The 1,153,433-nt window shown below is 38.5% G+C and overlaps 4 protein-coding genes and 1 pseudogene across 4 annotated transcripts; 1 reads left to right on the forward strand and 4 right to left on the reverse strand.

Annotated features, from left to right (window-relative positions):
* Positions 1-643,556: 643,556 nt before the first annotated feature.
* Positions 643,557-644,781, reverse strand: LOC145119702 (dehydration-responsive element-binding protein 3 pseudogene; annotated as a pseudogene).
* Positions 644,782-728,551: 83,770 nt separating this feature from the next.
* Positions 728,552-730,770, reverse strand: LOC145121495 (protein FAR-RED IMPAIRED RESPONSE 1-like). Its single transcript, XM_079057232.1, has 6 exons — positions 730,518-730,770; positions 730,010-730,206; positions 729,368-729,755; positions 729,186-729,250; positions 728,766-728,890; positions 728,552-728,711 (listed from the first exon to the last, which is right to left on the reverse strand). The coding sequence occupies exons 1-6, from the start codon at positions 730,768-730,770 to the stop codon at positions 728,552-728,554; spliced, it is 1,188 nt and encodes a 395-aa protein (XP_078913358.1).
* A 202,717-nt stretch (positions 730,771-933,487) lies between these two features.
* LOC145121497 (uncharacterized) lies at positions 933,488-934,312 on the reverse strand. Its single transcript, XM_079057233.1, has one exon. The coding sequence runs from the start codon at positions 934,310-934,312 to the stop codon at positions 933,488-933,490; it is 825 nt and encodes a 274-aa protein (XP_078913359.1).
* Positions 934,313-978,969: 44,657 nt separating this feature from the next.
* LOC145119976 (putative glycosyltransferase At5g03795) lies at positions 978,970-982,700 on the reverse strand. The gene is made up of 5 exons (XM_079055760.1): positions 982,599-982,700; positions 981,176-981,703; positions 980,960-981,090; positions 979,857-980,211; positions 978,970-979,759 (listed from the first exon to the last, which is right to left on the reverse strand). Exons 2-5 carry the CDS (start codon positions 981,674-981,676, stop codon positions 979,091-979,093), a joined length of 1,656 nt encoding a protein of 551 aa, XP_078911886.1. The 5' UTR covers positions 981,677-981,703; positions 982,599-982,700; the 3' UTR covers positions 978,970-979,090.
* A 106,058-nt stretch (positions 982,701-1,088,758) lies between these two features.
* LOC145118745 (carotenoid 9,10(9',10')-cleavage dioxygenase 1-like) lies at positions 1,088,759-1,091,772 on the forward strand. The gene is made up of 12 exons (XM_079054428.1): positions 1,088,759-1,088,907; positions 1,088,986-1,089,126; positions 1,089,232-1,089,334; positions 1,089,416-1,089,675; positions 1,089,768-1,089,947; positions 1,090,042-1,090,120; positions 1,090,185-1,090,266; positions 1,090,350-1,090,412; positions 1,090,496-1,090,634; positions 1,090,720-1,091,100; positions 1,091,182-1,091,337; positions 1,091,440-1,091,772. Exons 1-12 carry the CDS (start codon positions 1,088,812-1,088,814, stop codon positions 1,091,548-1,091,550), a joined length of 1,791 nt encoding a protein of 596 aa, XP_078910554.1. The 5' UTR covers positions 1,088,759-1,088,811; the 3' UTR covers positions 1,091,551-1,091,772.
* The last annotated feature ends 61,661 nt before the right edge of the window (positions 1,091,773-1,153,433 follow it).

A 1,153,433-nucleotide genomic window follows, 5' to 3' on the forward strand; every position in this document is an offset into this window, starting at 1 on the left:
CGCATCCGCTCATCAATCAGATCAGTGCCATCACCTGAGCCCGAATCAGATCCTCCTCCATGAGTGCTCATCACCATACTGAAAACAACCATATAATAATAACATAGCCAAGAATCCTCATCCGCAGGCTTCCTAGATTCTCCGTGGCTCCCCTCGATTCGAGTATGCATTTTGTGCTTTCATTAGTACGGGCCCAATACTACCTTCCACACTCTCCATACTTTCCTCAAGTGTTCTCCCGAATCCTCCAAGTTACCTTCTCAAATCGGTACTCCAAGTACTTGCTAATCAACACAACCAAACCCACTAAGGCACTTCCTAGGCTCTCCTAGGTTCCAACCTCACATTGCCATCAGCTGCTAAAGAACTCCCACTAATATCAGCTAACTACTTCATGAATATAATCACATGCCACAAAGCATATATATTCCTTCGAGTAACAGACTCAACCCCACAACAGTTAGACTCAAACGAGAGTTGCACAATAGATTTAAATCCATCACTCTAAGGTTATTTAACCTGTGTAACATGTGACTTGACATACTCACTTAATAGTTAACTCACATCACTAAGAGTTCCACAAAGCACAAAGCAAGTAGCATTCGTGCAGTGACACTTCAAACCACAAAACAAACAAAGGACATCAGAAGCTCACTTATTACTATCCATGCTAGGAACCACCACTTTCACTGTCGGTTTCCTTATGTATGCAAAATATACGCAATATAGGATGAAATAGACTGTCGAATAAAAGAATCTACCCTAGGACCACAACCAAATGAGGAATAGGAAGTAAGGCCAAATCAGTCGTTCTAGGCCTATATGATCCTAATCGCATACAATTTTTAAAACATAAAATTAGCGACTACTGATACCAATAAATTTTCCCAATCTAGCCTAGCATACAATGCTTCCTAGGCTATAAGGCATCATATAGCAGGCCAATCTATCATGCAATTCCTGAAAGTATCCCTAGCCTCATCCTAACATGTCAACATGTATGGGTATTCTAGGAATCACTTACTTGACCTCGACCGATTGCATGCATCACACCCTCTTTTTTTTCTTTACAAAAGTCTTTTTAAAAATTTGTTTTCTTTTAAGATATTACCAGTTCCTCGGTTTGAGTTCAGTCACACCCGAGAGTGTGCCCAAATCCCTCAAATCAAGGCTCTGAAACAAACTTGTAACATCCCAAAAATTATAAGGAAAAAAATTTCATTTTTAATTCAACCAGAAACACCAATTATCCTTTTTCCAATCATTCAAAAGTATTTCAGAATAAAAACAGTAATCAGAGTACAATCCCAAAATTATCTAGTTGCGGAAACATGGGTGGATGGACAACGATCAAGTCAGGCCCTTCCCATTCGAACTAGATGTACCTGAAACCATAACTATAAGACTGTAAGCGCAAAGCCTAATGAGTTCCCCAAAATACCACATACCATTGGGCCTAGCCCTCACATTGGGCCCATCCCACCATAATAGGCCTAACCATTATACAATGGGCGCAACCCAACATATAAATGTAAGAGTCACAGAGACAGCTAGCATCCTACATAACATACATTAGGCCTAGCCCTTCCTGATACATGGGCCCTACCCAACATACAAATGGGCCTAGCCCGTCATACACTGGGCCTAACCCAACATACCATGAAAGAGTCACAAAGACAACTAGCATAATAGATCCTAGTGGGCCGACAATGCTGCCTTCGACCCACGGGTACAGTGAGGAGACTCACCTTACAGTCAGACGAAATAACTGCTACCACATGCTGCTCCAAATACCAAATCCACCGACTACCTTTACAATAAATAATGACCAAAACTTAGACAACAACTCAACATACCCAAAATACCCTTAGGTCAACTTAGTCAAAATCCTGGTCAAGTCGAAAGTCAAAAAGTCAAAAGGTCAAAATTCATCCGAGTTGAATGAGCTGATTATATCCAGCGTAATCAGCTTATATGCTTGGCGTACTCAAGATCCATAGTCATGCCTCTCATCGCGTATGAACGGCGTACGCTAATGTACGCCCAACGTACGCTGGCTAACTTTACTTCTTCTTTTTAAGAACTTATTCCATTAAGTCTTTCTGACCAAAGGCTGATCTAGTCCCATACATCTTAAGTCATAAAGTTTCCAACTTTATGAATTTGCATGGCTAGGAAGTGCTCAATACCAAAACCCTAACTTCTTAACTCATTAATACATCCTAGAACATGCATGGAGGAAAACTAAAGAACAAGATTACATTTTTATGGTTCCTAATAGATTCATAATGGATAAAGTTTCTAACATTATCCATTAGAATGGTGCAAACAACCAAGATCTAGTCCTTAAGTCTCGAAGGGATCAAAAGAGCATATTTTTCAACTTAATCCATTTTGTCGAAGACTCAAACCTTTAGATCGGAATCAATATGATGTTTAGATGGATAAAGTTTCCAACTTTATCCATAAAAAGGTCAAAAACTTTAAAGACCTGTCAAATGCATCATCAAGATTCAAACTTTATACCTCTAGAAGAAAGATCAAGGTGAACAAAGTCTGGATCTACAAGCTCCAATGCAACCAACACTTCTCTAATGAGCTCTTTCTTCTCTAAGATGCACCAAGAACACTCAAAAAGCACTTAAAAACACTTTCTTTTTTCTCACAAGACTCAAACTTGTTGGATAAGGTGTCTAACTCCATAATTATTTCTGGTATGTACTTGACCCGACCCGGCATGGTCCATTTGGGTTGCATGGCATCATGCATTTGGATAGACTAAATGAGAGAAATAACACTTGTGGTTTATTAATATATTATAAGTTCTAATATATTAATAGTATTATTTAATTAGTATTGATCAAGAATTAATCTAGAATTACTTAAGTGATCAAATGGTGACTAATTAAATATATGGGTTGATTATGTAAATCATCCATAACTTGTATAGTGGGCTAAAAGGCTCCATGGATTATCAAGTTTGGTTAAATCCATTGGATGCTCCATGGAGGCTCCATGGGAGTTACAAACCTATGGGTCATGGAAATGAAGAGTCATGTCACATTAGGGTTTACATGGTGTAACCCTAGATGTGACACACTATATAAGCAACATGTTCTCCACCAAAATCGGCTACACATAGTTACAAGAGGGCTAGGCCGATTTTTGCAAGTGTTACACTTCTCTCAAGTCTACTCCAAAAGCATTTGGTGTTGTGTGAAGCATTTGAGGCATCACACTTGGGGTGCTAGGCTCTCAAGGTTTCAAGGAATCGTAACAGCTACAAGGTATGTATTTCTAGCTATCTTTTATATTATAAAGTTCCCATGTATGCTAGATAGGTTTATGAACCTTGGAAAAGTATTTTGCATGTATTTTAGACAAACATAGATCCAAGGTTTTCTAGGGTTGCATGTACACTTAGGAGTGTTAGAATTGCTCAAAACCCTTCAGTGGTATCAGAGCGTAGGCTTGTTTGTTAAATACTTGATGCAAACTTGTTTTTCAAAAGCAAAAAACTGTCCAGACAAGAAAACTCGACGAGTTCTGGCCATAAACTCGCCGAGTTTATGAGTTATTGCATGAACTCGACGAGTTCCTTGATGAACTCGACGAGTTTGTCATCCAGTGAGCAGTTTTTGGAGCTTTGCTGCTGGAAATGGACTAGAAACATTACCTAAACTGTTTTGGTGTTGTAAAACTTGTTTTAGATGGTGTAATGGTTGTTCTAATCCATTTACAATGGCTAATATCAAATTTTCATGATTATATGTGTTCATATGTTCTTGAAACTTTGATATGAATATTCATGTTCTTATGAGTTTTGATAGATCATAGGAATTACTTGTTTAAATGTTTAATTCATGATCATTATGTGTTTTAATGGAGTCCATAACTTGTCCTCAAGTTATGGAAAACCAAAGGTCACACTTTAATAAAAGCCATTAAAAGAACACATAAGTTACAAAAAATAAAGAGTCTTCATTTTAATAACTCATAAGTTATGAATTGAAGAGTTTTGTTAAGTTACAAAACTTGCCCTCAAGTTTTGGAACCAGTAAAGTCATGATTAAAACTTTAGTTCCAACCCTTATAATTTTAAAAGTTAAAATTCAACCCTTATACTTTATAATATTATAAGTTTAATAATATATATATATATATATATATATATATATATATATATATATATATATATATATATATATATATATATATATATATATATATATATATATATATATATATATAAGATTAAGTCGTTTTACCGTTAGTAGGCCTCATTCACGAAGCCGGTCTATAAGGGGGGTATAAGGTTGTTGCCTATAAAATGGCAGCTTAATGGGTGTCCACTCTCACCCACCGCTTCCTTGACTGGTGGAGGGTCGTTAGCCGAACGGGTAGGAAAATGACTTAAAATTCTCATTAAAAATATAATGATTATTATAAACTAACTAAATGTTTTATAAATTCCCAATCTTAGTTACTTTAGGAAAAATGTGAATAAGGTGCTAATCCATGAAATTACACTTTGCATTTTGTTTAAGTCGTTGGTGGAGCGTGTGTGGTTTACCGACACACTAACTTGGACTTAACAAGGTAGGCAAAGGGTGACTGAAGGTTTTTTCATAAGGTCGGTGTAGCGGTGTGGTTTACCGGCACATCGATTAAGTGAAAAAACATTAAGGGTACCAAGTAATTTGCATGGTTACTTTACACCTTGTTTTGTGATCCTCGGTATCCCAGTCACAAAACATGAAGGGCACACTCGAGATTGAAACATGCCATTGAAAAAGTTCAATGAATCTCAAAAGAATCTAGGAATTTCTGAAAAACCAAATAAAACCTAATAATTTATATTTCGTTTTCATGGTGGAAATTGGTGAATCGCCATTCACCTACCTTTCAAATATGTTATAGCTTGGATTACGGCATCCCTCTTCTAAGTTATATTATATTGTGATTGGATCCTAGCCTTAATATTACATTTGGGTGTTTTATTAAGGACTTTCTTTATATCTAAACTAAACTTGTTTTCTTCTTTTCAGATATCTTCCAACAATGCTGCTCCTGGCTCAAACCCTAATGGCTCTTTCTCTCTCATGAACCTTTGTGGGAGAGTCATCTTTGATGGATACAACTTTACTGACTGGATCAGAAACATCAGGATGGTCACTCGATACGAGAACAAGGAATATGTTCTCGACAAGGAGCTTAAGGTACCTGAGCCAACTGCTACTCCTGAGGAGTTTGCTGAATATGAGGCACATGAAAGAGATGCTACCAAAGTGGCATGCATCATGATGGCCACTATGACAGCCGAGCTCCAAAAGTCCTATGAGGACTACTATCCTTTTGAGATGCACCAGGATTTGATAGACCGCTACCATCAGAGTGCTCGTCAAGAGCGATATGAAATCATCTCCTCTATGATCACAACCCGAATGAAAGATGGTGAACCCATCACAAGCCACATGTAGAAAATGCAAAGGTATGTGGACCGATTGATGAAGTTGAATGTGAACTTCCCTGAGGAGTTATCAATAGATATTATTTTGCACTCCTTACCTTCGTGTTATGATCAATTCCGCATGACATACCACATGAACAAGGAGGAAGTTACACTTAGCAAACTTCAAGGACTACTAAAGACCGCAGAATCAGGTCTTAAAGGTAAGTCGGTTGTGACCACTCCCACTACTACTCCAAACTCAGCACTTGTCCATGCAATCTGGAAAGGTAGAGGGAAGAAGAGGAAGAACCCTTCGAAGGGTACCAAGGGTAAGACTCTTGATGGCTCCTCTTCTAGCGGAACCAAGAAAGGTTTCGTTACACCTTCTTCTGATCCCAAAGAGGCTGAATGCTTCTATTGCCACGAAAAGGCGCACTGGAAGCGGAACAGCCCAAAGTACCAGCAAGATTTGAAGGATGGGAAAGTGAAACCCAACCATGCAGGTATTTACACTATCTTATCTAATAACTCACCTTATTCTAACTCTTGGGTCCTTGATACCAGCTGCGGTATTCATATTTGTTCTGATATGAAGGGACTAAGAAGAAGTGAGAATGTGGAGCATGGAAAGATAAACTTGATCATGGGGAATAGGAAAGTTTCACCTGTTACCAAGATTGGAGTTTATACTTTGTTGCTAAGTAGTGGGTTTACTTTAGATTTGAATAAATGTTGTTATTCACCAGAAATGGCCAGAAATGTTATTTCCTTTCATGCTTTGTACAAACAAGGTTTTACCTTTTCCTTTGATAATGAAATTGGTGGAATAAATTCTTTCTTTAATAATGTGTTTTATTTTAAAGCATTACCTTGTGATGGTGTGTATGAAGTTGTGTATGTTGTAGATAATTTAGGAAATAATGTATTGTGTATTGATTCTACTAATGATAATAACTTAGATAAAGCATCATTATGGCATTATCGTCTTGGATATGTAAGCAAGAAACGTATAGGCCAACTCCAAAAGGATGGAGTTTTGGAATCATTTGATCTAAATTCAGATGATAGTTGTGAATCATGCTTACTTCGAAAAATGACAAAGTCACCCTTCACAGGTTCCTGTACTAGGGGTGAAGGTTTGTTGGATCTAGTGCACACGGATGTGTGTGGACCCTTCAAAACTGCCACAAGGGATGCTAATCGTTATTATGTGACTTTTACAGATGATTATAGTAGATATGGATATGTCTACTTAATCAAGCATAAGTCAGAGACTTTTGAAAGGTTTAAAGAGTTTAAACAGGAAGTCGAGAATCAATTGGGCAGGAACATTAAGATGCTTCGATCCGATCGTGGTGGTGAGTATCTTAGTACTGAGTTCCTCGACTATCTAAGGGAATGTGGGGTTGTCTGACAATTGACACCTCTCAGGACACCACAGTTGAATGGTATAGCTGAGAGGCGTAATCGAACCCTGTTGGACATGGTTCGTTCCATGATGAGTCGAGCTACGCTACCAATCTCATTTTGGGGGTATGCCTTAGAGACTGCCGCCCATATCCTTAATCTGGTCCCTACAAAGAAGGTTGCCAAAACACCTCACGAGATGTAGACTGGAAAAGTTCCTAGTCTAGCCCACATCAAGATTTGGGGTTGCGAGGCTTTCGTGAGATGCAAGACTCACGACAAGCTCGAACGTCGAAGTGAGAGGTGTATTTTCATCGGCTACCCACAAAAATACTTTGGTTACCTCTTCTACAGACCTAGTGAGAATGTGGTCTTTATAGCAAGGAGGGCTGTCTTTCGAGAGAGAGAGTTCATAAGCCAAGGAAACAGTGGGAGGCAAATTGACCTTGAAGAAATTCAAGAGTCAAGTGGTGAAGGAACCTCAAACCCTAGCAATCAAATTGAGGAGGAAAGTCCTGTTGATCCAATTATACCTCCAATTGTACCTCTGAGGCGTTCCACAAGGGTTAGGAATGTAACTGAGCATTACTATGGTTTCCATATTACTGCGGAAGGTGAGACACTTATCAGTGATGGGACATTGGTAAGTCTGGATGAACCTAACTGTTATGTGGAAGCCATGGCAGGCCCCGAGTCTACCAAATGGAAAGAGGCAATGGAAAGCGAGATACAGTCCATGTATGACAATGAGGTCTGGGATTTGGTTGATAATGTACCAGGTCGTAAGACAGTTGGGTGCAAGTGGATCTTCAAGAAGAAGACCGACATGGATGGTAATGTACACACTTATAAGGCACGACTGGTTGCAAAGGGCTTTTCTCAAACTCCAGGAGTTGATTATGATGAGACCTTTTCACCAGTAGCCAAGATTAAGTCTATTAGGGTATTATTAGCCATTGCTGCATTTCATGACTGTGAAATATGGCAAATAGATGTCAAAACCGTTTTCCTTAATGGAAAGTTGGCTGAAGATGTTTACATGAATCAGCCAGAGGGTTTTGTCAGCGCAGAGTACCCTAATAGAGTGTGTAAGCTTGAGAAGTCCATCTATGGATTAAAGCAAGCACCTTGCAGATGGAATTTTTGCTTTGATGAGAAAGTCAAAAAGTTTGGCTTTTAAAGGAGTGAAGATGAATCTTGTGTATATGTCAAGGCTAGTGGGAGTATAGTTAGCTTTTTGGTACTGTATGTGGATGACATACTACTCATAGGAAATAACATCCCAACCTTGCAGGAAGTTAAGTCCTGGCTTGGGAAGTGTTTCGCTATGAAGGACCTTGGAGAAGCTGCCTACTTTCTAGGGATAAGGATTATGAGAGACCGGAGTAAAAAACTAATTGGGCTTAGTTAGAGTACATACTTGGAGAAGGTGCTGAAGAGATTCAGCATGCAAGATTCCAAGAAAGGAGAGTTACCCATCCAGAGTAACACTAGACTGAGTAAGACTCGGAGCCCGAGTACCGAGGTTGAGATAGCAGAAATGAGTCGAGTGCCTTATGCTTCTGCAGTAGGCTCGATCATGTATGCTATGACCTGCACTCGTCATGATGTAGCCTTTGCTTTGAGCATGGTTAGCAGGTATCAGGGGAACCCTGGTAAGGCTTACTGGACAGCGGTAAAGAATATTCTCAAGTACCTACGGAGGACTAAGGACTGGGTCCTTACCCTTGGTGGGAGTGATGACTTGAGAGTTATAGGGTATAGTGATGCTAGCTTCCAGACTGATAGGGATAATTTCCGCTCTTAGGCGGGCTGGGTCTTTACCTTAAATGGAGGAGCAATCTCTTGGAAAAGTTCCAAGCAGGAGACAGTGGCTGATTCAATTTGTGAATCAGAGTATATAGCGGCAAGCGAGGCAGCAAAGGAGGCTATATGGCTAAAGAACTTCATTGGAGACCTTGGAGTTGTACCAGCTATAGCGAAACCCATAGAGATTTTCTGTGATAGTGAAAGTGCAGTTGCCTTAGCAAAGGAACCAAGCGATCACGGGAGATCCAGACACATTGATAGAAAATACCACTTCATCAGACATCGTATAGAAGAAGGACTCCTCGTGGCAAAGAAGATATCATCGGATGAGAACCCAACAGATCCCCTCACGAAGGGACTGGGTAGGGTTAAGCATCTCCAACATGCAAGGAGCATAGGGGTGAAGGATGATATTAGTTTTAGTAGTTAGATAATTTTGAAATTTGTAAAGTGTAATTGACATTTGATGATGAATAAAAGTTGTGTTTATTTATGAGTAAAGTGTTGCTATCCCTTGTCAATCGTTTACTATTATTTCTTTTTCATGTTTTGACTTCCCGAATATGTATGTTGTGTGTTTACATATTATTCAAATTATCCACAGTCAGTCATATGTTGGAAGTAGATATGAAGTAAGACTGTCATGAGTTGGTTGTAGAGGTCTAAGATGTTGGACATGGCCTGAACACTCATGAGTGTTCATAAGTTCTGAGTATTGGATTCAACCCACGCTCGATGGTATCACTTCATGGAATTTATCTCGAGTGATCGTGAGATGGTAATATCATATAAGTCTTCAAACCTAGAGATATGACTTGTTGACTATGAGTTAGTTATGCATTGATCGTGCGAAAACGCATTGGTAACTTGATGTTATAAAACGTGCGTTTGTGTGTGATTTAACAAGTAGTAGAACAAGCATATGAGTCGAAGTTTATCTGTTCCTTCTTGGATTAGAAGCAATATCTGGGCTCCTCGATGATTTTGTTTTGACCCATGTACCGGGCCCGGTCAGAACTAAGTTGATGTGTTCAATTAAGTTCTATGTCAAACAAATCGGAAATCGGGAAACAAACTGCTGGACAAAAAGTAAGACACTGTTCCATGTATTTGTCCAACTGATATCTAGAACAGAGGATTATATGATCACTTATCTGAAATGGCGTACCATCATCTTCTCAGCTCCGAGAAACCTTGAAAAGAGCTACGATTGCCGATCGGTTCCTGAAGTCATACTTGCAGTTATAGTTATTAGACTTATCCAAGTGGGAGACTGTTGGATAAGGTGTCTAAGTCTATAACTATTTCTGGTATGTACTTGACCCGACCCGGCATGGTTCATTTGGGTTGCATGGCATCATGCATTTGGATAGACTAAATGAGAGAAATAACACTTGTGGTTTATTAATATATTATAAGTTCTAATATATTAATAGTATTATTTAATTAGTATTGATCAAGAATTAATCTAGAATTAATTAAGTGATCAAATGGTGACTAATTAAATATATGGGTTGATTATGTAAATCATCCATAACTTGTATAGTGGGCTAAAAGACTCCATGGATTATCAAGTTGGGTTAAACCCATTGGATGCTCCGTGGAGGCTCCATGGGAGTTACAAACCCATGGGTCATGGAAATGAAGAGTCATGTCACATTAGGGTTTACATGGTGTAACCCTAGATGTGACACACTATATAAGCAACATGTTCTCCACCAAAATCGGCTACACATAGTTACAAGAGGGCTGGGCCGATTTTTGCAAGTGTTACACTTCTCTCAAGTCTACTCCAAAAGAATTTGGTGTTGTGTGAAGCATTTGAGGCATCACACTTGGGGTGCTAGGCTCTCAAGGTTTCAAGGAATCATAACAACTACAAGGTATGTATTTCTAACTATCTTTTATATTATAAAGTTCCCATGTATGCTAGATAGGTTTATGAACCTTGGAAAAGTATTTTGCATGTATTTTAGACAAACATAGATCCAAGGTTTTCTAGGGTTGCATGTACACTTAGGAGTGTTAGAATTGCTCAAAACCCTTCAGTGGTATCAGAGCCTAGGCTTGTTTGTTAAATACTAGATGCAAACTTGTTTTTCAAAAGCGAAAAACTGTCCAGACAAGAAAACTCGACGAGTTCTGGCCAAAAACTCGCCGAGTTTATGAGTTATTGCATGAACTCGACGAGTTCCTTGATGAACACGACGCGTTTGTCATCCAGTGAGCAGTTTTTGGAGCTTTGCTGCTGGAAATGGACTAGAAACATTACCTAAACTGTTTTGGTGTTGTAAAACTTGTTTTAGATGGTGTAATGGTTGTTCTAATCCATTTACAATGGCTAATATCAATTTTTCATGATTATATGTGTTCATATGTTCTTGAAACTTTGATATGAATATTCATGTTCTTATGAGTTTTGATAGATCATAGGAATTACTTGTTTAAATGTTTAATTCATGATCATTATGTGTTTTAATGGAGTCCATAACTTGTCCTCAAGTTATGGAAAACCAAAGGTCACACTTTAATAAAAGCCATTAAAAGAACACATAAGTTACAAAAAATAAAGAGTCTTCATTTTAATAACTCATAAGTTATGAATTGAAGAGTTTTGTTAAGTTACAAAACTTGCCCTCAAGTTTTGGAACCAGTAAAGTCATGATTAAAACTTTAGTTCCAACCCTTATAATTTTAAAAGTTAAAATTCAACCCTTATACTTTATAATATTATAAGTTTAATAATATATATATATATATATATATATATATATATATATATATACATATATATATATATATATATATATATATATATATATATATATATATATATATATATATATATATATATATATATATATGTATAAGATTAAGTCGTTTTACCGTTACTAGGCCTCATTCACGAAGCCGGTCTATAAGGGGGGTATAAGGTTGTTGCCTATAAAATGGCAGCTTAATGGGTGTCAACTCTCACCCACCGCTTCCTTGACTGGTGGAGGGTCGTTAGCCGAACGGGTAGGACAATGACTTAAAATTCTCATTAAAAGTATAATGATTATTATAAACTAACTAAATGTTTTATAAATTCCCAATCTTAGTTACTTTAGGAAAAATGTGAATAAGGTGCTAATCCATGAAATTACACTTTGCATTTTGTTTAAGTCGTTGGTGGAGCGTGTGTGGTTTACCGGCACACTACCTTGGACTTAACAAGGTAGGCAAAGGGTGACTTAAGGTTTTTTCATAAGGTCGGTGGAGCGCGTGTGGTTTACCGGCACATCGATTAAGTGAAAAAACATTAAGGGTACCAAGTAATTTGCATGGTTACTTTACACCTTGTTTTGTGATCCTCGGTATCCCAGTCACAAAACATGAAGGGCACACTCGAGATTGAAACATGCCATTGAAAAAGTTCAATGAATCTCAAAAGAATCTAGGAATTTCTGAAAAACCAAATAAAACCTAATAATTTATATTTCGTTTTCATGGTGGAAAGTGGTGAATCGCCATTCACCTACCTTTCAAATATGTTATAGCTTGGATTACGACATCCCTCTTCTAAGTTATAATATATTGTGATTGGATCCTAGCCTTAATATTACATTTGGGTGTTTTATTAAGGACTTTCTCTATATCTAAACTAAACTTGTTTTCTTCTTTTCAGATATCTTCCAACAATGCTGCTCCTGGCTCAAACCCTACTGGCTCCTTCTCTTTCATGAACCTTTGTGGGAGAGTCATCTTTGATGGATCCAACTTTACTGACTGGATCAGAAACATCAGGATGGTCACTCGATACGAGAACAAGGAATATGTTCTCGACAAGGAGCTTAAGGTACCTGAGCCAACTGCTACTCCTGAGGAGTTTCCTGAATATGAGGCACATGAAAGAGATGCTACCAAAGTGGCATGCATCATGATGGCCACTATGACAGTCGAGCTCATCACAAGCCACATGTAGAAAATGCAAAGGTATGTGGACCGATTGATGAAGTTGAATGTGAACTTCCCTGAGGAGTTATCAATAGATATTATTTTGCAGTCCTTACCTTCGTGTTATGATCAATTCCGCATGACATACCACATGAACAAGGAGGAAGTTACACTTAGCAAACTTCAAGGACTACTAAAGACCGCAGAATCAGGTCTTAAAGGTAAGTCGGTTGTGACCACTCCTACTACTACTCCAAACTCAGCACTTGTCCTGGCAATCTGGAAAGGTAGAGGGAAGAAGAGGAAGAACCCTTCGAAGGGTACCAAGGGTAAGACTCTTGATGGCTCCTCTTCTAGCGGAACCAAGAAAGGTTTCGTTACACCTTCTTCTGATCCCAAAGAGGCTGAATGCTTCTATTGCCATGAAAAGGCGCACTGGAAGCGGAACTGCCCAAAGTACCAGCAAGATTTGAAGGATGGGAAAGTGAAACCCAACCATACAGGTATTTACACTATCTTATCTAATAACTCACCTTATTCTAACTCTTGGGTCCTTGATACCAGGTGCGGTATTCATATTTGTTCTGATATGCAGGGACTAAGAAGAAGTGAGAATGTGGAGCATGGAAAGATAAACTTGATCATGGGGAATAGGAAAGTTTCACCTGTTACCAAGATTGGAGTTTATACTTTGTTGCTAAGTAGTGGGTTTACTTTAGATTTTAATAAATGTTGTTATTCACCAGAAATGGCCAGAAATGTTATTTCCTTTCATGCTTTGTACAAACAAGGTTTTACCTTTTCCTTTGATAATGAAATTGGTGGAATAAATGCTTTCTTTAATAATCTGTTTTATTTTAAAGCATTACCTTGTGATGGTGTGTATGAAGTTGTGTATGTTGTAGATAATTTAGGAAATAATGTATTGTGTATTGATTCTACTAATGATAATAACTTAGATAAAGCATCATTATGACATTGTCGTCTTGGACATGTAAGCAAGAAACGTATAGGCCAACTCCAAAAGGATGGAGTTTTGGAATCATTTGATCTAAAGTCAGATGATAGTTGTGAATCATGCTTACTTTGAAAAATGACAAAGTCACCCTTCGCAGGTTCCTGTACTAGGGGTGAAGGTTTGTTGGATCTAGTGCACACGGATGTGTGTGGACCCTTCAAAACTGCCACAAGGGATGCTAATCGTTATTATGTGACTTTTACAGATGATTATAGTAGATATGGATATGTCTACTTAATCAAGCATAAGTCAGAGACTTTTGAAAGGTTTAAAGAGTTTAAACAGGAAGTCGAGAATCAATTGGGTAGGAACATTAAGATGCTTCGATCCGATCGTGGTGGTGAGTATCTTAGTACTGAGTTCCTCGACTATCTAAGGGAATGTGGGGTTATCTGACAATTGACACCTCTCAGGACACCACAGTTGAATGGTATAGCTGAGAGGCGTAATCGAACCCTGTTGGACATGGTTCGTTCCATGATGAGTCGAGCTACGCTACCAATCTCATTTTGGGGGTATGCCTTAGAGACTGCCGCCCATATCCTTAATCTGGTCCCTACAAAGAAGGTTGCCAAAACACCTCACGAGATGTGGACTGGAAAAGTTCCTAGTCTAGCCCACATCAAGATTTGGGGTTGCGAGGCTTTCGTGAGATGCAAGACTCACGACAAGCTCGAACGTCGAAGTGAGAGGTGTATTTTCATCGGCTACCCACAAAAATACTTTGGTTACCTCTTCTACAGACCTAGTGAGAATGTGGTCTTTGTAGCAAGGAGGGCTGTCTTTCGAGAGAGAGAGTTCATAAGCCAAGGAAACAGTGGGAGGCAAATTGACCTTGAAGAAATTCAAGAGTCAAGTGGTGAAGGAACCTCAAACCCTAGCAATCAAATTGAGGAGGAAAGTCCTGTTGATCCAATTATACCTCCAATTGTACCCCTGAGGCGTTCCACAAGGGTTAGGAATGTACCTGAGCATTACTATGGTTTCCATATTACTGCGGAAGGTGAGACACTTATCAGTGATGGGACATTGGTAAGTCTGGATGAACCTAACTGTTATGTGGAAGCCATGGCAGGCCCCGAGTCTGCCAAATGGAAAGAGGCAATGGAAAGCGAGATACAGTCCATGTATGACAATCAGGTCTGGGACTTGGTTGACAATGTACCAGGTCGTAAGACAGTTGGGTGCAAGTGGATCTTCAAGAAGAAGACCGACATGGATGGTAATGTACACACTTATAAGGCACGACTGGTTGCAAAGGGATTTTCTCAAACTCCAGGAGTTGATTATGATGAGACCTTTTCACCAGTAGCCAAGATTAAGTCTATTAGGGTATTATTAGCCATTGCTGCATTTCATGACTGTGAAATATGGCAAATAGATGTCAAAACCGTTTTCCTTAATGGAAAGTTGGCTGAAGATGTTTACATGAATCAGCCAGAGGGTTTTGTCAGCGCAGAGTACCCTAATAGAGTGTGTAAGCTTGAGAAGTCCATCTATGGATTAAAGCAAGCACCTCACAGATGGAATTTTTGCTTTGATGAGAAAGTCAAAAAGTTTGGCTTTTAAAGGAGTGAAGATGAATCTTGTGTATATGTCAAGGCTAGTGGGAGTATAGTTAGCTTTTTGGTACTGTATGTGGATGACATACTACTCATAGGAAATGACATCCCAACCTTGCAGGAAGTTAAGTCCTGGCTTGGGAAGTGTTTCGCTATGAAGGACCTTGGAGAAGCTGCCTACTTTCTAGGGATAAGGATTCTGAGAGACCGGAGTAAAAAACTAATTGGGCTTAGTTAGAGTACATACTTGGAGAAGGTGCTGAAGAGATTCAACATGCAAGATTCCAAGAAAGGAGAGTTACCCATCCAGAGTAACACTAGACTGAGTAAGACTCAGAGCCCGAGTACCGAGGTTGAGATAGCAGAAATGAGTCGAGTGCCTTATGCTTTAGCAGTAGGCTCGATCATGTATGCTATGACCTGCACTCGTCATGATGTAGCCTTTGCTTTGAGCATGGTTAGCAGGTATCAGGGGAACCCTGGTAAGGCTCACTGGACAGCAGTAAAGAATATTCTCAAGTACCTACGGAGGACTAAGGACTGGGTCGTTACCCTTGGTGGGAGTGATGACTTGAGAGTTGTAGGGTATAGTGATGCTAGCTTCCAGACTGATAGGGATAATTTCCGCTCTCAGGCGGGCTGGGTCTTTACCTTAAATGGAGGAGCAATCTCTTGGAAAAGTTCCAAGCAGGAGACAGTGGCTGATTCAACTTGTGAACCAGAGTATATAGCGGCAAGCGAGGCAGCAAAGGAGGCTATATGGCTAAAGAACTTCATTGGAGACCTTGGAGTTGTACCAGCTATAGCGAAGCCCATAGAGATTTTCTGTGATAGTGAAAGTGCCGTTGCCTTAGCAAAGGAACCAAGCGATCACGGGAGATCCAGACACATTGACAGAAAATACCACTTCATCAGACATCGTATAGAAGAAGGACTCCTCGTGGCAAAGAGGGTATCATCGGATGAGAACCCGACAGATCCCCTCACGAAGGGACTGGGTAGGGTTAAGCATCTCCAACATGCAAGGAGCATAGGGGTGAAGGATGATATTAGTTTTAGTAGTTAGATAATTTTGAAATTTGTAAAGTGTAATTGACATTTGATGATGAATAAAAGTTGTGTTTATTTATTAGTAAAGTGTTGCTATCCCTTGTCAATCGTTTACTATTATTTCTTTTTCATGTTTTGACTTCCTGAATATGTATGTTGTGTGTTTACATATTATTCAAATTATCCACAGTCATTCATATGTTGGAAGTAGATATGAAGTAAGACTATCATGAGTTGGTTGTAGAGGTCTAAGATGTTGGACATGGCCTCAACACTCATGAGTGTTCATAATTTCTGAGTATTGGATTTAACCCACGCTCGATGGTATCACTTCATGGAATTTATCTCGAGTGATCGTGAGATGGTAATATCATATAAGTCTTCAAACCTAGAGATATGACTTGTTGACTATGAGTTAGTTATGCATTGATCGTGCGAAAACGCATTGGTAACTCGATGTTATAAAACGTGCGTTTGTGTGTGATTTAACAAGTAGTAGAACAAGCATATGAGTCGAAGTTTATCTGTTCCTTCTTGGATTAGAAGCAATATCTGGGCCCCTCGATGATTTTGTTTTGACCCTTGTACCGGGCCCGGTCAGAACTAAGTTGATGTGTTCAATTAAGTTCTATGTCAAACAAATCGGAAATCGGGAAACAAACTGCTGGACAAAAAGTAAGACACTGTTCCATGTATTTGTCCGACTGATATCTAGAATAGAGGATTATATGATCACTTATCTGAAATGGCGTACCATCATCTTCTCAGCTCCGAGAAACCTTGAAAAGAGCTACGATTGCCGATCGGTTCCTGAAGTCATACTTGCAGTTATAGTTATTAGACTTATCCAAGTGGGAGACTGTTGGATAAGGTGTCTAAGTCTATAACTATTTCTGGTATGTACTTGACCCGACCCGGCATGGTCCATTTGGGTTGCATGGCATCATGCATTTGGATCGACTAAATGAGAGAAATAACACTTGTGGTTTATTAATATATTATAAGTTCTAATATATTAATAGTATTATTTAATTAGTATTGATCAAGAATTAATCTAGAATTAATTAAGTGATCAAATGGTGACTAATTAAATATATGGGTTGATTATGTAAATCATCCATAACTTGTATAGTGGGCTAAAAGGCTCCATGGATTATCAAGTTGGGTTAAACCCATTGGATGCTCCATGGAGGCTCCATGGGAGTTACAAACCCATGGGTCATGGAAATGAAGAGTCATGTCACATTAGGTTTTACATGGTGTAACCCTAGATGTGACACACTATATAAGCAACATGTTCTCCACCAAAATCAGCTACACATAGTTACAAGAGGGCTGGGCCGATTTTTGTAAGTGTTACACTTCTCTCAAGTCTACTCCAAAAGCATTTGGTGTTGTGTGAAGCATTTGAGGCATCACACTTGGGGTGCTAGGCTCTCAAGGTTTCAAGGAATCATAACAACTACAAGGTATGTATTTCTAGCTATCTTTTATATTATAAAGTTCCCATGTATGCTAGATAGGTTTATGAACCTTGGAAAAGTATTTTGCATGTATTTTAGACAAACATAGATCCAAGGTTTTCTAGGGTTGCATGTACACTTAGGAGTGTTAGAATTGCTCAAAACTATGGTTAGGGTTTCAAGGGAGGGCGTCGGAGAGGTGGAGGCTGAGAATGGGATGGGTTTGGGGAAGTTAAGGAGCTTAAATAGGGCTCAAACTACAAAAATAGGGTTTGGGCACTGATCGCGTATTCCCAACATACTCCTGGTACAACCAACATACCCAAGGATACCCTAGTACACCCAACGTACTTCCACGTACGCCCAATGTACCAGGCTTAACCCAAAACCGTCCTCACTTCAAACTGTGATTACTTTTTCGTTTAAACTCCGATTTCGACGATATTTATATCCACGGAAAGGAATTGAGGAGCTCTACAACCATATCTTATTACTTTTAACTTAAAACGCATCGAACTAAAATCCTTAATTCATAAAAGAAGTATGAAACACCACTTTTCCCATTATACCCTTGGGCTCCAAAGCACAAATCGAACTCTTAGATCACATAATCCACATTACCCACTTACAAATGGGTCTAAATATCTCTTTACCCAAAGCCCAAAGCCTAATGATACTTGATCTTCGGGTCACGACCCAAAATCATAACACGACTCAAACAGGGTGTTACATATCTTTAGCCATTGGTAAGCCACAACTGTGTTTTCTTTCAAAACTAGTCGCCGAGGTCAGTTGGCTATGACACTTGAAACTTGCTCACCTCAACTTTTGGTATATCAAGAACCTGGTTACTAGAGAAATGGTGTGAGGATTTCCTATCCTCAAATTTGAAAATGACACTTTATGCCCTACTTGTGAGTGTGGAAAGCAAACAAAGGGAATTCATCCGTTGATACTTTATTCATCCATCGCCGAACCCTTGGAGTTATTACACATCAATCTCCGTGATCCATCAATTGTTGCAAGCATACATCATAAGAAGTACATCTTGGTCGTAGTCGATGATTACACTTATTTTACATGGGTGTTTTTCTTGTGACTTAAATTAGAGACACCACAAACATTGATTTACTTCATCAAGGAAATTGAGTTACATATGAAGCTTCCCATTCAAAATATTTGAAGTGACAATTGAACAAAATTTACAATTTGGTTGCTTAATGACTTCCTATTGTTAAAGGGGATCAATCATAACTTTTGGGCACCATACATACCGTAGCAGAATGGCATGGTAGAAAGAAGGAACGTATCTTTTGTAGAAGCTGCCAGATTAATGCTCAAATTTCCAAAATTTGCCTCTCTACTTTTGGGCAAAAGCAGTTGCAAATTGTAAGTCAAATGCTCATTTCTTTCATATTTTTGGTTGCAGGTGTTTTGTCGTCAACAACGAGGAGCACTTGAGCAAATTTGCACCCAAATCAGACGAAGGAATTTTTTTGGGATACACTACAAATAAAGTGGCATACAAAGTTCTGATCTGAAGAACAAGAATTATACAATATAGCTTTGACGTAAAATTTGATGATTTCTATGTCCGGAAGAACGCTCCTCTCAATGAAACAAAAATTTTCATGGAGAATGACATTCCAATCTAGTCCGGACCTCTCAACCTCATTGAAGTCAAATATGATACTCTTTCTGATCCTCCAGAGACTGGAAGAATATCCGAAATCTTAGTCTCTCCTTCTACGCAATTACAACATACCGAAGACTTTGGTCCTACAGTGTATGAAGACTCTTCGCATATGACTTCCACCTCACCGGTTGAGGGGGAAAGCAATCCCTCCAATACTGAATTAATCACAACCATTGAGGTTCCAGTCGTAGACAAAACAATTCCAGTTGTCAATAAGAATCGATCAAGGAACTCTGAAGAATACGAAGAATCAGAAGAAGATGTTCAAGATATAGAAACCGATGAAGTTCTTGAAGTTCCCGAAATTCTCAATGCTTTACCCCAGGGGTAACCATTAACTTCGCAGGGGGAACCTTCACCTTCCGCATAATTAATTCTAGACTTATCAACAGGATGTTCTCAATTCCAGGGGGAACAAGTTCAAGATGTTTAAAGAGAAATGTCTCCCAAAGTTGAAGATATTCCATCCAATACAACTGTTAAAAATCATCAATCACGTCTACACATTTGGACAAAAGATCATCAGCCTAGCCAAATAATAGGAAGTCCTTCTGTAGGTATTCAAACTCGTTATTTTGATTATTCTTAGATTCCATTTTATGCATATTTTAGGGTAGTTTTCATTAGCATTTAGGATCATATTTTGCACATTTGCATGTCATTAATTTAAATAATGTTCAGCTCATGACTTTCGTTAGAATTCCCGTACTGCTCATGTTTTTATGTCAATTTCAGATAGCTCAAGTGGAGCAGTGCTTTGGGAGCAGTTGGATGCAGGTTTGGATATTGAAATGGAGCTTGAAACTTATGTAGGATTATGAGGAATGCTTGGAAGATGTTTTCATCAAGAAACATTCGATTGAATTGATCACACGAAGATAGATTCTACGATCTGAAGCTCAAGGATGTTGCTGGCAGCTTTGACCCTCTGTCAGTATTTTGACCATATCTCATGAAGCGTAACTCTGATTGACGAGATTCAAAAAGTTCTGAAAACTAGACGAAATTTCAGACGTATTAGGCAAAAATGCGATCACAAATGAAGCCTTTATGCGATAGCAACTTTGCTGGTAACTTGTCTTCGAGGTTTTTTAGTGCCAAAAATTCATCTGGGAGTAAAAACTGAAAACATGCGATCGCAAGCTATGAACATGCGATCCAAACTTAGGCTTATGTGATCGTAACTTTTCCAAAAAATCCCAAAATAGCATCTTACTTTATTAAAAAGGTCTGTGACGTGTTTTCTTGAAAACCTGCGATCGCAGCCTTAATATATGCAATCGCATGTTATCAGTTTCTTGTTTCGAAAGCTTCCACCTTGAATATAAATACAACCCTCATAATCAGTTGTAAGGGTTGGACGATTTCAGATGAAGAAAACCACTTCAAAAGGCGATTTATGATATCTTCCAGTTAGTTTTGATGATCTGAAGACTGTGAATCATGTCACATGCTTAGTTTATAAGATTTATCAGTAAATGTTTCCTTTATCTAGTTTGATTTTGTTTTTGGCCATGTCTGGCTAAACTTTAATTTTCAGTTCTGCATAGACTAGTACTTTTCATGTGGTTAGTTTTCATATCTGATTTTCGTTTTTAGTTTCTATCTAGATTTTTCAGTTTTGTTCTTAATGAATGTTTGGCTTTAAATTATTGTTAGTCTGATCACCTAGCTAGTGTTTTATCATTGCAGTTAATCAGTTAATAGAATCAATAATTGTTCTTGTAAACCGGTAAAAGTAACAAGTATCATATTGGTTCTGTTTTGAGATTTAACTCTGATATAAACTATAAAATTCATATCTTTACGCTTCCGAGCTTGTGAGAAGTATTGGGTATTGCTGGGAATTTTACACATAACTTAATGCAATTTTTCTGATTTAATTAAGAGCTTGTTTAATTGTATAGTAAAAAGTTAGGGTTAATTGAAGAGCTTGTTTTGATTAACTAATTTAGGTACACCTTTAGTTTTTGATCCAGAAATCGAGTGAATTGCTAGGAAACTGAAGAAAGAAGCAGCAAGAAAGAATCGATCAGCTGGTATCTTTGGTTCTTCATCTTCTGTACCTCCAGAAACCATCACCCGAAAAGTTACTCCCTTATGGAACGAACTAGATCCATTTTTTCCGAAACTACCCCCATCTTCTCCTCAAAACATCCCTTATAAAACATATTCCCCATCCTCTTCCATTAAATCCAAATCTACAAACTCTTCCGAAACCCAATCTAAACCCGAAATAAAAATCATTTTGACCGAAAACGGAGACGATGTTGAAAAGACTCTTTGCGAGTGGGCAACACCTGAGGTTACCCATCAACATCTATGTATCACTTTTCCTAAAGCTCAAAACCTTGAGCTGAAATCTGGTTTAATCCATCTTTTGCCCCTGTTTCGAGGACTTGAGAACGAAGATCCTCACAAATTTCTCAAGGAATTCCATGTCGTTTGTACTGGTATGAAGCCTCATGCAGTTATTGAAGACCAGATCATAATAAGGGCATTCCACTTTTCGGTTCAAGATGCAGCAAGATGGAACGAGCTCTCCAAACTTTTTCTGGAGAAATATTTTCCCGAGGCGAAAGTGTCAAATTTGCTCATAGAAATTCTCGGTATAAAGCAAGGGAATATTGAAGCTCTCCACACTTATTAGGAGCGGTTTAAGAAGCTGTAGGTTCGATGCCCACAACATGGCATTAGCGATTACCAGTTATACTAATGTTTCTGCGAAGGCTTAGTACCCATGGAAATGAGACTTATAAATGCATCAAGCAGAGGGTCACTTTCAGACATGAGACCAACGAAGATCCGGACATTAATCGAGAAGCTGGCCAATGAATCAAAATACTCAGCAACTGAAGAAGAGTGGTATCCGGGCCAGCCAATAGGGGTCAAAGAAATAAGTAATGCCCACCTGTAATCTCATATTTTAGAATGACTAAGGCTGTCCTTCTGGTGAAAAAAGAAAAAGGTATCGAGTTAAAAGTTAAAGCTTGCGGGATCTGCTGCAAAACTGGGCACCCAACTGAAATGTGCCCAATATTGCAAGAGGATACAGTTGCAGTCAAAGCTGTCGAGGGTTACCAATAGAATTTTCAAAATAATTATCAGCATAAACAACAATTTCAACCTCCACCTGGATTTTAGCAGCAGTAAATTTTCAGCAGCCGGGTTTTCAGCAAAATTTTTAGAATCAGCAGAATTTTCAACACCAGAATTTTCAGTAGTCTTCGCAGCAACATTTTGGCAGCTCTAGCATGTCTTTGGAGGATATTGTTAAATGTCTGGCCACCAACACTCATGCGTTCCAGAACGAAACCAAAGCCAATATCAAAAATCTGGAACAACAGGTGTCTCAACTTGCCACTTCTGTGGGTCTACTGGAATCTAAAGGAAAGTTACCGGGACACACTAAAAACAATCCAAAGCACAATGTGAGTGCTATTTCCTTGAGAAGTGGGAAAGAATATGGAAGCGCAACCTTATCTGAACCAGAAGATAAAGCTGAAGAAGAATTTCAAGAAGTTCTGGTAGAAGAAAGAGATGTGGAAGAGACAGAAAAATGAGCTGAAGCTGAAGAGTATGAAGAAGTGTTGGTTGTAGAAGACGTTGAAGAATATAAAGAAAAAGAAATTCCAAGACTACCCAAGCCAATTTTGAAGGAGTACAAGCCACTACCGCCCTTCCCATCACGACTGAGAAGCACGAAACACAAGCACGAAGACGAGGAAATCATGGACACTTTTCGTAAGGTGGAGGTAAATATCCCACTTCTTGATGTTATAAAACACATTCCTCGTTATGCTAAGTTTTTAAAAGAATTATGTGTTTCAAAGAAAAAATTGAAATCTAATGAAACAATTAAAGCTGGTAAAAACATTTATGCTATTTTGCAAAAATGTTTGCCTCCAAAGTGCAAGGATCTGGGGATTTTCTCAGTTCCTTGTAAATTAGGGACACTTAATTTTTCAAAAGCCATGCTTGACTTAGCGACACCAGTCAATGTCCTCCTGTTTTCTATTTTTGAAAAATTAAAATTGGGATCTTTGCAAAAGACCGGGTCCATCATCCAGTTGGCGGATCATTCAACTATACACCCAAAAGGTGTACTTGAGGATGTTCTTGTCCAAGTGGGTGAGCTTATTTTTCCAGCTGATTTCTATATATATTGGACATGGGGAATGTTGATGTGTCTGAAAAATACTCGATTATTTTAGGAAGGCCTTTTATGAAAAATACTCGATTATTTTTTCTGCATATTAAAAAATTCTGAAAAGCAAAAGAAAAAAATCAATTTAAAAAAAAATATATGAGATGAGGATATTCTTTACATTCGAGAATATTTGTTTACATCGAGACATACATACATTTACATTTGATAACTCCACGAAAATGGAAAATGAAAGTCCAAAGCAACTGGGTTGTTATTGGAAGTGTAGAATCAACTGTCATAACTAGGGGACCCAAACACAGTAATCTGAGACCCCAACTTTAGATAATAAAAAAATGGCATACTGAAACGTTTTTGTGGACGGTAATAACAGTTTTGGGATGATTTGCTTTTGAATGTTTAAAAAGAGCCTTTATTAACAACTCTGGACCCACATAACACAGACCTATTTGTTGGCAAACGTTATCCTCGCGGTAAAAAAGAGCCCTTATATCAGATCCACACAGCCAAAAAGGAGGAAAGGGTACAACCGTCATATCCAGTACCCAAATCAAAATTTCAAGCACTTAATCGAAGAAATCTCAAGAAATTCAAATGTTGATTGAATAACTCAAGCCAAAAACAAAGATACAAATTCAAGTTCAAGCAAATTAGAAGCCATATCAAAGTTAAATCTAGCGAATGAAGAACTGTGTGATATGATATTGGGGGATCTCGAAAAATTGAAAGCATATGAGCTGGGTTCTACGGGTGTGGCCCCCTGCTTCAGCGAAAGCTGATTTGCCGTGACGGGTTCTTAAGGATGCGTCGATTCTGGTTCTTGACTATCTAGTCTTAAAGACATTAGATCTTGGATAGTGTTATTTTCTCTCACAAAATTAATTAAGCTGTAAAGTTTAAATAAAACTATGGTTGGACTATTGGGTATACAGTTTCGTGGTCGTGTAGGTAGTTGTGATTGGAACTCCTTCGATGTAAAGCCTGATCGTAAAAAAAACAAGAAAAAAAATATAAAAAATATATATAGAAAAAAAGAGTGAAGTATTTTAGTATAATTTTTTATTTTCTTTTTATTTTATACTAAATTCTTTTTATGTCATCTACATCTTTCCATTTGTTTATGATGTTTTATCTTTTTCTTACTTGAGGGAAAGTAAGGTTTAAGCTTGGGAAAATTTGTTAGGTGCCATTTTATGCATCTTTTAGGGTAGTTTTCATTAGCATTTAGGATCATATATTGTAAATTTGCATGTCATTTATTTAAATAATATTTAGCTCATGTCTTTCGTTAGAATTCATGTATTGCTCATGTTTTAATGTCAATTTCAGATAGTTCGAGAGGAGCAGTGCTTTGGGAGCAGTTGGATGCACGTTTGGAGCTTAAAGTGGAGCTTGGAACTTATAAGGAATGCTTCGAAGATGTTTTTTTCAAGAAACATTCGATCGAATTATTCACACGAATATTTATCTGTAAAAGTTTCTTTTATCTAGTTTGATTTTGTTTTTGGCCATGTCTAGCTAAACTTTAATTTTGAGTTATGCATAGACTATCTACATTTTTCACTTTTGCTCTTAATGAATGTTTGGTTTTAATTCTTGTTAGTCTGATCACCTAGCTAGGGTTTTATCATTCCAGTTGAATAGTTAATAGAATTCGTAATTGTTCTTGTCAACTGGTAAAAGTAACAAGTATCAGATTGGTTCCATTTGGGGATTTAACGCTAATATAAACTGTAAAAATCATATCTTTACGTTTCCGAGCTTGTGAAAAGTATTGAGTATTGCTGGGAATTTTACATTGAACTTAATGCAATTTTTCTGATTTAATTAAGATCTTGTTTAATTGAATAGTAAAAAGTTAGGGTTCATTGAAGAGCTTGTTTTGATTAAATAGTTTAGGTAAAAGAGGTTATACTAGAGCTTGTTAGTTTTTCTCAGTACCAACTTAGATAGAACGCATCTCAAATAATCAGACCTGAACTGATTTCACGATGAGGAAAGTCGCAGCAGAACTAAAACCGTTTTTATTATTGATTTTTGTTTAATTTAATATCACTGCAATTTTAGTTTTTAGTTAAATTTAAAATCCCCCTTTTTATATTTTCTGTTTCATGACTAGAACGTGCCTGATGGAAAAACGCATTGACTGTTAGGCTGTGTCCCTGAGGATTCGACTCTGCTTCCCTATGCTATATTTTTAGTGCAACCAGCAGTGATAATTTATTTGGTTAGTACGCGTGCGACAGCGTGTTAACAAATTGGCGTCGTTTCCGGGGACACGGTGCTTTCTAATAGTTATTTGCCAAGAATTTTTCATTCAGGTACACCTTTAGTTTTTGATCCAGAAATGACTTCAGTCTACAAAACTTTACAGATTAAGATCATGAGGGATACATATTAGACCGTAAGAGCACTTCTGGGGGATTCCAATTCCTCGATGGAAGATTGGTGAGTTGGTCATCAAGAAAACAAAACTGCGTTTCACTCTCCAATGTAGAGGTTGAATACATTGTCACAACCAGCTGTTGCTCACAGGTCTTATCGATGAAAACTCAACTGATAGATTAATGCTATCGAATGCTACACATACCTATTTATTTTGATTCAGAAAGTGCCATTGCTATTTCACATAACCCAATTTAGCACTCCAAGACGAAACACATCGAACTATAGTATCACTTCATCAAGGATCATATCCTAAAAGGTAACATTGAACTTATCTTTGTTCCTACCCATGAAGAAATAGCCAAAGTTTTCACCCAAGCACTTGATTCCACCAAACTTCATGGATTTTTAGAAATGTTACGATTGATGAATCCTGACGCTCATTTTTTTCTTGAAAGGATGAATGGTGAGGACCTCAAAGTCTTCGCGTCTAAGAAATAGATATTCTCCACTCATCTTGTTACCTTAATATCTTTGAAGGTCATTTATTTGTCCATGTTTTAAAGTTTATCCTCTTAGTTTAACTATTGAACACAGATTCCATAAATGACTCCTCATTGAATTCTGTTCACCAAAGATTATTTATGATCTACGTACTCTCCGGGTCATTTTATTTTTATTATGTCTAACGTTGTGGTCAAGTTACTCTGCAATGTCAAGTTATAACACATACTTAATCCTCCGTCATACCGCAGTTCTTCCTTCAAGAACACGAAGTCACTTTTTATGTTGGCATTAAACAACGTTTCAAAGGGTGTGCTATTTAATGAATTGGATCAATCAAAGGTATTTTCAAAAGGAATGTTTTTAAATCATTTCATAAAATATGTTTTTGACCTTGCAGTTCCTTTTCAAAAATTGTTATTGTTTTCTTAAATAAACAAAGGAGATTTGTCTTATTCACAAAAATACCTTTTAAACCTAATTTCATATGATAATGAACATATCAAACTGTCAGCCTGTTTTAGCCCCATTACCCATAAAGCTGAAATCCACATTTACCTAATATACCACATTTACCCAATACATAATCACAATCATTAAATGCGCCCATAACTGCATTTAATGACTATCATTTCAAGCAAAACATTTTTATTTAAAGAAAATTCAAACGGAAATTTCAAAAAATTTAACAGCTATAAAAGTTATTTTCTCCATTTTAATTTTTGTTTCAAATCCGGAGGTATAAATACCCCCAATTTCATCCAAGAAAGCTTTACACTTTCTGAACCCTAATCGATGATCTTCTTCTTCTTCTTTTATCTGCTCAAACCTTCTTCTTCAAGTTCTTCAAAAACCTTTTATTTCATCAATGGGCAAACTCAGGTGCTTCTAAGAAACAATCCAAACCCGCCGGCTCATCCTCAACTATCAAAAACACAGAGCCATCGATCGCTGCTAGCAATTACAGATCAATCTTTCAAGATCATGATCACTATGATCAACTGATCAAACTCATCATTTGTTTCATGCCTCAACACCCTCTATTCAAGGCATTTGATTCAGTTGAAGATGTTGTTCCACTTTCAGCTCTTTATAAAGCGATAATTTCTACATTTAGACCAATTGAAGATCCAGAGAAACTTTGTTTCAAGCTCATCGGTGATTCAACTTCCATTTTCACAAAATCAAAGTTTCTTGAAGCTATCAACCTTCGAATTCTTTCCTCAACTGTGTTCAAAATCTCCTGAAATGAAGAAGCCTTCAACGCTCTGTACAAAGTGGGATACCAAGCAAAGCTAAAGGGCTTTGTTGATTTCAAGAAGTGCAAACTCCTGGATGTCTGGAAATTTATTTGCCATTACATCATTCATTGCCTTTCTAGACGAATTGGTGGAACTGATGCCACAGGTAAACAACTTTTGGACATCTTATGGAGCATCTTTACAAGCAAACCAGTCGACTACTACACCGTTATATGGAACTACTTCATCACCTATATTGGACGAGACACACCAAGATAAGGTCTCACTTAAGTCACATTCACAAGGTTATGTTCTTTCTGCATGAAGGAACTTCACCCACAAGCTCAAGTCAGTATGAATGCAGACTCCAACTAATTTATCTGCAGAGAACTCGAAATGTATACTATATTCGGTCCCATTAGACAACTCACCTTACATATGTTGACTAAGATTAGACTGACTGACTATACGGTCGTTGACCACATGGAGGCCACAAATGATGTACCCCCATATCATTCTAACCCATCCATCCACATACTACAGCCCGCAAACATCCAAGGGAAAGGTCAAGTCCAAATGAAAAACATTTGTCAAAATAATTACTAAGGCTACCGAAGACTCTAAGAAACCTAAAACTTGTACCACAAATCCAGTTCATACCGAGAAGCCCATTCACACCAAAGAGCCAATTCCTACTCCAGACCCCCAACCAACTTTAGACCCTTCACAAGCCCAAATTCCCATCATTTGTGAAGAACCTGTCAACATTTATACCAAAGAAGCTGAACAGTCCAATTATGAAGACTTGTTAAGAAAAAGGAAATTGAAGCTTCCCACCCCTCCTAGCCAAAAGCGAATTAAGGCTGATAGTAGAGTCTCTTAAAAGTCTCCATTAGCCATTGGGTTAAAAATTTGAGTCACCCGAAAGAACTCCATCCATCCACTTTCTTACAAAAAGTGTAACAGTTTCAGATCAACAACATTGAGATATTGCCCAATCAGGATTCCAAGTGAATTCTGATGTTGTTAAAACTCCTAGGATCTCCAAGAGAAAGCACTTACACGTTTTCACCCCCGAGGAGACGAACTCCACTCTTCTTTCAATTACATAAACACTTCAAACACAAACTGCACCGCATGGTCATTTTTCAGAGACCCTTCCCAAAACAGATGCGAGGCCAAACTTGGTTTTAGACTAAGGAGACCGAGGAAGTCTTGGAAATCCTTCGCCGCCGACATTTTGACCAAGCGACATAGGCACACGGAGCACCATCATGCGAGGATCCGTGACTGGTTTTGATGTTACTATTTCAGATGACAGTTGGGAAAACTATCAGCCTAGAACAAAATCAAGGAAGAAGAAGTTTGAAGCCTTCAAAAGAGCTCTTCGTGCAAGAAAAGCACAACAAACTCAGCAACAACAACAAAAAGACTTAGCAAATCAACTTGTTACAGTTTATTGGGCGAACTTTATTCAAGGTGTAAAGAAAGATTACGATCTGAAGAAAAACCATCATTTGGTGGAGGAAATGGATGAAACGATGAAAAGGGAAAGAGAAACAGGAGGAAACCAAGAAGGTGGTTTAAGGCAAATTCTTACTCCAACTAATGTAGGAGATTCCAGCAACGGTGGCACTGAAGTGCAGCTCAGATCAGAAACAATGTTCCGGTTTCACGCTCACTTTGAAGAAGATGTCAAACAGAAGAAGAACGATGATGTTTTATCCATGTTCCTTGAAGATGATGAATCAAGTGGATCCCAACACTCTACCTCCAAGCTAAAACAGTTGTATCAAGAAAGGAGTTTCTGGAACTCAAGGGAATAATTGATCAAATCTTTACTGCAGTCACAAATGCTCCAGCACCGCTGACTCCTAGCTCAGTCACACTGCAAACCTTACAAGAAAGGATTGAAGCAATAGAAACAAGAGTGAGGTTTATAGGTGAAAGAGTTCTTCTACACATCGAAATGGGCATTCGACAACTTGATAACCGAAGTCAACCAGATCCAAAGGAATTCTTGAGGAGAGCTGAAGAATGGATTAAGGATGTCCATGAACTAAAAGAAGAACTGGACAAGGTAACCGAAAAACAGGAAGCAAAGACCAAGTTTCTGATAAATGAGACCCAAAACTCTTATGAAGGTGGCCACTTCGAACTCCAATCCACTATCATAGGTCTACACAAAGCGGTCATGAAAAAGGAAACACTTGATGAAATCAATCAAGTCTCCATGGATATTAAAACTCATCTGATCAACCCAGGCCTCATGACCTCAAATTATTTAGGCTTGCAGATGATGAGTAGATTCCACTGTACCCACCAACTGCTAAAGGAGATTAAAGCTTTGTTTGAGGAGAAGGGGAGCCCTTCTTCCTCAAAAGGGGGAAATGATCAAGCAATTCAAGTTGATGAAAGTACAAGCTCCTCTTGGGCATCAGACATACCAAAATCCCCTCTTGTTTCAAACAAAATTCCAACTCCTCCTCCGTCTCCAAATCAAAATACTCCACCGCAATATCTTCCAAAAAAAAAAAAACTCCAATTCAAACTCTACCGAAGACTACATCTATCAACAAAGAAGAACTGGAGCCTTCTATTTCATCGGAAAAAACAAATGACACTCTAGTGACTAAACAGAAAAAGGCTAAATGGAGAGCAGCAAAAATGGTAGAGTACATCTACCGAACTCAAGGTTTTGATATCCGGATGGATGAAACCTTAGTAAACTTATGCGTGAATGCTACCTGAAGACTCTTAGACACAGACTATGTCCCTCACCTGACGTATGTTGAACCATCATCTGATGGCTTTTGGGACATTCCTTTGTCTCCACATGCCAAGTATTTTACAGTCTTTGAGCCATTCGATCTTCACATCCCTGATGAGAAAAGAGTCCCCATGGATTTTGAGAGACTATATGATTTTCATCACAAGAATGGAAAGACAATCGAGGCGATCTGGTCAAATGATGCTCCTGATTTAGTCATAACTTTCAAGTCTTGATTATTCAAGAATGAAACTTTCTATGACTACACTCTCTCTCAATAAAAAAAAGAATACTACCGCACTCAAGCAGACTTCGTATACATGAACCCTAAAGAAATTCTCCCCATCGCAAGGGTGTTCAAGAACAAGATCGGAAAGCATGACAATATGAAGACGACATATGCTAGAGCCTATGTCTTTCTCAAAGCTCAAGTATGCGATTTTGCGCAGATTGATGTTGAAACTTACCCTCTCCTTGCTGAAAAGAAGAATTTTGCACCATTTGATCATGCTATATTATTACCGAAGGAATTTAGGATTGAGCATCGATACTTCAAGTTTTCCCGATCTTGGAACCTTCTTCAAGCTCCCCAAATAAATCAAGAAACACTTCCTTCTGACAACTGCATTTTATCGGTGATCCAAGTATCAACATGAAGACACCATTGCCTATGTTGAGAAATCCAAGTTCAGCACCAAAGAAGTGAAATTTGAAATCACTCAAAGAATGAAGTGGATTGTTGAAGTTAGAAGGTTTTGGTGGATCATCATTAAGTATCTCAAACTTAATTGATGAAAAGGATAGTTGAGAGGTCACTTAGGGGGAAATTGTTGTTACATGAAAGTGACCCTCGGTGGCTATGTAGAATAAATAGAAGCGATGATCTCATTTGAGTTACGAAGAGTTGAAAATGGGATGTATTAGCAAAGAGTTGAGTTTCTAAGGGCTTGAATATAGAGGTGGATATCGAAGACGGAACATGCGAAGAGTTTAATGTTATTTGTCTTTTGTATACCGCAATGCCAGTAAAGTAATGATCACCTTTATAACGTTGTGTGCTGAGTTCATATTGTCAGTCCAAGCATGGGAAGCATGGATGTTTTAATAAAGATTTCTTTTGAGATATTATATTTAGAGACTTGTACTATTTCCTTCTGTAAATAGACAGTCTTGTAATCATTGAAATATGTCTCTGATTTCCTTCTTCATTGTATTTGTTCCAAGTGAAATAAAAATCTCGTTATCACTTTATATATTGTGTTCATATTTTGTTGTTCATCACTCAATGACTTGTGTTTGACTGCAAACCTTGTTATGATTCAACAAGTATCCGTTCAACTTGTTTATATTTACTGATGTATTTCGTTGTTATATTTCCGGCTTAAATTCCGCAATATATTATTGTCGAGCTTTATAAAGATGCATGAGATTAACTTATTATTCAACATCACAATATCTTTATCGAAAAGTTCTTCTCTCAAAACACTATCCCAGTGCTCCCCATGACACTCTGTCAGACCTCACCCAAACAAATAGGAGTCCGACACTTCCTCCTATATAGGAGCTAAAAGGGAGGCATGCCGATACTGGCATGGTAGTTGTTGTTGTAAGAAATCTCAGCCAACGGAAGGTAGGAGTCTCAGCTCCCACCAAAATCAATGATGCATTCTCTCAAAATATCCTCGAGCATCTGAATAGTCTGTTCGCTCTGCCCATCCGACTGCAGATGGTAAGTGATACTGAAATGTAATCGGGTACCAAGCTGCTCATGAAACCTCTTCCAAAATCTCGAAGGGAAACACACATCCCGGTCCGACACAATGGAAGTCGGCACCTCATTGCGAGCCACTAGCTCTCGGATATAGGTCTCGACCAATTTCTCAGCAGAAGAGCTCTCAGTTAAGGCTAAGAAGTAAGCACTCTTCATCAAACGATAAACTATCACCTAGATATCAAAAAAAACATTCGCAGTCTTTGACAATTTTGTAATGAAATCCACCATGATCTGCTCCCACTTCCACAGTGGAACCTCCAAGGGCTACAACTTTCCGTGAGGGCCATGATTTTCACCCTTGACCTTATGGGAGGTCTGTTGGGTTTTGAGCACTGTAACACTCCTATTGTGCACATGCAACCCTAAATGCTTTGGATCTATATGTTTCTCTATTACACGTGCATATTTTCAATTTTTCCAAAGCATTGTCCTAACTAGCATACAAATTTCCAAATGAATGAAACATCTAGATAGATGACATACTTTTTGAAGGACTTGTAGTTCTTGACCTTTGAAATCTTGAGCACCTCAAGTGTGATGCCTCTAATGGTTCACAAACACCAATATGCAAAAGGATGACTTAAGAGAATAAGCTACTTATCTCAAAGAGAAGGTGTAACCGATTTTGGCTCATGGAGGGTTCTATTTATCGTGTTGCACATGCTAGGGTTATACTTTGTAAACCCTAATGCTCCATGACTCTCCACATTCTTATGCTCCATGGGCTTAACCTCCATGGACTATCCATGGATTAACTTATTGGTTTAGCCCATCTATATAATCATTGATCATTAGCCCAGACTACAAGATTCATTGATTTAAATAATCAATCCCCATATATTTAATTAGTATCTTTTGACCACAAAATTAATTCCAAATTAATTATTGATCAATACTAATTAAATAATCTCATATTAATATATTATACTTGTAATATATTAATAAACCAAAAATAACCTTATTCTCAAAATCCATCCTATCAAATTGCACTGGTGAAGGCAACCCAAAAGGACCATGCTACAATCGGGTCACGTACATACCAGTTATAGTTATGGGTGTAACATCCATATTTTTAGAGGCATTATGGTGTAGGTTAATCTTGTGATTAAAGGAGAGACTCGACGAGTTGAGGGTCCAACTCGTCGAGTCGAGTCAGGTTTCTCCCGTGGATTTAATGAGTGGACTCGACGAGGCCGAGGAGAGGGACTCGCCGAGTAGGCGCTGATTAGAGAAACCCTAATTTTCGGGGTTTGGGACCTATTTGAAGGCACTTATAGCCTCACTTGCGGCCACCCTTTCCCTGGAAGCAAACCCTAAAGGTCATTTGAGCTAGAAAGCGAGAGAGAAGATATCTTGGGATTTTTAGTGCATCATTTGAGAAGAAGAGAAGGAGATCAAGCAAGGATCAAGAGGGGGAAAATTGGATCTAGTGATAGATCGTCCAGAGCTTCTGAGGAAGGTAAAAGTCTGCACCTTTCTCATTATTTTAGTTAGATCTCATGTGTTTGGAGTTCTAGGGCTTTTACTACCTTTGGTTTGGGACCTTGAGTAAAATGGATTAGCTAGAAGCCTAGTCCTCAGATCTGGACCTTGTGAGGTCCCTACAGTCCAAAGGTCCCAACTTTATTCATCCAAATGAGGGTTGTTGTGCTTAACACCTTAATAAGGGCTTGTTTTGGCATTTTGAGGCATTTATGACATGTATGAACGTAAAGGTCGAGACTTTATGTGTCTATGGTGTATTAAAGGGCTAGATCTAGGGTTTGGAATGAGAGATCTGACTTTAGATGTCTGAATGAGGAATCAGACCGAGGGGACTCGTCGAGTCCATGAGTTGACTCGACGAGTCAGTGAGGGTTTGTCCCGATGAGCTTGAGCATGCGATAGCTCGACGAGTTTGGGGTCAACTCGACGAGCTGAGTTGGACTGTCACGAGATTTCTGAGGAAAGTAAGAGGACTCGACGAGTCGCAAGGGTGCACTCGGCGAGTCGGGTCAGACATGGACTGTTGACTCGAGTTTGACTTCTGTTGACTCTGGGGTTTGGTCAACATGAGTAATCGAGACCATGGAGGGGTAAAATGGTCTTTTACCCAATTCAAGAGTTAGAGAAAGAAGAATAGCCCTCATTTATTGGGGTCGTGTGAAGAGTATTGATTAGAGATATTCATCTTTTGTGCTAGGCGGAGGCTAGTTCGAGTTTCGGGTGCGAGGGTATTTACTTGCTGCTTGTCAGGTGAGTCTTCTCACTATACATTACCTAGAGTGGTATTTATGTGTAGACCGAAGGGTCTTGTATGCTATGTTTATATATGAGATTATGTGCATTGTGTTATATGTATGCTATGTGTTGAACAGACCGGGTCGGAGGGCCCAACAATATAGACCGGGCCGGAGGGCCCAACGATATAGACCGGACCGAAGGGTCCAAAGACACAGACTTGACCAAAGGGTCCGATGAGCTATGATTGGGCCAGAGGGTCCAACGAGCTACGCGACTGGAGGGTCCCGCTGAGACACATCGACCGGAGGGTCGTACTGTAGCCTCGAGTGGCGTATGTGTTGTATGTGGTATTTTGGGGAACTCACTAAGCTTCGTGCTTACCGTGTTATGTGTTATATGTTTCAGGTTTTTCTCAGGAATCGCGGGAAGGCACCGGTTTGATTGTACACACCAGAGAAAGAGTTATGCTTTGAGGATCCTGGATTTTTAATGGAGTTGTGTTTTGTAATTTGAATAAACGAGATTTCCATACAATATGTTATGAAAAGTATGCGATTTTAAAATGAAAAATCAGTTTGAAAAATTACGGTGTTACAAGTTGGTATCAGAGCCTTGGTTTGGGGGATTCGGATGCGCCTTCCGGTAAATCTGGACTCAAACTGAGGATTTGAGAAAAAATTTCAAAGAAATGATTTTTCTAAAGCAAACAAGAGTTTCTAAGAGAAAACGAGAAGGAGCAGTGTGTACAATCAGCCAGAGCCCGAACGGTGATTTCCTAAAATACCCTTATTTTGTGTTATGAGATATTCTATGAGATATTATGCATGCTAGATATAGGCTAGGTATTTCATATTTTAGGACTAGAGTGGCCTGATTTGTGATGCCTTAGCCTAGGAGTTGCGGTTATATGTGATATGCTTTCGAGTATGTGCTGAGTAAGAGTATCCAGAGGGAATCCTTTTAAGAGAGGGATTCAGTAGAAGAGTAATCTAGGAGAGATACCTGGATGAGCATTCGTGGAATCCTCTGATAGGGTAGTCATAGGCCCACGTGGGGTGAAGTTGCTTGAGTTCGGTGATATCCTACGAGTATGAGGAGGGCAAGTAGGATAATAGCCTGGAGAGGTGTTATGAGGTTATTCGATGCCCGAATGCTGCTTGCTTCGTGCTTTGTGGAACTCTCGATGATGGGACTTAGCTACCAAGTGAATATGACGATATTCAGGAGGTAGGTGGCTGGCATCATTAGGAGTTCTTCAGCAGCTGATGGCGGAGAGGTGTGAGAACCTAGGAAGAGCCTAGGAAAGGGTGACCCTAGTCAGATGAGTACACTGACAGAGTTGGATAATCCTCAGAGGAGCGAACACGCATGACGGGGTTGGTGATTGAGAAGGTCGAGCAGCTACTTAGGGACTCGGGGATGGTCTGTGTGGAAAGTATGGGTAGATGTGGCAGGTAGTATGGGCCCGTACTACTGAAAGGAGAGGACCCATACTCGATACAGAGAACATTTCGGAGGTTTGAAGTAGCAGATCGAGAGGTGATTCCATGGTTCGAGTATCATGATTTGTAGCAGATCGAGAGGTGATTTCATGGTTCGTGTACCATGATTTGTAGCAGATCGAGAGGTGATTCCACGGTTCGAGTACCATGATTTGTAGCAGATCGAGAGGTAATGTCGTGGTTCGAGTACCATGATTCGTAGCGGATTGAGAAGAGATAACATGGTTCGGGTACCATGATTCATAGCAGATCGAGAGGTGGCCACATGGTTCGAGTATCATGACCCGTGGCAGTTAGTGTTATTGGTTCTACCAGTTATTCCGTGGTGAGTGGTTAGACCGAAGTAAGATGTGAAAGAGTATGGGGCAAGAGGGCCATGATGAACGAGTTTTAGTGTAGCATCCATTAAAAGGGAAATCGAGTTAGCCCCGAGGGATTATTGGTGAGATGCTAATTGGAGTCGCAAGACTCAGGAATGAGTAGAGATGGCGGTTATGGAGGATTGCGGCATGAATTGAGCAACCAACCGATGGTGAAGATGTCATTTTCTGTGACCTGAACGGTGCTATTTCTGTTTCCTGTGGAAGACGTAAGAGGTGTTGAAATTTTGGCTTCTGAGTTTGGGGGTGAGCCCTGTGGGATTGCATTGATGATGATCTTCAATCAGAGTATCTGGCAGTAGGTCTGCCGCGAGGTAATGATATAGCTTGAGCAGGGAGTTAGCGGGAATTGAGATGGTCAAGGACCAGGATACACCCTATGTGAGTATAATAGGGCATGTGTTAGCCGCAGCGCCGGACAATCAAGAGGAGTGTATCAGGGCGGTAACTCTTATTGTCTATGATGAGTATCGAGTGTGGTAACGATGAATCCACTCTTATTACAACCCACGTGATGGAACGTTGGTTGAAGAGTCGAGGATGAGGAATATGTTAGTTCGTTATTTTCAGAGTGAGAGTCAGGGTTACGAATGGACAGTTTAGATGTCCGGTAGTGGGATGGTGCGAGATTCTGAATGACTAGAGGTAGTCATGATGAGAAGTTTTTGAGAATTTCATCGGAGATTCGGAGTATTTGGAATTGCTTGACCTCCATCAGGGAGATCATCGAGCATTATGTATCACCTTCAAAGAGTAGGTGCGATGTTATTGGTAAAAATAGTCTGTGGGTTAGATTGTTGGCGAACCAATTGGTGATGGTTCGAGCCCTAAGTGGGGGAGAACCGGGTACTTTTGAGGAGATCAGAGAATTGTTCAAGAGCAGTTAGAGAACTGGATAGAGAGGCTTGCGGTGCGAATTCTTGAGACCAGGGTTATTGTTGGTCAAGGAGAGGTGCAGATCGAGATAGTGCATGTGGTACGTGTTTGAGAAAGGGTGAGTGTCTCCACGGCAAATGGCCGTTGGCCGGAGACCTTGTGGTGGTTAGGAATCCTTCAAGGTTAAAATGGTGAATTCGAGGTGGTTGGCTTGCGAGGTTAGTTCGGTGGTTGAGAATTTCTGGTTCAGAGTATGGGCTATTATATGCAGTATACGAAGGGAAGAAGTTGATTGGGCAACCAACTTCAGGGTCGTTATGAGTATTCTTGCATTAGTTTTGAGCATTAGAGGAGGAAGTTTCGGATTGTCATCTTCGTGTTCTGAGTCGTTGGCAATTTCTCCGTGTTTTAATTTGGAAGATGGAGTATTTCGGGGTTACAAGTGACACAAGGGAAAGATCGGTTGCAAGATTTCGAGGAAGCAATGCGATATCTGAGTATGATGCCATGAGTATGAGAGCAGTGGTGGAGTCAAGACACTGCGAGGTGTTGTGATGGTATTACGGGGTATCCGAGTTTAATGTCCTAAATCTCGGATTATTTTGAGCTTTGAGTTTGAGAGGACGAGTGGTGAATCAAGTGTCTATGGTTCCGGTGGGGGCACTTCAGCTAATTGACATCAAATGGATTTACTTGAGAAGGTGAATTGCATCGAGCAAAAGAGGTTTTGTCGCGACGGTGATTGTCCGAAGTAGTGATGCTTAGCTTGGATGGGTGTGTGTGTACCTATCTATGCTGGGCCGAAGAGCATGAGTTAATGATCGCAGTGTGGTGTCAACCTGAGGATGAGATTGTGAAGTGGTAAGAGTAAATGAGGTAAGACTGCAGGGAGCTGCAGTTTCAATGAGTCAGTGCAGAGAGGTTGTGGTGATGCTATGGGGAGCCGTAGTACTCACTATTCAGTGAGGGGTGTGGTAATGCTACGGGGAGCCGTAGTACTCACTATTCAGCGAGAGGTTGTGGTGATGCTACAGGGAGCCGTAGTACTCACTATTCAGTGAGGGGTGTGGTGATGCTACAGGGAGCCGTAGTACTCACTATTCAGCGAGAGGTTGTGGTGATGCTACGGGGAGCCGTAGTACTCACTATTCAGTGAGGGGTGTGGTGATGCTACGGGGAGCCGTAGTACTCACTATTCAGCGAGAGGTTGTGGTGATGCTACGGGGAGCCGTAGTGCTCACTATTCAGTGAGGGGTGTGGTGATGCTACGGGGAGCCGTAGTACTCACTATTCAGTGAGAGGTCGTTGTGATACTACGTGGAGCTGTAGTACCCACTAGTCAGCGAGAGAATGTTGTGATGAAGTGCTCTCTGATCAGAGCTTGACGCAGAAGAGTTTTAGGCTTGGGTAGCCCTAATATTTGACTTGTGGAAGCCTGGGGTCGAGCCAGGGGCGAGACTGTGGTCTTCATGTTTAATGGAAGTCGTGATATTCCGAATAGAGTAGTGGTTTTCGTGGCCAAGGGAAGTGAATCAGTGAGGTACGCATGGGTTGCGGGTCATGAGTCATGAGTTGAGTGGTTCATTGGGACGAGTGGTTCCAATTCTGGATCGGACCAGACTCTCAATATTAAGTTTGACTCTAGTGGTGCATTGAGTAGGCGAAATGAGACTCCGGATTCTGAGATGGGTTCCATTTCGAGGAATATTGTTTGTCATCAGATGTTTTGGACCGTAGTGGGTCAGTTCGTTGGTGCGGGAGGTTCCGCGAGGCGCTCGTATCTAGGGAGTAGTGTTCGATGGGGGTCGAGGGTGAAACAATTTTGTAGGATTATGGAATCGGTTGGGGTAAAGAGAACTTCGTGACTTGGTGTCATTGGGCCGAGATAGTTGTTATGAGAAGGAAGTCAATAAGACATTTCGGGATATGTTATGGGTGACCTTTGGAGGTTCAACTGTGGAGTTAGAAGTTGACCTAGTGCTCAGTATTAAAAAGGGGTATGAGGAACGAAGCTGCAACTTGTGATTGTGATGTCTGAGGACACTTCTGAGCGAGCCTGGTTATTCTCTTCTGTCTGAAGGGCAGGGTGTTGAGGATTCTTTGTTCGGATGGGTTCTGATAGCAGTTTAGTGTATGATCCCTGGTGGGGTGTGGACCCTTCCGTTTCTTGGGGCGTGATTTGGATCATTTGCATGTTGATATGAGTGAGCGGTAACCGATTGTTGGATTTGGTCTTGTGAGAACCAGAGGATCAGTGAGTTATCAGGGTTTTATATTTGAGGAGCCAATATCATGGTGATCGCTTGAGTAGGCGGTCTGGCGGCGGGTCTGGCCACTAGAGCTTCCGCATAGTGGGGAGGAGTATATTAGCGACGGAAGAGTTGGTTCAGTTCTGGTCTTGGGAGTTTTGTGTGGTTTCAGGTGTCCATAGAGGGAGATATCGGGGTAGTATGAGATCCTTTCGGTGGTACCTTTTGGATTGATGATTTCATTATGTGAGTGGTTAAGGAGTGATTTTGAGGGCGAAATCTAATTGAAGTGGGGGAGAATTGTATCCGGATATTTAGAGGCATTATGGTGTAGGTTAATATTGTGATTAAAGGAGAGACTCGACGAGTTGAGGGTCCAACTCGTCGAGTCGAGTCGGGTTTCTCGCGTGGATTTAATGAGTGGACTCGACGAGTCCGAGGAGAGGGACTCGCCGAGTAGGCGCTGATTAGAGAAACCCTAATTTCCAGGGTTTGGGACCTATTTAAAGGCACTTATAGCCTCACTTGCGGCCACCCTTTCCCTGGAAGCAAACCCTAAAGGTCATTTTGAGCTAGAAAGTGAGAGAGAAGCTTTCTTGGGATTTTTAGTGCATCATTTGAGAAGAAGATAAGGAGATCAAGCAAGGATCAAGAGGGGGAAAGTTGGATCCAGTGATAGATCGTCCAGAGCTTCTGAGGAAGGTAAAAGTCTGCACTTTTCTCATTATTTTGGTTAGATCTCATGTGTTTGGAGTTCTAGGGCTTTTACCACCTTTGGTTTGGGACCTTGAGTAAAATGGATTAGCTAGAAGCCTAGTCCTCAGATCTGGACCTTGTGAGGTCCCTAGAGTCCAATGGTCCCAACTTTATTCATCCAAATGAGGGTTGTTGTGCTTAACACCTTAAGAAGGGCTTGTTTTGGCATTTTGAGGCATTTATGCCATGTATGAACGTAAAGGTCGAGACTTTATGTGTCTCTGGTGTATTAAAGGGCTAGATCTAGGGTTTGGAATGAGACATCTGACTTTGGACGTCTGAATGAGGAATCAGACTGAGGGGACTCGTCCAGTCCATGAGTTGACTCGACGAGTCAGTGAGGGTTTGTCCCGATGAGCTTGAGCATGCGATAGCTCGACGAGTTGGCGGTCAACTCGATGAGCTGAGCTGGACTGTCACGAGATTTCTAAGGAAAGTAAGTGGACTCGACGAGTCGCAAGGGTGCACTCGGCGAGTCGGGTCAGACATGGACTGTTGACTCGAGTTTGACTTCTGTTGACTCTGGGGTTTGGTCAACATGAGTAATGGAGACCATGGAGGGATAAAATGGTCTTTTACCCAATTCAAGAGTTAGAGAAAGAAGAACAACCCTCATTTATTGGGGTCGTGTGAAGAGTATTGATTAGAGATATTCATCTATTGTGCTAGGCGGAGGCTAGTTCGAGTTTCGGGTGCGAGGGTATTTACTTGCTGCTTGTCAGGTGAGTCTTCTCACTATATATTACCTAGAGTGGTATTTATGTGTAGACCGGAGGGTCTTCTATGCTATGTGTATATATGAGATTATGTGTATTGTGTTATATGTATGCTATGTGTTGAATAGACCGGGCCGGAGGGCCCAACGATATAGACCGGGCCGGAGGGCCCAACGATATAGACCGGACCGAAGGGTCCAACGACACAGATTGGACCGAAGGGTCCGACGAGCTATGACCGGGCCAGAGGGTCCAACGAGCTACGGGACTGGAGGGTCCAGCTGAGACACATCGACCAGAGGGTCGTAATGTAGCCTCGAGTGGTGTATGTGTTGTATGTGGTATTTTGGGGAACTCACTAAGCTTCGTGCTTACCGTGTTATGTGTTATGTATTTCAGGTTGTTCTCAGGAATCCGGGGAAGGCACCGGTTTGATTGTACACACCAGAGAAAGAGTTATGTTTTGAGGATCCTGGATTTTTAATGGAGTTGTGTTTTGTAATTTGAATAAACAAGATTTCCATACAATATGTTATGAAAAGTATGCGATTTTAAAATGAAAAATCTGTTTGAAAAATTACGGTGTTACAATGGGTTTAGACACCAAATCCAACAGTCTCCCACTTAGATAAGTCTAATAACTATTACTGCTAATGCACTTCAGGATCTGACTTAGCAATCGTAAGCTTTCAAAAGCCGCTGTCGAACTCTGACCTAGTCAGTGATGCGTCCTTCAGATAAGTGATCATATAATGCTCTATTCTCAAGATATTTATGCGGACAAATACATGGAACATAGTCATACTTGTTTTACTGTAATTTGTTTCCCGATTTCTGATTCGTCTGACATAGAACATAACTGAACACATCAATTTAGTTCTAACCGGGCCCAACACATAGTCAAAACAAAATCATAGAGGGGCCCAAGATATCGCTTTTAATCCTCTTAGGATAAAATGAACAGATAAACTTTGACATTATATGCTTGTGCTAACTACTCATCAAATCACGCACAACGACACGTTTATAACATCAAGTTACTGATGCGTTTTCATGCCTTCAATGCACAACCAACTCGTAGTTAACAACTCATATATCTTGGTTTGAAGATTATATGATATTATCATCTCACAATCACTCATGATAAATTCCATGAAGTGATTCAGGTGAGCGCGGGTTGAATCCAATACTCAAATCTTATTTCAGGAGCACTCATGAATGGTGTAGCAAACTTTTGCTATGTCTAACTCCTTAGACAATCTACAAGCAAACTCATGACAGTCTTCTTTCATACTTACTTCCAACGTATGATCGACTGTGGATGGTTTGAGCAGTTTTAATTATTCTGGAAGTCAAAACATGCAAAATGAAACAATAGTAAATAATTGGCACAAGACAGTAACTTTACTTATAAATAACACTCCTTTTATTTAGTCATCAAATTTCAATTACAATTTAGCTATTACAAGTTTTGATTTATCTAATTTCTAAAACTTAGATCGTCCTTTAGCCCAATGCCCCTCGCATGCTGCAAGTGCTTAACCCTAATCAGTCCCTTTGTAAGAGGATCTGTTGGGTTGTCCTCTGACGATATCCCCTTTACCACGAGGTGTCCTTCTTCTACTTGATGTCTTATGAAGTGGTATTTTCTGTCGATATGCTTGGATCATCCATGATCTCCCGATTCCTTGGTTAAGGCACGCCCCTTCATTATCACAGAAAATCTCCATAGGCTCCTTTATGGATGGAATAACTCCAAGGTCTCCGATGAAGTTTTTCAACCATATCGCATCCTTCGATGCTTCGCTTGCTGCTATGTACTCTGATTTGCATGTTAAATCAGCTATAGTCTCCTGCTTGGAACTTTTCCATGTCACTGCTCCCCTATTCAGAGTAAACACCCAGCCCGACTGAGAGCGGAAATTATCTCTATCGGTCTGAAAATTGGCGTCGCTATACCCTGTGATTCTCAAGTCATCAATCCCACCGAGGGTAAGGACCCAGTCCTTAGTCCTCCGTAGGTACTTAAAAAACTTCTTAACTGCAGTCCAATAAGCTTTACCAGGATTCCCTTGATATCTGCTGACCATGCTCAAAGCATAGATGATCGAACCAATTGCAGAAGCATATGGTATATGACTCATTTCTGCTATCTCAGCCTGTGTACTCGGACTCTGAGTCTTACTCAGTTTAGCATTGCCTTGGATAGGTAAGTCACCTTTCTTGGAGTTCTCCATGCTGAAACGTTTCAACACCTTGTCCAAGTATGTACTTTGACTAAGTCCTATTAGTCTTTTACTCATGTTTCTCAATATCCTTATCCATAGGATATAGGCAGCTTCTCCGAGGTCCTTCATAGCAAAACACTTCCCAAGCCAGGACTTAACCTTCTGCAAGGTTGGGATGTCATTTCCTATTAGCAGGATGTCATCTACATACAATACCTGAAAGATCACTATACTCCCACTAGGTTTGACATATACACAGGACTCTTCCTCGCTTCTCGAAAATCCAAACTCTTTGACTTTCTCATCAAAACAAAGATTCCATCTGCGAGATGCTTGTTTCAATCCATAAATGGATTTCTCAAGCTTACACACTCTATTCGGGTACTTTGTATTGACAAAACCCTCTGGCTGACTCATGTAAACATCTTCAGCCAACTTTCCATTAAGGAAAGTGGTTTTGACATCCATTTCCCATATTTCATAATCATGAAATCCAGTTATGGCCAACATAACCCTTATAGATTTAATCTTCGCTACTGGTGAGAAGATTTCATCATAGTCAACTCCCAGAGTTTGAGTAAAGCCCTTCACAACCAGTCGCGCTTTATATGTGTGTACTTTCCCATCCATGTCGGTCTTCTTCTTGAAGATCTATTTGTGTCCGACTGTCTTACAACCTGGTACATTGTCAACCAAGTTCTAAACTTGATTGTCATTCATGGATTGAATCTCACAGTCCATAGCCTCTTTCCATTTTGCAGACTCGGGGCCTGCCATGGCTTCCTTGTAGTTGTTAGGTTCATCCAAATTTACCAGTGTGCTATCACTGATAAATGTATCACTTTTAGTAGTAATATGGAAACCATAAAAATCAGGTGTATTTCTAACTCTACTGGAACGCCTCAGAGGTAAGGACTCGTCAATTGGATCAACTGGAGTTTCCTCCTCAGGTTGATTTCTAGTGTTTAAGGTTCCTTCACCGCTTGACTCTTGAAGCTCTTCAAGGTCAATTTTCCTCCCACTGTTTCCTTGGCCTATGAGTTCTCTCTCACAAAAGTCTCCTCTCCTCGTAACGAAGACAACATTGTCACTCGGTCTATAGAAGAGATATCCAAAGGATTTCTGTAGGTAGCCAATGAAATACATCGCTCACTCCGAGGTTCGAGCTTGTCGTGAGTTTCTTTTCTCACAAAACCCTCGCAACCCCAAACTTTGATGTTGTATAATGTGGGAACTTTCCCTGTCCACATCTCGTCAGCTGTTTTGGAAACCTTTTTGGTAGGGACTAGATTAAGGATATGGGTGGCAATCTCTAAGGCATACCCCCAAAATGAGATAGGTAACGAAGCTGGACTCATCATGGAACGAACCATGTCTAGCAAGGTTCTATTACGCCTCTCAGCCACACCATTAAGCTGTGGTGTCCTAGGTGGCGTCAGATGTGAAACAATTCCACATTCCTTAAGATAATCTAGGAACTCGATACTAAGATACTCTCCTCCTCGATCGGATCGCAACATTTTTATCTTCCTGCCCAATTGATTCTCCACGTCTTGCTTAAACTCTTTAAACTTTTGAAAGTCACATAGAAGTGGTGAGCATCCCTTGTGGCGGTTCTGAATGGTCCACACACATCAGTGTGTATGAGATCCAACAGACCTTTACCCATTTCACAAGTACCAGTGAAGGGTGACTCGGTCATCTTTCCAAGTAAAAAAGAATCGCAAGTGGCATCCGACTTTAAGTCGAATGACTCCAAAACTCCATCCTTTTGGAGTTGGGCTATGCGCTTCTTGTTGACATGTCCAAGACGACAATGGCACAAGCATGCAATATCCAAATCAATGGAAGAATCAATATTTAACACATTATTTCCTAAGTTATCGACAACCATCACAGTTTCATATATATATATATATATATATATATATATATATATATATATATAACATTGCAAGGTAATGCTTCAAAATAAAATACACCATTACAATAAGCATAAATACCACCATTTTCATTATTAAAGGAAAAGGTAAAACCTTGTTTATACAAACTGTGAAAGGAAATAAGATTTCTCGCCATATCGGCCGAATAACAACAATTATTCAAATCTAAATTTAAACCATTACTAAGCAATAAAGAATAAAATCCAATCTTGGTCACAGACGACACTTTCCTATTTCCCATGATTAAGTTTATCTTCTCGTGCTTCGCATCCCTACTTCTTTTTAGTCCCTGCAAATCAGAACAAATGTAAATACCACAACCTATATCAAGGACCCAAGAATTAGCATGTGATGAGTTATTAGATTAAATAATGTAAATACCTGCAAAGGAGGGTTTGATCTTCCCATCCTTTATGTCCTACAAGTAATTGGGGCAGCTTCGTTTCCAGTGCCTTTTTTCATGACAGTGCAAGTACTCAGCTTCCTTCGGATTGGAAGAGGGATTAGTAGAACCAGATTTGGTCCCACTTGAAGAGGATCCATCAAGAGACTTTCCCTTGCGGCTCTTGTATGGAGCCTTCCTCTTCTTTTCCTTCCCATGTCCAATTTCCAGAACAGGGGCAGAAGTAGTAGTAGTAGAAGTAGACACAACCGACTTGCCTTTCAGGTTGCTTTCTGTAGTCCTAAGAAGGCCTTGAAGCTTGCTAAGAGTGACCACCTCCTTGTTCATATGATAAGTCATACGAAACTGATCATAACAAGAAGGTAAAGAGTGTAGAATAATATCTTAGGCCAACTCTTCATCAAAATTGACATTCAATTTAAGCAAGCGTTCCACGAATCTCTGCATTTTCTGCAATTGAGCTGTGATGGGTTCACCATCCTTCATTTTGGTTGTGATCGTGGAGGAAATGATCTCCTACCTCTCCTGCCGAGCAATTTGATGGTATCTTTCTATCAAATCTTGATACATTTCAAAAGGATAGTAGTGCTCATAGGACTTCTGCAGCTTACCAGTCATGGTAGAAATCATTAGACACGACATCTTTGTCGCATCCCTCTCATGAGTAGTGTGTTCATCGATTTGTTCGGGAGTAGCAGTGGTGACATCAATCTCTTTGAGCTCTTTATCTAGGACATATTCTTTGTCCTTACAGCGAATAGCCATTCTGATGTTTTGAATTCAGTCATTGAAGTTCAAGCCATCGAAAATGACCCTCCCACATAGCTTCATGAGGGAGAAAGAGCCTGAAGGGATTCGGTTGGAAGCATTGTTTGGGATAGACATCTTTTAGAAGAAGAACAATATTTAGATTGGATGATTATCCTTAATATTACACCCAATATGAAATATTAAGGTTAGGACCCAACACAATATTCTACAATTGCGATGAGGGATGTTGTAATCCAATTGTAAAATATTTGAAGGTAGGTAAATGACGATTTACCAATTTCCACCATGAAAAACGAAATAGATTATTAAGTTTTAATTGGTTTGAAATTCCTAGATCTTTGAGATTCATTGAACTTTTTCAATGGCATGTTTAAATCTCGATTGTGCCCTTCAAGTTTGTGACTGGGATGCCGAGGATCACAAACAAGGTGTCAATAACCATGCAAATTAGCTTGGTACACCCAATGTTACAATTCACCTAATCAATGTGCCGGTTAACCACACACGCTCCATTAATCTATGATTAACATTAAGTTTCCCTTTGCCACACGTTGTCAGTCCCAAATTAGTGTGCCGGTTAACCACACACGCTCCACTAACGACTTAACAAGGAGCAAAGTGTAATTTCATGGATTAGCACCATTTCACATTTTTCCTAAAGTAACTAAGATTGGGAATTTTAATAAAAGTTTAGTTACTTTATTTTTTAATCATTATACTCTTAATGAGGGAGAATTAATGTCCTATCCTACCCGTTCGGCTAACGACCCTCCACCAGTCAAGGAAGCGGTGAGTGAGAGTGGACACCCATTAAACTACCATTTTATAGGCAGTAACCTTATACCCCCCTTATTGACCGACTTCGTGAATGAGGCCTACTAACGGTAAGACCGACTTGTCTTATACATATATATATATATATATATATATATATATATATATATATATATATATTAATAAACTTATAATATTATAAAGTATAAGGGTTGAGTTTTTAATTTTAAAACTCTAGGGTTTGGAATTCAAGTTTCATTAGTGTGACTTTACAAATTCAAAAACTTGAAGGCAATTTTGAAACTTGTCAAAACTCTTCACATTCATAACTTATGAGTTTAATTGGATTTTAATGTATGAGACCTTTCATTTTCCATAACTTGAGGACAAGTTATAGAGGCCATTAAAATTCATTTAGATCATTTTTCTAACAACTAAATTATCACATAATCTATGATCTAACTAAACTCATAATCAAGATAATTTCTAGTTAACAATTTGAAAGCAAGTTTGTTTATCATATAAAAACAACAATTGTTTTAAAACTTTGACAATTATCTTGTGGTTCGATGAGTACAAGGACTACCATATAATAAAAAACATTTCCAATGATCCAAAACAGTTTGTGGTAGTATTCCTAATCCAAACCAGGCCAAGAACCTCAAAATTCTGCAAACAGTGCTTTCAACTCGTCGAGTACATGAACTAGACTCGGCGAGTTGCTTTGTTACTGAGTGGACTCGTCGGGTCTGTTCATGTACTCAACGAGTTCACCAGTCAGGGGCCATAATTTTGACTTTTTCAGCTTTGAAAAACTAGTAAGCATCAAATATAATAGAAAACAATCCTAGGCTCTGATACCACTGTTGAGTTTTAAGCACAATAACACTTTTATGATGCACATGCAACCCTAAATGCTTTGGATCTTTGTTTTCTCTATTACACATGCATATTTTCAATGTTTCCAAAGCATTGTCCTAACTAGCATACAAATTGCCAAATGAATGAAACATCTAGATAGATGACATACCTTTTGAAGGACTTGTAGCTCTTGACCTTTGAAAGATTGAGCACCTCAAGTGTGATGCCTCTAATGGTTCACAAACACCAATATGCAAAAGAATGACTTAAGAGAATAAGCTACTTATCTCAAAGAGAAGGTGTAACCGATTTTGGGTCATGGAGGGTTCTATTTATAGTTTTGCACATGCTAGGGTTACACTTTGTAAGCCCTAATGCTCCATGACTTTCCACATTCTTATGCTCCATGGGTTTAACCTCCATGGACTATCCATGGATTAACTTATTGGTTTATCCCATCTAAATAATCATAGACCATTAGCCCACACTACAAGAATCATTGATTTACATAATCAATCCCCATATGTTTAATTAGTCTCTTTTGACCACAAAATTAATTCCAAATTAATTCTTTATCAATACTAATTAAATAATCTCATATTAATATATTATACTTGTAATATATTAATAAACCATAAATAACCTTATCCTCAAAATCCATCCTATCAAATTGTATTGGTGAAGGCAACCCAAAATGACCATGCTACAATCGGGTCAAGTACATACCAGTTATAGTTATGGGCGTAGACACCAAATCCAACAAGGTCAAGCACTACTCCACAAACCATGCTATATCCCACTTGATACATGGCCACCAATAACTATGTTTCAGGTTAGGATAAATCTTTTTAGCCCCTAGATGAATGGAAAATCTGGATTTGTGGACCTCATCCATCAACACTTATTGAGCCCCACCAGTATACGGTACCCAACCCCGACTATGCAGAGTCAATAACCCCTTGATGTCGTTATCAAAGGCTAAAACCTAACCAACTACATGCTCACTCTTCCGATTCTCCTCCTTGATGGTTATGACAACCCAAAATTTCTATCTTGTACAGTCATTTAATTCAATCAAAGTCAGACTAGTTTCTGCTATCTTTTAGCACTGTTATAGGTCTGTTTGAGAGTTTTTGAGCCTAGTGTATGTATGAATGGATGCTAGGATGAGTTAGCATGAGATCGGGAGGTTAAATTCGAAACAGAAAAACACTCACAAGGTGTTCGCGGCCGCAAACTAGGTTCACGACCGTGAACCAACTCCTATATATATTGGAATGACCTCATTTTCTTCTCATTTCTCCTCCTCCCAACCATGAACACATCCCTTCTCTCTTAAAAAGTCTCAACCGTGAACACTCTAATGCCTTAAAAACGTAAGTGTTTCACCCTTAATCTTGTCATACTTAAAGGACTACTAGATCCTAGCCTTGATATGTCAAGTTTCATCATCATCTTCATGATTTTGATGGGATAACGTCCGTGAACCCTTCATAAGGGCCGTGAACCCTTCATAGATTCATAGGGCCGTGAACACCTCATGAGGCTGTGAACTCTATACGGCCGCAAACCTATCCATGGGTGGCCGTGAACCCCTTCCAAGCTTCCATTTGTGAGCTTAACACTTCATTTAGGGTGTTTCCTACAATCTTAGGTGGTTCCTATACTAGTTAAAAGTTGTAACCACTAATTGAATACACATATATGTGAATATATCCTTAGAGGATCCAACTGTGCTTCAGAACTTCAGTTGTGAACTCAAGCATCCTATATCTATCTTACCTTCCAGTTCACTCACAATCAGGTGAGTTCATACCCCCATATTTTCGTAGATTTCACTGTTTTAAGGGGGGAGGGGGATACAAGTCTAACACAAAGATTTTGTGTTATAAACAAATGGTTTCAAATATCTTATCAAAATGGATTTCAGTTATCATCAAATCAAATAGTTTTCAATGATTGTATTTAAATGACATCAAGTCACCAAAAAGAATTTCAAAATATTAAACTTCTTTTAAATGTTTTTATAAACTTATATTTCTCCCAGAAATCATATTTGTATATATATATATATATATATATATATATATATATATATATATATATATATATATATATATAAGATTTAAAAGACTTAGGACTGATAACCCACTTTGGTTCCTTTTCCTTGTTTGGATGTGGGATTATAAGTATCAGTTATTTGTCTGAGTATCATTTAAATTTTACTTATATATATATATATATATATATATATATATATATATATATATTTGTATATGTATACAAGTATAAAAGTTAGTTCATTAAGTTCAATTATCCTTTGTATCATGTTGAGCAAGGGGTTGCATTCATGAATACTCGGTATCAATTCAGAAATTACAAATAAATTATAATAGGTATAATTTATGAATCACAGAACATTAACTCACAATTCAAGTATACTAAAGTACATTGTTTTACAAGAACAAAGGTTTGATTCAAAACTAATCAAGAGTATACACCATTCATATACATGTTAAGAATACTACTTCAAGAACATACTGCCAATCATTTATTTCAGAATGATTGGATATTCATAATCAATATACATGTCACGTTTATATGGTTTTTATGAGTCATTTGATACAGATTGTTTAATTTATTTAAACAATATAGTTAAAGTCCTGACGTTATAACCAGAATCTTCAGCCGGGGATCGAAACAATGTGTGTATAGATCTATATTGGGATTGACAACCCCGCACTCAGACTGCTAGCTACAGTCAGACATACACGCCTACGAGTGACAGTTGTTATCAACAGTTTTCAACGCATTCGTAGCGTTGGGTCAGGCCATCTAGTCAGTATGGTTATAATAACTCATTAAAAAGATATTCAAAATACGTTAATGTATAACTAATAAAACATAAGTACATTTTCAAAGTACTAGTTTTACAAGATACAATTTACAGTATTACATTACAGATTACAATAACAGTTGGTGGAACCAGGCACACTCACAGTTACAAGTTTTACAAAAGGAATACTAATACATAACATTGGTTTACAAACAAAACGGTTTTTATATGATTAAAACTACTTTTCATATACAACAGAAAATATAGGATTTTCTGGAACAGTTTACATATTTAAGAAACAGAAAACATTCTTTCAAACATAAACACTTATGCACTCACTCAACTTTATGTTGATACTCTCTTTTCAAATTACTTGTATTCTCAGGGAACCAATAGACAGGTACTCCCCGAGCTTTTGAGAAGATGGAGCTATTTGAGTCTTGTCTTCTTCTTTTGTATAACTATTTGGTTTCAGTATACAATGATGAAACATATGTAAATACTTATACTTTTTAAATACAGTGGTTGTTTGTACTCTGATTACTATATTGCATGTGTTGTGATACTACAAATGAAGTCATCTACCCCCGGACGTTTCCGCCGTCTGGTTGGGGGGTGTGACAATGGCCTTCTACTGTGCATCTCTAATCATCTCCAAGACTAGAGTCATCATATACATCCTCAAAAACACATCCCGAATTGGGGCATCGACTGCCCTCCAGCTCAAGGCGTCGGCCACCATATTGGCCTTACCCGGGTGATACAAAATCTTGCAATCATAATCTTTTACGACATCAAGCCACCTTCTCGGTCTCATGTTCAGATTAGGCTAATCCATAAGGTATCACAGACTCCTATGCTTTGTGTAGATAGTACACTGAACTCCGTAAATATTCTGGTGCAAAATCTTGAGGGCGAAAATCACTGCCCCCAAATCAAGATCATGTGCGGGATACTTCTCCTCATAAGGCTTCAGATGCCTTGAAGTGTATGTAATCACATTCCCTCTCTGCACAAACACAACACCCAATCCTGAAATGGATGCATAACAATAGACCACAAAATCCTCAACTCCCTCAGGGAGGGGAAGTTCCGGCGGCTCACAAATTCTCTGTCGAGGAATCTCAAACGATGCCTGCTCCTCAGGCCCGCATCTAAACAAAATATAATTCCTCGTCAAATTAGTGGGAGGAAGTGCAATATTGGAGAAGTCACGAATAAATATCCAGTAATATCTGGCCAAACTGAGGAAACTCTGAATCTCATATGGAGAATTTGGAACCTCCCATCACATAAGCGTCTCTATCTTAGCTGGGTCAACAAAGATACCGTCCTGATTCATGAGGTGCCCCTCCATCCTTTGATCCCCAAGAATCTCATATAGATTCTCCTCATGTTGCTCCCTTGTCTTTGAATAGACCATGATAATATCTATGAAGACAATTATTGAGCGGTCCAACATAGGCCTACACACCCAGTTCATGAAATCCATGATTGTTGTTGGTGCATTGGTGAGCCCACAAGTCATAACCATGAACTCGTAATTCCTATAACGAGTTCAGAAGACCATCTTCTGAATATCCTCCTCTCGCACCCTCATTTGATGGTAACAACACCTCAGATCGGTCTTGGAAAACCAAGATGCCCCCTGCAACTGATTAAAAAGATCATCATACCTTGGAAACAAATAACGGTTCTTCACCATCAGCTTGTTCAATTCCTAATAGTCAATACACATCCAGTGCGAAACATCCTTTTTCTTGACAAAAAGGATCGGTGCTCTCCACTTCAAACTTTTCGACCGAATAGACTCCTTTCTTAATAGAACCTGAAGATGAGAGGATAACTCCTACATCTCGGGTGGCACAATGCGATATGGTGACTTGGCAATTAGCACCACACCAGGGATCAGATTGATACAGAACTCCACCTGCCTCACGAGAGGCACGCCGACAACTCATCCGGAAAAACATCAAGAAAATCACACACAATAGGAACATCAAAGATAGAAACCAGTCTCTTCTCGTGAAACTGAGTATCCAGCATATATGGCAGATAACCTATGCACCCATGTTGTAGACACTATCTCGCCCTGGCGGCAGAGTAGAAGCCCTATCAAATCTTAGTACCTTTGTCGTAGATGGTAAGCACTCCCCCACTTGGGTCTTAAACCGTCAACAACTACCACTCATAGTCAATCAGAGCCCCAAACCGGTTTAACCAAGCCATACCCACAATAATAAGTGCTTATCCCATCAAAATAGGAATATATTCGATTAGATATCCAACACCAAAATTCTCCAGTACATAATCCTAATAAATGACAGTAATGGAGACTATACGCTCATCAGCTACAGATATCCTCAATGGCCTACTCAAGGCCTCACGATAAAAAGATGATGACACATAAAAATGACTCGCACCCGAGTCAAACAACACTAAAGCAGGTATAAAATCCATAAAAAAAGTACCTAACATGAGCAATATCATAAGGAAACATAAATCAAATTGAAAGAAATAATAAAAAAACACATAACAACCACAACATCTGATGCTTCTCTGGCCTCCTCTGCAGTCAGCTGGAATGCTCTCCCTCAAGCTCTTAGAGCCTCAACCTTCCCCTGATGGCCATCACTAATAAGCACGGTAGTGGGAGCAGGATTCTGAACCATCCTCGATTCAAGTTGAGGACACTCGGACCTCATTTGACTTGTCTGGGTTTTATTGAAGCGAACCCGAAACCCCTTGAGGCAATCCTTCGTCATACACCCCTCATTGCCACACATGTAGAAAATAGTCCCTGATCGACAGGGTACCTCTTGACCCATGCCTCACTTGCTGCAAGTGCGGCCCTTCGGGCCTCTAGCTCTCTAATCAGCGGGCTTCAACCGCTTAGTAGTTGGGTGCGACTGTACTGGCCTCCTATCTCTCTCCTGAGTCTCTAACTGGATCTATTTCCTCCTGGAATTGGTCTGTAGCTAAGCTAATGTCCGATACGAAGTGTTCGCCACAAACTCACGGATATCCTTCCTAAGGATAGTCAGATAGCGGCTCACACATGCCTTCTCTAATGACATATCTTCTAGGATAAGTAGGGCCCTCTCATGGAAGATCCTTGTGATCTTAATCACCGTCTCTGTATTCTGTTTGAGAGACATAAACTCTTGGGCCAAACGCTCCCTCTCAACCAATGGAACAAACTCATCTCTAAACAACTCAGTAAATATCTCCTAAGTCACTGCGGAATACTCCGCTGGAGGATAATGAACCGTATCAAACTTCCACTAATCTTTCACTCCCAACCGAAGTAGGTTCAGTGCAAAGCAAACCTTTAGATTATCCATACAGGAGCAATTGTACAAGCAACCCACAACATCTGAAATGCACCTCATCGCAAAAATCAGATCCTTGGTCTCGTCTAATTGTGGCGGCTTTATGTTTTTGAACTCTTGGTACCACAACGAATCACCCCTCGTGGTTCCGCATCAGCAACGACGGTGGTGGGTGAGGCAGCAACAACCTTGGTGACGTTGACAGACCACTCATCGAATGTATTGATAAGCAAGGTCTTAATAGACCCGGACATCTCTGGTATGGCCTCTCTGATCATTACAGACACGTTGTCGGCAATGATCCTAAGGACCTCATCATCATTGGCACTTGGCCTCTCGGGGTCGCTGGAGCCTGAACCTCAGGTAACCAACATACTGAAACACACAAAAAAATGATTAGAACCAGGCTAAAGCGCAAACAAAAACACTTACAGATTACTGCAAGTAACTTAGTACCTCTAGATTCCTTCCTGAGTCGCATATGGATCTGGTGTTTTCAGTAGTACGGGCCGAATACTACCTTCCACACCAATCCGTATTTTCCTCAAGTCGTTCTCTTAATACCCTAAGTCACAAGAACTCTATTCCTCAAGGTATCTATACACTCAACCTGAAAGTTCGTCAGAACCACTACTAAGCGTCTAGGCACTCATCCTAGACTACTCCCGAACACCGCTCCGCCTTGCAAAGATCATCGTTATCCTCACCATTTACTTCGTGTATGCCAACAGTACACAAAACAGGACTCGATAGACACTTACATAAATGATTCTATGTCAAGTCCACAACCATACGAGGAATATTAAGGAAGGATAAATTAGGCATTCTAAGGCTATAAAATCTTATCCATGTACAAGTATGCAACATACACCAAGGAAATAGCAAAGATAGGTTCAATCTTATAAAAGCAACCTCCTAGGCTAAAGGTATCACAAATTAAGCAACCTTAAGACACATTTCCCGAGGAATCCTTATCCTATCAATTAGAATGCAGTTCTATTAACTCATAAGATAACATCTCAACACAACACATAAAATAAGCAGAGACATTTTGGGAAAACCACCGGCCTAGCTCTGGTTGATTATACACATTGCTTCATCCAGCTTTTCTCCTTTAAAATTCTTTGTTTCTTTTTGAAATTTTTTTTATAAAAGCTCTAAGATCCTTCGTTTGAGTTTGGAATCCCACAAGTGTTCTTCCAAATCTCTCAAACCAGGGCTCTGATACCAATTTATAACATCCAAATTTTCAAACCAATTTTTTTCATTTTTACTTAACTAAAACATTTTTTACAAAAACCCTTCTAAAGAAAATCTCAAGTATCAAATATAGATCATCATAAAATATCAGAGTGTCCAAAAATATTCGGAGTCAAAAACTGCAGGCGAATATGTACAATCAAGCCTTTGCCTTCCCGAGATCCTCAGAAGTACCTAAAACACATTTAATCAACAACAATAAGCATGAAGCTTCGTGATTTCTCCAAAGTATAACATACAACACAACACAAATAAAAAAATTATGGGTTATCATCAACGCTGGAGACTACCCGAAGTCTCAATGGCCAAACTGCATGCCCTGTGGATTTTCAGGAATCCTAAAGACTACCCGAAGTCTAAGCACACACAATAACACATATCATAATAGTATCAATTAGACCTAGCTAGTAAACAAATATATTCTACCATACATGTAAGTATAGTGAGGAGACTTACCTCGCACAAATTACTAATGGAACTCACACCCGAACTACTAGAACTAAACTCCACCTAATAACTACACCATTAACCCAAATTAATAATTAAGGAAAATTTCCATACTCCATTAGTCCCAATCCAAGTCTAACCCACATCTAGGGCAAAATACCAGTTTTCCCTTCTAAGACCAAACCGCTAACAAGTTCCCCTAATGGAAAAATTAGATAAAAGTCAAAGAAAGTCAAAGGTCAACATTTGTCCCTACCTGTGTCATAGTAAACTCTACGTTGTGGGTAGAGCACACGGCTAGAAGGAAATGGGCTTGCAACTAGCTACACTAGGCGTAGCAAAAATTACGCTCACCGTACGCGATCTCAACTCAAAATTCAACTTTTAAGGTCTTAATCAATAAGACAGTTTACCCCAACCTCAAATTTGACTCTAAAAGATATCTGAATCCATAAAGTCTCTAACTTTTTGCATTTGCATGGCTAAAGAGAGCTTAATCCCAAAACCCTAACTTCTAACGTCACCAAAAGCTACATAACTCATCCATGGATGAAAGGAAAGGACCAAGCTTTCATTTTTATGACTCTATCCACCCTAAAACGTGTGAAAGGAAAACTTAAATGCTCTGGAGTATTCCATACTCTCAAATATCAAGGTTTTGGGACAAAACTAACATAAATCTAAGCTTAAACAAGATCTAGCAAAATAAGCTCCAAGGTATGAACTTTATACCTTCATTAACTGAACAATGAGATGTAGATTATGGATATAAAATCTTGAATGAAACACTACTTCTTGAATGATCTTCATGCACTATCAAGAACACTCAAAAAATCTCTCAAAATGTTCAAATCTCAGTAACAAAGGCTAGGGTTTCAATTTTAGGGTTTAGAGGAAGGGAGGCTGGTCATAAGAATGTCCAAGGTGTAATAAGATGTTTAAATAGGGGACACAACCCTAAATAATTAGGGTTTAAGGGTAGCACGAGTATGCCCGACGTACTCACGTCTATGCGTAGCGTACACCACCTACAGTGCGACTCCTCTACTGACCTAAGCCCGACGTACAAGCCTTCTACGCTCAGTGTAAGGGCATAATTTGCAATTAAATAATATATTAAGGGTTGAAAATGAAAATTCCTGACAACGAGTATTAGATTATAGATAGGTCATAACTCTTAAATTTACACTCAATCTATACAATCAATACGTAACATCCTCCTCTGGAATGTATCACAATATTGTCCACTTTAGGTTCCCGACAAGAAAACTTCCCAGGAGGTGACCCATCCTCTCCAATGCTCTAGTCCAGGCACCCTTAACATCAAAGTTCTAATGGGATTTTCTATCCTCGCGGCTTTAAAACATATGATATTTAAGGTATCTACGCTGCTTATAATTAATGCTTAGTTTTTCTTCCCAACCGATGTGGTATGAGGTGTATGTAGCCACCCACCTTCACCCCTTTCATAGGATTCGAAGTCCTTATTGAACACATCGACCTGTGTAACATTAAAAAGGGTGAGAATACCTTCCCAGTCAAAACACATCTTAAATCCAAAAGGGCAGCAGATCCCATAAGAGCTTTGTACTTAAGTGTGCTCAAGATAGAATAGTACTGGGATGGGTGGCCCCATGGGAAGTCCTTGGGTCTAGTGGCCTAAAATCATAAAATGTTGTGATACGTTCCAGAGGGGGATGTTACACAATCAATATATATATATATATATATATATATATATATATATATATATATATATATATATATATATACAATATATTGGTCTTTTTTGTAACGACCCGAACGTTTTCCATTTAATTAACAAGGGATTATTAGAGTTTACTAAAAATTGTGAAATTCTATAAAAGTTTAAACACTTTACTTCCCATGTTACACTCGGGTTTATAACAATATCGTAAACATAATTTAAATCAACAAAGAATAAATAAACAAATAGAAGTGCTCGTAATCTACGTCTTTGTACTGTTATCTTCTCACGTACCAGGGACACAACCTAAATCTAGAAAACATGAAGCATATCTACTTGATTAGACCACTCGTCTGGTGAGTTACATTATATTTGTTTTGGTATTCTCATAGAATCTTCTACTGTCACACCCCCAAACCAGACGACAGAAACGTCCGGGGGTGGAGGACTTCATTTGTAGTATCACAACACATGCATTACAGCAATCAAAGTACAAACAACCATTGTATTTAAAAAGTATAAATATTTACATTTGTTTCAGCATTGTATACTGAAACTAAATAGTTGTACAAAAGAAGAAGACAAGACATAAAAGCTCCATGTTCTCAAAAGCTCGGGGTGTACCTGCCTACCGGTTCCCTAAGAATACAAGTAATTTGAAAAGAGAGTATCAAAATAAAGTTGAGTGAGTGCATAAGTATTTATGTTTTGAAAGAATGTCTTCTGTTTTCTTGAATATGTAAACTGTTTCCAGAAAATCCTATATTTTCTGTTGTATATGAAAAGTAATTGTATTTACATAAAACTGTTCTATTTGTAAATGAATGTTTTGTATTTGTAATCCTTTTGTAAACTTCTATCTGAGAGTGTTTCTGATTTCACCAACTGTTTATGTAAACCATAATGTTTTACTGTAAACTGTATTTTGTAAACTAGTACTTTGAAATAGTACATAAGTTTTGTTAATTATACACTAACGTATTGTTAATATATTTTAATGAGTTATTATAACCATACTGACTAGATGGCCTGACCCAGCGCTATGAGTTCACTTAAAACATGTTGATAACAATTTGTCACTCACAGGCGTGTATGCCTGACTGTAGCAAGCAGTCCGAGTGCGGGGTTGTCAATCCCAATATAGATCTATACACACATTGTTTCGATCCCCGGTTGAAGGTTCTGGTTATAATGTCAGCACTTTACTATATTGCTTAAATGAATTAAACAACCTGTACTACTTGACTCATAAAAGCATATAAACGTTACTTGTATAATAATAATGAAAACCAAATCATTCTAAAATAAACGATTGATAGTATGTTCTTCAATTAGTACTCCTAATATGTATCTGAAAGAATGTATATCCTTGAATAGTTTTGAATCAATCTTTGTTCTTGTAAAACAATGTAATCTAGTATAATTGAATCGTGAAATAATGTTCTTTGAATCATAAATTATACCTATTATAATTTATATGTACTTTCTGATTTGATAAGGAGTATTCATGAATGTAACCCTTTGCTCAACATGTTACAAAGGGTAACTGAAACTAAATGAACAAACTTTTATACTTGTATACATATACAAATATATATAAGTAAAATTTAAATGACACTCGAACAAACAACTGTTACTTGTAATCCCACATCCAAACAAGGAAAAGGAACTAAAGTGGGTTATTAGTCCTAAATCTTTTAAATCTTATTTATATAAATATATGTATACTAGTATGATTTTTGGGGAAAAATATAAGTTTATAAAACATTTAAAAGAAGTTTGATATTTTGAAATTCATTTTGGTGACTTGATGTCATTTTGAAAAAATCATTGAAAACCATTTGATTTAATGATAAGTGAAATTCATTTTGATAAAATATTTGAAATCACTTGTTTATAACACAAAAAATTTGTGTTAGACTTGTATTCCCCCCCCCCCCTTAAACCAGTAAAAACTATGAAAATGTGGGGGTATGAACTCACCTGTTTTAAGTTATTCAAATGTAAGTTCGGTGTAGGATGCTAGGTGTCAAGTGAAGTCTTGAACACAACGGATCCTATTAGCATATAATGATAGATATATGGATATAATTAGTGTATATAACAACTAATTATGATAGGAAACAACTTTAAGGACTAGGAAACACTTGAATTTAAGTGTGTGATTGTTCTAAAGGGGTTTACCGCCACACAATGTGTTCACGACCATGGAGTTTATGGCCAATGATGTTCACGGCCTAAGAAGATCTTGAGTTTACGGCCAAGGGAGATGTTCATGGCCGTAAACTCTTATGTTCTTGGGAAATGGTTGTTTTCAAGGTTGTAAGTTAAGAGCCTCTATAGGATAACTATTATATGGAAGATTACTTACGTTTTAAAGCTTGAGAAGGGTGTTAACGGTCTAAAGATGTTGGAGACTTTTATGGTCCGTACCTATTATGACGTCAAAACTTTTGATAGAGACCGGCATAAGGTCTATTGGGAATGAAAAGCTATTCAAGGTAAGAGTACATCCTATGTATATATCATTGGTGTATTCGGATTTCCCATTAGCCATTTCGACTATGAATGTTTCTTTTAATGGTTGGGAGTTTTGATTTAGCATGTGTTTGAAATTATGGCTCACAAAGCTCTTCTCAGCACCACAATCAAATAGAATGAATGCATAAGTGTTGTTGAGAAGGAACGTACCCGTGACTACAGCTGGGTTTGCCACTGCTTCATCGTGACCCAATGCTAAAATTCTCCCAACTCCACCGGTATTTCCAGCCTTAGGACAATCTTTCTTAAAATGTCCCACTTCACCACAATTGTAGAACTCTTGACCTACTCCTGCAGCAGATATTTGATTAAGTGGTTGGGGTGGTGCTCTACATAATCGGGCAGTATGCCCTTTTCTGTTGCAGTTACGACACCTCATTTCCCTGCAATTTCCATTATGGTGAAAATTGCACCTGTTGCACTTCGGGAGATTACCAGCATAAGGCTTAGGTGGTACTGGGTTAACAGGAACAGCAATGGGTACAGTAGCAGCATTAACTGTGAGTAGCTGTTGTTTCTTTGAGGAATCCTGTGTAAACTTGCCCTTCCTCTTGTTCCGACCCTTCTTCTTGATTTTGTTGTTGTCATTGGTGTTGTTGTTGTTTCCCTTCGGTTGTTCTGGTAAAGCAACCACTGAGTTTTGACGGGCTCCATGGTCGATAAGAGATTGTCCCAGCTCTTTGGCACTGTGGAAAGTAACAGGCCTCGAAGCTAAAACACTTGACTGAATTTGGGGCGACAGTCCCCAAATATATCTCTCAATCTTCTTGCTCTCCAGAGCAAGCATATCCGGTCAAAGAATTGCCAGATCACAGAATCTACTAGTATAGGTTGATATATCAGAACCAACCATTGTGAGACCCCAGAGTTCCTCCTCAATTTTCTGAACTTCTCCTCTCGGACAGTATTCCCTCATAAGCATGGCTTTGAAGTTCTCCCAGCTTATTGAATTAGCCACCACTAGAGTAAGTGACTTAACATGGCCATTCCACCACGTTAAAGCTCTTTCTGAAAAGGTACAAGCAGCGAACTTGACCTTGCTGCCTTCAGGACAGGAGCAGATTTCGAAAATTGCTTCTGTCTTTTCTATCCATTGCCTTAATGCCATAACTCCACCAGTTCCATTAAAGGTTCTGGGTTTGGCATTGGAAAAATCTTTATAAGTGCACTCTCGCGAGTGCCCATGACTCTCGTCATGGTTAGAAGGATTTGCACCAGCTCCTGACCCACTAGCTGCAGGAGTATTAATATGAGACATGGCAGCAGCTACAGCCGCCGTGACCGCCGCTTGGAACATAGTGGGGCAAACTGAGGAGGTGGTGGCGGAGGTGGCACCGGTGCTTCATCAACAATGTTACGTCTTGGATTCTTACGAGGAGGCATCTTTTTCTATAAAAGTCAAAAGAGTGAATATGAATTTTGATATCTCTGAACTAAAACATACAGTTCAACACGAATCTTGTGATGAATTGGAAATAGAAGTCTACGACAAGTACTACTTGTAACAGAATTGATATGAAATTGAATTGTTATTTTTCAAAGACTAAGAAATGCATGTCAATTGATTTGGCATATTGATCACATAAAGTTTGGAAAAATTGACCTTAAACAGGTCTACAATATACCAAATTCTGGAAAAACATCGACATCATAAAGGCCTTCCAAAAATAAAATTTTCGTGGTCTTACTGAACAACATGAAAGATTAACGCTATAACTTATCCGTATACTTAACTATAACCAAAAGAGTGAATAGGAAACGAGTAGAGCATCTTCTACTGACGACGGGTATTTCTTGAATGAAACCTCAATTTAGCTAGTGTTATTTAAGTGAGAATAGGGATAAGGGATATTGAATATAGTTAGTAACGATTGATTAAGGATATAAATTTTTACAAAAGAGACCTACAGTTAACAAGTAATGTATTATGTATGACTTGTTCTAGGTATTTCTATAACTATAAAGTGTATACTAATTATATATAACTTGGGTATAACCAACCTTCGATTAAATGACCCAACTCTAAATCCACAACCAAACAAGGAACAAGAAATGAAGCTAAATCACATATTCTAAGTCTATATAACTTTAATTATATATAATTGTAATATACCCTTAATATTTATAGTTCTACCCTTAATTGTTCTATTGTTTTCACGTGTTTGTTACTAGTATATGGTGCCTAAATACTCCTATAGTATTTTAATCTTTATGTTCTGTTCTAGTTTTCTTCTAAATATGTATATTTGGTAAGTTTTAGACATGCCACAACATCACTATCACTCCCAAACACATGTTGGTCATATCGCAAATCAATATAGTTGATCAGGCTATATTAATCCCAGATATGATTACATAACTGCCCAGGTTTGACTATAATCTTCAACATCCAAATACGTTTAAGTTTTTATAATTGTGATATTGTACTTGTAAGTATGAGTGTTAGTATACCTTTTGTAAAAATACTTAAATTTTTAAAAGTATACTTGTAGTCAGAGCTCTTAGCCCCAAATGTATTTATAGTTTGTATATCTGTTATGGATAGATATACTGAGTTCACTATAAACAGTGCTCTGATACCAATCTGTCACACCCCCAAACCAGACGGCGGAAACGTCCGGGGGTGGAGGACTTCATTTGTAGTATCACAACACATGCATTATAGTAATCAAAGTACAAACAACCATTGTATTTAAAAAGTATAAATATTTACATTTGTTTCAACATTGTATACTGAAACTAAATAGTTGTACAAAAGAAGAAGACAAGACATAAAAGCTCCATCTTCTCAAAAGCTCGGGGTGTACCTGTCTACTGGTTCCCTGAGAATACAAGTAATTTGAAAAGAGAGTATCAACATAAAGTTGAGTAAGTGCATAAGTATTTATGTTTTGAAAGAATGTCTTCTGTTTTCTTGAATATGTAAACTATTTCCAGAAAATCCTATATTTTCTGTTGTATTTGAAAAGTAATTGTATTTGCATAAAACTGTTCTATTTGTAAATGAATGTTTTGTATTTGTAATCCTTTTGTAAACTTCTATCTGAGAGTGTTTCTGATTTCACCAACTGTTTATGTAAACCGTAATGTTTTACTGTAAACTGTATTTTATAAACTAGTACTTTGAAATAGTGCATAAGTTTAGTTGATTATACACTAACGTATTGTTAATATCTTTTAACGAGTTATTATAACCATACTGAGTAGATGGCCTGAACCAGCACTATGAGTGCACTGAAAACATGTTGATAACAATTTGTCACTCATAGGCGTGTATGCCTGACTGTAGCTAGCAGTCCGAGTGCGGGGTTGTCAATCCCAACATGTTACAAAGGATAACTGAAACTAAATGAACAAACCTTTATACTTGTATACGTATACAACTATATATATGTAAAATTTAAATGACACTCAAACAAACAACTGTTACTTGTAATCCAACATCCAAACAAGGAAAAGGAACTAAAGTGGGTTATTAGTCCTAAATCTTTTAAATCTTATTTATATAAATATATGTATACTAGTATGATTTTTGGGGAAAAATATAAGTTTATAAAAAATTTAAAAGAAGTTTGATATTTTGAAATTCATTTTGGTGACTTGATGTCATTTTGAAACAATCATTGAAAACCATTTGATTTAATGATAACTGAAATTGATTTTGATAAAATATTTGAAACCACTTGTTTATAACACAAAAACTTTGTGTTAGACTTGTATTCCCCCCCCCCCTTAAAATAGTAAAAACTATCAAAATGTGGGGGTATGAACTCACCTGTTGTAAGTTATTCAAATGTTAGTTCGGTGTAGGATGTTAGGTGTCAAGTAAAGTCTTGAACACAACGGATCCTATGAGCATATAATGATAGATATATGGATATAATTAGTGTATATAACAACTAATTATGATAGGAAACCACTTTAAGGAGTTGGAAACACTTGAATTTAAGTGTTACAATCACATGTGATTGTTCTAAAGGGGTTTACGGCCACACAATATGTTCACGACCATGGAGTTTACGGCCAACGATGTTCACGGCCTAAGAAGATCTTGAGTTTACGGCCAAGGTAGATGTTCATGGCCGTAAACTCTTATGTTCTTGGGAAATGGTTGTTCTCAAGGTTGTAAGTTAAGAGCCTCTATAGGATAACTATTATATGGAAGATTACTTACGTTTTGAAGCTTGAAAAGGGTGTTCACGGTCTAAAGAACTAGTGTGTTCTTCGTGTTCTTGAAGATCTAACCCAAAAGAGATGAATTCAAGGATGAAATCAAGGGGTTTTACTAGATCAAGAAGGATATCAACTTAGAAATGGATGAATCACTTACAAGTTTGGTGAGAATTAGAAGTGTTCTTGATGATAGTTGAGAGAATTTGAGAGTTCTTGACCGGAAGATATGAGAAATGAAGGAAAATGAAGAAAATATTTATATATATGCGAGGGTTTACGGCCGAGGAGTTTGTGGTACGAAGTCGGTTAGCAGTTTACGGCCGAAGCCCTGTTTACGGCCTGTGAGGAGTTTACGGTCCGAAGAGTTTACGGCCGTAAACTCTTTGCGGTATGAAGCGAAGGGATAATTGCGAAGTTTTTCGGATTTTCAAGCCTTTTCTTTCCAAATTCAACTTTGGATATTTTAAGGATTTTAGCAAATAAAAGTTATTATCATAACCTTAATAAAAATCCAAATAATAAAAAGTACTTTAGTTGACCTTTGTTTGACTTTTGTTTGACTAGAGTTGACTTTATAAATAGTAAATAACGGGATGTTACATCTACCTCTTTTTATCTTTCCATACTCTAACCGACTTCTCTTTTTGTAATGTCCCAATATACAAGGTCAAAATTTCATTTTTAAATCAACCAAATCGTTCATTCATTACTTCCAAAATATAGTGAGGGTATCGAAATGTGTTTTAAAATAACATCAAAGTAATAACAAAATCATAAGTGCAAAATCTATAGTGGATGTGATGCAATCATCTTGGGCCCTTCCCTTTGGAACGAGAAGTACTTGAAACATTTAAATGTAAATTTGTAAGCACCAAACTTAGTAAGTTCCTCAAAAAACCACATTGATGGGTTTCGAGCCTATCAGATATCAACAATTAGGTAGCGGAAACAACAAAAATACAAGATCTAACTCAACTAATCTATGCAAGTTTGATATGACACACAAAGTAGAAAAATATATCTTGGATTTCATTATAGGTTTATTCTTTTGGCGTGCCATTTGAATGGACTAAAGAACCCACATAGAGTTCCTCTTCTGTAATTGCACTCAACAAGCAAAACACCAGCAGATCTGAACCACCTTCGAACTTCAACCACAAAGATGTTCAAGAAACTTAAATTTGTGTCTTTCCATGTTTTAGAAATTAAATGTCCACGTCGTGGAAACTAGGTTTCCTACAATTCAAGGTATTTGAGTGTTCCGGGATTTTCTGGCTGAAAGGTATATTTCACACATGAATGAAATTAAGATCTGGAGCCCTCTATTTATAGGGAGGTGCTTTTAAAACCTAGAGATAGTTGGAAAAAGTAATCATAATTATATATGGAATGCAAATAATTTTGGAATATTCCATATTCCTTTATTTAGTATTAATTAATTAACATAATACGTCCCTCGAATAAATATATTTTCAGATATGCTTTATTTTGTTCTTGTGTGTAACATAAAAGGACATTGTCAGGTCTTTTATGACTGTGAGTACTAATCTACGGAAACTCCCACTTGCACTTAGGCATCAACAATTGACCGATATATACTTATTAGAGACAATACTAAGTGGCAGTCAAATACAACTACTATACTTATATCAACTCTGATATAAACAATCCTAAGACTAATAACTTCAAATTCATTTAATCTTCATTATAAGGGTGCAAAGTTCTCATTAGATGTGGCTTACCCTCTTTGGATGTGTAATGGGTTTAGCCTTTCCTATAAATAGGAAGTGAGTGGCTCCTATTTTATGTAAGAACCTTTTGTGAGATTAGTGTAGTGAGATAATTACTACATAACCCACTATGTAATAGCTTACTAGATTAATGAGACCTTAAACCAAATTATTTACTCTTTGTGTTCTTCGTGGTTGATTGAATAACTTAATCTTTACATTTCTACAATAATCATCATAAACCGGTCACTACAATTGGTATCAGAGCGGGTGTTCTTGAAGTGTGCTTGAAGTTTTCAAGAAATTTATCCATGATGACAACATAATTTGGTGAATCACAAATTGTTGTAATTTCTTCATTTTTAGATTATTTTTAGTCCGAGAAATCAAATTGTTCTTTGATCTTGATTCAAATTCGATTTTCCATCTCTAGAATTCATGTGACTTTCTCTTTTTCTCTCTAAAAATTCATATGGAAATCACTTTCTCACTCTATAATTTTGATCAATTTTTCTTTCTATATCCAGAGATTTCATTCAAAATCATTTTCTCTCTCTAGAAAAATCCAAGTTCTTGTGATCTTTTTTGTTTTTGATTCAAAATGGAAAAAGAATCTTGTGAAAGATGATTTGTATTTCTTGGTGATGATTCATATCCATATAGTTTTGAAGGTCTTATCAATAATTTCACAACCGGGTATTTTATACAAAATTCACTCATTTCTCGTGGAAAAAGAGATCAATGTGGAAAGATGGTTGATTATCCTCTTTATCATGATAATCATAAAGTGTTGCTTAATCATTGGGGGATAACTTATCATGAGAGAAAAAGGAAGAAGAAAGAAGATGAAATCATTAAAGTAATTTGTCTTGATGAATGAAAATATGCTTTTAATGTTCTTGCACTTTGCCCGGATGTTCATGATGTTCAATATAAGGGAATTCAATGTGATTCTCATGAAGTTGTGAAAGTTTTTTGTTCAATTGGAGTTCAAACCGATGATTTTTTGTATTCTTGTTGTTGAGTATTCAAGTGTTGCATCATTAGGGCCTTTATTTAGTCTTTTCGTGTATCCGGATTGGGCCTGTCTACCCGTGTTTAATGATTAGGATTTAGCTATTTAAGGTGCATGCATGCATCGTGTATTTACTAATGGTGTCATTGTAACCCTACACACCTCTATAGTAGCAATTCTTTATCGAGCTCTTCTGAGGCTGTGATTTATAATGATTCGACACATTCTTGATTCATATTATGTTTATTGATTGCTTTTACTTTTTTGAATATAATCGATCATTAGAGTTTTTAACTCATCAATTGGTATCAGAGCAGGAGATTGTGTAATCTATACGCATCTCTTCTGTTGAAAGAGTTTTTAGGGTTTCGCTATTATAGGATCTGGTTCAGCCGTCATCGTTGTGATCAACGCTGTTCTTTGATCTATATACTGCCCAAAAACCATTTAGTTTACACATCTGATTCATACAAGTTTTGTCAATCTCTAAACATGACAGACGATTCTCATGTTAACTCAAAAAATCTTTGAAGCAACATTGGATCTACAACCATAATTCCCATTCTTTTTCCTAACGATTATGAAGTATGGGCGTTGTATTTCAAAGACTACGTCCTTGGGCTTGAAGATAATGGCTATTTGATTTGGGAAGCCATTACTGTTCAGACGGTTACTCATACAGGAACAAGAAGAGAAATTAAAACTCAAAGCGACTACAAACAGCTTCTTCTTGATGTTAAAAATGTATCAAAAGACGAGAAAGACAGGCTGATAAGAAATGTCAAAGAAATGAGGATCATCAGGTTTGCCTTGCCTCCATACACTTTTCGTTTGGTTAGTTCATACGACACAACGAAAGCCATTTGGGATAGGCTTAAGGAACTGTACTCAGCTGATGCTGATCTCGAGCATTATACTCAGACTCTTTTTCTTTCTGATTTTGGAGCATTTATTCAAAATTCTGAAGAAAGTTTGAATCAAAATTTCAATCGCTACAATCATCTTCTTAGTAGTATGATGAAGCAGCAGGTTGGACATGAATTAATCGAGCAAAAAGTCACGTTCATGAACTGGGCTGAGATCCGAATGGAAGGCTGTTGTGTCTACTATAAAAGCACATGAGCAGTTCAAGAACTACACGTTGGCAAAGCTGGTTGGAATATTGAAGTCACGTGATGGTTCGTAGTCTGATCTCTCCGATTGTGATCTTTCCAAGGAAGAATATGCATTCATGGTGTCTAATCCAAGGAATTTTGCAAATAAGAACTTTGGTCGAAACAAGAATCGGAACTAGCAGGCCAGTTATAGCTCTGAAAAGGTGAAGGAGGAGAGTGCGAACAACTCTCATAAATAAGATTCGAAGAAGGATAAGAAGCTTATAGGGGACTCTGGCTATGATTGTAACTACTGTCATGGAAAAAACCATCTAGCCAAGGAGTGCATGCTGAGAAGATTGAATGAGAAGAAGGAACGAGAGGATGATGAAGCTTATTATCTCTAAAAGTTGGAGGGGATCAAAAAGAAGAAGAACGATGATAACACCATGCCTTCTTTGATTGTGCAGGAAAACGAAGTTGAGGACGAGTTTGGCAGAGTCAAGGTCTGGTTGACTGACTCTGAATATGAAAAGGTTCGCAAACCTACTCATGGACGGAGTTTCGTAGCGAAGGATGAAGGTTCGCAGCTCAATGGATGGTGGTTGATAGTTACAAGAGAAGTGTCAGAGATAAGAGGCTATGCTACTGATGGAGGACGTGGAGTCGATAGTTGTTTCGCAGCGAAACCAGTTCCTGAGCAAATAAGTGAGTGCAAGCAGCTGATCAACAAGGTAAATTCCATTCTCGAATCTTTGAATATACATGTGTCTAGATATGAAACTAAATTGAGCGATCTAAAATACATATTTTCAAGTTTCAGTGATAGTTTAAAACAAACTCCTTAACAAATTCTAACTTAACCGATCAACTCGGCAGGGTTTCGTCAAAAAAGTGAAGAGAGATGCATGTGGATTGAAAAGTTGGAGTCAGATTTGTCTAAGTCTAGGGATGAGTCTATTTACTTGCAGAGAGATAATTTAGATATTTTAAAACAGCGTAATATTTTTTGTTTGATTGTAAAAAGACTTTATTTTAATATTACTCTGTTGTATCTAAATTGTGAAATTGAAAAGAAAATTCACAAGATGATTCTGCCCTTGGTTGAGTTGAAAGAGGACGAAATCGGAAAAAAAGAATCTTTCATGAAGTCCAAAGATCACAAAAACATGCTCAAACATCTTTTGGATGAAAAAGACAAAGAACAAATAAAATCCGAAACTGTACAGAAATTTGACTCACTAAGCACCAACTTAAATTCAGAAAATAAAGTTAATGTTGAAAATGTTTCTGAAATTGACGATGAAAGTGATATGAGTGAAATCTCTATGGAGGATGAGGTTGATTGCTCTGAGTTTGTTAAAAACGAACCTTCAACTGCGAAAGTCCTAATTTCCGAAAATTCAGTTGAGTTTGCACGTGTTTCTGAAAACAAATCCAAAATTTTAAAAGCTAAAGCAATTGTTTTCCCAAAAGTTCAAACTGTTCCTAACCAAGTTTCCACAACTAAAGGACTGAACAAAAATCAAACAGTTGAATTAATGTCCATGGTCGAGGATGATAACAAAGATGGCTGTGATGAGTTTTTATGGTCTTCTCCAATCGACAATGTAGAAGAAACCAAAGGTCTATCTGAAATGACCTCGTGGAAAACGATGGGCCGATACATAGCAGAACCCCTAAACAAAGTCAATTCAAGCTACGAAAAGGGAAGTCCAAGTGGAAATAAGAACGTTTGAAGTGATACATCGTCAGTTCAGACCGAAATCCCTACTAGAAAGCCAAAACCTAGGGCGAGTGTTCACAAATCCTCTGAGGAGTTCGTAGCTCAAAACGCCGAAGGAATTCTAGATACAACAAGAATCTCAGGGAAAGAAAGCAGTTCTGGCAATCCAAGAATCCCAACTTTGTTCATAGAGAAAAGTTCAATCCAAATGCGAAAGTCTCTTCACCTATGAAACCTAAGATTTTTCAACAAAATCATCTCCCACAAGTCTCAAATCAAAAGGGTTTTCAAAAATCATCCTTTCTAAAACATGCGAAACCTGAGCACAAATCCAATTCTCACTTCTCTCCTAATGTGAATGTTTGGCATTCAGTCAAGACTTCGCGTGATGACAAAGGCAAAGGAAAGTTAGTCTCGGAACCTAAGGTTTCTCTCAAAACGTCCGAAGCTAATCCTAATATAGTTGAAAAGGATTGTTAAACAACAAATCCAAAATAAACAAAAGATTCTATCCTCCAAGGATATGAACTTCAAAGATAATAGGATTACTGTTTTTCAAATCAAAAAGAAAGATAAAACAGCCTTAATAAAACGAAGTTATCTGGTTGATCCTGCTATTTAATTTCATATAAAAAACTCACGAGGGACCAAACGACTTTGCGTTCCTAAATATGCTTAACTTTCACAGGTGATACGTGATGAGCAGTTTGACTCCGAATGGTACATTGGCAGTGGCTACTCGTGTCACATGACAGGGAGGAAGGAAGAACTGCGAGAGTTTAGAGCACTAAAAGATGGAGGAAGGGTGAAATTTGGCAACAATTCCCTCGGTGAAATGAAAGGTTATAGGATGATAACCAATGGTGAGTTTTCAGTTTGCAAATTAGCATACGTGGAAGGACTACAACACAACCTCATTAGTGTTTCGCAGTTGGTGGTGGGGACAGGACTAAAAGTTTCATTTGAGGACGAAGGATCAGAGATAATCGAAAATAAGTCCAAAACAGTGCTCCTGAAATCGAAACGTAAAGGCAAAATGTATCCGCTGAATCTGCATCCCATCCAAGGGAAGCCTGCAATCTGCTTGCTTTCGAAAGCTTCATCTGATGACAGTGGGTTGTGGCACAGGCGGCTCTCACATCTCAATTTTAAAGATATCAACAAGATTGTTCTTGGTGATCATGTGTGAGGCTTATCATTCCTGAAATTTGACAAAGAGCATCTCTATGCATCCTGCGAAATGGGAAAACAAATCAGGAAAAATCATCCATCGATCGTCAACACGAAAGTCATAGAACCGCTTGAACTGTTGCATATAGACCTTTGTGGTCCTTCTGCAATTGAAAGCATTGGTGGTAATAGATATATTCTTGTTATTGTAGATGATTTTTCCAGATTCACTTGGGTGCATTTTCTTAAGCAGAAATCAGAAGCAACTCCTATGCACAAAGACTTCATACAACAGATAGAGCTACAACTGCGAAAGCTGGTTTGTAATATTCGCAGTGACAATGGTCTAGAATTCAAAAACCAAGTGTTTGATGAATTCCTGACTACGAAAGGAGTGACTCACAACTTTTCAGCTCCTTATACTCCTAAACAAAACGGAGTCATTAAAAGACGAAACTGCTCGTTATGTGAAACTGCGAGAACCATGTTGTCATTCGCAAATATGCCACTTTACTTCTGGGCGGATGCGATAGGAACTGCTTGCTTTACCCCAAACTGTTCCTTACTAAATAAGCAATTTTCTGTCACCCCATACTAAATTATAAATAATCGTAAACCTAATGTCAAGTTTTCCATGTTTTTGGTTCCAGATGCTTTATCTTCAATTCAAAGGAACAAATGAACAAATTCAATGTGAAGGATGATGAAGGTATCTTCCTCGAGTATTCTCTAACTTCTAAAGCATATAAGGTTCTCAACCTATTATGTTACGTTCGACGATAATTACATGAAGAAGTTTCAGAAGATTGAAAGTCCAACACATGAGATCTTTCCAAAACCGAATCCTTCCACCATCCCATTCTCCAATCTTTATGAGGAGTTCCTGAATCTATTCGATTAGCCAGAAAAGGTAATCTCCTCTGAGTCCAAAGCAGCAAAAAACAAGGAAGATGAATTGAAGAAAATAATTGACGATGTTGCGAAAGAAATGGAACATGAACACACAATTACGAAAGATCCTGAAGTTCCAATTCAATCAACAGATGCGAATGCTCCATCGCAGGGGAGGGTTATACCTCAACCTCCTCATTTGATACACCTATTCAAGGGGAGAACGGGCCTCCTGAAGTCAGCTTAGAGCCACCTTTCCACAGGGAGAATCCAAATTCAGAAGATGATATTCATACATCATTCGAGGGGGAGAATTATAATACGATTGATGATTCTGATGTACAATCAGAGTTTGAAGAAGTAAATGCATAATTGGATCCAACATATGATCCAAATTACCCTCGATTGGTTAAATGGACAATAGATCATCCAAAAACTCAAGTCATAGGAGAATCGTCTTCAGGTGTTCTTACGAGAGCTCAACAAAAGGCGAAGTGAACTGCACTATTCTCTAAAGTAGAATTTTGCATGTTCAATTCGTTTATCTCCAAAATTGAACCCAAAAACGTTCAGATTTCTGTTGATCATTCTGATTGGTTGCAAGCTATGCAGGAGGAGCTCAATGAATTCGAACGAAACAAGGTCTGGAGACTCATTCCCACTCCAAAGGATGCATCTGTTGTTGGTCTTAAATAGGTTTTTTGCAACAAGATGGATAAAGAGGGTAATGTGATAAGAAATAACGCGCGACTCGTAGTAAAGGGATATTGTCAGGAAGAAGGCATCAACTACGAAGAAACCTTCGCACCCGTCACAAGGTTAGAATCTTTTCGCATCTTCCTGGCATACGCAGCACACAAGAACTTTGAAGTTTATCAGATGGACGTCAAGTGTGCATTCCTAAATGGGGAACTCGAAGAAACAGTGTATGTGGAATAACCACCATGCTTCATAAATGAAAAGTATCCGAACCATTGTTATATTCTGGACAAGGCAGTTTACGGTCTAAAGCAAGCTCCAAAATCCTGGTACGAAACTCTAACTCGTTTTCTAAAACAGGCTAAATTTAAACAAGGATCTGTCGACCCAACCTTCTTTCACAAGAAAGATGGTGACCATTTGATGATCGTCCAAATTTATGTTGATGACATCATCTTCGAATCAACGAACCCCAGCTTAACAGCTGAATTTCAAAAGTTGATTGAAACTAAATTTGAGAGGAGCTCCATGGGTCCGATTAACTTTTTTCTTGGTTTGAATATAAGACAGAGTCAGGAAGGTATCTTTATAAATCAGGAAGCTTATACAAAGACCTTACTCTCGAAGTTTGGAATGGTGGGAGATTCTAAAGTGAAGGTTCCAATGGCATTTAGAGTGAAACTAACACCATCTCTGGATAAACCTGCAGCTGATATGACTCTTTATCGTCAGATGATAGGGTCATTAATGTATCTAACTGCTAGTCGTCCACATATCATGTTTTATGTTTGATATTGTGCTGGATTTCAAGATAATCCTCACGAACCTCACATGACAGATGTTAAGAACATCTTCAGATATCTCAATCGAACATCCTCATTAGGAATATGGTACCCCTCTAGTTCAGGTTTCTTTGTGCAAGCGTTTTTGGATATTGATCTTGGAGGTTGCGGTCTGGATAGAAAAAGTACAACGGGAGGACATCAATTTCTTGATGGAAAACTCGTAACATGGCAATCTAAAAAGCAAACTTGCGTCTGCCTATCGACTGCTGAAGCAGAGTACATAGCTGCCGCCTCTTGTACTTCACAAGTTATTTGGATTCAAAGTCAACTTCGTGATTATGGCATCAACATGAAACGAATCCCCTTATATTGCGATTCTGAAAGCGCTATCCGCATTTATCACAACCCATTGTAACATTCAAAGATGAAACACATCGCACAGAGGTATCACTTCATCAAAGATCATGTGGAAGATGGAAATGTCGAGATACACTTCGTCAGATCCGATGATCGGTTAGCCGACATCTTCACGAAAGCCTCACCTGAACAATCATTCAATCACATTCTTCAAGGCTAGGAATGATAGAGGCTGAGTCCATTACGAAACCACCTCCGCAGTCATAAGTTTTTTAAAAGCCTGCGAATTGGTGCGAACGCTCGCAGTGACTCACAGTCATCTTTTGTCCTGCGAATCGGTATGAACGCTCGCAGTGACTCGCAACCAACTTTTCACACTGCGAATTGGTGCGAATGTTCGCAGTGACTCACAGTCTACTGTTCATTCGTGGTTTGGAATTCTCTTGTATCCTTTTGTACATTTTCTCTATTTTTTTTATTTCTTTCTGTTTTTCAATTTCTTTTTTAGAAAAACAAAAATCGAAAAATATTTTATTACTTTATGTTTTTAATTTCTTTCTCAAAAAAACGAAAATCCAAAAATATTTTATTTCTTTCTGTTTTTAATTTCTTTTTCAGAAAATCAAAATTACAAAAATATTTTTTCTTTCTTTTCATCTTTTATATAAAAAGTATTAGCAAATTGAGGAGGGTTCGCAGTACACATCTTGGTGATCTCAATTGCGAATGATGGGGCAGGTATACATTTTGAAACTTTGCACTAGTTAAGTGTCCCTAGAAGCATGATGCTTCATGTCGACCAAAGACTTAAAGACTTTCTACGTTGAAGCCTTAATGATTCGATAACACCAATCGTTTCTTCCCAATATGGCTGTTTATTCACATAATTCAAGAGCTACCTGACTGTAACAACGTAAATTTCCAAACAAAATTTTCATTTTAAAAATCACATAATTCTCATAAACATAGTTCACAAATCTCCAAAATGACAATTTTTCAAAAAAACATGCTCATAAAAATTGTTTAAGCTCAATCCAGTATTCTTAAAACATAACTCCGCCTCGTGTGTACAATCAAACTGGTGCCTTCCCGTGATCCTGAGAAGTACCTGAAACACATAACACATAACACGGCAAACACGAAGCTTATTGAGTTCCTCAAAATACCACATACATGTCATTAGCCTCTCATTGCTATATCTCAATAAGACCCTCTGGTCGATGTGTCTCAGTGGAACCCTCCAGTCCCAAAACTCGGGTGGACCCTCCGGTCCTAACTCAGAAAAGCTCAGCAGAGTACACAACATAAATAACAAACACATAATTTACAATATCACAATACACAATATAAGCATACAAGACCCTCCGATCACACATAGTTACCACTCAAGGTAAGTATAGTGAGAATCTCACCTCGTAAGCAAGCAAGTAAACCTCGTACACGAATCACCGATGTAGCCTCCGCCTAACACATATGATAATTATCTCTAATTAACACTCCAATCACAACTCTAAATAAACCAAAGGCTATTATCTCTCTCTAGCCCTTGGAATGGGTAAAAGACCATTCTACCCCTCGATGGTCTCAATAATCCATGTCTCGACCAAAGCCTAAAGTCAACTGAAGACAACACTCGAGTCAACAATCCATGTTGACCCAACTCATCGAGTGCATCTATGTGACTCGTCGAGTCCCCTTGTTCCTTCAGAAAAGTCGTGAAAACCCAACTTAACTCGTCGAGTTGTCTCATTAACTCGCCAAGTTACTCATGTCCAGACTCGTCGGGGAAAACCCTAGCTGACTCGTTGAGTTGGCTCATCAACTCGGCGAGTCCCTTAAGTCTCTTTTCTCATTCAGACGGTTTAAGGCAGATTCATAACCCCAAACTCTAGATCTAGCCTCCCAAGGCTGATATACCACGTAAAGCTGCAAGATTTATGTCCATGCATGACACTGAGGGCTTGAAATGCCAAAAAGAACTTCCATTTAGGGTCTTAATCAAGAAAGCTCTTCTATTAGCTGGATAAAGCTGGGACCTTTGGACTCTAGGGACCTCACAAGGTCCAGATCTGAAGTCTCAATCTCTTGGTAAGCTCAACACACTCAAATCCTCAAGGAAAGATGGAATAAGCCCTAAAACTCCATAAAAAGAGATCTAATCAAACTAATGAGCAAGGTGGAGACTTTTTACCTTAAACAGAAGCTCTAGACGAAATAAAACCAGATCCGACTGTCTCCTCTCGATCCCCGCTTTGATACTCTTCTCTTCTCTTCCAAAAGTGTTCTAAAATGCCCAAAGATTAGCTCTCTCTCTCTCTCTCTCTCTTAGAATAATATGGACGATTAGGGTTTCACACAGGGGAGTAAAGTGGATGGTGAGGCGGAAATGAGGGCTTAAGGTCCTTTAAATATGACCCAACCCCGGAGAATTAGGGTTTCCTCTCACAGTGCCAACTCACCGAGTTGGTCTTTCCGACTCGTCGAGTTGGTCATAAAACCCGCGTGCTCAATCCGCCTCTACTCGACGAGTTGGTCATCCCACTCGTCGAGTTGCTCACACAACTCACAAATAAATATATAAATAATAGACATGGGAGTCGGGATATTACAATTCCCCCCTTCCCCACTAGAATTAGACTTCGCCCTCGAAGTCATGCTCCGGAAGCAACTATGGGTACTGCTCGCGCATCTCGGACTCTGGCTCCCAAGTCCACTCGGATCCCCTGTGTTGCTCCCACTACACCTTAACCAGTCGCACCTCCTTGTTCCTCTAGGTCTTAACTTTTCTATCCAAAATTGCTATCAGTCCCTCGATGTAATTCAGGCTAGCATCTACCTGAATGTCCTTTAAGGGTACCACCGCCGTCACATCGGCTAGACACTTCCTCAACTGAGACACGTGGAAGGTGTTATGAATCTGGCTCAACTCTGCAGGCATCTCCAACCGATAAGCTACCTTCCCCACTCTGGAAGTCACTCTGAAAGGACCAATATATCTAGGACCCAACTTTTCCCCCTTTCAAAATCGGATCACCCCCTTCTACAGGTATACCGTCAGGAGGACAAAATCTCCCACCTGGAACTCGAGTTCGGATCGTCGCCGGTCTGCGTAACTATTCTGGCGACTCTGAGCTGTCAGTAACCTCTATCTGACCTGTTGAATCTGCTCAGTCATCTTGAGGACTATCTAAGTGCTACCCATCACTCTTTATACTTGCTCTCCCCAACAGATGGGAGTCCGACACCTCCTCCCATATAAGAGCTCAAAGGGAGGCATACCAATACTGGAATGATGGTTGTTGTTATAAGAAAACTCAGCCAAGGGAAAATAGGTGTCCTAACTTCCTCCGAAGTCCATAACACATGATCGCTCACTCTGCCCGTCAGTCCGTGGGTGGTATTTGGTACTGAAGTGAAATCGGGTACCAAACTCCTCATGAAACCTCTTCCAGAACCTCGAAGTAAAACGCACATCTCGATCTGACACTATCGAAGTTGGAACCCCATGCCGAGCCACCACCTCTCTCACATAAATCTTGGCCAATCTCTCTGCAGAGGAGCTCTCACTGATAGCAAGGAAGTGAGCACTCTTCGTCAACTAGTCCACAATCACCCATATCGCGTCGACACCTCGCGCGGTTCTCGGTAATTTGGTGATAAAATCGATGGAAATCTGTTCCCACTTCCACTGGGGAATCTCTAGAGGTTGTAACGGGCCATGTGGATGCCGGTGCTCAGCCTTAAACCGGCGACAAGTCAATCACCTCTCAACTACCCATGCCACATCCCTCTTCATACAGGGCCACCAGTAATCTCTCTTCAGATCCAAATACGTCTTAGTGGCTCCTAGATGGATCGAGAATCTCAATCTATGTGCCTCCTCCATCAGTATGCGTGAGCTCCACCTGTATAGGGCACCCAAATCTGTCCACGGAAAGTCATAAGCCCCCGACTATCCGTCTCAAACTCGGAAACATGTCCGACCACTCGCTCCCTCTTGAGGTTCTCTGGCCTCACAGCCTCCACCTGAGCCTCTCGGATGGTATCTAGGACTAGAGTAATCACCGTCATCCTCATACACAAGTCTTGAATCGGATCACTCTTTGCTCTACGGCTCAAGGAATCGGCTACCACATTAGCCTTACCTGGGTGATATAAGATCTCACATTCGTAGTCTTTCACTACATCCAACCACCTCCTCTGTCTTATATTCAGGTTGGGATGATCGATGAGGAACTTCAGGCTCTTATGGTTCGTGTATATGCTGCACCGGACTCCATACAGATAGTGGCGCCAGATCTTAAGGGCGAACACCACCGCCCCCAGCTCCAAATCGTGGGTGGGATACCTCGTCTCATGAGGCTTCATCTGCCTCGATGCATATGCTAACATATGCCCCCTCTGCATCAACACCGCACCTAACCCTGATATAGATGCATCACAATATACTACAAAGTCCTCCACTCCCTTGGGAAGGGCTAACACTGGAGCTTCGCACAATCTCTGGCGAAGAGTTTCGAATGAGGCCTTCTGCTCGGGACCCCAGGAAAAATTAACACCCTTCCGGGTCAATCTCGTAAGAGGAACAACAATCTTGGAGAAATCTCTGATAAATCTCCGATAGTAGCCGGCTAAACCCATATTACTCCTGATCTCGGACGGGGAACTCGGCACCTCCCATCTCATAACTGCCTCAATATTGGCCGGGTCGACCAATATCCCATTCTGATTAACGAGATGACCCAGGAACTGAACCTCAGTAGCGGATAACAGTTCTTGACCGCCAGCTTGTTCAACTCCCAGTAATCGATGCACATCCGGTGTGAACCATCATTTTTCTTAACAAAAAGGATAGGTGCTCCCTATGGCGAGCTACTCGGTCTGATGAAACCCTTCCCCAGCAGCTCCTGGAGCTGAGAGGATAACTCCTGCATCTTTGGTGGCGCAAGGAGATAAGGTGCCTTGGAAATAGGCACCGCACCCAGAACCAAATCAATCCGGAACTCCACGTGCCTCTCGAGAGGCACACCCGACAACTCCTCGGGAAAAACATCCGGAAACTCGCACACTACCGGAACCTCGGACATAGAACTCGGCCTCTCTGTAGCAACCTGCGTATCCATCACGTATGCCAAGAAGCCCATACAAACCTGATGTAGACTCTGTCTCGCCCTGGCAGCAGAGTAGAAGGTTGATCCAGATCTGGTACCCTCGCCATACACCATAAGCACTCCCCCACTAGGATCTCGTATGGTCACCATCTGACGCTGACAGTCGATCATAGCTCCAAACCGACTCAACCAATCCATGCCTACTATGACACAGACATCACCCATCGCGATCGGTACCAGGTCTATCGGGAACTCAACACTAAAAAGCTCTAGTACACATCCTTGGAATACATCAGTAGCGAAAACCGCATGCTCGTCGGCTATTGAAACCCTTAGAGGTTGACTCAACGCCTCACGTCGGATACTGATGTGACGACTGAAAGCTAAAGGCACGAAGGATCGACTCGCACCCGAGTCAAATAACACCAAAGAAGGTACAAAACTCACAAGAAAAGTACCTATATACAGCACAAAATAAGCACAACAAATCTCAAAATAATATAAATAAGGAAATACGTACCAGCCACGACATCAGCTGTTGCATGGACCTCCTCCGCTGTCAGCTGAAAAGCTCTCCCACGAGCCCTCCGAGCCTCGACCTGCTCCGGCCGACTATCAGTAGCACGTAAAGCAGCATCAGGGGAACCCTGGGCTGATCCCTAAATGAGCTGAGGGCACTCGGCCTTCCGATTGCCGGTCTGGTTGCAGTGAAAGAAAACTATAAACCCCTTGGGGAAATCCTTTGCCATGTGGCCCTATTTGCCACATTTGTAGCAAATACCTGCCCGACATGATCCCTTGTGACTCTTGCCGCACTTTCCACAAGTGCGGCCCTTCTGGCCCCCAACTCTCGCATCAGCGGACTTTGCCTGCTTCGTCGCCGGCTGCGACTGCATCGGTCTCCTGTCTCTACCTCGGGACTCCTCCTCCTCTCTGGTCTGCAACTCAAGCTCTATCTCCCTCCTCCTGGCATTGGTCTGAAGCTCAGCCAGTGTCCGGTATGATGAGTTTGCCACGAACTCCCGTATATCCCTCCTCAGTATACTCAGATAACGACTCACACATGCCTGCTCAGTAGACATGTGCTCAGGGCAAAACAACGTCCTCTCATGGAACATCCTAGAAATATCAGTCACTGTTTCTTTCTTCTGCTTGAGAGACAGAAACTCCTGGTCCAACCATTCTCTCTCCACCTAGGGAACATACTCATCTCAGAACATCTATGTGATCTTCTCTCACGTCACTGCAGCATGGTCAGCAGGAGTAAGACTGGTTGTCACAAACTTCCACCAGTCCTTCGCTCCCAAGCGAAGCTGGTTCAGCGCACACCGAACTCTCACGTGCTCGGGGCATGAAGACGTGTAAAACCACCCCTCGATGCCGGAGATCCATCTCATAGCAGCAATCGGATCCTGTGTCCCATCAAACTCTGGTGGCTTCGTGTTGCTGAACTCCCGGAACAACAACGAGTCACCTCCGTGTGGCCTAGCAGCGGCTACGACTGCGGCAGCACCAGCCTCAGTAACAGCAGCATAACGCTCATCAAATGTCTCAATCAGAGTGGTCTTAATAGACCCAAACATCTCCGGTATCGCCTCTCGAATAGTTGCGGCCACCTCCTCATGAATGATCTGGCAGATCTCCTCGTCACTCGCACTACCGCCCTCGGGGTTGTGGCGCGTACCCACCATGATGTCTCTGAAACATAACTCAAAAATCATCAGAGACCCGCTCGAGCATACTCACACTTGGTTCCACCCCCCCCCCCCCCCTCGTACACGCTCCTTAGTACCCTAAGGATTCTTACATGGGTTGCATACAAATATGGTGTTTTCAGTAGTACGGGCCCAATACTACCTTCCACACCAACCTATAGTCACCCCAAGTCCTCTTCCTAGGATCCCAATTCACACGTACTCTATCTCTCACAAAAAACAGACTAGTCTCTTAGTGGACCCCTCATATGCTCATCTAGGTACCTCTCCTTGATTATCCCCCGACTCATAACTCTTTCTAAGTGATTCATCCTAGATACTTCTACTCAACATATACTCAAGGAAAATAACAGATAGCAGCAATTCCTAGGTTTAGGCATCACAAATTAGGTAACTCTAGCCCTAAAATATGAAATACCTAGCATATCCTCTAGCATGCATCCCTAATATCTCATGAATATTGTAACATACACGTTTTGAAATCGTGTTATGTAATTTGAAAAGTTAATAATATTATGAAATATTATGTGAAATTGAGTGTTGAGTTCTAACAGATAGTTTTTACTATAAATAAAGTAAAACTATGTTTAGAATCACTCATAAAATAATGGAAGTCTTATAAGATTCCAATTAAAAGCCAAATAGTGAAATTTAGCGAAAATATAAAATTTGAAATTAGTAAATTTTTATTATTTAAAGTTGTAAAGAATCTCGTTGGAAACATTTAGGAGAAAACCTCATCGAAATCCGAGTTATAACGAAGAAGTTATGACCAGTCGAAGATCCGCGACAAAAACCGACACGGCGCCGAATGACGTAAAAAGTGAGTTTTTGATAAACTACTTTTTAGCCTTAGTGATCTAAATGAAAATCGTAGTATTCGTTAAACCGAGAATTTTGATAAAAAGAACGCCAAAATCTGACTTCGTATGAGGAAGTTATCATTTTTCTAAGTTTCAGCTTAGGAGTAGACAGCTAAAAACTCGAACTTTAGATTGAGTGATTTTTAGCCGACACAACCTAAACGAGAATCAAAGGTCTCGTCATTAGTAGTACAACGATAAAAAGTCTGACGAAAACGGACGTCGAATGAAGAAGTTATGAATTTTTAACGGATTACCAGTCCCGGTCTGTTAAAAATAATAATATTAAAATAAAGTCTAAATTTTCCAACGAAGTCTAAACGAAAGTTGTAGATCATAATTTTCCCTACGCGTGCATATAAAGAACTTCAAAAACGGAGCCCGTATGAGAAAGTTATAGATTTTACAAGATTGGGCACAATTTTCAAGAAATTTTGCATGAATAGTGCCAGCCACGTCATCCTTCGCACGCAGCCTCCACTTGGCATCTTCTGATTGGACCACAACCTCGCGTGGCACCCGCTGATTGGTCCGAAGTCGTCACCCTCTTTCCCCATTGGACCGAAGTTCGGTCCACTTAGAAGCTTCCAGCTGTCCGAACCGAAGCCTCGCTGGCCCCTCGCATGTGAGACACCTGGAGACCCTCGCGTCCGAGACCTCGCTGGCACCGCCTCTTCTCGGCCGACCTTCCGACCTCACCCCTATAAATAGGAGACCTGCGAGATCTCCCGCGTAGAATTCCAAAATTGTCATTTTTCATCCATTTTTCATCTTTTTTATTATTTTGACTTCCCCCGAAACCCCGGTATTATTTTTAAAGCCCGAAATACGTTCCGAAGTTCCCGAGAAGCCCAAAAAATTTATCTTTTCGGTTTGAAGCTCTACCTTCGCAAGGCCCGGTTTTTCAATAAATCTTCCGGTTTTCAACGAATAAAGTTATATTTAGAGCCGAAATGTTGCACAACTTATTATTTTGACCCCCGGTTATTTCAAGGTGAGTTTAATATATAGGAACAATTGAATGTTATGTGTTATATGTGCTATGCGCTTTTCCATGTTATCATCTCGTGTTATTATTTCTGCTATTTTTATAGCAAGGTTGTACCTCTGACCACGAAGTATATGACATAGGCATCACTTGGGTATTGGTATGAACCGTTGACCATGAAGTGTATGGCATAGGCATCACTTTGGCTTCGGCAGTATTCTAAGATAAGGCTGAACGCCTGAATATTCTGCCAAAATGATATTCCTGAGTATTTTCCGTGTTATTTTTATTCGTTATTTTTAATAGCAAAAGAAATACCTTTGACCATGTGATCAGTGAACGGACTTAGATTCATATTGGTACTGGTATGTGGCCTCTGGCCATGTAGAACATGTCTCCGTAAGAGAATGATTTCTATTCTATGGTATTGGCAAAAGGTTAGACAGGCCTATAAGCCTGAAATCTACCAAAAAGTTAATCCGAAGTTGTATGTCTTCTGTGCCATTTGGGCCAAAGCTTTATTCATTGTATATCAAGTATGGAAATTGTTACGTCTCATAGATTGATATGGAAACCTTTTCGCATTATGCCTTTGTTGTTCCTTGTATCTATTATTGAACTCACTAAGCGTCACCGCTTACCCTCTCCATGTTTAACAAATTTGCAGGGAATAAGTAATCAGTATAGTCATATATTGTTGGAAGGTTTAGAATAGTTGTAATATTACTTTTGTATTTCGGTTTATGTTTGTATAAATTTACAATATCCTGGGTAGTTATGTAAAATATTAAAACATAGTCGGATTGTATCCAAACTTTTGTATTCACTTTATTTATGTAAAATATTATTTTATAAATATGCATGTAGCATGTTTTGGAGTAACTATATTTTCAAGTATGAAAGTTTAGAAAGGTGTTCTTTCAATCATGGTATCAGAGCGGTGGTTTAAGTGAACTAAATTCCATGGATTGGTATTTAGACTTAAACCGTCAGAAGTTCAATATATGAACGGGTTCATTAAGAGTATATGGATACAAACCATAGGAAATACTTAAGTGGGGTATTGGGTAGTGATAAACCCTAGTATTCTAAGATATTAAGTTACTTCAAAATTTTTAGAGAATTAGTTTAAGTGAACTAGGAATTTTGAGAATTTCTAGACTTAAACATGAATTGTTAAGTAACGATGATACGATATGTATCTAGTATACTTTAGGTTGAATACCTAATGGTGACAAGCACTAGAATATTAAGAGGAGATATGCCTTATATTTTACTAAGTGATAAATGATAAGTAAATATAGCATGCTTTAGGTTTCATACCTATATTGCTATTATTTGAGAAAGTTTAAGGTCTGTTGCCGACCTTGGTTTAGAAAATTTTATGTTCAGAATTCTAAGAATTTCCGTAATAGAATTTACATGAAACTTTTCAAAGTGATAGAGAGACTTATGATAGTTGATATCGATAAGTTTATAAATAAACGATCACATGATATCGTAGAATAATAAATATAAAATGTTATCGTAAATAATGTATTAATACCAATAGAGTGGTATTATACATTTAAAGTATGTTTGATATATAATAACATCTTTGGAAGAAAGATGTGCGTTTGAAACACGTTTGGGTGAGATAAATGTGTTGGTACAAATTCATGAAGTTGTTCCATCGCTGTTCCGATTGAAGCAGTGATTGTTTATAGAGTCGGAAGATCCGAAGCTGGTGATAAATACTTCGACAGTATCGAAATTTATGTGGTACAAGATTTAGAAGAATTAAATGACGATCTAAGGAAAGGCTAATGAAGTTTTCAGACTCAATAGGCCAAGGCTTTGTGATGTAGTATGTACTTCAAGTAGTAACATTATACAGGATGCTCAGACTTAGTATTTAATAATACTAAGTGATGATTCACTTCTATCACATCCTTATGAAAGTCGCATTGTGTGTTAAGCCGACTTTAACATACATGATTAGGATGGTGAATTAAGTCATTTAGTAATAAAAGGTTAAGTAACTTACTTGTTTAAGTAAGGTGGAATGCTTAGTTGAAGAAACAATACACCCATAGTATTGTATGAGAAGAAATGTTGTAGTTAGGAATGGTAGAGAACCAAGTTGAAGCTAGTAGAGCTTGTTGAGATGCAGCTATAATGTAGACTTCTTAGGATAGACTCCTATGAAGTAGACTTAGACTTACTCATATACAAGAATAACGATGTCATGGAAGGATAATGAAATGAACAAATGTCCATGGTGAATTACATAAGTTAAAAGATGATGCAAGTAGTTGGAAACCATTTGTCTCTATACTGATAGAGTAAATTTTGGGTGTAGTATGTCTTGCAGAGTAGACACTACCCGAGAAAGAATTTATATGAAGAATTAGAAGTAAAATTCTATCGACCTATGAAAAAGTATTAGAATATGCTAGATCGAGCATATGCGTGAGAAGAAACTTAGAAGGCGAGTATAAGTAATCCAAGATATGTTTGATAGAAACGCGAAAACCTTAGTTGAGTCTAGGAGAAATTTGAACACATTCATGTGTGATAAGTTGTTTTGTGATTTTGACGGGTGACTTGGAAAACTGCGAGACAATACTTCGGACGAGTATGAGTAGGTGTGAATGGTAGTAGAGGCCTATAATACTGGAAGCACAGGACTCACGCTTGGATCAGGGAAAGTCACAAGGTTACCAAGAAGCTAGTAAATGATTCCGTTTTATTCATGTGTGTCGTTACCTTCGTTTCGGTAATGACTAAGAAGATAATTATCGTTCAAATCTTAATGTCATAAAGAGTGGAGTCCGCTTAATATAAATTTACAAAGATAAAGTTGATTGGTTTAGAAAGCCATGTATTGAGTAATGACGAAACTTCAGTCAAGAAGGAGATGGTCGAGACGGTCGATAGAAATATAACGATCTTCATTAAAGAATTGAGCAACCATTAACTAGAGATGTTACATGTTTTGAAGGCGATGAAGAATTTAGTTATTCATGGAAGGATTACAGTATGAAATCCGTGATTTAGTAATCAATCGAAATATTCTATCATTTGACAAAATTGTTGTGTATGTCCGAAAACACGAATTAGAGATACATGGTGCTATTCTTTCTGTTCTGAAGCATCCACGTGTTGATCAAACTCTTTTTTGTTTTCTCTATTCCGTCAGCTCGATTTATTCGATCTAATTCTAATACAAGAGTTTGGTTCGTTATGTGTCTTGTGCGATATAAAGTCAAAGGTCATTAGAATAAGACCATTCGAGTTGTTGTTATAGCAAAAGTAAAGGCCTTATCTTGGGTTTAGTCCATAAACCAATAAGGAGCAGGAGTCTGCACTGAGAATTGAGTTTTAACTCAAAGATTAGGATCGAAGGCCCAATAGAGAATGATGAGCGGGTGCAGGTTTGAGCACCGCTAATAATTAACAAATTTGAAGAGTTTGACAATCGTTTGGCAAACCAAAAGTTAAAAATCGTACATTTTAGATTACCACAGAGGAAGTAAGTTAGGACTCAAATGTTGTGACTAGTAATTTTCTCGTAAACTTTAGATCTGCTCACATCTTATTTGATTGTGATGCCTCAGATTCTTTCGTGCCTTATAAATTCGCACATTCTTTTCAAATTGCTTGTTACGCAATTGTCCTATCATTTCATATAGATAACATAGGAAATATATCATTACTTGCTGATAAAGTCTATAGAAATAGTGTCATAGGAATTGAAAGTTAGAATCTTTCTGCTAACCTAATTCCTATCTTCTTTCCTAACTTTGAGATTATTCTCGACATGAATGGATTGTCAAAGAACTACGCAGAAACTCTTGTGCTACGAAGAGATGATATGCACCCCTATCGAAAGGAAGGATTCTATTTATGTCTACGGTGAAAATAATAAATTTGTTTCCTAAAAACTCGTAAATTTATATCGAAGGGATATTCTACTTATCCGGCTTATACAGTTAATATCTTGAAAGAGGAGAAGAAAACTGTGAATGATTGCATTTGGATAATTATCGACCGACTAATTAAGAGTGCATATTTTCTCACCATACGTACAACGGTTCTAATGGAGAAATACGCACAAGTTTACTTAGACGAAATTGTGGCGAGACATGGTGTGCCACTAAAGATTATTTCCGATCGTGATACTCGCTTCACTTCTCACTTTTGGGCGAGTATGAAAAGTGAATTGGGATCTCGAGTTGCTCCCAACACAGCTTATCATCCCCAGACAGATGGTTAGACGGAGAGAACAATCCAAACAGTGGAAGATATGCTTCGTGCATGTGTCTTAGAGTTCGGTAGTAGCTGTGAACACCATAATGTTGGCATAATGTAGGACAAAAAATCCTTGGTGGTCCTGAAATGATTCAAGACACCATTGATAAGATTCAAATTATACTTAGGGAAAATAAGAATGAGATAAGAGCGAAATATCCTCATTTGTCTAAATCGTTGTGATTTCGGGGACGAAATCCTCAAAAGGAGGAGGTATTTGTAACATACATGTTTTGAAATCGTGTTATGTAATTTGAAAAGTTAATAATATTATGAAATATTATGTGAAATTGAGTGTTGAGTTCTAACAGATAGTTTTTACTAGAAATAAAGTAAAACTATGTTCAGAATTACTCATAAAATATTGGAAGTCTTATGAGATTCCAATTAAAAGCCAAATAGTGAAATTTAGCGAAAATATATCAGTAGACAGCTAGGAGTAGACAACTATTCTCTCTGACTCCGTATGAGAAAGTTATGATTTTTCTAAGTTTCAGCTTAGCAGTAGACAGCTAAAAACTCGAATTTTAGATCGAGTGATTTTTAGCCGACACAACCTAAATGAGAATCGAAGGTCTCGTCATTAGTAGTACAACGGTAAAAAGTCTGACGAAAACGGACGTCGGATGAAGATGTTATGAATTTTTAACGGATTTACCAGTCCCGGTCTGTTAAAAATAATAATATTAAAATAAAGTCAAAATTTTCCGACGAAGTCTAAACGAAAGTTGTGGAGCATAATTTTCCCTATGCGTGCATGTAAAGAACGTCAAAAACGGAGCCCGTATGAGAAAGTTATGGATTTAACAAGATTGGGCACAATTTTCGAGAAATTCCGCATGAATTGTGCCAGCCACGTCATCCTTCGCAAGCAGCCTCCACGTGGCGTATTCTGATTGGACCGCAGCCTCGAGTGGCACCCGCTGATTGGTCAGAATTCGTCACCCACTTTCCCCATTGGACCGAAGTTCGGTCCAATTAGAAGCTTCCAGCTGTCCGAACCGAAGCCTCGCTGGCCCCTCGCATGCGAGACACCTGGAGACCCTCGCAGCCTGCCACCTGCTGCCTTCGCATGTGCGACGCGTGTCGCGTCCGAGCCCTCGCTGGCACCACCTCTTCTCGGCCGACATTCGGACCTCACCCCTATAAATAGGAGACCTGCGAGCTCTCCCGGGTAGAATTCCAAAATTGTCATTTTTCACCCATTTTTCATCTTTTTTATTATTTTGACTTCCCCCGAAGCCCCGGTATCATTTTTAAAGCCCGAAATACGTTCCGAAGTTCCCGAGAAGCCTGAAAAATTTATCTTTTCGGTTTGAAGCTCTACCTTCGCAAGGCCCGGTTTTTCAATAAATCTCCCGGTTTTCAACGAATAAAGTTATATTTAGAGCCGAAATGCTGCACAAATTATTATTTTGACCCGCGGTTATTTCAAGGTGAGTTTAATATATAGGAACAATTGCATGTTATGTGTTATATGTGCTATGTGCTTTTCCATGTTATCATCTCGTGTTATTATTTCTGCTATTTTTATAGCAAGGTTGTACCTCTGACCACGAAGTGTATGACATACGCATCACTTGGGTATTGGTATGAACCGTTGACCATGAAGTGTATGACATAGGCATCACTTTGGCTTCGGCAGTATTCTAAGATAAGGCTGAAAGCTTGAATATTCTAGCAAAATGATATTCCTGAGTATTTTCTGTGTTATTTTTATTCGTTATTTTTAATAGCAAAAGAAATACCTTTGACCTTGTGATCAGTGAAAGGACTTAGATTCATATTGGTACTGGTATGTAGCCTCTGGCCATGTAGAACATGTCTCCGTAAGAGAATGATTTCTATTCTATGGTATTGGCAAAAGGTTAGACAGGGCTATAAGCCTGAAATCAACCAAAAAGTTCATCCGAAGTTGTATGTCTTATGTGCCATTTGGGCCAAAGCTTTATTGATTGTATATCAAGTATGGAAATTGGTACATCTCATAGATTGATATGGAAAGCTTTTCGCATTATGCCTTTGTTGTTCCTTGTTTCTCTTTGCTTCTGCCATATTGAAGTATATATATGGCATAACGTTATATTGTATCTATTATTGAACTCACTAAGCGTCAGCGCTTACCCTCTCCATGTTTAACAAATTTGCAGGGAATAAGTAATCAGTATAGTCATACACTGTTGGAAGGTTTAGAATAGTTGTAATATTACTTTTGTATTTCGGTTTATGTTTGTATAAATTTACAATATCCTGGGTAGTTATGTAAAATATTAAAACATAGCCGGTTTGTATCCAAACTTTTGTATTCACTTTATTAATGTAAAATATTATTTTATAAATATGCATGTAGCATGTTATGGAGTAACTATATTTTCAAGTATGAAAGTTTAGAAAGGGGTTCTTTCAAATATCTCATAATACAAATAAGTAAGGGTATTTTGGGAAATCACCGTTCGGGCTCTGGCTGATTGTACACACTACTCTAACTCGTTTTTTCTATTTAAACTGTTACTCGTTTTTAGAAAAATCATTTGTTTTGAAATTTTTTCTCAAATCCTCAGTTTGAGTCCAGACACACCCGAAGGTATATCTGAATCCCTCAAACCAAGGCTCTGATACCAACTTGTAACACCGTAAATTTCCAAACAAAATTTTCATTTTAAAAATAACATAATTCTCATAAAAATAGTTCATAAATCTCCAAAATGACAATTTTTTAAAAACACATGTTCATAAAAATTGTTTAAACATAATCCAGGATCCTCAAAACATAACTCCGCCTCGTGTGTACATTCAAGCCGAAGCCTTCCCATGATCCTGAGAACTACCTGAAACATGTAACACATAACACGGTAAGCATGAAGCTTATTGAGTTCCCCAAAATACCACACACATCTCATTAGCCTCTCATGGCTATATCTCAACAAGACCCTCTGGTCGATGTGTCTCAGTGGAATCCTTCGGTCCCATAACTCGGGTGGACCCTCCGGTCATAACTCTGTAAAGCTCAGCATAATACACAACATAAATCACAAAGACATACTGCAGGATATCACAATACACAATATAAGCATACAAGACCCTCCGGTCACACATAGTTACCACTCAAGGTAAGTATAGTGAGAAGGTTCACCTCGTAAGCAAGCAAGTAAACCTTGTACACGAATCACCAATCTAGCCTCCGCCTAACACATATGATAATTATCTCTAATTAACACTCCAATCACAACTCTAAATAAACCAAAGGCTATTCTCTATCTAGTTGTTGGAATGGGTAAAAGACCATTCTACCCCTCGATGGTCTCAATAATCCCTGTCTTGACCAAAGCCTAAAGTCAACTGAAGTCAACACTCGATTCAACAATCCATGTTGACCGGACTCGTCGAGTGCATCTATGTGACTCGTTGTCACACCCCGGCCGTCGGCGGAAACACCGGGCGATATAACGTCATTTCTTGTATCATAGTTATCAACTTCCTGAAAACACATGCATTTAAAAATACGTCAACATAAAGTTGGTGAGTCCACAGGTTTTGACTCCATATAAAAATAATACATTTTCCAATTTCAAAAGTATAGTTTTGAAAGTATCATTTTGACTCTCCAACGTTTAGCATATATATCCTAGGTATAAAAGTTTACTTACCCAATAAGTAGTTTACCTATAAGTCTCATATACTATGTATAAGTGTTTGTAATTCCATACAAACGAAAGTTGCTACGTATAAATCTTATTTCAGTTCTATACGAGTAAAACCGCTAAGTATAAATCTTATTTCAATTCTATACGAGTAAAATCGCTACGTATAAATCTATTTCAATTCTATACGAGTAAAACCGCTACGTATAAATCTATTTCAATTCTATACGGGTAAGTAGGATAGCTATAGTGGTCTACTTAATATACAAGTAATATACCTACTAGACTCTTATACTTAGAGTATAAGTCTTTTGGGGAACTTATACTTAACATTCATACTTGTATATTGACAAAGTATAATGCTTCTAAAGTTGTGCTACCATGAGTCAGTAGCTGCGACTGTATGACTTAGTCTTATACCTCTTATTATTATTACAAGAATCACACATTGCGGTAGTACAAGGATTACACCTTGCGGTAGTACAAGGATCACACCTTGCGGTAGTACAACAGCTATAATTAGAATTAAAACCAGGTTTTATCTTGACATAAAACCAATAACAACAACATATAGCATACTTGGTTTTATCTTGACATAAAACCAATAATAACAACATACTTATCAATTAACATATAGAACTTCCGAGTATAACTCTGGAACTATATCGCACACAACATATATATAGAATCCTAAGTATAACTCAAAATCTACATTAGTATACTACTATAACCATAACATACTAACAACTTTACGATAGTTATATAATTTCATATACGAAATAACTATATCCCGGTTATTATAACTATCTATGTTGATACTAATATACTATCATATAGACATAATAATAACGTATATATAATATTTAGCATGCGTTTTCCCCCGAAAATATTAGAAAGTGGGGCCGTGAAACTCACCTTAGTAGCGTGATTATAGAATCAAAAGGGTCAGAGGCTCGTCGTTGTCAGGCTCGAGAAGGGAAAACGGCCTTTGGAAACGAGAGAGAATGAAAGGAGAAGGTGTAAGGATTGAATGAGCTTTGATCGCTATTTATAGGGTGTTCTGGGGCCATTCACGTCGTGAACATGATAGGTTCACGTCGTGAACGTCCATGAGTCATCCCATAGCCTTAACGCGTGTTTTCTTGCTCCGATTAGTGTCTGTTGACTCCTCACGTCGTGAATTTTTGATGCTCACATCGTGAGTTCAGTCAAATTAGGGTTTCTGACAGCTGCATCTTCGGAAGGCCATAACTTTTGCATATGAACTCCGTTTTCGGCGTTCTTTATATGCACGCGTAGGTAATTCCGAGTACTACGACTTTCTTTTAGACTCCAATAGCTAATTATAAGTCTATTTTAAATCCCTATTGTTATAAGGCATTATGGCGTTATAATTTATCATAACTTCTTCACGTGAAGTCAGATTTAGATGTTCTCTATATTTTTCGAATCGTATGGACGTATACTTTGAGTTGTATCATGAAAGTTCATACTTTAACATGAATTACATAGTAAGTTTATCACATTACTAGTTTAACAAAATCACATTACATGATTGGCATAATCACATGTGATTGTTATTGACCTAATTTTGACGGGTGTTACATTCTCCCCCCGTAAGAATAATTTCGTCCCGAAATTTATCTTATAGATGGGGTTTTGTTAAATAGTTGGGGGTATTTTTGTTTCATCTGATCTTCGTATTCCCAAGTAAATTCAGGTCCTCGTAAAGAGTTCCATTGAACTTTCACTATGGGAATACGACTTTGTTTTAATCATTTGGTGTATCGATCCATGATTTCGACAGGTTCTTCAAAAAAGTTGAGCTTGGTATTGACTTGTATCTCGTCGAGAGGTACAACAAGAGTGTCATCGAATAGACATCTTTTGAGATTTGACACGTGAAAAACATCGTGTACATTGCTTAGCTCTTGAGGTAACTTGATTTGGTATGCGACAAAACCAATTCTTGCTATAATTTCAAAAGGTCCTAGATATCATGGGTTTAGTTTGCCTCGTTTCCTGAATCGAATTACGACTTTCCAAGGAGATACCTTTAACATTACTCTATATCAAACATGGAATTCCAAAGGCTTACGTCTTACGTCAACATAGCTCTTCTGACGATCACGTGCTGCCTTTAATCAATCCTTAATTTGCACAATCTTTTGAGTTTGTCTCGTGGATTATTTCTGGCTCGGCACATAAGGTATCACCTATATGTTCTCTGGCCAATTGTGTGTCTCCAACTTCTCAGTGCAAAAACTACAGCTCCCAATTCAAGGTCATGGGTAGTGTAATTATTCTCATGCACCTTAAGTTGTCGTGATGCGTAGGCGATAACTTTTCCTCTTTGCATCAACACATATCCCAATCCTTGATTTGATGCGTCGCAGTATACGACGAAATCTTCCGTCCCATCTGGAAGGGATAGGATTGGTGCACTACACAACATTTGCTTTAGTTTATGAAAAGCAGCTTCTTGTTTCACTTCCCAGTTGAATTCATATCCTAATGGTTTAGTGTTTTAAACGGCTTGGCTATTTTGGAGAATTTCTCTATGAATCTTCGGTAATAGCCAGCAAGTCCTAAGAATTGACGCACTTCTGTTGGCGTCTTTGGTGCTTCCCAATTCTTAATTGCTTCAATCTTGGAGGGTTCAACATGAATCCATTTGTTACTAACTACATGTAAAAATTTGTACTTCTCTAATCCAAAATTCACATTCGGAGAATTTGGCGTACAACTTTTCTTTTCTTAGAAGTTCCAAGATTATTTGTAAGTGTTGACCGTGTTCTTCCTTGGTTCGTGAATATATCAATATATCATCGATAAACACTATCACAAATTTATCCAAGTACGGTTTGCAAACACTATTCATGAGGTCCATGAACATTGTTGGAGCGTTGGTCAATCCAAAGGCTTAGCTAGGAACTTAGATTGACCATACCGAGTCCTAAATGTTGTTTTCAGAACATCGTCTTCTTGTACTCCGAGTTGATGGTATCCTGATCTGAGATCTATCTCTAATCTTCTAGAATCTTCAGGTGTTTTAGTCTATCAGACACCGTATCCAAGTTTAGTTGTGCATCGGTCTGACCAAAATTAAACATAGGTGATCAGTCTACGTTTAGTTGTGGTTCGTACCATGTACAATAAAACTCGACTAAGTAGTTTGACCTAAAACCTTGCGTTGAATTCTTATCGAGGGTTTGGGTTTTCTATATTTTTGGGTTATATACATGTGTTCTCATCGCGGAATTGAGTTCATACATAACTCTATATCTTTGTGTTTGTTGTATTCACGAGTATTATTAATTATTGTTTGTTACTTCAGGTCTAGCTGATAGGGCACCGGCCAGTCAGGACAGTCGGTGGGCAGGATCATTTTAGCATATAGCCGTTCTGAAATCCAGCAACCCAAATCGACATGTCTATCCTTGTCACCGCTCCCGTAAGTAGTCCTTCAGTAGTATAATTTAATAATACTTTTTATTTGTAAGTTAAGGGATATACCTAAACCTAACAGAATAAGCCCTAAACTATAGTCGTGCTTTCCAAAGAAAGTACTAATTCACTATAGTTAATAGCTCTGATACCAATCTGTCACACCCCGGCCGTCGGCGGAAACACCGGGCGATGTAATGTCATTTCTTGTATCATAGTTATCAACTTCCTGAAAACACATGCATTTAAAAATACGTCAACATAAAGTTGGTGAGTCTACAGGTTTTGACTCCATATAAAAATAATACATTTTCCAAGTTCAAAAGTATAGTTTTTGAAAGTATCATTTTGACTCTCCAACGTTTAGCATATATATCCTAGGTATAAAAGTTTACTTACCAAACAAGTAGTTTACCTATAAGTCTCATATACTATGTATAAGTGTTTGTAATTCCATACAAACGAAAGTTGCTACGTATAAATCTTATTTCAATTCTATACGAGTAAAACCGCTACGTATAAATCTTATTTCAATTCTATACGAGTAAAATCGCTACGTATAAATCAATTTCAATTCTATACGAGTAAAACCGCTACATATAAATCTATTTCAATTCTATACGAGTAAGTAGGATAGCTGTAGTGGTCTACATAATATACAAGTAATATACCTACTAGACTCTTATACTTAGAGTATAAGTCTTTTGGGGAACTTATACTTAACATTCATACTTGTATATCGACAAAGTATAATGCTTCTAAAGTTGTGCTACCATGAGTAACTAGCTGCGACTGTATGACTTAGTCTTATACCTCTTATTATTATTACAAGAATCACACATTGCGGTAGTATAAGGATTACATCTTGCGGTAGTACAAGGATTACACCTTGCGGTAGTACAAGGATCACACCTTGCGGTAGTACAACAGCTATAATTAAAATTAAAACCAGGTTTTATCTTGACATAAAACCAATAACAACAACATATAGCATACTTGGTTTTATCTTGACATAAAACCAATAATAACAACATACTTATCAATTAACATATAGAACTTCCGAGTATAACTCTGGAACTATATCACACACAACATATATATAGAATCCTAAGTATAACTCAAAATCTACATTAGTATACTACTATAACAATAACATACTAACAACTTTACGATAGTTATATAATTTCATATAAGAAATAACTATATCCCGATTATTATAACTATCTACGTTGATACTAATATACTATCATATAGATATAATAATAACGTATATATAATATTTAGCATGCGTTTTCCCCCGAAAATATTAGAAAGTGGGGCCGTGAAACTCACCTTAGTAGCGTGATTATAGAATCTAAAGGGTCAGAGGCTCGTCGTTGTCAGGCTCGAGAAGGGAAAACGGCCTTCGGAAACGAGAGAGAATGAAAGGAGAAGGTGTAAGGATTGAATGAGCTTTGATTGCTATTTATAGGGTGTTCTGGGGCCATTCACGTCGTGAACATGAGAGGTTCACGTCGTGAACTTCCATGAGTCATCCCATAGCCTTAACACGTGTTTTCTAGCTCCGATTAGTGTCTGTTGACTCCTCACGTCTTGAATTTTTGATGCTCACGTCGTGAGTTCAGTCAAATTAGGGTTTCTGACAGCTGCATCTTCGGAAGGCCATAACTTTTGCATGCGAACTCCGTTTTCGGCGTTCTTTATATGCACGCGTAGGTAATTCCAAGTACTACGACTTTCTTTTAGACTCCAATAGCTAATTCTAAGTATATTTTAAATCCCTATTGTTATAAGGCATTATAGCGTTAGAATTTATCATAACTTCTTCACGCGAAGTCAGATTTAGATGTTCTCTATATTTTTTGAATCGTATGGACGTATACTTTGAGTTGTATCATGAAAGTTCATACTTTAACATGAATTACATAGTAAGTTTATCACATTACTAGTTTAACAAAATCACATTACATGATTGGAATAATCACATGTGATTGTTATTGACCTAATTTTGACGGGTGTTACACTCGTCGAGTCCCCTTGTTCCTTCAGAAAAGTCGTGAAAACCCAACTTAACTCATCGAGTTGTCTCATCAACTCGTCAAGTTACTCATGATCAAACTCGTCGGGGAAAACCCTAGCCGACTCGTCGAGTTGGCTCATCATCTCGGCGAGTCCCTTAAGTCTCTTTTCTCATTCAGACATTTTAATGCAGATTCATAACCCCAAACTCTAGATATAGCCTCCCAAGGCTGATATAGCACGTAAAGCTGCAAGATTTACATCCATGCATGGCACTTAGGGCTTGAAATGCCAAAACAACTTCCATTTAGGGTCTTAATCATGAAAGCTCTTGAATTAGCTAGATAAAGCTGGGACCTTTGGACTCTAGGGACCTCATGAGGTCCAGATCTGATGTCTCAATCTCTTGGTAAGCTCAACACACTCAAAGCCTCAAGGAAAGATGGAATAAGCCCTAAAACTCCATAAAATGAGATCTAATCAAACTAATGAGCAAGGTGGAGACTTTTTACCTTCAACAGAAGCTCTAGACAAAATAACACCATATCCAACAGTCTTTCTCGATCCCTGCTTTGATACTCTTCTCTTCTCTTCCAAAAGTGTACTAAAATGCCCAAAGATTATCTCTCTCTCTCTCTCTTGGAACAATATAGACGATTAGGGTTTCACACAGGGGAGTAAAGTGGCTGGTGAGGCGGAAACGAGGGCTTAAGGTCCTTGAAATAGGACCCAACCCCGGAGAATTAAGGTTTCCTCTCACAGCGCCAACTCAACGAGTTGGTCTCTTCGAATCGTCGAGTTGGTCATAAAACCCGAGTGGTTAATATACCTCTACTCGACGAGTTGGTCATCCCACTCGTCAAGTTGCTCACACAACTCATAAATAAATATATAAATATTATATCTGGGAGTCGGGAGTTTGCACTGACTCCTCTCACATCGAGTAAAGTGTTAACTGCTTGGTCACTTTCGCAGGGCAGAGGTACATTCTTTCTTTGGAACCACCTCATACCATTTTTCCATCAACTTTCGCATTCAGAAATATAACCCTTGAGACTCTCAGAAGTTACCACTGGGGTTTATGGTTATAACTAATTCTTTCATTATGATCTTAAATTCGCTATCACCACGAATTGAATGAAACCCAAAATCCAACACATATATACGAATTGACGGTGAACAATAAACATGTTCTAGATATTTCACCTTGGAATTAATGAATGTCCACTTTTGTGGTCTGTACCATGAAATCTCTTTTTCTTTTTGTATGATCTTAATGAGATGTTCTAGACCTAAGACGTTTCTTCCCATTAGATCTAGTTTTTATTTTTCTTGAGATTTCAATACGTATCCTAGTCACTCACAATAATTCCAAAGCTTACTTGTTTTTATGGCTACATCGGTCAGACAAGTACTTCATGAAACTTTCAGAATTATATCAATTTTCGCTATTTCTTAACAAACAATTGATCGTAATTCAACGGGAAACCACACAGACACTTTAGAGTCTCTCTTGACTCCAAAGGAACTGATCGTTGCCCGTGATCTACTGCTTTATGTCTCAATAAGACATCACTAATATCCCACAAAAGTTTTGATTTATTTCTATATCTTTTGCACACTCTCGCACGAAGACCCTTTTTATTTTCCAAAGTCTGGTTCGTGGTACTTACTTTTATTTTCAGTGCATTACTGAATCAACTGCGAAAGTTCATAACTGATTCAAATAAGATTGGGAGCGATAATTTGAAACGACGTTGATTTGACGCCGCCTGGCATATGTCACAACTGTCAGTCATTCCTTTTTAGGCCCCTTTTCAGTAACCGGTACAACAAATCGACGGTTTTCTCTCCGTATAAAAGGATTTCGACGCCTCATTAATCAATTACTACTCTCAAAAAGGAAAACAAATCCTCCGGCGATTTTAACCACTACTGTTCATTGTCTTCTTCATCAAAGCTTCAACGACAGCTTCTTCAGAGACTCCTTCAGAAAATGTGGCCGAGTCTTCACTCCTCAACCTGAAAGCCAATCAGAACATGATCCTTGATCTTGACCCAGCAAAATACGACGTATTTCTCCAGCCAATCGTCGAGTGTCTGAAGTACTCTTCACTCGTCATCGCACGTACTAATACTGAACTGGTTCCTCTGGTGCATCTCTCTAGGGCTTACTCCGCTGCTGGTTATTCAAAAGGGGAAGAACTGGTCTCATTCGAGATCCACAACCACAAAACCCACATAGCCAAGTCGAGGTTCTACACTCTCCTACGGCTTCCTCAGGGTTCCAAATGGGCTACAAGGAAACGTTATATGCAGTTTCCAAGTTCAAAAAGCCCAACTTGCCGCCGATGTGGAATTGATTATTCACGTTGCTCTTCAAGAGTTTCTCTGAACATGTTACTGGCTCAGACTGTGCGAGCAAATTTTTCATGACTATAATGTACGACATCTATTCCGGCATCAACTTGGACTACGGGTCTATTCTCTGGGCTTAGTTTATACAAAGCACACTCTCAACGAATCGACACATTGAAATCTCATGTGCTCGCTTCTGGTCGATTGTTTTTCAAAGGGCGATTAACAAGTTCAATATTCCCTATTTGGAAGGTTGGTGTTTGGCTGCGATCCCAACTTTCCACACAAAGAAAATCATTATTCCCGATAACTCCAAGTTCAACTTTATCAGTTCTATTCCTGAAGCAATGCTTCGTGATGTTCCGGCTGCGAGCGAGGTACTGCAAGCCTATCGCACTCAGCCCCTCTTAGGCTTTCACCCTATTTCTGCAGAATTTCAAAAAGTCCTTGACGAAGCAGAACAACCGAAGAAATGGGAAAAGCAAAAGGGTGCGAAAGCTGATAATTCTGAAACTGTTCAGTCACCAAAGAAGGTTTGTATACGAAAGTCTAATGAAGGAGCCTCCGAACCCCTTCAAGTTCCTAAGAAGAAGAAGATCAAGAAAGTGTCTCGCAAACCAAGAGGTCCAACACCGAGTGACCATGCAGATTTGGATTCAGACACGATTTCAGAGATTCGCATTCACGAGGAGATTCACAAAGAAGACGAGGCAGACACTTCCACTCAACCGAAGGTTTCGCAAGCTATCTCTACGAATCCTGAGGTAACTCTTGAAATCCCAACCTCTGTTCCTATAATAGATGACTTCTTTGAATATTTCTCTATTCCTTCTCCTACATCCAAAGTGTCAACCCCAATCACCATCGCCCCTTACCCACCAGTATCTGTGGGGGTTTCACAAATCCAAACCCCTATTTTCATTGATTCCACCGCCACCACTTCTACCTCCACTGTCAATACTCCAGTAACTGTCAATGCATCTGATGCAGGGCAGGTGATTCAAGATTAACGCTTGGTCATACAACTCCACCAGTCTCTCCTTTCCGCCAGGATGATCCAGATACAATATATGGTGATGATGGCGATGAAGACTTCACATGATTCACTTACAGTCTATTCAACATTAGGAATGAAAGTGATGACGAAGCTCCTGTCACAGGAGGGCAACTCACAGCGAAAAATGAGAAACCAGAATCGTTGCTCCAAGCCTCTAAAGCATCATCCAGTGATGATTATTCATAAGCAACAGTGAATTCCCTCATCGAGACCCTTACAAAAGAACACTCCGCTAATTTGGAGAAAACAAACAAAGCAGTCGATGCTTCTGCTTCAGTGTGCAACAACACGACCGAAAAATTCGATAAACTAATTACAGATGCTCGCCTGTTCATGGAGTCGTTTTAGAGTTCATCCGAGTCCAACACCGAGAATGTAAATGAAGTTATTTCTAGCCTTGGATCCACTCTTCGTTCTGAAAGGACAAAGGTTGAAACAGTTAGCACGGGTATCCATTCTGATCACTCGGAGTTCCAAACCACCATTTCAACTAAACTTCAATAGCTTCAAGATGCCTTGGCGTCTGACAATAGTCTTAAGGATCAGCTCGCAGAGAAAACAACTAACGAGAAAGTTCTCGCTATCAAGCTTGAGAATGCTGAAAGACAAACCACTGATCTTCTGTCAGAAAAGGCTGTTATCAAGAGCGGTGTTGTGGATGCGAACGGCTTGCTCTATGACATCATTGAGACTCGTGACTCAATGATCGCGATCTCTGTCAATAAGCATTTATCTAAAATATTAAGGTCGGTGTTCACAATGCTAAATCAGATTCAGGGTGTTTCAAAGTCAAGCAATATTCTGAAACAAGGGGGAGAAACTGTGAAGCTGATTCAGAAGGAAAACCCCAAGCCCAAATATGACAAAGAACCGAAGGGTAATGTAGCTTCGATTTCTAAAGGCAAAAAGAAGTTGTTCAATGTAGAACCAATTGTTGACAACAGTGAAGATGAAGAGCTCGATGAACACGATCTGAAAAGAAGAAATGAACGTGAAGCTCCTTTGGATGAGCATCAAATGATAATTCATGAGGCTGAGGAAAACGAAAAAGTCGAACGCGAAGCTCAACCCATGCTGGAAAGCCGAAAGCACTTGTTTCCTGTATGGACCTTGAAGCGAATCCTAAGTGAAGCTGTTGATATGACGAGTCAGTATTGGTTGGAACCGGTTATGTCATTCGATCTTCAGAATACACAAGATTCGCAGCTAGACCTTCCAATCACTCCAAAAGCCTTCAGGTTTCGTAGCTTTGTGAAAGTTGCGAATGTCCTAGAAATAGACAGCGGCGCAGACCACTTATTTTTCTTGTTCTATCTCAAGCATATGAAGCCTCAATACGAGACGTGGAATGCGAACAAGATTACTGCAGTGAAGGTCACTGGTCCACTTGAAACCGATAGCTTCCCAAATGCGAATTTTAAGGTTGCGAGAGGTTCATCCAGTCAGGTCTACGAGTTTACCCTCGTTGATCTGTTATGCCTTAACTCTTATGACTGGATCATGATTTAAAACTTGTTACTGAGAGATGGACAGAAATATGATCCTGTTGTTGCTCACCTCAAGCAAATGATTGTTTCATACATTCATGAGGTTGGGCATATGGATGTTGAGATTGTTGCAGTGTTTGCGAAAGAAGCCAAGTGTACTCCCCAAAGAAGTTCCTGATGGTTTTGATAAAATGAAACTAGGGAAAATTCAAAACGAAGGTTGGTGTGTGGCATTCCAGTTGAAGGAACGATCAGATGCAAACTTTCACAAGACTTGTTTCTTTCTCTGTGATAAACACTTATTCACCACTTCGTGCTTAGAATACATCTTGGACTTCGTCAATAGACACAAGGCTAACAGCAAAGACGACAAAAAGTTCTTTTCGGATATGATTCTATGGTATATCGAAGTTCGCAAGGTTCTGCTGGGGGTAATTTCGAAATTGTTTGAAGTGCAGAAGCGAACTCAACAGTGAAGGACTCTCGCCTCAATCGACACAAAGGGGGAGATTGTTGAGTATTCAAGTGTTGCGTCTTTTGGGCCTTTATTTACTCTTTTATTGTATCCGGGTTGGACCTATCCATCCATATTTAATGATTAGGGTTTAGCTATTTAAGGTGCATACATGCATCGTGTATTTACTAATGGTGTCATTGTAGGCCCTACACACCTCTACAGTAGCAGTTCTTTATCGAGCGCTTCTGAGGATGTGATTTATAATCATTCTGTAACACCGTAAATTTTCAGACAAATTTTTCATTTTTAAAACACATAATTCTCAATATCACATTCCAAAGACCACAAGTGTCAAATTGTCAAAACACAAATTGATAAAATCCAAGATCCACAAAACATAAACTTCATCTCAAGTATGTGTACAATCAAGCTGGCGCCTTCCCGTGATCCTGAGAAGTACCTGAAACACATATCACATAACACGGTAAGCACGAAGCTTAGTGACTTCCCCAAAATACCACACATAATTCAGTAGCCTCTCATGGCTATATCTCAAATACGACCCTCCGGTCAATGTGTCTCAGTATAACCCTCCGGTCCTAACTCAGTATAGCTCAGAATAATGCACAACATAAATCACAAAGACATAATGTAGGATATCACAATACTCAATATAAGAAAACAAGACCCTCCGGTCACACATAGTTACCACTCAAGGTAAGTATAGTGAGAAGACTCACCTAGTAAGCAAGCAAATGAATCTCGTACATGAAACACCGATCTAGCCTCCGCCTAACACATACGATATTTATCTCTAATTAAGACTTAAATCACAACTCTAAATAAACCAAGCTATTTTCTCTCTTTAGTCTCTTAGAATGGATAAAAGACCATTTTACCCCTCCATGGTCTCCCTATTCTCTGTCTTGACCAACCCTAAAGTCAACAAAAGTCAACACTCGAGTCAACAGTCCATGTTGACTCGACTCGTCGAGTGTACCTATGTGACTCACCAAGTCCTCTTGTTTCCCAGAAGTGTCATGAAAGTCCCCCTTAGCTCGTGGAGTTGTCTCATCAACTCGCCGAGTCACACGTGTCCAGACTCGTCGGGGAAAACGCTAGCCGACTCGTCGAGTTGGCTCATCCACTCGGGGAGTCCCTTAAGTCTCCATTTTCATTCAGACGTTTTAAGGCAGATTCATAACCTCAAACTCTAGATCTAACCTCCCAAGGATAATATATCACGTAAAGCTGCAAGCTTTACGTCCGTGCATGACACTTAGGGCTTGAAATGCCAAGACAACTTCCATTTAGGGTCTTAATCATGAAAGCTCTCTTATTAGCTGGATAAAGCTGGGTCCTTTGTGAAGGGTTTTGAGCACTACAACATTCCTATGGTGTACATGCAAACCCTAAAGCTTTGGATCTAGTTTGTCTAATGAACATGCAATAATCATCCAAAGCCATAAACCCTAGATCTAGCATGTGATAATCAATATAAACATACGAATAGGGTTTAGATCTTCCCTTTGATTGTTATGTTGTAATAACAATCTATTCCTTCTTGTAATTGGCTTCTAAAAGCTTAGAGTCACAAATGTCACTCCTCTAATGGCTCACAAACACCAAGAGCAAGAGGATGAAAAAGGTGAAGAGGAGAGGCACTCAAAAACGTCTAGAAACCCTAAGGAATCAGTTAGCCACGTTTTTGGTGCCCTAGGGTTGCTTAAATAGTGAGGCTATTAGGGTTATCTAACAAGGAAACCCTAATTTGACTGCTTAGGCCCTTCGCAACCCATGGACTCCTCCTTTAGAGGCCTTGGACGATTTCTAATGGGTTTCCCCATAGAATTCGTCCACTCCTCTAATAAGGAGTCCAATAGCCCAATATTCAACTATCACACAATTAACAGTTCTAGTCCCCTCAGTTTAATTAATATCTTTTAGCCACAAAATTAATTCTTAATTAATTATTGACTCCTTTAATATATTATTCATAAAATATATTAATAAATCATAATTAATCCTCTCTCTCCATAATTCATCCTATCAAGTTGCTTTGGTGAAGGCAACCTAAAAGGACCATGCACCATCGGGCCAAATACATACCAAAATAGTTATGGACATAGACACTAATCCAACAGTCTCCCACTTGGATAAGTCTAATAACTATTCAGCGTATGACTTCAGATCCTGATCAGCAATTGTAGCTTTCAAAAGCCGCTGTCAACTCTGATCTTATCAGAAACGCGTCCTTTAGACAAGGGATCATATATTCCTCCATTCTAGATATCGTATAGACATGAGACATGGATTGAAATCATTCTCTAAGTCTATGTGTTGTTTCCCGATTTCCGATTTACGACGACTGACTATTTGAACAAATCAAATCAGTCCTGGCCCAGCCGAGCACTTTCCTTTGTCATCACTAAATCATCGAGGGGCCCACAGATATCACTTTTATCCCACTTTGGGTAAAAGGAACGGATAAAGTTCGATTCAATGCTCGCTTGTACTCACTCACCGAATCACACACAGCAATACGTTTTATAACACCAAGTTACTGGTGCGTTTACATATTATCAATGTGTAACCGACTCGCAAGATACAACTCACACATCTCGGTTTCAAGAATATAAGATATTATCGTCTTACCAATCACTCGTGATAAAATCCATGAAGCGATCCAAGTGAGCGTGGGTTTAATCCAATGCTCAAATCATATTCGTAAGAACTCATGAACGTTGTAGCAAACTTTTGCTATGTCTAATACACTTTAGACAATCTACACACCAATTCATGACAATCTTCTTTCATACTTACTCCCAAAGTATGAGCGACTGTGGAACGTTCAAATAAATCGATTATTCTCAAATAACTCAATTATTTAGAAAGTCAAAACATGCATATTGAAACACAAGAATAATACTAATCTTATATGGCCCCAAACTTTTGAGTATAAATAAAACACTTTTATTTAATCACCATATTGATTACTCATTATTTGTTGTTTCGGGTAATCAACTTCTTACATGAATTATAACGACAATTGTCCCATGCTCTTAGCATGCACACTATGTTTACTTATGGTCCTTACTCTGTGAAATAGTATAATTGAACAACATTTTCAATCACACTCATTTTACAATTCCCAATCCTTACCACAAGTGTAAGAATACCAAATTCTTGCCACTTATAGAATATGTTAGATTCTAACACTTTATGCAACAATCCTTTCGTAATGTCATGGCACAAAAGTCACCAAGACTCGGCCAATGAAATTACAAAAAGCTCTATTGGAGATTGTTACAAGACAATTCCATAGACATGAAGTCTCGCATTCAAAGTACATTCCTTTGAACATCCTTCTTGCATAAAAGTTTTTCTAATCTGGACATAAACTCTTAAGGTCCAACTCCCAATAAGGAAACATTTCCATATTTCCCATATGACAACTCATTATTAATAGAATCATTTCTAATAATAATAATGTCGATATGGTCCTTCCATTACTATACTTCCAACTGTTCACAAGCGACCAATCCATGGCGAACCTTATATTATCCTTGACAGTTGTTTAAGTAATTCAGTCAAATTCGATTCTAGTCCTCTTTCCCTCTTAATGCCCTAGGCATTCGGAAAATTTTAGAACGGTCGAATATTACAATGACATGATACTTTACCAGTCTTTTGCTATATAGAATTCTCTTATGTTGAATCCTTTCAACATAACATCCATATATCTTTTTGACTAAATTTGAGTAAAATTTCTCGATCTAAACCTTTAGATTTGAAACGAAGTATAACATTCTCTCCCTTACTTATAGCAAAACAACTTTTCAACCTATGCAACTTTGGAAAGTGAAACTTTTGTTTTCTATAATTAATATTGCTAACTTGCAATAATAATCATGCTCCCACTAACATGATCATTATATCTATACTAGCATAACATTTATGCTCCCACTAGCTTCGACACATATTCAGAAACCAACTAAACTTCTAGAAAACAATACTTATTGACTTCCAAAGTTCATTGTTTCTAATACGATATGCTTTGATAAGCTTTTATCTAAGCATCTCAAACTCATACACCTTAATTTAGACAGCTCACATGTGTGTCTAAACAATTCCAGAACTTATAGCAATAAGTCTCGATTGTTCAAACTAATTTCCAAATCTCACAATTCGAACTATGAAAAGGGATGCCGTAATCATAATCGAATTTGAGAATGCATTTTACATAATCGCTATATCCTTAAAATCTCTCTTAGTGAAAGCGTTTCCTCACAATCATTTTCATGAAGGAGAGAAAGCTTATGACACTTAGATTTTACGGTGCATGTGTTCCTATCCATGCAAATTTGTCATAAGCATAATCATAAGATAATGTTTGTGACAAATTCAACCTCTTATGAACAGAACTTGTTCATTCTTAATTTCTTGCCATCAAGGGTCCCACCATTGCTTCCAAGTTATTTAGCAACTCACCTATGCCAGTCAATGTACTTTCATTGATCAAGGTGTTTGCCCTTATGCATTCAATTGGGAACTCGTAGAACTCATACGCATAATCACTCAACTGGATTGGCACAGAAAAAATTTGTCAACACAATAGATTACAATCCCCAAGTCCTGTGCCAGTGTTTAAGAGGTTTACTTCTTGATTTGTTCTTGAAACTTTCCAAGATCTTTAGACTCCCACTGACCTCTTGACATATAAGATTCTCTTATCAAGAGTCATTTCTTGACAAAACAAATATTCAAGAGTCAGTCTGTGTCTTTATCAAGACAAACTGTAACATCCCAAAAATACCAGCTAAAAATTTCATTTTTAAATTAGGTTAATTCATAAAAACATCGTTACAAAACATTCATAATATTAATTTATGTCTGAGAACCGGTAACATCATAGTAAAATATTCAGAGTACATCCCAGAAAATCCATAGTGCGGAAAACATGAGAGTGTGTGATATGCCGCTACCGCGCCGGCTCCTTTCCCCTAGCTGAAGAGGAACCTGAAAACAAAACTATAAAACGTAAGCATGAAGCTTAGCGAGTTCCCCCATAATGCCACATACCATGCAATCATATAATGAACAGCTAAGAGATACGGGCCTCGCCCACACCCATAGAGATACGGGCCTCACCCACACTCTACTAGCTAGAAGATACGGGCCTCGCCCACACTCTACTTTCTGAGAGATACGGGCCTCGCCCACACTCTACTTTCTGAGAGGTACGGGCCTCGCCCACGCTCTGCTATCCATGGAGATACGAGCCTCGCCCACACTCCGCTACTAAACCATAACATACAAGTATCACACAGACAACAAGTATAAGCAATTCTATCATACTGGCATATATCACAATCAAACTCAGCTATGAGATACGGGCTCCGCCCACACTCCGATACTAACATATCGTCTATACGGGCCGGCCTTGGTGCCTTAGACCCGTCCCTACTGGAAGGAAACTCACCTCGAGAGTAGCTGCCGAAAACCTGCTCAGACTATGCCTGGCTGCCGCACCGGTAATCCCTCCGGCTATAAATCCATAAACATGGATTAGGTACTCATAAATACCCCTAAGGTCAAATGACTGGTCAAAGTCAACTCCTTGGTCAAAGCCAACCTTCTGATTGACAGGACTCGCCGAGTCCATATGGCGACTCGCCGAGTCCTTCTATGTCTAGCCCGACTCTGACTCATCGGGTCCCTGTTCCCACTCACTGAGTCAGCCTGACTCGCTAGACGGGGACAACTAACAAACCCGCGACTGGACTCGCCGAGTCCAAGGGGGTTACTCGCCGAGTCCGACGAACAGATCTCACAAATCGCTCCAATCTTCCATCAGAACATCAACCTTGGAGATTTGGAGATTATGGGACTATAGCTACACGTTAAATTGCTAATTCCACGTGTGACTACGGAGGGTTGGACCTCCTACACTTAAACCCTTCTTATCCTAGTGACTGATCATATGACTCGCCGAGTTGGAAGAACAACTCGTCGAGTTCAAGGCTATATTCAAGGGACTCGCCGAGTTTGAAGAACGACTCGCCGAGTACCAGGCAATCTTCATAGGACTCGCCGAGTTGTTTATCCAACTCGCCGAGTCTAAGGCCATCTTCATGGAACTCGCCAAGTGCACTTTGGCACTCGCCGAGTACCCTTCGATTCTTCACCCATTCTGGCCAAAACTGAGACATGCAATGGTTCCAAACCATAAATCTAAGCTCTTAGGGCATAAACACATGGAGTTTGGGAGGTTTAAGGTCTTGAAATCCACATATAAGGGACAAAAAGAGAATCTATTATACTAAAGATTAAGAAGGAGCTTTCTTACCTGGTTAGGAGCTTCTCCCAAGGTAGATTTCGGATCTACCACACTTCCTTGCACCCTCCAACTTCCTCCTTCTTCTCTTAAGCTTCAAACTTCCTTCACCAAGCCAAAATCACTCTCAAGGATCAAAATGGGCTAGGGTTTCGCTCTCCAGTTCTTCTGGAAGAGAATGGGACGAAATGGGTGTTTTAGAATGGGTAAAATAGGGTGCAATGTCTGAAAATAGAGTTTCATCCAGACAGGTGGACTCGCCGAGTCCATGCATCAACTCGTCGAGTTCACCGCTCAAATCCCGTGTCCACCCTGCTGCTACTCGGCGAGTCGGGACGCAGACTCACCGAGTTCGTGGCAAAATTAAGATAAAAACTTAAATAAAAACATACCATGAACCCGGTGTTACAAATCTCCCCCACTTATTTTAGACTTCGTCCTCGAAGTCTGCCGCTCCCTTCCGGAACAGCTCCGGATAATGCTCCATCATCTCATCCGCGGGCTCCCAAGTCCATTCCGAGCCCTTCCGATGCTGCCATTGCACCTTCACCAGCTCCACCCTTTTGTTCCTCAGTTCCTTCGACTTCCGGTCTAGGATAGCCACAGGCCGCGCGATATAATTCAGGCTGTCATCAACCTGGATGTCCTCCAAAGGTACCACTGCTGAATCGTCCACCATGTACTTCCGTAGCTGGGAGACGTGGAAAGTGCTGTGGATCTGACTGAGTTCGGCTGGCAGGTCCAGCTGATATGCCACCTTGCCCACCCGGGCTGCAACCCTAAATGGTCCAATATACCTGGGACCCAACTTGCCCCGTTTCCTGAATCGGATGACGCCCTTCCACGGTGACACTTTCAGGAGAACCATATCCCCGACCTGGAACTCCAGGTCTGATCGGCGCCTATCGGCATAACTCTTCTGCCGACTCTGAGCAGTCTGAAGCCTGCTCCGGACCTGCTGAATCTTCTCTGTCGTCTTGAGCACTACTTCGGTGCTCCCCATGACTCTCTGTCCAACCTCCCCCCAACATATCGGGGTCCTGCACTTCCTCCCGTACAACATCTCGAAGGGAGGATAGTCAATACTCGCGTGATAGCTGTTATTGTATGAAAACTCGGCTAAAGGAAGATAGGTATCCCAGCTACCACCGAAGTCTAAAACACATGCCCGCAGCATGTCCTCCAGAGTCTGGAGGGTCCGCTCGCTCTGGCCATCCGTCTGTGGGTGAAAGGCTGTACTAAAATGCCGACGAGTACCCAGCTCGTCATGAAACTTCTTCCAGAACCTGGAAGTGAACCGCACATCCCTATCCGAAATCAGTGAAACTTGCACCCCGTGCCGTGCCACCACCTCTCTGATGTAGATATCGGCCAATTTCTCGGCCGAGATGCTCTCCTGAATCGGGATAAAGTGGGCGCTCTTGGTCAATCGATCGACGATGACCCATATCGAATCCACTCCCCGCGCGGTCCTGGGAAGCTTGGTGATGAAATCCATCGTGATGTCTTCCCATTTCCACAGCGGGATATCCAACGGCTGCATCTTGCCGTGTGGTCTCTGGTGTTCGGCCTTGACCTTCCTCCAGGTCAGGCACCGCTCAACGTACCATGCTATATCCCTCTTCATACAGGGCCACCAATAGTCCAGACGAAGATCACTATACATCTTCGTTGCCCCTGGATGAATGGAGAATCGGGATTTGTGCGCCTCCTCCATCAGAACCTGGCGCACGCCTCCGAGGTATGGAACCCACACCCTGCGGTGTAATGTCAATAATCCCCTGCTGTCATGGTCGAAGTAGGAAACCTGTCCCACAATCCGCTCACTCTTCCGATGTTCCTCCTTTATAGCCTCCTGCTGAGCCTCCCGGATTTGCTCCAAAAGCGGAGTCACCACTGTCATCCGCATGCAAATATCCCTGATCGGCGCCGCCTTGCGGCTAAGCGCATCGGCCACCACGTTGGCCTTCCCCGGGTGATAAAGGATTTCACAATCATAATCCTTTACCACATCAAGCCACCGACGCTGCCTCATATTCAGATTTGGCTGGTCCATGAGGTACCTCAAACTCTTGTGGTCCGTGTAAATCGTACAGCGAACCCCATAGAGGTAATGACGCCAAGTCTTGAGGGCGAACACAACAGCCCCCAACTCCAAATCATGCGTCGACGCGTAGGTGTTGACATGCCCTCTTTGCATCAATACCGCGCCCAAACCTGAGATGGACGCATCGCAGTATACAACAAAATCCCCCATACCCTCTGGCAAGGCTAAGATTGGCGCCTCGCACAATCTCTGTCTCAGTGTCTCGAATGCTGCCTGCTGCTCAGGCCCCCAACGAAAGACCACAGCCTTCCTCGTTAACCTGGTCAGGGGTAATGCTATCTTGGAGAAATCCTGAATGAATCTCCGATAGTAGCCAGCTAATCCTAGGAAACTCCCAATCTCAGATGGAGACTTCATAACCTCCCATCTCATCACGGCCTCCACCTTGGCCGGATCCACCGAAATCCCGTTCTGGTTGACAAGGTGCCCAAGAAACTGCACCTCGCACAACCAGAACTCACACTTGGAGAACTTAGCATACAAGTTCTCCTTTCTCAAGGTCTCCAAAACCTCCCGCAAATGCTCATCATGCCGCTCTCACGTCTTGGAGTAAACCAAGATATCATCAACAAATACTATTACCGACCGGTCTAACATCGGTCTACACACGCGGTTCATGAGGTCCATGAACGTGGCAGGAGCATTGGTGAGCCCGAAAGGCATCACCAGGAACTCATAGTGGCCATAACGTGTCCGAAATGTCGTCTTCTGCACATCCTCCTCTCTGACCCTCACCTGGTGATACCCCGAACGCAAGTCTATCTTGGAGAACCAAGATGCTCCCTGAAGCTGGTCAAAGAGGTCGTCAATCCTCGGGAGTGGGTAGCGGTTCTTCACCGTTACCTTATTCAGCTCCCTATAATTGATACACATCCGATGCGACCCGTCCTTCTTCTTCACAAACAGAATCGAGGCTCCCCAGGGTGAACTGCTCGGTCTAATGAAACCCTTGTCTAACAGCTCCTGAAGCTGTGTAGACAACTCCTGCATCTCAGGAAGAGCCAACCGATACGGTGCCTTGGCTATCGGAGCCGCACCAGGGACTAGGTCGATCCTGAACTCCACCTGTCGCTCTGGAGGTATCCCAGGCAGCTCCTCGGGGAATACATCCGCGAACTCTCGTACTACGGGCACATCGCCCACCGTCGCCTTACCCGCCTCCCGGGTGTCCATGACATATGCGACATATCCTGCACAACCCTGCTGAAGGTAACGCCTTGCCCTCGCTGCCGAACAGAAGGCTGGCCCTTGCTGTGATCTCTCACCCTGAATTACTAACTCTCCCCCACTTGGGGCTCTGACTCGTACTAACTGTTGCGTGCAATCTATCACTGCCCCATTGGGACTCAGCCAATCCATACCAATAATGACCTTGTTTCCCCGCAATGGAATGGGAACTAGGTCAACCAAATACCCCTCTTCGAACAACCTCAATACACAATCTCGGAAGACCTCTGATGCTCGCACCGACTGGTCGTCCGCAATCTCGACCTCTAAAGGGCAATCCAACATGCTCGAGGACTCAGGAAACTTCTTGCTAAGTGCAAGAGAAACAAAGGATCGGGTAGCCCCCGAATCAAACAACACCTGGACTGGAATACCGTTCACATGGAACGATCCTAAACGTATATACACAGAGCACATATCAATATCATAAATCTCATATAAATAGGTCAGAAGAGAAAGAATCATACCCGTCACCACATCGGGTGCGACGCGTGCCTCCTCGGCTGTCAGCTGAAATGCCAGGCTCCTCACCACCGGAGCCTCTGCCTTGCCCTGCCGGCCATCTGTGATCCGCAGGGTCGCTGGAGCTGGCGCCTGTACTGGCGCTGCTGCTGTCAACTGGGGGCAATTGGCCCTCTTGTGGCCCCTCTGGTTGCAGTGGAAACACAGCAACTCAGATGTCTGAATAACCGGAGCAGGGGCAGTACAATCCCTGCTGAAGTGTCCCGTCTTGCCGCACCTGTAGCAGCCTGTCGATCCTAATCTACACGCTCCCTCGTGCGACCTGCCGCACTTCCTGCAGCGGCCCGGTCCTGAATGGCTTTTCGGCCTACCATCTGATCCCTTGGGCTTCTTTCCCGAAACCCCTATCGTCTGTCCCTCCTCTGCCTTCCTCTTCCGAATGTGCTCCAGATCTATCTCCCTCTCCCTCGCCCTAGCAATCATAGAATCTAGGGTAGGGCAAGCTGAAAAACTGACATGCTCCCGAATGTCGGCTCGCAACATGTCATGGTAGCGGGTCCTCCTCATATCCTCATCACCTGCATACTGGGGCACCAGTAACGCCCTCTCCCGGAACTTGGCGGTGATCTCCGCCACAGTCTCCGTCGTCTGTCTCATATCCAAAAACTCTCTAGCTAACTGCTGGAGTTCCACTGCAGGTGCGAACTCCGCTCTGAACCGGGTCACAAAGTCCGGCCACGTCATAGCCTCAATAGCCGATACTCCCAATAAGTCACTAACAGACTCCCACCAATCCCTAGCTCGGTCTCTCAAACATCCTGCTGCATACCTCACCTTCGACCCCTCGGGGCAGAAGCTGGTCAGCTGCGCAGACTCAATGTCTGCGATCCATCGTTTGGCCACAATGGGGTCCTTCGCCCCATGGAAATCCGTCGCACCGCTGCTCCTGAAGTCCTTGAAGGACAGTGTGCGAGATCTTGACTAGCTAGCCGCCATATCACTCCTGAACGCCCTGAGGCGATCCTCCATCAACTCAACAATACCCTCCTTGATCGACCCGAAGATGAGGGGAGTCAACTCAAGGATGCCCCTGGTAATCTCTGACGCGATGAACTCACGTAGACCCTCATCTATTGGTTCGGACCCTGAATCCGAACCCGATCCCGATCCTGAGCCTCCCGCTCCCTGTCGTATGGTCACCATACTGAAAAACATAGCATAACCACCATCAAACGATATTCCACTAACGAGGCTCACATACATACCACTAGTCCCCGGTCTCGCCTCGGCCCTTTTTGAATCGAGTACGGATCCTCCGCTTTCAGTAGTACGGGCCCATACTACCTTCCACGTCTATCCGTACTTTCCTCAAGAATTGCCTCAACTCAACCAAGTCCTTTCTACTAATACTGCGGTTCTCGTGCTACTCTCGCCCTAGGCTGACCCTAAGTAATCGCCATCCCACTCTCTGCCATCAGCTGCACAAGAAGTCCCTGCTTTCTTTCCCTAACTAGCTCGCGAATACTATTACATATTACTCAGACTAGATAATTATTCGAATGAGAGGTCCTACCCTACAACGGTTGGACTCAAACAAGAGCTGCGAAATAGGGCTAGACCCAACCTTCTGAAATTATTTAATCCTTGCAATATGTAACTTAGCATATTCGTTCACTAGTTAGTGAAAGACGACTAGAACTCCTAATAGCACAAAGCAAGCAGCATTCGGGTATTGAGTACACATAATCAAGTATATACTACTCTGGCTATCATACTGACTGATCTGTACTAGCATGCAATTCTCAAAAGCCGAAACACATAAAGCAGGCACATAAGGCATCATTCCTAGATCCTTAGTCCTATTCTAGCATGCTGTTCTACTGAAACTGAACTGATAATCATAACGTAAACTTGTATGGGTACTTTGGGGAAAACTTACTTGAGCTCGGCCGGTTGCGCACATCACACACCTTTTTCTTTTTAGAAATCCCTTTTACTTAGTCTTTAGAAAATCATTTCTTTATAAAAATCTTTTAATCCTTCGATTTGAGTCCAGACACCCCCGAAGGTGTGTCCGAATCCCTCAAACCAGGGCTCTGATACCAACTTGTAACATCCCAAAAATACCAGCTAAAAATTTCATTTTTAAATTAGGTTAATTCATAAAAACATCGTTACAAAACATTCATAATATTAATTTATGTCTGAGAACCGGTAACATCATAGTAAAATATTCAGAGTACATCCCAGAAAATCCATAGTGCGGAAAACATGAGAGTGTGTGATATGCCGCTACCGCGCCGGCTCCTTTCCCCTAGCTGAAGAGGTACCTGAAAACAAAACTATAAAACGTAAGCACGAAGCTTAGCGAGTTCCCCCATAATGCCACATACCATGCAATCATATAATGAACAGCTAAGAGATACGGGCCTCGCCCACACCCATAGAGATACGGGCCTCGCCCACACTCTACTAGCTAGGAGATACGGGCCTCGCCCACACTCTACTTTCTGAGAGATACGGGCCTCGCCCACACTCTACTTTCTGAGAGGTACGGGCCTCGCCCACGCTCTGCTATCCATGGAGATACAGGCCTCGCCCACACTCCGCTACTAAACAATAACATACAAGTATCACACAGACAACAAGTATAAGCAATTCTATCATACTGGCATATATCACAATCAAACTCAGCTATGAGATGCGGGCTCCCCCCACACTCCGATACTAACATATCGTCTATTCGGGCCGGCCTTGGTGCCTTAGACCCGTCCCTACTGGAAGGAAACTCACCTCGAGAGTAGCTGCCGAAAACCTGCTCAGACTACACCTAGCTGCCGTACTGGTAATCCCTCCGGCTATAAATCCATAAACATGGATTAGGTACTCATAAATACCCCTAAGGTCAAATGACTGGTCAAAGTCAACTCCTTGGTCAAAGTCAACCTTCTGATTGACAGGACTCGCCGAGTCCATATGGCGACTCGCCGAGTCCTTCTATGTCTAGCCCGACTCTGACTCATCGGGTCCCTGTTCCCACTCACTGAGTCAGCCTGACTCGCTAGACGGGGACAACTAACAAACCCGCGACTGGACTCGCCGAGTCCAAGGGGGTTACTCGCCGAGTCCGACGAACAGATCTCACAAATCGCTCCAATCTTCCATCAGAACATCAACCTTGGAGATTTGGAGATTCTGGGACTATAGCTACACGTTAAATTGCTAATTCCACGTGCGACTACGGAGGGTTGGACCTCCTACACTTAAACCCTTCTTATCCTAGTGACTGATCATATGACTCGCCGAGTTGGAAGAACAACTCGTCGAGTTCAAGGCTATATTCATGGGACTCGCCGAGTTTGAAGAACGACTCGCCGAGTACCAGGCAATCTTCATAGGACTCGCCGAGTTGTTTATCCAACTCGCCGAGTCTAAGGCCATCTTCATGGAACTCGCCGAGTGCGCTTTGGCACTCGCCGAGTACCCTTCGACTCTTCACCCATTCTGGCCAAAACTGAGACATGCAATGGTTCCAAACCATAAATCTAAGCTCCTAGGGCATAAACACACGGAGTTTGGGAGGTTTAAGGTCTTGAATCCACATGTAAGGGACAAAAAGAGAATCTATTATACTAAAGATTAAGAAGGAGCTTTCTTACCTGGTTAGGAGCTTCTCCCAGGGTAGATTTCGGATCTACCACACTTCCTTGCACCCTCCAACTTCCTCCTTCTTCTCTTAAGCTTCAAATTTCCTTCACCAAGCCAAAATCACTCTCAAGGATCAAAATGGGCTAGGGTTTCGCTCTCCAGTTCTTCTGGAAGAGAATGGGACGAAATGGGTGTTTTAGAATGAGTAAAATAGGGTGCAATGTCTGAAAATAGAGTTTCATCCAGACAGGTGGACTCGCCGAGTCCATGCATCGACTCGCCGAGTTCACCGCTCAAATCCCGTGTCCACCCTGCTGCTACTCGGCGAGTCAGGACGCAGACTCGCCGAGTTCGTGGCAAAATTAAGATAAAAACTTAAATAAAAACATACAATTTGGTATTAGTTGGTCTTTGTCTTATTCATGACATCACAACTTACCAAAATGTGCAAGTGTAAGAACATTCCTACTTAAGATTATCTCACAATTGTATGTAGAATTCCCCATAGAATTCGTCCACTCCTCTAATAAGGAGTCTAATAGCCTAATATTCAACTATCACACAATTGACAGCTCTAGTCCCTTAAGTTTAATTAATCTCTTTTAGCCACAAAATTAATTCTTAATTAATTATTGACTCCTTTAATATATTATTCATATAATATATTAATAAATCATAATTAATCCTCTCTCTCCATAATTCATCCTATCAAGTTGCTTTGGTAAAGGCAACCCAAAAGGACCATGCACCATCGGGTCAAGTACATAACAAAATAGTTATGGACTTAGATACTAATCCAACACTTTGGACTCTAGGGACCTCAAATGGTCCAGATCTGAAGTCTCAATCACTTGGTACACTCAAAGCCTCAAGGAAGATGGAATAAGCCCAAAACTCCATAAAAATGAGATCTAATCAAACTAGTGAGCAAGGTAGAGACTTTTTACCTTCAACAGAAGCCCTAGATGAAATAACACCAGATCCCACAGCCTCTTCTCGTTGCTTGCTTGATACTCTTCTCTTCTTCTTCACAAAGTGTACCAAAATGCCCAAAGATTAGCTCTCTTTCGTTCTTAGCTCACTAGAAACGATTAGGGTTTCACACAGGGGAGTAGGGTGGTTGGTAAGGCGGAAATGAGGGATTAAGGTCCTTTAAATAGGACCCAACCCTAGAGATTTAGGGTTTCCTCACACAGCGCCAACTCGGCGAGTCGGTTCTGTGGCTCGTCGAGTTGGTCATTAAACCCACGTGGCCAATCCGACTCTACTCGACGAGTTGCGCATACAACTCGTCGAGTCACTCAATCAACACCAAATATATATATATATATATATATATATATATATATATATATATATATATATATATATTATACATGGGAGTCGGGATGTTACAATTCTCCCCCACTAGAATCAGACTTCGCCCTCGAAGTCATGCTCCGGAAACAACTTTGGGTATTGCTCGCGCATCTCGGACTCCGACTCCCAAGTCCACTCGGATCCCCTGAGGTGCTCCCACTGCACCTTAACCAGTCACACCTCCTTGTTCCTTAGGGTCTTAACTTTTCTATCCAAAATTGCTATCGTTCTCTCAATGTAATTTAGGCTAGCATCTACCTGAATGTCCTCTAAGGGTACCACTGCCGTCACATCGGCTACACACTTCCTCAACTGGGACACGTGGAAGGTGTTATGAATCTGGCTCAACTCTGCAGGTAGCTCCAGCCGATAAGCAACCTTCCCCACTCTGGCAGTCACTCTGAGAGGACCGATATATCTGGGACCCAACTTTCCACGCTTCCTGAATCAGATCACCCTTTTCCACAGGAATACCTTCAAGAGGACAAAATCTCCAACCGGGAACTCCATCTCGGATCGTTACCGATCCGCGTAACACTTCTGGCGACTCTAGGCTGTCAGTAACCTCTGTCTGACCTGCTGAATCTACTTAGTCCTCTTCAGCACTATCTCAATGCTACCCATCACTATCTTTCGTAACTCTCCCCAATAAATGGGAGTCCGACACCTCCTCCCATACAAGAGCTCAAAGGGAGACGTACCAATATTGGAATGATGGTTGTTGTTATAAGAAAACTCAGCTAAGGGCAAATATGTATCCCAACTTCCTCCGAAGTCCATAACACATGCACGCAGCATGTCCTCAAGCGTCTGAATCGTCCGCTCACTCTGCCTGTCAGTCTGTGGGTGGTATGCGGTACTGAAGTGCAATCGGGTACCCAACTCATCATGAAACTTCTTCTAGAACCTGGAAGTAAAATGCACATCCCGATTTGACACTATCGATGTCGGCACTCCATGCTGTGCCACCACCTCTCTCACATAAATCTCGGCCAATTTCTCTGTAGAAGAGCTCTCACTGATAGCAAGAAAGTGAGCACTCTTCGTCAACCGATCCATAATCACCCATATCGCATCGACACCTCGCGCGATTCTCGGTAACTTGGTGATAAAATCCATAGAAATCTATTCCCACCTCCACTGGGGAACCTCCAAAGGCTGCAACAAACCATGAGGTTGATGGTGCTCTGCCTTGAACTGACGAGATGTCAAGCATCTCTCGACTACCCATGCCACATCTCTCTTCATATAGGGCCACCAATAATCCCTCTTCCAGTCTAAAGACATCTTGGTGGCTCCCGAATGGATTTAGAATCTCGATCTATGTGCCTCCTCCATCAGTATGCGTCGAGCTCCACCTGTATAGGGCACCCAAATCTGCCCACGGAAAGTCATAAGCCCCCCGACTATCCGTCTCAAACTCAGAAACCTGACCGATCACTCGCTCTTTCTTGAGGTTCTCTGCCCTCACAACCTCTACCTGAGCCTCTCAGATGGTATCTAGGACTGGAGTCATCACCGTCATCCTCATACACACCTCTTGGATTGGAGCACTCTCCGCTCTATGGCTCAAGGCATCGACTACCACATTAGCCTTGCCCGGGTGATATAATATCTTGCAGTCGTAGTCTTTCACTACATCCAGCCACCTCCTCTGTCTCATATTCAGGTTGGGCTAATCCATGAGGTACTTCAGACTCTTATGGTCTGTGTATATGGTGCACCAGACTCCGTACAGTTCGTATCGCCAGATCTTGAGGGCGAACACCTCCGCCCCCAACTCCAAATCATGGGTGGGATACCTCATCTCATGAGGCTTCAACTGCCTTGATGCATAGCCTATCACATGCCCTCTCTGCATCAACACCGCACCCAACCCTGATATAGATGCATCACAGTAGACTACAAAGTCCTCCACCCGTTCGGGAAGGGCTAACACTGTAGCTTCGCACAATCTCTGGCAAAGAGTCTTGAATGACGCCTACTGTTCGGGCCCCCAGGAAAAAGTAACACCCTTCCGGGTCAATCTGGTAAGAGGAACAACAATCTTGGAGAAATCTATGATAAATCTACAATAGTAGCCGGCCAATCCCAGAAAACTCCTGATCTTAGACGGGGATCACGGCACCTCCCATCTCATAACTGCCGCAATCTTGGCCGGGTCGATTAATATCCCATTCTGATTAACGAGATGTCCCATGAACTAGACCTCTCGTAACTAGAAATCGCACATGGAGAATTTGGCATAAAGCCTCTCAGCCCTCAATACTCCAAGAATCTCTCAAATATGCTCTTCGTGCTGCTCTTTGGACCTCAAGTACACCAGAATATCGTCGATGAACACGATCACCGATCGATCCAACATGGGCCTTCACACCCGGTTCATGAGATCCATCAACGCTGCAGGTGCGTTGGTGAGCCCGAAAGTCATCACCACAAACTCATAATGCTCATAACGAGTTCTAAAGACCGTCTTCTGGATATCCTCCTCGCAAACCCTCATCTGATGATATCCAGATCTCAAATCAATCTTGGAAAACCAAGATGCTCCCTGCAGCTGATCGAATAAATCGTCGATCCTCGGAAGTGGATAATGGTTCTTGACCGTCAGCTTGTTCAACTCCTGGTAATCAATGCACATCCGGTGTGAACCATCCTTTTTCTTAACAAAAAGGATAGGTGCTCCCCACTGCGATCTACTCGGTCTCATGAAACCCTTCCCTAGCAGCTCCTGGAGCTGTGAGGATAACTCCTGGATCTCTGGTGGCGTAAGGCAATAAGGTGCCTTGGCAATAGGCGCCGCACCCGGAACCAAATCAATCCCAAACTCCACCTGCCTCTCAGGAGGCACACTCGGCAACTCCTCGGGAAAAACATCCGGAAACTCTCACAATATCGAAACCTCGAGGATAGAACTCAGCCTCTCTATAGCAACCCGCGTATCCATCACGTACGCCAAAAAGCCCACACAACCCTGCTGTAAACTTTGTCTCGCTCTGGCAGAAGAGCAGAAAGCTTATATAGAACTGGTACCCTCGCCATACACCGTAAGCACTCCCCCACTAGGGTCTCGTATGGTCACCATCTGACGCTCATAGTCGATCACAGCTCAAAACCGACTCATACAATCCATGCCCACTATTACACATACATCACCCCTCGCGATCGGTACCAGGTCTATCAGGAACTCAACACCAAAAATCACCAATATACATCCTCGGAATACATCTGTAGCGAAAACAGCATGCTCGTCGGCTATATAAACCCTCAGAGGTCGACTCAACGCCTCACGTCGGATACTGTTATGATGACTAAATGCTAAAGACATGAAGGACCGACTCGCACCCGAGTCAAATAACACCAAAGCAGGTACATAACTCACAAGAAAAGTACCTATATACAACACATAATAAGCACAACATATCTGAAATAATATAAATAAGGAAATACATACCAGCCACGACATCAGGTGCTACGTGGACCTCCTCCGATGTCAGCTAAAAATCTCTCCTACGAGCCCTTGGAACCTCGGCCTTCATCGGCCGACTATCAGTAGTACGCAAAGCAGCAGGTGCGGAACCTTGAGCTGATCCTTGAATGAGCTGAGGGCACTTGGCCTTCCGATAGCCAGTCTGGTTGCAGTGAATGCAAACTACAAACCCATTGGGGAAATCCTTCGCCATGTGCCCCTCCTTGCCACATTTGTAGCAAATCCGTGCCCGACATGATCCCTCGTGACTCTCGCCGCACTTACCACAAGTGTAGCCCTTCTGGCCCCCAGCTCTCGTATCAACGGGCTTAGCCCGCTTCGTCGTCGGATGCGACTGCACTGGTCTTCGGTCCCTTCCCTGGGACTCTCCCTCCTCCCTAGCCTGCACGTCAAGCTTAATCTCCCTCTGCCTGGCATTGGTCTGAAGCTCAGCTAAAGTCCGGTATGACGAGTTCGCCACGAACTCCCGTATATCCCTCCTCAAAATGCTCAGATATCAGCTCACACGTGCCTGATCAGTAGACACGTGCTGAGGGTAAAACAGCGCCCTCTCATGGAACATCCTCGAAATATCGGTCACAGTCTCTTTCTTCTGCTTGAGAGACAGAAACTCCTGGGCTAACCGTTCCCTCTCCACCTAAGGAACATACTCGTCTCGGAGCAACTGTGTGAATCTCTCCCATGTCACTGCAGCATGATCTATAGGACTAAAGCTGGCTGTCACAAACTTCCACCAGTCCTTCGCTCCCAAGCGAAGCTGGTTCAGCGCAAACCGAACTCTCAAATGCTCGAGGCATGAACATGTGTAAAAACATCCCTCCATGTCGGAGATCCATCTCATAGAAGCAATCGGATCTTGTGTCCCATCAAACTCTGGTGGCTTCGTGTTGTTGAACTCCCGAAACAACAACGAGTCACCTCCCTGTGGCGTAGCAGCGGCAACAGCTGCGGTGGCTGCAACAACAGCGGCCTCAGTAACAGCGACATACCGCTCATCAAAGTTCTCGATCAGGGTGGTCTTAATAGACCCAAACATCTCCGGTGTTGCCTCTTGAATAGCTGTGGCCACCTCCTCATGAATCATCCTGAGAATTTCCTCGTCACCGACACTACTGCTCTCAGGGTTGTGGCGTGTACCCACCATGATGTCTCAGAAACACAACAAAAAAACCATCAGAGACTCGCTCGAGCATACTCACACTCGATTTCTCGCTCCTACATGCCCCTTAGTATCCTAAGGATTCTTACTTGGGCTGCGTACAGATCCAGTGTTTTCAGTAGTACGGGCCCAATACTAGCTTCCACACCAACCTGTAGCCATCCCAAGTCCTCCTCCTAGGATCCCAATTCATAGTACTCTATCTCTCACGAATAACAGACAACTCTCTCGGTAAACCCCTCATATGCTCATCTAGCTACCTCTCCTAGATTATCCCTCGACTCAGAACTCCTTCTAAGTGATTCCTGCTAGATACTCCTACTCAACACATACTTAAGGCACATAACAGATAGCAACAACTCCTAGGCTAAGGCATCACAAATCATGCAACACTAGCCCTAAATATGAAATACCTAGCCAATCCTCTAGCATGCATACCTAACATCTCATAAACTTCTCATAACACAAATAAGTAAGGGTATTTTGGGAAATCACCGTTCGAGCTCAGGCTGATTGTACACACTGCTGCACTCGTTTTTCTCATAAACTCTTTCTCATTTTCGAAAAATCATTTCTTTTGAAATATTTTCTCAAATCCTCAGTTTGAGTCCAGACACACCCAAAGGTACATCCGAATCCCTCAAACCAAGGCTCTGATACCAACTTGTAACATCGTAAATTTTCAGACAAGTTTTTAATTTTTAAAACACATAATTCTCAATATCACATTCCAAAGACCACAAGTGTCAAATTGTCAAAACACAAATTTCATAAATCGTTTGATAAAATCCAGGATCCACAAAACATAAAATCCATCTCAAGTGTATGTACAGTCAAGCCGGCGACTTCCCTTGATCCTGAGAGGTACCTGAAACACATATCACATAACACGGTAAACACAAAGCTTTCTGAGTTCCCAAAATACCACACATAACTCAGTATCCTCTCATGGCTAAATCTAAAATACGACCCTCCAGTCATTGTGTCTCAGTGGAACCCTCCGGTCCTAACTCAGTATAGCTCAGAATAATACACAGCATAAATCATAAAGACATAATGCAGGATATCACAATACTCAATATAGGCATACAAGACCTTCCGGTCACACATAGTTAGCACTCAAGGTAAGTATAGTGAGAAGACTCACCTCGTAAGCAAGCAAATGGATCTCGCACACGAAACACCGATCTAGCCTCCGCCTAACACATACGATAATTATCTCTAATTAACACTTAAATCACAACTCTAAATAAACCAAGCTATTTTCTCTCTTTAATCTCTTGGAATGGATAAAAGACCATTTTATCCCTCCATGGTCTCCCTATTCTCTGTCTTGACCAACCCTAAAGTCAACAGAAGTCAACACTCGAGTCAACAGTCTATGTTGACCGGACTCGTCGAGTCCCCTCGTTCCCCAAAAGTATCGCGAAAGTCCACCGTAGCTCGTCGAGTTGTCTCATCAACTCGCCGAATCACACGTGCAAGACTCTTCAGGGAAAACCCTAGCTGACTGGTCGAGTTGGCTCATCCACTCGGCGAGTCCCTTAAGTTTCCATTTTCATTCAGACATTTTAAGGCAGATTCATAACCCCAAACTCTATATCTAACCTCCCAAGGCTAATATATCACGTAAAGCTGCAAGCTTTACGTCAATGCATGTCACTTAGGGCTTTAAATGCCAAGACAACTTCTATTTAGGGTCTTAATCATGAAAGATCTCCTATTAGCTAGATAAAGCTCGGACCTTTGGACTCTAGGGGCCTCACATGGTCCAGATCTGAAGTCTCAATCACTTGGTACACTCAAAGCCTCAAGGAAGATGGAATAAGCCCAAAACTCGATAAAAAATGAGATCTAATCAAACTAGTGAGCAAGGTAGAGACTTTTTGCCTTCAACTGAAGCCCTAGATGAAATAACACCAGATCCCACAGCCTCTTCTCATTCCTTGCTCGATACTCTTCTCTTCATCTTCACAAAGTGCACCAAAATGCCCAAAGATTAGTTCTCTTTCTCTCTTAGCTCACTAAAAACAATGAGGGTTTCACACAGGGGAGTAGGGTGGCTGGTGAGGCGGAGTTGAGGGCTTAAGGTCCTTTAAATAGGACCCAACCCTAGAGATTTAGGGTTTCCTCACACAACGCCAACTCGTCGAGTCACTCAATCAACCCCAAAAATAAATATATAAATATTATACTTGGGAGTCGGGATGTTACACATTCGACACATTCTTGATTCATATTTTGTTTATTGATTTCTTTTACTTGTTTGAATCTAATCGATCATTAAAGTTTTTAACTCATCACTTGTGATTCATTTGAAGGAATGGTGCCTTATAGAAAGACTTCAATCCAAGATGTTGAAATGTATCAAACTCCAAAAGATTTGATACAAAGATGCAAAGTTGAAGTTGTAAAGAATGATGTTGTTTTTGAATTAAAATCTTCAAGATCCAAAAATATGAAGAAGAAGAACAAAAACAAGAAAATTTGGGTTTCTAAACAAAATTCTTCAAATGTCATTTTGAAGCCAAAATCAATGAAGAAAATTTGGGTTCCAAAGCAAAAATCATCAAATTTTGCTATGGAATCAAATTCCAAACCCAAAATTGTTGAAGATTCTCAAATTTGTTATGAAGATGAAGTTAGTGTTGGATTTGTTGGATTTTGGTATAATACAACATCCTATGGTGCACATACAACCCTAAATACCTTAGATCTATGTTTTCACTAATTATACATGAAAATGGTTTCCAAGGCATTAAACCTATAACTAGCATGCATTTGACATAAACCATATAATATACTAGTTAGGGAAACATACCTTTTATGTGGCTTGAAGTCTTGATGTATTTGGCCTTAAGAGCTTAGCACCAATAGTATGAAATGCCTCAAATGGAATCACAACACACCTAGGACAAAGGTGGCTCTTGAGAGAGAATTCCATGCACCAAAACACCTCCATATTTCTCTAAGAAAAGAAGTGGTGATTTTGGCTATGGAGTAACCTATTTATATGTAGGATTCCAAGGGTCATGGGTATAACCCATAATCCATACCCATGGGTTTTATGATCCATGGTTCATGTGGCCCAACTCTTTATGTATCCATACATAAACTTGGTCCAACATGGATCATAAGCCCAATACATATAAATATAACTAATTATCATAATTAGTCCCCATAGATTTAATTAGTCTCTTTTGATCACTAAATTAATTCCAAATTAATTCTTGATCGATACTAATTAAAACATATGATTTCATATTAATATATTATAACTTATAATATATTAATAAACCATAAATAACCTTCTCTCAAAAGTCCATCCTAACAAATTGTCCTGATGATATGCAACCCAAATGGACCATGCTACTCTCGGGTCAAGTACATACCAATAATAGTTATGGGCTTAGACGTCTAATCCAAGAGTCTCCCACTTGGATAAGTCTAAAACTATTATTGCAAGTACGACTTCATAACCCGACTAGCAATCGTAGGTCTTAAAGCCGCTGTCGAACTCTGAACAAATCAATGACGCGTCCATTAGATAAGGGATCATATATTCCTCCATTCTAGATATCATATGGACTGAGACATGGATTATAATCATTCTCTCTGTCCATTTGTTGTTTCCCGATTTCCGATTTATGACGACCGACTAATTAAGCAAATCAAATCAGTCTAGGCTTGGCCAAGCACTTAGGGTGTCATCACTAAATCATCGAGGGGCCCACAGATATCGCTTTTATCCCTTTAAGGGTAAAAGGAATGGATAAACTTCGACTCATATGGCTTGTTCTACTACTTGTTGAATCATACACAAAGACACGTTTTACAACATCGAGTTACCAATGCATTTTCGTGCAATCAATGTATAACCAACTCAAAGTAACAACTCATATCTCTAGGTTTGAAGAATATAAGATATTATCGTCTCATGATTCACTCGTGATAAAATCCATGAAGTGATTCAAATTAGCGTGGGTTGAATCCAATACTCAGAACTTACGAGCACTCATGAATGTTGCAGCAACTCTTGCTATGTCCACTACCTTGGACATCTACAAACCCGATTCATGACAGTCTTGCCTTAATACCTACTTCCAACATATTATCGACTGTGGATGGTTTGAATAACTTAGTAATTCGAGAAGAACGACATAGTTATTATGGAAGTCAAAACATGCAAAGTGACACACAATAATAATCGAATCCAATATGGTCTCAAAACTTATGAATATAAATAAAACACCTTTTATTTATCACCATTTGATTACACATTATTAATTGTATACCGTTTCAAATTATCAACTTTATACTTGAATTAAAACACTAGTTGTCCCATGCTCCAAGCATGTACATTATGTTTTCTAAACACTAGTCATGCCATACACCAAGTATGCATACTATTTTTGTGCAAACATTAGTTATGCCATACACCAAGTATACACACTAAGTTTATTTATGATATTTACTTTGTGAAATACATCGATTGAACATAACTCCAATGATTCTCATTTCACAGTCCCAAAACCTTATCGTAAATGTAAGAATTCCAAATTCCTACCATTTACTTAAATCTGTTAGATTTTAAACTTATATGCACTGATCCTCTTGTAATGATTATGCACAAAGTCACAAAGACTTGTCAACAGACATTATAGAGTATTCCAATGAAGATCAACTCCATGGAAACATCCTTCTTGCATTAAGTTTTCTAATCTTACACAGATTGAATAATTTCCAACTTTGAAACACTTTCATATTCCATTTTGACTATCACTTCTGAATAAGAGTTGCCTCCTTACAAAATAAGTCAATATGGTCCTTCCAAAATTAACATTATACTTCCAACTGTCCTTGAGCAACCAATCTTTGGTAAACCTTAGATTGTCCTCGAAAATTGCTTAATAATTTTAGTCATATCCAATTCTAGAATTTTCACTTCTTAATGCCCTAAGCATTTAGAAAATTTAGAAAGGATGAATATTATAGCACACGCAATCGATCCTATATCCGAAGCATATGGGACACGATTCATGATGTCTCACATAAAGACATGATACTAAACCACTCTTTTGCTACAATATTTCTATTTCTATTTGCCAAGTTCTCATAATTCAGATTATGAAAAGGGATGCTGTAATCATAATCGAATTTTAGAACGCAAATAATGGACTCATATATAGAATTTCCTTATGTTGAGCCATTCCAACACAAATTTCATATATGTATCCTTTGTTAAGATTTATGGAGTCTTGAACAAATTGACAAGTTCCTAAAAGTTCAAGGGCCATAAATGAAACTTGGAAATATTAAACAATTGAATATGAAATGGACGATGCAATTATGGAGCAAACCTTTTGAATTCATTTGTTGGACTGTCAAAGTTTTGGACGGCAAATAATTGGACAGTGGAAAAAATTGTCAAACACATGCATGAGAATTATTTTTTCAAACTATGCGGCAATCTTGTGCATATTGCGGCTCACAAATATACCTATATATATGCATGTATGTTTTGCATATTTTGTGTGCAAAAACTTGAGAGAACATCAAGTGTAGAGTGTCAAGCCAATTGTAATCTTGTGAGTTTTAATAAAATTCTCTAGTTGCAGCCCGTGGATGTAGGATTTACACCGAATCCGAACCACGTAAAATCCTTGTGTTCTTTATTGCTTTATTTTCTCGTTTCGTTTGTGAGTGTGTGATAGTGTTTCCGCTGCGTGTACCCTGTCTCAATTCCTAACAATTGGTATCAGAGACTAGTTAGCGAGGTTTTGGAGGGTACGATCGTTTTTTCTGTCACACACGAGTGTACCTAATTTTTTTTTGTTTGCCGTAATGGTTGAAGACAACGTTATAATCGAAAGGTTCAATGGTTCTGATTTTAGCTGGTGGAAAATGCAATTAGAAGCATTGCTATGTCAGAAAGACTTGGACGTGGTATTCGGAGACAAACCGGAGAAAATGGAAAAAGCTGCTGAAGATGCGTGGAACTCAAAGGACAAGAAAGCCAAGGCGGTTATTACATTGTCGTTGACGAAGAGCGTTGCTTTCAACATCATGAATGAAACCACGGCGCATGGTATGATGGAGGCTCTGTCAAATATGTATGAGAAACCATCGGCGGCTAACAAGGTGTTCTTGATGAAGGAGCTGTTCACTACAAGGATGAATGAGGAAGGCTCAGTTACGGTTCACATTAACAATCTAAATTCAATTCTGTCCAGATTATCATCTGTGGGAATTAAATTTGATAATGAGACTCAAGCTTCGCTGCTACTAGCTTTTCTACCTGATAGCTGGTCCGGAACAGTTACTGATGTTACAAGTTCCATGGGGACCAGTGGTATGACTTTTGAAGGGGTTAGAGATTTGGTTCTAGGCGAGGATATCAGACGCAAGAATCAAGGTGGATCTTCCTCTTCTAATTTATTAAATGTCGGAAGAGGTAGAGGGAATAGCAGGAATAGTGGGAGCAGTGGGAGTCGGGGAAAAAGTTCTTCTAGAACTTTGAAGAATGTGAAATGTTGGAACTGTCAACAAGTGGGACATGTTAAGAGTCAATGTCCAAAGAAAGAATTGAACATTGTTGATGCTGAGAATTTTTCTGGGGATGATGCATTGTTACTCAGTATGGAAAGTTCTGTGGACTCTTGGGTCATGGATTCAGGGGCTTCGTTTCACGCCAAGGACAACGGGGAAATGATGGTGAATCTAAAAGAAGGAGATTTTGGGAAGGTACGATTGGCAAATGACGAGATGCTTCAAGTAACGGGCATGGGAGATGTTGATCTAGTTACTTCATTAGGAACTACATGGAGCCTAAAGAATGTCAGGGTTATTCCGGAGCTGAAGAAAAAATTGATTTTTGTTGGTCAGCTCGATAAACAAGGACTGGAAGTAAGGTTTGGTGGTGGTAAATGGATGGTGGTCAATGGTAATTCGGTGATTGCTCAAGGTTTGAAGCGTGGGTCATTGTATATGGTTGAGGTACCTGCTGAGGGAAGTATGACCATCCCGATTAAGCAAAACAAAATCTGGTTCGCTAAATCTACTGCTAAGAGAGTTCATTTTGCAAACATGAATTCTGGAGCCAAGGGGATGTTAGCTGAACATGTCGGAAATTCTAAACCATTCAGGGGATTCTATGACAGTGGGAGCACGGGGTGTGTCCCGGGTACAGTTACAAAGAGCCGTTGGGTTTTGAAGACTAAGACTGGAAAATTCTCTCTTGTTGGAAGTTTGCAAAGTTTGGAGAGTGTTAGTGGTCCTCGGTGTATCTCTGGATCTGGTGGAGTGTCCAAACCGGTTGAGACAGAGGATGAGTCGGTGGTGGGATTAGCCACGACTGAGTTGGAGCTAGTGGGAGCTTCAACTGGCCCTTCTAGTACTTGAAGATGAGGGGCGGCTGCAATTAGAGAAATCAGACTAAGTTTTAGCTTGTTCTTTGAAACTGGAAGCTTGAAGGACTTGGTTGTTTTTTAAGATTACTGGAGTAATTGAGAGTTGAATGGCGGAGAAAGACTAATTTGTTCAAGTCTCCAAGTGGGAGATTGTTAAGATTTATGGAGTCTTGAACAAATTGACAAGTTCCTAAAAGTTCAAGGGCCATAAATGAAACTTGGAAATATTAAACAATTGAATATGAAATGGACGATGCAATTATGGAGCACACCTTTTGAATTCATTTGTTGGACTGTCAAAGTTTTGGACGGCAAATAATTGGACAGTGGAAAAAATTGTCAAACACATGCATGAGAATTATTTTTTCAAACTATGCGGCAATCTTGTGCATATTGCGGCTCACAAATATACCTATATATATATGCATGTATGTTTTGCATATTTTGTGTGCAAAAACTTGAGAGAACATCAAGTGTAGAGTGTCAAGCAAATTGTAATCTTGTGAGTTTTAATAAAATTCTCTAGTTGCATCCCGTGGACGTAGGATTTACACCGAATCCGAACCACGTAAAATCCTTGTGTTCTTTATTGCTTTATTTTCTCGTTTCATTTGTGAGTGTGTGATAGTGTTTCCGCTGCGTGTACCCTGTCTCAATTCCTAACATCCTTGACTAAAGATGATTAAAACCTCAATCTAAGCTTTTAGAATTGAAATGAAGTATAAATTCCTCTCCCTTAATTATAGCAAAACAACTTTTCAACCCCTGCAACTCCACGAATTGAAACTTTTGTTTTCTATAATTAACATTGCTAACTTGCAATAATAAACTTAATAATCATGCTCCCACTAACATGATGATTATTAGCATAACACTTATGCTCCCACTAGCTTTGACATGTATCCAGAAATCAGTTGTACTTCTAGAAATCAATACTTTATTGACTTTCTTACCAAAGTTTAGATTTCTAATACGAGATGCTTTGATAGAACTTTATCAAAATCATACACTTTTCCTTAGATAGCTCACATGTGTGTCTAACTAATTTAAGAACTATGAAAAGGGATGCCGTAATCATAGTCTCAATTGTTTAGACCTTTTCCATTTCTCACAAGTCCATGTTAGTGTGCCGGTTAACCACACACGCTCCACTAACGACTTTGAGAATGAAAATATCACAATTGTTGTCTACTTAAAATCTACTTAGTGAAAGTATTTCCTCACCGTCATTTTCATAAATCGGAGAGAAACCTTATGACACTTAGATTTTATGGTGTATGAGTTCTATCCATGTGAATTTGTCAAAACCATAATCACAAGACAAGGTTAATGACAAATCCAAACTCAAATGGACTAAACTTGTGCAATCTTAAATTCTTGCCACCTGGCAGTACAAGGGCCTGCCATTGCTTCCAAGTTGTTATGCAACCAATTGAGAACTTTCAGAACTCATATGCAAAGCCAACTTTAACTGGAATAGGCACATAAATGTCAACACGATAGGTTATAAACCTCAAGTCGTGTGCTAGTGATGAACTTCAGGTTTTTATCCTTGATTAGCTCTTGAGACTTTCAAGACCTATAGGACTCCCACTGTCCTCTTGACATATAAGACTCTCTTGTCAAATATTCAAGAGATAGTTCGGATTCTTTATCAAGACAAACATTTCATACAATTAGCCTTAGTTGGTCTCTATTTTATCCAAAACATCACAACCTACCAATTTCAAATATACAAGAGTAGAACATAATCTACTCTTACATTTGACTAGTGTTATAAACCTCCTTTAAGGCGTGTCACTCAAGTTACAATCTTGGAGTATGACTCTAAGACTTGTTTTGGAACGAAGTATGACTCATCTCCTTGATTTAACCACTTCAACAATTCAAGACTCCTCTTCTTAGCCATTAGAATGCACTAAGATGACCTTAGAGGACTAATTGTGATATAGTTTCTTAATCATTAAGATGATCACAAAACATGATACTAAAGTACTCTCCCATCTTTTCAGATTTGATAAACTTTTATCTTTCTGCCTAATTTGATTCTTCTCATTCGTTCTGACATACATTGAATCTTTTCCAATGTTTCAAAATTATATTTAAACTTGTAAGTATAACCATATTTACTAAGCTTTAGTAAATCATGACAAATAGTCTTATCGATCTTTTGTGGTGGACTTGACCAGTGCACAAGAATGTGTACTCGATCATTTAGTCCTTTCCTTGTTCACATAAGGAATTAGTCTTAATTTTTCCAAAGCTAAAAGTTCTCATTCATCATACTATACAACTTGCATGATTCCGAGTTTCGGTCTAATTTGAAACTTGGGTGATGAGAATCTTTCCTTATTTGGCAAATTTAGACACTACCACAAATGAAAGAATCAAATCCATTTTCCAATATTGCTCTTAATGGAATCATATAAGCAACAATTTTTCACAAATGCCATTGTAAGGATACTTAAAATAAATAAAAATAAAACCTTTTTCTTTTATTTTAAAACTTTGTGGAAAAACTTCTTATCCTTACAATCCATATGAAAACCTTGTTGTTATATATTCCTAAGCAATATATATCATAACTCTTTAAGTAACAGCCCAAAATTTTGATCACCGAACCATGCGACCGAAATCCATCTTCGCGATCAGAATCAGCATATACTTCCTTTAAGCTTCCTCTCCTTTCTTTAACTCTTAAGACATCAATATGTGACCCAGTCACATCATGTAATAACAATCTCCAAGTAGGAACTTAATAGAGTTACACAATCGACTTTACCTGAAGTAGTGTCAAACTTTTGACTTTACCAGATCTTTCAGGTAAATCTGGCACCTTCGCAGCCAATGCCCCTTCTTTTGGCAAAAGAAATATATGGACTCTTTGGAAATGGCACATGAGACTATCTCAGACTTATCCTTTCTCTTTACCATTAGGTCAAATGACTTGACCATGGTCGATCCCTTTCCATTGGGAAGAGAAAGCTTTTCTGGACTTCTAATGTTACCATTGTCAATGTTCATGGAAGTTTGGAAAGTTGATCTTCCAATCAAATTTTGCTTTACCAGTGCCCCAAATCATTGCTAATTTAGCATCATCAAGAAAATAGGTAAGATCATTAAGGGTCATGTCTTGATCTGTCATCAGGGTGTGACTAAAGAACCAAGTCAACAGCCAGCTACCTCGAGACTTCGACACCCGACTCTCCCGGCTTGCCAATAGGGATTGAGTGACCTTGAACTTTTCAAGTATTTAAACTTGTGGGATAGGGAGAATAATTGTAGGAGGTGGAGGAAGTGAAGCATGATTTCCAGTCCCATTAATGCACAACAAAGGGATTAATCTTTCACCTTGATTGCCATGTGGGATATCATCTTCAATAGGAAAGCTTGTTCCTAAAGATTTGGAAAGACCATAGTTGTCTGAACTAGACAACTATAATAGGAGAAATTCAAATTTAGTTGATTTAAAGTCCTTAATATAACACCCAATATGAAATATTAAGGCTAGGATCCAACAACCTATTTATAACCGGAAGAGGGATGCCGTAATCCAAGCTATAAAATAATTGAAGGTAGGTAAATGACGATTTACCAATTTCCACCATGAAAACGAAATATAATTAAGTTTTAATTGGATTTGAAACTCCTAGATCTTTTGAGATACATTGAACTTTCAATGGCATGTTTGATTCTCGATTGTGCCCTCTCAAGTTTGTGACTGGGATGCCGAGGATCACAAACAAGGTGTGAATAACCATGCAAATTGACTTTGTACCCTCAACTTTATCACCTAATTGATGTGTCGGTTAACCACACACGCTCCACCAATCTATGATAAACTTAAGTTGCCCTTCGCCACACATTGTCAGTCCCATGTTAGTGTGCTGGTTAACCACACACACTCCACTAACGACTTAACAAAGGTGCAAAGTGTAATTTCATGGGTTAGCACCATTTCACATTTTCCTAAGTAACTAAGATTGGGAATTTATAAGTGTTTAGTTACTTAGTATTTATCATTATACTTTTAATGAAGGGAGAATTATAGTCCTTATCCTACCCGTTCGGCTAACGACCCTCCACCAGTCAAGGAAGCGGTGGGTGAGAGTGGACACCCATTAAACTGCCATTTTATAGGCAGTAACCTTATACCCCCCTTATAGACCGGCTTTGTGAATGAGGCCTACTAATGGTAAGATTGACTTTATCTTATACATATCTATATAATTAAAATTATAATAATAGTATAAGGGTTGAATTTTAAACTTTTAAAATTCTAAGGTCTAGTTTGGAATTAAAGTATACATGGGGGGTAACATTACAAATTCCAAAACTAGAGGACAAGTTTTGAAACCTTTCAAAACTCTTGGATTTTTCATAACTTATGAGTTTAATTAAGGTTTAATGAAAAAAAAATTCAAGTTCCATAACTTGAGGAAAAGTTATGGAAGACATTAAATCATTTAATGATGACATTAAAAATAGTGACTCTTCTATTTTCATAACCTATGAGACTTAATGACACTTTAAAAAGAAAAACTCTTCACTTTCCATAACTTGAGGAAGTTTCAAAACTCTTAAGATCATAACTTTAAAAAAAAACTTTTGAGTTCCAAAATTTTATGACAAAATTTGTAACTCCTTAAAACCATTTAGATCAAACTTTTAAAACAAATAAAATAATCATATCATTCTATCTTTTAATAAATTGACTTAATTCAACTCTTGTAGTAAAGTGACTCAAATTTTATAAATAATTAGTTTTTCATAAAATCAAGTAATTATCATAAAATTTGACAAACTTCATGTTTTTTTTCTTTTTTTTCCTTCAACTTGAAAAAAAAAATTCATTTGCATCAAATATAATAGAAAACAACCCATGGCTCTGATACCACTGTTGGATTTTGGTATAATACAACATCCTATGGTGCACATACAACCCTAAATACCTTGGATCTATGTTTTCACTAATTATACATGCAAATGGTTTCCAAGGCATTAAACCTATAACTAGCATGCATTTGACATAAACCATATAATATACTAGTTAGGGAAACATACCTTTTATGTGGCTTGAAGTCTTGATGTATTTGGCGTTAAGAGCTTAGCACCAATAGTATGAAATGCCTCAAATGGAATCACAACACACCTAGGACAAAGGTGGCTCTTGAGAGAGAATTCCATGCACCAAAACACCTCCATATTTCTCTAAGAAAAGAAGTGGTGATTTTGGCTATGGAGTAACCTATTTATATGTAGGATTCCAAGGGTCATGGGTATAACCCATAATCCATACCCATGGGTTTTATGATCCATGGTTCATGTGGCCCAACTCTTTATGTATCCATACATAAACTTGGTCCAACATGGATCATAAGCCCAACACATATAAATATAACTAATTATCATAATTAGTCCCCATAGATTTAATTAGTCTCTTTTGATCACTAAATTAATTCCAAATTAATTCTTGATCGATACTAATTAAAACATATGATTTCATATTAATATATTATAACTTATAATATATTAATAAACCATAAATAACCTTCTCTCAAAAGTCCATCCTAACAAATTGTCCTGATGATATGCAACCCAAATGGACCATGCTACTCTCGGGTCAAGTACATACCAATAATAGTTATGGTCTTAGACATCTAATCCAACAGGATTAGTGTCAAAGCCCGTAACTATATTTGGTAAGTACTTGACCCGGTTGTGCATGGTCCTTTTGGGTTGCCTTCACCATAGCAACTTGACAGGTGAGTTATGAAGAAACAGAAGGATATTATTATATTAATATATTATGAGAATAATATAATAAAGGAATAATACTATTATTTGACTAATATTAGTCATAGATTAATTAAGAATTAATTAGGTGACTAAAAGAGGTTAATTGAATGAAGGGGGTTAAACTGTCAAATGTGTGATAGTTGAGTTTTGGGATATGGATCCTTATGGATTATAGGGTGGCCGAAATTAAGGAGTATGCGCTCCTTGAATTCGTCCAAGCCTTAATCTAGAAGGATCTTTGGATTACTTAGGGATTAAGTCAGTCAATTAGGGTTAAGGATGTAACCCTAGAAGCTCACAGTATAAATAGACCCCTAGGGTTGGAGAAATCGGCCACCTTGCTTCCTTGGGAACCCTAGAGCCGATTTCTACACCTCTCTCCTCTCTCCAAATCAACCTATTGCTAGTTGGTGTTTGTAAGCCATTAGAGGAGTGACAATTGTGACTCTAAGCTCCAAGAACAAGAAGATTCAAGCAAGCAATCAAAGGTATTCATCTAGATCTGATTTCATATGTCAAGTTTCCATTGTATTCACTAGATCTAGAATTGTAAGTCTTGGATACATTGCATGTTCAATTAGAGAAACCTAGATCCAATCATTAAGGTTTGCATGTGCACATAGGAATGTTCTTATCGCTCAAACCCATCGGTGGTATCAGAGCCAGGTTGATTTCTACTGAATTGATGCATTGTTTGATTGTTCTTGCCATGAAAAATTGTTTTTTTCTTCCCCTGACTGACAGACTCGGCGATTCCCATTGTGGACTTGACGAGTATCATGAACTCGACGAGTCCATAATAGGACTCGGCGAGTCGGAGCGTCTGTCAGAGTGATTTTCGGGATTTCTTGCCGTTTTGCTTAAGGATACTTGCCTAAATCGTTTTGGGTCCATAAAATCCGAATTTTATCATATGTTTGACTATATCCTTGACAAAACAAAAGATAGTTACCATTTGTTTAAATAATAATTTCCTTATTTGATAATAATTGATTATTTGACTTAATTGGAGAATTGTCTTGCAAGTAATATTGACTAGGACAAATTAAGATAATTATTAAATTAATTAGTTGATTTATATTATTTGCTAATTGATCCTTTATGTTTTGATAAGTTCAAAACTTGCCCTCAAGTTTTGAAATTTAAGTTTTGTGATTAAAAAGTTTTAATTGAACTAATTAAATTTCAAACCTTAGAATTTTACAAGTTTTAAAATTCAACCTTATACTTATAATATTATAAGATTAATATATATATATATATATATATATATATATATATATATAACTTAAATGCTAGTCTTACCGTTAGTAGGCCTCATTCACGAAGCCTATCTATAAGGGGGGTATAAGGTTATGGCCTATAAAATGGTTGTTTAATGGGTGTCCATTCTCACCCACCGCTTCCTTGATTGGTGGAGGGTCGTTAGCCGAATGGGAAGGATTGGGTAAACCTTTCCTCATTAAAAGTATAATGAATCTATATAAAGTAACTAAATGTTTTTTACAAAATTCTTAATCTTAGTTACTTTAGGAAAAAGTGAATTTGATGCAATTCCATGAAATTACACTTTGTAACCTTGCTAAGACATTAATGGAGCGCGTGTGGTTAACTGGAACATTAATTGGGTTCTGAGCAAAGGTGGCAAAGGGTGACTCATTGTTTTTCATAGTTCAATGGAGCGTTTGTAGCTAACCGGCACATCGAATAGGTGATTGTAACAATAAGGGCACCATGTACATTTGCATGGTTGTTCACACCCACTTTGTGATCCTCGGCATCCTTGTCACAAACTAGAGGGGCATATCGAGATTTAAACATGCCATTGAAAGGTTCAATGAATCTCAAAGTTCTAGGAGTTTTCAATACATTTTAAAACCTAAATTCTTTTTCATGGTGGAGAATTAGTGAATCGACATTCACTTGCCTTCAAATTATTTACTTATTAGATTATGACATCCCTCTTCTAATTTGTGAATAATGTTGTTGGTTCCTAGCCCTAATTTTTCATTTGGGTGATTAATTTGGGAAATTCATTTCTAATCAACTTTGTTCTTTTTCCTTTTCAGATGTCGAACGCAAACAACAACGCTTCTGGTTCAAACTCCTCTGGTTCATTCTCACTCATGAACTTGTGTGGGAAAGTGATCTTCGATGGGACCAATTTCAGTAATTGGATCCGGAACATTCGCATGATCACTCGCTACGAGGACAAAGTGATCTTCGATGGGACCAATTTCAGTAATTGCTTCCTTGACATCGAAACTGCCACCGCCGATGAGATCGAGGCCTACGAGGCCCACGAGCGTGATGCCACGAAAGTCCATTGCATCATGCTTGCGACTATGACTGCTGAACTCCAAAAGTCCTGTGAGGACAAGTACCCCTATGAGATGCATGAGGATCTGCTGGAACGCTATCACCAGAGCGCTAGGCAAGAGAGGTATGAGATCATCACTTCGATGATCACTACCAAAATGGGTAATGGAGAGTCCCTTACCGCCCATATGCAAAAGATGCAGAGATATGTTGATCGCCTGCTGAAGTTGAATGTGAACTTCGATGAAGAGCTAGCAATTGACATCATCCTTCACTCATTGCCTTCCTGTTATAGCCAGTTCCGCATGACCTACCATATGAATAAGGAAGAGGTCTCTTTGAGCAAGCTTCAGGGCCTGTTGAGGACTGTTGAGAGCAACCTCAAGGATAAATCTGTTGCATCACCTCCAACTCCAGCTGCTGCTCCTGTCTTGGCAACAGGGCAAGGGAAGGGTAAGAAGAGGAAGGCCTCCTCAAGGGGCCACCACAAGGGAAAGTCCCATGATGGCACATCTTCTAGTGGAACCAAAGTTGGTTCTGCTAAACCCAACTCAAACCCTAAAGAGGCAGAGTGCCACTACTGCCACAAGATAGGGCATTGGAAGAGAAGCTGCCTAAAATATCTGCAGGCCATCCAGGATGGAAAGATCAAGCCATCTTTCGCAGGTATTTACATAATTAAATCTAATAGTTTATCACATGCTACTTCTTGGGTTCTCGATACAGGATGTGGTTTTCACATATGTTCTGATTTGTAGGGACTAAAAAGAAATAGGGGTGTGGAGCGTGGAAGGATGAATCTGATCATGGGAAACAGAAGATCGTCACCTGTGACCAAGGTTGGAGTTTATTTCGTAGTGCTTAGTAATGGTTTAGATTTAAATTTGAATAATTGTTGCTATTCGCCAGATATGGCTAGAAACATCATTTCATTTCATGGTTTATATAAACAAGGTTTTAGATATTCATTTGATAATGAAAAAGGGTTCTATTTATGCTTATTTTAATAATGTTTTATATTTTGAAGCATTGCCTTGTAATGGAATATATGAAACTGTGATGGTTGTAGACAACTTAGGAAATGATGTGTTGTGTATGGATTCTTCCAATAGTATGGATACAGCATGCTTGTGGCATTGTCGTCTTGGACATGTAAACAAGAAACGCATAGCCCAACTCCAAAAGGATGGAGTGTTGGAGTCATTCGACCTTAGGGACGATGACGTGTGTGAGTCTTGTTTACTTGGAAAGATGACCAAGTCACCCTTTATTGGCACTTGTGTGAGGGGTGAGGGTTTATTGGACCTCATACATACAGATGTATGTGGACCCTTTAGATCCACCACAAGGGACGCGAATCGCTTCTATGTGACTTTCACAGACGATTATAGCAGATATGGGTATATCTACTTAATCAAGCACAAGTCACAAACCTTTGAAAAGTTCAAAGAGTTTAAACAAGAAGTGGAGAATCAGTTGGGAAGGAAAATCAAGATGCTTCGATCTGATCGAGGTGGAGAGTACCTAAGTCTTGAATTCCACGACTACCTCAAGGAATGTGGAATAGTTTCAACATTGACGCCACCAAGGACACCACAATTGAATGGTGCAGCTGAGAGGCGTAATCGAACCTTGCTAGACATGGTTCGTTCCATGATGAGTCGTGCTTCACTACCTATCTCATTGTGGGGGTATGCCTTAGAGAGTACCGCCCATATCCTTAACTTAGTCCCTACAAAGAAGGTTGCCAAAACACCTCACGAGATGTGGACAGGGAAAGCTCCCTCGTTGGCAGATATCAAGGTTTGGGGTTGCGAGGTCGTTGTAAGACGAGAGACTCATGACAAGCTCGAACCTCGTAGTGAGCGATCTATTTTCATCGGCTACCCAAAGAAATCCTTTAGATATCTCTTCTACAGACCGAGTGACAATGTAGTCTTCGTTGCGAGGAGAGGGGTTTTCCTAGAGCGATAACTCATAAGCCAAGGAGAAAGTGGGAGGCAAATTGATCTTGAAGAGCTTCAAGAGTCGAGCGATGAAGGAACCTCTAACACTGGCGCTCAACCTGAGGAGGAAACTCCGGTTGAACCGATTGACGAGTCCTTACCTCTTAGACGTTCCGAAAGGGTTAGTGTTCCACCCCAGTTTTATGGTTTTCATAATACTATGGAAGGGGATACGTTCATTAGTGATAGTACATTATTGAATATGGACGAACCTAACAGCTATAAGGAAGCCATGGAAGGCCCAGAGTCTGCAAAATGGAAAGAGGCTATGGACAGCGAGATTCAGTCCATGTATGACAACCAAGTTTGGAATTTGGTTCACAATGTACCAGGTCGTAAGACAGTCGGGTGCAAGTGGATCTTCAAGAAGAAGACTGATGTGGATGGAAACGTGCACACTTACAAGGCGCGATTGGTTGCGAAGGGTCTCACTCAAACTCCTGGAGTTGACTACGACGAAACCTTCTCACCAGTTCCGAAGATAAAGTCTATCAGGGTGATGTTGGCCATTGCTGCATTTCATGACTATGAAATATGGCAGATGGATGTCAAAACCGCTTTCCTTAATGGGAAGTTGGATGAGGATGTTTACATGGATCAGCCAGAGGGTTTTGTCAATGCGAAGCATCCCAACAGAGTGTGTAAGCTTAAGAAGTCCATTTATGGACTTAAGCAAGCGTCTCGCAGATGGAATCTTTGTTTTGATGAGAAGGTCAAAGAGTTTGGTTTTCTGCGAAGCGAAGATGAATCGTGTGTATATGTCAAAGCCATTGGGAGTGTAGTAAGTTTTCTCGTATTGTATGCCGACGACATACTACTCATACGAAACGACATCCCGACACTGCAGGAGGTTAAGTCCTGGCTCGGGAAGTGCTTCGCTATGGAGGACCTCGGAGAGGCTTCCTATATTTTGGGAATAAGGATAGTGAGAGACAGAAGTAAGAAACTAATAGGACTTAGTCAGAATACTTATTTGGACAAGGTACTAAAACGTTTTAGTATGGAGAAAGGGGAGTTACCAATCTAGAGTAATGCCAAGTTGAGTAAGACTCAAAGTCCGAGTACCGAAGTCGAGATAGCAGAAATTAGCCAAGTACCATACGCTTCCGCAGTCGGCTCGATCATGTACGCTATGACTTGTACTCGCCCTGGTGTTGCCTTCTCTTTGAGCATGGTCAACAGATATCAAGGGAACCCTGGCAGAGTGCATTGGATCGCAGTCAAGAACATTCTTAAGTACCTTCGGAGGACCAAGGAATGATTTCTTGTCCTCGGTGGGAGTGATGACTTAAAGGTGCGAGGGTACAGTGATGCCAGCTTTCAGACCGATATGGACAACTATCGTTTGCAGTCGGGCTGGGTCTTTACCCTCAATGGAGGAGCAGTAACTTGGAAGAGTTCCAAGCGGGAAACCGTAGCTGATTCAACGTGCGAATCAGAGTACATTGCAGCAAGCGAAGTGTCATAGGAGGCAATATGGTTGAAGAACTTCATTGGAGACCTTGGAGTTGTGCCAGCCATAAAGGAAGCTATGGAGATTTTCTGTGATAATGAAGGAGTGGTTGCCTTGACCAAGGAACCAAGAGATCACGGTAGATCTCGACATATCGACAGAAAATATCACTTTATTCGACATCGGGTGGAAGAAGGACTCCTCGTAGTGAAGAGGGTATCGTCAGAAGATAACCCAGCAGATCCGCTTACGAAGGGACTGGGCAGGGTTAAACACTTGCATCACGCTAGGAGAATTGGGCTGAAGGACGATATTAGTTTAGATTAGATAGTTTAGAAACGTGTAATAGATAAAGTTGTTATTAATATTCGATGATTAAATAAAGGAGTATTATTTATTAGTAATGTTACTGTCTTATGTTAATCTTTTACCTATTGTTTCATTTTTTGCATGTTTTGACTTCCTGAATAATTGAGTTATTCGATAATAATCGAATTATTTGAACGGTCCACAGTCGTTCATATGTTGGAAGTAGATATGAATGAAGACTGTCATGAATTGGTGTGTAGATTGTCTAAAGTGTATTAGACATAGCAAAACTTTGATGTGACGTTCATGAGTGCTTATGAACTTGATTTGAGCATTGGAATAAACCCACACTTGCTGGAATCACTTCATAGAATTTATCACGAGTGATCTCAAGATGGTAATATCATATGGTCTTAAAACCAAGATATATGGTTTATTGTTTGTTAATTGGTTGTGCATTGATAATGCGTAAACGCATCAGTAATTTGATGTTATAAAACGCATTGTTGTGTATGATTTGATTAGTGGATAGTAAATGCATATAAGTCGAATTTTATCTGTTCCTTTTATCCTAAGAGGGTAAAAGCGATATCAGAGCCCCTCGATGATTTGATTTGACTTATGTGTTGGGCCCGGTCAGGACTGAATTGATGTGTTCAATTAAGTTCTATGTCAAATGAATCTGAGATCGAGAAAGCAATTGCTGGACAATAAGTATGACAATATTCCATGTAATTGTCCGCACGATATCTAGAACATAGGATTATACGATCCCTTATCTGAAGGACAGGTTATTGATAAGATCAGAGTTTGACAGCGTCCTTGAGAGCTACGATTGCTAATCGGATTGTGCTTGCATTTATAGTTACTAGACTTATCCAAGTGGTAGACTGTTGGATTAGTGTCTAAGCCCGTAACTATATTTGGTAAGTACTTGACCCGGTTGTGCATGGTCCTTTTGGGTTGCCTTCACCATAGCAACTTGACAGGGTGATTTATGAAGAGAGAGAAGGATATTATTATATTAATATATTATGAGAATAATATATTAAAGGAATAATACTATTATTTGATTAGTATTAGTCATAGATTAATTAAGAATTAATTAGGCGACTAAAAGAGGTTAATTGAATAAAGGGGGTTAAACTGTCAAATGTGTGATAGTTGAGTTTTGGGCTATGGATCCTTATGGACTATAGGGTGGCCGAAATTAAGGGGTATGGGCTCCTTGAATTCGTCCAAGCCTTAATCTAGAAGGATCTTTGGATTACTTAGGGATTAAGTTATTCAATTAGGGTTAAGGATGTAACCCTAGAAGCTCACAGTATAAATAGACCCCTAGGGTGGGAGAAATCGGCCACCTTGCTTCCTTGGGAACCCTAGAGCCGATTTCTACACCTCTCTCCTCTCTCCAAATCAACCTATTGCTAGTTGGTGTTTGTAAACCATTAGAGGAGTGACAATTGTGACTCTAAGCTCCAAGAACAAGAAGATTCAAGCAAGCAATCAAAGGTATTCATCTAGATCTGATTTCATATGTCAAGTTTCCATTGTATTCACTAGATCTAGAATTGTAAGTCTTGGATACATTGCATGTTCAATTAGAGAAACCTAGATCCAAGCATTAGGGTTTGCATGTGCACATAGGAAAGTTCTTATGGCTCAAACCCATCAGTTAGATCTTGGAGAAATGAGAAGAACTACCATGGATGGTACAATGTGCATCATGGATGGAACAATGTGCAATTTGGAGATTTCTTAGTTCCAACAAAGGAACCCAAATCTTCCATGTTAAATTCGTGCATTGCAAATGGGAAAAGAATTTTCAAGGAGGTTTTTCAAATTATGAAGCTCAAATGGATTCCAAAAAGGTCTTGTTTATACCATGGTGTTTGAAGATCCGATGATGAAAAATCCAAAATCCTATTCAATCGATCCGTTACTATTCTTTTTCTCCAAATCAAACCAAATGTTTACGGTTTCTCCAAATTTGAGCCCAAACAATTTGTTTGCACACTGTACATCAATCAATTCTTCCCAATCCATACAATTTCTTCCATTAATGTTCATTACATAATTCATCAGCCCAAAATTCATTCCTATTGATTTTTCGCTGGATTTGATCTACCCTGTTCATGAAGAATTGTTGAATATTTGTTTTTACTGGAATCGAAGGAGAAATTGAATTGGTTCACAAGTTGTTGATGAATAGTTAACACTGATTGTGAGAAAATATGTGATGACGAATTCAAATATAAAACAAATTATAATCAGAAGAATGGAAGATTTCAAAAGTCAGAATTTGACTTTTGATTGGGTCTATCAATGATCGAAGTCGGTATGTTCATTGAAAATTGAAAAGTCAAACTTCGATCTTGATTATCTGAAAACGAATAAGTTGATTCAAATTTGATTTGGATGTGGAATCGTAAGTTCAAATGTGAATGATCAAGTAAAATTCGAAATTCAAGACCTTGGAATCGAATGTTTTTGATTTGTATATCGATTTTGACTGGGAGAACTTGGAAATGAAAGTCAAAGTTTTTGGAGTCGAATGAATGTTTGTAAAAATCTGGAATCAAATGTTGAGATTCATGGAATCGAACGTGACTTTAATTCGATTTCGATTAACTGTTTGCTTGAAAGTTTAAACATGTTTTGAAATTTGAGAATTAGAAATCAATTGAGAATGAGACGATTTTCGCTATTTCAGTAATTGGGAAGAAGAATGATAGGAATCGAATACTATGAATCAAAAGAGATTTTGATCTTGATTTCGATTTGGGTTCGCTTGGGTGGAACGTCCATACTCGAACGCCACACAGTTTGAATCGAATACTGCAGGCGTCGAAAGCATATGGAGTCGATTTCAACTGGTACCTGTGATCATTTGGAGTCGAGAGTGGGATTTCAATGTTGATTGATTGCTAATCGAAAGATTGTTTGAAATCAAAAGCCCCATCGTCCAAACCCACATAGTCGACATCTCGATTTTGTGGAAAATACGATTTCAACTATTATGGAATAGCTTGGAGTCGAAAGCCACAATGCTTATATGTTGAAATCGAACATGGGTTTACTCGAGCGAGTTTTTGAATGAATAGTCAAAAGTCCCTTGCTTGGAGTCGAAATCTATTTTAACTAGTGTTGGTGGTTGATTCAAGTAGAGCATCCCGATTTCGACTGATGATGTAGTGATCATTCGCATCTGGGGACAATTAGGGAAGAACACTCCATATTTCGCATCTGTCCTTATAGGTTCAACATTTTAACAGTTTATTCCCAATTTCGATGTGGGGGTAATTTTTTGTGAAGTGTGAAGATTTTTCAAATTCAGTCCCTGAAGCTTTTGCGAAATGACACTTTATACCTAATTTCATATTTGGGGTAAAGTTTCACATTAAAAGCTGTTTTTTCGCAACGTGTCCCTATATTATTTGCGAAAATGATAGTTTTTACCCAGTTTTCAAATTTCTTGCAACTCTCACCCAAAAGTCAAAATCTTCACAACTTTTGAAGATTTTTTCCTCGACTTTTCGTGATTGTTCTTCGTGCAAGATTTTCGTGGTTTCATTTTTGTCACACGTCGAGGGGAGTTTTGTATGGTGTATTCCTCGAGTTTTTCTGATACCCTTGTGGGTTTTATAACCATTTAGTTATTTAAAAAAGAGGGAGATTCTTGAAATGGGAAATCGAGGCTTCTTGGATATTGTTTTTCAAAGCGGATTTGAAGACCGATGTTACTTCGAGGGGGACTTGGGTTATGATCCCTCTTTCGATGTGTAATGGGTTTAGTCTTTCCTATAAATAGGAAGTGAGTAGCTTGATGGGTTGTGAGCACTACAACATTCATATGGTGTTTATGCAACCCTAATGCTTTGGATCTAAGTTTTTCTCAAGTTATACATGCAATTGTAATTTATCCAAAGCATGAACCCTAACTAGCATACAATTTTCGAGATTTATAAGATAAACATAGTTAGAAGAATACCTTTTTTCGTGTAGCTTGTAGATTTTGACCTTCAAGAGCTTAGTGCCTCAATTGTTGCACCTCTAGTGAGTTACAAACACCAAGTAGCAATTGGAAGAATATGATAGAGGTTAGGAGGTGTTAGGTCATAATTATGTGGTTTGGGCTAGGCAATTATCTATGTATAGGTCATGTTAAGGTTTGGTCATGTGTTTGGTGTTTGCAGTCAGTTTGTTCATGGTTGTTTGGTGTTCACGGCCGTGAACGTGAACATGTTCACGGCCATGAACCCTGTTTGCGGTTGGTCTGTCACTATATATAGGAGTCTGACAGAGTGTTATCATTGACGTTGTTGAGCGAGTTCACGGTGCTGTGTGTGTGTGCTCAAGGTGTACCTGACATTTTATGCAATAAACATGTGCATTGCTTGACTAATACTTTTCTCTACTCCATTCTTGGTTGTTTGATTGATTACTTGTTTGATCACTGGTTTGGATCCTTGGATTTGTGTCACACCCCCAAACCTGAACGGCGGAAAAGTTCGGGGGCGGAGGACGTCATGTTCAGTATCATAACAAATGAATAGTAATGAAAGTACACACGACCATCATATACATAATTGAAAAGTTTACATGATTGTAGTATTACATGTTTGCAAAAGTCAATTACAATATGATATCCAAAAGATTAAACTAACGCCTGAGCGTAAGTCTTCAAAAGCAGTTGCTAACCTGGTTTAGCGATTTCCTGAGAATACAAGTTATTTCAAACAAAAAGTGTCAACATTTAAGTTGGTGAGTTCATAAGTAGTTTTTTGATAAAATGTATGCCATTCGAAAGTTCGTGTATGTTTTCCAGAAAATCCGATATTTTCTTAATAAAGTAGGTTGTGAATCATTGTTGTATAAAGTGAATGTTTGAACCAGGAAAATCCTATATTTTACTAAATGAGATGCAATCTTAAATGACCAAGACTGTAACCTGTAAGCAAATATTCCATGCTTAGAAATGAAGATGTATACTTTTATTATTAAGTAAAACTAGTTGTGGAAGTGTTTATCCTGAATTCTGAACATGCTAATAATACCCAATAATATAGTTATTACCCCCCGAGCATGATTGAGTTATGTATTACTACGTGCATGAGTCATTGTTTCCGCGTGTTGTGAGTTCCTCATAACCATACTAGACGCAGTACCTAATGTTGACATTTGTCACCCCGGGGACTGTAGCTAACAGTCAGGGTGCGGAGTCGTCAGCCCCATATAGATCTATACACACTTGTCACGCTCTCCCTCCAAGAGACTCTGGTTATAGGTGGGGACTTTCGTTTGGTACAAACAAAGCCATATGACATCACATGATTGCTAACAACGATGTTCACGAGTAATATGATGAAAAATCTTTTGACAACTCGAGATAACAATTAAGTCACATATGCAAAAGTGTGTATGTTTATGTCCAAAATGATTACCCTTTCTACAGTGTTAACAAAGGCATAATAACAAATTGTGATTTGTCGAATACACGAATGTTATAGTTGAAAATGGTTACCCTTGATATGATGTAGTATGCAAACGTATAAATAAAACATATTTCTATTTATAAAACATATTGTATCCCAAGAGGGTAAAGTTGTGTTGTGAGGTGTTTTGCATGATAACAACTTCATATGATAGTTAAAATAACAGTACAAAAAGTATAGCAAAAGATTGGTGTTTCACACGATTTTAACTGTGTGTTTACTTGTATTCCCCCCCCCCCCCTAAAAGTGTTTCAAAAGCATTTAAAAAGCATTTAAAGTGTGGTTGTAGGGGTATGAACTCACTTGATAAGAGGTGAATCGGGCAGCGTTTCGTTTCTAAGAGTGATCTTTCTTGACGTATCCTCGGGTTTCGGGCGAAAAATCGGGCTTCACGCGGGCAGAGCTTCGGCTCGGGAATTTTACTTCTCGGGATCTTTGGGGCTTCGGGACTCGCTTCGGGTCTCGGGAATGATACCGGGGCTTCGGGGTATAACTTGCATGCAAAACGATGCAAAAATGAGAGGGGAAGGAAGAAATTAGCAATAAAACCCGACAACCCTCGACTTCTATTTATAGGGTGTTGAAAGAGGGATTACGCTGGGCATAATTTTGGAGTACGCTGGGCGTACTCGTTACGCTGGGCGTACTTCGGTTACGCTGGGCGTACGCGACGTCAGCGCTTACGTATGGCACTCGAGTTTTGGTCAGGTCGGTTGTAACCCGAGGCAGTTCATGCATCAGGGTACGCTGGGTGTACCCCATTACGCTTCACGTAACCCGATTAATCAAACTTCTAAATGGCGTAACTTTCACATACGAGCTTCGTTTTCGACGTTCTTTATATCCACGCGTAGGTGAGAGTTTACTCTACAACGTTCGTTTAGACTCCGTCAGCTAGTTTCACTTTATTTTTAATAATAGACTTTTAACAGGTCGAGACTGGAAAAGTCCGTTAAAAATCCATAACTTCTTCATCCGACGTCCGTTTTCGTCTGTCTTTTTACCGTTGTATTACTATTGTCGAGACCTTCGATTCTTGTTTAGGTTGTGTTGGCTAAAAATCGCTCGATCTCTATTTCGAGTTTTTAGCCGTCTACCGGTATATCCGAAACTTCGAAAAATTATAACTTCCTCATACGAAGTCAAATTTGGGCTTTCTTTTTATGTATGTTCACGGTTTAATGATATCTACGACTTTCATTTAGATACCTAAGGCTAGAAAGTATTTTATCGGAATTTCGTATTTTACGCTTAATAGTGTTTTACCGGTATTGCCGCGGATCTTCGATCGGTCATAACTTCTTCGTTATAACTCGGATTTTAGTGTTCTTTATATTTTTGGAAACCTCGTTATGATATCTACCACTTGGTACATCCCAATTATGGTTTTATAAAAGTTAATTTTGACCTAGATTTTGCTGGTGTTACATTATCCCCCCGTTAGAGAGAATTTCGTCCCGAAATTCGCATTTTGACTGGGACTTCAATTGAAGAAAGATGTGTGTACTTCTGTTCCATTTTAATTTTCTTGTTCTCTAGTGTGCCTAGACCTAGCGTGTGTGTTCTTGTGGTCCTTCATTACTCCGTGTATTGCTTCGATCGGTAGAGGTCGTGTGGATTTGGGTTTGTTTGACTATGTTCATCTAAATGTTAGCATTGTTCACTCGTAATACAGGTCGGATTTGTGTTGAACTTCATGGTTGAATTCATACCTGGTCCGTCTATCATCGCCTTGTGTATACCATTCACATACACATTTTGTAGTGATAGGTTAACCGTAATCATTCCTAGCCTCCGTGTTTGAACTTAACTCGTCGTACGTGTGCTATTCCTAACTAGTCTGTCGGTAACACTTCGGGAAGGTTGCAAAGGATATAGTACTCCTCACATGAGTGCTACTAGATTTTGAACTAGGAACGGTTTGGGAGTTGTGTCGGGTTTGTCGCTACAAGTCGATGGAGTTTTGTTAGCCAGCGGTGAAAGTGAAGGGTCTTTTCATAGCACATGCAATTGGCATGGAGAAGACTAAGCCAATCCATTTCTAGTAGCTATTTGGGAACTTCTTATCGTAATAATTGTGAAGTCGATCAAGACAAGTGTTCGTTAGTGGGATAGTGCATTCTACATATGTGTTTTCAGTGCTTTTAGTTTATCTTTGTTATTACAACTATGAAGGTTTTGCTTAATGATTGGGGTGTTTGTTTGAGTAGATTTTTAAATTTGTGACTCACGGAACTCCTCTCCGCTCCTATTATCAAATGGAATGCATGTAAATGAGTTATCGAGGAGAAATGTACCCGGAATAACCGTGGGGTCTGCTATAGCCTCCTCTTGGCCCATTGCGAATACTCGGCCTCCTCCACCAGCATTCCTATTGTTTGCCTTCGGGCAGTCCCTTCGGAAGTGCCCCGCTGCTCCACACTCATAATAAGTACGGTCTACTCCCATATTTGCGGCTGGAGCGGCTGGTTGGGTTGGTTCCCTGCATTAGCGGACGGTGTGTCCCTTACTATTGCACCTAGTGCAATGCATTTCACGGCAGGGTCCGTGATGATGAAAGTTGCATCGGTTGCACTTAGGCTGGTTGCCGTCGTACGGCCTTGTGGGTGTGGGGGTGGTAGGGACAGTAACAGCGTGAGCTGTCACTAACTGTTGCCTCTTGGGGTTCTCCTGCATGGTTTTCCCCTTTCTCTTATTCCAGGGTTTCCTTCGGTCCTCTACATCCTTCGGTGGCTCCGAAACAGCGGTAACAGTACCCTGTTTAACACTGTGATCAATCAATCGTTGAGCCAAGCGCTTCGCTCTGTCAAACGTGATTGGGTTAGAGGCCAGGACATGCCCCTGGATCTGAGGTGATAATCCCCAAATGTACCTCTCCACCTTCTTTGATTCCGGGTTTACCATACCTGGGCACAAGGCTGACAAATCACTGAATCTGGTCGTGTAAGCGACTAGGTCCGATCCGGTCATCCTTAGGTTCCATAGCTCATGCTCTAACTTTTGGATTTCGCCCCTCGGGTAGTATTCTTCCAGCATCAAGATTTTGAGATCTTCCCAGCTCATGGCATTAGCAACTGGGAGAGATAGGGCTTTCACATGGCCCTTCCACCAGGTGAGGGGTCGATTAGAGAAAGTGCAAGCGGCGAACTTGACTTTGCTGGTCTCCGGGCATGCACAGATCTCGAAGACCGATTCGGTCTTCTCGAACCATTGCATAAGTGCAATGACTCCTCCGACCCCGTTGAAATTCTTTGGCTTCGTATTAAAAAATTCCTTGTATGTGCATTCCCTGATATGACCATGGCCAGTGCCATGATTAAAGTGGTTGGTACTGCTTCCAGTTCCACCAGCTCCGTTAGTGTTTATTTGCGTAAGAGCAGCTGCTACTACTGCAGTGATAGCAGCCTATACCATGACGGGATCATATTGTGAGGGTGGTGGCGGTGGCGTAGGTGTTGCGTTGTTGACGCGGCGCGCAGATCTACGAGGCGGCATTGCTGCCAAAGAAATAACAATGAAGACAATAAGTCTTTAATGATTGAATGGTTCGGGTAGTAGGGATCCCCTGGTAGATGGAATCCGGCCATTGCGTCTGTACGAGAATAGGGAGATAAGGATTGTCTAGAACTAAGGCACATAAGGTTGAACATCAAAGTTAAACTATCGTATGCATAAAATACTCCTATAGTATTCTAAATGTTATGTTTGATTCTAAAGTTTATAAGTTTGGTAAGTTTTAGACTTGTTGTCCACTGTAGCTATCCCCTGGCATACACAGTTCGGCTCTCGGACAAATATAGTTGATCAGGCTATATTCATCCCAGTCCCGATTACATATCCCAAGGCATACCTGTATTGTACAACTCATCTATAATACTTCTATATTGTTTTCATTATGATACTGACCCTGTTATATAATGTATGCATGTATACTTTATAAAAATTTCATCTTAAAAGTATAACTCTCACTCAGAGTGTTTTTGCCCAGTTGTGTTTATAGTTTGTATATCAAAAATATGGTTTTGATATACTTAGTTCACTATAAACAATGCTCTGATACCAATCTGTCACACCCCCAAACCTGAACGACGGAAACGTTCGGGGGCGGAGGACGTCATGTTCAGTATCATAACAAATGAATAGTAAAGAAAGTACGCACGACCATCATATACATAATTGAAAAGTTTACATGATTGTAGTATTACATGTTTGCAAAAGTCAATTACAATATGATATCCAAAAGATTAAACTAACGCCTGAGCGTAAGTCTTCAAAAGCAGTTGGTAACCTGGTTTAGCGATTTCCTGAGAATACAAGTTATTTCAAAGAAAAAGTGTCAACATTTAAGTTGGTGAGTTCATAAGTAGTGTTTTGATAAAATGTATGCCATTAGAAAGTTCGTGTATGTTTTCCAGAAAATCCGATATTTTCTTAATAAAGTGGGTTGTGAATCATTGTTGTATAAAGTGAATGTTTGAATCAGGAAAATCCTATATTTTCCTAAATGAGATGCAGTCTTAAATGACCAAGACTGTAACCTGTAAGCAAATATTTCATGCTTAGAAATGAAGATGTATAGTTTTATTATTAAGTAAAACTAGTTGTGGAAGTGTTTATCCTGAATTCTGAACATGCTAATAATACCCTATAATATAGTTATTACACCCGAGCATGATTGAGTTATGTATTACTACGTGCATGAGTCATTGTTTCCGCGTGTTGTGAGTTCCTCGTAACCATACTAGACGCAGTACCTATTGTTGACATTTGTCACCCCGGGGACTGTAGCTAACAGTCAGGGTGCGGAGTCGTCAGCCCCGTATAGATCTATACACACTTGTCACGCTCTCCCTCCATGAGACTCTGGTTATAGGTAGGGACTTTCGTTTGGTACACACAAAGCCATATGACATCACATGATTGCTAACAACGATGTTCACGAGTAATATGATGAAAAATCTTTTGAGAACTCGATATAATAATTAAGTCACATATGCAAAAGTGTGTATGTTTATGTCCAAAATGATTACCCTTTATACAGTGTTAACAAAGGCATAATAACAAATTGTGATTTGTCGAATACACGAATGTTATAGTTGAAAATGGTTACCCTTGATATGATGTAGTATGCAAACGTATAAATAAATATATTTCTATTTATAAAACATATTGTATCCAAAGAGGGTAAAGTTGTGTTGTGAGGTGTTTTGCATGATAACAACTTCATATGATAGTTAAAATAACAGTACGAAAAGTACAACAAAAGATTGGTGTTTCACACGATTTTAACTGTGTGTTTACTTGTATTCCCCCCCCCCCTTAAAAGTGTTTCAAAAGCATTTAAAAAGCATTTAAAGTGTGGTTGTAGGGGTATGAACTCACTTGATAAGAGGTGAATCGGGCAGCGTTTCGTTTCTAAGAGTGACCTTTCTTGACGTATCCTCGGGTTTCAGGCAAAAAACCGGGCTTCACGCGGGCAGAGCTTCGGCTCGGGAATTTTACTTCTCGGGATCTTTGAGGCTTCAGGACTCTCTTCGGGTCTCATGAATGATACTGGGGCTTCGGGGTATAACTTGCATGCAAAACGATGCAAAAATGAGAGGGGAAGGAAGAAATGAGCAATAAAACCCGACAACCCTCGACTTCTATTTATAGGGTGCTGAAAGTGGGATTACGCTGGGCGTACTCGTTACGCTGGGCGTACTTCGGTTACGCTGGGCGTACGCGACGTCAGCGCTTACGTATGGCACTCGAGTGTTGGTCAGGTCGGTTGTAACCCGAGGCGGTTCATGCATCCGGGTACGCTGGGCGTACCCCATTACGCTTGGCGTAACCCGATTAATCAAACTTCTAAATGGCATAACTTTCGCATACGATCTTCGTTTTCGACGTTCTTTATATCCACACGTAGGTGAGACTGTACTCTACAACTTTCGTTTAGACTCCGCCAGCTAGTTTGGCTTTATTTTTAATAATAGACTTTTAACAGGTCAAGACTTGAAAATTCCGTTAAAAATACATAACTTCTTCATCCGACGTCCGTTTTCGTTTGTCTTTTTACCGTTGTATTACTATTGTCGAGACCTTCGATTCTCGTTTAGGTTGTGTTGGCTAAAAATCGCTCGATCTCTATTTCGAGTTTTTAGCCGTGTACCGCTATATCCGAAAATTCGAAAAATTATAACTTCCTCATACGAAGTCAGATTTGGGCGTTTTTTTATGTATGTTCATGGTTTAATGATATCTACGACTTTCATTTAGCTACCTAAGGCTAGAAAGTATTTTATCGGAATTTCGTATTTTACGCTTAACAGTGTTTTACCGGTATTGTCGCGGATCTTCGATCGGTTATAACTTCTTCGTTATAACTCGGATTTTAGTGTTCTCTATATTTTTGGAAACCTCGTTATGATATCTACCACTTGGTACGTCCCAATTATGGTTTTATAAAAGTTAAATTTTGACCAGGATTTTGCTGGTGTTACAATTTGGGACTTTACAATTGGTATCAGAGCAAATCTGGTGTCAAGCTTGTCAAGGAGTGTTTACGGCTAGAAGTTTTTCATCATTTTCGTAGTTGATTCGTGGTTGGTTGTTGGATATCTGTTTTTGATCAAGATTGAAGGCTATTAGGATCGAATTATGCTTGAAAACCGATGATTTTAGTGTTCACGGCTTCAACCTGTTGAAGTGTGTACGACCGTGATCTAGTATACGGCTGTGAACCATTCAAAGTTATTGACCATGAACTGAATCTTTGGCCGTGATCCATCCTTTGACCGTGAAACCTTCATCCTTTGACCATGAAACATTCATTGACCGAGAATCATCTTCAAGTGTACGACCATGATCTGTCTAACCGTGATTATTGTGTACGGTCGTGAACCCCCTTATTGGTCATTTGAACATTTTCTGTTTTAGTACTTTACCTTGTTAGTTTGTTTGTTTAATCAATTAAAAAAAATGGATTCACAAATCTCAACAGTTCATCAAGAATTGGACTCGATCATGGGAACCACTACTCGAATTCCTCGCTTACTGTCCGCTGAAGGTTTCCCAGAATGGAAATATCGAATGGAAAAGTACATCAAGATGCGTGACTTCAAAATCTGGCGTAGCATCTTGAGAGGACCAATTCGAATCACCACTACACTAGAGAATGGAACAGTCGTTGATAAGGCATTTGAGAACTACATTGTTCAAGACTTTGAGAAGATTGAAGAGAAAGAGAAAGCACTGGCTACACTCAAAATGGCTTTATCCCTAGAGATTCCACAGGGTTTCAGAGAATACACTTCAGCAAAAGCTTTGTGGGAAGCATTGATTGAAGTATACGAAGGAAATGAAGACATGAAGCAGAGTCGTCAGGATATGCTAAGACAAAAGTTCAATATGTTCAACTACATTCTTGGAGAAACCCTGGAAGCTCAACTTCAACGATTCATCACACTGACCACTGAAATAAGTTCGACTGGGATCTCAGTGCGAAGATCTGAAATCAACAAGAAGCTGTTGAATTCTCTCCCAAAGGCATGGGATATTAATGTTGTTTTCATCAAGAAAACAAAAGATCTTAACTGACTTAGTCTGGCTGAAACCATGGCCATCATCAAAGCAAATGATCTTGATGACAAACAGAGGGAGATCAATCATGTGAACTCGTACTCAACTGCAAATCTCAGGATTTCTACAATCAATGCTTTTTCATCCTTTACCACTCCTCAAAGTCAAGCTTTTTCTATTCCACAACCACAAAGTCAAATGTTTGCTGCTCCACAATCATCACCTTATGTTGCTCCATCATCAATGTCATATTCACAAGCTGCATCCTCTTCTAAAGCTCCTGCTCCAGTATCTGCTCCAAAATAGGTTGAAGAGAATATGGCTCGTACATCTGGATTGGTAAACTGCTACAACGCTTTTGTTGCTGGAGAGTTGCCCCCTCAGCTCTCTTTTGCTGACCTGGATCAAATACACCCAGAAGATGTCGAGGAGATGGACATCACATGGCAAATTGCCATGGATGTGTTCAGGGCCAAACAATTTGCAAATAAAACAAGCAAGAACAACTAGGGAATGAACACGGAAAAGAAAGTCCGTTTCAACAAGGGCAAACTAAGATGCCTCAACTGCCATGAACCTGGTCACTTATCAGAGAATGCCTAAAGCCAGACCGGAGTGAAAACAGTGAAAGAACCATAGTGCCCGTAGGATGCAGCCGGGGAGCTACCACCAACAATCAGACAACGAATCTTGCAGTGGTGGCTCAGTCGTTTGACTGGGAAGATCAGATTCAGGCCCTAAACATCTTAGGACCTGAAAATGCTCACCTTGTCCAGATCAATTATGTCTCAGAGGAGCAAGCTGAGGTGGACCCGGAGGAAGAAATGATGGAATTACAAATTGCTTTCATGGTACAGACTACCCCAGAGCCAGAGAAAAAGGAGGTCAGTCAAAATTCTTGCTCTCAAACTTGTGTTGATACTATCAAATTCTTGCGTGATCAAATTGAATTAATTAAAATAGAGAACGAGGATTTATGTATGAGGGATATAACCTTAGGAAAGGCCAGAGACCATTAAAAGAACAATTAGAGGCCAAGACTAGGGATTTTAGGAAGTTGCAGGAAGATTACAACAACAGGTGTGATAATTATAATTTCATTAAGAAACAACTTGCTGTTGTAACTGAAGAACTTGACACATTAAAAATCCATTTTGAAAATGCTGATTTTAATTTCAAGAAATACGATGTGTCAAGTGAAAAAGTTGCAAGCATAATTGAAAAACAAATGAAGTGGAAGGACCAAAAACAAGTTGGTATAGGATATAAGTGTGTCCCTCTTCCATTTAATCACACGTATATTGTTACTCCTTTAACTCAGGAAGAGATTGATAGAGAACCATTTATGGTGTATGGAAAACCTACTGTACCAGTGATTGAAAGTAGTACTAGGGAAATAGATACTAACGTTTCTACTCCCTGTGCAGATTTGTCAGTAAGTCAGGGAAATCAAGAGGATGGAAAGATTGAGTCTGAAAATAATTCTGTGTCAAAATTTGGTGTTCCTATTTTGAACAATGTTGATTCTGTGTCTGTCGTTAAAACTAATATTTTGATTTGTGATTTGGTGTCTAAGTCTAATGTTTCTTATAAATGTGATGTTCCCTTTGTTAAAACTGATGAATCTTACTCTTGCACATCCACTCCATCTACACGTGTCACACAACCTGACTCATGCACTTGCACGTGTGGGAAAGTTAGAAGAGTCAATAAGAGCACAAAAACCAAAAAAAGGCGGTACTAGTTTTCATGATAAAAAGCAAATATGTTTTAACTGTGGAACTGCCAGCCACATTGCTCGCAATTGTCCTAATAGGGCATTTGTACATTTTCCTACACCAAGAAGAGAAAATGAGTCTCGAGGAAGGACTCTAATGAGAAAGTCCTCGAGATCTCGTCTTCGAGATGATGATTGGAATGTTTATAAGGACAAGAAAAGGGTTGATCTTAAAAAGAATAAACAGGTTTTTGATCAAAAAGGCATCGGTGTTTTAACAAGATCGAATGCGGCTAAGCCAAGATCGATTTTGTCAAAGGCAGCGTCTGGATCTTCGACTAATCCTAGCCGAAAATTTAAACGCTCAAAACAAAAGAAAAACATTTCAAAATCACCTGTAAATATTTCAAAACCTAATTACCAGTGGGTGCCCAAATCTTCAATTGGCCAATCATCCTCAACTTCTGAGTGTGCATCTGATAGTAAATAAAATTCAAAAAATCAAAAAGAAAAATCTGTGAATGTCAAGGGTAAACCCAGTGTTGTAATGACCTGGGTCCCAAAATCTCATTAATCCTGCGCATTGTGCAGGAACAGCTGCGGAGAAATGTCGTCAGTCACTGGTATGTCGACATCGGTTGTTCCAGGCATACGACCGAAGACATATCTTAATTGCACGACATTCAAAAATTTAATGGGGGATATGTCTCCTTCGCGGGAGGATATGGAGGAAAGATCACGCAGAGAGGAACCGTTACCAATGGAGTGCTGAGCTTTGCGAAGGTCAACTGCGCGCCCGACTTGAAGCATAGTTTGTTGAGCATCTCTCAAATCTGTGATAAGGGCTACTCCACTCACTTTACTGATAAAGAATGTCTGATTTTGAAGCCGGACATTGTCATACCTGAAGAATGGATCTTAGTAAAGTCAAAAGGAAACGGGAACGCTTACATCATAGACATGAATCATAATCTTCTGGAACAAGTCACTTGCCTCTTCTCCAAAGTCTCCGAGCACAATGCCATTCTATGGCACCGTCGGCTCGGACATGCTAACGCAAAGAACCTGAACTGAATTGCAAAGAACGAGATCGTACGTGGACTCCCAGTCAAAGACTTCATTACATTTGAAAAATGTGTGGCATGCGCACAAGGAAAACATCACCGGAAGCCACACCTGCGAAAACAAATCAACTCGATCAGCAAAGTTCTCCAATTGTTGCACATGGACTTGTTTGGTACGGTCAACATCCTCAGCATCAGCAAAAGTTCATACTGTTTGGTTGTGATAGACGATTTCTCGCGATTCACGTGGGTTTTCTTCTTGTCCAACAAGTCTGGGTTCGCTGACCTAATCAAGAAGTTTGTGGTGATGATTGAGAACCAAACCAACGAGAAGGTGAAGGCGCTCGAAACTGATAATGGGACGGAATTCAAGAATATCGTTCTAGATCACTTTTGTGCTAAAAAAGGGATCGTGCGTCAATATAGTGCTGCTCACACACTGCAACAAAATGGTGTTGCTGAACGGCGGAACCGAACGTTAAAAGACGCTGCAAGGACAATGCTTTGTGACTCCAAACTTCCGGTCTTCTTTTGGGCCGAGGCGATCAACACGGCCTGCTATGTTCAGAACCGGGTCTTAATTAACAAATCTCAGATGAAAAACCCATATGAAATTCTATCCGGTCACAAGCCATCAGTTGCTCATTTCCGTATCTTTGGATGCCCTTGCACCCTCCTTCATTTATATTCCAACCCGAAGTTTAGCTCGAAGGCCGATGGCTGCTACTTTGTGGGATACGCCGCACGCACCACATACAGGGTCTACAACAAGAAAACAAAGCAAATTGTGGAATCCTATGACGTGCGCTGGCTGGAGGAGAACGAGACTGATGCCCGAGTCGGTCCTGACTGGTTATTCGATTACGCTTCTCTATTTAAATCATTTGATGTGTTTTCGAATGTTGTGTCAAGTGCTTCCTCAGGTTCGAAGGTTATTCTTGAAGATGAAGAGGAGGATGTTGTCTACAGACCACATGTGGTTCCTTCTATGACTCCTATGGTGGATACAACTATTCCAAGTTCTCACTCAGATTCTCCGAGTCAACAAATCAATCAAGATGCTGATGCCACTCCGCTCACTCCTGCAGAAAGAGAGTTCATGACCAAAGATACTTCCGCTGCAACTCAAACTTTCATGGAACTTCTTTTTCATGAACCGATAGAGAACGAGTATGTGGCAAGATCCTCTGATGGTCCCTGATCGTCTGGGGTGGATCATTCAGCAAATGATGGATTAGTCAATTTTCACAACCTCCCTGTCTCGCTTGATGATATCAGCCATGAGATCCCCACAAGACTACAACAAGATCATCCGATCGAGAATGCCATTAGGCCACTAAGAGATAGTGTCTAAACGAGAAGTCAGAGCGGAGACGTCAACACATGTCTCTACTCCTGCTTTATCTTTCAGATCGAGCCGAAAAATGTCCAAATGGCATTGAATGAACCCAGCTGGGTTGATGCAATGCATGTGGAGTTACATCATTTCGAGAAACTTGGGGTTTGGCAGTTGGTTAAGCTGCCAAAGGGCAAGAAGTCTCTTGACACATGTTGGGTCTTTCGGAACAAGCAAGATGATTCAGGGGTTATTGTGCGCAACAAGGCAAGATTGGTCGTCCGTGGATTCCGGCAGATAGAGGGTCTAGACTACACTGAGGTTTATGCTCCGGTTGCTCACTTGGAGGCTATTCGCATTTTCCTTGTGTATGCTTCCTACATGAACTTCACGGTTTACCAGATGGATGTCAAGACCACCTTCTTGAATGGCGCGGTCAAGGAAGAAATCTATGTTGATCAACCACTTGGGTTTGTCGACTGCAAGTTTCCGAATCACGTCTACAAGCTGGACAAGGATCTTTACAAGTTACATCAAGCTCCTAGAGCCTGGTATGCAACCCTTACAGAGCACTTGCTCGCGCACGGTTATACTCGGGGAACGATTGATCAAACCCTGTTCATAAAGCATGTTGATGCCAATCTCATTTTGGTGCAAATCTATGTCGACGACATCATATTCGGGTCGACGTGTCCAAAGCTTTGCAAGGAATTCGAGACTGTGATGAAGAAGCGGTTCGAGATGAGTTCCTTGGGAAAGATGACGATGTTTTTGGGTTTGCAAGTACGTCAAAGTTCAACCGGGTCTTTGGTACCCGAAAAATATCTCCCATTTATTTGCAGTTAAAAGAATTTTTCGGTATCTTAAAGGTAGCCCAAAATTGGGTCTTTGGTACCCGAAAGATACTGATTTTGATTTATATTCTTTCGCTGACAGCAATTATGGAGGTTCTGAACTTGACAGTAAATCAACATCTGGGGGCTGTCAATTTGTTGGTGACCGGCTGGTGTCCATGCAGTGTAAGAAACAACAAATGGTGTCTACCTCAACGGCGGAGGCGGAATATGTTGCTGCTTCTGCTTGTTATTCTCAAGTCATATGGATTCAACATCAATTAATGGACTACGGTTTGAATTTTCTACAAACTCCCATTTTTTGTGATAATGATGTTGCAATTCAAATTGCTAAAAATCCTGTCCCGCACTCAAAAACCAAGCACATCGACATCAAAATGCATTTTATCAGAGATTGTTTTGAGCGTTCGCTCATTCGGTTGGAACAGATCCACACTAATAACAATGTGGCGGATTTGTTCACAAAACCGTTTAACAAAGCTCGTTTCGATGTGCTTGTGGGATTTTTGAAAATGATCCATTTTGAAGACTGATTTTTGTTTTAGGATAGTTTAAATTTGCGCATTTAAACTCCATTATCTCATATGCACAAATTTAGGGGGAGAAATAAAAACAAAACATAAATAAGAAAATTTAAAAATATAAAAATATAAAAATTAGAAAATCCAAAAATAGCTGCTCTGTAGGTAATGTGATGGGAAGTGATATCAATATGTGATAACAAGCAATTTGAATCTGTGTAAGGTACCAAAGTTGAATTGTCTAGGCTCTGTGTTCAATGCGCTGGTAGGCACGAAAGGTTTAATTGGACTTGACTAGGCATATATGAACTTAAGAAATCTAGAGACTTGACAAATCTTGACATAGATAGATCTGTTTAGCCTGACAACACGACGCTTGGATAGATTGAGCATGGAGATATACACGGGAATCTGCGGATTACAATAAATAATCTGTATCTAGAACCGTGATTTAACTTTTCCTCGATGTGTGGACTATGTCCTTAATTCCGGTATTGACGTGGCGACTGGGGAATTTCCAATAAATTATGTATGTAGAAGGTTGTTTTCTTGCTATCTTTCTGTCAGTCATATGTTGCCTCCTCTGTGTGATCGAAAGATCCGACCTGGACTGTAACATGTGCAATTATATCTCTCTGCATCTCTTCTCTATGCAATTCTTTCTGTCTGTTAGCCATATGTTTTCTCCTCTGCGTGATTGAAATACATCCGACCTGGTACACATCATATGCACCATTCTACTTCTCAATCCCTCTAAATCTAGTCAGTCATATGTTTCACCCTCTGTGTGATTGGAAGAGATCCGACCTTGGTGTAAAACATACGCATTCTAAATTTGACTTCTCCCATAATAATTGTCTGCTCATCTAAAGTGAGGAGTATTTTGGAAGTCCCTGGTTATTGGGGTATATCAGGAAGCGGGAAACATGTTCTAGTACATCTAAAATTGAACAATTAATAGGTTGTTTGTAGATCTCGCTGCTCAATTTAGGTGGACAACAATATCCTTGGTCGTCGTCAGATGAATGGTCCTTAGGAATTTTATCTAGTAACATAGGGTCACAATGTCTTGTCACTTGTAGTATGTCCTAAATTTGTCACAATCTTTCGTGTTTAAATGGACCACAATACCGGCGATTAACCAGATCTATTCATGAAGGAGGAGGTACCGATAAACGGATTGAGACTGTCTAATAACTTTGATCAAAATATCACAAAAATATTATTAGCATTGGTAAAAGATAAATTAGTGTTAATTCATTTAAATTTCAATTTTATTTTTATTTTTATTTTTTATTTTTTATTTTGCTAAAAATAAAAAAATTAAAAATATAGTTTAGTTTAAATTTTTAGATTTTATTATTATTCTTTTAATTTTATTTTATTTAATTTTATTTTTTTAAGTCTTCAAAATGTATTATTTTTATTAAAAATGGAATGTATTGGGCTTGGATTTGAAGCTGCTTGAGTTTGCAGCCCATGGATATTGGACCGGGTAGGGTCCATATATATATACAAGGGTTGACAACCATTTACCCTTCTTACCCTCATTTTGTATTTGCGGCCGTGAACCCCCAATCCATGTTCTCTCACTCTCATTTCTCGATCTGTCATCTTTTAGTGTTTTTCTATTGAAATTGTTTGTTGATTCGCGTAGGTATGCTCATGGCGAACTCTATCATCCTAAAATGATCATATATCGATCGTGTTTTGAGGGATTATTGAACTGAATTCGATTATCGGCATCTGTGGACCGTTCACGACCTTTGAATGGTTCACGACCATTAACGTATTCACGCTCGTGAACCCGTTCACAGCCGTAAACCCCAGTTTTGCCTTAAACTCATTTTTTCCCTCAAAATTAATTCCATTTAAAGCCAAATAAATCATTTAATGGGAAAACCAAACTTGCAATTTGGTTAAATTATGTGTTTTCTCACTTGGCTTGAAATTTGCTGACATCCACAACTTGGCTATTTTCTTGGTTGATCCACCTGCAGCCCACACTGAATTGAAGTCCATGGTTCGTAGATTGAGGAAATGTTGCCTAGCTTCTACTCTTACAACCAGTCTTGTTATCTACCAAAGCCTGATCAAGGAATTTTGGAGCAAAGCTGTAGTGCGAAGAGATGAAGATGGTGTTGTCTCCCTAGAAGCAATTGTTAAAGGAAAGAAGATTACAGTGACAGAGCAGATCATCCGTGAAGTACTGCAAATTGATGACAAAAGGGAGTTTCCATCAGTCATTGACCTGGATCAGACTGAAGCGATTATCGAATAGATGGGCTACGCAGGGGTGTTTCCTCCAACTGTCAAGAAGCTTATGCCCCCTTACTGGAGGTTCTTAGCTCATGTGTTCGTGAGCTGGATTTTTGTCGAAGAGCAGGAGCTGATGAAATCTCCTCACTCAACACGGGTGCAATCGCAGCTCCTACCACGGGTCTAGATTTCAACTTCTCCAAGTACATACTGAACGAAATGGTGGGGAACGTTGAAGGGAAGAAAAGATACAAGTTTCTCATGTACCCAAGATTTCTGCAATTGATCTTCAATAGCAAGCACCCGGAGATCGAAAGAAGAGGAGAAACACTCGATGTCAAATCTCTTGGCTCCAACACTTTCGGCCTCATAAAACAGAATCGAAAGGGAAAATTCATGTTTGAGGGAAAGTACCCGTTGGTGAAGTTCGGAAATTTTGCTAAAGTTAGTGATGCATCAGCGACTGAAAGCTCCTCAGGTCATATGGAAACAGAAATGATGTTATTACTGCTTCAGAGCATGAAGAAGAAAGAGTTCCTCCTATTGCAATCGTGGCAGAGGAACATGATCAAATGACGAATGTGGAGGTGCAAAGTGACTACAATGAGGGTAAACATGCAGGTGATGATGATGATGAGGGATTTGATAATGATGATGCGATTTTTGGTGGTCACTTTTCGGGTTTTAGTAAAGACTTCAATTTTGAGATCAAGCATAGCGATTACTGCCCAACAAATGAAGACCTCGACTCCTTCTTCGACAATATCGATGATGTTGCACAACATGCAACAGATATAGGGGGAGTTGAACACGTTCAAAAGGCGACGCCTCCTACTTCAGAACAGATGGCCGGTGCTACAATTGATACGGATGCAGCATCAAGGATTCCTCCCCTTCATGTTACCATTCCAACTTCTATGCCATCTGCGAGTGATCCTCTAATGACTCAAACCTCCGAGCCTCCGTTGAAAAGGAGACGACATGATCTGAGGCCGGGAGTGCTTACTAGTGATCAGGCCCCGCCAACACAGCCTGCAACCACAGCGGCTACACCAATCATTCCAGCCCAAGTTGTTTTTCAAACAGGTCCAAATGTTGTTCGATCTTTATTTGAAGTCGGGAGCTCTTCAGCTCCTGGCGGTTCTCCCCTGCAAGGCCTGCGCATGACGGTTCCTCTGTGAGGCTGGCCAGGTTCTTGTCAGAACAAGACTCAGACCTTCCTGCTCACGGAAAATGTATATCTATTGGGGAAGGCAGTTCAGGGGGAGCGGACCCATCGGCTCCAGAGCTAAGGGAGGAGATCACTATCCTTAAACAGAAGATCATTGAAAAAGACCTTCAGATTTGGAATCTTGATATTCGAGTTTCCAAGCTCGAAGCAGAAAACTTTTAGAAGACTGATCAGATCTCCAACCTCCAGCTAGAAAACTCTCAGAAGGCTAAACAGATCTCCGACCTCCAACTTAATCTTGGTGCCCTATCAGCAGGCTACTTTCACATAAAAAAACTAGCTTATTGCAGAATTCGGTGATAAGCTCAAGTCCACAGTTGAAGAGCCTAACGCAACTAAAGATTCTCCCAGCGCCCATGTCCAGCCTAACATTGTGGATCCACCACCCGTCAGAGCCACAAGGATTATCGATCGATTTGAAAAGGAACCTGCCCAAGAAAATCCATGAATCACCATCAGGCAAGCTAAAAGAAAGGTTACAACTCAGAAGAAAGAGGGATTGCTCTTCATGAAGAATTTTGATGAGAACCGTCATGGAGACCAGCCCCAACTTACAGTAACCGATCTTGAGAAACGGAGGTTCGGCGACAAATTTGGTAATCGATCGGGAATCAAAATGTGGGGATTTCACGATGAATTAAATATGTGGGTGGTGAAAAGGAAGATTGGCAGCCCGAAATATTACAAGGATACTCATGACTTTTGTTCTTGGATGAAAGTCGATCTCATGGAACTATCCGAAGCTCCGTTCCACAATCCTTGTCACGAACCTAAGGCCTTTAGTTTCAAACGGTTTCTGGAATGGCAGGTCCAGGAAAAGTTTGATGGAATGAAAACTACAGAATCACTTATTACAAGACTCTCGGATGTGCTCGATCCTCAAACTAACGAACCAATGAAGATTGTGTTGTGGCCTCCTACTAAACAATTGAAAGAAATTCCTATTCCCCAGCACTTTCATGAAGGATACCTAGACTCTATGGAATTTTGGGCTTTCGATGAGGCCACATTCACAGCAGCGATCAAACTTCTAGATAGCGTTCCTCGTCTAGTTGAAGCGATAGATCTTCTGCGGTTCAGGGAGCGAGATATACACACCTTGGCTAGTCATCAAATATACTGCAAATCGGAGCTTCTAGAGCCGGCGGCCAAATAATTCACAAGTATGGTTGCGACAATCATTAAAAATAGGTTATGGCTGGGGGCTATGGGAAAAACGGGTATGATGCTGATCAAGAAGACCTGAATACATGCTAGTCCCAAACCAAGGGGGATATTTTTAGGTCATAATTATGTGGTTTGGGCTAGGCAATTATCTATGTATAGGTCATGTTAGGGTTTGGTCATATGTTTGGTGTTTGCAGTCAGTTTGTTCATGGTTGTTTGGTGTTCACGGCCGTGAACGATGTTTGCGGTTGGTCTGTCACTATATACAGGAGTCTGTCAGAGTGTTTTCAGTGATGTTGTTGAGCGAGTTCACGGTGCTATGTGTGTGTGCTCAAGGTGTACCTGACGTTTTATGCAATAAACGTGTGCATTGCTTGACTAATCCTTTTCTCTACTCCATTCTTGTTTGTTTGTTTGATTACTTGTTTGATCACTGGTTTGGATCCTTAGATTTGGGACTTTACAAGAGGCTCTAAAAATCGGCTAGGGTTTCCTCTAAGGATCAAGTGGCTTATTTCAGGGATGCAAGGAGTTCCTTATATAGATGAGCTCCTAAGGTTTCAGGTAAAACCCTAATCTGATTGCTTAAGCCTTAAGCAGTCCAGTAGATCCTTCCAGAAGGCCTCCTTGGACGAAATCTATGTGGGCTACACATAGAATTTCGTCCACCCCTTCCTTGGGATCCACAAGCCCAACTTGCAACTATTATATAATTGCAATATCAGTCCCCGTAATTTAATCAGTCTCTTTTGATCACCAAATTAATTCCAAATTAAATACTGGTCAATACTAATTAAATAATATGATTTCTCAACTAATATATTATTCTTATAATATATTAATAAATCACAATTAACCTCTTTCTACATAATTCATCCTATCAAATTGCTATGGTGAAGGCAACCCAAAATGACCATGCTACTATCGGGTCAAGTACATACCAATTATAGTTATGGGATTAGACACCTAATCCAGTTGATTCTATACTTCTTGCTTAAACTCTTTGAACTTTTCAAAGTTTTCCGACTTGTGCTTGATCAAGTAGATATACCCATATGTGCTATAATCGTCGGTGAACGTAACATAGAAGCGGTTAGCATCGCTTGTGGTGGATCTGAAGGGACCACACACATCGGTGTGTATGAGATCCAACAATCCCTCACCTCTTTCACAAGTACCAGTGAAAGATGTTTTAGTCATCTTTCCAAGCAAGCAAGATTCACACGTGTCATCCGACCTTAAGTCAAATGACTCCAACATGCCATCCTTTTGGAGTTTGGCTATGTGCTTCTTGTTGACATGTCCAAGACGACAATGCCACAAGCATGTCATGTCTAAACCATTAGACGAATCGATATGCAATGCATTATTCCCTAAGTTGTCTACAACCATCACAGTTTCATATACATCATTACAAGGCAATGCTTCAAAATATAAAGTACGATTATAGAAAGCATTTATTGAACTAATTTCATTATTAAACGAAAATCTAAAACCTTGTTTATACAAACCATGAAAAGAAATAACATTCATCGTCATTTCTGACGAGTAGAAACAATTATTCAACTCTAAACCTAACCCACTACTAAGAACTAAATAATAAATCCCGATCTTGGTGACAGGCGACGATTTCCTATTCCCCATTATCAGGTTCATCTTCCCATGCTCCACGATTCTTAGCCCCTGCAAAATATTTGAAGGTAGGTAAATGACGATTTACCAATTTCCACCATGAAAAACGAAATGAACACTTAGGTTTTAAATGAAATGAAATTCCTAGATTCTTTTGAGATTCATTGAACTTTTCAATGGCATGTTTAATCTCGATTATGCCCTTCAAGTTTGTAACTGAGATACCGAGGATCACAAACAAGGTGTGAATAACCAAACAAGTTAGCTTGGTACTCTCGAGTCATTTACCACCTAATCAATGTGCTAGTTAACCACACACACTCCATTGATCTATGATAATTCTTGAGCTACCCTTCGCCGCCCTTGTTAGTCCAAGTTAGTGTGCCGATTAACCACACACGCTCCACTAACGAATTGGCAAGGTGCAAAGTGCAATTTCATGGAATAGCATCATTTTCACATTTTTCCTAAAGTAACTAAGATTGGGAATCTACAAAAACATTTAGTTACTTTATAACTTTCATTATACTTATTAATGATGAATTAATGTCCTATCCGACCCGTTCGGCTAACGACCCTCCACTAGTCAAGCGTGCAGTGGGTAAGAGTAGATACCCAATGGCGGTCATTTACAGGCTGCTTCCTTAAACACCCCTTATAGACCAGCTTGGTGAATGATGCCTACTAACGGTAAGACCGAGTCATCTTATACATATATATAAGTATTAATCTTTTAATATTATAATAGTATAAGGGTTGTATTTTAAAATGTTAAAGCACTAGGGTTTTTAGAATTTAATATTTTAAAATTAAAACCTTTTTAATAAAATTTTAAATTCCAAAACTTGAGGGCAAGTTTTGAAACTTTTCAAAAATTCAAGATCAATTTTAAAATAATTATATAATTTTATCTTTATCTAAATTTGACCTAATCCAATTTTATATGGTAAGATAAGTGCAAATCAAATTTTACAAATAATTAATTTACCACATAATCTAGTAATTATCTTGAAATTTGACCATTATCTGTTAATTAGATGAGGATATTCATTATCATATCAGAAAAATCGATTTTAATCAGTTAAAACAACATATGGTAATTATCCATATCTAATTTAGGCTTAAAATCCGAAAATTGTGCAGCCAGACGAGTCAACTCGTCGAGTCAGGCTTTGGACTCGTCGAGTCTCACAATGGACTCGTTGAGTTCATATGCCAGAGTCCATATTTCGATTGTTTTTGGCTTTAAACAATTAACCATGGCATCAAATATAAAAGAAAAACACCCTAAGCTCTGATACCACTGATGGGTTTTGAGCACTACATCATTCCTATGGTGCACATGCAACCCTAATGCTTTGGATCTAAGTTTTTCTCAAGTTATGCATGCAATTATAATTTATCCAAAGCATGAACCCTAACTAGCATTCAATTTTCGAGATTTATAAGATAAACATAGTTAGAATAATACTTTTTTTCTTGGAGCTTGTAGATCTTGACCTTCAAGAGCTTAGTGCCTCAATCGTTGCACCTCTAGTGAGTCACAAACACCAAGTAGCAATTGGAAGAATATGAGAGAGGTTAGGAGGCTCTAAAAATAGGCTAGGGTTTCCTATAAGGATCAAGTGGCCGATTACATGGATCCAAGGGGTTCCTTATATAGCTGAGTTGCTAGGGTTTCAGGTAAAACCCTAATCTGATTGCTTAAGCCTTAAGCAGTCCAGTAGATCCTTCAAAAAGGCCTCCTTGGACGAAATCTATGTGGGCTACACATAGAATTTCGTCCACCCCTTCCTTGGGATCCACAAGCCCAACTTGCAACTACATATAATTTCAATATCAGTCCCCGTAATTTAATCAGTCTCTTTTGATCACCAAATTAATTTCTGATCAATACTAATTAAATAATATGATTTCTCAACTAATATATTATTCTTCTAAAATATTAATAAATCATAATTAACCTCTTTCTCCATAATTCATCCTATCAAATTGCTATGGTGAAGGCAACCCAAAAGGACCATGCTACAATCGGGTCAAGTACATACCAATTATAGTTATGGGCTTAGACACCTAATCCAACATGGTTCCCATTTTATGTAAGAAACTTTTGTGAGATAAGTCTAGTGAGAGAATTATTACATAATCCACTTTGTAATAGCGTACTAGATTAATGAGAGCTTATACTGAATTATTTACTATTTGTGTTCTTTGTGGTTCATTGATTCACTTAATCTTTACATTTCCACATTCGACATCATAATCGGATCACTACATTCATGATATCTTATTATGGACTAGAGACATGGATCTAGGGTCAATCTAATGGTTCACAATTATATTTCTCGATACTGAGTTGTGGTGACTTTCATACTGACTGTGAAAACTAAGAAACTCAGTCTCCGCTTGGCCAAGCATTTGTTGTTAACACCAAATCAACGAGGGCCCTAGAGATATCTACTTCTCCATTTCTGGAAGAGGATCAAATAAACTTTGACTACATAGGCTACTGTTATTCCTCATGCAATATCTAGTCAAACCATGTATAGGTGGCAATTACGAACAATGTTGGGGGAAAACCAGGACACAACAGATTGTAGAACAAGACCTCATGTATTTCCATTTAGAAGAATAAGAAACAAAACCATCCTAATATACTTATGACAAGATCCATGATGTAATCTTTAAGTGTGGTTACTCCAATACTCAAAATCTCCATTTTCATGTACTCATCAGTATTGGTCACATGACTTTGCAATGTTCACCCCTATGAACAGTCTACCAATACTATGACAATATTAATTCACTACTATCTCCTAATAGTATGACTAACTATGGAAGTTTGAATAAAATATTATCCATGATGTGGTTCGAAACATGCAAAGGCGATAACACAGATAATATGAACAAACATACCAAATTATTATCAATAATCACCAAAACAAAATATATAATATGTTCCAAATCATCAAACTAAAAATTGTGAAATTAAAACAAATCACTAGACAATCTAATCCCAACAAAACTAATATGAGCATCTTGCTTGATTTGTGACAGTGGTTTAGTGAGCGGATCAGCGGGATTATGTTCTGATGGTACTCTACTAACAATGATGTCTCTAGCTTCATATAGATTTATGGTGTAATGAAACTTTCTCTGGATATGGCTTGTGCGCTTGTGATATCGAGGTTCATTACCTAAAGAAAATGCTACCTGTTTATCATAGAAGATCTCAACTCGTTCGCTTATGCTAGGAACAATACCCAAATCATTAATGAACTTCTTGACCGACACTACTTCTTTAGTTTCTTCATTCGCTGCAATATACTCTAACTTTGTAATCGAGTCAGCTATAGTCTCCTACTCAGAACTTCTCTAAGGCACTGCTCCTCCATTCAACATGAACACAAAACCAGACTGTGATCTAAGATTACCTATGTCAGTTACGAAACTTGCATCCATATATCCTTTAATTCTTAGCTTGTCTTTACCACCATAAGCCAATAACATATCTTTTGTCCTCCTAAGATACTTCAGAATGTTCTTGAATATGATCCAATGCCTTTCGCTTGCATTGGATTGAAAATGAATTGTCATACTAATGGCGTATGAGACGTCTAGCCTTGTACATATCATGGCGAACATGATTGATCTTATAGCTAAGGCATATGTCCAAGTTCTTCAGTAGTAATGGGACATTGGGTTTTACTCAAAATCGTCCCACGTTGCATAGGTCCAAATTCCTTCTTAGATTCTTACGTCTTTAATTTCTTCAAGATTTTATCCAAGTATGTATTTTGGCAAAGTCCTATTAGTCTCCTAAATCTATCCCTATAGATCTTAATACGAAGTACGTAAGAAGCTTCTCCAATGCCCTTCATTGAAAAACTTTTCCCAATCCATGCTTTTACCATATTCAGTGTTGGGATGTCATTTCCGATTAGAAGAATGTCAATGACAAATAAGACAAGTATAACCACTACCCTCCCATAAGATCTAACATACATACGTTGTTAATCTTCATTTCTTAAGAAACCAAGTTCTTTGATCTTCTCATAAAAATAGATGTTCCGCCTGCGAGATGCTTGTTTGAGTCCATAAATTGACTTTTAAAGCTTACATACTATATTAGGAGACTTGGATTGTATAAAACCTTATAGTTGAGCCATGTAAACATCCTTCATTAGTTTCCCATTAAGAAAAGTAGTATTTACATCCATTTGCTATATTTCAGAGTCATGAAAGAAAACTATGGCAAGTAGTATCCTAACCGACTTAGTCATAGCTACTGGTGAGAAAGTTTCCTCATAATTAACTCCTTGAGTATGAGTATAACCTTCTGCGACTAGTCGATCTTTGTAAGTTTGTACATTCCCATCCATGACAATATTCTTCTTGAAGACCCATGTACACCCAATCATTTTAAGACCAGGTGTAGGATCAACCAAGTTCCATACTTGGTTATCTTACATAGAATGAATTTTGTTTTTCATCGCCTCTTTCCATTTTGCAACCTATGAGCTTTCCATGGATTCCTTATAGTTGTATGACGCATCATCTACTAACAGGTTGACATCCTCTTGAGTAATTTGGTATCCATAGAGGTCTAGTGGACGATGTTCTCTATTAGATCTATGAGGTGGCGGTACAAGTATATAAGATTCCTCAATTGGTTGTTGAACCTCTTGTTGGGGTCTATTGTCAACTTCAGGTTCTTCATTGGTTGTTTCTTGAATCTCATCAAGATCAACTAGTATCCCACTAGTTTCTTGAGATGTCAACTCTCTGTCTCAAGAAATACTTCCTAATGGGCAACAAAAATCTTGTTTTCAGTAGGCTTGTAAAAAAGTATTCAAAAAAATCTCTGGGATAACCAATGAAGTAATAAATTTCTGATATGGGTTCAAGTTTTTCGAGGGCTTCTCGATGAAAGAAAGGCTCACAACCCCAAACCTTGATTCATGAAAGGGAGGGAAGAGACCATTTCCACAATACAAATGGTGTTTTTTCAACCTTCTTAACTGGTACAAGGTTTTTAATATTAGAGGAAGTTTCAAGAGTGTAACCCCATAAACTTATTAGAAGTGTAGCTCGAGTCATCATAGAATGAACCATGTCTAACAAGGTTTTATTTCTTCTCTCAAAAGAAACCATTGTGTTGTGGTGTTCTTGATGAAGCTAATTGTTAGACTATCCCAAAATTTCTAAGATGATTGTAGAGTTTATCGCTAAGATACTCTACAGCCCAATCAGAACGAAGTATCTTGATATTCTTGCCCAGTTGGTTATCTACTTCTCTCTGGAATTTCTTGAATACATCAAATGCCTCAGACTTATGTTTAATCAGATAAACATATCTAAATCTACTAAAATCAACAGTAAATTTGACAAATCTTTCATTATGTCTAGTGATGTGTCTGAATGGATCATACACATCGGAATGGATGTTGTCCAACAGATCTGTCGCTCTCTCAAAGTTTCCTGAGAAAACTATTGGAGTAGGTGTCTAAGCCCATAATTAAAATTGATATACACTTGAGTTGATAGTAGCACAATCCTTTTGGGTTGCCCTCAAACCTAGCAATTGTTCATGATGATTTTATAGAGAGAGAGAGAGAGAGAGAGAGATTAATTTATTACTTAAATAATAAATTAAATAAATAGTTTATTAATTTTATATGAAAATAATATATTAATTAGAAATCATGTTGTTTAATTAATAATTAAACAAAAATTAATTGGAATTAACTTTGGGATTAATTGGATTAATTAAAAGTACATGGATTGTTTGGTTAGTTATTGATAGTTGAGAAACGAAGGCTTTAGAACCTCATGGAATGAGGTGGACAAAAATATCTAGGGAAAGCCTAAGAGATATCGTCCAAGGCCCTTGGAAAAGGGGATTGGTCTGCTTGGTCACCAAGCAAAGGAATCTAGGGCTTATCCCTTAAACCCTAGCTTTGGCACAAAGTTTCCTCAACTATATAAGGAACCCTTTGGTCCCATATTTCGGTCACTCCTTCTCTTCCTAAGGCTTGGATGAAATATTGCCTCCCATTCCCTCTCTCTTATATTATCCTCTTGCTAAATTGGGTGAGTCCATTAGAGGAACGACACTTGTGGTGCTTGCTTCCAAGAGATCAATAAAGGAGAATTCTAGTTGTTTGCTATAACAATTAAAAGTTATATAATCCTAAAACCCTCTCATGAAAATTTCAAAAATTTCCTATGGTTTCTAGGGTTATTTTTGATGTTCTTAGTTATAGGTTCAATAGAGAAAAAAAAGATCCTATTTAGGTTAGATGCAAACTTAAGGGTTTTTATTTTTTGTTTGTTTACCTAAATCCCATCGGTGGTGTAACATCCCAAAATTCATGACCAACAATTTCATTTTTAGTTAAGTAATTTATAAAAACGATATTATGAAAACATCGACAATGTCATTCCATATCATAACTAAAACCAATATGTCAAATATCAAAAACATGTCATACAAAAGTAATATCATAGTACAACTCCTAAAGATCTCATGTGGGAAAAAACCATAGTGTGATGCGCTACGATCTGGGTGATGGCCTCCCCTTCGGTCTATTTCAATAGGATACTGTCGAGCATATATGGGTGTTGGCCTCCCCTTCGGTCTATTTCAACCGGATACTGGGTCTATCTCACCCCTACCGCTACCACATAATAACATAGCAAATAAGCACATAAATCATAACAGATAGTGGCATACCAGACAATTATAACAAAGACAATCATCTCTACTATAAACAACTACTAGTGGGCCGACATTGGTGCCTTCGATCCACTAATACAGGGAAGGTAACTCACCTCAACTGTCCATGCCGAAATCATACTCTTCGGATGGCTCGGGGCTACTCTCCCTAAGGCATAATAAATCCCTTAGTCAGTTATCGGGTCCAAGTATGACTCCCTTATGGCCCAACTTCTAATTCATGTCCGAATACAAGGTCCCCTAGTCGTTGCCTTAATGGGAATTTTTCTCTCAAGGCCCAACTCATAATCAAATTAATGCCCAAATCATTCCTTTAAGCTGTAAGGCCCAATAAGGCCCAATACCATAAATCCCAATCCTAGGCCCAGAGGCCTTACTCCAAAGTGGGTCATCAGGCCCAACAAATTCAGGCCCAAAAAAACACCTTTGTCCACTCTGCATGCGTACGTGCGGCGTATGTGACAACCCCAAAATCACGGCCAGAAAACACCGATTTCATTTATGCTTTTAAATAAATATAGAGTAATCCTTTGATTAAAAGAGTCGCGGAATTTGTTCCCAAAACAAAATATGATAAGAATTTATCAAAGCATTTCATAAAGAAATGTATTTTCATTATATAACAAAACCTTGGGATATTATGTTCCGATACAGACCAAAAGCATAAACAATACAAAATAGACCTTACAACAGTTACATATAACTACTGGTCTATAATCCAAAAATATCTTGACAATGTCATCCAACTTATGCTCTCGTGCCACCACTGTAATACAAAGAAAAACTGAGTGTGTCAGGCTTGGGAGCCTGGTGAGCATATAGGGTTTTCAACCCACAATAAATAATTATATTTAATTTCACCAACTAACAATAACCCGATTACCCATTCCCGTTATCCTCACTTTACGTCCCTATGACAACGACTATTACAAGGGACCTAATCTAGGATGTTCATCAGGACGGACATTACTGCAAAGGGGTTTCCTTGACAATAGATGCCCTAAAGGCAACCATGAGGGGGATAGAGTACACCGGTGAACACATCGTTCACAACACCTACAGGTTATGAACCTGCTAGCGTTCCACTGGACTGTCTAGAAAGAGTCTATGGTCGTTATCCATACTCTGCTAGATGACTAGATCAACAACAACATCGAGGCCTCTCATCATTTTATTTTATCACACACCAACTGTCTACCCATGTTCTACCCAACATATTAGTAAATAAAATATATACATTTATATAGAGCTTAAAACCTGTGTAAAACATCCATTCAACAACTAGTTCAAATAAACAAATAATATATAAACACATACCACGTATTTTATAAAGAATACTTCATATCTATGTGTTAGAAGAAAACGAATATACACTCACTTGATAAGACGATGATCGGACAACACCTCGTCTCTTAAAACAATCGTTTCCAATAAAACCGGGATGTTTTCTTGAAAACCGGGCTTCTCGCGGGCAGAGTTTCGGCTCGGAAACTTTACTTCTCGGGATCTTCGGGGCTTCGGGACTTGCTTCGGGTCTCGAGAATGATACCGGGGCTTCGGGGGTATTTCTTGCATGCAAAACGAGGAAATATGGGAGAGAGAGAAGGATTTTGAGCAAAAAAGATCGGCAACCTCGGCCTTCTATTTATAGTAGCGAGACCTCGGACTACACTGAGCGTACTTCGGATAAGGTGCCAGGTGGCGAAGTCTCGGTGGTGGAACGTGGACTCTTCTCGACCGAGCAATGCAGCAGTACATTGCGCGCAACTTCCTCGTACGCAAGGCGTACTTCGGTATCGACATGTGTGCGGGGCGTACACCTAGTACGCTGGGCGTACCCTTTGGATCAGATCAGGTGAGTCACGGATTCGGATATTATCCGAATAAATAATTAAATTTATATATTTTAATTATTTAAAAACTTCAGAAAATCATATCTTCCTCATACGAGCTCCGTTTTCGATGTTCTTTATATCCACGCGTAGGTGAGACTAAGATCTACAACTTTCAATTAGACTCCGTCGGCTAATTTTTATTCTTATTATATTATTTTTAGTAAGCCGAGACAGGAAAACTCCGTTATAAAATCATAACTTCTTCATCTGACGTCCGTTTTCGTCTATCTTTTCACCGTTGGACTACTATCGACGAGATCTTCGATTCTCATTTAGATTGTTTCGGCGAATTATCACTCGATCTCAATTTCGAGATTTGGGTTGCATACTGCTAAGTCGAAACTTCGAAAAATCATAACTTCCTCATACGAGGTCAGATTTAGACATTCTTTTTGTGCACGCTCTCGGTTTAACGTATTCTACGACTTTCGCTTAGATCACTAAGGCTAAATATCGCTCTATCTTAAATTCGTATTTTACGTCATAAAGTGTCGTGTCGGTTCTGTCGCGAAACTTCGACAGGTCATAACTTCTTCGTTATAACTCGGATTTCAGCATTCTTTATATATTCGGAAACCTTGCCATGACCACTACAACTTCATGTATCGATATCAAGTTTATCTAACATTTTATTTTTAACGCTTAAATTATCCTCAATTCAATTAAGTCACAACAATTAGGCATAAATCACATAATACTCAAATAATACATTCTTATTATTTCAAAATGAGTTACAAAGGTTAACCTAGACTATTACATCAACATCAATGCATAGCCCAGAAAGACGGGCGTTACAATTCTCTCCAGCTTAGAATGATTCCGTCCCCGGAATCACACATCAACAAACAAATGCGGATAGTGACTCATCATGTCAATCTCCGTTTCCCAGGTGAGATTTGGCCCATTCGTATGTTTCCAACGGACAAGCACCAATTCGACCATCTTGCGTCGTAATTTCTTAGTCTTTCGGTCAACGATTGCCTCTGGTTCTTCAATTAACCTTTTGTTCTCATCAATTCTTAACTCAGAAATTGGAATTATATCGGGAACTTCTCCCGTGAACTTCCTCAAATAACACACATGGAAAGTGTTATGAATTCAATTCAGTTCTTCGGGTAATTCGAGCTTGTAAGCTTGGTTCCCAATCCTCTGAAGAACTTTAAACGGTCCAATAAATTTTGGACTTAACTTTCCCCTTTTACCAAATCTTATAAGTCCCTTCCACGGTGAGACTTTAATCAAAACCGAATCTCCAACTTCAAAAGTCATCGGTCATCTTTTCTTGTCAGCATAGCTCTTTTGACGATCTTGAGCTGCTAACATTCTCTCCTTAATTATTTTCAACTTTTCAGTAGTTTGATGGACTATCTCCGGTCCCATAAACTGCTTTTCCCCAGCCTCAAGCCAACAAGGCAGTGTACGACACTTATGACCGTACAAAGCTTGATAAGGTGCCATCTTTATGCTCGAGCGGAAACTATTATTGTAGGAAAATTCTAGCAAAGGTAAATGTTCATCCCAGTTACCTTGGAATTCCAGGGTACATGCTCTCAGCATATCTTCAAGCGTTTGTATCGTTCGTTCGCTCTGACCATCAGTCCGTGGATGGTAAGCTGTACTTAAACACAACTTGGTACCCAATTCCTCTTGTAGACTTTTCCAAAACCTTGAGGTGAAACGGCTGTCCCGATCTGATACAATCGTTAACGAAACACCGTGAAGCCTCACAATTTCCTTCACGTAAGAATTCGCAAGCTTATCCATAGACCATTTCTCATTGGCTGCTATGAAGTGCGCACTCTTAGTGAAGCGATCAACGACCACCCAAATCATGTCGTGACCATTCTTTGTTCTGGGCAGTTTAGTGACAAAATCCATAGTGATGTCTTCCCACTTACCCATAGGTACAGGTAAAGGTTCTAAACTCCCATATGGTTTCTGATGTTGTGCCTTGACCCTCGCACAGGTCACACACTCCGCCACATACTTCGCAATGTCAAGCTTCATCGTCGGCCACCAGTAATAGGGTTTAAGTCCCTATACATTTTAGTGCTACCGAGATGAATTGAGTACATGGTTTTGTGAGCTTCTTCCATCAGAAGATCTCTTATTCCTCCTGACTTAGGTACCCAAGTACGATCTTGGAATACCTTCAGTCCGTGATTGTTTGTACCGAACACTAACGTTTTACCCAAACGTTCTTCCTTTTGATCATTCTTCTCAGAAGCTTCTTCTTGAGCTTTCTTTATACTCTCCACGATTGTCGAGACAACTTCTATTCTCAACGCTCTTGGCCTTTTTCTTTCAATATTAACTTTCCGACTGAGAGCATCAGCAACAACATTGGCTTTATCGGGGTGGTAAAGTATCTCACAGTCGTAGTCCTTATGTAATTTTAGTCAGCGTCTTTGCCTCATATTCAATTCTTTCTAATTAAAGAGATATTGGAGACTCTTATGATCAGTGAACAGTTTGCACTTCGAGCCATAGAGGTAATGCCTCCATATCTTTAGAGCAAATACTACCGCTGCCAACTCCAAATCATGAGTGGGGTAGTTCTTTTCATGCTCTTTCAGTTGTCGAGACGCATATGTTATCACATTTTCTCTTTGGGTCAAAACACAACCCAACCCAACACCAGACGCATCGCTATAGACAACGAAGTCTTCAACTCCATCGGGTAGAGAAAGAATCGGTGCTTCACATAGCCTCTTCTTTAGCAACTCGAATGCTTCTTTGTGCTTATCACTCTAAGCATAAGTAGCTCCTTTGTGAGTCAAAGCTGTTAAGGGAGTAGCGATCGAAGAAAAGCCTTGGATAAACCTTCGGTAATATCCTGCTAATCCCAGAAAGCTTCGGATCTGCGTGGGACTTTTCGGTTGTTCCCACTTCAATACAGCTTCAATCTTTGATGGATCAACCATTATCCGTTCTTGGTTGACCACGTGACCCAAGAATTGGACTTCTCGAATCCAAAAATCACATTTGGAGAACTTTGCATATAGCTTCTCCTTCTTCAAGACTTTTAACACTTCTCGCAAGTGTTGGCCATGCTCCTCTTGGCTTTTCGAGTAAATCAGAATGTTATCTATGAACACTATCACAGATTTATCAAGGAACATATTACAAACCCTGTTCATTAAATCCATGAATGCTGCTGGAGCATTGGTTAGGCCAAACGACATAACCAAAAAGTCGTAGTGTCCATATCGTGTTCTGAATGCAGTCTTCTCGATATCTTGCTCTCTCACCTTCATCTGATGATATCCTGACCTTAGGTCGATCTTTGAAAAATAACTTGAACCTTGTAGTTGATCGAACAGGTCATCAATCCTTGGTAATGGATATCTATTCTTTATCGTTGCCTTATTCAGCTCTCTGTAATCAATGCACATTCTTATACTCCCGTCTTTCTTTTTCACGAATAACACCGGAGTTCCCCAGGGTGATGAACTAGGTATTATGAAACCTTTGTCCAATAACTCCTGAAGTTGCATCATCAGTTCCTTCATCTCCGTTGGTGCTAATCGGTAAGGTGCTTTTGCTATTGGCATCGTTCCTGGTGACAAGTCAATAGGGAATTCTACTTGTCGATCAGGCGGTAATCCAGGAAGATCTTTGGGAAATACTTCCAGATACTCACACACGACAGGAATGCTCTGCATCTCCTTTTTCTCCTTCTTTGCGTCAATCACGAATGCCAAATATGATGTACATCCTTTGGCCAAACACTTTCTGGCTTTCATTAGAGAAATGATTCCAGAATTTACCCTGCGTTTGTCCCCATACACCATAAATGACTCCTTCCCTGGCGGGTTTACTTTTACTATCTTCTTCCGGCACAATATTTCGGCATCATTGGCGCTAAGCCAATCCATTCCCAGCACGATGTCGAAACCATTTAGCTCAATAGGCAATAATTCTTCGTGGAACTTATTCCCATTCAAGTCAATTAATATGTTTTTCATACAATGGCTAACAGGTACAAACTTGCCACTAGCAACTTCGACTAATAAAGCATTATCTAGTCTATCGACAGGCAAAGCTAGTTTTCTACCAAATTCATGCTAAATAAAGGAGTGGTTGGCTCCAGAATCAAATAAAATTTGGACAGGCAATTCGTTTACGAGAAAGGTACCTGAAGCGACATCAGCTTCTTCTTTAGCAGCTTCCAGTGTCATCTGAAAGGCTCTTGCCTTCGGCTTTGGTGGAATGTTGGGTCTTGCTGCCTCCTTCTTTTTAGGACAATCCCTCGAGATGTGCCCCTCCTCACCACACCCATATCAGACTTTATTGGTGAGGGTGCATTCGTTGACATAGTGCCCTGGCTTTCCACATTTGAAGCATGTGACTTCCCCGTCACATTTACCATGATGCTTCTTCTTGTATTTGTCGCACCACTTCGCTTCGCCTCCTCCTCCTCTCGAACTAGACTTCGAGAATTTATTTTTCTTGTTGGACCCTGAAGGCCCATCAAACTTCCTCTTCTCACCAACCTCTGATCTCTCAAGAACCTTTTCCCTGATCTGAGTCTCAACATTCTTAGCAGCCCAGATGGTGGCTTTAAATGTGGTTGCTTGCTTAACATTGGACCATAGTCCGCTGGTAGTCCGAGGGCAAACTTGTTGACCTTAGAGAGTTCAGTTGGAACTAAATATGGTATAAGCTTCATCTTTTCTGTGAAACTAGCAGCGTATTCAGTAACGCTCAATTTTCCCTTCTTCAAATTCTGAAACTCATTATTGATTTCCAGAAGGTCCTGCTCGGGGCAGTATTGCAATTTGAGTTGCACCACAAAGTCTTCCCAAGACATTTTGCTCGCTTCTCCCTTGGGCATAGAGTTAGCTAATAGCTTCCACCAACTCAACATGCCAGATATTAACAAAGGGATTGCAAGAGCGGTCTTCTGCCTGTTGCTGCATTCGCAACTTTCAAACATTGTCTCCATTTCGGAGATCCAGTCCATAACTTGCACCGGTGGCGGGCTTCCAGATAGACATGGTGGCTTGGATGCCATGAAATCCTTGTAGTTACACCCACGCCCATCATTTCCTCCATCCTGGTTGACTCGCTTAACAATCGGTGGGCTGGCTTGACCAACAGTCCCACTGAAGTTTCCTCCTTCCGACTGCCCTTCACTTAATTCGGGCTGAACAATCGGCATCGAAGGTCCTCACGATTCTGTTGAAGCAGACGTCTAGTCTCCTCCATCTGACGATCCAACATCGTCTGAATCATCAATTGTACACCATCCATTGTTATTGGATCGGGAGCTGCTGCTATAACAGGTATTTGTTCAATCACTGGTGGTTGAGGCCGTTGATTCCTGTTTTCGTCTGCGTTTCCAACGCCACTTCTTGTTCTTGCTATCGTTGATCTATACACCGAACAAGGTGAATGTAGATCCTCAATCACGATAGATAATCAAATCATCCTTATCACTCTGAAACGTTTACATGCTTGTTCTAATACCATCATCATACGCTTAGAATCCTAAACACATAAGGTCTCCAGATCCGGTTGGCAACAAACCATAGATCCGAACAAATAATATCATATATGGCAAACATATAACATTTAGCACATAAAAGCATTTTAGGGAACTTTCCTAAAATAAACTAGTGCTCGTGTCTTAAATATAACAGACACTCATCTCACAATCTTCACTTAGCAGTTTAAGTTTAAGTCTAGAAATCCTACAAATTCCTAGTTCGCTTAAACTAATGCTATGATACAAACTGTGACATCCCCAAAATCACGGCCAGAAAAGACCGGTTTCATTTATGCTTTTAAATAAAATCAGAGTAATCTTTTGATTAAAAGAGTTGCGAAATTTGTTCCCAAAACAAAATATGACAAGACTTTATCAAAGCATTTCATAAAGAAATGTATTTTCATTATATAAGAAAACCTCCGGATGTCATGTTCCGATACAGACCAAAAGCATAAACAATACAAAATAGACCTTACAACAGTTACATATAACTACTGGTCTATAATCCAAAAATATATTGACAATGTCATCCAACTTATGCTCTCGTGCCACTACCTGTAATACAAAGAAAAACTGAGTTGGTCAGGCTTAGGAGCCTGGTGAGCATATAGGGTTTTCGACCCACAATAAATAATTATATTTAATTTCACCAACTAACAATAACCCGATTACCCATTCACGTTATCCTCACTTTACGTCCCTATGACAACGACTATTACAAGGGACCTAATCTAGGATGTTCATCAGGACGGACATTACTGCAAAGGGGTTTCCTTGAAAATAGATGTCCTAAAGGTAGCCATGAGGGGGATAGAGTACACCGGTGAACACATCGTTCACAACACCTACAAGTTATGAACCTGCTAGCGTTCCACTAGACTATCTAGAAAGAGTCTGTGGTCGTCATCCATACTCCGCTAGATGACTAGATCAACAACAACATCGAGGCCTCTCATCATTTTATTTTATCACACACCAACTGTCTACCCATGTTCTACCCAACATATTAGTAGATAAAATATATACATTTATATACAACTTAAAACCTGTACAAAACATCCATTCAACAACTAGTTCAAATAAACAAATAATATATAAACACATAGCACGTATTTTATAAAGAATACTTCATATCTATGCGTTAGAAGAAAACGAATATACACTCACTTGATAAGACGATGATCGGACAACACTCGTCTCCTAAAACAATCGTTTCCGATAAAACCGGGATGTTTTCTTGAAAACCGGGCTTCTCGCGGGCACAGTTTCGGCTCGGAAACTTTACTTCTCGGGATCTTCGGGGCTTCGGGACTTGCTTCGGGGCTCGGGAATGATATCGGGGCTTCAGGGGTATTTCTTGCATGCAAAACGAGGAAATATGGGAGAGAGAGAAGGATTTTGAGCAAAAAAGATCGGCAGCCTTGGCCTTCTATTTATAGCAGCGAGACCTCGGACTACGCTAGGCGTACCGAGGCCCTACGATGGGCGTACTTCAGATAAGGTTCCAGGTGGCGAAGTCTCGGTGGTGGAACGTGGACTCTTCTGGACCGAGCAATGCAGCAGTACGCTGCGCGTCACTTCCTCGTATGCAGGGTGTACTTTGGTGTCGACATGGACGCGGGCCGTACACCTAGTACGATGGGCGTATTGTGACAACCGTCAAATTCAAGTCAAAGTCAAAGTCAAAGTCAACAAGTCAAACCGGTCAAACTTAACTAGTACTTGTATGTTAAAAGTTATTCTATGTATAAAAATGTGCATCTTTATGTCAAAAATTCAAGTGTCTCGAAGAATCTATGTGTTAACAATGTAAAAACCTTAAAAAGGGAGTTAAACGCATCAAAACACGACTAAGGACCCTTTCGGGGACTTAAAACGATCATTAACGAAGCATAAAGGGGTTCGCGAACCTTGCATTTGCGAGATTATGCGATAATAATGGCTAAGGTTAAATCTCTCCCAAATCTCTCCAAGCATGTGAAATCTCTCCCAAATCTTTCCAAGTATGAGAAATCTCTCCCAAATCTCTCCAAGCATGTGAAATCTCTCCCAAATCTCCCTAAATATGTGAAATCTCTCCAAGCATGTGAAATCTCTCCAAGTATGAGAAATCTCTCCCAAATCTCTCCAAGCATGTGAAATCTCTCCCAAATCTCTCTAAGTATGTGCAATCTCTTCAAGTATGTGAAATCCCTCCCAAATCTCTCCAAGTATGCGAAATCTCTCCCAAATCTCTCCAAGTATGTGAAATCTCTCCTAAATCTCTCTAAGAATGTGAAATCTCCCCAAGTATGTGAAATCTCTCCCAAATCTCTCCAAGTATGTGAAATCTCTCCCAAATATCTCCAACTATGTGAAATCTCTCCAAGTATGTGAAATCTCTCCCAAATCTCTCCAAGTATGTGAAATCTCTCCCAAAATCTCTCTCAAACGTTTTATAGTCATCCGGGTCATCCCGACCCTTAACTTGGTCAAAAATCACGCAAAACGGAAAGATTTCTCAAAAAACAGTTATATAGGACCGAAACCCCTCTTAGGAAGCGAAACGCCTGTTAGGAACCGAAACTCCTCTTAGGAACCGAAACCCCTCTTAGGAGCCGAACCTCTTATGAGCCGAAAGTGTCAGAACCAAAAGTGTCAGAAGCCTCTCGGACCGAAACCTCAGCAGACCGAAGCTCAGCAGCGAGGACCGAACTTCGGCTCCCATGTGAGACCCTCGCACCCCCCCCCCCCCCACTTCGGACCTTCGGTCTTCCCTCCTACTCTCGGTTCGCTCTCGGTTCTCACACTCCTAAGAGCCGAACCTCGCAGGTTCGGTCCCTATTGTCCGGTTTTCGACTACTTTCGCCTCCTAAGCCCGTTTTTTACGTTTTTGACGGGATTTTTTCACCAAATTCATATTTTTATCATTTTTAACCCCCACAACTATTATTTTAATTATTTTTCAAGGATTTATTAATTAGAAATCATTATTTTACAATAAGAAGAGTATTCTACACCACAAGTAGGTCAAGTGTGCCCACTTGCCTCCTATGTTTCACTTTCTCATTGGTCCAACCTTATCCACATCACACAAACCAAGGCAAACATCCCTTCACCCTAGCCACTTGCTCCAGCAACCCTCCATATAAGGAAATGCCTGGGATTCCCTTGATCTTTTACTTCACCATCAAAATTATACACTTCTTAAACCATCAAGACGGCCTCTTTTCTCTCAACTTTCAGCCACACTTTTGATGTGTTCTTGAGTCATTTATTCACTTATTGGTAAGTATTTCCTTCTAACTCAAGTGTTATTACATGTTTTCATAACACTCTTGGATTAACGACTCATATCTTCACACCAAAAATCGTTCTTAGGATCATCCAAAACTTCGTGTGTTCATCATGTGATCTAGACTTGAAACTCATCATCTTCAACCTTCCACTCTACAAGAAATCACTCAAGGTGAGTTCATACCCCTACATTTTCTAGTTTTCTTCAGTTTTCAGGGGGGGAATACAAGTTAAAACACCAAAACATATTCAAAACTCAACTTGACAGCTTACAACAGAAAATTTGTGACCTTATTCATGAACTGTTTTACCCAACTTAAACTTAATATCTTTCAAAACTGTTTAATATGCAAGTAGTTCAGGTTTATAGCTTTAAAATGACTACTTTCACATCTCCATATGATTTTGCTACAATTTATGGTAATTTTTACAAAACTGCCTATCATTTCATAAACGAATTCGGACCAGTCTGTGATGATGAACACTTTCACATAAGTTAGAGATTTCTAAAAATCATAATAAACATTATGAATAAACTAAACACATTTTCTAAACTCTCAGAGTTTACGGAGTTAGTTTTCGACTCCGTATGATTTTTTTATGATAATTTCAAAACAGTGCAGAAAGGATAAAAACTAGTTGCATAGTTTACCTTATTAATAACACTTTGTTGTATGTTGAGCAAAGTGCATAACAATAAGTTTCTCAATTTTTGGATGCATTCTTGTTAGTTTATCATCATAAAACAGAAATTAGTCATTCATGTTAAGGTTTTTCCTCCATTCATTTCGAACACATATAATAAACTACATTAAGTATAGTTTATGAATTTTCGATAAAAGCATACTACATGGAAAAGGTTTTACTCTCAAAACAAATGGGTTTTTCATATACTACTTGATAAACTATAATAGTAATAGTTTATGGATTTATATCAGAAATGTATTTTCATAAAAAGGTGATTTCACTTCCTCCACGGAAGAGGTTTTATACTCAAAACTATATGTAAACTAGTTAACGTAAGTTGTGAGACATTCTCCTTCGGGGTACTCTTAAGTACCACATAAAATCCTGAATTAGTTATAACCAGAGTCTCTTGTAGGGAGAGCGTGATAATTGTGTATAGATCTATATTGGGATTGACAACCCACACCCATGCTGCTTGCATAAGTCCGATCGGTCGATCGGGGGTGACAAGTGTCATTTCGATTCCGATGCCTGAAGAACGTCGTAAGCAGGTTATTCTGTCGTAGTATGGTTATAGCGACTCATATAGGGAGTTAATAATCTTTCTAGTTTACAGGAAAAATTCTACATTGAAAAGGGGTTTTACTTCTAAATTAAACGAGTTTATGCCGATTTAAACTTGACTGAATTACTCTAAGTATGGAAAAATACTTGTATATTCTCGGTCTTGACGCTTAAGGCTACATGACTTTTTATAAGGAAAATATTGGATTTTCTTTGGAAACACATTCCCATTATGAACATTATAAGCACAAAACACACACATATTCTCTGTCTTAAGAATTAGGACTACATGACTTTTATAAGGAAAATATTGGATTTCTTTGGAAACATATTTCTATCAAAACTACATTTTATCTAGAATTGTTAGACTTCAGCTATAATTGCTAAGTGTATATGCTAGAGTTATATAAGAATCTAGTCGCAATCGACCTAGAATTGGTGGGCCCGCCTTACTTCCTGTTCCTTGTTTGGTTGTGGACCTAGGGCAGATCCATTATATTCGACCGTTTATTTAACTTAAATTTTATATAACTTATATACACTGGGTGATTATAGAAGGAATCTACAGGTCTTTCTACGGTACATTATTGCATAGCATAGGAGAGTTCATTTCGCGTTTAATAAAGAATATATTGAATTTTATGAAATCATACTCTATAGCTTTTTACAAGGAAAACGGCTTCTTTCTCAAATAAAACTCTTATGAACTCACCAACTTAATTGTTGACGCTTTTTCAAACTACTTGTATTCTCAGAAATTCAGTGAAACAGGAAATCAACCGCTTTTGAGGATGGGACGTTAAATCGTCAAACATTTCATTTTTGTCATCATAAGTGTAATTGATTGGAAACATGTAAACACATACTATTGTATATCTTTTTCAATTATATTTATGATGGTTGTATTTATTTTGGGAACTATTATACTCGTTGTTGTGATAATATAGATGAAGTCCTCCACCCCCGGACGTTTCCGCCATCCTTGGTTTGGGGGTGTGATAGATTAGTATCAGAGCATTGTTTATAGTGAACTAAGTATATCGAACCACATAAGATATACAAACTATAAATGCATTGGGACTTAAGTCTCTGATTTAAACATTTTCAAATAACTATAATTTTAGAAATAAATAGTTTCCTGTTAAAAGTATAAGTACATACATGCATACCGGCTTAGTGCCACGTCTAAGGAAAACACAAAAGTTAAAAATAGAAGAGTTGTGCAATGTGAATATGCCCTGGGATATGCAACCAATTCTAGGAGGAATATAGCCTGATCAACTATATTCGTCTGAGAAGTGACTAGTATGTGCCGGGGGATAGTCATAGTGGACAACGAGTCTATCAACTTACCAACACCCATACCAGAAAATCGTTAACAACCAAACATAACATTTAAAATACTATAGCAGTATTTTGTGGTAGTATAACTTATGTGAAAACTAAACTGATTCTTGGTAGTAGGTCTACAATCACTAAACGGATACGCTAAAGTTATATATAACCTAGATATGTAACTGGTATGCACCATGTCATCATAAAAGTAACTAAAGAGGATCAAACCCCTATAAGTATTTCTAGGAATATAATTATTATATGCCTCTTACCTCACCCCTATTCTCGCACGGACATCATGGCAAGATTTTACTTACCGGGAGACCCCTACTTTCCGAACCCGGAAAATTAGTGGGTGATGAGGAAAAGAGTCGAAGAAGGAGCCAGAGGTCGACAACTCTCCTTACATAGCCAGGGCTCTCGCGAAACGCCTCGACTACATCGAACATGTGCCCCGTTGGGCAGCATTGATCAAGGGATGGAGTCGCCATCAGCAATAGCAATCGCCATTTGGGGACGAATTGTCGAGAGTAAAGTTCATTTTACTCACAAGACCTTGTAGATTAGGCCTATGAGTATGCGTTGGTGTTACTCCCCTCCATGTGTACGCCCGACCCCGTGAGTTAGTGACTACACTTGTAATATCCCAAAAATACCAGCTAAAAATTTCATTTTTAAATTAGGTTAATACATAAAACATCGTTACTAAACATTCATAATATTAATTCATGTCTGAAAACCAGTAACATCATAGTAAAATATTCAGAGTACATCCCAGAAAATCCATAGTGCGGAAACAAGGGTGTGTGTGATATGCCGCTACCGCGCCGGCTCCCTTCCCCTAGCTGAAGAGGTACCTGAAAACAAAACTATAAAACGTAAGCACGAAGCTTAGTGAGTTCCCCCAACGAACCTCATACCATACAATCACATATCATACATGTCTGCCGGGAATTTCTGGGTGCCCGACCTTCCCCTTCGGTCCTGTCGACCGGATACTGCCTAGCATATCTGGGTGCTGGCCTACCCCTTCGGTCCTGTCGACCGGATCGGGGACTGTTTCACCCCCCCTACTACTGCTACCACATAATAACATATCACATAACCCATACATCATAATCTGCTAGCACATAAAGCATATCAGGTAGCAACAAACCTAGATGATTATCACACAGACAATCATCTATCATACGACTCCTACTAGTGGGCCGGCATTATGGCCTTAGACCCACTTCTACTGGAAGGTAACTCACCTCGATGGTAGCTGCTGAAAACCCGCTCAACCTACGCCTGGCTGCCGCACCGGTAACCCTCCGGCTATAAATCTGTAATCATGGATTAGGTACTCATAAATACCCCTTAGGTCAAATGACTGGTCAAAGTCAACTTCTTGGTCAAAGTCAACTCTCTGATTGACTGGACTCACCGAGTCCATATAGCGACTCGCCGAGTCCTTCTACGTCTAGCCCGACTCTGACTCATCGGGTCCCTGTTCCCACTCACTGAGTCAGCCTGACTCGCTAAACGGGGACAACTAACGAACCCGCGACTGGACTCGGCGAGTCCAAGGGGGGAACTCGCCGAGTTCGACGAACAGATCTCACAAATCGCTCCAATCTTCCATCAGAACATCAACCTTGGAGATTTGGAGATTCTAGGACTATAGCTACACGTTAAATTGCTAATTCCACATGCGACTACGAAGGGTTGGACCTCCTACACTTAAACCCTTCTTATCCTAGTGACAGTTCATATGACTCGCCGAGTTTGAAGAACAACTCGCCGAGTTCAAGGCTATATTCAAGGGACTCGCCGAGTTTGAAGAACGACCCGCCGAGTACCAGGCAATCTTCATAGGACTCGCTGAGTTGTTCATCCAACTCGTCGGGTCTAAGGACATCTTCATGGAACTCGCCGAGTGCACTTTGGCACTCGCCGAGTTCCCTTCGACTCTTCACCCAATCTGGCCAAATCTGAGACATGCATTTGATCCAACTCATGGGTCTCAGTTCCTAGGGTCTGGTTATCACATATACACACGAAATCTGGGGATTTTAAGGCTTGAAGATCAACCATTGGGGACAAAAAGGAACCTAAGAGCTAATGAGCAAAGTGAGGGTTTTATTACCTGATTTGATGCCTTCCCCAGAGTAGATTTCGGGTCTACCTTCACTTCTGGAACACTCCAACTTCCTCCTTCTTCTTCTAAGCTCCAAACCTTCTTTGGAAGATCAAAATCACTCAAGAACACTAAAGGAGCTGGGGTTGTTCTCTACTGCTCTCTGGGAGGAAAATGGGACGAAATGGGTGTTTTAGAATGGGTAAAATAGGTTGCAAAGTCTGAAAATAGAGTTTCATCCAGACAGGTGGACTCACCGAGTCCATATGTCGACTCGCCGAGTTCCCAGCTTAAATCCCGTGTCCACCTCGCTGCTACTCGGCGAGTCGGGATGCAGACTCGCCGAGTTCATGGCAAAGATTTAAGAAAATACTTAAATAAAATCGTACCAGGAATCGGGTGTTACAAATCTTTCCCACTTATTTTAGACTTCGTCCTCGAAGTCTGCTGCTCCCTCCCGGAACAGCTTCGGATAATGCTCCACCATCTCATCCGCGGGCTCCTAAGTCCATTACGAGCCCTTCCGGTGCTGCCACTGCACCTTCACCAGCTCCACCCTCTTGTTCCTCAGTTCCTTCGACTTCCGGTCTAGGATAGCCACAGGCCACTCGATATAATTCAGGCTGTCATCAACCTGGATGTCCTCCAAAGGTACCACCGCTAAGTCGTCCACCAGGAACTTCCGCAGCTGGGAGACGTGGAAAGTGCTGTGGATCTGACTGAGTTCGGCTGGCAGATCCAGCCGGTATGCCACCTTGCCCACTCGGGCTGCAACCCTAAACGGTCCAATATACCTGGGACCCAACTTGCCCCGCTTCCTGAATCGGATGACGCCCTTCCAAGGCGACACTTTCAGGAGAACCATATCCCCAACCTGGAACTCCAAGTCTGATCGGCGCTTATCGGCATAACTCTTCTGCCGACTCTAAGTAGTCTGAAGCCTGCTCCGGACCTGCTGAATCTTCTCTGTCGTCTTGAGCACTACTTCGGTGCTCCCCATGACTCTTTGTCCAACCTCGCCCCAACATATCGGGGTCCTGCACTTCCTCCCGTACAACATCTCGAAGGGAGGACAGTCAATACTCGTGTGATAGCTGTTATTGTATGAAAACTCGGCTAAAGGAAGATAGGTATCCCAGCTACCACCGAAGTCTAAAACACATGCCCGCAGCATGTCCTCCAGGGTCTGGACGGTCCGCTCGCTCTGGTCATCCGTCTGCGGGTGAAAGGCTGTACTAAAATGCAGACGAGTACCCATCTCGTCATGAAACTTCTTCCAGAACCTGGAAGTGAACCGCACATCCCTATCCGAAATCACTGAAACTGGCACCCATGCCATGCCACTACCTCTTTGATGTAGATATCGGCCAATTTCTCGGCCGAGATGCTCTCCTGAATCGGGATAAAGTGGGCGCTCTTGGTCAACCGATCGACGATGACCCATATCGAATCAACTCCCCGCGCGGTCCTGGGAAGCTTGGTGATGAAATCCATCGTGATGTCTTCCCATTTCCACAGCGGGATTTCCAACGGTTGCATCTTGCCGTGCGGTCTCTGGTGTTCGGCCTTGACCTTCATGCAGGTCAGGCACCGCTCAACGTACCATGCTACATCCCGCTTCATGCAGGGCCACCAATAGTCCAGACGAAGATCCCTATACATCTTCGTTGCCCCTGGATGAATGGAAAATCGGGATTTGTGCGCCTCCTCCATCAGAACCTGGCGCACGCCTCCAAGGTATGGAACCCACACCCTGCGGTGTAATGTTAATAATCCCCTGCTGTCATGGTCGAAGGAGGAAACCTGTCCCACAATCCAATCACTCTTCCGATGTTCCTCCCTTATAGCCTCCTGCTGAGCCTCCTGGATCCGCTCCAGAAGTGGAGTCACCACCGTCATCCTCGAACAGATATCCCTGTTCGGTGCTGCCTTGCGGCTAAGCGCATCGGCCACGACATTAGCCTTCCCTGGGTGGTAGAGGATCTCACATTCGTAATCCTTTACCACATCAAGCCACCGACGTTGCCTCATATTCAGATTTGGCTGGTCCATGAGGTACCTCAAACTCTTGTGGTCCGTGTAAATCGTACAGCGAACCCCATAGAGGTAATGACGCCAAATCTTGAGGGCGAACACAATGGCCCCCAACTCCAAATCATGCGTCGGGTAGTTCGCCTCGTGAGGCTTCAGCTGCCTCGACGCGTAAGCGATGACATGCCCTCTCTGCATCAATACTGCGCCCAAACCCGAGGTGGACGCATCGCAGTATACAACAAAATCCTCCATGCCCTCTGGCAAGGCTAAGATTGGCGCCTCGCACAATCTCTGTCTCAGTGTCTCGAATGCTGCCTGCTGCTTAGGCCCCCAACGAAAGACCATGGCCTTCCTCGTTAACCTGGTCAGGGGTAATGCTATCTTGGAGAAATCCTGGATGAATCTCCGATAGTAGCCAACCAATCCCAGGAAACTCCGAATCTCATATGGAGATTTCGGAACCTCCCATCTCCTCATGGCCTCCACCTTGGCCGGATCCACCGAAATCCCGTTCTGGTTGACAAGGTGCCCAAGAAACTGCACCTCGCGCAACCATAACTCACACTTGGAGAACTTGGCATACAAGTTCTCCCTCCTCAAGGTCTCTAGAACCTCTCGCAAATGCTCCTCATGCTGCTCTCGCGTCTTGGAGTAAACCAAGATATCATCAATAAATACTATCACCGACCGGTCTAACATCGGTCTACACACGCGATTCATGAGGTCCATGAACGCGGTGAGCCCGAAAGGCATCACCACGAACTCATAGTGGCCATAACGTGTCCGAAATGCCGTCTTCTGCACATCCTCCGCTCTGACCCTCACCTGGTGATACCCTGAACGCAAATCTATCTTGGAGAACCAAGATGCTCCCAGAAGCTGGTCAAAGAGGTCGTCAATCCTCGGGAGTGGGTAGCGGTTCTTCACCGTTACCTTATTCAGCTCCCTATAATCGATACACATCCGATGCGACCCGTCCTTCTTCTTCACAAACAGAATCGGGGCTCCCCAGGGTGAACTGCTCGGTCGAATGAAACCCCTGTCTAACAGCTCCTGAAGCTGTGTAGACAACTCCTACATCTCAGGAGGAGCCAACCGATACGGTGCCTTGGCTATCGGAGTCGTACCAGGGACTAGGTCGATCCTGAACTCCACCTGTCGCTCCGGAGGTATCCCAGGCAGCTCCTCGGGGAATACATCCGCGAACTCTCGTACTACAGGCACATCGCCCACCGTCGCCTTACCCGCCTCCCGGGTGTCCATGACATATGCGACATATCCTGCGCAACCCTGATGAAGGTAACGCCTTGCCCTCGCTGCCGAACAGAAGGCTGGCCCTCGCTGTGATCTCTCACCCTGAATGACTAACTCTCCCCCACTTGGGGCTCTGACTCGTACTAACTGCTGCGCGCAATCTATCATTGCCCCATTGGGACTCAGCCAATCCATACCAATAATGACCTTGTTTCCTCGCAATGGAATGGGAACTAGGTCAACCAAATACCGCTCTTCGAACAACCTCAATACACAATCTCGGAAGACCTCTGATGCTCGCACCGACCGGTCGTCCGCAATCTCGACCTCTAAAGGGCAATCCAACATGCCCGAGGACTCAGGAAACATCTTGCTAAGTGCAAGAGAAACAAAGGATCGGGTAGCCCCCGAATCAAACAACACCTGGACTGGAATACCATTCACATGGAACGATCCTAAACGTATATACACAGAGCACATATCAATATCATAAATCTCATATAAATAGGTCAGAGGGAAAGAATCATACCCGTCACCACATCGGGTGCAGCGCGTGCCTCCTCGGCTGTCAGCTGAAATGCCCGGCTCCTCACCACCGGAGCCTCTGCCTTGCCCTGCCGGCGATCCGTAATCCGCAGGGTCGTTGGAGCTGGCGCCCGTACTGGCGCTGCTGCTGTCAACTGAGGGCAATTGGCCCTCTTGTGGCCCCTCTGGTTGTAGTGGAAACACAACAACTCGGACGTCTGAAATACCGAAGTAGGAGCAGTACAATCCCTGCTAAAGTGCCCCGTCTTGCCGCACTTGTAGCAGCCTGACGATCCTAACCTGCATGGTCCTTCATGCGACTTGCCGCATTTCCTGCAGCGGCTAAGACTCGGTGGGCCTCTTGGGCCCGGATCTGATCCCTTGGGCTTCTTCCCCGAAGCCCCAGTCATCTGTCCCTCCTCAGCCTTTCTCTTCAGAATGTGACCCAGATCAATCTCCCTCTCCCTTGCCCTGGCAATTATGGACTCCAGGGTAGGGCAAGCTGAAAAACTGACATGCTCCCGGATGTCGGCTCGGAGCATGTCGTGGTAGCGGGTCCTCCTCATGTCCTCATTACCCGCGTACTGAGGTACCAGTAATGCCCTCTCCCGGAACTTGGCGGTGATCTCCGCCACTGTCTCTGTCGTCTGCCTCATATCCAAGAACTCCCGTGCCAACTGCTGGAGCTCCACCGCGGGCGCAAACTCTGTCCTGAATCGTGTCACAAAGTCCGACCATGTCATAGCCTCAATGGCCGCGGCTCCTAAAGAGTCACAAACCGACTCCCACCACTCTCTAGCTCTGTCACGTAGACACCCTGCTGCAAATCGTACCTTCGACCCCTCGGGGCAGAAGCTGATCAGCTGTGCAGACTTCAAGGTCTGCAATCCATCGTCTGACAGCAATGGGGTCCTTCGCCCCATGGAAATCTGGTGCACCACTGCCCCTGAAGTCCTTAAAGGACAGTGTGCGTGGTCCTGACTGGCTAGCCGCCATATCACTCCTGAACGCCCTGAGACGATCCTCCATCAACTCTACAATACCTTCCTTGATCGACCCGAAGATGATGGGATTCGACTCAAGGATGCCCCTGGTAATCTCTGACGCGATGAACTCGCGTAGACCCTCATCAACTGGTTCGGACCCTGAACCCGAACCCGATCCTGATCCTGAGCCTCCCGCTCCCTGTAGTGTGGTCACCATACTGCAAAACATAGCTTAACCACCATCAAACTATATTCCACTAACGAGGCTCACATACATATCACAAGTCCCCGGTCTCGTCTCGGCCCTTTTTTAATCGAGTACGGATCCTCCGCTTTCAGTAGTACGGGCCCATACTACCTTCCACGTCTATCCGTACTTTCCTCAAGAATTGCCTCAACTCAACCAAGTCCTTTATACTAATACTACGGTTCTCGTGCTACTCTCGCCCTAGGTTTGCCCTAAGTAATCGCCATCCAACTCTCTGCCATCAGCTGCACAAGAAGTCCCTGCTTTCTTTCCCTAACTAGCTCGCGAATACTATTACATATTACTCAGACTAGATAATTCTTCGAATGAGAGGTCCTACCCTACAACGGTTGGACTCAAACAAGAGCTGCGAAGCAGGGCTAGACCCAACCTTCTGAAATTATTTAGTCCTTGAAATATGTAACGTAACATATTCATTTACTAGTTAGTGAGAGACAGCTAGAACTCCTAAAAGCACATAGCAAGTAGCATTCGTGCATTGAGTACACATAATCAAGTATATACTATTCTGGCTATCATACTGACTGATCTGTACTAGAATGCAATTCTCATAAAGCTGGAACACATAAAGCAGGCACATAAGGCATCATTCCTAGAGCCTTAGTCCTATTCTAGCATGCTGTTCTACTGAAACTGGAACTGATAATCATAACAATAACTTGTATGGGTACTTTGGGGAAAACTTACTTGAGCTCGGCCAGTCGCGCACATCACACACCTTGTTCTTTCTTTCTCGAAACTCTTTTACTTAGTCTTTAGAAAAATCATTTCTTTATAAAAAAAATCTTTTAATCCCCTCGATTTGAGTCCAGACACCCCCGAAGGTGTGTCCGAATCCCTCAAACCAGGGCTCTGATACCAACATGTAACATCCCAAAAATACCAGCTAAAAATTTCATTTTTAAATTAGGTTAATACATAAAACATCGTTACTAAACATTCATAATATTAATTCATGTCTGAAAACGAGTAATATCATAGTAAAATATTCAGAGTACATCCCAAAAAATCCATAGTGCGGAAACAAGGGTGTGTGTGATATGCCACTACCGCGCCGGCTCCCTTCCCCTAGCTGAAGAGGTACCTGAAAACAAAACTATAAAATGTAAGCACGAAGCTTAGTGAGTTCCCCCAACGAACCTCATACCATACAATCACATAGCATACATGTCTGCCGGGCATTTCTGGGTGCCCGCCTTCCCCTTCGGTCCTGTCGACCGGATACTGCCTAGCATATCTGGGTGCTGGCCTACCCCTTCGGTCCTGTCGACCGGATGGGGGACTGTTTCACCCCTACTACTCCTACCACATAATAACATATCACATAACCCATACATCATAATCTGCTAGCACATAAAGTATATCAGGTAGCGACAAACCTAGATGATTATCACACAGACAGTCATCTATCATACGACTCCTACTAGTGGGCCGGCATTGTGCCCTGAGACCCACTTCTACTGGAAGGTAACTCACCTCGAGGGTAGCTGCTGAAAACCCGCTCAACCTACGCCTGGCTGCCGCACCGGTAACCCTCCGGCTATAAATCTGTAATCATGGATTAGGTACTCATAAATACCCCTTAGGTCAAATGACTGGTCAAAGTCAACTTCTTGGTCAAAGTCAACTCTCTGATTGACTGGACTCACCGAGTCCATATAGCGACTCGCCGAGTCCTTCTACGTCTAGCCCGACTCGGACTCATCGGGTCCCTGTTCCCACTCACTGAGTCAGCCTGACTCGCTAAACGGGGACAACTAACAAACCCGCGACTGGACTCGCCGAGTCCAAGGGGGGAACTCGCCGAGTCCGACGAACAGATCTCACAAATCGCTCCAATCTTCCATCAAAACATCAACCTTAGAGATTTGGAGATTCTGGGACTATAGCTACACGTTAAATTGCTAATTCCACGTGCGACTACGAAGGGTTGGACCTCCTACACTTAAACCCTTCTTATCCTAGTGACAGTTCATATGACTCGCCGAGTTTGAAAAACAACTCGCCGAGTTCAAGGCTATATTTAAGGGACTCGCCGAGTTTGAAGAACGACTCGCCGAGTACCAGGAAATCTTCATAGGACTCGCTGAGTTGTTCATCCAACTCATCGAGTCTAAGGCCATCTTCATGGAACTCGCCGAGTGCACTTTGGCACTCGCCGAGTTCCCTTCGACTCTTCACCCAATCTGGCCAAATCTGAGACATGCAACTGATCCAACTCATGGGTCTCAGTTCCTAGGGTCTGGTTATCACATATACACACGAAATCTGGGGGTTTTAAGGCTTGAAGATCAACCATTGGGGAAAAAAAGGAACCTAAGAGCTAATGAGCAAAGTGAGGGTTTTATTACCTAATTTGATGCCTTCCCCAGAGTAGATTTCGGGTCTACCTTCACTTCTGGAACACTCCAACTTTCTCCTTCTTCTTCTAAGCTCCAAACCTTCTTTGGAAGATCAAAATCACTCAAGAACACTAAAGGAGCTAGGGTTGTTCTCTACTGCTCTCTGGGAGGAAAATGGGACGAAATGGGTGTTTTAGAATGGGTAAAATAGGGTGCAAAGTCTGAAAATAGAGTTTCATCCAGACAGGTGGACTCGCCGAGTCCATATGTCGACTCGCCGAGTTCCCAGCTTAAATCCCGTGTCCACCTCGCTGCTACTTGGCGAGTCGGGCGCAGACTCGCCGAGTTCATGGCAAAGATTTAAGAAAATACTTAAATAAAATCGTACCAGGAATCGGGTGTTACAACACTAGTCGAGAGATTTGTTTGCGGTCCAAACTTTTCCTTGCAATAATGTGGTGTAGACCTGCATCAGGCTCAAAACCTTTCTCTAAAAACTAAATATACTAGAATCATACAAATGAAAGGGGCATGCGTATTATTTCATTAGGAACATTACTACTAAGAATTCATAAGTTTATTAAATATAGACTCTCATTATGAATTGTTTTCAAAAGACACCAAAAACATTGGAACACGATACACTCAGAACTAAGATAAACTGAGTGAGATAACTCCTGGCGTATAAACCCTTATTCAATACTCATTATCATCTCTTCTTTTTAAACCTCATGGTTGATAGGTGCCTTTCCATAGACCTATAGGGTGCGATTATACCAGCACTAATGCACCGGATCCCATCAGAACTCCTCAACTAAGTGTGTTAGGATAAACCTAATCCTAGGATGGGAAAAACTTAACGCCCGTACAAAACCTACATCTACCCACTACCATAAACTCCGTCTCCGGAACGTTAGCAGAAACATCAAGAATAGCTCAGTAAAGTGCGAAGTTTATATATATGTCTATAAATGATAAGAGTATAATTAGAATCATCCCCACTCACGAAATCGTTTCTCCTCATGCAACAGAGTTATGTCTTCACAAGAAGGTAATCAGCCAACAAGCAAGGCAGCAATCCTGCAGATAGACTCTGCTACTTTCCAAGATGCGGTCACGGCAGCCGTGACAGCCGTCATGGCGCAACTCAACACTAACAACGCCAGCAGAGTTGAAGGTGGTGTTGGCAATTCTAATAGCAGTAACAGTCAAGAACACCAGCGGGTGTCTACCCACGAAGACGCCTCAGACCACAAGCCCAAGAGCAAGAAGCGAAAGTTTTGGAACAAAAAGGAGCGCAACCTATCTCAAAAACGTGCTAAAAGACAACAATCCGTGGCTGCCCCTGTAATTACAACATCAGTCCCGACTCATGCCTCGACACTAGCCACAACGTCTGTCACTCAAGCACCGGTCAGACAATATATGGGAACACTTCCAAAGTGTAACAAGTGTGACTACCATCATAATGGAGTTTGCCGGGCGTTTCACTATAAAAACTGTAACAAGAACGTGTTGGGTTTTGAGCATTCTAACACTCCTAAGTGTACATGCAACCCTAAATACCTTGGATCTATGTTTTCTCTATTATACATGCAAATATGATTATCCAAGGTATTATCCTAACTAGCATACCAAAACATTGATACTAGGATAATAAAATAGATAGAATACATACCTTGTTGTTGTTGCTTGACTCCATGAGGCTTGAGAGCCTAGTGCCCCAAGTGTGACACCTCAAATGGTTCACACAACATCATGAACTCTTAGAATAACCATGAGAAGAAGACATACATGTTCAAATTGGCTAGCCCTCAAAATATGTATCACTAGTGCCAATTTCTTGCACTAAAGGGGTTCTTATATAGTGTGGCTATTAGGGTTACACCATGTAACTCATGACTTTACCCATTCCTTATGCTCCATGGGTTTTAACCTCCATGGAGTATCCATGGATCACCACATGGGTTAAACCCAACATAAAGGAATCTTGGATCATAAGCCCACATATATAAGAATGAATGATTTACACAATCAATCCCCATCTATTTAATTAGTCTCTTTTTGATCACTAAATTAAGTCCAAATTAATTCTTGATCAATACTAATTAAATAACATGATTTCATATTAATATATTAGAACTTATAATATATTAATATGTCACAAAATGTCTTTTCCTCATAAACGGTCTATCCAAATGTTCCGATGCCATGCAACCCAAATGGACCATGCCGAGTCGGGTCAAGTCAATACCAATTATAGTTATGGACTTAGACACTAATCCAATAGTCTCCCACCTGGATAAGTCTAAAACTATTATTGCGTATGACTTCAGGAACCAACTGGCAATCGTAGCTCTCAAAAGCCGCTGTCGAACTCTGACCTTGTAGATGAACTCTGACCTTTGTCAATGACTTGTCCATTAGATAAGGGATCATATATTCCTCCATGCTAGATATCATATGGACTGAAACATGGATTATAATCATTCTCTCTATCCATTTGTTGTTTCCCGATTTCCGATTTATGATGATTGACTAATTGAACAAATCAAAAAATCAGTCCAGGCCCGGCCGAGCACTTACATTTGTCATCACCAAATCATTGAGGGGCCCACAGATATCGCTTTTATCCCGAAGGTAAAAGGAATGGATAAACTTCGACTCATATGGCTTGTTCTACTACTTGTTGAATCATACACAAAGGCACGTTTTATAACACCGAGTTACCGAATGCGTTTTCGTGCAATCAATGTACAACCAACTCATAGTAACAACTCATATCTCTAGGTTTGAAGAATATAAGATATTATCGTCTCTTGATCACTCGTGATAAAATCCATGAAGTGATTCCAATGAGCGCGGGTTGAATCCAATACTCAGAACTTATGAGCACTCATGAGTGTTGTAGCTTCTTGTCCAACATCATAGACCTCTACAAGCCAACCCATGACAGTCTTGATTCATATCTACTTCCAACATATGACCGACTGTGGATAGTTTGAATAACTTAGTCAATCCGGAAGAACGACCTAGTTATTCTGGAAGTCAAAACATGCAAAATGAAACACAATAATAATAGAATCTAATATGGTATCAAAACCTATGAACATAAATAAAACACCTTTTATTTATCACCATATGATTACACATTATTCATTGTATACTGTTTCAGCTATCAACTTTATTCTTGAATTTAAAACAATAGTTGTCCCATGCTCCAAGCATGTACACTATGTTTTCTAAACACTAATCATGCCATACACCAAGTATGCATACTATGTTTGTCTATGATCTTCACTTTGTGAATTAGAGCAATTGAACATAACTCCAATGATCCTCTTTCACAGTCCCAAATCTTTACTGCAAATGCAAGAATTCCAAATTCATGCCATTTACTGAAATCTGTTAGATTCTAAACTTATATGCATTGATCCTCCTGTAATGATTATGCACAGAGTCAGAAAGACTTGACAACAACCATTACAGAGCATTCCAAGGAGATTAACTCCTTGGAAACATCCTTCTTGCATTAAGTTTCCTAATCTTACACAGATTGAATAATTTCCAACTTTGAAACATTTCCATATTCCATTTTGACTATCACTTCTGAACAAGAGTTGCCTCCTTACAGATTATGTCAATATGGTCCTTCCAGAATTATCACTATACTTCCAACTGTCCTTGAGCAACCAATCTTTGGTAAACCTTAGATTGTCCTCGACAATTGCTTAATCCTTTTAGTCATATCCAGTTCTAGACCTTTTCCCTTCTTAATGCCCCAGGCATTTGGAAAATTTTAGAAAGGATAAATATAGCACATGTAATCGATCCTATATCCGAAGCATATGGGACACGAGTCATGATGTCTCACATAAAGACTAAACCAGTCTTTTGCTATAACATTTCCATTTCTATTTGCCAAGTTCTCATAATTCAGATTATGAAAAGGGATGCCGTAATCATAATCGAATTTTAGAACGCAAATAATGGACCCATATATAGGATTTCCTTATGTTGAGCCATTCCAACATGAAATTCATATATATATCCTTGACTAAATACGATTAAAATCTCAATCTAAGCTTTTAGAATTGAAATGAAGTATAATTTCCTCTCCCTTAATTATAGCAAAACAACTTTTTCAACCCCTGCAGCCTCACGAATTGAAACTTTTGTTTTCTATAATTAACATTGCTAACTTGCAACCTTTATCATAATTATCATGCTCCCACTAACATGATGATTATTAGCATAACACTTATGCTCCCACTAGCTTTGACATGTAATCAGAAATCAGCTGGACTTCTAGAAATCAATACTTTATTGACTTTCTTACCAAAGTTCAGATTTCTGATACTAGATTGCTTTGATAAAACTTTATCAATATCATACACCTTATCTTAGATAGCTCACAGGTGTGTCTAAACAATTTTAAGAACTATGAAAATGGATGCCGTAATCATAGTCTCGATTGTTTAGACCTTTACCGCTTCTCACAAGTCCATGTTAGTGTGCTGGTTAACCACACACGCTCCACTAACGACTTTGAGAATGGAAATATCACAATTGCTATCTAGCTAAAATCTACTTAGTGAAAGTGTTTCCTCACCATCATTTTCATGAATCGGAGAGAAACCTTATGACACTTAGATTTAATGGTGTATGTATTCTTATCCATGTGAATTTGTCAAACCACAATCACAAGACTAGGATAATGACAAATCCAAACTCATATGGATTGAACTCAATCTTAATTTCTTGCCATGTGGCAGCTCAAGGGCCTGCCATTGCTTCCAAGTTGCTGTGCAACCAATTGAGAACTCTAAGAACTCAAATGCAAAGCCAACTATAATTGGAATGGACACAGAAATAGTCAACACGATAGGTTATAAACCTCAAGTCGTGTGCTAGTGAAGAACTTTAGGTTTTACTCTTGATTAGTTCTTGAGACTTTCAAGACCTTTTAAGACTCCCACTGTCCTCTTGACATATAAGACTTTCTTGTCAGATATTCAAGAGATAGTGTGGATTCTAATCAAGACAAACACTTCACACAATTGGCCTTAGTTGGTCTTTGTTTTATCCAAAAACATCACAACTTACCAATTTCAAATGTACAAGAGTAGAAAACTTTTACTCTTACATTTGACAAGTGTTTTAAACCTTCTTTAAGACATGTCACTCAAGTTACAATCTTAGAGTATAACTCTAAGAATTGTTTTTGGAACGAAGTATAAATCATCTTCTTGATTTAACCACTTCAACAATTCATAGCTCCTCTTCTTAGCTACCAGAATGCACTTAGAGGATGAATTGAGATAAGGTCTCTTATTCATTAAGATGATTATCTAACATGATACTAAAGTACTCTCCCATCTTTTCATATTTGAGAAACTTTTATCTTTCTGCCTAAGTTGATTCTTTTTATTCGCTCTGCCATACATTGAAACCTTTTCCAATGTCTCAGAATTACACTTAAGCTTGTAAGTATAACCATATTTACTGAATTTTAGTAAATAATGACGAATAGTCTTAACAATTATTTGTGGTGGGCTTGATCAGTGCACAAGAGTGTACTCGATCCTTTACTTGACTCACACATCCATGTGAACAAGTACTTAGTCTTAATTTTTCCAATGCTTGAAAGTTCTTATTCATCATGCTATACAACTTGCATGATTCCAAGTTTCTATCCAGCTAAAACTTAGGTGATGAGAATCTTTCCTTATTTGGTAAATTTAGACACTACCACAAATGAAAGAATCAAATTCATATTTCCACTCTTGCTCTTAATGGAATCTTATGAGCAACAATTTTTTTCCTCAAATGCCATTGTAAGGATATTTTAAAATAAATAAATAAAATCATCATTTTTCCTTTTATTTTAAAAAAACTTTGCGGAAAAACTATCCTTACAATGCAAAAGCACATGAAAACTTTGTTGTTATCTAATCCTATGTAATATCTCATAACTCCTAAGATGTAGCTTAAGAATCCGATCTTCAAACTATGCGATAGAAATCCATCTACGCGATCAGATTCAGCATAATCTTTCTTTAAATTTCTTCACTTTTTTCTTTGATTCTTAAAACATCAACATGTGACCCAGTCACATCATGTATCAAGAATCTCAGAATAGAAACTTAGCAGAGTTAGATAGTGGACTTTACCCGAAGTAGAGTCAAACTTATTGACTTTAACATCCTTAGGTAAATTTGGCAGCTTCGCAACCAATGCCCCTTTCTTTGGCAATAGACCCTTGATAATGGGACTATCTCAGACTTAGCCGTTCTCTTTACCATTTGGTCAACTGAGTTGACTATGGCCGATCCCTTTCCATTGGGAAGAGAGAGCTTTACTGGATATCCAATGTCATCATTGTCAATGTCCATAAAGTTTTAGGAAGTTGATCTTAGCAAATAGATAAGATCATTAAGGGTCTTGGCATAGTCTGTTTCATTGGAGTCCCAAAGAAACTCACTATGTGACTTAGAAAGTGATTGATCATCAGCTTCCTCTAGACTTTGACACCCAACTCTCCCGGCTTGTCAATATGTGACTACATCTCCAAGATGTGATCACACATAGACCTTTGCTTGCCAATAGGGCTTGAGTGACCTTAAACTTTTCAGGAACTTGTGGGTTAGGGAGAATAATTGGAGGAGGTGAAAGAAGTATGATTTCCATGGGACATCATCTTCATTTAGGAAAGCTTGTTTCAAGAGATTTGGGAAGATCATAGATGTCTGAACTTAGACATCTTTTGGGAGATATTCAAGTTAGTTGATTTAGAGTCCTTAATATAACACCCAATATGAAATATTAAGGCTAGGACCCAATAACCTATTTATAACTGGAAGAGGGATGCCGTAATCCAAGTTATAAAATAGTTAAAGGTAGGTAAATGACGATTTACCAATTTCCACCATAGAAAAACGAAATATAATTAAGTTTTAATTGGATTTGAAACTCCTAGATCTTTTGAGATACATTGAACTTTCAATGGCATGTTTGAATCTCGATTGTGCCCTCTCAAGTTTGTGATTGGGATGCCGAGGATCACAAACAAGGTGTGAATAACCATACAAATTGAATTGGTACCCTCAACAATATTACTTAATCGATGTGCCGGTTAACCACACACGCTCCACGGATCTATAATAAAGTCAAGTTACCCTTTGCCACTCTTACTAGTCCATGTTAGTGTGTCGGTTAACCACACACGCTCCACTAACGACTTGGTAAGGTACAAAGTGTAATTTTATGGGCTAGCACCAATTTCACATTTTCCTAAGTAACTAATATTGGGAATTTATAAGCGTTTAGTTACTCAGTATTTATCATTAATACTTTTAATGAAGGGAGAATTATAGTCCTTGTCCTACCCGTTCGGCTAACGACCCTCCACCAGTCAAGGAAGCGGTGGGTGAGAGTGGACACCCATTAAACTGCCATTTTATAGGCAGTAACCTTATACCCCCCTTATAGACCGGCTTCGTGAATGAGGCCTACTAACGGTAAGATTGACTTTTCTTATACATATCTATATAATTAAAATTATAATAATAGTATAAGGGTTGAATTTTAACTTTTAAAATTCTAAGGGCTAACTTGGAATTAAAGTATTCATAAGTGAAAACATTTCTAATTCCAAAACTTGAGGGCAAGTTTTGAAACTATTCAAAACTAATTAATTCCATAACTTATGTGTTTAAATTAGTTTTAATTAAAAAACTCTTCAAGTTCCATAACTTGAGGACAAGTTATGGAAGACTTTAAACTAATAAAAGAATGTAACTTTTCTTTATTTTGTAACTTATGGAATTAATTAAGGTTCACATTTTATTACTTAATGAAGTGACTCTTGAACCTCCATAACTTGAGGACAAGACTCTTCATTTTTGTAACCATTGCCAACTTTTATGAGTTTTATGAAACTTAGATGTGACTTTTCATATAACTTGAGGACAAGTTACAAAAACACATTTTAGAATCAAATCTTAGATTAAAATGGATTGAAAACACATAATCAATTAACTTTTCTATTAATCTAAGCAACTCATAAGAACAAGATAATTCAAATCAAACTTTTTCATGTAATTAGCCTAATCACTAAACTAATACAAAACATGAATCTATTGACAATTATCTTTAAAATTGGATTCGTATGAACATTACCACATCAAAAACAAGTTTATAAGTTCAAAAACAGCTTATGGTAATGTTCCTAGTCCATTTCTAGCCAAAAAACTCGAAAATATGCTGTCTGGGGCTCCTACTCGTCGAGTGTATCAACCTACTCGCCGAGTAGGATGATTTTCTTCATGGACTCGGTGAGTTCATCAGTGGACTCGACGAGTCCAGTGCCCAGAATGCCCGAAATTCGACTTTTTCAGCATTTTTCAGCAATTTGCATCAATTATAATTGAAAACAAGCCTAGGCTCTGATGCCACTGTTGGGTTTTGAGCATTCTAACACTCCTAAGTGTACATGCATCCCTAAATACCTTGGATCTATGTTTTCTCTATTATACATGCAAATATGATTATCCAAGGTATTATCCTAACTAGCATACCAAAACATTGATACTAGGATAATAAAATAGATAGAATACATACCTTGTTGTTGTTGCTTGACTCCATGAGGCTTGAGAGCCTAGTGCCCCAAGTGTGACACCTCAAATGGTTCACACAACATCATGAACTCTTGGAATAACCATGAGAAGAAGACATACATGTTCAAATTGGCTAGCCCTCAAAATATGTATCACTAGTGCCAATTTCTTGAACTAAAGGGGTTCTTATATAGTGTGGCTATTAGGGTTACACCATGTAACTCATGACTTTACCCATTCCTTATGCTCCATGGGTTTTAACCTCCATGGAGTATCCATGGATCACCACATGGGTTAAACCCAACATAAAGGAATCTTGGATCATAAGCCTACATATAAGAATGAATGATTTACACAATCAATCCCCATCTATTTAATTAGTCTCTTTGTGATCACTAAATTAAGTCCAAATTAATTCTTGATCAATACTAATTAAATAACATGATTTCATATTAATATATTAGAACTTATAATATATTAATATGTCACAAAATGTCTTTTCCTCATAAACGGTCTATCCAAATGTTCCGATGCCATGCAACCCAAATGGACCATGCCGAGTCGGGTCAAGTACATACCAATTATAGTTATGGACTTAGACACTAATCCAACAGAACGGACATATTGCCCGTTTCTGCAGGACCTATACCCAACACATCGCTTCAATCACCAACATCAGTGTAAGTCCAGTATGCTACCTATGCGGTGAAACGGGACACTTCAAGAGGGACTGTCCAACTGAGAGGAATGACGGAGGAGCTGGAGGAGTGTGACAACCAAACCAGCAGGATCAACACGGAACCTTATTAGGACTTTTGTAATGTTTTCAACAACAAAAAAACGTTTAAGTACCATATGTTTGTAATGAAATTGGTATGTTGCTAAAATTACCGTATATCAAAAAGTAGTTAAAAATACTCTCTCGTTCAATCAAATCAAAGACACTTACATATGATCTTAGGATCATTACCAGTAAGCTGGGATAACTTGGTATATACATCAAGTTTAATTATAATAAAAATACTAAAGACTTAAAGCGAATAATTCCGTCTTAACTCCTATTCCATGTCTAGTAGTGAGATTAGGGTAGAGCCACCCACTCGACGGGTTCATCAATACCAATTTACATGTGACTTACATATACCGATCGATCATAGAATGATCGGTCGGGGATCATGATATAAGGAATCACTATTAGTATTCGGAACATACTTACTACCAGTGCTAGCTGTTGTGGTATGAATCATTTGCAGTAACAATAACACCGATCGAAATGGAGCACACTAACAAGAATCACATGATACTCCATCTCCCTAATGAATAATTCGTACGAATACAACCTAACACATGTGTTACTAAAAAGATCCGTTGTCATCATTCGATGTCGATTGGTATAGTCCTCACTTTCCCGATTACACGGCTACGAAAAGACCCTTCACCTAACCTCGAAACCCTCGTCTCCTATAAACGCAAATCCGATACGGATCTCCAGGCCATCTCTCGCTGTGAAACCTCAAAACACTCATCAGAGGAGTATTACACTTTCCGCACCTTTTCAAATTATTCCTAGTAAACCCTTCGAGAATATCACACATATAACAGGACAAGAGCAAGCACAGAAGCTTGAGATGAATACAGTTAGTCTATCACTACGAAGTGTATACGCGAGGATAATATATAATTAAGATTCTATGGACATTGGATGTGTGTTTCCGCCCTATTTCCTGTTCCTTGTCTGGTTGTGGACTTGGGGCGGAGTCACCCATCCAACTGTCTTACAATTCCTAATTACATACGACCTCTATACGCAAGTTAAAGATAGAGGGACCAGGTACGAGTCCTACCATGAACTTCGGGACAAGGCTACCCAGGAGTGCGAATGAACGTCCTACCATCCGATTAAGTCTAGTGTCGAAAACCGAACCCATATGCTCCCTACCGACCTAATCAAATGAGAAACACTAAAGCAGACCTTATGCAGCACTCCGAGGGGAAGTATTACTTACGACTTAGTATAAATTCGAGAAAGGCTGAAAGCATCTCGAAGCCGACAAAAGAACTACACAGATAAGCGACACAAACCCTCGGAATTGCGGGTTGGTGACCGAGTTCTACCGAAGGCCTCACCATTCAAAAGAATGATATGTTTCGGTAAACAAGGGAAACTAAATCCAAGGTACAGAGGACCATTCGAAATCCTTGCTAGGATTGGCTCAGTAGCATACAAACTCCGACTGCCCCAAGAACCTAATAATGTACATCCAACCATCTATGCGTCAAATTTAAAGAAAGGTATGTCCGACGAGACTCTTATGATACCTCCCGACGAAACCAAAGACGCATCCCTGTTGGGAAGATCTGTTGGATCATGAAACAAGGACCCGAGTTCACTTGAGAACGCGAAGGCCAAATAAAGCAAAAATACCCTCATATATTCCCCAACCCTTGATGTCCCACTCAAATACAAATTTCGGGACGAAATTCCTTCTAACGGGGGGATAATGTGACAACCGTCAAATTCAAGTCAAAGTTAAAGTCAAAGTCAACAAGTCAAACCGGTCAAACTTAACTAGTACTTGTATGTTAAAAGTTATTCTATGTATAAAAATGTGCATCTTTATGTCAAAAATTCAAGTGTCTCGAAGAATCTATCTGTTAACAGTGTAAAAACCTTAAAAAGGGAGTTAAACGCATCAAAACACGACTAAGGACCCTTTCGGGGACTTAAAACGATCATTAACGAAGCATAAAGGGGTTCGCGAACCTTGCATTTGCGAGATTATGCGATAATAATGGCTAAGGTTAAATCTCTCCCAAATCTCTCCAAGCATGTGAAATCTCTCCCAAATCTCTCCAAGTATGAGAAATCTCTCCCAAATCTCTCCAAGCATGTGAAATCTCTCACAAATCTCTCTAAGTATGTGAAATCTCTCCAAGTATGTGAAATCTCTCCAAGTATGAGAAATCTCTCCCAAATCTCTCCATGCATGTGAAATCTCTCCCAAATCTCTCTAAGTATGTGAAATCTCTTCAAGTATGTGAAATCCCTCCCAAATCTCTCCAAGTATGTGAAATCTCTCCCAAATCTCTCCAAGTATGTGAAATCTCTCCCAAATCTCTCTAATTATGTGAAATCTCTCCAAGTATGTGAAATCTCTCCCAAATCTCTCCAAGTATGTGAAATCTCTCCAAGTATGTGAAATCTCTCCCAAAATCTCTCTCAAACTTTTTATAGTCATCCGGGTCATCCCGATCCTTAACTTGGTCAAAAATCACGCAAAACGGAAAGATTTCTCGAAAAACAGCTATATAGGACCGAAACCCCTCTTAGGAACCGAAACCCCTCTTAGGAACCGAAACTCCTCTTAGGAACCGAAACCCCTTTTAGGAGCCGAACCTCTTATGAGCCGAAAGTGTCAGAACCGAAAGTGTAAGAAGCCTCTCGGACCGAAACCTCAGCAGACCGAAGCTCAGCAGCGAGGACCGAACTTCGGCTCCCATGCGAGACCCTCGCACCCCCCACTTCAGACCTTCGGTCTTCTCTCCTACTCTCGGTTCCCTCTCGGTTCTCACACTCCTAAGAGCCGAACCTCGCAGGTTCGGTCCCTATTGTTCGGTTTTCGACTAGTTTCGCCTCCTAAGCCCGTTTTTGACGTTTTTGACGGGATTTTTTCACCAAATTCATATTTTTATCATTTTTAACCCCCAGAACTATTATTTTAATTATTTTTCAAGGATTTATTAATTATAAATCATTATTTTACAATAAGAAGAGTATTCTACACCACAAGTGGGTCAAGTGTGCCCACTTGTCTCCTATGTGCCACTTTCTCGTTGGTCCAACTTTATCCACATCACACAAACCAAGGCAAACATCCCTTCACCCTAGCCACTTGCTCCAGCAACCCTCCATATAAGGAAATGCCTGGGATTCCCTTGATCTTTTACTTCACCATCAAAATTATACACTTCTTAAACCATCAAGACAGCCTCTTTTCTCTCAACTTTCAGCCACACTTTTGATGTGTTCTTCAGTCATTTATTTACTTATTGGTAAGTATTTCCTTCTAACTCAAGTGTTATTACATGTTTTCATAACACTCTTGGATTAACGACTCATATCTTCACACCAAAAATCGTTCTTAGGATCATCCAAAACATCGTGTGTTCATCAGGTGATCTAGACTTGAAACTCATCATCTTCAACCTTCCACTCTACAAGAAATCACTCAAGGTGAGTTCATACCCCTACATTTTCTAGTTTTCTTCAGCTTTCAGGGGGGGAATACAAGTTAAAACACCAAAACATATTCAAAACTCAACTTGACAGCTTACAATAGAAAAGTTGTGACCTGTTCATAAACTGTTTTACCCAACTTACACTTAATATCTTTCAAAACTGTTTAATATGCAAGTAGTTCAGCTTTATACCTTTAAAATGACTACTTTCACATCTCCATATGATTTTGCTACAATTTATGGTGATTTGTACAAAACTGCCTATCATTTCAGAAACGAATTCGGACCAGTCTGTGATTATGAACACTTTCACATAAGTTAGAGACTTATAAAAATCATAATAAAAATTATGAATAAACTAGACACATTTTCTAAACTCTCAGAGTTTACGGAGTTAGTTTTCGACTCCGTATGATTTTTTTTATGATAATTTCAAAACAGTGCAGAAAGGATAAAAACTAGTTGCATAGTTTACCTTATTAATAACACTTTGTTGTATGTTGAGCAAAGTGCATAACAATAAGTTTCTCAATTTTTGGATGCATTCTTGTTAGTTTATCATCATAAAACAGAAATTAGTCATTCATGTTAAGGTTTTTCCTCCATTCATTTCGAACACATATAATAAACTACATTAAGTATAGTTATTGAATTTTCGATAAAAGCATACTACATGGAAAATGTTTTACTCTCAAAACAAATGGGTTTTTCATATACTACTTGATAAACTATAATAGTAATAGTTTATGGATTTATATCACAAATGTATTTTCATAAAAGGTGATTTCACTTCCTCCACGGAAGAGGTTTTATACTCAAAACTATATGTAAACTAGTTAACGTAAGTTGTGAGACATTCTCCTTCGGGGTACTCTTAAGTACCACATAAAATCCTGAATTAGTTATAACCAGAGTCTCTTGTAGGGAGAGCGTGATAATTATGTATAGATCTATATTGGGATTGACAACCCACACCCATGCTGCTTGCATAAGTCCGATCGGCCGATCGGGGGTGACAAGTGTCATTTCGATTCCGACGCCTGAAGAACGTCGTAAGCAGGTTATTCTGTCGTACTATGGTTATAGCGACTCACATAGGGAGTTAACAATCTTTCTAGTTTACAGGAAAAATTCTACTTTGAAAAGGGGTTTTACTTCTAAATTAAACGAGTTTATGCCAATTTAAACTTGCATGAATTACTCTAAGTATGGAAAAATACTTGTATATTCTCGGTCTTGACGCTTAAGGCTACATGACTTTATATAAGGAAAATATTGGATTTTCTTTGGAAACACATTCCCATTATGAACATTATAAGCACAAAACACACACATATTCTCTGTCTTAAGAATTAGGACTACATGACTTTTATAAGGAAAATATTGGATTTCTTTGGAAACATATTTCTATCAAAACTACATTTCATCTAGAATTGTTAGACTTCAGCTATAATTGCTAAGTGTATATGCTAGAGTTATATAAGAATCTAGTCGCAATCGACCTAGAATTGGTGGGCCCGCTTTACTTCCTGTTCCTTGTTTGGTTGTGGACCTAGGGCAGATCCATTATATTCGACCGTTTATTTAACTTAAATTTTATATAACTTATATACACTGGGTGATTATAGAAGGAATCTACAGGTCTTTCTAGGGTACATTATTGCATAGCATAGGAGAGTTCATTTCGCGTTTAATAAAGAAAATATTGAATTTTATGAAATCATACTCTATCGCTTTTTACAAGGAAAACGGCTTCTTTCTCAAATAAAACTCTTATGAACTCACCAACTTAATTTTTGACGCTTTTTCAAACTACTTGTATTCTCAGGAATTCAGTGAAACAGGAAATCAACCGATTTTGAGGATGAGATGTTAAATCGTCAAACATTTCATTTTTGTCATCATAAGTGTAATTGATTGGAAACATGTAAACACATACTATTGTATAACTTTTTCAATTATATTTATGATGGTTGTATTTACTTTGGGCACTATTATACTCGTTGTTGTGATACTGTACATGAAGTCCTCCACCCCCGGACGTTTCCGCCATCCCTGGTTTGGGGGTGTGACACGTACCCTTCGGATCAGATCAGGTGAGTCACGGATTCGGATATTATCCGAATAAATAATTAAATTTATATATTTTAATTACTTAAAAACTTCAGAAAATCATATCTTCCTCATACGAGCTCCGTTTTCGACGTTCTTTATATCCATGCATAGGTGAGACTAAGATCTACAACTTTCGTTTAGACTCCGTCGGCTACTTTTTACTTTATTTTTATTATATTATTTTTAGTAGGCCGGGACAGGAAAACTGCGTTATAAAATCATAACTTCTTCATATGACGTCCGTTTTCGTATGTCTTTTCACCGTTGGACCACTATCGACGAGATCTTCGAAAAATCATAACTTCCTCATACGAGGTCAGATTTAGACGTTCTTTTTATGCACGCTCTCGGTTTAACGTATTCTACGACTTTCGTTTAGATCACTAAGGCTAAATATCGCTCTATCTTAAATTCGTATTTTACGTCATACAGTGTCGTGCCGGTTCTGTCGCGAAACTTCGACAGGTCATAACTTCTTCGTTATAACTCAGATTTTGGCATTCTTTATATATTCAGACCCCTTGCCACGACCACTACAACTTCATGTATCGATATCGGGTTTATCTAACATTTTATTTTTAACGCTTAAATTATTCTTAATTCAATTATGTCACAACAATTAGGCATAAATCACATAATACTCAAATAATACATTCTTATTATTTCAAAATGAGTTACAAAGGTTAACCTAGACTATTACATCAACATTAATGCCTATCCCAGAAACATGGGCGTTACAACGTACCAGGCATGTACTCCCAGCGTACGCTGGCCTTGACAAGCTTCGGCGTACAGGTCAGTCTCCTTAGAAACGTCCTTGTGACTTAATCCATTAATTCCTAACATCCAAAACATAGACCCAGGCCCTTTAAGACGTCCTAATCCATTAAGTTACAATCTTCATGTCTTTGCATGCATGGATGGGGGTTAAGACATGGTTTAAGTCCTTAAATGCACTCTGTGGCCATCTAACAATTGCATGGTTGTGGCTTAACCACCAAGGCCCGATTTTTATGGTTCTAAATGCTTCCAAGAGCTCTAAAGGACAGCTCTTATGGACTTGAACTACCATAACACAAGAAATCTCAACTATGGAGTCAAAATGCCACATAAAGCACCCCAAAACTATAACTAAAGCATGCAATGGTCAAGTTTGAAGCTTGATACCTCAAATGAGTCAGAAAAGATGCTAAACTTCTTGATCTATAAGTCCCTTTCACGTTCTTTCTCCTTCTTCTAACTTCTTCTTCTTCAAAACCACCAAAAATCACCCAAAAGTGCACCAAATTAGCTCACAAAGCATGCAAGAGGTTTAGGGTTCGATTTCTACTCTTTAGGGACAGTGGAGGCTGAGGGAATGAGGTTTGGGACGGAGGTAATGTCTTTATATATGGTGAAAACCCTAAAATTTAGGGTTTGCATCTGGACAGGTTACGCCCAATGTACGCTTGGGTACGCCCAGCGTACACAAGGTTTCCCCGGCTTCGCGCCTGAAACATGTACTCCGCGCGTACACTGTGTACGCCCAGCGTACCATTTTCCTAAAAATCACAATATAAAATACTTAATTAAATCGAAGGGAAATACCTGGAGACCCGGGCATTACATATCTTCCTCACTTGAATTAGACTTCGTCTTCGAAGTCTGCTGCTGCTGCTGGAAATAGCTCGGGGTAATGCTCCCTCATCTCGTCCTATGGCTCCCACGTCCATTCGGAGCCCTTAGGGTGCTGCCACTGCACCTTCACTAGCTCCACTTTCTTGTTTCTTAGAGCCTTCGTCTTCTTGTCTAGAATGGCTAAAGGCCTCTCGACGTAGTTCAGGCGGTCATCCACCTAAATGTCCTCCAAAGGAACCAACGCGGAATAATCGGCTATGCACTTTTTGTAGTGGCGAAACATGAAAATTGTTGTGGATCTACCTAAGCTCCTCCGGAAGATCCAGCCGATACGCTACCTTGCTCACCTGGGCTATAACCCTGAAAGTTCCGATATACCTGGGGGCCAGCTTGCCCCGCTTTCTGAAGCGGATGACACCTTTCCAAGCTGACACCTTCAGAAGGATCATATCCCCAACCTGAAACTCCAAGTCTGATCGACGTCTGTCGGCGTAGCTCTTCTGCCGACTCTGAGCCGTCTGGAGCCTACTCCGGATCTGCTGGATCATAACTGTCGTCTTGAGTACCACTTCGGTACTCCCCATGACCTTCTGACCGACCTCACCCCAACATATCGGGGTTCTGCACTTCCTCCCATAAAGCATCTCAAATGGAGGTCGGTCAATACTGGCGTGGTAACTATTATTATAAGAAAACTCTAACAATGGAAGGTAGGTATCCCAGCTACCACCAAAGTCTAAAACGAATGCCCGCAGCATATCCTCCAAGGTCTGGATGGTCCGCTTGCTCTGACCATCTATCTGCAGGTGGAAAGTCGTGCTGAAGTGCAGACGAGTACCCAACTCGTCATGAAATTTCCTCCAGAATCTGGAAGTAAATCGTACAACCCTGCCAGAAATCATAGAAATCGGCACCCCATGCTGAGCTACCACCTCCCTGATGTAGATGTCTGCCAGCTTCTCGGCCGAAATACTCTCCTGAATCGGTATGAAATGGGCACTCTTGGTCAATCGAACCATGATGACCCATATCGCGTCAACTCCGCGCGCCGTCCGAGGTAACTTCATAATGAAGTCCATAGTGATTTCCTCCCACTTCCACACTGGAACATCCAACGGCTGCATTTTTTTGTGCAGTCTCTGGTGCTCTCCATTGACTTTCTTGCAAGTCAAGCATCTCTCAACGTACCAGGCTACATCCTGCTTCATGCAGGGCCACCAATATTCAGGACGAAGATCCCTATACATCTTCGTCTCCCCGGGATGGATAGAAAATCTGGATTTGTGCACCTCCTCCATCAGAACCTGGCACACACCACCCAGATACAGAAGATAGACCCTCCGATGCAGGGTCTATAACCGATGACTATCATAATCAAAGGAAGCCACCTGACCCACAATGCACTCACTTTTCCGTTGCTCTTCCTTCATAGCATCTACCTGTGCTTCTTGGATCTACTCCAGTAATGGAGTAATCACTGTTATCCTCAGACAGATGTCTCTGATCGGGGCCGCGAATACCTTACGGCTAAGTGCATTGGCCACAACATTGGCCTTTCCTGGGTGGTAGAGGATCTCACAATCGTAATCCTTCACCACGTCCAACCACTGTCGCTATCTCATGTTCAGATTTGGTTGGTCGATCAAGTACCTCAGGCTCTTCTGATCCGTGTAAATAGTGCAACGGACCCCATAGAGGTAGTGTCGCCATATCTTGAGGGCAAAATCAACTGCCCCCAACTCCAGGTCGTGCATCAGGTAATTCGCCTCGTGAGGCTTCAACTGCCTTGAGGCGTAAGCGATGATGCGTCATCTCTGCATCAACACTACACTTAAGCCCGTGATAGACGCGTCTCAATACACTACGAAATCCTCAACTACCTCTGCCAGGGTCAATATCGGTGCCTCGCACAACTTCTGCCTCAAAGTCTTGAAAGCTGCCTGCTGCTCAAGCCCCCAGCAGAATATCACCGACTTCTTGGTCAGTCGGGTCGGTGAAACAGCAATCTTGGAGAAATCCTGGATGAATCTCAGATAGTAGCCTGCCAGACCAAGAGACCTCAGAACATCCCATCTCATCACAACCTCCACCTTGGCCGGATCGACCAGTATACCGTTCGAGTTGACAAGGTGCCCCAGAAACTGCACCTCGTGCAACCAAAACTTGCACTTGGAGAACTTTGTGAAAATTCTCTCCCTCCTCAACGTCCCCAGCACCTTCCTCAAGCGGTCCTCGTTCTGCTCCTGAGTCTTTCAATAAAACAATATAACATCGATAAAGACTATCACAGACCGATCCAGCATCGGTCTGCATATGCGGTTTATGAGATCCATGAACGCGGCAGGAGCATTGGTGAGCCCAAACGGCATCACCAGAAACTCGTAATGATCATATCGAGTCTGAAAGGCTGTCTTCTGCACATCTTCGTCCCTGACTCTCATCTGGTATGCTCCCTGAAGCTGGTCAAAGAGATTGTCGATCCTCGGGAGTGGGTAACGGTTCATCACCATTACTTTATTCAACTCCCGGTAGTCTATACACATCCAGTGAGATCTGTCCTTCTTCTTCACAAATAGAATCAGGGCTCCCCAGGGTGAACTGCTCGGTCTAATGAATCCCTTGTCTAACAGCTCCTGCAGCTGTGTAGACAACTCCTGCATCTCGGGAGGAGCCAACCGATACGGTACCATGGCTATCGGAGCTGCACCCGGAGCTAGGTCAATCCTGGACTCTACCTGTCTCTCCGGAGGTAACCCAGGAAAATCCTCCGGAAATACATCCGGATATTCCCGCACCACCGGCACATCATCCACGGTCGCCTTACCCTTCTCCCGGGTATCCATAACGAAAGCGACAAAACCTGTGCATCCCTGATGAAGGTAGCGTTTGGCTCTCGCTGCAGAGTACATTACCGGTCCACGCTGCGGTCTCTCACCCTGAATGACCATCTCTCCCTCACTTGGGGTCCTAACCCGAACCAACTGCTGCTCACAGTCGATCGCCGCCCCATTGGGGCACCACCAATTCGTACCTACAATTACCTTGTTCCTACGCAAAGGAATGGGAACCAAATCTACGAGACAACGCTCGCCATACATCCTCAGAAAACAATCCCTATAAACCTCTGAAGCCCGTACATGTCGATCGTCCGTAATCTCGACCTCTAAAGGATAGTCCAACATGCTCGTAGACTCAGCAAATTTCTTGTTGAGTGTAATAGATACAAACGATTGGGTAGCCCCCGAGTCGAATAATACCAACACTAGGATTTCGTTTACATGGAACGATCCTAAAACAAAATACATGGAACATAAATATCAAAACTTACATATAATAAAAGTGAGGGAGAAGAAACATACCCGTCACCACATCTGGTGCGATACGCGCCTCCTCGGCCATCAGTTGGAAGGCTCAGCTCCTGACCACAGGTGCATCTGACTTGACCTGACGGCCATCTGTGATCTGCAGGGTCGCTGGAGTTGGCGCCACCACTGGCGCTCCGATACAAATCTCGGATACTTGGCCTTTTTATGGCCTCGCTGATTGCAGTGAAAACAAAGCAGGTCTGTTGTCTGAATAGTGGGGATAGGGACAGTACAATCCTTGCTAAAGTGCCCAGTCTTGCCGCACCTATAGTAGCCCGATCCCCCTATCCTGCAACCTCCCTCATTCGTCTTGTCGCATTTTGCACAGCAGCCCCGACCCTGCTGGCCCTTCGACCTCGAGTCGAATCCCTTGGGTTTCTTCACCGAAACCCCAGTTTTCTAGCTACAATAGGGTCATTCACCCCGTAGAAGTCTGGTGCCCCGCATCCCCTGTAATCCTTGAAGGAAAGCGTACGAGTCCCAGACTGGCCAGGTTCCATGTCACTCCTGGATGCCCTAAGGAGAGCCTCCATCATCTCACTGATACCCTCCTTGATCGACCCGAAAATCACTAGAGTCGCCTCAAGGATACCTCTCGTAATCTCGGATGCAATAAAATCGTGCAATCCATCATCAATCGGTTTGGAAACTATACCCAAACCAGACCCAGATCCTGAGCCGCCTGCTCCATGGCGCGTCACCACCATTCTAAAGCAAACCATACAATTGTCAGGATCATACCTCATTATTGAGAGATTTCACACTCCGCCACTCCTAGTTCCCCACAACCCTCCAAGAGTCAAGTACATATCCTCTTTTTCCAGTAGTACGGGCCCATACTACCTTCCTCATCTATCCATACTTTCCTCCTGGGTTGCCTTGGGTCACCAAAGTCGTTTCCAATTCATACACACAATTCACATTTAGATAACTCATGTCACTAATCAAATCCTAGGCTTACCCTAGGGTAATCTCTGTCCCACTCTCTTCCATCAGTTGCATAAGAATTCCCAGCTACCTCTCCCTAACTAGATTGCAGATACCATTACATATCACTAAGACCAAATAATTCTTCGAATGAGAGGTCTCTCCCTACAACGGTTAGACTCAAACGAGAGCTGCGAAATAGGGCTGAACCTAACCTTCTGAAATTATTTAGTCCTCATAATATGTAACTTAGCGTATTCGTTTTCTAGTTAGTTAAAGATAACTATAACTCCTAAAAGCATAAAGCAAGCAACATTCGAGCATTGAGTAACCAAAACCAAGCATATCCTAATCAGGCCATCATATCACTGACTAATCAGTACTAGCATGCAGTTCAATAAGCAGATATAGCAGGCATACAAGGCATCCTTCCTAGATCCCTAGCCCTATCTAGCACGAAATTCTCATACACATACAGTAGGCATACAAGGCATCCTTCCTAGATCCTTAGCCCTAATCTAGCATGCAATTCTCATAATCATAACATATATCATAACAAACATGTATGGTATCTTGGGGAAACTTACTTGAGCTCGGCCGATTGCACGCATCAAACTCCATGTTCTTTATCAAAAACCCTTATATTTAACTTTAGAATTTTTTTTCGGTAAAAACCTCTCAAACCCTCTATTTAAATCCACACACCCCCGAAAGTGTGTTCGAATACCTCAAACCAAGGCTCTGATACCAACTTGTAACATCCCAAAATTCATGACCAAAAATTTCATTTTTAATTAAGTAATTTATAAAAACGATATTCTGAAAACATCGACAATGTCATCCCATATCATAACCAAAGCCAATATGTCAAATATCCAAAACATTTCATAGAAAAGAAATATCATAGTACAACTCCCAAAGATCTCATGTGCGGAAAAACCATAGTGTGATGCGCTACGATCATGTCAGTTCCTTTCCTTTCAAAGAAGAAGTACCTGAAACCAAAACTGAAAACCGTAAGCACGAAGCTTAGTGAGTTCCCCCAGCATACCACATACCATACAACAAATACACTGCCAAGCATATCTGGGTGCTGGCCTCCCCTGCGGTCTGTTTCAACCGGATACTGTCGAGCATATCTGGGTGCTGGCCTCCCCTTCGGTCTATTTCAACCGGATATTGTCGAGCATATCTGGGTGTTGGCCTCCCCTTCGGTCTATTTCAACCGGATACTAGGTCTATCTCACCCTACCACTACCACATAATAACATAGCAAATAAGCACATAAATCATAACAGATAGTGGCATACCAGACAATTATCACAAAGACAATCATCACTACTATAAACAACTACTAGTGGGTTGGCATTGGTGCCTTCGACCCACTCATACAGGGAAGGTAAATCAGCTCAACTGTATATGCCGAAATCGTACTCTTCGGATGGCTCGGGGCTCCTATCCTTATGGCATAATAAATCCCCTAGTCACTTATTGGGTCCAAGTATGACTCCCTTATGGCCCAATTTCTAATTCATGTCCAAATGCAAGGTCCCCTAGTCCTTGCCCTAATGGGCCATTTTTTCCCAAGGCCCAACTCATAATCAAATTAAGGCCCAAATAATTCCTTTAAGCTGGAAGGCCCAATAAGGCCCAACAAGGCCTACTACCATAAATCCCAGTCCTAGGCCTAGACGCCTTACTCCACAGTGGGTCATGAGGCCCAACAAATTCAGACCCAAACTCCTAAGGCCCAAAAAACACCTTTGTCCACTCTGCATGCGTATGAGCGACGTACCAGGCACGTACGCGCAGCGTACGCTGGCCTTGACCAACTTCGGGGAGGTTGACCGAGTAGGCGCAGCGTACTAGGGTTACGCCCGACATACTCGTCAGTCTCCTTAGAAACTTCCTTATGACTTAATCCATTAAGTCCTAACGTCCAAAACATAGATCCAGGCCCTTTAAGACGTCATAATCCATAAAGTTACAAACTTTATGTCTCTACATGCATGGATGGGGGTTAATACATTGTTTAAGTCCATAAATGCACTTTGGGGCCATATAACACTTGCATGGTTCTGGCTTAACCACCAAGGCCTGATTTTTATGGTTCTAAATGCTTCCAAGAGCTCAAAAGGGCAGCTCTTATGGACTGGAACTACCAGAACACAAGAAATCTCAACTATGGAGTCAAAATGCCACATGTAGCACCCCAAAACTATAACTAAGAATGCAATGGTCAAGTTTGAAGCTTGATACCTCAAATGAGTCAGAAAATATACTAAACTTATGGATCTATAAGCCCCTTTCATGTTCTTGCTCCATCTTCTAACTTCTTCTTCTTTAAAACCACCAAAAATCACCCAAAAGTGCACCAAATTAGCTCACAAAGCATGAAAGAGGTTTAGGGTTCGATTTTTATTCTTTAGGGACAGTGGAGGCTGAGGGAATGAGGTTTGGGGCGGAGTTAATGTAATGCCCGTGTTTCTAGGCTAGGCACTAATATTGACGTGATAGTCTAGGTTAACCTTTGTGACTCATTTTGAAGAAATGAAAAAAGAATTATGTGAATATTATGTGTTTTATGTGTTTTATGCTTAATTAGTAGGAGTTAATTAATTAAGAATGAAAATGAGCGTCGAAAATAAATAATAGATAAAGCCGATATTTATTAAGAAAGTTGTAGTGGTCGTGACAAGGATTACAGATATATAAAGAATGTCGAAATCCGAGTTATAACGAAGAAGTTATGACGTGTCGAAGTTTCGCGACAAACCGACACGGTGCCGAATGTCATAAAAAGTGACTTTTTGATAAACTACTTTTTAGCCTTAGTGATCTAAACGAAACTTGTAGTGTTCGTTAAATCGAGAGTAGGTATAAAAAGAACGCCCAAATCTGACTTCGTATGAGGAAGTTAAGATTTTTCGAAGTTTCAGCTTAGCAGTAGACATCTAAAAACTCGAATTTTAGATCGAGTGATTTTTAGCCGACACGACCTAAACGAGAATCGAAGGTCTCGTAAATAGTAGCACAACGGTAAAAAGTCTGACGAAAACGGGCGTCGGATGAAGAAATTATGAATTTTTAACGGATTTCCTGTCCCAGTCTGTTAAAAATAATAATATAAAAATTAAATTCAAAATTAGCCGACGAAATCTAAATGAAAGTTGTAGAGCGTAATTTTACCTACGCGGGCATATAAAGAACGTCAAAAACGGAGCTCGTATGCGAAAGTTATGGATTTTAGAAGATTTGGCGCGAAAATCGAGAAAAATCCCCAAAACCGATGAATTTCGCACACGTGGACTTCGGCCACGTGTCCTCGCCTCGCATCCGACACGTGTCCGAAATTGGCTGAGTCATCCGAAGCCGTGAAAGCATTTGAGGAGTGACGCGTGTGCAACCGAGAGTCCGACGCGTGCTAGGTGACTCCTCCATCCGAAGCCGCCTTGTCTCGCACTGACGCGTGTCGCACCAGCTGTCCGAACCTCGCAGGAGCCACGAACCCCCCCCCCCCACCTCGGACCAGACCACGGTCCAATCAGCGATCAGCACCGAGGCCCTCGCATGCGTAGACCACGTGACTCCTTCTCGCATCTGCTGCCGCGTGGCTTCTCTCCTGGCCGTCCGATCAGCAGCTCGCAGCCTATAAATAGGAGGGTGCGAACCCTCATGGCTAGAATTTAAAAATTGGCAATTTTGGCCCCTTTTTCAATATTTTGGCTATTTTCACGTCCCCTGAAGCCTCGATATCGATTATAACCCCCGCAATACGCCCCGAAGTGCCCGAAGAACCGAAAAATTTATCTTTATGGTTTTGAAGCCCGACCCTTCGCAGAGCCCGGTTTCTCAATAAAACTCCCAGTTTTATTAGAAACGATCGTTTTAGGAAACGAATTGCTGCTCGATTTTCATTAAATCAGGTGAGTGTGTAGTTACTTTCACCTTACACATAGATATGAAGTATTTTATATAAAATACGTGCTGTGTGAATATTTATTGTTTGTTTATTTGACTTGGATGTTGAAGGAATGATTTATACATGTTTTTAAATAATTTAAACTGTATATGTATTTTTATCTACAAAAATGTTGGGTAAAACATGGGTAGATGAAATAGTGGGTGTGTGATGAAAGGTGAGCTGGATAAATGAGATGATCTGTGATATAGATCATAAGTTGAGGGTGAGTGGTGAAATATGAGAAAAGCCCTTACCCAAACGGTGACCCCCGTCATTCAGCAGAGTAGGGATGACAACCATGGACTATTCTAGACGGTCTGTGGAACACTAGCAGGCTTGCAACCTGTAGGTGTGTGAACTATACGTTCATCAGGCGTACTCTAAAAACCCATTGACATGTATGACAGGGGCGAATACTGTCAATAATACTGTCAATAAATAAGAGCTATGAATTTAGCCCCTGTTGTATAAACCCTGGCGATGGTGTGACCTTGTGCCTATTCCTTAGGATGAATCCTTAGGAGTGAGTGATAGTTGAATCTTAGGGTAAATCCTTAACAAATAAATAAGATAATGGGGTTGGGGTAATTTGGTTGATTGATTGATGTTTAAGTATAATAAATTTATTTATTGTGGGTTGAAAAGCCTATATGCTCACCAGGCTTCCAAGTCTGACCCACTCAGCTTTTTATATTACAGGTAGTGGACCCCGAGCATAGTCGGATGATGATGATGAGTGATTTTTGGATTATAGGCCAGTAGTTATAAATAACTGTTGTAAGGCTTATAATGTCTTGTTTATGCTTTTGATATGTATCGGAACATGACATCTCGAGGTTTTGATATAAAAGGAAATTATATATTTCTTAAAGAAAGGTTTTGACAAACTTTTATCATGTTTTGTTTTGGGGACCAATTCCGCAACATCTTTTAAAAAGATTTCTCTGATTTTATTTTAAAAAGCATAAATTAAATCGGACTTTTCTGGCCGAGAAATTAGGGGATGTCACAGTTAGTATCAGATCATTAGTTTAAGCGAACTAAGAAATTGTAGGATTTCTAGACTTAAACTTAGAATGCTAAGTGATGATTGTGAGATGAGTGTCTACCATATTTTAGACACGAGCACTAGTTTATTTTAGGAAATATGCCTAAAATGCTTTTACGTGCTAAATGCTATATCTTTGCCATATATGCCATTATTTGTTCGGATCTATGGTCTGTTGCCGACCGGATCTGGAAACCTTATGTGTGTAGGATTCTAAACGTATGACTACGATATTAGAACTAACATATAAATGTTTCGGAGTAATAACGAAGATTTAACGTCTACGAAAATAAAGATCTAAAATCACCTACGATTGGTGTATAGATCGAAATGACGAGTACGCAAAGTGAATTCGGAAACGATAATCCGCAGCCTGAGCCAATCACGATGACTGGGGTGCAGGCAATGGTGCGTACGATGTTGGATCAACAGATGAAAGAAACAAAACGTTTACTTCAACAAAGTAAGGATGAACTTAGTGTGCCAGTATGTCAGGCATCTGTTCTTGAGGCAACTATCTGGGTTGCTAAGTCTATTGAAGAAATGATCAATGACAGGACCGCCAACGAGGTTGAAGTTGGCAAGAAGAGGAAATTTGAGGGGTTTTCAAGGCCCAACAAGAGCAACATATTCTAAAAGTCTGGCAGAAGAGGAGGTAAAGGAAAATGGTGCGGGAAGTGTAAAAATAAACACACTGGGAATTGTGGCGGGAAGGTGAAGTGCCTTAGGTGTGGAGAAATTGGGCATTACGCCAATGAGTGTACGATTCCCAAGGGGGTGTGTTACGGATGTAAAGAAGAAGGCCATATTTCTAAGAACTGTCCGAAGAAAAATGAAGTAACAAGGCCAAGTGCACCGCCAACGCCAAGGGAATTTCAGAATATCCTTGACGAAGCAAATAACAACGCTAGGAAGTAGAAGTAAAAACTTGATACCCGAAGATCAAGTTATAAAGTAGTAATGTGAATAGTAACAAGTGGTTTAGCCTATTAGAGGCATAGGATAGGGTAAACTTTAACCTTTGTGTAATCGTTTCAAGGAAATAATATAAACCCTGGTTTTGTCATCTGATGAATTGAATGACTATGTGAAATTCTTGTATGGTGATTTGGAGAACTGCGAGATAATACTTGGGACGAGTATGAGTAGGTGTGAATGGTAGTAGAGGCCTATACTACCGGAAGCACATGACTCGTACTTGGATCAGGGAAAGTCACAAGGTTACCAAGGAGCTATTATTTGATTCCGTCTTGTTCTAGTCTGTCGTTACCATCATTTCGGTAATAACTAAGAAGATGATTGTTATTCCGACCTGAGAGGTCATATCGAATCGAGTCCGACAAAGATGAGTTTATTATGTGGTTCAGAGAACCAAGTTTGATGTAGCATTTGACTTAAGCCAGAAGATTGAAGTGATAGATGATCAAAGCGATCAATAGAAGTGTCACACTCATTATTAAAGAAGTTGGTAATTAGAAATGATACATGTTGAACTGTGATTGTATCACATTAGAACATGAAGGAAGGTATGGTTTGTTCCGAAAATTTTCCCTAGGAGATCTGAGTCTAATTAGTGCATTATACAATGAGAGATCATTAGAACATGACCCATCGGTCTGTTACAATAAATGAAGGAAAGTACTTATTCTAAGAAGAAGAAGGAGTCCTCAATAAGGATTTATTTTGTAGCTTGAAGCTTACGATCGAAAGTCCTACGAAGATCTGAAGCTTTTTAGGATTAGCTGGATATTACCGAAGGTTTATCCAAGGCTTTTCTTCGATCGCGACTCCATTGACAACTTTGACCCACAAAGGATTTGTATATACTTGGAATGAGAAGCATAGGAAGCTTTGAGAAGTTAAAGAAGAAGTTGTGTGAAGCACCGATTCTTTCGTTACCTGAAGGAGTTGATGACTTCACAATTTATAGTGATGCCTACGGAGTTGGGTTAGGTTGTGTTCTGACCCAAAGGGATAAAGTGATAGCGTATGCATCGAGGCAATTGAAAGAGAATGAAAAGAACTAACCCACTCATGATCTGGAGTTGGCAGCGGTAGTATTCGCGTTAAAGATATGGAGAAGGAATTGAACATGAGGCAACGGCGTTGGCTAGAGTTACTCAAGGACTACGACTGTGAGATACTTTACCACCCTGGTAAAGCAAATGTTGTTGCTAATGCTCTTAGTCGGAAGGTAAATCTTGAAAAGAAAAGGCCAAGAGCGTGAGAATTAAAGTTGTCTTGACAATTATGGAAAATATAAAGAAAGCTCAAGAGGAAGCTTTAGAGAGAAATTACCGAAAGGAAGAACATTTGGGCAAAATGTTGGTGTTTGATACAAACGGTCAAGGACTGAAGGTATTCGAAGATAGGATTTGGGTACCTAAGGCGGGAGGAGTAAGAGATCTTCTGATGGAAGAAGCTCACAAAGCCATGTACTCGATTCATCCCGGCAGTACGAAAGTGTATAGGGATCTAAAACCCTATTACTGGTGGCCGACGATGAAGCTCGATGTTGCTAAGTATGTGGCCGAGTGTGTAACTTGTGCTAGGGTTAAGGCACAACATCAGAAACCATATAGGAGTTTACAACCTTTGCCTATACCCATGGGCAAATGGGAAGTCATCACTATGGATTTTGTGACTAAACTGCCCAGAACAAGGAACGGTCACGACATGATTTAGGTGGTCGTTGATCGCTTCACTAAGAGTGCGCATTTCATAGCAGCCAACGAGAAATGGTCTATGGATAAACTTGAGAATTCTTACGTGAAGGAAATTGTGAGGCTTCACGGTGTTCCGTTAACGATTGTATCCGATCGTGACAGCCGTTTTACCTCAAGGTGTTGGAGGAGACTGTAAGAGGAATTGGGTACCAAGTTGTGTTTGAATACAGCTTACCATCCGCAAACCGATGGTCAGAGCGAATAAACGATTCAAACGTTAAAGGATATGCTGAGAGCATGTACCCTGGAATTCCAAGGTAACTGGGATGAACATTTACCTTTAGTAGAATTTTCCTATAATAATAGTTTCCACTCGAACATCTAGATGGCACCTTATCACGCTTTGTACGGAGAAAAGTGTCGAGCGCCGTCATGTTGGCAGGAAGCTGAGGAAAAGCAGTTTATGGGACTTGAAATAGTCCATCAGACTGCTGAAAAGTTGGAAGTCATTAGGGAAAGGATGTTAGCTGCTCAAAAGAGCTATGCTGACAAGAAAAGATAACCGATATCATTCGAAGTTGGAGATTCGGTTTTACTTAAAGTCTCGTCGTGGAAGGGACTTATAAGGTTTGGTAGAAGGGGAAAGTTGAGTCCATGGTTTATTGGAACATTTAAAAGTTCTTCAGAGGATCGGGAATCAAGCTTACAAGCTAGAATTACCAGAAGAACTAGAGCATATTCATAATACCTTTTATGTGTGTTATTTGAGAAAGTTCACGGGAAGTGTGCCCGACAGAATTCCCATTTCTGAATTAAGGTTGGATGAGAGCAAGAGGTTAATTGGAGAACCTGAGGCAATCGTTGACCGTAAGACTAAGAAATTGTAACGTAAGATGGTCGATTTAGTGCTTGTGCGTTGGAAACATACGAATGGGCCAAATCTAACTTGGGAAACGGAGAGTGACATGGTGAGTCGCTACCCGTGGTTGTTTGTCGATGTGTGATTCCGGGGACGGAATCATCCTAAGGGGGAGAGAATTGTAATGCCCGTGTTTCTAGGCTAGGCATTAATATTTACGTGATAGTCTAGGTTAACCTTTGTGACTCATTTTGAAGAAATGAAAAGGAATTATGTGAATATTATGTGTTTTATGCTTAATTACTAGGAGTTAATTAATTAAGAATAAAAATGAGCATCAAAAATAAATATTAGATAAAGCCGATATCTATTAAGAAAGTTGTAGTGGTCGTGACAAGGATTACAGATATATAAAGAATGCCGAAATCCGAGTTATAACGAAAAAGTTATGACCTGTCGAAGTTTCGCGACAAACCGGCACGGTGCCGAATGTTGTAAAAAGTGAGTTTTTGATAAACTATTTTTTAGCCTTAGTCATCTAAACGAAACTTGTAGTGTTCGTTAAACCGAGAGTAGGTATAAAAAGAACGCCCAAATTTGTAGTGTTCGTTAAACCGAAGCGTGCCAGGTGACTCCTCCATCCGAAGCCGCCTTGTCTCGCACTGACGCATGTCGTACCAGCTGTCCGAACCTCGCAGGAGCCACGAACCCCCCACCTCGGACCAGACCGCGGTCCAATCAGCGATCAGCACCGAGGCCCTCCCATGGGTAGACCACGTGACTCCTTCTCGCATCTGCTGCCGCGTGGCTTCTCTCCTGGCCGTCCGATCAGCAGCTCGCAGCCTATAAATAGGAGGGTGCGAACCCTCCCGGCTAGAATTTAAGAATTGGCAATTTTGGCACCTTTTTCAATATATTGGCTATTTTCACGTCCCCCGAAGCGCTGGTATCGATTATAACCCCCGGAATACGCCCCGAAGTGCCTGAAGACCCGAAAAATTTATCTTTTCGGTTTTGAAGCCCGACCCATCACAGAGTCCGGTTTCTCAATAAAACTCCCGGTTTTATTAGAAACGATCGTTTTAGGAAACGAATTGCTGCCCGATTTTCATTAAATCAGGTGAGTGTGTAGTTACTTTCACCTTACACATAGATATGAAGTATTTTATATAAAATACGTGCTGTGTGAATATTTATTGTTTGTTTATTTGAGTTGGATGTTGAAGCAATGATTTATACATGTTTTTAAATAATTTAAACTGTATATGTATTTTTATCTACAAAAATGTTGCGTAAAACACGGGTAGATGAAAAAGTGGGTGTGTGATGAAAGGTGAGCTGGATAAATGAGATGATCAGTGATATAGATCATAAGTTGAGGGTGAGTGGTGAAAGGATATCATAAGTTGAGGGTGAGTGGTGAAATATGAGAAAAGCCCTTACCCAAATGGTGACCCCCGTCATTCAGCAGAGTAGGGATGACAACCATGGACTATTCTAGACGGTCTGTGGAACACTAGGAGGCTTGCAACCTGTAGGTGTGTGAACTATACGTTCATCAGACGTACTCTAAAAACCCATTGACATGTATGACAGGGGCGAATACTGTCAATAATACTGTCAATAAATAAGAGCTATGAATTTAGCCCCTGTTGTATAAAACCTGGCGATGGTGTGACCTTGTGCCTATTCCTTAGGATGGATCCTTAGGAGTGAGTGATAGTTCAATCTTAGGGTAAATCCTTAAGAAATAAATAAGATAATGGGGTTGGGGTAATTTGGTTGATTGATTGATGTTTAAGTATAATAAATTTATTTATTGTGGGTTGAAAACCCTATATGCTCACCAGGCTTCTAAGCCTGACCCACTCAGCTTTTTATATTACAGGTAGTGGACCCCGAGCATAGTCGGATGATGATGATGAGTGATTTTTGGATTATATGCCAGTAGTTATAAATAACTGTTGTAAGGCTTATAATGTCTTGTTTATGCTTTTGATCTGTATCGGAACATGACATCCCGAGATTTTGATATAAAACGAAATTATATATTTCTTAAAGAAAGGTTTTAACAAACTTTTATCATGTTTTGTTTTGGGGACTAATTCCGCAACATCTTTTAAAAAGATTTCTATGATTTTATTTTAAAAAGCATAAATTAAATCGGTCTTTTCTGGCCGAGAAATTAGGGGATGTCACAGTTAATGTCTTTATATATGGTGCATGTTACACCCCCAAACCAGAACGGCGGAAACGTTCGGGGGCGGAGGACGTCATGTAAGTATCAGAACACATGCATTATAGTAATCAAAGTACAACCAACCATTGCATTAATAAGTATAAGTTTTACATAAGTGTTTAAACATTACATATTCAAACATCAAAATAGATATGGTAAAAGACAAAAGACGCAGCACGTTACTAGGTTGTCTTCTCAAAAGCTCCGGGAGTGTACCTATCTACCGGATTCCTGAGAATACAAGTTATTTTGAAAGAGTAGATCACCATTTAATCTGGTGAGTTCATAAGTATTTTAGTTATATAAACTATACTCTAAGTTATTAGAAAAGTTCACCGGTTTCTCCAGAAAATCCTATATTAGTTTATACTAGTTATAAATAACCTAATATCGAACTGACAGTTAAATGTGTGAATCTGCCCTAAGCCCACAGCCAAAAAAGGAACAGGAAGTAAGGCGGAAGTCACACATTCCACTGTCAGTCGGATATTAATTATGTATAACTCTGGTGTATAAACAAAGGAATTATGGAATTGAACATTTAAGGTCCTTTATGTTATACTAGTTTTAAGAAAATGACCGATGACGTTCCAGAAAATCCTATATTTTCTACTTTACAACTGATAAGTAGTCTTAATTCCATAAAACCGTTCCATTAAGTAGTTTTAAATCCCCATAAAACCGTTATGATAAGTAGTTTTGAATCCTCATAAAACCGTTCCGACAAGTGGTTTTAATTCCATAAAACTGTTCCATTAAGTAGTTTTCAATCCCCATAAAACTATTCTGATAAATAGTTTTAAATCTCCATAAAACCGTTCCGTTTTGATTATGGAAAGTGATTACTACAGTAGTATTTCTTAAAAAGAATAAAGTACTGGTGAATAACTACTTTGACAACCCGAAATTCCTAGCTTGTATAAACGTTCAAATCTATCAAAGTTAAACTCGTGTTACTATCTTTTAGCACTGTTTAGAGTCTGTTTGAGCATTCTGAACCTAGTTCATCAAAGAAATCAGTGTTTGGATTTGTCAGGTAAAGTTCCAAACCATCTAGCAAACCGTAAACCACCTCAAAAGGAGTTTACGGTTAGGACCCTTGAGTTTACGGTCAGGGTGACCTTAAACTCCCTCCTTTATATATATTTTATGATCATTTTGATAATTTCTTCCCTTCAAACTCAACAACTTCCAAATCCTCTCAAGTATCATCAAGTTCATCATCCTATATCACCAAAATCGTAAGTGTTCTTCCTTTGAATTATTGATACATCTCTTAATCTAGTATCATCTCATGATTTCATCCATGGAAATCATCTTTTCTTATATCTTCAAGAAACACCAAGAACACCAAGAACACATACTAGTGTTCTTGGACCTTAATCACCATTTCAAGCCTCTATATCATAAGTACTCCCTCCTTAGCTTGTTATCAAGTTGAAACACCTGATTAGAGCCTTGAAAACATCATTTTTAGCCAAGAACAAGGTGTTTATGGTCTAAGAGTATCTCCTTAGATCGTAAACTCTAATGAAAGGTGCATTAGAGACCCTAAATTCTTCCAAAGGCTAAGCATGGTCCCTAGAATCTGATGCCTTTGAATGAAGCCCTTGAAAACCATCATTTGTACAAGATTTGCTAAGTTTACGGTTGAATCTCCTTAGACCGTAAACTCCATGACCGTAAGGTCATTGAACCGTAAACCCTATGACCGTAAGGTAATTTAGACCGCAAACTCAATGGACCGTAAACCCATTGAACCGTAAACACATAGGACCGTGAACCACTTTGACCGTAAACTCTTATGGTCATGCCACTTGGACCGTAAACTCCTATGTGAGGCCATACTTCCCTTATATGCAACCCTATGTGGTGTAACACTTAATTACAAGTGTTTCCTAGTCCCTAAGGTCGTTCCATTTCATGATTAGTGGTTATAAACACTAGTTATATACCTACATTATATGCTTATTAGGATCCGTGTGTGTGTGTGTGCTTAAGGCTTCACTTGACACTTGGCATCTTTACCGATCTTACAGTCGCATCACTCACTACAGGTGAGTTCATACCCCTTAATCTACCTTTTAAATGATTTTAAATGCTTTTATGGGGGGGGGGGAATACAAGTAGAAAACATATAGTTATATAATCAATCACATGTGATTTATAACTATGTTTCAAACAAAGGATTTCTTATACTTTAACTGTGTTTCAAACAAAGGACTTCAAAAGCATGTCTATATATGTATAGTTATATAAGTAATGTTTAAAGGACTTAGGACTGATAACTCGCTTTATTTCCTTTTCCTTGTTTGGATGTGGCCTTAGAATATCGGTTATTTGTCCGAAGCTCGTCTAAATATTAGTTATAAATTATGTATACATATGTAGATATAAAAGTACTATCAATCCGTTCAGCACCTTTGAGTAGCAAAGGCATACCTTCATTTATTCAAACTACAGAAATTACTAGTAAACTATAATAGGTATAGTTTAGAAGAATACTATCATATCCAAATACTATAATGAGAAACAATACTTACTAAAAAGAGAAACAGATTGTGACAACCGTCAAATTCAAGTCAAAGTCAACAAGTCAAGGTCAACAAGTCAAACCGGTCAAAACTTAACTAGTACTTGTATGTTAAAAGTTATTCTATGAAAACGTACATTTGTATGTCAAGAATTCGAGTGTCTCGATAAATCTATGTGTTTATCAATGTGAAACCCTAAGAAGGGAGTTAAACGCATCAAAACACGACTATGAACCCTTTTGGGGACTTAAAATAATCATAAACGAAGTATAACGGGGTCCACGGACCTTGCATTGCAAGATTATTCGATAAAAATGGCTAAAAGTGAATCTCTCTCAAATCTCTCCCAATCTCTCCCAAATCTCTCCCAAATCTCTCTCAACTTTTTATAGTCAACCGGGTCATCCCGACCCTTAACTTGGCCAAAAATCACTCAAAACGAGAAGTTATATTGAAAAATGGCTAATTAGGGCCGAAACCCTCTTAGGAACCGAACCCTTTTAGAGGGAACTTCTCAGGGCCGAACCTCTCTTATGGACCGAAGCTGTCAGAGGCGAAGTTGTCAGAAGCAAAGCCACCCCTCGGACCGAACCCTGCGAACTGAACCTCCACCTTCGGGCCTGAGCCTTCACCTTCGGTCCCTCTTCCGTGTTCGCCAGCGAGACTGCTCGGACCGAGCCCTCCTCTCGGTTCTAATGCATCAAGCGAACCTACCTTTGGTTCTAAGCTCCTAAGACCGAACCTCCGGCCCTGACTTCGCAGATTCGCAACTTTTACCCGGTTTTCGACCACAACTTCGTTTTAAGCCCGTTTTTCATGATTTTAACATGGGATTTTCACCAAAATCCATATTTTACAATTTAAAAACCCCAGAACTCTTATTTTAATTGTTTTTCAAGTATTTATTAATTAAAATGGCTTAGATTACCAAGTGGGTCAAGTGTGTCCACTTGCCCTTCCATGTATCATCCTCTCATTTGCCACCTTATCCACATCACACAAACCAAGGCAAACATCCTATCAATCTTGCAAATTGCTCCAGCAACTCCTCTATATAAAGAAATCCCTGGAGGATTTCTTGATTCACTTTGATCATTCCCACACTTTTACACCTTTCTTACCACACAAAGAAGCTTATTTTCTCTCAACTTCCAGCCACTTTTGGAAGTGTTCTTGAGCTATTACTTCACTTTTTGGTAAGTATTTCCTCTAAACTCAAGTGTTATTCCATGTTTTCATAACATCCTTGAATCATCTACACACATTCTAACGCCAAAGAATCGTTCTTAGGATCATCCAAGCTTTTACGTGTTCATCAAGTGTTCTTGACTTGATACTCCTCGTTTTCGACCTTCCACTCTTCCAAGAATCACTCAAGCTGAGTTCATACCCCTACATTTTCATGTTTTCTTCAGTTTTCAGGGGGGGGGAATACAAGTTAAAATACCAAACACTTAACTAAATTCAAACAACAGCTTTCATCAGAAAAGTTGAGTCTTATTCACAGACTATTTTGACTGTCTTGAACTTAATATCTTTCAAAACTGTTTAATATGAAAATAGTTCAGGTTCATACCTTTAAAATGACTACTTGCACATCTCTATACGATTTTTCTATGATTTATGGTGATTTTTACAAAACTACCTATCATTTCAGAAACGAATTCGGACCAGTATGTGAATATGAACATTTTAACACAAGTTAAAGACTTCTAAAAATCATAATAAAATTTTTGAATAAACTAGACAAATTTTATGAACTCTCAGAATTTACGGATTCAGTTTTCGACTTCGTATGATTTTTGTATGATTTTTCTAAAAACAGTGCAAAAAGCTTAAAAACTAGTTAACAGCTTATAACTTTCATAACACTTTGTATTATGTTGAGCAAAGTGTATAAAAATAAGTTCTAAATATTGAGTGTGTTTTCTTGTTAGTTTATCATCATAAACTGAAATTTAGTCATTCATGATAAGATTCTTCATTCATTTAGAACACATATAAAAAGCTATAGTAAGCATAGTTTATGGATTCATAGTACTAATGTATTTTCATAAAAGAAGTTCTTTTACATTACAAACGTTTGGATAAACTATAATAGGTATAGTTTATGTATCATTTACATTTCAAACTTATTTACCAAAGGTTTTCAGTTCAGTTCACGTAAATCTGTTAATGAATAAATTTGTGAGACATTCCCTTCGTGTTACCTTCATGGTAACAAAATCAAAAGTCCTGTAAATTGTAACCAGAGTCTCTTGTAGGGAGAGCGTGATAGTTGTGTATAGATCTATATTGGGTCTGACAACCCCGCACCTAAGCTGCTTGCAACAGCTAGACCGGCAGGTCTGTGGTGACAAATGTCATTTCGTTTCCGACGCCTGAAGAACGTCGTATTACAAAGCCGTCTGGGTCTTAGCATGGTTACGATAACTCACATGTGGTATTAACAAATCTTAAGATTTACGGGTTTTACTTTTAAGTTAGCGAGTTATGTCGATTTAACTCACAGGAATTACTTTAAGTATGGAAAAACACTTGTTTTCGGTCCTAGGATTTAGGACCACCTAACTTTAAAAAGGGTTTTATGCCGATTTAAAATTCTTTTTATCTTTAAGTATGGAAAATACTTGTTTGTTTTCGGTCCTAAGATTTAGGACCACCTAACTTTAAAAAGGGTTTTATGCCAATTTAAAATCGCTTTTATATCTTTAAGTATGGAAAATACTTGTTTATTTTCGGTACTGGGATTTAGGACCACCCAACTTTAAAAAGGGTTTTATGCCGATTTAAAATCGCTGTTATATCTTTAAGTATGGAAAAATACTTGTTTTCGGTCCTAAGATTTAGGACCACCTAACTTTAAAAAAGGTTTTATGCCGATTTAAAATCGCTTTTATATCTTTAAGTATGGAAAATACTTGTTTATTTTCGGTACTGGGATTTAGGACTACCTAACTTTTATAAGGAAAATATAGGATTTTCTTTGGAACATATTTCTATTAAAACTACATAAAGCTAGAATTGTTAGACTTCAGCGACAATTGTTAAGTGTATATGATAGAGTTATATAAGAATCTAGTCATAATCGACTTAGAATTGGTGGGCCCGCCTCACCTCCTGTTCCTTGTTTGGTTGTGGACCTAGGGCAGACCCATTATATTCAACGGTTTATTCAACTTAAATTTTATATAACTTATATACACTGGGCGATTATAGAAGGAATCTATGGGTACCTCTAGGGTTCGTTATCGCATAACATAGAAGCATTCATTTCACTTAATAAAGAAAATATTGAATTTTCTGGAAACATACTTTGTCGCCTTTACAAGGAAAACGGTTTCTTTCTCAAACAAAACTCTTATGAACTCACCAACTTAATTGTTGACGCTTTTTCAAACTACTTGTATTCTCAGGAATTCACTGAAACGGGAAATCAACCACTTTTGAGGATGGGACGTTAAATCATCAAACATTTCATTTTTGTCATCATAAGTGTAATTGATTTGAAACATGTAAACACATACTATTGTATAACTTTTTCAATTATATTTATGATGGTTGTATTTACTTTGGGCACTATTATACTCGTTGTTGTGATACTATACATGAAGTCCTCCACCCCCGGACTTTTCCGCCATCCTTGGTTTGGGGGTGTGACAGATTGGTATCAGAGCATTGTTTATAGTGAACTAAGTATATCGAACCACATAAGATATACAAACTATAAATGCATTGGGACTAAAGTCTCTGATTAAACATTTTTAAATAACTATACTTTTAGAAATAAATAGTTTCTTGTTAAAAGTATAAGTACATACATGCATACCGGTTTAGTGCCACGTCTAAGGAAAACACAAAAGTTAAAAATAGAAGAGTTGTGCAATGTGAATATGCCCTGGGATATGCAATCAAGTCTGGGAGGAATATAGCCTGATCAACTATATTCGTCCGAGAAGTAACTAGTATGTGTCGGGGGATAGTCATAGTGGACAACGAGTCTATCAACATACCAACACCCATACCAAAAAAAAAATCGTTAACAACTAAACATAACATTTAAAATACTATAGGAGTATTTTGTGGTAGTATAACCTATGTGAAAACTAAACTGATTCTTGGTAGTAGGTCTACAATCACTAAACGGATACGCTAAAGTTATATATAACCTAGATATATAACTGGTATGCACCATGTCATCATAAAAGTAACTAAAGAGGATCAAACCCCTATAAGTATTTCTAGGAATATAATTATTATATGCCTCTTACCTCACCCCTTTTCTCGCACGGACACCGTGACAATATCTTACTTACCGGAAGACCCCTACTTTCCGAACCCGGAAAGTTAGTGGATGATGAGGAAAATTGTCGAAGATGGAGCCAGAGGTCGACAACTCTCCTTACATAGCCGGGACTCTCACGAACCGCCTTGACTACATCGAACCTGTGCCCCATTGGGCAGCATTGATCAAGGGATGGAGTCGCCATCAGCAACAGCAATCGCCATTTGGGGACGAATTGTCGTGAGCAGAGTTCATTTTACTCACAAGACCTGGTAGATTAGGCCTATGAGTATGCGTTGGTGTTACTCCCCTCCATGTGTAGGCCCGACCCCGCGAGTTAGTGATTACACTAGTCGAGAGATTTATTTGCGGTCCAAACTTTTCCTTGCAATAATGTGGTGTGGACCTGCATCGGGCTCAAAACCTTTCTCTAAAAGCTAAATATACTAGAATCATACAAATGAAAGGGGCATGCGTATTATTTTCATTGGGAGCAATACTACTAAGAACTCATAAGTTTATTATATATAGACTCTCATTATGAATTGTTTTCAAAAGACACCAAAAACATTGGAACTCGATACACTCAGAACTACGATAAACTGAGTGAGATAACTCCTGACGTATAAACCCTTATTCAATACTCATTATCATTTCTTCTTTTTAAACCTCATGGTTGAAAGGTGCCTTTCCATAAGACCTATAGGGTGCGATCATACCAGCACTAATGCACCGGATCCCATCAGAACTCCTCAACTAAGTGTGTTCGGACAAACCTAATCCTAGGATGGGAAAAACTTAACTCCTGTACAAAACCTACTTCTACCCACTACCATAAACTCCGTCTCCGGAACGTTAGCAGAAACATCATGAATAGCTCAGTAAAGTGCGAAATTTATATATGTGTATATAAATGATAAGGGTATAATTAGAATCATCCCCACTCACGAAATCGTTTCTCCCCATGCAGCAGAGTTATGTCTTCACAAAGATGTAACCAGCCAACAAACGGTGCAACAATCCTGCAGATAGACTCTGCTACTTTTCAAGCTGCGGTCACGGCATCCGTGACAGCCGTCATGGCGCAACTCAATACTAACAACGCCAGCAGAGTTGAAGGCGGTGTTGACAATTCTAACCGCAGTAACAGTCAAGAACACCAGCGGGTGCCTACCCACGAGGACGCCTCAGACCACAAACCTAAGAGCAAGAAACGAAAATTTTGCGACAAAAAGGAGTGCGACCTATATCAAAAACGCGCTAAAGGACAACAATCCGTGGCTGCCCCAGTAATTACAACATCAGTCCCGACTCGTGCCTCAACACTAGCCACAAGGTCTGTCACCCAAACACTGGCCAGGCCATATAAGGGATCACTCCCAAGGTGTAATAAGTGTGGCTACCATCACCATGGGGTTTGCCGGGTGATGCACTGTAAAAACTGCAACAAGGACGGACATACTGCCCGCTTCTGCAGGAAACAGACCCAGCACATCGCTTCAATCACCAACATCAGTGTAAGTCCAGTATGCTACCTATACGGTGGAACGGGACACCTCAAGAGAGACTGTCCAACTAAGAGGAATCACGGGAGAAAAGGATGAACGTGACAAACAAACCAGCAGGAGCAACAAGGAACCTTTTTAGGACTTTTGTAATGTTTCTAATGACAAAAACGTTTAAGTACCATATGTTTGTAATGAATTTGGTATGTTTGCTAAAATTACCATATATCAAAAAGTAGTTAAAATACTCTCTCGTCCAATCAAATCAACGAAACTTATATATGATCTTAGGATCATTACCAGTGAGCTGCGATAACTTGGTATATACATCAAGGTTAATCATAATCAAAATACTACAAACTTAAAGCAAATAATTCCGTCCTGACTCCTATTCCATGTCTAGTAGTGAGATTAGGGTAGAGCCACCCCCTCGACGGGTTCATCAATACCAATTTACATACGACATACATATACCGATCGATCATGGAATGATCGGTCGGGGATCATGATATAAGGAATCACTACTAAATTTCAGAACACACTTGCTACCAGTGCTAGCTGTTGTTATATGAATCATTTGCAGTAACAATAACACCGATCAAAACAGAGCACAATAACAAGAATCACATGATACTCTATCTCCCTAACAAATGATTCGTACGAATACAACTTAACACATGTGTTACTAAAACGGATCTGTTGTAGTCATTCGATGTCGATTGGTATAGTCCTCACTTTCCCGATTAAACGGCTACGAAAAGACCCTTCGCCTAACCCACTGAATATCGAAAACCTTCATCTCTCAAAAGCGCAAATCCGACACGGACCTACGGGTCATCTCTCGCTACGAAACCCCAAAACACTCACCGTAGGAGTATTATACCTTCCGCACCTTCTTATTCCTAGTAAACCCTTCGAGAATAGCACACGTATAACAGGACAAGATCAAGCACAGAAGCTTGGGACGAATACGGTTAGTCTATCACTACTAAGTATATACGCAAGGATAATATATAATTAAGATTCTATGGACATTGGATGTGTGTTTCCGCCCTACTTCCTGTTCCTTGTCTGGTTGTGGACTTGGGGCGGAGTCACCCATCCAACTGTCTTACCAATCCTAATTACATACGACCTATATGCGCAAGTTAACGATAGATGGACCAGGTACGAGTCCTACCATGAACTTCGGGACAAGGCTATCCAGGAGTGTGAATGAACGTTCTACCATCCAAATAAGTCTAGTCTCGTAAACCGAACCCATATGCTCCCTACCGACCTAATCAAACGAGAAACACTAAAGCAGACCCTATGCAGCGCTCCGAGGGGAAGTTATTACTTACGACTTGGTATATATTCGAGAAAGACTGAGAGCATCTCGAAGCCGACAAAAGAACTACACAGATAAGGGACGCAAACCCTCGGAATTGTAGGTTGGTGACCGAGTTCTACTGAAGGCCTCACCATCGAGAGGAATGATATGTTTCGGTAAACATGGGAAACTAAACCCAAGGTATATCGGGCCATTCGAAATCCTTGATAGGATTGGCTCAGTAGTATACAAACTCCGACTGCCCCAAGAACCTAATAATGTACATCCAACCATCCCCGCGTCAAATTTAAAGAAATGTATGTTCGACGAGACCCTTGTGATACCTCCTGGCGAAATCAAAGAATCAACCCTGTTGTGAAGGTCTGTTGGATCGTAAAACAAGGACCCTAGTTCACCTGGGAACGCGAAGACCAAATGAAACAAAAGTACCCACATCTATTCCCCAACCCTTGAAGTCCCACTCAAAATGCAAATTTCGGGACGAAATTCCTTCTAACGGGGGGATAATGTGACAACCGTCAAATTCAAGTCAAAGTCAACAAGTCAAGGTCAACAAGTCAAACCGGTCAAAACTTAACTAGTACTTGTATGTTAAAAGTTATTCTATGAAAACGTACATTTGTATGTCAAGAATTCGAGTGTCTCGATAAATCTATGTGTTTATCAATGTGAAACCCTAAGAAGGGAGTTAAACGCATCAAAACACGACTATGAACCCTTTTGGGGACTTAAAATAATCATAAACGAAGTATAACGGGGTCCGCGGACCTTGCATTGCAAGATTATTCGATAAAAATGGCTAAAAGTGAATCTCTCTCAAATCTCTCCCAATCTCTCCCAAATCTCTCCCAAATCTCTATCAAAATCTCTCTCAACTTTTTATAGTCAACCGGGTCATCCCGACCCTTAACTTGGCCAAAAATCACTCAAAACGAGAAGTTATATTGAAAAACGGCTAATTAGGGCCGAAACCCTCTTAGGAACCGAACCCTCTTAGTGGGAACCTCTCAGGGCCGAACCTCTCTTATGGACCGAAGCTGTCAGAGGCGAAGTTGTCAGAAGCGAAGCCACCCCTCGGACCGAAACCTGCGAACTGAACCTCCACCTTCGGGCCTGATCCTTCACCTTCGGTCCCTCTTCCGTGTTCGCCTGCGAGACTGCTCGGACCGAGCCCTCCTCTCGGTTCTAATGCATCAAGCGAACCTACCTTCGGTTCTAAGCTCCTAAGACCGAACCTCCGGCCCTGACTTCGCAGATTCGCAACTTTTACCCGGTTTTCGACCACGACTTCGTTTTAAGCCCGTTTTTCATGATTTTAACGTGGGATTTTCACCAAAATCCATATTTTACAATTTAAAAACCCCAGAACTCTTATTTTAATTGTTTTTCAAGTATTTATTAATTAAAATGGCTTAGATTACCAAGTGGGTCAAGTGTGTCCACTTGCCCTTCCATGTGTCATCCTCTCATTTGCCACCTTATCCACATCACACAAACCAAGGCAAACATCCTATCAATCTTGCAAATTGCTCCAGCAACTCCTCTATATAAAGAAATCCCTAGAGGATTTCTTGATTCACTTTGATCATTCCCACACTTTTACACCTTTCTTACCACACAAAGAAGCTTACTTTCTCTCAACTTCCAGCCACTTTTGGAAGTGTTCTTGAGCTATTACTTCACTTTTTGGTAAGTATTTCCTCTAAACTCAAGTGTTATTCCATGTTTTCATAACATCCTTGAATCATCTACACACATTCTAACGCCAAAGAATCGTTCTTAGGATCATCCAAGCTTTTACGTGTTCATCAAGTGTTCTTGACTTGATACTCCTCGTTTTCGACCTTCCACTCTTCCAAGAATCACTCAAGCTGAGTTCATACCCCTACATTTTCATGTTTTCTTCAGTTTTCAGGGGGGGGGGAATGCAAGATAAAATACCAAACACTTAACTAAATTCAAACAACAGCTTTCATCAAAAAAGTTGAGTCTTATTCACGGACTATTTTGACTGTCTTGAACTTAATATCTTTCAAAATTGTTTAATATGAAAATAGTTCAGGTTCATACCTTTAAAATGACTACTTGCACATCTCTATACGATTTTTCTACGATTTATGGTGATTTTTACAAAACTACCTATCATTTCAGAAACGAATTCGGACCAGTCTGTGAATATGAACATTTTAACACAAGTTAAAGACTTCTAAAATTTATGAATAAACTAGACAAATTTTATGAACTCTCAGAATTTACGGATTCAGTTTTCGATTTCGTATTATTTTTCTATGACTTTTCTAAAAAGAGTGCAAAAAGCTTAAAAACTAGTTAACAGCTTATAACTTTCATAACACTTTGTATTATGTTGAGCAAAGTGTATAAAAATAAGTTCTAAATATTGAATGTGTTTTCTTGTTAGTTTATCATCATAAACTGAAATTTAGTCATTCATGATAAGATTCTTCATTCATTTAGAACACATATAAAAAGCTATAGTAAGCATAGTTTATGGATTCATAGTACTAATGTATTTTCATAAAAGAAGTTCTTTTACATTACAAACGTTTGGATAAACTATAATAGGTATAGTTTATGTATCATTTACATTTCAAACTTATTTACCAAAGGTTTTCAGTTCAGTTCACGTAAATCTGTTAATGAATAAATTTGTGAGACATTCCCTTCGTGTTACCTTCATGGTAACAAAATCAAAAGTCCTGTAAATTGTAACCAGAGTCTCTTGTAGGGAGAGCGTGATAGTTGTGTATAGATCTATATTGGGTCTGACAACCCCGCACCTAAGCTGCTTGCAACAGCTAGACCGGCAGGTCTGTGGTGACAAATGTCATTTCGTTTCCGACGCCTGAAGAACGTCGTATTACAAGGCCGTCTGGGTCTTAGCATGGTTACGATAACTCACATGTGGTAATCTTAAGATTTACGGGTTTTACTTTTAAGTTAGCGAGTTATGTCGATTTAACTCACATGAATTACTTTAAGTATGGAAGAACACTTGTTTTCGGTCCTAGGATTTAGGACCACCTAACTTTAAAAAGGGTTTTATGCCGATTTAAAATTCTTTTTATCTTTAAGTATGAAAAATACTTGTTTGTTTTCGGTCCTAAGATTTAGGACCACCTAACTTTAAAAAGGGTTTTATGCCAATTTAAAATCGCTTTTATATCTTTAAGTATGGAAAATACTTGTTTATTTTCGGTACTGGGATTTAGGACCACGCAACTTTAAAAAGGGTTTTATGCCGATTTAAAATCGCTGTTATATCTTTAAGTATGGAAAAATACTTGTTTTCGGTCCTAAGATTTAGGACCACCTAACTTTAAAAAAGGTTTTATGCCGATTTAAAATCGCTTTTATATCTTTAAGTATGGAAAATACTTGTTTATTTTCGGTACTGGGATTTAGGACTACCTAACTTTTATAAGGAAAATATAGGATTTTCTTTGGAACATATTTCTATTAAAACTACATAAAGCTAGAATTGTTAGACTTCAGCTACAATTGTTAAGTGTATATGATAGAGTTATATAAGAATCTAGTCATAATCGACTTAGAATTGGTGGGCCCGTCTCACCTCCTGTTCCTTGTTTGGTTGTGGACCTAGGGCAGACCCATTATATTCAACGGTTTATTCTACTTAAATTTTATATAACTTATATACACTGGGCGATTATAGAAGGAATCTATGGGTACCTCTAGGGTTCGTTATCGCATAACATAGAAGCATTCATTTCACTTAATAAAGAAAATATTGAATTTTATGGAAACATACTTTGTCGCCTTTACAAGGAAAACGGTTTCTTTCTCAAACAAAACTCTTATGAACTCACCAACTTAATTGTTGACGCTTTTTCAAACTACTTGTATTCTCAGGAATTCACTGAAACAGGAAATCAACCACTTTTGAGGATGGGACGTTAAATCATCAAACATTTCATTTTTGTCATCATAAGTGTAATTGATTTGAAACATGTAAACACATACTATTGTATAACTTTTTCAATTATATTTATGATGGTTGTATTTACTTTGGGCACTATTATACTCGTTGTTGTGATACTATACATGAAGTCCTCCACCCCCGGACTTTTCCGCCATCCTTGGTTTGGGGGTGTGACACAGATATAGAATACTATAACAAGAAATAATACATACTATACACTATACAATAGAACATATTATGAAGAAAAATTAAGGAAACTTACACCATACTATACATAAGAATATACTATACAAACAGTAGAATACGATAACTAGAATGTGACATACTATTTACGGATACAACAAGATAGTGTTGTATCATATTGTAACCAGACTCTCCTGGAGGGAGAGTGGGCATCGTGTGTATAGATCTATATGGGACAGACACTCCGACACCCCAACTGCTAGCTACAGTCCCAGCCGATAAGGCCAAGGGGTGACAAAATGTCACCTCACTATATTATGACACCGGAAGGTCATCAATTATTCAGTCGTCGATCTGCATGGTTACAAACGAGTTCACATTTAAACCTTTAATTAACCGACTAAGGATTAAAGGAAAAAGACTCCCCGAGGGGTATTGTACATTTAATACTACCTGGAGTCTGTATTTTTGCACTTTATAGCCAGTAGTGTCACTGCTGAGGTAAAACATTATTTTCCCTATTGCATTTACTTTGTGATCTTCTCACATATTCATTAATGTATAAACTATATTTAGTTAATGATAGTCATACTTGGGAAAATACACTCTTTTACAAGAAACAAACATACAGAACATTTTGATGCCTTGGTAGAAGGCTACTTTTAGTAGAAAATATTGGAGTTTCTAGGAGATACAATTATTTACTGCAAACATTTACATTGAACAATTACAAACATTTTCTTCAAACTTACAAGCATTTTCATACAAACAATGACACTAAATACTTATGAACTCACCAGCTTTAATGCTGACAAACTCTTCCAAAATCACTTGTAATCTCAGGTCATCGGTAGACAGGTACAGTCGACCAGGTTTTGAGAAGACGGAGCGTGTTCCAGACTCGTCTTTTATTTTGATTACTTGTTTTTGGTATCTTATTACTATGAAAGAACACACTTGTATTAAATTATACTATTAATGCAATGGATGATGTTGTTGCTTGTTTACTACTTTGCATTGTTATGATACTGTACATGACGTCCTCCACCCTAAAACGTTTCCGCCGTTCCGGTTTTGGGGTGTGAGAGATTGGTATCAGAGCATTGTTTATAGTGAATCGAGTATATCAACACGTAAAAGATATACAAACTATAAATACATAGGGATTAAAATACTCTGACCAAGAGTTTATACTTTTAAGTATTAAGGTACTTAACTAAAAGTATACATAATTACATACCTACATACTTACTACAGAACAGTGTCATACTAGAACATAACAAAAGTATTACGATTGTTGAACAACACAATTAGGCTTAGACACATATAGACAAATATGGGGGAGATATAGCCTGATCAACTATATTTTCTAAGGAGTGACTAGCATGTGCCTAAGAATGGTTGTGGTGTTGCAACAAGTCTAAAAACTTACCAACACTACTACAACGAGAACATTAGAACAGAACATAAACCTAAAATACCATAGGAGTATTTTGTGTTACTATAATTACTTATTTGAGAACTAAAAAGGTCTTTACTAGTAGGTCAATAGTTGCAAAGTGGATACGCTAATATTATATGTGACTAAGGTGTTATAGACTTAGAATCTGTGATCTTTGCCTTACTTCCTGTTCCTTGTTTGGTTGTGGATTTGGAGTTAGGGTCACTTATTCGAAGGTCTATCGTGTCTTGGTTACATATGACTGGTATGCACTACGCAAATGTTGCAGTAACTAGTAAAGATCATCTGATAATTATCTTAATTAATACGTCTATTTATTTTTCCTTTTAACCCCCCTCTTCTCGCTTAGATAACATGGTTGGATTCCATCTCCCCAGCGACCCTTACTTTCCTGGCCAAGGGAATGAAGGATGGCTAAATGCAGAACCAGAAGCAGAACCTGAACTCCCCTTAGATGATGAGATGGCAGAAGACCTTCTAGAGGATCTTGACCCCGATCCAGAAGTGGAGAATCCACCCCCAGAGGCTCCAATCCCAAATCCTAACCCTCGTCCGGCTTTTCAAGGCCCGACGCCTCCGTGGGTGGAAAGCTTAGAAACGTGGAGCCAAGAGCAGAATCAGCCCATACCATTCAATGGAGACCAAAGCTTTTATGAGCTGAGCGAAGGAGGCTCAGCAGACAGGATCTTGCCAGTCCTTGTCCGCAGAGTTGCCCGAAACGAAATTCAGGGCAGGACAACTCTCAATCGAATCACGGAAGTTAATGCCAATGCGAGAATGCATACCATCCGCACCATTCATCTTGAAGATGCTCGTGAGAGGTCTAAGAGAGACCACGAGGCCCTGTAGCAATAGCTTGCTGAGACTCAAGCCGAAGTCATAGAACTCCGAGTACGCCAAAGGGTATACGAAAGACACCTACTTGATATGGAGCATCAGCTGGCCAAACTAAGGGTTCATCCGAGGGATACCCGTCACTAGTAGGAGCTGCTCTACCTTTCTTTCTTTTGGCTTAAGGAATAGTCTTCCTATCTATGCTCTAAGTATCACTTTCCTATGTAACTACCCCTGTACTGTAAGTACTTTTCGTAGGCCTTTGTTCTGTCAAAACTTTCTACTTAGGATATGATGTAAGACCAACTCCAAGGTCAATTTTCCCGAACTTATTACATCTTAAATATCAATGATATTGACAGTCGGCTAATCCCTGTGACAATCCTTGTTCAAATATTTTCACTCTACTATCGTTAGAATTCTATCTAAATCTCACTCTCGTAAAATTTTTGATCTATGGTAATTTAACTCGTGGATCACTTCCAATTCTTTTTCGAAAGTTGGATCATGTTACCCACCAACCAATGATAGGCTAGTTGGGACGACAACCGTCTTGTGACCATTCTAGGAATTTACTTTCACCCTTTACCAGTACTACATCATAGGGATGTAGGTCAAAACATCGAGAACAGTTTAACAAAACGAAAAACTTACATTTGCATGAATTATTAGAATACATCTAGGTTCAACCATAATCGCTCACGAACCCATTTTCTTATCGTATAACAGAATCATGTCGTCATCCAAAAATAGTCAGCCAAACTATGAAACCCTGATCCTTCATATAGACGCCGCTACCCTCCAAGCTATGGTAACAGCTGCCGTGACGGTTGTCCTAGCACAACTCAACGCTGGTAATGCAAACAAAGGTGGAGACGGTGTTGACAATTCGAATCGTTGTAACAATCCAGGAAATCATCAAATGATAACAACGACAAACACCCAAAGCCACAAATCTGAGTATAGGAAACGAAAGCGTCAAGCCCAAAAGGAGTGCAAAAAATCTCAAAGACTTGCCATGCAACAGCAACAAGTGGCGACCCCTGCCCCTTCAGCACCGATCAAACGATATGAGGGAACACTCCCGAAGTGTCACACGTGTAACTTTCATCATAACGGAGTTTGCCGTGAATTGCAATGCAGCGATTGCAACAGAATGGGGCACACTGCTAGTGTTTGTAGAACGCCGACACGAACCACCTCCCAAATCACTGGCACCAGAGTCAGCCAGCCTTGCTATGGTTGTGGTGAGAACGGACACTATAAAAGGAATTGTCCAAAAAGGAGGAACAACGAAAACGCTCGTGTTCACATAACTCCGACACTGCACATCACTCCCACCACCAACACTGATACAAGCCAGATATGTCATATATGTGGTGAGATAGGACATCTCAAGGAGGATTGTCCGATAAGAAAGAACTCTGGCGCAGACGGGAAGATACTAAGGATCACCGCCGCAGGAGAGACTACTTCGGACCCACGTTGAAATACTGGTACGTTCCGTAGCGATAAAGTTAGACTTATAAAGTGTTAAAAACTAGTGCAACCTGAGTCATATCATTCTGCGAGATCCCATCAGTTCCAGGGACTCTCATGCTGCTTGTACTTGCTTTTGCAGTATACCTTATTCGCAACAGCATTATCATAGTTGAAGCTAAAGTACCGAAACTCTTTCATAGGTTGCACCGTTGTGTTTTTGTAACACCTTTCTGAACTAGTCTAACGCCAGTTATTCCGAGTAGTCAGACATTATCATATAACTTGAGTTAATTCGATCCTCACGGTCCCAGTTTCATGCGAAGACATCTTTTTCCCGTAATCGCCTTTCTAGCGAAACCGTCATTTCAGAACTCCGAAGTACTCATGCGTAGTGTGCCTTATGTTTCGTATCCTTCCCAAAGTAACCTCAGCAAACCTCCCCGGAATACCACTCGTACAGTACGTCAAGTTCAATCCGAAGACCCATACGGTTAATCTATCGCTGAGGAATGTATACGCAAGAGTGGTACATAATCAAGGTTCTACAAGCTTAGAATTGATGATTCCGCTTTAACTTCTTTTCCTTGTTTGGATGTGAGCTTAGGGAAGAATCATTTATTCGACTGCCTTTTCAATCTTAATTATATGACTCGTATACGCGAGGCTACGATTGATGAACCAAGTATGAGTTATAATATGAACTTCAGGACGGAGACTACTCAAGACTACGAGTGATCGTGATGCCACACGAATAAACTTAGAAGCCAAACAAATGCTCTTTCCGCCGATCAGGACAAGAGATGCAGACGGAACAGAAGTACCTATCCTTTTCCTTAAATCATGAGTAATCATACTTTCTTTTAGATCTTCATGACATCTAATGCACCACAAGGTTGTGACGTCATAATCGATATGAATTGGTTGAGTCTACATCGAGCCGACATGATATACTTTGAGAAAGAAATTCGTATTAACCTCCCTAACAACGAAACTATAGTTATCTACGGCGACAATCAAGAACGGACCTTCGTATCCTCTCGAGTATTCAAGCCCATAAATACTTGTGGAAGGAATGTCGCTCATTCCTTGCTCATGTTGTCGATATGAGCCAAGAGATGAAGGACAAAAGGGACATTCCAGTAGTACACGATTTTCCCGACGTCTTTCCAGAAGGACTACCATGATTACCTCCGCAACGTCAACTCGAGTTCAGAATCGACTTAGTTCAAGGGGCTACCCCCCGTAGCCAAATCACCCTATAATCTAGCACCTGCAGAGATGCAAGAACTGTCCGGTCAACTTAACGAACTGCTCAGCAAGGGCTTTATTAGACCACGCTTCTCACCCTAGGGAGCTCCGGTCTAGTTCGTCAAGAAGAATGACGGATCGTTTCGTAGGAGCATCGACTGTAGGGAGCTCAACAAGCTCATCGTTAAGAATCGTTACCCTCTGCCTAGAAGAGATGATTTGTTCGACCAACTTCAAGGGGCGAAATACTTTTCGAAGATAGATCTGAGATCCAGGTATTACCAGTTACGAGTGTTAGAGGAGGATGTCCCGAAGACAGCCTTCAAAACTCGTTATGGACACTACAAGTTTGTAGTGATGCCATTCGGATTGACCAATGCGCCCGCAGTATTCATGGACTTAATGAATAGGGTATGTCGCCCTTACTTGGATCAGTTCGTCTTCGTCTTCATAGATGACATACTTATCTACTCTCGTAGCAAGGAAGAGCATAGTAAGCATCTATGACAGATCTTGGAAACATTACGATCAGAGAAGCTCTACGCGAAGTTCTCTAAATGCGAGTTTTAGATCCAAAGGGTCGGAATTTTGGGTCACGTTGTTAGTGAAGAGGGAATTCATGTGGACCCCTCCAAAACCAAAGCCATTAAGAACTGGTCAGCACCGAAGACGCCTACAGAAATTCGTCAATTTCTAGGCCTCACTGGCTACTACCGTAGTTTCATTTAGAACTTCTCTAGCATCGCAAAACCGCTCACTACGCTGACCCAGAAAGGAATGGCCTTTGACTGGGAAGAGAAACAAGAGAAGGAAACCTTTCAAATTCCAGGTGGGAGACCGCGTCCTTTTGAAAGCCTCACCCTGGAAGGGCTTGATACGCTTCGGAAAGAGTAGGAAGCCCAATCCAAGATATGAAGGGCCTTTCGAGATTCTCGCTAGAATCGGCCCTGTAGCTTACAAACTCAACCTACCTCATGAACTAAGTAATGTAGATTCTACTTTCCACGTCTCGAACTTGAAAAAGTGCCTATCCGACGAGACTCTTGTAATCCCACTCGACGAGATCGAGATCAACGAGAGCCTCAACTTCGTGGAAGAACCTGTAGAGATCATGGACCGAGAGGCCAAGCAAACGAAGCAAAGCCGTATCCCGATAGTGAAGTTTCGCTGGAACGCCAAGCGAGGACCTGAATTCACTTGGGAACGCGAGGATCAAATGAAACTGAAATATCCTCGTCTTTTCGCTTAGCTATTTGTAAATTAAGTGCTTAAACTCTAATTTAGGGACGAAATTCTCTCTAACGGGGGGATGATGTGACAACCCGAAATTCCTAGCTTGTATAAACATTCAAATCTATCAAAGTTAAACTCGTGTTGCTATCTTTTAGCACTGTTTAGAGTCTGTTTGAGCATTCTGAACCTAGTTCATCAAAGAAATCAGTGTTTGGATTTGTCAGGTAAAGTTCCAAACCATCTAGCAAACCGTAAACCTCCTCAAAAGGAGTTTACGGTCAGGACCCTTGATTTTATGGCCAGGGTGACCGTAAACTTCCTCCTTTATATATATTTTATGATCATTTTGATCATTTCTTCCCTTTCAAACTCAAGTACTTCCAAATCCTCTCAAGTATCATCAAGTTCATCATCCTAGATCACCAAAATCGTAAGTGTACTTCCTTTGAATTATTGATACATCTCTTAATCTAGTATCATCTCATGATTTCATCCATAGAAATCATCTTTTCTTAGATCTTCAAGAAACACCAAGAACACCAAGAACACACACTAGTGTTCTTGGACCTTAATTACCATTTCAAGCCTCTATATCGTAAGTACTCCCTCCTTAGCTTGTTATCTAGTTGAAACACCTAATTAGAGCCTTGAAAACATCATTTTTAGCCAAGAACAAGGTGTTTACGGTCTAAGAGTATATCCTTAGACTGTAAACTCTAATGAAAGGTGCATTAGATACCCTAAACCCTTCCAAAGGCTAAGCATGGTCCCTAGAATCCGATGCCTTTTAATGAAGCCCTTGAAAACCATCATTTATGCAAGATTTGATGAGTTTACGGTTGAATCTCCTTAGACCGTAAACTCCATGACGGTAAGGTCATTGCACCATAAACCCTATGACCATAAGGTCATTTAGACCGCAAACTCAATGGACCGTAAACCTATTGAACTGTAAACACATAGGACCATGAACCACTTTGACCGTAAACTCTTATCGTCATGCCACTTGGACCGTAAACTCCTATGTGAGGCCATACTTCCCTTATATGCAACCCTATGTGGTGTAACACTTCATTACAAGTGTTTCCTAGCCCCTAAGGTCGTTCCATTTCATGATTAGTGGTTATAAACACTAATTATATACCTACATTATATGCTTATTAGGATCCGTGTGTGTGTGCTCAAGTCTTCACTTGACACTTGGCATCTTTACCGATCTTACAGTCGCATCACTCACTATAGGTGAGTTCATACCCCTTAATCTACCTTTTAAATGATTTTAAATGCTTTTATGGGGGGAATACAAGTAGAAAACATATAGTTATATAATCAATCACATGTGATTTATAACTGTGTTTCAAACAAAGGATTTCTTATACTTTAACTGTGTTTCAAACAAAGGACTTTTTATACTTTAAATTGTCTTGTCAATCAAACTGCTTTTAAATCGTTTTATAAACTGACATCAAGTCATCAATATTTATTAATTAAACTCTTCAAATGTTTTACAAAACTTCTTTTTAAACTTATATTGTCAAAAGCATGTCTATATATGTATAGTTATATAAGTAATGTTTAAAGGACTTAGGACTGATAGCTCGCTTTATTTCCTTTTCCTTGTTTGGATGTGGCCTTAGAGTATCGGTTATTTGTCCTAAGGTCGTCTAAATATTAGTTATATATTATGTATACATATGTAGATATAAAAGTACTATCAATCCGTTCAGCACCTTTGAGTAGCAAAGGCATACCTTCATTTATTCAAACTACATAAATTACTAGTAAACTATCATAGGTATAGTTTAGAAGAATACTATCATATACAAATACTATAACGAGAAACAATACTTACTAAAAAGAGAAAGAGATAGAGAATACTATAACGAGAAACAATACATACTATACATTATACAATAGAACATACTATGAAGAAAAATTAAGGAAACTTACACCATACTATACATAAGAATATACTATACAAACAGTAGAATACGATAACTAGAATGTGACATACTATTTACTGATACAACAAGACAGTGTTGTATCATATTGTAACCAGAGTCTCCTGGAGGGAGAGTGGGTATCGTGTGTATAGATCTATATGGGACACACACTTCCACACCCCGACTGCTAGCTACAGTCCCAGCCGATAAGGCCAAGGGGTGACAAAATGTCACCTCACTATATTATGACACCGGAAGGTCACCAGTTATTCAGTCGTCGATCAGCATGGTTACAAATGAGTTCACATTTAAACGTTTAATTAACCGACTAAGGATTAAAGGCAAAAGACTCCCCGAGGGGTATTGTACATTTAATACTACCTAGAGTCTGTATTTTAGCACTTTATAGCCAGTAGTGTCACTGCTGAGGTAAAACATTCTTTTCCTTATTGCATTTACTTTGTGATATTCTCACATATTTATTAATGTATAAACTATATTTAGTTAATGATAGTCATACTTGGGAAAATACACACTTTTACAAGAAACAAACATACAAAACATTTTTATGCCTTGGTAGAAGGCTACTTTTAGTAGAAAATATTGGATTTTCTAGGAGATACAATTATTTACTGCAAACATTTACATTGAACAATTACAAACATTTTTTTCAAACTTACAAACATTTTCATACAAACAATGGCACTAAATACTTATGAACTCACCAGCTTTAATGCTGATAAACTCTTTCAAAATAACTTGTAATCTCAGGTCATCAGTAGACAGGTACAGTCAACCAGGTTTTGAGAACACGGAGCGTGTTCCAGACTCGTCTTTTATTTTGATTACTTGTTTTTGGTATCTTATCACTATGAAAGAACACACTTGTATTAAATTATACTATTAATGCAATGGATGATGTTGTTGCTTGTTTACTACTTTGCATTGTTATGATACTGTACATGACGTCCTTCACCCCAGAATGTTTCCGCCGTTCCGGTTTTGGGGTGTGACAACTACCCAAATAATAACCTGGTTAGTTAGGGTTAAAATGTGATAAAGTTGTAACCATGCTGGACTAGAATGAACACGACGACCTACTGGTGTTGAAACTGAATATGTGACATTTGTCACCCCATGGCTTGTCTGCCCGACTGTAGCTAGCAGTCGGGATGTGGGATTGTCGGTCCCGTATAGATCTATACACACAATGCCCACTCTCCCTCCAGGAGACTATGGTTACAAGAATGTAACATAGCAAGTATTGCTATGTCCTGAATACGTACCGTCACATTTTAGTTTGAGTAAAGATCGAATTGTATCCTTTTCTTGACAAAGTAGTTTAGACCTCGTATACTTATCTAGAAAATAGATTTCTCGTTTGTTTCATAAATTATACCTATTATAATTTATATGTTCTATCTGATTAGCATGATCTATCCTGAAAGTACCCCTTTGCTCAACATGATACAAAGTTAATGATACTGACTGAAGTAACCTTTAATATTCCCATATGTATAATACATATAATTAAGAAGGAAACGGCCTTCGGACATATAATCCCACCTTAAGCCCACATTAAAACAAGGAAAAAGAAATAACGCAACTCATTAGTCATAATCCTTTTAAGTCTTAATTATATACTTATAGATATATGAACATGCTTTTGACAATTATAAGTTTAAAAAGTTATAAACACATTAAAAAGAGTTTATCGGTATTTTAAAAAGAGTCTATGTGATTTTGAAAAGAGTATACATGACTTTAAGTCATCATGGAACCATTTCGTAATCTTTTATTGTAAAAACAATAATTAAAAGCATAAGAAAATCGTTTGTGTGATTGATATCACATGTACTTACTAAGACAATTAGATTATGTTCAACTTGTATTCACCCCCTAAAAAGCATTTAAAATCATTTAAAAGGTAGATTATAGGGGTATGAACTCACCTGATAAAGTGGTGTTTCGGGCAACGTTTCGTTTCTATAATTGATTTTTCTTTATGAAACCTCGAGTTTTTGATGAAAAACCGGGCTCTACGAGGGCAGAGTTTCGACTGGAAAAGATTATTTTCTCGATGACTTCGGGGCGTCGGGGCTTGCTTTAGGTTATAAGGGTGTTACCGGGGCTTCGGGGTGGTTTAGAGTGGCTAGAAAGGTGTTTAGAATGAAAAGAGAATCCAAGAATGTAAACCAAACCCGGAGACCTCGCACTCCTTTTATACTTGGCTGAACCCTCGCACTACGCTGGGCGTACTTCGGTACGCGGGGCGTACCTCGGTACGTTGGGCGTACCTTCGTACACTGCGCGTAGTAAGAGATGTGGCCTATGTTCGTAATCCGAGCTCCGTACGTGTCCGATACGTGTATGCATGCGACGGAGGGGCGACGTGGACGATCCGAGGCCTTGTATCCGAGTACGCGGGCGTACTCTTGTACGCGGGGCGTACTTGTATTTTCCAAACTTCAAAAATTCATATCTTTTGCATATGAGCTCCGTTGTTGAGGTTCATTATATCCACGCGTAGGTGAGATCATGCTCTACAACTTTCGTTTAGGCTGTCGGCTAATTTTGAATTTATTTTTAAAGTTATATTTTTAACAGGCCGGGACAGGAAAAATTTGTTAAAAATTCATAACTTCTTCATCCGACGTCCGTATTTGTCTGTCTTTTTACCATTGGATTTCTTTTGATAAGATCTCCGATTCTCTTTTAGGTTGTTTTAGCCAAAAGTTGCTCGATCTAAATTTCGAGTTTCGAGTTGTGTACTGCTATGCCGATTCTTAGAAAAAATCATAACTTCCTCATACGAAGTCGGATTTGGAGGTTATTTTTATGTAAACTCTCGGTTTAATGTATTCTATGAGTTTCATTTTGATTTTTAAGGCTAAAAATCATTTGATTGTAAACTCACTTTTTTACGTCGCACAGCGTTGAGCCGGTTCTGTCGCGGATCTTCGATTGGTCATAACTTCTTCGTTATAACTCGGATTTCGCAGTTCTTTATATTTTTGGAAACCTTGTGAGATATACTACAAGTTAGATAAGGTTATTTATTCTAAATAATCCTTTATCAAAAATTCATGTTTGACGTGAAATAATGGGTTGTTACATTATCCCCCCGTTAGAGGGAATTTCGTCCCGAAATTATTTCTAAAGTGGTACTCATGGACTAAGGAAAAGATGTGGATATTTTTGATTCATTTGATCCTCCCAGTCCCAAGTGAATTTAGGTCCCCCGCTTTGCAATTCAGCGAACCTTCACTATCAGGATACGACTTTGCTTGGTTCTTTTGATTTCCCTATCCATTATTTCTACTGGTTCTTCTACAAAGTGTAGACTTTTATTTAACTTGATTTCATCGAGTGGGATAACAAGTGTTTTATCGGATAGACACTTCTTTAGATTAGATACATGGAAGGTGGGATGAATGTTATTAAGTTCTTGTGGTAGTTTGAGTTTATAAGCAACTGGACCGATTCTAGAAAGAATCTCGAATGGTACTATGTACCTTGGATTTAGTATTCCACGCTTTCTAAAGCGTATCTTGTGCTTCCGGGGTGAGACCTTCATATGACAAGGTCATTAACCTGGAATTTCAAGGGTTTTCTCTTATCGAAGGCGTAGCTTTTCTGATTAACTCTGGAAGCTTTATGTCGCTTCGTGATTTGTATTCTATTTTCGGTAGTTTCTCGGATGAATTCCGGACCAGTGAAGGTGCCGTCTGGAAATCGAACATCCAGCTAATTGCGCGTCACCTAATTTAGTCCAGCGCAGAGGGGGATGTACTTGTGACCAGAGAAGGTTTCGAATGGAGCAACTTTAAATGCTAACATGATAAAGGACTCGACTAATTGGTAAATGGGTATCCCATGCTATACCAAAGTCGATCACATATTTCTCAGTACGACTTCTAATGCTTGAACCATTCTCTTATTCTGTCTGTCGTTTTAAGGATGGTAGGCTATGCTCATGACTAGCCTAGTTTCCTCAGACTTTTGAAGTGATTCCCTGAACTGGGAGATGATTCTATTATCTCAACGGAGATACCAGATACTGGAACACCCTGTAGTATGACTAATCTCTCTAACACACGTTCTAGTTATCTTCTCTATTTGCCTGTTTCTTCAAAATTGTATGGAGTGCACGGACTTGGATAATCTGTCGACAATCACCCAAAATGGCATCAAGTCCACCTGTTGCCTTGGTAACTTGATTATAAAGCCCATTGTAATCCGCTACCACTTCCACTCAGGTATCTCCGGTTGTTGTAGTAAGCCTGCGGGCTTTTGCTTTGAAGTTCTCGATAAGACTCATACTTGGCTCATCCATCATCACCTCATGTATACGAGTCATATATAATTTAGATCGACAAAACGTTCGATTGGGTGGCTCTGCCCCAAGTCCACAACCAGACAAGGAACAGGAAATAGGGCGGAATCACACATCATAAATCTTGTTGAGTCTAAATTATATGCCACTCTTGCATATACATTTAGCAGCGATAGATTAGTCTAATGAGTTCTTAGTCTCTATTCTCGAACTTGACTTACGGCACAAGTGGTATTCCTATGAGGTCTATTGGGTATTCTACGGGTGGTTACTGACTTCTGAGACTTCTTTGGTGCGTTTCGCTTCAAGTTTTCTATCTACTGGGTAGGCTAGAAGGTGTGGTACCCCTCGCATGGGTACTTCTGAAGTTTTGAAGTGAGAGATGATATACGAGTTTGCGTTATGGATTGCAAGAATTTCATCTGAGAGTTGATTAAGAAAAATGTTCTTTTACACAGCATAAGAATTTTGCATGGTAAGGACCAAGCCAAACCATGTCAGATGAGGATGTCAGAACTTCTCGACGAACTTGATATTAAGTCATTCTGGAAGAGATGATTACTAGGATGATGAACAATCCTAAGTACATAATTTTTCAGCGCCTTCAGTTTTATTTTGTTATATTGCTACGAACCCCTTTTTGATTTGAACATGGCGAGTACTAATAATACGAGGGTTCTGGGAATTTGAAATTATGAACTTTCATGAAATGATCCCTGCTAGGTCTCTCTATAACCGCTTGGTGTACACAAGTCATGTATAATTAAGATTGGTAAGACAGTTGACTGAGCAACCCTGCCCTAAAACCACAACCAAACAAGGAACAGGAAATGAGGCGGGATCACTCATTCTAAGTCTACAAATCTTAATTATAAATGACCCTAATGTATACACTAAGCCATCATATCTTACCTGTTAGGGTTTCGAGTTTTATATGAGTGCTGTGATTTGATTCGAGCGAGAGAGTAATTATAATTATAATTAATTATTGGGGTTTAGAAGCATACCAAAATATAGTAGGGTTCTTTGATGCCTCCCCATGCATTGGGGTCAAACTCCTTCTGCTCCCCTGTTACACTTTTCTATTGGACAGTCCCTCTTGAAGTGTCCTATTTCGCCACATAAATGGCATATTGGACTGATTCCAACATTGGTAGTTGAAGTGATGAAATCAACCCGAGTCCTACAGATGCGGGCAGTGTGCCCCTTCATGTTGCATCTATTGCAATGCAGCTCTCGGCAAACTCCATAATGATGGTATTTACACTTGCTGCACTGTGGAAGGTTTCCTAAGTACGGCGTGGTCGGTGCTGGAATAACAGGTCTGATAGGGGGTATTGACTGCCCCAGTTCATTGCCCTCTACTAGGTTCTTGAGTTGAACAACTCCCTTTCTCGTTCTCGAACTTTCATTTCAGGATATTAGGTTTGAGGTTCGGAGTGTCCTTACAAGTAGGCACTCGTTGCTGAAATTGGTTATCACCACGATCGAGATTGCTGATAACATTTTCGCTAACATTTGCGTTATTAGCATTAAGATGGGCCATGACAGCTGTTACGGCTGCTGTGACTACAGCTTGAAACGTAGCCGCATCTATCTGAAGGATTGGTGTTTTGCCGGTGGGTTGGTTACGTTTCTTCGCAGGCATGATTCTGTTATAAGATGAGAACACGAGCTCGTGAGCAACAATGGTTGGCTCTAGATGTATTCTAATCATTTATATGAATATAAATTTTTCGTTTCGTTATACTGATCTCAAAGGTTCGACCTACATCCTTATGATGCAGTCCTAGTAAAGAGCAGGAGTAAGTTTCTAGAATGGTTATCAGACGAGTGTCATCCGAACTGAGTTATCTTTGGTTGGTGGATATCATGTTCCAACTTTCTAAAAGATCTTAAAGTAATTCATAATAGAGTCTACATAAAATAGACTTACGAATATGAGAAGTAATCACTCTCGATTGAGATTTCATGATCCGATTTATTGTTATTAGCCGTGACAGGAAAAGATGATAAGCTCAAAACCTAATGTGAGTAATGTAAATACTAACTCACTAGGTTGAATCGATTTACTAGTTATTAAAGTGACGAAAAGACACTCAAACACTTCGCATGTAACACGCATGGTTTTCCTCTGTTCTCAGTTCTATTCTGGGTGGTAATGATTTGTTCTCTCTGGGTATCTATATGGTATCCTTGTCCTTCGTAGGTATATTGAATTTCTATGCCGTCTTACTTCCGATTTTGACACTGATCCCCATTACTTCGTAATGAAGAGTTTGAATTCCGGAAGTTCATGCGAACATCTCATTGGTGTCCTTAATAGGGTAAGGGCACTAAATGATTTCTATAGTTTCTTTACTTCTCATCTGTTTCTTTCTCGGAATTCTCTTAATGTAACTCTGTTTGATCCTCCTTGACTCTTCTATTGATTGCTGGAGTGACTACATCTATCTAAGGGGTTTATACGAGAATGGGAATGTCTAAAGAATCTATGAGAAAAAATAAATTTTTACGAAGGTGATCCTTTCCAATCATTCTATAATCACATAGTGTGTACTGATTATATATAATCCAGATCAAATAGACCTTTGAATAAGTAATCCTACTCTAAAACCACATCCAAACAAGGAAAAGAGAGTAGAGTGAAAATCACATATTCTAAGTCTATAAAATCTCGACTATATATATTCTCTTAGTAATTATAGACTTACCAGAAAAGATCTTTTAAAATTTCCCAAAAGTTTATTTATGGTATCTAAAATACTTCCATAGTATTTTAATTACATGCTTGATTCTTGAACTTCTAGATATAAGAAGTTAAGAAATTTTCAGTTTGGTCATTATAGCATCCTAAAATACTCCTATAGTATTTTAACCTTTATGTTTGGTTCTAGAATTCTTCTGGTACCTAGGTAATTTTAAACTTGTTGCAACACTACAATCACTCCCAAACACATGTTGGTCATATCTCAAATGAATATAGTTGATCAGGCTATATTGATCCCAAATATGATTACATAGCTGTCCAGGTTTAACTCTAATGTCCAACATCCAAATACTTTTGTTTTGTTCTTCTTGTGATACTCGTTATAGTGTATATATATATATATATATATATATATATATATATATATATATATATATATATATATATATATATATTCTGCATGTACTTATACTTTTATAAAATATTGTTATATTTTAAAGTATAATTCTTGGTCAGAGTGTTTTTATGCCAATGTGTTTATAGTTGTATATCTTTTATGACTGATATACTGAGTTCACTATAAACAATGCTCTGATGCCAATCTGTCACACCCCCAAACCAGAATGGAGGAAACGTTCGGGGGCGGAGGACGTCATGTAAGTATCACAGCACATGCATTATAGTAATCAAAGTACAACCAACCATTGCATTAATAAGTATAATTTTTACAGAAGTGTTTAAACATTACATATTCAAACATCAAAGTAGATATGGTAAAAGACAAAAGACGCAACACGGTACTAGGCTGTCTTCTCAAAAGCTCCAGGAGTGTACCTGTCTACTGGATTCCTGAGAATACAAGTTATTTTGAAAGAGTAGATCAGCATTTAAGCTGGTGAGTTCATAAGTATTTTAGTTATATAAAGTATACTCTAAGTTCTTGGAAAAGTTCACCGGTTCCTCCAGAAAATCCTATATTTTCTGATGTGATAATATGATGACCATAATAGTTCCTTCTGCAATTACTTAGTTTATACTAGTTATAAATAGCCTAATATCGAACTGACAGTTAAATGTGTGAATCTGCCCTAAGCCCACAACCAAACAAGGAACAGGAAGTAAGGCGGAAGTCACACATTCCACTGCCAGTCGAATATTAATTATGTATAACTCTGGTGTGTATAAACTAAGGAATTATGGAATTGAACATTTAAGGTCCTTTATGTTATACTAGTTTTAAGAAAATGACTGATGACGTTCCAGAAAATTTTATATTTTCTGCTTTACATCTGATAAGTAGTTTTAATTCCATAAAACCGTTCCATTAAGTAGTTTTAAATCCCCATAAAACCGTTCTGATAAGTAGTTGTAAATCCCCATAAAACCATTCCGACAAGTAGTTTTAATTCCATAAAACCGTTCCATTAAGTAGTTTTAAATCCCCATAAAACCTTTCTGATAAGTAGTTTTAAATCTCCATAAAACCGTTCCGTTTTGATTATGGAAAGTGATTACTACAGTAGTATTTCTTAAAAAGAATAAACTACTGGTGAATAACTACCCTAATATTAACCTGGTTAATTAGGGTTAAAATGTGATAAAGTTGTAACCATGCTGGACTAGAATGAACACGACGACCTACTGGTGTCGAAACTGAATATGTGCCATTTGTCACCCCATGGCTTGTCAGCGGGACTGTAGCTAGCAGTCGGGATGTAGGATTGTCAGTCCCGTATAGATGTATACACACAATGCCCGCTCTCCCTTCAGGAGACTCTGGTTACAAGAATGTAACATAGCAGGTATTGCTATGTCCTGAATACGTACCATCACATTTTAGTTTGAGTAAAGATCGAATTGTATCCTTTTCTTGACAAAGTAGTTTAGACCTCGTATACTTATCTAGAAAATAGATTTCTCGTTTGTTTCATAAATTATACCTATTATAATTTATACGTTCTATCTGATTAGTATGATCTATCCTGAAAGTACCCCTTTGCTCAGCATGATACAAAGGTAATGATACCGACTGAAGTAACCTTTTATATTCCCATATGTATAATATATATAATTAAGAAGGAAACGGCCTTCGGACAAATAATCCCACCTTAAGCCCACATCCAAACAAGGAAAAAGAAATAAGGCAACTCATAAGTCCTAAGCCTTTTAAGTCTTAAGTATATACTTATAGATATATGAACATGCTTTTGACAATTTTAAGTTTAAAAAGTTATAAACACATTTAAAAGAGTTTATCGGTATTTTAAAAAGAGTCTATGTGATTTTGAAAAGAGTATACATGACTTTAAGTCATCATGGAAGCATTTGGTAATCTTTTATTGTAAAAACAATAGTTAAAAGCATAAGGAAATCGTTTATGTGATTGATATCACATGTATTTACTAACACAATTAGATTGTATTCAACTTGTATTCCCCCCTAAAAAGCATTTAAAGTCATTTAAAAGGTAGATTATAGGGTATGAACTCAATTGGTAAAGTGGTGATTCGGGCAACGTTTTGTTTATATAATTGATTTTTCTTGATGAAACTGCGAGTTTTTGATGAAAAACCAGGCTCTACGCGGGCAGAGTTTCGACTGGAAAAGATTATTTTGTCGATGACTTCTGGGCGTCGGGGCTTGCATCAGGTGATAGGGGTGTTACCGGGGCTTCGGGGTGGTTTAGAGTGGCTAGAAAGGTGTTTAGAATGAAAGGAGAATCCAAGAATGTAAACCAAACCTAGAGACCTCGCACTCCTTTTATACTTGGCTGAACCCTTGCACTACGTTGGGCGTACTTCGATACGCTGGGTGTACCTTCGTACACTGTGCATAATAAGAGACGTGGCCTATGTTCGTAATCCAAGCTTCTTACATGTACGGTAGGTGTATGCATGCGACGGAGGGACCACATGGACGATCTGAGGCATTGTATCCGAGTACGCGGGGCGTACTCTTGTACGCGGGGCGTACTTGTATTTTCCAGACATCAAAACTTCATATCTTTTGCATATGAGCTCCGTTTTTTACGTTCTTTAAATCCACGCTTAGGTGAGATCGATATCTACAACTTTCATTTAGACTCCGTCGGCTAATTTTGACTTTATTTTTAAAGTTATATTTTTAACAGGCCGGGATAGGAAAAGTTTGTTAAAAATTCATAACTTCTTCATCCGACGTCCGTTTTCGTCTGTCTTTTTACTGTTGGATTTCTTTTAATTAGATCTCCGATTATCATTTAGGTTGTCTTTTCCAAAAGTTGCTCGATCTAAATTTTGAGTTTCAGACTGTGTACTTCTATGCCGATTCTTAGAAAAATCATAACTTCCTCATACGAAGTCAGATTTGGACATTCTTTTTATGTAAACTCTCGATTTAATGTATTCTACGACTTTCATTTTGATTGTTAAGGCAAAATATCATTTGATTGTAAACTCGCTTTTTACGTCGCATAGCGTTGTGTCGGTTCTGTCGCGGATCTTCGATTGGTCATAACTTCTTCGTTATAACTCGGATTTCGGAGTTCTTTATATTTTTGGAAACATTGTGACATATACTACAAGTTAGATAAGATTATTTATTCTAAATAATCCTTTATAAAAAAATCATGTTTGATGTGAAATAATGGGTTGTTACATTATCCCCCCGTTAGAGGGAATTTCGTCCCGAAATTATTTCTAAAGTGGTACTCATGGACTAGGGAAAAGATGTGGATATTTTTGATTCATTTGATCCTCCCGGTCCCAAGTGAATTTAGGTCCCCGCTTTGCAATTCAGCGAACCTTCACTATCGGGATACGACTTTGCTTGGCTCTTTTGATTTCCCTATCCATTATTTCTACTGGTTCTTCTACAAAGTGTAGACTTTTATTTAACTTGATTTCATCGAGTGGGATAACAAGTGTTTTATCGGATAGACACTTCTTTAGATTAGATACATGGAAGGTGGGATGAATGTTATTAAGTTCTTGTGGTAGTTTGAGTTTATAAGCAACTGGGCCGATTCTAGCAAGAATCTCGAATGGTCCTATGTACCTTGGATTTAGTATTCCACGCTTTCTGAAGCGTATCTTGCGCTTTCGGGGTGAGACCTTCATATGACAAGGTTTGCAACTGGACAGGTTACGCCCAATGTACCTTGGATTCGTTTGGTCATAACTTCTTCGTTATAACTCGGATTTCGGCGTTCTTTATATTTTTGGAAACTTTGTGACATATACTAGAACTTTGATAAGATTATTTATTCTAAATAATCATTTATCAAAAAGTCATGTTTGACGTGATATAATGGGTTGTTACAGTGCAAACCCTAAAATTTAGGGTTTGCAACTCGACAGGTTACGCCCAGTGTACGCTTGGGTACGCCCAGCATATGCAAGGTTCCCCCCGCTTCGCGCCTCAAACATGTACGCTGCGCGTACACTGTGTACGCCCTGCGTACGATTTTCCTAAAAATCACAATATAAAATACTTCAGTAAATCGAAGGGAAATATCTGGAGACCCGTGTATTACAAGTGCTATCAGATCGTTTGGTTTGTTTTCTATTGAATAACTACAATAGAAGAATAGATCGATTAGGGTTTATAGAAATTAAACCCTAAAAGACCATAATTTCGACTAGGGCTAGGGTTTTAGAAACCCTAGCCTCTACGCCTTGGATTTCAAAATTTAGGTCTACGGTTTTGAATCCCTAGCCTTCCTCCCCAAGTTTTTCAAAATATGGTAGGTTATTAGGGTTTCCGTACGTTGATAATTGTTAGTTTAATTTTTTTAAACGAGATAAAAATAAAATTGGATAAATCCTATACCCTAATTTTTGAAAATAAGAGGGTAAGGGTAAAGATTAAATTATTTGATTACTTTAATTAGATAATCCTTAAATGATTTAATTTATTTAATTGTTAATAGTTAAATCATTATTAATTTATTTTAAATTTATATAATTGAATATTAATTATGAAAAGGTATTGCCTCCACTCCATCTAGTGCTCCTATCCTAGCCATTTAACAAGGAAAGGGGAAGAAGAGGAAAGGTCCTCCTAAACAAAAATGGAAGGGAAAGTCTCATGCAGGGTCATCCATTAGCGGCCCAAAAAGAAAGTCCAGTTCTGATCATCCACCCTCTTCTGATCCCAAAGAGGCTATCTGCTTTTACTACAACAACAAGGGGCATTGGAGAAGAAGTTGCCCAAAGTATCTGCAAAATATTAAAGATAGAAAGGTGAAGCCAACTTTTGCATGTATATTAACTATTTCATCTAATAACTCATCATCTTCTCATTCTTGGGTCCTTAATACATGATGTGGATTTCACATTTGTTCTGATTTGCAAGGGATAAAAAGAAGTAAGGAGGTGTGTCACACCCCAAAACCGGAACGGCGGAAACATTCGGGGGGCGGAGGACGTCATGTACAGTATCATAACAATGCACAATAGTAAAACAAGCAACAACATCATCCATTGCATTAATAATATAATTTAATACAAGTGTTTTATGTGTAAAGTTGTAAGACACCAAAAATATGTAAACAAAATAAAGACGAGTCTTGAATATGCTCCGTCTTCTCAAAACCTGGTCCAGTGTACCAGTCTACTGGTGACCTGAGAATACAAGTTATTTTGAAAGAGTAGATCAACATTTAAGCTGGTGAGTTCATAAGTATTTTTGTGTCAATTGTTTCTATTAGTTTTGATGAATATGTTTGTATATGTAGTAAAACGGTTTGTATCTTTCCAGAAAATCCTATATTTTCTACTAAAATGGAATGTAGTCTTCTACCAAGACTCAACTGTTTTGTATGTTTGTTCTTTTGTAAAATGTATGTTTTCCCAAGTTTATAACTCCCTTTACTAGAAAATAGTTCGCATTACTCGATGTGAGAATTTCACTATATGAATGTAATGGGAAAAATGACGATGTACAGTAGTATTGTATAAAATAACTACTAAAGTACTAACTACCTTAAAACCAATAAGTTAAATTAAGGTAAAATGTGATGACATTATAACAATGCTTGATTGACTAGTATAAAACACGACGATCAAAAGACGTTGAAATGGTATGACATTTGTCACCCGTAGACCTGCAGGTCCCACTGTAGCTAGCAGCAAGGTGTAGGATGGTCAATCCCGTATAGATCTATACACAAACTCACGCTCTCCTCCCAGGAGACTCTGGTTTCAAAACGTGACACAACAAGTATATTGCTATGCCATGAAGTAGTGGATCACATTGTTGTTATCTTGTTTTTGTTATAGAATATATGATCTTTTATGTTCCTGTTATAGTATGTATGTTCGTTTTTGTTCTAGTTATAGTATGTATGTTCCTTTATGTTCTAGTTATAGTATGTATGTTCCTTCCTGTTTTAGTTATAGTAAGTATGTTCCTTCCTGTTCTAGTTATAGTAAGTATGAACTGACTCATGTATGAAATGACTCATCTATGAACTGACTCATGTAAGTTTCACTGATCTAGAAGTAGTAAGTAGTTATCCTCAAAACTATACTTATTATAGTTTACTAGTATGATTGTTTGACTGTTACTGATTTGTAGAAAAGACTCAATTACTAACCATAAGCAACTAACTTAAGTATGTACCTTTAAAATGGGTTTAATATTCATAAATGTATTTAACAAGTATAACTATGATTTAACTAACATTCGGACTAGTGATCCTACCCCAAGCCCACAACCAAACAAGGAACAGGAGTCAAGGTATCTAGCAATAGTCCTAATTCTGTTAAAGAATACTTATACGTAAATACATAGACGAATATGATTTGATATAAAAGAAGTTTATAAAAGATTTGAAAGAGTTTTAACAAGTTTTGAGTATAAGAAATCCTTTTGGATGTTGTTTTCACATGTAAATGGTTAACACAATTTCATTGTGTTCTACTTGTATCCCCCCCTAAAAGCATTTAAAAAGCATTTAAAAAGCATTTAAAAGTGTATTTGTAGGGGTATGAACTCACTTGTAGTGAAGGATTCGAATGAAAGATCGATATAGGATTCTAAGTATGCCAAGTGAAGTCCCGAGCACAAATGGATCCTATTTAGCATATAACAACACATATATGTATGGAATTATTGCCTATAACAACTAATAAGTATAGGAAACAACCATAGAAACTAGGAAACACTTTCAATGAAGTGTTAGAATCACAAATGAATGGTTGAAAGGTGTTCACGGCCAAACAAGAGGTGTTCACGGCCTTTGGAGGGTTCACGGCCAAGAACACTTGAAGTGTTCACGGCCAAACTTATGAGTGTTCATGGCCTTGAAATGGTTCACGGCCTAAGAACACATGATGTGTTCACGTCCTAAGCTTGATCCTATGAAGGGTTTGCGGCCAAAGATGGAGGGTTTACGGTCCTATCTTGCATCTATGAAGGGTTCACGGACCTATGCAGGGTTCACGGCCGTGAACTCTTGAAGATCTTTGCAAGGAAGTGCTGTAACAAGGTTGGAATCAAGTGTTTTCAAAGGGACAACAAAAGATGGATGAGATACTTACGTTTTTTAGGCCTTTAGAAATGATCACGGTTGAAGATAGTTGAGAGAGAAGAGAGATGTTCATGGCTGGAGTTGAATAAGTGAAGAAAAATGAGCCAAAACTCATATATATGGCATGAGTTCACGGCCAAGGAAGGGTTCACGGCCGTGAACCTAGTTGAGGCCGTGAACTCCTTTTGATGGTGTTTCCGGCTCGATTGGAATTCAAAGATCTCAAGCTAAGACTTCCTAACACACAATCCTTGAGTGTACTAGGCTTAGAAACAAGTCTGACTTTTGATTGAAATGATTTACTTTATAAGATAAAAATTTCGGGTTGTCACATCATCCCCACATTAAAGGGAATTTCGTCCCGAAATTAGAGTTTAAGCAAATACATATAGATTAAGCGAAAAGATGAGGATATTTCAGTTTCATTTGATCCTCCCACTCCCAAGTGAATTCAGGTCCCCGCTTTGCATTCCAGCGAACCTTCACTATTGGGATACGACTTTCTTCGTTTGCTTAACCTCTCGGTCCATGATTTCTACTGGTTCTTCCATGAAGTTGAGGCTCTCATTGATCTCGATTTCATCGAGTGGGATAACAAGAGTCTCATCGGATAGGCACTTTTTCAGGTTCGAAACGTGGAAGGTAGGGTGTACGTTACTAAGTTCTTGGGGTAGTTTGAGTTTGTAAGCTACAGGGCCGATCCTAGCGACAATCTCAAAAGGCCCGATGTACCTTGGATTTAGCTTCCCGCGCTTTTTGAAGCGTATCAAGCCCTTCCAGGGTGAGACCTTCAATAGAACACGATCACCAACCTAGAATTCCAAAGGTTTCCGTCTCTTGTCCGCGTAGCTTTTTCGTCGGTCTCTAGAGGGTTTCAATCGTTCACGAATCTGAACAATCTTCTCTATCATTTCCTGAATGATTTCCGGACCCGTGAGAGTGTTGTCAGGAACTCGTCCTTTAGCTAACTGCATGTCACCCACCTCAGTCCAGCACATAGGGGATCTGCACTTCCGGCCATAGAGGGCTTCAAATGGAGCTGCCTTTATGCTTGTGTGATAACTGTTATTGTAGGAGAACTTGACAATGGGTAAATGAGTATCCCATTCCTTTCCAAAGTCAATCACACAGGCTCGCAACATATCTTCAAGAGTTTGAATAGTCCTCTCAATTTGTCCGTCGGTTTGTGGATGGTAGGCTGTACTCATGTCCAGCCTAGTTCCCAGGGAACTTTGTAGCGACTGCCAGAATCTTGAAGTGAATCTACTATCTCTATCAGAGATAATAGATATGGGAACACCATGCAGTCGTACAATCTCCCTAATGTAAGTTCTCGTTAGCTTTTCCATTTTGTCAGTTTCTTTGATAGGTAGGAAGTGTGCGGACTTGGTTAACGTGTCTATGATCACCAAAATGGTATCGAGACCACCCGTTGTCTTGGGTAATTTGGTTATGAAGTCCATTGTGATCCGATCCCACTTCCACTCAGGTATTTCCGGTTGTTGAAGTAAACCTGAGGGTTTCTGGTATTCGACCTTAACCTTGGCGCAAGTAAGACACTTACTCACAAAGGTAGCAATCTCTGCTTTCATGTTAGGCCACCAGTATAACATTTTGAGATCCAGATACATCTTATCTGAACCTGGGTGAAGGGAATATAGAGTATTATGCGCTCGGTCATGACCACATCTCTAAAACTACTGAGCTTCGGTGTCCAGATCTGATCCATGAGGTACAAGGCTCCGTCACCCTTGACTTCTAAGTTCTTATCCCTCCCTCTAAGGGATTCACCCACCACATTTTCAGGCTTCAAGGCTTCCTACTGAACCTCCTTAATCTGTGTGCACAGATGTGAATGGATCGTCATAGTCAATGCCTTGACTCTAGGACCTGAATATTCTTTCCGACTTAAGGCGTCAGCTACTACGTTGGCCTTACCGGGATGATAACGAATTTCGCATTTGTAGTCATTGAGTAGATCGACCCACCGTCGTTGCCTCATGTTGAGCTCCTTCTGGTCGAATATATGTTGAAGGCTTTTGTGGTCTGTAAAGATAGTGCTTTTCGTACCATACAAGTAGTGTCTCCAGATCTTCATAGCAAATACCACTGCTCCTAACTCAAGATCATGTGTGGTGTGGTTGACTTCGTGCGTCTTAAGCTGTCTTGAGGCATAGGCGATGACCTTTCCTCGTTGCATAAGAACACAACCAAGCCCTTGGTTGGATGCATCGTAGTAAACCAGGAAGTCTTCTATCCCTTCTGGGAGGGATAATATCGGTGCGCTGCATAAGGCTCGCTTCAGTGTTTGGAACGCCTTCACCTGTTTCTCTTCCCAGTAAAAGGTCACACCTTTCTGGGTCAATGTAGTAAGCGGTTTTGTGATCCTAGAGAAGTTCTGAATAAACCTGCGATAGTAGCCAACGAGGCCTAGGAATTGACGAATTTCTATAGGCGTCTTTGGAGCTGACCAATTCTCAATGGCCTTTATTTTGGAAGGGTCCATGTGAATTCCCTCTTCGCTAACCACGTGACCCAAGAATTCGACTCTTCGAATCCAAAATTTGCACTTAGAGAACTTTGCATAAAGCTTCTCTTCTCATAGGGTTTCTAAGATCTGTCGTAAGTGTTGACTATGTTCCTCCTTACTACGAAAGTAGATAAGTATGTCGTCGATGAATACAATAACGAAATTGATCTAAGTAAGGACGGCACACCCGGTTCATTAAGTCCATGAACACTCCAGGCGTATTGGTTAATCCGAAAGGCATCACTACAAACTCGTAGTGACCATAACGAGTTCGGAAGGATGTTGTAAGTCCCTAATCTGCTTGTGTATCAATCAGATCCGTTTGATGGTGCAGAATCCCAATCAAACGGATGATGTCAGATCAAATAGAAGAGAAGGAGAAGAAGAATAATATGAATCTTGTATAGTATTGATTAGAATGAAGTTCCCTTACAAGATTCACACACACTAACACACACTCTCTTCTCTCTATTCCGTACACTCCTACTCTGTTCATCAATCTATTCCTCACACCCCTCACCCCTATATATACTCGACTGGGCCGCAAACTGGGTTTTCGGCCGTAAATGGGTTTACGGTCGTAAACACCCATTGGGCCGTAAACAGGGTTTACGGTCGTAAACCTGTTTACGGCCGTAAACACTACCTGACCGTAAACACATATATGACCGTAAACACTGAGCTGTTTACGGTCCTAGACATAAAAATACATATTCCTAGAAAAGCAAAGTATAAACCATATTTTTGACCAAACAATCTCCCGCTTGGTTTATAGCTTTCTTTTCTTAATTGACCCAACAAGCTCCCCCTAAAAAGTAGTTGGCTCTTCTTGTTAATCTTCATTGGGAGCTTTGCCTTCAGCTTTAATCTTCGATATCTTCATGACTTCAAGATGAACGTATGAATCTTCAATGAATGACTTCATCTTGAACAGTTGGGCTTTTCTTCAAGATTTGACACTGAACGCACATTGGGTGAGGAGGCTTCTTGTACTGATTCTTGAAAGATAGCACTTTCAGCTTGAGAATCTTCAGAGAGAATATCAGAGCGAACTAATCTTTTGGATCACTTCAGCAGGTTCAAGATAGCAGCAGACTGATTGAGGAGGCTTCAATGCAATCCGTCACATAATCTTCAATTTCAGCTTCACCTTGCTTCTGGGGTTGAAAGATTGAATGTCGAAAGAATAATCTTCATTTCTTGCTCCTTCGAATGAGAATTCTTCGATGATCACGGATGAAGCCTTGGCTCAGAAATCTTCGACACAAACTTCCATGAGTTTCATCTTCACCTGAATTCACTTTTCAAGACAAAACAAAACTAAAAGAAAACTTAGCACACAGATTAAAACAGAAACAAAAATATTTTTGGATTTTTCATATTTTCTGAAAAAGAAATAAAATAAAAATAACACTATTTTTTTTTTTTGATTTTTAATTTTCTGATTTTTGTTTGGTTTTTAAAATTTTTAACTCTCCCCTAATATTTAAATTAGAAGAAACTATGAAAAAATTTAACAAAAATAAAATGATATCTAACTTTAAGAGTGATTTGGGATCAAAGTTTTTAGACAGCCTTTATCTGTTTATCAGTACCTCTCTCTTCATGAATAGATCTGGTCAATCGTCGGTAATGTGGTCCACTTAAACACGAGAGATTGTGACAAAATTAGGACATACTATAAGTGACAAGACAATGTGATCCTAAGTTCCTAGATAATATTCCTAAAGGACCATTCAGCTGACGACGACCAAAGATATTGTTGTCCACCTAAATTGAGCAGCGAGATCTACAGACAACCTAGTGATTGTTTAATTTTAAATGTACTAGAACATGTTTCCCGCTTCCTGACATACCCCAATAATCAGGAACTTCCAAAGTTCTCCTTACTTTAGGTGAGCAGACAATTATTATGAGATAAGTCAGATTTAGAGTGCATATGCTATACACCCAGGTCGGATCTCTTCCAATCTCGCAGAGGGTGAAACATATGACTAACCAGATTTAGAGGGATTGAGAAGTAGAATGGTGCATATGCTGTGTACCAGGTCGGATGGTTAATCACGCAAAAGAGACAACATATGACTAACATATAGAAAGAATTGCATAGATAGAAGATGTATAGAGATAGAGTTGCATATGTTACAGTCCAGGTCGGATGTATTTCAATCACACAGAGGAGGCAACATATGACTAACAGATAGAAAGAAAGAAAATAATCTTCTACAGACCTAATTTATCGGAATTCCCCAGTCACCCCATCAATACCGGAATTAAGGACAAAGTCCGTACATCGAGGAAGAGTTAAACCACGGTTCTAGATACAGATTATTTTAGTGTGACCGGTGGATTATCATGTACATCTCCCTGCTCAACCTATCTGAGCGTCGTATTGTCAGGCTAAATGGATCTATCTAGGTCAAGATTTTTCAAGTCTCTAGATTCCTTAAGTTCATTAATGCCTAGTCAAGTCCATTTTAATCTTTCATGCCTACCAGCGCATCGAACACAGAGCCTAGACAATTCAGATTCAGTCCCTTACACAGATTCAGATTGTCTGTTATCACATGATTATATCACTTCCCAAAACATCTCCCTCAAGCACATTTCATTAACACCATATTTTTGGATTTTCTGATTTTCTAATGTTTTTGGATTTTTTTTAAAATTTTAAAATTTTTGTTTTTTTTTTTATTTCTCCCCCTAAATTTGTGCATAGGAGAGAAACGAAACTAAATGCGCAAATTTAAACTATCCTAAAACAAAAAATTAGTCTTTAAAGCGAATCAGCTTAAGAAAAACTCAGGAGTATAGAGAAGAAAACTCGAACCGTAAGTCACCGATTGAATTTGCATCCAGAAGGTCTGAGAACAGCACGCGTAATCTCATAACAGATCCGAAAATTCTTCATGTCATTAAGCATTAACCCCATTTGTGATCCCTTCTTTTCTTCCTTTCCCGCAAAGGACACATACTCTCAAACAAAGGTCTGAATGTTGTACAGTTGAGAGATGTCCCCTATCATGTGCCTGGAACAGCCACTAACAACAAACCGAAGTCTGATGATATGCCTCCATAGCTGCTCCGACACAGAGCGGGATCAGTTGGTCTTTGGAACCCAGTCCATTTTGAAACTGGGTCGGCCTTTGTCATTAACGCACGGTACTCTCTCCCATGACATATCCTGTTTATCACAAACAGAAGATGAAGAAATATTAGAATCGTTAGAAGATTTGGGAGAGTGAGCCTTTGGAACCCATTTGTAGTTGGGTTTAACCCATTTCTTTTTCGATCTGATGGGTGGCTCAGTACTTGCTTTTGATCTTGATGTCGGCCGTTGAGATGACTTTGACCTAACCGGTCTTTGTTTCACTGGAGCATCTCTTGGATTGGGCTTCTTGGCCGACATTCCCTTCTTGCCATTGGGATTCGGATTCTTGGCCCTGTGGGTTTGATTCTTGGCCTTCTGCGCGTTCCAGTCACCATTGTCTGAACATGACCTTGAGGGATTTCTTTTGGAGTATCTCCCTCTTGGCGCGTTCTTCCACCCTTGTGCATAGTATGGAACGTGTGCGCGATTAGGACAATTTCTGGCAATGTGTCCAGGTGTTCCACAGTGAAAACATGTCTTTTTCTTCACTGTGAAGTTGTTTCTTCCTGCCCCTGGTGGCGTATCCTTGCCTTGTCTCTTATTTTTCCCACATGCACACTTGCAACAAGCCGTCGGTTGTTTCACTTGATTTGGTGGCCTGTATTTCTCAAGAGCAGGTTGATCAGAAGCAGCTGAATTCGAAGCAACAGATTCAGAGTTCAAGGAGATGTTGGTTTGTTCAATGGTGTTCTCCTTGTTCTCATCCTCTGCTACTTTACCTGCACATGAAGTAGATGTGCTAGAAACAGGAACATCAGTATTTTCAAACAAATAATCAAATATGTCAAAAAAAATTTAACTCAACATGATTCGATGCAGAAGCATCACAAGATGTATCATCAATTTTAACATCAGAAACAATAGAGTTTTCATTCGAAACAGAAACATCAGGTTCAGACTCAGTTTTGTTATCATAAACAGATCCTTCAACTTCGTGCTTTGACTGATCTAAGGATTGCTCTGCAGGGGAAGTAGAAGGGTTAGAACTTTCAACATTAATAAATCCTCCTGAAACAAAACCAGATGGCTTGCCATAAACCATGAATGGTTCGTTGGCAATCTCCTCTTTAGACAAGGGTTGATACTGATATGTATGATTAAAAGGAGGAGGTACATTATCGTATCCTAAACCCTTTTGTTGGTTTCGTTTGAACTGCAGGCAATGGTCAATCATGTTGGCAACTACCTCACTTGATCCATCAAATTTTCTAAAATCAAAATTTGCAGTTTCAAATTGTCTCTTTAATGTATCAAGCTCAGTAAATAACTAATCATTTTGTCTCTTAATATAATCATAAAGTTCACATTTTTCACTGTATTCTGTCTGAATTCTCTTAAAGTCCTTTATTTTTATCTCTAACTGGGCCTTTAGGGGTTTCTGTCCTTTCCTGAGTTGATATCCTTCATATCTCAGGTCCTCAACTTCTCTTCTTAATAAATCAATTTGTTCCCGAAGAAACTTAATCGTAGTTTTACAAGATGGATTACATGAAACTTCATTGACCGGAACGTTTGAAGAACTCATATTTTTTTTATTTAAATATGCCCTTTGACTAAAAACTCAAAAGTCAACCTCAAAAGTCAAATTTAAAAAGTCAAACTCAAAATTCAAACTTGAAAAGTCAAACTTGAAAGTCAAACCGAAAAGCTAAATTTGAAAATTTAAAAGTTAAACGAGAAAGTCAAAGTTTAAAGTCAAAGGTCAAGTTTTAAAAGTCAAAGTCAAAATTTTAAATAAAAAGTCAAAAATTAAAGTAAAAAATTAAACACTAAAATTTTTGGTTGAAATTGGAATTTAAAATGAAAAGAAATTGAATTTTGGGCTGAATTTGTCAAAATTGCGAAACTTGGATCGAAGAAAGACGCCTTTTGAATTAGATTTTGAAGGAATGAAGCAAGTGGTTGGTTTGTTCAACTGGTAAGGCGCCTTGTGTTGATGAACTAGAGGTCGCAGGTTCGATCCCCGGCACCCTCAAATCCGTTTCCCCTTTTTTAATATGCGAAGGAAGATGCTGCTGCGAACTTCGGATCCTATGCGAGGCTGAGAAGCGATGTGAGGATGCTTGGATGCGAGGACGAGGCCGTCAACGTTGCTGATCCGTAAACTCCGAGGCCTCGGACCGTAAACCATTTCCGGCCGTAAACTCCGGAGCCGTAAACTCGGACCGCAAACTCGGACCGTAAACTCCGGACCATAAACCTCGGACCGTAAACTCCGAACCGTAAACCTTGGAAACCCTAGCTGCTGACCGTAAACGCCGCCACCCCCTCGCTGGTTACGACCAAAAACATCGTTTTTTCGACTTTGAAGCTCCAAAACTCGATCAAAAACCTTTTTTTATCAAAAACACGAAGAACAACCCCCCCCCCCCCTAATTTTCAGAGATCTATCCAAAAACTCAGAAATTTTTCAAAAATAAGATCAAATATGCTCGAGATCTGACAAAATTGACTGATACAGTCCTAGCTCTGATACCAATTATGAGTCCCTAATCTACTTGTGTATAGATCAGATCCGTTTGATGGTGCGGAATCCCAATCAAACGGATGATGTCAGATCAAATATGCTCCAGATCTGACAAAAATGACTGATACAATCCAAGCTCTGATACCAATTGTATGTCCCTAATCTGCTTGTGTATCAATCAGATCCGTTTGATGGTGCGGAATCCCAATCAAACGGATGATCTCATATCAAATAGAAGAGAAGGAGAAGAAGAATAATATCAATCTTGTATAGTATTGATTAGAATGAAGTTCCCTTACAAGATTCACACACACTAACACACACTCTCTTCTCTCTATTCCGTACACTCCTTCTCTGTTCATCAATCTATTCCTCACACCCCTCACCCCTATATATACTCGACTGGGCCGCAAACTGGGTTTACGGCCATAAATGGGTTTACAGTCGTAAACACCCATTGGGCCGTAAACAGGGTTTACGGTCGTAAACCTGTTTACGGCCATAAACACTACCTGGCTGTAAACCTGACCGTAAACACATATATGACCATAAACACTGAGTTGTTTATGGTCCTAGACATAAAAATACATTTTCCTAGAAAAGCAAAGTATAAATCATATTTTTCAACCCAACAACTGTTTTGGGAACATCCTCCTCTAAAACTCGTAACTGGTGATACCCGGATCTCAGGTCAATCTTGGAAAAGTAGTTTGCCCCTTGAAGTTGGTCGAACAAGTCGTCTATACGTGGTAGAGGGTATCGGTTCTTAATGGTCAGTTTGTTTAATTCTCGGTAGTCGATGCACATACAGAACGATCCGTCTTTCTTCTTTACGAACAAGACCGGTGCTCCCCATGGTGAGAAGCTTGGTCTAATAAATCCTTTGCTGAGCAGTTTGTTCAATTGACCGGATAGTTCCTACATCTCCGCTGGTGCTAGTCGATAAGGCGATTTGGCTACTGGGGTAGCTCCTGGAACTAAGTCGATTCTGAACTCGATTTGACGTTGTGGAGGTAATCCTGGTAGTTCTTCGGGAAAGATGTCGGGAAAGTCACGTACTTCTGAGATGTTCTTTATGTCTTTCGCCTCTTTGCTTACATCAACCACATGAGCAAGGATCGCATGACATTCCTTTCGTAAGTACTTCTGGGCTTGTATACTATATATGATTCTAAGGTTCGTGTCTGGTTTGTCGCCATAGATAACTAGGGTTTCGTTAGACAGTAGATTAAAACGAACGGCTTTCTCAAAACACATGATGTCAGCACGATGAAGACTCAACCAATCCATGCCGATAATGACGTCAAAATTTTTAATTGAGACAGACATGAGGTCGATTGGAAATGAATGGCTATCTAGATATAGGGTACATCCTATGTATATATAGCTAGTGCTCTCAGTCTTTCCGTTAGCCATTTCTACAGTGAATGTTGCTTTTAGTGCATGTGGTTGTTGTTTAAGTAAGTGTGCAAATTTTTGGTTCACGAAACTTCTATCCGCTCCACTATCGAATAGTATGCATGCATAAGAGTTATCAAGGAGAAACGTACCAGTGACCACTGTAGGGTCTGCTACCGCTTCTTCATGGCTTATCGCCAAAACCCTTGCCACTCCGCCAGCATTACCTGCTTTCGGGCAGTTCTTCTTGTAGTGACCAACCACACCACACCCGTAGCAAACCTGGCCCACTCAAACGCCAAGGACCTGGGTGATTGGCCTAGCCGGAGCTTTGCAGAAACGGGTAGTGTACCCCTTCATGTTGCAGTTTGTACACTGCATTTCCCGGCAGGGTCCGTTATGGTGGAAGCTGCACTTGTTGCACTTTGGCAAGCTCCCAGCATACTGTTTCGTCGGCACAGTGGTAGCAGGTGCTGTCGCGGCATGAACAGCCACGATCTGCTGCTTCTTGGCAGAGTTCTGTGCCGTGTTCCTCTTCTTCTTGTCCCAAAACTTCTGCTTGTTGTCGGCTGTTTTGGCTGGTTCTGGGACAGCGAGGGTTCTTGTTGGTGTCCGGACTCCATGATCGATGAGTCGATGTGCCAATCGCTTGGTACTGTCAAAGGTAGTGGGGTTTGAAGCTAACACATTCCCCTGAAATGGAGGCACCAGCCCCCAATTATACCTTTCGACCTTCTTTTCCTCAATAGGGACCATTCCTGAACATAGAGCCACCAGATCGTTGAACCTGGTAGTGTAGGCTACTATATCGGAGCTCTTCATGGTTAGGCTCCAGAGTTCCTGATCAAGTTTCTGAACTTCACCCCTCGGGAAGTACTCCTCAATCATTAGCTCCTTCTGAGCTTCCCAACCCCTCACGTTAGCCACTATTAGAGTAAGTGACTTGACATGGCTATTCCACCATGTGAGGGCTCTGTCCGAGAAGGTGCAGGCAGCAAATTTTACTTTGCTTCCTTCCGGGCAGGAGCAGATCTCAAATATCGACTCAGTTTTCTCGAACGATTGCGATAGAGCAATGATTCCTCCAATCCCGTTAAAGGTTTTGGGCTTGCAGTTGGTGAAGTCCTTGTACGAACACTCCCTAAGGTTCCCTTGACTACCACCCTGAGTAGAATTAACAGTCGTTCCACCCCCGCTAGTACCACTAGCGCCGAATTGAGCTAAGGCTGTCGTAACAGTCGTAGCCACTGCAGCTTGGAGTGCTACAGGATCAAATTGAGGAGGAGGTGGTGGTTGAGTTGGAGTTATCGGGGTAGTGCGTCTTGTTGATCTACGGGGAGGCATCTTTCAACTGAAAGTTTAGAAAGATGAAGATAATAGTAAGAGTTCAATAGTGAGAATAATGAGAGTGTTCCATGATCTAACACACCATAGACCAACATGAATTGTTTGAGTGGTTCCAATAAAGAGTTACCACAAGAAAGATGAAAGTATTTGAATACAGATTTTTCCCAAAAGGATTGGATGCTTGTTAATATGATTGGCATTATAGATGTATAAGTTCGGGAAAATTGACCTTGTAGTAGGTCTTACATCATACAAGAGATGAGAAAATTTTGACAGCACAAAGACCTAACAAACTGAAAGTTCAAGGTCTTAACATAAATAGGAAATTTATACTAGAGTCTATACATAGACCTAATTTATATCCAAAAGAGAGAGTAGAGTAGACTCTACTCACGGGGAGGGTTGTTCTGGTTAGTACTTGATTCAGCCCTGGATTCAGCCAGTTGTTGTTCCGTTTCCCATACACGCCTTTGCAGTGCCACCTGGTTCTGACGAAGATCCCTAGTCTCAGATCGACAGGCGTTCAGTTTCACCTATAGGGCGTCAGTGCAAGACCTTTCAAAGTTCTGGTCATTGGTCAGATGACGAAGACGAACTGTGTTCACTCTGGAGTTAGCACGGATCTCCATGACTTGGTCGAAGTTTGCTCTTCCCTGTTTAACATTGCGAGCTACACGTCGCACCACGACAGGAAGGACTCTGTCTGCTGAGCCTCCCTCATTCAGATTGTAGAAGCTTCGATCGCCATTGTAGGGAGGTGGTTGTCCCTGCTTGTGGCTCCACCTTCCCAAGTTCACCGCCCACAGAGGTGTCGGGCCTTGAAAAGTCGGACGTGGGTTAGGATTCTGAGAAACTTGGGTTGGATGATAGACCTCGAGCTCTGAGTCTGAGTCTTCCTGGACTTCCTCTTCATTCTCTTCATTGGAACCTTCCTCGAGGTCTTCTAGTGCTGGGACCACCGGGTTCTCTTCTTCAGGTTCTGCTTCAAGCCATCCACCGTGCCCTTGATCGGGAATGTACGGGTCGCCAGGGAGATGGAATCCAGCCATGTTATCTAAGCGAGAAAAGGGATGTAAGAAACATATTATAGACGTACTACTTAAGATAATTGTAGGATGATCCTTACCAGTTACTTCAATATTTGCGTAGTGCATACCAGTCATATGTAACCAACATAGAATAGACCTTCGAATAAGTCACCCTACTCTAAGTCCACAACCAAACAAGGAACAAGAAGTAAAGCAAAGATCACAGATTCTAAGTCTATGACACCTTAGTCACATATAACCTTAGCGTATCCACTTAGCAACTATTGACCTACTAGTAAAGACCTTTTAGTTCTCACATAAGTAATTATAGTATCACAAAGTACTCCTATAGTATTTTAAGTTTATGTTATGTTCTAAAGTTTTCATTGTAGTAGAGTTGGTAAGTTTTTAGACTTGTTGCAACACCACAACCATTCCTAGGCACATGTTAACCACTTCTCGGAAAGATATAGTTGACCAGGCTATATCATTCCCAGACCTGATTATATGTCCCCAAGTCTACTTGTGTTGTCCAACAACCACAATACTTTTGTTCTGTTCTAGTATGACACTGATTTTAGTATGAATGCATGTAGGCATACTTTTAGTAAAATATTTTATTATTTAAAAAGTATAAACTCTTGGTCAGATTGTTTTAATCCCGATGTGTTTATAGTTGAATATCTTTTATGGGTTGATATACTCAATTCACTATAAACAAAGCTCTGATATCAATCTGTCACACCCCCAAACCGGAACGGCGGAAACGTTCGGGGCGGAGGTCGTCATGTACAGTATCATAACAATGCACAATAGTAAAACAAGCAACAACATCATCCATTGCATTAATAATATAGTTTAATACAAGTGTGTTCTGTGTAAAGTTGTAAGACACCATAAATATGTAAAAAAAATAAAGACGAGTCTTGAATATGCTCCGTCTTCTCAAAACCTGGTCCAGCGTACCTGTCTACTGGTGACCTGAGAATACAAGTTATTTTGAAAGAGTATATCAACATTTAAGCTAGTGAGTTCATAAGTATTTTTGTGTCAATTGTTTGTATTAGTTTTGATGAATATGTTTGTATATGTAGAAAATCCTATATTTTCTACTAAAATGGAATGTAGTATTCTACCAAGACTCAACTGTTTTGTATGTTTGTTCTTTTGTAAAATGTATGTTTTTCCAAGTTTATAACTACCTTTACTAGAAAATAGTTTGCATTACTCGATGTAAAATTTCACAATATGAATATAATGGGAAAAATGAAGATGTACAGTAGTATTGTATAAAATAAATACTAAAGTACTAACTACCTTAAAACCAATAACTTAAATTAAGGTAAAATGTGATGAGATTATAACAATGCTTGATTGACTAGTATAAAACACGACGATCAAAAGACGTCGAAATGGTATGACATTTGTCATCCGTAGACCTGCAGGTCCCATTGTAGCTAGCAACAAGGTGTAGGACGGTCAATACCGTATAGATCTATACACAAACTCATGCTCTACTCCCAGGAGACTCTGGTTATAAAACGTGACACAACAAGTATATTGCTATGCCATGAAGTAGTGGATCACATTATTGTTATCTTGTTTTTGTTATAGAATATATGATCTTTTTTGTTCATGTTATAGTATGTATGTTCCTTTCTGTTCTAGTTATAGTATGTATGTTCCTTCCTGTTCTAGTTATAGTAAGTATGTTCCTTCCTGTTCTAGTTATAGTAAGTATGAACGGACTCATGTAAGTTTCACTGATCTAGAAATAGTAAGTAGTAATCCTCTAAACTATATACCTATTATAGTTTACTTGTATGATTGTTTGACTGTTACTGATTTGTAGAAAAGACTCAATTACTAACCATAAGCAACTAACTTAAGTATGTACCTTTAAAATGGGTTTAACATTCATATATGTATTTAATAAGTATAACTATGATTTAACTGACATTTGGACTAGTGATCCTACCCCAAGTCCACAACCAAACAAGGAACAGGAGTCAAGGTATCTAGCAATAGTCCTAAGTCCGTTAAAGCATACTTATACGTAAATACATAGACGAATATGATTTGATATAAAAGAAGTTTATAAAAGATTTAAAAGATTTTTAACAAGTTTTGAGATAAGAATTCTTTTTGGATGTTGTTTTCACATGTAAATGGTTAAGACAATTTCATTGTGTTCTACTTGTATTCCCCCCCCCCCCCTCCCCCATAAAAGCATTTAAAAAGCATTTAAAAGTGTATTTGCACGGGTATGAACTCACCTGTAGTGAGTGATTCGAATGAAAGATCGATATAGGATGCTAAGTATGCCAAGTGAAGTCCCGAGCACAAATGGATCCTATTTAGCATATAACAACACATATATGTATGGAATTAGGGCCTATAACAACTAATAAGTATAGGAAACAACCATAGGAACTAGGAAACACTTTCAATGAAGTGTTAGAATCACAAATAAATGGTTGAAAGGTTTTCACGGCCAAACAAGAGGTGTTCACGGCCTTTGGAGGGTTCACGGCCAAGAACACTTGAAGTGTTCACGGCCAAACTTATGAGTGTTCACGGCCTTGAAATAGTTCACGGCACAAAAAAAACAAGATGTGTTCACAGGCCAAGCTTGATCCTATGAAGGGTTTGCGGCAAAAGATGGAGGTTTCACGGTCCTATCTTGCATCTATGAAGGGTTCACGGCCCTATGAAGGGTTCACGGCCGTGAACTCTTGAAGATCTTTGCAAGGAAGTGTTGTACCAAGGTTGGAATCAAGTGTTTTCAAAGGGACAACAAAAGATGGATGAGATACTTACATTTTTTAGGCCTTTAGAAATGATCACGGTTGAAGATAGTTGAGAGAGAAGAGAGATGTTCACGGCTGGAGTTGAAGAAGTGAAGAAAAATGAGCCAAAACTCATATATATGGCATGAGTTCACGGCCAAGGAAGGGTTCACGGCCGTGAACCTAGTTGAGGTCGTGAACTCCTTTTGATGGTGTTTCCGGCTCGATTGTAACTCAAAGATCTCAAGCTAACACTTCCTAACACACAATCCTTGAGTGTACTAGGCTTAGAACTCATAAAATGACCCTTAACAAGGCTAAAAGGTAACAGAAACAAGTCTGACTTTTGATTGAATTGATTGACTTTAGAAGATAGAAATTTCGGGTTGTCACAAGGTGGAGCATGGTAGAATTAACCTTATCATGGGGAATAGGCGATCCTCTCATGTTACCAAGATTAGAGTTTATAGTCTAGTGCTTAGTAATGGTGTTAGTTTTGATTTAATAAATTGTAGCTACTTGTTAGAAATGACAAGAAATATTATCTCTTTTCATCCATTGTTAAGATAAGGGTTTACATATTCATTTAATGATTTGAATGGTTCTATTTCTACTTATAAAAATGGTATTTTTCTTTTGGTTCTATTTCTACTTGGACACATTGACAAGAAACGCATCGCCCAACTCCAAAAGGATGGAGTGTTGGAATCATTTGACCTAAGGTCTGATGATGCATGCAAATCTTTTCTTTTGGTTAAGATGACAAAATCACCTTTCACTGGATCTTGTGAAAGAGGTGAAGGTTTGTTAGACCTCATACACACAGATGTTTGTGGGCCCTTCAGATGCACCACAAGGGTTGCAAATCGATTTTATGTGACATTTATAGATGATTATTGTAGATGTGAATATATTTACTTAATCAAACATAAATTATAAACCTTTGAAAAGTTCAAAGAGTTTAAACATGAAGTCGAGAATTAGTTAGGCAGGAAGATAAAGATGCTTCGACCAGATAGAGGCGGAGAGAATCTTAGTATCGAGTTCTAAAACTACCTCAAGGAATGTGGAATAGTTTCACAATTGACCCCTCCTAGGACACCACAACTTAATAGAGTGGCTGAGAGGCACAGCCGAACCTCATTGGACATGGTTCATTCCATGATGAGTCGAGTTTCTCTTCCAATTTCATTACGGGGGTATGCCTTAGAGACTGCCGCTCATATTCTTAATCTTGTCCCAACTAAGAAGGTTGCCAAAATACCTCACGGGACGTGGATAGGTAAAGTTCCCTCGTTAGCACATATCGAGGTTTGGGGTTATGAAGCTTTCGTTAGACGAGAGACTCGCGAAAAGCTTGAACCTCAGAGTGAGAGATGTATTTTCATCGGCTACCCATATAAGTCCTTTGGTTATCTGTTTTACAGACCTAGTGTGAACGTGGTTTTTGTAGCACGAAGAGGAGTCTTTCGTGATAGAGAGCTCATATGCAAAGAGGACAGTTGGAGCACCATTGACCTTAAAGAAATTCAAGAGTCAACCGATGAAGGAAGCTCTGAAGACGCTAGGGGTCAACCAGAGGAAGAGATTCATGTTGAACCAGTTGACAATTCATTACCTCTTCGTCGCTCTAGTAGAGTTAGCATGCCACCTGAGTTCTATGGTTTCCATATAACTACAAATGGTGATATGTTTATCAGTAGTAGTACACTGGTAAATGGTGATGAACCTACTTACTACAAGGAAGCAATGGGAGGCCCTGAGGCGGCCAAATAGAAAGAGGAAATGGACAGCGAGATCAAGTCCATGTATGAAATCAAGTTTGGAATTTGGTTGATGAACAACCTGCTTGGAAGACAGTTGGTTGCAAATGGATCTTTAAGAAGATGACCGACGTGGATGGTAATGTGCACACTTTCAAAGCATGACTGATTGCAAAGGGTTTTACTCAAAGCATGACTGATTGCAAAGGGTTTTACTCAAAGCTGTCTTTCATGACTATGAAATTTGGCAGATGGATGTCAAAACCGCTTTCCTTAATAGGAAGTTGGTTGAGGATGTTTATATGAGTCAGCCAGAGGATTTTGTTGATGCAAAGTTTCCTAATAGAGTGTGTAATCTTGAGAAATCAATCTATGGATTGAAACAAGCATCTCACAGATGGAATCTTTGCTTCGATAGTGGGGGTATAGTAACCTTCCTAGTATTGTATGTTGATGACATGCTTATTATAGGAAACGACATTCCAATTTGCAAGAGGTTAAGTCTTGGCTTGGAGTGTGTTTCGCTATGAAGTACCTAGGTGAGGCTGCATATATTATGAGGATAAGAATTCTAAGAGATAGGAGTAAAAGACTAATTGGACTTAGTCAAAGTACATATATGGAAAAGGTGCTAAAACGTTTTAGTATGGAAAAAATCCAAGAAAGGAGAACTGCTCCTCCAAGAGTAATACCAAACTGAGTAAGACTCAGATTCCGAGTTCCAATGCAGGGATAGCAAAAATAAGTAGGATTCCATACACTTTCGCCGTAGGATCTATCATGTATGTTATGACATGTACTCGCCCTGACGTGTCCTTTACTTTTAGCATGGTCAGTCGTTATCAGGGAAATGTAGGTAAAGCTCATTGGATATTTGTTAAGAATATTCTCAAGTATATGTGAAGGACTACGCACTGTGTCCTAGTACATGGTGGCAGTGATACATTGAGAGTAACTGGGTATAGTGACGCCAACTTTCAAACAGATAGAGACAACTTTCGTTCTCAATCTGGCTGGGTTATTACTTTAAATAGAGGAGTAGTTACTTGGAAAAGTTCCAAGCAAGGGACAGTGGTTGGTTCTACCTGTGAATCAGAGTACATAGCGGCAAGTGAAGCATCGAAGGAAGCAATTTTTTTGTGGAACTTCATCGGAGATCTTGGAGTTGTTCCAACCATTAAGGAGTCAATGCGACTTTGCTATGATAATGAAGGGGCGGTTGCCTTGACAAAGGAACCAAAAGATCATTGAAGATAAAGACATATCGACATAAAGTACAATTTTATCAGACATAAAGTAGAAAAAGGTCACCTCATTGTGAAGAGAATATCATCTGAAGGGAATACTGCAGATCCACATACAAAAGGGCTAAGTAGGGCTAAACACATAAATGGAGATTTAAGTATTGGATTAACCCACACTCATAGAATTACTTCATGAAATTAGTCACGAGTAATTTTGAGACGATAATATCTTATAATCTTAAAACGGAGATATATGAGTTGTAGTTTACAAGTCGATTGTTCATTGATAATACGTAAACGCATCAATAACTTGATGCTATAAAATGTATTGTCATGCATGATTTGATGAGCAAATGGTGCTAGCATATAAGTCAAAGTTTTTTCGCTCCATTTTCCCTAACGGGAAAAAGCGATATCTTTGGGCCCCTCGGTGATTTGGTGTTGACTTATAGTACTAAGCCCGACCTTGACTAAATTGATGTGTTCAATTAGAAGTTCTATGTCATTACAAATCAGTCATCGGGAAACAAAGTCTTCGAAAATGAGATTGATTATATTCCATGTCTCATGTTCGAATGATATCTTGCAGAACAGAGGATTATATGATCACTTATCTTAGGACACGTAACTTCCTGGGTCAAAGTTCGACAACGGCTTTTGGAAGCTACAATTTGATGATTGTTTCAGAAGTTATACTGGAAATTATTGTTATAGACATATCTAAGTAGGAGACTGTTGGATTAGGTATCTAAGCTCATAACTAAAATTGGTATATACATGAATTGATAGTAGCAAAGTCCTTTTGGGTTGGCCTCAAACCTAGCAATGAGACATAATGATTTTAGAGAGAGAGAGAGAGAGAGAGAGAGAGAGATTAATTTATTATGTGAATATAAATTAAATAAATGCTTTATTAATGTGTTTTGAAAATAATATATTAATTAAAAAATCATATTATCTAATTAATAATTAATCAGATATTAATTGAAATTAATTTTGGGATTAATTGGATTAAATAATAGTACATGAACTGTTTGGTTAAGTATTAATAGTTGAGAAAGAAAGGCTTTCGTACCTCGTGGAACGAGGTGGACGAATGTCTCTAGGACAAGCCTAAGAGATTTCGCCTAAGTCCCTTGAATAAGGAGATTGAGCTGCTTGGTCACCAAACAAAAGAATCTAAGGCGTATCCCTTAAACCCTAGCTTTGGCACCAAGTTTCCTCAACTATATAAGGAACCCTTTACTCTCATATTTCGGCCACTCCTTCTCTTCCTAAGGCTTGGACGAAATCTTGGCTCCCCTCTCCTCTCTCTTATATTATCCTCTTGCTAGTTTGGATGTGATTCCATTACAGTGGAAGTTGGCATTTAAAATGCCACTAACGTGTCCACTGATGTCGTCGACTCCACCAGTGAAATCTGAAGTCTGTCAGTAATCCGTCGTAATGAGTAGACACATGCCTTTTTATGTCGAAATTTTGTGAGTAATGGAAATTTGGACAAATTACTAACTAAAATCACTGTCGAAAAAAGAACTTTTTAATTTTGTTAGTATACCTAGATTTCCATCCAAATGAAAATTTTATAAAAAATGGCAATCATGAGGTCGTTGATTGCAGTTTTAAACATTGATAGTTCACCTTAATGACATGTGGTTCGAGATGTTGAAACCGAGTGTCATTAGCTAAACCTCGTCAGATTATATCGTCATCATATAAAAGTGAACATAGTAACTATCACTAGCATAACACTATAATCCATAGGTGCGAACCCGTGAACTGTAGGGTAGCCATCATTAACGTTGACCCATCGATAGTTAAGATAGGAGCTTAAAAATCCGCTTAGTATCAAAAGCCATTTAGGACCACGAAATTGGCCATTGTGACGTTGATCAGCTATTCATCACGTCAATGATCAAACAAAATAATGCTAGTGTGCATTTTGCAACACATCCATATTAAACAAAATTGAAGTTCCCCTTAGTCTCATGTAATTTCTAATTTCCTAAAATGGTTGTCCTCATGATTACACTCTAGTGGTTGACATACAAAATTCCATATATAGTTTTTAACCATGAAACAAGCAAAATATTATTATTGTTTATTGATTGACCTCTCATATATGCCTTATGTCTGTTTGATGTAGGTGTTCATATGGTGCACTTTACCATTTTTAAAATAGTTAATAAAAAATGAAACAATAATTATCCTTTTGTTAATTTGAAATTTTTAAGTTTTTTTTATTAATTCTTTCATTCATTTGTCATTTTCGTGTTTAGGATAAACGGGTTAGATTTTATGTCATTATCATTCTGTTTTTAATATAAAATGATTCTAACCGTACCACATCATCCATAAAAAAAAAATTGAATTTCTTATGTTGATCATATGTCCCTCGTAGATAGATGGTTCACATTTTAAGCTAAACTTACCTTTCATCTATATACGGTGTTGATCAAGACATAAGGTTTACATAAATTTCGAAAGTAGGAACTAATTTAGTATTTATTCATCTATTTTTTTTACAGTGAAAGTGACGTGTTTTAGATAATTAATAACAATCACATGTTTCTACTAATAATACACCTAAGTTAGTAACACTACAAAAGAAATAGCTTTGATAATTAATAACAATTATATGTTTCGGTGAAAGTGATGTGTTTTTCGATAACTAATGTATTCCATCGCCTATATGATTATAGGGTCGGGTTACATATAGAACCATTTTAATAATGAAACCAAGAAATTAATAATGAAAATTGAAAATTATAATAATTAACGACCAAATAAATGGTTGTAGATTTGTACATCGTACGCATATACTCCAAATTGTAATAAAAAATTATATTTTATGTTTAAATTTTTTAGGTCATGTTTTTTATATAAAAAAAGCGAATATATCATTGTTCATGATTTTCCGTCATTTTTCGATGGAGATTCATATTGATATAAAAAAGACAACATCTTATTTGTAATAAAAGTTTATTTTTTATATATTAATATCGATTTCTATGGAAAAAATGATGAAAAATCATGATCAATGGTTTATTCGGCTTTTTTTTTCTATAAAAAGTATAACCTAATAAAATTAAGCTAAAAAAAAGTGAGTTTTGATCTAATGTGGTTTATTAATGTTCATTATAAAAATGTATACCTTTTCTTTTGATCATTTTAAATTTCTACCTTCATTAGCTAGGCTAGGTATAAGGAACGTGAGTCCTAGGTTGGTTTACTGATTTTTTAATTAATAAAGGTTTTCTATTGAACTTTGTTTATCATTATATAACATGTGGAATATTTCCTATTAGCTTTTCTGCATAATATTTGATTTTATTTTTTCTTGTTTACGTTTCATTCAAAAATAAGAACATGCCATTGCTATTATGTTTGACTCTAAATAAGTCTTTCCCCAAAAAACAAAAAAGAGTATAATGTACTTTTAACAATTTTTTGTAAATAATGACTCGTTCACAACATAAATATAACTTTTATGGTCCAATAACTTTTTTTTGAATGCGACAATTCCTACATTTAACTACTACTTGCAGTTCAATAGCCTCGTGTATCATTGAATACATTGACCCATCATCTTCGTCTTCTCGACTATATTATCTTCTGAAAGAACCATTCAACAACCACCACTGCCATGTATTTAAGGGCAGTGTCCTTTGAATAATGGGCATATTTAGGAGGATAAAGTTGAAGACCCTTACCAGATTGGTTTTGTCCGTAATAATAATGGCGGATTTCATTGGCTCTTGTATCTTTCATACCTTCCAACCATGTACCATCAAATCATACGTAACTTTCTCCTTAGGTATATCAAGGTCTTGTCATTGATTGCAGAATTTATGTCCGGAGGCCACATGAAAAAACAAGTCATTAGTATTGTTTTGGGTAAAAATTATGACTAGAATCATGATTTGAAATATCATGTTAGCCAACATGCTGATCAACATCTTGATCAAGATTCTGGAATCATTTACCCTCAAGTTTGTTCTTTATTTGTTTATTAGTTACAGGTCTTCGAGACCCAGTCAAGTCGGAATCAATGTGCAAAACGTGGAGAAAAACTAAGTCTCCAAGATTTTCGGGAATGGATCAACATTTTAATCCTTTGGATCTTCGACATAAAACTTGAGGACGTGATAAACTCACATGCCTTAGAACTTATATTAAATCTAAAATAAAGGTTACAAGTGCTAGCTGATCTTGGAAAGAATGTGTTTGTGCTCAAGTGTCGAAAGTCTTAGAGAAGAAGTGATTATGTAAGTTTGTCGTGTAAGTGTGTCGATCAGCTAGTCTTTTATACATAACAATAATAACTAATATTCTGAAAATCTTGGGATTGTCCTTGATCTTTGATTGGCCCGACTTTCTCGAGGGTCTTCAACGTTCTTTAATTGTTGACCATGTACTATTGACTTGGTCTAATTTTTTTCCGTTAACTATTAAGTTCCTGCATAAGATTTCGTAAGAGAAACAATGGTAGTCCTAGAGAATGAGTAAATTCAGGATCTTGGGCTTGCCCGGGATGTTAGTTCAAGTTTAAGATATAAGAATAGTAAGTTGAAAATTCAACCCATAACAAAAATCATAAGGTTTTCTATTTGAAATCACACACCATATTTATAGAGGGTAATGATGATGAATCTCGGAAAGGAAAACACAAAAACGACGACGATTTAGCCATTGTGATGAGAACTGTGTCTTATCAGTGTCCCACCGACCCCCTTTTTGAATTTTGAATTTCATTTAAAATCTGAATTCAACTTAAAACTCAGATTTTAAGGGGCTTAATCGGAACTAAGGTAGTCGTTAAAACCACCTTTGAGTTTGACACAAAAGAATCGGGCGAGGAGTTGTCATCATACATAAATTCTTCATCAACATCACTATCGATGGATGCCCAAAATGAGTTAGCAGTATCGTTAGTTTTGTCGGAGTCATATCCGCTTGTCTTAGGAATAATTTCCTCAATAACACAATTGTTTGCAGGACCAGAGTTTGGAAGATAAACTCCAGGAACCCTGTGTTTTGTGCAATTTCTAAAGATTGCTTCCGGTCCAAGGATATTGGAGGCGGATGTTGTGTGGAATCAGGACATGTAATAGTGATTGGTTTGAGCTTAGGAATCAATGATTGATATACTTCTGAAGCCTCTAGATAGGACGACAATGGTGAGACATGAGTTGTAACGTCCCATTTTCACAACTAAACATTTTCATTTTAATTAAGTAAATCTTCCCAATTATAAATCTGTTACGGAGAAAACCGTTTGTTCCAAATACATTTATAAAAATCAAGGTATTATTAAAGCACGAAATCTTCATTGTTGTTGTTGAATGTGTACAATCACACATTCGCCTTCCCATGATAATCGATGATACCTGAAACAATAAACAACTGGGTAAGCATTAAGCTTAGTGAGTTTCCCCCAAAATACCACATACGAAAAACATACAAGCATGCATAACGGCTGCTTTTTGGGCCTTCGGCCTGACTAGACCGCCTCGCAGCCTTCAGTCTATCCGAGTCAGAATACCAAGATTTGTTAGCCTACCGTCTCAACCCAACCGCTCCTCCCGAGCCTCTGTGCCTTCGGTTTACAGCCGGCCCGCACCGGGTATCTTGGCCTACAACACAAAGCAGGATCGCCTCAACCCACCACTATCATATGTCGACATATAAACAATCAAGGATCAAGTAGGCACATAATACATGCAAACATCAATCATACAGCTCACTACCACCTACTAGTCCTCTCACAACATAAAGTCATGCTACCAGCTAACCTCCATGAAATGTGTAACCATAAGTAACCAGAGGTGAGATAGCCAACCGAACATATAATCCCACTCTAGAGCTACAACCAAATAAGGAACAGGGAATAAAGCCTAGCTCAAGAGTTATCACGGTATCCTACATGACCACAGACAGTCCCTAGGGAATTCCACCAGATGATAACAAACAAGTACATATAACATACAGTTCCACGGATCACTACCACATAGCGGCATACTAAATATCAACAATCCAAAGAATGCATGACCGTATATACTCAGAGGTGAGATAGACACCCAGACAGGTGATCCTACTCTAGAACCTCAACCAAACAAGGAACATGTAAAAGAGCCTAGATCAAGACTCCTCAGTCTATCCTATATGACTATATACAGTACCTAAGGAAACCTCTACTAACAGATAACCAAAACTAGTGGGCCGACATTGGTTCCTTCGAACCACGGGTACAGTGAGGCGACACTCACCTGAAATGAAGGAACCCGAGAGCACTATGATACGCTCCCTGCTACACTTCTTACTCCCGCAGATCCACTAACATCAGAACCATATAAAATCTTAATCACCAATAAAAACTCTCAAGTTTGACCTAAAGACAAACTTGGTCAAAAATCAACGGTCAACGGAGTCAACAAAAGTCAAAGTCCAAAGCTGGTTGAGTACACCCTGCGTACTCAACTTACGCCCCACGTACATTGGATGGCTTAGTACGCCCATTGTACTCGAGTTGGTTCCATCCTTTGCATTAGGCACTTAATCCCTTAAGGACCTTTCACCCAAACTCAGATCTAGCCTCAAAACATTGTCTTAAGTCTTAAAGTTTCCACCTTTATAACTTTCCATGGCCAGGGAAGGTCCATAAGCTAAAAAACTAACTTATTAATTCATTAAGACATCAGAACTCTTGCATGGAAGGGATAGAAGGACCAGGATCATATTTTTATGTTTCCTAATAGCTCCATAATGGAAAAAGTTTTCAACTTTATCCATTAGAATGGTCCCAACAAACAAGATCTAGTGTTCAAGGGTCAAAGGCAACAAAGTGCATCTTTTTCAGCTTAATCCATTAAGTCCAAGTCTCCAACCTTCAGATATGAATCAATATGATGTTTAGATAGATAAAGTTTCCAACGTAATCCATAAGGAGGTCAAAAACTTTCAAGATCTAAATTTTATGCACTTAAATTGACCAAAAGCTCATAAGACCCAAAAGAAACTAGATCTAACAATTTCATTATCAGGATTCAAACTTTATACCTCCAGAAGAAAGATGAAGGTGAACAAGGTCTGTATCTACAAGATCCAATGCAACCAACGCTTCTTCAATGAGTTCCTTCTTCTCCAAGGTGCACCAAGAACACTCCAAAGCACTTAAAACACCTTCTTTTTTCTCTCAAGGCTCAAACTAGGCTTAGGGTTTCAAGAGAGGGTGTTGGAGAGGCGGAGGTTGAGAATGGAGTGGGTTTCGGGAAGTTAAGGAGCTTAAATAGTGCTCAAACCAAGAAAATAGGGTTTGGGCATTGATCGTGTATGCCCAACCTACTCCTGGTATGCCGAATGTACTAGGGATGCCATAGTACGCCCAACGTACTCCCCGTTCGCCCAGTGTATGTGGCTATCCCAAAAATCGACAAAACTTCAAACGGTCGTAACTTCTTCATTCCAACGTCATTTTCAACATTCTTTATATCCACAAAATGGTGTTGAAGAGCTTTAAAATATTATATAAATATATATGGCTAAAAACTTCTCGAACAAAAATCTATATTTCATGCAAGAACCTGGCCTATGACTTTTCCCTTTTTACCCATCGGCCCAAAACACAATTCAAGGGTTAGATCTCTCAACCATCATTACCTCCTTCCACAAAGTCTAATATTTACCTCCTTAAGGCCCAAAGCTTTTACATAATCGACTTCCAGCCCACGGCCCTGAAATAAGAAATTATGGGAAACAGGATGTTACAATTCTCTCCCCCCCTTGAATTAGATTTCGTCCTCGAAATCAGCTCTCGCTTCCACTTCATGACGCAAGCCCTCACATCAACCAAAATAACCGAAAACTTGTAGATTTGATTGGCTCATAACCTCCTTGGCCAAACGCCATCATGTTAATCTCGCACATAAGTGCACCATCGCTATGAGAACGAACTCGTCACATACTAAACTAGGCCATGCTCCTACATGGCTCTGACAACCTTGTTTAGTTATCTACTGGAAACTCTCAATCTTAACCTTGATCCACTAACTGACAACGACACTCGGGCCTACCCCCGGTCCACTAAACAACAACAACACTCGGGCCTACCCCCGATCCACTAACCCACAACGACACTCGGGCCAAAAAAAATTAACTGATCCTTCCAGGTGTTCGGGCAGTGAATTAGACCTCCAATCCCCAATAAAAAAGAACAGACAAGGAAGCCCTCATCACATCCCTCAACTTAGGCTCTTAGCATCCTAGAGTCTAAAGCACAAGCACACCCTACATATGATGTCACAACTAAAACTAATACGGATTCAAGGAAAATCCAACAACTAATGATGATCTTGACGCGAAACTGAAAGATTCAGCAGTTGCGCGAAAGTCTTGAACTTGGAGAAATCTGACTGAGAGCCGAACCTTGGCACAACATCTTTCTGCTACGAGGTTCCACTCTCCCCCACTTGAAATATACTAGAATTTGACAACTTCACAGTCTTTTGGTTCCCTACTACTTGATCCCAACCATTGATATCCACGTACACATGAGAGTCTAAACCCTCACAACATTCACAAATTCCATCACGTATACAATCGAGATAAATACCAATACCACAGAAATTGTTAAATAGAAGAACTGCTAAATAAATTCTCGTTCTCCGGGACTCCGACCGTCCCAAGATGACCGTCGGGTAGCTGCCAAGCTAAGGGTGAGGGATCTAACACCTCACCGAAAAGGAGCAAAGGACAACGAGTTTTAATGTGGCCTTCCTGTGCACAATGGAAACAAACTCGCGCACTTCGCCTACAATCTCTACCAAATGGCCCTCATCGCCACACCTATGACATACAAATTTCTGCACCTCCCTTAAACTGATCCCGAACTCCGTCCGGTGGAATTGAACCGCTTTACTGTTGGATGGGACTGAACCGGATCCTGAAGCTGTTCCCATGCCCGGGTATTTATCTCAATCTCCCGCCTCCTCGCGACATCCTGAAGCTCAATGAGGTTACCGTATCGCTGGGCAGACACAAACTGCCAAATATCCTTCTTGAGCATACTCAAGTACCGAGTCATATGAGCGTGATCAGAGACAGCAAACTCAGAGAAGAAGAGAGCCCTCTCCGAAAAAATCTTTGTGATCTTCGTCACCGTCTTAGTAGTCTGCCTCAAATCCAAATACTCCTCAACCAACCTCTCCTTCTCCACCAAAGGAACATACCTTGCACAGAACATCTCCGAGAACTTCTCCCAGGTGACAACATCTCTCTGCTCAGAAGTGTAAGAAGTAGTCACCAATCTCCAACAATCCTTCACCCCCAACCTGAGAAGGTTTAGAGCGCACTTGACCTTCAGTTCAGCAGGGCAGGAGCATGTGAAGAAACAACCCTCCACATCAGGCAAACATATCATCACTACAATCGGGTCCCCAACCCCATTAAACTCTAGGGGTTTCGTAATGTCGAAGTACCGGTACTGGAAAGATCTCTCCCCTTGAATCCCTGCCGCAGAAACCGCCGCGGTGGATGCAACAAAAGCAGCATCCGAAAGAGCAACGTACCAATCATCAAAAAGCTCAATCATGGCGACCTTGATAGACCCAAACATCTTCGACATAGACCTCCAAATAGCAGCAGCCACCTTAGTGGCGGTAATCTCCCGAATATAATCACCAATCAACCCTGGCCTATCCTATCCACTCGCTCTAGACTCGAAACCAGATCCTCTCGTAAACACCATACCGAAAATAAATCAGAATATATCATAATGCTACATTACACATTGTCACAATCACGAGACTAGACTCGATTCCTCCGGGTTTGTGACTTCCTTGCTACGCATACAGGTCATATGCTTTCAGTAGTATGGCCCATACTACCTTCCACACCTACTCATATTTGTCTCAAGGTTCAACACACCCGCCCAACACAAATACCACAACTAGGATACACATACATCCTATCCTCAATCTCTCGTGAGTGGCTAAACACTCTGCATCTGGCCGACTACTCATACATATACTCATCCTTGAAACTTCCACCAACCCTGTAGCACTCATGTATGCTAATCATACAAAACATCGATCCTATAGACAATTGAATACTTGATTCTATCCCAAGCCCTAAATATTTGTATTCGATCGGATACACTTCAAGTATGAATAAGAAAGATAAAGTTAATCTAAGAAAAATAATCAACAGAAAGTAAATAACACAGAAGTTCTCCAAATTGTTCCTTTCACCAAGAAAAGAGGTTTTGTCTTCACTAAGAAGACGGGTTTGTAACATAGATGACTGACACAAAGCCACGATCACTTCATTAGGGTTTTCCCTAATGTTGTATATAAACTAATCTATGCATGTATATGCCTTGATTGAATGGATTGCATCTAATCTATACTAAAGATCAGATCCTTATCACCAAGATTACAGATCTAATATCTATTATATATTTATCTTTAAAAACAGCCTAATATAAAAAAGATTACAATTGGATAACTACACTAAGTGCTGATGATGTTGAACTTGAGACACTGGTGATGTCGACTTGTAGAAGCTGAAGTTGATAGATCAGTGTGTCATGTATTTAACTCGTCAGATCATAGGGTGTGACCTTATAATCTCCCCTATCTGATGATGTCAAAACTAAACTTCTTATTTATAAACAAAATGGTTCTTACTTGTGTCCCCTTGAGAATAATAATGAAATCTTGATTCTTGTAGTTTTAACAAATGCTCCCCCTGAGAAGGTGAATGACTCATCAAACATTTATGAAAGCTTGAGCTGAGCTGATAACGTTTAAAACATCTTGACTCGACTCCCCTTTAGAATGTGCTTTTCTGTAGTTCTAGTGTAACGACCCAATTCTCAAAAGAAAATTTTCATTTTTAAATAGTCAAAAACAATTCCAATAAACCATAAAATCTTGAGTACATTTGTTTTCAAATTCATAACATCCACAATATTATTCCAAACATCAGAGTGTCCCATAAAACCGCCTGAGAGAGAGTGCATGTCGCATCATCAAGCCTTTCCCTTGCCCTTAGGCTCAGATGTACCTGAAACAAATCCACAAACTGTAAGCTAATGCTTGGTGAGTTTCCCGGAGCAAACCCCACACAATCCACATAATCACATAATCATATTATCTATAAAAGCTACATAAACCACATAAGCCATGCATACAAACATATAAGGACGATGTGGGCTCCTCTCAAGTTCTTACTCCAGGATGTCATGGGCTCCCCCACATGGTCTTACAAGGAAGTGCCATGGGCTCCCCCATGGTCTTTAGCTGAAAAGCCATGGGCTCCCCCACATGGTCTTACATCCAGGTGCCATGGGCTCCTCTAATGGTCTTTACTTGAAAAGCCATGGGCTCCCCCACATGGTCTTACATCCAGGTGTCATGGGCTCCCCCTATGGTCTTCCCTGCAAGTATCACATAAATAACTAGCATACTATTTAGCATATAGATAACTATCATACCACATATCTCTACATTAACTAGTGTACCACATATCACAAAATGGGCCGGCCTTGGTGCCTTAGACCCATTGGTATGGTGAGGAGACTCACCTCTCGAGAATGCTGAACTGACAAGATAAGATCCAGTAAGTCCCAACGCACAGCTCCAACTCAACTGCCTATAAGCATCATGTGATTAACTTGTCACAATCCCGAAATACCATAAATACCCTCAAAGTCAACCCTGGTCAAAGTCAAGGTCAACAGTCCATCCTGACCCCAACTCGTCGAGTTCCTTCAGAGTCCATACAACCAAAATACCGAGTCAACTCGCCGAGTCACCTAAGTAACTCGTCAATTTCCTTAATGTCCAAGGGCCGAAAACTCTAAACCGGAACTCTCTTGACCGAAACCTCTTAATCAGTTCACCGAAATCACTCTGGATCCCGAAAACAGGAAAACCCTACCCGACTCATCGAGTTGGCTAAGAAACTCGTTGATTTCCCTCAGTCCTTTTTGTGTTCAGTCTTTTCTAATGAAATCCAAGGCTCAAAATTACAGATCCAACCTATTATGGCGTAGTTACCATGTAAAGTTGCTTACTTTACGTGCATGCAAGGCCTCACAAGGCTAAAACACTAAAACTAAGGTTCTTACAAGGTTTTAGTGCATGGAAAGGGCCTAATATGGATAAAGTGGGCAACTTTATGTCATTAAAGACCTGGAGGTGTCCACATCTGGAACTATGACCTTATGACAAGTCCAAATCCGAGTATGACACCCTTTTTGCACCAAAAGTGAACATATTCTTCCATAAGACGAGATCTACGCAAATAGAGATCAAGGTAGCAACTTTTTACCTCTAAATGGATGCTAACAACAAGTAGATGCCGGACCCAAAGCCTTCTCCTCACTTCAATCTCTTCAACCTTCAAGTTTCCTTCCAAAAAGCACAAGATTCACTCTCCAAGGGTCACACACACACTCAAGAAAGCACCAAAATGCGGCCAGGGTTTCTCTCTGGATCGTAAGAATGATGAAAGAGGCTACAAATGAGCCATAAGTTCTTTAAATAGGCTACAAACCCCTGAAAATTAGGGTTTTCCTTAACAACGCCTACTCGTTGAGTCGGGGCCTTCTGACTCGTCGCATAGGTTCTAAATCCCGCGTCCTCATAAATGATCTCTACTGGACGAGTTGGAGCTCCCCAACTCGTCGAGCCCCGGCATAAAGCCCTAAGACTTAGAAAATTAAATGATACCTGGAACAAGTGTTACATCTAGTAGCCAGATTTCTTCAGCGATATTTTCAGCTTTACTAAGATTCTCTCCCCCTTTTTGACATCAGCAGCTAACTTTGAGCATAATAGAATTTAAACTTGTAGTCTAGTAAGATTGTGACGTCTCCTGATAGCGTGGGCTGAAACTACCATTCACTGACATAGTATTGCGAAATCTCATCAGTGTAAGGTGTCATACGCTGAATCATAAATCTCTTTTGTTAGATGAAAAATGGCAAGAGTGGATAGGTGCGTGTAATATATCACGGAAAATGATATACCCATCGACACAGATTTGTCAAGCTCTCATCAACGTATGGTACATTACATTGAATCATAAAACTTTAATAAAGAATATAAGGGAAAGAATGGATTGGTACGTGTGATAGCCTACGGTACATTGACTAACCAGTGGCATAGACTTTTGAACTTTTATCAGTGTGTGGTTTTACACAGTGAATCATCAAGCTCTATTAAGAAGATAAAGGAGAGAGTGGATTGTTTCAGTCACACTGAGGTGAAATCAGCGTGAATCATTAACAATTCAACTCATCAACAAGGAGTGGTTTAAAATTCCGTATCATAGAGTAAGTTGCAATCTAGAATAAAAATTCCCTGTTAATTTATAAAGGTACCATGTCATACCTCAAGCTAGGAGGTTAGGGACATGAACAACCCTTTGTCATTAAGGACATGGCAAGTATCTCTTATACGGATGACTATGCAATCAGGGTAAGCCATTTGGTTTTGCTCAATGTTTTAGAAGAACATGGGAATTGATGCATACGGCAAGCATGCTTCCAGGGACAAGGTCGGGTAAAGATGATCAAATTAAAAATAAACACCCTAGCCTTTTTATCAATTTTTTTACTTCGACCTGACGATCTCACTTTGAGAATTTAGACATTCTTAAACAATCAGCGTGAGAGGGGGACTTAATGTTCTCAGCAGATGGTCTCGTTGATGAGAAACATAAAGTGATTTTGTCACATACAACAACATGCTTCTAGGGACGATGAGGGGTCAAGAGTTGCATACTAGGCTCAGAATTGCCACCTCCAGATTCCTTTTAATAAAAAAAGAATAAACAATATAAGAATACAAACAAGAGAATTAGTCAAACAAGAAAATGGAGAAAAATATAGAAAAATGTGCAGCTTTTTTAGAAAGGTGATGAAGACTTGATCCATCAACTCATTGGAATTGAATGGTAATTAATGCACTTCCATTTTATAAGATATCTACCCTTTATTTTTTAGCTATAAAAGAAAGCACAGGCAAAGATTAACTCATCAATGAACATCTAGATATGCGGCTACTTATCATTGAAGTGTTTCGAATGCCTTCCAAGGTTCATGTTTAGCAAGGGCAAGAGAAGAGCAAGAAGAAATCTTTGTAATCTATGAGTTAACTTACTCGAATCCATAAAATCGCTGTGTCCTCAAAATCAACACGAAGTCATTTATGGTTTTATCAGATTATAATTCAGTAGATGAAACTAAGACTTACTGCTTTGATGGTTGCTCTTTGCATCCATAACAGTGAGTTTAGGATAAAGAGGGTACCCTCAAGAGAAAAAGTGCACGATGCCACTCTTTTTCTCAGTACCAAGAGCATTGAGATCCTTCAAGACAGCTTCAGTCGCTAAAAATAAGATGCAGATAAATCTTAGATAGGTTTGAATGACAATACATGTAAATTCTAGATGTTAGATTTTGTATTCATAATAAAACAAGTGCTTGTTTGTTTTTTGAGTTTTTCATAAGACTAAAAACAGTTAAGTAGCGATTAAACCATAGAAAGCATGCCAAGATCTGAAATTAATTTGTTCAAACTCTTTTCATCCAATGCCTCGGTGAAGATGTCAACTAGCTAATCCGTGGATGGAATATAGAACAATTCCACTATTCCCTTTTGAACTATGTCCCTGATAAAATGATGACGAATATCGATGTGCTTGGTCTTGGAATGCTGCACTGGATTTTGAATCATCTGAATGGCACTGGTGTTGTCACAACAAATGTGTGTCTTCAAGAAGTTCAGATCATAATCCAAGAGCTAATTTTGAATCCATAGAATCTGAGCGCAATACCTTCCATCAGCAAAGTATTCTACCTCAGCGGTAGTACACGTAACGCCCGTAGATTCAGGCCTGTCAATTTAGAGACAATAAGCGTCAAAATTACTTTTTGATAGAAGATTATTTAGAATAAATAATCTTAACCAAGTTATAGTATATGTCACAAGGGTTCCGTATATATAAAGAACGCTGAAATAAAAGTTATAACGAAGAAGTTATGACCTGTTGAAGTTTTACGACAAAACCGACACGACACTGGGAATTGTAAAAAGTGAGTTTGAGATAAAATACTTTTTATCCTTAGTGATCTAAATGAAATTCGTAGCATATGTTAAATCGAGAGCGTGCATATAGAGAACGTCCAAATCTGACTTCGTTTGAGGAAGTTAAGATTTTTCAAAGATTTGGCATAGCAGTATACAACTCAGAAATCGAATTTTAGATCGATTGACTTATAGCCAAAATGATCTAAATGAGAATTGAAGATCTCATTAATAGGATTTCAATGATAAAAAGACAGTCGAAAACGGAGTCCGTATGTAGAAGTTATGAATTTTACACGGTCGTTAACATTGTAATCTTCTCAGACTGTTAAGTTTAAAATCGGTCAAGAAGTAGCCAATGGGGTCAAAATCAAAATTTGTAGATATTGTCAATACCTATGCTTGGATATAAAGAACGTCAAAAAAGGAGCTCATATGTGAAAGTTATGAATTTTTTAAAATTTGTTGTTTTACTTGCGTCCGATGCCACGTGTCAGCACCAGGCTTCGCCTTGGTGCCTACGCAAGGCTCACAATGTGAGAGCCATGTCTCACGACATGAGAGGCCCCTGAACAACCTATGAGCCTAAATTTACTCCATTCTTCACACCTTTCAACTTCTTTCTCTCTGAATACCCCCAAAACCTCTCTTCCATTCCCTAGTACTTCCTAAGTGCTAGAGGCGAGTGTCGGAGTGCCAAAAGGCTCCAAGAAGAAGTGCTTTTGGCTCGGAAGTTCTGTCCCTGCAGAGCCCGACTCCTATCTAAACCCCCTTGTAAGTAATTTATGTTTACCCTACTTTAAGTATAGCTTATGTTTAAGTTCAATATTGTTATTTTGAACCTATAAACAATATATGTATTATAAAATATAATATACAAAGTGTTATTATAATATCTTTTAACTACTCGAGGTAAGGGGAATCTGGTTTGAAGGGCCGCATAGGGTTGTTGGATTTCAAAAGTGCTTAAATGCCAAAATGGTCCTGCCCTCTGGTGTTTCATGTCTGGCCCCTCTCTGTACATAGTAGTTGAAAAGTATTGTTTAACACGTATAAAACAATGTAGCTTTTAGAACTTGAGTTAATGATAAATCTAGACTAATAATTAGTAACAATAAAAGACTAAAATCTAGTAATAATGACACTAGGTTTCGTCGAAGGAAAATAAAATTGTTAGAAGCGAAGCGCTGCACGAGTTTGGAGTCTTCACTTTAATAAGTGAGTGCATAGTTACTTTCATCTTACACATAGATATGAAGTATTTAATATAAATTATGTCCTATGTGTGCTTATTATCTGTGTTCCTGATATCTATGTTAGATGAACGATTTATACATGTTTTACGTGATTTAAACTGTATATATATGTATTTTTATACCTATAAATATGATGGGTAAAGATTGGTAGATTAAAGATGAGATGAGATGAGAGATAAAGATGAGATGAACGATGAGAGATGAAAGATGATATAGATGATGATAGGTGAAAGATGATGAGAAGCGATGGCCTAGTCATCTTGCAGAGTATAGATGACAACCATGGACTATTCTAGACAGTCCAGTGGAGCACTAGAAGGCTCACAACATGTAGGTGTTGTGAACGATCTGTTCACCAGATGTACTTTAAAAACCCATTGACATGTATTGTGCGTGGACTCCCTAAAATAATATTGTCAATAAAAGAGATAAACCCTGGAAACTATGGATTTAGTGCCCTATAGATAAACATTGGCAGCTATGGACTTAGTGTCTAACAAATAACCTCGGCAGCTATGGAATTAATGTCTGATATACAAACCCTGGCAACGATGGACTTCGTACCTATTCCTTAGGACAATCCTTAGGAGTAAATATTGAGGAATATATGATTCTTAGGGTAAATCCTTAAGAAATAAAGAAGATAATGGGGATAGGTAATTGGGTCAATTTTTTGATGATGAAACATAATAACTATATTATTGCGGGTTGAAAACCCTAATTACTCACCAGGTTTCCCAACCTGACCCACTCAGTTTATTTGTATCACAGGTGTCGATACGAAGATACATTACACTGAGAGATTAAAGAAGATGTAAATCACTAGTGTAAATAAATGTAAGGTTTGTGTATGCTTTTCTTTATGTATTGACGATGACATCCCAATGTTTTAATATAAACAAAATACATTTCTTCGGAAATGCTTTGATAATATACTTATCATGTTTTCTGAGAACAAATTCCGCAGCATATTTCTTTAAAATGGATACTCTGATTTTTAAATAAGCATAAATAAAAATTTTAAAATAACCGTGAATTTGGGGTTGTCACAGTTGGTATCATAGAATTAGTTTAAGCAAACTAGGAATTTTAGGAAATTTCTAGACTTAAACTTAGAATGCTAAGCGATGATCGTGAGGAGTGTGTCTATTGTATTTTAGGTAGTACACCTGAATTGACACAAGAACTATCTTACTTTAGGATTAGATGCCTAAATTGCTTTTATGTGCTAAATGATTTATGTTATAGCCTTATATGATTTATGATGCTATTATTTGATCGGATCCATGGTCTATTGCAACCGGATCTGAAAATTTTATGTGTTCAGAATTCTGAACGTTTAATTACGATATTAGAACTGGCATGTAACTTTTCATAGTAATAAGGAGGATTACACGTCTAAACCTTCTCTATATATATTCTCGATACGCTGAACGCATGCTTCCGTGAACATAACGTCGTGGTGAAGAATCGTAGTGAATTGAGTAAACGGAGGAAACAAGGAGGCTTACGATGGTGAATGACACTTATCGGAAGATATCGTAAGAGGGGTATCTTGTCTTTAGAATGTGTGTAATAAATAATATGTCTAGTACGGGAGAAGTACACTTTCGATTAGCCGAAAGAAAAAACTGTTGGTATAATCCATGAAGTTATCCCATCGTCTGGCATTTCAACCACCAATCGAGTTGAAGCAGAATTGATGATTGAAGATACGCACGGAAGAAGTCCTACTAGAGTCTAGGGAAAATTTTATGATTATTTCGACACATTCGTATGTGTTAAGTTGTTTTGTGAATTTATGGAAATAAGAACTTGGGGACTGCGATGCAATACTTGGGACGAGTGTGAGTAGGTGTGAAAGGTAGTAGGGGCATATACTACTGGAAGCACATGACTCGCACTTGGATCAGGGAAAGTCAAAAGGTTACCAAGGCATTAGTAATTGATTCTGTTTTGTTCATGCCTATCGTTACCATCATTTCGGTAAGGACTATGAAGATGATTGTTTTCCCGACCCTAGTGCTCATATCAAATCGAGTCCGACTAAGATGAGTGTGTTACGTGGTTTAGAGAACGAAGTTCGATGTAGTATCCAACTTAAGCCAGAAGATTGAAGGGAAAGATAATCGAAGCGATCAGTAGAAGTATATCCATCGTTGTTAAAGTAAGAAGCTTGTAGATAGAAGTGCTATATGCTAGAATGTGACTATATCGCATAAAAACATGAAGGAATGTATATTCCATTATGGAATTCGACTCTTAAAGACCTGAGTCTAAGTATTGCATCATACGATGAGAGGTCATTAGAACATGAACCATCAACTTGTTACAATAATCAAAGTAAAGTTAGTTTACGAAGGAGCAGGAGTCTCCAATAAGGATCGAGATTGAGACTTGAAGGTGACGATTGAAAGTCCAAGATGAGATAAAGAGCGGGTGCAAGATCGAGCATCGCCTGCAGGCAAAAAGTCCAAGAGTTAGATACTCATTTTAAGGAAAATAAGAGTTACGGTTATTACCTAGTATGAAATTTAACGTATGGAGTCATTATACAAGCCCTGTTTCGTTAATGATTCTGGGACGTAATCATGTCAAGGGGGAGATAATTGTAATGTCCATAGATTTGGGCCAATCAATTTAGAGATAATAAGCATCAAAAATGACTTTTTAATAGAAGATTATTTAGAAAAAATAATCTTAACCAAGTTATAGTATACGTCACAAGGGTTCCATATATATAAAGAACGCTGAAATACGAGTTATAACGAAGAAGTTATGACATGTCGAAGTTTTACGGCAAAACTAGCACGACACTGAGAATCGTAAAAAGTAAGTTTGCGATAAAATATTTTTTATCCTGAGCGATCTAAACGAAAGTCGCAGTATACGTTAAACCGAGAGTGTGCATATGGAGAACGTCCAAATCTGACTTTGTTTGAGGAAGTTATGATTTTTCTAAGATTTGGCATAGTAGTATACAGCTCAGAAATCGAATTTTCGATCGATCGATTTATAGCCAAAATGATGTAAATAGGAATTGAAGATCTCGTTAATAGGAGTTCAACGATAAAAAGACAGTCGAAAATGGAGTCCGTATGAAGAAGTTATGAATTTTACACGGTCGTTAACAATGTAATCTTCTCAGATTGTTAAATTTAAAATCGGTCATCAATTAGCCAATGGGGTCAAAATGACAGTTGTAGATCTTGTCAATACCTGCACGTTGATATAAAAAACGTCAAAAACGAAGCTCGTATGAGAAAGTTATGAATTTTTTAAAATTTGTTGTTTTACCTGTGTCCGGTGCCTCATGTCAGCACCAGGCTTCACCTTAGTGCCTACGCAAGGCTCAAGATGTGAGAGCCATGTCTCACGACGTGAGAGGCCCCGTGGATAGCCTATAAATAGAGCCGAAATTCACTCCATTCTTCAGACCATTCAACTTCTTTCTCTCCCAATACCTCCAAACCTCTCTTCCATTCCCTAATACTTCCTAAGTGCTAGAGGTGACTCCCGGAGTGCCAGAAAGCTCCGAGAAGAAGAGCTTTTGGCTTGGAAGTTCTGCCCCTGCAGAGCCCGGCTCCTAGCTAAACCCCCTTGTAAGTGAGTTATGTTTACCCGACTTTAAGTATAGCTTATGTTTAAGTTCAATATCGTTATTATGAACCTATAAACAATATATGTATTATAAAATATAATATACAAAGTGTTATTATAATATCTTTTAACTACTCGCGGTATGGGGAATCTGGTTTGAATGGCCGCATAGGGTTGTTCAATATCAGAAGTGCTTAAATGCCAAAATGGTCCTGCCCTCTGGTGTTTCAAGTTTGACCCCTATCTGTACATAGTAGCTGAAAATTATTATTTAACACTTATAAAAAAATATAGCTCGTAGACCTTGAGTTAATGATAAATATAGACTAATAATTAAACGCAATAAAAGACTAAATCTAGTAATAATGATACTAGGTTTCGTCGAAGGAAAATAAATTTTTTAGAAGCGAAGCACTGCCCGAGTTTGGAGTCATCACTTTAACAAGTGAGTGCATAGTTACTTTCGTCTTACACATAGATATGAAGTATTTAATATAAATTACATGTTATGTGTGCTTATTATATGTGTTCCTTATATCTATTCTAGATGAACGATTTATACATGTTTTACGTGATTTAAAATGTATATATGTATTTTTATACCTTTAAATATGATGGGTAAAGATGGGTAGATTAAACATCAGATGAGATGAGAGATGAAAGATGAGATGAATGATAAGAGATGAAAGATGATATAGATGATGAGAGGTGAAATATGATGAGAAGCGATGACTCAAGCGATGGCCCAGTCATCTCGCAGAGTATAGATGACAACCATGGACTATTCTAGACAGTCCGGTGGATCACTAGCAGGCTCGCAATTTGTAGGTGTTGTGAACGATGTGTTCACCAGATGTATTCTAAAAACCCATTGACATGTATTGTTGGTGGATTCACTAAAATAATATTGTCAATAAAAGTGATAAACCCTGGCAGCTATGGATTTAGTGCCCTATAGATGAACATTGGCAGCTATGGACTTAGTGCCAAACAAATAACCTCGACAGGTATGGACTTAGTGCCTGTTATAGAAACCCTAGCAACGATGGAATTCGTGCCTATTCCTTAGGACAATCCTTAGGAATAAATATTAAGGAATAGATGATTCTTAGGGTAGATCTTTAAGAAATAAAGAAGATAATGGGGATGGGTAATTGGGTTAATTGTTTGATGATGAAACATAATAACTATATTATTGTGGGTTAAAAACTCTATGTACTATAACAATCGGTTATTTCGGGTCAATAAAAGTCAAAGAAAGTCAAACAAAAGTCAATTGTGCCAACAAAAGTCAATAGTTACAAATTAAAATCATCAAAATTCACATTACTTTTGAGGATTTCAGTTTTAAGAATCAAAATCACTTCCTAGGCCGAAATCTCTTAGGCCGAGAACACCACCTAGATCGAAATCTCCTTGGCCGAGAACACCCCATGATCGAGAACATCCCTTGACCGAAGACACTTTAAAACTGAAGACTTGATTCTCGGTTGGAACCTTAGACCGAAATCAAGGTGATTTCGGTGAAGATAGGCCGAAATCACCAAACCTTATCCAGTGGCACTTTTTCCTAGATCATAATTTACACATTTCAAGGCAAACATCACATCACTTTTACTCCCATATATTTATATTTGGCTGAAAACCTTCCTCACAATTCATAATTCTCATTTTACACTTCAAAAACCCTCCCTATTTCCTCTCAAAAACGAGTGCAGTATCTTCAATTCTTCATACATCTTCAAGAACATCATCAAACTTTCATACAAGTTTCCTAGAACATCTTCAAACAATTCCCAGGAAACCAAATCCTTCAAGTTGATTCTTAGGAATATTGTAAGTATCCTTACATAAACTCGTGTTATACAACACTTTAATTGTTAGTTTATCTAATTTACACATGTTATTATGTGTTTAAAACAAATTAGGATACGACTATATTCACATGTTATAACTTGAAGAACATCGCCACACACTTCGTTATCCAGCCAAGAACACACTTGAGGTGAGTTCATACCCATATAGTTTTCACGATTTTCCTATGTGTTAGGGGGGGGGGGGGGAACAAGTAAAACACAAGAAAACTTGTGTTTATATACAAACCATTACATTTGTATTTTCACAAAATACATATATACATATAGGTATAAATTTGATTACAATAAAACTTTAAGCCTTTTGTAATATGTTCAGCAAAAAGGGTATAATTATATAAACATACATATATAATTAATTCATTACATTTTATTATCATGGTAGATTGATAATAGCATACACAAGATTCATTATTTCAACGAAACATTTTTATAAACTATAATAGGTATACTTTATTTAGCATTCACACTATTTTACCCGTTTTGGGACATTAAAATAATTATTTAAAAGTATAATTATTTTTACGCTTTGTAAACACTATGAAAGGGTAATACATACAATTAAAAGAAAAAGGGATTTCATTACACTATACGTAAACTGGTTAATACAAAGTCATGTATAGATCTATACGAGACTGACAACCCCGCACCTAAACTGTTAGCTACAGTTAGACCGACAGGTCTAGGGTGACAATTGTCGTACCATTCCGACGCCTGAAGAACGTCGTAACAGGCCACTAGTCGCTAGCATGGTTATAATAACTCACATGGGGTATTAATTAATACATTTGGTTTCCGGGGTTAACTTACATTCAACGAGTTTTATTTAATAATAAAACTACACTATACTATTTACAGTACAACTGGTAGTCACATGAACATGCATTCAAAAGGTTGTACATAGATACAATTACAGTACATTATTTTCCAGTACAGTACATCTTACATTTCTGGAAACATGCATTCAAATGGTTTGATATATGAATAAAACTACATATTACTACTTTAAGTATGGAAAATACTAGTACATTTCGGTCTTGGAACATTTATGACTACAACTCATTTCTAAAGAAAATATTGGATTTCCTGGGAGAACACACTATCATTTTCAAGTAACAAAGACATATCTTTCTCATACAAAATGCTTATGAAGTCACCAACTTAAATGTTTACACTTTTTCAAAACCACTTGTATTCTCAGGGAATCAACAGACAGGTACCCACGCAAGTTTTGTGAAGACGGAGCGTAGCATTGTTACATCGTATGTTTTTGTCATATATTTTTGGAGTCAAACAAACAATGATTCGAACTCAATGTAAATATTAAATTATCAATATGATGGTTGTAATTATTTGATCTCTGTTATTCAATTGTTATGATATTGTACATGACGTCATCCACCCCCGGACGTTTTCGCCATTTTACTCGGTTCGGGGGTGTGACAGATTGGTATCAGGGCATTGTTTATGGTGAACTAAGTATATCAAGCCATGTATGATATACAACTATAAATACAACAGGGCTAAAACGCTCTGAATAAAAGTATACTTTTAAAATATAAGTATTTTTATAAAATTATATGTACCTACATGCATACAAGAACAGTGTCGTAATAAGAACTATATAAAAGTATTTGGATAAGTTGGACGCTGCGGTTAAGCCTAGATAGTTATGTAATCATATCTAGAATAAATATAGCCTAATCAACTATATTTATACGTGATATGACCAACATGTGTTTAGGAATGACCGTGGTGAATTACGAGTCTAAAACTTACCAATACCCCATACAAGGAAACTCTAGAACCAAACATAAAGTTTAAAATACTATAGGAGTATTTTATGATACTATAAGACTACACAATTAGGACAATTATTATGTCTTTCATACCATTAATCTTATAAAGTCGACATGAACATGCCTATAGTTAATATATTCTAATTCGAAAACATCTTTAAACCTTATGGCAGAAAGATGCCACCACGTAAATCTATCATGCGTGTCAATAACACGACACCAACTCCACCACCGCCACCATCCCCATAAATGGACACTGCCGTGTTCTAAGCTGCTGTAACAACCGTTGTGGTAGCCGACATGGCGCAAATCAACACAAATAGTGCCAGTGGTTCGGGAGGCGGTACTAATAACACTAACCAGGGAGATAGCCAGGGACACCCAAGGGAATGTTCCTATAAAGACTTCACCAATGGCAAACCAATGTCTTTCGATGGCACCCGAAATTTCATTTCTCTAACAAGGCGGTTTGAGAAAACGGAGTCGGTGTTGGAAATCTGTACATGACCAGAGTCTAGAAAGGTCAAATTCACAGCCTGCACATTCATGCATAAAGCCCTCTCCTGTTGGAACGGCTATGTCAAATCGTTGACTCTCCCAGTGGCCAACGCCATGAGTTGGGAAGACTTGGAAATTTTGATGCTAGCGGAATACTGTCCGAGGGGTGAAGTACAAAAACTAGAGCAAGAGCTCTGGATTCTTACAATGAAGGACTCTGACACTGCAGCCTACACTGCCAGATTTAGTGATCTTGTAGTATTATATCCCGGAATGGTCACCCCAGAGAGTAAAAGGGTGGAGCGATACATCTGGGGACTATCCCCCCAGATTCAAGGAAATGTGATATCAGCAAACCCATCCACTTTTGAAAGTGCCAAGCGCCTGGCACAAACACTTATGGATCATGGAGTCTGTCAGGGCTTTATGTTGGAACTCCAGCATCCGCCAAACAATATGTTGGAACTCTTCTAAATTGCAACAAGTGCAACATTCATCATTATGGAGCCTGTCGAGAGATGCACTGCAATAATTGCAACTAGAAGGGGCACACTGCCCGTTTCTGTAAGGCACCGGCACATTGAACCACCCAAGCCGCTAATGTCGGAGTGAGACAGGCTTGCTACGGATGTGGTGAAACAGGGCATTTCAAGAGGGATTGCCAAAAAGCGAGGAATGTTGGAGGTGTGGGAAGAGTTTTAATGATGGGGCACGAGGAGGCCGTGAATGATCCTACCGTGGTTACCGGTACGTTCCTCCTCAATAACTCATATGCATGCATACTTTTCGATAGTGGTGCGGAGAAAAGTTTTATGAGCCATAACTTTAATCACTTACATAAACAAAATCCCCAATCACTAAAAGACACATTCACTGTAGAAATGGCAAATGGAAAGCAGAGAGCACTAACGATATATACGTAGGATGTACCCTCACTCTAAACAACTATTCTTTCCAAATCGACCTAATGTCGGTCACAATAAAAAGTTTCGACGTCATCATTGGCAGGGATTGGTTAAGTCCTCACCATGCCGATATCATGTGTTATGAAAAAACCGTTCGCCATAATCTGCCAAGTAGCGAAACCCTCGTCATTTATGGCGACAAACCCGGCACGAACCTTCAAATCATCTCTTGTGTCAAGGCTCAAAAGTATTTACACAAGGAATACTACGCCTTCTTAACTCACGTGGTGGATAAGAAACAAGAGGTAAAAGACATCAAAGATATCCCCGAAGTCGGTAACTTCCCCGACATATTTCCCAAAGATCTCCTAGGAGTACCACCCGAACGCCAAGTCGAGTTCAGAATCGACTTGATTCCCGGAGCTACCCCCGTAGCCAAATCTCCATACCGTTTAGCACCAGAAAAAATGCAGGAATTGTCTAGCCAACTGAACGAACTACTAAGCAAAGGACTCATCAGACTAAACTTCTCACCTTGGGGAGCACCGGTCTTGTTCGTGAAGAATAAGGATGGATCGTTCCGCATGTGCATAGACTACCGGGAACTAAATAAACTCAGTATCAAAAATCGATACTCTTTACCTCGAATCGACGATCTATTCGATCAGCTACAAGGATCAAGTTCCTTCTCAAAGATCGATTTAAGATTCGGGTACCATCAACTGCGAGTCCAAGAGGAAGATATTCCCAAGACCGCATTCAAAACTCGTTACGGTCACTACAAATTCGTTGTAATTCCTTTCGGACTAACAAATATACCTGCGGTGTCCATGGACCTGATAAACCGTGTATGTCGACCTTACTTAGACAAATTTGTGATAGTATTCATCGATGACATACTAGTCTACTCACGAAGTAAGGAAGAACACAGTCAGCACCTACGAAAAGTCTTGGAAACATTAAGGGCGGAGAAATTGTATGCGAAGTTCTCGAAATGCAAATTCTGGATTCAAAAGGTGGATTTCCTAGGTCACGTGGTCAGCGAGGAAGGAATACATGTAGATCCCTCAAAAATCAAGGCAATCGAAAACTGGGCGACCCCAAGAACACCGACTGAAATTCGTCAATTCTTAGGCCTCGTTTGCTACTACAGGAGGTTCATACAAAACTTCTCCAGGATCGCAAAGCCAATCACCACCTTGACTCAGAAGGGTATAATCTTCAACTGGGAGGAGAAACAAGAAACTGTGTTCCAAACACTAAAGCAAGCCCTATGCAGCGCCCCAATCTTGTCCCCCCCAGAAGGGAAGGAAGATTATGTGGTTTACTACGATGCATCCAAGAAAGGACTAGGTTGTGTACTTATGAAATGAGGAAAAGTTATTTCCTATGCCTCGAGACAACTTAAGAATCACGAAGTCAACTATACTACACACGACCTTGAACTGGGAGTAGTAGTATTTGCTCTGAAGATCTGGAGGCATTAGCTTTATGGTACGAAGTGCACAATCTTCACGGATCATAAGAGTCTCCGGCACATCTTCGATCAAAAGGAACTCAACATGAGGCAGCAACGATGGGTAGAACTCCTAAATGATTACGAATGAGAGATTCGCTATCATCCAGGCAAGGCCAATGTAGTAGCAGATGCCCTTAGTCGAAAAGAGTACTCGCGTCGCCGAGTAAAGTCATTAACCATGACCATCCATTCACATCTGTCCATGCAGATCAAAGAGGCTCATCTGGAAGCCTTAAAACCCGAGAATGTGGAAGGTGAAGCCTTAAGAGGAATGGATAAAAATCCGGAAGTTAAGGATGACAGAGCTCGTTACCTCATGGATCGAATCTGGACACCGAAGTTCGGTGGGTATAGAGACGTTGTCATGAACGAAGCTCACAAGACCAGATACTCCGTTCATCCCGGTCCATAAAAGATGCACCTGGCCCTCAAGAAACTTTATTGGTGGTCAAACATGAAGGCAGAAATTGATACCTATGTGGGCAAGTGCCTGACTTGCGCAAAGGTCAAGGTAGAATACCAGAAGCCTTCGGTTTTACTGCAACAACCAGATATAACCGAATGGAAGTGGGAGCGGATAACCATGGATTTCATAACCAAGTTGCCCAAGACAATGGGTGGTCTTGACACCATTTGGGTAATCGTTGACAGGTTGACCAAATCCGCGCACTTCCTACCAATAAAAGAGACCCACAAGATGGATAAGCTAGTCAGGACGTACATTAAAGAAATCGTACGATTGCATGGTGTGTCAATATCCATTATCTCTGACAGAGATAGTAGATTTACCTCACGGTCTTGGCAATCACTACAAAAGTCCTTAGGAACCAAACTCGACATGAGTACAATGTACCATCCCCAGACTAACGGGCAAAGCAAGAGAACCATTCAGATGCTGGAAGATATGTTGAGAGCTTGTGTGATAGACTTTTGTAAAGCTTGGGATACCCATTTACCACTCGTCAAACTTTCATACAATAACAGCTATCACACTAGCATCAAGGTCGCACCATTGGAATTCCTCTACGGACGAAAGTGCAGATCACCTCTGTGATGGGCTGAAGTGGGTTACACACAACTAGCAACGAAGCAAGTTCTTGTCAACACTATCACCGACCCTGAGATCATAAGGGAGACAACAGAGAAAATCGTCCAAATTCGGGAAATACTAAAAGCATCTAGGGACCGCCAAAACAGTTATGCGGATAAACAACGAAAGCCCTTGGAGTTCCAGGTTGGTGACTGCGTTCTGTTAAAGGTCTAACCCTGGAAAGGAATGATACGTTTCAGAAAATGTGGGAAACCAAATCCAAGGTACATCGGGCCATTCGAGATCCTTGCGAGGATTGGCCCGGTGGCTTACAAACTTCAACTACCGCAGGAACTCAGTAACATACACCCCACTTTCCACGTATCCAATCTAAAGAAGTGTTTGTCCGACGAGACTCTTGTAATCCCACTCGATGAAATCGAGATAAACGAGAGTCTACACTTCGTAGAGGAACCTGTACAAATCATGGACAAGGAGATCAAAAGAACGAAACAAAGTCATATACTAATAGTGAAGCTCCGCTGGAACGCCAAGCGAGGACCCGAATTCACTTGGGAACGAGAAGACCAAATGAAACAAAAATACCAACATCTTTTCCCTAGTTCATGAGTACCCACTTTAGAAGTAATTTCAGGACGAAATTCCCTCTAACGGGGGGATAATGTAACAAACGGTTATCTCGGGTCAATAAAAGTCAAAGAAAGTCAAACAAAAGTCAATTGTGCCAACAAAAGTCAATAGTTAAATATTAAAATCATGAAAATTCACATCTCTTGACACAGTGAAGACCAATATTTTGTCTAGCCATAAGATACATGTTTCTTCCAGAACTCAGATCATCTTCATCTCCAGATGACCAATATCCTTCCACATCTCTTGACACAGTGATGACAAATGTGTTTTCACTTGCAACTATTTCTTGGGCTCAACGGGCATAGTATGCAAAGTCCTTGATCTTTGGTTTCTGTATGGCTTCATCCATACAATCCTTGGAATAGTGATTTCCATGACCACACTTGTGAAAAACGACCTTCGGTTTGTCTGACTTCGGATTCTCGCGGGATTCCGAGTAGTGATTTGGTGTCAAAATGTTTGGCTTGTATGTAGGTGGGTTCTCTGAGAGTTTAGGAAATGGTTGGGGATTACTTTGATGAGGAACTTGGAAACGGTTGTGGTATGTTTTATGAGTGGGGTTCCATGGTCACGTGTATTTCATGGATAGTAAGGCAAACTCTTGTTGAAAGCGAAGTTCAGAGTCCATCGCTTCAGGGTCGAGGTCTCCCTCAAACTGATAGTTGGAATTAGCATGAACAGGTAAAGTTGGTGGAGAGGGTTGAACAGTTGGAATCAGAGGGATAACAGCTTTGAAAGGGTCCAAAACAGAGGGGTTCGAGACTTGAGAATCAAAATAACTAACAAGAGTTAGAGGACCTCCTGAGAGTTCTCTCAATGTTTGAGCAACATTTGATTCATGTCCTTGAAGCTCATCAACAACTAGTAAAACTTCAGCTTCTTCAGAGATCCATTACTCTGAAGACATGATTTCACATTTGCCCATACTTTACCAAGACTATTGATGAACTTGAGAATGTATTCTAGATGAGTTCGGAAAATCCCATGAGCTGTCATGTTGTTAACGACGATTCTCTATCTGTTGGAAGCCGAGGCAACTGATTCATCGCAAGTTGTGGTGAAGTTATCGAACTCGTTGACAACCGAGGTTAGATGCTTATCCTTCATGTTTTCTGATCCCTCGAATAGGTCTTGGAGAGTGTCCCAAATCTCTTAAGCAGATTTGCACAACTTAATGTGCTCAAAGAGAGAAGGAGGAACACCAAACACCATCTTGAAAAATTCAACTTGAATATCATGCAGTTTCTCTATGTCGGTAGCAGTGAGAGGTGCATGACGTTGTTCATCTTGGCCCAAAAGAGTTGCAGCAACATCTCTTACGGTTTGTCTAACAGGAACATGTGGACCTTCTTTCAGAGATCTCTATATTTCTTCACTTTTTTCCTTACCAAGTAAGAACCTTTCCATTCTGACTTTCCAGTGATCATACTCTTCAACAACCAACAGTGGGGCACAAGAAGGGCAACCCATGTTTTTTGTTATTTTCATTGAATACATTTGTTGAGAATTAGGAGCAGCCATTGAAGTTCTGATATCAGAGTAGAAGTGGTATATAGAATAACTTTTATCCCGAACACATCAATGACTAAAATACCAAGGTAATTTCAAATGAACTATAATATGTTTTTATGGATTCAAAGGACAACCACTCAAGCTCTGATACCAATTATGAGAACAAATAATTAATGTGCAAAGACAAGGTTTGAAAAATCAAACCTTGAGTTAATCTTTAAGATCAACTTCTGCTCTTAATGTATGGTTCCAGTCGAATCTGGTAATACCAGTTAAGACTTGAAGGAGATATTCAACAAAGTGTTCATGTAATAAATGAAGAAGACTTAGAGTATAATCAATGCAAAGCTATTTGAAGAACAAGAAGAATGTTATGAAAGAACTTTGACTTGAAGGAAAAGTGAAAGTGAAGTAAAGAGAATAATTTCTATCTTTGGAGTAATACGTGAGTTGTTCACACCTATTTAATGAAGAAATAATCACTCATTTTATAGTGCAAGGAGGATCATAGTAAAAACTAAGATACATTCCTAGGACTAGATAATAATCATTCTTTGACAAACTGATATCTAAAAGATACACAAAAGTAAGTCCTATGAAATGCTACATCAATAATAAGACAAAATACATTAAAAGCTTGAACAGACTGTTAATCTCGGAATAGCCCTTCATCTCGGAACAATCTTCATCTCGGAACTTCAACTAATCTCGGACGGAGTTGACATCAGAACTTGATTACTTGTGATTGTTAGAGGTTTACTTTTCATGATCCAACAGGTTCTTGCATAATGTTGTGATAAACATCCTCATCAGTTTGAACAAGAATTGGATACTCATTTTGAACAGGAATCAGAGTCATAGTTGGAACATAAGTATTCTCTTGAGTATTGACATCCTATGGCTTTCCTATATCTTCAAGCATCATGTATCATCGTTCCGATTATCACTAATCGTAACTTCATCGTCCGCATCAACAACATACACTTGCCTCTTCTTTCACTTTGGTTGTCTGTTAGAAGGTTTCTCCGAAACACCTTCCATAATAGCTTTCAATTTTCATTTCCCTCCAATAAGTTTTGGAGCAACCGTAGACTCCTAAGTAGCTTGTATTCACTGAGACATAGATATCGGACCAGGTTTGGAATTTTCTTGTAAATCGAAACAACTTCATTTTATATTAGAACGTCCTTGAGCATCACCTTTCGAATCTCTCTAGTCTGATGGAAATATTTTGCATTAAAATAAGAAAAAGTAGTAGTAATCAACACAACAAAACTGGCTATCTGATCATCAGAAATCGTAGGAACATTGATGTGATCATAAGCATTCTTTACCATGATCGACCAAAATCTTGCACACAAAATGTCAATATTCTTCATTGAAGAAGAAATACTTTCAGGAAATTGTACCCATAGAATTAGACCATAGTCAATCTTCTCTCCAGAATACAATGCATAAAGCAAAGTATGAAACAACTTGTTCGTGTTATACGAACAAGTAATCTTTTCAGAAACATAATAACATAAAATCGTAAATAGGGACTTACAAACCGGTGGTAATAATGACATTTTTAACTTAGAGAGCATGATCAAATCCTCCTTATATCCCATTTGATGATAATGTTTTATACTCAAAACAGAATTAACCAACTCTAGATTAGAAAATTATCCATTAAAACGTAACCCTAATAACTTGGAAAACGTTGATTTATATATATGCATTTTGTGTCCTTGACCTCAAAAATCATAACATCGAGCATAACATTGTGATTTGTAGAAGTGAAAGCAAGAATAATATCAGATAAAGGAACCTATAAATAGGACGTTATGGAATTCTATAGGATTGAATGCTTTAAGCACACAATCATCGGTTGAAAAACAATGAGATACTCTGATTCATTAACATCCACAATCAAATTCTGATTAGCTTTAACTACCAAATGTGTTGAAGATGCATATTCATCCATAAAAGAGATATGATCTGAAGATGACTCCATTAGAGATTCAGACAAACACATCGTTGATTAACAAAAAAGGAGAGAATTATTTAAGCTATATCACTTAAATTGTCTGAAAGCGTAAAGAACATTAAAGTGGTTTGAATGGAGTATTTATAGGTAAGAGAAACCCAAGCGTCGATTTTGAATTTTGAAATGACTGGTAATCTGAGAACGATGAACCGCCAAGGAATCTAATCCCACATCAGTCTTAAGTTCCACGACCATCATCATGTATTTGAGGTCCAATAAAAAGATGCCAGCTCATAAGTCTTGTAACGGACAAATAAGTTTCACTATGAATGAGTTATCGCACTGAAACGATTTTGATTCACCATGACCTACTTCGATCCACTCCAATCCATTCCAATCGATCACAACCATTCATAATGAAAGAAACATGCCATTTCAATTTCCAACAATTTCGTAACAACTGATCCACCCTTCAATATTATTAAAATTTAAATAATATCCATTGGAATTACGATTAGTGTTGCGACATCTTCTGATAGAACAATGTTAAAGAAGAGTTCCATCTAATCACTAGAAAAATAACTAGAATCATTACATTGACTATGAAGAATTTTGGCATAAGTTGGTTTTACTCATAACCTCGAGGATGCTAGTGCAAATGCATTCCAAAGAATAAGAGAGAATTAAATTAATTTTTTTCGGAAATCTTGTGATAACAAAATTTGTTTGATATGAAAGCATTTTGATCCCGAGCAAAGATTCTCTTCCTTCATAACCAAGAGAGAGTAAGAAGTCCTTGTATGGTTTCCCGTTGAATTAAAGTCGTCAACTTGTTAAGAAGTTATGAAGGTCTTCCTTTCATCAGGCGAAATGGATAGGATTGTTTCCAATCATATTTGCAACTCAAAATAAGTGTAGTGATATGAAAGAAAACACTTGATTGATTAGTATAATAAAATTTGGGTAATTATTGGTTGGTGATTGATATTTAAGTGACAAGTAAGAAATGAATGTCCAGATGGAAATCTCACAATTTGAAAAAGAAAACCTAAACATATTTAGGTAGAAATTGTCTGGAATCAACAAATTTCATTAATTTTTCGCAATAATATTAATTATGAGATTTTGAGCTTTGGGAAGTTTCATCAATTCATGAGTTAAAATCTGCAACAATAAATTGTTCACCATCATCAATTCCTTAAAATGCATTGTTTGGTGGCCTCACTCATATCATCGTGATAATGATGATAAGATCATAAACACATATTTTTGGCACACCTCAATTGTACTTGGTATTTAATATAATTATGTCCTGGGATATGTGTCATGGTGTGTGCATAGTGTAAGAAATATGAGATAAGAAGATGAAAAAATGATTTTCTCACAATCTCACGGTGACAACAAGATTGATCATAAAAACAATTTTCAAATAACCATACGACCAAGTTGGTATAGTCTCGAAATGTCAAAGGTTAATCAAAAATCATGTTTTGTTTTGAAAGGAGCCCTATGTTTAGGTTTGTGTATACCCAAAACGTCATCGGTTTCTAAGATTAGTTAAAGAATCGTAGTACATCTACTATAAAAGAAGGACTAAACGGACATCTCTAAACTCCAAAATGAGTCAAGAAAGGTAGCTTAGTGACTTTTGGTAATATACCCTATTATGAAGATATCCTTCGAACAAGAAATTTCATTATGGCTTCATAACCAAAGAATCAATGAGGCTTAGGACAACATGTTGCAACATGCTTCTAGGGACATCTAACTATTCAAATTTTAAAAGAAAAATAGATGGTCCCTATGAATTCCAACGTGCCATGCACTAATATCAAGTGTTCAAAAATGTTAATCTTCACAAAAAAAAATACAAAATATTTTTGGAATTTTTGAAAAATTTTATAAAGAGAAAAATACAACGTGTTTTTGAATTCTTGAAAATTTTTAGAAAAGAGAAAATATTTTTGGATTTTTGAAAATTTTGATAAAAGAAATATTTCTATATTTTTTGAAAATATTTATAAAAGAAAAAAAGATTTTTGGATTTTAGAAAATTTTTATAAAAGAAAAAAAATAGACTACAACTCGTTGCGATCGATCACTTTCAGTCGTAGTTGAACAATATAAGAGATAACTACGAACAAAGAATATTTTGAAAGATATACTATGCTTAAGAATCATATTAAAGTGACATTTATAATTAACATGTGATCCTAAGGATCACACTAACAACAACTTGATACAACAGATTATTTATTAGAAATTCATTTTAATAAATATTCAACAAACTCTTATAATGAATTGGAAATTTTTTATTTCATGGAAATAATAATTTTCATTAGAAAGTAACAATACAAAATTCATATGGTACGAATTATCAAGTCATGCACAACATTTTGGACTTGATAAATTTTTTTGTCTTTTACCAAAAAGTTAAAGTTTATATTTTAGAAACTTGGTTTGTAAAATATAAATCTCTTGACATCTTTTTAGATCTTATTTTCAAAAACAAAAGAAGACAAAAGAAGGCATGGACTTTTGATTCGTTTAATCAAAAGAATGGCTAGCCTTAAAGGCTTGGGACACAAAATTGCTTTGGGGACATAAGTACTTAAATGGTTAAGGACTTATGGACTTCGTTATTACTTTAAATCTAGAAACAAAGGTTTCATTTGTTAGACTTTTGGAGAATCCAAAGTCGTAAATTGCATGTCTCATGCATTCTCTCTCAGTTTTGGTTCATCTTTTGAAAATTAACTCTCTTGAATTTCATATTGGTTATGAACTTCAAGCTTAAGAGTTAAGAGTTTATGGACTAGCATCTACATCAAGTTGGATTCATGTTGGTGTCTCAAAGGATCCATATTCTCCATCAACTTCCAAGCCTCCCAAGAGGACCTAAAGAACGTCAAAGGTTGTTGAACTCTTCCTCTTCTTTGGTGCTTGTTTTCTTTCCAAACTTTGCAAGAAGATCCATGGTTGGTTATAAAAATGTTTTATGTTATTCAAAGTCAAAGTCTTCCATTGCTAAATCTTTTGTTTTCTGAAACTAATTTTTGAATAAAAACCCAACAATTGGTATCAAGAGCCACTTTGCAAGTTTGGTTAGATTTTATGATTTTTGGAAATCTTAGTTTTTAGAAATATGGATAACTTGTTTTTGTAAGAAAATGAGTTCATTAAAATTTTCTAAGACAACTTTATAATTGTTATTTTTTATGTGACAAAAGTTTAGATCTTATTTTCAAAAAGAAAAGAAGACAAAAGATGGCATGGGCCTTTGATTAGTTTAATCAAAAGAATGGCTCGCCTTAAAGGCATGGCAGACAAAATTGCTTCGGGGCCATAAGTCCTTAAATGGTTAAGGACTTATGGACTTTGTTCTTACTTTAAAGCTAGAAACAAAGTTTTCATTTGTTAGACTTTTGGAGAATCCAAAGCCGTAAATTGCATTTCTCATGCATTCTCTCTCACTTTTGGTTCATCTTTTGAAGATTAACTCTCTTGCTTATTCTCTCTTGAGATTCATATTGGTTATGCACTTCAAGCTTAATAGTTAAGAATTTACAGACTAGCATCTACATCAAGTTGGATTCATATTGGTGTCTCAAAGGTTCCACATTCTCCATCAACTTCCAAGCCTCCCAAGAGGAGTTAAAGAACTTAAAAGGTTGTTGAACTCTTCTTCTTTTTTGGTACCTGTTTTCTTTACAAACATTTGAAGAAGATCCATGGTTGGTTATAAAAATGTTTTATGTTATTCAAAATCAAAATATTCTATTGCTAAATCTGTTGTTTTCTGAAACTAATTTTTAAATAAAAACCCAACAATTGGTATCAAGAGCCACTTTGCAAGTTTGCTTATATTTTATGATTTTTGGAAATCTTAGTTTCTAGAAAATATGGATAACTTGTTTTTGTAAGAAAATGAGTTTATACAAAATTTCTATGACAACTTTGTAATTGTTATTTTTTATGTGACAAAAGTTTAGCTCTTATTTTCAAAAACAAAAGAAGACAGAAGATGGCATGGGCTTTTGATTAGTTTAATCAAAAGAATGGCTCGCCTTTGAGGCATGGGAGACAAAATTGCGTTGGGGACATAAGTGCTTAAATTTTTAAGGACTTATGGACTTTGTTCTAACTTTAAAGCTTGAAATAGAGGTTTCATTGGTTAGACTTTTGGAGAATCCAAAGCCGTAAATTGCATGTCTCATTCATTCTCTTTCAGTTTTGGTTCATCATTTGAGGATTAACTCTCTTGCTTATTCTCTCTTGAAGTACATATTGGTTATGAACTTCAAGCTTAAGGGTTAAGAGTTTATAGACTATCATCTACATCAAGTTGGATTCATGTTGGTGTCACAAAGGTTCCACATTCTCCATCAACTTCAAAGCCTCCCAAGAGGACCCAAAGAACTTCAAAGGTTGTTGAACTCTTCTTCTTCTTTAGTGCTTGTTTTCTTTCCAAACTTTGCGATAAGATCCATGGTTGGTTATAAAAATGTATTATGTTATTCAAAATCAAAGTCTTCCATTGCTAAATCTTTTGTTTTCTACAACTAATTTTTGAATAAAAACCCAATAATTGATATCAAGAGCCACTTTGCTGGTTAGATTTTATGATTTTTGGAAATATTAGTTTTTAGAAAATATGGATGACTTGTTTTTGTAAGAAAATGAGTTCATACAAATTTTCTATTTCAACTTTATAATTTTTATTTTGTGTGTGACAAAAGTTTCATGCATATTTTGTTATTTAAAGTGGTCTTAGTAAAACAAAGGTTGTTTTCACTACTACCAAAATACCCTTTAATGACACGCACTGCATGTCGTAAAAGCCACACATGACACGAAAATGCGTGTCAAGGAAGGCCCTATGATAAAGGGAGACGACACAGTTGGGTATTATTGTGTTGCGTCATGGGCTTGTTTTGTATATCCAGATTGGGCCTGTCCATCCGTGATTATCTAGTAGGTTAGACTATAAATAGTGCATGCATGTATGCATTAGATACGATCTTGATTATCATTATTATTGTTTTGTAACCCTAAACACCTCTACAGTCGAAGTTCTTAATCGAGCTCTTTTGAGGTGTTAAAGTTTTAATCATACGACATCTTTAAAGCTAATATTGTGTTCATAATTACGTCCTTAATTATTTGCCTGCATAGAATCTATCGATCCTACTAGAACTTTGTTCTAACAGTTGGTATCAGAGCAAGAGATTGTGTGATCAATACACATTCCTTCTGTGTTAAGAATTCTTTAGGGTTTCCGCTTTTATCGAATATAAAGAAGCCGTCTTCTTCCTGTCGACGGTAACTCTTGTTTCTGATAAAACCCTAATCTCAAGTTTACAGGTCTGATTCTAGCGGCTCACCATGTCTCGCAAAGATTCTCAAACAAATCCCGTCAACATCTTTAACAGCATTGGATCCACTACCAGGATTCCCATTCTTTACACTCAAGACTATGAAGTATGGGCGCATCACTTTGAAGATTATGTGGTCGGATCTGAAGATAATGGTTATCTTATCTGGGAAGCCATCACGCTTGGACCGTTTGTTCATTCTGGAACGAACACGACTGTTCAGACCCAAAAAGAATATAACAAGCTGGTGGCGGACGTAGACAAGATGCCACAGGATGAGAAGGACAAGTTGTTGTGTAATGTGAAGGCCATGAGAATGATGAGATTCGCCTTGCAATCTGACACTTTTCGGTTAGTTGGTTCATGCACGATGGCCAAAGAAATCTGGGATAGGTTGAAAGAACTTCACTCAACCGATGAAGATCTAGAACACTCTATTCAAACCTTGCTGCTCTCAGAATTTGGAGTTTTTGAACAGAAACTAGAAGAGAAACTGATACAAACCTTCGATCGCTTCAATCATCTCCTAAGTAAGATGATCAAACATGGAATAGAAAGGAAGTTGATCGAACAAAAGGTAACATTCATGAATGGTTTGAGACCAGAATGGATGGTTGTGGTTTCAACAGTGAAAGCACATGAGCAGTTTAAATCTTACTCACTAGCAAAACTAGTGGGAATACTTAAGTCCCATGAGAGTGTGGTAACCAAAGAGGCAAAGGTAGTTTCGGGTATGGGATCATTGTCCCTTGTCTCAAAAGGAAAAAGTATTGCAGAAGAAGAAGAGGAGTCGGATATGTCTGAGTGTGACCTTGCAAGCGAAGAATATGCTATGATGGTCACCAATCCAAAGAAGTTTGCACGAAGAAAATTTCCTATCAATAAGAACCGAAACTGGCAGGGAAGTTACAGCCCTGAGAAGGTGAAAGATGAAGCGAAGAATACTTCTAAAAAGGATGAAGACAAGAAGGAGAGCAAGCTTGCAGGAGACTCTGGATTCGACTGCAATTACTCTCATGGCAAAAACCACTTTGCCAAAGATTGCATGCTGAGGAAGATGGCTGAAAAAAGAGATGGTGAAGACGATGAGGCGTACTACATGCGAATGTTGGAAGAAATTAAGAAAAAGAAGGAATCTAACAGTTCTATGAATGCCTTGATTGTGCAGGAAAATGCAGATGAAGATGAATTCGGTGGAGTTGAAGTCTGGTCAACCGATTCTGAGGATGAAGAGGTGAGAAAGCCCACTCATGGAAGAGCTTATGTGGCAAAGGATGCAGGTTCTGCTGGACGATGTTTGATGGTCACAGCTGGTGGATCAACCGAAAGTACAAGAGAGGAGCCGAACCTAACTAAGGACAAATGCTTTGCAGCCAAGCCCGTGAGCGAGAAGATCAACGACTGTGATCGGCTGATCAAAAAGTTACAATTCATCCTTGAATCACTTAAAGTTACAGTAACAGATTATGAAGAAGAATTAAAAGAATTAAAATTTAAGTCTTCTAACTTAAGTGGTAGTCTCATGCAAACTCGCTTAGCGAATTCTAACCTAACTGACCAACTTAGCAGGGTGTCTTCAAAAAGTGAGGAGAGAAGGATGTGGATTGAGCTGAAGGAGACGGAGTTAAATAGGGCTAGGGATGAAAGTATTTATTTGCAACGAGACAATTTAAAATTTTTGAAACAAAGGAATGTTTTTTGTTTAATTGCTAAGCGCTTATATACTAATATTGCTCAATTGCATTTAAGTTGTGAAATAGGGAAAAAGATTCATAAGATGATTTTACCCTTCCTTGAATTTAAGAAGGATGAGGTCATCGCTGAATGTGAATCAATTATGTCCTCAGAAGAAACATCCATTGCTTATAAAATCAGACTGGACAAAATAGAAACCTTCATCGACTCTAAGGAACATAAATGTATGCTCAAAAATCTTAAAGATGAAAATGATAGGTTAAAAATTAAGTCCGAAACCATTCAATCATTTGACTCGTCTAACGCCAAATTAATTTCAGAACATAAAATGAACATAGAAAATTCGTCTGAATTTGATGAGGAAAGTGAGATGAGCGAAATCTCAGTTGAAGACGAGGTTGATTGCTCTGAGTTTATGAAGAGCGAAACCGAGAATGAGAAACCCCTCATTTCTGAAAATTTGGTTGAATACGCTCGCTTGTCAAAGGACAAGCCACAGAAACTCAAAGAGAAAGCAATGGTTTATCATAAGGTTCAAACTGTGCCGAATCAGGTATATGCTGTTACAGGGGTCACTGCAAAACAAACAGCAGAATTGAAAATCTTGGTTGACAAAGACAATGCTGAAGGGTGCGACGATTATTTCTGGTCATCCCCTATTGATAACGGAGAAGAAACCATCGGCCTATCTGAGCAAACCTCCTGGAGGGTAAAAGGAAGATATGTTGCTGAACCTATCAACAAACCCTTGAGTTTCGACAAACCAAGCACAAATGGAACAAAAGAGATCCCTGAAGAACCTATCAACAAACCCTCGAGTCTCGACAAACCAAGCACAAGTGGAACAAAAGAGATCCCTGAAGAACCAAAGAGAACACCGATTGTTCCTACTAAGACAACCGAAACTCAAAAGGAATAGCTAAAGGCTAGCTTCAATATCCACAAATCTCAGAAGGAGTTAGCTGAACAGAAACGCCAAAGAAATCAAAGATACATGAAAAGTCTGAATGAGCGAAAACGTTATTGGCAATCTCAAAACCCCAACTACGTTCCTTCCAAGAGAGAGCCAATTGCCAAAGAAAAGGAAAATAAAATTTCAGTCCAAATTCCTACTATTCCAAAACTCAAAACCGAATGTCTACTTTCGGTTCCAAAACTGGCGTGCAGAACCAAACGTCTAGTTTCGATCCATACGTCAAGGCTAACAACCGAACGTCTACTTTCGGTCCCAAGTCTAGTTTCGGTCCTTCTAACTCCCAAAGAAAATCGAATTCAGTAAAGGACGTCAAAGGAAAGGGAAAGCTTGATTCTGATTCTAATTTCAATACTAAGAAAAAGTCAGCTAACCCTAGGATTCAAAAGAAAACACCAAAACCATCTAACAACACACCATCGAATACACCAAAATTTAAACAAAATGAAACTAAAATCAAGGTGTACACCATCAAAAGAAAAGATCAATCAACTCTAATAGAAGAACTTATTTGGTTGATATTTCTACTGCAATTCCTTTTTCTGTGAAAGACTCACCGGGACCCAAGAAACTTTGGGTTCCTAAATCTGCTTGAATTTGCAGGTGATTAGTGATGAGCAGTTCGATGATGAATGGTATATAGACAGTGGTTGCTCGCGTCACATGACAGGAAGGAAGGAAGAGCTGAGGGAGTTTCGGTCCCTAAAGGATGGTGGATGTGTGAAGTATGGTAATAACTCGTATGGCACAATCAAAGGATATGGTATGATAACCAATGGAGACTTCTCAATTTGAAAAGTAGCATATGTGGAAGGATTGCAACATCACCTCATCAGTGTATCATAATTAGTTGTGGGAATAGGTTTGAAGGTTTCATTTGATGATAAGGGCTCACAAATAATTGAGAAGCAATCTAAAAAGGTTCTGTTGAAGTCTGAACGCAAGGAAGAGATGTATCCTTTGAATCTCAACCCAATTCAAGGAAAACCAGCAATATGCCTGCTATCAAAGGCGAACGCTGATGAAAGCTGGCTGTGGCATCGACGCCTATCGCACCTGAACTTCAAAGACATTAATAAGTTGGTGCTTGGTGATCACGTTCGAGGCCTTCGCCTTCTCAAGTTTGATAAGGAACATCTGTGTGCAGCGTGTGAGATGGGCAAACAAAGCAGAAAGAGCCATCCTATACGAATCAATATATAGATTATTGAAGCTCTTGAACTTCTGCACATTGACTTATGTGGACCTTCAGCTATCGAAAGCTTCGGTGGTAGTAAGTTCATTCTTGTCATAGTAGATGATTTTTCACGCTTCACCTGGGTTTTCTTTCTTAAAAAGAAATCAGACGCAACTCCCAAGTTGAAGACGTTCATCAAGCAAGTGGAAGTGCAGCTGCGAAAGCTGGTGAGAAACATTAGAAGCGACAATGGGCTGGAATTCAAGAATAAAGATTTTGAGGATTTTCTGGCTGACAAGGGGATATCTCACAACTTTTCGGCCCCTTATACACCACAACAGAATGGGATTGTTGAAAGACGAAACCGTTCTTTATATGAGGCAGCCAGAACCATGCTAAGTTTCGCTTCTCTACCGCTATACTTATGGGCTGATGCAGTTGCAACAGCGTGCTACACTCATAACCGATCCTTGCTCAACAAAAGATTCTCAATCACTCCATATGATATTCTGAACAATCGAAAGCCTAACGTCAAATTTTTCCACGTGTTCGGTTCAAGGTGTTTCATCTTTAATTCAAAAGAGAACCGAAACAAGTTTGACGTCAAAGCAGATGAGGGAATTTTTCTTGGTTATTCACTCACTTCAAAGGCATATAGAGTTTTAAACAAACGCTCCAAACGAATTGAAGAAACATATTATGTAACCTTTGACGATAATTACATGAAGAAAGTTCAAAGGAGCGAAAGTACCTTAGGGGAAATATTTCTTGAATCAGGACAAGTCTCGGTTCCTATATCCAATTTGTTTGAAGAGTACATTCGACTATTTGATGAACCAGAGAAAGCTACACACTCAGAGGCGAAAGCAGCAGACAACAAAATCGACAATCTCAAAAAGATCATAGATGAAGCTGCCAACGAAATGGAAAGTGAACCTTCTAAACCGACAGGTGGTCAACCCTCCAGTGACCCTTCCAACAACAGCTCAATGTTCCAGGGGGAGATTTCATCAGCACCAAAGACAACCGATATGTCTTTAGAGGGGGAGAATCCAATTCCATCCCCAACTCATAAAAGTCCAGGCGAGGGGGAGCATCCAACTCCAAACCCACCCAATAATAGTCCAATCGAGGGGGAGAATCCGAATCCCACAAAGGAGGAACACTCTGAACCTGACAAGGGTTACACTTCGCCATTTGAGGGGGAGAAAGAGAATACAACTGACGAAGGTGATCAATCAGAACTTGAAGAAGAAGTAAACTCAGAGTTGGATCCAGCTTATGACCCTAATTACCCTCCTCTAACGAAATGGACTTAGGACCATCCAAAAGCACAAATAATTGGTGAATCATCTGAGAAAGTTCTAACATGTTCTCAATTGAAAGCTAAACAAACTGCATTATTCTCTAAGGTTGAATTATGTATGTTTAATTCGTTTATATCCAAAGTCGAACTGAAGACGATTAATGCTGCACTTGATCATTCTGATTGGGTACAAGCAATGCAAGATGAACTCCATAAGTTCGAACGAAATCGAGTTTGGAGGCTCATTCCCACACCAAAGGATGCTTCAGTGGTCGGCTTAAAATGGGTCTTCAGGAATAAATTGGACAAAGATGGGAACGTGGAAGTACATTTCGTTCGGTCCTCTGATCAACTGGCTGACATATTCACTAAAGCCTTACCTGAAGCAAGCTTCAATAAAATTTTACAAGGCTTCGGAATGATGGAAGCAGAGTCGGTACCGAATCCTCAAATCTCTCTCTAAAAATTAGACAAGCGAAATAGAGCGAACGCTCGGTCTATTTCGGTTCCGGATTTTTCGGGAACCGAAATGAACCGAACGCTCGGTCTATTTCGGCTCCATAATTTTCGGGAACCGAAATGAACCGAACGCTCGGTCTATTTCGGCTCCAGAATTTTAAGGAACCGAAATGAACCGAACGCTCGGCTTATTTCTCTTCATTCTTTTATGATTTGGTTTTGGTTGTACATTTTGTTTATTCTTTTAAGTCTATTTTCTAACTCTATTTTTTATTTTTATTTTATTTTATAGTGTTTTGTGCCACTTTCTTTTTGTTTGTCTTTCTGTTTTTTATTATTTTTCAGAAAACTTCAAAAATACAAAAATATTTTCTTTTTCTGTTTTTATTATTTTTCCGAAAATCTCAAAACTCCAAAAATATTTTTCTCAATTTTTTTTTAATTATTTTTTGGTTTGTTTTTTTTGTTTGTGTGGTGTGTTTGTTTGCTTGTTTTTCTAATTAGGTCCCAAGTATATCAGTACAACAGAATTTGGAGCTAAGGCATGTATGATTCTTTCCATCTGAACTAGTTAAGAGTCCCTAGAAGCATGCTGCTGCATGTCGACCGAAGCCTCTACGACTAAGAGCAAGGCCTTCATGATTCGATCTATACCTATCGTTTCTTCCCAATCAGGCTGTTAACATACACTCAAGTCAAGAGATACCTTCCTCTTCTCACAAGAGTTAAGAGTTTTCTGCATTGTCACATTTATATAGCAGAGGTACTTTCGGTTCTTTAACCACCCTCCTTACATTCTCCATCAACTTTCGGTTCACCACTGTAACCCTTGAGACTCTCGGTCTTTACCACTGAGGTTAATGGTTGCATAAAATCTATGTTTGTGATCTTAGATACGTATACCACGTGCTGAGTGAAACCCACAATCGAAGACCTATAATGAATTGACGGTGAATCATTATATTCAAGATCTTTCTTGTTACCTAATGAAATCTCATTTTATTTTTGAGTGGTCTTTTATGAAATTGTCTCACACCAAGGCAATTCTTCCCAAAAAGATCCAGTTTGTTTTTGTTTTTGAGATTTCTATCACATCTTTAGTCACAGCAAATTACATCCAACCTACTTGTTCAACATACCACATTGGTCTCACAAGTACTTCTTCCAACATTCGGTCTTATGTTAAGAATCGACGTTCGGTTGAAGATAAGCTACCCTTAGCCTATTAATTAAACGAAGCCTTTCGGTGTTTCTTTGCAAACACTCGATCGTATTTTCTCGGGAAACCACGCAAGCACTTCAAGTCTCTCTTGACCTTGAAGGAAGCGATTCTTGCCCGGAATCATCTGCTTTATGTCTTCTAATAGACATCACTCACATCCTATACACATTTTGCTTTATTTCTTTATCTTTTGTCACACCATTGCACGAAAATTCTTTTTGATTTTCCAATATTCTGGTTGCTGTTGGTTCGTTTACATTTTGGAGCAACAGGGGTTATCCTAATTTTTGGAGCAAAGCTGAATTTCAAACGACGAATTGAGGATAAGCTTTTGGGCGCGTGAATTTGAATGTTTCCTAAACCCACGCGTGATGACGTATACCTGGGAGAAACCACCCTGTCACATCGCGTTTTTTCAGGCGACGTTTCAGTGACCTCATTATCATGATCATTATCATGACGATTCTTTCTCTCTCCTGGCAACGGTATATAAAGGGTTTCTAATTACATCTGTCTCTTTTACCTGCAACAAACTCTCTCTCTATATACACGACGATTTACAACTGTTCATCTTCTTCCTTAACTCAACAATGGCAACTTCTTCCTCTGCTCAAGATCAGACTGCTTCGTCCTCATTGCTCTCGATCAAGCCAAACCAGAACATGATCATTCATCTCAACCCTTTTCTGTACGATTCATACATGTTATAAGTGGTTGAATGCTTGAAGTATTCTCCTCTAGTCCTAGCCCTAACACAGGTGGAATCCGTCTCAATGTCACTCCTATCGCAAGTCTACACTACCGCTTCATATGATAAGAACGAGGAGAGGATCTACTTCCAAATCTTCTCTCACAAGGCGTCGATTTCAAAAGGGAGATTTTGTTCACTGTTACAACTTGTTGTGGATTCGTCTGTGATCTCACCGGACTTCATCACCACTACTCAAATATTCTCGATGGTCTACGAGATGGGCTACACTGATGTTCTTACCACTGTCACGAAGGTTAAGAAATCGTGTTTGCCGCCCCAATGAAATGGATTGCTTACTATTCTCATCAAGAGTTTCGCGGAAAGGAGTGCTGGGTCTGATGGTACCAGCAAGGGTTTTCTGACCATTCTATATGGTCTTTACAATGGGATAAATCTCGACTATGGGTCGATTATCTGGTCATAGGTGGTGCAAAGCCTCAACACTTCAACGAGGCACTCTGAAATTTCGTGTGGTCGCTTCTGGAATCTCATCACACGTAGGGCAATTGATTCTTTACAGATCTCGATCATGAAGGATGCCCTAGCCTCGTCTGTGGCTACGTTTCACACAAGGAAAATTATCATTTCTGATCCTACAAATTTCCCTCACAATGGCTCCATACCTGAGACGATGTACAGGTGTGTCTCAGCCGAAAGTAAGGTGATGGCTGATTATCGCAAGCTTCCTCCCAAGGAACCGAGAGTACTATCTCCTGAACAGCAAGATGCTTTGGATGTTGTGGAGAAGCCTGCAAACCGAGGTAAAAGGGCTACTACCAAGAAAGGGAAAACCGAGGATGATTCGTCTAAGCCTGCCAAGACTAGGAAGCAAAAGTCTGAAAAAGGGGATTCTTCTAAGCCAAAGAAGATTAAGAAGATGGCAAAGAAACCCAAGAGTCCTTCTCCTTCCAGTTCAGACAATGATGAGGAGAATGAAGAAGAGGAAATTCAACATCATGAATCACCGAGAGGTAACACACCTCCTCGATCACCTACTCCAACCGAACATCTTCATGACAATATTCCAACACCACCTCCATCACCGAAACTGACTGTTCCAATTTCGGTTGCTCCTATTCCCCCACCTACCACATCTCCAACAACAACTTCTATTCCACCACCCCCACCACCAGTTAGTACCATTCCTATTTCTACAACTCCTTTACCACCTCTTATCATTTCCCAATCCACTTACACCACTATCCCAGAACCGACAGTAAACGTCAACGTATCTAATGCGGGGGCGAATACTGAAACAGAACCTCCTGTTACTTATAAACCACTTTCACCCTCAACTTCAACCGATTTTGGTGCAACTCGCGGTGGTGCTAATGATGAGTTTGATTCGACCTACTACAGTCCCTATCGGCTTCCTACAGATGATGATGATGAAGCTTCAGTCACGCGACAATAACTGCAGAGCATTGATGAGAAACTTGATAAATTGCTTGATGCCAACAAGTCATACAATGATGTTGTGCTCAAAGCTTTTATGGACACTGCTCTTGAGCAATATACTGGGGCTATTGACAAATCAACAAAGGTTGTTTACGCTTCTACTTCTTCTTGTAGGAAGGCCACTACTGACGTTGTATAAATTGTTCACAGTACTCAGATCTTTCTTGACTCACTCAAAGGGCATGCTGATTCCAATGCAGCCAAAGTGAATGCTTCAGTGGATTCCTTATCCAAGTCACTCCAGGAGGAGAAAACTAAGTTTGAGGTTGTTCGTTCTTCAATGCAAGCAGAGAACACTTCACTTATCAGCTCTGTGAATTCTCGGCTTGAATCTCTCCAAGCTGATTTAGCGAAGGAGAGTGCCTTAAAGGAAGATCTTGCCCGCAAAGCCTCAACAATTGAAGTTCAGAAGGCGCAGTTGGCTCAGGATGAAAAGGAAATCTCATTATTGAAGACTGAGCATGCAGTATTCAAAAGCTGTGCTGGGGATGTCAAGGATATGCTTACCAACCTTCTTGGTGCTCATGATCCTATCCTTACTCTCACTATCCGGAATCATCTGACTTCAAAACTTCTTCCTGCCCTTGCAATGTTACATGAAATGAAGGGTGTTTCGGAGAGTTTCGTACCTCCAAAACAAGGGGGAGAAGGTGCTCAACCGAAGGAAACTGGGCAAACTGAGACCGAAACTTCTCAACCGAAAGTCACAGTTAAAACCGAACCGAAGGGTAATGAAGCTTCGGGTTCCGGGAACAAAGAAAAGAAGAAGGGGATTGATGATGAAAGTGATGAAGAAGAAGAAGAGACTATTGCTGAGGGCCTAAAACGAAAGAAGAGGGACAGAGAGTTGGATGAAACCTTAAGGGTTGCGAGGGAGGCTGAAGAAAGGGAAAGGAGGAACAAGGAAGAACAAGATGCCTTAAACTGCAAGAAGGCCTTGTTTCCTCTCTGGACAAAAGAGACACTGATCAATGAGGAAATAGAGTTTCCAAGCGTCTACTGGCTGGAACCTGTCGCTTCTTTTGATTGTGATAATTCAAAGGATTCACAGTTCGATATGCCGATAACACGAAAGGCATTCACATTTCATTGTTTTGATTCGACTGTTGAAGTTCCTTTCCCTCATCCGAAAGTTGATCGTGAACTAATTGATTTTTATTTGAAGTTCGGTCAGCCTCAGTACTTGACGTGGAGTACACAGAAGATTGTTACTGTCAAGGTACTAAAACCATCGCCTGCCGGGAAATTCATAAATGTTAGTTTCAAAATCACCCGAGGATCAGCAAACTCGGTGTCGGTTATTTCCCTGGCAGACCTTCCAAATTTGAATCCTCATGATTGGATCCTGTTGTTTAACATTCTTCTCACCAATCCAAAAGAATATGAGCCAATCCTGGATCATTTGAAGAGGATGTTGGCCTCTTACATCCATGAGGTTGCTGCTATGGATCAGGAGATAGCGAAAGTGATGAATAAGAAACCGACTGTAAAGCCAACAACGAAACCAGGAGATGTGAATAAAATGAGGATGGGCCAAATTGACTCTACACATCTAACTGTAATGTTCACAAGAGGCGAAACCAATCGTTTTCTGTTCGCTCTTGTTGATAAACATTTGTTCTCAACAGTCTGCTTAGAGCACATTATCAATATCATCCATCGGTGCAAGCAGAACTCTGAGGCAGATAAGAAGAACTTCATTGACATGCTTCGGTGGTACATTACTTTTCATCATCATCTATTGGCCATTATACCGAAGGTGTTCAAGACCATCAATAAGTCTTCTATAGCTCAACCGAACTGAGCTTTCGGCTCCATTGACGCAAAGGGGGAGATTGTTGGGTATTATTGTGTTGCGTCATGGGCTTGTTTTGTATATGCGGATTGGGTCTGTCCATCCGTGATTATCTAGTAGGGTTAGACTATAAATAGTGCATGCATGTATGCATTAGATACGATATTGATTATCATTATTATTTCTTTGTAACCCTAAACACCTCTACAGTCGAAGTTCTTAATCGAGCTCTTCTGAGGTGTTAAAGTTTTAATCATACGACATCTTTAAAGCTAATATTATGTTCATAATTACGTCCTTAATTGTTTACCTGCATAGAATCTATCGATCCTACTAGAACTTTGTTCTAACATACACTCTTTTCTGTGTCGTAAACTTATGATGCGTATTTACGACACACATTTCGTGTCAAGGAAGGCCCTTTCATAAAGGAAGATGACACACATTTTTGTGTTGTAACCTTGCGATGCGTATTTGTGGCACGCAATGTGTATCATTAAATCCACTGTTATAAATGAATGCGACGCGCATTTGCATGTCATAAAATTCAGCCGCCAAATAATGATACGCATTTACGATATACATTTACAACGTGCAATTACGTATAATACAGAAAAACAAGTATAATACCAAACGTTCAATTTCACCTAAATGTGAAACAAGTTATTAAAACATTGTATGTATACTTCATGTCAAAGAGGATGCTCCCTAACATTTCTCATGTACAATTAACAAAAACATTGTACACCACATGTCAAAAGACGATGTTACCTAAGATTTCACTGTTATATTTTTTTGGATACAAAATATCACAGATAAATGAAGCCTCTTACAAAAATCGACCATTCTTCACATCTTTCATCTATGTAACGAACTTTGCTACCCCCGACCTAAGAAAAAAAATTTATATAATGTTTTAGTTATAAAAAAAATGATCATATCTTTAACAGTGAGTAGAATGATATATTCAAAAAATAAACATAAAATGTAAATTCTCCTTTCCTGTTAGGTCATTGTACTTTCAAATAAATGAAAGTACATTGTTATTTACTGCATAAAACCTACTATATAAGAGTAGGATGTTATATTCAATAAATAAACATAAAATGTAAATTATCCTTTATTATTTGAGCATTGTACTTTCAAATAAATGAAAGTATGTTGCTATTTCATACATATAACCTAATATTTCAATTATAATTGTGAGAGTAGGATGATATACTCAAAAAATAACCATAAAACGATCCTTTTTTCAATTCCTTTCCTATTCAATTAAAGTAGTGAAAGTAGAATGTTATACTTACATTGTCATTGACCAACTATTCAATTCCTTCCTCAACTATCTCCTTCATGAACTTTAACATGTAGTAGCCATATTCAATAGCTCTGGGCTAAACTAGACACTACACAATTACATATAAATGATCATTTCAACATTTTTGAAAGTAATAAATTCTGAACTTTTCATTCAGAGAATGAAAAAACTACCAATACAACAGATAAAGTCTGGTCCGTTCCAGCCAAACATGCCCAAACTGATCAGGATAGAACATGATTTTTATGTGCATCACTGAACATTATGGGTTGCTAATGGACCCCCTCGGTGCACTTTTTTCCTGATAAAATCTATTAAATACTTTGAAAGTTTTCTAGTATGGATTCATTGTAAGGTTAAATTTTGAAATCTGCTAAATGCTTTGTGTTATCCAATCTTTATTAATGTGAGGAAAAGGAGAAACATAATGAAATATGTATTATTAGGTCAGAGCATCAAATAACTAGGTGTGTCAACCAACTTAGTATGTGTCTAATTGCATTTTTGACCTTCACAATAAACTCCTCTTCAAGTGGAATTGGTAGTAAAGCTTTTCCTTGTAAAATTGTTTCCATCATAAATTGAATGTTTTCATCTATTACATAAAGGTAAAAAGTAATTAAGATCCAATTTTCTAAAAAAATAAAAATATATAAAGTAGTAAATTGGTAAATTAAATCTCAATAATCTTTATGTTTATACATGTTAGCAACCTGAACAAATCCACATTGCTTGCCTACATGTATCTTAGGCATTATGTTAATACATTTTTAGCTATATTTTTGTTAAATGTATAGATATTTGATACTTATTGAGTTAAATTGTATATTGCAACCAAAAAGGAAGCTCTTGAAGAAAAAGGATTGAAACTGACAAAATCTGGAACCTGGAAGGACTAGAGATGAAGCTGAGAGCTTAAAAGAAGAGAAAATCATGCAAAAAACAAATCCTACAACGTGACTTTAAAAGTACCATTATGTGGCATCAAGAAATATTTCGATGATATACGAAAAATAGAAGCTCACGATGTGTGCTATTACTCTTCACATCGTGAGAAACATCTTCCAAAAGATTAGTACATGCGGAAGCAAGTTTCCTTGTTGAATAAGGATATATACTGAACTCAAGTCATGATACCCTATTGTGGTGATTTTAAAAACTATAAACATTGATAGATATATCGACTTTATGGGGGATTAGAGAGTTATTCTAGAGTTCTAAGTCGATTTTTGGGACTGAAAACAGCAGAAAACAACCCTTGAAAGGAGAAGACGATTGGAGTATTAGAGAATTGAAGATTGTAGCAAGAATTCTCATCACACATTTAGTTTGTATTAGATTGATCATGTCTAGTCTACATTCTTATGTGTTTATGTGTAGTAGCTAAATCATTAAGCTTTCATTTAGTGTAGATAAACCCTAATACTATGTGTTAGTTTCTTGTTTTGCATGGAATTTATGAAGTTGGCTTAGTTTGTGTTTGATTTATCATTACCTAGCATGTTAAATTTCTAATCTTTATTGCTTTGATTCAATTTAAGTGTAGTTGAATGACCATTTTGATTGCATGAACTTGATTACCTAATAGTTTATGATCATTAAACTGCAAGAGCTAGGATTGGCGAAATCTTAGACTAGAGAATAAAGGTAATAACTTTATCTGTGTTGAAGAACATAATTTGATCTTAATTGTGTTTGGTTATTTTTCTTGATCATAAATAGTAATCTTAGATATATCTCACATAGCCCAATTATCTTTAATAACTAATTATGTGTTTACTTATGTATGATCATTACATAGTAGTTCATGAATTTGTGAAAACATTAAGAGATAGGATGAAGACTGCTAATAATATTTATATTGGTAACCAACTGAATTAATCCATGTTTAGAAACTATCCATAGGAAAAAGTGGGATTCGAAGATAAATAGAAGTGTCTTCGTAATCTTGATAACAATCCTTTTAGTTAAGTTGTTTGCTAGCTTTTATTAGTCAAATTAATTTGAACGTGCAAAATCAGATAATACCCCCTTTTTAGTTGTTGTTCTTAGATTAATTTTTAGTAGTTATTTTATAGCTAAATTCTGTTCCCTTTGTTCGACACCCAACTTAATTTACTATACTATAAACAGACTAGGTATACTGCCTATAAGTGCATTATTGGATAAGTTAGTTAGGTTTATAAATTTAAAACTGATAATATATATAAGGGATGGTTTACTTGAGATTCTAAAAAAATAGAGATCTTGAGATTCAATATCAACCAAATATTTCTCATTTGTAGCTTTAATGCTCCAGCATACCGACATCAACGTGGTATTCCTAATCATAAATGATTATATGTGAGAGATGTATAATCATATACAATTAAACATGTTTTTACATATATGCCTAATCATAAATGATTATAAATATATGTCTATTCACAGATTGGGTAATCATATATGATTATGGTGATTGGTGGTAGAAGAGGTGGTGGTGGCAGAGGTGGTGGAGACGGTTGTGGTGGTGGGGAAGGTGGCGAGGGGGGGGGGAGGAACGGACAATGCTAAAAAAACTTTTATGATTATAACTCTGCCGCCACACCGGTGTGCAGGATCGCTATAACAGTAAATGAAAAATATGTGACCGATGTTGAATCTCAAGATCTCCATTCGCACACACACACACACATACACACACACACACACACACACACACACATATATATATATATATATATATAGGTAAAGTTTAATAGAGAACAATTATTAATCAAGGAACCGATGAAGCAATCTAAAACGTCGAATTTAAAGCGATCAACGGTAAAATGGTTGTATACTTTTACAATAGACGAACATGCACCAGACCATAACAAAATCCACTTCATTTTTTCTGTTTAATTTTTTTAGGCCATGTTTTTTTATCGAAAAAAACGAATATACCGTTGTTCATGATTTTTCGTCCTCTTTCCATAGAGATCCATATTGATATACAAAAAAATGATTTTTTTTAAAAAAAAATTCACTTCATTTCTTTGTTTTTGGAAAAGTTAAGGTCTTTTTTTATCGAAAAAATTTAAGAAATATATCAAATTTCATATTTTTTGGTACATTTTTAAACGTATATTCATATTGATATAAAAAAAACATAAATAAATAAATAAATAAATGAATAACGAAATATCAGTACATATTCACAATGTGAATAATAGTAAGTCAAATTCACATTATGAATATTAAAACTAAAATATTTACAGTTTAGACTCACAAGGTTAATCTAAACTAATCGAGTTTTTTTTTTAAATTTTTTAATTGATAATGATGTTTATTAATAGAGGACAAAAAAATGAGATTTTTGGTATAATTAATTTTTTGGATAAAAATAAACTTAAATATTGAAACAAAACAACAAAACAAAGTGAGTTTTTTTTTCGAAAAAAAAATTTGTTTTTTATATATCGACATACATCATTATGAAAAGAGGACGAAAAATCGTGAACAACGATATACTCAGTTTTTTTTCGATAAAAAATGTTGCTTAAAAAAGAATTTAAACAACAAAAAAAGAGGTGGGTTTTATTATATAATCTGATGTATGTGCGTCCAATATACAATTATACATCCATTCCTTTGACCGTTGATCGCTTTAAATTTCAACGTTCAGGATTGTTTCATTGGTTCATCGTTAATGATGGTTCTCTATTGAAATAACCATTTATATATATATATATATATATATATATATATATATATATATATATATATATATATATATATATATATATATATATATATATATATATACAGAGAGAGAGAGAGAGAGAGAGAGAGAGAAAGAGAGAGAGAGCCAAGTTCTTTTGAGAACCAAAAGATTTAGGAGAACTTGCGAACTCATAATGAGCTCATCATTTTTCAACACCAAAAACACTAATCTTCTCCAAATGGTGCGTCTAAGCCATATCTAGGCTCAAAAAAACAAAGATTTGAAGAATGTTTTTTTTTTGGTTTTTTTTTGTATGACTGTTGATGAGCACAATCAGCAGTTGTACGGACTGCTGATGAGCATAATCAACAGTCATATGGACTGCAGATGAGCACAATCAGCAGTCATATGGACTATTGATTTCTCATCAACATTCCATATGGCTGCTAATTGTGTTCATCAGCAGTCCATATGACTGCTGATAAGCTGATAAGCACAATCAACAGTCATATGGACTGCTGATTATTCATCAACAGTCCTTATGACTGCTGATTGTGCTCATCAACAGTCCATATGACTGCTGATTGTGCTCATCAGCAGTCCATACAGCTACTAACTGTACATACATGGATGCCATGGGAACCCCCACATGGTCTTAGCTAACCAAAGAAAATATCATACAAGCTAAACATGCAAACATACTAGGATGCCACGGAAACATTTCAAGGACTTATACCAAATGCCATGGGAACCCCCTCATGGTCTTAATCTACTGCTAGGGGAACCCCCCGGGGTCTTCAAGGAAAATGTCATATCAACATAACACATAATCAATCTAACAATCCACATATCATATAATGGTCCGGCATTGGTGCCTTAGACCTATTGGTATGGTGAGGAGACTCACCTCTCAAGAAATGCTTAACTGATAAGGTAAGTCCCAACTCGCAGCTCCAACTCAACTGCCTATAATCACAATGTGACTAACTTTGTCAAAATCCCAAAATACCAAAAATACCCTCAAAGTCAAACTTGGTCAACCCTGGTCAAAGTCAAAGTCAACAGTCAAGGTCAACAGTCCATGTTGACCCAACTCGCCGAGTGCATCTAGCAACTCGTCGAGTTCCTTTAGTGTTCAGAAAACCAGGAAAACCGTAGCCAACTCGCCAAGTTATCTCATCAACTCTCCGAGTTCGCTTAGTATCCAGAAAGCAGGAAAACTCGATCCAACTCGTCGAGTTGACAGGGAAACTCGTCGATTTTTCCCTGCCTTAACATATTGAGCCCTTCCAGTTGAATCTAAAGCCGCAAACTACAGATCCAGTCCCTTAGGGCTGAAATACCACGTAAAGTTGCTAACTTTACGTGCATTCAAGGCCTCAAGATGTTAAAACACTAAAACTAAGTTTAATATAAGGCTTAGGGCACGGAGGAGGGCCAAGACTAGATAAAGTGGGCAACTTTAAGTCCATGGAGGCCTAGAGGTGTCCAGATCTGAAATCCTTTTCTCATGACAAGTTCAAATCCGACAATGACTCCATTATGCACCAAAAGTGACCATATACTTTCATAAGTGGAGATATAAGCAATAAAAGGTCAAGGTATCAACTTTATACCTCAAGATGGTTGCCAAAACAGAGTAGATGTCAGATCTAGTGCTTCTCCCTTTACTCCAACCTCTTCAAGCTCCAAGTTCCTTCACAATCACTTCAAAATCACTCTCTAAGACTCACACACACACTCAAGGAGGTATAAGGCTCGAACTAGGGTTTCTATGGACTGTAAGGACGATGTCGGAGGCCACAAATGAGCCATAAGTTCTTTATATAGGGTGCAAAACCCGAAAAATTAGGGTTTTCATTTCCAGCATCTACTCGTCGAGTTTGGGGCCTTCCAACTCGTCGAGTGGACCCTTCATCCAACGTCCATAATGATCCCTACTCGACGAGTTGGAGCTCCCCAACGCGTCGAGTCCCAGTCCAAAACCCTAAATGTTAGAGAAATAAGTTTTACCTGAAACAAGCGTTACAAATCTCCCCCACTTGAAGTAGTCTTCGTCCTCGAAGTCTGTGATGCAAACAAATCCGAGTAGTGGTCTCGCATCTCATCTTTCAGCTCCCATGTCCATTCGGAGCCTCTTCGGTGCTGCCATTGCACCATCACCAACTTCACTTCCTTGGTACGAAGGACCTTAGTCTTCTTATCCAGAACCACAACGAGCCTCTCAAGGTAGTTCAGGCTCTCATCCACCTGAATGTCATCAAGAGAAATAACAGCAGCCTCGTCTGTGACACACTTCCGAAGCTGAGACACATGGAAGGTGTTGTGTATCTGGCTAAGCTCGTCCGGCAGATCCAAACAATAAGCCACCTTGCCCAATCGGGTAGAAATCCTGAACGGGCCAATATATCGGGGTCCTAACTTGCCCCTCTTCCGAAACTTGATGACTCATTTCCATGACGACACTTTCAGCAAAACAAAGTTCCCCACCTGAAACTCGAGATCCGATCGGCGCCGGTCAGCATAGATTTTCTGACGGCTCTGCATGACTTGCAGCCTGTCGCGTACCTTCTGAATCAACTTGGTAGTCTTGAGCACCACCTCGGTGCGGCCCATGAATCGATGCCCTACCTCAGCCAAGCAAATCGGAGTTCTACACCTCCAACCATAAAACATCTCAAACGGTGGTCGGTCTATACTAGCATGATAACTATTGTTATATGAAAACTCTGCTAGTGGGAGGTATGTATCCCAACTCCCTCCGAAGTCCAATACGCATTCCCGCTTCACATCCTCGAGCATCTGAATCGTCCGCTCTCTCTGGCCGTCTATCTGGGGGTGGTATGCAGTGCTAAAGTGCAACTGTGTGCACAGTTCCTCATGGAACTTCTTCCAGAATCTGGAGGTGATTCGAACATCACGGTCCGAGACCACCGATACTAGCACTCCGTGCCTGACCACCACCTCTCGTACATAGATATCTGCCAATTTCTCAGCGGAAACACTCTCGGGGATCGGAATAAAATGGGCACTCTTCGTCAATCTATCCACGATGACCCAAACGGAGTCCACACCCCTCGCCGTCCTCGGTAACTTCGTGATGAAGTCCATGGTGATATCTTCCCATTTCCACATAGGAATGGGTAACGACTGAACCTTACCGTGAGGCCTCTGATGTTCAGCCTTGACCTTCCTGCAGGTCAAGCACCGCTCCATGAACCATGCAATCTTCCGCTTCATGCAGGGCCACCAGTAACTCAACCTCAGATCCCTATACATCTTTGTGGCCCCAGGTGAATAGAGAACTTGGAGTTGTGTGCCTCCACCAAGATCTTCTATCTCAATCCACTGTAACGGTACCTACACCCCGCCACACTGTGTCAGAAGACCTCTACTATCCCGAACAAACAAGGGAATCTGACCTTGAATCCGCTCTATCTTCCAGTTCTCTTTCTTCAAACCCTCCACCTGGGCCTCGCTGATAATATCCAACAATGGAGAAATCAGTGTCATCATTAAACAAACGTCCCTAATCGGAGCAGTAGCCGCCTTGCGGCTCAAAGCATCGGCCACCACATTGGCCTTCCCTGGGTGGTACAAGATTTCGCAATCATAATCCTTCAGTACATCCAACCACCTCCTCTTTCGCATGTTCAGGTTCTGCTGATCCATCAAATACTTCAAACTTTTATGATCAGTAAAGATGGTGAACCGAACTCCGTACAAGTAATGCCTCAAAAATTTGAGGGCAAATACCACTGCCGCCAATTTTAGGCCGTGAGTGGGGTAGTTCTCCTCATGAGGCTTCATCTGCTTCGAGGCGCACATGCCCCCTCTGCATTAAAACAACGCCTAACCCTGTGATAGACGCATCACAATACACCACCAAGTCCTTTAACCCATCAGGTAGTACTAAAATCGAGGCCTCACATAACCTCTAGCTCAAGGTCTCGAAAGTTAACTACTGGTCCGGGCCCCACCGAAAAGTCACATTCTTCTTGGTATAGCTGGTCAAAGGCACCGCAATATTGGAGAAATCCTGAATGAATCTTTGATAGTACCCCGCTAGAGCCATGAAGCTACGAATCTCAGACGCATTCTTTGTTACTTCCCACCACATCACTGCCTCAATCTTGGCTGGATCAGCCAAAATACCCTCTTGGTTGATGATCTGCCCTAAAAAACTGCACCTCTCGTAACCAAAAATCACATTTTGAGAACTAGGCATAAAGCCTTTCCGTCCTCAGTGTCTCCAATACCTCCCTTAGATGTTGCCATGCTGCTCCTTGGTCTTAGAATAGACCAAAATATCGTCGGTAAACACGATCACAAACCGATCCAATATCGGTCTACACACCATGTTCATGAGATCCATCAACGCTGCTGGGCCATTGGTGAGCCCGAATGGCATCACCAGAAACTCGTAGTGCCCATACCGAGTCCTGAAACCTGTCTTCGGTATATCCTCATCCCTAATCCTCATCTGATGGTACCCCGACCGAAGATCAATCTTGAAAAACCAAGATGCACCCTGCAGCTGATCGAACAAATCATCGATCCTCGGGAGCGGATAACGGTTTTTCACCGTTAACTTGTTCAGATCGCGATAATCAATACACATCCTGTGTGACCTGTCCTTCTTCTTCACGAACAGGATCGGTGCTCTCCATGGTGAACTGCTCGGACGAATAAACCATCAGTATTGCAGCTCCTGATGCTACGTAGACAGCTCCTGCATCTCGGATGAAGCTAGCCGGTACGGTGCCTTAGCTATCGGAGTGGCACCCGACACCAAATCAATGCGAAACTCTACTTGCCTCTCCGGAGGCAACCTAGGAAATTCCTCGGGAAAGACATCCCTGAAATCCTGTTAAATCAGTACACTGCCCAAATCTGTCGGGGTCTCAACCCTCGTATCCGAGATGTATGCCAAAAATCCCGAACAACCCTGATGGAGAAGTCTCCTAGCCCTCGCAGCTGAATAGAGGATTGGCCCATGCGAGGCCCTCTCCCCATAAATAACTAGTTTTCCCCCACTTGGGGTTCGAACTCTCACCAACTGGCGCTCGCAATCTATCATGGCCCCATTGGCCCCCAACCAGTCCATGCCGATGATTACCTTTAGCCCTCGCAATGGTATAGGAACCAAATCAACACGGAACCTCTCCCCAAACACATTCAAGACACAGTCCCGATATACCCTCGCAGCACTCACGGTGCGGTAATCCGCAATATGAACCTCAAGCGGGGAATCCAAAGTTCCTGAAGCATCCCGGAACTTCTTTCTAAGCGCAAGAGATACAAACGATCGGGTAGCTCCCGAATCGAACAGAACATGAGCCGACATACCATTGACCATAAAGTTCCCTATACAGGAGCAGATATATATATATATATATATATATATATATATATATATATATATATATATATATATATACATATATATATATATAGATATATAAGCAATACAAATCAATATCAAGCAGGAAAAATAAAATACGTACCAACCACGACGTCTGGCGCTGCCCAAGCCTCCTCGGTAGTCAATTGAAATGCGCGACTCTTCACCGTAGGAGTATCCGCCTTAGCAGGGCGGCCATTAGTGATCCTCATTTTGGCGGGCGCATGCGCCACCACCGCTCCTCCTCCACCCTGCAACCTCGGGCAATCAGCCTTTTTATGGCCAGTCTGGTTGCAGTGGAAACAAATCAAGCCCTTCTTGGGGCAATCCTTGCTCACGTGGCTCGGCTGACCACACATATAACAGACCGGGCCCGACACCCGGCAAACCCCACCATGCGATCTCCCACATTTGGCACACCAGCCACGGCCCTGCTGGCCCCTACTGGAAGAATCAGAGGTCTTAGGATTTTTAGCCTGACCTACAGCTGTATGAACCTGCTCTGGCTTCCGCTTAGTGCGAAGCTCCAACTCCATCTCCTGCTCGTAGGCCTTCTCCACCCTTTCATTCAGGGTTTTGCACCCCTTAAAGCTCACGAACTCACGGATATCATCCCTCAGCATGGAATGATACCTCGTCCTCTTCATGTCCTCATCCGCAACATATTATGGGATCAACAGTGCTCACTCCCGAAACGTGGCGGTGATCTCCACCACAGTCTTGGTGGTCTGCTGGAGCTCCTGGAACTCCTTCACTAACCGTTGCACCTCAAAAAAATGGTGCAAACTCCATATCAAAGTGCCTGACAAACTCTTCCCACGACATCTCAGCCACACCGGCTAATCCCACCTGGCTAGTCACCTCCTCCCACCAGTCCTTGGCTCGGTCCCTCAACAGACATGAGGCAAACCCCACTTTTTCCGCCTCGGGGCAAAAGCGCGTATGTTGGGCATTCTCCATGTCTGCCACCCATCGTTGACTAGCTATGGGTTCCATGAAGCCAAGAACTCAGGCGCTCCTCACGCCTTGAACTCCTGGAACGAGGGAGTTCGGGCCCCGACCTGGCCCGCAGCAATCTCGGCTCGAAAAGACCTGATCCGATCCTCCATGACTTCATCATCCCTTCCTTGATTGTCCCAAAAATCATTGGGTTAGAGTCAAGGATGCCCCTCGTAACCTGGGCTACAGTAAGCTCGTGCAGCCTCTCATCAATGGGATCGGTACCGTCGGCCGACCCGGATCCGGATCCTGATCCCCTACTCCATGACGTGTCACCACCATCCTGATCTGAAATACCATATGACAGAATGATCAAGATATCTGTAACATCCCAAAATTTAAGACCAAAAATTTCATTTTTAATTAAGTTATTCTAAAACCAACAATATAAAAACATTCATAACAACATCCCATGTCAAAACCCAAGTGTCAATAATCAAAACATGTTATCGTAAAACAATATCAGAGTGTAATCTCAAAGATCTCATGTGCGGAAAATCATAGTGTGATGCGCTGCGATCGAGCCGACTCCTTTCCTTTGAAAACTAAGTACCTGAAACCAAAACTGTAAACCGTAAGCACGAAGCTTTGTGAGTTCCCCCAACATACCACATACCATACAACATATACATTGACAAGCATATCTAGGTGCTGGCCTCCACTTCGGTCTGTTTCAACCAGATAACTACCTAGCATATCTGGGTGCTGGCCTCTCCTTCGGTCTGTTTCCACCAGATAACTGCCTAGCATATATGGGTGTTGGCCTCCCCTTCGGTATGTTTCAAGCAGATAAATGCCTAGCATATCTGGGTGCTGGCCTCCTCTTCGGTCTGTTTCAACTGGATAACGGGGATTATTTCACCCCTACCACTACCACATAATAACATAGCATAACATACAGGAATATACTGTCAGGCATATCTGGGTGCCCGACCTACCCCTTCGGTCTCTATCAACCGGATACTGGGTCTATTTCACCCTTACCACTACCACATAATAACATAACACTTGTAACACCCAGAATCAGAAAGACCAAGAAAGGAGAGGAAACCCTAAGTCAAAGGGGGGTCAACTCGTCGAGTCCATGGATGAACACGACGAGTCGGAGCGGGTTCCGTGTCAAAGATTAAGTGACCGACTCGGCGAGTCTGTTCTGGGTTTGGAAACCCTAATTCCGGGACTTGGTGCCCTATTTGAGCATCTTATTCTCTTCCCTAGGGTTCATTTACAGCCTCTCTCATCCAGAACCCAAAACCCTAGCCACCCAACTCCATTTCTTGAGCATTGTGAAGATAAAGGTTGTTTTGTGGTACATTTCTTGGAGGATTGGAGGCAAGGAACGAGGAGGAGAGTTTAGATCCAGCATCTACTTCAGTTTGACAGTTAATAGAAGGTAACAAGTTGTTACCTTGAGCATTCATTTGATAGATCTCTTCATCTTGAGTTTCATGGCCTTTTCTAGCACATTTGTGGCTAGTGCTTGCATGAGGCACAATCCGAAGTTTGCAACTTTGGATTTGGACTCCTCAAGGTCCCTAATGCATTAAAGTCTCAAGCTTTTAAGACTTGAAGCCCTCCTCCATAGTAAAACCCTTCCTTGTAGCTTAGTTTTGGTCCCTGGGAACTATTCACACGTAAAGGTTGCAACTTTACGTGGAAAGCATGCTCTAGGAGGTTAGATCTACCTTTGGGAGAAGCTGTTTGACTTAGAAATCGTCTGAATAGAATGGGACATAGAGGGACTCGGCGAGTCAGTCTGCCTTCTTCCCCTAAAACCCTTCCGTTAAAGGGTATGAGTTGAGTTGGTATGGGACTCAGTCAGTATGGGTCCATGGCGGGCATGAAGATCATAGTACTCGACGAGTTCGAGGAGGAACTCATCGAGTCCAAGACAATCTCCTTAGTTATGAAGATGAACTCGACGAGTTGCTCATACAACTCGGCGAGTCATGGTCAAGACATTCATACGATGATGATGAACTCTGATGAGAGAAAAACTTAGACACACTTGAACAAATGTTAGAACAAGCGGATTGCAGAATATTTAATCTCAAAGGATCTAAAAGCTCAACAATAATATTAATAAGTTAGAGTTAGATAGTTAGAGAATTAGTTGCGGAAAGTAAAGAAATAGAAATGACAACAATTATTATATCAAGTATACACATAAGTTGATTCATAACAAGGAATGCATTCAAACCGAGTTAATAAGGAAGATCAAACTTAGTGATTTAGTCACGAAAGACTTGCTCAGGAGAGAGGTTATAATCAGTAGTATTCTAGCAAGATTTAAGAGTAAGAAGTGGTGCGTAGTAAGATAGAGAGATAGAAAAGATAACTTCAGAGAAGTGTATTCAGAATAGATCGATGCGTAAGTTATTCGTATTGAATACAAGAGAATGAGCTCTATTTATAGAGACTCATGAAGTACACTAGATTACATCTCTAAGAGTAGCCATGCAAGGCATACTGGACAACAGAGAGTATTATAATAAAGACAAGTAAAGTAATCTAGTTAAGTGACTGCGGTAGGTAGACTCCGGACGCAGTTGCTGATGAAGGAGCTTGACTGCGGGTGCTGGATGGCTGCGGTAGCTGAAGAGGTTGCGGTAGCTAAAGTTCAAGAGGGTCACTTTTTATGATTCAACAATTTCCCCCTAAGTGACCTCTTTAACTTTTGTTCAGCTATCAAGTTTGAGAAACTTGATCAGGATCCACCAAAACTTCCTGATGTTTTCCAGCCAAGTGATTCTCCTTAAGATCTCGAACTTGACTTCTGCGGTAGTGTGCTTTGATCTTTCAACTGCGGTCCGACAGATGTTAGGTTGCTTCTTGGTGAGGCGATGCATGGCAGTCATAGGAATGAAATATTTGACATTATCGATCTTCCTTTTGAAAATGACTCCAAGCTCAGGAAAGTTGGTTGCGCCTAAGGATCTTTCTTGATAGCCTTCGGTAGGCATTGGTGCATGGTCCAGTGGTGGCATATCAAATTTCTTGGAAATGATGGGGTAGATGTCTGCGTCGATCTTGGCAAAATCACAGACCGTTTCCTTCAAAAAGGTGTTAGCCCTTTCAAGCGCAATCTTCATTTTCTGGTGCTTCTCTGACTTGTTCTGGAATACCTTGGAAATGAGAAAGATTTCTTCCGGATTCATACAAGGGAAGTCTGCTTGGGTGCGGACATAGTCATGTTCCCTTCTAGTGAGGGTATACTGGATGTAGTCAGCCTTCATGAACTTCCGAATCTTGTAGTTCTTGACTGCGGATGGTCTATCGTTAGACCATACTTTCTCAATGGAAGAGGCATGCTTAGCATGAAAAAGACTAAGTCTCTCAAATTCCATTGGCAGTCTTTTGTGATCTGGAAGGCTGCGGTCGAATTGCTCAAATACTGTGAAGTATTTGGCATTTGGAGATATTGGGACATCCCAGTAGCCATCAGTAGGGGGTTCAGCATAGGTGAGGTGGGGTCTGTAATCTTCGTCTAGCAGTCTGCAGTGAGGATTGATCCAAGAGTTTATCAAGGATTCTTCCATCATAGTATCAAAACCGCATTCTCTCCATATGAGCTCTGCAAGTTTGGCTGCCTTCCAATCTTGTTTCCTTTGGGTTGTGGTAGGAGAGTCATTTGAGCTTGGAGAGGACATTTGCTCAGCCAGGTTTTTGAAGTGGGAGGAGTCTCTGGTTTCTCCGGAGTGACCTTCTCTTGCGGTGGAGTTTTATGAGGTGGAGTATGGTGAGATGGTTGCGGTGAGGGTTGTGGTGTAGGAATTTTTTCTGTGATGATGGGGGGGCTCTGATGTTGTGAGATGGAATGATTGGAGTGATGGACTTCATCTTCACTTCGATGGACTTCGTCTTCACTTCCCCCTCTTGAGGAACGCAACGGAGGAGCTTCCTCAAGCCATTTTCTAAGGCCATCAACCTTGGCAAAAACTTCTTCAAATTGAGCTTTAAGGGCATCGGCCAACTGTTGATTATTGGGAATGGTGGGGTTGAAGAGCAGGCGATGAATTTCCTTGGTGAGCTGAAGAATCTCGGGACCATGGAAGTTAGAGGACAGGGATCGTTGCGGTCTATTGATCGTGGCTTGAAGAACTGAGATAGTGGACTCATACGCAGTGTGAGTCTCAGCTATCAGTTTTTGAGACTGTGTGGCTTGATCCGCAATGGCTACTTGGAGATCCTTTTTGATTGCGGTCACCTTAGAGATGAGGCGTTCCACAGCAGCCATGAAGTCCTTGTGATCTACTTTGCGGTTGTTGTCAAGGGACCGGAACCCCATTTCAACTTTGAGAGAAATTCTCTCAGCAGCCAAGCGCTCACGTGTTTCCAGGCGTTCTATACGTTCGATCAGTGACTGTGGTCCGGGAGTGTCTTCTGGTTGCGGTTGGGTTGGCTTGACCGCATCTAATATTTGATCGACTTTGGCTTGTAAGCTCAGAAATTCTTTCCTGGTGACAACATTCTTCTTTTTTTTTTCTTCTCTTTGGGTTTGGAAGTTGAATGGTGAGAACCACTAGATTCCTCTTCATCGAACATCATGAGGTCATCATCAGAAGGACTGGGCTTATTTACCTCCTGAATGTCTTCATCATCAAGACCGAAGGTGGGAGCAGAACTGACTTCTATTGCGGTTCCTTCGTCTTCTGATTCATGAACTGTTGGAGTTGGAATTGGATTTGGAGTTGGAGTTACTCTGGAGGTACCTGTACCTTCACCTGTTGCTTGGGCTTTAAGAATTGTTTCAGCCATCTCGGTCATCCAGTCTTGAACCTTTTGAATGGTGGCTACGGTATTGGCATTGTTGATTGCATCTGCCCAATACTTTGCCACTGACTGGATTTCTTGCTCCTTCTGTTGTTGTTGCTTGATCTGTTGCTCCTTGCGGGCTTGGAATGCCCTTCTAAAAGCGGCATATTTCTTTATTTCTGACTCGGTTACCAGAGTGTAGCGTAACCATGAGTCGTTTGATTCATCTCCGTCAAATCCTTGGAAACGCACCGCAGTGTCCTTCGGGTCCACGGATCCTTGCACATTTGTGCTCACCGTGCCTAAACCACCTGCTGCGGATGTAAGCAGAGTAGGATTTCCTGAGCTTCCTTGGTCTCCTTGACCTGTGGTCAAGTTTGGCCTCGGCTCAGTTCTGACATGGGCGGAAGAACTGCCCTGCGATTGGGAAGGTGTTTGAAGTGTTTGGGAGACGTTCAAAAGGATGGAGCGCAACTCCTCAGGTGAAAAGAAATGCAGTCGGGAAGCCTTGGAGACCTTAGGGCGAGTACCAGTGTCATCCTCGTGGGAGTGAACTGGGGGGGAGTCTCCACGATGTGGTGAATCAGACTCACTTTCTGAGTCTGATTGGAAAATGATAGTGGTGTTGAATGGGTCTGCGGCCACCCCAAGGACTACTGGAGCCTTTTGAGAGGCTTCAGTATCGGTCCGGTCACGCATTTGGCCAGAGGTATCGGTTTTTCTTTTCTTAAGGATAGCAATTGGTTGCCCATCCTCATCAGAATCACTATCAGGTGTGGTTGCGGTTGGTTTGATTTTACGTTTCTTGGTGGTTGCAGTTCGTTTGGGAGCATCCTTCTTGGGTGTTCTTTGTTTCTTCTTGGTGGCCAATTGCTTTCTTCTTTGAGAAAGATTGGAAAGATTAGTGGCAGAAGGGACTGCGGTACTTTCATGGTTAATGGTTGCGCATGGGTCTTGAAGAGGCGGGGTAGGAGGGTGTGGGGCAATACCTTCCGTAGCCTCAATGTGATCTGAGACATCAGCAGTCTCAAGACCAAGTGTGGAAAGAATGTGGGTAGGGAGTCTTCGAATTGATCCAAAAACAGTTTGATCAGAAGAAGGATTGTACCTTTTGAGATCCTTGGTGACAAAGAAATCGATGTCACTGCCCATGTCGATTCCTGCATCTGCATGAAGGTCTGAAATGCAGAGTGACCAGAACCTTACAAAGGTGAGCTCGGTTGGGTTCTCCCTTGGGTTCTCCTTGGGAATGTATTGAAGAAAGTCGTCCCATAAGATCTGCTCGTAGTTTACATCGTGTCCTGTGAATATACTCCATACCAACTCTAGAAGCTTCAGTCCCATATTGTCTGTGCCTCCGGTTCTACCGGATAGACTACGGATGATGAAATGACAAACAAATTGCCAGACCGCAGGCAGTTGGTTTTTCTTGAATTCCCCAATTCCCCTTATCTTTTTCTGATAACCCATTTGGTAAAGGGCTGAAGTAACGTCCGCCATGGATGGGGAGAAGATCTTGATGGAGGGATGAACAAGAAGGTTAATGGCAGAAAGAAATTTTTCTTTGGATAGAATGACCAAAGAATCATCAATCAGGTTAAGGTGAACTTCTTGAGGGTTTTGGATTGGGCGATAAGCTGAGAATGCACATTTGAAAAGGGTTTAGATTTGGACAACATCTGTGAAAGCATCAAAGGGGCCAAACAGGGGATGATTCTTCAGAAACTTACTCATCAGCTTGATAGGAGCATTATAGGATGGATGATCTTCGAACACTGCTCTGAAGTTGCTTGAAGCAATCGTGGGAGAGTCTGAACCAGTAGGGTTCACTAATCCTGAAGCCTTGGATTGTTTCTTGGATGCATCGGATTTCACCATAGTAGGATCTTGAGAGAAAGAGTAGAAAAACAGAGTTCTTGAAGGATTTGAGAGGGAAAGTTCAATTTTCAGAAAGCGTAAAGTGATTTTGGGAAGAAGACAGGTTTATAAAGGGATGAAATTTTTACCCTAGGTAAAAAAAAGAATAAGGTAAAACGTCGTTTGGAGGGAATCTTTTGAATCGGAGATTAAATCTTAGCCACATAAAATCAAACGGTTTAAAAAAGATTTTAGAGATTTGCCAAAAGAGGGTTTGCATTTAATGAAAAGTCAGAAGGACATCATCACGTCAGGTGATCGTGGGGTGAGGGGAAAGGAAGTTGTAACGGATGGGACGTTCTGGGTAAGCGGAAAAGACAAATTAAGGATGTGATTATGGAAAAACGTTCTTTTTGTCATCATACCTAAAAATAGGTCTGACACAAGGCTTATTCAGAAAGAGAATGAGACAGTTTCTCAAGGGAATGTTTTTTGTTATTTAATGTTTTATTTAATGAAGGATCATTAAATAGCACACAAAAGATTCAAGGATTGATGAAACAGTTGAGAAATTATCAACGTGATTGCGGAGGAAAACTTCATTGCAGATGACCAGGTGTCATTGCGGATGACCAGATGTCATTGCGGATGGGTAGATTTATGACTGCAGTAGAAGAGACTGAGAAGAGCACTTGTACAAAAGTTAGAATAACAAACAATAAGGACCCATGAAAAATAAGTATGATATATGGTTGCGGTACCTAGACTGCGGTACCAAAACCATCTATTGTAAGTAACTTTCAGTTAGAACCGCAACGGAGACCAAGGATGGTCTGCGGTATCTAACAATTCAAAAAGAATTGTGGGTCTGGATTCATCATTCCTAACATTTGCGGGAAGGTGTTAAGCTTTGTCGAGTCGAGCGCTTTTGTGAATACATCAGCAATCTCATCATGAGAATGGACAAAGATGAGTTCAATGTTACCTTTCAAGATGTGGTCTTTGATGAAGTGATACCGTAGTTCAATATGCTTAGTCTTGGAGTGCTTAATTGGATTCTGAGAAATAGCAATAGCACTTTCAGAGTCACAATAGATCGGTATCCGCAGCATTCTATATCCATAGTCCAATAGTTGAGTTTTCATCCAAAGGACTTGAGAACAACAGCTGGCTGCGGCCACATACTCAGCTTCTGCGGTAGACAGAGATACACAACTTTGTTTCCTTGAAGACCAGCTGACGAGTCTTTCACCCAGAAATTGACATCCACCTGAAGTGCTTTTTCTATCTAGTTTGCATCCGGCATGATCCGCATCTGTGAATGCTTGAAGGCTGAAATCGTTGCCTGCGGGGTATCATAAACCAAGAGACTTGCTTCCTTTCAGATACCGTAGTATCTGTTTGGCTGCGGTCATATGTGACACTTTTGGGTCAGCCTGATACCTTGCACATACACAGTTGCAAAGACAATGTCTGGCCTGCTTGCGGTGAGGTACATTAAAGAGCCTATGATACCTCTATAAGTCTTGTGATCCACAGATTCGCCTGAGGGATCAGCAGAGATCTTATAACGAAGGCCATGGGGACCTTAGCCGAAGAACAGTTGTCCATAGAATATTTCTTTAACAGTTCAGTGGTGTATTTCTCTTGATGAATGAATATCCCTTGCGCAACTTGTTTCACTTGAAGTCCTAAAAAGAAGTTAATCTCTCTATTCATGCTCATTTTGAACTTGTTGGTCATGAGCTTGGAAAATTCGTCCACCATTCCTTGATCAGTCGATCCAAAGATGATATCATCCACATATATTTGTACAAGCATAAGGTGATTACCATTTGCTTTTCTAAATAACGTGGGGTGAATCACTCCTCTCTTGTACCCGGATGAGACAAGGAATTCAGAAAGTGTCTCATACCATGCTCGTGGGGCTTGCTTCAGACCGTAGACTGCTTTTTCAAGCTTGTAGCAGTGGTCTGGGAATTCAACATTTTCAAAACCTGGAGGTTGCTGAAGATAAACCTCTTCTTTTAATTCCCCATTGAGAAAAGCACTCTTAACGTCCATTTGGTGTACGTTCACGTTCTTGTGAGCTGCGTATGCTAGAAAGATCCGGATAGCTTCCATGCGTGCTACCGGAGCATACGTTTCATCGTAGTCAATGCCTTCAAGTTGACTATACCATTTTGCAACTAGCCTTGCCTTGTTTCTGACTACCGCACTAGATTCATCCAGCTTGTTTTTGAACACCCATCTAGTGCCAACAATAGAGTGACCACGTGGCTTCGGAACGAGCTGCCAAACTTTGTTTCTTTGAAATTCTTCTAGCTCTTCTTGCATTGCAGCTATCCAGTCAGGTTCAAGCAATGCTTCTTTGATCGTTCTCGGCTCTACCGAGGACATAAATGTTGCGTAGTGGCAATGATCAGATAGGTCCTTGGAAGATCGAGTCTGGATACCTGCGGATGGGTTGCCAATGATTTGACCTGGTGGGTGGTCCTTCGTGCATACGTGTAGACGGGGCTGCAGATGATCAGCAGCTGCGGTAGAGGGAATATCTTGAATATCAGGAGAGTCTGCGGTTGGAGATGGCAGTTCCCCCTGGACTTGAGAACATCCTGCTGAGTCATCTTGGTTTGTTGACACGAGAATGGAGTTTTCTTGAACAGTTGGGAGATGTTCCCCCTGGATTGGTGATGGGAGTTCCTCTGGAACCTGAGAAGGTTCCCCCCGGACTGCGGATGGAAGAGTGATAATCCTTGGATCGGTTCTCGTGTCAATGTTCTCTATGAGTTCATCATCCGAATCCGAAGATACGTTTGATGGTAATGATTCTCTCCGGATAGGAACTTGAGCAGCATCAAGTACTGGAACCTCGACGGTTGTTGCTAGATCCGGAGTAGAGCTTTCCCCCTCAACCAGAGAGGTGGAAGTATTGAGAGATGCTACTTCAGATAGAGTTGGTCCAGAAACATCAGTGTGTTGTTGTTGAGTTGCGGGTGACACAAGAACTTGGGATAGTTTTTCCGTTTCAACAGGATCGAAAAGATCATCATAATTGACTTCAACTAGATTTAAAGGACCTGAAGAGGCAGGAATATCGCTTTCCATGATTGCGGTGGTTTCAGTTGATGGAGGGGCGGTGCGGATATGAGAATCATCAAATTTCACATCGAAGCTTTCAATGATCAGCCTTGTACGTCTGATGAGCACTCGATAAGCAACCTTGTTAGTGGAATAACCAAGGAAGATGCCTTCATCAGACTTCGGTGCAAACTTGTTAAGCAGATCTCGGTTGTTGATCATGAAACATCTACACCCAAAGATATGAAAGAAGCGAACATTTGGCTTGTGGTTGTTAAGGCCTTCATATGGTGTTTTATTGAGGCGTTTGCACACAATACTTCGGTTTTGGAAAAAGCATGCGGTTGCTACAGCTTCAGCCTAGAAGTAGAGAGGAAGGTGTGCGAAGTTGAGCATGGATCTGGCTGCTTCTACTAGTGTGTGGTTCCTTCTCTCTACTACTCCATTTTGTTGTGGTGTGTAGGGAGCTGAGAAGTTGTGAGAGATGCCCTTGGACACCAAGAAACTGTTGAGAAGATGATTAGTGAAATCGGTTCCATTATCACTGCGGATCCTTCTTACTGGAAGCTTGATCTGAAGTTCGATCTCTTTGATGAAGTTGATGAAAATCTGTGGTGTTTCTAACTTGAGTCTGAGGAAGAAGACCCATGTGAAGCGTGTAAAGTCATCTAGTATAACCAGTATGTACTTCTTGTGATGGAGACTGGCTACGGTTGATGGACCGCAGAGATCAATGTGCAATAGCTCCAGTGGTTCAGAAATTAAAGAATCCATTACCAGAGGGTGACTTGCTTTGGACTGTTTACCACATTCACAAGCCGGAGAGAGAGTATCGTTGCTGAATTTGAGAATAGGGAGACCTCTGACTAGTTCTCCTGTGACCAAGTTGTTGATGTACCTGAAGTTGAGATGAGCTAGCTTGCGGTGCCATAGCCAGCTGACTTCGGATACGGCTTTGGATAGGAAGCACAACTGCGGTCGACCAATGATCAGAGAGACATCCAAAGGATAGATGGTACATTCGGATCGGGATTTGATCAGACACGTTTTCCTATCACTTGTCATTACGTAGCAAAATTGATCATCAAATTCAACTCGATGTCCTGCTTTACATAGTTGGCCAACACTGATGAGATTGTGTTTAAGGCTTTCTACATAAGCAACCTTCTGAATAGAAAAGTTCCCCGTAATGAGAACACCGTAACCTCGGATGATTCCATTCGCATTGTTGCCGAATGTAACATTTCCACCATTGCATATTGGCCTGAAATCCCGAAGGTATTCTAACCTTCCGGTCATGTGCAAGGAGCAGGCACTGTCAATTAACCATTCTTCTTCTTGTTCCTCTTTGCACAAAGCCTGAGAATTACACGGTTAGTTTAGGCATCCAAACTAGTTTGGAGCCTGGGCCAATTGGTGAATTTTTGAAAGATGCATGGACCGGGGTTGCAGGGACGGGTCTCTTGTCAACTTTTATTCCTAGACCTGGGTGTTTGAGCAGATTTGAAGTGTTGTATTTTGAAAAAGTACGAGGTTTCTGATTCTGACTAGATTTGTCATAGGATAAATCCTTTTGACAACTACACTGACATTTACAAAAAGAGATTTTGTCATTTGATCTGACACTATGCTTGGTCAGTAGTCTATAGGATGAATTGGACTTGTTACCGGTCCGAGGTTGGTGATCCCTGACATGTAAGTTGTTGGATTTTGAAACAATTTGTTTTTGAAAAGGTTTAGCACGTGCAAATCTTTGAGTCGTTTTTGGTGGATTTGGTAGGATACCTTTCCATTTGTTGAAATTTTGACGTGACTTTAAAAGTGTTGGAATGGGTAAAATACCTTTCCATTTAGCATCATTTGAGGAATAGACCTGAAAACCATTGTTTCGAAAAGACTGAACACCCTTTTGGGTTGTGTCAGAAGAAGTAGGAATGACTTTTGAAGCTGGACTTTCCTTTTTGTTTGTTTTCTTGATGGGAGAGTTTTTTGAAAAGTAGTGTGAGAAAACAAATTTTTCTGGACTCTTGGACTTTGGAAATCTGACATGTTTCTTATTTTTTGAAAAAGTTTGTCTATTTGTGCCTCGAGATCTAATTTTCTCTTTGAAAGCTTTTTTAGCTAAGGATTTTGGTGAACCGCAATCATTGTTGTTCAACTGCGGTTTCCTGGAATTTCTAGAATGATTTTGAAAACGTGGGCTTGAGTCATCCGGACTTGAAGATTTTGGGGTTTGTGAGCATTGACCCACTTCAAAGTTCTCTATAGGTAATTCATGATGAATCGCCTGAAGGGTCACAGTTACTTTTACTGAGGAATGCGGTAGTGAAGATTTGACTACTGCAGAGTAAGTCTTAGTTGGGACTTCAGTGGGAAGTTTGTGGGACTTTTGACTACAGTGTGAGATACTGCGGTCTGAGGACAGAGATGGAAAGTCTTTCGAGACTTCGGGGCCCTCAATGACAATTTCTTCATCAACGACGGATGAGGTTTGAGAATTTGGGTAAATAGTGCCACAGATAGGAATTTGATCACATGTGTGACCCGAAACCTCAGGCACAATTTCCTCAATGACATAATTATTGCTTAGACTATGTAGTTTACCGAAGTGAGTTTTGATGTCTTCGGGAAAGGTCTTGTCATTGACTGGGAAATGAAATTCTCGGTCTGGAGGGACATACAGTCTGTCTTTATTGAACCGGGGTGAGGAATCCATTGCGGTAGGATATCCATTCGACCAACCCCAATTGTATGTATTGTCCACGGTTCCATTGTTTACCAAATTTTCAATAGCTTCACTTTCATTAAACAATTTTTCAATTAAGAGATTTAAGCGTACAATTTCACTCTGAGCTAAATCTCTCTGGTTCAAAGCTATCTCTAATTGGGTTTCACTCAACATTCTTGCATCTTTTTCTAACTCTAGGTCCTTTTCTAACATAGCCATTTTGAGTCTTTTGTTATCAAGTCGTCCTCTCACGTGGAACATCTCTTGGGACGCAATGTTCTTCTCATCTAAGGCTTTGTTATAGTCTGTAAGGACGGCAGCACAAGAGTCATTAAGATCATCTATGTAGGGCTGACAGTCATGCATGCTATAGTTTAGAGTTTGGATCATAAGTTTTTCCTGTTCGACGATGCTTAGAGTTCCATCCTTTGGCATGTAGCAGTAGTTCTTTTCCAGCTTTGTAGACCCATCATCATCCACAGTTGCCAGCATGCAGATTTTCCCTTTTCCTTTGATACTGCTGATGGCTTCATCTTCGTCTCCGGATGACCAAACTTGATGGTCTCTTTTGACATGGGCTACGTATGCCCTTGCCTTTTTCTTATTTTCCAACTCTTGAGCCATTCTAAGGTAGAATGCTCTGTCTTTTTCTACATTGGCCTTACAATCTCTTGCAAAGTTATTCTCTTTGTTGCATTTGTGACAAATTACAACATCAGTTTTGTCTTCTGAGGGAGTACCGGAGTCAGTGGTTTGAGGAGACTGCAGTACCTCCTTTGGTTGATTATTTTGAGATTGCGGTGGTGGATGAGAACTTTTGGAATATCGAGGATGGTTATTCTGGGAACCGAAGTTACAGTTGAATGGAGGTTTGTTGAACTGTTGATTCTTGCGGAAGGAAGAAGGTGGTAGACGGTTGAACTGTTGGCTAACCAGAGGAATAGCCTTCTGAAATTCTTCTTCATCTTCATACTCTGAGTCAGCTTCGTATGACTGCGGTGGAGTGTCATACGAGGGAGAGTAGAGTGACTGCGGTGGGGCTTGTGCTATGAGAGCAAGTGGTCCTCCGAAGTCAGCACAGTCTTTGAGTACGGTGGATTCTTGCGCTTACAACTCTCCATAGATCTTGTAGAGTGACAAAGTGTGAATCTTTCTATCGCCCTGGACTATCATCTTAGCCGTAGTCCAATGTCTTCCCAAACCATTAAGAAACTGAAGATTTGTTTCATGGTTACTGCGGATGGTGCCCGCATTGGATAACTTGGTGACTATCAGGTTGAACCTTTTGAAGGAATCTTCCAAGCTTTCGCCAGTATGAGCTTTGAAGTTGTTGAACTCATTGAGTGTGGTAGTAAGCTTCTTGTCTTGTGCTTGTTCTGAGCCTTCGTACAAATTCTTGAGAACTTCCCAGATCTCTTTTGCTTATTTGCAATTTATGATAATATCGAAGTTGTCAGGAGCAACTCCACAACAGATTTCATAAAAAGCAACATCATCATTTTCCATTTTATCGAGATCATCCTTGGTGGGACAGTTCATGACTAGTTGACCTCCTCCAAGTCTGGTTGTAGCGCCGTCAGTTTGGACTGGTGTAAGAACTGGGACATGCGGTCCTTCTTCTACGGATCGCCATACATCTCTACCAAGTCTCCTTAAGTATCTTTCCATTCTTTGTGACCAGTGATGATATTCATTTGCTACCAGTATTGGGGCTCGGTTAGAACCACCAACACTGTTGGAAACATTCTGAGATAACGATTGTGCCATTTTTGAAGTTTTTTTTAAGAAATGAGCTTCAGTGGTATAGAAGGCCCTTTGAAAATCAGAGTTCCGTTTTCAAAAAGCAACCACTATGGCTCTGATACCAATTGATGAGAGAAAAACTTAGACACACTTGAACAAACGTTAGAACAAGCGGATTACAGAATAGTTAATCTCAAAGGATCTAAAAGCTCAAAAATAATATTAATAAGTTAGAGTTAGATAGTTAGAGAATTAGTTGCGGAAAGTAAAGAAATAGAAATGACAACAATTATTATATCAAGTATACACATAAGTTGATTCATAACAAGGAATGCATTCAAGCCGAGTTAATAAGGAAAATCAAACTTAGTGATTAAGTCACGAAAGACTTGCTCAGGAGAGAGGTTATAATCAGTAGTATTCTAGCAAGATTTAAGAGTAAGAAGTGGTGCGTAGTAAGATAGAGAGATAGAAAAGATAACTTCAGAGAAATGTATTCAGAATAGATAGATGCGTAAGTTATCCGTATTGAATACAAGAGAATGAGCTCTATTTATAGAGACTCACGAAGTACACTATATTACATCTCTAAGAGTAGCCATGGAAGGCATACTGGACAATAGAGAGTATTATAATAAAGACAAGTAAAGTAATCTAGTTAAGTGACTGCGGTAGGTAGACTCCGGATGCGGTTGCTGATGAAGGAGCTTGACTGCGGGTGCTGGATGGCTGCGGTAGCTGAAGAGGTTGCGGTAGCTGAAGTTCAAGAGGGTTACTTTTTATGATTCAACAAACTCGACGATTTCAAGGATGAACTCGGCGAGTCGGTTGAAGATGGTCCCGAAGTGTTAGATGAAGGAGAACTCGTCGAGTTCTCGCTAGACTCGACGAGCAAAGTCGGGGTTGTTTGGGACTTGAGGAACATGGACTCGGCGAGTTGGCAGGAAAACTCGACGAGTCGAGTCAACTGGAAGGTGACTTTGACCAGGACTTTGACCTTGAGAAGGACTTTGACCAGAGTTGAATTAGTTGACTTCTTAAGGACAGATAGGCTAAGAGTTACTATTATTGGTATTGGTAGCTCGGGGAGCTAGAGGAGCAGCAGTTCAGAGAGTTGTTGGATAGCAGCTAGAGGGTTATCAACAGTTTCTGCAGTACGAGGTGAGTCTCCTCACTATGTGCATGGGTTTACGGCCACAATGCCGGCCCATTATGTTACGTTTATGTATAGTAGGAAGACCCGTGGGTTAGCCCTAGGCATTGTATGCTAGTATGTTATTCCGGACCAAGGTCCGATGCCAGGCGGGTGCCTGAGGAAGGTTTATGTGTTTGTTATTCCGGATCAAGATCTGATGCCGGGATAAGCCCGAGGAAAGTTGCATGTTAGATTATACTCGTTTTCTGTGTGATACTTGTATGTGCCTGGTAGGGAGGTGAGTGTGGGCGAGGTCACGTATCTTACCATCAGTAGAGTATGGACGGGGTTTCGTATCTCATTAGTAGCAGAGCAGGGTCGAGGCCCGAGTTAGGGAAAGAGTGAGTGTGGGCTGGGGCCGGTATCTCATTATCAAAAGGAGTGTGGACGGGGTTCCATGACTCATCATTAGTAGTCAGGGGCGGGGCCCAAGACAGGCGAGGCCTTAGATCAGTAATGCAGTAGAGTACTATAGCTTGTGTGTTATGCGATATGTTATATGTTTGTGTAGTGACATAAGAACATGGTTTGGCATGCGGAATTAAAGTTTGCACAATGAACATGGTGATTTGGGTGTTGAAGAGATGTATTGATTGTATATGGTGTTACACAAAAAGGATCTAGATCTAGACTACATAAATAACACACACTTGCACACTCACGTTTACATCTCTCAAGCACACCTCTACAAGTGGTATGAACCCACTATTTTATAGAGGTGTTTACATGTCTCTCTCTCACTCTCACTAACACATGGGTCTAGAGGCTAATGCACCACATGCAAGTGGGTCTACAAGAGTCAAACCATTACAACGTCATACATGAAGAACTTTGCACCCCAACATTCTTCCCCTCAAAGTTAGCAATGGATGACCCACTTCAAATCTTCCAAAATCGAGCAACTACGCGGTTCGAGCCTCAAAGGTAACACATGTCGAAACGAACTTCAATCTTCAACTCTTCCATGATTCTTCAATTTGGGCTCTAGGATGTGAAACCATACAAACCGAGCATCAACGAATGATCACGAGCTTCTCAAACTCCAAATTGATCACCAAAAGTTGAGCATAAAGCACACCCCAAAAATCTTCAATAAAACCAAACCCATTTCGAATACATCATTTCCGAACTTCCAATTGCATCATCTCGTAAGCTTCAAAAATTCAAGATCACGTCGGTCGTCAAATCCGCGTAATATGAAAAATTCAAGTTCGAATTTCCATATAAATTTCTCCCCCTTTTTATAATCACAACTGGATTATAAAACCTTCAAGGAAAGAGAACATGCTCTATTTGGAATTTTTCGTGTGGCATAAACTTTGTGCTTCAATCCGGAAAATCCAAAAAATATTGAATTTTTAGCTTTGTTCACGGACCGCCTTTAACAAAAGTTCTCAAAAATAGGTAGAAATTGTCAATTTCAAAATTCTGCAGTGACCCGGTGCGCCTAAAACAGCAAAATATGCAAAAACTCTCCCCCTTTTTCAAAGCTGGGTAGAAAGCATCAATTTGCACAAACTGCAGGGGCCTGAAATGCATTTTCTTCAATTTTCAGCAAAAACAGTCCTTTTTCGAAAATGGGTATGAACCGCCAAACATTCGAAGCCTCAGGGACTATTTTTGAAAATTCTGCCATTTGTGTTGCAAACATACGAAGAGTTGTCCCAAACATTCGAAAATTCAGGAAATTTTCGAATTTGGGTGAAAAGTGTCAAACATTCGAAACTTCAATTGATTGTGGAGTTTGCCAAATATTCGAAAGTTCAGGGGCTGAATTCGAAAATTCTTTATTTTCATTCCAAAACATGAAACACGAAACTTTGCCTTCGTACGAAACTTGGAAAAAGTGTTAACCAATCGAAAGTTTAGGGGCCATTTTCGTAACATTTTCCATTTTTCTTCAAAACATACGAAACATGTACCATCTTTCGAATGTTTATAAACGGTGTTAAACATTCGAAAGTTTAAGGACCATATGCGAAACTTTTTCTTCTTTCCCAATTTCGTATCCCAGGCAGTTCCCTTCCCTTCGTACGAAATCACCTTTATCATTTTAACGAAAATTTTCACAGGTTTCCCTTCGTACGAAACTTCATCCAAACACACGGAATTTCATCCCTTCCTACGAAATTTTTCCCACACACGAATTCGAAGGCATTCGAAGCCTCTTAATGAACAGTAACCTCTTAATCATCCAACCTCTGAATCGAATTTACTCACTTCATACATTCAACCCAAAATCAATTTTTTGTTCTTACAGTTCATCGTTTTTTTTCGTTCCTTGACATCAACCGGCTAGACTTCGTTCATCAATTCAACCAAAAACACGAGTTTGATATATCGACTCCAAATCGAATTCGATTTCAATTTATCTCGATCACAAACCAACGAACCCAGACCCAAACTTTAGCAAACATTCGCTTTTTCATCACAAATCGTTCTTCCCTGTAGATGCGAACGAACACACATACAACATACAGACACGAAATCGACTCCAACTCATTCAATCATTCATTCATAATCAAAGGTTCGTTTGTCCCCAAACCAAACCCATATCAACCATCAACATTCGAAATCAAAAACCATTACTTAACCCATCGTCTGTCGATTTTTCATGAATTCAGATTCCAAAAAATTTCGTTCTTAAATCAAAACCAGTCGACACCAATCATCCATCCAAACCATTCAAACCTTAGACTCATCAAACGACTTCCAATTCTTCGCTTTTCAATTTAACCATTCGATCGTTGCCCTTTAACAACCCGTCGGACTTTCGCCTTTCAGTCAAGATCGACTCCAATCTAAATCGATCCCTGTATTCAAACCAAACACCCAATCGATCCTCAATACTCGACTCCAAACATTCAATCTTTCGTCCCAATTCCAAAATCGTTGTCATCAACAACAAATTGCAACCCTTCGAATCTTTTAGTAACTCAACCCAACTGTTCGTCAATTCTTCCAAATCGACTCAGTAAACCATCAATCGATCATCAATACAACATTGACATCAACGATTTCTAAATCAAAACTCAACATCTCAGTCAATTCCAAAATCAATCAGCAATTCGATTTTAGTATTCAAATCCCGATTTGTAATTTTAATGCAGCGATCTTTGAAATCGGATGACAATCCTTAACCTTTAACCTCGATTGTACACCTTGATTCCAGAATTAAAACCCAAACTTGCTTCAAATTGTGACAAAAATTTGCCAAACCGAGAATCGTTCTTCAAAAATCACCAATTGTAGTGACATAAGAACATGGTTTGGCATGCGGAATTAAAGTTTGCACAATGAACATGGTGATTTGGGTGTTCAAGAGATGTATTGATTGTATATGGTGTTACACAAAAAGGATCTAGATCTAGACTACATAAATAACAGACACTTACACACTCACTTTTACATCTCTCAAGCACACCTCTACAAGTGGTATGAACCCACTATTTATAGAGGTGTTTACATGTCTCTCTCTCACTCTCACTAACACATGGGTCTAAAGGCTAATGCACCACATGCAAGTGGGTCTACAAGAGTCAAACCATTACAAAGTCATACATGAAGAACTTTGCACCCCAACAGTTTGTATATATTTAGTGGGCGAGGCCATGAGACAGGCGAGGCCTAAGTGAGACAGATCTATATACCGAGCGGGGCTCGATGCCAGGCGAGGCCTGACGTCGGGCGGGGCCCGATGCCGGAGCGAGTCCGATGCCGGGCTAGTCCTGATGCAGCAGGGGCGAGGCCCAGTATGTGATTATGAGTATGGTATGTGGTAGGTTGGGGAACTCTCTAAGCTTCGTGCTTACGGTTTTTAGTTTTGGTTTCAGGTACTTCCGGTAGCGGAGGGAAGAGCTCGGGATGATCGCATGGCACACTCCAAGAAGTTTAGCCTGGGATGTTTACTCTGATTAAATGTACTAGTGATTTGGGATAATGACTCATGATTTTGGATGAATGATTTTATAATTATGGTTTAATTAATGATTTAAAAATGAAATTTTTGGTCATGATTTTTGGGATGTTACAAGTTGGTATCAGAGCCTTGGTTTGAGGGATTCGGGCACGCTTTCGGGTGTGTCTGAACTCAAACTGATGGAATGGTATAAGGTTTTCAAAAGGAAATCATTTTCGAAAAGAATTTTTGAAAAAGAAACTTAAAAAGAGAAAAGAGTTTTGAAAAAGAGAAAAGGGTGTGGTGCATGCAATCAGCCGAGCTCAAGTATGTTCTCCCAAATTACCCATACGAGTTTATGTTATGATATGAGTATTATTACTGCATGCTAGATTAGGACTAAGGATCTAGGAGGATGCCTTATGTGCCTGTTATATGTGTATGAGCCTTATGAATTGCATGCTAGTATAGATTCCTGATTAGAGGATAGAACAGCTTGATTGTGTTATGTCGTTATCTTTCCCAATGCCCGAATGCTACTTGCTTTGTGCTATTAGGAGTTTTAGTTATCTCTAATTAACTAGTAAACAAATATGTTAAGTTACATATCGCAAGGACTAAATAGTTTCAGAAGGTTAGGTCTAGCCCTATTTCGCAGCTCTTGTCTGAGTCTAACCGTTGTAGGGTAGGACCTCTCATTTGAAGAATTATCTAGTCTAAGCAATATGTAATGGTATTCGCGAGTTAGTTAAGAGGAGATAACAGGGACTTCTTATGCAGCTAATGGCAGATAGTGAGTTGGAGGTTACCCTAGGGCAATCCTAGGATGAGAGTAGTGCTGGGAGTAGTGTTAGTAGCGGCGAAAGGGACTTGGTGTAGTCGAGGCAATTCTTGAGGAAAGTACGGATAGATGTGGAAGGTAGTAGGGGCCTATACTACTGAAAGCAGAGGATCTGTACTCGATTCAATAAGGGCTGAGACGAAACCAGGGAACTTGTAAGTGTGAGTGTGATCCCTCGGTAAAGATGTGTATGTTAATGATGGTTATGATATGTTGCAGAATGGTGACACTGCGGGGTAGACCAGTTGGCGGATTAGGCGCCGGAGAGGGATCAGGCTCGGGTTCAGGGACCGAGCAGCTCGAGAAGCGGATGAGGGAGTTTGTATCAGCCGAGGTTACGCGCAGCATTCTAGATCAGACTCCTGTGATCTTTGGCACGGTCAAGGAGGGCATACTGGAGATATTGGACGAGAGGCTATGAGCCTTCCGTGCAGAGATGTTGGCCATGATGGGAGCGCGTACTTTGACATTCCGAGAGTTTAGAGCTTGTGGCGCACCAAATTACCATGGGGCTAGGGACCCTATCGCTAGCAGTAGGTGGTTGGCCGATGTTGCCAACGCCTTTCATACGAATCGATGTCCTGAGGGGGACAAGGTCCGTCCTGCCTCCTGTCTTCTGAAGGACAAAGCACGGGATTTGTGGGAGGAGGTGGGACACGCCATTGGAGATGATGTCACGTTGGACGCGATGACATGGACTGATTTCTCGGCTAGATTCAGGGCCGAGTTTGCACCGATGATCGAGGTGCAGCAGCTAGAACGAGAGTTTTAGGATTTGAAGCAGACGACTGAGATTGTGGCGGAGATCACTGCCAAGTTCAGAGAGAGAGCCCTTCTCGTGCCGCAGTATGTGGCGGACGAGGAGATGAAGAAAGCTCAGTATCACGAGATGCTGAGATATGACATCACGCAGTTTGTGAGCAGGTCCAGCTGCAAGACACTGGAGGACATGATTGCTCGTGCCAGGGAGAGAGAGATTGATTTGGAGTTAGAGAGGAAGAGGAAACCAGATGAGATACAGGTAGCCTCAGGTTCAGGAAAGAGAACCAAGGGGTCAGACTCGAGATCGAGGGATTTCCAGAGCCGCAGCCGATGCGGGAAGTGTGGCAGGACACACGAGGGTGCGTGCAAGAGTGGCAGTGGTGGGGATTCAGGTTGCTTCAAGTGCGGCCGGACTGGCCATTTCAGTAGGGATTGTACAGCTACCACCACTCACGGATCAGACCTGATATGCTTTCATTGTAGTCAGAGGGGCCAGAAGAAGGCCCAGTGTCCGAGTTTACTTTCAGCAGGACAGGTGATAGCACCTGCCCCTGCGACATTGAGGATCACCGACGGTCGGCAGGGCCAGGCAGAGGCGCCTACGGCACGGAGTAGGGCATACTAGTTAGTTTCAGATGACATGCGAGCAACCCCGGATATGCCAGGTGTGTATTCTTTAGCTGCTTGATAGTTTTATTTATGATGTATTTGCTATGGTATTGCATCGATATTAGTGCTTGTACTTGGGATTCTGTTTCCTGGTTATGAGTTAGTTATATGCCATCTACATACCTTGGGTTTAGAGTAGTAGTCCGTAGTTGTACCCCTTTTTAAGCAGGTTACTCAGGATGCGGTCGCTGTAGCAAGCGTGAAATTGGGACTCTAGAAGTATTTCGCCAGCTTTCAAGGACGGTGGCGTCATGGTATTGGTTAGCTTTGGAGCACTGGCAGCGGTAAACCTCAGTTTTTTTTGCAGAACGATTATGGAATGGTAAGAAGGATTGGGAATCCTTCCCAGACAGAAAACTGCAAGGAGCTAGTTGAGTCAAAGTGGGGGAGAGCCCTCTAAGTATTCAGGATCAGAAGTAAGTAAGGAGTTGGAATGAGTTCACAACTCTTTTGAGTGGGGTAATAGTCCGAGTAGCTGTTCGGATGAGAAACGCGTGAGTTGGGAGTTTGGGAAACTTCCCAGTGCTGAGTGCGTGTAATAGCGATCAGTAGATGATTGGTTTGGGAAACCAGGTTGAAGACTTTCTCGGTAGGACGTGATTTTAGCCAAGATATAAGACTACGGGACAGCCGTAGCATTCACCAGCAGGTAGTCAGTACGGAAAGTGTAGTGAGGCTACGGGGTGACCGTAGTGATCACGTTAGTTGATAGCTGGTTTTAGAAACCAGGTTAGAGGATCGCCAGCAGGACTTGAGTGAGTCAAGGTACAGATTGAGTGTATGCCAGGCATGGGATGCTTTCGGATTAGTAGTCAGTGTAGAGACAACATGCGGAGTGTGGTAAGACTGCGGGATAGCCATAACATTTGTTAGTAGCCAGTTAGAGGAGTGTCGGCGAGGGCCCGTATCTCCTAGTTGGCGGAGTGTGGGCGAGGCCCGTATCTCCTAGTTAGTATGGTCAGGATCAGGTTGACATAGTTCGTTGAGATTTAGTGTGGAGGCAGGCCTGAATAGCCCTAGATAGGTGAGACCTGAGGGAGGGGCCACTCCAAGAGCCAGTTTGGTGAGACCCGTGGGTGAGGCCTATATATTAGTAGCAGCACATGTAAAAATAAAGAGAGAGACCGCTCTAGAGCTAGTTTGGGTGAGACCCGTGGGCGAGGCCCGTGAGATTTTAGCAGCACAGGTGGAACCTGGAAGAGACTTTAGAGTCAAAATAAGGGATCGAGGATCCCAGGAATTAGAGAGCTAGAGTGGCAAGGTAGACAGATCAGTTTTAGTTAGTCGAAGTTTTCTTCGAAAGTCGCTGAGAGCGACCGAGAGATGGAGTTTGAGTTCATAAATCGGTAGGAGTCCGGTGGTCAAGATGAGGGTAGATTAGTTGGGACCGGGGTGGTCTTGGTTCGTCTGGAGAGCGGATCAGAGAAATCAGAATCTTCGGACAAGGACAGCAATAAGGGGACCCGTGAATAGAGGTAGTTAGTTGACTGAGAGGTGCTAGGCCACTAACAGCAGGATTAAATAATCTCAGAGTGAGTGATTTGACTCTGTTGCGCAGCTCTTGTCTGAGTCTAACCATTGCAGGGATGAGTCTATTACTCGAAGGATTATCTGATCCATTCGCTGGGATGGGCGCTCAGTACTCAAGTATACCAGTAAGGAGTATTTAGTGTGTATCGACAGTAATGACCAGCACTGGGACTGGCTGGAGTGATGAATACCGTGAATGTTATGTCCTTCACGGTGATAGAAGAAGTGATTAGTTATGGAACGTTGCCTTGGGAAGGCCAGAAAACGCACAAGGAAAAAGGGGGGTTAACCTCTTGGATGTCCAACATAAGTATTAGAGGAGTACCGGAAGGATTGTCAGTTGAGTAAGTTGCATTCTCAGGATTGACGGGATTAGAACGCACTCGAGGGTATTATCTGCAAGGACTAGTTTAGCCGTAATGACAAGGAGGAAGGTCAATGGAAGTGGTCAGCAGGAGTTAGATTCATCATGCAGGAAGGTTGAAAGCAGATTGCAGGACAGTTGGCGTGGCGGACTTCGAGGACGAAGTCTAGTTTAAGTGGGGGAGAGTTGTAACACCCAGAATCAGAAAGAACAAGAAAGGAGAGGAAACCCTAAGTCAAAAGGGGGTCAACTCGTCGAGTCTATGGATGAACTCGACGAGTCGGAGCGAGTTCCGCGTCAAAGATTAAGTGACTGACTCGGCGAGTCGGCGAGTCTGGTCTGGGTTTGGAAATCCTAATTATGGGACTTGGTGCCCAATTTAAGCATCTTATTCTCTTCCCTAGGGTTGATTTACAGCCTGTCTCGTACAGAACCCACACCCCTAGCCACCCAACTCCATTTCTTGAGCATTGTGAAGATAAAGGTTGTTTTGTGGTACATTTCTTGGAGGATTGGAGGCAAGGAACGAGGATGAGAGTTTAGATCTAGCATCTACTTCAGTTTGACAGTTAATAGAAGGTAACAAGTTGTTACCTTGAGCATTCATTTGATAGATCTCTTCATCTTGAGTTTCATGGCCTTTTCTAGCACATTTGTGGCTAGTGCTTGCATGAGGCACGATCCGAAGTTTGCAACTTCGGATATGGACTCCCCAAGGTCCGTAATGCATTAAAGTCTCAAGCTTTTAAGACTTGAAGCCCTCCTCCATAGTAAAACCCTTCCTTGTAGCTTAGTTTTGGCCCTTGGGAACTATTCACACGTAAAGGTTGCAACTTTACGTGGAAAGCATGCTCTAGGAGGTTAGATCTACCTTTAGGAGAAGCTGTTTGACATAGAAATCGTCTGAATAGAATGGGACATAGAGGGACTCGACGAGTCACTTATGGGACTCGGCGAGTCAGTCTGCCTTCTTGCCCTAAAACCCTTCTGTTAAAGGGAATGAGTTGAGTTGGTATGGGACTAAGTCAGTCTGGGTCCATGGCGGGCATGAAGATCATAGTACTCGACGAGTTCGAGGAGGAACTCCGCGAGTCCAAGACAATCTCCTTAGTTATGAAGATGAACTCGACGAGTTGTTCATACAACTCGGCGAGTCATGGTCTAGACATTCATACGATGATGATGAACTCGACGAGTTCAAGGATGAACTCGGCGAGTCGGCTGAAGATGGTCCCGAAGTGTTAGATAAAGGAGAACTCGTCGAGTTCTCGCTAGACTCGACGAGCGGAGTCGGGGTTGTTTGGGACTTGAGGAACATGAACTCGGCGAGTTGGCAGGACAACTCGACGAGTCGAGTCAACTGCAAGGTTGACTTTGACCAGGACTTTGACCTTGAGAAGGACTTTCACCAGAGTTGACTTAGTTGACTTCTTAAGGACAGATAGGCTAAGTGTTACTATTATTGGTATTGGTAGCTCGGGGAGCTAGAGGAGCAGCAGTTCGGAGAGTTGATGGATAGCAGCCAGAGGGTTATCAACAGTTTCAGCAATACGAGGTGAGTCTCCTCACTGTGTGCATGGGTCTATGCCCACAATGCCTGCCCATTATGTTACGTTTATGTATAGTAGGAAGACCCGGGGGTTAGCCCTAGGCATTGTATGCTAGTATGTTATTCTGGACCAAGGTCCGATGTCGGGCGGGTGCCTGAGGAAGGTTTATGTGTTTGTTATTCCGGATCAAGATCCGATGTCGGGATAAGCCAGAGGAAAGTTGCATGTTAGATTATACTCGTTGTCTGTGTGATACTTGTATGTGCCCGGTAGGGAGGTGAGTGTGGGCGAGGTCCCATATCTTACCATCAACAGAGTATGGACGGGGTTCCGTATCTCATTAGTACCAGAGCAGAGGCGAGGCCCGAGTTAAGGAAAGAGTGAGTGTGGGCTGCGGCCCGTATCTCATTATCAGTAGGAGTGTGGATGGGGTTCCATGACTCATCAGTAGTAGTCAGGGGCGGGGCCCAAGACAGGCGAGGCCTTAGATCAGTAATGAAGTAGAGTACTATAGCTTATGTGTTTTGCGATATGTTATATGTTTGTATATGTTTAGCGGGCGAGGCCCCGAGACAGGCGAGGCCTAAGTGAGACAGATCTATATACCGAGCGGGGCTTGATGCCAGGCGAGGCCTGATGCCGGGCGGGGCCCGATGCCGGAGCGAGTCCGATGTCGAGCTAGTCCTGATGCAGCAAGGGCGAGGCCCAGTATGTGATTATGAGTATGGTATGTGGTAGGTTGGGGAACTCACTAAGCTTCGTGCTTACGGTTTTCAGTTTTGGTTTCAGGTACTTCCGGTAGCGGAGGGAAGAGCTCGGGATGATCACATGGCACACACCAAGAAGTTTAGCCTGGGATGTTTACTCTGATTAAATGAACTAGTGATTTAGGATAATGACTCATGATTTTTGATGAATGATTTTATAATTATGGTTTAATTAATGATTTAAAAATGAAATTTTTTGTCATGATTTTTGGGATGTTACAACACTTAAGCACATAAATCACAACAGATAGTGGCACACCAAACAATTATCACAAAGACAATCATCTCTACTATAAACTCCTACTAGTGGGTCGGCATTGGTGCCTTAGACCCACTTCTACTGGAAGGTAACTCACCTCATACTGCTGAAGTCCCGCAGACAAAACTCTAGCTGCTGGATGACAGATTCCCGAACTATCAATCATAAAAATAACACCCAATCAGTAATTGGGTTCCAACATATATCTATAAGTCCATGCTTGGGGTAAAAGGCTACTTTACCCCCATCTTAGCTTGATTCAAGCTCAAGGCCTAATCCAAGGCCCAAAATTCAAACTATGAATCAAAACCCAACATATGGCCCAATTTTCCAAATTGGGCCCAAACCTCTACATGGTCTTACCCTAATGCCCAACCATTTAGTCCAGTCCAAACATTTGGCATTCCAATGGTCCAACCTCTCATAATCCTCAAGGCCCAGTTATGTCCTATCTATGGCCTAAATTTCCAAATTGGGCCCAAACTCTCACATGGGCCTTACCCTAAAGCCCATCCATATATTCTTAGACCATATGATTGTTCTTGGATGGCCCATCAATAGCCCAATCACCAAAGCCCAATAGAAAAGCCCAACTCAAAGCCCAATTAAAATTAGGGTTTTCACATAAAATAACGATTACAGTTAAGTGTTTCTTACTTAACCCATTAAAGACTTAATCGATTAAGTCCATCAATCTACTAGGTTAATCATGTAGTGTGGTCGGGCTTAATACATAATCCCAATCCAGTCATCCAAATTGCGGTTCCCGACACTCCAAAACCCATATATCCATAATTAGGGTTTTCTAAACCCTAATTAGGGTTTCCAACCCAATCATAACATAATTAGGCCCAAAATTTAAGTCTTTAGATCAATTAGAGTTTCATTAGGCCCACCAGGGTTTCATAAGTCGGGCACCACCCACTACCACCTCGGGTAGTGGTGGTCAACGGCGGCTCACGGCGGCGGCCACCACCTCATGCTGGTGGTTATGGTTCTAGTCTAATTATGTCCAAGCATCCAAAAGCAAGCTAATTACAAGCAAAAGAACACTGCCACCCAACACAGCGGCTGGTGGAGGTAGGAGGTGGCAGCCACCACCTCACGGTGGTGGTTATGAGTTTTCTTTGATTATTCTGTCACCGATTACAACATACAACACCAAATCCCAAATAAACACACACACACACACACTAAGATAAACACACACACATAGCTACCCTTGTGGTGGCCGGCGGTGGTACATGATGGCAGCCACCACCTCACGGTGGTGGTGGTGGCCTTTTCTCGGTTTTCTGGCCAAAGGAAACCACATAAAACACACACACACACATACACACACGTTTCTGATTTGCACAAAGGATCTATCCACCCACCTGGTGGCGCATGGCGCCGACAGTAGCACAAAACGGCGGAAACAGTGGCGCTCATGGTAGCAGTGGGACACCCGGAGCAGTAACTCGAGTAACAGCCGGCGGAGCAGCAGCGCTACAGCCACCGGTAACGGCGACTGGTGGCTTGTTTCTTCTTCATTCACGACGTCCCATCATCGGCCTTCGTCCTCAGCCTCAACAACAGCGGCGACAATGGTGCTTCGGCAGTGATGGTGGCGCTCTGATGGAGAAGTAGCGGGTGGTGGATGGGGCCTCACATGGCAGTGACTGAAGAAGGAGAAGGAAAAGAATGGCGGAAGTCCAATGGTATTGTCATCGGCTGGGAATGGCAGCTGCAGTGGCGCCATTGGCCGAAGATAGCGGCGGTAAAACTCGACTGGTGGTTCCCGGTTGTTGTGATGGTGCTTCAATGGCAGAATAGCGGGTGGCGGATGAGAGCTTCACGTAGCGGCCGCTAGCTGATCGGAATGGATGGCGGCGTCGGTGGGAGACATAAGGGTGGAGGTGGCGGCTGAAGTAAGGTTCCTACGGTTAGGGTTTACTGGGGTGACGGGTTTATATAACCCGATCCCCACATAACTTTATCCCATGATGACAACTATGGTTCCTCCTGTTGGGTTTTGAGCATCCTAACACTCCTATGGTGTACATGCAACCCTAGAAACCTTGGATATATGTTTTACTATGAATGCATGAAAATTTGTTTTTCCAAGGTTCATAACCTATCTAGCATGGCATGGGAACTTTAAACATAAAAGCTAGAAGAATTACATACCTTTCAATAGTGAGTTGATTCCTTGGAGTTTGAGAGCCAAGCACCAATAATGTGGATGCCTCAAATGGAAATCACAAATCACCACAAACTTTGGAAAAACTATGAGAGTGTATGTTTGCTTGTAGAAATCGGCCACCTTCTTTCACACACACAAGTAGTGTCATTTCGAGCATCATAAGCTCCTTTATATAGTGTGGGGAATTAGGGTTACATCCATGTAAACCCTAATACCCATGACTCTTCCTTTCCAAGGATCCATGGGTTAAAAGCTCCATGGACTATCCATGGACTCCCATGCATGCCAAGCCCATTCCAAATGAGTATTAGCCCACACTTATATAAATACAAGAGCCCATATTTAATTAGTCACCTTTTTTATCACCAAATTAATTCTAAATTAATTTATGATCAAATATTAATTAAATAATATGATTTATATTAATATGTTATAACTTATAATATATTAACAAATCATAAACATACAATTCCCAAAGGTTTAACCATACAAATAGTTCGGGTGAAGTGCAACCCAAATGGACCATGTCGGGTCGGGTCAAGTATATACCAAATAAAGTTATGGACTTAGACACCTTATCCAACAGTCTCCCACTTGGATAAGTCTAATAACTATATTTGCCTATATTACTTCAGGAACCAACCGACAATCGTAGCTCTTAAAACTCTGTTGAACTATGAAGCGCCATTTTAGATAAGTGATCATATAATCCTATGTTCTCAAGATATCAGCCGGACAAATACATGGAACAACGTCATACTTATTGTCTAGCTGTTTGTTTCCCGATTTGTTTGACATAGAACTAAATTGAACACATCAATTAGGTTCTGACTAGGCCCGGTACATAGGTCAAAACAAAATCATCGAGGGGCCCAGATATCGCTTCTGATCCTCCAAGGACTAGAAGGAACAGATAAACTTCGAATCATATACTTGTTCTACTACTTGTTGAAATATACACAAAGGCACGTTTTATAACATCAAGTTACTGATGCGTTTTCGTGCAATCAATGCACAACCAACTCATAGGCAACAACCCATATCTCTAGGTTTGAAGACTTATATGATATTACCGTCTCACGATCACTCGAGATAAATTCCATGAAGTGATGCAAGTGAGCGTGGGTTTATTCCAATACTCATAACTTATTAGCACTCATGAATGTTGTAGCAACCATTGCTACGCCTAAACACCTTTAGTCATCTACAAGCCCAATTCATGACAGTCTTAATTCATACCTACTTCCGACGTATGACCGACTGTGGAAGTTTGAATAAAGTAATTTATTCTGGAAGTCAAAACATGCAAAGCTGATAGTAAATAATTGACAAAAGACAGTAACACTTTACTCATAAATAAACACACCTTTTATTCATCATCAAATATCGATTACATTTTACAAGTTTCAGAAAAATCTATCCAATCTGTAAAACTAATATCATCCTTCAGCCCGATGCGCCTCGCATGCTGTAAATGTCTAACCCTCGTCAGTCCCTTCGTGAGGGGATCTGCAGGATTCTCTTCTGATGATACCCTCTTTGCCACGAGGAGTCCTTCTTCTATCTTATGTCTTATGAAGTGATATTTTCTGTCAATGTGTCTTGATCTACCATGATCACTCGGTTCCTTAGCTAAGGCAACCGCACTATTGCTGTCACAGAAAATCTCCATAGGCTCCTTAATAGCTGGTACAACTCCAAGGTGTCCGATGAAGTTCTTCAGCCATATCGCCTACTTTTCCCCTTCACTCTGATTCACAGGTCGAATCAGCTACCGTCTCCTGCTTGGAACTCTTCCAAGTGATTGCTCCTCCATTTAGGGTAAAGACCCAGCCCAACTGAGAGCAGAAGTTATCCCTATCAGTCTGAAAGCTAGCATCACTATACCCTACTACTCTCAATTCATCACTCCCACCAAGGGTAAGGATCCAATCCTTAGTCCTCCGTAGGTACTCGAGAATATTCTTTACCGCAGTCCAGTTAGCCTTGCCAGGCTTCCCCTGATATCTTGTGACCATGCTCAAAGCGAAGGCCACATCAGGGCGGGTACAAGTCATAGCATACATGACCGAACCAACAGCGGAAGCATATGCTAATCGACTCATCTCAGCTATCTCAGCCTCTGTACTCGGGCTCTGAGCCTTGCTCAGTTTGGCATTGCTTTGGATCGGTAATTCTCTTTTCTTGGAATTTTGCATGTTGAACCTTTTCAACACCTTGTCCAAGTAGGTACTCTGACTAATTCCAACTAGTCTTTTACTCCTGTCTCTTAATATCCTTATCCCTAGGATATAGGCAGCAAAACACTTCCCAAGCCAGTACTTCACCTCCTACAAGGTTGGGATGTCATTTCCTATGAGAAGTATGTCATCCACATACAGCACCAAGAAGCTAACTATACTCCCACTAGCTCTGACATATATACAGGACTCATCTTCACTTCTCGAAAAACCAAACTCTTTGACTTTCTCATCGAAACAAAGATTCCATCTGCGAGGTGCTTGTTTCAATCCATAGATTGATTTATCAAGCTTACACACTCTATTCGGGTACTCTGTACTCACAAAACCCTCTGGCTGATTCATGTAAACATCCTCAGCCAACTTTCCATTAAGGAAAGCGGTTTTGACATCCATTTTCCATATTTCATAGTCATGAAATGCAGCAATGGCTAACATAACCCTAATAGACTTAATCTTCGCTACTGGTGAAAAGGTCTCATCATAATCAACTCCCGGAGTTTGAGAAAAGCCCTTTGTAACCAATCGCGCCTTATAAGTGTCTACATTACCATCCATGCCGGTCTACTTCTTGAAGATCCATTTGCACCCGACTGTCTTACGACCTGGTGCATTGTCAACCAAGTTCCAAACTTGATTGTCATACATGGACTGTATCTCGCTGTCTATAGCCTCTTTCCATTTAGCAGCCTTAGGGCCTGCCATGGCTTCCGTGTAGCTGTTAGGTTCATCCAGATTTACCAGTGTTCTATCACTGATAAGTGTATCACCTTCTGCAGTAATATTGAAACCATAGTAATGCTCAGGTGCATTCCTAACTCTCGTGGAACGCCTCAGAGGTACAGACTCGTCAGTCGGATCATCTGGAGTTTCCTCCTTAAGTTGATTGCTAGAGTTTGAGATTCCTTCACCACTTGACTCTTGAATTTCTTCAAGGTCAATTTGCCTCCCACTATTTCCTTGGCTTATGAACTCTCTCTCGCGAAAGACTCCTCTCCTTGCTACAAAGACCACATTATCACTGGGTCTGTAGAAGAGATAACCAAAGGATCTTTGTGGGTAGCCGATGAAAATACACCTCTCACTTCGAGGTTCGAGCTTATCGTGAGTCTCGCGCCTCACAAAATCCTCGCAACCCCAAATCTTGATCTGGTCCAAATTGGGAACTTTCCCAGTCCACATCTCATGAGGTGTTTTGGCAACCTTCTTTGTAGGGACTAGATTAAGGATATGGGCGGCAGTCTCTAAGGCATACCCCAAAAAGAGATTGGTAGCGAAGCTCGACTCATCATGGAACGAACCATGTCCAACAAGGTCCGATTACGCCTCTCAGCCACACCATTCAGCTGTGGTGTCTTGGGAGGTGTCAATTGTGAGACAATCCCACACTCTTTAAGATAGTCGAAGAACTCTGTACTAAGATACTCACCACCTCGATCGGATCGAAGCATCTTAATGTTCCTGCCCAACTGATTTTCTACTTCCTGTTTAAACTCTTTAAACCTTTCAAGAGTCTCTGACTTATGATTGATTAAGTAGACATAACCATATCTACTATAATCATCAGTAAAAGTCAGATAATAGCGATTAGCATCCCTTGTGGCGGTTTTGAAGGGTCCACATACATCAGTATGTATAAGGTCCAACAAACCCTCACCCCTTTCACACGTACCAGTGAAGGGTGATTTTGTCATTTTCCCAAGCAAACAAGATTCACAACTATCATCTGACTTTAGGTCAAATGACTCCAAGACTCCATCCTTTTGGAGTTGGCCTATGCGTTTCTTGCTTACATGTCCAAGACGACAATGCCACAATGATGCTTTATTTAAGCTAGTAGAGGAATCAATACACAACACATTATTTCCTAGGTTATGTACAACCGACAAAGTTTCATACACACCATCACAATGTAATGCTTTAAAATAAAGAACATTATTAAAGAAAGAATCAATACCACCAACTTCATTTTCAAAAGAAAAGGTAAACCCTTGTTTTACAAACCATGAAAGGAAATAATATTCATCACCATTTCAGACGAGTAAACACATTTATTCAAATCTAACTTTAACCCACTACTTAGCAACAAAGTATAAACTCCAATATTGGTAACATGTGAAACCTTCCTATTCCCCATGATAAAGTTTATCTTCCCGTGCTCCACATCCTCACTTCTTCTTAGGCCCTGCAAATCAGTACATATGTGAATACCACAACCTGTATCAAGGACCCAAGAGTTAGAATATGTTGAGTTATTAGACAATATAGTGTAAATACCTGCATGGGATGGTTTCACTTTCCCATCCTTGACATCCTGCAAGTACTTTGGGTAGTTTCGCTTCTAGTGACCCTTATTCTGGCAATAAAAGCAATAAGCATCCTTAGGGATGGCAGAAGGAGTAGCAGAACCACCTCTGGTTCTACTTGATGAGGAGCCATCAAGAGACTTTCCCTTGGTACCCTTCGAACGAGTCTTCCTCTTCTTCCCTTTGCCTTGCCCGATAGCCAAAACAGGGGTAAATGTAGGAGTAGGACTAGTAACAACTGACTTACCTTTAAGACCACTTTCGACGGTCTTCAGAAGTCCCTGAAGCTTGCTGAGTGTAACTTCCTCCTTGCTCATGTGGTATGTCATGCGGAATTGATCATAACACGAGGGTAGGGAGTGCAAAATGATGTTAATTGCCAACTCCTCAGGGAAGTTCACATTCAATTTCAGCAAACGGTCCACATACCTTTGCATTTTCTGCATGTGGCCCGTGATGGGTTCACCATCCTTCATCCGGGTTGTTATCATGTAGGAGATTATTTCATACCGCTCTTGACGAGCACTCTAATGGTACCTTTCCATCAAGTCCTGGTGCAGCTCAAAAGGGTAATAGTCCTCATAGGACTTTTGGAGCTCGGCTGTCATCGTGGCCATCATGATGCATGCCACTTTGGTGGCATCTCTCTCATGTGTCCTGTATTCAGCGACCTCCTCAGGAGTAGCAGTAGTCTCATCAAGTTCCTTAAGCTCCTTGTCGAGGACATATTCCTTGTCCTCGTAACGAGTGACCATCCTGATGTTCCGGATCCAATCCATAAAGTTGGAACCATCGAAGATGACTCTCCCACAAAGGTTCATGAGAGAGAAGGAGCTGGTAGGGTTAGAACCCGAAGCATTGTTGGAAGACATCTGAAAAAAAGAAAGACAAGTTTAGATTAGATATAAAAAGTCCTTAATAAGACACCCAAATGTAATATTAAGGCTAGGACCCAACACAATATATTATAACTTAGAAGAGGGATGTCGTAATCTAAGCTATAACATATTTGAAGGTAGGTGAATGACGATTCACCAATTTCCACCATGAAAACGAAATATATTATTAGGTTTTTAATTAGTTTTTTTGAAATTCCTAGATTCTTTTAAGATTCATTGAACTTTTCAATGGCATGTTTCAATCTCGATTGTGTCCTTCAAGTTTTGTGACTGGGATGCCGAGGATCACAAAACAAGGGGTGAATAACCATGCAAATTCACTTGGTACCCTTAATATTATCACCTAATCAATGTGCCAGTTAACCACACGCGCTCCACCGATCTATGATAAACATTAAGTCACCCTTTGTTATCCTTACTAGTCCAAGTTAGTGTGCCGGTTAACCACACACACTCCACCAACGACTTGGTAAGGTACAAAGTGTGAATTTCATGGGTTAGCACCATTTTCACATTTTCCTAAAGTAACTAAGATTGGGAATTTATAAAACATTTAGTTACTTTATAACAATCATTATACTTTTAGTGAGAGATAAACTCATTGTCCTACCCATTCGGCTAACGACCCTCCACCAGTCAAGGAAGCGGTGGGTGAGAGTGGACACCCATTAAGTTGTCATTTTATAGGCAACAACCTTATACCCCCCTTATAGAACGGCTTCGTGAATGAGGCCTACTAACGGTAAAACGACTTGATCTTATACATATATATATATATATATATATATATATATATATATATATATATATATATATATATATATATACATATATATATATATATATATATATATATATATATATATATTAACCATTAATCTTATAATAGTATAAGGGTTGAATTTTAACTTTTAAAATCCTAAGGGTTGGAATTAAAGTATTTTAATGTGTGTGTGACTTTAGAAATTCCAAAACTTGAGGGCAAGTTTTGAAACTATTCAAAACTTTTCATTTCATAACTTATGAGTTAATGGTTCATAAAAGTGAAGACTCTTCATTTTTATGTAACTTATGTGTTTTAAATGTACATTAAAGAAAGTGACCTTTGGAAATCCATAACTTGAGAACAAATTATGGATTCCATTAAAACACATAATTGATCAAGAATTAATCATTAAACAATTTAGCATGTAATTCCTATGACCTAACAATAACTCATAAGAACATGAATATCATATCAAAACTTCAAGAATCATATGAACACATATAAAACATGGAAATTTGATATTAGCCATTGAAAATGGATTAGCATAACCATTACACCATCTAAAACAAGTTTTAAAACACCAAAACAGTTTAGGGTAATGTTTCTAGTCCATTTCCAGCAGAAAAAGTCGAAAAACTGCAGTCAAAGCCTCCTACTCGTCGATTTCAGGAACCTACTCGACGAGTAGGATGAATTTTCACTTGGACTCATCGAGTCCCCCCATTGACTAGGCAAGTCCACTATCCAGACAGCTCGGTTTTTCGACTTTTTAACAGTTTGCATCAAGTATTCAAGAAAACAATCCTAGGCTCTGATACCACTGTTGGGTTTTGAGAATCCTAACACTCCTATGGTGTACATGCAACCCTAGAAACCTTGGATCTATGTTTTACTATGAATACATGCAAATTTGTTTTTCCAAGGTTCATAACCTATCTAGCATGGCATGGGGAACTTTAAACATAAAACCTAGAAGAATTACATATCTTTCAATAGTGAGTTGATTCCTTGGAGTTTGAGAGCCAAGCACCAATAATGTGGATGCCTCAAATGGAAATCACAAATCACCACAAACTTTGGAAAAATTATGAGAGTGTATGTTTGCTTGTAGAAATCGGCCACCTTCTTTCACTCACACAAGTAGTGCCATTTCAAGCATCATAAGCTCCTTTATATAGTGTGGGGAATTAGGGTTACATCCATGTAAACCCTAATACCCATGACTCTTCCTTTCCAATGATCCATGGGTTAAAAGCTCCATGGACTATCCATGGACTCCCATGCATGCCAAGCCCATTCCAAATGAGTATTAGCCCACACTTATATAAATACAAGAGCCCATATTTAATGAGTCACCTTTTTTATCACCAAATTAATTCTAAATTAATTTATGATCAAATACTAATTAAATAATATGATTTCATATTAATATATTATAACTTATAATATATTAACAAATCATAAACATACAATTCCCAAAGGTTTAACCATACAAATAGTTCGGGTGAAGTGCAACCCAAATGGACCATGTCGGGCCGGGTCAAGTATATACCAAATAAAGTTATGGACTTAGATACCTTATCCAACACCTCCCTCCTGAAATAGTTTCGAAACAACTCCCATATTTACCCATTATACCCCTGCTCCTATAATTCTTTTCATAATAAGTCCAACAGTTACCAAACAGCCCCTTAGCCTCCAAAATTTCTTCAAATTAAGTCCCAATAATTTACCAAGTAGTCCTTGCCTTCATAAATATTTACAAAACCAATCCGAAACCTACACTTTTAACCCCCGACTTCTGAAATTGTGACAGTTACCTCCTCGAGACCAACACCTTGCTATATAATTATTGATTTTAGGGCTACTATTCATTCATTAACGTGTTTATTTATTTATTTAATAAACGGGGTGTTACAATATCTAAAAAGGGGATCATCCCACACCGGTTCTCCTTAGAGCTTCTATATCTAACATTAGTTCGGGTACAGGTCATGTGCTTTCAGTAGTACGGGCCCAATATTACCTTCCACACCTACCTGTACCTTCCCTAAATCTCTACCTGATAACTCTAATTCGTCCCAAAACAAAACATATCTCATGGGCTACTGCATAACTCAAATCCTAGGCTATCCTAAGATTTTCTCAATCACATCAAACCAGAACTCAAATCAATCATAACAGGTTTCCCTATGCATGCAAATTATACACAGAACAGGATCAAACAGACTTTTGAGTAACAGACTCTACCATAGGACCACAACCAGACAAGGAGCATGAAATAAGGCCAAATCAATCTTTCTAAGGCTATAAGATCCTAACCGTATACAATTTTTAAAGCATACACATAGCAAAATCCATTCGACTATCATAATCCAAATATCAGTATAACATGGCTAACATATTGGGGAACCACCTACTTAAGCTTGGCCGATTACATTCATTTCACTCTCCCTCTTTCGTTCTTAAGAAGTTTTATCTTTGATTTTTGAAAACAATTTTACCATTTCCTTAGTTTGAGTCCTGACAGACCCGAGAGTGTGCACGAATCCCTCAAACCAACGCTCTGATACCAACTTGTAACGAACAAAATTTTCAAATAAATTTTTCATTTTTAAATCACCAAAACATTCCCATAAAATATGAAATCTTAGTAACAATTGTTTTCAAAATCCATAACATCAAACATTTTATTCAAAATATCAGAGTGTCCCCAAATAGAATTTCGGAGAGTGCATGTCGCGCCATCAAGCCTTGCCCTTGTCCTTAGGCTCGGAAGTACCTGAAACAATCAACAAACTGTAAGCTAATGCTTAGTGAGTTCCCCAGAGCATACCCTACACAATCCATATAATCATATAATCCAAATTAGCTATAACACCTACATAAACTACATAGGTCATACATACAAACATATAAGGATGCCATGGAAACCCTGCAAGGTCTTATACCGAGTGCCAGTGGAACGCTGACGTGGTCTTAACTACCTACCATGGGAACCCACACATGGTCTTCACTAACTGCCATGGGTACCCCCACATGGTCTTTACTAACTGCCACTGGAACCCCCACATGGTCTTAGCTACCTGCCATAGGAACCCCCACATGGTCTTAGCTAACCAAAGAAAATATCATACAAGCTAAACATGCAAACATACTAGGATACCATGGAAACCCTCCAAGGACTTATACCAAATGCCATGGGAACGTCCTCATGGTCTTTATCTACTGCCACGGGAACCCCCCAGGGTCTTCCAGGTAAATGTCATATCTGATGGGTTTTTGAGCATTCTGACACTTCCTAAGTGTACATGCAACCCTAATAACCTTGAATCTATGTTTTCTCTATATACATGCAAATTTCTTTTCAAGGTTGTTTCCTTACTAGCATGGCATGGGGATTACATAGAACATAAAACTAGTAGAAATACATACCTTGTTGTTACTTGGATTCCTTCAAGACTTTGTGAGCCTAGCACCCCAAATGTTGTGCCTCAAATGCTTCACACAACACCACAAGACTTGGAATAACTTGAGAGAATACTTCTAGCACTCAAAATCGGTTATGCCCTCTCTAGTAACACTAGGTCACAATTTTGCTAGCCATAGGGTTCCTTTTATAGTGTTGTCAAAATTAGGCTTTACACATGAATGCCCTTAATTGTCATGACTCTTGATTTCTCATGACCCATGGGTTTATAACTCCCATGGACTATCCATGGAGCTCCATATGGTTATAACCAAACCCATAAACCATGGATCATTAATCCACCATAAAAGAATTGATGATGTCATAATCAACCCTATATATTTAATTAGTCTCACTTTGATCACCAAATTAATACTAGATTAATACTTGATCAATACTAATTAAATAATACTATTATTAATATATTAGAACTTATAATATATTAATAATCATAAGTGCCTTATTCTCTCATTTAGTCTATCCAAGTATTACAATGCCATGCAACCCAAATGGACCATGCCGGGTCGGGTCAAGTACATACCAAATAAAGTTATGGACTTAGATACTATATCCAACAGTCTCCCACTTGGATAAGTCTAATAACTATATTTGCAAATATGACTTCAAAACCTGACTAGCAATCGTAGCTCTTTCAAAGTCTCTCGGAACTGAGATGATGATGATACGCCATTTAAGATAAGTGATCATATAATCCTCTGTTCTCATGATATCAGCCGGACAAACACATGGAACATGGTCTTACTTATTGTCCAGCATTTGTTTCTCGATCTCTGATTTGTTTCGACATAGAACTAAATTGAACACATCAATTAGGTTCTGACCGGGCCCGGTACATAGGTCAAAACCAAATCATCGAGGGGCCCAGATATCGCTTCTATTTCTTGAAGGAACAGATAAACTTCGACTTATATGCTTGTACTAACTACTTGTTGAATTATTCACAAAGGCACGTTTTATGACATCGAGTTACCAATGCGTTTTCGTGCAATCAATGAATAACCAACTCATAGTCAACAACTCATATCTCTAGGTTTGAAGATTTATATGATATTACCGTCTCACGATCACTCGAGATAAATTCCATGAAGTGATGCAAGTGAGCGTGGGTTGGATCCAGTACTCAGCCCTTATGAGTACTCATGAATGTTGTAGCAACCATTGCATTGTCCAAAGCACTTTTAGACAAATCATACAAGCCAAATTCATGACAGTCTTAAATCAATACTTACTTCCAAAGTTTGACTGACTGTGGATGGTTTGAATAATAACATAATTATTCTGGAAGTAAAAACATGCAAAATTGAAACATAGTAAACAATCAACACAAGATAGTAACACCTTACTCATAAATAAATAACAACTTTTATTTATCATCAAATGTCAATTACATTTTACAAGTTTCAGGAATCTAATTATTGAAACTAATATTATCCTTCAGCCCAATGTGCCGCGCATGCTGTAAATGCTTAACCCTGCTCAGTCCCTTCGGGAGGGGATCTGCCGGGTTCTCATCTGATGATACCCTCTTAGCCACGAGGAGTCCTTCTTCTATTCGATGTCTGATGAAATGGTATTTTCTGTCAATGTGCCTAGATCTCCCGTGATCTCTCGGTTCCTTAGCCAAAGCAACCGCACTTTCGCTGTCACAGAAAATTTCCATTGGCTCCTTTATAGCAGGTACAACTCCAAGGTCACCGATGAAGTTCTTTAGCCATATCGCCTCCTTAGCTGCTTCACTTGCTGCTATGTACTCTGATTCACACGTAGAATCAGCTACTGTCTCCTGCTTGGAACTTTTCCAAGTAATTGCCCCTCCATTTAGGATAAAGACCCAGCCTGACTGAGAGCGGAAATTATCCCTATCAGTCTGGAAGCTAGCATCGCTATATCCTTCCACTCTCAAGTCATCACTGCCTCCGAGGGTAAGGACTCAATCCTTAGTCCTCCGCAGATACTTGAGAATGTTATTTACCGTTGTCCAGTGTGCCTTGCCAGGGTTCCCTTGATATCTACTGACCATGCTCAAAGCAAAGGCCACATCAGGGCGAGTACAAGTCATAGCATACATGATCGATCCCACAGCGGAAGCATATGGTATATGACTCATCTCAGCTATCTCAGCCTCTGTACTCGGACTCTGAGTCTTACTCAGCTATGCATTACTCTGGATTGGTAATTCTCCTTTCTTGGAATCTTGCATACTGAACCTCTTCAGCACCTTATCCAAGTAAGTACTTTGACTAAGTCCAATTAGTCTCTTACTCCTATCTCTCAATATCCTTATCCCTAGGATATAGGCAGCTTCCCCAAGGTCCTTCATAGCGAAACACTTCCCAAGCCAGGACTTAACCTCCTGCAAGGTTGGGATGTCGTTTCCTATGAGAAGTATGTCATCCACATACAACACCAAGAAGCTAACTATGCTCCCACTAGCCCTGACATACACACAAGACTCATCCTCACTCCTAGAAAAGCCAAACTCTTTGACTTTCTCATCAAAGCAAAGATTCCATCTGCGAGATGCTTGTTTCAATCCATAAATGGATTTATCAAGCTTACACACTCTATTAGGGTATCTTGTATCGACAAAACCCTCTGGTTGAGCCATGTAAACATCCTCAGCCAACTTTCCATTAAGGAAAGCGGTTTTGACATCCATTTGCCATATTTCATAATCATGAAATGTAGCTATGGCTAACAATACTCTAATAGACTTAATCTTAGCTACTGGTGAGAAGGTCTCATCATAGTCAACTCCCAGAGTTTGAGTAAAGCCCTTCGCAACCAGTCGCGCTTTGTAAGTATGTACCTTCCCATCCATGTCGGTCTTCTTCTTGAAGATCCATTTGCACCCAACTGTCTTACGACCTGGTACATTGTCAACCAAGTTCCAAACTTGATTGTCATACATGGACTGAATCTCGTTGTCCATAGCCTCCTTCCATTTAGCAGACTCAGGGCCTGCCATGGCTTCCCTGTAAATATTAGGTTCATCCAAATCTATTAGTGTACTATCACTAATAAATGTATCACCTTCAGTGGTGATGTGATAACCATAATAAAAATCAGGTGTGTTCCTCACCCTAGTGGAACGTCTTGGAGGTACAGACTCATCTATCGGATCAACAGGAGTTTCCTCCTCAGGTTGGTCGATAGCATTTGAGGTTCCTTCACCACTTGACTCTTGAAGCTCTTCAAGGTCAATTTGCCTCCTACTGTCCCCTTGGCTTATGAATTCTCTCTCACGAAAGACTCCTTTTCTTGCTACAAAGACCACATTATCACTGGGTCTGTAGAAGAGGTAACCAAAGGATCTCTGTGGGTAGCCGATGAAAATACGCCTCTCACTTCGAGGTTCAAGCTTATCATGAGTCTCACGCCTCTCGAAAGCTCCACAACCCCAAATCTTGATGTGGTCCAAATTGGGAACTTTCCCAGTCCACATCTCGTGAGGTGTTTTGGCAACCTTTTTAGTAGGGACTAGATTAAGGATATGGGCGGCAGTCTCTAAGGCATACCCCCAGAAAGAGATTTGTAACGAAGCTCGACTCATCATGGAACGAACCATATCCAGCAAGGTTCGATTGCGCCTCTCAGCTACACCATTCAACTGTGGTGTTCTGGGAGGTGTCAATTTTTAGACAATCCCACATTCCTTAAGATAGTCAAGGAACTCAATGCTAAGATACTCTCCTCCCCGATCGGATCGGAGCATCTTGATGTTCCTGCCCAATTGATTCTCCACTTCCTGCTTAAACTCTTTGAACTTTTCAAAGGTTTCTGACTTTTGCTTGATTAAGTAAATACATCCATATCTACTGTAATCATCAGTAAAAGTCACATAATAGCGATTAGCATCCCTTGTGGCAACTCTGAAGGGCCCACACACATCCGTGTGTACAAGGTCCAACAAACCTTCACCCCTATCACAAGTACCTGTGAAGGGTGACTTTGTCATTTTTCCATGTAAACAAGACTCGCAACTATCATCTGACTTGAGGTCAAATGATTCCAAGACTCCAGCCTTTTGGAGTTGGCCTATGCGCTTCTTGTTAACATGTCCAAGACGACAATGCCACAAGGATGCTTTATCCAAGCTATCTGAAGAATCAATATACAACACATTATTTCCTAGATTGTCTACAACATTCACGGCTTCATATACACCATCACAAGGTAATGCTTTAAAGTAAAATACATCATTGTAATAAACATTAATAGCACCATTTTTATTATCAAATGAAAATGAAAAACCTTGTTTGTACAAGCCATGAAAAGAAATAATGTTTCTCGCCATTTCGGGCGAGTAACAACACTTATTCAAATCTAACATTAACCCATTATTAAGCAATAAAGAATAAACTCCTATCTTGGTAACAGGTGATGCTTTCCTGTTGCCCATGACTAAGTTTATCTTCCCGTGCTCCACTTGCTCACTTCTTCTTAGTGCCTGCAAATCAGTACAGATGTGAATACCACAACCTGTATCAAGCACCCAAGAATTAGCATTAGATGAGTTATTAGACAATATTGTGTAAATACCTGCATGGGTGGGTTTAACCTTCCCATCCTTTACATCTTCCAGATATTTAGGGCAGCTTCGCTTGAAGTGTCCCTTATCCTGGCAATAGAAGCACTGTGCTTCCTTTGGGTTTGAAGAAGGAGTAATGGGACCTTTCTTTGTCCCACTTGAAGAGGAACCATCAAGAGTCTTACCCTTGGTACCCTTCGAAGGGTTTTTCCTCTTCTTACCCTTTCCCTGCCAATAGCCAGAACAGGGGTTGTTGAAGGAGTAGAAGTAGCAACCGCTTTACCCTTAAGGCCATTTTCAGCTGTCCTTAAGAGTCCTTGAAGTTTGCTAAGTGTGACTTCCTCCTTGTTCATATGATAAGTCATACGAAACTGATCATAACTTGGGGGTAAGGAATGGAGAATGATGTCAATCGCCATTTCCTCAAGAAAGTCAACATTTAGCTTCAGCAACCGGTCAACGAACCTTTGCATCTTCTGCAAGTGACCGGTGATGGGTTCACCATCCTTCATCCTTGCGGTTATCATGGAGGAGATGATTTCATACCTCTCCTGACGCGCGCTCTGATGGTACCTTTCCATCAGATCCAGGTGCATCTCATAGGGGTAGAAATCTTTATAGGATTTTTGAAGTTCAGGAGTCATGATGGCCATCATGATGCATGCCACTTTAGTAGCATCCTTTTCATGTGCAACAAACTCCGCAAACTCTTCAGGAGTAGCAGTGGCTTCATTCACAACCTTAAGCTCCCTATCGAGGACATATTCTTTGTCCTCATAGCGGGTAATCATTCTGATGTTTCTGATCCACTCATTGAAATTGGATCCATCAAAGACGACCTTACCACACAAGTTCGTAAGGGAAAAGGAGCCTGTTGGGTTTGAGCCAGAAACATTGTTGGAAGACATCTGAAAGGAAAGAAAGACAAGTTTCATTAGATTAGGAATCCTTAATAATTCACCCAAATGAAATATTAAGGCTAGGATCCAACAAACTATTTATAGTTGGAAGAGGGATGCCGTAATCCATACTATAAAATATTTGAAGGTAGGTAAATGACGATTTACCAATTTCCACCATAAGAACGAAATATTTTATTATTAGGTTTTATTGGTTTTGAAACTCCTAGATCTTTTGAGATACATTGAACTTTTCAATGGCATGTTTGAATCTCGATTGTGCCCTCTCAAGTTTGTGACTGGGATGCCGAGGATCACAAACAAGGTGTGAATAACATACAAATTGACTTGGTACCCTCAACAATATTACCTAATCGATGTGCCGGTTAGCCACACACGCTCCACCGATCTATAATAAAGTCAAGTTACCCTTTGCCACTCTTACTAGTCCATGTTAGTGTGCCGGTTAACCACACACGCTCCACTAACGACTTGGTAAGGTACAAAGTGTAATTTTATGGGCTAGCACCAATTTCTCATTTTCCTAAAGTAACTAAGATTGGGAATTTATAATGTATAGTTACTTTATAATTCATTATACTTTTAACGAGTATTTAAAGTCGTATCCTACCCGTTCGGCTAACGACCCTCCACCGATCAAGGAAGCGGTGGGTGAGAGTGGACACCCATTAAGTCACCATTTTATAGGCAACAACCTTATACCCCCCTTATAGACCGGCTTCGTGAATGAGGCCTACTAACGGTAAGAATGACATATTTTTATACATATCTATATAATAAAATTATAATAATAGTATAAGTGTTGATTTTTAAACTTTTTAAAAAACTAAGGTTTAATTTGGAATTAAAGTATTAAAGTGTAAGACTTTTCAAATTCCAAAACTTGAGGGCAAGATTTGAAACTATTCCAAGTCTCTTCAATTTGTAACTTATGAGTTTTAATGGTTCATAAAAATGAAGACTCTTCATTTTATGAAACCTCTTTAGTTCTTTAATCATAGTTAAAAGAAGTGACTTTTGGTTATCCATAACTTGAGGACAAGTTATGGACACCATCATAGCCATTAAGATCATGAATTAAACATACATGGAGGTTACATATAATTCCTATGATCTTCTAAAAACTCATAAGAACACAAATTCATGTCAAGCAATTTCAAGAAAATCATATAAACATATACAATACTTGAAAATTGATAAAAGTCATGTAAAATGGGTTAACATAATCATTATCATTTTGAAAAACAGATTTTACAAGTCCAAAACAGATTGGGATAATGATCTTAATCCATTTTTAGTAACAAAACTCGAAAAAACTGCCCAGCACGCTCCTACTCGCCGAGTGCATTATTCTACTCGTCGAGTAGGATGAATTTGTTCATGGACTCGGCGAGTCCTCCCCATGGACTCGGCGAGTCCAGTCGTCAGAGTGCAGAATTTTCGATTTTTAAGCAGTTTTGCAACAAGTATACAGAAAACAAACCTGTCTTTGATACCACTGATGGGTTTTTGAGCATTCTAACACTTCCTAAGTGTACATGCAACCCTAATAACCTTGAATCTATGTTTTCTCTATATACACGCAAATTTCTTTTCAAGGTTGTTTCCTTACTAGCATGGCATGGGGATTACATAGAACATAAAACTAGTAGAAATACATACCTTGTTGTTGCTTGGATTCCTTCAAGACTTTGTGAGCCTAGCACCCCAAATGTTGTGCCTCAAATGCTTAACACAACACCACAAGACTTGGAATAACTTGAGAGAATACTTCTAGCACTCAAAATCGGTTATGCCCTCTCTAGTAACACTAGGTCACAATTTTGCTAGCCATAGGGTTCCTTTTATAGTGTTGTCATAATTAGGGTTTACACATGAATGCCCTTAATTGTCATGACTCTTGATTTCTCATGACCCATGGGTTTGTAACTCCCATGGACTATCCATGGAGCTCCATATGGTTATAACCAAACCCATAAACCATGGATCATTAATCCACCATAAAAGAATTGATGATTGTCATAATCAATCCTATATATTTAATTAGTCTCACTTTGATCACCAAATTAATACTAGATTAATACTTGATCAATACTAAATAAATAATACTATTATTAATATATTAGAACTTATAATATATTAATAATCATAAGTGCCTTATTCTCTCATCTAGTCTATCCAAGTATTGCAATGCCATGCAACCGAAATGGACCATGCCGGGTCGGGTCAAGTACATACCAAATAAAGTTATGGACTTAGACACTATATCCAACAATATCAACATAACACATAATCAATCTAACAATCCACATATCATATAATGGGCCGGCCTTGGTGCCTTAGACCCATTGGTATGGTGAGGAGACTCACCTCTCAAGAAATGTTGAACTGATAAGGTAAGTCCCAACTCGCAGCTCCAACTCAATTACCTACAATCACCATCTGACTAACTTTGTCAAAATCCCGAAATACCAAAAATACCCTCAAAGTCAAACTTGGTCAACATTAGTCAAAGTCAAAGTCAACAGTCAAGGTCAACAGTCCATGTTGACCCAACACGCCGAGTGCATCTAGCAACTGTTGGATTAATGTCTAAGTCCAAAACTATAATTGGTAAGACTTGACCCGATCCGGCATGGTCCATTTGGGTTGCACTTCACCGGCACAATTTATATGGATAGTCTTTTGAGAATAGTATATTTATGATTTATATTAATATATTATAAGTTCTAATATATTAGTATGGAATCATATTATTTAATTAGTATTGATCAAGAATTAATTTAGAATTAATTAAGTGATCAAAAAGAACTAATTAAATATGGACTCTTATATATATGGAATGGGCCAAGTTCATTTAGGTTGGGCTAAGCTTTCATGGATGGTCCATGGAGCTTTTAACCCATGGATCCTATGTAAATGAAAGGTCATGGGTATTAGGGTTTACATGGATGTAACCCTAATCCTCCATAATATATAAAGGGGTCCTTGGCTCACAAAATTGGAACAAGTGTGTGAAAATAAGAGTGGGCCGATTTTAGTGTGCATACATATTCTCTCAAGTTCTTCCAAGGTGTTTTGGTGATTTGTGATTCCATTTGAGGCTTCCACACTATTGGGGCTAAGATCTTAAAGATTGAAGACATCAAGCTACATCAAACGGTATGTCATCTAACTAGAACTTTGTAGTATAGGTGCTTTATAATATGCTAGTTAGGATGAAACCTTGGAATAGTTAATATTTGCATGTATAATAGAGAAAACATAGATCCAAGGTTTATAGGGTTGCATGTACACCATAGGAGTGTTAGAATGCTTAAAATCTAATAGCAACTCGTCGAGTCCTTTCAGTGTTCAGAAAACCGAGAAAAACCCTAACCAACTTGCCGATTTATCTTATCAGCTCGACGAGTTCGCTCAGTATCTAGAAAGCGGGAAAACCAGATCCAACTCGTCAAGTTGCAAGGGCAACTCGTCGAGTTCTCCCTGTCTTAACGTATTCAACCCTTCCAGTTGAATCTAAAGCCCCTAACTACAGATCCAGTTCCTTAGGACTGAAATACCACGTAAAGTTGCTAACTTTACGTGCATGCAAGGCCTCAAGACGTTAAAACACTAAAACTAAGTTTAATAAAAGGTTTAGGGCATGGAGGAGGGCCAAGACTAGATAAAGTGGACAACTTTATGTCCATGGAGGCGTAGAGGTGTCCAGATCTAAAATCCTATTCTCATGACAAGTTCAAATCCGAGAATGACTCCATTATGCACCAAAAGTAACCATATACTTTCATAAGAGGAGATCTAAGCAATAAAAGGTCAAGGTATCAACTTTATAGCTCAATATGATTGCCAAAACAAAGTAGATAACGGATCTACTGCTTCTCCATTTACTCCAACCTATTCAAGCTCCAAGTTCCTTCATAATCACTTCAAAATTTCTCTCCAAGGCTCTCACACACACTCAAGGAGGTATAAGGCTCGAACTAGGGTTTCTCTGGACTGCAAGGACGATGAGGGAGGCCACAAATGAGCCATAGTTTTTCATAGAGGGTGCAAAACCCGAAAAATTAGGGTTTTCCTTTCCAGCATCTACTTGTCGAGTTGGGGCCTTCCAACTTGTCGAGTAGACCCTTCATCCCGTGTGACATCCCCTAATTTCTCAGCCAGAAAAGACCGATTTAATTTATGCTTTTTAAAATAAAATCAGAGAAATCCTTTTAAAAGATGTTGCAGAATTGGTCCCCAATACAAAACGTGATAAAAGTTTGTCAAAACCTTTCTTTAAGAAATATATAATTTCATTTCATATCAAAACCTCGGTATGTCATGTTCCGATACAGATCAAAAGCATAAACAAGACATTATAATCCTTTCAACAGTTATTTACAAGTACTGGCCTATAATCCAAAAATCTCTCATCATCCTCCGACTATGCTCGGGGTCCACTACCTGTAACATAAAAAGCTGAGTGGGTTAGGCTTGGGAGCCTGGTGAGCATATAGGGTTTTCAACCCACAATAATAATAAACTTATTAAACTCACCAATCAACAATAAACCTGATTACTCATTCCCGTTATCCTCACTTTACGTCCCTAAACACTTATCACAAGGGACCTAGCCTAAAGAATATCATCGGGATGGACACTACTGCTAAGGGGACTCCTAAGCCATACATGTCCTAAAGGAAACCATGAGTGGGATGGAGTACAGCAAATGAACACCCAAGTTCATTAACACCAACAAGTTGCGGGCCTGCCAGCGTTCCACCGGACTGTCTAGAAAAGTCTGTGGTCGTCATCCAAACTCCGCTAGATGACCAGATCACAATCACATCGAGGCCTCTCATCATTTAATTTCATCACACATCAACTATCTACCCATGTTTTACCCAACATATTTGTAGATAAAAATACAGATATACAGTTTAAAACTTGTATAAAACATCTATTCAACAGTCACCTCAATTAAACAATTAATATAATTACACATAGCACGTATAGAAAATACTTCATATCTAGGTGTAAGATGAAAGTGACTATACATTCACTTGATTTACTGAAAATCGGGCAGCAATTCGTTTCCTAAAACGTTCGTTTCTAATAAAACCGGGAGTTTTAATGAGAAACCGGGCTCTGCAAGGGTCGGGCTTTGAAACCGAAAAGATAAATTTTCTGGGCTTCTCGGGCACTTCGGGGCGTATTCCGGGTGTTATAATGGATACCGGGGCTTTGGGGGATGTTAAAATGAAGGAAATATTGAAAAAGGGGTAAAAATTGACAAATTTCCAAAAGTACCCAGGAAGGCTCGCAAGCCTTCTATTTATAGGCGAGGTCCGAAGTCGGCTTAGAAGGAGGAGTCAGCAGCGAGGACACACGTCAGCAGCAGAGCGAAGGCGCGCAGGTGGCTCGCACTTGGGTTGCGAATGCGAGGGTCTCGGTGGCAGCTTCTTAGTGGATCGGAGTCTAGGTTCAAGGCTTCGGACGTGGCACTCCATGCGAGGATCGGACACGCGATAAAGGAGTACGCGTCGCATTCTTATTGGACCTCTTCGCATGGCTTCTCCGGTTCGGACATGCTTCTGATGACACAGCAATTTCGGACACGTGGCACGATTTGAGCGAGGGTGACGTGGCCGAAGTCCACGTATGCGAATTTTCTCGGTTTTGACATTTTTTCTCGATTTTCGCGCCAAAACTTCTACAATCCATAACTTTCGCATACGAGCTCCGTTTTTGACGTTCTTTATATGCACGCGTAGGTAAAATTACGCTCTACAACTTTTGTTTAGACTTTGTCGGCTAATTTTGAATTTAATTTTTATATTATTATTTTTAACAGACCGGGACAGGAAATCCGTTAAAAAATCATAACTTCTTCATCCGACGTCCGTTTTCGTCTGTCTTTTTACCGTTGTGCTACTATTGACGAGACCTTTGATTCTTGTTTAGGTCGCGTCGGCTAAAAATCACTCGATCTAAAATTCGAGTTTTTAGTTGTCTACTACTAAGCTGAAACTTCGAAAAATTATAACTTCTTCATACGAAGTCAGATTTGGGCGTTCTTTTTATACCTACTCTCGGTTTAACGATGTCACACCCCCAGCCATCGGCGGAAACACCGGGTAGTGTAACGTTATTCTTCGTATCACAGTTATATAACATACATTGAACAGTAATAAAGAAAATACATACCTTTATTGATAACTGAAAGTTACATAACTGTTTTTCTAGAACCTATTACATATTATCCGACTATGGCATACTTCTTAAAGAACAGAAAGGTAATAGTACAACTTTTTCTGTTCGAATACATACCAGCTTTTCAAGTTCCTGAAAACACATGCATTTTAAAATACGTCAACATAAAGTTGGTGAGTCCACAGGTTTTGACTCCATAAAATAATACATTTTCCACATTCAAAAGTATAGTTTTTGAAAGTATCATTTTGACTCTCCATCATTTAGTATGTATATTAGGTATAATAGTTTACTTATCAATTAAGTGTTATACCTAAACATTCCTTAATCCTAAGGTATAAGTAGGGGAAACTTATACTTAACATTACTACTTGTATACGACAAAGTATAATGTTTCTAACAATTTGCTACCATGAGCCTGTAACCGCTGCTATGACATAATACCTCTGATAGAACACACTCATGATTTACCATGAGAAACAAACACACTCATGGTTTACCATGAGAAACAACATCGTACGCTTCATCGACGTCGGAACAATAACAATTAATAGGATAGTTCATCACTTGCTTTTGGTTGACTGTAGCTAACAGTCACAAGTGGGGTGGTCAACCCGTATACTAATTATACACGACTTCCTCGCTCACACGGGATTAACGGTTACAGTTCAGAGGATTTTCACTAAGATCCCCAATCTTAGTTGATGAATACAATTACTCATGTAGACTTTGACGGCTTCCTATAGCTCTCACAACAAAAGCACCTTTATGTCTAAAACCCTAAGTTACTAGACTATGCTTTTAAACATTACTCCTAACTTCATAATATTTAGGCAGTATAACAGCTATATCTTGAAGTAAAACCAGGTTTTATCTTGACCTAAAACCAATAATAACAACATATAACGTTCCTAGTTTTATCTTGACATAAAACTATCAATAGCAATACCAAGTTTTATCTTATCATAAAACTAACAATAATAACGTATAACATATCCACTTTTATCTTGCCATAAAACTATTAATAGCAACATACTTTATAACTTAACATATAGATCTTCCGAATATAACTTCGGAACTATATCGCACACAACATATATATAGAATCTTAAATATAACTCAAGATCTACATTAGTAAATGAACATACTAATAAGTTGATAATAGTTGTATATATTCAAAATATTATATTTAGAACAACTATACCCCGACTATTATAACTATATACTGTCATATAGACATAATAATAACATATATATATATATAATATCTAGCATGCGTTTTCCCCCGAAATATTAGAAAGTGGGGCCGTGAAACTCACCCTAGTAGCATGATTTTATGTTATCTAAGCAAAAACGGTCAGCGCATGAGGTCGTCGGGACTCGGGATGCAAAATGGCCTCCAAAAACGAGATAGAGAGAAGAGTTTAGGTGTAAGAAGTGTTAAGGTCGAATTTGCTATTTATAGGCTGATTTTTGGCCATTCACGACGTGAACCAAGTATGTTCACATCGTGAGCTCGATCCTGCTCACTTCGTAGACCCGCCATTTGGTCCCTAGCTTCGGATGGTGTCCCTTTGACTCCTCACGACGTGAATCAATCCTTGCTCACGTCGTGAGTTTGGATCTTATCCCCTCGCAGCCTCGTCACACCTTCTAGATCCAAAATGTGGCGGTTTGACTCCTCACCTCGTGAACTTTTATGTTCACCTCGTGAGTTTAGTCAAATTAGGGTTTCTGACAGCGATATCTTCGGAAGGCCATAACTTTTGCATACGAACTCCGTTTTTGACGTTCTTTATATCCACGCGTAGGTATTTACGAGTACTACAACTCTCTTTTAGATTTAAATAGTTAATTATAAGTCTATTTTAAATTCCTCTTATTATAGAGATTTATAGTGTTCGGTTTATATTAACTTCTTCATGCGAAGTCAGATTCAAACATTCTTTATATTTTTTGGATCGTATGGATGTATAATTTGAGTTGTATTATAAAGAAGATTCATATTTGTATTAGAATTTATCATGAACTACATAACACTTTTACCACATTACTAGGTTAACATAATCACATTACATGATTGGCATAATCACATGTGATTGTCTATTGACCTATTTTGACTAGTGTTACATTCTCCCCCCGTTAGAATAATTTCGTCCCGAAATTTATCTTATGGATGGGGGTTCGTTATACAGTTGGGGGTATTTTTCTTTCATCTGATCTTCACGTTCCCAAGTAAATTCAGGTCCTCGCAAAGAGTTCCATCGAACTTTCACTATGGGAATACGACTTTGCTTTAATCGTTTGACTTCTCGATCCATAATCTCAACAGGTTCTTCTACAAAGTTGAGTTTCGTATCGACTTGTATCTCTTTGAGAGGTATAACAAGAGTGTCATCAGAAAGACATCTTTTGAGATTTGATACGTGAAAAACATCGTGCACATTACTTAGCTGTTGAGGCAACTTAAGTTGGTATGCGACGGAACCAATTCTTGCCAGAATTTCAAAAGGTCCTATATATCGTGGGTTTAGTTTGCCTCGTTTCCCGAATCGAATTACACCTTTCCAAGGAGAGACTTTCAACATTACTTTATCTCCAACTTGGAATTCTAAAGGCTTACGCCTTACGTCAGCATAGCTCTTTTGACGATCACGTGCAGCCTTTAATCGATCCTTAATTTGCACGATCTTTTCAGTTGTCTCGTGGATTATTTCTGGTCCAGTACGTAAGGTATCGCCTGTACGTTCTCTGGCCGATGCGTATCTCCAACTTCTGCCCAACACACTGGGGAACGACATTTTCGTCCATAAAGAGCCTCAAATGGTGCAGCCTTGATGCTGGTGTGATGACTATTATTGTAGGAAAACTCAATTAACGGTAAATGAGTATCCCACGCATTTCCAAAGTCTATTACACAGGCTTGGAGCATATCTTCTAAAGTCTGAATGGTTCTCTCACTCTGACCATCAGTCTGTGGACGGTAAGCTGTACTCATGTCTAGACGTGTTCCTAAGGATTTTTGTAGAGATTGCCAAAATCGTGAAGTGAATCTACTATCTCGGCCAGAAATAATAGAATTTGGAACTCCATGCAATCTGACAATTTCCTTAAGATAAACTCTAGTCAGCTTCTCCATCTTGTCGTTCTCCTTAATTGGTAAGAAATGGGCGGACTTAGTCAACCTATCGACTATCACCCAAATAGTGTCGGACCCACTAGGAGTTTTAGGTAACTTAGTGATGAAGTCCATTGATATATGCTCCCATTTCCATTCAGGTATTTCCAGTTGTTGAAGTAAACCTGAAGGCTTTTGATGTTCTGCCTTTACTTTAGAACAAGTCAAACATTTACTCACATAAGTAGCAATTTCAGCCTTCATGTTTGGCCACCAATAATGTACTTTTAAATCTAAGTACATTTTGTCAAAACCTGGATGCACGGAATATCTGGACTTGTGGGCTTCTTCTAAGACCAAGTCCCTGACTCCACCGAACCTAGGCGTCCAAACTCGGTTCATAAAGTATTGTATTCCATCATCTTTTCGTATAAGTTGCTTTTCCATTCCTAATGTTTTCTTCTTTTAGAGCCTCAAGCTGAGCTTCTCTAATTTGTGTGGTAAAGTTAGAATAGATAGTTATAGTTAATGCTCGTATTCGTCGGGGTTTAGTATATTCTTTCCGGCTCAAGGCATCTGCTACCACGTTTGCCTTTCCGGGATGATAACGAATCTCACATTCGTAATCATTCAACAATTCAACCCATCTTCTTTGTCTCATATTAAGATCTTTTTGGTCGAAGATGTGTTGGAGACTCTTGTGGTCGGTAAAAATAGTACACTTAGTACCGTATAAGTAATGTCTCCAAATTTTTAGTGCAAAAATTACAGCTCCCAATTCAAGATCATGGGTAGTGTAATTATTCTCATGCATCTTAAGTTGTCATGATGCATAGGCAATAACTTTTCCTCTTTGCATCAACACACATCCCAATCCTTGATTTGACGGGTCGCAGTATACAACGAAATCTTCTGTTCCATCTGGAAGGGATAGGATTGGTGCACTACACAACATTTGCTTCAGTTTCTGAAAAGCAACTTCTTGTTTGTCTTCCCAGTTGAACTTTGTATTCTTCTGGGTTAGTGCTGTAAGTGGCTTGGCTATTTTGGAGAAATTCTCTATGAATCTACGGTAATAGCCAGCAAGTCCTAGGAATTGACGCACCTCTGTTGGCGTCTTTGGTGTTTCCCAATTCCTGATTGCTTCAACTTTGGATGGGTCAACATGAATTCCTTCGTTGCTAACTACATGACCTAAAAATTGTACTTCTCTAATCCAAAACTCACATTTGGAGAATTTAGCGTACAACGTTTCTTTTCTTAGTAGTTCCAAGATTATTTGCAGGTGTTGACCATGTTCTTCCTTGGTTCGTGAATATATCAATATATCATCGATAAATACGATCACGAATTTATCCAAGTATGGTTTGCAAACACGATTCATGAGATCCATAAACACTGTTGGGGCATTGGTTAATCCAAAAGACATAACTAAGAACTCATAATGACCATAACGTGTTCTAAATGTTGTTTTTGGAATGTCGTCTTCTTGTACTCTGAGTTGATGGTATCCTGATCTAAGATCTATCTTTGAGTAGTAGCTGGATCCTTGCAGTTGATCGAATAAATCATCAATTCTCGGAAGTGGATAACGATTCTTGATCGTTAGCTTGTTTAGCTCCCGATAATCAATACACATTCGAAAGGATCCGTCCTTCTTCTTGACAAACAAGATTGGTGCTCCCCAAGGTGAAAAACTTGGCCGGATAAAGCCTTTGTCAAGAAGTTCTTGTAGTTGTCTAGACAATTCTTGCATTTCAAATGGAGCCAACCGATAAGGAGATTTCGCTACTGGTGTTGCTCCTGGAATTAAATCGATTCGAAACTCAACTTGTCGGACGGGAGGTATTCCAGGTAGATCTTCAGGAAACACGTCAGGGAAATCACACACTTGAGGTATGCCCTTGATTTCTTTTGTGTTTCTCTTCCTATCTACAATGTGGGCTAAGAATGCGCTACATTTCTTATGTAGATATTTCTGGGTCTTAGTACAAGAGATGACTTTGAGGTTCTTCCCAGATTTATCACCATAGATAATCAGGGCTTCGCCGTTTGGTAAGGGTAGTCATGTGAAGATTACCAATCCATGCCAATTATGACATCAAAACTACCGATAGGCATTGGCATGAGGTTGACGTGAAAAAGGTAGTTATTAAGAGTTAACATACAGTTTTGTAGGATTTCATGTGTTTTCTCAGTTTGACCGTTAGCGATTTCTACTTCATAGATTTCTTTTAATCTGCTAGACTCATGACTTAACAATTTTCTAAATGTCGGAGTTATAAAACTTTGATCTGCTCCATAGTCGAAGAGTATAGTAGCATATAAATTATCTATAAGAAACATACCAGATACGACCGAAGGGTCCTGGATAGCCTCTCTGCTTCCGATCACAAACACCCTGCCACATCCTATGCCTCCTTGACTCCTTAACTTTATACATTCTATCTTGATATGTCCAACCTCCCCACACTCGTAGCATCTTCTTTCTTCACCACGGCCTGTCCCATTATTGGTTTGTTGTTCAACTGTTGCAAGTGTTGTGCTCCTGCAGTAACTAGCAGTATGCCTCTTTTTCTTGCACTTCATGCAGACAAAACAGTCACCTGGATGATGACGGTTGCACTGATTGCACCATGAAGATTTTGGTTGTGTAGGTACTGCTGTTGTGGCTGCATAATTAGTTACCACTTCTTGTCTTTTCTCAGATGACTGTTTGGGATTCTTCCTACTAAACTTGTGCTTGTTTGTTCTAGATTTGGGAGACTCAGCCTTTGAGACCACTTCTATTCCTTGGATCTCTGTGAGGGTTAGCTGATGAGCTATCCTCTTGGTGCTGTCATAAGTCGTAGGCTTTGATGCGATCACCATGCCTTTAATTTGCGATTCTAAACCCCAGATATATCGCTCAATCTTTTTATATTCAGGGGTTACAAGTGTTGGACACATTACAGCAAGATCATTAAATCTAGCGGTATAAGCTTTTATCTCTGAACCCTTCATGGTTAGGGTCCACAGTTCTTGTTCCAGTTTATGTATCTCCTCCCTAGGACAATACTCCTATACTAGCATCATTTTTAGCTCCTCCCATTTCATGGAATTTGCAGTATCAATTCCCATGGTATTCACATGGTTGTTCCACCAGGTGAGTGTTGCATCAGCGAAAGTACATGCTGCAAATCATACTTTACAATCATCTGGACAGAAGCATATTTGAAAGACGGACTCTGTCTTTTCTATCCACCTCGTCAAATTAACTACCCCTTCATTTCCATGAAAGCTTTTTGGCCTGCAATTCATAAAATCTTTGTAGGTACATGTTCTAGTGGTCCCTACATGGCCTTCATTTCTAACTCCATCTCTTGTGACATTAGAGAGAGCCGCAGCAATTCTTTGAGCTATGATTTCTTCAAGTTGTACTATACTTATTGAGGGGTTTATTTCTGGTGGTGGTTGCGGTTGTTGTTGTTGTGGTGCTGGTGGTCGGTTAGGGGTTAGCCGATTACTCCTTCTAGGCATTTTATTTTAGTTCCTATTATAAATAATAAGAATTTTATGAGTTTTCTTAATCATTTAATACACGAGTACTAAATAGTCCAGTTATTATTCACAGTGTAAAACGTAATAGACAACACAATGATTACTGTAACATATGCTTCATATTATTACCGGTGGTTACATCAGTTTATTTAGGTTATAAGAGACACGTTTCTATAAACATTGCAAAATTTGCAAGGTTTTCTATATCCTTGCTATAAACTTTCCTCTTTTCGCCTTAGCTAGTCTGATTTTCTCTATTTACATAACCACTAGTTGGAGCTTATCTACCAGAAACCTAAGTGATGACCCATCACGTCAGTGACATTACCCATTTGCTCTTCAAGTGCTTGAGTTCTCTGCTCAAGACTTCCCGTGCGTTCTTCATTTCTTGAAGTTTGATTGTTGAGCTCTAACTCTGCAATCCTGGCATCGTGAGTAATCATGTCATTATAAGAAAATTTTATACGATGATGGACATCCATCACCAATTCCTGATCTCGTGTCCTTTGTCCTTCTAGCCTTCGCACTCTTCCAGAGAGATGAGTAGCCCTCCCTTCGACAATTTCCATTTTGTCTTCAATTTTGACACTTTTCTCAAACAATTGGGATAAAGTGTTATCTTCAGAAGAATGTGGGAGATGTGGTCGAGATGATTGACCAGTCTCATACATCTTGGCAGCTCTTTCTTCCACCACCCACCTATCAACGGTTTGTTCAATCCGTGCAGGTTCATCTTGAACTCTATGACTTCCTGAAGATGTCGCCTTATGACTCTTCTTAATCTTTGGCCATATCGGTATGGATTTACGTGTCGTGCGTTTCATTTTTACTCCTCCTGGAACTTTACGGTAAAGAGTGTCCAGTGGTGGTAAAGATGATGCCACCGATTCTGTCTCATCCATGGATTCGCTTTCTTCCATTGGTTCACTCTCTTCCCATTCGTTGGAGGGTAAAGGTGCTCCATCGTCAGAAGGGATTGGATGAAAGGTGGTTGGATTTATAGGGTAGTAAGGATCGCCTACCATCATGGGGAATGAAATTTCCTCTTCTTCATCCGTATCCTCGATGATTATCCATTCTCGTGAATGTGCCATGTCGAATTCCTATACGTTTTGGATCATCAAGAGTTTTAGTCTATCAAATATTACTCCCAAATTAAATAGTTCATATGATCTGATCATAATAAAATGTAGTTGCGCACCTACACCTAGTTGTGATAAGATATATGCACATATAAACTTTAGTTGGAATATTTGATCTAAATCCTTGAGATCAAAAACATTCCGGGTATTAAGGCGTATTCTCATCGCGGGTCTGAGTCTTTACATATGACTCTATATTCTTATTTATTGTATTCATGATTTAGTTATTGTTTGTTACTTCAGGTCTATCTGATAAGGCTCCGGCCAGTCAGGACAGTCGAAAGGGCAGGATCATTTTAGCATATAGCCGTTCTGAAATCCAGCAACCCAAATCGACATGTCTATCCTTGTCACCGCTCCCGTAAGTAGTCCTTCAGTAGAATAATTAATAATACTTTTTATTTACAGGTTAAGGGATATACCTAAACCTAATAGAGTAAGCCCTAAACTATAGACGTGATTTCCTAAGAATGTACTAGTTCACTATAGTTAATAGCTCTGATACCAATTTCTGTCACACCCCCAGCCATCGGCGGAAACACCGGGTAGTGTAACTTTATTCTTCGTATCACAGTTATATAACATACATTGAACAGTACTAAAGAAAATACATAGCTTTATTGATAACTGAAAGTTACATAACTGCTTTTCTAGAACCTATTACATATTATCCAACTATGGCATACTTCTTAATGAACAGAAAGGTAATAGTAAAACTTCTTCTGTTCGAATACATACCAGCTTTTCAAGTTCCTGAAAACACATGCATTTTAAAATACGTCAACATAAAGTTGGTGAGTCCACAGGTTTTGACTCCATAAAATAATACATTTTCCACATTCAAAAGTATAGTTTTTGAAAGTATCATTTTGACTCTCCATCATTTAGTATGTATATTAGGTATAATAGTTTACTTATCAATTAAGTGTTATACCTAAACATTCCTTAATCCTAAGGTATAAGTAGGGGAAACTTATACTTAACATTACTACGTGTATACGACAAAGTATAATGTTTCTAACAATTTGCTACCATGAGCCTATAACCGCTGCTATGACATAATACCTCTGATAGAACACACTCATGATTTACCATGAGAAACAAACACACTCATGATTTACCATGAGAAACAACACCGTACGCTTCATCGACGCCGGAACAATAACAATTAATAGGATAGTTCATCACTTGCTTTTGGTTGACTGTAGTTAACAGTCACAAGTGGGGTGGTCAACCTGTATACTAATTATACACGACTTCCTCGCTCACACGGGATTAACGGTTACAGTTCAGAGGATTTTCACTAAGATCCCCAATCTTAGTTGATGAATACAATTACTCATGTAGACATTGACGGCTTCCTATAGCTTTAACAACAAAAGCATCTTTATGTCTAAAACCCTAAGTTACTATACTATGCTTTTAAACATTACTCCTAACTTCATAATATTTAGGCAGTATAACAGCTATATCTTGAAGTAAAACCAGGTTTTATCTTGACCTAAAACCAATAATAACAACATATAACGTTCCTAGTTTTATCTTGACATAAAACTATCAATAGCAATACCAAGTTTTATCTTATCATAAAACTAACAATAATAACGTATAACATATCCACTTTTATCTTGCCATAAAACTATTAATAGCAACATACTTTATAACTTAACATATAGATCTTCCGAATATAACTTCAGAACTATATCACACACAACATACATATAGAATCTTAAATATAACTCAAGATCTACATTAGTAAATTAACATACTGATAAGTTGATAATAGTTGTATATATTCAAAATATTATATTTAGAACAACTATACCCCGGCTATTATAACTATATATTGTCATATAGACATAATAATAACATATATATAATATCTAGCATGCGTTTTCCCCCGAAATATTAGAAAGTGGGGCCGTGAAACTCACCCTAGTAGCATGATTTTATGTTATCTAAGCAAAAACGGTCAGTGCACGAGGTCGTCGGGACTCGGGATGCAAAATGGCCTCCAAAAACGAGATATAGAGAAGAGTTTAGGTGTAAGAAGTGTTAACGTCGAATTTGTTATTCATAGGCTGATTTTTGGCCATTCACGACGTGAACCAAGCATGTTCACGTCGTGAGCTCGATCCTGCTCACTTCGTAGACCCGCCATTTGGTCCCTAGCTTCGGATGGTGTCCCTTTGACTCCTCACGACGTGAATCAATCCTTGCTCACGTCGTGAGTTTGGATCTTATCCCCTCGCAGCCTCGTCACACCTTCTAGATCCGAAATGTGGAAGTTTGACTCCTCACCTCGTGAACTTTTATGTTCACCTCGTGAGTTTAGTCAAATTAGGGTTTCTGACAGCGATATCTTCGGAAGGCCATAACTTTTGCATACGAACTCCGTTTTTGACGTTCTTTATATCCATGCGTAGGTATTTACGAGTACTCAACTCTCTTTTAGACTTAAATAGCTAATTCTAAGTATATTTTAAATTCCTCTTATTATAGAGATTTATAGTGTTCGGTTTATAATAACTTCTTCATGCGAAGTCAGATTCAAACATTCTCTATATTTTTTGGATCGTATGGATGTATACTTTGAGTTGTATTATAAAGAAGATTCATATTTGTATTAGAATTTATCATGAACTACATAACACTCTTACCACGTTACTAGGTTAACATAATCACATTACATGATTAGCATAATCACATGTGATTGTCTATTGACCTATTTTGACTAGTGTTACAAACGAACACTACAACTTTCGTTTAGATCACTAAGGCTAAAAAGTAGTTTATCAAAAACTTACTTGTTACGACATTCGGCACCATGCCGGTTTTGTCGCGAAACTTCGACAGGTCATAACTTCTTCGTTATAACTCGGATTTTGGTATTCTTTATATATCCGTAATCCTTGTCACGACCACTACAACTTTCTTAATAGATATCGGCTTTATCTAATATTTATTTTTGACGCTCATTTTTATTCTTAATTAATTAAACCCTAATAATTAAGCATAAAACACATAATTCACATAATATTCACATAATTCCTTTTCATTTCTTCAAAAGGAGTTACAAAGGTTAACCTAGACTATAACGTCAATGTTAATGCCTAGCCTAGAAACACGGACATTACAATTCTCTCCCCCTTAGGATGATTCTGTCCCCGGAATCACACATCAGCAAACAAATGAGGGTAGCGACTCATCATGTCACTCTCCGTTTCCCAGGTGAGATTTGGCCCATTCGTATGTTTCCAACGCACAAGCACTAAATCGACCATCTTGCGTCGCAACTTCTTAGTCTTACGGTCAACGATTGCCTCAGGTTCTTCAATCAACCTCTTGTTTTCATCCAACCTTAATTCAGAAATGGGAATTATGTCGGGCACATCTCCCGTAAACTTTCTCAAATAACACACATGAAAGGTATTATGAATACCCTCCAGTTCTTCCGGTAATTCTAGCTTGTAAGCTTGATTCCCGATCCTCTGAAGAACTTTAAATGGTCCAATAAACCTTGGACTCAATTTTCCCCTTTTACCAAATCTTATAAGTCCCTTCCACGACGAGACTTTAAGCAAAACCGAATCTCCAACTTCGAAGGATATCGGTTGTCTTTTCTTGTCAGCATAACTCTTTTGTCGATCTTGAGTTGCTAACATCCTTTCTCTAATCACTCTCAACTTTTCATCAGTCTGATGGACTATTTCAAGTCCCATAAACTGCTTTTCCCCAGCTTCCAGCCAACATGACGGCGTTCGATACTTTTCTCCATACAAAGCGTGATAAGGTGCCATCTTGATGCTTGAGTGGAAACTATTATTATAGGAAAATTCTACTAGAGGTAAGTGTTCATCCCAGTTACCTTGGAATTCTAGGGTACATGCTCTCAACATATCCTCCAATCTTTGAATTGTTCGTTCGCTCTGACCATCAGTTTGCGGATGGTAAGCTGTACTCAAACACAAATTGGTACCCAATTCCTCTTGTAGAGTTCTCCAAAACCTTGAGGTAAAACGACTGTCACGATCGGATACAATCGTTAACGGAACACCGTGAAGCCTCATAATTTCCTTCATGTAAGAATTCGCAAGTTTATCTATAGATCATTTCTCTTTGGCTGCTATGAAATGCGCACTCTTAGTGAAGCGATCAACGACCACCCAAATCATGTCGTGACCGTTCCTTGTTCTGGGCAGTTTAGTCACAAGATCCATAGTAATATCTTCCCATTTACCCATGAGTACAGGTAAAGGTTCTAAACTCTCATACGGTTTCTGATGTTGTGCCTTAACCCTAACACAAGTTACACACTCGGCCACATACTTAGCAACATCGAGCTTCATCGTCGGCCACCAGTAATAGGGTTTTAGATCCATATACATTTTCGTACTGCCGGGATGAATCGAGTACATGGTCTTGTGAGCTTCTTCCATCATAACATCTCTTACTCCTCCCGTCTTAGGTACCCAAATCCTATCTTGGAATACCTTCAATCCTTGACCGTTTGTATCAAACACCAATGTTTTGCCTAAACGTTCCTCCTTTCGGTCATTTTTCTCTAAAGCTTCATCCTGAGCTTTCTTTATACTTTCCACAATTGTAGAGACAACTTCAATTGTCAACGCTCTTGGCCTTTTCTTTTCAAGATTCACCTTCCGACTGAGAGCATCAGCAACAACATTTGCTTTACCAGGGTGGTAAAGTATCTCACAGTCGTAGTCCTTGAGTAACTCTAGCCAGCGCCGTTGCCTCATGTTCAATTCCTTCTGATTAAAGAGATATTGAAGACTCTTATAATCAGTGAAAAGTATACATTTAGTACCATAAAGATAGTGCCTTCATATCTTTAAGGCGAATACTACCGCTGCCAACTCTAGATCATGAGTGGGGTAGTTCTTTTCATGCTCTTTCAATTGCCTCGATGCATAAGCTATCACTTTATCCCTTTGGGTCAGAACACAACCTAACCCAACTCCAGAGGCATCACTATAAACTGCGAAGTCATCAACTCCTTCACGTAACGAAAGAATCGATGCTTCACACAATCTCTTCTTTAACTTCTCAAAGGCTTCCTTATGCTTCTCATTCCAAGTATAAGTAGCTCCTTTGTGGGTCAAATCTGTTAATGGAGTAGCAATCGAAGAAAAGCCTTGGATAAATCTTCGGTAATATCCAGCTAATCCTAAAAAGCTTCGAATCTCCGTAGGACTTTTTGGTTGTTCCCACTTCATCACAGCTTCAATCTTTGTTGGGTCAACCATTATTCCTTCTTAGTTAACCACATGACCTAAAAATTGGACTTCTTGAATCCAAAATTCACATTTGGAGAACTTTGCATACAACTTCTCCTTTTGCAGAACTTCTAGCACTTCACGCAGATGCTTTTCATGCTCCTGCTTGCTTTTCGAATAAATCAAGATATCGTCAATGAATACTACCACGGATTTATCAAGGTATGGTTTACAAACCCTGTTCATCAAATCCATGAAAGATTTTGGGGCATTGGTTAGTCCGAACGACATAACCAAAAATTCATAGTGTCCATATCTTGTTCTAAACGCAGTCTTTTCGATATCCTGCTCTCTCACCTTTAGTTGATGGTATCCTGACCTAAGATCGATCTTCGAGAAATAGCTCGAACCTTGGAAATGGTCAAACAGGTCATCGATCCTTGGCAACGGGTACTTGTTCTTTATTGTTGCTTTATTCAACTCTCTGTAATCGATGCACATTCTCATGCTCCCGTCTTTCTTCTTTATAAATAACACAGGGGCTCCCAAGGGCGATGAACTAGGTCGAATGAAACCTTTGTCCAATAACTCCTGAAGTTGTGTCATAAGTTCTTTCATCACTGTTGGTTCTAATCGATACGGTGCTTTTGCTATCGGCGTCGTTCCTGGTAACAAGTCGATACGAAATTCTACTTGTCGATCAGGGGGCAATCCGGGAAGATCTTCGGGAAAGACTTCCGGATAATCACACACCACCGGAATATTCTGCACCTCCTTCTTTTCCTTCTTAGCATCGATCACGAACGCTAGGTATGATTTACATCCCTTGGACAAATACTTTCTGGCTTTCATTAGGGAAATGATTCCAGAGTTTACTCTGCGTTTGTCTCCATACACCATAAACGACTCTCTCCCTGTCGGGTTTACTTTTACTATCTTCTTCCTACACAATATTTCAGCATCATTGGCGCTAAGCCAATCCATTCCTAAACCTATGTCTAAACCATTTAACTCGATAGGTAATAATTCCTCGTGGAACTTATTCCCATCCAAGTCAATGAGGATGTTTTTCATACGATGGCTAACAGGTACAAACTTGCCACTAGCAATCTCGACTATTATAGAATTAACTAGTCTATCTGCATGCAAAGCTAGTTTTCTACCAAATTCATGCGATATAGAGGAGTAATTGGCTCCAGAATCAAACAAAATTTGGGCAGGAAATTCGTTTACGAGAAAGGTACCTGAAGCGACATCGGTTTCTTCTTTCGCAGCTTCAAGTGTCATTTGAAAGGCTCTCGCCTTCGGCTTTGGTGGAAGATTGGGCTTTGCTGCATCCTTCCTCTTCGGACAGTCTTTCAAAATATGCCCTTCTTCATGGCACCCAAAACATACCCTCTGGTTGGACGGACACGCGTTGGCAAAATGCCCAGTCTTTCCACATTTGTAGCAAGTCACCCCCTCACTACATTTCCAAGAGTGCTTTTTCTTGCACTTCTCACACCATTTCACTTCGCCTCCTCCTCCTCCTCCAAACTTCTTAGACTTTGAAAATTTGCTTTTCTTGTTGGAACCTGAAGTTCCTTCAAACTTTCTCTTTTCGCCAACTTCTGCCCTCTCCAGACCCTTCTCTCTGATCTGAGTCTCAACATTCTTAGCAGCCCAGATGGCGGCTTTCAAAGTGGTTGCTTTCTTAACCATTGGACCAAAGTCCGCTGGTAATCCGAGGGCAAACTTGTTGACCTTAGAGAGTTCGGTTGGAACTAGATGAGGAACAAGCTTCATCTTTTCCGTAAAACTAGCAGCGTATTCAGTAACGCTCATCTTTCCCTTCTTCAAATTCTAGAACTCATTGTTGATCTCCAGAAGATCCTGCTCAGAGTAGTATTGCAATTTCAGTTATACCACAAAGTCTTCCTAAGACATCTTGCTAGCTTCACCCTTGGGCATCGAATCAGCTAGTAACTTCCACCAGCTCAATACACCAGATTTTAACAGAGGAATTGCAAGTGCGGTATTTTGTTTGTTGCTGCACTCACAACTTTCAAACATCGTCTCCATTTCGGAGATCCAATTCATGACTTCCACCGGTGTCGGACTCCCAGATAGACATGGTGGTTTAGATGCCATGAAATCTTTGTATTTGCATACGCGTCCATCAACTCCTCCATCCTGGTTGTTTTGTCTAACTATCGGTGGGTTGGCTTGACCAAGAGTCCCAATGTAGTTCCCTCCTACTGATTGCCCTTCATTCAATTCGGGCTGTTCAACAGGTATCGTAGTTTCTTCCCTATTCTGTTGTAGTAATCGCCTGGTCTCCTCCATTTGGCGATCTAACATCATCTGCATCATTGCTTGTACCCCAGCCATCGTCATTGGCTCATGTGCAGCTCGTACAACAGGTACTTGCTCAACTACTTGGGGTTGAGGTTGTTGATTCCTATTTCTGTTTGCATTTGCAACTCCACTGCGAGTTCTTGCCATTATAATCTATATACCGAATAAGGCGAATTTAGGTCTTTATCCTCGATAGGTATTTAAATTCCCTTATCATTCCGAAACGTTTACATGTTAGATCTAATATCGTAATCGTACGCTTAGAATCCTACACACATAAGGTTTCCAGATCCGGTCGGAAACAGACCATAGAACCGAACAAATAATGGCATATATGGCAAACATATAACATTTAGCACATAAAAGCATTTTAGGCACCTTTCCTAAAATAAACTAGTGCTCGTGTCTAAAATATGGTAGACATTCATCTCACAATCATCACTTAGCATTCTAAGTTTAAGTCTAGAAATCCTACAAATTTCTTAGTTCGCTTAAACTAATGCTCTGATACCAACTGTGACATCCCCTAATTTCTCAGCCAGAAAAGACCGATTTAATTTATGCTTTTTAAAATAAAATCAGAGAAATCCTTTTAAAATATGTTGCGGAATTGGTCCCCAATACAAAACATGATAAAAGTTTGTCAAAACCTTTCTTTAAGAAATATATAATTTCATTTCATATCAAAACCTCGGGATGTCATGTTCCGATACAGATCAAAAGCATAAACAAGACATTATAAGCCTTTCAACAGTTATTTACAACTACTGGCCTATAATCCGAAAATCTCTCATCATCCTCCGACTATGCTCGGGGTCCACTACCTGTAACATAAAAAGCTGAGTGGTTCAGGCTTGGGAGCCTGGTGAGGATATAAGGTTTTCAACCCACAATAATAATAAACTTATTAAGTTCACCAATCAACAATAACCCTGCTTACCCATTCCCGTTATCCTCACTTTACGTCCCTAAACAGTTATCACAAGGGACCTAGCCTAAAGAATATCATCGGGATGGACACTATTGCTAAGGGGACTCCTCAGCCATACATGTCCTAAAGGCAACCATGAGGGGGATGGAGTACAACAAATGAACACCCAAGTTCATTAACACCTACAGGTTGCGGGCCTGACAGCGATCCACTGGACTGTCTAGAAAAGTCTGTGGTCGTCATCCAAACTCCGCTAGATGACTGGATCACAATCACATCGAGGCCTCTCATCATTTTATTTCATCACACATCAACTATCTACCCATGTTTTACCCAACATATTTGTAGATAAAAATACATATACAGTTTAAAACTTGTATGAAACATCTATTCCACAGTCACCTCAATTAAACAATTAATATAATTACACATAGCACGTATTTTATAGAAAATACTTCATATCTAGGTGTAAGATGAAGGTGACTATGCACTCACTTGATTTACTGAAAATCGGGCAGCAATTCGTTTCCTAAAACGTTTGTTTCTAATAAAACCGGGAGTTTTACTGAGAAACCGGGTTCTGCAAAGGTCGGTCTTTGAAACCGAAAAGATAAATTTTTCGGGCTTCTCGGGCACTTCGGGGCGTATTCCGGGTGTTATAATTGATACCGGGGCTTTGGGGGATGTTAAAATGAAGGAAATATTGAAAAAGGGGTAAAAATTGACAAATTTCCAAAAGTACCCGGGAAGGCTCGCAAGCCTTCTATTTATAGGCGAGGTCCGAAGTCGGATTAGAAGGAGGAGTCAGCAGCGAGGACACGTGACAGAAGCAGGGCGAAGGCGCGCAGGTGGCTTGCACGTGGGTTGCGCATGCGAGGGTCTCGGTGGCAGCTTCTTAGTGGACCGGAGTCTAGGTTCGAGGCTTCGGACGTGGCACTCCATGCGAGGATCAGACACGCGATAAAGGAGTACGTGTCGCATTCTTATTGGACCTCTTCGCATGGCTTCTCTGGTTCGGACACGCTTCTGATGAGACAGCAATTTCAGACACGTGGCACGATTTGAGCGAGGGTGACGTGGCCGAAGTCCACGTATGCGAATTTTCTCGGTTTTGACATTTTTTTCTCGATTTTCGCGCCAAAACTTCTAAAATCCATAACTTTCACATACGAGCTCCGTTTTTGACGTTCTTTATATGCACGCGTAGGTAAATTTACGCTCTAGAACTTTCGTTTAGACTTCGTCGGCTAACTATGAATTTAATTTTTATATTATTATTTTTAACTGACCGGGACAGAAAATCTGTTAAAAATTCATAACTTCTTCATCCGACGTCCGTTTTCGTCTGTCTTTTTACCGTTGTGCTACTATTGACGAGACCTTCGATTCTCGTTTAGGTCGCGTCGGCTAAAAATCACTCGATCTAAAATTCGAGTGTTTAGCTGTCTACTGCTAAGCTGAAACTTCGAAAAATCGTAACTTCCTCATACGAAATCAGATTTGGGCGTTCTTTTTATACCTACTATCGGTTTAACGAACACTACGACTTTCGTTTAGATCACTAAGGCTAAAAAGTAGTTTATCAAAAACTCATTTTTTACGACATTCGGCACCGTGTTGGTTTTGTCGCGAAACTTCGACAGGTCATAACTTCTTCGTTATAACTCGGATTTTGGTATTCTTTATATATCCGTAATCTTTCTCACGACCACTACAAGTTTCTTAATAGATATCGGCTTTATCTAATATTTATTTTTGACGCTCATTTTTATTCTTAATTAATTAAACCCTAATAATTAAGCATAAAACACATAATTCACATAATATTCATATAATTCATTTTCATTTGTTCAAAAGGAGTTACAAAGGTTAACCTAGACTATAACGTCAATATTAATGTCTAGTCTAGAAACACGGGTATTACATCCCGCGTCCATAATGATCCCTACTCGACGAGTTGGAGCTCCCCAATGCGTCGAGTCCCAGTCCAAAACCCTAAATGTTAGAGAAATAAATGATACATAAAACAAGCATTACATATATATATATATATATATATATATATATATATATATATATATATATATATATATATATATATATAGGGAAATCTCTAGAAAAGTTCTAATATTTTACCTGAACTCAAGAAAAAGTCCCAAACTAAAATTTGTTTACGAAAAAGTCTCAATTACTGGTAAAAACGACGATTTAACCCTTTTTTTACAGGTTTCATTACTTACCCGTTTCCATTAAAGTCTTATTATTTTCAAATAATTTACGAATAAGTCCCAAACTAAAATTAAGTAATGATTTAGCCTTTTCTCCTTGTAAGATACATATTACTGGTTTCATTGCTGACCGGGATGCATAGTCATTAAATGAGCTGATGATAGGGATATGTTGGGTTATATAATGTTATGTTACCATAAAACTTGATATCCTATATATTTTTTTGAAATATAAAATGCATCCAACGAATATTGCAACAATTACATAAACTAGCAACAAATTCGTCATTTTTATGTTTATAAGAAATTTCAAATTGTCTATCTAATCTTATGTAACTTAGTATATCTATCTCATCACCTCATTTCCGTCATTTTTCTGAAAAACTCACATTTTACCGATGTCATTGCTGGACTTGGATACATAATCATAGACAAACTGATTAGATGGATAGCAAATTTAACGGTATATGTAGCATTATATAACCCATTGTATCGATCTTATCAGCTACTTTAATGACTAGACGTCCAGATCAACAATGAACCCGGTAAAATGTATGTTAAATGGAGAAAAGGGACAAATCATTTCTTAATTTTTTTTGGACTGGTTCGTAAATTATGGTAATATAATGGGACTTTAATGAAACCGAGTAAGTAATGAAACCGGTAAACTGAGAAAAATGGGTCATATCGTCATTTTTACCGCTAATTGAGACTTTTCAAAAACAAATTTTTATTTGGGACTTTTTCGTATATTAGGGTAAAATATTAAGACTTTTCTGGAGATTTCCCATACACACACACACATACACACACATATATATATATATATATATATATATATATATATATATATATATATATAGAGAGAGAGAGAGAGAGAGAGAGAGAGTCAGATTTTTTGAGAACCAAAAGTTTGTGAGAACTTGCGAACTCATAAGCAGTTCATCAGTTTTCAACATCAAAAACACTAATCTTCTCCAAATGGTGTGTCTAAGCTATATCTAGGCTCAAAAAAAGATTTGACGAATGTTTTTTTTTTATGACTAGTGATGAGCACAATTAACAGTCATATGGACTGCTGATGAGCACAATTAGCAGTCATAGGGACTACTGATTGCTCATCAGCAATCCATATGGCTGCTGATTGCACATTTGCAGTCCATATGACTGTTGATTGTGCTCATCAGCAGTCCGTACAACTGCTGATTGTGCATACATGCAAAATTCGAAAATATATAAAAAAAATTGTCAAATATTTCTTTTTTGAGCCTGGATATGGCTTAGACGCACCATTTGGATAATATCGATGTTTTTGGTGTTGAAAAATGATGAATTGATTATGAATTCGCAAATTCACATTTTTTTTTAGTTTTACAATAACTTATATATATATATATATATATATATATATATATATATATATATATATATATATATATATCGTTTGTACGTTTCCACGTAACAAAGCCATTTCATAATTGAAAGTATCCTTTGGTAAAGCAATTCCATAAAAATGATATTTATATTTCCGGTTGGTACATAAACAACTTACTTTTATCTAACAACCAACTAACCTTACTAAGAATATAGGTCAAACTACTAAAAATCACTAATCCATCGAAAAACCACTTAATTTTAACCATCTTAAAAAACCCTGACCCATAGTCCTAATGCCTAATCTCACCATACAATAAGTATCACAAATAAGCACTCAACTCGACAACAAGACAATCTCCAACTTGACAACCTCATTCTCTAAATTCTTGCACGAAGCCTGCAACATGTTGCTATTTTTCAATACTTCATGTATGCGTGGGCAGTTTTAGGGTGGATCCATGATAGCACCGGCAATTTCTAACTTTTTCGCACGTAGTGAAAAAAATTTCAAAAATTTTAATTTTTCTACTATCGTGCAATCTCTGACTTTCCCATGACAACGCCATTGGCGAGTCCATGTAGTAACAAGGTGGGTCATTTGACCCACCAAAGTTTTAAATATTGGTTACAACAAATATATAAAAATCATATGTGAAGTAGCTTAATTTTTTTTAGTGACCTACTATAAATTGTTTGGTTTAAATATGTAATATAAATCTCGAATTAGAAGCTTATATTTTGTATTTCATTAGCCCGAACTTGAATTCATTTACTTAATTTTTTTAGTGACCTACTATAAATTGTTTGGTTTAAATATGTATTATAAATCTGGATTTAAAAGCTTATATTTTGCATTTCATTAGCCTAAGGTGGAATTCATTTAGTTCAGTACATTTAAAATTAGATAAAAAAGGAAAAGAAATAAAAAAAATTGTTGCTTACTCCAATCTCATCGGGTACAATTATAAGAATTTTAAATCTTTTTTTTTTCTTATATGACCTGATGCGATCCGAACCCTCAGCTAGTATTTTTTTTCCTTCTCTTTTTTTTTTTTCATTTTATATCGGTTTCATTTAAATAGTGAATAATGTGATTATACGTTCTAAACTCGCCACTGGACACCTCTACTGTGAAATCCTGCATCCGCCCTTGCATATATGATGTCATTGAAGCTTACACATATGGGAGGATCAACCCATCCCATAAACCAGAAATAGAATCCTTGAGAAAGAGAGAGAACCAAAGATATTATATCAAGATACCATCATGGAAAATCATCGTTGGATTGTATTAAGTATTAACTATGAAAGAGAAAGAAGAAACAATTTCGGACCGGACGTTGGGAAAGAACGTTTGTGGAAGGGTTATATTTATTAGTAGAAAAATCGCAAAAAGACGTTTATGGGCTCGTGTGTAACGCACGCGAGGGGTTTAACAGCCATAGAGTAATAGTTCTTAACACTAGAGCCTATGCCATAATAAAACTACTCAAGAACACCAAACCCATAACTTTCTAAAGGTTTAGATTATATATAATGTTACCATGTTCTTGTACGACATCAATATTTTTTATCAAAGATTTCAACACTCCTGTTATCAAAGATTTTTACTTTCTATCGGAACATGAGGTTATTCGCCTAAGTTTGGTTATAAACTAAAAGGACTAGCTCTTAAAAAAGTACTTTAAAATGAAGTGCTTTAGAATAAAATGATATACATATTTTCTGTATTAGAAAATCCTAAGACATTTAATATAAACAATTTCTATTTACTGAGTGTGACTTGCGCAAGCAAATATTCCATGCCTTTTTCTCCTATAGAGACAAAGGAATCAAATCTTTTTTATGTTTTAAAACAAAGTTTAAATATTGTTTTCACCAAAAGACATATAGGCATATATTATTATTGGTGTTAGCTTAATAATTCAAGATTATTATATAGATGATAAACGTCACAAAATTTCCCCAATTGGACATTCGACTGAATTCAATTAGGATTTGACGGCGTTTTTAATTAAACTTTTGAATACTTGTTTTAATTTCTTCCAACTTTGATTTCCCCAAAGTACAGGCATGTCTCAGTATCACACAAACTGTATCTTAAAATCCTAAATATGTTTATATTAGTATTAGACAATAATGGCATTGGTTCCATAAATTACTTTTGGTGCAAAATTGCTATAATTTTGTGTCATTTCAATTTAATAATAAATTAGGGGTACTATTAAACATATTTGTCGTATGACTTCTATAAAATATTTATAAGATGATTATATATATCATTCATTGCTAGTTATACCGTTTAATACGAATTCTCTAATACCATTTTTTTTGTTTTTGCTTTGTTTTGTTCTTTTGTCTTTTATGTTTTCGTCTTTTGTGATCTTTTATTATTATTATTATTATTATTATTATTATTATTATTATTATTATTATTATTAACAGCTTATAATTATTATTGTTATTACTTTTATTATTCAAAAGATATTTATATAAAAAATGAAATACATAATATCATTAAAACATAAAGTTATATTTATTAATAACTATTTGAGAAAAGTAATGTCCCACATAATAAGTCAATATTTAGTTCTCACAAAATACCAACCCAAGTAATACAATAAAATGACGTAGTGGTTAAAATAATATTCATAAATCAGTGAACATTTTTCGTTGTGCGTTAACAATTCGTTGTATTAGCATGTTTGAATTTTATGCCAAACATGCAACTATGACAAAAAGAAACAACGATTGCTCCTAAACCATAATTTTCATCTCAACACATATATTCTATGGGAGTGATGTATAGATGAAATTCATTTGAAATCTCATGCACAGGTCGATTTGAATTATATAATAGTTGTTATAGTTTGAAGTATGAGTTATATAAAGCTTTCTGAAAAAGTTGTCAATAGACTCAAGCGATATCGGTCGGCCTGATTTTGAGTAAATTGAAATTTTATACATACAAGGTCAACAAAAACTAGGATATTATCTGTGAAGATATACTTTCATTACTATTTTACATAGATAGCTCCTAAATTTGTAAATATTTTAAACAAATTGTAAATGTGTAAGTACCAATACTTTCAAAACAACCATAGAAATAAAAAAACCGGTATAATGATCATTTTACAAACATTTGATCAACATAAATTGACAGAGTTAATTTTAAAGACCACAAATGAAACTCTTTAAAATTACACAAACAAGCAAGTCAAAATATAAAAAGTTAGATAAACTATAGATAGATGTAAACAATATTGACCAAAACTGTAATCTATTATTATTATTATAATATTAATAAACTATAGATAAATTATTATTATTATTATTATTATTATAATAATAATAATTATTATTATTATTAAACTTATTATTATTATTATTATTATTATTATTATTATTATTATTATTATTATAGTAATAATAATCTAAAAATAATAATAATATCTTAATAATAAAACAAACAATAAAAGACAAACTAATCATAAAATAATAATAATAATAATAATAATAATTATTATTATTATTATTATTATTATTATTAATGATTATAATAATAATAATGTAAAAATAATAATAACATCTTAATAATAAAATAGACAATAACAGACAAACTAAAAAAAGTTCAAATAAAAAGTTGAAATAAACAATAACGCTGCATACCAAATATTTTTTTAAGAAATTTTATATAACTGAATCAAAATTGATTTAATTTAGATTATGTATACAGTTGGATCCAGACCCCTAAAAATGCCCTAAGCCATAAAGTTGTAAACTTTATGCTTTTGCATGCAAAGATGAGGTCCAAAACATGAATAAGTCCATAAGCACACTTTAATGGTTCTTAACACTTGCATGGTTGTGGCTTAACCATCGAGATCCGATTTTATGACTCAAGGCACCTCCAAGAGTCCAAAAGGACAACTTAAATGATCTGAAAATAGATCATGTTGTAGGCTCCCATTTTATCGATTGGATCGGTGCGGAAGATATTACCAAGAAGATAATCATGTATGAACATGATGAATAATATATGTGAGTAAAACTGTAATAGATAAATAGAGAGATATAAAATATTACAAGAACACTCATGGGTTGGGAGAGATAACTCTCCTATGGTGGGAGAGATCCCACCACACTCTCTCTAATCTACAAAGTCTACATAGTGCACTCTTACTAATAAAATGACCATCAACTCCACTTTATATACTAGTGGAGGGAATATGCTTTTCATAAAAGGGAATATTCTAACCTAATAAACACTCAACATTGTAGAGCATTTTCATGCTCCAACAGAAAAGAGGATCTGGTCTACAGTCTCTTGGCCTTCCTCTTTAATTGACGTTCTTCGAAGGGGAATCATAATGGCTAAGGCAAAATCCTTTATGACTGCTCAAGCCTTCTGAGTCACTCCTTCAATGTTACCTCCAATTTCGGATCCTAAAATTGCTCCAATAGATGAGGGTTCCCCACTCCGGATTCCTGATGACATTCCGGAAGAACCTCTTCCGACGCCCACTCCGGAATTTGTTATTGATGAGAACATGGCGCATGTCATCTCTGCCCTAACGAAAGACAAAGGCAAGAAACCAATCACAGCCGAACATCAAGCCTTCCACTTCGGACCTCCACCAAAGCAAAAACTTGGATGGTCTCAGGAGGAAATTAACAAAGCTTTAGAGGACAGCATCCAGATCCAAGCGCTTAAAGACAATCCTGATCCGATGTGTGGCATTTCTCCTCTCTACCGTGAAGGTATTCTTAAGGATGTCGATTTAGTACCCGTTATGTACTATGACATTCCTTCCGATGATTCCGAACAGCTTGATCTTCCTCTCTCTCCCTTCAGCAAATTTTACATCAAATTTTCTCCTCTCCATCCCAATGACAATCCGGAGGTCACCATCCGGACAGAGCGAGAAAGGTTAAAAACTTTCTATGCCAAGAATGCACTTCCCCTAAAAGAAGTATGGACGAGGAAGAAGATTACAGAGATTTATGGGTACCGAAGGAAGATCCTCACGAAATTTGAAGTTAAGTGTCCATTGTTCCGATATCACATCATCCTGAACAAACCAGCTTACCGCACCATCACCGATGCTAACTTCCCGACAATGAATCCGAATGATATTCTCACTTTAGCTGCTCACTTTCGAGGACTCCAAAAAGATGATATCAACATGGGTGCTTACCATGCTGCTCTGAGCTTCCTCAAAGATTATGTCGCGGAATTTTGTCGATGCGACTATGAGTTGGCTCATCTATTCGGAACTGAAGATTTTGTTGCCAAGATTGAATATGTGCTTCCGGAAGCTGAACTACTAGCTGAAGGTCCTATTGATGATCCGGTTCTAGGGTTCGTGTACAAGACGAAAAAGACAAACAAAAAGGACTTTTTCCGAATCGTTGACAAACACCTAGTTCCAACAAAAGCTCTTCAGAAATTCATTAGTCATGTGTCTAGGTCTGAAGCTCCAGAACAAGTGAAAGCAAAGTTTGTGAGTCAGCTGACCTGGTACATCGAAGTCCGAGAATGGTTGTTCCGAGCCTACACATTCATCAAGGAAGAAGCGATCTAAGCTAACTTGATTGCTAGGTTCACTTATGGGGAGATTGTTGGAACCTGAAAGTGAACCTCTAGCAATTCTAAATCCTTTTGTCAATTCCGAAGTCAGCTGTAGTTCCGAAGTGAAGTCTGCTCCGGAATCTATTAGTGTTCGGACCCGATGTTAAGTTAGTGATATGAAGAAAGAAAGTGAAGGCATTCCGGAATGAACCTTGTGTCCGAAATGTTTGCTGTTCCGGAATCCGTATTTGGTCTTTATGCATTAAATGTATTTGTCTTTTGTTTGATTTAATTAGTCATAGGACTTAGCTTTATTTGTCAACACGGATGTTCAGAGTGTCAGATGTAACTCTTTTATCCAGTCCTATGTTTGTAATCGGTTAGTACCATGTTTCATGTACTCCTATTTATAAGAGCATTCAATGTTAAATCAATAGATGGATTTCTTCAAACTTTTTAGCAATATCTCATTTACTTCACTCTCTCTTCAACATTCCCTTTGTTCTTCATTTATTAACTTTACTTTGATCTTTATTCTCATTCTTCATTTATGGCTTGAACATTTGTTGAATACATTAACTCAGACTTGACTGGTCTATCCAGACTTGACTGGAATATTCATTAGTAAGCAGACATTGATCTTAAAGTGTTATCTCAAGGTTTGAGTTTTCAAACCTTGTCCGTGCGCATCAGATCAATTTTTTCTCTCACATGCTTCAATAATCCAAAGTATAGGACCAAAAGATGATATTTTTTACCCTTAAGCTAGATCTAAGCATGCAATAAACAAGGTGTAAGCTTTATACCTGCAATAGGTCAGAAATGGTGACAAACTTTTGGATCTTCAATCCCTTCCCACGTCCTTGCTTCTAACCAAACTTCCTTCTTCTTCCAAGGCTCTAAAGAACACCAAAAATCACTCAAGAAGCTCACAAATGCGCTTAGGGTGGCTTAGACTTCAAAATTGCACTGAGAGGGACTATAGAGGCTGAAAGGGTAAAGGCCACAATGGACTTAATGACCTTAAATAGGGTGCAAACCCTAAAAATTTGGGTTTTCCCCTGGTACGCCTACGCCCAACGTATGCATGGGTAAGCCCAGCGTACACATGGGTTCACCCGAAGGCGCGCATGCATCGAGTATGTCGTGCATACTTTATGTATGCCCAGCGTACTCGCCAAGAATTAAACCTGGAGACTCGGGTGCTATAAATCTCCCCCACTTGAATCAGACTTCGTCCTCGAAGTCCACTGCTGGAAATAACTAGGGGTAATGCTCCCTTATCTCGCCCTCCGGCTCCAATGTCCACTCGGAACCCTTGCGATGTTGCCACTGAACCTTAACTAGCTCAACAACCTTGTTCCTAAAGGTTCTTGTCTTCCTGTTGAGAATCGCTATATGTCTCTCAATGTACTTCAGGCAGTCATCCACCTGAATGTCTTCCAACGGAACCACTACGGAATCATCAGTCAAGCACTTCTGCAGCTGCGAGACATAAAAATTACTGTGAATCCGACTCAGCTCCTCCGTAAGATCCAGTCAAATGATACTTTTTGCAAGGTGACACCTTCAAGAGAACCATATCCCCAACCTGAAAACTCCAAATCTGATCGCCGCTTGTCAGCAAAACTTTTCTGTCGGCATTGAGCTGTCTGAAGTCTGCTGCAAACTTGCTGAATCAACTCGGTGGTCTTGAGTACCACCTCGGTACTCCCTATAACTCGCTAAATGACCTCGCCCCAACATATCGGGGTCCTGTACTTCCTCCCTTAAAGCATCTCAAAAGGAGGTCGATCAATGCTGGTGTGGTAGCTATTATTATATGAGAATTCCGCCAACGGAAGATACATATCCCAGCTACCACCGAAATCCATAACGCACGCCCGCAACATATCTTCCAATGTCTGGATGGTCCGATCGCTCTGACCATCCGTATGTGGATGGAAGGTTGTACTGAAATGGAAAAGAGTACCCAAATCATCATGGAACCTCTTCCAAAACCTGGAAGTAAATCTGACATCCCTGTCTGAAACCACAGAAATCGGTACCCCATGCCGTACCACAACCTCCCTGATGTATATCTCAGCCAACTTACTCTCCTGGATCGGGATAAATGTTGGGTTTTAAGAACTATAACACTCCTATGGTGCACATGCAATCCTAGATGCTTTGGATCTATGTTTTCTCCAATTATACATGAAATTTCAATTTCCCAAAGCATACATCCTAACTAGCATACAATAGAGGATATACAATATAAAACTCATAGTTAGATGAATACCTCTTGATGTAGTTGTAGTTCTTGGCCTTAGAAAGCTTTAGCACCTCAAGTGTGATGCCTCTAATGTGTCACAAACAACAAATGCAAGAGGAGGCTTGAGAGAATAGGCTAGTTAGCTCAAAAGCGATTATCACTCTCCTAGAATGAATGGGTGTTAGGTGTCATGTTATGCATCTTATAGGGTAGTTTTTATCATCATTTTAGCATCATATTTTGTACATTTTCATGTCATTTAGATAAATAATGTTCAGCTCATGTCTTTCGTTAGAATTCTCGTACTGCTCATGTTTTTATGTCAATTTTAGATAGTTCGAGTGGAGTAGTGCTTTGGGAGCAGTTGGATGCGTGTTTGGAGCTTAAAATGGAGCTTGGGACTTATGGAGTATGTTGAGGAATGTTTGGAAGATGCTTTGGTCAAGAAACATTCGATCGAATTGATCACACGAAGAAAGAACCTACAATCTAAAGATAAAGGATGTTACTGGCAGCTTTGACCCCCTGTCAGTATTTTGACCATATTTCGAGAACCGTAACTCCGATTGACGCGATTCAACATGATCTGAAAAGTAGACGAAATTTCGGACGTCATAGATACAACCTGTGATTGCAGGTTGTCTCCTTGCGATCGCACGTGACCCTTTTTGGAGGTGTTTCTTCTCCGATTTCAACGATTTCTGAAGATCTGAAGACCGTGGATCATCTCCTACGTTTAATTTAGTAAGATTTAGTAGTTTAATGTTTCTTGTTATTGTTTTAGATTAGATTTTAGCCATGTCCGGCTAAACCCTAGTTTTCAGTTCTGCAAAGACAATTACTTTTCATGTGATTGATCATTAGATCTGGTTCTTGATTTGTGTTTCTATCTAGATTCTTCAGTTTTGTTCTTAATGAATGTTTGATTTGAATTCTTGTTAGTCTGATCACCTAGCTAGGGTTTTATCATTCCAGTTAATCAGTTAATATAATCCGTAATTGTTCTAATTAATTAGTAATAAGTAACAAGTAATAAATCGGTTCCGTGTTTGGGATTTGACTTTATTATAAACTGTAAAAATCATACCTTTACGCTTCCGAGATTGTGAGAAGTATTGGGTATTGCTGGGAATTTTACAAAGAACTTAATGCAACTTTTTTTATCTTAATTAAGAGCTTGTTTGATTACACAGTAAAACGTTAGGGTTAACTGAAGAGCTTGTTTTGGTTAACTAAATAAGGTAAAAGAGAAATTACTAGAGCTTATTAGTTTTTCTCAGTACCAGCTTAGATAGAACGCATCTCAAATAATCAGATCTGGATCAGTTGCATGATTAGGAAAGTCACAGCAGAGCTGAAACCATTTTTATTATTGATTTTTGTTTCCTTTATTATCACTGCATTTCTAATTATTAGTTTTAATCAAAAAACCCCCCCTTTTATATTCTGTTTCTTGACTAGATGTGCCTGATGCAAAAAAGGCATTGACTTTTAGGCTGTGTCCCTGAAGATTCGACCCTGCTTCCCTATGCTATATTTTTAGTGCAACAAACAGTGATAAATTAATTTGTTTAATACGTGCGCGACAACGTGTTAACAATGGGCAACTGATTTTGGCTCTAGGGGATTGCTTTTATAGTGTTACAAAGGCTAGGGTTTCATCCATGCAAACCCTAATGCACCATGACCCTTCATATTACTTAGGCTCCATGGGTTAAACCTCCATGGACTTTCATATTGGTTTAGCCCATCCTAATTAACCATGGATCATTGGCCCACACTATAAGAATCATTAATTTACTTAATCAGTCCCCGTATATTTAATTAGTCTCTTTTGACCACTAAATTAATTCTTGATCAATACTAATTAAATAATATGATTTCTCAATTAATATATTATACTTATAATATATTAATAAATCACAAATAACCTTATTCTCAAAAGTCCATCCTATCAAATTGCACTGGTGAAGGCAACCCAAAAGGACCATGATACAATCGAGTCAAGTACATCCTAGTTATAGTTATGGGCTTAGACACCTAATCCAACAGTCTCCCACTTGGATAAGTCTAATAACTATAATTGCCAATGCAACTTCAGAATCCGATTAGCAATCGTATCTTTCCAAAGCCGCTGTCGAACTCTGACCTAGTCAGTGACGCGTCCTTTAGATAAGGGATCATATATTCCTCCATTCTAGATATCGTATCAACTGAGACATGGATTATAATCATTCTCTCTGGTCATGTGTTGTTTCCCGATTTCCGATTTATGACGACCGACTAATTGAACAAATCAAATCAGTCTAGGCTTAGCCAAGCGCTTAGGGTTGTCATCACTAAATCATCGAGAGGCCCACAAATATCGCTTTTATCCCACATTGGGTAAAAGGAATGGATAAATTTTGACTCAAATGCTTGCTTGTATTTACTCATCAAATCACACACAACAATATGGTTTATAACACCAAGTTACTGGTGCGTTTACATATGTCAATGTGCAACCGACTTGTAAACTACAACTCACATGTCTTGGTTTCAAGAATATAAGATATTATCATCTCACAATCACTCGTGATAAAATCCATGAAGTGGTTCAGATGAGCGTGGGTTTAATATAATACTCAAATCTTATTACATGAGTACTCATGAACACTGCAGCAAACTTGTGCTATGTCTAAATACCTTTAGACAATCTACAGACCCATTCATGACAGTCTATCTTCAATGCCTACTTCCAAAGATGATCGATTGTGGATGGTTTGAATAACCTAGTTATTCGGGAAGTCAAAACATGCAAAGTGAAACACAAGAATAATCGAATCCAATATGGTCTCAAAACTTTTGAATATAAATAAAACACCTTTTATTTAATCACCATATTGATTACACATTATTCATTGTATAATGTTTCGATTTATCAACTTAATACTTGAATTAAAACAATAGTTATCCCATGCTCCAAGCATGCTCACTATGTTTATCTATGGTCCTTACTTTGCGAAATAGATAAATTGTAAACATTTCCAATGACGCTCATCGTAAATTATTGCCATTTGCTAAAATCTGCTAGATTCTAAACTTATATGCAATGATCCTTTTGTAATGACTATGTACACAAAAGACTTTTCCAATTACAAAACTTTCCATTGGAGATTGTTACAAGACAATTCCATAGATACGAAGTCTCATATTTAAAGCACATTCCTTTGAACATCCTTCTTGCATAAAAGGTTTCTAACTTACTCATAGATTTTTGATATCCAACTCCCATTATGGAAACTTTTCCATAATTGTCATACGACTATCCATTCTTACTAGAATCCTATCTATTAAAAATCATATCAATATGGTCCATTCATTACTATACTTCCAATTGTCCATAAGCAACCAATCTTTGGCGAACCTTGGATTGTTCTTAGGAATTGTTTAACAACTTTAGTCATATCCGGTTCTAGTCCTTTTTTCCATCTTAATGCCCTAGGCATTTGGAAAATTAGAACATGTGAATATTATAGCATATGCAATCGATCCTATATCCGAAGCATATGGGACACGATTCATAATGTCTTACATACAGACCTGATACTTTACCAGTCTCTTGCTATAACATTTCCATATATAGAATTTCCTTATGTCGAATCTTTTCAACATAACATTCATATATGTCCTTGACTAAATTTGATTAAAATCTCAATCTAAACTTTTAGAATTGGAATGAAGTACAAGTTCCTCTCCCTTAATTATAGCAAAACAACTTTTCAAACCCTGCCACTTTGCGAATTGAAACCTTTGTTTTCTATAATTAACATTGCTAACTCGCAACACGTACCATAATAATTATGCTCCCACTAGCATAATAATTATTATCTTACTAACATAACACTTATGCTCCCACTAGCTATGACATGTATCCAGAAATGAGCTGGACTTCTAAAAATCAATACTTATTGACATTCTTACCAAAGTTCAGATTTCTAACACGAGATGCTTTGATAAGTCTTTATCTAAGATCATACACCCTTTATTAGAAAGCTCATATGTGTGTCTAAACTATTCAGAACTTACAGCAATAAGTTCCGAATGTTCAAACTATTTTCCATTTCTCACAATTCGAACTATGAAGAGGGATTCCATAATCATAATCGAATTTGAGAATGCAAATATCACAAATGCTATTTGCTTAAAATCTACTTAGTGAAAGCGTTTCCTCACAATCATTTTCATGAATTGGAGAGAAACCTTATGACACTTAGATTTTATGATGTATGTGCTCCTATCCATATGAATTTGTCATAATCATAATCACAAGACAAGATTAGTGACAAAACCAAACTCATATGGACTGAACTTGTTCAATCTTAATTTCTTGCCACCTGGCAGCTCAACGACCTACCATGTCTTCCAAGTTGTTCACCAGATCACCCTTACTGATCAATGAACTTTCACTGATCAAGGTGCTTTGCCCTATGCAAACAATTGAGAACTCATAGAACTCACATGCATAGTCAACTTTAACTGGAATGAGCACAAAAACAAGAATAAGTCAACACGATAGGTTACAAACCTTAAGTCGTGCGCTAGTGATTAACAATGGGTTTACTCTTGATTAGTTCTTGAAAATTTTCAAGATCTTTAAGACTCCCACTGACCTCTTGACATATAAGTTTCTTATCAAGACAAATACTTCTGACAATCGGTCTTAGTTGATCTTTGTATTATCCAAAACATCACAGCTTACCAATTTCAAATGTACAAGAGTAGAAAACATTTTACTCTACATTTGATAAGTGTTATAAAACCTTCTTAAGATTGTGTCACTTAAGTTACAATGTTGGAGTAGACTCTAAGACTTGATTTTGGAATGTAGTATGATTCACCTTTTGATTTGACCATTTCAACAATTCCCGATTCATCTTCTTAGCCATACAAGTGCACTTAGAGGATCAATTGTGATATGGTTCCACAATCACTAAGATGATCAAAAAACACGATACTCAAGTACTCTCCCTCTTCCTCTTCTGTCTATTTGATTCTTCTTATTCGTTCTGCTATACATTGAAACTTTTTCAATGATTCAGAATTACACTTAATCTTGTAAGTATAACCATATTTACTAAACTTTTAGTAAATCATAACGACTAGTCTTATCGCTATTTGTGGTGGACCTAGCCAGTGCACAACCAAGTGTACCCGATCCCGTAGTCCTTCACTTGACTCACATATACATGTGAATAAGGAATTAGTCTTAATTTCCCAATGACGAAGGTTCTCAATCATCATACAATACAAGTTGCATGATTCCAAGTTTCTATTCAATTGAAACTTGGGTGATGAGAATATTTCCTTATTTGGTAAATTATGACACTACCACAAACGAAAGAATCAAATCCATATTGCTAAAATTAGAAACATTCAAACATCAATTTTCACAAATGCCATTGCAAAGAAATATAAATAAGATAAAATAAAAATTTTACTCTATATTTATAAAATGCGGAAAACTTGTCCTTACAATGCAAATACAACTAAGAACTATGTTACTACATATTTCTAAACAATTTATCATAACTCCTAAGTGGCAGCTCAAAATTATGATCATTGAACCATGCGACCAAAATCCACTTCTTCATGATCAGACTCAGCATGCTATTTCCTGATGGGTTTTTAAGCATTCTAACACTTCCTAAGTGTACATGCAACCCTAATAACCTTGAATCTATGTTTTCTCTATATACATGCAAATTTCTTTTTCAAGGTTATTTCCTAACTAGCATGGCATGGGGATTACATAAAACATAAAAACTAGTAGAAATACATACCTTGTTGTTGCTTGGATTCCTTCAAGACTTTGTGAGCCTAGCACCCCAAATGTTGTGCCTCAAATGCTTCACACAACACCACAAGACTTGGAATAACTTGAGAGAATACTTCTAGCACTCAAAATCGGTTATGCCCTCTCTAGTAACACTAGGTCACAATTTTGCTAGCCATAGGGTTCCTTTTATAGTGTTGTCACAATTAGGGTTTACACATGAATGCCCTTAATTGTCATGACTCTTGATTTCTCATGACCCATGGGTTTGTAACTCCCATGGACTATCCATGGAGCTCCATATGGTTATAACCAAACCCATAAACCATGGATCATTAATCCACCATAAAAGAATTGATGATTGTCATAATCAACCCTATATATTAAATTAGTCTCACTTTGATCACCAAATTAATACTAGATTAATACTTGATCAATACTAATTAAATAATACTATTATTAATATATTAGAACTTATAATATATTAATAATCATAAGTGCCTTATTCTCTCATTTAGTCTATCCAAGTATTACAATGCCATGCAACCCAAATGGACCATGCCGGGTCGGGTCAAGTACATACCAAATAAAGTTATGGACTTAGATACTATATCCAATAGTCTCCCACTTGGATAAGTCTAATAACTATATTTGCAAATATGACTTCAAAATCTGACTAGCAATCGTAGCTCTTTCAAAGTCTCTCGGAACTGAGATGATGATGATACGCCATTTAAGATAAGTGATCATATAATCCTCTGTTCTCATGATATCAGCCGGACAAACACATGGAACATGGTCTTACTTATTGTCCAGCATTTGTTTCTCGATCTTTGATTTGTTTCGACATAGAACTAAATTGAACACATCAATTAGGTTCTGACCGGGCCCGGTACATAGGTCAAAACCAAATCATCGAGGGGCCCAGATATCGCTTCTATTTCTTGAAGGAACAGATAAACTTCGACTGATATGCTTGTACTAACTACTTGTTGAATTATTCACAAAGGCACGTTTTATGACATCGAGTTACCAATGCGTTTTCGTGCAATCAATGAATAACCAACTCATAGTCAACAACTCATATCTCTAGGTTTGAAGATTTATATGATATTACCGTCTCACGATCACTCGAGATAAATTCCATGAAGTGATGCAAGTGAGCGTGGGTTGGATCCAATACTCAGCCCTTATGAGTACTCATGAATGTTGTAGCAACCATTGCATTGTCCAAAGCACTTTTAGACAAATCATACAAGCCAAATTCATGACAGTCTTAAATCAATACTTACTTCCAAAGTTTGACTGACTGTGGATGGTTTGAATAATAACATAATTATTCTGAAAGTAAAAACATGCAAAATTGAAACATAGTAAACAATCAACACAAGATAGTAACACCTTACTCATAAATAAATAACAACTTTTATTTATCATCAAATGTCAAATACATTTTACAAGTTTCAGGAATCTAATTATTGAAACTAATATTATCCTTCAGCCCAATGTGCCGCGCATGCTGTAAATGCTTAACCCTGCTCAGTCCCTTCGGGAGGGGATTTGCCGGGTTCTCATCTGATGATACCCTCTTAGCCACGAGGAGTCCTTCTTCTATTCGATGTCTGATGAAATGGTATTTTCTGTCAATGTGCCTAGATCTCCCGTGATCTCTCGGTTCCTTAGCCAAAGCAACCGCACTTTCGCTGTCACAGAAAATTTCCATTGGCTCCTTTATAGCAGGTACAACTCCAAGGTCACCGATGAAGTTCTTTAGCCATATCGCCTCCTTAGCTGCTTCACTTGCTGCTATGTACTCTGATTCACAAGTAGAATCAGCTACTGTCTCCTGCTTGAAACTTTTCCAAGTAATTGCCCCTCCATTTAGGATAAAGACCCAGCCTGACTGAGAGCGGAAATTATCCCTATCAGTCTGGAAGCTAGCATCGCTATATCCTTCCACTCTCAAGTCATCACTGCCTCCGAGGGTAAGGACTCAATCCTTAGTCCTCCGCAGATACTTGAGAATGTTATTTACCGTTGTCCAGTGTGCCTTGCCAGGGTTCCCTTGATATCTACTGACCATGCTCAAAGCAAAGGCCACATCAGGGCGAGTACAAGTCATAGCATACATGATCGAGCCCACAGCGGAAGCATATGGTATATGACTCATCTCAGCTATCTCAGCCTCTGTACTCGGACTCTGAGTCTTACTCAGCTATGCATTACTCTGGATTGGTAATTCTCCTTTCTTGGAATCTTGCATACTGAACCTCTTCAGCACCTTATCCAAGTAAGTACTTTGACTAAGTCCAATTAGTCTCTTACTCCTATCTCTCAATATCCTTATCCCTAGGATATAGGCAGCTTCCCCAAGGTCCTTCATAGCGAAACACTTCCCAAGCCAGGACTTAACCTCCTGCAAGGTTGGGATGTCGTTTCCTATGAGAAGTATGTCATCCACATACAACACCAAGAAGCTAACTATGCTCCCACTAGCCCTGACATACACACAAGACTCATCCTCACTCCTAGAAAAGCCAAACTCTTTGACTTTCTCATCAAAGCAAAGATTCCATCTGCGAGATGCTTGTTTCAATCCATAAATGGATTTATCAAGCTTACACACTCTATTAGGGTATCTTGTATCGACCAAACCCTCTGGTTGAGCCATGTAAACATCCTCAGCCAACTTTCCATTAAGGAAAGCGGTTTTGACATCCATTTGCCATATTTCATAATCATGAAATGTAGCTATGGCTAACAATACTCTAATAGACTTAATCTTAGCTACTGGTGAGAAGGTCTCATCATAGTCAACTCCCAGAGTTTGAGTAAAGCCCTTCGCAACCAGTCGCGCTTTGTAAGTATGTACCTTCCCATCCATGTCAGTCTTCTTCTTGAAGATCCATTTGCACCCAACTGTCTTACGACCTGGTACATTGTCAACCAAGTTCCAAACTTGATTGTCATACATGGACTGAATCTCGCTGTCCATAGCCTCCTTCCATTTAGCAGACTCAGGGCCTGCCATGGCTTCCCTGTAGTTATTAGGTTCATCCAAATCTATTAGTGTACTATCACTAATAAATGTATCACCTTCAGTGGTGATGTGATAACCATAATAAAAATCAGGTGTGTTCCTCACCCTAGTGGAACGTCTTGGAGGTACAGACTCATCTATCGGATCAACATGAGTGTCCTCCTCAGGTTGGTCGATAGCATTTGAGGTTCCTTCACCACTTGACTCTTGAAGCTCTTCAAGGTCAATTTGCCTCCCACTGTCCCCTTGGCTTATGAATTCTCTCTCACGAAAGACTCCTCTTCTTGCTACAAAGACCACATTATCACTGGGTCTGTAGAAGAGGTAACCAAAGGATCTCTGTGGGTAGCCGATGAAAATACACCTCTCACTTCGAGGTTCAAGCTTATCATGAGTCTCACGCCTCACGAAAGCTTCACAACCCCAAATCTTGATGTGGTCCAAATTGGGAACTTTCCCAGTCCACATCTCGTGAGGTGTTTTGGCAACCTTTTTAGTAGGGACTAAATTAAGGATATGGGCGGCAGTCTCTAAGGCATACCCCCAGAAAGAGATTGGTAACGAAGCTCGAATCATCATGGAACGAACCATATCCAACAAGGTTCGATTGCGCCTCTCAGCTACACCATTCAACTGTGGTGTTCTGGGAGGTGTCAATTGTGAGACAATCCCACATTCCTTAAGATAGTCAAGGAACTCAATGCTAAGATACTCTCCTCCCCGACCGGATCGGAGCATCTTGATGTTCCTGCCTAATTGATTCTCCACTTCCTGCTTAAACTCTTTGAACTTTTCAAAGGTTTCTGACTTATGCTTGATTAAGTAAATATATCCATATCTACTGTAATCATCAGTAAAAGTCACATAATAGCGATTAGCATCCCTTGTAGCAACTCTGAAGGGCCCACACACATCCGTGTGTCCAAGGTCCAACAAACCTTCACCCCTATCACAAGTACCTGTGAAGGGTCACTTTGTCATTTTTCCAAGCAAACAAGACTCGCAACTATCATCTGACTTGAGGTCAAATGATTCCAAGACTCCAGCCTTTTGGAGTTGGCCTATGCGCTTCTTGTTAACATGTCCACGACGACAATGCCACAAGGATGCTTTATCCAAGCTATCTGAAGAATCAATATACAACACATTATTTCCTAGATTGTCTACAACATTCACAGCTTCATATACACCATCACAAGGCAATGCTTTAAAGTAAAATACATCATTGTAATAAACATTAATAGCACCATTTTTATTATCAAATGAAAATGAAAAACCTTGTTTGTACAAGCCATGAAAAGAAATAATATTTCTCGCCATTTCGGGCGAGTAACAACACTTATTCAAATCTAACATTAACCCATTATTAAGCAATAAAGAATAAACTCCTATCTTGGTAACAGGTGATGCTTTCCTGTTGCCCATGACTAAGTTTATCTTCCTGTGCTCCACTTGCTCACTTCTTCTTAGTGCCTGCAAATCAGTACAAATGTGAATACCACAACCTGTATCAAGCACCCAAGAATTAGCATTAGATGAGTTATTAGACAATATTGTGTAAATACCTACATGGGTGGGTTTAACCTTCCCATCCTTTACATCTTGCAGATATTTAGGGCAGCTTCGCTTGAAGTGTCCCTTATCCTGGCAATAGAAGCACTGTGCTTCCTTTGGGTTTGAAGAAGGAGTAATGGGACCTTTCTTTGTCCCACTTGAAGAGGAACCATCAAGAGTCTTACCCTTGGTACCCTTCGAAGGGCTTTTCCTCTTCTTACCCTTTCCCTGCCTAATAGCCAGAACAGGGGCTATTGAAGGAGTAGAAGTAGCAACCGCTTTACCCTTAAGGCCATTTTCAGCTGTCCTTAAGAGTCCTTGAAGTTTGCTAAGTGTGACTTCCTCCTTGTTCATATGATAAGTCATACGAAACTGATCATAACTTGGAGGTAAGGAATGGAGAATGATGTCAATCGTCATTTCCTCAAGAAAGTCAACATTTAGCTTCAGCAACCGGTCAACGAACCTTTGCATCTTCTGCAAGTGACCGGTGATGGGTTCACCATCCTTCATCCTTGCGGTTATCATGGAGGAGATGATTTCATACCTCTCCTGACGCGTGCTCTGATGGTACCTTTCCATCAGATCCAGGTGCATCTCATAGGGGTAGAAATCTTCATAGGATTTTTGAAGTTCAGGAGTCATGGTGGCCGTCATGATGCATGCTACTTTAGTAGCATCCTTTTCATGTGCAACAAACTCCGCAAACTCTTCAGGAGTAGCAGTGGCTTCACTCACAACCTTAAGCTCCCTATCGAGGACATATTCTTTGTCCTCATAGCGGGTAATCATTCTGATGTTTCTGATCCACTCATTGAAATTGGATCCATCAAAGATGACCTTACCAGACAAGTTCATAAGGGAAAAGGAGCCTGTTGGGTTTGAGCCAGAAACATTGTTGGAAGACATCTGAAAGGAAAGAAAGACAAGTTTCATTAGATTAGGAATCCTTAATAATTCACCCAAATGAAATATTAAGGCTAGGATCCAACAAACTATTTATAGTTGGAAGAGGGATGCCGTAATCCATACTATAAAATATTTGAAGGTAGGTAAATGACGATTTACCAATTTCCACCATAAGAACGAAATATTTTATTATTAGGTTTTATTGGTTTTGAAACTCCTAGATCTTTTGAGATACATTGAACTTTTCAATGGCATGTTTGAATCTCGATTGTGCCCTCTCAAGTTTGTGACTGGGATGCCGAGGATCACAAACAAGGTGTGAATAACCATACAAATTGACTTGGTACCCTCAACAATATTACCTAATCGATGTGACGGTTAACCACACACGCTCCACCGATCTATAATAAAGTCAAGTTACCCTTTGCGACTCTTACTAGTCCATGTTAGTGTGCCGGTTAACCACACACGCTCCAGTAACGACTTGGTAAGGTACAAAGTGTAATTTTATGGGCTAGCACCAATTTCATATTTTCCTAAAGTAACTAAGATTGGGAATTTGTAATGGATAGTTACTTTATAATTCATTATACTTTTAACGAGTATTTAAAGTCGTATCCTACCCGTTCGGCTAACGACCCTCCACCGATCAAGGAAGCGGTGGGTGAGAGTGGACACCCATTAAGTCACCATTTTATAGGCAACAACCTTATACCCCCCTTATAGACCGGCTTCGTGAATGAGGCCTACTAACGGTAAGAATGACATATTCTTATACATATCTATATAATAAAATTATAATAATAGTATAAGTGTTGATTTTTAAACTTTTTAAAAATCTAAGGTTTAATTTGGAATTAAAGTATTAAAGTGCAAGACTTTTCAAATTCCAAAACTTGAGGGCAAGATTTGAAACTATTCCAAGTCTCTTCAATTTGTAACTTATGAGTTTTAATGGTTCATAAAAATGAAGACTCTTCATTTTATGAAACCTCTTTAGTTCTTTAATCACAATTTAAAGAAGTGACTTTTGGTTATCCATAACTTGAGGACAAGTTATGGACACCATCATTGCCATTAAGATCATGAATTAAACACACATGGAGGTTACACATAATTCCTATGATCTTCTAAACTCATATGAACACAAATTCATGTCAAGCAATTTCAAGAAAATCATATAAACATATACAATAGTTGAAAATTGATAAAAGTCATGTAAAATGGGTTAACATAATCATTATCATTTTGAAAAACAGATTTTACAAGTCCAAAACAGATTGGGATAATGATCTTAATCCATTTCCAACAACAAAACTCGAAAAAACTGCCCAGCACGCTCCTACTCGCCGAGTGCATTATTCTACTCGTTGAGTAGGATGAATTTGTTCATGGACTCGGCGAGTCCTCCCCATGGACTCGGCGAGTCCAGTCGTCAGAGTGCAGAATTTTCGATTTTTAAGCTGTTTTGCATCAAGTATACAGAAAACAATCCTAGGCTCTGATACCACTGATGGGTTTTTAAGCATTCTAACACTTCCTAAGTGTACATGCAACCCTAATAACCTTGAATCTATGTTTTCTCTATATACATGCAAATTTCTTTTTCAAGGTTATTTCCTAACTAGCATGGCATGGGGATTACATAAAACATAAAAACTAGTAGAAATACATACCTTGTTGTTGCTTGGATTCCTTCAAGACTTTGTGAGCCTAGCACCCCAAATGTTGTGCCTCAAATGCTTCACACAACACCACAAGACTTGGAATAACTTGAGAGAATAGTTCTAGCACTCAAAATCGGTTATGCCCTCTCTAGTAACACTAGGTCACAATTTTGCTAGCCATAGGGTTCCTTTTATAGTGTTGTCACAATTAGGGTTTACACATGAATGCCCTTAATTGTCATGACTCTTGATTTCTCATGACCCATGGGTTTGTAACTCCCATGGACTATCCATGGAGCTCCATATGGTTATAACCAAACCCATAAACCATGGATCATTAATCCACCATAAAAGAATTGATGATTGTCATAATCAACCCTATATATTTAATTAGTCTCACTTTGATCACCAAATTAATACTAGATTAATACTTGATCAATACTAATTAAATAATACTATTATTAATATATTAGAACTTATAATATATTAATAATCATAAGTGCCTTATTCTCTCATTTAGTCTATCCAAGTATTACAATGCCATGCAACCCAAATGGACCATGCCGGGTCGGGTCAAGTACATACCAAATAAAGTTATGGACTTAGACACTATATCCAACATTTCCTTCTTTCTCTTTGATTCTGAAGTAGAACCATACAATTTAATTTTACCATCTCTTAGATCTCTCAGGTAGTCAGGGCAGCTTCGCTTCCAATGTCCCTTTCTTGGCAATACAAACAAACAGTGTGACACCCAAATTTTTTTTGCAAAAATTTTAAACTTTAAAACTCATCTTAAATTAAATCAAACAACTGAAAAAGTCATAACACAATCCATCAAACTTAACAATCATATAAAATAAGTGCGGAAGAAATAACAATAATAAGGTCCCAACAAAAATAACTAGTAGCGATGTCCCGGTGCTCCATGTCAAGCCTTAGCCTCTTTAATCTTGGACACCTGAAAAGTTATAAGGGAAACTGTAAGCACAGAGCTTAGTGAATTCAAACATAGAGATTGTACTAACATTCATATTTACTAACCCTAATCCATTTTCCAATTATAATTATATAATAAGGGCAAAGAATGAATCAATGCCTATAATACAAGAAGGACTTGTAGGTTTGAACCGCACCGGGAAGATCCCGTATCATTTGGCCCTAATCACCGCACCTCACGATGAGTATTACGTTGGTGATATTACCTACCCACCGCACCGGTAAATCTGTATCCTTTGGTGGTGTCCCCATATCCATAATTAGTTACATACAGTGCACATGTACGAATTAAAACAATGGTTATATAGCATGTCTTTATAATAAATTCAAATAATCACACACGAGCTAACTAGCAAACGCAAACGTCAATACAACGGTGTGAGAGAACTCACCTTGAGTGAGTAGTAAGGATAGCTAACAATCAAATAATGCTACCAAGCTTGAGCAAACTTCAAGACCTCACCTAAGAAGGACTAAATGTTAGAAAGGAGAAGTAATGAAGCTATGAGTTGAGAAAAGAGTAATCACAGCAAGGTCTCTAAAATAGACCTGCTGTTCAAAACGGATTTACTCCAAAATCTAAAACAGAAACATAGCTTTAACTAAATTTTATAAGAAACTATGATTGTTCAGGATTCCAGAACTATAAAGAACTCATTCTAACTCCAAAATATGAATTAAATATGAATTTTACAAAAAGGTATATCACTTCTGTCTCCAACAAGACAGTCAAGTGATGTTGGCCAATTCTACCCAACTTGTGAGTAGAATTCGTCCAAACCAAAATTCAGAGAAGTAAAGGACATACAAATGAAAGTCTCAGGGTTGGAATTGAATGGAAAGAATCTCCCAAACTCCGGATATAAAATTCACATTGTGGACAATCACAGCACTAGCAAAAGCTGGTGACTGCCCACTGATCTGGAGTGTGGATCCATTCTAACCAATTTATAATTGGAAATAACACCCCATCTGCTCCAGATCTTAAATTCATAATATCAGGAACATATAGAGACTTGGAATCACTCTGGATCCTTTTCCAAGCCTTAGAAATGATGAAAACACAATGACATATCAGAACAGACCCGGATCAGACCCTACAGCAAAGATGCCATTCTTGCCCATAGATAAAGTTCTTATCAGTGAGGTTGGCCTGCTTAAGAAAGTTAACCAACTCAATTTGTGAACTTTGGGCACTGGCTTGGGGTCCGTTTGAGTTCTAGAGCTCAGGATATGAGTTTTACAAAATGACTACAGATCTGATGGAAAACAGAATCGTAGCCACCCGTGATTCCTTTTTGGCTTATCCATCCTTCTCCCTTTGAAACACATTTTAAGATGTGTTCATCATACCAATTTAGTCCCCATGATCATGGTGGTACTAAAAAGGGTTAGGTATCATTAGGATTTCATTTTGCCACAAGAATGTAATAATAATCAACATGAAAATGAACATAAAGCACATAAAATCACCACTCTCCCCTTTAGGGTTTCCTTCATCTTTTGCAACATGTAATCCCCTAGATCCATTATCCACCATATATGGGGTGAAGATAGGATCTTGAGATGATGTATAACATACAATTCTTTGCAAATAACAAAAGAGATACAAATCAAATAATGAGTAGAAGTGAAGATGAAATCATAAAACTAGAACAAGGTTATGAATCAAGTTGTAAGAAATGATAAGGAGGTTCATACCAATATGAATCAAGGCTGGAAATGAACGACATTTAAGCTCCAAACAACATCCCCTTGGCTGCTCTTGATCCCAAAGAGAGAGAGAAGGACGGTTGTGAGGGAGAGAGAGAGAGTAGGGTTTAGAGTGTTTTTCTTGTGTGTGTTCCAAATGACTCAATTAACACATTAAGTACTGTTTACTTGATGGACTTTGCAAATAGGCCCATAGCCCATTGACTTCAATAAAAGGAGTTTACAAGATGATCAAAAGAGTCCAATAACATAAGAAATCAGACCTTGGTTAAATAAATTAACCCAAGGTTACAAGAATAATTAAATTAAAATAACTAAACGTACCGAGAAAAACCGGGGCGTTACAAACAGACTCCTTTGGAATGGTACACGGGACAATCATAGAAATAGCCTTACTCTATGATTCTTTCCCATTGGGAAGAGAAGACTCTTCTGGACTTCCAATGTTGCCATTGTCAATGTCCATGGAAGTTTGGGAAGCAGATCTTCCAATCAAATTTGCATTACCAGTGCGCCAAATCATTTCTGATTCAGCAGTAATTAGCAAATAGGTAAGATCAATAAGGGTCATGTTGCGGTCTGTTACATAGTAGTCTTTAACAAACTGACTATATGACTCGGGAAGTGTCTGAAGAACCAAGTCAACAGCAAATTTCCTTGACACAATGATTCCTAACATTCCCAGCCTATCAATGTGTGACTTCATCTCGAATACATGTGCACACACAAACCTTCCATCTTGGTGTTTGCTTGCCAATTGGGCTTGAGTGACCTTGAACTTTTTAAGTCTTTGAACTTCTGGGTTAGGGAGAATTATTGGAGGAGGTGGAGGAAGTGAAGTTCCACTACAACACGAAGAAGGGATTAATCTTTCACCATGATTGTCTTGTGGAATATCATCTTCATGAGGAAAGCTTTTTCCAAAAGATTCGGGAAGACCATCGTTGTCAGAACTAGACATCTATAAGGGAGAAACTCAAGTTAGTTGATTTAAGTCCTTAATATAACACCCAAATGAAATATTAAGGCTAGGACCCAACACAATATTTTACAAATCGGAAGAGGGATGCCGTAATCCAATTGCAAAATATTGAAGGTAGGTAAATGATGATTTACCAATTTCCACCATGAAAAACGAAAATGAACTTTAGGTTTTAAATGAATTGAAATTCCTAGATTCTTTTAGAGTCATTGAACTTTTCAATGGCATGTTTAAATCTCGATTATGCCCTTCAAGTTTGTGACTGGGATGCCGAGGATCACAAACAAGGTGTGAATAACCATATAAATTAGCTTGGTACACTTAATGTTACAATCACCTAATCAATGTGCCGGTTAACCACACACACTCTATTGATCCATGATTAACATCGAGCTACCCATTGCCATCCTTCATTAGTCCCATATTAGTGTGCCGGTTAACCACACACGCTCCACTAACGACTAATAAGGTGTAATGTACAATTTTGTAACACCATAAATTTCAAACAATTTTTTTCATTTTAAAATCACTTGAATCTCTTCAAAACATTTCACAAAATCCTCAATTGTCAAATTATCAAAAACACATATTCATAATTGTTTGAATAAAATCTAGGATCCTCAAAACATAACTCTATCTCGTGTGTACAATCAAGCCGACGCCTTCCCGCGATCCTGAGAAGTACCTGAAACACATATCACATAACACGGTAAGCACGAAGCTTAGTGAGTTCCCCAAAATACCACACATAACTCATTAGCCTCTCATGGATATATCTCAAATAAGACCCTCCGGTCAATGTGTCTAAGTGGAACCCTCCGGTCCCACAACTCGGGAGGACCCTCCGGTCCTAACTCAGTAAGCTCAGAAAAATACACATCATAAATCACAAAGACATGATGCAGGATATCACAATACTCAATAGATGTGACAACCCGAAACTTTGTCCGTTTTCGATTACGCGAGTTTCGTTAATAAAATTTCGAATTTGTTAACTTTTCCGTCAAACTTTTTGGTTTAGAAAATAATCTAGTTATATTTAATTAAATTATTTACGAGTCGGAACCAAAAATCGCGCGGAAACCCAAAAATCTCAAAAAATCAACATTTCCGGTCTAGGTGAAGATTACGACCGTAAACAAGTTTACGACCCTAAACTCGTTTACGACCGTAAACCTGTTTACGGTCAGTGAAGAGTGGACCCCCACAACACCCCTATAAATACGATGCCTCCACCTTCATTAGAACATTTCTGGACAAAAAGTCTCTCCTTCTCTCTCTAAGAATCTTAACTGTAAACACTCAAAACGCCTTCAAGCTTCGGAAAACATCGAGAAACCACGTTTGGAGTCACTTGGGAACGCTTGGAAACGATTATCTCTTCGAAATCAGCAAGCAGAACCATTTTTCTTGAGTTTACGGTCCACCTTCAAGAACCGTAAACCCTGTTCTTGAGTTTACGATCCGAACCTTCAGAAACCGTAAACTCTGTTCTTGAGTTTACGGTCCAAACTTCAGAAACCGTAAACTCTGTTCTTGAGTTTACGGTCCAAGCCTTCAAGAACCGTAAACTCCTCTTCGACCGTAAACACCTTTTAAGTGGTGTTTTTGGCTGAAAACTCATCTTCTTCGATTCGATCAAGTCCCGGTAACATTCCTCAACCGAATTCAAGTGTACCTCTAACACGTTATCTAACGAAATCGCTAATTTAGATAAATATACGTATTTATTTGATAATAGGATTTCGTTAAGTGCCGTGCAACAACTCGAGGATCTTCATTTTCAGTCAACGATTTCACGCAACAACTGTGAGTTCATACCCCTACATTTTCCTTTTTTTTAATGTTTTCAGGGGGGGAATACAAGCTAAACATAAATGTTTTCAAAACTTATGCAAATCTCATACTTTAACCCTTTTGTACTGTGTTGAGCATAAGGGACGTTTTCACAAAAATTTGCATAGTTTTTCGGACACGCTATTCACTATTCATGCAAACTATAATCGGTATATTCATGCAAACTATCACTATTCATGCAAACTATAATCACTATTCATGCAAACTATAGTTTGGGATTTTCTAAACATCACGAGTACAGAAACTTTCACTATTAAACATATGCACGAAGACATAATTAGTTTACAGTTACATCACCACTTTATCATGGTTTTTCATAACTGTAATTATCATTATATACGGTATACATACGGATTTTCACTACGGTAGAACGCTACTACACTACATGTAAACTAGATTGTACGATACTGTGAGGGGCTACTTCACTACTGTACCCTTAGGTGTACAGGGATAAATCCTACCACTGTATAACCAGAGTCTCCTGGAGGGAGAGCGTGAGATTTGTGAATAGATCTATTCAGGACTGACAATCCCACATCTGGACTGTTAGCTACAGTTAGGCGGGCACGCCTGAGATGTACAAATGTCCTTTAACTCGACGCCTGAAGAACGTTGAAAAGGTCTCTAGTCATATCAAGCATGGTTATACGACTCACAATATGTATAAATCACCTTTAGTTTACAACTTAACACTCTTCAACAGTTCTATTTTTACTAAATAGAACTGATACACACTACGTAATCTGGCTAAGGCCAGGGTTTTTCAAACAGAACCGATTATGCAATGGTTTCATATATAAAATACTTTTACTTCATGATTAGTTTTAGCTAGTCACGTGAGGTAGTATTCTCTCATATCACTACAGTTTTCAGTAACGAACATTCATGGTTTTATACGAAATCGATAACGCTACCCTTTTCACTAAATAAAATATCGGATTTTCTTGGAAACATACATATATTCATGGTTTATTACAGAACTGATAACACTACGTTTTCACTAAGGAAAATATCGGATTTTCTTGAAACTATTCAAATATTTTCCGAACTCATCAACGATTTTCACTACAAACCACCACTTATGAACTCACCAGCTTTATGCTGATACTCTTTTAAACTGCTTGTATTCTCAGGAAATCAGTAGACAGGTACCTGTTGGGTTTTTGAAGAGTTGAAGCAATAAGAGTTTAATGTTTATATTCATACAAGTTATATGATGTAATTCAAACAGGTTTCAGAACTGATGTAAACATTTTTATTTTAGTATGCACTGTACTGGTTGTGTTGCTATGATTGCTATTATTCATTGGTTGTGATGCTACACATGACGTCCTCCGCCCCGGAACGTTTCCGCCATCGGTTTCGGGGTGTGACAGATTGGTATCAGAGCCCTTGTTTATAGCGAACTAGTATACCGAACCTTACGTGGTATACAACTATAAACACTAAGGGGCCTAAGTGCTCTACACTAAAAGTATACCTTCAAAATATAAGTATTTTTATAAAAAGTATACGAGCATGCATACATAACAAAATTTGTGTCACTAGTAGAAAAGAACAAAAGTATTTGGATGCTGGAACGTTGCGGTTAAACCTGGGCAGTTATGTAATCATGTCTAGGGTGAATATAGTCTGATCAACTATATTCAGTCGAGACATGACCAACATGTGTTTGGGAATGACTGTGGTGTTACAGCAGGCCTAAAACTTACCAAAATCATCTCACATAAAATACTATAGGAGTATTTTCGCTAGAAACAAACTCGGTATATAGATTCACTCTAAGTGTTGCTACCTCTCCTTCCTTAAGCGATAACTTACTTGTATTAGTAACCTTTCTGCGTTTATCGCTCGATAGAATACTTTCATTATCAGGATGAGATATATTTTGTTTTTTTATCTCGAGGACTTACCATCCTCTTCTTCCTGATTGTTTCTAGAACAAGATGCCTCGTCGACCAAGACCCATCAGAAGAAACGAAAACACTCCGCCACCACCACCACCCCCACAGTTCGACCCCGTCATGTTTCAGGCAGCAGTTACAGCCGCCGTGACTGCAGCAATGGCACAAGTGAATGCTGGTGGGGTTGGAGGTGGAACCGACCCACAGAGACAAGAGGGAAGTCATGGACATCAAAAGGAGTGTTCCTACAAGGACTTCATGACTGCAAAACCCAAGTCCTTCGACGGAAATAGAGGTGTCATCGCCCTGAATCGATTGTTCGAGAAGATCGAAAACATCTTCGAAATTTGCATTTGTTCTGAGGAAAACAAGGTGAAGTTCGCCGCCTGTACCTTCACCGACAGAGCCTTGACCTGGTGGAATGGTCGGGTCAAAACCCTAACCCTGCCAGTGGCTAATGTCATGGGTTGGGAGAGACTGAAGGAGCTCATGCTCACGGAGTACTGCCCAAGGGGCGAAGTGCAAAAGTTGGAGCACGAACTCTGGAACTTGAAGATGAAGTGTTCTGACATCGCTGCCTACACCGCGAGATTTTGTGATCTGGCTCTCCTCTGTCCGGGAATGGTCACCCCGGAGAGCAAGAAAATCGAGAGGTACATCTGGGGACTGACACAACCAACAAAAGGAAATGTCTTGGCTGCGAGGCCGACCACATTTGAAAGCGCCAAGGATCTGGCACGGACTCTGATCGATCATGGAATCGATCTGGATGAAGTGGCAGCTGTCGCCGAGCCCTAAAAGGAAAGCGGTGGGAAGAAGAAGAAGTTTGGTAACAAACGAAAGGGTCAGTCTTCGCAGGAGCCCTCCAAGAAACAACAAATAGTGGCAGTTCATGCTGTTACTACTCCTGCTGCTGCTCCCACTACTGTTCCAACCACCCAATCCCCTACCGGTGGTTATGCTGGAAAAGTACCTCTATGCAACAAATGTAACTTCCACCATCACGGACTCTGCCGTGAGTTGAGTTGCAACAGCTGTGGAAAGAAAGGACACACAGCTCGATACTGCAAGACACCAGCTCAACCAACCAACCAGGCTCCGGGAGCGGGCGCTGGTCAAACTTGTTATGGATGTGGAGAGGCTGGGCACTTCAGGAGAAACTTCCCCAAGGAAACAACTGGTGGCAATGCAGGGAGAGTTCTAGTGATGGGCCAGGAGGAAGCAGTTGCTGATCCTACCGTTGTTACGGGTACGTTCCTCCTTGACAACTCTTATGCATGCATTCTCTTCGATTTTGGTGCGGAGAGGAGTTTTGTTAGTCATACATTCAAACATCTAATCAAATGTAAATCCCAACCTCTAACCGAAACATTTACCGTCGAAATGGCTAACGGAAAGAAGGAGAGCACTAACGACATATTCATAGGCTGTACTCTTACCCTAGACAATTATTCTTTTCCTATCAATCTTATGCCTGTGTCCATCAAGAGTTTCGACGTCATTATCGGCATGGACTGGCTAAGCTCCAATCGTGCTGATATTCTTTGCTTCTAGAAGGCTATCCGTCTCAATCTTCCCTCTGGCGAAACTCTCATGATTTACGGAGATAAGCCTAGCTCGAACCTCCGTATCATTTCATGCATCAAAGCTCGGAAGTATCTGCGAAAGGAGTGCCATGCATTTCTAGCTCACGTTTTAGACGTGACGCAAGGAGTTAGAGACCTCGAGAGCATCCCCGAAGTCTGTAACGTTCCTGATGTTTTTACCGAAGATCTTCCAGGAATCCCTCCCGAGCGCCAAGTCGAGTTTCGTATCGACTTGATCCCCGGAGCTACTCCTGTAGCTAAGTCCCCTTACCGTTTAGCACCAGCGGCAATGCAAGAATTATCCAGCCAGCTCAATGAGCTGATCAGTAAGGGATTCATAAGGTCGAGTTCCTCACCCTGGGGAGCTCCGATCTTATTCGTGAAAAAGAAAGATGGATCCTTTCGGATGTGCATTGACTACCGAGAGCTGAATAAGCTAACCATCAAGAACCGATATCCCTTACCCAGAATCGACGATCTCTTCGACCAACTTCAGGGAGCCAGTTATTTCTCAAAGATAGATCTAAGATCAGGGTACCATCAGTTGCGAGTTCATGAGAATGATGTGCCCAAAATAGCATTCCGAACTCGCTATGGACACTACGAGTTTGTAGTAATGCCCTTTGGTCTAACCAACGCATCGGCAGTATTCATGGACCTGATGAATCGGGTGTGCCGCCCTTTCTTAGACAAGTTCGTGATTGTGTTCATTGACGATATACTTGTCTATTCGCGGAGTGAGAATGATCATAAACAGCACTTAAGGCAGGTGTTGGAAACATTAAGGGAAGAAAAGCTATACGCGAAATTCTCGAAGTGCGAATTTTGGATCAGAAAGGTAAATTTCCTTGGACACGTGATTAGCAAGGAAGGAATACACGTGGACCCTTCCAAGATCAAGGCGATTGAGAACTGGTCTGCACCGAAGACACCCACAGAAATCCGGCAATTCTTGGGTCTCGCGGGCTATTATCGCAGGTTCATCCAGATCTTCTCCAGAATCGGTAAGCCCTTAACTACCCTGACGCAAAAAGGGGTAACATTTAGTTGGGGAGTCAAGCAAGACACTGCGTTTCAAACATTGAAGCAGGCCCTATGCAGCGCACCTATCTTGTCCCTGCCCGAAGGGACAGAAGACTTCGTTGTCTTCTGTGATGCATCCAATCAGGGCCTAGGGTGTGTGCTCATGCAGAGAGGAAAGGTCATCGCCTATGCCTCGAGGCAGTTGAAAACACACGAAGTCAATTACACAACTCACGATTTAGAGTTGGGAGCAGTGGTCTTTGCGTTAAAGATCTGGAGACATTATCTCTATGGAACCAAGTGCACTATCTTCACCGACCATAAGCGCTTGCAACATATTTTCGATCAAAAGGAGTTAAACATGAGACAACGACGATGGGTAGAGTTACTCAGTGACTACGAATGCGAAATTCGCTATCATCCCGGAAAGGCCAATGTGGTAGCAGATGCCCTCAGTCGAAAGGAGTATTCAGGACGTAAGGTGAAGGAACTAACAATGACCATCCATTCCCATTTAACCATGCAAATCAGAGAGGCTCAGCTGGAAGCCTTAAAACCCGAGAACGTGGCAAATGAGTCACTGCGAGGAATGGACAAGAACTTGGAGGTCAAAGGAGACGGAGTTAACTATTTCATGAACCGGATCTGGACCCTAAAGTTCGGCGGGTACAGAGAGGTTGTTATGAATGAGGCTCACAAGACGAAATACTCCATTCATCCAGGTTCGGACAAGATGTACCTGGATCTCAAACAACTTTATTGGTGGCCAAACATGAAAGCGAAAATTGCTACCTTCGTGGGCAAGTGTCTGACTTGCGCCAAGGTGAAGGTCGAATATCAGAAGCCCTCAGGTCTACTTCAGCAGCCGGAAATACCTGAGTGGAAGTGGGAAAGGATAACCATGGATTTTTATCACCAAGTTACCCAGATCTCCGAGTGGGCACGATGCCATCTGGGTAATTGTCGATTGATTAACGAAGTCCGTCCACTTCCTGCCAATCAAAGAAAACTTCAAGATGGAGAAACTCACACGGATATACATTCAAGAGATAGTTCGCCTTCATGGTGTACCTGTATCCATTATCTCCGATTGAGATAGCAGGTTTACATCGAGGTTCTGGCAGTCACTACAGAAGGCTCTTGGAACTAAATTGGACATGAGCACGGCTTATCATCCGCAGACTGATGGACAGAGTGAGAGGACCATTCAGACACTGGAAGACATGTTGAGAACCTGCGTCATCGATTTCGGCGCATCATGGGACACTCATCTTTCTTTGGTTGAATTTTCCTACAACAACAGCTACCATACCAGCATCAAGGCTGCGCCGTTTGAAGCCCTCTATGGCCGTAAGTGCAGATCCCCTCTGTGCTGGGCTGAGGTGGGTGACACACAGCTAGCCAGGGGTCAAGCCCCCAACAGTACTCTCACTGGTCCTGAGATCATCCGAGAAACAACTGAGAAAATTATACAAATCCGAGAACGACTGAAAGCCTCACGAGATAGACAAAAAAGCTACGCCGATAAGAGACGAAATCCCTTGGAGTTCCAGGTTGGTGACCGCGTCCTTCTAAAGGTCTCACCCTGGAAAGGCATGACACGTTTTGGGAAAGGTGGAAAGCTAAACCCAAGGTACATTGGACCGTTCGAAATCCTTGCTAGGATCGGTCCCGTGCCATACAAACTTCAGTTACCCCGAGAGCTCAGCAACATCCATCCTGTCTTCCACGTGTCGAACCTAAAGAAGTGTCTGTCCGATGAGACACTTGTGATGCCTCTCGAGGAGATTGAAATCAACGAGAACCTCAACTTCGTGGAAGAACCTGTCGAAATAATGGATCGGGAAGTCAAACGAACGAAACAAAGTCGCATCCCGATAGTGAAGGTTCGATGGAATGCCAAGCGGGGACCTGAATTCACTTGGGAGCGCGAAGATCAGATGAAACAGAAATATCCGCATCTCTTTCGTAATCCATGATTTGTATCCAATGTTCGAATTTCGGGACAAAATTCCCTCTAACGGGGGGATGATGTGACAACCCGAAACTTTGTCCGTTTCCGATTACGCGAGTTTCGTTAATAAAATTTCGAATTTGTTAACTTTTCCGTCAAACTTTTTACTTTAGAAAATAATCTAGTTATATTTAATTAAATTATTTACGAGTCGGAACCAAAAATTGCGCGGAAATCCAAAAATCTCGAAAAATCAACTTTTCCGGTCTAAGTGAAGATTACGACCGTAAACTCGTTTACGACCGTAAACCTGTTTACGGTCAGTGAAGAGTGGACCCCCACAACACCCCTATAAATATGATGCCTCCACCTTCATTAGAACATTTCTGGCCAAAAACTCTCTCCTTCTCTATCTAAGAATCTTAACCGTAAACACTCAAAACACCTTCAAGCTTCGGAAAACATCGAGAAACCACGTTTGGAGTCACTTGGGAACGCCTGGAAACGATTATCTCTTCGAAATCAGCAAGCAGAACCATTTTTCTTGAGTTTACGATCCACCTACAAGAACCGTAAACCCTGTTCTTGAGTTTACGGTCCGAACCTTCAGAAACCGTAAACTCTGTTCTTGAGTTTACGGTCCAAACTTCAGAAACCGTAAACTCTGTTCTTGAGTTTACGGTCCAAGCCTTCAAGAACCGTAAACTCCTCTTCGACCGTAAACACCTTTGAAGTGGTGTTTTTGGCTGAAAACTCATCTTCTTCGATTCGATCAAGTCCCGGTAACATTCCTCAACCGAATTCAAGTGTACCTCTAACACGTTATCTAACGAAATCGCTAATTTAGATACATATACGTATTTATTTGATAATAGGATTTCGTTAAGTGTCGTGCAACAACTCGAGGATCTTTATTTTTAGTCAACGATTTCACGCAACAACTGTGAGTTCATACCCCTACATTTTCCGTATTTTTAATGTTTTCAGGGGGGAATACAAGCTAAACATAAATGTTTTCAAAACTTATGCAAATCTCATACTTTAACCCTTTTGTACTGTGTTGAGCATAAGGGACGTTTTCACAAAAATTTGCATAGTTTTTCGGACACGCTATTCACTATTCATGCAAACTATAATCGGTATAGTTTGGGATTTTCTAAACATCACGAGTACATAAAATTTCACTATTAAACATATGCACGAAGACAGAATTAGTTTACAGTTACATCACCACTTTATCATGGTTTTTCATAACTGTAATTATCATTATATACGGTATACATACGGATTTTCACTACGGTAGAACGCTACTACACTACATGTAAACTAGATTGTACGATACTGTGAGGCGCTACTTCACTACTGTACCCTTAGGTGTACAGGGATAAATCCTACCACTGTATAACCAGAGTCTCCTGGAGGGAGAGCGTGAGATTTGTGAATAGATCTATTCAGGACTGACAATCCCACATCTGGACTGTTAGCTACAGTTAGGCGGGCACGCCTGAGATGTACAAATGTCCTTTAACTCGACGCCTGAAGAACGTTGAAAAGGTCTCTAGTCATATCAAGCATGGTTATACGACTCACAATATGTATAAATCACCTTTAGTTTACAACTTAACACTCTTCAACAGTTCTATTTTTACTAAATAGAACTGATACACACTACGTAATCTGGCTAAGGCCAGGGTTTTTCAAACAGAACCGATTATGCAATGGTTTCATATATAAAATACTTTTACTTCATGATTAGTTTTAGCTAGTCACGTGAGGTAGTATTCTCTCATATCACTACAGTTTTCAGTAACGAACATTCATGGTTTTATACGAAATCGATAACGCTACCCTTTTCACTAAATAAAATATCGGATTTTCTTGGAAACATACATATATTCATGGTTTATTACAGAACTGATAACACTACGTTTTCACTAAGGAAAATATCGGATTTTCTTGAAACTATTCAAATATTTTCCGAACTCATCAACGATTTTCACTACAAACCACCACTTATGAACTCACCAGCTTTATGCTGATACTCTTTTAAACTGCTTGTATTCTCAGGAAATCAGTAGACAGGTACCTGCTGGGTTTTTGAAGAGTTGAAGCAATAAGAGTTTAATGTTTATATTCATACAAGTTATATGATGTAATTCAAACAGGTTTCAGAACTGATGTAAACATTTTTATTTTAGTATGCACTGTACTGGTTGTGTTGCTATGATTGCTATTATTCATTGGTTGTGATGCTACACATGACGTCCTCCGCCCCGGAACGTTTCCGCCATCGGTTTCGGGGTGTGACATTATAAGCACACAAGACCCTCCGGTCACACAAAATTACCAATCAAGGTAAGTATAGTGAGAAGACTCACCTTGTAAGCAAACAAATAAACCTCGTACACGAATCACCGATCTAGCCTCCGCCTAACACAATGATAATTATCTCTAACTAGCACTTCGATCACCACTCTAAATAAACCAAGCTATTTTCTCTCTCTAACTCTTGGGATGGGTAAAAGACCATTTTACCCCTCCATGGTCCCCATAATCCCTGTCTTGGCCAAACCCTAAAGTCAACAGAAGTCAACACTCGAGTCAACAGCCCATGTTAACCCGACTCGCCGAGTATAGCTCATAAACTCGTCGTGTCTCCTAGAACTCAGTACATCGTGAAAACCCGAGTCAACTCGCCGAGTTCATGCAATTTCCAGAAGACCAGGAAACCCTACCTACTCGTCGAGTTGTCCCATCAACTTGTCGACTCCACTCTGAATCCACCGACGGGTAAAACCCTTTCAACTCGTCGAGTTGTCTCGTCAACTCGCCGAGTCTGCAACGCGTCCAAACCATCGGGGTAAACCCTAACCGACTCGTCGAGTTGTCTCATCAACTCGTAGAGTTGTCTCATCAACTCGTCGAGTCCATTAAGTCTATTTTCTCATTCAGACGTTTTTGGACAGAAATAAGGTCTCATACTCTGGATGTAGGCTCCTAAGGTTGAATCATCACGTAAAGCTGCAAGCTTTACGTTCATGCATGGCATATAGGGCTCAAAATGCCAAAACAAGCTCCATAAAGGTCTTTATGCTTGAAGACTTGCCCAAAGCTTGATAAAGCTCGAATCTTTGGGCTTATAGGGACTCATATAGCTCAGATCCGTAGTCTCAACTCTCATGACCAGCTCAACAACTCCAAACCAAAACATAGATGGGATAAAGCGCTAAAACTATCTAGAAAGAGATCTAACGACATGAATGATCAAGGAGATAGCTTTTTACCTCCAATTGACAGCTAGCACCGAAAGAACACTGGATCCAAAGTTTCTTCTCATTCTAAACCTTCTTGCTCTTCAATCCTCTTCTAAAAATGCACTTGAACACAAGATCTTTGGCCTTTCTCTCTCTCATAGCGACTACAGCTCGTCTAGGGTTTCCCTCCGTGTGTCTAAATGGTTAGGGAGGAGGAAATGAGGGCTTAAGGGTCTTTAAATAGAGTGCAAGCCCTAAAATTAGGGTTTTCTCAATACAGACTCAAGTCGTCGAGTCCAGCCGTTCGACTCGACGAGTAGGCTTCATAATTCGCATGGCCAGCTCACCCCCTACACGACGAGTCCGGACCAACCAACTCGTCAAGTTGGTCCTCCAAAGTGCATTTTAACTCTTAAGTTTCTCATCCAGGATTCGGGGTGTTACAATTCTCCCCCACTTGAATTAGATTTCTCCCTCGAAATCGCTACTTGACAACACATAGACCAAACCCAATATCTCGAGAAGCACCACCAAAAATCTCGTATCATACGACAATCTCCCTTCCCGGACACCCGAACCTAATCAGGAACTCCCAATCCCGAAACTGGACGGACCCCTCTACCACTGCATACCAGTTCTGACTCTCCAGAACCTGGAAACCCTATTGGTCTGTCTCCCTGCTAGACCGCCCATGCAAGATATCATCCTGTTACTCGCTCATCGAATATCAGACCCCGATAACACACTGCCAACTCTGATTTTCTTGTTGCGACTGTTGGAAACAAGTCGTTGACCAATAATTGGCTACCGATCACTCATGTCAGATATACCAATCAATCCAGATCATAGCTCAAAAGGAACGGAAGGGTCACAACTCACCAGGGACCCACCACCTGCACTGCCCTCAGAACCCTTCTCAAGAATGAACCTCAATACTCTGTCCTCAGACACAATAAAATGATCATGCCCCTCGGAACTATCCTCTGACATCTATACTCATAAGCCTCGGCTTCCTCTCAAATACCCCCTCCAACACTGAGCACAAGGTCAGATCCCGACCTAACAGTGGAACCCCCAAAGGTTACCCTTTGCACACCAAAAAAAGATCGACTTTACAGACTTCCTTCCCAAAATATCTATCTCCGCCCATCATCTAAAACACCAGTCACGAAGTTCGCTTTACCTCGAGCAAATATTACAATCCCATCTGAAGTCGCTTCACCTCCAAACTCTATCGTCTACCACTCGCTAGTTCCATGTGTCTCGTGGTCCTTCCCAAACCAACGAACTGACCCACTCAGGTCTATGACATCAGATGGAACCCATTACCTTTCAAAATGAAACTCATCCGAAAATCCAAAATCTCATCCCGCCTACTCATTACACAAACAGAGCCAGACTCAAGCTCGGGAGTCTGATTCAAAAGAAGAATTGGGACCACTTATCTCCAATCTGATACTCAACTCACGCCCCGCGATCCACAAATCTATGCGTACACCACTTCTCCAATCGGGATGTAACGATTCGACGGAGACCCTAGTCTCGCCCCTGATTCGGCCTCAAGTTTCCCAAAGGCCCAATTGGTAAGGCTACCCAAGCCTAAGAGCTCCTCTGTGTCATGCTCTGACTAGTGAAAACTACGGCTCCTCGTAGTTACAACATTCTTCGTTATTGACTAATGAGTGCTACGGCTCCCCGTAGTCTTACGACACTCTCTCACTGACTCATGAATGGTACGGCTCCCCGCAGGCTTACGACACTCTCTCACTGACTCGTGAAAGCTACGGCTCCCTGCAGTTTCATAATACTCTCTGACTCACCGTGGGCTCACCCCACGGTTTTTCCCTGACAGTCCCAAGTGATTACACTCACTCGGATCCACCCGCTCTCTCATCACCCCACCGAGTTCACAAACTCATGCTTCGTGGTCCAATCATAGATAGGAACACACACCCACCCAGACTAAGCATCACTACTCCTGACGACAATTGTCACAACCAAACACTTTCTCTCCCTAAAATTCACATTCTTGGATAATCCCGTTCGATGAAAATTAGCTGAAGGGCTCCCACTGGAGCAATAGACAATCGGTACTCCACTTGCCATCTCACAAACTCAAGTCTCAAAATAATCCAAAAATTTAGGGCGTCATACGCAGATACCTCGGTACACCATCACAGAACCTCACGATATCTTGCCTTAACCACTGATCTTCCATTCACGGCATCATACTCGGATACCGCAATACACCCTCTCAGGATCTCACAGTGCCTTGCCTCGACCACTGATCTTCCTATCGCACAACTCATAACCTCGAAATACTCCAACTCACAATTTGAAACACGGAGGAATTGTCAATGACTAAAAACACGTTGACGACAATCCGAAACCCCATCCTCCACTGCTCAAAACCCATGCGATAATGCTCATATCGACTCTGGAGTTGGTTGCCAAATCAACAGCTGCCCTTCCCGGAGCGCATATAACAACCCATACATCAAACTAGAAGTCCTCAACAGTCGAAACTGGACCTCAACGAACCAACCGTCTTGAACTCGACCACTACAAACTCGAAGAGTTCCTAACCACAATAAGGTCCTTGACCAATGGCTACTCGCTGTGGATACACTCATCCTTTCCTGAGCACGTACAACATGCATCATCTCACTCTACACCTTGCCTCATCCACCAATAACCGAAGTCTCATTTTTCCGTACCGCAGATCTCCATAACCAATTCTCTAACCGCACTTGAACAGATTGCTGATCATCTCAATAGAATACCCAGTTCTACCCCACTCAGGGTTCGAACCATCACCAATTGGCATACCGACAGTCTACTCCATAGACTGTTTCAGCAGGTACATCACACTTGACTCTGGAACGTACAACGTACCACTCGATGATCTTCCCGATAGAGACGAAGCAACTCCAAATATCCCGAATCTCAGAAGAAATTCTCAGGATCCTCGCAATGTGGCTGCCTCTAGTTATCCGACAATCTCATACCGACACACCGCTAGATATCCCAGCTGTCCCGAATTAGTCACGACTCTCAATCTAAAATTAATTCACTATCACACACCTCGTCTTCGATCCTCATCCAACATTTCACTGCGTAGATCATTATAGAAGCAAGAGACCTCACTCTCACAGTCGATACACAACGTAGACAATGAGGGCCGCCGCCCCGGCATACTCTGCTTGATCACCTGGAATTACTGCTAAAAAGTATGCCTTACTCAAATAAGGCATCTCCTTGTCCTCATCCATCTCAGTCCCCACTGATGATTCTCTCACGGTATAAGAAATACCTCGCAGCAAACATACCACAATTACTGTGGTGAAAATATCACAACTATATGCTACCCCTCGGGGTTACCTCCAAACTCTAGAATCGGAAGCTCGTTATCTCGTTCGCTTCACACGAGAAGCGAAAATAGTGTAATTCTCATCACAGGATGTGTCATCTCAACCATCGGTCGATCACTTAACCCAGACCGCGATCCTCCTCAGCGTATCACCTCCACTTTTCCTCAAGTCTTACGACTCCAACTGGCAGCCCACCTGTGAAATCCTCAGGATCTAACTCAATTACCTCACAAGGTACACTCTATCGAAGCTCAACCGACATGGCCCTCTGGCCCCACAGTTTACCATATCTATTCTCAGTCTGAACACCCTTCGTCGGATAACTGGTAAAGATGGAAATACACTCTGCTACGAATCATGGTACCCGAACCATGTTATCTCCCCGTAACTTGCTATTTAGAACCTCTGGAATTCTCCCTGTTTTGAGTATGGGTCCACTACTTTCAGTAGTACGGGCCCATAATACCTGCCACATCTACCCATACTTTCCACACGGATCATCCCAGATTTTCTAAATAGCTGCTCACCCTTCTCGATCACCAATCGCGTTACACATGTTCGCTGTCCAGCAAATACTCTTCTCTGTCAGCATACTCATCTGACTAAAGTCACTCCCTAGGCCCTTCTTAGGTTCTCACACTTCTCTACCATCAGTTGCTAGAGAACTCTGTTTAGACATAGCAAAAGTTGTTGCAACATTCATGGGTTCTCCAGGAATGAGATTCGATTATTGGATTAAACCCACGCTCATTTGAATCACTTCATGGATTTTATCACGAGGGATCATGAGACGATAATATCTTATATTCTTCAAACAGAGACGTGTGAGTTGTAGTTGCGCGTCGGTTGCACATTGACATATGTAAACGCAACCAGTAACTTGGTTGTTATAAAACATATCGTTGTGTGTAATTTGATGAGTAAGTACAAGCGAACATTTGGGTCGAAGTTTATCCATTCCTTTTACCCTTGGAGGGATAAAAGTGATATATGTGGTCCCCTCGATGATTTAGTGATGTCACCCCTAAGTGCTTGGCCAAGCCTGGACTGATTTGATTTGTTCAATTAGTCAGTCGTCATAAATCGGAAATCGGGAAACAACAAATGGATAGAGAGAATGATTATAATCCATGTCTCAGTCCATATGATATCTAGAATGGAGGAATATATGATCCCTTATCTAATGGACACGTCATTTGACTAGGTCAGAGTTCGGCAGCGGCTTTAAGAGCTACGATTGCTAGTCGGGATCTTGGAGTCATACTTGAATAATAGTTTTAGACTTATCCAAGTGGGAGACTGTTGGATGAGATGTCTAAGCCCATAACTATTATTGGTATGCACTCGACCTGAGAGTAGCATGGTCCATTTGGGTTGCACTTCACCGAAACAATTTATATGGATAATCTTTTCAGAATAGTATATTTATGATTTATTATTATATTATAACTTATAATATATTAATATGAAATCATATTATCTAATTAGTATTGATCAAGAATTAATTTGGTGATCAAAAGAGACTAATTAAATATGGACTCTTATATATATAGAATGGGTTAATGTTCATTTAGGATGGGCTAAGCTTGCATGGATAGTCCATGGGGTTTTTAACCCATGGATCCTATGTAAATGAAAGGTCATGGGTATTAGGGTTTACATGGATGTAACCCTAATCCACCATACTATATAAAGAGGTCTTTGGCACATGAAATGGAACTAGTGTGTGAGTGAACAAGAGTGGGCCGATTTCTAGTGTGCTTACTATTCTCTCAAGTTTTCCAAGTTGTTTTGGTGATTTGTGATTCCACTTGAGGCATCCACATTATTGGTGCTAGGCTCTTGAAGATCCAAGGAATCAACCACAAGAAAAAGGTATGTCATCCTACTAAGTTTTATATTACAAGTACCCCATCGTATGCTAGTTAGGATGAGAACCTTGGAAAAATCATATTTGCATGTATAAGAGAGAAAACATAGATCCAAGGTCTAGGGTTGCATGTACACCATATGAGTGTTAGAATGCTCAAAACCCATCAGTGGTATCAGAGCCTAGGCTTGTTTTCATTATACTTGATGCAAAATGCTTGAAAAAGTCGAAAAACTATTCACTGTTCAGTGGACTCGCCGAGTCCATGGGGAGACTCGACGAGTCCAAGTGTAAACTAATCCTACTCGTCGAGTAGGTTCTTGCACTCGGCGAGTAGGAGGCCCTGTGTGTAGATTTTCGAGTTTTGCTGCTGGAAATGGACTAGAATCATTACCCTAAACTGTTTTGCACTTATAAAACCTGTTTTTGGTGTGGTAATGATTATGCTAATCCATTTTCAATGGTTATTATCAAATTCTCAAGTTTTATATATGTTTATATGATTCTTGAAATTGTTGATATGAATGTTCATACTTATGAGTTTAAGTAGATCATATGAATTATTTGCAAATTGTTTTTTTTAGTGTAATTATTGATCTAAATGCCAATTAATGGACTCCATAACTTGTCCTCAAGTTATGGAATTCCAAAAGTCTTTTCTTTAAAACCATTAAAACTCATAAGTTATAGAAATGAAAAGTTTTTGAATAGTTTCAAAACGCCCTCAAGTTTTGGAATTTGTAAAGTCTCACACACACTTTAATTCCAAACCCTAGAGTTTTAAAAGTTAGAACTCAACCCTTATACTTTATAGTATTATAAGTTAATAATATATATATATATATATATATATATATATATATATATATATAAGAACAAGTCATTCTTACCATTAGTAGGCCTCATTCACGAAGCTGGTCTATAAGGGGGTATAAGGTTGTTGCCTATAAAATGGAAGCTTAATGGTTGTCCACTCTCACCCACCACTTCCTTGACTGGTGGAGGGTCGTTAGCCGAACGGGTAGGACAAGGACTATAATTCTCATTATAAGTATAATGATAAATATAAAGTAACTAAACCTTTTATAACTTCCCAATCTTAGTTACTTTAGGAAAATGTGAAATTGGTGCTAACCCATGAAATTACACTTTGTACCTTACCAAGTCATTTGTGGAGCGTGTGTGGGTAACCGACACAATAACATGGACTAGTAAGAGTGAAATAAGGATGACTTAATGTTTATGATAGATCGGTGGAGCGTGTGTGGGTAACCGGCACATCGATTAGGTGTTAAAATTAAGGGTACCAAGTTAATTTGCATGCTTATTCACACCTTGTTTGTGATCCTCGGTATCCCAGTCACAAACTTGAGAGGGCACAATCGAGATTTAAACATGCCATTGAAAATTTCAATGAATCTCAAAAGATCTAGGAGTTTCAATCCAATTAAAACCTAATTCCTATTTCGTTTTTCATGGTGGAAATTGGTGAATCATCACTCGCCTACCTTCAAATATTTTATAGCTTGGGTTACAGCATCCCTCTTCCAAGTTATAAAATATTGTGATGGGTCCTAGCCTTAATATTTCATATTGGGTGTTCTATTAAGGACTTAAATCAACTAACTTGAATTTATCCCATTGTAGATGTTTGGTTTAGACAACTATGATCTTCCCAAATCCCTTGGAACAAGCTTTCCTAATGAAGATGATGTCCCACGATTGGATCATGGAAATCATACTTCTCTTCCTCCACCTCCTCCAATTATTCTCCCTGACCCACAAGCTTAAGGACTTGAGAAATTCAAGGTCACTCAAGCCCTACTTTCAATGAAACGTGAAGATGGAAGGTCTGTGTGCTCTCACGTCTTGAAGATGAAGTCACATGTCGACAGGCTGAGAGTGTTGGGTGTCGAAGTCTCAAGGAAGTTGGCTGTTGACTGGGTTCTTCAATCACTTCCTGAGTCGTATAGTGACTTCAATAAGGACTACTATGTGACAGACCACGACATGACCCTTATTGATCTTACTTATTTGCTTGTTGCTGCTGAATCATAAATGTTTTGGCGCATTGGAAAAGTAAATTTGGGTGGAAGATCTACTTCTCAAACTTCCATGGACATTGACAATGGTAACATTGGAAGTCCGGAAAAGTTTTCTCTTCCCAATGGAAATGGATTGGCCATGGTCAACCCGGTTGACCAAATGGTAGAGAGAAAGGCTAAGTCTGTGATAGTCCCGTGTATCATTACCAAAGAGTCTGTATGTTTTTACTGTCAAGAGAAGGGACATTGGAAGCGAAGCTGCCCTGACTACCTGAAAGATCTGAAAGAAAGTAGAGACAAAATGTTTGACTCTGCTTCAGGTAAGTATACTATATAACTCTTTTAAGTTTCTAATTGTTGATTCTTAATACATGATGTGATTAGGTTGCATTTTGATGTTTTGTAGGGATCAAGCAAAAGGAAGGAAGCTTAAAAGAAGAATATGTTGAATATGATCGCGAAGATGGATTTCAATCGCATGGTTCGAAGATCGGATTTTTTAGCTACTACTTAGGAGTTATGATAGATTGCTAGGAAATGTGTAATAGCATAGTTTTCACTTGTAAGTGCATTGTAAGGAAAAGGTTTTCCACATTTTATAAATAAATAAAATTTTGTTTTGTTTTATTTTATATCTCCTTGCAATGACATTTATGAAATAATGATGTTTGTATGTTTCTAGCAATATTGGAAATATGAATTTGATTCTTTCAGTTGTGGTAGTGTCTAAATATACAAAATAAGGAAATATTCTCATCACCCAAGTTTCAATTGGACTGGAACTTGGAATCATGCAAGTTGTATTGTATGATGAATGAGAATCTTCATCTTTGCAAAATTAAGACTAATTTCTTGTTCACATGTATATGTGAGTCAAGTGAAGGACTAAGGGATCGAGTACACATACTTGTGCACTAGTCAAGTCCACCACAAAGATCGATAAGACTATTAGTCATGATTTACTAAAGTTTAGTAAATATGGTTATACTTACAAGTTTAAATATAATTCTGAAACATTGGAAAAGTTTCAATGTATGGCAGAACGAATGAAAAGAATCAAATTAGGCAGAAAGATAAAAGTTTCTCAAATCTGAAAAGATGGGAGAGTACTTTAGTATCATATTTTATGATCATCTTAATGATTAAGAAACCATATCACAATTGATCCTCTAAGGACATCTTAGTGCATCCCTATGGCTAAGAAGAGGAATCATGAATTGTTGAAATGGTTAAATCAAGAAGATGAGTCATACTTCATTCCAAAACAATTCTTAGAGTCGTACTCCAAGATTGTAACTTGAGTGACATATCTTAAAGAAGTTTTATAACACTTGTCAAATGTAGAGTAAAATGTTTTCTACTTATGTACACTTGAAATTGGTAAGTTGTGATGTTTTGGATAAAACAAAGACCAACTAAGGCCAATTGTGTGAAGTGTTTGTCTTGATAAGAATCCGCACTATCTCTTGAATATTTGTTTGTCAAGGAATGGTTCTTGTCAAGAGAGTCTTATATGTCAAGAGGACAGTGGGAGTCTTAAAAATCCTGAAAGAGTTTCAAGAACTAATCAAGAATAAAACCTGTAGTTTATCACTAGCACACAACTTGAGGTTTATAACCTATCGTGCTGACATAATTCTTGTTTCTATGCCCATTCCGGTTAAATTTGACTATGCATGTGAGTTCTATGAGTTCTCGGTTGCTTGCATAACAACTTTGAAGACATGGTAGGTCCTTATGCTGCCAGCTGGCAAGAAATTAAGATTGAACAAGTTCGGTCCATATGAGTTTGAATTTGTCACTAACCATGTGTTGTGATTATGGTTTTGAAAAATTCACATGGATAGGAACACATACACCTTAAAATCTAAGTGTCATTAAGTTTCTCTCCGATTCATGAAAATGATGGTGAGGAAACGCTTTCACTAAATAGATTTTAAGTAGATAGCAATTGTGATATTTTCATTCTCAAAGTCGTTAGTGGAGCGTGTGTGGTTAACCGGCACACTAACACGGACTTGTGAGAAATGGCAAAGGTCTAAACAATTGAGACTATGATTACGACATCCCTTTTCATAGTTCTATAATTGTTTAGACACACATGTGAGCTATCTAAGAAAAGGTGTATGATTTTGATAAAGTCTTATCAAAGCATCTCATATCAGAAATCTGAACTTTGGTAAGAAAGTCAATAAAGTATTGATTTCTAGAAGTCCAACTGATTTTTGGATACATGTCAAAGATAGTGGGAGCATAAGTGTTATGATAATAGTTATCATGTTAGTGGGAGCATGATTATTATGTTTAGTGTTGCAAGTTAGCAATGTTAATTATAGAAAACAAAAGGGTTTCAATTCGTGAAGTTGCGGGGGTTGAAAAGTTGTTTGCTATAATTAAGGGAGAGGAAATTATACTTCATTCCAATTCTAAAAGCTTAGATTGTGATCCAATTCTAAAAGCTTAGATTATGAGTTTTTAATCAAATTTAGTCATAATTACATTATTTGCGTTCTAAAATTCGATTATGATTGTGACATTCCTTTTCATAATCTGAATTATGAGAACATGACAAATAGAAATAGAAATATTATAGCAAAAGACTGGTCTAGTATCATGTATTTATGTAAGACATCATGAATCGTGTCCCATATACTTCAGATATAGGATCGATTACATGTTCTATAATATTCATCTGTTCTAAATTTTTCCAAATGCCTAGGGCATTAAGGGGGGAAAAAGTACTTCAACTGGATATGACTAAAATGATTAAGCAATTGTCGAGGACAATCTGAGGTTTTCTAAAGATTGGTTGCTCATGGACAATTGGAAGTATAAGTGTTAATTTTGGAAGGACCATATTGACATATTCTGGAAGGAGGCAACTCTTGTTCAGAAGTGATAGTCAAAATGGGAATGTGGAAATGTTTCCATAGGTGGAAGGTATTCATTAAGTCTGTGTAAGTTTAGAAAACTTAATGCAAGAAGGATGTTCAAATGAATGTACTTTGAATTTTGAGACTTCGTTTCCATGGAATTGCTCTCCATTGGAAGACTTTGTAAATGTCTGTTGCCAAGTCTTTGTGACTTTTGTGCATAGTCATTACAAGAGAATTAATGCATATAAGTTTAGAATCTAACAAATTTCAGTAAATGGCAAAGAATCTTGTATTCTTACATTTGCGGTAAGGATTTGGGATTGTGAAATGAGCATCATTGGAATCATGTTCAATTAGTCTATTTCACAAAGTAAGGATCATAGACAAACATAGTGTGCATACTTGGAGTATGCCATAACTATTGTTTGGACAAACATAGTGTGCATGCTTGGAGCATGGCATGACTATTGTTTCAGTTCAAGTATTAAGTTGATTATTTGAAACATTATGCAATGAATAATATGTAATCAATATGGTGATTAAATAAAAGGTGTTTTATTTATATTCATAAGTTCTGAGACCATATTGGATTCGATTGTTCTTGTGTTTCAATTTGCATGTTTTGACTTCCCGAATAACTAGGTTGTTCAAACTCTCCACAGTCAATCATATTTTGGAAGTAGGTATGAATCAAGATTGTCATGAATTGGGCTTGTAGATGTCTAAAGTGTTTAGACATAGCAAAAGTTGCTGCAACATTCATGAGTGCTCCTGGAATGAGATTCGAGTATTGGATTAAACCCACACTCATTTGAATCACTTCATGCATTTTATCATGAGTGATCATGAGACGATAATATCTTATATTCTTCAAACGGAGACGTGTGAGTTGTAGTTGCGCGTCGGTTGCACATTGACATATGTAAACGCAACCAGTAACTTGGTTGTTATAAAACATATCGTTTGTGTAATTTGATGAGTAAGTACAAGCGAACATTTGGGTCGAAGTTTATCCGTTCCTTTTACCCTTGGAGGGATAAAAGCGATATATGTGGGCCCCTCGATGATTTAGTGATGACACCCCTAAGTGCTTGGCCAAGCCTGGACTGATTTGATTTGTTCAATTAGTCAGTCGTCATAAATCGGAAATTGGGAAACAACAAATGGACAGAGAGAATGATTATAATCCATTTCTCAGTCCATATGATATCTAGAATGGAGGAATATATGATTCCTTATCTAATGGACACGTCATTTGACTAGGTCAGAGTTCGGCAGCGGCTTTAAGAGCTACAATTGCTAGTTGAGATCTTGGAGTCATACTTGAATAATAGTTTTAGACTTATCCAAGTGGGAGAGTGTTGGATTAGATGTCTAAGCCCACAACTATTATTTGTATGTACTCGACCCGAGAGTAGCATGGTCCATTTGGGTTGCACTTCACCGAAACAATTTGTATGGATAATATTTTGAGAATATTATATTTATGATTTTATATTATAAGTTATATTATATTAATATGAAATCATATTATTTAATTAGTATTGATCAAGAATTAATTTGGAATTAATTTGGTGATCAAAAGAGACTAATTAAATATGGACTCTTATATATATATATATATATATATATATATATATATATATATATATATATATATATATATATATATATATATATATAGAATGGGCCAATGTTCATTTAGGATGGGCTAAGCTTGCATGTATAGTCCATGGGGTTTTTAACCCATGGATCCTATGGAAATGAAAGTTCATGGGTATTAGGGATTACATGGATGTAACCCTAATCCACCATACTATATAAAGAGGTCTTTGGCACATGAAATGGCACTAGTGTGTGAGTGAACAAGAGTTGGCCGATTTCTAGTGTGCTTACTATTCTCTCAAGTTTTCCTAGTTGTTTTGGTGATTTGTGATTCCACTTGAGGCATCCACATTATGGGTGCTAGGCTCTTGAAGCTCCAAGGAATCTACCACAAGAAAAAGGTATGTCATCCTACTAAGGTTTATATTACAAGTACCCCATGGTATGCTAGTTAGGATGAGAACCTTGGAAAAATCATATTTGCATGTACACCGTATGAGTGTTAGAATGCTCAAAACCCAATAAACTCCTCATGATGCCAGCCATCTACATCCTGAATATCGTCATATTCACTTAGTAGCTGTCTCCCATCATCAAGAGTTCCACAAAGTACAAAGAAGACAACATTCGGGGATTGAATCACCTCCACCAACACATAAAACCACTCTAGAATACAACTCCACTCGCTCTATCCGCAGCTCTAAAAGGCACCACTGAACTCAAGCAAACCTACCTCTCGTGGGTATCTAACTACTCTCTCAGTAGATTCCTCAAATGCACGTCTAGGTATCTCTCCTAGATTACTCCTCTACTCAAAGCTCTCTCTAAAAGATTCTTGCTAGTTACTCTTACTTAGCACATACACAGAGCAAATAGAAGATAATATCAGTCGATAGCATTCCCTAGGCTAAGGCAACTCTAGACCTAAATATGAAATATCTAGCCTATCCTCTAGCATGCATCTCTAACATCTCATAGATATCTCGTAACACAAATAAGTAAGTGTATTTTGGGAAATCACCGTTCGGGCTCTGGCTGATTGTACACACTACTCCAACTCGTTTTCTCTTTAAACTCTTACTCCTTTTTAAAAAAATCATTACTTTTTGAAAATTTTTCTCAAATCCTCGGTTTGAGTCCAGCCATAGTCGAGAGTACATCCGAATCCCTCAAACCAAGGCTCTGATACTAACTTGTAACACCGTAAATTTCAAACAATTTTTTTCATTTTAAAATCACATGAATCTCTTCAACACATTTCACAAAATCCTCAATTGTCAAATTATCAAAAACACATATTCATAATTTTTTGAATAAAATCCAGGATCCTCAAAACATAACTCTATCTCGTGTGTACAATCAAGTCGGGGCCTTCCCGCGATCCTGAGAAGTACCTAAAACAAATATCACATAACTGGTAAGCACGAAGCTTAGTGAGTTCCCCAAAATACCACACATAACTCATTAGCCTCTCATGACTATATCTCAAATAAGACACTCCGGTCAATGTGTCTCAGTGGAACCCTCCGGTCCCACAACTCGGGTGGACCCTCCGGTCCTAACTCAGTAAGCTCAGAATAATACACAACATAAATCACAAAGACATAATGCAGGATATCACAATACTCAATATAAGCACACAAGACCCTCCGGTCACACAAAATTACCACTCAAGGTAAGTATAGTGAGAAGACTCACCTCGTAAGCAAGCAAATAAACCTTGTACACGAATCACCGATCTAGCCTCCGCCTAACACAATGATAATTATCTCTAACTAGCACTTCGATCACAACTCTAAATAAACCAAGCTATTTTCTCTCTCTAACTCTTGGGATGAGTAAAAGACCATTTTACCCCTCCATGGTCCCCATAATCCCTGTCTTGACCAAACCCTAAAGTCAACATAAGTCAACACTTGAGTCAACAACCCATGTTGACCCGACTCGCCGAGTATAGCTCATAAACTCGTCGTGTGTCCCAAAACTCAGTACATCGTGAAAACCTAAGTCAACTCGCCGAGTTTCTCGCCAATTCGTCGAGTTCATGCAGTGTCCAGAAGACTAGGAAACCCTACCTACTCGTCGAGTTGTCCGATCAACTCGTCGAGTCCACTCTGAATCCATCGACGGGTAAAACCCATAAGCAACATACAAGCGATATATGTGTGTACTTTTGGTTTTACTAGGAAAGTCAAAACTAGATTGTTCTTTATCCATAATTCCTAAGTAGCTAGTTACTATAATGAACAGTTGAGGAAGAAAAAGTCAAGCACTATTCTAATGATGAGCCAAAAGAAGAGATAGAGCCCATCACTGAGGGGCAGGCGTCACTACCACCAACGTCAGACATATCATTTCGACTCTTTCTAGGTGGTATCCATATGAAACACTCTCCAAGAAAGAGTATACCACTTTGCATTTTAAAGGAAATACTCAATCACTAGCATCCCCAGTAGCCCCAGAGGCCACGTGTCACACCCCAAAACCGGAACGGCGGAAACGTTCGGGGGTGGAGGACGTCATGTTTAGTATCACAAGTCATGCATCATAGTAATCAAAGTAATAAACAACCATTTCATTAGAAAGAAAGTGTTTACAAAGTATGTGGTTCACATAACATAGACTACAAAGTAAATAACAAAAAGACATGAAGCTATTATGCTCCATCTTTTGAATCCCAGAGCGCGTACCTGTCTACTGGTCTCTTGAGAATATAAGTTATTTTGAAAGAGTAGATCAGCATTTAAGCTGGTGAGTTCATAAGATTTTAGTGATGTAAGAAGTTGTAAGAAAGTTGTAGTAAGTTGTAAGTTCTTTTAGAAAAGTTCGTCTGTTCCTCCAGAAAATAATTTCCTGCTTTGATGATAGATAAGTAAAAATGACTCTACAATCCTTTCTATGAGTACTAAATGGATACAAGTTATATAAAACCCAGAGTAAAGAAACAATCGATTGTGTGTATCTGCCCTAAGCCCACAACCAAACATGGAACAGGAAATGAGGTGGAAGGCACACAACCCATTGGTTGTTAGATCATCGTTGTATATAACCCCGACGTATTCACTTGGTACTCACGGAGTTAACTGTAATAGTTCCTTTATATTTGATGAAAAGACTCTTTAAGAAAAACATTATTTCTTTTAGTAAAAATGGTAACCACAATGGTTCCTTCTATAATCACTTAGTTTATACTAGCTATATATAATCTAATATCGAACATATAGTTAATTGTGTGAATCTGCCCTAAGCCCACAACCAAACAAGGAACAGGAAATGAGGCGGAAAGCACACATTCAACTACCTATCGAGTATTAATTATATATAACCCTGATGTATAAACTAAGGTATTATAGAATTAACCACCTAAGGTCCTTTAAGTTATACTGGTTTAATAAAATGGATTAAACCCTTTACTAGTTAAGTTTCTAGTTTTGAATACCAGATGTTCTATTTGCAAAGTGTGTTTTGTACTAGACAACTGTGCATTGAATTAGTGTCCTATGACTTGACCCATACCTGGTACCCCTTATGATTACTTGGGGTATACGGAATATATACATAGCTGAGATCGAATAAATAGTAGGTTGGGTGAATCTGCTCTAAGCCCACAACCAAACAAGGAACAGGAAATGAAGCGGAAAGCACACATCCTACTACCTGTCGGATCCGATTAATATATATCCCTGATGTATAAACTAAGGAATCATAAAGTTAGAATTATAGGCCCCTCTTTACTGAATGTACTAGACTCGACTGTTCTGTTTGTAGTTTGAAAAAGATGTATCTTTTCCCTAGTTTATAACTATATTAACTCAAAAATAGTTTGCATTAAGTTTCAAGTGGAACTGTCACAATATGAAAGTAATGGGAAAATGCAAGTACACAGTTGTCTTTTGAATTGACATCCTGACATACTGATTTCCTTAAAACATGTTTGTTTTATTAAGGTCATAATATGATGGATAGTACCCATACTATACGCTTTCCCTGTAAGAGATTCTGGGGACCAAACGCGACTTCCGCAAACAAATTGCTAGGCCGTGTAAATTCACATTAACGTTATATGATCATGTATACCCAATTTACTATCACCTTTTGTTTAGAACAATGAGTTAGTGATTATTGGTATAATTAGATCCTGTATTGTTTCGCCTGCTATAGCATTAGTATGTTCGTTCTGTTATAGTATCTTAGTATGTTCTTTTTGTTATCGCGTATTGTATCTTCCTCCCTATTTCTCTTTATAGTATGTTCTAGCATCTAGTATGAACTGAACCCCTAAACTATACCTACTATAGTTTACTAGCATGTTTACTTGAACTGCTATTGAAAAGACTCATTTATCTACTAAGTTATGATTGTACTTTAAAAACGGAGTTTTATAAACTATAAAGTAACATGACTTAAAAAGAGTTTTTTAAATGTTTTGATCACTTATAAAAGACATAAGTAATATTTTGAAAGATGTTTATAACAAACATTAACACAATTATCATTGTGTTCAACTTGTATTCCCCCCCTTAAAAGCATTTAAAACAGTTTAAAAGATTCATTATAGGGGTATGAACTCACCTTATGTGGGTGATTCAAACGAATATGCGCGTAAGGATGAGAAGTTCCACGAATGAAGTCCCGAGACACAAAAGAGTCCTGAATGACATATAATGGCATATATTGGCATGAATATAGTGTTTAGAAGCAACCACATGCAAAGAAACACCTTTAGGGACTAGGAAACACTTGGACCAAGTGTTATAATCACATGTGATTCATCTAAGGGATATTTATGGCCATAAATTGGTGTTTACGGCCATGGTTTTACGGCCATGGAGTTTACGGACGTAAACTCATGGTAAAATGTGCACAAAAGGGTGATTGAATGATAGGGAAGCTTGTGGGACTATGGATCAACAGGAGGATAAGCAAAACCAACCTTTTAGAAGGTTATAAGGTGTTTACGGCCAAGATGGATGAGTTTACGGCCAAGAAAGGAGTTTACGGCCATAAACTCATGAACATTATGCACAAGATGGTGTTTTAAAGTCCTGTCTATCATCCATTAGGGGTTCAAGGTCTAATGCTTGGATATGAGAAGGGTTTGCGGCCAACTTGTGACCAAAACATCGGTTTACGGCCAAGGGAGATTCCATGGCCGTAAACTCTTGATGTTTATGCTAAGGTGGTTGTTTGAAGACTTTGATCTAGTGTTTAACTTGTCTAACTAGATGATAGATGGAATACTCACACTTTTGAGGGCCTTTGAGGAGTTTTCGGCCACCAAGAGCAAGTGTGTGTTCTTGGTGAAAGTTGATGATCTTGAAGATCTACTCAAAAGGCGATTTTCACGGATGGAATCAAAGGGTGATTCATGATTAAGAAGAATAACAACAACTAGATGGAAGAATCACTTACGTTTTTGAAGATCGGGGGTGAAGAACTTGATGATATTTGAGAGAGAATGGAAGTTTCTTGAGTTGAAAGTGTAAGAATGAAAGAAAAATGAAGGAAATGAGACTTAAGGGGGAGTTTACGGCCAACCTTGAGTTTACGGCCATAAACTCATGTGTTATGGCTGTGAACTCCTTTTGGTGGTGTTTAAGGCTTGAATGTTGTATAGTGATTCTAGCAGGTACTTCCTATTACTCATTCCTTGGATGTACTAGGCTTAAAACTCAATAGAATGACCCTTAACAAGTCTAGAAGGCAATGAACTTAAGTCTGACTTTTGATTGATTGGCTTGACTTTACAAGGCAAAAATTTTCCGGGTTGTCACATCATCCCCCGTTAGATGGAATTGTTGGGTTATGAGCATTCTAACACTCCTAAGTGTACATGCAACCCTAAATACCTTGGATCTATGTTTTCTCTATTATACATACAATTATGAACATCCAAGGTATTATCCTAATCTAGCATACAAAATAATAAATATAACAAGATAGAATACATACCTCTTTGATGTAGAATGTCTTCATGAAGCTTGAGTGCCTAGTGCCCCAAGTGTGACACCTCAAATGGTTCACACAACACCAAATACACTTGGAATAACTTGAGAGAAACTTGAACACTCCTTGAAATCGTCTAGCCCTCACACTCACACATTAGTGCTCGATTTCTTGAGCCATGGGATTCTTTTATATGGTGGCTATTAGGGTTACACCATGTAACTCATAACTTTACCCATTCCTTATGCTCCATGGATTTTAACCTCCATGGAGTATGCATGGGTCACCCCATGGACTTAGTCCAACATAAGGAATCTTGGATCACAAGCCCACATATATAAGAATGAATGATTTACACAATCAACCCATATATTTAATTAGTCTCCTTTTGATCACTTAATTAATTCCAAATTAATTCTTGATCAATACTAATTAAATAACCTTATTAATATATATTAGAACTTATAATATATTAACCAACCTTAAGTGTTATTTCTCTCATTATAGTCTATCCAAATGCATGATGCCATGCAACCCAAATGGACCATGCCGGGTCGGGTCAACTCTTACCAATTATAGTTATGGACTTAGACATTAATCCAACAGTCTCCCACTTGGATAAGTCTAAAACTATTATTGCGTATGACTTCAGGAACCGATCAGCAATCGTAGCTCTCAAAAGCTTCTGTCGAACTCTTACCTTTGTCGATGAACTCCGACCTTTGCCAATGACTTGTCCATTAGATAAGGGATCATATATTCCTCCATTCTAGATATCATATGGACTGAGACATGGATTATCAATCATTCTCTCTGTCCATTTGTTGTTTCCCGATTTCCGATTCATGATGACTGACTGATTGAACAAATCAAATCAGTCCTGGCTTGGCCAAGCACTAACATGTATCATCTTTAAATCATCGAGGGGCCCACAGATATCGCTTTTATCCCGAAGGTAAAAGGAATGGATAAACTTCGACTCATATGGCTTGATCTACTACTTGTTGAATCATACACAAAGGCACGTTTTATAACATCGAGTTACCAATGCGTTTTCGTGCAATCAATGTATAACCAACTCATAGTAACAACTCATATCTCTAGGTTTGAAGAATATAAGATATTATCATCTCATGATCACTCGTGATAAAATCCATGAAGTGATTCAAATGAGCGCGGGTTGAATCCAATACTCAGATATTATGAGCACTCATGAGTGTTGTAGCACCACTTTGTCCACCAACTTGGACCTCTACAAACCAACCCATGAAAGTCTTGATTCATATCTACTTCCAACATGTGACCGACTATGGATGGTTTGAATAACTTAATCATTCAGGAAGAGCAACTTAGTTATTCTGGAAGTCAAAACATGCAAAGTGAAACACAAGACTAAATGAATCAAATATGGTATCAAACCCTATGAATATAAATAAACACTTTTATTTATCACCATACTGATTACTCATTATTCATTGTTTCGGTTTTATCAACATTATACTTGAACTTAAAACAATAGTTGTCCCATGCTCCAAGCATGTACACTATGTTTTCTAAACACTAGTCATGCCATACACCAAGTATGCATACTATGTTTGTCTATGATCTTTACTTTGTAAAATAGATCAATTGAACATCACTCCAATGATCCTCTTTTCACAGTCCCAAATCCTTACTGCAAATGCAAGAATTCCAAATTCATGCCATTTACTGAAATCTGTTAGATTCTAAACTTATATGCATTGATCCTCTTAATAATTATGCACAAAGTCAGAAAGACTTGACAACAATCATTACTGAGCATTCCAAAGGAGATCAACTCCTTGGAAACATCCTTCTTTCATTAAGTTTCCTAATCTTACACAGATTGAATAATTTCTAACTTTGAAACATTTCCATATTCCATTTTGACTATCACTTCTGAAAAGAGTTGCCTCCTTACAGATTATGTCAATATGGTCCTTCCAGAATTAACATTATACTTCCAAGTGTCCTTGAGCAACCAATCTTTGGTAAACCTTAGATTGTCCTCGACAATTGCTTAATCATTTTACTCATATCCAATTCTAGACCTTTTCCCTTCATAATGCCCCAGGCATTTGAAAAATTTTAGAAGGGATGAATATAGCACATGTAATCGATCCTATATCCGAAGCATATGGGAAACGATTCATGATGTCTCACATAAAGACTAAACCAGTCTTTTGCTATAATATTTCCATTTCAATTTGCCAAGTTCTCAAAATTCAGATTATGAAAAGGGATGCCGTAATCATAATCGAATTTTAGAACGCAAATAATGGACCCATATATAGAATTTCCATATGTTGAGCCATTCCAACATGAAATTCATATATATATCCTTGATTAAATACGATTAAAATCTCAATCTAAGCTTTTAGAATTGAAATGAAGTATAATTTCCTCACCCTTAATTATAGCAAAACAACTTTTTCAACCCCTGCAACCTCACGAATTGAAACTTTTGTTTTCTATAATTAACATTGCTAACTTGCAACCTTTGTCATAATTATCATGCTCCCACTAACATGATGATTATTAGCATAACACTTATGCTCCCACTAGCTTTGACATGTACTCAGAAATCAGCTGACTTTCTTACCAAAGTTCAGATTTCTGATACTAGATTGTTTTGATAAAACTTTATCAAAATCATACACCTCTCTTAGATAGCTCACATGTGTGTATAAACAATTTTAGAACTATGAAAAGGGATGCCGTAATCATAGTCTCAATTGTTTAGACCTTTGCCACTTCTCACAAGTCCATGTTAGTGTGCCGGTAAACCACACACGCTCCACTAACGACTTTGATAATGCAAATATCACAATTGCTATCTAGCTAAAATCTACTTAGTGAAAGTGTTTCCTCACCATCATTTTCATGAATCGGAGAGAAACCTTATGACCCTTAGATTTTATGGTGTATGTGTTCTTATCCATGTGAATCGTCAAAACCATAGTCACAAGACAAGGATAATGACAAATCCAAACTCATATGGACTGAACTTATGTAATCTTAACTTCTTGCCACCTGGCAGTACATGGCCTGCCATTGCTTCCAAGTTGTTATGCAACCAATTGAGAACTTTCAGAACTCCTATGCAAAGCCAACTTTAACTGGAATGGGCACAGAATATGTCAACACGATAGGTTATAAACCTCAAGTCGTGTGCTAGTGAAGGACTTTAGGTTTTATTCTTGATTAAGTCTTGAAACTTTCAAGTGCTTTAAGACTCCCACTGTCCTCTTGACATATAAGACTCCCTTGGTCAAATATTCAAGAGATAGTGCGGATTCTTTATCAAGACTAACACTTTACACAATTGGCCTAAGTTGGTCTCTGTTTTATCCAAAACATCACAACTTACCAATTTCAAATGTACAAGAGTAGATAACCTTTTACTCTTACATTTGACTAGTGTTAACAAACTCTCTTTAAGATATGTCACTCAAGTTACAATCTTGGAGTATGACTCTAAGAATTGTTTTGGAACGAAGTACGACTCATCTTTTTGATTTAACCATTTCAACAATTCATGACTCCTCTTCTTAGTCATAAGAATGCACTAAGATGAATTTAGAGGACCAATTGTGATATGGTATCTTAATCATTAAGATGATCATAAAAATGATACTAAAGTACTCTCCCATCTTTTCAGATTTGAGAAACTTTTATCTTTCTGCCATACTTTGATTCTTCTTATTCGTTCTGTCTCACATTGAAACTTCTCCAATTCTACAGACTTATACTTAAACTTATAAGTATAACCATATTTACTGAACTTAAGTAAATCATGACGAATAGTCTTCTTGATCTTTTGTGGTGGACTTGACCAGTGCACAAGAATGTGTACTCGATCCCTTAGTCCTTTCCTTATTCACATAAGGAATTAGTCTTAATTTTCCAAGCTGAAAGTTCTCATTCATCATACTATACAACTTGCATGATTCCAAGTTTCGGTCCAATTGAACCTTGGGTGCTGAGAATCTTTCCTTATTTGGTAATATTAGACACTACCACAACCGAAAGAATCAAATCCATTTTTCCAATATTGGTATCAATGGAATCTTATAAGCAACAAATTTTCACAAATGCCATTGTAAGGATACTTAAAATAAATAAAATCAAAACCTTTTTCTTTTATTTTAAAACTTTACGGAAAAACTTATCCTTACAATCCATATGAAAACCTTGTTGTTATCTATTCCTAAGCAATATAAATATCATAACTCTTAACTAATAGCCCAAAATTCTGATCACCGAACCATGTGATTGAAATCCATCTTCGCGATCAGAATCAGCATGTACTTAATAGAGTTAGACACTGGACTTTACCTGAAGTAGAGCCAAACTTATTGACTTTACCATCCTTATGTAAATTTGGCAGCTTCGTAACCAATGCCCCTTCCTTTGGCAATAGTTACCTATGGACCCTTGATAATGGGACTATCTCAGACTTCGCCTCTCTCTTTACCATTGGGTCAACCGAGTTGACTATGGCCGATCCCTTTCCATTGGGAAGAGAGAGCTTTACTGGATATCCAATGTCATCATTGTCAATGTCCATAGCGTTTTAGGAAGTTGATCTTAGCAAATAGATAAGATCATTAAGGGTATTGTCTTAGTCTGTTTCATAGGATTCCCAAAAGAACTCACTATGTGACTTAGAAAGTAGTTGAGCCACCAACTTTCTCAAGACTTTGATACCCAACTCTCCCGGCTTGTCAATATGTGACTACATCTCCAAGATGTGATCACACCTAGACCTTGCCTTGCCAATAGGGCTTGAGTGACCTTAAACTTTTTAGGAACTTGTGGGTTAGGGAGAATAATTGGAGGAGGTGAAAGAAGTATGATATCCATGGGACATCATCTTCATTTAGGAAAGCTTGTTTCAAGAGATTTGGGAAGATCATAAATGTCTAGACCAGACATCTTTTTGGGAGATATTCAAGATAGTTGATTTAAAGTCCTTAAGATGACACCCAATATGAAATATTAAGGCTAGGACCCAACAAACTATTTTATAACTTAGAAGAGGGATGCCGTAATCCAAGCTATAAAATATTTGAAGGTAGGTGAATGACGATTCACCAATTTCCACCATGAAAAACGAAATAATTTATTAGGTTTTAATTGGATTTGAAAGTACTAGATCTTTGAGATTCATTGAATTGTTCAAAGGCATGTTTCAATCTCGAGTGTGCCCTTCAGGTTTTGTGACTGGGATGCCGAGGATCACAAAACAAGGTGTGAATAACCATGTAAATATACTTGGTACCCTTAATATTTACCCCTTAATCAGTGTGCCGGTTAACCACACACGCTCCACCGATACTATGATAAATATTAAGTTACCCTTTGCCTACCTTGTTAAGTCCAGGTTAGTGTGCCGGTTAACCACACACGCTCTACTAACGACTTAATCAAAGTGCAAAGTGTAATTTCATGGGTTAGCACCAAATTCACATTTTCCTAAGTAACTAAGATTGGGTATTAATAAGAGTTTAGTTACTTAGTATTTATCATTAATACTTTTAATGAAAGGAGAATTATAGTCTTTGTCCTACCCGTTCGGCTAACGACCCTCCACCAGTCAAGGAAGCGGTGGGTGAAAGTGGACACCCATTAAACTGCCATTTTATAGGCAGTAACCTTATACCCCCCTTATAGACCGGCTTCGTGAATGAGGCCTAGTAACGGTAAGACTGACTTTACTCTTATACATATATATAGATATTACTAACTTTATAATATTATAAAGTATAAGGGTTGAATTTTAACTTTTAAAATTCTAAGGGCTAACTTGGAATTAAAGTATTCATAAGTGAAAACTTTTCAAATTCCAAAACTTGAGGGCAAGTTTTGAAACTATTCAAAACTAATTAATTCCATAACTTATGAGTATAAAGTAGTTTTAATTAAAAAAAAAAACTCTTCAAGTTCCATAACTTGAGGACAAATTATGGAAGACTTTAAACTAATTAATAAAAAAAAATAACTTTTTTTATTGTAACTTATGGAACTAATTAAGGTTACACTTTTTTTTTAATTTAATGAAGAGACTCTTGAACCTCCATAACTTGAAGACAAGTTATGGAGTCATAAAACCATTTAATTAAAACTAGACTCTTCATTTTGTAACCTTTGCCAACTTTTATGAGTTTTATGATTCTTAAATGTAACTTTTCATATAACTTGAGGACAAGTTACAAAAACACACTTTGGAATCAACTCTTAGATTAAAATGGATTGAAAACAACTATTTCACACAACTTTTCTATTAATCTAATAACCTCATAAGAACAAGATAATTCAAATCATCAATCTTCAAGAAATTAGCATGAACATACAAACTAATACAAATCTTGAAATTATGACAATTATCTTAGAAATTGGATTAGCATGAACATTACCACATCAAAAACAAGTTTACAAAAACATCTTAGGGTAATGTTCCTAGTCCAATTCCAGCCAAAACAATCGAATATATGCATCCAACTCGATTTTTCAGCTACTTTTGCAAGTATAACAAGAAAACAAACCAGTCTCTGATACCACTGTTGGGTTATGAGCATTCTAACACTCCTAAGTGTACATGCAACCCTAAATACCTTGGATCTATGTTTTCTCTATTATACATACAATTATGAACATCCAAGGTATTATCCTAATCTAGCATACAAAATAATAAATATTACAAGATAGAATACATACCTCTTTGATGTAGAATGTCTTCATGAAGCTTGAGTGCCTAGTGCCCCAAGTGTGACACCTCAAATGGTTCACACAACACCAAATACACTTGGAATAACTTGAGAGAAACTTGAACACTCCTTGAAATCGTCTAGCCCTCACACTCACACATTAGTCACGATTTCTTGAGCCATGGGATTCTTTTATATGGTGGCTATTAGGGTTACACCATGTAACTCATAACTTTACCCATTCCTTATGCTCCATGGATTTTAACTTCCATGGAGTATCCATGGGTCACCCCATGGACTTAGTCCAACATAAGGAATCTTGGATCACAAGCCCACATATATAAGAATGAATGATTTACACAATCAACCCATATATTTAATTAGTCTCCTTTTGATCACTTAATTAATTCCAAATTAATTCTTGATCAATACTAATTAAATAACCTTATTAATATATATTAGAACTTATAATATATTAACCAACCTTAAGTGTTATTTCTCTCATTATAGTCTATCCAAATGCATGATGCCATGCAACCCAAATGGACCATGTCGGGTCGGGTCAAGTCTTACCAATTATAGTTATGGACTTAGACATTAATCCAACAGGAATTTCGTCCCGAAATTAGCTTTCATAGCAGTACTACTGTTGTTGTGCTCCTCTGATTGGGGGAATACTCACTCGTAGACCTGGAAACTTTGCCCTAATGTCCACGATAGGATTCATACTTGGTCCATCTATCATTACCTCGTGTATACAAGTCGTATATAATTAAGATTAGTTAGACAGTCGGATGTGCGACTCCGCCGTAGGTCCACAACCAAACAAGGAACAGGAGATAGGGCGGAAGCACACATACTAAATCTGCGTAATCATAATCATATACCACCCTCGCGTATACACTGAATAGTGATAGGTGGGCTGTATTCGTCCTTAGCCTATGTGCTCAAACTTGGTCTGCTGGACGAGTGGTATTTCATGACGGTCTGCTGAACATACGACGAAAAGGCTTCGGAAGGCAAAGTACTCTTCGCACGAGTACTTCGGGGTTTAGAATACGAGAGACAAAACTGAGGTCTAGGTCGGACTGTCGTTACGAATGATGAAGGTTTCGTGAATTTAACGGTCAAAGCGATATAAACATATCAACTTAGTATGGTGAGGACCACGCCAACTCATGACGAATGATAGCAACGGACTCTTTACTGAACAAAGTTTGGCCGATTTGAAAGAAACGTCTGTTATACGATGATGTACCCCTAGTGTGTTCGACAATGTACTCTTTGTATACTTTCTAGTGCTTTCGATTTTCTCCTTGAAGTTAACACTTCTACGTATCGTACCGCGATGAGCGAGTACATACAATGAAAGTGCTTTGATAACTAGTGTCATACTTAATACTATGATCCTCCTTGGTACCACTATGATTGCCAGACATATACAAGTGATGAATAATTAAGATGAATAAGACGGTCGACTAAGTAATTCTGCCCCAAATCCACAACCAAACAAGGAACAGGAATTAAGGCGGAATCACTCACTCTAAGTCCGCAAAATCTTAGCTATGCACAACCCTGATGTACATACTCAGCCATCATAGCTTCTCTGAATGGATCTTTTAGTTCTCTTGAATACTGTGACTTGTTTCAATAAGTTAGTTATTATAATTACTTTTAAATTTTTTCCCCAAGTTTTAATCTTATATAAATATAAATTAATTTTTAAAGAAATTCTTAGATCGAAGAAGTACCGCTGCTCGCTGACGAATCCGGGGTTGATTCTCCTGCGGTGATCATCAGAATTCGTCCATCCGCTCCTGAGTTCTTTGTTATCGGGCAGTCTCTCTGGTAGTGTCCAGTCTCACCACAGCCATAGCATGCTTGGTTTTCTTCAGCTCCGGGGACTTGGGAGATCGGTTGAGCCGGTGCCCTGCAGAAACGGACTGTGTGTCCCTTTCTGTGGCAGTTCAGACGTTGCATTTTCCGGCATACTCCGGTGTGGTGATAGTTGCACTTTCCACACTTCGGGAGGGTTCCAGCATACCGACTGGCAGGTGCTGGAGTAGCAGGTGTTGTGGCGGCGTACATAGTGATCTTTTGTTGCTCTTTCAGGGGTTCCTGTGTTGTTCGCTTCTTCTTCCTCTTGTTCCCTGACTTTCGTTTATAGTCCTCTCCCTTTGATGGCTCGGGAACGGGGACTTCCACGCCATGGCGGACTCCATGGTCAATGAGTCGCTGGGCCAGGCGTTTGGCACTATCGAATGTGGCTGGGTTAGAAGACAGCACATCTCCTTGGATCGGGGCAGTTAGACCCCAGATGTATCTTTCTATCTTCTTGCCCTCCGGGATAACCATCCCGGGGCATAGAGCTGCTAGGTCGTTGAACCTGTCAGTGTAGGTCACTATGTATGAACCGACCATAGTGTGCTCCCACAGTTCTTGTTCTACTTTTTGAACTTCGCCCAACGGGCAGTATTCTTTCAGCATTAACTCCTTTAAGTTTTCCCAACCTATTGAGTTAGCCACTGATAGGGTTAGTGACTTAACATGGCTGTTCCACCATGTCAGGGCTCTGTCGGAGAAGGTGCAGGCATCAAACTTCACTTTGCTCCCTTCTGGGCACGAACAGATTTCGAAGACCGAATCTGTTTTCTCGAACCATCGCATCAGAGCGATGACTCCCCCATTTCCATTAAAGGAGTTTGGTTTGCAGTTCAGGAAATCCTTGTACGAACACTCCCTTGAGTGTTCGTGAGAATCTCCGGGGTTGGATAAGTGGGTACCGCTACCAGATCCGAAGGTACCACCTTCGCCGAAGTGAGCTAGAGCAGTCGCTACTGCGGAGGATATCGCTGCTTGGAGGTCAGCAGAATCGAACTGTGGCATTGGAGTTGGAGTTATCGGAGTAGTGTGTCTCGCTGATCGACGAGGAGCGAGGAGGCATCTTTGCTAAAAGAATACAAAGATGAGATGGAATAAGTCTATAATAGTGGATATAAGCCGAAAGCTGAAAGACAAGGTTATCCTGGTTCTGAGTGTATCTGGTTCTGGAAACAATTCATAAAGGAAGTCTATACAGAATAAAGTTTATGAATAAGAAGTGGCTATTCTCGAATGAATATCTGTGACCTGAATAACTGTTACCAGTTGCATGAAAGAAAATAATCCTAACACATAATGTGAGCAGTGTTTCCACTAGCTCATTAAGTTAATCAAGATTATTATTTATTAGTGTGACACATAAGACGTTTTGGTTACTTCGGTTGATCCTTCTTTGAAAACTTATCATGAACTTGCTCTTGTTCCTCCTTGACTCTTCTGTTGCCCGCTATGAGGAAGTGGTTACATCTATCTGGGTTTGTTGTGCGAGAATGGAAGTGTTTAAAGAATCTATGAGATTTAAATGAAACATTATGGGGTGATCCTTATAGAGTCCTTCTATAATTGCACAATGTATACAAGTTGTATATAATTTAAGATTAAATAGACCTTCGAATAAGTGATCCTACTTCAAAACCACAACCAAACAAGGAACAGGTAGTGAAGCGTAGATCACAAATTCTAAGTCTATAAAATCTCAATTATATATAACCTTGGGAGTATACATTGCAAGATTATAGACCTATCCGTAAGGGTCTTTTAAGTTATCACATAAGTTATTTATCTAGTGTCTAAAATACTCCTATAGTATTTTAATGTAATGTACTTGGTATGCTTTAAACTTGTTGTCGTGTCATAGTATCATAAAATACTCCCCTAGTATCTTATCCTTATGTTCTGATCTAGAATTCCCTTGAATAGAGGTAGGTAAGTTTTAAGACTGTTGCAACACCACATCACTCCCAAACACATGTTGGTCACATCTCAAATGAATATAGTTGATCAGGCTATATTGATCCTAGCTGTGATTACATAACTGTCCACGTTTGACCTCAGTGTTCAACCTTTAAATACTTCTGTTCTGTACTTCTTGTGATACTTGTTCTAGTATGTATATATGTATAAGCACGTATGTATACTTATATAAGGTATTGTTATATCCTTAAAATATAATATTATCCAGAGCACTTTGGCCCCATTGTATTTATTGTTGTATATCTTTTATCGGTTGATATACTTAGTTCACTATAAACAATGCTCTGATACCAATCTGTCACACCCCAAAACCGGAACGGCGGAAACATTCGGGGGTGGAGGACGTCATGTTTAGTATCACAAGTCATGCATCATAGTAATCAAAGTAATAAACAACCATTTCATTAGAAAGAATGTGTTTACAAAGTATGTGGTTCACATAACATAGACTACAAAGTAAATAACAAAAAGACATGAAGCTATTATGCTCCATCTTCTGAATCCTAGAGCGCGTACCTATCTATTGGTCTCCTGAGAATACAAATTATTTTGAAAGAGTAGATCATCATTTAAGCTGGTGAGTTCATAAGATTTTAGTAATGTAAGAAGTTGTAAGAAAGTTGTAGTAAGTTGTAAGTTCTTTTAGAAAAGTTCGTCTGTTCCTCCAGAAAATCCTATATTTCCTGCTTTGATGATAGATAAGTAAAAATGACTCTATAATCCTTTCTATGAGTACTAAATGGATACAAGTTATATAAAACCCAGAGTAAACAAACAATCGATTGTGTGTATCTGCCCTAAGACCACAACCAAACAAGGAACAGGAAATGAGGCGGAAGGCACACAGCCCATTGGTCGTTAGATCATCGTTGTATATAACCCCGACGTATTCACTTGGTACTCACGAAGTTAAATATAATAGTTCCTTTATATTTGATGAAAAGACTCTTTAAGAAAACCCTTATTTCTTTTAGTAAAAATGGTAACCACAATGGTTCCTTCTATAATCACTTAGTTTATACTAGCTATATATAATCTAATATCGAACAGATAGTTAATTGTGTGAATCTGCCCTAAGCCCACAACCAAACAAGGAACAGGAAATGAGGCGGAAAGCACACATTCAACTACCTATCGGGTATTAATTATATATAACCCTGATGTATAAACTAAGGTATTATAGAATTAACCACCTAAGGTCCTTTAAGTTATACTGGTTTAATAAAATGGATTAAACCCTTTACTGGTTAAGTTTCTAGTTTTGAATACCAAATGTTCTATTTGCAAAGTATGTTTTGTACCAGAAAACTGTGCATTGAATTAGTGTCCTATGACCTGACCCATACCTGGTACCCCTTATGATTTCTTGGGGTATACGGAATATATACATAGCTAAGATCGAATAAATAGTAGGCTGGGTGAATCTGCTCTAAGCCCACAACCAAACAAGGAACATGAAATGAAGCGGAAAGCACACATCCTACTACCTGTCGGATCCGATTAATATATATCCCTGATATATAAACTAAGGAATCATAAAGTTAGCATTATAGGCCCCTCTCTACTGAATGTACTAGACTCGACTGTGTTGTTTGTAGTTTGAAAAAGATGTAAGTTTTCCCTAGTTTATAACTATCTTAACTCGAAAATAGTTTGCATTAACTTTCAAGTGGAACTGTCACAATATGAAAGTAATGGGAAAATGCAAGTACATAGTTTTCTTTCGAATTGACATCCTGAAATACTGATTTCCTTAAAACATGTTTGTTTTATTAAGGTCATAATGTGATGGATAGTACCCATACTATACGCTCTCCCAGTAAGAGATTCTGGGGACCAAACGCGACTTCCGCAAACAAATTGCTAGGGCGTGTAAATTCACATTAACGTTATATGATCATGTATACCCAATTTACTATCACCTTTTGTTTAGAACAATGAGTTAGTGATTATTGGTATAATTAGATCCTGTATTGTTTCCCCTGCTATAGCATTAGTATGTTCGTTCTGTTATAGTATCTTAGTATGTTCTTTTTGTTATCGCGTATTGTATCTTCCTCCCTGTTTCTCTTTATAGTATGTTCTAGCATCTAGTATAAACTGAACCCCTAAACTATACCTACTATAGTTTACTAGCATGTTTACTTGAACTGTTATTGAAAAGACTCATTTATCTACTAAGTTATGATTGTACTTTAAAAACGGAGTTTTATAAACTATAAAGTAACATAACTTAAAAAGAGTTTTTTAAATGTTTTGATCACTTATAAAAGACATAAGTAATCTTTTGAAAGATTTTTATAACAAACATTAAAACAATTATCATTATGTTCAACTTGTATTCCCCCCCTTAAAAGCATTTAAAACAGTTTAAAAGATTCATTATAGGGGTATGAACTCACCTTATGTGGGTGATTCAAACGAATACGCGAGTAAGGATGAGAAGTTCCACGAATGAAGTCCCGAGACACAAACGAGTCCTAAATGACATATAATGTCATATATTGGCATGAATATAGTGTTTAGAAGCAACCACATGCAAAGAAACACCTTTAGGGACTAGGAAACACTTGGACCAAGTGTTAGAATCACATGTGATTCATCTAAGGGATGTTTATGGCCATCAATTGGCGTTTACGGCCATGGGTTTACGGACATGGAGTTTATGGCCGTAAACTCATGGTAAAATGTGCACAAAAGGGTGATTGAATTATAGGGAAGCTTGTGGGACTATGGCTCAACAGGAGGATAAGCAAAACTAACCTTTTAGAAGGTTATAAGGTGCTTACGGCCAAGATGGATGAGTTTACGGCCAAGCAAGGAGCTTACGGCCGTAAACTCATGAACATTATGCACAAGATGGTGTTTTAAAGTCCTATCTATCATCCATTAGGGGTTCAAGGTGTAATGCTTGGATATGAGAAGGGTTTGCGGCCAACTTGTGACCAAAACATGGGTTTACGGCCAAGGGAGATTCCATGGCCGTAAACTCTTGATGTTTATGTTGAATCTTAAAAGTGACCCTCTTGAACTTGATCCACCAGAACCTTCAAAAAACCGCAGTCAACAATACCATCCGAATTCATCATTCATCCGCAGTCTCACTATCTAGTTTCTTAGTTTAACTTTTTATCTACTTAGTTAGAATACTCTCTATTGTCCAGTATGCCTTGCATGGCTACTCTTAGAGATTTGATCCAATGTAATTCTTGAGACTCTATATATAGAGTTCAATCTTTCTTATTCAATACAACTTCTATTCTATCAATTACATCTCTTACTTGAATCTGATTACGCATCTTGAATCTCACATCTTCTTCTATTACTCTCTTCCTCTCTCTTTCAAAGTTTACTAGAACATAACTGAATATTATCTCTCTTCGGAGCAAGTCATTCGTGACTTAATCACTAAGTTTGATCTCACTTACTAACTTGGTCTGAATGCATTCCATGTTATGAATCAACTTATGTGTATACTTGATATATCACCTGCTGTCATTTATATTTCCTTACATTTCCGCAACTAACTCTCTAATTATCTAACTTGTTAACTTATTATTATTGTTGAGCTTTTAGATCCTTTGAGATAAACTATTCCGCAACTATACTTGTTCTAACGTTTGTTCAAGTGTGTCTCAAGTTTTTCTCTCAACAATTCTTATCAGAGCCATAGTGGTTGCTTTTTGAAAAACAAAACTCTAATTTTCAAAGGGCCTTCTATACCACTGAGGCTCATTCCTTAAAAAAACTTCAAAAAATACAAGGAAAAATGGCACAAGCATTATCTCTGAATGTTTCCAACAGTGTTGGTGGTTCTAATCGAGCTCCAATATTGGTGGCAAATGAATATCATCACTGGTCTCAGAGAATGGAAAGATACTTAAGGAGACTTGGTAGAGATGTATGGCGATCCGTAGAAAAAGGACCACATGTCCCAGCTCTTACACCAGTTCAAACTGACAGCGCCACAGCCAGACTAGGAGGAGGTCAACCAGCCATGAATCGTCCCACCAAAGACGATCTCGATAAAATGGAAAATGATGATGTTGCTTTTTATGAAATCTCTTGTGGAGTTGCTCCTGACAACTTCGACATTATTATAAATTGAAAATGAGCAAAAGAGATCTGGGAGGTTCTCAAAAACTTGTATGAAGGCTCAGAGCAAGCTCAATATAAGAAGTTCACAACTGCACTCAATGAGTTCAATAATTTCAAAGCTCATACTGGCGAAAGTTTGGAAGACTCCTTCAAAAGGTTCAACCTGATAGTCCCCAAGTTATCTAATGTTGGCACTATCCGTAGTAACCATGAAACAAATCTTCAATTCCTCAACGGATTGGGAAGACATTGGACTACTGCTAAGATGATAGTTCAAGGGGATAGAAAGATTCATTCCTTGTCTCTCTACAAGCTCTACGGGGAACTGCAAGCACAAGAATCCACCGTACTCAAACACTGTGCTGACTTCGGAGGACCACTTGCTCTCATAGCACAAGCTCCACACAATCAATCCTACTCTCCCTCGTATGACACCTCTCCGCAGTCATACGAAGCTGACTCAGAGTACGATGATGAAGAAGAATTCCAGAAAGCTATTGCTCTTGTTAGCCAACAGTTCAACCGACTACCACCTTCTTCTTTTCGTAAGAATCAGCAGTTTAACAAACCTCCATTCAACCGTAACTTCAAATCACAGAATAACCATTCTCGTTATCCCAAAAGTTCTCATCCACCACCGCAATCTCAAAATACTCAACCAAAGGAGGCATCACAGTCCATTCAAACCACTGACTCCGGTACTCCCTCAGAAGACAAAAGTGATTTTGTAATTTGTCACAAATGCAACAAAGAGAATCGTTTTGCAAAAGATTGCAAGGCAAATGTAGTGAAAGACAGATCATTCTACCTGAGAATGGCTCAAGAATTAGAAGAAAAGGAAAAGGCCAGGGCATACGTAGCCCATGTCAAAAGAGACCATCAAGTTTGGTCATCCGGAGATGAAGAAGAAGCCATCAACAATGTCAAAGGAAAAGGCAAAATCTGTATGCTGGCAACTACGGATGATGATGGTTCTATAAAGCTGGAAAAGAACTACTGCTACATGGCAAAGGATGGAACTCTAAGCATCGTCGACAAGGTAAAACTCATGATTCAAACTCTAAACTATAACATGCATCACTGTCAACCCTTCATAGACAATCTTAATGACACATGTGTTGTCATCCTTACAGACTATAACAAAGCCTTAGATGAGAAGAACATAGCATCCCAAGAGATGTTTCATGTTAGAGGACGACTGGACAACAAAAGACTCAAAATGGCTATGATAGAAAAGGACTTAGAGTTAGAAAAATATGCAAGAATGTTGAGTGAAACCCAACTAGAGATAGATTTGAACCAAAGAGATTTAGCTTAGAGTGAGATTGTACACCTAAATCTTTTAATAGAAAAATTGTTCAATGAAAGTGAAGCTATTGAAAATTTGGTGAATAATGGAACTATGGACAATACATACAATTGGGGTTGGTCCAATGGATATCCTACCGCAAAGGATTCCTCACCCCGGTTTAACAAAGATCGACTGTATGTCCCTCCGGATCAGGAATTTCATTTCCCAGTCAATGACAAGACCTTTCCCGAAGATATCCGAACACACTTCGGTAGACTTCATAATCTAAGTAATAATTGTGTCATAGAGGAAATCGTGCCTGAGGTTTCGGGTCACACACGTGATTTAACTCCTATCTGTGGTACAATCTACTCAAATTCTCAGACCTCATCAGTTGTTGATGAAGAAATTGTCGTAGAGAGTCCCGAAGTCACACATGACTTCCCATCTCTGCCCTCAGACCGCAGTGTCTCTCACAGTAGTCATGAACCACAGAACTCCCACAAAAGTCCCACTAAAGTCCCAACTCAGACTTACTCTGAGGTAGTCAAATCATCCTTATCGCAGTCCTCAATAAAAAGCTATGTGACTCTCCATCCAATTCATCATGAATTACCCATAGAGAACTTTGAAGTGGGTCAATGCTCTCAAAACCCTGAATCTTCAAGTTCGGATAAATCAAGCCCTCGTTCTCAAAAATTTTCAAAGGTTTCCAGGAAACCGCATCTGAACACCAATGACTGCGGTTCTCCAAAAACCTTAGCAAAAAAGGCTTTCAAAGAGGAAATTCGATCCCGAGGAATAAATCGACAAAACTTTTCTAAAAACAAAAGCATATCAGATTTTCAAAATCTAAGAGTCCAGAAAAGTTTTTTTTTCTCTCACTATTTTTCAAAAAACTCTCCAATCAAGAAAACATGCAAAAAGGAATGTACAGTGTCAACAGTCATTCCTAACTCATCTAACACAACCCAAAATAATGAAAAGTCATTACGAAGCAATGGTTTTCAAATCTATTCCTCAGATGATCCAAAATGGAAGGGTATCTTACCCACTCTAACACTTTTGAAATCACATCAAAATTTTAACAAGTGGAAGGGTATTTTACCAAAACCCACAAAAAGGTCAAACAAATCTACACGTGCTAAATCTTTTTCGAAACAAACTTTTTCAAATTCCAACAGCACTAATGTCAGATCTTACCAACCTCGGACCGGTCACAAGCCTACCTCATCATTTAGACTGCTGACCAAACAAAGTGTCAGAGCACAAGACAAAATTTCAGCATGTCAATGTCAATGTAGTTGTCAAAATGGTTCATCTCATGTCAAAACTGGTTCGGTTCAGAAACCTCATAACTTTTCTAAAAAACGCAACACTCCAAAATCACACAGACACCCAGGACTAGGCTTAAAAGTTGACACGAAACCTGTCCCTGCAACCTCGGTCCATGCATCATTCAGAAACTCATCTTTTGTCCCAGGCTCCAAACTAGTTTGGATGCCTAAACTAACCGTGTAATTCTTAGGCCTTGTGCAAGGAGGAACAAGAAGAAGAATGGTTAATCGCTAGTGCCTGCTCCTTGCACATGACCGGAAGGTTAGAATACCTTCGGGATTTCAGGCCAATTTGCAACGGTCGAAATGTCACATTCGGCAACAATGCGAATGGGATAATCCGAGGTTATGGTGTTCTTACTACGGGAAACTTCTCTATTCAAAAGGTTGCTTATGTAGAAAGCCTTAAACACAATCTCATCAGTGTTGGTCAACTATGTAAGGCAGGCCATCGTGTTGAATTTGATGACCAATTTTGCTATTTAATGACAAGTGATAGGAGCACGTGTCTGATCAAGTCCCGATCCGAAGGTACCATGTATCCTCTGGACGTATCTCTGATCATAGGCGAACCGTAGTTATGCTTCTTATCCAAAGCAATATCCGAAGTCAGCTGGTTATGGCATCGCAAGCTAGCTCATCTCAACTTCATGTACATCAACAATTTGGTCACCGGAGAACTAGTCAGAGGTCTTCCAATCCTCAAGTTCAGCAATGATACTCTCTGCCCTGCATGTGAATGTGGAAAGTGTAACACCTGGTTCCTGGTATGTATTTTATTTAAGTAATTTTGCATTTTTGGCCTGGGACTCGGCGAGTTGAAGGCCCAACTCGCCGAGTAGAAGCGGGATGAGACGCGGGATTTAAGTGTTGGACTCGACGAGTCGGGTCCCGGACTCGACGAGTAGGCTCTGACTAGACAAAACCCTAATCTGAGGTTTTGCACCCTATTTAATCATCTCTTTCAGCCACCACTCACTCACCCCTATTGCTCCCAAAGACCCTTGATAACAAACCCCAGCCGAGTGTGTGAAGATCTAAAGGCATTTATGGTGATTTTGGTGGGTTTGTTCACAAGGAAGAAGGAAGAGCATAGAAGGATCAAGATGAAACTGAAGGATTCGAGTTTGGTTCATCATTTGCAGTCTTTGAAAGGTATAAAGTTTGTACCTTGCTTACTTGTTTGTTAGATCCCTTTTTGGGGAGGATTTAGGGCTTTTAGGCCATATGAGGTGACCAACCATGATTTGCAAACATGGTTAGGGGTCAAGACTTCGGATCTAGCACTTGGGAAGAGTCACAAGGCAGATTTGGGTTGCTTTTGCACCCAAGGAAGGCCCCATGCAACAAAAGAGCCATTTTAGAGCATTTTTGGCTCAAAAGTCCCATGCATGCACGTAAAGTTCATAACTTTACGTGCTAGATCGAGCTTAGGGGCTTGGATCTATCATTTGGACAAGTGTTGTACATCAGAAATCGAGGATTTAGGGTGTGGACGTTATCGACTCGGCGAGTCCGTTCTTGGGAATCGACGAGTCCAAGGCTTTGAGTCTCATATCTGTTGAGGGTCAAAGAACTCAGTTGGGTGTTAAAAGGGTTGTAGCAGGACAGAAAGAGTGACCCAACGCATTGGACTTAGTTTTAGACCTAGAGTTCATGGGACTCGATGAGTGCTAGAACAGACTCAGCGAGTCCAAGGCAATCTTCTTACGTTTGAAGATGAACCCGACGAGTTGTTCATACAACTCGGAGAGTCAAGGTCAGGACTTGTTCATCAGTTGAAGGTGAACTCGACGAGTTGTTCATACGACTCGACGATTCGGATGAAGGTTCATTGATATTCGTAAAGAAAGGGAACTCGTCGAGTCGTTGCCAAACTCGACGAGTCGAGTCGTGGATAAGGACGAGTAAAGGGAAGGGACTCGACAAGTTGACGGCCCAACTCGGCGAGCCGGGTCAACTGGAAGTTGACTTTGACTTGGACTTGGTTGGGGGTAAAATAGTCATTTTACCCTAAGAGTAGATATCAGATTCTGACTGTGTGTTTTGTGGGGATTGTAGCCGGAGGATTTCCGGAGCAGCAGTGGACAGAGGTTTCCCACGTAGATTATCAGCAGCTACTCGTACGAGGTGAGTTACCTTCCAGTAGGGGTGGGTCTAAGGCCACAATGTCGGCCCATCAAAGAGGAGTATTTAGAAGATGATTGTCTTTGTGATAATTATCTTGGTCTGGTTACGTGCTTTGGTCATGAGTTTTATATGTATGATCTGTTACGTGTATAATAGGGATTAGTTTCCCTGACAGCGGTCCTTAAGACCGAAGGATAGGTCAGTACCCGGATATGCCTGACCGTATGTTTATATCTTGTTGTGTATGCTAGTGGTAGGGGGTGGAATAGTCCCCATTTACCGGTTGAAAGATACCGATGACAGTTACCGGTTGAAAGATACCGATGATGATTACCCGTTGAAAGATACCGATGATGATTACCGGTTGAAAGATACTGACGATGATTACCGGTTGAAAGATACCGATGATATTGTATGGTATGTGGTATGATGGGGGAACTCACTAAGCTTTGTGCTTACGGTTTCGGTTTTGGTTTCAGGTACCTCTTCGTCTAAGGGGAAGGAGCTGGCGGCGTAGCATCGCATCACACACACACATGATTTCCGCATGGAGTTTTCTGGGATTGTACTCTGATATGTTATTATTTTATGACTTGGGTTTTCAGACATGATACATTGTTTTATAAGATGATGTGTTTTCACAGTATTTTCTTATGAATGTTTTTATGAGACAGTTAATTAAAAAGAAATTTTTGGACTTGAAAATTGGGATGTTACAAGTTGGTATCAGAGCCCTGGTTTGAGGGATTCGGACACACCCTCGGGAGTGTCTGGACTCAAACCGAGGGATTTAAAAGATTTTTACAAAGAAAATGGTTTTCTAAAATCTGAGTCAAAGGGTTTTGAGAAAGAACAAGGTGTGTGATGCGTGCGACCAGCCGAGCTCAAGTAAGTTTTCCCCAAGATACCCATACTTGTTATAATAAGTTATATGATATATGATTCTGAGAACTGCATGCTAGATTAGGGCTAAGGATCTAGGAGGATGCCTTGTATGCCTGATATATATGATTCTGAGAACTGCATGCTAGATTAGGGCTAAGGATCTAGGAGGATGCCTTGCATTCCTGTTGTACGAGCTGTATGCTAGGACTGTTTAGTCAGCAGTAGGATAGCCTGATTAGGTTATGCCTGATGCGGTTACTCGATGCACGAATGTTGCTTGCTTTGTGCTTAAGGGGTCCTGGCTAACTTTAACTAACTAGTGAGCGGTTATTTAACAGTACTCGCAAGCTAGTTAGGGAAGGGAAGTAGGGACTCCTAGTGCAGCTGATGGCGGAGAGTAGGTCAGAGAGTGCCCCAGGAAAGCCTGGGATGAGACTAGATGGAAAGGGATATTGGTTAAGGGACCTGGTGAAGTCGAGACAGTCCTTGAGGAAAGTACGGATAGATGTGGAAGGTAGTATGGGCCCGTACTACTGGAAGCAGAGGATCCGTTCTCGAATCAAGGAAAGTTGAGACAGAACCGGGAAACTTGGAGAGTGTGTTAGACCTCTCGAGAGTATGTATGATCCTGACATTTATGCGTGTATTTTTCAGCATGGTGACCACGCAACATGGAGCAGGAGTTTCCGGATCAGGATCAGGATCAGGCTCGGGTGCAGGATTCGAGCAGGTTGATGACGGGCTGCGCGAGTTCATCGTATCTGAGATCATGAGAGGCATTCTTGAGTCGACCCCGGTCACTTTCGGGTCGATCAAGGAAGGGATTGTTGAGCTGATGGAGGATCGCCTCCGGGCATTCAGGAGTGATAGGGCGTCTAGCCAGACGAGTACGCGCACACTATCCTTTAAGGACTTCCGTGGGAGTGGTGCGTCGGATTATCACGGGGTGAAAGACCCCATCGCTGCCAGGAGATGGATCACAGACATTGAGTCTGCGCAGTTGACGAGCTTCTGCCCGGAAGGGTCGAAGGTCCGCTTTGTTGCGGGATGTTTGAGGGATAGAGCTAGAGACTGGTGGGAGTCGATTGGTGACTCATTGGGAGCCCCAGCCGTCGAGGCTATGACGTGGTCAGATTTCGTGACTAGATTCAGAGCTGAGTTTGCGCCGGCTGTAGAGCTTCAGCAGCTGGCCAGAGAGTTTTTGGATATGAGGCAGACTACGGAGAGTGTGGCAGAGATCACCGCCAAGTTCCGAGAGAGAGCATTGTTGGTACCGCAGTATGCGGGGGATGAGGAGATGCAGAAGACCCGCTACCATGATATGTTGAGGGCTGATATTCGGGAGCATGTCAGCTACTCTTCTTGCCCTACCCTGGATTCCATGATTTCCAGGGCTAGGAGAGGGAGATTAATCTGGAGCACATCCAGAAGAGGAAGGCAGCGGAGGGGCTGACGACGGGGGCTTCGGGGAAGAAGCCCAAGGAATCCGATGGTAGGCCGAAAGGCCAGTCAGGGCGGGACCGCTGTGGGAAATGTGGTCGGTCACACGAGGGAGCTTGTCGCTCTGGGCCGGGTTCAGGCTGCTATAAGTGTGGCAAGGTTGGGCATTTTGGCAGAGATTGTACTGCCCCTACTCCTGCGATTCAGATATCAGACCTGATTTGCTTTCATTGCAATCAGAAGGGCCATAAAAAGGCCAATTGCCCTAGATTGACAGCAGCAGCGGCGCCAACAGTGGCGCCGACTCCAGCGACAGCACGGGTTGTGGATGGCCGGAAGGCCAAGTTGGAGGCTCCACTGGTTCGGAGCCGAGCATTTCAGCTGACAGCTGAGGAGGCACGCACTGCACCCGATGTGGTGACGGGTATGACTTCTTGTTTATACTTTTATGATATGCTGCTGTGATTTTGATATGTTATGTATATGCTCTGTTTAGGATCGTTCCATGTGAACGGTATCCCAGTTCAGGTATTGTTTGATTCGGGTGCTACCCCATCGTTTGTCTCTCTTGCGCTTAGCAAGAAGTTTCCGGAGTCGTCGGACATGTTGGATTGCCCTCTAGAGGTCGAGATTGCGGACGACCGGTCAGTGCGAGCATCAGAGGTCTACCGAGATTGCGTCATGTGACTGTTTGAGGAGCGTTATCTGGTAGATCTGGTTCCCATACCTTTGCGGGGGAACAAGGTTATTATCGGTATGGATTGGCTAAGCCCCAATGGGGCAGTGATTGACTGTGTGCCGCAGTTGGTGCGAATCAGGACCCCAAGTGGGGGAGAGCTGGTGATTCAGGACGAGAGGCCACAACAAGGACCAGCTTTATGTTCAGCAGCGAGAGCTAGGCATTACCTTCAGAAGGGTTGCGCAAGATTTGTTGCCTATATGATGGATACCTGGGAGATGGGTAAGGCAACGGTGAGCGATGTGCCCGTGGTATGAGAGTTTGCGGACGTATTCCCCGAGGAGTTGCCTGGGATACCTCCGGAGAGGCAGGCAGAGTTCAGGATTGAACTAATCCCTGGTGCGGCTCCGATAGCCAAGGCACCGTATTGGTTGGCTCCTCCTGAGATGCAGGAGTTGTCTACACAGCTGCAGGAGCTGTTAGACAAGGGTTTCATTAGACCGAGCAGTTCACCCTGGGGAGCCCCGATTCTATTTGTGAAGAAGAAGGACGGGTCGCATCGGATGTGTGTAGATTATAGGGAGCTAAATAAGGTAACGGTGAAGAACCGTTACCCACTCCCGAGGATTGATGACCTCTTTGACCAGCTACAGGGAGCATCTTGGTTCTCCAAGATTAATTTGCGATCAGGGTATCATCAGATGAGGGTCAGAGAGGAGGATATACAGAAGACTGCGTTTCGGAGGCGCTATGGCCACTATGAGTTTGTGGTGATGCCTTTCGGGCTTACCAATGCTCCTGCCGCGTTCATGGAGCTCATGAACTGCGTGTGTAGACCGATGTTTGACCGGTCTGTGATAGTGTTTATTGATGATATCTTGACGCGAGAGCAGCATGAGGAGCATCTGCGAGAGGTTCTGGAGACTTTGAGAAGGGAGAGCTTGTATGCTAAGTTCTCCAAGTGTGAATTCTGGTTACGCGAGGTGCAGTTTCTTGGGCACCTTGTCAACTAGAACGGGATATCAGTGGACCCGGCCAAGGTTGAGGCCGTGATGAGGTGGAAAGTTCCGAGGTCTCCATCTGAGATTCGGAGCTTTCTGGGATTGGCAGGCTACTATCGGAGATTCATTCAGGACTTCTCCAAGATGGTCGTGCCCCTGACCAGGCTGACGAGGAAAGTCGTGGTCTTTCGCTGGGGCCCTGAGCAGCAGGCCGCATTCGAGACACTGAGACAGAGATTGTGCGAGGTGCCAATCTTAGCCCTGCCAGAGGGCATGGAGGATTTTGTGGTATATTGTGATGCGTCCATATCAGGTTTGGGCGCGGTACTGATGCAGAGAGGGCATGTTATTGCATACACTTCGAGGCAGCTGAAGCCTCATGAGGCGAATTTCCCGACGCATGATTTGGAGCTGGGGACTGTTGTTTTTGCCCTCAATATTTGGCGTCATTACCTCTATGGTGTTCATTGTACCATTTACACGGACCACAAGAGTTTGAGGTACCTCATGGATCGGCCGAACCTGAACATGAGGCAGCGTCGGTGGCTGGATGTGGTGAAGGATTATGATTGCGAGATCCTCTACCACCCGGGGAAGGCCAATGTCATGGCCGATATGCTTGGCCGCAAGGCAGCGCCAATCACGGACATCTGTCTGAGGATGACAGTGGTGACTCCACTGTTGGAGCGGATCCGGGAGGCTCAGCAGGAGGCTATGAAGGAGGAACATCGGAAGGGCGAGCGTATAGTGGGCCAGGTTTCCTCCTTCGACTATGATAGTCGAGGGATATTGACTCTTCACCGTAGGGTGTGGGTCCTTTATCATGGAGGCGTGCGCCAGATCCTGATGGAAGAGGCACACAAATCCAGATTTGCTATCCATCCCGGAGCAACGAAGATGTATAGAGATCTTCGTCCTGATTATTGGTGGCCCTGTATGAAGCGGGACGTAGCATGGTATGTGGAGCGGTGCTTGACCTGCAGGATGGTCAAGGCCGAGCACCAGAAGCCACACGGCAAGATGCAGCCGTTAGATATTCCCTTCTGGAAATGGGAAGATATTACCATGGATTTCATTACCAAGCTTCCCAAGACTGCACGGGGAGTGGATTCGATTTGGGTAATCGTGGATCGGTTGACCAAGAGTGCCCATTTCATACCGATCCAGGAGAGCATTTCGGCCGAAAAGTTGGCCGACCTCGATATCCGAGAGGTGGTAGCTCGGCACGGAGTGCCAGTTTCAGTGATTTCCGACAGGGATGTGCGGTTCACTTCCAGGTTTTGGAAGAAGTTTCATGACAAGCTGGGTACTCGTCTGCATTTTAGCACCGCCTTTCACCCACAGACGGATGGTCAGAGCGAGCGGCCCATCCAGACGCTAGAGGATATGCTGCGGGCATGTGTTTTAGACTTCGGAGGTAGCTGGGATACCTACCTTCCGTTGGCGGAGTTCTCGTATAATAATAGCTATCATGCGAGTATCGACCGTCCTCCCTTCGAGATGTTATACGGGAGGAAGTGCAGAACCACGATATGTTGGGGGTGAGGTTGGCCAGAGGGTCATGGGGAGCACCGAGGTGGTGCTCAAGACGACAGAGAGGATTCAGCAGGTTCAGAGCAGACTTCAGACTGCTCAGAGTCAGCAGAAAAGTTATGCCGACAAGCGCCGATCAGACCTGGAGTTTCAGGTCAGGGATATGATTCTCCGGAAAGTGTCGCCATGGAAGGGCGTCATCCGATTCAGGAAACGGGGCAAGTTGGGTCCCAGGTATATTGGACCCTTCAGGGTTATAGCCCGGGTGGGCAAGGTGGCATATAGGTTGGATCTGCCACCCGGACTCAGTGATTCTCGACCGGAAGTCGAAGGATCTGAGGAACAAGAGGGTGGAGCTCGTGAAGGTGCAATGGCAGCACCGGAAGGGCTCGGAATGGACTTGGGAGCCGGTGGATGAAATGATGGAGCATTACCCAGAGCTTTTCCAGGAACGAGCAGCAGACTTCGAGGACGAAGTCTAAAATAAGTGGGGGAGATTTGTAGCACCTGGTTCCTGGTATGTATTTTATTTAAGTAATTTTGCATTTTTCGCCTGGGACTCGGTGAGTTGAAGGCCCAACTCGCCGAGTAGAAGCGGGATGAGACGCGGGATTTAAGTGATGGACTCGTTGAGTCGGGTCCCAGACTCGACGAGTAGGCTCTGACTGGACAAAACCCTAATTTGAGGGTTTGCACCCTATTTAATCATCTCTTTCAGCCACCACTCACTCGCCCCTATTGCTCCCAAAGACCCTCCATAGCAAACCCCAGCCGAGTGTGTGAAGATATAAAGGCATTTGTCGTGATTTTGGTGGGTTTGTTCACAAGGAAGAAGGAAGAGCATAGAAGGATCAAGAGGAAACTGAAGGATTCGAGTTTGGTTCATCATTTGCAGTCTTTGAAACGTATAAAGTCTGTACCTTGCTTACTTGTTTGTTAGATCCCTTTTTGGGGAGGATTTAGGGCTTTTAGGCCATATGAGGTGACCAACCATGATTTGCAAACATGGTTGGGGGTCAAGACTTCGGATCTAGCACTTGGGAAGAGTCACAAGGCGGATTTGGGTTGCTTTTGCACCCAAGGAAGGCCCCATGCAACAAAAGAGCCATTTTAGAGCCTTTTTGGCTCAAAAGTCCCATGCATGCACGTAAAGTTCGTAACTTTACGTGCTAGATCGAGCTTAGGGGCTTGGATCTATCATTTGGACAAGTGTTGTACATCAGAAATCAAGGATTTAGGGTGCGGACGTAATCGACTCGGCGAGTCCGTTCTTGGGACTCGACGAGTCCAAGGCTTTGAGTCCCATATCTGTTGAGGGTCAAAGAACTCAGTTGGGTGTTAGAAGGGTTGTAGCAGGACAGAAAGAGTGACCCAACGCATTGGACTTAGTTTTAGACCAGGAGTTCATGGGACTCGACGAGTGTTAGAACAGACTCGGCGAGTCCAAGGCAATCTTCTTACGTTTGAAGATGAACTCGACGAGTTGTTCATACAACTCGGCGAGTCAAGGTCAGGACTTGTTCATCAGTTGAAGGTGAACTCGACGAGTTGTTCATACGACTCGACGAGTCGGATGAAGGTTCATTGATATTCGTAAAGAAAGGGAACTCGTCGAGTCGTTGCCAAACTCGACGAGTCGAGGCGTGGATAAGGACGAGTAAAGGGAAGGGACTCGACGAGTTGACAGCCCAACTCGGCGAGCCGGGTCAACTGGAAGTTGACTTTGACTTGGACTTGGTTGGGGGTAAAATAGTCATTTTACCCTAAGAGTAGATATCAGATTCTGACTGAGTGTTTTGTGGGGATTGTAGCCGGAGGATTTCCGGAGCAGCAGCGGACAGAGGTTTCCCACGCAGATTATTAGCAGCTACTCGTACGAGGTGAGTTACCTTCCAGTAGGGGTGGGTCTAAGGCCACAATGCCGGCCCACCAAAGAGGGGTATTTAGAAGATGATTGTCTTTGTGATAATTATCTTGGTCTGGTTACGTGCTTTGGTTATGAGTTTTATCTGTATGATATGTTACGTGTATAATAGGGATTAGATTCCCTGACAGCGGTCCTTAGGACCGAAGGGTAGGTCAGTACCCGGATATGCCTGACCGTATGTTTATATCTTGTTGTGTATGCTAGTGGTCCGGGGTGGAATAGTCCCCAGTTACCGGTTGAAAGATACCGATGACAGTTACCGGTTGAAAGATACCGATGATGATTACCGGTTGAAATATACCGATGATGATTACCGGTTGAAAGATACCGACGATGATTACCGGTTGAAAGATACCGATGATATTGTATGGTATGTGGTATGATGGGGGAACTCACTAAGCTTTATGCTTACGGTTTCGGTTTTGGTTACAGGTACTTCTTCGTCTAAGGGGAAGGAGCCGGCGGCGTAGCATCGCATCACACACACACACATGATTTCCGCATGGAGTTTTCTGGGATTGTACTCTGATATGTTATTATTTTATGACTTGGGTTTTCAGACATGATACATTGTTTTATGAGATGATGTGTTTTCATAGTATTTTCTTATGAATGTTTTTACGAGACAGTTAATTAAAAAGAAATTTTTGGACTTGAAAATTGGGATGTTATAGAAAGCAATCCAAAGCAAGTCACCCCATGGTGATTGACTCCTCAATTTCTGAACCACTGGAACTCATGCACATTGATCTCTGCGGTCCTTCTACTGTAGCCAGTCTTCACCACAAGAAATACATACGGGTTATAGTTGATGACTTCACACGGTTCACCTGGGTCTTTTTCTTAAGACTCAAATCAGACACCCCGCAGATACTGATCAATTTCATCAAGGAAATTGAACTACAGATCAAGTTACCAGTACGACGTATCCGAAGTGATAATGGAACCGAGTTTACTAATCATCTCCTAAATAGTTTCTTGGTTTCAAAGGGCATCACTCACAACTTCTCAGCTCCCTACACACCGCAACAAAATGGGGTAGTAGAGCGAAGGAACCGCACTCTAGTAGAAGCTGCCAGATCTATGCTCAACTTCGCACACCTTCCTCTCTACTTCTGGGCCGAAGCAGTGGCCACAGCTTGCTTTGTACAGAACCGAAGCAGTATGTGCAAACGTCTCAGCAAAGCACTGTATGAGGGCCTCAACGACCGCAAGCCAAATGTCCGATTCTTCCATATATTTGGGTGTAGATGTTTCGTAATCAACAACAGAGACCACCTCAACAAATTCGCACCGAAGTCTGATGAAGGCATCTTCCTTGGCTACTCCACTAACAAATTTGCTTATAGGGTTCTCATTAGACGCACGAGGCTAATCATTGAAAGCTTCGATGTGAAATTTGATGACTATCACATCCGCAACACCGCTCCATCCACCGAAACCACAGCAATCCTAGAAAGTGATATTCCTGCCTCTTCGGGTCTACTAAATCTAGTTGAAGTAAACTATGATGATCTCTTCGACCCTATAGAAACATCCAAATTATCCGAAGTTCTTGTGTCTCTGGAAGCTCAGCAGCAGCATGCTGACGTATCTGGTCCTACACTGTCCGATGAAGTATCACTAAATACTTCCACCTCTCCGCAGAGGATTTCAACCAACAAATGTGTCTTCGGACTCGGATGATGACAACATAGAGAACATTGACACAAGAACAGACTCGAGGATTATCACACTCCCATTCCCAATCCAGGGGGAAAATTCTCAGGTTCAAGGGGAACTCCCGTCTGCACTTCAGGGGGAACCTTCACCATCTGCCCAAGAAAACTCTGATCCCTCCTTCCCAGTTCAAGACAATTCAGCAGGATGTTCTCAAGTCCAGGGGAACTGCCATCTCCAACCACAGAGTCTTCTGATATTGAAGACATTTCCTCTACCGCAGCTGTTGATCATCTGCAACCTCGTCTACACGTATGGACGAAGGACCACCCACCAAGTCAAATCATCGGCAACCCATCCGCAGGTATCCAGACTCGATATTCCAAGGATTTATCTGATCACTGTCACTACGCAGCGTTTATGTCCTCGGTCGAGCCCCGAACTATCAAAGAAGCATTACTAGAACCAGACTGGATATCCGGAATGCAAGAAGAGCTAGAAGAATTCAAAAGAAACAAAGTATGGCAGCTCGTTCCGAAGCCGCAAGGTCACACCATCGTTGGTACTAGATGGGTGTACAAGAATAAGTTGGATGAATCCGTTACGGTCGTCAGAAACAAGGCAAGGCTAGTTGCCAAGGGATATAGTCAACTTGAAGGTATTGATTATGATGAAACATATGCTCCGGTAGCACGAATGGAAGCCATCCGAATCTTCTTAGCATACGCAGCTCACAAGAATATCAAGGTTCATCAAATGGATGTGAAAAGTGCTTTTCTCAACGGTGAATTAAAAGAGGAGGTTTATCTTCAGCAACCTCCGGGCTTTGAAAGTCTTGAATTCCCAGACCACTGCTACAAGCTTGAAAAAGCAGTCTACGGTCTAAAGCAAGCCCCAAGAGCGTGGTACGAGACTCTCTCTGAATTTCTTGTCTCGTCCGGATACAAAAGAGGAGTGATTGATCCCACTTTATTTAGAAAAGCAAATGGTAATCACCTTATGCTTGTACAAATATATGTGGATGACATCATCTTCGGATCAACTGATCAAAAAATGGTGGATGAATTTGCTAAGCTCATGACCAACAAGTTCCAAATGAGCCTGAATAGAGAGATTAACTTCTTTCTAGGACTTCAAGTGAAACAAGTCCTTCAAGGGATATTCATTCATCAGGAGAAATACACCACTAAACTGTTAAATAAATATTCAATGGACAACTGTTCTTCGGCTAAGGTCCCCATGGCCTTCGGATATAAGATATCTGCTGATCCCTCAGGCGAATTAGTGGATCACAAGACTTATAGAGGTATAATCGGCTCTTTGATGGACCTCACTGCAAGCCGTCCAGACATCGTCTTTGCAATATGTGTATGCGCAAGGTACCAGGCTGACCCAAAAATGTCCCATATGACCACAGCCAAGCAGATTCTAAGATACTTATGTTGGGTTTTGAGCATTCTAACACTCCTAAGTGTACATGCAACCCTAAATACCTTGGATCTATGTTTTCTCTATTATACATGCAAATATGAACTTTCCAAGGTATTCATCCTAACTAGCATAATAACATTGATTCGTATGAATATATCAAGTTAGAATTACATACCTCTTTGATGTAGAATGACTTCATGAAGCTTGAGTGCCTAGTGCCCCAAGTGTGACACCTCAAGTGGTTCACACAACACCAAATACACTTGGAATAACTTGAGAGAATTGGAACACTTCATCAAATCGGCTAGCCCTTCCTATCACACATAGTGGCCGATTTTCTCCAAGAATAAGATCATTATATAGTTAGGGTTACACCATGTAAACCCTAATTGTCATGGCCTTCCATTTCCATGATCCATGGGTACAAATACATCATGGAGCATCCATGGAGCATCTTATGGGTTTTAGCCCAACTTGACAATCCATGGAGCATTAGCCCACTATATAAGTATGGATGATTTACACAATCAACCCATATATTTAATTAGTCTTCTTTTCATCACTTAATTAATACTAGATTAATTCTTGATCAATACTAATTAAATAATCTTATTAATATATTAGAACTTATAATATATTAACCAACCTTAACTGTTATTTCTCTCATTATAGTCTATCCAAATGCATGATGCCATGCAACCCAAATGGACCATGTCGGGTCGGGTCAAGTCTTACCAATTATAGTTATGGACTTAGACATTAATCCAACAGTCTCCCACTTGGATAAGTCTAAAACTATTATTGCGTATGACTTCAAGAACCGACTGGCAATCATAGCTCTCAAAAGCTTCCGTCGAACTCTGACCTTGCCGATGATCTCTGACCTTTGTCAATGACTTGTCCATTAGATAAGGGATCATATATTCCTCCATTCTAGATATCATACGGACTGAGACATGGATTATAAATCATTCTCTCTGTCCATCTGTTGTTTCCCGATTTCCGATTCATGATGACTGACTGATTGAACAAATCAAATCAGTCCTGGCTTGGCCAAGCACTCACATGTGTCATCACTAAATCATCGAGGGGCCCACATATATCGCTTTTATCCCGAAGGTAAAAGGAATGGATAAACTTTGACTCATATGGCTTGTTCTACTACTTGTTGAATCATACACAAAGACACGTTTTATAACATCGAGTTACCAATCCGTTTTCGTGCAATCAATGTATAACCAACTCATAGTAACAACTCATATCTCTAGGTTTTAAGAATATAAGATATTATCGTCTCATGATCACTCGTGATAAAATCCATGAAGTGATTCAAATGAGCATGGGTTGAATCCAATACTCAGAACTTATGAGCACTCATGAGTGTTGTAGCACCGCTTTGTCCAACATCTTAGACCTCTACAAGCCAACCCATGACAGTCTTGATTCATATCTACTTCCAACATATGACCGACTGTGGATAGTTTGAATAACTTAGTCATTCAGGAAGAATGACCTAGTTTATTTTGGAAGTCAAAACATGCAAAATGAAACACAAGAATAACTGAATCTAATATGGTATCAAAACCTATGAATATAAATAAGACACTTTTTTATTTATCACCATATGATTACACATTATTCATTGTATACTGTTTCAGCTATCAACTTTATACTTGAATTAAAACAATAGTTGTCCCATGCTCCAAGCATGTACACTATGTTTTTCTAAACACTAGTCATGCCATACACCAAGTATGCATACTATGTTTTTCTATGATCTTTACTTTGTGAACTAGATCGATTGAACATACTTTCAATGATTCTCTTTTCACACTCCCAAATCCTTATCGAAAATTGTAAGAATTCCAAATTCCTAACATTTACCAAAATTTGTTTAGATTTTAAACTTATATGCACAGACCCTCTTGTAATGAATATGTACAAAGTCACAAAGACTTGTCATCAGTCATTATAGGTTATTCCAATGGAGATCAATTCCATGGAGACAAAGTATCAAAGCACATTGCTTTGAATATCCTTCTTGCATTAAGTTTTCTAATCTTACACATATAACTTCCACCTATGGAGACAACTCCATATTCCTATTTTGACTACTACTTCTGAACAAGAGTTGTCTCTTTTCCAGAATATGTCAATATGGTCCTTCCAATATTAACAGTATACTTCCAAACTGTCCTTGAGCAACCAATCTTTGGTAAAACCTTAGATTGTCCTCGACAATTGCTTAATCCTTTTAGTCATATCCAATTCTAGACCTTTTCCCTTCTTAATGCTCCAGGCATTCAGAAAATTTTAGAAAGGACAAATATTATAGCACATGCAATCGATCCTGTACCCAAAGCAAATGGGACACGATTCATGATGTCTCACATAAAGACATGATTCTAGACCAGTTTTTTGCTACAATAATTTTTCTTTGCCATGTTCTCAAAATTTGACTATGAAGAGGGATGTCGTAATCATAATCGAATTTTGAGAACGCAATATATAGAATTTCCTTAAGTTGAACCAATCCAACATGAAATTCATATATATATTCTTGAATAAAACGATTAAAATCTCAATCTAAACCTTTTAGAATTGAAATGAAGTATAATTTCCTCTCCCTTAATTATAGAAAAACAACTTTTTCAACCCCTGCAACCTCACGAATTGAAACTTTTGTTTTCTATAATTAACATTGCTAACTTGCAATACTTATCATAATTATCATGCTCCCACTAACATGATGATTATCAGCATAATACTTATGCTCCCACTAGCTTTGACATGTATTCAGAAATTAGTGGACTTCTTAGAAATCAATACTTTATTGACTTTCTTACCAAAGTTCAAATTTCTGATACTAGATTGCTTTGATAAGACTTTATCAAAATCATACACCTTATTGTAGATACCCCACTGGTGTGTCTGAACAACTTAAGAACTATGAAAAGGGATGTTGTAATCATAGTCTCAATTGGTTAGACCTTTTTCCATCTGCTTCAAATCTACTTGGTGGAAGTGTTTCCTCACCATCATTTTCATGAATCGGAGAGAAACCTTATGACCCTTAGATTTTATGGTGTATGTGTTCTTATCCATGTGAATCGTCAAAACCATAGTCACAAGACACGGTTAATGATAAATCCAAACTCATATGGACTGAACTTATGCAATCTTAGTGTAACGCCCGTAGATCCGGGCTAGTCAATTTAGAGATAATAGGGGTCGAAAACGACTTTTCGACAAAAGATTATTTAGAATAAATAATCTTAACCAAGTTGTAGAATATGTCTCAAGGGTTCCGTACATATGAAGAACGCCGAAATCCGAGTTATAACGAAGAAGTTATGGCTCGTCGAAGTTTTACGGCAAAACCGGCACGGCACCGGGAGACGTAAATAGTGAATTTTTGATAAATGACTTTTTAGCCTTAGAAATCTTAACAAAAGTTGTAGTATACGTTAAACTGAGAACATACAAAAAAAAAGAACGCCCAAATTTGACTTCGTATGAGGAAGTTACGAATTTTCTAAGATTTGGCATAGCAGTGCACGACCCGAAACTCGAATCTTAGATCGAGCGGTTTTTGGCCTACGCGACCTAAATGAGAATTGAAGATCTCATTAATAGGAACTCAACGGTAAAAAGACAGACGAAACAGAGTCCGTATGTAGAAGTTATGAATTTTACGCGGATATTTAACAGTATAATCTCCTCGTACTGTTAAATTTAAGATTGGTCGAGAATTAGCCGACGAAGTCAAAATGAAAGTTGTAGATCTTATTTTTACCTACGCGTGGATATAAAGAACGTCAAAAACGGAGGTCGTATGTGAAAGTTATGGATTTTAGAAGTTGGAAGTGTGCTGTGCGAAAATGGGTGATGTGGCACAATCTTGGCCATTGCTTTCTCCCCAAGTCTTGCCACTAGATGGTGACATGTGGAACCAAGTTCAGCCATTTTTCACCCTATAAATGGAACCTCTCCCACCCTCATTTTCTTCACACATTTCTCAATCCTTCTTTCTCTCACTAGTTTCTCTCTCTAACCCCCCAAACCCCCCAAAAAGCCTAGGGAACCTCCCTAGCACGAGGCGGAAGCCCCGGAGTGCTCGACGGCTCCGAGAAGAAGAGCTTTTCGGCTCGGGAACGCTGCTCCAAGCAAAGCCCGGTTTTCTATAAAACCCGCTGTAAGTGAGCTACGCCTACGCTATTTTTAATATATCGTTTATTTAATTATAGTAGCGTTATTAGGAACTTATAATAAGTACTTGGGCTATTATTATGGGTTATATAAGTATTTTTTTAACGCTTATATAATAGTAATAATAGCTAGACTATTAATTAGTCTCGGCGAATAATAGACTAAACTCTAGTGGTAATAATACTAGGTTTCGTCGAAGGAAATTATTTTTTTTTAAGAAAGAGAAGCGCTGTCTGAGTTCGGAATCACCACCTTTTCAAGTGAGTGCATGGTCCCTTTCATCTTACACATAGATAAGAAGTATTTTATATAAATTACGTGCTATGTGTGCATATTATTTGAATACTTGCTGTCTATGATGGATGAATGATTTTATACATGTTTTAAATGATTTAAATATATATTTATTTTATATCTACAAATATGTTGGGATAAAACATGGGTAGATGAAATAGTTGGTGTGTGATGAAATAAAATGATGAGAGATAGGTGATGATAGGAAGGGGATGATAATTAGGTGATGGATAGGTGATGATGAATCGCTGATGTAGGATGAAATATACTCTAACCTTGTCCGACAATTTGGAGATGTAGTCATCTATTAGAGTATAGATGGCGACCACGGACTATTGTAGACAACCCGTGGAAACACCAGCAGACTTATAACCTGTAGGTGATGAATTACGAGTTCAGGCGATGTTATGACCGCGTATTCATGTGATGATACTCTAACCCTTACTATGAATTACGAGTTCAGGCGATGTTGTAACTACGTATTCATGCCTTAGGAACGAACATATAAGGAAATGTGATGTAAAGAGATGAGAGGTAAATACGACATAGGAGATGACCCTTAAGATAATTCTTTAGGGAATATTAAATGAAGAAAATGGGGATGGGTAATTGGGTTGATTGTTTGATTGTTTAAACATAATAATTATATTATTGTGGGTTGAAAACCCTATGTACTCACCAGGTTTCCCAACCTGACCCACTCAAGCTTATTTGTATCACATGTGTCGATATGAAGCTACTTTAAACTGAGAGATTTAAAAGAGATGTAGATCACTAGTGTAAATGAATGTAAGTTCTGTTTATGCTTATGTTTCTGTATTGACGATGACATCCCAACGTTTTGAAAATGAATGAAATACATTTCTTCGGAAATGATTTGATAACGTATTTATCATGTTTTTCTGGGAACAAATTCCGCAACATTTTTATTAAAAGAGGTACTCTGATTTTTATAAAGCATAAACAAAATCGGTCTTTTCTGGCCGTGAAAATGGGGATGTCACAGTTGGTATCAGAGCATTAGTTTAAGTGAACTAGGAATTTGTAGACACGAGCGATGATTGTGAGATGAAATAGTTGGTGTGTGATGAAATAAAATGATGAGAGATAGGTGATGATAGGAAGGTGATGATAATTAGGTGATGGATAGGTGATGATGAATCGCTGATGTAGGATGAAATATACTATAACCTTGTCCGGCAATTTGGAGATGTAGTCATCTACTAGAGTATAGATGGCGACCACGGACTATTCTAGACAACCCGTGGAAACACCAGCAGACTTATAACCTGTAGGTGATGAATTACGAGTTCAGGCGATGTTATGACTGCGTATTCATGTGATGATACTCTAACCCTTACTATGAATTACGAGTTCAGGCGATGTTGTAACTACGTATGCATGCCTTAGGAACGAACATATAAGGAAATGTGATGTAAAGAGATGAGAGGTAAATACGACATAGGAGATGACCCTTAAGATAATTCTTTAGGGAATATTAAATGAAGAAAATGGGGATGGGTAATTGGGTTGATTGTTTGATTGTTTAAACATAATAATTATATTATTGTGGGTTGAAAACCCTATGTACTCACCAGGTTTCCCAACCTGACCCACTCAAGCTTATTTGTATCACAGGTGTCGATATGAAGCTACTTTAAACTGAGAGATTTAAAAGAGATGTAGATCACTAGTGTAAATGAATGTAAGTTCTGTTTATGCTTATGTTTCTGTATTGACGATGACATCCCAATGTTTTGAAAATGAATGAAATACATTTCTTCTTAAATGATTTGATAACGTATTTATCATGTTTTTCTGGGAACAAATTCCGCAACATTTTTATTAAAAGAGGTACTCTGATTTTTATAAAGCATAAACAAAATCGGTCTTTTATGGCCGTGAAAATGGGGATGTCACACTTAACTTCTTGCCACCTGGTAGCTCAAGGGTCTGCCATTGCTTCCAAGTTGTTATGCAACCAACTGAGAACTCTAAGAACTCATATGCAAAGCCAACTTTAACTGGAATGGGCATAGAAAAGGAAATATGTCAACACGATAGGTTATAAACCTCTCGTCGTGTGCTAGTGTTAAACTACAGGTTATTATTCTTGATTAGACCTTGAAGCTTTCAGAATCTCTAAGACTCCCACTGTCCTCTTGACATATAAGACTATCTTGCCAAATATTCAAGAGATAGTGCAGCTTCTTTATCAAGACAAACACTTCACACTCTTGGCATAAGTTGTTCTTTGTTTAACCCAAAACATCACAACTTACCAATTTCAAATGTACAAGAGTAGGACACTTTTACTCTTACATTTGACAAGTGTTATAAACCTTTCTTTAAGATATGTCACTCAACTTATAGTCTTGAAGTATCACTCTAAGACTTGTTTTGAAACGAAGCATGACTCATCTTCTTGATTTAACCATTTCAACAATTCATGACTCCTCTTCTTAGTCATAAGAATGCACTAAGATGTCCTTAGAAGACCAATTGGGATGTGGTTCTTTAATCATTAAGATGATCACAAAACATTATACTAAAGTACTCTCCCATCTTTTCAGATTTGAGAAACTTTAATCTTTCTGCCTAATTTGATTCTTCTCATTTGATCTACATCGAGACTTTTCCAATGCTTCAGAATTATACTTAAACTTATAAGTATAACCATATTTACTAAACTTTAGTAAATCATGACGAATAGTCTTAACGAGCTTTGCCTTGGACATGACCAGTGCACAAGAATGTGTACTCGACCCCTTTAGTCCTTCACTTGATTCACACATCCATGTGAACAAGTCTTAATTTTCCAATGCTTGAAAGTTCTCATTCATCATACTATTCAACTTGCATGATTCCAAGTTTCTATCCAACTGAAGCCTTGGGAATGAGAATCTCTCCTTATTTGGTAAATTATGACACTACCACAAACGAAAGAATCAAGTCCATTTTTTTCAAATATTGCTATCAATGGAATCATATAAACAACCATTTTTCACAAATGCCACTTGTAGGGATATTTAAAATAAATATAAAATTAAAACCTTTTATTTTATTTCAAAACTTTGCGGAAAAAACTTATCCTTACAGTGCAAATGCATATGAAAAACTTGTTCTTATCTATTCCTAAGCAATATATCATAACTCCTAAGTAACAGCTCAAAAATTCTGATGCGATCGAAATCCATCTTCGTGATCAGAATCAGCAAGTACTTCCTTTAAGTTTCTTCACTTTTCTTTGATTCTTAAAGCATCAACATGTGATCCAGTCATATCATGTAATGAGAATCTCATAACAGAAACTTAACAGAGTTAGATAGTGGACTTTTACCTGAAGAAGAGTCAAACTTCTTGACTTGATCAACCTTTTGATCTTTCAGGTAAATAGGTAGCTTCGCAATCAATGCCCCTTCCTTTGGCAAGGTAAACATATGGACTCTTTGGTAATGGGACTATCTCAGACTTAGCCTTTCTCTTTACCATTTGGTCAACTAGGTTGACTATGGCCAATCCCTTTCCATTGGGAAGAGAATGCTTTTTCTGGGTATCCAATGTTACCATTGTCAATGTCCATTGAAGGTTTTGGGAGTTGACCTACTAATCAGATTTGCTCTGCCAGTGCTCCAAATCATTGCTGATTAAGCACCCCAAAGCAAATAGATAAGATCATTAAGGGTCATGCCATAGTCCTTTACATGGTAGTCCATAAGGAACTTACTATGTGACTTAGAAAGTGATTGAACATCCAACCTTCTTAAGACTTTGACACCCAACTCTCCCAACTTGTCAATATGTGACTTCATCTCCAAGATGTGATCACACATAGACCTTGCTTGCCAATAGGGATTAAGTGACCTTTGAACTTGTGGGTTAGGGAGAATAATTGGAGGAGGTGGATGAAGTAAAGTTCCAAGAGATTTGGGAAGATCATAGATGTCTGAACTTAGACATCTTTTGGGAGATATTTAAGATAGTTGATCTAAAGTCCTTAATATGACACCCAATATGAAATATTAAGGCTAGGACCCAACAAACTATTTTATAACTTAGAAGAGGGATGCCGTAATCCAAGCTATAAAATATTTGAAGGTAGGTGAATGACGATTCACCAATTTCCACCAAGATAAACGAAATGTATTATTAGGTTTTAATTGGATTTGAAACTCATAGATCTTTTAAGATTCATTGAACTTTTCAATGGCATGTTTCACTCTCGAGTGTGCCCTTCAGGTTTTGTGACTAGGATGCCGAGGATCACAAAACAAGGTGTGAAGTAACCATGCAAATTACTTAGTACCCTGAAGTGTTTACCCCTCAATCGATGTACCGGTTAACCACACACGCTCCATTGATACTATGATAAACATTAAGTTACCCTTTGCCTACCTTGTTAAGTCCAGGTTAGTGTCCCGGTTAACCACACACGCTCCACTAACGGCTTAAACAAAGTGCAAAGTGTAATTTCATGGATTAGCACCTTATTCACATTTTCCTAAGTAACTAAGATTAGGAATTTATAAGTGTTTAGTTACTTAGTATTTATCATTTATACTTTTAATGAAGGGAGAATTATAGTCTTTGTCCTACCCGTTCGGCTAACGACCCTCCACCAGTCAAGGAAGCGGTGGGTGAGAGTAGACACCCATTAAACTGCCATTTTATAGGCAGTAACCTTATACCCCCCTTATAGACCGGCTTCGTGAATGAGGCCTACTAATGGTAAGACTGACTTTACTCTTATACACATATATATAAATATTATTAAGTTATAATATTATAAAGTATAAGGGTTGAATTTTAACTTTTAAAATTCTAAGGGCTAACTTGGAATTAAAGTATTCATAAGTGAAAACTTTTCAAATTCCAAAACTTGAGGGCAAGTTTTGAAACTATTCAAAACTAATTAATTCCATAACTTATGTGTTTAAAGTAGTTTTAATTAAAAGACTCCTCAACTTCCATAACTTGAGGACAAGTTATGGAAGACTTTAAACTAATAAAAGAATGTAACTTTTCTTTATTTTGTAACTTATGTAATTAATTAAGGTTACATATTTTATTACTTAATGAAGTGACTCTTGAACCTCCATAACTTGAGGACAAGTTATGGAGTCATAAAACCATTCAATGACGACAAGACTCTTCATTTTGTAACCTTTGCCAACTTTTATGAGTTTTAAGAAACTTTAATGTGACTTTTCATGTAACTTGAGGACAAGTTACACAAACACATTTTAGAATCCACTCTTAGATTAAAATGGATCAACAACACATAATCAATCAAACTTTTCTATTAATCTAAGCAACTCATATGAACAAGATAATTGGAATCAAACTTTTTCATGCAATTAGCATAACACTTAAACTAATACAAAACATGAATCTATTGACAATTATCTTTGAAATTGGATTAGCATGAACACTACCACATCAAAAACAAGTTTATAAGTTCAAAAAACAACTTATGGTAATGTTCCTAGTCCAATTCCAGCCAAAACAGTCGAAGATATGCTGTCTGGGACACAAACTCGTCGAGTTCTTATAGGAAACTCGTCGAGTTCATGCCTTAACACATGAACTCGTTTATGGCCAGAACTCGTCGAGTTTTCTGTCTGGACAGATTCTCATCCTTGAAAAATAAGTTGCATCAAGTATAATTGAAAACAACCCTAGGCTCTGACACCACTGTTTGGTTTTGAGCATTCTAACACTCCTAAGTGTACATGCAACCCTAAATACCTTGGATCTATGTTTTCTCTATTATACATGCAAATATGAACTTTCCAAGATATTCATCCTAACTAGCATAATAACATTGATTCGTATGAATATATCAAGTTATAATTACATAACTCTTTGATGTAGAATGACTTCATGAAGCTTGAGTGCCTAGTGCCCCAAGTGTGACACCTCAAATGGTTCGCACAACACCAAATACACTTGGAATAACTTGAGAGAATTGGAACACTTCATCAAATCGGCTAGCCCTTCCTATCACACATAGTGGCCGATTTTCTCCAAGAATAAGATCATTATATAGTTAGGGTTACACCATGTAAACCCTAATTGTCATGGCCTTCCATTTCCATGATCCATGGGTACAAATACATCATGGAGCATCCATGGAGCATCTTATGGGTTTTAGCCCAACTTGACAATCCATGGAGCATTAGCCCACTATATAAGTATGGATGATTTACACAATCAACCCATATATTTAATTAGTCTTCTTTTCATCACTTAATTAATACTAGATTAATTCTTGATCAATACTAATTAAATAATCTTATTAATATATTAGAACTTATAATATATTAACCAACCTTAACTGTTATTTCTCTCATTATAGTCTATCCAAATGCATGATGCCATGCAACCCAAATGGACCATGTCGGGTCGGGTCAAGTCTTACCAATTATAGTTATGGACTTAGACATTAATCCAACAACTTAAAGGGTAGCAAGACTCTTGGTTTATGGTACCCCGCAGGGAACGACTTCAGCCTACAAGCATTCACTAATGCGGATCATGCAGGATGCAGACTAGATCGAAAAAGCAGCTCCGGTGGATGTCAATTTCTGGGTGGAAGACTCGTCAGCTGGTCATCAAGAAAACAAAATTGTGTGTCACTGTCTACCGCAGAAGCTGAATACGTGGCCGCAGCCAGCTGTTGTTCACAAGTCTTGTGGATGAAAACACAACTCATGGACTACGGATACAGAATGTTGCGGATACCAATTTATTGTGACTCTGAGAGTGCTATAGCGATTTCTCACAATCCAATTCAGCACTCCAAGACAAAGCATATTGAACTATGGTATCACTTCATCAAAGACCACATCCTGAAAGGTAACATTGAACTAATTTTTGTCCATACTCATGAAGAGATTGCTGATGTTTTCAGAAAGGCACTTGACTCTACAAAACTCAACAGTTTCTTACAAATGTTAGGAATGATGAATCTGGACCCACAATTATTTTTGAATTGATAGGTACCACAAACCATCCTTGGTCTCTATTGCGGTCCTAATTGAAGTTACTTATGATAGATAGTTTTGGTATATCCTGTGTACTGCAGTATATGTACCGCAACCATATATCATATTTATCTTTCAATGGTCCTTATTATTTGTTGTTACTCATTTTTGTTCAAGTGTTCCCTCAGTTCTTCTACTGAAGTCATCCAACCATCCATCTGCAATGACAAAAGATCTATCCGCTATGAAGTCTCAATCCGCAATCACATTGATGGATCTCTCAACTTCTTCATTAATTCTTGAATCATGGTGTGCTATTTAATGATCCTTCATTAAATAATAAAAACATTCAAAAAACATTCCTTGTGTAACATATCACTGTCCCATTTCCACTTTTTGAATAAACCTTGTGTCAGACCTATTTTAGGTATGATGACAAAAAGAACGTTTTTCCATAAACAAATCCCTTTAAACTGTCCCTTCCTATTACCCCCAAAACGTCAAATCCGTTACATCTTCCCCTTTTACACAACGGATTAAACCCACCCTCACCACACGTTCTTCAGACGTGATGTTTTAGACTGACATTTCATTAAATGCTAACCCCTTTTAGTAAATCTCGAAAAATAAATTAAACCTTTTTCTTATCTGTGGCTGAGATTTTCTCTCCTAAATCAAAGAAATCAACCCAAACGGTTTTACCTTATCCAATTTCACTTAGGGTAAAATCATTAACCGTTCCAATCCACCACTATTAAACCCTCATCTTCTTCCCCAAGAAAAGTTTACGCTTTCTGCATACTCTCTTTGAAATTCATCTTCTTGCATTCTGTATTACCTGCAACTCCTTCGACCTCTCCAATAATGGTGAAATCGGGCATTTCGAAGAAACATTCCAAGGCATCTGCCTCAACAAACCCAACTAGTTCAGACTCTGCTACAAGGAACCAAATGCCAACGATTGCTTCAAGCAATTTTAGGGCTGTGTTCGAAGAGCATCCTTCCTATAATGCTCTGATCAAGCTGATGATCAAGTTCCTGTCTAATCACCCACTATTTGGTCCCTTTGATGCATTCACAGATGTGGTTCCTCTTTCAACCTTATTCAAATGTGCCTTCTTTGCATATCGACGTCTCGAAAATCTTCAAGAGGTGCATCTGAATCTGGTGAACGATTCTTTGGTCATTCTGACCAAGGAAAAATTCCTCAATGCCATCAATCTGTTAGTTCATCCTTCTACCAAGGTCTTCACTCCAAGCATGGAGGACATTCTTTCTGCCCTCTACCAAATGGGTTACCAGAAGAAAATCAAAGGTATTGGTGAATTCAAGAAAAATCAGTTGCCTGCGGTATGGCAGTTCGTATGCCATTTTGTGATCCGCAGTCTGTCCGGCAGAACCGGAGGCACTGATAACATGGAACTCAAGCTTTTGGAGTTAGTCTGGAGTATTTTCACTGGCCACGATGTCAACTACGGTCAGATCCTATGGGATGACTTCTTGCAGTACATTCCTAAAGAAAGCCCAAGAGAACACCCTACCGAGCTCACATTTGCTAGGTTCTGGTCTCTATGCATCTCAGATCTTCATGCGGATGCATGACTTAGCATGGGCAACGATATCAACCTCTTCATCACCAAAGATCTTAAAAGGTACAATCCATCTACTGATCAATCTGTTTTTGGACCCATGAGATGGCTACCAGTCCATATTCTATCTACCCTTGGTCTTGAAACCACTGATGTCACAGACCATATAGAGGCTACGGAAGGTATTAGCACATACCTTCCTACCCCGCCTCTACAAACCACATCTGCACTCACCATCCCTGGTAGTACCGCAGTCCCATCCTCCACCATTCTATCCAACTTGTCTTTATCAAAAAGACGCAAGCAGTTAGTCTCAGTCCATCAAGGCCCCCGCAACATCACCAAGAAACATGGAACCCCAAAGAAGAAAGATGCTCCCAAACAAGCTGAACCTTCAAAGAAACGAAAAATCATACAGACTGTGCCCTCAGATGACGAATCAAATGAAAATCAATCTCACTCTCCATCTATGAGTGATTCTGATGAGGATGCTCCATACTTAAGAAAAGAAAAACCAATCCCACAGACCAAATGTGTGACCGGACTGATGTCGCAGCCTCTCAAAAGGCTCCGGTAGTCCTTGGGGTGGCCGCAGACCCATTCAATACCACTATCGAATTCCACTCAGACACAGAAAGTGTGTCTGTTTCAACTTAACGTGGAGACTCAGCCCCAGCTCACTCCCAAGGGGATGGAACTGGTTCTCGCCCTAAGATCTCCAGGGCTTCCCGTCTACACTTCTTTTCCCCTGAGGAGTTGAACTCCATCCTGTTGTCTGTCACCCAAACACTGCAAACACCTTCCCAACCGCAGGGCAATTCTTCTGCCCTTGCCAGAACCGAGCCGAGGCCAGACTTGACCACGGGTCAAGGAGACCGAGGAAGCTCAGGAAATCCTACTCTACTTACATCTATTACAGGTGGTTTAGGCACGGTAAGCACCATTGTGCAACGATCCGTGGACCCAAGGGACACCTCGGTGCGCTTTCAAGGATTTGACGGTGGCGAATCAAATGATTCATGGCTACACTACACTCCAGTTTGCGATTCCGATGTCAATAAATATGCCGCTTTCCGTAGGGCATTTCAAGCCAGAAAAGACCAACAAACCAAACAGCTTCAGCAGAAACAGCAGGAGATCGAAACCGTGGCGAAATATTGGGTTGACGCAATCAATAACGCCAATACCGTAGCCACCATTCTAAAAGTACAAGAGTGGATGTCAGCAATGTCTGAAACTATCCGCAATGCTCAATCCACTCTTGGTGGTTAAGGTACATCCAAGGTCCCTCCAACTCCAACTCCAACTGTTAGAGATTCTCAAGACGAGGGAACCACAATCGAAGTTAGCTCAGCTCCCACATTCGGCTTCGATGACTTTGATCTTAATGAGGTAAATCAACCTACTCCTTCTGATGATGATCTAATTATTTTTGATGAAGAAGAAGAATCGAGTGGTTCTCAACACTCAATCTCCAAACCAAAAACGAAGAAGAAGAAGAAGAAGAAGAAGAATGATGTGACCAGAAAAGAATTCCTAAGTCTGCAAGCCAAAGTCGACCAAATTCTTGTTGCGGTAAAGCCCACTCAACCTCAATTTGAAGACTTGCTAGGGCCGCAGTCACTGATTGAGCGAATAGAACGACTAGAAACTCGTGAACGATGGCTGCTGAGCGAATTTCCCTGAAAGTTGAAATGGGAATTCGATCTCTCGATACAAGTCGACAAGCTGATCACAAGCAGTTCATGGCTACTGCGGAGCGCCTCATCTCTGAGGTATCCGCAATCAAAGCAGATCTTCAAAAGGCCATTGCACACCAGTCCACTCACTCCCAGAAGCTGATAGATGAAACTCACACTGCTTATGAGTCCACCATCTCAGTCCTTCAATCTACCATCAACAGACTTCAACGATCTTTATCGTCAAATTTTCATGGCCCTGAGATTCTTCAACTTACAAAGGAGATTCATCGACTACTCTTCAGCACCGCCATCCCAGACAATCAGCAACTGGCTGATGCTCTTAAAGCTCAATTCTAGGAAGTGTGTTCCAAAGTCGATGGTCTTAAACAATGGCTTGAGGAAGCTCTGGGTTTGCATTCGTCAAGAGGGGGATGTGGTGAAGACCATCATTCAAACAGCGTCTCTCATAGGAGCCCCCCCCCCCCATTATAACTGAAAAAGTTCCCTCACCGCAACCATCTCCTCATCAGACACCACCGCATCAGTCTCCACCGCAACAGAAAATTACTCAAGAAACTTCTCCTGAGCGACCGGAGACTCCCCCCCACTTCAAGAATCTAGCATCCAACATGTCATCCGAACACTCCAACGACTCTCCCACAACGAAACAGAAGAAAGCAGATTGGAAAGCAGCCAAATTTGTTGAACTCATCTGGAGAGAAAACGGATTCGACATCACCATGGATGAATCCTTAGTCAATTCCTGGATCAATCCCCACCGAAGACTGCTGGATGATGACTACAAACCCTACCTTACTTATGCTGAACCCCCATCAGATGGTTACTGGGATGTTCCAATCTATCCCAATGCTAAATACTTCACTGTATTTGAGCCATTTGACCGCAACCTGCCTGACCACAAGAGACTGCCCATGGAATTCGAAAGACTCAATCGATTCTATGCCAAACATGCTTCCTCAATTGAAAAAATTTGGTCTAATGATAGACCATTCGCAGTCAAGAACTATAAGCCCCGGAAATTCATGAAAGCTGACTTCATCCAATACACTCTTACAAGAAGGAATCAGGACTATGTCCGCACCCAAGCTGACTTCCCATGTATGAACCCTGAAGAAGTCTTTCTGATAGCAAAGGTGTTCCAAAACAAATCTGAAAAGCATCCGAAGATGAAGATAGCACTTGAAAGGGCAAGCACATTTCTGAGGGAAACCGTCTGTGACTTTGCAAAGATTGATGCAGACATCTACCCTACAATTGCGAAAAAGTTCGATCTACCACCACTTGATCCTGCACTGATGCCCACCGAAGGTTATCAAGAGAGATCCCTAGGTGCAACAAACTTCCCAGAACTTGGAGTCATTTTCAAAAGAAAGGTCGATAAAATCAAATACTTCTTTCACAAGGAAGCAACTTGAAATTTGTCGAACCGCAGTTGAAAGATCAAAGCACACGACTGCCGAAGTCAGGTTCGAAATTTTAAGAAGGATCACCTGGTTGGAAAATATCAGAAAGTTTTGGTGGATTCTAATCAAGTTCCTAAAACTTGATAACTGAAGAAAAGTTAAAGAGGTCACTTAGGGGGAAATTGTTGAATCTTTAAAGTGACCCTCTTGAACTTGATCCACCGCAGCCGTCAAAGAACCGCAGTCAGCAATACCATCCGAAGTCATCATTCATCCGCAGTCTCACTATCTAGTTTCTTAGTTTAACTTTTTATCTACTTAGTTAGAATACTCTCTATTGTCCAGTATGCCTTGCATGGCTACTCTTAGAGATTTGATCCAATGTAATTCTTGAGACTCTATATATAGAGCTCAATCTTTCTTATTCAATACAACTTCTATTCTATCAATTACATCTCTTACTTGAATCTGATTACGCATCTTGAATCTCACATCTTCTTCTATTACTCTCTTCCTCTCTCTTTCAAAGTTCACTAGAACATAACTGAATATTATCTCTCTTCGGAGCAAGTCATTCGTGACTTAATCACTAAGTTTGATCTCACTTACTAACTTGGTCTGAATGCGTTCCATGTTATGAATCAACTTATGTGTATACTTGATATATCACCTGCTGTCATTTATATTTCCTTACATTTCCGCAACTAACTCTCTAATTATCTAACTTGTTAACTTATTATTATTGTTGAGCTTTTAGATCCTTTGAGATAAACTATTCCGCAACTATACTTGTTCTAACGTTTGTTCAAGTGTGTCTCAACTCAACAGTTTATGCTAAGGTGGTTGTTTCAAGACTTTGATCTAGTGTTTAACTTGTTTAACTAGATGATAGATGGAATACTCACACTTTTGAGGGCCTTTGAGGAGTTTTTGGCCACCAAGAGCAAGTGTGTGTTCTTGGTGAAAGTTGATGATCTTCAAGATCTACTCAAAAGGCGATTTTCACGGATGGAATCAAAGGGTGATTCATGATTAAGAAGAATAACAACAACTAGATGGAAGAATCACTTACGTTTTTAAAGATCGGGGGTAAAGAAGTCGATGATACTTGAGAGAGAATGGAAGTTTCTTGAGTTGAAAGTGTAAGAATGAAAGAAAACTGAAGGAAATGAGACTTAAGGGGGGAGTTTACGGTCAGCCTTGAGTTTACAGCCGTAAACTCATGTGTTATGGCCGTGAACTCCTTTTGGTGGTGTTTAAGGCTTGAATGTTGTATAGTGACTCTAGCAGGTACTTCCTATTACTCATTCCTTGGATGTACTAGGCTTAAAACTCAAAAGAATGACCCTTAACAAGGCTAGAAGGCAATGAACTTAAGTATGACTTTTGGTTGATTGGGTTGACTTTACAAGGCAAAAAATTTCGGGTTGTCACACAACACCTGACCCCAGCTTGGGATAACATAGCTGCAACAATGGAAGCTTGAGGATGAGGTAGCATCCCGGTTTGAGGTCGGGGAGTCATCAAATTCTTTACCACCTACTCCTACCCTCAAGACATCTTCTAATCCTTCTATTCTTACCTTCATAGCTTGCACTGCTCGACACGCCTAGCAGATTCACACTATCATTGATGAACTATGGGTTATTGAAGGTAATGTTAAAGGCCTATCTAACAGGGTCCAAAATTAGAGGAGCACCTAAATATACACGAGGAGGCCATACATATTCCTTTTGGTCGCCTAGACGCCACCCAGATTCAGTTGATGAATCAGGAGGCTCAGATTTCGGGATTGGAGCTTCAGGCACATATTACAAAGCAGGTGAGGTTTGAAGCGAAGGCTACGAACTATGAAGAAGAGATAAGTGTAAACGCCATCTAGCAACAGCTCACTGACCTAGCTTATATGGTGCATAACATAGCATACATCAATCTACTAGGTATAGGGAACTTTATCCATCCCCCCCCCCTCCCCTTTTTTGTCTTTTTCCGTCTTTAGGGGAATTTTTCTTTGAGTGTCTCATTTGGGTTTTACATATTCCATGTTAAATTTATTTAAAAAAAATTGGTGGACTTTCCTTATGAAAGTTTCAAAGTACCTATAACTTTGTGTCTCGATATGCCCATGCCCAGTATCTGCTTAGCAGCCCTAAGTACTTTATCTTGAACTCTCAGGATAACTGCTTCTTCATCTTGTTAATATCATATATGTATGATCCACCAATTAACATGCCATAAACCTACAATTAAATTATGATGGGTGATTATCCAAACTTCTTCAGGCAACACCAATGGCCCACATCACATCCCCTATACCCACCCTGTAACGCCCGTAGATTCGGGCTACTCAATTTAGAGACGATAAGCATCAAAAATGACTTTTTGATAGAAGATTATTTAGAATAAATAATATTAACTAAGTTGTAGAATATGTCACAAGGTTTCCGTACATATAAAGAACGCCGAAATCCGAGTTATAACAAAGAAGTTATGACCTGTCGAAGTTTGGCGACAAAACCGGCACGACACCGGGAATCATAAAAAGTGAGTTTATGATAAAATACTTTTTAGCCTTTGTGACCTAAAATAAAGTTGTAGAGTACGTCTCCACCTACGCATGGATATAAAGAACGTCGAAAACGGAGTTCGTATGAAAAAGTTATGGCCTTCCGAAGATGTAGTTGTCTGAGGGCATGACACGTGGCTGAAACCCTAGCTGCCTCAAGTCCACGACGTAAACATGAGATTCACAACATGAAACTAGTCAAAGACACTAATCGAGGCTATAAAACACGTGCTAAGCCTATGGGAGTGATGTGTTAAGAGTCGACGACGTGGACATTCTATTCACGACGTGAAAATGTCATCTGGACACCTTTTGGAGCTAGAACGCAGATGGCAAGCCTACGAAGTGATTCAGACATCCGCCACGACGTGAACATCAAGTCCACGACGTGAATGGGACCAGAACACCCTATAAATAGCAAGTTCGACCTCAACCATTCTTACACCTAAAACTCTTATTTCTCTCTCGTTTGCTGAAGGCATTCCGCGTCCCGAGCCCGACGATCACGAACCGTTGACCGTTTCTAGATAGATTCTATTAAAGCACGCTACAAGTGAGTACATATTTACTTTCATCTTACACATAAATATGAAATATTTTATATAAATTACGTGCTATGTATTCATATTGCCTGAATACTTGTTGTGTTATGTTGGATGAAAGGTTTTATACATGTTTTAAATGATGTAAACTATATATGTATTTTATATCTACAAAATATGTTGGGTAAAACATGGGTAAATGAATGATGAGGTATGAAAGCTTATATAGAGGAACGTTGGCGACTATGCAGACTTAGTGCCTAAACCCTGGCGACTATGCAGACTTAGTGTCTAAACCCTGGCGACTATGCACACTTAGTGCCTAAACCCTGGCGACTATGAAGATTTAGTGCCTAAACCATGGTGACTATGCAGACTTAGTGCCTATTGTATAAACCCTGGTGACGATGGACTTCATGCCTATTCCTTAGGAAAATTCCTTAGGAATGAGTGATAGATAATTATTAGGGTAGATCCTTAAGAGTAAAAGAAGATAATGGGGATGGGTAATTGGGTTGATTGTTTGATGATTAAATATAATAATTATATTATTGTGGGTTGAAAACCCTGTGTGCTCACCAGGTTTCCCAACCTGACCCACTCAGTTTATTTGTATCACAGGTGTCGATACGAAGCTACTTTACACTGAGAGATTTAAAGGAGATGTAGATCACTAGTGTAAATAAATGTAAGGTCTGTATTTGCTTATGTTTCAGTATTGACGATGACACCCCAAAGTTTTAATATCAATAAAATACATTTCTCCGGAAATACTTTGATAATATGTTTATCATGTTTTTCTGTGAACAAATTCCGCAACACTTTTCTTTAAAAGGATACTTTGATTTTGAAAATAAAGCATAAACAAATCGGTATTTTCTGGCCATAAAAATGAGGATGTCACACACCCCATCTGCATGAAGTTATCAAAGTTCAAGTACCACTTCCTTGGAGCTTGCTTCAACCCATACCAACTTTTCTTCAACTTGCACACCATATTTTCTTTACCAATTATGAGAAAACCCTTTGGTTGTTCCATACATATGTCTTCCTCTAGATCACTTTGTCGAAAAATTGTCTTCATATCTAGTTGCTCTATATAAAGGTATTCTTCAACCACTATAACCACGACCAATTTGATAGTAGTTATCTTCATAACTAGAGAGAAGATCTCATTATAGTCGACCCATATTTTCTATTGGAAAGCCGTAACTACGAACCGTCCTTTGTACCTCTTGTTGTCATTTATCTCATTTTTTACCAGAAAACACCCATTTATTCTGTAGTGATTTATTCCATGATGGTAACATAACCATGTACGAGGTTTCTATCAACTAAGCTCAACTCTTCTTCCATGAGCTTCTTCCACTATATGGACACTTTCACCCATTTATTCTTGTTACCCTAGAAGCAGTAACTCATGTCATCCAACGTATAATCGATGAATGTGTTATGGTTAATGTTTTTGAACTCATCTTACTCTTTTTTAAGGCCTACTTAAATTTTTGACTAATGACTAACATCTTGAATTGTATCCAATATGTTCACTACTATCTTGCATCTTGGTATTATCTCCTATATTTTTCGGGTAGTTGTTACTATACATGATGAAGATTATTCCACATGGTGAAGAATAAGTTAAAAGAAAACATAGTTAACAAGATTATACATTGATTCTTCCAGATTTACATGGTCAATAGAAGATAGGGAAATATCCCAGATTTTTAGGATAGTTTGTTACAAAAGGCATGTATGTAAAAGACGAGCTTATTCATTCAAACATACATAGACTTTTATACATAAATTAGCTCTTAAACTCTTTACTCGCACTCAAAGGACCTCATTATCAGCGAGAACTTGTAATCATATTCTTTTTTTAATAATATTTCAAAGGCAGAGTAACTTTAGTCACATGATGAGGTTTTGTGCCGAAGATCATAAAGGATCAAGGGCTTTGCTCGTACATTCGATATTGATCTTTGATTTATTGCACTTTTTCTATTTGCATAAAATTAAGTTCTTCAAAAATTATAAATTTGAACATATTTCAAGCATCTTCATATTTATACATGTAGATGAAGTACATCGTTTAGATTATACATACAAAGTCCTCACGAGCAAATGGTACATAATGAAAAAACCCGTCACGATCATGGGGCCAGGAAAAAAATAAGGTACTTATTGCTTGCATTATTCTATATAATATGTTAATAGAAGAAAAGAATGGCTATTTGTATGTATAATCTAAACGATGTACTTCATCTACATGTATAAATACAAGTCAGCACCACCAACATAGTACACAAGAGTTTTGAAAAAATATAAAAGAGAAACACTCTAGAATCTTAGTTAAGATTTGTGAGTGCATATATATATATATATATATATATATATATATATATATATATATATATATATATATATATGTATACTAGTAGCGTACCCGCGCGATGCATCGCGCAGATAATAGTTTCATTCTGGCGATTGTTCGATCTATTTCGGGTGATCTCGGGTGCTCTTTTTCATGTTAGTCTTTTTTGATCTGGTCTTTTCCTAACTTGTCTTTCTTTGCGATCTTATCTCGTCCCATATCATTGTGGTATCACGTTCTTTTCTGTTTTCTTTTTTTGTTCGAATTCTAGATTTTTTTAGTTTGATTTTATTTTTTCCGTTTCATTTCTAACTTTATGACAAATGGTTTTGAGTGAAATTTAGCTTTCATTTTGCATGAGACTAATAGTTATCTTCAGATTTTAGGGTTTAAGAGGTGGGGTGTGCAATAAATATAACTACATCTATTTGATTGTTCTAATCCATGGGTGGCTCTTTATTTTAGTTGTGTATTTATGGGTTGTATAAACTTAGATGGAATGTGATAACTTTTAACTATGGGTGAGACATTTTATTTTAGAGAGTGTCCTTTAATCATTGCTAATATTTGAAGATAAAAATAGTCATAATCATAATATAAGTAATAAAATTAAAATAATATAGAATAAAGAGAGTGAATTTGTATATATAGTTTATCATTAAAATATATTGATAATTTTTGTTTCTATTTTGGATTAAAAATAAAATTATATTGTTATTTTCGTTAAAATTTAAAATACAATTTTTTTGGGGTTAAAAATAAAAATAACTTCTTGTTTTTTTGCTTTAATATATAATTATACTTTTCATTTTGGATTAAAAGATTATGTTTATTTTCTGGTTGATAAGTATAAATATATTATTGTTTTTGGTTACTAATAAAAATACATTTGTTTAAGATCTAAAATATTCACAATAGAAGTGTTTAAATGTCATTTAGTCAAATACTGGAAATTAAGACCAAAAACATTAATTTAACTCAAAGATTAACAGTAAGTTCACTGCGAAAATAGGCATGGATCTTCGAAGGCGAAAAAAGAACCAAAAATCACCAATCTTATTGAAGCCAAAGATTAACAGCAAGTTCACCATTTGCATTCATTATTGAAATTTGAAACCAATAGACAAAATAAAATAAAAAATCATTTGTTTCATTTAATCAGTTCATCATAATTTACAAAATGTAGAAATCCAAGAAGCATAAATAAGATAAAATAATTAAAATAAAACACAGATACAACATGTAGGTTCTTATCTTCCAATACATTCAAAGAATACTTTACACATACAAAGAATTGTTTAGAAAATATCAGTTTTTATAACCGACTAAATTACAATTAGATAAGAATTTCGTTAACATCATACCTTGAGATAATTAAAATGGATATAGAAATATGGAAATAAAAATAACCAAAGGAATGATGCCTTCAAAAGAACACTTTCCACGTTAGACTTTCCAAATCTGAAAAATGATATAATTTGGACAACAATTCGTGATTTTGTATTCAAAAAATCATTTCACTATTCAAAATATATGCCTATACGATATAAAGATAGATTGATATCACTACATCTTTCCCTCTACCTATTAATCTAACCATGGATTCCTCTTTCTCTGAACTTGACCTCCAAACTTGATATTACTGAAATATCAAAGAGAACATTAGCAAAAGAGTTGCCACCATCTTTAGTGGAGAATCATCATTTTAGTTAGATTGTTAAGTGCCCCCATCTAACATTTGCTAAATAGCCCCATGCTTCACAAAATTGTTGACCAATCAACATTGTCTTTTGTGTTGGCCAACTGACAACATTTCCATAACCTGAATAGTTATATCATCTCAGTCAATATTTTTGAAGGCTAAACCAAATTTTTAGGTTAGATATGGATTTAGGAAACAGAAATTGAAGCCTTATGAAGTTCTCTTACCTGTTGCAGCATCCACATGACACTCCCACGTCTATTTCGCATCACATTTTGTACACAACTTCATTTGAACATCATGTGTACTACATCCAAATAATTACAGTTCAAAGTATTTCAAAAAATGACATTAGTCATAACCAAGCAGAAAACATGTAGAAGCAAAAAAGATTGTAAACATCCTCTGTTTCCTCAGTCAACGATCTCAACTTGTAAGCATTAAGATTGTAAAAAATGAGATTTCAATTAATCGGATATATTAAAGATCTAATAAATACGAAATAAATGTTCATATTCATCCATCAACACCATTATTGGGGGAATTAGAGATATGGAAAACATAAAAGTTAAGAGTAACTGCTAAAAAATAGCAACCTAATTTTATTTATTTATGTATTATAACATCCTAATTTTATTCATTACCACGTTGTACTTACTACATGCATTTAATACAACATCCTACTATGTATTTACAACACACACAAATAGGGGGGGGGAGAGAGAGAGAGAGAGAGAGAGAGAGAGAGAAAACAACACATAAAAAACAGACATGCATACACACATACACAATTACACAAACATCATACAGTTATAAACCAAAACTGTTAAGAATACAAACATCTCAAAAATATGAGAATTTTGTGGTTTCTGAGAAGATGACATATACAAGCAAGAGAAGTATAAATTTTCTTACCTTGCTGTCAAATGTGTTACTAAACACCCAAAATTGTTGAATCATCAGGACTCAAACAAAACTTTTTCATTTTCTTCAATAACTTTTCTACATCAAATTTAAAAATAACTAAAAGAATTACTATAATAAAGACAATATTTTCTAACTGTAATCAGCACAAAGCTAGCAAAACTTACAAATATTTGTATTAAAAATAGCGATAGCAAGAGTCTACCTAGTGGATGGTGGAGATGCTATGTTAGGTTAAAATCAAACCCAAAATCACTTGGCCTAATCAATATTTGTAAACATTAGACACGGACATTAGGATTTACATATTAATACCATAAAATATACTATATGAACAAAGATACAAAATCATTAGTGATTTTTCAAGTGTTTTGAGACATTAGAGTAAAGAAACACATAATTAGATTGTTTATCATACATAAACTTAAATAACACATATACCATTAAAGAGAGGGTTTAGATCGAGTAGATGAAGATGAGTGAAAAGAAAAAAGAAACGGATACCTATTATACTTCAAATTGTAGTTTAGGGTTCGATGCTAGAGAGTAGGACACAAATCCCAGATCTGCTCCTGCACAATGGATACCATTTACAGCTCATTTGTGAGAAATGTGAAAATATTAAATGTACAGAAAGCTCTTGATGAACCCAAATTCCAAATTCATTCCTGCAAACAATATAACATCAGTATTAGAACTATATCCAAGCATTTTCTGCAGCTCCATTTCAACAGTAAAAACAATGAATTGACAAAAAAACATGTGTGTGTATAGGAAACTAATTATGAGGAAACAAAAAAACTTGAAATCCACCTTCAAGTTGCCAAAACCATGATTATACAGACATAGATCTGAAAATCAATACCATAAATGTCAAATAATTACAGTTCTTGAGCAAATCAGGGAGAAACAAAATACATAAAAGAAAATATGTTTTGAGCAAATTTGAGATAAAAAAAATCACAAAATCGATTCAATTAATACATACCTGTAAAATTATTGGGGCTTGGGAGCATTATTACCAAAATACAAACTCGGGCTATTAGAATCAAACGAGAAGAGTTTAAAACTACAAAATGTTTAGGTGGTTTAAATAGATCTGAAGCAATAAAACAAACCATAAGCAAACAAAAAATGAAAGGAAAATATTTACCAGTTCAAGTGTTCCATTGATTTTGGAGGGTAGTGTCTGGTAAAGAAGATGGTTAAGCCGTCCACAGGCCAGTAAATCGATAATGGTGGGAAGGCGGCAAGCGATGGTGCGGCGACATATGGTCACACGATATCTGGGTTTTAATTTTTAGAGAGAAAATCAGCGGCATGTGTAGGGTTCAACTTCGTCTCTCTTTCTGGTCTTCGTGTTGAAGGAGGTGCTTCTGGTGGTTGTGGTGATCGGTCGCTGGTTAAGAAAGAGAGAATGAGAAAAGTGGTTGTGGTGATGGCGGTGATAGCTAGGGTTCTAGAGAGAAAAGGATAGAGTATTCAAATTTTGAAATGAACATGGAAGAGCGGGTGAAGAAGGTATCGGGAGATGGTCAATCCGTGTGAATGTCATGTGAGATCATCTGGACCGTTAGAATGATAATAAAGGGTCAAGATCCTTTCTCCTTGTTTTTTAAGACAATAGTCTTAAAATGTTTAGGGCCCACAAAGATAAATTTATTATAAGATGGTATATATATATATATATATATATATATATATATATATATATATATATATATATATATATATATATATATATATATGAAAAAACAATAGAACCATAATGATGAGGACGACTATGATGAGACCGACGATAACAACGAATATTAATTTTTATTTCATAAGGTTGAACTTTTAATTGTTATTGTGTTTTTTTAATTTTAATTATGTAGCTAATTTATTTTTAAATTGTATAATTTTGATTATATAAATGTTGTATTAAAATAAATAAAAAATAAAAAATATAGATTATATGGGGTGATGAAGATTTTTTAAATTTACGGTATAACATAATGAAGTTCATTTTAAGTTGAAGACTTCTTGCAACTTTTTTAGTTGAATAGAAGAACTTTTTACACTTGGCTATATAATAAAACTAAAAAGGTGAGATTGAGACTGTTTATCACTTGTAGGATCTTAAAATCAAAAAATCAAAATCGATATTTTAATAACCTTGATATTAAGATGAAGTAAGAATGGAATGAGATATCTTTAAAATAAAAACATAAACCATAAATGAAAGCCTTATATATCTCCTAAAAATTAGGAATCGTATTCATTAACAAATGCCATTTTATATTTTTAGTTTTGGCTTTCATTTTTTATTTCATAATCTATCATAAATTTTGTTTCTTAGGTCGTGTTCGGCACGGAGCGTTTTGGAGCGTTTGAGAGCTTCTAGCGTTTGACAAAACGCTTCGTTTAAAACAAAAAGTCTCGTTTGGCACTACAAGCTTCTAGCGTTTAGTTTAATCAAAACGCTTCAAATCCAAATGCTACTTCATGTAGCGTTTAACAAAACGCTACAAGCTACAAGTAGCCGCTACCTGCTACAAACTACCCGCTACCAGCTAGTTTTGCCGAACACGCCCTTAATCTTGATTGAAATTTATACATTACCACCTCGACTTTTGTAATTTCTCAATTTGACTTGGCTTTAAAAAGAAATGTTACTTAAGCCATTACATTCTCACTTTATTTCATAATGTACCCCAAAATCTATTTTTCTGTATGAAATTTCCATAATACTTCATCAACTTTCATAAATTTTAAGATTTTTTTATTGAAATAAATTACAAATGTTTTCTAGTGCAACTTCATGGTCTACAACGATAAAAAAAAACGGTGTAATTAGTTTCTAAATGGGAAAATATTTAGAGTATCATTTTTAATTGAAAATGACATCGTTATTAAATTCATGTGATTTCGAATTTTTATAGAACCTTATATTTTATCAGTATAAATTATGCAAACGTTCTTTTTATTTATAATTTTATCCGAACTTTTATTTTCTTACCAACCTAATTTTTTTCCTTACAATATTTGGCAAGGTTTCTATTCTTTTTACGTAATTCTTTCCAAATATTTTTACCATTTTTTTACAACTTTGTTTTTATATGTTTTCGAGAACTTAGTTTTCTATTATTTCGTTATTTTCAATTTTTTACCACTTAATTTTCTACATGCATTTCTCTTTTTACATATTTGCATGTATGCACGTTTTTAAATGATTTTTCATTTTTACAATTTTTCTATTGTATTGTCTCGTACCCTATTATATATTTGTTAGATTGTGTTTTTGAAAGATACACATAATCTACGTTTGTAACATATACATGCATACTCTAATTTAAATACATATAACAAATAGCTTTTCACTTATTTCTACTTCGTGTTTTTCATGTATTTCATGTAAATAAACCATACACGTAAATCGACACTTGTTTCCTTGTTTTCTACATGCTTCCCAAAAAATAATAATAATAATAATAATAATAATAATAAAATCTTCTACTGTTTTTTCCAACTTTTTATTCTTTAATAAACACATATTCCATTATATAATATGCATCTCCTACATAGAAAGTACACACATATTAGACATTTATTGATAGGGTGTATGTGGAATGCCAGGGAACATGGAATCTAAATAAGATAGTAACAGGGGTTAGATGGGTTGAAATGCTCATGATATTATATATGTAGAAACTATCATACAGAATATATGTAGAAACTATCATACAGAAAAACTACCTTTCGCTTATATTAAATCATAAATACCTTGTAATGATTGACTCATGCAAGTTGTGCAGGTTAAGATAAGATAATTTATATAAAAATGAAATATGGCCTTATATATGTAGGTACATGTTTATTCTTTTTTATATACTCAACAAGATAATTTATATGAAAGTGAAATATGTTCTTATATATGTATGGATAGAGAAAAGATAAGATAATTTATATAAAAATGAAATATGTCCAGGTATATCTTTATTCTTTTTTATATACTCAACAAGATAATTTATATCAAAGTGAAATATGTTCTTATATACTAGGTATGAGACCCGTATATTATACGCGTTTATTAAAAATAAAATTTTAATATGAATATATAAACATTAAATATTTTATAAAATGTTTTTCCAAAACAAAATATAATCTTTTGGAGCCTTTATGATAAAATCAAATCGTTTGGAGCATTTATAATAATTTATTATCAAATTAATAGAATGATACCCTTAATTTTCAAAAAAAATTCAAAAAATTCTAATAGGTTATATATATATATATATATATATATATATATATATATATATATATATATAACCCATTAGAATTTTTTGAAAATTTATTTTAAGAAAATTAAAATCCCCAAAAATGACGAGTGGAAAAATAACAATTTTAAAAATCCTAGAAAATGACATTTGTCAAAATGAAGGAGAAGATGACAATTGTCAAAAATATTTTCATTTATTAGGTATGATACGCATGGATAGAGAAAAAATAAGATGAATAAAATAATTATTTCAGATAACGTATGATTGAAATTAAAAAAAGAATGAAGTACGATTAAGAAGTTATAATAATAATATTGAAAATGAAAAGCATAAAGTTATAATCATAACTCTGCAAGGACTTCTCTTTCTTTATACAATATTTGATGTTTTATTGAAAAAAAATTCATCTCTTTTAAAATTAATAATTTAGGTCATCGTTTATTTTTAACTTTGGATAATGTACCATGCAACTATAAGTGCGTGAAAATCGGTTGCTGTAAAAACAAACCAATATCCGATAGTGATTAATATACTCTTGTTTATTGACATAACAAATCACAGGACAAGTGGAAACTGTTTTCTAATAGGAATTTGAAATAAATCATTTTGTTTGAATGTGTCAAACTAGTTCTAAACAAGTTAGTTCCAAAATTACTGCCATATATGATTTTTGTTTCTATAATACGATTATCCTATCAAGCACGAAAACTTCATTTTGGTCGCCGTTCCCGTATCCGATACGCCATGGAAACGTTTTTGTGACGTATCTGGTAATCACGAAACGTTTCTTTGCAGTTTCCGCCAAGTTTCCATTTTTTTTAGGTTTTGCATGGGCTTCTTCAGTCCAACAAAGTCTAATGTGCTATATTAATCGACTCTTAACTTATTACCCTACAAGCCTAAGCCGATCGACTCTCAACTCTATCTACTGCCTCGCCAAATACGTTCATCAGATGATCACAATGATCACGAAACAGAAGATCACCAAACCATTCACCAATTAAGAAATCAGACACTGATTTTGATGGCTTCTCAAGAACAAGAAACACAATCACAAGGATCATCATCCACATTAGACCAACCTCCATTGTGGGACTATGTGACTAAACTGGAAAAACTTGTTGAGCAGGAGTGTAACACCCATAAAACTCATGAAAAATCTAAACTTTTAAAACCAACCCACAAATGATCATTGTTTACAAAATAGTTTTCAAAACAAGTTTAACATCAGAGTTTTCCCAAAATCATAAATCAAAACACGAGGAGGTACATGATCACGCCTTCGCCTTCTCGTGATCATTTAAACTACCTGAAACATAACCCAAAACTATAAGCCCAAGGCTTAGTGAGTTCCCCCAAAGTACCAGCACACAACAAATAACACATATACAATAACAGCATACTATGAGTCCAATCAACCATCGGGTTGGAATGGCAAGATACTATAGGTCTAATCAACTGTCACAACTGGAAAATTTTAGACCCAGCAAAGTCTAAACCCTAACCAAGTATAAATAAAATCACATTGCAATCGTTGTTGTATTATATCCTTTATAGCCTTAAAGGCATGTTTATAAGCTAGTAACTAAGAGTAGATTGAAACCTATGTTGTGTTAAGCAATTATAAATTAACATAAGTTAAAAGACTAAGGTTTAAACCATAAAATAAACCACCATTTATGAGATTTCGGTCCAAGAATTCAAGAAATCAAGGGTTTACGGTTTGGGAATCTTACCAAATTAGAGTTTTCGCCCATTGATTCAAAGAGAAAAGGTTTTTCGGTCTTGTGTGACCGAAAACACAACCAAAAGCCCATTTAAAGGACTAAAAACCCAAAGTCATGGCCCATTATGAACTGTAAACACAACCCTATATATAAATATTCAATCGTAAACCCAATTCATTTTTCACTTTTTAGGCCATAAACATCTCAAAGTTGCTCTCAAGTATCATCCGGAAACTTTCATATCTTCATAGGATATTACCCAAATTTCCTTCAAATCTTCATAAGTCCCTCAATAACATTCATATTATCCTTCATATCTTCAAGTTTTCACCCAAGAACACCCAAGAACATCTTCAAATAATTCCTACAATTTTTGTGAGTATTTTTTTACATAATTTAGTGTTGTCTAACACTTTAAATTATTATTTAAATTATTTCATTAATTTAAATATGATATCGTGTATAAATATTATTAGGAAACGGCTAATTTCACATATTCTAACCCGGGGATCCTTCGCAACCACTTCGTATCTAAACAAGAACGCGCACTCAAGGTGAGTTCATACCCCTACATTTTCACGATTTTTAAATTGTTTAGGTGGGAATACAAGTAAAACACAAGAAATCTTGTGTCTAAAAATATAAATTGCTTATTATGTTTTCTTACCGATAATATGCAATAAACGTGAAATTTATTAAATACACAAAACATCGCTACTATTAAATTTATAAACAAATTACAAAGTTCAAATTACAATACGGAAACAAACTTAGAAACTATAATATGTATAGTTTATGGAACATATGTACTATTTTACAAAGTTCAGATTACAATACGGAAACAAACTTATAAACTATAATAGGTATATTTTATGGAACAAACGTACTATTTTAGAAAGTTCAGGTTACAATATGGAAACAAACTTATAAACTATAATAGGTATAGTTTATGGAACATAGGTACTACTTTACAAAGTTACATGTTATTTACTAAAAGGTTTTTCTGTTATTACTCGTAAAAACGTTGAAGAAATTTGTGAGACGTCTTCGCGTACTTACCTAAGTACCAACCAAGTAATGACTTATAACCAGAGTCTCTTGTAGGGAGAACGAGATATATTTGTGTATAGATCTATACGGGACTGACAATCCCGCACCTTAACTGTTAGCTACAGTTAGGCCGGCAGGCCTGGGGTGACAAATGTCGTTAACATTCCGATGCCTGAAGAATGTCGCCATCAGGCCATCTTAGGTTACAGTATGGTTATAAGAACTCACATGGAGAAAACAACGACACATTTACGTAGTAATATACTTTTTAAACAGACTTAAGGGGTATTAACTCTATGATTACATAGCATATACATCAAGGTTATATAAAATTAATGTCCGGTAGACAGTGGAATGTTTTATTTCCGCCTTATTTCCTATTCCTTGTTTGGTTGTGGGCTTAGGGCAGAATCACCCATTCGACTGTCTGTTCGATCTCGATTATATACAACTCGTATGTACTAAGTGATCATAGGAGGGTATTAACATCACATCTAGTTTACAGGGCAAACACATCTTCAACTAGTTTTACTTACGAATGAAACTTCGTATCATTAATTAAGTATGGAAATTATACTTGTACTTTTCGGTCTTGGAACGTTTAAGACTACAATTCGGTTCTATGGAAACTATAGGATTTTTCCAGGATAAACATCATTATTTTACAAGAAAACAGTTTACAATTCAAGTTTTTGTAAACAAATACGATTACTTACCGAAAACAATACTTTACTGTAGAGCGGGTGAAACTAGGAACATATTTACAAAAGGTTCAACACTTATTTACAAACTAGTATAACATAATGTGAGAACAAATTGATCTGATGCGTAGGGACAAGGTTTGAAAACTCAAACCTTGAGTTAATACTTATGATCAATGTCTGCTTGCTAATGAAAATTCCAGTCAAGTCTGGTTAGACCAGTCAAGTCTGAGTTAATGTATTCAACAAATATTCAAGTTATAAATGAAGAGAGATGATAATGATCAAAGTAAAGATAATAAATGAAGAACAAGAAGAATGTTTGAGAGAATAACTAGAAAGATGAAGTAACAAGAGTATTGCTATATTTGAGTGAATGATCCGTCATTTTATTTAACATTGAAAGCTCCTATAAATAGGAGAACAAGGTACTTGGTACTAACTGATTACATACATAGGACTGGATAAAAGAGTTACACCTGACACTCTGAATATCCGTGTTTGACAATAGAGACTAAGTCCTATGAGAAGTTAAATCAAACTAAATGAAAAATACATTAAATGCACAAAGAAAGAATATTGATTTGGATAGATGAACATTCGGGACACATAGTCCATTCCGGAATACCTTCACTGATCTTCTCATCCGGGGTAGATCTTCAATTCCGGACACAACACTAATTCCGGAGCACAGCTTCAATTCCGGACACCAACTGATCATTTTGGAATTTTTACTGACTTCGGTTTGAGATTGCTAGAGGTTCACTTTCAGGTTCCAACAATCTCCCCCTAAATGAACTTAGCAATCAAGTCAGATCAGTTTGCTTCTTCTTTTATGAATGTGCAAGCTCTGAACAACCAATCTCTGATCTCAACATACCATTGAAGTTGACTTACAAAATTTGCCTTGACCTATTCCGGAGCTTCGGATTTGGATGCTCTACTGATGAACTTCTTGAGGGCCTTTGTTGGAACTAGGTGTTTGTCAAGGACTCGAAAGAAGTCTTTTTTGTTTGTCTTCTTAGTCTTGTATACAAACCCTACAACCGGATCATCAATAGGACCTTCTTCCAGCAGTTCAGCTTCTGGAAGCACATATTCAATCTTGGCAACAAAGTCTTCAGTTCCGAACAAGTGAGCCAACTCATAGTTGCATCGACAAAATTCTGTGACATAATCCTTGAGAAAGCCTAAGGATGCATGGTAAGCACTCATGCTTATATCATCTCTTTGAAGACTCCGGAGATGAGCAGCGATGGTAAGGACATCGTTCGGATTCATTGCAGGAAAGTCAGCATCGGTGATGGTGCGGTATGCAGGTTTGTTCCGGATGATGTGATATTGGAACAATGGACAGTTGAGTTCATACTTCACCAAGATCTTTCTTCCGAACCCAGAGATCTTTGTTATCATCTTCCTTGTCCACACTTCCTTTTAAGGTTGTGCGTTCTTGGAGTAGAAAGTTTTTAATCTTTCACACTCTGTCCGGATGATTAACTCCGGATCATCATTTGAGTGGAGAGGAGCAAAATTGGTGTAGAATTTGCTGTATGTAGAGAGAGGCAGATCAAGTTGTTCCGAATCAGTTTTTGGGGTGACATAGTACATAAAAGGTACTATTTCCGAATCACGAATAATGCCTTTACGACATAGAGGAGAGATGCCACGCATCGGATCAGGATTGCCTTTGAGAGCTTGGATCCAGATGCTGTCCTCTAAGGCTTTGTTGATTTCCTCTTGAGACCATCCAAACTTCTGCTTTGGAGGAGGTCCGGAGTGAAGGGCTTGATATTCTTCAGTGATTGGTTTCTTGCCTTTGTCTTTGCCTTTGTTGAGAACTGAGATCACATTCATCATATTCTCATCAAAAGTGAACTTTGGAGGAGAGGATGGAAGAGGTTCTTCCGGAATGTCGTATGGAGTCCGCAGGGGAGAACCTTCATCGATCAGAGCAATTTTGGGAGCCGGAATTGGTGGCAGCATGGATGAAGTGGCCCAGAAAGCATCAACTGTTAGCTTGGTCCTAGCTTTGGCCATTTGAACACTTCGTTGAAATACATCCGACAGACTGGATGGCCATGACACTACAGACCAAATCCTTTGCTCTTCCCCCCGTGAGCACTTTAGCAGGAAACTTTTTAAGAGTAGGGAGTCCAATGACAGCATTTTCAACAAACTCCTCTTCCTCTTCATCACTTTCATCAGCATTGTTTCCTAAAAGTCCGGATAGAACTTGGACTTTATCATCGGAATTGTCATCTTCATCTTGGAGTTGGAAATCCGAGGCATTCTTCCAAGGTTGGCTTGGACCTTCTTTTGGATTAGGTGTCTAAGCCCATAACTGTTTTGGTATGTACTTGATCCGATTATGAGCATGGTCCTTTTGGGTTGTCTTCACCATAGCAACTGATAGGATGAATTATGGAGAAAGAGGATTAATTATGATTTATTAATATATTATAGGAATAATATATTAAAAGAGAAATCATATTGTTTAATTAATATTGATCAAGAATTAATTTAGAATTAATTTTGTGATCAAAAGAGATTAATTAAACTTGAGGGACTAATATTATAATTATAAGATAACTGCATTGTGGGCTGAGGAACCCTTAGAAAGGGGTTGGATGAAATCCTTATGGATAGCCCATACGATTTCGTCCAAAGGGAGATTCTGGAAGGATCTTGTGGGCTGCTTAGAGCCTAAGCAACCAGATAAGGCCTTTGAGTGAAACCCTAATTCCTCATCTATATAAGGATACCCCAGGCATCCTAAAATCGTGACTTGAAACCCTAGAGGGAACCCTGGACGATTTTGTGCTTCCTCCTCCCTTCTCCTTAGTCATCTTGTTGCTAGTGGTCTTTGTGACTCCATTAGAGGTGCAACATTTGAGGCACTAAGCTTTCAAAGGTCAAGGATATTCAAGAAGAACTTGTTATTACTACATAACAAGAAAGGTGAGATCTAAACCCTAGTTTATATGTCAATTTGATTGTTGTATGCTAGTTCTTAGGATCATTGCTTTGGTATTCAATGGTGTTATGTTCATAGTAGAAAACCTAGATCAAAGCAATTAGGGTTGCATGAACACCATAGGATTGATGTTATGCACATAACCCAACAATGGTATTAGAGCCTAGGTCGTTTTTCTAGTGAATAGATGCAAAAGTGTATTGCCAAAGTTCAAGAAAATCGAATTTTTTGCCTTCTGACTGGCAGAATCGCCGAGTCCATGTATGGACTCGACGAGTAGGTCCTACTTGACGAGTTCCATAGTGGACTTGACGAGTCCAAGGATCTGTTGCCGGATTTTTCATTTTTCTTGCTAGATTTTGTTGAGGATTACTTCCAAAACTCGTTTTTATTGCCTAAAATCGATTTTTTATTTTTTATATTTGGAATGGTTAAACTTATCAAAATTGATGGATTTGGTTAAATATGGATAATATAGGATTATTATGATTCAAATATTTGACCTAGTAAGTTTGAAAAGTTTCAATTTACACCCTTTAGGTTTTATAGTTTAAATTTGAACTTAAAAGTTATAGTTTTTGAAATTTAAATAGTTAAACCCTAATATTTTGAAAAGTTTCAAAAATTTGTCCTCTAGTTTTCGAATTTAAAATTTAATTAAAAGGTATTAATTTTGAAATGTTAAGTTCTAGAAACCTAGTGTTAATTAACCCGAATAAATAATCTAGATCTATACGGTAGCCAATAGAAAAATCAAGTGTTAATTAACCCGAATAAATAGTTAAACCTAGTGTTAATTAACCCGAATAAATAGTTAAACCTAGTGCTAACTAAATTGGTCCTTTAGTTAACTATTACAAGTCTTAATTAACCCGAATAAATAATCTAGTGAATTGAATTAAATTAGACAACTGGCCACTGTTTGAGTTAGTTTGTTCTCTAAGGATTAGTGCAGCGAACGTGAATCTAATCACCTGAATCGGTAGCCAATAGAAAAATCAATCCATTGCACTATTGCCATAATGTCAACCATAGGATCAATTGAGTTGAACTAAACAGAAGTTCCTTTCATTATTGAATTTAGTTGAATCTTTGCTTATCTAGTTTTTAGTTAATTAATCTAAGTATTAGTTAGTAAGTTTCTAGTCTTGTAAAACTAGAGAAAACCTTTTTATCAACTTGTTTTATTTAGATAATATTAGCATTTATTTTAATTGTTTACCGTTCCCTGTGTTCGATACCCTACTTGCTTGAACTATATTACTAATCGATAGGTACACTGCCTTTCGTGTGTTTATTTTGTGTCTAAGTTAGTAGGATTAAAACTAGTTCGTTTCACACACATCAAGTTTTTGGCGCCGTTGCCGGGGAACGGTTCTAAATTGTTAATTTTATTTGCTAATTGTTATCATTTTTTTTTGTTGATTAATTTTTTTTATTTAGTTTAATTTTAATTTTAATTTTAATTTTAATTTATTATGTATTTTCCAAATCTCGATGCTCTTGATGCTTTTCTTGAGGAAGTAGTACAGGAAATTGAGCAAGAAGATGAGGAGTATGACTCAGATGAAGATTTGAAGAAATTTGGAAGATGGTTAGATAACATCTTGCCCAACACACAAGGGACATCTGAGTCACAAGAGCTAGAAGATGAGGAATATGAATCAGATGATGATTTGAAGGAATTTGGAAGATGGTTAGATAACATCTTGCCTAATAAACAAGAACAATTTGAGTCACAAGAGCTAAAGTTACAAGATGAAGAATTTAATCCAGAAAGAGATTTGGAGGAGCTGGAAAGGTTGTTAGCAGAGAGGTCGGACGAAGAACAAGAACAAGCTGAATTGCAGGAACCAAGTTGTGGTTTGACCATTACCACGACATGGTCCCCTGTTCTTCCGGTTTGTGTTTCGAAGCATGGGGTGACGATTCCAACTTTGGAGAAAGTTCTGAAGCGCGATCCATTTCTGATTAGTACCCGACCGGTCCCAACCCTTGTCAGAATTCTTGGGTTTTATGTATTCAAGCTCGTTTGGCCAATTTTAGAAGAAAAGAGCCAAATTTTACAAATTGGTCCAAAGAAAATATTTAATGCAACAGATGGATTGGCATTGATTTTATTAGAAGTTTATTAAGTTGAGAGTCCAGCTCAAGACTCGCACAAAAAGAAGCGCTTGCGGGAGGCAACCCGTCATTAGAGTTTGCTTTTCTTTTTCTTTTTAAACTTCTAGTTTATTAGGGTAATTTAGGATTTTAATTTTGATGTTTGTTTTCGTTTTTCTATTACTTGTGTGTTGTTTTGATCTTTTCAGTTTGAAGCTTAGGATTGCATGTGAGGGTCTAGAGTCAAGGCTGACGAAGCGAGAAATCGAGTCTAGGCGAGAGAGGAAACGAAGTTTTGAGTCAAGCTATGAGTCCAATAGATAGAAGGGTTAAAGAGTGTTTATTCCCTGAAGAAAAATGAGGGAAATTATTAGTTTATATAACCCCCATACATCAGAAACGGACTTGGGCAGAATAAAATTTTTGTCACACAGCGGTCTACTCGCCGAGTGCATCTTATGGACTCGTCGAGTCCATGTGAAAATTCACGATTCTTCTGCCATTTACGCTTCAACTCGGCGAGTCTACATACTTACTCGACGAGTCGCTCATTCTTCTTACTTTTGAGCTGAAGATTTGATGACATTTGATATGGGCATTGGTTCTATTCTTTGAAGATCATTTTCCGAGCATTTCCAAGAGTTTTTCCCTTATATTTGGAGTTTTTATAAAGACTGTACCACACGAGATTTTGACACCCACGACATGGATGAGTTGTTCCCATGTCTAAAGTCAATTGAAGATGGAGCTGAAGATAAGAGATATCAACCTCGCCACTACTATCCCGGGGGAGTTTGTTCCAATTCCCTCTTTATTTTTATGTTTTCTTATTCATGCATAATATGCAATGGGGACATTGCATAAATTAAGTGTGGGGTAGGGGGTTGGTTACATTTAGTTAAAATTTAGATTAATTTTAAAATTTTGCATAAAATTGCTAGGGCTAATTTAGATATTTTGGTAAAAGCAATTAGGGATCATGCTAGTATTATATTTGATGATTGCATGAGGACCCAAATGTTTAGTTGAGCCTATATACGTTCTAGTGCATTTGTGGCCTCCTTTATTCTAGTGAAATCATGGGACAAAAACACAACCTCGCTTAGTTTGAGGATCACAATATGTTTAGCATCGTGTACTTGAAATGTATCCAGGAAAATTGTTATCATTAATCAATAAAGGTTGAAGTTGAGCGCCCCTGCTTAAGCATGTAGGTTTTGAGTGAAAAAAAAGTGAGTTACATGTTAAAAAAAATGAGAGAGAATTACAAGAAAAGTTTAAAGAATTTTTGGAGCATCAAAGTTAAAGTGTGAGATCAAAAGATCAAAATTCCGAAGAAATTCAAAAGTGAAGATACCAAAAATCAAAAGGTGGCAAATTTGAAGAAATCAAAGTTCAAATTATCAAGAAAGTGAAGAATTCCAATAGCTCCATAGTGGTATCGAAAAGTTGTAATTTTCTAGATTATGTATGCTTGGGTTGCTTGACCAAAAATACCTTGAGGCTAGTGGTAAGTATTCCCGCCTGTCACGCGGGTGACCCGGGTTCGATCCCCGGCAACGGCGCCAAAAACTTGATGTGTGTGAAACGAACTAGTTTTAATCCTACTCACTTAGACACAAAATAAACACACGAAAGGCAGTGTACCTATCGATTAGTAATATAGTTCAAGCAAGTAGGGTATCAAACACAGGGAACGGTAAACAATTAAAATAAATGCTAATATTATCTAAATAAAACAAGTTGATAAAAAGGTTTTCTCTAGTTTTACAAGACTAGAAACTTACTAACTAATACTTAGATTAATTAACTAAAAACTAGATAAGCAAAGATTCAACTAAATTCAATAATGAAAGGAACTTATGTTTAGTTCAACTCAATTGATCCTATGGTTGACATTATGGCAATAGTGCAATGGATTGATTTTTCTATTGGCTATCAATTCAGGTGATTAGATTCACGTTCGCTGCACTAATCCTTAGAGAACAAACTAACTCAAACAGTGGCCAGTTGTCTAATTTAATTCAATTCACTAGATTATTTATTCGGGTTAATTAAGACTTGTAATAGCTAACTAAATTGGTCCTTTAGTTAACCTCTTGCTGATGGTCATCAAACAAGCTCACACATGAACTTACCTAATTTTTCTTATTAATTCTAGTTTCGCGTTCGTTAGTCCTAGTCATATAATAAAGTGGTCACATAAATTATATGAGGTAGCAATTAAGAGATGTTCATGCTTCTTAATTATCTTCCTACTAACAGAAAAACAGTTATCATTCACACATAAGGTTCTTTAACAAGCTAGAATCAACAAAATCACCAATATTAAATTAATCCTACCATAAAATCAAACCATAGTTTCAACATTGTCTCCCCAAACAGAAGCTAAAAGGTTTTAGCTCATGATTAAGGCAGTAAAACACTCAAAAACGAAATCAATTGGTAAAAACATAGTTCAAACAAGAGATTAGGTAAAGAGTAAACTTGATTTTGCCTTAATTCTCCTCAAAATCGAATGTAGGGTTGATTCTTCACTTTCCAGAGCTTCACCAGCGCTTTCAATCGTATCTTAGCCTCCAAGGGTTCCTCTATATGCTAGGTTATCGATCTGAAAGTCCCTTTATATAGATTTTCACAAAATAGAGGCTACTCGGCGAGTCCAGTGACCTACTCGGCGAGTCCGTCACTTAAAACCCGTGTACGGCAAGTCAGCGCGTCCAGAATCGCGAAAGTTCGATACGACTCGCCGAGTAGTCGACCCTACTCGCCGAGTCCGTTTGGAATCAGCATTTTCTCAAAACACGAAAGTCGTCTGAAATTGTGTCTAGTTTTCAGAACAATTTAAATCTCGTCAATCGGAGTTACGGTTCATGAGATATGGCCAAAACACTGATGAGGGGTCAAGCTGTCCAGCAACATCCTTCTTTCTTCAAAATCCAAGATCCAAGCTTCCAATCGCTAGTTCCGCTTCCTTTTCCACCCGAACATGTCTTTTATTGCTGAAATTGAAATATTAAGCTAATTAAGTACCTTTTGTCCATAAAATGATATAAAATCAACAATAATTAATAAGATAATGAATGATTTCTATGACTAAATATGCCCATATCACTATGCTTCAGGTAAAATTCACTATCTAACTCTATTAAGTTTTCTATTTTAGATTCTAAAAACATGATGTGATAAGATTTCATTTTGATGTTTTATAGGATCGAAGAAAGAAAGGAAGCTTAAAGGAAGAAGTGAGCTGAGTCTGATCGCGAAGACATGGATTTCGATCGCATGATTCGATGATCGGATTTTTGAGCTGCTGCTTAGAGTTATGATAGATTGCTTAGGAATATGTAATAGCATAATTTTCATTTGAATTTGTGTTGTAAGGAGAAGTTTTCCGCACCTTTTTATAAATAATATAAATTTTGAGTTTTGTCTTATTTATATCTCCTTGCAATGTCATTTGTGAAAATTGATGCTTGTGTGTTTCTATTATAAGCAATATTAAGTGGATGTTGTCACACCCCAAAACCGGAACGGCGGAATCGTTCAGGGGTGGAGGACATCATGTTTAGTATCACAAGATATGTATATGGTAAGCAAGTAATGAACAACCATTTCATTTCGAAAGAAAGTGTTTACAATGTGTGTGTTCACAAAACATAGAATTCATACACAAATAACAAAACAAGACTTGAAGCTATAATGCTCCATCTTCTGAATCCCCAGCACGAGCACCTGTCTAATAGTCTGCTGAGAATACAAGTTATTTGAAAGAGTTGATCAGCAATTAAGCTGGTGAGTTCATAAGATTTTAGTGATGTGAGTAAGTTGTAAAGTGTTGTTGAAAATGTAGATGTAAAATGGTGTTGAAAATGTAGTTGTAACATGTAGTTGTAAAACGTTGTAAGTTGTAAGTTCTGTTTTGAAAAGTTCGCCTGTTCCTCTAGAAAATCCTATATTTCCTACTTTGATGGAAGTTTAAGTAAAATGACACTACAACCCTTTCTATGGGTACTAAGCAGATACGAGTTATATAAGACTCAGAGTAAACAAACAATCGATTGTGCGCCTCTGCCCTAAGCTCACAACCAAACGAGGAACAGAAATTAAGGCGGATAGCACACATCCCATTGGTTGTTAGATCATCATCGTATATAACCCTAGTGTAAACACTTGTTACTCATGGAGTTAATTGTAATGGTTCCTTTATATCTAATGAAAAGTTCTTTAAGAAAACCCATATTTCTTATAATAAAATGGTGACCACAGTGACTACTTTTATAATAGCTTAGTGTATACTGATATATATAATCCAATATCGGATAGAAAGTTAACTGGGTGAATCTGCCCTAAGCCCACAACCAAACAAGGAACAGGAAGTAAGGCGGAAGGCACACATCTAACTACCTATTGGGTATTAGTTTTATATATAAACATGGTGTATAAACTAAGGTATTATAGAGTTACTCACCTAAGGTCCTTTAAATTGTACTGGTTTAATAAAATGGATTAAACCCTTTACTGGGAAGTTTCTAGTTTTGTATACCAAAAGTACTGATTTTGGAAAGTATGTTTTGTACTAGAAAATCTGTGCTTTGACTCTGTGTCCTATAAACTGACCCATACCTGGTACCCTTATGATGGCTTAATGTATACTAAGCATACATATATATAGAATCAGGTAGAAAATAGATTGGGTGAATTCGTTCCAAGCCCACAACCAAACAAGGAACAGGAAATGAAGCGGAGAGCACACATCCTATTACCTGTCGGAATCTATTGGTATATATATATCTTGTGATGTATACATTAAGGAATCATAAGACTAGCATTATGGTCCTTTCTTTTAAGCGTAGCCTTCTACCAAGGCATCTTCTGCTATGTGCTAGACTCGACTGTTCAGTTTGTCGATTGTAAAAATGTATATTTTCCCTAGTTTATAATTATCTTGACTCGAAAATAGTTTGAGTTTGACTTTCAAGTGGTACTAGTAATGGGAAATGTAAGTACATAGTTGTCGTTTATAATGACATGCGGATGTACTAATAACCTAAAAACATATTTGTTTTATTATGGTTATATTGTGAAGGCTAGAACCCCTACTAAACGCTCTCCCTGTCAAGAGATTAAGGGAACCAAACGCGACCTCTGCAAATTCTTGCAAGCCGTGTCATTCACATTAAAGTATATGATCATGTATACCCAATATAACTATCACCTTTTGTTTAAAACAATGAGTTAGTGATTCATTGATATAATTAGATCCTGTATGTGTTCTCATGCTATAGCAACCTAACTTGTTTGTTTTGTACTGTATATTGTACGTTCTGTTTGTTTCTCGTAATTGTGTGTTCTCTTTGTATGGTATTGTTTGATTCTCTTCACTATATGTTCTGTATGGTATTGTTTGTTTCTCTTCACTATGTGTTTGACTCATGTAAGAACTGACTCTTTGTGTTCTTCATTGTACTAGAAGTAATGGATAGCATTCTCCTAAACTATACCTATTATAGTTTACTAATGTTCTACTTGGACTGTTACTGAAAAGACTCATTTATCTACTAAGTTATGTTTGTACTTTAAAAACGGAGTTTTGTATAACTATAAAGTAACATAACTTTAAAAGAGTTTTTGAAATGTTTTGACAACTTGTAAATTACATAAGTAACATTTTGAAAGATGTTTATAACAAACATTTACACAATTATCATTGTGTTCAACTTGTATTCCCCCCCTTAAAATAGTTAAAACAGTTAAAAGATTCATTCTAGGGTATGAACTCACCTGATGTGGGTGATTCAAACGGGTATGCGTGTAAGGATGAGAAGTTCCATGAATGAAGTCCCGAGACACAATAGGTCCTAAATGACATATAAGGACACATATTGACATGAATATAGTGTTTATAAACAATTATATGAAAGGAAACACCTTCCGGGACTAGGAAACACCTTGACCAAGTGTTGGAATCACATGTGATTCATCAAAGGAAAGTGAAATGGCACTAACATGAGTTTACGGTCCTAATGGGTTTACGACCGTAAACCCATGGTAACTTCTACCATTTGGTGTTTTAAGGTCTAACAAGTCAAGGTTAAGCATACTATGATCAAGTCCAAGCCTTAGGAAGTAATTGTGGCACCATTGCACCACCTTTTAGAGTTTATGGCCCATAGACCATTCCTCATGAGTTTACGGCCGTAAACTCATGGTCAAACATGGCTAAGTGTTGGTTTGAAAGCTAGGGAAACTTTAGGGACTTTTGTTCTAGACTTGTATGAGAAAGACCACCTCAAATGAGGCTTTTGATGAGTTTACGGCCCAAAGGAGTTTGCGGCCGTAAACTCATGGTCATAATGGATTTGAGTGAAGTTTAAGGTCCTTCAAACATCAAGGAAGAGTTCTGGGTCACTTGCCTTGCATCTTATAGGGCTTAAGGTCCATACATGCTTCATCATGGAGTTTACGGCCAAGGAAGATCTTGGACCGTAAACTCATGATCTTCATGGGAAAAGGCATGTTTCAAGTCTCTAAGCATGGATACTAACTAGATATGAAGTATAGGGAAGTGTACTTACGATCTAGAAGCTTGAAATGGTTGATATTGGCCAAGAACACTAGTGTGTGTTCTTGGTGTTCTTGGTGAAACTTGAAGATCTAAGAAAAGAATGATTTCTATGGATGAAATCATGGAAGGATACTAGATTAAGAGATGTATGAACAAATCTAGGAAGAATACTTACTTATGTGAAGATCTTGGAAGGAAAACTTGATGATACTTGAGAGGATTTGAAGGAAAATCGACCAAGGAAGGAAAGAATGAGAAAAATGGCCAAGTATCATATATATGCACTTGAGTTTACGGCCACATGAGTTTACGGCCGTAAACTCATGGTCTTGCGGCCGTGAACTCATTTTGATGAGGTTAAGGTTTGATTTGCTATACTGTGGTTCTAGCAGGTACTTTCTAACACTTATTCCTTAAGTGTATTAGGCTCAAAACTACTTAGAATGACCTTTAACCGGGCAAAACTCAATACTAATGAGTTTGACACTCAGTTGAATTGATTCGCTGGGTCTTAAAACTCAATACTAATGGGTTGTCACAGATGTGATTCTTAGTTATGTTATTTATGGTAGTATCTTAATTTTCTAAGTAAGGAAAGATTCCCATCGCCCAAGTTTCAATTGGACAGAAGCTTGGAATCATATGATTTGAGTCATGTGATGTATGGAAATCTTGGTACTTAGAAAATTAAGACTAATTCCTTGTTGACATAAGTATGCGAGTCAAGTGAAAGACTAACAGATCTGGTACGCAATGTTGTTCACTGGTCAAGTCCACCACAAATAACAATAAGATTATTCGTCATGATTTGCTAAAAGTTTAGTAAATGTGGTTATGCTTAAAAGATTAAGTATGATTCTGAATCATTGGAAAAGTTTCAATGAATAGCAGAATGAATAAGAAGAATCAATTAGGCAGAAAGATAAAAGTTTCTCCAATCTGAAAAGATGGGAGAGTACTCAAGTATCGTGTTTTTTATGATTAACTTAGTGATTTTTAAACCGTGTCACAATTCATCCTCTAAGGACACCTTAGTACACTAGTATGGCTAAGAAGAGGAATAAGAAATTTTTGAAATGGTTAAATCAACAGGCGGATCATAATTCATTCCAAAATCAAGTCTTAGAATCGTACTCCAAGATTGTGATATTGAGTGACACATCTTTAGTAACTTTAAAACACTCATCAAGTGTGGACTAGGAAAGGTTTTCTTATTCCTGCACATTTGAAATTGGTAAGTTGTGTTGTCTTGGATAAGACAAAGACCAATTATATGAAGTGTTGTCTTGATAAGAGTCCGCACTGACGCTTGATTATTTGTTTGTCAAGAAATGTTTCTTGATAAGAGAATCTTATGTGTCGAGAGGTCAGTAAGAGTCTTAATGGTCTTGAAAAGTTTCAAGAACTAATCAAGAATTGTTAAACACTAGCACACGACTTGAGGTTTGTATCCTATCGTGTTGACATATTTTTATTTCTGTGCCATTTCATTTAAGGTTGACTATGCATATGAGTTCTCATTTTATTGCATAAGGCAAAGCACCTTGATCAGTGAAAGCTCATTGATCAGCAAGGCTGAGCTGGTCAACGATTTGGAAGACATGTTAGGCCCTTGTGCTGCCAAGTGGCAAGAAATTAAGAATGAACAAGTTCTGTCCATGAGAGTTTAACTTTGTCTCAAACATTGTCTTATGATTATGGTTATGACAAATTCACATGGATAGGAACACATACACCATAAAATCTAAGTGTCATAAGGTTTCTCTCCTTCATGAAAATGATTGTGAGGAAACGCTTTCACTAGGGAGATTTTAAGAATATAGAAATTGTGATATTTGCATTCTCAAATTCAATTATGACTACGGCATCCCTCTTCGTAGTTCGAATTGTGAGATTTGGCAATTAGTTTGAACATTCGAGACTTATTGCTATAAGTTCTAGAATTATTTAGACACACATGTGAGCTATCTAAGGAAATGTGTATGAGTTTGACAAACTTAGATAAAGGCTTATCAAAACATCTCATATCAGAAACATGAACTTTGGTTAAGAAAGTCAATAAGTATTGTTTTCTAGAAGTTTACCTGATTTCTGAATACATTTTAAGACTAGTGGGAGCATAAGTGTTATGCTGGTAAGGATATAATTATCATGTTAGTGGGAGCATGATTATTATAAGTATTGCAAGTTAGCAATATTAATTAAAGAAAACAAAAGTTTCACTTTGCAAAGTTGCAGGGGTTGAAAAGTTGTTTTACTATAATTAAGGGAGAGAATATTATACCTCATTTCAAAATCTAAGAGCTTGTATCAAGAAATTATAATCAAATTTAGTCAAAAGATATATGAATGTTATGTTGAAAAGATTAAATGTAAGAGAATTCTATATATGGAAATATTAGTTGCGTTCTCAAAATTCGATTATGATTGTGGCATCCCTCTTCATAGTTCGAATTTTGAGAACATGGCAAATAGAAATAGAAATATTATGGAAAAATACTGGTAAAGTATCATGTCTTTATGTAAGACATTATGAGTCGTGTCCCATATGCTTCAGGTTTAGGATCGATTGCATATGCTGTAATATTTGACCGTTCTAAATTTTCCAAATGCGTAGGGCATTAAGAGGGAAAAGGACCAGAACCGGATATGACTAAAATAATTAAACAACTGTCAAGGACAATCTAAGATTCGCCAAGGATTGGTCACTTGTGGGCAGTTGGAAGTATAGTAACGAATTGACCATAATGTCATTATTATGATTAGATATGATTTTATTAATAATGAATTGTCGTATGGCAAATATGGAAATATTTCCATATTGGGAGATGATATTAAGAATCTACGTCTAGATTAGAAACTTTTATGCAAGAAGGATGTTCAAAGGAATGTACTTTGAATGTGAGACTTCGTATCTATGGAATTTCCTTGTAACAATCTCTAATAGAGCACTTTGTAATATCATTGGCAAAGTCTTGGTGGCTTTGGTGCTATGACATTACGAAAGGATCGTTGCATAAAATGTTAGAATCTAACATATTCTAATAAGTGGTAAGAATTTGGTATTCTTACACTTATGACAAGGATTAGGAGTTGTGAAAGGAGTATCATTGGAAATGTGTTCAATTGATCTATTTCATAAAGTAAGGACCATAGGTAAACATAGTGTGCATGCTTGGAGCATGGGACAACTGTTGTTATGATTCAAGTAATGAGTTGATTATCCGAAACATTATACAATGAATAATGAGTAATCAATATGGTGATTAAATAAAGGTGTTATATTTATACTCAAAACTTTGGGGCCATATAGGATTAGTATTTTTCTTGTGTTTCACTTTGCATTTTTGACTTCCTGAATAATAAGATTATTCAAACCATCCACAGTCGATAAATACTTTGGAAGTAGGTATTGAAGCTAGACTGTCATGAATCCGACTGTAGATTGTCTAAAGCGTTTAGACATAGCAAAAGTCTGTTGCAGTGTTCATGAGTGCTCCTGAAATAAGACTTGAGTATTGGATTAAACCCACGCTCACTTGGATCGCTTCATGGATTTTATCACGAGTGATTGGTGAGACGATAATATCTTATATTCTTGAAACGGAGACATGTGAGTTGTAGTTTGCAAGTCGGTTGCACATTGACATATGTAAACGCACCAGTAACTTGGTGTTATAACACATATTGTTGTGTGTGATTTGATGAGTAGGTACAAGCGAGCATTTGAGTCGAAGTTTATTCGTTCCTTTTACCCAAAGTGGGATAAAAGCGATATCTGTGGGCCCTTCGATGAATTAGTGATGACACTTTAAGCGCTTGGCCAAGCCGGGACTAAGTTGATATGTTCAATTGTAGTTTGTTGTCAGTTGTCATAAATCGGAAATCGGGAAACAACACATAAATGATTATAATCCATGTCTCGGTCTATACGATATCTAGAATAGAGGAATATATGATCCCTTATCTAAAGGACACGGTTCTGATAAGATCAGAGTTGAAAGCGGCTTTTGAAAGCTACGATTGCTGATCAGGTTCTGAAGTCGTACTTGCAAAATAGTTATTAGACTTATCCAAGTGGGAGACTGTTGGATTAGGTGTCTAAGCCCATAATTGTTTTGGTATCTACTTGACCCGATTATGAGCATGGTCCTTTTGGGTTGTCTTCACGATAACAACTGATAGGATGAATTATGGAGAAAGAGGATTAATTATGATTTATTAATATATTATAGGAATAATATATTAAAAGAGAAATCATATTTTTTAATTAATATTGATCAAGAATTAATTTAGAATTAATTTTGTGGTCAAAAGAGATTAATTAAACTTGGGGGACTAATATTGTAATTATAAGATAATTTCATTGTGGGCTGAGGAACCCTTGGAAAGGGATTGGACGAAATCCTTATGGATAGCCCATAAGATTTCGTCCAAAGGGAGATTCTGGAAGGATCTTGTGGTGTGACAACCGCCAAAATTCGAGTCGGTTCTAGATTTGACTAAATTTAGTTGCACATATAGGCACGACACATACTAGACTTAGTAGAATCGAAGGATAGTGTACTTAGATTTCACATTGGTATGTGAATTCTACAACTACTTAACTGTAATGACTAGCATATTCCGTTCACTCTTTGACTCGAACACCTTTTCATGAATCATATACACACATCATTCACTTGACCTATAAGTAGAAATTAGGTCAAAGTCTCATAGAAACTTAAGTCAAAGTTGAAGACTATGACTAGTATACTTGATTCCTCAATTTCGCTTGAATCTCGGAATCACTACATAGAATGCCAATAAACCGGTAAAAATAAATTACAAACATTATTTCTAACTTGAATAAGAGTTATGAAACTCTAAAATAGTTTGAAGTCTCAAAATTTAATTAATTTTGATATCTAAAGACTTACAAACTTCTCAAAACTCTAAAAAGCCCTAAAAACTCAAATTTATAAATTTTAACACCCAAAATTCCATAAAATTGTTATGAACCACATAATATCAATTTAATATAACTAAATTTAGGAAAATGCAATCAAGGAAAATAAAAATTAAGTCATTTAGATTTACCCTTAATTTATAAGACAAAATACAATTGAACCTTGTAAAAACTAAAGATGATTTTTATAAAAACTAAAGATGATTTTTATAAAAACTAAAGATGACTTTTATAAAAATGATTAGGAAGCCATATTTATTCAAAGTAAAGCTTCAAAAGCCTCCTAAAACCCTCTCTAATCCCTCTTAAAGTCGGCCTCCACCTCCCAAGAAAGCTCTTCCCAAAACACTCAATCAAGTTATTCACTCCCACACTCTTCTCTCATGTCTCTCATTTCTCTCTCACACTCTCACACACATTTTCTCTCTTTCCCCCCTAAGAACCACGAAATTTCTCCAGAAAATAAGTCCAAGAACACTCAAGATACTCAAATCTTCATCATCTAGTGGTGTTTATTAAGGTTTAACATGATTTTCCTTCATCTTCCTTCAAGTTTTACATGTTTTCTTGCATTTTCTCCATCTTCTACTCCATTCTAATGAAAGATCATGAACACATAAACATACACACACAGACTCACGGTTTTTATAATGATGGTGGTAGGATTTCATCAAAAAACAACATGCATGTTGTAAATGGTGAAATCCAAGGACCTAAACGTAAGTCAAGATCATGAAAATGCACTTTTCTACAAGTTTTGGTGGAAAATCACCACATGAACTCTAAGTTTTATTTCAAAAACGATTTTTGAACATTTCAAACACATGATTGGTCTTCAAACCAACATGCATGTAATGATCTTCAAGCTTAGAGGTTTGATCATCAAAGTTTGTTGTTAAAAAGCATTCAAATAGGTTCATAAAGGATTTATTCCCAAATAAATATCTAAAACTTATTTTCTGATCAAATCCGATTTTTCCCAGAATTCCATCAACAAAATGATATGTTCCACAAATTTTCAGAAAATAATTTATTTTTCTCGAATTATTATAATTATTTCAAGAAAATAGGGCAATAATTCATATAAAAATACTTTTTGAGATCTATAAATCATAGCTAAATTCGTGGATGACCCCTAAAGTGAATGATGACAGCTCAGTGAGTTTCATCGATTTTTGTTACTGTTTGCTATGGTTTTGAATTTTCTTTTTGTTTAATTCAAATAAATCATAACACCACTTTAAGGAATGCTAAAAGGGTATCAAATAAGTTTCGCAGCTCCTACCATATGTGTAAGACTCAGAAAAAATATTTTCAGAATTTTTCTTAATGCATTCCTATTTTTCCCCGATTTTTGTATTTATAACGGACTAATAATGGGAAAAATAGTTCTACTCATCTAAAATTAATGAAACTTTACCAGAAGATCTTATAATATATTGGAACTCTAAGTAAAAATTTGGATGAGTTTTATGTTCAGTATGCTATTTTTCTTCTATTTTCTAAGATTAAATACACTTAAATCCACAAAATCGGATTCCAGTAGATAAAAACCACCTTTGGTATTTTTCCCAGATTATTTACACTGTAAATGAAGTTTACAAAAATTTTGGTAATTTACTTTAACTGTTTAATAATTTATCTTCAATTAATGATTATTTAAGAGGATAAAACAAAGAAAAATAAAAAGACTAATTGAAAAATATCTTTTTTATTTTGTCACAGCTTCTACATATATAATAACAGTGTTACAAAAAGCTTGGGCAATTTTGGAAACAGTTTTCTATTTATTTCAATTTTTTTTAGAATAAATGAACAAAAATCATAAAATCAGGTTAAACAGTTTAGAAATTCATTTTTATATTTTTCCCAGGTAAAGTATATCTAATGGCAGTATCACAAAAAATTTTGGAATTTTTATCATTTGGATGCTATTTTTTCACGAATTTATATTGTTATGAAGGCTTAAAATTTTGGAAAAATAGTTAATCATATCAAAAATTCAAAGGAAAATTTATGGAAGACCTCTAATGTATTTAGAATGAAAATGCAAAGTTTGACAATTATTGGAAACTTTTTGATAATATTTTGGATTTTTAGGAGCTTAAAACACCTTTAAATGTGTTGAAATACCCTCAATTAATATTATAAAAATCTGGAAATTAATATCCAAAAATTGTCTTAATCACATGAGTTTTAAATTTTCACCATTTCAGAAAAATGTTTGTAACTTATCAATATTAAATTTTGACACAATATTGGCATAATTCTATTGTAGTAGTAAGTATATTAGCATTAGATTTCTAGTAGAGACTCACTAGCGTATACCATTATTGTAGGATTCGGTAGTGGTACAAGTGGAACTTAGATCAAGGCATCATTTGCATAATCTCAATGCATTGTGAATATTCACGACTCCCCCTATTTTCGATTTTTTAAATGTTTTGGGGTGGAAAAGCATGTCCTAAACTATTTATGTTCGTTGTATTTATTTTGACTCGTATGAAACTTGGTTGCTATACTTTGTATGTATGTGTATGTTACTTTAATTCATGAGGACTGTATCGCGGTTAAGTCACTGGAATCTCTAGAAACAACTCATTAACTCTTTTGAGCCTATGGTTATTATGGATAGCGCTATCAGGAGGTGGACAACTCCTCTCTCGCACGATTCACTTGAGTGCATTTTACCATTTTATACACTATGTTTGCGATACACATAGTAGTCAATAGGGTACGATTCGGTCATTAGGCTTGGGTTGTGAACTCATGAATGGAAACTTGATGCACATACGAATCTTTCTGCACATATGAAACTTGTATTCTCATGTTAGCAACGACACTTGTATACTTATTTTAGCAATGAAACTTGTATACTTATTTTAGCAACGAAACTTTTATGCTTATTATAGCAACGAACTTTGTTTCTCATTATAGCAACAAACTTTTATTACTGGAAACTTATATACATGTTTTAGCAATGAAATTGTTTGCTCCTTGTAGCAATGAAATTGATCGCTCATTTTAGCAATGAAACTTGTTTACTCGTTTGAGTAACGAACTTTATCTTCCATGAGAGTATGAACGTTGCATCTCATTTGGGCAACATACTTTATCTCTCATGATGACAAAGAACTTTGTTTTTACAAACTTATTTACTCATTTTAACAATATACTTTTATTATTGGAAACTTTGATCAAAACTTTGATTTCAATTCATGGAACCAATATTATTTTGTTTATTTGTGAGTACTCACCAACTATTTTTATAGTTGACGCTCGTTTTACATGATTTTTCAGGAATCATCTGGTAAGAGGCACGTAGAGACACAACACTTGTAGGAGCATTTGCATGTGTTGACTTTTAAATACATTGTAATTTATTTTAAAAAGTTGTTCAAACTCATTGTAAATTTGTAATGATTTTTAATACTATGGTTGGTGTTGTCTTTAAACTTTTGCTATGAGACTCTTTGTACTGCCACGCCCCGTGTTTCCGCTTTAGCGTGGTGTGACATGTGGGCTACTTAGAGCCTCAGCAACCAGATAAGGCCTTTGAGTGAAACCCTAATTCCTCAGTTATATAAGGATACCCCAGGCATCCTAAAATCGTGACTTGAAACCCTAGAGGGAACCCTGGACGATTTTGTGCTTCCTCCTCCCTTCTGATAAGTCATCTTGTTGCTAGTGGTGTTTGTGACTCCATTAGAGGTGCAACATTTGAGGCACTAAGCTTTCAAAGGTCAAGGATATTAAAGAAGAACTTGTTATTACTACATAACAAGAAAGGTAAGATCTAAACCCTAGTTTATATATCAATTTTATTGTTGTATACTAGTTCTTAGGATCATTGCTTTGGTATTCAATGTTGTTATGTTCATAGTAGAAAACCTAGATCAAATCAATTAGGGTTGCATGAACACCATAAGTATGATGTTATGCACATAACCTAACACATTTCCCCATCTTGCACCGGTAGGCCTAACAACCGGAGCAAGCATAAGTGACTCCTTCACTTCGGAAAATTTATCAAACACCTTCTGAAAGCTGGTGTTGATTTGAAGATTGAAGGGGGTCATAAGCGTCAGCAGTGGGGGCTTGAGCTTTGAGATGGTTGAACAAGGAAGAGAGTATAACGATCATCTCGTCAAACTTTTGGTTCGGAACATCCACAATGTTCCAGCATGAACGAAGAAGCTTGAGGAGGATTTATTGGATAATGAGATTCATCTCATCCTTTTTCCGAATCTCCTTTTCCAGACGCTGGATTTGCTTTTCATGACGAATATGTGCTTGCGTAATGAGTTCATTGGAAGCATTCAACATATCCTCATGAACCTTTAACATCTTCGTTATTGTGTCAAGGTAATGATCGACACTTTCATCATAATTCTTCTCCACTTCCTCAACATCTTCGTTTGAGCCTTAAGGAAATAAGCTGATCCAGTTGGGCTTCACGTTTAGCCAAAGTCGGTCATGAATTGTTGGCTTCGGACATAGCTTTAATGATGGCATCAAGCTTCAAATCCAGTCCGGAGACTTTCTCATCTAGCTTGGAGTTAAGCTCTGCTACGGAAGTTTCAATCGAGTTAACCTTCTTCATTGTGTCTGACACATTGGTTTGAATATCCAAAAGAGAAAACAGATCAATGTGGTTTCCTGTTGAGGATCCGTTGTCGGAGCTGGAATGTTGAGGCTTGTGTTTCAGAGATTCCGGATTGATTGGAGTGTCTGAAGGACCAGGTTTGTTGGTAGCTGCATCATCATGAAGTTTTTTGAGATGATTCAGATTCATTTTGAGTGGAGGAGGAGGATCCGAAATCAAAAGCAGGCTTGGACCGAAGATGGCTTGGAGTGAAGTTGAACGGAGGAAAACACATTAGTATCAGCAAGATGTGCATCATCTGTGGTTAGCAGCACCTCTTCGGAAACTTCATCATCCAAAGCTGAAGGATTGGAAGCATGAAGAGGAGACTTTGGAGTTTCTCCGGATGTGAACTCAAGATCAGTAATCTCATCTGAAGGAGCAACATAAGGAATGTTGCTTTGAATGGCCCGGTTTCACATGGAAATGAGAGTGGCTTCCACTTGGGATCTTGTAAGTTTCGGGTGCCTCGAGTGTGCCCTGTTCACAAAATCATCCCACAAAGGATCATTAAGTCCTGGTCGTCCTGTACCCTTACCGAGTATCAGACCAGTTGATGCACCTGAGGTTGGAGGGACAACTCCAGCCTCGAAATGCTTGGAGTCCGGAACAAGGGTTCCGGAGTGTGTGCGTGTAGAAGAAGTTGGGATAGAAAATGTGACACTTGGGTTTGTTCCAGGGGGCAAGGAACTTTGTTCAACACCGCCATCACCTTTTTGAGAAAGTGAGGGTGGATTATGTGCAGACTCCCCGTGAGTGTGTGCAAGTGGTTGTGAAACATCGAGGGGTACCTCAGATGAGTGGGTAGGTGGGGTGTTCGGAAGGCCAAAATCAGCCTGAATGTCATGAGTTACTTCCTGTTGAGAGGAGGAACTGACTTTGGTTTTCTTTTTTGGCTTTAAGTTTGAAGGAGAAGTCTTCCTTTTGGCATACTTTTTAATTTTTCCTCCGAACACAGAAGGATTGGCCTCTTCCCGAGTGGGCCCAACAGAGACTAGGGCAGGTTGTGTTGGGTCAAACACAAACGAAGTCTCTCAATAATGTTTTAAGTAAATTGAATCAGAAGGAATTAAGGCCAACATATGGTCCGAAAGACGTCTAACGGGACCAAATGAAGATTGGTCCGGAATTATATAATGCTTAACAGTTTTGAAGGTGAGATATACCTCCTTCGGAATGGTGCAGATTGGAATGGGTTCAGATCGTTCCTTGTAGAGTTCCTGAATCGTCAGAGCCCAAAACCTAGGGCTTGAAATTTCATTGCTTTTCCATTTGACTGCAAACTTCCTAAAATCTTGCCATAAAACTTCTGGAAGATCGACTGCGTTGCTGCGTCCGGAGTAGATGTTGTATACCACATACAGCCAGTATTTGCTCAGGGTGTTCGTACCACCATGCTTTCGGACAGCCCTCGAATGATGAAGTGCATCAGTACGGTCCAAAGACCTGAAACTGCTGACTTCTTGATGTCCTTGGCCCTGTAATCTTGATTGTACCCAATGTGATTCAGGAATTGTTGAAGTTCTTCAATGGTTGGTTCCTGAACCTTGAATCCTTCAGGGTTCTCATCGACACCAATAGCTTTGAGGAATGTAGATTTGTGGATAGGCACGATCCTATCACCCGTGATCTTTGTATCAAGAACACCATCATCGATCTTGATTCTTGTGAAAGCGGTGTGCAAGAGACTGAGTGGTAGAGGAGGATCTGGGATTTTGGTGAGTGGGATGGATATGGGATGATTTGTGATGAAATCAATCATCACTCTAATGGGTTCATCGAAATCCAAAGAATTCATCGAGAAAAGTTGTGTGGTGTCTCTAAGAAAGGGCTCTGATGAATGGGAGGATGATGATTCTTTGGAGGACTTCTTCTTGGTGACAGGTTTCTTGGGTGATGAGGCAGTTGCAGCATGTTTTTGGGATGAAGATTAGGACGCCATTGTTGAAGGTTATGATAGCTTGAAGAACACGATGAACACAGGGAATTTTGGAAGATTTGGAGAGTTTGAGCGCGTAAAGAGGTAAATTGGGGTTTATGAAGGTTTATATAGATGATGGAAATGGTTCGGATCAAAAAGTGTAATAATGAGGATCCGAAATGGAAATGGGTCGCATTTAATATGTTGCTGTTTTGAGGGTGAGTTGACTAATGATGATGAAATGTTTCTATGGAATGAAGTGAGGAATAGAAACAGTCAAACGGCGATAGGATGTTTGCTTTAAAGGACGTGAAAACGTGGCACAGATTTCAAGGAACATGATAAGCATCTTTTAAAAGTAACCGTTTGAAAAAGTCTCACCTTAAAAACCTTTGGACTTCCGAATGATCGATTCCGGACAGTTGGAGATCCGGAGGTTAACGAGGTGAGTCCCGGATCATGGAATTTGAAGAAAAGATCCGGAATGTGACCAATCCGGAGTCAAGCTTTGAGATTCCGGAGTCAAGTATTTTTGAAATCCGGAGCAGAAATATTTTGGAAAATTCCGGAGTAAAGTTTTTAATGATTTCCGAAAAGGTTTTGAGAAATGAGTCCAGAGCAAAAATGCGAAATTCCGAAAGGATTATTTTGGTGTTCCGGAGAGAAATTTGAAAGAATTTCTGGAACAGGATTTCAAGACGTCCGGAACAAGATTTTGAAAGATTTATGGAGTGGGAGTTTGTGACATCCCCTAATTTCTCGGCCAGAAAAGACCGATTTAATTTATGCTTTTTAAAATAAAATCAGAGAATCTTTTTAAAAGATGTTGCAGAATTGGTCCCCAAAAAAACAAAACATGATAAAAGTTTGTCAAAACCTTTCTTTAAGAAATATATAATTTCCTTTTATATCAAAACCTCGGGATGTCATGTTCCGATACAGATCAAAAGCATAAACAAGACATTATAAGCCTTACAACAGTTATTCATAATTACTGGCCTATAATCCATAAATCACTCATCATCATCATCCGACTATGCTCGGGGTCCACTACCTGTAATATAAAAAAACTAAGTGGGTCAGGCTTGGAAGCCTGGCAAGCATATAGGGTTTTCAACCCACAATAAATAAATTTATTGTACTTAAACATCAATCAATCAACCAAATTACCCCAACCCCATTATCTTATTTATTTCTTAAGGGTTTACCCTAAGAATCAACTATCACTCCTTCCTAAGGATTAATCCTAAGGAATAGACATCAGGTCACACCATCACCAGGGTTTATACAACAGGGGCTAAATTCATAGCTCTTATTTATTGACAGTATTATTGACAGTATTCACCCCTGTCATACATGTCAATGGGTTTTTAGAGTACTCCAAATGAACATATAGTTCATTACACCTACAGGCTGCGGGCCTGCTAGTGTTCCACAGACCATCTAGAATAGTCCATGGTTGTCATCCCTACTCTGCTAAATGACGGGGGCCAACATTTTGGGTAAGTGATTCTCTCAAATTTCACCACTCACCCTCAACTCATGATCAATATTACTGATCATCTCCTTTATCCAACTCACCTATCATCACACACTCATTATTTCATCTACCCATGTTTTACCCAAAATGTTTGTAGATAAAAATACATATACAGTTTAAATTATTTAAAAACATGTATAAATCACACCTTCAACATCCAACTCAAATAAACAAACAATAAATATTCACACAGCACGTATTTTATGTAAAATACTTCATATCTATGTGTAAGGTGAAAGTAACTACACACTCACCTGATTTAATGAAAATCGGGCAGCAATTCGTTTCCTAAAACGATCATTTCTAATAAAACCGGGAGTTTTATTGAGAAACCGGGCTCTGCGAAGGGTCGGGCTTCGAAACCGAAAAGATAAATTTTTCGGGTCTTCGGGCACTTCGGGGCGTATTCCGGGGGTTATAATCGATACCGGGGCTTCGGGGGACGTGAAAATAGCCAAAATATTGAAAAAGGGGCCAAAATTGTCAATTTCAAAATTCTAGCCGGGAGGGTTCGCACCCTCCTATTTATAGCATGCGAGCTGCTGATCGGACGGCCAGGAGAGAAGCCACGCGGCAGTAGATCCGAAGGAGGCAGCACCTGCTCGCACGTGGGTTGCGCATGCGAGGGCCTCGCTGGAGGGCTCTGATTGGACCGAAGTCCGGGTCCGAGGTGGGGGGGGGGGGGGCTCGTGGCTCATGCGAGACTCGAATGGATCAGAAGCGACACGGGGCGCGCATGCAAGCTTCCAGCGCATCGGACACATCATCGATTCGGACACCTGTACGACACGCGTCGCTTCTCGGACGCGCCACGCAGCAGCTTCGGACACGTGGCCAACTCAGAGCGAGGGTGACGTGGCAAATCGTGACTATGCGAATTTTCTCGGTTTTTGTGCAAAAACTTCTAAAATCCATAACTTTCGCATACGAACTCAGTTTTTGACGTTCTTTATATGCACGCGTAGGTAAAATTACGCTCTATAACTTCCGTTTAGACTTCGTTGGCTAATTTTGAATTTAATTTTTATATTATTATTTTTAACGGACCGGGACAGGAAATCCGTTAAAAATTCATAACTTCTTCATCCGACGTCCGTTTTCGTCAGACTTTTTATCGTTGTGCTACTAATGATGAGACCTTCGATTCTCGTTTAGGTCGTGTCGGCTAAAAATCACTCGATCTAAAATTCGAGTTTTTAGCTGTCTACTGCTAAGCTGAAACTTCGAAAAATCATAACTTCCTCACACGAAGTCAGATTTGGGCGTTCTTTTTATCGAACTTCTTGGTTTAACGAATACTACGAGTTTTGTTTAGATTACTAAGGCTAAAAAGTAGTTTATCAAAAACTCACTTTTTACGACATTTGGCACCGTGCCGGTTTGTTGCGAAACTTCGACAGGTCATAACTTCTTCGTTATAACTCGGATTTCGGCATTCTTTATATATCCGTAATCCTTGTTACGCCCACCACAAGTTTCTTAATAGATATCGGCTTTATCTAAAATTTAATTTTTGACACTCATTTTTATTCTTAATTATTTAAACCCTAATAATTAAACATAAAACACATAAAACACATAATATTCACATAATTCCTTTTCATTTCTCCAAAATGAGTCACAAAGGTTAACCTAGACCATTATGTCAATATTAATGCCTAGCCTAGAAACACGAGCGTTACAGAGTTAGGCAAATTCCGAAGTATGAAATACAATACCTTTCCGGATTTGAATTCTGGGATGACCTTATGAAGTAAATTCCGAGGTAAAAATTTAACTATTGAGTATGTGTCCTGAAGTCATCATATGATAAGATGAACTGTACAACTAAAAAAAACTCAAGTGGTGGTTAGTGATAAAGACAAGTAAAATGATCCTATGTATTCCAAGAGACAATAATTCCGAGATAAAAAGAGTTTTGAGTTCGGAACCAATTTTTTTTTTCTAACTGATGTTACCATCAGAGAGAGCACGTCTCTTGAAAGAAATGAGGATCAGGCATCATCATACCCATCTTGTTCAGAAAACCATTAAATTTGGTTTCATCTAATGCCTTAGTAAAGACATCAGCCATTTCATCGTCAGATGGAACAAAATTGAGTTCAATGTTGCCATTTAAGACATGATCTTTTACGAAATGGTACCGTATGTCAATGTGCTTCGTCATGGAGTGCTGGATTGGATTGTGCGAAATTGCAATGGCACTTTGAGAATCACAATAGATAGGAATGCGTTGAAAGCGGTAACCATAATCCAAAAGTTGAGATTTCATCCATGGAACTTGAGAGGTACAACTGGTAGCAGCAATGTATTCTGCTTTGGCTATAGAGAGTGCAATGCAGTTTTGTATCTTAGATGACCAAATAACCAATCAACCACCTAAAAAATGACAGCCACCTGATGTGCTTTTTCTATCCAGTTGTAGACCACCATAGTTTGAATCTGAATATGCTTGAAGTAGGAAGCTCTCATTTGCAGGGTACCAGATTCCGAGATTCTTTGTGCCTTTGAGGTATCGGAAAATTTGCTTCACCGCCAAAAGATGAGACATCTTTGGGTTGACTTGAAATCTGGCACACAAACATGTGGAAAACATGATGTCCGGATGACTTGCTGTGAGATATAGCAGGGATCCAATCATTCCTTTGTACTTCTTTTCATCAACTGCTACACCTGAAGGGTCGACAAAGATCTTGTGTCCCAAACCCATTGGTACCTTGGCTGAGGCATAGGTGTCCATTGAGTACTTTTTGAGGAGTTCCGAAATGTACTTCTTTTGGTGAATGAAAATTCCTCTTTTGGTCTGTTTGACTTGAAGACCAAGAAAGAATCTATATTACCGATTCATGCTCATTTGAAATCTACTGACCATTAACTTAGCATAGTCAGCAACCATTGAAGAATCGGTGGATCCGAAAATGATGTCGTCAACATAAATTTGGACCAGCGTGAGATGCTTTCCATTTGACCTTCGGAATAGAGTGGGATCTAAAATTCCTCGTTGAAAACCTGAACGCTTGAGAAAATCGGTTAGGGTCTCGTACCATGTGCGAGGAGCTTGCTTAAGGCCGTAGACAGCTTTCCGGAGTTTGTGGCAATAGTTCGGATATGAAAGATTAACAAAACCGGGAGGCTGTTGAAGATATACTTCAGTGTCAAGTTCACCATTTAGAAAAGCACTTTTGACATCCATCTGGTAAACCTTGAAGCCTTTGTGAGCAGCATATGCAAGAAAGATTATGATGGCTTGAAGACGTGCAACAGGAGCAAAGGTCTCATCATAATCAAGGCCTTCAATCTGTGTAAATCCTTTAGCCACGAATCTTGCTTTGTTTCGAATGATAACTCCTACATCATCTAACTTGTTGCGAAACACCCATCTTGTACCGAGAATGGGATGGTTCTGAGGGGGAGGGATGAGAGACCAAACTTCATTTCTATCAAATTCTGCTAATTCTCTTGCATGCCTGTAATCCAATCAACATGTTCAAGAGCTTCTTTGATGGATTTAGGTTCAACCATTAAGATAAATTCCGAGAAATGACATTCATGTTGAAGACTTGTAGCAGATCGAGTTTGTACGCCAGCGTTTGGATGTCCTATTACTTGGTTCGGAGGATGATCCTTGGTCCAAACATGTAACCTTGGGAGTTCTTGTGTAGCAGATGATCCAATATCAAAAATGGGTTTGAGTTGCTCCCCCTGAATAGTTTGAACATGTGGATGATTCTCCCCCTGAACTTCTGAACCGGATAGGTTGACATCATCTTCAGGTGGGAATTCAAAGAAGTTTGCATCATCATCAATGTTGATAGGATTGGAATCATCAAAATCAGCAGCTGCATCTTCAAATCCATCCACATTTGATTCAAGGGAAGAGTGACCATTCTCCCCCTCAACCTGAGAAGGTTGAAACAGTTCGGAATCAAATGGAGGAAGACTTTGGATCGAACCGGACATTGTTTGAGAGACCGGAGCTTTGAACATGGTTGATCTTTTTCGATATTCCGAGTCAAGAGCCGTTTCTGAGGGTCCGAACAGGGTCTCAAAGTCAACGTCAAAAACTGTTTGTTGGTTCAAACATCCTGGCACGGGAGCATCAAAATCCATAATGTGAGTGGTAACATGGATTGAGCCAGAATTCCAAACGAAGTTGTCATCAAAGGTAACATCAAAGCTTTCTTCTAGAACACGAGTTCTACGATTAAGAACTCTGTAAGCCTTTGATTTAGAAAAGTATCCAAGGAAGATGGCTTCATCAGCTTTAGGTTGGAACTTGGTAAGCTGATCATGGTTATTCTTGATGAAGCATCTGCATCCGAAAAGATGAAGAAACAAGATAGTTGGCTTTCGACCATTCATAGCTTCATATGGTGCTTTGTTGAGGCGTCGATTGATGATACTTCTATTCTGAGTGAAGCAGGCAGTAGAAACAGCTTCAGCCCAAAGATAGAGTGGCAGATTTGCAAAATTAAGCATGGATCGAGCAGCTTCAACGAGTGTTCTGTTTCGTCGTTCAACTGCACCATTTTGTTGAGGAGTGTAGGGAGCAGAAAAATTATGGTTGATGCCCTTCTCGGTAAGGAAGTTCTTAATGGAGGAGTTAGTGAATTTCGAACCATTGTCACTTCGGATTCTCCTTACAGGGAGTTTGATGAGAACTTCTATTCGTTTGATAAAATTGATGAACTCAGAGGCTGTTTCTGATTTCAGCCTTAGGAAGAAGACCCAAGTGAACCTTGTAAAGTTATCCACAATCACAAGAATGTACTTTTTGTGATGTAGAGTCTCTACTGTTGATGGTCCACATAGATCAATGTGTAGAAGTTCTAATGGTTCCGAGAAAGATTTTTCAATGATGATGGGATGACCTTTCTTCGACTGCATTCCACACTCACATGCAACACATAGATGGTCGTTTTCGAATTTGAGGAGTGGCAAATCTCTAACCATTTCACCCGAAACAAGATCATTCATATATCTGAAGTTCAAGTGAGCAAGCCTTCTATGTCATAGCCAACTGACGTCAGGAACAACTTTTGAGAGTAAGCAGAGTTGGGGCTTGCCAATGATCATGTTGATGTCAAGAGGATACATGTTCTTGTTGCTATTGGACTTGATCAAGCATTCCTTTCGATCTTCGGACATGATGTAGATGTGTTTCTTACAGAATTCAACTCGACGATTTGCATCAGTGAGTTGAGCCACACTTATCAAATTATGCTTCAAGTCAGTTACATAGGCCACATTTGAAATGGAGAAGTTTCCATTGGTAAGAATGCCATAACCTCGGATCTGAGAATTTGAGTTGTTGCCATATGTCACATAGCCAACATTTGTTGTAAGTTTTCGATCATGCAAAAAGTCCTTCTTCCCTGTCTTGTGCATGGAACAAGCACTATCAATATACCATATTGTCTCTTGCTCCGAAGCACAGAGTTCCTGTAAAATCAGTGAGTGGTGGAGTTTTTAGGCTCCAGGTTAGGTTTTGGGACAAAGGTCCGAGTCTTATGCTTTGGAAGTGACTTTTAAGCAACAGTTGGTTTAGAAAGTTTGTTCTGAGATTCCTTAGGAAACAAACAGAATGACATGGTTCTTTCATCTATCCAATAGTCATATTCAATAATATAGGGGTTTGGAACAGCTTTCTTCGGACTTTGAACTTTCGGAGTAGTGGTTACTATTTTTTCTTTCTGAATGTGAGTTCTGACTTTCCACACAATGTTTTGTTTTGAAGATTTTGAAAAATTTGTTTTCTTAACATTTTTTTGTTTGCTTGATGGCACGTGTGATTTTGAAAGTCGAGGTCTAAAAATTGTGCCATCGGATTTTGCCATGAAAATAGATGAAACAGTCTGAGGAGAGGTGTTTCGGATAGATGTGGTGCTTACTCTTGACTTTTCCTGAGTAGGACTAACCATTTTCTTTTGTTCTACAGGACTTGGAGGATTTGAGGGTCTTTTGAGGATCTTAGTGGGTGTGAAGGAGTTCTTACTATGGGTTGATGAACGAGAATTCCGAGATACATTCTTTTTGGAGTTCTCAAGGAATCTTGAATTTTGTCTAGTCTTAACTTCCTTTTTGTGTGCATTCCGAGTCTCCACTTTAGGATATAGAATATCTTTTCTATTTAACATTGGCTTTCTTTTGGAAGTCTGTCCTACTGAGGGATTGTTGAACACAGGCTTAATGGGATCTAGATTTGTTTTTTTGAAAGCACTTGAGGTTCAGAATCACATGAGATTGTCTCATCGACATCACTATCTAAAGATGCCCAAGCACACTCTAAAGGGTCAGAAAAGGTTGATTCGGGAAAAATTTCCTCAACAACACAGTTGTTAGAAGGGCTGAGGTTCGAATTTTGAACAACTGTCTTTTGAGTACTAGAGTCAAGTTCAGAGGTCTGATTCAGGTCCAGGTTTATCAGAGGCAGAAATTACGTGGAATCGAGACTCTTGAAAACTATGGGTTTAAATTCAGGAATCAAGGATGCAAAATGATCAGAAGTCTCATTAAGAGGTGACAAGGGAGAAACAGGAGTATCCAAATTTTTGAGGTTCAGAACATCTCCCTAAAAGTCAGATTTTGCAATTCATTTAAGGGACGAACAATTGGTTTCGGAAATTCGCTTCCGAGACCAGGAGCTTTTGACCAAGGATGACGAAAATTGTGAGTCATCCGTTCATTTTCTTTAAGAATGTCTATGGCATGGCACATGGCATCAATCTTAGCATTAAGACGTTTGTTATCCGAAATTAAAATATTTCTCTCAAAATAAGTGATTTCACATTTGTCTTTAAGAATGATACATTCATCTTTTGACATCACAAGCTCATGTTCTAAAGACTCAATTTTTAACTTCTTATCCTCAAAACGTAACCTAAGATGAATAAATTCACTGTCCTTCTTCTCACTGGCTTCTATGGCTGACTCATAGGCATTATAAATGATGATGATATCTGATTGGATCTGGGTTAGATATGGTTCACAAAGAGATAAATCAAAATTATTATCGGTAATCATAGATTTTACCTGCTGAAGGATACTTCGACCAGGTGGATCGTTGGTGGCCATGTAGCAGTAGTGAGGTTCAACGCCATCATCATCTCCTTCGGACCCAGAAGACCAATAGCCTTCATCACATTTAATTTCTTTCCGAGCCATGAGACACATGTTTCTGCCAGTGGTTATGTCATCATCATCTCCAGATGAACAATATCCTTCCACATCTCTTGACACAGTGGTGACAAAAGCCTTTTCACTTTCAGCCAGTTCTTGAGCACGACGTGCATACTAAGCGGAGTCCTTGATCTACAGTTTTTGAGGGACTTCAGCTAGGCAATCTTTGGCAAAGTGGTTTGCATGTCCGCATTTGTGACACACGATCTTCGGTTTCTCAGGTTTCGGAAGCTATGGAGGTTCCAAGGTATTATTCTGAGTAGGAATATTGGGTTTGTAGGCAGGAGGGTTTTCAGAAGGTTTGTTGGAAGGTTGATGATTGCTTTGGTGAGGAGCTTGAAAGCGGTTATTTTGGAAAGAAGTTTGGAATCGATTGTTGTGAGGCTTGTTGAAAGGACGATTGTACTTCATGGAGAGTAGAGAAAATTCTTGTTGGAAGCGGAGTTTAGAGTCCATGGCTTCGGAATCAACAACATGATAGTTCTGTGTGGGTAAGACAGGTAAGGAGGACTGAATAGATGGAACAATGGGTTTGAAAGGGTCCGATTTGGATGTGTTCGGAATGGTTGGTTGAAAGGAATTGACAAGAGCAAGAGGACCTCCAGAGAGTTCCCTTTATGGTATGAGCAACATTAGATTCATGTCCTTGCATTTCATCAAAGAGTTGGTAAAACTTTAACTTTCTCAAAGAACAATTACTTTGGAGACAAGATTTCACATTTCCCCATCCTGTACCGAGGCTGTTTATGAACTTGAGATTGTACTCCAAAGGAGATCAGACAATACCATGAGTAGTCAAGTTGTTGAATACGATTCGGTAACGGTTAGATGCTGAGGCCACTGATTCACCAGGAGTGGTAGTGAAAGTGTCAAAATCATTGACAACCGAGGTGAGATGCTTGTCTTTCATGTTTTCCGAACCTTCGATCAGATCTTGGAGTGTGTCCCAAATCTCTTTTGATGATTTACACAACTTAATGTGTTCAAAGAGTGAGGAAGGAACACCAAGCACCATTTCCGAGAAGGCAACTTGATCAGCATGTAGCTTCTCAATATCATCTGCAGTTAGAGGAGCTGGACGAGTCTCATATTGACCCATAAGCTGAGCAGTAGTATCTCCCACAACTGTTCTTACAGGAACATGAGGACCTTCTTTGACGGATCTCCAAATAGCTTCACCTTTCTCTTTAGCTAGTAAAAATCTTTCCATTCTAACTTTCCAGTGATCATATTCTTCCACAACTAGAAGTGGGGCACGTGTAGGGCCACCCACGCTATTTGCGATTTGCATTGCAATCATTTGTTGAGTGTTAGAAACAGCCATTGAAGTTCAAGCAAAAGTGGTATATAGAACTTTTATCCTTAACAGAGAAATGGTTGAAATACCAAGGTGATTTCAAACCAACTATAATCTGATCTTATGGATTTAAAGGACAAACACTCAAGCTCTGATACCAATTGTGAGAACAAATTGATCTGATGCGCAGGGACAAGGTTTAAAAACTCAAACCTTGAGTTAATACTTAAGATCAATGTTTGCTTGCTAATGAAAGTTTCGGTCAAGTCTGAGTTAATGTATTCAACACATATTCAAGTTATAAATGAAGAGGGATGATAATGATCAAAGTAAAGATAATAAATGAAGAACAAGAAGAATGCTTGAGAGAATAACTAGAAAGATGAAGTAACTAGAGTATTGCTATATTTGAGTGAATGATCCATCATTTGATTTAACATTGAAAGCTCCTATAAGTAGGAGAACAAGGTACATGGTACTAACTGATTACATACATAGGACTGGATAAAAGAGTTACATCTGACACTCTGAATATCCATGTTTGACAAAAGAGACTAAGTCCTATGACAAGTTAAATCAAACTAAATGACAAATGCATTAAATGCACAAAGACAGAATATTGATTCAGATAGATGAACATTCCGGACACATAGTCCATTCCGGAATGCCTTCACTGATCTTATTATCCGGGGCAGATTTTCAAGTCTGGAAACAGCACTAATTCCGGAGCACAACTTCAATTCCGGACACCAACTGATCATTTCGGAATTCTGACTGACTTCGGTTTGAGATTGCTAGAGGTTCACTTTCAGGTTCCAACACATAAAGGACCCTTAATTGTTAATTTTATGGTTCCTTAGCTTATATATCAGAGTTATATATAAATAATATCTGATAGGCAGTGGAATGTGTGATTTCCGCTTTACTTTCTGTTCCTTGTTTGGTTGTGGGCTTATGGCAGATCCATACATTCAACTGTCCGTTCGATATTAGTTTATATATAGCTAGGATAAACTAAGTGATCATAGAAGGAACTATTTTGGTCACATTTCTTATTAAGAAAAAATAGGATTTTTTGGAGGAACACACGAACATTATTAAATAACAAAGAATATACTTTCTATAAAAAAAGGCTTATGAACTCACCAACTTTAATGTTGACACTTTTTCAAACCACTTGTATTCTTAGCAAAATTAGTAGACAGGTACCCTCTCAGACGTTACGAAGAGGGAGCATAGTAGCATCACGTCTTATCTTTTGCTATAGTTTTAATGTTAAACATGGAATGTTATGAACACAATGTAAATTATATATTATCAATACAATGGTTGTTGTTGCTTTGATTACTATTATACAATTGTTGTGATACTACACATGACGTCATCAACCCCTAAACATTTCCGCCTTTCCGGTTTGGGGTGTGACATCAACCATCGGGTTGGAATACCCCAGGCCCCTCAGCCATCGGGTTGGAATGCCAACATACTATGGGTCCAATCATTCTCAGGATGGAATACCCTCGAGCCCATTCAACCATCGGGTTGGTATGCCCCGGCCTGTTGGCTTACGCATAAAGGAGTGAAGCCTCAGCCACTGACCAAACATGTGCACATATAACAGATAATCATACAACAGTCTACAACCAGTCAAACATATCTACAGATCACTAAGCATAACATCATCCTATATACCAGAATACCGATCTAACATATCACTACAATAGAGACCGATCTAACAGATTACTACAGTGTAATAGCATGCATAACAAGATATCAATCCAATGGGCCGACATTGGTCCATTCGACCTGTAATATACATTGACGAAAACTCACCTCGTAAACTGAACATAACTGATGAGGCCTGACATACCCAAAATTCCCTCAAGGTCAAACATGGTCAAACTTGGTTAAAGTCAATGTAAAAGTCCAATGGTCAAACCCACTAAGCCAAATGAGTCAACCTGACCGAGTCAACTCAACCGAGTTTCTCATAAAGCCGCCCCATGCGAGTATGCGGGGCGTACCACGGAGGTACGCTTAGCCTACGTGAAGCCTTGCATTGACCACCATCGGGGTAGTTGACCAAGTATGCGGGGCGTACTCCCACTTACGCGGGGCGTAACCTCACAACCCCAAATCTTCATTAAGTGCTTAATGGCTTAAGCACTCAAGCCCATATTTCAGATCCACGACTAAAACACACCCTAGAGTCATAACGTTTCCAACTTTATGACTTTACACGCCTAATAAGAGCTTAACACAGGGTCTTAATCAATTAAGACCTCCAACAAGATGCATGGAGAAAAACTAACCAAAGGGACTTCATTTTTGTGGCTAAGGACCCTTCCTTGGGTCTGAAAGGACAACCCAAAACGTCCAGAACATGCCATGCTCAAGATGATACTTTTGGGACCAAAAAGATGACATAAAACCCCCATAACTAGATCTACAAGATAAAGAGGCAAAGGTGCAAGCTTTATACCTTGAAAGGCTTGCAAATGATAGATAAATCCCAGATGTAAGGTGCTTCTTTCTCCAAGTTGAGCTTGATCTTCTTCCTTCCTCTTCAAATCACACAAACACACACTTTAATGCTTGAAATGTCCTCACAAGGTGCTTCTAGGGTTTCAAATCACGAAGAGAGGGTAGAGGTTTGTTAGGTGAAGAGAAATGAGGCCATAAAGATGCTTAAATACCACCTAAACCCTAAAAATTAGGGTTTCCATCTTTCTTTAGTACGACCCGCGTACATGAGTGTACACCAAGCGTACTAGGGTGGGCCTTAGTATGCTCAACGTACACACATGTACACTTTGCGTACTCCTACTGCCCAAATTACAAGAATGCCACTAGGGCTTCAGGCACATTCTCTTGGACTTAGGGACCAAAATGTCATAAAATAAACTTAAATGGATAAATTTAGAAATACCTGAACATCGGGATGTTACAATTCTCCCCCACTTGAACTAGACTTCGTCCTCGAAGTCTGTTGCTGTGAATAAATCTGGATAATGCTCCCGCATCTCAGCCTCCAGCTCCCAGGTCCAATCGGAGCCTCTCCGATGCTGCCACCGTACCTTTACCAAAGGTACTTCTTTGCTACGCAAAACCTTCACCTTCCTTTCCAGGATAGCCACCGGCCTCTCAACATAGTTCAGGCGCTCATCGACCTGAATATCATCCAAGGAAATCACTGGAACCTCATCCAATACACACTTTCGCAGCTGCGAAACATGGAAACTATAGTGAATCCGACTAAGCTCCTCAGGAAGATCCAATCTGTAAGCAACCTTGCCAACCCTGGCAATCACCCGAAAAGGCCCAATATACCGGGGACCCAACTTCCCCCTCTTCCTAAACGTATCACACCTTTCCTAGGTGAGACCTTCAGTAATACCATATCACCGACCTGTAACTCCAACTCGGATCGGCGCCAGTCGGCATAACTCTTCTTCCGAATCTGAGCGGTCTGCAGCCTCTGCCTAATCTGTTGAATCAGCTGTGTGGTCTGAAGGACCACTTCGGTCCGCCCCATAACCTTGTGACCAACCTCGCCCCAACAAACCGGGGTATGACATCTTCGCCCATACAAGAGCTCGAATATAACTGTTGTTGTAGGAAAACTCCGCAAGTGGCAGGTAGGTGTCCCAGGTCCCACCGAAAACGATAACACATGCCTGCAACATATCCTCAAGGGTCTGTATCGTCCGCTCACTCTGGCCGTCGGTCTGCGGATGCTAAGCAGTGCTGAAGTGCAACCTCGTGCCCAGTTTCTCATGGAACTTCTGTCAAATACGGGAGCTGAACCGAACATCACCGTCTGAAACAATGGAGACCGGAACCCAATGGCGAGTATAGATCTCACGAACATACACATCAGCCAACTTCTCGGCCAAAGAACTCTCCCAAATCGCCAGAAAGTGGGCACTCTTGGTCAATCGATCAACGATGACCCATATAACATCAAAACCCTTTGCCGACTTCGGTAACTTGGTGATAAAATCCATCGATATCTGCTCCCATTTCCACATGGGAACATCCAGAGGCTGCAGCTTGCATGCGGCCTCTGATGCTCAACCTTGACCATCATGCAAGTCAAGCATCTCTCCACATACCAGGCTATCTCCCTCTTCATACATGGCCACCAATAGCTCAATCTCGAATCCCGATACATCTTGGTGGCCCCCGGATGAATAGAAAAAAGAGACTTATGAGCCTCCTCCAATACAACCTACCTGATCCCACCAGAAACTAGAACCTAGACCCGACCATACTGGGTCAACAGCCCACGACTATCTGTGATAAATCTGTCAATATCACCTTTGATCCTCTCCTGCTTCCAGTTCTCTTTTCGATCTCCCTCGTCCTGAGCCTCTCTGATCAATCCCAAAAGCGGAGAATCAATTGATATCCTCATACACGACACCCTATCTGAAGACCCAACCGACTTGCGGCTCAAAGCATCCGCCACTACATTCGCTTTACCCGCATTGTAATGGATCTTGCAGTCATAATCCTTGACTACATCATGCCACTCGTGTTGCCTCGTGTTCAGGTTCGGCTGATCCATAATATACCTAAGACTCTTGTGATCCGTGTAAATAGTACGACGGACCCCATAAAGATAGTGCCTCCAAATAATGAGGGAAAAAACCATTTCCCCCCAACTCCATATCATGAGTGGGATATCGCGTCTCGTGCGGCTTCAGCTGCCGCGAAGCATAAGCAATCACTCGTCCTCTGTGCATGAGGTCGGCCCCCAAACCAGTGATGGAAGCATCATAAAATACCACAAAATCCTCAACTCCCTCTAGGAGGGTCAATACTGGGGCCTCACATAACCTCTGCCGAAGGGTCTCAAATGCCGACTGCTGCTCCGGGCCCAATCGGAAATCCACCCCTTTCCTCGTCAGACGAGTGAAGGGTACCACAAACTTGAAGAAATCCTGAATAAATATCTGATAGTACCCTACCAAACCCAAGAAACTCCTGATATCCGAGGGAGATTTCGGAACCTCCCACTGCATCACGGCCTCTATTATTACCGGATCGACCAAAATCCCATCCTGGTTAACGAGGTGCCCTAAGAACTGGACCTCTCATAACCAAAACTCGCACTTTGAGAACTTGGCATAAAGTCGTTCTCGCCTCAAAACCCCAAGGATATCTCGAAGATGCTCCTAATGTTGCTCTCTGGTCTTGGAATATACCAAGATATCTTCAATAAACACAATAACGGAACAAGCGAGCATCGGCCTGCATACCCGATTCATCAAATCCATAAACACCGCAAGTGCATTGGTGAGCCCAAATTGCATCACCACGAACTCATAATGCCCATAATGAGTCCGAAATGCGATCTTCTCCACATCCTCTTCTCTCACTCTGACTTGATGATACCCAGACCTCAGATCAATCTTGGAGAACCAAGATTCACCCTGCAGTTGATCAAAGAGGTCATCAATCTGCGGAAGGGGATAACGTTTCTTCACCGTTTACTTGTTCAACTCCCGGTAATCAATGCACATACGGTGCGAACCATCTTTCTTCTTGACGAACAAAATCGACGCTCCCCACGGAGAATTTCTCGTCCTGATGAACTGCTTGCCTCGTAGTTTCTGCAATTGAGATGACAACTACTGCATCTCAGGCGGTGCCAAGCGGTACGACGCCATGGCAATCGTGGCCGCACCTGGCACAAGGTCAATCCTGAACTCGACCTTCCTCTCGGGAGGCACACCAAGTAACTCCTCTGGGAATACATCGACAAACTCCCTGACCACCGGGACTTTTAAAACTGAAATCTGGTCCCCAACCCGAGTGTCAACAAGATAAGCCAAATAGGCTGCACACCCATGCAGAATATACTGACGAGCCCTGGCCACAAAACAGAACCCCGAACTGACTCTGGTGCCCTGTCCATAAATAAGAAGTTCTCCCCCACTTGGGATTCAAACTACCACCCGCTCGCCCTCACAATCTATCATGACACCAAACCCGCTCATCCAGTACATACCCACAATCACATAGACATCCCCATGGGAATAAGGATCAGATCGATTGGATAAGGCACTCCGAAGATCTCCAAAACATAACCCTAATACACAGATGAGCAGAAACCCCGTGTACATTGGCGATAGAAACCCGCAACGGACACTCCAACTCCCCAATAGGCATATCAAACTCTCTACTGAACAAACGAGATACAAAGGACCGACTCACACCCGAGTCAAACAACACAAGAGAAGGCACAAAGTTCACTAGGAACGTACCTAACAGAGGCACATATATAAGCATAACACAAAACATAATCAGCAATATAATGAATAGAAACATACCAGTCACAACATGAGGAGCTACTTTGGCCTCTTCGGCAGTGAGTTGGGAAGCGCTACCTCGAGCCTTTGGGGGCTCCACCTTACCTTGATTCCCATCAGTGATCCTCAAGGTAGCCGGCGCTGGAGCCTACGCCGGCCTGACAGTAAGCAAAGGACATTGGGCCTTCATATGGCCCACCTGATCACAATGGTAACAAATTTTGATGCCAGAAGCTGGAGCCTGCTACCGACATTCCCTCACAATGTGACTCTGCTTGCCACATTTGTGGCATCCCAAAAAAGATCGACAAGCTCCATCATGTACCTTACCGCACTTCCCACATGTGCGACCCTTCTGACTCCCCAACCTAGAATCAGCGGTCCTAAACTGCTTCGGCACAGGCTGCGACTGCGTCGGGGATGGTCTCTGCTCCCTCGTCTGCAACTTAATCTCACGTCGCCTGACGGCCTCCTGCAAATCCAACAAAGAACCATAACGTTGGGTGGATACAATCGGTCGGATCTCCTTATTGAGCATGGTCAAGTAACGGGTCATCTGAGCCTGCTCAGAAGCGGCAAACTCGGGACAAAACATGGCCCTGTCTGTGAACATCTTGGTGATTTCCGTCACCGTCTCGGTCCCCTGCCTCAAATCCAGGTACTCCTGGGCCAACGTCTCACGCTCCACCAGCGGCACATATCTGGAATAGAACATCTCCGAGAACTGCTCCCAAGACACCACAACTCTTTGCTCAGCAGAAAATGAACTAGTAGCAAGCTTCCACTAATCCTTCGCTCTGGATCTCAGAAGGTTCAGAGCGCACCTGACCTTCTGGTCAACTTGGCAAGAGCAGGTGAAAAAGCATCCCTCAACATCAGAAATCCCCCTCATGGCTATGATCGGGTCCTGAACTCCATCTAAAGTTGGGGCTTCGTATTGTCGAAGTGTCGATACTGAAAAACCCGACCCAAAACCACCCATGCAGCTGCAACGGCTATGGAGGCTGCATCAGTAGCAGTCTCAATAATGGTTGAGTATCTATCATCAAAGAACTTCATCATCACGGTCTTGATAGACCCACACAACTCTGGTATCTACCCCCTGACAATAGTCACAACCTCCTCATGGATAATCTCTGTGATACGGTCCTCAGTCATAGCTGGCCCATCCTGGCTGCCAGCTCCTGATCCTGACCCAAATCCTGTCTCGAAATGTCTCGTCACCACCATACTATAAATAAACCAGGGAGATATCAGATAACACACATATCAACAGGGAACGGCTCATGTTCTTTCTGTAGTATGGGCCCACACTACCTTTCACACCTACCCGTATTTGTCTCAGAGGATCATCACAACAACCCTGAAAATACACACTAGCATACTCATACTCTCAATAATAACTTCCTAGAGGAAAGCTAAACATCACGAGACTGGTCGGCTAACCCAGAAAACTCATCCATGAAACTTCCGCCAACCCTGCAGCACTCGTGTATGTTAATCATACATAAAATTAGACCCTATAGACAGTCAGATATTCGATCCTACCCTAAGCCAAACCAAACATTCTCAGGCTATAGAATCTTAGTTATGTATAACTATGATGCATACACTAAGAAAGTACAATATTGATGTCAATTTCATATAAGAAAGAACCCTAGGCTATTAGGCATCACATAACCAGGAAATTCTATCATGAAAATTCCTTAAGATCCCCAGCCTATCATTATTATGTTGTTCTAACATATCACAATATCAAATAACAGTGTGGTAATTTGGGGGTCTACTTACTAGTTCTGGCTGATCGTACACCTTGCATCCTCCTCAATTATTTTGAAAACCATTTGAAAATTGTTTTAAAATCTTTTTCCTTAGTTTGAGAATGGATTTACACGAGTGTTCCTCAAATTCCCTCAAACCAAGGCTCTGATACCAACTTGTAGCATCCATAAAATTCATGAAAAATTTAAACTTTTAAAACCAACCCACAAATCATCATTGTTTACAAAATAGTTTTCAAAACATGTTTAATATTATAGTTTTCCCAAAATCATAAATCAAAACACGAGGCGGTGCACAATCATGCCTTCGCCTTCTCGCGATCATCTGAAGTACCTGAAACATAACCCAAAACTGTAAGCCCAAAGCTTAGTGAGTTCCCCCAAAGTACGAATCATCCTCGGGATGGAATACCCGCGGGCCCATTCAACCATCGGGTTGGTATGCCCCTGCCTGTTGGCTTACGCACAAAGCAGTGAAGCCTCAACCACTGACTAAACATGTGCACATATAACAGATAATCATACAACAGTCAGTCAAACATATCTACAGATCACTAAGCATAACATCATCCTATATACCAGGATACCGATCGAACAGATCACTACACAGGATACTGATCTAACAAAGCATTACAGTACAATAGAATGCATAATAGGATATCAATTAAATGGGCCAGCATTGGTGCCTTCGACCCGTAGTATACAGTGAGGAAAACTCACCTCGCAAACTGAACAGAACTGATGAGGCCCGACTCCGAATCTCAGCTTTCTAACTGTTACCTATTTCCACCAAGTGACCAATTCCATGAAATTCCCCAAATACCCAAAATACCCTCAAGATCAAACTCAATCAAACTTGGTCAAAGTCAAAGTCAAAGTCCATTGGTCAAACCCACTAAGCTAAATGAGTCAACCCGACCAAGTCAACTTAACGGAGTCAATCACAAAGCTGCCCATGCGAGTATGCGGGGCGTACCTCGGAGGTACGCTTAGTGTACACGAATCCTCGCATTGACCACCATCGGGGTGGTTGACTGAGTACGCGGGGTCTAACCTCGCAACCCCAAATCTTCATTAAGTGCTTAATGGCTTAAGCACTAAAGCCCATATTTCAGATGTACGACTAAAACACACCCTAGAGTCATAAAGTTTCCAACTTTATGACTTTACATGCCTAATAAGAGCTTAACACAAGGTCTTAATACATTAAGACCTCCTACAAGATGCATTGAGCAAAACTAACCAAAGGGACTTCATTTGTATGGAAAAGGACCCTTCCTAGGGTCTGAAAGGATAACCCAAAACGTCCAGAACATGCCATGCTCAAGATGATACTTTTGGGACCAAAAAGATGGCATAAAACCCCCCATAACTAGATCTACAAGATTAGGAGGCAAAGGTGCAAGATTTATACCTTGAAAGGCTTGCAAATGAAAGATAAATCCCATATATAAGGTGTTTCTTTCTCCAAGTTGAGCTTGATCTTCTTCCTTCCACTTTAAATCACACAAACACACTCTTTAATGCTTGAAATATCCTCACAAGGTGCTTCTAGGGTTTCAAATCATGAAGAGAGGGTAGAGGTTGGTTAGGTGAAGAGAAATGAGGCGATTTAAGATGCTTAAATACCACCCAAACCCTAAAAATTGGGGTTTCCATCTTTCTTTAGTATGCTCCGCGTACATGAGTGTACGCCCAGCGTACTATGGCGCACAATAGTACGCTCCGCGTATACACATGTACGCTTAGCGTACTTCTACTGCCCAAATTACAAGAATAACACCAGGGCTTTAAGGCATATTCTCTTGGACATAGGGACCAAAATGTCATAAAATAAACTTAAAGGGATAAGTTGAGAAATACCTGAACATCGGGATGTTACAAGGAGGATGTTGGAAATTCAAGTGAAACCTTTGCAGTGAAACGTTTGCAGTGAAACCCGACAAGGATCATATTCTAGAGTTAGAGCACATTTGTTTGGTATAAAAGGTAATCTACTACTCAATTTAGTATATGTGTGTGTGTGTCTCTGTATGTTTTTCGAAATTGTAATGTGCATATGTGATTTTTGAAATTGTCAATAGTCCATTGTAATGAACAATTGTAATGTAAGTATGAAGTTATGAACAGTTTTAAAGAAACAGAAGAGGCTCCAGCTTTTGTTGTAATGAACAATTATTCACTTTCTTGTTTGGATTCATGTTATTGAATTGAGAATGTCAATGATGAACTTATGTTTTTCATGTTATTGAATTGAGAATGTCAATGTTATTCATGTTATTCAAAAATTTGTTGTAAGTATGAAGTATGATTTATGAACTAATTTTTTTATTGTGTTTAAATTGAGATTTGAGAATGTAAATTATCAATTGATTTGATTCATGTTGTTGTTTAGGAATAATAAATGTAACAAAAAATAGATAAAGTACAAAATGCAAATAATGATTTTGCAAATAATTTTGGATCTTATTATGTATCTTCTTGAAATCATATCAATCATAGTGTTTTAATTGATATAGGTACTGGGATTTCTATTTGCAAGAAAGCTACAACGACTGACAAACTTAACATGAAACAATTAGAAGATGCGTATGAAGAGAAGAAAGCAAAGTCACAAGCGAAAGAAGTCGAGTTGCCATGTGAAGCTGGTATTGGATTGAAGAAAAGAAAATGTATTTCAACACCTATTGAAATAGCTTTTGGTATTTAAATTAGGGACCAACTGGATCAAGAAATAGCAAGAATGTTTTATAACGGAGGTTTACCTTTTAATCTTGCAAGAAATCCACACTATCTCAGGGCTTTTCAGTTTTCTGCTAACAACAAAATTGATGGCTATGTATCTCCTGGTTATAATAAGCTAAGAACAACATTACTACAAAAAGAAAAAAAGATAATGTTCACATGCTATTGGATCCACATAGTTCTACATGGAAAGAAAAAGGTGTGACTGTTGTGAGTGATGGTTGGAGTGATCCTACCAGAAAACCTCTAATCAATTTCATGGCTACCTCAGGTAATGGTCCTTTGTTTCTAAAGGCAGTGAATTGTTTTGGGTAAGTAAAAGATCGATTTTACACTACATAACAAGTTGAGGTAATCATTCTAACTTGTTTATTATGTCAATTTCGAAATAAGCATTCTAGATTAGGGTTTGTTGCTTTGGTATTTTTAGTTGTATGTTCAATTTAGAAAAACCCAGATCAAAGCAATTAGGGTTGCATGTACACCATAGGAATGATGTTATGCTCATAACCCATCATAATCTTCTTCTTTGAAGAGTTTATTCTATTTAATGAATGACTAAGTAACAATGTAGGAGGACAAGACATTTATCCCTTTTCTGATAACATCAATAATCACAACCTTCTTTTTTGATTTTTTAGAAGACAACAACTAACCTTCAATAAAATGAAAAACATAAAATATAGTTAGCAGATAAGATATGTGTATCACACTATTGTGTTGTAGCAATAGTAGATCATTTACACATAACTGCGAAGTCTCATCAACGTATGCTTTTATACGCTGAATCATTAACTTCTTTTATTAGAAGCAAAAGGGTGAGAATGGATAGGTGCGTGTAATATATCACGGTACATGATATACTCATCGGCACAAATTTTCGAACTTTTATCAGTGTGTGGTTTTACACAGTGAATCATTAAGTTCTATATTAGAAGACTTGTAGTGAAGAGTTAAAATCTTGGAATATATCCATCGTCAATTCATAGTGGTACCATGTAATACCTCAATCTAGGAGGTCAAGGACATGAATAACCCTATGTCATTTAAGGACCTGACAAGTATCTCTTATGTTAATGACTATGCAATCAAGGTAAGCCATTGGGTTGTGCTCGATGTTTCAGTAGAATATGAGACTTGATGCATACATAAAGCATGCTTCCAGGGACGGCTATGTCAGGAAAGATAGTTAACTAAAAATAAACACCCAAGCCTTTCTATCAAGTTTTTACATTTGGACCAGGCAATTTCACTTAGAAAGTTTAGACAGTGCTAGACAATCAGCGTTAGGGGGTGACTCAATGTCATCTCAACAGATGGTGTTGCTGATGAGATACTTAGAGAGATTTGGGCACATATAGCAGTATGCTTCTAGGGACACTATCTAGTCATAAGTTACATACTTGGATCAAGACATGCCACCGTCAAAACATGAGAGGTACCATGATATTATCACAAGAGACCAAACCATATGAAGCATATGTATCAGTTTCAAAAACCATTTCTACATGCGTGTTAATTTGAGCTCATTTTCATTTGTCAACCTTGATTGCTCCCCCTAAGCTTGTGGTTCATCAACAACTTCAGTTTCGGATCATAAAACATGAAATCTTAGAAAACATAGTTCACTGCCAAAATAGTTCTAACATGGTGCAATGAAATTGCAAATCTTGAACCAAATGTGTATTGACACATTAACTAGATTGTCACCAAGACCCATTAGAACCTATCAATTCTAAGAAAAAAGAACCATGATGTGATCTAGCATCCACGTTATCACTTGTTCAATTGCAGATCAATGCCTGAAACAAAAGAACTTTGAACTCATAATAAAGATATGACAGTTAGACACTTTAGGGTATAAAGAAGTTATAATGTTCATAGATAATGTGAACATCAGAAACAACATTAAATTTGTCCCTCAAAGAATTATTGACTGTATTCCAATACTTGCGTGCATTCTCCCGCTTATATTTCTATCAAGTTGATAGAAAATATAAATTTGAAACATCTTGCTAAGAAGACCTGCACAACACTTGTTTTTTGAATGTTTAGATTTAATGAGAAACAAAATAAATATAAAGGACAAAATTTAAACAAAATAAAGCGAAATAAACTTAACTACAAAAAAATATATCTTAAAAAGAAAACTTAAATAAAACTTTTAAAAATCATTTTTTTATATGTAAAATACAATTAGAAAAACAATTTTGTACAAAAGAAAATTAACTAAAAACTTGAATTTTTTTTCTTATTTGAACCATGTTACCCTGCACACATTTTCCTTGTTCTTTTGATGAACATCACACACATGAATAACTAGAGAAACAAAATAAATATAAAACTAAAACTAAACATACTAAAACAAAATAAGTTTAATAATTACACTAAAACAAAATAAGTTTAATAATTATGAACGAAAACCTACATAAGAAAATTTTATCTTAAAAGAAAAAAAAAACTTACTTAAAAAATAAAAATAGAAGACAAAATTTAAACGAAGCAAGTAAAATCAATAAAAACTAATTAACATAGGAAAACAATTTTCATTTTTACTTTTCTTATTTTATATTTAACTAAAAAGAAATTAACTAATACTTTAGTATTTTATTTTATTTATGTTATTTTATTTATTTATTTTTTTTATGATTTTCAAAACATCAACAACAAAATCAGCTTCTGCTTTGTCTTTGCTTTTCGACTTGTTTCTTTCCGATTATACCAATGTGGACTTTTTTGAAGAAATAAGAAAAATTCAGTGAACCTAGACTTGAAGAGTCCAAGTTCATAATCGTCAAGTGGCAAGTAATGCGGAAAATACAGAGTTTTGAATCAACCAAGTTAATGACAAAACATTTTTTATGCTTAAGATCAAGGATTCAAATGTATCTCATATTTATAAAGATTCAGTTACAAGTGTTTGAATAGTAAACACACTAAAACACTCAATGGCACTTTGAAAATTAATCTAAACAACAAAATATGTAGAATGAGCGGTAAGTAGCAGGAATGAGCAACTTTATAATGGATCCCAATGGGCCTATTTATAGGCTATGGAAAAGCCCATGACATGACTTGAAAAATCAGGTGTTGACACGTCATCATGACTTAGTCATATGTTGACACCTTTGCCCTACTTAACATAAAATGGATGGAATATTCCAGTTCCGTTAGTATTCCGTTAGGTTTCCATCCATGTTTTGAGTCTTCATTTCTCTTGAGCTTTCTTGATCAACATTGAAAGTATGATGAGCAACATGAGCATCATGTTGCTCCATTGTCTTCTAAAATGTCATCAACTTCCAGAAGTGTAAGTAATCAAGTTGAGTTGTTTCTTGAATATTGGAATGTGTCTTGAAATTGAAGATGTACAACCATATGTTGATGATGGACCATGGACAAACTGCATGTACCATTGAGAATTTGGACGAACTGCAATCTTGTTAAGCCATCAATGTGATCATGTTGATCCATTGACTTGAGTTGAGCTACCAATTATTCATGTTGAGCGATCAATGTTTTGATGCTCCACATATGATCTAGATGTACCATCTGAGATCATGATCGTCTATATTGCTTTCTTCAAGTGCTTCATGTTCAGCAAGTGCTCCATGTTAACTACAAGTGCTCCATGACAACTGCAAGTGCTCCAAGTGAACTTCAAGTGGTCCAACATCCGATTCTTCAAACACTTGTTGAATCTTCAGGATCTTTCCAACCTAAAACATTCTGATAATGTTTGTTAGAGAGATATACAAATAGACTCAACTTATTTCAAGTGACAATCACATACAAATATTTTTGCAATAGTTTCCCCCTATGTGATGGTTACTGAAATAAAGAGTAAAAATAAAAGCAATATCATGCACGATGGAATTAACAAAAAAATGAAATACTAGTAGCAAAAAGAAAACTTCATCCATATGTTAAAAAAAATTAACAAAAAACAACAAAAAAACACAATCTAAACTTTGTTTCGTAAGTTTAGTAACCACTATCGAAATCTTAAAAACCAAGTAAGTTCTTGAATTATCTTCACACTTAACGGATTATCTTGGTCTCCATTCTCTTCAACAAACCAATGACACCTTGAATAAATTCTGAAGAAAGTAGGTGTTTCTGAGAGATTCTCATAAATCTCAATTGACCCTTAGAGGAAAATACAACTCCTCTATGTGGTTCTTTAGTATGTTTCCAGGCAACTCATTTTCTACATTCACATCCACATCTGGCTCGTCAGCTTCCTTTTCTCCAAGCTGTCCTGTCTCCCAATCAACACTTAAGTCAATAGCCATATCCAAAACGTATTGCTACAAGCACTGTAGGGCATCTGCATATGCTTCATTAGTACTTGCCTTTTACTTCAACCAAATAATCAAGGATGTGATATCAACTTGATTTATCATAGGGAAACCAGCTTCATAAAACATGAATTTGGAGTTATCTGTCATTTTTTCTTTAAAATAAGGCATATGGTATCTTTTGAAATTCCCGGATGTCAATTTTACTGATTGAGGCAATTTTGAATGTTGACCATACAAAGACAGCTTGAATTGGTTTCTTCAAGAAGAATCTTTTCTTCACCTCTTCAATGTCTATACCAGACTTAACTGGATATATTGCACGTGGCCATATATTAAACTTTTTACCATTGGGGGGTGCAGGAATGTCCGAATTTTCTTTAGAGGAATCTGGAGGAGGTGTAAAGGAGTTTGTAGGCTTCATGACCTTAATCTTCTAATATGACTCAGTGTTAGGATTGAAGAAGATGGTCCTCTTTGGAGATGGTGTTCGGAATTGTTTATCATGCCATGCGTCTCTTTCTTCAAAAGAGATCATTGAAGACTTCTTTCCAATAAGTACCTCCTGTTTAGACTTTAACTCCTTAGCTTCAAGTTGCTTTTCTAACTCTTCATCTTTTTTCATTTGATATTCTTTAGCTAACTCCTTCTTAGATTTCAATACAACCTTTTGTTTTCCTCTATCCTTGGGATCGACTTGAACAAGCTTTGGTCGGACGATTGGTTGTGATATGGTGACAGGTTTGGTGATGTAAACATCTTTCCTTATTGGAACCTTTAGAGCTGGATCCTTGATACCTTAGTTTAGAATGAGTTCCTCATTTGTTTCTGCCATATTTGCTCTATTTTGTTGAGCTATTAATCTTGTTTCAACAACCATTTTGTCGAGTGAATCTAATTTTTCTTTTCACCTTTTCTCAAACTCATTTGGTGAGTCTGGAATTTGATGAATGATAGGAGACTTAATTGATCTGGACTTGTCTACCTTTTCCCCCTCTGGTTCAGGTGGCCTGTCATTTGAACCAGTTAACTTTGCCAGGATCAATTCTAGCTTGGAATCAGTCGAGGCAACTTTTTGTTGAAGAACACATATATCAGAAGAAGGAAATTATGTCTTGATAGCCTTGACTTCATTGACTAGAAGCTGAACAGTTTTATGAAGAAAAGAGATATCACCTGAGTAGTTATGGACCTTATGAGAATTGAATTTAGAGAGATTTTGCAATTTCAGATCGCAATGAATCCAATTAACGTCGAACTTGCTCACAGAATGCTTGAAAAGGAGTAGCTGAAGATGATTCTGAATCTTTAGATAGTTCTACAACTGACTTTTCAAGAGTGGAAATATACCGATCTTGAGCAGCAATATGACTCTGTAGATGATCTAATTTAGCTTCATAGACGAAATCTAGACTTGATAAGGACTGAAGAAACTCATCGATCATCTGATACACCGGAGAGAGATGATCTTCGATGGTGTTTTGAATTTTCAGATCTCGACTTTTGATACGTCGTATGTTATGAACAACTTGTCCTTTGATGTATGCAATTGTGCCATAAAGTCTTCAATAGTGACCTTAAGTTTTTCCACATGTGCGTCTGTTGTCTCATTAATGATACACACATTTCCTGCCATGCATTTAAGATACCCTTGAAATTTGTCTAGATATTCATAATGAAAAGATGTATCAAAGCGGATTTATTCAATACCGTCAGCTACCATCTGGGCAGTTAGTCTGTTACGTTCAGGCTCAAGTTCAGATTTATTTTCTTCATCTGTTTCTACTGGAGTACTATTGTCCTGAGGAGGATCGTTTTCTTGAGACTCTTTTTGAGGTGAAGGAGAGTAGTCATCAAGATCAATGTTGAATGTACTGGTAGATGATTTGGAGTATAAGATAATTGACATGCCACTTGGTTCATCATCAACTATCAGTCCTTCACTGGAAGGTATGTCTACCGTCTGCATAGGAGTATCCTTATCTTAATTATCTTGTGCTAAAGAGCTTTTAGTGAGATCTTCAAGTTCAAATTTCTTTTCACCCAGCTTTGCTAGGATAGCATCTGGCATGATGACTACATGTGAGAACTCAGATTTAGATGCAATACGAATCCTATATGGTGACATATGCAAGAATAGTGGCAGTGGGCCTTTTGGAATCTCCTATGGTTAGAGATTGCTATTATTTATGACATCATGAATAACGATCGACCATCAGAGAGGATGATGGATAAGGAAATTATTCTTTAAAGCATGGAGAAAGGTGAGGAGGTCTTCCCAAAGAATAGACATGTAGTCGACGTTGATATCATAGAAAAGTCCATACATGACAATCCAAAGATCTGTTTTACCATGACTGCTTCCACCAACTGATCCGAAAAGACAACGAGTGAGTACGGAACTAAGAAAGTTCCATGGCATGGGAAGGTGATCTTTCTTTATTCTTGAAAGGTTTGTTTCAGCGTTTTCTTCAAATTTGTACCCCATTTCCTTTAACATTGTCAATAGTTGAGCAGAAGAAAGTGTGACAAATTTTTAGGGTTTACGAGAACCATTGCTTAGACCTAAACAAATTTCAAACTCTTATTTATTTAGAACCAAGTTAGTTTGAAAAAGGTCATATTCAACATCAAGCTCTTTTGACTTTGCTCTTGGAGATATGAATGCAGATTGAAAGACGTCTGAAATAAGAGACTGTGGAGTTGGAGAAGTAGCTATGAGTGCATATGCCAGTGGGAATTTTTCCCAATATTCAACAATGACACCAAAGTATTTAGGTTGTTCCTGAGTTTTAATAAGTGCAATATAGTTGGATGCAGCCATAGCGAGTCGAGGTAATGATGTGCCTGCTACAGTGGAAGGTCCAGTGCCTTGATACTTTGACGCCTTATGTGAAGATTTTGCTTTGGATGTTTGTCGATCTTCTTTGGGAGCCGTATCTTAAGTAGACAAAAGAAAAGAAAAAATTAGAATCGATTATTAGTTAAAGAGAGATAGCTAGAGAATTGTACCTTATATACTTAACTAAATTCCAAAAGGAAAAATAAAGGGGGGGTGATGTATGAATTTGCATTAACTAAACAAAGTTGTGACTTCAGTAGTGTTGTTGATTCAACTATAGACAAGAGGAATTTGCAAATTCAAATTCACTAAGTATAGGCCTGAAAGTGAATGACATAACAAGAAGGAATAAAAAAGAAAGGATTTTATGTCTTATTAAACAAAAGAATGATGTTACTAAATCATTGCAAAAGTGCAAGGATCAATTAAAGTGCTAAGTCATGGCCTATGATGACAATGACATATCAAATAAAGATGTCTTTAGAAACTAACAACAAATTAGGTATCATAGAGACAATAAGTGACAACTATATATGTAAATCCATGAACACATAGAAGAGTGAATGGATTTAGATACAGTTGAGAAAAACATATTGAACTTAAAAGAACATGTAAAAAGCATGAAAATTATTATCACAAAGAATAAGCAAAGAGACATTACCGTAAGGAAGTAGAGTGAAGGTAATAGACTTGTGAGAATGAAAACCAAGATATGCACTAATAAGTATAATGCTCACGGGAGAAATTTAATCAAAGGATCAACACTAAGTAATCTAAGCATAGTATGTGAAAATGAATCAATGATAAAAAAAAATGAATACAATAAAAAAAAATTGATGCTCGCCCAATATGATTTCAAGAAGAAGAGGTGCTCACAAAGGAAAAGTGATAGGCCAATACTAGGGGAACCTAATCATAGGAACATACATATAGACTAATGAATATAAAAATCATCAACGAAGGAAAGGCAATAATATCACACGAGGTTATGTGAACAAGCAATGGAGATATGACTTACCAGTTGATGTCTTGTTGAATCAATGAGCAACACAAAGAAAAAGCAACACTTTGACAATGACACTTGAGATATTTAAATCTATGTTGTGTTAAGAGAAGAATGTTTTTAGAAAGTGTACACCATGATCATCATTGATTGTAAAGAAAGAGGATGAGTACTTACCTAGAGTGCTTAAGGAATCTGATGCTCAACACAAAATGATGATGGACCACGTGAAGACAATCACTGAACACATGATGATCTAAAAATCAATGTTAACTTCGACTATGATGTAGATAAAAATAATACACATGAGACACATAATGAAGCTCATGAAACTAACTTTTGACAACTAGGGTCTCACAAAAAGATTGTGATGCTTACCTAGACTTTGGATATGATCCACGAAAGAAACTAAGTTAGATTTATGATGCTTCAAAAGGACAAAAAAATCGATCACTAGGGTTTACCCAAAAAACCGATCATTAGGGTTTTAAAAAAAACAATGATGCTCACCTAGAGTTTGTGCATGGCGCACATAGGATATAATTATAAGATGTTGCTCTAAAGGTTTGATGGCACACGAAGGATGTTCTCGATTCTTACTTGACGATTACGAAAGAAAGAACTTGATGGAGCAAGTTGGTGATGGTCACAAAGGTTGTTGCTCACGAGGGCTATTGATGCACTAGTGATGATCGATGTTACTGTTGCTCGAGATGGATGTGGGTGGCGTAACAGATTGCCAAGGAGGTTGATGACGACTTGGTTTGGCACAATAGGGGTTGAAGAATTAAACAATAGGAGGGTTATATAGATTACGGATAGGGTTAGAATGTGTGTTGCACAAGAAAACAAGATTAAGAGTGTGGCCCAAGAATTGAGGATGGCGCAAGAGAGGTCGGTTACGTGAATTGAGTATGGGGCAAGAAAAAATCGTGATGCATGAGATGTTGTTCTGTTAGGTTGTTGCGCCAAAAGATTAGGTTTAGGGTTTGAAAAAAATATATGGTGCAAGAGGGTGATTGAGGGTTGAGTGTGAGGCAAGAAAAAAATGGCTATTGAGGAATTGAAGATCACTTTCGATTTTGGAGTATGGCGCAAGTCTGAATGTGCTGATGACGCAAGAGAAGTTTGATGGTACAGAAGATATGTGCAAAGTTGCACCAAACAGTTTGCTTAGGCAGATGGCACAATATGTATTTTGTGAGGGGATGGAGGATCTTAGGTCAAGGCTTGTGAGGAGAAAGTTGGACCGAGAGGTTGGTGCAAGAAGTGTGGTTTGGCGCAAGAGGAGAGCTTGATCATGCGAGGCCGAGATGCTTGTTGCACCAAGAGATTTTTTCAAGGGGGGAGATGCGCCAAGATCAAGGATACCCTAATGAGTGTTGAGACAAACCGAAGTTATGCCAAGCTCAAAAATATGTTCGGTTTTGCTCCTAAAAAACGATGTTGCGCAAACAAAAGATGAACCAAGATGTGCCAGGTCTATACGAAGGGCTTTGTTGCACCAAAGACTTCTTGCTCCAGGGTCTTGACCACCAAATGAATAAGTTTAGCCAAAGTAGGTTTCCGTGTAATAGATGCTCCAAGAGAAGATATTTTGGGGTTGTGAGAAAAGAGAAAAGAAGAAGGTGAAGTAGAAGTGAGGTATTTATAGGTGACGGTTTCTAGGGTTTCTTAACGATTCGAGATAGGGCTTGCATGGGCCAACTTGTGGGCCCAGAAGACTTGGATGATATTCAAGTATAAATAGGAAAAAGTCAACTTGAGTCGCGAGTGAGAGAATGATGACTTGAGAATCAAGAAAGAAAAGGTGGCGCATGCATGTAAATTATCTTGGAGACATGCATGGCACCTAAGGAATGTTCAAGACCTACTTGAGACGTGCATGGCCTACTTGAAACATGCATGACCTACTTGAAATGTGCATGGCCTACTTGAAACATGCATGGTGCATTGTGATATTCTATGTAGACATGGTGATCCATATGGACGTGATGTACCAATTGAGATTAAAGATGCTCCAAGTTCTTAAACATGCTCCAGTGTTCTTGTACATACTCCAAGTTAGTGAAGATGGTCCAAGATGGTCCAAGTGACTTCCAGTTGATCCAAGGTAGTGGAAACGGTCCATGATGTCGAAGTGATCAAGTTTGTGAAAAAGGTCCAAGATACCTCAAGATGATCAAGATGACTGAAGATTCTTCATTCATTCGTTTAGTTAATACAAAGAAGTGGAGATGGTCCAAGTTGATTCAAGTGCATGGAGTTGCTCCAAGTTGGTTCTTGTTGGAAGAAGATGGTCCAAGAACCTTCAAGTTGGTGAAGTTGCTCCAAGGTATTTCCAGTTGGTCCAAGTTGAATGAAGATGCCCCAAGAGAATCAAAGATGCTCCAAGTTGAATGTAGTTGCTCCAAATTTGGTCGATGTACCTGAAGATGTTCCATGTTGGTCCAAGTGCATGAAATTTCTCCAAGATGCTTCCAGTTGGTCCAGGATGGTTCACAATTGGATTTTAAAGATTTTGATCTTTTTCTTTTTCCTTATATATGAGAATGCTCAATGAACCAGGACTAGCACATATGGTTTACTTTAAGAGGATGGCCCACTTCTCATAAGATGCTCCACTTGGCTAAGGATGTTCCATGATCAAGTAAGTGATATTCTATATCTAACTTAGCTGCTTTACCTAGATTCTAAGGCATGAGTTAAACAGAAAGAATGAAAGTGCAAACAATAAATAATCTAACTTTGAAAATGATGTGTGTGCATGTGGATAGAGAATCTGAGAAGGAAATAGTAAAATGTGGTGAAGTGTATGCATGTGGAAGAAATAATCTTAAGGAAACTTTAAAACTTATAAGGATGTCTGATTAAGAAACATTGTGGATTATCCCGCTGCCACTTATAGATTTATCAAGCAACTAAATTATGTGTATGATCCTTCACTTCGCATTGTAAATAATTTCATTTGTTGATTATTATTTTTGAACTCATTAACATCACACAGAATAACCCGATTTGTACTCACCAATTATTTTTCACCACAATGCATATATTTGTGTCTAAGGCCTAGTTACTTCCCAAACTCTAAATATTGACAATCCTCAAACATTTTCCCCACTTATTTTGAACAACATTCATTTTTGGCATTCCTACCACCTATACCCTTTTATTTACCCCTTTCGTTTCAAAAGGTATCGCCACATTCCAAGTGACACGACTTTAAAAGAAAAATATTATATATAATAATTGACCTAAGAATATAACTACACTTCTTTATATTTTTGTTGAACTTTTTTTCATAACTCTAACTTTGACAAAGTAAACAAGAAAATACTTTCTATCTTTATTTATATTTGTACTTTAGTTCGTGACTTTCTAAGAAGTTCATTGGAGTGGTCGGAATCGCTTAGGTAACTAATGAAGTCCATAACGTTTTATGAAACCCTTTTAAACTATATTTCTTCCCATCCATCCAATCTTTTTTACAGTTAGGTGGATAGATATAAATATCCCCGGCGGGAATACTCATCATGTCTCAAAGGTCATAGATTGACTCCACTCTTGAACTATAACTTATTGAATATATAACTAGACTTAAAGTGCAGAAAATAAACAGATATACTTGGAACTTGATTCGCTTTGTTTTAACGGAGAGGCTTTTTATTAGGTATAGATATTCACAAAGCAAAACCTTTTATGTCCCACAAAGTACACAAGTTCGCGTTTTTCTCTCATGAGTTCATTACGACTTGGAAGCCACAAATATATTATAGCACATTGGCTTAAATAAACCTTAGAGTTCGCCTCAAATTATCCCACATAACATTAGTACCTGATGTATGTTATAACTCTAAGTAGAGTATAACAATGAAGCTTGTTAATGGTCACTAGAGTACCAATATTAGTTGTGATAACAACTTGCATTATCCTAAAAAAAATGAAAGATAAAATCTTTTTTGGCATTTTCTTTTGTTCAAAGTAAAGACAAAAGACAGAAAATAAAATCTTTTTTTAGTTTTCTCTTGTGTAGAGTAAAAATGAAAGTAAAATCTTTTTGGAGTTATATTTTGTGTAAAATAAAGCAAAATAAAATATTTTTGGAGTTTTCTAAAAAAAATGTAAATATAAAAGGTTCAAATTCCTAGAGAATCTGGATTAAGCATGCCAAGTCGTCCTAGAAAGTGTAAGAACTTGGATTCATCCAAAGCTTTTTTGTACACATCTGCAGTCTCTTCTTTTGTAGGAACAAAATGAAGCTCAATATGACTTCTCTTAATATTATCTTTTAGGAAGTGATACCCGATATCAATGTGCTTGGTCATTGAGTGGTTAACTAGATTGTGAGGGATTGTAATTGCAATCTTAGAGTCACAATAGATGGGGATCAATTGCATTTTCAATCTGTAATCTCTCTGTTGTGTTTGCATCCAGAGCACTTGAGAACAACAACTGGCGGCAACAATGTACTCAGCTTCAACAGTAGAGGTTGAAACACATGTTTTCTTCTTTTAAGTCCAGCTGACCAATCTACCTCCTAAGAATTAACAGCTACCAGAAGTGTTCTTTCTGTTGAGTTTGCATCCTCCATAATCGGATTCAGTAAAGGCTTGGATATAGAAGTTGCCTTTAGCAGGATAGGATAGACCCAGAGATGCAGTTTGTTTTAAGATATTTGAAAATTCTTTTTATTGCCATGAGGTGTGATTCCTTTGGATTGGCTTGAAAGCATGCACACAGACATGTTGAAAACATGATGTCTGGTCGACTAGCTGTAAGGTACAATAATGAGCCAATCATTCCTCTGTAGTGCTTCTCATCTACAGATTTTCCATCAAGGCCTGAATCAAGCTTGTAGGAAGTATACATTGGTGTCTTTGCAGTTCATGTGTTCTCGATGGAGTATCTCTTCAACAGGTTTTTGATATACTTCTCTTGACCAATGAATATTGCTTTAGGAGATTGACGGACTTGTAGACTTAGGAAGTAGTTGATATCACCCATCATACACATTCTAAAGTTTCTTTTCATCAACTCAACAATCTCATCACTAAGGTCCTTGTTGCTTGAACCGAATATGATGTCGTCAACATAGATTTGCACAACGCTGAGATGATTATTGTGGATTTTCCTAAATAGAGTGGGATCGATAGAACCTCTTTGAAATTTGGAATCTTCCAAGAACTTGGATACTGTTCCATACCATGCTCTTGGAGCTTGCTTCAATCCATATACAACCTTTTGAAGATTATAACAATGGTTAGTGAACTTTGGATCTTTGAATCCAGGAGGTTGTTAAACATAGACATCTCTATCGATTTTCCCATTTAAGAATGCACAGTGCACATCCATTTGGTAAACCTTAAAGTTCTTGTGTGCAACAAATGCCAAGAAAATCCCAATGGCTTATATTCTTGCAACAGGTGCAAAGGTTTCATCATAGTGTATGTTTTCTGGTTGTGAGTAGCATTTGACAACGAGTCTGGATTTGTTCTTGATGATGACTCCATCTTCATCACTCTTGTTTCTATAGACCCATCTTGAACCAACAACTGAGACTCCTTCTAGTGTTGGCACAAAGTCCCACATGTTGTTGTGTTCAAATTCAACTAACTCTTCTTGTATTTCTGTTACCCAATCTACATCTTGTATAGCCTATTTGATTCCTTTGGGCTCTATAATGGATAGAAAGCTTGCGTATAGACATTCATACTTGGTTGTTGAACGAGTCACTACTTCAGAATCTAGATCACCAATGATTTGTTCGGCTGGATTATCCTTTGTCCATTTTGTGAGACGAGTTTCCTTAAGCATTTAAGCAGACGGCGGAAACGTCCGGGGGTGGATGACTTCATTTATAGTATCACAACACATGCATTATAGTAATCAAAGTACAAACAACCATTACATTAATAAGTATAAGTTTTTACATGTGTTCAATCAATATATATCGACACCAAAATAGTTATAAAAAAGAAGAAGACATGACTCAAAAATAGCTCCATCTTCCAAAAGCTCGGGGAGTACCTGTCTAATGATTCCTTGAGAATACAAGTAATTTGAAAAGAGAGTATCAACATAAAGTTGAGTGAGTGCATAAGTATTTTTGTTTGAAAGTATATTTTCTGTTTCTTGAATATGTAAATTGTTCCAGAAAATCCTATATTTTCTGATGTATATGAAAAGTAGTTTTAATCACATAAAACCGTTCTGTTTGTAAACCAGTATTTTGTATATATATATTCTTTTGTACAATCTGAAAAAGTGAGTGTGCCTGGCTTCACCAGCTGTTATTGTAAACTGAGATGTAATACTGTAAAACTGTATTTTAGTAAACCGGTACTTTGAAAATGTACTCATGTTTAGTTAATTATACACTAACCGTATTGTTAATATATTTTTAATGAGTTACTATAACCATATTGAGACTAGATGGCCTGAAACAACGCTTTGAAGGCGTCAAAAAGTGTTGCTAACAATCTGAGTGCGGAGTTGTCAATCCCAATATAGATCTATACACACTTGTTTCGATCCCCTACTGGAGATTCTGATTATAATGTCAGGACTTTAACTATGTTGTGTAAATGAACTAAACAACCTGAATCAATTGACTCATAAAAAACATATAGACGTTACATGTATAATATAAGTGAAAACTCAATCATTCTGAATTATTGATTGATAGTATGCTCCTGAATTAGTATTATTATCATGTATTTGAAAGTTGTATACCCGTGATTAGTTATGAAACAAACCCTTGTTCTTGTAAAATGGTGTACTATAGTATACTTGAATCAAGAATTAATGTTCTATGAATCATAAATTATACCTATTATAATTTATATGTACTTTCTGAATTGATACTAACTGTTCATGAATGCAACCCCTTGCTCAACATGTTACAAAGGGTATCTAAACTGAATGAAATAACTTTTATATTTATATACATATATAATTATATATAAGTAAAATTTAAACGACATTCGAACAAATAACTGATACTATAAGCCCACATCCAAACAAGGAAAAGGAACCAAAGTGAGTTATCAGTCCTAAGCCTTTTAAATCTTATATATATATATATATATATATATATATATATATATATATATATATATATATATATATATATATATATATATATATATATATATATATGATTTTTGGGGAAAAATATAAGTTTATAAAATCATTTGAAGAATTTAACATTTTGAAATACTTTCGGTGACTTGATGTCATTTTAACACAATTTAAAACCATTTGATTTGATGACAATTGAAATTCATTTTGGTAATATATTTTGAAACCATATGCTTGTAACACAAATATCCTTGTGTTAGACTTGTATTCCCCCTCCCCCTTTAAAACTGTAAAAACTATGAAAATGCGGGGGTATGAACTCACCTCGTGTATGAGTTTCTTGTTGGTTTCGATGTGGTTGCGATGATTCTCGGTATAGAATATGTGTGATTAACCGTATCCTGATTATATTTTACACATAATTGTATTCCTAAATTAGTTAACTAGTAATTTAACAAGGCAAATGATATTAATATAACTAGTAAATTACTTACAATTAGTGAGGGAACTATGGATAAAGATACGAAGTGTTGATACTTGAGAGTAAAAGAAGAACTATGGTTTGCAGTTGAGAGGAAATGAGGGTGTTTACTCTTGTGGAATATGCAAATGATTTCATTTGTTCCTTAAGTGAAAAGCATACTTCTAAGGCGGTGAATGAATGTTTACGGTGTTATCACATTGGGAAATCAAAATTGGATAAGAATATGAAGACATTTGATGAGTGTTTATGGTTAAACTTCTAGAATAAAGTGCTCACGGTCCAAAGTCTACATGGGAAAGAGTTGACGGTTTGATTTTGATTCTTGAATGGAGTTCACGGTTTTAAAGGATCATATGGGGAAGAGTTCACGGCCAAAGGATTACATAAAAAAGAGTTCACGACCAAAGGTGGTTCTAGGAAAGAGTTCACGGTTTGCACCTTTTAAGATGTTCAAGGTTTGGCTTTCAACCATGAACACCTTTGCTTCTTAACTTGGAACGTGAACACAATGTTCTTGATGTTTCTTGGACCGTAAACTCCATGTGTGTGATATTTTGTGATTAAATCTTTAACCCCCTTGACTTGTGTTGACTTATATTCAGCAATAAAATGTATAAATTTAATATAAGTGTTAATCACTTATATTTAAGTATGATTTACAAGGTATTCATATATAATAACTTGTATAAACAAGTCCTTAAGGTATTGAAGTTCCTATTGTATAAATGCCATGATATGGATTTACTTAGCATAAGATTGTAGTTTAGGCTTTTGTTCGAATGAGTTCAACTTACATTGATTTGAAATTACGGGTTGTTACATTATCCCCCCGTTAGAGAGAATTTCGTCCCGAAATTAGGAATAAAGTGATACAGAAAGACTAGGGAAAAAGATGTGGATATTTTTGTTGCATCTGATCCTCCCGCTCCCACGTGAATTCAGGTCCCCATTTTGCATTCCAGCGAACCTTCACTATTGGGATACGACTTTGTTTGGTTCTCTTTACTTACCTGTTTAGGATCTCTACGGGTTCTTCCACAAAGTTGAGGCTCTCGTTTATCTCGATCTCATCGAGTGGGATAACAAGAGTCTCGTTGGATAGACACTTCTTCAAGTTAGAGACGTGGAAGATAGGATGTATGTTACTCAGTTCTTGAGGTAGTCGGAGTTTGTAAGCTACTGGACCGATTCTAACAAGAATCTCGAGCAGTCCGATGTACCTTGGGTTCAGCTTGTCATGCTTTCCAAAGCGTATCATGCCCTTCCAGGATGATACCTTCAACAACACGCGGTCACCAACCTGGAATTCCAAAGGTTTTATCCTTTTGTCAATGTAGCTTTTCTGTCTATCTCTGGAAGCTTTAAGTCGCTCCCGAATTTGTATGATTTTCTCTGTAGTTTCATACTATCAGGAACTTGACCCCTAGCTAGCTGTGTGTCACCCACTTCATCCCAGCACAGAGGTGATCTGCACTTGCGGCCATATAGAGCTTCGAATGGAGCAGCCTTCATGCTAGTGTGATAACTGTTGTTGTAAAAGAACTCGACAAGGGGTAAATGGGTATCCCATGCCTTTCCAAAGTCTATCACGCAGGCTCGCAACATATCTTCTAGAGTTTGAACTGTTCTCTCACTTTGTCCGTCAGTTTGTGGATGGTAGGCTGTACTCGTGTCCAGCCTAGTACCCAGAGAGTTTTGTAAAGACTGCCAAAAACGGGAAGTGAGTCTACTATCTCGGTCAGAAATAATAGATATTGGGACACCGTGCAGTCTAACAATCTATTTGAGGTAAGTTCGTGTTAGCTTCTCCATCTTGTTTTTTCTTTTATTGGTAAGAAGTGTGCGGATTAGGTCAATTTGTCGACGATTACCCAAATAGTATCATAACCACCCGATGTCTTGGGTAACTTAGTTATGAAATCCATAGTAATCCGCTCCCACTTCCATTCAGGGATTACTGGTTATTGCAATAAACCTGAAGGTTTTTGGTACTCTACCTTGTATTTGGCACAAGTAAGGCACTTGCCTATAAAGGTAGTGAAATCGACCTTCATGTTAGGCCACCAGTAAAGTTTCTTGAGGTCCACATACATCTTGTCTGAACCTGGATGAATGGAGTATCGAGTTTTGTGAGCTTCACTCATAACCACATCTCTGTAACCACCGAAGTTTGGTGTCCAGATCCGGTTCATGAAACAATAGACTCCATCATCCCTGACTTCGAAGTTCTTATCCATTCCTCTCAAGGTTTCACCTGCCAAGTTTTCGGGTTTCAAGGCCTACAGTTGAGCTTCTCTGATCTATGTGGACAGATGTGAATGGATTGTCATGGTTAACGAGTTTACTCGGCGTCCCGAGTATTCTTTTCTGCTAAGTACATCAGCTACTACATTGGCTTTACCAGGGTGATAAAGAATCTCACATTCGTAGTCGTTTAGTAGCTCCACCCACCGTCATTGTCTCATGTTTAGCTCTTTCTGATCGAAGATATGCTGAAGACTTTTATGGTCCGTGAATTTTGTGCATTTCGTTCCATATAAATAATGTCTCTAGATCTTCAGAGCAAATACCACTGCTCCTAGTTCAAGGTCATGTGTTGTATAGTTGACCTCATGTGTTTTTAGCTGTCTCGAGGCGTAGGATATAACCTTTCCTCTCTGCATATGAACACATCCAAGCCCTTGATTAGAAGCATCACAGTACACTATGAAATCCTCTGTCCCTTCAAGAAGAGACAGGCTCGGTGCATTGCACAGAGCTCGTTTCAGCGTCTGGGACGCTGTTTCTTGTTTCTCTCTCCCAGCTAAAAGTTACATCGTTTTACGTCAGGGTGGTAAGGGGTTTAGCAATTCGGGAGAAATTTTGGATGAATCTGCGATAGTAGCCAGCAAGACCTAAGAATTGATGGATTTCTGTAGGTGTTCTAGGTGCTGACCAGTTCTCAATTGCCTTAATTTTGGAAGGGTCCATGTGTATTCCCTCTTGACTGACCACGTGGCCTAGGAATTCTACCTTCATGATCCAAAATTCACATTTTGAGAATTTCGCATAAAGTTTCCAAGTTCTCAGAGTTTGTAATACTTGACGAAGATGTTGGCCATGCTCCTCTTCACTTCTTGAGTAGATAAGGATGGCGTCAATGAAGACTATGACGAATTTGTCCAAGAACGGACGACACACTCTGTTCATTAAGTCCATGAACACAGCAGGTGCATTCGTCAATCCGGAAGGCATCACTACGAACTCGTAATGACCATAACGAGTTCTGAATGCTGTTTTGGGAATATCCTCCTCCAAAATTCGTAGTTGGTGATACCCGGATCTTAAGTCTATTTTCGAGAAGTAGCTCGCACCTTGAAGTTGGTCGAATAGGTCGTCAATGCGAGGCAGAGGGTATTGGTTCTTGATGGTAAGTTTATCCAGCTCGCGGTAGTCTATGCACATGCGGAATCATCCATTCTTCTTCTTCACGAACAAGACCAGTGCTCCCCAGGGTGAGATGCTTGGTATTATGAAACCTTTGCTAAGGAGTTTGTTCAGCTGGCTGGATAATTCTTGCATTTCAGAAGGTGCAAGACGATAGGGGGATTTGGCTACCGGGGTAGCCCCAGGGATTAAGTCGATTCTGAATTCGACTTGTCGTTCGGGAGGCACTCCTGGAAGATCGTCGGGAAATATGTTGGGAAAGTTGCAGACCTCAGGAATGCTCGCGATGTCTTTCACTTCTTGCTTTTTGTCTACCACGCGAGCTAAGAAAGCACATTACTCCTTGTGAAGGTACTTTTGTGCCTTGATGCAAGAAATGATCTGAAGGTTTGTTCCGGGTTTGTCCTCATAGATGATAAGAGTTTTATTAGTTGGCAAGTTTAGGCGAATGGCTCTTTCATAACATAGGATGTCGGCATGGTTAGAGCACAACCAATCCATACCAATAATGACGTCGAAACTTTTGATAGAGACCGGCATAAATTCTATTGGGAAGGAAAAGTTATTGAAGGTAAGGGTACATCCTATGTATATATCGTTGGTGTATTCAGATTTCCCAATAGCCATTTCTACTGTGAAGGTTTCATTTAGTGGTTGGGAGTTTTGATTTAGCAGTTGTTTGAAATTATGGCTCACGAAGCTCTTCTCGGCACCACAATCAAATAGAATGCATGCATAAGTATTGTTGAGAAGAAACGTTCTCGTGACCACCGCAGGATCTGCCACAGCTTCTTCGTGACCCATTGCTAGAATCCTCCCAACTTCACCGACATTTCCAGCTTTCGGACAATCTCTTTTGAAATGCCCCACATCACCGCATCCATAGCATGCTTGACCTACTCCAGCGGCAGGTACTTGGTTAATCGGTTGGGGTAGTGATTTATAGAATCGGTCAGTATGCCCTTTTTCATTGTAGTTACGACACTACATTTCCTGGTAATTTCCATTGTGGTGAAAATTACACTTGTTACATATGGGGAGATTACCAGCATAAGGCTTAGCTGGTGCAGGGTTAGCTGGAACAGCAGCAGGTACAGTAGCAGCATGGACCGCCACTAACTGTTTCTTTTTCGAGGGTTCCTGAGAAGATTTGCCCTTTCTTTTATTCCAGGGGTTCTTCTTCTTGTTGTTGTTGTTACTGTTGCTGTTGTTGTGTCCCTTGGTTTGTTCTGGGGCAATGACCACTAAGTTTTGACGGGATCCGTGGTCGATAAGGGACGTTGCCAACTCTTTGGCACTGTCAAAAGTAATAGGGCTGGAAGCAATGACACTTCCATGAATCTGGGGCGACAGCCCCCAGATGTACCTCTCAATCTTTTTGCTCTCCAGAGAAACCATTTCTGGACATAGGATTGCTAAGTCGCACAATTGATTTGTGTAGGTTGTTATATCTGAACCAACCATAGTAAGACCCTACAGCTCTTGCTCGAGCTTCTGAATTTCACCCTGCGGGTAGTACTCCCACATCAGCATGGTCTTTAAGTTATCCCAACTTATAGAGTTAGCCACTACCAGGGTCAGTGACTTAACATGGCTGTTCCACCATGTTAGGGCTCTATCCGCAAAGGTACAGACAACGAATTTAACTTTGCTACCCTCCGGGCAAGAGTAGGTCCCGAAGACTGGCTCTGTTTTCTTGATCCTTTGCCTTAACGTCATCACTCCTCCAATCCCATTAAAGGTCCTGCGTTTGGCGTTTGAAAAATCCTTGTAGGTGCACTCCCGATGGTACCCGTGACTCTCACCATGATTGGAGGGGTGTGCGCCACTTCCTGATCCACTTGCGCCAGTGGTGTTTATATGAGACATAGTAGTTGCGACCGCTACTGTGACTGCCGCCTGAAACATGGCAGCGTCAAATTGAGGAGGTGGTGGCGGAGGTGGTGTTGGCGCTTCATTAACATTAGTACGCCTTGGGTTTCTCCGAGGAGGCATCTTTCACCTTAAGAATTATAAGATGAAAAGACAGTCAGATATCAACAATGAACATGAATATGATATCTATGAACTAAAACACTTAGTTCAATATGAATCTTGTAAGGAATTGGAAATAGATGTCTACTACAAGTACAACTTGCAACAGGATAATATGAACTTGAGTGGTTATTTTTCAAAGAGTAATAAAATGAATGTCGATTGTATTGGTATATTAAGTACATAGAGTTTCGAAAACTTGACCTTAAACAGGTCTATAATATACCATAATACTGGGAAAACATCGACATTTAACCGACCTACCGAAAATGAAATTTTCGCGGTCGTACTGAAAACCATGAAAAATAACGGTAGAACATATCCACAGACTTAACTATAACCAAAAGAGTAAGTAGTAAACGAGTAGAGTATAATCTACTTCCTACTAGGTCCGACCATGGATTTGGCTAACTGGCGTTCTATTTTGTACATACGCTTGTCTTGTGATAATTGTCGTTCTCGCAGTTCTCTAACTTCGGCTTGGGATGCCGCCAGTTCTCTCATCAAGAAATTAGTACGATCCCTTGTCGAATTATGACTGCCTTCTAGGTTGCGAATACGAACAATGTTGACTCCAGTATCAGCATCAACCTGCATGACTTAGTCGATAGCAGCTCTTCCTTGCTCATCGTTACGCGCTACACGACGAACTAACACCGGGAGGGCTCTGTCTGCTGAGCCTCCTGTGTCCAAGTTGTAGAAGCTTCGGTCTCCTTGGTAAGGATGGTTTTGAACCTGTTCGTTACTCCACCTGTCTAAGTTTATCGCCCACAGAGGCGTCAGACCTTGGAAGTTTTGTCGTGGATTAGGATTTTGGGCAACTGGTGGTGGATTATAGGCTTCTGATTCCGAATCAGTATCTTCAGGAAAACTTTCTGCAAAATCGTCATCTAAAGAAATTTCAGGATTCTCTTCTGACTCATCCTCGAGCCATCCTCCATTTCCCTGATTGGGAATGTACGGGTCTCCGGGTAGATGGAATCCAGCCATTGATATCTAAGCGAGAATAGGGATAAGAGATATAGAATATAATTAGTAACGATAGATTGCAAATACAAGTTTCTACGAGAGAAACCTACAGTTAACAGATAATGAATTATGTATAACTTTTTCTGGGTACTACTATAACTACAAAGTGTATACTAATTATATATAACTTGGGTATAATCGACCTTCGATTAAGTGATCCTGCTCTAAATCCACAACCAAACAAGGAACAGGAAATGAAGGTAGATCACATATTCTAAGTCTATGAAACTTTAATTATATATAACTGTAATATACCCTTAATATTTATAGCTATACCAAAAATGGTTATTTTGTTTTCATATGTTTGTTATTAGTATATAGTGCCTAAAATACTCCTATAGTATTTTACCTTTATGTTCTGTTCTAGAGTTCTTCTTTATATGTATAGTTGGTAAGTTTTAGACATGTCGCAACACTACCATCACTCCCAAACACATGTTGGTCATATCTCAATCATTATAGTTAATCAAGCTATATTGATCCCATATATGATTACATAAAGGTCCATGTTTGACTGCAATGTCCAACATCCAAATACTTTTAAGCAGTTATGACTGTGATACTGTGCTTGTAGGTATAAGTGTTAGTATACTTCTTGTAAAAATAATTAAATTTAAAAAGTATACTTGTAGTCAGAGCTCTCAACGCCAATGTATTTATAGTTTGTATATCTTTTATGGATTGATATACCGAGTTCACTATAAACAATGCTCTGATACCAATCTGTCACACCCCCAAACCAGACGGCGTAAACGCCCGGGGGTGGATGACTTTATTTGTAGTATCACAACACATGCATTATAGTAATCAAAGTACAAACAGCCATTGCATTAATAAGTATAAATTTTTACATGTGTTCAATCAATGTATATCGACACCAAAATAGTTATACAAAAGAAGAAGACATGACTCAAAAATAGCTTCGTCTTCTCAAAAGCTCGGGGAGTACCTGTCTACTGATTCCCTAAGAATACAAGTAATTTGAAAAGAGAGTATCAACATAACGTTGAGTGAGTGCATAAGTATTTATGTTTGAAAGTATATTCTCTGTTTCTTGAATATGTAAACTGTTCCAGAAAATCCTATATTTTCTGTTGTATATGAAAAGTAGTTTTAATCACATAAAACCGTTCTGTTTGTAAACCAGTATTCTGTATATGTATTCTTTTGTATAATCTGAAAAAGTGAGTGTGCATGGCTTCACCAGCTGTTATTGTAAACTGAGATGTAATACTGTAAAACTGTATTTTAGTAAACCGGTACTTTGAAAAAGTACTCATGTTTACTTAATTATACACTAACCGCATTGTTAATATCTTTTAATGAGTTATTATAACCATACTGAGACTAGATGTCCTGAAACAACGCTTTGAAGGCGTCAAAAATTGTTGATAACAACTATCACTCGTAGGCGTGTATGCCCGACTGTAGCTAACAGTCTGAGTGCGGGGTTGTCAATCCCAACATAGATCTATACACACTTGTTTCGATCCCCTACTGGAGATTCTGGTTATAATGTCAGGACTTTAACTATGTTGTTTAAATGAATTAAACAACCTGAATCAATTGACTCATAAAAAGCATATAGATATTACATGTATAATATAAGTGAAAACCCCATCATTCTGAATTAATGATTGATAGTATGCTCCTGAATTAGTATTAATATCATGTATTCGGAAGTTGTACACCCTTGATTAGTTTAGAAACAAGCCCTTGTTCTTGTAAAATGGTGTACTCTAGTATACTTGAATCAAGAATTAATGTTCTATGAATCATAAATTATACCTATTATAATTTATATATACTTTCTGAATTGAAACTAACTGTTCATGAATGCAACCCCTTGCTCAACATGTTACAAACGGTATCTAAACTGAATGAAATAACTTTTATATTTATATACATATACAATTATATATAAGTAAAATTTAAACGACATTCGGACAAATAACCGATACTATAAGCCCACATCCAAACAAGGAAAAGGAACCAAAGTGAGTTATCATTCCTAAGCCTTTTAAATCTTATTTATATAATATATATATATATATATATATATATATATATATATATATATATATATATATATATATATATATATATATATATGATTTTTGGGGAAAAATATAAGTTTAGAAAATCATTTGAAGAATTTAACATATTGAAATACTTTCGGTGAGTTGATGTTATTTTAAAAAAATTTAAAACCATTTGATTTGATGACAATTGAAATTCTTTTTGGTAATATATTTTGAAACCATTTGCTTGTAACACAAATATCCTTTTGTTAGACTTGTATTCCCCTCCCCCCCCCCCCCCCCCTAAAAATGTAAAAACTATGAAAATACGGGGGTATGAACTCACCTCGTGTATGAGATTCTGGTTGGTTTCGATGTGGTTGCGATGATTCTCGGTATAGAATACGTGTGAGTAACCGTATCCTGATTATATTTTACACATAATTGTATTCCTAAATTAGTTAACTAGTAATTTAACAAGGCAAATGATATTAATATATATGGATTACTTACAATTAGTGACGGAACTATGGATGCAGATACGAAGTGTTAATACTTGAGAGTAAATGAAGAACTAAGGTTTGCAGTTGAGAGGAAATGAGTGTGTTTATGCTTGTGGAATATGCAAATGATTTCATCTGTTCTTTAAGTGAAAAGCATACTTCTAAGTCGGTGAATGAATGTTTACGGTGTTATCACATTGGGAAATCAAACTTGGATAAGAATATGAAGACATTTGTTAAGTGTTTATGGTTAAAAACTTCTAGAATGAAGTGTTCACGGTCCAAAGTCTACATGGGAAAGAGTTCAAGGTTTGATTTTGATTCTTGAATGGAGTTCACGGTTTTAAAGGATCATATGGGGAAGAGTTCATGGCCAAAGGATTACATAGAAAAGAGTTCACGGCCAAACATGGTTCTAGGAAAGAGTTCATGGTTTTCACCTTTTAAGGTGTTCACGGTTTGGCTTTCAACCGTAAACACCTTTGCTTCTTAACTTGGACCGTGAAAACAATGTTCTTGATGTTTCTTGGACCGTAAACTCCATGTGTGTGTCATTTTGTGATTAAATCTTTAACCCCTTGACTTGTCTTGACTTATATTGAGCCATAAAATGTATAAATTCAATATAAGTGTTAATCACTTATATTTAAGTATGATTTACAAGGTATGCATATATAATAAATTGTATAAACAAGTCCTTAAGGTATTCAAGTTCCTATTGTATAAATGCCATGATATGGATTTACTTAGCATACGATTGTAGTTTAGGCTTTTGTTCGAATGAGTTCAACTTACATTGATTTGAAATTACGGGTTGTTACATTGAAAGAGTCTGGAACTACCTGAAACAGGTGGTTCCCCCTCAACTGGTACATGGTGTTATGACTGGTCCCCCTCAAAAGGTGGTTCCCCCTCAAAAGATGTAGTGACTGGTGTTATGACTGGTCCAGATTGATGATGGGATGTTGGGGTAAATGGTTCAAAAGATTCTAAAGGGCATTTAGGAATCGAATCATTCGAAGATGGTTTCCCCTCAGCCTTAGGTTTGGTGGAACTGGAGTCTTTTTATGGTTGATGAGTTTGAGAGACATCAGGAGAAGCTGTTTTTGTAAGCTTTTCTGATTCTATGGCAGAGGGTTGAGTTGGAAAGAGGAATTTGACATCTACTTCAATAGCATGGAATGAAGTAGAAGCATTAGCAGGTGATGGCTGGTTCATTTTATCTAATGGTACCACGATTTCTAGGACCAAAGTGGTTTGGATCCAAAGCCCTCACATAGCTTTCGTCAAATGTGACATCACTTCTTTCCTCTATCTCCCTGGTTCGTTTATTCAGAACTCTATAGGTTGCAGCATGAAGGCAATATCCAAGAAAGATACCATCATCAGCCTAGGGTGCAAAGTTGCCTAGTTGATCCCTTTTTTTATTGATGTAGCAGCGACAGCCGTAGATGTGAAAAAATTTAACGTTAGGCTTCATCTTGTTCATTGCTTCATAAGGAGTGACTTCAAGCTTGTTTTTGATCTGGGATCTATTTTGAGTGAAAGAGGCGGCTGCAGTAGCTTCGTCCTAGAAGTATTGTGGTAGGCTTACGAAGATCAACATGGATCGAGCAGCTTCACATAGTGTCCGATTCTTCCTATCAACTACACCATTCTATTGTGGAGTGTAGGGTGCAGAAAAGTTGTGCTCGATGCCCTTGGATACAAGAAAGCTATCTAAGGCGTTGTTCTTGAATTCGCCACCAGTGTCACTTCTCAGCATTCTAAGTGGCTTGCCTACACTAACTTCTATGTAACGAATGAATTTAATCAACTCATTGGTGGTTTCAGATTTGTTTTGCAGAATAATACACCCAAGTGAATTTGGTATGGTCATAAACAATCACAAGAATGTATTTCTTACCACTTAAGCTAGGAATTGTAGTAGGACCACACAGATCAATATGTAAAAGCTGAAGAGGTTCAGCTACAATGTGTTCTGTTATACTTTTGTGCGGTGATTGGAAATTTTGCCTTGTTCACAGGCAGCACAAAGTATATCATTTTCAAGTTTTAACAATGGTACTCATCTCACAAGATCCTTTCCAATGAGTTTGTTGATATAACTAAAATTGAGGTGAGAGAGTCTTCTATGAGACAACCAACTGATGTCAGAAGCAGCTTTGGAAAGAATAAAAATATCTCGGGTTCCCTCAATTAGTTCAATATCAAGAGGATACATGTTCCTATTTCGTGGGGAATCAACAAGGATGCGCTTGTTGGTATCCACGATCAAACTCTTGGTTTTAGTGAACAAAACCTCATGATTATTGTCACAAAGTTTTGCAACACTGATAAGGTTATGCTTAAGACCATCTACATATGGTACACGCTTAACGGTAAAATTCCCATTAGATATGTTTCCATGTACTATCACTTCTCCCTTCACGTTGTTTCCATGTATTATCACTTCTTCATAACCAAGGTCATATTTGATCCATGATGGTTTTGGTCCATTGAGAATGGCATGTGAGTTCTCTTCAAGATGGGTTTTGGATGCCTTACAAATATTGATTTTTTTGTTGATTTGGGTATACATTTCACGATTGTATTTTGCAATAATGTCATGTTGATTCAATAAAATTTCATATTGTTGAACTAACGTAAGATGTGCCTCAGTTTTGATTGCAAGGTCATTCTCTAACTTAGCCATATTACATCTAAATTCTTCAAATCTGAACTGAGTGGCGTTCAGTTCGTCCTTGTAGTAACTGACACAAATATTCAGCATTGGTGACATATTCTTTGATTATTTCAATAATACGGTCAATGTCATCAAGAAAAGGCTCAATAGTTAATTGTTTATCACGAAGCATGAAATGTACCTTCTCAACAATTTGTTGATGGAGAGGAGAATTCTCTTTTTCATCATCAGCCATGAAGCAGAAGTAGTTTTTGTAGGCTTTTGTTTCTTCTTCTTGATCCACTTCATCATATGTTTCCGAGACTTCCACATTTGGAGTATCCATGACCAAGAAGGGTTTGTCTTTTGATTTCTTCTTGAGTTCTTCAACTTTCTAAGTGTAGTATGCTTCATCATTGACTTTCTTGGTCTTTATTTTGCAATCCTTCGCAAAATGATTCTCACCTTGACAATTGTGGAACCTAATTACTTCATTATCATCATATGACTTCTACTTGTTATCATGAACCCTTGTGTTCGTCCTCTGAGAGTTGTAGCTTTCAGAATTTGAATTTTGAGACTTAAAGCTTTGTTGATTGTTGTTTCCTCCTTGGAAGTTTCTAGATTTATGATTATAGTGGCGTTGCTGATAACTTTGTGCTCTAAAGTTCCCAGTTCGCTTGTTCACAAATTTCTTGAAGTTTGGATTTGATTAGGAGTGCCAATCATTTTGCATACTCATTTCCTCATTGATTTTAGGAGATTCCATTGTAGATCCAATGAATGTTTGATGATTTTCCATGTACCCATTTTCTATTTGAAGAGGTTGTTGAGTTGGGATGTAAGGATTCTAATTTTATTGTTGATCCATACTCGAATTATGATAAGGATACACTCCAGATCCTTGGTTGGCAAACGGATCAACAAATTGGTTTGTGATTGGATTATGATGTGCAATCAAGTTTTGAGAATGATTTTCCATAGATGCTGAGTTTCCCATGTCAAGTCCTTGATTATAAAAGGGAGTTACTTGAGATAGCTTGTTGACTTTTGGCTCATGTTGTTAAAGTTCAACATACAGATCAAACAAAGACATGGTGTCTAAATTGGTTGTATTTGCAATATGATCATGTGCACTGTATCCCATTTAGGAGATAGATTGTTCAAGAATTTCAGATTGAAATCCTCTTGCGATATTTCACCTTTGAGCTTCTTCACCCTGTTGACAACAATGGTGTACCTGGAATATGCATAAAAGAGAGTTTCATGAGGTAACATTTTGAAGTTTTCGATATCTATCAATGACGCTTTCTTCCTGTTTGCAAGAATCTTGTCAATTCCCTCGAAATGTTTCTTGAGTGCATTCAGGACGTTGAAGGGTGAACTCTTATCTTCATTAGGAAGTTGCTCATAGATGTCATGAGAAATTCCAGATAAGAGCTCTTGCATTGCCTTAGCTTCAAACTTCTTGATTTTCCTCTCACGAAGTTGAGCAACAGTAGAAACTGATCTAGAAATAAATTTGGACGTTTCAGGAGAGACATTGGCTTTAGCAACTTTGATATCCTTCAGAAATTTTGCATATATCAGAGTCATGACCATCCTCGTAGTACTTGATGCGATCTGACCATGAAGTGTATTCACTTGGTACAAGGATAGATGAACGATTTCCATCTCTAAGACTTTTTGCAACTGAAACTGAATAGAGAACATTTTGGTTTTGATTCACACTTTCCATTGAGAACAAGTGCTACCAGTTTGAATCTTGAAAAAAATATATTTTTGTGAAAAAGTTTGTAAGTATCAAAGTCAATCACACAAGCACTGATACCAACTGAAGAAATAAGAAAAATTCAGTGAACCTAGACATTAAGAGTCCAAGTGTTGAAAATACTAAAACAGAGTTTCATAATCGTCAAGTGGCAAGTAATGCGGAAAATAAAGAGTTTTGAATCAACCAAGTTAACGACAAAACATTTTTTAAGCTCAAGATCAATGATTTAAATGTATCTCATATTCATAAAGATTCATTTAAATGGCTCTCTGAAAACTAGTCTAAATAGAAAAATGTGCAGAATAAGCAGGACGTAGCAGGAATAAGCAACTTTATAATGGATCCCAAGGGGCCTATTTATATGCTTTAGAAAAGCCCATGACATGGCTTGACTAATCATGTGTTGACACGTCATCATGACTTAGTCATCAGTTGACACCTTTGCCCTACTTAACATAAAATGGATGGAATATTCCAATTCCGTTAATATTCCGTTAGGTTTCCATCCAAGTTTTAGGTCTTCATTTCTCTTGAGCTTTCTTGATCAACATCGAAAGTATGATGAGCAACATGAGCATCATGTTGCTCCATTGTCTTCTAAAATGTCATCAACTTGCAGAAGTGACATTGATCAATTTGAGTTGTTTCTTGAATGTTGGAATGTGTCTTGAAATTGAAGATGTACAACCAAATGTTAATGATGGACCATGGACAAACTGCATGTACCGTTGACAATTTGGACGTGCCATCATTGAAAATGATGTGCCAAGTGCAATCTTGTTGAGCCATCAATGTGATCATGTTGATCCATTGACTTGAGTCGAGCCACCAAGTATTCATGTTGAGCCATCAATGTTTTGATGCTCCACATATGATCTAGATGTAGCATCTGAGATCATGATGGTCCAAATTGCTTTCTTCAAGTGGTCCATGTCGACTAAAAGTGCTCCATGTAAGCTGCAAGTGCTCCATGTTCTTCGAGTGCTCTACGACAACTGCAAGTGCTCCAAGTGAACTTCAAGTGCTCCAACATCTGATTCTTCAATCACTTGTTGAATCTTCAGGATCTTTCCAGCCTGAAACATTATGATAATGTTTGTTAGAGAGATATAGAAATAGACTCAACTTATTTCAAGTGATAATCACACACAAATATTTTTCCAACATTTTTCTTTTAATGACGACCACCCTTTTCTGGAGTTCAAACTCATGAGACTTATGCAACCATCACTACAAAGAATCAGCTTTTCTTCAAAAGTCTATGTAGCTGGTTCTTTCAGACTTATGATTGTTATGCCCTATTCATTGTCCTTTCCTTTGGATAGCCAAGAAGCAGATCTGATGTATTTAGACAATGATACCCTTGGCAGCAATTACCAGGACCTATAGCCAACCATGCATCGAATTTCCAAGGGCGTTTTAACTTGCATCAATTTCTTCTTGGAACAAAACAAAATGAGATTAATAACATGTACAGATTAAATAACTTTCTATCATCTTGATGTTTCAACCCTTTTTATTTTGTTTGGACATGTAACTATCCACAAAAACATATAGCTTGCAAACTAGCCTTTCTTGAATTTATTTCTTTCTCACGTTTGCGAAGGTATACGAGACAAAACTATGATTGAAGGCGTTGGCTTTCGATAAGAGTTATGTCTCCCACATGTACAAATATATAAGAATGAAGGAGAACCAAGTTGTTGCATGTGAAATGAAGGAGATGATGATAAGAAATATACTCTAATGGGTGAAGCTTGGTCAGAGAGCAAACAGGCTGGAGATTGAAACCAACAAACATAAATCATAAAGTTGACCAAAGAATTACTTTGAAAGTTGTATACCCTCAACGCATTTCCAACAAGAATTCATGCTTATGATTCTTTGACATCGTTAGAAGAGTATTTTCATGGATTATGTATTGAAGAAATCCATGCAGTGTCAACCCCCTTATTTTTTTTACTTGACTGATAAATGTGACAAAACATTAGCTAAATGAGTACCCTTGTAGAACTCTTCTTGTGGCTGCACTGTGCTCATGAAGATGAAGCCAACTTCCCTTGGTTCGGATCAATGTCAGCCTTTGTACTATTGCAGCAAAAATAAATGCTTTCTGATCTTGACATATGTGACCCACTTAAATACAAACATAAAATAGACAATCCATTGCTTCAACTTTCTAGATGTACACAGACGGATAAATCGGATCGAGTCCATCTTTCCATGTTTTCATTGAGAACCTTATAAGAAAAAGACAGAAATACCCCTACAAAGTATATCTATTTGGCTGTAAACCACCCTTGAAAAAGGAACCCAATACATACTTTTAATGAAACACGAGATTTATGCATGGTACACTATCTTAGAAACATTATTTCAAATTCAATCAAGATCAGCATGAAAATGATACTAAGCACTGAAAAAAAAACAATCCTCACACAAATGAGTTAGAACAACCTATGAACAATAAGGAATAAAGAACTTTACTCAAGGTTGTAGAGGAAAGAGAATCAGCTTGTTGTTTAACATCGAAGGAAGATAGATGAATGACCCATAATGCTTTGGTCCGTGAGAAAAACAGTCAACACAATCACATGATTTTTGAACAACTTGTTGACCCCTAAGATTTATAGTGAAATTACCAAATTTTCCCTACACTTCTTTTACTATGAATGACATGGATGAGGTCCCACCTGCATATATAGCCTTTGATCTAGAGATTATGATAGTCTTTTCTATGAGAAATAAAATTGGGTTGTACAACTTTATTCAAGCTTTTTCTTGCACACATGTTGTTGTTAGAAATAGTAATGATAAATAACAGCTAGCAACTTCTTGACCAGATGGATTGACAAATCTCCGGACATAGCTTTATTAAATAAATCTTGTAGTTTTTTTAACAATTTTATTCATTTTTAAAGTATAACTAGAAAAATAAAGATATTAACCGAACTAAATCTAACAGGGACAAAAAAAACAAAATAAACATACCTTTTCATGCCTTTTGCATAATGAGAGAGATAAAAATATAATCTTTGAGAATTTTAGGGTTTCTCAATTTTCTCAGATTTAACAAAGGCACATACGAACCCATTTGACAATGGATTTTGGAACATTCCTAACTTCTTCTGAAGACTTATGATCAGATGTAAAACAACTAGCTTGACGTTTCACAACCCTCTTCGTTTTTTCTTTAGGCTTATAGTTCAAATGCACCTCTATATCTTCTTTGGTTGCCTTCACATCAGAGTATGTAGATGTGCCTTTGACAACCCACACTTGCTTTATCTTCTTAGGTTCTGGAGATTCTTTCTTTTCAAACCACATCTTCTTTGTGTTTATCTTTTTGTTTTTGTCCCTATAACAAGTATTATTTAATCCAAGAACAAACATAAATAAAACATACCAGCTTGAGCTCTTCTATTTTTAAAAGATGAAACTTGAGTCTTTACTAGGTGAGATGGCGTCTTCACAGCTTGAGATGGCTTGACAGTGCCAAAAGTCTTTGTAGTCTGAACAAACTTATCAGTGTGTGAAGACTTGACAGTGTGAAACTTCTTGGTAGTGTGAACTTTCTCAGCTTGAAGTTTTTCAGCGTGAATTGAAGTCATCCCACTGTTAGATGAAACTAAGGGAGTGTGATCAGCTTGTGATTTCTCAGCATGAAGCTTATCAACATGAGACTTGTCATTGCAAGAGATACCCCGATGTTCATCAGGGTGAAAACAAGGACTTCTTGAAGATGAACATTCTTTAGGTACTTTCTTCTTTACATCATTTTCTTTAATCTTCTCCTTCAGATCTGATATTTCTTTCTTTCTTTCAATCATTTCCTTCTTCAACACTTCAATATCTTCTTGATTTTTATTGGTGATTTTGTCTTTCAGATCAAGTTCAGCAATGAAGAAAATAGATAGAGGAGCCTTTGGATCATACATTAGATCTGGAAAACATGATAAAGGGCTAGAAATGATTGCTCTTTTATTTTTTTGAACTATTATGTTTTTCTTTTTCATCAAGAACACTTGTATGTTTATTGATTCTTCCACTTAAGAGTTGTTCTCTCATTTGAGAAACATTATAAGGACCAAACATACATGAATTAATCAGAAAGTACCATAGATAGGGATAAATACCACACTCTCTTATTTTTTATTTTTATATATTCTTAATATCTGGACGATTTCTTTTTCTTCTTCTCCTTCTGATTTTCAAGTTTCTGAATAGTGAATGAACTTTGGAATCTTCAACTAATCCTATAACGAATATTCTAGTATTCTCTTATACCAATTGAAAGTCCTAAACCCTTTGTAGATTCGTAGATCGAATACAAACAAGAAAGAACAATGATGAACACAGAAGTATCACCAAATTGTCCTTTCACCAAAAAAAGGGTTTGTTTTCACCAAGAAAATGGGTTGTCACAAAGACGGTAACCAACACATTCACAAAGACTCTCTAAACATTAGGGCTTCACCCTAATGTTTATTATATACTAATCTATTCTAGAGAATCCATTTTATCATGGGATTTTATCTAATTTAAATATAAACAAATCTGGTATAAAAGGAATGTATCAAATCAGATCTTCGCCAGATTCAGATATCAGCACCAACACATCAGAAGCTGATCAGAGCATCACATTCAGCGTCAGGGAGATCAGCTTCACCTTCAGTCATCAACGTCAAGGTCAAGCTGATCAACTTCAGCTTCAGCTTCAACAGATAGTGAATGACCATCAGTGAGTATCGTCAGCGTATGATTTGATTAGTGTGTCCTCAATGTATAACCATCAGTGCGTGGACATAATGATCAGTCTTCATTAGATGGTGTCTTCGTGCCTTTGGTGCTGATAGAGTCTTCAGGGTCTTTCAGTCATCTGGGGATGTTCTTCAGTCTTCGACATATGAACTTCCATCAATATATCTTCAGATTAACTAACTACACTAGCTCTGATAGATCACCTGGTCTAGTTTATATTATTTACACTTACTTAGACAAGAATGACTGTCTACAATAAGCATATAAACTATAACTATAAAGTATATATATGGCACCATCAAATATATACAAATAAGTAATCCAACACTACCCCGAACCTGTAATCGTTAATCTTGCAAGATCTAGAAAGATATGTATAGATCTATATGGGTATTGACACCCCCACCTGCGATTGCTAGCTACAATCCCGTCCGATGAAGCGTCGTGACGGGGAAATCACTCGTCAAACAGCTTCGATTATAGGGCTCATGGCAATACAATACAAACACCTTAGAGATCTGACTAGTAAGAGGGACACCTTAGAGTGGTAGATAAAATATGTTATTATTAATAAAATATCCTAAAAGATAATAAGATAGGATCAGTAAATATCCTACACAGATAGTGTCACACCCACAAACCAGAACGGCGAAAACGGTCGGGGGCGGATGACGTCATGTACAATATCACAACAATTGAATGATAGTAATCAAAGCACAACAACCATCATATTGATAATGTATAGTTTTTACATTTGTGTTCAAATCATTGTATAATTGACACCAAGAGTATATAACAAAAACTAAAAGACGTGACTCTATGAAGTTCCGTCTTCTCAAAACCTGTGTGGATACATGTCTACTGATTCCCTGAGAATACAAGTGGTTTTGAAAAGAGTGTCAACAATTAAGTTGGTGAGTTCATAAGCATTTGTGTATTAGAAGTCTGTCATTTGTTCCTTGAAAATGTAAGTGTGTTCTTCCATAAAATCCAATATTTTCTGTTGTAAATGAATTGTAGTCTTAATAACTTAACACCAAAATGTGTAAGTGTTGTTGTACTCTGAAATAGTATAATGTAGTTTTATTATTGAATAAAACCATGTGAAAATGAATGTTTCCTTGAAATGTAAGTTTCGCTGTACTGGAAAATAGTGTTCTGTAATTGTACTTGTATGAAACCCTTTTAAATGTATGTGCCTGGAACTACCAGTTGTACTGTAAAGTATTGTATTGTAGTCTTATTATTAAATAAAACTATTTGAAGTTATGTATGTATTCATACACTAATTGTATTGTTAATACCAAATTGTGAGTTATTATAACAATGCTTGATGACCCAAGATTGCCTGATACGACGTTCTTCAGGCGTCAGAATTGGTACGACATTTGTCACCCCAGGCCTACCGGCCTAACTGTAGCTAACAGTTTAGGTGTGGGCTTGTCAGTCCCGTATAGATCTATACACAAGTGTCACGCTCTCCCTCCAGAAGACTCTGGTTATAATTTCAAGGCTTTCGTTGGCACTTTGATAAGTACTTGAAGTATGTCTCACAAAGCTATATTGACGGTTACATGTAGAATAATGGAAAACCATTTTGTAATGCATAAACTGTACGGATGTCTCCTTTCTTAGAATAATCGTAGTGTAAATAATTATATTTTTATATAATTATTTTTGTATTTAATCTCGAACTTAGTAAAATAGTACGCCTGTTCCATAAACTATACCTATTATAGTTTAACGTGTATGTTCTATTTAAATGAAAACCTTTGTATTTTTAACAACTTTGAATGTTTATAATCGTAAATATGAGATAAAGGTATTTCGTGAAATTTAATGTTTTTGTAGAAACGGTAATAAAATAAGTTGAGAAATATTCTTTTTGTTTAACGTGTTGAAATTATATATATATATATATATATATATATATATATATATATATATATATATATATATATATATATATATATATATATATATATATATGGTAAAAACGACAATTGAAATAATTTGAAATAGTTTAGATATTAACACAAGATTCCTTGTGTTCTACTTGTATCCCCCCCCCCTCCTTTAAACAATGAAAAATCGTGAAAACGTAGGGGTATGAACTCACCTCGGGTGTGTGTTCTTGATTGGACACGATATGATAGCGATGATCATCGGGTTAGAACTCGTATAAATAGACGTATCCTAATTTTGTTTAAAACACATAATACATGTGTAAATAGATAATTAATAATTTAAAGTGTTAAATAACAGTAGTTTATGTATAAAATACTTACAATCATTTCTAAGAAATAAGTCTTGAGAGAATGGTTTCCTGGAGAATTTGGATGGTGTTCTTGAGGGGTTTGAATATATACTGGGAATTGTTTTTGAAGATACGAAGATAGGAAGATTCGTTTATGGGTTTTAAGAGCAAATTGAGAAGTTTTTGAAGGTAAATGTGAGAAATGAGGAAGATATTTCGGTCATGCATATATATATATATATATATATATATATATATATATATATATATATATATATATATATATATATATATATATATATGGGATAATATTAACGTGACACCGCCTAGAATTTGAGTTTTCGTCCTATCCTAACCGAAATCATAAGATTTTGGTCCAATTGATCCAACCGAGAAGTATGATTTTGGTCAAAAAGGTCCAACCAAAATGGGAGTTTTTGGTCAAGGTTCTCGGTCCAAAAAGAGTTTGCGGTCCGGAGGCTGATTTCGGTCGGAAGGGTGGGTCCTCGCATAATGATTTCGGTGGAGTAGTTTTCGGTGGAAAGGGATTTTGGTCCTAGTGGTTTTTGACTCCAAAACCGAAAACACATATAGAAATATAATTTTTCATTTTTAAATCAAATAATTTTAATTATTTAACTTTTGTTTAACGTAGTTAACTTGCTTTGGCTTTGGTTTGACTAGTTTGACTTTTGTTGACTCGAAATAACCGGTTGTTACATTATCCCTCCGTTAAGGGGGAATTTCGTCCCGAAATTATTTCTAAAGTGGTACATCATGAACTAGGGAAAAGATGTGGGTACTTTTGTTTCATCTGATCTTCCCATTTCCAAGTGAATTCAGGTCCCCGCTTGGCATTCCAGCGAACCTTTACTATTGGTATACGGATTTGTTTCATTCTCTTTATTTCCCTGTCCATGATTTCCACCGGTTCTTCTACGAAGTGTAGACTCTCGTTTATCTCGATTTCATCGAGTGGGATTACAAGAGTTTCGTCAGACAGGCATTTCTTTAGATTGGATACGTGGAAAATGGGATGTATGTTACTGAGTTCATGCGGTAGTTTGAGTTTGTAAGCCACCGGGCCGATTCTAGCAAGAATTTCGAATGGTCCGATGTACCTTGGATTTAGTTTTCCATGTTTGCCGAAACGTATCATTCCTTTCCAGGGTGAGACCTTTAAGAGGACGCGGTCACCAACCTGGAACTCCAAGGGTTTTCGTCGTTTGTCCGCATAACTCTTTTGTCTGTCTCTAGAAGCTTTCAATCCTTCTCCGATTTGGACGATCTTCTCTGTTGTTTCTCGAATGATCTCGGGACCGATGAGAGTGCTGTCGGGAACTTGTTTCTTTGCTAGTTGCATATCACCCACTTCAGCCCAGCACAGAGGGGATCTGCACTTACGGCCATAGAAGGCTTCAAATGGAGCAACTTTGATGCTAGTGTGATAGCTGTTATTGTACGAGAATTCGACGAGTGGTAATTGGGTATCACAAGCTTTACCAAAATCTATCACACAAGCTCTCAACATGTCTTCCAGCTTCTGGATGGTTCTCTCGCTTTGCCCATTAGTCTGGGGATGGTACGCTGTACTCTTGTCGAGTTTGGTTCCCAAGGACTTTTGCAGGGATTGCCAAAACCGCGAGGTAAATCTACTATCTCTGTCAGAGATAATGGATATTGACACACCATGCAATCATACTATCTCTTTAATGTACGTCCTGGTTAACTTCTCCATCTTGTCGGTTTCTTTTATTGGCAGGAAGTGCGCATATTTGGTTAATCTGTCGACGATTACCTAAATGGTGCCATGACCTCCCGTTGTCTTAGGCAACTTGGTTATGAAATCCATAGTTATCCACTCCCACTTCCATTCGGATATTTCTGGTTGTTGAAGTAAACCTGAAGGATTTTGGTATTCTACCTTGACTTTGGCGCAAGTCAGGCACTTGCCCACATAGGTAGCAATTTCTGTCTTCATGTTTGGCCACCAATAAAGTTTCTTAAGGTCCAGGTACATCTTGTCTGAACCGGGATGAACGGAGTATCGAGTCTTGTGTGCTTCGTTCATGACAACGTCTCTATACCCACCGAACTTTGGTGTCCAGATCATATTAATGAGGTAACGAACTTCATCACCCTTAACTTCTAAGTTTTTAACCATCCCTCTTCTGGCTTCACCTGCCACATTCTCGGGTTTCAAGGCTTCCAGCTGAGCCTCTTTGATCTACGTGGATATGTGTGAATGGATGGTCATAGCTAAAGACTTTGCTCGGCGGCTCGAGTACTCTTTTCGACTAAGGGCATCTGCTACTACATTGGCCTTGCCTGGATGATAGCGAATCTCGTATTCATAATCATTGAGTAGTTCTACCCATCGTCGTTGCATCATGTTGAGTTCTTTTTTATCGAAGATGTGCTGGAGGCTTTTATGATCCGTGAAGACTGTGCACTTCGTACCATAAAGGTAATGCCTCTAGATCTTCAGAGCAAACAGTACTGCTCCCAGTTCGAGATCCTGCATGGTATAGTTAAGTTTGTGGTTCTTAAGCTGTCTCGAGGCATAGGAAATGACCTTTCCTCGTTGCATAAGAAGACAGCCTAGTCCATGCTTGGATGTATAGCAGTAAACTACAAAATCTTCCGTCCCTTCTGGGAGGGACAAGATCGGGGCGCTGCATAGGGCTCGCTTTAGTGTTCGGAAAGCAGTTTCTTGTTTCTCCTCACAGTTGAAGGTTACAGCCTTCTGAGTCAAGGTGGTGAGTGGCTTTACGATCCTAGAGAAGTTTTGAATGAACCTTCTGTAGTAGCCAGCAAGGCCTAAGAATTGACGAATCTCTGTTGGGGTTCTAGGGGTCGCCCAGTTTTCGGTAGCTTTGATTTTGGAGGGATCCACATGTATCCCTTCCTCACTAACCACGTGACATAGGAAATCCACCTTTCGAATCCAGAATTCGCATTTCGAGAACTTCACATACAACTTTTCTGCTCTTAATGTTTCCATGACTTGTCGTAAGTGTTGGTTGTGTTCTTCCTTACTTCGGGAGTAGACTAGTATGTCGTCGATGAAAACAATTACGAGTTTGTCTAAGTAAGGTCGACACACGCGGTTCATCAGGTCCATGAACACTACAAGTGCATTTGTTAAATTGAAGGTCATTACTACGAATTCATAGTGATCGTAGCGAGTTCTGAATGTGGTCTTCGGAATATCTTCCTCCTGGACTCGTAGCTGATGGTATCCTGATTTAGGTCGATCTTTGAGAAGAAACTTGTTCCTTGAAGTTGATCGAAGAGGACGTCGATTCGAGGTAAAGGGTATCAGTTTTTGATAGTGAGTTTGTTTAATTCGCGGTAGCCTATGCACATGCGGAACGATCAATCCTTCTTCTTCACGAACAAGACCGGTGCTCCCCAAGGCGAGAAGCTCGGGGAATATGTCTGGGAAGTTACAAACTTTGGGGATATCTTGACATCTTTTACCTCTTGTTTCTTATGTACCACGTGAGCTAAAAATGCACAATATTCTTTGCGAAGATACTTTTAAGCCTTGACGCAGGAAATGATTTGAAGGTTCGTACCGGGTTTGTCGCCATAAATGTAGAGAGTTTCGTTACTTGGCAGATTAAGACGAACGGATTTTTCGGAACATAGGATATCAGCACGGTGAGGACTTAACCAATCCATGCCGATGATAATGTCGAAGCTTTTTATTGAAACCGGCATAAGGTCGATTTGGAAGGAATAGTTGTTTAAAGTGAGGGTACATCCTTTGTATATGTCGTTAGTGCTCTCTATCTTTCCGTTTTCCATTTCTACGGTGAATGTGTCTTTTAGTGATTGGGGATTTTTTTTAAGTATGTGTTTAAATTTATGGCTCACGAAACTTTTCTCCACACTACTATCGAAAAGAATGCATGCATAGGAATTGTTGAGGAGAAACGTATCGGTAACCACGGTAGGTTCTGCTATTGCTTCTTCGTGACCTAATCCCAACACTCTTCCCACACCGCCATCATTCTTTGCTTTTGGACAATCTCTCTTGAAGTGTCTTGTTTCACCACACCCTTAACAAGCTTGGCTTACTCCAACGCCGGGGACTTGGGTGATTGGTTGTGCCGGTGCCTTATAGAAACGGGCGGTGTGCCCCTTCCTGTTACAGTTTTTGCAGTGCATTTCCCGACAAACTCCAGTGTGATGGGAATTGCACTTGTTACACTTTGGAAGTGTTCCAACATAACGATTAGGGGTGCTGGAGTAGCAGGAACGGTAGCAGGAACAGTAGCAGCGTGAACTGCCACAGTTTATTGCTTCTTTGAGGATTCTTGTGACGATTAGCCCTTCTTTTTATTCCAAAGCTTCTTTTGTTGCCACCTTCTTTGGGTTGCTCATGAATGGCTGTCATGAAACCTTGTCGAACTCCCTAATCCACCACTGTTTGTGCCAGACGCATGGCATTGTCAAAAGTAAGTGGGTTTGCAGCTATTACGTTTCCTTGGATTTGGGGAGATTGTCCCTAGAAGTGCCTTTCCACTTTCTTACTTTCCGGGGTGACCATCCCGGGACATAATATAGCCAGGTCACTAAATTTGGCAGTGTAAGCTTCAATGTTGGAGTCCTTCATCGTTAGACCCCAGATTTCTTGCTCTAGCTTTTGCACCTCGCCCCTCGGGCAATATTCTGCTTGCATCAGAATCTTTAGGTCTTCCCAACTTATGGTGTTGGCAACTAGGAGAGTCAATGATTTAACATAAGCGTTCCACCAAGAGAGGACTCTATCCATGAATGTGCATGCTGCAAATTTGACCTTGCTAGCTTCAGGGCACACACAGATTTCAAACACTAATTTTGTCTTTTTGAACCAGCATGTTACATCAAAAGAATTTGGTTTGGCATTCGTGAAGTCTTTGGTTTGGCATTCGTGAAGTCTTTGTAGGAACATTCCCTCGGATGTCCCAGACTATCTCCGTGGTTAGAATTGTTGGCACCACTACTCGCCCCTCTGGCACCACTTGCGTTGATTTGTGTCATGGCGGCTGCCACAGCGGCTGTTACTGCTGCTTGGAAAACAGCAGAGTAAAACTGTGGAGGAGGTGGCGGTGGTGGAGTTGGTGGTGTGTTGTTAAAACGCCTGTTGATTTACGTGGCGTCATCTTTCTCTATAAGGTTTAAAGAGGAAGTGATGATAAGTCCTCTATAGTGGTCATGAGTCAGGTGATACTGAACAAGGTATATCTTAGTTCTAAACGCATCATAACCTGACTTTTATAGTGTTCTATTAGCGATTTACAATAGAAGTCTACTAAAATAAGTAAACAATCGCAATTTCAATTTATGAAATTTATAGCAACACTTCTAATGAATTTGTATAGTGTGACTCATATCGGGTCCTCCTATAATCGCATAGTGTATACAAGTTCTATATAACCAAGATAAAATAGACCATCGGATAAAGTGATCCTACTCTAAAACCACAACCAAACAAGGAACATGAAGTAAAGCGAAATCACAAATTCTAAGTCTATAAAATCTTAATTTTTTATAACCCTAACATATACACTTAGCAATTAGATCTACCAGCAAGGGTCCTTTGTTTTCACATGATTGATTATGGTAAGAAGGCCCTTCTCGACTATTAGTTTATATAACTATCGAGGCTTAAATATTGTAGTTCTAGTGCTATAGTGCCATAAAATACTCCTATAGTATTTTAACTTCATGTTTGGTTCTAGACTTCCTCTTGTATATAGAGTTGGTAAGTTTTAGACTTGTTGCAACACCACGATCATTCCCAAACGCATGTTGGTCGTATCTCAAATAAATATAGTTGATTAGGCTATATTTATCCCAGATATGATTACATAATTGTCTAGGCTTAACTGCAGTGTCCAACTTATCTAAATACTTTTATGTAGTTCTTTCTGTGATACTGTTTCTGGTATGTATGCATGTTCGTATACTTCTTATAAATAACTTATATTTTAAAAGTATACTTTTAGTCAGAGCGTTTCAGCCCCAATGTATTTATAGTTGCATAATTTTTGTGGTTTGATATACTTAGTTCACTATAAATAATGCTTTGATACCAATCTGTCACACATCCAAACCAGAACGGCGGAAACGTTCGGGGGGCGGATGACGTCATGTACAGTATCACAACAATTGAAAAATAGTAATCAAAGCACAACAACCATCATATTAATAATGTATAGTTTTTACATTTGTGTTTAAATCATTGTATACTTGACACCAAAAGTATATAACAAAAACTAAAAGACGTGACTCTATGAAGCTTCGTTTTCTCAAAACCTGTGTGGATACCAGTCTACTGATTCCCTGAGAATACAAGTGGTTTTGAAAAGAGTGTCAACAATTAAGTTGGTGAGTTCATAAGCATTTGTGTATTAGAAGTCTGTCATTTGTTCCTTGAAAATGTAAGTGTGTTCTTCCATAAAATCCAATATTTTCTGTTGTAAATGAATTGTAGTCTTAATACCTTAAGACCAAAATATGTAAGTGTTATTGTACTCTGAAATAGTATAATGTATATTGATTATTGAATAAAACCATGCGAAAATGAATGTTTCCCTGAAATGTAAGTTACGCTGTACTGGAAAATAGTGTTCTGTAATTGTACTTGTATGAAACTCTTTTAAATGTATGTACCTGGAACTAGCAGTTGTACTGTAAAAGTATTGTATTGTAGTTTTATTATTAAATAAAAATATTTGAAGTTTTGTATGTATTCGTACACTAATCATATTGCTAATAACAAATTGTGAGTTATTATAACCATGCTTGATGACCTAAGATGGCATGATACGACGTTCTTCAGGCGTCGGGATTGGTACGACATTTGTCACCCCATGCCTATCAGCCTAACTGTAGCTAACAGTTTGGGTACGGGATTGTCAGTCCCGTATAGATCTATACACAAGTGTCACTCTCTCTCTCTCCAGGAGACTCTGGTTATAATTTCAGGGCTTTCGTTGGCACTTTGATAAGTACTTGAAGTATGTATCACAGAGCTATATTGACAGTTACATGTAGAATAATGAAAAACCATTTTGTAATGCATAAATTGTATGTATGTCTCCTTTCTTAGCGTAATCGTAGTGTAAATAATTGTATTTTTATATAATTATTTTTGTATTGAATCCCGAATTTAGCAAAATAGTACGTTTGTTCCATAAACTATACCTATTATAGTTTAACGTATATGTTTTGTTGAAATGAAAGCCTTTGTAATTTTAACAACTTTGAATGTTTATAATCGTAAATCTGAGATAAAGGTATTTCGTGAAATTTAACGTTTTTGTACAAACGGTAATAAAATAAGTTGCGAAATATTCTTTTTGTTTAACGTGTTGAAATAATTTTTATACTTATTTATATATATATATATATATATATATATATATATATATATATATATATATATATATATATATATATATATATATATATATATATATATTAACACAAGATTCCTTGTATTCTACTTGTACCACCCCCCCCCCCCTAAAACAATGAAAAATCGTGAAAACGTAGGGGTATGAATTCAGCTCGCGTGTGTGTGTTCTTGATTGGATATGATATGATAGTGATGATCCTCAGGTTAGAACCCGTGTAAATAGTCGTATCCTAATTTTGTTTAAAACACGTAATACATGTGTAAATTAGATAATTAATAATTTAAAGTGTTAAATAACACTAGTTTATGTATAAAATACTTACAAGGATTTCTAAGAAATAAGTCTTGAGAGAATGGTTTCCTGGAAAATTTAGATGGTGTTCTTGAGGGGTCTGAATATATACTGGGAATTGTTTTTGAAGATATGAAGATATGAAGATTCTTTTATGAGTTTTGAGAGCAAATTGAGAAGTTTTCGAAGGGAAATGTGAGAAATGATGAAGAGATTTCAGTCATATATATATATATATATATATATATATATATATATATATATATATATATATATATATATCTGGGATAATATTGGCGTGACACTTACCTTGGGATGTGTGTCTTATCATCTAGATTTGTGTGCCACCGCTTTGAATTTGAGTTTCCGGCCTATCCTAACCGAAATCATAAGATTTTGGTCCAATAGATCCAACCGAGAAGTAGGATTTCGGTCAAAAAAGGTCCAACCGAAAAGGGAGGTTTCGGTCAAGGTTTTTGGTCCAAAAAGGGTTTGTGGTCCGGAGGCTGATTTCGGTCGGAAGGGTGAGTCCTCGCATAGTGATTTCAGTTGAGTAGTTTTCGGTGGAAAGGGATTTTGGTCCTAGTGGTTTTTGACTCCAAAACCGAAAACACATATAGCAGTATAATTTTTCATTTTTAAATCAAAGAATTTTAATTATTTAACTTTTGTTTAACGTAGTTAACTTACTTTGGCTTTGGTTTGACTTATTTGACTTTTATTGACTTTCCTTGACTTTTGTTGATTCGAAATAACCGGTTGTCACATATAGTAAACAAGAATCTGTAATATCCTAAAAGATAATAAGATATAATTAGTAAATATCCTACAAAGATAGTAAATTATGATTGGTAATATACTAAAAGATAATGAGATAGGATTGGTAAATATCCTTAAAGATATTTAGAGAGGATCAGTAAAGTATCCTAAAAAGATAATAAAATAGAATTAGTAGGATATCCTAAAAATATAAGATGTTGATGTAATAAAGCATAGGAAACCAGGAATTAACAACGATCATAATTATTGTAAGAATTTCTAAAAAAATTTCAAAAGAGTTCATTACGTTTATCTAAAAACCTGAGAACTCACCAACATCAAGTTGATGTTTCCAAAAATCGCATTTGTTCCTAGGATGGAGTAAGGATCAAGTCAAGCAAGGACTATCACCTCGAAGGTTGTTGGCTTTCGTTTAATAGGTAGTTATGGTTTGCGCTCTATGATTTGGGTAATATGTGTAAATACCGTCACCATTCGTCATTTCCACCATCCGCAGTGCCAGCACCATCATGACCGGTACCTCTCGGCTAAGCAGGTGGTGGAACCATAGGACCCGCCTGAGGATAAGATGGACGGTCCATCCCCAGATGTTACATCACCAAAATAAGTGAAGCCATGATCCAGCGACGCTCTTCCTGTGCAACATCCAGACGCCGCATCACATCGCGTACAGTCAGCTCCGACTGATCAGGCTCGACATGCCTAGGTCTTTGCGCCTCTCAAAGGTAGGATCAGGGATGTCCTCCAGCTGCATATATTGGATCGACTACACAATATCGTCATCCATAATCCTCCACTGCCGCCCCACTCCTCGAACCAAAAGTCGCATCTTCCCTAGAGCGGTAGTACTCAAGTCTCTGATTGGAATATGAACCATCCCACTAGTATCAACCTCATCAGATAGGGCCAGCCGAGTGACCTAATTGTTGGATTAGGGGTCTAAACCAGTAACTAAATTAGTATATTCTTGAATTATTCACAAAATCCTTTTGGTTTGCATTCAAACCTAGTAATTGGCTGGAAGTTTTGTGGAAAGAGAGAGAGAGAGATTTTTTAATTTATTATATTGTTGGGTATGTTATGTTGCGTCATGGGCTTAGTATTGTATATCCGGATTGGGCCTGTCCATCCGTGATTATTATAGGGTTTAGCTATAAATAGTGCATGCATGTATGCCTTAGAAACTAACGTGATTATAATTATTATTGCTTTGTGTGACAACTCTAAATTTCTATCTTGTACAACCATTCACTTCAATAGAAGTCAGATTTGTTTCTACTAACTTTTAAGCTGTTTGGAGTCAGTTTGAGTGTTCTACGGCCTAGACCTTCAAAAAGGAAATGATAAGACGTATACTCTAGGGTTTATTGTGCATCAATAAAGTCTCAAAACTCCAAGAGTTTGGAGTTTACGACCCAAACATGGAGTTTACGGCCGTAAACTCTAAGGAGTATAAATATGACACTTAGTCATTTTACTCATTTTTTTTACCATTTCCAAGCCAAGAACTCATTCTCTCTCAAGTATCATCCGATTTTCCTTCTTGATCTTCAACTTTGTAAGTGATTCTTTCCTTGATTAGTTGATATCCTTCATCATCTAGTGATCTTACATGATTTCATCCATGAAATTTCTTCATTTTGATAGATCTTCAAGTGTTCTTCATTTCACCAAGAACACCAAGAACACACACTAGTGTTCTTGGACTTTTAACACCCTTACAAGCTTCTATATTGTAAGTACTCTTATCTTAGCTTGTTATAGGCTTGATCCACTTGTTAAACAACTAGAAAACAACAAGAAACACAAGATCATAAGTGTTTACGGCCAAGGCAATCTCCTTGGGCCGTAAACTCTAATGAAAGGGACATTATGAGCCCTAGTCCCTTCCTAAGCCTTGGATACAAGTCTATATCACTTCCTTGAGGAGTATAGGACCTTAAACAAACAAAAGAACCAAGCACACATGAGTTTACGGCCGTAAACTCATGGGGGATTGACCATGGGCCGTAAACTCATGTAGGTGGTGCAATGGTGCCATTATTACTTCCTAAGGCTTGGACTTGATCATAGGATACTTAACCTTGACTTGTAAGACCTTAAAACACCAAATGGTAGAAGTTACCATGGGTTTACGGCCGTAAACCCATTAGGACCGTAAACCCTAAACCGTAAACTCATGGAGAGTTTACCCTTGGACCGTAAACTCAAAAGTAAAGCCCTACAACCCTTAGATGCAACCCTTTGGTACTTATAGCACTTAAATCAAAGTGTTTACCATGTTCGAGGGTGTCTTTACTTGTTTAATTAGTTGTTAAATGACTAATTGGATACATATATGTGTCATTATATGTTAAATAGGATTCGTATGTGTGTTCAAGTCTTCACTTGACACTTAGCATCCTATACCATCCGTTCTTCCAAACCACTCACTACTGGTGAGTTCATACCCCTTAATCTATCTTTTAAATGATTTTAAATGCTTTTATGGGGGAATACAAGTTGAAACATTATAGTTATTATATCAATCACTTGTGATTAATAACTATCAAACAAAGGATTTGCTATTCAATTAGCTGTTTTATCAAACAAAACTACTTCAAATGGTTATCAATTACTTTTACATGTTAAATACTTTTTATTCAAACTCTTTTACACTTATACTTTGTCAAATGCATATCTATATAGATATAGTTATATAAGTAGTATTGAAAGGACTTAGGACTGATAGCTCGCCTTGCTTCCTGTTCCTTGTTTGGTTGTGGAGTTAGGGTATCGGTTATTTGTCCGAAGGTCGTTTGAATCTTAGTTATATATTATGTATATGTGTATAGATATAAAAGTTCCTTCATTCAGTTCAATACCTTTGGGTAGCAAAGGTATACAATCATGTTCATACATACAAACAACATTGCTAGTAAACTATAATAGGTATAGTTTAGGAAGTTACTAATACAATTACTAGAACAGTGAAACATACAATGAGTCAGTTCATACATGAGTCAATACATACTATGATGAGAAACAAACATACCATATAGATAGAGAATACTATGATGAGAAACAAACATAACATACTATGATGAGAAACAAACAGAGCATACTATGATGAGAAACAACCAATAACATACAGAGAGAACATACATACATACTAGACAGAGAGAACATACAATACATATACAAGAACATTACAACAGTTATGTGAGCCACGTAACGGGGCATGGCATCACCTGTCATGGCTCGTTTTGCATCCAGAGTCTCCTACATGGAGAGCGTTGAATTTGTGTATAGATCTATACTGGATTGACTATCCTACACCTTGCTGCTCGCTACAGTGGGATTTGCAAGTCTACGGGTGCCAAAAGTCATTTCTTCCGACGTCTTTCATCGTCGTGTTTTTAGTCGGTAGTATGGTACAGGCATATCACATGGTACTTTAAATAACAATTGGTTTAAAGTAATTAGTACAGCAGTAGTTACTTAATACAACACTATAGTACTTTATTATTTCCCCATTGCATTCACTTTGTGACCTTCGCACAATGAACAGTAATATAAAACTATATTTTTGGTTAATGATAGTCATAATTAGGAAAATACACACTTTTACAAGAAACTAACATACATTTCATTTGATGCCTTGGTAGAAGGCTACAATTAGTAGAAAATATAGGATTTTCTAGGAGATACAAACATTTACAAACTTATACATCAAGTGCATACAAACACTTTCATACAAACAATGACACTAAAGTACTTATGAACTCACCAGCTTTAAAGCTGATCAACTCTTTCAAAATAACTTGTATTCTCGGGTCACCAGTAGACAGGTACCGGTGCCAGGTTTTGAGAAGATGGAGCTCGTTCAAGACTCATCATTTATTTTGATTTACTTTTTGGTGTCTATTAAAATTTACAGAACACACTTGTATGAAATCATACTATTAATGCAATGGATGATGTTGCTGCTTGTTTACTACTATGCATTGTTGTGATACTGAACATGACGTCCTCCACCCCTGAACATTTCCGTCGTTCCGGTTTTGGGGTGTGACACTTTGTAACCCTAAAACACCTCTACAGTCGAAGTTGTTAATCGAGCTCTTCTGAGGTGTTAAAGTTTAATCATTCGACATCAGTTAAACCATTCATGTGTTCATCATTACGTCTTTAATTGTTTTTCTGCTTAGAATCTATCGATCCTACTAGAACTTTGTTCTAACAATTGGTATCAGAGCAGGAGACTGTGTGATCAATACACCTTCCTTCTGTATTAAGAATTCTTTAGGGTTTCCGCTTTTATCGAATATAAAGAAGTCGTCTTCTTCCTGTCGACGGTAACTCTTGTGTTTGATAAAACCCTAATCTCAAGTTTACAGGTCAGATTATAGCGGTTCTAAGGAAAGGCTCACCATGTCTCACGAAGATTCTCAAACTAATCCCATCAACATCTCTAACAGCATTGGATCCACTACGAGGGTACCCATTCTTTACACTCAACACTATGAAGTATGGGCACATCACTTTGAAGATTACGTGGTTGGATCTGAAGATAATGGTTATCTCATCTGGGAAGCAATCACACTTGGGTCGTTTGTTCACTCTGGAACGAACACGACAGTGAAGACTCAAAAGGAATATAATAAGCTCGTGGCGGACGTAGATAAGATGCCACAGGATGAAAAGGACAAGTTGCTATGTAATGTGAAGGCCATGAGAATGATCAGATTCGCTCTGCAATCTGACACTTTTCGGTTAGTTGGTTCATGCACGACGGCTAAAGAAATTTGGGATAGGTTGAAGGAACTTTTTCAACCGATGAAGATCTAGAACACTCTATTCAAACCTTGCTACTCTCTGAATTTGGAGTTTTCGAACAGAAACCTGAAGAGAAACTGATACAAACCTTCGATCGCTTCAATCATCTCCTTAGCAAGATGATCAAGCATGGTATAGAAAGAAAATTGATCGAGCAAAAGGTAACCTTCATGAATGGTTTGAGACCAGAATGGATGGCAGTGGTTTCAACAGTGAAAGCTCACGAACAATTCAAATCTTACTCACTAGCGAAACTTGTGGGCATACTTAAATCCCATGAGAGTGTAGTAACCAAGGAGGCGAAGGTAGTTTCGGGGGTGGGATCGTTAGCCCTTGTCTCAAAAGGCAAAAGTGTTGCAGAAGAAGAGGAGGAGTCAGATATGTCTGAATGTGACCTTACAAGCGAAGAGTATGCAATGATGGTCACCAATCCAAAAAGGTTTGCACGAAAGAAGTTCCCTGTCAATAAGAACCGAAACTGGCAGGGAAGTTACAGTTCTGAGAAGGTGAAAGATGAAGCGAAGAATACTTCTCAAAAGGATGACGACAAGAAGGAGAGCAAGCTTGCAGGAGACTCTGGTTTCGACTGCAATTACTGTCATGGCAAGAACCACTTTGCCAAAGATTGCATGCTGAGGAAGATGGCTGAGAAAAGAGATGGTGAGGCGTATTACATGCGAAAGTTGGAAGAGATCAAGAAAAAGAAGGCAACTAACAGTTCAATGAATGCCTTGATTGTGCAGGAAAATGCGGATGAAGATGAGTTCGGTGGCGTTGAAGTCTGGTCAACCGATTCTGAGGATGAAGAAGTGAGAAAGCCCACACATGGAACAGCTTATGTGGCGAAGGATACAGGTTCGGCTGGAAAATGTTTGATGGTTACAGCTGGTAGACCAACCGAAAGTGCGAGTAAGGAGCCGAACCTAACTGAGGACAAGTGCTTTGCAGCCAAGCCCGTGAGTGAGAAGATCAACGACTGTGATCGGCTGATCAAAAAGGTACAATCCATCCTTGAATCACTTAAAGTTCCAGTAACAAATTATGAAGAAGAATTAAATGAATTAAAATTTAAATTTTATAACTTAAGTGGTAGTCTCATGCAAACTCGCTTAGCGAACTCTAACCTAACTGACCAACTCAGCAGGGTGTCTTCAAAGAGTGAGGAGAGAAGGATGTGGATTGAGCTGAAGGAGACAGAGTTAAATAGGGCTAGGGATGAAATTATTTATTTGCAACGAGACAATTTAAAGTTTTTGAAACAAAGGAATGTTTTTTGTTTAATTGCTAAACGCTTATATACAAATATTGCTCAGTTGCACTTAAGTTGTGAAATAGGGAAAAAGATTCATAAGATGATCTTACCCTTCCTTGAATTTAAGGAGGATGAGGTCATCGCTGAATGTGACTCCATAATGTCCTCAGAAGAGACATCCATCGCTTATAAGATCAGACTGGACAAGATAGAGACCTTCATTGACACTAAGGAACATAAGTGTATGCTCAAAAATCTTTTAGATGAAAATGATAGGTTAAAAATTAAGTCTGAGACCATTCAATCATTTGACTCGTCTAACGCCAAATTAATTTCAGAACATAAAATGAATATAGAAAATACGTCTGAATTTGATGTGGAAAGTGAGATGAGCGAAATCTCGGTAGAAGACGTGGTTGATTGTTCTGAGTTTATGAAAAGCGAAACCGAGAATGAGAAACCCCTCATATCTGAAAACTCGGTTGAATATGCTCGCCTGTCAAAGGACAAGCCACAGAAACTCAAAGAGAAAGCAATGGTTTATCAAAAGGTTCAAACTGTGCCAAATAAGGTATATGCTGTTACAGGGGTCACTGAAAAACAAACAGCAGAATTGAAAATCTTGGTCGACAAAGACAATGCTGAAGGGTGGGACGATTATTTCTGGTCAGCCCCTATTGATAACGCAGACGAAACCATCGGCTTATCAGAGCAAACCTCATGGAGGGTAAAAGGTAGATACGTTGCAGAACCCATCAACAAACCCTCAAGTTTTGACAAACCAAGCACAAGTGGAACAAAAGAGATACCTGAAGAACCAAAGAAAACACTGAATGTTCCTTCCAAGACTGTCGAAACTCAAAAGGAGAAGCCAAATTCAAGCTTCAATATTCACAAATCTCAGAAGGAGTTAGCTGAACAGAAACGCCAAAGAAATCAAAGATACATGAAAAATCTGAATGAGCGAAAACGTTATTGGCAATCTCAAAACCCCAACTACGTTCCTTCCAAGAAAGAGTCCATTGCCAAAGAAAAGGAAAAGCTAAAAGGGAAAGAAAATTTTAGTCCAAGCTCTTACTATTCCAAAGCTCAGAACCGAACGTCTAGTTTCGGTTCCAACACCAGCACTCAAAACCGAACGTCAAGCTTCGGTCACAACGCCAAGGCTAACAACCGAAAGTCGAGTTTCGGTCCTTCCTACTCCCAAAGAAAATCGAATTCAGTGAAGGACATCAAAGGAAAGGGAAAGCTTGATTCAGATTCTGATATCAATAATAAGAAAAAGTCAGCTAACCCTAGGATTAAAAAGAATATCCCAAAACCATCTAACAACACACCATCTAATACACCACAATGTAAACAAGAAAAAACAAAATCAAGGTGTATACCATCAAAAGAAAAGACCAAACAACTCTAATAAAAAGAACTTATTTGGTTGATATTTCTACTGATATTCCTTTTTCTGTAAAAGACTCACCAGGGCCCAAGAAACTTTGGGTTCCTAAATCTGCTTGAATTTGCAGGTTATAAGTGACGAGCAGTTCGATGACGAATGGTACATAGACAGTGGCTGCTCGCGTCACATGACAGGAAGGAGGGAAGAGCTGAGGGAATTTCGGTCCCTTATGGATGGTGGATGTGTGAAGTATGGAAATAACTCTTATGGCACAATCAAAGGATATGGAATGATAACCAACGGAGACTTCTCGATTCGAAAAGTAGCTTATGTGGAAGGGTTGCAGCATAACCTCATCAGTGTATCATAATTGGTTGTGGGAACTGGTTTGAAGGTTTCATTCGATGAGGAGGGATCAAAAATTATTGAGAAGCAATCTAAAAGGGTTATGTTGAAGTCTGAACGCAAGGGAGAGATGTATCCTTTAAATCTCAACCCAATTCGAGGAAAACCAGCAATATGCCTGCTGTCAAAGGCGAACACTGATGAAAGCTGGTTGTGGCATCGACGCCTATCACACCTGAACTTCAAAGACATTAATAAGTTGGTGCTTGGTGATCATGTTCGAGGCCTTCCTCTTCTCAAGTTTGATAAGGAACACCTATATGCAGCGTGTGAGATGGGAAAACAAAGCAGAAAGAGCCATCGTACATGTATCAATACAAAGATTGTTGAAGCTCTTGAACTTCTGCATATTGACTTATGTGGACCTTCGGCTATCGAAAGCTTCGGTGGTAGTAAGTTCATTCTTGTCATAGTAGATGATTTTTCACGCTTCACCTGGGTTTTCTTTCTTAAACAGAAATCAGACGCAACTCCCAAGTTGAAGACATTCATCAAGCAAGTAGAAGTGCAGCTGCAAAAGCTGGTGAGGAATATCAGAAGCGACAATGGGCTTGAATTCAAGAATAAAGATTTTGAGGACTTTCTGGCTGAAAAGGGGATATCTCACAACTTCTCGGCCCCCTATACACCACAACAGAATGGGATTGTTGAAAGACGAAACCGTTCTTTATGTGAGGCAGCCCGAACCATGCTAAGCTTCGCTTCTCTTCCGCTATACTTCTGGGCTGATGCAGTTGCAACCGCGTGCTATACTCAGAACCGATCGTTACTTAACAAACGATTCTCCATCACTCCGTATGAAATTCTGAACAATCGAAAGCCCAACGTTAAATTTTTCCACGTGTTCGGTTCAAGGTGCTTCATTTTCAATTCCAAAGAGAACCGAAACAAGTTTGACGTCAAAGCCGATGAGGGAATCTTTCTTGGCTATTCACTCACTTCAAAGGCATACATAGTTTTGAATAAACGTTCCAAACGTATTGAAGATACATACTATGTAACCTTTGATGACAACTACATGAAGAAAGTTCAAAGAAGCGAAAGTGCCTTGGGGGAAATATTTCCTGAGTCAGGACAAGTCTCGGTTCCAATTGCCAACCTGTTTGAAGAGTACATAAGGCTATTTGATGAACCAAAAAAGGCTGCACACTCAGAGGCGAAAGCAGCAGACAACAAAATCGACAATCTGAAAAAGATCATTGATGAAGCTGCAAAAGAAATGGAAAATGAACCTCCTAAACCGATTGAAGGTCAACCCTCAACTGACCCTCCAAACAACAGCTCAACGTTCAAGGGGGAGGGTTCATCTGCACCAAAGACAACCGATATGCCTTTCGAGGGGGAGAATCCAACTCCATCCCCAACCCATAAAAGTCCAGACGAGGGGGAGCATCCAACTCCGATCCCACCCAATAATAGTCCAATCGAGGGGGAGAATCCAAATACAACAGAGGAAGAAAATTCTGAACCTGACAAGGGATACGCTTCGCCATTTGAGGGGGAGAAAGAGAATACAAATGACGAATGTGATCAATCAGAACTTGAAGAAGAAGTAAATGCAGAGTTGGATCCAGCCTATGACCCAAATTACCCTCCACTAATGAAATGGACTAAGGATCATCCCAAAGCACAAATAATCGGTGAATCATCTGAGCGGGTTCTAACACGTTCTCAATTGAAAGCGAAACAAACTGCATTATTCTCTAATGTTGAATTCTGTATGTTTAATTCGTTTGTATCCAAAGTCGAATCGAAGACGGTTAATGCGGCACTTGATCACGCTGATTGGGTACAAGCCATGCAAGATGAACTCCATGAGTTTGAACGTAATCGAGTTTGGAGGTTGATTCCCACTCCAAAGGATGCTTTAGTGGTCGGCTTAAAATGGGTCTTTAGGAATAAGTTGGACAAAGAGGGGAACATTATACGCAATAAGGCTCGGTTAGTGGTAAAGGGATATTGCCAAGAAGAAGAGATAGATTATGAGGAGACCTTCGCTCCTGTAGCAAGGTTGGAATCAGTTAGAATCTTTCTGGCATATGCTGCTCATAAAAACTTCGAAGTTTTCCAAATGGATGTGAAATGTGCTTTCTTGAATGGAGAACTAGAAGAAACGGTGTATGTTGAGCAACCACCTGGGTTCGTGAATGAGAAATACCCTGATCACTGCTATGTGTTAGATAAAGTTGTATATGGTCTGAAGCAAGCACCAAGGGCCTGGTATGAAACCTTAACTCGCTTTCTTAAAATGTCAAAATTCAAGCAAGGTTCGGTTGACCCAACCTTCTTCCGAAAGAAAGAAGGCGAACATCTAATGATAGTTCAGATTTATGTCGATGACATCATCTTCGGCTCCACGAATCCTAGCTTAACGGTTGAATTCAAAAAGTTGATGGAGACTAAATTTGAAATGAGCGCAATGGGTCCGATTAATTTTTTCCTTGGTTTGAATATAAGACAGGGACCAGAAGGTATTTTTATCAACCAGGAGGCATACACGAAGAACTTACTGGGAAAGTTCGGTATGACGGGAGATTCAAAAGTGAAGGTTCCTATGGCGTTTGGCACAAAGTTAACATCGTCTTTGGAAAAACCTGCTGTTGACGTAACACTTTATCGTCAAATGATAGGGTCTCTTATGTATCTAACGGCTAGGAGACCAGACATTATGTTTTCTGTTTGTTATTGTGCCAGGTTTCAAGCTAATCCAAGAGAACCTCACATGGTGGCAGTGAAAAATATTTTTCGTTATCTCAAGCGAACCTCCTCTCTCGGTCTTTGGTACCTGGCTAGATCTGGATTTTTTGTTCAAGCCTTTTCTGACGCCGATCTTGGAGGATGTGGTCTGGACCGAAAGAGCACAACTGGTGGATGCCAATTCCTTGACGGTAAACTTGTTAGCTGGCAGTCCAAGAAGCAAACCTGTATGTCTCTTTCAACAGCCGAAGTTGAGTATATAGCTGCAGCATCCTGGACCTCTCAAGTGATATGGATACAAAGCCAACTGCGGGACTACGGACTAAGCATGAAGAAAATACCTCTCTATTGTGACTCAGAAAGTGCGATAAGAATATGCCACAATCCAGTGCAACACTCAAAGACAAAGCATATTTCACTGAGATACCATTTCATCAAGGACCATGTAGAAGATGGGAACGTGGAAGTACATTTCGTTCGGTCCTCTGATCAACTGGCTGACATATTCACTAAAGCCTTACCAGAAGCAAGCTTCAATAAAATTTTACAAGGTTTGGGAATGATGGAAGCAGAGTTGGTACCGAACCCTCAAATCTCTCTCTAAAAATTAGACAAGCGAAATAGAGCGAACGCTCGGTCTATTTCGGTTCCGGATTTTTCAGGAACCGAAATGAACCGAACGCTCGGTCTATTTCGGCTCCATAATTTTCGGGAACTGAAATGAACCAAACGCTCAGTCTATTTCGGCTCCGGAATTTTAAGGAACTGAAATGAACCGAACGCTCAGCTTATTTCGCTTCATTCTTTTAAGGTTTGGTTTCGGCTGTAAATTTTGTTTATTTTTTTTTTAATCTATTTCTTACTCTATTTTCTCTTTCATTTTTTATTATTAATTTTTTTTAAGAGTGTTTTGTGCTAATTTCTTTTGGTTTATTTTTCTGTTTTTATTATTTTTCAGAAAACTTCAAAAATCCAAAAATATTTTTTCTTTTATTTTTCTGTTTTTATTATTTTTCAGAAAATTTCAAAACTCCAAAAATATTTTTCTAAAAGTTTTTTTTGTTTTGTTTGTTTGGTTCGTTTGTTTGCTTGTTCTTTTTAATTAGGTCCCAAGTATTTCAGTGCAACATAATTTGGAGCTAAGGCAGGTATGATTCTTTTCATATGAACTAGTTAAGTGTCCCTAGAAGCATGATGCTGCATGTCGACCGAAGCCTCTAAGACTAAGAGCTAGGCCTTAATGATTCGATCTATACCTATCGTTTCTTCCCAATCAGGCTGTTAAAATCCACTCAAGTCAAGAGCTACCTTACTCTTCTCAAATGAGTTATGAGTTTTCTGCTTTGTCACGTTTATATAGCAGAGGTACTTTCGGTTCCTTAACCACCCTCCTTACATTCTACATCAACTTTCGGTTCACCACTGTAACCCTTGAGACTCTCAGCTTTTACCACTGAGGTTGATGGTTGCATAAAATCTGTGTTTATGATCTTAGATACGTAAATCACGTGCTGAGTGAAACCCACAATCCAACACCAACAATGAATTGACGGTGAATCTTTATATTAAAGATCTTACTTGTTACCTAACACAATCTCATTTTATTTTTGAGTGGTCTTTTATGAAATTGTCTAACACCAAGGCATTTCTTCCCAAAAAGATCCAGTTTGGTTTTGTTTTTGAGATTTATATAACATCTTTAGTCACATAAAATTATATCCAACCTACTTGTTCAACAGACCACATCGGTCTCACAAGTACTTCATCCAACGTTCAGTCTTATGTTAAGAATCGATGTTCGGTTGAAGATAAGCCACCCTTAGCCTATTATTTAAAAGAAGCCTTTCGGTGTTTCTTTACAAGCACTTGATCGTATTGTTTAAGGAAACCACGCAAGCACTTCAAGTCTCTCTTGACTTTGAAGGAAGAGATTTTTGCCCAGAATCATCTGCTTTATGTCTATTAACAGACATCACTCACATCTTATACACATTTCGCTTTATTTCTTAATTTTTGGCACACTCTTGTACGAAAATACTTTGTGATTTTCCAACATTCTGGTTGTTGTTTCCTATGGCCTGTGTGAAGTTTCTTTTAGGCGCGAAAATGGTTGTTATCATATCTGAAGCGAAGGTGAATTTGAAAAGACGATATGTGGATAACAATTTGAACGGTTCCTAAACCCATGCTTGATGATGTCTATCTGGGGAAACCAAGCTGTCACATCGCACTTTTTCAGGCGACGTTTCAGTGATCGTATCATCATCACGAAGATTCTTTCTCTCTCCTGGCAACGGTATATAAAGGGTTTCTTACACATATTGTACCTTCTTACCTTCTTCAAATTCTCTCAATACACAAGGCGATCTGCAACTGTTCATCTTCTTCCTTACCTCAACAATGGTGGATTCCTCATTTGTTCAAGATCAAACTGCTTCGTCCTCATTGCTCGTGATCAAACCCAATCAGAACATCATCATTCAACTAAACCCATTTCTGTATGATTCGTACATGCTCCAAGTTGTTGAATGCCTCAAATACTCTCCACTAGTTATCGCACTCATACAGGTGGAATCTGTCCCAATGTCTCTTCTATCCGAAGTCTATTCTACTGCAACCTATGACATGAACAAGGAGATGATCTACTTTCAAATCTCGCACAAGGCATCAATTTCAAAAGGGCGATTATGTTCCCTGTTAAAGCTTGTCGTCGATGCCTCTGTTATCTCTCCCGATTTCATAACCACAACTCAACTGTTTACAATGCTCTACGAGATGGGATACACTGATGTTCTTACCACCGTGACGAAGGTTAAGAAATCATGTTTGCCGCCACAGTGGAATGGATTGCTTACTCTTCTCAACAAAAGTTTAGCAGAGAGGGTTGCTGGGTCAGATGGTACCAGTAAGGGTTTTCTGACCATTCTCTATGGTCTCTACAATGGGATTAATCTCGACTATGGGTCGATTATTTGGTCACAAGTGGTGCAAAGTCTCAACACTTCAACGAGACACTCTGAAATTTCTTGTGGTCGCTTCTGGACCATCATCACGCGAAGGGCTATTGATTCTTTGCAGATTCCAGTAATGAAGGATGCCCTGGTCTCGTCTGTGGCTACCTTTCATACGAAGAAGATCATCTTCTCTTATGCCACAAAGTTCTCCTACAATGGTTCCATACCTGAGACGATGTACAGGTGTGTGTCAGCCGAAAGTAAGGTGATGGCTGGTTACCGAAAGCTTCCTCCCAAAGGACCGAGAGTACTGACTCCTGAACAGCAAGTTGCTTTGGATGCTATGGAGAAGCCAGCCAACCGAGGCAAAAGGGCAACTACCAAGAAAGTGACAACCGAAGGTCCTTCGTCTAAAGCTGCCAAGTCTAAAAAGCGAAAGGCTGATAAAGGTGATTCTTCGGCTCCAAAGAAGATTAAGAAGATGGCAAAGAAATACAAAAGTCCTTCTCCTTCAAGCTCAGCCAATGATGAGGAGGATAAGGAAGAGAAAATTCAGCATCATGAATCACCAAGAGGTAACACACCTCCTCGTTCTCCAACTCCCACCGAACCTCTTAATGACAAGGTTCCAACACCTCCTCCATCTCCACCGAAAACCACTGTTCCAGTTTCAGTTGCTCTAATTCCACCACCTCCTACATCTCACACCACCACTTCTATTCCACCACCTCCCACATCTCAAACAACAACTTTTGTACCACCACCACCACCAGTTAGTACCACACCAATTTCTACAACTCCTTTACCACCTCCTATCATTTCCCAAGCAACTACCACCACTACAACCGAACCGACAGTTAACGTCAACGTATCTGATACGGGGGCGAATACTAAAACCGAACCTCCTGTTACTTCCAAACCTCTTTCACCCTCACCTTCAACCGATTCTGGTGATACTCTTGGTGGTGATAATGTTGAGTTTGACTCGACTTATTACAGTCCTTATCGGCTTCCAACAGATGAAGATGAAGAGGCTCCTGTCCCACGACAACAGTTGCAGAGTATTGATGAAAAGCTTGATCAATTGCTTGCCTCTAACAAGTCATACAACGATGTTGTGCTCAAAGCTTTTCTGGACACCGCTTTTGAGCAATATACTGGGGCCATTGACAAATCGACGAAGGCCGTTGAGGATTCCACTTCTTCTTGCAAGAAGGCCACTGCTGAAGTTGCAGAACTTGTTCACAGCTCTTAGATTTTTCTTGAATCACTCAAAGGACATGCTGATTCAAATGCAGCCAAAGTGAACGCTTCAGTTGATTCCTTATCCAAGTCACTAAAAGAGGAGCAAGCTAAATTTGAGTATGTTCGTTCTTCCATTCAAGCTGAGAACACTTCTCTACTTAACTCAGTGACTTCTCATCTTCAAACACTCCAAGCTGATTTAGCAAAGGAGAGTGCATTAAAGGAAGATCTTGCACGTCAAGCCTCTACTATTGAAGTTCAGAAAGTGCAATTAGCTCAAGCTGAAAAGGAGATTTCATTGTTAAAAACAGAGCGAGCTATTTTTTGGAGCTGTGCTGGGGATGTTAAGAATATGCTTACCAATCTTCTTAGTGCTCATGATCCAATACTTACTCTGACCATCAGGAATCATTTGACTTCCAAACTTCTTCCTGTCCTTGCTCTCTTACATGAAATGAAGGGTGTTTCGGAGAGATTCGTCCCTCCAAAACAAGGGGGAGAATGTGCTCACACTACTCAACCGAAGGTCACAGTCAAAACCGAACCGAAGGGTAATGAAGCTTCGGGTTCTGGTAATCAAGATAAGAAAAAGGGATTGGATGATGATAGTGATGAAGAAGAAGAGACAATTGCCGAGGCCCGGAAACGAAAGAAAAGGGATAAGGAATTGGATGAAACCTTTCGGGTTGCGAAGGAAGCTGAAGAAAGGGAGCGAAAGAACAAGGAAGAGCAAGATGCTATAAACTGTAAAAAGGCCTTGTTTCCTCTCTGGACAAGAGAAACGCTCATCAAAGAGGCAATAGAGTTTCCAAGCGTGTACTGGCTGGAACCGGTCGCTTCTTTTGATTGTGAAAATTCAAGGGACTCACAGTTCGATATGCCTATAACACGAAAGGCATTTACATTTCATTACTTTGATTCGACTGTTCAAGTTCCCTTCCCTCATCCTAAAGTTGATCGCGAACTTATCGATTTTTATCTGAAGTTCGGTCAGCCTCAGTACCTGACATGGAGTGCACAAAAGATTATTACTGTCAAGGTGGTGAAACCTTCACCTGCCGGGAAGTTTATCAATGTTAGTTTCAAAATAACCCGAGGTTCAGCAAACTCGGTTTCGGTTATATCCCTGGCAGATCTTCCAAACTTGAATCCTCATAATTGGATCTTGTTGTTTAACATACTGCTCATCAATCCGAAAGAATATGAGCTGATCCTGGATCATCTAAAGAGGATGTTGGCCTCCTATATCCATGAAGTAGCTGCAATGGATCAGGAGATAGCTAAAGTTATGAATAAGAAACCCTCTGTAAAGCCAACCGCAAAACCTGGAGATGTGAATAAAATAAAGATGGGCCAAATTGATTCTACACATCTCATGGTGATGTTCACAAGAGGCGAAGCCAATAGATTTCTTTTCGCTCTTGTTGACAAACATCTGTTCTCAACGGACTGCTTAGAGCACATAATTAGTATCATCCATCGGTGCAAGCAGAACTCTGAGGCAGACAAGAAGAACTTCACGGACATGCTTCGGTGGTATATCACGTTTCGTCATACTCTTTTGGCCATCATACCGAAGGTGTTCAAGACTGTCAAGAAGTCTTCTATAGCTCAACCGAACTGAGCTTTCGGCTCCATTGACGCAAAGGGGGAGATTGTTGGGTATGTTATGTTGCATCAAGGGCTTAGTATTGTATATCCGCATTGGGCCTGTCCATCTGTGATTATTATAGGGTTTAGCTATAAATAGTGCATGCATGTATGCCTTAGAAACTAACGTGATTAAATTATTATTGCTTTGTAACTCTAAAACACCTCTACAGTCGAAGTTCTTAATCGAGATCTTCTGAGGTGTTAAAGTTTAATCATTCGACATCAGTTAAACCATTCATGTGTTCATCATTACGACTTTAATTGTTTTTCTGCTTAGAATCTATCGATCCTACTAGAACTTTGTTCTAACATATATGATTAATAAAATAATTAGAAATAAAAATAAATGATTTATTAATTTATTATGAGAATAATATATTAATAGGTAGTTACCGTTTGCCCTCTATGATTTGGTTAATATGTGTAAATACCATCACCACTCGGTGTTTCTATCATCCGCAGGTTGTGCGCCAGAAGTACCAGCACCATCATCACCGGTACCTCTTGGCTGAGCAGGTGGTGGAACAGCAGGACCCGCGTAAGGATATGATGGATGGTCCATCCCCAGATGTTGCATCACCCCCAATAAGTGAAGCCATGATCCATCAACGCTCTTCATGTGCAGCATCTATATGCCACATCACATCGTGTAGAGTCGCCTCCAACTGATCAGGCTCGACGTGCCTAGGTCTTTAATTCCTCTCAACTGCAGGCTAAGGGTTATCGTCCGGTTGCACCTGTCGGATCGACTCCATAATATCGTCATCGGAAATCCTCCACTGTCACCCCACTCCTCAAACCAAAAGTCGCATCTTCCCTAGAGCGGTAGTGCTCATGTCTCTGACATGATTATGAACCATCCAGCTAGTATCAAACTCATAAGATGTGGCCAACCGAGTGACCCAATTGTTGGATTAGGTGTCTAAACGAATAACTAAATTAGTATAATCTTGAATTATTAGCAAAGTCCTTTTGGGTTGCCCTTACGCCTAGAAATTGGAAGGAATGTGTTTTGGAGAGAGTGACTAATTTATTAATTTATTATATGATTAATAAATTAATTAGAAATCAAAATAAATGATTTATTAATTTATTACGAGAATAATATATTAATTAGAAATATTATTTTTTAATTAATAATTAATCAAAAATTAATTAGAATTACTTTTTGGATTAATTAAATTAATTAAAAGTTGAAGGACTAAAGGTGACAATGTTCAAAAGTTGAGCGTTGACCTATTATAGAACATCCCAAGAGGGGGAAGATTCTAGAGGAGGTTTCTAGAGGTGCTTTTGGGCTCTAAGGAAGCTTAGAATGCCTTAGGGAGGAAGCAATGGGGTAAGAGTTATCAAAAAGGAACATGTACAACCTTCCTAACACCTATATAAACCCTTACGGGTTTAGAATTTTGAAATTGATTATTCTAAGAGTCTTACATCAAAATTCTTCCTTCTTCTCCTTTCTCCTCTTTAACTTCTAATTGCTAGGGTTTCAATGTGAGCCATTAGAGGCATGAGATTTCTGGTGCTTGCTTTCCAAAGACCAATCGAGAAGGAATACTAGTTTATTTTCTATAATAAACTTAAGGTATGTATTTTCTAGTATCCTTTTCTTAATTTCAAAAATAGCAAGGGATATTTAGGGTTCTTGATATTCAATTGTTTGTTGCAAACCATAGTGAGAACATAGATCCTTTATGTTACATGTGAACTTAGAGTTTAAGTTTTTCCGCCAAAATAAGATTTTTGTAACCTATAAAACCTATCAATGGTATCAAAGCCATTGTTCTCATTGATCTTGCACAAAGTTAAATAGATCGAAATTATGATTTATTGAAACTAAATCCTAAGGATGCAATTTTCGAAACTCTCTAGGATTCTTGAAACCCTAGCCTCCACCCTCATATTTTCGATTTTTTGCAAGGCTTTTAGAAACCCAAGCCTCCTTAGCCAATTTTCAAAAATTCAGGAGTCCCTTTTAGGGTTTACCTTGTTTCATTATTTGTTATTTTAAAAGCCTTAAAATTTGAACAATTAAAACCTGATAAACCCTAGCTTATTTTCGAAAATTAGAAGGCTTAGGATTAGGATTAAATTTGATTTATTTTATTAATTGGTTAACTGTAAATAATTATTTAATTAATTTAATTAATTGTTTAATTAAAAGAAAATTATTAAATCAAAATTGGTTTGTTTTAAAATTAAATTAACTTTTTATATTGATTTCGAAAATTTAAATTTAAACCTAGTATTTTAGAAAAGTTTAAAAATACACCTTATACTATATATAATTAAAAGATTAATATAATATATGTATCAGACAAGTCAATCAACTCGCTAGTACGCCTCATTCACGAATCCATAATGTAACATCTTGTTTCCTACCATTTTTGGGTTGTGGGCCAGAAGTCGATTGTGTAATGCTTTGGGCCTTAAGGAGGCAAAGTTTAGTCCTTGTGGAAGGACGTAATGTTAGTTAAGAGATTTTACCCTTGAATTTTGTTTTAGGTCGAACGGTAGAAAGGGAAAAGTCATAGGTCGGGTTCTTGCATGATATATGGATTTTTATTCGAGAAGTTTTTAGTCCAAGATATTTATAAAATATTGTAGAGCTCTTCAACACCCTTTCGTTGATATAAAGAACGTCAAAAACGGAGTTGGAACGAAGAAGTTATGACTATTCGAAGTTAGGGTGATTTTATGTGTTAGCCGTGTACGTTGCGCGTACGGGGAGTACGATGGGCATACTAGGGCATCCTGTAGAGGTCCAAATTTGTTGTGAGGTGTCGAAGGGTCTTATGTCTTGTATTAGTGTCGAAGTCTGTAATGATGTTTCGTTGTATGTATTTCATAATGGCACTCTTAGATGTTAAAGCGTTCAGGTTTTAGCCCTTATGTATATTTTTCTTACTTCTGTCATTCCTATAAATAGGGATAGGTACTAGAGATAGAGTAACTTTTGGCACTTCGTGTTCCTTACTCTACAAAACTCTTGTATCTTTTAGAAGTATCATTTGAGCCAAACAGATTATATTTACAACCTGTGTTCTAGATTCAACTCGTACTCTGAATTCATTTCGTATACTCAATTCATACAAACTACATTTGGTATCAGAGCAGGATTCTCTCAATTAATTTTTGATTTTCTCGTTTGTTCAAAAGTTTTTGAGTCGCTGTTTTTTATTCAAAAATATTCCGCACTTTTGATTCAGAAAATCTTTTCTAATCATTTGTTTTGATTCGATTCTGCTGTTCGTTCGACAAATCGAGTGTTTAGTGTTTAATTTCTGAAAGATTCATTCCTTAGATTCCTTATTCTGAAGCTTTTCGTCATTTGTGTCCGTACAACAATGGCAAACTTCAATATGAACACAATGACTTCTTTCTCGCATTTTCTTGGTTCTTCAACCAAAATTTTGATGCTGATTCCTGAATATTACAAGCAATGGGCAGATAGGATGGAAGACTATCTCAATGGAATTGATGAAGATCTATGGAAATGCATTACTGGTGGAAATCGTCCTGCAAATTTTCTAGAACAAGTCAGAACTGCTGATTCAGATCCAGGTGTTGGTTAACAAACAGATAAACAAAAGACAAATGAAAAGAGATACTTGAGAGAACTTCGTGGTGCTCTTTCGCTAGTGGTTTACAACTATCTTCGTGGTTGTAAAACAGAAAAGGAGATATGGGATACTTTGAAAGACAAGTATCAAGGAAGTGAAAAGACTAGAAAAAGTTATGTTAAGCAATGTCTGCTTGAATTAGGTGAATTCAAACTGAAGGAGATAGAGACCATTGAAATGTACTATGATCGTCTGAATGAGTTAATCTTGAAGTGCAACCGTTATGGAGTTATTCGTTCGACTATGGAATACAATCTTACTTTCTTGATGGGACTTCGAAAGGAATGGAGGAACATTAGTTTGATAATCAAGACACAACAAATATTTGACAACTATTCACTTGGTGATCTTTATTGTGTTTAGAAAGATCATGAGAGTGAGATTAACAAGATTGCTGAAGAAGGAAAACTGAGGTTGGGCGGTCCTCTGGCACTGGTTTTGAAAGTCTCTGGAAAAGAAGCTGAAATTGAATCTGCTGGTGTTGATGGTTCTGATAATGAAGGTTTTATCATGAACTCAGATGACGAAGCTGTGGCGTATTATTCGAACAATAATGTCAAAAAGCCATTCAATCCGAAGTTTAAAGGAAGTGATTTCAAGGGAAACTCATCTAGGAAGAATGTAAGAGAGGAAACGAAGGTGGAGAAGAAAGAAAACAAGTCTGAGGTTGTGAAGCCGGAAAAGAAATTAAAGGGTGATTGTGGTTTCAATTGTTATTACTGCAATGGTGCAAACCATATGACAATCGATTGTATGTTGAGGAAGAGAGAAGAGAAGAAGGAAAGATTGAAGGACGAAGCCTATTATGTTTAAAGGCTAGAAGAAGTGAGAGCTAGGAAGAAGGGGATGTCTCTAGTTGCTAAATGAAGTGTTGATGAGGATGGAACTTACCAAATATCGTCATCTAGATAAGATGATGAGGAAATGCGAAACCCAACACATTGAGCCATGTATGCAAAGTCTCAAGAGGGAAGTGAGGATGAGGAGAAGGTGACCGGAAGATGCTTCGTTTCTACTGCAGCACACAAGTCTTCAATGACTTCGAAGGTACGTTCTCTTCTCGAATCCTTTAATATTTATTCTAGTTCATATGATTCTGTTAGATCTGATTTTGATGAAACTATTACATATGTTAATGACTTGCTTATTTTTGTTAGTAATGATGCTGAGAAATAAAAATCTTTACTACTAGAAACTCAAAAACAATTTGAGTCGAAGAAGAGTATAATAGACAATCTAGAGTTGCAGTTAAATAATGTTACTTGTGATAGGGAAAAGATGAGTTTGGATATTAGTATTTTGATGAAATGAAGTAACATCTATGTTATTCATCTGACATGAGTAAGGAATAACATAGGAAACTTTTACCCTTTTTGACATTTGAAAGGGAGAAATAAGATTCGACATCCTATGACTGTGAGAAAAAGATTTATAAGTTTGACAAAGTCCCAAATGAATCATATGCATATGGTATTGCTAAGATAGATGAATGTTTAGATCCAAATGGTTTGGTTAATATTGTGAATGAGACCTTAACCAAAAACGAACAAATGAAAATTTTGAAAATCACTGAGAATTCGACATCTGACTCTCAACACAATTTTGCTGATATCGAAGATGATTTTGACAATATCAGTGAAATTGAGGCCGACGAAGTTGTTGATTGTTCTTAGTTATCTATTATTTATGTCACTTCGATAAGCAAGGGTAAAGAAATTATTGATGATTCTTTGGTTAAAGTTAACACAGACCAACCCTCAACATCGAAAGTTCATGAATATGATCGTGTGATTGTCGAAGATAGTCAAACTGATAGTGATAATGATGATGAAGATGTTCCGAGTGAAACAACTATTCCAAGAGTTGTTGTTAATCAAGTGTATGAGGAAACAAATAAATTCGAAAAAGTGATGAAAAAAAGGTCCTTATTATCTCGAATCGAACTCAGTTGTTTATCCAAATTTCAAATGCACCGATGATGTAGTGTTTCCCAATCAGGTGTTTGTCACCACGGGCAATGGAGACGTATTTAAACCTAAGATTAAAAAAATTGTTGTTGAAGATAACAAAGGAGCTTCGAAAGAAGGATTTTTCTAAAATCAAAGCACGGTTGAAAATAATCTTAATAAGAACTCATCCACTTTTCAAAGACAAAAACGAAAACGAAATTGTGAGGTTAAGAAAGAAAAAACACATGTGGTTGAACTATCAAATGAACCAGTTTCTCAAAATCAAAACACAAAAGCTCAAATTTTCTATGAACAAATTCAAAAGATTTCAAAAGAAGAATGAATTTCAATGTCGAAAGCAAGAAAAAAGGTTTATTGAAAAAATGTCGAGTCTCGTAAGAAACACAAAGTTTTGTTAACAAAATCGTCTGAACAAAAAAAGGCTGAACAAGTTAAGACTTCTACCCAAAATAAGTCTTGTATTCAGAACAAACCTGCTCAAAAACAAAATGATTTTTCTAAAAGTCATTCCAAAGTTCCAATGCAAATTCTAAAACAAAATTTTAAAAACTAAGCATTGAGAATTTTGTTCAAAACCAACGACAAAGGAATTTTGTTCCTAATCGTCAAAATGAAAGGTTTTCACAAACCTATTTTCATAAGAATGGTTTTCATCAAAATAAACAAAGAAATTTTCATCAATTTAACAGTCAAAGAAGGTTTTCGAAAGGACAACAAGTTTATAATCGAACATCAGTTGGTTATAACAAATTTTTCCAAAACCGTTTTCAAACTCATGTCAAACCATTATTTCCAAAAAGAGATTTTGAAAAATTGAATGTTAAAGGCACTATAAAAGAACCATTTACACCTAAACAACCTCACTTTCCCAATTCTGTTTCGAAGCAGCCGGTCAAAGCTTCATTCATAAAAAGGAAGTCTGACACAATGAACATCAATCATTGATTCGAAGGAAAAGGAAAATCTTATTAATTTGGAAAATTTTATCAAGAGGAAATCGAGTCTGCTTACAAAAGCTAGTTGAATGAGTCCCAGACTGGAAGTTCTTCGTCTTTGGAATCCAATCCTCCTGTTTGAAAATGGACAGAAGTTCCCAAAGAAAAAGTTTAGGAAAAAGGACTGCTAATGAAAAAGGGAATCTCTGTGTTGAAACTAAACCATTGAATGATTTCATTTCGATATCTAAGTCTATCGAAGTTGATTTAATAGATAGATTGAAATCCAAAGTTCGAAATTGGGTTTTAGGTTCTTCATTTCATAATGCATTTCATTCTAATCACCAAGGACCCAAATAGCCTTGGGGACCTAAATTCTTTAATTGATCGCAGGTGTTAAGTGACGAGCAATACGATGAACATCGGTACATCGACAGTGGTTGCTCTCGTGACATGACAGATCGAAAGGAAAATCTGCGAGATTATCAAAGTTTGGAAAATGTTGGAGTCGTAAAATTTGGAAATAATAAAAAATGCAAGGTTAAAGGCATCGGGAAAGTTATAAATGGGAAGTTCACAGTTAATCGAGTGGCATATGTCAAAGGCGTCATATGATTTGAGCTGGTTGTTGCATCGCAGGCTATCTCTATTGAATTTCAAAAATCTGAACAAATTGGTGGTAAATGATCTTGTTCGAGGCTTACCTATTTTAAAATTTCATAATGATTTGTTATGTGAAGCATGTGAACAGGGGAATCAACATCGTCAAGGTCAATCAATTGTCATCGATTCGAAGATCATTGAACCATTGGAACTTCTTCACATTGACCTTTGTGGACCCTCAACTGTTGAGACTCTCAACAAAAAGAAGTACATATTGGTTATTGTCGATGATTTTTCACAGTTTACTTGGGTTTTCTTTCTTCTTCTGAAGTCTGAAAATGATCAAGTAATGATCGATTTCATCAAGCACATTGAACTCGGTTTGAGGAAGAAAGTCCGAAAAATCAAAAGTGATAATGGCTCAGAATTCAAGAATCATGTTCTTGATTCGTTTTTGGCTGATCGTGGGATTACACATATTTTTTCATCTCCATACACACCACAAAAAAATGGTGTTATTTAAAGGAGAAACAAGTCTTTATGCTAAGCAGCAAGAATGATGCTTACATATGTAAATCTTCCACAGTATCTCTGGGGAGAAGCGGTTTCGACAACATGTTTTACTCAAAACCGATCAATTATTCATCGTCGTTTTAATATCACCCGATATGAAATCATTAACAATCAAAAACCAAATGTGAAATTTTTCCATGTTTTTGGTTGCAGGTGTTTCATAATGAATCTAAAAGAAAACCTTTCGAAATTTCAGTCTAAAGCTGATGAGGGGATATTCTTGGGATATTCAATCAACTCAGTTGCATATCGGGTGTTTAACAAGAGAGAAAGGAAGATTAAAGAAAATTTCAATCAAACGTTAGATGATCATTATGTCAAACATGTCGAAAAGTCTGTTGAACAAAATACAATCATCACTGAAACGAATGAAGAGTCGAAATTTTCGAATTCTTTGGATTTTGATTATGACTTAATATTTGGTGTTCCTGACAGGGCGATAGATGCAGAACTTAATGCTCAAGATAATTAAATTCCTGAAGCATCAAAGCATTCTAATGATTCGACAATTACTAAGGATAATGTTGATTTACATTCTACAACAAACTCTCTGATACATGTTGACATGCACCCGACGTTGCAAGGTGATCAAGTGGAGGGGGAGCACTTGAATTCGAATTGTGATGTTAAAGGGGAGCATTGAAATTCGAATGTTGATGTCGAGGGGGAGTATGGAAATTTGACTGTAGATGTAGAGGGGGAGAATTCTAATGTCGATCCAATTGTCGAGTGGGAGCAAACTGGATTTATTCATTCTAATTCGAATGATCAAACTGATGTTTTTCATGATATGAATGATAATGTGTCTAATGCAGGTGAAGGTGCAGAAACTGATGAAATGTTCGTAGATGCACCTTTGGATTTTGATCTTGAATATCCACCAATGGAGAGATGGACACGAAATCATCTACAATAACAAGTTCTTGGTGATCCTCAAGCTGGAGTGTTGACAAGAGCTCAGCTTCGTGCTAAAAATGAGTTACTAAATGTGCATCAAGGATTTTGTATGTTTAATGTTTTCATTTCGGAAATTGAACCAAGATCAGTAAAAATTAGTTTGGAAGATCTTGATTAGATTGTTTCCATGCAATTTGAATTTGCTGAATTCGAAAGAAACAAGGTTTGGAGACTTGTTCCAAAACCTGATGATGTCTCAGTTATAGGCTTAAAATGGATTTTTAAAAATAAAACTGATAAAAGAGGTAATGTGGTTCGAAACAAAGAAAGGTTGGTTGTTAAGGGATATTCGCAACAAGAAGGTATTGACTATGATGAAACCTTTTCCCCAGTCGCAAGACTCGAGGTTGTTCGAATATTTCTTGCTTATACAGCACACAAAGACTTCGATGTTTATCAGATGGATGTCAAGTGCGCTTTTCTCAATGGAGCAAGAAGATCAGATGCAACAAAGGTACCCGCATCTTTTTCCCTAGTCCATGATGTATTCACTATAGAAACAATTCTGCGACAAAATTCCCTCTAACGGGGGGATAATGTAACAACCCATTATTTTTCAAGTCAATAAAAGTCAAACCTTTAAATAAAATTCGAGTTTTGTTGATTTGGTTAAGAAGATAAGGGTTAAATATGATTTAATTTATATAAATGATGTATTTATATAAGTATTTGGAATAAAATACACTTAAAAATCAACATTTTTCCCTTTGGAACCGAGAACCCTCGGACCGAAATCTCCTTTTCGGCCGAAAACCCACTCGATATATATATTTTTCCCTGAAAAATAAGTTATTTCTCACCTTTTTTCAATCGAAAACACTCCTATTTTCTCTCAAGTATCATACAAGAACCTTCATATCTACAAGAAAAATTCTTCAAATCTTCATAACTTTCACCAAGAACACCAAGAACAATCTTCAAATCTTCAAGCTGACTGAAAACCCACTTGGACCGAGAACTCGTTCCTAACCGAGAACACCTTAAGACCGAGAACATGGTTCTCGGTTGAGGTTTTAAGACCGAAATCAAGGGGATTTCGGTGAAGTCTAGACCGAAAACCCTTATCAACACTTCAAACAAATCTCGGTAATTTTTATAAGAAATTCCATACATAAATTAAGTGTTGTATAACACTTTAATTAATTATTTCGCTAATTTAAATACGATTACGTGTTTAAATAATATTAGGATACCGTTATTTCCACGTACGCTAGCCCGAGGATTATCTCTACAACTCCGCTATCCAGACTCGAACACACACTAGAGGTAAGTTCATACCCCTACGTTTTGACTATTTTCAATGCTTTTAGGGGGAATACAAGTTAAACACAAGGACTCTTGTGTTAACATTCAAACGATTTCAAAACATTTCAAACCATTTGCAATTATTTCAAAATGATTTATCCTTGCATTTATCAAGATATATTTATATATATTCTTTAACCCTTTTGTAGTGTGCCGAGCAAAATGGTATTTTTCATAAATCTCTTACTACCTCTTTATACACACTATTAAATTGCAAATGCTTCAGTTCATTACAGGGCATACATTTAAACTATAGTTGGTATAGTTTGTAAATCGCTACACTATTTTGCTAAGTTCAATGAATGATACAAGAACATACATTTAAACTATAATAGGTATAGTTTGGGAAACACGATGCTATTTTACAAGCTCAAGAACACTATACAAAAACAAGTATATAAACTATAATAGGTATAGTTTATGGAACACTACTCTATTTCACTAATTCAAGGATACACTACTAAATAATTATTTAAGTATAATTATTTTGCATTACAAAGTACACTACTGCAAGGTAATATATACAGTTTCAAGTACAATAGAACACTACTACACTACACGTAAACTAGTTAATACAGGGTTGTGAGGCACTACTTCGGGGTACCCATCATGGTACCGGTTCAAGTCCTATAAATTATAACCAGAGTCTCCTGGAGGGAGAGCATGAATTTGTCTATAGATCTATACGGGATTGACAATCCCGCACCTGAGCTGCTTGCAACAGCTAGGCCGGCAAGCCTGGGGTGACAAATGTCATAACATTCCGATGCCTGAAGAACGTCGTAGAGGCCACTAGGTCATATCAAGCATGGTTATATGAAACTCAAAATAGTATCAACTAAAATATTTGTTTATGGGATTAACACTACTTCAATGGTTTTATTTTAATTAATAAAACTACAGTACATTACTACACTACAACTGGTGGATTCCAGGCATTCATACAAAAGGTTTTATTTTAAATAATGAAACTACAGTACACTATTTTACACTACAGCTAGTGGATTCCAGGCACTCATACAACAAGGTTTTCATACAAACACTACTACAGTACACTACGTTTCTAGTACAGAGTACACTAGTACAACATACAATTTCAAGAAACATTCATGACATAGTTTTATTCATTAATAAGACTACAGTTCACTATTTCATAATACAGTAACTACATACATTTTGGTGTTAAGGCCTAAGACTACATTTCATTCACTAAGAAAATATTGGATTTTCTGGAAGTACACTATAACATTTTCAAATAACAAAGACAAGCTTTCCATTTCTAATACATACTTATGAACTCACCTACTTAAATGTTGATACACTTTCAAAACCACTAGTATTTCGCAGGGAACCGGTAGACAAGTACACCCACATGTTTTGAGAAGACGGAGCTTATAGAGTGCGTCTTTTATACTTTTGTTATACACTTTTGATGTCATACAAACTATGTATTGAACCGATGTAAATACTATATTTTATCAATGTAATGGTTGTGTTTGCTTTGATTACTATTATGCAATTATTATGATACTGTACATGACGTCCTCCGCCCCCGAACATTTCCGCCATTCCGGTTTGGGGGTGTGACAAACATCAACTTAGGAGATCTCATTATGATACAGAAAAAAAAAGTATGCCAAAACTTCAGATCAAGACGGTAGATCAATAAATTCTTTTCAAAAAAATCCTAAAATATGTCTGACCTCCCTAAATTGAAAACAGTTAACACATATTGGTTTACATTGAGGTTGAGGTAACATTTAACACTCTAACTGTTTTATAGTTAATGGATTATATTGGGCTTAAAGCAACAATTAACACTTTAACAGTTAACACATTAAGCAATCGTTTAACACATTTATCATTGATGGATTAACACTTTTAACACATTTCAAGAACCATATGAACTTGATTTTGAATCTTGGTCGTGTGAAAATTTTTGAAGAGAGTAAAAGAGGAGATACCAGGTGACAAAGTGAAATTACCTATGTGGGAAGTGGGATTAGAAAGATAACTATAGATCTACACTAAAGCTTGGGATTTGTTGAGACTTTAGTGCTAACAAGTAGAGGTTGCTTCTTTCAATGTTCGTATAAACTACAGAGCAATGGAGATTGGAGACTAGGGTACTCAGGTTAGGACAAAAGTGAAATCAGAGAGTTGATCACTTCATTGGAACTCAATCGATATTTTTGGAATGACATCGGAGACTAGAGAGTCGAAGAAAAGAGCATCAGAGAAGTGTGAAGTATGGATTGAGTTTTTAGGATTCAATTTTATGTCTACTAGTCAAAGTCAATTAGACAAGTAGTTCAAGAGCGCAATCGTATCTCTCACTACTTTACAATCCATGATACGAGTTTACGATCCCACCGAAAAATGTGTTCTGTAGATTCGGTATCGATATGCGATCGTGGGGTCGTAGAATCATAAGATCCTATGATTAAACTCGTGATTTTGATAACGTTGTTAAAAATATGTATTTATATGTCTCAGTCAACATGTTCTCACGATACGGCTCAAATTAATGTTGTATATTTTCATAATGTTTCCATGTTATCATGTTGAATCATTCTAGTACCACAATACTATAACCGTTATAATATTTTGTAATATTATATATGTACGAAGGATTTTGTAATCAAACTCTTGTAAAAGGTGACTATTTACCTCAACTTACTAACTTTGAAATAAAATTGTCTTCCAACCATCACTTGATGACAAGGTTCTAAATAACGTAAGGCTTGACTGTGGTGGCAATGTTAAGTCTTAAACTTTTACGAACCTTAACGAGCCACGCCGTTTGTAAGGTCTGAATTAAGGTGACAATTTTATATATATTTAATATTTTTATATGTATTTCAACTATTATTTATTTTTACATACATATATGACTTAATGTGACATTTTGTTATTGACGACAAATACAAGCCTTGAAATTACGACGAGCTTTATAGAACGTTGTTTTATGTTATACAAATGATGTTTATGATTCCTTAGGAAATCTATAATAATACTTAAAACATCCACTTACGTGTTTTTTTCGAAATCTAAAAACAATTAAAACATTAAAGCTATATTTTAGAATAGGCGATGTACAAAGAAAATATGATATTTTTTTTCCGAAAGCATAAACTTATCAATAAATGGTTAGGCAAATAACATTATTAATTATATACAAATATCACATATTAATAAAATATATATTTGTTTATTGCATATAGAAATATACATAAACTTATTAGATTAATTTGCATTGGATGTCTATATACAACTCCGAATACTAATATTAGAGCTTCGAGTTCGCCGGTATATCAAATTATGCAAAGAAATGATGTGGAACTTCGAGGATCAACCAAGAATTCGTCTTAGGGATGCCATACTGAAGTTGTACGTAATGCAACTGAAGATGTATTTTCTGAGATGATTCAACATTTACAACATTTTTGCTACCATATATAGAGTCAACGTTTGTGAACTCACTTTTGAGCACACATACACACAGACAGAGAGTGAAAGTTATTCTGCCTTATTGGTATTTACTATTTACATAATAAATTAAAGGTATCACTGAATGCACAAAACATACGCAAAACAAGCACAGAGAGATTTAACCCTTGATGAAAAAACGAAAAGGGCCAAAGTGAAAACAGTAAATATAAAAAGAGAAGAGAGCTCAAGAGATAACACACTCGGAGACTAATAATTCCACCATAAAGATTCAAAGGCAGTAGAAATAACGTTTGCTTGACCAGAAACATACCCATCTTCTTGATTGCCGCCGTTGTTCATCCATGGCGGTGGGTACAACCACCCGTCCACCACCGACTCATTGTATACGAAATCATTCTTTAACTCAAGCGAGTCAAAACTTGATCCCAGAACCGGCAACTCAATTATCTCATCGAGTTCCTCCGATGCAGTTTCTATAGAAGAAGGTGGAAAGTCAAGCTCTGTCATGGCTGCTGCTTTAGCCGCAGCAGCTTGCACATCTCTCGGAGAACAAGAAACAGGTCGTGGCAAAGATCCCACGAGTTCCGGGAAATTAAGAATGGCGGAGCTGCCTTTGATGCTAAGTGCCGCTACATCGTGTGCCCGAGCTGCCATTTCTGGTGTAGGGAAAGTTCCGAGCCATATGCGTGATTTCTTCCTGGGCTCACGGATTTCAGACACCCATTTGCCCCAACTTCGCATCCGAACGCCACGGTACACTGGGTGCTTGTTGCTGGAATCGCGACTCCTCTTGACGGTTTTGGTTTCAGGGTTTTGCAATTTGGGTAGCGGCTGAGTTGATCCAGGTGAAGAAGGGACTGAATTGCAAGAATTTGAGCTGCAATCATCATGTTCAGAAGTGGAGTTCTGTATACTCATTTTAGCACAAACCGATGATTGATTCTTCATTAGGGCATACGTAAAGGTTGAAAGAGAAGCCGTCATGGTACCAATCACTAGTATGTGATTGTTTCCTTTTTATGAATTTTGTTTGAAAGCATAATGAAGAAAGATGTAAAGTTATGATCTTTCTGGGATTGAAAGATTGAGTTTTGTGCGCATTTGTATTGAGTTAAGACCGTAGGATCAAACAGCGACTTTCACCCTCATTTCCCAATGAGTGATACAAATACTTATAAACAAGATCTAAGGAGGTAGGGGGATAGGGGGTATGGGGTAGGCGTAGGTGGTAGGGGGTGGGGCACAGAGAGAAAATGGTTGCTGCCCTAAAGAGGTAAGCTTTTGTACGATTGGGTCCTTCACAAAGACAAAAACTAGTACCGCATAAACTTGCTCTTTCAAGAAATTTCACTTTTGTTTTTCCAGGCTACTGTTAGTAACTGTAACCTTAGAGATTTACTTGACACTGTTTATTTTCCCATCCTTTTGTCTTTCATGTTTTCCACCGGCATGCACAAGATATATATTTTATTCAGGTATAATTCACACCCTCACTTGAAATATAATAATTTTATTTAGAATGTAATTAAACAAAATTATCTATTAACTAGTAAAATCTGAATTAACTTTTCATAGTTCTAACATAAGAAATAGACAGAAAGGAAAATAGTTGGCGTTTACTGTGTTAAAGTTTTCATTGTGAGGTAAAGTTATTTCATATTTAATTATCTGATGATAGATGAATAGTATAAAATGTTGGACATTTACTATTTACCATATTTTCAAGACAATATTATATAAAAGGTCTCTCTAGTTGAAAGAAAATAGCAGTATGAGTCTTTAAGAAAGTTTTTGAACACGGTTGGGTAATGTTGGAACGTAGGCTCTTTTCTTTCTCACCCCGTTATATTTTGGCCGATGTCCTTTAACATGTGCGGCCATGTGATGCCAAAATTGTCTATTCTTTTAATCTACTGCCTAAAGCTAATTAAAGAAGATATTTGCAAATCTAATCCTTTTGTGTATGTTCACATCGGGCGTCCCAAGCAACCTAGCTACTTCATTTTCTTCATCTGTCAAAACTCAATTACGAACATAAACTTGAGAAAATCTTGTGCTTCATTTGATCATTGTTACTTTTGCAATAGTTTCAAATGTGTAGAATGTGCAAGACTCAGTTGAAAATAAAATACGATGAGTTAATGGTGCTAATGGAAACTAAAGCTTCACATGTGGATTGCTTATTTATCGGAGCTAATGGAAAAACCACCTAATAAACCCACATGTTTAACCATGGCGCTGATAAGACCAAAAATCTTCTACCAGGATTCAATTTGGTCCAAAATATAACCATATTTGTTGGGCTGCCACAAGAGCAAATTAGTATTGAGATTTGCAGTTTAACCGTATGAGGTTTGAAGAAGAATAACACTACTACAAAAATGAGCATTACGAACCGCCAAAACCGTCGGTAATCCGTCACTAATATTCTTTACCGACGGAATTATAACAGACCAAAATCCATTGGTATATTCTTGTCGCTATTGTTTGTAACTGATTTCTAAATTCTGGCGACGGATTTTTCCGTCGGTAAAAACTAACGGATCACCGACGGAAATATTTTTTGCAACGGAATACTGACGGAATGTGGTTGCAGATTGCCGACAAAATGACTCAGTAACGGATCAACAACAGAATCTGGAATATCTTAATAACGGATTAATTACCGACGAAATCTCGGAATAACTCACTATCATATTACCGACAAATTTTTTGTGACAGATTAGCAACAGATTTTGGCATTATAAAAAAATTATAAATTCATGAAAAAATTAAAAATAATTACATATTCAACAAAGAGAAATCTTAAAACATTCATCAAATTTATATTTTAACACCAACAAATATAAAAGTGAGTTTCCATATTCGACATACATTAAATCCATATTCGACATTTAATGCATAATACTAGAAAATAGTAGCAATCTACTTTTTAAAAAGGTATCAAAAGTTTCATGTATAATTCTCATGATGTCAACAACCAATGTAGAGTATCCTTTTTGATTAGCTCGTGGATTCCACACCGGTCATTGAGAGATTGTTAGCTAGAAATATATTTATATATCGTCAAATACCACAAATGCCCTCCAATGTTGACATTAAAGGAGAATAAAAATTATAAATGAATGATATTAACAAGTAGCAATTATGATAATGCGTAAAAAATGTGATTTGAAGTATAATATTCCTTCACATGAAGTTTGAATAAAAAAGATTTAATGATGAGAAATAGCAATGTACTTTTTCTGAAATTCCTCATTGTAGCTACATACTTTCAAATAATAATGATTTATATCAAACCATTTTCGATTTTTTTCATGATTATACAACATACTGTAAGTTTTTACTCATAATAGAAATGTACTTTTGCCATAATTCCCAATTACAACTTATATAAAAGTAGATTGCTACTTCATAATGTATGACGCCATAACCGAGAACTTTGGTAAAGTAAGTTTCTATTTCTCACAACTAACCCTTAAAAATATCAAATGATGTCAATATTATGGGATAAAGATGCATAATAGGATGGTTTACCATATAATAAAATTATTTCAATATTTTCGAAAGGACCGTTGCAAGAGGGAATTCTGCATTATCAACATTTCATGTAACCACCTACAAGAAAATAATTTAACAAATAATAATAACTTCAAAATAATGAATAATTATAATACCTATTTGGAAAATGGAAATAATGAAAGATGACACACCAAAACAGCAAGATATTCAGCAGCTCCAAGAACAATGTAACGATTGGATTGTGCTTCAATACGATGAGTTAATGGTACTAATGGAAGCTAAAGCTTCACATGTGGATTGCTTACTTATTGGAGCTAATAGAAAAACCACCTAATAAACCCATGGCGCCGATAAGACCAAAATCTTCTACCAGGATTCAATTTGGTCCAAAATATAACCATATTTGTTGGGCTACCACAAGAGCAAATTAGTATTTAGATTTGGTGTCTAACCGAATGAGGTTTGAAGAAGAATAATTAGAAGGGGAAGAAAGTAGAAGCTAACTAAATTATTTAATTTTATGTCTTTAACAATGATCAAAGGATCTTTCGCCTAAAGGTAATGAATGACTATCTCAAATAAAAGTTAGGAGTTCAAGTCTCACTATGAGATATAGATGGTTTTTAGGATTATATTATGAATAGCATACTTGTGGTTTTAAAAATAAAAAAAAAAAATGTATGTATTAATGCCTGCAAGTGAACGTTGGTATATATAAAAAGGCCTTACATGAAAGTATAATTTTGCTCTCACATGGGGGTACGCATTAAGGGATAATGACCATAATTGACAAATGTGAGAGAAAAGGACATGCAAAGTACATGCGTTAATATCTCAAAGAATGGCCATGTTTAAAATTCTTGTTCATAAGAAGTTGTAGAGATATTTTGTGTCAACCATAAGGACATTTTATGTGATTTTGTCTATTTTTAACTAAAAATTTATATTTTGTAAAAATAATTTTAGATATATAAAATCAACAATATTTTTAGACAAAATTATACAAATGGCCCATATGGTCATAAAAATACCATTACAAGTCCCTATGAAGAACTTAGAACATGGCTTGGTCCTTGAAAGTTTCAAATATTGCACCGAAAGTCCTTGACAAACATCGTTAGCTAACAATGATTAAATTGTTTTAAAATGACTAATATAAGCCTTACTTTTATTTTATTTTTTTATTTTAATATTTATATAAATAAAGCCATAATCTCTCTCTCTCTCTCTCTCTCTCTCTCTCTCTCTCTCTCTCTCTCTCTCCCCTAATTTTTTTTTTGAAACGGCAAATATATTAAATTACATTTAAATTATTCCACCTATGTCCATTGCGGGACTTGAACTCTCAACCTCAAGAAAGGATGGCAACACCGGATACCGTTAGGTTAGAAACCCTTAGGTCTCTCTCCCTCTCTCCTAATTGATTAGAACCAACAGCTATCTTCGTCTTCAATATACATTTAAATCACCACCATCCACCACTTCCTTTCCACGAACACCACATACAACTACCATTATCACCATCTTCCACCACCATCACCGAATACCACAACTATAAAAGAACTAGAAATCTAAATCAATTTTGTTTCTTGTTTTAGCTTCTTTTTGTCATTTTGGTGAGTGTATTCATCGAAAAACAAAAGATAATATACATACAACAACATCTGATGAAACTCTGGCCTCCCCTTACTGAAGCTGCAATGCTCGACTCCTTGCTTTTGGGACTTCCGTGCTACCCTCACTACCGTTAGTGATTCTCAAAGTAACTAGAGCAGGTGCACTTACTGCTCCACCTATCAACCCAGGACAGTCGGCCTTCTTGTAGCCCACCTGGTTGTAGTGAAAATGCATCGGAACCGATCTACAGGGGCAATCCCTACTGAAATGACCCATCTGACCACAACTAAAACATCTCCGACCTGCCTCCCGATAGCCTCCCGCATGAGTCCTCCCACACTTCGCACAACGGCCCCGAACCTCACGGCCTGCCAAACGTGAATCCTGAGTCTTGGTCCTCTTCACTTGGCCCACTGCAATTTAAATCTGCCCTGGCTTCCTCTTCCCGAGGTGATCCAAATCAATATCCCGCTCTCGAGCTCTAACAATCATATCCTCCAAAGTCTGACAAGCTGAAAAGCTCATAAACTCCCTAATATCGTCTCGCAACATATCATGGTACCTTGTCTTCTTCATTTACTCATTTGCGGCATACTATGGAACTAAAAGAGCCCTCTCCCTAAACTTGGCGGTGTTCTCCGCCACCGTCTCAATCATCTGGCGAGGGTCCTGAAACTCCCTCGCCAACTGCTTCACCTCAATAGTTGGTGCAAACTCCGCACTAAACTGGGTTACAAACTCATCCCAAGTCATCGCCTCAATGGCTTCGCCTCCTAAAGCGAAATCTACCTCCTCCCACCAATCATGAGCTCTTTCTTTCAGAAGATAAGAAGCAAATCTGACCTTCAACCCCTCGGGGCAGAAACTCTGTCTTTCAGAAGACTGGAAGCAAATCTCCATGATACCCTCATTGATCGTACTGAATATCATCGGAGTCTGCTCAAGAATACTGTGGGTAATCTCTGATGAAATGAACTCACACATCCGATCATCCATATGTCCGGCCCCAGAGCCCGAACCCAAACCATCACCGGTACTAGAACAACTACCAGAACCTCCACGAGTGACCACATTACTGAAAATAAACCATAAAAATGATCAGAACATACCCAATAATCTTCAATCCATATGCCTCCTAGATTCGCCGTGACTCTCCTCAATTTGAGTATGGATCCTGTGCATTCAGTAGTACGGGCCCAATACTACCTTCCACACATATCCATACTTTCCTCAATAATTATCCCAAATCCTCCACGTCACCTTCTCAAACTGGTACTCCAAGTACTCGCTAAACATCGCAATCAAACCCTCTAAAGCACTTCCTAGGCTCCCCTAGGTTCTCGATCTCACCCTACAATCAGTTGACGAATAACCCCCACTAATATCAGCTAACTACTTCATGAATATAATCACATGTCTCAAAACTTATATAATCCTTCGAGTAATAGACTTAACCCCTACAACTGTTAAACTCAAACAAGAGTTGTGCAATAGAGTCAAATCCATCACTCTGAGATTATTTAACCTTTGCAACATGTGACTTGACATATTCACTTAATAGTTAACTCACATCACTAAGAGTTCCACAAAGCACAAAGCAAGCAGCATTCATGTAGTAACACTCCAAGCCATAGAACAAACGAAGAGCATCCACAACTCACTTACTACAACTCATGCTAGGAACTTCCACTCTCACTGCCGGTTGCCTTATGCATGTAAATAATACACAATACATAATTAAATAGACTATCGAATAAAAGACTCTACCCTAGGACCACAACCAAACAAGGAACATGAAATAAGGCCAAATCAGTTATTCTAGGCTATATGATCCTAATCGTATATAATTTTTAAAACATACACTTAGCAATTATTGTCACCAATACATATTCCCAATCATAGCATCCAATTCTTCCTAGGCTACAAGGCATCACATATCAGGCCAATCTATCATGCAATTCCTAAAAGTATCCCTAGCCTTATCCTAGCATGCAAACAATCATATCATATAGCATCTCAACATGTATGGGTATTCTAGGAATCACTTACTTGAGCTCGGCCAATTGCACGCATCACACCTCCTTTTTCTCTATAAAATCTTTTTAAAAATCCATTTACTTTTAAAACATTATCAACTCCTCAGTTTGAGTTCAGTTACACCCAAGAGTGTACCCAAATCCCTCAAACCAAGGCTCTGATACCAACTTGTAACATCCCAAAAATTATAAGGTAAAATTTTCATTTTTAATTCAACCAGAAACACCAATTATCTATTTTCAAATAATTCAAAAGTATTTCAGAATAAAAACAGTTAGCAAAGTACAATCCCAAAATCATATAATTACGGAAACATGGGTGGATGCACTACAATCAAGTCGGGCCCTTCCCTTTCGAACCGGAAGTACCTAAAACCATAACCATAAAACCTTAAGTACAAAGCTTAGTGAGTTCCCCAAAATACCGCATACCATACATTTCATTGGGTATAGCCCACATACTGGGGTCAGCCCACCATAATGGGCCTAGCCCTACCAAAGCAATGGGCCTAACCCGACATACAAATGCAAGAGTCAAAGAGACAACTAGCAACCTACATAACATATAATGGGCCTAGCTCTTCCCGATCCATGTGCTCAGCCCAGCATACAAATGGGCCTAGCCTGTCATACAGTGGGCCTAGCCCGTCATACAATGGGCCTAGCCCAGCATACCATTCAAGAGTCACAAAGACAACTAGCATATAACAGATCCAAGTAGGTTGGCATTGGTGCCTTCGACCCACGGGAACAATGAGGAGACTCAACTCAATCAGCCGATAACCAACTATGCTCACAATTCGATGCTAAGAAAGCTCCATGCACACTAATCAAACCAAAACCATTATCCAAATTAATAATTAAGATAGTACCCATCGAACGATTCAACAACTCCACAATTCCATAAATGGGCAAAAGAGAAATTTTCCCCTAATAAGTCCAAGCCACTCAACAGTTGACCAAAAGTCCACATGTCCACAAAAGTCAAGAGCTGTTGAGCACGTCCTGCATACTCAGACTTACACCCGGCGTATGCGTGTTTAGCCCAGTATGTGCAGCGTACTATGGAGTATGCCTAGTGTACTGGTCAGTCCCCATTTCTTGATCCGAATGACTTAATCCATTAAGCCCACAATGTCTAAACCTCAGATCTACTGCTAAATGAAGTCTTAATATGTAAAGTTGGCAACTTTACTCCTTTGCATGCCTTATTGAGACCCAATACTCGTTTTTATCCATCTAAGTTCACAATATGGACACCAACTATTGCATGGTTCATCAAAACCCATCAAAATGACATTTTTATGCCCTAATAACATCTAAAATGCTAAGATCTAACATTCTAAGCTTCCAAGAGTAGCTCATACTCGCAAAGATGACTCAATGGACCATATAAAACTCAAAACAAGCCCTAAACTAGATGTAACACTTAGAGTCATCAAGATAAGAGCTTTATACCTTCAAATACTAGCAAAGTTGATGAAGACTCTAGATGTTTAAGCTCTAATCCAACCAAAGCTTCACCACTAAGATCTTCCTTCTTCAAAGAGTACCAAAATGCCAAAATATTACTACCAAGGCTCAAAAACACACAAGAAGAAGCTAGCGTTTTGTGGGGAGTCTTTAGAGGGAAGGAGGCTGGTGATAAGAAGGTCCAAGAGAAAGATAAAGTGTTTAAATATGGTCCAAACCCTAAAAATTAGGGTTTGTCCCAAGAGTCTGTATGCCCAGTATACGCCATGTACACCCGACGTATGTGGTTGCCTTCCGCGATCAACTTGAGCCAGGAACACTCAACGTACTCCCTGTACTCCCAGTGTACTCGGCTTAGCCCATAATCCTCATAACTTCAAACGGTCATAACTTCTTCGTTCCAACTCCGATTTCGACATTATTTATATCCACGGAAATGTAATAAGAATCTCTACAATCCAATCAACTCCCATTTACCTTAAAACCTTCCGAACTTAAATCCAAAATTCATGAAAGACCCACACCATCACTTTATTGTTATACACTTGGGCTCCAAAATACAAACCGAACACTCAATACCCACCACCTACATTATCCATTACCAAAAGGGTCTAAACCTCTCTCTCCCAAGGTCTGAAGTCTTATGATAATTTATCTTCGGGTCACGACCCTGAATTATGAAACGATTTGAAACAGGGTGTTACAATTTGTGAGTCATGGTGGCTTAAACGTCTTCTACGAGATTTGGGTTATCCCCTCAAACAACATGTTCAGCTTTTTTGTGATAATAAATCAGCTCGTGACATTGCCCATAATCCAGTTCATTATGACCGTACGAAACATGTAGAAGTAGATAGATTGTTCATCAAAGAAAAGTTAGACAAGAAGACATTGACATTACCAAAGATCTGATCAGAAGACCAGCTTGCAGACATCCTGACCAAAGCAACCTCAAAGAGAGTTTTTTCCAATCTTCTTAGCAAGTTGGGTATGTGTGATATATATGCATCAACTTGAGGGGGAATGTTAAGATTTGTTTTTAAAATAAAATATATGTTTAGATTGTGATATATTAGAGAGATATAGAGATTTGGTTTCCTTTCTTTGAGGACTTGATTTCACATCATTCTTTTATTAGTATTGTATTTCTTTTGAGGTTTAATATATAAAATTGAACCTTTAAGACGTAGTCATTTTTATTTCCACGTTAATGCTTAAACTTTTCAAAAAGTCTTGTTACTATGATTTATCTTCCACAATAACGCTTAATTATGATTAAAGTTTTCAAAGTTGTTGCCTTCCCTGAAACTCAAGAACACTTAAAAACCATTTCCTTTCATTCTTTTTAAATAAGTAATTATTTCTAAATCAGTAATACAATTAAAATAATAAATTCCATTTTTCCTCTTTGCCCTTCACTTTCTTCTTTTTTTCCTCCCGTTTCTTAAATAAACTCATAGACAAAATGTAAATACACAGCATTAGTTATGTAAAGGGCTTATTTAGAGTAATGAACAAGCCCACGAGTCTATGTATCAATTAAATGAATTGGACCATTATAGATAGATACCTTGTCCTTTTTAACAGAAATAGAGACCTTCCATCTATCTACTCTTATATACAGTTGAAATGCAACATCATAGTGAAGCTGGCTTGATTAAATCAAGGAAATTAGAAGTTAGGGGGAAATAGCTAATTATATCAACACCAGCAAAATACGAAATTAATTTTTACTGTTTACCAAAATTAAGGACAAAACTCGTATTCACATTAATATATTAAAAAATACCAACAAAACTTAAGATATTATCAAATATCAACGAGTTGGTTGGCTTTTTAACCTTGTTAACACTTCTTATTTTCTTTTTTCATCTGTTTTTTTAGATCATAGCTAAAATTTTATACAAATTTTGTCGTTCGAAATATATATATATATATATATATATATATATATATATATATATATATATATATATTCCCAAAGTCAATATTACAATATTTAACTTGGCATGGCCTAGACCTTAACCTTAGACAACAGAGACGCCAACTTTAGCTCATTTCAAGATCAAAATAATTCATCATGACTAAACCTTTTAATGGGATGGATTTGAAACGAATCCCCCATCGATTAAAATCCATTAAAAAAAATAAAAACATAATCCCTCACGTTTCAGTAATCCTTATGGTCTTGAATAGTCGAATTCATACCTATATACATTCAAATCTATTAAAAAAATAAAAACATATTGCGTCCCGTTTCAATAATCCTTATCGTCTTGAAAAGTCGAATTCATACCCATATATACCGAGTCAATGAATAACCAACATTTTTATAATATTAAATTTTCACAATTATTATATGTTCCATAAAATAATATTTTTAAAAAAAGAGAAAATATCTACTTAAAATCCAATACAATAAAAATCACATTTTACTTAGATATCCATTTGAATATTTTGTTATATCCCCTATTCTAATAAAACAGTACATTTTCGTCACGTGGTATTTTCTTAGCTCTTCTCCAGCTTTTTTTCCCGCTCATATTATCAAACTGAAATTCCAATTTTACCATTGTGCTACTATATAATCGCATGTCCTGTTACTTCCTCTTCTTCTCTTTTGAAATTCAAATTTTTTGGGAATCAACTACGTGATTTATATCAAGAAATAATTAATTCTAAAAACCTAATATTCCAAAGAATCAACAATTACATAGCAACAAATCAGGAAACAGTATCATCTCCAAATCAACAATTAAATCGCAATAACCGGTGAGGCTTCTCTCTTTATCTCTGTTCGATTTTTTTAACGATCGGAAGCTTCAGGGGGTATTGGAGATGTGTGTGTGTGTGTGGTTTTAGAGAATAGAGAATGGGTTTGGATGAATTTTGGTCAATTTTTTCGATTTCAGGATCGGATGTTTGGGGGTTATTCGATTATTCAGTCGTCGTTTCGTGCTTTACCTACGTAGTGTTAGAAATATGGTTTAGTGGCACTTGGAAATCTGAGAATCGTGATAATCACTTTCAAATCGAAGTATTTGGGTGATACTCCCAAATCCTCAATTGGATAAGACTCAGAGAAAATCAGAGAGAAAGAAAGAGAATGAGATGGTGTAATTTCGTGAATACCAGAAAACTGACTAAAAATTGGTTATAAACCTTCATTGTCTGAAAAACTGTCAAAACTGTCATATAACAGTTTTTCTCAACAGTCAAAACTGTCATAAATCCGGGTTTTGTATAAGGATTAATGCAAAGTCAAAAACGGGTCAAATATTCAAAATTTGGATTTTCTGATGCATTTTTAATACAGCCATGGGCTCTGCCCCTTGGACCCCGCCAGGGGTTGCCGCCCCTTGGACCCCGCTCCCAGGGGCGCTGCCCTCGGACCCCCGTTCGTTCAGGGGCTTCGCCCCTAAATGACAGTATACTTTGATACTTGATCAAACTTAAACAAGTGTGTACTCCACACCTTCCTTACTTGTTTAATATTTATCAAGATCATTTTTAGTCAACAAAGTAATCCCATTACACTTAAATAACATTGATGATAACAAATCACCAACACGCAGTCCGATTCCTCAATATGACGAAGAAGTAGATCCATATGAAGGGTTATTCGTATATGAGCATACCAAAATTCTCAGGATCAAAGAACAGTCGGAAGATCCACACCAGGTTTAATTTGTTTACCTCTACTTAAGTTTTTTTTTCTCAAATGGTTATATTATTCATTGTAACAGGGTGTAGATTTTGTTACAATGAACTTCAGGGAAGGAGAAATCAAGGAAGGATCACTGAAACTCTTGAATAAATTAGCATTATGAAGGTAATTCATTCCAATTTTTTTTGTCAATTTCCCTATTTGGTCGATTTGCTGAAAGTAATCCTACAGGGATGATTCTGTTTCGTGTTTCAAGTCTACTGTTTTGCTCAATATTATCACTAGACCCTCTTTCTCTTCTCTAATCCTCAATATTTTTAGATATGTTTATCATCAAACCTCTAATCCTCTTCACCAATCATCTTTCTGGCATCAGGTATGATTCTGTTTTGTGTTTCCAATCCACTTGAAGCTTTTGTATCCATGTTGAAGTTCTCCCACACGTTGTGGCTTTCACCCAACTCACTTTGAGTGAAACTGATTAGATTCTGATTCTCATGAAAGCTTACTTTTGATTTTTTGGATTTATGTTTTCGTTTACAGATTGATGCTTATTTGGTGATGGTTAGTGATATATGAGATTCAATTAAGTTAGAAGTTGATGATGCACCAAGAAGAGGTTTTGTGTATCAAGGGTCCATAATAAATGAATCTTGCAACTAGATAAATTTTCGTGAAGGGTAAAGGTTTTACTTTTATTAAAAGTTATAAATTTAGTGCGTGAATGATGTTAACGTTTATACTGGTATACTGGCGAGGTAATAATGAGCTGTAGCAATAAATGCATTGGACAATTTTTTTTTATAATTTCATTATAATCTTATTTGGCTTTTAATCAGCTTCTATCATGTTTACTGCTTTTGTAAATATAAATTCATTACTTATAAATTAATGATGGATAATAATGACTAAAAGAAAGATAAAGAAATATAAACCAGGGGACAAGAAGAAACATAAAGCATTTTTATGAGGTTTTCTTAGATTATAGCATTGTACTTTAATCGGTTGCAAATATTGTCAAAGAAACATAAGTACAACGTTATTTTAGTTTTCAATCATAAGAACTTTTTATGAATTCGAGGGTGGAGGGGTATAATGGTCATTTAGAAGAAAATAGTGAATTTGTTTGCATCTGATGTGACCGTATGTTTGTGTATGCTTTGGCTAGGTAGTGTGACAAAGCCTTCAAGGTTTCTATATCACATTCTTCTACATTTTTGTAACCTATGTTCCTATTTGAGTTGGTGGTTATCTGAAATACCATTTGATTTTATCACAGATGGCCGCTATAACTGGTGCTGTCAAAAAATAGCAACGTACTCTCAATATTAAATTTTAAAATAAACGAAAATGGAGAATGCATGCGCAATTTAGGTATATTGGTATATTGTTTTTATTTAATCTTATTTTTCATATTACTAAAGAACAACGAACATTAGCCTAACTTTTAAACTTACATTGGGTTGACATGTATTAAAGGGGAAACAAAAGGGTCAAAATGACAATTTTGAACAAAAATATATATGTATATATATATATATATATATATATATATATATATATATATATATATATTGTTTTAATTGCTTCATATCAATGTTCTTTTATTTTTTATGTTTAAGTTGGTAAATTACGAAAAGATATTTTTGAATGAAAATAGGGTCATTTTGACTCCAAATTTCTTCAACTTAACAGTTTAGGATGTATAATGCCAAAATGAGACGTATTTAAAAAAATCAAACTTTTTGTGACCTCAATATTAAAATTTTAAATTAAACATAAATGGAAGTTGCAGGAGCAATTTGGGTATATTGGTCTTTTGTTTTAATTTTATTGTATTTTTCCTGTTATTAAAGAACAATGAATATTAGCCAAACTTTTAAACTGTATAATGGGTTGACATGACAAAAAAAAAGGGAAAAAATGGTCAAAATGACAATTTTGAACAAAAAATAATTTGTTTTAAGTGGGTAAATTACGAAAAAAGAAAAAAGTAAAAATGACCAAATTGGACAAAAATGCCATTTTGAGTAAAAATATGTTATTTTGACTCCGAATTTCTTCAACTTAGCGGTTTAGGAAGTATAATGCTAATATGGGATTTATTTAAAAAATATCAAACTTTCTGCTTGTGGCCTCATTTTGTGATTACAGGTGATCTAAACTAAAGTTGAATAATGAATAATTTATTTTTATATAAATGTCTAAAAATTAGCATTCTATTTATGTTGCCCTTAGTTGTGATCTTATCCAGTCCACCTGGTGTTATTTTTTTAACATAAGGTTTATGAGAATTTATTATAGAATACATCCAAATTAAATTATGTAGAAGGGTTGATTCCATCTATTGAATATATAGATTCAGTTGTTGATAAAAGGTTTTCAAGAATACATCCAAATGGCAGATCTAGAAAATCAGATAACCAAACATCAATTTTCTTCTTATTGGTTTCTTCAAGTTCCGAGTGTATATAACTTTTGTTTATATTTTGCTATAGATATGAAGTCTTGAAGCTTCATTGGGACTTAAACAACTTTTTTTAATGTTGGTAATTGCTGGTACTTCCTTAGTCTTAGATGACAGGGTTGTTACCCTGTAATCTCAGTTTTCTGCATTTTTTTCAAAGAATTTGATACTCAATTCCTTTGCAAGATATCTTTAGAAACGTCTTTTTGGGAGGCTTATTAGATGCAATAAGAAAGTAGCTACATGTACCGCTTATAGCAAATCGGAAGCATAACCCACCAGTTCTTTCTCAATATAATGATTCATGAACATTAATATCTAACTCTTTCCACCCTTTTGTAGATGAATCATCCGTCATCACCATCTCCCTCTCTATTTTCACGCAGTTGGATTTCCATTTAAGAAAAATATAGTCGATCAAGAACATCAGAACCACCTACAGCCTCCCTATTTGCCTCTCTTAAGTCACCCGTTATCACTACATTTCTATCTCTTCATCATATCTGAGAAAGTTAAATGGTGATGATGACGATTAATCATCACTTTTCCATTTTTTTGTCTACAGTGAAAGCTGTTTAGGAGTTCCATTTTCAATGTAAGTTTTTTTTTTTTTTTTTAAATTCAACAATAATTGCTTTTTTTGAAATTGAAACCTTTAATTGCTTTAGTAATTGGGAACTTTGAACTTTATAAATTGATTACAAGTTATTTATTAAATTTATCATCAATCAAGTTAATTGATATACATAGTTGGTTATTAGGTTTATCAAGTTTGATACATTTACTCCTACAGTGAAAATGGGCTTTTTGGTTACCAGAGATATAGGTTGAATGGAATTACAAAAAGTTCTAGGTGGTAATCTTCAAATCATTACTCTTCTTCTCTCCATCTCTCTCATTCTTCGTTTAATTGATTGAGATTTGGTGTTAATATGATAGGTGGTGCTTGTGTATAGTCAATGGCATGGTATAAACATAACAGCGTTAAGTACTGCTTTGTTCAACAATGGTTTGAGTTGTGACAATCCAACAATTATCTCAACGGACAAGTCTGCCTTTTAAGGTCACCACTAGTGATGGTAAAACCATGGTGTTTAACAATGTTGTCCCTGTTGGCTGGTCTTTCAGGCAGACCTTTGGTGCCCAATTCCAATGAAAAGACATTTTTACCCTTATTTGGGAAATAGGTTTTAGTGGTCACCTAGGTATTACTATTGTATCTTTTAGCAACTACTACTACACTACTACTATAATAACTAAGGGCTTATTTTGATAGGGTCCTTTTAGTCATTTTGTTTTTTATGGTGCCCATCTAGAACCTTTTGGTCATCAATCCGGTTGGGTTTATCATCACAAACCCTGAGTTTCCTGTTAAACTGTTTTATTCTATTTACAAACCGTGGGTTTATCATCTTACCTTTATTTCTTTCTACCCCAAATATAACATTGTACTCCCTTTGTTTTTATTATTTGAGTCAAAGAAAAACTAAACCAAATCCTTTGTAATTTACTCTTTATTTCTTAAATCTAACAATTTTATTAAATTTTCCAATTTTTAAAAATATAACTATAGATAAATAATAAAATTGAATGTGACGGTAATATATAAGAAATATAAAGTTATAGACTTTTAATTAGAAGTGCAAATGGTATTTTATTCGAATAGATTGAATTTCCAATATTATTATTTTTAATATTATTTATTAAAAAAAATACAATATTACAATTCATAAGTTTTTCTAAATTAATGATATATTATTTTATTAGATAATCAATTTTTTAATTCTATTTAAAATTAACACCCGTGAGTTCCACGGGTTTTAACCTAGTACATATATATATATATATATATATATATATATATATATATATATATATATATATATATATATATATATATATATATATATATATAAATTGAGAAAAAAAAAGGTTGAGAATGGGAGAACCATTTTCAATTAATCATTTAATGAGCTTAAAACTAATAAACACACAGTGGCAAACTTGTAAATACTACAAAATATATTAAGCAGTCCAGGGCATTTGTGTAAAAAAAAGGTTGAGAATGGGAGAACCATTTTCAATTAATCATTTAATGAGCTTAAAACTAATAAACACACAGTGGCAAACTTGTAAATACTACAAAATATATTAAACAATCCAGGGCATTTGTGTAATTTCATCTCACATCAAATCTTGTCAGCAAAACCATCATTTCCCTCTTCGTACATTTCATCATTTCCCCATTACAAGAAAACCATATGCAGAACGATCTGTTCATTGTTTTCAAACAAAAACTCTAAAATCAGTCTCGCGAAGATCAAGTCGACGAAAATGTCTTCCGACGAAAACCTAAATGAAACCATTTCGTCACTGTTGACGATGAAAGGTAATTGTAACGCCGCGTTCCTGGTATGCAATTAAAATTTTAAAGTATTATTTTTGAGCTAATTGACGAGTTGGTAGCCCTAACTCGTCGAGTAGATGCCAGAGAGGACGCGGAGTTTAAAGGGTCTACTCGGCGAGTCCAAGCATGGACTCGACGAGTAGGTCTGCCAGGAGGAAACCCTATTTTTGGGGTTCTTTACCCTATTTAAGCCACTTAATTCCCCTTTGGGCCTCCCTTACCAGCCTCCCTGTCCTCCAGAAACCCTAATCCGATTGAGAGCTTCTCCTTTGAGATTTTGAGTGTGTTTTTGTGTTATAGAAGATAGTTGGAAGAGCTTGGAGCTATCAAGCTTGTGGAAGAGGATCAAGATCCAGGTTTACATTCATCTTTGGCAGCCTTCTGAGGTAAAAAGCTCTTAGCTTGATAACCCATAGCTTAGATCTCCTTTAATGTTGATTTGTGGGTCTTTTTTGACCCTTTTGAGTAGGATAAGTTGCTTCTCATGGGTTGTATGCCAAGCAATCCCTCTTTCCTGTGATATTTAGCCTCTAGAGTCATAAAAGGAGTCTTGAACCCGTTTCCATCCAAGCCATGGTCATGTTCATGGAAGTAGGTTGCTATAACTTGAGTTTGGGTCCATTTGAGGTGTGCAAAGCTATCAAGTCTCCAACTTTATAGAAATGGACCATGGAAACGACCTAGATCTGTATTTTGGAGCTGTAGAAGGGTGAAATCAGTTAACTAGGTTAGATCTGCAAGGGACTCGACGAGTTCATAAGGGGACTCGACGAGTCCGATGAAGAAACCTTGATGATGTTCATAGGACTCGGCGAGTTGATTAAGGAACTTGGCGAGTTGGGTGATCTTGTCCCTTTTCTGATTATGCCAGGGCTCGGCAAGTCTGAGGATGACTCGACGAGTGAGTTCGACCAATCGCGATGACAAGTAGCTTGGGAACTCGGCGAGTCATGGGGTGACTCGGCAAGCCGATTCGCGATTCCAGGGTTTTGAGTTCTAGGACTCGGCAAGTCACAAGGCTGACTCTGCGAGTTTGGTTAACTTGGAAAGTTGAGCTTGACCAGGATGTTGACTTTGACCAGGGGTAAAATGGTCATTTAACCTTAAGTATAGTTATGAGTTTTTGACTAAGTGTCATTATGGAATTTATAGCCGGAGAGTCGCCGGAGCAGCAGAGAGGGATTCCTCAACCAGATTTTCAGCAGTCAGTCATTTGAGGTGAGTTTCCTTTCAGTAGGGACGGGTCGAAGGCACCAAGGCCGACCCGTCTATATGATATGTTAGTAACTGAGTGTGGGCGGGGCCCGAATCTCATAGCAGTCTAGTATGGGCGGGGCCTGATGCTCTTAGTATTACTTAATCATAGATAGGTGATTACTTGGTAGATATACTTGTTGTCTGTGTGATACTTGTATGCATGTTAGTAGCGGAGTGTGGGCGGGGCCCGAATATCCTAGACAGTGTAGTGTGGGCGGGGCCCGAATCTCCTAGACAGCAGAGTGTGGGTGGGGCCCGAATCTCCATCAAATTCAGCGGGGCCTGTGTCTCATAGTTGTATGATATGTGGTAGTTGGGGGAGACTCACTAAGCTTCGTGCTTACAGTTTCAGTTTTGATTTCAGGTACTTCTGGTAGCAAGGGGAAGGGCTCGGGGTGATTGCATGGCACACACCACAGTATTCAGCCTGGGATTGTTTTGAGACTCTGATATTTTATCATATGTTTTGTCACAATATTTGATACGACGTTTTGAGATACATGATGTATGGTTTTCTTTATGATTATGGGTGATTTATAGTTTTATAATAATCTTCAAACGAAATTTTTGCACCGTGTTTTTGGGGCGTTTTAAGTTGGTATCAGAGCCTTGGTTTGAGGGATTCGGGCACACTTTCGGGTGTGTCTGGACTCAAACTAAGGAAGTGGTATAAAATTTTCAAAAGGAAATCATTTTTACAAAAAGGATTTGGAAAATAGAAAAGGAATTTTGAAAATAGAAAAAATGTGTGGTGCATGCAATCAGCCGAGCTCAAGTAAGTACTCCCAAATTACCCATACAAGTTTATGTTATGATATGTTTTTTTCAGCTTTATGAGAACAACATGCTAGATTAGGACAAAGGATATAGGAAGGATGCCTTATGTGCCTGTTATATGTGTATCAGCCTTATGAACTGCATGCTAGTACAGATTAGACAGTATGATAGCTGAGTAGTATATGCTTCATTACGTATATTCAATGTCTGAATGCTGCTTGCTTTGTGCTTTTTAGGAGTTCTAGTTGTCTTTCAGTAACTAGTAAACGAATATGTTACGTTACATATTGCAAGGACCAAATAATTTCAGAAGGTTAGGTCTAGCTCTATTTCGCAACTCTATTTTTAGTCTAACCGTTGTAAGGTAGGATCTCTCATTCGAAGAATTATCTAGTTCGAGTAATATGTAATAGTATTCGTGAGTTAGTTAGCGGAAGGTAGCCGGGACTTCTTATGCAGCTGATGACGGAGAGTGGGATGGTGATTACCCTAAGGCAAGCCTAGGAAGAGAGTAGCGCGTGAGGCAGTAGTAGTAGAAGGGACTTGGTGGAGTCAAGGCAGTTCTTGAGGAAAGTACGGATAGATGTGGAAGGTAGTATGGGCCCGGACTACTGAAGGCAGAGGATCTGTACTCGAATCAAGGAAGGCTGAGATAAAGCCATGGAACTTGCAGTGTTTGAGATCCCTCCAGTTATGTTCAGTATTCTGATGTTTGTTATGTTGTGTTTTTCAGAATGGTGGTTTTACGCCCTAGACCAGCAGTCGGCAGTTCAGGTTCCGGTGAGGGATCAGGCTCAGGCTCTGGAGCTGAGCATCTAGACGAGCAGACCAGGGAGTTCATCTCCTCAGAGATCACACACAACATACTAGACCAGACTCCTGTGATCTTTGGCACGATCAAGGAGGGCATCCTTGAGCTTTTGGATGAGAGGGTGAGTGCTTTTCGCACTGAAGTGGCAGCTATGATGGGGTCGCGCACATTGACTTTCAGGGAGTTTAGGGCTTGTGGAGCTCTCAGCTATCATGGGGCTCGAGACCCCATTGCGAGTACCAGATGGTTGGCGGATGTCGCCAACGCATTCCGCACCAGCAGATGTCCCGGGGGGGGACAAGGTTAGGCTTGCGTCGTGTCTTCTGAAGGACAGGGCACGTGATTGGTGAGAGGAGGTTGGGAGAGCCATTGTTGATGATACAGTCTTGAATGCGATGACCTGGAGTGATTTCACGACCAGGTTCAGGGCCGGGTTCGCACCTGTCATTGAGGTGCAGCAGCTTGCTAGGGAGTTCCAGGATCTCGAGCAGACGACAGAGACAGTGGCGGAGATTACCGCCAAGTTTAGGGAAACGGCCCTTCTCGTTCCGCAGTATGTGGCGGACGAGGAGATGAAAAAGGCCCGATATCATGAGATGCTGAGGAGTGCTATCAGACAGTTTGTGAGCCGGTCCAGATGCAAGACGCTAGAGGATATGATAGTGAGGGCTCGTGAGAGGGAGATTAATTTAAAGATCGAGAGGAAGAGGAAGCCAGAGGCAGTGTCTGGCACGGAGGGCTCGGGCAAGAAGCCCAAGGTAGATTCCCGAGGGAAGCGGCAGCAGGACCGAGGCCGCTGTGGAAAGTGCGGCAGGGGGCATGAGGGATCGTGTATGGCCGGTAGTTCGGGCTGCTTCAAGTGTGGCCGAACTGGACATGTCAGCAGAGATTGTACTGCTACTACCACCACCACTACAACATCTGATCTGATTTTCCTTCAATGCAATCAGAGGGGACACAAGAATTCCCAGTGTCCGAGTCTAGCATCGGTAGGACAGGTGATGGCACCCGCTCCTACCACTTTGAGGATTACAGACGGCTGTCAGGGCCGGGCGGAGGCGCCAGTGATGAAGAGCAGAGCCTTCCAATTGACAGCAGAGGAGGCACGTGCAGCCCCTGATGTGGTTACTGGTATGTACCTTCTCCATTATCTCTTTATTATTTTTGATTCTTACTCATGTTTTGTGTGTTTGTTTATAGGATCGTTCTTAATGAACGATATATCAGCTATGGTATTGTTTGATTCGGGGGCTACCTGATCTTTTGTGTCGCTCGCACTTAGCAAGCGATTTAGTAGAGCTCTGGGGGAGCTGGATTGCCCACTTGATGTAGAGATAGCAGATGATAGGACCGGTAGGGTTGCGAGTGTTCATAGAGGTTGTATGCTACGGTTATTTGACGAGCAGTTTTTAGTGGATTTGGTTTCTATTCCCCTGCGCGGGAATAAAGTTATAGTTGGTATGGACTGGTTGAGCCCCAATGGGGCAGTGATCGACTGCGAGCAACAGCTTGTGAGGATTTGCACTCCTAGTGGGGGAGAGTTAGTGATTCAGGGCGATAGGCCACAGCGCGGACCGATTCTCTGTTCAGCGGCGAGAGCGAGGTGCTACTTTCAGCATGGTTGTGCAGGATATGTCGCCTATGTCATGGATACCCGGGATAAGGGTAAGGCGACAGTTGATGACATACCAGTGGTGTGAGAGTACCCGGTTGTATTCCCGGAGGATTTCCCTGGGATACCTCCAGAAAGGCAGGTTGAGTTCCGAATTGACATGGTCCCCGGTGCGGCTTCGATAGCCAAGGCACCATATCGGTTGGCTCCTCCCGAGATGCAGGAGTTGTCTACGCAGCTGCAAGAGCTGCTAGACAACGGTTTTATCAGGCCGAGCAGTTCACCATGGGGTGCCCCGATCCTGTTTGTGAAGAAGAAGGACGGGTCACATCGTATGTGCATAGATTACCGGGAGCTGAACAAGGTGACAGTGAAGAACCGTTACCCACTCCCGAGGATTGATGATTTGTTTGACCAGCTTCAGGGAGCATCTTGTTTCTCCAAGATTGATCTACGGCTCGGATATCAACAGATGCGGTTCAGAGACGATGATGTGCAGAAGACCGCTTTTAGGACCCGCTATGGTCAATATGAGTTTGTGGTGATGCCGTTTGGGCTCACTAGTGCTCCAGCCGTGTTCATGAACTCATGAACCGTATGTGCAGGACGATGCGGGATTGGTCTGTAATAGTATTCATTGATGACATCTTGGTTTACTCCAAGACTCAGGAGCAGCATGAGGAGCACCTGAGAGAGGTACTAGAGACATTGAGGAGGGAGAGACTTTATGCGAAGTTCTCCAAGTGTGACTTCTGGTTACGCGAGGTGCAGTTCCTTGGGCACCTCGTCAACCAGAAGGGTATTTTGGTAGATCCGACCAAGATAGAGGTCGTGATGCAGTGGGAGACTCCGGGGTCTCCAACTGAGATTCAAAGCTTCCTAGGTCTGGCAGGGTATTACAAGAGATTTATCCAGGACTTCTCCAAGATAGCAGTTCCGTTGACCCAACTGACCAAGAATTCGGTTGTTTTTCGTTGGGGTCTTGAGTAGCAAACAACCTTTGAGACACGCAGGCAGCAATTGTGTGAGCCGCCGATTCTCATCCTGCCAGAGGGAGTAGATGACTTCGTAGTCTTCTGTGACGCTTCCATCACAAGTATGGGAGCAGTGTTGATGCAGGGAGGTCGGGTGATAGCTTATGCTTCGAGGCAGTTGAAGCCTCACGAGGCTAACTATCCGAAGCACGATTTAGAGTTGGGGGCAGTGGTGTACGCCCTCAAGATTTGGCGGTGTAACACCCATAAAATTCAAGCCAATTTAAAACTTTTCAAAACATTAAAAACCAACAGTTATTACAGATTTGTTTTCAAAATAGTCTATATCAGAGTTTTCCCAGAAACATAAACAAAACATGAGGAGCTGTACGATCATGCCTTCGCCTTGCCGCGATCCCCTGATGTACCTGAGATAATAAACTGAAACTGTAAGCCCGATAGCTTAGTGAGTTTCCCCCAAAATACCAACTCATATAACCATAATCATGTCATATCAACAAATACAGAACAACATGCATAATGAGCCTTCAGCCTGACTGGACCGCCTCGTAGGGCCTTCAGCCTATCTGGACTGCTCCCGAGCCTTCGACATGACTGGACCGCCTCGCAGGGCCTTCAGCCTAACCGGACCACTCACCGGGTATGTTGGCCTTCAGCACAGAGCAGGACCGCCTCAACCCAACTCCCAATTAACAAACATGTGCACATAAATATCATATACTAGCTCATATCATCTAACAGTCAAACCGATCTATCAGATCACTAATCATAGCAACATCCCACTAACCGGGATACAGACCTAACTGGTCACTAACATAGCATCATCCAATGACCAGGACACTGACCTAACCAGGCCACTAAGCATAAGTATATCACCATCCTAACTACCAGGATGTAATCAATAAACATATCATGCCATAAACGAATACAATCCATAAAGGGCCGACCTTGGTGCCATAGACCCATTGATATAGTAAGGGTAACTCACCTCACACTGTCGACTCGAAGATAAACTCAAACTCTCAGATCGCCAGCACAAACTCCACCACCTATATCCACCATAGAACCATGCTTGTAAATTTCCAATTTCCCAAACTGTCCCCAGAAGTCAACTGGTCAACCCTTGGTCAAAGTCAAAGTCAACTGTCAAGGTCAACAGTCCATGTTGACCTCAACTCGTCGAGTACCCTCAGTTACTCGCCGAGTTCCTTGCATAACTCGCCAACTCGCTGAGTCACTAGAGTGACTCGTCGATTTCCTAAGGTTTGCGGCCGTAAACTCCTTGGCCGATTCGTCGAGTTTCCCTTGCAACTCGCCAAGTTCATACATGTCCAAAGGTTGGGAAAACCCTAGCCGACTCGCCGAGTCACTCATCTGACTCGCCGAGCCCACGAAAATCTTCATCGGACTCGCCGAGTTGACCATGCAACTCGCCGAGTCCCTTTAGTCCTTCATCCATACAGATGCTTGCTAAGCCATGCAAAGGTTCCATATTGTAGATCCGGCTTCCCAAGGCATGCTTATCACGTAAAGTTGCAAACTTTACGTGCATGCAAAGCTCTAAAGTCTTAAAATGACAAAACTAAGCTTGCAAAGAAGTCTTACACACGAGGGGAGGTTCATACTTGCCAAAGCTGACAACTCTATGGACTTAGAGACCAAAGAGAGTTCAGATCTGAAGTTGCAACTTCAGATCTTAGCTCAAACACAAGAGAAGCTTCCTAAAATCCACCCAAAAGAGATCTAGAATGAAATGAGGCCAAGCTAACAGCTTAATTCCTTCCAAAGGATGCCAACTGAGGTAGATCTCTGATTCCCACGCGTTCCTTGCTTCTAGTTGCTGGTTCCCCAAGCTTTTCTCACCAAAAATCCTTCTTCAAAGCTTAAGACACACAAATGGCGCACACTCACATGAGTTAGGGCTATGGAGTATCAAGAGGCATTGAAGGGGAGGCTGGGGAGGCCAATGATCCTTTAAATAGGGTGCAAAACCCCAGAAATTAGGGTTTCATCCTCCAGCTCCTACTCGTCGAGTCCCTCCTTGGACTCGGCAAGTAGGTCACTTAAACACGTGGACCAACCCGCTGCTACTCGACGAGTCTGGGAACCAACTCGTCGAGTAGACCTTGAAATCAAGAAAATTCTTATATTAAAAATCAATACCTGGGAATCAGGGCGTTACAGGCGGCATTACCTCTATGGGGTCCGGTGTACCATTTACACGGATCACAAGAGTTTGAGGTACCTTATGGATCAGGCGAATCTGAATATGAGGCAGCATCGGTGGTTGGATGTGTTGAAGGACTATGATTGTGAGATCCTTTACCACCCTGGCAAGGCCAATGTAGTGGCCGATGCCCTGAGATGCAAGGAGGTGGCGGCCCCGATCTGAGACATCTGTCTGAGGATGACAGTGATCACTCCACTGTTGGAGCAGATTAGGGAGGCGCAGGTCGAGGGCCTGAAGGAGGAGCGCCAGAAGTGCGAGAGGATTGTGGGCCGAGTAGATTTGTTTGATTACGATAGTCGAGGGTTGTTGACCCTGTATGGGAGGGTCTGGGTACCGTATTGGGGCGAAGTACGGCAGGTATTGATGGACGAGGCCCACAAGTCTAGGTTCTCCATCCATCCAGGGGCGACAAAGATGTACAGAGATCTTCGACCTGATTACTGGTACCCCTGCATGAAGCGGGACGTAGCTTGGTACGTGGAGAGATGCTTGACCTACAGGAAGGTCAAGGCAGTGCACCTGAGGCCTCACAGCAAGATGCATCCGTTAGACATTCCCGTGTGGATATGGGAGGATATCACCATGGATTTCATTACTAAGCTTCCCAGGACTGCACGTGCGGTCGATTCGATATGGGTCATCGTGGATCGGTTGACCAAGAGCGCTCACTTTATACCGATCCAAGAGAGCATCTCGGCCGAAAAGCTGGCCGAGATTTACGTTCGAGAGATAGTGGCACGTCATGGAGTTCCTATCTCGGTAGTGTCAGACCGAGATGTCCATTTTACTTCCAGATTTTGGAAGCGGTTTCACGAGGAGATGGGTACACGTCTCCACTTCAGCACCGCTTTCCACCCCCAGGCAGACGGACAGAGCGAGAGGACGATTCAGACTCTCGGGGACATTCTTAGAGCATGCGTGCTAGATTTCGGTGGCAGTTGGGATACACATCTTTCGTTAGCGGAATTTTCATATAACAACAGCTACCACTCTAGTATAGACCGGCCTCCCTTCGAGGTGCTTTACGGGAGGAAGTGTAGGACCCCGTTCTGTTAGGGTGAGGTCGGTCAGAGGGTCATGGGGAGTACGGAGTAAGTACTCAAGACCACGGAGCGGATCCAGCAGGTCTGGAGCAGGCTCGAGATGGCTCAGAGCCGGCAGAAGAGCTACGCCGACAAGCGGCGTTCGCATTTGGAGTTTCAGGTGGGTGGCATGGTCCTCCTGAAGGTGTCACCCTGGAAGGGTGTTTCTCCAGTTTCGGAAGCGGGGCAAGCTGGGCCCCAGGTGCATAGGCCCGTTTAGGGTTTTGGCCCGGGTGGGTCGGGTTGCTTACCGATTAGACCTTCAAGCAGAGCTCAGCCAGATCCACATCACTTTCCACGTTTCCCAGCTGCGGAAGTGCTTGGTGGATGATTCAGCAGTGGTACCCTTAGAGGATATTTAGGTTGATGACAACCTGAATTACATAAAGAGACCAGTGGCGATTGTGGATCACAAGACGAAGGAGCTAAGGAACAAAAGGCTCGAGCTAGTGAAGGTGCAGTGGCAGCACCGTAAGGGTTCAGAGTGGACATGGGAGCCCGAGTAGGAGATGAGGGAGCACTACCCAGAGTTGTTTTCAGACACAGCAGACTTCGCGGACGAAGTCTAAGACAAGCTGGGGAGAATTGCAACGCCCCATTCCTGGAATGCAATTAAAATTTTAAAGTATTATTTTTGAGCTACTCGACGAGTTGGTAGCTCTAACTCGTCGAGTAGATGCCAGAGAGGACGCGGGGTTTAAAGGGTCTACTCGGCGAGTCCAAGCATGGACTCGACGAGTAGGTCTTCCAGGAGGAAACCCTATTTTCGGGGTTTTGCACCCTATTTAAGCCACTTAATTCCCCTTTGGGCCTCCCTTACCAGCCTCCCTGTCCTCCAGAAACCCTAATCCAAATGAGAGCTTCTCCTTTGAGATTTTAAGTGTGTTTTTGTGTTATAGAAGATAGTTGGAAGATCTTGGATCTATCAAGCTTGTGGAAGAGGATCAAGATCCAGGTTTACATTCATCATTGGCAGCCTTCTGAGGTAAAAAGCTCTTAGCTTGATAACCCACAGCTTAGATATCCTTTAATGTTGATTTGTGGGTCTTTTTTGACCCTTTTGAGTAAGATAAGTTGCTTCTCATGGGTTGTATGCCAAGAAATCCCTCTTTCCTGTGATATTTAGCCTCTAGAGTCATAAAAGGAGTCTAGAACCCGTTTCCATCCAAGCCATGGTCATGTTCATGGAAGTAGGTCGCTATAACTTGAGTTTGGGTCCATTTGAGGTGTGCAAAGCCATCAAGTCTTCAACTTTACAGAAATAGACCATGGAAACGACCTAGATCTGTATTTTGGAGCTGTAGAAGGGTGAAATCAGTTAACTAGGTTAGATCTGCAAGGGACTCGATGAGTTCATAAGGGGACTCGACGAGTCTGATGAAGAAACCTTGATGATGTTCATAAGACTCGGCGAGTTGGATGATCTTGTCCCTTTTCTGATTATGCCAGGGCTCGGCGAGTCCGAGGACGACTCGACGAGTCAGTTCGACCAATCGCGATGACAAGTAGCTTGGGAACTCGGCGAGTCATGGGGTGAGTCGGCAAGCCGAGTCGCGATTCCAGGGTTTTGAGTTCTAGGACTCGGCGAGTCACCAGGTTGACTCGGCGAGTTTCGTCAACTTGGAAAGTTGACCTTGACTAGGATGTTGACTTTGACTAGGGGTAAAATGGTCATTTACCCTAAGTATAGTTATCAGTTTTTGACAAAGTATCATTATGGAATTTATAGTCGGAGAGTCGCCGGAGCAGCAGACAGGGATTCCTCACCCAGATTTTCAGCAGTCAATCATTCGAGGTGAGTTTCCTTTCAGTAGGGACGGGTCGAAGGCACCAAGGCCGGCCCGTTTATATGATATGTTAGTAGCTGAGTGTGGGTGAGGCTAGAATCTCATAGCAGTCTAGTATGGGCGGGGCCCGATTCTCTTAGTATTACTTAAGCATAGATAGGTGATTACTTGGTAGATATACTTGTTGTCTGTGTGATACTTGTATGCATGTTAGTAGCGGAGTGTGGGAGGGGACCGAATCTCCTAGACAGTGGAGTGTGGGCGGCGCCCGAATCTCCTAGACAGTGGAGTGTGGGCAGGGCCCGAATCTCCTAGACAGCAGAGTGTGGGCGGGGCCCGAATCTCCATGAGAGTGGGTGAGGCCCGTGTCTCCTAGTTGTATGATATTTGTATGATATGTGGTAGTTTGGGGAGACTCACTAAGATTCGTGTTTACAGTTTCAGTTTTGGTTTAAGGTACTTCCGGTAGCAAGGGAAAGGGCTCGGGATGATCGCATGGCACACACCACAATATATAGCCTGGGATTGTTTTGAGACTCTGATATTTTATTATATGTTTTGTCACAGTATTTGATACGACGTTTTGAGATACATGATGTATGGTTTTCTTTATGATTATGGGTGATTTATGGATTTATAATAATTTTCAAATGAAAATTTTGGACCGTGTTTTAGGGCCGTTTCAGTAATCGTCGGTGTTTTCTCTTCGATTTTTAATGGTTTCTCATCATTTCTTAACTTATCAGTGGATTACTTGAAATTTCCGCAATTGTCGTTCATTATTAGTTGATTTACAACTAAAATTTTTTATTCACACTCTTCATTCTTCAAACTAGTTAGTTTACTTGAAATATTTAGTCCTCTTCATTTTCGTAATCCTCGTTCATTATTAGTTGATTTACTTGATGTTTTTGTACTACTCATCCATTAATAGTTGATTTATAAATGCTTTTACATTTTCTAATCAATTTTAATACTTATTCACGACTTTTATGTTAAAATATAAACGTTGCTTCACATTTTGCTTATGTTGTCTTAATCTACTGAGGTTTTACATACTTTCTACTAATGTTAACTACTTATCCTTACAGAAACAACACCAAGAGTCAAGCGTATATATTAAAGACAAACAAAAACAAAGGAAAAAAGGTAAATAAAATTCGTATTCTATTTAGATCTTATTAACTTTATTCATATGTGATTGACAACATTTGGATGCGATTTTACTTAAAAATACAACAGAAAATGAAGATACTGAAAATGAATTTATTTTGATTTGTTTTGTTTACTTGTGAAGACAAACAAAACTAAGTTATATATGTTATATTCACATATGAATAGAACAAAATTGATTTATATATGTTTTATTCACATATGAATATAACATAATTTAGTGTGAATATACCATAAATATAAGTTTAATGTACAATTATTCATTTATGAATATAAAATATTTTCTTTGTAAATCTATATCAATTTCATTTATCTTCCCCTCATTAATGAATAAAGGTAAGTAGATTGATATTTTTGATAAAGAGTCGGCCACAATGAGAAAAACACATTCGAAGCATAAAAATGAGAAAGGTATAAAATTCCTATCATATTTGTTATATTCATTTATGAATAACTTGTATATCCATGTTATATTTTTGTTCTATACACATATAAATACTTCAATCTGAATATATTTTATTTTAACAATAATTATTGAATGCATATATTTATATATGAATAACTATATATATATATATATATATATATATATATATATATATATATATATATATATATATATATATATATATATATATATATATATATGAGTAACAGAAAATGAAGACACTGAAGATGGATCACCAATTTTAAAAGAAAAATGTTCCAAGGCAATACAAGATAAATGTATAAGGCAATCCAAGATGGATCACCAATTTCAAAAGAAAAATGTTTCAAGGTAATACAAGATAAAGGTATGAATAAACGTTTCATTCATATATAAATATGTTTTAATATATTTTGTTTAGTAGTGAACATAAACAAAACTATGTTATATATGTTAAATTCACATATGAATAGAACAAAATTGAGTTATATATGTTCTATTCACATATAAATATAACATAACTTAGTGTGAATATACCATAACTATAAGTTTAATATACAATTATTCATTTATGAATATATAATACTTTCTTTGTAAATGTATCAGATTCATTTATCTTCTACTCGCTAATGAATAAAAGTACGAAGATTGACGTTTATGATAAAGAGCCAACCACAATGAAAGAAACACGTTTGAAGCAAAAAAAATGTCAAAGGTATAAATTTTTTTTATCATATTTGTTATATTCATATAGGAATAACTTGTATATCCTAACTATATTTTTGTTCTATTCACATATGAATAATTCAATCTGGATATGTGTTATATTAATAAAAACTATTGAATACCTATATTCATATATGAATAACTATATATGGCTGACATATATATATATATATATATATATATATATATATATATATATATATATATATATATATATATATATATATATCATACTCATATATAAATAACTTATATATCCATGTTAAAATTTTGCACTATTCATATATGAATACTTCAGGTTATTCATATATGAATAATTATATATATATATATATATATATATATATATATATATATATATATATATATATATATATATATATATATATATATATATATATATATATATATATATATATAAAAGGGAATGATCAATTGAGAACATTAAAAATGTTGGGAACACGAGAACACTTATTAACCAATTAATACATAAGGGTAAATAAGTAAATGTCTATTTTAATTAAATTATTGAAAATAGAATAAAATGATTTTTCCTAAATTTTAGGGATTTTAATCGACGTTACTAAAATAAGAAATTTTCATTTTTTATGTTTCTAATGAAAGATAGAAAATAGTGTTTTATCATTTTTCAGTCTAAATTTATAAGTTTTTCTTGCATTACGCAATTCATTTTCATAAATTAATAAAAACAAACTATTAATTATTCATGAATTAAAAAACGAATGAAAAATTAACAATTTACTAACATTTATATAACTACTTTCATATTCATAAACTAAGATGCCATGATTGGGTTTGTCTTTTGTTTTTTTTCATGAATTAAAAACAAAAAGTTTTGAAGAATTTCATCATTTCGAATATACCTCTAATCATAATCATAAATGATTTGTCTCTAATCGTAATCGTAAATTAATACAATTCTAACCATAGATAAATACATTTTATAGGAATACAAAATACAAACATTTTCAACCATTATATTCATAACTGCATATAAATCTAATCATAAATGAATTCTTACGTCCTTATTTTTTCTTCAAATTTTCTTGTTGCTACCATACACACAGAAACAAGAAGGCCAACCTATGTTGGTCATGCTGTCGAGTTCCCTACTTACGACTCTCCTTCTTCAAAACGTCAAACTTTTATATTACACACTAGGCGTAACCTCGCGCGTTGTGCAATAATACATTTAAGTGGTTACAATAATTATGGGAAAAAATAGAAATATGTTAAAATTTACGTTTTTAGTCATGTTTTGGGCATTAACCGAATTATCAAATAACATAAAAATCCATCAACTTATATTTTGATACTATCTAATATAGTCCATACCTTATAAACTTTACTTTTACTTTTATAATATCCAATATATATTATAAGTTTTTGTATAACATTAATATAATCTACTTTTCTTATGTCCGATAATATTTTTTGGTTAAAATAAGAAATAAGTTGTTTTGAATGAGCTATTAATAAACAATATTGAACTAATAAACTTTGTATTACACTATTTATATTACACAAAACATCCAAGGTTTCATATATGAACTTTCAAATATTAAACATTGAAATTAAAAATGAAGTCATACAAAATATATCATTATACATAAATGTCATCAAGAATTTTAAAATAAGTCGATTAGTAAATATGATATTTAATTTTAATTACATATTTTGCAAGGCGTAAGTTTGACTTTATGTTGGTGCGCCGAGAATCCTCTTCCTTAATTTGTACCTAAAAAATTAAGGTGAATAGGAATATAAAATAGATATTACTAAGCATTAATATAAATAATTAAAAAGGATATGTGGATCTCCTACCACCGGTTAAAGACAACATACCTCTCTAGTGGTATCGATTTCTATATGAAATTGAAGTAGTCATTCTGTACACCTTGTTTTCTAATTATAAACAAATATGAGTAATCAAACATAAAAATGTTATCTTTCTGTAGGAAAAATATTTTAGTTAACTAACAAATTAAATAATATAATTTTAAGAGTTAGGAGTTTCAAAACATTAATATTTTTATTAATCAATCAATTAAGTAACACATGTTGGAATTTTTACAATCATTATTAAAAAACATTTGAAATATTAGATTTTAAATGAATTTTAGTTGAAGTGTTTTGACCTCTATTATATATGTATATATATATATATATATATATATATATATATATATATATATATATATATATATATATATATATATATATATATAGGAAGAAGATCATTTGAGAACTCGAGAACTAAACAATGATCGTTAGATCAAAATAATAGATGGTTAAAATGTTCTGTGGCATTTTTGTAAATACTTGAAAAAGATAATATACGAGGGTATCTTACTGAAATTAATCAAGGGGTATTTTAGGGATAATATGCCCATATCAAATGTCTGATTCACGTCAAACTCATTCTACCTTCTCTCCCCCTCTCTCTCCGCTTCATCTCACCTCCTTGATGATCGTTGATTCACGATCTCCGATGATATTTCCAGCCTTTCTCCGACGTCTTTATTTTGTTGTTCATCCGGCTTTAACATCAACCTGAGAGTAACAATTTCAAAAATCAGAGATTGTGTTTCCAGATTTGGTTCATCTGATACCTAACTATCATTGGAACCCTAAAACTCCGATTGATCACTCCAGCCTCCTCTTATGGATCTCTCTCTTCTTCCTCCTACCGTGGTGCCTTCATCACCAGAGATATCTCTCTAGAGTCCTTGAAGCATATTCTTGAAGCGTTGCAACTCAAAGGCCTTTTGCATTCTAAAAGACATCCAAACAGAGACAGCTAGAGGAACTTCGTATACGATCCGAGTTTTTCTTCCAACGATTCACAAATAATGATCATGAAACCATGACCGTCTCCTGCATCAGGTCAGAGATTTATAAACGATTCAGGAGGTAGTTTACCGTCAAAAAGTCCAAGGAAGGAGCGATCCGATTTTCAGTCCATCACAAATTGATATCTGAGAAACAGGAAAACAGCCGACATGGTTCATTCTAAGGAGAAGATCGACAGAAACTTTGTTATGAAGGATGAATCCCCATCGATTTATGAAATCATCGGTAATACAACTTTTCAATCCGGTCCAGGGGTATTCACATATATTTCACAATTAAGGACAACTCTATTGAGTTAATCATTTTCATATTTGCATTATTAATAACGATTTAGTCTGATTACCAATTAACAGAGAAAAAAATGGTGGAATACAGGGAAAGAAAAAGTTTGTTAGAGAGATCTGATAGGTTGCTGCACAACATTGCAGAGATGAACACCATCTCCTCCGAGTCACATCGAGTTCCAGTTCAGTTTTACCAAGTTCAGTCTCTATTATTGATCCAAAATTTGATAAGGATGAGTCATCATCTCCTTCTTCCTCTTATCATTATATTTTTCTCGAATGATTATTATGATGAAGACTTTTTTGAACTCTTATGCTTCGCTCATCAGCAAATTCTCGTCTACCAGGTACTACTTGTCTGTTTAACTGTATGCTACATGTAGCAGGTCCTGCATAATGTTATTTGTTGGTAATGCTTTGAGCTTTTGATTAGTAGGAAATTTATAGAAAATTGATAGAAATTGAGTTATTTCCACTGTACATGTCATCGTTGAATTAGGTTTGCTTAATCTCCAATTGAAATTGAAGTTTTAGAAGTAAATTCTCTATTGCCTCTTATCATCAAGTTTAATTGGTTTTCTTAATAAATGTGCCATTTTTTTTTCTTAATACATGTAGATATTAATAGAAAAAATAAAACAACTAAAACAACGTTTAATTTGTCTTTGTATTCATGTAATTTTCTCTAATGAATTTCATTTTAACAACATTCAATTTTCTTATGCAGAAATACAATCGGGAATATTTGATATACTTTTTAAAAGGGCAAGATAGACCTTCATTCAAACCCATTAACTGCTTATAAAGTTCTTGTATGCCCTTTACTCCTTTTTTAGCCTTTATGCATCATATATTAGCTTTTTTATTGTATATATTACGTGTTTTTATATCTTTTAAAATCCTACAATTCCTTAAGCCATAAAATTCAGTGGCGTGTTATGGTTCTAGATAGCAAAGTATTATTGCTTGACGGGGCATCCCAATTATCTTTGCTACCATTTGTTAAAATAATTTTCAATATAAAAGCTCTTTTGCAAAAGTTTCCCATATGTTTTTCCTTCTTTACGGATTATGTCTATAATATTTATTTTGAACATTTCTAATTGGTGATTTTTTTTCTTACATAATATTTTAGTAACTAACTGGAAGCAACACTATAATTGTGTATCGATTCACATGTAAATCACATATGAATCACATGTGATTCACATGTAATTCACATATGAATTACATGTGATTCACATGTAATTCACATATGAATCACATGTAAATCACACGTGAATCACATATGAATTACATATGATTCACATACAAATCACATGTGATTCACATATAAATTAAATGTGATTCACATGTAAATGACATGTAATTCACATATGAATCACATGTAATTCACATGTAAATCACACGTGAATCACATATGAATTACATGCGATTCACATGTAAGTCACATGTGATTCACATGTGATTCACATATGAATTACATGTGATTCGCATGTAAATCACATATGAATTACATGTGATTCACATGTAAATCACAATATAATCACATGTGATTCACATTTGAATCACAAATTAATCACATACTGATTACGTCTATATGCAACATGCATTTTGTGTGAATTTTCTTTGTTAATTATTTTTTAAAATTTTCTTGTGAATTTCATTTATGTATCTTAAAAGATATAATCACATGTGAATATTGCATTATATAATCACATGTGAATCTTACATGATATATTCATATGCATTTTTGTGAATGTTTTGCATTAATCATTTTTTTTTATTTTCTTGTAAATTTGGAAGAATTTGTAGAAAATATTGAAGACATTTTCCACAAATATCTTCAATATTTTTGAATTTCACATTTGTAAGATTCACATGTGAATTCCGTAATTGACTTAAAAGATACAATCACATGTGAATATCATATTATATACTCACATGTGAATCTTACATGATATATTTATATATGAATTAGATTTGATTCACATGTAATTCACATATGAATTACATGTGATTCACATGTAATTCACATATGAATTACATGTGATTCACATGTAAATCACATGTAATTCACATATTAATCACATGTAATTCACATGTAAATCACAAGTGAATCACATATCAATTACATGTGATTCACATGTAAATCACAAGTGAATTACATGTGATTCACATGTAAATCACAAGTGAATCACATATGAATTACGTCTATATGCACACATGCATTTTGTGTAAGTGTTCTTCGTTAATTATTTTTAAAATTTTTCTTGTGAATTTCACATTTAAATCTTAAAGGATACAATCACATATGATTAGCACATTATATAATCACATGTGAATCTTACATGATATATACATGTGCGTGTTCTTGCATTAATCAATTTTTTTTATTTTCCTGTAGATTTTGAAGAATTTTTGGAAAATATTGAAGAGGTGAAAAATGATAAATTGAAGAAAATATGGAAATCTTGATATGAAGAAATGATAACACTATGAATTTTTGCATTTTTTTATATTTTATTTTGTATCGAATAAAATACTTGTATTATGTTTATAGATTGATTAATAAAAATGAGATTTTTTATAACTTACTTACGAATATTATAGTATAAGAAATATGCATATATGCATTTGAAAAAATATGCATATATGCACCTAAAAACGTTGATTTTTTTGTTAAAAAAAAATAGTTTTCAAAAAAATTACACTTTTTTATAAAAGTCACAGTTTTTTTTTTTAAATTCAGTTTTTCTAAAAAAAATGCAGTTTTTATGAAAAAAAAATTCAGTTTTTTTCTAGAAAAAATGCACTTTTTTTTTTTCGAAAAAAAGTGCAGTTTTTTAAAAAATAATTTTTTTCATTTTTTTTTTAAATTCATGTTTTTTGAAAAAAATTAAAAAATCTCAATTTTTAAAAAAAATCGAAAATTATTTTAAAAAAAAAAAAATAAATCCGAAATTTTGAGTTATTTTGTTAATTTTTAGACATTTATAATAATATATTAATTAACACAAAAAAATTAAACATTAAATGAGATTGGTAAGATGACGATCATGTCCTTAACGAATTACTTTTGATCCAACGCTCCACTTTTAGTTCTCGGGTTCTCGGGAAACTTTGAGTTCTCAAACCGATCTCAACCCTATATATATATATATATATATATATATATATATATATATATATATAGTAGAGAGATGAAAAGTATAAGATATGTATGAGTTTTAATTAATTATCTTTTTGAAACGGTACAATTACAAAACAAAACAAAACATATTTAAAATATTTAATTAAATATTTTCGACATCACCCTATATAACATATGATCAATATATTAACGATTAAACCACAATATACAACGACTGTATTACAATAATCCAAAAACGAAGAAATTATAAAAACGAATTAGTATAACAAACTTAGAAATTAAAAGCTCCAATATAATAGCATATCTCCAAAAGTGGTCATAAGACCTCAAACCAACACAAAAACCTTTAAGTTTGTTTTCTTTCTAAAATTTGTATATGATTTGTATGCATGTCTTCCCAAAAGATTGATCTTTTTATAGTAAACTTTTCACTAAATGTTAATTAAACATAAGATAAGTTATAAAACTTTTGAGTGTAAAATCATAATTAAGAAAACTTTTGAGTGCATTAGTTAAAAAAGGGGGGTTTCAAATGAATGTGGTTTGAGGAAGTTAAAAAAGAGGGTTTCAAATGCATGAGATTCAAGAAAAAATGCTAGCTTTATAAGTATGTATGATATTCAAAACATCAATCTTTAAGTTAAAAAATTATGTAGTTATAACATGATTTTATTTATTTGTGATTAAACTCAAAAGGTATAATTTATTCATTAACGATTAAAACATAGAAGAAAATGAATATACATAATCATAAATGAATAGAATTTAAATGAAAAACATAACAATCATTAAAACTAAAAACCACTTATAATTCAAAGTCTAGACATATAAATTAAATTATAAGGTTGGATCAACTTGAGCTGCAGCAAAAAGAGAGTAAAGACATAATAAAATAAAATAATCAAACTAGGTTTCTAAGGTTGTATGTCTTATGCACCTATGACTTTTCAGTTTAGTAACTCCGAGAGCCAAAGAAAATAAACACATTTATGTATGGTAGTGGTTTGTACATGTACATAAGGATTATGGTAATGATTTGTATGTGGTCGGCTGTTGAAGAAAAGGCGGTCGACGTTTTGCATATGTGGAGAACAGTTGTGATGTTAGGGATGTTGCAGATGGTGAACAATAACGTACGTGCAGTGGTATAAGGTAGATGTGATGGTGGCAATTTGAAGGAAGTGTGACGAGATTGGAGGGGTGATGAACAGTAATTCGTTTACCAGTTTTCACAGTGGCAATAATAGAAAAAAGAAAAGGGGTGGCGATGGGAAGAGAGAAGAGAAGAAGAGGGGCGACATAAAGTTGAAAATAAGGTTAGGTGTACGATGATTTGTAACTATATAGAGATGGGAGAGAAAATGTAAATATAATCGGAGAGTGAAAGAGGTATTTCAGGAATTAAAAGTTAGAAAAGATAGGTTATCACAATAATACCCTTTTCTAATTTTTTAATTAAAATTGTTTGAATTTAATTTTATTAATAAGTGTGTATATCTAATTTAATTATAAAATAATAAATGATTCAGATTTGTCTCGCGTTCTAAACCTGTTAGGCGCTCTCATTTGATCCTACTATATATATATATATATATATATATATATATATATATATATATATATATCATATCATATTCATATATCAATAACTTGTATATCCCTATTAAAATTTTATATTATACACATATGAATACTTCAATCTAGATATTTTTATATGAATAACTTGTAAGTTCGTGTTATATTTTTTTACTATTCACATATGAATAATTCAATCTGGATATTCATATATGAATAACTAATAACTATATATATATATATATATATATATATATATATATATATATATATATATATATATATAGTTATTAGTTATTCATATGTGAATAACTTGTATATCCATCTTATATATTTGTACTATTCATATACGAATACTTACATCTTATTCAGTATTATATGTTTTCATTTACCAGAAAAAAGAAGAAAGAAACACAACAAAGAAAACAAAGCATCAAAGAAAAAAAAGTTCAGCAAAAACAAAAACTCCTGAAAAGCAACAACTACATGATTCAACATCTGATTTTGAAAGTTGCCGTCCATCAAAGATGCCAAAGAAAAAGGAGTCACACATTAAGAAAAAAAGAAAAACCTATGGTAAAGGAATTTTATTCAATGAAAAACAAATGTTCACCAGAGTCATTACTCTTTATAATCTTTGGGTTGAGCACACAACAGAAAGAGTGTGCAAGATCTATTGGTTTTGGAAGTCTGTTAAGAATGAAAATGACCGATATACCACTGGATCAATGCCCTAAAGATGATATTCTTCAAAATTTTGATTATGAAAGAATGGCCATATATGTTGAAGGAAATGAACTGAAAGTAATAGCACAGTCTGTTCATGACATGTTGCGGATTCCAACTGGTGGAACCATACTTATACAACTGGATCAATGACCTAAAGATGATACATGTTATGATGAATTGAATGAACAGTTTCAAGAAGGGGAAATCATCAGACTGAATGCAATCAAAAACGTTATTGTTTGTACCACATAAGTTGATTTTAATTTCAAATTTAACTTCTTAGTTCTCTTTGTCAATACATTTTGTGAGTCAACATCAATGGGAAGATGCAAGCTATTCCCTTTGATTTATATTTCAAGAAAAACATATATCAGTAACATAGACTAGTATAGCTATGTTTTGGATTATCTCGTTAGAACAAAGAACTCATAGATACCATACTCGGATACAAACTACTTTATTGGACCTTCAACTATCTTGGAGGTAAGTTATTCATAAGTGAATAGATTTTAATGTTTATATTCAATTTTTAATAATATTAATTATTCATAACTGAATAACACATATTCATATATGAATAAAAAGATAATACTACTTGTTCACATGTAATGATTTGCATTACTTATTCATAAATGATTATAAAAAATAATATTATATTTTGTAAAAATTCATTTTTGAATATGAATTAATTAACAGTTATCTACAATTGTTATATGCTGATAAAATTCACTCGGAAGCTCTAACGGTAACACGTAAATGTCCAACAATTTGTTATTGGAGTTCAGAGAAGATTAGATATCGAGAGATATTTGAGCAAGAAATAGGTAGATTTGGCCTTGTAGAATTAAATGAAGAATTTGTTAATGAAAAAGTTGAAGGAGATACAGATCTAGAAGATAGCGATCGTGATAAAGATGAAGATGATTCTGTTGAGTTAATTATTTTGAATATGTTAATCATATATGATTACACTAATTTATTATGTTAATTTCTAATTATATTTATTTTTATTACAGAGTCATATCAATCAAAATTATATAAAATAATTAATAGTTTTCAGAAGATGAAGGAAAAGCTAAATTCAAAGCTCAATGATGCAATAACAAGTTTCCTGAAAAGGAAAGTTTCAGGCTTTTGAAAGAAAATATCACAAATGTAATTGTTGAAGATAAAACTGAATGAATAGAAATTTTTGAATTTCCATGTAATGAAATTGGACTTGAAGGTATCAATTTGACACCAATTATGGGTGAAAAAAGAAATATCTAACACCCATTTTTCCAGGACGAATCGAATTAGGGTTTCCAGGAGTCAAAAGGTAGGATTTTGGAGAAAAAAGACCCTCACGACGTGAGACATAGAAACACACGACGTGTGATGGGTTGCATGAAGATTTTGTCTAGGACTGAGCTCATGATGTGAGTAATAAGATCAAAAGACGTGAGGAGCGATGCAGCCTAAGCCCGTGATCTCTTAGGGTTTCCTTCGTATTTAAGCATCTTTAACCTCATTTTAGGGTTTCTTATCAGCCTCAAACCCTCTTTCACCTCAGAAAAACCCTAGTGCCCATCCTTGCTTGATCTTTGGTGGTTTTGGAGCTTTTCTTGGATTGGAAGGAGGATAGAAGAGGAAGAAGGTGGTCTTGTGTTGTGGCTTGCAAGGAATCATCATCAACATCACCTTACATTGTTTCTTGACCATTGTAAGTGATAACGCTCCTATGTGTATGGTTATATAATGCTAGTTCTAAGTTTTGTCCCATTTTTCTTCTTGATTAAGCATGTTGAGTGAATAGAAATCATAAAGTTGGCAACTTTATGAGTTATGAGGGCCTTAGGGATGTCTTGGAGTTCAGATCTAGAAAATGGTTTAGTTTTTGGAGCATTACTTGAAAGTTGCATGTCTTTTCATCAACTTTGGACCTAAATGAGATCTAGACATATATTAGACATATATGTCTTAATAGCACCGACTTTCTAGTGGATTAAGAGGTTATAAGACCTTCTGGAAAGTTAGAGTACAAGGCTTAATGGATTAAGGACTTAAAACTTGGATTTTTAGCCTCAGGCTGTTCTCACAATGTGATACACAAGGTCTCACAACGTGAGAAGTGTTTGGTATCATTTCTAATGAGCTTGTTGAGGCTCATGACGTGAGGATAGGTTGCTCACGTCGTGAGGTTAGCTCGTGTGTTATTCCTTGAATGAGTTGGCTAGGTTGAATCGAGGTGAGTTGGGATCTGATCGAGTAAGCTCTCACGATGTGACCAAGGACTGGTCACAACGTAAAATGTGATTTGAGGCTTTTTGGCCTTATATGGGCCCTAGTTTTCTATCAGTAGGACTTGTTGTGTTTGGGCCCATTTGGAGCTTTGGGTGTCCTTTAGGAACTTGTGCCATATTGGGTTTTTGGTACCATTGGTTGGGTCTCGGATTTTGGGCAAATTAAGGAAAGGGGTAAAATGGACTTTACCCTGAGTGTTGGACAATCGGACTAGGATTCCAGCTATGGGTTGTGGACCAGTTATTGATCGGGTGTTATTTGATGATGTTAGCGCATGGATTTTTCCAGATCAGGAGTTTGAGGTTTTATCTGAGATATTTAGTAGTGTGATGTGAGTGTCCTTCACTGTATTTGTGGATCGAAGGCACCAATGACGGTCCACTAGTCATGATGTAGTATGATGATTGTCTTCGTGACAACTGTCAGTTATGCTTGTATTTGCTGGATGAATATGTGATTCTTTGTTATGATATTATATGGTAGTAGTAGAGGGTGAAATACACCCGATATCCGGTTAAAATAGACCGAAGAGGACTGCAAGCACCCAGATATGCTTGACAGTATCCAGTTGAAATAAACCGAAGGGGACTGCAAGCATCTAGATATGCTTGATAGTATCTGGTTGAAATAGACCGAAGGGGATTGAAAGCACCCAGATATGCTTGACAGTATCCGGTTGAAATAAACCGAAAGGGATTGGAAGCACCCAGATATGCTTAGATGTATGTTTGTATGATATGTGGTATTTTAGGGGAACTCACTAAGATTTGTGCTTACAGTTTATTGTTTAATGGTTTCAGGTACTTCCGGTACAAAAGAGAAGGGTTGGGCGTGACTGCACTACATCCCCCCATGTTTCCACAACTTTGTGATTTTGGGATTGTACTCTTATAACTGTTTTTACATTAATATACTTTTGAATAATTGGTAATACTAAATGGTGTTTTAATGGTTTAATTAAAAATGAAATTTTTACCATACAATTTTTGGGATGTTACAAAATGATGAAAAAAAGAATGAAGATAAAGAGGGAAATGGTGAACAACACAATGATAATGATGGACCTAAATCTGAAGTAGATTATTTTCTTGATGGAAACGAATTCGTGAATGAAGGAATAAATAATGATGTGGAGACAATTAAAAAAAGAAAATGATGAAAAGAAAAAGGAAAGTGAAAGTAAAGCAAAGCATAATGATGGACCGATCAATAAAAATGAGAATGATGAAGAGAAAAACAACGAGGAGACTGAAGAAACAAATAATGACGGAGAGACTAGTCAAAAATGAAACAAATCAAAATGTGTTGGATAAAGTTGTTGAAAACTTTGTGGACAATGTCCTTGACATTGGATTTTTCAAGTTTAATTTGTCAAGAAGACGAAATTTAGAATCACCCTGAAATGAAAACTATTTTGGATAATATTGATATAGGTAAATTTTTACTTACTTTTTTTATAAAAATATTAATACACAATAACAAAATTGTTCTTAAAATTTTGACCAGTTGTCAGCAATGAATGGAAGTAAAACTAATACTCCAATCAGTCAAGTTATTCACGGTATGTATTTGTTATTCATATATGAATGAATATAAAAAATGTTACAATTAACTTATGAAATGTTACTATTAACTTATTATTTATCTACATACACATCAATTCATTAATTAATTATAGTTAATATATAATATGACATTGATCTTGCAGGGAAGGGAAACTCGGAATGTGTACATACAAAGGAGGAGAAGTTGAGAATGGAAAGGGAGATGAGACACGTAAATGGATGATTCACTATTAAGTGAATATGCTACAATGCTTATATATATATATATATATATATATATATATATATATATATATATATATATATTAATAAGATTGCTTATTCATAAGTCAATAAGACAGTATGTAAATGAGTAAAAAATATATTATATTCATATATGATGTATATCTTTTAGGCAAGGGAAAGTCTAAACAAGGAAATAAAGGAGGAGGAGAAGCTATAACAACCCGTTATTCTACAATCAACAAAAGTCAACCAAGGTCAATAAAAGTCAAAATTTTTGGGTTATTAATTTAATAAGGTTAAATTAATAAATAAGTGTATAGGAATTCCTTAATATTTAAATGTATAAAATTTTGGGATTTAAAACCCTTTGGCCGAGAACAATCGCATCGGACCCCCACCCAACCGAAAACCCTCTTTTCTCCATCCGAAAACATGAGAAGGACCCACTTAGCCTCGGACCAAGAACAGATTTCGGTCAACACCGAAATCTACTTGCGATGGTCCCACAAATTACACTGAGAACTCACTATTTGGGCTACTTCTTGGACTGAAATCTATTCTTTTGGGCTCCTTATCAACCGAGAACTCAATGCTTTGGTCCATTAAGACCGAAAACCCCTCTTTATATATATAGTTTCAAGCGAAAACATACCTCATTTGTCATTTCTTCAACCGAAAACACCCCTAAATTTGCTCTCAAAAGTCAAACAGAATCTTCATATCCTCAAGAGTTTTCTACCAAGATCTTCATCCAATATTCATAACTTCAACCGAAAGCACCAAAAACTTTCATTCCATATTCAAATCTTCATTGTTTCCTTCAAATCTTCATAGTTTCACCAAGAACACACACCAAAAACACTATTACACCGAAAACCCTCCCAAGCCCACCGAAAACTCCATTTGCTCACCGAAAACGTCTTTCAACACCTCAAATAGTTCCAAATAATTTTGTAAGTATTATTATTTATTTAAATTAATATCTTATTAATTTAAATACAAAGTCGAATATAATTATTTTTAGGATAACGATTATTCGCACGTACGCTAGCCTGAAGATCGTCTCTACAGCTCGCTATTCAAACACAAACACACATTCGATGTGTGTTCATACCCCTACATTTTCACTATTTTACAATGTTTTTAGGGGGGGGGGGGGAACAAGTAAAACACAAGGACTCTTGTGTTAATATTCAAACGATTTCAAAACCATTTTGCAATTGATTCAAACCAATTTATCACTACATTTAATAAAAATATATGTTTATATATTTTTGACCCTTTGTAATATGTCAAGCAAAGGGGCGCTTATCACAAGCTTTCCAACTACTTATGTTTACATACAGTTAAATTGATAAGGTTTTCAATACATTACAGAACATTACGTTCAAACTATATTAGGTATAGTTTGGGAAACACTACTCTATTTTACAAATTCAAGAATACTATTCCGAAACAATTATATAAACTATAGTTGGTATAGTTTGGAACTCTACTCTAATACATTGATTCAAGGATACACTACTAAATAATTATTTAAGTATAATTATTTTACATTATAAAGTACACTATTACAATGTAATACATACAGTTTCAAGTACAAGAGAACACTACTACACTACACGTAAACTAGTAAATACAGGGTTGTGAGGCACTACTCAAATTGTACCCCTCGAGATTCGGGTCTAAGTCCTATACAGTATAACCAGAGTTTCCTGGAGGGAGAGTGTGACTTTGTGTATAGATATATACGGGATTGACAACCCCGCATCTAAACTGTTAACTACAGTTAGGACGGAAGGCCTGGGGTGACAAACGTCATAACATTCCGACGCCCGAAGAACGTCGTAGAGGCTACTAGTCAGTTTACCATGGTTATATGAAACTCACAGCAATATTAACTAAAACATTAGTTTACGGGATTAACACTACTTCAAAGGTTTTATTTAAGCAATGAAACTACAGTACACTAGTATACACTACAGCTGGTGGATTCCAGACACTTATACAATAATGTTTTCATACAAACACTATTACAAACACTACTACAGTACACTACTTTTCTAGTATAGAGTATACTGGTACAACGTATAATTTCAAGAAACATTTATGACATAGTTTTATTTATTAATAAGACTACAAATCACTATTTCAAATTACACCTTACTATTACAGAGTACAGTTCACTATCTCAGAATACAGTAACTACATACATTTTGGGCTTAAGATCTAAGACTACATCTCATTTAATAAAGAAAATATTGGATTTTCTGGAAGTACACCATAATATTTTCAAAAAACAAAGACAAGCCTTCCATCTCAAATACATACTTATGAACTCACCAACTTAGATGTTGATACACTTTCAAAAGCACTTGTATTATCAGGGAACTGGTAGACAGGTACACCCACAGGTTTTGAGAAGACGGAGCTTTACAGAGTCACGTCTTTTATATTTTTGCTATACACTTTCGATGTCATACAAATCATGTATCGAACAGATGTAAATACATGACGTCCTCCGCCCCCAAATTTCTCCGCCGTTTCGGTTTAGGGGTGTGATAGATTGGTATCAGAGCATTGTTTATAGTGAACTAAGTATATCAAACCTTACAAGATATACAACTATAAACACAATGGGGTCGATGTGCTCTGGCTAAAAGTATACTTTTAAAATATAAGTATTTTGTAAGAAGTATACAAACATACATACATACTAGCAACAGTATCACAGTAAGAACTATAAAAAAGTATTTGGATGTAGACAGTTATGTAATCATATCTGGAATAAATATAGCCTAATCAACTATATTTATTTGAGATACGACCAGCATGTGTTTGGGAGTGATGGTGGTGTTGCAGCAAGTCTAAAACTTACCAACACTATATACAAGGGAAACTCTAGAACTAAAGATAATGTTAAAATACTATAGGAGTATTTTATGGCACTATAACACTATACAGATTTGTTACAAGTATTACTAGTCCTTACAATTAAATTTGAGATTATCTACTTATTTTAGTAAACCTCTATTGTAAATCGTTGATAGAATACTATAGAAATGAGGTTATGATACGTTTAGGACTAAGATATATCTTGTTCAATAATACCTGACTCATGACCACTATAGAGGACTTATCGTCATTTCCTCTTGAATCTATTTAGAAAAAGATGCCCCTAAAGAAGTCCAATAGGAAGAAAAACAACCCTCCAACAAATCCACCACCGCCACCACCTCCTCAGTATGACCCTGTTGTTTTCCAAGCAGCAGTTACAGCTGCCGTGGTTGCCGCTATGTCGCAGATCCACGCAAGTGGTACTAGCGGGGTGGGTAATGGTGCCAGCCCTTCCAATCAAGGAGATAGTCACGGGCACCCAAGGGAGTGCTCCTACAAGGATTTAATGAACGCTAAACCTAAGTCTTTCGATGGCACTGGAGTGTCATTGCTTTAACTCGTTGGTTCGAGAAGACCGAATCAATATTCGAAATCTGTGCGTGTCCTGAAGCTAGCAAAGTTAAATTTGCAGCATGCACTTTCACAGACCGAGCCCTCACTTGGTGGAACAGCCAAGTCAAGTCCCTAACTCTCCCGATAGCCAATGCTATGAGTTAGGATGATTTGAAAGAACTAATGCTAGTGGAATACTGCCCGAGGGGCAAGATGCGAAAACTAGAGCAGGAGCTCTGGAGCCTGAAGATGAAGGGCTCTGATATCGCTGCATACACTGCTAGGTTCAGTAACCTGGCTCTTCTGCGTCACGGGATGGTCACCCCGGAGAGTAAGAAGGTGGAAAGATAAATGTGGGATTGACACCTCTGACTCGAGGAAACGTCCTAACTGCCAATCTACTTACTTTTGATAGTGCAAAGCGTTTGGCACAGACTCTAATAGATCACGGGGATCGCCAAGACTCTGTGACAGCCATTCCCGAACAGCCCAAAGAGAGTGGAAGCAAAAAGAAGTACTGGAACAAAAGAAAGGGCCAATCTTCGCAAGATCCCTCAAAGAAACAGCAATCAGTGGCAGTCCACGCTGCTACCACTCCAACTGTTGTTCCTACTGCACCAACACCTCCCAGTCGATATGCCGAAAATCTACCAAAGTGCAATAAATGAAAATTCCACCACCACGGGCCCTGTCGGGAAATTCAATGCACGACCTGCAACAAGAAGGGGCATACAGTTCGCTTCTGTAAGACCCCGACACGGCCTAATGCCCAAACCCTCGGAGCTGGAGTAGGCCAGGCCTGTTATGGGTGTGGCAAAACCGGGCACTACAAGAGGGATTGCCCTAAAGCAAGAAATACTGGAAACACAGGCAGGGAGCTGGCAATGGGTCGGGAGGAGGCAGTAGCGGATCCCACCGTAGTCCCAGGTACGTTCCTCCTCGATAACTCTTATGTATGCATTCTATTTGATAGTGGTGTGGAAAGGAGTATCGTTAGTCATAAATTCAAACACTTACTCAGACACAAACCACAATCACTAAACGAAACATTCACTGTCGAGATGACTAACGGGAAGAAACAAAGCACTAACGACATATTCATAGGATGTACCCTGACCTTTAAGGACTATTCTTTCCCAATCGACCTTATGTCGGTCTCCATAAAAAGCTTTCACGTCATTATTGGCATGGACTGATTGAGTCCTCATCGTGTTTACATCCTTTGTTATGAAAAAGCCATTCGCCTCAATCTTCCAAATGGTGAAGCCCTCGTTATTTAAGGCGACAAACCCAGTACAAACCTTCGCATCATCTCTTGCATCAAAGCCCAAAAATACCTACGAAAAGAGTGTCACACATTCCTAGCCGATGTAATCAATGAAAAGCAGGAAGTATAAGACCTCACGAGCATTCCCGAAGTCTGTAATTTTCCTAACATCTTCCCCGAAGATCTTCCATGAGTTCCTCCTGAACTCCAAGTCGAGTTCCGAATCGACATAATTCTTGGAGCTACCCCCGTAGCCGAATCCCCGTATCGCCTAGCGCCGGCAGAGATGCAAGAATTATCCAGCCAATTAAACGAACTACTTAGAAAGGGATTCATCCGACCGAGCTTCTCACCCTGGTGAGCACCGGTCCTGTTCGTTAAAAAGAAGGATGGATATTTCCGAATGTGCATAGACTACCGCAAACTGAACAAGCTTACCATTAAGAACTGATACCCTCTTCCACGAATAGACGACCTATTCGACCAACTCCAAGGAGCCAGTTACTTTTCAAAGTTCGACTTGAGATCGGGGTATCTGATGGGTTTTATACAAAAGAACAACCTATGTGCTCATGCAAACCCTAAAGCTTGGATCTAAGTTTCTATATTATACATGCAATTCATCCAAGACTTATGAACCCTAGATCTAGCATACATATTTCGAAAATACTATATGAAAACAAATCTAGATGATTATCTCTTCAAGAATGGCTTGAATCTTCTTGTCTTGGAGCTTAGAGTCACAAATGTCACTCCTTTAATGTCTTACAAACACCACAAGCAAGAGGATGATCTTGGAGAGAGGGAGGGGGCACCAAAAACGTCCTAGGGTTTTTCTTAGAAGGTAAGGACGTTTTTGGCTTGCCAAGGGTTCCTTTTATACTTAGGCTATTAGGGTTTTCAACCAGGAAATCCTAATCTGACTTCTTAGGCCCTAAGCAGCCCATTGACTCCCTCCTTAGAAGCATTGGACGAATTCTAATGGGTTCCCCATAGATTTCGTCCACTCCAACTTCTATGGAATCCATTAGCCCAATATTCAACTATCACACAATTGACAGTTCTAGTCCCCTTTATTTAATTAATGTCTTTTAGCCACAAAATCAATTCTTATTAATTCTTGACTAATATTAATTAAACAATATGATTTCTCCTTTAATATATTATTCATATAATATATTAATAAACCATAATAACCTCTCTTTCTCCTTGAATCATCCTATCAAGTTGCTTTGGTGAAGGAAACCCAAAAGGACCATGCAAAACCGGGTCAAGTATATACCAAATATAGTTACGGGCTTAGACACTAATCCAACAGTCTTCCACTTGGATAAGTCTAGTAACTATCTATAAATACACTCCGATTAGCAATCGTAGCTCTCAAAGAAGCTGTCGAACTCTGATCTTATCAGTAATCTGTCCATTAGATAAGGGATCATATATTCCTCCATTCTAGACATCGTACAGACATGAGACATGGACTATAATCATTCTCTCAGTCTATGTGTTGTTTCCCGATTTCCGATTTATGACGACTGACAACAGACTACAATTGAATACATCAACTTAGTCCCAGCTTGGCCAAGCGCTTAGGGTGTCATCACTAAATCATCGAGGGGCCCACAAATATCGCTTTTATCCCACTTTGGGTAAAAGGAACGGATAAACCTTGAACCAATGCTTGCTTGTACCTACTCATCAAATCACACACAACAATATGTTTTATAACACCAAGTTACTGGTGCGTTTACATATTATCAATGTGCAACCGACTTGCAGAATACAACTCATACATCTCGGTTTCAAGAATATAAGATATTATCGTCTCACTAATCACCTGTGATAAAATCCATGAAGTGATTCAAGTGAGCATGGGTTTAATCCAATGCTCAAATCTTATTCATAAGCACTCATGAACGTTGCAGCAAACTTTTGCTATGTCTAATACACTTTAGACAATCTACAAACCAATTCATGACAATCTTCTTTCATACCTACTCCCAAAGTATGAGCGACTGTGGAACGTTCGAATAATCTTATTATTCGGGAAGTCAAAACATGCAAAGTGAAACACAAGAATAATCGAATCCAATATGGCCCCAAACTTTTAAGTATAAATAAAACTCCTTTTATTTAGTCACCATATTGATTACACATTATTCATTGTATAATGTTTTGGGTAATCAACTTATTACTTGAATTATAACAACAATTGTCCCATGCTCCAAGAATGCACACTATGTTTACCTATGGTCCATACTTTGTGAAATAGATCATTTGAACACATTTCCAATAATACTCAATTCACAACTCCTAATCCTTATCATTAGTGTAAGAATACCAAATTCTTCTCACTATTAGAATTTGTTAGATTCTAACATTTTATGCAATGATCCTTTTGTAATCTTATTCCACAAAAGTCACCAAGACTTTGCCAATGAAATTACAAAGTGCTCCATTGGATATTGCTACAAGGAAATTCCACAGATGCAAAGTCTCATATTCAAAGTACATTCCTTTGAACATCCTTCTTGCATATAAGTTTCTCATCTAGACATAAATTCTTAACGTCCAACTCCCAATATGGAAACATTTCCACATTTGCCATATGACAACTCATTATCAATAGAATCATATATACTCATAATAATGTCATTTTGGTCCATTCGTTATTATACTTCCAACTGCTCACAAGCGACCAATCCTTAGCGATCCTTAAATTGTCGTTGACAGTTGTTTAATTATTTTCGTCAATCCGGTTCTAGTCCCTTTTTCCTCTTAATGCCCTAGGCATTTGGAAAATTTTAGAACGGTCGAATATTACAGCATATGCAATCGATCCTATACCCGAAGCGTATGGGACACGATTCATAATGAAAAAACGTGATACTTTACCAGTTTCTTGCTATAATATTGCCATATATAGAATTCCTTTATGTTAAATCTTTTCAACATAACATCCATATATGTCCTTCGACTAAATTCAATTAAAATTTCTCGATCCAAGCCTTTGGATTTTGAAACGAAGTATAATATTCTCTCCCTTAATTATAGTAAAAACAACTATTCAACCCCTGCAACTTTTGCAAAGTGAAACTGTTGTTTTCTATAATTAATATTGCTAACTTGCAATACTTAAAACAATAATCATGCTCCCACTAACATGATAATTATATCCATACCAACATAACATTTATGCTCCTGCTAGCTTTGACATGTACTAAGAATACAACTAAACTTTTAGAAAACAATACTTATTGACTTTCTTAACCAAAGTTCATGTTTCTGATATGAGATGCTTCGATAAACTTTTATCTAAGCTTCTTAAACTCATACACCTTTCCTTAGATAGCTCACATGTGTGTCTAAAACAATTCTAGAACTTATAGCAAGAAGTCTCGAATGTTCAAACTAATTGCCAAATCTCACAATTCGAACTATGAAGAGGGATGCCGTAATCATAATCGAATTTGAGAATGCAATTTACACAATCGCTATCTCCTTAAAATCTCTCTTAGTGAAAGCATTTCCTCACAATCATTTTCATGAAGGAGAGAAACCTTGTGTCACTTAGATTTTATGGTGTATGTGATCCTATCCATCTGAATTTGTCATAACCATAATCATAAGATAATGTTTGCGACAAATCTAAAATCTTATGGACAGAAGTTGTTCATTCTTAATTTCTTGCCATCAAGGGTCCTACCATTGATTCCAAGTTATTGAGCAGCTCACCCCTACATATCAATGTACTTTCCATTTATCAAGGTGCTTTGCCTTATGCAATCTATTGAGAACTCATAGAACTCACATACATAGCTAAGTTAACTGGAATGACACAGAAACAAGAATATTTTAACACGATAGGTTACAAACCTCAAGTCGTGAGCTAGTGTCTAATAAGTTTACTCTTGATTAGTTCTTGAGCCTTTTCAAGATCATTTAGACTCCTACTGACCTCTTGACATATAAGATTCTCTTGTCAAGAAAAATTTCTTGACAAACAAATATTCAATAGGTTAGTGCGGATTCTTATCAAGATAAACACTAGATTGGTCTTAAATGGTCTTTGTCTTATCCAAGACATCACAATTTACCATTTTTTTTAAATCTACAAAAGTAAGAAACTTTTCTACTTCACATTTGATGAGTGTTATAAACCTATTGAAGATGTGTTACTTAATTAAGACATGTCACTCAATACAAAATCTTAGATTACAACTCTAAGACTCAATTTTGGAACGAAGTATGACTCATCCCTTTTGATTTAACCATTTCAACAATTCCTGATTCCTCTTCTTAGCCATACTAGTGCACTAAGATTTACTTAGAGGATCAATTGTGATATGGTTTCATAATCAATGAGACGATCATAAAACATGATACTAAAGTAGTCTCCCATCTTTTCAGATTGGAGAAACTTTTATCTTTCTGCCTAATTGATTCTTCTTATTCGTTCTGCCAAACATTGAAACTTTTCCAATGTTTCAGAATTACACTTAATCTTATAAGCATAACCATATTCAGTAATCATTTAGCAAAATATGACGAATAGCTTTCATTTTATTTATGGTGGACCCGACCAGTACACAACATTGTGTACTAGACCCTTTAGTCCTTCACTTGACTCACATACTTATGTGAACAAGGAATTAGTCTTAATTGCCTAAGTACCAAGATTTCCATACATCACACAATACAAGTTTTACGATTCCAAGTTTCTGTCCAATTGAAACTTGGGCGATGGGAATCTTTCCTTACTTAGAAAATTATGACACTACCATAAATAACATAACTAAGAATCACATCCATTTCAACATTGCTAATAATAGAAATACACAAACATCAATTTTTCACGCATGTCATTGCAAGGATAAATAAATAAGACAAAATCAAAATTTATTTTATTGCGGAAAAATTTGTCCTTACAACGCAACTCAAATGAAAACTATGCTATTACATTTCTTAGCAACCTACCCTAACTCTAAAGTAGCAGCTCAAAAATCCGATCTTCGAATCCATGCGATCGAAATCCATTTCTTCACGATCAGATTCAGCACGCTTCTTCCTTTAAGCTTCCTCTCTTTTCTTCGATCCTACCAAACATAAAAATGGAATCTTATCACATCATGTATTAAGAATAAAAAATAGGAACTTAACAGAGTTAGATAGTGGATTTTACCTGAAGCAGGGTCATACAACTTGACTCTCCCATCTTCGCGATCCTTCAGATAATTAGGGCAGCTTCATAACCAATGTACTTTCTCTTGGCAGTAGAAACATATGGACTCCTCTGGAATGGTACACAGGACAATCTCAGACTCAACCTTTCTCTTGCGTGGAGAAAACTTTTCTGGACTTCCAATGTTGCCATCAATGTCCACAGAAGCATGGGAGGTTGACTTACCAGACACATTTGCTAGACCAGTGCGTCAAATCATTGTTGATTTAGCAGCAATAAGCAAATAAGTCAACTCAATGAGGGTCACGTCGTGATCCATCATATAGTACTCTCTAATGAACTCACTATATGATTCGAGAAGTGATTGAAGAACCCAGTCAACAGCCAACTTCCCTGGGAAAACAATACCCATCATTTTCAACTTGTCAATGTGTGACTTCATCTCTAAGACGTGTACACACACAGACTTCCCATCTTCACATCTTTTTGTCAATAGGGCTTGAGTGATCTTGAACTTTTCAAGCCTTCGAACTTGTGGGTCAGGGAGAACTATTGGAGGAGGTGGAGGTAATGAAGCATGATTCTCATTTCCATGATCCAATCGTGGAACATCATCTTCAAGTGGAAAACTCTTTCCAATAGATTCAGGAAGACCATAGTTGTCAGACTTTGACATCTACGAAACGGGAGAAATTCAAGTTAGCTGATTGGAATCCTTAATATAACACCCAAATGAAATATCAAGGCAAGGACCCAACACAATATTCTACAATTTGGATGAGGGATGCCGTAATCAAAATTGCAGAACATTTGAAGGTAGGTAAATGACGATTTACTAATTTCCACCATGAAAAACGAAAATTTAAGGTTTAAGTTTTAAATGAATTGAAACTCCTAGATCTTTGAGATTCATTGAACTTTTCAATGACATGTTTCAATCTCGATTGTGCCCTTCGTTTGTGACTGGGATGCCGAGGATCACAAACAAGTTGTGGATAATCATGCAAATATACATGGTGCCCCCAATGTTACAGTCACCTAATCGACGTGCCGGTTAACCACACACGCTCCATCGATCTATGACAAACATCGAGTCACCCTTTGCCACCTTTGCTTAGAGCCCAATTAGTGTGCCGGTTAACCACACACGCTCCACTAACGTCTTAGCAAGGGTACAAACTGTAATTTCATGGAATAGCACCAACTCCACATTTTTCTTAAAGTAACTAAGATTTGGGAATTTATAAAAGTGTTTAGTTACTTCATTAATTCATTATACTTTTAATGAGGAAAGGGTTGCTCTATCTTACCCGTTCGGCTAACGACCCTCCACCAATCAAGGAAGCGGTGGGTGAGAGTGGACACCCATTAAACGGCCATTTTATAGGCCATAACCTTATACCCTCCTTATAGATTTGGCTTCGTGAATGAGGCCTACTAACGATAAGACTATCATTTTACTCATACATATATAATATTAGACTTTTAGTTTTATATATAGTATAAGGGTGTATTTTACACTTTTAAAATACTAGGTGGTCTAACTTAATAAATTATACTTTTAATTCAATTAAATATAAACCATATCATTATGGATTTATTAACTTTCGTTTAATTATACATTTAATTAACTTAATAAAACCATAACGGTGTAATTTGAGCTTTTCAAAAAACTAGAGTTTTAGAATTTAATATTTTCAAAATTAAACTTTTAATCAAAATTTTTAAATTCCAAAACTTGAGGGCAAGTTTTGAAACTTTTCAAAACCTTAGGGATTAGAATTTAAACATTTCAAATTAAACTTTTTAATCAAAAAATTAAATTCCAAAACTTGAGGGCAAGTTTTGAAGCTTTTCAAAACACATAGGATGAAATAGCAAATAATTTAAATTAAACATTTAATTTAATGATTATCTAAATTTGACATATTCCTTTTATTCACAACATAATTCACCAAATAATTTAAATAATCAAATTTTATCATATAAGGAATTTATTATTCAATCAATTGGTAATTATATTTTGTTTTGGTAAGGATAATCACATAATAATAATAAAATTCGGATTTTGTTAGTCAAAAATAGTTTTGGCAATTATCCTTCAGCAAAACAGCAAGAAATCCCGATTTTCCCTCTGTCTGACTCCCCGACTCGCCGAGTCACACACTGGACTTGCCGAGTTGGGCCGACTCGCCGAGTTCAGCAAGTGACTCGTCGAGTCAGGTCGGGTAGAGGGCAGAAAAACGATTTTCAGCAAGATGAACATACAAGACATCAATAAAATATAAACCAATCAAGGCTCTGATACCACTGATGGGTTTTATACAAAAGAACAACCTATGTTCTCATACAAACCCTAAAGCTTGGATCTAGGTTTCTCTATTGTACATGCAATTCATCCAAGACTTATGAACCCTAGATCTAGCATACATATTTCGAAAATACTATATGAAAACAGATCTAGATGATTAACTCTTCAAGAATGGCTTGAATCTTATTGTCTTGGAGCTTAGAGTCACAAATGTCACTCCTCTAATGGCTTACAAACATCACAAGCAAGAGGATGATCTTGGAGAGAGGGAGGAGGCACAAAAACGTCCTAGGGTTTTTCTTAGAAGGTAGGGACGTTTTTGGCTTGCCAAGGGTTCCTTTTATACTTAGGCTATTTGGGTTTTCAACCAGGAAACCCTAATCTGATTACTTAGGCCCTAAGCAGCCCATGGACTCCCTCCTTAGAAGCCTTGGACGCTAATGGGTTTCCCCATAGATTTCGTCCACTCCAACTTCTATGGAGTCCATTAGCCCAATATTCAAATATCATACAATTGACAGTTCTAGTCTCCTTTATTTAATTAATGACTTTTAGCCACAAAATCAATTCTTATTAGTTCTTGACTAATATTAATTAAACAATATTATTTATCCTTTAATATATTATTCATATAATATATTAATAAACCATAATAACCTCTCTTTCTCCTTGAATCATCCTATCAAGTTGCTTTGGTGAAGGCAACCCAAAAGGACCATGCATAACCGGGTCAAGTATATACCAAATATAGTTACGGGCTTAGACACTAATCCAACAGTACCATCAATTACGAGTCCATGAGAATGACGTTCCCAAAAGAACATTCCGAACTCGTTATGGTCATTACGAGTTTGTAGTAATGCCCTTCGGCCTAACCAAAGCACCCGCGGTATTCATGGATCTAATGAATTGGGTGTGCCGACCCTTCCTAGATAAATTCGTGATAGTTTTCATAGATGATATACTCATCTACTCACGAAGTGAGGAAGAACATAGCCAACACCTGAGACAAGTCTTGGAAACCTGAAGGGCGGAAAAGCTTTATGATAAATTCTCAAAGTGCGAGTTTTGGATTAGGATGGTAAATTTCCTTCGTCACGTGGTTAGTGAAGAAGGAATACACGTGTAGAAGTGATGAATCGAGTATGTAACAAATCAGAGTAAATCAAATGTAATTTGAACACGAGAAGTAAATACAATATGGTTTCAGCTCTATTACTTCCGATGAACACGAGTACAAAAACGATAGTAAAAAGGGTGAACTCTTACAATCACTCTCAAACTCTTACTATCTACTCAATGCTCAGCTCCTATTTATAGGAAACAGGAAGTACAAAAAATACTAAGGCTTAGACGTTAAGCTTCGTACATGAGACACCTTAGCAAATACATAACAAAACATACAAAGAGAACAATTAAACAGACTTCGACTGATTACAACATATTTTGACCCTACAATCTCCCCCTTTGTAAACAAGTCGAACTTCTCAAGTTGAGAGAATTTGTGCAGCAAACAACATCACTCTTTGTATCTCCGTATACCATGAAATAATCTTCTTTAACTCCTTCTTATCCCCTTGGTTGTTTTTCGAACAGTTATTCATACAAACAATAAAGTTCGTATACTGGGATGTAGTGTACCTCTCCACTTCGCATGCCTGGAACAAAAATCTTTTAGCCTTCCCATTCTTATCCTTTCCTATGAAGACCATTCCAAATGGTTTTAAGCAAATCTCCCCATCTGCATATTTCTTCAACTCAGCTTGAGTCTTCGTAACTTCCATAGGAACTTTCACTTCCAACCCCTTCGCAGTAGCCAACTCCACATCAGTAAGGGCCAAACACTCATAGTAATTATCTATGAATATTTTGATGCACGCAATACCAAATCTGAACACTTCTGGATCTGTTCCTTGAAGATGCGAAGCATTCTTGTCTTTCAAAAGCAATGCAACTTGTATAAGATCATACAAGTTCATTAAAGGAAAATCTACAACAGAGAAATCACAGATTTGACCATTCGCCCTTGTAACATGAAAACGAAAATTATGCATCATGTTTTCTAACAGAACATCCCTCGTAATACTGATCACCTTCTTTATCTTCACCAAAGACCAAATCTCCTCTGGAACTTTCCCAAGAACAGCATGAAACCAAAGTTTCATATAAGTATAGTCATCATCATTATCAAACTTTTCAGCAATTCTGTATTGAGCCATGATAAACATCATCTCATTCATAGGGAAATCAAGTTGGATCATATCTGAGTTAGCAACAACATAACTTTGCTTGGGCTTTTTTCTCGAAAGCGTACATATGATTATAAGCAACTTTCGCTTCGATAGTTTCATAATTGTAATGCTTGCTTGGATCACCCTTATTCATTCCAGGCGGATCACTCGCACGAAGTCTCAAAATACTCTGAATCACCCTTTGTTTCTCTATTTCAGCTTCAACTTTGGCTTTCTTCTCTTCTTTTGATTTCTCCACAACAATCGTTTTCCCTTTGTCTTGTTTCGAAGAATTATCAACAACTTTCTTTAGTTTTGAACTACTACCATCTTCAGCTGAAGAACCAATCATAATTCCCTTGGCAATTGGCTTTGTAGTTATCACTATCGAACTCACCGGACCAGCAGTTGAAACAATTGGTTTTGTTGTTGGAATTTTCATTGAGAAAACTTTTCCAACAACCTTCACTTCTTCATGCGAAACTCCATCACTAACCTTCCTTTCTCCCCCTTGCACCCCTGTGACAACAGGCGGGGCATCTGTTGGTAATAAGTTTGAAATTCTTGACAATGGGGCCAATTGTTTATGAAGAACAGCTTCAAACTGAACAAACTTCAGAGACAAGAACTCAGGAGTAATGAGCGAAGATGTAGCAGGATTGACAATGAGTGTTTTCAACTCCTTTAACAAACTAAGAACTTCCACGAAGCTTTGACTATCATTCGTAGGAAGTTGAGTAATTTGAGGACTCAAACTTTCGTACAATTTAACAAACTTTGTGACTGCATCACAAAAAATATCCATCTTCTGATTGAGAGACACATAGTCTTTCTGAACACTAGCAATCTCTTTTGCCATGTCTTCACGAAGTTCTCAAATTTGCAAATTAACATCTTCCCTTACCTTTTTCACATCTTGAACAAACAATACATGTCGTCCCTTAGCCAACCGTCTCAAATCTTTAACTTCTCGCAGAAAATTTGAAGATTGAGACTTCACACGTAACTCATTATTCTTATCATTCTGGTCCAACTTCTCCATGATGTGTGATTCAGATTTGTTAATCAAACCAGAACATTTGGTAATCATTCTGGCTTCGACAGCTTTGATCATACCATCTATTTCCATACTTGACACAAAATTACTCCCCCCCCCATATCAGCTTGAGACTGAATAATCGAATTCAACTTCTTGTTAAGAATCTTGAACTACTTTATAGACATTAACATATGATCTGGAAAATTTTCTTCCTCATCATCAAAAGTACCTCCAAAACCTCCTTCGTCAGTATCTGTTTCAGGTTCATCGATAGATTTGGGTGGATCAGTGGATTGGGATGAGAAAAGTGTGGTAAATGGATTTTGGATAACATGCTCAAAAGTAGGAGAGTTTGTTGTGTTTGAAACAGGGATGATATAAGGTGGTAATGAAACAGAAGTATCCATGGAAGATAATATAGGAATACCTTTGGTTGATAATGGAAGCTCTGTATGCGAATCTCCTTCACCCATGTTGACATTTACAACCATATCAGATACGTGTGTAGTGATGTCTGAAGTTCGAACCTCCTCAGGAACTGACTTGGTTAACGAAACTTCGAGTGGTATGACCTCAGTCTGCTCAGGAGTCGATGTTGGTTTGGAAATAGTAGCTTCAGCTGTTTCAGGAACTTTCTCACCTTCGGACGATTCCTCTTGAATAACCAACTTTCGTTTCTTAATCTTCTTCTTCTTGGAAATATGCTTTGCCACATCTTCAGCTCTTCGTTTCTTTGACGAAGGAGAAACAGGAACTGGAACCTCACGAATAAGAACCCCTTGATGATTAAGATGTGGTTTACGAATCATGGTTGGAGAAAACCTAGAAGATCCGTTTGTAGACTTTCGTGAACCACGAGATATCTGTTTTATTCTTCGAAAAACACCAGACTTTGATGGAATTGTTTCCTTAGCTTGTTCATCAACAACAGGATCAACAGGCGTTGTCAAAACATTCGAAACATGATCCTTTGTCGTAGATTGTTTCGTTGTAGACTTCTTTGGCTTGGGTTCTTGTCACACCCCCAAACCAGACGGCGGAAACGTTCGGGGGTGGAGGACTTCAATTGTAGTATCACAACACATGCATCATAGTAATCAAAGTACAAACAACCATTGTATTTAAAAGGTATAAATATTTACATGTGGTCAATTATTGTATATTGAACCAAAATATAGTTATACAAAAGAAGATATGACTCAACATAGCTCCATCTTCTCAAAAGCTCGGGGAGTACCTGTGTACTATTTCCCTGAGAATACAAGTAATTTGAAAAGAGAGTATCAACATAAAGTTGAGTGAGTGCATAAGTGTTTATGTTTAAAGGATGTCTCTGTATCTTGTATATGTAACTTGTTCCAGAAAATCCTATATTTTCTGTTGTATATGAAAAGTAGTTTTATTCCCATAAAACTGTTCTCTGTGTATTAATGTTTTGTATTTGTATTACTTATGAAAACTTGTAACTGAGAGTGTGCCTGGCTCCACCAGCTGTTGTTGAACACTGTATTGAACCTTTGTATTTTGTATTCTGTAAACTGGTACTTTGAAGGTGTACTTTCGTTTAGTTATTTATACACTAACGTATTGTTAATATCTTTTTAATGAGTTATTATAACCATACTATGACTGATGGCCTGAAACAAACGCTTTGTGGGCATTTAAACTGGTGATAACAATTGCCACTCATCTGACTGTAGCTAGCAGCCTGAGTGCGGGGTTGTCAATCCCGATATAGATCTACACACACTTGTTTCGATCCCCGGCTGGAGATTCTGGTTATAATGTCAGGACTTTTCCTATGTTCTCTAAAGTGAATTAAACAACCTGAATAGAGTGTCTCATAAAAAGCATATAAACGTTACATTAATATTAGTTTTGAAAACCCAATCATTCTGAATTAATGATTGACAGTATGTTCTTGAATCAAAACCCAATCATTCTGAAATAATTATTGACAGTATGTTCTTGAATTAGTATTCCAAACATGTATTTGATAAGTGTAAACCTTGATTTGTTCTGTATCAAAACCCTAGTTTCTTATAAGACTGTGTATTCTAGTATACTTGTATCATGAATTATTGTTCTATGTATAAATTATACCTATTATAATTTATATGTAATTTCTGAATGTGTATTTAACCATGTTTGCATGTAATCCCTTGATCAGCATGTTACAAAGGTAGTTAAACTGATGAAATAACTATTATATTTATATACATATATAATTTTATATATAAGTAAAATTTAAACGACACTCGGACAAATAACCGGTACTTTAAGCCCACATCCAAACAAGGAAAAGGACCCATAATGAGTTATCAGTCCTACGTCTTTTAAATCTCATATATATATATATATATATATATATATATATATATATATATATATATATATATATATATATATATATATATATATGAATTTTGGGGAAAAATATAAGTTTATAAAAGAATTTAATGTTTTGAGTATTTTTAATGATTTAATGTTGTTTTATCATGATTTGAAATCATGATTTTATAACACAAAGTTCTTGTGTTATGCTTGTATTCCCCCCCTTAAAACAGTAGAAATTATGAAAATACGGGGGTATGTACTCACTTGATAGAGGGTGAATCGGACAGAGTTTCGTTTCACGAAAAGGGGTTTATTTGTCGATAAAACGGCTCAAATCGGGCAGAGTTTCGACAGGAGAGAGGTTACTTCTCGGGAATCTCGGGGCTTCGAGGCTTGCTTAGGGTTCGAGACTTGATACCGGGGCTTTAGGGGTTGTATATGAGTTTGTGGAAGTGGAAAATATGAAAGAGAATGAAATTTGGGGTGAAAAGTGAACATTTCTCGGAAGCCCTCGCATGGCTTTTATAGGCCGAGGCCTCGGTCCGAAGGTGAGTCAGCTTAGGTGCGTGTCATCAGCAGCGAGGTCCACGGGGTGAAACTTCAGACAGCAGGCTCGCAGTGGTAGGCTCGGATTGGACCAAACTTCGGTCCAGTAAGAGAAGAGCACGTGCGAAGGGGGCATCCGAGGAGCGTGCGAGGGTGAGGTCCAGTGTGTCTCATGCGAGGCTGTCCGAGTGGGATTGGACCGCGGAGTTGGTCGAATCAGGAGGTGCCACGCTTGGCTTCGGTCCAATCAGCAGCCGCCACGTGCGAGGGTGACGTGGCATGCGAAATTGCCCGATTTTTCCTATTTTTCTATATTTTTGTGCCAAAACTTGCGAAAATCATAACTTTCGCATACGAGCTCCGGTTTTGGCGTTCTTTATATGCACGTGTAGGTAAAATCACACTCTACGACTTTCGTTTAGACTTCGTTGGCTAATTTTGAATTTATTTTTGATATTATTATTTTAAACAGACCGGGACGGGAATCCGTTAAAAATTCATAACTTCTTCATTCGACGTCTGTTTTTGTCTGTCTTTTTACCGTTGTACTACTACCGACGAGACCTTCAATTCTCGTTTAGGTTGTGTCGGCTAAAATTCGCTCGATCTTTATTTCGAATTTTTAGCTGTACACTGCTATACTGAAACTTAGAAAAATCATAACTTCCTCATACGAAGTCAGATTTTTCCATTCTTTTTATGAAAGTTCTCGGTTTAACATAAACTATAACTTTCATTTAGATTGTTAAGGCTAAAAAGCCTTTTATTGAAAATTTAGTTTTTACACTGAACAGTGTTTTGCCGGTTTTGTCGCGGATTTTCGATTGGTCATAACTTCTTCGTTATAACTCGGATTTTAGTGTTCTTTATGTTTTTGGAAACCTTGTTACAATCTCTATCACTTGGTTCATCCCAATCGAGATTGTTAAATAATTTATTTTTGAGGGTCAATTATGTAAATATGCACATTATGCTAAAATTTCTCTTTATTATTATAAAAAGAAATACACATTGACCTATATTATTACATAGGTTTGAAATAACGATTTGTTACATTATCCCCCCGTTAGAGAGAATTTCGTCCCGAAATTAGTATTTTAGATAGACTAGGGAAAAAGATGTGGATATTTTTGTTTCATTTGATCCTCCCGTTCCCAAGTGAATTCAGGTCCCCGTTTTGCATTCCATCGAACCTTCACTATCGGGATACAACTTTGTTTGGTTTTCTTAACTTCCCTGTCTAGAATCTTGACGGGTTCTTCCACAAAGTTGAGACTCTCGTTTAACTCGATTTCCTCGAGTGGGATTACAAGAGTCTCATCAGATAGACACTTTTTCAAGTTCGAAACGTGGAAGGTAGGATGAATGTTATTTAGTTCTTGGGGTAGTCGAAATTTGTAAGCTACAGGACCAATTCTAGCAAGAATTTCGAAGGATCCTATGTACCTTGGACTCAATTTGTCATGCTTTCCAAAGCGTATCATGCCCTTCTAGGGTGAGACCTTTAACAAGACGCGGTCACCAACTTGAAATTCCAAGGGTTTTCTCCGTTTGTCAGCATAGCTTTTCTGTCTATCTCTGGAAGCTTTAAGTCGCTCCCGAATTTGTACGATTTTGTCGGTGGTTTCTCGAATGATTTCCGGACCAGTGAGAGCACTGTCAGGAGTTTGACCTCTAGCTAGCTGCGTGTCACCCACTTCAGCCCAACACAGAGGGGATCTGCACTTGCGGCCATAGAGGGCTTCGAATGGAGCATCCTTTATGCTAGTGTGATAACTATTGTTATAAGAGAATTCGACAAGGGGTAGATGAATATCCCATGCTTTTCCAAAGTCTATCACGCAAGCTCGCAACATGTCTTCCAGTGTTAGAATCGTCCTCTCACTTTGTCCGTCGGTTTGTGGATGGTAGGCTGTACTCATGTCCAGCTTAGTTCCCAAAGACTTTTGTAAAGACTGCCAAAACCGAGAGGTGAATCTACTATCTCGGTCTGAAATAATAGATATTGGTACACCATGCAGTCTAACAATATCCCTGAGATAAGTTCTGGTTAGTTTCTCCATCTTGTCGGTTTCTTTTATTAGCAAGAAGTGTGCGGATTTGGTTAATCTGTCGACGATTACCCAAATAGTATCATAACCACCCAAAGTCTTGGGTAATTTGGTTATGAAATCCATTGTAATCCGCTCCCACTTCCATTCAGGGATTTCAGGTTGTTGTAATAAACCTGAAGGTTTCTGGTACTCTACCTTGACTTTGGCACAAGTAAGACACTTGCCCACAAAGGTAGCGATTTTAGCCTTCATGTTAGGCCACCAGTATAGTTTCTTAAGGTCCATATACATCTTGTCTGAACCTGGATGGATGGAGTATCGGGTTTTGTGTGCTTCATTCATAACCACGTCTCTGTAACCACCGAACTTTGGTGTCCAGATCCGGTTCATGAAATAATAGACTCCATCATCCCTGACTTCGAAGTTCTTATCCATTCCTCTCAGAGTTTCACCTGCCACGTTTTTGGGTTTCAAGGCTTCAAGTTGAGCTTCTTTGATCTGTGTGGACAGATGTGCATGGATTGTCATGGTCAACGACTTTACTCGGCGACCCGAGTATTCTTTTCTGCTAAAGGCATCAGTTACTACGTTTGCTTTACTAGGGTGATAAAGAAGTTCACATTTGTAGTCGTTCAGTAGCTCCACCCATCGTCGTTGTCTCATGTTCAGCTCTTTCTGATCGAAGATGTGCTGGAGACTTTTATGGTCCGTGAATATTGTGCATTTCGTGCCATATAAATAATGTCTCCAGATCTTCAGAGCAAATACCACCGCTCCTAGTTCAAGGTCGTGTGTTGTATAGTTGACTTCATGCATCTTAAGTTGTCGTGAGGCGTAGGAGATAACCTTTCCTCTTTGCATAAGTACACACCCAAGCCCTTGATTTGAAGCATTGCAGTACACTACCAAGTCTTCTGTCCCTTCGGGTAGAGACAAGATCGGTGCACTGCACAAGGCTAGTTTGAGCGTTTGAAATGCTGCTTCTTGCTTCTCTTCCCAACTGAAAGTTATACCTTTTTGCGTCAGGGTGGTAAGCGGTTTAGCGATTCGGGAGAAACTTTGGATGAATCTGCGATAGTAGCCAGCAAGACCTAAGAATTGACGGATTTCTGTAGGTGTTTTGGGTGCTGGCCAGTTTTCAATTGCTTTGATTTTGGAAGGGTCCACGTGTATTCCTTCTGAACTGACCACGTGACCTAGGAATTCAACCTTCCTAATCCAAAACTCACACTTCGAAAAGTTCTCATAGAGTTTTTCTGTCCTAAGGGTTTGTAATACTAGACGAAGATGTTGGCCTTTTTCCTCCTTGCTCCTTGAGTAGATAAGAATGTCGTCGATGAAGACTATGACGAATTTGTCCAGGAATGGACGACACACTCTGTTCATTAGATCCATGAACACAGCAGGTGCATTCGTCAATCCGAATGGCATCACTATAAACTCGTAATGACCATAACGAGTTCTAAACGCGGTCTTGGGAATGTCTTCCTCCAAAATCCGTAACTGGTGATACCCGGATCTTAAGTCTATTTTCGAGAAGTAGTTCGCACCTTGAAGTTGGTCGAACAGATTGTCAATGCGAGGTAAAGGATATCGATTTTTGATGGTAAGTTTATTTAGCTCGCGGTAGTCTATGCATATGCGGAATGATCCATCCTTCTTCTTTACGAACAAAACTGGTGCTCCCCATGGTAAGAAGCTTGGTCTTATGAAACCTTTACTAAGGAGTTCATTAAGTTGGTTGGATAATTGTTGCATTTCAGAAGGTGCAAGATGATAGGGCGATTTGGCTACAGGGGTAGCTCCAGGGATTAAGTCGATTCGGAATTCGACTTGTCGTTCGGGAGGTACTCCTGGAAGATCATCGGGAAAGATATCGGGAAAGTTGCAAACCTCAAGTATGCTCGCGATATCTTTTACTTCTTGCTTTTTGTCTACGACGTGGGCTAAGAAAGCACAGTACTCTTTGCGAAGGTACTTCTGTGCCTTGATGCAAGAAATGATCTTAAGGTTCGTTCCGTGTTTGTCGCCATAGATAACAAGAGTTTCATTAGTTGGCAAGTTCAAACTAATAGCTCTTTCATAACATAGGATGTCGGCATGGTTGGGGCACAACCAATCCATACCTATTATGATGTCAAAACTTTTGATAGAGACTGGCATAAGGTCTATTGGAAAAGACAAGTCATTCAAGGTAAGGATACATCCTATGTATATATCGTTAGTGGATTCAGATTTCCCGTTAGCCATTTCTACTGTAAACGTTTCATTTAGTGGTTGGGAGTTTTGATTTAGTAGGTGTTTAAAATTATGGCTCACGAAGCTCCTCTCAGCACCACAATCAAATAGAATGCATGCATAAGTATTGTTGAGAAGGAACGTACCCGTGACCACAGCAAGGTTTGCCACCGCTTCTTCATGACCCAGTGCTAAAATTCTCCCAACTCCACCAGTATTTCCAGCTTTTGGGCAATCCTTCATGAAGTGCCTCACATCACCGCATTGGTAGCATGCTCGGCCTACTCCAGCGGCAGGTGCTTGGTTAAGTGGTTGGGGTGGAATTCTACAGAATCGGGCAGTATGCCCTTTCCTATTGCAGTTACGGCACTGTATGTCTCGGCAATTTCCGTTGTGATGAAAATTGCACTTGTTGCATTTAGGGAGGATACCAGCATAGGGCTTAGCTGGCGCAAGGTTATTAGGGACAGCAGCAGGTATAGCAGCGGGTATGGTAGCAGGTACAGTAGTAGCATGGACTGCCACTACTTGTTGCTTCTTTGCAGGTTCCAGAGGAGATTTGCCCTTCCTCTTGTTCCAAACCCTCTTCTTGCTGTTGTTGTTGTTCTCCTTGGGCTGTTCTGGAGCAGAAACCACAGAGTTTTGACGGGCTCCGTGGTCAAAAAGAGACTGTGCCAGCTCTTTGGCACTATCAAAAGTAATAGGCTTTGAAGCTAAAACACTTGACTGAATTTGGGGCGACATACCCCAAATATATCTCTCAATCTTCTTTCTCTCTATAGGAACCATATCCGGACAAAGAATTGCCAGATCACAGAACCTACTGGTATAGGTTGATATGTCAGAACCAACCATTGTAAGAGCCCATAGCTCTTGCTCCAGTTTCTGTATCTCCCCCCGCGGGCAGTATTCCCGCATTAACATGGATTTTAGGCTCTCCCAGCTAATGGAGTTAGCCACAACTAGAGTAGGTGACTTAATGTGGTCATTCCACCACGTTAGAGCCCTATCAGAAAAAGTACAGGCAGCAAATTTAACTTTGCTACCCTCAGGACAGGAGCAAATTTCAAAGATTGCTTCCGTCTTTTCTATCCACTGCCTTAGTGCCATAACACCCCCAGTCCCATTAAAGGTCCTAGGTTTGGCATTAGAGAAATCCTTATAAGTGCATTCTCGCGAATGCCCATGACTTTCGCCATGGTTAGAAGGATGTGCACCGACTCCCGACCCACTAACACCAGGATTATGAACGTGAGACATGGCAGCCGCTACAGCCGCCGTGACCGCCGCTTGAAACATAGCGGGGTCGAATTGAGGAGGTGGTGGTGGGGGTGGCATCGGTGCTTCATTGGTGTTGATACGTTTTCGATTTTTACGAGGAGGCATCTCTTGCTATATAAGTCAATAGATAAAAAGATGGTGAGATATCAAGAATGAATATGAATTTGATATCTCTGAACTAAACACTTAATTCAACATGAATTTCACAAAGAATTGGAAATAGAAATCCACTGCAAGTACAACTTGCAACAGGATAATATCAAATTGAATGGTTATTTTTCAAAGAGTATGAATGTATATGTCGACTGTATTGGTATATTAAGTATATAAGGTCCAGAAAACTTGACCTTAAAGCAGGATTATAATATACCCCAACACTGAGAAAGTGTCGACATCAAACCGACCTACCGAAAATAACATTTCCGAGGTCGTAGTGAAAGCATGAAAAATAACACTGGAACATTTCTGTGGTCCAAAACTTTGGAATAAGATGTTTATGAGAATTGTACTAACTCTTGTTGAAGTAAAGTGCTTATTGTTTTATTGATACTCGGTTTTGTACATATCGTGAAAAGGAGTATATACATTCGATATAGAAAGTAGAAAGTAGAAGTAGTGCGAACACTACTTGCGGCGACTTCTACGATGGTTACTAGGTTCTGCTTCGTCTTGCGCTTTCCAGCGCCTTTCTTGGGCAGCTTGATGCTCCCTTAGTTCTCTTATCTCTGATTCAGCAGCATTAAGTTGCCTTTGAAGGGCTTCAATATGGTGCTGGGTGTCATCTTGCATCTCGTCAAGACGAAGGATATCTGCAGTGTTAGCCTGTGCAGCCGCATTCACCTCTAGGATTCGGTTGATCGACATCCTTGATTGATCGAACTGTCGGGCTATTCGGTTTACTATAACTGGAAGAGCTCTGTTAGTGGCCCCACTCGGGTATGGGTTCTGCTTCCTCTTGCCTCAGGGGACACTCCCCAGGGTTGCAGACTTGTGGCTCTGTATCCGTACCACTTGATTCGCTGTCCTCAAAGGGTTCTTCGTCTGAGTCTGTGATCCAGCCTGCATTATGTGGATTGTAGGGGTCTCCCGGTAAATTGGGTGCAGCCATTGGTTCTGTATTAGAAGTAAGGTTAGTAAAATACTCTCCGTAGTATTTTAGTCTGTGTTTTCTGTTCTATAGTTCTTCTGTAGGTGTATGGTAAGTTTTAGACATGTCGCAACACCACTATCACTCCCAAACACATGTTGGTCATATCTCAAATAAATATAGTTGATCAGGCTATATTAATTCCAGATATGATTACATAACTGCCCAGGTTTGACAATAGTGTTCAACATCCAAATACTTTTAAGTTCTTATGATTGTGATATTGTAATTGTAAGTATGAGTGTGTTCTTATGACTGTGATACTGTACTTGTAGGTATGAGTGTTAGTATACTTCTTATAAAAATACTTAAAATCTTTAAAAAGTATACTTGTAGTCAGAGCTCCTTGCCCCGATGTATTTATACTTTGTATATCTTTTATGGATTGATATACTGAGTTCACTATAAAAAATGCTCTGATACCAATCTGTCACACCCCAAACCAGACGGCGGAAACGTCCGGGGGTGGAGGACTTCAATTGTAGTATCACAACACATGCATCATAGTAATCAAAGTAGAAACAACCATTGTATTTAAAAGGTATAAATATTTACATGTGTTCAATCATTGTATATTGAACCAAAATATAGTTATACAAAAGAAGATATGACTCAACATAGCTCCATCTTCTCAAAAGCACGGGTAGTACCTGTGTATTATTTCCCTGAGAATACAAGTAATTTGAAAAGAGAGTATCAACATAAAGTTGAGTGAGTGCATAAGTGTTTTATGTTTAAAGGATGTCTATGTATCTTGTATATGTAACTTGTTCCAGAAAATCCTATATTTTCTGTTGTATATGAAAAGTAGTTTTATTCCCATAAAACTGTTCTCTGTGCATTAATGTTTTGCAATTGTATTACTTATGAAAACTTGTAACTGAGAGTGTGCCTGGCTCCACCAGCTGTTGTTGAACACTGTATTGAACCTTTGTATTTTGTATTATGTAAACTGGTACTTTGAAGGTGTACTTTCGTTTAGTTATTTATACACTAACGTATTGTTAATATCTTTTTAATGAGTTATTATAACCATACTATGACTGATGGCCTGAAATAAACGCTTTGTGGGCATTTAAACTGGTGATAACAATTGCCACTCATCTGACTGTAGCTAGCAGCCTGAGTGCGGGGTTGTCAGTCCCGATATAGATCTACACACACTTGTTTCGATCCCTGGCTGGAGATTCTGGTTATAATGTCAGGACTTTTTCTATGTTGTCTAAAGTGAATTAAACAACCTGAATAGAGTGTCTCATAAAAAGCATATAAACGTTACATTAATATTAGTTTTGAAAACCCAATCATTCTGAAATAATGATTGACAGTATGTTCTTGAATCAAAACCCAATCATTCTGAAATAATGATTGATAGTATGTTCTTGAATCAAAATCCAATCATTCTGAAATAATGATTGACAGTATGTTCTTGAATTAGTATTCCAAACATGTATTTGATAAGTGTAAACCTTGATTTGTTCTGTATCAAAACCCTAGTTTCTTGTAAGACTGTGTATTCTAGTATACTTGTATCATGAATTATTGTTCTATGTATAAATTATACCTATTATAATTTGTATGTACTTTCTGAATGTGTATTTAACCATGTTTGCATGTAATCCCTTGCTCAGCATGTTACAAAGGTAGTTAAACTGATGAAATAACTATTATATTTATATACATATATAATTTTATATACAAGTAAAATTTAAACGACACTCGGACAAATAACCGGTACTTTAAGCCCACATCCAAACAAGGAAAAGGATCCAGAATGAGTTATCATTGCTAAGTCTTTTAAATCTCATTTTGTTGGGTCAAAAATATGGTTTATACTTTGCTTTTCTAGGAAAATGTATTTTTATGTAATATTTTATGAGTTTACGGCCAGGGGGTGTTTACGGCCGTAAACAGGTTTACGGTCGTAAACCCTGTTTACGACCCAATGGGTGTTTACGACCGTAAACCCATTTACGACCGTAAACCCATTCACGGATCATGTTCACCAAGCCCATATTCCCTTGTATATATATAGGTATTAGGGGTGAGGAGTAGGATTTGATGAACGTGAGAAGAGAGAAACTAGAGAGAAGAAGAGAGCATTTTGTGTGTGTGAATCTATTGTAAGGAACTTAATTCTAATCATATCATTCAAGATTCATATTATTCTTCTTCTCCTTCTCTTCCATTTGATCTGACATCATCCAATTGATTGGGATTCCGCACCATGAATTGGATCTGATTGATACACAAGCATATTTGGGGACTTACAATTGGTATCAGAGCATTTACTTTCGTTTCTCTCCTATGCACAAATTTAGGGGGAGAAATAAAAACAAAACAAAAATTAGAAAATTTTAATTTAAAAAAAAAAAAATCCAAAAACATTAGAAAATCAAAAATATGGTATTTATGAAATGTGCTTGCAGGAGATGTTTTGGGAAGTGATATGAAGTCTAGTGCTAAAGGGCAATACGCAATTCGTGTAATGCACTAAAGCCGAATTGTCTAGACTCTGTATTCAATGTGTTGGTAGGCACAAAGGATTCAAATGGACTAGACATTGATTGACCATGAAAGGACTAGACAATATAGACTTAGATAGTTTCATTTGGACTGACCATACGACGCTCGGGTAGATTGAGCAGTGAGATAAACATGGGAACTTGCGAGATACACTAAAAGTTAATTATCTAGAACTGTGGCTCAACATTTCCTTGATGTATGGACTTATGTCCTTAATTCCGGTATTGATAGGGCAACTGGGGGGTTCTGATAAAGTAGGTCTGTAGGAAATTATTTTCTTTCTTTCTATCTGTCAGTCATATGTTGCTTCCTTTGCGTGATTGGAACATATCCGACCTGGATTGCAACATATGCAACTCTAATTCTACGCACCTCCTTATCTATGAAATTCTTTCTATCTGTTAGCCATATGCTGTCCCCTCTGCGTGATCGGAAGATCCGACCTGGGACACAACATATGCAACATTCTACCTCTCAATCCCTCTATCTATGTTAGTCATATGTTGTTCCCTCTGTGTGATTGGAAGACATCCGACCTGGGATACAACATATGCACTTCTATATCTGACTTCTTTCTTAATGATTGAATACTCACCTAAAGTAAGGAGTTCTTTGGAAGTTCTTGATTACCGGGGTATATCGGGAAGTGGGGAACACGTTCTAGTGCAACTAAAATTGAACAATTTAATAGGTTGTCTGTAGATCTTGCTGCTTAATTTAAGTGGACAACAATATCCTTGGTCTTCGTCAGCTAAATGTCCATTTAGGAATATATATCACAATGACTTGTCACCTATAATATGTCCAAATTGTCAACATCCTTTGTGTTTAAGTGGACGACAATACCGGTGATTGACCAGATCTAGACATGCAGGCGTGTGCTGATAAACGATATTGGATTGCTTGACAACTTTGATCCCAAATATTTTTGTTTTTGTTAAATTTGTTCATAGTTTTCCTCTATGCACAAATTTAGGGGGAGAATTAATAAAAAAAAAAAAAATTCAAAATCAAAAATAGTGTTATATTTTGTTTTATTTCTTGTTCAAGAAAATCAAAAATCCAAAAATATTTTTGTTTCTGTTTTATTTTTTTTCAGAAATATAAAAACCCAAAATATTGTGTGCTAAATTTTCTTTTAGTTTTGTTTTGTCTTGAAAAGTGAATTCAGGTGAAGATGAAACTCATGGAGTTTGTGTCGAAGATTTCTGAGCCAAGGCTTCATCCGTGAGCATCGAAGAATTCTCATTCGAAGGAGCAAGAAATGAAGATTATTCTTTCGACATTCAATCTTTCAACCCCAGAAGCAAGGTGAAGCTGCACTTGAAGATTAGGTGACGGATTGCATTGAAGCCTCCTCAATCAGTCTGCTGCTAACTTGAACCTGCTGAAGTGATCCAAAAGATTTGTTCTCTCTGACGTTCTCTCTGAAGATTCTCAAACTGAAAGCGCTGTCTTTCAAGAATCAGTACAAGAAGCCTCCTCATCTAATGTGAGTTAAATGTCAAATTCTGAAGAAATGCCCAACTGCTCAAGATGAAGTCATTTATTGAAGATTCATCAAGTTCATCTTGAAGCTGTGAAGTCATCAAAGATAAAAGCTGAAGCCAAGCTCCCAATGAAGATTATCAAGAAAAGCCAGCTACTTTTTAGGGGGAGCTTGTTGGGTCATTTAAGAAAAGAAAAGAAAGCTATAAACCAAGGGGGAGATTGTTGGGTCAAAAATATGGTTTATACTTTGCTTTTCTAGGAAAATGTATTTTTATGTAATATTTTATGAGTTTACGGCCAGGGGGTGTTTACGGCCGTAAACCCTGTTTACGGCCCAATGGGTGTTTACGGCCGTAAACCCATTTACGACCGTACACCCATTCACGGCCCATGTTCACCAAGCCCATATTCCCTTGTATATATATAGGTGTTAGGGGTGAGGAGTAGGATTTGATGAACGTGAGAAGAGAGAAACTAGAGAGAAGAAGAGAGCATTTTGTGTGTGTGAATCTATTGTAAGGAACTTAATTCTAATAATATCATTCAAGATTCATATTATTCTTCTTCTCCTTCTCTTCTATTTGATCTGACATCATCCAATTGATTGAGATTCTGCACCATCAATTGGATCTGATTGATACACAAGCATATTTGGGGACTTACACACACACACACACACACATATATATATATATATATATATATATATATATATATATATATATATATATATATATATATATATATATATATATATATATATACAAATATGAATTTTGGGGAAAGATATAAGTTTATAAAAGAGTTTAATGTTTTGAGTATTTTTAATGATTTAATGTTCTTTTATCATGATTTGAAACCATGATTTTATAACACAAAGTTCTTGTGTTATGCTTGTATTCCCCCCCTTAAAACAGTAGAAATTATGAAAATACGGGGGTATGTACTCACTTGATAGATGGTGAATCGGACAGAGTTTCGTTTCACGAAAAAGTGTTTATTTGTCGAGAAACCGGCTCAAATCGGGCAGAGTTTCGACAGGGGAAAGGTTAATTCTCGGGAATCTTGGGGCTTCGAGGCTTGCTTAGGGTTCGAGACTTGATATCGGGGCTTTAGGGGTTGTATATGAGTTTGTGGAAGTGGAAAATATGAAAGAGAATGAAATTTGGGGTGAAAAGTGAACATTTCTCGGAAGCCCTCGCATGGCTTTTATAGGCTGAGGCCTCAGTCCGAAGGTGAGTCAACTCAAGCGCGTGTCATCAGCAGCGAGGTCCACGGAGTCAAGCTTCGGACAGCAGGCTCGCAGTGGCAGGCTCAGATTGGACCAAACTTCGGTCCAGTAAGAGAAGAGCACGTGCGAAGGGGGCATCCGAGGAGCGTGTGAGGGTGAGGTCCGGTGTGTCTCATGCGAGGCTGTCCGAGTGGGATTGAACCGCGGAGTTGGTCGAATCAGGAGGTGCCACGCATGGCTTCGGTCCAATCAGCAGCCGCCACGTGCGAGGGTGACGTGGCATGCGAAATTGCCCGGTTTTTCCTATTTTTCTTTATTTTTGTGCCAAAACTTGCGAAAATAATAACTTTCGCATACGAGCTCCATTTTTGGCGTTCTTTCTATGCACGCGTAGGTAAAATCATACTCTACGACTTTCATTTAGACTTCGTCGGCTAATTTTGAATTTATTTTTAATATTGTTATTTTAAACAGACCGGGACTGGAATCTGTTAAAAATTCATAACTTCTTCATTCGACGTCCGTTTTTGTCTGTCTTTTTACCGTTGTACTTCTACCGACGAGACCTTGAATTCTCGTTTAGGTTGTGTCGGCTAAAAATCGCTCGATCTTTAGTTCGAGTTTTTAGCTGTACACTGCTATACTGAAACTTAGAAAAATCATAACTTCCTCATACGAAGTCAGATATTTCCGTTCTTTTTATGAAAGTTCTCGGTTTAACATAAACTATAACTTTCATTTAGATTGTTAAGGCTAAAAAGCCTTTTATTGAAAATTCAGTTTTTACACTGAACAGTGTTTTGCCGGTTTTGTCGCGGATTTTCGATTGGTCATAACTTCTTCGTTATAACTCGGATTTTAGTGTTCTTTATGTTTTTGGAAACCTTGTTACAATCTCTATCACTTGGTTCATCCCAATCGAGATTGTTAAATAATTTATTTTTGAGGGTCAATTATGTAAATATGCACATTATGCCAAAATTTCTCTTTATTATTATAAAAAGAAATACATATTGACCTATATTATTACATAGGTTTGAAATAACGATTTGTTACAGTTCTTGCACAGGCTTCTCAGGAGTGGCCTTTGCATCCTTCTTCAACCGTCTTGATTTCTTAGAAGGACCAGCATCCTCTTTTGATAACAACTTTCCTGTTTCTTCATCAGGATTAATAGACTTCAAATACACAACTAATACCGAGTTGGTTGGATCAACACGTTTTAACATTGCATCAGGGATTCTAGCAATGTTTCGAAACTCTGCAGCATTATCTGTAACCTCCTTTGGAAATTGATACTTCAAGAAATACCTCACTCACTAATCACTATGAACTACATATCTCAAGCACACCTCTACAAGTGGTATGAACCCACCTTATATATAGGTGTTTACATCTCTCTCTTTCTCTCTCTATCTCTCTCTCTCTCTCTCTCTCTCTCTCTCTCTCTCTCTCGCTATCTATCTATCTATCTATCTATCTATCTATCTCTCATGTCACAAGGCTACTTTATCACATGCAAGTGGGTCTACAAAAGTCAAACCATTTACAAAGTCATGCATGGATAACTTTGTACCCAACATTCTCCCCCTCAAAGTTAGGAATGGATGACCCGTTTCAAATATTCCAAAATCAAGAAACTACACGAACCGAGCCTCAAGCGTGACACATGTAGAGATGAATTTCAAATCTTCAATTCTTCAATGACTTTTCAATCCGGGTTCTAGAATGTGAGACCATACAAACCGAGCATCAACGGATAATTAGGAGTTTCTCAATCTCCAAATAATCACCCTAAAGTTGAGCATAAAAGCACATCCCAAAATCTTTAATAAGTCCAAACCCATCATGAACCGAAATCACTTCCGAATTTCCAATCGAATAATTTCATAAACTTCAAATACTCGAGGTCACTTCGGTCTTCAAGTCCGCGTAATATTAAAAATTCAACTTTCGAATTTCCATATAAATCTCTCCCCCTTTTTATAATTGAAAAATGATTATAAAACCAAAAAGGAATGAGAAAGTAATCAATTCAGAATTTTTCTTTCCAAAACTCCCCCTTAACATATGGCATAAACATTTTCTTCAATCCGAAAAATCAAAAAAATTTCAATTTTTAGCTTCGTTCACTGACCGCCTTTGACAAAATTTCTCAAAATTGGGTAGAAATCGTCAATTTCAAAATTCTGCAGTGACCCGGTGCACCCAAAACAACCAAAAAATACGAAACTCTCCCCCATTTGCGAAACATGGTAGAAAGCGTCAATTCGCATTAACTGCAGGGGCCTGAGATGATTATTCTTCAATTTCTCAGAAAATTAGCCCATTTTCGAATTTGGGTATGGGCTGCCAAATTTTCGAAACTTCAGGTACTATTTTCGAAACTTCTGCACACATCTTCAAACTTTCGAAAGTTTAGTCCTTATTTCGAAGGTGGGTGCAAAGTGTCAATCTTTCGGAACATGAAAGACTGATTTCAAAATTTCTGCTCCATTTTCGAAATGTGTATAAAGTGTCAAGATGTCGAAATTTGAAAGACCAATTTCGAAACATTTCCTTTGCTTCCAAATTTTTGAAATTTTGTCCAACATTCGAATGTGGGTAAAAACTATCACACTTTCGAAAATTGCAGGGACCAATTCGAAACTTAGTTGATTTCTTCCCCACTTCATTCGTTCTAGCGAACCAGCGAAAGTCACACTCGCTTTTCCAAAATCTTCGAAATTAACTCCAACCTCCAAATATTCGACTATCGAGTGTCGATTTTTCCAAATCACTTGCGAAATAGAAGCATATCGAACATTTAACCGTGAACAGTAACATCTTAATCATTCAGTGTTCTTCGCTATTATACATTCCAAAATCATCGACATCAAAAAAAAAACTTCGCTTTTTTAGTTTCATTCCAAACCATCATTCTTTGACCCATTGTCTTCACAAATCGACATCAACATCTGATTTGAGACTTTCAAAACTTTATTCTCTTTATCTAACCATTCCATAACCGAGTTTGACTTCAAATCATGTTCAAGAAGCAAAAACGAAACAAGATGCAACCATAAATGCTTCAATTGTGACGAATTTAGCCAAACCGAGAACCGTTTCTTCAAAAAATCATGTTGATCTTCGAAGACCCGCTCTGATACCAATTGATGTGAATTATGAGCATTGATTTGGCATGCAGAATTAATGAACACACAAAGAACATGGTGATTTGGGTGCTAAAAGGTGTATTCGATCATGGTAAATGAGTACAAAAAAGGTACTAGATCTCGAACTCCATAAATACCTCACTCGCTAATCACTATGAACTACATCTCTCAAGCACACCTCTACAAGTGGTATGAACCCACCTTATATAGAGGTGTTTACATCTCTCTCTCTCTCTCTATCTATCTATATATCTATCTATCTATCTATCTATCTCTCATGTCACAAGGCTACTTTATCACATGCAAGTGGGTCTACAAAAGTCAAACCATTTACAAAGTCATACATGGATAACTTTGTACCCAACAACACGTGGACCCCTCCAAAATAAAGGCAATCGAGAACTAGTAACCACCCAGAACGCCAACAAAGATCCGCCAATTTTTAGGACATGCTGGCTATTACCGCCGATTCATACAAAACTTCTCCAGAATTGCTAAACCTCTTACTGCCCTGACTCAGAAGGGTGTAACGTTTAATTGGGGAGAAAAACAAGACACTGCGTTCCAAACACTAAAGCAAGCCCTGTGCAACGCACCTATCTTGTCTCTCCTATAAGGGACAGATGACTTCGTAGTATACTGCGATGTATCCAATCAGGGGCTAGGCTGTGTGCTCATGCAGCGAGGAGAGGTTATTGCCTATGCCTCGAGACAGCTTAAGGCACACGAAGTCAACTACACCACTCATGATCTTGAGTTGGGAGCTGTAGTTTTTGCACTAAAAATCTAGAGGCATTACCTTTATGGTACCAAGTGCACTATCTTAACCGATCACAAAATCCGTCAACACATCTTTGATCAGAAAGAACTTAACATTAGGTAGCGACGATGGGTAGAACTACTCAATGATTACGAATGTAAATTCGCTATCATCCTGGGAAATCCAATGTGGTAGCAGATGCCCTTTGTCGAAAGGAACACCCAGGTCGTAGAGTGAAGGCACTAACCATTACAATCCATTCACATCTGTCCACTCAAATCAAGGAGGCTCAGTTAGAAGCCTTGAAGCCGGATAATATGGCAGATGAAGCCTTAAGAGGAATGGAGAAAAACTTAGAAATCAAGGGTGACGGAGTCCGTTACTTCATGAATCGGATCTGGACACCGAAGTTTGGTGGCTACAGGGAAGTTGTCATGAATGAAGCCCACAAAACTTGATATTCCGTTCATCTAGGTTCAAACAAGATGTATCTGGATCTCAAGAGACTTTATTGGTGGCCGAACATGAATGCAGAGATTGCTACCTATGTGGGTAAGTGCCTAACTTGCGCCAAATTTAAGGTAGAATATCAAAAGCCCTCACGTCTACTTCAACAGTCAGAGATACCTGAGTGGAAGTGGGAGCGGGTTACAATGGATTTCATAACCAAGTTACCTAAGAAAACGGGTGGTCATGACACCATTTGGGTAATCGTCGACAGGTTAACCAAATCCGCACACTTCCTACCAATCAAAGAAACAGACAAGATGGAGAAACTGACCAGAACTTACATCCGAGAGGTAGTACGACTGCATGGTGTGCCCATATCTATTATCTCGGATAGAGGCAGTAGATTCACCTCACGATTTTGGTAGTCACTTCAGAAGGCTCTTGGAACAAGGTTGGACATGAGTACAACCTACCATCCACAAACCGACGGGCAGAGTGAGAGGACCATTCAAACACTAGAAGACTTGCTGAGAGCCTGTGTGATTGACTTTGGTAAAGCATGGGATACCCATTTGCCACTTGTCGAGTTTTCATATAACAACAGCTACCACTCTAGCATCAAGGTTGCCCCATTCGAAGCCCTATATGGCCGCAAGTGTAGATCCCCTCTGTGCTGGGCTGAAGTAGGAGACACGCAACTAGCTAAGGGGCAAGTCCCTGATAGCACTCTCACTGGTCCCAAAATCATTCGAGAAACCACATAAAAGATTGTTCAAATCCGAAAACGATTGAAAGCATCTAGAGATAGACAAAAGAACTACGCAGACAAGAGACGAAAACCCTTGGAATTCCAGGTTGGTGACCGCGTTTTGTTGAAGATCTCACCCTGGAAAGGCATGATACGCTTTGGAAAGCGTGGGAAGCTAAATCCAAGGTACATCGGGTCATTCGAGATTCTTGCTAGAATCGGCCCGGTAGCTTACAAACTTCGTCTACCACAAGAACTTAACAACGTACACCCTGTCTTCCACGTGTCAAATATAAAGAAGTGTCTATCCGACGAAACTCTTGTGATTCCACTCGACGAGATCGAGATAAACGAGAGTCTTAACTTTGTGGAAGAACCAGTAGAAATCATGGATAGGGAAGTCAAACGAACGTAACAAAGTTGCATACAAATAGTTAAGGTCCGCTGGAATGCCAAGCGGGAACCTGAATTCACTTGGGAGCGAGAAGATCAAATGAAACAAAAGTACCTGCACCTTTTCCCTAGTCCATGATGTACTCACTATAGAAAGAATTTCGAGACGAAATTCCCTCTAACGGGGGGATAATGTAACAATCCATTATTCTACAATCAACAAAAGTCAACCAAGGTCAATAAAAGTCAAAATTGTTGGGTTATTAATTTAATAAGGTTAAATTAATAAATAAGTGTATAGGAATTCCTAAATATTTAAATGTATAAAATTTTGGGATTTAAAACCCTTTGGTCGAGAACAATCGCATCGGACCCCCACCCAACCGAAAACCCTCTTTTTTCTAGCTGAAAACATGAGAAGGACCCACTTAGCCTCGGACCGAGAACAGATTTCGGTCAGCACCGAAATCTGCTTGCGAGGGTCCCACAAATTACACCGAGAACTCACTATTTGGGCTACTTCTTGGACCGAAATCTATTCTTTTGGGCTCCTTATCAACTGAGAACTCTAAGCTTTGGTCCATTAAGACCGAAAACCGCCCTTTATATATATAGTTTCAAGCGAAAACATACCTCATTTCTCATTTCTTCAACCGAAAACACCCCTAAATTTGCTCTCAAAAGTCATACAAAATATTCATATCCTCAAGAGTTTTCTACCAAGATCTTCATCCAATATTCATAACTTCAACCGAAAACACCAAGAACATTCATTCCATATTCAAATATTCATAGGTTCCTTCAAATCTTCATAGTTTCATCAAGAACACACACCAAAAACACTATTACACCGAAAACCCTCCCAAGCCCAACACAAACTCCATTTGCTCACCGAAAACGTCTTTCAACACCTCAAATAGTTCCAAATAATTTTGTAAATATTCCTTACATAATTAAAGTGTGGTCTAACTATTTAATCTATTATTTATTTAAATTAATATCTTATTAATTTAAATACGACGTCGAATATAATTATTTTTAGGCTAACGATTATTTGCACGTACGCTAGCCTGAAGATCGTCTCTACAGCTCGCTATTCAAACACGAACACACATTTGATGTGTGTTCATACCCCTACATTTTCACTATTTTACAATGTTTTGAGGGGGGGGGGATACAAGTTTAACACAAGGAATCCTGTGTTAACATTCAAACGATTTCAAAATCATTTTGCAATTGATTCAGACCGATTTATCACTACATTTAATAAAAATATACGTTTATATATTTTTGACCCTTTGTAATATGTCGAGCAAAGGGGCGCTTATCACAAGTTTTCCAACTACTACATACAGTTAAATTGCAAAGGTTTTCAATACATTACAGAACATAACGTTCAAACTATAATAGGTATAGTTTGGGAAACACTATTCTATTTTACAAATTCAAGAATACTATTTGGAAACAATTATATAAAATATAGTTGGTATAGTTTGTGGAACTCTACTCTAATACATTGATTCAAGGATACACTACTAAATAATTATTTGAGTATAATTATTTTACATTATAAAGTACACTATTAAAAAGTAATACATACAGTTTCAAGTACAAGAGAACACTACTACACTATACGTAAACTAGTAAATACAGGGTCGTGAGGCACTACTTCAATTGTACCCCTCGGGGTACGGGTCTAAGTCATATACAGTATAACCAGAGTCTCCTGGAGGGAGAGTGTGACTTTGTATATAGTTAGGCCGCACCTAAGATGTTAGCTATAGTTAGGCCGACATGCCTGGGGTGACAAATGTCATAAATCCGACGCCTGAAGAACGTCGTAGAAGCCACTATTCAGTTTACCATGGTTATATGAAACTCACAACAGTATTAACTAAAACATTAGTTTACGGGATTAACACTACTTCAGAGGTTTTATTTATGTAATGAAACTACAGTACACTAGTATACACTACAGCTGTTGGATTCCAGACACTTATACAATAATTTTTTCATACAAACACTACTACAGACACTACTAAAGTACACTACTTTTCTAGTACAGAGTATACTGGTACAACGTATAATTTCAAGAAAAATTTATGACATAGTTTTATTTATTAATAAGACTACAAATCACTATTTCAGATTACATCTTACTATTACAGAGTACAGTTCACTATCTCAGAATACAGTAACTACATACATTTTGGGCTTAAGGTATCAGACTACATCTAATTTACTAAAGAAAATATTGGATTTTCTGGAAGTACACCATAACATTTTCAAAGAACGAAGACAAGCTTTCAATCTCAAATACATACTTATGAACTCACCAACTTAAATGTTGATACACTTTGAAAACCACTTGTATTCTCAGAGAAACCGGTAGACAGATACACCCACATGTTTTGAGAAGAAAAAGCTTTACAGAGTCACGTCTTTTATATTTTTTTATAGACTTTTGATGTCATACAAATCATGTATCGGACAGATGTAAATACTTCACTTTATCAATATGATGGTTGTGGTTGCTTTGATTCCTATTATACGATTGTTGTGATACTGTACATGACGTCCTTCACCCCCGAACGTTTCCGCCGTTTCAGTTTGGGGGTGTGACAAAAGCTGAGAAGACAAAAGGAAATGATGGAGGTGGAGATAAACAAGGACAAGTTGAAACTACCGAGGCAAATAAAGATGAAGGTGGAGATAAACAAGGGGGAAAATTTGAGAAAGGAAATGCAGATGACAGATGTAAATTGATGATTAGGTAATAAGTGAACATAATAAGATTGATTATTCACAAGTAAATAAGACAATATATTAATAAATAAATAAAAGATAGTATTACTTGTTCATAAGTAACAAATATGCATTACTTATTCATAACTGAATATATTATAATGCTTACATTGATTTTTTTGAATAACACACTTTTCATATATGAATAAGTAAATGATTGAATTATTTTTTTCATAAGTAATGTTATGCATTACTTATTCATAAGTGAATATATTAAAATATTTATATTCATTTACGAATAATAATGCAATATTTTGAATATAGATATAATATCCATATATGATGTGTATCTTTTAGGCAAGGGGAAGTGTGAAGATGAAAATAAAAAAGGAGGAAAAGTTGAGAAGACAAAAGGAAATGATGGAGGTAACAATTTGAAAAAGCATTTGAAAATCCATATATGATTGGAATGATCAATAATCATATATGAATAAAATATAAAACAAAGTATATTATAATTAACATATAATTATTTATATGATTCAATATTCATATATGCTTTGAATTTTGAAAGTAATAAAAAAGGGATTGAAGTTGAGAACAAAAAATCAGGTGATGGAGTAGACAATTCACTAATTAATTATACTTAATATATTACATTAAAATTTATATTTTTCATAGTATATTAAGATATTATGTAAGTTTTCTAGCAGGTAAAAAATCAAAAAATGAGGATAATATTAATCTAAGCTTTAGTCTAGGTCTCAGTCAAGATTCATATCAAACTTCAAGTAAAAAATCTAATGAATTTTCACCAAAAAAAACCACTTACAAAGAAACAAATCAAGGAAGGCCATTAGAGGGTTGTTATAAGATTATCAAAAGAACATGTTCTTAATCCAAATCCAATCTTTGTAGCAATTCCTATAGAAGAAGGACCATCAAAGCATGATCCGGATGAATCAAGACCGAAAAAGCCTGCTGATCCTTTCAAATCACCTTACAAATATAGGATAATAGACACAAAACCTAAGTTGACACATTAGGAGAGTATTGTATGTGAGTGGTTGTTCAACTTTCAAGGTAATACATTGTAAGTAACTTTATTTTGTAGGTCTATTCATATATGATTATATATTTGTGGAGATGTGGTTATCCAGACAAAAATATGGTCAGGTAAAACAAAGAGCATTTATGGAAATTCTACATGGAAACACAGAGATTTTTGCAGAAGTTTTAGACACTTGGGCTAATTTACTTAGCCACCAAGAACTAGGAAGAGATGTCGGAAATTCACCATGCATACTTTTCTTAAATGTTGAAGTTTCTGTAAGTTTGTGTTCTAACATTAATTTCTTCTTTATTCGTAAATGAATATAGCAGTATGATGTATTCATTTATGAATATTAAATTTATTTAGTATCATTTAAGATAATTATGTATAGGCAATAGAAATTCACATATGATTATAACAAAACGATGTATTTATTTCTGAATATAAAAATAAAAAATAAATATCTTTAGTATTCATTTATGATTAATATACTAATATGACGTATTCATTTATGATTAACAACTTACTAATCCTTTAAAGTTATTTTGGTTATAGGATGCTTATGTATCTTCAACATTGTATGATGAAAGAAAGTACGAAAAATTCAAGGAGAACTTTCATGATAGCACTGATGGGTACAAAAAAATCTTGAACATAAAAGATATTGACATGGTAATTTAATTTAACTTTTTTATATATATTTTATCAAAAAAATACTTACCATTATATACATAAAAAATATGTATTCTTTCCAGTTGTTAGAAGTGATCACATTTATGTGATTGTCTTCAACTTAAAGAAACCATAAATTGAAATTCCAGACAACAGTGCAGTTGTGGGGGATTATGAAGGAAAATATGGAGTACTATTGAAACCTTTGGTAAGTATCCAATTCACAATAACGTATCAGAATCACTTTATTACATATCTAACTTTTATTTTATTTAATGACCAGAAAATTTTGTTTGTGATATAATTTAAACAAATAAACCATCCAAGATCCAATGTCATTTCAAAAGAAACTATTATACCAAAATGACTTGAAATGCCATGGAGAACAGTTAAAAATAAAGTTGATTGTGAGGTCTTTGCAATGAGACATATAGAGACCTATATGGGACAACCAATGTCAAGGTGGAAACCAGGTCTTTATAAAGAAATTACAATTCAACAAACTACTTTAGAAAACTGAGGTAAAGGTATGTGCATCGAATGTTAACTTCTGAAATTAACATGTTGAAGGCTAATGTGTTGGATCTTGTTGAAAAATATCAAAATGTGGAATTCACAGTGCGTATCGCTCATGCATATAAGGCTATGAAAACAATTCAAAAAAGGTTAAAAGAATATTGATGATTGTTTGTCATGAAGTGTGATGGCATGGGAGAACAGTTTGTGATGAAGTTGAAAGCTTTTGGAGAACATGTAAGATGGTTTTGTGAAACAAGTTTGTGAACAAGTTTAAAATGGTTTGTTAAGTGTTTTAGAACATCGTTTAAATAGTGTATGAAATGCTTGTGAACATGTTTTATTATTTTGTGTTGAATGATTTTGTAATAGAAACATGTTTGATTATTTTTGTTAGTTTTTGATATTCAAATATTTTAAAAGTTTATGATAATGTTTTATAAACAAGTGTGATTTTTTCTGATAGTTTTCAACTTTATTTCTGTTTATATCATAAATGAATACCAATATGATATATATTCATTTACGATTAATATGTAAATAATAAGGTCTTCAATCATAAATGAATACAAATATGATGTATTCATTTATGATTAAGATATGAATAATATGTAAATTTAACAAAGTTCACATATAATATTACTTATTCAATTAATAATCAAATATCATTAATACATCATATTTGTATTCATTTATAATGTATATATTTATGATAGTTTTCAATTTTATTTATGTTTATTCATAAATGAATACCAATATAATATATCCATTTACGTTTAATATGTAAATAATAACATCTTTAATCATAAATGAATACAAATATGATATATTCATTTATGATTAAGTTAGTAAAAAACAAATTTGATATATTCATTTATAATTAACATTTATTTCACATATGAATTTTCCATATAAATATAAATGCCTTAAGTGGTAGTTTCTGATAAATCCATAATGACATAAGAATATTGTATTATCCGTACATGAATGTTATTATTTACGATTACTACCTATATATATATATATATATATATATATATATATATATATATATATATATATTTACATAAAAAAACAAAAAGCCTATATGTCTTTTGTTGATTGAGCAACTATAATTCTTACTGGACATATACGTAAATTGTGAGGAACTCGTTCTCTACATTTTGGACACATTCAATGTTCTTTTTTAGAATTAACATATGTTGTTTCACCTACACATGGAATTCATTCCAGAACCTTTATTGCTTTCAACTTGCGGAACATGAATATTAATCTCTTCTAGAATAGGAATAGAAACACTCATAAGCTTGCATACGACTTCACCATCCGTCTTGCTTTTCAATCCACTAGAAGTACAATCATTCGAAAATTCCTTCAACAACATCTGCTTTTTTCTCAACAAACGAAACTAATTTGTTTTTGTCATCTCTTACAATATCTAAATGTGATCCAAAACTATAATACGAATCATTGACTAGCTTCACATTCTCACGATCCCCTGAATCGGATTGATGAGAACTAAAACGATAACTTCTTGATATCACATCCTTTATCTATCTTTTCATAATGTACCATTCTGGAATTTCTTTAACACCACATCTCATCATTATTGTGAAAGCATGTCTACATAAAACATTCATACGGTTGAAATGTTCACAATTGCAACCTATTTCTTTCTCTTCAACTTTTATTCCATCCTGATAGAAAAACATAATAAAAAAATAAAAAAAGAATTTACACAAAATTTACACATTTAAAATCATATATAAATACTCATATTCATATATGAATATTACATTCCAGTCATATATAATAATTCATATTCATATATGAATAATCATATATAAATATTCATATTATAAATATTCATATAAGAAATTAAATTTATACATAACTTGTTCTAGTTTTAAGATGATCAGAATATTCATATATGAATATTCTCATATTTATATATATAAACATCACATTAGTCATAAAAAACTATTAAATTGCCTTGAATTCATTTTTAAATTCGTTTTTGCTGTTGTTGTGTTGCACATTGTAAACTTCCCACCCATCTTCAATACCAACAAAGGAGTATGTATAGAAAAACTTTGCTTTATATATTTCCTTTTGCACCTCAAAAAATAATATACTTGTATAAAGTTTTGATGCTTATAGTTCTATTTCTCGACGTGTCAACATTTTATATGATGCTTTGTTTGTTGTCTTATCAAGCTCTCGTTGAGTATTCATTTGCTTTTGCATGACGGTGTCGTAATTCATCATGAAATTCAAAAGTAAATTCCTACTTTCTGAGTAGGTATTAAAGAATGAATACATATTGTTTGACCTCGACGTAGTCTTTATCAACCCATACATTGGAATATCGTTAAAATATCCAGGTGTCCATGAATCAAGTTTTGTAAACATGTCTTTAAACCATCTCGTGTCTTCAAGATTAAATTCCTTCATAAGTAAACCCCACTTCACCTCAAAGGCATCATGTTTCATATTCATGTCCCAAACAAGCTTCGAGAATCTTTTTTTAAAGTCTGTGTTCGTAAATAAATAATCTGATATCTGTATTAAAACAAAAATAAAATAAACTTCTATTTTTATTCATAAATGAATAAATATTAATAACTAAAATAATAATAAATATTCACAAATGAATATACTAGTATTTGAAAAATTACTATATTCATCAATGAATAACTAATTATTAATAACTAATTATTATATAACATATTTGAAATATATTAAAATAATACATTGTTTTTCAACTTCCTCATTGTATGCCACATACATAATCAATGTTTTGAATTAGGAAACACATTCTCAATAGCTTGTTTTATTGCCGCATCTTGATCCGTTAAAACTTGTGTTGATTCTTTCCAATGATTTTTAAGAAACGCTTTAAGCAACCAAGAGTAGGAGTCAATGCTTTCATCGCTTAGCGACCCCGCTCCCAATAGTAACTGGTTTTTTATGATGATCAATGACAGTAAATGGAACAAAAACCATTCGTTACCTGTAACACAAAAAAAATGTTCATTAAAGTCAAATTTTGATGTATTCATAAGTGAATATAAAAATATTCATGTATGAATAGAGTTACAGTATATAATAATAATAATAATAATAATAATAATAATAATAATAATAATAATAATAACAATAATAATAAAACATGAAAATATAAATATATTAAAATAATTTCAATATTCAAAACTGAACATTAAACATAAAGTTAAAATATTCATATATGAATAAGCTATAAAAAACTAGATAGAATAACTTACTTGTTGGTTCGGAAAGTCGCATCAAATAAGATAACATCACCAAATTCAACATAATATGCCTTTTGCATTTCATCACCCCAAAGCATAGAGTACAAAACATCATCTTCACAATTAAACTCAAATGAGTAATTTGGATAGTGAGCTCGAAGGTCATTCATTGTGTTTACTATCAACTGCGCATCTTTATAACTTGTAACCCTGTTGATATCTATCCTTAAATTTTTATTGTCAACTACTTTGAGCTTTACAAACTCATACCCTCCTCTCATAGTTTCCCTCAACTTATGAGCCATAGTTAGGCCTTTTTTAGATGTGGAAGCACACACTATAAACTCTTTTTATGAATATAACATTTGTTTCGCTTTTTTTAGATCACTTCTTTTCTAATGTTGATGGTTGTGAAGTTCATCAAATTGAAAAACTTTATAATCTGGAGTTCCATACATAGATTCAAATATAATCTTTGCTTGACAACCAATAACTCTTGAATTTGAATTTCTTTTCCTCCTAACACCACTTGTACCTAATGTGTCAAAAGATTTCTTTTCTGTTTGCCACCACGATTACATATAACATGTTTCTTATTTATAATCTTATTATCAAACCTTGTTTGTGTGCTCAGTCTCACATCAAAACCACCAATTTCAGCATACTCAAAGTACATTTTGATTGCCAACTTTAATGATTTGAAGATTAAACCTTCAAATGGAATAAATTGAATAGGTACATCTGACTTATAGACATGTTCTCCAATTACATTACTAAAATCATCTACCGAACTCGAAGATTCTCCTGATAAAAAATTGTAAAATCTAAATCAATCTAGTGACACTTTATTATAATCAATAATAAATACAAACACAATATTTATTCACATATGAATAAACAACAATGTTTATTAATGCGTAAATAAAACAATCATATATGAACACATGAAATTCACATGATTCAAAAAATATAAAATAAAAATAGCACTTATTCATATATGAATAAAAAGAAAATGATAAAAAAAATTCAAAAATACAATTATCATACGTTTATTCATGTATGAATAAGACAATTATTTATTTAGATTTACAGATTCATATGCAATGTTCTAAAGGCGCTCCATGGCTTCGCCGTTACGAAAAGCTTCATAATATTGTAGTTAGGCATTACGTGTGGCAAAGCATGATATGGCGTGCCATGGCGCGTTATGGAGTGTGTTTTTTCGTTTGAGACACATTTTTTTTCTCTTTGTTATGTCTTTTTTAATCGGGGATACAAGTATTGTGTTTTTTGTTAAATTTTTGTTATTAGTTATTGATATAAAACTTCTAAAAAGTAGTTATATTTAATATAAATTTATATTTATGTGGTAATATAATTATAAATTAATACAAAATCACCGTCTTACATCACACATTGAAAAACGTCATGGCTCGTTAAGCTTGAGGCTTGGCCTTGCCGCCACGCCATGCCTCGCGCCATATATAACCTAGTTCATATGTAAATACATGATCATCACAAAAATAAAAAACAACATAAGAATTCAGTTAGCGATACCTTCAATGAATAAGTTCTCAATATCTTCTTCTTCATTCTCACACATCGAAAAATACAAATAACCATCAATAACACTCGAATTTGATATAATAAACCAATTGAACTGTAACAAACAACAAAAACAATCTTAATATCGATGAAAATCATGATAAAATAAAATAGAAATTGAACGACAACAAAATAAAAACAAAAAAATCGTAAAGATGAAAACCTGATCAATTTTGAATCTGTCTTACTTCAGAGCGTACAAATGATCTGCTTGAAAATTAAATCAGCTACGATCATATGATGCAATTGCAATAGAGATCATATGAAAACCTAATCAATTTCGAATCCATCTCACTTCAGAGCATAAAAACGATCTGATTGAAAATTAAATTAGCTCTGATCAGAAGATGCAATTGCAATAAAGATGTCAAACTTCACAACAAATATCCATTGAAACAATTGTAATAAATATGTGAAACTTCACGATAAATGCATAAAACGACGCAAATTTAACGAATACATGTAATTGCTAACGAATTATATAAAGAAAGAATCTTGATAATGAATTTCGATATATCCGATTCAAACGACATAGAGATTAACAAATTCCGATTGAAAATGAAGAAAGAATAATCGGATTGATATTCTATATGAGGAAATCGGAAACTGAATACGAACAAGAAAGAAGGAGATCTAAAAAGTGGCTAATTTACATAGATACCCTTAATGAAAAAAATGATCTGCATGTTTTTAAGGTTTACATGTTAGATAAATGATTGGCTGATTTACATAGATGTGACATCCGTCAAATTTGGTCAACAAAAGTCAACAAGGGTCAACAAAAGTCAATTGTGCGTATATTAGGTCAAAAAGGCGAAATGTGATTTTCGTAACATCCATAATGTATTATCAAATATTATAATGCTACACACGCTATTTTGAAATCTGTTATCGAATAAACGTTTTTATTGCGATCAATAAACTATGGTAATGTACTAATTCGATAAAACATACAAATATTACCGGGAATTAGGTAATGTTCATAACACGAGGTTTACTTGTTCACAAATCCATAAACACATTTTAAACATCATATGACCTAGTATTTAGTTGATATTGTGGTGGTTATTCTGGAAAAAGGTCATACATCAAGAAAACGAAATGTTATCACGTTTAGCGGACACATTTTATACAATGAATTTGAGAAAACCAATTTAATTATAATATGTTAATATTATTGTTAATAATATTAAATAACAATATTTTTGTTAGTCATTAAACCTTACCAATTTCTCAAATCCCACCACACATTTATAGAAATGACAAACTTTTATAAAAAGGGCTAGGTTTTTATAAAAACTATATGAGACAAGTTATGTCTCTTCTCTCCCCATATCCAACATCATCATATCATCTATATAATAAAGAAATCAAGAAACATACCATGAATATAATAATCCAAATGCCTTACTTGATTATTTTAACCAAAGGACCTTGCATGAATAAAAAATAGAGAAAGCTTACCCTAAATTAAATATTCACAACAACTTACCTCTTCCATTCCCCATGCAAACCATCACCACTCTTGTCTCTCCCCCTCCTTCTATAAATTCGGCCAAGAGGCCTCCCTCCCCACCATTTCATCTTCAATCTCACTTCTATACTCTTTAAACTCTCCAAGAATTCACTAGTTGATTCAAGGCTTTTGACAAGTGTTTTTGCAAGTCTTTTGGTAAGTGTTCCTCCTAATTTTCGAGATTCACCACCATCCATCATCATCTTTTGGCTATTTTTGCTCATAATCTTGAATCAAAAACCTTAGGAAAGAACTTGAAGTTCAAGGAGGTGTAGTCTTCCAAAGCTTGATTCTTACCTCATCTTCCCACCATTTCTTGCCATCTTCTAGGGAAAGCACAAAAGGTGAGTTCATACCCCCTTTTCTACTAGTTTTCACTCTTTTTACACTTTCGGGGGAGGTTACATGCCATGCAAACAAAATACTTTTTGAACGATAACTCTACACAAAGGTCCTAGATCTAATATACTCTGGACAAAACTTTTAACCTTTTGGTAATACAATATCATGCATGTTTATGTTCTATTTATGAAAATGTGTACATATATACATATTTTCAAAGAAAGCACACAAGTCTCGTTCGTTTATATGCACAAGTTTCTATTAGATCTATTGTATGATGGATAATACCTTTATCTATTGGATAATATTATTACACATTGGATAACCACAAACCAACATTTTTACCAAAAGTCTAGTTTTGAAATATTAAAGCTTTACGCTTACACATTGGATAAAACTATTACCCCTTAGATAATACTATTATACATTGGGTAATTGTTGGGTATTATTGTGTTGCGTCATGGGCTTGTTTTATATATCCGGATTGGGCCTGACCATCCGTGATTATCTAGTAGGGTTATATTATAAATAGTGCATGCATGTATGCATTAGATACGTTCTTGATTATTATTGATTATTGTTTTGTAACCCTAAGCACCCCTACAGTCGAAGTTCTTAATGGAGCTCTTCGGAGGTGTTAAAGTTTTAATCATACGACATCTTTAAATCCATTCTTGTGTTCATAATTACGTCCTTAATTGTTCGCCTGCATAGAATCTATCGATCCTAACAGAACATTGTTCTAACAATTGGTATCAGAGCGGGAGACTGTGTGATCAATACACATTCCTTCTGTGTTAAGAATTCTTTAGGGTTTCTGCTTTTATCGAATATAAAGAAGTCGTCTTCTTCCTGTCGATGGTAACTCTTGTTTCTGATAAAACCCTAATCTCAAGTTTACATGTCTGATTCTAGCGGCTCACCATGTCTCACGAAGATTCTCAAACAAATCCCATCAACATCTCTAACAGCATTGGATCCACTACCAGGATTCCCATTCTTTACACTCAAGACTATGAAGTATGGGCGCATCACTTTGAAGATTATGTGGTCGGATCTGAAGATAATGGTTATCTCATCTGGGAAGCCATCACGCTTGGGCCGTTTGTTCATTCTGGAACGAACACGACTGTTAAGACTCAAAAAGAATATAACAAGCTGGTGGCGGACGTAGACAAGATGCCACAGGATGAGAAGGACAAGTTGCTGTGTAATGTGAAGGCTATGAGAATGATCAGATTCGCCTTGCAATCTGACACTTTTCAGTTAGTTGGTTCATGCACGACGGCCAAAGAAATATGGGATAGGTTGAAAGAACTTTACTCAACCGATGAAGATCTAGAACACTCTCTTCAAACCTTGCTGCTCTCAGAATTTGGAGTTTTTGAACAGAAACCTGAAGAAAAACTGATACAAACTTTCGATCGGTTCAATCATCTCCTAAGTAAGATGATCAAGCATGGAATAGAAAAGAAGTTGATTAAACAAAAGGTAACATTCATGAATGGTTTGAGACTAGAATGGATGGCTGTGGTTTCAACAGTGAAAGCACATGAGCAGTTTAAATCTTACTCACTAGCAAAACTTGTGGGAATACTTAAGTCCCATGAGAGTGTGGTAACCAAGGAGGCGAAGGTAGTTTCGGGTGTGGGATCGTTGGCCCTTGTCTCAAAAGGAAAAAGTATTGCAGAAGAAGAAGAGGAGTCGGATATGTCTGAGTGTGACCTTACAAGCGAAGAATATGCTATGATGGTCACCAATCCAAAGAAGTTTACACGAAGAAAATTTCCTGTCAATAAGAACCGAAACTGGCAGGGAAGTTACAGCTCTGAGAAGGTGCAATATGAAGCAAAGAATACTTCTCAAAAAGATGAAGACAAGAAGGAGAGCAAGTTTGCAGGAGACTCTGGATTTTACTGCAAATACTGTCATGGCAAGAACCACTTTGCCAAAGATTGCATGCTGAGGAAGATGGCTGAGAAAAGAGATGGTGAAGACGATGAGGCGTACTACATGCGAAAGTTGGAAGAGAACAAGAAAAAGAAGGCAGCTAACAGTTCAATGAATGCCTTGATTGTGCAGGAAAATGCAGATGAAGATGAGTTCGGTGGCGTTGAAGCCTGGTCAACCGATTATGAGGACGAAGAGGTGAGAAAGCCTAATCATGGAAGAGCTTATGTGGCAAAGGATGCAGGTTCGGCTGGAAGATGTTTGATGGTCACAGCTGGTGGATCAACCGAAAGTGCAAGTAAGGAGCCGAACCTAACTGAGGACAAATGCTTTGCAGCCAAGCCTGTGAGCGAGAAGATCAACGACTGTGATCGGCTGATCAAAAAGGTACAATCCATCCTTGAATCACTTAAAGTTCCAGTAACAGATTACGAAGAAGAATTAAAAGAATTAAAATTTAAATTTTCTAACTTAAGTGGTAGTCTCATGCAAACTTGCTTAGCGAATTCTAACCTAACTGACCAACTCAGCAGGGTGTCTTCAAAAAGTGAGGAGAGAAGGATGTGGATTGAGCTGAAGGAGACGGAGTTAAATAGGGCTAGGGATGAAAGTATTTATTTGCAACGAGACAATTTAAAGTTTTTAAAACAAAGGAATGTTTTTTGTTTAATTGCTAAGCGCTTGTATACTAATATTGCTCAATTTCATTTAAGTTGTGAAATAGGGAAAAAGATTCATAAGATGATCTTACCCTTCCTTGAATTTAAGGAGGATGAGATGATTGCTGAATGCGAATCAATAGTGTCCTCAAAAGAGACATCCATCGCTTACAAAATCGGACTGGACAAGATAGAGACCTTCATTGACTCTAAGGAACATAAATGTATGCTCAAAAATCTTTAAGATGAAAATGATAGGTTAAAAATTAAGTCCGAAACCATTCAATCATTTGATTCGTCGAATGCTAAATTAATTTCAGAAAATAAAATGAACATAGAAAATACGTGTGAATTTGATGAGGAAAGTGAGATGAGCAAAATCTAAGTTGAAGACGTGGTTGATTGCTCTGAGTTTATGAAGAGCAAAACCGAGAATGAGAAACCCCTCATTTCTGAAAATTCGGTTGAATACGCTCACCTGTCAAAGGACAAGCCACAGAAACTCAAAGAGAAAGCAATGGTTTATCATAAGGTTCAAACTGTGCCGAATCAGGTATATGCTGTTATAGGAGTCACTGCTAAACAAACAGCAGAATTGAAAATCTTGGTTGACAAAGACAATGCTGAAGGGTGCAACGATTATTTCTGGTCAGCCCCTATTGATAACGCAGATGAAACCATCGGCTTATCTGAGCAAACCTCATGGAGGGTAAAAGGAAGATATGTTGTTGAACCTATCAACAAACCCTCGAGTTTCGACAAACCAAGCACAAGTGGAACAAAAGAGATCCCTGAAGAACCAAAGAGAACACCGAATGTTCCTGCTAAGACACCCGAAACTCAAAAGGAAAAGCCAAAGGCTAGCTTCAATATCCACAAATCTTAGAAGGAGTTAGCTGAACAGAAACGCCAAAGAAATCAAAGATACATGAAAAATCTGAATGAGCGAAAACGTTATTGGCAATCTCAAAATCCCAACTACGTACCTCCTAAGAAAGAATCAATTGGCAAAGGAAAGGAAAAGCTAAAAGAAAAAGAAAATTTTAGTCCAAGCTCCTACTATTCCAAAGCTCAGAACCGAATGTCTACTTTCGGTTCCAAAACTGGTGCGCAGAACCGAACGTCTAGTTTCGGTCCATACGTCAAGGCTAACAACCGAACGTCTACTTTTGGTCCCAAGTCTAGTTTCGGTCCTTCCAACTCCCAAAGAAAATCGAATTCCGTAAAGGACGTCAAAGGAAAGGGAAAGCTTGATTCTGATTCTAATTTCAATAATAAGAAAAAGTCAGCTAACCCTAGGATTCAAAAGAGAACACCAAAACCATCTAACAACACACCATCGAATACACCGAAATTTAAACAAGATGAAACTAAAATCAAGGTGTACACCATCAAACGAAAACATCAATCCACTCTAATAAAAAGAACTTATTTCGTTGATATTTCTACTGCAATTCCTTTTTCTGTGAAAGACTCACCAGGACCCAAGTAACTTTGGGTTCCTAAATCTTCTTGAATTTGCAGGTGATTAGTGACGAGCAGTTCGATGATGAATGGTATATAGACAGTGGCTGCTCACGTCACATGACAGGAAGGAAGGAAGAGCTGAGGGAGTTTCGGTCCCTAAAGGATGGTGGATGTGTGAAGTATGCCAATAACTCGTATGGCACAATTAAAGGATATGGTATGATAACCAACAGAGACTTCTCGATTCGAAAAGTAGCGTATGTGGAAGGATTGAAGCATAATCTCATCAGTGTGTCACAATTAGTTGTGGGAACATGTTTGAAGGTTTCATTTGATGATGAGGGCTCTGAAATAATTGAGAAGCAATCTAGAAAGGTTCTGTTGAAGTCTGAACGCAAGGGAGAGATGTATCCTTTAAATCTCAACCCAATACGAGGAAAACCAGCAATATGCCTGCTATCAAAGGCTAACACTGATGAAAGCTGGCTGTGGCATCGACGCCTGTCACACCTGAACTTCAAAGACATTAATAAGTTGGTGCTTGGTGACCACGTTCGAGGCCTTCCTCTTCTCAAGTTTGATAAGGAACATCTGTGTGCAGCGTGTGAGATGGGCAAACAAAGCAGAAAGAGCCATCCTACACGAATCAATACAAACATTGTTGAAGCTCTTGAACTTCTGCACATTGACTTATGTGGACCTTCGGCTATCGAAAGCTTCGGTGGTAGTAAGTTCATTTTTGTCATGGTAGATGATTTTTCACGCTTCACCTGGGTTTTCTTTCTTAAACAGAAATCAGACGCAACTCCCAAGTTGAAGACGTTCATCAAGCAAGTGGAAGTACAGCTGCGAAAGCTGGTGAGAAACATTAGAAGCGACAATGGGCTGGAATTCAAGAATAAAGATTTTGAGGATTTTCTGGCTGACAAGGGGATATCTCACAAATTTTCGGCCCGTTATACACCACAACAGAATGGGATTTTTGGAAGACGAAACCGTTCTTTATGTGAGGCAGCCAGAACCATGCTAAGCTTCGCTTCTCTACCGCTATACTTCTGGGCTGATGCAGTTGCAACCGCGTGCTACACTCAGAACCGATCCTTGCTCAACAAAAGATTCTCAATCACTCCATATGAGATTCTGAACAATCGAAAGCCCAACGTCAAATTTTTCCACGTGTTCGGTTCAAGATGTTTCATCTTTAATTCAAAAAAGAACCGAAACAAGTTTGACGTCAAAGCAGATGAGGGAATTTTTTTTGGTTATTCACTCACTTCAAAGGCATACAGAGTTTTGAACAAACGCTCCAAACGAATTGAAGAAACATATTATGTAACCTTTGACGATAATTACATGAAGAAAGTTCAAAGGAGCAAAAGTGCCATGGGGGAAATATTTCCTGAATCAGGACAAGTCTCGGTTCCTATATCCAACTTGTTTGAAGAGTACATTCAGCTATTTGATGAACCTGAGAAAGCTGCATACTCGGAGGCGAAAGCAGCAGACAGCAAAATCGACAATCTCAAAAAGATAATAGATGAAGCTGCCAAAGAAATGGAACGTGAACCTCATAAACCGACTGGTGGTAAACCCTCAACTGACCCTCCAAATAACAGCTCAATGTTGAAGGGAGAGGGTTCATCAGCACCAAAGACAACCGATATGTCTTTCGAGGGGGAGAATCCAATTCCATCTCCAACCCATAAAAATCCAGGCGCGAGGGAGCATCCAACTCCAAATCCTCCCAATAATAGTTCGATCGAGGGGGAGAATCCAACTCCCACAGAGGAGGAAAACTCTGAACCTGACAAGGGATACACTTCGCCATTTGAGGAGGAGAAAGAGAATACAACTGACGAAGGTGATCAATCAGAACTTGAAGAGGAAGTAAATGCAGAGTTGGATCCAGCCTATGACCCAAATTACCCTCCTCCAACGAAATGGACCAAGGATCATCCCAAAGCACAAATCATTGGTGAATCATCTGAGCGAGTTCTCACACGTTCTCAATTGAAAGCGAAACAAACTGCATTATTCTCTAATGTTGAATTCTGTATGTTCAATTCGTTTGTCTCCAAAGTCGAACCGAAGACAGTTAATGCTGCACTTGATCATTCTAATTGGGTACAAGCAATGCAAGATGAACTCCATGAGTTCGAACGAAATCGAGTTTGGAGGCTGATTCCCACACCAAAGGATGCTTCAGTGGTTGGCTTGAAATGGGTCTTCAGGAATAAATTGGACAAAGAGGGGAACGTCATTCACAACAAGGCTCGGTTAGTGGTGAAAGGATATTGCCAAGAGGAAGGGATAGATTATGAGGAAACCTTCGCTCCTGTAGCAAGGTTGGAATCAGTTAGAATTTTTCTGGCATATGCTGCTCATAAAAACTTCGAAGTTTTCCAAATGGATGAAAAATGTGCTTTCTTGAATGGAGAACTAGAAGAAATGGTGTATGTTGAGCAACCACCTGGGTTCGTGAACGAGAAATTCCCTGATCATTGCTATGTGCTGGATAAAGCTATATATGGTTTGAAGCAAGCACCGAGGGCCTGGTATGAAACTTTAACTCGCTTTCTGAAAATTTCGAAATTTAAGCAAGGTTCGGTTGACCCAACCTTCTTCCGAAAGAAAGAAGGCGAACATCTAATGATAGTTCAGATTTATGTCGATGAGGAGGTATATTTATCAATCAGAAGGTATATTTATCAATCAGGAGGCCTACACAAAGAACTTGCTGGCAAAATTCGGTATGACGGGAGATTCGAAAGTGAAGGTTCCTATGGCATTTGGCACTAAGTTAACACCATCTCTGGAAAAACCTGCTGTTGACATAACACTATATCGTCAAATGATAGGGTCCCTTATGTATCTAACAGCTAGTAGACTGGACATTATGTTTTTTGTTTGTTATTGTGCCAGGTTTCAAGCAAATCCAAGAGAACCTCACATGGTGGCAGTGAAAAATATTTTTCGTTACCTGAAGCGAACCTCGTCTCTCGGTCTTTGGTACCCTGCTAGATCTGGATTCTTTATTCAAGCTTTTTCTGATGGATGCCAATTCCTTGACGGTAAACTTTTTAGCTGGCAGTCCAATAAGCAAACCTGCGTGTCACTTTCCACAGCCGAAGCTGAGTACATAGCTGCAGCATCCTGTACCTCTCAAGTAATATGGATACAAAGCCAACTAAGAGACTATGGGCTAAGTATGAAGAAGATTCCACTCTATTGTGACTCAGAAAGTGCGATAAGAATATGTCACAATCCAGTGCAACACTCAAAGACTAAGCATATTGCACTTAGATATCATTTCATCAATGACCATGTAGAAGATGGGAACGTGGAAGCACATTTCGTTCGGTCCTCTGATCAACTAGCTGACATATTCACTAAAGCCTTACCGGAAGCAAGCTTCAATAAAATTTTACAAGGTTTGGGAATGATGGAAGCAGAGTCGGTACCGAATCCTCAAATCTCTCTCTAAAAATTAGACAAGCGAAATAGAGCGAACGCTCGGTCTATTTCGGCTCCATAATTTTCGAGAACCGAAATGAACCGAACGCTCGATCTATTTCGGCTCCGGAATTTTAAGGAACCGAAATGAACCGAACGCTCGGCTTATTTCGCTTCATTCTTTTAAGATTTGGTTTCGGTTGTACACTTTGTTTATTCTTTTAAGTGTTTTTCTTACTCTATTTTTTTTAAAGAGAGTGTTTTGTGTTAATTTATTTTTCTGTTTTTATTATTTTTCAGAAAACTTCAAAAATCCAAAAAAATATTTTATTTCTCTGTTTTTATTATTTTTCAGAAAATTTCAAAAATCCAAAATTTTTTTTTTCTGTTTTTCAGAAAATCTCAAAACTCCAAAAATATTTTTCTAAACATTTTTTTTGTTTTGATTTGTTTGTTTTGTTTGTGTGGTGTGTTTTGCTTGTTCTTCTAATTAGGTCCCAAGTATATCAGCACAACAGAATTTGGAGCTAAGGCATGTATGATTCTTTCCATCTGAACTAGTTAAGAGTCCCTAGAAGCATGCTGTTGCATGTCGACCGAAGCCTCTAAGACTAAAATCTAGGCCTTCATGATTCGGTCTATACCTATCGTTTCTTCCCAATCAGGCTGTTAAAATCCACTCCAGTCCAGAGCTACCTTACTCTTCTCACAGGAGTTAAGAGTTTTCTGCTTTGTCATGTTTATATAGCAGAGGTACTTTCGGTTCCTTAACCAACCTCCTTACTTTCTCCATCACCTTTCGGTTCACCACTGTAACCCTTGAGACTCTCGGTCTTTACCACTGAGGTTTATGGTTGCATAAAATATGTGTTTATGATCTCAGATACGTACACCACGTGCTGAGTGAAACCCACAATCCAACACCAACAATGAATTGACGGTGAATCATTATATTCAAGATCTTACTTGTTACCTAATGAAATCTCATTTTATTTTTGCGTGGTCTTTTATGAAATTGTCTAACACCAAGACTTTTCTTCCCAAAAAGATCCAGTTTGTTTTTGTTTTTGAGATTTCTATCACATCTTTAGTCACAGCAAATTACATCCAACCTACTTGTTTAACAGACCACATTGGTCTCACAAGTACTTCTTCCAACGTTCGGTCTTATGTTAAGAATTGACGTTCGGTTGAAGATAAACTACCCTTAGCCTATTAATTAAAAGAAGCCTTTCGGTGTTTCTTTACAAACACTAGATCGTATTTTCTCGGGAAACCACGCAAGCACTTCAAGTCTCTCTTGACCTTGAAGGAAGCGATTCTTGCCCGGAATCATCTGCTTTATGTCTTCTAATAGACATCACTCACATCCTATACACATTTTGCTTTATTTCTTTATCTTTTGTCACACCATTGCACGAAAATTCTTTGTGGTTTTCCAACATTCTGGTTGCTGTTGATTCGTTTACATTTTAGAGCAACAGGGGTTATCCTAATTTTTGGAGCGAAGCTGAATTTCAAACGACGAATTCAGGATAAGCTTTTGGGCGTGTGAATTTGAACGGTTCCTATACCCACGCATGCTGACGTATACCTGGGAGTAACCAACCTGTCATATCGCGCTTTTTCAGGCGACGTTTCAGTGACCTCATCATTATCATGACGATTCTTTCTCTCTCCTGGCAACGGTATATTAAGGGTTTCTAATTACATTTGTCTCTTTTACCAGCAACAAAACTCTCTCAATATACAAGGCGATTTGCAACTGTTCATCTTCTTTCTTCACTCAACAATGGCTACTTCTTCGTCTGCTCACGATCAAACTGCTTCGTCCTCATTGCTCTCGATCAAGCCAAACCAGAACATGATCATTCAACTCAACCCTTTTCTGTACGATTCATACATGTTATACGTGGTTGAATGCTTGAAGTATTCTCCTCTAGTTCTTACCCTAACACAGGTGGAATCCGTCCCAATGTCACTCCTATCGCAAGTCTACACTACTGCTTCATATGACAAGAACAAGGAGAGGATCTACTTCCAAATCTTCTCTCACAAGGCTTCGATTTCAAAAGGGAGATTTTGTCACTGTTACAGCTTGTTGTGGATTCGTCTGTGATCTCACCTGACTTTATCACCACTACTTAACTATTCTCGATGCTCTACGAGATGGGCTACACTGATGTTCTTACCACCGTCACAAAGGTTAAGAAATCGTGTTTGCCGCCCCAATGGAATGGCTTGCTTACTCTTCTCATCAAGAGTTTGGCGGAGAGGAGTGGTGGGTCTGATGGAACTAGCAAGGGTTTTCTGACCATTCTATACGGTCTTTACAATGGGATAAATCTCGACTATGGGTCGATTATCTGGTCACAGGTGGTGCAAAGCCTCAACACTTCAACGAGGCACTCTGAAATTTTGTGTGGTCGCTTCTGGACTCTCATCACACGCAGGGAAATTGATTCTTTGCAGATCCCGATCATGAAGGATGCCCTAGTCTCTAACTGTGGCTACGTTTCACACCAAGAAAATTATCTTTTCTGATCCCACAAAGTTCCCTCACAATGGCTCCATACCTGAGACGATGTACAGGTGTGTCTCAACCGAAAGTAAAGTGATGGCTGATTATCACAAACTTCCTCCCAACGGACCGAGAGTACTATCTCCTGAACAACAAGCTGCTTTGGATGCTGTGGAGAAACCTGCAAACAGAGGAAAAAGGGCAACTACAAAGAAAGGAACAACCGAGGATGATAAGTCTAAGCCTTCCAATTCTAGGAAGCGAAAGTCTGAAAAAGGGGATTCTTCCGAGCCAAAGAAGATTAAGAAGATGGTGAAGAAATCCAAGAGTCCTTCTCCTTCCAGTTCAGATAATGATGAGGAGGATGAAGAAGAGCATCATGAATCACCGAGAGGTAACACCCCTCCTTGATCTCCAACTCCAACCGAACCTCTTAATGATAAGGTTCCAACACCTCCTCCATCTCCACCAAAAACAACTGATCCAATTTCGGTTGCTCCTCTTCCCCCACCTACCACATCTCCAACAACCACTTCTATACCACCACCCCCACCACCAGTTCGTACCATTCCTATTTCTACAACTACTTTATCTCCTCCTATTATTTCCCAATCAACTACCACTACTACCCCAGAAACAACAGTAAACGTCAATGTATCTAATATGGGGGTGACTACTGAAACCGAACCTCCAGTTACTTCTAAACCTCTTTCACCCTCACCTTCATTCGATTCCGGTGCCACTCTCGGTGGTGATAATGATGAGTTTGACTCTACTTACTACAGTCCCTATCGGCTTCCTACCGACGATGATGAAGAGGCTCCTGTCACTCGCCAACAAGTGCAGAGTATTGATGATAAGCTCGATAAACTGCTTGCTGCCAACAAGTCATACAATGATGTTGTGCTTAAAGCTTTTATGGATACCGCTTTTGAGCAATATACTGGGGCTATTGACAAATCCACGAAGGCTGTTGAGGATTCCACTTCTTCTTGCAAGCAGGCCACTACTGAGGTTACAGAACTTGTTCACAGTACTCAGATATTTCTTGAATCACTCAAAGGCCATGCTGATTCCAATGCAGCCAAGGTAAATGCTTCAGTGGATTCCTTATCCAAATCACTTCAAGAGGAGCAAACAAAGTTTGTGGCGGTTCGTTCATCTATTCAAGCTGAGAATACTTCTCTGCTTAGTTCAGTAACTTCTCATCTTTCAAACCTCCAAGCTGATTTAGCAAAGGAGAGTGCTCTAAAGGAAGATCTTGCCCGCCAAGCCTCAACAATTGAAGTTCAGAAGGTGCAGTTGGATCAGGCTGAAAAGGAGATCTCATTATTGAATACTGAGCGTGCAGTATTCAGAAGCTGTGCTGGAGATGTCAAGGATATGCTTACCAATCTTCTTGGTGCTCATGATCCTATCCTTACTCTCACTATACGAAATCATCTCACTACAAAACTTCTTCCTGCCCTTGCAATGTTACATAAGATGAAGGGTGTTTCGTAGAGATTCATACCTCCAAAACAAGGGGGAGAAGGTGCTTAACCGAAGGCAACTGTGAAAACTGAAACTGAAACTTCTCAACCGAAAGTCACAGCTCAACCGAAAGTCACAGTTAAAACCGAACCGAAGGGTAATGAAGCTTCGGGTTCCGAGAACAAAGAAAAGAAGAAGGGGATTGATGATGACAGTGATGAAGAAGAAGAAGAGACTATTGCCGAGGCCCTAAAACGAAAAAAGAGGGACAGAGAATTGGATGAAACCTTAAGGATTGCGAGAGAGGCTGAAGAGAGGGAGAGAAGGAACAAGGAAGAACAAGATGCCTTGGACTGCAAAAAGGCCTTGTTTCCTCTCTGGACAAGAGAAACACTCATCAAGGAGGCAATAGAGTTTCCAAGCGTCTACTGGCTGGAACCTGTCGCTTCTTTTGATTGTGATAATTCAAAGGATTCACAGTTCGATATGCCGATAACACGAAAGGCATTCACATTTCATTGTTTTGATTCGACTGTTGAAGTTCCTTTCCCTCATCCGAAAATTGATCGTGAACTAATTGATTTTTATTTGAAGTTCGGTCAGCCTCAGTAGTTGACATGGAGTGCACAGAAGATTGTTACTGTCAAGGTACTAAAACCTTCGCCTGCCGAGAAGTTCATAAATGTTAGTTTCAAAATCACCCGAGGATCAGCAAACTCGGTGTCAGTTATTTCCCTGGCAGATCTTCCAAATTTGAATCCTCATGATTGGATTCTGTTGTTTAACATTTTCCTCACCAATCCGAAAGAATATGAGCCGATACTGGATCATTTGAAGAGGATGTTGGCCTCCTATATCCATGAAGTAGATGTAATGGATCAGGAGATAGCAAAAGTGATGAATAAGAAACCAACAGTGAAGCCAACAGCGAAACCAGGAGATGTGAATAAAATGAGGATGGGCCAAATTGATTCTACACATGTTACTGTGATGTTCACAAGAGGCGAAGCCAATCGTTTTCTGTTCGCTCTTGTTGATAAACATTTGTTCTCCACAGACTGCTTAGAGCACATTATCAGTATCATTCATCGGTGCAAGCAGAATTCTGATGCAGACAAGAAGAACTTCACGAACATGCTTTGGTGGTACATTACTTTTCGTCATCATCTATTGGCTATCATACCGAAGGTGTTCAAGACAGTCAAGAAGTCTTCAGTAGCTCAACCGAACTGAGCTTTCGGCTCCATTGACGCAAAGGGGGAGATTGTTGGGTATTATTGTGTTGCGTCATGGGCTTGTTTTGTATATCCGGATTGGGCCTGACCATCCGTGATTATCTAGTAGGGTTATATTATAAATAGTGCATGCATGTACGCATTAGATATGTTCTTGATTATCATTGATTATTGTTTTGTAACCCTAAGCACCTCTACAGTCGAAGTTCTTAATCGAGCTCTTCTGAGGTGTTAAAGTTTTAATCATATGACATCTTTAAAGCCATTCTTGTGTTCATAATTACGTCCTTATTTGTTCGCCTGCATAGAATCTATCAATCCTAACAGAACTTTGTTCTAACAGTCATGCTATTATACACTGGGTAACCAGCACACATTTGGAACTATACATTGAACATGGAAAAGCTCTGATTTCATTTACAACTAGAATTACATACTTTCGAAGAGTTATGTGAGACATTTCTTCAACCATTACGCTAAGTCTCGAAACTTATAATCGTTAATTCTTAAATGAGTGGGAGAATTATCTATAGATCTATATGGGATTGACAACCTGAACCTAAGCTGCTAGCTACAACTAGACCGGGAGGTTTGGGGTGACAATTGTCTTAACTTTTTACGACGTCTGAAGAAGCGTCGTGGCAGGCAGCATTACAGTCGATAGCTCGATTATAAGGGCTCACTATAACATCGAATAGTAAATTCTAGTGCAAGATAAAGTATAAGTATGGTTATTTACTTATACACAACATTTATAAGTATGGTTATTTACTTATACACAACATTTATAAGTATGGTTATTTACTTATATACTATATTTACAAGTATGGTTATTTACTTATACACAACATTTATAAGTATGGTTATTTACTTATACACAACATTTATAAGTATGGTTATTTAGTTATATACTACATTTATAAGTATGGTTATTTACTTATACACAACATTTATAAGTATGGTTATTTACTTATACACAACATTCATAAGTATGGTTATTTACTTGTATACTACATTTATAAGTATGGTGATTTACTTATACACTCGATTTTTAGATAATAAAAATCACATGACAAGTCACACTTTTTATAAGTTTAGAAGTGATGGGAACTTTTATTTTATAAATTCTTTTGGATACATACTACACACATACATTCTTCTTTTACGCTGAAGGTGTACAAATACAAAACATTTTGCAATGATACGATTTTTACACAAGGAAAAATATCGGATTTTTCTACAATTGAACTCTTATGAACTCATCAACTATGTTGACTTTTAAAACGACATGTAATCTCAGGAAACATTTAAGCTCGGATCAATGGAGCTACTTTTGAAGACAACACACCAAATATCATTACAAGAACTACTTTATTTAATAACATGCAAACCTTATAATGTACTTTGATACTAAATAACATTTGGTTCATGTAACTGATATAATCATATGATATGATGGTTGTTTATGTACTTGTGTTTCAGTGTATACAATTATTGTGATACTGTGATTATCGTTCCACCCCCTGACGTTTCTGCCATCCGGTTCGGGGGTGTGACAGATTCGTATCAGAGCAATTGTGTATAGTGAACTAAGTATACTCTTCCATGTAAGAAATAAAACTATAGATACGGGGACTAATACCTCTGACTAAAAATTATATCGTACAATTATACTTTAAAATATGATTATTATTATTATTATCTAAAAGTATACACATACAAAACAAAGTCAGTGTCACAATGAAACAAATCAAGAACATCAAAGTTTAGGTTGAACACTATGGCTAGACCTAGCATAACATGTTGTCAAATCATGGGGGAGTGTAGCCTGATCAACTACACTTGACCAAGGTTTGACCAACATGTAACTTGGCATGGGGATAGGGGACAATTGGGTAAACTTAAGTAATCTACATATCAATGCTTCACATCCTCGTCAAATATCTACACTAACAACTTGGTTGCACTAATTAGTTACTAAGAGTCACATAGATTGTGCCCTTATACACCCTTTCTTCTCAGTCATGGTAGGATTTCACCTCGGAGACCCCTACTACCCTGTCATGGCAACCAACGGATGGATCGAGGAGGAGCCAGAAGAGGTTCATGAAGAGGATCCGAAAGAGGATTCCGAAGAGGACCAAGAGGTGGATTACGAGGAGGAGGATTATGACGAGGGATCAGATGAGGAGGAAGATGTTGGAGAGATCATTGATGAGCCTTATCCCGTATGGGCAAGCATGAGCCTCTTCCACCTCCCTCTTTCCAAGTATATCGACACCCCAATGGGGGTCCCTTTGGAGAAACACTCTTCGTAAGAGAGTATTGCCCATTCAAAGGAAAACTTCATTGTTGACATCTGCCTCTGTCCAGGATGCGCCCCCACAATGGGCAACCCAACTACACACATGGGCAAGAGAGGATGGCCTACGATCCACATTTGGCATGCATCCATCGCACGACGCCTCAGGCCCTAGCACCCTGCGGACCGAGAACTACCTATCATGGTATCACGAGCGTCCCGCTTGGACACCCGAACACAGACCCTCAGGCATGAGGTGATATAGATCAGAGACGAGTCCCGAATCACGACAGGACGAGTGCGACGCATTGATGAGGTGCAGGACCGCCATAGGGAGACTATATTATCCCTAAAGAGTGAGCAGGTGGACACTGACACACACATATACTCCTTGGAGGATAGTATGGATGCATTGGAGCAACACGTCCTCGCAGCTGAGGCCAGAGCAGTGGGCTCAGAACAAAGAACAGATGAAGCCACTCGCGAGATGAGCGAGATGGAGGGGCAAGCATGAGCCTCTTCCACCTCCCTCTTTCCAAGTATATCGACACCCCAATGGGGGTCCCTTTGGAGAAACACTCTTCGTAAGAGAGTATTGCCCATTCAAAGGAAAACTTCGTTGCTGACATCTGCCTCTGTCCAGGATGCGCCCCCACAATGGGCAACCCAACTGCACACATGGGCAAGAGAGGATGGCCTACGATCCACATTTGGCATGCATCCATCGCACGACGCCTCAGGCCCTAGCACCCTGCGGACCGAGAAGTACCTATCATGGTATCACGAGTGTCCCGCTTGGACACCCGAACACAGACCCTCAGGCATGAGGTGATATAGATCAGAGACGAGTCCCGAATCACGACAGGACGAGTGCGACGCATCGATGAGGTGCAGGGCCGCCATAGGGAGACTATATTATCCCTACAGAGTGAGCAGGTGGACACTGACACACACATATACTCCTTGGAGGATAGTATGGATGCATTGGAGCAACACGTCCTCGCAGCTGAGGCCAGAGCAGTGGGCTCAGAACAAAGAACAGATGAAGCCACTCGCGAGATGAGCGAGATGGAGGGGCAAGCATGAGCCTCTTCCACCTCCCTCTTTCCAAGTATATCGACACCCCAATGGGGGTCCCTTTGGAGAAACACTCTTCGTAAGAGAGTATTGCCCATTCAAAGGAAAACTTCGTTGCTGACATCTGCCTCTGTCCAGGATGCGCCCCCACAATGGGCAACCCAACTGCACACATGGGCAAGAGAGGATGGCCTACGATCCACATTTGGCATGCATCCATCGCACGACGCCTCAGGCCCTAGCACCCTGCGGACCGAGAAGTACCTATCATGGTATCACGAGTGTCCCGCTTGGACACCCGAACACAGACCCTCAGGCATGAGGTGATATAGATCAGAGACGAGTCCCGAATCACGACAGGACGAGTGCGACGCATCGATGAGGTGCAGGGCCGCCATAGGGAGACTATATTATCCCTACAGAGTGAGCAGGTGGACACTGACACACACATATACTCCTTGGAGGATAGTATGGATGCATTGGAGCAACACGTCCTCGCAGCTGAGGCCAGAGCAGTGGGCTCAGAACAAAGAACAGATGAAGCCACTCGCGAGATGAGCGAGATGGAGGGGCAAGCATGAGCCTCTTCCACCTCCCTCTTTCCAAGTATATCGACACCCCAATGGGGGTCCCTTTGGAGAAACACTCCTCGTAAGAGAGTATTGCCCATTCAAAGGAAAACTTCGTTGCTGACATCTGCCTCTGTCCAGGATGCGCCCCCATAATGGGCAACCCAACTGCACACATGGGAAAGAGAGGATGGCCTACAATCCACATTTGGCATGCATCCATCGCACGACGCCTCAGGCCCTAGCACCCTGCGGACCGAGAACTACCTATCATGGTATCACGAGTGTCCCGCTTGGACACCCGAACACAGACCCTCAGGCATGAGGTGATATAGATCAGAGACGAGTCCCGAATCACGACAGGACGAGTGCGACACATCGATGAGGTGCAGGACCGCCATAGGGAGACTATATTATCCCTACAGAGTGAGCAGGTGGACACTGACACACATATATACTCCTTGGAGGATAGTATGGATGCATTGGAGCAACACGTCCTCGCAGCTGAGGCCAGAGCAGTGGGCTCAGAACAAAGAACAGATGAAGCCACTCGCGAGATGAGCGAGATGGCGGGGCACCTTGTGCGTCATTTGGTATATGATAGAGTAGAATAGCCTAGTGAGTACGTGATTACACTACTCACATCTCGTGTTAGGCTTATTGTACTTCCTTGTGTCTAGTAGTAGTGAAACAAAATCTATGTATGCTTTCCAAGAAGATTGAACTTCAAGTCAATGGAACATTCCTATCTTATTGCTTACGTGACGATTGTGCATTGTGTATAAGATACTTACTACTACTACTACTACTACTACTACTACTTACTAACCTAAGTACATCTATGACAATGTTGGTCAAGACATTGGGAATCATAGAACAACAATAACACGACATACTTATGACATACGACTAGCAACAATTTTAGTTACTAACAAATTGTTTCAAACCTTAATACTTGGAACAAAGTCATGCCACCCAGGCGAAGTGAAAGACTCCGTTCAGGACCAACCCCAACACCAACACCACCACAACACGAACTCAAATACCAACATCAATGGACGTGCCTGCAATCGAAGAAATGATTGCACAAAGGGTAGCGACTACCGTAGCAAACTTTAATATCGAAAGGCATGAAGGATTAGGATACAATAACCACAGGTCTCACAGAGACAGACGAGGAAACTCCCAGATCTGCTCATACAAGGGCTTCTCCAACTATAAACCCAAAAACTTCTATGGCAACGGGGGAGTGATCGAACTAACACGATGGTTCGAGAAGATTGAATCACTATTCGAGATCAGCTCCTGCACGAACGAGTGCAAGGTGAAATTCGCTGCCTGCACATTCACGGACTCCGCCCTGTCATGGTGGAATGGCCATGTAAAGACTATGGGTCTCACTACTGTGAACGCCATGAGTTGGGATGAGTTGAAGGTCATGATGATAGAGGAATACTGTCTGAGAAGTGAAATGCAAGGCTTAGAACAAGAACTCTGGAATCTCACCATGAAAGATTCCGAGATAGCGGCTTACACCAACTGCTTTACAAAAAGATAGATAGATACATCTGGGGTCTTACCCCACAAATCCAAGGGATGGTCATTTCTTCTCGGCCAACCACCTTTGATAGCGCATCGCTCATCAGTTGACTGACCAAGGCATCCGCCAGGGAACCATGGTTCAGAAAGCCGACCCTCCCAAAGGGAAAGCTAGCAAGAGTAAATTATGGGATAAACAGAAGGAAAGACCCCAACATGGTCCCCAGAAGAAACAAGGGACAGTGGCAGTTGTCACCACTATCACACCTGTATCCACCAACCATACGAAAAAATACTCTGCGAACCTCCCAAAATGTGACAAGTGTCCCTATCACCATACGGGTGCATGTAGGGAGATGTATTGCTCCAATTGCAGACAAAAGGGGCACACTACCAAGTTTTGTAGAGCCCCAACCCAAGTGGCCAACCAAACTTCCAACTCAGGAGCAACCTGCTCTTGCTATGGATGTGGAGAGGCAGGAAACTTCAAGAAGGACTGCCCAAAAAAAAGAATCCAGGTGGAGGAGGACAAGGCAGGGCGTTGACCATGGGAACAATAGAAGCAATGCGGGAGAAAAGCTTTGTTAGTCATAAGTTCAAACAACTACTAAATTAGAACCCACAAACACTTAAGAAAATCTATACGGTAGAGATAGCTAATGGGCGAACCGAAAACACCAAATTTTTTTTTACCTAAACTCCACCCTAACACTAAACGACCACGCCTTCCAAATCAATCTCATGCCTATGACTATTGGGAGCTTCGACGTAATAGTCGGCATAGATTGGTTAACCACTCAGCACGCCGACATCATGTGTCATGAGAAAGCCGCCCGGCTCAACCTACCAAACAACATAACCCTCGTGGTATACGGTAACAAACAAAGCAAGGCCCTCCGAATCATCTCGTGCATCAAGGTGCAGTAGTACTTGCACAAGAAGTATTATGCATTTCTAGCACACATAGTGAACCAGAAGAAAGAGGTGAAAGAAATCATGAACATACCAGAAGTCCATGATTTTCCTGATGTGTTTCCAGAAGACCTCCCAGGATTACCACCTGTACGACAAGTCGAGTTCATAATCGACTTAATCCCAAAAGCAGCCCCCATAGCAAAGTCTCCGTACAGATTGGCCCCGACATAAATGCAAGAATTGTCTATTTAAATACACGAATTATTTGATAAGGGATTCATTAGACCTAGCTTCTCACCCTGGGGAGCGCCAGTCTTATTCGTTAAGAAGAAAGACAGATCCTTTAGAATGTGTATTGACTATCGGGAACTGAACAAGCTAACCGTCAAGAACCGGTACCCGCTTCCAAGGATCGATGATCTGTTCAACCAATTACAACGATCCAACTACTTCACAAAGATCGATTTGAGATCGGGATACCACCAACTTAGAGTTCAGGAATAAGATATTCCGAATACGGCGTTCAGAACTCGATATGGTAATTACGAGTTTGTAGTAATGTCATTCGGATTAACCAATTCTCAAGCAGTATTCATGGACCTCATGAATCGCATATGCAGACCGTACCTAGACAAATTTGTGATCGTATTCATCGATGATATATTGATATACTCACGAAGTGAGGAAGAGCATAGGCAACACTTGTGATCAATACTATAATTACTACGAAAAGAGAAACTTTACACAAAGTTCTCAAAATGCGATATCTGGTTACGGAAGGTAGAATTCCTAGGACATGTAGTCAGGAAAGAAGGAATACATGTGGACCCATCCAAGATAAAGGAAGTAGAGAACTAGAAGGCACCAAGGACGCCGACGGAGATACGCCAGTTCGTGGGTCTTGCGGGTTACTATTGGAGATTCATCAAGAACTTCTTCAAGATAGCTAAACTCCTCACAACGTTAACCCAGAAAGGAGTAAGTTTTGGTTGGAGAAACAAACAAGTGGATTCCTTTCAGACATTGAAGCAAGCGTTGTGTAGCGCAGCAATCCTATCCCTTCCGGAAGACACGGAGGACTTTGTCGTGTATTGCGACGGCTCGAATCAAGGCTTGGGATGTGTACTCATGCAAATAGGAAAGGTCATTTCTTATGCTTCTAGGCAACTCAAAACACACGGAGTCAAATACACTATCCACGATCTTGAGCTTGGAGCCGTAGTCTTCGCCCTGAAGATTTGGAGGCACTGCCTGTACGAAAGTAAGTGTACGGTATTTACCAATCACAAGAGCCTTCAACACATCCTCAACCAGACAGAACTTAACATGAGGCAGTGAAGATGGGTCGAATTGTTAAACGATTACGAATGTGATATTCGTTACCACCCGGGCAAGGCAAACGTCGTAGCAGATGCATTGAGCCGGAAGGAATACTCTGGACGTCGAGTAAAACTGTTAACAATGACCATTCACTCACATATTTCCGCATAAATTAAGGATGCTGAAATCGAGACTCTAAAGCTAGAAAACATCGTGAACGAAGCGCTGCGGGGAATGTACAGGAACTTTGAACCCTAGAGAAGGCGGAGTATAGTGCTTCATGAATAAAATCTGGACACCAAAGTTCGGCGATCTTAGGGATTTGATCATGAACGAGGCACACAAGACAAAATAATCTATTCACCCTGGGGTAGACAAGATGTACCAGGACCTGAAAAGGTTGTATCGGTGGCCAAACATGAAGGAAAAGATTGTCACTTACGTAGGAAAGTGCCTAACCAATGTTAAGGTGAAAGTAGAATACCAGAAGCCCTCTGGGCTGTTACAACAACCAGAAATACCTGAGTGGAAGTGGGACGGATTACCATGAACTTCATAACAAGGTTGCCCAAGACTACGGGTGGACACGATACCATTTGGGTGATCGTAGACAAACTAACCAAATCTGCGCACTTCCTACCAATCAAAGAGACGAATAATATGGAAAAGCTGACAAAAATGTATCTCAAGGACATAGTAAGACTACATGGTGTGCCATTGTCCATAATCTCAGATAGCGATAGCCGGTTCACTTCATGTTTTTGGCAATCATTGCAAAAATCCTTGGGGACCCGACTCGATATGAGTACCGCCTACCATCCACAAACAGATGGTCAGAGTGAGCGAACCATTCAAAAACATTGGAAGATATGCTTTGTGCCTATGTGATGGACTTTGGCAAAGCATGGGACACTCACCTACCACTGATTGAGTTCTCTTATAACAATAGCTACCATGCCAACATCAAATTCGCTCCGTTTGAGGCACTATATGGACGTAAGTGCAGATCACTATTATGTTGGGCTGAAGTTGGAGACACCCAACTGGCTAAGGGTCAAGCGACCAATAGCACATTCACCGGCCCCAAAATCATACGGGAAACAACAGAGAAGATTTTTCAGATACGAGAATGATTAAAAGAATCTCGGGATCGACAAAAGAGTTATGCTGACAAGAGACGCAAACCCTTGGAGTTTCAGGTTAGCGACCGAGTACTATTAAAAGAATCACCATGGAAAGGGATGATTTGTTTTAGAAAACGAGATAAACTTAATCCACGTTATATAGGAACTTTCGAGATCCTTGCAAGGATAGGCCCTGTAGCATATAAGCTCCGATTACCTCAAGAACTCAGTAATGTACATCCCACCTTTCACGTATCAAACCTCAAGAAATGTTTATCCGATGAAACCCTTGTCATTCCATTAGACGAGATCGAGGTTAATGAAACCTTAAATTTCATCGACGAAACCGGTCAAAATCATGGATAGGGAGGTCAAACAAATGAAACAAAGTCGCATTCCAATTATGAAGGTCTGTTGGAAAGCTAAGCGGGGACCTAAGTACACTTAGGAGCATGAGGATCAAATGAAATAGAAGTATCCCCAAATTTTCCCATATCCCTAGGAACCCGATATCTAAGACTAATTTTGGGACAAAATTCCTTTCAACGGGGGGATGATGTGACATCCGTCAAATTTTGTAAACAAAAGTCAACAAGGGTAAACAAAAGTCAATTGTGTGTATATTAGGTCAAAAAGGCGAAATGTGATTTTCGTAACATCTCTAATGTATTATCGAATATTATAATGCTAATCACGCTATTTTGAAATCCATTATCGAATAAATGTTTTTATTGTGATCAATAAACTACGGTAATGTAGTATTTCGAAAAAACACACAAATATTATCGGGAATTGGGTAATGTTCATAACATGAGGTTTACTTGTTCACAAATCCATAAACACATTTTAAACATCATATGACCTAGTATTTAGTTGATATTTCGGTGGTTATTCTGGAAAAAGGTCATACATCAAGAAAACGAAATGTTATCACGTTTAACGCTCACATTTTATACAACGAATTTGAGAAAACCAATTTAATTATAAGGTGTTAATATTATTGTTAATAATATTAAATAACAATATTTTGTTAGTTGTTAAACCTTACCAATTTCTCAAATCTCACCACACTTTTATATAAATGACAAACTTTTATAAAAAGGGCTAGGTTTTTATAAAAACTATATGAGACAAATTATGCCTCTTCTCTCCCAACATATCCCCCCATATCCAACTTCATTATATCATCTATATAATAAAGAAATTAAGAAACCATACCATGAATAAAATAATCCAAATGCCTTACTTGATTATTTTAAACCTTACATGAATAAAAAAATGGAGAAAGCTTACCCTAAATTAAATATTCACAACACCTTACCTCTTCATTTCCCCATGCAAAACCACCACCACTCTTCTCTCTCCCTCTCCTTCTATAAATTCGGCCAAGAGGCCTCCCTCCCCACTATTGTTGGGTTTTGAGCATTCTAACACTCCAAAGTGTACATGCAACCCTAAATACCTTGGATCTATGTTTTCTCTATTATACATGCAAATATGAATATTCCAAGGTATTACCCTAACTAGCATACAATCTTTGATACTTGGGTAATAAAATAGATAGAATACATACCTTGTTGATGTAGCTTGACTCCATGAAGCTCGAGAGCCTACTGCCCCAAGTGTGACACCTCAAATGGTTCACACAACATCATCAACACTTGGAATAACCATGAGAAAAAGACACTCATGCTCAAATCGGCTAGCCCTCCTATATGTTTCACTAGTGCCAATTTCTTGAGCTAAAGGGGTCCTTATATAGTGTGCACATTAGGGTTACACCATGTAACCCATGACTTTACCCATTCCTTATGCTCCATGGGTTTTAACCTCCATGGAGTATCCATGGGTCACCACATGGGTTAAACCCAACATAAGGAATCATGGATCATAAGCCCACATATATAAGAATGAATGATTTACATAATCAATCCCCATATACTTAATTAGTCTCTTTTGATCACTAACTTAAGTCCAAATTAATTCTTGATCAATACTAATGAAATAACATGATTTCATATTAATATATTATAACTTATAATATATTAATATGTCACCAATGTCCTCCTCTCACAAACGGTCTATCCAAATGTTCCGATGCCATGCAACCCAAATGGACCATGCCGAGTCGGGTCAAGTACATACCAATTATAGTTATGGACTTAGACACTAATCCAACAGTCTCCCACTTGGATAAGTCTAAAACTATTATTGAGTATGACTTCAATAACCAACTGGCAATCGTAGCTCTCAAAAGCCGATGTCGAACTCTGACCTCGTCGATGAACTCTGACCTTTTTCAATGACTAGTCCATTAGATAAGGGATCATATATTCCTCCATTCTAGATATCATATGGACTGAGACATGGATTATCAATCATTCTCTCTGTCCATTTGTTGTTTCCCAATTTCCGATTCATGATGACTGACTGATTGAACAAATCAAATCAGTCCTGGCTTGGCCAAGCACTCACATGTGTCATCGCTAAATCATCGAAGGGCCCACAGATATCGCTTTTACCCTGAAGGTAAAAGGAATGGATAAACTTCGACTCATATGGCTTGTTCTACTACTTTTTGAATCATACACAAAGGCACGTTTTATAACATCGAGTTACCAATGCGTTTTCGCGCAATCAATGTAGAACCAACTCATAGTAACAACTCATATCTCTAGGTTTGAAGAATATAAGATATTATCGTCTCATGATCACTCGTGATAAAATCCATGAAGTGATTCAAATGAGCGCGGGTCGAATCCAATACTCAGAACTTATGAGTACTCATGAGTGTTGTATCAATACTTTGCTATGTCCAACATCTTAGACATCTGCAAGCCAACTCATGACAGTCTTGATTCATATCTACTTCCAACATATGACCGACTATGGATGGTTTGAATAACTTAGTCATTCGGGAAGAATGACCTAGTTTATTCTGGAAGTCAAAACATGCAAAATGAAACACAAGAATAATTGAATCCAATATGGTATCAAAACCTATGAATATAAATATAACACTTTTTATTTATCACCATACTGATTACTCATTATTCATTGTTTCGGTTTTATCAACTTTATACTTGAATTAAAAACACTAGTTGTCCCATGCTCCAAGCATGTACACTATGTTTTTCTAAACAATAGTTTTGCCATACACCAAGTATGCACTCTATGTTTGTCTATGAACCTTACTTTGTGAAATAAACCAATTGAACATAATTTCAATGATTCTAATTTCACACTCCCAAATCCTTATCGTAAATGTAAGAATTCCAAATTCTTATCATTCATCGAAATCTGTTTAGATTTTAAACTTATATGCACTGACCCTCTTGTAATGAATATGTACAAAGTCACAAATACTTGTCAACAGTCATTACAGGGTATTCTAAACGAGATCAACTCCATGAAAACTAAGTCTCATATTCAAAGTACATTGCTTTGAACATGCTTCTTGCATTAAGTTTTTCTAATATTACACAGATTGCTTCCATCTATGGAGACAACTCCATATTCCCATTTTTACTATCATTTCTGAGCAAGAGTTGCCTCTTTTTCAGAATATGTCAACACTATTCTTCCAACTGTCCCTGAGCAACCAATCTTTCGTAAACCTTAGATTGTACTCGACAATTGCTTAATAATTTTAGTCATATCCAATTCTAGACCTTTTCCCCTTCTTAACGCCCCAGGCATTTGGAAGAATTAGAAAGAGAAATATTATAGCACATGCAATCGATCCTGTACCCAAAGCAAATGGGACACGATTCATGATGTCTCACATAAAGACATGATTCTAGACCAGTCTTTTGCTACAATATTTTTTTATTTGCCATGTTTTAAAAAATTTGACTATGAAGAGGGAAGCCGTAATCATAATCGAATTTTGAGAACGCAATATATAGAATTTCCTTAAGTTGAACAAATCCAACATGAAATTCATATATATATTCTTGACTAAAGATGATTAAAATCTCAATCTAAGCCTTTTAGAATTGAAAAATGATTAAAATCTCAATCTAAGCCTTTTATAATTGAAATGAAGTATAATTTCCTCTCCCTTAATTATAGCAAAAACAACTTTTTCAACCCCTGCAACCTCACGAATTGAAACTTTTTGTTTTCTATAATTAACATTGCTAACTTGCAATACTTATCATAATTATCATGCTCCCACTAACATGATGATTATTAGCATAACACTTATGCTCCCACTAGCTTTGACATGTATCCAGAAAAAAACTGGACTTCTAGAAATCAATACTTTATTGACTTCCTTACCAAAGTTCGAATTTCTGATACGAGATTTCTTTGATAAGACTTTATCAAAATCATACACCTTATCTTAGATAGCTCACAGGTGTGTCTAAACAATTTTAGAACTATGAAAAGGGATGCCGTAATCATAGTCTTGATTGTTTAGACTTTTGCCATTTCTCATAAGTCCATGTTAGTGTGCCGGTTAACCACGTACGCTCCACTAACAACTTTGAGAACTGCAAATATCACAATTGATATCTACTTAAAATCTACATGGTGGAAGTGTTTCCTCACCATCATTTTCATGAATCGGAGAGAAACCTTATGACCCTTAGATTTTATGGTGTATGTGTTCTTATCCACGTGAATTTGTCAAAACCATAATCACATGACTAGGTTAGTGGCAAATCCAAACTCATATGGACTAAACTGGTGCCATTTTAAGTTCTTGCCACCTGGGAGTACAAGGGCCTGCCATTGCTTCCAAGTAGTTATGCAGACAATTGAGAACATATAGAACTCAAATGTATAGCCAACTTTAACTGGAATAGGCACAGAGGTGTCAACACGATAGGTTATAAACCTCTAGTCGTGTGCTAGTGATGAAATACAGGTTTTATTCTTGATTAGTTCTTGAAACTATTTCAGGATCTTTTAGACTCCCAGTGTCTTCTTGACCTATAAGACTTTCTTGGCAAATATTCAAGAGATAGTGTGGATTCTAATCAAGACAAACACTTTACACAATTGGGCTTAGTTGGTCTTTGTTTTATCCAAAACATCACAACTTACCAACTTCAAATGTACAAGAATTGAAAACTTTACTCTTACATTTGACAAGTGTTATAAACCTTCTTTAAGATGTGTCACTCAAATTACAATCTTGGAGTATGACTCTAAGATTTGTTTTGAAACGAAGTATGAATCATCTTCTTGATTTGACCACTTCAACAATTCATAACTCCTCTTCTTAGCTATCAGAATGCACTTAGAGGATGAATTGTGATAAGGTCTCTTAATCATTAAGATGATCATATAACATGATACTAAAGTACTCTCCCATCTTTTCAAATTTGAGAAACTTTTATCTTTCTACCTAATTTGATTCTTCTCATTCGTTCTGCCATACATTGAAACTTTTCCAATGCTTCAGAATTATACTTAAACTTGTAAGTATAACCATATTTACTAAACTTTAGTAAATCATGACGAATAGTCTTATCAATCTTTTATGGTGGACTTTAATCAGTGCACAAGAATGTGTACTCGATCCCTTAGTCCTACACTTGACTCACATATACATGTGAACAAGCAACTAGTCTTAATTTTTCCAAAAAATGAAAATTCTCATTCATCATACTATACAACTTGCATGATTCCAAGTTTCGGTCCAACTGAAACTTGGGTGATGAGAATCTTTCCTTGTTTGGTAATTTAGACACTACAACAAATGAAAGAATCAAATTCATATTTCCATTATTGCTATCAGTGGAATCATATAAGCAACCATTTTTTTTTTTACAAATGCCACTATAAGGATATTTAAAATAAATAAAATTAAAACCTTTTTCTTTTATTTTAAAACTTGCGGAAAAACTTATCCTTACAATGCATATGCAAATAAAAAACTTGTTGTTAATTATTCCTAAGCAATATATCATAACTCCTAAGCAACAACTCAAAAATTCTGATCACCGAACCATGCAATCGAAATCCATCTTCGCGATCAGAATCAGCTTATACTTCCTTTAAGTTTCTTCACTTTTCTTTGATTCTTAAAACATCAACATGTGACCCAGTCACATCATGTAATAAGAATCTCAGAATAGAAACTTAACAGAGTTAGATAATGGACTTTACCTGAAGTAGAGTCAAACTTCTTTACTTGATTAACCTTATGATCTTTCAGGTAAATAGGCAGCTTCGCAATAAATGCCCCTTCCTTTGGCAAGAGAAACATATGGACTCTTTGGGAATGGTAAATGAGACTGTCGCAGACTTAGCTTTTTCTCTTTACCATTTGGTCAACCGAGTTGATTGTGGCCGATCCCTTTCCATTGGGAAGAGAAAGCCTTTTCTAGATATCCAATGTTACCATTGTCAATGTCCATTGGGAAGTTGATCTCCAAATCAAATTTGCTTTACTAGTCCTCAAATCATTGCTGATTCAGCAGCACCAAGCAAATAGATAAGATCTATAACGACCCAATTTTTAAGTCCAAAAATTTCATTTTTATTTAGCAGACTCATAAAACATTCATAAGAAAATACTGTGAAGTCACATCATTTCATAAAACAATGTATCATGTCTGAAAACCCAAGTCATAATAGTAGTAATATGTCAGAGTCCAATCCCAGAATATCCATAGTGCGGAAAAACAAAGAGTGTGTGTATGATGTGCCGCTACGGCACCAGCTCCTTCCCCTTCGTTGAAGAGGTACCTGAAACCAAAACTGTAAACTATAAGCACGAAGCTTAGTGAGTTCCCCCATCGTACCACATACCATACAATCACATAGCATACATACTGTCGGGCAATTCTGGGGTACCCGACCTACCCGGTACGGGCATTCTGGTGTGCCGACCTACCCGTACGGCCATTCTGGGGTGTCGACCTACCCATGCGGCCATTCTGGGGTGCCGTCCTACCCGTGTCAAGCCATTCTGGGGTGATGACCTACCCGCGTCAAGCCATTCTGGGGTGCTGACCTACCCGTCAGTCCTAACAACCGACCCTCGGGGTCTATTCCACCCCCTACTGCTACTATCACATATAGCATAACATAAACATACTATCAGACATATTTGGGGTGTCCGAACTACCCTTCGGTCCTAACAACCGAACTTGGGGACTATTCCCCTCCTACTACCACTATCACATATAACGTATCATGCCAGCATATAAACATATCATCACATACTGTCAGACATATTTGGGGTGTCTGACCTACCCTTCGGTCCTAACAACCGAACTCTACTACTATCACATATAACATATCATGCCAGCATATAACATATCAGGTAGTAGCAAACCTAGATGATATCACAAAGACAATCATCTAATCATACAACTCCTACTGGTGGGCCGGCATTGTGGCCGTAGACCCACCGCTACTGGAAGGTAGCTCACCTCGTACGAGTAGCTGCTGATAATCTGTGTGGGAAACCTCTGTCTGCTGCTGCTCCAGAAATCCTCCGGCTATAATCCCCACAAAACACTCATTCAGAAACTGATATCTACTCTTGGGGTAAAATGACTATTTTACCCCCAACCAAGTCCAAGTCAAAGTCAACTGCCAGTTCACCCGACTCGCCGAGTTGGGCCGTCAACTCGTCGAGTCCCTAACTCTTTACCCGTCCTTATCCACGACCCGACTCGTCGAGTTTGGCAACGACTCGACGAGTTCCTCTTCGATATGAACATCGAATGAACCTTCATCCGACTCGTCGAGTTGTATGAAAAACTCGTCGAGTTCACCTTCATCTAATGAACAAGTTCTGACCTTGACTCGCCGAGTTGTATGAACAACTCATCGAGTTCATCTCCAATCATAAGGAGATTGCCTTGGACTCGCCGAGTCTGTTCTAGCACTCGTCGAGTCCCATGAACTCCAGGTCTAAGGCTAAGTCCAACACATTGGGTCACTCCTTCGGACCTTCTGCAACCTTTCTAACACCCAACTGAGTTCTTTTGACCCTCAACAGACATGGGACTTTATGCCTTGGACTCGTCGAGTCCCAAGAACGGACTTGCCGAGTCGATAATGTCCACACCCAAAATCCTCGATTTTCGATGTACAACCTTTGACCAAAAGATAGATCCAAGCCCCTAAGCTCGATCTAGCACGTAAAGTTTCGAACTTTACGTGCATGCATGGGACTTTTGAGCCTAAAAGGCTCTAAAATGGCTCTTATGTTGCATGGGGCCTTCCTTGGGTGCAAAAGCAACCCAAATCTGCCTTGTGACTCCTCCCAAGACTTAGATCCGAAGTCTTGACCCACAACCATGTTTGCAATCATGGTTGGCTACCTCATATGGCTTAAAAAGCCCTAAATCTTCCCCAAAAAGGGATCTAACAAACAAGCAAGCAAGGTACATACTTTATACCTTTCAAAGACTGCAAAAGATGAACCAAACTCGAATCCATTAGTCTCCTCTTGATCCTTCTATGCTCTTCCTTCTTCCTTGAGGTCAAAACCCACAAAATCACTCAAAAGCCTTAGATCTTGCACCAAAACACTTAGGGTTTGCTATGGAGGGTCTCTGGGAGCACTAGGGACGAGTGGTGGCTGAAAAAGATGATTAAATAGGGTGGAAACCCTCAAATTAGGGTTTGTCCTGTCAGAGCCTACTCGTCGAGTCCGGGACCCAACTCGACGAGTCCATCACTTAAATCTCGCGTCCCATCCCGCTTCTACTCGGCGAGTTGGTCCTTCAACTCGCCGAGTCCAAGGCCAAAAATGCAAAATACTTAAATAAAAAAAAAAAAAATACATACCAAGAACCAGGTGCTACAAATCTCCCCCACTTATTTTAGACTTCGTCCTCGAAGTCTGTTGCTCGTTCCTGGAACAGCTTTGGGTAATGCTCCATCATCTCATCCACCGGCTCCCAAGTCCATTCCGAGCCCTTCCGGTGCTGCCATTGCACCTTCACGAGCTCCACACTCTTGTTCCTCAGATCCTTCGATTTCCGGTCGAGGATTGCCATAGGTCGCTCGATGTAATTCAGGCTGTCATCAACCTGAATATCCTGTAAGGGTACCACTGCTGAGTCGTCTACCAGGCACTTCCGCAGCTGGGAGACGTGGAAAGTGCTATGGATCTGGCTGAGTTCGGCTGGCAGATCCAACTTGTACGCTACCTTGCCCACCCCGGCTAAGACCCTGAACGGTCCAATGTACCTGGGGCCCAACTTGCCCCGTTTCCTAAATCGGATGACGCCCTTCCATGCGACACCTTCAGGAGAACCATATCCCCGACCCTGAACTCCAGGTCTGATCGGCGCTTATCAGCATAACTTTTCTGCCGACTTTTAGCAGTCTGAAGCCTGCTCCGGACCTGCTGAATCCTCTCTGTCGTCTTGAGCACTACTTCGGTGCTCCCCATTACCCTCTGTCCAACCTCGCCCCAACATATCGGGGTCCTGTACCTCCTCCCATACAGCATCTCGAAGGGAGGGCGGTAAATGCTCGCATGATAACTATTGTTGTAGGAGAACTCTGCCAATAGAAGGTAGGTATCCCAACTACCTCCGAAGTCTAACAAGCATGCTCGCAGCATATCCTCCAGAGTCTGGATGGTCCGCTCGCTCTGGCCATCCGTCTGCGGGTGAAAGGCGGTGCTCAAATGCAGACGAGTACCCAGCTCGTCATGAAACTTCTTCCAAAACCTGGAAGTGAAGCGCACATCCCTGTCTGAAATCACCGATACTGGCACCCCGTGCCGCGCCACTACCTCCCTGATATAGATATCGGCCAACCTTTCGGCCAAGATACTCTCCTGAATCGGGATAAAATGGGTGCTCTTGGTCAATCGATCGACGATGACCCAAATCGAATCCACTCCCCGCGTGGTCCTGGGAAGCTTTGTGATAAAATCCATCGTAATGTCTTCCCATTTCAACAGCGGGATATCCAACGGCTGCATCTTGCCATGTGGCCTCTGGTGCTCGGCCTTCACCTTCCTGCAAGTCAAGCACCGCTCCACGTACCATGCTACATCCCGCTTCATGCAGGGCCACCAATAATCCAGACGAAAATCCCTATACATCTTCGTCACCCCGAGATGAATGGAGAATCGAGATTTGTGCGCCTCCTCCATCAGAACCTGGCGCACACCCCCGTGGTACGGCACCCACACCCTACGGTGTAGTGTCATTAATCCTCGGCTGTCATAGTCGAAGGAGGAAACCTGCACCACAATCCGCTCACTCTTCCGATGTTCCTCCTTCACGGCCTCCTGCTGGGCCTCCCGAATCTGCTCCAACAGCGGAGTCACCACTGTCATCCTCAGACAAATATCCCTGATCGGCGCTGCCTTGCGGCTAAGCGCGTCGGCCACCACATTGGCCTTCCCCGGGTGGTAAAGGATCTCGCAATCGTAATCCTTCACCACGTCCAACCACCGACGCTGCCTCATGTTTAGATTCGGCTGATCCATGAGGTACCTCAAACTCTTGTGGTCCGTGTAGATGGTACAACGGACCCCATAGAGGTAATGACGCCAAATCTTGAGGGCGAACACAACAGCCCCCAGCTCCAAATCATGTGTCGGGTAGTTCGCCTCGTGAGGCTTCAGCTGCCTCGAAGCGTAGGCGATGGCATGTCCTCTCTGCATCAGTACCGCGCCCAAACCTGAAATGGACGCGTCACAGTACACAACAAAATCCTCCATGCCCTCTAGCAGGGCTAAGATTGGCGCCTCGCACAATCTCTGTCTCAATGACTAGAATGCAGCCTGCTGCCCAGGCCCCCAACGAAAAACCACGGCTTTCCCCGTTAGCCTGGTCAGGGGTATGGCTATCTTGGAGAAATCCTGGATGAATCTCCGATAGTAGCCGGCTAATCCTAGGAAACTCCGAATCTCAGATGGAGACCTCGGAACCTCCCATCTCATCACGGCCTCTACTTTGGACGGGTCCACCGATATCCCGTTCTGGTTGACAAGGTGCCCTAGAAACTGCACCTCGCGCAACCAGAACTCACACTTGGAGAACTTAGCATACAAGTTCTCCCTTCTCAAAGTCTCCAGAACCTCTCGCAGATGCTCCTCGTGCTCCTCCTACGTCTTGGAGTAAACCAAGATATCATCAATAAACACTATCACAGACCGGTCTAACATCGGTCTACACACGCGGTTCATGAGGTCCATGAACGCGGCAGGAGCATTGGTGAGCCCGAAGTGCATCACCACGAACTCGTAGTGGCCATAGCGCGTCCGGAACGCAGTCTTCTACACATGCTCCTCTCTGACCCTCATCTGATGATATCCTAAACGCAGATCAATCTTAGAGAACCAAGATGCTCCCTGTAGCTAGTCAAAGAGGTCATCAATCCTCAGGAGTGGGTAACGGTTCTTCACCGTGACCTTGTTCAGCTCCCGATAATCTATACACATCCGATACGACCCGTCCTTCTTCTTCACAAACAGAATCGGGGCTCCCCAGGGAGAACTACTCGGTCTAATGAATCCCTTGTCTAACACCTCCTGCAGCTGTGTAGACAACTTCTGCATCTCAGGAGGAGCCAACCGATACGGTGCATTGGCTATCGGAGCCGCACCAGGGACTAGGTCGATCCTGAACTCCACCTGTCGCTCCGGAGGTATCCCAGGCAACTCCTCGGGGAATACGTCCGCAAACTCTCGCACCACGGGCACATCGCCCACTGTCGCCTTACCCGTCTCCCGGGTGTCCGTGACATAAACGGCATATCCTGCGCAACCCTGCTGAAGGTAACGCCTTGCCCTCGCTACCGAACATAAAGCTGGCCCCCGCTGTGGCCTCTCGCCCTGAATCACTAACTCTCCCCCTCCTGGGGTCCTGACTCGCACCAACTGTTGTGCGCAATCTATCACTGCCCCATTGGGGCTCAACCAATCCATGCCTATAATCACCTTGTTCCCTCTCAACGGAATAAGAACCAGGTCTACCAGGTAACGCAACTCGAACAATCTCAAAACGCAATCTCGGAAGACCTCAGATGCTCGCACTGACCGGTCCTCCGCAATCTCGACCTCTAGAGGGCAATCCAACATGCCCGAAGACTCATGGAACTTCCTGCTAAGCTCAAGAGAGACAAATGATCGGGTAGCACCCGAATCAAACAATACATGAACTGGGATACCGTTCACATGGAACGATCCTAAACAGAGCACATACATAACATATCAAAATCATAGCAGCATATCATAAAAGCATAAACAAGAAGTCATACCTGTCACCACATCGGGTGCAGCGCGTGCCTCCTCGGTAGTCAACTGGAAGGCCCGGCTCCTCACCACTGGAGCCTCAGCCTTGGCATGCCGGCCATCAGTAATCCGCAGGGTCGCTGGAGCTGGCGCCTTCACTGGCGCTGCTGCTGCTGTCAACTGGGGGTAGTTGGCCTTTTTTTGGCCCCTCTGGTTGCAGTGGAAACACAACAACTCAGACGTCTGAATAACCGGTGCAGGGGCGGTACAATCCCTGCTGAAGTGCCCCGACTTGCCGCACTTGTAGCAGCCCGACGATCCCAATCTACACGTCCCCTCATGTGGCCTGCCGCATTTCCTGCAGCGGCCTGGTCCTGACTGGCCTTTCGGCCTACCATCTCATCCCTTGGGCTTCTTCCCCGAAGCCCCAGTCGTCTGCCCCTCCTCTACCTTCCTCTTCCGTACATGCTCCAGATCGATCTCCCTCTCCCTTGCCCTGGCAATCATGGACTCCAGGGTAGGGCAAGCTGAAAAACTAACATGCTCCCGAATGTCGGCTCGCAGCATGTCATGATAACGGGTCCTCCTCATATCCTCATCTCCCGCATACTGGGGCACCAGCAACGCCCTCTCTCGGAACTTGGCGGTGATCTCCGCCACAGTCTCCGTAGTCTGTCTCATGTCCAAAAACTCCCTGGCCAGCTGCTGAAGCTCTACAGTTGGCGCAAACTCCTCCCTGAATCTGGTCACAAAGTCTGACCAGGTCATAGCCTCAACAGCCGAGGCTCCTAATGAGTCACCAACAGACTCCCAACAGTCTCTAGCTCTGTCTCTCAAACACCCTGCTGCATATCTCACCTTCGACCCCTCCGGGCAGAAGTTATTCAACTGTGCAGACTCAATGTCTGCAATCCATCGTCTGGCAGCAATGGGGTCCTTCGCCCCATGGAAATACGGCGCACCACTGCCCCTAAAGTCCTTAAAGGGCAGCGTGCGGGATCCTGACTGGTTGGTCGCCATGTCACTCCTGAACGCCCTAAGGCGATCCTCCATCAGCTCAACAATCCCTTTCTTGATCGACCCAAAGATGACCGGGGTCGCATCAAGGATGCCTCTAGTGATCTCAGACGTGATGACTCGCGTAGCCTCTCATCCACTGGTTCGGAGCCTGAACCCGAACCCGATCCCTCTCCGGAACTGCCAATTGCTGGACTGGAACGTAGTACCACCATTCTGCAATACATCATAACAACCGTCAGTGATACTAGTACATCTAGAGGGATCACACCCATCACAAGTTCCTTGGTCTTGCCTCAGCCTTCCTTAATTCGATTACGGATCCTCTGCTTTTAGTAGTACGGGCCCATACTACCTTCCACATCTATCCGTACTTTTCTCAAGGACTACCTTGACTCCACCAAGTCCCTTTTACCACTGCTGATCTCTGCTACTCTCATCCTAGGCTTACCCTAGGGAACCTCTGACTCCACCCAAACCGGTCCTCAGCTGCTAAAGGCTTCCTTGTGATGCCATTTAGCCATCACCTGAATACCATCACATGTAACGAGGCTCAGATAATCCTTCAAGTGAAAGACTCGTCCCTACAACGGTTAGACTCAAACGAGAGCTGTGCAATAGGGCCAAATCCAACACTCTGAGATTATTCAATCCTAATCACATGTGACGTGACGTACTCACCTAATGGCTAACTCCCATCATTCAGAGCCCTACAACCACGAAGCAAGCAGCATTCAGACACAGGAAACTACTCAAGCAACTCTATTCTCCTAACGAGAAACTATACCAGCATACAATGCCGAGCTCATACTACCAGGCATAACCTAAACAGGATATCCTATTACTGTCTACTCAATACTAGCATGCAATTCTCATAAGCTGGAGCACATAAAGCAGGCGCATAAGGCATCATTCCTAGATCCTTAGTCCTATTCTAGCATGTTGTTCTACTGAAACGGATAAACATAATATAAACTTATATGGGTACTTTGGGGAATACTTACTTGAGCTCGGCCGGTCGCGCACATCACACACTTTGTTCTTTCCCAAAACTCCTTTATATTAGCTTTTAGGAGACCATTTTTCTTGTAAAAATCTTTTAATCCCTCGATTTGAGTCCAGACACCCCCAAGGGTGTGTCCGAATCCCTCAAACCAGGACTCTGATACCAACTTGTAACGACCCAATTTTTAAGTCCAAAAATTTCATTTTTATTTAGCTGACTCATAAAACATTCATAAGAAAATACTGTGAAGTCACATCATTTCATAAAACAGTGTATCATGTCTGAAAGCCCAAGTCATAAAAGTAGTAACATGTCAGAGTCCAATCCCAGAATATCCATAGTGCGGAAAAACAAAGAGTGTGTGTATGATGTGCCGCTACCGCGCCAGCTCCTTCCCCTTCGCTGAAGAGGTACCTGAAACCAAAACTGTAAACTGTAAGCACGAAGCTTAGTGAGTTCCCCCATCGTACCACATACCATACAATCACATAGCATACATACTGCCAGGCAATTTTGGGGTGCCCGACCTACCCGGTACGGCCATTCTGGGGTGCCGACCTACCCGTACAGCCATTCTGGGGTGCCGACCTACCCATGCGGACATTCTAGGGTGCCGTCCTACCCGTGTCAAGCCATTCTGGGGTGCTGACCTACCCGTGTCAAGCCATTCTGGGGTGCTGACCTACCCGTCAGTCCTAACAACCGACCCTCGGGGACTATTCCACCCCCTACTGCTACTATCATATATACCATAACATAAACATACTATCAGACATATCTGGGGTGTCCGAACTACCCTTCGGTCCTAACAACCGAACTTGGGGACTATCCCCCTCCTACTACCACTATCACATATAACGTATCATGCCAGCATATAAACAAATCATCACATACTGTCAGACATATCTGGGGTGTCTAACCTACCCTTCGGTCCTAACAACCGAACTCTACTACTATCACATATAACATATCATGCCAGCATATAACATATCAGGTAGTAGCAAACCTAGATGATATCACAAAGACAATCATCTAATCATACAACTCCTACTGGTGGGCCAACATTGTGGCCGTAGACCCACCGCTACTGGAAGGTAACTTACCTCGTACGAGTAGCTGCTGATAATCTGTGTGGGAAACCTCTGTCTGCTGCTGCTCCAGAAATCCTCCGGCTATAATCCCCACAAAACACTCAGTCAGAAACTGATATCTACTCTTGGGGTAAAATGACTATTTTACCCCCAACCAAGTCCAAGTCAAAGTCAACTGCCAGTTGACCCGACTCGCCGAGTTGGGCCGTCAACTCGTCAAGTCCGTAACTCTTTACCCGTCCTTATCCACGACCCTACTCGTCGGGTTTGGCAACGACTCGACGAGTTCCACTTCGATATGAACATCGAATGAACCTTCATCTGACTCGCCGAGTTGTATGAACAACTCGTCGAGTTCACCTTCATCTGATGAACAAGTTCTGACCTTGACTCGCCGAGTTGTATAAACAACTCGTCGAGTTCATCTCCAATCATAAGGAGATTGCCTTGGACTCGCCGAGTCTGTTCTAGCACTCGTCGAGTCCCATGAACTCCAAGTCTAAGGCTAAGTCCAACACATTGGGTCACTCCTTCGGACCTTCTGCAACCTTTCTAACACCCAACTGAGTTCTTTTGACCCTCAACAGACATGAGACTTTATGCCTTGGACTCGTCGAGTCCCAAGAACGGACTCGCCGAGTCGATAACGTCCACACCCTAAATCCTCGATTTCTGATGTACAACCTTTGACCAAAAGATAGATCCAAGCCCCTAAGCTCGATCTAGCACGTAAAGTTTCGAACTTTACGTGCATGCATGGGACTTTTGAGCCTAAAAGGCTCTAAAATGGCTCTTATGTTGCATGGGGCCTTCCTTGGGTGCAAAAGCAACCCAAATCTACCTTGTGACTCCTCCCAAGACTTAGATCCGAAGTCTTGACCCACAACCATGTTTGCAATCATGGTTGGCTACCTCATATGGCTTAAAAAGCCCTAAATCTTCCCCAAAAAGGGATCTAACAAATAAGCAAGCAAGGTACAGACTTTATACGTTTCAAAGACTGCAAAAGATGAACCAAAATCGAATCCTTCAATCTCCTCTTGATCCTTCTATGCTCTTCCTTCTTCCTTGAGGTCAAAACCCACAAAAATCACTCAAAAGCCTTAGATCTTGCACCAAAACACTTAGGGTTTGCTATGGAGGGTCTCTGGGAGCATTAGGGACGAGTGGTGGCTGAAAGAGATGATTAAATAGGGTACAAACCCTTAAATTAGGGTTTTGTTCTGTCAGAGCCTACTCGTCGAGTCCGGGACCCAACTCGACGAGTCCATCACTTAAATCCCACGTCTCATCCTGCTTCTACTCGGCGAGTTGGTCGTTCAACTCGCCGAGTCCAAGGCCAAAAATGCAAAATACTTAAATAAAATAAAAAAAATACATACCAAGAACCAGGTGCTACAAGATCATTAAGGGTCATGTCATAGTCTGTTTCATAGTAGTCCCAAAGGAACTCACTATGTGACTTAGAAAGTGATTCAACATCCAACTTTCTTAAGACTTTGACACCCAACTCTCCCGGCTTGTCAATATGTGACTTCGTCTCCAAGATGCGATCACACATAGACCTTGCTTGCCAATAGGGCTTGAGTGACCTTGAACTTGTAGGTTAGGGAGAATAATTGGAGGAGGTGACAGAAAAGAAGTATGATTTCCATGAACCAACCATGGGACATCATCTTCATTAGGAAAGCTTGTTCCAAGAGATTTGGGATGATCATAGATGTCTAAACCAGACATCTAATATGGGAGATATTCAAGTAAGTTGATTTAAGTCCTTAATATAACACCCAATATGAAATATTAAGGCTAGTACCCAACACAATATTTTATAACTTGGAAGAGGGATGTCGTAATCCAGGCTATAAAATATTTGAAGGTAGGTGAATGATGATTCACCAATTTCCACCATGAAAAACGAAATAATTTATTAGGTTTTAATTGGTTTTGAAACTCCTAGATTCTTTTGAGATTCATTGAACTTTTCAATGACATGTTTCAATCTCGATTGTGCCCTTCAGGTTTTGTGACTGGGATGCCGAGGATCACAAAACAAGGTGTGAAGTAACCATGCAAATTACTTGGTACTCTTAAATGTTTATCACTCAATCGATGTGCCGGTTAACCACACACGCTCCACCGGCCTATGATAAACTTTAAGAAACCCTTTGCCTACTTTGCTAAAACCAGTTAGTGTGCCGGTTAACCACACACGCTCCACTAACAGCTCAAACAAAGTGCAAAGTGAAATTTCATGGATTAGCACCTTATTCAGATTTCCTAAGTAACTAAGATTGGGAATTTATAAGTGTTTAGTTACTTAATATTTATCATTATACTTTTAATGAAGGGAGAATTATAGTCTTTGTCCTACCCGTTCGGCTAACAACCCTCCACCAGTCAAGGAAGCGGTGGGTGAGAGTGGACACCCATCAAACTGTCATTTTATAGGCAGTAACCTTATACCCCCTTATAGACCGGCTTCGTGAATGAGGCCTACGAATGGTAATACGACTTGCTCTTATACATATATATATTACTAACTTATAATATTATAAATTATAAGGGTTGAATTTTAACTTTTGAAATCCTAAGGGCTTAATTTGGAATTAAAGTATTGAGGAAAGAAAACTTTTCAAATTCCAAAACTTGAGGGCAAGTTTTGAACTATTCAAAAACTTTTCAATTCCATAAATTATGTGTTTAAAGTAGTTTTACTTCAAAAAACTCTTCAAGTTCCATAACTTGAGGACAAGTTATGGAAGACGTTAAACTATTAAAAGAATATGACTTTTCTTTATTCATAACCTATGGAAATATTTATGAGTTTTATGAATCTTAAATGTGACTTTTCATATAACTTGAGGAAAAGTTACAAAAACACATTTTAGACCCAACTCTTAGATTAATTTGGATTGAAAACAACAATTTCACATAACTTTCCTATTAATCTAAGCAACTCATAAGAACAAGATAATTCAAATCAAACTTTTTTCATGAAATTAGTCTAACCATTAAACTAATACAAAACATGAGTCTATTGATAATTATCTTTGAAATTGGATTAGCATGAACATTACCACATCAAAAACAAGTTTATAAGTTCAAAAACAGCTTAGGGTTGGATGAGTTGGAGATATGCTGTCTGGGGTTCCAACTCGTCGAGTGCATGAACGAACTCGACGAGTTGGATGAGTTTTGCCTTGGAATCGTCGAGTCCCTTCATGGACTCGGCGAGTCTGCAGTTCAGACAGCAACAAACTTCGATTTTTCAGCCATTTTTGCAAGTATAAGAAGAAAATAAGCCTAGTCTCTGATACTACTGTTGGGTTTTGAGCATTCTAACACTCCTAAGTGTATATGCAACCCTAAATACCTTGGATATATGTTTTCTCTATTATACATGCAAATATGAATATTCCAAGGTATTACCCTAACTAGCATACAATCTTTGATACTTGGGTAATAAAATAGATAGAATACATACCTTGTTGATGTAGCTTGACTCCATGAAGCTCGAGAGCCTAGTGCCCCAAGTGTGACACCTCAAATGGTTCACACAACATCATCAACACTTGGAATAACCATGAGAAGAAGACACTCATGCTCAAATCGGCTAGCCCTCCTATATGTTTTACTAGTGCCGATTTCTTGAGCTAAAGGGGTCCTTATATAGTGTGCACATTAGGGTTACACCATGTAACCCATGACTTTACCCATTCCTTATGCTCAATGGGTTTTAACCTCCATGGAGTATCCATGGGTCACGACATGGGTTAAACCCAACATAAGGAATCATGGATCATAAGCCCACATATATAAGAATAAATGATTTACACAATCAATCCCCATATATTTAATTAGTCTCTTTTGATCACTAAATTAAGTCCAAATTAATTATTGATCAATACTAATTAAATAACATGATTTCATATTAATATATTAGAACTTATAATATATTAATATGTCACAAATGTCCTCTTCTCACAAACGGTCTATCCAAATGTTCCAATGCCATGCAACCCAAATGGACCATGTCGAGTCGGGTCAAGTACATACCAATTATAGTTATGGACTTAGACACTAATCCAACAACTATTTCATCTTCAATCTCACTTCTATATTCTCTAAACTATCCAAGAATTCTCTAGGTTATTCAAGGCTTTTGACAAGTGTTTTTGGAAGTCTTTTGGTAAGTGTTCCACCTAATTTTCGAGATTCACCACCATCCATCGTCATCTTTTAGTTATTTTTGCTCATAATCTTAAATAAAAAACCCTAGGCAAGAACTTGAAGTTCAAGGAGGTGTTGTCTTCCAAAGCTTGATTCTTACCTCATCTTGCCATCTTCTAGGGAAAGCACAAAAGGTGAGTTCATACCCCATTTTCTACTTGTTTTCACTCATTTTACACTTTTGGGGGGAGTTTACATGTGATGCAAACAAAATACATTTTGGAAGATAACTCTACACAAAGGCCCTAGATCTAATATACTCTCGAAAAAACTTTTAACCTTTGGGTAATAGTATATCATGCATGTTTATATTCTATTTATGAAAATATATACTTATATACAATATTTATAAGTATGATTATTTAATTATACACTCGATTTTTGGATTATAAAAATCACATGACAAGTCACACTTTTTAAAATTTTAGAAGTTATGGGAACTTTTATTTTATAAATGCTTTTGGATAAATACTATACACATACATTCTTTTTTTTACGCTGAAGGCGTACAAATACAAAACCTTATGCAAGGATATGATTTTTACACAAGGAAAAATATCGGATTTTTCTACAACTGAACTCTTATGAACTCACAAACTTTATGTTGACTTTTAAAACGGCATGTAATCTCATGAAACATTTAAGCTCGGATCAATGGAGCTAATTTTGAAGACAAGACACCAAATATCATTACGAGAACTACTTTATCTGATAACATTCATATATTGTAATGTATTTTGATACTAAGTAACATTTGGGTCATATAACTGATATAATCATATGATATGAAGATTGTTTATGTACTTGTGTTTCAATGTATAGAATTATTGTGATACTGTGATCATCGTTCCACCGCCGGACGTTTTTGCCATCCGGTTTGGGGGTGTGACAATACCTTTAATAAAAAGTTGCTAATTTTTAGGAGTTTGAATTCATTCGGCACAAGAAGGAATAAGGGATGTTTACAGGGGGTGTCATTTCACATTAATGAGTCGTAGTTGATACACGTTAATCATTTAGAAATGAGTTTGTGGTTGTGATTGTTTCATTTAGAGGAAAATGAAAATCCATAACATAATAATTGGATTGACAACATCTTGTTTTCTAATTAATTAATGGAACAAAATTATTTTAGTAACTTAGGTAAAAAAGATGTTAGTTTTGGCAAAAATTGAAGACTTGAGTAAGCTAGCGCTACTGTAACTAAATTCTGTAAATAAAGTTTTCAAGGAATTTAAATAACCTGTAAGCCTAAACAAATTATTTAAGATTATTATATTATACTAGATGTATTGGTGAGGCCTTTATTCTCTTTCACACAAAGCGCTACTAGCAATTATAAGAACAGGACAAGTTTTCTCTTTCGGAAGATGAATGGCCCAACACAAGAGAAAAGTATGTTTCCTTGCAATTTGAACTTCAACCACCAGAACACACACGTGTTATACAACCGAGCAAATGACAATTACCCTAGCCCGCGGTTTTCTAATTTCAGTGTGTATATATATATATATATATATATATATATATATATATATATATATATATATATATATATATATATATATATATATATATATATATATATATATATAATATAATATAACCCGTGAAAATCACGTTTATAAAATTAATTAAACTTTCATAATAAAACCCAAAATTAATAATCAATTATTTCAAATAAATTATTTTAAATAAATTATTAGTTAATTAGTTATATAAAATTATAATCGTTGATTTAAATAAATACATGAAATTATATCACCTTATAATATAAATTAATTTTATTTTATTTTTTATTCTAATGTTATTAATTTAATCTAATTAGATTATAAAATTTAAAATTTAAAACTTAAAACGAAGAATCAATTATTAATTGATTGTAATTAGAGTGTGAAATTTAAAATTTTAAATTTGAATTGGAGAATTAATAGGTTGACATGTGGCATAATAAGTGACATATAATAATAATGACGATTTCTAATATTGTGACACTTGTCAATAGGAGAATAAACTTATTCATTTATTAGAATAGAATAAACTTATTCATATATATATATATATATATATATATATATATATATATATATATATATATATATATATATAAGGTTAGGTTCATGTGAGACGGCCTAATTTTGTGAGACCGTGAGACGCAATCCTAACCATTCATTTGTTAGATAAAACAAAAAACATTTTTAAAATGGAAAATAATTGAAATTTTTCGAGAAAAAAAATTTTCAAATATTATTTTCGGAACTTATATTTTCCAAAAAAAAATACCAAAAAAAAATAAAAAAAAATACTTTTTTTACATATATTCTATTACAATAATAGAATATTCTACATATCCGAGAAATCTAGTATAATATTCGAACATTCTAAAAATCACATTAGAATATTTCACGTATTTTTCAAAAAAAAACGGTAATTTTTTTTATTTATTTTATTTTTTTTAGGTAATTAAAGTTCCGAAAATAATAATTAAAAAAAGAATTTTTGGATTTTTTCCTTTTATTTTGCATTTTAAAATTATTTTTAGATTTGGTCTCACAGTCTCACAAAATTAACATGGTCTTAAATGAACTTGAATATATATATATATATATATATATATATATATATATATATATATATATATATATATATATATATATATATATATATATATATATATATATATATATATAAGAAAAGTCTTTATTAGTGACGGCCTAAAATTTAGTAAGTGAAAGCATCTTTTAGTCACCAGAAATTAAGTGGTCACTGAATTTTGGTAATCCTATAAATTTAATGACCAATTATATATATATATATATATATATATACAAGAAAAGTCCTTATTAGTGACGACCTAAAATTTGGTCACTGAAAGCATCTTTTAGTCACCATAAATTAAGTGGTCACTGAATTTTGGTAATCTTATAAATTGAATGACCATTTCTATGTGGTGGTCAATAACTAGGTCACGAAACTGGGAAAAAATTAAACTACTTTTGTTTCATATCATAACAACTATTTAGTGACCAAAAATAATGGTGACTATGTTAGAAGCTTTGTGACTAAAAATAGTTGTCACTATGTTAGAAGCTTTGTGACAAAAAAATGGTCACTTTATTGGAGGTTTAGTGACCAAAAATAGTGGTCACTGACTACTCTTATTCAAAACCACCCACTTACACTTTTGTTACGGAAAACTACTTAGGGAAAAAAAATTAGTGACTACTCAATAGTGGTCACCGATGAATTAGAAGTAAAAAACAACTAGTGACCATAAAACAATGGTCACTGACTATATATATATATATATATATATATATATATATATATATATATATATATATATATATATATATATATATATATATATATATTATATTTTTCAATTAATAAAGATTAAAATATTTTTGATTAATGTTTTTTATTTTTGAAAATGACTACAACTTTGTTTCTATTTACACATAATTTTGCAAAGACTCATCACATTGAGCGGTCCTTATCAAACGTATTTATTATAATAATATTTAGAAAAAATAGAAAAAAAAACACATTAGAAAAAGTCCTAGTTGTATTTATATTTTTACTCAATAAGGAGACTTGACTAATTTTGACTATAATCAGACTAATTTTGACCAAATTAATTATTCAAATAATTTTTTGTGAACACGTTTAATTGGTTTATTTTTATAAATAAGGTTGACTAGTTTTGACTATCGATACAAGAATCAACAAAGAGTACTTTGCCCTAAATCGACTCTACACATCTGTTTTGTCCTAAATCGGTACACCAACAATCTCTAGTTCAATTCGAAACCATCGCGCCGGCCCATCGTCGCCGGACCATCGTCGTCGGTCCATCGCCGTCGGTCCATCGTCAGAAGCTATGTGCTCGTGTTGGTCCACACATGCTTCTTTAGATGGCTGCACGCTTCACTCGCCTCAAGGATCTCGATCTCTCTCAATCCGCATCACGTTCGTTTTATCCCGGAGTCACTGATCCAGATCTATTCGTCATCGACACTGGTTTCACCGCCTTACGTCTACTCAAGCTTCAAAATTGCAAAGGTCTTATTTGATTCTTTATGTTTTTTGTTTTCGCGTCCAATTGATGTTCTGTGATATATTGGAAGTGATATGCTTGTTCTGAATTAACGAACCAGACTTGTAGAAAAGTCATGGTTTTGGTTTGCAGGGATGTTCTGACTTCTAAACTTTGGTTGAATCTTTATAATCCTTTCTGTTTGTGTGAAAAATTTTTCTTTGTTTTCTTGTATCATACTGTATATTGTCTAACGGTTGTAATTGCAAGAACTCCCAATCCCCAATCCCCAATCCCCCATCTGAATTCTGTTTCACCTCTTGTTGGAATCCTTATATTCTTTTATGTATATGTGGTTTTGTAGGTATCACCGATGCTGGAATGGTGGCAATTGGATCTGGTCTTTCATCTCTACAATCATTAGATGTTTTAGTCCAAGTTTATTAATTAAAAGGAATTCCGATTGGTTTGTTATTTGATTCATATTACTTTATGCATTTTCCATGTTCATAGACTGCAAATATGGATGGTGAAACCAATCTTAAAATCAGGAAAGCTGTGGAGAAGACATGGGACTATGTGACACAAGAGAAAGCCTCAGAATTCAAAGGTTATATAACTTATATTATATGTTTAATATACTTTTTATTTAAGTTAATGGTTTTCATTTTTATATTGATGATGACATTATAACATTTGCAGGCCAAATACAATGTGAACAACCAATTAATTCACTTTATACCTTCACCGGTAATTTGATAGTCCGAAAGCAAACTCTACCCCTTGGTCTAAATCAAATTGTTTTGAGAGTAAGATATTAATTTTATATTTCTTCTTTTTTCTTATTGTGATAAATGGTGAAAATGTGGTCATTTTGTGACATGAGCTTCCCATTTTTTGTGATTAACTCTGAAATAAATCAGACCTTATAGAAGAAATAACTAGTTTTCCATTTTTGTACTCTGGATTCTTGGTATGTGTGAGATGATATGAGATAGTTGTCACCATGATTTCCTCAATATAGTTGCTAAGATCAATTGTATCAGCCACACAAATAGAAGCAAGATCATTGGCAGCAAGAACTTCACTAATATGATTTCTTTTATCTTGAAACTAGATCATCTTCATATCTTCTTCAGGTTGGCCTTTCCAACTCACAAGATGATTTTCTTCTTAAGGAGGTTTGATTTCAATGTTGTCAAGTGCAAGCCAGGTGGCATGAATTACGTAAATTGATTACAATTTTTTTGAATCTGATTATAAGAGATTAGTTGTGGACTTGTAATTGTGTCGAATGATGAATACAGATGTCAATCAACAAGTACAGATGAGAAGACGAATAAGAGTAGGAATGTTTTGGATAACGCAAGCAGTTCATTGACTAAATTCTTGAATGGTGGAAGCATAGGTTCCGTGCCTGTAGCTGAAGGTGTTGTGTCTGATTTGTTTGGAAAACCTCTTTTTTTTCTCTTTGTTTGACTGGTTCATAGAGGTACTTCTCATTTATCTTTTCATTTTTCTTCTCTTTGTATGATTAATTCATAAGCTATTAACATCTATGACACCTCAATGATGATTTGTTGAACAGCATGGCTCAGTTTATAAACTTGCTTTTGGTCCAAAAGCATTTGTAGTTGTATCAGATCCAATTGTTGCCCGATATATTCTTCGTGAAAATGCATTTTCATATGATAAGGTATAATTCTTAAGTTCTTGATTTTTTTCCTTCACTCTCTGTAATGATACTTGATATGTATCATTTAGGGTGTTCTTCTGATATTCTGGAACCAATTATGGGGAAAGGGTTAATTCCTGCTGAGTTAGAGAGTTGGAAGCAAAGGAGAAGAGGTAAACATGATATTTATTAAGCCCTTTTTTGTATTGTTTGATGTTGATTTGTAACTTTTCACAGTTATAGCTCCTGGATTCCACACCTTATATTTGGAAGCCATGGTGCAGATGTTTGCCAATTGTCAGAAAGAACAATATCTAAACTCGAGAACCTTCTAGAAGCAAAAAAACTCACAAGGAGAACATGAGATTGAGTTAGACCTCGAAGCAGAGTTCTCAAATTTGGCACTAGACATAATTGGTCTTGCTGTTAATGATCTTGACTTTTATTTGATTACATATTTACATCACATGTTTTGTGATTACTCCAAAAGCTAATGAAATTGAGGGTGAATTAGGTTCCAAGGGCGTTAGCTAGTGTTGTGGAATTTGGCATGGGCAATTTTAGTGGTCAAAAAGAAAGAAAGCATCGAGCTTTTTTATTGCCACTGAAAGTCGTGCAAATGATATAATGTTGAGATTTCATGATTGTTGTCATAACTACAGGGCACATGATAACATAAGCAAACTTCCTTTGTTATTATTTTGTATAATAACATATGCAAATAGTTTAGTAGAAGTGTTTCACTCTTGGTGCAGGAAATTACAAAAAATCAGGAATCTGTTGTTCAAAAGCTTAAAGAGCCTGTATTCGATGAAATCAAAGGGTCATTAACAATGCGATATGAGCTTAATTTCACATTTAATCATATTTCTTCATTTGCAAGCAGGTAATAACTGACTCTAATACTTATGGAGTTTGAAATATTTATTTCTTATTTGTTTGACAAATGTTGTGTTCTGTTTATATTGTGGGAAGCATCTTATCTTTGTGTTCTAATACTCATGGAGTTTCTTTTTTTATTTTTAATTTTTGACATGTTATTGGTTGTGTGAGTGAATAGATTGGTGAAAGGACTGCATCTATTTCCGGTGCCAAAGCCTGATTCCAAACGTATAATCACTTTTGCTAATCAATCAGATTACATTTATTTTAAGTAATTGCTTATCATGATTTTAATCAAATTAAATTAAATGTAACTCTTCAAAAATAAATAAAAAGCTATATGCTTTTACAGGCATCATGTCTATAGGCGAAGTGGAGGTCCTAAATCAGTTGATCTAAAGGAGGTTGGGCCTCGGTTTGAGTTAAAGTTGTATCAGGTAACAGTTTTAACGAACGCAAATGACTGATAACTCTTAAGAGTAAAATGGTAATTTTATTCATACATTCTTATGCTCCTATGCAGTTAGGTCGAAACTTTATGCAGCACACTCCTAAAACTCGCTCCACATTTGTATCTGTTCGAATGCGAACAGGACAAATTTACCTACATTATCTTTCAAAATAGGTAACAAATTTACCCATATTATCTGGAAGACCATTTATATCTGTTTGAAAAATATTATAACTTGTTATGGATAAATGCGGACCTCGCACTTGTTGGATTACCATTATGTTATGAGAAACCTAATTATTTTCCACAAAATGATGATTTTAGTAAATAACTTGTTTATATAACCATGTTTTAATCTGCTATTAAATTTAGTTCAAGTAAAACTCTATACAATATTTGTCAACATATCTACTATTTGATAAAACATTAAAACATTGGTAAAGTTTAGTTTCTTTAGTATGCAAGAAATAGCAATCTACTTTTTTTTTTACTTTGTTTATTATAGCATCATACTCTCATTTCTTCTAGTAAAAGTTTGCTTTGTATTTGGTTAACATTAGTATTACTGGATATATATTTTAAAAGAATCAAACTACGATGCCCTTTCTTAAACTTACAGGCTATAGCGCACAAATATATTAAACCATAATATTTACAAGATTGCACTTTCTTATTAAGCATTGTACTTTAACAACTCATTTCAATAACACCATAACAGTGTTTGTATTAGGGCCCGAGTGTTGTTTTTAATATTATTAATTGAACGTTACAAGATTGGACATTTTTTGAAAAAGTAAACTCAAATGATCAATGACATACTTATGAATAATTTATGTTTTACTTTTAATCTAAATTGTTTTGTTATGCAGAATGAATTGCTAAATGAGGAAGCTTCTTCTTCTTGTTCGCCAGCTGAAATTTGTTATGCAGAATGATATATAAAAGTGCATTCTTTTTTGACAAAACAAGTTTTAGGCACATAAAAGTTACAAATGGAACTGGAATTGGAAAAGGTTAGAGGAGGAAATTCGCGTAATTAAAGAAGAGCAACTACAATTTCAAGATGAGTAGATCAAATATCGAGAGGAGCAAAATAAGAAAAAGGAATTTATGATGAGTGAGCTTTCACGTTTATCTCAATTACATTGATCAATTGAATTTACTTTTAATCCACATTGATCTTTATATGTTTGTTTTTTGAAATATTGGATAAAATGTATGGTTTTTGTTTTTTAAAAGAGACATTTAATTTTCATATTATAAATGTGAAGATTTATTTGGTTACTGTGTTGTTGTATTGTAAAAATTTATAGCATTGGTTTTTCTTGTCTAATTGGATATTGTTATATTTCATATTAAAAATGAAATTTAATATTTCAATAATATTTTAATTATTGACCCGTTTTTTTGTCTAATAGGATAAATCAGTGACAACCTGTTATGGTCACTAATTATATGAACTAGTGACCACTTTCATGGTCACTAACCGGATGAAACAGTGACGACTTTTATTGGTCATTAAGTAGATAAAATAGTGACGACATTTATTGATTAGTGACAACATTTAGTGACGAAGCGGGTCGTCACAGATTTAGTGACGAGTATATTTTAGTCACTGTTTAGTGACCAAATTTATATTTGGTCACTAAATCGGTTTTGTGATGGACCTATAGTGACGAAAAGTGACGACCGGAATTTTGGTCACTAAATCAGTTAATGACGACTCATTCTATTGTTAGTGATCATTTCATATTGGTCACTAATTGGCATTTTTTTGTATATATATATATATATATATATATATATATATATATATATATAGGGTTCGGTTCCGATAAGGACTCGCTTTTCGGTGAGGACTCGTAAGGATACCTCAAAATAACTGAAAACAAATCTACAAATAATACAAATCATAAAATCGAACATAGTACTATATCTGTGTAAGTCCCTAATCTGCTTGTGTATCAGTCAGATCCAATTGATGGTGCGGAATCCCAATCAATTGGATGATGTCAGATCAAATAGAAGAGAAGGAGAAGAAGAAGATGATGAATCTTGAAGGTATTGATTAGAATGAAGTTCCCTTACACAAGATTCACACACTTACACACACTAAAACTCATCTCTTCTCTCCTGGCCGTACACTCCTTTTCTATTCATCTATCCCTCCTCAACCACCTAACACTTATATATATACTTGGGGAATATGGGCCATAAATGGGTTTACGGCTGTAAATGGGTTTACGGCCGTAAATAGGTTTACGGCCGTAAATAGGTTTACGGCCGTAAATAGGTTTACGGCCGTAAACACCCATTGGGCCGTAAACAAGGTTTACGGCCGTAAACACCCACCTGGCCGTAAACCTGACCGTAAACTCATAAAATATTACATAAAAATACAATTGCTCAGAAAAGCAAAGTATAAACCATAATTTTGATCCAACAATCTGGAAGAAAAAAAATGGAATTTTTTTTTGCATTATTAAAATTGAATCATAGATCATAAAAGTTGAATCATGGATCGTAAAAATGATCCATGCTTCAAGTTTAATGATCCATTTTTTTTCCATTTTTTTCTCCGATGTAGTACTATGCTTGATTTTATGATTTGTATTTTTTTAAGATTTTTTTAAAGTGTCGTCACGAGTGCTCACTTGAAAAGGAGTCCTCACCCGATCTTATATATATATATATATATATATATATATATATATATATATATATATATATCTCTCTCTCTCTCTCTATATATATATATATATATATATATATATATATATATATATATGTATATATATATATATATATATATATATATATATATATATATATATATATATATATATATATATACAGAGAGAGAGAGAGATAAGATCGGGTGAGGACTTTTTTAAAAGTGAGAACTCGTGAGGACTGTAGCAACAAAGAACATGGTTTGGCATGCGGAATTAAAGATTGCACAATGAACATGGTGATTTGGGTGTTCAAGAGATGTATTGAATATGTATGGTGTTACAAAAAGGGACATAGATCTACATCTAAATAAATAACACACACTTACACACTCACTTTTACACCTCTCAAGCACACCTCTACAAGTGGTATGAACCCATTATTTATAGAGGTGTTTACATGTCTCTCTGTCACTCTCACTAACACATGGGTCTAAAGGCTAATGCACCACATGCAAGTGGGTCTACAAGAGTCAAACCTTTACAAAGTCATAAATGAAGAACTTTGCACCCCAACATTCCCCCCCCCCCCCCTCAAAGTTAGGAATGGATGACCCACTTCAAATCTTCCAAAATCGAGCAACTATACGGTTCGAGCCTCAAAGGTGACACATGTCGAAATGAACTTCAATCTTCAATTCTTCCATGATTCTTCAATTTGGGCTCTAGGATGTGAGACCATACAATCCGAGCAGCAACGAATGATTAACTCCAAATAATCACCCAAAAGTTGCGCATAAAAACACACCCCAAAAATCTTCAATAAAACCAAACCCATTTCGAAAATAAATCATTTCCGAACTTCCAATTGCATCATCTCGTAGGCTTCAAAACTTCAAGATCACTTCGGTCTTCAAATCCGCGTAATATGAAAAATTCAAGTTCGAATTTCCATATAAACTTCTCCCCCTTTTTATAATCGAAATTTGATTATAAAACTCCCAAGGAAAAAGAACGTGCTCTATTCGGAATTTTTCGTTTCAAAACTCCCCCTTAACATGGGGCATAAACTTTGTGCTTTAATCCGGAAAATCCAAAAAATATTGAATTTTTAGTTTCGTTCACGGATCGCTTATTGACAAAATTTCTCAAAAATGGGTAGAAATTGTCAATTTACAAATTCTGCAGTGACCTGGTGCGCCCGAAACAGCAAAATATGCAAAACTCTCCCCCTTTTCCAAAGCTGGGTAGAAAACGTCAATTTGCACAAACTGCAGGGGCTTGAAATGCATTTTCTTCAATTTTCAGCAAAAACAGTCCTTTTTCGAATTTGGGTATGAACCACCAAACATACGAAGAGTTGTCCCAAAAATTTGAAATTTCAGAAAATTTTCGAATTTGGGTGAAAAGTGTCAAATATTCGAAACTTCAATTAATTGTTGAGTTTGCCAAACATTCGAAATTTCAGGGGCTGAATTCGAAAAATTCTGCTTTTTGATCAAAACATACCAAGAGTAACCCCAATTGTCAAAGTTGCCAAACATTCGAAGGTTCAGGGGCTGTTTTCGAAACTTTTGCTTTTCTTCTTCAATTCATACGAAGCGTTATGCCAATTCATACGAAATTTTTATCAATCATACGAAGGGTTTGGAAAAAATGTCAAATTGTCGAAATTTCAAGGGCCATTTACGAAAATTCGTTTTTCTTTATCAATTCACATGAAAAATCAACCTGTCGTACAAAATCCTCTCTACCCCTTCGTACGAAATTCAACTGCATCCTTCGTTAAATAAACCCAAATACACCCTTCGTACAAATCATCAACTACCCTTCGTATGAAACTCAACAATCCCTTCTTTAGATTCAATCGGCACCAAACTAACGAAAATTTCTCACAGCCATTTTAACAAATGCTTGTCATTCTTCGTTAATTTTGATCAAGTGACCCTTCGACTGATTCATACGCTCCAAAAATTCTTTGTTTCTTAATCCTTCGTATCTCAATCATCAATTATACCTTTCGTTCCTTAATCATGTAAAGCCCTGAACATCAAAATAACCAAATCCAACACATCGATCAAATAACCAAGACTTCATTCGTTCAAGTTCCAGTTCATCAACACCAGTCAATCGTATACTGATTCCAACACATCAATTTTCTTCAATTCCAAATTTGAGTTCTGTTCATCCCTAAAACATCGAACAACCATTGAACAATTGACTAACCCCAAAATCGAAAATCAACATCACAAAGACCATTATCAATTCGATATTTTGCAAAAACCAAACTTGACCTATCATTATTGGTATCTTCTTCTCGACTCAACATCAGACACGAACAATCAACACCATATGAGACAAATTCGATTTCAATACTTCCTTCCTTGTGGATTCGAACATATATCTACCATCCAAGTTGAATTGTAACACTCAATTGAATCAGATGTATTAATCAACAGCCAAAATTCGAAGTTGACTTTTCGATCTTAAAAGTCAACAAACACAAAGATTGGAATTCTCACATAGATTTTCAAATCAAAACTTGATTATCCAAATGTTCTTTATCTCCTTCAAGTATTCTCGGTCCGTTTCATAGAAATCAAAGAGATCAATTTCATGTTTTTTAACTGACTTGATCATGATCGATTTGTGTGATTAAACAAAATATATAAAATCGATTCACAAGTTAGACTCAGCAATCAAAGTCAATCGAATTCAAGATATAAAGAAATGAAAACGAAGGTAGAATCAAATGCAAAGGATTAAGAATCAAGAAACGATCTGTGTGAGTTCGATGGTACAACTATTTGATGCGTGCGACTAGATCTGGAACAACACTAAGTGATCATATGATGTAAACAAATTTTGGGCTCACAAACGGATTATTAACAGTAACATCTCAACTGTTAGGCTCAAATAAATCAGATAATGATTTTGGGCTACTATCACAAATGATGAACAGTAACAAACTCGAGTAATGGACTGGATCTTTGAATAAACGAAATGGATTTACTTTTGAATTTGTCTTTGGGCTTGAAATTCAATCTAATGAACAGTAAAATTGATTTTGTTTTTGGTTTGAATTTGATCTAAACAAAAATTAATTGGATCATCAATGGGGTTTTTCAAGAAAATTTTGATCCAACGAGTCAAACGATCACAAATCAAAAAACGCAACGCACGATTTCAATAAAATTAAGAGAGATTATAGAGAGAGACTCACCAAAAATGCTTCAATTGTGACAAATGTTGCCAAACCGAGAATCGTTCTTCAACAAATCACTTTGATCATTGAAGACCCGCTCTGATACCAATTGTAGCAACAAAGAACATGGTTTGGCATGCGGAATTAAAGATTGCACAATGAACATGGTGATTTGGGTGTTCAAGTGATGTATTGAATATGTATGGTGTTACAAAAAGGGACATAGATCTACATCTAAATAAATAACACACACTTACACACTCACTTTTACACCTCTCAAGCACACCTCTACAAGTGGTATGAACCCACTATTTATAGAGGTGTTTACATGTCTCTCTCTTACTCTCACTATCATATGGCTCTAAAGGCTAATGCACGACATGCAAGTGGGTCTACAAGAGTCAAACCATTACAAAGTCATACATGAAGAACTTTGCACCCCAACAAGGACACCTTAAAAAAATTGAAAAAAATCTAAAAAAAATACAAATCATAAAATCGAGCATAGTACTTATTTTATACAAATTAATTTAAATTTCTTAACCTAGACACCAATATTAATTAATTTACATTAAATATATAAACATACAATATAAACATAAGGTCTAAACATATATATTTTATGTAAAAGTGTTAATTTTCTTACATAATAGCTAAAAATTAAATCCAATACTTATTTCTCTATAAGAAAACTATTCGTCAAAAGAGTTATTTATCGCCACCGGTTTGCGCAGGCACACATCTAATATATATATATATATATATATATATATATATATATATATATATATATATATATATACAAACAGGATCGGGTGAGGACTCTTTTTAAAGTGAGGACTCGTCAGGACACCTTAAAAATTAAAAAAAAAACAAATCTTAAAAGAAATACAAATCATAAAATCGAGCATAGTACTACATCAGAGAGAAAAAAAATTGAAAAAAAAATTAGATCATTAAAATTGAAGCATGGATCATTTTTTTGATCTATGATTCAATTTTTATGATCATGATTCAGTTTTAGTGATGTATTTTTTTCAATTTTTTTTCTCTCGGATATAGTACTATTCTCGATTTTATGATTTGTATTTTTTTTAGATTTTTTTTTCAATTTTTTTAAGGTGTTCTCACGAGTCATCACCGAAAATAGAGTCTTCACAAGAACCAGACCATATATATATATATATATATATATATATATATATATATATATATATATATATATATATATATATATATATATATATATATATATATATATATATACAAAATTGCAAAAATGGTCCTTGTGGTGTCAAAATTTTGTGAGTTTGGTCCAAAAAACTTTGATGGTACATTACTGGTCCAATTTTTTTTGTGATTTTGGTCCACACCTAATTTGAAATGACCAATCTGCCATTAAATAATTCCTTTTTAATTTATTTTATTTAGTTTCCTATTATGTTATTTAAAAGAAAAAGAAAAATAAATTATTAGCCACTATACTCCACCTCTCTCTCTCTCTCTCTCTCTCTCTCTTTCTTTCTTTCTCTCGCTCTCTCTCTCTCTCTCACTCACTCTCTCACCCTCTCTCTCTCTTAACAACACCAAAATGGGTAATTAGTCTACCTTCTCCCTCTATTGTACTGATGCTCAAAAAGCACCACCTACACCACCATTTTCGCCCCTTACTTGTGCAACACCGCCCACCCCTAGTAAACTCCGGTAACGGTGGCTTGCGATGGTGGTGAATACCCGATTTTTTCGCCCCTTACCACTGCCCCTTCCTCTTCTCCGATAGTTCCATATGTTTGTTTCCAGATCTGCAAACGATACCGGCATACCCGATTTTTTCTTTAATTCTATTCATCTGTAGATTCAAACCCGAGGAAGAAGATAGAGGTGATAAAACCCTTCAAATGAAAGTCGTCTTTTTTAAACCATCGATTATCTTATGTTTCAGGTCTTCTATGATGGAGAGGCATTTGGAAAAAATTGATGAACGGTGGTTTGGTGGTCAGTGGTGAAGGGTCATCTGGTTAAGGAATGTGACATGAGGGTAGGGGGGATGAAGGTGGTTGGCGGCGAATAGCGGTTGAAATTGACGATGGTGGTGAATGAAAATGGCACATCTTCTATGGCGGTGGTGGTGGCGGCTGAAAACTCTAATCATTGAAAGATGGAGCTGATGGTATTTGGGTAGAGACCACACCAATTAGAAGGGTGGTACTGGTGGGTAAATATCATCAAGGTCTGTGGAAAGAAAGATAGGTGAAGGTGGGATTAGTTGTTTGTAGTGCACGGTGGTGGCAGCCGATGATGATGGAGGCGGACGGTGGTAATTGTTGGTGGTTGCATGTAAAGTCTCATTTTCACAACAAAAAATTTTCATTTTTATTAAGATAAAAACTTCCCAATTTATTATTCCATTAATTAAGAAAACCATTTATTTTGAATTACATTTATTAAAAACAGAGTATTGTAGAAACGTGGAGTCTTCAATGTTGCTAATGAGTGTGTACAGTCCCGCTTTCGCCTCCCAATAATAACCGCTGATACCTGAAACCATTAACAACTAGGTAAGCATAAAGTTTAGTGAGTTTCCCCTGAAATACCACCATATAAACATATCACATATACAATCAAACATGTCGTGTCCAGTCAATCATCGGTTTGGAATACCCAGGCCTAGTCAACCTCTGGGTCCCGTCATCCTCGGGATGGGATACCCCAGGCTGGAATGCCGATATACAATAGGTCCAATCAGCCATCGGGCCTCCGTGCCCACGACTTACAGCCAGCCCGCACCGGGTATCTTGGCCTACTGCACAAAGCAGGACCGCCACAACCCAAACCAAACACAATATGTCGACATATAAACAATCATGATCAAGTAGGCACATAATACAGGCAAACAACAATCATACATCTTACTACTTCCTACTAATCCTCTCACAATATACAGTCCCACTACCAGCTAACCCCCATAGAATGCGTAACCATAAGTAACTAGAGGTGAGATAACCATCTGAACAGATGGTCCTACTCTAGAGCCACAACCAAACAAGGAACATGCAAGAGAGCCTAAACCAAGAGTTCTCAGACTATCCTACATGACCACCGACAATCCATAAGGGCACTCCATAGATGATAACCAATAAGCACATATAACATACAGTTCTACATGGTATTACCATAAAGCAACATGCTCAATACTAGTAAACAAATCTAACTAATCACTACAACATAGCAGCGTACTCAATACCAGAACACAAATCTAACAGATCACTAAAGCATAGCAACATACTCAATACCAGAACACAGATCTAACAAATCACTACATCATAGCAACATACTCAATACCAGAACATAGATCTAACAGATCACTACAACATAGCGGCATACTAAATATCAACAATCCAAGGAATGCATGGTCGTATTGTTGAGGTCGAATCTAGTTGTGAGATGTCGAAGTCTATCTGAGTCTGTCTTAGTGTCGAAAGTTAGTTTGTGTATTTTGCATATGGGCATTGTTAGTTTCGAAACTGTAATGATTAGTCTCTTATGTATTTTTTATATGCTTTTGTATTCCCTATAAATAGGGTATGGATACTAGAGTTAGAGTAATTTTCGAGTCTTAACAACTTGTACTCTATTTTTCTCTGTATTCTTCAAGAGTATAATCGAGCCAACCAGATCATATTTAAATCATGTGTTCTTAATTCGTTCATTACTCTGATTTCTATTTTCATACTCGATCATATAACAACTACATTAGGTATCAGAGCTCATAATTTCCACTACATTTGGTATCAGAGCGGGTGTTCTTGATTTGATCAAGAATTAATCCATGATGGCATTCTAGATTTGGTGATTCTTCATTTGAGTTTTGATCTTCGTGTTATAGAGAGTTTGGTTTCTAGAAATCAAATTCCTCATTGATTCTACTCATAATTCGATTTTCTTCACTAGAAATTCAAGTGATTTTTAGTTTCTCTCTCTAGAAAACTGATTCAAAATCACTTTCTCTCTCTACAAAAACTCAAGATCTTATCGATTGATCAAAGATGGTGGACTTGCCGTATGATTCTTGGGTTGTTATCATTGAAGGTGTGACATAAAAAGTCAACGAAAATCAATTTTATGGGTTGGTGTTAAGCGAATTGATTTCATGGGGTAATATGGTTACTTATGGAGAATTGAAGGATGATAATGGAAGCTTGATTTTTCAACCACTTTGTAAGATCGAATGGTTGACTAAAATTGATTTGTCCATACTAGTTCGTAGTAAAGATCAAAATAAAGGAGAAGAAAGAGATTTGTTTAACAAGAAATACATTTCTCTAATTGAAAATCCAAGTGATCTTCACGCTCTTAAGTATGTTGAAGTACAAGATTATGGAGTTCAGTGTGATGTTCTTGAAGTTCATGATAAGAAGATGCAAGTTGATTCTCATGAAGATGCAAACGTTTTTTGCTCGATTGGAGTTCAAACTAATGATATTTTGTGTTCTTGTGATTCGTTTGAAGGAATGATTCCTTATCGAAAGCCGGTAATCCAAGAAATTCACAAGTATCAAACTCCAAAAGATTTGATTCAAACTTGTCAAGTTAAAGTTGTCAAGAATGAAGGTGTTCTTGAAATCAAATCTTCAAGATGCAAAAAGATGAGAAAGAAAAAGAAGAAGAAGATTAAACGGAAGAACAAGCGGGTTTATCCACAAAAATCGTCAAATGTTGTTGTGAATCGGAAATTTGTTAAGCAAATTTAGGTTCCAAAGATTGATTTTGATGGGTTGCGGAATCAAACGCCAGGAGGTCGGTAGTCCGATATTTGATATCCTTATAGAGTATTCGACTGATGTCGAACTGATTTCCCATCTTGGTAAATCATTTTCGAGGTCTTCGCTATGATCGTGTGGGTATCAGTTTCACATATGTGGTCTTCGCTTTAACAATTAGGTTTGGATGTCGAATGAGAAAAATTGACTTCTCTATGGGAGAACGATATGGACTTTGCTATGAGGTTAATCGGGGTTGATGTCAAACATGACTTCTCTATAGGTCGATGAACACATGTGAGGACTTCGCTACGATCAATTGTTGGGTAATAGTGAATGTTATCGTATGTTGCTGGATAGCGAAATGAAGGGGACAAGAAACAGAATTTTTCGCTTCGCATCCCTCAACTTTCAAAGAAGTGATAATTTTCACCCAACTTTGAAATGGTGAAAAAAATAACGAAGAATGAAGAATTTCGTTTCGAATCCCTGGAGTTTGTGCAAAATGACTGAATTTACCTAACTTCGACATTGGGCTGAAAATTCTGAAAAAATGGGATTATTTTCGAAACAGGCCCCTATAGTTAATGCGAATTGATACTTTATGCCTAGTTTCGCAAATGGGGTGGTGTTTCGCATTTTGGCTGTTTTGCGCGCATCGGGTCACTGCAGAATTTCGAAATTGACAATTTCTACCCAAATTTGTGAAATTTTGTCAATGGTGGTCCATGAACGAATTCGACAATTGAAGATTTTTAGGATTTTCTGAATTTAATCAAAATGTTTATGCCATGTGTTAAGGGGGAAATTTGGATAGAAAAATTCTGATTTCGAGCGCTTTCTCATTCCCTTTTTGGTTTTATAATCATTTTTCGATTATAAAAAGGAGGAGAGATTTAGATATGGAAATACTAATGTTGAATTTTTCATATTATGCGTACTTGAAGACCGAAGTAACCTCGAGTATTTGAAGTTTATGAAATGATTCGATTAGAGATTCGAAAGTGATTTGGGGTTCATGATGGGTTTGGATTTATTGAAGATTTTTGGGGTGTGCTTTTATGCTCAACTTTTGGGTGATCTTTTGGAGATTTGGATACTCCAAATTACCTTAGATGCTTGGTTTATATGGTCTCAGACTCTAGAACCTAGATTGGAAAAATCATTGAAGAATTAAAGATTTGAAGTTCATCTCTACATGTGTCATGCTTGAGGCTTGGTTCGTGAAGTTGATCGATTTTGGAAGATTGAAGTTGGTTATCCATTCCTAACTTTAAGGGGGAGAATGTTAGGGTGCAAAGTTATGCATGTATGACTTTGCTGATGGTTTGACTCATGTAGACCCACTTGTATGTGGTACAGTAGCCTTGTGGCATGAGATATATATATATATATATATATATATATATATATATATATATATATATATATATATATATATATATATATATATATATATATATAAACACCTCTATATAAAGTGGGTTCCATACCACTTATAGAGGTGTGCTTGAGAGATGTAGCATTGAGAGTGTTAGTGTGAGCTATTTATTTGTCTAGATCTAGCTTATACTTTTTTGTAACACCTTTCATGATCAAATGCATCTTTTAAACACGCAACTCACCATATTCTTTGTGTGTTTTTAATTCCACATCCCAAATCAATGCTCATAATTCACATCAATAACAATTAAAGAAGGGGACAGGAGGTGTGCTAGAAGCAAGAGAACAAGATGTGAAGGAAGTGCCCCTAAACCTCGAGGATCCTGATGCCAGAGTCCTCATAGTATCCTCAATACCAAAAAAATGAGCAAGAACTAATAAAGTTCTAAAAAGACAGAACCAAGACCTTCACTTGGAAGCATGAGGATATGACAAGTATAGATAAGAAGGTTATAACTCATAAACTCAATATAAATCCTTCTTTTAGGAATATACACCAAAAAAAGAAGGAAATTTGCACCCGAGAGGAACCAAATCATTCAAGAAGTTAAAAACCTTCTCAAGATGCGAATGATTAAAGAAGTGAAGTTCCCAAGATGGCTACACAACATAGAGGTGGTCCATAAGAAGAATGGCAAATGGAGAATGAGTGTGGATTGTACGGATCTCAACAAGAAATGTCTGAAGGATCCTTTCCCTTTACCACACATAGAATCTATGATAGAGGCCACGACAGGACATGAGCTACTGATATGCATGGACGCTTCAGCAGGATTCCAACAAATATAGATGGAATTATCCAATCAAGAGGATACTGCCTTCATAACTCCTATATATATATATATATATATATATATATATATATATATATATATATATATATATATATATATATATATATATATATATATATATATAGCTATTATGCCATGCCTTTTGGTCTTCAAAATTCAGGAGCAACATACCAAAGACTAATGAATCAAATGTTAATGGAAAAACTAGGGGACACCATGGAAGTCTATATTGATGATTTGGTAGTCAAATCCATGAAATTTTAAGATCACCTCAAGGATCTTAAAGGAGCCTTCGACATTTTACATGAATACAACATGAAGCAAAACTCCTCCAAATGCCATTTTGGGAAGAAGACAAGAAAGTTTGTTGGATATATGGTCACCAAGAGAGGGATAGAAGCCGACCTTGAATATATCAAGGCCATCATTGATCCAAAATCCCTATCATCGACCAAGTACATTCAAAGACTAACAAGAAGAGTAGAAGCCGTAAATAGGTTCATCTCAACATCCTCAGAGAGGTGTAAACCGTTCTATGCCATCTTGAAGAAGAACAAAAGATTTGAGTGGACCAAAGAGCACGAAGATGCCTTCCATGAACTTAAAAGGTATTTAACTTCAACGCCCCTATTGGTAAAACCATTAGATGGAGAACCATTCATACTCTATCTTTCAATATCCTCCAATGTTGTAAGTACAGTCTAGGCTAAGGATCTTAACAGGAACCAGTATCCTATCTATTATGTAAGTAAAAGTCTCTTGGATCCTGATGTCGGGTTTTCTATGCATGAAATACACTCTAAACTAGGTAGCGAAAAAAATCGAAACACGATATACCTAAGTGTACATGCAACCTATGGATCTATGGTTTCATGTTAATTACATCTACCTTTGAAAATGAAAATACAAAAAAGAAAAACATACCTCTATCCTCCTAGGATACTTAAGAATGTTCTCGATCATGATTCGTTGATTCTTGCCACATTGATCTGATCCAACTTGACATGCTCAAGGCATACGAGTCATCAAATCTGGTACATGTCAAGACATATATGATCGATGCCATAGCAGAAGCATGTAGGACACGACTCATAACCTTTAGGTCAATAGTAGAACTAGGACATTAACATCGCTCAATGTCATGCCATATTAAGTTCGAACCTTTCCAAGTTCTGTGTGTCGACTTTCCTCAACATTCCTTGTACTTTGGCTTAATCCAACAAATCACTTTGATCTATCTCCATATATCATTATTATGTACGTGTTCTGTATCTCCCATGTATATCATAGCGCAACAATTCTCATACCAAGCCAAGTTTTTACACTTGCTAAGTTAGAATATAGTTTTTATTAATCGTACAATATCTATGTACAATACAAGGGTGACTACAATGTTCCCACTAGCATTTACATATATATAGTTTATCTATGTTTCTAGAAACTCAAACTCCTTGAACTTTCTCATTAAAACAAATATTACAATTACTCCTACTAGCTTTGACATATGTATGGCCCATATTTATTTCTCAAAATTCAAACTCCTTGAACTTTCTCATTGAAATAATGATCCCACTTGTGAGACGTTTATTTTGGTCAATAAATGAACTTAGTAAGCTTGCACATCCTTCACAACTTCTCTTGGTTTGATTATGTGTTTGTTCCTATCCATGCTTGTCTCTTCTTGAAGATCCACTTACACATAATCATTAAGGGCAAGTGATTGATCTACCAAGTTTCAACATATATGGACTGGATCTCGCCTTCCATGTCTTCCTTTTATTTTGTAGCCTTTTAGGCCTACCATAGCTTCTGATAGCTGGTAACTCTGATTGCTATCTACTAGTGAATTAAATACCTTAATAATATAAACTCTTACATAACTAGTGTATGATCTCCTCTATCATATCTAAGGAAGAAGTGGAGGTATGTCAGTTTCCTCAATAGCTCTTTTAATCTCGAATTGAATGTTGGGTCCAACTTTAGGTTCTTTGTTGGTTGACTCTTGAGTCTTATCAAGATCAATATGGCTCCCACTAACCCTTTTGGATATCAGATCCCTCTCTTGGAACACTGCCCTTCGAGTAGCATACACTTTGTGATTAAAAGGTTTGTTAAACAACTATCCAGAATGCTTGATGGGTTCTCCAATGAGATAACACATCTCTATTCAAATTCTACATTGTCGACCGCTTCACGACGAACGTAAGCCTCATAATCGTAGACTTCCATATCTGCTATCGAGGAGTGACTTCCTCGCTTGGACACATGATATCTTACTATGGGATGTGAGTAAGGGGATCATTTCACGCTTAGTGACTTAGCAACGCTCTTATTTATGAACATATGTAAAGATCCTAACATTTAATCAAAGGTTTATAACATTAACATGTTATCTTAAGTTGGGATCTTCCCTAGTAAATACCTAAGGCTTATAACATTGACATGTTATCCTAAGTTGGGATCTTGCCCAATAATTTGTTAAGGTTTATAACATTGACATGTTATATTTAGTTGGGATCTTCCCCAGAAAATTTAAAAGGTTATCATGTTACAAGGCGGGATCCTCCCTAGTTATTTTCTATGTTCGGATTATTCCCAATTATTCCCTAAGGTGGGAACTGTTTGCTAAATAAAAGCCTAGCATGGATCTTCACGGATAAAGTTATAAAGTAGGATCCTTGTCTATGCGAACTACAAGATCATACATAAATAAAGAGATCATAATTGAAGGATTCTCGTAAGTCAAAAGATTATAAAATGTAAAGATCATTAGGTTCTATCTATCCTTATCTCTTAATAGGTATTTTTCCTAACTAATAACTAAAGGCTTATTTCTATAAGTATCCCAACTATTTTGAGATCCCACACTGAAAACTAACTATTTCAGGTCATTAAGATCTCAAGAGTTCTTGTATAACCTAAACTCTTTAGGATCCTGATTGCCTAAGGATCCTTAGAAGACCTATTGCTACAATCACATCAAACATATCAACAATGAAGACAAAGAGAAATCATGACATGAAATTAAAAGGGGTTGCTCATCGACCCCACAAAAAACAAAATATTGTTTTACACACAAGATGCTAAAATGTATTTAAACTTATCAAACCTAACACTAGGCTTGTCACCCCTAACCAGGGTCTTCTCTATCTTCATCTTCTTCGCTTCTTCCTTCCTTCCTTCCTTCCTTCTTCTTCTTCTTATATTTTTTTTTCTTCTCTCCTCTCTCCTATAGGATCCTGACAAGCATCGATAGGCCTACCGTTCAATTTGGTCAGGGCCATACACCACCAGCTACGTCCTAGGACCACGCGTTCTTAATATCCTCTGCCAAATTGATTTTTGCCTCTAAAACCACCTCGACAACACTTCTCCTGGCCTCAAATATCACCTCTTTGATCTCCGCCACATGCTCCTCTTCTTTTTCTGCCTTTACCTTGACAAATTTATGCATCCTCTATAAAAGATCCTTGTTGGCTGCTTCTTGTTCTTTCAAAGCTTGTTCCACTTGGCTAAGCTTGGCCTTAGGATGCTTAGATGAATGAGAAATATGATCAACCACCTGTAAGAGACAACAATGAGAAAAATGAATCCAGATATAAGAAAATACAAGGATACTTACTGATTGCGAGAAGGAGATCAGTTTCTTCAGTGACTCGTCCACCTCAAGATTCTCCTGGTTAAAAACCTCAACTGATTTCCTCTTTTGGGATCCTGGAGTTTTGATAGGCAGATCTATGGGAGATTTCTTGGGAAGGAGAAAGGATGAGGAATTTTCTTTCTTAACCACCAATTGGTCACTGGACATGGCAGAGTCAAGATCGGCGAAGGTAAATCGAACTTGAGAACATGTAGACTTCACTCCTAAGCATGGCAAAAAAGTTTCATCACTGCACGATCCTTCATAAAAATGAAATAAAATTCAGGATCCTTACCGGTAGACATGGGGATGATGACAGTTGAACTTTCTTGATGGCTAGGATGATCGAGCTTGAATGATCTCTTAATCTCGAGCAGGGCAAGGAAATTCTCAATCTTGTCTTCAGTTTCTTAAGCAGGAGGAACGAGCTCTTCAAACATGAAAGCTGCAAAAACTCAAACAAAATAAGGAATGTGAATTCCAGGATCTTTAGTATAAAAATATGAAACCCTACCCTTTTTAACCATAGACTATGGTAAGAGATTTCCATCAGGGATGGAGCCGCGTCTCACAAAGAAGTATATTCCTTTCCAAGCGCCATCATTATGCTTGGATTTTACAACGAGGGGTGACCTATCAGGTTTGACTTTTAGTAAGAAACAGGTTTTCCTGAAGGTCGAAAGATGGTAGACATAAGCTAACTTATTCAAACTGATATTAACACCCATGGAGCTGTTCAGTCAATTGATCCAGTAAGGGATCCTTCAAACCGCTGGCATGACTTGAATATATGAAATTTTGGTAATCTCAAAGAACTTAGAAACGACCCTAGGAAAAGGATAAGAAAGACCTAGGGTTAAAGGATATCCAGGAAAACATGCCCAAGAGGAAGAAACAAAGTCTAGCTGGATCTTAGGATCGAAAGCTCTGAAAACGGTGCCAGTAGGAAAAGCCCCAACTGACCTTAAGCTCCGATGTCGTTGTCATAAAAAAAGCAAGTTTCTTCGTAAGACAAGGCCTTTTAATCCACGAAATCATCATCAGGAACAACGATGACGCTTGTGCGAGAACGAGTTGCTTTTTTGCCAATGATTAAAGACAAAGAAAGTTAAGGAGAAAAGAAACAAGGAAAGTAGCTTCGAAGATACTCAACGAATGTCTGGAAGGGAGCTAAAAGAGTAAGGCAAAATCAAGAGACTGAATGCCCTATTTATGTGAGAATCGTGGAAAGGTATAAGGGTGATTTGACAGATTACTATGCCTATTTCAACGACTAGAAATCTATCCGTTAGGATTCAAATTACCCTATCCGTTAAAATTTCAAAATATTTACTCTTATTTTTTATTTTAAAATTATTCCTTTAAATATTTGAAATTAACTTTAGATATTTCGCAGGTATAATTTTGGGGAAATTGTTAGGGTCAAGATCCTCAACCCTATTCAAGATCCTGGATCTTCAAGAACTTTCAGGATCCTGAACGTATCTCAGGATCCTGACCATTATTATTATTATTATTATTTCCTAACACTTCTAACGGATATATTTCTAGTCTTTTTCTCACATGTACAAAATCAATCAACATAAGACTCATTCTCAATGAAGAAGCACCTCAATCAGAAGAAGATCTGGGAATACCAAGTCAAACCAACATGTTAAATTTTATTCGAAAGGATGCTGAGAATATCAGACTTATTATTACTTAGGTTAGACTATAAATATACATTTATTTTGCACACACCATACACCTAGACTTACTGCAACACTTGTACTCGTATATTCATCATTTCATCTGTAACTCATCTTTCAATTAATACAAATTAACTAGGCAGGTGATTATTATCACCTCCTAAGGTTTTGTGTCGGAGATCCTAACAAGGATGAATGACTTTCCTTGTAAACCACTTGTGTCACATACTCTTGATTTGCTCACTTGTTTCAATTACAACATCACAACCTTTCATACAATTTGGTTGATTTATATTTGGTTAATTTCTTATCAAAACAATATGTAAATTGAAGTAATAACTTTATCAAATTTTCTTTAAAAAATTGTTCATAATCAACTCATTTATTCAATCAATGTATGTAAAAATGATTTACTTTAGCAAAACTAACATGATCGATTGATGAATTGTTGAAAGTACGTCGAATAGATCTCCGATACCTCTGTCAATTGGATTTTTGGTGTGGATATTGTGTGTTTGTACATGACGGAGGAGACCATAGTTCCAAATCATGAGAAAGGTGCGTTCTTAAGGCCAAGTCCAATTAGTTTATTGTTGTGGAATTTCCCTTAATGGTATTGATTGGCGAGATTAGTACTCGCCGTTCCTACCAATTTTTTAGTATCTACCACATGTGTTAAAATAAAAAGAGAGGAGAGAATAAATAGAGATATAGTAGAGAGAGAAAGAAGTGTCGGATTAAGCAACCTGCCAAACATAAATTTCGGAGGTACCTCTGCGGTGATGGTACCTCCATCTATCTTTCTCATCCCATACTCGATACGGTCTATACTTATATATTAAAAAAATTACATTTAGGACCCACTCTTTACTTTTTGTATACAATTTTAAAGATCAATGGAACGGCTTTGTTTTGTATTATAGTTATGTAGTTCCGAAAAGCTTATTATGAGTTTTAAAACTTACCGAGTAATAAAATTTACATATTAGAGGTTTCAAAAACCAAAATCAAAATAAAACAATGATACAATTATAAACAAAGCTAATGACTTTATATAAATTAATAGTTGGTCCAAACATCATCAAAACCATCGTTTGAAAAACATTGGCCGACCATCGTCACAAATAATTGGTCCTGATTTCTTAATATCCATGTGGTTCAGTCCCCTTGGTCCTTTCAAATCATATAAACTTCTTATACCCCTAAGCTAAACAATGGAAGAAAAAAAATCCTATCAAATACTTCATCATTTTCTCAAGAAAATCAATCCCCATATCGATTTATTGGTATATCATATATTGAATAATGTTAAAAACTTTACTACATCTTGCATGTCATTAAGGATTTGAAGTATTTTCAGAACTAAATAAAATCAAAAATAAAATTAAACATAAAAATAAAGTTTCAAATAACTATGATTTTTTTTTCCAAATATGAAAAAAAATATTTACATATAAGTAACTTACTTTAGGTTTTTGTGCGAACAAACCAAATGAGTGGTTGATCGGACAAGTCGTTTTCTTGGATTATATTATATGGTGGTTGATAATTGATACATAGAGTTTTGAATGTATATGTACGGGTAAGTATATAGAATGGCAGCTATGCATATCGTGAATAATAGCCACAATATGTAAATCATAGGATCATGATGTTTCATAGGAGTTGGAAACATGAAGATCTTTGTTTACCATAGTTGTCATCACATGCCCTATGTTATTGAACAATATTGGAGGCATGCTTAGTTTTGTGTGTACTCTATGTTTTAAAAACCAATTTCTTAGTTGAATTGGTTTGTTAATCGGCTCTAGTTTGACCATCAATTCAACTTGGTTTCTATAACTTTTATGTATTTCAATATCCATACATACAATTTACTTTGGAAATAAGTTGTTTTTAACAGACTAAGTGAAATTAAAGTATCTAAATCCAATAAACCGATTCAGATGGTTTTTACTGATTCTATCAAAAAAATTTAACCCGATATTTTACATATTCTATCACACATTTTTAACCCAGTTTTTGAAGAAATCGTTTGGTTAGATCCAGTCAAAAAAATTGGCATAAAATTGGTCATTGTTAAACCGTTTTCGCTCCGGTTTTCTATTTCGGTTACTGGTTTGAACATATATTAAAAATATTGAGTATAGTACTCTATTCTTCATTAGTTATTAAGGGACATATGTAACTTCTCTCGCTGGAACTTATCATAATATTGTCCGTTTTGGACATATGTAACTACTCTATTCTTCATTAGAAGCATGTTGTTGCATGTAGACCAAAGCCTCAACGACTTTCTATGTTAAAGCCTTAATGATTCGACAACACCAATCGTTTCTTCCCAATAAGGATCTTAATTCACATAAGTCATGAGCTACCTGACTCTTCTCACAAAGAGTTAAGAGTTCAGTGCTTAAGTCACTTTCACATAACAGAGGTACATTCTTTCTTTGGAACCACCTCATACCTATTCTCCATCACTCTCACATTAACAAATATAACCCTTGAGATTGTCAGAAATTACCACTGAGGTTTATGGTTATAACTAATTCTATGTTTATGATCTTAAATTCTTTATCACCACGAATTGAGTGAAACCCAAAATCCAACACAAGTATACGAATTGACAGTGAACAATTTGATGGGTTTGAGCCAAAAGAACATCCTATGTGCTCATGCAAACCCTAATGCTTAGATCTAGGTTTCTCTATTGTACATGCAATTCATCCAAGACTTGCAAACCCTAGATCTAGTGTATATAATTCAAAATTAACATAACAAAACAGATCTAGATGATTACCTCTTCTTCAAAGCTTGAATCTTCTTGTCCTTGGAGCTTAGAGTCACAAGTGTCACTCCTTTAATGGCTTACAAACACCACAAGAAAGAGGATGATCTTGGAGAGAGGTTGGAGGCTATAGGATTCGGCTCTAGTACTCTTAGGAATAGGGTTAGCAGATTTCTGAAGCCTAAGGGGTCTATTTATACTTGTGCTGCTAGGGTTTCAATCAAAACCCTAATTGGATAGCTTAGGCCTTAAGCAGTCCACAGAACCTTCCAGAATAAAGGCCTTGGACAAAATTTAGATGGGATCCCACTCTAATTTTGTCCACCCCTTAATTCCAAAGGATTCTCAGCCCAAATCAACTATCACACAATTTACAGTTCCAGTCCCCTTTATTTAATTAATCTCTTTTAGCCACATAATTAATTCCTAATTAACTCTTGTCTAATATTAATTAAACTATATGATTTCTCTTTTAATATATTATTCATATAACATATTAATAAATCATAATAACTTCTTTATGCATAAATCATCCTATCATGTTGCTTTGGTGAAGACAACCCAAAAGGACCATGCACAACCTGGTCAAATACTTACCAAATATAGTTACGGGCTTAGACACTAATCCAACAGTCTCCCACTTGGATAAGTCTAGTAACTACAAATGTAAATACAATCCGATTAGCAATCGTAGCTCTCAAAGACGCTGTCGAACTTTGATATTATCGGTAACTTGTCCTTTAGATAAGGGATCGTATAATCCTATGTTCTAGATATAGTGCGGACAATTACATGGAACATAGTCAAACTTATTGTCCAGCAGTTTGTTTCTCGATCTCAGATTCGTTTGACATAGAACTTAATTGAACACATCAATTCAGTCCTGACCGGGCCGGACACATATGTCAAACCAAATCATTGAGGGGCCCTGATATCGCTTTTACCCTCTTAGGATAAAAGGAACAGATAAACTTTGACTTATATGCACTTACTATCCACTAATCAAATCATACACAACAATGCGTTTTATAACATCAAGTTACTGATGCGTTTACGCATTATCAATGCACAACCAATTAGCAAACAATAAACCATATATCTAGGTTTTAAGACCATATGATGTTATCGTCTTGTGATCACTTGTGATAAATTCCATGAAGTGATTCCAACAAGCGTGGTTTTATTCCAATGCTCAAATCAAGTTCATAAGCAGTCATGAACGTTGCAACAAACTTTTGCCATGTCTAATACATTTTAGACAATCTTCTCACCAATTCATGACAGTCTTCATTCATACCTACTTCAAACATATGAACGACTGTAGACCGTTCGAATAATCTTATTATTCAGGAAGTCAAAACATGCAAAATGAAACAATAGGTAAACAATTAACATAAGACAGTAACATTACTAATAAATAATACTCTTTTATTTAATCATCAAATGTTAATTACAATTTATCTATTACACGTTTCTAAACTATCTAATCTAAACTAATATCGTCCTTCATCCGATGCTCCTAGCGTGTTGCAAGTGCTTAACCCTACTCAGTCCCTTCGTAAGCGGATCTGTTGGGTTATCCTCCGACGATACCCTCTTCACTACGAGGATTCCTTCTTCCACCCGATGTCGAATAAAGTGATATTTTATGTCGATATGTCGAGATCTGCCATGATCCCTCGGTTCCTTTGTCAAGGCAACCGCTCCTTCATTATCATAGAAAATTTCCATAGGGTCCTGTATGGCTGGCACAACTCAAAGGTCTCCAATGAAGTTCTTCAACCATATTGCCTCCTTTGATTCTTCTCTCGCTGCAATGTACTCTTATTCGCACATTGAATCAGCTACGGTCTCCTGCTTGCAACTCTTCCAAGTCACTGCTCCTCCATTTAGGGTAAAGACCCAGCCCGACTGCGAACGGTAGTTGTCCCTGTCGGTTTGAAAACTGGTGTCACTGTACCCTCTCACCTTTAAGTCATCACTCCCACCGAGGACTAGAAACCATTCCTTGGTCCTCCGAAGGTACTTAAGAATATTCTTGACTGCGGTTCAATGTGCTTTGCCAGGGTTCCCTTGATATCTGCTGACCATGCTCAAAGCGAAGGCCACATCAGGGCGAGTACAAGCCATAGCATACATGATTGAGCCAATTGCGGAAGCGTAAGGTATTCGGCTCATTTCTACTATCTCGACTTCGGTACTCTAACATTGAGTCTTACTCAATTTGGCATTACTTTGGATTGGTAACTCTCCCTTCTTTGAATTCTCCATACTAAAACGTTTTAGTACCTTGTCCAAGTAAGTATTCTGACTAAGTCCTATTAGTCTCTAACTTCTGTTTCTCACTATCCTTATTACCAAAATATAGGCAGCCTCTCTGAGGTCCTTCATAGCGAAGCACTTCCCGAGCCAGGACTTGACTTCCTGCAGCATCGGGATGTCGTTTCCTATGAGTAGTATGTCATCGGCATACAATACGAGGAAGCTTACTATACTCCCACTGGCTTTGACATATACACATGATTCATCCTCACTTTGTAGAAAACCAAACTCTTTGACTTTCTCATCGAAACAAAGATTCCATCTGCGAGACGCTTGTTTCAGTCCATAAATGGACTTCTCAAGCTTGCACACTCTATCGGGATGCTTCGCATTGACAAAACCCTCTGGCTGAGCCATGTAGACGTCCTTAGCCAACTTCCCATTAAGGAAAGCGGTTTTGACATCCATCTGCCATATTTCATAGTCATGAAATGCAACAATGGCCATCATCACCCTAATAGACTTTATCTTCGCAATTGGTGAGAAGGTTTCATCATAGTCAGGTCCGGGAGTTTGAGTGAAACCCTTCGCGACCAATCGCGCCTTATAGGTGTGAACATTCCCATCCATGTCGGTCTTCTTCTTGAAGATCCATTTGCACCCGACCGTCTTACGACCTGGTACATTGTCAACCAAATTCCAAACTTGGTTGTCGTACATGGACTGAATCTCGCTGTCCTTTACCTCTTTCTACTTCGCAGACTCGGGTCCTGCCATGGCTTCCTTATAGCTGTTAGGTTCTGTTGGGTTTTGAGCATTCTAACACTCCTATGGTGTACATGTAACCCTATAAACCTTGGATCTATGTTTTCTCTATTATACATGCAAATATTAACTATTCCAAGGTTTCATCCTAACTAGCATATTATGAAGCACCTATACTACAAAGTTCTAGTTAGATGACATACCTTTTGATGTAGCTTGATGTCTTCAAGCTTTAAGAGCTTAGCCCCAATAGTGTGAAAGCCTCAAATGGAATCACAAATCACCAAAACACCTTGGAAGAACTTGAGAGAATATGTATGCACACTAAAATCGACCCACTCTTATTTTCACACACTTGTGCCAATTTTGTGAGCCAAGGACCCCTTTATATATTATGGAGGATTAGGGTTACATCCATGTAAACCCTAATACCCATGACCTTTCATTTACATAGGATCCATGGGTTAAAAGCTCCGTGGACCATCCATGAAAGCTTAGCCCAACCTAAATGAACTTGGCCCATTCCATATATATAAGAGTCCATATTTAATTAGTTCTTTTTGATCACTTAATTAATTCTAAATTAATTCTTGATCAATACTAATTAAATAATATGATTCCATATTAATATATTAGAACTTATAATATATTAATATAAATCATAAATATACTATTCTCAAAAGACTATCCATATAAATTGTGCCGGTGAAGTGCAACCCAAATGGACCATCCCGGGTCGGGTCAAGTACATACCAAATATAGTTATGGACTTAGACATTAATCCAACAGTCTCCCACTTGGATAAGTCTAAAACTATTATTGAGTATGACTTCAAAACCTAACTGGCAATCGTAGCTCTTAAAGCCGCTGTCGAACTCTAACCTTGTCAATGACTTGTCCATTAGATAAGGGATCATATATTCCTCCATTCTAGATATCATATGGACTGAGACATGGATTATAATCATTCTCTCTGTCCATTTGTTGTTTCCCGATTTTCGATTTATGATGACTGACTGATTGAACAAATCAAATCAGTCCTGGCTTGGCCAAGAACTCACATGTGTCATCGCTAAATCATCGAGGGGCCCACAGATATCGCTTTTATCCCGAAGGTAAAAGGAATGGATAAAATTCGACTCATATGGCTTGTTCTACTACTTGTTGAATCATACACAAAGGCACGTTTTATAACATCGAGTTACCAAATGCGTTTTCGTGCAATCAATGTATAACCAACTCATAGTAACAACTCATATCTCTAGGTTTGAAGAATATAAGATATTATCGTCTCATGATCACTCGTGATAAAATCCATGAAGTGATTCAAATGAGCGCGGGTTGAATCCAATACTTAGAACTTATGAGCAATCATGAGTGTTGTAGCACCACTTTGTCCACCAACTTGGACCTCTACAAACCAACCCATGACAGTCTTGATTCATATCTACTTCCAACATATGACCGACTGTGGATGGTTTGAATAACTTAATCATTTAGGAAGAGCGACTTAGTTATTCTGGAAGTCAAAACATGCAAAGTGAAACACAAGAATAAATGAATCAAATATGGTATCAAACCCTATGAATATAAATAAACACTTTTATTTATCACCATACTGATTACTCATTATTCATTGTTTCGGTTTTATCAACTTTATACTTGAATTAAAAACACTAGTTGTCCCATACTCAAAGCATGTACACTATGTTATTCTTAAACAATAGCTTTGCCATACACCAAGTATGCACTCTATGTTTGTCTATGATCCTTACTTTGTGAAATAAACCAATTGAACATAATTTCAATGATTCTAATTTCACACTCCCAAATCCTTATCGAAAAATGTGAGAATTTCAAATTCCTATCATTTATCGAAATCTGTTTAGATTTTAAACTTATATGCACTGACCCTCCTGTAATGAATATGTACAAAGTCACAAAGACTTGTCAGCAGTCATTATAAGGTATTCCGATGGAGATCATCTCCATGGAAACTAAGTCTCATATTCAAAGTACATTGCTTTGGACATGCTTCTTGCATTAAGTTTTCTAATCTTACACAGATAACTTCCACCTATGGAGACAACTCCATATTCTCATTTTGACTATCACTTCTGAATAAGAGATGCCTCTTTTCAGAATATGTCAATATGGTCCTTCCAAAATTAGCACTATACTTCCAACTGTCCCTGAGCAACCAATCTTTGGTAAACCTCAGATTGTCCTCGACAATTGCTTAATCATTTTAGTCATATCTAATTCTAGACCTTTTCCCTTCTTAATGCCTCTGGGCATTCGGAAAAATTTAGAAATGACAAATATTATAGCACATGCAATCGATCCTGTACCCAAAGCAAATGGTACACGATTCATGATGTCTCACATAAAGACATGATTCTAGACTAGTCTTTTGCTACAATATTTTTATTTGCCATGTTTTCAAAATTTGACGATGAAGAGGGATGTCGTAATCATAATCGAATTTTGAGAACGCAATATATAGAATTTCCTTAAGTTGAACCAATCTAACATGAAATTCATATATATATTCTTGACTAAAGATGATTAAGGTCTCGATCTAAGCCTTTAGAACTGAAATGAAGTATATCCTCTCCCTTAATTATAGCAAAACAACTTTTTCAATCCCTGCAGCCTCACGAATTGAAACTTTTGTTTTCTATAATTAACATTGCTAACTTGCAACACTAACAATAATTATCACGCTCCCACTAACATGATGATTGTTAGCATAACACGTATGCTCCCACTAGCTTTGACATGTACTCAGAAATCAGCTAGACTTCTAGAAATCAATACTTTATTGACTTTCTTACCAAAGTTCAGATTTCTGATACGAGATGCTTTGATAAAACTTTATCAAAATCATACACCTTTCCTTAGATAGCATGGATGTGTGTCTAAACAATTTCAGAACTATGAAAAGGGATGCCGTAATCATAGTCTCAATTGTTTAGACCTTTTGCCATCTGCTTCAAATCTACTTGGTGGAAGTGTTTCCTCACCATCATTTTCATGAATCGGAGAGAAAACTTATGACCCTTATATTTTATGGTGTATGTGTTCTTATCCATGTGAATCGTCAAAACCATAGTCACAAGACAAGGATAATGACAAATCCAAACTCGTATGGATTGAACTTATGCAATCTTAACTTCTTGCCACCTGGCAGTACAGGGCCTGCCATTGCTTCCAAGTTGTTATGCAACCAATTGAGAACTTTCAGAACTCCTATGCAAAGCCAACTTTAACTGGAATGGGCACAGAATATGTCAACACGATAGGTTATAAACCTCAAGTCGTGTGCTAGTGAAGAACCTCATGTTTTATTCTTGATTAGTTCTTGAAATTCTTTTTAGGATCTTTAAGACTCCCACTATCCTCTTGACATATAAGACTATCTTGCCAAATATTCAAGAGATAGTGCGGATTCTTTATCAAGACAAACACTTCACACAATTGGCCTTAGTTGGTCTTTGTTTTATCCAAAACATCACAACTTACCAATTTCAAATGTACAAGAGTAGGACACTTTTACTCTTACATTTGACAAGTGTTTTAAACCTTTCTTTAAGATATGTCACTCAAGTTACAATCTTGGAGTATGACTCTAAGAATTGTTTTGGAACGAAGTATGACTCATCTTCCTGATCTAACCATTTCAACAATTCATGACTCCTCTTCTTAGTCATAAGAATGCACTAAGATGACCTTTAGAGGACTAATTGTGATATGATTTCTAAATCATTAAGATGATCACAAACATGATAGTAAAGTACTCTCCCATCTTTTCAGATTTGAGAAACTTTTATCTTTCTGCCTAATTTGATTCTTCCCATTCGTTCTGCCATACATTGAGACTTTTCCAATGTTTCAGAATTATACTTAAACTTGTAAGTATAACCATATTTACTAAACTTTAGTAAATCAAATAGTCTTAACGAGCTTTGTGGTGGACATGACCAGTGCACAAGAATGTGTACTTGATTCCTTTAGTCCTTCACTTGACTCACACATCCATGTGAACAAGTAATTAGTCTTGATTTTCCAATGCTTGAAAGTTCTCATTCATCATACTATTCAACTTGCATGATTCCAAGTTTCGGTCCAATTGAAACTTGGGCGATGAGGAACTTTCCTGATTTGGTAAATTTAGACACTACCACAAATGAAAGAATCAAATCCATTTTCCAATATTGCTGTCAGTGGAATCATATAAGCAACAATTTTCCACAAATGCCATTGTAAGGATACTTCAAATAAATAAAATTAAACAATTTTCTTTTATTTTAAAACTTTGCGGAAAAACTTATCCTTACAATCCACATGGAAAATTGTTGTTATCTATTCCTTAGCAATATATCATAACTTCTTAAGCAACTGCTCAAAATTCTGATGCGATCGAAATCCACCTTCGCGATCAGAATCAGCATATACTTCCTTTAAGATTTCTCTCTATTCTTTGATTCTTAAAACATCAACATGTGACCCAGTCACATCATGTAATGAGGATCTCAGAATAGAAATTAACAGAGTTAGATAATGGGCTCTACCTGATGTAGTGTCAAACTTATTGACTTTAACATCCTTAGGTAAATTTGGCAGCTTTGCAATCAACGCCCCCTTCCTTTGGCAAAATAAACATATGGACCCTTTGGTAATGAGACTATCTCAGACTTAGCCTTTCTCTATACCATTTGATCAACCGGGTTGACTATGGCCAATCCCTTTCCATTGGGAAGAGAATGCTTTTTCTGGATTTCCAGTGTCACCATTGTCACTGTCCATAAAGTTTTTGGGAAATTGATCTTCTAATCAAATTTGCTTTACTATCGTTCCAAATCATTGCTGATTCAGCAGCACCAAGCAAATAGATATGATCATTAAGGTTCATGTCGTAGTCTGTTTCATAGTAGTCCCAAAGGAACTCACTATGTGACTTAGAAAGTGATTGAACATCCAACTTTCTCAAGACTTTGACACCCCACTCTCCCGACTTGTCAATATGTGACTTCATCTCTAAGATGTGAACACACATAGACCTTGCTTGCCATTAGGGCTTGAGTGACCTTGAACTTGTGGGTTAGGGAGAATAATTGGAAGAGGTGGAGGAAGAGAAGTATAACTTCCATGAGCCAAACTCGGGAAGTCATATTCATTAGGAAAGCTTGGTTTGGGAAGATCATTGTTGTCTAAACCATACATCAACAATGGGATAAATTCACGTAAAGTTGATTTAAGTCCTTAATATAACACCCAATATGATATATTAAGGCTAGGACCCAACAAACTATTTTATAACTTGGAAGAGGGATGCCGTAATCCAAGCTATAAAATATTTGAAGGTAGGTGAATGACGATTCACCAATTTCCACCAAGATAAACGAAATGTATTATTAGGTTTTAATTGGTTTTGAAACTCCTAGATTCTTTTGAGATTCATTGAACTTTTCAATGGCATGTTTCAATCTCGAGTGTGCCCTTCAGGTTTTGTGACTGGGATGCTGAGGATCATAAAACAAGGTGTGAAGTAACCATGCAAATATACTTGGTACCCTTAATATTTACCCCTCAATCGATGTGCCGGTTAACCACACACGCTCCAACGATACTATGATAAACATTAAGTTACCCTTTTCCTACCTTGTTAAGTCCAGGTTAGTGTGCCGATTAACCACACACGCTCCACTAACAGCTTAAACAAAGTGCAAAGTGTAATTTCATGGATTAGCACGTTATTCACATTTTCCTAAGTAACTAAGATTGGGAATTTATAAGTGTTTAGTTACTTAGTATTTATCATTATACTTATAATGAAGGGAGAATTATAGTCCTTGTCCTACCTGTTCGACTAACGACCCTCCACCGGTCAAGGAAGCGGTGAGTGAGAGTGGACACCCATTAAACTGCCACTTTATAGGCAGTAACGTTATACCCCCCCCCCCCTTATAGACCGACTTCGTGAATGAGGCCTACTAATGGTAAGACGACTTGCTCTTATACATATAATATATTAAACTTTTAATATTATAATAGTATAAGGGTGTATTTTAGACATTTAAAATACTTGGTGGTTTAATCTATTAATTAAACTAGACTTTTAATTTAATTAAACTCAAACCATATATTTATGGATTTAATAATACTCTTTTAATTAAACGCTTTAATTAACTATTAATAAAGTCCATAAGAGTTAATTTGAACTATTCAACAAAACATCATAATTCCAATTATTAAACTCAAAATTAAAACCATTTAATTAATTGTTTAAGTTATGAACCCAAGAGTTTTAAAATTCAATTCTTTTTTTCATAAAAAACTTTTCTCAAATTCTAAAACTTGAGGGCAAGTTTTGTAATTCTTGAAAACCTTTGGATTCCATAACTTATGGAATTAATGGTGTTTTATGATGAAACTTTCCATGTTCCATAACTTAAGAACAAGTTATGGAATTCTTTAAAACATTAACACCAAATTTTGTAACTCCATAAAAACTTTGAATCAAATTTTTTTTAAAAAAAAACTTTCATATCCATAACTTATGGAAGTTTCAAAAACCCTTTAGATCACAACTTTAAAAAAAACTTTTGAGCTCCAAAATTTTATGACAAAATATGTAACTCCTTAAAACATTTAGATCAAACTTTTAAAACTAATAAAATAATCATATCATTTTATCTTTTACTAAATTTGACCTAATTCAACTCATATAACAAATGATTCAAATTTTACAAATAATTCGTTTTTCACAAAACAAGTAATTATCTTAAAATTTGACAAACGTCATGTTTTTTTTTCCCTTATTTTTTCAACTTGAAAATAAAACATTTGCATCAATATAACAGAAAACAACCCATGGCTCTGATACCACTGTTGGGTTTTGAGCATTCTAACACTCCTATGGTGTACATGCAACCCTATAAACCTTGGATCTATGTTTTCTCTATTATACATGCAAATATTAACTATTCCAAGGTTTCATCCTAACTAGCATATTATGAAGCACCTATACTACAAAGTTCTAGTTAGATGACATACCTTTTGATGTAGCTTGATGTCTTCAAGCTTTAAGAGCTTAGCCCCAATAGTGTGGAAGCCTAAAATGGAATCACAAATCACCAAAACACCTTGGAAGAACTTGAGAGAATATGTATGCACACTAAAATCGGCCCACTCTTATTTTCACACACTTGTGCCAATTTTGTGAGCCAAGGACCCCTTTATATATTATGGAGGATTAGGGTTACATCCATATAAACCCTAATACCCATGACCTTTCATTTACATAGGATCCATGGGTTAAAAGCTCCATGGACCATCCATGAAAGCTTAGCCCAACCTAAATGAACTTGGCACATTCCATATATATAAGCGTCCATATTTAATTAGTTCTTTTTGATCACTTAATTAATTCTAAATTAATTCTTGATCAATACTAATTAAATAATATGATTCCATATTAATATATTAGAACTTATAATATATTAATATAAATCATAAATATACTATTCTCAAAAGACTATCCATATAAATTGTGCCGGTGAAGTGCAACCCAAATGGACCATACCAAATATAGTTATGGACTTAGACATTAATCCAACAGGTTCGTCCAAATTCACTAGTGTACTATCACTAATAAACGTATCCCCTTCGGTAGTAATATGAAAACAATAAAAATGGGGTTGAACCCTAACCCTTTCGGAACGTCTAAGAGGTAAGGACTCGTCAATCGGTTCAACCGGACTTTCCTCCTCGGGTTGAGCGCTAGCGTTGGAGGTTCCTTCATCACTCGACTCTTGAATCTTTTCAAGATCGATTTGCCTCCCACTATCCCCTTGGCTTATGAGTTCTCGCTCACAGAAAACCCCTCTCCTCGCGACGTAGATAACATTGTTACTCGGTCTATAGAAGAGATATCCAAAGGACTTCTGCGGGTAGCCGATGAAAATGCATCGCTCACTACGAGGCTCGATCTTGTCGTGAGTCTTTCGTCTTACGAAAGCCTCGCAACCCCAAACCTTGATGTGTGCCAACGAGGGAGCTTTCCCTGTCCACATATCGTGAGGTGTTTTGGCAACCTTCTTCGTAGGGACTAAGTTAAGGATATGGGCGGCAGTCTCTAAGGCATACCCCCAGAATGAGATAGGTAGTGAAGCAGGACTCATCATGGAACGAACCATGTCAAGCAAGGTTCGATTATGCCTCTCAGCCAAACTATTCAACTGTGGTGTCCTAGGTGGCATCAATTGCGAAACGATTCCGCATTCCTTGAGGTAGTCGTGGAATTCAAGACTTAGGTACTCTCCTCCTCGATCGGATCGAAGCATCTTGATTTTCCTGCCCAATTGATTCTCCACTTCTTGTTTGAACTCTTTGAACTTTTCAAAGGTTTCTGACTTGTGCCTGATCAAGTAGATATACCCATATTTGCTATAATCATCGGTAAAAGTCACATAGAAGCGGCTCGCATCCCTTGTGGTGGATCTAAAGGGCCCACACATATCGGTGTGTATGAGATCCAACAAACCCTCACCCCTTTCACAAGTGCCAGTGAAAGGTGACTTGGTCATCTTTCCAAGTAAACAAGACTCGCACACGTCATCGTCCCTAAGGTCGAATGACTCCAACACTCCATCCTTTTTGAGTTGGGCTATGCGTTTCTTGTTGACATATCCAAGATGACAATGCCACAAGCAAGCTTTATCCGAACTATTGGAAGAATCAATACACAACACATCATTTCCTAAGTTATCTACAATCATCACAGTTTCATATATTCCATTACAAGGCAATGCTTCAAAATGTAAAACACCATTAAGATAAGCATAAATAGAACCCTTTTCATTATCAAATGAATATGTAAAACCTTGTCTATAGAAACCATGAAATGAAATGATGTTTCTTTCCATATCTGGCGAATAACAACAATTATTTAAATCTAAACCTAATCCATTACTAAGCACTAAGGAATATACTCCAATCTTGGTGACAGGCGACGATCTTCTGTTTCCCATGATTAGATTTATCTTCCCATGCTCTACATCCCTATTTCTTCTTAGTCCCTGGAAATCAGAACATATGTGAAAACCACATCCTGTATCAAGAACCCAAGAAATAGCATGCGATGAATCATTAGATTTAATAGTGTAAATACCTGCGAAGGACAGCTTGATCTTCCCATCCTTAATAGCTTGCAGATATTCTGGGCAACTTCTTTTCCAATGCCCTATCTTGTGGCAGTTGTGGCACTCTGCCTCCTTAGGGTTACAGTTGGGTTTAGCAGAACCAACCTTGGTTCCACTAGAAGAGGTACCATCTTGGGACTTTCCCTTGTGGTTGCTCTTTGAGGGAGCCTTCCTCTTCTTACCCTTCCCTTGCCCAATTGCCAAGACTGGGGCAGCAGCGGGAGTTGGAGTTGATGCAACAAACTTATCTTTGAGATTGCTCTCAGCAGTCCTTAGCAAGCCTTGAAGCTTGCTCAAAGTGAACTCTTCCCTATTCATGTGGTAGGTCATGCGGAACTGGTTGTAGCAGGGAGGCAAGGAGTGAAGGATGATGTTAATTTCCAGCTCTTCATCAAAGTTAACATTTAACTTTAGCAGGCGATCAACATATCTCTGCATCTTTTGCAGATGAGCGGTAAGGGACTCTGTTGAGAGAAAAAATTGAGAAACATACTTGAACAAACGTTAGAACAAGTTTATATTGCGGAATTTAAAGTTTAACTCAAAGGATCATAAAGCTCAACAATAATAAAAGTTAGAGTTAAATAGTTAGATGATTAGATGCGAAAATATAAGGAAATATAAATGACAACAAGTATTATATCAAGTATACACTTAAGTTGATTCTTAACAAGGGATGCAATCAGACCAGGTTAGTAAGTGAGATCAAACTTAGTGATTAAGTCATAATTGACTTGCTCCGAATGAGAGATGTAGATCTGTTATATTTCAGATTACGTTTAGTAGAGTTTTGAGAGTAAGAAGTGATGGGTTTTTAAGCATTCTAACACTTCCTAAGTGTACATGCAACCCTAATAACCTTGAGTCTATGTTTTCTCTATATACATGCAAATTTCTTTTTCAAGGTTATTTCCTAACTAGCATGGCATGGGGATTACATAAAACATAAAAAATAGTAGAAATACATACCTTGTTGTTGCTTGGATTCCTTCAAGACTTTGTGAGCCTAGCACCCCAAATGTTGTGCCTCAAATGCTTCACACAACACCACAAGACTTGGAATAACTTGAGAGAATACTTCTAGCACTCAAAATCGGTTATGCCCTCTCTAGTAACACTAGGTCACAATTTTGCTAGCCATAGGGTTCCTTTTATAGTGTTGTCACAATTAGGGTATACACATGAATGCCCTTAATTGTCATGACTCTTGATTTCTCATGACCCATGGGTTTGTAACTCCCATGGACTATCGATGGAGCTCCATATGGTTATAACCAAACCCATAAACCATGGATCATTAATCCACCATAAAAGAATTGATGATTGTCATAATCAACCCTATATATTTAATTAGTCTCACTTTGATCACCAAATTAATACTAGATTAATACTTGATCAATACTGATGAAATAATACTATTATTAATATATTAGAACTTATAATATATTAATATTCATAAGTGCCTTATTCTCTCATTTAGTCTATCCAAGTATTGCAATGCCATGCAACCCAAATGGACCATGTCGGGTCGGGTCAAGTACATACCAAATAAAGTTATGGACTTAGACACTATATCCAACAGTCTCCCACTTGGATAAGTCTAATAACTATATTTGCAAATATGACTTCAAAATCCGACTAGCAATCGTAGCTCTTTCAAAGTCTCTCGGAACTGAGATGATGATGATACACCATTTAAGATAAGTGATCATATAATCCTCTGTTGTCATGATATCAGCCGGACAAACACATGGAACATGGTCTTACTTATTGTCCAACATTTGTTTCTCGATCTCTGATTTGTTTCGACATAGAACTAAATTGAACACATCAATTAGGTTCTGACCGGGCCCGGTACATAGGTCAAAACCAAATCATCGAGGGGCCCAGATATCGCTTCTATTTCTAGAAGGAACAGATAAACTTCGACTGATATGCTTGTACTAACTACTTGTTGAATTATTCACAAAGGCACGTTTTATGACATCGAGTTACCAATGCGTTTTTGTGCAATCAATGAATAACCAACTCATAGTCAACAACTCATATCTCTAGGTTTGAAGATTTATATGATATTACCGTCTCACGATCACTCGAGATAAATTCCATGAAGTGATGCAAGTGAGCGTGGGTTGGATCCAATACTCAGCCCTTATGAGTACTCATGAATGTTGTAGCAACCATTGCATTGTCCAAAGCACTTTTAGACAAATCATACAAGCCAAATTCATGACAGTCTTAAATCAATACTTACTTCCAAAGTTTGACTGACTGTGGATGGTTTGAATAATAACATAATTATTCTGGAAGTAAAAACATGCAAAATTGAAAAATAGTAAACAATCAACACAAGATAGTAACACCTTACTCATAAATAATTAACAACTTTTATTTATCATCAAATGCCAATTACATTTTACAAGTTTCAGGAATCTAATTATTGAAACTAATATCATCCTTCAGCCCAATGCACCTCGCATGCTGTAAATGCTTAACCCTGCTCAGTCCCTTCGTGAGGGGATCTGCCGGGTTCTCATCTGATGATACCCTCTTAGCCACGAGGAGTCCTTCTTCTATTCGATGTCTGATGAAATGGTATTTTCTGTCAATGTGCCTAGATCTCCCGTGATCTCTCGGTTCCTTAGACAAAGCAACCGCACTTTCGCTGTCACAGAAAATTTCCATTGGCTCCTTTATAGCAGGTACAACTCCAAGGTCACCGATGAAGTTCTTTAGCCATATCGCCTCCTTAGCTGCTTCACTTGCTGCTATGTACTCTGATTCACAAGTAGAATCAGCTACTGTCTCCTGCTTGGAACTTTTCCAAGTAATTGCCCCTCCATTTAGGATAAAGACCCAGCCTGACTGAGAGCGGAAATTATCCCTATCAGTCTGGAAGCTAGCATCGCTATATCCTTCCACTCTCAAGTCATCACTGCCTCTGAGGGTAAGGACCCAATCTTTAGTCCTCCGCAGATACTTGAGAATGTTCTTTACCGCTGTCCAGTGTGCCTTGCCAGGGTTCCCTTGATATCTACTGACCATGCTCAAAGCAAAGGCCACATCAGGGAGAGTACAAGTCATAGCATACATGATCGAGCCCACAGCGGAAGCATATGGTATATGACTCATCTCAGCTATCTCAGCCTCTGTACTCGGACTCTGAGTCTTACTCAGCTTGGCATTACTCTGGATTGGTAATTCTCCTTTCTTGGAATCTTGCATACTGAACCTCTTCAGCACCTTATCCAAGTAAGTACTTCGACTAAGTCCAATTAGTCTCTTACTCCTATCTCTCAATATCCTTATCCCTAGGATATAGGCAGCTTCCCCAAGGTCCTTCATAGCGAAACACTTCCTAAGCCAGAACTTAACCTCCTGCAAGGTTGGGACGTCGTTTCCTATGAGAAGTATGTCATCCACATACAACACCAAGAAGCTAACTATGCTCCCACTAGCCCTGACATACACACAAGACTCATCCTCACTCCTAGAAAAGCCAAACTCTTTGACTTTCTCATCAAAGCAAAGATTCCATCTGCGAGATGCTTGTTTCAATCCATAAATGGATTTATCAAGCTTACACACTCTATTAGGGTATCTTGTATCGACAAAACCCTCTGGTTGAGCCATGTAAACAACCTCAGCCAACTTTCCATTAAGGAAAGCGGTTTTGACATCCATTTGCCATATTTCATAATCATGAAATGTAGCTATGGCTAACAATACTCTAATAGACTTAATCTTAGCTACTGGTGAGAAGGTCTCATCATAGTCAACTCCCGGAGTTTGAGTAAAGCCCTTCGCAACCAGTCGTGCTTTGTAAGTATGTACCTTCCCATCCATGTCGGTCTTCTTCTTGAAGATCCATTTGCACCCAACTTTCTTACGACCTGGTACATTGTCAACCAAGTTCCAAACTTGATTGTCATACATGGACTGAATCTCGCTGTCCATAGCCTCCTTCCATTTAGCAGACTCAGGGCCTGCCATGGCTTCCCTGTAGTTATTAGGTTCATCCAAATCTATTAGTGTACTATCACTAATAAATGTATCACCTTCAGTGGTGATGTGATAACCATAATAAAAATCAGGTGTGTTCCTCACCCTAGTGTAACGTCTTGGAGGTACAGACTCATCTATCGGATCAACAGGAGTGTCCTCCTCAGGTTGGTCGATAGCATTTGAGGTTCCTTCACCACTTGACTCTTGAAGCTCTTCAAGGTCAATTTGCCTCCCACTGTCCCCTTGGCTTATGAATTCTCTCTCACAAAAGACTCCTCTTCTTGCTACAAAGACCACATTATCACTGGGTCTGTAGAAGAGGTAACCAAAGGATCTCTGTGGGTAGCCGATGAAAATACACCTCTCACTTCGAGGTTCAAGCTTATTATGAGTCTCACGCCTCACGAAAGCTTCACAACCCCAAATCTTGATGTGGTCCAAATTGGGAACTTTCCCAGTCCACAACTCGTGAGGTGTTTTGGCAACCTTTTTATTAGGGACTAAATTAAGGATATGGGCGGCAGTCTCTAAGGCATACCAAATATAGTTATGGACTTAGACATTAATCCAACAGGTTCGTCCAAATTCACTAGTGTACTATCACTAATAAACGTATCCCCTTCGGTAGTAATATGAAAACAATAAAAATGGGGTTGAACCCTAACCCTTTCGGAACGTCTAAGAGGTAAGGACTCGTCAATCGGTTCAACCGGACTTTCCTCCTCGGGTTGAGCGCTAGCGTTGGAGGTTCCTTCATCACTCGACTCTTGAATCTTTTCAAGATCGATTTGCCTCCCACTATCCCCTTGGCTTATGAGTTCTCGCTCACAGAAAACCCCTCTCCTCGCGACGTAGATAACATTGTTACTCGGTCTATAGAAGAGATATCCAAAGGACTTCTGCGGGTAGCCGATGAAAATGCATCGCTCACTACGAGGCTCGATCTTGTCGTGAGTCTTTCGTCTTACGAAAGCCTCGCAACCCCAAACCTTGATGTGTGCCAACGAGGGAGCTTTCCCTGTCCACATATCGTGAGGTGTTTTGGCAACCTTCTTCGTAGGGACTAAGTTAAGGATATGGGCGGCAGTCTCTAAGGCATACCCCCAGAATGAGATAGGTAGTGAAGCAGGACTCATCATGGAACGAACCATGTCAAGCAAGGTTCGATTATGCCTCTCAGCCAAACTATTCAACTGTGGTGTCCTAGGTGGCATCAATTGCGAAACGATTCCGCATTCCTTGAGGTAGTCGTGGAATTCAAGACTTAGGTACTCTCCTCCTCGATCGGATCGAAGCATCTTGATTTTCCTGCCCAATTGATTCTCCACTTCTTGTTTGAACTCTTTGAACTTTTCAAAGGTTTCTGACTTGTGCCTGATCAAGTAGATATACCCATATTTGCTATAATCATCGGTAAAAGTCACATAGAAGCGGCTCGCATCCCTTGTGGTGGATCTAAAGGGCCCACACATATCGGTGTGTATGAGATCCAACAAACCCTCACCCCTTTCACAAGTGCCAGTGAAAGGTGACTTGGTCATCTTTCCAAGTAAACAAGACTCGCACACGTCATCGTCCCTAAGGTCGAATGACTCCAACACTCCATCCTTTTTGAGTTGGGCTATGCGTTTCTTGTTGACATATCCAAGATGACAATGCCACAAGCAAGCTTTATCCGAACTATTGGAAGAATCAATACACAACACATCATTTCCTAAGTTATCTACAATCATCACAGTTTCATATATTCCATTACAAGGCAATGCTTCAAAATGTAAAACACCATTAAGATAAGCATAAATAGAACCCTTTTCATTATCAAATGAATATGTAAAACCTTGTCTATAGAAACCATGAAATGAAATGATGTTTCTTTCCATATCTGGCGAATAACAACAATTATTTAAATCTAAACCTAATCCATTACTAAGCACTAAGGAATATACTCCAATCTTGGTGACAGGCGACGATCTTCTGTTTCCCATGATTAGATTTATCTTCCCATGCTCTACATCCCTATTTCTTCTTAGTCCCTGGAAATCAGAACATATGTGAAAACCACATCCTGTATCAAGAACCCAAGAAATAGCATGCGATGAATCATTAGATTTAATAGTGTAAATACCTGCGAAGGACAGCTTGATCTTCCCATCCTTAATAGCTTGCAGATATTCTGGGCAACTTCTTTTCCAATGCCCTATCTTGTGGCAGTTGTGGCACTCTGCCTCCTTAGGGTTACAGTTGGGTTTAGCAGAACCAACCTTGGTTCCACTAGAAGAGGTACCATCTTGGGACTTTCCCTTGTGGTTGCTCTTTGAGGGAGCCTTCCTCTTCTTACCCTTCCCTTGCCCAATTGCCAAGACTGGGGCAGCAGCGGGAGTTGGAGTTGATGCAACAAACTTATCTTTGAGATTGCTCTCAGCAGTCCTTAGCAAGCCTTGAAGCTTGCTCAAAGTGAACTCTTCCCTATTCATGTGGTAGGTCATGCGGAACTGGTTGTAGCAGGGAGGCAAGGAGTGAAGGATGATGTTAATTTCCAGCTCTTCATCAAAGTTAACATTTAACTTTAGCAGGCGATCAACATATCTCTGCATCTTTTGCAGATGAGCGGTAAGGGACTCTGTTGAGAGAAAAAATTGAGAAACATACTTGAACAAACGTTAGAACAAGTTTATATTGCGGAATTTAAAGTTTAACTCAAAGGATCATAAAGCTCAACAATAATAAAAGTTAGAGTTAAATAGTTAGATGATTAGATGCGAAAATATAAGGAAATATAAATGACAACAAGTATTATATCAAGTATACACTTAAGTTGATTCTTAACAAGGGATGCAATCAGACCAGGTTAGTAAGTGAGATCAAACTTAGTGATTAAGTCATAATTGACTTGCTCCGAATGAGAGATGTAGATCTGTTATATTTCAGATTACGTTTAGTAGAGTTTTGAGAGTAAGAAGTGATGGGTTTTTAAGCATTCTAACACTTCCTAAGTGTACATGCAACCCTAATAACCTTGAGTCTATGTTTTCTCTATATACATGCAAATTTCTTTTTCAAGGTTATTTCCTAACTAGCATGGCATGGGGATTACATAAAACATAAAAAATAGTAGAAATACATACCTTGTTGTTGCTTGGATTCCTTCAAGACTTTGTGAGCCTAGCACCCCAAATGTTGTGCCTCAAATGCTTCACACAACACCACAAGACTTGGAATAACTTGAGAGAATACTTCTAGCACTCAAAATCGGTTATGCCCTCTCTAGTAACACTAGGTCACAATTTTGCTAGCCATAGGGTTCCTTTTATAGTGTTGTCACAATTAGGGTATACACATGAATGCCCTTAATTGTCATGACTCTTGATTTCTCATGACCCATGGGTTTGTAACTCCCATGGACTATCCATGGAGCTCCATATGGTTATAACCAAACCCATAAACCATGGATCATTAATCCACCATAAAAGAATTGATGATTGTCATAATCAACCCTATATATTTAATTAGTCTCACTTTGATCACCAAATTAATACTAGATTAATACTTGATCAATACTGATGAAATAATACTATTATTAATATATTAGAACTTATAATATATTAATATTCATAAGTGCCTTATTCTCTCATTTAGTCTATCCAAGTATTGCAATGCCATGCAACCCAAATGGACCATGTCGGGTCGGGTCAAGTACATACCAAATAAAGTTATGGACTTAGACACTATATCCAACAGTCTCCCACTTGGATAAGTCTAATAACTATATTTGCAAATATGACTTCAAAATCCGACTAGCAATCGTAGCTCTTTCAAAGTCTCTCGGAACTGAGATGATGATGATACGCCATTTAAGATAAGTGATCATATAATCCTCTGTTGTCATGATATCAGCCGGACAAACACATGGAACATGGTCTTACTTATTGTCCAACATTTGTTTCTCGATCTCTGATTTGTTTCGACATAGAACTAAATTGAACACATCAATTAGGTTCTGACCGGGCCCGGTACATAGGTCAAAACCAAATCATCGAGGGGCCCAGATATCGCTTCTATTTCTAGAAGGAACAGATAAACTTCGACTGATATGCTTGTACTAACTACTTGTTGAATTATTCACAAAGGCACGTTTTATGACATCGAGTTACCAATGCGTTTTTGTGCAATCAATGAATAACCAACTCATAGTCAACAACTCATATCTCTAGGTTTGAAGATTTATATGATATTACCGTCTCACGATCACTCGAGATAAATTCCATGAAGTGATGCAAGTGAGCGTGGGTTGGATCCAATACTCAGCCCTTATGAGTACTCATGAATGTTGTAGCAACCATTGCATTGTCCAAAGCACTTTTAGACAAATCATACAAGCCAAATTCATGACAGTCTTAAATCAATACTTACTTCCAAAGTTTGACTGACTGTGGATGGTTTGAATAATAACATAATTATTCTGGAAGTAAAAACATGCAAAATTGAAAAATAGTAAACAATCAACACAAGATAGTAACACCTTACTCATAAATAATTAACAACTTTTATTTATCATCAAATGCCAATTACATTTTACAAGTTTCAGGAATCTAATTATTGAAACTAATATCATCCTTCAGCCCAATGCACCTCGCATGCTGTAAATGCTTAACCCTGCTCAGTCCCTTCGTGAGGGGATCTGCCGGGTTCTCATCTGATGATACCCTCTTAGCCACGAGGAGTCCTTCTTCTATTCGATGTCTGATGAAATGGTATTTTCTGTCAATGTGCCTAGATCTCCCGTGATCTCTCGGTTCCTTAGACAAAGCAACCGCACTTTCGCTGTCACAGAAAATTTCCATTGGCTCCTTTATAGCAAGTACAACTCCAAGGTCACCGATGAAGTTCTTTAGCCATATCGCCTCCTTAGCTGCTTCACTTGCTGCTATGTACTCTGATTCACAAGTAGAATCAGCTACTGTCTCCTGCTTGGAACTTTTCCAAGTAATTGCCCCTCCATTTAGGATAAAGACCCAGCCTGACTGAGAGCGGAAATTATCCCTATCAGTCTGGAAGCTAGCATCGCTATATCCTTCCACTCTCAAGTCATCACTGCCTCTGAGGGTAAGGACCCAATCCTTAGTCCTCCGCAGATACTTGAGAATGTTCTTTACCGCTGTCCAGTGTGCCTTGCCAGGGTTCCCTTGATATCTACTGACCATGCTCAAAGCAAAGGCCACATCAGGGAGAGTACAAGTCATAGCATACATGATCGAGCCCACAGCGGAAGCATATGGTATATGACTCATCTCAGCTATCTCAGCCTCTATACTCCGACTCTGAGTCTTACTCAGCTTGGCATTACTCTGGATTGGTAATTCTCCTTTCTTGGAATCTTGCATACTGAACCTCTTCAGCACCTTATCCAAGTAAGTACTTCGACTAAGTCCAATTAGTCTCTTACTCCTATCTCTCAATATCCTTATCCCTAGGATATAGGCAGCTTCCCCAAGGTCCTTCATAGCGAAACACTTCCTAAGCCAGAACTTAACCTCCTGCAAGGTTGGGACGTCGTTTCCTATGAGAAGTATGTCATCCACATACAACACCAAGAAGCTAACTATGCTCCCACTAGCCCTGACATACACACAAGACTCATCCTCACTCCTAGAAAAGCCAAACTCTTTGACTTTCTCATCAAAGCAAAGATTCCATCTGCGAGATGCTTGTTTCAATCCATAAATGGATTTATCAAGCTTACACACTCTATTAGGGTATCTTGTATCGACAAAACCCTCTGGTTGAGCCATGTAAACAACCTCAGCCAACTTTCCATTAAGGAAAGCGGTTTTGACATCCATTTGCCATATTTCATAATCATGAAATGTAGCTATGGCTAACAATACTCTAATAGACTTAATCTTAGCTACTGGTGAGGAGGTCTCATCATAGTCAACTCCCGGAGTTTGAGTAAAGCCCTTCGCAACCAGTCGCGCTTTGTAAGTATGTACCTTCCCATCCATGTCGGTCTTCTTCTTGAAGATCCATTAGCACCCAACTGTCTTACGACCTGGTACATTGTCAACCAAGTTCCAAACTTGATTGTCATACATGGACTGAATCTCGCTGTCCATAGCCTCCTTCCATTTAGCAGACTCAGGGCCTGCCATGGCTTCCCTGTAGTTATTAGGTTCATCCAAATCTATTAGTGTACTATCACTAATAAATGTATCACCTTCAGTGGTGATGTGATAACCATAATAAAAATCAGGTGTGTTCCTCACCCTAGTGGAACGTCTTGGAGGTACAGACTCATCTATCGGATCAACAGGAGTGTCCTCCTCAGGTTGGTCGATAGCATTTGAGGTTCCTTCACCACTTGACTCTTGAAGCTCTTCAAGGTCAATTTGCCTCCCACTGTCCCCTTGGCTTATGAATTCTCTCTCACAAAAGACTCCTCTTCTTGCTACAAAGACCACATTATCACTGGGTCTGTAGAAGAGGTAACCAAAGGATCTCTGTGGGTAGCCGATGAAAATACACCTCTCACTTCGAGGTTCAAGCTTATCATGAGTCTCACGCCTCACGAAAGCTTCACAACCCCAAATCTTGATGTGGTCCAAATTGGGAACTTTCCCAGTCCACATCTCGTGAGGTGTTTTGGCAACCTTTTTATTAGGGACTAAATTAAGGAAATGGGCGGCAGTCTCTAAGGCATACCCCCAGAAAGAGATTGGTAACGAAGCTCGACTCATCATGGAACAAACCATATCCAACAAGGTTCGATTGCGCCTCTCAGCTACAACATTCAACTGTGGTGTTCTGGGAGGTGTCGATTGTGAGACAATCCCACATTCCTTAAGATAGTCAAGGAACTCAATGCTAAGATACTCTCCTCCCCGATCGGATCGGAGCATCTTGATGTTCCTGCCCAATTGATTCTCCACTTCCTGCTTAAACTCTTTGAACTTTTCAAAGGTTTCTGACTTATGCTTGATTAAGTAAATATATCCATATCTACTGTAATCATCAGTAAAAGTCACATAATAGCGATTAGCATCCCTTGTAGCAACTCTGAAGGGCCCACACACATCCGTGTGTACAAGGTCCAACAAACCTTCACCCCTATCACAAGTACCTGTGAAGGGTGACTTTGTCATTTTTCCAAGCAAACAAGACTCGCAACTATCATCTGACTTGAGGTCAAATGATTCCAAGACTCCAGCCTTTTGGAGTTGGCCTATGCGCTTCTTGTTAACATGTCCAAGACGACAATGCCACAAGGATGCTTTATCCAAGCTATCTGAAGAATCAATATACAACACATTATTTCCTAGATTGTCTACAACATTCACAGCTTCATATACACCATCACAAGGTAATGCTTTAAAGTAAAATACATCATTGTAATAAACATTAATAGCACCATTTTTATTATCAAATGAAAATGAAAAAACCTTGCTTGTACAAGCCATGAAAAGAAATAATATTTCTCGCCATTTCGGGCGAGTAACAACACTTATTCAAATATAACATTAACCCATTATTAAGCAATAAACAATAAACTCCTATCTTGGTAACAGGTGATGCTTTCCTGTTGCCCATGACTAAGTTTATCTTCCCGTGCTCCACTTGCTCACTTCTTCTTAGTGCCTGCAAATCAGTACGAATGTGAATACCACAACCTGTATCAAGCACCCAAGAATTAGCATTAGATGAGTTATTAGACAATATTGTGTAAATACCTGCATGGGTGGGTTTAACCTTCCCATCCTTTACATCTTGCATATATTTAGGGCAGCTTCGCTTGAAGTGTCCCTTATCCTGGCAATAGAAGCATTGTGCTTCCTTTGGGTTTGAAGAAGGAGTAATGGGACCTTTCTTTGTCCCACTTGAAGAGGAACCATCAAGAGTCTTACCATTGGTACCCTTCGAAGGGCTTTTCCTCTTCTTACCCTTTCCCTACCCAATAGCCAGAACAGGGGCTGTTGAAGGAGTAGAAGTAGCAACCGCTTTACCCTTAAGGCTATTTTCAGCTGTCCTTAAGAGTCCTTGAAGTTTGCTAAGTGTGACTTCCTCCTTGTTCATATGATAAGTCATACGAAACTGATCATAACTTGGAGGTAAGGAATGGAGAATGATGTCAATCGCCATTTCCTCAGGAAAGTCAACATTTAGCTTCAGCAACCGGTCAACGAACCTTTGCATCTTCTGCAAGTGACCGGTGATGGGTTCACCATCCTTCATCCTTGCGGTTATCATGGAGGAGATGATTTCATACCTCTCCTGACGCGCGCTCTGATGGTACCTTTCCATCAGATCCAGGTGCATCTCATAGGGGTAGAAATCTTCATAGTATTTTTGAAGTTCAGGAGTCATGGTGGCCATCATGATGCATGCTACTTTAGTAGCATCCTTTTCATGTGCAACAAACTCCGCAAACTCTTCAGGAGTAGCAGTGGCTTCACTCACAACCTTAAGCTCCCTATCGAGGACATATTCTTTGTCCTCATAGCGGGTAATCATTCTGATGTTTCTGATCCACTCATTGAAATTGGATCCATCAAAGATGACCTTACCACACAAGTTCATAAGGGAAAAGGAGCCTATTGGGTTTGAGCCAGAAACATTGTTGGAAGACATCTGAAAGGAAAGAAAGACAAGTTTCATTAGATTAGGAATCCTTAATAATTCACCCAAATGAAATATTAAGGCTAGGATCCAACAAACTATTTATAGTTGGAAGAGGGATGCCGTAATCCATACTATAAAATATTTGAAGGTAGGTAAATGACGATTTACCAATTTCCACCATAAGAACGAAATATTTTATTATTAGGTTTTATTGGTTTTGAAACTCCTAGATCTTTTGAGATACATTGAACTTTTCAATGGCATGTTTGAATCTCGATTGTACCCTCTCAAGTTTGTGACTGGGATGCCGAGGATCACAAACAAGGTGTGAATAACCATACAAATTGACTTGGTACCCTCAACAATATTACCTAATCGATGTGCCGGTTAACCACACACGCTCCACCGATCTATAATAAAGTCAAGTTACCCTTTGCGACTCTTACTAGTCCATGTTAGTGTGTCGGTTAACCACACACGCTCCACTAACGACTTGGTAAGGTACAAAGTGTAATTTTATGGGCTAGCACCAATTTCACATTTTCCTAAAGTAACTAAGATTGGGAATTTATAATGTATAGTTACTTTATAATTCATTATACTTTTAACGAGTATTTAAAGTCGTATCCTACCCGTTCGGCTAACGACCCTCCACCGATAAAGGAAGCGGTGGGTGAGAGTGGACACCCATTAAGTCACCATTTTATAGGCAACAACCTTATACCCCCCTTATAGACCGGCTTCGTGAATGAGGCCTACTAACGGTAAGAATGACATATTCTTATACATATATATATATAATAAAATTATAATAATAGTATAAGTGTTGATTTTTAAGCATTCTAACACTTCCTAAGTGTACATGCAACCCTAATAACCTTGAATCTATGTTTTCTCTATATACATGCAAATTTCTTTTTCAAGGTTATTTCCTAACTAGCATGGCATGGGGATTACATAAAACATAAAAACTAGTAGAAATACATACCTTGTTGTTGCTTGGATTCCTTCAAGACTTTGTGAGCCTAGCACCCCAAATGTTGTGCCTCAAATGCTTCACACAACACCACAAGACTTGGAATAACTTGAGAGAATACTTCTAGCACTCAAAATCGGTTATGCCCTCTCTAGTAACACTAGGTCACAATTTTGCTAGCCATAGGGTTCCTTTTATAATGTTGTCACAATTAGGGTTTACACATGAATGCCCTTAATTGTCATGACTCTTGATTTCTCATGACCGATGGGTTTGTAACTCCCATGGACTATCCATGGAGCTCCATATGGTTATAACCAAACCCATAAACCATGGATCATTAATCCACCATAAAAGAATTGATGATTGTCATAATCAAGCCTATATATTTAATTAGTCTCACTTTGATCACCAAATTAATACTAGATTAATACTTGATCAATACTAATTAAATAATACTATTATTAATATATTAGAACTTATAATATATTAATAATCATAAGTGCCTTATTCTCTCATTTAGTCTATCCAAGTATTGCAATGCCATGCAACCCAAATGGACCATGCCGGGTCGGGTCAAGTACATACCAAATAAAGTTATGGACTTAGACACTATATCCAACAAGAAGTAGATGGGAGAGTAAGTTATGAATTTCAAGAGATATGAGATTCAAGATGCGTAGATGTGTATTCATTCAGAAAGAGACAACTCCTTTTTATAGAGTCTCAAATATTACAAAGGTCCTATCTGTTTAAAGTTGCCATGCAAGGCACATTGGATAAAAGAGAGTACAATAAGAAAAACAGGTAAAAGACTAAGACTAAGTGCTGATGACGATGACTGCGGTTGCGGTACTTGACTGCGATTGAGAGAGCGGTTGCGGATCAGGGAGAGGTTGAGTTTTGGATTAAATTTAAGAGGGTCACTTCTATGTTTCAACAATTTCCCCCTAAGTGACCTCTTCAACTTCCCTTTATTTGTTAAGCTGTAGGAACTTGCTGAGAATCCACCAGAACTTTCTTACTTCTCCAAGCCAGGTGATCCTTCTTGAAATCTCAAACTTGACTTCAGCAGTTGTGTGTTTTGACTTATGAACTGCGGTTTGAGTTAGTTCAAGTTGCTTCCGAGTGAGACGATGCATGGCAGTCATAGGAATAAAATATTTACTTTCATCATTTTTGCGTTTGAAAATGACTCCAAGATCTGGGAAGTTTGTTGCTCCAAGAGATCTTTCTTGAAAACCTTCAGTCAGCATTGGGGCCGGATCAAGAGGTGGAAGGTTAAACTTCTGAGCAAGTGCGGTGTGAATGTTTGCATCAATTTTTGCAAAATCACGAACAGTTTCTCTCAGAAACGTGCTGGCCCTTTCAAATGAAATTTTCATCTTGGGATTCTTTTCTGACTTGTTCTGAAACACCCTTGCTATCAGAAAGACTTCCTCCGGGTTCATACAGGGAAATTCAGCTTGGGTTCGGACATAGTCCTGATTTCTTCTGGTGAGAGTATATTGGATGAAATCTGCTTTCATGAATTTTCGAGGCTTGAAGTTCTTGACTGCAGTGGGCCTGTCATTCGACCAGATTTTCTCAATTGTAGACCCATGCTTGGTATAGAATCTGTTGAGTCTTTCAAATTCTAAGGGCAACCTCTTATCATCGGAAAGACTGCGGTCAAAAGATTCGAATACGGTGAAGTATTTTGCGTTGGGAGAGATGGGAATGTCCCAATAACCGTCATGAGGGGGTTCTGCGTATGTGAGGTAAGGCTTGTAATCGTCATCAAGTAATCTTCTGTGTGGATTGATCCAGGAGTTGATGAAGGATTCATCCATTGTGACGTCAAAGCCGTTTTCCCTCCAGATTAACTCAGCAAATTTAGCTGATTTGCAGTCAACTTTCTTCTGTTTGGTTGTGGGTGAGTTGAAGGAGTGTTCGGATGACATATGAGAGGCTAAGTTTTTGAAATGGGGGGGAGTCACCGGTCGCTTCGCAGAGGGATGAGATTCTCGAATTGTTTGTTGTTGCGGTGGTGACTGATGGCTTGGACTCTTTTGAGGAGAGGGAACATGTGTTTTCTTTTGTGGAGATGGTTGTGGTAAAGGTTGTAGAGTAGGAACTTTTTCTGGAATGATGGGATATTGATGACTAAGATTTGTTTGGATGGGAGAATTTAGATGTTGGTGCGGATGAGAATGTTGATGAGAGATGTGATCCGAGTCTTAGTCTTCACTTCCCCCTCTTGAGGAATGAGCAGTTGGTACTTCCTCAAGCCATTGCTTAAGACCATCAATCTTAGCACACACTTCATTGAATTGAGATTTGAGTGCATCAGCAAGTTGTTGAGTGTTTGGAATTGCGGTGTTGAAAAGCAGTTTATGGATCTCCTTGGTGAATTGTAGAATTTCCTGGCCATGAAAGTTGGATGATAAAGAACGGCGTAAGTTGTTGATGGTTGACTGCAGGACGGAAATGGTGGACTCATACGCATTATGAGTTTCTTCAACAAGCTTCCTGGATTGTGTTGATTCATCCGCAATTATCGATTGAAGTTCGGACTTGATTGTGGATACCTCTGAGATGAGTCGCTCTGCAGTTCCCAAGAATTGCTGATGATCAACTTTGCGGTTGGTATCCAGGGCTGGAATACCCATTTCAACTTTAAGAGAGATTCTCTCTGCAGTAAGACGTTCTCTGGCTTCTAGTCGTTCGACGCGGTCAATGAGGGACTGCGGTCCAGGCAAATCCTCCGATTGCGGTTGAGTAGATTTCACAGCGGCTGAGATTTGATCAACTTTGTCTTGCAAACTCAATAATTCTTTTCTCGAGACGGCTAACTTCTTTTTCTTCTTCTTCTCCTTAGGATTAGAGGTTGAGTGCTGAGAACCGCTTGATTCTTCTTCTTCATCAAAAATCATGAGATCATCAGAGGGATCAGGTTGGTTTACCTCATTTATGTCGATGTCGTCAAAACCAAAGGTTGGCGCGGAACTAACTTCAATCTCGGTTCCATCATTTTGTGACTCTCTAACAGTTTGAATTGGAAGGGGCTGAGATGGACCTGCACCACCAAGAATGGACTAAGTATTGCGGATTGTCTCAGCCATTGCGGACATCCAATCCTGGACCTTTAGAATTGTGGTTACGGTGCTTGCATTGTTGATTGCATCATCCCAATACTTGGCTACAGTTAGAATTTCCTGCTGCTTTTGTTGAAGTTACATGGTTTGTTGATCTTTCCTTGCTTGAAATGCCCTACGGAAGTCGGCATACTTCTTGGCTTCGGATTTAGTGGTTGGTTTGTAATGTCCCCAAGAATTATCAGATTCATCACCGTCAATTCCTTGAATACGCACCGAGGTGTCCCTCGGGTCCACAAATCCTTGCATATTTGTGCTCACCGTGCCTAAACCACCTGTATTAGATGTAAGCAGAGTAGGATTTCCGAAGCTTCCTCGGTCTCCTTGACCCGTGGTCAAGTGTGGCCTCGGCTCCGTTCTGGCATGGGCTGAAGAATTGCCCTACGGTTGGGAAGGTGTATCGAGTGTTTGGATTACAAGGTCTAGAATGGAGCGCAACTCCTGTTCCTCAAAGAAATGAAGTTTGGAAGCCCTGGAGACCTTAGGGCCAGAAGAGCCAATTAAATCCTCTTGGGATTTAGCTGGGGGTGAGTCTCCACGTTTGGATGAAACAGACACACTTGCTGTGGCTGAGTAGTCATGAAGGGTTGAAGCAAATGGGTCTGCGGCAACCCCAAGGACTACCAGAGCCTTTAGAGAGACTGCGGTATCTGTCCGGTCACACATTTGGCTAGAGGTGGGTTTTGTTTTTCTTTTCTTGAGAACAAGAATTGTTACTCAGTCACTATCAGACTCATCATTTATATTCACTGCAGGAATGGGATTGGATTCATCATCTGAAGACACAACATGTCTAAGTTTTTTTTTCTTGTAGGGTTCTACTTTCTTGGATGCTTTACTTTTCATGGATGTTTCACCCTTTTGGGGTGTTGCATATTTCCTTGCCTTGCTGCGGGGGCCTTTCTTGGATTTAACCAGCTGTTTGAGCCTTTTCGCTAAGGGAAGATCGGATAAGGTAGTAGAAGATGGAACTACAGAACGCTCTGGTTGACTGGGTGCTGTAGAGGCTAAAATGTCCTGACTGAGTAGAGGCGGGGTAGTAAGGTATGGGCCAATACCTTCCGTAGCCTCTATATGATTTGTGACTTCTTTGGTCTCAAGTCCAACAGTAGTCAAAATGTGAATGTGTAAGCGTCTAATAGGTCCAAAAATAGATTGATCTTTAGAAGGTACGTACTTTTTAAGATCACGAGTGACGAAGAAGTTGATGTCATTCCCCATGATGATCTTGGCGACATGATGAAGATCGGTGATGCAGAGAGACCAGAACCTTGCAAATGTGAGCTCGGTTGGGTTTTCCTTTGGATTTTCATTAGGGATGTATTGGATAAAATCATCCCATAGGATTTGACCGTAGTTGACATCGTTGCCCGTGAAAATGCTCCATACTAACTCGAGTAATTTGAGGCCCATGTTGTCAGTGCCTCCGGTTCTCCCTGATAGATTGCGGATCACAAAATGGCACACGAACTGCCATACTGATGGGAGTTGATTCTTCTTGAACTCGCCAATGCCCTTGATCTTCTTTTTGTATCCCATCTGGTAAAGTGTAGAGATGATTTCTGTCACACTTGGTGAGATGAATTTGGTAGAGGGATGCACCAACAGATTGATTGCAGTGAGAAACTTGTCTTTGTTCAGGATGGCTAAAGAATCATCCACCAACTTCAGATGAACTTCTTGAAGGTTGTTGAGGGGTCGATATGTTGAAAAGGCACATTTGAACAATGTCGAGATGGGAACAACATCAGTGAATGAGTTGAATGGTCCAAATAGTGGATGATTGGAGATGAACTTGATCATGAGACGGATGGGGTCATCATAAGCAGAATGATCATCAAATACTGCCCTAAAATTGCTAGATGCAATTGAAGGCGATTGGTTCCTTGTAGCAGAATCGGAACCAATTGGTTGAACAGATGTTGATGCCTTCGATTGTTTCCTTCAGATGCCTGATTTCACCATTTTTGAAAAACTTTGAAGAACTTGCAGAAAAAGTTTGAAGTGCAAGGGGGTGAAGAAGATGAAGTTCGTCTTAGAGAGTTCAGAAGGCGTAAAGTTTTCTTGGGGAGGAAAAGAGGGTTTATATGGCGCGGATTGCAAAAAAACATTGTTTTTACCCTAAAGAAAGTGGTTAAGGGTAAAAACCTTTTTTTTCTTTAATTAAGAGAATCATTATCACCCACAAAAGTATTAACGAAACGTTTTTTCTTTTAATTTTCCAAAAATGTGGCATTTAATGAAATGTCAGGCCCAAAGTCCCACGTCTGAAGAACGTGTGGTGAGGGGCGATAGTCCGTTGAATAAAGGTGGAATTTGTAACGGATTTGACATTTTGGGGTAAAGGTGAAAAGACAGTTTAAGGAAAAAGATTTCTTTTATGGGAAACCGTTTTATTTTGGCATCACACCTAAAATAGGTCGGACAAAAGGTTTATTTGAAAAGAAGAACTGAAACGATAATGTGCTACACAACGAATGTTTTTTTTAGAATGTTTTTCTTATTTAATGAAAGATCATTAAATAGCACACAATGTCTCAAGAATTTATGAAGTAGTTGAAAGTTCAATCAATGTGATTGCGGATTGATCACTCATTGCGGATTGAGACATCATTGCGGATGGATTCATCCTTGCAGTAGATGGTTAGATGACTGCAGTAGAAGAAACTTAGAGGAACACGTGAACAAAATCAGAAATAACAAACAATAAGGACCTTGGGAATATAGGTATCATATGGATTTGCGGTACATAACATATACTGCTGTACATAAGATGTACTCCGGTACATAAAGTATACTACAATTATATATGATAGATATATTCAACTAGGACCGCAATGTTGACCAAGTATGGTCTATAGTACCTATCAATTCAAAAAGAATTGTGGGTCCAGATTCATCATTCCTAACATTTGTAAGAAACGGTTGAGTTTTGTAGAGTCAAGTGCCATTGTGAATACACCAGCAATCTCTTCATGAGTGTTAACAAAATTTAGTTCAATGTTACCTTTCAAAATGTGGTCTTTAATGAAGTGATACCGTAGTTCAATATGCTTCGTCTTAGAGTGATGAATAGGATTATGGGAGATCGCTATTGCACTGTCTGAGTCACAGTAAATCGGTATCCGCATCATCCTGTATCCGTAGTCCGTAAGTTGCGTTTTCATCCACAAGACTTGTGAACAACAGCTGGCTGCGGCCACATATTCAGCTTCTGCGGTAGACAGTGAGACACCGCTTTGTTTCCTTGATGACCAGATGACGATTCTTCCACCCAGAAATTGACATCCACCTGAGGTGCTTTTTCGATCCAATCTACATCCAGCATGATCCGCATCAGTGAATGCTTGTCGGCTCAAATCGTTTCCTACGGGATACTAGAGGCCAAGAGCTTTGCTGCCCTTTAGGTATTTCAGAATCTGCTTAGCTGTGGTCAGATGTGATACTTTCGGATCGGGCTGGTACCTTGCACATACGCCTCTTGGAAAGACAATATCTGGTCTACTTGCATTGAGGTACATCAACGATCCAATTATTCCTCTATAAGTTTTGTGGTCTACTGATTCTCCTGAAGGATCAATAGATATCTTATATCCGAAGGCCATTGGAACCTTGGCTGAGGAACAATTGTCCATTGAGTATTTCTTCAGCAGTTCAGAGGTGTATTTCTCCTAATGGATGAATATCCCTTGAGGGACCTGTTTCATTTGAAGTCCTAGAAAGAAGTTAATCTCTCTGTTCATGCTCATTTGAAATTTGTTGGTCATGAGCCTTGCAAATTCATCCACCATCCCCTGATCTGTGGATCCGAAGATGATATCATCCATATATATTTGTACAAGCATAAGGTGATTACCATTCGATTTTCTAAATAAAGTGGGATCAATTACTCCTCTTTTATATCCAGAAGTGACAAGAAACTCTGATAGAGTCTCACACCACTCCCTTGGTGCTTGCTTTAGACCATAAATTGCTTTCTCAAGCTTGTAGCAGTGATCTGGGAGTTCATGACATTTGAAGCCCGGAGGTTGTTTAAGATAAACCTCCTCTTTTAATTCACCATTTAGGAAGGCAGTATTTACATCCATTTGATGTACTCTGATGTTTTTGTGAGCTCCATACGCCAAGAAGATGTGTATGGCCTCCATTCTGGCTACATGGGCATAGGTTTCGTCATAATCAACACCTTCAAGTTGACTATACCCCTTGGCAACTAGTCTTGCCTTGTTCCTGATGACCGCACCGGATTCATCCAACTTATTCTTGTACACCCATCTAGTACCAACGATAGTGTGACCTTGCGGTTTTGGAACCAGTTGCCACAACTTGTTTCTTTCAAATTCTGCCAGCTCTTCTTGCATTGTTGTTATCCAGTCGGGCTCCATTAAAGCATCTTTGATCGTCCGGGGATCGACCGAGGACATAAACGCTGCATAGTGACAGTGATCAGATAAATCTTTTGAAGATCGAGTTTGGATGCCTGCTGATGGGTTTCTGATGATTTGACCCGGTGGGTGGTCCTTTGTCCATACGTGTAGATGGGGTTGAAGATGGTCAGCGGCTGCGGTAGAAGGAATGTCTTCAATATCGGAAGACTCTTCAGTTGGAGACGACAATTCCCCCTGGACTTAAGAGCAGCCCGCATAGTTATCTTGGATTGTTTGAACGTGATCAGCATTTTCGTGAGCAATAAGAAGAGGTTCCCCTGGATTGCGGATGAGAGTTCCCCTTGAACCTGAGAAGGTTCCCCCTGGATTGCAGATGGGAGAGTGATAACCCTTGGGTCGGTTCTTGTGTCAATGTTCTCTATATTTTCATCATCTGAGTCCAAAGAGACGTTTGAGGGCTAAGATCCTCTGCGGAGAGGAACTGGAACTACATCTTCAAATACTGGAACCTCGATGGTTGTCACCTGATCCGGAGATGAACTTTCCCCCTCAACCGGCGAGGTGGAAGTATTGAGTGATACTTCATCTGATAGAGTAGGACCAGAGACTCCGGCATGCTGCTGTTGAGCTTCTGGGGATACAATAACTTCGGATAACTTAGCAGTCTCTACGGGGTCAAAGAGATCATCATAGTTTACTTCAACTAAGTTTAATCGATCCGAAGAAGCACGAATATCACTTTCTAGGATTGCATTGGTTTCGGTTGATGGAGTAGTGTTGCGGACGTAATAGTCATCAAATTTGACGTTAAAGCTTTTGACTATTAGTCTCGTGCGTCTAATAAGAACCCTATAGTGTGACAACCCGATACTCCAAGTCAATGTATTGTTTAAAAGTCAAATGTTATAATCTATTTTGGAATCATTAGAAATAGTGTCAAAAATAAAGTGTTCTAAAGTCTCAATTGGGATACATAAAATGCTAGATATTGTGTCAAGGTTTTCATAAATATAAAGAACACTCAAATCTGAGTTATAACGAAGAAGTTATGACCAATCGAAAATCCGCGACACAACTGGTAAAACACTGTTAAGCGTAAAAAGTAAAATTTCAGTAAAATACTTTTTAGCCTTAAGTATCTAAACGAAAGTCATAGATTATGTTAAACCGTGAGCGCGTATAAAAAGGACGCCCAAATCTGACTTCGTATGAGGAAGTTATGATTTTTCTAAATTTCGGATATAGCAATAGACCGCTAAAAACTCGAAATAGAGATCGAGCGATTTTTAGCCGACGCAACCTAAACGAGAATTGAAGATCTCGACAATAGTAGTAGAACGGTAAAAAGACAGATGAAAACGGACATCAGATGAAGAAGTTATGAATTTTTAACGGATTTATCCTGTACCGGCCTATTAAAATTATAATATTAAAAATTTAAGTCAAAATTAGCCGACGGAGACTAAATGAAAGTTGTAGAGTATATTCTCACCTACGCGTGGATATAAAGAACGTCGAAAACGGAGCTCGTATGCGAAAGTTACGGATTTTCAAAGTTTTGGGCACACATTTCGAGGGTTATTCGAAGGATTACGCCCCGCGTACTTCGGAGTACGCCCAGCGTACCCAATGCACGGCCTCGGTTCAGCAACGTCGCCCCTATGCCTCTACTACCGTCCCATCCGAAGAGCGGCGACCGGACGTCATCGCTGACGTACGCCCCGCGTACGAGGGTACGCCCCGCGTACTTTGGAGTACGCCCAGCGTACGAAGCCTGGCCGATCTCCTATAAATAGCATGCGAGACCTCCGACTTCTCTTGCTCAATTCCCTCTTGTCTCTCACTTCTACTCCACATTTAGCACCCCGAGACGACCCCGACACTCCGGTTACATACCTAAGTTCAGACGAAGGTCCGAAGCTCCGAAAATCCCGAAATATTCACCACTTCCCGGTCGAAGTGCTGCCCGAGAAAATCTCATTTTCTTCAAATCACCACACTTTCCAGGTGAGTTCACACCCCTACATTTTCACGTCTTTTTCATGTTTTAGGGGGGGAGGGGAATACAAGTGAAACACGAGAAAAACTTTTGTTAAAAATACACATCGTTACGTATGATTTCAAATACTTTACCTACATCTTGGTTATAAATGTTAAACAACATTAATACTAACGTTACACTTTACATGAAAAGTTGGTATTACATCGAGTATTTATCACCAAATGGAACACACTTTTGAAAAACTATAATGGGTATAGTTTACGAATTATTCATGACATCTTTACATAAACACTGTAAAAAGGAAACACTTTCGTTTACAAGAAACGTAGACTTTTCATTTCGTAAATCTATTGATACTAAGTTTTGTGAGACATCTGGCTTCACCGTACTCTCAAGTACTCATTTCAAATCCTGTATTATAAACCATAATCTCTTGTAGGGAGAGCATGATACTTGTGTATAGATCATACGGGATTGACAACCCCGCACCTAAACTGTTAGCTACAGTTAGACCGGCAGGTCTGGGGTGACAAACGTCATAACACTGCAACGCCTGAAGAACGTTGTTACAGGCAGTCTGGGTCAATAGCATGGTTATAAAACTCACATAGAGTGTCGAAATATTTGATTTACGAGACCCTTAAATGCATTCAGTAATCACATTATAATGTATAAATCCATTTTCATCATTTTAGCATGAAAGACACTATTGCATTCCAACCTTTGGAACTTTTTCAAACTATCACACCTACATAGAAAATATTGGATTTTCTGGAAAACACGTTCAGTTATCTTTACCGAAAGACATACAAATTTTAGTATAAAAACGCTTATGAACTCACCAACTTAATTGTTGACACTTTTTCAAAACTACTTGTATTTCTCAGGGAATTAGTAATACAGGTAAGCATCAGCTTTTGGAGAAGGAACGCTAAGGCGTCTGTTATCAAAACATTTTAAATCATCATATTTGTAATATTCTTTTGAGATATGTATTACATGCAACAATGTAACTTTTTATTATATTTATGATGGTTGGGTTTACTTTCTTTACAAATATTCAACTGTTATGATACTACGTGAAGTCACCCACCACTGAATGTTTCCGCCATTCTGGTTTGGGGGTGTGACAGATTGGTATCAGAGCATTGTTTATAGTGAACTAAGTATATCAAACCACATAAGATATGCAAACTATAAATGAAAAGGGACTAAAAACCCTCTGACAAAAAAAAAACATTTTCGCAAACTATACTTTTAAGAAAATAAAGTACTATTTTTATAAAAGTAGTACCTGCATGCATCAGTCTAGTATCATAGCCAAAATTATACAAAAGTATTAAGGCAAGTTGCGACGCTACGATTAAGCCTCGGGGTATGTAATCAGATCGAGAATAAATATAGCCTGATCAACTATATTAATCCTAGATGTGACCAACGTATGTCGAGGAATGGTCGTAGTGAGTAACAAGTCAAAAACTTACCTAAGAGAATACTAGAATCAAACTTATAAATTTGAAATACTATAGGAGTATTTTGTAAAACTAAAAGAACTGTTATAATCATGTGAACCTCGATATTTAGTTAGAAATATAAATCGTCAAATAAATAGAATCATATTTATCAAAAACTACCTTTTTACTCCCAAGTTTTTATATAATTCTCTTGCCTCTATTCTCGACCAGACAAAATGGCAGGATTTCACATTACCGGGGATCCCTACTACCCCAACCAGGGTATTGCAGGCTGGATTGAGGAAGACCCATAGGAAGATCCTGAGGAGATTCCCGAGGAAGAACCAGAAGAGGATTCCGAAGAGGATCTTGAGGAAGACCCAGACGAAGATTCAGAAGAGGAAGGAGATGGTGGGAGCATCGACTCGGAACCCGAGGTCTAGTCCTCCCCGAGAAGCAGCAATTCCCCGACGGAACTTTCAGGGCCCGGCGTCCCGCTGGGCTGTGGACCTAAAACGATGGAGCAAGGAGCAAGGACAACGACCACCTTACGGCATGGAACGAGGCTTTTATAACCTCAGCAACGGGAGTTCGGCTGACAGGGCACTCCCTGTCATGGTTCGTCGCATTGCCAACCAAGGCAAACAAGCAAGAGTGAATGCCAGCCAACTCTTGGACATTGGGGCCACCGCTGCTGTCACTGCGGTACGTCTTCGTCGTCTGGACGAAGAACATGAGCGAACAATAGAGCACACCTTTTCCCTTCAGAAGGACATTACTGCGGCTAGAGCCGAAGTAAGAGAGTTCTGTAAGAGTCAAGCGGCAATGGAGAGGCGCATCATCAAGGCTGAACGTCAAGTAGCCCGAACTCAGACTTCCACAACCACATACCATGGCCCGCAGCGTGCCACCCGCTCGGAGTAGAGCGCACACTTCTCGCACTATGTATATACTTATCGACTAAGCGTTGGTGTTTCTCTTTCTTTTAAAATGTAAACCCGACGGATTGTGAGTACACAATTCGGGGGCCCGAATGCTGTCAAAATTTTCCCGCTTTCATTGATGTACTCAAGACCTATGTAAGGTCAAATTTTCCTGATCGTTGTATCAAATATTAATATCAATGAGATTGACACGCATTTATTATTTTTTTGAGTATTCCATCATACACTTATTATTGTGAGTTTCCATTAACTTACAAAATACGGTAATGTTCAGAACACAAAACATATAATACTAAGACTTCCAAAATCATTTCTGAAGACTTATCAAGAATTTGTATCTTAACTTATGGCAGAATCATGCCGCCAAGAAGGAATCCCCGACGCTTCAATACTACAGGTACACCAACACCACCTCCACCGCCACCTCCATCGAGGGATGCTGCTACCTTTCAGGCTGCTGTAACAGCTGCCGTAACCGCAGGAATGGCACAAATGAGTAACAACGGATCAGGAGGAGGAATAAATAGCTCTACTAATGGCCAAAACCAGGGTCTTTCCGGGGAATGTACTTACAAGGACTTCTCCAACAGCAAACCCATCCGCTTTAATGGAACTGGGGGAGTAATGGCCCTATCCCAATGGATAGAGAAAACGGAAGCCGTGTTCGAGATATGCTAATGCCCCGAAGAGAGCAAAGTAAAATTTGTCGCCTATACTGTCTCCGAACGAGCCCTAACATGGTGGAATGGCCACGTCAACTCACTAACTCTGGTGGTGGAAAACTCCATGGGTTGGGAGAACCTGAAGCAAATGCTGCTGCGAGAGTACTGCCCCAGGGGCGAGATCCAAAAGCTTGAACAGGAGCTTTGGGGATTGACTATGGTGGGCTCGGACATCATAACCTATACGAATAGGTTCAGTGACTTGACAATACTTTGCCCACGGATGATGACCTTAGAAAGCAAGAAGGTGGAATAGTATATCTGGGGGCTGTCGCCCCAGCTTCGAGGAAGTGTGATAGCTTCCAAACCCACGACGTTCGACAGTGCCAAACAACTGGCACATTCCCTCGTTGATCATGGGGTCTGCTAAGATGTCACGACCGTCGTCCCAGAACCAGCCCAAGGAAGCAACAACAATAACAGCAATGCCAACAACAACAACAACAAGAAGTTTTGGAACAAGAGAAAAGGTGAAACTTTGCTAGAACCTTCAAAGAAACAAATAGTGGTGGTCCATGCTGCTACTGCCCCCACTGCTGTCCCTGTTACCCCTACGTCGGTAAAACAATATGCTAGGAACCTACCAAAGTGCAACAAATGCAATTACCATCACCACGAGAATTGTCGGGAGATGCACTGTAAGAACTGGGACAGGAAAGGGCACACTGCCCGTTTCTGTAAGGCACCGACACGGCCAATCACCCAAGTTCCTGGTGCTGGAGTGAGCCACGCATGTTATGGGTGTGGGGAAACTGGACACTACAAGAGGGATTTCCCTAAGGCAAAGAATGCTGGCAGCGTAGGAAGAGTGCTAGCAATAAGGCAGAATGTAGCAATAGCCGATCCCACAGTGGTTACGGGTACGTTTCTCCTAAACGACATTTATGCATGCATACTATTTGACTGTGGTGCGGAGAGAAGTTTCGTGAGTCATGAATTCAAGCACTTACTTAATCAAAAACCCCAAGCACTCAATAAGAGGTTTACAGTAGAAATGGCAAACGGCAAAACAGAAAGCACAAACGATTTGTATGTAGGCTGTACTCTAGCTCTAAACGAACACTTTTTCCAAATCGATCTAATGCCACTCACTATAAGAAGCTTTGATGTCATCATCGGTATGGATTGGCTAAGCCTTCACCATGCCGATATTCTGTGTCACGAAAGGGTCGTTCGCCTTAATCTGCCAAGTGGCAAAACTCTTGTCATCTATGGTGACAAACCCGGTACCAATTTACAAATCATCTCCTGCTTCAAAGCCCAAAAATATATACGCAATGAATATCATGCCTTCCTAGCCCACGTGGTAGATAAGAAACGAGAAGCAAAATACAATAAAGACATTCCGGAAGTCTGCAACTTCCCCGACGTCTTCCCTGAAGATCTTCCAGGAGTTCCACCTGAACCTCAAGTCGAGTTCAGAATCGATTTGATTCCCAGGGCAACCCTAGTAGCAAAATCGCCGTACCGTCTAGCACCGGCAGAAATGCAAGAATTATCCAACCAGCTGAACGAACTCCTCAGCAAAGGATTCATCAGGCCAAGCTTCTCGCCTTAAGGAGCACCGGTTCTGTTCGTAAAGAAGAAGGACGGATCTTTTCGCATGTGCATCGATTACCGGGAACTGAACAAACTCACGATCAAGAACCGATATCCCTTACCACGCATAGACGATCTGTTCGACCAACTACAAGGAGCGAACTATTTCTCCAAGATCGATTTAAGATCTGGGTATCACCAGCTGCGAGTCTTGGAAGGAGACTTTCCCAAAACGACATTCCAAACTTGCTATGGTCACTACGAGTTTGTACTAATGCCCTTCGGGTTGACAAATGCACCGGCGGTATTCATGGACTTGATGAACGGAGTATGTCGTCCTTTCCTGGAAAAATTTGTGATCGTGTTCATAGATGATATACTTATCTATTCAAGGAGCAAAGAGGAACATAGCCAGCACCTCCGACAGGTCTTGGAAACATTAAGGATAGAGAAGCTATACGCAAAATTCTCAAAGTGCGAATTTTGGATTCGGAAAGTAGATTTCCTAGGTCACGTGGTCAGCAAGGAGGGAATACACGTGGACCCTTCCAAAATCAGGGCAATCGAGAACTGGGCAACTCCAAGGACTCCAACGGAAATCCGACAATTCTTGGGCCTTGTCGGGTATTACCGAAGGTTCATACAAAACTTCTCAAAGATTTCTAAGCCACTTACTACCCTTACCCAGAAGGGTGTAACCTTCAACTGGGAGAAAAACAAGACACTGCGTTCCAAACACTGAAGCGAGCCCTATGCAGCGCACCTATATTATCTTTTCCAGAAGGAACAGAAGACTTTGTGGTCTACTGTGATGCGTCAAACCAGGGACTTGGATGTGTCCTAATGCAACGAGGGAAGGTCATCACATACGCCTCGAGACAACTCAAGACGCACGAGGTCAACTATACCACGCACGATCTCGAACTAGGAGCAGTCGTTTTTGCTCTAAAGATCTGGAGGCACTATCTCTACAGCACGAAATGTACAATCTTCACCGACCATAAGAGCCTCCAGCACATCCTCAATCAAAAGGAACTCAACATGAGGCAAAGACGATGGGTAGAACTACTAAACGATTACAAATGCGAAATTCGTTATCTTCCCGGAAAAGCAAATGTAGTAGCTGATGCCCTCAGCCGAAAGGAATACTCGGGCCGCCGAGTAAAATCCTTAACCATAACGATCCATTCGCACATGTCCACATAAATCAAGGAAGATCAAATGGAAGCCTTGAAATCTGAAAACGTGGCAGGGGAGGCCTTAAGAGGAATGGATAAGAATCTTGAAGTCAAGGATGACGGAGTACGTTACTTCATGAATCGAATCTGGATGCCGAAGTTTGGCGGATTCAGAGATGTTGTCATGAATGAAGCCCATAAGACTCGATACTTTGTACATCCCGGTTCAGACAAGATGTACCTGGATCTCAAGAAACTTTATTGGTGGCCAAACATGAAAGCCGAAATCTCTACCTATGTAGGCAAATGTCTGACTTGCGCCAAAGTCAAGGTAGAGTACCAAAAGCCCTCGGGATTGTTGCAACAACCGGAAATACTCGAGTGGAAGTGGGAGCGGATAACCATGGATTTCATAACCAAGTTACCCAAGACAGCAGGTGGACTTGACACCATCTGGGTGATCGTCGACCGGTTAACCAAATCCGCGCACTTCCTACCAATAAAGGAAACGGATAAACTGGAGAAGCTAACTAGAACATACATCAGGGAGATTATACGACTGCATGGTGTACCAATATCCATTATCTTGGACCAACATAGTAGATTCACTACAAAAATCGAGGTTCTGGCAGTCACTACAAAAATCTCTAGGAACGAGGCTGGACATGATTACCGCCTACCACCCACAGACCGACGATCAGAGTGAGAGAACCATTCAAACCTTAGAAGATATGCTTAGAGCTTGTGGGATCGATTTTGGTAAGGCTTGGGATACCCATTTACCATTGGTCGAGTTCTCGTATAACAATAGCTACCACACTAGCATCAAGGTTGCGCCATTCGAAGCCCTCTATGGCCGCAAGTGCATATCACCTCTGTGCTGGGCTGAAGTGGACGCAACTTGCTAGAGGTCAAGTACCCGACAACACCCTCACTGGCCCGGAAATCATAAGGGAAACTACCGAGAAGATTGTCCAAATCCGAGAACGACTCAAGGCTTCAAGAGACAGACAAAAGAGTTATGCGGATAAAAGACGGAAACCCTTGGAATTTCAGGTTGGGGACCAGGTGTTATTGAAAGTCTCACCCTGGAAGGGATTAATACGTTTCGCAAAGTGTGGGAAACTAAACCCAAGGTATATCGGACCGTTCGAGATCCTTTCCAGGATCGGCCCGGTAGCATACAAACTTCGATTGCCACATGAACTCAATAACGTACACCCTACCTTTCACGTGTCGAACCTAAAGAAGTGCTTATCCGATGAGACCCTCGTTATCCCTCTGGACGAAATTGAAATCAACGAGAGTCTCCACTTCGTAGAAGAGCCAGTGGAAATCATGGATCGGGAAATTAAAAGAACAAAACAAAGTCGCATACCCATTGTGAAGGTCCGTTGGAATGCCAAGCGAGGACCTGAATACACCTGGGAGCGCGAAGATCAGATGAAACAAAAATACCCGCATCTTTTTCCTAGTCATTAAATACTTAATGTAGAATTAGTTTCGTGACGAAATTCCCTCTAACGGGGGGATGATGTGACAACCCGATACTCCAAGGTAATGTATTGTTCAAAAGTGAAATGTTATAATCTATTTTGGAATCATTAGAAATAGCGTCAAAAATAAAGTGTTCTAAAGTCTCAACTAGGATACATAAAATGCTAGATATTGTGTCAAGGTTTTTAGAAATATAAAGAACACTCAAATCCGAGTTATAACGAAGAAGTTATGACCAATCGAAAATCCGCGACACAACCGGTAAAACACTGTTAAGCGTAAAAAGTGAAATTTCAATAAAATACTTTTTAGCCTTAAGTATCTAAACAAAAGTCGCAGATTATGTTAAACCGTGAGCGCGTATAAAAAGAACGTCCAAATCTAACTTCGTATGAGGAAGTTATGATTTTTCTAAATTTCGGATATAACAATAGACAACTAAAAACTCGAAATAGAGATCGAGCGATTTTTAGCCGACGCAACCTAAACGAGAATTGAAGATCTCGACAATAGTAGTACAACAGTAAGAAAATAGACGAAAACGGACATCGGATGAAGAAGTTATGAATTTTTAACGGATTTATCCTGTCCCGGCCTATTAAAATTATAATATTAAAAATCTAATTCAAAATTAGCCGACGGAGTCTAAACAAAAGTTCTAGAGTATATTCTCACCTACGCGTGGATATAAAGAACGTCGAAAACGGAGCTCTTATGCGAAAGTTGCGGATTTTCAAAGTTTGGGGCACACACTTCGACGCTTATCCGAAGGATTACGCCCCGCGTACTTCGGAGTACGCCCATCGTACCCAATGCACGGCCTCGGATCATCCACGTCGCCCCGCGTACGAAGCCTGGCAGCTCTTCTATAAATAGCATGCGAGACCTCCGACTTCTCTTGCTCAATTCCCTCTTCTCTCTCACTTCTACTCCACATTTAGCACCCCGAGACGACCCCAACACTCCGGTTACATACCTAAGTTCCGACGAAGGTCCGAAGCTCCGAAAATCCCGAAAGATTCATCACTTCCCGGTCGAAGTGCTGCCCGAGAAAATCTTGTTTTCTTCAAATCACCACACTTTCCAGGTGAGTTCATACCCCTACATTTTCACGTCTTTTTCATGTTTTAGGGGGGGGGAAGTACAAGTGAAACACGAGAAAAACTTTTGTTAAAAATACACATTGTTACGTATGATTTCAAATACTTTACCTACATCTTGGTTATAAATGTTAAACAACATTAATACTAACGTTACACTTTACATGCAAAGTTGGTATTACATCGAGTATTTATCACCAAATGGAATACACTTTTGAAAAACTATAATGAGTATAGTTTACGAATTATTCATGACATCTTTACATAAACACTGTAAAAAGGAAACACTTTCGTTTACAAGAAACGTAGACTTTTCATTCCGTAAATCTATTGACACTAAGTTTTGTGAGACATCCGGCTTCACCGTACTCTCAAGTACGCATTTGAAGTCCTGTATTATAAACCATAATCTCTTGTAGGGAGAGCGTGATACTTGTGTATAGATCTATACGGGATTGACAACCCCGCACCTAAACTGTTAGCTACAGTTAGACCGGCAGGTCTGGGGTGACAAACGTCATAACACTGCAACGCCTGAAGAACGTTGTTACAGGCAGTCTAGGTCAATAGCATGGTTATAAAACTCACATAGAGTGTCGAAATATTTGATTTACGAAACCCTTAAATGCCTTCAGTAATTACATTATAATGTATAAATCCATTTTCATCATTTTAGCATGAAAGACACTATTGCATTCCAACCTTTGGAACTTTTTCAAACTATCACACCTACATAGAAAATATTAGATTTTCTAGAAAACACGTTCAGTTATCTTTACCGAAAGACATACAAATCCCGAAGGTACTCCAACCTTCCGGTCATGTGCAAGGAGCAGGCACTGTCGATTAACCATTCTTCTTCTTGTTCCTCCTTGCACATATCCTGAGAATTACACGGTTAGTTTAGGCATCCAAATGAGTTTGGAGCCTGGGACAATGGATGATTTTCTAATTGATGCATGAGCCGAGGTTGCAGGGACAGGTTTCGTGTCAACTTTTAGCCCTAGTCCTGGGTATTTGTGAATTATTGGAGTGTTGTGAGATATAGAAAAGTTACGAGGTTTTGGAAAAGAACGAGATTTGACATGAGATGAGCCTTTTTGTCAACTACATTGATATGCAAAAATTTTGTCATTTACCCTGACACTTTGCTTGGTCAGCAGTCTGGGTGAAGAAGTAGGCTTGTGACCAGTCCGAGAGAAGTGAGATCTGACCGTGGTGCTGTTGGGATTTGAAAAAATACATTTTGCAGGAGTGGGAGCACATGTAGATCTCTTGGAAAGTGATTTCTTAAAACTTTGATGTGATTTTAAAAGTATTGGAGGTGGTAAAATCCCCTTGCATTTTGGGTCATCAGAGGAATAGATTTGAAAACCATTGCTTCGAAAAGACTTTACTTTCTTTTGGGTTGTGTCAAATGTTTTTGAAATGGTTTTAGAAACTGTACATTCCCTTTTGTTTGTTTTCTTGACTGAAGAACTTTTTGAAAAGTAATTTGAGAAAACAAGCTTTTCTGGACTCTTAGATTTTGGAATTTTGATTTGTTTTTTATTTTTAGAAAAGATTTCCTGGTTTTTGCCACGGGATGAAATTTCCTCTTTGAAAGCCTTTTTAGCCTCGGTTTTTGGAGAACCGCAGTCATTGACGTTCAGCTGCAGTTTCCTGGAAACCTTTGATAATTTTTGAAAACGAGGACTTTATTCATCCGAGCTAGAGGATTCAGTGTTTTGAGAGCATTGACCTACTTCAACGTTTTTTATGGGTATTTCATGATGAATTGGCGGAATGGTCATAGTGCTCTTGACTATGGTCTGTGGTAAGGAAGATTGGACTACTGCAGAGTAAGTCTGTGTTGAGACTTTTGTGGGACACTTGAAGATAGGCAGATGGACAGACTGTGGTTCATGACTACAGTGAGAGACACTACGGTCTGAGGGCAGAGTTGGAAAATCCATTGAGACTTCGGGTCCTTCCACAACAATTTCCTCATCAACAACTGATGAAGTCTGAGAATTGGGATAGGTTGTGCCATAGATAGGAGTTTGATCACTTGAGTGACCCGAAAATTCAGGCATAATTTCCTCAATGACACAATTGTTACTCAGATCATGAAGTCTACAGAAGTGAGCTTTGATGTCTTCGGGAAAGGTTTTGTCATTGACTGGGAAGTGGAATTCTCGGTCAGGAGGGACATAGGGACGGTCCTTGTTAAATCGGGGTGATGAGTCCTTTGCGGTAGATTACCCATTGGACCAACCCCTATTGTATGTGTTGTCCACGGTTCCATTATTTACAAGGTTTTCAATAGCTTCACTTTCATTAAAGAGTTTTTCTATTAAAAGATTTAAACATACAATTTCACTCTGACCTAAATCTATTTGGTTCAAAGCTATTTCTAACTGTGTTTCACTCAACATTCTTGCATCTTTCTCTAACACTAAGTCCTTTTCTAACATAGCTACTTTGAGTCTTTTGTTATCCAATCTTCCTCTTACGTGAAACATCTCTTGGGATGCTCTGTTCTTCTGATCTAGAGCTTTTTTATAGTCTGTAAGGACGGCAGCACACGTGTCATTAAGATTGTCTATGAAGGGTTGACAATCATGCATGCTATAATTTAGACTTTGAATCATAAGCTTTACTTGTTCGACGATGCTTAGAGTCCCATCCTTTGCCATGTAGCAGTAGTTCTTTTCCAGCTTTGTAGTTCCATCCTCATCCGCAGTTGCCAGCATGCAAATCTTGTCTTTTCCCTTGACGTTGCTGATGTCTTCATCCTCATCTCCGGATGACCAAACTTGATGGTCCCTTTTTACATTGTCTACATATTCCCTTGCTTTTTCCTTTTCCTCTAATTCTTGATCCATTCTAAGATACAATGCTCTATCTTTCACCACATTAGCTTTGTAGTCTTTGGCAAAGTGGTTCTCCTTGTTGCATCTGTGACAGGTTACAACATCACTTTTATCTTCTGAAGAGGTACCGAAGTCAGTTGAATTGATGGGCTTCGGTGCCTCTTTGGGTTGAGTGGTCTGAGGTTGCGGTGGTGGGTGAGTGTTTTTGGAGAAACGATAATGATTGTTTTGAGGATTGAAGTTGCGGTTGTAGGGAGGTTTGTTGAACTACTGATTTTTTTGAAAAGAAGAGGGTGGTAGCCGATTGAACTGTTGGCTAACAAGAGCAATTGCATTCTGGAATTCTTCTTCATCATCATACTCTGAATCAGCTTCGTATGACTGCGAATGATTGTCATACGAGGGAGAGTAAGATTAAGTATGTGGTGCTTGTTCTATGAGAGCAAGTGGTCCTCCGAAGTCAACACAATCCTTGAGTACAGTAGATTCTTGTGCTTGCAATTAACCATAGAGCTTGTAAAGAGATAAAGAATGGATCTTTCTATCTCCTTGGACTATCATTTTAGCAGTCGTCCTGTGTCTTCCCAAACCATTGAGAAATTGAAGGTTTGTCTCATGGTTGCTTCGAACCGTGCCAGCATTAGATAACTTAGTGACAATCAGATTGAACCTTTTGAAGGATTCTTCCAAACTTTCACCAGCATGATCTTTGAAATTGTTGAACTCATTGAGTGCGGTTGTGAGCTTCTTATCTTGAGCTTGTTCTGTACCCTCATATAAGTTCTTGAGAACATCCCAGATCTCTTTTGCTGATCCACATGAAATCTCATAAAAAGCAACATCGTCATTTTCCATTTTGTCGAGATCATCTTTGGTGGGACGATTCAGGGCTGGTTGACCTCCTCCTAGTCTGGCTCTGGCTCCATCGGTTTGAAATGGTGTAAGAACAGGGACATGTGGCCCTTTTTCTACAGATCTCCATACATCTCTTCCAAGTCTCCTTAAGTATCTCTCCATCCTCTGTGACTAGTGATGATATTCGTTTTCCACCAATATTGGAGCTCTATTAGAACCCCCGAGACTGTTGGAAACATTAAGAGATAATGCTTGTGCCATATTTCCTCTTTTTAAAAAAATGTTTTTTTCGTTTTAAAAAATAAGCTTCAGTGGTATAGAAGGCTTTTTTGAAAATCAGAGTTTTGCTTCAAAAGGCAACCACTTTGGCTTTGATACCAATTGTTGAGAGAAAAACTTGAGAAACATACTTAAACAACCGTTAGAACAAGTATATATTGCGGAATTTAAAGTTTAACTCAAAGGATCATAAAGCTCAACAATAATAAAAGTTAGAGTTAAATAGTTAGATGATTAGATGCGGAAATATAAGGAAATATAAATGACAACAAGTATTATATCAAGTATACACTTAAGTTGATTCTTACAAAGAATGCAATCAGACCAGGTTAGTAAGTAAGATCAAACTTAGTGATTAAGTCATAATTGACTTGCTTCGAAGGAGAGATGTAGATCTGTTATATTTCAGATTACGTTTAGTAGAGTTTTGAGAGTAAGAAGTAGATGAGAGAGTGAGTTATGAATTTCAAGAGATATGAGATTCAAGATGTGTAGATGTGTATTCATTCAGAAAGAGAGAACTCCTTTTTATAGAGTCTCAAAGATTACAATGGTCCTATCTATTTAAAGTTGCCATGCAAGGCACATTGGATAAAGTACAAGAAGAAAAATAGATAAAAGACTAAGCCTAAGTGCTGATGACGATGACTGCGGTTGCGGTACTTGACTGCGGATGAGAGAGTGGTTGCGGATAAGGAGAGGTTGAGTTTTGGATTAAGTTTAAGAGGGTCACTTCTATGTTTCAACAGACTCTCCGTTACCCATTCTGGTAGTGATCATCGAAGTGATGATCTCGTACCTTTCTTGCCTAGCGCTCTGGTGGTACCGGTCCAGCAAGTCTTGATGCATTTCATAGGGATACATGTCCTCATAGGACTTCTAGAGTTCTGCAGTCATGGTCGCCAACATGATGCAATGGACTTTCGTAGCATCACGCTCATGGGCCTCAAAGGCAGCGATCTCTTCAGCAGTGGCAATGTTGAGGTTGATTTCCTTCAGCTTCTCATCGAGGACATACTCTTTGTCCTCGTAACGAGTGACCATTCGGATGTTTCGGATCTAATCATTGAAATTGGACCCATCAAAGATCACTCTCCCGCACAAGTTCATGAGTGAGAACGAGCCAGAGGAATTCGAGCCGGAAGCATTGTTGTTGATGTTCGACATCTGAAAAGGAAAAAGAACAAAGTTTGATTAGAAATGAATCTCCAATTAAACACCCAAATGAGAAATTAGGGCTAGGATCCAACAACATTATTTACAAATTAGAAGAGGGATGTCGTAATCTAACAAGTAAATAATTTTAAGGTAAGTGAATGACGATACACTAATTCTCCACCATGAAAAACAAAAAAGAGATTAAGTTTAAATGTATTGAAAACTCCTAGATCTTTTGAGATTCATTTAACTTTTCAATGGCATGTTTAAATCTCGATATGCCCCTCAAGTTTGTTACTGGGATGTCGAGGATCACAAAGCAGGTGTGAATAACCATGCAAATATACATGGTGCCCTCATTGTTACAGTCACCTATTCGATGTGCCGGTTAACCACACACGCTCCATCGAACTATGACAAACAATGAGTCACCCTTTGCCACATTTGCTTAGAACCCAATTAGTGTGCCGGTTAACCACACACACTCCACTAACGTCTTAGCAAGGGTACAAAATGTAATTTCATGGAATTGCATCAATTCAATTTTGCCTAAAGTAACTAAGATTGGGTATTTTGGAAAACATTTAGTTAATTTTATAATTCATTATACTTATTAATGAGGAAAGGGTTGCCCTATCCTACCCGTTCGGCTAACGACCCTCAACCAATCAAGGAAGTGGTGGGTGAGAGTGGACACCCATTAAACGGTCATTTTATAGGCCATAACCTTATACCCCCCTTATAGATCGGCTTCGTGAATGAGGCCTACTAACGGTAAGACTAGCATTTAAGTTATACATATATACATATATATATATATATATATATATATATATATATATATATATATATATATTACAATATTATAAAGTATAAGGTTGAATTTTTAACTTGTAAAATTCTAGGGTTTGAAATTTAAATAGTTTAAATTAAACTTTTAATCAAAAATTTAAATTTCAAAACTTGAGGACAAGTTTTGAACTTTTCAAAAACACAAAGGATCGAATAGCAAATAATTTAAATTAAACATTTAATTTAATGATTATCTAAATTTGACCTAATCAATTTTATTTGCAAAATAATTCAACAATTAATTTAAATAATCAAATATTATCAAATAAGGAATTTATTATTCAAACAATTGGAAATTATCTTTTGTTTTGGTAAGGATAATCATATAAGAACAATAAAATTCGGATTTTATTAGTCAAAAACAGTTATGGTAATTATCCTTCAGCAAAACAGCAAGAAATCCCGAAAATCCCTCTGTCTGACAGCTAAACTCGTCGAGTTCTTATTGGAACTCGTCGAGTTCATGCAACTCGTCGAGTTCCCAATGGAACTCGTCGAATTCATCAAACAGAAAGCCTAAAAAACGATTTTAAAGCATAAATGAACATACAATGCATCAATACAATAGAAACCAAACCTGGCTCTAATACCACTGATGGGTTTGAGCCAAAAGAACATTCTATATGCTCATGCAAACCCTAATGCTTGGATCTAGGTTTCTCTATTGTACATGCAGTTCATCCAAGACTTGCAAACCCTAGATCTAGTGTATATAATTCGAAATTAACATAACAAAATAGATCTAGATGATTACCTCTTCTTCAAAGCTTGAATCTTCTTGTCCTTGGAGCTTAGAGTCACAAGTGTCACTCCTCTAATGGCTTACAAACACCACAAGCAAGAGGATGATCTTGGAGAGAGGTTGGAGGCTATAGAATTTGGCTGTAGTACTCTGAGGAATAGGGTTAGCCGATTTCTGAAGCCTAAGGGGTCTATTTATACTTGTACTGCTAGGGTTTCAGTCAAAACCCTAATTGGATAGCTTAGGCCTTAAGCAGTCCACAGAACCTTCCAGAATAAAGGAATTGGACGAAATTTAGATGGGCTCCCACTCTAATTTCCTCGACCCCTTAATTCCAAAGGATTCCCAGCCCAAATCAACTATCACACAATTGACAGTTCCAGTCCCCTTTATTTAATTAATCTCTTTTAGCCACTGAATTAATTCCTAATTAATTATTGTCTAATATTAATTAAACTATATGATTTCTCTTTTAATATATTATTCATATAACATATTAATAAATCATAATAACCTCTTTATTCATAAATCATCCTATCATGTTGCTTTGGTGAAGGCAACCCAAAAGGACCATGCACAACCGGGTCAAATCCTTACCAAATATAGTTACGACTTAGACGCTAATCCAACACAATTTACATGTTCTATATATTTTACCTTGGAATATAAGAATGTCCGCTTTCGTGGTCAGTACCTTGAAATCCTGTTTTTCTTTTTGTGAGATCTTAATGAGACGTTCTAGACCTAAGATGTTTCTGCCCAATAGATCCAGTTTTTATTTTTTCTTGAGATTTATTTGCGAATCCTAGTCACTCAAAATAATTCAACAACTTACTTGTTTTTATGACTACACCGGTCAGACAAGTACTTCATCCGAACGTTCGTACTTATATCAAGTTTCGTCATTTGTTTGAAGATCAAAACCACCCTTTCAGCCTAAACAAAAGATGCCTTTCGATGTTTCTTAACAAACAAGTGATCGTAATTCAACAGGATACCACACAGACACTTTAGAGTCTCTCTTGACTCCGAAGGAAGAGATCATTGCCCGGGATCCACTGCTTTATGTCTTAATAGACATCACCAATATCCCACAAAATTTTGATTTATTTCTTTATCTTTGGCACAATCTCGCACGAAGATCCTTGTGTTTTTCCAAAGACTGATTTGTGGCACTTATATTTTCTCTTAGTTTCGCAGAGTTGATGATGGTTATTCATTGCGAAAGCTCACAAATGAATCAACTGCGAAAGTGAGTCACTGAAACGGCTCCTTAACGGATAAGATTGGGCGCGATAATTTGAACAGACGCTGATTTGACGCCACCTAACACACATCACAACTATCAATCACGCCTTTTAGGCGACTTTTCAGTAACCGATGCAACAAATTGACGAATTTCTCTCACTTTCAAAACCGTATAAAAGGATTTTGACGCTTCAATAATCAATTACCACTTTCAAAAAGCAAAGAAATCCTCCGACGATTATTCTCTGTCTGTTGTTCATCTTCTTCATCAACAAGCATCAGTGGCAGCTTCCTCAGAGACTCCTTCTGTTGCAGAAACCATGGCCCAGTCGTCCATCCTCAACATCAAGGACAATAAGAACCTGGTTCTCAATCTCGACCCTACAAAATACGACGAGTTTCTTCAGCCGATTGTCGAATGTCTAAGGTGATCTCCTCTTGTCATCACTCTAACAAAGTCCGAAATCGTTCCTATGGTGCTTCTTTCAAAGTCCTACTCCACTGCTAGTTATCAAAAAGGGGAAGAACTGATTACGTTCGAAATCCACAACCACAAAACCCACATCACAAAATCAATATTTTGTCAGCTCCTATGGCTTCCTCTGGGTCGTGACCTAATTGACCCTGAAAGCTTCTCAAACTCAGTGATTATGGAGTTGTTCTTCAAGATGGGCTACAAGGAATCGATAGGCACAGTTTCAAAGTTCAAAAATCCCAACTTGCCGCCAATGTGGAACGGCTTATTCACACTACTCTTCAAGAGTTTTTCTGAACAGGTTACTGGCTCGTACTCTGGCATCAAATTGGACTACGGCACTGTTCTCTGTGCATAGTTCGTATAAAGTACTCTCTCAACAACTCGACACAGTGAAATCTCCTGTGCTTGCTTTTGGTCCCTTATTGTTCAAAGGGCGAACAAAAAGTTTGACATCCCCTATTTGGAAGGTTTGTCTTCGTCTTCTATCCAGATATTCCACATAACGAACATCATTCTCACTGACAACTCGAAGTTCAAGTTCATCGATTCGATTCCTGAAGCAATGTTTCGTGACTTACCCGTTGCGAGCGATATCTGCGAGCCTATCGCAGTCTACCCCTCTTAGGCTTCCGCCCATTGACAGATGAAATGTGAAAGGTCCTGGATGAGGCAGATAAACCGAACCTTATGCACCAATGAGGAAGTGATTCAAGAAGATGGCTCGTCCACCGCGAACTCCGACACCGAGTGATCAAGAAGATTCGTAATCTCAAACAATTTCGGAGATTCCCATTCAAAAGGAGGTTCTCAACGATGAAGATGTTTCATCTCAACAAAGGTTTCGAAGCCGGAAACTACGAATCCTGAGGTATCGAATATAATCCCAACTTCTACTCCTATTAATGATGAATTATTTGAAGAAGTCTCAATTCCTTCTCCAACTGCCACTGTCTCAACACCCATTACCATTGACCCATCCCACCTGCTTCTTTGGGTGTTTCACAATCCCAACCTCCTCTTTTCAATGATTCCACTGCAACCACCACTAAATTCCCTATTGAGCCTCCAGTAACTGTCAACGCATCTGATGCGGGGGCAGGAGCTTCATGTTTCGCAGCTGGTCATTCCACACCACCCGTTTCTCCTTTACGTCAGAATGATAGAGACATGATCTATGGTGATGATGATGACGACTTTGCAGGATTCACCTACAGTCCGTTCAACATTCGGACTGAAAGTGATGACGAAGCTCCCATCACAAGAGGGCAACTCAAGTCGATTCATGAAAAACTAGATTCGTTGCTCTAATCATCAAAGGCTTCACCTAGTGAAGACTATTCACAAGCAACTATCAAATCGTTTCTTGTGACTCTTACGATAGAGCACTCCGCCAACCTTGAAAAGATAAACAAGGCGGTAGATGCTTCTGCCTTTGTCTACAACAACACGACCGAGAAAGTCGATAAACTAATTACTGATGCTCGTGTATTCATGGAGAAATTTCAGAGCTCCTTTGAGTCCAATACCGCGAAGGCTAATGAAGTTATTTCTAGCCTGGGCTCAGCTCTTAAAATAGAGAAAGCGAAACTTCAAGAGGTTCGCACTAGTCTTACTACTGACCATGTTGAGTTCAATTCCTCCATTTCCTCAAAGATCACAAAGCTTCAGGAGGACTTAGCCATCGAGAGCAAAATCATGGATGCTCTTGCTGTAAAGACTGAAAAGGTGAAAGTCTTGACGGTCAAGTTAGAGAATGCTGAGAAACGAGTTAATGATCTGCTATCTGAGAAAGCGGTTATGAAAAGTTGTATAGCCGATGTCAATGCAATCCTTTCAGATATTATTGAGGCTCGTGACTTGATGATCACGATAACAGTAAATGTCACACCCCGAACCGGAACGGCAGAAACATCTGAGGGTGGATGACGTCATTTCATCGTATCACAACAATTGAATATAAATGAATCATAGCAACCCAAAACATCATAAATTGAGATTACATGTTTACATTTTTTACAAACGTTGTTTGTTCAAAAGTCAAATACAAGTAACTCAAAAGTAGAATTCATGATGCAGCAACGCCTACCCTCAAAATGGTCTGAATACCTGTTTATAGGTTTCCTGAGAATACAAGTGATTTTGAAAAGTGTCAACAATTAAGTTGGTGAGTTCATAAGCATTTTGTATGAGAAGGATTTGTAACGGTTTCGTGTAAAATGATTTTTGTATACTTTTAGAAAATCTGATATTTTCTTTAAGGACGAGTTGTAAGTTTCGTACTCAAGACTAGAATGTATGTATTTCCTTTGTATCTCTTTCTTGTAAAATGATAGTGTATGTTTCCAGAAAATCCAATATTTTCTTAAATGTGAATTATACTCTTAAACCCTAAGACCAAAAATGTAAGGAATGTTGTACTGAAAAATAGTATGTAGTTTTATCTTCTTATAAAACTAGTGAAGTGTAAGTTACCCCGTAAACCGAGTACTTTCGTTAATCCCTATGTGAGTTATTATAACCATGCTTAATATAAATGATATGCCTGAACGATGTTCTTCAGGCGTCGGAGCTGGTAGACATTTGTCACCCTAGACTTTCCGGTCTAACTGTAGCGGACAACTAGGGTGCGGGGTTTTCGCTCTCCCTCAAGGAGACTCTGGTTATAATGTAGGACTTAAGGTGTACACTAGGTAGGTACACTGAAGAGAATGTCTCACAAGAGCATCAATTGATTTACGTGAACTACAACTCCTTTTTCTTGTAAAATGAAATAATTATACCTTTGGATAATTATATGGTTCCTCTGAAATGAAAGTGTGGTTTTATGACTCCCAAACTATACCAATTGTAGTTTATCTTATATGTTTGTTGAGACTATTTATATAATCTTTTATATAAATATAATGTTGTACTCTTGCCTAGTGTCGAAATATGTAGTCAAAATATAATGTCTTTGGGTTGTAACCCGGCAAAATAGTAAATAACTATTCTATAACCATTTTTGCTAGAAAAGCTATCTTTTAGTAAAAGTTGACAAAACCTTGTATTTTTCCAAATCATGCTTTTCCTTATGATATTTGTAACATATCTTTTTTTTTTGAACTTTCCATATCAAAACTAATATATCACAAATATTATATCAAAGTAGTGATAATCATACCTTATGCAAATAATATATTATTTTTAACATAAAGATACAAACATGTAAGTATTTGTGTGATAAAAAAAGTTTTACTTGTATTCCCCCCCCCCTAAAAACATGAAAAAGCTTGAAAATATGGGGGTATGAACTCACCTTGAGTGGTTTTGGTGGGTTGCTTGACATGATGAAGTGAAGATTTCAAGCCTAAACTCTTGAATGGAGTTGATGAACTTCCTTGGAGGTGATATTATCCTAAGGGTTTTTAACACATTTTAATGTGTGTAAATGGGATGAATTTAACATAAGAATGTATAGAATGCTTAAGAAGTCTCGAAATCACTTACCAAAATCTAAGAATAGTGCTTGAAGATTCAAACCCCTTTAAAGCTTGGAAACTGACTTCTTGAGAGCAAATGGAGTTTTTGCAGTAAGTGAAATGGAATTGGTGGTGTTTGAAAGAGTGATTTTGAACTTAAGCTGGGGAAGGAAATGATGTGAAGTTTACTTGGTAATCTGTTGGGTAATACATGGGTATTTGGTGGTTAATTACGTGGGATACTGTCGAGTTTGCATGGGAAATGGGGTGGGATATCACATCTTAAAGTCAAACCTTATCCTTTGTATCCCACTGTAATCAATCTAGGATGAATAACCTTTTAGTTTTCGGCCACAAAGAAGGTGATTTCGGTCTAGGCATGACCGAAATCCCTTGGTACACACTCCTTTTTGATGATTTCGTTCCTAAAGTGTTACAAGCAAGTGATTTCGGTCTCACATTGAAGAGTTGATGAGTTGAAAACTCTTTTAAGATCGATTAGATTCTTAACAAGTAAAACAGAAAGCAAACAAAAGCATGAGATCATTTCGGTTGAGTGAGGGTGGATTTCTTCACAGTCTTGAATAGCTTCGGTATGATGGCGAGAAGAGTTTGACGAAAGTCAATATACCACCGAAGCATATCCGAAAAAATCTTCTTATCAACTTCACTGTTTTGTTTACACCTGTGAATAATATCAAGTATGTGCTCCAGACAGGAAGTGGAGAACAGGTGTTTGTCTTCAAGAGCGAACAGGCAGTTTTGGCCTTCGCCTCTGGTGAACATGACTGTGTAACACACCTTGACATCGCTTGCCTTGCCAATTGGTTTATTCGTAGGACTTTTCCTCAAGGCAGAGGCGATCTCTTGATCCATCTTGGCAACTTCAAGAATGTAACACACCAACATTCGCTTGATGTGATCGATGATAGGCCCGTACTGTTGTTGATCAGTCAGCAAGATGTTGTTAAGGAGGATCCAATCATGTGGGTTTAAGTTTGGCAAATCAGCGAGAGAGATCGTATGAACCGAGTTGTCTGAGCCTCGGGTCACCTTAAACTTCAGATTTATAAACTTCCCTGCTGAAGTTGGTTTTGATACCTTGACGGTTGTGATCTTCTGTGTGCTCCAAGTCAAGTATTGAGGTTGAGAGAAATCGAGATAGTAATCAATTAGATCTCGATCAACCTTCTGGTCAGGAGAGGGGACAACAATAGTTGACTCAAAGCAAAGAAAAATGAATGCCTTTCGGGTGATCGGCATGTCGAACTGAGAGTCTCTAGAATTTTCACGATCAAACGAGAGGACCGGTTCGAGCCAATGAGTGTTGGGAGACTCGATTGCTTCTTGTAAAAGTTTCTCCAACGACCACAGAGGAAATAGAGATTTTCTACGTTCCAATGCATCGTTCACCTCTTTTTGTTTTCTTTCCCTCTCTAATTGTTCTTCTGCTATGCGAAGCTTTTCTGCAAGGTCTCGGTCATTTTGCTTTCTTTTGATAGCATTATCTTCGGTTTCTTCCTCATCATTATCACCTATAATCTTTTTGTCTTTGTCCTTCACACTAGAACCCGAAGCTTCATTACCCTTCGGTTCAGTGGTGACTTTCGGTTGTGAAGTAGGATTGCTTGATGGAGGTTGTTGTGATTGACCCTGACCATCTTCTCCCCCTTGTTTTGGAGGGACAACAGACTCCGGAACACCTTCAATATGACTCAGTTTGTCAAGAGCTGGTCGTAGTTTCTCAGCCAAGTGTCGTCGAACAGTGATAGTAAGGACCGAATCATGTGCTTCTAGGAGATTGGAAAGAAGAGAGTGCACATCAGCTACGCATCTTTTGATAATTGCTCTCTCAGACTTGAGTTCATCGATTTCCTTCTTCGCCTGAGTAAGCTTCAAGGTCTGAGTCTTAATCTTCGTGGTTTTGAGGGAAAGTTCATCCATGTCTTTTTTTTCCAAGGCAAGATCAGCCTGAAGTTTATCAAGACGGGCATGGATTGATGTTTGAAGCTCAGTGTAGTCAGACTTGATGCCTTGGCGTGCCTCTTCAATGTGCTTCTTCTCAGCTTGAAGCGAGCTGGTGAGATTGTCAACAGAAGCATTAACTGTTTGAGCGTTCTTTTGTGCAGCAGCCTGAAGAGAATCTAGAAAAATATTAGCATCAGAAATTAGTTTTTCGACATTTTCGGTCGCTTTCTTGCAATCTTTTGTGGATTCTTCAACAGCAATGGTTGCTTTATGGCATGAGGAGGTGGAAGCTTCAATGGCTTTGGCAGCGTTAGAAATGGATGAGTCATGTTCCTTGACAAAAGTTTATATCATAGCCTTGATAGCAGCCTCTGAGTAAGACTCGCTTGGAGTGGAAGAGAAAGAAGAAAGAAACCTGTCAAGCTTCTCATTAAGATCCTTTAAATGCCGTTTCGTTACAGGAGCATCATCATCATCATCGCTCTGAACTTTGTATGGGCTGTAATAGAAGGAATCAAACTCCATTTCTGCTCCTTCCAGAACGGTGTCAGATTCGTGAGAATGAGGTGGAGATAGAGGTTTAGAGGTAATCGGGGTTTCGGTGCCTGAATAAAGGGGTTGGAGTTGGTATTGAAGTTGCAGTTGAAGAAGAGATGGGAGGAGGGCACGGAGCAATTTTTATTGGAACAGAGTGAGTAGGAGAAGGAGGAGGTGAGTTTCGGTTACCCTGATGAGCCGGTGAAGGTGGAGGCGAATTCCCTCGAAGCGAACTCTCGTGTTGAGAAGCTTCACTATCGCTTGACTCTTGTTCGGGTTGTTGGTCAGAGGGAACATACTCGGAATCACTGGAAGAGGGAACCTTAGGCTTATGTGCCTTCTTCTTGATCTTTCGCTTCTTAGGAGCGGAAGGAGCTGCTTGTTCTGTCTTTCGCTTTTTAGGCGTAGCAACTTTAGATGAGGGTCCTTCCTTCTCGCTTTTTCGTTCAACCTTCTTCCCTCGTTTCGTTGGTTTATCAGCAGCATCCAACGAGCTTTGCATTTTGGGGGTGAGCTGCCTCGGTCCCGTAGGAGGAAGCTTCTTGTATTCATTGATCAGCTTACTTTCCCCAGAAACACACCTGTACATGGATTCAGGAACCGAACCGATGAACATAAATTTGGTCGGATCAGAAACAATGATTTTTGTCGTGTGGAATGTAGCGATTGACGACATCAAAGAGTCTGCCATAGTTGGAATGTGGAATTTATCCATTGCCCATTGTGTAACTAGGGTCCAAAACCTGCCACATGAAATTTCAGAATAGCGAGAAGCTGAGTTGAGGCTTTGTACCAGTTGAGTCCAGAGAATAGACCCATAGTCCATGTTGACCCTATAGTACAGAACATAGAGTAGAGTCATGAATGCCTTGCTTCCCCATCGGACCCTGCAGCTCTCTCTGATAAACCCTTGAAGAGAAGAGTAAATAGACCATTACATTGTGGAGGAAGGCATGACTTCATGAACTTCGTCACTTTGGTAAGAACTTCGGTGTACCCCATATCATAAAACATGGTGAATAGCTGAGTCGTGGTGATCGAATCTGGGTTGATCATGGAATCGTTGAGAATCAGCCTTAGCAAGAAGCAAAACATACCCTTTGAAATCGAAGCCCTCTGATTGAAAATCTCAAAGAAAGTCCTCTCCTTGGCTTTATCGTATACTGTCGTTGAATAGACTTGAGAAAGAAGTGACATCGGAACAGATTTCACCTTGGTTAGGGCAACCACAAGTGGTGAATATTTGAGGCATTCAACCACCTGAAGCATGTAAGGATCATATTGGAAAGGAGAGAGTTCGATGAGCAGGTTTTGATTTGGCTTAATGGTGAGAAGTGAGAACTGTGCGGTTTGTTCATAAATTGACGATGAGTCTGCCACTGATGAAGCTTGAAGTGAAGAAGATGAATAGTAGAGAGAAATCGCCGTTTAATGCTCGAGAGGATTTTGTAAGTGGTAAGGGTGTAAAAGTGAGGTAAGAAATCTCTTTATACGATTACCATGAGAGAGAAAAATCCAGAGTGATGATTGTACGATCCTCTGACTTGACGCCTGAAAAAGCGCGATTTGACAACTGTTACCCTAAAAAGTGTGTCAAGCGTGTCAGGCGACGTGAAAAACGAAACGATTCAAATTCACGCGCCTTTAAAACTTATCCTTTCACCTTCTCTTTAATTTTGAAACGATTCAAATTCTCGTTGAGATGTCGAGTCACCCTTTCGCTTCATATTAAATAGCCTTCGCTAGCTCCTAACATAGTGTACCACCACAACATATTGAACTGAACTGTTTATCTGAGAAATAGCCATTAGTACCACGATCAAGACTTGTGGAAAATCATAAAGATCTTCGTGCAAGAGTGTGCCAAAGAAAAAGAAATAAAACAAAGTATTTATGGGATTTAAGTGATGTCAATGAAGACACGAAACAGTGGATCCCGGGCACGAATCTCTTCCTTCAAATTCAAGAGAGTCTTAGAAGTGTCTGTGTGGTTTCCCATTAAAATACGATCAAATGCTTATTAAGAAGCATTGAAAGGCATCTTTTAATTATATGGCTATTAGGGTGGCTTTCGCTTCATTCAAACTACGAAACTTGATATAAGACCGAAAGTTGGATGATGTACTTGCGAGACTGGTGTAGTCTATAAAACAATTAGGTTTGATCAAGTTTTCAGTGACTTGGTGATATTGTAGAAATCTCAAAACAAAAATAAACTGGATCTTATCGGTAGAAAAGCCTTGGTTTTAGACGATTTCATAAAGATCACGCAAAAATTAAAAAGAGATTTCTTGGTACCTCCCACTAAAGTGGTTTTGTTGATACTTGGGTGAAAACTAGAACGTTGATTGTTCACTGTCAATTCATTATAGGTATTGGATTTTGGGTTTCACTTAGCACGTGGTGAAACGAAACTAAGATCATTAACACAGATGTTGTGTAACTGTAAACCTCAGTGGTAAATTCTGAGAGTCTCAAGGGTTACGTTTATGAACCGAAATGTGATGGAGAAAAGTGATGAGGAGGTTAAAGAACCGAAAGTACCTCTGCTATATAGTAAAGACCGAGCAGAAAACTCTTAACTCAATCTGAGAAGAGTAAGGTAGCTCATGACTTAAGTGATTTTATCAGCCTGATTGGGAAGAATCGATTTGTATATATCGAATCAGTAAGGCTTCACTTGAAGTCTTTGAGGCTTTGGTCAACATGCAGCAGCATGCTTCTAGGGACACTTGAAGTCTTTGAAGTCGTCCATGATACCTTTCAGAGTGATATTTTTTTTTGGTATTTTGATTTTATTTTGAAAAATAGCAATAAAAATAGAAAAGAAAATATTTTTGGATTTTATGAATTTTCTGAAAAAGAAATAAAAACAGAAAGGAAAATATTTTTGGATTTTATGAATTTTTTGAAAAAGAAATAAAAACAGAAAGGAAAATATTTTTGGATTTTATGAAAAGAAATGAAAAACTTAAAAAGAATTGAGAAAAGATATACATAGTGTACATAGTATACAACCGAAACTTCACCTTGAAGTAATGAAGTGAAATGGACCGAGCGTTCGGTTCATTTCGGTTCTCGAAAAATCCGGAGCCGAAATCGACCGAGCGTTCGCTCTATTTCGCTTGTTCAATTTTAATGAGGCGAAAGTGGTTTCGGTACTGATTCAGCTTCCATCATTCCTAAGCCTTGGAGTATTTTATTAAAACTTACTTCAGGTAAGGCTTTCATGAAGATGTCATCTAATTGATCAGCGGATCGAACAAAGTGGATTTCCACGTTACCATCTTCTACGTGATCCTTGATGAAGTGGTATCTCAGTGCTATATGTTTTGTTTTGGAATGTTGCACTGGGTTGTGACATATCCGAATAGCGCTTTCTGAGTCACAATAGAAGGGAATCTTCTTCATGTTTAGGCCATAGTCTCTAAGTTGACTTTGTATCCATATGACATGTGAAGTGCAAGACGCTGCGGCAATGTATTCAGCTTCGGCCGTAGAAAGAGACACGCATGTTTGCTTCTTGGATTGCCAGCTAACGAGTTTTCCATCAAGGAATTGACACCCGCCAGTTGTGCTCTTTCGGTCTAGACCACATCCTCCAAGATCGGCATCAGAGAATGCTTGAACAAAGAAGCCAGATTTCGTCGGGTACCATAGACCGAGAGATAAGGCTCGCTTCAAATAGCTGAAGATATTTTTCACAGCAACCATATGAGGTTCTCGTGGACTGGCTTGGAACCTGGCACAATAGCAGACAGAAAACATAATATTTGGTCTACTAGCCGTTAGATACATAAGAGACCCTATCATTTGACGATAGAGGGTCATATCAGCAGCTGGTTTCTCCAGAGATGGTGTCAGCTTCGTTCCGAATGCCATTGGAACCTTCACTTCAGAATCTCCCATCATACCGAACTTCACCAGTAGAGTCTTTGTGTAAGCCTCCTGATTAATAAATATGCCTTCGGTTCCCTGTCTTATGTTCAGTCCAAGGAAAAATTTAATCGGACCTATTGAGCTCATCTCAAATTTAGTCTCCATCAACTTCCGGAATTCAGCCGTTAAGCTAGGATTCGTGGAACCGAAGATGATGTCATTGACATAAATTTGGACGATCATTAGGTGTTCACCCTCTTTCTTGCGAAAGAAGGTTGGGTCAACCGAACCTTGTTTGAATTTAGACAGTTTTAGAAAACGAGTAAGTGTTTCATACCAGGCTCTTGGGGCTTGCTTCAGACCATAAACTGCCTTGTCCAGAATGTAGCATTGATTAGGAAACTTCTCGTTCACAAATCCAGGTGGTTGCTCAACGTACACGGTCTCTTCTAGTTCTCCATTTAAGAATGCACACTTGACGTCCATTTGAAAAACTTTGAAATTCTTGTGAGCAGCGTATGCCAGAAAGATCCGAACTGATTCTAACCTTGCTACAGGAGCGAATCTTTCTTCGTAATCTATACCTTCTTCCTGACAATATCCTTTAACTACTAGCCTTGCCTTGTTGTGTATCACGTTCCCTTCTTTGTCCATCTTGTTCCAGAACACCCATTTTAATCCAACCACAGATGCATCCTTTGGTGTGGGAATCAATCTCCAGACCCGATTCGCTCAAACTCATTGAGTTCGTCTTGCATAGCCTACACCAATCAGAGTGAGCAAGTGTAGTATTCACTGTTTTCGGCTCAATCTTGGAAACAAACGAATTAAACATACAAAATTCTACTTGAGAGAATAAAGCAGTTTGCTTCGCTTTCAGTTGAGAGCGTGTAAGAACTCCCTCAGATGATTCGCCAATTACTTGAGTTTTTGGATGATCGTGTATCCATTTTACGAGTGGAGGATAATTTGGATCGTAAGCAGGATCCAATTCAACATTTATTTCTTCTTCAAATTATGATTGAGTATCTCCCCCTCGAATGACGAAACAATTTCAACATCCGATTCAGAATTCTCCCCCTCGATTGGACTTTCATGGTTCATTGTTGGAGATGGGTTCTCCCCCTAGAACGGCAAGTCAGGTCGCTTTGTTGTAGATGAGCTCTCCCCCTGGAATGTAGAGCGTCTATGAGTAGGTTCGCTCGAGCTTTGAGGTTCGCTTGAGCTTTGAGGTTTGCTTTACATGTCTTGTGCAGCTTCGTTTATTATCTTCTTCGGGTTGTCAACCTTATTATCAGATGCTTTCGCTTCAGAGAGAATGGCTTTCTCCGGTTCATCAAAGAGCAATATGTATTCTTCATAACAGATTAGATATAGGAGTCGTGACTTGACCTTTTTGTAGAAAGATCTCCTTCGTTGGACTTTCGTTGGATTGAAGTTTCTTCACGTAATTATCATTGAATGTGACATAATAGGTTTCTTCAATATTCTTTGATCTTTTATTCAGAACCCTATATGCCTTTGAGGTAAGAGAGTAGCCAAGAAAGATCCCTTCGTCAGCCTTCACGTCGAACTTGCTTTGGTTCTCTTTAGAATTAAAGATAAATCACCTGGAACCGAAAACATGGAAGAATTTAACATTTGGTTTGCGATTATTCAGAATTTCATATGGAGTGATAGAGAATTGCTTATTGAGGAAGGATAGGTTCTGGGTATAGCATGCGGCTGCAATTGCATCAGCCCAGATGTACAGAGGTAGAGAAGCGAAGCTTAGCATGGTTCGGGCGGCTTCACACAACGAATGGTTTCGCCTTTCAACTACACCATTTTGTTGTGGAGTGTAGGGAGCAGAGAAGTTGTGAGACACTCCCTTTTCAGTAAGAAATTCTTCAAACTCTTCGTTTTTGAATTCCAGCCCGTTGTCACTTCAGACATTTCTAACCACCATTCGCACCTGAAGCTCCACTTGCTTTATAAAGATTTTGAGCTTAGGATTCGCCTCTGATTTTTGTTTAAGAAAGAAAACCCAGGTGAAGCGAGAAAAATCATCAACTATTACTAGAATGTACTTACTACCACCGATACTTTGTATGGCCGATGGACCACATAGATCGATATGAAGAAGCTCAAGAGGTTCGATGATCTTTGTGTTAACAAGTGTGGGATGACTCTTCCGGCTTTGCTTTCCCATTTCGCATTCAGCACACAAACGTTCCTTGTCAAACTTGAGAAGTGGCAAACCATGCACATGATCACCAAGAACCAGCTTGTTGATATCTTTGAAGTTAAGGTGTGAAAGTCGTCGATGCCACAACCAGCTTTCATCAGAATGAGCTTTCGTTAGAAGACATACAACATGCTTCCCTCGTATCGGGTTCAGATTTAGGGGATACATTTTGCCTTTGCGCTGGGACTTCAGCAGACTGTCTTAGTTTTCTTTTCAATGATCTCTGATCCTTCATCATCAAATGAGACCTTCAAGCCAGTCCCTACAACCAATTGCGAGACACTTATGAGATTGTGTTGCAATCCTTCCACGTATGCCACCTTTCGAATCGAAAAATCCCCGTTCGTGATCATTCCATAGCCTTTTATTGTGTCATATGAGTTGTTACCATATTTGACACATCCACCATCTTTTAGAGCCCGAAACTCCCTCAGCTCTTCCCTTCTCCCTGTCATGTGACACGAGCAGCCACTATCGATGTACCATTCGTCGTCGAGCTGCTCGTCACTGATAACCTGCAAAAATCAAGCAGATTTAGGAACCCAAAGTTGCTTGGGTCCACGTGAGCCTTTTACAGAACAGGGAATAGCAATAGAAAGATCAACCAAATATGTTCTTTTTATTAAAGTGGTTTCGTCTTTCCTCTTGATAGTGAAAATCTTAATTTTGTTATCTTTTGGTTTGTTTCAATTAGGTTGTGGAATTTTATTTTGATTCTTGTTTTCTTGTTTCCTAGGGTTAGCAGACGTCTTCTTCATTTGCTTTTCGTCTTCTGAGACGAGCTTTTCTTTTCCCTTGACATCCTTGTTAGAATTCTGCTTTGATCGAGAATGAGGAGGATGGGATTTAGGACCGAACAGGTCTTTCGGTTCTTGTCACTGCTCGATTTGGGACCGAAACTGCTTCTTCGGTTCATCTGACTGCAAGATTGGCAGTGAGTGCATGGACCAGAGTTAGCCTTTGATCTTGATTTCGTCTTGAGATGGGACGTCTTTTCTATGCGAACATAGTTGGAGTTTTGGGATTGCCAAAACTGCTTCCTTTCATTGAGATTCTTTTGATATCTCTTGTTTTGTTGGCGTTTCTGTTCTGACAGTTTCTTTTGAGACTTGTGAATATTTTCTTTCGGCTTCGGTCTTTCAGCGTGAGTTTCGCTCTTCATTGAAGAGGTTTCGCTTGCTACCTTTTCAAGTTCGCCTGGAATCTCTTTAGTACCACTTGTGCTTGGTACATCAAAGCTTGTAGGCTTATTGAGTGGTTCTACCACGTATCTGCCTTTAACCCTCCATGAGGTTCTTTCTGATAAACCGACAGTCTCATCTGCATTGTCAATAGGGACAGACTAGAAATGATCATCACAGCCACCAGCGTTGTCTTCATTCACCAAGGCTGTAAGTTCGGCTGTTTGTTCCTGAGTGACTCCCGATGTGGTGTATACCTGATTTGGTACTGTTTGTATCTTTTGATATATCACCGCCTTCTGTTTCAGAACTTTGGATTTATCTTGGGACATCCGAGCGAATTCAACAAAATTTTCAGATATAAGACCTTTGGTAGGTTTGGTTTCGCTTTTGACAAATTCTGAACAGTCCACCACATCCTCTACAGATATTTCACTCATATCACTGTCCTTGTCAAATTTAGAAGTGTTTTCCACATTTATCTTGTTTTCTGAACTCAACTTGGCATTCAATGAGTCAAATTTCTGCATTGTTTCGGTCTTGATTTTTAATCTATCAGTTTCGTCCAAAAAGGTTTTTAAGCATGTCCTTATGCTCTTTGTACTTAACAAAGGACTTGATTTTATCCAGACCGATCTTGTAGGCGCCAGAAATTTCATCTGAAGAAAAAATAGATTCACAGTTATAACCATCAATATCGACTTCGTCCTCCTTTAATTCTAGTAAGGGCAAAATCATTTTATGAATCTTTTTACCGATCTCACAATCTAAATGCAATTGAGTGATATTAGTATATAAACGTTTAGCAATCAAACAAAAAATGTTTCTTTGTTTCAAAAGCTTCAAATTATCACGTTGCAAATAAATTACTTCATCTTTTGTCCTAACTAACTCCACTTCCTTCGTCTCTATCCACATCCTCCTCTCCTCACTCTTGGAAGACACCCTGCTGAGTTGATCAGTTAAGTTAGAACTATCTAAGCGATTCTGTTTTAGACTACCACTTAAACTAGAAAACTTAAATGTTAGTTCATTTAATTCCTTTTCATAGTTAGTGACAGGTACTTTTAGTGATTCAAGAATGGATTGTACCTTCTTGATCAACTGATCGCAGTCGTTGATATGTTCACCCATTGGTTTGGCAGCGAAGCACTTGTCTTCTCTTTCCTTCGCTTTCTCACTTTCGCCCTCGGTTGTGTAGCCTCTCATTTGTGACACTCCAGCAGTCACCATCAAACATCTTCCAGCAGACTCAGAGTTACCTTCCTTTGCCACAAAAGCCCTGCCATGTGTGGGCTTGCGAACTTCTTCATCTTCGGAGTCTGTAGACCAGACTTCTACGCCTCCGAACTCATCATCAACAATGTTTTCCTACACAATTAAATCATTCATTGTATTATTAGATGTTTTCTTCTTCTTTATTTCCTCCAGCTTGTGTGAATGGTATGCTTCATCATCTTCTCCATCCTTCTTCTCAGTCAACTTTCTCAACATGCAATCTTTAGCAAAGTGATTTTTGCCGTGGCAGAAATTGCAGTCATATCCGGAGTCACCAAAAAGCTTGTTCTCCTTCTTCGCTTCTTCATGCTGAGGTGCATTCTTAATCTCCTCTTTCGCCTTTTCGAAGCTGTAATTCCCTTGCCAGTTTCGGTTCTTAGAGGTAGGGAACTTTTTGCGAGCAAACTTTTTGGGATTAGAAACCATTAAAGATATTCATCATTTGTCAGATCACATTCAGAGAGATCCAACTCTTCTTCTTCTTCTTCCACGTTCTTCCCTTTAGAGAGAAGAGCCAACGATCCCATACTAGAAACAACATTCGTTTCCTTAGTCACAACGCTTTCGTGTGATTTGAGTATTCCCACAAGCTTTACCAACGAATAGGTTTTGAACTGTTCATGAGCTTTTACAGTCGAAACCACCGCCATCCATTCAGGTCTCAGGCCATTCATAAAAGTGACCTTCTGCTCAATTACTTCTCTGCCAATTCCATGCTTGATCATTTTGCTGAGGATATGATTGAATCGATGAAATGCACGAATGAGTTTTTCTTCTGGCTTCTGCTTGAAATCACCAAACTCTGGGAGGAAAAGAGTTTGTATTGAATGCTCTGAATCCTCATTTGTAGAATATAGCTCCTTAAGCCTATCCCATATTTGTTTCGATGTTGTGCATGTACTAACCAGACGAAAGGTATCCGATTGCAAGGCAAATCTGATCATCCTCACAACTTTAATTTTGCAAAGCAGCTTGTCCTTCTCGTCTTTAGCAATATCTTTCATGTCAATCATCAGCAGATTGTACTCCTTTTGAGTTTTGATGATTCTTTCGGTTCCAGTATGAGAAAAAGGACCCACGGTGATTGCTTCCCAGATTATATAGCCATTGTCCTCTAAACCAAGGACATAGTCTTCAAAGTGATGCGTCCAGACTTCGTAATCTTGGGTATATAAGATCGGGATTCTCATAGTACATCTGATGCTGTTGGATATGTTGATGGGGTTGGTTTGTGAATCATCGAGAGAGATGACGACTTGTTTTGAATATCTGTCAAGAATCAGACTTGTAAAGATTGAATTAGGATAATATCGAGATCTATGAGCAACGTCAATGAAGGGATGACGGCTCAACGGATTCAATAAAAGCAGAAACCCTAAGAAAATTCTTCAAACAGAAGAGATGCGTATGATTTACACAGCCTCCTGCTCTGATACCAATTGATGAGTTGAAAACTCTTTTAAGATCGATTAGATTCTTAACAAGTAAAACAGAAAGCAAACAAAAGCATGAACACACAATGAATCAAACAGGTGTCGAATGATTAAAACAGCAACACCTCAAAAGAGCTCGACGAAGAACTTCTATTGTAAAGGTGTGCTAGGGTTACAGTACTATCAAAGGAAATAATAATCAAGAAGCGTATCAAAAACGATGCATGCATGCACCATAAATACTAAACCCTAAAATCAACAACATGAATGGACAGGCCCAAACCATGAAATCACAAACATTGGACTAAGCTAATAAGCCCAATGACGCAACTCCTAGACTCAACAAGAGTTTTCGGACTTAATGGGACATAACTAGAGATTTCGGTCTTATAGTGATCCCCATGGATGTGTTTTCGGTCTTGAGTAATAGAAATCACAAAGATGGTGGCCTTAAAAATCGAGAATTCAAGGTCATGGCATAAATACATGTTTTGTGTTAAAATCATTTGATTCTTGTTTGATTTGCACTGATCTTTCAAAGTTTATTTCAACATGAATTTCCAAGTGTAAATTATGTTTAATCATACAAATGGTGCCCTATTGCCTTTGGATAAGCATCATTGCATCAAAGTTACATGGATATACATTGTGGATACACTTATACACAAGACCCCTTAGACTTGGTTTGACCCAAAATTTTCTAGTTGTCACAGTAAAGAAGCATCTCTCTAAGAAACTTAGGTCCGTCTTTGCCATGCTTCACAGACTTGAAGGTGTTCTGGAATCATGCTCTATTCTGAAACAAGGGGGAGAAGAAGTAAATCAATCTAAGAAGGAAAACCCCAAACCTTCAGACAAGTCCACTGTCAAGCCCGAAAGCAAAACTGAACCTAAATGCAAAGAAAAGCTTTTCAATGAAGAACCAATTATCGATAACAGTGAAGATGAAGAGCCTAATGAAAATGATCTAAAATTATCGATAACGTGAAGTTGAGATGGATGAGCATCAAAGAATAATTCGCGAGGCTAAAGCGAAAGAAAAAACTAAACGCGAAGCTTAGGTCATGCTGGAAAGCCGAAAGCTTTTATTTCCAGTATGGACTCTGAAGCGAATTCAAAATGAAGTTGTGGATATGCCGAGTCAGTATTAGCTGGAACCAGTTGTGTCATTCGATCTTCAGAATACACAAGATTCAAAACTGGACCTTCCGATCACTCCAAAATCCTTCCGATTTTGCAGCTTTGTGAAAGTTGTGAATGTCCCAACAACAGAAAGCGGTGCAGATCACTTACTTTTCTCATTTTATCTCAAGCATATGAAGCCACAGTTCGAGACGTGGAGTGCGAGCAAGATTACAGCTATGAAGGTCACCGGACCAATTGAAACCGACAGCTTCCCAAATACGAAGTTCAAGGTTGTGAGAGGTTTGTCCGGTCAGGTCTATGAATTCACCCTCGTTGATCTGACATGCCTTAACCCTTTTGACCGGATCGTGCTTTACAACTTGTTGCTGAGAGATGGACAAAAATATGACCCCGTTATTGCTCACCTTAAGCAGATGTTAATCTCATGCATTCAAGAGGTAGGCAAAATGGATGTGGAGATTGATGTTGTGGTACGAAGGAAGCCAAACGTACTCCCTAAAGAAGTCCCAGAAGGTTTTGAGAAATTGAAGCCTAGGAAGATACAAAAGGAAGGATGGTATGTGGCCTTTCAGATGAAAGAACGAAACGATGCAGACTTTCATATGGCTTGCTTCTTTCTTGCTGATAAGCATCTGTTCACTACCTCTTGCCTGGAGTATGTCTTGGACATTGTCAACAAGCACAAGGGTAACAGCAAAGGTAACAAGAAGTGCTTATCGGATATGATTATATGGTATATTCAAGTTCGCAAGGTTCTGTTGGGTGTCATTCCGAAAGTTTTTGAAGTGCAGAAGCGAACTCAGCCGTTACGGACTCTTGCCTCAATCGACGCAAAGGAGGAGATTGTTGAGTATTAAGTGTTGCGTCTTTTGGGCCTTTGTATTTAGTCTTTTGTATATCCGAGTTGGTCCTATCCAATCATGATAAATTGTCACACCCCAAAACCGGAACGGCGGAAATGTTTTGGGGTGGAGGACGTCATGGCAAGTATCACAACATATGCAGTATAGTAATCAAAGTACAACAACCATTGCATTAATAGTAATAATTTTACATAGGTTACATTTAACAACAACATCAAAAGTAGATGTAGGAAATAACATAAGCTGCAGCTTGGTACTAGGCTGACTTCGCAAAAGCTCCCGGAGTGTACCTGTCTACTGATGACCTGAGAATACAAGATATTTTGAAAGCGAGTATCAGCATTTTAATGCTGGTGAGTTCATAAGTATTTAATGACATTGATATGAATACATCTTTTTCTTCAAAATAATCTCACTAGATAATGGTGATTTGAGTTTACAGAGTATTAGAATTCTTTCCAGAAAATCCTTTATTTTCTAATAAAAGTAGTCTTCTACCAAGACCTAATTGTTTTATGTTTAAGGAGTAATTTCCCCCAAAGGTAACTATTATTATCAAAATATAGTTTATACTTTAAGGAATATCTGAGAAGATCACAAGCAAAAGTAATAGGGAAAATACTATTTTACCTCAGCAGTAACGTTGTTGACTAAAAGTGAATAAAACATAGACTTCAGGTGGTATCGAATGAACCATACGCCTCGGAGAGTCTAAAGGAATGAAGTATAGACTCCAGGCGGTATTAAGTGAACAATATGCCTCGGAGAGTCTAAGTGAATGAAATACAGACTCCAGGCGGTATTAAGTGAACAATACGCCTCAGAGAGTCTAAGTGAATGAAATACAGACTCCAGGCGGTATTAAGTGAACAATACGCCTCGGAGAGTCTAAGTGAATGAAATACAGACTCCAGGCGGTATTAAGTGAAAAATACGCCTCGGAGAGTCTAAGTTAACCTTTAATCCTAAGTAGGTCAGTTTAAAGGTTTAATATGAGGCCTAGTGTATAACTAGGAAAATATATTATAATGATTTCATATGTAGAAAATACCGTGATAATACTTATTACCTTAAAGCCATGAATTATAAGGTAATTGTAAAGATACTCGTAACCATACTGATTGACGGATGTAAACATGACGACCTGCTGGCGTCGGAATAAATGTGACATTCGTCACCCCTTGGCTTGGTCGGCCGGGACTGTAGCTAGAAGTCGGGGTGTGCGATGGTCTGTCCCGTATAGATCTATACACACAATGCCCGCTCTCCTTCCAGGAGACTTTGGTTACCACTCGACAACGGTGAAATCCGCGTCATGAGGATGTATCTCGTGTTTTGATTTCTTTATGCCTTTTTTGTTACTATAAGTACAAGTTCTTAGAATATAGATATAACTAAGTTCTCCTTCATGAAAGTCATGGTTGGTTTCTAAACTATACCTATTATAGTTTACTCGAGAGGTTATCTAGATTCCTTTGCTACCCAAAGGTGTTGAGCTGGAATAAGAGTATTAATATCTAACCAGATATACATAATATATAACTAGGACTTCAACGACACTCGGACAAATAACTGGATGCTCTAAGTCCACAACCAAACAAGGAACAGGAAATAAAGCGGGTTATCAGTCCTAAGTCCTTCAAACCCTACTTATATAACTATATCTATATAGACATGATTCTATCAAGAATATAAGTTTAAAAGACTTTGATAAAAGCTTGGTAATTTAAAAGAGATTTTGGTACATTAAAAGAGATTTGAAAACAAAATTTGGAAACCTTTAGTTGGATAAAACAGTTTAACATGCATAAATCTTTTTGCTATACAGTTATTAATCACCTGTGATTGATATAATAACTTTATAGTTCAACTTGTATTCCCCCCCCCCCCATAAAAGCATTTAAAATCATTTAAAAAGGTTGATTAAGGGGTATGAACTCACCTGAAGTGGGTGATTCGGATGAACGGGTGGTATAGGATGCTAAGTGTCAAGTGAGGACTTGAACACACACGCGGATCCTATTGAGCATGCAATGATACATTTATGTATCTAATTAGTCATTAAATAACTAATTAAGCAAGTAAACACACTCAATTACATGAAAACACTTTGTTTCAAGTGCTAGGAGTGCTAAGGGTTGCATCTTAAAAGAGTATGGCCTCACATTGGTGTTTACTCCCCATATGGTAGCACCATATGGGTTTACGGTTCCGGGACCATTTCCCCCATGAGTTTACGGCCGTAAACTCATGGCAATGGTGTCATTGGGTGTTTTAAGGTCCTACACCACACAAGGAAGTAAGCTAGACTCGAATCCAAGGCTTAGGAAGTGACTAGGGCTCGAAATGCCCCTTTGTTGGAGTTTACAGTCCTTGGACCACTCCTTGGGAGTTTACAGTCGTAAACACATGTGTTTACGGCGGTAAACTCATGGTTACCCAAACATTCCGGGTTTTGATGTTTCTAGCTCATGTATGCAAGGTTCTAGTCCTTTATACAAGCCATAGAAGGTGTTAGGGGCACCTAAACCCCATTTGGGGGTGTTTACGGATTTGGGAGATCCCCAAACCGTAAACACATATGTTCTTGGGGATCTTGATGATTTTCCCATGGATTAACAAGTATACTACACAAATAACTAGCTAGGAGGAGTATACTTACTTATATGAGGCTTGTAAGAGTGTTTAAGGGCCAAGAACACTAGTGTGTGTTCTTGGTGTTCTTGGTGTTTTGAAGAACACTTGAAGATCTAAGAAAAAAATGAAGAATCCATGGATGAAATGATGTAAAAACACTAGATTAAGTGTTGCATGTTCGAATCTAGGAAAGAAACACTTACATTTTGGCGGATTTGAAGAGATGATCTTATGATAGTTGAGAGAAAAACTTGGGTGTTCTTGAACTAGGAAGTGAAAAGTGAAAGAATAAAGGGTAAACTCATTCTATATGCATGAGTCCACGGTCAAAGGGAGTTTACGGCCCAAACTCCCTTGTTTGGCCGTAAACACCTAGTCAAGGTGTTAATCGTTTATTTGTTTCACAACACTCCTAACGGGTACTTCCATTTATTTGATCGTTTGACGAAAATTAAAATAAAAACACCCAAACGGACTTAAACTCGGCCAAAAATGTACTGGGGTGAATTTGACTATTTTTTTGATGTGCTTGACTGCGGAGTTTATACAAATGCAAATTTCGGGTTGTCACATCATCCCCCCGTTAGAGGGAATTTCGTCCCGAAATTAAAGTTCAAGCACACGCATAGATTCGATTTAGCGAAGCAAAAAGATGAGGATACTTTAGCTTCATCAGATCCTCTCGCTCCCAAGTGAAATCAGGTCTTCACTTGGCGTTCCAGCGAACCTCCACTATCGGGATACGGCTTTGCTTTGTTCGCTTGACCTCTCGGTCCATGATCTCTATAGGTTCCTACACGAATGTGGGGCTCTCAATGATTTCGATCTCGACGAGTGGGATTACAAGAGTCACGTCGGACAAGCACTTTTTCAAGTTGAGACATGGGATAGATTCGGATGGAAATTATGGAATCCCTAAAGTAGTCGAGGTCTGACGGAGGTTGGACCAATTCTTATCAAGAATCCCTGATGGTCCTAGGTTCTTGGGAAGATAGAATGTTTCAGTACTTGGAACATAAGGTACTTCCATGGTTAGATCGTCACTTGGCGTGATCGCCATTCTGAAGTTCCAAAAGTTCTTTCTTACTGGGGGGGGGGGTGTAGTCCCCGGGTTGGTTCTTAGAAGGGTCAGGTCGTCTTCGGATTCGTATTTCCTAATGATTGGCTTTCGAAGGTTTTCCGGATCATTGGAGGTATTGGCTATATACTGGCATCTATTGGTTACGTGGCATCTATCTCGACCTAGTGCATAATGGACCTGGACTTCTGACTCTCGAGGTGTTTCTAACGGAAACTTTCAAAGTCAGCGAGATAGAGGGTTCTACCAGACGATATTTAGAAATTTTCAAATTTCATCATTGTCTAATAGATGCTTTCACAGCATGATCCCTAATCGGAGAGAATTATTCTCTCACTTGATTCATTGTTTAATGGATAGCAGTCTCTGATTGGGGCTAGCTTCGCCCTTAGAGATTTTCTGAAGCGCTTGACTAATTCAGGAGGTGGTTCTACTATCTCTTTCGGGATAGTATTCTTTGGAACACCTAGTAGTCTAACAAATCTCTAAGACTTGCACCATTCTCCATCGCGTCTGCTCCCTCTAGTTTGTAGGAAGCGCGTGTTCTTGTATAACCCACCGACTAACACATGGACTGGTGTCGAGTTTATAATCTCTTTATGATCTGGGTTATAAAGCTTAACGCAACTTACCATCTACTTTATTCAAGTACTCTTGGTTGCGGGGGTAGTCATGTGGTTCTTAGCATCCTAGTATTAACTTTGGAGAATGCAGTCTATCATCTATAGGGCGACGATGACCTTTCTCGCATGAGGAGGCATTGTATCCTAGGCACTCCTCGTTTGTATCTGGATGGACGAAGTGCCTGAGTAGTGCGAGTATCCCTTGCAACTACTCTTCCGGTGTTACTGAGTTTTCTCTATCTAGATTAAATCTAGATAGCATAGGGTTCCGTCACTCAGAACCTCTAATTTCCTCATCCACTCTTCTCAGAGTTTAACCTGTCATAGCTTTCAGGTTTTTGGGCTCACTGCTGAGATGCTTAATTCGTGGGATTAAGCGTGAATGGGTGGTCGTAGTCAATGTTTTTGACTCTTACGACTTGAGTTACTTTTCCTAACTGAGGGTGTTAGCTACTACGTTGGCTTAACCGGGATGACAACAATTTAGAAGTTGTGGTCATTTTAGTAGCTCAACCTACAATGGTTCTCTTGACTCCAGCTCCTTTTCTATGGGATAGGATGAAGGGTCTTATTAAAGGTTTGTGGTAGACCTCGTACTTGGCTCAATCATTATTACTCGGTGTATGCAAGTCGTATATAATTAAGATTGACAGGATGTTCAGATGTGTGGCCCCACCCAAACCCACAACCAAACAAGGAACAGGGAGTAGGGAGGAAGCACACATCTTAAATTTCATTAATCTAAATTATATACCACTCTAATGCATATACTCAGTAGTAGTGATTTAATCCCACGAGTTCTTTTCTCTTGATTCACGAACCTGGTCGTGCGGTGCTAATGTTCTTTCTGGGGGCTCTACTGAGTAGGCATCGGGCGGTTATTGTCTTTCGGAATATCTGCAGTGCTTTTCGTTTCTGGTTTTAAAGTCTAACGGGGTTGGTTAACAACGCGCGAGACCCCTCTCCTGGGTACTTCTGAAGGTTGGATGAAAGAGGCGACCGATGGTTCGCATTAGTTTTTCTTATTAGGTTCGAAAGAACCTTTATTCGATGCACAGGATACGGTGAAAGTTCTTTTTACACAGCACTAGGAATTCTTGCATGGTTGAACCAAGTCAAGCCATGGTTGATGGTAGTGTCGTAATTTACAATCATCGACACGTTATGGAATAAAGATCGATAGGACCATGTGCTGGACAGGGCACATAAGTTCTTAGCCCGGGTTTCGTCCAGGGTATCACTATCGTGGATACTTGGACCGTCATGATTGATGCTGAACTCTAGGGCTCCTGGTGTTTTGGAATAATGTACTTTTCATGAATGGATTTCTCACGAGGCCTCTCTATAACCGCCTAGTATACACTAGTCATGTATAATTAAGATTAAAAGGATTGTTGACTGAGCGACTCCGCCCTAAATCCACAACCAAATAAGGAACAGGAGATAAGGCAGCATCACTCACTCGAGGTCTATCAATCTTAATTATAAATGGCGTTAACGTATATATTAAGCCATCATAGCTTTACCTGATGGGTTTTTAAGTTTTACAACAGTGCTGCGACTTTCGCCTTAACGAGGGAGTAATTACAATTAGAATTGATTATTTAAAGTTTTCGGTTAGCTACTTAGGATTGAGAAACATACCAAAATTCTACCGGGTTCTTGATGCTTTCCCTAGGCACTAGGGTTAAACTCCTCCTGCGCTTTTGTCATTTCTTTCAGTTGGGCAGTCCCTCTTGAAGTGTCCGGTTTCACCACATAGGTGGCATACTGGACTGGTCCCAACATTGGTGGTTGATGTAATGAACTCAACCGGGGTTCTGCAGATACCGAGCGGTATGCCCCTTCATGTTGCACCTAACACAAAAGAGTTCTCGACAGATACTATGATGATGGTAGTTACACTTGTGGCAGCGGGGGAGGTTTCCTAGGTATGGTCTTCCAGGTGCCGAGGCAGAAGGGTTGGCAGAGGTATTGACCACTTCAACTCGTTGCCCTTCGGAAGGTCCTTGAGTCGAGGTATTTCCCTCCTCGTTCTCAAACTTTCTTTTCAGTGGATTAGGTTGGAGTTCTTGGGTGGCTTTACACACCGGTGCTGGTTGCTGCCGTCCATTGCTATGATCGGGATTCCCGATATGGCTCCTGTTAACATTGGCGTTGTTAGCGTTCAGGTGAGCCATAACAGCTACTACGGCTGCTGAAACTGCAGCTTGAAACGTAGCTTCATCGATTTGAAGAATCGGTGTCTTACCAGCGGGTTGGTTACGTTTCTTTGGAGGCATGGTTTTTCCTACACGAAAAGGAACACAAGCCCATGAGAAACGATGGTTAACCCTAGACGTATCCTTCTTTACTATGATAGGCATAAATTTTCCCGTGCCTTGATTTATGGTTATTTGAGCGTCGACCTACATCCCTATGATGCAGTCTGGGTAACAGAGTAGGAGTAACTGTATTGGAAAGCCATAAAAGGGGTGTCGTTCCTACTAAGTTATCTTTATATTGGAGAGGTTCACTCTCCGGCTTTGAAAAGATTCGAGAGAAGTTTGGAACGAAGATCACGGAAGAAAAGGCTCATGAAAACTTATGGCTAAACACTCTCAATCGAGGTTTTGTGATCCGATCTATTTATATTAATCGCGACGGGAAAGACGATTTGCCTAGCACATAGTGTGAGTAGTGTAATCACTAACTCACTAAATTGTATTATGTTATGGATTATTAGCGTGACGTTAAAGAGGTAGAAACACTTCTCGGGTTCCATGCATTGGCTCCCTCTGTCCACCTCTTATCCCTGACTAGAACAAGCGTTGGTTTCCTCCAGGTATCTATATAGGGTTCTCTACTCTCGTAGACATATTGAACTTCTGATCCACCTTTCCTCTGATTCTGATTCTGAGTGTCATCACTTCATAATGGATGACTCGAATCTCAGAAGTTCAGGCGAATTCCCCACCGATGTCCCTAAAAGGTATAGGCACATGGTGATTTCAATAGCCTCATCATTGTTCGTTTACTTCCTACTTGGAAATCTTTCTCAATGAACCTCTTCTGGGTCTTTATCGACTCCTCTGGTGATTACTGAAGTGGATAAGGTTTCCTAAAGGGGTTTGTGTGAGAATGGGAATGTCTAAAGAATCTTAAAAGAATATTAAAACATTTTACTGGGTGATCCATATCTAGTCCGGCTACAATTACATAGTGTACACAAATCATATATATAACTTAGATCTGATAGGCCTTCGAATATGTGATACTACTCTGTATCCACATCCAAACAAGGAAAAGGAAGTAGAGCGAAACCACATATTCTTAGCCTATGAGATCCTCACTATACATAACCTTGGGAGTATATACTTTGTAATCATAGCTCTATCAATAAGGATCTCTTTTAGTTTTCACGCAAGGTTATTTATGGTTCCTAAAATACTCTCATAGTATTTAAATTTCATGTTTGATTCTAAAACTTCTGAACATGCTTTTGGGTTTATTGTTAGTCTTTTAGTATCATAAAATAATCCTATAGTATTTTAAATTTTATGTTTGGCTCTAGCATTCCTATTTGGTAAGTTTCAGATTCGTTGCAACACCACCATCACCCCCAAGCACACGTTAGTCGCATCTCGAATAAATGTAGTTGATCAGGTTACATTTATTCCAGCTTACGATTATATAACTGCCCAGGTTTGACGGTAATGCTCAACATCCAAAGACTTTTATTCTTGTTCTTCTTGTGATACTGGCTTGGGTTTTTATATTCTGGATGTTCTTATACTTTTGTAAAATATGGTTATATTTTAAAGTATAATTCTTGGTCAGAGTATTTTATCCCATTGTATTTATAGGTTGTATATCTTTTATGAATTGATATATTGAGCTCACTATAAACAATGCTCTGATACCAATCTGTCACACCCCAAAATCGGAACGGCGGAAACGTTCTGGGGTGGAGGACGTCATGTCAAGTATCACAACATATGAAGTAGAGTAATCAAAGTACAACAACCATTGCATTAATAGTAATAATTTTACATAGGTTACATTTAACAACAACATCAAAAGTAGATGTAGGAAATAACATAAGCTGCAGCTTGGTACTAGGCTGACTTCGCAAAAGCTCCCGGAGTGTACCGGTCTACTGATGACCTGAGAATACAAGTTATTTTGAAAGCGAGTATCAGCATTTAATGTTGGTGAGTTCATAAGTATTTAATGAAATTGATATGAATACATGTTTTTCTTCAAAATAATCTCACTAGATAGTGGTGATTTGAGTTTACAGAGTATTAGAATTCTTTCCAGAAAATCCTATATTTTCTAATAAAAGTAGTCTTCTACCAAGACCCAATTGTTTTATGTTTAAGGAGTAATTTCCCCCTAAGGTAACTATTATTATCAAAATATATTTTATACTTTAAGGAATATGTGAGAAGATCACAAGCAAAAGTAATAGGGAAAATACTATTTTACCTCAGCAGTAACACTGCTGACTAAAAGTGAATAAAACATAGACTCCAGGTGGTATCGAATGAACCATACGCCTCGGAGAGTCTAAAGGAATGAAGTATAGACTCCAGGCGGTATTAAGTGAACAATACGCCTCAGAGAGTCTAAGTGAATGAAATACAGACTCCAGGCGGTATTAAGTAAACAATACGCCTCGGAGAGTCTAAGTGAATGAAATACAGACTCCAGGCGGTATTAAGTGAACAATACGCCTCGGAGAGTCTAAGTGAATAAAATACAGACTCCAGGCGGTATTAAGTGAAAAATACGCCTCGGAGAGTCTAAGTTAACCTTTAATCCTAAGTAGGTCAGTTTAAAGGTTTAATATGAGGCCTAGTGTATAACTAGGAAAATATATTATAATGATTTCATATGTAGAAAATACCGTGATAATACTTATTACCTTAAAGACATGAATTATAAGGTAATTGTAAAGATACTCGTAACCATACTGATTGACGGATGTAAACATGACGACCTGCTGGCGTCGGAATAAATGTGACATTCGTCACCCCTTGGCTTGGTCTGTCCCGTATAGATCTATACACACAATGCCCGCTCTCCCTCCAGGAGACTTTGGTTACCACTCGACAACGGTGAAATCCGCGTCATGAGGATGTATCTCGTGTTTTGATTTCTTTATGCCTTTTTTGTTACTATAAGTACAAGTTCTTAGAATATAGATATAACTAAGTTCTCCTTCATGAAAGTCATGGTTGGTTTCTAAACTATACCTATTATAGTTTACTCGAGAGGTTATCTAGATTCCTTTGCTACCCAAAGGTGTTGAGCTGGAATAAGAGTATTAATATCTAACCAGATATACATAATATATAACTAGGACTTCAACGACACTCGGACAAATAACCGGATGCTCTAAGTCCACAACCAAACAAGGAACAGGAAATAAAGCAGGTTATCAGTCCTAAGTCCTTCAAACCCTACTTATATAACTATATCTATATAGACATGATTCTATCAAGAATATAAGTTTAAAAGACTTTGATAAAAGCTTGGTAATTTAAAAGAGATTTTGGTACATTAAAAGAGATTTGAAAACAAAATTTGGAAACCTTTAGCTGGATAAAACAGTTTAACATGCATAAATCTTTTTGCTATACAGTTATTAATCACCTGTGATTGATATAATAACTTTATAGTTCAACTTGTATCCCCCCCCCCCCATAAAAGCATTTAAAATCATTTAAAAAGGTTGATTAAGGGGTATGAACTCACCTGAAGTGGGTGATTCGGATGAACGGGTGGTATAGGATGCTAAGTGTCAAGTGAGGACTTGAACACACACGCGGATCCTATTGAGCATGCAATGATACATTTATGTATCTAATTAGTCATTAAATAACTAATTAAGCAAGTAAAGACACTCAATTACATGAAAACACTTTGTTTCAAGTGCTAGGAGTGCTAAGGGTTGCATCTTAAGAGAGTATGGCCTCACATTGGTTTTTACTTCCCATATGGTAGCACCATATAGGTTTACGGTTTCGGGACCATTTCCCCCATGAGTTTACGGCCGTAAACTCATGGCAATGGTGTCATTGGGTGTTTTAAGGTCCTACACCACACGAGGAAGTAAGCTAGACTCGAATCCAAGGCTTAGGAAGTGACTAGGGCTCGAAATGCCCCTTTGTTGGAGTTTACGGTCCTTGGACCACTCCTTGGGAGTTTATGGTAGTAAACACATGTGTTTACGGTCGTAAACCCATGAGTTTACGGCCGTAAACTCATGGTTACCCAACCATTCCGTGTTTTGGTGTTTCTAGCTCATGTATGCAAGGTTCTAGTCCTTTATACAAGCCATAGAAGGTGTTAGGGGCACCTAAACCCCATTTGGGGGTGTTTACGGTTTTGGGAGATCCCCAAACCGTAAACACATATGTTCTTGGGGATCTTGATGATTTTCCCATGGATTAACAAGTATACTACACAAATAACTAGCTAGGAGGAGTATACTTACTTATATGAGGCTTGTAAGAGTGTTTAAGGGCCAAGAACACTAGTGTGTGTTCTTGGTGTTCTTGGTGTTTTGAAGAACACTTGAAGATCTAAGAAAAAAATGAAGAATCCATGGATGAAATGATGTAAAAACACTATATTAAGTGTTGCATGTTCGAATCTAGGAAAGAAACACTTACATTTTGGCGGATTTGAAGAGATGATCTTATGATAGTTGAGAGAAAAACTTGGGTGTTCTTGAACTAGGAAGTGAAAAGTGAAAGAATGAAGGGTAAACTCATGCTATATGCATGAGTCCACGGTCAAAGGGAGTTTACGGCCCAAACTCCCTTGTTTGGCCGTAAACACCTAGTCAAGGTGTTAATCGTTTATTTGTTTCACAACACTCCTAACGGGTACTTCCATTTATTTGATCGTTTGACGAAAATTAAAATAAAAACACCCAAACGGACTTAAAACCGGCCAAAAATGTACTGGGGTGAATTTGACTTTTTTTTTTTGATGTGCTTGACTGCGGAGTTTATACAAATGCAAATTTCGGGTTGTCACATCATCCCCCCATTAGAGGGAATTTCGTCCCGAAATTAAAGTTCAAGCACACGTGTAGATACGATTTAGCGAAGCAAAAAGATGAGGATACTTTAGCTTCATCAGATCCTCTCGCTCCCAAGTGAAATCAGGTCTTCGCTTGGCGTTCCAGCGAACCTCCACTATCGGGATACGGCTTTGCTTTGTTCGCTTGACCTCTCGGTCCATGATCTCTATAGGTTCCTACACGAATGTGGGGCTCTCAATGATTTCGATCTCGACGAGTGGGATTACAAGAGTCACGTCGGACAAGCACTTTTTCAAGTTGAGACGTGGGATAGATTCGGATGGAAATTATGGAATCCCTAAAGTAGTCGAGGTCTGATGGAGGTTGGACCAATTCTTATCAAGAATCCCTGATGGTCCTAGGTTCTTGGGAAGATAGAATGTTTCAGTACTTGGAACATAAGGTACTTCCATGGTTAGATCGTCACTTGGCGTGATCGCCATTCTGAAGTTCCAAAAGTTCTTTCTTACTGGGGGGGTGTAGTCCCCGGGTTGGTTCTTAGAAGGGTCAGGTCGTCTTCGGATTCGTATTTCCTAATGATTGGCTTTCGGAGGTTTTCCGGATCATTGGAGGTATTGGCTATATACTGGCATCTATTGGTTACGTGGCATTTATCTCGACCTAGTGCATAATGGACCTGGACTTCTGACTCTCGAGGTGTTTCTAACGGAAACTTTCAAAGTCAGCGAGATAGAGGGTTCTACCAGACGATATTTAGAAATTTTCAATTTTCATCATTGTCTAATAGATGCTTTCACAGCATGATCCCTAATCGGAGAGAATTATTCTCTCACTTGATTCGCTGTTTAATGGATAGCAGTCTCTGATCGGGGCTAGCTTCGCCCTTAGAGATTTTCTGAAGCGCTTGACTAATTCAGGAGGTGGTTCTACTATCTCTTTCGGGATAGTATTCTTTGGAACACCTAGTAGTCTAACAAATCTCTAAGACTTGCACCATTCTCCATCGCGTCTGCTCCCTCTAGTTTCTAGGAAGCGCGTGTTCTTGTATAACCCACCGACTAACACCTGGACTGGTGTCGAGTTTATAATCTCTTTATGATCTGGGTTATAAAGCTTAACGCAACTTAACATCTACTTTATTCAAGTACTCTTGGTTTTTGGGGTAGTCATGTGGTTCTTAGCATCCTAGTATTAACTTTGGAGAATGCAGTCTATCGTCTATAGGGCGACGGTGACTTTTCTCGCATGAGGAGGCATTGTATCCTAGGCACTCCTCGTCTGTATCTGGATGGACGAAGTGCCTGAGTAGTGCGAGTATCCCTTGCAACTACTCTTCCGATGTTACTGAGTTTTCTCTATCTAGATTAAATCTAGATAGCATAGGGTTTCGTCACTCAGAACCTCTAATTTCCTCATCCACTCTTCTCAGAGTTTAACCTGTCATAACTTTCAGGTTTTTGGGCTCACTGCTGAGATGCTTAATTCATGGGATTAAGCGTGAATGGGTGGTCGTAGTCAATGTTTTTGACTCTTACGACTTAAGTTACTTTTCCTAACTGAGGGTGTTAGCTACTACGTTGGCTTAACCAGGATGACAACAATTTAGAAGTTGTGGTCATTTTAGTAGCTCAACCTACAGTGGTTCTCTTGACTCCAGCTCCTTTTCTATGGGATAGGATGAAGGGTCTTATTATAAGGTTTGTGGTAGACCTCGTACTTGGCTCAATCATTATTACTCGGTGTATGCAAGTCGTATATAATTGAGTTTGACAGGATGTTCAGATGTGTGGCCCCACCCAAACCCACAACCAAACAAGGAACAAGGAGTAGGGAGGAAGCACACATCTTAAATTTCATTAATCTAAATTATATACCACTCTAATGCATATACTCAGTAGTGGTGATTTAATCCCACAAGTTCTTTTCTCTTGATTCACGAACCTGGTCGTGCGGTGCTAATGTTCTTTCTTGGGGCTCTACTGAGTAGGCATCGGGCGGTTATTGTCTTTCGGAATATCTGCAATGCTTTTCGTTTCTGGTTTTAAAGTCTAACGGGATTGGTTAACAACGCGCGATACCCCTCTCCTGGGTACTTCTGAAGGTTGGATGAAAGAGGCGACCGATGGTTCGCATTAGGTTTTCATATTAGGTTCGAAAGAACCTTTATTCGATGCACAGGATACGGTGAAAGTTCTTTTTACACAACACTAGGAATTCTTGCATGGTTGAACCAAGTCAAGCCATGGTTGACGGTAGTGTCGTAATTTACAATCATCGACACGATATGGAATAAAGATCGATAGGACCATGTGCTAGACAGGGCACACAAGTTCTTAGCGTCCCGGGTTTCGTTCAGGGTATCACTATCGTGGATACTTGGACCGTCATGATTGATGCTGAACTCTAGGGGTCCTGGTGTTTTGGAATAATGTACTTTTCATGAATGGATTTCTCACGAGGCCTCTCTATAACCGCCTAGTATACACTAGTCATGTATAATTAAGATTAAAAGGATTGTTGACTGAGCGACTCCGCCCTAAATCCACAACCAAACAAGGAACAGGAGATAAGGCAGCATCACTCACTCGAGGTCTATCAATCTTAATTATAAATGGCCTTAACGTATATACTAAGCCGTCATAGCTTTACCTGATGGGTTTTTAAGTTTTACAACAGTGCTGCGACTTGCGCCTTAACGAGGGAGTAATTACAATTAGAATTGATTATTTAAAGTTTTCGGTTAGCTACTTAGGATTGAGAAACGTACCAAAATTCTACCGGGTTCTTGATGTTTTCCCTAGGCACTAGGGTTAAACTCCTCATGCGCTTTTGTCATTTCTTTCAGTTGGGCAGTCCCTCTTGAAGTGTCCGGTTTCACCACATAGGTGGCATACTGGACTGGTCCCAACATTGGTGGTTGATGTAATGAACTCAACCGGGGTTCTGCAGATGCGAGCGGTATGCCCCTTCATGTTGCACCTAACACAAAAGAGTTCTCGACAGATACTATGATGATGGTAGTTACACTTGCGGCAGCGGGGGAGGTTTCCTAGGTATGGTCTTCCAGGTGCCGAGGCAGAAGGGTTGGCAGAGGCATTGACCACTTCAGCTCATTGCCCTTCGGAAGGTCCTTGAGTCGAGGTACTTCCCTCCTCGTTCTCAAACTTTCTTTTCAGTGGATTAGGTTGGAGTTCTTGGGTGGCTTTACACACCGGTGCTGGTTGCTGCCGTCCATTGCTATGATCGGGATTCCCGATAGGGCTCCTGCTAACATTGGCGTTGTTAGCTTTCAGGTGAGCCATGACAGCTGCTACGGCTGCTGAAACTGCAGCTTGAATCGTAGCTTCATCGATTTGAAGAATCGGTGTCTTACCAGCGGGTTGGTTACGTTTCTTTGGAGGCATGGTTTTTCCAACACGAAAAGGAACACAAGCCGATGAGAAACGATGGTTAACCCTAGACGTATCCTTCTTTACTATGATAGGCATAAATTTTCACGTGCCTTGATTTATGGTTATTTGAGCGTCGACCTACATCCCTATGATGCAATCTGGGTAACAGAGTAGGAGTAAGTGTATTGGAAAGCCATAAAAGGGGTGTCGTTCCTACTAAGTTATCTTTATATTGGAGAGGTTCACTCTCCGGCTTTGAAAAGATTCGAGAGAAGTTTGGAACGAAGATCACGGAAGAAAAGGCTCATGAAAACTTATGGCTAAACACTCTCAATCGAGGTTTTGTGATCCGATCTATTTATATTAATCGCGACGGGAAAGACGATTTGCCTAGCACATAGTGTAAGTAGTGTAATCACTAACTCACTAAATTGTATTATGTTATGGATTATTAGCGTGACGTTAAAGAGGTAGAAACACTTCTCGGGTTCCATGCATTGGCTCCCTCTATCCACCTCTTATCCCTGACTAGAACAAGCGTTGGTTTCCTCCAGGTATCTATATAGGGTTCTCTGCTCTCGTAGACATATTGAACTTCTGCTCCGCCTTTCCTCTGATTCTGATTCTGAGTGTCATCACTTCATAATGGATGACTCGAATCTCAGAAGTTCAGGCGAATTCCCCACCGATGTCCCTAAAAGGTATAGGCACATGGTGATTTCAATAGCCTCATCATTGTTCGTTTACTTCCTACTTGGAAATCTTTCTCAATGAACCTCTTCTGGGTCTTTATCGACTCCTCTGCTGATTACTGAAGTGGATAAGGTTTCCTAAAGGGGTTTGTGCGAGAATGGGAATGTCTAAAGAATCTTAAAAGATTATTAAAACATTTTACTGGGTGATCCATATCTAGTCCGGCTACAATTACATAGTGTACACAAATCATATATATAACTTAGATCTGATAGGCCTTCGAATATGTGATACTACTCTGTATCCACATCCAAACAAGGAAAAGGAAGTAGAGCGAAACCACATATTCTTAGCCTATGAGATCCTCACTATACATAACCTTGGGAGTATACACTTTGTAATCATAGGTCTATCAATAAGGATCTCTTTTAGTTTTCACGCAAGGTTATTTATGGTTCCTAAAATACTCCCATAGTATTTAAATTTCATGTTTGATTCTAAAACTTCTGAACATGCTTTTGGGTTTATTGTTAGTCTTTTAGTATCATAAAATACTCCTATAGTATTTTAAATTTTATGTTTGGCTCTAGCATTCCTATTTGGTAAGTTTCAGATTCGTTGCAACACCACCATCACCCCCAAGCACACGTTAGTCGCATCTCGAATAAATGTAGTTGATCAGGTTACATTTATTCCAGCTTACGATTACATAACTGCCCAGGTTTGACGGTAATGCTCAACATCCAAAGACTTTTATTCTTGTTCTTCTTGTGATACTGGCTTGGGTTTTTATATTCTGGATGTTCTTATACTTTTGTAAAATATGGTTATATTTTAAAGTATAATTCTTGGTCAGAGTATTTTATCCCATTGTATTTATAGGTTGTATATCTTTTATGAATTGATATACTAAGCTCACTATAAACAATGCTCTGATACCAATCTGTCACACCCCAAAACCGGAACGGCGGAAACGTTCTAGGGTGGAGGACGTCATGTCAAGTATCACAACATATGCAGTATAGTAATCAGAGTACAACAACCATTGCATTAATAGTAATAATTTTACATAGGTTACATTTAACAACAACATCAAAAGTAGATGTAGGAATTAACATAAGCTGCAGCTTGGTACTAGGCTGACTTCGCAAAAGCTCCAGGAGTGTACCTGTCTACTGATGACCTGAGAATACAAGTTATTTTGAAAGCGAGTATCAGCATTTAATGTTGGTGAGTTCATAAGTATTTAATGACAATGATATGAATACATGTTTTTCTTCAAAATAATCTCACTAGATAATGGTGATTTGAGTTTACAGAGTATTAGAATTCTTTCCAGAAAATCCTATATTTTCTAATAAAAGTAGTCTTCTACCAAGACCCAATTGTTTTATGTTTAAGGAGTAATTTCCCCCTAAGGTAACTATTATTATCAAAATATATTTTATACTTTAAGGAATATGTGAGAAGATCACAAGCAAAAGTAATAGGGAAAATACTATTTTACCTCAGCAGTAACGTTGCTGACTAAAAGTGAATAAAACATAGACTCCAGGTGGTATCGAATGAACCATACGCCTCGGAGAGCCTAAAGGAATGAAGTATAGACTCCAGGCGGTATTAAGTGAACAATACGCCTCGGAGAGTCTAAGTGAATGAAATACAGACTCCAGGCGGTATTAAGTGAACAATACGCCTCGGAGAGTCTAAGTGAATGAAATACAGACTCCAGGCAGTATTAAGTGAACAATACGCCTCGGAGAGTCTAAGTGAATGAAATACATACTCCAGGCGGTATTAAGTGAACAATACGCCTCGGAGAGTCTAAGTTAACCTTTAATCCTAAGTAGGTCAGTTTAAAGGTTTAATATGAGGCCTAGTGTATAACTAGGAAAATATATTATAATGATTTCATATGTAGAAAATACCGTGATAATACTTATTACCTTAAAGCCATGAATTATAAGGTAATTATAAAGATACTCGTAACCATACTGATTGACGGATGTAAACATGAAGACCTGCTGGCGTCGGAATAAATGTGACATTCGTCACCCCTTGGCTTGGTCGGCCGGGACTGTAGCTAGCAGTCGGGGTGTGGGATGGTCTGTCCCGTATAGATCTATACACACAATGCCCGCTCTCCCTCCAGGAGACTTTGGTTACCACTAGAAAACGGTGAAATCCGCGTCATGAGGATGTATCTCGTGTTTTGATTTCTTTATGCCTTTTTTGTTACTATAAGTACAAGTTCTTAGAATATAGATATAACTAAGTTCTCCTTCATGAAAGTCCTGGTTGGTTTCTAAACTATACCTATTATAGTTTACTCGAGAGGTTATCTAGATGCCTTTGCTACCCAAAGGTGTTGAGCTGGAATAAGAGTATTAATATCTAACCAGATATACATAATATATAACTAGGACTTCAACGACACTCGGACAAATAACCGGATGTTCTAAGTCCACAACCAAACAAGGAACAGGAAATAAAGCGGGTTATCAGTCCTAATTCCTTCAAACCCTACTTATATAACTATATCTATATAGACATGATTCTATCAAGAATATAAGTTTAAAAGACTTTGATAAAAGCTTGGTAATTTAAAAGAGATTTTGGTACATTAAAATAGATTTGAAAACAAAATTTGGAAACCTTTAGCTGGATAAAACAGTTTAACATGCAGAAATCTTTTTGCTATACAGTTATTAATCACCTGTGATTGATATAATAACTTTATAGTTCAACTTGTATTCCCCCCCATAAAAGCATTTAAAATCATTTAAAAAGGTTGATTAAGGGGTATGAACTCACCTGAAGTGGGTGATTCGGATGAATGGGTGGTTAAGTGTCAAGTGAGGACTTGAACACACACGCGGATCCTATTGAGCATGCAATGATACATTTATGTATCTAATTAGTCATTAAATAAATACTTAAGCAAGTAAAGACACTCAATTACATGAAAACACTTTGTTTCAAGTGCTAGGAGTGCTAAGGGTTGCATCTTAAGAGAGTATGGCCTCACATTGGAGTTTACTCCCCATATGGTAGCACCATATGGGTTTACGGTTCCGGGACCATTTCCCCCATGAGTTTACGGCCGTAAACTCATGGAAATGGTGTCATTGGGTGTTTTAAGGTCCTACACCACACAAGGAAGTAAGCTAGACTCGAATCCAAGGCTTAGGAAGTGACTAGGGCTCGAAATGCCCCTTTGTTGGAGTTTACGGTCCTTGGACCACTCCTTGGGAGTTTACGGTCGTAAACACATGTGTTTACGGTCGTAAACCCATGATTTTACGGTCGTAAACTCATGGTTACCCAACCATTCCGTGTTTTGGTGTTTCTAGCTCGTGCATGCAAGGTTCTAGTCCTTTATACAAGCCATAGAAGGTGTTAGGGGCACCTAAACCCCATTTGGGGGTGTTTACGGTTTTGGGAGATCCCCAAACCGTAAACACATATGTTCTTGGGGATCTTGATGATTTTCCCATGGATTAACATGTATACTACGCAAATAACTAGCTAGGAGGAATATACTTAATTATATGAGGCTTGTAAGAGTGTTTAAGGGCCAAGAACACTAGTGTGTGTTCTTGGTGTTCTTGGTGTTTTGAAGAACACTTGAAGATCTAAGAAAAAAATGAAGAATTCATGGATGAAATGATGTAAAAACACTAGATTAAGTGTTGCATGTTCGAGTCTAGGAAAGAAACACTTACATTTTGGCTGATTTGAAGAGACGAACTTATGATAGTTGAGAGAAAAACTTGGGTGTTCTTGAACTAGGAAGTGAAAAGTGAAAGAATGAAGGGTAAACTCATGCTATATGCATGAGTCCACGGTCAAAGGGAGTTTACGGCCCAAACTCCCTTGTTTGGCCGTAAACACCTAGTCAAGGTGTTAATCGTTTATTTGTTTCACAACACTCCTAACGGGTACTTCCATTTATTTGATCGTTTGACGAAAATTAAAATTAAAACACCCAAACGGACTTAAAACTGGCCAAAAATGTACTGGGGTGAATTTGACTATTTTTTTTTTTGATGTGCTTGACTGCGGAGTTTATACAAATGCAAATTTCGAGTTGTCACATAAATGATTAGGGTTTTACTATTTAAGGTGCATGCATGCATCGTGTTTTAGTTAATCGTGTCATTCAAAACCCTACACACCTCAACAGTAGCAGTTCTTTATCGAGCTCTTCTGAGGTTGTGATTTATAATCATTCGATACATTCTTGATTCATATTCCGTGTTTGATTGTTCATACTTGTTTGAATCTAACCGATCTTAAGAGTTTTTCAACTCTTCAATATTCGATGGATTTTCGTATGACGAATGAATCCAGATATGAGGAGTGGGTCTCGTGGGTCCCGGTTCAATGGTCTGGGATCGCTGCTTGAGAAACTAATAGTGAGTAGATTTCTCGAGAGTACCCCTATCTCGTCCTCCGCCTGATGAGTTGTGTTTCTCTTACAAGAATTAGAGATAGTAAGTACCTTGGTGTCGTCATACGGAGGTTCTTGCAACAGATCGGGATGCGGTATCGTCGTCTAAGGCGGCGAACCTTCCAACAACAGTTGCCGAAACTGCTCTGGAGTACTGGCTCTGCTATTTCTACCGTAATCGGTGGGATCTGTGCCATTAGCACCTGGATTGAGGCCTATGTTCTATACTCGCGGTGGTGGTCGTTGTTTACCGTCACCGGTATTCTGAACAAATCTTCTACTACAGGCCCAGGTGCTGTTGGATTTAGATCCCCCTTTTGTAGAGAACCAGCATCGTTTATTGGCTGTATCACTCTGAGGATACGTCCGGATGCCGCCAAATGCTGTGACATGTTCTACAGGGGATTGGAAGTTGGATGATGGATATATCCTGAAAATTTACCTGAGAACACAACACAGAAGAATTGTTAAAGGACAACCAGGTGTTCTCCCGGGACGTCGCTCTGACGATCAAGTTAGATTTCTTAGAGAGAGTTTAGGGTAAATTGTGTGAGGAAGAAGATGGATCATTTCCCTGTGCAGGAAGAGATCCTTTTATACCTGTTTCTAACGGAATGAAATGACTTTCCCATGTGGGATTGAGACGTGGCACCCTCTTATTGGGAGGAGTGTGCCCACGATAACTAACTGTCGGGCGACGTCAGTTCCGAGCGTCACCAGGCTCCTTGTCATGACCAAATTGGTCGTGAGAGAATGAAAAGATTATGAGGAATATTCGATCCTCATTAGGGGAAACGGGCTACCAGCTAAACGTTGGCCTACTTGAGCCAAGACCGGGTCCCGACCTTGGTCCTGGCTAGATAACTCCCCGTTAGTGCTTTCCGTTAAGTTTAACATGGCCGCGTATGGTAACGTTAACAGTCCCTATTGATGACAAAACGACACAAGAGCCGTGAGTCCTTATCGATAATAGAACGACATGAGAGCCATGAGTCTCTAATGAGTCCCTTGTATGTATGTTGTGCTATGTGGTATTTTAGGAAACTTAATAAGCTTTATGCTTACAGTTGTTTATTTATTGTTTTTCTGGTAGTTCCTCTAGTACCTTACGCGCATCCTTGAAGATTTTATGATGTATACTTCCATTGTTTTTATTATCCTGATACAATCTATGATTTGAAACTATGGTTTTGAAACAAGTTGATACTATGGTTCTATGAGAAATGATTTTTGGGTGTTTCTATTATGTTTTAAGGAAAAAAAAAGTTGATGTTTCTGATTCTGATTAGGTCTGTGATTAGAATTCAAGTTCTTTGATTATCTCACTTTTAAATTCATGTATCCTAGGCTATAGAGATGAATTACAAATTTTGAAAATTAATATAATCATGATCTTGGAAACGTCCAAGTCAATTGTTATTCAAAATCTCTAAATTTTTATATTTTACCAACAAGGATTGAACATGACATTCTTCCTTTTTGTTTTGAAAAAAAAAATCAATTGTATCATATAGATTTTTATGATAAAAACTATCAAAAGACCATAAACAACAAAAAGAAAAAGATGAGAAATATGAATCAAAATGAAAAGTTGGTCTTAACAAAAAAAAATGTTTCTCAATTATGATGTTTTTTTCAAAAATAATAATAATAATAAGTTGGTGGTTTTTTCGAAAAAAAAAATTTATGTAAATCAGGAGATTACCGATAAAATTGCTAAAAGAGCCAAAGAAAAAAAAATGCAAGGGTTTTTTTTTTTTTTTTGAAATAAGAAAAAGAATTAGGTTTAATAAAAAATGAAATGGAAGTTCTTTGAACCCTTTAAAATTTGGTAATAGTTCCTTATAACAATTGTTGAATATAATACTTGAAAAACATCCAAAACATTCGTTGTTTGTAAAATCTTAAGTACTTTGTGTAACCAAGCTGTCAATTTGTTCTTAATGAGAATATTGTTCTTAGAAAAGACATGTATAATGAAATGAAATAGATATGTAAAAACTGGAAACATACATTAATAATGAAAAATGAGTGAAGCGTTCCATGTGGTTGAATGGAGAGAATGAAAACTGTAGCAGGAAATTACATGTTGTGGAACCCATTTCAATTGAATGCCATACCTGTGCTGTCCATTTGTGATGCAGTAATTATTTGTCACGTATTATTTTCTTATGCTGATGGCTTCATAATTATAGTTATGACAATGACACCTTTCCATACATTTTCGAACACATGCTATTTTGTTTGTCTTGAAAAAAAAAATTATTTAAGTTTACGTACACTAATAGAAATAACAAGAAACTAAGTAATGCTTTTTGTTAGTGATTCTCAAGAGTTAAGAACATTGGTTATAGGGTTAAGTCAACTTTTAATTTAAGTGTTTGCTTAAATAGGTGATAAGCTAAATTGTAAATTTAAAATGATATTAATAAATATTTGGATATATAATTAAAAACTAGCATTAGATATAATTAATAACATATTTTGAATATTTTTTAAAATATCTCTATAAGTTTTTCAAAAGTTATTCTAAAATAATTTATTAAAAGTTAACTTATTTAATTATTTATAACCTACACAAACTATTTTTGTTAGAAATTTTAAAATGTGTATTTCAAAAAATTAGTCTTTATTTTTTATTTTAATATTATTATTTTTTTTAATATTAATATTTTGTGTGATAAAAATAAACTATATTATTATAATTTTTTGTTTGTTAAAACAAACAAAAAATTATAATAATATAGTTTATTTTTATCACACAAGATATTAATATTAAAAATAATAATAATATTAAAATAAAAAATAAAGACTAATTTTTTGAAATACACATTTTAATTTAAAATTTCATAGATATATTATCTATATAGGAAAAATCAAAGTTAATTAGACATGTTAAGTTCCTCCCTCTTATATCTATTGCTATCATCATTTTACTCTATAAAATTATCTGGTTTATTTACTTTTTAAAATGTCATTTTAACCACGTCGACTTTGAACTTTATACTTGTCATTTTTATTCTTTCATTTTCTGAACTTTCGTGTTTACCCATGATATGTATAATGTGGTTTTCGTATAATTACCACCCCTCAATTTACTAAACTGTTATTTTAACTTTCCCGGTTTTGAACTTTGTAAAATGTTGCAATTGACCATAGACTTTTTAAATTTCCTTGTTTTATTCATCCACCGACAGTTGTCATCCCTCGACTTTACAAAATATCATATTGACCCCCTCGACTTTGAACTTTGTAAAATTTAATTTGACCCATGTCTTTCTAAATTGTCATGTTTACCCCATAATATATATATATATATATATATATATATATATATATATATATATATATATATATATATATATATATATATATATATATATATATATATATATATATATATATATATATGACTAAATAGAGTCAAATTATTTGATAATCATATTTGAATAATTCGACTAATTAAATTAAATTTTATAAAAATTAAATCCCTACTATTTTTGGAAACTTAATCAATATAAAATGCATTATTTTGGGGATTAATAACGTATCATCGACCATACCCCCTCTATTTCTCTCTTACCCTGACGATCATAAATCAATCTCTTCGTACTCATATATGTATTTACATACTCTTCCTTGCTGCTGCGTACAAAGAGCAAAGTCCAGATTAAACAAAGAGATGACCCACTAATTGTCATAAGTTTGGTGTCTCTTTGTGATGCACCTGTGGAAGATATGAAGCAAAATAATTTTTGGATTTTTTCTCAAACATTTTCTTACGTGGCTTTGCTTGTAACTGTACACGTTTTCAAACATAATTTTTTTATTGTTTATTGTTTTTCTTATTAAACATATTTTTATATATATCTAAGAGTTTTGTTTATATGTTTTGTGATCTTAATTGAATTATGATTTGGAAATCAAAATGATTTTTATAAATTGGTTGCTTTTATGTAATTTTTATATTTATTTATATATGTTTCTAATAATTATATCTAACTTTTTTTTTTTGCAGTATTAACATCACCACCAACAAGTATCTATAATAATATATTTTTTTAAGAATGTATAAGCAAGATATTGAATATTCTTCAAGAATGTATCAACAACAACAATATATTCATGATGAATAAATCAATGATAAATTCTAAAAGAATGTATAAGCAATTTACTTTTTAGAATGCTGCATTACCCATGTAATTTATATTCATTTTTAAAAAAATTTCATAACTGCACTTGTAAATTTATGTTTCCTTGTCTTTTAATTATTTCTTTCCTAAGAGAATTTCAGATTTATACATGTATTTTATATTCATTCCCGTGAGAATGACATATTTGGAATTATAATTTATTTTTATTTTTACAAGAATGTTAGATTTTACATCTGTAATTATGTATTCTTTCTCTTTTACTCTATGGTTCTCTTGATAATAGTGGTCCAATGGTTCCAAAACTTTTATTAGTAAACACAATTTTAAAGAATTAAATCTAACATGAAGAAAAAAGAAGGATAAGTGAATAGAAATTAGAAGAATGGATGCCACAAAATAATAAGAATATTAAGAATATATACTAAAATTCCTGGAAAACAATTTTGAATGTGTTGAATGGAATCATAATTTTTAAGAATGAAAGAAAAAATATGTGATAGTAAACTAGAAAACATATTAAAATGTTTTGGAACGTATTCTAAATAAATCGGATTTAATCTAAATGTCGAATCAAATCATATATGTAGTTTGATATTTATTAAATAAATTAAATTAATTGCCTAAAATATAGGTAATTTCTATTTTTCTCTCTTAGATCACAGAGTATGTATGGGAAACATCTTTGACTTTCTGAGTATCACGTTTTTACTCACTTCTCTTTTCCTCATCAAAAGGTAGCAAATGATCGGCTTTCATTATCTTTTACTTTTATTTTATTTTTAAATAAAAATAATTGATTTTTAATTTATAATTCAAAAAATAAATATAAATTTTTAAAAATGATTAATAAACACAAAAATTGATTAAAATAAAAATACTTCAATACTTCAAATAAAAATTACATAAAAACAAACTAAGAATAAAAAAAACCTAGAAAACAATCAAGATTTAAGAAAACATAACCTAGATATGATTGATATATATATATATATATATATATATATATATATATATATATATATATATATATATGAAATGATCTACGGGAATTTTTTTTTCATAATCTTCTTTTTCCTCTTAAAAACTAGCTCGAAGGTAGGTCCCCAAAGATGACTGCTGTTTTCCATCAAAGACTTCATATCCTCAATTTCTTGCATTTTCGCCCACTCCTTTTTTCGGCTTCTTTTTCTTTGTCGAATGTCAAATGTTCAACAAAATTTAGATCGTATTGTTCAAGTATCACCGTCATTTTTTGTATTTCGTCTGTGTCTATGCTGAAATTCGATTCACTGGAAGAAGTCCCCTTCCCATTCTGTTTTGCTTTATTCCTACCCATCGATCAGAGAATTTCTTCTAGTTCAAGTTCGTCCTTGTCATTTAAATCTAGTTCTAGCTCGATACGAGCATCGGGAGAAGTTGTGTATCCAATGGAGCTCGTTTATGTTTTTTTATATTGTCCTTCTTCTCGTATTATAAAATCTTGTTCGTATTTTTTCGACCTTGGACTAAGAACTAACAATTTCCAACACTCGTGGGACTTGAATGCCTTTCCCGTTTCCTCTCGAAAAAAAATGCAAAGCCTCTTGAAGAATTTCTTCATCTCCTTGACCGCTCTTCCTTTGAGTTTTTAGGTTGTTGTACAAACCGTTCATTTTTTAGACGACTTTCGCTATTTCTCGAAACTTTTAACTAAGTTGGTGTTTTGTACGGTGCTCTTCATCTTCTTTACCCAGCTCCTTGCGAAATATCTCAAGAATGTGAATCCAAAAATGATCTCCTAGTAGTGCATTTCCCTTCGTTGAATACTACAAAATGTAAACTCAAGCTTTTGTCAACACTAGCTCTTCTTGGGGAGTCCATGACGTCGACCTTTGCCTTGTAGTCTCTTGCACTGGTTGTTTTCCTTTGCGGCGTGGTGGGGGTGGTGTGGGTTGAGTTTCCTGTACAACTTCGTCCTCCGACTCATCGAGGATTTGGTATTGTGATTGAGAGTGAAAGGGTGGTGTTTGGATTTGGATTTGAGATTGATGGAGTGGGGTTTGGATTTGGGGTTGATTTGGTGAAACATGATCAAGAAAAACGACAAAGTTTGTGAACATACTTGGAGTAGCATCTGGCACTTGCATGGAGTGGAATTTTCTGACATTTTGGTATTGGAATTGTGGAGGAGATTGAATTGGAGCATCAAGTTAGGGACGATAAACCCCTTATAATTGATCGATGGCGAAAATGTTTCGAATTGGGGTACTTGAACTCGAAACATTGGTTTTTTTCTTCTATCGGAGTTTGGGTTGGATTGTTAGGATTCATTTTTTATTAAGAAAATAGAGAGAAATTGATAGAATAATGTGTGAATTTGAAGGTGAAAGTAGTGAGGTATCTATAGATGTGTAAAATGGTTGTGTGTGTGTGTGTGTGTGTGTGTGTGTCTATATATATATATATATATATATATATATATATATATATATATATATATATATATATATATATATATATATATTCGAATTGTAGCCGTTATTAAAAAAAAGGAAATTAAAAAAAAACCGTTGGAACGGCAAGTAGAAAAAAAGGACGAATGAAAGAAGGAGAGAGAACCCGGGGAACATTTCCCTCACTCGAATCCAGCATAACCTTTTGATGGGTTTTGATATATAAAATAAAGAGTTTTTTCATAAAAACCGACAACGAATGCTTTCAAAATTTCTTATAGATTTCGAGTATATATCAAAATCAAACCATCAAGGATCCTTTTAAAGAGGTTAGAATGATGTTAAAACAACCATAGGATGTTTTAGAAGGACAACCTTTTTAGCCTTTGGACCCTCTTGGATTTGGGGTGTTGAAGTAGATGGCAAGAACAAGAAGCTTGATCTTCTATACAAGTAATCCACCAACAAGATAAGGTACTCAAAATGGTAGTTTTCTTCTTGTATGACTTTGTTCTTTAAGCCTTAAGTGCTTAAACAATTAAGAATTAGAAGGAAGACACAAAGTAAGCACTAAAAACTAAAACAACAACTTCAAAAGTGGAGAGAGGCTCTCCCTTAGGTGCTCTCGGCTTTAGAGTGAAATTGTTAACGTATCCCTCAGGAAAACCGTTAGAAAAGGAGAAGTCAAACTAGTGCCAAGCTTGGCCTGGTTAGAATCTGGCCATATCCAGTCTGAGGCCAAGGTCGGGCCTCCGCCAACATGGATTCACTGTTATGGCGGTTAAGGGGCAGAAATGCGCCTTGCCGTCTTCTCCCCAGAAGAAATAGCCCGTCAAGCGTGGAGCCAATCAGAGAGCTCCACTTGCCCATCTGACGATAACCACGAGCATCATTATATCGAAGATTCTCCTCTAGCCAATGGGGTGACGAGACAGAAAGTTGTGATGGAGGATCCTTCAATACGGATCCGCCATGTCGCATCTCACGAAGGAAGGCTCAACAGAATCAGTTAGGAGGCACGTGCCTCTCAATCAGGTATAAAATGACCCTTCTTCATCATGGAGATGGGGACTGGACTCTTTTTCTCTCAGAATTACCCTATCTTCTCTCAGAATCAATTCTAATTTGATCGTCGGAGCTTCGTCCCGGGAATCCGTCCCGGACGTTGTCTAACGATCGTCTTTTTCTTTTGTACTGTGATATCAGGAAAAAGAACCAGCACGACTCCCACCCTCAATCTCAATCCAACCATCTCTGACATATCACAACATTTGGCGTCATCCGGGCGTATCTCCAGAACGATACATCCACGAAGCACAACTAAAGAGCAAAATTGGCAGGCGAAATTCCTGCGACGTCAAGAGCAGCGGAGACAAGCCCAGTGCGTCCAATGCAGCCGTTAGACGGAAGGAAAGTTCCTATCCAGGAAGAACACACTTCAAATCGCACGCCAGTCTCACAGACACCATCTAGCTCTACAGCTGAAACGGCGGCAACCCACATAACCAGTCTATGGCGTCCAACAGTTAACCCACCTCCACAAGCAGCAATCGTAACCACAACACCACAGATTGTCGCAACACAACAAACAAAGATACCTGTTTCACAGCAACAATCGTTTCCACACAGTTCGGGCACCGGAACCTGGATCCCTCACAATATTCAACCGCAATCACAATAGTCATCGATGGTCTACCCACACGCCACCATGTTAGGCTTGCCCAACGTGCCGCTGTTCGTACAACAACCACCGGTCTTCAACCTGTTCGCACAACATGCTCAAGGTCCAATCCCAGAAGTGTCTCAGCTGCAAGTCATAGGTGTGCATACCTCAATCAACCAGGGATCCAGCTCCTATGGACCTTGCGTCCATTTCTTAGTAGCACCAGAATTCACCCCCTTCATGGCGACTGCTCAACCATTCAACCCGTCCACACAACAATACACGGGAGCAAACCCATACATAGTTCACCCGACAGGGCAATATGCATTCTAGCAATTTGGAACGCAACTAAACTTGCCGCAATATCAACCGTACATCTCGTCTGTGGCCATGCACAACCAAATGTACGCGAGCCCCTACCAGGTGTAGCAACATATGGCCTATGGCGGTATGGCGTACTCGTACATGGAGAACCCCATGCGAAGTGCAAGCTCTAATTTCAGCGATGAACTGCTACAATACGAGATTCCACACACTGTGATGATACTGAACATGCCAAAATACGACGACACTACTGACCCAGATGACCACATCGACAACTACGAGTGGACGATGACATCTCTTAAGATGGATCATCGCTTCACCTGCACCTATTTCCCCTACACCCTAACAGGAAACGCAGGCAAGTGGTTCAAGTCTCTGAGGCTAGGCAGTATTTCGAATTTTGAGCAGCTGAAGTTCCTTTTCCTCAACAACTTCAAGCAGTTGAGGAAAGGAAAAGGGGATGCCAACTCTATGATGGCAAGTAAGCAAAGAGAAGGAGAGTCGATTTGTGACTATTACGATCGATTCACGCTAGCTACCTTGAACGTCCCAGGACATGAAGAGTTCCTAGTGATGGGCGACTTCGCCCAAGGTCTGCTTCCTAGGCCCCTATCTAAGAAGATGCAAGGGACAGTCCCCAGATCCAGGGATGAGCTCAAGTTTCGAGTAGAAAAATACCCGAGACAAATCGAAGGAGAAGAGCGAAAGGAGACCAATCTCAAAGCTCTAGCCAACGCATACATCAAACAGGAAGAGGCGGCGTCCCAGCCGAGTTCAGCTCAGCAGGAGAGGTGATATGTGCATATTTAGCTATATACTTCATATAGAATTTTAGTACTTTTTGGCTAACTGATTGCAATTTATGGACAAAAGATACTTAATTATGTTTAAATTGTATTTTCAGCCTAAAAGATGTGCTCGGAAGCAAAAGAAAGCAGATTTAGCAATTGGAAACTTGGATCTTGGATTTTGAAGAAAGAAGGATGTTGTTGGACAGCTTGACCCCTCGTCAGTGTTTTGGCCATATCTCATGAACCGTAACTCCGATTGACGAGATTCAAAATGTTCTAAAAACGAGACATAATTTCGGACGACTTTCATGTTTTGAGAAAATATTGATTCTAAATGGACTCGACGAGTTGGCCATCAACACGACGAGTTGGTTAGAAGCTTCGCGATTCTTTACGCTAACTTGCCGTCCACGGATTTTGAGTGATGGACTCGTCGAGTCGGTCACTGGACTCGCCGAGTCGCCCCTGTTTTCAATATATATATATATATATATATATATATATATATATATATATATATATATATATATATATATATATATATATATATATATAGAAACGCTTCTCATTCGAACCTTAACGAATGGGGGAAGCCTTGGACGATTTTTGGAGGCCAGAAGGGTTCTTGGAGCTCTAGTTTTCAAGAACTCAACCTAAGAAGCAATTGAGAAGAGATCAAAGGCAAATAACTATTCTTCTTTTCTTAATCTTTGTTTTGAACCTTGTTTGAATCATTAGAATTAGAATTTATGTTGTTATTTACTATAGATATGAGCTAAAAACTCGTATCTTCTGTTTAGGGTAGATGAATTTATGACTATGGTTTGATTTTGTGGTTGGATTAATTTAATTTGGTGAATTTTGTTTTGTTAAGCTTGTTAAAGATCCTTATGTGTTAACAACAACTATTTTCTGTTAATTACAAGTATATTAAGCTGCATGAACATCTCTTAATTGCTTATCTCATATGATTTATGTGAAAACATTGTTATGTGCCTAGGAATAGAGAACGTGAAACTAGGGTTAACTAGAAAATAGGTAAGTTAATGTGTGAGCTTGTGTGACAAACCATCAACAAGAGGTTAATTAAATTAGTAATTTGATTAGCTAACTACAAGTCTTACTTAACCCGAATCAATAAACTAGGAAATTTATTAGTTTAATCACTTGATCACTTCTTAAATTGATTTGTTTTCTAAGGATTAGTAATAGCGAACGTGAACCTAATCACATTAATCGGTAGCCAATAACAATTAATCCATTGCACTTGCCATAAAATCAACCATAGGAGTAAATGAATCGAACCTAAACAGAAGTCTTCTCCATTATTGAATTTAGTTGATTGTTTAATTTCCTTAGCTCTTAAGTGATTAGTTTGAGTGTTAGTTAAGTATTTAAGTTTATAGTCTTGCAAAACTAGAGAAAACCTTTCTTTTTACTTGTTTTATTTAGATAATATTAGCATTTATTTTAATTCTTTACCGTTCTCTGTGTTCGATACCCTACTTACCTGAACTAAGTTGCTAATCGATAGGTACACTGCCTTTCGTGTGTTTGTTTCTGTGTCTAAGTTAGTAGGATTAAAACTAGTACATTTCACATGCATCAAGTTTTTGGCGTCGTTGCCGGGGAACGGTTCTAAATAGTTAATTTTATTTGCTAATGTTTATCCATTTTTATTTTATTTGTTGATTATTTTTTTATATAGTTTACTTTTATTATTATGTATTTTCCAAATCTCGATGCTCTTGCTGCTTTTCTTGACGAAGTAGTAAAGGAAATTGAGCAAGAAGATGAGGAGTATGACTCAGATGATGATTTGAAGAAATTTGGAATATGGTTAGATAATATCTTGCCTAATAAACAAGAGCAATCTGAGTTACAAGAGCTAGATTTACAAGATGAAGAATTTAATCCAGAAAAAGACTTGGAGGAGTTGGAAAGATTGCTGGCAGAAGGGTCAGACGAAGAACAAGAACAAGCTGAGTTGCAGGAACCAAGCCATGGATTGACCATTACCACGACATGGCCCCCTGTTTTTCCAGTTTGTGTTTCGCAGCATGGGGTGACGATTCCAACTTTGGAGGTAGTTCTGAGGCACGACCCATTTCTGATTAGTACCCGACCGGTTCCCACCCTTGTCAAGATTCTTGGGTTACATGAATTCAAGCTCGTTTCGCCAATTTTTGAAGCAAATAGCCAAATTTTAGAAATTGGTCCAAAGAAAATATTCAATGCAACGGATGGATTGACATTGAGTTTATTGGAAGTTTATTAAGTTGGGAGTCCAGCTCAAGACTCGCACAAAAAGAAGCGCTTGCGGGAGGTAACCCGTCATTAGAGTTTGCTTTTCTTTTTCTTTTTCTTTTTATTTTGTGTGTTTAGTTTGGTTTGTTTCTAAACTTCTAGTATATTAGGGTAATTTAGGAATGTTAATTTGATGTTTGTTTTCCTGTTATTATGTAGTTTTTTGTCTTTGATCTTTGCAGAAGTTAGGGTGAGATTAGAGCGATTTCTTAAAGCGTGAGGGAAATAAAGAGAGGGGTCGAGTCGTTTACGAGAAGATTAGAATACTTTGAGTGATATGTTGAGTCCGATGTTTATATTTTCTAAAAGGAGTCTCGTCACTGAAGATTATAAGGAGGTGTATTACACTAATACCCTCCTTGAACACCAAATCAAAACTAAAGCAGAATGAATGATTTGCACGATCAGAGACAAAAACTCGTCGAGTGCTCTCTTACAAATCGACGAGTTCCAGAAGAATTTCGCGACTTCTGCCCATATTATTTTCCAACACGACGAGTTTTTCACTATCAAATCGGCGTGTTGCTCAGTCATTTGATTTTTGAGTCTTCAATTTGATTCCATACAATGCGGGTATAGTTTATATTTTGAAGTCCAATTCTAAACATTTCCAAGAGCTTTTTCCCTTATATTTGGAGCTAAACCACACAAGATTTGACACCCAAGGCATGGATGAGCTGTTCCCATGTCTAAAGTCAGCTGAAGATGGAGCTAAATTGAAGAAGATCACCCTCGCCACTACTATTCCAGGGGAATTTGTTCCAATTCTCTCTTCACTTTTATGTTCTTTAATTATTTTAACATGCAATGGGGACATTGCATAAATTAAGTGTGGGGTAGGGGGTTGGTTATATTAGTTAATTTAGAATCCTAGGTTTAATTTTAAAAAAATTTGCATTAAAATTGCTAGGATTAATTCAAAATATTTTGGTAAAAGCAATTAGGATTCCATGATAGTATTGTATTTGATGATTCCTTGAGAACTTAAATGTTTAGTTGAGCCTATATACGTTCTAGTGCATTTGTGGCCCCCTTTATTCTAGTGAAATCATGGGACAAAAGCACAACCTCGCTTAGTTTGAGGGATGCAATATGTTTAGCATCGTGTACTTGAAATGTATCCAGGAAAACTAATATCTTTAATCAATAAAGGTTGAAGTTGAGCGCCTCTGCTTAAGCATGTTGGTTTTGAGTGAAAAAAAAGTGAGATACATGTGAAAAGAAAAGAGAGAGAGAGAGAGAGCGAGAGAGAGAGAGAGAGAGAGAGAGAATTACAAGAAAGTTGTAAGAATTTTAGAGCAGTCAAAGTATGAAGATCAAAAGATCAAAATTCTAAAGAAGTTCAAAACTTGAAGATACCAAAAATCAAAAAGGTGGTGAATTCAAAGAAGTAAAGATCAAATTATCAAAGAAGTGAAGAATTCCGATGAGCTCCATAGTGGTATCGGAAAAAAATTTGTGATTTTCTAGATTATGTATGCTTGGGTTGCTTGATCAAAAATACCTTGAGGTTAGGAAGTTTTATGCGGATGGATTCGGAGGGATGCATAAAATGAGCATTGTTCAAAAGAAGTGGCCGAGTGTTTATGAGGATTGTTAGTATTTAGAATTGAGGGGGTCCTTAGGAAAAATTTTAGACACAAATGCATGCGTTGCGGTCTTTGCATAATGGTTGGGCTTGATTGGAATTATTTTATGTGATGCTAGTATGTTAAAATTCAGTTTTGCTTGGGGGCAAGCAAAAGTCAAGTGTGGGGTATTTTGATATGTGCATATTTAGCAATATATTTCGTATATAATTTTAATACTTTTTGGCTAATTTATTCCAATTTATGGACAAAAGATACTTAATTATGTTTAAATTGTATTTTCTGCCTAAAAGATGTACTCGGAAGCAAAAGGAAGCGGATTTAGCAATTGGAAGCTTGGATCATGGATTTTGAAGAAAGAAGGATGTTGCTGGATAGCTTGACCCCTCGTCAGTGTTTTGGCCATATCTCATGAACCGTAACTCTGGTTGATGAGATTCGAAATGTTCTGAAAACTACACACAATTTCAGACGACTTTTGTGTTTTCAGAAAATGTTGATTCCAAATCGACTCGACGATTTGACCATCAACTCGACGAGGGGGTCAGAAGTTTCGCGAATCTTTACGCTGACTTGCCGTCCACGGATTTTAAGTGATGGACTCGTCGAGTCGGTCACTGGACTCGCCGAGTCGCCCCTGTTTTCAGAATATATATATATATATATATATATATATATATATATATATATATATATATATATATATATATATATATATATATATATATATATATATATATATATATATATATATATATATAAACGCTTCTCATTCGAACCCTAACGAATGGGGGAAGCCTTGGACGATTTTTGGAGGCCAAAAGGGTTTTTGGAGCTCTAGTTTTCGATAATTCAACCTAAGAAGAAATTTAGAAGAGATCAAAGGCAAATAATTATTCTTCTTTTCTTAATATTTGTTTTGAACCATGTTTGAATCATTAGAATTTGAATTTATGTTGTTATTTGCTGTAGATATGAGCTAAAAACTCGTATCTTCTGTTTAGGTAGATGAATTTATGACTATGGTTTGATTTTGTGGTTGGATTAATTTAATTTGGTGAATTTTGTTTTGTTAAGCTTGCTAAAGATCCTTATGTGTTAACAACAACTATTTTCTATTAATTACAAGTATATTAAGCTGCATGAACATCTCTTAATTGCTTATCTCATATGATTTATATGAAAACATTGTTATGTGCCTAGGAATAGCGAACGTGAAACTTGGGTTAACTAGAAAATAGGTAAGTTAATGTGTGAGCTTGTGTGACAAACCATCAACAAGAGGTTAATTAAATTAGTAATTTGATTAGCTAACTACAAGTCTTACTTAACCCGAATCAATAAACTAGGAAATTTATTTGTTTAATCACTTGATCACTGCTTAAATTGATTTGTTTTCTAAGGATTAGTAATAGCGAACGTGAACCTAATCACATTAATCGGTAGCCAATAACAATTAATAGATTGCACTTGCCATAAAATCAACCATAGGAGTAAATGAATCGAACATAAACAGAAGTCTTCTCCATTATTGAATTTAGTTGATTGTTTAATTGCTTTAGCTATTAAGTGTTTAGTTTGAGTTTTAGTTAAGTATTTAAGTTTCTAGTCTTGCAAAACTAGAGAAAACCTTTCTTTTTACTTGTTTTATTTAGATAATATTAGCATTTATTTTAATTGTTTACCGTTCCCTGTGTTCGATACCCTACTTACCTGAACTAAGCTGCTAATAGATAGGTACACTGCTTTTCGTGTGTTTGTTTCTGTGTCTAAGTTAGTAGGATTAAAACTAGTGCATTTCACACGTATCAAGAGGCAAGACAGTAACCAGCAGAAACACAATCGCCACTCTAGACACATGTCGAGGAGGTAAAGGCCGTTCAACAAAGATGACAATAGGAATGGTCATGCAGATGTCCATGCAATCAACAAAACACCATCAAAGGAGAGCAAAGACAACACCAAGTTTTGTGAATATCACAAGAGAAAAACTCATGATACCACTGAATGCACGATGTTGAAAAGGGAGATAGATGAGAAGTAGCTAGTTGGAAACATAGTTGACATCGTAAAAGAGCTCAGAGATAAATTTGATGCGGACAAGCAGCAGCCTAGAAATCAAAAGGATGGGGGAAGGGACCATGATAAGAGGCCAGAGATACTTACTATCACTGGGCTTTGCCCATGCAGCAATCATCAAAGCCAACAAGCCAGCGCGACGGTATACAATCAAAACATGCTTAACATAGCCTTTTCAATGTGTGATCCCAGACCAGAACATTGGGATTCGAACGACCCATTACACATCATAGGGTTTATTAGCTAAAACCATGTTAAGCATGTATTCATTGATAACGGAAGCAGGGTCAACGTAATCTATAAGCACTGCCTTCGGCGGTTGCCAATCGAGTGGAAAAAGTGCCTCCAGCCACCACAGCAGGGCCCGCTAGTCGGGTTCACTAGTCATGGCATCTGGCCAGTATGTACAATCATGCTCCTGTTTACACTAGTCAGTCATGATGGGACAAAACAGGTAACAAAGATACTCGAGTTCTGGGTTGTTGACTGTCCAGCAAAACACAATATCCTACTAGGACAACCTGCACTTTTTCAGCTACAAGCGATTTCGTCCACTCTCCACGGCATTCTCAAGTTCAGCACAAGCGACGGTTCGACGACAGTCGTAGAAACCAGGACAGATAATGAATGCAGTTCCCATAAAGAAACAAAGCCAGAAACCAAATCGTGTCGAAGTGAAAGTTTCCATAAGGCGGAGAATCGACAGGGGAGATCAGCAACGACACAAATGTTAGTCAACGAGTCAAGGAAAAGGCATAGAGACGCGTCCAGATGATTCACAACATCTCGTTCACGGAAAGAAGCAAACACTGATCCAAAGATGGTCCAGCCAGAACAAGGAGCAAAAATTGCAAAGCGAGGGAATGCCTACCCATGGGCAAGGGCACTAGTCTGGCCCGCAATAGATGGCTAAGCCATGCCCAGACGAAGAATGATTCGAGACTCAAACCGGATCTTCACCAGTGTCAAAGATGAACCAAACCCCTTTGGGATGAAGAAGCTAAGCACTAGAAATAACAAAGTTAGTGACGGAGTGTCAATCACTCTAACACGCAAGCTTTACTGTAGAAGAGAACCAAGCAGGGTCTCTGATGAACAAAACAAAACCCCGAATAACCGTGCGAAACGCAAGATTGATAGGCGCGCAGAAAAGAGCGAGTGGCATTCTCACCCGGCCGAGAGGAGACGCTTTCCACGGTCGCAGCACATGTTGGGCCATGAAGAAGGGGAAGTGCGACCGCCTGCAGAGCATGGAGGACGAAATTCAGCTCTTCCACACTAACACCTGGTGGTGGAAACAGGAAGGTGATGGGTTTTGAGAATTCTAACACTCCTAAGTATACATGCAACCCTAAATACCTTGGATCTATGTTTTCTCTATTATACATGCAAATATGATTATCCAAGGTATTATCCTAACTAGCATACCAAAACATTGATACTAGGATACTAAAATAGATAGAATACATACCTTGTTGTTGTTGCTTGACTCCATGAAGCTTGAGAGCCTAGTGCCCCAAGTGTGACACCTCAAATGGTTCACACAACATCATGAACTCTTGGAATAACCATGAGAAGAAGACATACATGTTCAAATCGGCTAGCCCTCAAAATATGTATCACTAGTGCCAATTTCTTGAACTAAAGGGGTTCTTATATAGTGTGGCTATTAGGGTTACACCATGTAACTCATGACTTTACCCATTCCTTATGCTCCATGGGTTTTAACCTCCATGGAGTATCCATGGATCACCACATGGGTTAAACCCAACATAAAGGAATCTTGGATCATAAGCCCACATATATAAGAATGAATGATTTACACAATCAATCCCCATATATTTAATTAGTCTCTTTTTGATCACTAAATTAAGTCCAAATTAATTCTTGATCAATACTAATTAAATAACATGATTTCATATTAATATATTAGAACTTATAATATATTAATATGTCACAAAATGTCTTTTCCTCATAAACGGTCTATCCAAATGTTCCGATGCCATGCAACCCAAATGGACCATGCCGAGTCGGGTCAAGTACATACCAATTATAGTTATGGACTTAGACACTAATCCAACATAATAGCGAACGTGAACCTAATCACATTAATCGGTAGCCAATAACAATTAATCCATTGCACTTGCCATAAAATCAACCATAGGAGTAAATGAATCGAACCTAAACAGAAGTCTTCTCCATTATTGAATTTAGTTGATTGTTTAATTTCCTTAGCTCTTAAGTGATTAGTTTGAGTGTTAGTTAAGTATTTAAGTTTATAGTCTTGCAAAACTAGAGAAAACCTTTCTTTTTACTTGTTTTATTTAGATAATATTAGCATTTATTTTAATTCTTTACCGTTCTCTGTGTTCGATACCCTACTTACCTGAACTAAGTTGCTAATCGATAGGTACACTGCCTTTCGTGTGTTTGTTTCTGTGTCTAAGTTAGTAGGATTAAAACTAGTACATTTCACATGCATCAAGTTTTTGGCGTCGTTGCCGGGGAACGGTTCTAAATAGTTAACTTTATTTGCTAATGTTTATCCATTTTTATTTTATTTGTTGATTATTTTTTTATATAGTTTACTTTTATTATTATGTATTTTCCAAATCTCGATGCTCTTGCTGCTTTTCTTGACGAAGTAGTAAAGGAAATTGAGCAAGAAGATGAGGAGTATGACTCAGATGATGATTTGAAGAAATTTGGAATATGGTTAGATAATATCTTGCCTAATAAACAAGAGCAATCTGAGTTACAAGAGCTAGATTTACAAGATGAAGAATTTAATCCAGAAAAAGACTTGGAGGAGTTGGAAAGATTGCTGGCAGAAGGGTCAGACGAAGAACAAGAACAAGCTGAGTTGCAGGAACCAAGCCATGGATTGACCATTACCACGACGTGGCCCCCTGTTTTTCCAGTTTGTGTTTCGCAGCATGGGGTGACGATTCCAACTTTGGAGGTAGTTCTGAGGCACGACCCATTTCTGATTAGTACCCGACCGGTTCCCACCCTTGTCAAGATTCTTGGGTTACATGAATTCAAGCTCGTTTCGCCAATTTTTGAAGCAAATAGCCAAATTTTAGAAATTGGTCCAAAGAAAATATTCAATGCAACGGATGGATTGACATTGAGTTTATTGGAAGTTTATTAAGTTGGGAGTCCAGCTCAAGACTCGCACAAAAAGAAGCGCTTGCGGGAGGTAACCCGTCATTAGAGTTTGCTTTTCTTTTTCTTTTTCTTTTTATTTTGTGTGTTTAGTTTGGTTTGTTTCTAAACTTCTAGTATATTAGGGTAATTTAGGAATGTTAATTTGATGTTTGTTTTCCTGTTATTATGTAGTTTTTTGTCTTTGATCTTTGCAGAAGTTAGGGTGAGATTAGAGCGATTTCTTAAAGCGTGAGGGAAATAAAGAGAGGGGTCGAGTCGTTTACGAGAAGATTAGAATACTTTGAGTGATATGTTGAGTCCGATGTTTATATTTTCTAAAAGGAGTCTCGTCACTGAAGATTATAAGGAGGTGTATTACACTAATACCCTCCTTGAACACCAAATCAAAACTAAAGCAGAATGAATGATTTGCACGATCAGAGACAAAAACTCGTCGAGTGCTCTCTTACAAATCGACGAGTTCCAGAAGAATTTCGCGACTTCTGCCCATATTATTTTCCAACACGACGAGTTTTTCACTATCAAATCGGCGTGTTGCTCAGTCATTTGATTTTTGAGTCTTCAATTTGATTCCATACGATGCGGGTATAGTTTATATTTTGAAGTCCAATTCTAAACATTTCCAAGAGCTTTTTCCCTTATATTTGGAGCTAAACCACACAAGATTTGACACCCAAGGCATGGATGAGCTGTTCCCATGTCTAAAGTCAGCTGAAGATGGAGCTAAATTGAAGAAGATCACCCTCGCCACTACTATTCCAGGGGAATTTGTTCCAATTCTCTCTTCACTTTTATGTTCTTTAATTATTTTAACATGCAATGGGGACATTGCATAAATTAAGTGTGGGGTAGGGGGTTGGTTATATTAGTTAATTTAGAATCCTAGGTTTAATTTTAAAAAAATTTGCATTAAAATTGCTAGGATTAATTCAAAATATTTTGGTAAAAGCAATTAGGATTCCATGATAGTATTGTATTTGATGATTCCTTGAGAACTTAAATGTTTAGTTGAGCCTATATACGTTCTAGTGCATTTGTGGCCCCCTTTATTCTAGTGAAATCATGGGACAAAAGCACAACCTCGCTTAGTTTGAGGGATGCAATATGTTTAGCATCGTGTACTTGAAATGTATCCAGGAAAACTAATATCTTTAATCAATAAAGGTTGAAGTTGAGCGCCTCTGCTTAAGCATGTTGGTTTTGAGTGAAAAAAAAGTGAGATACATGTGAAAAGAAAAGAGAGAGAGAGAGAGAGCGAGAGAGAGAGAGAGAGAGAATTACAAGAAAGTTGTAAGAATTTTAGAGCAGTCAAAGTATGAAGATCAAAAGATCAAAATTCTAAAGAAGTTCAAAACTTGAAGATACCAAAAATCAAAAAGGTGGTGAATTCAAAGAAGTAAAGATCAAATTATCAAAGAAGTGAAGAATTCCGATGAGCTCCATAGTGGTATCGGAAAAAAATTTGTGATTTTCTAGATTATGTATGCTTGGGTTGCTTGATCAAAAATACCTTGAGGTTAGGAAGTTTTATGCGGATGGATTCGGAGGGATGCATAAAATGAGCATTGTTCAAAAGAAGTGGCCGAGTGTTTATGAGGATTGTTAGTATTTAGAATTGAGGGGGTCCTTAGGAAAAATTTTAGACACAAATGCATGCGTTGCGGTCTTTGCATAATGGTTGGGCTTGATTGGAATTATTTTATGTGATGCTAGTATGTTAAAATTCAGTTTTGCTTGGGGGCAAGCAAAAGTCAAGTGTGGGGTATTTTGATATGTGCATATTTAGCAATATATTTCGTATATAATTTTAATACTTTTTGGCTAATTTATTCCAATTTATGGACAAAAGATACTTAATTATGTTTAAATTGTATTTTCTGCCTAAAAGATGTACTCGGAAGCAAAAGGAAGCGGATTTAGCAATTGGAAGCTTGGATCATGGATTTTGAAGAAAGAAGGATGTTGCTGGATAGCTTGACCCCTCGTCAGTGTTTTGGCCATATCTCATGAACCGTAACTCTGGTTGATGAGATTCGAAATGTTCTGAAAACTACACACAATTTCAGACGACTTTTGTGTTTTCAGAAAATGTTGATTCCAAATCGACTCGACGATTTGACCATCAACTCGACGAGGGGGTCAGAAGTTTCGCGAATCTTTACGCTGACTTGCCGTCCACGGATTTTAAGTGATGGACTCGTCGAGTCGGTCACTGGACTCGCCGAGTCGCCCCTGTTTTCAGAATATATATATATATATATATATATATATATATATATATATATATATATATATATATATATATATATATAAACGCTTCTCATTCGAACCCTAACGAATGGGGGAAGCCTTGGACGATTTTTGGAGGCCAAAAGGGTTTTTGGAGCTCTAGTTTTCGATAATTCAACCTAAGAAGAAATTTAGAAGAGATCAAAGGCAAATAATTATTCTTCTTTTCTTAATATTTGTTTTGAACCATGTTTGAATCATTAGAATTTGAATTTATGTTGTTATTTGCTGTAGATATGAGCTAAAAACTCGTATCTTCTGTTTAGGTAGATGAATTTATGACTATGGTTTGATTTTGTGGTTGGATTAATTTAATTTGGTGAATTTTGTTTTGTTAAGCTTGCTAAAGATCCTTATGTGTTAACAACAACTATTTTCTATTAATTACAAGTATATTAAGCTGCATGAACATCTCTTAATTGCTTATCTCATATGATTTATATGAAAACATTGTTATGTGCCTAGGAATAGCGAACGTGAAACTTGGGTTAACTAGAAAATAGGTAAGTTAATGTGTGAGCTTGTGTGACAAACCATCAACAAGAGGTTAATTAAATTAGTAATTTGATTAGCTAACTACAAGTCTTACTTAACCCGAATCAATAAACTAGGAAATTTATTTGTTTAATCACTTGATAACTGCTTAAATTGATTTGTTTTCTAAGGATTAGTAATAGCGAACGTGAACCTAATCACATTAATCGGTAGCCAATAACAATTAATAGATTGCACTTGCCATAAAATCAACCATAGGAGTAAATGAATCGAACATAAACAGAAGTCTTCTCCATTATTGAATTTAGTTGATTGTTTAATTGCTTTAGCTATTAAGTGTTTAGTTTGAGTTTTAGTTAAGTATTTAAGTTTCTAGTCTTGCAAAACTAGAGAAAACCTTTCTTTTTACTTGTTTTATTTAGATAATATTAGCATTTATTTTAATTGTTTACCGTTCCCTGTGTTCGATACCCTACTTACCTGAACTAAGCTGCTAATAGATAGGTACACTGCTTTTCGTGTGTTTGTTTCTGTGTCTAAGTTAGTAGGATTAAAACTAGTGCATTTCACACGTATCAAGAGGCAAGACAGTAACCAGCAGAAACACAATCGCCACTCTAGACACATGTCGAGGAGGTAAAGGCCGTTCAACAAAGATGACAACAGGAATGGTCATGCAGATGTCCATGCAATCAACAAAACACCATCAAAGGAGAGCAAAGACAACACCAAGTTTTGTGAATATCACAAGAGAAAAACTCATGATACCACTGAATGCACGATGTTGAAAAGGGAGATAGATGAGAAGTAGCTAGTTGGAAACATAGTTGACATCGTAAAAGAGCTCAGAGATAAATTTGATGCGGACAAGCAGCAGCCTAGAAATCAAAAGGATGGGGGAAGGGACCATGATAAGAGGCCAGAGATACTTACTATCACTGGGCTTTGCCCATGCAGCAATCATCAAAGCCAACAAGCCAGCGCGACGGTATACAATCAAAACATGCTTAACATAGCCTTTTCAATGTGTGATCCCAGACCAGAACATTGGGATTCGAACGACCCATTACACATCATAGGGTTTATTAGCTAAAACCATGTTAAGCATGTATTCATTGATAACGGAAGCAGGGTCAACGTAATCTATAAGCACTGCCTTCGGCGGTTGCCAATCGAGTGGAAAAAGTGCCTCCAGCCACCACAGCAGGGCCCGCTAGTCGGGTTCACTAGTCATGGCATCTGGCCAGTATGTACAATCATGCTCCTGTTTACACTAGTCAGTCATGATGGGACAAAACAGGTAACAAAGATACTCGAGTTCTGGGTTGTTGACTGTCCAGCAAAACACAATATCCTACTAGGACAACCTGCACTTTTTCAGCTACAAGCGATTTCGTCCACTCTCCACGGCATTCTCAAGTTCAGCACAAGCGACGGTTCGACGACAGTCGTAGAAACCAGGACAGATAATGAATGCAGTTCCCAACAAGAAACAAAGCCAGAAACCAAATCGTGTCGAAGTGAAAGTTTCCATAAGGCGGAGAATCGACAGGGGAGATCAGCAACGACACAAATGTCAGTCAACGAGTCAAGGAAAAGGCATAGAGACGCGTCCAGATGATTCACAACATCTCGTTCACGGAAAGAAGCAAACACTGATCCAAAGATGGTCCAGCCAGAACAAGGAGCAAAAATTGCAAAGCGAGGGAATGCCTACCCATGGGCAAGGGCACTAGTCTGGCCCGCAATAGATGGCTAAGCCATGCCCAGACGAAGAATGATTCGAGACTCAAACCGGATCTTCACCAGTGTCAAAGATGAACCAAACCCCTTTGGGATGAAGAAGCTAAGCACTAGAAATAACAAAGTTAGTGACGGAGTGTCAATCACTCTAACACGCAAGCTTTACTGTAGAAGAGAACCAAGCAGGGTCTCTGATGAACAAAACAAAACCCCGAATAACCGTGCGAAACGCAAGATTGATAGGCGCGCAGAAAAGAGCGAGTGGCATTCTCACCCGGCCGAGAGGAGACGCTTTCCACGGTCGCAGCACATGTTGGGCCATGAAGAAGGGGAAGTGCGACCGCCTGCAGAGCATGGAGGACGAAATTCAGCTCTTCCACACTAACACCTGGTGGTGGAAACAGGAAGGTGATGGGTTTTGAGAATTCTAACACTCCTAAGTATACATGCAACCCTAAATACCTTGGATCTATGTTTTCTCTATTATACATGCAAATATGATTATCCAAGGTATTATCCTAACTAGCATACCAAAACATTGATACTAGGATACTAAAATAGATAGAATACATACCTTGTTGTTGTTGCTTGACTCCATGAAGCTTGAGAGCCTAGTGCCCCAAGTGTGACACCTCAAATGGTTCACACAACATCATGAACTCTTGGAATAACCATGAGAAGAAGACATACATGTTCAAATCGGCTAGCCCTCAAAATATGTATCACTAGTGCCAATTTCTTGAACTAAAGGGGTTCTTATATAGTGTGGCTATTAGGGTTACACCATGTAACTCATGACTTTACCCATTCCTTATGCTCCATGGGTTTTAACCTCCATGGAGTATCCATGGATCACCACATGGGTTAAACCCAACATAAAGGAATCTTGGATCATAAGCCCACATATATAAGAATGAATGATTTACACAATCAATCCCCATATATTTAATTAGTCTCTTTTTGATCACTAAATTAAGTCCAAATTAATTCTTGATCAATACTAATTAAATAACATGATTTCATATTAATATATTAGAACTTATAATATATTAATATGTCACAAAATGTCTTTTCCTCATAAACGGTCTATCCAAATGTTCCGATGCCATGCAACCCAAATGGATCATGCCGAGTCGGGTCAAGTACATACCAATTATAGTTATGGACTTAGACACTAATCCAACAGTCTCCCACTTGGATAAGTCTAAAACTATTATTGTGTATGACTTCAGGAACCAACTGGCAATCGTAGCTCTCAAAAGCCGCTGTCGAACTCTGACCTTGTAGATGAACTCTGACCTTTGTCAATGACTTGTCCATTAGATAAGGGATCATATATTCCTCCATTCTAGATATCATATGGACTGAGACATGGATTATAATCATTCTCTCTGTCCATTTGTTGTTTCCCGATTTCCGATTTATGACGATTGACTAATTGAACAAATCAAATCAGTCCAGGCCCGGCCGAGCACTTACATTTGTCATCACCAAATCATCGAGGGGCCCACAGATATCGCTTTTATCCCGAAGGTAAAAGGAATGGATAAACTTCGACTCATATGGCTTGTTCTACTACTTGTTGAATCATACACAAGGCACGTTTTATAACACCGAGTTACCGAATGCGTTTTCGTGCAATCAATGTACAACCAACTCATAGTAATAACTCATATCTCTAGGTTTGAAGAATATAAGATATTATCGTCTCATGATCACTCGTGATAAAATCCATGAAGTGATTCCAATGAGCGCGGGTTGAATCCAATACTCAGAACTTATGAGTACTCATGAGTGTTGTAGCCCCTTGTCCAACATCTTAGACCTCTACAAGCCAACCCATGACAGTCTTGATTCATATCTACTTCCAACATATGACTGACTGTGGATAGTTTGAATGACTTAGTCAATCAGGAAGAACGACCTAGTTATTCTGGAAGTCAAAACATGCAAAATGAAACACAATAATAATAGAATCTAATATGGTATCAAAACCTATGAACATAAATAAAACACCTTTTATTTATCACCATATGATTACACATTATTCATTGTATACTGTTTCAGCTATCAACTTTATTCTTGAATTTAAAACAATAGTTGCCCCATGCTCCAAGCATGTACACTATGTTTTCTAAACACTAGTCATGCCATACACCAAGTATGCATACTATGTTTGTCTATGATCTTCACTTTGTGAATTAGATCAATTGAACATAACTCCAATGATCCTCTTTCACAGTCCCAAATCCTTACTGCAAATGCAAGAATTCCAAATTCATGCCATTTACTGAAATCTGTTAGATTCTAAACTTATATGCATTGATCCTCCTGTAATGATTATGCACAGAGTCAGAAAGACTTGACAACAACCATTACAGAGCATTCCAAGGAGATCAACTCCTTGGAAACATCCTTCTTGCATTAAGTTTCCTAATCTTACACAGATTGAATAATTTCCAACTTTGAAACATTTCCATATTCCATTTTGACTATCACTTCTGAACAAGAGTTGCCTCCTTACAGATTATGTCAATATGGTCCTTCCAGAATTAACACTATACTTCCAACTGTCCTTGAGCAACCAATCTTTGGTAAACCTTAGATTGTCCTCGACAATTGCTTAATCCTTTTAGTCATATCCAGTTCTAGACCTTTTCCCTTCTTAATGCCCCAGGCATTTGGAAAATTTTAGAAAGGATAAATATAGCACATGTAATCGATCCTATATCTGAAGCATATGGGACACGAGTCATGATGTCTCACATAAAGACTAAACCAGTCTTTTGCTATAACATTTCCATTTCTATTTGCCAAGTTCTCATAATTCAGATTATGAAAAGGGATGCCGTAATCATAATCGAATTTTAGAACGCAAATAATGGACCCATATATAGAATTTCCTTATGTTGAGTCATTCCAACATGAAATTCATATATATATCCTTGACTAAATACGACTTAAAACCTCAATCTAAGCTTTTAGAATTGAAATGAAGTATAATTTCCTCTCCCTTAATTATAGCAAAACAACTTTTTCAACCCATGCAGCCTCACAAATTGAAACTTTTGTTTTCTATAATTAACATTGCTAACTTTCAATCTTTATCATAATTATCATGCTCCCACTAACATGATGATTATTAGCATAACACTCATGCTCCCACTAGCTTTGACATGTAATCAGAAATCAGCTGGACTTCTAGAAATCAATACTTTATTGACTTTCTTACCAAAGTTCAGATATTTGATACTAGATTGCTTTGATAAAACTTTATCAATATCATACACCTTATCTTAGATAGCTCACAGGTGTGTCTAAACAATTTTAAGAACTATGAAAAGGGATGCCGTAATCATAGTCTCGATTGTTTAGACCTTTACCACTTCTCACAAGTCCATGTTAGTGTGCTGGTTAACCACACACGCTCCACTAACGACTTTGAGAATGCAAATATCACAATTGCTATCTAGCTAAAATCTACTTAGTGAAAGTGTTTCCTCACCATCATTTTCATGAATCGGAGAGAAACCTTATGACACTTAGATTTTATGGTGTATGAGTTCCTATCCATATGAATTTTGTCAAAACCATAATCACAAGACAAGGTTACTGACAAATCCACACTTATATGGATTAAACTTGTGCAATCTTAAATTCTTGCCATTTGGCAGCTCAAGGGCCTGACATTGCTTCCAAGTAGCTGTGCAACCAATTGAGAACTCTCAGAACTCCTATGCAAAGCCAACTTGAATAGGCACAGACATGTCGACACGATAGGTTATAAACCTCAAGTCGTGAGCTAGTGAAGAACTTCAGGTTTTATTCTTGATTAGTTCTTGAGACTTTCAAGACCTTTAAGACTCCCACTGTCGTCTTGACATATAAGACTTTCTTGTCAGATATTCAAGAGATAGTGTGAGTCTTAAAGGTCTTGAAAGTCTCAAGAACTAATCAAGAATAAAACCTGAAGTTCTTCACTAGCACACGACTTGAGGTTTATAACCTATCGTGTCGACATGTCTGTGCATTCTGTTATATAATCAAGAATAAAACCTGAAAAGATGGGAGTTAGTATCATGTTATATAATCATCTTAATGATTAAGAGACCTTATCACAATTCATCCTCTAAGTGCATTCTGGTAGCTAAGAAGAGGAGCTATGAATTGTTGAAGTGGTTAAATCAAGAAGATGATTTATACTTCGTTCCAAAAACAATTCTTAGAGTTATACTCTAAGATTGTAACTTGAGTGACATGTCTTAAAGAAGGTTTAAAACACTTGTCAAATGTAAGAGTAAAAGTTTTCTACTCTTGTACATTTGAAATTGGTAAGTTGTGATGTTTTGGATAAAACAAAGACCAACTAAGGCCAATTGTGTGAAGTGTTTGACTTGATTAGAATCCACACTATCTCTTGAATATCTGAAAAGAAAGTCTTATATGTCAAGAGATAGTGTGGATTTTAATCAAGACAAACACTTCACACAATTGGCCTTAGTTGGTCTTTGTTTTATCCAAAACATCACAACTTACCAATTTCAAATGTACAAGAGTAGAAAACTTTTACTCTTACATTTGACAAGTGTTTTAAACCTTCTTTAAGACATGTCACTCAAGTTACAATCTTAGAGTATAACTCTAAGAATTGTTTTTGGAACGAAGTATAAATCATCTTCTTGATTTAACCACTTCAACAATTCATAGCTCCTCTTCTTAGCTACCAGAATGCACTTAGAGGATGAATTGTGATAAGGTCTCTTAATCATTAAGATGATTATATAACATGATACTAAAGTACTCTCCCATCTTTTCAGATTTGAGAAACTTTTATCTTTCTGCCTAAGTTGATTCTTCTTATTCGCTCTGCCATACATTGAAACCTTTTCCAATGTCTCAGAATTACACTTAAGCTTGTAAGTATAACCATATTTACTGAATTTTAGTAAATAATGACGAATAGTCTTAACGATTATTTGTGGTGGGCTTGACCAGTGCACAAAAATGTGTACTCGATCCCTTAGTCCTTCACTTGACTCACATATACATGTGAACAAGGAACTAGTCTTAATTTTCCAAAGATGAAAAAATTCTCATCCATCATACTATACAACTTGCATGATTCCAAGTTTCGGTCCAATTGAAACTTGGGTGATGAGGATCTTTCCTTATTTGGTAAATTTAGACATTATCACAAATGAAAGAATCAATTTCATATTTCCACTCTTGCTATTAATGGAATCATATAAGCAACAATTTTTTCCTCAAATGCCATTGTAAGGATATTTTAAAATAAATAAATAAAATCATCATTTTTCCTTTTATTTTAAAAAACTTTGCGGAAAAACTATCCTTACAATGAAAAAGCACATGAAAACTTTGTTGTTATATAATCCTAAGCAATATATCATAACTCCTAAGATGTAGCTCAAGAATCCGATCTTCAAACTATGCGATAGAAATCCATCTACGCGATCAAATTCAACATAATCTTTCTTTAAGTTTCTTCACTTTTTCTTTGATTCTTAAAACATCAACATGTGACCCAGTCACATCATGTATCAAGAATCTCAGAATAGAAACTTAGCAGAGTTAGATAGTGGACTTTACCCGAAGTAGAGTCAAACTTATTGACTTTAATATCCTTAGGTAAATTTGGCAGCTTCGCAACCAATGCCCCTTTCTTTGGCAATAGACCCTTGATAATGGGACTATCTCAGACTTAGCCGTTCTCTTTACCATTTGGTCAACCGAGTTGACTATGGCCGATCCCTTTCCATTGGGAAGAGAGAGCTTTACTGGATATCCAATGTCATCATTGTCAATGTCCATAAAGTTTTAGGAAGTTGATCTTAGCAAATAGATAAGATCATTAAGGGTCTTGTCATAGTCTGTTTCATAGGAGTCCCAAAGGAACTCACTATGTGACTTAGAAAATAGTTGAGTCACCAACTTTCTCAAGACTTTGACACCCAACTCTCCCGGCTTGTCAATATGTGACTACATCTCCAAGATGTGATCACACCTAGACCTTTGCTTGCCAATAGGGCTTGAGTGACCTTAAACTTTTCAGGAACTTGTGGGTTAGGGAGAATAATTGGAGGAGGTGAAAGAAGTATGATTTCCATGGGACATCATCTTCATTTAGGAAAGCTTGTTTCAAGAGATTTGGGAAGATCATCTTTTGGGAGATATTCAAGAGAGTTGATTTAAAGTCCTTAATATAACACCCAATATGAAATATTAAGGCTAGGACCCAACACAATACTTTTATAACTTGGAAGAGGGATGCTGTAATCCAAGCTATAAAATATTTGAAGGTAGGTAAATGACGATTTACCAATTTCCACCATGAAAAACGAAATATAATTAAGTTTTAATTGGATTTGAAACTCCTAGATCTTTTGAGATACATTGAACTTTCAATGGCATGTTTCAATCTCGAGTGTGCCCTTCAGGTTTTGTGACTGGGATGCCGAGGATCACAAAACAAGGTGTGAAGTAACCATGCAAATTACTTGGTACTCTTAAATATTTATCACCCAACCGATGTGCCGGTAAACCACACACGCTCCACCGGCCTATGATAAATTTTAAGAAACCCTTTGCCTACCTTGTTAAATCAAGCTAGTGTGCCGGTAAACCACACGCGCTCCACTAACTGACTTAATCAAAGTGCAAAGTGTAATTTCATGGGTTAGCACCAAATTCACATTTTCCTAAGTAACTAAGATTGGGAATTTATAAATGGTTTAGTTACTTAGTATTTATCATTAATACTTTTAATGAAGGGAGATTTCTAGTCCTTGTCCTACCCGTTCGGCTAATGACCCTCCACCAGTCAAGGAAGCGGTGGGTGAGAGTGGACACCCATTAAACTGCCATTTTATAGGCAGTAACCTTATACCCCCCTTATAGACCGGCTTCGTGAATGAGGCCTACTAACGGTAAGACTGGCTTTCTCTTATACATATATATATATATATATATATATATTATTAACTTATAATATTATAAAGTATAAGGGTTGAATTTTAACTTTTAAAATTCTAAGGGCTTAACTTGGAATTAAAGTATTCATAAGAGAAAACTTTTCAAATTCCAAAACTGGAGGGCAAGTTTTGAAATTATTCAAAACTAATTAATTCCATAACTTATGTGTTTAAAGTAGTTTTAATTAAAAAAAAAAGCTCTTCAAGTTCCATAACTTGAGGACAAGTTATGGAAAACTTTAAACTAATAAAAGAATGTAACTTTTCTTTATTTTGTAATTTATGGAATTAATTAAGGTTACACATTTTATTACTTAATGAAGTGACTCTTGAACCTCCATAACTTGAGGACAAGACTCTTCATTTTTGTAACCATTACCAACTTTTATGAGTTTTATGAAACTTAAATGTGACTTTTCATATAACTTGAGGACAAGTTACAAAAACACATTTTAGGATCAAATCTTAGATTAAAAATGGATTGAAAACACATAATTAATTAACTTTTCTATTAATCTAAGCAACTCATAAGAACAAGATAATTCAAATCAAACTTTTTCATGTAATTAGCCTAATCACTAAACTAATACAAAACATGAATCTATTGACAATTATCTTTGAAATTGGATTAGTATGAACATTACCACATCAAAAACAAGTTTATAAGTTCAAAAACATCTTAGGGTAATGTTTCTAGTCCATTTCTAGCCAAAAAAACTCGAAAATATGCTGTCTGGGGCTCCTACTCGTCGAGTGTATCAACCTACTCGCCGAGTAGGATGATTTTCTTCATGGACTCGGCGAGTTCATCAGTGGACTCGGCGAGTCCAGTGCCCAGAATGCCCGAAATTCGACTTTTTCAGCATTTTTCAGCAATTTGCATCAAGTATAATTGAAAACAAGCCTAGGCTCTGATACCATTGATGAGTTTTGAGCATTCTAACACTCCTAAGTGTACATGCAACCCTAAATACCTTGGATCTATGTTTTCTCTATTATACATGCAAATATGATTATCCAAGGTATTATCCTAACTATCATACCAAAACATTGATACTAGGATACTAAAATAGATAGAATACATACCTTGTTGTTGTTGCTTGACTCCATGAAGCTTGAGAGCCTAGTGCCCCAAGTGTGACACCTCAAATGGTTCACACAACATCATGAACTCTTGGAATAACCATGAGAAGAAGACATACATGTTCAAATCGGCTAGCCCTCAAAATATGTATTACTAGTGCCAATTTCTTGAACTAAAGGGGTTCTTATATAGTATGGCTATTAGGGTTACACCATGTAACTCATGACTTTACCCATTCCTTATGCTCCATGGGTTTTAACCTCCATGGAGTATCCATGGATCACCACATGGGTTAAACCCAACATAAAGGAATCTTGGATCATAAGCCCACATATATAAGAATGAATGATTTACACAATCAATCCCCATATATTTAATTAGTCTCTTTTTGATCACTAAATTAAGTCCAAATTAATTCTTGATCAATACTAATTAAATAACATGATTTCATATTAATATATTAGAACTTATAATATATTAATATGTCACAAAATGTCTTTTCCTCATAAACGGTCTATCCAAATGTTCCGATGCCATGCAACCCAAATGGACCATGCCGAGTCAGGTCAAGTACATACCAATTATAGTTATGGACTTAGACACTAATCCAACATAAGGAACCCCAAGCTATCAAGAAACACTTGGAGGAGGTGAGAAAAGGATGCACAACCATGACAAGGCATTCACAGCGGAGCACTCGAACGAAAATAAAACAAAGGCAAAAAAATAGAGTATGGTCAAACTCCGCATAAGATAACCATACTCCAAGTGCCAGCGCGGAGACCAGGTCCGTGCCCTGGCACTTAGACATTTAGAGTCCGATGTCCTGTATTTTCCTTTTTTGTAGTTAATATACTTTTTGCTTTGAAAGAGCTTTCCAGAATTCTATTTAACCAATTGCAAAAACACAAAGTAAGAGGTTGTGTATATTTTCTAAGTAGCAACAACGGCTGATCACCTACGCTACTTGAGCAAAATCTATGCAAGGATGCAACCATAGGTCTCAAAGAATCATAATATTTACCTAAAACTTGCCAATAGCATCTCAGCACTGAGAATGTATAAATTTCAATTGATGGCATGAAAAAAGGGGTCCTAAGAAGATTCATAACCTTTCCCCTAAAAATCAGACTGTAAAAGGCCTTGAGGTGACGATCTCGGCCAAAACATAGATAGCTAAACCTCAGAGCATAGCCAAGAACATAGGCTAATATTTCGCGAGTTAACGTGAAAAACTCGACTAAGTATACTAGTCGAAAATCATTGAAAGCATATATGCCAACAGTAGCGGATACACAACGTCCGATACGTACACTAAGCTAATTAACGCGGACCCTAGAACAAGGGAATGTGTAGAAAAAATTACCGCAGAAACGTCAAATAACACTAGTCTAAAGATATCACTGGTTAATTCTAATCACAGAAAAAGCATTCATATACCAAGTACGAAGAAAAATACACAGTTCTCGGTCGTTGACAAATAATATCTTTCATTACACATACAATACAAGGGAATGAGGATACATTACAGAATGAACAAAAAGGGACAAACAAAAATTAGTCCCTAGAGTCCGAGGAAGAGCTTCCCGGATCCGGCCTACGACAGAACTGGAGGAAGCTGTCATAATCCAACTCCCCCAGACGAAAGTGGCCTGCAAAATTCATCTCAGCAAGGGATGAAAGATCAATATCCACCTCTTCAGCTCTTCTCGAGACACGGCTAGGATCCGGGGCGTGACATTCACTAGAAGTTGTGGGACGACGGGCTAACTGTTTCCCCTTTTCAAGTCCAAGTGCCTCGCATGCCTTTTGTACGCCATGAATCCTACTGGCAAATTCCGCACTCTCGATAACCTTATCGATTACCTAGACCACCCCTTTTCCAACATCGATTGCAAGTTGCCTCAGGCAACAGCACCGTCAACCCGGGCCCAGGCCAGTTAACATTGGCACCTATCCAACTCACTCGCCATAACGCCCTTCTCTCGAGTTAGAGAACTCACTTGATTTTTGATTCACTCTGCTTGGCCTTCCAGAGTGGCCACATGATCTTCCAAAGCGGCCTTCTCACAGGCCACAATGCAATTTTGCTCGGATAGTATTCGACGCTCTGCCTCTGAATCACGGAGTTCCTCCCTTAAGCTAGCAACAGCATCTTGCAAAGTTTTTAATTGTGCTTCATTTATGCCAAAGCGGCAAACCCAGTTAGTGGCAGCAACCATAAGTGCAGAAGTTTAAGCAGCGGCATATCGAAGGTCACCGGCCATGCGTTCACCCGATTAGACCGCAATCAACTTCATTGTGGCTGGTGTATGGGTACAGCTACTCCACTCCTGAGCGATGATATCTTCCGAAAGTATGGAATCTTTAGTAACCGCCCAGCTTGGAACATAAGCCTTGGAAGCCAAGGGATGGGACGCAGTTCTTACTTCGCCAACCATGTAAGGTTTGTCTGATGGGGAAGAATCGCCTGACACGCCCAGTGCACCTCCAAGCACAGAACAGGCACCGGGATCAAATGAGACCAAGCCAGTAAATGGAGAAGGTGATGTCTTTAAAGAACTGGGCACCGCCACTATCTCTTTCTTCCCAGGCATAGGAAACCCATCGCCAAGAACATCCCCAATCTCACTAAGAAGCTTGGGCACGGACATCGTGTTTCGCATCTTACGAGGATGGAGGCTCATGTCATCAGATTTAGTCTGTTTGTCCAATGGCAGCACTACGCGCACACTTCGTTTTTTCCGGATAGGAGTCGTACCTTTGCCAACTTGACCCACCATAGGAATATCGGCAAAAGCAGAGGCCGGAAAACGAGCTGAGAAAATGGCCCCAACAACAAGTTGGGAAGGCGAGACAGGTCCGCTAGAACCAGCATTTCCCCCTTCTGCTGAGAGCAATCCAGCGAGCTCCCGCGTACATTTTTCAGATACGGGAAGGGGAAGAGTCTCCACAAGTTCAACCTCCTAGTAACAAAGCTTACCCCGATAGTGACCATGCAGGGTCATCTCCAAGGAAATCTCGGCTTCGGCACCTGCAAACACAAACACCAAGCATGAGAACTCACAAGCCAATAAAATACTATGTTCTTATTTTTAACAAAAGGGGGGAGGAGATGAGCGAATACCGCATCTCACGACGAATAATTACGCCATCTTCCCACGTGCCCTCCAGGCGGCACTCATGTCGGCTGCAGCAAGGATGAAATCTTTCCAATTCTCCCCAATGACAGTAATGTTTCCCAGCTGTTTGCAAAACTCGTGCCCCACAAGGTTTCGGTCGACCCAAAGCCATTGCGTCTGCCAATTTTTCTTCGGATTATCTTGTTCAGAGATCAACTGACGAATGCCTCGCCTTTTCGCCAGCGTGCGGACGCCAGAGTTCATAGACGTACAAAAAAAGTAACTGAAAACCCAAAAAAGTGGGTATACAACCCAGAGATAGATAGACCAGTTCGAAGCCTACTATCTTATTTACGGCACTTGGGGTTAATTCGTCAACGGAAAAGTCGTAGTGATGCACGATCATATCAAAGAAGTCAGATGTTCGCATGCGTAACCCCACTTCGAACAGAGCAACAGGAACCTCCACTTTCCCTTAAGGACAGTCATAGATCCAAGATCCCTTCGCTGGAATCATCGCGCCATGCTCCGGTAAGAAACCAAATTGCTCTTGCAGTAGTCGGAATTCCTCTACGGTAGGGACTCTACCGTAATGGTCCATCGTCAAGAACGGATGAATGATAGAAAAGAAAAACTCACAAAATGCTTGAGTTGCTACAACGAAAGTAAGGAAAGGAGGCAAAGGTGAAAGGTCTTGAGTAAAGGGGGGATTTTAAAGGCAAAACTGGCATCATGAACCGTCTCGTGATGGATCTGACACACATCGATGGCGTTGTCTAAAGTCTGTCAAATGTTAAAGATAACCTCAGGCATGCACGTGTTGTAATATAGACTCGAACGGCGACGCTACCAAGCCAACTCGTACGCCTACAAACCTAAGGGACTTGTTAACGTATCCCTCAGGAAAAGCGTTAGAAAAGGAGAAGTCAAACTAGCGTCGAGCTTGTTCTGGTTAGAATCTGGTCATATCTAGTCTGAGGCTAAGGTCGGGCCTCCACCAACGTGGATTCACTGGTATGGCAGTTAAAGGGCAGAATTGTGCCTTGCCCTCTTCTCCCCAGAAGAAATACCCCGACAAGCATGGATCCAATCACAGAGCTCCACTTTCCCATCTGAAGACAACCACGATCATCATTATATCGAAGATTCTCCTCTCGCCAATGGGGTGACGAGACAGAAAGTCGTGATGGAGGATCCTTCAATACGGATCCGCCATGTCGCATCTCACGAAGGAAGGCTCAACAGAATCAGTTAGGAGGCACGCGCCTCTCAATCAGGTATAAAAGGATCCTTCTTCCTCATGGAGAATGGGACTGGACTCTTTTTCTCTCATAATTACCCTATCTTCTCTCAGAATCAATTCTAACTTGATCGTCAGAGCTTCGTCCTGGGAATCCCTCTCGGACATTGTCTAATGATCATCTTTTTCTTTTGTACTATGATATTAGGAGAAAGAACCAGCACGACCCTCACCCTCAATCTCAATCTAACCATCTCCGACATATCACAACAGAAATAGACAGGAGAAAGACAAAAAGAACGAACTACGTTTCATGCACAAGAGTCCCCTTTTATACACCCATGAAAAGTAAAGTCAAACCATTAAAATACTCTAAAGTATTTTAAAGCATAAAGTGAAAGGGGGACAAAGTATGGACACCAACTTGGGAAGAAAATACAAGCAATCTCCCATACACTAGGCCATTTCGGCCATGATGACTTAGAAAAGAGGAAAATTGTCTCCAACTTTATTAACCATGGTAGAGTAAGTCTTTACCTTAATCATGGTTAAACAAAGGGTCCAAAACTTTGTACACGACTTATTATATGATACCATATCATGTAATGGCTAGTTTCTAGTTTCTTTTATTATTATTTTCATAAAACAATAATTATTCTCTAATTAAATACAAGAGTTGAATATATTTATTAATATCAAATATATAATAAATATTCAATAAGTACCAACTTGATTAAGGTGTGACCCTATAAGATCATATGTCACTAGTAGCATCACTCAATAATTATTCTTGAGCATATAGATCCAACAATCTCCCACTTATACAAGATTCATTAAAGATTGACATAGATAGTAGCTGACGTCTAGCAACGGGCTACTACTCCTCATAACACACAAAGGGGTGCCATCAATCAACATCCAATTCCAGGAGCTTACTAGCTACAACTGAAGTATAAGGTAAGTGTATCAATATTCTCTTTGTTTCATACATCATGTTGGATATGAGACATGGAATGAAATCATTCTCATTTTGACATCTAACTTTAAGTAAGGTACCTTAGATGTCTAACTCTCAACACATAAGAGGAACAAATCCCATCTTGACTACATACACATTCTCATGCAGTTCATGTTACACCCAACGAAAGCTTTTATGACTGCAAAGTTACGAACAATGTTTAACCATGTCAAAGTATATCAATTCCTACACTCAAGTTCTCCAATATGTATCTCAGGTCGAAAGACATAAAGATATTTACCTGTGTTCAAGAGTCACTTATGATAACGATCCATGAAATGATTCCTGATGCGGGTCATATCCAATAGTTGTTATCTAACAAGTACATATGAATTTGGATGCAACACTTTGCTATTTAACAACTTGAAATCAACCAAGCTGATTCATATTATTCTTAATTCACAGTTGATCCCACAACAGTGACTGACTATAGACAATTTAGAATAATATCATTCTCCAAGGAACGAATAACATGCTAACTTAGACCACAATAATATTTAACACAAAAGAGATATCTCATATATCAAAAGAGATAACATATCATTGCTACATAGTTCTGAATATCTATATATTAGTAAAGTACATACTTAAATCCATTCGCTAGCTAACCGTAGACCGATTCCTTTTGCATGACTCTCAAACTTGCTTTGAGAAAGAGCCTTTATGAAAGGATCTGCCACATTATCATCTGTATGAACCTTATCAATGCGTACATTTCCCAATTCCAATTCCTGACGAATGAAATTGAATTTCTGTTGAATGTGTGTAATCTTGTTGGTAACCATCGGGTCTCTTGTGATAGCGATAGCACCAGTGTTGTCACAAAGCATCTCAATGGCATTTTTGATGCTTGGAACAACATCCTGATCACCGATGAATTTCTTCATCCAATCAACCTCTTAAGTTGCCTCACACGCAACTATGTACTCAGACTCTATTGTAGAAAGTGCGACCACCTCTTTCTTTGAACTTGTCCAGGCAATGGCTCCTCCATTAAGCTTGAACACATATCCCAACTGTGATCTCGAGTTATCTCGATCAGTGTTGAAACCAGCATCAGTGTAACATCTTACAGTAAGCTCTTATTCAACTCCTCCATAAACCAGAAACATATCTTTAGTCCTTCTTAAGTACTTAAGTATGTTCTTTACAGCCATTCAATGTTTTTAGCCAGGATTAGCTTGATACTTACTAGTTAGACTAATAACATAAGCTACATCCGGCCTTGTACATGTCATAACATATATGATTAAAGCTACTATAGAATCATGTCGTATGCGATTCATTCTTTTGATCTCATCTTCAGTACTGGGGTTGTCAGACTTAGAAAGAATGGTTCCAGGAAGTATGGGTACAATTCCTCGTTTTGAGTTATCCATTGAAAAGCATTTTAAGACTTTGTCAATGTATATTCTCTGACTCAAACCAATGATTCTTTGGGATCTATCTCTATAGATCCTAATACTGAGTATGTATGCTACATCCCCTAGATATTTCATTTGAAAGGACTTACTAAGGTAAACCTTAGTTTCTTTCAATTTTGGGATATCTTTCCCGATCAGTAATATGTCATCAACATATAGAATAAGAAAACAATACGGCTCCCACTTGCTTTGATGTAAACACATGGTTCATCGGGACTTTCTGAGAAACCAAACTTTTTCTCATCAAAAAGATGATACCAATCCCTAGATGCTTGTTTCAATCCAAAAATGGACTTCTTTAATCTGCACACCTTCTTTAGGTTATTTGGTTTGACAAAACCTTCAGGTTGTTCCATATATACATCTTCCTAAAGATATCCATTAAGGAAAGCGGTTTTGACATCCATTTTCCATATTTCATCGTCATAATATGCAGCTATGGCCATGATAATCCTAATAGATTGAATCTTAGCAACTGGCGACAAAGTATCTTCACAGTCAACACCTTAAATTTGAGTATATCCTTTCGCTACAAGTCGCGCTTTGAAAGTTTGTACATTTCCATCCATGTCGATCTTCTTGAAGATCCACTTGCTTCCAACAGCCTTGTTGTTTGGAGGTAGGTTAACCAAGTCCCATACTTGATTGTCATTCATGGACTGAATCTCAGCTTTCATGGCTTCAAGCCATTTTTCAGACTCTGGGTCTATAGTAGCTGCCTTGTAATTGATGGGTTCACATTTATCCATCAAAAAAAACTTCCACTTCAAGAATGACAAAACCAAATCTGTCAGGTTCCTGACGAGGTCTACTGGAGCGTCGTATAGTTGGTGTGGTTTCTGGCATCTGAACGATAATTTCAGGTTCAACAATGTTTTGTAGATTATCATTCTCAACTAAAGGTTGTGTCTCTCGAATTTCTTCGACATCAATGGGGCTCCCACTTACTTTATGCAAGATAAAGTCAGTTTCAAGAAACACTGCTTTCGGGCTATGAACACTCTGTTCTCTTCTTTCTGGAAGAAGTAATAACCCATGGTTTCTTTTGGGTATCCTACAAAGATACACTTTTGAGATCTGGGGTCAAGCGTGTTAGAAGTCTCTCTTTTAACATATGTTTCACAACCCCATATCTTTAAGTAAGACATAGATGGAACTTTTCCATGCCATAACTCGTACGGAGTCTTGTCAACCTTTTTAGTTGGGACCATTTTTATAATTCGAGTTGCTATTTTAAGGGCATAACCCCAAAATGAATGAGGAAGGGAAGTATGACTCATCATCGATCATACCATATCAAGTAAGGTACGATTTCTCCTTTCCGAAACACCATTATGTTGTGGTGTTCCTGGTGGAGTGAGTTGTGACACGATGCCACAATTCTTAAGATGTTCATAAAACTCATAGCTTAGATATTCACCACCACGATCTGATCGTGTGGTTTTAATATTTTTACCAAGTTGATTTTGTACTTCATTTTAGAATACCTTGAAGACATCGAATGCTTCATGTTTGTGTTTCATGAGATACACATATCCAAATCTACTGAAGTCATCAGTAAATGTAATGAAGTATCTTTCATTGTTTCTTGTCATTGTCCTAAAAGGTCCACATACATCAGTATGTATAAGTTCTAATAGATCTGAAGCTCTTTCACCAACACCAGTAAAAGGAGCTCTGGTCATCCTGCCACATAGACATGATTCACATACATCAAAAGACTCTGAGCCTGTTTATTCTAAGATTCCATCCTTTTGGAGCATAGCAATGCGAGTTTTGTTTATGTGTCCAAGTCGAAAATGCCATAAATAAGTTTTATTAAAGTCTGACTTTGTTTTCTTATTTAAGTTATATATTGAATTATCCTTTTGGTATGAACCATTTAAATCGATTTCATATATTCCATTATTGGTACAAGTATCAAAATAGAACACATTATCTTTAAACACAAAGATGTTTTTAGAATCAAAGTCAAACTTGTAACGAAAACCTTGTTCATACAAACGAGAAGTAGAGATAATATTTCTGGTTATACCAGGTACATAACAACAATTTTTCAAAATAAGATAAATGCAATTTGGAAGCAAAAGATGATATTGCCATATGGCTTTGACAGCTACTCGAGTGTCATTTCTCACATGAAGATCCAAATCGCCATTTCTAAGTTCTCTAACACTCCTTAGTCCCTGCAAATCATTGCAGATCTTAGTACCACTTCCAGTATCGAAAACCCAAGAATTAGTATGGAATGCATACATTTCAATTACATATATACCTGAGGTGCCAATCGTGTTGGCCTTGTTTTTCTTAACTTCCTCCAAGTACTTGGGACAGTTACGTTTCTAGTGTCCCTTCTCATTGCAGTGAAAGCAATCAGAGTCAGCAGCAGGTTTGGGCTTAGGAGTTGGGTTGGTAGCAGGAGGCTTCCCTTGACCCTTTCCTTTGCCCTTTCCTTTCTTGAAGGTCTTGCCTTTCCCCTTACCGGTATTATTACCAGATTTCTTCTTCGAGATTTGACCCTCGTAGATCATCAACACTTGATTGTTCCTAGATTTCTTGATGTTTGTCTCAACATTCTTGAGCATGTTATGAAGCTCATTAATACTCCTCTCCCAGTCATTCATTGTGAAGTTCATCACATATTGGTTAAAAGACTTGGGCAATGAGGCTAGGATCACATCCGTAGCTAGCTTATCCCTAAATGGGAATCTAAGACGGGAAAGTTTCTCAACATAAGCTTTTATTTTGAGCACATGTGCACTCACAGAAGATCCCTCGACCATCTTGCAACCAATGAAAGCATTCAAGGTCTCAAACCTCTCTTTCTTAACCTGAACTTGAAACATGATTCTTAGCTCCTCAATCATGTCAAATGCTTCATGAAACTCAAAACTTTTCTGAAGCTCAGGGGTCATTATTTCAAGCATGATGCATGCCACTTCGGTCGAATCATTTACATGTTTCGCCCGAGCATCTTTCAATGCTTTGGCAGCATTGGTTGGGAGTTCTTCCGGGTTTGGTTCATCAAGGACATAGTACTTTTTCTCAAGCTTGAGGACAATTCTAAGTTTCCTGAACCAATCAAGAAAGTTGGGCCCACTTAGTTTTTCCTTTTCGAGGATGGATCGAATGGTGAGAGATGAGGTGGTTACAGTTGGGGAAGTCATCTACAAAATAATAAGATTCATTTTAATATCTTTGATATAATTTCTTTTAAAATTAATTACCCATTAAATTAAATTTGAAAAGCTAAGATCCACATCACCCAAAATAACTTGAGGTGGTGACCCACAACACAAGTGTTTTTGTTGATTGGTAGGTTGTGATAACCAATTACAACTCTTATGTAACTCTTAGATTAATGGGATCCAAAAAGCATTACTTTGTTTTTTATGGCATGTTCGTCACATCTATGCCTCAAAACTCTTATGCTTAGGTGACCTTTATCACATAAGAAATTGATCAAATCATCCATTTAAAAATCTTGTGAATTATATTTCACAAATGGTTAGGTGACCTTTATCCCATAAGTAAATATAAAATACCTTGGCCAATTTTTAACAACCCATATGAATAAGGTGACCCTAAAGTTCACAAGAATTGGACAACATTGCTAAGTGATTTTAAGTGGATTGCATAGATTTGAAGTTTTTATAAAAGGGCTTTTATAAATGTTTTATTTTCTAGCATATTTAAAACATTCTGTATCATGAATATTTCATGCATAAAATATATCATGGTACATTTCAAAGTGTTCCAAAAATTACAAAGTTGAAATTTTACCAAATTCAATTTTACCGGTTAAAATTAATATCCGGTATTATTTCAACGTAATAGTATTTGGAACCGGTTTTTAACATTTTAATAAAACAACTTTTATTATAGAGTTATGGAGTTTAGATTAAGTTTAAAAACCATTTTAAACCTTTTTATATCTTTAAAAGTTTGGCTATTTAAGAGTTTTAAAAATTAAAACTCTTTTTAATAAAAACTCATTTTAGACATCTTATGTTGGAAACTTTTATATAAAGTTCTAAACCCCAAAGCTTGATGTAATTTTTTTGTGAAAATATTTTTAGCATGGTAAACATATTTTCATACAATACAACATTTTAAAACAACAAAATATAAACATCACAAGCATGCATTTAAAAGTGTATAATTTCTAGTAATATTTATTATGAGCCATCACAGCAAATATTAAGTCATTTCCTAAAGGACTTATTAGGACACTTCAAGGTCTTCAAAAGCTCCATGTCTTCATAAGAACTTCATGCTCCATCTTGTTTCATTTTTTATAAAATAAAATACAACTAGTCTAAAAAAACTAATTTATTACATACAAAAATGAACAAATGAAATAATACCTATTTCTCTATTACATCATCATATGAATAAATAATACCAACCACAAATGTCCTAATGGCTTGTTTATACACAACAACATATAAATATAAACAACACTTTGTTTTTTCCAAGGCAACTTTTATATATAACCAAAATGCATGGAAAAATGGTTATATAAAAAATAAACACCTTTTAAAACAAGTTGCCAAAGAAAACAAATATGGACAGTTCTTTAGCCAAAAAGAAATCCATGCTTGTTTTCCAAAAACCAAAGATCATCATAACATGAAAATCATTCTAACATTTAAAAGATGGCTCTAATACCACTTATGGGTTTTGATATATAAAATAGAGTTTTTTCTAAAAACCGGCAACAGAAGCTTTAAAAATATCTTATAAATTTCAGGTATATAACAAAATCAAACCATCAAGGATCCTTTTAAAGAGGTTAGAATGATGTTAAAACAACCATAGGATGTTTTAGAAGGAAAACCTTTTGTAGCGTTTGGATCCTCTTGCATTTGGGGTGTTGAAGTAGATGGCAAGAACACAAAGCTTGGTCTTCTCTACAAGTAATCCACCAACAAGATAAGGTATCAAAATGCTAGCTTTCTTCTTGTATGAATTTGTTCTTTAAGCCTTAAGTTCTTAAACAATTAAGCACTAGAAGGAAGACACAAAGTAAGCACAAAAAGCTAAAACACCAACTTCAAAAGTGGAGAGAGGCTCTCCCTTAGGTGCTCTCAGCTTTAGAGAGAAATAGAGAGGAGGAAGACCAAAAGAACTAACTATATTTCATGCACAAGAGTCCCTTTTTATACACCCATGAAAAGTAAAGTCAAACCATTAAAATACTCTAAAGTATTTTAAAGCATAAAGTGAAAGGGGGACAAAGTATGGACACCAACTTGGGAAGAAAACAGAAGCAATATCCCATACACTAGGCCATTGCGGCCATGATGATTTGGAAAAGACAAAAATTGTCTCCAACTTTATTAACCATGGTAGAGTAAGTCTTTAGCTTAATCATGGTTAACCAAAGGGTCCAAAACTTTGTACATGACTTATTATATGATACCATATCATATAATGGCTAGTTTCTAGTTTCTTTTATTATTATTTTCATAAAACAATAATTATTCTATAATTGAATACAAGAGTTGAATTTATTTATTAATATCAAATATATAGTAGATATTCAATAAGTACCAACTTGATTATGGTGTGACCCTATAGGATCATATGTCATTAGCAACATCACTCAATAATGATTCTTGAGCATATAGATCCAACACCTTTCCCGCACCCTCGATATTTTGTTCCAAGGTTCGGGAATTCCTCCCGCTCAGCTTTCTCATTATATACCCTGTACGTAACCCGTTGTTAGGTATTTTCATTTCTAGTCCCTTATGTTTTTAAAGTTTGCAAAAGAGGTCATGATGTTGGGCGTATAAAGTCGTACGTCGGGCGTAAGTCAACATTTTGTGATGGGTCAACATTTCAGTACGTTGGGCGTAAATGTGTGTATGTCGGGGGTACTTGTGCATTCCCCAAATCCTAATCTTTTGGGTTGTGACCCCTATTTAAGCATCATAATTCATCTTGGACCTTCTTATGACCAACCTCCATATCCTCCAAACCCTAAAATCGAACCCTAGCTTTTGTGAGTGACATTTGAAGCTTAAAAGTGATTCTTGAATGTTCTTGCCAGAGAAGGAAGATCATTTAAGAGGTGGTGGTGCATCCTAGCTTCTAGATCCAGAATCTTCATCGTCTTGTCCACTTTTTGAGGTATAAAGTTCAAACCTAGGAGCTTATTTTGATATATCTTGTTTAGTCTTGGATTTGAGTTCATTTTGTCCCAAAACATTGATCTTTGTGAGTATGGAATACTCCAAATCTTATAAGCTGTCCTTTCAGATGTTTTAATGTGTTTAGAGTCATAAAAATGTTAGCTTGGCCCTTTCCCTTCTCCCATGCAACAGTTATGGTGTCTCTTAGTAAAGTGAAATGTTGTAACATCCCAAAATTTAAGGCCAAAATTCCATTTTATAATAATAAAACCATCATCCAAAATGTCTTCATAAAACCATAAAAGAAAATCAGAGTATCCCAATAAGCATCCAAAAACATCAAGTCAACAAAATGCAGAACAACATGGTGTGTGTGATGCGATTATCTTGATTCTTTCCCTTTCGATACCTGAAACATCAATTGAAAACCTTAAGGACAAAGCTTAGTGAGTTCCCCAAACTACCTCATACCATACATATCAAACATACAATGGGCCATGCCCAACAAACATCGGGCCCCGCTCGGAACAGATCTGTCAGTAACATGATAAGGGCCCCGCCCTCATCACATTCATCAAGCCTTTCTTGGCATCGGGCTCTGCCCGACATTCATACAGACACATAAACACATGCAATAATCACTAAGATAAATAGCATACAATACACCTATCAGGCCGTGCCAGGCATCAGACCCCACCCGATATACAAATCACAAACTACACATGCAAGAGTCACACATATAACTAACATCCTCATCATAATAAACCTTGGGTTGGAATTGGTGCCTTCGACCCACCAAGCACAGTGAGGAGACTCTCCTCAAACTACTGAAAATCGGATAAATGCTTAAACTCCCGATCCGGAAAATCCCCACTCTAATCAATCACATAAAAGCCCAACTAATATTTGGACCGTAAACCATAAATAGGAATCTAGTTCATTTGACCAACACTTAGGGTAAAAGACCATTTTACCCTTTCCTCACTTGGCCCAATATCCGAGGCCCAACTCAATGGCACCTACAAACCTAATACGGCCCAAATCCCTAAATGATACCTAAAGCCCATCATGGGCCCAAAGTCCAGAAATGATCCAATACCATAGAAGTTTAAGGTCCAAGCCCCAACAAAACCAAGACCAACTAAGACCAAGCGCGCCACTCCATCGACCCACAGATTACTGTAGGCTCAGCATACCTGGCTCGTACGCCCTATGTACGCGACTGATCCAGAGTCAAGGCTGACACCTAGTATGCCTTGCGTACTCAGGAGTACGTGCCCGCGTACTGGCCTGAATTCAAGTTCTTGCCCAAAAGTGTTAACCATTTAAGAACTTAATGACCAATCATCAATCAACATCATATCAAGGCCTTAACCCATAAAGTCAAAGACTTTAAGCCTTTGCATGGCCCAAAAGAACCCAAACCTTACTTTTAGCATTGTACTTTCACCAAATGGACCTAAACACATACATGGTTGATCCAAAACCATCAAGATGGCAATTTTATGGACTACGGGCCTCAAAAACATCAAGAGAAGCAACTCCTAACTTCTGTAGTGGAAGAAAACCAATAGATCTCATCATATGACCAAAAAGGAACCAAAACTTCATAAAAACTAGATCTAAGCATATAAGGAGCAAGTTCCAAGATTTATACCTTAATGAAGCTATAAATGATGTATGAAGTCTGGATCTACAACTTCTCCTTTGATCAAGGCTCCTTTGTAATGGTCGCAATGCAAGTATACCCTTTTTACCCTTGGAATAGAATTATTTTGCATCATGGGACCATACGTACGCTGGGCCTACTTATGTGTACGCGTTGCGTACTAAGGAGGCATGGTTGCGGACATGCACCACGTACGTGGGTCGTACCAAAGGGTACGCGGGATGTACATGGCTTAAGATCAAAACCCTAATTTTTAGTGCAAGGCTCATATTTAAACACTCTTATGTTGCTTGGACCTTACCCTAGATAGCCTCCATTGCCTCTTGTCATCCCAGAACCCTATATTTGTATGAGAGTGTGATCCTTGAGCTTAAAAGTGTTTTTGGTGGCCATTTTAGTGGGTTTGCAAGAAGGAGAAGGTGGTGATCAAGTCTTGGATGTTATTGAGCTCCTAGATCCTGCACCTAGTTCATCTTGAGGAACTTCTGGAGGTAAAAATTCTAGACCTTGCTATCTCTTTTTCTAGTTTGAGTTGGGGTTTGTTATGGAGTCCATTTTTTGTCCATGGACCCTCTCTTATGAGTTTGAGCAACTCCAGTGGTTAGCAATGTTAGATCTAAGCTCCTTGGGCATGCTAGATGCATAAAAATGTTATCTTGAAGGTTGTATTGGGACCATGCATGAATTTAAGGTCTTAAAAGGGGTCTTAATGTGGAAAACGGAGTATTGGGGTCCCATGTGGCATGCAAGGGCATAAAGTTGCCAACTTTATGCCCTAGGACATCTTAATAGACTCAGATCTAGAATTAGACGTTGAGATTTCAAGTATTAAGCACTTAATGGTCTTTTGAGCATGAGCAGTTTGTACGCTGGGTGTAATGTTATGTACGCTGCACGTACAACTAAAGGACTTAGTATGCTAAGCGTACTGATGTGGTAAGTTGGGCGTACGATCCCTAGTGGAGTTTGGGGTTTGTTGGGCTTTTGAGCTAATTGGACCTTAATTTTTCCTTGGGCATGGACCCATTCAGAGTTATTGGGCCTTTGCTTTAGTTTGGACCATAGATGGAATGGTTGGGCCTATTGGGCCTTATGACCCATTATTTTTTGGGCCTTGGACGTTAGGTCCATTTAGGAAGGAAGGCTTTTGGGCCATATTGGGGGAAAATGGACTTAGGATTTTGGGGCCTTTGGGTAGGTTGTATTGTAATCCTAATTAGTGTAATTTGTGTATTTATTCAGTGTGAGATTTCTGGATCAGTAGCCGGACAGTTATTGTTAGCAAACTGAGGTGAGTCTTCTCACCATATCCATGGGTCGAAGGCACCAAGGCCGGACCATTACCTGTTTATGCAAAATGTTAGTTGTTGTGTGTTATATGTTATGATCGGGTTGAAACATACCGTAGGGCGGGGGACCAATATGATATGTCGGGTTGAAATATACCTTTGGGCGGGGCCCACTGTGATGAGTTGGGTTGAAATAAACCCCAGGACGAGGCCCCAGGGCGGGGGCCCATATTTGTTTGGTTTGGAAATGAACCCCAGGGCTGGGCCCACTGTATGATTGATATGTGTTTATTTGGGAAACCCACTAGGATTTTGGCTTACAGTTTATTTGGGTGTTTTCAGGTACTTCCGGTACCAAGGGGAAGGGCCCGGCTTGATGGTGCAGCATTCACTCTCCATCATTTTCTTCATTTATTGTTATGGATACTCTGATTTTTTCTTATGACTTGGTGTATTGGATTATTGTTTAAATGAATTATGAATAAATTCCCATTTTATAAATGAAAATTTTTATCCGGTTTTTGGGTTGTTCTAAGTTGGTATCAGAGCCCTGGTTTGAGGGATTCAGGCACCCTCTCGGTTGTCAGAACTCAAACTGAGGAAATGGTAAACCTTTTCAAAAGAAACAAAAGTCAAGTTTTTCCTGAAAATGGTTTTCTTAAGTAAAAAGGAGAGTGCAGTGCGTGAAATCAGCCGAGCTCAAGTAAGTGTTTCCCAAAATTTAACCAAGTTATGAATGTATTTCTTGGAATCGATTTTGACTTTGTTAATTGCTAAGTGTATGCTTTCAAAGTTGTATATGCTTAGGATTGCATAGCCCTAGAATGATGAATTCTGCCTTATATCTTGTTCCTTGTTTGGTTGTGTTTATAGGGTAGAGACTTTTTTTGACAGTCTATGTGATTCTGTTTGTGTATAACTTGCACGCATAAGGCAACCTACGGTGCTGATTGAGGTTTCTGGTTCTGTGAGGATTGAGAAATCCTAGGAGAGTCTAGGTTATGTGTATGTGTTGTATATAGTAGGTCATGTTTTATTTATAGTTGGGTGATTTAGAGGTATCAGGATGGCCTTGAGTAAGGTACAGGTAGGTATGGAAGGTAGTATTGGGCCCGTAATACTAGAAGAATAGGACCTCTACTCGAGACAAGGACAGGCCTGGAACTCTAAGGAGTCTGGTGGGGAGGTATCCCTTCGAACTACCTTATCAATCATTTTTTATGTTGTATTTTTAGTTGATTATGGTGATGATTACGAGAGGAGGTTCAGGTTCGGGATCAAGTTCAGGATCGGGTTCAGGCTCTGGTGCAGAGGCTATTGATGAGAGACTGTGCGAGCTTATCGTAGCCGAGGTTAGTCGCGACATCCTTGACTACCCTGATGATTTTCGGTACCGTCAAGGAGGGGATCATGGAGATTAGAGGAGCGGCTCAGGTCTTTCCGTGCCAAGATCGTTGCATGTCAGATTGGGGCTTGAACTCCCTCATTATGGGAGTTCAAGGCATGTAGTGTGCCTGAGTTCATTGGGATTAAGGACCCCATCGCTAGTCGAAGTTGGATCTCTGACATAGAGAATGCTCAGTGCACGAGTTTTTGCCCCGATGCACAAAGGTGGGATTCGTTTCCTGTATGTTGAGGGACCAAGCGTGGGACGGGTGGGAGGAGGTTACTGAAAGTCCCCAAATTCACTTGACGTATCAATCCGATCCACTTGATGGTGCGGAATCCAAATCAAGTGGATGATGCAAGATATAATGGAGAAGAAGAAGAAGAAGAACTTGATGAATCTCAATGAATTAATGATATGACTGAAACTCCATACATAAGATTCACATACTTCTCTACTTTCTCTCTCTAGAACTCCCTCCCCTCAACAATGGCTTCCCTTTTTTATATGGAACACATTTTCTCTCATGCTCCCCACACTCCTAATAACCCACTATATATACATATGGGTAAAACCCAAATCCCAAACTCAATACCCAGACCAAAAACCCATGAGTTTTCGGTCCAAGCTACAATAAAATCCAAGAGGGTTTTTGGCCCAACACCGAAAACAATAAATTCTTAGAAAAGAAAAGTATAAACCAATATTTTTAGACCAATCTCCCCCTTGGTTTATAGATTTCTTTTCTTTTGACCCAACAAACTCCCCCTAAAATTGTAACTTGCTTTGCTTGTCAATCTTCAATATGAGCTTGGATTCAACATTAGTCTTCAATTTCTTCACAGCTTCAATATGAACAAATGAATCTTCTATGCGGATGACTTCATCTTGAACATTTGGGCTTTTCTTCAAAATTTGACTTTGAACGCACGTTGGATAAGGAGGCTTCTTGTAAGGATTCTTGAAAATCACCACTTTCAGCTTGAGAATCTTCGGAGAGAATGATAGAGAGACCGATTCTTCTGGATCACGTCAATAGTTTCATAGATAACAGCAAATTGAGTGAGGATGCTTCAATGCAATCTGTCACATAATCTTCAAGAACAGCTTCACCTTGCTTTTGGGGTTGAAAGATTGTATGTTCAAAGAATAATCTTCATTTCTTGTTCATTCAAATGAAAATTCTTCGACAGTCACGGATGAATCCTTGGCTCAGAAAATACGATACAGTCTCCATGAGTCTCTTCTTCCTTGGAGTTCCCTGATTCGCTTTTCATGACAAACAAAACTTTAAAACTAAAAACAAACTTAGCACACAATATTTTTGGATTTTTCATATTTTCTGGAAAAAGTAAAACAAAAACAAAAATATTTTTGGATTTTTGATTTTTCTGAAAAAGAGATAGAAAAGAAATAACACTATTTTTGGATTTTTAATTTTCTGATTTTTTGTTTGAATTTTAAAATTTTAATTCTCCCCCTAAGTTTGTGCATAGAGGAAAACTATGAACAAATTTAACAAAAACAAAAATAATAGCTAACTTTAAGACTGATTTGGGATCAAAGTTGTCAGGCAATTCAATATCGTTTATCAGCACACGCCTGCATGTCTATATCTGGTCAATCACCGGTATTGTGGTCCACTTAAACACAAAGGATATGGAAAGATTTGACAGATTATAAGTGACAAGTCATTGTGATATATATTCCTAAATGGACCATTTAGCTGACGACGACCAAGGATATTGTTGTCCACTTAAATTCAGCAGCAAGATCTACAGACAACCTATTAAATGGTTTAATTTTAGATGGACTAGAACGTGCTCCCCGCTTCCCGACATACCCCGGTAATCAAGAACTTCCAAAGAACTCCTTACTTTAGGTGAGTAGACAATCATTAAGAAAGAAGTCAGATATGGAAGTGCATATGTTGTGTCCCAGGTCGGATGTCTTCCAATCATGCAGAGGGAACAACATATGTCTAACATAGATAGAGGATTAGAGAGATAGTAGGGTACATATGTTGTGTCACAGGTCGGATCTTCCGATCACACAGAGGGAACAGCATATGGCTAACAGATAGAAAGAATTGCATAGATAAGGGGAAGCATAGAGATATATTTGCATATGTTTCATTCCAGGTCGGATATGTTCCAATCACGCAGAGGATGCAACATATGATAGACAGACAGAAAGCAAGAAAATAATTTCATACAGGCCTACTTTATCAGAACCCCCCAGTTGTCCTATCAGTACCGGAATTAAGGACATAAGTCTGTACATCGAAGAAAGGTTGAGCCACAGTTCTAGATAATTAACTTTAATGTACCTCGCAGGTTCCCATGTTTATCTCACTGCTCAATCTACCCAAGCGTCGTATTATCAGTCCAAATGAGACTATCTAAGTCTATACTGTCAAGTCCTTTCGATTGTCAAACTAAGTCTAGTCCTTTTGAATCCTTCGTGCCTACCAGCACATTGAACACAAAGTCTAAACAATTCGGCTTTAGTGCATTACACAAATTTCAGATTGCCCTTTAGCACTAGACTTCATATCACTTCCCAAACAATACCTACAAACCAAAAACTATAAGAAAATAAAAAATTGTCTTCAAAACGAATCATTTTAAGAAAAACTCAGGAGTATCGAGAAGAAAAATTCAAACCGTAAGTCACCAATTTAAGTTGCATCCAGATGATCTGCGAACAACACATATAATTCAATCTCAGAACATATCCGAAAATTCTTCACATCATTAAGCACAAACCCCATTTGTGATACTCTCCTTTCTTCCTTTCCCGCAAGGGACACATACTCTCAAACACAGTTCTGAATGTTGTACAGTTGAGAGATGTCTCCTATCATGTGCCTGGAACAGCCACTATCAACAAACCGAAGTCTGATGATATGCCTTCACAGTTGTTCCGACACAGAGTGGGATCAGTTAGTCTTTGGAACCCATACCATTTTGAAACTGGGTTGACTGTTACCGTCTACGCAAGGTACTCTCTCCCATGACATGTCCTGCTTATCACAAACAGAAGATGAAGAAATATTAGAATCATTAGAAGATTTCGGAGATTTAACCTTTAGTACCCATCTGTAGTTGGGTTTAACCCATTTCTTGTTACAATCGGATGGGTGCCTTGTCACTTGCTTTTGAACTTGAAGCTGGCCGTCGAGATGGCTTTGACCTAACCGGTCTTGGTTTCACTGGAGCATATTTTGAATTTTGCTTCTTGGCCGACATTTCCTTCTTGACCTTAGGAGTTGGATTCTTGGCCTTTTTCGCATTCCAGTCGCCATTTCGCGATTGTGACCTCAAATGATTTCCTTTGGAATATCTCATTCTTGGCGCATTCTGCCAACCTTGAGCATCGTAGGGAACATATGCACGATTAGGACAATTTCTTGCAATGTTTCTAGGTGTTCCACAGTGAAAACACGTCTTTTTCTTCACGTAGGAATTGTTTCTGTTTGCCCATGCTGGCGTGCCCTTGCCTCGTTTCTGATTGTTCCCACAAGCACACTTGCAGCAAGCTGTCTGTTTCACTTGTTCTGGTGGCCTGTATTTACTAACATCAGGTTGATTAGAAGCAACAGATTCAGAGTTCAAGGAGTCATTGGTTTGACAGTCAATAGAATTTGTAGAACTAGAATTATTTCTGTTCTCCTTGTCCTCATCCTCTACTACTTTATCTGCACAGGAAGTAGAATCATTAGTATCTTTTATCTCAACACCCACAGTTGGCCCAGATTGTTCAGTATTAACTGAAGCTGATACAGGGGTTTGGCCATACTAAATAGGTATTTCTTCCTCGTTGGTCTCAAGGGGTGGGTTATAATTGTCATTGAAAGGTGGTGGAACACTATTATATCCTAAACCCTTAGTTTGATTATCTTTAAATGTTAATTGTTTTCTATCATGGATGCAACTACCTCACTTGACACATCAAATTTCTTAACGTTCAATTCAACATCTTTATATTTAGCTTTTAATGCATCAAGTTCAGTAGTCAAGTTACCAAGCTGTTTCTTAACATAGGTATAATTTGTACATTTGTTGCTATATTCTTCTTGAAGTGTTCTAAAGTCCTTGGTTTTGGCCTCTAGTTGCGCTTTTAAGGGTTTTTGACCTTTCCCAAGTGTATAGCCCTCGTACTTAAGGTCCTCATTTTCTCTTTTTAATAAATCGATTTGATCTCGGAGAAATTTAATAGTAGCTTCACAAGATTGAGAACATGAAACTTCATTGACCGGAATGTTTGAGGAACTCATTGTTTATCAAAAATGCCCTTTGACTATAAACCTCAAAAGTCAACCTTAAAAGTCAAATTTAAAAAGTCAAACTTAAAAGTCAAACCGAAAAGTTAAAATTGAAAACTTAAAAGTTAAACGAGAGTTTAAAGTCAAAGGTCAAACTTTGAAAGTCATAGTCAATTTTTAAGGTCAAAAGTCAAACTAGGAAGTCAAAAATCAAAAATCAAAGCTTTGGGTAGAAAACGAACTTTTAAAATTCAAAAAATTTATTTTTGGGCTAAAGTTGTCAAAAATCTAGAAATTAGAACCAAAAATGCGAAGCTACTTGAACTAAACCGGGAAGATGTATAACATGTGGCTTGCTAGACGGATTGGTAAGAGCGTGGGTCGTATGTGTGAGAGACTCGGGTTCGATCCTTGCTATACCCAATTTTTATATGCTCGCTGCTGCCAAGAACTCTCGCACCAATGTTGCTGACCGTAAATGAAGACTGAACATGTGCGAAGCCACAAACTGTCAGAAGCCGAAAACGTCTGAGGCTCACTGCACCGCAAACTCTCGTTATCGGCTGTAAACACTTCGGACCGCACACCGGCTGCGAACCCTCGTTATCGGCTGTAATCACTTCGGACTGCACACACCGCAGACCGCAAACGCGATTTCGCCCAAAAACTTCTCGCAAACCCTAGTTGCTGACCGAAAACCGCTGCTACACCCTCGCTGGTTACGACCAAAAAACGCGATTTTTCACCTTTTTAGCTCCAAAACTCGATCAAAAACTCATTTTTATGAAAAACACGAAGAACAAACCCCCAATATTTTTTTAAAAACTATCCAAAAACGTAAAATCCTTCAAGAAAAAGTGCAAAAATGCTCCAGATCTTGTCAAAGAGGTTGATACAATCCAAGCTATAATACCAACTGAAAGTCCCCAAATTCGCTTGACGTATCAATCCGATCCACTTGATGGTGCAGAATCCCAATCAAGTGGATGATGCAAGATATAATGGAGAAGAAGAGGAAGAACTTGATGAGTCTCAATGAATTAATGATATGATTGAAACTCCATACATAAGATTCACACACTTCTCTACTTTCTCTCTCTAGAACTCCCTCCCCTCAACAATGGCTTCCCTTTTTGATATGGACCACCTTTTCTCTCATGCTCCCCTACACTCCTAATAACCCACAATATATACATATGGGTAAAACCCAAAGCCCACACTCAATACCCAGACCGAAAACCCTTGAGTTTTCAGCCCAAGCTACAATAAAATCCAAGAGGGTTTCCGGCCCAAGACCGAAAACAATAAATGCTTCGAAAAGCAAAGTATAAACCAATATTTTTAGACCCAACAGTTACCCGCGAGGTAGGATCGGTGGGCGTGACCGAGATGTAATGGGAGGAGTTTGTCCGGAGATTTGATTGGGAGTTTGCACTGGCCATTGAGTTGCAGCAGCTGGTGAGGGAGTTCCAGGACCTTCACCAGATTATGAAGATAGTGGCAAAGATTACCGCCAAGTTTAGGGAGAGGGCACTAATGGTCCTGCAGTACGTTGCGGATGAGGAGATGAGGAAGACGAGATATCATGCTATGCTGAGGGATGATATCCGAAAGTTTGTGAGCTTCTAAGGGTGCAAAACCCTGAATGATATGATTGAGAAGGCCCGTGAGCGGGAAATCGAGATAGAGTTCTACACGAAGTGGAAGCCGGAGAAGGTTCAGCTGACAGTGGGTCAAGCTAAGAAGCCTAAGTCTACCGATGTTCACAACAGAGGCCAGTAGGGTCGAGGATGATGCGCCAAGTGCGGAAAGTCGCACTGGGGGATCTTTTCGATAAGTGGGATTCGAATTTTTTGGTTGTGGTCAGGCGGGCCATATGAGCAAGGACTGCGCTAAGAGGGCCTTGATTTGTTTTCACTACAATCAGACCGGTCATAAAAAGGCCGATTGTCCGAGGTTGTCTAGAGGAACAGTGGAGGCGCCTGCGCCCACCACATTGAGGATTACGGATGGCCGCCGGGTCAAGGCGGAGGTTCCGGCGGTGAAGAGCAGAGCATTTTAGCTGACAACAGATGAGGCCCGAGCAGCGCCGGACGTTGTGATTGGTATGTGTCTTATCTCTATCTTTATTGTTTTATTATTATGCTTATATTTTTATGATATCTTATAGGGACCTTTTTGGTCAGTGGAATGTTAGCCCATGTTCACTTCGATTTGGGGCCACCCGATCTTTTGTATCTCTTGTGCACAACAAGAAGTTTCGAGACGTTTCGGGGACATTGGAGTCCCCTCTGGAGGTACAGATCACTGATGACCGTACTGTGAGCGTTGCGAGAGTATTTCGGAGGAGTATTCTGATCCTGTTCGGCGAGAGGTTTCCTATCGACATGGTACCACTTCCCTTAAGGGGATTGAAGGTGATCATCGGGATGGATTGACTGGGGCTCAATGGCGCCATAACTGATTGTGAGTGTCAGTTGGTGAGAGTTCGAACCCCAAGTGGGGGATAACTAGTTATTCCCGGTGAGAGAGCTTCGCATGGGCCAGCTCTCTGTTCAACAGAGAGAGCTAGGAGGCTCCTTCATCAGGGTTGTTCTGGGTTTCTGGCTTACATTTCAGATTCGAGGGTGGAGACTAGGACAGAGTTGAGCAGGGTACCTATTGTGCGGGATTTTCCTGAGGAGCTGCCAGGTGTGCCTCTCGAGGGGCAAGTTGAGTTTCGGATTGATTTGATGCATGGTGCGGCTCCGATAGCCAAGGCATCATATTGCCTAGCTCGGCCTGAGATACATGAGTTGTCTACGCAGCTGCAGGAGCTGCTAGACAAGGGTTTTATCTGTCCGAGCAGTTCCCCATGGGGTTCATCGATTTTGTTTGTAAAGAAGAACCACGGATCACACATGATGTGTATTGATTATCGGGAACTGAACAAGCTAACGGTGAAGAACTGTTATCCGCTTCCGAGGATCGACGATTTATTCGATCGGCTTCAGGGTTCATATTGGTTTTCCAAGATTGATCTTTGGTCAGTATATCATCAGATAAGGATCAGGGATGAGGATGTACAGAAGACGACCTTCAGAACTCGCTATGGTCATTACGAGTTCGTGGTGATGCCATTCGGGCTCACCAATGCTCCAGCAGCGCTCATGGACCTCATGAACCAGGGGTGCAGACCGATGTTGGATCGGTCCATGATTGTTTTTATTGACGGTATTCTAGTCTACTGGAAGACCAAGGAGCAGCATGAGCAGAATTTAAGGGAGGTATTGGAGATATTGAGGAGGGGGAGACTTTTTGTCAAATTCTCCAAATGCGAGTTTTGGTTGCGTAAGGTGGAGTTTTTGGGGCACATCATCAACTAGGGAGGTATCTTGGTGGACCCGGCCAAAATTGCGGCTGTGATGCGTTGGGAGGTTACGAAGAACGCGTCTGAGATTCAAAGTTTCTTGCGTCTCGTGGGGTATTATCGGAGGTTTATTCAAGACTTCTCCAAGATTGCGGTGCCTCTGACTCATCTGACCAAGAAGAATGTAACCTTTCGATGGAGTCCAGATCAGCAGTTGGCCTTCGAGACTTTAAGAGAGAAATTGTGCAAAGCCCCGATTCTTGTGTTAGCCGAGGGATTGGATGATTTTGTGGTGTATTGCGATGCTTCCATACCAGGATTGGGAGTTGTCCTTATGCAGAGGGGTCATGTGATTGCTTATGCCTTGAGGCAGCCGAAGCCTCATGAGGCGAATTACCCCACTTATGATTCAGAATCGGGGGCGGTGGTGTTTTCCCTCAAGATCTGGAGGCATTACTTGTATGGGATCCGATGCACTATTTACACCAATCGTAAGAGTTTGAAGTATTTGATGGATCAGTCGAACTTGAATATGCGGCAAAGGAGGTGGTTAGACAAGGTGCAACATTATGACTGCAAGATTTTGTAGCACGCCGGGAAGGCCAATGTGGTGGCCGATGCTTTAAGCCATAAGGCGGCGTGTACTCTGATCGGGGATATTTGTCTAAGGATGACGATTACCTCAATATTCATGGACATGATTAAAGAGGCTCAGATAGAAGGATTGAAGAAGGAAAATTGGAAGACTGATCTAATCAGGGGTCAGATTCCGTTGTTTTCTAGAGACGGTCGGGGATTGTTGACTCAGTGTGGTAGGGTTTGGGTTCCGACATTTGGTGGGGTGAGGCAGAAGATCTTGGAGGAGGCTCATAAGTCTAAGTTTTTTATACATCCAGGGGCCATGAAGATCTACCGAGACCTGAAATTGAGCTACTGGTGGCCCTGCATGAAGAGGGAAGTTGCTTGGTTTGTTGAGCGGTGTTTGACCTGTAAGAAGGTCAAAGTCGAGCATTAGAGGCCTCATGGAAAGGTCCAACCATTACAGATCCCCGTGTGGGAGTGGGAGGAGATCACCATGGATTTTATCACAAAATTGTCCGGAACGGCGCGGGGTGTTGATTCTATTTGGGTTATTGTAGACAGGCTAACCAAGAGTGCTCACTTTATTCCGATTGTTGAGAGTATATTCGCCGAGAAATTAGCGGATATCTATGTTCGGGAGGTGGTAGTCAGGTACGGAGTGCCGGTATCTATGGTCTCGGACTGTGATGTTCGGTTCACCTCCAGGTTTTGGAGGAAATTTCATGAGGAGTTAGGAACTTAGTTGCATTTCAGTACAACTTACCACCCCAGACCGATGGCCAGAGTGAGTGGACGATCCAGACGCTCGAGAATATGCTTCGGGAGTGTGTTCTAGACTTCGGAGGGAGTTGGGATACCTACCTTCCACTAGCATAGTTCTCCTACAACAACAGTTATCATGCTAGTATTGATCGACCCCCATTCGAGATGATGTATGGAAGGAGATGTAGGACTCCAGTTTGTTGCATGGAGGTTAACCATCGAGTCATGAGAAGCACCGAAGTGGTGCTTAAGACAACAGATTTGATCCAGCAGGTGCGCGACAGACTACGATTAGCGCAGAGTCATCAGAAAAGCTACGTCGACCATCGCCGGTCGGATCTCGAGTTTCAGGTGGGAGATTTCGTATTGCAAAAAGTGTCACCTTGGAAAAGTGTTATCCACTTTCAGAAGAGGGGCAAGCTGGGACCCCGATTCATTGGACCATTCAAGATTTCTTCCCGAGTTAGCCAGGTAGCTTATCGGTTGGATCTCCCTGATGAGCTCAGTCAGATCCATAACACCTTCCATTTGTCTCAGTTCCAGAAGTGTGTATCTGATGAGGCTCCACTAATTCATTGGATGATATTCAGGTGGATGAGAGCCTGAACTATGTTGAAAAGCTCATTGCAGTGTTGGATAGAAAAACTAAAGCTCTTCGAAACAAGGTGGTGAAGCTGGTAAAGGTGCAATGGCAGCACCGGAGGGGCTCTGAATGGACCTGGGAGCCGGAGGACGAGATGAGAGAGCATTACCCAGATTTATTTGCATCGGCAGACTTCGAGAACGAATTCTAATTCAAATGGGGGAGATTTGTAATGGTCGGAATGTAGGTATACCCTTTTGACCCTTGGAATAGAAGTATTTTGCATAAAGGGTCCCTATGTACGTTGGGCGTACATATGTGTACGCTTGCCGTACTAGGGAGATATGGTCACGGATATGCACCATGTACGCGGGGCGAACCAACGGGTATGCGGGGTGTACATGGCTTAACATCAAAACCCTAATTTTTAGGGCAAGGCTCCTATTTAAACATTCTTATGTTGCGTGGACCTTACCTTAGACAGCCTCCATTGCCTCTTATCGTCCCAAAACCCTAGATTTGCATGAGAGTGTGATCCTTGAGCTTAAAAGTGTTTTTGGTGGCCATTTTAGTGGTTTGGCAAGAAGAATAATGTGGTGATCATGTATTGGATTTTATTGAGCTTCTAGATCCTACACCTAGTTCATCTTGAGGAACTTCTGGAGGTAAAAAGTCTAAACATTGCTATCTATTTTGCTAGTTTGATTTAGGGTTTGTTATGGAGTCCATTGTTTGTCCATGGACTCTCTCTTGTGACTTTTAGCAACTCCAGATGTTAGAAATGCTAAATCTTAGCTCCTTGGGCATGCTAGATGCATAGAAATGCTATCTTGAAGGTTGTATTGGGACCATGCATGAGTTTATGGTCTTAAAAGGGGTCTTAATGGGGAAAAACGGGGTATTGGGTTCCCATGTGGCATGCAAGGGCATAAAGTTGCCAACTTTATGCCCTAGGACATCTTAATAGACTCAGATCTGGAATTAGACGTTGAGATTTCGAGTATTAACCACTTAATGGTCTTTTGTGCATGAGTCGTTTGTACGTTGGGGCCTAGGGGTGCAAACAAGCCAAGCTACTCGTGATCTACTTGAGATCGAATCGTTAAAAGCTCGACTCGAGATCGATTTTAAACGAGTTCGAGCCGAGCTTGAGCTTAATATTAGGCTTGTTTATTAAACGAGCTCGAGCTCAAGCCTCTGTTACTTGGCTCGATTAGGCTCGTGGGCCTAAACGGGCCTACATATATATAACAAAAAAATTATTTTTATTTTTATATATTAAAATAAATAATAATTTAATAAATACCATTTTAAGAAATTAGATTATACCGTATATGAGCCGAGCCCAAACCGAGCCCGAGCCCGTACAATTCTTAACGAGCCGATCTCGAGCTTTGTACCACAAGGCTCGAAATGAGCCGAGCTCGAGCTCGAACCTATAACTATTTAAACGAACCGAGCCTGAGCCTGGTCAGGCTCGAGCTCGGCTCGGCTCGTGTGCAACCCTATAATGGGCGTAATGTTATGTACATTGTACGTACAGCTAAAGGACTCAGTATGCTAAGCGTACTGATGTGGTACGCTGGGCGTACGCTCCCCAGTGGAGTTTGGGATTTGTTGGGCTTTTGAGCTAATTGGACCTTAATTTTGCCTTGGGCCTGGACCCATTCAGAGTTATTGGCCCTTTGTTTTAGTTTGGACCATATGTGGCATGGTTGAGCCTATTGAGCATTGTGGCCCATTATTGTTTGGGTCTTGGATGTTAGGTCCATTTAGGAAGGAAGGCTTTTGGTCCATATTGGGGGAAAGTGGACTTAGGATTTTGGGGCCTTTGGCTAGGTTGTATCATAATCCTAATTAGGGTAATTTGTATATTTATTCAGTGTGAGATTTCTGGATCGGTAGTTGGATAATTATTGTTTTCAGCAGACTGAGGTGAGTCTTCTCACCATATCCATGGGTCGAAGGCACCAAGACCAGTCCATTATCTGTTTATGCAAAATGTTAGTTGTTGTGTGTTATATGTTGTGATCGGTTTGAAACATACCCCAGGTCAGGGGACCAATATGATATGTCGGGTTGAAATATACCCCAGGGCGGGGCCAACTGTGACGAGTTGGGTTGAAATATACCTCAGGGCGGGGGCCCATATTTGTTTGGGTTGGAAACGAACCCTAGGGCTGGGCCCATTGTATGATTCATATGTGTTTATTTGGGAAACTCACTAAGCTTTTGGCTTACATTTTATTTGGGTGTTTCAGGTACTTCCAGTACTAAGGGAGGGCCCAACTTGATGGCGCATCATTCACTCTCCAGCATTTTCCGCATTTATTGTTATGGATACTCTAATCTTTTGTCATCACTTGATGTATTGGATTTCTGTTTAAATGAATTATGAATGAAATTCCCATTTTAGAAATGAAAATTTTTATTTGGTTTTTGGGTTGTTACATGCTTCTTCCAAGCTCTTCTTCCTCAAATCTCACCAACACACACTAAAACACATAGAAGGGGGGTTAAATCTCCTCAAGATGGGATAGGGTTTCAAAATGGAACTTAAAGGGCAATGGAGGCTGAGAAATGAGATGATCATGGGTCATAATGTTGTTTAAATACAGTCCAAGCCCTAAAATTTAGGGTTTGTCCCCTAGGTGCGTACGCCCCACATACGAGAAATACGCCCCGTATACTCCCAGATTTTCGAAAATGGCAAAACTGCCCCCTATGGACCAAATCTGCAAAATATTTACATACCAAGGTTCAAAAAATTAAAAGTACCTTGAATCGGGTGTTACATTTATTCCCTACTTGAATCATACTTCGTCCTGGAAGTCCGCTATGACAAATAACTCTAGGTAATGCTCCTTCATCTCGTCCTCAGGCTCCCACGTCCATTCTGACCCCTTTCAGTGCTGTCATTGCACCTTCACCAACTCCACAACCTTGTTCCTCATGGTTTCGTATTCTTATCAAGGATGGAAATTGGTCTCTCAATATAATTCAGGTGATCATCCACCTGAATATCATGCAATGGAACCATTGCGGAATCATCAACCAAAAAGTTCTGGAGCTGAGAGACATGAAACGGGCTATGGATCGGACTAAGCTCCTCGGGAAGATCTAAGCGATAAGCAACCCGGCCCACCTGGGCCAAAACCCTGAAAGGACCGATGTACCTGGGGCCCAAATTTTCCATCTTCTAGAATCGGATGACACCTTTCCCAGGTGACACCTTCACGAGAACCATATCCCCAACTTGGAACTCTAGATCTGATCGGCTCTTGTCGGCATAGCTCTTATGCCGACTCTAAGCTGTATTAAGTCTACCCCGAACCTACTGAATCAACTCAGTAGTATTGAGTACCACTTCAGTACTCCCCATGACTCGCCGACCGACCTCACCCCAACATTGTTGGATTAGGTGTCTAAGCCCATAACTATAATTGATATATACTTGAATTGATAGTAACACAGTCCTTTTGGGTTTCCCTTAAACTAGCAACTTGACAGGATGATTTTTGAGAGAGAGATTGATTTATTATTTAATTAATAAATTGAAATAAATAAGCTGTTAATATATTATGGAAATAATATATTAATTAGAAACAGTAATATTTAATTAATATTTTAATCAAAATTAATTGAATTAATTTTGGGATTAAAAGAATTAATTAAAAGTGAAGGGACTGAAGTGCAATTGTTCAATAGTTGAGAAAGAGGCATTCTAGAACCCTCCATAAGGATTGGACGGTTTCAAGGAGCCTTAGGGTTTCTAGAATTATCCCTGGTGGATAATCAGGAAGGTGGATAATTACTCGGTTCAAGATAATGTTCGATTTGGGCTTATCTAGGATTTCCTTAATGCACTATAAAAAGAACCTCACCCCTAGAAATTTCGGCCACCTGTTCTTTATAGGAGATAGCTGAATTTATGAGCCTCCCTCCTCTCTCTCAATCTTCTTCCTTTTGCTAGTGTTGGGTGTGAACCACTAGAGGCACGACATTTGTGGTGCTTGCTCTCAAGGCTTCAACAACACATGGATCTTTGTTATTTGTCAATAACAATCAAGGTATGTTTTTCCTAACCCTAATTAGTATTTTCGAAAATATGATAGGTATCCTAGGGTTTCTTATTCGTTGTTCAAAGTTGTATGTTCAATTATATAAAACATAGATCTACTAGGTTTGCATGCACACTTAAGGGTTTAAGTTTATTGTTTTGCATAGAACCCATCAAACATATCGGGGTCCTGCACTTCCTCCCATAGAGCATCTCAAAAGGAGGTCGATCAATGTTAGCGTGATAACTGTTTATATACGAAAACTTGGACAAATGGAGACACGTATCCCAACTCCCATTGAAATCCAATACACATTCCCGAAGCATATCCTCCAGGGTCTGGATAGTCTGCTCACTCTGGCCATCAGTCTGCGGGTTGAAAGTTGTGCTGAAATGCAATCGAGTACCCAGTTCCTTGTGAAACTTCTTCCAAAACCTAGAAGTAAACCGGACATACCTGTCTGAAACCACTGAAACGGCACCCCATGTCATGCCACAACCTCCCTGATGTAGATGTCGGACAACTTCTCCGCATAGATACTCTCCTGAATCGGAATGAAATGAACTCTCTTGGTCAATCAATCCACGATGACCCATATCGAATCCACTCTGTGCGTTGCCCGAGGCAACTTCGTGATGAAATCCATAGTAATATCTTCCCATTTCCCAACGGGAATGTCTAACGGTTGCATCTTGCTGTGAAGTCGCTGATGCTCGACCTTGACTTTCCTGCAAGTCAAGCACCTCTCCACATACCATGCCACATCCCGCTTCATACATGGCCACCAATAATCAGGACGGAGATCTCTATACATATTTGTCGCTCCGGGATGAATAGAGAATCTCAACTTGTGCGCCTCTTCCATCAAAACCTATCATGCACCACCCCAATACGGAACCCACACCCTCCGATGAAGGGTTAATAACCCCCGACTATGATAATCGAAGGAAGCGACCTGACCCAAAACATGTTCACTCTTTCGGTGCTCTTCCTTCATAGCCTCAATCTTAGCCTCTCGGATCTGCTCTGAAATTGGAGTAATCATCGTCATCCTCAAACACATATCTCTGATCGGAGCCGCGACTGCCTTGCGGTAGAGAGCATCGGCCACCACGTTGACCTTCCCCGGATGGTAAAGGATCTCATAATCATAATCTTTCACCACATCCAACCACGTATGTTGCCTCATGTTCATATTCGGCTGATCCATCAAATACCTCAGGCTCTTGTGATCCGTGTAGATAGTATAACGGACCGCATAGAGGTAATGCCGCCAAAGATTGAGGGCAAACACCACAGCCCCCATCTCCAGATCATGCGTATGATAGTTCGCCTCATGAGGCTTCAACTGCCTCGAAGCGTAAGTAACAACACGACCCCTCTGCATCAGAACTGCACCCAAACCTGTGATCGACGCATAACAATAAACCAAAAAATCCTCAACACCCACTGGTAGGGTAAGAATTGACGCCTCACACAACTTCTGCCTCAAGTTCTCAAAAGTTGTCTGCTGCTCAGGCCCCCAACGAAACGTGACGGTCTTATTCGTCAACCGAGTCAAAGGAACCGCTATCTTGGAAAAATCCTGAATAAATCTCCGGTAGTAACCTGCCAAACCAAGGAAACTCCGAATCTCAAATGGAGACTTCAGAACCTCCCATCTCATCAGTTGCTTGACCTTGGCCAGATCAACTAGAATACTGTTTTGGTTGACAAGGTGCCTCGGAACTGCACCTCGTGCAACCAGAACTCACACTTGGAGAACTTTACATACAATCTCTTCCTCCTCAAGGTCTCTAATACCTCCCTCAGATGCTCCTCATACAGATCCTGGGTCTTAAAATAGACCAGGATGTCATCAATAAACATAATCACAGACCGATCTAACATGCGTCTACATACGCGGTTCATGAGGTCCATGAATGCGGCTAGAGCATTGGTGAGCCCGAAGGACATCACCATGAACTCGTAAATACCATAACGAGTCTGGAAGGCTGTCTTCTGCTTATCCTCCTCTCTGACCCTCATCTAATGATAACCCGAATGCAGATCAATCTTGAAAAACCAAGATGCACCCTGAAGCCGGTCAAATAAATCGTCAATCCTCGGGAGTGGATAATAGTTCTTCACCGTTAGCTTATTCAGCTCCCGGTAGTCAACACACATCCGATGTGACCCATCCTTCTCCTTCACAAACAGGATCAACGGTCCCCATTGCGAACTACGTGACCGAATGAACCCTTTCTCTAACAGTTCCTGCAGCTATGTAGACAACTCTTACATCTCTGGAGGTGCTAATTAATTAAGTGCTTTGGCTATCGGAGTCGCACCGGGAACCAAGTCAATCTAAAACTCCACTTTCCTCTCCAAATGCATTCGATGCAACTCATCAAGGAACACATCCGGATATTCCCAAAAAACCGGCACATCATCCACAGTCTCCTTACCCTTTTCCCTGATATCCATAACATAGACGACAAATTCAGAACAACCCTGCTAAAGATAACGCCTGGCCCTAGCTGTTGAACATAAAACCGGCCCGCGCTGAACACTCTCTCCCTAGACCACTAACTCTCCCCCACTTGGGGTCCAAATGCATACCATCTGACGCTCGCAATCAGTCACTTCTCCATTGGGGCTCAACCAATCCATCCCCACAATAACCTTGTTCCCATGCAAAGGAATAGCAACCAAATCAATCGGGTACCAATCACAGGAGTTTGCTCAAGAATACAGTGGGTAATCTCTGATGAAATGAACTCCCGCATCTAATCATCTGAATGTCCGACCCCAGAGCCCGAACCCTCACCGGCACCAGAACCACTACCAGATCCTCCACGAGTGACCACCATACTGAAAATAGACCATTCAAACCATCAGAACATGCATATATATATATATATATATATATATATATATATATATATATATATATATATATATATATATACACACACACACACACACATACACACACATACATCAAGGTATCACATACTCTACAAGCTTTCTGGTATCATTGCAGCTTTCCTTGACTCGAGTATGGATCCTCTGCTTCCAGTAGTATGGGCCCATACTACCTTCCATATCTATCCGTATTGTCCTTAAGGATCACTCTGAATCCTCCAAGTTACTCCCTTATCTATACATACAACACTCAAGAAGACAATGCTCCTAGCACCGAATCTCTTCCTAGGTCTTCCTAGGGCAACCCCCACACCACTCTCTGCCATCAGCTGTAGAAGGTACTCCCCCTAACACCGTCTAACTAACTCACAAATATGATTATATATCACCCACACCAGATAATTCTTCGAATGAAAGGTCTCACACAACAACAGTTGGACTCAAATAAGAGCTGCACAATAAAGTTAAAACCTAACCTTCTAAAATTATCTAATCTCAATAATATGTAACTTAACATATTCACTTACTAGCTATTCGATGTTAATGGGAATTCCTAAAAGCACAAAGCAAGCAGCATTCGGGCATTGAGTAATCGGACACAAGCATAACCTGATCATGTCATCCTATCACTGACTGATCAGTACTAGCATGCAAGTCTACAAGCTCATATAGTACGCATACAAAGGGATCTATCTTAGCATTCTATCATGCAATCCTAAGCAGATCCTTAGCCCTAGTCTAGCATGTGATTCACAGATTCACAATTCAAAGCATAATCATAAAACATTTATGGGTATTTTGGGAAAACTTACTTGAGCTTAGTCGATTGCGTGCACCACACCCCTTTTTTTTATTAGAGAAACTCTTTTTATAAAACATTTCCTTTTTTGAAAAAAAATCTACCAAATCCTTAGTTTGAGTTCAGACACACCCGAGAGTATGCCTGAATCCCTCAAACCAAGGCTCGGATACCAACTCGTAACGTCCCAAATTTTAAGGCTAAAAATTCCATTTTTATAATAATAAAACCATCATCCAAAATGTGTTCATAAAACCATAAAAGAAAATCAGAGTATGCCAATAATCATCCAAATACATCAAGTCAACAAAATGAAGAACAACATGGTGTGTGCGATGCGATCATCCTGAGCCCTTCCCCTTCAATCCAGAAGTACCTGAAACATAAACTGAAAACTGTAAGCATGAAGCTTAGTGAGATCCCTAAAATACCTCATACCATACATATCAAACATATAATGGGCCATGACTGACAACCATCGGGCCCGCCCGCCCGACATCGGGCCTCCCCGACATCAAGCCCCACTTGGAACAGATCTTTCAGTAACATGAGAAGGGCCCCGCTTGGCATCGGGCCCTGTCCGACATTCATATAGATACATAAACACATTCAAGAATCATTAAGATAAATAACATACAATACACCCATCAGGCCTCGCCTGACATCGGACCCCGCCCGGTATACATAACACATACTACAAATGAAAGAGTTACACAGACAACTATGATCCTAATCATAATAAACCCTAGGCAGGCATTGGTGCCTTCGACCCGCCAAGCACAGTGATGAGACTCACCTTAAACTACTAAAAATCGGATAAATGCTCGAACTGCTGATCCAGAAAATCCCCGCGCTAATCAATCACATAAAAGCCCAATTAATATTTGGGCCATAAACCATAAATAGGAATCTAGTTCATTTTACCAAGACTGAAGGTAAAAGACCATTTTACCCTTTCCTCACTTGGCCCAATATCCGAGGCCCAACTCAATGGCACCTACAAGCCTAATATGACCCAAATCCCTAAATTATACCCAAAGCCCATCATGGGCCCAAAATCTAGAAATGATCCAATACCAAAGAAGTTTAAGGTCTAAGCCCAACTAAGACCAAGACCGAAACTACAACGGCCCACTGATTAGCGTACGCTCGGCGTACGGTGTACGTGGCTCGTACTCCCTGCGTACACGACTGATCCGGAGTCGAGGCTTGCACCCAATACGCTTTGTGTACTCAAGAGTATGCCCTACATACTGGCCTAAATTCAAGTTCTTGCCCAAAAGTCTTAACCACTTAAGAATTTAATGATCAATCCTCAAATTGACATCATATCAAGGCCTTAACCCATAAAGTCGAAGACTTTAAGCCTTTACATGGCTCAAAAGAACCAAAACCTTACTTTTAGCATTCTACTTTCACCAAATGGACCTAAACACATGCATGTTTGATCCACAACCATCAAAAGGCTAACTTTAGGGACTAGGGACCTCAGAAACATCAAGAGAAGCAACTCCTAACTTTTGGAGTGGAAGAAAACATCTAGATCTCATCATAGGACCAAAAAGGGACCAAAACTTCATAAAGACTAGATCTAAGCATACACGGAGCAAGTTCCAAGGTTTATACCTCAATAAGCTGGAAATGGTGTGTGAAGTCTGGATCTACAAGTTCTCCTTTGATCAAGGCTCCTTCTTCCAAGCTCTTTTTACTCAAATCTCACCAACACACTCTAAAAATATACATAGGGGGTCAAATCTCCTCAAGAGGGGCTAGGGTTTCGAAATGGGACTCAAAGGGCAATGGGGGCTGAGAAATGAGAGGATCCTGGGTGATAATGTTGTTTAAATAGGGTTAAAACCCTAAAATTTAGGGTTTGTCCCCTGGATACGTATGCCCCACGTACGAGAAGTATGCCCCGCGTACTCTCGGATTTGAAAATGGAAAAACTGCCCCCTAGGGACCAAATCTGCAAATATTTACATACCAAGGGTCAAAAATGAAAAGTACTTTGAATCAGGTGTTACAAATGTTAGGGTTTTAGGTTTTAGCTCTTTGTAGCCATGCAAAGGCTTAAAGTCATATACCTTATGGTTTAAGATGTCTCCTTATGGTCAGATCTGAAGTTTAAATAAGTGTCTTAATGATTGAGACCATAAAAAGTGTAATGTTGGAATCTGCCGCATACGCCAAGCGTACTTCTGGCTATACTCAGCGTAGCCAGTTGCGAACTCAAGTCCTCCTGACCAACGCTCTACGCCCAATGTAGAAAAGTGTACGCCGCGCGTATGGCCGTCGTTGACTTTTGTCCAAGTGTGCCATTTTGACAAGTTGTGAGGGTTTTGGACCCGGGGAGGGACAAAACGGTCTTTTGCCCAAATTGGGGATTAGACTTGAGTGAAGTATGAAAAATTACCTTAATTATTAATTAGGGTTAATTGGTGTAATTATTAGGCGAAGTCTAGTTCCGTCAGTTCGTTTGTGAGTTCTATCTGTCATTTGTGCAAGGTGAGTCTCCTTACTTATTCTTACCTTTATGGCAGTATAGATTCATATATGTGATGGCCAGCTGGATCTATATGCTATTACTGTGATATGTGTTACCTTATGTGTGCTGAGACTGCTGGTAGTCTCCAGGGTTGCTGATAACCCACAGGGCGTGATGTTTGCCCACTGAGACTTCAAGTAGTCTACAAGGTTGCTGATAACCCATACTTATTATATGGGTTGTGTTGTATGTGGTATTTTGGAGAACTCACCAAGCTTTGTGCTTACAGTTGTTGATTAAATGTGTTTCAGGTACTTCTGAGGATCACGGGAAAACGAAGACTTGATTGTACACATTCGTCTGCAGTTTATGATGTCGGATACTTTTGAGACACTCTGATATTTTTGATGATGACTGTATTTGACACTGTGATTTTCTTGGGATGGTTCTATGAATAATGTTTTTATCTGAATTTAGAAATGAAAATTTTAGTTTGAAATTTTAGATGTTACACTGTAGCCTTAATAAAAGGTGATATTTAATCTTATAATCAATTAAGTATAATTATATAGTACATGCTATCACATGTTAATATCATGTACCTTACACTCACAACCATTTATTATTTTAATCAAATGGATAAGAATTGATAATATATTCACACAATATTTGTATGCTTGAGTCGGCTAACATATAATACGTTTTTTATTATTTGAAATTCCGTTCGTTAACTTATAAAAAATTAATCTTAGTTGTTAAATTTTATGTACGTGTTGGTATAAATTCAAATTTCTTTACGTTGCGATGTAAATTTTATGTATGTCTTTGTGCTTATTTTTATATACATTTCCTACGTATAAGTTCGATCACATATAATACATTTTCTTTTGATAGTGTAAATTTGAGTTAGTCATTGATACCAACTTTGTATTTTGTTGTTTTAAACACTCGTGTAACATTTGTATTTATTATATTTGTGTTTTAAACATTTTGTTTAGACTTATGTTGTATTAAATTTCAGATTTATGTTTATTATCCTTGTTGAACTTGTATAACAAGATTTTCGATTTTTTCTACATTTTGGAAGAAAAACAATATATAATTTTTTTAGTTTTTATTTTTATTTTCCTTTTACCGACGAAAAAATGTACTACAAACTTTAGAAAAATGAGATTTGTTAACATGCTCCTTGGGAATTGCCGAATTCCGTCAAAACGGTTCACTCACGCCATTTTCTAAGGATTTATTATTTAGAATTCCGCCGATAAAATTACGATGGATTACTTGCGGGTTAGGCGGTTAGAAATTAGGCAGTTTTCTAGTATTATATGTTTGATTGTTTGTTTTAATAATTTTTAGGTATGAGAGTTGCAAACTCAAATGGAAGAGTACTTGCAAAGGGAAATGAAATGCAATGAAAAGAACGAAAAGCTATGCAACTAATTTAAGCTCAACTTTAAGATCAACTAAATGAACTAACGAGGCGATATGGTAACACGCATGACAATCCACCTAATTCATCCTGTTTATTATATTTGTTGTTTTAAACACTTATTGAACACTTGCATTTATTTATTTGTGGTTTAAACATTTTGGTAAGGCTGATGTTGTATCTTACAGTTTTTAAACTTCCTTTATGTTTATTATCCTTTATAGTTGAAATTGTAAAAGAAGCATGTTGTTTACTGCCGTTGGAAATTACGCAGTTTTCTAGTATTATAGGTTTTTTTAAACATTTTTAAGATACGATGAATTGAAAACCCAAATGGAAGAAAAAAAGCACTTGAAGATACGCAACTAACTTATGTCCTACTTCAATTGCAAATGAATAAACTTATAAAGCGATTTAGTAACACTTCCGATAATCCAACAAACTATCTTAGTTTATTATGTTTGTTGTGTTGTTAAGGCATATATTGTATCATATAACTTTTAGACATATTTTTATAATAATTCTGGTTGAACTTGTAAAACATGATTTATTGTTTATTGTATTGGATTTATTCTACATTTTCGAAAGAAAAATATGTATTTTTTAAAAAAAATTCTTATCTATATTTTTAATTCTCTTTTTAACGACGGAACAATACTTTTCAAACTGTCAAAAACAAGATCCGTCATATATAAGTTCCATTGCTAATACGTTCGTACACAACAACCTACTACAGAGAAGTCACACAGAAAATGAAAGTTGATCTGTACACAACAATTTATGTTTTAGTGGGTTGTATAATATTAAAATTATAAAATCCCCTAAAACATAAATAGTTGTATATGACAAAAAGTTGGTGTCTACGGATCACTTCGCATAAAAAAGTTGTAAATTCCGTTTGTATAGTGACCAAAATTTCGGTCGGTAAAGTGTAACAAATTTCGTCTGAAATCCACCGCAACATTAGGCAGTATTGGATCTATCGCAAATCGGACGCCAACAACTATAAGATCGCTAGAGAGAATGTTATACTACAATTCGATCCAAATTTTGCATCAAACGACACCCAATTTTGCCGAAACTCTATTTTGCAAAATGATTAAAAACAACCCTATCATTGCAAACATTTTGCAAATAACTCTTGTTAGAAAACCGGGGTATAGAATTGTTTGGATCAATGAGATTTGTGAAACACTTTTAGATTAAAGTATTTTGAGGGTATATTCGAAAACCTCTAATTGAATAAAACTCACTGTTTCCAAGAAGAGAGAATGTAGAAGATGTTATGAAAAATATGTACCCAAATGATTTCGAAATGGATCATATAACAAGAAACCAACTTCATGCCTTAAAAGTGTCATATGGTAGTTATAGGTATTCCAAATTCCTATCCAAAAACTGTCACATAACATGTCATAAACCAACTTAAAAACGAGTCTAGAACCAGGATCACAAAACCGAGTTTATTCCAAAAAACAAATTTTTGAGGCATTTTTTATATAGCAACATAACACCTATAAAAAAATTTCTGCCAGCCAGGGCAGCCTCTCCTTGGACCCCACTCCCAGGGGCGCTGCCCCCAAACCCTCATCGGTTCAGGGGTTTCGTCCTAAATAGTAGTATATTTTCAACAAAGACAAAATTAAACAAATATCCACTCTGCACCATCCTAATTTGTTCAATAATTATCAAAGTGATATTGATCAACAAATTAATCTCATTACACTTCAATAATATTAGTGATATAAAATGATCAACAACTCTAACTTTTGTAAAGAAAAAAAAAGGTCTTTGATATGGTGAGTTATAGCAACTTTTTTCTACATATAAGCTAGGCGCTTGTAGATTAGTCCAACAAAATGACCCCTACATGTCGTTAAAGTTGATGACAAATTTTAGCCCACTTCTTAAGTAATGGGGACCCTTTGGTTAAGGTGAAAAGAAAACTGATGAGAGTGAATGGACTAGCACATCAATCCAAAATCGTTGGGATCACTATTTTACAGTATGAGTCAACTTGCCTTTGACCTTTTGACCATCCATGGAGTCACGACGAAAAACGGACATGATAATGGCCATTCTGCGGCTAAACAGGAAATATTATTAATGATCGATCCACATGTCAAGTAAAAAGTTTTTTTTATGAGACTTGTGTTGTGGCTAATGGCTATGGCACGCTTTTGCTCCCTCTATCATATCAATATGACATTGACCAACAAATTGATTGAATAAAAGTTAAAATGGACAAGTAAAACAATCTGAGGGAAACCATGTGGGATGTTTGCATGGGTAAAATATCTTTATATTGTTTGCGTGGGTAAAACATCTTTTTGCATGGAGATCACCGGCCTCTACAGTTGCTCTATTGCAGCGGTGGACTCAAAAAATATTTTGGGTGGAGGTAAAATAAATGCATAGGTGACGTCAATTTTTATATACGATTTGGATCAAATTTATTTTTGACCAAATTTAGGAATAATTTACGCCATTTTTAGTATATGGCATCTATAATCTTATAACTTATAATAAGATAGATACAATACAACATATATATAAAGCAAAAGGAAAAGTGAAAACGACAACATAGGTCATATAACATTTGTACTTTTGTAGTTCTAAGTAGCCACTAGCAGGTTTTTTTATTTTATTTTTATCTTTGTAATAGCAACTTACATACCAACTAATCATAATATGTACCATTTTTCTCTACTGAAACTTGAACCCTAGAATATTTAAGGTCAGTGGCATAACCAACTTTTATTTTAGGCCAAAAAATTTACAAAGTATGAACGAGATATCGGCTCTAAAGTTTTGAATTAAGGTAGACCAAATAATTACAAAGTATGAGTAAGATATGGGATCTGAAGTTTTGAATGGGATGAATCAATTCCTTTTATTTAACAGAAATATATATATATATATATATATATATATATATATATATATATATATATATATATATATATATATATATATATATATAAACTTGAATTTTTGTGCGGTAGGCCAAGGCCCACCTTTGCCTCTATGTGGCTACGCCACTGTTTAAGGCTCCACCGAAACTTGAACCCTAGACTATTTAAGGGGAGAACACGTTTTCAGTACACCTAATACCGTTAGGTAACAAACCATTTATTGCTTTATACAACATATATAAAGCAAAAGGAAAAATGAAAACGACAACGTAGGTGATATAACATCAGTAGTTCCAAGTAGCCATTAGCAGGTTATTTTATTTTATTTTTAATTTTTTTAAGAGCAGCTCACATACCCATTAATCATAATATCTACATCTTTTGTCCACCGAGACTTGAGCCATAAACTATTTAGGAGGAGAACGCATTTGCAGTACACCTGATACCGTTGGGTAACTGATAGCTTATTTTATTTCCTTATTTTTATTAGTTTATTTTAGATTTTTAGATTTTTTTATCATTATTGCATTGTATTTTATTTATTTTCTTTAGTATGGATCGTACCGGGTGTTTTTTATGTTGCATGAGATATTTTGCAAGGTTTTGGAGCTTATCGCGATTATGGATTTGACTGGAGTTGGGCTTAGTGGGCTTTTCGATGCATTATTGGGCTTGGCGGATCCACCAAAGAAGATTTGGGCCTAAAAAGCAAAAAGGCTTGGATGAAATGGGCTTGTGAAGATGGATCTTGGACTTTTATTTTGGGCTTGGAGCATCCACATTTGAAGCTAAAAGATGATTGGTTGATTTGAATCACATGAATATGGAGGGAACAAAAGGAATCTTTGGTAGTGGAAGGGTGGAGTGGTGGAATGAAGGACCAATAGCATTACAGCAACATTTGCGCGGGTGGAATTTTCGTCGCGCGGGTACCCGCGCAACTGCCTAGTTTGGGCATTTTGGTCATTTAGCTCACCATAACCTTGGGGGATCAGATCTAGCAGCCATAACTTCGATTTGACACCATTGGAGACCTGGAGGAGGCGATTTTTGAAGCTCAAGACTCATTTCTCTTCATCTTTCCAAGATTTTGGTAGTTTCTTTATGCAATTAAACTTTTGTGATTATTGTTCTATTGCCATGAGTGGCTAATTTCTTTATATTGGTTAACTTTGGCTAAAACCTTTGAATGTTTGTGGGTTTTTGAAGGATTCATGCTAGATTATCAATTATCTTATGTTTATGGTTCTAGATCATATTTCTTATGTTTGTTTAATGCTTTGATCATGAGCTTGGAACTTGAATGAGCTATTGTTAGTTTATTTGTTTGGTTTAGCATTGAATCATTGAATTAACTTAGAACAAGGGCTTTATGATGGTAAAAATCATCTCTAGTTTATGAATCATAACTCCTTTATGGATGTGTAAGCATTGACATCCTCTAGGAATTGGGGATTCCTTCTTTCTTAAGGCTAATTAACTTCTTGGGTTCAATTGCTTCAATTAAACCCTTGATCTTGATTAAGAAGGTGTGTTGTGGGCTTCCCCAACCTCCATACTACCTAATAGGAATCTTGGCATATCATGCTTCATGATTGCTATAACCAATTTGGGATGAATGATAAGCTTCATGTTGAATCCTAATGATAAGCACACAAATGTTCATTGTGTTGAATTGCCTTGGTTAACCAATTGTTCCCAACATTTTAGCATCTCACTATCTTGCTTAATTGCAAGTTTTAGTTATTCAAGTCTTTTAGTTTTCAAGCAATCATAACACCCCCCCCCCCCTTTTAGTTTAATTGTAGTTAGTTAGTTTATTTACAATAGTTCTTTTAGATTGCATTGGTGATTGAATACAACCATTTCCCCGAGGATCGATACCCCTTTTTACCATTATATTACGTTTTATTTGCAAACAAATGGTGTAATTTTCTTGGTGGACTTGACATCCCACCAAGTTTTGGCGCCGTTGCCGGGGAAATTGGTTATTGTTATTTGATTGTTTATGCCTAGGTCTACAAGAACCAGTGAACTACTCTACAATCCGGAAATTGAAAAAGAAGCAAAAAGGTTGAAAAAGTTAGCCAAACAAGCAAAGCAACAACAACTAGTTCAAGTTTCTTCCTCTTCTCCACTAATCAACATAGAAGACCAAGTTCACACTTCAAGTGATACCGACACCGAGCCGAGTTCTCCAATTATTGGTCATTCCTTTGAAGACATTCCATTTGAAAACTACATAGCCATGAATCACACTCCACCTCACAATCCCAACCCAAACCCAAACAATCAAGATGCCAATACACCACCCCAACAACCAAGACAACAACAAGAACCTCTCATTGATATGCCACCTTGGAATTAAGACCCTCCACAAAACCAACCCAATTATCAACTACCACAACCACAAAACCAACACTTCCACCAAAACAACCAACCTCAAAACAATGCTTTTCAAGTTCAACAAGTACAATACCCAAATCAACCCAATTACCAACACCCTCCAATGTACCAAAACCCAATATACCCCCAAAAACAACCCCCCTACAACCAATATCCTAACTACCAACCTTATCCACCACCAATCTACAATCACCAACCATACCAATACCCACCTTACTAACAACCACCTAATTACTTGCAACAATATCCCAATAACCCCAATCCACCCAACCCCCCTCAAGAGTTGACACTTCGACAAATGATGGAGACGGATGTTACTCACACACCTCTTGGTATTGTTTATCCCGCAAACCACCGAGGGATTGAATTGAAGTCAAGTTTCATACATCAACTCACCAAGTTCCATGGGTTGGATAGAGAAGATCCTCAAAAGCATTTGAAGTCCTTTCATATGATATGTGTTAGCATGTTGCCCGAAAATGTGACATTGGATGATTTCAAGCTAACCGCCTTCCCGCTCACCTTGGAAGATAAAGCTAGAGAGTGGTTATTCAACTTACCACCGGGATCTATTCACACATGGGAAGAGTTACTCAAAGCCTTCAATAGCAAGTTTTATCCCACCTCCCGGATATCAAGTCAAAGAAGCGACATTTTGGGGATTCGTCAAGGGGAGAATGAGACCTTTCATGATTTTTGGGAGAGATTCAACAACTTGTGTACAAGTTGTCCTCAACACAACATACTCGAACACCTACTTCTTCAACAATTTTATGAGGGTATGAATGAAAAAGATCGAAGGATGATTGATGCTTCAAGTGGTGGTGACATCTTCAACAAGACACCTCAAGAGATAAGATCACTTTTTGGAACCATTTCTCAAAATCAAAGGAACTTTGGGACTCGAAATGAAATGAAGAGAAATTCTCCACAAGTGGTTGGTGAAGTTAGCAACACTCAACACTTCGAATCAAAGCTCTTGGATTTGACTAATGTGCTAAGTCAAATGGTGGTGGGAAGTGGACAACAATTGATGGTATGCGGTATTTGTGCCATGACGGGGCATTATACGGATAAATGCCCCACACTTGGAAGTGAATCGGAGGATGTGACTGCAATGAGAGGATATCAAGGTCAACCAAGACCCATGGGATTTCAAAACAACTTCAACCCAAATTGGCGGAATAACCCAAACAACCCATACCCACCAAAGCAAAATCCACCAAACATTTTGATGAGACCCCAACATCCACAATATCCTTCCCAAAAACCTCCATATCCACAAACTTCTTATAACCCTCCAAATTACCAACAACCTCCACAACAAGGCCAATCAAGTGGTAACCATCAAATGAGCCTTCAAGAACTCGTCACTTCTCTTGCTCAAAGCCAAACCCAATTTCAACAAGAGACCAAGAACACTTTCTCAAACATTTAAGCACAAATTGGAGACTTAGCCACCGCTCTCAACAAGATGGAACAAAGGGGTAAACTTCCATCTCAAACCGAGAAAAATCCCAATGTGAGTGCAATAACCTTAAGAAGTGGGAAAACCCTTGGAGAAAGCAACCCCAAAAGAGTTTCAAGAGAAGAAGATGATGAGGTTATTGTTGTTGAGCCTTTAAAGGTTGTAGTTCCTCCAAAGGAACCGGTTGTTCCAAACATTGAGCAACTTGAATATTCCAACAAGCCTATCAAGCCATTGGTCATACCACCACCTTTCCCTTCCCGGTTAGCCTTTTCCAAGAAGATAGAGGAAGAAAATGAATTATTTGAAACTTTCCGCAAGGTCCAAATCAACATTCCACTATTGAATGCTATTAATCAAATTCCAAGTTATGCAAAATTTCTCAAGGATTTGTGCACCAAGAAGAGGAAATTCAAGGCAAATGAAAATATTCAAGTCAATGCAAACGTGTCTACAGTTATCCAAAAGAAGCTACCTCCCAAATGCAAGGATCCGGGAATATTTGCTATCCATTGTACAATTGGTGATTTACATGTCGAAAGTGTCATGTTAGATCTTGGAGCCTCGATTAATGTGCTGCCATATTCGGTTTTTAAATCTCTCAATGTTGGACCTTTAGAAGAAACCTGAGTAATCATTCAATTAGCGGACAAGTCAAGTGTGTCTCCAAGAGGAGTGTTGGAGGATGTGTTAGTACAAGTTAATCACCTTGCTTTTCCCGCGGATTTTTATGTCATTGATCTTGAAGAGAAGACTCCTTCCAAATCATATATGATCCTCCTTGGAAGACCTTTCATGAATACCGCTCACACGATCATTGATGTCCATAAAGGAAAAATTACCATGGAGTTTGATGGAGAGATCATTCACTTCAACATCTTTGAAGCAATGAGGTACGCTAGCAATATTTCTCCATTGTATCGGGTTGATGTGATTGAGCCAATAAACGGGATAAGCCCTAATGTATGCACACACAAGATTCTTATGGAAGATTATTGCAAGCCTAGGAGAAAGGCTCAAAGAATATTAAATTCTCCAATGATAGAAGTGATCAAGAAAAAGATAATTAAAAGGTTCAAAAGGTGCAAAGAGAAGAAAAAGGCATTTCATGACAAGCACATAACCCAAAAACACTTTATTCCGGGCCAAAAAGTTCTTCTTTATCATTCACGCTTAAAGATATTCCCGAGAAAATTGCGATCTCGATGGCACGGACCTTTTATTGTTATAAAAGTGTTTGAACACGGTGCGGTTGAAATTAAGAGTTTGGAAACAAATCAAATATTTAAAGTGAATGGGTACCGCTTGAAACCATTTTATGAAGGCTTTGATACGGGAGAATTTGATAATGTAACATTGGAAGCCCCGATTTACGAAGGTTGATGGAAGTGGGGCTATGTCTTGGCAAAGATGTTAAACAAATGATTGTAAATAAATAATCTCCGCTTGAAGTTTTGGGTGTTTCTAAGCTTGAAGTTGGTATAAAAATAAGCATATTGAAGTCTAGCAATGATTTTGGTGAAGTTTGAAAAAAAATGTCAAAATCTGCAACTTGCGCGGGTGCCCGTGCAGCCGTTGCGCGACCGACCCCCAGCCGCGCAGATTCCGAGTTCTAAATTACCCCCACATGGGATGCCATCTGATTGCTTCGCGCGGCCGGTTCTTCACCCGCGTAAATGTTTGCGCGATTGGCTGCCACCCTCGCAACCTACTTGCGCGGCTGCCTTCCACCCTCGCAGATTTTTGCGCGGCCAAGACCAAATCCTTCCCCTTCTTTGCGAGACCAATGCTGCTAATTCTTTATTTGCGTGACCCAGCCATCGCCTGCGCAAAGTTTGCGAGGGTACCCGCGCAAATTTGCAACTTCATAAGAAAATTTTGAGCCATTTCATATGCTTCCTTTGCGCGACCAAGCTTTCATCCATGTGTATTTAGGCATCCAAGAACTCCATCCACACATCATTGTACGACCCATGTGTTGCTTCCATACCGTTCTCGCGGGCCTCCTCCATCTTGATCCCGGTATGATCCTTCCTTACTCTCATCCTAAGCATTGAGGACAATGCTTAATTTTAAGCTTGGGATGAGGTATTCTTATATTTTATTTTTATTGCATTTAGGTTGTATATAGTTGCATTTAGAGTAACTCATTTAGGTCATTCATAAAAATTGCATAAAAATTCAAAAATATTGCATATTTTGTTTCTTTTTTTTCTAATTTTCATGCTTTTTAGATGCATCCTAGTTTAAGTTCATGCATTTTTGTTCTCTCTTGTCTTCTCATCCCTACAGGTACCATAGCGCCGAGTCATAAGTATTGAATCATAGATTGGTCCCGGGTCTTAATATGGAATTCCTTGTGTTTGATAAGTGGGATACGTTTTGAGCCTCACAGACCATTTTAAGACCGCTTGTGTGGGGTTCAGATGCAGGTAGCTTGATTGGGTCTAGGTGCCGAGGGATGTGGTTGGTCAAGCCAATGTGTGCGAGCAAAGATTAGCCTGGTAAGGTATTTTGAAGACATTGAAGATATTGAAGACTCGCATCTTGGTTTTGGGGGGAGTACCCCTTAGTACTCCCGAGTCTCGTCCGAGCCTTACTTAGTTAGATTTTCACCACCTTTTTAAGATAGGTTATTTTTTTAGGAGTCTAGAGTAGATAGTTAGATAGATTTTGTTTATCACACCTTGCATTAAGGTGCTTGATGAACTTTGAAGTGGGTCCCCCAATTCACATCTTTTGGGACCAAGTCTTTTCGGTAACACCCATTTTTGAGTCATTTCCCCACCCTTTTTAGTTGACCTTGGCACATTGTCAATGATCATTAGGTGTTCATGTTAGCCTCCATCCTATGTTACATAGTGAAATTCCTTAGACCTTCCAAGAAGAAAACGCAGAAAAATGAAGAAATTGGAAAAGTGAAGACAAAAAGAAACAATGAAAAAGATTCAAGAAAAGCAACAAAAACAAAGAAGAAAAATGAAGAAAAAGAGCAACACAAAAAGAAGAACAAGACTCCAAGTTCAATACTTCTAAAAAAAAAAAAAAAAAAAAAAAAAAAAAAAAACTGAATGTCTAGCAACAAAAGAGGCTGAAATCCAAATAAAAGAAGTTCAGGATTGAAGATTTAGGTTGTTAGGTTTAGATTTAGGTTAAGTAGAATTTTTATTATTTTATTTTTGATTTTTGGTGAGAAACGGCCCCGACGATGAGACGGTAAATTGTAAAGGACAATACAAGGGAGAAGCCTCTGAAACCGGATGTTTGCCCGGAGGCCGTGCTGCAAAACCCTATTTCATATTAAACACTTTAGCCTGACAAATGTAGGAATCATAGTGTGTGAAGAGGCGCCTTTCCATCGTGCATTATGGTCTGCATTGGTGATTTAAAGTGCCCCCACTGGGCGCATCTCTGTTTCCTTTGTCTTGCACACCGCGACTACATCCAGTCGTGATCTATTCGCCCATTAAGTGGTTGAGAATGTGGTTTATGACTCTAAAGCGGGGAACATTTTGAGGATGCGTAGGGTCCATGAAGGACTAATGCTGACCATGTTGACTGATGTTGACCAAGTTTTATGGTATCTTTCTTTTTCATTTTTAGGTTAGCTCATCCCTCGCTCATTTTAGTCTTGTTCTAACTTGAGGACAAGTTAGGTTTAAGCTTGGGGTGATTTGATAGCTTATTTTATTTCCTTATTTTTATTATTTTATTTTAGATTTTTAGATTTTTTTTATCATTATTGCATTGTATTTTATTTATTTTCTTCAGTATGGATCGTACCGGGTGCTTTTTATGTTGCATGAGATATTTTGCAAGGTTTTGGAGCTTATCGCGATTGTGGATTTGACTGGAGTTGGGCTTAGTGGGCTTTTCGATGCATTATTGGGCTTGGCGGATCCACCAAAGAAGATTTGGGCCTAAAAAGCAAAAAGGCTTGGATGAAATGGGCTTGTGAAGATGGATCTTGGACTTTTATTTTGGGCTTGGAGCATCCACATTTGAAGCTAAAAGATGATTGGTTGATTTGAATCACATGAATATGGAGGGGACCAAAGGAATCTTTGGTAGTGGAAGGGTGGAGTGGTGGAATGAAGGACCAATAGCATTACAGCAACATTTGCGCGGGTGGAATTTTCGTCGCGCGGGTACCCGCGCAACTGCCCAGTTTGGGGATTTTGGTCATTTAGCTCACCATAACCTTGAGGGATCAGATCTAGCAGCCATAGCTTCGATTTGACACCATTGGAGACTTGGAGGAGGCGATTTTTGAAGCTCAAGACTCATTTCTCTTCATCTTTCCAAGATTTTTGGTAGTTTCTTTATGCAATTAGACTTTTGTGATTATTGTTCTATTGCCATGAGTGGCTAATTTCTTTATATTGGTTAACTTTGGTTAAAACCTTTGAATGTTTGTGGGTTTTTGAAGGATTCATGCTAGATTATCAATTATCTTATGTTTATGGTTCTAGATCATATTTCTTATGCTTGTTTAATGCTTTGATCATGAGCTTGGCACTTGAATGAGCTATTGTTAGTTTATTTCTTTGGTTTTGCATTGAATCTGTGACAACCCAAAACTTTGTTCGTTTCCGTTACGTGATTTCCGTTAATAAAATTTCGAATTCATTAACTTTTCCGTCAAACTTCTTGGTTTAGAAAATAATCTAGTTATATAAAATTAAATTATTTACGAGTTGGAACCAAAAGTCGCGCGGAAACCCGAATATCTCGAAAACCAAACAATTCCGGCCTAAGTAGGGTTACGACCGTAAACCAGTTTACGACCGTAAACCCGTTTACGGCCGTAAACCCGTTTACGGCCGTAAACCCGTTTACGGCCAGTAAAGAGTGGACCCCACCACCGACCTCAAAACCCCTATAAATACGAGACCTCCACCTTGATTTGAACACTTCTGGCCAAAAACTCTCTCCTTCTCTCTCTAAGAACCTTGACCGTAAACACCTAAAAACACCTTCAAACTTCGGGAAACATCGAGAAACACCGTTTGGAGTCACTTCGGAACGACTGGAGCACTTATCTCTTCGAAAACAGCACCGTTGTTCTTGAGTTTACAGTCCATCTTCAAAGACCGTAAACCCTGTTCTTGAGTTTACGGTCCAAGCCTTCAAAGACCGTAAACCCTGTTCTTGAGTTTACGGCCGTAAACTCACCAAGCCTTAAGAAACCGTAAACTACCAGTCGACCGTAAACTCTTGTTCACGGCCGTAAACACCTTTTAAGTGGTGCATTTGGCTGAAAACCCACTTTCATCGATTCGATCGAGTCCTAGTAACATTCCTCAACCGAATACAAGTGTTTTTCTAACACTTTATCTAACGAAATCGCTAATTTAGATACATATATGTATTTATTTGATAATAGGATTCCGTTAAGTGTGACATGCAACAACTCGAGGATCTTCATTTTAGTAAGCGCTTTCACCCAAGAACAGTGAGTTCATACCCCTACTTTTTCCGCATTTTTAATGTTTTCAGTGGGGAATACAAGCTAAACATAAATGTTTTTCAGAAACTTATGCAAATCTCATACTTTAACCCTTTTGTACTGTGTTGAGCATAAGGGACGTTTTCACTAAAAATTGCATAGTTTTCCGGACACGCTATTCGCTACGTTTTACATGCAAACTATAATCGGTATAGTTTGGGATTTTTCTAAAACATATCAAGTATAGAAACTTTCACTACTAAACATATGCACTAAGACAGAAACCGTTTACAGTTTACATCACTACTTTATCATGGTATTCATAACTGTAATTATCACTATATACGGTATACATACGGATTTTCACTACGGTAGAACGCTACTACACTACATGTAAACTAGTTTGTACGATACTGTGAGGCGCTACTTCACTACTGTACCCTTAGGTGTACAGGGATAAATCCTACCATAGTATAACCAGAGTCTCCTGGAGGGAGAGCGTGAGATTTGTGAATAGATCTATTCGGGACTGACAATCCCACATCCGAACTGCTAGCTACAGTTGGGCAGGCATGCCTAGGGTGACAAATATCATTTAACTCAACGCCTGAAGAACGTTGGAAAGGTCTCTAGTCATATCAAGCATGGTTATACAACTCACAATATGTATAAATCACCTTTAGTTTACAACTTAACACTCTTCAACAATTTTATTTACATTAAATAGAACTAATACACACTACAACTGGAGAACTTTCAGGGTTTTCAAACAGAAACGAGCATACAATGGTTTCACGCACGAAATACTATTACATCATGATTAGCATTAGCTAGTCACATGAAGTAATAATTTCGCATATCACTACAGTTTTCAGTGACAAACATTCATGGTTTTATACAGAATTGAAAATACTACTTTCTCACAAAAGAAAATATCGGATTTTCTTGGAACTATACAAATATTTTCCGAACTCATCAACGATTTTCACTACAAACCACCGCTTATGAACTCACCAACTTTATGCTGATACTCTTTCAAACTACTTGTATTCTCAGGAAATCAGTAGACAGGTACTTGCTGGATTTTCGAGGAACTGGAGCAAGAAGAGTTTTAAGTTTATACTATACAAAGCTATTGAATGTAATTCAAACAAAGTTTCAGACAAGTTTCAAACTGATGTAAACATTTTTATTCACTGTAATGGTTGAGTTGCTATGATTGCTATTATTCATTGGTTGTGATGCTACACATGTCGTCCTCCGCTCCGGAACGTTTCTGCCATTGATTTCGGGGTGTGACAGAATTATTGAATTAACTTAGAACAAGGGCTTTATGATGGTAAAAATCATCTCTAGTTTATGAATCATAGCTCCTTTATGGATGTGTAAGCATTGACATCCTCTAGGAATTGAGGATTCCTTCTTTCTTAAGGCTAATTAACTTCTTGGGTTCAATTGCTTCAATTAAACCCTTGATCTTGATTAAGAAGGTGTGTTGTGGGCTTCCCCAACCTCCATACTACCTAAGAGGAATCTTGGCATACCATGCTTCATGATTCCTATAACCAATTTGGGATGAATGATAAGCTTCATGTTGAATCCTAATGATAAGCACACAAATGTTCATTGTGTTGAATTGCCTTGGTTAACCAATTGTTCCCAACATTTGAGCATCTCACTATCTTGCTTAATTGCAAGTTTTTAGTTATTCAAGTCTTTTAGTTTTCAAGCAATCATAACACGCCCCCCCCCTTTTAGTTTAATTGTAGTTAGTTAGTCTATTTACAATAGTTATTTTAGATTGCATTGGTGATTGAATACAACCATTTTTCCTCGAGGATCGATACCCCTTTTACCATTATATTACGTTTTATTTGCAAACAAAGGGTGTAATTTTCTTGGTGGACTTGACATCCCATCAGTAACAAGCCATTTATTAGCCACTATAAGTGAAACAATTGAGTTTTTATGGTTTATAAAAAAGGAGATGTGAAATTCCCATATCCCATTTCGGAAATTTGTAGAAAAAAAAATGTTATTAGCAATGCTATGGTATGGCTAGATATTGTGGGGTTACATTTGTGTGCATGGAACAAAATGACTCATCTACGTGTTGCTTACGGGGTTCGTTTTGTTTCATAGAAAATGATGATGATAGCCCAATGTTTGCTAGCTAAGTTGTCTATATTAGATTTTTATAACAAAAAAACCCTTTAATTAATGAAGAAAGTATGGGATTATGGTAAGGGAAATCTCGGGATGGGATCTTTATAATGCAAACGAATGCGGTGATGAGGATGACTTGAGTACTAGATGGGAAGATTTAGGTTTTGAGGAGGAGGATTTTAGTGATAATTATGAGGAGTTTGTCCCAAATAGTTATGAGGAGGAAAAGGTGGACAGGAAAGTTGAGGAAGTGTCTAGCGAATTTGACTACATGTTAAATGGGAATTGGGGTCATGAGCATGATAGCGATTATCCAACAATTGCAACCAAGTGGAGAGGTAGCATGTGGCTCATGTGAGGTTGACTCCGAGGGGCATACATGGGTTGTTTCAAAGGAATTGCTGAATGAAAGGGAGATAAATGCTAAAGAGGAGCAAGATAATCGTGATTATGCATGTAGTGCTCGTGGTAGGTTATGTGGTATTTTGGGTGTGTTCGGCATACAGTTATTGAGAGCTTCTGGTTTCTAGCTTTTAAGAAAATGCTCGTAAAAATGAAAATTCTTCATTCGGCAACAGGAACGTTTAACTTTTAGCCTAAACAAAATGTTCCAAAATCAAACGATACCTGCTACCTGCTACCCGCTACCCGTTACCTGTTAGTTTTACAAAACATGTCCTTTATAATGTGGGATCCAAGTTCTTTTTTGAAATTTAATGTCACATGTATCTATAATTTGGTTATAGGTGAAGGTACTTGGGGTGTCGGCGAATGTTACGTGTTTCTTGAGATTAATGTGTATGTTTCGCATGAAAATTCCCAAAAACAGGTTGTGTGAGATTATTTGTTCTCTTTTATGAATCACTGAAATGGGATCTTTCTCCTTTTTGGTGGCTTTAATGTTGTTTGTGGTCCTTCTAGGCGACATTGCTCAGTTTTTTTCCCGATTAATGCGACTGTGTTTAACAATTGTATTGCGGAGGTGTGAATTGGTTGATATTCCTATGATCGTGAAACGTTTTACTCGGGAGAACAACATAAGGTATATAAATTCAACAAATTAGATCGCTTTCTTGTTAGTGATGAGTTGGTTGGTCTTTTTCGTAACATGTTGTTTGCAGTGGTTGATAGGAACTAGTCGGATCACTGCCCCAATGTGTTGAAAAACAAGGCGTTTGAATGTGGGCCCACTTCCTTCCAAGTTGTTTCATTTGTGGCTTGAGATGTCCCATTTTGATTTGGTGGTTCGAGTGGCCATGGGTGAGTTCCAGAGTGATCCTAGAAAGGTTTTTCAACCTTTGAATTTGGCCACCAAAATTTTAATGGGCTCACTATCCCACTTGGAGTTGTTTTGTGATCCTTTCTAGCTTAACCCATAAATTGCAACTTAAATTAAGCCTAAAAGTTATAAAAGCCCAACAAACAAATTTTAGTTTAACGTATTCCCCATACACTTAAAACATTCAACCAAAATTTTATCTTTTAATACAATAATAATTAAGGTATTATTTGTTACAATAGCAACACACTTCAAATCTCATTAATCATTAATTTTCATCATAAACGACTTTCATCTAAGTTTTTTTTTTTATTTTTTATTTTTTATTTTAAGTAAACACTTAGCCCAAAGTAACGGATTATAGAATCACTTGATTAAACACATTGAAATTTTAAAATGAAATTCATCCATAGCAGTTATACGAGCTTAAATATCAATAATCCAATGTGCATATGGCTGTATGATTGATATTTTATTTTCTTATATTTTAAAAGTTACACAAAAAAATCTATGAGATAAACAAAAAAAAAAAAAAAAGTAAATTTTGACATTACCTAGGATTTACTCTAAACACTCTATTATACCATATTGAATGCAATATCATATGAAAAATATCATACTTCACAGGCTTAACATGCCACAAAAAATGTTGTTGTACCAATTTTACCCTTTCCTGCATCACCAAATACCTCGAATCCGAAATCGACACAAGAATACTCTTCAAATTCGGAACATCTTTCTCCTTTAAAAAAACCGCAAACGATTCCCAATTCAAAACCTCAAAAAACGGAGGGGCAAAATTGTCCGAAATAATCACGGGAACACACCCATAGAAAATAGCCTCCACTACCCTTGGACTATTGACTTCATACCCTTTTGCACATATACAAAACTTGCTAGATTTCATGTATTCGATATAGTTTTTATTGTTTTTGGATTTTGGGAGTTTTTTGAAGATTTTAATTTCAGGGTCTTTGTTTTCCCAATGGTGTAGGAGAATTGGGCGGAGGCTTCCGTGCATTCGGCCGGCGAAAAAGGCGAGGGTTGACCGTTTTGAAGGTGGTTGACCACCGAATTGTTTCAATGGATTTTTTGATGATTGAATTGTTGTTTCGGGTAATGCAACGTCTTTTCCTAATTGGAATCCTTCGTTTTTGACATCGGAATTGCACATTGCGCGTATGCAATTGTTCATGTATTTCTTTGTTTCCGATGGGGCCTGAAAAATCATAAAAATGGAAGCGATTGTGTTAAAAGGGCATTATGATATATCGAGGAAAGAGGAATGGAATGAGAATTTCACAGCTTATGCTTACCCAATCGTGACATGCAACAAGGAAATGATCAGATCCAGCAATTCTATTCCAGAAATTGTATCTTCCAGAAATTAAATCAAGGTATTTCTTCAAATACTGAATCAAGTTTTTGTGAGTATGAGAATCAACAACGTATAATTTTTCTTCCAACATTCTTGAGCTAAAAGGTAAGTAGAAAAGATGAGCTTCTTTTGGTTTTTTAGTGACGAAATGTTTGCTTGCTTTCATGTGTTTCATAAACCATCCTTCAGATGCATATATTCCTTTAAGCACTGCTTGTGGTTGATGAAATATAGGCTTTTCTCCCTCCTTGTATATGTATACCTTGAGTGTTTTTTCCATTAATTCATAGCTCCTGAATTTAATATTAATAATAATAATATGATAGTTGTAATAATGCATGTGCAGTTGTTTTCTTATTCCATAGATAAAGTTGTATGTCTAGTGGGATGAAGTATTGTATATATTAAGATATGACAAACATAGACAATAGACTACAAATCAAACCTTGAAACATTAACATCAAGGGAAATGGAAAAAATAAATGACCATTTTACCCTTAGATTAAGAAATGACAAAAATAAATGACCATTTTACCCTTAGATTAAAAATTAAGTTGTAATTTTTAGGTTGTGTGTACCTTATTAATTTGACCATTTTACCCTTATATTAAGAAATGGCAAAAATAAATGACCATTTTACCCTTAGATAAAAATTAAGTTGTAAATTTTGGGTTATGTGTATCCTTATATTAAGAAATGAAAGACATAAACAAGACTACAAATCAAATCTTGAAACAATAACATTAAGGGAAATGAAAAAATAAATGACCATTTCACCCTTATATTAAGAAATGACAAAAATAAATGACCATTTTACCCTTGGATTAAAATTTAATTGTAAATTTTGGGTTATGTGTATCCTTATATTAAGAAATGAAAGACATAAAGAAGACTACAAATCAAACCTTGAAACAATAACATAAAGGGAAATGAAAAAAAAAATAAATGACCAGTTTACCCTTATATTAAGAAATGACAAAAGTAGATGACCATTTTACCCTTGGATTAAAAACTAAGTTGTAAGTTATGGGTTGTGTGTACCTTTTGAACCTTGAAACATTAACATAAAGGGAAGAATCAAGTGTGAGATCATTTTCAATGACTGGAGCATTCTCGATCTGAAATTTTGCATCCAATAATTCTTGATCAACTGCTGAAGACCATCTTGGTTTCTATAAAAACACAAAAAGACACCATTTTTAAAAGCAACAAATTCATATGATTATAATGACAAGTTAAGAAATAAAAAAATCAAACCATTGAACGAAATGAAGCACGATTATGACCTAACATCTCACGCATCTCTGAAATTGTCACTACTTCCCCCATTATCCCATGATCATTACTTCCCTTAACTTGAGGAACTTCATTTGCAGATGATGATTTATCAAAATCATGGAAAGATTTTAATGCATCTATGTCTTTTTTAGGATCACTTTGTGTTGTAATATTCAATGTTGTTGGTGGAGATGGTGAAGTTGATGGTGGAAGAAGAATTGAAGGTATACTAACAGGCTTTGTGTAATTAGATCCATGAAAATGAGTGATGTTTTTAACAATTTGAGGGATTTGAGATGAATCTTTAGGTGGGAAGCTTCCATTTTTGAGTTTTTGAGCACTGTTTGCAGAGAATAAAGATGATATAACATCACCATATGGAAACTCTAAATACTGGAACATCATAAAAACAGCAAATACCACTGCTATAAGGTACACCAGTCTCTTGGTTTCCATTAAAGAATGAAGCTTTTGACCCATTTATGTAACACAAGGATCCTACAACCCCTGCAAGAATAGCACATAAGTTTATCAGAGTTATTTTTACTGGAAATGAACTTTTATTGGAAGAAATTAAGGTACAAAAGTTCTTTAATTAAGGAAGATTACACATGATATCATGGGATTCTTAATGTGCCACAATTGAGTAACATGTTTAATTAGCCTAAATTAATATTAATGAAAAGTAAATTAAAGTTGCTCCCATGTCCCACATTCAACATTGGATGTGATTTGAACTTGAGCACTATGGGTTGATTTTGAGGATAGAATTGATATAACTTTTGAACCTTTTTGAGATAAATTGCTAATTAGATTAACCTTTATCAAGTTAAATAATAGTATATAAGATAAAAAAAAGTTGGAAGCATAGCTCTTGTACAAAAACAGAGGGGAGAAAAGTACAAATTAACTTCATTTTATCTTCTTTTTAAGCTATTGTGTCAACTAAAGAAACTTTGATCGAACTCTTCCAACCAGTGGATTATTATGAACAACTTACTACATAGTCATAAAAACCTAATTATCAACCAAATTTTGCTCATTAAGTAAACAAAGGATCAACAAACTCCAACAAGTGTATAATAAAGAAACCAAATAAAAACCCTAGGAAAAAAAAATAAGAAAACTTCAATATATCGTGTGATCCACTTGAACAATCAATTAACATCAAATTCCACCACAAGCCTAACTTCCCTCGATCATAAAATCAAAAGCGGAGGAAAAAAGGAATAGAAACATCCCTAATTCAGTAAAATCATCGTTTGCTATTTCAGTCAAAGAAAGTTAGCTACAGATCATAAATGTGACACGTATTTTACTTTCTTCTATTGTTCAACGATCTTTGTTAAAGTCAAAGGAGATCAGCTGATAAGACTAATTATCTACATTTGTTAAGAGTTACCTGAAGGAGAGCTGCTGCCATGGACGACCGATTTGGAAGGTTGTTCAAAATTTTACGCCAGAAGTGTAGCAGAAGCAGAGGAGAAGAATATATTATTTTGGCTTGATTGGGAAATCATTATTCGAGCCGTTATACTACTTTTAGGTAATTGTAAAAGTTTCAAATTGGTCCTCCTACTTTTGGTTTTTAGACTTTTGACTTGCTCCAAACGTTAAATTGTGCCATTAAGCTTAATTTCTTTAATTTATACTTCAAACTTCAAACTTCAAACCAGAAAGGCACTCAAGTATGATTTTTAACTAAATAAAAGTACATTTGCTTCAAGCATCCAAATGCATGTCTTCAAAACTAAAAGGTAACAACTAAAATTTATGTCTAAAAATACTGTTTGAATAACTATCAATCAAAATCTATAAAAATTTACTAAAATATTGTAGTTTTATCATTAATCAGTATTTGAAACCAAAATAGACCTTATAGAACTCGAGCATAAAAATAGTTTTTAAGCATAATAAATCACATATATGTTGTTCATGATTTTTCTTTTAAATACCATTAAAGTCAATCTCAAACAAAAACCTATACATAATTTGTGAAAGTTTGCTGCATTTTTTTCAAGAATGCTTTATTATTTTTAAAGCCAATATTTATGACAAAGACATATGAGGGACAATGTCATGTTTGACATATTATAAGTCTAAATTTACAAAGATACTTATTTTGTAGCTAGAAGGTATATAGTATTTTCAAACTACCATTGAAACTTAAGAATCTAAATAAATCAACTTGTTTTATAGTTAGGATGTAGCTTTATCCTTAAAATCAATTAGTTTAAAACAACCTTGCACCATTGCTTCTAATTTTGGACAACTAGAGTGTGGTGAACGCTTTTGCCTTATATCAAAATTAAAGGAGTTAGAAATGCAGAAAATGGAACATATGGGTGTTAAGTGTAAAATTGCCTCATTATGCACGGGAAAAGGCGCTCATTATTTAAGAGCTTTAATATTGCAAGGACAGGAGTGGAAGTTAAAACCATGGTATCTCCTAATAATATAAAGAGGTAAATAATAATTTCCATAAAATTAATGGTTGTATACATAAATAAAATAAAAAATATTCATTAATAATCTCAAAATCAAATATGGTTTTCTCCTCCTAATGCGAATAAAACAAAAATAGCATATACAGTCATTCGAGATATAAACGTTTAGAAATAAGTATTACGGAAAAAATTGTATTTTATACAATATGATATTTATTTTAAAAACCATAACGAAAAACATAGGAAGATATTTTTTTTTTTAGGAAACGGTAAATATATTAAAAACTCACAAGACAATGTGAGGAATAGGAAGATATCTGCTTAGAGAAAATGCATAGTTATTGGTTTTTTTCTTAACTTCTTAATTTCACGTATGATATTATGTGGTACTTTCGATAAACTAGGTACATAAATTGCCACTGTAAACTTAAAATAAAAATAGGCATTGGTTGTTTGACATTGGGCAGGGTATGCCATCTACCATATTGCTGGTAACTGGATCCATCCATGGTCCATATAGTTACAATCAATCAATACATAATAATTAAAAAGTAAACAAAAAAAAATCATATAAAAACACTTCCAAATTAACAATTGAACAGGAATGCATATTTTAAACTGTGTAAAGTTCACAGTTGTACCAAAATACGATATATATTTTAATGTAAGTTGAAAAATGAAAGATTGATCTTAACTCCTCATTCGGAAAAAAAACGAAATCCTCAATTTGTTTGACCATTATAGAAATTACAACCATCTATATTTTATAATCGTGTTTATTTAGAACATTATTAGATAAAATTCGATCCATCAATATCTAGATATGTCCTTCAAAAAATATCAGATGATCATATTAGATATATATTGTAATAGTTGTAAAAATAACATTTTGACATGCTTTACTAATACATTTTATATTGACACGCTTTACTAATACATTTTATATTGACACGTGATATTCTTCTATACAACATGTGAGATTTTAATTCTAGTACATATTTTAAATCAAATTGGATAATTGTTCTCTCTCCGGTTGAATGAGAACATTTCATCGTCGAACGAACATATAGAATTTCTTTGCAAAAATAGCATGCTAACAAAAAATGATTTTCGCATCTATGACGTGTTATTGAAAATCTCTAGATATCAATTTGGTGTCATTATATAATTCAATTGAGGGATTGGTATTTCGTAACAATATTACAAAGCACCCAATGTTTAACCGACGGTAATAAGGGGACATACCACTAATTGTTGTAAAAAAAAATTATCTTCATACAATCATTCGATCAAATGATCATTAATCTCTATTTAGCTGACAATATCACCCTCGAAATGATAAAATTCAAATAAACTTATGTGGATTGCAAAGAAGGAAAGATTGCATTAATCAAAGCATAAACTAATTTACCTTTATTAATACATGGAATTGCCATATCATCAAGTATATAAATAAAGCTCATGTATTGTTTTCTCTTCCCCATTTCCAATTCGAAATAAAAAAATCATAAAATAATGGATCAATTACCCCTCTTATATTAGGAGTTAATCGTAACATTTTCATTTAAGGCCAAGGTTGTGACATTTATAAGCTAGAGTTAACAATTTGTGCTCATATGACATGTATTAAAACCAAAAAACACTTTTCTGAAATCACATTTCATAACCATTATTTTTTTTAATATATTGGAGCTTCTCACATGTGATGTATTGCATTGTTCTATCAAGTTCATCTACCACTCTTAACAACCGACGATTCATTCCATATGATTACCTTTGCATCTCGAAGTAGTTGAATCTTCCTGCTTTTTTTCTCGATGTTGTGCATCAAGCTATTATCAAGATTTAGGGAAATATTGAATTGAGATTGATTTTTTCTCCCTCTTAACATGTTACTAGTTGCAACACTTGGTGTTAGAGTCATAAGTGCAATATGTTAGCCTAATAAGATTTTGGGCTTTATCATGTATTGGGTTTTTATGATTGGTCCTTTTAGCTAGGAAAAACTAATTAGCTAGTCCATATATTATGTCTTTACCTTTCATTGTATTTGTATTTCTCTTTTATAATAATATGAAACCCTACCAGTTATATGTCTTTCACTTGTTAGTTTACATGGTATCAGAGCTCGGTTGATCATTTGTACTTTCATTTTGGGGGCGAGTTGTAGTAGGCACAACACTATTCATCGAAGTTACTGTTCATCGAAGTTACTATTCACCAACACTATTCATCAAAGTTACTATTCACCAATACTATTCATCGAAGATACTATTTACCAACACTATTCATCGAAGTTACTATTCATCAACAATATTCACGTATTGTTTGCAATTTTTGGGTATGATTTTCTTGCTCGATTCTGTATTTAGTTTGATTTGCTTTGTTCGTTTCAAAGACTTCGAGGGTTTCGTTTCATCTGTTGGTTTTATTTATTTTGAGATCTTGATTGTTGATGCTTTTATTCCTATTTGCTGTTGTTTTGGTTATTCTCGTTTAACTGATATTGGAAATATGGCCCCTGAGAGATGATTCTTTTCAGTCCATTAGTATCCAACTCGATGGCAAGAACTATTCATATTGGAGTTATGTTATGAAGAATTTCTTGCGAGGCAAGACTATGTAGGGGATTGTTACAAGTGGCAGGAAGAAACCAACAGATGAGAAGGCTGGGAATTATGAAACCTTACTGGATTCATGGGAGACTGATAACTCCAAGATTATTACTTGGATTAATTATGTTATCAAGTCTATTGGTACTCAGTTGACAAAGTATGAAACAACAAATGAGGTTTGGAATCACTTGGCTAGGCTGTATACTCAGTCTAATTTTGCAAAGCAGTACCAGTTAGAATTTGATATTCGAGCCCTCCAATAGAACAATCTCAGTGTTTAGGAATTTTATGCAGCTATGTCGGATTTGTAGGATCAGTTGGCCTTACTGAACCTGATGTGTTGAAGGCTTTTAAACCTTATATTGATAGAAGGGAAGAGCAACGTTTGGTTCAGTTTTTTATGGCATTATGTTTAGATTTTGAAGGCTTGTATGGATCAATCTTGCATCGCACACCTCTTCCCACTGTTGATTTGGTTGTTCACGAGTTGATTGCTGAAGAAACTCGTATTAAGTCTAATGCTGACAAAGGTATCAAGACAACCACTCCTATTGTCTTTTCTATTCCATGACGACCTCAGTCTTCAAACCAAAATCGTCCCAAAGTTGCATTTGACGAGTGTGCTTTATGTATGAAGAAGAACCATTGGAAGGCAAATTGTCCTTTCCTGATAAGCAAGGGAAATCAGCAGCAACAAAAAACGAGATCTCCTGCATAATTTCAGCATTTACAATAGAACAGGTCTTCTGGACAGTGTCAGTCCCGTCCCTTGTTTCCACCTTTTAGGCCACCACAGTACGTTGCTGCTGCACCTTCAGTTGAAAATGAGACAGATTTTACACCACCATCAGCCATAGATCCCCATATTGTTGAGCAGTTGAGACAGTTTCTTGCTACCAATCCAACTGCCATGTCGGCTTCCATGTCCCATTTAGGTCTGTCTTCATCTAACACATCAGGAATTCCTTCATCCTTGTGGATATTTGATTATGATGCATCTCATCACATGTTACCACATTTGTCATCTTTTTCTTCGTTATCATCTCGTACACTTGTCTCTGTTATGTCTGCTAGTGCTACACCTATGTCAGTAGAGGGTGTTGGTTCTATTGTCACTCATTATATATCTTTGACAGATGTCTATTACATTCTCACACTTGCTTTGAATCTTGCTTTGGCCAGTCAGTTGTGCAAGTCAGGTTGTTGGGTCTTCTTTTTTGATTCATTATGTTGTGTACAGGAAATTCGGTCTCAGAGGGTGATTGGGATAGGTCGTAGACTTTGGGATCTTTATGTTTTGGAGCAGCTACATGTTGCTGATATTGTTGCATCTAGTGTCGATTTGTCATCTTTTCGTTTAAACCCTTCGTCTTCTGATTTTTATCTTGTACATTCTCGTTTGGGCATGTGTCAGCATCTCGTTTACAGTTTTTGGTTTCCACTGGTGTGTTAGGTTCTTTGAAAACGGACGATATTTTCTGATTGTTGTGGTTGTAAATTGGGAAAATTTTATGCTTTACTGTTTAATAAAAGTGTCACTCGTTCTGTTGCTCCCTTTGATATTGTGCATTCTGATGTGTGGGGTCCATATCCGATTACCTCTAAATCAGAAGCTAACTATTATGTTTCCTTCATTGATGATTACACTCGTTATACATATGTTTCTTTTATGATGCGCATGTCTGACTTGTTCACCATATATAGTGACTTCAAAGCTCTTGTCAAGACTCAACACTCTGTTGTCATAAAATGTTTTCGGTGTGATTTGAGAGGGGAGTTTACCTCTAATAATTTTAAACAGTTACTGTAATCTGATGGAACTGTACATCAGTCATCTTGTACCGACACTCCTCATCAAAATGGTGTTGCAGAAAGAAAACATCGACATCTCCTAGAAACTGCAAGATCCTTGCTACTTTCTGCCCAAGTTCCCAATATGTTTTGGGGAGAAGTTGTCTATACCGCCACTTACATTATTATTCGCATTCCTACTGCGCACACTTCAGGGATGTCTCCTTATGGAATGTTGTTTGGGAAACTTCTAGATTATTCTTCATTATGTGTGTTTGGGTGTACCCGTTTTGTAGATAGAGATAAGTTGTCTTCAAAATCAGCCCTTTGTGTATTTCTGGGATATGGTATTGGTCAGAAAGGTTATAGGTGTTATGATCCATCAAATCAGAAATTGTATGTCTCTCGCAATGTCACATTTTTGGAGCACATTTCCTTTTATAGCATTCCTGTTAAGTCACATGATGCAACCCGAGAGGAGTTTCGTACTATTGATTCGTTTAGCATTGACATTGATGATCCACCACCTGCCACTAATCCACCACATGTTGCTGATCCACCACATGTCGTTGATCCTCTGCCTGCAGATCATCAGGATCCACAACCATCGAGGCCTCAACGTAATAAGAAGTCCACAAAGCTTCTTAACTTTGTCTATTCCTCTTACTCACCGGTGTTTGTCTCCTTTATTTCTAATGTACATCGTCTCTCTGAGCCAACATCCTAAAAAGAGGTCGTATTTGATCCCCTTTCGTAGACTGCTATGGCTGAGGAACTTGTAGCTGTTTATTAGACTCATACATGGGATTTGGTTCCGCTTCCACCCGAAAAGCGCACGATTGGTTGTCGTTGGGTATATAAAATCAAAACAAAGTCTGATGGATCCGTTGAGTGTTATAAAGCCAGACTTGTTGCGAAAGGGTATGCGCAAAAGTATGGTATGGATTATGAGGAGACTTTTGCTCCTGTTGCAAAAATGACGACTGTTCTCACCTTGATTGTAGTTTCTTCCATTCGATAATGGAAGATTTATCAGATGGATGTTAAGAATGCGTTCTTGAATGGTGATCTTCATGAGGAAGTATAAATGTTTTATCCCCCTGTTATTGCTCACCAACCAGATGAAGTTTGTCGACTTCGGAAGGCTCTATATGGCCTTAAACAAGTCCCTTGTTCTTGGTTTGATAAATTTTCTACGGTGATTACTTCGCATGGTTTTCATCCAAGTAACCATGACTCGGCTCTATTTGCTCGATGTACGAGTGCAGGTCGGATTATTCTTTCCTTACATGTAGATGACATGATTATTACTGGTGATGATCATGGTGGTATAGAGTCTTTAAAGAGTGACTTGGCTCACCGCTTTGCTATGAAAGACTTGGGCTTGCTGCATTATTTCTTGGGGATTGAAGTTGCTCAATCTCCATAGGGTTATCTTTTATCTCAAATGAAGTATATTTCAGATTTGTTTGAACGAGCACGTCTCACGGATAATTGGAGAATTGATACGCCAATAAAGAGTAATGCAAAGTATTCTCCAACTGATGGTATCCATTTATCCGATCCAAACCTTTATCGTACCATTGTAAGGAGCTTGGTTTACCTCACTGTCACTAGAACGAATATTGCTCATGTAGTTCATGTGGTTAGCTAGTTTGTCACTGCTCCTTCTACTCTGCATTGGGGAGCTGTTCTTTGTATTTTGAGATATCTTTGTGGTATTCAGTTCGACACTCTTGTTTTTCCATCTTCATCCTCTTTTGAGTTGCGTGCTTATAGTGATGCTAATTGGGATAATGACATTTATGATCGTAAGTCCATTACATAGTATTGTGTTTTTCTTGGAGATTCATTGATATCATGGAAGAGTAAGAAACAAGATGTTGTCTCCCGTTCTTCTATAGAATTAGAGTAGAAATTGTTTGGTTGAGATGGCTTCTTGCAGATATATGGGCGTTCACATCTCTCAGCCTACTCCTTTGTATTGTGACAATGAGAGTGCGATAATGATTTCCAAGAATTCAGTGTTTCATGAACGCACAAAACACATTGAGATTGATTGTCATTTCACACGTCATCATCTCTAGAAGGGCACTATCTCCATTCCTTATGTTCCTTCCTCTTTGCAGATTGCTGATATTCTTACGAAGCCGTTGACTGCTCTTCGATTCCATTTTCGGTCTAACAAACTCTCAATGCTTATTGTTGTTGCATTGTGAGATTGAGGGGGGGGGGGGATGTTAGCCTAATAATATTTTGGGCTTTATCGTGTATTGGGTTTTATGATTGGGCCTTTTAGCTAGGAAACCCTAATTAGCTAGTCTATATATTATGTCTTTCCCTTTCATTGTATTTGTACTTCTCTTTGATAATAATACGAAACTCTAGCCGTTATATGTCTTTCACTTGTTAGTTTACACAATAATCCCACTAACACGAATATTGGCCACCAAGATTTATACCAAAAAATGTCTTTCAGTTTCACAAGGATCGTCTATGAAGAACTTCCTCAAAATATTTTTCATTAGTATAGCTCATTATTTCATTATATGCGAATTTCTAGTCAGGAAGGAAAGAGTCTTGTACATGCTAATCTTTGTATTCCACAAGTATAAAGTATTTTTCTTGTTCCTCTTGATTATAAAAATTAATGTTTGCATTAACATTTACAATATTAAAATCATCAAGATTCTTACATATATATTATAAGAAGACTCTAATGTCGACGATGGCCATATTCTAGAATTGTTCAAAACTTTAATATTATTTTATATATATTTTCAAAAATAGAATCATAATGGTCACCCCATAGTTTGCAAATAACGCCCGCTTCACAGAAAATCAATATATTTGCAATAACATTCTAAATGGACTGTAATTTTGATTTAAAAGTTTTTATAAAGTCTTATAAAAGGGAGAATGTTTTCTCTTCTTCCTATGTAGGACAAGTCCCACATTGGTATTTTTAGAACAAAGTTCCAACAAAGTGATCGAGTAAAGCTTCTCAAATTTATAATTGTAATTTTGATTTAGCGAGTATCGGCTCTGAGGTATTAGTTTATGGAGATTATAGATAATATAACTTATACTGGTTTATTGACTTATGAATTATTGAGTGAAACTTTTCTTTTTCTGAAGTTACGATTGCATTATGAAGCGAAGTAGTTTTCTGGTTTCTCCAATCTCCAAATTCTTATTCAACAACAATAGCCTCTACCCGACTTCTTTCCCATTAGGTTGTATCTTTCTTTGTTACACTTATATTTCTTGAATTTATGTTTTAATATGTTTCCACGTAAACAACCGTCGGGTGCTCAAAAATAGAAAACAAAAACACAAAGTACAAGTATTTGATAAAAAATGAATGGGTCTTTAGATAAATAATTTCCTAGAAATGAGAATGTCGTTGAAAACGATAATCAAAATAAATATAATGATGATTAATTCTAATGTTCTTCTTGACAATTCCAATCCCGATGATAATTTGAACTAGAACAGGGATCTGCGCGTTGCGCGGGTTGGAAACACCAGCAACGTTCAAAGCTTCACCCTAGTTTAACTGCTGCTGTTCCACAGGTTTGGATTTTGATTCCTTAACTTTTAAACGTCAGGGGTTTGGATTTTGATTCAATTCCAACAATTAATTCATTTAGAATTTCCAACTGGAAAGCTCCGTCTCCATCAAACATGGTTGACAATGTAACCATATTCTTGTGACAAAGATGTTAAATGCTTATTGTTATTAAGAGGGTGTTTGGGATTAACTTATTTAAAATATAGTCTCTTTTTTTTTACAAAATTGGTTATTAGCTTGTGTGGTATCAAAACACGGTTCATGAAAAAAAATAGGATTAGCTAATGGCACCAAAATACAGAATAAATGAAAACCTGATGACTAACTCCTATTTATGCTCACTCCCCTCTCTTGCTTCTAATTAAAAGCAAGCTAACAACCTTCGGTTCTTCTAACAGATTTTTCCTCCAAGGATAGTTAACTAACAACTTTGACTTGTTTAACTCTTCAGTTTTCCCTCTTCTAGACACTCATCAGTATGTGAAAATTTTATTGATAAATGAAGAAGAAAACTAAAGGGGATGCAGCTAGATATAATTGGATCTATAAGTTGGAGGGTGTATGATAAACATAAGAGTAAGGATACAAGTGTAATTTGGCTTTACCTCTTATAAGAACTCCAAAATAAGTTAGAAGAAAACAATTTAAAATAAGGATAAAAGTGTAATTTGGTTTCACCTCTTATAAACACTCTGGAATAAGTTAGAAGCAAACAATTTATTAGAAGTGTTTTTCAGCGATATCAAACTGCAATAAGCTAATAACAATTTTAATTGACATTGTTTATGATTCCTCATATAAGATTTGTATGTGGGGTTTACAAAAAAACACTTATATAACAAATCGTTGTTAATTCCATCATTTTATTTGTTTTTAACTAACTTTCAAAACATGTCATGCGCCGAAAAAAACCCTTAGGAAGCTCATTTGCCAGGAATGTGCCAAATCAATCCAAATGCTAAAAAGTCTAACTGCAAACAAATGTGGCCCATATATAATCAATCATAACACTCACTGCATATGTTGCATTATATTGGATCAGGATTGTGATAAATCAATGCTAAAGAGATGATGATATATACCTTCCATTATGAGAATGAGCATAGTCATGTTCTCCCATATCTGGTAACATTCCCATTGATGTTGATGTGTTGGACAAAAAAGAGAATGCGTGATGCATGAAATACTTTAATAATAGATTTGATACCATCTCACTAGCTTCAGCACCATTATGTCCATCAAAAACTGCAACAATGTCAATCGGAGTATCTATAGTGCTATTGTGGACATACTGATGTGTAGCCGATTGACCTCTTGTCGAATGCTTGACTGTTGGTGCACTGCCTTCTTTATACACTGCCAAGCATGTGGACGTTTCGCTGGTGGTCGCACATGATAATGATATAATCCAGATAAAAATCCCTAAAATGACTGCCAAGATGAACACTTTTCTGATGGATTATTCTAATAGGAGGCCAAAACATTACCATATGTTCTTCTGCGTCAACAAAAACACTAAACCCAATCAAAGTCTAACGTTTTCATGATGTTGTCAATAAATGATAGACATCAATTCCATAGAATTAAAGGAAAATCAACAAATGCATAAGCATACCAGTAGCAACAGAAGCAGTGCGTGAACTGATGAACGATTTTAAATCTCTTTTATGGTTTTGTGCATCAAGAAACAACAGTTCTGCAAATCACCATCCATTCATATAAAAATTATCCAACACAAAAATGAACAAAAAAAAAATAAAACCTATCATACTAATAAGAAATAGAGACATGGATAAGCATTTACCTTTCCATCATCAAGGGATATAGAGCCATGGAAAAAAGAGAATAACCAGTGTAGACACCAATCTCCATGATGTTATTGGAATTGATGTGGTTCAGAAAGATTGGAGTAACTATTGTAACATTCAATCTATAGTCTGAAACAGTTTGTTCGTCATCTTTTTAACTGAAATAACCATTAAAATAGAGGAAATAGAAAAAAGAAATAAATTAGATTTATTATTGATACGTGGCTGTGTTAAAAAGGTTTCTTAGATGCAAATGGTTTCATGTATGTTACAAGGTAAATTTTCAAACCAAAATTTTCATTTTTAACACATAAAAACTCATAGTATATTTATCAAAAACATAATTGTTTCAAGTGTTAACACAAATCCACATAATAATGTCACTATCCCATAATCATCCACATAATCTGGAATCGGTGTGTATAATCAAGCCGACGCCTTCCCGCGATCCTGAGAAGTACCTGAAACACATATCACACAACACGGTAAGCACAAAGCTTAGTGAGTTCCCCAAAATACCACATACACAATAATAAGCCTCCCATGGCTATAACTCGTCATGGACTCTCTGGTCTCATGCGTCTCGGTGAGGACCCTCCGGTCTCACGGCTCGGCGTGGACCCTCCAGTCATGTGTCTCAGTGAGGACCCCCCCCCCCCGGTCTCACAACTCGGGTTGGACCCTCCAGTCCTGTATCTCAGTGAGGACCCTCTGGTCTCACAACTCGGTTTAGACCCTCCGGTCCGATCTCGGTAAAACACAGAATAACATAACATATATCATAAGACAGAAATACACAATATCACATAACTTAATATAAGCACATAAGATCATCATATACACAGAATACTATAACAGCATAAGTCACAAAGACAGTATGCACAATAACACATATCACATTATAACAAATAAGACCCTCCGGTCAATAATGTACTAAGACCCTCCGGTCTCCAATGTACTAAGACCCTCCGGTCTACAATATACTAAGACCCTCCGGTCTACAATGTACTAAGACCCTCCGGTCTACAATGTACTAAGACCCTACGGTCAATAAGGTAATTAAGACCATCCGGTCAATAACACGAATAAGACCCTCTGGTCACACATAAATTACCACACTGGTAAGTATAGTGAGAAGACTCACCTCGGATGGCGGACAGATCCTATAAATGCTGCTACTGTACTCCGGCCTCTAACACTGAGTCAAACCTACAATTAATCTCATTAGGATCTAAGACCAAACCTTTACATATTAGGTCTAAATATGGTCCACCAATCCGTCCCATAAATAACTCAAGCCCATTGGGCCCACCAAGGCCCAATACCAAATGGGTCCACAAAGGTCCACGAATGGCCCCACTATGGCCCAATTTTCCAAATTGGGCCCAAACCCTCATATGGGCCTTACCCCAAAGCCCATCTAAATATTCTAGTCCACATAATTTTTCTTGGATGGCCCATCAATAGCACAATCACCAAACCCCAAAAGAAAGGCCCAACTCAAGGCCCAAGCAAAATTAGGGTTTTCATATAAAATAACGATTAGGGTTAATGTGACATCCCCAAAATCACGGCCAGAAAAGACCGGTTTCATTTACGCTTTTAAATAAAATCAGAGTAATCCTTTGATTAAAAGAGTTGCGGAATTTGTTCCTAAAACAAAATATGATAAAAATTTATCAAAGCATTTCATAAAGAAATGTATTTCCATTATATAACAAAATTTCGGGATGTCATGTTCCGATACAGACCAAAAGCATAAACAATACAAAATAGACCTTACAACAATTATACATAACTACAGGTCTCTAATCCAAAAATATCTTGACAATGTCATCCAACTTATGCCCTTGCGCCACTACCTGTAATACAAGGAAACTAAGTGGGTCAGGCTTGGGAGCCTGGTGAGCATATAGGGTTTTCAACCCACAATAAATAATTATATTTAATTTCACCAACCAACAATAACCCGATTACCCATTCCCGTTATCCTCACTTTATGTCCCTAAAACAACAACTATTACAAGGGACCTAATCTAGGATTTTCATCGGGACGGACATTACTGCAAAGGGGCTTCCTTAGCAATAGATGTCCTAAAGGCAACCATGAGGGGGATAGAGTACACCGGTGAACACATCGTTCACAACACCTACAGGTTATGAGCCTGCTGGTGTTCCACTGGACTGTATAGAATGAGTCTGTGGTCGTCATCCACACTCCGCTAGATGACTAGATCAACAACGACATCGAGGCCTCTCATCATTTTATTTCTTCACACACCAACTGTCTACCCATGTTCTACCCAACATATTAGTAGATAAAATATATACATTTATATTCAGCTTAAAACCTGTACAAAACATCCATTCAACAACTAGTTCAAATAAACAAATAATATGTAAACACATAGCACGTATTTTATAAAGAATACTTCATATCTATGTGTTAGATGAAAACGAATATACACTCACTTGATAACACGATGATCGGACAGCACCTCGTCTCTTAAAAAACAATAATCTTCGATGAAACCGTGATGTTTTCTCCAAAACCGGGCTTTACGCGGGCAGAGTCTCGGCTCGGAAACTTTACTTCTCGGGATCTTCGGGCTTCGGAACTTGCCTCGGGTCTCGGGAATAATACCGGGGCTTCGGGGTATCTCTTGCACGCAAACTAAGGAAAATATGGGAGAGAAAGATAAGAAATGAGCAACAAATCCCAGAGACCTTGCATTCTATTTATAGGGGGAGGCTGACCCTCTGAACGCAGCGCGTTCCCTGAACGAACGCAGCGCGTTCCTGAACGCAGCGCCTTCCGCTGTGCGTCATTGCTTACGAACTTCGGACATGACAGGCTCAGGGCTCCGAACGCGGGGCATTCCCCAATTGAACGCGGGGCGTTCCCCCTTTGGGATGCGCGCCTTGAACTTCATAATTTCATAACTTTCGCATACGATCTCCGTTTTTGACGTTCTTTATATCCACGCGTAGGTGAGATCATGATCTACAACTCTTGTTTAGACTCCGTTGGCTAATTTTGAATTTATTTTTTTATTATATTATTTTTAGTAGGCCGGGACAGGAAAACTCCGTTATAAAATCATAACTTCTTCATCCGACGTCCGTTTTCGTCTGTCTTTTCACCGTTGGACTACTATCGACAAGATCTTCGATTCTCGTTTAGATTGTCTCGGCTAAAAATCACTCGATCTCATATTCGAGTTTCGGGCTGCATACTGCTAAGTCGAAACTTCGAAAAATCATAACTTCCTCATACGAAGTCAGATTTAGACGTTCTTCTTATGCATGCTCTCGGTTTAACGTATTCTACGACTTCCGTTTAGATCACTAAGGCTAAATATCGCTCTATCTCAAATTCACTATTTACGTCACACAGCGTCGTGCCGGTTCCGTCGCGAAACTTCGACAGGTCATAATTTCTTCGTTATAACTCGGATTTCGGCATTTTTTATATATTCGGAAACCTTGTCACGATCACTACATCTTTCTTCATAGATATCGGGCTTATCTAATATTTTATTTTATCGCTTATTTTTATCCTTGATTCAATTAAGCCACATAATTAAGCATAAAACACATAATACTCAAATAACACATTCTTATTATTTCAAAATGAGTTTACAAAGGTTAACCTAGACTATTACAACAACATTAATGGCTAGCCCAGAAACACGGGCGTTACAATTCTCCCCACCTTAGAATGATTCCGTCCCCGGAATCACTCATCAACAAACAAATGCGGATAGCGACTCATCATGTCACTCTCCGTTTCCCAGGTGAGATTTGGCCCATTCGCATGTTTCCAACGGACAAGCACTAATTTGACCATCTTACGTCCTAACTTCTTAGTCTTTCGGTCAACGATTGCCTCCGGTTCCTAAATTAACCTTTTGTTCTCATCAATTCTCAACTCCGAAAGTGGAATTAAGTTGGGAACTTCTCCCGTGAACTTCCTCAAATAACACACATGAAAAGTGTTATGAATTCCACTCAGTTCTTCTGGTAGTTCGAGCTTGTAAGCTTGGTTCCCAATCCTCTGAAGAACTTTAAACGGTCCAATAAACCTTGGACTTAACTTTCCCCTTTTTCCAAACCTTATAAGTCCCTTCCACGGCAAGACTTTAAGCAAAACCGAATCTCCAACTTCAAAAGTCATCGGTCTTCTTTTCTTGTCAGCATAGCTCTTTTGACGATCCTGAGCTGCTAACATTCTCTCCTTAATTATTTTCAACTTTTCAGCAGTTTGATGGACTATCTCCGGTCCCATAAACTGCTTTTCCCCAGCCTCAATCCAACAAGACGGCGTACGACACTTTTATCCGTACAAAGCTTGATAAGGTGCCATCTTAATGCTCGAGTGGAAACTATTATTGTAGGAGAATTCTACCAAAGGTAAATGTTCATCCCAATTACCTTGGAACTCCAAGGTACATGCTCTCAGCATATCTTCAAGTGTTGGTATCGTTCTTTCGCTCTGACCATCAGTCTGTGGATGGTAAGTTGTACTCAAACACAACTTGGTACCCAATTCCTCTTGTAGACTTCTCCAAAATCTTGAGGTGAAACGGCTATCACGATCTGATACAATCGTTAACGGAACACCGTGAAGCTTCACAATTTCCTTCACGTAAGAATTCGCAAGCTTATCCATAGACCATTTTTCATTGGCTGCTATGAAGTGCGCACTCTTAGTGAAGCGATCAACGACCACCCAAATCATGTCGTGACCATTCTTTGTTCTGGGCAGTTTAGTAAAGAAATCCATAGTGATGTCTTCCCACTTACCCATAGGCACATGTAAGGGTTCTAAACTCCCGTATGGTTTCTGATGTTGTGCCTTGACTCTCGCACAGGTCACACACTCCACCACATACTTCGTAATGTCAAGCTTCATCGTCGGCCACCAGTAATAGGGTTTTAGGTCCCTATACATTTTAGTGCTACCGGGATGAATCGAGTACATGGTTTTGTGAGCTTCTTCCATCAGAAGATCTCTTATTCCTCCTGAGTTAGGTACCCAAATACGATCTTGGAATACCTTCAGTCCATGACCGTTTGTACCAAACACTAACGTTTTGCCCAAACGTTCCTCCTTTCGGTCATTCTTCTCTGAAGCTTCTTCTTGAGCCTTCTTTATACTCTCCACAATTGTCGAGACAACTGTTGGGTTTTGAGCATTCTAACACTCCTATGGTGTACATGCAACCCTATAAACCTTGGATCTATGTTTTCTCTATTATACATGCAAATATTAACTATTCCAAGGTTTCATCCTAACTAGCATATTATGAAGCACCTATACTACAAAGTTCTAGTTAGATGACATACCTTTTGATGTAGCTTGATGTCTTCAAGCTTTAAGAGCTTAGCCCCAATAGTGTGGAACCTTCAAATGGAATCACAAATCACCAAAACACCTTGGAAGAACTTGAGAGAATATGTATGCACACTAAAATCGGCCCACTCTTATTTTCACACACTTGTCCCAATTTTGTGAGCCAAGGACCCCTTTATATATTATGGAGGATTAGGGTTACATCCATGTAAACCCTAATACCCATGACCTTTCATTTACATAGGATCCATGGGTTAAAAGCTCCATGGACCATCCATGAAAGCTTAGCCCAACCTAAATGAACTTGGCCCATTCCATATATATTGTTGGATTAATGTCTAAGTCCATAACTATAATTGGTAAGACTTGACCCGACCCGACATGGTCCATTTGGGTTGCATGACATCATGCATTTGGATAGACTATAATGAGAGAAATAACACTTAAGGTTGGTTAATATATTATAAGTTCTAATATATTAATAAGGTTATTTAATTAGTATTGATCAAGAATTAATTTGGAATTAATTAAGTGATCAAAAGGAGACTAATTAAATATATGGGTTGATTGTGTAAATCATTCATTCTTATATATGTGGGCTTGTGATCCAAGATTCCTTATGTTGGACTAAGTCCGTGGGGTGACCCATGGATACTCCATGGAGGTTAAAATCCATGGAGCATAAGGAATGGGTAAAGTTATGAGTTACATGGTGTAACCCTAATAGCCACCATATAAAAGAATCCCATGGCTCAAGAAATCGTGCACTAATGTGTGAATATGAGGGCTAGACGATTTCAAGGAGTGTTCCATTTCTCTCAAGTCATTCCATGTGCATTTGGTGTTGTGTGAACCATTTGAGGTGTCACACTTGGGGCACTAGGCACTCAAGCTTCATGGAGACAAGCTACATCAAACAAAGGTATGTATTCTATCCATTTGATTACCCAAGTATCAAGTATTGTATGCTAGATAGGGTAATACCTTGGAAAGTTCATAATTGCATGTATAATAGAGAAAACATAGATCCAAGGTATTTAGGGTTGCATGTACACTTAGGAGTGTTAGAATGCTCAAAACCCAACTGTGGTATCAGAGCCAAGGCTTGTTTTCTTGTTATACTTGCAAAATTAGCTGAAAAATCGAATTGTATTAGTTTAAAAGTTATGCTAATTACTTGAAAAAAATTTGATGTGAATTATCTTTGTTCATATGAGTTTATTAGATTAATAGAAAAGTTAATTGATTATGTGTTTTCAATCCATTTTAATCTAAGAGTTGATTCTAAAATGTGTTTTTGTAACTTGTCCTCAAGTTATATGAAAAGTCACATTTAAGTTTCATAAAACTCATAAAAAGTTGGCAATGGTTACAAAAATGAAGAGTCTTGTCCTCATTAAATGGTTTTATGACTCCATAACTTGTCCTCAAGTTATGGAGGTTCAAGAGTCACTTCATTAAATGATAAAATGTGTAACCTTAATTAGTTCTATAAGTTACAAAAATAAAGAAAAGTTACATTCTTTTATTAGTTTAAAGTCTTCCATAACTTGTCCTCAAGTTATGGAACTTAAAGAATTTTTTTTAATTAAAACTACTTTAAACACATAAGTTATGGAATTAATTAGTTTTGAATATTTTCAAAACTTGCCCTCAAGTTTTGGAATTTGTAAAGTTTTCCCCATGAATACTTTAATTCCAAGTTAGCCCTTAGAATTTTAAAAGTTAAAATTCAACCCTTATACTTTATAGTATTATAAGTTAATAATAAATATATGTATAAGAGCAAGTCAGTCTTACCGTTAGTAGGCCTCATTCACGAAGCCGGTCTATAAGGGGGGGTATAAGGTTACTGCCTATAAAATGGCAGTTTAATGGGTGTCCACTCTCACCCACCGCTTCCTTGACTGGTGGAGGGTCGTTAGCCGAACGGGTAGGACAAGGGCTATAATTCTCCCTTCATTAAAAGTATTAATGATAAATACTAATTAACTAAACACTTATAAATTCCCAATCTTAGTTACTTAGGAAAATGTGAATAAGGTGCTAATCCATGAAATTACACTTTGCACTTTGTTTAAACCGTTAGTGGAGCCTGTGTGGTTAATCGGCACACTAACCTGGATTTAACAAAGTAGGCAAAGGGTAACTTAATATTTATCATAGTATCGGTGGAGCTCGTGCGGTTAACCGGCACATCGATTGAGGGGTAAATATTAAGGGTACCAAGTATATTTGCATGGTTACTTCACACCTTGTTTTGTGATCCTCGGCATCCCATTCACAAAACCTGAAGGGCACACTCGAGATTGAAACATGCCATTGAAAAGTTCAATAAATCTCAAAAGATCTAGGAGTTTCAAATCCAATTAAAAACCTAATTACATTATTTCGTTTTTCATGGTGGAAACTGGTAAATCGTCATTTACCTACCTTCAACTATTTTATAACTCGGATTACGGCATCCCTCTTCCAGTTATAAATAGGTTGTTGGATCCTAGCCTTAATATTTCATATTGGGTGTTATATTAAGGACTTTAGATCAACTATCTTGAATACCTCCCAAAAGATGTCTAGTTCAGACATTTATGATCTTCCCAAATCTCTTGGAACTTTACTTCCTCCACCTCCTCCAATTATTCTCCCTAACCCACAAGTTCAAGGTCACTCAAGCCCTAATGGCAAGCAAGGTCTATGTGTGATCACATCTTAGAGATGAAGTCACATATTGACAAGCGGGGAGAGTTGGGTGTCAAAGTCTTGAGAAAGTTGGATGTTCAATCACTTTCTAAGTCACATAGTGAGTTCCTTTGGGACTACTATGAAACAGACTATGACATGAACCTTAATGATCATATCTATTTGCTTGGAGCTGCTGAATCAGCAATGATTTGGAACGATAGTAAAGCAAATTTGATTAGAAGATCAACTTCCCAAAAACTTTATGGACAGTGACAATGGTGACACTGGAAATCCAGAAAAAGCATTCTCTTCCCAATGGAAAGGGATTGGCCATAGTCAACCCGGTTGACCAAATGGTAAAGAGAAAGGCTAAGTCTGAGATAGTCACATTACCAAAGGGTCCATATGTTTATTTTGCCAAAGGAAGGGGCGTTGATTGCAAAGCTGCCAAATTTACCTAAGGATGTTAAAGTCAATAAGTTTGACTCTACATCAGGTAGAGCCCATTATCTAACTCTGTTAAGTTCTATTTTGAGATCCTCATTACATGATGTGACTGGGTCACATGTTGATGTTTTAAGAATCAATGAATAGAGAGAAAGCTTAAAGGAAGTATATGCTGATTCTGATCGCGTAGGTGGATTTCGATCGCATCAGAATTTTGAAGCTGTTACTTAGGAGTTATGATATATTGCTTAGGAATAGATAACAACAAGTTTTTCCGTATGCATTTGCACTATAAGGATAAGTTGTTTCCGCAAAGTTTTGAAATAAAATAAAAGTTTTTAATTTTATATATATTTTAAATATCCTTACAAGTGGCATTTGTGAAAAATGGTTGTTTATATGATTCCATTGATAGCAATATTTAAAAAAAATGGACTTGATTCTTTCGTTTGTGGTAGTGTCATAATTTACCAAATAAGGAAAGATTCTCATTCCCAAGGCTTCAGTTGGATAGAAACTTGGAATCATGCAAGTTGAATAGTATGATGAATGAGAACTTTCAAGCATTGGAAAATTAAGACTTGTTCACATGGATGTGTGAGTCAAGTTAAGGACTAAAGGGATCGAGTACACATTCTTGTGCACTGGTCAAGTCCACCACAAAGCTCGTTAAGACTGTTCGTCATGATTTACTAAATTTTAGTAAATATGGTTATACTTATAAGTTTAAGTATAATTCTGAAACATTGGAAAAGTCTCAATGTATGGCAGAACGAATGGGAAGAATCAAATTAGGCAGACAGATAAAAGTTTCTCAAATCTGAAAAGATGGGAGAGTACTTTAGTATCATGTTTTGTGATCATCTTAATGATTAAAGGACCACATCACAATTGGTCTTCTAAGGACATCTTAGTGCATTCTTATGACTAATAAGAGGAGTCATGAATTGTTAAAATGGTTAAATCAAGAAGATGAGTCATACTTCGTTTCAAAACAAGTCTTAGAGTCATACTCCAAGACTATAAGTTGAGTGACATATCTTAAAGAAAGGTTTATAACACTTGTCAAATGTAAGAGTAAAAGTGTACTACTCTTGTACATTTGAAATTGGTAAGTTGTGATGTTTTGGATAAAACAAATACCAACTAAGGCCAATTTTGTGAAGTGTTTGTCTTGATAAAGAATCCGCACTATCTCTTGAATATTTGGCAAGATAGTCTTATATGTCAAGAGGACAGTGGGAGTCTTAAAGATCCTAAAAAGAATTTCAAGAACTAATCAAGAATAAAACCTGAGGTTCTTCACTAGCACACGACTTGAGGTTTATAACCTATCATGTTGACATATTCTGTGCCCATTCCAGTTAAAGTTGGCTTTGCATAGGAGTTCTGAAAGTTCTCAATTGGTTGCATAACAACTTGGAAGCAATGGCAAGCCCTGTACTGCCAGGTGGCAAGAAGTTAAGATTGCATAAGTTCGGTCCATATGAGTTTGGATTTGTCATTATCCTTGTCTTGTGACTATGGTTTTGACGATTCACATGGATAAGAACACATACACCATAAAATCTAAGGGTCATAAGGTTTCTCTCCGATTCATGAAAATGATGGTGAGGAAACACTTCCACCAAGTAGATTTGAAGCAGATGGCAAAAGGTCTAAACAATTGAGACTATGATTACGGCATCCCTTTTCATAGTTCTGAAATTGTTTAAACACACATGCATGCTATCTAAGGAAAGGTGTATGATTTTGATAAAGTTTTATCAAAGCATCTCGTATCAGAAATCTGAACTTTGGTAAGGAAGTCAATAAAGTATTGATTTCTAGAAGTCCAGCTGATTTCTGAGTACATGTCAAAGCTAGTGGGTGTTATGCTAATAATCATCATGTTAGTGGGAGCATGATAATTATTGTTAGTGTTGCGAGTTAGCAATGTTAATTATAGAAAACAAAAGTTTCAATTCGTGAGGCTGCAGGGATTGAAAAAGTTGTTTTGCTATAATTAAGGGAGAGGATATACTTCATTTCAATTCTAAAGGCTTAGATTGAGACCTTAATCATATTTAGTCAAGAATATATATATATATGAATTTCATGTTGGATTGGTTCAACTTAAAGAAATTCTATATATTGCGTTCTCAAAATTCGATTATGATTACGACATCCCTCTTCATAGTCAAATTTTGAAAACACGGCAAATAAAAATATTGTAGCAAAAGACTGGTCTATAATCATGTCTTTATGTGAGACATCATGAATCGTGTACCATTTTCTTTGGGTACAGGATCGATTGCATGTGCTATAATATTTGTCATTTCTAAATTTTTCCAAATGCCCAGAGGCATTAAGAAGGGAAAAGGTCTAGAATTGGATATGACTAAAATGATTAAGCAATTATCGAGGACAATCTGAGGTTTACCAAAGATTGGTTGCTCAGGGACAGTTGGAAGTATAGTGCTAATTTTGGAAGGACCATATTGACATATTCTGAAAAGAGGCATCTCTTATTCAGAAGTGATAGTCAAAATGAGAATATGGAGTTGTCTCCATATGTGGAAGTTATCTGTGTAAGATTAGAAAACTTAATGCAAGAAGCATGTCCAAAGCAATGTACTTTGAATATGAGACTTTGTTTCCATGGAGTTGATCTCCATTGGAATACCTTATAATGACTGTTGACAAGTCTTTGTGACTTTATACATATTCATTACAGGAGGGTCAGTGCATATAAGTTTAAAATCTAAACAGATTTCGATAAATGATAGGAATTTGAAATTCTCACATTTTTCGATAAGGATTTGGGAGTGTGAAATTAGAATCATTGAAATTATGTTCAATTGGTTTATTTCACAAAGTAAGGATCATAGACAAACATAGAGTGCATACTTGGTGTATGGCAAAGCTATTGTTTAGAAAAACATAGTGTACATGCTTGGAGCATGGGACAACTAGTGTTTTTAATTGAGGTATAAAGTTGATAAAACCGAAACAATGAAATAATGAGTAATCAGTATGGTGATAAATAAAAGTGGTCTATTTATATTCATAGGGTTTGATACCATATTTGATTCATTTATTCTTGTGTTTCATTTTGCATGTTTTGACTTCCAGAATAAACTAGGTCATTCTTCCTGAATGACTAAGTTATTCAAACTTATCCATAGTCGGTCATATGTTGGAAGTAGATATGAATCAAGACTGTCATGGTTTGGCTTGTAGAGGTCTAAGATGTTGGACAAAGTGGTGCTACAACACTCATGAGTGCTCATAAGTTCTGAATATTAGATTCAACCCACGCTCATTTGAATCACTTCATGGATTTTATCACGAGTGATCATGAGACGATAATATCTTATATTCTTCAAACATAGAGATATGAGTTGTTACTATGAGTTGGTTATACATTGATTGGATGAAAACGCATTGGTAACTCGATGTTATAAAACGTGCCTTTGTGTATGATTCAACAAGTAGTAGAACAAGCCATATGAGTCGAAGTTTATCCATTCCTTTTACCTTCGGGATAAAAGCGATATCTGTGGGCCCCTCGATGATTTAGCGATGACACATGTGAGTGCTTGGCCAAGCCAGGACTGATTTGATTTGTTCAATCAGTCAGTCATCATAAATCGAAAATCGGGAAACAACAAATGGACAGAGAGAATGATTGATAATCCATGTCTCAGTCCATATGATATCTAGAATGGAGGAATATATGATCTCTTATCTAATGGACAAGTCATTGACAAAGGTCAGAGTTCATCGACAAGGTCAGAGTTCGACAGAAGCTTTTGAGAGCTACGATTGCTGATCGGTTCCTAAAGTCATACGCAATAATAGTTTTAGACTTATCCAAGTGGGAGACTGTTGGATTAATGTCTAAGTCCATAACTATAATTGGTAAGACTTGACCCGACCCGGCATGGTCCATTTGGGTTGCATGGCATCATGCATTTGGATAGACTATAATGAGAGAAATAACACTTAAGGTTGGTTAATATATTATAAGTTCTAATATATTAATAAGGTTATTTAATTAGTATTGATCAACAATTAATTTGGAATTAATTAAGTGATCAAAAGGAGACTAATTAAATATATGGGTTGATTGTGTAAATCATTCATTCTTATATATGTGGGCTTGTGATCCAAGATTCCTTATGTTGGACTAAGTCCATGGGTGACCCATGGATACTCCATGGAGGTTAAAATCCATGGAGCATAAGGAATGGGTGAAGTTATGAGTTACATGGTGTAACCCTAATAGCCACCATATAAAAGAATCCCATGGCTCAAGAAATCGTGCACTAATGTGTGAATATGAGGGCTAGACGATTTCAAGGAGTGTTCCATTTCTCTCAAGTCATTCCATGTGCATTTGGTGTTGTGTGAACCATTTGAGGTGTCACACTTGGGGCACTAGGCACTCAAGCTTCATGGAGACAAGCTACATCAAACAAAGGTATGTATTCTATCCATTTGATTACCCAAGTATCAAGTATTGTATGCTAGATAGGGTAATACCTTGGAAAGTTCATAATTACATGTATAATAGAGAAAACATAGATCCAAGGTATTTAGGGTTGCATGTACACTTAGGAGTGTTAGAATGCTCAAAACCCAACATATATAAGAGTCCATATTTAATTAGTTCTTTTTGATCACTTAATTAATTCTAAATTAATTCTTGCTCAATACTAACTAAATAATATGATTCCATATTAATATATTAGAACTTATAATATATTAATATAAATCATAAATATACTATTCTCAAAAGACTATCCATATAAATTGTGCCGGTGAAGTGCAACCCAAATGGACCATGCCGGGTCGGGTCAAGTACATACCAAATATAGTTATGGACTTAGACATTAATCCAACAGTCTCCCACTTGGATAAGTCTAAAACTATTATTGAGTATGTCTTTAAAACCTAACTGGCAATCGTAGCTCTTAAAGCCGCTGTCGAACTCTGACCTTGTCAATGACTTGTCCATTAGATAAGGGATCATATATTCCTCCATTCTAGATATCATATGGACTGAGACATGGATTATAATCATTCTCTCTGTCCATTTGTTGTTTCCCGATTTCCGATTCATGACGACTGACTGATTGAACAGATCAAATCAGTCCTGGCTTGGCCAAGCACTCACATGTGTCATCGCTAAATCATCGAGGGGCCCACATTTATCGCTTTTATCCCGAAGGTAAAAGGAATGGATAAACTTCGACTCATATGGCTTGTTCTATTACTTGTTGAATCATACACAAAGGCACGTTTTATAACATCGAGCTACCAAATGCATTTTCGTGCAATCAATGTATAACCAACTCATAGTAACAACTCATATCTCTAGGTTTGAAGAATATAAGATATTATCGTCTCATGATCACTCGTGATAAAATCCATGAAGTGATTCAAATGAGCGCGGGTTGAATCCAATACTCAGAACTTATGAGCACTCATGAGTGTTGTAGCACCACTTTGTCCACCAACTTGGACCTCTACAAACCAACGCATGACAGTCTTGATTCATAACTACTTCCAACATATGACCGACTGTGGATGGTTTGAATAAATTAATCATTCAGGAAGAGCGACTTAGTTATTCTGGAAGTCAAAACATGCAAAGTGAAACACAAGAATAAATGAATCAAATATGGTATCAAACCCTATGAATATAAATAAACACTTTTATTTATCACCATACTGATTACTCATTATTCATTGTTTCGGTTTTGTCAACTTTATACTTGAATTAAAAACACTAGTTGTCCCATGCTCCAAGCATGTACACTATGTTTTTCTTAAACAATAGCTTTGCCATACACCAAGTATGCACTCTATGTTTGTCTATGATCCTTACTTTGTGAAATAAACCAATTGAACATAATTTCAATGATTCTAATTTCACACTCCCAAATCCTTATCGAAAAATGTGAGAATTTCAAATTCCTATCATTTATCGAAATCTGTTTAGATTTTAAACTTATATGCACTGACCCTCCTGTAATGAATATGTACAAAGTCACAAAGACTTGTCAACAGTCATTATAAGGTATTCCAATGGAGATCAAATCCATGGAAACTAAGTCTCATATTCAAAGTACATTGTTTTGGACATGCTTCTTGCATTAAGTTTTCTAATCTTACACAGATAACTTCTACCTATGGAGACAACTCCATATTCTCATTTTGACTATCACTTCTGAATAAGAGATGCCTCTTTTCAGAATATGTCAATATGGTCCTTCCAAAATTAGCACTATACTTCCAACTGTCCCTGAGCAACCAATCTTTGGTAAACCTCAGATTGTCCTCGACAATTGCTTAATCATTTTAGTCATATCCAATTCTAGACCTTTTCCCTTCTTAATGCCTCTGGGCATTTGGAAAAATTTAGAAATGACAAATATTATAGCACATGCAATCGATCCTGTACCCAAAGCAAATGGTACACGATTCATGATGTCTCACATAAAGACATGATTCTAGACCAGTCTTTTGCTACAATATTTTTATTTGCCATGTTTTCAAAATTTGACTATGAAGAGGGATGCCGTAATCATAATCGAATTTTGAGAACGCAATATATAGAATTTCCTTAAGTTGAACCAATCCAACATGAAATTCATATATATATATTCTTCACTAAATATGATTAAGGTCTCAATCTAAGCCTTTAGAACTGAAATGAAGTATATCCTCTCCCTTAATTATAGCAAAACAACTTTTTCAATCCCTGCAGCCTCACGAATTAAAACTTTTGTTTTCTATAATTAACATTGCTAACTTGCAACACTAACAATAATTATCACGCTCCCACTAACATGATGATTGTTAGCATAACACTTATGCTCCCACTAGCTTTGACATGTACTCAGAAATCAGCTGGACTTCTAGAAATCAATACTTTATTGACTTTCTTACCAAAGTTCAGATTTCTGATACGAGATGCTTTGATAAAACTTTATCAAAATCATACACCTTTCCTTAGATAGCATGCATGTGTGTCTAAACAATTTCAGAACTATGAAAAGGGATGCCGTAATCATAGTCTCAATTGTTTAGACCTTTTGCCATCTGCTTCAAATCTACTTGGTGGAAGTGTTTCCTCACCATCATTTTCATGAATCGGAGAGAAACCTTATGACCCTTATATTTTATGGTGTATGTGTTCTTATCCATGTGAATCGTCAAAACCATAGTCACAAGACAAGGATAATGACAAATCCAAACTCGTATGGACTGAACTTATGCAATCTTAACTTCTTGCCACCTGGCAGTACAGGGCCTGCCATTGCTTCCAAGTTGTTATGCAACCAATTGAGAACTTTCAGAACTCCTATGAAAAGCCAACTTTAACTGGAATGGGCACAGAATATGTCAACACGATAGGTTATAAACCTCAAGTCGTGTGCTAGTGAAGAACCTCAGGTTTTATTCTTGATTAGTTCTTGAAATTCTTTTTAGGATCTTTAAGACTCCCACTATCCTCTTGACATATAAGACTATCTTGCCAAATATTCAAGTGATAGTGCGGATTCTTTATCAAGACAAACACTTCACACAATTGGCCTTAGTTGGTCTTTGTTTTATCCAAAACATCACAACTTACCAATTTCAAATGTACAAGAGTAGGACACTTTTACTCTTACATTTGACAAGTGTTTTAAACCTTTCTTTAAGATATGTCACTCAAGTTACAATCTTGGAGTATGACTCTAAGAATTGTTTTGGAACGAAGTATGACTCATCTTCCTGATCTAACCATTTCAACAATTCATGACTCCTCTTCTTAGTCATAAGAATGCACTAAGATGACCTTTAGAGGACTAATTGTGATATGATTTCTAAATCATTAAGATGATCACAAACATGATACTAAAGTACTCTCCCATCTTTTCAGATTTGAGAAACTTTTATCTTTCTGCCTAATTTGATTCTTCCCATTCGTTCTGCCATACATTGAGACTTTTCCAATGTTTCAGAATTATACTTAAACTTGTAAGTATAACCATATTTACTAAACTTTAGTAAATCAAATAGTCTTAACGAGCTTTGTGGTGGACATGACCAGTGCACAAGAATGTGTACTCGATCCCTTTAGTCCTTCACTTGACTCACACATCCATGTGAACAAGTAATTAGTCTTGATTTTCCAATGCTTGAAAGTTCTCATTCATCATACTATTCAACTTGCATGATTCCAAGTTTTGGTCCAATTGAAACTTGGGCGATGAGGAACTTTCCTGATTTGGTAAATTTAGACACTACCACAAATGAAAGAATCAAATCCATTTTCCAATATTGCTGTCAGTGGAATCATATAAGCAACAATTTTCCACAAATGGCATTGTAAGGATACTTCAAATAAATAAAATTAAACAATTTTCTTTTATTTTAAAACTTTGCGGAAAAACTTATCCTTACAATCCACATGGAAAATTGTTGTTATCTATTCCTTAGCAATATATCATAACTTCTTAAGCAACTACTCAAAATTCTGATGCGATCGAAATCCACCTTCGCGATTAGAATCAGCATATACTTCCTTTAAGATTTATCTCTATTCTTTGATTCTTAAAACATCAACATGTGACCCAGTCACATCATGTAATGAGGATCTCAGAATAGAACTTAACAGAGTTAGATAATGGGCTCTACCTGATGTAGAGTCAAACTTATTGACTTTAACATCCTTAGGTAAATTTGGCAGCTTTGCAATCAACGCCCCTTCCTTTGGCAAAATAAACATATGGACCCTTTGGTAATGGGACTATCTCAGACTTAGCCTTTCTCTTTACCATTTGGTCAACCGGGTTGACTATGGCCAATCCCTTTCCATTGGGAAGAGAATGATTTTTCTGGATTTCCAGTGTCACCATTGTCACTGTCCATAAAGTTTTTGGGAAGTTGATCTTCTAATCAAATTTGCTTTACTATCGTTCCAAATCATTGCTGATTCAGCAGCACCAAGCAAATAGATATGATCATTAAGGTTCATGTCATAGTCTGTTTCATAGTAGTCCCAAAGGAACTCACTATGTGACTTAGAAAGTGATTGAACATCCAACTTTCTCAAGACTTTGACACCCAACTCTCCCGGCTTGTCAATATGTGACTTCATCTCTAAGATGTGATCACACATAGACCTTGCTTGCCATTAGGGCTTGAGTGACCTTGAACTTGTGGGTTAGGGAGAATAATTGGAGGAGGTGGAGGAAGAGAAGTATGACTTCCATGAGCCAAACTCGGGAAGTCATATTCATTAGGAAAGCTTGGTTTGGGAAGATCATTGTTGTCTAAACCAGACATCAACAATGGGAGAAATTCACGTAAAGTTGATTTAAGTCCTTAATATAACACCCAATATGATATATTAAGGCTAGGACCCAACAAACTATTTTATAACTTGGAAGAGGGATGCCGTAATCCAAGCTATAAAATATTTGAAGGTAGGTGAATGACGATTCACCAATTTCCACCAAGATAAACGAAATGTATTATTAGGTTTTAATTGGTTTTGAAACTCCTATATTCTTTTGAGATTCATTGAACTTTTCAATGGCATGTTTCAATCTCGAGTGTGCCCTTCAGGTTTTGTGACTGGGATGCCGAGGATCACAAAACAAGGTGTGAAGTAACCATGCAAATATACTTGGTACCCTTAATATTTACCCCTCAATCGATGTGCCGGTTAACCACACACGCTCCAACGATACTATGATAAACATTAAGTTACCCTTTGCCTACCTTGTTAAGTCCAGGTTAGTGTGCCGGTTAACCACACACGCTCCACTAACAGCTTAAACAAAGTGCAAAGTGTAATTTCATGGATTAGCACCTTATTCACATTTTCCTAAGTAACTAAGATTGGGAATTTATAAGTGTTTAGTTACTTAGTATTTATCATTATACTTATAATGAAGGGAGAATTATAGTCCTTGTCCTACCTGTTCGGCTAACGACCCTCCACCGGTCAAGGAAGCGGTGAGTGAGAGTGGACACCCATTAAACTGCCATTTTATAGGCAGTAACCTTATACCCCCCTTATAGACCGGCTTCGTGAATGAGGCCTACTAATGGTAAGACGACTTGCTCTTATACATATAATATATTAAACTTTTAATATTATAATAGTATAAGGGTGTATTTTAGACATTTAAAATACTTGGTGGTTTAATCTATTAATTAAACTAGACTTTTAATTTAATTAAACTCAAACCATATATTTATGGATTTAATAATACTCTTTTAATTAAACGCTTTAATTAACTATTAATAAAGTCCAGAAGAGTTAATTTGAACTATTCAACAAAACATCATAATTCCAATTATTAAACTCAAAATTAAAACCATTTAATTAATTGTTTAAGTTATGAACCAAGAGTTTTAGAATTCAATTATTTTTTTCATAAAAAACTTTTCCCAAATTCCAAAACTTGAGGGCAAGTTTTGTAATTCTTGAAAACCTTTGGATTCCATAACTTATGGAATTAATGGTGTTTTATGATGAAACTTTTCATGTTCCATAACTTAAGAACAAGTTATGGAATTCTTTAAAACATTAACACCAAATTTTGTAACTCCATAAAAACTTTGAATCAATTTTTTTTTAAAAAGAAACTTTCATATCCATAACTTATGGAAGTTTCAAAAACCCTTAAGATCACAACTTTAAAAAAACTTTTGAGCTCCAAAATTTTATGACAAAATATGTAACTCCTTAAAACATTTAGATCAAACTTTTAAAACTAATAAAATAATCATATCATTTTATCTTTTACTAAATTTGACTTAATTCAACTCATATAACAAATGATTCAAATTTTACAAGTAATTCGTTTTTCACAAAACAAGTAATTATCTTAAAATTTGACAAACGTCATGTTTTTTTTTCCTTTTTTTAAATTGAAAATAAAACATTTGCATCAATATAACAGAAAACAACCCATGGCTCTGATACCACTGTTGGGTTTTGAGCATTCTAACACTCCTATGGTGTACATGCAACCCTATAAACCTTGGATCTATGTTTTCTCTATTATACATGCAAATATTAACTATTCCAAGGTTTCATCCTAACTAGCATATTATGAAGCACCTATACTACAAAGTTCTAGTTAGATGACATACCTTTTGATGTAGCTTGATGTCTTCAAGCTTTAAGAGCTTAGCTCCAATACCGTGGAAGCCTCAAATGGAATCACAAATCACCATAACACCTTGGAAGAACTTGAGAGAATATGTATGCACACTAAAATCGGCCCACTCTTATTTTCACACACTTGTCCCAATTTTGTGAGCCAAGGACCCCTTTATATATTATGGAGGATTAGGGTTACATCCATGTAAACCCTAATACCCATGACCTTTCATTTACATAGGATCCATGGGTTACAAGCTCCATGGACCATCCATAAAAGCTTAGCCCAACCTAAATGAACTTGGCCCATTCCATATATATTGTTGGATTAATGTCTAAGTCCATAACTATAATTGGTAAGACTTGACCCGACCCGACATGGTCCATTTAGGTTGCATGGCATCATGCATTTGGATAGACTATAATGAGAGAAATAACACTTAAGGTTGGTTAATATATTATAAGTTCTAATATATTAATAAGGTTATTTAATTAGTATTGATCAAGAATTAATTTGGAATTAATTAAGTGATCAAAAGGAGACTAATTAAATATATGGGTTGAGATCATGCTCTACAACTCTCGTTTAGACTCCGTTGGCTAATTTTGACTTTATTTTTTTATTATATTATTTTTAGTAGGCCGGGATAGGAAAACTCCGTTATAAAATCATAACTTCTTCATCCGACGTCCATTTTCGTCTGTCTTTTCACCGTTGGACTACTATCGACAAGATCTTCGATTCTCATTTAGATTGTCTCGGCTAAAAATCACTCGATCTTATATTCGAGTTTCGAGCTGCATACTGCTAAGTCGAAACTTCGAAAAATCATAACTTCCTCATACGAAGTCAGATTTAGACGTTCTTCTTATGCATGCTCTCGGTTTAACGTATTCTACGACTTCCGTTTAGATCACTAAGGCTAAATATCGCTCTATCGCAAATTCACTATTTACGTCACGCAGCGTCGTGCCGGTTCCGTCGCGAAACTTCGACAGGTCATAACTTCTTCGTTATAACTCGGATTTCAGCATTTTTTATATATTCGGAAACCTTGTCACGATCACTACATCTTTCTTCATAGATATCGGGCTTATCTAATATTTTATTTTATCGCTTATTTTTATCCTTGATTCAATTAAGCCACATAATTAAGCATAAAACACATAATACTCAAATAACACATTCTTATTATTTCAAAATGAGTTTACAAAGGTTAACCTAGACTATTACAACAACATTAATGGCTAGCCCAGAAACACGGGCGTTACAATTCTCCCCACCTTAGAATGATTCCGTCCCCGGAATCACTCATCAACAAACAAATGCGGATAGCGACTCATCATGTCACTCTCCGTTTCCCAGGTGAGATTTGGCCCATTCGCATGTTTCCAACGGACAAGCACTAATTTGACCATCTTACGTCCTAACTTCTTAGTCTTTCGGTCAACGATTGCCTCCGGTTCCTAAATTAACCTTTTGTTCTCATCAATTCTCAACTCCGAAAGTGGAATTATGTTGGGAACTTCTCCCGTGAACTTCCTCAAATAACACACATGAAAAGTGTTATGAATTCCACTCAGTTCTTCTGGTAGTTCGAGCTTGTAAGCTTGGTTCCCAATCCTCTGAAGAACTTTAAACGGTCCAATAAACCTTGGACTTAACTTTCCCCTTTTTCCAAACCTTATAAGTCCCTTCCACGGCAAGACTTTAAGCAAAACCGAATCTCCAACTTCAAAAGTCATCGGTCTTCTTTTCTTGTCAGCATAGCTCTTTTGACGATCCTGAGCTGCTAACATTCTCTCCTTAATTATTTTCAACTTTTCAGCAGTTTGATGGACTATCTCCGGTCCCATAAACTGCTTTTCCCCAGCCTCAATCCAACAAGACGGCGTACGACACTTTTATCCGTACAAAGCTTGATAAGGTGCCATCTTAATGCTCGAGTGGAAACTATTATTGTAGGAGAATTCTACCAAAGGTAAATGTTCATCCCAGTTACCTTGGAACTCCAAGGTACATGCTCTCAGCATATCTTCAAGTGTTAGTATCGTTCTTTCGCTCTGACCATCAGTCTGTGGATGGTAAGCTGTACTCAAACACAACTTGGTACCCAATTCCTCTTGTAGATTTCTCCAAAATCTTGAGGTGAAACGGCTGTCACGATCTGATACAATCGTTAACGGAACACCGTGAAGCCTCACCATTTCCTTCACGTAAGAATTCACAAGCTTATCCATAGACCATTTTTCATTGGCTGCTATGAAGTGCGCACTCTTAGTGAAGCGATCAACGACCACCCAAATCATGTCGTGACCATTCTTTGTTCTGGGCAGTTTAGTGACGAAATCCATAGTGATGTCTTCCCACTTACCCATAGGCACATGTAAGGGTTCTAAACTCCCATATGGTTTCTGATGTTGTGCCTTGACTCTCGTACAGGTCACACACTCCGCGACATAGTTCGCAATCTCAAGCTTCATCGTCGGCCACCAGTAATAGGGTTTTAGGTCCCTATACATTTTAGTACTACCGGGATGAATCGAGTACATGGTTTTGTGAGCTTTTTCCATCAGAAGATCTCTTATTCCTCCTGACTTAGGTACCCAAATACGATCTTGGAATACCTTCAGTCCATGACCGTTTGTACCAAACACTAACGTTTTGCCCAAACGTTCCTCCTTTCGGTCATTCTTCTCTGAAGCTTCTTCTTGAGCGTTCTTTATACTCTCCACAATTGTCGAGACAACTTCTATTCTCAACGCTCTTGGCCTTTTTCTTTCAAGATTGACTTTCCGACTGAGAGCATCAGCGACAACATTTGCTTTACCGGGGTGGTAAAGTATCTCACAGTCGTAGGTGAGATCATGCTCTACAACTTTCGCATACGATCTCCGTTTTTGACGTTCTTTATATCCACGTGTAGGTGAGATCATGCTCTACAATTCTCGTTTAGACTCCGTTGGCTAATTTTGACTTTATTTTTTTTATTATATTATTTTTAGTAGGTCGGGACAGGAAAACTCCGTTATAAAATCATAACTTCTTCATCCGACGTCCGTTTTCGTCTGTCTTTTCACCGTTGGACTACTATAGACAAGATCTTCGATTCTCGTTTAGATTGTCTCGGCTAAAAATCACTCGATCTCATATTCGAGTTTCGGGCTGCATACAGCTAAGTCGAATCTTCGAAAAATCATAACTTCCTCATGCGAAGTCAGATTTAGACGTTCTTCTTATGCATGCTCTCGGTTTAACGTATTCTACGACTTCCGTTTAGATCACTAAGGCTAAATATCGCTCTATCACAAATTCACTATTTACGTCACGCAGCGTCGTGCCGGTTCTGTCGCGAAACTTCGACAGGTCATAACTTCTTCGTTATAACTCGGATTTCGGCATTCTTTATATATTCGGAAACCTTGTCACGATCACTACATCTTTCTTCATAGATATCGGGCTTATCTAATATTTTATTTTATCGCTTATTTTTATCCTTGATTCAATTAAGCTACATAATTAAGCATAAAACACATAATACTCAAATAACACATTCTTATTATTTCAAAATGAGTTTACAAAGGTTAACCTAGACTATTACAACAACATTAATGCCTAGCCCAGAAACACGGGCGTTACAGTTAAGTGTTTCTCACTTAACCCATTAAGGACTTAACCCATTAATTCCATCACTCCACTAGGCCATTCACACAATGAAGTCGGACATAATTCACAATATCAATCTAACAGTCCAACCGTGGGTCCCGGTAAAATCCAAACTAACAAACCCAAAATTAGGGTTTCTAGCCCAATCATTATTTAACTAGTCAAGATCAAGCATTTGGGCCGATTAGGGTTCACTATGACAAGCACCACCCGATGCCACCTCAGGTAGTGATGGTTAGTGGCGGTTCACGGCAGCAGCCACCACCTCACGGTGGTGGTGGCTTGAAATCTGGACTCAATAATCGCATATATCACTTCACACATAATGCACACACACACACACAACCACCCTCCACGGTGGCTGGTGGCGGCAGGAGGCGGAAACACGGTGGCAGAAACGAAATAGTGGCGGCAGCCACCATGGTTGGTTGTGATGGTGGTTGTTGCGGCTTTCCGATAGCCTATACACACACAATCGACTAGACATGGTTCCTTCGCCACCCTAAGCTAAGAATGCTCCACACACACCGGGACACGCACTACGCCGCCACCCCTACGGTGGCAGATGGCAGCCGAAGGTCTAAACGGAAGGAAATTTCCTGGAGCAACGATGGCGATGGGACTTGAGAAGATGACGAAAGAAAAGAAGATGATACCTTATCGGCGGAAAGAGATGCAGCAGCGACACGAACTCACCGGTCTTCACAGCCACCGGCGGAGGTAGTTTGCGAGGTTTCGCTCCGAGTTCCGGCTTCTCCCTTCGTCTCCGGTAGCAAAGCATGTTGTGATGATGCTCATCGGCGAGGCAGTTGGCGGCCCTTTCTGATCGGAGCAGCGAACAAATGGAGAGGTGGTGGCGGTTGGTCATCACGCATGGCGGCTGGAAAATAGGGTTATGGTTTGGGGAGTAATAAGGTGACGGGTTTGATCCTCCGTCCATTCTCACATGATTTCCATATTGACGCTTTTAATCCCTCCTCCCTTTATTCTTTTCAAATAACGTCCGAAATTTACCATATTGCCCCTATCACTCCAAAGTTCTTTCAATTTGAGTCCAAAACTTAGCTAACAACCCCTGTCTTCAAAAGCCTTTCATCATAGGTCCCAAAATTACCAATAAGCCCCTTAAGCCTTCAAATCTTTTCAATTTAAGTCCATTAATTACTAAACGCACACTGACTTTTGAAATCCTTTTCAAATTAAATCCAGAGCTTACACATTAAATCCCCAAAATCCAAAATTATATCAATTGGCTCCCGAACACCAACACCTTGCTAAATATTATTTATTAATAAATCTTTATCTACTTATTTATTTAATAAACAGGATGTTACAATTCTCCCCCACTTAAATTAGATTTCGTCCTCGAAATCATTCCTTACCATCCCTTACACGCCCGACAACTTGAACGACATGGCAACAAGTCCGAGCATAACCCCAACCGTTCAATCCAATAGAGCTATCTCAACCAACCACATTGTACATGCAACCACTAAGTTCGATTTACTCCAAGCAATATTACAACCGATATGTAGTCACATATCATTTCCGGCCGCTATCGTGATACCAACTCACGACCCGTGATCCGTGAATATATGCGTACACTACTTCTCCAATTCCTTTCGATTTGCGACAACCTCTCCCCATTTCGAGATATAACGTATCCCGACTATCATGGAGACCCCAGTCTCTATCCCTTGGCTCGGCCACCAGGTTCCCAAAAACTCAGTCGTCAAGGTTACCCAAGCCTAAGATCTCCTCCGTGTCACGCTTTGACTAGTGAATACGGCTCCCCGCAGTCTTAAGACACTCTCTTACTGACTCATGAATGCTACGACTCCCTGCAGGCTTACATCACTCACTCACTAACTCGTGAATGCTATGGCTCCCCGCAGGCTTTCATCACTCATTCATTGACTCGTGAATGCTACGGCTTCCCGCAGGCTTACATCACTCACTCACTCGCCATAGGCTCTCCCCGTGGTTTTCCCCGATATTCCAAAGTGATTACTCCCACCTGGATCCTTCCACTCTCTTACCACCCCAAAATCTCATCATTAAGTCATCACCGTTGTGTTTAAACTCATGCTCCACGATCCATCATGGACAAGTGCACCCACCCACTTAGACTGAGCATCACTACTCCTGACGACAGTTGTCGCAACCATGCACTTTCCCCCGATACAATTCACATTCTTGGACAATTCCCCGTCCGATGACAATTAGCTAATGGGTTCCCACTGGAACAATGGTTACTCGGTACTCCACTTGCCATCTCATAAACCCGAGTCTCGAAATAATCCAACAACTTAGGGCATCATACTCGGATGCTCCGATACACCATCACAGAATCTCACGCTCGCTTGCCACTACCTAGTATCTTCAGCTTCTACCCCCCCCGGAACCCTTGAAGCACTTTATCTCATACTTGAAGTACGGAGGAATCTTCAGTGACTGAGAACGCGTCGACAACAATCCAAGACCCCATTCTCTACTGATCAATCCCATGTGAATCTACTCATACCGACGCTGAAGTTAATTGACAAATCAACTGCTGCCCAACCCGGAGTATAGATAACAATCTATACATTGAACCAACAAATTTCAACAATCGAAACTGCACCTCAACGAACCAACCGCCTCGAACTCAACCATTGCAACCACGAACAGTCCCTGACCACCATAAAATCCCTGACCCACGGCTACTCGCTGTGGATACACTCGTTTTTTCCTGAACACGTACAATATGCATCATCTTGCTCTGCACCTTGCCTCGTCCACCAATAAAACCAAGTCACATATGTCTGTACCGCAAATCCCCATAACCAAATCTTCTAACCGCAGTTTGAACAGACTGTTGATCCTCTCAACAGAATACCCAGTTCTCCCCCACTCAGGGTTCAACCATCACCAATTAACATAACAATAGTCTACTCCATAGGCTGTTTCACCAGATACACCACACTTGACTCTTGGAACGTACTACGTAACACGTGATGATCTCCCAAAGAAGGACCAAGCAACTCCGTATATCCCGAATCTCAGATGAAATCCTCGGAACTTTGCAATGTGACTGTCTCCAGACACCCAGAACCTCGTCCGGCTGCACCCGCATTTATTCCGACGGTCCTAGAATAACATTTCCTCTTTTCTGGAAATAATGGACTATCACACAGTTCATTCTCTGAATCCTCAATCATCACCCCACTGCAAGAATCGACATAGCACGGGAGACCTCACTCTCACAGTCGATCCGCTGCATAGCCACGAAAGCCTTCATCTCGATATACTCCTCTCGTTTTCCTGAAACAGTTTCTAATGTACGACTTACCAAACTCAAACAAGGCGTACTCGATCCCTCGTTGGTCACAGTCCCCACTAATGACTCCTTCCCGATATAAAAATGTAACTCAATGCTCTCATACAACAACAATACTCTTGATGCCAATATCGCAACTACCTGGTGCCCCACGGGGTCTTCCTCTAATCACCGACATGAGAAGCTCACTCACCCATCCTCTCAAAATGGAAAGTGGGAACAATATAATCCTCAATATAGAACTTTGACATCACAGGCCATCGCTCGACTACTCAACTCAGACTGCAATTCTCCACTATGCATCATCTCCGCCCCTATTTGAGTCTTGCGACTCTAACTGGCATCTCACCAGTCAAAACCCTCGAGATCTAAACTCAGATTTTCCCACCCAGGGCATACTCCATTTAAACTCAACCGACATGGCCCTCTCTGGCCCCACAATCTCCCATATCCACTCCCAGTCTGGACAATCACAATCGGATAACTGATAAAGGCGAAAACACACTCTTCTACGAATCATGGTACTCGAACCATGTTATTTCTCCTCATCCTGCTACTCAGAACCTCCGAGATTTTCCCTGTTTCGAGTATGGTTCCTCTATTTTCAGTAGTACGGACCCATACTACCTGCCACATCTACCCATACTTTCCACACGGATCATCCCAGATTTTCTAAGTTGCTGCTTAACCTTCTCGATCACCATTCCCGTTACACATGTTCGCTCTCAAGAGAATACTCACCTCTAAACAGCATACTCCTCGGACTATAATTACTCCCCAGGTTCCCACTCTTCTCTGCCATCAGCTGCTGAAGAACTCCTTGTGATGCCAGCCATCTACCTCCTGAATATCGTCATATTCACTTAGTAGCTAACTCCCATCATTCAATAGTTCCACAAAGCACAAAACAAGCATCATTCGGGCATCGAAAAACCAACACATGAAACCGCTCTAGCATACCACTCCACTCGCTCTTTTCATGACTCAAAAGGCATCACCGAACTCAGGTAGTCCCACCTCTCATGGATATCTAACTACTCTCCTAGATTCCTCAAATGCTCGTCTAGGTATCTCTCCTAGATTACTCCTTGACTGAAGACTCTCTCTAAAAGATTCCTGCTAGGTGCTTCTACTCAGTACATACAGGGAAAATAGCCGATAATATCAATCAACAGCATCCCCTAGGCTAAGGCATCATGAATCAGGCAACTCTAGCACTAATTTCTAAAATACATAGCCTATCCTCTAGCATGCAACTCTAATATCTCATAATACAAAAAAATAATGGTATTTTGGGAAATCACCGTTCGGGCTCTGGCTGATTGTACACACTGCTCCATCTCGTTTCCCCTTTAAAACTCTTACTCGTTTTAGAAAAATCATTTCTTCTTAGAAAATTTTCTCAAATCCTCAGTTTGAGTTCAGACATACCCGCGAGCACATCCGAATCCCTCAAACCAAGGCTCTGATACCAACTTGTTACAACGTAAATTTTCAAACCAAAATTTTCATTTTTAAAACACATAAAAACTCATAGTATATTTCTCAAAAACATAATTGTTTCAAGTGTTAACACAAATCCACATAATAATGTCACTATCCCAGAATCATCCACATAATTTCGAATCGGTGTGTACAATCAAGTCGATGCCTTACCGCGATCATGAGAAGTACCTGAAACACATATCACACAACACGATAAGCACAAAGCTTAGTGAGTTCCCCAAAATACCACATACACAATAATAAGCCTCTCATGGCTATAACTCGGCATTGACTCTCCGGTCTCATGCGTCTCGGTGAGGACCCTCCGGTCTCACGGCTCGGTGTGGACCCTCTGGTCATGTGTCTCAGTGAGGACCCCCCCCCCCCCCCCGTCTCACAACTCGGGTTGGACCCTCCAGTCCTGTATCTCAGTGAGGACCCTCCGGTCTCACAACTCGGTTTGGACCCTCTGGTCCTATCTCTGTAAAACACAAAATAACATAGCATATATCATAAGACAGGAATACACAATATCACATAACTCAATATAAGCACATAGGATCATCATATACACAGAATACTATAACAACATAAGTCACAAAGACAGTATGCACAATAACACATATCACATTATAAAAAATAAGACCCTCCAGTCAATAATGTACTAAGACCCTCCGGTCTACAATGTACTAAGACCCTTCGGTCTAAAATGTACTAAGACCCTCTGGTCTACAATGTACTAAGACCATCTGGTCTACAATGTACTAAGACCTTCCAGTCAATAATGTACTAAGACCCTCCGGTCAATAAGGTAATTAAGACCCTCCGGTCAATAACACGAATAAGACCCTCCGGTCACACATAAATTACCACACGGGTAAGTATAGTGAGAAGACTTACCTCGGATGGCGGACAAATCCTATAAATGTTGCTGCTGTACTCTCACCTCTAATACTGAGTCAAACCCACAATTAATCTCATTAGGATCTAAGACCAAACCTTCACATATTAGGTCTAAATATGGTCCGCCAATCCGGCCCATAAATAACTCAAGCCCATTCCCACCAAGGCCCAATACCAAATGGGTCCACAAAAGGTCCACTAATGGCCCCACTATGGCCTAATTTTCCAAATTGGGCCCAAACCCTCATATGGGCCTTACCCCAAATCCCATCTAAATATTCTAGTCCACATAATTGTTCTTGGATTATTGGATGGCCCATCAATAGCACAATCACCAAAGCCCAAAAGGCCCAACTCAAGGCCCAAGCAAAATTAGGGTTTTCACATAAAATGACGATTAGGGTTAAGTGTTTCTCACTTAACCCATTAAGTCCATCACTCCACTAGGCCATTCACACAATGACGTCAGACATAATTCACAATATAAATCTAACAGTCCAACTGCGGGTCCTGGTAAAATCCAAACTAACAAACCCAAAATTAGGGTTTCTAGCCCAATCATCATTCAACTAGTCCAGATCAAGCATTTGGGCCGCTTAGGGTTCACTATGACAAGCACCACCAGCTACCACCAGGTAGTGGTTGTCAGTGGCGGTTCACGGCGGCGGCCACCACCTCATGGTGGTGGTGGCTTGAAATCTTGACTCAAAAGTCGCATATATCACTTCACACATAATGCACACACACACAGCCACCCTCCACGATGGCAGAAACGAAAATAGGGGCGGCAGCCACCATGGTTGGCTGCCATGGTGGTTGATGCGGCTTTCCGACAGCCTATACACACACAATCGACTGGACATGGTTCCTTCGCCACCCTAAGCTAATCATGCTCCACACACACCGGGACATGCACTATGCCGACACCCCTACGATGGCAGATGACAGCCGAAGGTCTCAACGGAAGGAAATTGCCTGGAGCAACGATGGCGACGGGACTCGAGAAGATGACGAAAGAAAAGAAGAGGATACCTTACCGGCGGAAAGAGATACAACAACGAAACGAACTCGTCGGTCTTCACAGCCACCGACGGAGGCAGTTTGCGAGGTTTGGCTCCGAGTTCTGGCTTCTCCCTTCGTCTCCGACAGCAAAGCATGTTGTGATGATGCTCAGCGGCGAGGCAGTCGGCGACCCTTTCTGATCGGAGCAGCGAACAAATGGAGAGGTGGTGGCGGCTGGTCATCACGCATGGCGGCTGGAAAATAGGGTTAGGGTTTGGGGAGTAATAAGGTGACGGGTTTGATCCTCCGTCCATTCTCACATGATTGCCATATTGACGCTTTTAATCCCTCCTCCCTTTATTCTTTTCAAATAACGCCCGAAATTTACCATATTGCCCCCATCACTCCAAAGTTCTTTCAATTTGAGTCCAAAACTTACCTAACAACTCCTATCTTCAAAAATCCTTTCATCATAGGTCCTGAAATTACCAATCAGCCCCTTATGCCTTCAAATCTTTTCAATTTAAGTCCATTTATTACTAAACGCACCCTGACTTCTAAAATCCTTTTCAAATTATATTCAGAGCTTACACATTTAACCCCTAAAATCCAAAATTATATCAATTGGCTCCCCAACAACAACACCCCGCTAAATATTATTTATTAATAAATCTTTATCTACTTATTTATTTAATAAACAGGATGTTACAATGTACTTCATTATCATACACATATCCATAAAAGAATATACTGGTCAAGCAATTGACCTTACATTTCCAACAAAACTGACACTACCCGGAATCAGACTCCACCACCTATAAACAAAAGGGTAAAATAGTCATTGTCATACCCCCGAACCGGAGAAACGGCGGAAACGTCCGGGGGTTGGGGTGACTTCATCTTGTAATACCTTCACAATGTATATAATTGAATCAAGACAACATCATCATCACACATACAATAATACAACCGTCATTGTTTACATCAGTGTTTTTGGTTTACAAAATTACATTCCCAAAATATAAGTGTACGATGATAGCAAAAATACATCAAAATCCATGAGTTCTTGAAGGCCAACCTGCTTAACGATTTCCTGAGAATACAAGTTATTTTGAAAACGGTCAACTTATATAATGTTGGTGAGTTCATAAGCATATTTGTATGAAAAGTTTGTATCACTTTGTAAACACCAGAAAATCCGATATTTTCTGTAAAAGAAATAAATGGTTTGAACGCTTTGTATCAAATCTCGTGTTAAAACATGTGTATTTCGGTTTTGAAATGTATAAAAAGAGTATTCCAGAAAATCCTATATTTTCTGTTGTAAGCAGAAGGTACTGTATAGTTGTATGTTTTTGTATCATCAAAATTGTATATGTATTCCGTAAATTTTACAGTGGAGTTAATTTCTATGTGAGTCGTTATAACCATACTTGATATGACTGATCTGCCTGTCATGATGTTTTTCAGGCGTCGCTTGTTTAAGGTAAGACGTTTGTCACCCTAGACTGGCCTAGTCTAGCTGTAGCGAACAGCTCAGGTGCGGGGCTGTCAAACCCATATAGATCTATACACAAACTCTCGCTCTCCCTGTACGAGACTCTGGTTATAAATACAGGACTAAAGGTTGTACACTAGGTAGGTACGGATGAAGGAATGTCTCACAAGAACCTTAACTAAATTTACGCGAATAGTGTATCACATTGTTTACCGTCTCAAAATAATGTTTCCGTGTATGTTTTAAGTTTACAAGGCCCAACAAGCATGTAAATGGACCACAAATGCCCAATAAACATGTAATGTATATTCCATGCCCAATAAGCATGTAAATGGACCACTAAGGCCCAATAAACATGTAATGTATATTCCAGGCCCAATAAGTATGTAAATGGACCACTAAGGCCCAATAAACATGTATGGTATATTCCAGGCCCAATAAGCATGTAAATGGACCACTAAAGCCCAATAAACATGTAAGGTATATTGCAGGCTCAATAAAGGTGAAAATGACGTATTTAGTCCGTTTGTTATTGCGTTGGTTGTTTAAGCTCAATTGCTTACCAAAATGATATAAAAGGCCTACTTTTTGTAATGATGACATTTTTTGCCCATTAAGTCGAAAATTTACAATTCAGGCACATTTTTGGTAAAAATGACACTTTAGGTCCATTAAGACCAAAAGTTTACATTTAAGGGCTTATTTTAAATAAAATAACATTTTTAGTCCACTTTTGTTAGAATTAACATTTTTGGCCCAATTTTGATGAAAATTGACATTTGCGGCCCAAATGTATAGAAATTTAACCTTTTCGGCCCAAGTTTAATAAAAGTTACATTATCAGCCCATTTAACCGAAAATTTACATCTTTGGCTCGAATTTGTTTAAAATGAAAATTTCACCCAAAAAAGTCAAAAGTTTACAAATTTAGCCCATGAAACCGTGAAGGCCCAACTTTAAGCCCATTTTGTGAAAATTAACACTTTTAGCCCTTTTAAAAACCATAAATATCTTAAAGACCCATTTTAATATAAAAATGACTCTTTTGGTCCATGAAAAAAACCGTGAATGTCCTAAAGGCTTCACCTTTTTGTTTATTTGTCAAAAATGGCCCCTTAAACGGTGTTGGATTGTTTTCTAGTGTATCATAACATGTTTTAAACTTTCCATTTTCATAGTAAGTTGCATGTAATGATTTAGTTTGCAAATATCACCAAGTTTTGTTACCAACTTCGAGTTTCATGAGGTTTTTGCACATAATCACAACATATAACATGGAAAAACACACATATACATACATAAACACATAGATCTAACACAAAGCAACTTGTATCCTCCCCAAAAAACAATATAAAACCAAAAACAAGGGGTATGAACTCACCTTGGTTGATTGATTCGGTTTTGGTGAGAAGTTTGAAGGAGTTTTCGGCCTTAGCAAGCCCTTTTGAGAAGATCTTCGAACTTATGAAGTTCTAAGAAGCTTGGATCACAAAATGGTGTGTTTATGAGTGAAGGACTTAACATAAAATGAAGTTAAACACTTTGAATAACAAGTATCTTACCAAGAATGAACTTTGATGAAGTATCCTTGAGCACACACACAAGCACACACAAAATTTGGAGAGGAAGGAGGTGATTTTTCTTGGTGTTCTAGAGAGGATTTTTAGTGAGTTTGAGAGTGAAATGAAAGTGGTGGTGGGGATCTTTATGGCCGAGAGTTATGAAGAGAAGAGAGAGAGGTGATTAGGTTTGGTTAATACATGGTGGTTTAGAGTGTAGGTGCTTAGATACATGTGCGATATATTACATAGATTACCACTAAGTAAAGATGAGGTGTCAAGGTTTTATTTCAAATATTTTTTTATTAAAACCGAGAATGGAGGGTAGAAAAGAAAAACATGGCTTTTGGGCTTGATATTGCATTGGCCCAATAGAGGTTTTTCGATCCATGTGGGCCCACATATGAGTTTACGGCCCAAAATGTTTAAAGGAATGGGTTTTTCAGCCGATTACAATTAATTATGTTGTTTTTGGCCCAATATGGCCCATGAAAACGAAGTGAGACATTTTAGGCCCAATAAGGCCCATAAAAAGTATTATGGCCCAAAATGCTATAGTTTAATGAATGTGGGTCCATTTAGGGCCCAAATGAGGTTCCTTAACCAAAAATAATCCAATTGAGATTTTATTGGCCCATTAGGCCCAATAAGAGGGTCCTAGTCCAATAAGAGTTTGAATCGGGGTATTAGGGTTACAACCCAAAGTTGAGTGTATGAAATGTATTGAATTAGGTTTAGGGCTTCACGAGTGAGTTTTGATTCGAATAGTTGTTTTTGAAATGAATAACATGTATAGCATCAATCTTAAAGTTACAAGATACATCAAGAGTTGATCTTACATAGATAGAATTTCCTAGCCTAAAATGCTAGTTGTGACATCATCTCCCCGTTAGAGGGAATTTCGTCCCGAAATTATTTTGAAAGTTGTACTTAGGAACTAGAGAAAAGGTGGGGGTACTTTTGCATCATTTGGTCTTCGCGTTCCCATGTGAATTCCGGTCCGCGCTTTGCGTTCCATCGAACCTTGACAATCGGAATGCGGCTTTGTTTTGTACGCTTCACTTCCCTCACCATTATTTCAACTGGCTCTTCAACGAACATGATGTTTTCATTTACTTCGATCTCATCCAAGGGAACAACGAGAGTTTCATCTGATAAGCACTTTTTCAGATTCGACACGTGGAACACGGGGTGTACTTTGCTGAGCTCCGCAGGTAGCTGCAGCTTATAAGCCACCAGACCAATTCGGGTAAGAATCTCGAACGGTCCGATGTATCGCGCATTTAGTTTTCCTCGCCTCCCAAAACAGATCATCCCTTTCCATGGAGAGACCTTCAAGAGCACCTGGTCTCCGACTTGAAATTCCAGAGGCTTTCGCCGTTTATCAACATAGTTCTTTTGTCGGTCTCGCGATGCTTGGAGTCGTGCCTTGATTTGAACTATTTTCTCTGTCGTTTCCCGAATGTTCTCGGGTCCTGTAAGAGTGCTGTTTGGTGTTTGCCCTCTGGCCAACTGGGTGTCTCCCACCTCGGCTCAGCAAATAGGCGATCTGCATTTGCGACCATATAAGGCCTCGAAAGGAGTAACTTTAATACTCGTGTGGTAGCTGTTATTGTACGAGAATTCGATTAAGGGCAAGTGGGTATCCCATGCCTTGCCGAAATCGATCACACAGGCTCGAAGCATATCTTCAAGCGTTTGAATGGTTCGCTAGCTTTGGCTGTCGGTTTGAGGGTGGTAGGCAGTGCTCATATCTAGTTGTGTTCCCATTGCTTTCTGGAGCGACTGCGAAAATCATGAAGTAAATCTACTGTCTCGATCCGAGATAATAGATATCAGCACTGCATGGAGTCTCACAATTTCTTTTATATAGATTCGTGTTAACCTCTCCATTTTGTACGTCTCTTTTATTGGTAGGCAATGGGCGGATTTAGTTAGCCTATCGACAATTACCCAGATAACATCCAATTCGTCCGCTGTCTTAGATAATTTGGTTATGAAATCCATGGTAATCCTTTCCCATTTCCACTCGGGTATTATTGGCTATTGTAACAATCTCGAGGGTTTCTGATATTCCACTTTAACCTTGGCACAAGTGAGACACTTGCCTACGTAAGTGGCAATCTCTGCTTTCATGTTTGGCCACCAATAATGTTGTTTAATGTCCAGGTATATTTTATCGGAACCTGGATGGACGGAATATCGCGTCTTATGTGCTTCGTTCATGACTACATCCATGAATCCTCCAAATTTTGGGATCCAGATACGTTCCATGAAGTAATAAGCTCTGTCTCCTTTGACTTCCAGATTATTATCCATTCCACGCAATGCTTCATTTGCGACATTCTCCGGTTTCAATGCCTCTAATTGAGCTTCCTTGATTTGTGAAGTTAGGGGAGAGTGGATGGTTATCGATAATGTTCTCACCCGGCGACCCGAGTATTCTTTCCTTCTCAGGGCATCGACTACCATGTTAGCCTTGCCTGGGTGGTACTTGATCTCACATTCATAATCATTTAGCAGCTCAACCCACCTTCGCTGCTTCATGTTCAGCTCCTTTTGATTTAGAATGTGTTGGAGGCTTTTGTGGTCCGTGAAGATGGTGCACTTTGTACCATAGAGGTAGTGCCTCCAAATCTTTAGGGCGAAGACCATAGCTCCCAACTTGAGATCATGGGTGGTGTAATTTACTTCATGTGTCTTCAATTGCCTAGACGCGTAAGCTATCACTTTTCCACGCTGCATAAGAACACAACCTAACCCTTAATTTGAAGCGTAGCAATATACTACGAAGTCTTCGGTTCCCTCTGGTAAGGATAGCACTGGAGCACTACAGAGGGCTCGCTTCAAGGTTTGGAAAGCAACTTCTTGTTTGTTCGTCCAGTTGAAGGGTACGCCTTTTTGTGTTAGAGTGGTGAGGGGCTTAGCTATCTTGGAGAAGTTCTGAATAAACCTTCGGTAGTAGCTTGCAAGACCCAAGAATTGCCGGATTTCTGCTGGTGTTTTCGGAATTGTCCAGCCTTCAATAGCCTTGATCTTGGAAGGATCCACATGAATTCCTTCCTCACTGACTACGTAGCCCAAAAAGTTTACAGTGCGAATTCTGAACTCGCATTTGGAGATTTTTGCATATAGCTTTTCAGCTCTCAGAGTTTCCAAGATATGACGGAGGTGCTGACCGTGCTCTTCCTTACTTCGACAGTATATGAGTATATCACCAATGAAGACGATTACAAAATTATCGAGGAATGGGCGGCAGACTCGATTCATGAGGTCCATAAATGCTGCGGGGGCATTTGTCAGGCCGAAGGGCATAACAACGAATTCGTAATGGCCGTATCGAGTTCGGAAAGCAGTTTTTGGAATATCCTCTTACCGGACTCAGAGCTGATGATAACCGGATCTTAGATCTATTTTAGAGAAATAACTAGCTCCTTGAAGCTGGTTAAATAGATCATCAATCGGAGGGAGTGGGTATCGGTTTTTGATGGTGAGTTTGTTCAACTCTCGACAATCGATGCACATTCTGAAGGATCCGTCTTTCTTCTTGACAAACAAGATCGGAGCTCCCCATGGTGAGAAGCTTCGCCTGATGAATCCTTTGTTCAGAAGCTCGCTTAATTGAATGGATAGCTCCTGCATTTCGGCGGGAGGTAACTTGTAGAGTGATTTGGCAATTGATGTGGCTCCCGATATTAGGTCAATTCGAAGTCCGACCTATCTTTTGTTGGGTTTTGAGCATTCTAACACTCCTATGGTGTACATGCAACCCTATAAACCTTGGATCTATGTTTTCTCTATTATACATGCAAATATTAACTATTCCAAGGTTTCATCCTAACTAGCATATTATGAAGCACCTATACTACAAAGTTCTAGTTAGATGACATACCTTTTGATGTAGCTTGATGTCTTCAAGCTTTAAGAGCTTAGCTCCAATACTGTGGAAGCCTCAAATGGAATCACAAATCACCATAACACCTTGGAAGAACTTGAGAGAATATGTATGCTCACTAAAATCGGCCCACACTTTTTTTCACACACTTGTGCCAATTTTGTGAGCCAAGGACCCCTTTATATATTATGGAGGATTAGGGTTACATCCATGTAAACCCTAATACCCATGACCTTTCATTTACATAGGATCCATGGGTTAAAAGCTCCATGGACCATCCATGAAAGCTTAGCCCAACCTAAATGAACTTGGCCCATTCCATATATATAAGAGTCCATATTTAATTAGTTCTTTTTGATCACTTAATTAATTCTAAATTAATTCTTGATCATTACTAATTAAATAATATGATTCCCTATTAATATATTAGAACTTATAATATATTAATATAAATCATAAATATACTATTCTCAAAAGACTATCCATATAAATTGTGCCGGTGAAGTGCAACCCAAATGGACCATGCCGGGTCGGGTCAAGTCTTACCAATTATAGTTATGGACTTAGACATTAATCCAACAGTCTCCCACTTTGATAAGTCTAAAACTATTATTGCGTATGACTTCAGGAACCGATCAGCAATCGTAGCTCTTAAAGCCGCTGTCGAACTCTGACCTTGTCAATGACTTGTCCATTAGATAAGGGATCATATATTCCTCCATTCTAGATATCATATGGACTGAGACATGGATTATAATCATTCTCTCTGTCCATTTGTTGTTTCCCGATTTTCGATTTATGATGACTGACTGATTGAACAAATCAAATCAGTCCTGGCTTGGCCAAGCACTCACATGTGTCATCGCTAAATCATCGAGGGGCCCACAGATATCACTTTTATCCCGAAGGTAAAAGGAATGGATAAACTTCGACTCATATGGCTTGTTCTACTACTTGTTGAATCATACACAAAGGCACGTTTTATAACATCGAGTTACCAAATGCGTTTTCGTGCAATCAATGTATAACCAACTCATAGTAACAACTCATATCTCTAGGTTTGAAGAATATAAGATATTATCGTCTCATGATCACTCGTGATAAAATCCATGAAGTGATTCAAATGAGCGCGGGTTGAATCCAATACTCAGAACTTATGAGCACTCATGAGTATTGTAGCACCACTTTGTCCACCAACTTGGACCTCTACAAACCAACCCATGACAGTCTTGATTCATATCTACTTCCAACGTATGACCGACTGTGGATGGTTTGAATAACTTAATCATTCAGGAAGAGCGACTTAGTTATTCTGGAAGTCAAAACATGCAAAGTGAAACACAAGAATAAATGAATCAAATATGGTATCAAACCCTATGAATATAAATAAACACTTTTATTTATCACCATACTGATTACTCATTATTCATTGTTTCGGTTTTATCAACTTTATACTTGAATTAAAAACACTAGTTGTCCCATGCTCCAAGCATGTACACTATGTTTTTCTTAAACAATAGCTTTGCCATACACCAAGTATGCACTCTATGTTTGTCTATGATCCTTACTTTGTGAAATAAACCAATTGAACATAATTTCAATGATTCTAATTTCACACTCCCAAATCCTTATCGAAAAATGTGAGAATTTCAAATTCCTATCATTTATCGAAATCTGTTTAGATTTTAAACTTATATGCACTGACCCTCCTGTAATGAATATGTACAAAGTCACAAAGACTTGTCAACAGTCATTATAAGGTATTCCAATAGAGATCAACTCCATGGAACCTAAGTCTCATATTGAAAGTACATTGCTTTGGACATGCTTCTTGCATTAAGTTTTCTAATCTTACACAGATAACTTCCACCTATGGAGACAACTCCATATTCTCATTTTGACTATCACTTCTAAATAAGAGATGCCTCTTTTCAGAATATGTCAATATGGTCCTTCAAAAATTAGCACTATACTTCCAACTGTCCCTGAGCAACCAATCTTTGGTAAACCTCAGATTGTCCTCGACAATTGCTTAATCATTTTAGTCATATCCAATTCTAGACCTCTTCCCTTCTTAATGCCTCTGGGCATTTGGAAAAATTTAGAAATGACAAATATTATAGCACATGCAATCGATCCTGTACCCAAAGCAAATGGTACACGATTCATGATGTCTCATATACAGACATAATTCTAGACCAGTCTTTTGCTACAATATTTTTATTTGCCATGTTTTCAAAATTTGACTATGAAGAGGGATGCCGTAATCATAATCGAAATTTGAGAACGCAATATATAGAATTTCCTTAAGTTGAACCAATCCAACATGAAATTCATATATATATTCTTGACTAAAGATGATTAAGGTCTCAATCTAAGCCTTTAGAACTGAAATGAAGTATATCCTCTCCCTTAATTATAGCAAAACAACTTTTTCAATCCCTGCAGCCTCACGAATTGAAACTTTTGTTTTCTATAATTAACATTGCTAACTTGCAAAACTAACAATAATTATCATGCTCTCACTAACATGATGATTATTAGCATAACACGTATGCTCCCACTAGCTTTGACATGTACTCAGAAATCAGCTGGACTTCTAGAAATCAATACTTTATTGACTTTCTTACCAAAGTTCAGATTTCTGATACGAGATGCTTTGATAAAACTTTATCAAAATCATACACCTTTCCTTAGATAGCATGCATGTGTGTCTAAACAATTTCAGAACTATGAAAAGGGATGCCGTAATCATAGTCTCAATTGTTTAGACCTTTTGCCTCACCAAATCTACTTGGTGGAAGTGTTTCCTCACCATCATTTTCATGAATCGGAGAGAAACCTTATGACCCTTAGATTTTATGGTGTATGTGTTCTTATCCATGTGAATCGTCAAAACCATAGTCATAAGACAAGGATAATGACAAATCCAAACTCATATGGACTGAACTTATGCAATCTTAACTTCTTGCCACCTGGCAGTACAGGGTCGGCCATTGCTTCCAAGTTGTTATGCAACCAATTGAGAACTTTCAGAACTCCTATGCAAAGCCAACTTTAACTGGAACACACAGAATATGTCAACACGATAGGTTATAAACCTCAAGTCGTGTGCTAGTGAAGAACCTCAGGTTTTATTCTTGATTAGTTCTTGAAATTCTTTTTAGGATCTTTAAGACTCCCACTATCCTCTTGACATATAAGACTATCTTGCCAAATATTCAAGAGATAGTGCGGATTCTTTATCAAGACATACACTTCACACAATTGGCCTTAGTTGGTCTTTGTTTTATCCAAAACATCACAACTTAGCAATTTCAAATGTACAAGAGTATGACACTTTTACTCTTACATTTGACAAGTGTTTTAAACCTTTCTTTAAGATATGTCACTCAAGTTACAATCTTGAAGTATGACTCTAAGAATTGTTTTGGAACGAAGTATGACTCATCTTCCTGATCTAACCATTTCAACAATTCATGACTCCTCTTCTTAGTCATAAGAATGCACTAAGATGACCTTTAGAGGACTAATTGTGATATGATTTCTAAATCATTAAGATGATCACAAACATGATACTAAAGTACTCTCCCATCTTTTCAGATTTGAGAAACTTTTATCTTTCTGCCTAATTTGATTCTTCCCATTCGTTCTGCCATACATTGAGACTTTTCCAATGTTTCAGAATTATACTTAAACTTGTAAGTATAACCATATTTACTAAAGTTTAGTAAATCAAATAGTCTTAACGAGCTTTGTGGTGGACATGACCAGTGCACAAGAATGTGTACTCGATCCCTTTAGTCCTTCACTTGACTCACACATCCATGTGAACAAGTAATTAGTCTTGATTTTCCAATGCTTGAAAGTTCTCATTCATCATACTATTCAACTTGCATGATTCCAAGTTTCGGTCCAATTGAAACTTGGGTGATGAGGAACTTTCCTGATTTGGTAAATTTAGACACTACCACAAATGAAAGAATCAAATCTATTTTCCAATATTGCTGTCAGTGGAATCATATAAGCAACAATTTTCCACAAATGGCATTGTAAGGATACTTCAAATAAATAAAATTAAACAATTTTCTTTTATTTTAAAACTTTGCGGAAAAACTTATCCTTACAATCCACATGGAAAATTGTTGTTATCTATTCCTTAGCAATATATCATAACTTCTTAAGCAACTGCTCAAAATTCTGATGCGATCGAAATCCACCTTGGCGATCAGAATCAGCATATACTTCCTTTAAGATTTCTCTCTATTCTTTGATTCTTAAAACATCAACATGTGACCCAGTCACATCAAGTAATGAGGATCTCAGAATAGAACTTAACAGAGTTAGATAATGGGCTCTACCTGATGTAGAGTCAAACTTATTGACTTTAACATCCTTAGGTAAATTTGGCAGCTTTGCAATCTACTCCCCTTCCTTTGGCAAAATAAACATATGGACCCTTTGGTAATGGGACTATCTCATACTTAGCCTTTCTCTTTACCATTTGGTCAACCGGGTTGACTATGGCCAATCCCTTTCCATTGGGAAGAGAATGCTTTTTCTGGATTTCCAGTGTCACCATTGTCACTGTCCATAAAGTTTTTGGGAAGTTGATCTTCTAATCAAATTTGCTTTACTATTGTTCTAAATCATTGCTGATTCAGCAGCACCAAGCAAATAGATATGATCATTAAGGTTCATGTCATAGTCTGTTTCATAGTAGTCCCAAAGGAACTCACTATGTGACTTAGAAAGTGATTGAACATCCAACTTTCTCAAGACTTTGACACCCAACTCTCCCGGCTTGTCAATATGTGACTTCATCTCTAAGATGTGATCACACATAGACCTTGCTTGCCATTAGGGCTTGAGTGACCTTGAACTTGTGGGTTAGGGAGAATAATTGGAGGAGGTGGAGGAAGAGAAGTATGACTTCCACGAGCCAAACTCGGGAAGTCATATTCATTAGGAAAGCTTGGTTTGGGAAGATCATTGTTGTCTAAACCAGACATCAACAATGGGAGAAATTCACGTAAAGTTGATTTAAGTCCTTAATATAACACCCAATATGATATATTAAGGCTAGGACCCAACAAACTATTTTATAACTTGGAAGAGGGATGCCGTAATCCAAGCTATAAAATATTTGAAGGTAGGTGAATGACGATTCACCAATTTCCACCAAGATAAACGAAATGTATTATTAGGTTTTAATTGGTTTTGAAACTCCGAGATTCTTTTGAGATTCATTGAACTTTTCAATGGCATGTTTCAATCTCGAGTGTGCCCTTCAGGTTTTGTGACTGGGATGCCGAGGATCACAAAACAAGGTGTGAAGTAACCATGCAAATATACTTGGTACCCTTAATATTTACCCCTCAATCGATGTGCCGGTTAACCACACACGCTCCAACGATACTATGATAAACATTAAGTTACCCTTTGCCTACCTTGTTAAGTCCAGGTTAGTGTGCCGGTTAACCACACACGCTCCACTAACAGCTTAAACAAAGTGCAAAGTGTAATTTCATGGATTGGCACCTTATTCACATTTTCCTAAGTAACTAAGATTAGGAATTTATAAGTGTTTAGTTACTTAGTATTTATCATTATACTTATAATGAAGGGAGAATTATAGTCTTTGTCCTACCTGTTCGGCTAACGACCCTCCACCGGTCAAGGAAGCGGTGAGTGAGAGTAGACACCCATTAAACTGCCATTTTATAGGCAGTAACCTTATACCCCCCTTATAGACCGGCTTCGTGAATGAGGCCTACTAATGGTAAGACGACTTGCTCTTATACATATAATATATTAAACTTTTAATATTATAATAGTATAAGGGTGTATTTTAGACATTTAAAATACTTGGTGGTTTAATCTATTAATTAAACTAGACTTTTAATTTAATTAAACTCAAACCATATATTTATGGATTAATAATACTCTTTTAATTAAGCACTTTAATTAACTATTAATAAAGTCCATAAGAGTTAATTGAATTATTCAATAAAAACATCATAATTCCAATTATTAAATTCAAAATTAAAACCATTTAATTAATTGTTTAAGTTATGAACCCAAGAGTTTTAGAATTCAATTCTTTTTTTTATCATAAAAAAACTTTTTCCAAATTCCAAAACTTGAGGGCAAGTTTTGTAACTCTTGAAAACTTTTGGATTCCATAACTTATGGAGTTAAATACTTGTTTTATGATGAAACTTTTCATGTTCCATAACTTAAGAACAAGTTATGGAATTCTTTAAAACATTAAGACCAAGTTTTGTAACTCCATAAAAAAACTTTGAATCAATTTTTTTAAAAACCTTTTCATATCCATAACTTATGGAGGTTTCAAAAAACTCTTTAGATCAAACTTTTATAACTAATAAAATAATCATAGCATTTTATCTTTTACTAAATTTGACCTAATTCAACTCATATAGAAAATGATTCAAATTTTACAAATAATTAGTTTTTCACAAAAACAAGTGATTATCTTAAAATTTGACAAACGTCATGTTTTTTTTTTTTCCAACTTTGAAAATAAAACATTTGCATCAATATAACAGAAAACAACCCATGGCTCTGATACCACTGTTGGGTTTTGAGCATTCTAACACTCCTATGGTGTACATGCAACCCTATAAACCTTGGATCTATGTTTTCTCTATTATACATGCAAATATTAACTATTCCAAGGTTTCATCCTAACTAGCATATTATGAAGCACCTATACTACAAAGTTCTAGTTAGATGACATACCTTTTGATGTAGCTTGATGTCTTCAAGCTTTAAGAGCTTAGCTCCAATACTGTGGAAGCCTCAAATGGAATCACAAATCACCATAACACCTTGGAAGAACTTGAGAGAATATGTATGCTCACTAAAATCGGCCCACACTTTTTTTCACACACTTGTGCCAATTTTGTGAGCCAAGGACCCCTTTATATATTATGGAGGATTAGGGTTACATCCATGTAAACCCTAATACCCATGACCTTTCATTTACATAGGATCCATGGGTTAAAAGCTCCATGGACCATCCATGAAAGCTTAGCCCAACCTAAATGAACTTGGCCCATTCCATATATATAAGAGTCCATATTTAATTAGTTCTTTTTGATCACTTAATTAATTCTAAATTAATTCTTGATCAATACTAATTAAATAATATGATTCCATATTAATATATTAGAACTTATAATATATTAATATAAATCATAAATATACTATTCTCAAAAGACTATCCATATAAATTGTGCCGGTGAAGTGCAACCCAAATGGATCATGTCGGGTCGGGTCAAGTACATACCAAATATAGTTATGGACTTAGACATTAATCCAACATCTTTGTGGGGGTATTCTCGGAAGGTCTTCAGGAAATACGTCCGGAAAGTCACATGCCACTGGGATGTATTTAATGTTTATTTCCTTTATTTGCTTTATCCACAACGTGAGCGGGGAAGGCATAATTTTTCTTGTGCAGACATTTTTGTGCCTTGATGCACGAGATAAGACGGAGATTGGTGCCAGGTTTATCGTCGTAGATTATTAGGGTTTCATGATTGGGGAGGTGAAGGCGAACGACCTTTTCGTGGCACATAATATCGGCATGGTGGGGGCTTAACTAATCCATGCCTATAATCACATCAAAGCTCCTAATATCTACTGGCATCAAGTTGATTGGGAATGAATGATTATTTAACGTGAGACTGCACCCTATGTATATATCTATTGTTTTTTCGGTTTTCCCATTAGCCATCTCCACCGTGAAGGCTTTGCCTAGCTTTTGGGGTTCTAGTTTAGTAAGTGTTTGAATTTATTACTCACGAAACTCCGCTCAGCCCCACTATCAAATAGAATGCATGCGTAAGTGTTGTTGAGGGGAAACGTACCAGTAACAACCGTCGGGTCTTGAACTGCCTCTCCTTGACCCAAAGTCAGGACCCTGCCTGATCCTCCTGCTCCTTGGTTGTTGGATTTGGGGAAATTTCGCCTAAAATGGCCAGTTCCTCCACACCCATAACAAGTATGACTGGCCCCGACGTTATTGTTGTTGTTGCTGTTTTTGTTTGGATGTTGGTTCTGTTGGGGTTGAGATCTGCAGTACCAGGCGGTGTGCCCCTTGCGGTTGCAATTGGTACACTGCAGGTCTCTACACTCGCCATTGTGGTGGTAGTTGCATTTGTTACACTTTGGTAAGGTTCCAGAGTAAGGCTTGGTATTTGTTTGTGCAGATGAGGCTGGAGCAGCTGGTGCTGGCGCAACTTGGGCAGTAGCAGCGTGGACTGCTATAGTTTGCTGCTTTTTGGAGGATTCCTAATTCTGTTGCCCCTTTCGTTTGTTGTCCCTATTTTTCTTGTTATTCCCTTCCTTCTTGGTCCCAGTCTCAACAGTTTTGGCTCCTTTCTTGTTGCCATGGTCGTAAAGCTTCTTAGCTAGCCTTTTCGCACTGTCATAAGTCTCAGGGTTTGCTACTATTACATTTCCTTGGATTGGAGAAGTTAGTCCCCAAATGAACCGCTCAATCTTCTTTCCTTCTGAGGTGATCATACCCGGGCATAGAAGTGGCAACTCACTGAATCTTGAGATGTAAGCATCGATGTCTGAGTTTTATACTGTAAGGTTCCATAGCTCCTGCTCAAGTTTTTTTACTTCCCCACGGGGACAGTACTCTGTCATCAACATTTCCTTGAGCTCCCCCCATGGCATGACATTTTCCACTGGGAGTGTCATAGCCTCCACATGACCATTCCACCACGAGAGCACTTGGTCGACAAACGTGCAAGCTGAAAATTTCACCTTGCATTCTTCAGGACATCCGCAGATCTCAAAAACTGACTCGATCTTTTCTATCCATCGCTTTAAAGTTATTACGCCTCCAGTCCCATTGAACGTTTGAGGTTTGGCACTTGAGAAGTCCTTGTAGGTACAGACTTTTGTAGGACCTTGGTTCATTCCTTGGTTCGAGCTTCCAGTTCCTTGACCGTTACTTCCACCATTGTTCCCAGTTTGAATGTGTGTCAAGGCTGCTGTGACTGCAGCCGAGACTGCTGCTTGGAAAGCAGCAGAGTTCACCTCTGGCGGAGGCGGTGGTGGTGGTGGTGCCGTGTTGTTGTTCCTACGAATGTATCTTCGAGGCATCTTCTGTCATGGAATAGAAAGATGGTGAGTACATAGTGGTTTGTGGTTTCGTGTTCCTTTGGTATATAATGTTTTCAATGGTTCGGTCGTGCATATAAGTGAATTCATGCAATATCATGAAATAAGGAAAATAGAACACATAACAGATAACATCACAAATAAAACATAACTGCTTCATTAATGATATAATATTCGTAGTACGAAGCATGAAAATTTGCCTTTTAAAAAGGCATACAGTACATAGAGAAAATATGATCCGACAGCATAACGGCTTTATGAGTAGTGTAGTCATTTTATCATAAAGTCGGTCCTACATACAATAGTACATAAAAGAGAACCATAACAATAGTGGTAGTGGATGGAGCTGATCGTAGTCGCGGCGGGAAGTGTCTGGTGGTGCTGATGATGAGGTGGATGCACCTTGAAGTCTGGCCAGATGATGCTCGGTGGCTCGTAGCCGGGCATCCAACGCTGCCTGTCTCGCCTGGTAGTCCCTAACCACCTCATGAGTCATTCTCTCTGCGCGCTCAACCGCAACTCTCATTGCAACCATCTGACCGGCGGTTGCCTGAGCCTGCTCACCTATATCACGCGTCCTCCTAACCATCACAGGCAGGGATCGATCCACAGGTCCGCCGTGACTCAGGTCGTAATAGTCCCGGTTCATTCCGAATGGGGGACGCACCCACTGCTGGCGACTCCACCTCCAGATCTCATGTGCGCATGGGAGCGTAGGGCCGTTGGGACCCATCCTGTGCGGGGGCACCCTGGCCACGTATGGCGGATTAATGACTTCGGACTCCGCGTCCGAGTCATCTGCATCATGACCGTCAGACTCCTCCTCCTTTAAGTCCACCACCGGTTCTGCTGGTCCTTCTTCGGGTTCTTCTTCTGATTCCTCTTCTGGTTCTTCCATTGTCTCTTCCTCTGGTTCCGACTCTAGCCATCCTCCGTTTCCCTGGTTGGGGAAGTAAGGATCTCCGGCGTGATGTAATCTATCCATAGAGTCTGCATAGAACTATATGAATGCGGGAAAAATGGATAGTATACAAGAATACTCCTATTGTATTTTAATTGTTTATGTTTGAGTTCCTTAAAACTTTTTGGATCCGGGGTGATGTAATCTATCCATAGAGTCTTCATCGCCCATCATGATCACTCCCAAACAAATGTTGGTCGTATTTTGAATAAATAAAGTTGACCAGGCTATATTTATCCCCAATACGACTACATAACTGTTCGGGTTTAACCACGATGTTCAATTCCTCCAAAGACTTTTATTGTTATTGTAATGATGCACACATAGGTATGTATTTTATTTTTGTTCAGAGTAGTTTAGTCCCAATGTATTTATAGTTGCATATCTTGTATGATTAGATATGCCGGTTCACTATAAACATTGCTCTGATACCAATCTGCCACACCCCCGAACCGGAGAAATGGCGGAAACGTCCGGGGGTTGGGGTGACTTCATCTTGTAATACCATCACAATGTATATAATTGAATCAAGACAACATCATCATCACACATACAATAATACAACCATTATTGTTTACATCAGTGTTTTTGGTTTACAAAATTACATTCCCAAAATATAAGTGTACGATGATAGCAAAAATACATCAAAATCCATGAGTTTTTGAAGGCCAACCTGCTTAACGATTTCCTGAGAATACAAGTTATTTTGAAAACGGTCAACATATATAATGTTGGTGAGTTCATAAGCATATTTGTATGAAAAGTTTGTATCACTTTGTAAACACCAGAATATCCGATATTTTCTATAAAAGAAATAAATGGTTTGAACGCTTTGTATCAAATCTTGTGTTAAAGCATGTGTGTTTCGGTTTTGAAATGTATAAAAAGAGTATTCCATAAAATCCTATATTTTCTGTTGTAAGTAAAATGTACTGTATAATTGTATGTTTTTGTATCATCAAAACTGTATATGTATTCCATAAATTTTACAGTGGAGTTAATTTCTATGTGAGTCGTTATAATCATACTTGATATGACTGATTTTCCTGTCATGACGTTTTTCAGGCGTCGCTTGTGTTGGGTTTTGAGCATTCTAACACTCCTATGGTGTACATGTAACCCTAGATGCTTTGGATCTATAGTTTCTCTAATATACATGCAAACTTTGTTTTTCCAAAGCATCATCCTAACTAGCATACAATTGAGTATCTTTACTACAAAATTCTAGTTAGATGACATACCTTTTGTTGTAGCTGGAAACCTTGGACCTTTAAGAACTTAGCACCAATAGTATGAATGCCTCAAATGGAATCACAACACACCTAGGACAAAGGATAACTTGAGAGAAGGAGTCTTGCACTCAAATTCGGCTAGATCTTCCAAAGAACACATGTGTGTGTGGTAACCAATTTTGGATGCTAAGGGGTTTCTTATATAGTGTGGCAAGATTACGGTTACACCATGTAAACCCTAATGTGCATGACCTTCCATATTCCTTAGGCTCCATGGGTTTAAACCTCCATGGATCATCCATGGGTTGTCACATTGGTTTAGCCCAATGATGCGACTTCGACTCCGACCACCTGCTTTAAGGACGTGTTTCTATGCCGGAGACAGATCTGCGAGGTCACAACAGACAAGGTGTTAGAGCCGCCCAAGGGACTGTGCCCCGGGAGCGGACTCCGACGATCATATTAGATCAGCTGATAGATCTGAGATGGTTCTCCATAATTGGAAAAAACCATCTTGGTGCTGGTGGTGGTGTATGGTGGCTGGCGACGGCGGGTGGTGGCTGAGCCACCCGGCCGGAGTATAGTGTGGCGGCTGAGCCATGGGGGAAGGTCTAGTGGCGGCTGAACCACTTAGGGAAGAGTCCCCCCTCATGGAGGAGGCACTATTCTATTTATAGTGGACAATTAGGTCAATGGGAATTAGGCCAGGCCTTGGGCCAGCCCAATTCAGGCCCAACTAGCAAGGAGCTGGGTAAGGCCGCCCGAAGGCACCAGGCGGGGCTGGCGGGCGCGCCCCAGGCAAGGCTGGCGGGCGCGCACCAGGAAAGGCTGGCAGGGGAGCGCCAGGCCGGGCCGGCAGGAGAGTCCGCAGCACGGCTGGCAAGGGAGTCCCCAACAAGGCTGGCAAGGGAACGCCAGGCAGGGCTGTCAGGAGCGCGCCAGGCCAGGATGGCACGCTAGAGCGGTCTAGACCATGCTAATGGACCATATATCATCAAGTCCCCCTAGTCTGATGTTATTGGTACGCGGCCAATGACATCGGACTGGACTTAGTCATATAAACCATGTGTCATCAGGCTGGCAAGGCAGCGCCAGGCAGAGCTGGCAGGAGCGCGCCAGGCCAGGCTGGCGTGCTAGAGCGGTCTAGGCCATGCTAATGGACCATATATCATCAAGTCCCCCCCAGTCTGATGTTATTGGTATGCGGCCAATGACATCGGACTAGACTTAGTCATATAAACCATGTGTCATCAGGTTGGCAAGGCAGCGCCATGCAGGGCTGTCAGGAGCGTGCCAGGCCAGGCTGGCACGCTAGAGCGGTCTAGGCCATGCTAATGGACCATATATCATCACCCAACCTAAGGAATCATGGATCATTGGCCCACACCATAAGAATGAATGATTTACCAAATCAATCCCCATATATTTAATTACTCTCTTTTGATCACAAAATTAATTCCAAATTAATTTTTGGTCAATACTAATTAAATCATATGATTTCATATTAATATATTAGAACTTATAATATATTAACAAATCATAAATAACCTCTTCTCAAAAGTCCATCCTATCAAATTGTCATGGTGATATGCAACCCAAATGGACCATGCTACTCTCGGGTCCAGTACATACCAATTATAGTTATGGGCTTAGACACCTAATCCAACAGCTTGTTTAAGGTAAGACGTTTGTCACCCTAGACTGGCCTAGTCTAGCTGTAGCGAACAGCTCAGGTGCGGGGCTGTCAACGCCGTATAGATCTATACACAAACTCTCGCTCTCCCTCCAGGAGACTCTGGTTATAACTACAGGACTAAAGGTTGTACACTAGTTAGGTACGGATGAAGGAACGTCTCACAAGAACCTTAACTAAGTTTACGCAAACAGTGTATCACATTGTTTACCGTCTCAAAATAATGTTTCCGTGTATGTTTTAAGTTTACAAGGCCCAACAAGCATGTAAATGGACTACAAAGGCCCAATAAACATGTAATGTATATTCCAGGCCCAATAAGCATGTAAATGGACCACTAAGGCCCAATAAATATGTAATGTATATTCCAGGCCCAATAAACATGTAAATGGACCGCTAAGGCCCAATAAACATGTAGGGTATATTCCAGGCCCAATAAACATGTAAATGGACCAACAAGGCCCAATAAACATGTAAGGTATATTCCAGGCCCAATAAGCATGTAAATGGACCACTAAGGCCCAATAAACATGTAAGGTATATTGCAGGCCCAATAAAGGTGAAAATGACGTATTTAGTCTGTTTGTTATTACGTTGGTTGTTTAAGCTCAATTGTTTACCAAAATGACATAAAACGCCTAATTTTTGTAATGATGACATTTTTTGGCCCATTAAGCCGAAAATTTACAATATAGGCACATTTTTGGTAAAAATGACACTTTAGGTTCATTAAGACCAAAAGTTTACATTTAAGGGCTTATTTTAGATAAAATAACATTTTTAGCCCACTTTTCTTAGAATTAACATTTTCGGCCCAATTTTGATGAAAATTGACATTTGCTGTCCAAATGTATAGAAATTTAACCTTTTCGGCCCACGTTTAATAAAAGTTACATTATCAACCCATTTAACCGAAAATTTACATCTTTGGCTCGAATTTGTTTAAAATGAAAATTTAACCCACAAAAGTCAAAAGTTTACAAATTTAGCCCATGAAACAGTGAAGGCCCAACTTTAAGCCCATTTTGTGAAAATTAACACTTTTGGCCCTTTTAAAAACCATAAATATCTTAAAGACCCATTTTAATATAAAAATGACTCTTTTGGTCCTTGAAAAAAAACCGTGAATGTCCTAAAGGCTTCACCTTTTTGTTTATTTGTCAAAACTGGCCCCTTAAACGGTGTTGGATTGTTTTCTAGTGTATCATAACATGTTTTAAACTTTCCATTTTCATAGTAAGTTGCATGTAATGATTTAGTTTGCAAATATCACCAAGTTTTGTTACCAACTTCGAGTTTCATGAGGTTTTAGCACATAATCACAACATATAACATGGGAAAACACACATATACATACATAAACACATAGATCTAACACAAAGCAACTTGTATCCTCCCCCAAAACAATATAAAACCGAAAACAAGGGGTATGAACTCACCTTGGTTGATTGATTCAGTTTTGGTGAGAAGTTTGAAGGAGTTTTCGGCCTTAGCAAGCCCTTTTGAGAAGATCTTCGAACTTATGAAGTTCTAAGAAGCTTAGATTACAAAATGGTGTGTTTATGAGTGAAGGACTTAACATAAAATGAAGTTAAACACTTTGAATAACAAGTATCTTACCAAGAATGAACTTTGATGAAGTATCCTTGAGCACACACACAAGCACACACAAAATTTAGAGAGGAAGGAGGGGATTTTTCTTGGTGTTCTAGAGAGGATTTTTAGTGAGTTTGAGAGTGAAATGAAAGTGGTGGTGGGGATCTTTATGGCCGAGAGTTATGAAGAGAAGAGAGAGAGGTGATTAGGTTTGGTTAATACATGGTGGTTTAGAGTGTAGGTGCTTAGATACATGTGCGATATATTACATAGATTACCACTAAGTAAAGATGAGGTGTCAAGGTTTTATTTCAAATATTTTTTTATTAAAACCGAGAATGGAGGGTAGAAAAGAAAAACATGGCTTTTGGGCTTGATATTGCATTGGCCCAATAGAGGTTTTTCGATCCATGTGGGCCCACATATGAGTTTACGGCCCAAAATGTTTAAAGGAATGGGTTTTTCAGCCGATTACAATTAATTATGTTGTTTTTGGCCCAATATGGCCCATGAAAACGAAGTGAGACATTTTAGGCCCAATAAGGCCCATAAAAAGTATTATGGCCCAAAATGCTATAGTTTAATGAATGTGGGTCCATTTAGGGCCCAAATGAGGTTCCTTAACCAAAAATAATCCAATTGAGATTTTATTGGCCCATTAGGCCCAATAAGAGGGTCCTAGTCCAATAAGAGTTTGAATCGGGGTATTAGGGTTACAACCCAAAGTTGAGTGTATGAAATGTATTGAATTAGGTTTAGGGCTTCACGAGTGAGTTTTGATTCGAATAGTTGTTTTTGAAATGAATAACATGTATAGCATCAATCTTAAAGTTACAAGATACATCAAGAGTTGATCTTACATAGATATAATTTCCTAGCCTAAAATGCTAGTTGTCAACTCAGGTGGAAGTAACTGTCGATGTATGTGAATTTGTTGAAAGCAGAAATGAAATGGGATGAGATAGAGTGATAAAGATAAAGGTAAGGCGGTGGATCGGTGGATTAACCCAGGTGAGGAAAGTTACCCGATGAACAATATCCTGATCAGGTACTGTTCATAAAGGAACTCTCTTTTAATCTATATATTTAATATATAATGAGTCCGTTGATAATTCTAATGATTTTGAACATAAATTTGTTGAAAAAATCAAGTGATTTTAATATTTCTTATCCAAGAGTGTGGGATAAGTTAGATTTAAAAATGAAAGATTTGTTTATAGAAAAATGACCTATTACAGAAATTAAAACTTAGAAAAGTTTTCCAAAAGTTGCACTTGGTATACATTTTTCTTGTGAATTTTATGTTCATAAATTAAGAAATTGTGATACTTGTGATAGAAAATGGTTGGTGTATTCAAAAGAACTTGATAAAAATTTTTGTTTTTGTTGTAAGTTGTTTAAAAGCGCCCCATCTACAAGTTATTTGACAACCAAAGGAATAAAAATTTGGAAACATCTTGGTGAAAAGTTACGTGAGCATGAAAATAGTTCTAAACATATGATTAATTTAAAAACTTGGACCAAAACACGAATAAGGTTAAATAAAAATGAAACAATTGTTAAAGAGTTACAAAAAATGATTAAAAAAAGATATAGAACATTGGAAATAAGTAAAACTAAAAATATTTGCAGTTGTAAAATGTTTAGTTGAAAACAACTTGGCTTTTGGTGGAACAAATGAAAAAATATATATGAATCGTAATGATAACTTTTTAGGTATACTTCAAATGATTGTTGAATTTGATCTAGGAATGAAACAATATTTTCGACTTATTCAAGATAAAAAAAAATCATAATCATTATCTTAGGCATAAATTCAAAATGAATTGAAATATTGGCATCCCAAGTAGAAATATGTAAAGTAAAATCAAAATATTTTCAACGATATAATAGAAAAGTCCTAAACTTTATTTTTTTGACAGTAAAGTCCTAACTACCGGTAATTTTTGACACGCTTACCCTTTTTTGCCGGTTAGCCGGTAATTAGGACTTTACTGTCAAAGAAATAAAGTTTAGGACTTTTCTTGTCAAATCGTGAATTTGGACTTTATTGTCAAAAAAATAAAGTTTAGGACTTTCTTGTGAAATCGTTGAAAATATTGGAACTTTTGTGTATATATCCATTTTTTTGGTTAGAAATTTAATGATATGCTAGTTTTTAAGCATAAGAGTTATTGGAACCGGTCAACTAGATCCTACTGAAATCCTTAAAGTTTGCTTTTTGTTAAATAATTTTTTTTATTCTCAACAAACCAACATTGAAAAAAATGAAGATAATCAAGAAAGAAAGAAAGAAGCAGGGTTGTGTGGGCTTTGTGTAGTCCTAAAAATGGAGAACTAAGATACCGGAAAAGGCGAAACTGTCTTTCTTACCCGTTCCCCACATTCACACGCTTTTGACTAGGCGTGTATTGTTTGTTTTTGTACAATCTGTCTCCTCTTTTCAGTTCAAGATTAGGCGGCGGACCAAGAAGAAAGCTTTACAAGTCTTCTTTTCTCTCTCTCTCTCTCTCTCTCTCTCTCTCTCTCTCTCTTGCATTTGAGACATCTGATCGTGATTGTAGCAGTGTAAAGATGACGATGGTAAGAAAAATAGTGGTGTTGGGACTAAAATCACAATTAAAAGTTCTTGGGCTACGAATTGGGTCTCACGAGATTGATAAATTATTTGTTTCTAGGAAACCAAGACTATACATTAAAGTCCAATATTTTCAACGATTTGACAAGAAAGTTATAAACTTTATATTTTTGACAGTAAAGTCCTAACTACCGGCTAACCGGCAAAAAAGGATAATCGTGTAAAAAACTGCCGGTAGTTAGAACTTTACTGTTAAAAAAAAAGTTTAGGACTTTTTCTTGTCAAATCGTTGAAAATATTAAGACTTTAGTGTATATATCCATCCAAAATAAAAAGTGTAATTATTAAAAAAAATGCAAATTATTTTTCTATAATCATTGATTGTACTTCATATACAAGTCGCAAAGAACAAATCTTACAAATTACTTTGATTATAAAATATGTTGACATTGCAAGTGTTCCAATAAAAATAGAAGGGTTTTTTTAAAGTTGTTAGACCAAATCCAACCGACCTTTTAAAATAGTGGAATGCCAACAATTTTTGTTCTCATCGTCCCTTAAAGTGTAATTATCCTTTTTTTAGTCTAATTATATATTTTATTTTTATTTATTTATTTATTTTTTGTTAACTGCAAGAAATATCAATTTATTACTACCACAAGCCTAGCGAGAAGCTGGAGTGGAACTAAAGAAGACAGTTTTGTTACAAATTCATAAAAAGCGTAGGGCTGTGAGACCAATCAAGACACGTAATGAGCTTCATTTTTTATTCTACTAATGGTATCTTAAAATCTAAAGTCAAACGATACTATTGTTGGCTTTCGTGGGTGTCTGGTGCTGTGTTTCTTCTACATGTTTAATTATTGAAAATGACGAAAGTGGAGATGAATAATTGTCAGTCGTCCAATGCATTTGTATGTTTACCTTCGTGCTTTAACGATCTTGGTTGCAACACTAACGTGTTAATTATTTGAAATTAATTTCCTTTCATGTTTTATCGTTGCGAAAATTTCTTTTGAAGTTTTATGTGTATGGCAAATATTGATGATTCGTATTGCATAAATCTATGACGTATAAGAGTGTTTAGTTCGATAAAAAAATGTATTATTAGACGAAAATAACAGTGAGTGTTTATTTTATTTTATTTTTTTTGCAAAATTGATTTTATATCGATATAGAACTTATATTGGACTTTTATGTGTATGGCAAAAATATTGATGATTTGTATTGCATAAATCCATGACCTATAAGAGTGTTTTGTTTGCTAAAAATGTAATATTAGATGAAAATAGCAATGAGTTTTTTGTAAAATTGTTTTTATATTGATATAGAATGATTAAAATAAACTTGATCGGCTTTCATCTTACTTTTTCAATTATCTTCAAGAAAAACAAAAAAAAAATGTAAATTACACAAATGGTCTGTATTGTTTGGGATAACTTATATTTTTGGTACTCGGACCATCTCAATACAAAATAACGTTACATGCCTAGTCTCTCCGTCTATATTATGTCTATTTTCTCCGTTAAAACATCCCACATGCCAGACACACATGGATATTTTCGTATTTTTCACGTTGAGTAACCTTAATTTTGGATAGGAGGACGAAGGCCTTGCGCAAGAAGGTGGTTCCATTGGTCAAAGTTCAGTTACATCAGAAAGATTCCGAATGGACTTGCGAACTCGAGGCAGAGATGCGAGAGCACCACCCTGAGTTATTCGCAGCATCGGATTTCGAGGACGAAGTCTGATTCAAGTGGGAGAGAATTGTAACACCTTGACCCATGTATTTCCCATTTATACCCTTAAAATAAAATTAAATTGTAAATTGGTCCCTTGGCTCATTAAATGAGAAACGCATGTCGTGCCAAGTACGTTGGGCGTACTCCAGCTTACGTCGGGCGTAAGTGGCTGAAAGTCAAACCCTAATTTTTAAGGTTTGAGCCCTATTTAAACATCATTATCTCTTCAAAAACCTCTTCCCTCATCAGCCTCCATCTCCCAAAGCGTCCCTTGCTAACTCTAATCCATTGTGTGGGTATTTTGAGCTTGAAAGTGTGTTTTTGGTGATCTTGAAGGAAAAAGAAAGAAGTGGAATCATCTTGGAAGCTCAAGGCATCTTGGATCCAGAAGTATTTCACCCTCATGCATCATTTGAAGGTATAAAGCTTGGATCTTGATGTGTTATTTGCTTAGATCTTGCTAGTCTTGAGTTTGTGTGCATTTTTTGTCCCATAGATTTGGTCTAATGGAGTATGAGCTACTCCAAGTCCTTGAAATGTAGTTTCTGTAGTTTTGAGCTCATGGGTTGATAAAAATGAGAGCTTGAACACTCTCATTAATCCATACACGAGATTTGGAGCTTTGGATGACTTTTGGACCGAGGGTTTGAGTTTGTACCCTCTTGTATACATGTAAATAGATAAAGTCAGAGACTGTATCCATTAAGACGTCCCTTTTTACCTGGATCTAAAGTTTGGTTTTTTGGCTTAACGAAATAAGAGCTTAATAGTGAAATGGAGATTCAGCTCTGGTACGTTGGGCGTACCTGGAGGTACGTTGCGCGTACTTGGTTGGAGGTCCGTATCTGGAAAGGCACCCTCTACGTTTGGGCGTAGAGGGGAGTACACAGGGCGTACTCATCCCAGATGGAATCATTGACTTTTGACCTTGACTTTAACCTGGATTTTGACCAAGTTTGACTTTGGGGTATTTTGGGTATTTTGAGCAGTAGTTTGAGACTAGGTATTTGTTCGCTGTATAGTGACTTGTAGAGTCGGCAGTTGGAGTTATGTTCTGTTCAGCTATCTTTTCAGACTGTAAGGTGAGTTTTCCTCACTATACTTGTAAGTCGAAGGCACCAATTCCAGACTATTGGATTATGTAACCTCGTATTTTGGATTGATGTTATGCTGGTTATATGATAGATTGGTAGATTTGTATGATTACCTGTGTTTACTGAGTATGTGTTAGATTGGTAGATTTGTAAGATTACCTTGGGTTGAGGCGGTCCTGTTTTGTGCTAAAGCCCAAGATACCCGAGGCGGTCCGGATAGACTAAAGGCATGAGAAGCGGTCCAATCAGGCTGAAGGCCCAGAGAGCGCTCCAGATAGATTGTAGGCCTTATGAGGCGGTCCAGTCAGGCTGAAGGCTCATATATGCATGTTGTTTTCTGTATTGGTTGTGTGTGGTACTTTGGGGGAAACTCACTAAGCTTTGGCTTACAATTTAAGTTTTATGTTTCGGGTACTGTAGATGATCGGGGAAAGCAAATGTGTGATCGTACACATCCTCGGTGACATGCTTTGGAGATGTTATCATACATGGATTTTGGAACATTTGTACTTGATCTTGGGTTCTTAATTTCTTATGACTTTGGGTTTGATTGAAAACAATGATCTCTCTTTAATTAAAAATGATAAATTTTATTTTATTGTGATTTTTGAGATGTTATATATATACTCTAATAAATAAAAATCTTTTTGTCACATGTCACATTCTTATTCATTTTGCCACATGTAAATTTGTGGTTATTTTAAATTAATTTTTATTCCACATGTCATTTTATAGTTTTTCAATTTTATTAAATTCCACATAGTATTTAAATACAATAATAAATGCATATCAATTTCATTAATAAACTTTCCTTTTAATTTCAAAATTACTAAGTTAAAACTTCATTAATTTCCTTTATTTATTTATCTAAATTATTTGTTTAAATTTAAAGAGAAAAAACACTTTAATTCTTATAATTCAATATTTTTCTCATTTTTCTTATAAATTCAAACTTCTCAATTGTTTTGAATTTTATATTTAATTTTTCTTTTAAAAAACTCATGTAATACATGAGTCTCATACCTACTAACTATATATATATATATATATATATATATATATATATATATATATATATATATATATATATATATATATATTACCTAATAAATAAAGATTGGTTGTCACGCATCCTCTTCTCCTTGATTTGGGCACTTTACATTTTCTAAGTATTTTTGATTAAATGTATTTTAGACATGTTAATTTCTTATTTGTTCCAGCAAATTTATTGACAACTCATTAAATTATTATTTATGCAAAACATTATAAAAAAATCAATTATAGTAATTGCCTCCAAAATTGTCATCTATAAATATGGTACCTATAGAAAATCACGCACTAATTTAATCTATTATATTCAAATTTGAAATTGATTCATAATTGATTTCCAAAAATATGATATTTTCGAAATCTCATAGACTTCTCTTATATCTGGTAATAAATTCCAAAGATATGTTTATGTTAACATATTTAATCCATTTTTCCCTCTCAGAATAATGATTACTTTTCCGTTTTTCGATATAGTTTCTCGTCCATAATCATCATCGTCTATGGCAGCAGCTAAAGAAGGTTAGATGTGTTCCTTTCTATCTCTCTATGTCGAATTTATTCATAATTCAATATGTATAATACAAATATATTCATGTTTATATTCAAAGAACATATATGATTCTACTTTGGCATATACAATATTCATGTATTCCTGTCTATCTCTCTGTCTCGATATTTCTATATTAACAAGGGAAAAATCGTCATATATAGTTCTTTTATGTTTAATTTTTTGCATCTGTGCTTTACGCTCATTGAGTTATATATCTTTTATGTGTTTTCATATAATGTCGAAGTCCTTGTGTTTTGTAATGAATCACCACGAAGTTACACTATTCTTTATAAATGATGTGTACCAGGACTGTTTTCCCCTGCTAAAAAGAACTAGACAAATTTGCTTTAATAAGAAACAAAATATAACATCTTAATTTTAGTATGTCTCTATATGCGTTTCATTAATATTTTTTACATTTTTTTTGTTTCTTTGTTTTCCTTTCACATGATTTTGGATTTCTCACTATTTATGGTTCAAGATTAAGAGTTATAGATGTCTTCTTATCCAATCTTTGTTCTAAGTTCCTCCTGTATTCCAATCTTTATGCTCTCAATCTGCTTATAACATTTCTCACAAGAAGTTGCACACCAATGTATGTAACAAGATATTATGACTTAATATCAAAATAAACAAAAAGGCTAACAAATATTTTATTAAGTGGGAATGGTATCTACCTCGTAGTCGTCAATGTTGAATTTACATGCAAACTTTCTGTTCTATGCCTACATATGGGACACAAGTAATTAGAGGTTACTTTTTGTTGTTGTATATGAATATTTATGTGTATAAATTTGCGATATTTTGAATGCGTGTAAGATTATTTGTGTTTATGTGGCTGTTTTTTTCCCTTAAAATAGCATTGTATTGAATAACTGATGTTACAAATATATAATGAATTATTTAATTTTTTCATCAGTGCTTTACATTTATCGTATTGTATACTATTATGTATAATAATATAGCACTGAAATCCCTCTCTTATATATATGTATATGTACCTTGCTATATACACCATTCTTTTTGAAAGATGTATACCAGAATGACTGTTTTGTCCCTATTAAAAAAAACTAGAGAAAGGTATTTTGGAATATTTTCGAAAATAAGCAGAAAATGGCATCGAAATCCTTATGTTTTGTAATGAATCACCACAAATTTACACCATTATTTATGAAATATGTGTATCAGAAGTATTGTTTTTCCCCTGCTAAAAAAAAGACTAGATAAATTTGAATTAATAAGAAACATAATATAGTATCCTACTTTACGATGTCTCTATATGTGTGTTATTAATATTATTTACTTTTTATGTTTCTTTGCTTTTCTTTCACATGATTTTGGGTTTCTCACCATTTATGGTTTAGGATTAAGAGTTGTAGATGTCTTCTTATCCAACACATAATGAATTATTTAATTTTTTCACATGTGCTTTACATTCATCGTATTCTATAACTGTTATTTTTTTTAATATCCCATCGAAATACCTCTGTTATTTATATGTACTTTCTCATACACACCATTCTTTTTCAAAGATGTGTACCAGAATGACTGTTTTGTCCCTGCTAAAAAAATGGAGAAAGGGCATTTTGGAACATTTTCAAAAATAAGTAGAAAATAACATCGAAATCCATCTTTTATGTATATGCGCTTTGTCTCTCGTCTTTTGAAGCCACGACACACAGACTCGCCCTATCCCGGGTTTTTGCTGGTGCCTTATCTCATATACACCATTCTTTAAAAGATATGTACCATAATGACTGTTTTGCCCCTGCTAAAAAAACAATAGAAAGGGCATTTTTCGTTTTAGACACTAAAGGTAAACTTAGCAATAAAACATCTAATGTTGTATTCAAAGCAGTATTTGAAAATTTATGATTTTTGACACTTATTTAGAATATGTCATTACTAATTTTTGATATTTTTGGTTCAATTAAAAATTTATTCAATAGTCTTTGCTTATATGTAAAAAGTATTACTTTAATAATTGTTTAATGTTCAAAGAGGCTGAGTAGTGTCAGGCGAACATGGGTCAATAGGTTATCCACCATATCTTCCACATGTCTCACTGCAGGCGAACCTCCATGGCCATAAAGGCTGAGTAGTGTCAGGAGAACATGAGTCAATAGGTTATCCACCATATCTTCCACATGTCTTACCAAGTCACCACAATCCAAGTGGTTCTAACCTTGTATTTTTTTTACCATAACATAATGAATTTGTCTTTGCTATTAGCTACATCATAACCTGCTGATTTTAACCATTACAAGCATGGGACATAAAAGGATTTACTTTTACCATCATAACCTGCTGATATTTTACCATAACAAGTGGTGGAATGTCTATTCCACCTAGTAAATTACATCATTTTTCTTGAAAATAAAACATAATATAGTAGTAAAAAAGGAACCGATCCACGGGGAAATAGTTGTATTCAATCACCAATGAAATTTAATTGAGCAAGTGAAATAAAACTAACTAAATACAGTTAAACTAAGGGAGGGGGGGTTGTGAATTTCTTGAAAACTAAAAGACTTGAAGAATTAAAATGTTTGCAATTAAGTATGATGGTGAGATGCTCAAATATATTGGAGAGAATTGGTCAACTAAGAAAATTCAACACAATGAACATTTATGTGTTTATCATTAGGATTCAATATTTAAGCTGATCATTCAACCCAAATTAGTTATAACAATCATAAAGCATGATATGTCAAAATTCCTCAAAGGTAGTATGGAGGTTAGGGAAGCCCACAACATACCTTCTTAATCAAAATCAAGAACCCAATTGAAGCAATTAAATTAAGAAAATTGATTAGCCTTAAGAATGAAAGAATTCTCAGTTCGAAGAGGACTTCAATGCTTACACATCCGTAAAGGAGTCAAGATCCATAAGTTAAAGATGATTTCTACAACCATAAAACAATTTTTCTAAGCAACTTCAATGATTAATTCAAGTACCAAGCTCATTATCAAAGTATTAAAGAAGAATAGGAATTATGAACTAAGAATCAGTTAACATGAGATAAATGACAATCAAACATGAACCTTCAAAACCCAAAAATATCCAAGGGTTTTAGCCCAATTCAACCAAAATAAAGTAACTAGCCACTCATGACAACAAGACAATAATCATAAAATGGTTTTAAGATCAAAAAATTAGCAGTTACTAGAAGAATGAGTAGATGATGACTTTAGCCCTCTAAAATCGCCTCTAAGCTACTCTAATGGTGGAAAATTTGAAGTATGTGCTGCAAGACCTAACCCCCAAGGTAAATGATGAGCCAAATGACCAAAATGTCCATGGGAAGACAGTTACACAAGTGGTCCCGCATGATTGCGCGGATGAGACCTCACCCTCACAAATAATGCTGAAATTGTAACATATGGGATTTATAAGGTACTAATCTTTTATTTGTATAAGGTTATCAGTTTTATAAGGTTTGGGCTTGGACCTTTCGGCCCTTGTGTTTGGGCTAAGGAAGCACGTACGCGGGGCGTACCTTGCCATGTACGCTCAACGTACTCAAGGAACTGGAACGCGGAAGCCAGGCACGTACGCCCAACGTACCAAAGGGTACGCGCAGCGTACGCGCGCAGATACTAAAACCCTAACTTTTAGGGTTTGATCCGTATGTAAAGGACATTCTTCCTTTGTACCAGCCTCCCTATCACCCTTAAGCAGCCACCTCGAAAACCCTAACCCACTCTTGTGTATTTTTGCCATTTGAGAGCTTCTTTTTGTGATTTTGGTGTTCTTAGAAGAAAAGGAGGTTGAGGAAGAGGCAAAGATTCAAGAGGAGCTTGTAGATCCAGGAGATTGGCATCATTTCTGACTCTTTTGAGGTATCAAGTTCCAAACTTGACCATTGCATGCTTCGATTTGTTTATAGGAGTGTTTAATGTCACCTTTGGACTCCATTGTTGAAGCTTCTTGCATCTTGATGATTTCAGACCATAAGAGCTGTCCTTTTGGGCTCTTAGAGGCACTAAGAGTCATAAAAATCGGACCTTGATGGTTAAGCCACAACCATGCAAGTGTTTGATGCTCATAAAGCTTGTTAAAAGGACCAAAATCATGTTTTGACCCCAACCATGCATGCAAGCACATAAAGTTTGTGACTTTATGAATTAGGAGGTCTGAAAGGACCTGGATCTACATTTTGGACATGAAGACTTAATGGATTAAGTCACAAATGAAGTCCCAAGAAAGCTGGCCAGTATGCTAAGCGTACACCCTGGTACGCTGCGCGTACTGGGTCAACTTCCCGTTTGCGGTCAAGGCTAGCGTACGCTAGGCGTACGTGTCAGGTACGTTGCGCGTACGCATGCAGAGTGGCTACGTTGGGCTTTTTGGGCCTTAGAGGGTTGAGCCTGGACTATTGGGCCCCGTGGCCCACTGTGGAGTATAGTTCTGGGCCTGGGAATTCGGAATTAGAAGTATTGGGCCTTTTGGGCCATATTGGGCCACTTGAGATTATTCATTTTGGGCTAAGGATTTATTGGACTTGTGAAAAGGCCCATTTGAAGAGTTGGGCCCAATTTAGATAATTGGGCCATTAGTGGGCCTTAGTGTGTTAATTGTGGGCTGGGAAAGATAAGATGGAAATGGGCCTTGGGAATGGTCCAATTTAGACCAAAGGGATAAAATGGTCATTTTACCCTAGGAAGTATTATAGATTTTGATTGAGTGTTGTTATGATTATGATAGCCGGGAGTCATCGGAGCAGCTGTTAGAAATTACTTTCCGGGAGATTCGATACTGAGCTTTCGGAGGTGAGCTACCTTCTAGTAGAAGTGGATCTAGGGCCACAATGTCGACCCACTAGTAGGGATTGTTTGTCGAGTAGTTGTCTTTGTGATAATTACTTGGGCTTGCCACTATCTGATGTGTTTTACATGCTAGTATGATATGATGTTATGTGATAGTGGTAGTAGGGGGAATAGTCCCCGGTTACCGATCGATAGGGCCAAAGGGGTAGTTTTGTACGCAGCTATGCTAGACAATATGATTATGTTATGTTATTATGCGGTAGTAGTAGGGGGTGAAATAGTCCCCATAATCGGTTAAGATAAACCGAAGGGGTAGGTCGGACACCCCGATATGTCTGACAGGGGTAGGTTAGGCAACCCTGTATGCCTAGCAGGGTAGGTCGGGCACCCAGATATGCCTGACAGTATGTTTATAATATGGTATGTGGTATGATGGGGGAACTCACTAAGCTTTGTGCTTACAGTTTTCAGTTTTGTTTCCAGGTACCTCTTCATCGAAAGGGAAGGAGCCGACACGGTAGCAGCGCATCACACACACACAGGATTTCCGCATTATGAGATTCTTGGGATTGTACTCTGACATTATTACTATTTTATGATTTGGTTTGAGACACGTGACTATGTTTTATGAAATGATATGATTCGATGATGTTTTTCAGTAAACCGTTTGATAAGTTACTTAATTAAAAACAAATTTTTTGGTCTTGAAAATTGGGATGTTAAAAGTTGGTATCAGAATCTTGGTTTGAGGGATTCGGACACACCTTCGGGGGTGTCTGGACTCAAATCGAGGGTTTGAAAGATTTTTTTACAAGAAAATAGTTTTTCTAAAATTTAAAATAAAAAGGTTTTGAGAAAGAACAAGGTGTGTGATGTGTGCAACCGGCCGAGCTCAAGTAAGTTTTCCCCAAGGTACCCATACATGTTATGTTATGATGTGATATGATTATAAGGACTGCATGTTAGATTAGGGCTAAGGATCTAGGAATGATGCCTTATATGGTTGTTGCCTTTGTGTGAGAACTGCATGCTAGATTAGGGCTATGGATCTAGGAAGATGCCTTATTTGCCTGCTATATATGCTTATTGAGTTACATGCTAGAACTGATTAGTCAGTGATATGATGGTCTGAATAGGATATGCTTGGTATGGCTACCCAATGCTCGAATGTTGCTTGCTTTGTGATTTTAGGAGTTCTAGTTATATTTAGCTAACTAGTAAATAGATACGTTAAGTTACATATTGCGAGGACTAAATAATTTCAGAAGGTTAGGTCTAGCCCTATTGCGCAACTATTGCTTAAGTCCAACCGTTGTAGGGTAGGACCTCTCATTCGAAGAATTATCTGGTCTTAGTGATATGTAATGGTATTCGCAAGCTAGTTAGGTAAAGGTGGCAGGGATGCCTTATGCATCTGATGGCGGAGAGTAGGTCGGAGAGTTACCCTAGGGTAAACCTAGGATGAGAGTAGTGCAGAGAGCAATAGTAGTAGAAGGGACTTGGTGAAGTCAAGGCAATCCTTGAGGAAAGTACGGATAGATGTGGAAGGTAGTATGGGCCCGTACTACTGAAAGCAGAGGATCCGTACTTAAGTCAAGGAGGGCTGAGAAAGAACCAGAGAACTTGTAGTATGTGAGACCTCTCGAGGTTATGTATGACCCTGACGATTATGTGTTTTGTTTCAGAATGGTGATGATTACGCGACACGGAGGAGGAGGTTCGGGGTCAGGATCAGGTTCAGGATCAGGTTTGGGATCAGGCACCGAGCCAGTTGATGAGGGACTATGAGATTTCATTGCTTCTGAGATCACGAGAGGCATCCTTGAGTCGACCCCGGTGATTTTCGGGTCGATCAAGGAAGGGATTATCGAGCTGATGGAGGATCGCCTCAGGGCGTTTAGGAGTGAATGGGCGTCTAGCCAGTCGGGGGCACGCACACTGTCCTTTAAGGACTTCAGGGGATGTGTTGCGCCAGACTTCCACGGGGTGAAGGACCCCATTGTTTCCAGGAGGTGGATTGCAGACATGGAGTCTGCTCAGTTGACTAGCTTCTGCCCTGAGGGGTCGAAGGTTCGATATGCTGCTGGATGTTTGAGGGACAGGGCTAAAGATTGGTGGGAGTCAGTTGGTGATTCTTTGGGAGCCTCGGCCATTGAGGCTATGACCTGGTCGGACTTTGTGACCAGGTGTAGGGCTGAGTTCGTGCTGGCTGTGGAGCTTCAACAGCTCGCCAAGGAGTTTCTTGATATGAGACAGACGACCGAGACGGTGGCGGAGATTACCGCCAAGTTTTGTGAGAGGGCCTTATTGGTGCCTTAGTATGCAGGAGATGAGGAGATGCGGAAGACCCGCTATCATGATATGTTGAGAGCTGATATTCGGGAGCATGTTAACTACTCAGCATGCCCGACCCTGGATTCCATGATTGCGAGGGTGATGGAGAGGGAGATTGATATAGAGCACCTCAGGAAGAGGAAGGCAGAGACTGAGCAGGGTAATGGGATTTCGGGGAAGAAACCCAAGGGGTTCGACTCTAAGTCGAAGGGCCATCAGGGCCGGAGCCGCTGCGGGAAGTGCGGCAAGCCACATGAGAGGTTTTGTAGACTAGGGTCATTGGGCTGCTACAAGTTCGGCAAGACGGGGCACTTCAGCAAGGATTGTACAGCCCCTACCCCCACCATTCCGACATCGGAGTTGCTGTGTTTTCATTGCAACCAGCGAGGCCATAAAAAGGCCAACTACCCGAGATTGACAGTAGCAGCAGCGCCAGTGGCGGCGACAGCTCCAGCTACCCTACGGATCACTGATGGCCGGCAGGGCAAGTCAGAGGCTCTAGTGGTGAGGAGTCGAGCCTTCCAATTGACTACCGAGGAGGCACGCGCCGCACCCGATGTGGTGACGAGTATGATTTCTTCTCCCTAGCTTTTATTATATTTTGTTTATGATATTTATGTGCCATGTTATGTGTTTTCTTTAGGGTCGTTCCATGTGAACGGTATTCCAGTTCAGGTGTTGTTCGATTCGGGTGCTACCCGATCAGTTGTCACTCTTGCACTTAGCAAGAGGTTCCATGAGTCTTCGGGCATGTTGGATTGCCTTTTAGAGGTCGAGATTGCTGATGACTGATTAGTTCAAGCATCAGAGGTTTTCAGAGATTGTGTTTTGAGGCTGTTCGAGGAGCGCTACCTGGTAGACTTGGTTCCCATACCATTGCGTGGGAACAAGGTCATCATCGGTATGGACTGGTTGAGCCCTAATGGGGATGTGATTGACTGCGCGCAGCAGTTGGTAAGCGTCAGGACCCTAAGTGGGGGAGAGCTGGTGATTCAGGGCGAGAGGCCACAACGTGGACCAGCTTTATGCTCAGCAGCGAGGGCTAGGCGCTACCTTCAGCAGGGTTGTGCCGAATATATCGCCTACATCATAGATACTCGGGATGCGGGCAAGGCGACTGTGAGCAATGTACCAGTGGTGCGAGAGTACCCGGATGTGTTTCCAGAGGAGTTGCCTGGGATACCTCCGGAGAGGCAGGTGGAGTTTAGGATCGACCTGGTCCCCGGTGCGGCCCCGATAGCCAAGGCACCATATCGGTTGGCTCCTCCTGAGATGTAGGAGTTGTCTACACAGCTGCATGAGCTGTTAGACAAGGGATTCATTAGACCTAGCAGTTCACCCTGGGGAGCTCCGATCCTATTTGTGAAGAAGAAGGACGGGTCGCATCGGATGTGTATAGATTACCGGGAGCCGAACAAGGTAACGGTGAAGAACCGTTACCCACTCTCGAGGATCGATGATCTCTTTGACCAGCTACAGGGGGCATCTTGGTTTTCCAAGATAGATTTACGTTCAGGCTACCATCAGATGAGGGTCAGAATCAAGGATGTGCAGAAGACCGCGTTCCGGAATCGCTATGGCCACTACGAGTTCGTGGTGATGCCCTTCGGGCTCACCAATGCTCCTGTCGCGTTCATGGACCTCATGAGCCGCGTATGTAGACCGATGCTGGATCGGTCTCTGATAGTTTTCATCGATGACATCTTGGTTTATTCCAAGATGCAGGAGCAGCACGAGGAGCACTTGCGAGAGGTGCTGGATACCTTGAGGAGGGAGAGCTTGTACGTCAAGTTCTCCAAGTGCGAGTTCTGGTTGCGCGAGGTGCAATTTATCGGGCACCTTGTCAACCAGAACGGGATTTTGGTTGACCCGGCCAAAGTGGAGGCCGTGATGAGATGGGAGGTTCCGAAGTATCCATCTAAGATTCGGAGTTTCCTTGGATTGGCAGGCTATTACCGGAGATTAATTCAGGATTTCTTCAAGATAGCCGTACCCTTGACCCGACTGACAAAGAAAGCTGTTGTATTCCGTTGGGGGCCTGAGCAGCAAGCAACGTTTGAGACGTTGAGACAGAGACTATGCGAGGCGCCGATCCTAGCCCTGCCCGAGGGCGTGGAGGATTTCGTAGTGTACTGCGATGCGTCCATATCGGGTTTGGGCGCAGTACTGATGCAGAGAGGGCACGTTGTCGATGCAGCTGAAGCCTCATGAGGCGAACTACCCGACACCTGATTTGGAGTTCGGGGCGCTTGTCTTCGCCCTCAAGATTTTGCAACATTACCTCTATGGGATCCGTTGTACCATTTACACGGATCACAAGAGTTTGAGGTACCTCATGGATCAGCTGAATCTGAACATGAGGTAGCATCAGTGGCTAGATGTGGTGAAGGATTACGACTGTGAGATCCTCTACCACCCGGGAAAGGCCAATGTTGTGGCCGATGCTCTTAGTCACAAGGCAGCCCCGATCAGAGATATTTGCCTGCGGATGACAGTAATGACTCCGCTTCTGGAGCAGATCTGAGAGGCCCATCAGGAGGCTATGAAGGAGGAACATCGGAAGAGCGAGCGTATTGTGGGTCAGGTTTCCTCCTTCGACTATGATATATGTGGGTTGTTGACACTACACCGTAGGGTGTGGGTTCCATATCATGGAGGGGTGCGCCAGGTTTTGATGGAGGAGGCGCACAAATCCTGATTTTCTATTCATCTCAGGGCGACGAAGATGTACAGAGATCTTCGTCCTGATTACTGGTGACCCTACATGAAGCGGGATGTAGCATGATACCTCGAGAGATGCCTGACCTGCAGGAAGGTCAAGGCCGAGCACCAGAGGCCTCACAGTAAGACGCAGCCATTAGATATCCCTATTTGGAAATGGGAAGATATTACTATGGATTTCATCACAAAGCTTCCCAGGACTGCACGGGGAGTGGTTTCGATTATATATATATATATATATATATATATATATATATATATATATATATATGTCTGGGGAGTTGAGGGCGAACCAACCTTGTACTAAAGGACAATATACTCCGGCGGCCTAACATTATGCTAAAGGCCAAGTAGAGGAGCAACATTATGCTGAAGGAAAAAAGGGCGGACCAGATTCATGCTGAAGATCAAGGGCGGACTAACTTTATGATGAAGACTATTATGTGTATCCATTGTATGTGTCTTGTAGGATATGATATTTTGTGGAACTCACTAAACTTCATGCTTACCTAGTCAATTATTAATGTTTTCAGGTACTTCATTGAATCAAAAGAAGGGCAAGGTTCGACTGTACACATGCACATTCACAATGTAACACTCGGTTCAAGGTATCTTTTATTTTTTCCCTTGGTGTGAATATAGTTTGCAAATTTGTTCCCAAGGGGCAATATTGTAATATTTGGGAATGGAACGCGTACGTTGGGCGTACATCTAGTACGTAGGGCGTACACTGTCTGGTGACAAACCCTAATTTTTAGGGTTTGGACCCTATTTAAGCACCCTGCCTAGGGTTTCCTCTTTACCAGCCTTCGTAGCCTCTTTTGAGTCCCATTTCGAAACCCTAACCATTTTCAAGAGAGAGTTGACATGTATGTGTGTTTTATTGTGTGTTTGGTGTATCTTCAAGAAAATGAAGCTTGGTTGAGGATCAATGATCAAGAAGGAGCGTGTAGATCCAGATTCTATTCATCATTTTCAGCTTCATAAAGGTATAAAGCTTTTACCTTGCTCATTCTGTGCTTAGATGTAGATCTACTGGATTTTGGGTCACTTTTTGGTCCCATAACTGAGATCTAGTGGAAATTTACCACTCCAGAAGTTGTAAGTTTCTCCACTTGATGTTTCTGAGATCCCTAGTCCATAAAGTTTGCATCTTGACGGGTGAGGATCAACCATGCATGAGTAAATGTCCATTTGGTGAAAGTAGGATGCTAAATCTAGTGTTTGAGTCCATTTGAGCCATGCAAAGGCCTCGAGTTAGTGACTTTTGGGTTAAGACATTCCCCAAGGTCTGGATCTGAAATATGGACATTTGGTCTTACGCATGAAGGGATTAATGGAAAAATTGGCTGAATGGGGCGTACGAATACGTACGTTGCGCGTATGCGTTTGGAGCCCCGATCTAGTGTAGCGACCTAGTACGTCGGGCATACTAGTGGTACGCTTAGTGTAATCGATCTGGACTTGGGCTTTTGATTTTTGACCCTTGAGTGTGTTTTAAATTTGGGTCATTATTGGGCTTTTAGTGCCATTGAGTTTGGGCCACGGTTATTGTGCCGATTAAAGGAAGGGTAAAATGGTCTTTTACCTTGGGAGTCGGGATTAGTGAATTAAAGTCCCAGTTATGGTTTATAACCCAATGAATGATTAAGGTTGTATTTGATTGGTTAGTGTCGGGATTCTCCGGTTCAGTAGCCCGAGCATCTATTCGATTGTCAGCGGATTGAGGTGACTTTTCTCACTATAGTGTAGGACACTAGGGATTGTATGTTCTTATAGTCTATGTGACTCATGTTTTATTTGTTGTATGCCAGTATGCTTGTTTGATATATGTATGTGTGGTGAAATAGACCAAAGAGGTGAAATAGACCCGATACAGCCTTGTGCAAACATATGAGTTGAAATAGACTCGTGGTGAAATAGGCCCGGTGGTGAAATAGACCCGGTACAGCCTTGCTCTAACATATGAGTTGAAATAGACTCAGGCGTGAATTAGACCCGAGGGTGAAATAGATCTGGTACAGCCTTAAGCTGACGTATATGTATGGTAAGCAGTATTTTGGGGAACTCACTAAGCTTTATGCTTACAGTTTTCAATTTATGTTTCAGGTACTTCCGGTTCGAAGCAGAAGAGATCAGGCTGATCGCATTGCACACACTATGATTTTCCACTTTATATACTCTGGTGTACTTTGGGGATGTTTACTGATATACACCGCATATTTTATGGTTTTGAAAAACATGTTTGGTTGATGGTTTATTTAATAAAAAAACCAAAAATGTTGGGTTACGAGTTTTGGGATGTTACAAGTTGGTATCAAAACCTTGGCTTAATGGATTCGGGCATACTCTCGGGTGTGCCTGAACTCAAACTGAGGGTTTGGTAGATTTTTCATAAAAAGAAATGTTTTATGAAAATGTAACAACCCAAATTTTCAAAAGAAATTTTTCATTTTTAATTAACCAAAATACTTTCCACAAATCCTGAAATCCCAAATACAATTGTTTTCAAATTCGTAACAACAACAATTTGATTTCAAAACATCAGAGTGTCCCATAATAACGCCTGAGAAAGAGTGCATGTCACGTCATTAAGCCTTGCCCTTGCCCTTAGGCTCAGATGTACCTGAAACAATTCCACAAACTGTAAGCTAATACTTAGTGAGTCCCCAAGAGCATACCCCACACACAATCCACATAACACATATCAAATTAGCTATAAAGCTACATATATCACATAAGCCATGCATACAACATATAAGGAAGCCATGGACACCCTCCAGGGTCTTACACCTAGTGCCACTAGAACCCCCACGTGGTCTTAACTACCTGCCATGGGAACCCCCATATGGTCTTCCTGCCATGGGAACCCCCGCATGGTCTTCTCTACCAAGCAAATACAATGCAAACTAAACATGCAACTATATACTAGGATGCCATGGAAACACTCCAAGGTCTTATACCAAATGCCATGGGAACCCCCCGGGATCTTCCATACAAATGTCATACTAACATAACGTATAGTCAATCGACAATCCACATATCATAAAATGGGACGGCCTTGGTGCCTTAGACCCGTTGGTATGGTGAGAAGACTCACATCTCGAATGTTGAACTGACAAGCTAAGATCAGATATATCATACGCACTGCTCATCCTCAACTTCCTATAATCAACATGTGATTAACTTGTCATAATCCCATAAATACCCTCAAAGTCAACCCTGGTCAAAGCCAAGGTCAACAGTCAAGGAAAAGAATCCATGTTGACCTCAAATCGTCGAGTGTATCCTAGCAACTTTTCGAGTTCCTCCCGAGTCCATTCCACTGAATCCTATGTTAACTCGCCGAGTCACCTAAGTGACTCATCGAGTTCATCAAATGTCCAGAAAACTAAAAGTTCATGCAGTCCCAAAACCTTAATCCTTCACTGCACTCATTCAGAATCTCGAAAACGGGTAAACCCTACCCGACCCATCTAGTCAGCTAAGGGACTCGGCGAGTTCCTTCAGTGCTTTTTGTGTTCAGCCCTTTTTAGTGGGATCTAAGGTCCCAAACTTCAGATCTACCCTTACCTGGAGGAGCTACCACATAAAGTTGCAAACTTTACGTGCATGAAAGGCCTCACAAGGCTAAAACATCATAACTAAGCTCCCTACAAGGTTTTTGTGCATGGAAAGGGTCTAAGTTGGATAAAGTGAGCAACTTTATGTCATTGGGGACCTTGAGAGGTCCAAATCTGGAACCATATCCTTGTGATAAGTCTAGATCCGATTATCACTCCATTTTGCACCAAAAATGGCCATTTACTTCCAAGAAAAGGGATCTAAGCAACTAGAGATCAAGGTAACGACTTTATGCCTCCAGATGGTGGCCAATACAGAGTAGATGTCGGATCTACTGCTTCTCTCCTTGCTCCTTCTTCTTCAAGCTCTAAAATCCTTCACAAACACACCAAAATTGCTCACAAAAGCCCTCTCTGTCACTCAAGAAGGTGCAAGGTCCAACTAGGGTTTTCTCTGGCTAATAGGGTGGTAAGGGAAGCCACAAGAGGTGGATTATGCTCTTTAAATAGGGTGCAAACCCTAAAAATTAGGGTTTTCCTTTACAGCGCCTACTCGTCGAGTTGGGGCCTTCTGACTCGTCGAGTAGGATTGAAAATCTGCGTCCTCAAAATAACTTCTGCTCGATGAGTTGGAGCTGCCCAACTCGCCGAGTCCATACACAAAACCTTAAAACTTAGATAAATTAAATAATACCTGGAATAGGTGTTACAAAGCTCCCCCACTTGAACTAGACTTCGTCCTTGAAGTCTGCTGGCCTAAATAAGTCCGGGTAGTGGTCTCGCATCTCGTCCTTCGGCTCCCATGTCCATTCGGAGCCCCTTCGGTGCTGCCATTGCACCTTTACCAGCTTCACTTCCTTGTTCCGAAGAACCTTGGTCTTCCTATCTAGAATCGCAAAAGGCCTCTCAATCTAGTACATGCTCTCATCCACCTGAATGTCGTCCAGAGAGATGATTGCGGCCTCGTCTGTGACACACTTTCGAAGCTGTGACACATGGAAGGTGTTGTGAATCTGGCTAAGCTCATCCGAAAGATCCAAGCGATAGGCCACCTTGCCTACCCGGGCCGTAATCCTGAACGATCCAGTATATCAGGGCCCTAGCTTGCCCCTCTTCCGAAACCTGATGACTCCCTTCCATGGCGACACCTTTAGTAGTACAAATTCCCCCACCTGGAATTCAAGATCCTATCACCGCCGGTTAGCATAACTTTTCTAACGACTCTGCGCGACCCGCAGCCGGTCGCGCACCTGCTGAATCAGCCCGCTAGTCTTGAGCACTACCTCAGTGCTCCCCATGACCCGGTGTCAAACCTCGACCCAATAAATCGAGGTCCTACATCTCCTACCATACAACATCTCAAACGGGGGTCGGTCGATACTGGCATAGTAATTGTTGTTGTATGAAAACTCTGCCAACGGGAGATATGTATCCCAACTCCCTCTAAAATCCAACACGCATGCCCGAAGCATATCCTCAAGTGTCTGGATCGTCCTCTCGCTCTGGCCATCGGTCTGGGGGTGGTATGCCGTGCTAAAATGCAACTGAGTGCCCAGTTACTTGTGGAACTTCTTCCCAAATCTAGATGTAAATCAAACATCTCTGTCAGAGACTACCGACACTGGCACCCCGTGTCTAGCCACCACCTCTCGTACATAAATATCCACCAACTTCTCGGCGAATATACTCTCAGAGATCGGAATAAAGTGGGCACTCTTCGTCAATCTGTCCACGATTACCCATATGACGTCTACACCCCTCATTGTCTTCGGTAACTTCTTGATGAAGTCTATAGTGATCTCCTCCCACTTCCACATGGGAATGGGTATTGGCTGAACCTTTCCATGAGGCCGCTAATGCTCAGCCTTGACCTTCCTGCAGGTCAAGCACCGCTCCACGAACCAAGCGATCTCCCGCTTCATGCAGGGCCACCAGTAGCTCAGTCTCAGATCTCTATACATTTTTGTAGCTCCCGGATGTATAGAGAACTTGGACTTGTGTGCCTCCTCCAATATCTTCTGTCTCACTCCTCCAGTCACCGGTACCCACACCCGACCACACTGCGTCAGGAGACCACGACTATCATTAACAAACAAGGGATACTGACCCCGAATCCGCTCTATCTTCCAATTCTCTTTCTTCACACCCTCGATCTGAGCCTTCTTGATCATATCCAACAATGGGGAAATCATCGTCATCCTCAAACATACATTCCCGATAGGGGAACCGGCCGCCTTGCGTCTCAAAGCATCGGCCACCACGTTGTCCTTTCCTGGATGGTACAAGATATCACAATCATAGTCTTTCAGTACGTCCAACCACCTCCTTTGCCGCATGTTGAGGTTCTGTTGATCCATAAAATACTTCAAACTCTTGTGATCAGTATAAATCATGCACCGTACTCAATACAAGTAGTGCATCCAAATCTTGAGGGAAAACACCACTGCCCCCAATTCCAGATCGTGAGTGGGGTAGTTTGCTTCATGAGGCTTCAACTGCCTCGAGGCGTTGGCTATCACATGCCCCCTCTGCATCAGTACCGCGCCTAACCCTGAGATCGACGCATCAGAATATACCACCAAATAATCTAACCCCTTAGGTAGTACTAGAATCGGAGCCTCGCATAACCTCCGTCTCAGGGTCTCAAAAGCCAACCGGTGATCCGTGCCCCATCAAAATGTCACATTCTTCTTGGTCAAGCGGGTCAATGGCACAACAATTTTGGAGAAATCCTGGATAAATCTCCGATAATAGCCCGCTAAACCCAAAAAGATATGAATCTCGGATGCGCTCTTCGGTACTTCCCACCGCATCACTGCCTCCACCTTGGCTGGATCAACCGAAATGCCCTCCTGATTGATGATGTGCCGCCCCAAAAACTGTACCTCTCGCAGCCAGAAATCACAATTGGAGAACTTTGCATAAAGTTTCTCCGCCCTCAGAGTCTCCAGTACCTCCCTCAGATGCTGCTCATTCCGCTCCTTGGTCTTAGAATATACTAGGATATCATCAATAAAAACGATCACCGACCGATCCAGCATCGGTCTACACACTCTGTTCATAAGATCCATAAATGCTGCTTGGGCATTGGTGAGCCCAAATAGCATCACCACAAACTCATAGTGCCCATACCGAGTCCTGAAGGCTGTATTCGGTATATCATCATCCCGAATCCTCATCTGATGGTATCCCGACCGAAGATCAATCTTGGAAAACCAAGACCCACCCTGCAACTAATCGAACAAATCATCGATCATCGGTAATGGATAACGGTGCTTCACCATTAATTTGTTCAGCTCTCGGTAATCAATGAACATCCTGTGAGATCCATCCTTATTTTTCACGAACATGATCGGTGCTCCCCACGGGGAACTGCTCGGACGGATAAACCCTCGGTCTAGCAACTCCTGAAGCTGCATAGATAGCTCCAGCATCTCTGGCGGAGCTAGCCGGTAAGGTGCCTTGGCTATTGGGGGCGGCACCCGACACAAAATCAATACGAAACTCCACCTACCTCTCCGGAGGCACTCCAGGTAATTTCTCACGAAAGACATCCCGAAACTCCTGCACAACCGGTACACTACCCATATCTGTAGTGGTCTCAATCCTCGTATCGGAGATATAATCCAAGAATCCCGAACAACCCTGATGAAGCAATCTCCTAGCCCTCGCAGCTGAACAGAGGGTTGGCCTCTACGAGACCCTCTCTCCATGAATAACCAGTTCCCCCCCCACTTGGGGTTCGAACCCTCACTAGCTGGCACTCGCAATCAATCATGGCCCCATTAGCCCCCAACCAATCCATCCCGATGATCACCTTCAGCCCTCACAAGGGTATCGGGGCTAGATCAATACGAAACCTCTCTCCGAGCACATTCAGGACACAGTCCCGATACACCCTCGCAGCACTCACGGTATGGTCATCCGTAATCTCCACCTCGAGCGGGGAATCCAAAGTTCTCGGCGCATCCCGGAACTTCTTGCTAAGCGCAAGAGAAGCAAATGATCGTGTCGCTCCCCAATCGAACAAAACATGAGCCGACATACCATTGACCAAAAAGGTCCCTATACATAAGCACAATGTACACATAAGAAGTGCAAATAAATATAGAGTAAAGAAGAATAAACACATACCAGCCACGACGTCTGGCTCTGCCCGAGCCTCCTCGGTATTCAACTGAAATGTGTGGCTCTTCACCGCTAGAGCATCCGCCTTAGCAAGGCGGCCATCTGTGATCCTCAGTGTGGCGGGGACAGGCACCGCCACCGCTCCTCCCCCTCCCTGCAACCTCGGACAATCGGCCTTTTTATGGCCATTCTGGTTGCAGTGGAAACAAATCAAGCCCTTCTTGGGGCAATCCCTGCTCACATGGCCCTGTTGACCATATGTATAACATATCGGGCCCGTCCCCCGACAAGCTCCCCCATGAGATCTACCACACTTGGCACACTGGCCACGACCCTGCTGGCCCTTACTAGATGAATCCAGAGTCTTAGGCTTTTTAGCCTGACCTACTGCCGCCTGTGCCTGCTCAGGCTTCCGCTTTGTGCAGAAGTCTAATTCCATCTCCCACTCATGGGCCTTCTCCACCATCTCATTCAGGGTTTTACACCTTGTAAAGCTCACAAACTCCCAGATATCATCCCTCAGCATGGAATGATACCTCGTCCGCCTCATATCCTCATCTGTAGCATACTGTGGAATTAACAAAGCTCGTTTCCGAAACTTGGCGGTGATCTCCGCTACAGTCTCGGTAGTCTGTTGAAGGTCATGAAACTCCCTCACAAGTCGTTGCACCTCAATAGGTGGTGCAAACTACACATTAAATCACCGAAAACCCACCTTTGCCGCATCAGGGCAAGAACTCGTGCGCTGGGGGTTCTCAATATTTGCCACCCAGCGTTGGCTAACAATGGGGTCCCGGACCCCGAAAAACTCCGGCGCCCCGCACAGCTTGAAATCCCGGAATGAGGGAGTTCGGGCCCCGACCTGGCTCGCAGCAATATCGGCTCTGAATGACCTGATCCTCTCCTCCATAATCTCCATCATACCCTCCTGGACCGTCCCAAAGATAACTGGGGTGGCATCAAGGATGTCCCTCGTCACCTTGGCTGCAATGAGCTCGCGCAACCTCTCATCAACGGGCTCAATACTGCTACCCGATCCAGATCCCCCTGCTCACAATCGCGTCATCACCATGCTGAACTAAAATGTCATAAATCATAATGATCAGGATATCCATATAGAGGATCTTCCCACACTGGTCCTCCTCAGAGCTTTCAGATCTAACATTGGTACGGGTACAGGTCATGTGCTTTCAGTAGTACGGGCCCAATACTACCTTCCAAACTTACCTGTACCTTCCCCAAGGCTCTACCTGCTAACTCTAATTCATCCCAAAAATAAATCATATCCCATAGACTATCACATATCTCAAATCCCAGGCTATCCTAAGATTTGCTCTACTCACATCAATCAGACCAATCATAACATGTTGCCTTTATGTATGCAAGTTATACACAGAAAAGGATTAAATAGACTTTCGAATAAGAGATTCTACCCTAGGACCACAACCAAACAAGGAACGGGAAATAAGGCCACACCAATCATTCTAAGGCTATAAGCTCCTAACCGTATACAATTTTAAAAGCATACACATAGCAAGATCCATACGATTATCATAGCTCAAATATTAGTATAACATGGCTAATCATATTGGGGAACTACTTACTTGGCTCGGCCGATCACGCGCGTTGCACTCTCATCTTTTCCATTCTTTAAAAGTTTTAACTTTTATATTATTTTTTAAAGCAATTTTAGCTTTTCCTTAGTTTGAGTCCTGACACACCCGAGAGTGTGCCTGAATCCCTTAAACCAAGACTCTGATACCAACTTGTAACAACCCAAATTTTCAAAAGAAAATATTCATTTTTAGTTAACCAAAATACTTTCCACAAATCCTGAAATCCCAAATACAATTGTTTTCAAATTCGTAACAACAACAATTTTATTTCGAAACATCAGAGTGTCCCATAATAACGCCTGAGAGAGAGTGCATGCCGCGCCATCAAGCCTTGTCCTTTCCCTTGGGCTTAGATGTACCTGAAACAATTCCACAAACTATAAGCTAATGCTTAGTGAGTCCCCCAGAGCATACCCCACACACAATCCACATAACACATATCAAATTAGCTATAAAGCTACATATATCACATAAACCATGCATACAACATATAAGGAAGCCATGGAAACCCTCCAGGGTCTTACACCTAGTGCCACTGGAACCCCCATGTGGTCTTAACTACCTGCCATGGGAACCCCCCGGGGTCTTCCATACAAATGCCATACTAACATAACGTATAGTCAATCGACAATCCACATATCATAAAATGGGTCGGCCTTGGTGCGTTAGACCCATTGGTATGGTGAGAAGACTCACCTCTCGAATGCTGAACTGACAAGCTAAGGTCAGATATATCCCACGCACTGCTCCTCCTCAACTGCCTATAATCAACATGTGATTAATTTGTCATAATCCGATAAATACCCTCAAAGTCGACCTTGGTCAAATCCATGGTCAACAGTCAAGGTCAACAGTCCATGTTGACCTCGACTCGTCGAGTGCATCCTAGCAACTCGTCGAGTTCCTCCCGAGTCCATTCCACTGAATCCAATGTCAACTCGCCAAGCCACCTAAGTGACTCATCGAGTTCATCAAATGTCCAGAAAACTAAAATTTCATGTAATCCCAAAACCCTAATCCTTCACTGCACTCATTCCGAATCCCGGAAACGAGTAAACCCTACCCGACTCGTCGAATCAACTAAGGGACTCGATGAGTTCCTTCAGTCCCTTTTGTGTTCAGCCCTTTTTAGTGGGATCTAAGGTCCCAAACTTCAGATCTACCCTTCCCTGGAGCAGCTACCACATAAAGTTGCAAACTTTATGTGCATGCAAGGCCTCACAAGGCTAAAACATCATAACTAAGCTCCCTACAAGGTTTTTGTACATGGAAAGGGTCAAAGTTGGATAAAGTGAGCAACTTTATGTCATTGGGGACCTTGAGAGGTCCACATCTGGAACCATATCCTTGTGATAATTCTAGATCCGAGTATCACTCCATTTAGCACCAAAAATGGCCATTTACTTCCAAGAAAAGGGATCTAAGCAACTAGAGATCAAGGTAAGGACTTTATACCTCACGATGGTGGCCAATACAGAGTAGATGTCGGATGTACTGCTTCTCTCCTTGCACCTTCTTCTTCAAGCTCTAAAATCCTTCACAAACACACCAAAATTGCTCACAAAAGCCCTCTCTCTCACTCAAGAAGGTGCAAGGTCCAACTAGGGTTTTCTCTGGCTAATAGGGTGATAAGGGAGGCCACAAGAGGCGGATTATGTTCTTTAAATAAGGTGTAAACCCTAAAAATTAGGGTTTTCCTTTACAGCGCCTACTCATCGAGTCGGGGCCTTCTGACTCGTCGAGTATGATTGAAAATCTGTGTCCTCAAAATAACTTCTACTCGACGAGTTGGAGCTCCCCAACACGTCGAGTCCATGCACAAAACCTTAAAACTAAGATAAATTAAATAATACATGGAACAGGTGTTACAGAAAAGAGTTTTCTAATAAAGAAAGGGGTGTGGTGCATGCAATTGACCAAGCTCAAGTAAGTTTTCCCAAAATACCCATACATGTTCTTGTGTTATGCTTTGAATTGTGAATTTGTGAATCGCACACTAGATTAGGGCTAAGGATCTGCTCAGGATTTCATGATAGAATTCTAGGAGAGATGCCTTTATATGCCTACAGTATGAGCTTATAGACTTGCATGCTCGTACTGGATCAATCAGTGATAGGATGGCATGTTCAGGTTATGCTTTGATTCCGACTACTCAATGCTTGAATGCTGCTTGCTTTGTTCTTTTTTAGGAGATCCCATTAGCATCAGTTAACTAGTAAACGAATGCGTTAAGTTACATATTATTGAGATCATATAATTTTTGAAGGTTAGGTTTAACCTTATTGTGCAACTCTTGTCTTAGTCCAATCGTTTTAGCATGAAACCTTTCATTTGAAGAATTATCTGGCGTCGATGGTATGTAATTGTGTTTGTAAGCTAGTTAGAGGATGTTAGAAGGAGTTCCTTATGCAGTTGATGACGGAGAGTAGTGTGGTGGTAGTCCTAAGAAGGACCTAGGAGGTGATTTGGTGCCGAGAGCTTTGCTTTGCTAGAGATTGTTTGGATCGATAGGGAAGTAACTTGGAGGATTCAGGGTGATCCTTGAGGAAAATACGGATAAATGTGGAAGGTAGTATGGGCCCGTACTACTCGAAGCAGAGGATCCATAATCGAGTCAAGTAGAGTCACGGTGATACCAGGGTGCTTGTAGGGTGTTGGATTCTTCGAGTATATTCAGATGGTTTGTATTGTTTATTTTCAGTATGGTGGTCACTCGAGGAAGTTCTGGTGGAGATATAGGTGCTGGTGTTGGTTCTGGTGTCGATGATGGTTTGGGTTCTGGCTCTCGGGTTTATGGATGATCATATGCAGGAGTTCATTTCATCATAGATCACCCGTAGTATTCTTGAGCAGACTCCTGTGATCTTCAGTACGATCGAGGAGGGTATTATGGAGATACTGGATGAGCGCTTGGGCGCTTTTCGTACTGATTATGGTGGCGATGGTGGGAGCCCGCTCTTTGACTTTTCGAGAGTTTCGGATATGTGGGGCTCCAGAGTTTTTAGGGAAGAAGGACCCAGTTGCGAGCAGATATTGGTTAGCGGATGTCACGAATGCCTTCCGTACTAGCTGCTGCTCTGAGGGGGAAAAGGTTAGACTTGCATCATTTCTTCTGAAAGACAAAGCTTGAGATTGGTGGGAGGAGGTTGGACATGCCTTGGGAGGATTTCTTGACAAGGCTTTGGGTTCAGTTTGCACCTGTGATTGAGGTCCCACAGTTGACGAGGGAGTTTCAGGACCTCCGCCAAACTATTGAGACGGTGGTGGAGATCACCACTATGCTCCGTAAGAAGGCGTTACTGGTTCCGCAATATATGGCGGACGAGGAGATGAAGAAGGCATATCACGATATGTTGAGGAGTGATATCAGGCAGTTTGTGAGTATATCCAGTTGCAGGACAGTGGATGATATGGTGACAAGAGGCAGAGAGAGGGAGATTGACTTGGAGATGGAGAAGAAAAGGAAGACAGATTAGGTTCAAGGCTCCAAGGGTTCGTGTAAGGGGCCCAAGGTTTTTGATTCGAGATCGAGGGGCCAACAAGGTCGGGGCCGATATGGAAAGTGCGGCAAGGCGCACGATGGAGCTTGTTGGGGGTGGTTCAGGCTGCTACAAGTGCGGCAAGACTAGGCACTGCAGCCGGGATTGCACAGCCACCACCCAGGTATCGAGTCTGCTCTGCTTTCATTGAAATTAGAAGGTCCATAAAAAGGCCGATTGTCCGAGTTTAGCGACGGCAGGACTAGTTGCAGTACCCGCTCCGACGCCCTTGCGGATTACAGATGGTGATCAAGGCAAGGCGGAGGCGCATGTTGTGAGGAGCAGAGCATTCCGGCTGACATCCGAGTAGGCTCATGCAGCACCGGATGTGGTGACGGGTATGTATCTTCTCCTTATCTCTTTATTTATGTTGATTTTCTACTTATATTTGTGTTTTGATTTTAGAGTCATTCCTTGTGATCGGTATCTCAGCTTTGGTTTTGTTCGATTCGGGGGCTACCCGATCTTTTGTATCTCTCGCGCTCAGCAAGAGGTTTGTTGTTGCTCTGGGGGAGCTGGATTATACATTAGAGGTTAAGATTGATGATGATCGTCTTGTGCGAGTATCGAGGGTTCATCGGGTATGTATATTGGAGTTGTTTAGTGAGCGGTGCCTGATTGATTTGGTTCCCATTCCTCTATGTGAGAGTAAGGTTATTGTGGGGATGGATTGGTTGAGCCCCAATAGGGAAATGATTGATTGTGAGCATCAGTTGATACGTATTCGGACCCCAAGTAGGGGAGAGCTAGTGATTCAGGGAGAGGGTGTTCAACGTGGGCCGACTCTCTGTTCGGTAGCTAGGGCCAAACGTTATCTTCAACAGGGTTGTTCTAGATTTGTGGCTTATGTGATGGATACCCAGGAGAAGGGTAAGACGACTGCGGATGATGCATCGATTGTTCGGGAGTACCCATATGTGTTCCCTGAGGATTTTTCTGGTGTGCCTCCGGAGAGGCAGGTGGAGTTTCGGATTGACTTGGTTTCAAGTGCGACTCCAATAGCCAAAGCACCTTATCGGTAAGCACCCCTAGAGATGCAGGAGTTGTCTACACAACTATAGGAGCTGATAGACAAGGGATTTATTTGGCCGAGTAGTTCACCATGGGGAGCACCGATCTTTTTTGTTAAGAAGAAGGATGGGCCACATTAGATACGTATCTACTACCAAGAGCCGAATAAGCTAACGGTGAAGAGCTGTTATCCGCTCCCGAGGACCGACGATTTATTTGACCAGCTACAGGGTGCATCTTGGTTTCCCAATATTGATCTATGTCCGGGTTATCATCAAATGAGGGTCAAGGAGGAGGATACACAGAAGATGGCCTTCCGAACTCGTTATGGTTATTACGACTTCGTGGTGATGCCCTCTGGGCTCACCAATGCTCCAGCCGCATTCGTGGATCTTATTAATCGTGTATGCAGGCCTATGCTAGATCATTATATGATTGTGTTTATTGATGACATCTGGGTCTATTCCAAGACCCACGAGCATCATGAGGAGCATCTGAGAGAGGTATTGGAGACTCTGAGGAGGAAGAGGTTGTATGCGAAGTTCTCCAAGTGTGAGTTTTGTTTGCATAAGGTGCAGTTTCTGGAGCACCTAGTCAACCAGAATGGTATACTGTTCGATCCGGTTAAGGTTGAGGTGGTGATGAGGTTGGGGGTTCCAAGGTCTCCATCCGAGATTAAAATTTTCCTTGGATTAGAATGTTATTATTGGAGATTCATTCAGGATTTCTCCAATATGGTGGTTCCTTTGACCCGATTGACGATGAATATTGTCACATTTCGTTGGGGACCTGAGCAACATACAACATTTAAGACTCTGAGGCGGAGATTGTGTGAGGCATCGATTTTGACCCTGCCAGAGTGTGTTGAGGATTTTGTGGTGTACTGTGATACATCAATCATGGGTTTGGGTGCAGTTTTGATGCAATAGGGTCATGTGATTGCTTATGCTTCGAGGAAATTGAAGCCTCATGAGGCAAAATATCCTAGGCATGATTTGGAGTTGGGTTCTGTGGTTTTCGCCCTCAAGATTTGGTTACCTCTACGGGGTTTGTTATACTATTAAACGAATCACCAGAGTTTAACGTATCTGATGGATCAGCCGAATCTGAACATGAGGCAGCGTAGATGGTTGGATGTGGTGAAGGATTATGATTGTGAGATTCTTTATCACCCGGGAAAGTGTTGGAGCATGAAAATGCTCTACAATGTTGAGTGTTTATTAGGTTAGAATATTCCCTTGTATGAAAATCATATCCCCTCCACTAGTATATAAAGTGGAGGTGATGGTCATTTTTATTGTAAGTGTTCACTATGTAGACATTTAGATTAGAGAGAGTATGGTGGGATCTCTCCCACCAAGGGAGAGTTATCTCTCCCAACCATGAGTGTTCTTGTAATATTTTATATCTCTCTATTTATCTACTACAGTTTTACTCACATATCTTGTTCATCATGTTCATACACGATTATCTTCTTGGTAATATTTTCCGCGCCGATCCAATCGATAAAATGGAAACCTACAAGTGGTATCAGAGCAAGACCTTGGAGATCTCACGATTATTTCAAGGGAACGATCCCGATTGGTTTATTATCTTGAAGATTTTCGTCATTTATGAAGATTGTCTCAGCCTTCGCAACTGAAAAATCTTCTGTGAGTTATTTACTGTTTTGTTGGTGATGTTGCTAGAAAAATAAAAATTTGCTGCTACTGTTCATTACACTTTTGCTGCTGTTGAATTTGAGCTTATGAAAAGAAAAATATGTTTGCTGAAGAAGATGAAGTTCTTTTTAAAAAAGGTGGTGTTTGATCTTATTATCCCATGCAAAAAGGTGTTTAGAAAAAGACAAAAATATGATTTTGGGGTAAGACGTTGAACAGCTAGTCATTTGTCCGGAGTATGTGATTTTTTTAGAGATGAAAATGAGTTGTGGATAAGATTTTCCGAGATACTATGGATTTTGGAGTGAATTGGCAATCAATTTTCGAAGAGTACAAGTTTTGGCTAGTAATGTACAAGCTTATTATTTTGTATGTGTGAAAAGCACATTCTTTGAAGCTTGCGGTTTTTAGGCTGAAAAGGAAATTTACGTGTAGGACTAATTCTCTTTAAGAAGAAAGTCAAAAGTACATTGGAGACATAAAAAAAATGATGACTGGAGAGTAGCATCTTTTTGTCGGCACATGTCATGAAAGTGTTTACATGTTTGGTGAAGTACACGTCAAATGAGCATTGTTGTGGGACACATTTTTTTTAATTTGTTGCTGCCACACTTTTACCTTCCTGCAAAAAGCGATGATACTCCATACAACAGTTGTGCTCCTCTCAGCCGGGTCCCACATACATTAAACCTGCAGTTTTTTGAAGTCAAACAAGAATTTCCATCAAGCATTAATTTTTGCTTGCATTTGGAGACTACAGCAATCACGTGCTAGCCTCAAGAATAATCACAGCTTCGGCGCTTGAAGTTGACGCTCCATTCACCGTTCGACAAGTCAGCAAGTGACGGCCCACTCAAACTTCAACTCGCCAGCTCACAGCGCCTGGGTCCCACATGCATTAAAGATGCAGCGCTTCCAACAACACGTTATATGTCCGACAAAAATGTGCAGAGGAGAGAGAAGGTCAGATAATTAAATGCTCTTTTCTCTTTTGTCGGTTAATGCATGCACACTCAAGAACCATTTGCTTCCGGACTCGACCCATCCACTTGCCTTTTACAGTATTTCCTAAGCCAATAGCAGCTCCGGACTCAAACAGCCATTCCGAACCATTCTTATGTCCGGACTAAAAAAAAAACTATTCCGGACCAAAAGTAATTCCGAACTCAAAGCCCACTCCGGACCTTTTCTTCCAAATACCTCTTCCGGAACCAAACATCCATTTCGTACCTTTCTTATACCTCACCCATTCCGGATTTTTTACTTTAAAAATCCATTCCAAATTTTTTTTAAAACCCAATTCCGGAACCAAAAAAAATACAGACCTTAACCTCTTCTTTTTCATTCCTGACCCTATTTTTCTTTTTCCCTCCTGAATCTCTATTCCTAACATTTTCACTCCTAAACTTTTTCTACTTCAAACCTTTTTCACTCCTTATCCACTTCTAAACTTTATGAGACTTAACCCATTTTCCTATGTGAATCCATTTTCATAATGGATCCACCTTCTAACCCACTTCTTACCTTTTTTTATTCCGAAACTCATCTTTCTTTTTTCATTTTATCTCATTTTTTTAACCAATTAATTTTATTTAACACCCATTATTTTTTTAATACCAATTATTATTATTCAAACCAATTATTTTTTTACACCAATTTTAGCCCCATGGTTCAATGTTTCATTCTTCTTGCTGATTATGAGTGACGATACAATTGGTTCAGAGATTATTATTTTTGTGTCTCACTTCTACCGAGCTACTCGCATTTTTACTCCCTTCGGACTATTTATATATGGTTTCGGACCATCATTTAGGAGTTCGAGTTTGCATTTCGGTTATCGACATTACTTCGGTTCAACATTATGATTTTTCAGCAGCGGATTTTATGATATATCCTACAGTGTTTGTTCAGTTCGGCAATACATCACCACGTCTACACATGACCAAAAAATAATATCCTCGTTTTTACGGGTAGATGCTCACATCAAGGGGGAGCGTGCGATGCTCCATCATATCCGACATATTTTCTTTCCCGGTTTCATGATTATTTTTGATCTTTATTGCATGGTCGATCAAAAATAGGGGGAGAATTATGAGCATCCATTCTGGTTTATTATTGGAGTTTTGACGTTAGAAACATTTGAAGACGAAGATTCATTTAGTAGTGTGATGTGGCACTGGCTTTTGATCTTCATAGATCGAATTTTTGGCACTATTAGATGTTCTTCGGATTATGATTATTTATCTTCAGACTCTACACTTTGGGATGTCTCATTTGTGTTTGCATCCGGTTCCAATCTTATGATTGCTCGAGTTTGGATTTGCGATATTTTGAAGACGATGATTATTTTAGCAATGCGGCGTGACACTTATTTTTGATCTTCCGATCAAATTTTTGGCATTGCTAGACCATGTCTTCGGATCACATTATTTATCATTCGGACTTTATTTTTGGATGCTTCACATTTTCAGCAGGTTATTCTTCAGAGATTATTTGGTGCATTATCATTCGATTTCGGAATATTGAAGACGTTGTGTGATTCGAGATTGTGCTCTTCGGTTCTACAATCGAGGGGGAGACTGTGAAGATGATTGGTTTTTGGGGCCTGATCACATTCGAAGATTGGGATTTCATACTTTTATTCAGAGATTGGGGTTTCTCTGTTTATACTTTGATGCTAGAGATTCCATTGCCAGATTCCGAGATCACGACAACTTCAGCTTTTCCGAGACACTTCAGCACCAGACCTACCGGACCTGCCTGTCGGATGTTCTGCCTTTTATCACTGCTTTACCCTCACCATTTCCGAGCATTTAGGGGGGAGATTGTTGGAGAATGAAAATGCTCTACAATGTTGAGGGTTTATTAGGTTAGAATATTCCCTTGTATGAAAAGCATATCCCCTCCACTAGTATATAAAGTGAAGGTGATGGTCATTTTTATTGTAAGTGTTCACTATGTAGACATTTAGATTAGAGAGAGTGTGGTGGGATCTCTCCCACCAAGGGAGAGTTATCTCTCCCAACCATGAGTGTTCTTGTAATATTTTATATCTCTCTATTTATCTACTACAGTTTTACTCACATATCTTGTTCATCATGTTCATACACGATTATCTTCTTGGTAATATCTTCTGCACCGATCCAATCGATAAAATGGGAACCTACAGAAAGGCCAACGTGGTGGTCGATGCTCTCAGCCGCATGGTGGTTGATGCCCCGATCAGGGATATGTGTTTGAGGATGATAGTGATTACCCCAGTTTTAGAGCAGATTTGAGAGGCTCACGTTGAGGCTATGGAGGAAGAGCACCAGAAAAGTGAGCGCATAGTGGGTCAGGTGGCTTCCTTTGATTATGATAGTCGGGGATTATTCACCCTTCATCGGAGGGTGTGGGTTCCATATTGGGTTGGTACGTGTCAGGTTTTGATGGAGGAGGCGCACAAGTTGAAATTATCTATTCATCCCGAAACGACAAAGATGTATAGAGATCTATAGCTTGAGTACTGGTGGCCATGCATGAAGCGAGATGTGGTATGGAATGTGGAGAGGTGCTTGACTAGCAGGAAAGTCAAGGCCAAGCATCAGCGACCTCACGACAAAATGGAGCCGTTGGGAGTTCCGGTTTGTAAATGGGAAGAGATTACGATGGATTTTATCACAAAGTTACCACACACAACATGCGGAGTGGATTCGATATGGGTCATCGTGGATCGATTGACCAAGAGTGCACATTTTATTCCGATCCAAGAGAGCATTTTAGTGGAGAAGTTGGTCGATATCTACATTCGGGAGGTTGTGGCATGACATGGGGTGCCGGTTTTTGTGGTCTCTGATAGGGATGTTCGGTTTACTTCTAGGTTCTGGAAGAGTTTCCATTAGGAGTTGGGTACTCGTCTTCACTTCAGCACGAATTTCCACCCACAGACTGATGGTCACAGCGAGCGGACTATCCAGACATTGGAGGACATGTTGCGGGCATGTATACTAGATTTTGGCGGTAGTTGGGATACATATCTCCCTTTGGCAAAATTTTCGTATAACAACAGTTATCACGCCAGCATTGATCGACCTCCTTTTGAGATGCTTAATGGGAGGAAGTGTAGGACCCCAATATGTTGGGGTGAGGTCGGTCAGCGGGTCATGGGGAGTACAGAGGTGGTAATGAAAATGACGAAATTGATTTAGCAGGTTTACGTCAGACTTCACACAACATAGAGTCGACAGAAGAGCTAAAGGGATAGACGTTGATCAGACTTGGAGTTTAAAGTTGGGGACATGGTACTCATAAAGGTGTCACATTGGAAAGGTGTCATTCGATTCAGGAATCGGGGTAAGCTAGGCCCCGAGTATATTGATCCTTTCAGGGTGATAGCCCGGGTAGGTCGGCTTGCGTATTGTTTGGATCTACAAGAGGAGCTCAATCAGATCCATAACACTTTTCATGTCTCTCAACTACATAAATGTTTGGTTGATGATTCTGTAGTGGTTCCATTGGAGTACATTTAGGTGGATGATCTCCTGAATTACATAGAGAGACTAGTGGTGATCCTTGACATGAGGATGAAGACTCTACGAAACAAGGTTGTGGATCTCATGAAGGTGCAGTGGTAGCACCGAAAGGGGTCTGAGTGGACGTGGGAGCCCAAGGACAAGATGAGGGAACACTACCCAAAGTTATTTGCGGCAACGGATTTTGAGGACGAAGTCTAATTCAAGTGGGGGAGAATTATAACACCCGATTTAAGGTATCTTTCATTTTGACCCTTGGTGTGAATATAGTTTGCAAATTTGGTCCCAAGGGACATTATTGTAATTTTTAGGAAGGGAGCGTGTACGTTGGGCGTACATCTAGTACGCAGGGCATATGCAGTCTGGGGACAAACCCTAATTTTTAGGGTTTGGACTCTATTTAAGCAACCTTATGCCCAAGGTTTTCTCCTTACCAGCCTACATAGCCTATTTTGAGTCCCATTTCGAAACCCTAACCCTTTTCTTGAGAGAATTGACATTTTTGTGTGTTTTAGTTTGTATTTGGTGTATCTTCAAGAAGAAGAAGCTTGGTTGAAAATAATTGATTAAGAAGAAGCTTGTAGATCCAAATTATATTCATCATTTTCAGCTTCATAAAGGTATAAAGCTTTTACCTTGCTCATTCTGTGCTTAGATCTAGATCTAGTGGAGTTTTGGTCACTTTTTGGTCCCATAACTGAGATCTAGTGGAAATTTACCACTCCAGAAGTTGTGAGTTGCTCCTCTTGATGTTTCTGAGATCCCTAGTCCATAAAGTTTGCATCTTGATGGGTGATGATCAACCATGCATGAGTAAATGTCCATTTGGTGAAAGTAGGATGCTAAATCTAAGGTTTGAGTCCATTTGAGCCATGAAAATTTATCAAGTTAGTGACTTTATAGGTTAAGACGTTCCCCAAGGTCTGGATCTGAAATATGGATATTTGGTCTTATGCATTAAGGGCTTAATGGACAAATTAGCTTAATGGGGCGTACGCCGGGCATACGAAGACGTACGCTGCACGTACCTTTCTGGATCCTCGATCTGGTGTAGCGACCTAATACGCCAGGCATACTAGTGGTACGCTTAGCGTACTCGACCTGGACTTGGGCTTTTGATTTTTGGGCCACAGTTATTGGGCCAACTGAGGGAAAGGTAAAATGGTCTTTTACCCTGGGATTCGGGATTAGTAAATTAAAGTCTTGATTATGGTTTACGACTCAATGAATTGTTAAGGTTGTATTTGATTGGGTAGTGCGAGGATTCTCCGGTTCAGTAGCCCGAGCATCTATTCGATTGTCAACGGACTGAGGTGAGTTCGCTCATTATACTGTACGACAATAGGGATTGTAAATGCTTGTAGTGTTTGTGAATCATGTTGTATGTGTTGTATGCTAGTGTGCCTGTTTTCTATATGTATGTGAGGTAAAATAGACCCGAGGGTGAAATAGACACGGTAAGAATAGGTTTTGATTTTGCATGTTATTTTGGTTTTGCTGATAAAACATGGAGGTGACATAGATGGAGTCGAGTGATTTTGTTTTTAGGTTTGTTGATATCTTGATAAATCTAGTTTTGTTGAACAAAAGCCCAATTTACATGGTTTCATTCCACCATGGCCGATTTCTTCATAAATTTAGCCAAAATAATCAGATTTCTTAACAAATTTGCAAAGCTTTTGGGTTTCATCTAGGAACCCTATATCCCTATACCATTCTTACAGTCACACATTCACCTCTAACTATCCCCCTCACCGCCTCTCACATTCTTCTTCCTTTTCTGTTCCTGGTTCCAACCCTCCAAATAAACTACCACATATTCTTTGATTGATCTCCTTCGTGTATGTAGAACCAAAAAGAAAAAAAAAAGCATTTTCCATTGGGCTTTAGTGATTTTTCGATGACTTTAGTCTATACACTCTCATCTTCGATGAGAGACCAATGAAACACATGTGGTCAATAAACAGATAACGAAAGGTAGAGAAGTGATCAATGTAACATATCGTAAAGAGAGAGAGAGAGAGAGAGAGAGAGAATCATATCTATTGATTTGATTTCTCTAGTGATCTTTAGATTGAAATGAAGATTTTCCGACAATGTATTTTAAGGGAGGAAAACGTGTTCCCTAAGAAGAAGAAGAAGAAGACGAGGAAGAAGAAGAAGAAGAAGAAGAAGAAGAAGAAGAAGAAGAAGAATAAGAAGAAGAAGAAGAAGAAGAGAGAGAGAGAGAGAGAGAGAGAGAGAGAGTGAGTGAGTGAAAGTGAGAGTGAGAGAAAGAGAGAGAGAGAGAGAGAGAGAGAGAGAGAGAGAGAGAGAGCCTATGTTTGATAGGTTGTAGGATGAAGAGTAGGACCCATCTCTCTCTCTCTCTCTCTCTCTCTCTCTATATATATATATATATATATATATATATATATATATATATATATATACTAGTAGAATACCCGCGCGATGCAGCGGCGCCAAATAGTTCCTTTCGATAAATAGTTTTCATGCAATAATTAGTTTCATTTTCATGTCAGATAGTTCGTTTTATCCTTTTGGCAAATTGTTTTGTGTCGAATTGTTCTTTTTAACGAAGAGTTTGATGCTAAATATATAGAAGCAGGGGCGGAATAGTTTCTTTTCCGGGGTTATCTATTGCTTCGATTTTATTTGATGATGCGGCGGCGGAAAATAATTTTTTTGACAATTAGTTTCTTTTCAACTATTAGGGATATTTGAGTTTTGGAAGTGGTGGTGCAATAATGTTTTTTTTGCTAAATTTCATAAAATATGTTAATGTTTTCGGTTAAATAAAAAAATAAGTTATTATAAAGTATTGAAACAAAAATTAATTTTTTAGGTTGAAAATAATTAAAAATGAGTTTTTATTTATACGTAACATTAAGAAACAAATATTCAATCATAACTCAACAACCATTATGCGTTTATGACAGTCATAATTTTTTACTATTTTTGTAATTTTTAGGATAAAATTTGTGGATGTAATCATACTTTGACTTCTATATATTATTATAAATCTACACATGCTCTTTTAAAGTTGCTACAAATTCTCTTTATATTCATGTACCATATTATATCGAATGTCAATTTGTCGTTATAGAAATATTATATTTGATTCTAACCATTTCCTAAAATGTTTAAATAGTAAATCAAATTCCAATTTACTAAAAACTCACAAGATATCCTTTTAACATGCTTTATGTGTCATTTTCCAAAGGTAAAAACCCACATGAAGCTCTCTACCCATGTCTACAAAGGTGGTATATATTCCACAGAAAAAACAGATGATACAATTTAAATATTATTCAGATGAAAGTAAACCATCAAAAATAAGCAAAACAATGTAAATGAATAGCACCACCGTCTTGTAGGAAATTTGAATACTACAAAATCATTATAAAACCAATTAAATTTGAAAATGGCCTTAGAAGAAACAATAATCATATTTGTTGAATCATCTAGAGCTCACTACATGACAGCTACTGTTAAGACCAAACTCAAACTTGCTCTTCTACAATTTGAAATTCCTATTCACCTTCAAAACCAAATGAAAACTTATACAGGCCATGGATTATAGAAAAAGTCAAATTTAACCTTGAAATATTTACCTAAACACTTTATTCACTGTTTTTGATCAACATCAAAACTTCTTTAACTTCCAAATTTGATACCAAATTTTAAATAACTTGAACAGGTTACAAAATGTCAAACTCATCGTACCCATCTAATAAAAAATTGATATTCTTGTGAAAAAGCTCATTCATCTTAGAAAAGCAATGCACTGGTCAACCAAAAATCGTAGATTGCAACTTGGTCATGCCATTTGTATAAGGCATCCACCATTTTGGAAAAATTATACATTAAAAACGTAAATGTGACATACCCTTAAACCTTATTAATAAAATGTAGTAAAACCATTTCTACACATGAATAGGCAAGAGAAATCGATGACCTACAACATTAAACAATCAAATTAGCTTCAACATAGACTAATTATTTCAAACAATGAATCGTTCACAATCTGCCACTACAAAATTATACAAAATGCAATCAGTTCTAAAAATATTTCATTCACATATCTTGTAACTGAGTGACAATACACACGTATGCAAAACATGTTTCAGTACCAACAAATATTTGGAAAATAAACTTAAATAAAAATAAATAAAAATCGATGGAGAGTGTGCAATGATCAAAGATGTTCTTACCAGGATATGAAATTACATACTCTAATTATCTGGTACATATATTTTTGTTCTTTTCACCATCAGCTTCTTCATCAAATCCTGAAATGCAAGAACAAATAAGTCTTGACAATTAAAAAATGCCCTAATTTACGTAAGAGAGGACTAAAATCATAAACAAAAACATAGTGAACCAGGTGTAATTAGATTATCAATACAAATCTATGTTTGTGTTTATGTCAACAAAAAGATAAACAAAGAAGAAGAAGAAGAAAGAACAGAGATCTGCTTCCCCTCTTCTCTTTTCGTATTTCGAGTCCATTACCTCTCCTCTAGATCATGTTGGTGCATCTCGATGTGCTTATATCTATCTTCCTAGCCTCCATCCAGATCCAAAGTCTACCGAATGACCTAAATCGTTTATATGAAAAAAACCAAAATACCAAGAAATCAGAATACAAAGAAATTTGAGATAAAATTACAAATGAAATTATGGATACACAGATATAACAAAATTTCATACAGACCCAAGACCTCCCATCGTAACATCCATCCAAGCCATTACTAACGACAAACAATATAGTAGATCTTACCAGGTCGTCGATGATTTGATGAGTTGGGAGAGAAAGCGATTGAAAGGGGGGTTCAAGATTTTACACTACCATCGCTCAATGTTGTTGTCTTCTTCTCTTCATCTTCTTCTTGAAATGATTTTATAAGGGAGTTATGATATCTTACACCACCATCACTTATAATTTCATTTGTTCACGAAATTGCAATGATCATGGCAGAGTCGGATAAGCAGAGTGAATGTTGTATAAACTCGTAAAAAACGCTACCTGTAACTATGAAACATAATTGTTAGATCTACAAAAAAAAAAAAATCCAATACTTACTTGAGATAGTGGCTAGATCTATTAGAAAAAATATTTATTTTGACTGAGGGAATGGTAAACCCAATACCTGAACCAAGAATAATCGTGAAGAATAGTAAGGTGCGATGGAAGAGGTGATGGCTTCGGGATCCCGATAGAGACGATTAAACAAATGCTTGAGTGGGCTATGGAGGACGTTGATGGAGAAGACGAAGGTGGGGGAGGCGGCATCAATCATGCTGAAGATTTGAGTGGTCTTAGGGTTTTTTTTACTGGAGGAAGAAAACTCGTTTAGTAGAATGAGAAACGGGATGATTTCTGCGACGGAGAATGACAGAAATAGGGGAGGGGGCCAGGAAATGAAAGATTTTTGCCGAGATTTCAGGTTTCTTCACGACTAGCACGAGGACTAAAGAACTGGGTCAAACCTCCAAATTACCGATATGTAGTGGTTAATTGTACTTCATTCTTTATGTTTTGTACGATTTAAAAAATATTATTATTTTATTGATGACTCCTTGTGCCATTAGCTTAATGATTTGAACGTCTTAAAAAAATTATTATTATATTTAATCTATTTATAGAAATAGTGAGATTTCTTTTATAAGATAGTAAAGATATATAAGTTTAAACAAATTACTAAAAAATAAAAAAGAAATAAGAAAAGGTATAACAGTCTTTTAGGTTGTCCAAGGACCAACAGCGTAATAAAATCAAACTATAAGGACGGTCCGAGTTACAAAAAAGTTAGCGACCAAATGTGCAAATTACCCCAAACCACATAGACCATTCGTCTAATTTACTCCTTTTTTATTGGTTGGCTCTTAGGGCAACGAAGAGGTGCTTAGGACGCACGTGAGTTAGGGGATATAATTTTATCTGTTGGTAACCGACTTCATTAATGAAATAACAAAGAATAAGTTAAAGTTGAGTTTATTTTGAAAAAAAAAAACATTTTAGGTCTAAACTGAAAAAAAATACAAAACCTAAGGTTTTTTCCTAAAAAAATAAAATTCAATTTACCAGTTGATGACATGTGAGAGTCTGAAATAATCTACTCTAATAAATAAAGATCTTTTTGGCACATGTCATATTCTTATTCATTTTGCTACATGTAACTTTATGGTTATTTTAAATTAATTTTTATTCCACATGTCATTTTATAATTTTTTCTATTTTACTAAATTTCACGTATTATTTAAATCTAATAATAAATGTATATCAATTTCATTAATGAACTTTCCTTATAATTTAAAAAAAATACTAAATTAAAGTTTCATCAATTTCTTTTATTTATTTATCTAAATTATTTGTTTAAATTTAAAAAAGAAAAAAAAAACACTTTAATTTTGATAATTCAATATTTTTCTCACTTTTTTTTATAAATTCAAAATTCTCAAATATTTTGAATTTTGTATATCAATTTTCTTTTAAATAAACTCATGTAATACATGAGTCTAATCGATAAAATTGAGTCTTTTTCAAAAAAGCAAAAAAATAGGTCTACAAAAAAAAAATCAAAATATAAAGTCTTTATATGTGGAAATAACTTTTTTTTGATGATAAATAAGTATTAAAAACTTAGGGCCGAATAATAATAAATTTTATTTATTTATTTATTTTTTTTTTATAAACTTGAAAAAACTGCCAAAACATCCAAGCCGGACAAGCCCACACTATTTTATTTTAACATCGAGAACAACTGGACCGTTTTAAAATTCATTAACTTGTTTCCTTTCGATGACTTTTGAAGATGAATGCATATATAAAGAGTTGTATAGCTGCAAGACGGAGTTTGTTTTGCATAGACACAAGAACAACCAGCTGCCATGGCGGATTGCATCAGCAAAGCAATTCAGGTGCATTGTTGTGCTCAAAGGCCTTCATTTGATCAACACAAAAACCTTCTCTTATCATCTTTCCAGGTTCTTGTCTCTCTCTCTTAAAATTTCGCAATTGATCGTTAATTATAAAGCTAACACTATTTGAATTTCAATCAACAGCCATTAATGGGCGAGGTGCTGAAATTTCCCATGAAAATTCAAGTTTCTCGGGCCATGATCAAGAAAACCTCCATGGATTTATTAGACGTTTTCACGAATTCAGTGTTCAAGTTCATCGATCATCCATCACTCCCATCTCAGGTAATACATATAACCTGTATCGAAGTATCCATGAATGATACATAAGCACATACATTCACAAATTGATCAGTCATTTACTTCATGGGTTTTTTTATTTGCACACAGAGTAACTTTGCTCCAATTGAAGAGTTGGGAGAAGCCGTTTGTGTCGGTGATATACAGGGAACGATCCCAAACGATTTTCCAGAGGGTGTTTATGTAAGAAATGGTATGTGAAACTACTCTAAATTTCTTCTTTTTTTTTTCTACTTTTTATGAGACAATAAGTTTTCAAGATTCAAATTTCCAGGCCCAAATCCTCTTTTTGGAGGGTTTAAATCAACTAACTCGATATTTGGGAAATCAAGTCACATTTGGGTAGAAGGAGAAGGAATGCTTCATGCGTTGTACTTAAAGAAAGATAGCAATGGTAAATGGAGGGTTTCTTACAACAATAAGCATGTAGAAACTGATACATTCAAGATGGAAAAACAAAGAAACAAACCTTCTTTTCTTCCTGCCATAGAAGGCGATTCTCCTGCTATTTTATCAGCTTACTTTCTCAATCTGGTACGTTCATGACCTCATTTGTAGCACTCACTGCTTTCAAAAGTTTTAAAAACATTGGCGTTTGATGCATTAATTCTTTATGGTTTGTGTAGATGAGATTTGGAACAGTCAATAAACTGCTAAGCAATACAAGTGTTTTTGAGCATTCAGGCAAGTTTTACGCAGCAGCTGAGAACCATCTGCCTCAAGAGATCGACATTCAAACACTGAATACGTTAGGCACATGGGATGTCGATGAATCTTGGAATCGACCCTTTACAGCCCACCCAAAGGTGAACCTTTGTGAATCCCTAGATCTTTGAAATAGATAATGATCATCTTGTTGGTGTTATAGCTAAGCTTGAACTATATGTTTTGTTTCAGTAGAAAGCTCCAAGTTCCGGGGAGCTAGTAATGATGGGTGTAAACGCAATGAAGCCTTTCTTTGAGATCGGAATCATAGAAGGTACTTGAAGTCGTTTCTTTTTCGTCTCAAAGTTTCATTTTCATGATTGATAATTTGTATGCAGCTGATGGAAGCAAACTAGTTCATAAATCAGATCTAAAGTTCGAAAGGTGTAGCCTTTGCCATGATATCGGTGTTACAATGAGGTAAAGATTAGCAATTCATTGTATCTTCCAGTTTCTGAAGAAGAAACATTTCTTCAAGAATTTAATTCACGTACTCTTTGCAGATACAATGTGATACTTGATTTCCCATTGACCATAGACATAAAACGACTTGTAAATGGAGGCCCGTAAGAATCTTTATCACTGCGTTCTATATTTTCTTGAAATATTTTGGTGAATTAAACTGTTGATGCATATTAACAATGCACAGGTTGATAAAATATGAAAGAGACGGATATGCGAGGATTGGAGTGATGCCACGCTATGGTGATGCAGATAGCGTGAGGTGGTTCGAAGTGGAATCATGTTGTGTGTTTCATATTATAAACACTTATGAGGATGGCGATGAGGTTAATGACAGATTATATGAATCTATATATCATTATATGTGCAAGTGTAACGATTGTTAATAGGTAAATTTCGGAACATAAGCAGGTAATAGTGCATGCATTTAGAGCAAACAACTCTATTATACCAGGACCTGATCTAGGGTTGAACAAGTTTGAGTGGTTTTCAAGCCGTTTCAAGAGTACGGACTCACAAGAATCTGACACCACTTTCAGTTCAGATGAATCTTTCTTCTCACGAGCTTACGAATGGAGATTAAACATGGAGAATCGAGAAGTGAAAGAACGATATCTCTCAGGAACAACACATTCGATGGATTTCCCTATGATCAATGAAAATTATTTGGGCCTTGAAAACAAATATGGGTATGCCCAAACAGTTGATCTAGATGCGAGCTCCATTTCAGGCATGGCTAAATATGGAGGACTAGTGAAGCTCCATTTGAAAGATAGAAGATGGAGTTTAATGGTAGAAGATTATTCGACTTTGTGCTACAATTTTAACACCATATTCATGCAGACTGATAACTTTATACTATATATCTTCTAGGATGAAAAACAAGATTATGTAGAAATGGAATACCATAAATTCCCAGAAAACACATTCTGCTCAGGTGCTGTGTTTGTGCCGAAGCCCGATGGTCTTGAAGAAGATGATGGTTGGGTGATCTCGTTTGTACATGATGAACATTTGAATATATCTCGCGTAAGTTTACATTAATCTCTTATTACATATATATTCTTGTGAAGCAAATTGTACTAATGGTTCTTGGATATCAATGGGGCACAAATTGGCTTAATTTCACAGGTTATCCTAGTAGATGCACATAAGTTTACCAGTGAGCCAGTTGCAGTTATTACCTTGCCATATCGAGTGCCTTATGGTTTTCATGGAGCTTTCATGCCGATAATCTCGTAAATATATGATGTGGACCAAGTGGAACAACTAATTCAAGTTGTGCTTACAAACAACCTAAGATTATTTGGCCCAATTGTTAATGTGTGTTTATGATTTAGATACTTTAGTGTTGTATAGCCCATCGTGTATTCTCTAGCATAGTATACGGCTCATGTCCTCATTGTATTCTATTTATACTTTGTATCATTATCAGATTGAATCAAAGAAATCAATTCCTCAATATGGTGTCGGAGTCTACTTCAAAATCCTCCTAAAATCTCACATTATATTCTCTCCCCACCGACTCTCTATCCCACATCACTGTTGAACCCTATACATCCCACCGCCAACCTTCATTCTTAATCTTGCAAGCCCCGTCCATGGCATACAACAAATCCTCTCACTCCTCACAAGGCTTTTGGCATCACGAACATAAACCATATGTGCCTCTTGTTCTTGATTTTTTTTAAACGACAACTCTAATCTACTCCTAAACTACTAATAAAATCACTTATGTCGCAGACGGGACTTGAACCTTCGGCCTCAAGGAGGGAGGGTAAGACCTAATACCGTTGGGCAAGAAACCAAAAGGCTTCAACTAGCCTTCCGTAGATTTGAAACAAAGGCAAATGCTATAGAGAAATATGGGGTTACATAGCTTGGATGGCAGTATATAATTGTGACCGGAGAAGGTTGAGCTTCGGATGAGAAGCAAAGGTTGAGCTAAAAGGAGAATTGTCTTTGGCAGCAAAGCAAATACTGTAGCCGGTGGCGGGTTTGTATAGGTGCCGATAGTGGCACCGGCAACACCTACCCTGTCTGTCTGTTTGCACTGGAAAAAATTTGTCTGTTCGCACTGGAAAAAATTTCGATTTTTTTTACCTATTTTTCATGACCTGCCAATACCTAGTATGTATTCATTCGTCGGTCCTGAGTATAGCAAAGTTGTAGAGAATTAAAGCTTCAACTGAGAAGCCAAATTAAGGCAAAGTGTCACGTTCGGTATTCTCCAGCGTTCGGTGTTCTCCATGCTTCATAGCTATAGTAGCAGAGAAGTTGTTCCTGGCTCGAAGCATCAGTTTGTCCTATTAATTTAGTGAGCAAGATTACTTATGGGCCAACCTATGAGCCTAGCCTAAAAGATTTAGGTCAACGAACATAACAAGTCTATTTAAAGTTAATAAGGTTCTAAGGTGCGTTGATAACCCTTTTACATTTCATTAATAATTTGTTCATAATTCTTCAATACTGTATCCATCGTAATATTCATGTTTCCTTTTTATACATGGTATCTATTATTTTTGGTAGCTTTAGTATCCCTTGAGATGTTTCTGTGTGCTTCAAAAATCTACCCGTCCAGAAATTATAACCCAACTCACCCCATATCCTAAAAGAATCTCACATTCGTGTGATTTTACAACACTAATGACTAATTTGAAACTGTCAGTATGCTTATTTTGTAGGAATCTATATCGGGCTGCAAGGGGCTTTGGATTGTCTACCATAAGAATTCACACAATGAGATTTAACATTTGAGAACAACAATATCCGAGATGATGAGTATCATGCACATTTATTTTGATGGAATTTTTTTAGTATTACTAGCACAATATGTAAGCCTATCAGACCTTTTTGAATATATTTGTGTTATAAATATTTAGCATAGTTTTCTATTTATTATCATAATAGTTTTTTATTGTTTTATTCCATTAAAATTATAAAAAAGAACTCAGGCCTATTTTGTTAAAATATTTTTTTTTCATCGATAAACATGTGTGGCAAAAAGAAACGCTTTTTTTTAGTTAAGCAACGATATAATGACATACAAATTGTCACTAAAAGCTAAAAATCTTGCAGTGTTCTAATAAATAGTGTCACTAAAAACCAAAAAGCTGCAATGACACAAAAAAAAGTGTCACTATAGACTTTTAGTGACAACTTTTTTAGCAAGGATCTAGAAAGTTTGTCATAGCTTCGTCATGGCGCATCATAACTCAAACGTTTGTACTTGACGTCACACTTTAACAAAATGTCGCATTAAGTTATATATATATATATATATATATATATATATATATATATATATATATATATATATATATATATATATATATATATATATATATATATATATATATATAGCCGAAGTCCAGTATGACATTTTAATCTGCCAATAGCAACATAATAACATCATCCCAAATTTTTATAATATAAATTTTTATAATATATAAAAAAAACAAAGAAAGAAGGGGTCAAATCAAATAGTCTTCTTCACAATCTACATATTGTGACTAGGAATGTGGTATTATATATATATATATATATATATATATATATATATATATATATATATATATATATATATATATATATTATGAATTAAGCGTAATTAATGTAACTATAAATCAAACAAAACTAGTAAACTTTGATAAGAACTTTAATTGAGAAAAAAGAATATTTAGAGAGAATATGAAAGTTATATCTCTTATAACTTTTTGGTGTGTCTCATTCTTTACAATGGAGGGGTATTTATACTACAAATTTTACTAACATATAATTGTAACTAGTTAGAAATGTTGACAAATTTACCATGCACCAATTATTATGTCATCCACCAATTATTTACAACACCGCCAATTATTTATAACACTCCCCCTTGGATGACATCATTTTAGCGTTCAACTTTGACATACTGCCTCATTAAAAACCTTGCTAAAGAAAACCCAGTGGGAAAAAAGACTTTAGCGAAGGGAAAAAGAGTGCAGTGTATAGTTGACTCCCCCTTATTTAGACATTCGTTACATTATATTCTATGCACATGTCGCATTCCGATGCCATGGACATGTTTCCTGAAGATTGTAGTAGGAAGTGCCTTCGTAAAAAGGTCTGCTGCATTGTTACTGGATTGAACATATTTGATTTTAACTTGATGGTTCTTTATAAGCTCTTGAGTGTACTCAAAAAACTTTGGAGGTATATGTTTTGTCCTGTCGCTCTTGATATATCCCTCTTTCATTTGAGTGACACATGCTGAGTTATCTTCATAAATTAAAGTTGGACATATATCCTTTTCAAGTCCACATGAAGTTAAAACTAGTTGTGTCATCGATCTTAACCATGTACATTCTCTACTAGCTTCATTTAGTGCAATTACTTCAGCATGATTTGAGGATGTGGCAACAAGTGTTTGCTTTTGAGAACGCCAGGAAATTGCAGTACCTCCATTCATGAATACATATCCAGTTTGAGATCTAGCTTTATGAGGATCAGACAAATAACCTGCATCTGTATAACCAATCAAGCCTTGTTTTGAATTGTTAGGGTAAAATTACCCTAAATCACTAGTTCCTCGAAGGTATCGAAAAATATGTTTGATTCCATTCCAATGTCTTTTTGTTGGGGCTGAACTAAATCTTGCTAGCAAGTTTACAGCGAAAGAAATGTCAGGTATAGTACAATTGGTAAGATACATAAGAGCTCCAATTGCATTTAGATATGGTACTTCTGAACTAAGGACTTCTTCATTTTCTTCGCATGGACGAAATGGATCCTTGTCAATATTTAATGATCTAACAACCATTGGAGTGCTTAAAGGATTTGCATTTTCCATATTGAAACGTTTCAAGACTCTTTCTGTGTAATTTGATTGATGCACAAGTATTCCGTTAGGCATATGCTCAATCTGTAAACCAAGACAATATTTGGTTTTTCCAAGTTCTTTCATTTCAAATTCTTTCTTTAAAAGTTCAATCACTTCAAGGATTTCTTTATTCGTTCCAATGATGTTTAGATCATCAACATAGACTGCTATGATCACATATCCAGATGTTGTTTTCTTAATAAATACACATGGACAAATAGTGTTATTTTTATAACCTTTACTTGTCAAATAATCGCTTAAATGATTGTACCACATACGTCCAGATTCCTTTAACCCATACAAAGATCTTTGTAATTCTATAGAATACATTTCTTTGGGTTTTGCACTTAACACTTAGGCATTTTAAATCCTTCAGGGATTTTCATATAGATATCACTATCAAGTGATCCATACAAGTAAGTTGTAACAACATCCATAAGACGCATCTCTAAATTTTTAGATACTGCCAAGCTGATTAAATATCTGAAAGTGGTTGCATCCATTACCGGTGAATAAGTTTCTCCATAATCAATTCCAGGTCTTTGAGAGAAACCTTGAGCAACAAGCCTGGCCTTGTATCTTACAATTTCGTCTTTCTCATTTCTTTTTCGTACGAAGATCCATCTATATCCTAATGGTTTCACAACTTCAGGTGTGAGGATAATGTTCCCAAAAACCTTTCTCTTGTTAAGAGAATTTAATTCAACTTGCATAGCTTCCTTCCATTTAGCCCAATCATTTCTTCTTTGACATTCAATGACAGATTGTGGTTCGGGATCATCATTCATAATATCACATGCAACTGAATAAGAAAATATTGCACCTATATTGTCAGTTTCATTTTGGTCACATATTCTATTTGTCTGACCATAATTTAATGCATCATCCTCCTTTCCTGGGTGAATTTGAATAATTCGTGTTTCTCCAGGAACACTTTCATCGTGATCTAGTGCATTTTCTGCTCCTCTTCTTTTTCGTGGGTTCTTATCCTTAGAACCAAATGGCCTTCCACGCTTCAGGCGTGTTTTAGACTCTTCAGTGACTTTATCATCAGATTGTCCATGTGGAATGTCAATTCGAGCTGGAACATTGACAGCTGGTATATATGATTTAGTCACTCTTTTTGTGTCAGTAAATGCATCAGGTAATTGATTTGCTATTTCTTGGAAATGCATTATCTTTTGAACTTCCATGTCACATTGCTTTGTGCGAGGGTCAAGATATGATAAAGTAGGCTCATGCCATGACACATCCTTTTCCAGAATCTTCTTTTCTCCACCTAATGATGGGAAATTTGCCTCATCAAATTGACAATCTGCTACGCGTGCTGTGAAACCATCACCTGTTAATGGTTCAAGATATATTATAATAGAGACGAACTCATAACCAGCATATATTCCCAACCTTCTTTGAGGACCCATTTTTGTCCGTTGAGGTGGTGCAATAGGGACATATACTGCACACCCAAAAATTCTCAAATGGGATATATTTGGCTCTTGACCGAAAGCAAGTTGTAATGGAGAATATACATGATATGAACTTGGTGTCATGCGTATCAATGATCCAGCATGTAAGATTGCATGGCCCCAAACAGAAACAGGAAGTTTGGTCCTCATTATCAATGGTCTAGCTATTAGCTGGAGACGTTTAATCAGTGATTCAGCTAAACCATTTTGTGTGTGTACATGAGCAACTGGATGCTCAACAACAATTCCTACAGACATACAATAGTCATTAAATGCTTGTGAAGTAAATTCACCAGCATTATCAAGTCTCACTCTTTTGATAGTATAATCAGGGAAATGTGCCCTTAATTTAATAATTTGGGCAAGAAACTTTGCAAATGCCATATTACGAGTTGATAATAGGCAAACATGAGACCATTTGCTGGATGCATCTATTAAGACCATAAAGTATCTAAATGGTCCAGATGGTGGGTGAATCGGTCCACATATATCACCTTGAATTCTTTCTAGAAATCTAGGTGACTCCCTTTCAACTTTCATTGGAGAATGTTTTATAATTAACTTTCCAAGGGAACAAGATGTACATGGTTTTATGCTATTGGATTGAGGGAACTTTTGGTCCTTCAATGGATTCCCATGTGTATTCTCAATTATCCTTCGCATCATTGTTAATCCTGGGTGGCCCAACCTATCATGCCATAAACTGAATGTCCTAGGATCACAATGTTTTCCTTCTACTACCATATTTGATTCAATCATATGTATATATGTATAATGCAGACCAGAATCAAGTGTTGGTAGTTTTTCAAGCACATGGTTTTTGTCTATAATATACATATATTTCTTATTTTCAATGGTCACAGTTTTTGTGTCATAACCTTTGAAATATATTTCATTGAAACTTAATAAGTTTCTATTAGACTTTGGAGAAAATAAGGCATTTTCTATACAAAAGCTTATACCATTTGGTAATATAAAATGGGCTTTCCCGGTTCCCTCTATCAAGTCTGGAGGACCTGATATTGTATGTATGACTGTTTTTGTTGGTACTAATTCTGAAAAATATTTCTTTGATTTCAGAATAGTATGTGTACTACCACTATCTGCTATACAAAGATCTCTAATCTTTTCTTGGTGTTGTGCTCCAGTTGGACTCATATTAAACTTCACATATAAAAGGAATAATAAGTGAATAAACATAATCATAATTATTATTAAAAAGAAAGTTCATTTATTGTAGGAAAGACATTACATGAAAAACAAACGAAGGAAAAACAGTTTTACTAGAACAATAATAGATTTTTTTTAGTTTATGTCTTCCATGTCATTACAGAAATCAGCAACATTTAGCGAAGTGAATTCAACATTATCAATGAGGTTTGATTTTTTTCCTTTTCCTTTAATGGACTCTTGATAAAGTTGACAAAGATGTGCAGGTGTGCGACAGGTCCTTGACCAATGGCCTGTGCTACCACATCTATAACATGAACCATCAGATTTTTGTGATGTCCCAGTGTCATGCCTTGCCACTTTGGCCTTATCTTGTGTGTGGACATTGTTTCTTTGTGAATATTGGTAATTATTTCTTTTCTGGCCACGATCACGATTATTACCTTGTCCACGACCAGAATTATGGTTCTGATTATGGCTTTGGTTTCGATTAAAATAGCCACGGCCTCGCCCTCGACCACGACCTCGCCCTCGTCCACATGTATTGTTTCGATGACCATCAATATTTGTAGCATTTGCTTCAGGAAGTGCTACTGATCCCGTTGGACGAGATTCATGGTTTTTCATCAACTGTTCATTGTTTTGCTCTGCAACGAGCAGACATGCATTCAGTTCAGAATATCTTGTGAACTTTTGCATCTGATATTGTTGCACCAAGGTAATGTTTGTTGCATGAAATGTTGAGTAAGTTTTCTCCAACATATCTTCATTAGTAACCTCTTGTCCACAATACTTGAGTTGTGAACATATTCTGAACAAAGCTGAGTTGTATTCATTTACTTTCTTGAAGTCTTGAAACCTTAGTGTTCTCCATTCATCTCTAGCATTTGGAAGTATAACTTCCTTTTGATGATCAAATCTTTCTTTCAAAAGATTCCAGAGAATACTTGGATCAGTAACATCAAGATATTCAAATCTCAACATTTCATCAATATGCTTATGAAGGAAAAATTGTGCCTTTGCTTTGTCTTGTGCCAAGCAGTTATTAAATTCATATATAGTATTTGAGATTCCCATGGATTCAAGATGCATTTTTACATCTATCATCCATGACACATAGTTTTTCCCACTAACTTCAAGTGCTATAAACTCGAGCTTTGCAATGTTGGACATAATGTAACTATAAATTTTAAACAAAATAAAAATTAAAATTAAAATCCATTTATTTCAATAAATATTACACAAAAAAGAAGCGGTAAAGCTAACATTGCATACAAGACTAAAAGTAGATGAAATTACATATTATCTTCGATGTTAAGGATTGGGATGAAAAGTAAGATGACTATTATAGTCATGATTATCACAAAAAGATGAATCATCTTGAAGCTTGATTTCTTGAAATTGATTTATTTGATACAAGAGAGAAAAATTTGTTGTGGGTAAAATAAACAGGGTAAAGATGTTTATTTATGGTAAAAAAAAATATAGCCGTTGTTTTTGCTGTTTATAACCGTTGCATATATATTCCTGTTGTGTATATATGTATATGTATTTTATAAATCATGTAATAAGACTTATAACTAATACATAACTTTACTAATTAGAAACATAAATAAATATTAGTAAATGTTTAAATAAAATTATGAAGAGTATCTAAAATATAAATAAACATTGACATGTATAAATAAATATAATTTAAATGTTAGTGTGCACAAATAAAAGTTAGTAGCATAATATAAATGTTAGTATCCATAAATAAAAGTTAGTTGCATAATGTAAATGTTAGTTTGCATAAATAAAAATTAGTTGCATAATGTAAATGTTAGTATAAAAATTAGAATACATAAAGAAATGTTAGTATAAGAAATAAAAATTGTTAGTAATCCATAATGTCCATAATGTATAAGTTTCATTAATTCATTAGTATTATTATTATTTTAATATGATTGAGGTTTTTATAATTAATAGTGCTTTTAATAAGTAATACATACCTTGATTAAGATAGATGTGATTTTCCACTTGTTTAATAACCTTGATTAGAGCTTTCGTGCTGATAACGTGTTATGAATTAAGCGTAATTAATGTAACTATAAATCAAACCAAACTAGTAAACTTTGATAAGAACTTTAATTGGGAAGAAAGAATATTTAGAGAGAATATGAAAGTTATATGTCTTATAACTTTTTGGTGTGTCTTATTCTTTACAATGGAGGGGTATTTATACTACAAATTTTACTAACATATAATTGTAACTAGTTAGAAATGTTGACAAATTTACCATGCACCAATTATTATGTCATCCACCAATTATTTACAACAATATATATATATATATATATATATATATATATATATATATATATATATATATATATATATATATATATATATATATATATATATAACAGTAGAAAGTACGTAGAGAATTATTAATTATATACATAATTGTCACCTTAAGTCACGCCTTACAAATAACGTGGTTCGCCACGACTCATAAAATTTTGAGGCTTAACATTGCCGTCAAGTGATGTCTGACGTTATTTAGAACATTAGTTTTTAGTGACAATATTCATTTTTGTTGCGTATTTCCAAGAGAGTTTTTAGTGGTATTTTTTTGGTTGTTACGGACCATTTTTCTATGGGAAGGTCATATTATTTGTAGTGACTCCAATACTATTTCTCAATGTTATCTAAGGGTAAAAATAGAGTATTTTGTGGTTTATGATTCGAAAATTTGAGCAAGTTCCAGACTAGTTCTTTGTATTTCATAATAGGGTTAAACATTTCGGACTACGTTCTTTTATCTTCTAACTAACTATATATATATATATATATATATATATATATATATATATATATATATATATATATATATATTCAAGCAGGATTGTAACATATCCATTCCTATTGTATCTCTATATTTTGTAGCTGTATTGGTTAGTATTTCTCCATATATATATATATATATATATATATATATATATATATATATATATATATATATATATATACTAGCAGTGTACCCGCGCAAAGCGGCGGGGCGTGTAAGTTCTTTCGATGATATGTTTCCTTTACAAAAATGTTATGTTCCAAAAGAAAGTACATGTCGAAAAGAATATAATCAAACTATGGTGTTATTTGTTACATGATATATCAAATAACCAATAAAAAGAAACTGGTCAAGACAGCACAAAATATGAAATGTTTAAGCTTTTGAAACAAAAATAATAGAATTATATAAGAATACACAAAATATGAAAATGTGTAATAACACATGACTGATTATACATTATTAATCGTGCAATACTTATTTATACACCACATTTGCTGTATAAACCCCATCACCTTTTGAATTTTTGTTAGGATTCACTAATACTTTTGTATTGCAACGTGAAACACCTCTGGACAATGTAACATAAGGTTGTCCATGCAAGAATACTGGGTCTGGAAGATAGATACATTCATTTGGAATTGTTTGTCCCTGAGCTTTATTGATTGTCATTGCAAAGCACAATCGAATAGGAAATTGTTTCCTCTTCAGCTTCAATGAGAACATATCATCATCAAATGGACATAAAGGAATCTTAGGCAAAAATATCCTTTTTCCAACATGTTGACCAACAGCCTAAGCAGTTAATATTGGCGATTTCCAGGTGATTTCCAGGTGCGATATCGGTTATCGGTACTTTTAAAAATAGCGGTGTCAAATATCGGTCCAAAATATCGGACCGCAAAAATCGGTGATATTTACCGATATTTACCGATATTTCCAAGCGATTTCCAGGTGGGATATCGGTTAATTAATTTTACTTGCTTTTTTTAGTGTTAAGTTATGGCCTTAAGTCTTATGGACTTAACTTAACTGAACTTGCTATTATGTTAAGTACTTAATTGTTAGTTTTAGGTCATAGACTCATGTTTTAAGTATTAACCGATCTTATTGTTATGTTAATTGTTACATACTTAAGTGTTAACTTGCTAGTTTCTATAGGTTTGATCATGTTGATGTGTGAAGTACATAATTCTTAAATGATGATGATGATATTAGAGTTGATGTGGATGATCTAGATAAAATAATTGGATGCCTTGGTTGATGTGGACTTGGAGGAAGATTCCATGGCTTACGTAAGATTATGTTTCAAACATTGACAGTTTTGAATTTTGACTTTTTATATTACTTTTATATATGTTTTATGTTTACATATATTAATTATGCATGATATAAAAATACCGATATTCCACCGATATCCCACAGCGATAACTTATATCCCAAATATCGGCCCTTGACCGATATTTGATTTTGGACCGCTATAACTACCTAGCCAACAGCTATTTCTGCATCAATTACATTTTGCTGAAAGCTTTTGCATATCAATCGGGTGCCATTACACAATCCATTTGCTGGGTCAATATTCCGTAACAGTATTCTCGGGCATCCAACTTTTAATCGAAGGTAATGCGGAGGTAATGCTGGGTCATTTGTCCTTTGTTTTACAAAGGAACACCAAACACTGTTTTATTTTTTCTATTTATCACTATATGTGTAGTTACTTAATTGTTTGTTTTAAACTTATTAATGCCTTCAATTTTATTTTTTCAGGCGTGTTGCAGCTGAAAACCAACCATCTCATGGTGATGATGATGTAGTTGTTAACACCTAATTAAGTTTTTTTTATTAGATGTGTTTGCTGGAATATTTATGGTTTTGTCTTTCCTTGGATTGTTTCAAATAAGTTTGATGTATTATGGTATTGATTTTATGGATATTTAATATGTTCTATGATAATTTTGCAAAAGTCGTTGGAATGAAAAAGTTATTATAGACATCTAAAACGGTAAAATAGGCAAGTTAATTTCTATTGTTGATTAAAAAATGTACATTGCTTACTTTGGTAAAAAAAATTATTGTTTGATAACCCATGGAGATATTAAAAATTAAAACATACAAATTGAAATGGACAAATACCAATTTTCTTTGAGGATTAAATACCAATAGTGAGCATCACAACAACTTTTTTAGTATAGTATATTTTATAGTAATTTAGTAGTCCTTTTAATTCTAAATTGATAAACGATGATTTATGTTATGTACGATGATTAATTAGTTTTATGTGATTTTATTATTATGTATAACGATTGGTTTTTTATCACAGTGTCCAACAATTTTATTTTTCCGAATATTTCTCTTTAGGCTATATAGATATATAACATTTTTCAATATACATCAGCATTAATCTTATGTATACTAAATTATAAAACTGAATTTGTAATTATTTTTTACGCATTTAAAAAAAAGAAAAAAATGTAAACAATTCTTCTAAAAACAATTTGATTTTACATAATCTTTAATCATCAAGGGTAATATTTTGTGTAAGTGTTTAAATATTATGCAGGTAAAGTGCAATGAACGTGAATCATAACCAACTTCCATTCTTCTACATCAATCTATGAAACAAATATTTCTTAGTAGACAGTGGTCCCTATTACTTAAAAAACCCACCAAGTATAATCACACTTTCTATTATCAAAACTCTAAATTCAAACAAACCTTGACACATTGATAATTCAACAAACTAATTCACTTTCTATTGTAACAAAATGCTTACTGGAAAATTAAAACAGTGCAGAAGATATTTTTACATATTTATTAACAAATCCTCAGTATGATTTCTAAGAATGTGTTCCAGCAGGTATGTGTAGGTTCGAGGAGCTTGTGTTTGGCTTAAAATCACTTCAATAGGTTGGTGCTTCTTTGAAGATTGATACAGATGAAAATCCATATTGATAGCAAGTATTTCCTCATTAAGATGCACATGCAGGGAAGACACTTTTCAGTAAGCTGCAAGTTAGTATATTTGATATCCATAACCGTTCACTCTTTTCCATTTCCAAAGCCATCTTAATCCATCTATGCAAAAATCACCAAGAAGTTGAAAAAGAAAACATCATTATTGCAAAATCTTGAAACAGATAACATTGTAATTCACCATAACCAATGATTTACATATAAAAGTTATGATTTACATACATGCAAAAATCCCATGGAGGTATGTTGTTATACAGAAAGTTTACAATATTTTCAGTCAACCAAAGTGTAGCTCAGTCAATGTCTCTCTCTCTACACATTTTACAATGGTTGATAGGTTTTTGGCTCAGTTGGAAGTTTTGCCCCTAGCTTCACTTTGCTCCTGGTGGGATCTTGTGTTTTTATCTCTGCTATCTCTGGTGTTGCTTCAGAGATGGATGTACTTTTTGTTATAGCTCTTCATTAAGAGATGAAGCCTGTACATAAAAAGACTTTTTAAGAAGGGAAATTTTTTTGTAGAAACATAAATGAAACATGCCCGTCAAATCGAAGATTCTTCATCCACATCATATGCTTCGTTTAGCTTAAAATACTCATCATTTTCATTGATCTGCATATTAAAGCAACAAAATGTAAAATAGACATTAAATCAAAATTAAGCATAGATATAAGTTATTCTACATAATAAAATCATTAAAAGGGTAATATATTATACATGATCATAACCAATTATATGATTCGCCCCTGTACGTTGCATCTTCTGATTGTAGATAAAATTTAAAATCAGAAATCTAGAATTATAAATACTTAAATTTGACTTGTGGAGAACATTCATTAAACAACTAAAGCCCTACTACCACCCAATACCTACATCTGTACTGTACAGACCCTACACCAAAAGAGACAACACCAATGAACCTCTTCAATGCCTCTTGAAAGATACTAAGCAAGAGTAGAGTTGAATGTGGAGTGGGCCTACCCCATACTAATATGTCCGGTCAAAGGCATTCGAAAGAAACCCTGTCTGGTTTGGTTTGTTTTGTTCAGGGTCTGAACAGGACAACTTTGAGGGTTGAAACTCAAATAATGGTTCAGTCTGCATACATTATCTAGCAATTCAAGAATATGCAACTGAGCAACAAACTCATGAACTGCAGATATAGGTTTCTCAGCATTAAAACACATCAAAACTAGTGAGTAAATTACTCGATTATAGAATATAAATAAGAAATCATTAATGTGGAATGGAATATCGGATTTCATTTATGTCAAAATCCATGAACTGCACAAGCTATTAAAGTCAATAATATATGATTATGACAAATCAAGAAGCATGTTGATATAAGATAATTGATTATTGAGTTATATGTAAAATTACTCAAATACCCTTAGCTTTAAGCAACTGATTAGGAACTTACTTTCCATATTGCAAAATTAGTTGGACATCTTTTCCTGCAGTCAACTGCCGCTCGACTCGATTATCTTCCAACTTCCGCTTAGAAAGTCATCAATATTCAGAAAGAGAAAATGAAAAGGAAACAAAGGAAGATATCAGAAGTGTGAGATACATTGATTGATTAAATAAGAAAAAGGTGGAGGTTCCATATCGAAAATCAAAAAAATAAGAGAAACAAATTTAATACATACATGTACGAAAAGATTTATACATACACAGATTTTCTGAGGCTAAAGAGATAAAGGAGGTTTAACTTATTATTATAATATCATAATTTTTGAGTAAACGGAGTGTGCTAGCAGAACATTTGAATGACTACACTCAGTAGTATCAACTTGAACATGAAGTCTTGAATAAATTTTATTTTACAAGCAACCAAAATGAATATAGTCCCAAGCAAAACACGCTTATTATAAACCCTATACTGAAGAAGAGATATGTGAAGAATGTTTGTACCATAAAAACACAACCAAGCTCATTAACTTCGTTGTTTTGCATCTTTGATTATTGAAAAGTTATTGAAGTCGAACACTTCAGCCAACCCACTTCAATGAACCTATAAATGCATATAAACCCACAAAATATTCATCAGAAAGATGAACCTTTAAACCAAAAAGAAAAATTAACAACAAAATCCAAACCTTTAAATCAAAAAAATATACATAAATTATGGTTTCGAGGATACCCTTGGTGGCTGATCGCGACGAAGGTGTTGGTAGGTTGCGACCACTAAATGGAGCCTATATAAACCATAAATTTCAAAAATCCAAATCATACCTGCAATTGAAGACATAAACAAAATCAGAAAGATATAAAGTCAAAGAAATGAAAATTCAAAATAAAAAAGAAAGAGAGTGACTGTGACTGGTGTATGTGTATGCGTATGGACAACATAAAGAGGGTGTGTGTATGTATATCTGATTGCATCATTTCTTGATTATGCAATAGATATAATGAAACAGAGGGAGAAATAGGGCAGATTGAATTCAAATGAAAAAATAAGAGAGATATGCATATGGCATAAGGGAGGAGCGGTGGTGATGTGGTGGCGAATAGTGACAGGGTAGAGATGTGAGCAACGTTATATACTTTGATTCAACATATGTCATGCCTGTTTCCTCAGAAGGAGGTGAAGGGAGGAGTGTGCGAACCACGGCGACATTTTTTTGATCTAGGGTTTCATAATCGGTCCATGGATACCTCTGATCTCTATATAGTGAGGGTATGAGCTTGTTCTCCTCGGTGTGTTCTTCATACAGACGTCATCGAACCTGGAATCTAGAACCATTGAAGAGGTGGACGTAGATCTGAATTTCACGCCTACATCGAACAAAATTGATCATGATGGTGCACGTCTAGGGTTTTGGAGAGAGCGATGGTGTTGGAGAAGTGAGAGAGGACTCGTTTAGATTATGCCATAAAATAAGGAATCAATTCAATTTTTTTCTAAAAATTCGGGGAATAGCTTATATGAGTCAAAGCGGTTATAAAGTTTACAGATTTTAAAGATACTATAGGGAGCGAATCAAATACATGCGAGAGATTTGGGGAATGACTTATATGCCATCTACAATTGTATCTTGTGCTATATCATTTGTATAATTGGGTTGAGTTCAAAATTTTAATATTAGTTTATTAGTAGTTACTTGTACTCTTAGCTTAATTGTTTGGACGTCTTAAAAAAATAATATTATTATATTCAATCTATTTATAGAAATAGTTAGATTTCTTTTATAAGATAGTGTATATATATATATATATATATATATATATATATATATATATATATGGATGGATGGGATTGTTATTCTACATAAATAGTTCAATCTTTATACCACAACCTCATATCTTATGGTATCAGAGCAGTAAACAAACCCTAAAATCCTACAACGCCTATCTATATTAATCAAAACTACATATTTCTAATCTTTCGTCGCCATCTCTATTCTCTATGACCAAAGATGATTCCAGATCAGGTGAGGTAATGTCCATTGCCTTGCATCCTGCATACATGGTAATGAATGTTCAAATAAAGATTTGGACCTTGGATGACACCAAGGTTACCTATTCCTCGTGGACTAAGTTGTTTTGTCTCCATGCCAAAGCTTACAAGGTACTCAATCACATTGATGAGACTCATCCACCGGCTGAAACTGATCTAACTTATCACTAGTGGGTAGAGATCAACACCATAGTCTTACAATGGATTTATAGGTCCCTGTCAGACGAATTAATGGTCCGAATATTTGAGAATCACACCACGACACAAGCTGCATGGAACAAACTAAAGGTTAATTTTCTCAATAACAAAGGTCCGCGTGTTGGGGCTCTCGAACATGAACTCTCAAATATCACTCTTGGAAGGTATTCTACAATTGAATCCTACTACCAGAAACTCAAAGACTTAGCAGGTCAACTTGGAGATGTTGACAATTCGGCTACCGAATCCAGACTCGTTTTGCAAATGGTTTGGGGATTACCATCGGAATTTGATGTTGTAGGGGCATAAATTAATCAAAGTTATCCCTCATGGGAGACAAATTGTAGCATTTTGTAATTAGAGAAACATAGACAAACGTCTCAAAAATATGGACGGTCGAACGAATGATTTGTCAGCTTAACGACATCATCTACACCCATCTCACCCATGTCTGGCTTCCAGACTCTTTTTGGGTGGAAGTACTTCACACTGCCTTATATCTCCACAATATCCTTCCGACAATACGGATTAATTTTCCCACACTTGTGTTTGCCTATTTGGTCGTCACCCCTCTTACGATCATCTAAGCACTTTCAGGTGTACTTGCTATCCAAACGCATCAACTACTCAATATCATAAGCTTCAAACTCGCTCCATTAAATGTGTTTTCTTTGGATACCCATAACATATTTTTGGTTATCGTTATTGTGAACCTTCTACCGACAAATTCTATTTTCTCGTCACGTTACCTTTAATGAGACCTCTTTTCCCTTTGTTGACATATCTCCCCTATCCTATGACTTCCTCGATGATCAACATTTTCCCTCTTTTTCCTACCCACCAAACATGCCTACATTAAACACTTCCTAGTGTCCACCATCATCTCCCACCGCCCACCACATAGCTTTCCCCTACTTACATATTATCTCCGCACAAAAGAACCACCCACCGCTCCACCAGTCTCCACTACCTTACATGCCACCGCTGAACCTAATCACTATCTTCCTCTCGCCTCCCCCTCACCTCACTCTGACCACCCTTCTATAGCCCCACCACTAGACCCACCCGCCTCTGCACATCCAATGACTACTCGTGTCATGGTAAGATCTATCAAACCAGTTACCCACCTAAACCTTCACATCACTTTTGCACCACCCATCTCACCTATTCCTAAGTAGGGATGAGAGTGGGTCTAAACCCGGACCGAAAGACCCGGACCCGGAAAACCCGGGAACCGGTTAACGAGATATTTTAGGACCGGGAACCGGACCGGTATATAGGAACCGGTTCCGGGTAAGGTACCGGGTAAAGTGGGTCTAGAACCAGAAAACCCGGAAATATCAAAGTGGGTCGAATGGAACCGGGTAAAGTGGGTCTAGAACCGAAAACCCGGGGAACCGGATAAAGTGGGTCGAATGCATATTTTAAAATTTCACAAAGTCAAAAATAAAGCTGAGAAAAAAAAAAGGAAATTCGCAGCTTTGGTATCCAAACTTTGGGAGACTATAAATCAATGAATATGAAACCAAAAATGAAAAAATTATAGTCTAAAATCATGTACAAATTCTATACTACACTTTGGAAAAAACCTCATGCTATTCCGACTTCAAACAAATTAGATATTCATGTTTTAAAACTACCACAGAATACAAAGAAAGCTGAAAAATATAAATTTTTTAGCTTTGATATCCCGACTTTGAGAGACTATAAGTCAATGAATAAAAATCCAAAAATAACAAAATTATAGTCTAAAATCATTTACAAACTATAAAGTACACTCTGGAAAAAACCTCATGTCAATCCGACTTCAAACGAATGAGATATGCATGTTTTAAAACTATCACAGAATACAAAGAAAGCTGAAAAACATAACATTTACAGCTTTGATATGCCAAATTTGAGAGACTATAAGTCAATGAATAAAAACACAAAAATAACAAAATTGTAATCTAAAATCATGTACAAACTATAAACTACACTCTGGAAAAAATATTATGCCAATCCGACTTCAAACGAATGAGATATGTATGTTTTAAAACTATCACAAAATACAAAAAAAGCTGAAAAACATAAAATTTCCAGCTTTGATATCCCGACTTTGAGAGACTGTAAGTCAATGAATATAAACCCCAAAATGACAAAATTATAGTCTAAAATCATGTACAAACTATAAACTACACTATGGAAAAAACCTCATGTCAATCCGACTTCAAACAAATGAGATATGCATATTTTAAACTTTTCACAGAAACCGGTTATGGCCCCTAAAACCGGTTCTGGTTCCTAACAAGGTTTCGGTTCTTAAACTCGGTTTACCCGGACCCGAAGGACCCGAAACTCAGATTACCCGGAACCCGGATAGAGCCATTCTTTAAACCCAGGACCCGCACCGGTTTTACATATTCCGGTTCTAACGGTTCCGGTTCCGGTCCGATTCCGGTTCCAGTCCGGTTTTCCGGTTCTAAATCTCATCCCTATTCCTAAGTATGTTTCTGTAGCTTAGTTTGAATCGAATATGTTACAAGCTATGGAAGACGAATTTAAAACATTAAAGGTGAATGAAACATAAGAACTAGTTCCTCGACTAGCAGAAGACCCTGTTATCAAGTGTATGTAGTTGTTTTGCCACAAAATTAAAGAAAATGGCACGCTCGACAAGTATAAAATGATATTAGTCGTCAATGGGAAATCCCAAACTATAGGAATTGATTATCACGATACATTTAGCCCACTTATATAACCAAATACTATTCAAACCGTTCTTAGTGTAGTAGTATTGTGGGCATGGCTGATACATCAGTTGGACGTCAAGAACGTTTTTCTACTTAGAGATCTCCATGAAACTGTATTTATGTATCAGCCTACAGTATTTGTGGATGGTCGCTTTCCTTATCATGTATGTCGGCTTTGTAAATCTAGGTATGGACTCAAACAGACCCTTCGTTCCTGGTATACTCTGTTTGCAACCTTTATCACTTTTCACAGTTTCCAAAGCAGTACTTGTGATTCTTCACCGTTTGTTTATCAACACAGACAACATCATGCCTACCTATTATTATACATGAATGACATTATCTTGACTTTCTCTGATACTCATGGTCATTTAAGAAACAACCTGCTATTTCTCATTCCAGCGCCAAGGACGAGTATCGGGGCATTGCTTATGCTGTTTCAGAGACTAATTGGCTTTGGAATCTCTTAAACCCTTTAATAAAATAATATTGCCTTTCTCGTGTTTCTTGGGATGTTGCTCTAGAGATCTTATATGGAAGATTTAATTTATAGATTACCTTTGTTCGATGTGATTTGTTAAACTGGCTACTGGCCGGTTTGGACCATATGTTTTCACCCCTTGTCTTGTCGGCAAGTAAATGTTTTTGGGCTTGTCGGTGTTGTCTAGTTTATTTCTTGCCATGTCGGCCCGTCCTCGTGTGTGGGTCCTTCACCATACATCATCAAGCCGCCCAACCTAATTGTTAAAGGCGATTTCCAAATAGATTTTAATAATTAGGCTTAAATGTGCTATTAGGTCTGTTGGTCAATGAAATTTTCGACAATTGTTACACACGACTTGGTGTTTGTGTAACCGTCTACTCAAGTGATTTTGCAGCGGTTGCTTTTCCTGCTTCTTGCTCCTTATAAATGCTTGTCACATCGAGCGTTCTCACCCTTATTTCCCCTTCCATTGTCCTTTGTGCTTTCTATCGTTTTGATTTTCTTTGCTTCGAAGAGAACTATGAATCGTCTGATAATGCCCGCTCTCTGATCAACTGTTACTCATGAACGTTTTGACTAGATTTATACAAAATATCATATCATTGAGGAAGATGGTGGCATTCTTCCTGGTACTACAGCGATCATCGATCATCCTCGGCCTGGTAACATTGGATTTTATCTTTACTACTTTGAGGCTGCTCTTCGCGTGCCCCTATCTCCCTTTTTTTGGGCTTATCATTGAGGCTTACAAGATCCACACTTGCTAGTTAAATCCAACTCTATTTCTAATATTGTTTGTTTTGAGTTGTTATGTCATGTTGCATTCGTTGTTCCTAACAATTTTTGTCGTGTTCCAATACTTCTTTCGAATATGTAGCAATGGTTCTTGGTACTATTTTCACTTTAGGGGGCGAAGTTTCATCGAGTGTCTTCCTGAATCAATAAAGAAATGTAAAAATGAATTTATTTGGTTGAAATCTTCCCGTTTCACATATCGTAATGTTTTTCACCTTCCTGGCACCATTATCGATCAAAAACCTGACAAGACTACCGACTTGGGGCAGGAATTAGATAAAATTTCTCATTTCAATGTTGTCATGAAAAAATTAATTTATTTGGTTGAAATCTTCCTGGAAAAGCTCTTCTTCTTCTTAGAGGATTCATATTGACAATCCCACTTCTTCTTCTCTCCACTCTTGACAACGGTACGTCCCACTGTAGCCAGATCCACCTCAACACAAATAGCCTCATCCATGGCAGCTGCCAAACTGCTGTGCTGCCTCACAGTAGCCCGATATTATGATGGTAACCTATCAGCATAGTGTTCCACATGTTTTTCCTAAGTGGGACAATAATACTTCCCGAACTATAACTTCTTAGAGAACATGGAATTGTATTTCGTGACAGACATAGTTCCTTTTCTAGTGCAAGGAATTCCCGCTCCATCCTCCTCATCTGACACAGTGGACAAAAATGCTCCTGGAGCCATTGCCTAAAGGCCTCCCAGGTCATGGCTTAAAGTGTAGCCTCAGGAAAAACAGAATCCAATGCCTCCCACCACTTAAGGGCCCAACCATCCAGCTTCAGTCTTGCATAACTGAATTTTTGTGACTCAATGAAGTCACCTGAAGGAAACATTTTCCTCATCTTGCGCAACCATTGCATGCACAATGTTGGGTCATCGCCTCCTCAAAAGACAGGAGGTTTGCGGTCCGTGAATGTCCAAAATGAGAAACCCCATCTCTCGTCACGATCCCTGATGGGATCCCCGCTCTACTCCAGAGTAACTGAGTGGTTCTCAGTTATCACCTCGCGTGGCTCCTCATTTTCCTCTTCTTCATCCTTCGGGGAAAGAGACCAGCAACTCACATAGCTTGTTGCATCCGCTCCATGGTTTGATCGCTTCTCAATAACTCAGCATCCTTCACTTTATCTGTGCCAAAATCATTGTTGTTGGATAAAAAAAATTTAGTATATGTATAGAAGAAATGTTGCCCTCGATGTATATATGATGTTGACTGAAGCCTTAATCTATCAAATTCAAATTTCGATATGATTTAGTTACTGATTTATTGCAATTTTGAAATCAATATCCCTGATTTTATGAGATCATGATATACCAAATTAAGAGGATTTTAAGAGGACGGCGATACAAGTTAAGTTATCGGATTTAATGCATCAAAAGAGTAGTAACAATTTAAAAGAGTAGAAGGGTAAATTTGGTACATCATTTTATAAGAATGGAGATGGAGAAGATGTCATGTGGCAAAAAGATTCTTTTATTAAGAATGAAAATTAATTATGACATATCTTAAATTTTATGAATGACCAACCTTAATTTGTTTTGCAACAAAAAATGAAAATAAATGGAGACTTTTAAGGTCCATCTTTTATACTTCAATAGCCTAAATAATGAGTTCACTTAAAGTTTTACACATTAAGATATAATTCAATAACATTAATACATTAATACTAGATAAAAGAAATCATGAATCATTCATGTGACTTCAAGCACACACATAAGCACACACATAGACACATCACACAAGGGACAAATCTTTTTTTAAATATTTTTTTTTCTTATGTGACCCTACCCGCTATTAGTATTATTTGAATATTTTATTCCTATCAGTTTTACTTAAATAATGAACGTAAGTTTTTGTTATAAACTTGCCATTGAATGCTCATCAATAAGTTATATTGATGCTAGTTGTCAATCCATCTAGTTTAGTTTACTTTCAATTTTGTGTTTTAATTAAACAGCCAAAAAGAAATACCATAATATTATCTTCTTTTTATAAGAAAATTTTTATTCTATTGGCTCGCTCCAAAAGTCCAAAATTTTCAGAATTCCAAAGAACCCATGCAAGCATTTTTTGCATCACAAGAGAGTCGAGTTCTCCGCCCAAATGATCTAATTTTCTACAAAAAGAGAAGTGGCATAACTATCCCACAACAACAAATTTAACTTCAAATAGAAGAAGTCACAGGTCAAAACACAAATAAGTGGTCAATCACCCGAGTAAATAACTTAGGAGTTAGGACTTAAAATAGAATCAACGCCAATTTCCCTTTTAACCATATTAAATCTAGTGGGTAGCTGATTTAAACATTTTCTCCATGCCAAAATGTTTAAATTGATTGGAACCATACAATTTCATCTAGTTGAATTGTTCCTCGTAATCAAAATAACATTATTACTAGTTTTCCTATCAAAGAAAACGAATATTTTTTTTGTGCAATCAAGCTCCCAAACTCGTTTTTCGCTTTGATAAGATAAATAAATATATATATTTCAAAATCTCTTTTAAATCAATCCATAGAATTTCTTTAACCAACCCAACCCCTCTCCACCACTAACAACCCATGAGTTGACCTTACACATTTGATATTTTATAAACTTCTAAACATGATTTTGATATTTTATAAATTTTAGTTTTATCCGAATTTACTTATTAGTTAATACTTATTCCTAACATTAGTTTACCAAATTGACAAAAGCTCGTGTAATGTTCTGAAAATAGTAGTAAAATGTTCATTTTTAAATCATTAAATCCATACAAACATTTGTTCCAAAACCAATCAGAGTAAATTGTATTTTTCAAACATCAGAATAAAACATTAATAATCGGTACGAAAAAACCATCAGGGGATGATGTGCAGTCAAGTCGGGTCATTCCCTCTGGAACTGGAAGTACCTGAAAAATGTTTAAACCACAAACTGTAAGCACAAATCTTAGTGTGTTTCCCAAGATACCACATACCATACATAAAATAGTGCCCCGCCCTTCATGACGGGGCCCGCCCATCATACATACAGGCCCCGCCCATCAAACATACAGATCCCGCCCAACATACAAACAGGCCCAACCCAACATACAAATGGGCCCCGTCCAACTAACAATGCAAGAGTCACAAACACAACTACCATCCTACACAATATAGTGAGAAGAATCACGTGACTCACGAAGTTAGCTGAACCACCGTTTAAAGCCACACAATCGATGCTACAACACACCTATCAAATCATAACAGGTCCAACCTTAGTCTATACACTAAATACAACAAATCTTGACCAAAAGTCAACCCAGGTCAACAAGTCAGAGTCAACAGTCCAAACTCAAACAGCCAAAAAACACTTCAACGATTCGCCACGTCGTGGCCTCCCATTGGCCACGTCGTGGCAACAAGATAACAAACAGTTGGGATCACTCCATTCACCACATCTTGATGGCAAAGTGCCATGTCGTGGGAACTGGTTCTACAACACCTTAATGCTTTAAGACATTTCCCACCACACCAAGGGCTCCAAAGCTCAGATCTACTTCTTCCTAAGGTCTTGATGGATACAATTTCCAACTTTATCCCTTTGGATATCCCCATATACCAAGATCTCAAAACCTAGATTCTAATGGCAACTTAAGGTATAACTCAACCATTAAACACTCAATCATAAAAGCCATTTCCCCCAAAGTGTCCAGAAGGGTTTCCTATACCTAATGGACCATAAAAATCACAGCTTCATGGACACGCATGTATAAAGCATGTCTCCTCCATTTTTACGTCAAAACATGGGGAAAATGAACTTAAACTTTTGCATGGGACCAAATACTCCAAGATACTACAAATCTAAAACATATGGCCTCAAAGCGACTTGATGGATCCATAAAGTTGCCAACTTTATGGGATCCATTCCTTCAACATTCACAATCATAAAAAAAAGGAACAAAAAAATCTAGATCTAGAAGCATATCATGAAAAGCTAGGATCTTGAACACTTATAAAGGTCCAGGGAATGCACAAGAGAAGGATGATGAGGCTTGCTTGCTGGATCACACTAGAACACTTTCTTCTTCTTCTTCAAGCCACCAAAAGTACCAAAATGAGCCAAGAATCACCAACAGGGATTAGGGTTAGGGTTTCTGGGATTGAGAGTAATGGAGGTTGGGAAGATGACCTAGAATGGGAGTTAAGGTGTTTAACTAATAGAGAAACCCTAAAAATCACGGGTTTTGGGCTGCAGCGGCTGCCATGTTGTTACCATTCTTTGCCACATCATGGAGCCCACCAAAACGTGCGTTCTAGAATAACCCTGCCATGTCATGGGCTTCCATGTGCCACGTCGTGGCATGGAGTTTTTCTCAAAAACTCCATCTTTGATTCCTCTAAGTTTCAAGCTACACCAATTTGTAAAACAGATGTTACAGCTCGCTCCCTGGCTTTGGACCCTTGATGAAAGACCCTCACTTTCATATTTCTGAAAGACCCAAACTTTCATACTTGACAATATAGTTACTCCAAAACATGCTACTTGCATATTCATAAAAACAATATTTTACATTGATAAAGTGATTACAAATGATTGGATACAAACCGACTATTACAAAATGTTATATATTTCACAACTACCCAGGATAGTATACTTTTATACATACATGATCCCTAAATACCAAAGTAATATTACAACTATTCTAAACCTTCCAACAGTATATGACTACACTGGTTACTTATCTCATGCATATTTGTTAAACAATGAGAGGGTAAGCGGTGACGCTTAGTGAGTTCAATAATAGATACAATATAACATTATGCCATATATATACTTCAATATGGCAGAAGCAAAGAGGAACAAGGAACAACAAAGGCATAATGCGAAAAGCTTTCCATATCAATCAATGAGACATAACAATTTCCATACTTGATATACAATCAATAAAGTTTCAGCACAAGTGCCACAGAAAATACTCAGGAATATCATTTTGCTAGAATATTCAGGCTTTCAGCCTTATCTTAGCATACTGACGAAGCCAAAGTGATGCCTATGTCATACACTTCATGGTCAATGGTACATACCAATACCCAAGTGATCCCTATGTCATACACTTCGTGGTCAAAGGTATAGCCTTGCTATAAAAATAGCAGAAATAATAACACGAGATGATAACATGGAAAAGCACATAGCACATATAACACATAACATACAATTGTTCCTATATATTAAACTCACCGTGAAATAACCGGAGGTTAAAATAGTAATTTGGGCAGCACTTTCGTTACTACAATTAGCTTTCTTCGTTGAAAACCGAGAGTTTTCTTGAAAACCGGGCCCTGCGAGGGTTGGGCTTCAAAACTGAAAAGATAAATTTTTCGGGCTTCTCGGCAACTTTGGGGCGTGTTTCGGGCGTTGGAAATAATCTCGGGGCTTCGGGGGATGTTAAAATAGTAAAAATATGGATTTAGGGGTGAAAAATGGCAAAAATCCCATTTTACCCAGGTAATCTCGCAAGTCTCCTATTTATAGGGGTGAGGTCCGAAGGTCGGCCGAGAAGAGGCGGTGCCAGCGAGGGGCTCGGACGCGACACACGTCGCACATGCGAAGGCAGTAGGTGGCAGGCTGTGAGGGTCTCCAGGTGTCTCGCATGCGAGGGCCCAGCGAGGCTCGGAAGGACACGCGGCTCGTGCGAGAGCTCGCCACCGAAGCCATACGTGTAGTCAGCGGATTTGACCGCAGCTCGGACTCGGAAGGATTGCGACACGCGTCGGACACGATGTAGGTGACTCACCGAGATCGGATGATGTGGCCTATTCCGAATCTTATCCATGCGAAAATTCTCGGAAATTGTGCCCAAACTTGTAAAATCCATAACTTTTTCATACGGGCTCCATTTTTGACGTTCTTTATATGCACGCGTAGGGAAAATTATGCTCTACAACTTTCGTTTAGACTTTGTCGTAAAATTTTGACTTTATTTTAATATTATTATTTTTAACAGACCAGGACTGGTAAATCCGTTAAAAATTCATAACTTCTTCATCCGACGTCCGTTTTCGTCAGACTTTTTACCGTTGTACTGCTAATGAAGAGACCTTCGATTCTCGTTTAGGTTGTGTTGGCTAAAAATCACTCGATCTAAAATTCGAATTTTTAGTTGTCTACTGCTAAGCTGAAACTTAGAAAAATCATAACTTCCTCATACGAAGTCAGATTTTGGCGTTCTTTTTATGAAAATTCTCGGTTTAACAAATACTACGACTTTCATTTAGATCACCAAGGCTAAAAAGTAGTTTATCAAAAACACACTTTTTACGTCATTCGGCGCTGTGCCGATTTTGTCGCGGATCTTCAATTGGTCATAACTTCTTCGTTATAACTCGGATTTCGATGAGGTTTTCGCCTAAATGTTTCTAACGAGATTATCTACAACTTTCAATAATAAAATTTTACTTATTTCAAATTTTATATTTTCGCTAAATTTCACTATTTGGCTTTTAATTGGAATCTCATAAGACTTCCAATATTCTATGAGTGATTCTAAACATAGTTTTACTTAATTTCTAGTAAAAACTATATGTTAGAACTCTAAACTCAATTTCACATAATATTTCATAATATTATTAACTTTTCAAATTACATAACATGATTTCAAAACGTGTATGTTACAAATACCTCCTCCTTTTGAGGATTTCGTCCCCGAAATCACAACGATTAAAACAAATGGGGATACTTCATTCTTATTTCATTCTTATTTCATTCTTATTTTCCCTAAGTATAATTTGGGCCTCGATGGTGTTTCCACTTGACAAGCACCAACTTCACTTCTTTATTACGTAGATTAGTCGTTCTTTCATTTACGATCTCTTCTACTTAACTTACTATCCAGTTTCACCTCAGATAATGGAATTGTTTCATCATATACGCTCAAGTATTTACGTAGATATCTTACATGAAATATATCATGTATATCTGCCAAATCTTTAGGCAATTCCAAGCGATATGCTTGTTGACAAATTCTCTAGATAATTTTGAAAAGTCCAACAAATCTAGGACCCAATCTCCTTTTCTTCTCAAATTTCATAATACCTTTCAACGGGGATACCTTCAGTATCACCCACTTGGAATTCTATGGGTCATCTTCTCTTTTCTGCATAGAACTTTTGTCGATCCTGGGCCACTTTCATTCTTTCTCATACCAATTAAATCTTATCAGTGGTATATTGAATCAATCCAGGGCCTCCAAGTATTTTCTGTCCTACATTATGCCAACATAATGGTGTTCAAAGTTACTACCGAACTCTAAGACACATGCACGGAGCATATCTTCTACTGTTTGGATTGTTCTCTCCGTCTAACCATCTGTCTGGGGATGATAAGTTGTGTTGAGAGCAACTCGAGATCCCAATTCACATTTCATACTCGCCCAAAAGTGAGAAGTGAAGCGAGTATCATGATCGGAAATAATCTTTAGTGGCACACCATGTCTCGCCACAATTTCGTCTAAGTAAACTTGTGCGTATTTCTCCATTAGAACCGTTGTACGTATGGCGAGAAAATATGCACTCTTAGTCAGCTGGTCGACAAATACCCAAATGCTATCATTCTATATAGCAGTCTTTGGCAATTAGAGTAGCACCATGTATATGGTCAATTCGGAATTCTACTTGCCTATTCGGGGTAGTCCAGGCAATTCGTCAGGAAGATCATCAAGATTTTCATTAATAATGGAAACATCATTTACAATATTCTTCCCCTTTCTTGAGATATCAACTGCATTAGCCGGATAAGTAGAATATCCCTTCGATATAAATTTACGAGTTTTAAGAAAGAAGTTATTATTTTCAATGTAGACATAAATAGAATCCTCTTCTTCAATAGGGATGCATACTATCTCTTTGTAGCACAAGAGTTTTGCGTGGTTCTTTGACAACCAATCCATGCCGAGAATAATATCAAAGTTGGGCTAGGAGATAGGAATTAGGTTGGCAAGAAGATTATAACTTTCAATTCCTATGACACTATATCTATAAACTTTATCAGCAAGTAATGATATATTTCCTATGTTATCTATATGAAATGATTGGACAATTGCGTAACAAGCAATATGAAAAGAATGTGCGAATTTATAAGGCACGAAAGAATCTGAAGCATCACAATCAAATAAGATGTGAGCAGATCTAAAGTTTACGAGAAAATTACTAGTCACAACATTCGAGTCCTAACTTACTTCTTCTGTGGTAATCTAAAATGTACGATATTTAACTTTTGGTTTGTCAAACGATTGTCAAACTCTTCAAACTTCTTAGTTACTAGCGGTGCTCAAACCTGCACCCGCTCATCATTCTCTATTGGGACTTCGATCCTAATCTTTGAGTTAAAACTCAATTCTCATTGCAGACTCCTGCTCCTTCTTGGTTTATAGACTAAACCCAAGATAAGGCCTTTACTTTTGCTATAACAACAACCCGAATGGTCTTATTCTAATGACCTTTGATTTTATAATGCACAAGACACATAACGAACCAAACTCTTGTATTAAAATCAGATCAAATAAATCGAGCTGATGGAATAAAGAAAACAAAAAGAGTTTGATCAACACGTGGATGCTTCGGAACAGAAAGAATAGCACTACGTATCTCTAATTCGTGCTTTCGGACATACACATCAATTTTGTCAAATGACAGAATATTTCGATTGATTACTAAATCACGGATTTCATACTGTAATCCTTCCATGAATAACTAAATTCTTCATCGCCTTCATAACAGGTAACATCTCTAGTTAATGGTTGCTCAATTCTTTAATGAAGATCGTTATATTTCTATCGACCATCTCCTTCTTGACTGAAGTTTTGTCATTACTCAATACATGGCTTTCTAAACCAATCAACTTTATCTTTGTAGATTTATATTAATCGGACTCCACTCTTTATGACATTAAGATTTGAACGATAATTATCTTCTTAGTCATTACCGAAACGAAGGTAACGACACACATGAATAAAACGGAATCATTTACTAGCTTCTTGGTAACCTTGTGACTTTCCCTGATCCAAGCTTGAGTCATGTGCTTCCGATAGTATAGGCCTCTACTATCATTCACACCTACTTATACTCGTCCCAAGTATTGTCTTGCAGTTTTCCAAGTCACCATTCAAAATGACAAAACAACTTATTACACATGAATGTGTTCAAACAAATACATACAACAATTTCTCCTAGACTCAACTAGGGTTTTCGCGTTTCTATCAAACATATCTTGGATTACTTAAATTCACCTTCTAGAATTCTTTTTATGTATGAGCTCGATCTAGAATATTCTAATACTCTTTCATAGGTCGATAGAAATTTTACTTCCAATTCTTCATATATAAATTCTTTCTCGGGTAGTGTCTACTCTACAAGACACACTAAACCAAAATTTACTCTAGCAGCATGGAGACAAATGGTCTTCAACTACCTGCATCATCTTCTAACTTATGTAATTCACCATACACATTTGTTGGTTTCATTATCCTTCCATGACATCGTTATTCTTGTATCTGAGTAAGTCTAAGTCTACTTCATAGGAGTCTATCCTAAGAACTTTGCATTATAGCTGCATCTCAGCAAGCTCTACTAGCTTCAACTTGGTTCTCTGTCATTCCTAACTACAACATTTCTTCTCATACAATACTATGAGTGTATTGCTTCTTCAATTAAGCATTCTACCTTACTTAAACAAGTAAGTTACTTAACCTTTTATGACTTAATTCACCATCCTAATCATGTATGTTAAAGTCGGCTTAACACACAATGGAACTTTCATAAGGATGTGATAAAAGTGAATCATCACTTAGTATTATTAAATACTAAGTCTGAGCATCCTGTATAATGTTACTACTTGAACTACATACTACACCACAAAGCCTTGGCCTATTGAGTCTGAAAACTTCATTAACCTTTCCTTTGATCTTCATTTAATTTTCTAAATCTTGTACCACATAAAATTCGATACTGTCGAAGTATTTATCACCAGCTTCGGTTCTTCCGACTCTATAAACAATCACTGCTTCAATCGGAACAGCGATGGAACAACTTCATGGATTTGTACCAACATATTTATCTCACCCAAACGTGTTTCAAACGCACATCTTTCTTCCAAAGATGTTATTATATATCAAACATACTTTAAATGTATATTACCACTCTATTGGTATTAATACACTATTTACGATAACACTTCATATTTATTATTTTACGATATCACGCGATTGTTTATTTATAAACTTATCGATATCAACTATCATAAGTCTCTTTATCACTTCGAAAAGTTTCATGTAAATTCTATTACGAAAATTCTTAGAATTCTGAACATAAAATTTTCTAAACCAAGGTCGGCAACAGACCTTAAACTGTAACGCCCGTAGATCCGGGCTAGTCAATTTAGAGACGATAAGCGTCAAAAATGACTTTTTGATAAAATATTATTTAGAATGAATAATCTTAACTAAGTTGTAGTGGTCGTGGCAAGGTTTCCGAAAATATAAAGAATGCCGAAATCCGAGTTATAACGAAGAAGTTATGACCTGTCGAAGTTTCGCGACAGAACCGACACGACACAGCGCGACGTAAATAGTGATATTACGATAGAGCAATATCTAGCCTTAGTGATCTAAACGAAAGTCGTAGAATACGTTAAACCGAGAGCATGCATAAGAAGAACGTCTAAATCTGACTTCGTATGAGGAAGTTATGATTTTTCGGAGTTTCGAATTAGCAGTATGCAGCCCAAAGTTCGGATTTGAGATCGAGTGATTTCTAGCTGAAACAATCTAAACGAGAATCGAAGATCTCCTCGTTAGTAGTCCAGCGGTAAAAAGACAGACGGAAACGGACGTCAGATGAAGAAGTTATGAATTTCTAACGGAGTTTTCGTGTCCCGGCCTACTAAAAATTATATAATAAAAATAAAAATCAAAATTAGCCGACGGAGTCTAAACGAAAGTCGTAGAGCATAATCCCACCTACGCGTGCATATAAAGAACGTCCAAATCGGAGATCGTATGCGAGAGTTATGATTTTCTGAAGTTCGAGGCGCGCATCCCAAAGGGGGAACGCCCCGCGTTCGGAGCCCAGAGCCTGTCTCGTCGCCTATCAAGTCCAAAGTTCATAAGCAATGACGCACGGCGGAACGCGCTGCGTTCGTTCAGGGAACGCGCTGCGTTCGGAGGGTCAGCCTCCCCCTATAAATAGAATGCAAGGTCTCCGGGATTTGTTGCTCATTTCTTCTCTCTCACTCCTTATTGCCTTCATTTGCGTGCAATTTATACCCCCGAAGCCCCGGTATCATCCCGAGACCCGAAGCGAGTCCCGAAGCCCCGAAGATCCCGAGAAGTAAAGTTTCCGAGCCGAAACTCTGCCCACGAGAAGCCCGGTTTTTGTGAAGATCCCCCGGTTTCACCGAAGAAATACTACTCTTACAACCGTAGTGCTGCCCGATCATCATCTAATCAAGTGAGTGTGTAGTTACTTTCTTCTAACACATAAATATGAAGTATTTACTATGAAATACGTGCTATGTGTTATGTATTGTTTTTTTATTTGTGATGGGTGTGGAATGGATGTTTTATACAGGTTTTTAATGATTTAAACCGTATAAGTATTTTATATCTACAAATATGTTGGGTAGAACATAGGTAAATGAAATATCTGGTGACTATGAGACGTAGTGCCTATTGTACAAACCCTGGTGACTATGAGACGTAGTGCCTATTGTATAAACCCTGGTGACTATGAGACGTAGTGCCTATTGTATAAACCCTGGTGACTATGAGACGTAGTGCCTATTGTATAAACGCCGGTGACTATGAGACGTAGTGCCTATTGTATAAACCCTGGCGACTATGTGACGTAGTGTCTGTTGTATAAACCGTGGTAGCAATGGACTTTGTGCCGATTCCTTAGGTCAATCCTTGGGAACGAATGAAGGAAGGATAGTCGGTTCTTAGGGTAAAACCTTAAGAAATAAAGAAGATAATGGGGATGAGTAATTGGATTGATTGTTTGATGATTGAATATAATAATTATATTATTGTGGGTTGAAAACCCTATATGCTCACCAGGCTCCCAAGCCTGACTCACTCAGTTTTCTTTGTATTACAGGTAATGGCACAAGAGTATAAATTGGTGGACTTGACGAGAGGTTTTGGATTATAGATCAGTAGTTATAAATAACTGTTGTAAGGTCTACTTTATATTGTTTATGCTTTTGGTCTGTATCGGAACATGACATCCCGAGATTTTGTTATTTAATGAAAATACATTTCTTTAAAGAAATGATTTGATAAATTCTTATCATATTTTGTTTTGGAAACAAATTCCGCAATTCTTTTAATCAAGGGATTACTCTGATTTTATAAAACAAAGCATAAATAAATCGGTCTTTTCTGGCCGTGAAAATAGGGATGTCACATAAACTTTATCAAATAATAGCAATATAGGTATGAAACCTAAATCATGCTATATTTACTTATCATTTAGCACTTAATAGAATATAAGGAATATAACCTCTTAATATTCTAGTGCTTTTCCCCATTAGGTATTCAACCTAAAATATACTAGATACATATCGTATCATCTTTACTTAACAATTCATGTTTAAGTCTAGAAATTCTCAAAATTCCTAGTTCACTTAAACTAATTCTCTGAAAATTTTGAAGTAACTTAATATCTTAGAATACTAGGGTTTATCACTACCCAATACCCCACTTAAGTATTTCCTATGGTTTGTATCCATATATTTACAATGATTCAGTTCATATATTGAACTTCCAATAGTTTAAGTCTAAATACCAATCCATGGAATTTAGTTCACTTAAACCACCGCTCTGATACCATGATTGCAAGACCCTCACTTTCGTATTTCTGAAAGACCCAAACTTTCATACTTGACAATATAGTTACTCCAAAACATGCTACTTGCATATTCATAAAAACAATATTTTACATTGATAAAGTGATTACAAACGATTGGATACAAACCGACTATTACAAAATGTTATATATTACACAACTACCCAGGATAGTATACTTTTATACATACATGATCCTTAAATACCAAAGTAATATTACAACTATTCTAAACCTTCCAACAGTATATGACTACACTGGTTACTTATCTCCTGCATATTTGTTAAACATTGAGAGGGTAAGCGGTGACGCTTAGTGAGTTCAATAATAGATACAACATAACGTTATGCCATATATATACTTCAATATAGCAGAAGCAAAGAGGAACAAGGAACAACAAAGGCATAATGCGAAAAGCTTTCCATATCAATCAATGAGACATAACAATTTCCATACTTGATATACAATCAATAAAGTTTCAGCACAAATGGCACAGAAAATACTCAGGAATATCATTTTGCTAAAATATTCAGGCTTTCAGCCTTATCTTAGCATACTGCCGAAGCCAAAGTGATGCCTATGTCATACACTTCATGGTCAACGGTACATACCAATACCCAAGTGATGCCTATGTCATACACTTCGTGGTCAGAGGTATAGCCTTGCTATAAAAATAGCATAAATAATAACACGAGATGATAACATGGAAAAGCACATAGCACATATAACACATAACATACAATTGTTCCTATATATTAAACTCACCGTGAAATAACCGGGGGTTAAAATAGTAATTTGGGCAGCACTTTCGTTACTACAATTAGCTTTCTTCGTTGAAAACTGGGCTCTGCAAGGGTTGGGCTTCAAAACCGAAAAGATAAATTTTCCGGGCTTCTCGGCCACTTCGACGCGTGTTTCGGGCGTTGGAAATAATCCCGGGGCTTCGGGGGATGTCAAAATAGTAAAAATATGGATTTAGGGGTGAAAATGGCAAAAATCCCATTTTACCCGGGTAATCTCGCAAGTCTCCTATTTATAGGGGTGAGGTCCGAAGGTCGGCCGAGAAGAAGCGGTGCCAGCGAGGGGCTCAGACGCGACACGCGTCGCACATGCGAAGGCAGCAGGTGGCAGGCTGCGAGGGTCTCGAGGTGTCTCGCATGCGAGGGGTCAGCGAGGCTCGGAAGGACACGCGGCTCGTGCGAGAGCTCGCCACCGAAGCCATACGTGTAGTCAGTGGATTGGACCGCAGCTCGGACTCGGAAGGATTGCGACACGCGTCGGACACGAAGCAGGTGACTCACCGAGATCGGATGACGTGGCCTATTCCGGATCTTATCCATGCGAAAATTCTCGGAAATTGTGCCCAAACTTGTAAAATCCATAACTTTCTCATACGGGCTCCGTTTTTGACGTTCTTTATATGCACGCGTATGGATAGTTATGCTCTACAACTTTCGTTTAGACTTCGTCGGAGAATTTTGACTTTATTTTAATATTATTATTTTTAACAGACCGGAACTGGTAAATCCGTTAAAAATTCATAACTTCTTCATCTGACGTCCGTTTTCGTCAGACTTTTTACCGTTGTACTGCTAACGACGAGACCTTCGATTCTCGTTTAGGTTGTGTCGGCTAAAAATCACTCGATCTAAAATTCAAGTTTTTAGTTGTCTACTGCTAAGCTGAAACTTAGAAAAATCATAACTTCCTCATACGAAGTCAGATTTTGGCATTCTTTTTATGAAAATTCTCGGTTTAACAAATACTACGACTTTCATTTAGATCACCAAGGCTAAAAATTAGTTTATCAAAAACTCACTTTTTACGTCATTCGGCGCCGTGCCGGTTTTGTCGCGGATCTTCGATTGGTCATAACTTCTTCGTTATGACTCGGATTTCCATGAGGTTTTCGCCTAAATGTTTCTAACGAGATTATCTACAACTTTCAATAATAAAATTTTACTTATTTCAAATTTTATATTTTCGCTAAATTTCACTATTTGACTTTTAATTGGAATCTCATAAGACTTCCAATATTTTATGAGTGATTCTAAACATAGTTTTACTTCATTTCTAGTAAAAACTATCTGTTAGAACTCTACACTCAATTTCACATAATATTTTATAATATTATTAACTTTTCAAATTACATAATACGATTTCAAAACGTGTATGTTACACTTGATCTCTAAGAAGCGAATTTGAACCGGTTGCCAAATAGTGAAGCGGACCAAAAAAAACATAATCAATCTAATTAATATCTTACGGTGTATGATAAGTAAAATATACACAAATTTGTATTGTATTAATTTTAAAGACCATAAAAATTAACAATTTTCTAGTTGAGTTCTTAGACACACAATAAAAAATGTTACAGCTCGCTCCCTGCCTTTGGACCCTTGATCTCTAAGAAACGAATTTGAACCGGTTGCCAAATAGTGAAGCGGACCAAAAAAAAACATAATCAATCTAATCAATATCTTACGGTGTATGATAAGTAAAATATAGACAAATTTGTATTGTATTAATTTTAAAGACCATAAAAAATAACAATTTTCTAGTTGAGTTCTTAGACACACAATATTAATTACAAGATTGGTACTCCAAATATGATTAAAATACGTTTTGACCAATAATTGATGTTTGAGAAAAAAAGTGAAAACTACTTATCATCTTTTATAAGGTTAATTCTTATGTGCTCGTTAACATCTAATTGAGTGTGTCGATGATTTTGATGTGAACTTTGTTTTGTGTGGAACATGTACAAATCTATGCCGTTCTTTTCACATATTTTAATTATGACTTAGTAGTTAGTACATGTTGCTTTCGTTTGACTTTTGAAGATATGCGACATACCTCACCTATTTTACTAACGTTAAAATTACAAGTTGAATGTATATGAAAATCATAAAGATTTTAATATTGCCAAAAGCTAATTGATTTCATTCATGCCTCAAGGTTTAAATACAGAATAAAAATTGAATAAAAGAAATCGATGGGAAAAGATAAACTAGAAAAAATAAACAAGATAAACTAGCAAACTAGATAACTTGGTGGGCAAGAAGACTTGGCTGGCAAGATAAGGATAGCCGATTTCTTTACTCCCCTTAAGTGGAGCATGAAGGTTACGAATGTCCAACTTGTGAAGAAGAAAATGTGTTCGTTTTGCACTCAACACCTTTGTGAACAGATCTGCAAGTTGGTCGCCAGTCTTGATGTGTTGAGTTGCAATCTCTTGAGACTCAATCCGCTCTCTAACAAAATAACAATTCATTTCAACATGCTTAGTTCGTTCATGAAATACTGGATTGTTCGCAATATGACATGCAGTCTGGTTGTCACAAAACAAAGTAGTAGGACGAGTTGGAGATGACTCTAATTCCTTTAAGAGCCAATGCATCAAAACTATCTCACTGATTGTATTGGCCATGGCACGGTATTCTGCTTCAGCAGATGATCGAGAGACAACCAATTGTTTCTTGGTCTTCCATGAAATCAGAGCCCCTCCTAAAAGCAGTAAATAACCGGTCCTCGAACGCTGAGTAGAAGGACATCCAGGCCAATCTGCATCACAATAAGCAACGAGAATCAAACCACCTTCTTTTTGAAGCAAAATTCCTTGTCCAGGTGTGGTCTTTAAATAACGAAGAACACAAAACACTGCATCCATATGATTTTGACATGGATCAACAACGAATTGACTAAGAATGTTCACAGCATAAACTATGTTGGGCCTAGTAGCTTGAAGATAGAGTAATCTTCACACAAGTCTGCGATAGCGACGAGAATCAATTTTGGGACTCTTCTCATCATGCTCCACTTTAAATTTTTCTCTATAGGATACAAGCTAGGACGACACCCTTGGAAACCACTATCTTCCATAATATCCAAAGTATATTTTCATTAACTCGAAACCAAACCGTCTGGACTGCGAGCCACCCCGATTTCTAGGAAATATTTTAGCATCCCAAGATCTTTGATACTAAACTTTTATCCAGGTGTGTTTTGGTGCTTTGTATCTTTACACCATCATTTCCAACAATGGTAACATCATCTACATATATGAGAGTCGGAACAAAAGTCTTTCCTTCCTTATACACGAACAAAGCATGGTCTGCATGAGATTGCGTAAAGCCAAGATCATGTAACACTGAAGGAAATTTTTTATACCAATTCCTTGATGCTTGTCGAAGCCCGTATAAAGACTTTTTTTAATTTACACACTCTCGTTTCTTTTTTTCATGAAAACCTTGTGGAATCTTCATGTAAACATCTTCATCTAAATCTCCATGCAGAAACACATTGTTAACATCTAGTTGATGAATGATTCATTCCTTTTTAACTGCAACCGCAAGCAAACTACGAACCGTCACTAACTTAGCCACTGGTGCAAAATGTATCATGGAAATCTACTCCTTCATTTGTAACACCCGGAATCTTGAGGAGAATTGTTGGGAGTAAAGCCCCTTTTAGATTTGGACACTGCGTGTTGGAGGAACCAACACGACGTATCTAGATTTGAAGAAACGCGAAGATTAATGAACTAACACGGCGTGTTGTGGTATCTTAACACGGTGTGTTGGTAGTTGGGAAGGAAACCCTAATTTTAGGGTGTTGCACCCTATTTAAAGGCCTTAAGTCCTCATGAATGGCCTCCTTACTAGCCTCCATTGCCACTCAAACCCTAATTTGTTCCTTAATGTCGGCCCATGGTTTGTTATGCTTGGTATGCTTTTTCTTCGTGACTCTTTCATGTGTTATGTGTTTATGTATACCGAGCGGAGCTCGATGTCGGGCGGGGCCCGATGGCAGGCGGGGCCTGATGAGTATATTATATGCTAGTTATATGCATGTGTTTTTATGACTACTGGGTACAACCCGATGTCGGGCGGGGCCTGATGACCATTCTGTATGCTATGTATCTTTGTGATTATTTCATATGTTATGTATTGATATGATTATGTGTTATATGTTCATGTGTTTATATGTATACCGAGCGGGGCCCGATGCCGGACGGGGTTCGATGCCGAACGAGGTTCGATGCCGGGCGGGGCCCGATGACAGGGCAGGGCCCATTATGTGTTTACCTATGTATGTATGGTATGCGGTATTTCGGGGAGCTCGCTAAGCTTTGTGCTTACGGTTTTCAGTTTATATTTCAGGTACTTCGGTTTTCAAATGGAAGAGCTTGGGATGATTGCAGAGCACACACCATATGTTTCCGCATTCTGTGATTTACTTTAATTTGTGATGTTTTGATAAATCTCGATTAACTTGGTTTTATGGAAGTTATATGTATTAACGATTTATTAACCTAAAAACTAAAATTTTATATCATTATTTTTGGGACGTTACAAGTTGGTATCAGAGCCTTGGTTTGCTGGATTCAGACATACTCTCGGGTGTGTCTGGACTCAAACTGAGGATTTGGTAAAGTTTTCTATAGAAAAGTATTTTCAAGAAAAGAATTTTCTAAGATAAGAAAAGGGTGTGGTGCATGCAATCAACCAAGCTCAAGTAAGTTTCTCCCAAATTTCCCATACATGTTAGTTGTTATGATTTGATTTGTCAATCTGTGAATCGCATGCTAGTTAGGGCTAAGGATCTACTCAGTTTTTGCATCATAGAATGCTAGGAGAGATGCCTTGTATGCCTATTGTATGAGCTTGTAAACTTGCATGCTAGTTCTGATTATCCAGTGATAGGTTGGCCTGATATGTGATGCCTCGTAGTCTAGGAAGCATGGGATGCTGGGTTGGGTATGATTTGTATGCGTAAGGCAATCTGTAGCGGAAGTGGGAGCTCCTAGTATGGGTTGTAGTATGTGGGATTGGATGCTTGAGATTATTCTATGGATTGAAGTGTTACTGCACGAATGTTGCTTGCTTTGTGCTTTGTGGAACTCATAAGTGATGTGAGCTAGCTATTGAGTGGACATGTCTAGTCACAGGCAAAGGTTGGATAATCTCAGAGTGACAGATTTGACCCGATTACGCAGCTCTCGTTTGAGTCTAACCGTTGTAAGGATGAGTCTGTTACTTGAACGATTATCTAAGCTTTTCTGTATATGATTGTGTTTATAAGGTAGCTAACTGACATTATGAGGAGTACTTCAGCAGGTGATGGCAGGGTGAGGTCGGGAACCTAGGAAGGCGTAGGGATTCTTTCAGTGGGTGCTGATTGCGCTGGTTAGAAAGTGTTTGATGTGTGAATTTGAGAAGGTGACATAGAGGATTCGGGAGGATTCTTGAGGAAAGTATGGATAGGTGTGGAAGGTAGTATTGGGCTCATACTACTGAAAGCACAGGATCCATACTCGAATCGGAGAGAGTCTTGAAGAATCTAGGAAGCCTATTGGATGAGGGTTATTAGGTGTATTTGTATCTTTTGCATGTTGTTTCGGTATGGTGTTGAGCACTTAGGAATGGGCATTCAGATTCTGGTTCCTGCTCAGGAGCAGGTACTGAGTGCATCTATGCACGGTCGTGGGAGTTCATCTCATCGGATATTACTCGCGGTGTTTTGGAAAGGACCTCGGTGGTCTTGGGTTCAGCCAAGGAAGGGGTTTTGGAGCTCTCTGATGGTCATCTCGGGGCCTTTTGAGTTGGGAATATGGTAAGGTAGTTGGGAACTCATCTAGAGCCCAAGGCTTGTGGATCCCTAGAATCCTTCAGAAAGGAGGATCATATTGTTAGTTCGTGTCATTTGGGATTGAAAGGGAGTTCAGTACCATGTTTTCAGGATGTTCGAGTAAATCAGGAGGAGGAAGTCAAGATTCCTTCAAATGCTTTTGTGGGTATGCTACTTTCTGTTTTCTTCTGGGTTGTTGTCAGCAATCTGTATTGCGTTGGAATTTTGCTTGGGTTTGAGTAAGTTATATCTCAGGTTGATTTTCTGCTATTATCTGGGTTATATTATCAGGGATTGTGATATGCCATTCTGCATGCCGAAAGTCTTCAATGAATCAGTAGTGGGTCGTATCTTGTTGAGTGGGTTTCAGCGTGTTCATTTATTATTCCGAGTTTTGTCGGGATCATTTTAGGGGTATTGATTGAAGGATATTTGGTCAGGGTTAGTGGGTTAGTTCTCCAGTGGAGTCAGGGTTCGGTGGTTTTATCATCTATTATGGTATGATCGACGGTTGTCTGTGGAAGAACTTTTGGGGTTCAAACACTACCGTTGCTAGGAGAGAAGCGGTAGCAGTAAGATAGTGGTGTCAGTTGCATGAGTTGTTTGTTCATTGGATGTGTCAGGGGAGTATTCTTCTGGGTTTCAGGAGCTGGGCGATCATTAAGATTGGCTAGTAATAGAACGCTAGTGTTGATAAACGCAGGTCATAAGCGGTTCTTGTTATATGAGGTTTGATGGATTGGGAAATCCATAGGATTCATGGGATAAGAGAGCTTCGTCGAATCCAAGTAGGGTAGAATCGATCAAAATCTTTGGGAGCAGAATCAGGTGTTGAACTAGGGTAAGTTCCACATCCCAGTCAAGAGAGAAGCCATACAAGTGGTTGTCTGGATTAAAGATGTTTAAGTTGGGAGTTCAGGAAACTTCCAACAGCTGGTCGGCGTCTCCTTGTTATGCATAACAGATTTGAGGTTGGATCCAGGTCGAGGGTTGTGTTAAAGCCTCACTTTCTGTTCTTGTCTAATGAAAGCTTTGGGGTTCGAAGAATGACCTGAACACCTGATTGTTGTTTAAACTCAAATGTGGGTTCGATTCAAGATAATTGGGGGTGAGATGGTTTGGGTGTGGTGAAGCTAGTGGTGGTAATATTGGTTGGTTAGAAGTGTTGTAAGACTGCGATGGGATCGTAGCTTTCACCAGTTTAGGTAGCCTATCGATGAGGTGGTCACAAGTTTAGAGGAGGATCAGTTCGTGCCTTAGGCACGACAAACAGGATTTTCGAAGTGCATTTCTCTATTTCAATTGAGGACTATTGTGGTTCGAGGAGGAGTCGGGCCTGTGTAGCCCTTGATGGGTGGGACCCGTGGGCGAGGCCCATGTGTATGGCAATACAGGTGGGACCTGGTTGAGATCGATGGATCAAGGTATTGGATCTTGGATTCTAGGATTGAGTAGGTAGTCAATATGTTGTGCCATCACGTCGGGCCCTTCTCTTCCGAACCAGAAGTACCTGAAACCATAAACATAAACTGTAAGCATAAACCTTAGTGAGTTCCCCAAAGTACGACATACCAAAACATACAAGTTCCATGGGCTACCCCTATAGTCTTTCCTTGCAATACCGAGGGCCAAATCCCGGTCTTACATACAAGTGTTATGGGCTACCCCCATGGTCTTTCCTTGCAAAGTCAAGGGCTAAATCCCGGTCATACATACAAGTGCCAGGGGCCAGATCCAAGTCTTTCATATAATTGTCAAGGGCCAGATCCTAGTCTTTCATGCAAGTAGCACAGAGACAACTAGCATTCAACGTAACAAAGTAATGGGTCGCCATTGGTGCCTTCGACCCATGGATATAGTGAGGAGACTCAACTCCAAAAGAAGATAAATGAGCCACACACTTGAGTTGCTGCTAACACGGCTCCTCACACTAATTAAATCCCAAAAATAGCCCTAATCAATAATTCAGGTTTTTAAACCCATAACAAATGGTCAAAAAATCCCAATATCCAAATTAGGGGTAAAAAGTCATTTGCCCTTACCAGTCGGCCCAATCCTCAAAATCCCAACACTTAATGGTCATAGCCCAAAAGAATGGACAAAATGTTGGTACTGGGTTGTACGCCTCGCGTACCATCTTATACGCCCCACATATACGTCTGATACGAAACGGGGATCGGGATCGAGGTGCAGTACGCACAGCGTACACGATTTTACGCCCAACGTACACACCCTAGGTTAAAATTCCCATTAAGGTCTTAATGCCTTAAGACCTTATGTCCAAACTTCAGATATGATCTTATTAAAACCTCTAAGGCCATAAAGTTGCAAACTTTATGCCTTTGCATGGGTACAAGGAGCCCAACACTAAAAACCTAACTTATTCAATCATTTGCTACACCATAACTCTTGCATGGGGACAAACCAAGATCCAAGCTTCCATTTTTATGACTTAAAATACCCTAAAATGTCTGAAAGGACATCTTAAAGGCTTTGGAGTACCTCATACTCACAAAGACCTAGGTTTTGGGACAAAAAAGAATAAAAATCTAAGTTTGACCAAGATCTAGAGAAACATGAGTGAAGGTTGGAGCTTTATACCTCCAAATGGTGCACAATGAAGAGAAAATGTTAGATCCAAGGACTTGAGAGAAAAATCCCCTCTTTGTTGATCTTCCTTCACAAACAAGAATGCCCACAACTCACTCAAAAGCTCAAAAATGGCCAAAATAGGTTAAGGTTTGAAAGGGGGTCGATATGAGGGTTGGAGGCTAATAAAATGAAGGGTTTTGGGGGCTATAAGGGTGTTTAAATAGTTCATAAACCCTAAATATTAGAGTTTGGTTCAAGTAACGTACACCCCGCATGCTGGTGTACGCCCAACATACACACGCGATGCGAGGTATGCCTAACGTACCTATGGTGCCCCCAAAAAACAAAAATGTCATAAAGGGTCACTTTGCAAAATAATTACATACTAAGGGGAGAAACGGTAAATACTTGGAAGAACAAGATGTTACAACTCTCCCCCACTTGAACTTGACTTCGTCCTCAAAGTCCGCTTCCGTGAATAAATCTAAGTAGTGCTCTGGCATCTCCGCCTCAGGCTCCCACGTCCATTCGGAACCTTTCTGATGCTTCCACTGGACCTTGACTAGAGACACTTCTTTGTTGCGCAGAGCCCTTGTCTTCTGATCCAAGATCGCTACCGGTCTCTCCACATAATTCAGGCGATCATCAACCTGAATGTCCTCCAAAGGAACAATTGCGGACTCATTGGCCATACACTTCCGAAGCTAAGACACATGGAAGGTGTTATGGATCTGGCTGAACTCATCAAGCAGATCCAACCGATATGCAACCTTGCCCACCCGGGATGAAATCCTGAAAGGACCAATGAATTTGGGCCCCACCTTGCCCCGATTCTAGAATTGGATGACACCTTTCCAAGGTGACACCTTCAGAGGCACCAAGTCTCCTACTCGAAACTCTAGGTCCGAACATCACCGATCTGCATAACTCTTCTGCCGGCTTTGCACGACTCGCAACCTGTCACATACCTGTTGAATCAACTCAGTGGGATTTAGTATAACCTTAGTACTCCCAATGACCCGATGCCCGACCTCCCCCCAACAAATCGGGTTCCTGTACCTCCTTCCATACAACATCTCAAATGGTGGTTGGTCAATACTAGCATGATAACTTTTGTTGTAGGAGAACTCGGCCAGTGGAAGGTAAGTAGCCCAACTCCCTCCAAAATCTAGCACACAAGCCCGGAGCATATCTTCAAGTATCTGGATCGTCCTCTCGCTTTGGTCGACAGTGTGGGGATGGTATGTTGTGCTAAAATACAGCTGAGTACCCAATTCCTCATGAAACTTCCTCCAAAACCTGGAGGTGAAACGGACATCCTATTCCGAAACCACCGAAACTGGCACCTCGTGCCAAACTACCACCTCCCAAACGTAGATGTCGGCTAACTTCTCAGCAGATATGCTCTTGGCAATCGGTATGAATTGCGCACTCTTGGTCAATCTATCAACAATGACCCAGATAGAATCAACTCCACGTGTCATCCTTGGCAGGTTTGTGATGAAATCCATGGTAATCTCTTCCCACTTCCACATGGGAATGGGTAAGGGTTGCATATTACCATGGGGTCTCTGGTGCTCGGCCTTGACTTTTCTGCAAGTCAGGCACCGCTCAAAAAACCAAGCTATTTTCCTTTTCATACAGGGCCACTGGTAGCTCATCCTCAAATCCATATACATCTTCATGGCCCTCGGATGGATAGAAAACTTTGACTTATGCGCCTCCTCCAGAACTGGATGCCTCACCCCACCTATTATGAGAACCCAGACTCTACCACACTAGGTCAACAACCCCGACTGTCCCTAACAAATAAGGGATATGTCCTCTGATCCGCTCAGCCTTCCAATTCTCCTTTTTCAACCCCTCTATCTAAGCCTCCTTGATCAAATCCAACAAAAGTGAAGTGACAACCATCATCAAGCAGATATACCTGATAGAAGAACTCATGGCTTTGCAGCTCAAAGTATTGGCCACCACATTGGCCTTCCCAGGGTGGTACATGATCTCGCAATCATAATCCTTTACCACATCCAGCCATCTCCGTTGTCGCATATTCAAATGCGGCTGGTCCTTTAAGTACCTCAAACTCTTGTGGTTAGTGTAGATAGTACACTGAACTCCATACAAATAGTATCACCAAATCTTGAGGGCAAAAACCATGGCCCCCAGCTCCAAATCATGCGTAGGATAATTCGCCTTATGAGCTTCAGCTGCCTCGAACCGTAAGCAATCACATGACCCCTCTACATAAGAATAGCTCCCAAACCCAAAATAGAGACGTCACAATAAACCACAAAATCATCCAAACCCTCAGAAAGTGCGAGAATCAAGGCCTCGCACAATCTTTGCCTCATATTATCGAAAGCCAACTGCTGATCAGGCCCCCACCGAAAAGTCACATTCTTCTTTGTTAAGCGGGTCAAGGGCATTGCAATCTTGGAGAAATCATGGATAAATCTTTAATCATACCCTACGAGACCTAAGAAACTCCGGATCTCAGATGAGGTCCTTGGAACCTCCCATCGCATCACGGCCTCGATCTTAGCCGGATCGACCAAGATACCCTTCTGATTGACGATGTGCCCCAGGAACTGCACCTCGCGTAGCCAGAACTCACATTTGGAGAATTTAGCATAGAACCTATCCCCCCTCGGGGTATCCAACACCTTTCGCAAATGATCCTAGTGTTGATCCTTGGTCTTGGAGTAGACTAGAATATCATCAATGAATAATATCACAGACCGAACCAACATCGGCTTGCAGACTCGGTTCATGAGATCCATGAACGTTGTTGGTGTATTTGTGAGCCCGAATGGCATCACCACGAACTCATAATGAACATAATGAGTCCTGAAGGTTGTCTTCTGCACATAATCATCCCTGAGCCTCATCTGATGGTACCCCGATTGCAATTCAATCTTGGAAAATCAAGATGCACCCCGGAGCTGATCAAACAAATCGTCAATCATCGGGAGTGGGTAACGGTTCTTCACCGTCACCTTAATCAACTCCCGGTAATAAATACACATCTTGTATGAATCATCATTCTTCTTCACAAATAGAATCGGTGCTCCTCATGGAGAACTGCTCAGACGAATAAAACTCTTGTCTAGCAGCTCCCGAAGTTGCACAGACAACTCTTGCTTCTCTGGTGGTGTCAAGCGATACGGTGCCTTGGCTATGGGGGACGCACCGGGAACCAAATCAATTCGAAACTCAACCTGCCTCTTAGGAGGCACTCCTGGTAAATCCTCAGGAAACACATCAGGGAAATCCTGAACTGTTAGGTCTAAAATTTGGTTTATACTTTGCTTTTCTAAGCATTTGTAGTTTTCGGTCTTGGGCCGAAAACCATCTTGGGTTTAATTGTAGCTTGGACCGAAAACTCATGTGTTTTCGGTCTACCCTTTGAGTTGTGGTCTTGGGTTTTCGGTCCATATGTATAAATAGTCATTAGGGGAGTGTTTAGCGGGTCTAAGGAAAAAGGGGCGTTCTTAGAAGGAGCATCATTGTCATATGTATGTGTTCTAGAGAGAGAAAATAAAGAGAAGAAGTGTGTGTATGTGTCACACCCCCAAACCAGACGGCGGAAACGTACGGGGGTGGAGGACTTCAATTGTAGTATCACAACACATGCATCATAGTAATCAAAGTACAAACAACCATTGTATTTAGAAAGTATAAGTATTTACATGTGTTCAATCATTGTATATTGAACCAAAATAGTTATACAAAAGAAGATATGACTCAACATAGCTCCATCTTCTCAAAAAGCTCGGGGAGTACCTGTGTATTATTTCCCTGAGAATACAAGTAATTTGAAAAGAGAGTATCAACATAAAGTTGAGTGAGTGCATAAGGGTTTATGTTTGAAAGAGTATCTCTGTATCTTGTATATGTAAACTGTTCCAGAAAATCCTATATTTTCTGTTGTATATGAAAAGTAGTTTTATTCCCATAAAACCGTTTTCTTTGTATCAATGTTTTGTATTTGTATTCCTTTATGAAAAACTTGTAACTGCGAGTGTGCCTGGCTCCACCAGTTGTTATTGAAAACTGTATTGAACCATTGTAGTATGTATTCTGTAAAATGGTACTTTGAAGGTGTACTTTCGTTTAGTTGTTTATACATTAACATATTGTTAATATCTTTTTAATGAGTTATTATAACCATACTATGACAGGATGGCCTGAAACAAACGCTTTGTGGGCGTTTAAACTATTGATAACAATTGCCACTCATTGGCGTGTATGCCTGACTGTAGCTAGCAGCCTGAGTGCGGGGTTGTCAATCCCGATATAGATCTACACACAACTTGTTTCGATCCCCGGGTTAGAGATTCTGGTTATAATGTCAGGACTTTACCTTTTATCTAAAATGAATTAAACAACCTGAATTGAATGTCTCATAAAAAGCATATAAACGTTACATGTATATTAGTTATGAAGACCCAATCATTCTGAAATAAATGATTGACAGTATGTTCTTGAATTAGTATTCCGAACATGTATTTGACAAGTTTAAACCCTTGATTTGTTCTGAATCAAAACCCTTGTTTCTTGTAAAACAGTGTATTCTAGTATACTTGAATCATGAATTATTGTTCTATGTATCATAAATTATACCTATTATAATTTATATGTACTTTCTGAATCGGTATTTAACTATGTTTGTATGTAATCCCTTGCTCAACATGTTATAAAGGTATTTAAATTGATAAAATAACTTTTGTATTTATATACATATACAATTTAATATATAAGTAAAATTTAAACGACACTCGGACAAATAACCGGTACTATAAGCCCACATCCAAACAAGGAAAAGGACCCAGAATGAGTTATCAGTCATAAGCCTTTTAAATCTTATATATATATATATATATATATATATATATATATATATATATATATATATATATATATATATATATATATATATATATATGTATATATATATATATATATATATATATATGAATTTTGGGGACAAATATAAGTTTATAAAAGAGTTTAATGTTTTGAGTATTTTTGATGATTTAATGTCGTTTTATCATGATTTGAAATCATGATTTTATAACACAAAGTTCTTGTGTTATGCTTGTATTCCCCCCTTTAAAACAGTAGAAATTATGAAAATACGGGGGTATGAACTCACATGATAGGTGGTGATTCGGACAGCGTTTCGTTTCCCGGAAAGGAGTTTATTTGACGAAAAACCGGCTCAAATTGGGCAGAGTTTCGACTGGAGAGAGGTTAACTTCTCGGGAATCTCGGGGCTTCGAGGCTTGATTAGGGTTTTAGACTTGACACCGGGGCTTTAGGGGTTGTATGTGAGCTTATGGAAGTGAAAGGGGTGAAAGTGTGTGAAAATTGGTGTGAAAAAGGTGAAAAATCTGGAGGGTCTCGCACCTCTTATATACACCGAAGCCTCGGATCCGAAGCTGTGGGAGGCTGCCGCGTGTTCGGACAGGTGGCGAAGGGAGAAGGCTCGCTTCGGACAGCTGGCGAGGCGTGTCAGATGGCCATTGGACCGGATTTCGGTCGAATCAGAAGAATGCACGGTGCGAGGGGGGTGTCCGAGGGGTGTCCGGGGGTGTCTCCTGCGAGGGTTGTCGGCTGCTTATTGGACCTCGGTCTCGATCCAATCAGATGGTGACATGGAGAACTTCGGTCCAATCCGATGGTGACACGTGGAAGCCTCGCATGCGAGGGTGACGTGGCCGAAGGTCAGCCTTGCGAAATTTCCCGGTTTTCAATATTTCTTGATTTTTGTGCCAAAAACTTGCGAAAATCATAACTTTCGCATACGAGCTCCGTTTTCGATGTTCTTTTTATGCACGCGTAGGTAAAATTATACTCTACGACTTTCGTTTAGACTTTGTCGGCTGATTTTGACTTTATTTTTAATATTATTATTTTTAACAGACCGGGACAGGAAATTCATTAAAAATTCATAACTTCTTCATCCGACGTCCGTTTTTGTCTGTCTTTTTACCGTTGTACTACTATTGACGAGACCTTCAATTCTCGTTTAGGTTGCATCGGGTAAAAATCACTCGATCTTTATTTCGAGTTTTTAGTTGTACACTACTATCCTGAAACTTAGAAAAATCGTAACTTCCTCATACGAAGTCAGATTTTGCCGTTCTTTTTATGAAAGTTCTCGGTTTAACATAAACTACAACTTTCATTTAGATTGTTAAGGCTAAAAAGCCTTTTATTGAAAATTTAGTTTTTACGCTGAACAGTGTTTTGCCGGTTTTGTCGCGGATTTTCGATTGGTCATAACTTCTTCGTTATAACTCGGATTTTAGTGTTCTTTATGTTTTTGGAAACCTTGTTACAATCTATATCACTTGGTTTATCCCAATCGAGATTGTTTAATAATTTATTTTTGAGGGTCAATAATGTAAATGTACACAGTATGCTAAAATTTCTCTTTATTATTTTAAAAAGAAATACAAATTGACCTACATTATTACATAGGTTTGAAATAATGGTTTGTTACATTATCCATCCGTTAGAGAGAATTTCGTCCCGAAATTAGCATTACAGATAGACTAGGGAAAAAGATGTGGATATTTCTGTTGCATTTGATCCTCCCGTTCCCAAGTGAATTCAGGTCCCCGTTTTGCATTCCAGCGAACCTTCACTATCGGGATACGGCTTTGTTTAGTTTTCTTAACTTCCCTGTCTATAATCTCTATGGGTTCTTCCACAAAGTTGAGGCTCTCGTTTAACTCGATTTCCTCGAGTGGGATCACAAGAGTCTCGTCGGATAGACACTTTTTCAAGTTCGAAACGTGGAAGGTAGGATGAATGTTATTTAATTCTTGGGGTAGTCGAAGTTTGTAAGCTACAGGACAGATTCTGGCAAGAATCTCGAATGGTCCTATGTACCTTGGATTTAATTTGTCACGCTTTCCAAAGCGTATCATGCCCTTCCTAGGTGAGACCTTTAACAAGACGCGGTCACCAACCTGGAATTCCAAGGGTTTTCTCCTTTTGTCAGCGTAGCTTTCCTGTCTATCTCGGGAAGCTTTAAGCCGCTTCTGAATTTGTACGATTTTCTCGGTGGTTTCTCGAATAATTTTCGGACCAGTGAGAGCACTGTCAGGAGTTTGACCTCTAGCTAGCTGCGTGTCACCCACTTTAGCCCAACACAGAGGGGATCTGCACTTGCGGCCATAGAGGGCTTCGAATGGAGCAGCCTTTATGCTAGTGTGATAACTGTTGTTATAAGAGAATTCAACAAGGGGTAAATGAATATCCCATGCCTTTCCAAAGTCTATCACGCTAGCTCGTAACATGTCTTCTAATGTTTGAATCGTCCTCTCACTTTGTCCGTCGGTTTGTGGATGGTAGGCTGTACTCATGTCCAGCCTAGTTCCCAAAGAGTTTTGTAAAGACTGCCAGAAACGAGAGGTGAATCTACTATCTCGGTCCGAAATAATAGATATTGGTACACCATGCAGTCTAACAATATCCCTAAGGTAAGTTATGGTTAGTTTCTCCATCTTGTCGGCTTCTTTTATTGGCAAGAAGTGTGCGGATTTGGTTAATATGTCGACGATTACCCAAATAGTATCATAACCACCCGAAGTCTTGGGTAATTTGGTTATGAAATCCATTGTAATCCGATCCCACTTCCATTTAGGGATTTCAGGTTGTTGTAATAAACCTGAAGGTTTTTGGTATCTACCTTGACTTTGGCACAAGTAAAGGCACTTGCCCACAAAGGTAGCGATTTCGGCCTTCATGTTAGGCCACCAGTATAGTTTCTTAAGGTCCAGACACATCTTGTCTGAACCTGGATGAATGGAGTATCGGGTTTTGTGTGCTTCATTCATAACCACGTCTTTGTAACCACCGAACTTTGGTGTCCAGATCCGGTTCATGAAATAATAGACTCCATCATCCTTGATTTCGAAGTTCTTATCCATTCCTCTAAGAGTTTCACCTGCCACGTTTTCGGGTTTCAAGGCTTCAAGTTGAGCTTCTTTGATCTGCGTGGACAGATGTGAATGGATTGTCATAGTCAACGACTTTACACGGCGTCCGGAGTATTCTTTTCTGCTAAGGGCATCAGCTACTACATTTGCTTTACCAGGGTGATAAAGAATTTCACATTCGTGGTCGTTCAGTAGCTCCACCCATCGTCGTTGTCTCATGTTCAGCTCTTTTTGATCGAAGATATGTTGGAGACTTTTATGGTCTGTGAATATTGTGCATTTCGTGCCATATAAGTAATGTCTTCAGATCTTCAGAGCAAACACCACCGCTCCTAGCTCAAGGTCGTGTGTTGTATAGTTGACTTCATGCGTCTTAAGTTGTCTTAAGGCATAGGAGATAACCTTTCCTCTTTGCATAAGTACACACCCAAGCCCTTGATTTGAAGCATCACAGTACACTACAAAGTCTTCTGTCCCTTCGGGTAGAGACAAGATCGGTGCACTGCACAAGGCCTGTTTGAGCGTTTGGAATGTTATTTCTTGCTTCTCTCCCCAACTAAAAGTTACACCCTTTTGTGTCAGGGTGGTAAGCGGTTTAGCGATTCGGGAGAAATTTTGGATTAATCTAAGATAGTAGCCAGCAAGACCTAAGAATTGTCGGATTTCTGTAGGTGTTTTGGGTGCTGGCCAGTTTTTAATTGATTTGATTTTGGAAGGGTCCACATGTATTCCTTCTGAACTGACCACGTGACCTAGGAATTCAACCTTCCTAATCCAAAACTCGCACTTTGAAAACTTAGCATAGAGTTTTTCTGTCCTAAGGGTTTGTAATACTTGACAAAGATGTTGGCCATGTTCCTCTTTGCTTCTTGAGTAGATAAGCATGTCGTCGATGAAGACTATGACGAATTTGTCCAGGAATGGACGACACACTCTGTTCATTAGATCCATGAACACAGCACGTGCATTCGTCAATCTGAATGGCATCACTATAAACTCGTAATGACCATAACAAGTTCTAAACGCGGTCTTGGGAATGTCTTCCTCCAAAATCCGTAACTGGTGATACCCGGATCTTAAGTCTATTTTCGAGAAGTAGTTCGCACCTTGAAGTTGGTCGAACAGATCGTCAATGCGAGGCAAAGGATATAGATTTTTGATGGTAAGTTTATTCAGCTCGCGGTAGTCTATGCACAGGCGGAATGATCCATCCTTCTTCTTTACGAACAAAACCGGTGCTCCCCATGGTGAGAAGCTTGGTCTTATGAAACCTTTGCTAAGGTGTTCGTTAAGCTGGCTGGATAATTCTTACATTTCAGAAGGTGCAAGACGATAGGGGGATTTGGCTACAGGGGTAGCTCCAGGGATTAAGTCGATTCGGAATTCGACTTGACGTTCGGGAGGTACTCCTGGAAGATCATCGGGAAAAATATCGGGAAAGTTGCAGACCTCAGGAATGTTCGCGATATCTTTCACTTCTTTCTTTTTGTCTACCACGTGAGCTAAGAAATCACAGTACTCTTTGCGAAGGTACTTCTGTGCCTTGATGCAAGAAATGATTCGAAGGTTCGTTCCGGGTTTGTCGCCATAGATAATAAGAGTTTCATTAGTTGGCAAGTTCAAACGAATAACTCTTTCATAACATAGGATGTCGGCATGGTTGGGGCACAACCAATCCATACCTATTATGATGTCAAAACTTTTGATAGAGACCGGCATAAGTTCTATTGGGAAAGACAAGTCATTCAAGGTAAGGATACATCCTATGTATATATCGTTGGTGGATTCAAATTTCCCGTTAGCCATTTCTACTGTGAAAGTTTCATTTAGTGGTTGGGAGTTTTGATTTAGTAGATGTTTAAAATTATGGCTCACGAAGCTCCTCTCAGCACCATAATCAAATAGAATGCATGCATAAGTATTGTTGAGAAGGAACGTACCCGTGACCACTGTAGGGTCTGTCACCGCTTCTTCATGACCCAGTGCTAAAATCCTCCCAACTCCACCGACATTTCCAGCTTTTGGACAATCTTTCTTGAAATGCCCCACATCACCGCATTGGTAGCATGCTCGGCCTACTCCAGCGGCAACTACTTGGTTAATTGGTTGGGGTGGTATTCTACAGAATTGGGCAGTATGCCCTATCCTGTTGCAGTTACGGCACTGCATTTCTCGGCAATTTCCGTTGTGGTGAAAATTGCACTTGTTGCATTTAGGGAGGCTACCATCATAGGGCATAGTTGGTGCAAGGTTATTAGGGATAGCAGCAGGTGCAGTAGCAGGTATGGTAGCAGGTACAGTAGTAGCATGGACTGCCACTACTTGTTGCTTCTTTGCACGTTCCAGAGGAGATTTGCCCTTCCTCTTGTTCCAACCCTTCTTCTTGCTATTGTTGTTGTTCTCCTTGGGTTGTTCTGGAGCAGAAACCACAGAGTTTTGACGGGCTCCGTGGTCGATAAGAGATTGTGAGAACTCTTTGGCACTGTCAAAAGTAATAGGCTTCGAAGCTAAAACACTTGACTGAATTTGGGGCGACATACCCCAAATATATCTCTCAATCTTTTTGCTCTCCATAGGAACCATATCCGGACAAAGAATTTCCAGATCACAGAACCTACTAGTACAGGTTGATATGTCATAACCAACCATTGTAAGACCCCATAGTTCTTGCTCCAGTTTCTGTATTTCCCCTCGCGGACATTATTCCTGCATTAACATGGCTTTTAGGCTCTCCCAGCTGATAGAGTTAGCAACTACCAGAGTAAGTGACTTAATGTGTCCATTCCACCACGTTAGGGCCCTATCTGAAAAAGTACAGGCAGCAAATTTAACTTTGCTACCCTCCGGCCAGGAGCAAATTTCGAAAATTGCTTTTGTCTTCTCTATCCACTGCGTTAGTGCCATAACTCCCCCAGTCCCATTAAAGGTCTTGGGTTTGGCATTAGAAAAATCCTTATAAGTGCACTCTCGCGAATACCCATGACTTTCGCCATGGTTAGAAGGATGTGCACCAACTCCCGACCCACTAACACCAGGAGTATGGATATGAGACATGGCAGCCGCTACAACCGTCGTGACCGCCGCTTGAAACATAGTGGGGTCGAATTGAGGAGGTGGTGGGGGGAGTAGCGTCGGTGCTTCACTGATATTGATATGTCTTGGATTTCTACGAGGAGGCATCTTTTTTTATAAAAGTTAATAGATAAAAAGATAGTGAGATATCAAGACTGAATATGAATTTGATATCTCTGAACTAAACACTTAATTCAACATGAATCTCGTAAAGAATTGGAAATGGAAATCCACTGCAAGTACAACTTGCAACATGATAATATGAAATTAAGTGGTTATTTTTCAAAAAGTATGAAAGTACATGTCGACTGTATTGGTATATTAAGTATATGTAATTTGGAACACTTGACCTTAAAGCAGGTCTATAATATACCTGATGAACTAAAGAATCGCGTAATGAATTAATCAGAGTATGAATTCAAGTATGAATGCGAGATTTGAACACAGAATGTAAATATGATCTGTTATGCTTTACTACGCTTTCGAATTCTTTACAGAGTAAAAGAGACAAGTCTGTAAAAGTTCTTATCTACCTCTAGTAAATAACCCTATTTATAGGGAACTGAAAGCGTACAAAAAATATACTAAGGCTTTGACACTAACGCTTCGAACATAAGCGCCTTAGTAAAATAGATTACAAACTATTCGAAGAGTAAAAAACATACTTCGACTAATTACAACTATTCGACCCTTACAATCTCCCCCTTTGTAATAGTAGTCGAAGTCTTCAATTTGTAAGAAGTGTGATGGAATACAACAACACCCTTCGAATCTCTGTATACCATGAGATAATCTTTTTCAACTCTTTCTTATCTCCTTCATTATTCTTCTTGCAATGATTCATACGAACAATTAAGTTCGTATATTGAGAAGTTGAGTACCTTTCCACTTCGCATGCTTGGAACAAAAACCGCTTTGACATACCAGCTTTGTCTTTTCCTGCGAAAACAATTCCAAAAGGTTTCAGGCATATCTCACCATCAGCATATTTCTTTAAATCTGCCTGTGTCTTCGAAGGAGCCATTAGAGTTGTTATTTCCATTCCTTTAGCCGTAGCTAACTCCACATCAGTAAGCGCCAAACACTCATAGTAATTTTCGATAAGAATTTTGATGTGAGCAACTCCAAGCTTGAATTCTTCTGGTTCTGTGTTTTGAAGGAATGAAAAGGATTTATCTTTCAAAAGTAATGCAACTTGTATAAGATCATACAAGTTCATTAATGGAAAATCTGCAACAGTGAATTCGCAAATTTTTCCATCTGCACTGACAACCACGTATTTAAAATTTTGGACTGTGTTTTCGAAAACCACATCCCTTTTCATACTTATCACCTTCTTGATTTTGATTAAAGACCATACTTCTTCAGGGGCTTTACCAAGAACAGCATGAAAACGACTTTTCATGTGTATACCTTCATCTTTCTCTTTAAAATACCCTTCGACCTTGAACTGAGGCATGATAAACATCATTTCGTTTATCGGGAAATCCAACTGGCTTGCATCAGTATTTGTAACCAAATAGCTTTGTTTTGGTTTCTTTTCAAATGAATACATGTGATTGAATGCAACCTTGGCCTCGATTGTTTCATAGTTATAATGTTTCGTTGGATCCCCTTTATTCATTCCCTTCGGATGATTTGCTCGATGAGCCATTATGCTTGGAACTATTCTGAGCTTTTCTATTTCGGCTTCAGCTTCAGCCTTCTTTTCTTCTTTTGACTTTTCCACAAGAATTGATTTCCCTTTATCTTTCATGACTGGATTATCAATTGTTTCTTTTGGAATCGAACCACTTCCACCAGTCTCTGAAGATTTACCAATTACAATCCCTTTCGAAAAAGTTTTTGTAATGGGTAATGTTGTTACAACTGTTGAAGTCACCATCTCAGCCGAAACTATTATTGGCTTTGTTGTTGGGATTTTTGAGGAAAAGACTTTTCCCACAACTTTCGCATCCACACCACTAACCTTCGACTCTGTAGTTTTTCTTTCTCCCCCTTGCACCCCTGTGAAAACAGGCGGGGCATTTGTTGTTGGAAGAAGGCTGGATATGCGAAAGAGAGGGGCAAGTTGCTTGTTGAGAATGGCTTCGAATTGAATAAACTTCTGAGATAAAAATTCAGGAGTAATCAATTGAGAAGAAACTGGCCTATCAGAAATCTCTTTTAATTCCTTGAGCAACTTAAGCACTTCTTCAAAACTTGCACTTTCGGATGTTGAAAGTTGAGTAATTTGAGGACTCAAATTTTCATACAACTTAACAAACCGAGTGACTGCGTCACAAATGATATCAACCTTGTTATGCAATGACGCATAGTTATGTTGAACAGTTGCTATTTCTCTTTTCATATCTTCACGAAGTTCGTGAATTTGCAAGTTGACATCTTCTCGAACTTTCTTCACATCTTGAATAAACAGAACGTGTCTTTCCTTGGCAACATTCTTCAATTCTCTCAAGTCACCAGTAAACTTCGAACTCTGAGAATTAATCCTAATTTCATTGTTTTGATCATTATGATCAATCTTCTCCAAGAGTCGAGATTCAGAATCTTTAAGCATCCCCGATACTTTACTTATAATTCGAGATACAAACACCTTCAGCAACGAATCAACTTCTACACTTGAAACAGACGAACCAACGCCTAGATCTGCTTGGGATTGAATGACAGAATTCAATTTTTGATTTAAAATCTTAAACTGCTTCATGGTCATCAACATGTGATCAGGAAACTGCTCTTCTTCGTCATGAAACTCCAAATCTTCAAACGTTCCTCCAAACGCCTCATGATCAGTCTCTGTTTCCATAAAAATGGTTTCTTGAATAGGGGAAGTTGATTTTGGTGGCTCAGTAGATTGTGAAGAAAAAATGGAAGTAAAAGGTTGATCAAGAATATGTTCGAATGTTGGGGAATGTGTGGTTGATGTTATGGGAATAGTGGATAGGGATACAGAAACAATGTGTTCGAAAGGAGCAGAAGTAACATGACCTTGAGCTTCATGTTTCGAACCTTCTTCACCCATATTGACATTCACATCTGTATCAGATACGTGTGCAGGGATGCCTGAAGTTCGAACCTCCTCAGGAACTGATTTGGCAATCGAATCTTCGGGTGATTTGATAACAGTCTGCTCAGGAGTTTTAGGAATTCTTTCTTCATCATCTTCAATGGACTCAGTAGAAATGACCAACCTTCTTGTCTTCTTCTTCTTCTTCTTTGATAAACGTTTTGCCATATCCTCAGCTTGTCTTTTCTTGGACACCGGAGAGACAGGTGCTGGCACTTCTCGAATTAATACACCTTGATGAGTGATTTGAGGTTTTCGAACCACTTTGTGTGTAGGAGACTTGCGTTTGTGGGTTGAATTCATTTTTATTCTTCGAAACATTCCAGTCTTCAAAGGAATGATAACATTCTCTTGTGTTTCTGCAATAATGGGCTCAATTACTTGGGTCTCAGCAACAGATACTTCAACTGTTTCAGCCTTCTTCTTGGGAGATTTCGAAGGTTTTGACTCAGTTTCAGTCTTCTTCGTCTTCTTGGATTTCGTATCTTCTCTATCCAATAATACACCAGTTTCAATTGTAGTATCGATAGTCTGTAAATATGCCACCAAAACTGAATTCGAAGGATCGACCCTTTTAAGCATTGCATCGGGAATACGAGCCACTGATGGAAAAATATCAGCATTGTCTGTAACATCCTTCGGATAGTGGTATGGTTGAAAAACTGCTCTTTCTTCATCATCGGGTACCAAAACACCTTCCTTATTGTAGAAATGTTGCAAGATCAAGCTCCAATATCTTGCACACGAAATGCCATGAATAGCATTCGTTTGTTCTACTCCCTTTTGAAATTCCTTCCATAATTGAGTAGAATAGTCCACTTGAATATCATAATATATGCCAGCAACCATGGCATAAACTTCCATCCTTCCTTTATCAAGACCAGCGGATCGCCCAATCAGACATCTTAGAAAAATGCCAAATAAGAAATTCCAGATTCTTGGAAGTCCAGATTTCTTAAAATCACTAATCTTGGACAATGGTGGCTGATATCCTATCTCATTGAACATGTGAACGATTTGTGGAAAAGTACATGAAACATATGGAGGCGAATTCGGAATATCAAGAATTTGACAGAATAGTTTCTTGGTTAGCCTGACCTTTTTATCGTTCACCAGATGAAATGTAATTATATTATATGCTTTGTTGTATGTTGCAGCCGATCCTGCTTGAGAAAGCCAGGATAATGGAACAGAGAAAGAGTTGAACATCGCTTTAGCCAAAACCGAGTTCTTCAAAGCAACAATGAGCATCTTTAATTCTTCCGGATACTGAGAAACTTCACCCTCCAAGTAGTAGTTTGTTGCTTGAATCTTCATTATTGGTAATGAAGAGACATCTTCAGTTGTATGTGAATCAACATGAGCAGAAGTCGCCATTGTTAGGGTTTGAAGAAGATGATGAACAGAGAATTTTGGGAAATTTGCTTTTTGATCGCGTAAACGGACAATGAACCCTTGAATCCCCTTTTGTATGTAACCATGAAGTTTGAATTTGAAGCGGGATGTGTATTTAATGAAATCCGACGTGGCACCTTGAAAGTCGGACCATTACTGCTGAAAAGTAGCCATGCGTCAAAAAGTAGTTGTCACATCACCTTGAAAACCGGACAGAATATCATACGTCATTTAAAAACAGCCTGTCTTGTGATCAGCAAGAGTATTGTAACCGTTAGAACCCTTCGAATGGAAGCAAGGCTCTTTCACTTTTGGGATGAAAAGCGAAGTCATACGCCAGAAGTTCGAAATCATCAGCCTGAGTTGGTATTACTCAGAACCTCAAGGATTTCGTGAGTGATGTGTTCCAAAGAATAGAGACGTGAAACAAATATAAGAAAAATATGGGATATTGTGATGTCAAACCATTGACACAAAAGCAGATTAAATCCCGGGCAAAGATTACTTCATTAATCATTAAGAGAAATGATCAATAGCTTGTGTGGGTTCCCGTGAATTACAATCAAATACTTGTTGATAAGTATCGAAGGGCTTCTTTTATAATGTTTCGTGGGTAGTTTAAAAAATTTCGTTACATGTCATCCTAAACATAAGGTGAGAAATTGTAACAGAAATTACTTGTTTGACCAGTGTAGTCAGTGACAAGTTTGCTTTGAAAAATTTTGATATGACAAGGATATTCGAATGAAACTCACACGGAAATCATATTCAAGAAAAAAATTTATATGTTGGATCTTGTTGGGTAACAAACATCGTGGGTTTCGAATGTTTGATCAAGACCACTCGTTCGAAATGAATATGATTTGGAGTTTCGAATTTTGGTACATAAACAAAAGTTTCGTGAAAATCTGGAACTGAGTTCCCCTTCAATTCCTTAAAAGTTAATGAAAATTGGGTTTCACTTTCATCACGGTCTCATGATGTCAGATCATAAACACAGAGTTTTGATATATCTAAGTCTCGATGGGTTTGATCAGAGACCTCTCGGACATATGTCATCGTGTGTGATCGTGTTAGAATTTTATGGATGAAAAAGATTGATGTAAGACACGAAAAGTACCTCTGTTATTTTTGGACCAAACAGTAAACTCTTAACTCATTTTGAGAAGAGTAAGGTAGCTCAGAGACTAATGTGAATATAGGCCTGATTGGGAAGAAATCTTTGTATGAATAATTTCATCAAGGCTTTCGTACACACACATTGAGTCATGGAGGCTTTGGTCAACATGCAGCAGCATGCTTCTAGGGACAACCTAACTAGTGCGAAAGATGAAAAATTTATCAATTCATACGAAAAATATACCTTACCCTAGTACTGCAAAGATAATCCCTTTTTGTATCGTCATGATAATCTGCAACAAAATACTAAAAAGAAGTAAGAATTAAAATATTTTTGTTGTTTTGAATTTTTTTGAAAATAAAGACAAAATAAACGAAAATCTTTTTGTATTTTTGGAAATTTTCAAAAATTAAATGACAAAACAAAAGAAAATCTTTTTGGATTTTTGAATTTTCGAAAATGAAATGAAAAACAAAAAAAAATCTTTTTGGATTTTTGAAATTTTTGAAAAGTAAATGACAAAAATAAAAGAAAATCTTTTTGGATTTTTGAATTTTCGAAAATGAAATGACAAAAATAAAAGAAAATGTTTTTGGATTTTTGAAATTTTCGAAAAGTAAATGACAAAAATAAAAGAAAATCTTTTTGGATTGTTGAATTTTCGAAAATGAAATGACAAAAATAAAAGAAAATCTTTTTGGATTTTTGAAATTTTCGAAAAGTAAATGACAAAAATAAAAGAAAATCTTTTTGGATTTTTGGAAATTTTCGAAAATTAAAAAAATATATTGTACTTGTTGCAAACACACGAAATTTTGTCATTCCTTTAATATTGACAAATGTACGAATTCGAAGGGGTCGAAGCGTTGACTATGAACAGTAACCTCAGAATCAACCCTTAAAAGAAGTGATAAATGTGTGAATTCGAAGGGATCGAAGCGTTGACTATGAACAGTAACCGCTGAATGCTGAATGACTTTGCTTTATCTTTTATTCAGCGCCTCTGATTCATTCCTTGTCAACCATCATTCTCATTTTTCGCATGGAACAGAATTTCCATCGATCATTCCAAGCCCTTCTATTATTCTCACAAGGGATTTTTCATCTAAAGGTTTCGTGAATATATCAGCTAACTGATCAGTTGTTTTCACGAAATGTACTTCAATATTTCCATCCTCCACGTAATCTTTAATGAAATGATAACGAAGAGCTATATGTTTAGTCTTTGAATGCTGCACAGGATTATGACAAATTCGTATTGCACTTTGAGAATCACAATATAATGGAATCTTTTTCATATTTATTGCATAATCACGCAATTGACTTTGGATCCATATTATTTGCGAAGTGCAAGCAGCAGCAGCCACATATTCTGCTTCAGCTGTTGAAATTGATACGCATGTTTGCTTTTTCGACTGCCAGCTCACCAATTTGCCATCAAGAAATTGACATCCACCACTTGTGCTTTTTCGATCAAGATTACAACCACCCAAGTCAGCATCCGAATATGCTTGTACAAAGAACCCAGTGTTCGAAGGATACCACAATCCTAACGAAAATTTTCCTTTAAGATAACAAAAGATATTCTTCACAGCAGTGAGATGTGGTTCTCGTGGATTAGACTGATACCTTGCACAATTACACACAGAAAACATGATATCAGGTCTACTAGCTGTGAGATAAAGTAATGAACCAATCATGCTTCTATATAAAGTTATGTCAACAACAGGTTTATCTAACGACGGTGTTAGCTTGATGCTCGTTGCCATTGGAACTCGTAACTCCGTGCTATTCGTCAGTCCAAATTTTTCCAGCAGATTCTTCGTATATTTTTCTTGATTGATAAAAATTTCTTCTCTGTTTTGACGAATATTCAAACCAAGAAAATTATTGATTTTTCCCATCATGCTCATTTCGAACTTACTCTTCATCAAATCTTCGAATTCTCTAGACAAAGCAGGGTCAGTTGAGGCAAAAATAATATCATCAACATAAATTTGAACAAGCATTAGATGATTCCCCACTTTCTTTCGAAATAATGTGGGATCAACAGATCCTTGTTTAAATTTAGATTGTTTCAAAAATGATGTTAGAGTTGCATACCATGCTCGTGGTGCTTGTTTCAAACCATAAACTGCCTTGTCTAAAATATAAACATGATTTGGAAATTCTTCGTTAATGAAACCTGGGGGTTGTTCTACGTATACTGTTTCTTCAAGCTCTCCATTTAGAAATGCACACTTCACGTCCATTTGATAAACATCAAAATCCTTGTGAGCTGCATAAGCCAGAAATATACGAACCGCCTCGAGTCTTGCGACAGGGGCAAAAGTTTCTTCATAGTCGATTCCTTCTTGATGTGAATATCCTTTGACAACAAGTCTGGCTTTGTTTCGAACAATATTTCCATCTTTGTTGGTTTTATTTTTGTAAATCCATTTTAACCCGACAATCGAAACATTTTCAGGTTTAGGAATTAATCTCCAAACCTTGTTTCGTTCGAATTCAGACAATTCAGATTGCATTGCAACAACCCAATCTGAGTGTTCCATTGCAATCTTAACTGTTTTTGGTTCAATTTTAGAGATGAAAACATTGAACATGCAAAATTCTTGATGAGTATTCAATACCTCATTCTTTGCACGAATTTGAGCTCTTGTTAAAACTCCCTCTTGTGGATTCCCAATTACTTGATCCTTCGGATGATCTTTTGTCCATTTTTCAATTGGTGGATATGCTGGATCAAATTTCAAAGGTGCATCTTTGTATATATCATCGTGTTCTGAGCCTACAATCGAACAAGCATCATCAAAATCATTATTATCTTCAATATTTTCTGATTGCTCCCCCTCAACATCATCATTCATCCTTTCTTTCTCCCCCTCGAAAGAATGTTGTTCGTCATCTAATGAATTCGAATCCAAGTGCTCCCCCTCCACTGGATGGTGTTGCATACTTTCGGCATTTTCTGGAGAATTTGATGTTGATGAATCATTATGCTTTGTTAGTTCAGAGATATGATTATCACTTGCATTGATTTCAGCATCAACAGCATGATCTGAAATTCCAAAAATTAAATCATAATCAGTATCTAATGGTTGTGAGGATTCAAATTCATCTTGTATGTTTTTCAGAATTTGATGATTTTCAAACTGAGTTGTTGTTTGTTTAATGTAGTAATCATCAAATGTAAGATTAAAAGTTTCTTCAACTTTTCGTGTTCTTTTATTCAACACACGATATGCAACTGAATTATGCGAATATCCCAAGAAAATCCCTTCATTTGCTTTTGCTTGAAATTTTGTAAGATTATCCTTGAGATTCATAATGAAGCACCTGCATCCGAAAACATGGAAAAATTTGACGTCAGGTTTTCGATTGTTGAGAATTTCTTATGGAGTAATATTAAATCGACAATGAATGAAGGATCTGTTTTGAGTAAAACATGCAGTTG

The sequence above is a fragment of the Lactuca virosa genome, chromosome 6, assembly GCF_052849685.1.
Source record: "Lactuca virosa cultivar CGN04683 chromosome 6, Lactuca_virosa_CGN04683_v6, whole genome shotgun sequence".
Classification (NCBI taxonomy): Eukaryota; Viridiplantae; Streptophyta; class Magnoliopsida; order Asterales; family Asteraceae; genus Lactuca; species Lactuca virosa.

What these genes read in the sequence shown, in the direction of transcription:
- LOC145121495 (XM_079057232.1), bottom strand. Translation starts at nt 730,770, where the DNA reads ATGGCTCATAAGTTGAGGGAAACTATGAGAGGAGGGTATGAGTTTGTA. An exon ending in GGCATATTATGTTGAATTTG is followed by an intron (nt 730,207 to 730,517) that starts GTGATGTTATCT and finishes TTTGTGTTACAG; the next exon opens with GTAACGAATGGTTTTTGTTC. An exon ending in AATTTAAAAATGAATTCAAG is followed by an intron (nt 728,891 to 729,185) that starts GCAATTTAATAG and finishes TTTTTCTATCAG; the next exon opens with GATGGAATAAAAGTTGAAGA.
- LOC145121497 (XM_079057233.1), bottom strand. Translation starts at nt 934,312, where the DNA reads ATGACTTCCCCAACTGTAACCACCTCATCTCTCACCATTCGATCCATC.
- LOC145119976 (XM_079055760.1), bottom strand. Translation starts at nt 981,676, where the DNA reads ATGGGTCAAAAGCTTCATTCTTTAATGGAAACCAAGAGACTGGTGTAC. An exon ending in GTGCTTCATTTCGTTCAATG is followed by an intron (nt 981,091 to 981,175) that starts GTTTGATTTTTT and finishes GTGTTTTTATAG; the next exon opens with AAACCAAGATGGTCTTCAGC. An exon ending in AATGTTTCAAGGTTCAAAAG is followed by an intron (nt 980,212 to 980,959) that starts GTACACACAACC and finishes TATTAAATTCAG; the next exon opens with GAGCTATGAATTAATGGAAA.
- LOC145118745 (XM_079054428.1), top strand. Translation starts at nt 1,088,812, where the DNA reads ATGGCGGATTGCATCAGCAAAGCAATTCAGGTGCATTGTTGTGCTCAA. An exon ending in TTCTCTTATCATCTTTCCAG is followed by an intron (nt 1,088,908 to 1,088,985) that starts GTTCTTGTCTCT and finishes TTCAATCAACAG; the next exon opens with CCATTAATGGGCGAGGTGCT. An exon ending in GGGTGTTTATGTAAGAAATG is followed by an intron (nt 1,089,335 to 1,089,415) that starts GTATGTGAAACT and finishes TCAAATTTCCAG; the next exon opens with GCCCAAATCCTCTTTTTGGA.